General features: G+C 44.0%; 2 protein-coding genes across 4 annotated transcripts; one reads left to right on the plus strand and one right to left on the minus strand.

Moving 5' to 3' along the window:
• The first annotated feature begins 12,995 nt into the window (after positions 1 to 12,995).
• On the plus strand, positions 12,996 to 30,594 carry LOC141073624 (UDP-N-acetylglucosamine transferase subunit ALG13-like). 2 transcript variants are annotated; one of them, XM_073560932.1, is made up of 7 exons: positions 12,997 to 13,116; positions 14,081 to 14,240; positions 14,530 to 14,622; positions 14,725 to 14,765; positions 24,742 to 24,904; positions 27,803 to 28,094; positions 30,025 to 30,594. In XM_073560932.1, the coding sequence occupies exons 1-6, from the start codon at positions 13,036 to 13,038 to the stop codon at positions 28,075 to 28,077; spliced, it is 813 nt and encodes a 270-aa protein (XP_073417033.1). In that variant the 5' UTR covers positions 12,997 to 13,035; the 3' UTR covers positions 28,078 to 28,094; positions 30,025 to 30,594. The 2 variants fall into 2 exon arrangements, with proteins under 2 accessions (XP_073417034.1, XP_073417033.1); XM_073560933.1 differs by lacking the exon at positions 27,803 to 28,094 and having other exon boundaries at positions 12,996 to 13,116.
• A 3,933-nt stretch (positions 30,595 to 34,527) lies between these two features.
• LOC141073625 (short transient receptor potential channel 5-like) lies at positions 34,528 to 658,533 on the minus strand. Of its 2 annotated transcripts, none has more exons than XM_073560935.1 (12): positions 657,970 to 658,533; positions 436,952 to 437,350; positions 345,182 to 345,703; positions 262,227 to 262,563; positions 165,474 to 165,613; positions 164,092 to 164,414; positions 102,680 to 102,875; positions 84,784 to 84,990; positions 84,599 to 84,640; positions 76,681 to 76,770; positions 53,052 to 53,546; positions 34,528 to 34,947 (listed from the first exon to the last, which is right to left on the minus strand). In XM_073560935.1, exons 2-12 carry the CDS (start codon positions 437,327 to 437,329, stop codon positions 34,888 to 34,890), a joined length of 2,790 nt encoding a protein of 929 aa, XP_073417036.1. In that variant the 5' UTR covers positions 437,330 to 437,350; positions 657,970 to 658,533; the 3' UTR covers positions 34,528 to 34,887. The 2 variants fall into 2 exon arrangements, with proteins under 2 accessions (XP_073417036.1, XP_073417035.1); XM_073560934.1 differs by lacking the exon at positions 34,528 to 34,947 and having other exon boundaries at positions 51,430 to 53,546; positions 657,970 to 658,133; positions 658,430 to 658,532.
• Positions 658,534 to 1,153,433: the final 494,900 nt, after the last annotated feature.

Here is a 1,153,433-nt window from a genome sequence, read left to right on the forward strand (position 1 = left end):
CATCTGGCAGCCTGGAAATTGAGAGAGCGTTACTGAGTCGCCAGGGATTCTCACCAGGGTTAGTCTCCACCCTGTTGAAGAGAAGGAAACCTATAACATCCAAAATCTACGGTAGAACATGGAAAAAGTTCCTAGACTTCCTGGGGGAACCTTTAGGGGATGTAGCGCCAGTGGGACATCCTAGAATTCCTACAGTCGGGGCTGCAACTCGGGTTAGCCACTAACACCATCAAAGTCCAAGTCTCAGCTCTAGGGGCCCTATATAACTGCAACCTAGCATTCAATAGGTGGGTGTCCCAGTTCATAAAGTCCTGTAGTAGGTCGAGGCCAGTCATTATCCCAAAGATACCACCCTGGGATCTGAATTTAGTCTTAGAGGCTTTAACCAAAGATTCCTTTGAACCATTACAAGCTGTCACCAAAACTACTCACACTTAAAAACTGTATTACTGGTAGCCTTAACATCGGCCCATAGAGTGAGCGACCTACAAGCTCTGTCTATATGCCCTCCATATACGCACATTTTGGATGACCGAGTGGTTCCAAGACCAGACCCGGCCTACCTCCCCAAGGTGGTCCTCAAGTTTCACAGGACTCAGGAGATCTACCTGCCTTCATTCTGTAATAATCCTAGAAACCCTGGCGAGCAAAGGTTCCATACATTAGATGTAAGGAGGGCCACATTACAATATATGTCAATGACTAGTCAGTGGAGGAAAGATCCGTCCCTGTTTATAGCTTTTCAGGGTAGTAGAAAAGGGTAGCTAAAAGTGTCATTGCCAGATGGATCATGGAGGCCATTATGTTATCCTACTCTGCAAGTGGCGCTCCTGTTTCAGAAGGCATCAAGGCTCACTCCACCAAAGCTGTGGCTATTTCCTGGGCAGAGAAAGCTGAGGTATCGATTGAGCAGATTTGTACTACTTGGTCCTCACCTTCAATCTTTTTTAAGCACTACCGACTTGATCTATCTTCCTCTACTGACCTAACCTTTTGTAGGTGTGCTACAAACGGTGGTCCCTCCCTAAGGTGTCTTATTCTATAAAAGTCTCTAATGTGTGCTGTCATGGGAGACTGGAAAACACCAAGGTTACTTACCGGTAGCCGATTTTTCCAGAGCCCATGACGGCAATTGTATCACTCCCTTTGGTGTGCACTATAGTTTGGGTGATTTTTTAGTTAAAAATAATGTGATAGTTTTACCTTGTGTACTAACCAGGGCTGTGGAGTCTGAGTCGGAGTCGTGGAGTCGGAGTCAGTTTTGGTCGGAGTCGGTAGAAATGTACTGACTTCAACTCCAGCTTTAAAAAAAATGTATTAATATTTCATAATTGAACTTTCATATGAATTTTATAAATGTTACTCAAATATATATGTTCTATCAAACTATGAACAACAGTGATAAGCAGTTCTGCTGGAGATAGAGACATTTCTTACTACTTGTGTGTCACTGTTCTCCACTGCTCTTATCTAATCTTATACTTGGTTAACCTCATGCTGCCCCAACCCCCCTACTTACAATGTATGAAACTGAAAGTGAAAATGTGTTGCAAATTCTTAGTAGTAAAGCTCCTCCTCTAGACTAGATCATACTAGGTGTGCGTCTTCCAAGCATCTCACAGCTGCCTGCTACTCAGAAGAGGAAGACTGTAAGAAGTATTATCCTTTCAACAAACTTTGCATCAGTTAACAATGAGTACATGAGGAATAATAACAGTATTACTGACCACTATATCAGTTGTACGACCTGGCAATAATTTTGTACAATTGTTTTTAGGAAAAACAATTGTCATTTGGATTTTGAATGCAGAATTAAAAACCTGAGAATGTCAAAGAAGCATCACATTAAATCTGCTGTATTTGAACATTTCACCATCACTCAAGATAGAAAACATTATGTCTGTCAGTGTGTGACCAATGATCCAGACGAAAACAAATGCTGTGAAGCCAAGATGAGTGCATATTCAGGCAAAGATAAAAATGCTCCTACCAGAGCTTCTAATCTAAAGAGACATTTACAGCGCTTTCATCCAGAAGTACTGAAAGCAGTGGATGAGAGACTGCATCCAAACCAATGAACCAGTGCCCAGCTCTTCCAGCCAAACAAAGGAGCAGAGAACTTTGCAGCCATCAGTTGCAAGATATTTTGTCAGTAACAAAGTTACTGTGACAATGACAGTAGATACATTTAAAAAACAGATCATAGAGCTTGTTGTAAAGGATAGTGTGCCTATTTCATTATTTTCACGACCAGCTTTTATGTGTCTGAATGGGGAAATGGCCCGCAAGCTTGGTGTTTCTCTGGAGAGAGAGAGTATTAGAAAATTAGTAATCGAAGAAGCTTTTAAACAAAAGGAAGAACTTAAAAAAAACTCTCAAGGGACGCTTTCTGTTTCTTAACCCTTTCGCGCCTGAACCTGTTTTTGCCTTCATGACCAGGCCAATTTTTTCAATTCTGACCAGTGTCACTTTATGAGGCCATAACTCTAGAACGCTTCAACAGATCCTACTGATTCTGACATTGTTTTCTCATGACATATTGTACTTCAGGATAGTGGTAAAATTTCTTGGATATGAACTGCGCTTATATGTTAAAAAAATCGAAATTTGGCAAAAATTTTGAAAATTTTGCAATTTTCAAACTTTTAATTTTTATGCCCTTAAATCAGAGAGTGATATTGCACAAAATAGTTAATAAATAACATTTCCCACATGTCTACTTTACATCTGCACAATTTTGGAAACATAATTTTTTTTTTTTTAGGAAGTTATAAGGGTTAAAAGTTGACCAGCGATTTCTCATTTTTACAACAAAATTTACAACACCATTTTTTTTAGGGACCACCTCACATTTGAAGTGAGTTTGGGGGGTCAATATGACAGAAAATACCCAAAAGTGACACCATTCTAAAAACTGCACCTCTCAATGTACTCAAAACCACATTCAAGAAGTTTATTAACCCTTCAGGTGCTTCACATGAATGAATGGAATGTGGAAGCAAAAAATAAACATTTAACTTTTTTTCACAAACATTTTACTTCAGAACCATTTTTTTTATTTTCACAAGTGTAAAAACAGAAAGTGAACCACAAAATTTTTTGTGCAATTTCTCCCAAATACGCCGATACCCCATATGTGGGGCTAAACCACTGTTTGAGCACACGGCAGAGCTCAGAAAGGAAGGAGTGCCGTTTGACTTTTTCAATGCAGAATTGGCTGGAATTGAGATAGGACGCCATGTCGCATTTGGAGAGCCCCTAATGTGCCTAAACAGTGGAAACCCCCACAAGTGACCCCATTTTGGAAACTAGACCCCTTAAAGAACTTATCTAGATGTGTCGTGAGCACTTTGAACCCCCAAGTGCTTCACAGAAGTTTATAACGTAGAGCCATGAAAATAAAAAATCATTTTTGTTCCACAAACATGATCTTTTAGCCCCCAATTTTTTATTTTCACAAGGGTAACAGGAGAGATTGGACCCCAAAAGTTGTTGTCCAATTTGTCCTGAGTACACTGGTACCCCATATGTGGAAGAAAACTACTGTTTGGGCACACGGTGGGGATCGGAAGGGAAGTGGTGACGTTTTGGAATGCAGACTTTGATGGAATGGTCTGCGGGTGTCATGTCGCGTTTGCAGAGCCCCTGATGTGCCTAAACAGTGGAAATCCTCCACAAGTGACCCCTTTTTGGAAACTAGACCCCCCCAAGGAACTTATCTAGATGTGTGGTGAGCACTTTGAACCCCCAAGTGTTTCACTAAAGTTTATAATGTAGAGCCGTGAAAATAAAAAAATCATTTTTTTTCCACAAAAATGATCTTTTAGCTCCCAATTTTTATTTTATTCGGTCGTCCATGACAGCACCACCTGAGAGAGGGGATCCGCCCTTCAGGAACAGGAAACCTACAGATACAAAAGGGCGGCACCTCTCCCACGCATCAGTTGGTTTCCTGTTCCTATAGGACGGGACTTCCTACAGATGGTCCATCATGGAGTCGTCGAGGGATTCCCAGGCCGGCTGACCGACCCAGGTAGCGGGGGGGTCTCCTACCTCGGTCAAGCTCGGGTCCCTGTATGCGCCACGGTGGGGCCGGGTAGGTCACCACGACAGTGGTTGGAGCAGGCGGAGCAGAGGGTCCGGTGGACAGCCGTCTCCATAGGGCCGGCACAAGGTATGTATGACCCCTGGAACCCCTCCTGTTGCATTCACCCGGTCTCCGCTTGCTCCTCTCTCTCTCTCTCGCCGGGGGCTGGCGGTCGCGCCTGTGCGGCGGGCGCAGGTCGGCGCATGTGGGGGCGGCAGGCATTCCGGAGCCGGGGGCGCCGTGCCGGCTCCTTTCCGCGCGCTCCCGTGGTCTTGATCGCGCGGCGGAAGTGACGCAGCGGAAGGGGCGGGGCCGGGAACGCCGAAACCGGAAGTCGGGTGCCGGCCGGCTTTCCGGGATGCGCCGCCAGTGCTCGGCGGTCTGGGGCGGCGCGCGGTACCCGGGGGGGGGGACGGAGCATGTGGGGGGGGAGTCGCGGGGGGGGGGGAGGACCCGGGGGGAGGTGCCGCGCCAGAGCCCTGCTGACCCGGACACTGTGGGAGGCATTAAAAGCACAGGAGGTGACGCTGCTGGGGTGCTTCTGAAGGCCCAGCAATGGATTCGACAGAAGCCCCCACAGAGCAGCAGGACGAGGCGCAGGAGCGCCCAGAGAAACAGGCCACAGTGAATTCACATGCGAGTGGCCAGCAGAAGAAGAAACGGATGGGCGAACAAAGCCACAGAAGTTCCTCCAGGCTAAAGGACCCTCCTGCCTCCCTCCGTGACCCGGTACCTGCCTCATCTGCATGGGTAAGAGATCTCCGTGAATGTACCCTGATGCAGTGTTTTATTTTGTTCTTTCGCAGGCAAGGAAAGCTACGGGGAAGCAGAAGCACAGGGAATGTGCCCTCTGTAATTGCCCTTTGCCAGACGGCCACCCTAAAAAGTTGTGTCAGCCATGCGTGCGACAAACGGTAGGGGATAGGGGTACCCTAGGGGTAGATTGACAGGCCCTTACACTCTTCCCCGTCCATACAGGTGGCGGAAGAAACACCGGACTTCACCACAAGCCTGAGGGAGATAATCAGGACAGAAATGAAGGCCCTATCTAAAAAAGACTCCTCTAAGGGAAGAGATGTTAACCTCTCTGGTTCAGAGTCCTCGGCCGCACCTGGAATCGATATCTCCTCAGATTCCCCGGCCTCCACTTCATCATCTTCAGAGGAAGACTCGAGCCGTTTCTGCTTTCCCTTAGACCAGATGGATAAGTTAGTTAAAGCAGTAAGGTCCACCATGGGGGTAGCAGACACAAAACCGGAACTTTCGGCACAGGACGTGATGTTCGGAGGCCTAGATCCCAGAAAGCGCAGATCCTTCCCGTTGAATGATAAAGTCCAGAACCTAATAGATAGAGAATGGAAAAAGCCTGAAAAAAGAGGTTCTTTGCCACCTGCCTTCAAACGAAGGTACCCGTTTGATGACCCAGTGGTAACCAAATGGGACAAGGCCCTAAGCTGGACGCGGCAGTGGCCAAAGCCTCCAAAAAGTCCTCCATACCTTTCGATGACATGGCCTCCTTAAAAGACCCGCTTGATAAAAAAGCGGATTCTTTTCTGAAAGGAACATGGGAGATGTCAGCGAGTGCCTTGAGACCAGCGGTAGCGGCCACATGTACGGCTGGATCAGCTGGATTCCCAATTGAAGGATGGAACCTCAAGAGCATACATTCGAAAAGCTTTACCAGTTATCCAAAGTGCTGCTGCTTTTCTGGCTGATGCGTCAGCAGATTCTGCGAGGATGGCGGCTAGGACCGCAGGTTTATCCAACGCAGCTCGAAGGGCTCTCTGGTTAAAATGCTGGCCAGGAGACATCCAGGCCAGATCTCGACTCTGTTCCATTCCTTGTGAGGGCGAATACCTGTTTGGGCCCGTCCTGGATGAACTTTTAGAGAAGGCCGGGGACGATAAAAAGAAGTTCCCCAGTCTGCCGAACCCCTCTTTTAGACGCCCCTTTACCAGGAAAGGATATTTCCGTAGGAGGCCGTCCAGGGATCAGGGCAGATGGGACGACAAAAGGAGAGGTACTGGATTCATGTTCGGAGGAGGGGGGCGCCAGGAAGGTCCAGCACGGGACACTAAAAAGCCGCCCCAATGACTAGTTGCTCCGGTAGGGGGGAGACTAGCTGCCTTCTACCCGGCCTGGGCATTAATCTCTAATAGCAACTGGATACTGGGGGTGGTAACTGCGGGCCTACGACTAGAATTCTCCCGGGTTCCCCAAGATCGTTTTAAGGTCACTCCTCTTAGGTCATCCTCATCAGAACAGTCTGCCCTGGAAGCTGAAGTTCGGGATCTTTGCCATAAAAAGGTCCTAACTAAAGTTCCAGAGGAAGAAAGGGGGAAAGGTTTCTACTCCCCTTTGTTCCTGGTCCGCAAGCCAGACAGTTCCTTTAGGACCATAATAAATCTTAAATCCCTCAATGAATTCCTGGTCACACGTCCATTTAAGATGGAAACAATTAATTCAACAATAAAATTACTGTTTCAAAACTGCTTCATGGTGGTGTTAGATTTGAAAGATGCCTACTACCATATACCCATTCATGCAGATCATCAGAGTTTTCTCAGAGTGGCAGTGCAGTTAGATGGGTCAGTTCAACATTTCCAGTATGCGGCCCTCCCCTTTGGGGTAGCAGTCGCTCCCCGTGTGTTTACTAAAGTAGTAGCGGAAGTTATGGCCCATCTACGTGAATCAGACATTTTAGTAGTTCCCTACTTAGATGACTTCTTGATTGTAGGGAAAACGGCTAACCATTGTTTGCAACAGCTACAAAGGGCAAGGTCTGCCCTAGAACGGTTAGGATGGCTGCTTAACATTAAAAAATCTCGGTTACAGCTGATGAGAATCCTACAATTCTTGGGCCTCATCCTAGATTCCGAAAAACAGGAATGCCGTCTGCCCCCGGAGAAGCTGGTTCGCCTACACTATCAGGTCCTGAACGCTTCCAATAACCCGACCATGTCCCTCAGGAAAGCCATGTCCCTTCTAGGTTCACTTTCCTCCTGTATCCCGGCGGTCCAGTGGGCCCAGTTTCATTCAAGAACTCTACAGGGCGAGGTCTTAAGGCATCAAAAAATGCTTGGGGGTTACTTAGAGGGCCAGCTAACCTTGTCCCGAAACACAAGGGAGTCCCTAGAATGGTGGCTAGACGAGAATAATTTATCCAGAGGGGTTCCCTGGGAATATGACATATCCCGCATAATCACCACGGATGCTAGCCCTTCCGGTTGGGGGGGCTCATATGGGGGAAATTCTGGTCCAGGGCCTATGGGAGCATCATCAGATAGAGATGTCATCCAACTTGAAAGAATTGACAGCAGTAGAGCTGGCGGCTAAAGAACTGCTTGTGTATCTACAGGGCCATCATGTGCGAGTGTTCTCCGACAATCTGGTCACCGTAGCGTATATCAACCACCAAGGCGGGACCCGTTCCAAATCCCTGATGTATGTAGCAGAACGGCTGTTCCAGCTAGCAGAGCAGCATTTCCTATCATTAACAGCTCTACATATAAAGGGGAAAGAAAACACCACGGCAGATTTCCTGAGCCGCAATCTCTTAAGGCAAGGAGAATGGTCCCTAAAAAACTCTATCTTCGACCTGATTGTACAGAAGTGGGGACTGCCAGAGATAGATCTCTTCGCCACCAAAGAAAACAGGAAAGTAAGGCAATTTTGCTCACTAAATCCCAGAGAAGACCCCCTGGCGGTAGACTCCTTGCTGATAAAGTGGGATTTCGGGCTATCCTATGCCTTCCCTCCCCTATCGCTATTACCTCTAGTGGTGAGGAAAATCAGGAGAGACAGAGCGAAAGTTATAGTGATCGCTCCGTTTTGGCCCAGGAGGGCTTGGTTCTCATGCCTCAGGACCATGTCAGTGTCCGATCCTTGGGTCCTGCCGGAGATCCCGGATCTCCTATCCCAGGGCCCAGTCTTTCATCCTCAGGTGGCTGGCCTACATCTGACGGCGTGGAGTTTGAACGGACACTGCTGAAAGATAAAGGCTTCTCCCCAGACCTGGTTGACTCTACTTAAAAGTAGAAAGATCACTACTACCAAGATCTATGTCAAAATTTGTAAGAGATTCCTAAAGAACTCTAGAGTAGTCGCTGGGGGTTCGGCTCCTATAAATCAAATCTTAGAATTTCTTCAGAAAGGTCTAGAAATGGGGCTCTCCACTAGTACCCTCAAAGTACAAGCTTCAGCCTTGGGGGCCCTCTTTAGCTGCAACATCGCGGGTAATTACTGGGTCAGTAGATTCATCAAGGCAGCAGGTAGATCCAGGCCAGTGGTGAAGGATAGATTCATGCCATGGGACTTGAACCTAGTCCTCACAGCCATGACAGAAGCTCCATTCGAACCCATCTCATCAGCCTCTATAAAAAACCTGTCCCTCAAGGTAGCCTTCCTGGTAGCTCTAACCTCAGCTCGTAGAGTAAGCGACATCCAGGCATTATCTAGGCGTCCTCCTTATTTACAGTTTAAGGACGATAGGGTAATACTCAGACCTGACCCGGCGTACTTACCGAAGGTAGTTTCTAGCTTTCATAGAACACAGGAAATAGTCCTTCCATCCTTCCTCCCTAATCCAGCTAATGAGAAGGAAGAGAAATTACACACCTTAGATGTTAGAGAATGCCTTAAAGAATATCTGGCGGTTACTGACCCCTGGAAAAAGGAGAATGCCCTATTTATCTCCCATCAAGGTCCCAGGAAAGGCTGTAGAGTGTCAAAAAATACACTAGCTAGGTGGATTAGAGAGGCTATTTCAATTGCATACACCTCAAAGGGCAGACCGGCACCTGCAAAACTGAGGGCGCATTCCACCAGAGCCATGGCGTCCTCGTGGGCCGAGAGATCAGAAGTCTCCATTGACCAGATATGTAAGGCGGCTACTTGGTCCTCTCCGAGCACCTTTTATAATCATTATAGGCTAGACTTGGGTGCTTCCACAGACCTCTCTTTTGGTATAAGGGTACTGCAGGCTGTAGTCCCTCCCTAAAATAGTTATTACGCTCTGTAAATCTCTCAGGTGGTGCTGTCATGGACGACCGAATAAAGTCTTAGTTACTCACCGGTTAACGGTATTTTTCGGAGTCCATGACAGCACCCGTATATTCCCCCCCCTTTTGTAGTTTAAATTTGGATATGCACTTCTTTCTCTTATATGTACACTAGTAAGGAATAGTTGTATAAAAAACACTGTGTATAAATTTTGCTATTAACCATTGTGGTCCTCTTGTGCTCTGTAATCCAACTGATGCGTGGGAGAGGTGCCGCCCTTTTGTATCTGTAGGTTTCCTGTTCCTGAAGGGCGGATCCCCTCTCTCAGGTGGTGCTGTCATGGACTCCGAAAAATACCGTTAACCGGTGAGTAACTAAGACTTTCACAAGGGTAACAGGAGAAATTGGACCCTAAGAGTTGTTGTCCAATTTGTCCTGAGTACGCTGGTACCCCACATGTGGGGGGGGACCACTGTTTGGGCACACGGTGGGGCTCGGAAGGGAAGTAGTGACGTTCTGGAATGCAGACTTTGATGGAATGGTCTGCGGGCGTCATATTGCATTTACAGAGCCCCTGATGTACCTAAACAGTGGAAACCCCCAATTCAAATTCCAACCCTAACCCCAACACACCCCTAACCCTAGCCCTAGCCCTAGCCCTAGCCCTAGCCCTAGCCCTAGCCCTAGCCCTAACCCTAGCCCTAGCCCTAACCCTAACCCTAGCCCTAGCCCTAGCCCCTAGCCTGCCTACCTGCTTTTTTTTTCTTTACTTTTTTTTTATTTTTGTGTTTTTTATTTTTTGTATTTTTGACTCATAGTAACGCCACTTCTCCTCTGATCTCACACTGGCAGATGATCAGAGGAGAAGCAGCGTTACTATGTGACAAGATCGCTGCCCGGCACATAGTAATGCGACTTCTCCTCTGATCTCACACTGACAGATGAGCAGAGGTGAAGCAGCGTTACTGTGTGACAAGATCGCTGCCTGACACAGCTGTGCCAGGCAGCGATCAGCTGTGCCAGGCAGCGATCTAGTCACACTGTAACGCTGCTTCACCTCTGCTCATCTGTCAGCATGAGCTCAGAGGAGAAGTCGCGTTATAATGAGGGAGATCGCCGGGTAACAAGCAGCTTTCCCAGCGAGCTCTCTCATTGGCTGCTGTGACGCGACGTCATCAGGACCTGAACCAATCAGGTCTCGATGACGTCGGGGGTCCCAGCATGCATTGTGCACCGGGATCCCCGCGTTATAAGGTATGAGGGGGTCCCGGGGGGCACAAAACCGCCGACAGTAGATAAACGTTGGCGCTGCACAAAGCCCAGCAAGCACCAACGTTTATCTACTGTGGGCGGTCGCGAAGAGGTTAAAATGGATGCCTGCACACGTCACAGAGTGAACTATTTTGCCATCAATGTCCGATTTGTTTGTGACAAAAATGAAATGGTTACCAAGACATTGGCAGTAAAAGACACCAAAGCTCATCACACCAGTGAGTTTCTCCAGGTCTTGGTGGAAAAGGTTCTGCAAGACTATGAACTTAAAAAAGAGCAAGTTCTTTGTGTCGTAACTGACAATGCTTCAAATATGATAAGTACTATTAAGCTAATGAATGAGAGTAATGATGGTGACCAGCAGCTAGAAGAACATTCTGGGTCCACAGACACAGAAATGTTTGAAATAGAGGAACACAGTATTGTAACTGAGGAGCAAACTGAAGTTGCTTCAGATGAACAGCAACATGATAGTTTAGATGATCTTGTTGAAACTGTGTCAATATGTTCTTTCATTCATCACATGCGCTGTGTTGTGCATACGCTACAGCTGGCTATAAGAGACAGTCTGCAAGAAGGACATGCTGCTGCACTGATTGGCAAGGTGAGAAAATTGGCTACTGTTGCCAGAACCCCTAAAGTTGACTCAATTTTGAAGAGACGTGCTGGAAAAGGGGCAATTATTGATCAAGCCACACGATGGGGCAGTACTTAATGATTCAGCGCTTGGTTGAACTGAAAACCTTTCTTGTAGACATGGCTAACCCTCAACTGACGCTAAATGAAAGTCAGTGGAATCAGGTGACTGAGCTGGAAAAATTGCTAGAGCACCCATTTACAGTGACTAAAAAATTACAAGCAGAGGACTTAACTCCAGGTATTTTCTTAAAGGAGTGGAAGAACCTGATGTTTCGCCTGTCCCAAAGAGGAGGGTTAATTGCAAGTGGCATTGCTACATCAATGAAACGGAGAGAGGAGCTACTATTACAAAATAACATTCTTTTGGCAGCTGTTTATGTAGACCCAATGCATCGGATTCTTCTAGATGATCAACAGCTAAGGAAAAGAAAAGAAGCTCTGTTTGAAATAGCAGTAAGGATGAAAGGGTTGCAGAACAGTCAGGAGGAACAAGAAGAATTTGGTCGTCCTGCCACATCTTCACCCTCATCATCAACTGATGAATTTAATTTCGAAAAATATTTGGATCACAAGGACCGTGCAAAGCGTTCCCGCATAGTAGAAGAGTCATCCCTATCAAGGAACACAGCCAGTACATTTCAGCAGAATTTTTCATGTGCACTAAAAGAAATTGAGAAATTTGACCGTTCATCAAAAATAACAGTGCAACAAGCGATTCCTCTGTATCCTGACATTGTCAGAGATGTTGCCCGAGTGGTTACTGCTTTGCCACCAACACAAGTTAGTGTAGAGAGGTTGTTCTCTGCTCTCAAAATAATTAGATCAGATTTGAGGGCATCCATGAAGGAGGATCTGACAGAGGCAATACTTTTTCTGAGGACAAATTTATAGATTTCTTCTTATTAACTGCATAAAAGTGTTTATTGCATATTTACTTACAGTTTATAAAAGTTATTTGCTATATTCTAATTGTATTCTAATAAATGTAGTTTTTGCTCTAAGTGGTCTGATTACTTATATGATGGTGAGAAACTAAATAAGCACGATGTTTAATATTTTACAACAGTAAATTTGTTGTTATGAATTGGCCATTTATGAAGGAGTCGGAGCCGGAGTCGGAGCCTGATAAAATCCAGGAGTCGGAGTCGCAACTGTGGCTTACCGACTCCACAGTCCTGGTACAAACCCGGGGGGCCTCTCATGCTCTGTAAACCAACTGAAGCGAGGGAGAGGTACCGCCCTTTTATCTTCAGTAGGGTTCCTGTCCTGACTGGGCGGATCCCCTCTCTCATGTGTGCCGTCATGGGCTCTGGAAAAACCGGCTACCTGTAAGTAACCTTGGTGTTTTTTGCTCGATGCTTTGCTATGCAACAGCTTAATTTTTGCGGGCCGAGACAACATTTTTATTCATACCATTTTGGGGTAGATATGTCGTTTTGATAGCTTGTTATAGCATTTTTTTTGTGCTATTGCCGCGACAAAACATTGTTTTTTTTTCTTCGTAAATTTTTTTTTTTTTTTTTTAGTTGGCGCTGTAAGTGTAGGTGTCACAATTCTTTTGTTCATGTAGTATATTTTATGTCCCTGCTACTAAAGTCACTTTATGTAGCTATCGCACATGCTAGGTTTTGGCAGAAAAATGAAAACAAATATTTTCCACTGACAGTGAATAATTAACAACATATTTACATAATTACCCTAAAGTTTCTTTGTATAATGTTTTTTTTTTTCTACAAACCTACTGTGCTTTGTAGTTGTAATGTAGCTGAGAACTATAAACTATTCATAGTTGCAAGGTCAAAAAGATCTTTAAAAAAAAAAAGGTTTAAACTAACAGATCATTTTCTGATACCACATTTTCTTTGTGTATATACGTATCTAAAAAGTTCTTATTTGTTTCTTTAATTGGAAGACATGATGTCCCTAAATCGAAGTGCTTTCTACTCTATTTTGTTCCTGTTTTGACCATCTTCACACTCAACTGTGGGCTCAACATCGCTTTTGCACATTCTTTTCCTCTTCACTAATGTTACTTTATGAATCTTTTACAGTCTCTGCAGGATGAAGTCTCCCGTCCTTTGCCTACTCAAGATGATCCTTACAAGTTCTCAGAACAGGTGACCTTGAATTTCACACACCATAACTGATGGATTTTGTGCCAAATGCCTTCAAGAATGTCTGTGCTAAGACATTTGCTTTATAAAATGTTAATGAATGTATTTTAAAATCTATATTAAAAAAATGAAAACCCTTATGATCACTATTTTTTTTTTTTTATTATTTTTGATGACCTGTGTACCCTTTACTTTAGTCTGTAAGTGATAACTTGCTTGTCTGCAAAAAAAACTATTCATTTGTCAACATGTCATTTGCACTAAATATTGCATATAAAAGGTTGGTAATTGGCCAATTTTTTTTTTTTTTTTTGCATGATTTGATCTGGCCATTCGCTACAATTGGAGTAAAGGGCAAGGGTACTGTGCAGTTTGAGGTTTTGCTTGTGTACTTGGATTTTGAACAAGAACTTGTTGTAGATTAGTTTTTGGTTTTTCTTTTGTTCTCAGATTGATGTTAAAATATCTTAACTGTAGGACATAATTATGGACTAATTTTTAACCTGACCCATTCTAATAATTTTGAATTTAAAAAAATTATATTATGTACAATATATCAGCCAACATACATGTTATATGAATTAATGTAGTATGTTGCTTAAGGACCACGAAGTTGAGACGCATTCAAAAGCATTTTCAGTATCCAAATAAGGATGTATACAAAAACATCCAAATGAAGTATCTTGAAATCGCCCTCACTAGATAATATAAATATATATTTAACTTTATATTTAAGTTCTAATAATTTTAATTAAATAGCAATAAAATATTTAGTAGGAGATTTCATGTTTGTGTATATTCTATCATATATGGGAGTAATTCACCTTGTTACTTAATTGCGGGGGAGCCCTTCTATATCAGTTATGTTTCCAGCCCCATGTATTTATAATTTTTCTTGACATCCAAATGGGCATGCGGTGCTGGTCATTCCAAATGCATTTTATATGCAGCTTGCACTTCATTTCAGGTTTCATCTGTTATACCTACCTCTTGTGTGAATTCTGCACCAGCGACCGTGATCTCTTCAAGTTCAGCTGTGGGTGTTCCATCCACTGTTACCTCCACTGTTCTTCCACAAACTGCTGTACAGCCAATCGTAGTATCACAAGCTCCCACTGGACGGCCCGGTAGATTTTATTTAAATCATTTTTTTTCTCTTTACTGTAATCTGCCACCCCTGCCTCTTGAACTACCCATTCTGAAATACTGCTAAAAATCTACCTTGAAAAATGACTGATTTAAAGTAACCTATAGAATGATTTTGGTGGGTGGGCAGAAAAAGTGAGACTTTCGAGTTTTGTCTCACCCATGATGCAAGATGCACAGGAACGACATGACATACGAAACTCAATGGGGTTGAGCAGATTGTGTAAATTTATAGTTACTAATCTGTTTGAGGTTTTTTTTTTGTTTAAGTTACACCTGGCCCTGGAGACATGGGGGACTGTACAATTCCTCTGCCTCCTCCTCCTTATTCTTGTGACCCTAGTGGCAGCGATCTACCAAGAGGTACAAATCAAAATGTTCCTACTTTCTAATTTTATTATTTAAAAAACATCCCCAATCCATTTCTCCTTCCCGCTGCTAACTGTTGCTCTTTTATTGTTTCAGACACAAAAGTTCTACAGTATTATTTTAACCTGGGCTTACAAGTAAGTAGTATTTGGTTGATATTTTCATTTTCTATGCCGTTTAGCCAATTGGAGAAAATATTCACCATCATCCTCTACAAATAGATTGTTTCTTCAAAGTAAAAAAAATCTTCTCAGATCTAAAGCCCTGTGGGAAAATTATTTTGGTATTATCACAGTGAGCACCATCACCATTTTTGCACTTGTATTTTTTCGTTCTCTTCTTCCAAGTGGCTGGATTTCCTAGCAGTATGAAGATGTTGCTGACTGGAGTCTTCAGTAGAATCCTGGCTTCCATGTTAACATCATCAATACCTCAGAATTTCATTGCTGTGTGACATACATATACATCATTGGAGGAAAAAAGTAAAGGAAAAATTGCACTAACCGTCCTGTATCATTTATACACAAGGACCTCTTGAAGCACCAGTTGGTGAGAAATTGTTGTCGTCCTGCAAACCCTATGTTTTAATTTTTTAGTAAAGAAGAAACCTTTTAAAGGATAGTGCGATATTTCCCCCCCCCTCTATTTTGTTTCCTGCAATTTTGTTCATGCTATTTCATACGCACCTGTGTTCCTGTAGGGTCTGATCCTCTGCTTATACCCTGCTTTAAAGGGATTATCGTTGGATGATGCCCTCCATTCTGCTTATTACCTGAGGTTAGCATCCTCAATAATCAGAACCTCCCACTCTCGTCTCCAAGACTTTTCACGTGCTGCGCCAATTCTTTGGAATGCATTGCCAAGGTTAATACGATTAATCCCCTTCCGTTTTAAGCATGCCCTAAAAACGCGTTTGTTCAGACTGGCCTACCGTCTCAACGCATTAACCTAACTATCTCTGTGTTGCCCATTCAAAACTTTTTAACATAGCCAGGTTCCTCGCATTACAGTTGTGGCCAAAAGTATTGACACCCCTGCAATTCTGTCAGATATTACTCAGTTTCTTCCTGAAAATGATTGCAAACACAAATTCTTTGGTATTATTATCTTCATTTAATTTGTCTTAAATGAAAAAACACAAAGAATTGTCCTAAAGCCAAATTGGATATAATTCCACACCAAACATAAAAGGTGGACAAAAGTATTGGCACTGTTTGAAAAATCATGTGATTCTTCTATAATTTTTGTAATTAACAGCACCTGTAACTTACCTGTGGCACCTAACAGGTGTTGGCAATAACTAAATCACACTTGCAGCCAGTTGACATGGATTAAAGTTGACTCAACCTCTGTCCTGTGTCCTTGTGTGTACCACATTGAGCATGGAGAAAAGAAAGAAGACCAAAGAAGTGTCTGAGGACTTGAGAAACCAAATTGTGAGGAAGCATGAGCAATCTCAAGGCTACAAGTCCATCTCCAAAGACCTGAATGTTCCTGTGTCTACCGTGCGCAGTGTCAGCAAGAAGTTTAAAGCCCATGGCACTGTGGCTAACCTCCCTAGATGTGGACGGAAAAGAAAAATTGACAAGAAATTTCAACGCAAGATTGTGAGGATGTTGGATAAAGAACCTCGACTAACATCCAAACAAGTTCAAGCTGCCCTGCAGTCCGAGGGTACAACAGTGTCAACCCGTACTATCTATCGGCGTCTGAATGAAAAGCGACTGTATGGTAGGAGACCCAGGAAGACCCCACTTCTTACCCCGAGACATAAAAAAGCCAGGCTGGAGTTTGCCAAAACATACCTGAAAAAGCCTAAAACGTTTTGGAAGAATGTTCTCTGGTCAGATGAGACAAAAGTAGAGCTTTTTGGGCAAAGGCATCAACATAGAGTTTACAAGAGAAAAAAAGAGGCATTCAAAGAAAAAAACACGTTCCCTACAGTCAAACATGGTGGAGGTTCGGTTCCCTGATGTTTTGGGGTTGCTTTGCTGTCTCTGGCACTGGACTGCTTGACCGTGTGCATGGCATTGTGAAGTCTGAAGACTACCAACAAATTTTGCAGCATAATGTAGGGCCCAGTGTGAGAAAGCTGGGTCTCCCTCAGAGGTCATGGGTCTTCCAGCAAGACAATAACCCAAAACACACTTCAAAAAGCACTAGAAAATGGTTTGAGAGAAAGCACTGGAGACTTCTAAGGTGGCCAGCAATGAGTCCAGACCTGAATTCCATAGAACACCTGTGGAGAGATCTAAAAATGGTAGTTTGGAGAAGGCACCCTTCAAATATCAGGAACCTGGAGCAGTTTGCCAAAGACGAATGGTCTAAAATTCCAGCAGAGCATTGTAAGAAACTCATTGATGGTTACCGGAAGCGGTTGGTCGCAGTTATTTTGGCTAAAGGTTGTGCAACCAGGTATTAAGCTGAGGGTGCCAATACTTTTGTCTGGCCCATTTTTGGAGTTTTGTGTGAAATGATCAATGTTTTGCTTTTTGCTTCATTCTCTTTTGTGTTTTTTCATTTAAGACAAATTAAATGAAGATAATATCAAAGAATTTGTGATTGCAATCATTTTCAGGAAGAAACTGAGTATTATCTGACAGAATTGCAGGGGTGTCAATACTTTTGGCCACAACTGTATGTTCTCACATGCTTTATGCATTCAATAGCCCTCTGTGTCTGTATTATTGCATACTTGGGATGATATCCGGTTCATGCATCAATGAAAGCAATTGTTACCATCTGCCTTTCGTGTCTCCCCTCTTTCCTCATAGACTGTAAGCTTGCGAGTAGGATATCTGTTTTGATCTATGTGTTTATTGTTATGCTGTAATGTCTATTGTCTGTAGAAGTCCCCTCTATAATGTAAAGTGCTGTGGAATATATCAGCGCTATAGAAATAAAATTATTATGGGTAGCAAATTGTTTCGGGCTTCCTTAAGCAAAAGAAAAAACGGAAGGGCCCTTGTACGGAGTTGTTTTCTGGATATTCTTATTGATTCATTGTGGGTGGAATGTCTGTTGCCCAAGGATAAATTGTTCTTGTTCAGACAAGAAGGTGACACTGCACAGATTATGTAAAGTGACGTTGAAGGGATTGCAATCCCTGTCAGGTAGGTTAAACTTTGCTTGTAGGATCATGCCTCTGGGTAGGTTTTTTTTTTTTTTTTTGGTCAGAGATTGGCAGGGGTGATGGCTTGTGTTAGTGATCCGCATTATTATTTTTTCATTTGAACAAGGAGCATTGGGAAGACTTGTTAATCTGGAAAATGGTCTTGGAACATTACAACAGGAGGTCATTAATTCAGAGCGAGATTGATGACCGTTTTGATTGAGATGCGGCAGATGGCGCCGGTTTTGGAGCTCTTTGTAAGGGTCAGTGGAGTGCTTGCGAATGGCCGCAGTCCTGGAAGAAACATGGTTTTCTCAGAAATTTGGGTTTATTGGAGTTGTTGCAGTTTCAATATGGGGTGGGGGGAGCGTTTAGGATTAGATTTCATTCTGACCAACATGAGTGGGGGGTTCAATTATTATAGCCTTTCGGATTCATCTCTGCCGATAATCAGGCTGATTGGGGAATTAGTTTTATTCTATGTTGTCGCTAATTGCATATGTGTTGGCTTTGCTTGTTCCCAGGATCCAAAATTCTATTTTTCATATGTTGAACAGAAGCAGAAATCTTGTGAGTGGAATGTCCTTCGCGATTATGGAAGCTGGCTCTAGAGGAGCTGGGTGATTTGATTCGGAAATCTATTTCGGTTCAAACCTGGGCTTCATGTGAAGTGGAGTTGCGAGTATGGCACCGCTGGGTGGCGTATTGGGGTAATGTATAAGAAAAAGATATGATGTTGGAGGATTTGGGTTGGTCAGTAGCGATGATTGTTTTACAGGTCTTGCCTTTGGTACATCGCTTAATCTGCAACTAAAAACCAAAGTTTTTCTTGGTTAGGCAGGCTTTAAAAGGTTTCAGAAGGTGAGGTGGGGTGAATGATCAGCTTAGGCCAATATCTTTTGGAAAGGTTAGGATGGGCATTAGAACATTGGCACTTTTTTAGACAGTTTTTTTTTTTATTTTTAGGGGCTTTGAGAGTAGGCGAAGTTAGTTGCTCCTACTAAAAGGAGGGCTATGGGTTTGTGTGCAGAAGATATTAGCTGTTGGCCTGGGGGTGTTGATTTTTGGGTTTGGAGATCGAAAACTGATCAGTTAGGAAGGGTTGATGTATTTTAACACACATGCCTCCCCTTTCCTAACAGGAGTTTCGTGAATTAATGGCAGGTTTGGTCGGGCAGAGTTGGCCCACTGCTCTCACGGTGATGGTTTTTATCTATCCCGTTTCCAGCAGCTTTGAGGCAGAGATTGCAGGAACTGGTTTTTGATCCATCTGCTTATGTTTCTCATTCATTCTTAATTGGTGCGGCTAGCAGAGGTTTGGACCCGGAGGTTATTAGAGATGGAGCTCAAATTGTTATTTGTCTTATACAAGGCATTGATTGGGGACGTGTTAACGGACTTCATTTGTTTGGTTAACTGCTTAATTTTGTTTTATGGCTGTTCTTTGCAGGCGGCGTTCCCTTGCTAACATTGCTTTTTGGACATTCATTCGGGTATTGGGGGGGCACGGTCTGCTGACGTCAGGCCGGATGGTAGGCAGCTAGGTTTTGGAAGAGAACAAGTGATAATTTGGTGGTTGAGATTTAGAGGAATGGTATAGAGCAAGCTGTTACCAGAAGACTGTTACCTGGGATTGGATGCCAGATATTTTGGTGTTGCATATCGGTGGGAATGATTTGAGGGCAAGGCCGGTGAGGGAATTAATGTGTGATATCCATGTTGATCTGCTTAAAGGGAACCTGTCACCCCCTGCAGGCATTTTTAAGTAAAAGAGCCACCTTGTGCAGCACTAATGCTGCATTCTGTCAAGGTGGCTTTTATTTAGCATCCCTTCCACCGCAGAAATAATCATTTTTATAATTGGTCAGACATACCTGATATTTGTCAGGGGGGCAGGTATGTCTGACCAATTTTAAAAACGATTATTTTGGTGGTGGAAGGGACACTAAATAAAAGAGCCACCTTGACAGAATGCAGCATTAGTGCTGCACAAGGTGGCTCTTTTACTTAAAACCGCCTGTGGGGGGGTGACAGGTTCCCTTTAAATTGTGGATATCTTCTCTGGGTATTTTAACAGTCTGGTCAGATATTGTCCTAAGGAAGAAATTGAGTTTGGTGTGATCCTAAAAAGGGATTATTAGGGGCAAGCATGAAGCTAAATAGGGAAATTGTGGCTTTTGTGGTGAGGAATGGGGGTATTGGTGTGATGCATCACAAATTGGAATACGGGAATGGATTTTGAACGTTATAGGGATCGATTTGTGGGTACTTGCTCTTCAGGAAGGAATTGAAAGAACTTTGGCTGCTTTGGGACACTCACGAGTCTGAGGTGTTACTGCTGTCCATAGTTGTGGGGGGGATCCTTTGAGATGGTATTTGGAAGGAATTATATGAGATGATTTTCTTTCAGTATGAAATGGCATAAGGGTTGATCTGGAATTTGATTGGGCTCTGGATGGGGATTGACCCTGGGAACTTGTGGTTTAGCAAGCTACTATGTACTGTAGTAGTATGGGTCCATTGAGCTGGGGTTTTATGGCTGAGCTGGGGTTTTATGACTGAGGGTAAAACGGTTGGCAATTTCCATAATCTGGTGCCAGATCTCTTAGCCCCAAGAACCCCCCTCCTATATATAATTTTGCAATGTGGATTGATAATGGCATTTATGTTCCCAGCAGCTACTGTTCCCTGCATATACTCAGCGATCACATGACCATTGAGCCCAGAGGAAGGGACGTCAGTGCTTCCAATTGCTGATCACACAGCACTACTTTAGCATTGTCTATACAGCGATGGCAAAAACAGAGATGGTTTAATACAGTCTGTGCATTCCCTACGAGGACTCCAGCTGTGTCCCTGCTCCCACAGCTTGAAGATCACGTGTCAGTGTGCTACTATGCAATGACATTTCTGAAAGGCACTGCAGAGTAGGAGCTGGACCACACAATGTTTATGGGTGGTCTGAAAGTGGCTGTCTCAGGTCTCACTTAGGCTAGCTTTACACTAGTGTTTTGGGCCGCAGCGCACGGCCGCCGATAAGCCCCGCCCCCTGCCCTCCCCTTCCGGTCATCTCCGCCTAGTATCGCACACGGCTGCATGCAATCTGCACACCCTATCTGTAGCATGGGTGCGCTGCACCCTTTTGACGGTACTCCAAGTGCACCAAAATGCAACATGGTGCATTAGGCGCACAGTCAAAAGGGCGCAGCGCACGCAAAATTCTAGCGCACGGTCAGCGCACCCTATTCTAAAGAGAGGGTGTGCAGATCGCATGCAGCCGTGTGTGGTACTAGGCGGAGATGACTGGAGGGGGCGGGCAGGGGGTGGGGCTTAGGCTGGTTTCACATTAGCGCATTTTCAGCGCGCGCACGGCCGGGGGTAGCTCCGCCCCCGATCCGGCTCTCTGCCCGGCGTGCCCGCCCCTTGCTTGTAGCGCCGCCTACTAGCGGACAGCGGCGCCTGCGATCGGCGCACCCTATCTTTAGCATAGGGTGCGCAGATCGTGCGCAGGCCGTGCGCTAGTTGCGCTTTGACCTGCGCTGCGCACTTTTGACGGTGCGCCGTGCGCGCCAAAATCAAACTTTTCGGATCCGAAAAGTTTGATTTTGGCGCGCACGGCGCACCGTCAAAAGTGCGCAGCGCAGGTCAAAGCGCAACTAGCGCACGGCCTGCGCACGATCTGCGCACCCTATGCTAAAGATAGGGTGCGCCGATCGCAGGCGCCGCTGTCCGCTAGTAGGCGGCGCTACAAGCAAGGGGCGGGCACGCCGGGCAGAGAGCCGGATCGGGGGCGGAGCTACCCCCGGCCGTGCGCGCGCTGAAAATGTGCTAATGTGAAACCAGCCTTAGCGATGGCCATGCGCTGTGGCCCAAAACGCTAGTGTGAAGCTAGCCTTAGAAATGGTAAAATTACAAAATGCCTGTAAAACAAGTAACTTTTGTAATTTGTCCCTTATTAAAATTCCTCTCCTTTTTCAAGAACAGAGTGATTTGCAGTTGTATAGTGTATAGCTTGTTGCCTAGGTTAATAAGAGCGCAGGGTGAGAATGTCTCTGCTTTACAGCCTGTTGACACAGCTATGAAGCTAGCTGGAGCCGATCAGTTTTCTGCACTTCTAATCATGTGCAGTGCGCCTCTCTGAAGCCGGCATGTGTGTACCCGGCTTCACAGGATGAATGCAGTGAGTGAAAGAAGCTGCATGCATGCGCAAGGTAAGTAGAGCACCAGTGATGATGCCGGCACTTGTACGTTATCATGCCCACAAGGGCGTAATGACATCTAAGTGGGTTGACTAGTCTGGAGACACGAACACTCAATAGACTAGTCAAAGCCCTCATTTACATATCATAAATGTACTTTAGAAATACTTTTTCTAAAGATCTGTTTGCGTGTGTGTGTAATGTAGTACAGAAACTGTTATGCAGGGGATTTATATATGCAAACACGACTGCTGGTGGTTCTGGGCACACGGGGGACCTGACAGGTTCCTTTTAATAACCTCTATTTGCCGCTGCATGTAAGCTTGGTATCGACTCCATCTGGCACTTCTCTGGAAATAAATATTTATATATATCTACAGTTGTGGCCAAAAGTATTGACACCCCTGCAATTCTGTCAGATAATACTCAGTTTCTTCCTGAAAATGATTGCAAACACAAATTCTTTGGTATTATCTTCATTTAATTTGTCTTAAATGAAAAACCACAAAAGAGAATGAAGCAAAAAGCAAAACATTGATCATTTCACACAAAACTCCAAAAATGGGCCAGACAAAAGTATTGGCACCCTCAGCCTAATACTTAGTTGCACAACCTTTAGCCAAAATAACTGCGATCAACCGCTTCCGGTAACCATCAATGAGTTTCTTACAATGCTCTGCTGGAATTTAGACCATTCTTCTTTGGCAAACTGCTCCAGGTCCCTGATATTTGAAGGGTGCCTTCTCCAAACTGCCATTTTTAGATCTCTCCACAGGTGTTCTATGGGATTCAGGTCTGGACTCATTGCTGGCCACCTTAGAAGTCTCCAGTGCTTTCTCTCAAACCATTTTCTAGTGCTTTTTGAAGTGTGTTTTGGGTTATTGTCTTGCTGGAAGACCCATGACCTCTGAGGGAGACCCAGCTTTCTCACACTGGGCCCTACATTATGCTGCAAAATTTGTTGGTAGTCTTCAGACTTCATAATGCCATGCACACGGTCAAGCAGTCCAGTGCCAGACGCAGCAAAGCAACCCCAAAACATCAGGGAACCTCCGCCATGTTTGACTGTAGGGACAGTGTTCTTTTCTTTGAATGCCTTTTTTTTTCTCCTGTAAACTCTGTTGATGCCTTTGCCCAAAAAGCTCTACTTTTGTCTCATCTGACCAGAGAACATTCTTCCAAAATGTTTTAGGCTTTTTCAGGTAAGTTTTGGCAAACTCCAGCCTGGCTTTTTATGTCTCGGGGTAAGAAGTGGGGTCTTCCTGGGTCTCCTACCATACAGTCTCTTTTCATTCAGATGCCGACGGATAGTATGGGTTGACACTGTTGTACCCTCGGACTGCAGGGCAGCTTGAACTTGTTTGGATGTTATTCGAGGTTCTTTATCCAACATCCGCACAATCTTGCTTTGAAATCTCTTGTCAATTTTTCTTTTCCGTCCATATCTAGGGAGGTTAGCCACAGTGCCATGGGCTTTAAACTTCTTGATGACACTGCGCACGGTAAACACAGGAACATTCAGGTCTTTGGAGATGGACTTGTAGCCTTGAGATTGCTCATGCTTCCTCACAATTTGGTTTCTCAAGTCCTCAGACAGTTCTTTGGTCTTCCTTCTTTTCTCCATGCTCAATGTGGTACACACAAGGACACAGGATAGAGGTTGAGTCAACTTTAATCCATGTCAACTGGCTGCAAGTGTGATTTAGTTATTGCCAACACCTGTTAGGTGCCACAGGTAAGTTACAGGTGCTGTTAATTACACAAATTAGAGAAGCATCACATGATTTTTCGAACAGTGCCAATACTTTTGTCCACCCTCTATTTTATGTTTGGTGTGGAATTTATATCCAATTTGGCTTTAGGACAATTCTTTTTGTGTTTTTTCATTTGAGACAAATTAAATGAAGATAATAACAAAGAATTTGTGTTTGCAATCCATTTTCAGGAAGAATCTGAGTATTATCTGACAAAATTGCAGGGGTGTCAATACTTTTGGCCACAACTGTATATAAATATTTTAGCTAGAGGTAATGCATTCAAATACAATTCATAAAAACTAAAACAAATTAATGAACGTAAAAATGCTAATTTTCCCATCTCCTTTTCCCCTCATTAAAAATAAAGAAATAAGAAAAAAAACATATTTGATATCTGTGTACAGAATAGTCCAGTCTATCAAAATATAAAAGTATGACATGTGGTAAAACCCATAGTGGTGGAAAAAAAATCGAATGCCAGAAAAACAAGCCTTCAAATGGCTCTATTGAAAGAAAAATAAGAAAGTTACGTCTTGGAAAATGGGCACACAAAATTTTTTTTATTCTCTGAAATATTTTCACTACTTGCAAATATTTTTTTAAATTTGGTAATTTATTATAAAACAATAAAATGTTATGACTCTTGGAAAAAGAGGGAGAAGTACAAACATAAACTTTTGTCTGCTTTGGCAAGGGGTTAAAGGGTTATTTCCATCTTCGTAGATAGTGTCAGGTAATGCTTATAAAAATAAGTATATTAGCAACTTACTGCTTAGTAAAATATGCAGCCATTATTGAAATATTAAAGGGAACCAGTCATGTTGGATAACTCCTATTAACTTGCAGATAAAGGATTAATAGCATTAGTAAGGTACCCGGCCACCATACTGCAAGTGTGGCACCAGGTAGAAAACTAACTTTATTCCTCCCAGGACCTGCCAGCTTTCAGTCAACTTAAGCTGCAAACAAAAGTAAAGTGTTCAAAATCTGATACTTTGTAATGGTAGATTGTTATATTGTTTTTTTTTTTCATTTGCATTCTTAGTGTTATCATCAAAGCTTTTGGCACCCTATGGTATATGTGCAACAGGTACCAACTCCATCACACGTTGAACCATACCAAGGGTTTCCAGAACCCGTTCCCCTGGTTGACCAGTCTGTGCCTGCAGTTTACAATGATAGCCGGCCTGTGACACTAGAAACTGGGGGTAAGTACAATTGATATACTTTTTGTATTAAATAAACTGAACGCAGAGTCCATTTTTCACTTTATATCAAAAAGGGTTAACACACTGCACATGCCAAATATTTCGTAGTTGTGTGTGCCAAGGACACTTTTAACACTACTTGAACTTTTACTATCATCATTGTATTAATATAACTTCATCTTATCTTTAGAATGTCTTCTGTTTGTCTCTTACTTGGCCAGTAAATTAGCTCTTAAAGGGAACTTGTCAGAGGGACTCTGCTGAGTAACCTACAGACAGTGTTAGGTTGGCGCTGTTATACTGATTAAAATGATAACTTGGGTGATGAAATCCGTCTTATTTTTTAAGCTTTATTTTCAGTTTTTTGAATTAATGATATGCTCATGCCCCGGGGCGGCCTGTGCAGGGGGTCATCATGTGGTGCCCTGACTAGGTATTCATAGCAAAGACTGCTGACAGGTCACTAATCTCTCACTGACCTGCTCAATAGTTTACATAATGAATATTGTGTGTGTATGTATGTGTTTATATATATATATATATATATATATATATATATATATATATATATATATATATATATATATATATATATATATATATTTTTATTTTTTTTTCTCGTTCGCCTTATTGGGGGACACAGAGACCATGGGTGTATGCTGCTGCCACTAGGAGATATATATATATATATATATATATATATATATATATATATATATATTTATATAATTTTTTTTTTAATTTAAAAAAATCACCTTCTGCAGGCAGACCCCGCCGCCTGCGCTGCAGCATGATTGCATCTATGTGTATTTAATTATTGTTTTTGATGGCATGCATAAATTAAAAAAAAAAAGTCTGAAAATGGCGCCAGCTGTGCCAGCGCATTAGCAGCTATCGGCGATCCGGTGCCATCTTGGAGGAGGCAATTTTTTTTTTTTTTTCTCTAGCAAGATGCCAGCGCCTGCACAGTAGCTGCTATTGGATCACCGATAGCTGCTACTGTGCAGGCGCGGCCGGCGCCGTTTACAGACTTTTTTTAATGTATGTATACCATCAAAAACAATAATTAAATACACATTATAGGTGCAATCATGCAGCAGGGCTGGCGCCTGCCTGCAGAATGTAGGTGTTTTTTTTTTTTTAATATAATAAATATATATATATATATATATATATATATATATATATATATATATATATATTTCATTGTTAGGCTGGTTTTAAACTTGCGTAGGGAATAGCTGCGGAGGGCTGCGTAGTTCCTCCGTTAAGCCCACCCACTGCCGCACTTCTTCCATTCAGCTCCGCCTAATTTGCATGGCCTGCGTACCAAATGTTAAAGATAGGTACGCAGGACGCATGCCGACGTAGGCGGAGCTGAATGGAAGAGGTGCTGCGGTGGGCGGGGCTTAACAGAGGAACTACGCAGCCCTCCGCAGCTATGCCCTACGCAAGTTTAAAACCAGCCTAACAATGAATATTATATATATATATATATATATATATATATATATATTATTCATTGTTAGGCTGGTTTTAAACTTGCGTAGGGCATAGCTGCGGAGGGCTGCGTAGTTCCTCTGTTAAGCCCCGCCCACCGCAGCACCTCTTCCATTCAGCTCCGCCTACGTCGGCATGCGTCCTGCGTACCTATCTTTAACATTTGGTACGCAGGCCATGCAAATGTATGCGGACGTAGGCGGAGCTGAATGGAAGAAGTGCGGCAGTGGGTGGGCTTAACGGAGGAACTACGAAGCCCTCCGCAGCTATACCCTACGCAAGTGTGAAACCAGCCTACACTAGGGGGCAGATCACTGAGGGATCAGTGATCTGACAGAAGCCATACTGATGAATGCTTAATCAGAGGACGACATAAAGCCGCCCCTTAGCACGAGCATATCATAAACTGAAAATAAAGATTAAACAACCACAAGATGGATTTCATCAAACCAGGTATCATTTTAATCAGTAGAATGGTGCCAACCTGACACTGTCTGTAGGCTACTTGGCACAATCCTGCTGACAGGTTCACTTTAAATATAAAACTGTTTTTTCAGTTTTTTAAAGTGTAACTTCAGTTTGGAGACCTTTATGATGAGTCATAAGGGCATGAAAGAAGTTTTTATCTGTGAGACCAAAGCAGTGAGTGTTCTCCTTTCAGACTGGAAACGGATCTGTAGAAAGTCTATACTACTTACCCCATCAATCCAGCAGTGCCTCAATAAGTTATTGTAATATATGTGTAAACATAAAGTATATATTTCTTTTCGTGTCAACAATTATACTGCACTAGACCTAGAGAAATGGGATTTATTCACACAACGGGTCCTACTACTATTCACCTCAAAAAAATAAGCTTCATATTTGCCCATGTGGCTGTGGATTAAAGGGAATCTGTCAGAATGATCCTCCCCAAAACTCTTTATATGGTTATGTTGCTCTCTAAAAGATCATGTCATCCATACCTTTTACTTATGCAATTTGTTGCCCTGTGACTGGCTATGTAGTCAAGCCAGTGAGTGGTCAGACAAGCAGCGGAAAGTGGGGCTGGGTGAGGAATGGAGAAAGTGTGGCAGAGGATAGGAAGTGCCTTGAGATGCCAAAGGCACTTGAGCATTATTTACAAATGAATCCAACGATTTTTCAGTCGCTGAGCAACAGATTGAAAGAAAATGTCTTCCACAACTTATGCAGAGAGCAACATGACCATATAAACAGTTTGGCGCTTTTGACAGATGCCCTTTAAGGTCAGGGTATGAGGAGTCAGGCATTGCAGCCAGAAGACTGACTTTGATGAGGTCGAGTGAATGCACGCTTCCTCTAATAATTTATAGACTTATTACAGAAGCATTGTACTTTCTTACAAAAATCCATTAACACTAGTTTCCTTAATCATAGGTCAGTTTCCGAATGTGGAATCCCTGCCTCCACCACCAGGACCAGTATATTACCCCTTTGTTCCTGACCCATATAACCAGCCTCCTATAAGTGGCTTTGATTCGTGTATGTCTGTTGTACCTACGTATCACTATGTAGGACCCTGGCATCCTGTAAGCCCCCCTTTCAGCAGTTCTCCTCGGATTCATAACCCTGTAAATCCTGGTCACATCCACCAAGTGAGCTACATTGCAGCACCACCTCCTCCAGCTCATTTTGTGCCTCAGGCAATATGAGAGCAGATGGATTATCGGTATGTTAGGTTTAAAAGTACACAAGTTTCAAATGATGGGTAATAGTCTAGTTGTTTGTTTTAATGTCAAAAAGTTTGCTTTTTAATACACTGGGTTTAGCAGAGCATATTATGAGTCTGTGTGTAGTCCGTGTGAACCGCACACTATCCATTGTTAGTTCATATGTAAGTGCATATGAGAGTGATTTTCATTTTTTCCTTATCTCAAAGACCTGTGGGAAAAGAAAAGTATGCATTATTCATGCCAGTTTTAAGGCTGAGAACTGCATGTAATTTCTTGCAGTTCCTGCACACATCTGCGTTGCAAACTAATACATGTCTCTGTTGATCATTTCAAATGAGTTGTACACTATGTGGATAAACCCTTTTCAATATTTCCCCCATGTCAAATAATGGCTTTACTTGCATCGGATGCGGCCGCTGTTCTATTGATATCGGTTTCTGGTCTCCCGGGACTCGCGTTATGTCTCATTAGCTTGGCAGCCAATCAGTGGCCACTTCACTGTCTCTTCCTACTGACGTAATAGGCATCCATGGGACATCTGGCTGTCAGTTTTATCCTAAGGAAGGGAGTGAAGTGGCTGCTGGTTGGCTATAGAGAGCCAGTCCTGTCCACGCTGGAACGACGCCTACCGGAGGGGATTACTGGCTGTTATTTTACATTGAGGAAGTACAGGAATTGAGAAGAGGTTTTCTGAATAGTGGACAACCCCTTTAAATATTTGCTCGGATCTAAAAGTGAAGCTGACAGAAGATTCATTCTGCCCGAACGGGCAGCACCATGAATCAGATTCTTGCTGTTTATTGCAGATGTGTATGCTTTGTTCTGTAATTGTCCCGGACAGCTTTTCAATATATGATTTTTCTGAAATGCTGCTGCATGTGTTTCAGATGATAGTTTGTTGGCTTCTCACTGCTCTGACTAACCGGTCTCCCACCTGTAAACGGACATACCTGTGTAGGGAAGTGGGGTTGGAGGAAGCCCCTGGGCACATGCCTTGGACCAGAGTTTATACGAGATACAGTCTCCAGTCAGGTTTTCAAAGTATGTTATCTGTGAAATGCGACGTTTCAGAGTATAACATAAACAGTTGCAGTAATGCAGACCATGTATGATTCATAAATCTCCCATCAGGTTTCGTCTGATTTTTGAGCTTTAGTAATGTATAGCTGGGCTGTGGAGGTCTTTGTGATCTGCCGTGTCAGTAGATTTTAGAAGATAACACAAAACGTGACCTTCACAATTTTTGTATAATTGAACCCTGACCGTTTTCTGACATACGGCTAATTACTTGACTGCAGTGGTCACAATCAGCCAACAATTCTGTCTCAATAGAAGAAACCCTGTAATTGTGTAAGCCGCAGCTGATCAGGGGCTGATTTTCTGCAGTGGTCACATAACCTTGTTATTCAGGAGACTGGAGTGGGACACTCTCCATAGAAACGTATAGGATATATGGAAGTTGAAATTAATTTTAGCTTTTTCACTGGAGAAAGTGAAATTGGCAGCCATTTAAAACATGAAGTGGATTTTAAAAATGGATCCCTGGTACATAATGAACTTTTTATTGCTCTGGGTGGAAATATGACAAGTCTTTTAGTTTTACACAATAATCCCACAGTATATGAATTGTTATGGAGTGTTGAAAAGTATAATTGCTCTTTTTTGTTTAGTGTTGAAGTTTTCTCTCACTCTTGACTTACAATTTGAAGCCGACATGTGAGGTAATGCAGCAACGTGCATCAGTATACAAAATTAATTGGTCTATGAACAATAGTGGTCTCACTTACTTGTCAGTGCGCTTTGTCTTTAGAAAGCGTAAAGATGCAGCATTGAGTCTAATGTCATAATGATGGATAAATGGGTATTATTAAAGGGCGTTAAGACTGCAAATTGTTAATGTTTGACATTTTTCTTTCTTTTATCCAGGTCATCTTGTTTTCATACTATGGCTGATTCTTCTGAGAAGAAAACACTGGTTTCTAATTTTCAGATTCATTGTGGCACTGAACTGGGTGGCTAGGCTTGGAGGTATAAAGATTAGATACAGTTTTTACTGTACGGAGGGCTGCAGCTAGCCTCTTGTGGCGAGTCCTAATTTTCCAGGAATTCCATCACAAAGACACTGCTGAAGATTTCTCTGAACAGGCGACTTTCTCAGTTCTTTTCTGTCATGGAGGGCATGTTATCCCCTATAGTATGTCACCCAGTCGCCATCATTGGACTACTTCATTTAAACCGCTGCTGAGAAGGTCACAGACGCTGTTGAACCATGTACAATAGAACTACATTATTCAAGCTGTTTTTTGTTTTTTTTGTTTACATGTCCACATGTTTTAGTATTGAAGCACTGTCTGTCTTTAAATGTGTTCACTACTAGGAATATTTGGCTTTGTGTTAGATCTGGGTATTTGTGTTAATGTCACTTTTTTATTGTAGGGGAGTTGATATTGGCATTATTTCAGTCACTATAAATAAATAAGAAAGCATGAAACCTAATTTGATCTTGAAATTATTTGATTGGGATGCTAGATGCTAGGTGACTTCTAAAATAATCAAGGTACTAGCGATAACCGAATATGCTCGCGTAAGGCATTATGCAAATTGTGTCGAGTGTCTTCAGCGTGCTTGAAAAATATGTTTGAGTCTCCGCAGCTCGATGTCTCGCGGCTGTTCAACAGCCACAACACATGCATTGATTGCATAACAGCCGCGAAACATGCAGTCGTGGGGACTCTAGCATATTTTTTAAGTACGCCGAAGGCACCCGGTTAGCACACAAGCATGCTTGGATAACTCCTTATCAGAGCACGTTCACTCATCACTATTAAGGACAGGTAGCTAAAATGGGAGAATGTAACATTTTACCTCCTATGATACCACAATGCATTGATGACAAGAATATAGGACTGCTTGTATTAAATGGGTTGTCTGCCGATGCTCACTTTGATATCAGAGCTAAAGGGGTGTCATGCATCCCCACACACCTGCTAAAATGAAGGCACTATATAGCAGGTTTCTTGTATGTGTACCCTTCAGTAGAGCAGGACTTTTGCAAACTACCTACCAATCCTGCAGCTTTGTGGGGGTGTAACGCCATTGACACTGCTCTTCTCCCATGTAGATGAGTACTGCATCAAAGAGTTGCTCCTGGAGACTCGTATATTACACAGAAATTAACTGGGATAGAAAAAACTTTGTGCCTTCTACATGAATAATTTGCAGTAGTAAGGGATGTTGCATCAATGAAAAGATTCATAAGGCCCATTACATATACAAATGCCCACATTGATAGGTCTCAGGTGGGTTACAGGTTTGAGGTTGCCAATGTATCACGCTATATTCTTATAAACTGGAATACATAGCCATCTGTTCGAGGTGTATACTGGGAGCTTTGGCTACGTTCTGGTCACAATTATGCATGTATAGCGGCCAAAGTTATCCTTCTAAAATGTTTTTTCTAATAAACACCACAATAAGAGCATGATTAATTTACTTTGTTTTATCAATAAACAGGTGGTGCAATATTTAGTGATATGCCAATTGACATTTTCTCCCTTGTCCACCTCGAGGCTGTAAGCTGAGGCACAACTGGATATGCTTGTCCATCACTGGTCTCTTCATATGTCGGAACTCCTGTCCTGGATGAAGAGGGATTTCTAATGTGATGAGTCTCTTTTGCTGTTGAGCAAGTACAATGACTTATGGTTAGAAAGTGATACTAGAAATCATGCATGAGTAAAGTGCCACATATCACACATTACATGCCCATAAACTACTTAAAAGGGGTGGCCTGTCTAAAATGAGAAGTCTGCAGTCACTATGTGCTTTGAGAATTCACCATTCTCTGCCCTGGGTAAGGTAGTCAGGCATGCAAAATACATACTCTGTACCAGAACCAGGCTAGGCCGCATCCACAAAATGGATGTGCCTACTAGACGGGTTCCACCCAGGACTATGCATGTTTTACCTGACCAAAGAGTGGTGAATCCCCACAATGCACTGTGTGCGCACTGGGAGGATTCACAAGTCTGCAGTCAGAGAGTGACTTCACACTTTTTTTTAATTTATTTTAGACCGGACAACCCCTTTAACTGATCAGGAAAGTAAGAGGAGAGAAGTTTTTTAAATTAAGAAATTTGTAAATATTCAACTAATGTGTTTGGTTTTATTTTGCAGCCTTAAATCATATATGGAATAACCCCTTTTAAAATGTGCTTTATAGTCACAAAAATGGGTTAGAAATGCAAGAAAGTCTTTTCTAGTAATAAAAATGTGGTTAATTTAGAAGAACATAACTCCCAATTCATTAAGACTGGCATTTTGTATGCATAGTCTTAACAAATTTGGCTCATCTTTTTGCATGCGACTCATTAAGAAGCACATGACACTGAATTAATTTGGGGCATCTGATCAGCGACTTGCACCTCCTCATGCCTCGCCAGAAATGTTACTGCTGTCAGGTATTGCGGGAACACTTCTGGTTTAGGAAATGCCACTTTTGAAGAATTTGATGGACAGGCATAGCTACGCCCCATCTCCACCCCTGTGCCACTCATTTTGGCGTGCTTGCCCAAAATTGTCATAAAAACTGCGAAAGTAAAAAAAACTTCACATTGCTTAAAGAATTTGTAGCTTTTCAATGTGTTTTAAGGCAGTTTTCTGTCGTTAACACATTAATTGCCACCACGTGTGCTATGTATTAATCAGAAGGTGTGATGAGGACCTGACTGGAGGAAGAAGAGTGAATAATTTTGAGTTTTTGTGGCTTTTCTTGTTAACCTTTTAATGGCCTCTTATGGTCCAGAAAAAAAAATCAGCCTATTTTTTTGTTAAAACAGTCACATAGCAATGATCTGTATGCTGCTGTCAGCTGGAACTTCACCATTTGCTAGATTGCCTGCCTAGATGGAGAAACTGACATTTTAGGACATTGTGATGCACATAAACATGTAAACTGCCTAATTTCTTTTTTTCCTTATTTAACTACCCAGGTCTCCACAGGGCTATGATCCAATTACAGTTTGATGCTGCATTTGCATTATTATGATGCATCAGTGTGTACCCTTAGAGCTGCAGAGCAGAGACCTTAAACAGACTGTATCCTGGATTATAATTCATGGAGGGGTCAATCTGACAGAACAGCTTCTGAAACTGTCATGCAGAAAACAAGTGTGCACAAAACTGTCTGTGCAGATCATACAGATGGCAATATAAAATTATTTTTTTGGCATTTCAATGGGCTGGTAAAACGAAAGCATTCCTTCAGTTTCAAAAGGTAGTTATTAGTGTCTTATAGTGTTGAGCGCAAGTGCTCATTACTCGAGTTTGCCTTGGGTGCTCGGGTATGCACAGAGTATCGCGTGAGCTCGAGTGACACAGCCACGTTTTACAGCTGTTAGCCACAAAACATGCTGGGATTCCCCGTGTATGTCAGGCAAACCCCTCATGTTTTGTAGCTGTCTTAACCTCTGCGAAATGTCATTCGAGCACCCACGGTACTCAGTTCATACTCGAGTGCGCTAGGAAAACTTAAGTAACGAGCATTTGCTCTCCTCACTAGTGTCCTAATATTTAGAAATCTGCTAGGGGGCAGCCCCAGTAGTTCATGAACTGAAGGTGCCCATATTTAACCTGGGCAACTTATCACTGTGGTTTTCCCATACATTGTAGTTTGGGGTACTTTATCAAAGGGTGCAGAGTGTGTTCCAAAAGGGATAATGAAAGGATGCAACTTATTGTGAAATGAGGCATGCAATTAAAGGGACTCTTGGCAGAATTTCACCCTCCAAACTATATGGGCATAAAGCTGTCAGACAAGACCAGCAATACCTTTTACAAGGCCAGACTGTTTCTCTGTTAATGAGAAATCTGTTTGCGTTCATATGCATATGAGGCTGAAGAACTAAGATAGATCTGAAGCCTTTGTCACACCAGCTCTGTTCTCAATCCAGTGCTGCCACCTTAAGCTTAATGCTGTATGACTTCAGACAAAGGAGCCAACAGTCAAGCAAGATGATGCAGCAATAGGTGAGAAATAGAGCTGGAATTGTATAGTTTTAGGGGTGAAATCCGGCTGACAAACTCCCTTTCAAGCAGGAGGTGGTGGGAAATAGAGCTGGAGTGACAGAGGCTTCAGATTTTTAGCCTCAGTTCCATATGACGTTAAAACACCGATTTCCCAGTAATGCAGGAATGGACTGACCATGTAAAGGTATTTCTGGATTTGTCTTTGAAAGAACTACATGTACATGAATAGTTTTGGGTGTGAAATCCTGCTGATGCTTTCCCTTTAATTGCCAAACAGTTGTGGTATTTAGTTTAGCACAATGTAACTGGAAAAGAGTTGTAAATATCTCTGACATATAACTATAGTTTGTTCATACGCCAATAGTCACTAGCTAGTAATAAAACCATAGTTTCTACAGAACAGGCAGTACTTATAAATGTTTATTGGCAACTTAATGTTACATACTGTATGAAAGAATAAAAATCTTAATTTCCTTAAGCATACATTTTTGAAAAAAAGATAAGCATTTATTTTGTATTCAGTGTACAAGTAAAATACAAAATACATGGAAATAAATACATTTTATGTACAAGTATCTTTGCAGGAATCTGTTCTGTGGTATAATCCAAGGTGCACTCTTTAAGTGAATTCTATTTTGCGTATTTTAAATAGACATTCAGAATGTTCTGTTACCCGTCTGTGCTGAAGAACTGGCAAGGCATAATAAATTTATCTCTCCTATCACTTCCTCAGGACGGAAAGAATTAAGAATCCACTTTAAATCATTGCTTGGATCTCTTAAGTGCAGGCAAGATGCCATTTTGGTGCATATTGCTGCCATTCTATAAAAAAATGTAAAAAATAAAACCATTTAAATTACACAAATACATGTATGTTATATGTATGTTTATATTTAAATAGATTTCTTAAATTCCCAGAGATATTATTTTCTGGCATCACCCATGCACATCTTCAGATTTCCTATTGCATTAAATGAATGGGTTTGGGCAAAAGGCTTTGCGGCTGCAATTTTGCACAGTGCTGCATTGAACATACAATGGGCAAAGCTCTCTAGACAAAAGTCACAATAACTGACAATGACATTTATACAGAAGGCTGCAGTACTCCATATGAAGCCTAGATGGTACAACTCTTCATACTTGTACAGTACATACAATACTTGGGGGAGGTGGGTGCAATAATGGGGAATGTGCTTTCCTTTCTTAATCTTTTCTTTTAAAATGCATGCTATATACACAGTAATGAGCAGACATGGAGTAAGATGCTATCTGTGAGTGCAGTAAAGCAGGGTCTTGCAACCTATTTTTCTATCCTAGTTGGCCATGTTTGCAATGGCCACAGTATCCAATCCTGGTTTTTGGCATAAAACATACAGAATTCATCCAATACAGCTATTTGTATGAAGACTTAACATTATCCCTAATTATGAAAGTATCATAGCATCCACAATTGGTAGACAAATTGATTGTAATCTGATTTTACTTTACTTGGACATCACTCATTTTCCACTGAGTCTGTAAAACCACTTTGAATTTTTACAACCCGACTGCCGACATGATTACTTGATAAATTGATGGATCTTTTGTAGTGATGAGAGCATGCTTGGATAAGGCGTTGTCTGAGCTTGCTCGGGTGCTAACCGAGTGACTTTGGCATGCTCAAAAAATATGTTCTAGTCCCCGCACCTGCATGTCTCGTGATAGCTGCAACACATGCAGGGGTTGCCTGTTTGTTAGGAAATCCTTGCATGTGTGACTGCTGTTGAACAGTCAGAAGTCATGCACTCACGGGGACTCAAACATATTAATTGAGTAGGCCGAAGTCACTCTGTTAGCACCCGAGCATGCGCTTATCCAAGTACTTTTGCTCATCACTAATCTTTTGCAGTTTTTTCAGAAGCAGATATTGGGCCCAATTCATCACTTACATTTTTTTAATTTTTTGTCCTGTCATATGTTTTGCAGTTTTAGTGCAAAATTATTCAAAATGATGCCCTCTGATTCATGAATTTTGCACAAAGTAAGAAAGGCTATTTTATTTTCGTTTTACACCTTTCTAAGGGCAAAAATTTGCATGATTTGTTAAAATGTCGCACACAACGTTCATATTGGAGCAAAAAAGTTGTCCAAAAAATTCACTCCAGTCAGGGGGGGGTTGGAGAAGATTTGTACAAAAAATGGCTAACTTTTGTTAAAAAAATAAATAAATCTGCAAACATCTGAATTACAAAAGCCACAATGGTGAACAGAAAAAACAAAAACAAATGGACAAGAGGAAAATTAGACTATGAAAATAGGCGCAACTGAAAATGAAAATATGTAGGCATGCAAAAAAATGCAATAAAACTGGAAAAAGTAGACCTAAAATAGGTGCAAATGAAATAATGAATTATGCACATTCAGATCAGAATGCCCAAAAAAAAGCGTAGAATAGAGCTATCCTCTAGTGCCAGTTTGCCACAACTTTACCCCTAATGAACTGGCACAGAAGAATGTAATGCTATTTTGTCACTTTTATTGTAGGGTATGTGGAGAAGGGACCCTTGCACCAGCGCCCTTTCTCTAAAGGCCCTTTAGCACCTATGAAACACCTGTGAGTCACACAGTTTTGTTAATGGAAATGCTTACATGGTGATATTAATATTCTGGATAGTCTATATTTATATATGTTCAACAGTTCATGAAAGTGTTCAACCTTATTATACAAAGTTTTATTCCACATGAATAATTTGGAAAAAAATTCAAGGAAAATGATAATTTATTTTAAAAAAAAAAAATGCAAAATTAATGCAAAATGTATATATATTTAAAAGCCTGTATGGATGTGACACTATTGCCAATATACAGTATTCTGTTTTTCACTGATTTAGAATTCTAGCTTACATTGCATCACTTATATTTGCCTTTAAATTGTATTTGTGCAGGTGTAGATTTCTGCTGTTAATTTCCAGTAAGAAAAGCAACATATACTGTACCTTACAGTACATTGTATGTTTTTGAATACCATTGTATTAAAACAAGTGGTGAGTGGTGCTATTTTAGCATGTTGAATAAAAACCTCTGCATACGTCTAAATGTCACACTTTATCGACATGTTGGAAGAATTATATATCTTTGAATGGTGCAGGTGAATTCATGAACCTTGTAAATTTTGCATTCCAATCACGGACTGGATTTATTAAACATGCTGCACACAGTTGATGCTGTTTTTGCTCTTTTGGCATATGTTGGACTGCTAATAGTCAAGGGGCACATATACATTTAGGAAAATTTCCCAGCTTTTGCGTCTAAAATTTGCCCAAACACAATATCATGCATCGTCTAAGGCCTCTTTCACACTTCAGTTTTTTGCATCAGTTCACATCCGCCAAAAAGTCAGACAAGAGGATCCGATCTGAACTGATGTGAACGGATGGCACAGGATCCGTTTTCAGACGGATCCTGAAAATGAGGAAATTTAAAGGAAACGCTGGCCGGGAAGGGGGGAGAGAGAGAGAGAGAGAGAGATTTTTTTTTGTCCAGCACCCAGAAAGAATTTCGTGTTAAATTAGTGTCTGGAGGATCCGCAAGAAAAAAAAACGTTACAAGCTCTGTTTTGAAATCTTTGAGGATGGTGACGGACAGCAACTTTTGGCGGATCCGCAAAAAAAAGGATGCAACGGACGACAATCCGTCACAATCCGCCAGTAATGGAAGTCAATGGGGAAAAAAAACGGATCCTCAAAAGAAAATTGAGGATCCGTTTTTTTCAAAACCTGGCGGATTGTGACTGATTATAAAAAAACTGAAGTGTGAAAGAGGCCTAATAGTGACATCCGCCAACCTAAATGCTGTAACCAGTGTTGAATATTTTCTTTTTATCTACCGATTAGATGCAAGATGTACCGTAATTGCTATTCAGTCTGCATATTGGTGGGTGTGATCATCTTCTAATGTGTTACTGACAACATTTCATTATCTTATTTTATGTGCAAGGAAGTAGCACTTATAATTAATCTGTTTGTCGAAGTATCACACAGCAGCTCCCAGATGCCTGTATGTTTCACATTGAGAACACACATCTTTTTATGTTTTCAGTGCACCAATCAGAGGTGTGATTTAAGTCAACAAATGGAACTTAACATGTCTATCATGATTTTAGATTTTAAAGTAACACCAGCTATTTTTTTTCTCACACACTGTAATGCAAACTCTCATAAAATATTTTAATTCGTAATCTCCTTCATCCCACTTTAGTTGAATCCATGCATTTTGAATCTCTTCATTATGAACAGTTGATTAATGTTGTCTGTATTCCAGTTATCCTGATTAGACAGTAATTCAGGCTCAGACTTCCTGGAAACTACAGTATGTCATCACTTATAACATCGCTTGTGGCTGTTCCCAGACCCTTCTGCTCTTTACCCAGCCCTAAACGCCTTGTTTTTCTCTATCGCCCATGTTCAGTTGAAAATGCAAGTTGTCTTGTATAAGTAATAAAGGCCATACAATAATTATCTGCAGTTATAAACCTCTTCATTTGGCTTAATGTCAACACTATAAGTGCTGTGTACATAATCTCTAGTGTAATCTACTATTTTTAACAGATTAAACAGAAAAGCCTATCACAAGCAGGAGGCAGTGAAGAAAGGCTGAAACTGCATTACCTAAATTACATTGAGATTCTGCAGTGTGAAGAGATACATTATTGATCATCGGCTGCCATTTGATACTACTCTGAAGAAAGTGCAGTGTCACATTTGAAATGCTGTTATGACCAGTAGTATATTCAGTTAAAACTCTGCCTAGGCTGGGTGTCATAGTTCAGTAGTAATAGTAGTTCAGACATTCATGTGTATTGCCCACCTTACACATGAGAAGCCTTTTGGTTGAACGATGCTTTGACAGATTATCTTGCCTGGCTCTACCATACATTAGAGTGCTTGTTAAACTTGGTGCTACTGTGTTCTCTATAAGAGACCCTCCACCAGACAAGATTGGGCGATGGCTTCTTTCCAAGAGAACAAATGAATTGGGAGTGTGAAATTGGGCATTCCGGATTGATATCTCCCCAAGAAATTTTCAGGGGCTTCCATAAACATTGTTGGCTGAACCTGTCTGTATTGGCTAACATTAGTTTAATGGTTATGGGGATCTTAACGAATCAGAAAAACTATACTAGATTTCTAATTGGAGGTATTTGCTACTATTATTAGTATTACACCTACATAATTGGGATAAAATCTTGGAGCTGGGAATACCCCTTGAAGTGTACATGCAGAGAAATGATCTGTTACTGAATAGCACTCAGAGGAGAGGGAATTGTATATACATAAAATGTTACTTTAAAACTTTTTTTTTTAAAGTGTAAGCTCATCTTACTCTTCAACATGTCTGCTGACAGGAAACTATGTGAAATGACAGGTTTTCTTTTAACTACATATAAAAAAATGCAAGGTAAAAAGAAAAAACAAAACCCTGTTGCACTGCATTCACACATCCACGTGTCATTAGTCCATGATTTACAGACTAGTCACAGATCTCCCAGACCAAACTTGGCATATATGAAGCTGTCAAGTTTGGATAAGGAGGCCTGCATCACAGCCTTGGTACGTGAGTTCGGTATTACTTAAATGTCTGAATCCTTGAGACTTGTAAATCAGCAGAGTATGTGTCTGCACATTTAATTTTTACCTAGCCATAAGAATGTCATGTTTCATAAGCAGTGCATTAAAAAAAGTTATCACTCTCACAGACTGATAGTCCAACTTTCTCCACTAACAAACCCCCACATGACCCAGGGACACAGCCTTATTTTTGCAGTTATAAAATAGCCGCAACACTGAACTGGGTTGTTGTGTTGGCCATACTATATCATTTAAAACTGGCATCTGATTTAAAAAAAAATCCTTAGTGGTAATAAAATTGCCCCCCCCCACATTCTTTATTTTCAACAGTCTTTGCTACTTTTTACAGAAAGGCATATTCTCACTTGCCGATTGCTGCCTTTCGATCAGAGCGGACTACTTGCGTACCGGACGATCTTCCGATGAGCACAGGCTCTGACACAACAATGGGTTCCTAATACAACAAGACCTCAAGTGACCAGTAAAAGATGACTCCATTCTAGCCACGTTTGCCACAGAGGTCTATTTCTTGCAAGTTCATTCACAACCTATTATACATTGTTAATGATATGTCTTGTGTGCACAGTGATCCTACTAAAAGCAAACTAAATGTACAAGTCCACAGGTTCTTTATAACTCTATCATGGACCTAAGGAACCCCAGTTGGACCCTGCCAATAGGGTTACATAAGGTAATATTATGTACTATCTCATGACATATTTTGCAGGGTCCAGTACCACTTATCCAGTGAACAGAGGAGCTAAACCCATAAATTTTACTTGGCATAGTGTTGCTCTTGGCGATTTGATGTGCGTTGGGTAGAAGAGTTTCCTGTATATTGGGTGGCGAACACCATTTTGCAGAGGAAAAATCTTCATTTTTAGGTTGATTTTACATGGCTGCGTAATGTGGTCCATGTTCGAGTCAGAATATCTAACTGTCTTATGGGCACATATGAGGCAGTTAGGGCACGTTAGGAGAGCCGGTGGTTGTGCCAGGTATTCTGATCCGAGCACGTGAATACAGACTCTGCGAAACAGTCTTAGGCTAGTTTCACACTAGCGTATGGCAGGGATGCGGACTTTGTGAAGCTCTGCCCACTGCCGTGCCTCCTCCGTTCAGTTCCACCTAAGTCGGCATGCGGCCTGCGTACCCTATCTTTAGCATTGTGTATGCAGGCCATGCCAATGTATGCGGATGCCTCCGCATGCCTCGTTTTGACGGTGCTGCGACCTGTGCCAAGCACCCTGTGTTGGATTTTGTTGCGGTCGCCGCACCGTCAAAACGACGCATGTGGAAGCATCTGCATACATTGGCATGGCCCATGTACCCAATGCTAAGATAGGTACACAGGCCACATGCCGACGTAGAAGGAGCTGAACGGAGGAGGCGCTGCAGTGGGCAGAGCTTCACAGAGGAAGTCCACATCCCTCCGCAGCTCTGCCATACGCTAGTGTGAAACTAGCCTTAGGACGCAGTCCTGGAGGGGGTGGATGGTGAGACAGTGTCAAAGTGTAATAATTTGTACACTTTATAAATGTTTGCATTTTTATAACAGCTCATATGTGACTCTATCTTCTGGAAACAGTTTAAAGGGAACGTGTCAACAACAAAAAAAAAAATGGTATTTATCAGCAGCCAAAGTGGTAATCTGCAGGTGAATACTGGTTCAAACATGTGCAGGTGTACACTTGGAAGTAGAGCTGCAGGGAGAAAATTAAGTTATATTTTCATTGAGCCACTGACTTTTATTCCTCTGGATGACACTGATGGGTACAGTCAGCGATCACTACACAGTAAATCCGTGATTGAAGCTGATTTGATCACCAAACCTCTCCCATAAATCTATAGTTTTGGTGGCATTTCCAGCCATTTAACCCTGACAATATTCTACATGTTACTATAGTTTGTACATTACAAATTAAAACTCATCCCCCAAGTTACTGTATCAGATGTCTATAGTTCTGCAGATTTCTCAGTATGCATTTCTACTTTTCTTGTTTTTCTTCAGCCTTTTCTTTAATGATTTTGTTCATTAACTTTATATTTCAATGTTAAAGCAAAGATGAGATGCATTAAAAGGCCACGGTCACACGTTGAGTTTCTGGTCAGTATTTTACCTCAGTATTTGTGGGCCAATCAGAGGAAAAATATAATAGAAACAAGTCACCATTTCTGGATTTATCATCCTCTCCTGGATTTGTCTTACAGATACTGAGGTAAAATACTGACCAGAAACTCAACGTGTGACCGTATGGAGTTAAGCTTTATAGGAAACCGTGATATGTAGAAGCTGAAACTAACTCCCTCATGGATTGATCAGTGAAAAATATATTTAAACATTTATTTATATTTTGATATGTCTAGTGTAGAATTATAGAGGTTTTCCCCTATCAAATGTTGGTAAAAAAAATTGTGCTTGCCGGAACGCTCCCCAGTCCAGCGCTGTGTATTCACCACTGTTCCGGTGAGTGTGTATAGTCTGCAGCAGTAGTGTCACGTCAACAGAGCTGCAGCCAATCACCTATCTCTGTGGCTTTGCCGAGGTAGACAGCACAAGCCATTGAGCTGAGTGATAGTATCGACAGATATTTCTATAATCTTTACTTTAGAGATATGTGACTTTCTGGGGAATTATCCCTAGTTTTCTGTTATATGAAAGAACTGAAAAACAGGTCTGTAAAGTAAAGAAACATTGTACTATTCAATTGTGGTTTGCATCATTTTGCCAGTAACTATGCAAGACTATTATTTCCATCAAGGTTTCAGAGAATGCCAAATTAAGGCTCTGACAGCAGTGTGAACAGGGCCGTATAATGTTGCTACCATAAGCTGTAGAATAAGAAAAATCTACCAACATACTGTAAATACACACGTAGACAAAATTGTTGCTACTCCTCTGTTAACAAGTAAGATAAACCCACAATGGTCACTGAAATAACTTGAAACTGACAAACGTATTTTTCAATTTTAAATTTAATTAAATATCAACCAATGACAATGGGAAATTGATTTTGAACTCTGGTTCAACAGAAAATAAAAAGCTAATGAAAGTGGATTGGAAAAAAATTGTTACCCTCAAGTTAATATTTTGTTGCACAACCTTTTGAGGCAATCACTGCAATCAAACAATTCTTGCTCCTTATGACCCAGGTGTGACAGTTGCCTTCTCTGGACTGCAGGTTTCAGTTTCTTCCACAGATGTTCTATAGGATTTAGATCACGGCTCATAGAAAACACTTCAGAATAGTCCAATGCATTGTTCTTGGCTGTTCATAGCTATGTGTCTGGGTCATTATTCTGTTGGAGGACTCATAACTAGAGATGAGCGAATATGTTCGGGAAACGATGGCCGAATCCGAATGTGTCATATTTGTGCCATGTTCGTGCAGATTTTATGTTTGATTGTTTCTGAATATAATCGCTCATCTGTACTCTAATGGCGCTTGGCTATGTTCGGCAAATATCGCAATTACGGCGATTGTAATACAGCCGAATATTGAAATAGTCGCTCATCTCTACTCATGAGCTATGACTCACACCAAGTTTTCTAACACTGGATAGCACCAGGTCGCTCCAAAGTGCCTTGATAGTCTTAATATTTCATAGAACACTGCACAGATAAGACACCCTTTGCCAGATGTAGCCTCAAAACTTAACAGCTTCCTCCATGTTTCACAATAGGCAAAACGGTCTTTTTTTTTGTATGCTTCATTTTTGTGCCTGTGAACATAGAGCTGATATGACTACAAAAAGCTCCAATTTTGTCACATCTGTCCAAAGGACATTCTCCCAGAAGCTTTATGGCTTGTCAATATGCATTTTTGCAAATTCCGGTTTCACTTTTTATGATTTGTTTTCAGCAGTGATTTCCCCCTCGAACATCTTCCACTTCCACTTTTGGCCAAGCCAGCAATGCAAGGTGCTATCTGACACTGATGTACCTTGAGCTTGGAATTTACCTCTAAACTCTTTGGAAATTGTTCTTGGCTTTCAGTTCGTATTATCAGTCTCTTCAATTTTCCTCTTGTGGCCACGTCTAGGGAGGTCGGTTACAGTACCATAGACCTTAATCCTTCAGAATATGTGAAACTGTGGTAACAGGAACATCAAGCTCTTTGGAGATTCTTATCTTTACCTTTAACATGTTTGTCTATAATTTTCTTTCTAATCTCCTAAAACTATTTTCTCCTAAGCTTTCTTTGGTTAATGTACAGTGTATTACCCGCCATGATGGCAAACCGCAGAGTGACTACTTATCACTAGAGTTGAGAGAAATGGGTCGGCCAGATTCATAAGTCGCCGACTTATGGCAAAGTCGGGTTTCGCCGACCGAAACCCAACCACAGCGTGAAGTCAGCCGTGCGGTCTGCAAAACGAGAGCCGAAGTCTGATTTCCCAGAATGCTTGCACGTGACTTTTCAGCCACTGAGCAAGGACGTACACTGTGGGCAACGAGATGACATGTGCAGCGTCCGGGGAGAGAGAGAGATTTTGCGCACTTTAAAAAAGCGGTCCGGCATGTAGGTGTGTTTACTGTCCTCCACTCCCAGCTGACTTTGCTTCCCCATTGACTTGTATTGGGTTTCGTGTTTCAGTCAGACCTTCGACTTTTCTCGATAGTCGGTCGATTTCGTTCGACTCGACTTTTGAGGAAATTGGGTTTCATGAAACCCGACTCGACCCTAAAAAGGCAAAGTCGCTCATCTCTACTTATCACCCTTTGAAAAAGGTAGACTGACTTATTACAAATGTCTAGACATCTGTTATGCTAATTACGGGGCACTCCTTCCTTTCTTGTGTCCCATTTGTCCTATTATTTTCAGTCTTTACTTGGGGTACCTTCATTTTTGTCCACATGATTTTCTGTAGTATTTTTTTTTGCTGTTGAATCTCAATTCAAAACCAATATCTGATTTTCATTAGTTGATATTCGGCAAATTTAAATTGAAAATGACTTTTGTCACTTTCAAGTTATTTAAGTGACCACTGCTTATTTTTATTTTACCAGAAGGGCACCAAAATTTTGTCTACTTGTGTGACTCTAATGTAACTTTGATTATGGAATGTTTAACATAAAAACTTTCCTTGCAGGAATCCCCGTATTCATGTCACCATCATGGCCTGCTACAGTGTATGTTAGGCTAGTTTCACATTAGCGCTTTTTTGCGCAGCACATCGTGCGTGTCCATGCGCATGCGTCATGCGTGCCTATCTTTAACATGGGGGGCGCATGGTCTTGCGTTCGTATGCATCTGTTTTTTCAAGGTGTGTGCCTAGGCGCGCCAGACGCAACCTGTTGCATTTTTTTGTTTTTTAAAATAACGCATGCGCACACTTGTGCACGGAATGCAACAAAATAACGCATTAGTGTATGGGAACGCCGGCGTGCGCATGGACATGCGTTTGCGCTTTCGTGCGCATGCGCCTTTGGCGTAAAAATGTGTAGACACTGGTTTTAACCCCAAGAGAAATAATGCGCATAAAAAAGCAAAAGCATGCAAAAACGCATGATGCGTTTTTTGCATGCGTTTCTATTGCACAGTATGTGCTGCGCAAAAAAACGCTAATGTGAAAGTAGCCTTACATAGGCATGCAGATATATGAACCCTACATGTGATTGCATCTTATCTTGTACCTGCCGTAAATAGAACATATGTAAACTAAGGTATGAACTTTGAACTTAAATACGTACATTTGCATATTTTAATTGCCTAAACGGCAAAAATCATGAGAAAAATTTAAATTATTTATTAAAATGGTGACATTTGTGTGATTTCTCTATCTGCATATGAGCAATATGTGTGAAAATAGGGAACTGATAGGCACATATATGCTGTATGTAAAAATGCTTTCTGTGATGCCCTCTCGACCTGTAGAATGACTGAATGCACAAGTTTTGCAGCAGCAGTGTGGGACAATACACTTAGGCTGGTTTCACATTAGCGCATTTTCAGCGCGCGCACGGCCGGGGGTAGCTCCGCCCCCGAGCCGGCTCTCTGCCCGGCGTGCCCGCCCCTTGCTTGTAGCGCCGCCTCCTAGCGGACAGCAGCGCCTGCGATCGGCGCACCCTATCTTTAGCATAGGGTGCGCCGATCGTGCGCAGGCCGTGCGCTAGTTGCGCTTTGACCTGCGCTGCGCACTTTTGACGGTGCGCCGTGCGCGCCAAAATCAAACTTTTCGGATTTTGGCGCGCACGGCGCACCGTCAAAAGTGCGCAGCGCAGGTCAAAGCGCAACTAGCGCACGATCGGCGCACCCTATGCTAAAGATAGGGTGCGCCGATCGCAGGCGCCGCTGTCCGCTAGGAGGCGGCGCTACAAGGAAGGGGCGGGCACGCCGGGCAGAGAGCCGGCTCGGGGGCGGAGCTACCCCCGGCCGTGCGCGCGCTGAAAATGCGCTAATGTGAAACCAGCCTTAAATGGTTACTGTCATTTCAACAATCTTTGCATAAATCAATAGTAGAAGAAAATAAGAAATTTTCTAATATTCGAGAAATATGCTTCTATCTCCACTTATGAGCCACTTCTTCCCCACCTGTTCACTTAAAAGGAACCTGACAGCTGATACTTGCTGCCCAAACCACAGGCACCCTGTATCAAACACTGGCTGTATGATATCAGCCATATATATTTCACTCTGAAATACTACTATGTTTAAAGAAAAACTTAGTTTAAAGAGACTTAATTTGAACTGTCATTCTGTGCTGACAAAGTCCTGCCAGTGGATAACCTTACAACCGTTCTGACCTGTGTTGCTGTGAATCCAGCACTGCAGTGATGTATAACTGAAGCTTGAAGCTGCAGCAGGATCTGCCTGTGACTCACTGTACTGAGATCTCTTCATTGCTTCTCCAACTTCTCTGTGCTCGCAGTCCACCATTCTTTGGCAAAAACAGACCTGAGCTGTTTATCTTTTTTTTTTTTTTTTTTTTCCCCCCCAGAGTGGAAAGTGAGTTACTGACAGCTCGCTTGCAGTGATAGCCACAGGCATTACGGATTATACACTGGCTATATGATTTCAGCAGATATTGTTGACTCTGAAATGCTGCAGGGAAAAAACACTGGGGACCCTATTGTCTGACTAGTCTCCTATGTGACCCAGTATCAAGTGGCTTTTAAAGGGACTCTGTCAGTAGAGAATGACTGTTCAAACCAGGTACAGGCACTCGGTGCTTCACGGTGGAGCCAATCATTTAAATACACCTTCCCACCTGCTTACTTTGCCTATCTCCACCCATCTCTGACTATATAAAGCCAGGGCTGTTAATCAAATAAAGGGGGAGGTGGTGGAGATAGAGTGAAAACAAGCAATTGCAAAGGTGAATTTAAGTGACTGGCCCCCATCGTGAAGCACCGAGTGCCAGTACCTGGTTTGAACACTCATTCTGTACTGACAGAGTCCCTTTAAAAGTCACTTGATACTGGGTCGCATAGGAAACTAGTCAGACAAGAGGGTCCCCGGTGGTTTTTCCCTGCAGCATTTCAGAGTCAATAATATTTGGCTGCAATCGTACAGCCAGTGTCTGATATATAATGCCTGTGGCTTTCACTGCAAGCAAACTGTCAGGTTCTCTTTATCTCACTTACCACTCTGAAAACAAAACAAGATAAACAGCTCAAATCTCTTTTGGCCAAAGCATTGTGGACTGCTAGCACAGAGAAGGCGGAGGAGCAATGAAGTACAGTGAGTCACCAGCAGATCCTGCTGCAACTTCAAGCCTCTGTTTTACATCACTGCGGTGCTGGATTCACAGCCACACAGGTCAGAACGGTTGTAATGTTATCCATGCTTTTGTTTCTTCTGTCTGTGTGGTACAGAGAAAGAAAAGCACAACTCCCTGATTTTGTGTGCTGTGTATGGGAGATATCAGTGCAGGTAGTTTCCATCCACCCGCTCAGAGAGAACTGAAAATAAGAACCTACAGAAAAGAAAACTAGTGGGAAGTGAAGGGTACAAGTCACAGCCAGAAAGAGTGGTATGCCTCAGGCACACACACGACAGCTAATTTACCGTAGTTACCTGAAATGAGAAATAATTACGCTTTTATCATAAATCAATTTATCCTATAAAGTACATGAGCTTTAAAAATTGCAATGCTCTTAATGTGATATCCTCTCTGTGTAGACCTCTGGGAGAAGATTCACATGATCTCACAAAATGTTAATAAAAGAGAATATTATTGTGATCTTCTGCAGGTAGAAAGTTATCTTTTATATAGACATGATTTTACAAATGAGTCATTCAAACGTTGGTTATTTTAATTTTTCTATCATAAAGAACACTTTACACTCCTTGTATGACTTTTTTTCATTCCTGCTCCCCTTTACAATGTGTAGCAAAAATAAGCGTAGAAGAAACATTAAGAATTTTTGCACTTTTATTTACATTCTTAAAGTGCCCCTTTGGGGAAAAAGCTGATGCATGCATGGAGAGTTATTTCCTGCACAGGTTCCCAGGTGGCCCATCACAGCCTCAGGACATGCAGCCATGCTGAAAGACCCCGATGGATCTCTGAAAGACTGGTAACCAGGTGAGGATTACATTGAGGCAGGCAGTTTCCCTCAGGGCAAGACTGGAGCTTGCAGCTTTTTCCTTAGAGGGCCACTTTAAATTTGCACTTTTTTGGCAAATGCTCAGTCACCCTGAGTTATATATCTAGTCCTATCCAGACTAATGAGTGCTAATAACTAGTGGACAACATTTTAGGTGCCAGGTTTGAATAACTAGATATAATGGTGTTATTAAAATACCATTTTTTATTTACTCAACAAACAATATTTCTCAGAATTATACATCCCAACCTTACCCATAGTTAAAACCCAGGCAATTGATACCTCAAGAGCTCTAGGACCTATTGACTGTATCAATAGTCTTTGTACACAGTAGTGTCTGTGTTATCCCTCTGATCACCAATCTTTGTGTTTTATAATTTTGTTTGACTTAATTTTGCTGAAAATGTGATGGTGCTTTGTTTACAAACAACTTAATTGGAGCTGCACGTCCGGCTTCTGATATTTCAATGGACAGACAAAATTAAGTAAAATGACATATATTTAGTGCAAAGGTTCATTGCTTCTTACATTATAGCTGGACTGTGAAAAATTAATAAGCTTGGTTGAAGATTTGTATAGTCTTTACGTATTGAAATACTATCAAGAATACACAGAGAAGTCATATTAGCTAGTTCCCCTAAAATAGGTATAAAAGCTCATGAGTGGGTGCTGTATCTTGGACATGTTCTTGATTGGTAATTTAAATTAATCGCCTGATGTTAGATAATGATTCCTATTCATCTTCCTTCTCATTGCCGAATGGAGCTTTGAGGAGGACTTTTGTTCTTTTTACCCAGGTTCCTGTAGTAAAGAAGGCGTATATGCTAGAGTTGAGAAAAAAAGACTATCTGCCCTGGTTTGGCAGCCGGACTAGTGCAATCTTCCCTTTTGCAACCAGCATCCTTAGCCTCTGGCATTTACCAGGCCCCGCAAACATCATAACATGCGTCATGACATTGTGGGGTCTAGTAAATGCCAAGGATGAAAAAGTGAAGACTTCACTGATCCAGCTGTCATTGAGGACCAGAGTAGATGCCAGACCATGGCAGCACAAATTTTTGCTCCACTCTAATGGCCACTATCAAAACTATATCAAGCTTGTTAATTTTATAATTTTGACAAACCAATACAAATATTCATGTACTAAACATGGAGTTTGGATATTTTTGCTTTTACCATTAGTAAACAACTAAATTAAATATTTAACATAAATAATGTGTTTATTAAATTATCTTTACATTTCTGCACATATATAAATAATTTTTTAACCATGCTTAAAGAAGCCCTCATATACAGACTTTTTTTATCTCTAAATCTGTGTATAGGTATGTGCATGTAGTGTAGCATTAGTGTGTTAATAAACTCATGTAACGCTGCCTTATGCGGAAACCAACGCCATTCTGCTTCTGTTCTGAGTAATGTCACCACTCTTCAGACTCTCCGGGTCACACTGTACTTTGTAAATTCGATAATGTAAGCCTGTGGAGAGTCCGAACAAAGGTAAATAGACATACATTGTAAAAGATTTAGAGCTCACATACATAGATTGAGCCAGAGAGTCTGAAAAACTGTGATGGCACTGGATACCGGAGAAGGTGGTGGTGGTGGATGTGTAAATTAACACATAGATTTATTAAAAATAAAATTTTCATAGGAGGGCTTCTATAAAGCAAACCATTCTCTGCTGTGCCTCAAGGGCTCAAGTTTATTTTAATTCCATAAAAAACAAATTGTAAATTATTCCCAATTTTCAAACAAATGTCCAATCTTGGCCTTGTTACAATGGAAAAATGTATTTGCAAAGAATCATCGTTCTCTCCGCCCATAAGATATGTGGACAGTGGCTGGTAGATGGCCAATACATAAGCCATATTTGTTCCCTACTAGAACTACTTCTTAAAGAGGCACTACCATGAAAGTTTTTATTCTTTTAATATATTGCAATCATCATATTATACAGCACGATGTACTTACAATTGTTCAATGTGCATTTCTATCCAGTTAATTCTTCCATTTCCCATTAGGTCTATGACATCACTTGATTAAAAAAACTAGCTGAATCCTTGTAAGCTCAATGTAGAAACAGGAGGTAAATTTTCAATGCTCAAGTCATGAGTCCCTGCAAAACTCTATGGCAGGGGGAGGAGGGAGCAGCTGGATCAGGATTTGAAGAGGGGGTGATAAAATCAGGGACAAGAGACTTCCTGTTTCTACATAGAGCAGAGAAAAGAGAAGAATTTCCTGGGAATAAAGGCAAAATGAGCAACTGAAACTACACAGTGCGATATAATATTATTGTAATATATTAAGAGGATAAAAACTTTTATGGGAGTGCTTCTGTAATCATTCTTCCTATTCATTTACTGGAATTGTAGATTGGATATAATTCTTATCTACCATATTTTTCAGACTATAAGATACACTTTTTCCTCCAAAAATGTGAAGGAAAATGGGGGGTGCATCTTATAGTCCGGATGTACCGGCTTTGGCTGTGCTGGGGAGGTGGGAGAGAGGCAGCAGGTCACAGAGGCAGAAGCCGGCTGCTGCGGCTAACTCCTGTGCCTGCTGCTAAAGAAAAATGAATATTCATTGCATTTCATTCCCATGGGCCTGGAGGATAAATATTCATATCTCTTTACTAGCATCCTGGTATGATTGGCCCCCAACACAGTCCTGGTATGCAAGGCCCCATCCTTATCCTGGCATGATTGACCCCCACCCCTATCCTGGTATGCATGGCCCCATCCGAAAAACATATATATATATATATATATATATATATATATATATATATATATATATATATATATAAAACATTACACTTGCCTTCCCAGCACTCCCTCGCAGCATCTTGCTCCGATGGCAGCAGCTGTTTTATGCTTGTAAGCGACACATGGCAGGGGGGTCATGCGCTGCTTTTAAGCCGAAGGGCAGCTGCTGGAATACTCACTGCTCTGCACGCTGGGAATGTATGTGTGGAGAGCAGTGAGTATTCATTGCATTTTAATGGTGAGCAGAGTGTCAGCCGAAGCCTTCCTGCAGCTGCCAGCAGTCATGTGTACCACTACTAAAAGGAATATTCACCACATTTCACGCCCATGGGAGTGGAATGAGATGAATATTCATTTCCGCTGGCATCGGAACAAGATGCTGCGAGGGAGCGCCGGGAAGGTAAGTATAATGTTTTTTTTTTTTTTATGTTTTTGGATGGGGCCACGCATACTAGTATGGGGGTGGGGGCCAATCATACCAGGATAAGGATGGGACCATGCATACAAGGATGGGGATGGAGGTCAATCATACCAGGTTAAGGACTGGGCCCTGAATACCAGGATAGGGATGAGGCCATGCATACTAGGAGGAGATCCGTCCCTGCAAACCAGGATAGGGAGATGAGGGCGACCCTTCCTACCAGGATAGAGATGAGGGGGCCAAGCATAGCAGGCTAGAGATAAGGGGGACATGCCTAACAGGCTAGTGATGAGGAGGCCATGCATGCCAGGATGGGGATGAGGGGGACCATGTGCATCAGGATGGGGTTGAGGGGACCCTATATACCAGAATACGGAATATTAAGTAAAGAATTGACCACATTTTTTGCTTCATTTTTTTTTCCTGATTCTCTCCTCTAAAAACTAGGTGCATCATATAGTCCGAAAAGTACGGTATGTAGTAGTGCTTTCAAAGCCATAGAAACTTGTTCCCGAGTTCTTGAGTTAATAAACAATTTTTATCCATAAAAGACCAAGCAGTCTGCTAATTTAGCAAATTTAGGTGTATAATGTTAGCGAGCACTGATCTCAATAAAAAATGGATCAACAATACAATTGCAATGTTGATCCAAATGTTGGAGGATTAGAGAATACTCTTACATATAAAAGTTGAAATATATTTTTGACCCACCTCCTCCAATTCCTGAAACATTTCCGCAATGTTACTTCTATTGTATAATGCCACATCTGTGGTTCAGACAATACCACAGAGATAAATCATAGGAATACACTGTAGTACAATAACCATTCCATTTATAGTATTTAAATTTAGTTCTAAGGTGCTGGGAGAAGAGGTCGTAAGATTAACAACCCTTAAGAATAAGCTAATACCTGTAACCAGCTTGACAAACCGTATTTTTTGTGCAAACATGTCAAAACCCATGCTGCTGGTGGAAATCGCTATAGAAAATTTGAAATTATGCATCAGAAAAGATAATTTTGACTAAATATCAAGAGAAATCTATCTATTGGCACACTGTTATATTGTAGTGCAGCTCCAATTTGCTACACATTTTCTGCATTTCCCTTTAGTGTTCTTCAATAGTCAGAAAGCCCTGCTGATGCTGAACGACTAACATGAAAGCTTAGACACAGCTTAGTAAGCTTTGATATAAAAAGCAAACGAAAATGGTAAAAAAATATTGCAAAATAGATCGCTGTTAATGGACTTCCACACTCAGCTATGTGAATGGGAAGGGATTCCTACCTTATTTAATGCTCTGTAAAAGGAAATTGTTACAAATCTATAGTTGCTAAATTTTACAGCAGTCCTATATAGTTATCTTATAGTCTTGTCGTGACCTGCTCCTCCTGCCCGTCTTTCCACTTGTTGATGAGCAGATCACATGCTTCTCCCCATGACTCAAACACATCCTCTGTTGAGTCTATCAACTTGGCATTAGAAGAGCAGAGGTCGGAAGCACAGTGCAGGGAGCTGGTATGAACAGGAGTAGCATCCTGACTTATTCCCCCAATGCTCCCATCTTGACTCACCTCATTGAGGTTAATTTCACTATTAGAGCACTCTGGCTCTGGATCAGTTTGCTTTACATCCTGCCACATGTAATGAGGCTGGACGAGACCATCAGAGATGGTATATACTGCTTCACTAGCAGGTTCTGGCATGTGTCCATTCATCTTGGAAAAAAGTAAGCCCAGTCTTTTAAAGGACTCCTTCTTGGAGCTTGAAAGCCTCTGGAGTTTGTTGCCGTTTCGAATAAAGGAACGCTTATTAATGCCATTACTTTTGGGAGCATCTTCCATTATCTCAATCCCAGACATTGTTTTAAAGAGAGCTGAGACGTTAAAGTCTTTTTTTTTGTTGGCTACATTGAAGGACACACTTTTTGCCTTAGGCCTTTCTTCTGGCACTTCTTCTTTTTGGGACACCTCTGTGCTGCTGGTGGAATAGCTTCTCCTTGGAGGTTTCCTGTTTCCTAGAAGGTCAAGCACTTCATAGCGGAAGCTGGAAATGTCTTGTTTTAATTCCTGCAGGTACAAAGCAAATTTATAAAAGAACATTGAAAAGTGTACTGAAGACAATCCTAGTTTTTTTTTTTTTGTTTTTTTTTAACTAATTTCGTTTATTCTTAGGTTATTTCCTAAAAAAAATTCTGAATCTCTTTAACCAATTGGTATGATTATAATAGTGGGTACTGGCCCGTAATTATAACTTACTGTGTCCAAGGTGATAAAAAATTCCAGCATTAGCACAAATATATAAATTGGCACATTAAAAAGTCAATGTGATAGCATTTGTGTGCTACAAGGATTTCTGTGAGATATTGTTTAAGCAAAGTAAGTGCTTCTTGAGAATCACATATCATCTTGCAGAATTGAAAAGCTTCTGAAATATGGGTAAATGAGACATCCAAATACCATAAGTATAATGTGATTTGCTGTTAAAACAGACAGAGGAGGAAGGTTATATTTTTAAAAAAAATTTTGAGGAATTATTTTTTAGAATTTGTTCTCAACAGATAGGCAAAATAGTTTTACCCCTGGTACGGTGAGACTTATTCTTTTACCATCACAGCAATACGAGTACTTCTGTAAGATGGCTTTCTACTCTGCGGCTGGCTTGATGCATCTAGATTGCAAGGTGTGAATACGGACCCCAATGTCCAGAACTCTGTCGGGTCTCCTGACCAAAACTCAATATTCTCATAAGAGGCTGTTGCTTAGATCAGGAGACACACCTCCCTTGCTTGGTCCGTGAAAGTCAGATGCGTGAAGCCAGCGTTATTAAAACTTTGGATCGGGAAGAATCGAAAGAAAAAGATTATCTGGGGATGCCCTTAAAATTAATATATATATGGGCAGGGGAGAAAACAAAAGAGAATATGCATACAGGATGGCAGGGGATCAAAGCTGCTGCTTTTGTGAGGTAAAACATTTCCCTGCTTATTTAAAAACAAGCTTTACCTCACAGAATCAGCAGTGATCCCATGCTGTCCTGTCTGTATACTCTTTTGCTTCCTCCCCTGCCCAGGAGATGTGGTATGAACAGACCCTGTTCCTGTACAATAATATATGAAACATGGGTGTACCTACCATGGTGCGGGGGGCAGCTGCCCCCTCTAGAAGCAGGGGCGCACAATGAAAGAACGTGGAGAGCGGCCAGCCAAGCGGCCACACACAGCTGACATGTGGCAGGCGGGACTCACTGCAGAGCAAGCTGAGACCCGTGGCATTGCTATGGCACCCGGCGGCGCACTTGGATTGGATCCGGCTGGGGTTCAGACAGGGTTCAGAGGTGTGTCATGTACAGAGGCATATCCAGGGGGGGCAGCCAGGGTAGTTTCCCCGGGCGCAGCCAGCAGGGGGTGCAGTCGGGCCGCCTAATGCAGCCATCCGCAGTGTCTTCCCCCGGCGGCTGCTCTCTGCCGCTCCCCGTCTTGTGAGTCGGCTGTTCTCTGTGACGGCTGTCAAGCTGACAGCTGGCACACGGGCGCAGAGAAGGAGGCCGCGCCAGCTCCCAGGGATCAATCATACTGACATCTATACAGACGCCAGTACAATTGAAGCTCTGTCCGCTGGGTCAGAGCAACGTCAGCAGCATGATCAGGTCATGTGATCACGCTGCTGACGTCTCTCCCTGGCGCCCAGAGCGAACACTGGTGGTAAGTGTGCTCCTCTGTGGAGCTGAAGAACCACCGAAGATGGAGGGGTGTTAATGAGTGAGGGGGTTAATGAGTGGGGGGTTAATGACTGGAGATGAGGTTAATGTGTGGGGGGTTAATGAGTGGAGATGGGGGTTAATGAGTGGAGGGGTTAATGAGTGGAGATGGGGGTTAATGTGTGCGGGTTAATGAGTGGAGATGGGGGTTAATGTGTGTGGGTTAATGAGTGGAAATGGGGTTAATGTGTGGGGGTTAATGAGTGGAGATGGGGGTTAATGAGTGGAATTGGGGTTAATGTGTGGGGGTTAATGAGTGGAGATGGGGGTTAATGTGTGGGGGGTTTTGGAGTGGGGGAAGATGGGGGTTAATAAGTGGGGATGGGGGTTAATGAGTGGGGATGGGGGTTAATGAGTGGGGATGGGGGTTAGTGTGTGGGGGTTAATGAGTGGGGATGGGGGTTAAAGAGTGGAGGTGGGGGTTAATGTGGGGGGTTAATGAGTGGGGATGGGGTTAATGTGTGGGGGGGTACATAATGTGTGGGGGGGATTTGAGAGTAGGGACAGGGGGTATTGAGTGGGGATGGGGGATAATTAATGTGTGGGGGGATTTGGGATGGGGGTTATTTAATGTATGTGAGAGATTTGGAGTGGGGATGGTGGATTTAATGTGTATGGGGATTTGGAGTGGGGATGGGGGTACTTAAAGGGAATCTGTCACCTGGTTTTGGCGGGCTATATAAATGAGGTCTGTCCGGTCTGATGGGCGGTGTTTCAGATCTCTGCCACCTCCCCATCCTTGGCCGCCGTCCGCAGTTTTTTCATGAATAGGAGTAGGTGTCTGCCATCTTTCATGTGTGCGCCAAGCATTCTTGGCACGCGCAGTATGCTTGGCCCAACTGCGGGCAAAGCCAAAAAGCCTTACTGCGCATGCACCAGTTAACTAAGCCCGAGAAGTATTTTGCTGGCATTGCGATAGCACCCGGCAGCGCACTGGGATTGGATCCGGCCGGGGTTCAGACTGGGTTCAGAGGTGTGTCATGTACAGAGGCGTATACAGGGGGGGCAGCCGGGGCAGATGCCCCAGGCGCAGCCAGCAGGGGAGCGCAGTCGGACCGCCTAATGCAGTGGTCCGCAGTGTCTCCCCCCAACGGCTGCGTTCTGCCGCTCCCCGTCTTGTGAGTCGGCTGTTCACTGTGACGGCTGTCAAGCTGACAGCCGACAAACGGGCGCAGAGAAGGAGGTCACTCCAGCTCCCAGGGATCAATCATACTGGCGTATGCACCGGTTAACGAAGCCCCGGAAGTATTTTGCTGTGTTTCGGGGCCTAGTTAACCGGCGCATGTGCAGTAAGGCTTTTCGGCTTTGCCCGCAGTTGGGCAAAGCATACTGCGCGTGCGCGAGCCAAGAATGCTTAGCGCATGCACGAAAGATGGCGGACACCTACTCCTATTCATGAAAAAACGGCGGCCAAGGATGAAGAGGCGGCAAAAATCCGAAACACCGCCCATTGGACCGGACAGACCTCATTTAAATAGCCCACCAAAATCAGGTGACAGATTTCCTTTAATGTGTGGGGGGATTTGAAGTGGGGATGGGGGGTGATTTAATGTGTGTGAGGGATTTGGAGTGGGGATGGGGGATTTAATGTGTGGGGGGATTTGGAGTGGGGATGGGGGGTACTTAATGTGTGTGGGGGATGGGGGGATTTGGAGTGGGGATGGGATTTAATGTGTGTGGGGAGATTTGAGGACACAAAATGAAGAGTATGTATGTATGAGGAAACAGTATGCGGGATGGGTGAAGACAGTAAGGGGTGCGAACGGGTAAATGTATGTGGACACAGTATGAGTAGCGATGGGAAAAATGTAAGTGGACACAGTATGGGGAGTGAGGGTGATGGGATGTGTGCAGTCACAGTATGGGGAGTCGGGGGTATGTGTGAGCAGACAGTATAGAGTGAGGGGTAAATATATGAGGAGACAGTATGGTGAACAGGAGGGATGTTAGAGGAGACAGTATGAGGAAGGAGGGGAATAGTGTGAGGCGACAGTATATTGCAGATATTTTTATTTAGGAGCATTATAATGACACTTCTATATTTAAGGGCATCGTGTGAAGATTTGCTGCAGAAGACCGGAGAAGATGGAAGTCTGCAGAGACGAGATGTGGATGAGAAAACTCATCATGGGGTCTGGACAAAAAGAAGAAAAGGAGAACGACTTCAGAGACTACATCATCTATAAGGTACAAGGATGTAAATATTATTTGTGATACTGACTTATTATCATGCTTTTATTTATGTTAGGAACATGAAAGGGGTTGTCCAGGTTTGTGCTGAGTCTGCTGTCATTCTATGTGACTGCAGACTTCTGAATTCTCACAGTGCGCACTGAACGCTGTTAGGATTCTCTCGTGCCGGTAGTTTACATACATATGGTCACATGCTGACTAGACATGTGTGGCCTCACTCAATGAAAATGAACGGAGCGAGGTCGGGCACGTCTAGTCGGAATGTGGCCAGATGTATACAAATCACATACTTGTGCTGACATGACTGTACATCGGCAAGGGGGAATCCTAAAAGTGTGCAGTGCATTCGCTGTGAGAATTCAGAAGCCTGCAATGTCAGGATTCAGCTCTGCAGGTTCCAGTAGTCATCACATGGACACGTCACTCATATCCAATTTTCATAGTTATGGTCCTGTGACAACTAGCTTCTCATCCTGCTTTCAGTTTTTCACTGAACATTGAGAGCATTAGGGAGAGCAGCTTGTGGGTACATGGTTAAGTGTGCAAGTCGCATATGTGCTGGGGGGGGGGGGGTGCCAAACCAAATTCTTGCCCCGGGTGCCAGAAAGCCTAGATACGCCTCTGGTCATGTACAGTGTGCTACGTAAGCGAGAGAGCTGAGAGCAGGACAGGGGACCCCAGGCACCGAGTGACCCCCAGGCACTGAGAGACTCCCACACCTTCCCTGACCATGTTCAGCAGGGGCTCCTGGAGGAGACATTCCGGAAGATCTGTGTGAGTACTACTACCTTGCTGCTGCAAAACATCTTGCAAGGGTCACTATGGTTAGCTCCAAACTAGGCATCTAGTGAATCTGATATCCTGGAATTTGTAGTCCACAGGCAGTTCTCTTCCCTATTAATCCAGCTTTATCTGCTGGGACTTCTAGTTCTCCAGAGCTACAGCTTATTACTCTTTACCTGTCACCTGCTGGGGATTATAGTCCCACAACAGTAACTTTTGGACTGCAACAAGTTGTTGCATTTACCTTGCGTTGCTGCTGCAGAACATCTTGGCAAGGTTGCACTTTGAGGTTTGCATCCTGTGTCTAGTTGACAAGTTCCTTATGACATGCTGGTAATTGTAGATGAGTGGCTGCTGCAGAACATCTTGGCCACATCTAGTGTTTGATCTACTGGGACTTGTAGCCCCATAGAAGTTGAACAATTAGATTGTAGATAGAAATGATGCAGTAATTTACCAAGTAGGAATATACGGCCTGGCCTCAACTCAACCTGATGATACAGTGTGTGTTTTGTAAAGGTGGAAGCTGCTGCAGAACATCTTGGCCTATATTGACATATTCAGCAAATATTCCCATAAAAGTTGAAGAGGTTGTAGGTAAAGTTTTAGACTATTAGGACTATGCTCCATGTCCTCTACTTAGTGATATGGTTTGGTTTGCAGGTGCAAACTGTTGCAGAACAGCTTGTGGCTATTTCTGAACTAAATCCTAATTTGTGATGCTAGATTTGATCAATAATTGAGCTAATATTAGGTGATGTAGGAGGCTGAAGGACCCCCATCATCAATGGGGTACCATGTTCCCCATTCCCAGTGACTGCACATATGAGGTCACCCCATTAATGGGATTGTGAAAAGTTCTGCTTTGTTAGCGCCCTCTTGTCTTATGGGTTGTGTTTGGTATTGCAGTTCAGTCATATATCTCTCTTTTAATGTAAAGTGACTATTCGGGGATTTAAGGGGTCCTAAAGTTGGTTCCCCCCTGCACCACAGTTAATCAGTTTTATATTAATATTTACTAAGAAAATGTCATATAAAATATGTACATTGTTTTGAATAGCATTTCTATACATTTCTCGTCCATTACATCAAAGAAGGCGACATTGGCTGCGATACAAATGACCAAAAATTGCTCTAGGCTGCTGCTGCTCCATCAATGGAGTTGCATTATGACCCACAAGGTATTGCAACTGCGACAATCAAGTTGCAAAAAAAATCTAACTGGTAATGATTCTTTGTCACAGTACCTAGCGGGTCACAATGCAACCCCATTCACCTGCATTATAGAAGCTGCTGTTTCATGGCCAAAGTTCACATATAGCCCCAGCTTAATGAAAAATGACTATTTTCACATCGTGTGCGGTATATAGAGTGTAGTGTATGGTGTATACAGGTCATACACATTGATCCAAATATTCCAGCACATCATCTTACTTAAAAATAGAATCTTTATTGAGAAATCGTCATTAAAAATCCAAAAGCAGGATACAGGTTAAAAAACCATGGTAAAGACAGGCATTTACGCGTTTCAACTCAACAGAGTCTTACTCACTGTTTAGGCACATCATAGGCTCTCCAAACGCGACATGACACCCACAGACCATTCCATCAGTCTGCATTCCAAAACGTCACTACTTCCCTTCCGAGCCCCGACGTGTGCCCACACAGTAGTTTTCTCCCACATATGAGGTATCAGCGTACTCAGGACAAATTGCACAAGAACTTTTGATGTCCAATTTCTCCTGTTACCCTTGGGAAAATAAAAAGTTGGGGACTAAAAGATCATGTTTGTGGAAAAAATGATTTTTTTTATTTTCACGCTCGGGCGTTATATTCAGGAACCATGGAAGCGTTCCAGAGTTATTACCTCATAAAGGGACAGTGGTCAGAATTGTAAAAATTGGCCCGATCATTAACATGCGAACCACTCTTGGTGGTAAAGTGGTTAATTATTCTAATACACAGACTCAAAAACATGCAAATCATGAATACGGAGTCTGATGGTTTTCTTAGAATCTACTGCACCAACTGGTAAATTGTTTGACATGTGGTAATACTTGTATAATGTATACCAAAAACAGTGATTAATCTGGTTAGTCATATTGGACTGCTATTATTTTGAACACTACTTTAACTGCAGTGTTAGTTTTCATATTGGATTTTTTAAGAACAGATGTGTTATTCTTACATCTAAGTAATGAAACTAATAAAATAACAGAATTATTCCATTTTAGTTGATACACAAGCGAGCCAGATACTGGGGTCTTAATAACAGAAAGAAGATGAATATGTGAAAACAGAGTAAACAGCAGATTTCATAGCTGCATGAACTTTCATCAGAGATGGTGAGAAGACCAGGTGTGAGGAAAAACAATTGCTTTCTGCGAGTCGTGTGTATCTGAGTGTGACTTGCATGACTCTTTCTTGTGCCCGACACACACAACACAGACACACACAATTATGGCTCTACCACCCATTTCTGATTAGTTAATCAGTTAAGAATTATTTCTGGAGCAAAGTGCCATTATATATTTCAGTCAAAGTGTAAAACCATCGTTGGGGGGTGGACACTTCAGCACAATCTGTACTTACTGTGCTGGCAGCTGCTTCTTCCCTGGGGATCAAAGGATGGGAGGCAGAGCCCAGAATAATTTCAAACAGTTCAGTTTTATTATAGTCTGGACACAGAACTTCCAATACACCATTTGCACACTCGACACAGTACCAGCAAAACATTTTCTACAGCTTCTCTTAGCTTCCTCAGCTACACCAGAATGGACCACAAAGTAACAGCAGAACGAGGAGCTCGGTGAAAACGGCACTTCGACCTCTCTCCCTGGAACCGACTTCAGCCTACAGAAATACTCATCTACTAGGTCGTCCACCCCCTTTTGGTTATCCTGCCCGTGCACTCGCTGGTGGCCCACTCGACTACTTCATCAGCTCCCAGACTCTGGCTGACGCTTCCACAGTGACTCATCCACTGGCTTCTCTATTTCATCAGCTCCCAAATTCTGAATGACGCTTCCACAGTGACTCATTCACTGGCTTCTTCTCTGCTGCAGGTACCTTACACTTCTTCTCTGCTCTGCACACTTCTCCCACATCTACCCTGGATGTCCTGGGATTCACTTCCCACTTTTGTGTGGCAGCTACACAGCTCAGGAACAGAGATGTCCGAGCTCACCAGGGGTCCACCCCCCGACTGACTAAAATCAGGAAATGTCTCTCACTAGTTCACAGCTGCCACTCCTATAATTAACTCTGAAGTGAACTACAATTGTGCTCTATTCTTAAGTGTGCTCAGTGCCCCATCTTGTGTTCTTTCTTACTAACTACACCGTCCCTTACTTATAATAATATGGCAATAAACACACACAGTGGCTTGCGAAAGTATTCGGTCCCATGGAACTTTTCAACCTTTTTCCACATATCATGCTTCAAACATAAAGATACCAAATGTAAATTTTTGGTGAAGAATCAACAACAAGTGGGATACAATTGTGAAGTTGAATGAAATTTATTGGTTATTTTAAATTTTTTGGGAAACTCACAAACTGCAAAGTGGGGCGTGCAATATTATTCGGCCCCTGTAACTTAATACTTTGTTGTGTCACCCATTACTGTGATTACAGCTGCAAGTCACTTGGGGTATGTCTCTATCAGTTTTGTAGATCGAGAGACTGAAATTCTTGCCCATTCTTGCTTGGCAAACAGCTCGAACTCAGTGAGGTTTGAAGGAGATCGTTTGTGAACAGCAGTTTTCAGCTCTTTCCACAGATTCTCGATTGGATTCAGGTCTGGACTTTGACTTGGCCACTCTAACACCTGGATGCGTTTATTTGTGAGCCATTCCATTGTAGATTTTGCTTTATGTTTGGGATCATTGTCTTGTTGGAAGACAAATCTCCGTCCCAGTCTCAGGTCTTTTGCAGACTCCAACAGGTTTTCTTCAAGAATGGTCCTGTATTTGGCTCCATCCATCTTCCCATCAATTGTAGCCCTCTTCTCTGTCCCTGCTGAAGAAAAGCAGGCCCAAACCATGATGCTGCCACCACCATGTTTGATGGTGGGGATGGTGTGTTCAGGTTGATGAGCTGTGTTGCCTTTACGCCAAACATATCATTTGGCATTGTTGCCAAAAAGTTCGAATTTGGTTTCATCTGACCAGAGCACCTTCTTCCACATGTTTGGTGTGTCTCCCAGGTGGCTTGTTGCAAACTTTAAGAGAGACTTTTTATGGATATCTTTGAGAAATGTCTTTCTTCTTGCCACTCTTCCATAAAGGCCAGATTTGTGAAGTGTACAACTGATTGTTGTCCTTTGGACAGACTGTCCCACCTCAGCTGTAGATCTCTGCAGTTCGTCCAGAGTGATCATGGGCCTCTTGGGTGCATCTCTGATTAGTCTTCTCCTTGTTTGAGATGAAAGTTTAGAGGGACGGCCGGGTCTTGGTAGATTTAAAGTGGTATGATACTCCTTCCATTTCAATATGATCGCTTGCACAGTGCTCCTTGGGATGTTTAAAGTTTTGGAAATCATTTTGTATCCAAATCCGGCTTTAAACTTCTCCACGACAGTATCATGGACCTGCCTGTTGTGTTTCTAGGTCTTCATGATGCTCTCTGTGCTTCAAATAGAACCCTGAGACTATCACAGAGTAGGTGCATTTATACGGAGACTTGATTACACACATGTGGATTATATTTATCATCATTAGTCATTTAGGACAACATTGGATCATTCAGAGATCCACAATGAACTTCTGGAGTGAGTTTACTGCCCAGAAAGTAAAGGGGCCGAATAATATTGCACGCCCCACTTTTCAGTTTTTTAATTTCCACAAAGATTTAAAATAGCCAATAAATTTCGTTCATCTTCACAATTGTGTCCCACTTGTTGATTCTTCACCAAAAATTTACATTTGGTATCTTTATGTTTTGAAGTATGATATGTGGGAAAAGGTTGAAAAGTTCCAGGGGGCCCAATACTTTCGCAAGGCACTGTATATACAGCCTACACATAATGCACAAATACGTAAATCCAAGACATTCAAATATGGCAAACACGTTCAAGCAAACAGTAGTATAAACTTCTACAAGGCTAGGCCCTGACCCTCTTACAACAGCACAGAGAGCATGGCATGGGGCAAGACTGGCCCAAAATTTCCCCAATTACCATCACAGCTCAGGACACACAAATAATAATCAGACTCTGTGGTGTGACCAAGTACGTCCACCAATGCAAAATCTCCAAGACAACCCCCGAGGAGAATGGGTCGTTGTAATTCTCTTAGAGACCAAAGGGACAATTTGGGCCCCTGTGTGCTCTAGGACTCGGATACAACTGCAACCCCTAAAATGACACCGCTGATCAGACTACTCTAAGGATTATCAGTACATGTGCTTGTAAGTGCCTCCATCATCAGCTTTCACATTCTACACTAAGCATCAACAGTACATGTGCTTATAAGTGCCGCCATCATCCGCTTTAAAATTCTACTCCAGTGTTCCCGAACTCCAGTCATCAAGAGCCACCAACAGGTCATGTCTTCAGGATTTCCTTAGTATGGCCCAGGTAGTAATTCTAGTACCTGCACAGGCAATAATTCCATCACCTGGGCAATACTAATGAAATCCTGAAAACACAACCTGTTGGTGGCTCTTAACCCCTTCACCCCCAAGGGTGGTTTGCACGTTCATGACCGGGCCAATTTTTACAATTCTGACCACTGTACCTTTATGAGGTCATAACTCTGGAACACTTCCATTGATCCCGGTGATTCTGACATTGTTTTCTCGTGACATATTGTACTTCATGCTAGTGGTAAAATTTCATTCAAATAACTTGCGTTTATTTGTGAAAAAAATGGAAATTTGGCAAAAATTTTGAAAATTTCGCAATTTTCCAACTTTGACTTTTTATGCCCTTAAATCACAGAGATACGGCACACAAAAAACTTGATAAGTAACATTTCCCACATGTTTACTTTACATCAGCACAATTTTGGAACCAAATTTTTTTTTTGTTAGGAAGTTATAAGGGTTAAAAGTTGACCAGCGATTTCTCATTTTTACAACACCATTTTATTTTTAGGACCACATCACATTTGAAGCCACTTTGAGGGGTCTATATGATAGAAAATACCCAAAAGTGACACCATTCTAAAAACTGAACCCCTTAAGGTGCTCAAAACCACATTCAAGAAGTTTATTAACCCATTAGGTGCGTCACAGGAATTTTTTTGAATATTTAAAAAGAAATTAACATCTAACTTTTTTTCACAAAAAAAATACTTCAGGTTCAATTTTTTTTATTTTACCAAGGGTAACAGGAGAAATTGGACTGCAAAAGTTATTGTGCAATTTGTCCTGAGTACGCTGATACCTGATTTGTGGGGGGGAACGACTGTTTCGGCGCATGGCAGAGCTCAGAATGGAAGGAGCGCCGTTTGACTTTTTCAATGCAAAATTGGCTGGAATTCAGATCGGAAGCCATGTCACGTTTGGAGACTCCCTGATGTACCTAAACAGTGGAAACCCCCTACAAGTGACCCCATTTTGGAAACTAGACCCCCCAAGGAACATATCTAGATATGTGGTGAGAACTTTGAACCCACAAGGGCTTTACAGAAGTTTATAACGTACAGTGGTACAATTAAAAAATCATATTTTTTCCACAAAAATGATCTTTTCACCCCAATTTTTATTTTCCCAAGGGTAACAGGACCCTAAGGCTGTGTGCACACGCTGCGGATTATGTGCGGATTCATCCGCGCGGATTTTGTAAAATCCGCAGGTGAAACCGCAGGTCAAAAGACCTGCGGTTTTACCTGCGGATTGCTCTGCGGTTTTGCCCTGCGGTTTTTCATCTCCTCAATGGAGGAGATGGCAAACCGCAGGGGAATCCGCAGAAAGAATTGACATGTCAATTCTTTCTGCGGATTGAAAACCGCAGATAATCCGCGCGGAAAAATCCGCACCGTCTGCACTGCGGTTTTTGATTCACATAGGGAATCATGGTACTGTACACCGCAGCAAAAACTGCTGCGGGTCCGCAGCGGCCAAAACCGCTGCGGAACCGCAGCAAAATCCGCAGCGTGTGCACACAGCCTTAAAGTTATTGTGCAATTTGTCCTGAGTACGCTGATACCCCACATGTGGGGGTAAACCACTATTTGGGCGCATGGCAGAGCTCGGAAGGGAAGCAGTGCCATTTGACGTTTTTGGCTGGAATTGAGATCGGACACCATGTCGCGTTTGGAAAACCCCTGATGTACCAAAACAGTGGAAACCCCCCACAAATGACACCATTTTGGAAACTAGACCCCCTAAGGAACTTATCTAGAAGTGTGGTGAGAACTTTGAACCCCCATGGGCTTCACAGAAGTTTATAACATAAAGCCATACAATTAAAAAATCATATTTTTTCCACAAAAATGATCTTTTCACCCTCAATTCTTATTTTTCCAAGGGTAACAGGACGCTAAAAGTTATTGTGCAATTTGTCCTGAGTACGCTGATACCCCACATGTGGGGGTAAACCACTATTTGGGCACATGGCAGAGCTCGGAAGGGAAGCAGCGCCATTTGACGATTTTGGCTGGAATTGAGATCGGACACCATGACGCGTTTGGAAAACCCCTGATGTACCAAAACAGTGGAAATCCCCCACAAATGACACCATTTTGGTCCCTAAGGAACTTATCTAGATGTGTGGTGAGCACTTTGACCCCCCAGTGCTTCACAGAAGTTTATAATGCCCGGGCGTGAAAATAAATAATTCGTATTTTTTCCACAAACATGATCTTTTAGTCACCATTTTTTTATTTTCCCAAGGGTACCAGGAGAAATTGGACCCCAAAAGTTGTTGTCCAATTTGTCCTGAGTATGCTGATACCCCATATGTGGGAGAAAACTACTGTATGGGCACACGTCGGGGCTCGGAAGGGAAGTAGTGACGTTTTGGAATGCAGACTTTGATGGAATGGTCTGCGGGTGTCATGTTGCCTTTGGAGAGCCCCTAATGTACCTAAACAGTGGAAACCCCCCACAAATGACCCCATTTTGAAAACTAGACCCACTAAGGAACTTATCTAGATGTGAGGTGAGCACTTTGAACCCCCAAGGGCTTCACTGAAGTTTATAATGCCAGGGCATGAAAATAAAAAAATCTTATTTTTTCCAGAAACATGATCAATTAGTCCCCAATTTTTTCATTTTCCCAAGGGTAACAGGAGAAATTGGACCCCCAAAAGTTGTTGTCCAATTTGGCCTGAGTACGCTGACACCCCATATGTGGGAGAAAACTACTGTATGGACACACGTCGGGGCTCGGAAGGGAAGCAGTGACGTTTTGGAATGCAGACTTTGATGGAATGGTCTGCGGGTGTCATGTTGCCTTTGGAGAGCCCCTAATGTACCTAAACAGTGGAAACCCCCCACAAATGACCCCATTTTGAAAACTAGACCCACTAAGGAACTTATCTAGATGTGAGGTGAGCACTTTGAACCCCCAAGGGCTTCACTGAAGTTTATAATGCCAGGGCATGAAAATAAAAAAATCGTATTTTTTCCAGAAACATGATCAATTAGTCCCCAATTTTTTCATTTTCCCAAGGGTAACAGGAGAAATTGGACCCCCAAAAGTTGTTGTCCAATTTGGCCTGAGTACGCTGACACCCCATATGTGGGAGAAAACTACTGTATGGACACACGTCGGGGCTCGGAAGGGAAGCAGTGACGTTTTGGAATGCAGACTTTGATGGAATGGTCTGCGGGTGTCATGTGCGTTTGGAGAGCCCCTGATGTACCTAAACTATTGAAACTCCCCACAAGTGACCCCATTTTGGACACTAGACCCCCCACGGAACTTATCTAGATGTGTGGTGAGCACTTTGAACCCCCAAGTGCTTCACAGAAGTTTATAACACTCGGACGTGAAAATAAAAAAATCATTTTTTTCCACAAAAATGATATTTTTGCCCCCAATTTTTTATTTTCCTAAGGGTAACAGGAGAAATTGGACCCCAAAAATTGTTTTGCAATTTGTCCTGAGTAGGCTGATACCCTACATGTGGGGGTAAAACACTGTTTGGGCGCATGGCAGAGCTTGGAAGGGAAGGAGCACCATTTGACTTTTTCAACTCAGAATTGGCTGGAATTGAGATGAGACGCCATGTTGCATTTGGAGAGCCCCTGATGTGCCCAAACAGTGGAAACCCCCAATTATAACTCCAACCCTAACCCCAACACACCCCTAGCCCTAACCCTAGCCCTAACCCTAGCCCTAACCCTAGCCCTAACCCTAGCCCTAGCCCTAACCCTAGCCCTAACCCTAAGGCTGTGTGCACACGCTGCGGATTTTGCTGCGGTTCCGCAGCGGTTTTGGCTGCTGCGGACCCGCAGCAGTTTCTGCTGCGGTGTACAGTACCATGATTCCCTATGGGAATCAAAAACCGCAGTGCAGACGGTGCGGAATTTTCCGCGCGGATTATCTGCGGTTTTCAATCCGCAGAAAGAATTGACATGTCAATTCTTTCTGCGGATTCTCCTGCGGTTTGCCATCTCCTCTATTGAGGAGATGAAAAACCGCAGGACAAAACCGCAGAGCAATCGGCAGGTAAAACCGCAGGTCTTTTGACCTGCGGTTTCACCTGCGGATGAATCCGCACCTAATCCGCAGCGTGTGCACACAGCCTTACCCTAACGGGAAAATGGAGATAAATACTTTTTTTTCAGTTTTATTATTTTTCCCTAACTAATGGGGTGATAACGGGGGGTTTGACTTACTATTTCTGGCGGTTTTTATGTTTGGCGGCTGTCACACGCTAAAAGACGCTTTTTATTGTAAAATAGTTTTTGCATCACCACATTTTGAGAGCTATAATTTTTCCGTATTTTGACCCACTGAGTCATGTGAGGTCTTATTTTTTGCGGGACGAGTTGACGCTTTTATTGGTACCATTTTCGGGCATGTGACATTTTTTGATCGCTTTTTATTCCTATTTTTGGGACGCAGAATGAACAAAAACCAGCGTTTCATGAATTTCTTTTGGGGGGGTGCGTTTACACCGTTCCGCGTGCGGTAAAATTGATAAAGCGGTTTTATTCTTCGGGTCAGTACGGTTACAGCGATACCTCATTTAGGTCGTTTTTTTATGTTTTTGTCGGTTTTATGCAATGAAAACTATTTTATATAAAAAATAATTATTTTTGCATCGCTTTATTCTGCGAGCTATAACTTTTTTATTTTTTCGCTGATGATGCTGTGTGGTGGCTCGTTTTTTGCGGGACAAGATGACGTTTTCAGCAGTACCATGGATATTTATATGCGTCTTTTTGATCGCGCGTTATTACACTTTTTGTTTGGCGGTATGATAATAAATCATTATTTTTTTGCTTCGTTTTTTAATTTTATTTTTTAAGGGGTTCGCTAAAAGGGTTAACTAATGGGACAGTTTTATAGGGCGGGTCATTACGGACGCGGCAATACCTAATATGTGTACTTTTATTGTTTTTTTTTTATTATTTCCAAAAAATGGATTTATTGAGGGAATATTTTTTTTTTTTCTAATTTATTTGGCGATTTTTTTTTAAATTTATTTTTACATTTTTTTTAAATTTTTTTTTTACTTTATTACATAGTCCCAGGTGGGACATCACTGTCCTGTGACAGATCGCTAATCTGTCACATCACAGATCACTGTGACAGATCAGCAATCTGTCACAGGCATTGAAGAAGACTTCCTCTTGCCTGCGCTTTGCAGGCACTGAGGAAGCCAGCTTCCTCAGGTCCCCGAAGGCCCCCGTCGCCATCTTGGATTCGGGGGCCTGGAGGATAGGAGCCCCCCGCAGCAGCGCTGCACCTTGCGCTGCCGTGGGGGGCTCAGGGAAGCACGGAGGGAGCCCCCTCCCTGCCGATGCTTCCCTTTAACTCCCGGTACACCGCGATCATGTTTGATCGCGGTGTGCAAGGGGTTAACGTGTCGGGGGCGGTCCGTGACCGCCCCTGACACATAGTGCCGGGTGTCAGCTGTGATAATCAGCTGACACCCGGCCGCGATCAGCGGCGCTCACCACGTGGGCGCCGCTGATCGCGGTAAACGTACTATCCCGTCCACGGTCATACGGGCCCAGGTACCGTGGACGGGATAGTACGTCGGATGTCAGGAAGGGGTTAAAGACTGGAGTTGGGGAACACTGTTCTACTCTAAACATCAGCTATATGGTACATGTGCTTATAAGTGCTGCCATCAGCTTTTACATTCTACTCTAAGTATCATCAGATCATCAGTACATATGCTTGTAAGTGCCGCCATCATCAACTTGGACATAAGCCGTAACTAATTCAACCAAAAGCAGCTATCCTTCTTACTGATGGTCTCCAGGGAGGTGCTGATGTTTTTCTATATAGCACAGAGTAAAAAGAATCTAAAAGTTAACCATTTCATTATCAGATGACGTCCCCCATTTTTTTTTACATAGCTGCGACTTGTATTACGGTCATGAATTGTATTTTTAAAAAATGCTGCAATTTTGGAGTACTTACTGATTAACATAAAAAGTATGCAGCAATGTTGCCACGCTTTTACATATTAAATGTACTTTATTCATTGTACGGCATACATATCGCCTAAATTCTATGGGTCAGTATGATTATACATATTGTACCATTTGTATATTTTTTAATGTTTTACAACTGTAGCACATTTAATGGCAAAAAAACAAGTTCTTAGGCTAGTTTCACACTTGCTTTTTTTTGCAGCGCGTTTTTCCCGCAAAAAAACGCATTAAAAAAACGCATACAAATGCATACAAACGCTGCATTTTTTTCAAGCATTTTTGTGCGCATGCAGGAAAAAAACGCAGCGTTTTTGCGCGTTTGTATGCGTTTTTAGCGCGTTTTTACCGCGTTTGCGTTTTTTTCCAACATTTTTAGGTGGCCCCTCACACTACCCAAACCATGACTTTACTAACCATAACCCTGACCCTGACCCTAACCCTGACCCTAACCCTGACCCTAACCCTTAACCAAATCATACTTAACCCTAACCCAAACCCTAAACCCTAACTAACCCTAACCCTGACCCTAACCCTGACCCTAACCCTAACCCTAACCCTGACCCTAACCCTGACCCTAACCCTTAACAAAACCATACTTAACCCTAACCCTGACCCTAACCCTGACCCTAACCCTAACCCTAACCCTAACCCTGACCCTAACCCTTAACAAAACCATACTTAACCCTAATCCTGACCCTAACCCTGACCCTAATCCTTAACAAAACCATACTTAACCCTAACCCTAACCCTAACCCTAACCCTAATCCTGACCCTAACCCTGACCCTAACCCTTAACAAAACCATACTTAACCCTAACCCTGACCCTAACCCTGACCCTAACCCTAACCCTAACCCTAACCCTGACCCTAACCCTGACCCTAACCCTTAACAAAACCATACTTAACCCTAATCCTGACCCTAACCCTGACCCTAATCCTTAACAAAACCATACTTAACCCTAATCCTGACCCTAACCCTGACCCTAACCCTAACCCTAACCCTGACCCTAACCCTAACCCTAACCCTGACCCTAACCCTTAACAAAACCATACTTAACCCTAATCCTGACCCTAACCCTGACCCTAATCCTTAACAAAACCATACTTAACCCTAATCCTGACCCTAACCCTAACCCTGACCCTAACCCTAACCCTAACCCTAACCCTGACCCTAACCCTAACCCTAACCCTGACCCTAACCCTTAACAAAACCATACTTAACCCTAATCCTGACCCTAACCATGACCCTAATCCTTAACAAAACCATACTTAACCCTAACCCTGACCCTAACCCTAACCCTAACCCTGACCCTGACCATAACCCTAACCCTAAACCCCCTTAACTAACCCTAACTCTAACCCAAACCCCTAAATTCCATGGTTTAAAAAAAAAAACGCATATGCAAAAAAACGCATACATGAGCATGCCAGTGCGCACATATGCGCATCCATAGGCTATAATGGCCATTTTTAGCGCAAAATGTGCGCATATGTGCGCATGCGCTTTTTTGCAGGGCCAAAAAATGCAACATGCTGCGTCTGGAAAATCCCAACGCACACCCCAAAAAAACGCAGCGCATGAAAATCGCATACATGCGCTGACCAGTGCGCAGGTATGCGCACCCATGTTAAATATAGGGGAAAAAACGCATGCGCAGGTGTGCGTTTTTTTCCAGCGCTAAAAAACGCAAATGTGAAACCAGCCTTATGTAGCAGAATTCCAGCGTTCTGATTTATATAGATGTTTATACCATTACAGCCATATATGGGTTAGTTTTTTGGAGTAATGAGCCAAACCACTTTTGCTTACATACAAATCATTGGGTGAAAAAAAGCAAAATTCTACTGTAGTTGTTTTTTGTTTTTAAGCAACTTTACTTGTACTGTTAAAATATTCTTGTTTGTACCGTATAGTAAGAGCTGTTTTATGTTTCATTGATCACTTTTACAGAATTAAAAGAAAAGGTTATTTATTTTTACTTTTTTCTTTGACTTTACAGATTTTTACTTTTACAGGGGTCGTTCACCATGTGGTCATTTTTAGAATGCTTACTCAGTTGCACCAAAGCATAATATCTGATATTAGACCCTGACTCCAATAGCGAGCCACCAGCATCCGCTGCGGTCCTAAACCCCTCAGCCAAATGGCAAATTCAGTGCAATAACAGACAATCACATTTAACATTCTTATGGAAAGATTTAATAATCTTGCCTATTTCCTAATCAGCATTAAAGCAAACCTGTCACCTGCTTTGGCCGCTATAAGATACAACCACTGCCTTTCAGGGCTTAGGCTGGTTTCACATTTGTGTCTGTTTGCACAACGTTTCATCCACAGCAATCCGAATGCGTTATTATTATTATTATTATTATTATTATTATTATTATTTATTTATATAGCACCATTAATTCCATGGTGCTGTACATGAGAAGGGGGTTACATACAAAGTTATAGCTATCGTTAACAGTAAACAAGTTTACAATGACAGACTGGTGCAGAGGGGAGAGGACACTGTACTTGCGGACTTACATTATTATTATTTATTTATATAGCGCCATTAATTCCATGGTGCTGTACATTCTATGGATAGTGGGGAAGAGACAGAAAGTCGGAGGTGCAGCAGCTTTGGTGGTTTTGAGGCTGTGGCTCAGGCATTGGTGAGGCAGAAGAATGGTTATTGCAGGCTGAAAGCTTTCCTGAAAAGATGGGTTTTCAGGTTCCGTTTGAAGGATCCGAGGGTGGTGGATAATCGGACGTGTTGAGGCATAGCATTCCAGAGGATAGAGGATATTCGGGAGAAATCTTGGAGACGGTTCTGTGAGGAACAAATAAGTGTGGAGGAGAGAAGGAGGTCTTGGGAGGATCGAAGATTACGTGAGGGAAGATATTGGGAGATTAGTTCAGAGATATAGGGAGGGGAAAGGTTGTGGATGGCTTTGTAGGTCAGTGTTAGTAGTTTGAACTGGTTTCGTTGGTGAATTGGGAGCCAGTGGAAGGATTTGCAGAGGGGAGAGACAGGGGAGTAGCGAGGAGAGAGGTGGATTAGTCGGGCAGCAGAGTTGAGGACACACTGGAGTGGTGCAAGAAAGTTAGCAGGGAGGCCACAGAGGAGAGTGTTGCAGTAGTCAAGGTGGGAGATAATGAGGGCATGTACAAGAATTTTAGTAGATTGAGGGCTGAGGAAGGGACGGATTATGGAAATATTTTTGAGTTGGAGGAGATAGGAGGTGGCAAGAGATTGAACGTGTGGTTTGAAGGACAGGGCAGATTCGAGAGTTACTCTGAGGCAGACATGTTTACCTATCTTTAACATGGTGTACGCAGGGTCATGCGTTTGCATAAGTTCGCGTGCGTCAGCGAACGCATGTGTTGTTTTTCGGTGTGCAGCGGGGTCCGGCGAATGCAACATGTTGGCTTTTTGGAAATGGCAAAAATCCGTCAAATATGCGGATGAGTGAGTCAAAAAAAGCATTACTGTCTATATGCATGCGTAATTTTAATGAGTTGGTCCAGGAAGTGATTCAACCACCTGCTAATTGAGAGCGCTATAAAAGGAAGTGTGGACACTGCAAGGCCATAACTCTCTGGACTATACCACAACACTGGCTATGTAAGTACAGAACCTTAGAAAATATCTGTCTCTCTCACTGTTTGTACTTTGTACTAATTTTTTTTCTGTTTTACTTTTAGACGTCTCCAGGTGCTGCTTTCTGTCGTGGTGAGGACAACACTGTCTATGTAAGTATAGAAGCTTTGTAAATGTCTGTGTCTCGGAATGCTTTTCTGTTCCTTGTAGACTGGCCGACTCTCTGGTGCAGTGGGTATCTCCTGATGCAGCGGTTTTCTCCTGTTCATCTCCTGGTGCTGCTTTCTGTCATGGTGAGGACAACACTGTGTATGTAAGTATAGAATCTTTGTAAATGTCTGTCTCTCTGAATGCTTTTTCTGTTCCTTGTAGACTGGCTGACTCTCTGGTGCTGTGGGTGTCTCCTGGTTGTCTTCTGTTTCAGTGGTTTTTTCCTGGTCATCTCTTGGTGCTGTGGTTGTCTCCTGTTGCTGCTGTCTGTCCCTGGCCTGTGCTGACTGCTGTGCTGTTGGACTACTGCCTGTAATGAAAGTATGTGTCCATTTTTTTTTGTCTACATTGTTTTTGGATCTTTACAAGTTTAATTTTTCTTCTCTGTTCTTTTCTGTAGTGTTTCACTTGACTGCTGAATGCTCTTCAAAATGTCCTCAAGCGAATAACTGGTCTTCCCAGGGTGGACCCGACAAAAATTATGTCATCACATTTGCTATACTGATTGGTATGTATTGACTGGCAATACTCCACATGTGTTAAATCATTTAATTTCTTTACAGGTACCTAGCAGTGATGAAGAGTAGGAGCAGTCGAGTGGAGACGATTCTACCCGGAGTCGTCGGGCTCATGTGTCTCAGGAGGAAAGATGGAGTGTAAGTATTCTTTTCATCAGAGTTGTAATACAATTTATTTTCATTTTTACTTAAAATTCTTTTTTTCTATTTTATCTATAGGTTTCACAACGGGAGAAGCCACACCCGACATTGACAACAAGCAACTTATTCACTTTGTGCAAGAGCAAGTACTGTGGTAGGACACCCGTGACCGTCAGTACTCCAACAATGTGGTGATTCGACGGTTCTGGGAAGAAGTGGCAACATCGCTGCTGCCTGGTTGGGACCGTGCCATGCCGAGTGCCAGAACAGATTTTGGTAAGTATTGCAATGTGGTCTGAAACGGCTGTGATCTTGTGAATGGATGTGCATTGTTTTCTAATTTTTTTTTTTTTTCCCCTTCACAGTGAAGCGAATAAAAATCAATTGGCGCTCAATGAAGGACTGCTTCAACAGGGACATGAGAGAGGAGCTTCGGGTTCGAAGTGGTGCTGCTGCAAGGTTCCGGAAATACAAGTACCACCGGGACCTTGCCTTTCTGAGGCCTGCGCTTGCTCAGCGAACGTCTACTGGGTGTCTGATGTCAAGGAAAAGCTACTGTAAAACACTGGAAATTTCTAACACATAAACAGCGCAAACACATACAAAAACGCATACAGGCATGCAAACGCAGTGTTTTTTTGGCGCCATGCGTAAGATGATGAGGATAAAAAACGCTGCGTAAACATGCGTTTGCATGCATTTTTGCATGCATATGGAAATGCGGATGATACGCAAATGTGAACCTAGCCTTACCTTATCTACAGAATTCTATAATGCTGTAGATAAGCCCCCGATCTGACCTGAAAAATAAGAAAAATAAGTTTTATTATACTCACCCGGGGAGACAGTCCGGTCCGATGGGTGTCGCGGGTCTGGGTCTTTGCCTCCCAACTTCTTGCATTGCTGCCCTCCTTCTTGCGTCATGGCTCCCCAGCATCACACTTCTGCGCAAGCGCACTTCTCTGCCCTGTTGAGGGCAGAGCAAAGAACTGTAGTGCGCAGGTTCCGAGAAAGGTCAGATAGGCCCAGCGCCTGCGCACTGCAGCACTTCGCTCTGCCCTCAACAGGTCAGATAAGTACGCCTGCGCAGGAGCGCGATGCCGGGGAGTCTGTCAAGCAACAGGAGGGCGGCATTGCAAGAAGATGGGAGGCGTCGGACCTGGACCTGTGACACCCATCAGACCAAACCGCACCGGACCGCCCCCCCGGGTGAGTATAATAAAACATTTTTCTTCACTTGCATTATAGAATGCTGTAGGTAAGCCCTGAAAGGCAGTGGCTGCATCTTATAGCGGCCAAAACAAGTGACAGGTTCCCTGTAAGTTATCCTAGACAGTATTATAGCATGCTAAATTTAACACAGTGGCTTATAATTGATGTTAAAAATGGTGCAGTTTTAGATTTTCTTGTTTATCTTTACACCACCTTCTGGAATTACATTTTTTGCACCAAAAGACTACAGAAACATTAATAGATTTGGTATATTTTTCAAATAAACGTAGCCACACACCCATGTTTTGAAAGTTTAGAAAACTGTCCTGTGAAGTGCAAAAAGTGCCTAAATTCTTAAAGGGAGTTTCTCAACCCCCCCTAAATCCCCTCATTTGCATACAAAATAGTTTTTATGCCAACTAAAAACCCACTAAAAGCTATACTATAGGTATGATTGTTATAGGGCCCAAATCCCCTACATACCTGTTTAAGTGGTTTAGTTAGTGTTTTGGGGCTGACAGACTTCCATTAATAACAAACATTTTACTAATGTGGCACATTTTAGTTTTTGCTATTTACAGCTTATTTACACAATATTATGTCCCCACACAGCCCCTTTGCACAATATTATGTCCCCACACAGCCCCTTTGCACAATATTATGTACCCACACAGCCCCTTTGCACAGTGATTGCCCAACATAGCTCCCCAAGCAGCATTATGTCCCCACACAGTCCCCTTGCACAGTATTATGTTACCACAGTTTCCGACAATATTCTATCAATTGAAAAAAAAATAAAGCTACTCACCTCACCTTATTCCCCCGCTGCTCTGATCTACTCTGTGTTCTGAGGGACATTGTAGTAACGCCATTGTGCCTTCTGCGTTCTCAAAAGAACAGGCTCAGTGATGGAAAAGGGAACTGATGGCTCCCTGTTTGATCATTGCTTTTACTAGTAATTGCATCCCGAAGATGCAGCTTCCGAGCACCGGTGGCCGCATGGTGCAGAATGCCACTATGTCTAACTCTTTGGCTGTTCCAGTCATTGGGCAGCTTTGGAACAGCCAAAGGGAAGCAAGTGGCCTGAGGGTTACACTTTGCCCAGTTCTGTTATAATGCATTTGTAAAAGTCACAGACTCACAGTACTTTGTAGAATATATACAATACATACAGGAACTACATTAAAGAGAGATCTTGTAAATACAATATAAACATAATACAACAATGCTTTATTACCTTGAAGTTTTCTTCTGTTAACCCTTCATTTGTTTTTGAATTCCTAATCATGGCTGCAACATAACGCTTCACCAGATTTCTGATAACTTCCTATAGTGGGAGAAAATAATTTGGAATGTTAGAAAGTATAAAAAATAAAAGAATATTCAAAAATTTAAAATGCATTTTTTTCCTATGCATTACATTTCATTTTTTCTAATTTAAAATTAATACAATCAGTTTTTAATGATTGAGACAGTTTTTAATTACAAGACCATGATTGTGTATATTATTATATTTAATCAAGATATCTTGTAAAACATTGTAGTACAGTTCACTATGTTAGGTACATTAGTTTGTCAACCTTAACGCCAGTGCACGGGAGCATTAGAAAATAGTGGGGTTAAGCCTAGTATACATTTATAAATATTTAATAGGAATCTGTCGGCAGGTTTTTACAATTGAATCTGATAACAGCATGATGTAGGAGCAGGGAGCCTCTTTCCAGGAATGTATCACTTACCGGACTGCTTGAAGCAGCTTTTATAAAATCACTGTTTTCTCTCCTGTGACATAACATAGTAGCATAGTTACCAAGGCCGAAAAAAGACATTTGTCCATCCAGTTCAGCCTATATACCATCAGTATAAATCCCCAGATCTACGTCCTTGTAAAGAACCTAATAACTGTAAGATACAATATTGTTATGCTCCAGGAAGACATCCAGTCTTCTCTTGAACCCCTCAACTGAGTTTGCCATCACCACCTCCTCAGGCAGGGAATTCCAGATTCTCACTGCCCTAACAGTAAAAAATCCTCTTCTATGTTGGTGAAAAAACCTTCTCTCCTCCAGACGCAGAGAATGCCCCCTTATGACCATCACATTCCTTGGTATAAACAGATTCTCGGAGAGATATTTCTATTGTCCCCTTATATACTTATACATGGTTATTAGATCGCCCCTCAGTCGTCTCTTTTCTAGACTAAATAATCTTAATTTTGCTAATCTCTCTGTGTATTGTAGTTCCCCCATCCCCTTTATTAATTTTGTTGCCCTCCTTTGTACTCACTCTAGTTCCATTATATCCTTCCTGAGCACCAGTGCCCAAAACTGTACACAGTACTCCATGTGCGGTCTAACCAGGGATTTCTACAGAGGCAGTATAATGCTCTCATCATGTGTTTCCAGACCTCTTTTAATTCACCCCACGATCCTGTTTGCCTTGGCAGCCACTGCCTGGCACTGGCTGCTTCAGGTAAGTTTATCATTAACTAGGATCCCAAAGTCCTTCTCCATGTCAGATTTACCCAGTGGTTTCCCATTCAGTGTATAATGGTGATATTGATTCATTCTTCCTATGTGTATAACCTTACATTTATAAGCCGCATCTGCCACCTTTCGGCCCAGATGTGGTTTAACTATGATGATGTAGCAGTGCTCAGAATGCTTAGTGCTGTATAACTCCACCCACACTACTGATTGGCAGCTACACTCGAGTGCCACCAAGCTGCCAATCAGTGGTGTGGTTACACAGATTAGGCACGTGACACCTGGTCCTGTAAAGATTATCTCTCTTGCTGATAAACACTGCATATCAGTAAGCTATGAGCAAGTGACAAATCTCTGGAATCAGGCTCTTAGCCCCTATATTATGCTGCTTTCATATATACTTAAAAACTTGCTGAAAGGTTCTCTTTAATGGTTAGGAATTTCCCAAAATCTGGCATATAATAGTAGTCCTGAGCATGGCAAATTATCAAAATTTGAAAGGATTGTATACTCCTTTTTACATTCTTAAAATTAAAAAGTGCTTGAAACAACAATCAACTTTGCATTTTAACTCAATTCTCAAGAACACAGGTATTTTTATTTCTATAGTTTGCTGGTTGCTTAGGCAAGGAGCATGTTGTTACTTACAAGGTCAATGCTGTGGAGCTTGCAATTAGAAATGGGTAAACCCAAACGTTAAAATGTCTGTGCAAGTGTTTGAGTTTGGCAGCCTGAACAAAGCTTGTTGAAACATTGACTATCAACATTAACAAGCTTTACTGTGAGGGCACTTCCGGGTCAATCACAGCCATGTCAAGTATTGGCACACTGTGTAAAAAAAAAAAGTGCGGTGCCTTCTATTTTTGATAACCATTGCAGGAAAAGCTGCGGGCTGCAGCCCCCACTGTCAGCTTTATCTTAGCTGGTTATAAAAAATAGAGGGGCACCCATGACATGTTTTTAATTAAATAAATAATTTCAAAAAATGAAGTCCTTCCTATTTTTAATAACCAGCCAAGCTAGAGCACACATCTGGGGACTGGTATTCTCACACTTGGAAGGGGCCATGGATATTGTCCCTCACCAGCCTAAAAATGGCAGCCTGCAGCTGCCCCAGAAAGGGTGCATCTACTAGATCTGAGAATTCTGGCACTTTGTCCGGCTATTCCCACTTGCTATGGCAAGTGGGGTAATAGTATTGGGGTTGATATCAGCTTTATAATATCAGCTGACATCAAACCAAGGGGTTAGTAATGGAGAGACATTTGTCAGACGCCCCCATTACTAAGCACATGTGTTTAACTTAACACACAGGAAAAGTACTTTAATTGAAATAAGCACTCCCACCCTTTTACCCATTTTTTTTAATGAAAAAAAGCAAAAAAAAAAACAAAGAATTCCTCACATAATTGATATGTCCCACGAAATGCTCCAACTCTGCTACATCTGGATGCAATAGCCGGTGAACTCCAGTCACCTTACTGACATCACTGCTCGGCACTGAAGCTATGTTCTCATGCTCAGCTCAGTGTCTTGTGGATGCACAGCTGAGAGTTTGCATCATGCAACCGCTGAGCAATGTATCCAGATGTAGCAGAGTGGAAGCATGTTGTGGTACATATGGCATATCGGCGGAAAGGTGATGAATACTGTGTTTTTTACTTTATTTTTACAGTAATATATTGGTAAAAGAGGGTCGGAGTGAGTTATTTAATTTTCACTATCGGGTTAGTAATAGGGGTGTCTTATAGGCGCCTCTCCATTACTAACTCCTGGGCTTGATGTCAGCTGACATTACGAAGCTAACAGCAATCCCAATACTATTATCCCATTTGACACAACACCAGGACAAATGGGAAGGGCTGGGCAAAGCACCAAAATTAGTGCATCTAATGGATATGCCTTTTCTGGGTGGCTGCGGGCTGCTATTTTTAGGCTGGGGAGGGCCAATATCCATGGTCCCTTCCCAGTCTGAGAATACCAGCCCCCATCTGTCTGCTTTAGCTTGTCAAAATTTGGGAGGGGACCCCATACCTTTTTTTAAATTATTTAAATAATTAAAAATACAGCATGGGGACTCCTCTATTTTTTATTAGCAAGAATAGAGTGGACCCCACACCATTTTTTTTTAATCTATTTATTGCACAGGTGCTGGTTGGTGAATACTCACATAATCGTACGCCTGCTCTCAATGCTATCAGTGAGACCAGGAATAAAGAGAGTAGTAGTCCCATCAGCCGAAGTCTGTCACCAGTGGTAAGCTTTTTACAGCCGGGCACACACGCTGTCATCTGTGTGACAGCGTGGGAACTGTAGCGCTGTGTGCGGCAGTAACAAACTTACTGCTGATCAGAGCCAGTGTTTATCGCGCTGTCACATAGATGACAGAGTAGGAAACACTGGCTGTTCAGGCTCCCTATTCATTAGAATGGGGTCCGCATTTGAGTACCATGCTCGAACCCAAACTTTTTTTTAAATGTTCAGCCAAATCCAAGGGACCCAAACATCCATGAGTCCACCCATCACCACTTGCAATCACTGTCCTTAAAGGGAAGGTGCCGTGTTTTTTCATAATTTAATGCAAAAAAGAAAACAGTATAAAAAGATATTGTCCCCTAAGCTTGACTCAGTGGTGTGTATGGTTTGTTTTTTTTACTGTATTAATGCAGCCACTGGGGGCTGCCATCTTACCTCTCTGGCTGCTGAACGACACTTTCCATGTTTATTTACGGCAGTCCCTGGACATAAGACCTAACAGTCGGCTCCCGACCCTATCTGTATCATTGCAGCAGCATCAGGAGTGAACTGGGCACGCCTCTGTGGGCAGCTCAATTCACAGCTGTAGGTGTGGCCAGGCACCATCTTATTAGAGTCCCGTGCTTCCTCTTAGCTCCATGTACACTCTATTGCAAGCCCTGGATGCTGTACTGTTCCAGCATAACAGGGCTTGGATGTTCACTCTGCACATACAGCTGCCGGAGAGGAACCAGGACGAGCTGCTGGAGACCGAGCTGCTCTTTCCAAAACACCCGACCAGCTGCTGCCCCTGCTCTTGCAAAACATAGGAGGAGCTGCTCCCTGCTGTTTCAAAACACTTGGCAATCTGCTGGACATCTAATCCTATCCTGTGTGATACTGACTGCTGAGCCCTGTATCTAATCCTCTCCTGTGTGATACTGACTGCTGAGCCCTGTATCTAATCCTCTCCTGTGTGATACTGACTGCTGAGCCATGTATCTAATCCTCTCCTATGTGATACTGACTGCTGAGCCGTGTATCTAATCCTATCCTGTGTGATACTGACTGCTGGACATCTAATCCTCTCCTGTGTGATACTGTGCTGAGCTGTGTATCTAATCCTATCCTGTGTGATACTGACTGCTCAGCTGTGTATCTAATCCTCTTCTGTGTGATACTGACTGCTGAGCCGTGTATCTAATCCTCTCCTGTGTGATACTGACTGCTGAGCTGTGTATCTAATCCTATCCTGTGTGATACTGACTGCTGAGCTGTGTATCTAATCCTATCCTGTGTGATACTGACTGCTGAGCTGTGTATCTAATCCTATCCTGTGTGATACTGTCTGCTGAGCTGTGTATCTAATCCTATCCTGTGTGATACTGACTGCTGAGCCATGTATCTAATCCTCTCCTGTGTGGTACTGTCTGCTGAGCCGTGTATCTAATCCTATCCTGTGTGATACAGTCTGCTGAGCCATGCATCTAAACCTATCCTGTGTGATAGTCTGCTGAGCCGTGCATCTAATCCTATCCTGTGTGATAGTCTGCTGATCCGTGTGTCTAATCCTATCCCGTATGATACTGACTGCTGAGCCGTGTATCTAATCCTATCCTGTGTGATACTGACTGCTGAGCTGTGTATCTAATCCTATCCTGTGTGATACTGTCTGCTGAGCTGTGTATCTAATCCTATCCTGTGTGATACTGCTGAGCCGTGTATCTAATCCTCTCCTGTGTGGTACTGTCTGCTGAGCCGTGTATCTAATCCTATCCTGTGTGATACAGTCTGCTGAGCTGTGCATCTAATCCTATCCTGTGTGATAGTCTGCTGATCCGTGCATCTAATCCTATCCCGTATGATACTGACTGCTGAGCCGTGTATCTAATCCTATCCTGTGTGATAGTCTGCTGATTCGTGTATCTAATCCTATCCTGTGTGATACTGTCTGCTGAGCTGTGTATCTAATCCTATCCCGTGTGATACTGATTGCTGAGCTGTGTATCTAATCCTATCCTGTGTGATACTGACTGCTGAGCTGTGTATCTAATCCTATCCCGTGTGATACTGCGCTCATGAAATACTCTGTGCTGCTGTCACCCTGCTGGTTTTATGTATGATCTACATGGTGGTATTGTGTATGATCTATATGGCGGTATGATGTGTGAAGTATATGGCGGCATTATGTGTGAAATATATGGCGGTATTATGTGAGAACACTATGGCAGTATTATCTGCTAAAAGGGGACCCATTTTGGGGTGGTTCTGGCTGAGCACCTGCACACAGGTCAGGGGTAATAGGTGCAGTCAGGGGCGGGCTGGTGAGGCAGCTGAAGAGAGGAGTCTCATTTTTATCGTTACTGTATGGCTACATTTCCCCCAGCCTGCTTCCCAGCGTCACTCCGGACTGCGCCTGTCGCCTCGCTGTCACACATCGCCAGGACAGGATCTGAGGAGGGGAATGGGGTCTTTGCATGCAAAGTCTAGATCAGAACAGGCCATCAATCAGCAGAGATGTTTCCTGGATTTCTGTGCTGCTGTCTCCCTGCTCCCTCCACCATATATTTCCCTCTGTGCACCCCATAGACCAGCACACTGCTCTCCTGAAATACTCTGTGCTGCTGTCACCCTGCTCCTCCCCCATATATCTCCCTCTGTGCCCCCCATAGGCCAGCACACTGCTCTCCTGAAATACTCTGTGCTGCTGTCACTCTGCTCCCAGAATCCTTGCTGCCTGCCATCCTCAGTGATCGAAGACCCCATTCCTCTCCTCAGATCCTGTCCTGGTGATGTGTGAAAGTGAGGCGACGGGCCTGATATATGGTGAAAGGAGCACAGAGTATTTCAGGAGAGCAGTGTGCTGGTCTATGGGGGGCACCCTGTTCGGTGCCAGGGATTGTACATAGAGCGCTGTGTTATATACACATGGATGGACCGTCTTCTTGTCTGCTCCACAGAAATCCAGGAAATATTTCTTCTGATTGGTGACCTGTTCTGATCCAGACTTTACATGAAAAGACAGCCAGTAACATTGCAGGCCCCATCAAAATGGCTACTCACTGTGTTCCTAGATGTCATCCTCTCTTAGCAAACACTCAGAAGGGGAGGAGTGACAACACACCCATGTCAGCAGACTCCGCCCATAATTACTGCAGGGCAGTAATCTGAGCTAGTTATACACTAGGTTTTTGTGCCAAATTTCAGTAGCTGCTCCCCCTAGTGTTAACAAGTGGAAATGCCAAACTTTTTAAAATTGTTTTTCATATTTTTCAAAATTAAAAACAAATGATAATATTTTTTAAGAAAATGTAAACATTAATTCTTTACATTTTTTCAATTGCTGAATAAAATTTTTTTGGATGGCACTTTCCCTTTAAGATGGTTGGATCACTACCCTCCTCTGAAGCTGCAGCGGTAAAGCTGCTTCTGCTTGCAGGATGGGAGAGTATGCAGTTTTGGCCAGCAGCGCAGTCATGCTGCTACTACAAACATTCAGTTTCAGGGACGCACCAAACATGGCAAAACAGACAGCTGGGAGCCAGAGGAGTGATACGCTCCTGAAGATGAGACAACTCCTTTATACAAGTTTATGACAATACCAAAACTCTACATGGTATTTGCTAGATAAGACTAATTGTTAAAATGTGCAAGTTTGCAACAGTTCATTCACTTGCCCTAATTATGGCCCCATTCAAGCTCTGAGTTGTATGGAGCATTGATGAAGTGCCCATAGAAGTATATGGGACCTTATAGATTTTAAGCAGAGGCATAAAGACACTTCTCCCATTGAAATACAAATTAATGGTGCCACGATCCATTGGACGCTATACTGCAGAGCTATTTGCCCCTAGACGCTTTGTTTTTAGGAGGCAATATCTAAGTAATTGGAACTGTAATGAGGAACCATACATAATGTCATACAATGCCTACAGCTCTATATTGCAAAGCAGCAGACACTGTGCCTTACATTAAAAAAAATGATGTCCTTAAAGGGACTTTGTCAGCACAGAATGACTGGTCAAACCAAGTACAGGCTCTTGGTGCATCATGACGGGGCCAGCCATTTATATCCACCTTCTCAGCTTTAAGAAAGAACACAAAAGTCACATTGAAATATTCCAAACGTCCTAATAGAAGGGGAAATTGTCCGCATTGGAGACCTATTCTTGTCTCTGCCTCTCTCGTCAGTTACCTAATAGAACTTGTTTTACTGAATACAAATTTCATAACCTGCTTTACGAGTAAAGCCAAAAATGAGTCACGGCCGTCTGCGGAGAAGTCATGCATATTGTATTCCGTTTTAAGCACAGAATGCAGGAGCTTTGTGACAACGCTCGGTAAGCAAAAGTAGATTTCGGCTTGTCACAAATGTTTGGAGTCAAGCTTCTCCAAGAAGGCATGGCCGGGACAATGAAATGCAGCAGAGCTCACCTGGTAATGCTGATTTTGAATCAGGTTGTCTGCATGCCGCTCCTGCAAATAAAAAATGTATACGTGAATTTCCAAAGCATCACTTCAGTCCGGTTGCAATTATGTAGAGAGTCCATTTGGCTAAAGCCAACTTGGCTACTTTGTTTTTAAAGAAAATATATGAAAATGTAGTATGTGTGTCTTACGGTGAAGGTTTTTAGGTTTTCATGTTGTTTCTGGAGTTCCTCGTCACGTTTTCCCGGGCAGAGCTGGTAGTGGATCCATTTGCACAGATACCAGACAGATTTTGGGCTGGCGATTATATTAAAAGGAGGTGGCATAGTTCCACCTTCATCAAAGTAACTCATCCACAGTTTTGTCCTTGCAAACTTCCATTCAATGTCCGCATGATCCTGCCAAAGAAATGTCATTTAATCCCGGATGACTGAGCAAATTCCAGCTGTAATCCTTGCATGGCCTCTCTCCACCCAAGAGTGACTGCTTCATATATTTCTATGTTTTGGGCTCTTGTGCGGTGGTTATGACACGTGACCCCGATGACCAATCAGCGCTGGTGTCACCGTCTCCGCCTGCGGACAAATCGAACATGAAGAGGACGTCAGGGCTGCAGCTGATCTCGGACTTCCTCTTCCTGCTCAATTTGACAGGAGGCGAGGACAGTGACACCAGCGCTGATTGGTCATCGGGGTCATGTGTCACAACACCATGGGAGCCCTGGGAGACAGAGTGCTGACACCTCGGGAATGGCACTGGCACAGGAAGAAAGTATTATTTTATGGGGGCCTAGCGAGGGGTATTCAAAAAAGTCATCCAACTTCTTTAAGAAATACTTGAAGTAGACAGATAACTCTGTGGCAACTAAAAAGCAAATCTATCACCAGGTGTTTGCTCATCTGACAGCATCATGCTGTTGGAGCAGATAATCTGATTCCAGCGATATTTCATTTAATGGGCTGTTTGCTGCAGTTTTGATAACATTACTGTTTTAACTATTGGAGATCTAGCAGTGCTCAAAATGCAAAGCTCTTTATGACTCCGCCCACATAATTGATTGGCAGTTCTATATTTACACTGTGCATAGGCAGAAAGCTGCCAATCAGTGGTAGGGGCAGAGTTCTACAGAGCTCATGAATATGGAGGACTACATGACAGCAGGTTTACTAGTCCTCTAGTGATAATCTCCTGCTGATAAAACAGTGATTTCATAAAAACTATAGAAAGCAGCCCAGTAAAGTGACACATTGCTAGAATTAGGGTCTCTGTCCCTACATAATGCTACTTTCAGATTCGGTTGCAAATAATAGGTGGCAGATTCCATTTAAAAGTCACCACTGTATTTAGTCACTTTTAAACTTCAGAAAATATAATTCATATCTATACAAACATAAATATAGCTAAGATTCAACTGAATAGAATTTAAACATCTTCACAGAAGAAAAGAAAAATAATTTATTTCCTGTTTTAATTTTTTTTAATTTATTTAATGAAAATATTGTCTAAAATTTGGTGGGATCATGACCTATTGTAGAGCTGAAGAAATTCATGGCATAGATCCGTGCTGGAAAAGCATTAGAAGTCACAATATACAAGCTAAACCAGATCTGAGGCCAGATATAAGGCAGATATGTAATCAATAACGCTTATAATAAATGCAGAGTTAGGAATATCAAAAATAGAAAAAAGTGGTCATTTGTTGTGACTGAAGATGACCACATGGTGGCAGTATAGGCAGTCTAATCAGATATATACTCTGAAGATAACCAAAGAAATAAAAAAAAGCAAAAAAACAACTCGGCAACAATACCACGTCTGAGATATGTAACTATTACAACATATTACTGCTTTATGACCATAGCAGTGAGTTCTACTGAAACCATCATGATACTTACCTTATATTACTACATGGCCACCTTTTATCTACATATTTCCAATGTGCAAAGGAGGATGCACACATTATATCTCCTACTGATACGCAAATTCAACATTGCATTGGGCAGTATTTTTTTTGCAATAAGTATCCACTATTTTATCTCATTAGAATTCACTTTTTGGACACATAAAAGCTAACACAAAAAGTCAAAGATTGTTGAAATATTCTTTATTCAAAATTAAATACCATACATGATCTAATACCTAACATTTAGGCTGTGTGCCCACGTAGCGATTTTTAAGCGTTTTTGCCTTGATTTTCGGTGCGAAAACGTTTACAAATCGTGTACAGAACGCCCCCCATGCATTCCTATGGCATTCCGCACATGCTGTGCTAATGCTGCGCTTTTTTCCGCGGCGGAATCGCATCGCGGAAAAAATCGCAGCATGTTCATTCTTTTGTGCGGAATCGCAAAGAATTGCCGCGATTCCGCACCCATAGGAATGCATGAGAATCGCTTACTTCCCGCATGTGGCTATGCCCACCATGCGCGAAGTTGAGCGTCTCACGTGCGGTTGGTACCCACGGTGTGGAGGAGAGGAGACTGTCCTCCAGGCCCTGGGTACCATACCCCTGTAAAAAAAAAAATAAAAAATCGGGGTATATTTACCTTCCGGTGTCCCGCGCTGCATTCCCGGCCTAGCGTTCCCAGTAATGCCTTGCGGCAAGGTCCTGTGATGACGTAGTCTCGTGTGACCGCTCTAGTAACGTGAGACCAACGTCATCACAGGTCTCGCAAGGCATTACTGGGAACGCTGTGGCCCGGGAATGCAGCGCGGGACGCCGGAAGGTAAATATACCCCGATTTTTTTATTTTTTTTAGCATTTTAACATTCTATCTTTTACTATTGATGCCGCATAGGCGGCCTCGATAGTAAAAAGCTGCTCACACTCGTCAAACACTATGTTTGACGAGTGTGACCAACCTGTCAATCACTTTCCAAGCGATGCTTCAAATCACTTGGAAAGTGCTTGAATATCGCACGCGAAAATCGCGGCAAAATCGCGATCATAATCACGGTGAAATCGCGCGGAAAAAAACGCGTGATTTATGGGAAGGAGTCCGGTTTTTAGTGAGCGTTTTAAAACGCTACGTGGGCACATAGCCTTAAAGGGAATCTGTAATTAGGTTTTTGCAACCTGCGATTCCAGCAATGACCCTGATTGCAGCGATGTGTCACTTATTGGGCTGATTGCTATAGTTTTGATAATCTGTTAAACAGTAATTTTATCACTAGAGGACTAGTAAACCTACTACAAGGTAGTCTTCCTTAGTAATTGGCTCTGTATAATGCAAACCCCACCACTGATTGGCAGCGTTCTGCCTATACACAGAAAGCTGCCAATCAGTGATGTGGGTGGGGTTAACTACATTGTAGTCAATGGGGTCCACTGGTCCCAGTTACCATTGTGTACACATGCTTATTACATGTTATGAAATTCGGGATTTATGAAAGCATTGAGAATTTATTCTCTTCATACAGCATTCGACACTGTGGATCATCAGCTCCTCCTCACTATGCTCCATTCCATTGGCCTCAAGGACACCGTTCTCTCCTGGTTCTCCTCCTATCTCTCCGACCGCTCCTTTACTGTTTCTTTTGCCGGTTCCTCCTCCTCTCACCTTCCCCTTACTGTTGGGGTTCCTCAAGGATCGGTTCTAGGCCCCCTCCTCTTCTCCTTGTACACTGCCCCTATTGGTCAAACAATCAGTAGATTTGGTTTCCAGTACCATCTCTATGCTGATGACACCCAATTATACGCTTCTTCTCCTGACATCACGCCAGCCTTTCTAGAAAACACTGGCGATTGTCTAAACGCTGTGTCTAATATCATGTCCTCACTATATCTGAAACTGAACCTGTCAAAGACTGAACTCCTGGTGTTTCCTCCCGCTACTAATGTACCTATACCCACATTGCTATTTCTGTGTGTGGTTCCACTATTACTCCCCAGCAACATGCCCGCTGTCTTGGGGTCATACTTGATTCCGAGCTTTCCTTTGCCCCCCACATTCGATCACTGGCTCGCTCTTGTCATCTGCACCTCAAAAACATTTCTAGAATTCGACCTTTTCTTACTTTTGACTCTGCAAAAACTCTTACTGTTTCTCTTATTCATTCTCGTCTCGACTATTGTAACTCTCTTCTAATCGGTCTCCCTCTTACCAAACTCTCCCCCCTCCAATCTGTCTTGAATGCTGCAGCCAGGATCATATTCCTCACCAATCGTTACACCGATGCCTCTACCTTGTGCCAGTCATTACACTGGCTACCCATCCACTCCAGAATTCAGTATAAACTTATTACCCTCACCCACAAAGCCCTCCATGGCTCAGCACCATCCTACATCTCCTCCCTTGTTTCAGTATACCACCCTACCCGCGCCCTCCGTTCTGCTGATGACCTGAGGTTAGTATCCTCAATAGTCAGAACCTCCCACTCCCGTCTCCAAGACTTTAACACGTGCCGCGCCAATTCTTTGGAATGCACTTCCCAGGTCAATACGATTAGTCCCCAATCCCCACAATTTTAAGCATGTCCTGAAAACGCATTTATTCAGACTGGCCTATCGCCTCAGCACATTAACCTAACCTATCCCTGTGTGGCAGAGCCAAAAGTTTTACCATAACCAGGTTCCCAGCATCATGTTCCCACATGCTTTATGCATCCATTAGCCCTCTGTGTCTGTACTGTTACACACTTAACATTATGGCTGGTCCATACAATCAGGGCAACTGTTACCACCCACCTTTCGTGTCTCCCTCTTTCCTCATAGACTGTAAGCTTGCGAGCAGGGCCCTCACTCCTCTTGGTATTTGTTATAATCTACTGTATGTGATTATTGTTATGCTGTAATGTCTATTGTCTGTACAAATCCCCTCTGAAATGTAAAGTGCTGCGGAATATGTCGGCGCTATAAAAATAAAATTTATTATTATTATTATTAATTTAGTTTCCACCCATAGCTGTTACCATGTTAACTTGCGCTTACAGGAAGCATGTCACAAACCCTGTGCATCGGCGACCTGTCACATGATCGTGGGGCACCGATGGGTTGGCATGGCAACCAGGGGTTCCGAAACGGCTGACCTATCAAAATATAAAAACAAGCCAATCTAAACTGCATAATAAAAATCAAATCAGCAGAATTACATTTATTTGGTTGCCGCAACATTGCAATAAAATGCAATAACGGGTGATCAAAAGATCGTATCTGCACCAAAATGGTATCAATAGAAATGTCAGCTCAGTGTGCAAAAGGTAAACTCTCACCCAGCCCAAAAATAGTCTCTGAAAATGGCCCCTTTTTTTTAAACAAACGCTTGATTTTTTTTTCACCACTTAAGTAAACAACCTAGACATGTTTGGCATCTGCAAACTCGTAATGACCTGAAGAATCATAATGGCAGGTCAGTTTTAGCTTTTAGTGAACATGGTTTAAAAAAAAAAATTGTGGAACTGCACTTCTTTTGCACTTTCAGTGCACTTGGAAGCATGTCAGATAATTTGTTGACTACCGAGACATAAGGGTAATTATAAAGTAATTAGTTTTTTTTTTCTTAGGTCAGTAGTGGGCAGTATCAGAGACAATTTATTATCTACTGAGATATAAGGGTATTGTTAATTAAGTCTTAAGTTTACAGATACTGCTTTTGTTTCTACTGTTTGGTAAGGGGGCACTCTGCAGCTCGTGACACTCCACTGACAAACAATTAATGGCCTGGGCAAGTAGAGAGTAATCCTCTCGGAACATCTGAGGTGATAGAAGTCCTGCAGCAGAACCATCACTCCTGACATTCTGAGACTATCAAGCCCAGAATATGCTATTCTAGACAGTAATAGATCGACAGCAGCTAGAGAGCTAAGGGGTGAAAAGTACTATAGCCATCATCATTTTCCTGCATCTTATTTTCCATGTTCTTAAGTCTTATCCATATGTACGGGAAGATTACTTATAATGAATCCGTCAGTAGGTTTTTGGTATCTAAGCTGAGATCCACATAATGCAGAAGTAGAGAGCTTGAGTCAAGAGATGTGTCACTTACTAGTCTGCAGGGCTAGGTGTCATGTGTAGGCCAGTCCAGGTAATCTGTGTAACCCCGTCCCCAACACTGATTGACAGTTTGTTAACAGTGTACACAGGAAGCTGCAATCAGTGGGGAGGGCGGGATTATACAGAGCTCATGATTCTGAGCACTGCTACATCTACAACAGAGAAAACAGGGATTCTATCAAAAATGCACAAAGGAGTCCAGTATATGACACATCGCTGGAATCAGGGACTCTGATGGTGCTCCTAGATCCCATATCAACACCCTGCTGATATTCCCTTTAAGGTGAATCAATTAAGGGGTCTGGTCTGGATCTGAAATTTTTTTTGTTGCGGTAGAGGCTGGAAATAGCTGCAGAAGCAGGGGCCCAAAGATGTCTTGGAAGAAAGCCCTGCAGAGATCAGGAGAAGTTGTCACAGCAGTCTGAGAGGAGGAAGAGAAGGAAACAGGACACCTACAGTAAGAGGATGTTACCTGAGATTAACAGGGCCATCATCCAGTAGTAATCACTGGTGGTATCATGGATGTATCCTTTGTATGGTGGCATTAATGCCGTATTCCAGCCCTACTTGCATAACCACACTTTATTTAATTAGCACACAGATAACTATAGATAGCACTGCCTCTGCTGCTAGTTCCACCTCCGACCCCAATTCTCTGCTACTTTATTTTGGAACCACTGATATGTCATCTGCTTATGTACAGTACAATATTCCCAAATAAGTTCGCATGAAGGATGTACAATTATGCTGTGCTTCTAGGCACCGCATCAAATACTGAAGAACAAAAAGCATTCGCCAAGCCCGGAGTTCAATAAATCAAACAAATGCATCTGGCCATTAAATGTGTTTGGGTACATTTCTTTAATTTATTGAACTGTAAGCAAGCTGCTCCCGTCTGTGAATGTGGTCCATTGTACTGGATAAACACACATTATATGCATGGTAGAGACATTTGCTCAGTGGCCCCAAAGAACCTAGTCATGTCTCTTACATATTAAATCCAAACAGTTTACTGCAGTTGTTAAATAGATCTAATAAAAATGTTCAGATTAAGATTGAATCTAAAAACAGAGTTCAGTAAATATTCACAATTTCTGCTTATAAACTGCTTATATAGAAAATGTTGCTTTTCTAAAAATCATACTAGGAATATACATATTAACATCATTTTTTCAAATGTAAAAAAAAAATCTACTTTTATATAAGATGCAAATTTGGGCGCTTTGGTGTACCCTTGGTGTGGCCTATGGCTTGGTGCATGGTTTCTCCCTCCGATTTGCGTATTATAGCCAGTCCCTTGCCTTGATTTACAATGTTCACTTGGTAAGAATGAGCGCTGTCTAAATTCCATCCCTGATTCTGCGCTAGAGCATTGACATTCGAGAAACCCCGTGGTGCGCTCAGTGTCTGTGCGATCGTGCACACAATGTGGCTGTGGGTACGCTCTCATGCCTGGCTCCTGACTCTCTGTGACCGCCGCTTGATACACGTGGAAAATGTAGTGAGCTAGCGGTTCCACCGAGGTGAAGGGGGCACTGCAGATTGATGACTTGTGGCTGCAGACAGTCGTCAGTGAGCGCCCACAGGCGCATTGTGTGATTGGTCTCAATGGTACTGTGAACGCTCCACTGGGCTCCTCTAATGTCAATGTGCAAGCGCAGGAACAGAGATTTATTTTAGACAGCACTTGCTCTTACCAAGCGATCGCTGTCAATGTTAGAAATTGGCCATAATATGCAAATCAGAGGGTGTAACGGCGCACCAAGTCATAGGCCACGCCAAGGGTGCATTGATGCTCCCCTAATTTTTCTGCAATTATAGCATTGAAACGTATATGATTTGTAAGCTGGAAAAGTCCCCTACATTAATGTTTGACCTGTTTAATTTAAATTTTGGAGGTGACAACAGACTGCCTTTAATGTTTAATAGTTAATTTGGTGCATTATAGTATATTAATTTGGTGCCTTGAAAAAGATGCCAAATTTATTTAAGACAACTCAGACCTCGTATTAGTGGTTTTCACTATGATGACTATGTCTAAATGTTGGACAATTGTTTGGCCATAACCAATTTTGAAGCCAAAAGAAATGACTGGTTGTAGACTTTCATACTTTTTGGTGTAAATGCATTAATAATTAGGTCCAAAACAAAAACTGTTAAAAGTTTTGTTTTAAATCGTACACCGATTAGGCACAAGAGCAATAGTAAATCTGTCCCAGTGTTTCCATTTGCTTTTCTGACTTCTATTGAGATGAGATGATGGCTTTTTTTTCCCCTTTTTTCACTTGTCTGCACTTGGATAATCTGAAAACTCCAACACATTATTTCTTTTAATTTGAGATTGTATTTGCATAAAGTTTATCTATTGCTTGATTTTCTGTAGATTTTTACCTCTCCACAAGAACACAAGGCTTCTGCTAAATAGCTGCTTTACCAAGCCTAGCAGATAACTCTGTGCTTTCCTACGAGGACAAAAGTTGACCACATCCGAACTCCTGAGATTTTTACTTGTCTTTTCTTTCCATCCCATAGGGAACTAGTGTAGTTGTAGGCAAGTGGAAGTATGAATAAGACATGTCACATTGCCTGGATCGACAGGAAAGCAGAGAAGCATCTATGAAAAACAGCATCGGTGTCGGCACCAGACAAACCTGTGCAGATGCGAAGGCTCCTGGGTTTGTTAGAACTTTGACATCCTGGGTAAATATCCTCTATCCCTGCCAAGATAAGGATTCCAGTGACAGGGGATCAACTGTACCGGTCAAGGCTATAAATAATAAAACACTGCGGGCATTGAACATTCAGTTATGTAACAGATCACCTGTAATCATGTGCCCCTCATCGCTCTCGTCTTTCCTGCTTTATGCAATAGGAAACCTCCCAACTCCCACTGCACACATCAAATGTAACCAGAGGCTGGAGTTCTGCCTTTGTACCTAGCTAGCGACTCTTTTCTTTTCTCTATGTAGAAACAGGAAGTCTCTTGTCCCTGCACTCATCATTCCCCCATTCAACTCCTGACCCAGCTCCTCCACTTCTCCTTCCTGCCTGCCAGACACTTTTGCAATGACTCATGACTGATGTAGGAAAAATTTAAATTGTCAGCTAGTCATTTTTTAATCACGTGCTGTCATAGACCTAATGGAAAAGAGAAGAATTAACTGGGTAGAAAGGCAAAATGAGCAATTGTAAGTACACAGTGCTATATAATATGATGACTGCAATATATTAAGAGGATGAAAACATTGATGGGAGTGCTTCTTTAACCCCTTTACACCCAAAGGTGGTTTGCATGTTAATGGCCAGGCCAATTTTTACAATTCTGACCACTGTCCCTTTATGAGGTAATAACTCTGGAACGCTTCAATGGATCCTGGTGATTCTGACATTTTCTCTTGACATATTGTACTTCATGATAGTGGTAACATTTCTTTGATACGACTTGCATTTATTTGTGAAAAAAACAGAAATTTGGCGAAAAATTTGGAGATTTTGCAATTTTCCAACTTTGAATTTTCATGTCATTAAATCACAGAGAGATGCCACATAAAATACTTAATAAGTAACATTTCCCACATGTTTACTTTACATCAGCTCAATTTTGGAGGCAAACCTTTTTTTGTTAGGAAGTTAAAAGGGTTAAAAGTTAAACAGCGCTTTTTCATTTTTACAACACCATTTTTTTAGGGACCACATCACATTTGAAGTCACTTTAAGGGGTCTATATGATAGAAAATACCCAAAAGTGACACCATTCTACAAACTGCACCCCTGATGGTACTCAAAACCACATTCAAGAAGTTTATTAACCCTTCAGGTGCTTCACAGGAAGTTTTGGAATGTTTAAAAAAAAAATGAACATTTAACTCTTTTTCACAAAAAAATTACTTCAGATCCAATTTTTTTTATTTTACCAAGGGTAACAGGAGAAATTGGACCCCAAAAGTTGTTGTGCAATTTCTCCTGAGTACGCTGATACCCCATATATGCAGGTAAAGCACTGTTTGGGCGCATGGCAGAGCTCGAAAGGGAAGAAGCGCTGTTTTACTTTTTCAACGCAAAATTGGCTGGAGTTCAGATTGGCTACCATGTCATGTTTGGAGAGCCCCTGATGTGCCTAAACAGTGGAAAACCCCACAAGTGACAACATTCTGGAAACTAGACACCCTAAGGAACTTATCTAGATGTGTGGTGAGGACTTTGAACCCCCAAATGCTTCCCAGAAGTTTATAACATAGGGCCGTAAAAATAAAAAAATCATATTTTTTCCAAAAAATGATGTTTTTGCCCCCAATTTTTTATTTTTACAAGGCTAACAGACGAAATTGGACCCCAAGAGTTATTGTGCAATTTGTCCTGAGTACGCTGATACCCCATATGTGGGGGGTAAACCACTGTTTGGGTACATGGCAGAGCTCAGAAGGGAAGGAGCGCCAGATTTTACTGTTATGGTTTGTAGGTGCCATGACCCACTGGGAGAGCCAATGAGGTGCCAAAACAGCAGAACCCCCATAAGTGACCCCATTTTACGAACTACAGCTCCCAATGAATTCATCTAGGGGTGCAATGATCATATTGACACCATGGATGTGTCGCAGAATTTTATACCATTGGGCAGTCATGCGGAGAGACTCGGGAGGAACGGTGCGCTATTTGGCTATTCAAGTGAAGGGTCTGTGCACATGTCAGTGTGTTTCCACGGATCATATGTCCGTGGGCAAAACACGCTGACATGTCCTTTTTTTTTTATGTCCGCATGGGCCACAAAACATCCAGCACACGTGTATATGCATAACACACATGGATGTCATCCATGTGAAACGCATCGGCACCGGGGAAGAAGCGTTAGGCTATGTGCACACGCTGTGGTTTTGCTGTGGTTCCGCTGCGGTTTTGGCCGCAGCAGTTCTGCAGACAGTGTATAGTAGCTGTAGCATGTTATCCTATGGGATTAACAATTTTCTGTGCACATCCTGCGGATTTTTAACTGCGGAAAAGCTGCGGTTTTGAATCCGCAGAAAGAAATGACTTGTCAATTCTTTTCTGCGGATTCTGCTGCGGTTTACCATCTCCACCATTGTAGAGATGATAAACCGCATGGAAAACCGCAGGCCAATCCGCAGGTCATTTTACCTGCGGTTCCGCAGATAAAAAATCCGCAGACCAATCCGTAGTGTGTGCACATAGCCTTAAAGTAAGCACTGTTCCCTGGTGCTGGGTGCTGCACATGGCTCTCATCATTCTCCCCTGCTTGTGCGGATCACCGTAACACTTCTTCCCTGGTGCCCGTCCTTGTGGTACTGATGTAGCACATGCATGCCACACGTGTGCCGAAAGTATTACATACATGGACACTGACACCTCCGGTACCGGAAATATCGAAATGTGTGAAAGAGGCGTTATAGCGGTTTTTTGTGTTTGGCAGCTGTCACACACAAAAAGACTCTTTTTATTGCAAAAAATAATTTTTACATCACCATATTTTGAGAACTATAATTTTTCCAAATTTTGGCCCACAGAGTCATTTGAGGTCTTGTTTTTTTGTGGGATGAGTTGATGTTTTTATTGGTACCATTTTTGGGCACATGGCATATTTTGATTGCTTTTTATTCCAAATCTTTGGGAGGCAGAATGAACAAACAAAAACCTGCAATTCATTAATTTCTTTTGGGGGGGCGTTTATACCATTCCACGTGTGGTAAAATTGATAGAGCAGATTTATTCTTCGGGTTAGTACGATTACAGCAATACCTCATTTATATCTTTTTTGTATGTTTTGGCGCTTTTATACAATAAAAACTAGTTTATATAAGAAATAATAATTTTTGCATTGCTTTATTCTGAGAGCTATAACTTGTTTATTTTTCAGGTGATGGAGCTTGTTTTTTGCGGGACAAGATGATGTTTTCAGCGATAACATGTTTATTTATATCTGTCTTTTTGATCGCGTTATTCAACTTTTTGTTCCGCAGTATGATGATAAAGCATTGTTTTTTTTGCCTTGTTTGCTTTTTTATGATGTTCAGTAAAGGGGATAACAAGTGGAACAGTTTTATAGGTCAGGTCATTACAGACATAGCGATACCAAATATGTGTACTTTAATTGTTTAGATTTTTTTTTCATTCAAATATTTACAATTATTTAAAATATATATTTTTTTACTTTATTCTAACTATTACACTTTGTCCCACTATGGGACAATCATTTTTTGCAGGCTGATCGCTTCTATGCTATAGAAGATGTCAGCGCTGCACTCAGTCCACTGACACAGAGACTTCCTGATCAAACACTATGCATGACCAGGAAGTTTCTTAGCTCTGGTAACCCGGATGTTGTCATGACGACATTGGGTTACCATGGCAGTGATCGGGTCCCTGCATCACGCCACGGGGTCTCTGATCCAAAGGCAGAGGAGCTGTTCAATCACAGTATTCTAGGGATTAAAGTGCCGGGAGCGGTATGTGATCGCTGCTGGCACTTAGTGCCGGGTGTCAGCTGTGAGAATCAGCAGACAGCCGGCCGTAATCGACAGCACACCACCCGTGTGCGTGGCCGATCGCTGAGGCGTACTATTCCGTCCATGATCAAATTGGCCCAGGGCACATGGACAGAATAGTACATCTGATGTCAGAAAGGAGTTAAAAGGAATCTGTCAGTAGTATTTTATTATTTAATCTGAAAGTAGCATAGTTCAGGGGCAGAGATTCAGAGTGATTTGTCACTTAGCATCTTGCTATAGTATCAATACAGTGTTTTATCAGCAGGAGATCATCACTACAGGGCTAGGTCTCATGTGCCAGGTAGTCCAGCTAATTTGTGTAACTCTGCCCACACCACTGATTGGCAATTTGCTGACAATGCACGGGAGACTGCCAATCTGTGGTTTGGGCGGCGTTATACAGGGCTTCTATCAAAACTACATCAAGCATGTCAGTATGTGACACATCGCGGGAATCAGGGTCTCTGCCACTACATTATGCAGCTCTCAGATTACGCAGCAAAAGCCTGCTGACAGATTCCCTTTAATGTCACTTGGTCACAGGCACCACTCCTGCATGCCTCTCCCAATGCCCTGCTCAAACCCTGCAGCTGCTCATCTCTCTCACTCCCAGGAACATGTCTGCTACACTCTTGGCAGTGCAATCCACAGATCTCCCAACTTTGCCCATTTGCGTCTGCAGCACAGGATTGGCCCACATCACCAGCACTCCCAGGAACACACCCTGACTTGCAATTATACAGCTGCTATTTTTGATGATGTCGAGAAACTTGAAGCCTTTTCCTCATCCTGCACCTCTCCATCCAACAAGCAGCCACTGATGGTGCCTTCACTTCACTTTGAAGTGAACATCCACATTTTCACACCATGGGTCAACATTTATTTTCTGATACTTAAGATCAGAATATAACTTTATGGCTGTTGGACCCCATTTTCTTTGATACAGCTCCCAAAATCCACTTTGTAGAGACAGGAATAATCCAATTGTAGCTGCCTGCAGCCACCACTAGAGTAAGCTGTGACCTTATTGTACCTCTTGCATGTTGATCTCTAGAGTGCAATGTATTAGCTTTATGCAGTCAGCACCTATATGCCCTCTAGTGGTGGCCACAGGCAGCCAGTATTCTGTTAGTAAAGGCTTTGTCTATGCAGGTTATTATATCTATAGCTCCACATGATAATACCCCATTATAAACTTTCTCATAGCAGACATGAGCGCTTAACACTCTGCTTCCAAGCCCAGCAGATGCCGGATGTTAGATAAAGGGAACCTGTTACTTGGGGGCACCATGAATCTCAACCTGGTTGTAGTTTCAACCATGTATGTTTATCTCTGAAACACTGGAGCATTTCAGAAAAAAGCATACTTTAAAGACCTTGGAGTGATGTGAAGAATTTCATACTTCACCTCAATAACAGTAACCGGGTCTTGTCATCTTTCACAGTTTCTCCTGGAATTCACATTGGAATATAAACCTACAGATTATTGAAAACAGTTGATGCCAACAGTTACCTTGATTACAGCAATACCCAGTACATATCATGGCTCAAAAATATGCCATTTGGACAAATCAAAAAGAAAACAAAAAAAAACAAAAAACAGCTCACATTTCACTTTTCTTTTGAAACAGGCCAACATACTGACAAAACACTTCATAAAGGGAGCCCAAGCACCTCAGTGCAAAAAGCTCTCAATAAGACTAAATTAAACCCATTGCCTCGCGCAAAATACTTTAGTGCCCAATAACCTGTGTAGGGTTTCACTCAATCTCATAGGTAATAGGCATTAGGTACCCTTCACACAGGCAATGCAGTTTTGCTCCAAACTCATGCAGTTTTTATTGCTTTCTACAGCACCCAAACATAAATCCCTAGCCTTCTCCAGCTGCCAACTAAACAGAACAGACCCTGGCTACTCATACATGCCTGAGCTAGTTCCAGCTTGGTCTATCAAAAGAGCTACTGTCCATAGCAAACACTGATACGTGCAGTTATCTGCAAATTGCTTGTGCAGACTCTTCTCAGAGAGGGCTTCTGGCTTGTCTCTCTTTTCAGCTTCAGGACACATCCAGTCTGGTCAGCTTCCCTGAACTGACTGACTTAGATGAAAACCTAGCCTGTTTATATGCAGGGCCAGTCAGGTGCACTAATCAAACCCTACAGAGCTAGGTTTTAATCCTAGCCTATCTGGCATTGCTACACCAGGAAAGGCCTTTAATGCATTTTTATTGGATTTATGACTTTCTTAACAGTCAAGAATCCTGATGTTTCTGACCAACACTGCTTTTAACATTTGTGTTTCCTTGTTTTTCTCTTTTTTTAATGTGACAGGCCAACATTCATAACAGCAAATATTCTGCAGTGACAGATAAAGATTAGCTAAACTTTATCATATCTGGAAAACATAATTGCTTGCCGATCAATGAGGATCCAGGTCCCCAGATCCACACTGATTACTTAAAAGACCACCAAGAAGTGCTCAGCTCAGGAGACATCAAACTGCTCCTTCCTTATCACACACACAAAGTGGAGAACGGATTGAATAGTTAGAATAGGCTTTGTAGCTTATGCTCACTTGCTCATGCTACCTTGCTCTGTGTGCATGCTCAGAAAGGAGCTGTATGCTTTTCAGGGAGTCCCATGAGCTGCGAACTTTTTGGAGATTTTACGAGGAATTGGTAGGGGTCTCAGGACCTGGACATCCATAATCAGCAATTATTAACTTGCTTGAAAAATGAAAAAAATAATTTGAAAAAATAGTTAAAACTTTAGTTACTTTTCGAAAAATCTGTGTGTCATGGGGACAAGCTGGAGAGTTGAGAAAATAACATTTTCCAAAGCTTTTCTATCTTACAGGGAACTAGTCCATTATGGAGTAAATTCATGAAACAATAGATATTACCATCACAATAGGCACGTTTCAATTGAACACATTATGCTGAGATTGTAAAAATATTCATTTTTTCTTTATCATTTATTCTCTTTTTTTCCCCCCCAAAGAGACAGTTTGTTCTAATACTATTTTGCAGTTTTAGCTGTCATTCTGATCTCGAACAAATAATGAGTACGGGAAGTGCGCCAATAACACTACGTCCGTATGTTATAATACATGCCTACTGCAGAATGGAAAGAAAGGTATTATTTGGTTGTTCATGCAAACGAGGTCAGGTAATTAAATGAAGACATGCAGAAATAGAGATTTATTTGATGTTATGTCTATACAAGCCATGACCAGATCCTGGAAAGGAAATACATGTACTAAATAAGATATATGGGAGCTGTGTTTTCAGCAAGCAGCGTCAATATAATTATCCTGACTTCCTCTCAGTGTGAAATGTCAATACTAAGTTGATCATTGAATCACACCTTCTCTCCTTACACGCTAAGGACAGCCTGTGCCTTTATAAGTAACAAGATACCTGCTAGGCAATGTACCCCTGGTATTTGTAAGACAGATGGTGCTGAGGTCTACTCATTTTCACTTATTATAGGGCTCTGCTTAATAGGAATCTAAGCTAAAATAAATATCAGATCCCATTTGCATCATGATGCCAATTTACAGCATAAGTGACCCAACACAGGGTCTAGGCTTATAGTACGATTTGTCTACACAGTAATATTCTTCTCTTATTAGAATTGCTCCCTATATAAGCTGCAGGGCGGCTGACATTACAAGATGAACTTTTGCTAATGACTAAATACTTATTTTCCACCATAATTTGCAAAATAAATCTTGCCAAATCAGACAAGGTAATTGTGACGGGGTATGCGACAAAGCAGAAAAAGACACCAGGCCGATAAACAATCCAACAAGATTTATTGGAACAGGGAACTGGGGCAACACAAATGAAGGTAATTCTGCAGCGTCTGTAATGAGTCCACAATGAATCCACAATGAGTTCACACAGAGAGCAGATCTGGGGGTGCCACCCGGTAATCCGACGCCAGCGAAATATAGAAATAGTCCTTGGATGAGTTCAATGGATCCAGCAGATGAGGGACACAACACAGTCCCACGTGGCAGCTTCTAACAATACACACGGTCACCAGCATCTCGCCTCAGCATAAGATCCCAGCCCTTCGCATGTCACCACACAACAGTCTTTAGATTCAGTCCTAAAATCCAGTAGGGTGGTGAGACATCACAATTCCATGTGGCAAAATGATCTCCAATCTCCATGCATGATACTAGGATCCAGCCACAGCTGCAGATCCTTGTCCTTCAAAGCACACAGCATTAAGTAACTGAACATGTGGCTTATTGTCCTACCACTCTTAAGGCCCCTTTACATTTAGCGATGCACCAGCGATCCCGACCACGATATGACCCGGTCAGGATCGCTGGTGCATCGCTAAATGGTCGCTAGTGAGCTGCCAAACAGACGCGGCGATGATGACGTCCTCCCGCCCGCGTCCACGCGTCGCTAGTCGGCGCCAGCAGGAAGCAGCCGACGAGAAATGGACCTGGACAATCTCGCGCAATCAGCGATAGCCAGCGGGGGAGCCGGTCAGAGGTGAGTATCACCTGTAGCGATATCGCTGCTGCGTCACAAAATCGGTGACACTTTCGCGATATTGCTAGCGATATCGCTATGTGTAAAGGGCCCTTTAGTATCTCTTCCCAACAAGGGGGCTGATATCATCACCCACCCCCTTAAACATAGTATTAGGTACTTCCAGAAACCCCATCTGCAGTCTGTCTACAGGTTTTGTGCATTGGATGAGTCCCTTGCTGAGAAGAACAAAGTCAGAATCCCCCACTAGATGCAGCACAAGTGAAATGGACCTAGGGCTGATTACATTACAGTCCAGGAACACAGGCTGGGGGAGGGACACGCTGTTACAGTGATTTTCTGGATTTGTTTTCACATTTTGACTCTCATAGTTGTGGTCTACCGATGATGTTAATTACAGGCCTCTCTCATCTTTTTAAGTGGGAGAACTTGCAGAAATGGTGGCTGACTAAATACTTTTCCCCCCACTGTATATTAACATTCATAGAAACTTTTATAGACTAGTAAATTGCAAGGTTCTAAAATTTCTACTTACTGATATTACATTCTATGTAAATAGTTATTTAAGTGAAAGGGATCGGGGCCAATTAATCAAAGCTTTTAAGTGAGAAAACTGGTGTAAAAGACTTTGAAAAGTGTCAAAATGTTTCTGCAATGCAGAGTTGCGAAAAAAAATTGTACGACTTTTGGGGTTTTTTCGACAGTTTGAAATAACTCCACCAAAATTGGGAGTGCTAGGGAGGCGCAGAGGCAGGACAGAACGTGTCAAATTTATTAAAAGTTCCCCTGTGTGCCACTTAAAGAATTAGGCGCATCTTACTCCAGAGACCCCTTCATTAGGACTGGCGTGCACAATGCCTAAAATTAGGTACCAAATGGATGTAGGTGAACTATAGACTGAGAAACTACATATACATCTTATGTAGATGCAATGTTCGCTATGTTTTTAATATTATATTTGTACTGAATAACTTTTGCCATTTTATGAAATTGTAAGCAGAGGTGTAGTAGTAGAGGGTGCAGGAAAGTCTAACACACAAATTTTAATTGAGAAACAAAAGGAAAAGAAAATGGTACTCACGGCAATCAGCTGGTAAGAGTTATTCATCATGGCTATCAACATATTGAGTAAGACAACCAAAGATATCACGTTGTACGTTCCAAACATCGTGGCACCAACAAACTCTGTGAATTCATGACGTGCTTTCACGTTGGTGACATATAAGTTCAGAAGACCAAACACTGACCAGAACAAAGATTGCAGGGTCTCAAAAAGGCTGCAATAAAGGAAAACAGGATGATCCTGATTATTGTAAGGAGTTTGTGAGGAGCATCTACTTATTGAACAAATTGGAAGAAATAATGTAATGTAAAAAAAATATACAATGCATTATATAGCTGCACACAGATCAATATTCACTGTTCTGTCGGTGTATATTTGACCTCCCAACATGTAATAACAGGGCAAGTGATAGCTTTTCTTGTCACATTAAGCTCTTTCAATGGTTGACCAATGATGATGTATATTTTCTGTACTGGCTTCGAAGCTTCTATGTTCTTATTGATACAGTTCTGCTTAAAGGGAATCTGTTACCAGGTTTTCCCCCTAATCTGAAAGCAGCATGTTTAATCAGAAACCCTGATTCTAGCGATGTGTCACTTACTGGGCTACTTTCTGTAGTTTTGATAAAATCACCATTTTATCAGCAGAAGATCATTAAAGGACAAGCAAGCCTGTTGCCAGTTAGTCCTCTATATTCATGAGTTCTGTATAACCCTGCCCACACCACAGATTGGCAGCTTTCTGCCTATGCCCAATGTACACAGAAAGCTGCCAATCAATGGTGTGGGCGGGGTTAAAGAGCTCAGCATTGAGAGAACTGCTGGATCTGCAACAGAGAAAACAACAATTTTATCAACACTGCAACAAACAGCCCAGTAAGTAACACTTTCCTGGAATCAGGGTGTCTGCCCCTACGTCATGCTGCTCTCAGATGTATTAGCAGAAATCTAGTGATAGATTCCTTTTAACATCATTATAAATAACATGAATTTAGTGGTAACAGAATTATGCTAAACTCGTTTATGAAAATAAATCCTGGTGGACAGAGGAGTAGGAATGAATGATAATGTAGTTCTAAATAAGGAAAGAAGGTCAAGAGTGTAGGAACACTCATCTACCTAATATAAATTGCAAGTTCTATCAGGTACAACTTGTATTCTGGCAATTCATAGCTTGCCTAAAGCATGTTTCTCTTTTACTGGTTTGGAGCAGCTTTTCCAAGGACGAGATACTTTTTAACTGGGCCTGTGTTAGAACACATTGTTCAGTCCCTGCCTAGTATAGAATTACGCATAAATATTAGTCCATAAACAACCTTAACTATAAGGCTGTGTGCCCATGTTGCGTTTTTTAAGCGTTTCCGCAGCGCTTTTAGACGCGCGTTTCTGCTGCGGATATGCTTAAGAAAAGCATCCCATGGAAACAATGGAATCCGCACATGCTGTGCTAATGGTGCGGTTTTTCCGCTGCGGAAACGCTAAGCGGAAAAACCGCAGCATGTTCATTAATTTTGCGGAAACGCGTGCATTTCCGCATACATTCAATTGTATTGCAAAAACGCATAGGAAAACACATGATAAAACGCTTAACAAAAGCGTCAAAAACGCTTACAAAAGCGCTTCGTAAAACGCATGCGTTTTCCCGGGAATAGGGTGTGCGTTTCCGCTCAGGAATATTCTGCATCAGAAACGCTACGTGGGCACATAGCCTAGGTTGCACTCCATGTCAAACTATTTACCAGAGCCCAAAGAACAGGGAACAAGAAATGTATACAACAAAACCAAACTTTAGTGATACATTAACAAGAAAAAAAATAATAGATAAAAATGGATACCTCATGTCAGACTAAAAGGCACAACAGTGGACTGCCAACCTTTTCTAGGTTACACACAGAATTGTATAGGCTGGGTGGTTATATTGGTCATATGAATCTTGGCTGAATAAATATGATGTAAAATTGGCAGAATCCAAATGCTGAGATATATCTCACAATGATAGCAGCACCAAATGGATTAATGTAGGACAACTGGCCTTTCATAACATTCACTCACAGGTGCATATGACCATGGAATATTAAAAGAGGCTGCCTACAGCTTATGCTAAAGCAAACATAACTAATTCCCCATGTGTGTAAACAAGTAATTACAAAGTAGTCATAAAGTGCCTCAATGCATGTAAACAAATATGTAAACACTAATTAAATCAATAGTCTTTATCTGCAAGGAATACAGCAAAGTAAATATACCATATAATCTCATATAGCATACTGTCAGTTCCGGACTACAGATCAAGACCACATAAAATAAGGTGCATACTATAAGTACATTGTACCTGGGTTGTGAGCCAAATGTTGCTGCGTCTCCCACCCCAACGCATGTTTCGGGGTGATTCTTCTTGCGGGAGCGTGCTCAAATGGAGAGGCTCATAATTGTTTAAAATACCCACCGACTAATCTGAAAAAGACTATGTGAACATGTGGTGTCCTTGTGAGGTAGAGATTAATCCCTGCGGTGAAGTCCTGCCCACCCTACTGTATTTACTGAATTCATTGGTGCAGGGATTCGTTTGTGCATCCAGTCTTGATGTCACTGCGGCAAGGAACCTCCCACTTCCGCCTGAGATGGAATGCATGCGTTCCACCTGGCCAAAGATGGGCGTAAGTTACCGCTGCCTTCATTAATTAATCTCTACCTCACCCGGACACCACATATTCACATAAAAATATTGAAATGGGTGGAAAAACATGAGGGAGACCTCTGTAAGGGTATGTGCACACGTTGAGGATTCCTGTGCAGATCTGCAGCGAATTTGGCCCTGCAGATCCGCTGCGGATTCGCCAGAGAATACAGTAGTACAATGTTAACCAATGGAAAAAAAAAATGCTGTGCACATGCTGCGGAAAATTCCGTGCGGAAACGCAGCGGTTTATTTTCCGCAGCATGTCAATTCTTTGTGCAGATTCTGCATCGTTTTTAAACCCATTCCATTATAGGAATCCGCAGGTGTAAAAACGCTGGCCAAATCCGCAGGTAAAATGCAGGTCATTTTACCTGCGGATTCTGCAGATTCCGCGTGGAAACATCCGCACATGAATGGGCAACGTGTGCACATTCCCTAAGCATCTCTGACTTCCAGATCTCTGCTGAGGATAATGGTATCACACTTCTACTCCACTTTAAGGACTGACTATAAAACATTCAAAATCAAAGAGAATTTGGAGCATACAGGAAAAATAATGTGTCCTCAGCCCATCCACATAGCACGTTGTGCTAGCAACCAACTCCTGTTCCTCCTCCTTCTTGTTGCCCAATCCATGCTGAGCAGAAGAGATATGGCTGGGCTGAGAAGTAATTCCCTGTTTCATTTCTTCCTCTGTCTCCACCTAGTCCGCATGCATAACTTCATGTTTAATTGTAAGCAGCGACTGCTTTAAAGGGAATCTGTCACCTGGTTTTGGCGGGCTATTTAAATGAACTCTTTCCGGTCCGAAGGGCGGTGTTTCGGATCTTTGCTAACTCCCCATCCTTGTCCGCCGTCCGCAGTTTTTTCATGAATAGGAGTAGGTGTCCGCAATCTTTTGCGCGTGCGCTAAGCATTCTTGGCTCGCGCACGCGCAGTATGCTTTGCCCAACTGCGGGCAAAGCCAAAAAGCCTTACTGCATGTGCGATGATTAAGCCCCGGAAGTATTTTGCTGTGTCCCGGGGCCTAGTAAACCAGCACATGCGCAGTAAGGCTTTTCGGCTTTTCCCGCAGTTGGGCAAAGCATACTGCGCATGCGCGAGCCAAGAATGCTTAGCGCACACGCGAAAGATGGCGGACGCCTACTCCTATTCATGAAAAAACTGCAAATGGCGGCCAAGGATGGGGAGGCGGCAAAGATCCGAAACACCACCCATCGGACCAGACAGACCTCATTTAAATAGCCTGCCAAAACCAGGTTACAGATTCCCTTTAATAGGCACAGAAGCGGCATCGTTGCGCTGATTATGGCATCATCCCTGCTCACAATCTTTGTAGAGTCCTCAAAGTCTTGGAGAATCACAATTTTCCCAAGGCACTTGCACTGACGTCACATAGGTGAAGTGAATTAATTGGCTGTGAACTCGCAGGACCTGCCTGACGGCACTGCGAGCAGGAGAACTTTCTAACGCTTGCGGTTCCCTCAGATAGAGAATACGAGTTCACAGGGAGACACTTAGAACTTAGAATACGGTGCTCAGTTTCTCTGCTAGATAACAGGCTGTGTGGTCGCATCATGCAACCATGCAGCCTGCCATCTAGATGCAGCACTTTTACAATTCTCTGGAATGCTTCCATGGATCCCGGTGATTCTGACATTGTTTTTCTCGTGACATATTGTACTTCATGTTAATGGTATAATTTCATTCATATAACTTGCGTTTATTTGTGAAAAAAATGGAAATTTGGTGAAAATTTTGAAAATTTAGCAATTTTCCAAATTTGAATTTTTATGCCCTTAAATCACAGAGATATGGCTCACAAAAAACTTAATAAGTAGCATTTCCCACATGTTTACATTTCATCAGCACAATTTTGGAACCAACATTTTTTTTTGTTAGGAAGTTATAAGGGTTAAAAGTTGACCAGAGATTTCTCACTTTTACAACATCATTTTTTTTAGGGACCACATCACATTTGAAGTCACATTGAGGGGTCTATATGATAGAAAATACCCAAAACTGACATTCTAAAAACTGCAACCCTCAAGGTGCTCAAAACCACATTCAAGAAGTTCATTAACCCTTCAGGTGCTTCACAGGAATATTTTGAATGTTTAAAAAAAATGAACATTTAACTTTTTTTTCACAAAAAGATTACTTCAGGTCCAATTTTTTTATTTTACCAAGGGTAACAGGAGAAATTGGACTGCAAAAGTTATTGTGCAATTTGTACTGAGTACGATGATAACTGATATGTGGGGGGAACCACTGTTTCGGCGCACTGTTTAGGGTAAGTGTAGTTCAGTTGTGGGTCACTAGATGGGGCATACTAGTGGGCCTTATAGGTATAGCTGATAGGATGTTTATAAAAGGTTAATTGTAGGATGGGGCTGCCGGGTAGTAAGAGAGAAGTTTTTAGGATGTTAAGTCAGACGGGACCAGGGTGCCCTAGTGTCCACATGGGCTATAGGCCTGGATAGCTTGGCAGCCAAGCAACGTTAAAGTGCTGCAGCCCATGTTACTCACGGCTACTGTGTGTCATAGCAGAGGGCCAGAACAGGAAAGATGTGGTGACTTATCGCCTGGGCAGATGATTTTAGGGCAGGAGTCAGTTGGACTGAGGAGATAAAGGAAGCTGAAGCTTCGACGAGATCGGTACAGACGGGCCAGATGCTTTGCTAGAGGCAATCAAACCTGGTGTCTCATGATTTCGAGTCTGGGTAGAAACAGGCAGAAGTAATTGTCATCATGGGGAGGTCAGGCCAGGATGGAACTAGGGAGCAGTCTAGGAAGGTTCGGTCCAGGCATGTACTGCACAGAAGCGACAGCCAGAAAGGGAAAGATGAGGAAACAAGTAAATGTCACAATGTACCAACTGTGGATGTAACGTGTGAAGTATTCAGGAAAGAAAATGTTAATGTTAACTTAAACTGTGTCTTCATTGCTGGGGATCGCATGGAAGAGGGACCGTCGTCGCCTGGGAAATGCCCAGAGGAAGCTAAATTTGGAGATGCAGGTACGCTGAAGAGAAGAGTACAGTTTTCTGTAGGGGAAGGACTGGACATAGATGCTGCAGTAATTCAAGTCACGACTACAGTCCTCTCCCTCCCTTACAATATATAGGGATCAGTACTGTGTGTACATAGTATATGAGGTAATAATGTTGATATATGGGATCCAGTACCTGTGTATAGTGATCAGTGCTTTGTGTATATAGTATATGAGGTAATAATGATGATATACAAGGTCCAGTACCTGTGTATATTTTTCAGCACTGTGTGTATATAGTATATGAGGTAATTATGGTGATATATGGGGTCCAGTACCTGTGTATAGTGATCAGTGCTGTGTGTATATAGTATATGAGGTAATAATGGTGATATACAGGGTCCAGTACCTGTGTATATTTTTCAGCACTGTGTGTATATAGTATATGAGGTAATAATGATGATATACAGGGTCCAGTACCTGTGTATATTTTTCAGCACTGTGTGTATATAGTATATGAGGTAATAATGGTGATATACAGGGTCCAGTACCTGTGTATATTTTTCAGCACTGTGTGTATATAGTATATGAGGTAATTATGGTGATATATGGGGTCCAGTACCTGTGTATAGTGATCAGTGATGTGTGTATATAGTATATGAGGTAATAATGGTGATATACAGGGTCCAGTACCTGTGTATATTTTTCAGCACTGTGTGTATATAGTATATGAGGTAATTATGGTGATATATGGGGTCCAGTACCTGTGTATAGTGATCAGTGCTGTGTGTATATAGTATATGAGGTAATAATGGTGATATACAGGGTCCAGTACCTGTGTATATTTTTCAGCACTGTGTGTATATAGTATATGAGGTAATAATGATGATATACAAGGTCCAGTACCTGTGTATATTTTTCAGCACTGTGTGGATATAGTATATGAGGTAATTATGGTGATATATGGGGTCCAGTACCTGTGTATAGTGATCAGTGCTGTGTGTATATAGTATATGAGGTAATAATGGTGATATACAGGGTCCAGTACCTGTGTATATTTTTCAGCACTGTGTGTATATAGTATATGAGGTAATAATGATGATATACAAGGTCCAGTACCTGTGTATATTTTTCAGCACTGTGTGTATATAGTATATGAGGTAATTATGGTGATATATGGGGTCCAGTACCTGTGTATAGTGATCAGTGCTGTGTGTATATAGTATATGAGGTAATAATGGTGATATACAGGGTCCACTAACTGTGTATAGTGATCATCACTGTGTGTATATAGTATATGAGGTAATAATGGTGATATATGGGGATTAGTACCTGTGTATAGTAGGGTGTTTCATTTTTCTGAAGTTATGATTTTCATATGACTTTGCTTGAATACTTGGTCTAAGTCATCTAAAAGATCCATGTAAAAATTTTAGCTAAATCGATTAATATTTAGGGGTTGCACACTTTGATCACTTTTATCTGAAAGTACTGAAATTCATGAAAATGTATCATCGACATCACACCAATGTGTATGTTGTGTTTCTATTATGTTTTGCAGGTAGTTAAACTGAAAATGAGTTCTAGAAAGGGAATTTGGTTACTTGAAAAGGTGCCTGGTGGTGAATTTTTGGGAGCTTGACTCCCTTCCAAGGAACAAGTGCTTTTAGTTTTTATTCACCATCACAAGGAAATTAAAGAAACACTCTCGTGTGCTGCTTTATCCACAAGGATTGTTATGGCAAGGATGCAGGAGAGGTTTTCTTGTGATGATTCTTCCATGAAGGCCATATTTGTGCAGGTGTCTCTGAACAGCAGAACAAAGTACCACAACTCCAGAGTTTTCTGAGCACACAAATCTCCAAGGGTGCCCAAACTCTTGCATTGCAATTTAAAATGAAAAAAAGACAGTATTTTTTTTCCGGACTAAAATACAAAGGAAATGTGTCATCTTTAACTTTAGGCCTTTTTGAGATAATTTCATCTTCAACTTGCTTAACTGTTCATAATAACAGTAACTTTGACCAGGTGTGCCCAAACTTTTGCATGCCACTGTATATTTTTGTTTTTTTTCATGCAAATCTTAAAATATAGCAACTTTACATAGGCCAGAAAAATGACAATATATCACACTATCCTCTTATTGACACTTTTTATGCCACATTTGGACATGGCACAAATTTCCTGTGGATTTTGCAGCACGTTTTTACCTCTTACAAAATGTGACTTTTTAGACAAAATTGTGTAACAACTCAGCATGACAAAGATCATACTGCATATAGAAAATCCACAGTCTGCACAAATGTCTCCTGCCACCTAGAAAAGGGGTTTCCTAATAGCTGGGTTACTAGCCTTATGTTGTTTTTGGGGGGGGGGACTTCAGTGCAGAGCAGACAATCTGAATATGGCCTCGGTGTCGAATAATCAATATTTCCCCTTTCTTTTCTTTCCTAAAACAGATTCATACTCTTGTTCCCATTTAGCAGCTTTTATTATCCTCTCCATAGCTTTTCAATTTTCTTTTTTTTGAACAAGGATGCAGGAAATAAAAACAAAACTGGATTTTTAAAGGTGCTATAAAAAGCAGAAGTTAAACAGAAGTCCTTGTACACAAAGGGGGATTGCATTAGAGTCAGTGTGTCTCCGGCAGAATTCCGGTTGAAAATGAAGAACAACGTGTGAAAATGGTGGACTACCTCAACAATGTCTTGAAAGATGGCAGTCATCCAAGAGAAGATTACAAAGAGCTATTATAACTATCACTTCTATATCTTGGAGGTTGGGATGAAAACAATTTTGAATTTAGGGTTCCAGGGGCTCTGACTGAAGCAAGGTGGATGGCAAAGGCCATATATGTACTCAAAATTGTGCTATTCACTACACAATTGCATATGTCTAATACCGAATTGAAAGGAATAAGAAAAGTAGGACGTTTAGTCTGTCTGATATATGTCCGCTTTTGGCACGAGGCAATTGTAAGATGATGGGCTCCAAAGAATGATTTGGAGATGCTACAGCTTTGCAATATTATCCAGATAAAGATGTCAGAGAAAGAGCCTTCACAGACGCTAAAGGCCCCATCACACATAGCGATCCCGCTAGCGAGATCGCTGCTGAGTCACAATTTTTGTGTCACAACAGCGAACTCACCAGCGAGATCGCTGTGTGTGACAGTGATCAGCGACCGGCCCCCCTGCTGGTATCGCTGATCGCTGCAGGAAAGGCCAGGACTTTTTTTTGGTCGCTGGTCTCAGGCTGGCCACCACGCATTGCTGCGTGTGACAGGCAGGAGACCAGCGATCTGCTGGTAACTAATGTACACATCGGGTATCCAAGGGACGTGCATTCCTTAGATACCCGATGTGTACATTAGTTACCAGCGCACTGATACAGGGAGCTGGTAACTAACGTACACATCGGGTATCTAGGGACGCACGTCCCTTGGATACCCGATGTGTATGTTAGTTACCAGCTTCCTGCATCAGCGCGCTGGTTACTAACGTGCACAGCGACACTGGGCGTCGCTGTGCTGATCGCTGGTGAAGCTGTCTGTTTGACAGCTCACCAGCGATCACATAGCGACTCACCAGCGATCCTGACACATTGATATTGTTGTCAGGATCGCTGGTGAGTCGCTATGTGTGACTCCAGCCTTAGAGACACATTTGGTATCTGTCAGAAACTAACAGGATTGGCATCTTTGGTGAACGTATCGGTCAGGCTGAGAAGGAGAAGATGTTTGAAAACTTAAGAATGAAACCTGAAAAGAAAAAGAAACTGAAACGTTTGGAAGGTAAAAACCTAGTTTTTGAAGGAAAAGACCTCAGCAATTTTGTTACAAGTAAAACAAAGACATTCTTTGAATTATTTGGGATCCACGATGTAGAAGAATATTGCAGTGATACACTAAGAAGCGCCATCAATGCTCTTAGGCTATGTACCCACATATGCAGAAAATTCCTGACTGAAAACCGGACTTCTTCCCAGAAAACGTGCATTTTTGCATAAAAAGTGAACTTTTTTTATGCGTTTTTTCCGGAGCGTTCCCAGTCTCATAGAAAATAGTTAGAAATGTGGATTTTTCCGCGAAATTAATGAGCATGCTACGTTTTTACCGCAATGCATTTTTTTGTGGAAAAAAATGCATCATATGCACAAAAAGTGCAGAATTCATTAAAATGAATGGGATGCTTCTTTTAAGCATTTTTGAAGTGTTTTTGCCGGTAAAAACGCTTACGTGTGCACATACCCTTAGGCTAAGTGCACACGTAGCAGACAATTTCTGCTCAAAAACCTGACTCCCCAGAAACCGCATGGTTTTTCTTTTTTTCTGCACGTTTTCTGTGCGTTTTTTGCGCGGTTTTGATGCGTTTTTTTCCGCGCGTTTTCTAAACGCATAGAAATAGCCAGAAACGCGGAAAAACGCAAAATTAATGAGCATGCTGCGTTTTTTACTGTGATGCGTTTTTTTCACGGTAAAAAATGCATCAATATGCACAAAAAGTGCAAAATGTATAGAAATGAATGGGAAGCTTATTTTTAGCGGTTTTATAGGAAAAACGGCTAAAAATACCGCTAAAAAAGCTGTGTGCGATCACAGCCTGAAGGTGGGGAATGACGCCGCAGAAAGGGGCCATTGCTCTGATAAAGAAGTTTAATAATTCAATCAGAGATGAACAACAGAAACAGTTCTTGTTAAGAGTTGTCGATTATCATAGAAAAGCTGTCACCAAGTGAACAAAAGGAGTTGCATCTTTCACAGCACATTAGTGTAAATCATTTAATACGTATGATACTGCCTATCAATGTTACTGTTTATTGTCACTATTATTCTAAGCTTTTAAATGTTTGAATTTCTAATAAAAAATACTTAACATTGAAAATCTATTTTCTGCGTACTTTTATTAAACTGATAAAAGTGTGCAACATCTAAATATTGTTCGATCGTCTTGAAATTTGGCATATATACTTTTTACATTAGTAAGCAAAGTCTACCATACAAAATGAAACACCCTAGTGTATAGTCATCAATGCTGTGTGTATTTAGTATATGAGGTAGTAATGGTGATATATGGGGCCCTAGTGATCAGTGCTCTTTGTATAAAGTATATGAGGTAATAAGGGTGATATACAGTGTCCACTAACTGTGTATAGTGATCAGTACTGTGTGTATGGTATATGAGGTAATAATGGTGATATATGGGGTTCAGTACCTGTGTATAGTGATCAGTGCTATGTGTATATAATATATGAGGTAATAATGGTGATATATGGGGTCCAGTGCATGTGTATAGTGATCAGTATTGTGTGTATTTAGTTTGAGGTAATAATGGTGATATATGGGGTCCAGTGCCTGTGTATAGTGATCAGTACTGTGTGTATTTAGTTTATCAATCAATCAAATTTATTATCGCCAAGTACATATTACATATATACAAGGAATTCTTTGTGGCAAAGAGGCAACATAATATATAACAACAGATACAACAAGTAACATCTAACAAGACAGATACAGTATATAGTCTACACATGACGATTTAATTGTTGAACAGAGAGTGGATAGAAGCTGTTCATATGGCGGTTGGTGCTGCATTTGGGGACTCTGAAGCGACGTCCTGAAGGGAGTAGTTGGAATGAGGAGTGTCCCGGGTGAGAGGGATCGGATGAAATTTTCAATGCGTGGGATCGAATACTCTTATCATAAAGATCCTGGATTTTAGGCAGGGGGGAGCCTATAATTCTCTCTGCTGTTCTGAAAGTCCTTTGTAAGCGGAGTTTGTCATGCGCAGTGGCTCCCCCATACCAGACTATCAGAGAGGAACAAATCACAGATCTGATGACAGCATTAAAGAATAAGATCAGCAGATTCTTAGACAAACCATATCTTTTCAGCTGATGCAGGAAGAACATCCTCTGTTGTGCTTTTCTTATAACAGCATCCACGTTTTTCCCCCATTTAAGTTCATGAGAGATGATAACACCAAGGAATTTGGTCTCTGTGACCCTAAGAACCACTTCGTCATGGATGTAGATTGGAAGTATCTCATGTTGATCTTTCCTAAAATCCACAACCATCTCAGCAGTTTTTTTAGTGTTGAGTACAAGATTATTGGCTTTACACCAGTCACATATTCTTTCCACCTCACTCCGATACAAGTCTTCAGCATTTCCCCTGATGAGACCAATCAGTGTCATATCATCGGCAAATTTCAAGATTTTTACTGAGTCTGCTGAAGAGATGCAATCATTCGTATAGAGAGAAAACAGTAACGGGGACAAAACACACCCCTGAGGTGCCCCGATGTTTGTGACCAAGGTGTCCGAAGTGAATGGTCCAACTTTTACACTCTGTATCCTGGCTGTCAGGAAGTTATAAATCCACAAGCATAAGTTGAGAGGGACTCCAAGAGCTACCATTTTCTTATGAAGTAAATTCGGATCAATGGTATTGAACGCTGAGCTAAGGCTAGTTTCACACTTGCTTTTTTTTGCAGCGCGTTTTTCCCGCAAAAAAACGCATTGAAAAAACGCATACAAAAGCATACAACTGCTGCGTTTTTTTTCAAGCATTTTTATGAGCATGCATGAAAAAAACGCAGCGTTTTTATGCGTTTGTATGCGTTTTTAGTGCGTTTTTACCGCGTTTGCGGTTTTTTCCAACATAAGGGTGGCCCCTCACACTAACCCAAACCATGACTTTACTAACCCTAACCCTGACCCTAACCCTAACCCTGACCCTAACCCTAACCCTTAACCAAATCATACTTAACCCTAACCCAAACCCTAAACCCTAACTAACCCAAACCCTAAACCCTAACTAACCCTAACCCTAACCCTGACCCTAACCCTAACCCTGACCCTAACCCTAACCCTAACCCTGACCCTAACCCTGACCCTAACCCTTAACAAAACCATACTTAACCCTAACCCTGACCCTAACCCTAACCCTAACCCTAACCCTGACCCTAACCCTAACCCTAACCCTGACCCTAACCCTAACCCTGACCCTAACCCTTAACAAAACCATACTTAACCCTAACCCTAACCCTAACCCTGACCCTAACCCTTAACCAAACCATACTTAACCCTAATCCTGACCCTAACCCTGACCCTAACCCTTAACCAAACCATACTTAACCCTAACCCTGACCCAAACCCCAACCCTAACCCTGACCCTGACCCTAACCCTAACCCTAAACCCCCTTAACTAACCCTAACTCTAACCCAAACCCCTAAATTCCATGGTTAAAAAAAAAAAACGCTGGTGCAAAAAAACGCATACATAAGCATGCCAATGCACACATATGCGCACCCATAGGCTATAATGGCCATTTTTAGCGCAAAACGTGCGCATATGTGCGCATGCGCTTTTTTGCAGGGCCAAAAAATGCAACATGCTGCGTCTGGAAAATACCAACGCATACCCCAAAAAAACGCAGCGCATGAAAATCGCATACATGCGCATGGCAGCGCGCAGGTATGCGCACCCATGTTAAATATAGGGGAAAAAACGCATGCGCAGGTTAGCGTTTTTTTCCAGCGCTAAAAAACGCAAATGTGAAACCAGCCTTAAGTCCATGAAAAGAATCCGGACATATGAGTGCCGTTCATCTGTATGATCCAAAATGTACTTCAGTGCCAGATTGACAGTGTCGTTTGCCGAACGATTCTCCTTATAGGCAAACTGAAGCGGGTCCCATAGCTTCTGCGTGAATTTTATCAGGTGGGACATCATAATTCTTTCAAAGACTTTCATAGCTACAGATGTGAGTGCTACTGGTCTATAGTCGTTCAACTCAGAGGATCCCACTTTCTTGGGGACAGGGATAATTGTGGAATTTTTCCAACACTGAGGTACAACGCACTCTTTCAGTGACACATTGTATATATTTGTCAGTATAGGGGCAAGCTGGGTAGCACATACTTTCAGACACATTGGAGATACACCATCAGGGCCAGGTGCCTTTTTGACCTTAAGTCCCTTCAGGATGCGTATCACCTCTGCCTCGGAGATCACTACTTGGGTGTTGCACAATGAATGATCTTTATATGAACAGACTGAGGAGCTTAGAGATGAATAGCTACTGTGTGTAGAGCTTGCCTCAAATCTGCAGTAGAATTCATTTAACTCTGCTGCCAGACTTCTGCTGGGGTTCACTATAGTGGGGTGGCTTTTATAATTGGTGACCTCTCTTAATCCTCTCCAAGCAGATCTAGTATCTTTTGATGAGAACCTTTCCTCCAGAATCTTTGCATACTCGTGTTTGGCTAACTTGATCTCTTTAGATAGCGAGTTCCTAAGTTTCTTGAATTCAGTAATATCGCCTGCTTTATAAGCCTCCTCTTTTCTCTTACGGATCAACCTGACTTTATTTGTAAACCACGGCTTGTTGTTTCCCCGAAAGTGGACAGATTTGGATGGAATAAACGTGTCTTCACAAAAACGGATATAATGGTGATATACAGGGTCCAGTACCTGTGTATAGGGATCACTGCTGTGTATATACAGGGTGGGCCATTTATATGGATACAACTAAATAAAAATTTGAGTAGGACCCTCAGTCTACACAGAACATTATGTTCAGTGATGAGGCAAACTTTTTTGGGTGGGTCATTTATATGGATACACCTAAATAAAATGGGAATGGTGACAGTTTTCTTGTCTAGGGTGTCTTGATTTTAAATCTGCTGCAATGACCCGGGTACTGCGTTCACCAGACATCAACACAATTTCTAATCGCTCCTCACGTGTTAACCTCTGCAACATGTCAATGGCTGTAAACGAAGAGAAACTTGTAAACAACTCAAGAAAAATAAAGTTACATTAAAACCAAGCACACCATTTTTTTTCTTGTGAATTTCTCAATAAGTTTGATGTGTCACATGACCCTCTTTCCCATTGAAAAAAATAAAGTTGGATCCAAAATGGCCAACTTCAAAATGGCCGCCATGGTCACCACCCATCTTGAAAAGTTTTCCCCCTCCCATATACTAATGTGCCTCAAACAGGAAGTTGATATCACCAACCATTCCCATTTTATTTAGGTGTATCCATATAAATGGCCCACCCTATAGAATGGTACTCCACTGTAGTACTACAATGTGCTTTAAAAAGGACCTTTTACCAGTTGGAGCATGTTTTATTGGCCACATCCTGGAATCAAGGCTACAGCTAAATAAAAAGCCTGTTTTATTTTTGAATTTTTCATCTCCGCTGTGGAGATATTAGCTTGTAAAGTTTGGGTTATCACTTATGATAAGCCCAAATGGGGGTGTTACTAGAGATTCATAAGCAGGGGTTGTCAAACAAGGGAAAAATTACATAACCCCAGAAAGTCAGAAAAACACAGCAGCTATCATTTAGCAAAGATCAGAACTGAATGTCATTTCAAACACCTCCAACTTCCATGTAACAGCAAATCATGGTAAGGGGAGGGTTGTACAACAGAAATGACAGTGCTGTGAAAGGAGAGCTACAGCTGCAAAGCTATTTGTAATCACACTGAATTCTGCTCTACTCTACTCCCACACACTCACACACACACTGACTGCCTTGAGATTAAAGCTGAAAGTGTTTGTAATCACACTCAGCTCTGACCTATAAGGTGCAGAGATCAGGGCTGAGAGCATCTCGCCAAAGAAGGCATGTTCATCTGACTTTCTGAGGGCCTGTTATTTTTTGTCTTGCATTGTTATGATTGGACAGCTTTATACAGGGGAAACAGTACACTCCCCCACATGCAAATCTCTGGTAATAGGGCATTAGACTTATGAATTAGAACTTTACAAGCAAATATCCCTGCTGAAGAGAAATTAACAAATGTAAACTGTTATTCAGTTCTGTATGTACCATTCCATGATGTGGCCAGTTTAACCAGCTCAAGCTGGTGAAATGTCCTCTTAAAATGCTGGAATCAGTTGAAATTCCACCCTTTGTCTAGGCCACAGGTGCATAAGTGGAAGATCTAAAGCTTAGAATTTCAATTCATAACTTTATAAGCCTGATGTATATTATGAGTAGATAATAAATGCACACTGTCAGAAACAAACTGTCTTGGAGACATTACTGCCGAGAAGCATGTATCTTAGTATAACTGTAGGCCCCGTAGCCCCCTGCTTGTCACGGGTGAGTGGCCTGCCATTTTCTCTTAGTTGTCTTTGGAGCTGTCTTGCTAGAGGTTGATATTTTGTGTCCTGTCTGCTTACAATGTTATAAACAGTTTGTGATGGTGCAGATTTGGAAACAGAGTTCACTTGTCAGCGTGGACGTCTTCTCCTTGGAAACTGCAAGCTAAAGTGACAAAAGTCTGTGGAGACATCCTGCGTCATGTTATTCCATAGCCATTTAAAGGATAGAACATCATTTGGCAGGATTCTGCCTGTGCATGTGGAGGAAAGCATACTGCTTAACCCCTCTTCTATTCATAGAGTAAAAGGCTGGTTTATTTTACCAATCATTTCTCAAATGAAGCAGAAAGTCAAAGTATCAAAAACACTCTGTGGTGACATAATTTACTGGTATCTTTTGGGAGTACACAACAATACTCTTACACAGCACTAGGGCAGAAAGTATGAGCATCTCCTGTAGTGTGCTATACTTCAAAATTGCTGTGAATTAAAATTAATTTGTGAACCACAAATGAATATTCACATTTTATTTTCACGTCATTTTTGGGGTCCAACATTCTGTGCTACTTACGGTGTTAGTACATTTTTCATAGATCTGCTATTATTAGAAAATAAAAATGTGCAATCATCTTATCTGCTCACGCCGGCTTTTATTCGTACATACAATAAATGAGATGCATAGATAACAGCCCTGCTGGTCTCCAGGTAAATAGTTGTGAGTCTAAAACATGTTGCAGAAATTCAGAATCTCCAATAATAATTAAAAAAACTCACCTTTAGGGCTCGCTCACATTGGCATATACCATGGCCGTGTGCTAGCCAATGTTTAATTGAATAGCACTTGGCCCAATGTTATGTTATGGGGCAGTGCAGATCTGCGGTTATTTTCTCATACTGATTAAGATCACTCACACACATACAAGTATATTATGGGTACATGTGAAACATCAGGCTGCACACCGATGTCATTTAAGTGCTGTCCGATGTCCCTTCACACAAACAATGGAGAAGATGGAGAAATTAAGTTCAAACTCTGATCACACTCGGCTAAAACTCTGACAGAGTTTGAGCCAAGTGTCATTAGCATAATCGGCCCGATTCTCTTGCATGAGAGAATCTATGCCAGTGTGAGTGAACCCTCATGCAAAGTTAATTAAAATCCATATATAGGTATGCATCAAAACACAAAAATGGACATTAGTAGAGTTGAGCGAAACGGGTCGAAAAAATTCAAAAGTCGACCCGAAATGAAACGAAACCCGACCTTAGCGTGAGGTCGGCCACGAGGTCGGCGACTTTAGCGCCAAAGTTGCGTTTCAAAAGATGCTTTAGCGCTCTTTTTCAGCCAATCAGGATGAACGGACACTGCGGGCAATGTGATGACATAGGCAGCGGTCACCACCATCTTGGAGAAGGGCATGCAAGTGATTGGCTTGCTTTGTGTGGCGTCACAGGGGGTATAAAAGGGCGGGGACACCGACCGCCATGTTACTCATGCTGTTCTCAGAATAGGGAGAGCTGCTGCAGCTGCTGATTCTGTAGGGAGAGCGTTAGGAAGGCAAAAAGAAAAAAAAATGCTTCTGCTGCTAGCGATTTTCACTGTAGTTACTGTGCAGTGAAAGGTGAAGATTTTTGCTTTTGTGCAGCAGCGCTGGTGGTGATTAGCCTGCCTTTTAAGGCTAGCTGCATTGCTGTGTGCACACGTGTTCAAACTGCTTTTTTAAAAGCAATCCAAATTGTATTGTTTTGTCCTGGTGAGGTAGTGAGCGTTCACTTTTTCACACACCGTACAGCGGTGTACGCTCCTCACACGGTACCGTATAACGGCTGTTATCACGGCCAAATTGAAGCTATCTACGTGTGACTCTGTAAGGAAAAGTCAAGGAGTTTGTCCGTTCTTACAGACCTACACCTTATAGTTTTGTCCGTTTTTCAAACTGTTTAGTATATTTGCTGTTTGATTCAAAACTAGAGCGAGACAGCGTGTGTCAGTCCGTATACAAAAACACGGAGCTTGACAATTTTACATACACCTTACAGCGGTGTATGTGCACGCTCCTCTCTCAGTACCGTGTAACCGGCTGTTATCACGGCCAAATTGAAGCTATCTAAGTGTGTGACTATGTAAGGAAAAGCCGAGGAGTTTGTCCGCTCTTACAGACCTACACTCTAGGGAGATTCCAATTCTGCCCAATTCTATATACACCTTGTATTTTATCATACACTAGGCAATTTCTGCCGGTCACATTGCGGTGTTTTATAGACACAGGGCCTGACAGAATCCAACTGTGTCCTGAAGTGTAGATAGATTCCAATTCTCCACAGTCCTCTATCCAACTTTCTTACAACATCCAGAATCTGCCTGTCACATTGCGGTTCAAAAAAAACAGGGCCTGACAGAATCCAACTGTGTCCTGAAGTCTACAGAGATTCCAATTCTCCACAGTCCTCTATCCACCTTTCTTACACCATCCAGAATCTGCCTGTCACATTGCGGTGTAAAATAAACAGGGCCTGACAGAATCCAACTGAGTCCTGAAGTCTAGAGAGATTCCAATTCTCCACAGTCCTCTATCCACATTTATTACACCATCCAGAATCTGCCTGTCACATTGCGGTGTAAAATAAACAGGGCCTGACAGAATCCAACTGTGTCCTGAAGTCTACAGAGATTCCAATTCTCCACAGTCCTCTATCCACCTTTCTTACACCATCCATAATCTGCCTGTCACATTGCATTGTAAAATAAACAGGGCCTGACAGAATCCAAATTTGTCCTGAAATCTACAGAGATTTCAATTCTCCACAGTCCTCTATACATCTTTCTTACACCATCCAGAATCTGCCTGTCACATTGCGGTGTAAAATAAAAAGTGCCTGACAGAATCCAACTGTGTCCTGAAGTCTAGAGAGATTCCAATTCTCCACAGTCCTCTATCCACCTTTATTACACCATCCAGAATCTGCCTGTCACATTGCGGTGTAAAATAAACAGGGCCTGACAGAATCCAACTGAGTCCTGAAGTCTAGAGAGATTCCAATTCTCCACAGTCCTCTATCCACATTTATTACACCATCCAGAATCTGCCTGTCACATTGCAGTATAAAATAAACATGGCCTGACAGAATCCAACTGTGTCCTGAAGTCTACAGAGATTCCAATTCTCAACAGTCCTCTATCCACCTTTCTTACACCATCCATAATCTGCCTGTCACATTGCGGTGTAAAATAAATAGGGCCTGACAGAATTCAACTGTGTCCTGAAGTCTAGAGAGATTCAAATTCTCCCCACTACTATATACACCTTGTACCTTGTTTTACAGTACCATATAGTTGGTGGTTTTTTGGGTACATTTTCCCCAAAAATGAGGAAGTGTGGTGGAAGAGTCCGTGGAAGTGGGCGGGGGTTGGCAGCTGGTAATGATCGTGTTGGTGGTGGATCTGCTGGTAGTGGCAAAAGCAAAATAGCACCTAATGCAGGAGGTGTTGAGCCTGCATCATCGTCTGGCTCCACAAGGCCTCGAAGGCTCCCTTTTCTGGGAGTAGGTAAACCGCTTTTAAAGCCGGACCTTCAAGAACAAGTTTTGGCTTACATTGCTGACTCAGCCTCGAGCTCTATCGCCTCCTCTTCTGAAGTTTTAAAAAATAAAAGCACTGAGTCATCATTGGAGGCTCATGTTCATGAACCACACCTTTCCTTGTGTCCTTCACCCCAACCAAAATTGAAGGATAAACCAAAGGAAAAAAAAACAATGTATGCATATACCCTAATAAAAATAAATAAGTAAAAAAGCAAGTGCATTAAATAACATAGGGTACTTAGTAAACACTATTTTGATCAAAAAAGTATAAAGCTGTCCCACCACGACAAGGTGTACCCATTTGAGACAGTACACTAACGGTTAAAACCTACCTAGTGTGAATAGTAGCAGAGTCTCTGGGTCCCAAACGGACCAACCCTTTGGTTTTGCTTGCTTTTATGGCCAATGTGAACATGCTTTTACATCATGCATGTCATTCAATTCTACTTCAGTTCAGTTTTTTTGTTTTTTCTTCAAAATTGAAGGATGCGGCAGGCCACACTACAGATTACTCCATGGAGCTCTTTTCACATACCATGCCTGGGTTATCAAGTCAAATCGTGAATTACCCAGGCAAAGATGAATCTGACATGGAGTGCACTGATGCACAGCCACTGATAGATGATTCTGCTGGTACATTCACTCAGAGCACTACATTGTCCTCGCAGTGTACTGAGCCAGAATCTGACTCTGAAACTCAGGTGCCCCTTCCCGCATACTATACCACCATACATGGTGACACAGAGGAAGGTACACATGACATTGAAGAGGAGGTGATGGATGACCCAGTTGTTGACCCAGATTGGCATCTATTGGGGGTAGAGGGTGCCGCTGCCAATAGCTCAGAAGAGGAGGAGGAGCATCCGCAGCGGGCATCGACATCGCAACAGCTGTTATCTGGCAGGCCCGGAGCAGTCCAAAAACGGGTTACAAAAAACAAGAGCTGCAGGACAGCTTGGCCAGACGGTCAATATAGCACAGCGTGCAAGGCCTCAAAATGTCTTCCATAGCAGAAAGAGTGCAGTGTGACACTTTTTTGAACAAAATCCTAATGATCAGGCAAAGGTTATCTGTAAGAAGTGCGCAAAGACCTTTAGCCGAGGGAAAAATCTGAGAAATTTGAATACCAGTTGCATGCTAAGACATTTATCCACCATGCACTTGCAAGCGTGGACGGACTACCAAAACTCACGTACCACATGTGCTACTGCTCCCAAAGAAGGTAGTCAGCAACGCTACATTGTTTCCCCCACTGTAAGTCCACCGGTTAGCACACCACCAGCAGCAAATGTTGAGTTGTCGTCGCAAGGGCAAATCAGTCAGGGAATCACACTGTTATTGAAACGAAAGACTGAATCTAGGCCATCAGAAAGAACACCAACTCCATCACCATAATCAACCCTCTCTCAGTCCACCATGTCCACCGCTAGTTCCACCATATGCAGCCCTCAAGTCCAGCTCACCCTACCAGAGACTGAGTAGGACAAGAAAGTACTCATCCTCTCATCCGCGTACACTGGGTTTGAATGCCCACATTGCCAAACTAATCTCGTTAGAGATGATGCCCTATTGGTTGGTTGCATGCGCAGCTTTCCAAGAACTCATGGCCTACGCAGTACCACGCTATGACTTACCCAGTCGCCACTTCTTTTCTCGCAAAGCCATCCCAGCCCTCCACCTTCATGTGAAAGACCGCATTGTCCATTCACTCAAGCAATCAGTGAGTGGAAAGGTGCACCTCACAACTGATGCATGGTCCAGTAGGCATGGCCAGGGCCGTTACGTGTCCATCACTGCGCACTGGGTTAATGTGATGGATGCAGGGTCCACAGGGGACAGCTGTGATGGCACAGTGCTGCCTAGCCCACGGTATAGGAAACAGTTGGCTGTAGGCGTTCGACCCTCCTCCTCCTGCAGAAGTGAAAGCTCGTCCACAGAGCACAGTCGCACGAGCACTGCATCCGCAGCTGACAGTGGTGCACACGATGTGTCCCACTATCGATCAGCTAGTGGAAAGCGTCAGCAGGCTGTGTTGCAGATGATGTGTTTGGGCGACAGACACACGGCGGAGGTACTGGCTGACTACTTTCAGCGACAAACTGAGTCATGGCTGGGCAGTCTACATCTTGAGGCAGGCAAGGTAGTTAGTGATAATGGCCGGAATTTTGTGGCAGCCATAGCCCTTTCAAAACTCGGACACATACCTTGCTAGGGCTCACACCTTGAACCTGGTGGTGCAGTGCTTCCTCACTAATTATCCGGAATTAACAGGCCTGCTCCATAAGGTTCGAAGACTGTGCTCGCACATCCGCCGGTCACCAGTACACTCCAGTCGTATGCAGAAGCTGCAGCGATTGCTCCACCTTCCCAAGCACTGCGTAATTATCGACGTTGCAACAAGGTGGAACTCCACCCTGCAAATGGTTGAGCGACTGTGCGAACAGAGGCAGGCCGTAATGCATTTGTGGGAGGATACACAGGCAGGCACTTTGAGGGCAGACATGGAGTTGACAAGTGTCCAGTGGTTGAAGCTGAAAGACCTCTGTAAAGTCCTTCAATGTTTTGAGGAATACACACGGCTGGTAAGCGCAGACGACGCCATCATAAGCATGAGCATCCCACTTATGCGTCTGCTCATGCAAACTTTGATGCACATCAAGGAGCAGGCGTCTGCAGCCAAGGATGATGAGGAAGAGGAGGAAGGAAGCCTTGATGACAGTCAGTCATTGTCTGTTCAGGGAACTGTCGTGGACGAGGTGGAGGAAGAAGAGGAGGAGGAGGAGGAGGATGATGATGGGGATAATTATTTAGGGGAGGAGGATGGTTCTCGTGGTGCAAGAGAAAATGTTGGCGTGGCAAGGTCTGGTACAGGGTTTGTGCGTGACTGGAGGGATGTGGATTTGCCTGAAAGTGCTCCTCCACCCAGCACTCGCAGTGCATCATTGACACCGGGAACATTGGCCCACATGTCAGATTATGCCTTGCAGATCCTAAAAAGGGACCCTCACGTTGCCAAAATGATGAACAATGATGACTACTGGTTGGCCAGCATCCTGGATCCATGCTATAAAGGCAAATTCCAAAACATCATGCCACTGGAGAACCTTGACCTAATATTGGCTAACAAACAAGCAACTCTGGTAAACCGGTTGGTTGAGGCATTCCCAGCACACAGCAGCGGTGATGGTTGTCACACGAGCCGTAGGGGCCGGGGGCAACTTGGAAGGGGTGTTGGTGGTGCACACATCAGAAGTGGCGTTGGAGACAGGGGTTTCATGACCATGTTGTGGATTGATTTTTCAAGTCCCGCTCACACGACTGGTAATACTGCATCAATTGAAAGTGACAGGAGACAGCACTTGTCAACTATGGTTACAAACTACTTTTCCTCCCATATCGATGTTCTCCCTCACAGGTCATTCCCATTTGACTATTGGGCAGCTAAACTGGACACCTGGCCTGTATTGGCACAATATGCCTTACAGGAGCTCGCTTGCCCAGCTGCAAGTGTACTATCGGAAAGAGTCTTCAGTGCTGCTGGATCAATCCTGACAGAAAAAAGGACCCGTCTGTTGACCCAAAATGTGGATGATCTAACCTTCATTAAAATGAACCATGCATGGGTTTCCAAGGATTTTGTCACACCTTACCCTGATGACAAATAGGTTGACAGAAAAATGGCTTTCTTTGGTCCGCCTCTTCCTGGGACTTGACCAATTTCGGCTTTAGCAGCAGGTGAATGTCCCACATCAACATATGCCATTTTGTAAACCTCCCTAACTGGGCTGCCTCCTCCCCCCATGGCCGGGGTCACCGCCTAGCGCACGCAACCGTGCGAGTGCCGTTGCCCTGGACAGGTGGGTGGGCCGACTATTGGGCGCGGGCACTGGCACAGGGTCCCTCATAGTGCAATCAAGTGTCTCTGACGGTGGGGGTGCACACCCGCTGTGAGACACACCGCCGTACTATGAGGGGCCCAGTGCCAGTACCGACGCCCACGAGTGGGCCCCCCTTGCTTGGGCAGGGCCCCAACATTTGCAATGTTTACCTCTCCCTGCTCCTCCGCTGTGTAGTCTGGGCTGTCAAATCTTTCACTGGGACTGCCACTACAAATTTGATGAACTGATAGAAGATGATGGTTAAGACGTAGCTATGCCCTGTCCCGCTGGCCGGGATCTAGCTTCAGATGATCAATGGCTTCCATTTCTTATGGACGTCGACTCACAATGAGATGCAGTGGTGGTTTTTCATCAGCTTTCACAGTTTTCCTACCCACAGACGTGTGACATTCCAGGGCACATTTTTAAATGTGCCCTCTCATGCCAATCCAACGGCCTGTGGCTTCTGTCTTTTGCACTCCAAAGTTACGTGACAGAGCATGATAGGCAGTGAGCACCATGTTTACATCTCTCCCTGTGATCAAAATTATATGGATATGAGTAATGGCGATGGGATCAATGGTACTGCGATACAGCAACACTTTCTTCACAAAGAAAGGTTTTCGCTGTCTCCACACACTAATTAATTGAGGGTCTGCATCGCCTCTGAGAATTGTGACGGACGTTTATCCTGTGAATAGGAATTCCTAGATTTTTGCAATCACTAGAATTTATGTCAGTAATTGTATGCATCTCATTTCCTATTGCGGAGAGTCTGGACTGTCTTTCTGAGACAGAAATATATATGAAGATTTAAAAATACCACCAAAAGTGTATACTGGTGTATGCTTCAAATACATTTCCTTTTTTCTACTTTTTAGATTGTTGTCTAATCCATACTGAGAACATAGATTTTAAATATTTAAACTATGCTATATATACCTGCTATCCAGTGATAATGTACCCTTTCTCAACTTTGCACAAGCTGGTCAAATCCATACTGGGCCTGAGACCGTCTGAGCCTGCCTCCTGATCTATAGACATAGGTTTTTAATGTGTAAACTATGCTATACATACCTGTAATCCGGTGATACGTTATCCTTTCTCACCTTTGTCCAATCACGTCTAATCCATACTGGGCCTGAGACCGTCTGAGCCTGCCTCCTGACGTTTTTAATGTGTAAACTATGCTATACATACCTGTAATCTGGTGATACGTTAGCCTTTCTCACCTTTGTCCAATCATGTCTAATCCATACTGGGCCTGAGACCATCTGAGCCTGCCTCCTGATATATAGACATAGGTTTTTAATGTGTAAACTATGCTACATATATACCCGGTGAAACTGTACCCTTTATCAACTTTCTAGAATCTTGTCGAATCCATACTGGGCCTGAGAACGGCTGCCGAGCTGTTAAGCAAGCTACAGCAACTGTGGTTTGGACACGTAATTTTTTGCAAATTTTCAGGAATGCCGGTTAAGCCTAATTCAGGAATTGCGGTTGACCTGCACTTACTGGGAAATCATCGTTCGCGGGGAATAATTGGAATCACAGATCCCCATCACTAACGGTGTTCTGCTGGTTATCTGCACCTGTAAGCGACAAAAGCTGGTCCTTTCAGTGCAGCCCCGGACATGTAACGCCATGATAGACCATGATAGTGCCAGAGCCTCGCGTATCCCTCTAGTAAGCTTGACGCGTATCGCGGGGGCATGCCGGAGTTTCGTTCGTTAACGGAATAAAGCTGACAAATTGCTAGCACAACTACAAATGGACATACCACACCACACACACAATCGACAAAGCTTTCAATATGTGCATCTTTTCTTGAGGTGGCATGGTTGTGGTTTCCCGGGTGGAGTCCAATGAAGCCGCAGGCTCCACTCCTGGTGGTGCCCTTTTGGACATTCCTTTAAGGTTCAGCTTTGCAATCATACTGCCCCCGGAAAGCAAACACTTTGCCTTCATGGACGCTGTTTGGAGGTTTGTGGGAATAACGCCGCGGGATCGCCAGTTTTCATAATTTATTGGTGGGAAGTCCGACGGTATATGATCGTGTTCGATTTCAAAATTTTTTTTTTTGGTTGGTATTTTACATTTTTATTCCAGCCTTTCTTGACTTCATAAGGGAATGGCAAGCCTATATCTGTGTCTCCTCCACCTCCTCCTTTTACTCCTCCACCTCTTTTCTAAATGTAGTTGCCCTTTTCCATATGTAATTTTTGTCTTCTGAGCATTTTCTCTGCTTTGGGACATCTTTTAAGGTGTTTTGTAATTGTTTTCTATGTGTTTGTGTTTGCCTGCCATTGTTTGCAATGGGGTTCGACGAACATTCGACGAGCTTGCCTCCTGTGTGACGAGCCAAAACACTAGCGTGGTGGCTCAACACTACTCCTGGTATATAGACGTACATTGTTAATGTTTAAACTATGCTATATATACCTGCTATCTGATGATACTGTACACTTTGTCTACTTTTTATATTCTTGTCTAATCCATACCGAGCCTGTGAGCGTCTCTGTGTGACTGATGGAATATATATGGAGATTGACAATTATCCTTTGACTGAATAGAGCTGTACATTTCTGATACAGTGCCATATATCTGATGTTATTTTGTGTCTATTTTGTGCAAAATTTTGAAGTTTGGTGGAAGAGGCCGCGGACGTGGGCGCGGGGGGGCCAGCTGGTGATGATGGTGGTGGTGCATCTGTTGGTACTGGCAAAAGCACAATATCAGCTAAGGAAGGAGGTGCTGAGCCTGCGGCATGGTTTGGCTCCGGAACGCCTGGAATGATACCTTTTCTGGGAGTAGGTTAACCGCTTTTAAAGGCGGAGCGTGAGGAACTGGTTTTGGCTTACATTGCCGAAACAGACTCAATCAAATATGCCCGCCTCTTCTGAAGTTTCAAAAAATGCAAGCACTGAGTGGTCAAATGCTGGCTCCTGGTCAGGAAGAACCCCTTTCCTTGTCTCCTGCACCCCCACCCAAACTGAATGAGGCAGCAGGCCACACTTCACATTAGTCCATGTAGCTCTTTCTATCATACCATGCCTGGGTTATCAAGTCAAATCGTGAATTCCCCAGTCCAAGATGAATCTGACATGGAGTGTGGGTGGCCAGCCAGGGCAGTGGGGTTAATCGGTACCGGGCCGGTGTCTCACAGGGATGTGTCACGGTGGTGGTGACCCGTTCCGTGGCCCTGGGCGTCCATGCAAAGGGGTGAATTACGTTTATAGGTGAATGATACGTGATGCCACCTCTGGTTTCTGATTAGATTGACCAGCGCTGCAGTGTCGCTTCTGTGGGACAGATGTTGTGGTGCAGCTAAGATGTAGAAGACCTGCACAGGTAGGGCCGTAGCCGCAGGGCAGATGAAATAGTAGGGAGATGGTGTGCAGTGCAGGATGTAGCTGAGCCGTGCGCCAGGCGCAGGAGAAAGATGACAGACAGAGTCCTGCAGTTCCTTTACCTGTACTTGGTAGGTGCTGTCCAGGACCCAGAGTACAGATGGAGAAGGAGTTGGTCAGCCTGGAAGCCAATTTGGATTTCTCTCTCTGCAGATAGGTAGTGTGGCCTCCGTTCTAGCGCTTATCTGAGGTACTCGCAGTGCTGAGTTCAATGAAGTTCCCCCTGTTGACTCTCTTTTGGAACTTTCTCGTATGGCTGGCAGCCGTAGCCTTTTCCTTCTGGCTCACACATGCCGATGCTGGGGCCTCTGAGACTCAGTTGGGTACAGAGGATTTACAGCTGCTACTTCCTCCGGATTCTGCTGCAGGAATGTCAGTGTCCCTACAAACTCGGAGACCGGAATCCGGACCATGCTCTCCAGCTAGGAGTGAGGCTTAACTCTGCTCATCCTCCAGCTCCCCTTCTCACATCCACACAATTCCCCTTCCCTGCACAGAATGGCCTAACTTACCTCCTCCCGACCACAGAGAGCAGCTCCTCAGCAGTCATGTTCAGAGGTCTCCCTGTTGGCATGGAGTGGGAAATGTGTTTTGTGTTGGTTTAACTGCTAGAGAGATCCTTCGTTGCTCCCAAGCATGACATCACACTCCCTAGGAGGAAGGTAATGCCACTGTGGCGACCGTACTCCTGGGGACGCCACAAGTGCACTGATGCCCAGCCACTGCTAGATGATTCTGCTGGTACATTGACCCAGACCACTACATTCCCCTCACACTCTACACAGCCAGAATCTGACCTAGAGGAAACTCAGGTTACCCTTCCCGCATACTATACCATCTTACAAGGTGACAAAGAGGAAGGTGCAGATGAAAGTGCAGGTTCCTTGAGCTGGTGGGGGGGCATACTCATGGGCGATGGCACTGGCACAGGGCCCCTCATAGTACGCAAAAGTGTCTCTGCCAGTGGGATGGGGAGACACACCGTCAGACACACCGCCACACACCGCCGTAATATTAGAGGGGCCTGTGCCACTGCCGTCGCCAACGAGTGGCCCCCCTGCTTGCTCAGGATCACAGCACTTGCAAAGTTAAAATACTTACCTCTCCCTGCTCCACCGCCATGATGTCTTCCGCGTTTCCTGACAGTGATAGTCTGATCAGAGAGCGCAATGACATCACGTCTGTACGCCCTCTGCCTAAACAGCCAAGTGCAGTGAGATGGACGATGGGGACGATGAGGAGTCCAGACTAGTACAGGGATTCCATAGAGAGGAGACTTATTTAATTGTTTTCAATGTTGGGACAGCAATTTTTGGGGAGCACTATACTCTGTAGAATGATATATGGGGCCCACCATACACTGGAGCATTCCAAAGGTGGACATCAGACACTGGAGCAGCATTTACAGGGCACATTATACACTAGAGCATTAGAAATGGGGCCCATTATGTATGGAGCATTATTTGGGCCCATAAAACAGTGGAGCTTAATCCATGGGGACCAACATATACTGTAGCATTATGTGGAGCTCATCATATACTGTTTCAAACATTATATGGGACTAGAGTTGAGCGAAACGGGTCGAAAAATTTCAAAAGTCGCCGACTTTTGGCAAAGTTGGGTTTCATGAAACGAAACCCGACCCTAGGATGAGGTCGGCCACGAGGTCGGCGACTTACGCGCCAAAGTCGCGTTTCAAAAGTTTGTTTTGCGCTCTTTCAGCCAATCAGGATCCACGGACACTGTGGGCAACGTGATGACATAGGCAGGGGTCACCACCATCTTTCAGAAGGGCATGCAAGTGATTGGCTTGCTTTGGTGGGCGTCACAGGGGGTATAAAAGGGCGTGCACGCCGACCGCCATCTTACTTCTGCCGATCTCAGTATAGGGAGAGGTTGCTGCCGATTCTGTAGGGAGAGCGTTAGCCAGAGAAGAAGACAAAAAAACTGCTTCTGCTGCTAGCGATTTGGCCTGCACAACACACCAGTCACTGTGTGTGCAGTGCAAGGGGAGGCTATATAGTGGTGTTGGTTGTTGGGCTGCCTTCTAAGGCTTCCTGACATTCCTGCATTGCTGTTTACCCACTGCTCCGCAAACTGCTTTTTTAAAAGCAATCCCAATTTTTTTTTTTTGTCCTGCTGAGAAGAAAAAAAAACTGCTTCTGCTGCTAGCAATTTGGCCTGCACAACACACCAGTCACTGTGTGTGCAGTGCAAGGGGAGGCTATATTGTGGTGTATCAGTGGTGTTGGTTGTTGGGCTGCCTTTTAAGGCTTCCTGACAGGCTGGCATTGCTGTTTACCCACTGCTCCGCAAACTGCTTTTTTAAAAGCAATCCAATCTCCCTTATCCTCTAGTCACTTTTGTCACAGCTGTGCCATCGAGCCTGTCACATAGCGCTCAGATATTCATTGGGCCTCACACAATCCAAAAGTGTCCAGTGTCCAAAAGTGTGTGCAGAGATTCAAAATCTCCCTTATCCTCTAGTAACTTTGGTCACAGCTGTGCCATCGAGCCTGTCACATAGCGCTCAGATATTCATTGGGCCTCACACAATCCAAAAGTGTCCAGTGTCCAAAAGTGTGTGCAGAGATTCAAAATCTCCCTTATCCTCTAGTCACTTTGGTCACAGCTGTGCCATCGAGCCTGTCACATAGCGCTCAGATATTCATTGGGCCTCACACAATCCAAAAGTGTCCAGTGTCCAAAAGTGTGTGCAGAGATTCAAAATCTCCCTTATCCTCTAGTCACTTTGGTCACAGCTGTGCCATCGAGCCTGTCACATAGCGCTCAGATATTCATTGGGCCTCACACAATCCAAAAGTGTCCAGTGTCCACAAGTGTGTGCAGAAATTCAAAATCTCCCCTGTCCTATAGACACCTTGTACCATGTTTTACATACTATATAGTTTGTTGGATTTTGTCTACATTTCTACCAAAAATGAGGAAGGCTGGTGGAAGAGGCCGTGGAATTGGGCGGGGGTTGGCAGCTGGTAATGATGGTGTTGGTGGTGGATCTGATGGTAGTGGCAAGAGCAAAATAGGACCGAATGCAGGAGGTGTTGAGCCTGCGTCATCGTCTGGCTACATAAGGCCTCGAACGCTTAGTTTTCTAGGAGTTGGCAAACCGCTTTTAAAGCCAGAGCATCAGGAAAAAGTTTTGTCTTACATTGCTGACTCAGCCTCCAGCTCTATCGCCTCCTCTTCTTCAGTTGTAAAAAGTAAAAGCACTGAGTCGTCGTTGGAGGCTCATGTTCATGAACCACACCTTTCCTTGTGTCCTTCACCCCAACCAAGATTGAAGGATGACGCAGGCCATACTACTGATTACTCCATGGAGCTGTTTTCACATACCATGCCTGGATTATCAAGTGAAATGGTGAATTACCCAGGCCAAGATGAATCTGACATGGAGTGCACTGATGCACAGCCGCTGATGGATGATTCTGCTGGTACATTCACTCAGAGCACTACATTGTCCTCGCAGTGTACAGAGCCAGATTCTGACCCTGATGAGACTCAGGTGCCCCTTCCCGCACACTATACCACCATACACGGTGACACAGAGGAAGGTGCACATGACATAGAAGAGGAGGTGATGGATGACCCAGTTGTTGACCCAGATTGGCATCCATTGGGGGAAGAGGGTGCTGCTTCCAATAGCTCAGATGAGGAGCATCCACAGCAGACATCGACATCGCAACAGCTGTTATCTGGCAGGCCCGGAGCACTCCAAAGACAGGTTCCAAACATCAAAGTTTGATTTTGGCGCGCACGGCGCACCGTCAAAAGTGCGCAGCGCAGGTCAAAGCGCAACTAGCGCACGGCCTGCGCACGATCTGCGCACCCTATGCTAAAGATAGGGTGCGCCGATCGCAGGCGCCGCTGTGCGCTAGGAGGCGGCGCTACAAGCAAGGGGCGGGCACGCCGGGCAGAGAGCCGGCTCGGGGGCGGAGCTACCCCCGGCCGTGCGTGCGCTTAAAAAGCGCTAATGTGAAACCAGCCTAAGCCCACCGGTTAGCACAGCAGCAAATGTTGAGGTGTCGTTGCAATGCCACAGCAGTCAGGGAATCCCACTGTTATATCAACGAAAGACTGATTCTAGGCCATCAGAAAGAACAACAACTCCATCACCATCATCAACCCTCTCTCAGTCCGCCCTGTCCACTGCTACTTCCACCATATGGAGCTCTCAAGTCCAGCTCACTCTCCCAGACACTATGAGTAGGTTAAGAAAGTACTCAGTCTCTCATCCGCGTACACTGGGTTTGAACGCCCACATTGCCAAACTAATCTCGTTTGAGATGATGCCCTTTCGGTTGGTGGAAAGCGCAGCTTTCCGCAAACTCATGGCCTATGCAGTACCACGCTATGACCTACCTAGTTGCCACTTCTTCTCTCGCAAAGCCATCCCAGCCCTCCACCATCATGTGAAAGACCGCATTGTCCATGCACTCAAGCAGTCAGTGAGCGGAAAGGTGCACCTCACAACTGATGCATGGTCCAGTCGGCATGGCCAGGGCTGTTACGTGTCCATCACTGCGCACTGGGTTAATGTGGTGGATGCAGGGTCCACAGGGGACAGCGGTGGTGGGACAGTGCTGCCTAGCCCACGGTATAGGAAACAGTTGGCTGTAGGCGTTCGACCCTCCTCCTCCTCCAGAAGCGAAAGCTCGTCCACAGAGCGCAGTCGTACGAGCACTCCATCTGCAGCTGCCACTGTTGCACACGATGTGTCCCCCTATCGAGCAGCTAGTGGAAAGCGTCAGCAGGCTGTGTTGCAGATGATGTGTTTGGGCAACAGACACACCGCCGAGGTACTGGCCGAGTACTTGAAGCGACAAACTGAGTCATGGCTGGGCAGTGTACATCTTGAGGCAGGCAAGGTAGTTAGTGATAACGGCCGTAATTTTGTGGCAGCCATAGCCCTTTCAAAACTCAGCCACATACCTTGCTTGGCTCACACCTTGAACCTGGTGGTGCAGTGCTTCCTCAAAAATTATCCGGAGTTAACAGCCCTGCTCCAGAAGGTGCGAAGACTGTGCGCGCACATCCGCCGGTCGCCTGTACACTCCGTTTGTATGCAGAAGCTGCAGCGATTGCTCCACCTTCCCAACCACCGCCTCATTATCGACATTGCAACAAGGTGGAACTCCACCCTGCACATGGTGGAGCGGCTGTGCGAGCAGAGGCAGGCCATAATGCATTTGTGGGAGGATACACGGCCAGGCACTTTGAGAGCAGACATGGAGTTGACAGGTGTGCAGTGGTCGAAGCTGAAAGACCTCTGTAAAGTCCTTCAGTGTTTTGAGGAATGCACACGGCTGGTAAGCGCAGACGACGCCATCCTAAGCATGAGCATCCCACTTATGCGTCTGCTCATGCAAACTTTGACGCACCTTAAGGAGCAGGCGTCTGCAGCCAATGTTGATGAGGAGGAAGAGGAGGAGGGAATCCTTGATGACATTCAGCCATTGTCTGCTCAGGGACCTCTCCTGGACGAGGTGGAGGAAGAAGAGGAGGAGGAGGATGATGATGGGGATGATTACTTAGGGGAGGAGGATGCATCTCGTGGGGCAAGTGAAAATGTTGGCATGGCAAGGTCTGGTACAGGGTTTGTGCGTGACTGGAGGGATGTGGATTTGCCAGAAAGTGCTCCTCCAACCAGCACTCGCAGTGCATCATTGACACCAGGAACATTGGCCCACATGTCAGATTATGCCTTGCGGATCCTAAAAAGGGACCCCCGCATTGCCAAAATGATGAACGATGACGACTACTGGTTGGCCAGCATCCTGGATCCACGCTATAAAGGCAAATTACAAAACATCATGCCACAGGAGAACCTTGACCTAATATTGGCTAATAAACAAGCAACTCTGGTAAATTGGTTGCTTGAGGCATTCCCAGCACACAGCAGCGGTGATGGTTCTCACACGAGCCGTACGGGCCGGGGGCAGCTTGGCAGAGGTGTTCATGGTGCACACAGCAGAAGTGGCGTTGGAGACAGGGGTTTCATGACAATGTTGTGGACTGATTTTTCAAATACCGCTCACACAACTGGTAATACTGCATCGATGGAAAGTGACAGGAGACAGCAGTTGTCAACTATGGTTACAAACTACTTTTCCTCCCATATCGATGTTCTCCCACACAGGTCATTCCCCTTTGACTATTGGGCCGCTAAACTGGACACCTGGCCTGAATTGGCCCAATATGCCTTACAGGAGCTCGCTTGCCCAGCTGCAAGTGTGCTATCGGAAAGAGTCTTCAGTGCAGCTGGATCAATCCTGACAGAAAAAAGGACCCGTCTGTCAACCCAAAATGTGGATGATCTAACCTTCATTAAAATGAACCATGCATGGGTTTCCAAGGATTTTGTCCCACCTTCCCCTGATGACACATAGGGTGACAGAAAAATGGCTTGCTTTGGTCCACCTCTTCCTGGGACTTCACCTATTTCGCCTTTTGCATCAGCTGAATGTCCAACATCAACATATGCCACTTTCTAAAACTCCCTAACTGTGCTGCCTCCCCCCCCATGGCCGGGGTCACCACCTAGCGCACGACACCGTGCGAGTGCCGTTGCCCTGGACAGGTGGGTAGGCCGACTCTTGGGCGCGCGCACTGGCACAGGGTCCCTCATAGTGCAATCAAGTGTCTCTGACGGTGGTGGTGCACACCCGCCGTCAGACACACCGCTGTACTATGAGGGGCCCAGTGCCAGTACCGACGCCCACGAGTGGGCCCCCCTTGCTTGGGCAGGGCCCCAGCATTTGCAATCTTTACCTCTCCCTGCTCCTCCGCTGTGTAATCTGGGCCGTCAAATCCATACTGTGCCTGACACCGTCTGAGCCTGCCTCCTGATGTATAGACATATATTTTGAATGTGTACGCTAGCCATACATGTTATCTGGGGATACGGTACCCTTTCTAACCTTTGTGCAATCACGTGCAATCCATACTGGGCCCGACACCGTCTGAGCCTGCCTCCTGATGTATAGACATATATTTTGAATGTGTACACTATGCTATCCATACATGTTATCTGGGGATATGGTACCCTTTCTAACCTTTGTGCAATCATGTGCAATCCATACTGGGCCCGACACCGTCTGAGCCTGCCTCCTGATGTATAGACATATATTTTGAATGTGTACACTATGCTATCCATACATGTTATCTGGGGATACGGTACCCTTTCTAACCTTTGTGCAATCACGTGCAATCCATACTGTGCCTGACACCGTCTGAGCCTGCCTCCTGATGTATAGACATATATTTTGAATGTGTACGCTATCCATACATGTTATCTGGGGATACGGTACCCTTTCTAACCTTTGTGCAATCACGTGCAATCCATACTGGGCCTAACACCGTCTGAGCCTGCCTCCTGAGACATATATTTTGAATGTGTACGCTATCCATACATGTTATCCGGGGAAACGGTACCCTTTCTAACCTTTGTGCAATCACGTGCAATCCATACTGGGCCTAACACCGTCTGAGCCTGCCTCCTGAGACATATATTTTGAATGTGTACGCTATCCATACATGTTATCCAGGGAAACGGTACCCTTTCTAACCTTTGTGCAATCACGTGCAATCCATACTGGGCCTAACACCGTCTGAGCCTGCCTCCTGAGACATATATTTTGAATGTGTACGCTATCCATACATGTTATCCGGGGAAACGGTACCCTTTCTAACCTTTGTGCAATCACGTGCAATCCATACTGGGCCTAACACCGTCTGAGCCTGCCTCCTGATGTATAGACATATATTTTGAATGTGTACGCTATCCATACATGTTATCCGGGGATACGGTACCCTTTCTAACCTTTGTGCAATCACGTGCAATCCATACTGGGCCTAACACCGTCTGAGCCTGCCTCCTGATGTATAGACATATATTTTGAATGTGTACGCTATCCATACATGTTATCCGGGGAAACGGTACCCTTTCTAACCTTTGTGCAATCACGTGCAATCCATACTGGGCCTAACACCGTCTGAGCCTGCCTCCTGATGTATAGACATATATTTTGAATGTGTACGCTATCCATACATGTTATCCGGGGATACGGTACCCTTTCTAACCTTTGTGCAATCACGTGCAATCCATACTGGGCCTAACACCGTCTGAGCCTGCCTCCTGATGTATAGACATATATTTTGAATGTGTACACAATGCTATCCATACATGTTATCTGGGGAAACGGTACCCTTTCTAACCTTTGTACAATCACGTGCAATCCATACTGGGCCTAACACCGTCTGAGCCTGCCTCCTGATGTATAGACATATATTTTGAATGTGTACGCTATCCATACATGTTATCCGGGGATACGGTACCCTTTCTAACCTTTGTGCAATCACGTGCAATCCATACTGGGCCTAACACCGTCTGAGCCTGCCTCCTGATGTATAGACATATATTTTGAATGTGTACACAATGCTATCCATACATGTTATCTGGGGAAACGGTACCCTTTCTAACCTTTGTGCAATCACGTGCAATCCATACTGGGCTTAACACCATCTGAGCCTGCCTCCTGAGACATATATTTTGAATGTGTACGCTATCCATACATGTTATCCGGGGAAACGGTACCCTTTCTAACCTTTGTGCAATCACGTGCAATCCATACTGGGCCTAACACCGTCTGAGCCTGCCTCCTGAGACATATATTTTGAATGTGTACGCTATCCATACATGTTATCCTGGGAAACGGTACCCTTTCTAACCTTTGTGCAATCACGTGCAATCCATACTGGGCCTAACACCGTCTGAGCCTGCCTCCTGAGACATATATTTTGAATGTGTACGCTATCCATACATGTTATCCGGGGAAACGGTACCCTTTCTAACCTTTGTGCAATCACGTGCAATCCATACTGGGCCTAACACCGTCTGAGCCTGCCTCCTGAGACATATATTTTGAATGTGTACGCTATCCATACATGTTATCTGGGGATACGGTACCCTTTCTAACCTTTGTGCAATCACGTGTAATCCATACTGGGCGTGAGAGCGGCTGGCGAGCTGTTAAGCAAGCTACAGCACCTGTGGTTTGCACACGTAAGTTTTTCATTTTTTCAGGAATGACGGTTAGGCCTAATTCCGGAACTGCGGTTGACCTGCACTTACTGGGAAATCATTGTTCGCGGGTAATAATTGTAATCAGTGATCCCCATCACTAACGTTGTTCAGCGGGTTATCTGCACCTGTAAGCGACAAACGCTGGCCTTTTCAGTGTAGCGCACATGCAGCCACGGACATGTAAGGCCATGACACACCAGTTATTGGCCAATCTCATGTGCCAGAGCCTCACGTGTCCCTCTAGTAAGCCGGACTCGGACCGCGGGGCATGACGGAGTCTCGTTCGTTAACGGAATTAAGCTTGCAATGTGTGCATCTGTTCTGTAGCTGGCATGGTTGAGGTTTCCCAGGTGGAGTCGAATTTAACCGTAGGCTCCACTCCTGGTGGTGCCCTTCAGGACATTCCTTTAAGGTTCAGCTTTGCAACCATACTGCCCACGTAAAACAAACACTTTGCCTTCATGAACGCTGTTTGGAGGGTCATGACTCGTGGGAATAACGCCGCCCAATCAGTTAACCTGCTAGAGAGATCCTTCGTTGCTCCCAAGCATGACATCACACTCCCTAGGAAGAAGGTAATGCCACTGTGGCGACCGTACTCCTGGGGGTGACACAAGTGCACTGATGCCCAGCCACTGCTCGATGAATCTGCTGGTACATTGACCCAGACCACTACATTCCCCTCGCACGCTACACGACCTGAATCTGACCCTGATGAAACTCAGGTTACCCTTCCCATATACAGTTCCATCTTACACGGTGACAAAGAGGAAGCTGCAGATGAAAGTGCAGGTTCGGCCCACCCGCCATCAGACACACCACCGTACTATCAGGGGCCCTGTGCCAGTGCCGTCGCCAATGAGTGGGCCCCCCCTGCTTGCCCAGGATCACAGCACTTGCAAAGTTGAAATACTGTGCAGTGAGATGGAAGATGGGGACGACGAGGAATCCAGACAAGTACAGGGATTCCCTAGCGAGGAGACTTATTTGATTGTTTTCAATGTTGGGACAGCAATTTTTGGGGAGCACTATACTCTGGAGAATGATAGATGGGGCCCACCATACACTGGAACATTCCAAAGGTGGACATCAGACACTGGAGCAGCATTTACAGGGCCCATTATACACTAGAGCATTAGAAATGGGGCACATTATGTTTGGAGCATTATTTGGGCCCATAAGACAGTGGAGCTTCATCCATGGGGACCAACATATACTGTAGCATTATGTGGAGCTCATCATATACTGTTTCAAACATTATATGGGACCAATGATTCTGTATGGAGAAATAGATGGGCCTCGTCATGAGATGTAAAAAGTGAGGTATTTTTCATTGTACTATACCGCTATTTCTCTGCCGTATCGGAGCATGATGAGTTGTGGTATGTGTTAAAGGGGCGCTCTTTCGCCCAGGGCACATGAAAACCTGCAGCCAGCCCTCCCCCCCCACAACTTTAGCCAAATAACCCCCATTTTTCAGTGCGTAACTTGTATTATGAAGTTAATTAAGGTTGACAAGCTTAAGTAAGAAGAATTGATGCTTTTGGCATTCAAATGGGCACTGTAGGTGTGTTTCCTGTCCTCTCACTGCCGACTTTTATTCCCCATTGACTTACATTGGGTTTCATGTTTCGGGACGACCCCGACTTTTCCCTATAATCGGACGATCTTGCTCGACCCGACTTTTGGAAAAGTCTGGTTTCACGAAACGAAACGCGACCCTAAAAAACCAAAAGTCGCTCAACTCTATATGGGACCAATGATTCTGTATGGAGAAATATATGGGCCTCATTACTCTGTACAGCGCACTATGCGGTGGCCTAATACTGTATGGAGTAATATACCGTCCGTTTTTGGAGCTATTAAAAATGGAGATCAGTCATGAGATGTAAAAATTGAAGTATTTTTCATTGTACTATGCCGCTATTTCTCTGCGGTATCGGAGCATCATGAGTTGTGGTATGTGTTAAAGGGGTGCTCTTTGGCCCAGGGCACATGAAAACCTGGAGCCAGCCCTACCACCCCACAAATTTAGCCAAATAACCCCCATAATTCTGTGCGTAACTAGTATTATCAAGTAAATTAAGGTTGAAAAGCTTCAGTAATCAGAATTGATGTTTTTGGCATTCAAAAGGGCACTGCAGGTGTGTTTCCTGTCCTCCACTCCCTGCCGACTTTGCTTCCCCATTGACTTGCATTGGGTTTCGTGCTTCAGTCGGCCTTCAACTTTTCACGATAATCGTCCGATTTCGTTCGACATGAAACCCGACTCGACCAGAAAAAGGCAAAGTCGCTAATCTCTAGACATTAGGCATTAGGGGGCAAAAAACCCCAAAGAAACATTTTTTATGAAAATTATTTTTATCTTCTGCCCTGATTTCCCAGTTTTTTTTCTTTTTTTGATGGAAGGCGGTGCATATGTTATTGGTGGTTTACGTGAATCGAATAGCAGACGATGGACATGTTATTAGTAGAGATGAGCAACTTTGCCTTTTTTAGGGTCGCGTTTCATAAAACTAGACTTTCGCAAAAGTCAGGTCTAACGAAATCGGCCAACTATAGGGAAAAGTCGGAGGCTGAAACACGAAACCCAATGCAAGTCAATGGGGAAGCAAAGTCGAGAGAAGACATTGAAAAATGGTGGCAGGAATGTCACAAGTCTGTGACTATCACAACTGTGAAAGGTGATCATAAAGCACCACTGCATCTGCTTGTACAGTAAGTTGACGTCAATTACAAATGGTAGCCATTGATCATCTGAAGGTAGAGGCCAGCAGGACAGGCCATAGCTACATCTTAACCATCATCGATCAATACACCAAATTTCGAGTGGCCGTCCCTGTGAAGGATTTAACTGCCCAGACTAGACAGCGGTGGAGCAGGGAGAGGTATTGCACCTTGCAAGTGCTGTGGCCATGACCAAGCAGGGGGGGCACACTCGTGGTCGACTGTACTGGCACAGGGCCCCTCATAGTACGCTCGTGTGTCTGACGGCGAGTGGGCCCCCCACCGTCAGAGACACTGTATTGTACTATGAGGGGCCCTGTGCCAGTGCCGTCGGCCATCAGTGGACCCATCTACCTGTTCAGAGCAACGGCACTTGCCTGGGTGCGTCAGGTGTTGACCCCATCCCTTGGGGGGGGGGCAGCCCAGTTAGGGAGGTTTAAAAAAATGGCATATGTTGATGTGTAGGCTGGACATTCAGCAGCTGCAAATGCCGAGGAAGAGGAGGACAAAAGCGAGGCAGTTTTCTGGCAACCTATGTGTCATCAGGGGAAGGTTGGATAAAATCCTTTGAAACCCTTGCATGGTTCATTTTAATGAAGGTTTGATCATCAACATTTTGGGTTGACAGACGGGTCCTTTTTTCTGTCAGGATTGATCCAGCAGCACTGAAGACTCTTTCAGATAACACACTAGCAGCAGGGCAAGCAAGCTTCTGTAAGGCATATTGTACCAATTCAGGCAAGGTGTCCAGTTTAGAGGCCCAATAGTCAAATGGGAATGACCTGTGAGGGAGAACATCGATATGGGAGAAGTAGTTTGTAACCATAGTTGACAACTGCTGTCTCCTGTCACTTTTAATCGATGCAGTATTAGCAGTCATGTGAGTGGTACTTGAGAAATCAGTCCACAACATGGTCTTGAAACCCCTGTCGCCAACGCCACTTCGGCTGTGTGCACCACGAACACCTCTTCCATTTGGCCCAGTACGGCTTGTGGTAGAACCTGCACAGCTGCTGTGTGCTGGGAAAGTCTCAAACAAACGGTTTACCAGAGTTGCTTGTTTGTTAGCCAATATTATCTCTAGGTTCTCCTGTGGCATGATGTTGTGTAATTTGCCTTTGTATCGTGGATCGAGGATGCTGGCCAGCCAGTAGCCGTCATCCTTCATCATCTTGGCAATGCTGGGGTCCCTTTTTAGGATCCGCAAGGCATAATCGCACATATGGGCCAATGTTCCAAGTGTCAATAATGCACTGCCACTGCTGGGTGGAGGAGCACTTTCTGGCAAATCCACATCCCTACTGTCACGCACAAACCCTGTACCTGACCTTGGAATGCCAACATATTCTCTTGCCCCTGAGAAGCATCCTCCTGCCCAAAATAATCATCCCCCTCATCCTTCTCCTCCTCCTCTTCTTTTTCCAACTCGTCCAGGACAGTTCCCTGACCAGGCAATGGCTGACTGTCAGCAAGGCTTCCCTCCTCCTCGTCCTCCTGTTCCTCCTCCGCTGCAGACGCCAGATCCTTAATGTGCGTCAAACTTTGCATGAGCAGACGCATAAGTGGGATGCTCATGCTTATGATGGCGTCGTCTGCGCTTACCAGCCATGTGCATTCCTCAAAACACTGAAGGACTTTACAGAGGTCATTCAGCTTTGACCACTGCACACCCGACAATTCCATGTCTTCCCTTAAGCTGCCTGCCCATGTATCCTCCCACAAATGCATTACAGCCTGCCTCTGTTCGCACAGCCTCTCAACCATATGCAGGGTGGAGTTCCACCATGTTGCAACATCTATGATTAGGCGGTGCTTGGGGAGGTGGAGCAATCACTGCAGCTTCTGCATACGACTGGAGTGTACGGGCAAGCAACGGACGTGCGAGCACAGTCTTCGCACCTTATGGAGAAGGGATGTTAACTCCGGATAATTAAGGAAGCACTGCACTACCAGGTTCAAAGTGTGAGCCAGGCAAGGTATGTGTGTGAGTTTTGCAAGGGCTTTGGCTGCCACAAAATTACTGCCGTTATCAATGACTACCTTGCCTGGCTCAAGATTTAGACTGCCCAGCCATGACTCAGTTTGTCACTGCAAGTAGTCGGCCAGTACCTCCGAGGTGTCTGTTGTCGCCCAAAGACATCAACTTTAACAGCCTGCTGACGCTTACCACTAGCTGTTCGATAGCGGGACACCTCGTGTGCAACACTGCCAGCTGCGGATGGAGTGCTCGTGCGACTGCGCTCTGTGGATGAGCTTTCGCTTATGGAGGAGGAGGAGGGTCGAAAGCCTACAGCCAACTGGTTCCTATACCGTGGGCTAGGCAGCACTGTTCCACCGCCGCTGTCCCCTGTGGAGCCTGCATCCAACACATTAACCCAGCGCGCAGTGATGAACACGTAACGGCCCTGGCCATGCCTACTGGACCATGCATCTGTTCTGAGGTGCACCTTTCCACTCACTGATTGCTTGAGTGCCGACTGGGTAGGTCATAGCATGGGACTGCGTAGGCCATGAGCTCGAGGAAAGCTTCGCTTTCAACCAAACGATAGGGCATCATCTCTAATGAGATTAGTTTGGCAATGTAGGCGTTCAAACACAGTGTACACGGATGAGAGGATGAGTACTTTCTTGTCCTACTCAGAGTGTCTGGTAGGGAGAGCTGGACTGGAGAGCTACATATGGGGGAAGTAGTGGTGGACCAGACGGAGTGAGACGGGGTTGGTGATGGTATTGGTGGTGATGGCCTAGATTCAGTGTTGTGTTGCAAAACCAATGTGATTCCCAGAGTGCTTTGGCCTTGCGACGACACCTCCTCAACATTTAGTACTGGTGTTGTGCTTAACTGTGGCAGTGGTCTTACAGTGGGGGAAGCGATGAAGCGTTGCTGGCTACCTTCAGTTGGAGCAGGTGCACATGTGCTACCTGAGGTTTTGTAGTCCGTCCACACTTGCAAGTGCATGTTGATTAAATGTCGCATGCAACTGGTATTCAAATTTCTGAGTTGATTACCTCAGCTATAGGTCCTTCCGCACTTTACAGGTAACCTTTGCCTCATCAGTAGGATTTTGGACAAAGAAGTGCCACACTGCACTCTTCCTACTATGGTATACATTTTCTGGCCTTGCACGCTGTGCTAAGTTGACCGTCTGGCCAAGCTGTCCTGCAACTCTTTTAGTTTTTGGTCCACGTTTTTGGACAGCTACGGGCCTGCCAGATAACCGCTGCTGCGGATCCTTATCTGAACTATTGCCAGTGCCACCCTTCTCCCCCAATGGATTCCAATCCGGGTCAAGAACTGGGTCATCCATCACCTCCTCTTCAAAGTCACCTGCACCTTCCTCTTTACCTTCCTCTGTGTCACCATGTAAAGTGGTATAGTATGCGAGAAGGGGCACCTGAGTTTCATCAGGGTCAGATTCTGGCTCGGTAGACTGCGAGGGCAATGTAGTGCTCTGGGTCAATGTACCAGCAGAATCATCTAGCAGTGGCTGTGCATCAGTGCACTCCATGTCAGATTCATCTTGGACTGGGGAATTCAGGATTTGACTGGATAACCCAGGCATGGTATGTGAAAAGAGCACCATAGAGTAATCTGAAGTGTGGGCTGCCGCATCCTTAACTTTTGGTGGGGGTGAAGGACACAAGGAAAGGTGTTTTTCCTGACCAGAACCCTGCACTGACGACTCTGTGCTTGCAGGTTTCGAACGGTCAGAAGAGAAGGCAATAGCGCTGGTGGCTGTTTCGGCAATGTACGCCAAAACCTGTTCCTGATGCTCCGGCTTTAAAAACGGTTTTCCTACTCCAAGAAAAGGGAACCTTACAGGCCTTCTTGGGCCAGACGATGACGCAGGCTCAACACTTCCTGCCTTAGCTGCTATTGTGCTTTTGCCAGAACCAGCCGATGCACCACCACCATCAGTACCAGCCGCGCCCCCCTGCCCACGTCCGTGGCCTCTTCCACCATGCTTCATGTTTGGGAAAATGTACCAAAAATACCAGCAGAGAGATGGTACTGTATGAGGAGCATCCAGCTGTGTAAGGTGTATTAAAAAAATTAAATCTACATATATATTTTGTTAGTCACAGACGCTCTCCCAGTATGTATTTGACCGTAATCCAAGAAGCAGATATACGGTACTGTATCAGAAGTGTACAGCTTTATACGTTTTTTGTGCAACTAACAATCTCCGTATATGTATTTACGGAGTGTCACACACACACGCTGACTCTGTATAGATGTGACTGTAATGCGAACAGCAGATATACAATACTGTTTGAGAATTGGACAGCTCAATACGGTGTATGGAGAAATAGAAATGTACATATATTTATTTACGGAGTGTGACACACACACGCTGACTCTGTATAGATGTGACCGTAATGCGAACGGCAGATATACAATACGGTTTGAGAATTGGACAGCTCTATACGGTGTCTGTATGGAAAATTGTAACTCTCCGTCTATTTTTATACGGAGTGACACACGCTGTCTCTGTATAGTTTTGACCGTGATCAAACAGCAGATATACGAAACTGTTTGAAAAGCGGACACTTCTATACGGTGTAGGTCTGGAAAAATGGAAAATCTCGGTTTGTTTTTCCAGAGCCACACACAGATAGCTTGTTTTTGTCCATGATACCAGCCGATATACGGTAGTGTGTGAGGAGCGTACACCGTTATACGGTGTCTGTATGGAGAATTTTAAATCTCCGTCTACTTTTATACGGAGTGACACACACTGTCTCTGTATAGTTTTGACCGTAATCAAACAGCAGATATACGAAACTGTTTGAAAAGCGGACAGTTCTATACGGTGTAGGTCTGGAAAAATGGAAAATCTCCTCGGTTTGTTTTTCCAGAGTCACACACAGCTTGTATTTGTCCATGATACCAGCTGGTACACGGTAGTGTGTGAGGAGCGTACACCGCTATACGGTGTGTGAAAATATGAACGCTCGGTAACTGACCAGAACAAAATAATAAAAGTTGGAGTGCTTTGAAAAAAGCAGTTTGAACAGCATTGTGCACACAGCAATGCAGCTATCAGGTAGCCTTAAAAGGCAGCCTAATCACCACCATTGCTGCTGCACACAGCAAAAATCCTCCCTATTCACTGCACACTAACTGTACAGTGAAAAGCGCTCTCAGCAGAAGCTATTTTTTTTTTCTTCTTCCCTGCCTAACGCTCTCCCTATTCAGAATCAGCAACAGCACCTCTCCCTATTCTAAGATCGGCAGAAGTAAGATGGCGGTCGGCAGTCACGGCCTTTAATAGCCACTGTGACGCCACACAAAGCCAGCCAATCACTTCAATGCCCTTCTCTAAGATGGTGGTGGCCGCTGCCCATGTCATCGCGTTGCCCACAGTGCCTCCATCATTGGCTGAGAAAAGGTGCTGGAAGCATTATTTGAAACGCGACTTTGGCGCGTGGGTCGGCGACCTCATGGCCGACCTCACGCTATGGTCGGGTTTCGATCCGCAAAACCTGACTTTAGCTAAAGTCGGCGACTTTTGAATTTGACCAACCCGTTTTGCTCAACTCTAGTTATTAGTGGTTTATGTGAATCGAATAGCAAATTATTCAAATTCCTCTGACCTGCAAATCTCATAAAATCTTACTTGAATTCGATTCACAGCGAATTGATTCAATCATCTCTATCATTGTTTTATTTAAGAGCACCATGGGAATAAATATTAGCAACCAATTAATCGAAAACCAGGTGCATTTGTGCAGCCCTGGCCGGACCACTGCTGTATCGGTACTGGGTCACGGCGGTTCCGAGTGCTGTTCAAGTCTGACCGGGAGTGCGTGCCAGTCATTGTGGCACTAATAATAAAAATAATTAAAGGTACGTGATGTTAGTTGGGATGTTGGGCCTGGTATGGCTGGTCACTGATGAAGATCCCTTGGAGTTAGGTCATGATGGACAGTGCCAGATGTTTAACCCCTACCCAACTAGGGCTGGCTCCCAAGGGAGTTGGAGCAGGAATGGTGCAGCAGAGAATTATCAGCGTTAGACAGTGTAATGATCAGCTTGTACCTTTTACTGAAGTTCTGCAAACAGTTCCAGAAGCTTTCATACAATTCACATACAGGGTTTTGGTCAGGCCTGCATGGTGAGAGTTCAGTTTCTCTGCTGTGACATAGTGTAGTCTTCTTTTTGCTAATTATACCTTGTTGCTAATTATCCATTATCCATTCCAGCAAGCAGGCAGCTCGAATCCTGTGGAAAACACTTTATCTTGCAGCAGTGTCCCTGATTCTATGTGATGCTGAGCTTCTCAGCAAAAGCACACTACTGCTCGCTATATGAAAACTTGGCAGTCTTTCAGTTTAGCACGGACCCTGGAAGTCTCTGTGCTCTTTTGAGCAGGTTACGGGATACAGTGACAGACAGAAGGCAGAGCTAGAGTTAATAATTTTACTTTAACAGGAGAATACTCCATGCAGGGAGGTAAATGGTTAACAGGGGATGTAAGCAGTTCAAAGTGTAAATAGTATGCAGAGTTAAAGAACAGCAGAAAGGGTATCAGCAGTTCTTGTAGGGGTCACTTATTCTGTCAGACATTTCTCAGGATGGGATGAATCACATAGCAAGTGATGATGCCAACAACGGCTGGCATGGCATTGTCTGATGGGGGTCCTGAAGATAACGCGGATCTGTCTTCTGGCGGCAGCGGTTGGTCTCCGGTACCTTCCGCTGCCCCTAGTCCATCTACTGATGTAGCCGGGGGAGTGCCGGCCATCACACTGTCTGCACCAACCATGGTCCGGCAGATATATACTGGGGAATCAGGGAGCAAATGACGGTCCTGCACCTGGTCTCTCTTACGAGGCACGCGCACAGTACTCATGGGCCCGGTTCATTTGGCACCTCACTTTGTGGCGACGAACGGGTACCCTGCATGTCTCTCCTCGCAGTCTGCCAGCGACAATGGCGATGCTCGGGAGCCTTCGCTGTATGGATGATCCATGGCTGAAGCACTCACTGGTTCCTGTTGCGCGCTGTCTTTTCCGGCCAAGTATGCCTGTTTCCGTGTGCGCTGAAGCTGTTCCTCCTTAACCATGTCCCTGCTTCCGCATGCAAGGATTGGACCGGTCCCTTAAGCTTTCCCCCAGACAACAGAGGGAGACCACCCCGACCGTTCCGGAACTGGCACAGAACAGATTCCCGTGGCACGGTCCTTCTTCTTACACTCTAGAGACTGATACCCAGACTTGTGCAGCTTGTCCTGGCAGAGACAGCACGCTCCTCTCCTCTGTGGACTTCCACGCTCCAACCTCTTCCTACATCTTCACTGCATTGTACATTGCAACCTTTCAGAAGCACCTCCTCCCTCCTGAGGGATCGAGCACTCTTCCCGGATCAGGCAAAAGTGCACAATCTTCCAGTGAGGGATCGAGTAAAATATATGGATGCAGTTTTTCCATGCAGAGAAACCAACCCTCACCATATCTGGCAATACATATATAAGTATATCACACATGCAGGCATTTTGTGGTGCTAGAGACACGGGCACCACACATTTTTTAAAAAGTCATCGCCTTAGTGATATCTAATAATATGTCACTGTTATAAAAAATCTAATCTAAAATCTATCAGCGTTAGATTGGGGGCAAACATTTGTGGTCTTATAATTCTTGTACAAATTTACCTTTAATCCAGTACATGCCTTACTTTTGAGTGCCCTAAAGGCGTTTTCCATGATAAAGCTGGATACAGGTTCTTAATTGCACTGGGGACGGATTCTAAGTCTTCAGGGACATGTCTTTAATTTTCTAGCTACATTTTTTATTACTTTATCAATATTATTCATTCTTATTTAAGAACGATTTGTCCATAATCACTCGATAATTTTATCTGAAGTGGCATATCAAAAGCAGATATGCTTATAGTAATTGAAAGATATAGCGCAAAACAAAGGAGAATATAAAAAGTTTTCAATTCTGACCAGTATTACTTTGTGTAAATCTAGAAGTGGGAAGCAGAGCGCATAATATGGTAATATGGAAGGAAGAGTAGGAGAATGCTGGTTACACTCACCTGATACAGTTGTGACATACACAACTCCTATGTAGGCATGAAGAAAAATAGCTGCTGCCCTGTGGCTGGAGGATCAATCCTCCAGGTGATATTGGATCCAGTTGGATATACATGTGGGTGGGTTACTCTACTGGAGTGAATCAATTCTTGAGAAAATATGATTAGGAAAGGCTTTTTATTCACAACACGTTGCGTCTTTTTCATGTAAAAAACAAAACAAAAGACACTTCAGCAGCGCAGCCCACCCGCGTGTTTATCCAACTGGATCCAGCATCACTTTGAGTTAATAACCTTGGAATGCTTCAATGGATCCTGCTGATTCTGAGAAGGTTTTTTTCGTGACATATTGTACTTCATGATAGTTGTAAATTTTTTTTTATATGACTTATGTTTAATTGTGAAAAAATCGGAAATTTGGCAAAAATGTTGAAAATTTTGTAATTTTCAAAGTCTTAATTTTTATGCCTTTAAATCATAGAACTATGTCACAGAAAATAGCTAATAAATAGCATTTCCTACATATCTACTTTACATCAGCACAATTTTTGAAATATAATTTTTTTTAGTTAGTAAGTTAGAAGGGTTAAAAGTTGACCAGCGATTTCTCATTTTTACAACTAAATTTTCAAAACCATTCTATTTTAGGGACCACATCACATTCAAGAAGTTTATTAACCCTTCAGGTGCGTCATGTGAATTAATGGAATGTGGAAGGAATAAATAAACATTTAACTTTTTTTCACAAAATTTCCTTTAGACCCAATTTTTTTTACTTTCACAAAGGTAAAAGGAGAAAATGGGCCATACAATTTGTTGTGCAATTTCTCCTGAGCACACCGATACCCAATATGTGTAGGAAAAACACTGTTTGGGTGCATGGCAGGGATTGGAAGGGAAGGAGCGCCATTTGACTTTTTGAATGTAAAATTTGATGGCATAATTAGCTGAAGCTACAGTATGTTGCATTTGGAGAGTCCCTGATGTACCTAAACAGTGTAACCCCCCACCCCCCCACAATTGACATCAGTTTGGAAACTAGATCCCTCAGGGAATGTATCTAGATGTGTGGTGAGCACATGGTGTTTTCCAGAAACAAGCAGCAGTGGATGGTGCTGAGTGAAAATTTCTAATCTGCTATTATAGTACCCATACACTGTAGTGCCTAGTATGTTGCATTCACCAGTACGTTATGCCCAGCTCGTGCTTTTGGAGACATGCATTCGTAAATTAGGCATGCTCTCATCACTGCAGAAATACCAAACATGTGGACCCTAAATATGGTTTAGGCACACACTGAGGCTCAGAAGTGAGGGGGGAATTTGAATTTTGGAGTGCAGAATTCACTTGATTTCTTTTGGGAGACAAGGTCCCATAGCACCGTTCTAGAGCCTTTGTACTGCCAGTAATGTGGATGCCCACTATATTTCCGTTAACAGATGATGGACCTGAGTGGAGACTTGCTTTTTTTGTGGACTGAGATGACGCTTTTATTGGGAACATTTCATATAACATTTATCTGGTGCGCTACTCTGAGCACTTTGAGGTTTCCATCTAAATCTCTCAGTGATGTGACAGATGAAACTCCCGAGGGATCCATTCACTATAATGAGGCAGCAGAGTTACTCTGGAGACCATCTGGCCTCTGTGGTGTCCTTCTTTTCAGAAGTGCGCAAAACTGTGACAGACTACTCATTTATGCGTGCCTAAAAATATGTACACCACTGGATTACAGGTCCTATGGCGTCCACAGTGTCTCCATCTGCCTCATTATAGGGAATCTTCCTTCATGGTTTCCATCTAAATCACGTATTTCAGAGATTTTCACGGAAATCCCGGTGTAAGCGCTCAGCGTAGAGCGTAGGATAAATGTGCGCAGAGCCATACTGTTATCTTTGGGAGGCAGAATAAACAAATGGACAGCAGATGAATAATTGGTTTGTTTATTTTTTATGCCGTTCCTCATGTAATATAAGTGATTAGACAACTTTATTCTTTGAGTCGGTGCGATTACAGTGAAGCCAGATTTATATCGGGTGTTAATCTTTGGCTGCTGTCACACACTAAAAGGCGCTGTTTATTGCACATCCTCATATTTAGACAACTATAATTTTTCTATATTTTCGCCCACAGAGTCATGTAAGGCTAATTTCACACTTGCTTTTTTTTCCAGCGCGTTTTTAGCGCAAAAAAACGCATAGAAAAAACGCATACAAATGCATACAAATGCTGCGTTTTTTTCAAGCATTTTTATGAGCATGCATGGAAAAAACGCAGCGTTTTTATGCCTTTGTATGCGTTTTTAGTGCGTTTTTACCGCGTTTGCGTTTTTTTTCAACATTAGGTGGCCCCTCACACTAACCCAAACCATGACTTTACTAACCCTAACCCTGACCCTAACCCTAACCCTGACCCTAACCTTGACCCTAACCCTAACCCTAACCCTGACCCTAACCCTGACCCTAACCCTGACCCTAACCCTAGCTCTAACCCAAACCCCTAAATTCCATTGTCCAACTAATGGTAAAAAAAAACGCATGCGCAAAAAAACGCATACATAAGCATGCCAATGCGCACATATGCGCACCCATAGACTTATAATGGGTGTCTTGCTGTAAAAAAACGCATTGCGTGCGCATGCGTTTTTTTGAGGCAAGTCGGACGCTCAAAAAATGCAACAGGATGCATTTTGTGCGCCCGAGCGCATACCGCAAAAAAACGCATGCGCGGAAAAACGCATACAAACGCATGTGTATGCGCACATAAGCGCATCCCATGCAAAGTATAGGAAAAAAAAATCGCATGCGTTTTTTAGCGCTAAAATCCCGCAAAAAAAAACGCAAGTGTGAAACCAGCCTAACAGCTTCTTTTTTGCATGTAGAAGTGATTAGATGACTATTCTTCGGGTCGGTGCGATTACAGTGATACCAGATTTATATTGAGATTTTATGTTTGGCTGTCGCACACTAAAAGATGCTGTTTATTGTAAAAACTAGTTTTTGCATTCCTATATTTAGACAACTATGATTTTTCCATATTTCGGCCCACTGAGTCATATGACAGCTTCTTTTTTGCAGGGCGAGTTGACATTTTTTTTGGTACTATTTTTAGGCATATTTTTTTGATTGCTTTCTAATCCGATTTCTGGGAGGCAGAATGAACAAAAACCAGCAATTCAGGAATTGTTTTTTATTTTTTTTCCATTCATTCATTCGTCCGTTGTGGTAAAATTGATATGGCAGCTTTATTCTTTGGGTCAGTACGATTACAGCGATACCACATTTATATAGTTTTTTATGTTTTGGCGCTTTTACATGATAAAAACTATTTTATAGAAAAAATATTTATGTTCGTACAGCTTTATTCTGAGAGCCATAACGTTATTACTTTTCTGCTGACGGAGCTATATGGTGGCTTGTTTTTTGTGGGACAAGATGACGTTTTCAGCGGTAACATTTTTATTTACATTTGTCTTTTTGATTGTGTTTTATTTCAGTTTTTGTTCAGCAGTATGTTGATAAAGAATAGTTTTTTCATAATTTTTTTTTACAGTGTTCACTGAAGGGGTTAACTAGTGTAAAACTTTTATAGGTCGGGTCGTTTTGGATGCGGCAAGACCAAATATGTGTACTTTTTTTGTTTATTTTTATTTTACACAAATAAATGTATTTATTGGATTAATATTTTTCATTTTTTTGTTTAATTTTTTTTTTTACAGTGTCCCACTTTGGGACATCATCTTCTGCACTGAAGAGCATCAGAGCAACGTCTGGCAGGCAGGTAGGAGGGGTGTCAGCTCTTGCTCTTAGCAGGTGCTCACAAGCCACCTTCCCTGAAGGAGCCCTTGGCCATTTTTCGGCCTGGGGTCACCATGGAGACCATCGGCACAACGGGATCGCATCGCGTTGTGCCGATGGGAGCAGACAGGGAGCTTATTGCCTCTGCAATGCTCCTCGATGCCACTGCCACTATTGACAGCGGCATCAGAGAGGTTAAAAGTCCATCAATCGTGGGCATTGCTGCGGGGTGTCAGCGCTCACATAAAGCTGACACCCGCACCCAATCACTGCAGCGCTCAGCATGAGCCAGCGTGATCACGGCGCTGTATATATACAGCTGTTTGCTGGAATGCAGCTCCCGCGGTGCTGTATATATACGGCGCATGTTGGGAAGGGGTTAAGGTTTGTGTAGCCATTTTTCTAGGCAGTAGCTTTTATTTTTCTGTCAGTGGAACAATGGGATGACTTGCTTCTTGTGTGATAACATTATATTGAATTTCAATTATTTTCTCAGTACAGCATTTACCATTTAGTCTAATTAAAGACTTTTACGGTCTCAGCGATTCCAAATATGGTGATTTTATTATTTTTAAGTATGTAACGGGTAAGGAAGGGTATATAGTGTAATGGTGTACTATGAAGCCTGACCCGAAGATGGGCTTCATTGGACTACTAAGATGGCAGACATGGGGGGCCTTCAGCAGGTCACCCCCTATCATGGTAACTTCTGATACCCTGAGATTGGACCATTGAGCCCAATGGGCTGATGGGAGCTGGTGCGTGCATTAACTGGCGGACTGTTCCTTTTTATATACTTCTGTCAGTGATTGACAGTGGTATCTAAAAATGGCTCCACAGTATGCAAATCTTTTCATGGCAAAGCTTGAAAGCGACTTTTTGTCCTCATGCCCCATCAGGCCCCTGGCCTACTACCGCTTCATTGATGATATTTTAATCATCTGGACGGAGTCTGAGCAACAGCTAAAGACGTTCCACGAACTGCTGTGTTTTAGGCAGCCCCCAAATTTAAGAAGCATCATTGTTAGAAGCTCCCTGTCCTCTCCAACAGCTGCAGGAACCTTTCCTTGCAGCCAGAAAAAATGTAAAACCTGTCCATTTATAATGACCACGGACAAGATAAAGATCCCCAACTCACATCAGGACTACAAGATCCCAGGTACTTTGACCTGCATTACATCTAATGTGGTGTACTTAATTATTTGTACTAAATGTCCAACTGGGGGTCTGTATGTGGGGGAGACAGGGCAAAAGCTTAGAACAAGGATGAATGCTCATTGTCACACAATAAGAGAAAAAAGAATGGATCTACCTGTGGCAAAACATTTCTGTATCCCTGATCACAGCAGCATGGATATGAAATTACTGGTATTGAAAGGTAACTTCACATCTCAGAGAGAGAGACGAGTTTGGGAGTACAAATTTATGACGAACTTTGACACTCTCAGTGCTGGAATGAATGTGTCGCATGGATTTATGTCTTTTTACATCAATTAAGGAATTTCCTTTTAAAACCGTGTGGGGGCATCACAACACAGAACTAGACCCCAATCAGAGGACCATAAAACATCCGAACTCCTTATCTATGAACTGGTCCAATGTTTATATTTATGTTTCTCCCTCTCCCATATTGATAGTTCTGCTTCACGTCACTTGTCTTATCTATTGCATTTTTTCTAGGCTGTATTGTGCATAAATATGTGACTTCAGATTTTGTATTAGTCTAGCCTGATGAAGAGACCTGAGTAGTCTCGAAAGCTTGCAATGTGTTACCATCTTTTCAATTAGCCATTAAAAGGTATCAACTACTGAGGACTCTCAATCCTGAATATTTTTCTATTTGTGTAGTGTGACCAATACAGTAAAACAGTAAATTTGCGGCCAATCTACACCAATATATTAGTCACTATACAATTGTCGTTTGCACACAACAAACATTGGTTTAGCCTTTGATACATCTATGTGTGTTCAAGTGGCTTCATCTTAACTTGTTCTCAAGATGATTGTGCTTACCTGTAGGCATGATAGTCAGCATGGCTCTGTGTGCCTCGCGACTCGGCAACGTGTGACATTTGGGGACGGAAGGTGTCCATTATTTTTTATTCTACTGTTTCAATACATAAGTATTTGTGATTACAGATAACCTCCCGTGGAAGATCTGAAAATAAATTCTATGCAGCAGCCATAGATAATGGCTGCAATGTCATTTCTATTAACATTGTAGCAGTTTGTCAGACAAATGAGGAGGCTATGAGCAGTTTAGATGCAATAAATCAGCAACTGTCTATAAAAGCTTTGATAAACTGCTCGCCTTCTGCAGTGTTTGCAGGGGTGATGCCACAGAGATATGAGACACGTGAGATATATGGTGGAGCCATAGCAGGGAGGGAATATGTAATGCATTGACCTTCAGTACTGATTGAATGGATGGAATGATACAAAAATATTAGGTTTTATTCAGCAAGTATCATTATATTTTGTTTATTCTGTGACCAGGATTACAATGAAATTCTAATTTCCTTATTGTTCCATTTTGCGGTATTTTGAATATTTATGATACCCACTGTTAAGTATCAATGGTTTTTGCATTATTGTTGTAACTATACAACTTAGAATTAATCTCTCTCATTCCTCAGATGCATTTTAATGCAATGTTGCTGCGACCAAAAAAAACATAATTCTGGCATTTTGACTTTTTTTTTCTCATTGCGCAGTTTAATGATAGGGTTACTTTTTTTATTATTGATAGATCGGGCGATTCTGAACGCGGCGATATCAAATATGTGTACATTTGATTTTTTAAAAATTGTTTTATTTTGAATGGGGCGAAAGGGGGGTGATTTGAACTTTTTTTAAAAATATTTTTGAAAACTTTTTTTTACTTTTGGCATGCATCAATAGTCTCCATGGGAGACAAGAAACTGTCATAATCCGATTGGCTCTGTAATATACAGGCGATGATCAGATCACCTGTATGTAGCAGAAATGCTCACTTGCTATGAGTTCCGACCACCGGGTGGCGCTCATAGGTATCCAGCAGTGACAACCATAGAAATCTGCTGAAGAGCTCGGTTGTCATGCCAACCCATCGGTGACCCACGATCACGTGATGGGGTCACTGACGGCAAGATTTTCGGCGTGCTTGCCGGAGGCTCCAGTTAAATGCAGCAGTCAGAAATTGACAGCGGCATTTAGCTAGTTAACAGCCATAGCTGGATCACGATTCCACCCGTCGCTATTGCGCACACATGTCAGTTGTATATATCAGCTGACATGTGCCCGGAAAAGTGCGTGCTCAGCACCGAAGCCCACATCAAAGGAGAGAGTCCGACATCGGCATATTATTACTACCGATGTCAGAAAGGGGTTAAAGGGAATCTGTCAGTAGGTCAACCCTTCTAAGCCATCAATATGGGCATGCAGATCATAGGAAGCTGAATGAAATGATGCCTTGATATCTGTGATCCGATGTCTTGTTCCAGAGGAATTCATATTTTTCTTATATGTAAATGAGCTGTTCCGGGCTATGGGCCAGACATAGATCTCCCTGAGAATCTGCCTCCAGAGATTATTTTAAATAGGTTGCATTATAAGTGTGAGACATGTAGCTAACATAGAGCAGTAGAAATGAGCTTTATCTCCTTATAAACACATTTGCTGTATCTCTCACAGCTCTGTTATACTGCACCCCTGTCTGCCTGTGAGATGGAAGCTGAGAGGAACCTACAGATGTGTCAGTTATAATCACACACAGCTCTGCAGTGAGATCAGGAGAGCGGTCATTATACATCACACTGGCAATACTCCATTTAATTTACAATAAACTCTGTAGACAGATTTTCAAGGAGTTCAGTGTCCAGTTCATTGATCTTAACAGCTCATTTACATATTAAGACAAATTTGGATTTTTGTGGAATATCGGATCACAGATATAAAGGTATCATTTTATTCAGCTTCCTATGACCTACATGCCCATATTGATGGCTTAGGAGGGTTGATCCTATTGAAAGATGCCCTTTAAGAAAGTAATTTTCTTTTACTTATTTCTTCATTTTCAGTAATAAAGTTTGAATTTTGTTTTCCGAAATACTGGCTCTTCCTTAGGAAAAAAGGGGGAGAAGCCAGCGCTGCTTGTGGTCAGAATGTAATACATAAAGTGTGAAAACACACATAGGTTTCAATCTGTATTCAAAAATGAGACATTTAGCAAAAAATTGATCAATTGTTTGAGCTACCCCGCCACGTCAAGGCAGTCTCGTATGGGGAGTCCTACTCTACGTTTTTTATGTTCGCTGTGCCATTACGGCCTCCTAAATGTATAAAAGCAAGACCTCATTACATGCACACTGTACCTCAAGCATTTCAGAATCGCTCCTATGGCACCAGAGAGGACAAGCGCAGGTAAAGATTAGCCAGGTCCATGCAGACATTTCAGGTCCAACCTCCACACTGCCTGACCAGCACCACAGATAAAGGACGATCCAGGCCCAGATACAGGTGCGTAATCAAATAAAGCCTAGGGCAGGGCAGGGCTGCCGTTTAATGTGAACAGCAGCCTAGATCAATCACTAAGAAAACAGAAAGAATGGCGTACATGACCAAGCGCGCACGGCTACAGTGGTGGTCAGCCACAAAACCAATATCAAGAAAAAAGGGGGAGAAGCCAGCGCTGCTTGTGGTCAGAACGTAATACATAAAGTGTGAAAACACACATAGGTTTCAATCTGTATTCAAAAATGAGACATTTAGCAAAAAATTGATCAAAAAAAAGTAGAGTAGGACTCCCCATACGAGACTGCCTTGACGTGGTGGGGTAGCTCAAACAATTGATCAATTTTTTGCTAAATGTCTTATTTTTGAATACAGATAGAAACCTATGTGTGTTTTCACACTTTATGTATTACGTTCTGACCACAAGCAGCGCTGGCTTCTCCCCCTCTTTTTTCTTGATATTGGTTTTGTGGCTGACCACCACTGTAGCCGTGCGTGCTGGGTCATGTACGCCATTCTTTCTGTTTTCTTAGTGATTGATCTAGGCTGCTGTTCACATTAAATGGCAGCCCTGCCCTGCCCTAGGCTTTATTTGATTACGCACCTGTATCTGGGCCTGGATCGTCCTTTATCTGTGGTGCTGGTCAGGCAGTGTGGAGGTTGGACCTGAAATGTCTGCATGGACCTGGCTAATCTTTACCTGCGCTTGTCCTCTCTGGTGCCATAGGAGCGATTCTGAAATGCTTGAGGTACAGTGTGCATGTAATGAGGTCTTGCTTTTATACATTTAGGAGGCCGTAATGGCATAGCGAACATAAAAAACGTAGAGTAGGACTCCCCATACGAGACTGCCTTGACATGGCGGGGTAGCTCAAACAATTGATCAATTTTTTGCTAAATGTCTCATTTTTTAATACAGATAGAAACCTATGTGTGTTTTCACACTTTATGTATTACGTTCTGACCACAAGCAGCGCTGGCTTCTCCCCCTCTTTTTTCTTGATATTGGTTTTGTGGCTGACCACCACTGTAGCCGTGCGCGCTGGGTCATGTACGCCATTCTTTCTGTTTTCTTAGTGATTGATCTAGGCTGCTGTTCACATTAAACGGCAGCCCTGCCCTGCCCTAGGCTTTATTTGATTACGCACCTGTATCTGGGCCTGGATCGTCCTTTATCTGTGGTGCTGGTCAGGCAGTGTGGAGGTTGGACCTGAAATGTCTGCATGGACCTGGCTAATCTTTACCTGCGCTTGTCCTCTCTGGTGCCATAGGAGCGATTCTGAAATGCTTGAGGTACAGTGTGCATGTAATGAGGTCTTGCTTTTATACATTTAGGAGGCCGTAATGGCATAGCGAACATAAAAAACGTAGAGTAGGACTCCCCATACGAGACTGCCTTGACGTGGCGGGGTAGCTCAAACAATTGATCAATTTTTTGCTAAATGTCTCATTTTTGAATACACATAGAAACCTATGTGTGTTTTCACACTTTATGTATTACGTTCTGACCACAAGCAGCGCTGGCTTCTCCCCCTCTTTTTTCTGGCTCTTCCTTAGGGTATGTGCACATGGAGTTTTTTGGCTCTGCAGATTTTGTAGTGAAAACCGCAGATAAATCCGCAGGACTGCGGTTTATCTTCGGTTTTGCCCTGCGGTTTTACACCTCATAATGGATGAGGTGTGAAACAGCAGCGTTTCTGCACAAAAGAATTGACATGCTGCGGATTGTAAACCACAGCAAAACCGTGTGGAAAAATCTGCTGCATGTGCACAGCGTTCTTTTATTTCCAAAGGAAATAATGGTACTGTACAATGCAGCAGAATCTGCAGCGTTTCCGCAGGGCCAAAAGCGATGCGGAAACGCAGCAGAATTTACAGCGTGTGCACATACCCTAAAGAGACCGATGGAATATGGAGTCTAATTTGCAGTTTCCTATAGGCAAAAAGTATGCAAATTAGCTCTATTGCAGACTGAACTCTCAAGCACCACATAGGAGAGGTAACTTTCCTATAAGTCAATGTCTGATGATTTATCACGCCTTACAACATTCCCAGGAATAAATTCTTATCCAAAGACGGTTGTTCCATTCTTCTTGTCTGTCCTCAGTAGGGAACAAATTCTGGCTGCCAGAGTGTGACAACCTTGAGACAATTATGGGCAGGGATCTTTATGTAATCTTTAAACAGGTTTTCCACAAACTGCCAAATATTGACAGTACTTGATGTGCACACTGTTATGATTTCCCTCCGCTCCCCATCCGGGTGGGAGGTCACGTGACTTTATGTAATTGATTTCCATACCTGTGGTCATGTGCAGACCAGATCCCCACATTTCTCTCAGTTCTCTTCCACTAAGAGTTCTCTTCTACTGAGAGAAACTTGGTGAGTTCAGTCATCACATGACAGCAGGTATGCAAATCGCCCAAACAAAGAGGAATCATGACAGTGTTTAGAAGGCACACTGTCACGATTCAGTTGTCAAATAGAGTCACTGCATTCTTTTAATTTCACCCCAAATCACCCCTTTTAATGTGAATTCCTCACTGTCCTTTTCGAGCTAGTTAAGGAGGTGTTGAGATGCTGGGCATATTGTTTTCTATTATTAAAGTTATTACAACCAAAATACAGCATAGTGAAGAAGCATGACATGCAACTACAGCTTTCATATCAAAATGAGAGAACTCTAAAAGCTATTTGGTAGAGAAGAGCGAATTTGCTGAAATTCAAATTTTGCCAGATTTGCTGAAATTTGACCAGCAAGCTCAATTTGCGTTGAATTTAGTTAGTACAAATTGAATGTGCTTCGATTTCCATTTAAAAAAGCAGTTTATTATGCTCTAAAGTTTGCCAACCCCAAAGCATAATAAATGTATATGTCAAGAACAGGTTAAAAATATCATACTCCCCCTTTCAACCTGCCAGCTATTCTTCCACCCTCCTACTCTCTGAAGCACTGGTGTTTCTTGCATGATTAGGCCTTGACATTATGATATCATTGCGATAGGGCATCATAGCATGCGTCACCCCCTGACTATGTATCCTCATATGACCGTGTGAGGTACCATAATGTGCATCAAGACCTCGTCACTCCAGAAGCACTGGTGAAGATTGAAGAGAAGAACAAAAGCTGGAGCCAATGCCTTCGGGAGTGAGCAGAAGACCGGTGGGGAGCAGGGTCAGTTGAAGGATGAGGCGAGTATGATACTTTGTTTTTTGACATACTCCTAGCCCTAATAATAAATCTAGCAGATAACTGGCCACCACTTTTCTCTTTAGGCATGAATAGTTTTCCACAAATTTCATATTTGCTAGAATTCATGGATTTTGGTAAATTTGAAACAAATATGACTACCGTATATACTCGTGTATAAGCCGAGATTTTCAGCACTTTTTTTGTGCTGAAAATGCCCCCTCCGCTTAAACACGAGTTATTGTGCAGAAACCAGCTGGGGAGGGGGAGTGGCTGCAGGAGCTGGTGGTTGGGACATCATACTCACCCTCCTGTGCCATCGGTGAATGTCCTCTGCATCCTTTGTTGTCCCAGGGCTGGCAGCTTCTTCCAGTGTCGAGCAGTCACATGGTACCGCTCATTAAGGTAATGAATATGGACGCAACTCCACTCCCATAGGTGTGGCGTCCATATTCATGACCTTAATGAGCGGTACCACGTGACCGCTCAACACAGGAAGAAGCTGCCGCACCAGGACAACTGAGGATGCAGGGATGTTTAGGGATGGCATAGCATGGTGAGTATGGATGGGGGAAGCGCTGAGGAGGACGGGGGAAGCACAGAGGAGGATGGGGGATGCACTGGGGAGAACAGAGGAGGATGGGGGTGCACTGAGGAGCATGGAGGAGGACGGGGGAGCACTGAGGAGGATGGGGGAGGCCAGGGAGCTGAGCCATACATAGAAGGATGGGATGGGGGAGCCGAGCCATAGATACTGGGAGGGGGGAGAGCCACACAGAGCAGGACAGGGATGAGGGGACAATGTGCACCCAGCTGAGGCCTGTTTCACACTTCCGTTTTTTGACGTCAGTCAAAATCCGCCAATTTTTGAAAAAAACGGATCCGCCAAAAAGGTGCGGATCCGTTTTTTTCCCCCCTAGACTTACATTAGTGGTGGATCTTGACTGACGTTCGTCCGTCCCACCCATTTTTTGACAGATCCGCCAAGATTTCAGCGTCTCCCGGGCGGATGGGACGGACACTGCAATGTTTTTTTCTTTGACGGTCCGCTATTTTGCAATGCGCATGCCCGGAAGCTTCACGCCGGGAAGCATTTTAACTATGAAATGCCGTTCTGGGGAGCGGCGAAAATCTCTCTATCTCTCTCTCTCTCTCGACCACAATCGCTTTAAATTTCCAGCGCAATTGTTATTCACCGGATCCGACAAATTTAGCGGCCGCTATCATCCGTATATTAAATAATTGTGGCGGATCTGCTACTTTTAGTTTTTGGAGGATATCATCTGTCCGCCAACAACGGAGGTGTGAAACAGGCCTTATACTCGAGTTAATAAGCTTACCCAGTTTTCTGTGGCAAAATTAGGGGCCTTGGATTATACTCAGGTCAGCTTATACTCGAGTATATATGGTAAATTAGAATCAAATTGTTCATTTGTAATATTTGGCTGAGTGGCCCTGTCCACAGTTCTCATTCTGTGATGGCTTGTCAAAGGACATCTATCTGATGAAGCAGGGCAAAAATTCTTGGGGCATCCGGCTTCTTAGCTGTATTAAGGTGAGTTACTAACTTCTAATTACATTACTGCTTCCTATGACTTGAGTTTGATCAATGTGGTAATTTTCTACCAGTGGCTAATGTGTTCTTAGGTTGCATTTTATTTTAATATTTATTTGGACTCAGGATGTATTAGCCCTGTACAATTGTTATTTTTATTTTCTTTATTTTGTTTTTTTACTGTTAATAAAGTTTATACATATTTTATTAAGATTTAGCCCTTTTTCCAAATAGATTTTATTATTTAAGTTACTATACTTTTTTATGTTTTGTAAATGCTTTAATTTTCTTAAAAATGTTGTATAAATGCTGTATTACTCATAAAGAACATTACTTCCATAAGTTATGATATGTTTTTCAATCAGTAGATAATTGAATTTTGCACCTTACAGATCTCTCTAAATATAGAACTCTGGCAAAAATTAAGAGACCACCATATTAAAACCCTGTCATGGACAGTCTATTCTCCAGACCTGAACCCCATTGAAAACCTCTGGAATGTAATCAAGAGGATGATGAATAGTCACAAGCCATCAAAGAAAGAAGAACTGCTTACATTTTTGCGCTAGAAGCAGTGTGAAAGACTGGTGGCATGCATGCCAAGACGCATGAAAGCTGTTTTTAAAAATCATGGTTATTCCACAAAATATAGATTTCTGAACTCTTCTGGAGTTAAAACATTAGTATTGTTGTTTCTAAATGATTATGAACTTGTTTACTTTGCATTATTTGAGGTCTGAAAGCACTGGGGTTTTTTTTATTGTGACCATTTTTTTTGTCAGAAAAAAATACAAAATATATTGCTTGCAAATTCGGAGACATATTGTCAGAAGTTTATAGACTAAAAGAACAATTTTTATTTTACTCAAAAATATACCTATAAGACCGGAGTCACACTAGGGATTAAATCGGACGAATGCAATGCGATAAAAAATCGCATTGCAGTCGTCCCTATGTTATTCAATGGTGCTGCTCCCATCATCCGTTTTTTTATCGGATCCGTTCCTCGGACCGAGACAATCGCAGCATGCTGCGATTGTCACCGATTTTCGGATCGGATTTGCCAATGCAAGTCAATGGATGCGATTAAAAATCGCATTGAAAACGCACCACACGTGTGACTTGCAATTAAATCGCAAGACTTCTCCAGGTCAACAGGAAAGAGCATCAGGCATTGGCATTGGATGTCAATTTGATGCTTAGATGCGAATAAAATCGGTTCATCGCCGGAAAATCGGAGGACAGACGGATCCCTGGACAAGAATTCTTTGTGCGATTTCGTACCGTAAAAATCGGACCGAATTTTTAATGGTTGTGTGTGACTCCAGCCATCCAGCCAAAGAGAAAAATCAGACAAATTGAACATTTGAAAGTAGTCTCTTAATATTTGCCTGAGCTGTATATGTGTGCAATATGATAGACTAACTATAGTGTGCTTTTAGCCTCTTGGATAGAGAATGTTTTATAAACTAACATTAATTGTGGTATTAAAATGGTTAAAAATTAATACACAAAATCTAGTAAAAAATTGCAGAATTATCTGTTGGTAAGTAGTAAAAGTTTAATTATATACAGTTTAATTTAGTTTAAAAGTTGAATTTTTTTCTCTTTAAATTTGTGTTAAGTCCTATCTACACATCAATGTTAAACTTTTGCGTGTCTCTAGCATACAGAAGAAATGATTTATGGCTGTGTTTTCCTAAAGCTCCATAACCAGCCAATTCCAGTTGTTTCCAGCATAAATCAAGAGGAGCCCGGGAATGACAGAATATAGTGTGAGAATTATTGCTAGTAAAGATGATGATAGAAACACATCATAAGAAACAAATGGGGAGGACAGGATTACTCTTACGTGGAGAAGGCGTTGTTCTGTTTTTCACAGCGTATTCCCTTGCAGTTGTTAGGTTCCTCAGAGGCACTGGTCTCATAGTAAAAGTAAAGTTGGTTTAGTCCATTGGCAAAAGCCAAAAGCACCAAGCAGTAGATAAAGAGGAATTTGAGAATGTCCAGCAGCATCCGTCCCAGTGAAATCTGTAGAGGGCCAAGATGGGAGTTTGCAGTGAACAATGAGATGAGGCGCAAAGAGCTCAGGATATTGGATATTGCAAAGAGTGCTTCGGCAATTAATGTTGGGTGCCACATATCCCATTCCTCTCTTGGCCGTGAGCCGTTGTACTGAGGGAATAAATACAGGAACAAGCTGTAAATTATCCAGGTTGAGTCACACAGAAAATGTCCTACGGCTTTTGCCAAATGGTGAATTTAATCAATGGTAGCATTGCCCTTCTGCCTCATGAAATGTCATCTTTACTTGCATTGAATGGTTTTGAATTTGACTTATATCAGCATGCCCACTTTGCAAGGTCACAACAACAAGTAGATTAAAATCACAGACCAGCTTAGTAACTGATATTACATTTATAATACAAGGCCAGCATCTAGCAAGGTAACAGGTTGTCTGATACTGGGAGAGATAGATTAGATACCGTGGTCCGCGAACATTATCACTCACAGTCACTGCTAATAAAGAAATGTCCCCTTTCACTAGTAATATCTAATATTATTAATCTGTGTATTAGTTACTTATTAGGAAGGGACTGATATTTGGCTACATATTTTAACAAATAAAAGTCTATAAGGACCTAAAATATCCAAAGCCATTTATTTTGTCTTCTATTTATATTCCTATTGGTTTGTTTCTATGACCTACATGCCCATAGAGTTGATCCTACTGACTGATTCCCTTTAAAAGCTTTATATGCAAAATAATACCATAATATTTGTTATCAAGACTTTGCCATATTCATAATTGCTAACTTAATTTTCTATATTTTTGCCTCTTTAGAGTAACATACATTGCTAAATTTGCCAGCCTTACAAACTAAGCCATTGTAACAAACTAGAGATAAATGAATCTATTCGCAGGACCCTGGTCCAGAGGCCATATCCATAACCCTGTGAGATGCCCTCTACCAGCTAAAATCTTTGATGCCTGTTTTGATATGTTGGCCTGATGCAATGCCAACATTGCTGTGTGACAAATGCGTAACGTCGCTCTGGACATACTAATCAGATGAGGCCGGCAGGTAGAAGGCACCTCACAGGGCTCCGATCAGGTAGTCATGGAATATTGACGTGGTCACTGGACCAAGGTCCTGCAAATTTATTAGCTCATCTCTATAAGAAACCCTAGAGCTGTATCTTACTGAACATACAGTACTTGATAAATCTTACCTTCACGTAAGCAACAATTTTAAGAGAGATGGTTGCAAGGTAGAGGGAGTTCATTGCAAAATCCATGAGGTTCCACCAGTCATGAACATATTCATTGAATCCCCCATCCCACATTTCTTTTATTTCTCCCCAAATAAAACCTGTAAAAAAAAGCAATCAGATACTAATACATAGGTGTTAAATTTAAAGACTTGTAATACTTGTCTAGTAATTCTAATTTTTTTTTGGTAAATTATATTTTTATTAAATACAAATATATAAAGAAATATAACTAAAGATAAGTTAGCTAGTTATGGTCATAAAAGGTTTTTTATCCACTCAATGCTGCAAAAAATGATGAGTCCCAGTAGGATCTTCTGCAAATAGCAGCTTTGTCATGAGTGAGCAAAAAAAAATCCAATCTTTTGAATAAAGTAAGAATATTACATAAAACAACATTTTAAGTGCAATCAGTAAATGAGGTTGTGCCTCATTAGCACAATCCAATGTAATATTAAGCCTTAACTAGTAGAAAGATCAGGCCTTGGAGTAACAAAGCATCACATACCTTCCTTTGGCAATATCAGTTGAAAGTCTACATCAGTTGGACCAGATGTGATCATTTGATAACCATGATAGAAGGAAGTCACAATGAATATGTGGCCGGAACACTGAAGCCATAACATAATGCAAATTTACAAATTTTGGTTGAGACTCCAAACCTGGATGAAATTTGTATTATCTTATGCTCTGATTGGACCAATATTATATTTAATGTGACTTTTTTCTAGCCTTTCTGCCTCGTTGCTGTATACATGCTTCTTAAAAGTCTATCTGCATATTTTGTTAGTATATTTCTCACACTATTTTGGTATATTGAATTATTTATCCTCTGTACACATTAATTTTTGTGGCTTTTTGCTGCAAATTTAATAATTTTTGTTATGAAGAAGGTTTTTCCAGACAATGCCTAATATTATCCGAGTTAAAATTTAATCCCGAAGTGCTGAGCTACTGATATGCATCAATGTCTGAAATGTCTGTAGGCATCTCTGTACATGATCCCATCCGCAATGACGAGAGTAGAAAGCGCTACAGCTGTGCTTCTTACATTCTATATAGAGTAGATTGATGCTTTCATGGTTTAGTGCAGTACCATTGGCAATGCCGTCAGTGATTATACCCACTGAGATTTTCTGAGAACCTACTCCATCTGTGCTCCTCTACTTCCTTGTCACTCACATATGAGCAAATTACTACTACATGACAGCACATTGTGGAACACTAGCATACAATATTATATTTTTTATATTAATAGAATAATATTACATTTAGTATTGTAATGATATATTTTTTATTTGTTGATACTAATCAGTCTTCACCTGCTTTTTGGAGAAAAAAAATCAGACTAAAGGAATTCACACTTGCAGTATGTTCATATCTATGTCTGGTGCTCCTGTATGAATCAAGTTTTTTTTTAAAAGCTGTAGACAGCTTGAAAGAATGACAAATGGAACCCAAAATTATATACTTCATATTCAATTTACTTTACTCAAATCAATGTTTCAGGCAGTGAGGCATCTGAATCCCATTGTTTGGGGGTTCAGACGGAAGCACTGGACAGAGACTAGAATCTGCTGCAGTGAGAACAGGTCCTTACGGACTGCCATGAATTATTTATATGGTTTACATTAAAGCAAGCAGTGTCCAATCCCGGGTTATGAGTTCCCAAAAGCTAAATTTTATTCCGTCATCAAATACCAACATTTCAACCTATTGCAGGTCTTTATCAAGTATCAAGACCTGCAGTAGGACAAAATGTTATTATTTGATGGTGGAATAAAATTTGACTTTTTGGAACTCATCACCTGGGATTGGACGCTGTTTGCTTTCATGTATGCTGAGGAATCTCCAATTCAGTTCCTTGGAATTTTAAATGAGCATCCAGTTTATTGAGTGCTGTCAGCCCCCTTTTTTTTTCTTTGGCACATCATTATTTACATGGTTGTCAGGTTAAGGCTACATGATCTTTAACCCCTTAGTGACAGAGCCATTTTACAGCTAAATGACCAGGCCAATTTTTACTATTCTGACCACTGTCACTTTATGAGGTTATAACTCTGGAACGCTTTAACGGATCCCGCTGATTCTGAGGATGTTTTTTCATGACATATTGTACTTCATGTTAGTGGTAAAATTTCTTCCATATGTCTTGTGTTTATTTATGAAAAAAAGGAAATATGGTGAAAATTTAGAAAATTTTGCAATTTTAAAACTTTAAATTTTTATGCCCTTAAATCAAAGAGATGTGTCACATAAATTTCTTAATAAATAACATTTCCCACATGTCTACTTTACATCAGCACAATTTTGGAAACAAATTTTCAAATTTTTTTTTTTGTTAGGACGTTATAAGGATTAAAATTTGACAAGCGATTTCTCATTTTTACAACAAAATTTGCAAAACCATTTTTTTTAGGGACCACATCATATTTAAAGTCATTTTGAGGGGTGTACATGACAGAAAATACCCAAAAGTGACACCATTCTAAAAACTAGACCCCTCAAAGTGCTCAAAACCACATTCAAGAAGTTTATTAACCCTTTACGTGCTTCACAAGAACTGAAGCAATGTGGAAGGAAAAAATTAACATTTACCTTTTTTTTGCAAAAAATTTACTTCAGAACCAAATTTTTTATTTTCACAAGTGGTAAAAGGGAAAATAAACCACAAAATTTGTTGTGCAATTTCTCCTGAATACGCCAATACCCCATATGTGGGGGTAAACCACTTTTTCAGCACATGGCAGAGCTCGCAAGGGAAGGAGCGCCGTTTGACTTTTTCAACGCAGAATTGGCTGCAATTGAGATCGGATGCCATGTCGCGTTCGGAGAGCCCCTAATGTTCCTTAACAGTGGAAACCCCCAACAAGTGATGCCATTTTGGAAACTAGACCCCTTAAGGAACTTATCTAGATGTGTGGTGAGCACTTTGAACCTTCAAGTGCTTCACAGAAGTTTATAACGTAGAGCCGTGAAAATAAAAAATCATTTTTTTCCACAGAAATGATCTTTTCGCCCCCAAATTTTTATTTTTACAAGGGTAACAGGAGAAATCATACCCCCACAGTTGTTGTGCGATTTGTCCTGAGTACACTGATGCCCCATATGTGGGGCTAAACCACTGTTTGGACACACGGCAGAGCTCAGAAGGGAAGGAGTACCGTTTGACTTTTTCAATGCAGAATTGACTGGAATTGAGATTGGACGCCATGTCGCTTTTGGAGAGCCCCTGATGTGCCTAAACAGTGAAAAAAACACACAAGTGACACCATTTTGGAAACTAGACCCCTGAAGGAGCTTATCTAGATATGTGATGAGCACTTTGAACCCCCAATTGCTTCACAGAAGTTTATGATGCAGAGCAGTGAAAATAAAAAAATCACTTTTTTTTTTCCTCAAAAATGATTTTTTAGCCAGCTATGTTTTATTTTTATCAAGGGTAACAGGAGAAATTGGACCACAAAAGTTGTTGTGCAATTTGTCCTGAGTACGATGATACCCCATATGTGGGGGGGAACCACTGTTTGGGTGCATGGGAGAGCTCAAAAGGGAAAGAGCGCCATTTTGGAATGCGACTTTGATGGAAAGGTCTGCGGGCGTTATGTTGCGTTTGCAGAGCCCCTGATGTGCCTAAGGCCTCTTTCACACTTCAGTTTTTTACAATCAGTCACAATCTGCCAGGTTTTGAAAAAAACGGATCCTCAATTTTCTTTTGAGGATCCGTTTTTTTTCCCCATTGACTTCCATTAATGGCGGATTGTGATGGATTGCTGTCCGTTGCATCCGTTTTCTTTGAGGATCCGCCAAAAGTTGCTGTCCGTCACCATCCTCAAAGATTTTAAAATGGAGCTTGCAACATTTTTTTCTCTGGCGGATCCTCCAGACACTGATTTAACCTGAAATTCTTTCTGGGTTTTTTTGTTTTTTCTCTCTCTCTCTCTCTCTCTCTCTCTCTCTCTCTCTCTCTCTCTCTCTCTCTCTCTCTCTCTCTCTCTCTCTCTCTCTCTCTCTCTCTCTCTCTCTCTCTCTCTCTCTCCCCAGCGGTTCCTTTAAATTTCCTCATTTTTCAGGATCCGTCTGAAAACGGATCCTGTGCCATCCGTTCACATCAGTTGAGAACGGATCCGCTTGTCTGCCTTTTTGGCGGATTTGAACTGATGCAAAAAACTGAAGTGTGAAACAGGCCTAAACAGTATAAACCCCCCACAAGTGACCCCATTTTGGAAACTAGACCCCCGAAGGAGCTTATCTAGATATGTGGTGAGCACTTTGAACCCCCAAGTGCTTCACAGAAGTTTATAAATGCAGAGCCATGAAAATAAAAAATCATTTTTTTTACTCAAAAAAATGTTTTTTTAGCCCGCTATGTTTTATTTTTATCAAGGGTAACAGGAGAAATTGGACCACAAATGTTGTTGTGCAATTTGTCCTGAGTACGCTGATACCCCATATGAGGGGGGACCACTGTTTGGGCGCATGGGAGAGCTCGGAAGGGAAGGAGCGCCATTTTGGAATGCAGACTTTGATGGAATGTTCTGTGGGCGTCATGTTGTGCGTAAACAGTATAAATCCCCCACAAGTGACATTTTGGAAACTAAACCCCCCAAGGAGCTGATCTAGATGTGTGGTGAGCACTTTGAACCCCGAAGTGCTTCACAGAAGTTTATAACGCAGAGCCATGAAAATAAAAAATCTTTTTTTTCCACAAGTGATTTTTTTAGCCCCCAATTTTTTTATTTTCCAAAGGGTAACAGGAGAAATTAGACCCCCAAAGTTGGTAAATAGTGGAAACCCCTCAACTCTTGCTCCAACCCTAACCCCAACACACCCCTAACCCTAATCCCAATGCTAACCCTAATCCCAACCCTAATTCCTAATTCTGACCCTAATCCTAATTCGCCCTAACCCTAATTCTAGCCCTAACCCTAATTCCAGCCCTAACCCTAATTCCAACCCTAACCCTAATTCTAACTGTAACCCTAATTCTAACCCTAGCCCTAACCCTAACCCTAATGGAAAAATGAAAAAAAAAATATTTTCTTTATTTCATTATGTTTGCCTATCTAAGGGGGTGATAAATGGGGGGATAGTTTATCATAGTGATCAAAATGAATGAATGGAAGCTGCCGGCCAGAGCCGGCAGATTCCCGGCGGGCGCACTGCTCATGTGCCCGCCATTTTCTCTGGATCCAAGATGGCGGTGCCTACCGGAGGAAGCCGCAGGGACCCAGGACCACTGGGAGGGGACAGAGGACCACCGGGAGGTACAGGGAGGGATCGGGGACCTTATTTCTCTCTCCTCTGATGTGCGATCACATCAGAGGAAAGAGAAATTAAATGCAAAATCGCGGCTTTTTTTTGCGGTTGCTGTTACAGGGTTAATAACGGCGATCTCAAAAGCGGGGTCAGTAAAAACCGACCCGATTCATGCTCTCTGGGGTCTCGGCTACCCCCTGCAGCCGAGACCCCTGAGAAAATCCGACACTGGGGGGCGCTATTTACTTTCTCCACAGCGCCGTGAATTAACGGCGCTGTGGTTTAAGTACCCTTAATTACCTCCGTTAAAAGGCGTATCGGCGGTTGTTAAGGGGTTAACATGGGTCATTGAGCAAAATATCCTAAAGATATGTTTTCGTTAAGATACCAAACAAGCAGAAGATTCCCTTATTGACTACATCTATACATAAATTACAGTACACGTACTTCTACTATTCTTTTCCATTAAATTATCACCTCTCTTGTCAATGAGAATTAGACAAAAGCTTACGGAAAACCCATGTAAGCCAATGGGAGTTGGATATCACACCATTATAGCTCAGATGTCTACAAGAACTCTCGATACTTCTGAACATCATAAGATCCCTGCTGAATGCAACGCAAGTTTGTATTTGCAAGTTGAACTTTCGACCTGAGAGATGTAAGTACAAAGAAAAATAATAAAATCCTGAGAGAAATAATAGATAGTAGAGGAACAAGGTAGTAAAGAAATCATAAAGGTAAAATGCGTGAAACGAGCATGGGAGCAACGAGGGATGTCGCTTCAGGCAAAATAAATAAAACTGATGGCAGGATGGCACCATTCGTTATGCAGTCCAGTCATGTTATGTTCTGACCAGTTATTCTAAATCAGTTTCTGAAGACTTTTTTTTTATCTTTGCTTCATACAGTAATCTCACCACTTGAGATTAGGGATATGTTTACTCCTTGTGTTTAAACTTATCACTCATTAAGAAGCAATTTGATGGCGTTGTTTTCTGTTAACCCCCCCAAAACAATAGATATCTAAGAATTTTAGCAAACCAATGGTCATAAATAATTTGGTGAACTGGGAAAAATCAACATTCCACTAGGCTAGAATAGGAAATAGCAAATTATCAGTATTTCAGGATTGTGTGAAACTACTCCTCTTTTGCAGATTCCAAATATCATGCAATATATATGTGGGGTCAATTCACAGTTAGGATATCCCTAATTAATATTACATTTAGCCCATAAAAGTGTGATGACTGATGATGGCAAACAGAACTCAATGATTCATTCCCCAAAAAGAGACCAACCAAGAGGAACCATCATCAATTAAAAGAGGGCCCATTAGTGTAATAGGAACTTTTGATAATAGAATAATGGGAATTTTGAAAAATAAAACTGGTGATATTAGAGAAGGTCCCTGACAAACTCACAAAAAGCACTATAACATACAGAGATCCTTAAGAGCAAGACTTATACACAGCCACTATCAAGCCTCACAAGCCTTAGGATACTGGCCTGACAGATAACCTATTCTGACATACAAATGTGGGCAATAGATTGCCTGCCTCTATATAATAGACAAGAAGAAAAAAGATCAGCTCACCACCAATATGAAAAATGCAAAAAATAGGAAGTTTGTGCTATGCATGGAACCTTCAGACCGTTGTCCTCAAGTAGTGACAGGTTAATAGGAATAACTGTAATCCAGCACCGCAAAAAATATTTAAAATGATGATTCTTATTAGACAATTGTCTGTATAAAATAATAAATTAAAAAAATATAAATGAATTACAGTCTTTGGACTTACCATAGTACCGTAGTACTTCTATGACTTAGGACTGTTACCATGTTACCAGTCTGAGACCATAATTTACTTCTATTTTTTTTTATTTTTTAATTGTGAAATACCTTTTACCATTTCTTTTACCCTGCCTTTATGTAAGACAATCAAAGACATTCTGAAGTCAATCAACAGAAAAAGAATACACCATGCGATATTTCCTTAACTGTACATGTCCTGCTGATTTTTTGGGATAAAACCAAGGGAAGTTGGAGACATACAGAGGACCACTTAGATGATCTATGAAATAAAAATGAGACATGTTTGAGAAAAAATATAATGGGTGTAAAAGCTAAAGATTAGCAGAATTAAATTCTTCTTGAATTTATAAAAAAAAAAGTGTTCAGGAAACAGATTTCTTGCAATTTGCTCTACACGGACTCGGCAAAAATACAACTCACCTAACCTCTCACCTGGCCTGCTGTCCACACAGTCAGTCATCCAGTCATCCCTATCTTTAGCATTGGGTATGCAGGCCGTGCGCAGGAATGCGTTTGCCAGCGCATGCGTCCTTTTGACGGTGCGCCGACCTGCGCCAAATGCACCGTGTTGCATTTTGGTGCGCTCGGCGCACCGTCAAAAGACGCATGCGCCGGCAAACGCATGCCTGCGCACGGCCTGCATACCCAATGCTAAAGATAGGGTACACAGGTCGCATGCAGCGTCATGCGCCCATAGGCGGAGCTGACAGGAGGAGGCGCGGCCGTGGGCAGACCTTAGCGGCGGCCGTGCGCAGCCCGACACAACTCCAGGAAACGCTAGTGTGATACTAGCCTTAGAGGCCAAAGAGAAAACCGCAAGATTTCAGACTTTTTTTTACGTAACGTAAAATTAAAGTAAGAGGACATTTTCTGATTGCGCATTCCCATTACACATTTAGCACTGAACTCAATGGAAATCTATTAATCATTTACATTATTTAATGTAGTGATCAATCTGCAGAATTAGTGCTCAGGTGTCAGAGAGGAGAATTTGTTCATGGCATTGACTTTAGCTTCATACAATTTAAATTGTTATAGCTACTAAAACAGTTCAGAAAAATAGTTTCCTGCCTTTTCGCATTGCATGAGGTTTTGCATATTTATAGTAAACATCAATAATCACAAGCACAGAAGCAAGTAAGCATTTGAAAAGTTCACAAAATCAAGCAGGACAACATAATCCAAAATCAGAGGATGTAAGGGGTCCTGAAGCATCTACCTGATCTATCCTGTTTTTTGCAAGAATCATTACTTTTATAAAGCGAACCTGTCAGGTCCCCTGTGCCCCCAGAACCACTGTCAGTTGTGTCTGCATGTATAATTTCCCCTGTCTAACAGTTCCAGCATTACATTACACACACAAACAGATCTTTAGAAAAAGTATTTCTAAAATCTGCTTATGTTATGTAAATGAGGGCTTTGACTAGTCGAGGGGGCGTTAGTGTTTACAGACTAGTTGGCCCACTTAACATTTTATCACGCCAATGTGAAAAATACTGTGCATGACACTTTAGGCTTCTCATTCACTTTGCTGGCATTAAGTTTTGCCACAAATCTGAGCAGAAAAAACACTACAAAAACGCACCAAATCTGCAAGGTGTGCGCACAGCCTTATTTATTAACAAGTTTTTGAGGGTGATATGCCAGCAAAAGGTACCCAAGAACATGTAACACTCTATGAATGAGCAATATAATAACGATAAATTTGGAACCAATTCTTGGAGGATTACTGTATATACTCGTGTATAAGCCAAGATTTTCAGCCCATTTTTTGGGATGAAAGTCCCCCTCTCGGCTTAGACACGTGTCATATATGGGGGTCGGCGGGGGAGTGGGGGTGTCAGAGACCATACACCCCCCTCCTTGCACGGTCTCTTCAGCCCCCCTGCTTCCCCCATGATCTCAGTGTCCCAGCTGTTCCTGCATTCAGTGGTCACGTGGTACCGCTCATTAAACTCATGAATATGCGCATATTTAATGAGCGATACCACGTGACCGCTGAATGCAGGAACAGCTTGGACGCCAACATCATGCTGGAAGCAGGGGTTGAAGAGACCGGGCGCCAGGAGGGCGGTGAGTATGACGGGGAGCTGAGCAATACTTACAGCTCCCCGTTCCATCGCTGTCTCTGGGTCCTCTGGCTGTGACATTAGCGGAGGGTGTGATGACGTAGTCAGTGCGCGCCCTCTGCTAATGTCACTGCACAGGACTCGGAGACAGCAATGGAATCGGGAATGGTAAATATAGCCAGTGCCGGGGGCCTGAGCCAGCGGCTACACGGGCGCCTGGCCCCCAGCGACGGAGAGGTGAGTATGTGTTTTTTTTTTATAGCGGCAGCGGCAGCATATGGGTGGTGTTTATATATGAAGCATCTACTTGGGCCACTATTAACTCTTGTGCAGCATATGGGTGGTGCTTATATATTTTTAAACAATTTTTTGAGGCTTTTAAGCAGCGAAATGCACCCAAGAAGATTTAATGAGCTATTGGTGAGCAATATATTTTACGGATACATTTTGAAGATTTTTTTGAGTTTTTAATAACAAGGAAATGTACACAAGAAGATGTAATGCCCAATGGGTGAGCAATATGATACCAATAAATTTGGAAAAAGTTTTTGCAGACATATATATATATATATATATATATATATATATATAGCAATAAAATTAGTATTTAATTCCATATGGATAAGCAATATAATACTGGTAAATTTTGAACAAGCTTTTTGAGGTGTATATACCAACTAAATGGACTCCAGACCACAAAATAGTCTATAATGGAGCAATTAAATACCGATACATTTTGAACAAGTTTTATTAAGGATTATATACCAGCGAAATGTACTCCAGACCACAAAATAGTCTATAGGTGAGCATTATAATAGCGATACATTTTTAAAGAAGTTTTTGAAGGCTTATATAACACTTAAATCTACCCAATAATATGTAAAAGTCTATGGATTAAATTTTGAACAATTTTTTGACTCTTTTATAGCAACAAAATGTAACCAATAAGATGTACCATATTTTTCAGACTATAAGACGCACCCCAAATTTTCAAAAGAAAATAGGGAAAAAAAATAATGTCAAATGGGGGTCCAACTTACAGTTCGAATTCAGCTTACCGGGGGGATCGGTACAGGTGCAGGAGTGGTCACAGGGATTGTTCAGTGGTCCAGGCTGGTGCGGTGGCCTCTGGGAAATCCCATCTCAGGCTGGTGTGGCAGTAGTGCGGAATCTGGGCATGCACCGCCTCCAGTGGTAATTTATTTTTCCTGAGGCCACCGCATTGCAGTAATGGTGCTGCAGAGGCTTTCAGGCTTTGACAAAATGCCAGTGGAGCCCCCCATGCAGCACAGAGAGCCACCGCCACTGCCCCAGCACAGAGCACCGCTGCCGCAGCATTTGCAAGTATATTCCAACTATAAGACGCACCCCCATTCCCAAAAATTTTTTGGGAAAAAGTGCGTCTTATAGTCCGAGAAATACGGTAATACCCTATAGATGAGCAATACAATACTAATAAATTTAGAAGATCTTTTTTGAGGGTTATATACCAAGGAAATGTACTCTGGACCACGGAATAGTCTATATGTGATCAATAATTTAACAATAACATTTTGCACAACTTTTTTGAGGGTTATATACCAAGAACAGGTAATACTGTATGGCTGAGAGATGTAACCTAGCTACATTTTTAACTTTTTTTAGTGTTATATAACACAAAAATGTACCCCAGAATATGAAATAGTGTATGGGTAAGAAATGTGAAGAAACAAGATAAATGCTTTTTTCTAATGTTATATACCACCAAAATTTGACAAAGTACATAATACTGTATGGATGAGTAATATAATCCTGAAATATGTTTCTATGCTTTTTGCAAGTTTTACATACCACTGTAATGCAACAATAACCATGTTAAACTGTATGGATGAGTCATTGAATCCATAGATAAATTTTGAACAAAAATGTTTTGAAAGTGTAGTTGATGTACTTATACAGTCATAAAGGTTTTGCAATTATGAGGAAGCTCATCAATAGACCCCTGAAAGGCAACAACTGGTTGGCCTCATTAAAATATTGAATATTACAAACACTTTATGTGCTGCTGTCATTTAGTGGTGTGGAAAAGTGTGGGCTTCATTCCCTGTTGACAGGTGAAAGCGTCTGTCTATTATGACCCCCATGCACTAAAAACCCCTCAGACAAGACACTAGCGGCAGGGCAGCATGACACCTCCAAGGCATAGAGGGACAGCTCATGCCAGGTGTCCAGCTTTGAGACCCAATAGTTGAAAGTCTCAGAGGAATTAGGGAGTGCACTGCTTTGGTCAACCAGGAATTGCTTGACCATTTTAAAAACTTTTCCCTCCAAAAATACCAATTCATCAGGCCATGGGCGCTGGGCTGATGTCATGAAATTGACCCACACCTTTGACAGTGTACCCCTGCCACTGCCACAATGGCCTTCTGGTTTAGCACCATTTTAGATGACCTCAGAAAGAAGAGATGCAAAGTTCTCCTTGTAGTGTCGGTCTAGCAGGGTGAACATCCAGTACTCTTTTTTTGGAGCAAGATGAATGGAATGCGAGAGTCATGGGAAAGACAGCGGTACATAAAGTCAGCCATGTATGCAAAGCTCCATAGAGTCAACACTTCCCTGTGTCCACCATGCTGATAACTTTCCACCTCCTCCTCCCTCTCTTTCACTTTATTCCCATCCTCAGCCTATTCACGTAGGAGGGACGGGACAAAGGTTGTGTGGGTACTAACCAGTGATGCGCTAGCCACCAGCTCCTGTTCCTTCTCTTGCTCCTCCTCAGGGTCCATCTCCTCATTGTTACCCAATCCATTCTGAGGCTGGGCTGGCAACAATCTCTCTGTGTTATGTCTTCCTCCATAACCACCTCGTCCACATGCAAAGCTTTATGTTTAATTGTGAGCAGTGGCTATTTCAGAAAGCACAGAAACGGGATAGTTGTACTAACTATGGCGTCATTACTGCTCACCATCCTTGTGGAGGCCTCAAAGTCTTGGTGAACCAAACAAATGTCAGACATCCATGCTCCACTCTGACCAGACTACCGACGGGTGTGTTGGAGCTGGTACTCAACCACTGGCCTCTTCTGCTCACAAAGCCTTGCCAGCATGTACAGTGTGGAGATCCAGCATGTGGTGACATCGCACACCATTTGGTGAGCTGGCACGTGCATGTGTTGTTGCAGCACTGCCAGAGCGGCGGCAGCTATAGCCGACTTGTGGAAATAGGTGCTGATGCAGCTTGCCTTGACGAGAAGCTGTGGCAAAATTGGGTATGTTTTCACAGCCGCCACCAGGTTGCACCCATTATCACACACGACCAAGCCTGGTTGAAGGTTCAGCAGCAAAAAAACAGATTTACCGGTCTGTTATTCCTTTAAGCAACTCTGCCGTGGTGTGCAGTTTGTCTCTTAGACAAATTAGCTTCATCAGAGCCTGTTGCTGCTTCAATGAGGCAGTGCTGCAGAACTAAAAGGATTCTGGCTGATGTGATATCTCAGAGCACGTAGTCCACATCCGAGATAGAGGATGAGGAGGAGGAGCAGGAGGGGGTTTAGGAACCGTGGTAGGAGGTGGAGGAAACCCTGGTAGAAGTAGGACCAGCAATCTTTGGCATTGGGAGAACATGCGCCGTGCAAGGGTGTGGCATGGCCTCAGCCTCCAAAATTTTCACCATGTGGTCAGGGAAATTTAGCCTCCCTGGCCACAAGCACTTGTCCATGTGTTCGTCGTAAGTGGACAATGCCAGTAAGTGCATTGTAAGGGCAACATGCTGGTAGAAGGTGGGAATGCCACACCGGGATGCCACCATGAGTCAGCGGAAATCCTCTGTGTCTACCAGCCTAAATGGCAACATTTCCACTGCATTCAGCTTGGAAATGTTCCCATTTAGCATTAGGGCCTGTTGGTGGGTGGCTGGAGGAAGCTTTCTTTTTTCGTTCCAAGGTCTGGGGTAGGGACAGCTGAATCCTGGTCTGGGACAAGGACTTGGAAGTGTCTGATGATGGTAAGTCAGAATGTGCAAAGATAGGTGCAGGGCAGAAGGTATCTGCACTAGTGTTTTGGACAGAGGATTGGGAAGCACCTAGTCCAGGGGAAGAGGAAGTGGTGTCACTTGATGGCACCAATCGTGGACCCAGGAGTTTGGTTCACCAAGTCGAGTGCTCAGATGACATGTGCCTGATCATGCTGGTGGTGGTTAGATTCTTAGTGGTCAGGCCCCTGCTGATCCCTGAATGGCACAGGTTGTAAATGGCTATTTTGTTTGTCTCAGAACTCTCTTTAAAAAAGTCCCAGACTGGGGAGCACCTAACTCTTTAATGGAGAAATTTAGAAGTGTCTGAGCTCTGCAGAACAGTTGCCCGCCTTCTTCATCAGGTCACCCCACTGCCACTTCCTGTCTGTTTTATTGCTGCCAATCTACCCCCAGTGTTGCTGACCTCGCTCTGCATGGCAGCTTCCCAAGTTGGGTTGGTGACTTTGCCACCCACCAACTCGTCTTCCACCACCGCACCCTGGCCCTCCTAACTTGTTGACAACAAGACTTAGCAGCAACTGTGTTTCATCATCATCTTCCTCCTTATCCCATATTTGACATTCCCCACTGTCTTGTTTTTGTGGCCATGGCTGCTGTAATGGTTGTGCATCACTAAACAGCGTGTCCTCCTGTCCTTCTGAGAGCAAGCAGGTTGAGAATCCACAAGCAAGAAATTAGGTTGCAACAAGATTCTCAAAGTGTCCTAGTGTGGGATCCCTAGTCTCCTGGGACAACCTGGTGAGAGGAAGGAGGATAAGGGTGAGGATTAAGTGATCCAGACTTAAGGCTGGTGAGACTGGAATGTGTAGAAGACTGTGTGGTGCTGCCAAGCCTGCTAGAAGCATTATCTACTATCCAGCCGATCACCTGTTCGCAGTGCTCTGGCTTCAGAAGTAGTGTGCCGTGCTTCCCTGCAAAGCAGGACAGGAAACTATGTGTCGTGGTGTAGTCACACTTTCTTGGCATCTGCATGCACCATCATCAACACTTCCACTTCCCTGTTTCTTAAAGCATGCCTTACACATTTTGTAATTGCTAGGTCTCTTGAAACCAAGTTTTTGTTTAATAAAAGAAAAAAAATGGTCACCTGCAGCATGCATTTTTGTGAGTTTACTCCACTGTAATATAACAAAAATAATGTAGAAGTGTATGGATGACAATTAAATTTAATGCAAAAAAGTTTCAATGCTTTTTTAAGTTGTTCACAATTGTTCACAGACCACCTAACACTGTATGGCTGAGAAATGGAAGTCTACAAAATTTTTAAAAGCTTTTTAGCAGTTTTAGAGATCAGGGAAATGTTCAAAGACCATGTAACACTGTATGGCTGAGAAATGGAAGCCTACAAAATTTTAAAACGCTTTTGATCAGTTTTAGAGATCACAGAAAGGTGGCTGAGAAATGTAGGCCAGGAAAATGTTTCAACGATTTTTGCGAAGGTTTATATAACACAAAAAAGGACCTCAAAGCATGTAATAGTTGATAGCTCAAAATGTATTAGATTTTTTCAGCCCCCTCAAAGGAAACTGCAGCTATATATTTGCAAATGGACTGCACAGGCCTAATCCCTGTCTACAGATTGGATTATGTCACTGTCCCTGTGACTCCCTCTTTCTCCCTAGGTTAAATGCAGATTGAATGTGATATAAACAATTAGCCCTTAGAAGGTCTGTTAGTATAATGGCTTTAGCACCAGTAACAACACTATATGATTCTGATTCACTATACTGTGCACACAGGCCTAGGCTAGCAGTCTCTCACTCCAATACGAAGTGTCACAGAGCTGTGCAATGGCGTAAGTGTGCCGAGCCGGGCTGCACCTATCCTTTTATAATCACTGAAGATATCAGACAGCCAGCCAATCAAAGTAATCCCACAACCAAGATGGCTACGGCATTACAATTGGTCACAGGCAATCCCTGCTTATTGGCTGTATAACACGCGCCAAAGATGCGTGGATTTGAGTTTTACATTGAGCACCGCACATTACTCGCTGAGTAACGAGCACATCATAGCACCCTAATACTCGAGTGGTAACCGAGTATCACCTAGCATGTTCACTCCTCCCTAGTGGTTAGCACTGTTGCTTTGCAACACTGGGATCCTGAGTGCAAATCCCACCAAGGACAACATCTGCAAGGAGTTTGTATGCTTTCTCCGTGTTTGCGTTGGTTTCCTCGGGGTTCTCTAGTTTTCTTCCACACTCCAAAGACATACTGATAGGGAATTTAGATTGTGAGCCCCAATGAGGACACTGATGTCTGTAAAGCGCTGTGGAATTAATGGTGTTATATAAGAAAAGCATAATAAATAATGTACACCCCAAACACAGTGTGAAAAAATCCACATAGCTCACTTTGTCAATGACTGAGCATGCTGAAAAAAGGGACAGTCAGATGTTATTTTCTGAGAAGCCAATAAAAGAATGACCACTAATATGGCTGCAATTACTGATGTAGAAATGGCAACATGTAAACTAAAGGTTAGTAAAGAGAGTAATGGGCATAAGAGCAAATTTACAGTCTACTGCAGTTTATTCAAAGAGTCTTGGAGAAAGAATAGCAGATACAGTATATGATATGGATTGTGTAATCATAAATCTGTAGTATTGTTACATCACACCCACCACAGGTCATTATCACCAGATGGCCACCATAGTGTTGAATTCATTTCAGCTACTGTATCTTATCAAGAAATATTGATTTGTTGCTGTAGGGCTGAATACTTCTCCAATTAAGACCGTGTTTGTTGTTTAATTTTTTACCTTTTATCTCAAAAGAGAACTGATATGTAACTGAAATATTCCAATTTTTTCAAATTATATCATAAAGAGGCTTGAAAATCTCAAAATCAATTAAGCAGCAGCCGGCTGAAAGTATTTCCTCTATAAACGGCACCAGATGGAGAGATATGTGGAGATGTTTGACGAGAGAATGTAGAAAAAAATTAAAGCGCTTATTTCAATTGATTAGTTTTCCTTGCTTTTAATGTTACTAAATTAATTGATTTTCCTAAATTTCATATTTCTGGTACCTTGCAATATAGAAGTTTTTGAAATTGTCCCTTGTTGCTTTGGAGCATGACTCCTCAGCCCTTGTAATATGTATTGTGAAACCTCATAACGCCACTTTATGGATAAATGTATGTGGAACCCTGACGATCATGACTACCGTACTGTGCAAAAGTTAGATAGGTGTGGAAAAAATGCTGCAAAGTAATAATGCTTTCAAATCTAGAAGTGTTAATAGTTTATTTTTATCAAGTAACAACATGCAAAATGAATATGAACAGAAGAGAATTCTAAATCTAATTATCTATTTGCCTGATTGCCCTTTGCCTTCAAAACATTAATTTTTCTACAGTAGGTACCATATATTTGCATAGGAATGCAGGCTTATACTTATCCACTATGCAATATTATCAGGTATGATCTCTGACTAGGAATACATGAAGGATTTGAGCAAGCTGCCTTGCATAGAAGATCTGTGGTTAGTTCTCCAAATTGTTTGGAAAAACCTCCCTGCTCAGTTCCTTCAAAAAGTAGGCAAGTGCACCTAATGTTGAAGAACAAATGCAGCTTTGAAGGCAAAGGATGGTCACACAAATATTGATTTGATTTAAATTTCTCTTTTGTTCATTCACTTTGCATTTTGTTAAGTAATAAAAATAAGCTTCTGTATTTGAAAGCATTCATCCTTTGCAACATTTTTGCCACCTCTGCACTTCTGCTTAAATATTTTTCACAGTACGGTAAATTGATGTAATTCCAAAACCATTGATGTTAATATGAAGATGGGTCTTTTTAAAGCTATGACAATCAACTACAAGATTTTAGAGAATGTCTTTGATAATTTGTCACCACTCTGCTGAATCCTTCCAAAATAGTTTGGAAGGGTTGAGATCTGGGTTCTATGTAGGAAACTTAAAGCACCACTCCAGCTTTTTAGCATTAGGCTGGAGTCACACTAACCTGCGCAAAATACGCTCCGTATTTTACATGCGTAATACGGATGACAGACCCCTAAATAGTGCTCCGTATGTCATCCGTAATCAAGGTGTGGTCGCGTATTTTGCGCATGTCAGCATCTGTATGCAATCCGTATGGCATCCGTATGGCGAGATTTTCTCGCAGGCTTGCAAAATGGACATACAATGGAGCCCTATGACAGTTTTAATAAAGAAATGAAAGAATAGATATAGACACATAGAATACATATATATATATATATATATATGTATTCTATGTGTCTATATCTGTTCTTTCGTTTCTTTATTAAACTTGTCAGTGTGAGTTTACTGTATAGCGCACTGAATTGCCGGCTTTTCTAAAAGACACCTGGTGCGTATTTCTCGCAAGTCACATGTGTGGTCCGTGTGTAATCCGTATTTTTTGCGCACCCATAGACTTGCATTGGCGTATTACGGCCGTAGTACGCTGACAATCGCAGCATGCTGCGATTGGCACGGACTGTAGAATACGGAGGAGAAATATATGGCTGATGGGAGCAAACCCATAGAGAATCATTTGTCCGTGTCTAATGCGTGCTTTTAGCGCCTCTCACTCTCCCGTATTCCTCGCCAGTGTGACCCCGGCCTTATACTTTCCAACTGCTGTCTTCATTTTTTAGCGGAGAAAATCTTGTCATTTTCTGCAGGCTATAACCTGCTGGATCACTCCAGTGTTTGCTGGGCGATCCAGAATTCATAACTCAATATAAGTCTATTAGAGCCAGAACAAGGATCTCATAGACTTACATAGAGAGCTTGTGACAGTTACCTGTGACTTTCTGTCAGTCAAAGGTTGTGGTCACAAGATGGCGCGGGACTGGAACGGCTTTGAGAATAGATGAAGATAGCAGCTGGAAAGTATAAAACTAAGGGCAATGGCGCTTTGTTTGTTCATAACAAACGCATCCAATGGTGGCCATAAAAACAGTCATAGTAGAACAAGGAAAGGCCTTCTCTAAACTGTTACTACAAGTTGGAAGCATACAATCTCTGGAAGTTGCATTTTAACATTGCCTCTTCCTGAAAAGGAGGAGATTAGCTCAAGCCATAGACCATTATACCTCCTCAAATTTTCCATTAGGCTCTATGCATTTTGGTAGGTCGTGGTCTTTTGGTATCTCCAAACTCAGATTCATTAGTTAGTCAGATAAATAAAAGATGACTCTTCACTCTAGAGAAGACATTTCCAGTGTTCCATAGACCAACATTGGTTGACTTTTCACCACTATAACCAAAAAAAATCATAGTATTGTATCTAATTTATTCCATGCATGAAAAATATCAGAATGTTATTATTATTTATTTATAAAGCGCCATTGGTTCCATGGTGCTGTACATGAGAAGGGGTTACATACAAATTACAGATGTCATTTACAGTAAACAAACTAACAATCACAAACAAATATAGATGGGAGAGAGGACCCTGCCCTTTCGGGCTTACATTCCACAGGATGGTGGGGAAGGAGACAGTAGGTTGGGGGGTTGCAGCAGCTCCAGTGATGGTGAAGCAGTAGCTCCAGTAGTGGTGAGGAGGCAGCGGGGATCATTGCAGGCTGTAAGCTTTCCTGAAGAGATGGGTTTTCAGGTTCCATCTGAAGGATCCGAGAGAGGTTGATAGTCAGACGTGTTGGGGCAAAGAGGATGGGGGCTATTCGGGAGAAGTCTTGGAGGCGGTTGGCTGAGGAGCGAATAAGTGTGGAGGAGAGAAGGAGGTCTTGGGAGGACTGGAGATTACGTTAGGGAAGATATCAGGAGATTAGGTCAGAGATAAATGGAGGAGACCGGTTATAGATGGCCTTGCAGGTCAGTATTAGTAATTTGAATTGGATTCGCTGAGGGAATTGGAGCCAGTGAAGAGATTTGCAGAGGGGAGAAGCGGAGGAGTAGCGAGGAGAGAGATGAATTATTCGGGCAGCAGAGTTAAGGATGAACTGGAGGTGTGAGAGTCTTAGCAGGGAGGCCAAAGAAAAGGATGTTGCAGTAGTCGAGGAGGGAGATGATGAGGGCATGCACAAGCATTTTAGTAGATTGAAGGTTGAGGAAGGGACGGATTCTGGAAATATTTTTGAGCTGAGGCGACAGGAGGGGGAAAGCATGATGTCGTCTATTGTTATAGATAGGTCGGGTAAGGAAGATCTGTGAGATGGGGGAAAGATGGTCAGTTCAGATTTGCCCACATTGAGTTTGAGAAAGCGGGAGGAGAAGGAGGAGAATATGGCTGATAGACACTCTGGAATTCTGCAGAGCAGAGAGGTGACATCTGGGCCAGAGAGGTAGATCTGAGTATCATCAGCATAAAGGTGGTACAGGAATCCGTGGGACTTTGAGTTGCCCCAGGCCAAGTGTATAGATTGAGAAGAGTAGGGGCCCTAGAACTGAGCCTTGGGGGACTCCAACAGAGAGAGGGTGGGATGAGGAGGTAGTGGAAGACGCTGAATGTGCGGTTGGAAAGATATGAGGAGATCCAGGATAGAGTGAGGTCTGTGATGCCAAAGGAGGAGAGGATCTGTAGTAGGAGGCAGTGGTCAACTGTGTCAAATGTCAATATAATATAGGATTGGTAAAGTGTTAGGTTCCCTGACTGCACTATTTGCACTACTTTCTGATAACTTGTCCACACTCCTCATCACAACTGACAAGGATTTACTTGATGATTGCGAGATCAGGCCGTTGCTGTACACACAGATCAGTGAGCGTCATGTTTGTCCTGGCAAATATTTTCACATTAATAAGTCTTTTTGACATTGGAAAGCAAATAAACAGAAATGCTAGCTCAGAGGAGCGCGTGGAGAAAAATAAATATATGCACATCAATCATGAGACACAAACACACAGTGACAATGAAGCCTCCCTGCAGTGCGGAGATATGGATACCGCTATATTAATGGATATTAATGGCTACATCAATGGAAAGAGGAAAAGTTAACACTTACAGGCTTTAAAAGGTAAGAAAATATTTGCACATGTCCTAGAAGAACATGGAGAAAAGTCTTTCATTACATAGCATAGTTTTAGGGTCTTTAACAATAAACCATTTTAAATGGCTTACCTAAATAAAAAAAAGTCAAAACATGGAAATACCTTTAATCCACCTATCCCCACACGTTCACATGCTGTTTGGTTGCTAGAATAGTCCAATGACACAATAATCAATATGGCCCACATCTTTTGAGAAACATACAGTACCTCATTAATAAATTATAATTACGCATACTATCATATAGTCTGTTTTTCATTTTGCAATATTGGAATATATATTACTATCCATAATAAAAGAATAAACTTGTCTCACTGCACATGCAGTACTGTGGATGAGAAAAAGAATAAGTATAATTTATGCTTATTGTATAGTAATTCATGCTCATAATATGCTCAGGCTTGACTGCTAAGCCTGGAACAAGCTGCAGTTTCAATAGATAAAATACAAGCTACTGTATATACTTGAGTATAATTCGAGATTTTCAGCCCATTTTTTAAGGCTGAAAGTGCCCCTCTCTGCTTATACTCGAGTCATATATGCCATGGGATCGGTGGGGGAGGGGGAGCGCGGGTGTCAGATCATACCCCCTCCTGGCACGGTCTCTGCAGCCCCTGCTTCTCCCAAGGTCAGTCTTCTGTTCTTATTGTCCTTAGTACTTGCCCGTATGGCAGGCAGCTTGAGCCTATTAGAGGTGTCACTCCTTCGTGATGACTCCGGGCTTTGGGATGCTGCTGTGCCTTCAGGTGTATGATGGGGCCAGGAGGCCTGCAGTCTCTTGCCCTCCGGATTTGGCTGTTGGGACTGTTGTAACCCTGCAGCCACAGACTCCGGCATCAGATGTCAAGCGCTCTGCCTAAGATGAGCTTGACCACAGCTCCTCTCCCCAGGTTATTCCTAAACTTCTCTCCTTTCCTCTCTCTTTACTCTGCTCTTGTCTGGGGATGAGCTCCTATTTCTTCCTGTCCCCTCCACAGACTTTCACAGACTGCAACTAACTAACTCCACCTGCAGCCCAGAACTTATAGGAAAGCTCCCATGAAATTGGGTTTAGCGCTCCCCCTTCTGGTCTGGAGTAGGAAAAGTGATGGATGTTGGTATTACCTGCCTTAGGGACCCCTCCTTGCTTCCAGGCATGTCGTCATCCCCCTGTGAGGGAGGCAATGCGACTGTGGCAACCGGACTCCTGGGGTGCCACATTTAACCCTAGGCCTAGGTACTGCACCTTAGGTTTCAAAAGGTGGCATTTGGACAGCTTTACTTTCAAGCCGAAGTTGGACAGGGCTTCGAACACCTCGGCCAGGTGGTTCAAGTGATCTTCATAGGTTTTGGAGAAGACGATGATGTCATCCAGGTACAGGCTTTAAAGTTTTTATATCCTAGGCGGCATTCCATTAACGTTTGAAACGTCCCTGGTGCACTTCTGAACCCGAACGGCATGTAGTTAAACTTGCAGAGGCCTATTGGTGTTGTAAATGCTGTCTTTCTCTCTGTCTGCTTCTGCTACAGGAACCTGCCAATACCCACTGGTGAGATCTGAAGTCGAGAAATAGTTAGCGGTTCTCAATACAGCTAATGATTCGTCAATTCTAGGTAGCAGGTAGGCGTCCGTATGTGTAATTTTGTTAATCCGCCTGTAGTAAACACACATTCTCATGGTATCTGTCTTTTTAACAAGGACTAATGGAGCTGCCCAGGGGCTACAACTATCTCTGATTACCCCAGGATCCTTCATCTACCGTAACATTGCCTTGGCATGTTAATAGTGTGCTGGGGGTACAGGCCGGTACCTGTCTTTAATGGGCGGATGATCTCTGGTGGGGATATGGTGATGGACCCCTTTTGCCTGCCCAAAGTCTAAAGGATGTTTGCTGAAGACCGGCTCATACTCTCGAGCCACCCGGTAAGCCCCATGCTTTTGGTGCGAAAGGGTGGAGTCAGTGCCTATGTGTAGCTGCTGACACCAATTCTCCAGCTGCCCCTCAGAGCAATTGTACTACACCTGGTCAAACAGAAGCAAGGGCTCTGCTACCTCAATTGCATTGTTACTGACAGTGAACAGTTTATCAAGAGTGGCATACCTGGGTAAATGAACCTCTTTCACCCCACAGTTCAGGATGCGTATTGGTACTCTCCCCTTGCGGACATCAACTACCCCCCTGGCTGTCAGGATAGTGGGCTTACTATCAGAGTACACTGGTTCCACCAGGGCCTGGTAATCTTGGCCCCTTAGGCCTATTGCTGCCACTGTGGCAACCGAACTCCTGGGATGCCACATCTGTATGCACATTCACCATGCAAGACTCCATTGCTGAACAGAAAGAATGCTGAAGAACACTTAAAGTTTGCACAACAGCATTTAGACAAGCCTTTGAAATACTGGGAGAATATAGTCTGGTCAGATGAGACCAAAATTTACCTCTTTGGATGCCATAATGCATACCATGTTTGGAGGTAAAAAAGGTACTGCATATCACCCCAAAAACACCATACCAATAGTGAAGTTTGGCGGTGGGAACATCATGGTGTGGGGCTGTTTTTCAGCATACGGCATTGGCAAACTTCATATTATTGAAGGAAGGATAAATGGACAAATGTACAGAGACATTCTTGATAAAATTCTGCTGTCTTCTACCAGGATGATGAAGATGAAAAGAAGGTGGAAAATTCAGTAAGACAATGATCCCTAACACACTGCCAATGAAACACTCAATTGGTTTCAGAGAAAGGAAATAAAGCTGCTAGAATGGCCCAGCCAATCACCAGACCTGAATCCAATAGGATATTTATGGAAGGAACCAAAGCTCAGATCATAGAAGGAGCTCACAGATTTGAAGAGTGTTTGTGAGGAAGAATGGGCCAAAATACACCTGAGCAATGCATACAACTAGTTTCTCCATACAGGAGGCATCTTGAAGCTGTCATCACCAATAAAGGCTATTGTATGAAGTATTAAATAAATTTCAGTAAGTGTGTTCAATACTTTTTCCCGGTGTCATTTCTCATTATTGCATATTTAATTAATGGACATCTATGGCTTGAATTCTTTGTGGATTGGATGGGTTCAAAAGCACCTTTAGAAACATATTTACCGTACTTAAAAAATTGATATGTTCAATACTTATTTCACATGCTGTGACATGCCCCCTGAAGAAGCTGGGCAAAATGTGCACATTGGGGCAGAGGGACAGGATTCCTCCACTTTATTCAATGCTGTTTACATTCAGGTAAAAACCTCATGTATGGCCGATCTGCATGTTCTTGATTGCAGACATGTTCGCCGCAACTTTATCCCCATGATGAGTCTATAACAATCCTTGCCAAGTTTTTTGGGGCTTTGTTTTCCATGATATCTAATACCGGTTATTTTCACTTGCTACAAGGTTCAACTGTGCTCCAACCACATATGCGTAGGCTTACTGTTTCCATCAGCCACTGTTATGACTATTTTTACCCAATGTATTGCTATGAAATCTAAGTTTCTGTATTTGCTTCCTGTACTCGCAAGGCTCAGCTGTTTTCTAATTACATGTGCTTTGACGCATTTCTTTTATTAGCCATCGTGCTTTATGAATAATCCTATCTAAAATTATTGCGCTGAACCTACCTCGGTTCACACTATTTAATAGCAATACATTTATACATGCTCCTTTCTATAGTTGTTTGTACTTTGCAATGTAATATGTATGAATGCACTGACATCTTGTATTTACTTGGAGTTTTATTTCAACTATTCCTCTTTCACACAGCTGATACCTTAGCATAATATCTTGCCTGTATGCTTTTAGAACACTAACAGTATAATTACTGAAGTGTTTGTATTCTGTTTTGCAATTGATTCCCTCCATCTCTCTTTTTTTCTTGCACCTTTCTTGATTTTAACCTCTTTTTACTAAACTAAATCTTTGTGATTTGGGCTCTGCATGGCACTATTTTCTATTTAATCCCTAAGCCAATTTGGTACTGACCAAGCCAGTTTTTACAATTCTGACCACGGTCACATTATGAGGTGATAGCTCTGGAAGGCTACAACGTATCCCACTGATTGAGATTGTTTTTTCCTGAAATATTGTACATGTTAGTTGGTAAAATTTCTTCGCTATAACTTGCATTTATTTATGAAAAAAACAGAAATTTGGCAAAAATGTTGAAAATTTAGCAATTTTCAAACTTGTAATTTTTGTACACTTAAATCAGAGTGGTGTCACGCAAAATAGTTAATAAACAACATTTCCCACATGTCTTTTTTACATCAGCACAATTCTGTGAACATAATTTTTTTTGGCTAGGACGTTATAAGGTTTATAAGTTGACCAGCGATTTCTCATTTTTCCCAAAACAATTTACTAAACCATTTTTTAGGGACCACCTCACATTTGAAGTGAGTTTAGGGGGTTAATATAATAGAAAATACCCAAAAGTGACACCATTCTAAAAACCACTCCCCTCAAGGTGCACAAAACCATATTCAAAAAGTTTATTAACCCTTCAGGTGCTTCACGAGAACAAAAGCAATGTGGAAGGAAAAAATGAACATTTTACTTTTTTCACAAAAAAATGTACTTTGGAACCATTTTTTTTATATTCACAAGGGTATCAGGAGAAAATGGACCACACAATTTGTTGTGAAATTTCACCCGAGTATGCCAACACCCCATATGTTGGGAAAAGAAACTGGGTGCATGGCAGGGCTCAGAAGGCAGGGAACACCGCTTGACTTTTTGAACACAAAATTTGCTGGAATCAATGGTGGTGCCATGTTACGTTTGAAGACCCCCTGATGTACCTAAACAGTGAAAACCCCCCTATTCTAACTCCAACCCTAACCGCAACACACCTCTAACCCTAATCCCAACCCTAACCATAACCCTAAACTCAACCCTAACTCCAACACACCCCTAACCCTAATCCCAACCCTAACCATAACCCTAACCACAAACCTAACACTAATACACCCTTAACCCTAATCCCAACCCTATGTAACAATTATGTAGGTACTATGGAATCTGATTGCGTGGGATAAAACAGATCTGAGACCAAAGTTGAGACAAATGAACTGTATTTTAACAAAGTAAAAAGTGTAACAAAAAGTAACAGAGGCTTTCCTGCAGTTACGGCGAAATGCACAGCAATAAACAGAAATGTCCAGCAAATGTAATAGCAGGGTGTGACTGCTAAAGCAACAGGGCCAGCAGTAATATAACTCAAGAGTGTGAACTGCACTGATACGTGAAAGTCAAGAAATAGTGTGAATGGCACTTATATGTGGAAGTCCAGCAATAATCCGAAGCAAGAGGGTGACCGGCACTTATACGTGAAAGTCCAGCAGTAGTTAGAGGCAAGAGAGCGACCGGCACTTAGACGTGGAAGTCCAGCAATAATACGAAGCAGGAGCGCGACAAGCACTTATACGTGGAAATCCAGAAATATGCAGACAAAGGAGATGACACCTTTAATTGAAGTCCATAAAAACATGGTTGGAGCATAGCAAGAAGATCCTTAAGAGTACCTTTTTGGGCTGAAAAAGTCCTGCTCAAGTCCCACACAGCAGCCAGCAACAGATACAGTCTTAGAAGTCAGGACAGTAGGTAACCCCAGCAAGATCAAGAAGAAGCTCAGAGGACTGAAGGCAGCTGGTAATGAAGAGACAGAGCACCGAGTAACTAGCAGCAGCAGGGAATCCAGAGGCAAGCCAGGAGGAAGCTCAGAAACAAACAGCAACAAAATACTCAGGCAAGGAGGAATACACGACTCAGACCTTAATAGCAGGACAGACAGGAAGTTCCAGGACAGGGCGAGGTACAAGACTCCATATTGGACAAGGGTATACAGGCTCAATGGAAAATCCGGAATCCTTACACCCTAACCGTAATCCCAACCATAACCACAACCCTAACCCTAGCCGAACTCTAACTTTAGCCCAATCCTAACCCTAACCCTAACTTTAGCCCGACTCTAACCCTAATTTTAGCCAACCCTAATCCTAACTTTAGCCCAACTCACTTTATTCCAACTCTAACCCTAACGGAAAAATGGAAATAAATACATTTTTTTATTTTATTATTTTTTTTAGCTAACTAAGGGGGTGATAAAGGGGGGTTTGATTTACTTTTTTAATTTTGATCACTGTGATAGGGTCTATCACAGTGATCAAAATGAACCAATAGGAAAAATTCCCTATTGTTGCCGGTTGCCAACAGGCAGATCTCGGCGGGTGCACTGCACATGCGCCCTCCATTTTCTCCCGGAAGATGCTGGTGGCTCGGGAGACTTCAAGGGGGGTTGCAGGGACAACTGAGGTACTGGGGGGAATCAGGGGACCCTATTTCTCTCTCCTCTGATGTGCTCACAATATAAACTCCCTATTGGTGATGAACGAACCCAAACTTAAAAGGTTGGTATTCGTACCGGACAGTTACTGTCCTGTGCTAAAACGCTGAACACGGATTTTCCCCAGAAGTCCAATGCAATGTTCAAAGTTCCGAGAGAGAGAGAATTTTCCTGGCTAAAAGTTTAGGTCCCTTTCTTTTCAATGAGGTTTGTGTTCTGGTACCCAAACCGAACTTTGGAATAAAGATCGTATATCAAAACCTGAACTTCCATGGGTCCACTCACGTCTACTTTCTCTATCAGTATGTCTTTGGAGTGTGAGAAGAAACCAGAGTGCCTGGAGAAAACCCATGCAAACCCGGGAAGAACTTACACCCTCCTTGCAGATGTTGTTCTTGGTAGGATTTGAACCCAGGACCCCAGTGCTGCAAGGCTGCAGTGCTAACCACTGAGCCACTCAGAAGCACTTTAATATTAAGGAATGGCCCCTTCTATGAGACATACATGTCCGGTCTCCTATGGGACACCAGTGCACTTGAGACCATGGCAAAAAAAAATGCTTGAAACCTCTACAGCTTACTCCTAGTCCTCCCCCAACTGTCCAACTAACCTATGAACACAAATATAATCCAGATGTCTTTTCATAAGAAAATGTTCATTCTAGCTGTAGTTCTGCTTTTAGATTAGATTTTAGGCTCATATTTACAATATCTATTGAATACTCGTTAAAACCCTTTCACATGCACCAAATCGGCAGTTTTAATGTCCATAGGATGCTCATTCTCAATTATTGGCATGTGCAAACATTCCACCAATCAGACACAGATTGCTTATTTTTCGTTTAATTGGATCCTTCATGCCGATCTATAATTCAACATTCTGTACAGCATTTCTTTATGATGTGTAAGCAGGGAAGATGCCGCTGACTATACATATTTCATGGGGACAGTTTGTAGTGGGTCCTGTGAAAGGGCCTTTCCATGAGTGCTGATCAGCTTGTTATATAGTCGATTGGCACTTGTTTCTGGAGGATGTACAACTACTGCTTTATCAATGAAAAACGTAATCCGCTTCATTTCTGCTGTAAACAACGCCTTTTCTCATCTTGTTGTAATAACATGAAAGTCATCATCCAGAGCCACGTCCAATATTAATGAGGAACTGAAGGAACAATCATGACTCACATACATAAAGCTCAGTCCTGGATTGTCATATTTTAAATGCAACGTTTCATATAGCACAATATTTTTTTCCACTTAAACGGCAGTGACAATTTAATGTTCTTGTGATATTTATATTTTTAGATTAAAATAGGACCATCAATGTTTTAACACCATAATAATAGGATGCCATGTTTAAAAAATGTGGATCAGACATATACAATGCCTAGAAAAGCTATTCCACATTTTGTTATGTTACACCCAAAAATGTAAATGTATTTTATTAGGATTTTATGTGATATACCAACACAAATTAACAAGTATTTGTGAAGTGCACAGGAAATGATACATGGTTTTCTAAATATTTAAAAAAAAATAAATATGAAAATTGTGACCTGCATTTGTAATTTGCCCCCCTGAGTCAATACTTTGTAGTACCACCTTTTGATGCAATATCTGCTGTAAGTCTTTTGGGGCATGTCTCTACCAGCTTTGCACATCCAGAAGCTGAAAGTTTTGCCCATTCTCCTTTGCAAACTAACTCTAGCTCAGTGAGATTGGATGGAGACGTCTGTGAACTGCAATTTTCAAGTCTTGCCATGGATTTTCAATAGTATGGTCTGGTCTGTGACTGAGCCATTCACATAGATGAATATGCTTTGGTCTAAACCATACATTGTAGCTCCAGCAGTATGTTTAGGGTCATTGTCCTGCTGGAAAGTGAACCTACACCTCAGTCTCAAGTAGTTTGCTGCCTCCAACAGGTTTTCCTACAGGATTTCTTTATTTAGCTCCATCCATTATCCCATTAACTCTGACCAGCTTCCCTGTCCCAGCAAAAGAAAATCATTCCCACAGCATGATGCTGCTGCTACCATGTTTGACTGTGTGGATGGTGTTTTCAGGGTGATATGCAGTGTTAGTTTTCGACCACACATTGTGTTTTACATTAAACTCAAAAAGTTCTACATTGGTCTCATCTGACCAGCTGTGTCCTCTACATGGCTTTTTTGCAAACTCCAAATAGGACTTTTTTATGACTTGCTTTCAAAAATGAGTTTCTTCTTGCCACTCTTCCATAAAGGCCAGATTTGTGTAGTATATGACTAATATTTGTCCTGTGGACAGATTACGGTATCTCACTTCAGCTGTGGACCTCTGAAGATCCTTCAGCGTGACCCTGGGCCTCTTGGCTGCTTCTCTAATTAGTGCTCTCCTTGCTTGGGATGTCAGTTGAGGTGTATGGACATGTCTTCTTTGGTTTGCAGACTTCCCATTCTCCTTCCAGTTTTGTATGATGGATTGAACAGTGCTCTGTGATATATTGAGAACTTGGACTATTTTTTTATACCCTAACCCTGCTTACTATTCTCCATAACTTTTTTCCTGACCTGTCTGGTGTGTTCTTTGATTTTCATGATGCTGTTTGATCCCTATTGTTCTCAAACAAACCTCTAAGGCCATCACAGAACAGCTGCAGTTAGAAAGAGAATAAATTATACACAGATTGACCCAATTTACTAATTGTGACTTTACGTGGCTGAATACAAATGCATGTCCAAATTTTCAGATTTATATTTTTTAATTAATTAGAAAACCTTGTATCATTTCCTTTACATTTCACAAATACTTTGTACTTTGTGTTGGTGCATCACACAAATCCCAATAAAATACATTTAAATTTGAGGGTGCAACGTGAAAAAATGTGGAAAAGTTCATGGGGTATGAATACTTTCTAAAGGCACTTTATAGGCAGCACAGCATGTGACTCATCGGTATGAGTTGGCTCCTATTCAGGTGAGGCCTGCATTTTATTGGTACGGTATGTTTATTAGATTTGCATTTACAACATACAAAATACATTTATGGTAAATCCCAGACAGACTTTTTAAATAGTAACTTTAAAGCAGATCCATCAAAATATTTCACAATACAAACTGCATAAAGTATTTATTTTATCTCTTAGAGCAGATAACACTGGTGCATTTACTTTGAAACTTCTTGTTAGAATTGCTGTATAATTCATATATTAAGATGAGAATTTTATGAGTCCAAATATAGAATGAAATAGTTCATGAGTCAAAGTGCATTTATTCTCCACCCATCCAGCATGACTGATAGCAGCAGCTTGTACTTAGCAGTGTGAGATCTCAGCAGCAGCAGGGAGGAGGGACACTAAGGAGCTGTCAATAAGGCTAAGGGTACCGTCACACATAGCGACTCACCAGTGATCCCAACAACGATATCAAAGTGTCAGGATCGCTGATGAGTCACTATTTGATCGCTGGTGAGCTGTCAAACAGACAGCTTCACCAGCGATCAGCACAGCGACGCCGAGCGCGCGGCATTGCTGTGTACTTTAGTTACCAGCGCGCTGATGCAGGGAGCTGGTAACTAAGGTACACATCGGGTTTCTAAGGGACGTGCGTCACTTAGAAACCCGATGTTTACCTTAGTTACCAGCTCCCTGCATCAGCGCGCTGGTAACTAAGGTACACAGAGGGTTTTAAGCACCGCACGGTGCTTAGAAACCCTGCGTTTACCTTAGTTACCAGCTGATCGCTGGTCTCCCGCCTGTCACACGCAGCGATGCGTGAGGGCCAGCGGGAGACCAGCGATCAAAGAAATGTCCAGGGCTTTCCAGGAGCGATCAGCGATACCGGCAGGGGGGCCGGTCGCTGATCGGTGTCACACACAGCGATCTCGCTGGTGAGATCGCTGTTGCGTCACAAAACTTGTGACTCAGCAGCGATCTCGCTAGTGAGATCGCTATGTGTAACGGGGCCCTAAGTTAATAGAAATTGAGTTAAAATTAAATAAAGGATAATACAATCATTCTGGCATGGATTTGTAAGGTAACCGTGGTATCTTTATCAGGGTTAAGATCTATTTGATAATGTGCGCAACTTGTATTGTGAAATCTAATGAAAGAGCCACTTTAATAAAAAACCTTACCATGTAATAGTGACATTTCACAAGTTTTGATCACTGAGGGTTCAGGTACAGAAGAACTCAGCAAAGTGTTATTATATTTCAAATTATCTCACCAGCTCTGGTCGATTAGATGAGAAGTCTATAGGTTCATACATGCTAACCCTGTCATTTTGAAGAGAACCAAAAATTGCCTTTCACAGACAGAGGATTACAAGTGTCTTACTGTGTGCTTCTTCACCTTGTATTAGTCATCAGTATTTGATCCCCCAGTTATAAAAACATGTGACAAGTCTCTATGTAGTGTCAAATACATAGTGACAAGAGGGCACATAATGAAATATGTCAAACTCAGCTCTGAGATTTTTTAAAATAAAAACCTAAAGAGGATGTCTAGTTAAAAAAGTTATAACATATCCACAGGATATGTGATCATCTATTGATCAGTGTGGGTCTGACTTCTGGGAACTTCACCAACAGGCAGGACTGGTCACTTTTTCCTTTTTAGAATGGACCATGCAGCAAGAGTCTAATTGGTGGGCAGACCTGTTTCAATTCTCCAAATATAATCTGTTTTATCAGCAGGGATAAATGTGTGTGTGTGTGTTTGTGTGTGTGTGTGTGTGTGTGTATATATATATATATATATATATATATATATATACAGTGCCTACAAGTAGTATTCAACCCCCTGCAGATTTAGCAGGTTTGATAAGATGCAAATAAGTTAGAGCCTTCAAACTTCACACAAGAGCAGGATTTATTAACAGATGCATAAATCTTACAAACCAAAAAGTTATGTTGCTCAGTTAAATTTTAATAAATTTTAAACATACAAGTGTGGGTCAATTATTATTCAACCCCTAGGTTTAATATTTTGTGGAATAACCCTTGTTTGCAATTACAGCTAATAATCGTCTTTTATAAGACCTGATCAGGCTGGCACAGGTCTCTGGAGTTATCTTGGCCCACTCCTCCATGCAGATCTTCTCCAAGTTATCTAGGTTCTTTGGGTGTCTCATGTGGACTTTAATCTTGAGCTCCTTCCACAAGTTTTCAATTGGGTTAAGGTCAGGAGACTGACTAGGCCACTCCAACACCTTGATTTTTTGCCTCTTGAACCAGGCCTTGGTTTTCTTGGCTGTGTGCTTTGGGTCGCTGTCTTGTTGGAAGATGAAATGACGACCCATCTTAAGATCCTTGATGGAGGAGTGGAGGTTCTTGGCCAAAATCTCCAGGTAGGCCGTGCTATCCATCTTCCCATGGATGCGGACCAGATGGCCAGGCCCCTTGGCTGAGAAACAGCCCCACAGCATGATGCTGCCACCACCATGCTTGACTGTAGGGATGGTATTCTTGGGGTCGTATGCAGTGCCATCCAGTCTCCAAACGTCACGTGTGTGGTTGGCACCAAAGATCTCGATCTTGGTCTCATCAGACCAGAGAACCTTGAACCAGTCTGCCTCAGAGTCCTCCAAGTGATCATGAGCAAACTGTAGATGAGCCTTGACATGACGCTTTGAAAGTAAAGGTACCTTACGGGCTCGTCTGGAACGGAGACCATTGCGGTGGAGTACGTTACTTATGGTATTGACTGAAACCAATGTCCCCACTGCCATGAGATCTTCCCGGAGTTCCTTCCTTGTTGTCCTTGGGTTAGCCTTGACTCTTCGGACAAGCCTGGCCTCGGCACGGGAGGAAACTTTCAAAGGCTGTCCAGGCCGTGGAAGGCTTACAGTAGTTCAATAAGCCTTCCACTTCCGGATGATGCTCCCAACAGTGGAGATAGGTAGGCCCAACTCCTTGGAAAGGGTTTTGTACCCCTTGCCAGCCTTTTGACCCTCCTTATCTTGTCTCTGATGGCCTTGGAATGCTCCTTTGTCTTTCCCATGTTGACCATGTATGAGTGCTGTTCACAAGTTTGGGGAGGGTCTTAAATAGTCAGAAAAGGCTGGAAAAAGAGATAATTAATCCAAACATGAGAAGCTCATTGTTCTTTGTGCCTGAAATACTTCTTAATACTTTAGGGGAACCAAACAGTATTCTGGTGGTTTGAGGGGTTGAATAATAAATGACCCTCTGAATAAACTTTTCACAATTTAAAAAAAAATTAAACAAAGAAATAACATTCTTTTTTGCTGCAGTGCATTTCACACTTCCAGGCTGATCTACAGTCCAAATGTCACAATGCCAAGTTAATTCCGAATGTGTAAACCTGCTAAATCTGCAGGGGGTTGAATACTACTTGTAGGCACTGTGTGTATATATATATATATATATATATATATATATATATATCTAGCTGAAGAGCCCGGCGCTGCCCAGGCATAGTAACTAACTGTGGTTAGTTATGGCAAATTATAATTATCCTCCATCCCATAGTCCCGTGCCCATATACCCATCATACATATCCACCATCCCATAGGCCCGTGCCCATATACCCATCATATATATCCTCCATCCCATGCCCATATACCCATCATACATACTCGCCATCCCATAGTCGAGTGCCCATATACCCATCACACATCCTTCATCTCATAGTCCCATGCCCATATACCCATCATACATATCCTCCATCCCATAGTCCCGTGCCCATATACCCATCATACATACTGTATCTGCTATCCCATAGTTCCGTGCCCATATACCCATCATACATATCCTCCATCCCATAGTCCAGTGCCCATATACCGTCATACATATTCTCCATCCCATAGCCGCATGCCCATATACCCGTCATACATATCCTCCATCCCATAGTCCCGTGCCCATATACCCGTCATACATATCCACCATCCCATAGGCCCGTGCCCATATACCCGACATACATATCCTCCATCCCACAGTCCAGTGCCCATATACCCATCACACATCCTCCATCCCATAGTCAACCATTATGACATCATAATGAGCAGTGGGGCTTGATGACATCAGAGTTGCCATGGCAACCATTTTGACATAATGAGGGGCGGGGCTTGATACGCACACACTGTTTCCCCATTATGTAGATAGGGGCATTATGACATCATAATGAGGGGCGGGGCTTGACTCGCACACACTTTTTCCCCATTATGTAGACAGGGGCAAAATTGTTTGGTGAATTGGAACGTGCGGGGTTAAAATTTCACCTCACATCATAGCTTAGGACGCTCTCGGGGTCCAGACGTGTGACTGTGCCAAATTTTATGGCTGTAGCTGCGACGGTGCGGATGCCTATCCCGGACATACACACACACATACATATATACATACACACTTTGAGCTTTATATATATAAACACTTAACTTTTAATCATAAGTATAAAATATCCCAATCAATTATATACATAAAACCCACCAAAACAAAGTGCAAGTGCTTTTTTGCAACCAGTGCTCATAGATAAAAAAAAATTTGGTCTTCAGCATTGTATGATGAACCAGATGCAATTAAGTGCAGGAGGGATCAGAGATTTTAGCTAATATACGCTTTCGTGCCCCATGTATTATTCCTGCCCTGAAAGGACAGTACCCAAATATTGTGCACTAGCACTTTACTTTATATGATTGTTTTGGTGGTCTTTATGTATACAATTGATTGGAATATTGTATAATTATGATCAAAAGTTAAGATATATATATATACACAAGGTGGGCCATTTATATGGATTGGATACACCTAAATAAAATGGGAATGGTTGGTGACCCAGATCGGTGCGCTGAATTTGCAGAAGGGGAAAAAAGAAGTTGGAACAGGACCCTCAGTTTACACAGAACATTATGTTCAGTGATGAGGCAAACTTTTTTGAGTGGGCCATTTATATAGATACACCTAAATAAAATGGGAATGGTGACAGTTTTCTTGCATAGGGTGTCTTGCATTGAAATATGCTGCAATGACCCGGGTACTGCGTTCACCAGACATCAACACAATTTCTATCCGCTCCTCACATGTTAACCTCTGCAACATGTCAATGGCTGTAAGCAAAGAGAAACTTGTAAATAACTCATAAAAGATTAAAGTTACATTAAAACCAAGCACACCATCGTTTTTCTTGTGAAATTTTCAATAAGTTTAATGTGTCACATGACCCTCTTCCCATTGAAAAAAAATAAAGTTGGATCCAAAACGGCCGACTTCAAAATGGCCACCATGTTCACCATCCATCTTGAAAAGTTTTCCCCTTCCATATACTAATGTGCCACAAACAGGACGTTGATATCACCAACAATTTGTGTTAAATTAATAACACAAAACTTACCCTAATAATATTTATGCCCCAAATAAAGGCCAGCTACATTTTCTAGGAAAGGTGTTAGAACTTGTGAAGTCAATTAAAAAGGGGAGCTTTTTATTTTTGGGGGACTTCAACATGGTCCCAGATGAAAAACTTGATTCCACGGCTAGGAATAGGACACAAATAAATAACTTGCATAACTGGTTAACCCAAGTGAATCTCTGTGATTGATCCCGATACCTAAATTCTACTTCTAGAGAGTATACTTTCTACTCAAATAGGCATAAAACTTGTTAACTCAAATTTCAACCACAGTGATTTTTTATCACCTTGCCAGCCCATGCCCCAATTACATTCAAACTGGAACTATTTAACACATTACAAAATTCACTTAATTGGAGATGTACTGTATTTTTTGGATTACAAGATGCACTTTTTTCTGCCAAAATTGGGGGGAAAATGGGGATGCATCTTATAAAGCGTATATACCTTATCGGCGCACTGCTGTGGGTGTCCGGTGCTGCCGCTGCCCTGTGTCCGGTGCTGCCGCTGCCCTGTGTCCGGTGCTGCCGCTGCCCTGTGTCTGGTGCTGCTGCTGCCCTGTGTCCAGTGCTGCCGCTGCCCTGCCCTGTGTCCAGCAGTGCTGTGGGGGGGGGATCTGCCAACATTTTGTGAAAGGCCAGTGCCCCTGGCAGTTCCATGGTTTCCTCCTGTGCGATGGACTCTAGGAAAATGGCCGTCGGGGGCGATGCATGCTCAGATGGAGATCTCACCACCAAGATCTCGGGATTTGAGAATTCAGCTCTGAAATCTCATTTCCTGAGATCTTGGTGCTGAGATCTTCATCTGCGCATGTGCCGCCCCCGACGGCCATGTTCCCGGAGTCTAACGCACAGGAGGAAACCATGGAACTGCCGGGGGCTCTGGCTTTTCACAATATGTCGGCAGAGCCGTACACAGGGCAGGGAAGTGGCAGCACTGGACACAGAGCAGCGGCAGCATCAGACACAGGGCAGCGACCGCACCAGACACAGCGCAAAAATATGGTAATTCTTTCCTTTTTTTAGCTGCAAAAAATATGGAACTCATTGACAAAGCCCTGGAAAATTATATTTTGGAAAATGATAGGGATGACATCACACCACAGGTTTTGTGGAATGCCCACAAAGTGGTGTTGAGAGGTGTTCTGATTCAAATTTCTGCTAGGTTTAATAAAGATAAAAATAAATAATTAGAAAAAATAACCAAAAACATCCAATCCCTGAGTTCATTATATTAACCCCTTATTGTCCAATGACGGACAAAGTCCATCATCAGACATTTCCCCTGCTTTGATGAGGGCTCCGGCGCTGAGCCCGCATCAAAGCCGGGACATATCAGCTGTTATGAACAGCTGACATGTGCCCGCAATAGGCGCGAGTGGAATCGCCGTCCGCCCGCGCCTATTAACTAGTTAAATGCCGCTGTCAAAGCTGACAGCGGGCATTTAAATAGAATTTCCGGCCGCCGGGCCGGAAATGACGTCATCGCCGACCCCCGTCACGTGACGGGGGTCGGCGCAATTTTTTTTTTTTTTTTTTTTTTTTTTAAGCAAACTTTGGAATTTTTTTTCACCACTTAGATAAAAGAGGACATAGACATGTTTGGTGTCTATGAACTCGTAATGACCTGGAGAATCATAATGGTAGGTCAGATTTAGCATCTAGTGAACCTAACAAAAAAGCCAAGCAAAAAACAAGTGTGGGATTGCACTTTTTTTGCAATTTCACCGCACTTGGAATTTTTTTCCAGTTTTCGAGTACACGATATGGTAAAACCAATGATGTCATTTAAAAGTACAACTCATCCCGCAAAAAATAAGCCCTCACATGGCCATATAAACGGAAAATTAAAAAAGTTATGGCTCTGGAAAGAAGGGGAGGGAAAAATGAAAATGTAAAACCAAAAATACCCCTGGTCGTTAAGGGGTTAATCTAACCCTTCCACTCTTATTTATAAACAAATATTAGACCTTGGGATGAAACTAAATGTAGTTTTAGCAAAAGAGTATGACAAGATTATGAAAAGCATAAAAAACAACTATTATGCTTCCAATAATAAACCCACTAGATTAATTTAAAGAAGATTCCTTGAAGTCCAAGTACAAAAACTTGAATGTTGTTGCTTGAGAGGGAAAATGGTCAGGACTGTATTAATTCAAAAGAAATCTTAAAAATGATCCATCCATTCCTCAACCTTCTGACTGCAACACATTTTTTTGACAACATATCCATGTATACTATGAGTTATTTTTAATGGTTTCAACACTCCAATTAATTAATACCAACTATTGATATAGTTTCAATCAGCTCTTTGAACCTTCCTAGAAGGTCATTGAAACTTGTTTCAACCAGATGGTCAAATTGTCCAAGCAGAGCAAATAACTGGCTTACACTTATCTACCAACAAAGGACCTTCATTGCCATAATTATATTGGGTGTGTTAACTTTCCCCATGGATGTTATCTTGTGCTCCGAAGCCCCTCCTCCAGCTTGCTGTATTTCTGCCATGTGGCACACATGAGGCCCCCTCTAGCTTCCTGTATTATATACTGGTTAAAACAGGTATTGAGAGGATGTGTTTAGAACCAATGGACAATAGACTTGTGACATCATTCCCCATATGGTGGGGCTGGACACACCTTTTAGCTGGACATTTTAAAAGAACTAGGACACATGTTCTCGCTCTCTTTTGGCTCATGGAGGATGACTGGTCGACGTCTATCTGAATAATGTAACGTATGAATAATGCTTGTTTCTGATTAATGCATTTGTATTTATAGTTTTATATTGTTTATTATTTAATCTTATCACTTTATATAGCAAATCAATTTAGTAAATTCAATTCTTGTGTGAGCATTTTCTTATTCATCACAATCCATTGGAACCCTTACAATACAAATTGGTGTCAGAAGTGGGATTGTTTTGAATAAAAATGTTTGCAAAATTGAATAAGTTTGTTAAGAGTAGGAAAGCAGTTGAGAGTAGTGTCAGATCTTTGCCAGGAAAGTGGACCCCAATGGCACAGGAATGTAACAAGTATATGGAGGGACAGCAGTTATCAAATCCCCAGGATGTGGCTGGCAAATTTGATCTCTCAAGGTATGATGCAAAAGAGCAGAAAGCTGCAGCAGCCGTTGGATGGATCTGTGTGCAAGTGTCTCAAAGCTTACAGGAGGAGATAGATCTTTTGCGTTTAGAGCTGCATACAGCTATAGAGCAAAGGATTAGCTTGCAATCAGCCTTGAGACACCAAATGAAACAGCATGACAATATGCAAAGGAATTTTGAAGCTTATGTAATGAAAAATGTGAATAAGAATAGATGCAGGAGGAGACAGCGGCCATTGTCACATATTTGTACTGCACAGATTAGAACCATGATTGCACATGAGAAATGGTCAGATTTGCTAGAATGTGATTTCTGTAACAGTGAGACAGATGAGGAAGAAAAGCAAGCCAGACCGATTGTGACTACTAAAACTAGGAGAGAAGTCACACAGCATAGTGGAGATAGGATGGATGCAGGAAACGCAGCTACAGGAGCGGAAGCTTCAATGACCGAAGTAACTAGGAATTATACAGCTGGATAATTAACAGAATTAGCTACGAGGTACAGGCAGCAAGCAGGAGAACCTTTGTTAGCATGGATTCTCAGATTATGGGATCAGGGAGCCGATACTATAATCTTGAACCGTCTTGAGGCAGTAGGACTTTGTAGTATTTGTATTGATCCTATGGTGCGTCTAAAAATGAGACGTGCAAGGGACACTGCAGAGAATTTCTCTTTGTTGCATTTGGTGAGGGATTCTGTGGCACAAGTGTATGACTCTCCCATGGAATTAATACCACAGACACGATGGGAGACTCTTGCAGATGGAGTTCAGAGATTGAGAGAAATTGCATGCATAGGAGGTATAACTCGCAATCCTTTGCCAGATCTGAATGATCATTTTGCTGTTGTTGAGGATTGGAAGGGACCAGATGCTGCAATATTGACAGTATTGATGAAGAATAAGTTCATAGAAGGTGCCCCAGCATCATACAAAGCCCCATTGATCACTATGTTCAGTGCACTTATGGGAAATTCCACTACTGTCTACACAGCATGCAATCTAATCTCCCAGCTATCTGCTCTAGAGAGAGCAAAAGTATCAAAAAATAGTACAGTAGAGAGAGTAGATCAAGAAAGGAGAAAAGAGGATGATGCCCAAATTACAAAGAGCAGGACGGAGTTGTTTTGTGACCTGATAGCTAGTGGAGTTCCTTTCCAGGAGATAGATGGGATCTCTACAAGTGACCTGTTGAGGAGATGGTAAGATCTGAGGAGAAAAGGTAAATTGCAACTCGCCAGACCCAAGAGGGTGGCGACAAATGAGATAGGGGGTTGGAAAGATAGAGGTGGGACACCTGATGGAGGCATGCAAAGCCCCCACTGTAACCGCCCCTTGCACTCTTCCAATACCATGGCATACTACACCCCCTGCCAAGATTCCCTCATGGACTAATTATAAAAGTTGTGGAACATCCCTGAAAATTGTTGTTTGAACAGTTTTGCCATGTTTTGATGACTAATGTTGTTTGTTTTCGTTCTAGAGTTTCTTAGAGAAATATTCCTGTGAGTATACTATGAAGTATGCGCTGGCTGATATATGATGAGAAATACTCCTGTGAGCATACTGTGACGTATGCGCTGGCTGATCTATGAATTGGGTTTGGTCTTGGTGATGCATAAATGTGCATTCCTCACCTGAGGGTTTGTAATACACCTTGATGTTTTAAAAGGCAAAAGACCACAGCAGATATAAGATGATTCTGTATGTGGGAGCCATTGTGAGAGAAACTTACAAGGCAAAGAGGGAGTAACAGTACAGACAATGAATTTAAGACTGACCTAAAGTTAGATGACTGATAATATACTGGGGGGTTGACAAGATAAATAGATGACTTATTTGTACTAAGTGTTTGTCTTTGTCACTGTATGTGCTTTGTGTATTTGTCATGGATATCCCTTGATTAAAATTGGTTCACAGCCAAAGAAAAAATCACAGTAAATAGTTCATTCCTGCAGTAGTGAAAAAGGAGTCCATCTAATATAAGATTATATTTTATGACTTATTTTTGAGTTTTAACATTTTTTATTTTTTTTGGGAGCTCCCGTGCAAATTGGGTTTTGAAGAATATATATATGTTAAATGATTTCAATGAATGCTAGTTTATTAATGTCTTGATATAGCTTTGTTCACCTAAACCTGAGTCATACAATGCAAATGTGTGGGTACCCAAAGTGTGTGTTTGTCTATATATAAATGAGAATCTCTCCTGCTTACTGAATGAGTGCATTAGGTTTAGCCAGAGTGTGTGTTGATGTAATGTGTATATTATGTAAAAATAATAATTTGCTAGAATTGGGTCAATAGCAAATTGGTTTGGGTTCGGTTTTCCTTAACATGTAATTGTACTGATTCTGTTTAGCAATAACATTATTTTGTGATCTCCATGAACATGATTGTACTGGTAATTATGATCATCGTTTTTATGCAAATGTGATTGACATGAATTTGATGTGTTTGATCAGTGTATGTCCATACACATATGATATATACAGTCATGGCCAAAAGTATTGACACCCCTGCAATTCTGTCAGATAATATTCAGTTTCTTCCTGAAAATGATTGCAAACACAAATTCTTTGGTATTATTATCTTCATTTAATTTGTCTTAAATGAAAAAACGCAACAGAGAATGAAGCAAAAAGCAAAACATTGATCATTTCACACAAAACTCCAAAAATGGGCCGGACAAAAGTATTGGCACCCTCAGCCTAATACTTGGTTGCACAACCTTTAGCCAAAATAACTGCGACCAACCACTTCCGGTAACCATCAATGAGTTTCTTACAATGCTCTGCTGGAATTTTAGACCATTCTTCTTTGGCAAACTACCCCAGGTCCCTGATATTTGAAGGGTGCCTTCTCCAAACTGCCATTTTTAGATCTCTCCACAGGTGTTCTATGGGATTCAGGTCTGGACTCATTGCTGGCCACCTTAGAAGTCTCCAGTGCTTTCTCTCAAACCATTTTCTAGTGCTTTTTGAACTGTGTTTTGGGTTATTGTCCTGCTGGAAGACCCATGACCTCTGAGGTAGACCCAGCTTTCTCACACTGGGCCCTAAATTATGCTGCAAAATTTGTTGGTAGTCTTCTGACTTCATAATGCCATGCACACGGTCAAGCAGTCCAGTGCCAAAGGCAGCAAAGCAACCCCAAAACATCAGGGAACCTCCGCCATGTTTGACTGTAGGGACCATGTACTTTTCTTTGAATGCCTCTTTTTTCTCCTGTAAACTCTATGTTGATGCTTTTGCCCTAAAAGCTCTACTTTTGTCTCATCTGACCAAAGAACATTCTTCCAAAATGTTTTAGGCTTTTTCAGGTAAGTTTTGGCAAACTCCAGCCTGGCTTTTTTATGTCTCGGGGTAAGAAGTGGAGTCTTCCTGGGTCTCCTACCATACAGTCCCTTTTCAATCAGATGCCGACGGATAGTACGGGTTGACACCGTTGTACCCTCGGACTGCAGGGCAACTTGAACTTGTTTGGATGTTAGTGGAGGTTCTTTATCCAACATCCGCACAATCTTGCGTTGAAATCTCTTGTCAATTTTTCTTTTCCTGCCACATCTAGGGAGGTTAGCCACAGTGCCATGGGCTTTAAATTTCTTGCTGACACTGTGCACGGTAGACACAGGAACATTCAGGTCTTTGGAGATGGACTTGTAGCCTTGAGATTGCTCATGCTTCCTCACAATTTGGTTTCTCAAGTCCTCAGACAGTTCTTTGGTCTTCTTTCTTTTCTCCATGCTCAATGTGGTACACACAAGGACACAAGACAGAGGTTGAGTCAACTTTAATCCATGTCAACTGGCTGCAAGTGTGATTTAGTTATTGCCAACACCTGTTAGGTGCCACAGGTAAGTTATAGGTGCTGTTAATTACACAAATTAGAGAAGCATCACATGATTTTGCAAACAGTGCCAATACTTTTGTCCACCCTCTTTGTTATGATTGGTGTGGAATTATATCCAATTTGGCTTTAGGACAATTCTTTTTGTGTTTTTTCATTTAAGACAAATTAAATGAAGATAATAATACCAAAGAATTTGTGTTTGCAATCATTTTCAGGAAGAAACTGAGTATTATCTGACAGAATTGCAGGGGTGTCAATACTTTTGGCCATGACTGTATTTTATGTAGTATTATTATCTAGAGTAGAAATATTTGCAACAGTAGAAAATTTCAAAGGTCATTCTGGGCACAATTTGGACCAACAAACCTATGGTAACTTTGTTTGATTCATTTGATCAAGGGGTGGAAAGCAAGCCACCAGGACTGAGTTATATTGAACAAGTTATTTTGGACTGTTGCTTTGGACTGAGTTAGCTCTGCCAAGACTTTGGAACTTTCAAGTATGATTGTGAACTTCACTTTCCCTCAGTGCAGGCTGTGTCTTGTGTGTAGACTGAAGATGTCCAATTGAGCGCTGAGACTGAGCCCAGATGATGCTGAACCGTCAACCAGGGTGAATCCTCATGACTGCCAGCTGATGCAAATGGCATATAAAGTGAGGCCCTGAACAGCTGCAGCAATAGAAGATGAAAGGACTCTTATGCTCAGCCATGGACACCTGCACTTCCCTCACCCATTGCTTTGGAGAGACGAGGGGTTAATGTCATGAAGGGCAGGGACAGATTGCTCTTTAGAGTCTGTTCTTTTGCTAACCAGAGAAAGTAGTGAAGTCACCCCAAAGTGATGAGGGCATAATAATCCCCGTGCTTTCCTTGCAACAGAGACCCATTTAAAAAATTGCGGTCAAGAAGATCCGAAGAAAGAAGATTTCTACAGACATTTGATATTTCAGTACCTGTTGGTCGAATGTTGTTTTTGTTTTGATTTTTTCCGTTTTAAGCCCAGGATGTTATTTTTGAACAAAGCAGTTTTCTATTGGTAGCAAATAAATAAAATATATATAAATGAGCAATGCAAATAATGAAAAAATGGTATAGTTTAGTGGCAGGTTAATTAATTAAAGTGATTGAAACCAAGGGGTGGAATGTATACTATGAGTTATTTTTAATGGTTTCAACACTCCAATTAATTAATACCAACTATTGATATAGTTTCAATCAGCTCTTTGAACCTTCCTAGAAGGTCATTGAAACTTGTTTCAACCAGATGGTCAAATTGTCCAAGCAGAGCAAATAACTGGCTTACACTTATCTACCAACAACGGACCTCCATTGCCATAATTAGATTGGGTGTGTTAACTTTCCCCATGGATGTTATCTTGTGCTCCGAAGCCCCTCCTCCAGCTTGCTGTATTTCTGCCATGTGGCACACATGAGGCCCCCTCTAGCTTCCTGTATTATATACTGGTTAAAACAGGTATTGAGAGGATGTGTTTAGAGCCAATGGACAATAGACTTGTGACATCATTCCCCATATGGTGGGGCTGGACACACCTTTTAGCTGGACATTTTAAAAGAACTAGGACACATGTTCTCGCTCTCTTTTGGCTCATGGAGGATGACTGGTCGACGTCTATCTGAATAATGTAACGTATGAATAATGCTTGTTTCTGATTAATGCATTTGTATTTATAGTTTTATATTGTTTATTATTTAATCTTATCACTTTATATAGTAAATCAATTTAGTAAATTTAATTCTTGTGTGAGCATTTTCTTATTCATCACAATCCATTGGAACCCTTACAATACAATCCATCTCGCCAAATTGACTGAAGACCAAACTAACTATCTCAACAAACCCTTCTCTACAGTAGAAATTAGTGACATTATTAGGAATCTGAAAAAGGTAAATTACCAGGTCCAGCTGGTTTTAATAACAAATTTTATTCAACCTTTTTAAATCATCTCGCCCCTTCATTAATGGGCCTCTCTAATAACTTTCTAGTAATATTCCAGTGGATACGATTCGAGCCAACATTAAATTCCTCAAAGGTGATACAACCTCTACCTAACACTATCTGCCGATTTTCCTTTTGAATTCCGATCTAAAAATCTATGCAAAGGCCACTGCTAATAGATTAAAGTTAATAATCCCTGATTTTTTCAACCAGGATCAAGTGGCTTTCATAAACCGCAGGCATGCTTCAGATGCCACCAGTAGATTAACTAATCCTTTAAAAGTTATTGATTCTGACAAAGAACCTTCCCTGTTCCTTTCATTAGATTTGGAGAAGGCCTTGGACAGAATCCATTGGGGCTTGTAACTAAAAACTTTTGCAAAATTTGGCTTTAACATCCCAATATTGAAAGGAATCTTGGCTCTGTATAATAATCCATCTGCTAGAGTTGTTTCCAACAATTACGTATCTGTACTTTTAAAATTTCTAATGGCACGAGACAAGGCTGTCCATTATCCCCTATTGTTTTTTGCTCTAATTATGGAGCCATTTGCTGAAAGAATAAGAAATAATAGCATTATTAATGAGGTGCCTACTGAAACTCGAAATTATAAAAGCAGTATATTTGCAGACTATGCCATTCTTCTGGTAAACAAATCCTGGAAAGAAATTTCTAAAGAAATCGAAGAATTCACAGAGGTCTTGTATTATAAGATAAATTTCCCAAATACAAAACATTAGACTTAAACATAGACAGCGAGCTAAAATAAATAATTCAGGACGAGTTTGATTATAATTTGGAGGGCCAAACTATCCCATATCTGGGTATCGATATTACAAGAGATTGGAACAAACTGATAGAGGTTAACCTAGAAATGACTCTAAAGACTATACAAAAAGATTGATTGAAAATATCTAAACATGAACTCTTATGTTTGGGGAGAATCATAACTCACAAAATGTTTGTACTACCCAAATTACTGTACGTCTTCAGAGTGATTCCTCTTCTAATTAGTAAGAAATGGATCTCTAAGTTTCAAGCTCAGTTATCAAGATTTGTGCTGAAAAATAAAAATACATGAGTCACTAACAAAACACTAAAAAAAGGAAAAATGAGGGCCTGGAAGTGTTGAATATTTTTTCATATTAAACATCCCTGATTAAACAGAGCCTTTGTAGCGCCCACATCTCTGCCTGCAGTCTCTCTCTCCCTGCAGAGACATCAGCGTACTCACTGCCAAGACTCCTGTCCTGCCCCTTCCAGGTCTGCTGCTGCCCAGGATGCACGCACTCCTAGCAGGTATCGAGACACTGTGCTTAGAGCACGCGCGCACCCTTGCTCTTTCTTAAAGGAGCCACACGCGTTCCTCTAAAGTGTCCCCAGCACACTGCTGGAGGTCGCTTTCTATTTAAACCACCTCCAACATTGAGGTGCCTGTAAATGAATCAACAAGGTCCTATTAAGTGCAACTGGGCACTTCACTCAACATTACAACTCAACATTACAACACAAATTTCCCAAGTTCAGCTACATGGAAAAAATGAAGAGATCCCATAAATAAAATCACAGTTTTTATTCAATTATACAATTAAAAAACATACAGGTAAAAAAGCAAAATGCCGTATAAGGACGCTGGAGCACAAAATATAAACAATGGCTTAAAAATTACATGTAATAAAGCCAAAATAGTATATAGAGTCAAAATATATAACTCAAAACACGGTAAACATCACACTAAATATTATTATGATACAGCCCCAAGAGATGTAACACAATAGCTACCATAACTCCCGTGCATAATAACACTACAAGATTTCAAATGGATTAAATCCCATTATAATTCCACAATAAGGCCCATAATAGCAAATGTGCAAATGAAAATAAGTATTACCGCTGCATGGAGACTCGTGCTTACAGCGTCCTCTCACCCCGATGCGCGTTTCGCCGCCTGCTTCTTCCGGGGGCATGTGATTTTATTTATGGGATCTCTTCATTGAGGTGCCTGTGCAATGTTATGAGTTTGATCCTAACACGCTTGTCAGTTCTCAGGTCCCTGTACTTGTATCCGAGTCTGCTGCACCCGCCAGTGCTCACCTCAACGGCAACAGAGTCAGCTGCACCCGCCAGTACTCACCTCAACAGCAGCAGGGCCAGCTGCACCTGCCAGTGCTCACCTCAACAGCAACAGGGCCAGCTGCACCTGCCAGTGCTCACCTCAACAGCAGCAGAGCCAGCTGCACCCACCAGTGCTCACCTCAATGGCAGCCGAGCCAGCTGCACACGTCAGTGCTCATCTCTCTGTTAGACTGTCCTGTCTGCACCGGCAGTTCCGTTCCTGTCATCTTCTCTACCTGTGTGCATCTGTTGGACATTCCCCCTGGCCATTCCAGCTATCCACTCCTAGGGGTCAACCGCCACCTACCCAAGGTCAGTCCTGAAGTAGCACTTTGATCACCTTCCTTGTCTCTCCATGCACCACGTTGTTGTTAGCTGCTGCGTGTCCATGGTCAGATTGGGTGAAGCTATTAGTCACACCCCTCCTGGCCTTCCTTGGGCTTTGGCACAGTGGTTTCACCACCCAGCTTGTTACGGTTTGCACAGGCCATGGAATTCCCTGGCTCCGAGGCATCTTCCATCTCAGACCTATCCCAGTAGGTCTCCCGCCAGAAGGATTAGCAGGACAAGATTCTTACCTATCTACGGTCTGTGAATACTTGTCTCGATACACTGGCAGTATTGGCTGCTTCCACATCCTCTCAGTTGGCAGTTACCACCATGGTGACCCACCAAGCAGCCAGTCATGCACCAAGTTTCAGACCTCGTTTGTCAGCTCCTCCACGCTTGGAGATCCCAACCAGTGTCGGGGGTTCATTAACCAGTGCACGTTGCACTTCGAACTCCTGGCTCATCAGTTCACCTCAGACTAAGCTAAAGTGGCCTTCATCTTGTCACACCTATCTGGTGAGGGCCTAGCATGGCTCAATTCTCTTTGGGAAAGAGGGGATCGGTTAGTGTCAAACCTACAGTCCTTCTTGGAAGCCTTTAGTAAATGCTTCGATGAGCCTGGTTGCCTTTCTTCTGCAGCCTCTTCTCTGCTCTGGTTATACCAAGGTAACCTGTCTGTGGGCCCATATGCAGTCCGTTTCCATACCTTATCTTCGGAACTCACTTGGAACAATGAGGCTCTAGTGGCCACCTTCTGGGAAGATCTCTCTGGGTGAATCGAGGACAAACTGGCAGGCCGGGAGATACCCACCTCTCTGGATGACCTGGAACAGAATTGACATTAGGTTCCAGGAATGGACCAAAGAGGTGAACCGTGAGAGAAGATCGGTAAGCTTGGCTCCCACCTTCCACGCAAGGTCAGTCCTGGAGTAGCACCTTGATCACCTCCCTTGTCTCTCCACGGACCGCGGTGTCATTAGCTGCTGCTAATGGTCTGTCTATGGTCAGATTGGGTGAGGCTCCTCACCCACAACTTGCACAGTTTTAGGCGCTCCCTCAAAACACATTTATTCAGAGCAGCCTATCATGTTCCCTAATCAAAGTCATAGAATCATAGAATCGTAGAGTTGGAAGGGACCTCCTGGGCCATTTGGTCCAACCCCCTGCTCAAAGCAGGATTCGCTAAATCATCCCAGTCAGATGTCTGTCCAGCCTCTGTTTGAAGACTTCCATTGAAGGAGAACTCACCACTTCTCGTGGCAGCCTGTTCCACTCATTGATCACTCTGTCAAAAAGTTTTTTCTAATGTCTAATCTGTGTCTCCTCCCATTCAGTTTCATCCCATTGCTTCTAGTCTTTCCTTGTGCAAATGAGAATAAAGTTGATCCTTCTACAATGTGACAGCCCTTTAGATATTTGTAGACAGCTATTAAGTCTCCTCTCAGTCTTCTCTTTTGCAAACTAAACATTCCCAAATCCTGCAACCTTTCCTCATAAGACAGGGTTAGCAGACCAGTCACCATTCTGGTCGCTCTTTTCTGAACTTGCTCCAGTTTGTTGATGTCTTTTTTAAAATGTGGTGCCCAAAACTGGACACAATATTCCAGATGAGGTCTGACCAAAGAGGAGTAGAGGGAAATAATGACTTCACATGATCAAGACTGTATGCTTCTGTTAATACATCCTAGAATTGCATTTGCCTTTTTTGCTGCTGCATCACACTGTTGACTCATATTCAGTCTGTGATCTATTAGTATACCCAAGTCTTTTTCACATGTGCTCTCACTTAGCCCTATTCCTTCCATTCTGTATATGCTTTTTTCATTTTTATTGCCCAGATGTAGTACTTTGCATTTCTCCCTGTTAAAAACCATTCTGTTAGTTGCTGCCCACTTCTCCAGTTTATTTATATCTTTTTGAATCCTCTCTCTTCTCTAGTATTAGCTATCCCTCCTAGCTTTGTGTCATCAGCAAATTTAATCAGTTTACCCTCAATTCCTTCATCTAAATCGTTGATAAAGATGTTGAACAATACAGGGCCCAGGACAGAGCCCTGTGGTGCTCCACTTGAGACATTCTTCCAACTGGATGTGCAGCCATTTACGACCACTCTTTGGGTCCGATCACTAAGCCAGTTATGAATCCACCTAACAGTTGCCTTGTCCATTCCATACTTAGTCATTTTTTCAATAAGGATTGTATGAGAGACTTTGTCAAATGCTTTGCTGAAGTCAAGATATACTATATCTACAGCATTTCCTTGATCCACCCAATCAGTGATTCCGTCATAGAAGGAAATTAAGTTAGTCTGACATCACTTATTAGTTACAAACCCATGCTGACTCTGTTTAATCACTTCATTCTTATCCAGGTACTGACATACATGTTGTTTAATAATTTGTTCAAAGATCTTTCCTGGTATAGAAGTCAGACTCACCGGCCTATAGTTGCCTGGGTCCACCTTCTTCCCCTTTTTGAAGATAGGAACAACATTTGCTCTTCTCCAGTCTTCTGGGACTTCTCCTGTTCTCCAAGAATTTTCAAAGATTATGGAGAGGGGTTCAAAAATTTCTTCTGCTATCTCCTTCAGTACTCTGGGGTGTAATTCATCTGGACCTGGAGACTTGAATTCATTTAGGTTAGCTAAGTGTTTCCTCACTATCTTTCTGTTTATAGATATCCTGGATTCTTCTATTCCCTTAATAGGACAGTGAAGAACAGTTGATGTTACATTTCCTTTCTGAGAGAAAACAGATGCAAAATAGGAATTTAAAAGTTCAGCCTTCTCAACATCCTGTCTTACCATTTCATCATTTTCATCCTGTAAAAATCCTATAGCATCTTTGACTTTTCTTTTACTTTTTACATATCCCCAAAATCCTTTATTATTGCTTTTGACATCTCTTGCAAGCCTCAATTCATTTTCCGCTTTAGCTAATCTGATTTGTGTCCTGCAGGTTCTGCAGACAGCATTATATTCTTCTTTAGATATGCCTCCCACTTTCCATTTTATAAACTTTTTTTCTTCCTTTTTAGCATGTGCTTAAGTTCTGTGTTCATCCATCCTGGTTTCCTTAAATGCTTCCTATTCTTCCCTCTTTTCAGAATTGTTAACAACTGTGCTTTGAGAATTTCATTTTTCAAGATTTCCCATTCTTCCTGGACATTTTTGTCTTTAAGGATATCCAGCCATTGGATCCCTCCAATTCTCTTTCTGAATCCCTTAAAATCTGCGTTTCTGAAATCTAAGGCTGGTTTCACATTTGCGTTTTTTAGCGCTGGAAAAAAACGCATACGTGCGCATGCGATTTTTTCCCCTATATTTAACATGGGTGCGCATACCTGCGCGCTTGTAAGCGCATGTATGCGATTTTCATGCGCTGCGTTTTTTTGGGGTGTGCGTTGGTATTTTCCAGACGCTGCATGTTGCATTTTTTGGTCCTTGAAAAAATCGCATGCGCACGTATGCGCACGTTTTGCGCTAAAAATGGCCATTATAGCCTATGGATGCGCATACGTGCGCACTGGCATGCGCAGGTATGCGATTTTTTAGCGCTGCGTTTTTTGGGTGGTGTCCACTTTTTATCCTAGTTAGAATCTTCTAAAGTCAAAAAAAAAAGTCTATATAAAGGAGGTGCCTGCCAAAACTCTGCCAATACTACACTAGACAGATTGAAGAGCAGACATTCAACCAAGAACCCATTATATCAGCGAAGAATGTGAGTATATTACATTATATGCCTGTCCTTTTAAATTATGTATGTACTAATGATTTTTATTATTTTTACATGCAGTATGTCTTCAGAATCTGAGTATTCCCCATCGCGGCAGGAATTGGCGCAAGCAGACCGTGAGGTGATTATTTTTGTGCATCTGGTAAGTATATCTGCTGCTTCTCCAAATCTCTTACGTTTTTTTCAACTTTTTTAAGACATCGTCATCATCCTCTTCTGTGGACGGGACTAGTGAGGGCGAAGAGCAGGAGCAGCGAAGCCAAGTCCCGGTGGTGATACGGAATGTAAGTATCAAATGATTTGTAATGTTCTTTATTTTTTATCTTCTATTTTTACTCTTTTTTATGTTTCTTTTTTTGTAACTTTTTATTCAATTTAAATTGGATTATTCTAATGAATGTGTTTTGTCTAGGTTCCACAACGAGATGAAGACGTGTACCTGGATAATGAGCAGCTCATCAGCCTGGTCCAGGAGCGTTCGCCGTTGTGGGACAGCCGTGACCGGCTGTACAAGGACAATGTGGTGACCCGGCGGCTATGGAATGAGGTGGCCGCAGCGTTGATGGATGGCTGGGACAGCGCCACAGCATCCGCCAAAAAGGCGTTTAGTGAGTATTTCCCTGCTCTGTATTGTGCCGCAGTGACTGCTGTCCTTGACGGCACTGTTGGGTTTCGTGCTAGGCGTATTCTAGCAGGAAACCCAACAGTGTCATCGGGGTCTACAGTGACTGCTTTGAGTATTGTATTGCTACATTGTGCCGCAGTGACTGTTGTCCTTGACGACACTGTTGGGTTTCGTGCTAGGCGTATTCTAGCAGGAAACCCAACAGTGTCATCGTGGTCTACAGTGACTGCTTTGAGTATTGTATTGCTACATTGTGCCGCAGTGACTGTTGTCCTTGACGGCACTGTTGGGTTTCGTGCTAGGCGTATTCTAGCAGGAAACCCAACAGTGTCATCGTGGTCTACAGTGACTGCTTTGAGTATTGTATTGCTACATTGTGACGCAGTGACTGTTGTCCTTGACGGCACTGTTGGGTTTCGTGCTAGGCGTATTCTAGCAGGAAACCCAACAGTGTCATCGGGGTCTACAGTGACTGCTTTGAGTATTGTATTGCTACATTGTGACGCAGTGACTGTTGTCCTTGACGGCACTGTTGGGTTTCGTGCTAGGTGTATTCTAGCAGGAAACCCAACAGTGTCATCGGGGTCTACAGTGACTGCTTTGAGTATTGTATTGCTACATTGTGCCGCAGTGACTGTTGTCCTTGACGGCACTGTTGGGTTTCGTGCTAGGTGTATTCTAGCAGGAAACCCAACAGTGTCATCGGGGTCTACAGTGACTGCTTTGAGTATTGTATTGCTACATTGTGACGCAGTGACTGTTGTCCTTGACGGCACTGTTTTTTTTTATCAACAGTGGACAAAGTCCGAACACGTTGGCGTTCGATCAAGGACCGCTTCAACAGTGATGTTCGTGCTGAGGGCCAGGTTCGCAGTGGATCTGCGTCAAGGACCAGAACTAGATACCGTCACTATCACGCGTTGCAGTTCCTAAGACCGGTCCTTGCCACAAGATCGTAAGTATTATACATTTTGGGTTTTTATTTTTATTAATCTGTGTTTTTCTAATCCACAGCTGATGCTTCTTGTAAAGGCATGGTAGTAATGATTTTCCTTTCTTCCACAGCACCTGGAGCAGCACCCTGCAACCTGGCCCTGGAGCGGTCCTTCCTCGGACGTCCTCTGACCCGTCCCAGCCATCCGACAGCCAGGAAGCACCTTGCAGGTCCCACACACACACAGCTGGTGACCAGGAAGCTGGGCCATCAGGTGTTCCCCTGTCCCAGGTCTCTGCCACTGGTTATGCGGGCACTACCCGCCAGCGGCAGAGGGCCTTGGACAGGAATGTCTTGCCCGAGTTTATGCATTTGAGCGAGACATTTAATTCCAGCCTCAAGTCACTGTCCGACAGAGTTGAAAGCGGTTTTGCACTGATGGAACGTGGTTTTAACCACTTTGAACACCGCTTCAATTCTGTAGAACAGCGCCTTGACCGTCTGGAGGCCGACCTCAACAGACCAGCACACCATTTTTTTAGTAAGATTGAAAAGGGCATGGCGGAACACCTTAGTCCTGATCAACAGCTGAATGTGCTGCAGGCCTGCAACAATGCTTTCTTGCAGGCTATGCAGCATAATCGGTACGGTCAGCAGTCAGTGGTGTCCTTTCCACCTGTGCCACCATTGACTCGCTTCACCTCACTACCGACTTGTGCTGCATACCACTGCACGGACACCTCTCTTCAAAGCCAGGACACCCACCGTTACACCACCACAAGTCTGAGTGCAGCTGGTCACTTCACCGACACCACCATGGCAAGCGCTGCTCCTGTCTGGAGCACCACCGCCAATCCCATGCATGCGTGGAGCTCAGCCACCACTAGGCAAACATGGAACAGCCCTGCCGCTACAACAACATGTAGTAGCCCTGCCACCACCACTCTGCAAACCTGGACCATCACTGCCGCCACCAGTCCTCCTGCAAGGACGAGCACTGACAACGAAGAGCAGCAGCAGCCACCTCAGCAGCAGCAGCCGCCACCTCAGCAGCAGCAGCCGCCACCTCAGCAGCAGCAGCAACCACCTCAGCAGCAGCAGCCACCTCAGCAGCAGCCGCCACCTCAGCAGCAGCCGCCACCTCAGCAGCAGCCGCCACCTCAGCAGCAGCCGCCACCTCAGCAGCAGCAGCCATACCAGCAGACGGGGGACCTGCATTCCATATTTGCCCCTAGTTCAAGGCGAAATCAATCAAGGCGGGCATTGGGCCAAAGTCAGTCCAGGCACACAAGCCTACGGCGACATGCCATTACAACTAATGTACCTGAACAGATTTCCTCTCCTACAAGTGTTCCTACTTTAATTCCCTTAACTGGACTACCTTCCCCCACAAGTTTTGTTGCCCCTTCCCCTCAAACACCGTCTTCAACTGCAAGTGTTGCATATTCCCTGCACACCCCCAAATTGAAACCATCTGCCCCCAAACGCCGTAAAAAATAATTTTTAGTTTTATTTTTGTGATAAAAAATAAATTTACATTTGTGGTTCACCATTAATAAGTTTCATTAATGTTGTTTGCGCCGCTCACACACACTGATGGGTAAATACATGTTAAAAACAAACCCAAGGGCTAGTATAGTCATATGTGAAATAACATGGACTAGTATAGTCATTCCAAGGCCTAGTGTAATAACTCTATTTTTACCAAATAGAATCTGGTTTCATGAAAAACAAACTGTGGAAACTTGTCTAAAAAATAAGTTTCTTTCTAGTTTCACCAGTTTGTTTTTTGTGAAACAAGATGCTAGTTGTTAAAAATCGAGTTATTACAGTAGGCCTTGGTATGACTATACTAGGCCGTGGTATTTCACATATTACTATACTACTAGCCCCAAGGCCTACTATACTCATATTTGAAATACCACGGCCTAGTATAGTCATTCCAAGGCCTAGTGTAATAACTCTATTTTTACCAAATAGAATCTGGTTTCATGAAAAACAAACTGTTGAAACTTGTCTAAAAAATAAGTTTCTTTCTAGTTTCACCAGTTTGTTTTTTGTGAAACAAGATGCTAGTTGTTAAAAATCGAGTTATTACAGAAGGCCTTGGTATGACTATACTAGGCCGTGGTATTTCACATATGAATATACTAGTAGGCACAAGGCCTAATATACTCATATTTGAAATACCACGGCCTAGTATAGTCATTCCAAGGCCTAGTGTAACTTACTTGTATTCCCCATGGACTTTCATTGGGGTTGGGTTTTGAGGGTTGTGTTTTGAGAAAATCACATACTTTGTTTTAAACTAGTTGCACAATTTTCTATTGAAAAAAAAATGGTTTCATGATTCATGGCCTGCAGCTTTGCTCATTCCAATATATTTCACGCAGACTAGCAATGCTGAATTTTAACTCATATGTGTATTTACCTGCCCAGGTGTGTGAACATAAAAAAATTCAGTTATACATGGGAAGTTTTTTAATTAATTGGAGTTTAAAAAATATAGTGCACTCAGTAATGGTATCAAATAAGGATTTTTATTACCATAAACAACAACATTACACCATTTCATCTTGCCAGTGCACCCGTCCTACATCAGAAATAAAGTAGGCCGCAAATTTGTCCCTCATTTGGCCAACTTCAACGGATGACCTGAGAGTGTGCTGAGTGAATTCAGGCAATGGGTTAGGAGCATCATCGTCCAGTTCAAAGGTCGGGTGCTCTTTAGCCATCACAAAGTTATGTAGAACCACACAGGCCTTCACCACCTCATCGACTGTTTCAAGTTTAAGATTAATGGCCGTGCCCAGAATTCGCCATCTGGAAACAAGAATCCCAAAAGCACACTCGACAGTTCTTCTGGCCCTGGTCAGCCTGTAATTAAATATTTTTTTGGTGTGGTCCAAGTCCCGGCTGGAGTAGGGTTTCAGTAAGTTTCCGCACATTTGAAAAGCCTCATCGCCAACCATTACAAAGGGCAGTGGCGGAGCTTCGGTGTGAGGAAGAGGCTGTGGCATAGGGAAATTAAATTGGTTGCCATACAACCTCCGGCCCATGTCTGAGTTTTTAAAAGCCTGCGAGTCATTACCACGGCCAAATGCTCCAATGTCCACTGCTACAAACATACATCCGGCATCCGCAATTGCAATGAGTACTATTGAAAAGTACTTTTTGTAATTATAGTACTCAGATCCCGTTCTTTGGGGTTTGATGATCCGTATGTGTTTCCCATCAACAGCTCCCAAACAGTTGGGAAAATTGCATACTGTCCAGAATTTGTCAGCAATTTCCATCCACTTTTCAGCGGTGGGCAGGGGCATAAATTCTGGGCAAAGAACATTCCAGAGAGCCCGGCAGGTGTCAGCAACAATTCCAGACAAGGTAGAGATTCCAATACGGTACTGGAAGTGTAGTGAGGATAGGGTTTCTCCAGTCGCCAGGAATCTGTGAACAGACAAAGAAGTAAAATTAATATTTATGTATATTATTTTTAAAAACTATAAAATAAGATATTAGTACATTCACGAAAACTAATTACCCAAGGTTTTGAATACTAAATTTCCAAAAAAAAACATCAGACCACACCCCTTTGTTTTTAAAACATACCGTAATGTCACCAGTAGCCGTTCCTCAGGAGGAATCGCACGACGGAGCTGTGTGTCCTGTCTCCGGATGGATTGTTGGACACGAGCAAGCAAATCCATGAAACTTTCGTGGGACATCCGGATATAATCATTAAATTTCTCCGGGTTTGCACGTAGCTCGCTGTAGAGGGTGTGGTATGCCCCACGGCTCTCCCGGAGTTCAACAATCGGATGTATCCACATACGCCGCCGTCTTCGCTGCCTCTCTCTCTTCCTTTGTTCATGGCAAGCAACTGCATACGCCTGAGCCATCGCGATGTCCAAATCCAAGTTGAAGTGAAAACTCTTCCAGCGCAGATCCATGGTCACGAGAAGAATCAAGCAAATGTGAAGAATACTGTAGACAAGGTCTATATATATTAACATACCACACCCACAATGAAGTCCCATTGGTCTTGTGTGTTGTTGAATGGTTGTATTTTCTTTTTTGTGGGGTTTTTCCAAAATCTGTAAAAAAACGCAAACGCACAAAAAACGCATACAAACGCGCAAAAACGCTGCGTTTTTTTCCTGCATGCGCATTAAAATGCTGGAAAAAAACGCAGCGTTTGTATGCATTTGTATGCGTTTTTTTAATGCGTTTTTTTGCGGGAAAAACGCGCTGCAAAAAAAAGCAAGTGTGAAACTAGCCTAACCTTGACGTCTGAGTCTTCACAGGTCTTCCGCCTCTAGTTATCCAAAATTCCAAAATAGCATGGTCGCTACCTCCTAGGGTCCCAGCCACTTTTACCTCCTCAACCATTTCCTCCCTGTTTATAAGGATTAGATCCAAGGTAGCAGTTCCCCTTGTTTTCTCCCCTACCTTTTGGAAGATAAAGTTGTCAGCAAGAGAGGATAAGAATTTCCTTGACCTGTTAGTTTTGCCTGAGAGAGATTCCCAACAAAAGTCTGGATAGTTGTAATCTCCCATTTTATGTGTAAAGGCCCTGTTACATTTAGCGATGCACCAGCGATCCCGACCACGATATGACCCAGTCAGGATCGCTGGTGCATTGCTAAATGGTCCCTAGTGAGCTGCCAAACAGGCAGATCTCACTAGTGATGCAGCAGCGGTTGGCGGTCGTACTCACCTGTCAGACGCGGTGAGGGTGACCGTCTTCCACCCGCGTCCATGGCCGACGACGAGAAATGGACCAGGCCGATCTCGCGCGATCAGCAATAGCCAGCGGGGGAGCCGGCCGGAGGTAATTATCACATGTAGCGATATCGCTAATGATATCGCTGCTGCGTCGCAAAATCGGTGATGCTTTAGCGATATCGCTATGTGTAATGGGCCCTTAAGTGTGTGTGTGTAGCCTATTCACTATATCTATCTACCCCCACTCCCTCAAGATGGCTGGACAATCATTGCATTGTAAATTGTAGATTGTAAGCTCTCACAAGCAGGGTTGTTGTATTTTCTTTTACTTATTGTATTGTTAACGTTGTTACTTATGACTTGTGTTTGAAACTGTTAAACTGTAAAGCGCTGTGGAATATGTTGGCGCTATATAAATAAAGATTATTATTACATACACTTAGTTTTATATATATATAGATGTATTCATTGGTCAATTCTTGACTATATGCTGTGTATTCATAGACTCCTTTGCTTTGTGTGTTTTTTTCCCGTTTCTGCTTTGTCCTATTTATCCCCTCCCCATTACCCTTCAACTTTAACAACATTTTGGTTTTAGTTAAGATTTTTCCCTAATTTCTTCCCTTGCAGTCAGTTATTATTTGCTTTCCCCTGTTAAAATTTTAATTTATAAAATAGAAAAGATTTAAAAAATACTTTTGCATGATACTTGGTTCTAGATAGCTATCTTTTATAAATCTGAAAAATACTTTTATTTGCAAGGGTTTCTATATTAGCTGTGCAGGACTGAGTAGAATATACAATAGTTGTGTAAATCTAGAAGTGAGAAACAGAGCGCACAATAGGGGGATACCCTATAGAGGGTGAGTAGGAGAGTGCTGGTTTTGCCAATCTGATGGCGTTGTGACAGGCACAACGCCTATGTATGCATGAAGAAAAACAGCTGCTGCTGCTGCTGCTGATACAGTGTTGAAACGCGTTGTGATTTAAACACCTTATCCTCATCATTATTTCTGAAAAATTGATTAACTCCGGAAGTGCAGCCCACCTATGTGTTCATCCAATTTGATACAATACACAGTAGTTATCATTTATGGTGAACATTAAATGAGAAATTGTCAGTAGGTTTCTACCATGTATTCTGACAGCAGCAGAAACCCTGATTCCATTGATGCTTCACAAGGGTGCACAGTTGTGATCTTCTGTACATCTAGCAGTGCTCTGAATGTTGAGTCCTGTATAACCTTACCCACACCACTTATTGGCAGCTTTCTGTGTATACTTTATATTGACAGTAAGATGCCAATCAGTGCTGGGAGTGTGATTGGACAAGCAGGCACAAGACAAATAGTCCTCTAATGATAATCTCCTGCAATGTTTCACCAGGGTGCACAGGACTGATAAAAAGCACAGGCAACCTTTTTTTTTTCTTAAGCTGTGCTTAGGTTTGTTTTTTTCCCCCAGTGGCCATTAGGAATATTGCACTGTGGTGTCGTTTGTTCTAAGTTTGCCCCCGGTGGTGGTGAGCATCATTGCACTCTGGTTTCTTTAGTTAAGTGCACATGATTGCAATGCAGGTGTGATTGCTGGCTCTTACCTATAAAAGAGTCACAGGTGTTGCAATCAGGGTTGGTGATAGTATTCATTTCAAACATACTTGGTGGAGGAAGGAGCTGGAGAGCGTTCCTTGCAGCACTGTCTTAGCCCTGGTGTGGAAGGAGTCATAGGGGATTTCCTTGTAGCTCTGACAGAGCTTGGTGGCAGCAATTCAGGAGGAGAGATGCATTCTGGTGGTGGACTCTGTTGCCAGGAGCAAGAGCATCAGAGTAAAGCTAAGTGGTGTTTCCCTGTTTGTGTTTTTCCTTAGTGTGTATTAGTACAGCGATGGGGCCAGTGCCTGCGCCACCCAGCTCCCTAACAAGGGATAGATGTAGGGTGTGCTAGGGTGACAGGTTCCTGATCGGCGCCCGGTGTGGAACCGCCATAGGGAACGTTAGGAGTGTTAGGGACACTGACTCAGGGGAGTGCAGGAGGTCTCCACGTTCCCTTTCCCTATCGCAGGGCCCACCGTTGTAACTGTTTCCCCTTTCCCCATGTCTTGTTGTTTTAGTTACCGGCCTGCGGGCCGTGTCACACAGGATGGGTCATCGTGACAGTAATGCTCTGAATGTTGATCCCAATATAAAGCCACCCACACCACTGATTGGCAGCGTTCTGTGTATAAGATGCTAATCAGTGATGGGAGTGTGATTGGACAAGCAGGCACAAGACAAATAGTCCTCTAGTGATAATCTCCTGCTGATAAACACTGATTTTGATTGAAACAGCAAAACACAGTCCAGTAAGTGATAAATCAGTGGAATCAGGGTCTCTGCCCCTACATCATAGTGCTCTCTCATTATCGGCTGACAAGGAATTTGATGATTCATACTGTATTTCACAGTAATTATCAGAACACTACTTTTTACAATGAGCTATTCTAAAAATAACAACATATTAGGGAATTAAAGATAATTAGGTATCCCATTATCAATTAAGCTCAACCTCAAAGCTTTTTCTATGTGTTGGCAAAAAATACTGTGTTACCTTTATGCACCAGTTTTAATACACTCATCATCTCCTTTAGTAAGCTCTGCTATATTGGGAAGTTGAAATCAGCAAATAATGCAGAATTTAAGTGTATTATATTGCAGATGCAAAAATGTAGCGGTAGATTCAACGTCTCTTATCAAATGCAATCAGGTGCTCTGTTCCCTGGTAGCACTAGATGTCCTTATCTTCTTCCTTAACCCCTTTCCGACATCAGGCGTAATACTACACCGATGTCAGACACCCTCCCTTTGATTTGGGCTCCGGCTCTGAGCCCACATCTTTCCCGGCACATGTCAGCTGTTTTGAACAGCTGACATGTGCCTCTAACAGCCGCAGGTGGAAACTGACAGCGGCATTTAACACGCGCTTCTGGCAAACGCGCCAGAAATCCCGCCCGTCAGTGACCTCGTCATTGATGGATTGACATGACAACCAGAGGTCTCCAGCAGACCTCTATGGTTGTCACTGCCGGACTTCTATAAGCCACACCCGGTGGGCGCCGCTCATAGCAATTCAACATTTCTGCTACATACAGGCGATCTGATCGCCTGTATGTAGCAGAGGCGATCATGTTATGGCAGCTTCTAGTCTCCCATGGAGACTATTGAAGCATGCCAAAAGTAAAAAAAAATGTTTTTAAAAATATTAAAAAAAATAAAAAAAATATAAATGTTCAAATCACCCCCCATTCACCCCATTCAAAATAAAACAATAAAAAAACAAACATACATATATTTGGTATCGTCACGTTCAGAATCACCTGATCTATCAATATAAAAAAAGAATTAACCTGATCGCTAAACGGTGTAACGAGAAAAAAGTAAAAACGCCAAAATTATGTTTTTTGGTCGCCGCAACATTACATTAAAATGCAATAACGGGTGATCAAAAGATCGTATCAAAATGGTATCATTAAAAATGTCAGCTCGGTGCACAAAAAAATAACCCTCACCCAACCCAAGATCACGAAAAATGGAGACATTATAGGTATCGGAGATGGCGCAATTTTTTTTAAACAATTTTTGGAATTTTTTCTCACCACTTAGATAAAAAAGAACCTAGACTTATTTGGTGTCTATGAACTCATAATGACCTGGAGAATCATAATGGTAGATCAATTTTAGCATTTAGTGAACATAGTAAAAAAGCAAAACAAAAAAAGTGCAATTGCACTTTTTTTTTGCAATTTCACCGCCCTTGGAATTTTTTTCCTTTTTTTCCAGTACATGATATGTTAAAACCAATGATGTTGTTAAAAATTACAACTCATCCCACAAAAAAAACAAGCCCTCACATGGCCATTTTGACTAAGTAAAAAGTTATGGCTCTGGGAAGAAGAAGAGCAAAAAACGAAAATGCAACAACAAAAATACCTCCGGTCATGAAGGGGTTAAAGAGGATTTGCCATAAACAATGGGTGAACATTTTCTAATATGATGACTTCTTTTTTGTAGTGAAGTGCTAATTTGCTTGACAGCCTTCATAAGGAGAAACAGTACAACTACAATACTGCTTCACTCAAAAATGGGAGTTTGGAACCTTGTTCTTATTATCAATGTGGCTCCCAGTGGTTACAAGTACAAAAAATATTCACAGATTACATTTATGTAATGAAGGATGACAATAGGAAAAATCATTTAATTATCATGTGGCACCCCAGGAGTCCGGTTGCCACAGTAACATTGCCTCCCTCTCAGGGACGAATGTCATGCCTGGAAGCAAGGAGGGGGTCCCCTTACCAGGTGTCAGTAGGAGAGAAGTCGAACAGACCCTAGGGAGTGGAGCTGTGTTAAACTCACCCCAGAGCTGAGCGCTAGGAACCAGATACCGGAATCTGTGGTTGCACGGGTACTGAAGTCCCGACAGCTAAATCCGGAGGACAGGGGACTGCATGTCTCCTAGCCCGATCTAATACCCGGTGGCACAGCAGTATACCAGAACCTGTAGCCGACACAAGGGAGCAGCACCTGTGATAGGCTCGAGCTGCCTGCCATGTGGGCAGCGATTTGTTTTTAAAAACAGAGAGACAGTTAGCAGCAGGAGGGTGAGCTGTTAGGCAAAGAGGAAAAAGGGAGGACAGCACAGAAGGAAGGCCTCCGTACCTACCTGGCCAGGTGTATCCAAAATTGCTTCCAGGCTGCTCAGGTCTCCATCACGATCTGTTACCAGTGCCCCGGTCTGTACTATCAACTATCAAGTAAAGGAAAAGAAAACTACAGTCCTTGTGTCCTCCAGTGATCTCTTGCACCCTGAGCTCTGCACCACAAGGTACATGAAGCCTGACAAACAGAACCAGTAGCCCTGGGGCCCCATTCCACCTGTGGGGAGCAGAACCATCTTAGCTGCGTCACCATCAGCCCCAGCGGTCTCCTTTAGCAGTGTCGGCCATCTGTTGCTGAACATCACAGGTGGCGTCACGTTAAATCCCATATACATATTCCCCATTTTAGCAAGCAAGGAAAAAAGATGGATTAAAAACACATGTGACATGCACAAATGTGAACAAGTTGGTCGGACAGTGTTTTAAATCAATTTTTTTTCCTTGCTTTTGCATGGTTTGAGAGACCCCACCCCTCTCTTGTGTGACATGCACATAAAGAGCCATCTTACACCATGTGCCCATACTAGGAAGTGCCTGTCTTAATCCTGTTCATTTAGACACTGTTCATATGTTCAGGTTTTAAATACATTAGATAGGGACTGCTCCATTAAGGGTTACCTTGACGAGGTGGAGTGGCTTGGTATACACTTTTTTTGCAAAAAAACGAATCAACTAAATACCCTGTATTTGTTGTCATCTTTTTACCAGCACTTGCTGATTATTGTCATATTTTTTACTGCAGGGCATTTTTGCACATTTGTTATTCTGTGCTTTCTTTTTGTGTTTCAGTCAGTGGGTGGTGTGAACACTGTCCGACCGACTTGTTCACATTTGTGCATGTCACATGTGTTTTTAATACATAGCCTAAAGGGGCAGTGCTCCCGTGACTACCTCCATGTGCAGCTGAATGAGCTGATCTACCACAGGAAAAACAACCTGATGCCAGGGATAACAAAAATACATTAACTTACTTTCTCCATTCAGACTCGTTTTTTTTCTGATGCCAGGGATGTATCACTTATTTTACAGGGTGCAGCAGATGTGGAAGAATCACCTTTTTCTCTGCTGCAGATCTAGCAGAGCTCAGAATGCAGAGCTGTGTATAACCCCACCCACACCACTGATTGGCAGCTTTCCGAGTACACTGTATAGTGACAGCTGCAAATCAGTGTTGGGGCGTGATTGGACCAGGAGGCACAGGACAACTAGTTCCGCATTGATAATCTCCTGATGATAAAACCCTGACTTTATTGAAACAGCAAAACACAGCTGATAGTAAATAATTGCTTTTGCTTTAAAATTGGCGATTGATCGCATATACAAAAACACCCCAATAAAAAAGGTTTAGTCAGCCTTTGAAAAGCTCACAATTATATTAATACTAGCTGAAGAGCCCGACGTTGCTCGGGCATAGTAACTAACTACGGTTAGGCTACTTTCACACTTGCTTTTTTTGCAGCGCGTTTTTTGCGCAAAAAACGCATGGAAAAAGCGCTGCGTTTTTTTCAAGCAATTTTTATGCGCATGCAGGAAAAAAACGCAGCGTTTTTAGGAGTTTTTAGTGCGTTTGCGTTTTTTTTCCACATTGTTTGTCCTCACCCAAAAAAACAAAACAAATAACAATCTGGCAACACACACGACCAATGGGACATCAGTGGCAGTGTGGTATGTTAATATATAGACCATGTCTACAGTATTCTTCACATTTGGTTGATTGTTCTGGAGCATTTGGCCATGGTAATGACTCACAGGCTTTTAAAAACTCAGACATGGGCCGGAGGTTATATGGCAACCAATTTAATTGCCCTATGCCACGGCCTCTTCCTCACACCGAAGCTCCGCCACTGCCCTTTGTAATGGTTGGGGATGAGGCTTTTCAAATGGGCGCAAACTTACTGAAACCCTACTCCAGCCGGAACTTGGACCACACCAAAAAAATATTTAATTACAGGATGACCAGGGCAAGAAGAACTGTCGAGTGTGCTTTTGGGATTCTTGTCTCCAGATGGCGACTTCTCGGCACAGCCATTAATCTTAAACTTGAAACAGTCAATGAGGTGGTGAAGGCGTGTGTGGTTTTACATAATTTTGTGATGGCTAAAGAGCACCCGACCTTTGAACTTGATGATGCTGCTCCTAAGCCATTGCCTGAATTCACTCAGCACCCTCTCAGGTCATTCGTTGAAGTTGGCCAAATGAGGGACCAATTTGCGGCCTACTTTATCCCTGATGTAGGATGGGTGCACTGGCAAGATGAAATGGTGTAAGAATGTTTTCGTTTGTGTATGTTAATAAAAAACCTGATTTGATACCAGTACCGAGTGCACTATGTTTTTTACACTCCAATAAAATAAAAAACTTCCCATGTATACCTGTGAATTCATGATGTTCTCAAACCTGCGCAGGTAAATACACATATGAGTTAAAATGCAGCATCGCTAGTCTGTGTTAAATATATTGGTACGTAAGCAAAGCTGCAGTTTAAATATGATATGTGTATTAACCTGGCCATGATTGATAAATAGTTATGATTATGACATTAGCGACTTTGGTAGGATCGGGTTTCATGAAACCAAATTTGTTTCAAATGAAACTTGTCCAACTAGTGGAAAACAAGTAGGAGATTCGTTCAAAACCAAACCACAATGCAAAGAAACTCGCCTTTTTTTTTGCCCGAGTTTCACCAGTTTGTGTTTCAGGAAACCAGATCCTAGTTGGTAAAACGCTAGTTATTATACTAGGCCTTGGTATTTAACATATTAACATATGACATGTATTTTACCCATCAGTGGATTCAACACACAAGAGTATGTTGTTAATTACAAGGTATATCAATAATCCCCCTTGCCTAGAATCACAATAAGTGAAATTAGGATGGTAAAAACAGCCAATCCTCCAAACACTTTTTATGACACCTTGCAAAGTTTAAGTCGCATTGTGTGTACGGTGCAGTGTGTGTGAGCAGCGCCAAAAACATTAATCAAACTGTGCTATGGTGAACCAGAAATTTTAAATTTATTTTTAACCAAAGAAATTAAAAAAAAAACTTTATTTTTTTCTGCGTTTGGGGGCAGATGGTTGCAAGTTGGGGGTGTGCAGGGAAGATGCAGAACTTACAGTTGAAGAAGGTGTTCTAGGGGAAGGGGCAACAAAACTTGTGGGGGAAGGGAGTCCAGTTATGGGAATTGAACTAGAAATACTTGGAGGAGAGAAAAGAGGTTCAGGGACATTGGTCCTAAGTGCTTGTCTCCATAAACTTGTCTGCCTGGACCTACTTGGGCCCAATGCCCGCCTTGATTGATGACGCCTTGAACTTGGGGCAAATATTGAATGAGGGTCCACCGTCTGCAGCTGTGGCTGCTGTGGCTGCTGCTGATGCTGTGGCTGCTGCTGTTGCTCTGTGGTGGCGGTGGCAGTACTTGTCCTTGCAGGAGGACTGGTGGCGGCAGTGATGGTCCAGGTTTGCGGAGTGGTGGTGGCAGGGCTACTACATGTTGTTGTAGCAGCAGGGCTGTTCCACGTTTGCGGAGTGGTGGCTGTGCTCCAAGCATGCATGGGGGTGGCGGTGGTGCTCCAGACAGGAGCAGCGCTTGCCATGGTGGTGTTGGTGTAGTGACCAGCTGCACTCAGACTTGTGGTGGTGTAACGGTGGGTGTCCTGGCTTTGAATAGAGGTGTCCGTGCAGCACAAGTCGGTAGTGAGGTGAAGCGAGTCAGTGGTGGCTCAGGTGGAAATGACACCACTGAATGCTGCCCGCATCGATTATGCTGCATAGCCTGCAAGAAAGCATTGTTGCAGGCCTGCAGCACACTCAGCTGTTGCTCAGAACTAAGGTGTTCCGCCATGCCCTTTTCAATCTTACTAAAAAAATGGTGCGCTGGTCTGTTGAGGTCGGCCTCCAGACGGTCAAGGCGCTGTTCGACAGAATGGAAGTGGTGTTCCATGTGGTTAAAACCACGTTCCATGAGTGAAAAACCGCTTTCCATTCTGTTGGACAGCGACTTGAGGCTGGCATTAAAGGCCTCGCTCAAGTGAGTGCATAAACTCGGGCAAGACATTCCTGTCCAAGGCCCTCTGCCGCTGGCGGGTAGTGTCCGCATAACCAGTGGCAGAGACCTGGGACAGGGGAACACCTGATAGACCAGCTTCCTGGTCACCAGCTATCTGTGTGGCTGACCTGCAAGGTGCTTCCTGGCTGTCGGATGGCTGGGACGGGTCAGAGGACGTCCGATGAAGGACCACTCCAGGGCCAGGTTGCAGGGTGCTGCTCCAGGTGCTGTGGAAGAAAGGAAAATCATTACTATCATGCCTTTACAAGAAGCATCAGCTGTGGATTAGAAAAACACATTACTAAAAATAAAAACAAAAAATTATAATACTTACGATCTGGTGGCAAGGACAGGTCTTAGGAACTGCAACGCGTGATAGTATCGGTATCTTGTTCTTGTCCTTGACGCAGATCCACTGCGAACCTGGCCCTCAGCACGAACATCACTGTTGAAGCGGTCCTTGATCGAGCGCCAACGTGTTCGGACTTTGTCCACTGTTGGAAAAACAAACCAACAACATGTAACAATTGTGTTTGATGCATGACATATGCTATCACTAAACCCAAAGGTGCCATCAAGGACAATAGTCACTGCGGCACAATACAGCAATACAATACCCAAAGCAGTCACTGTAGAGCCAGATGACACTGTTGGGTTTCCTGCAAGAATATATCTAGCACGAAACCCAACAGTGCCATCAAGGACAATAGTCACTGCGGCACAATACAGCAATACAATACCCAAAGCAGTCACTGTAGAGCCAGATGACACTGTTGGGTTTCCCGCTAGAAAATATCTAGCACGAAACCCAACAGTGCCATCAAGGACAATAGTCACTGCGGCACAATACAGCAAAACAATACCCAAAGCAGTCACTGTAGAGCCCGATGACACTGTTGGGTTTCCCGCTAGAATATATCTAGCACGAAACCCAACAGTGCCATCAAGGACAATAGTCACTGCGGCATAACAAAACAGGGAAATACTTACTAAACGCCTTTTTGGAGGATGCAGTGGCACTGTCTCAGCCATCCATCAACGCTGCAGCCACCTCATTCCATAGCCGCCGGGTCACCACATTGTCCTTGTACAGCCGGTCACGGCTGTCTCACAATGGGGAACGCTCCTGGACCAGGCTGATAAGCTGCTCATTATCCAGGTATACGTCTTCATCCCATTGTGGAACCTTGACAAAACACATTCATTAGAATATTTACATTTTGAGTGAATAAAAAGTTACAAAAAAAATCCAGAAAAGATGAAATATAGAAGATAAAAAATAAAGAATATTACAAATCATTTGATACTTACATTCCGTATCACCACCGGGACTTGGCTTGGCTGCTCCTGCTGTTTGCCCTCAGTAGTCACGTCCGCACAAGATGACGATGTCTGAAAAAAAAACAAAAAAAAGGAAGAGATTTGGAGAAGCAGCAGATATACTTACCAAACGCACGAAAATAATCACCTCACAGTCTGCTTGCGCCAGTTCCTGCTGGGATGGGCAATATTCTGATTCCGAAGACAAACTGCATGTAAAAATAATAAAACGCATTAGTACATATACAATTTAAAAAGACAGGCATACATAATTAGATGTAATAATACTCACATTCTTGATACTGAAGCTGGGATTGAAGATGGGTTCGTTTTTAGCTGAATTTCTGCTCTCCAGTCTGTCACTATAGTTGTGGTACAGTGTTGGCAGACACCTCCTTTATATAGACATGTTTTTTTTTGGGTTGGGAATTTTATAACTTGTCTAACCAGTGGACACCAAAAAAACGCATGCGCAAAAAAACGCATACATGCGCATGCCAATGCACACGTATGCGCATCCATAGGCCATAATGGTCATTTTTTGCGCAAAACGTGCGCATGCATTTTTTTAAAGCGGTTGGGCGGACAAAAAAATGCAACATGTAGTGTCTGGAAAATAAAATCGCACACCACAAAAAAACGCAGCGCACGAAAAACGCATACGTGCACATGCCAATGCGCACGTATGCGCACCCATGTTAAATATAGGGGAAAAACGCATGCGCACGTATGCATTTTTTTGCAGCGCAAAAAACGCAAATGTGAAACCAGCCTTACTTATAACAAATTATAATGATGATATCTAAATTAATAATGCTGAGTGTAGAGCTCCGCCCACTCCGCATAGCCACATTCACTATAATATCCCACATCGTCCCTTCAGCCAGAGCCACCGGACTACTACCACTAATATCTCACATCATCCGGTCAAAGCCACCGGACTACTACCACTAATATCCTACATCATCCCGTCAGAGCCACCGGACTACTAGCCCTAATATCCAACATCATTCCATCAGAGCCACCAGACTACTACCCCTAAGATCCCTTTAAGGGAGGCCTGGGGTCAGTACCAAAGTGCAGAGTGGATTTGCCCTCACTTCCATACCGGGGATCCCTTTAAAAGTGGCCTGTGGTCAGAACCAGAGTGCTGACTGGAATTACCCTAACTACCACATCGGGGATCCCTTTAAGAGAGCCTAGGAACAGAACCAGAATGCTGAGTTGAATTGCCCTAACTTCCATACCAATGATCCCTTTAAGAGACCCTGGGGTCAGAACCACAGCGCTGAGTGGAACGGTCCTAACTTCCATACCGGGGATCCCTTTAAGAGAGACCTGGGGTCAAAACCAAAGCGCTGGATGGATTTACCCTGACTTCCATACCAATGATCCCTTTAATAGAAGTCTGGGGTCAAAATCAGAGCATTGAGGGATTTGCCCTAACTTCCATACCAGAGATCCCTTTAAGAGGGAAGGTGTGCCTATGGGATGGAAGATGTGTGATGGGTATATGGGCACGGGAGGGGGTGATTCATTTCTGTCATGTGCTCTCTGCTCCTTTCTGGGGGGCAGACAATGACTCGGAGCTTATGTTTCTGGGGATGCTAGATTTCTCCCACCCGTTCAGTGTCTGGAGGTGTTGTCTGGAGTGTGAAAACTGTTGCTCATAGCAACCAATCACAGCTCAGCTTCTTTTAAACAGCTCTGGTGAAATGAAAGATACTTAGTGATTGGTTGCAAGGAAAACTGTTGCTCATAGCAACCAATCACAGCTCAGCTTCTTTTAAACAGCTCTGGTGAAATGAAAGATGCTTCGTGATTGGTTGGTGATACACACATACATTCAATTTCATATATATAGATGTTGGTAGTATGATCACTAACTAAAAAGTACAATTAAAGCAAAGTCTACAAATATGAATTTATTACATCCCTATCTACCATGACAAACTATTAGCACTGAGATTGGCTGATGGGTGGATTCCTCTGCCTTTTTACATGCTACGGACTCTATTGACCATGACATCTAAGGGGTTAAACAGCCAGGATCTGAGTTATCTTCAACTCTGGCAGTTGCAGACATATGTCACCTGCATAAGGCTGGTTTCATATTGGGGTTTATGTGCGCAGTATTTGATCCGCATAGATAGTCATACGTACATATATTTAATATGGTGTATGCAGGGACATGCGCTTTCATGCTTTTGCGTACGCATGCGTCGTTTCGTAGTGTGCGGCGGTGTCCGGCAAACGCAACATGTTGCATTTTTTGAGGCGTCAAAAATCCATCAAATATGCACAGGCATGCACATGCAGATGTGTGCGAAAAAAATGCATTACTTTCTATGGGAACGCATTGGTACGCAAGGTAAATAGAAATCCCATGAGACACACCCATTTTTGTTTGATGTCATGTTGAACGCATGCGCATAAACAGCGCAAACGCATGCAAAAACGCATACAAACGCATGCACATGCAGTGTTTTTTCCCCGTCATGCGTAAGATGATGCGCATAAAAAACGCTGCGTAAGCATACGTTTTGCATGCCTTTTTTCATGTGGATGATACGCTGCGGCCTCAAACGCTAATGTGAACCTAGCCTAACACAGTTGGCACCCACTGTCTCTACATGTAAAGAGAATATTGGGAAGGGATTAAAGCTCTATGGGTACATTTCTACTGAACTGAACAATTTTGGCTTGCTCTTCCGATAGGCATAAAGTATTGTGATGTCATCACTAGTGTTGAGCATTCCGATACTGCAAATATCGGGTAGCGGACGATATTCGCGGTATCGGAATTCCGATACTGAGTTCCGGTAGTTTTTGCATATCGAATACCGGAATCGGAAGTTCCCATAATGCTATGAGCCAGTTTGATTTGATTCAGCCAATGAGGAATCCTAAGATGTGTGGGCACATCCTGTTAGGCATGTTAACTAATGGCATGGCTGTGATTGGCTGCGAGCAGACCACCCAGCTGCTCCTCCCCCAGATACACGCTGAACAGTGATCTATGGAAAGTGAAACTAGTGAGGGAGGAGGAAACCACCAGTTCTCATTTCAATGCCAGAACACCCCCCCCTGGACGTTTATCTTAGAAGCAAGAGATGATATCTTGGAAACCGTGCAGACTAGTCACAGAAGGTAAATTACTTATTATCAGCATTCTGCAGCCTAGATATGCACTGAGATTATGTGAAAAGCCCGGACAACCTGTTCTCTTATGTATTTCCGCCAAGTTGAATCGCCCGCCAGGGCTGGTGGGGTACTCGGTGCCGGGCCCGTTGGTTTCAATGGGAGATGTCACGGTAGCTGTGACCCGGTCCGTGGCCCTGGGCGTCCATTGTAAAAGGGAAATATTGAACGTGTGGATGATCATTAAAGTTTATGAGTGAATGATTCGTGACGCCACCTGTGGTGTTCGGCAATGAAGATGTTAAGCCGACGCTGCAGACAGATCTTCTGGGACAGATGGTGTGGTGCAGCAATGATGTTGTGGCCCTCCACAGGTAGGGCTGTAGTCCCAGGGCAGTGTAGATGGAGAGGTAGTGAAGAGACATAGATGGTGCAGTGCCAGGCACAGAGATGTAGTTGTGCTGAGTGTGTTGGTGCAGGAATAACTGGAGGACACCAGGGCATGTAGTTCCAAAGCTTTACTCACAGTCTGTTGTGCATACAGGTGCCCGCATTCGTGCCGTGTCCTCCGGGTCAGGGGCTCAGTCAACCTCCAAGCTAGATGAAGCACTCCGTTCCAACACTCCACCAACATGTGCTTTTACAAGTCTGACCACTGTCACTTTATGAGGTCATAACTCTAGAACGCTCCAATGGATCCCACTAATTCTGAGACTGTTTTCTTGTGACTAGTGTTGAGCATTCCGATACCGCAAGTATCGGGTATCGGCCGATACTTGCAGTATCGGAATTCCGATACCGACTTCCGATATTTTTTCAATATCGGAATTCGGCATCGGAATCGGAAGTTCAAAGTTGATTGACAGCCTGATGTCATCATGATGCGCGGTGTGTGCGCATCATGATGCGCCGTCATTTCGGGCCTTCCGGGGGTCTCTGCCGGCCTGCCGGGGGGCTGTGTGGACTGCCCGGGGTCTGTACCGGCCTGCCGGGGGGCTGTGCCGGCCTGCCGGTGGTCTGTGCACCCTGTGGGGGTCTGTACCGGCCTGCCGGGGGGCTGTGCCGGCCTGCCGGTGGTCTGTGCACCCTGTGGGGGTCTGTACCGGCCTGCCGGGGGGCTGTGCCGGCCTGCCGGTGGTCTGTGCACCCTGTGGGGGTCTGTACCGGCCTGCCGGGGGGCTGTGCCGGCCTGCCGGGGGGCTGTGCTGATGTCCGGGGGTCTGTGCAAGCATCGTCCGATGGGACTACAAGTCCCATCTGGCGATGCCTGCTACCATGACAGTGATTGACACATTAGCCAATGATGGGACAGTAGTAGTCCCATCATCCGGCTAATGTGTTAAATGTTAAAAAAAAAAAAAAAAAAAAATACTACATACTACATACATGCTACATACATACTACATGCATGCTACATACATACTACATGCTACATACATACTACATATATACTACATGCATGCTACATACATACTACATGCTACATACATACTACATATATACTACATGCATGCTACATACATACTACATGCTACATACATACTACATGCTACATACATACTACATATATACTACATACATGCTACATACATGCTACATACATACTGCATGCTACATACATACTACATACATACTACATGCATGCTACATACATACTACATACATACATACTACATGCATGCTACATACATACTACATGCATGCTACATGCATACTACATGCTACATACATACCACATACATACTACATACATACTACATACATACTACATGCTACATACATACTACATATACTACATGCATGCTACATACATACTACATGCTACATACATACTACATATATACTACATGCATGCTACATACATACTACATGCTACATACATACTACATGCTACATACATACTACATATATACTACATACATGCTACATACATGCTACATACATACTGCATGCTACATACATACTACATACATACTACATGCATGCTACATACATACTACATACATACATACTACATGCATGCTACATACATACTACATGCATGCTACATGCTACATACATACCACATACATACTACATACATACTACATACATACTACATGCTACATACATACTACATATATACTACATGCATGCTACATACATACTACATGCTACATACATACCACATACATACTACATACATACTACATACATACTACATGCTACATACATACTACATATATACTACATGCATGCTACATACATACTACATGCTACATACATACCACATACATACTACATACATGCTACATGCTACATACATACTACATATATACTACATGCATGCTACATACATACTACATATATACTACATGCATGCTACATACATACTGCATGCTACATGCATGCTACATACATACTGCATGCTACATGCATGCTACATACATACTACATACAATACATTCATACAATACATTCATACAATACATACATAGACATACAGTACATATAACATAGAGTAACATACTTACCAATACTTGTCACATTGTTCCCCGAAGCCACTGTCTTTTCCGGAATAAATATTAACATAACAAACCACAAAAATACTCACCCACGATCCGAAGCAGTCCACGAGTGTGTCCCACGACGATCTTGGGTAGAGAACTGCAGCATCAGCTGATGCTGCCGTTCTCTACGGGCTGCAGGAATCCAATGACGGAAGGTAGGTATCCTTCCGCACTGTATTCCTCCGCCACGTAAAAAAAAAAAGTCCCTAGTCTCACTTTATGCCATTGCTGTGTGGGAATTTCCCACACAGCAATGGCATAAAGTGAGACTAGGGACTTTTTTTTTTTTTAAGTGGCGGAGGAATACAGTGCGGAAGGATACCTACCTTCCGTCATTGGATTCCTGCAGCCCGTAGAGAACGGCAGCATCATCTGATGCTGCCGTTCTCTACCCAAGATCGTCGTGGGACACACTCGTGGACTGCTTCGGATCGTGGGTGAGTATTTTTGTGGTTTGTTATGTTAATATTTATTCCGGAAAAGACAATGGCTTCGGGGAACAATGTGACAAGTATTGGTAAGTATGTTACTCTATGTTATATGTACTGTATGTCTATGTATGTATTGTATGAATGTATTGTATGTATGTAGTATATATTATGTGGTATGTATGTAGCATGTAGTATGTATGTAGTATGTATGTAGCATGCATGTAGCATGTAGTATGTATGTAGCATGCATGTAGCATGCAGTATGTATGTAGCATGCATGTAGTATATATGTAGTATGTATGTAGCATGCATGTAGTATATATGTAGTATGTATGTAGCATGTATGTAGCATGTAGTATGTATGTAGCATGCATGTAGTATATATGTAGTATGTATGTAGCATGTAGTATGTATGTAGTATGTATGTAGCATGTAGTATGTATGTAGCATGCATGTAGCATGCATGTAGTATGTATGTAGTATGTATGTAGTATGTATGTAGTATGCATGTAGCATGCATGTAGCATGCATGTAGCATGCATGTAGTATGTATGTAGTATGTATGTAGCATGCAGTATGTATGTAGCATGTACTGTATGTAGTATGTATGTAGTATATATGTAGTATGTATGTAGCATGTAGTATGTATGTAGCACGCATGTAGTATATATGTAGTATGTATGTAGCATGTAGTATGTATGTAGCATGCATGTAGTATGTATGTAGCATGTAGTATGTATGTAGCATGTATGTAGCATGTATGTAGTATGTATGTAGTATGTATGTAGTATGTATGTAGTATGTATGTAGCATGTATGTAGTATGTATGTAGTATATATGTAGTATGTATGTAGCATGCATGTAGTATATATGTAGTATGTATGTAGCATGTAGTATGTATGTAGCATGCATGTAGTATGTATGTAGCATGTAGTATGTATGTAGCATGCATGTATTATGTATGTAGTATGTATGAAGTATTTTTTTTTTTTTTAACATTTAACACATTAGCCGGATGATGGGACTACTACTGTCCCATCATTGGCTAATGTGTCAATCACTGTCATGATAGCAGGCATCGCCCGATGGGACTTGTAGTCCCATCGGACGATGCCTGCACAGACCCCCGAAGCCTGCACAGACCACCGGCAGGCCGGCACAGCCCCCCGGCAGGCCGGCACAGCCCCCCGGAGCCTGCACAGACCACCGGCAGGCCGGCACAGCCCCCCGGCAGGCCGGCACAGCCCACCGGAGCCTGCACAGACCACCGGCAGGCCGGCACAGCCCCCCGGCAGGCCGGCACAGCCCACCGGAGCCTGCACAGACCACCGGCAGGCCGGCACAGCCCCCTGGCAGGCCGGCACAGACCACCGGAGCCTGCACAGACCCCCTGGCAGGCCGGCACAGCCCCCCGAAAGGCCCGTACAGACCCCAGAGAGGCTGTACAAGGCAAAAACAGGGTTTTTCTTATTCCGATACCGGAAGTCCCATAGACTTGAATGGGACTTCCGGTATCGGAATCGGCGATACCGATACTTTTTTTAAAGATCGGCCGATCCATTCCGATCCGATACTTTGAAGTATCGGACGGTATCGCTCAACTCTACTTGTGACATATTGTACTTCATGATAGTGGTAAAATTGATTTGATATGACTTGCGTGTAAAATAGTTAATAAATAACATTTCTCACATGTCTACTTTACATCAGCACAACTTTGGAACCAACATTTTTTTTGTTAGGAAGTGATAAGGGTTAAAAATCGACCAGCGATTTCTCATTTTTACAACAAAATTTGCAAAACCATTTTTTTTAGGGACCACCTCACATTTGAATTGACTTTGAGGGACCTGTAGGACAGAAAATACCCAAAAGTGAAACCATTCTAAAAACTGCACCCCACAAGGTACTCAAAACTACATTCAAGAAGTTTAATAACCCTTCAGGTGCTTCATATGAATTTTTGGAATGTGGAAAAAAAATACTTTTCTTTCACAAAAATTTTCCTTTAGACCCAATTTTTTTAACTTTTGCAAGGGTAACAGGAGAAAATAGACCATACAATTTATTGTGCAATTTCTCCTAAGTGCGCAGATACCTAATATGTGGAGGAAAACAACTGTTTGGGTGCACGGCAGGGCTTGGAAGAGAAGGAGCGCCATTTGACTTTTGAATGCAAAATTTGCTGTAATAATTAGCAGATGCCATGTCACATTTGGAGAGCCCCTGATGTGCCTGAACAGTGGAAACCTCCCACAAGTGACACAATTATGGAAACTAGACCCCTTTGGGGAACTTTTCTAGATGTGTATTGAACACCTTGAACCCCCAGGTGCTTCACAGAAGTTTCTAATGTTAAGTCGTGAAAATAAAAAAGTCACATATTTCCTGCAAAAATCTTTTTTAGCTCCAAATTTTGATTTTTCACAAGGGTAACAGGAGAAAATGGACCCCAAAATTTGTTGTACAATTTCTCCTGAGTTCACAGATAGCCCATATGTCATTGAAAACTACTTTTGAGGCACAGTGCAAAGCTCAGAAAGGAAGAAAAGCCATATTACAGTGCAGATTTTGCTGCACTTGTTTGAGGGTGCCATGTTACATTGGCAGAGCCCCTGAGGTGCCCACACAGCAGAACCCCCATAAGTGATCTCATTTTGCACACTAAACCTCTCAATGAGTTAATCTAGGGGTGCAGTGATTATATTAACACCACAGGTGTGTCACAGACTTTTATACCATTGAGCAGTGAAGATAAAATATTTTACATTTTTACCACCAAGATTGTGTGTTAACCCTAAGTTTTACATTTTCATACTGAGAAATGGGTAAAAATGGCACCAAAATTTGTCCCACAATTTCTACTGAACGAGACAATACCCCATATGTGACTGTGCAGTACTACTTAGCCACACAGAGAGACTCGAGAGGGATGGAGTGCTATTTTCCTCCTGGAAAGCAGATTTTCCTAGAATAGTTTGCGGATTCCATATAGCGAGGGCCTAAGTGCTAGAAAAGCAGAATCCCCCCTCAAGTGACCCCATTTTGGAAATTATAACCCTTTCGGAATTTATCTAGAGATGTAGTGACGATTTTGACTCCATGGGTGTTTTCCAGAAACAGGCAACAGTGGATGTTATTGAGTCCAAATTGCAAAATGCTGTTGTAGTGACAAAAACATTATGCCCAGCTCATCATTCTGGAGACATGCATCTGGAAAATAAGGCGGGCTCTCATAACTATAGAAATGCCAAACATGCGTGCGCTAAATGTTATTTAGGCACACTGGGACTCAGAAGGGAGAGGGGCATTTGGATTTGGGAGTGGAGGATTTGCTGAATTTCTTTTGAGGGGTGAGGAGCCATTTCATTTTTCCAGAGCCTTTGTGCTACCAGTAATGTGGAAACCTCTACATTTCTGTTAACAGATGACAGACCTGAGTGGAGAATTGCTTTGTTGTGGATTGAGTTGAAGCATTTATTGGGAACATTTTACATAACTTTTATGATCATATTTATCCAGCGTTCTATGCTGAGCACTTACATTGGGGTCTCCATCTGAATCACCAAGTGACGTGACAGATGAAACCCCCGATGGATCCATTCACTATAAAGAGGGTGCAGAGTTACTCTGGACTCCGTCTGGCCTCTGTTTAGCGGTGTCCTTTTCAGAAGTGCAAAAAACTGTGGCCGACGGCACTTTTATGCAATCCTAAAATGACGGACACCACGGATCACAGGTCCAATGGCTCCCACAGTGCCTCCATCTACCTCGTTATAGGGAATCTTTTGCCGGGGGTTCTGTCTGAATCACGTATTTCAGAGATTTACACAGAAATCCTGGTGTAAGCGCTCAGCGCAGAGCGCAGGATAAATGTGCACTGAGCATTACTGCAATATTTGGGAGGCAGAATGAAAAAAATAAATAGCATGTGAAGAATTGGTTTTATTTATTTTGTATGCTGTTTCTCATGCATCATAAATGAATAGGCGACTTTATTCTTCGGGTCGATGTGATTACAGCGATGCCAGATTTATATCGTGTTTTTATGATTGGCTGCTGTCACACACTAAAAAACACTTTTTATTGTGAAAACTAGTTTTTGCATCACCATATTTTGGGAGCTATAATTTTTCCATATTTCAGCAAAAGTCATGTTATGGCTTGTTTTTGCGGGACAAGGTGATGTTTTTATTGGTCCTATTTTCGGACACATGACATTTTTTGATCACTTTCTATTCTGATTTTTTGGAGACAGAATTAACAAAAACCAGCAATTGCTTTTTTTTTAATACCGTTTTGCGTGTGGTAAAATTGGTAAGGCAGCTTTATTCTTCGGGTCAGTACGATTACAGCGATACCAAATTTATATTTTTTTTATGTTTTGGCGCATTTGCACAATAAAAACTATTTGATAGAAAAATAATTATTTTTGCATCACTTATTATAAGAGTTATTAACTGTCACGATGACCCGTCCTGTGTGATGCGACTCGTAGGCCGGTAACTAAAACAACAAGTCGCGGCACGTGATACTGTCCTGTGTGACACCTGTGACTCTTTTATAGCAGCCGACACCACTCCCCGAACCGTAGGCAGCTGCGAATACAAACTAGCTCCTCCTACTTGCATGGGTTCATCAGGAGACTTGGCATGAACTGGGCAGGCTCTCATAAAATGGCCAGGCTTCCCACAGGAAAAGCATACCCCCCACCATGATGAGCCGCAGACACCCCCTTTTTGTATCAACAACACCGGGCTGTCTGGGTTCCTCCGTCCGCACTGGTGGGTCCTCCTCCCTAGCGAGGACATCAGGGGGCACTTTTTGTATATGTCTTTCCCTAAGGTGTCTATCCACCCGGATGGCAAGGGACATGGCGGCCTCCAGCGACCTGGGGGCAGCGTACTGCACCAGAGCATCCTGCAACTTTGGAGACAAACCCTGCACAAATTGACTCCTAAGTGCAGCGTCATTCCACTGAGTGTTAGTGGCCCACCTCCTAAACTCTGAGCAGTACTCCTCAGCAACCCAGGCTCCCTGTTTACACCTACGGAGTCGAGATTCCGCCAGGGCGACACCATCAGGATCCCCATACACAAGCGCCAAAGCCGCAAAAAACTCGTCCACGGACTCTAATGATTGAGAATCGTCCAGTAGGGAGAAGGCCCAGGATTGGGGATCCCCTTTAAGAAGGGACAAAGTGATTCCCACCTGTTGCTCTTCACTCCCTGATGAACGAGAGCGCAGCCTGAAATGCAATTTACAGGCTTGTTGAAACACCAAGAATTGATCTCTCCCTCCAGAAAATCTGTCAGGGAGGGATATCTTGGGTTCTGGCTGAGCCTGTTCCTGAACCAAGCCCCCAGAGCCCACCAACAGCCGCAGCTGCCGCACCAACCCTCCGCGCAGCCCCCTAATCTCATTAGTAAGGATCTGCAGCATTTTGGCAAAGGGCTGAACTGGTTCCATGGCTCAGCAGAAAAAAGTTATTGGTTGGTGATAATGTCACGATGACCCGTCCAGTGTAACGCGACCAGCAGGCCGGTAACTAAAACAACAAGACACGGGGAAAGGGGAAACAGTTACAACGGTGGGCCCTGCGATAGGTAAAGGGGATGTGGAGACCTCCTGCACTCCCCTGAGTCAGTGTCCCTAACGCTCCTAACGCTCCCTATGCCGGTTCCGCACTGGGCGCCGATCAGGAACCTGTTGTCCTAGCACACCCTACACCTATCCCTTGCTAGGGAGCTGGGTGGCGCAGGCACTGGCCCCATCGCTGTATTAATACACACTAAGGAAAAACACAAACAGGGAAACACCACTTAGCTTTACTCTGTTGCTTTTGCTCCTGGCAACAGAGTCCACCACCAGAATGCAGCTCTCCTCCTGAATTGCTGCCACCGAGCTCTGTCAGAGCTATAAGGAAATCCTCTATGACTGCTTCCACACCAGGGCTAAGACAGTGCTGCAAGGAATGCTCTCCAGCTCCTTCCTCCACCAAGGGTGGCTGAAATGAACACTATCATCAACACTGATTGCAACACCTGTGACTCTTTTATAGCAGCCATCCTAATGGCCACCAGGGGCAAAAACCAAACTTAAGCACAGCTTAAGAAAAAAAAAGGATACCTGTGCTTTTTATCAGTCCTGATCCAGCATGGATCATGACATTAACTTTTTCATTTTTCTGTTGATGGAGCTGTATGCTTTGAGCAGGTGTAGATATGTGAGCCGACTGGGGGGGTAGTCCACATTCCACCGCGAACAGACTTGAGACAGAGACAGATGTGCATCCAACAGGTCCTCTTTATTGGCCATCCTCTCAACGACCGCAGCACCACATAACAGCTGCGTGACACCTTCCGCACACAGGCCCGGGTACCTTCACTTTCTTTTCCTAATTGACGTCCCTCGCGACTCTTTCACTGTGGCTGCCCTAGGCCTACCACCACAGTGCTTCACCCATCCGAGTCCATCCGTCTGGTACCCCCGGGCTACCTCTGTTCTTTGGCTTCTCCTGTCAGGGCCACCCCCTGACTGTCTTCCTCCTCAGTCCCTGCTGGAGCTTCTTCTCTGTCCGTCTCCTCCCTTCAGTCTTCTCCTCTCCTGAGCTCCTCTTCCTGGACTGGCTTGCTTCTGGAACTCTCTACCCCTTCTTATATCCCTCTCTCTGGGAATTCCCCTCTAGAGCTCCTGTAACTCTGCCCCCCATTACCCTGCGGTATCGTAGCCTTAGGCTGATGTTAAGCCCTTTTCTCACTGCTCTCTGCTGCCATCTTGTGGCCAAATGACAGTATTACACTGTCTACTGTTTCTGTTGTCCTTGGTCTCCCCCTAGTGGCCAAACCCAGTACTTCACCAACTTCTATCTATAGCTGTCTCCCACCTTCATATACAGCAGTCCACGTCAAGCACACTGTACATTTACCCTCCTGCTGCAGACAGGTCCATAGGTCAGTCCACTTCCTCCACATACCCCCTTCCTTTGACCATTCTTGTCCTCGACAATCTCACCACCTTCGTTTTGCGTTCTAAAGCTTCCCCACCTTCTTTTTGTCAGACTGGTTGTTGAGCAAGGCCGCGATGCGCGGGGAGCTGAACCAAACCGGGAGCACTCATGGTCTGAGTAGCTAACGGCTACCCGCCGGCGTGAACGCCACTATGACAATTCCTTCCTGTTGGGATAAGACCACCCGAATCTCTCAACAGGTGCGTACCTCCCACTTTTCTCACCTCCAGCAACTTAGTGCAATGACCGAGGACTTTTAACCTTCAGGTCACAGTTCGCTGCCCTCTTTCCCCTCTTTTGGAGCGCAATGACCGAGGACTTTTAACCTTCTAAGTGACAGTCCGCTTCCCTCTTTCCTTTTTTGGGGGTGTTTGTGGTACTCAGGACCTGATCTATGGACCGCTGTCTGTTTCAATTCCACCTGTTTCCTTGTCCCTTCAAGTTAAGTCAGTCATGGTCATCGTTTTTCTCTTCTACCTAGTACCTGGGACCTGTTGAATATCTCCATTTTTTATGCAGATAACATTTCAAAATAACTATACATACTATACATAGTTTCTACATACACTAGTTTTGACGGGTACAACATTTACCCTGCTTCCTACAACATTCGACTTGGATTATTATACTACACTTAAACTACTTATTACTTCCGCTACCTATTTACTACAGAACTACTCTTGATATGAAACTATTCAATCTTTCTTTCTCCATTATATCTATATCTCTATCTATCAGCATCATTATGCAACATTACAAACATTGTCAAAAACATTTTTTTTCCTTTCTATAAACTATGGTGCGCCCCCTTCCTTTGTGGGTAGCACTCCCATGCATCCCTGCCATGTCAGGAGATGGGGGTCTCTTACCCCAAGGGGACACAGAACAGTCCCCATGCTGCGCAACAGCGCACAGCAATAACGGGAGTCCATATTTCAGAGATGCCCCGGGTCGTCTCCTGATGGCTGATGTCCTGCCAACAGCAAGGAACTCCACAGCCATGGAGCTCCCGGGATGACTTGACTGCTCCTGGCCCCCAAGTGTTCTCATTGCCCAGGACCTAGGAGTTCATCTCCCTCCTGAGAGATGTATTAAAAGGGGAAGAAGGGGCTGAAGATAGTTCCGCGGCACGCATCTTGCGCCATCTCTTTACTTAGAAACCAGGCCCTTGCACGGGCTGAAGAGAGCTCCACCGCTGCAACATCTTTAAACAGCGGAAGAGTCTCAGGGGCAGATGAAGCCTCAGTCGCCCCTGCGCATGGACTGGCACCTTCTCCGCAAGGCCCGGTGACCTCCGGGGATATCCGTCACGGACGTCCAGCGACAGGGGCTCCAGACCCGCGTCCCTGCCAGGGGACAGCATCGAGGCCCAGCAGTCCACCACCGGTGGTGGCGTGGGCGCACTCATCTCCGGCGACATGGTGGCTCCGCTCCATCCGGCTCCCAGCTCCTGCAAGTCCAACGGCAGGCGGGGGGCTGGGGACGTTGACCGGCAAGAAGCGGAGCGGGGAGGCTGGGGCCCGACAGTGCAGACAGCAGACAGCTCCGCAAAGGTGGCGGAGCACGGTGACTTGGCCGCAGCCGCGATCTGTAGTGGATCCGGAGCGGTCGCAGGCCACGGTGGACAGGCCACAGGTGCCGATGAGTAGGCCACAACCGGAGTCAAGGACGGGGCGGAGGCGGCCGTGGGCATGGGTGAGTAGGCTGCAGAGCCTGACAAGTAGGCCGCAACTGGAGTTGGGAGCGGAGGTGGCCGTGGGCATCGGTGAGCAGGCCGCGGAGGCTGGCGGCCCGGCCACCGTGGCGGTCTGGAGCAGAGCTAAAGTGGTGGCGGGCTTCGATGGATAGGCCGCCACCGGGATGTAGAGTGCAGCAGGGGTGGTGAGAACGGCTCGGGATCGTCGGCGGAGGTGTCGGTCAGCCCTGCGTGGGTCATGGATCCATCGGGAGTCGGGGACGCTGGACAAGGAAAAGTCAATAGAGACAGCTGAGGGCCGGTGTTGGGGCCCCAGGGCCTGTCTCGTGCAGGGGGCTTTGGAGCGGGAACTGCCTGTGGTGCCGCTGGCTGGGCCGGGGGAACACTCACCTTCCCCGAAGCCACGGCTCCCCACCGGCCATCCCGCGGCTCCTCCAGGAGCATAACTGGAGGGCCTGAGGTGTCGCTGGTCTCCGTTGCTCCTCCGTGGCTCCCGGTTCCATCATCTGGTCATTCTTCGTCCGGCAGGACCAGCCTCCAGGCCTGACAGTTCCGCAGGGATGGTCGGCAACAGCTCCTCTAGCGGCTGCTCCTGGTAGTCCAATATGGCCGCATGCTCATCCGATTCTTTCAGGCGATTATACACCACCGCCATCCTGGAAAGTCCTTTTCTGTTCCGGATCCGCCTGATGAAAGCCAACAATCCAGAACACAGACCAATTTTGTAATCACAAGGGGAAATCTTCAACCCGTTCAACTTGGGTCCTTTGGATCTTCGGTGCAGGCTTACCGCTGAAGTTGGAGTATTGGCGGTGGTTATCCTGCCGACTATGCCAAATGTAAGAACATGAGCCGACTGGGGGGGTAGTCCACTTTTGGCCACGAACTTACTTGAGATAGAGACAGATGTGCGTCCAACAGGTCCTCTTTATTGGCCGTCCTCTTGACGACCGCAGCACCACACAACAGCTGCGTGACACCTTCTGCACACAGGTCTGGGTACCTTCACTTTCTTCCTTTTCCTAATTGACGTCCCTCGTGGCTCTTTCACTGTGGCTGCCCTAGGCCTACCACCACAGCTCTTCACCTGTCCGAGTCCGTCCGTCTGGTACTCCTGGGCTTCCTCTGTTCTGCGGCTTCTCCTGTCAGGGCCACCCCCCTGACTGTCTTCCTCCTCAGTCCCTGCTGGAGCTTCTTCTCTATCCGTCTCCTCCCTTCAGTCTTCTCCTCTCCTGAGCTCCTCTCCCTGGACTGGCTTGCTTCTGGAACTCTCTACCCCTTCTTATATCCCTCTCTCTGGGAATTCCCCTCTAGAGCTCCTGTAACTCCGCCCCCCATGACTCTGCGGTTTCGTAGCCTTGGGCTGATGTTAAGCCCTGTCCTCACTGCTCTCTGCTGCCATCTTGTGGCCAAACTACAGTATTACACCGTCTATTGTTTCTGCTGTCCTTGGTCTCCCCCTACTGGCCAAACCCAGTACTTCTCCACATTCTCCTATCTCTAGCTGTCTCCCACCTTCATATATAGCAGTCCACATCAAGCACACTATACCTTTACCCTCCTGCTGCAGACAGGTCCATCAATCAGTCCACTTCCCCTACACAGGCACTGACACGCCACCTTTCCTGCAGGACCTCAAAGGACACTGTGGCCATCTTGTAGCCAGGGGGTCTACATGGAAGCCATCAGGACAACGCAATCGCATCATGTTGTCCTGATGGAAGCTGCGCAGTGCTCCTCTATGTTGCTGTCACTACTTACAGTGGCTAGCACCGAGCATGGGCATTTCTGCAGAGTGTCAGCTGTCACATACAGCTGACACCCACACCCGATGACCGTAGCTCTCCACGTGAGGCCGCACGATCGGTGCACCTTACCTGTACTGCTATTTGCAGGAGCACAACTCCAGCAGAGCAGTACATGTACAGCGCATGTTGAGAAGGAGTTAAAGGGAATCTGTCACCCCGGGATGTATGTGACCTAGTAATATGGGCAAACACGTAATAGAAATTTTACACTAGTCCTACCTGTATGCCTCATATTAATGGTCTTGTTTCTGAGAAATCTTATACTCTTTCTGTATGCTAATTTCTTCCAGGCTCCATGGCGTGCGGTGCCTGGAAGAAATCCCTTCTTCCTGTCTTTATTGATTGTAATATTTACCTCCTCCCATCAGCATCAGTTACGGCCTCAGAACTCTGCGCCTGCACCCTGAACTTCCTCAGAAATACATACCTCTTCCTACCTTCTATGGGCGTTGCATTCAGGGATCTTCTGTGCAGGCACCGGTGACTTCTGCTCCAGTGACCTCCGATGTGCGTGCCCATAAGGTGCTCTCCCCACTTCTTCCCTGCATAGTCATCGCCATCTACACATGGTTCGTAGCAATGATTGTGCAGGGAGGAAGTGGGAGAGCATATTATTGTCATAAACAAAGGATTTCACAGTGACTCGCTGGTGCCTGCACAGAAAGTCCTTGAATGCAGTGCATACAGAATAGAGGATAAGGTATGTATTTCTGAGGGAGATATTATAAATATATTTTTTTAAAAATTCCCTTCTGCAGGCGGGCGGCAGAGGTGGCACCTCTGCTGCACCATGATCGCAACCATATTGTGCATTTAATTATTCTTTTTGATGGTATCCATAAATTCCTAAAAAAAACCCCTCAGTTTGAAAATGGCGCCGGCCACATCTTCACAGTAGTAGCAGCAGCTATCGGCGATTCGGTGTCAGGAACACCACACTGCACTTGCTCACTGAGCCAGTGTGCATGTCCTGAGTAAAACAAACTGTGCACAAAGATACCTGTGGAGCGGGGCAGCAGCGGTGAAGATGCGTGCTTCAGACAAACAGGACCTGAAGCACTTGACTGCTGGGGGCGTGGCCTAAGCTCCGGAGAGCTAGGAGCTGAAGTAAAACTCCTAGAAGGGTAATTACGGGACAAAGTTACCAAGGGACATAGACAGGGACATAAACCAGATCAGACTGGGGTCAAAGTACGAGATAACACAACAGTACCAAAGTATTAGACAGAACGGATAGTCAGGACGTAGCCAAGGGATCATACACAGAGAGGGCAGCGCAGTACAAGAGAAGCTGGCAGATGGTTGTCAGGATGTAGCCAAGTGGTCATACATAGAGATGGCAGCACAGTACAAAAGAGGCAGGCAAATTTCGCAACAGGGACACAGCCAAATCAGAACCAGATAAATGTAATGTAGCACAGGCACAAAGCACTGACACAGGCACAACAGGGTCAAACAAACTCGGCCAAGGGTCAGAGTATAAGCGACAGGGAATGGCTCCACAATGAGGCTATAAGAAGCTTCCCAGAATCCCAGAGTGAGGGCACCTAAAACCACCTATTCCTAGAAACTCAGCAGACCATGACATCTGGTGGCACCATCTTGCTAGAGAAAAAAATTGGCTTTTCCAAGATGGCGCCGCCGGCACCTGCGCAGTAGCATCTATCGGCTCGTCGGAAGTGACGCATGCGTTGCCTTGACAACTGCTATGCCGTTTGGCATTCGCGTCATGTGGAGAGTGACGTCAGGAGCCCATGTCATGTGATCCGACGTCAGCCACCACTGAGAGATGCTGATGGGCAGAGCAGGGACACAGCACACATGCGTACAGGACCACAGTAAGTAAGAATGGTAGATGTATGTCAATGATGTTAAATAGCCATCATGACACAAAGAAAAATAGCATGTCAAAAGTCAAACAGGGCTATGCAGATGGTCAAGGGGGGGCATAGTGGTTGTTACGGCAACACATGCCTCACTTCTGGACTGCATGGTGACCATGTACGCGTGCGTACTGTGGGCCTTCTGTGCCTGTCGGCCTTCCGCGTCTCACCAAGGTGGCTGGTGTCAGGTCATTAGCGCCGTGTGCTCCTGGTGTTACCCGCCACGTGATGTGGATGCCAGCTGGCATAGTGAATGACGCAGCAACCCATGCGTCACTTCTGGTCTGCACACAATTGGCTCGGCGCCCTTTTTAAACTCTACACTCACATTTTCGACATGCAACTTAATCAAGGCAGGTCCGAAACGCGCATCGGGCAGATGCACGTGCTGCTGTGCCCTCTGTTTTGTGGTGTCTTTACCATGTATGCATTAACCACTTTAACTACTATATGGTAATTGTGCCGCTTTATACCTCCATGACCTAGCTATATTACTGGCTTACTTTACCTGCTATTTTGACATCATACCACTTGGTACTGACTCTGGGCTTTTTGTCTGCAAATTCTATTTACTAATGTGATGGCCTATGGCCAAGTGATTAATATATTTACTGTTAGACCGTCCGTTTGCATCGTGTATCCTGCACTCTGGTGTACTGCACATATGCACTTTTTTCTCCCCTTTCATCTGTTTTGATATAATTATGTTAATAAAGTGTTTACATTAGTATCTCATAAATGTGATGTTGATGAAAAAAGAGGGTTTCTTTATTCAATTTATTAAAGGGAGTCCGCCAATCCCAAAATGAATTTTAAATAGGCTATACAGAGTAGTAGTGGACTTAAACCCTATAACAACCGTACTAGCATTTTACCTGTTACTGGCACAGTGCCTGCCTGGGAATATAACTTTTAATTTATATGCAAATGAGGGGGCTTTGGTGAAGCCTTGATGTGGCCAAGACTTCGGTGCACAACTGTACACTATATAGGCATATTGCGGACCAATGGACCTTCCAAGGCTATAAACAGTATATAACTGGTATGCACACATATCTATTGCAGTACATTCCCTAATGGTTAGCATATACATTAGGTAGAAGAGTATAGGAGGCAAAATTATATTGTAATAATATGGTGCCCTGTTAGGTGTGTAGCCCTGCGGCCCCAAAGTGCATTTCACCCAACTTTGGGTTTGTTGTTGCCCTCTATTGAGCTACTCTCTTTTTTTTAACAAAATCCGTTATATTTTAGAATCTAATAAAGTTAATATATTTTGAGATATTTTGTAGCACTATTTTTCTTCTGGTTTATCTAATGAACTTGACTAGTCTTGGATAGGATGGAGGAGCGCATCTCTTTGTCTCATACTTCGCTGTGTCTTATTTTTTTGCAACCAATCAGGAGGATGTCAAATTGATAATCATGCCATGGTGTATGTTATGCCACAGACTGCTGTTGGTGAAGAGATGTCCCCTGGATTAGCCAGGGTCATTAACATATGCCGAGAACAGCATTAAAAGTTTAATTTTGCAATAACAATTATTATAATCTCAGGTATCAGCAGGGCCAGTGTTAGGGGCAGACAGACCAGGCAGCCGCCTAGGGCCTCATCTCCTCCAGGGGCCCCCAGCCACCCACTATGGTGCCCCTGACTAAGAGGGTCCCGGTGATGCCCCTTCCCCCCGCATTGTGCATTTAACTTATCAGCATGCCAGGCAATCCTCTTAAAATGTGCACTGACAGTGCGCTCTGTTGCCAGCTTGTTACTTCTGATTAGAGCCAGTGAGAGAGATAACTGTCATTGTGCACATCGAACAGTAACAAGAATCTCCTGAGCATGCGTCCAACTTGACAACCGACGCATGCTCAGTAGAGCAGAGACTAGCTGAGCCCCTAAAGCGGAGATCATTGATGATGGTTCATTTCAGGGAGGGAACAGAGGCTGCAGCTTTGACCGCAGCCTGATGACGCTTAGATTGGTATCTCAGCATGCACTGGGATGGTTAAACAAAGCATCATCAAAATGGAAGTAGTAAAAAAAAGTGTAGTTAAGGAAGGATAGTGAATTTTTACCTAAAGTATATTAGAAAATAGATTAGATTACGGCATTAAATAAATAGGGATTTATGATGAGAATTAATTTGAGTTTCAGACCACCCGTTTAAAACTAGAAAAGAGCAAAAGAATAGATAAGATGCATAATTATGGCATCAGCATATTAGAACACAACCTTTTAAAAAAACTCAAGCCACAATAACATAGATCCTTAAAAGAATGAGCAATTGAATATGGCAAAATAAAAAAAGCACAAAAAGTAGTGTGACATCATCAGTGGTAGTGATGAGCGAGTATACTCATTACTCGGGTTTTCCCGAGCATGCTCGGGTGGTCTCCGAGTATTTGGATGTGCTCGGAGATTTAGATTTTTGTCGCCTCAGCTACATGAATTGCGGCTGCTAGACAGCCTGATTACATGAGGGGATTGCCTAACAAACAGGCAACCCCCACATGTATTCAGCCTGTTTAGCAGCCGCAAATCATGCAGCTGCGGCGACACAAACTAAATCTCCGAGCATATCCAAATACTCGGAGATCACCCGAGCATGCTTGTGGAAACCCGTATAACAAGTATACTGGCTCATCACTAATCAGTGGTTCACAATGCAGGAATAAAGTCAAACACTCGTTTGGAACATCATCAAAATAGAACACAGCCTAAAAATAAATACATATATTTCTGTGAGATCATAACAATAAAACACAGGTATGGAGCAATAAAAACAATTATGACATCATCTCTCTATAACTCAGCCAATGACTTAGTGCTTCCATTACTGTGACATCATCAGAGTGACACAGCCCAGGGCTAACACTAAGAATAATAGTAAAATCTATTGTGACATTAGGACGTCTCCTTAAATTATACACAAACTATTATGAAACTGTTGGCGACATCCCCTCTGTAGTCTGAGTCTGCAGGCATATTACTAACTATAAATGGCTGCGAGGGTGTATATATTCATTACATTTTTCAAGGTCATTTGATCTCTTCTTCAATGGGATGGTGACCATTTATTTCAATTTACATCTTCTATTATGATATACTTTTTACACAATCAACAGTAGTAAATTCTAACATTATTAGTAACCTTGCTTGTACATATACATCTCTGCCAAAAATTAAGAGACTACTGCAAAATTTTCAATTTGTCTGATTTTTCTCTTTTTAGGTATATTTTTGAGTAAACTGTAAATTGCTCTTTTATTCTATAAACTACTGACAACATGTCGTCGAATTTTCAAGCACTACATATTGTATTTATGTTCAGAAGATGAGATGGTTAAAAGAACAAAAAAATTCAGTGCTTGCAGACCTCAAATAATACTTAGAAAACAAGTTCATATTCATTTAGAAGCAACAATACTAATGTATTAACTGAGGAAGAGTTCAGAAATCAATATTTTGTGGAATAACCATGATTTTTAATCACAGCTTTCATGCGTCTTGGTTTCCACCAGTCTTTCAACCTGCTTTTGGGTGACTTTATGCCACTCCTGGTACAAATCTTTAAGCAGTTCTTCTTTGTTTGATGGCTTGTGACTATCCATCTTCCTCTTGATTACATTCCAGAAATTTTCAATGGTGTTCAGGTCTGGAGATTGGGCTGGCCATGACAGGGATTTGATGTGGTGGTCCTTCATTTAACACATTGATTTACCTAGCTGTGTGGCATGACGCATTGTCCTGCTGGAAAAAAAAGTCCTCAGAGTTGGTCGACATTGCCTGAAGGAATCAACTGTTTTCCAGGATAACCTTGTATGTGGCTTGATTCATACGTCCTTCGCAAAGATTAACCTGCCCACTTCCAGCCTTGCTGAAGCATCTCCAGATCATCACCAATCCTCCACCAATTACACAGCGGGTGCAAGACACTGTGCCTTATACACCTCTTCAGGTCTCCGTCTAACCATTAGATGACCAGGTGTTGGGCAAAGCTGAAAATTAGACTCATCACAGAAGATTACCTTACTCAAGTCATTTATGGTCCAATCCTTATGGTCTTTGGAAAACTTCAGCCTGGCTCTCCTTTGTTTTTCATTGATGAAAGGCTTTTTTCTAGCTTAGCTTTACATGACTTGAGCCGTGCCTCTAGGAGCCTGTTATGAACTGTTCTTGCCATGCACTTCACCCCACCTGCCATTTGCCATTACTTTTGTAGGTCACTTGATGTCTTACTGCTGCTGCTGAGTGACAGTCGAATAAGATGAAGGTCATCCCGGTCAGTGAAGAGTCGTCTTCACCCTCTGCCGGTCTGTAGCTTTGTTGTTCCGAATGCCTGCTGCTTGATCTTGTTGTAATGGACTGCCTTCTTAGAATTTTTAAGGATGGAGAAAACATGACGCTCACTGTATCTCTCTGCTAGTAAAGCCAGAATTGAGCCCTTCTTTTTCTCACTCAAGACTTTTCTTTTCAACTCCTTTGGCAAGGTTAAAAGTTATTTTTTAATTCCTATTACTTTTGGGATTGTCACGCTCGCGCCTTGGCTGAATGGCGCGAGCCGGGGGGTTGTGGCCCCACTGAGCCACAAACCAGACTACCCTGGAAGGGGCGTGACTACGACAGCTACCTCGGTCTTCACTGGAGCCTCTGATGGTGAGGTCAGGCTTGTGCGGCAGGTAGCTGTTGGTTGCCACTCCAGGGTGGTGTCTGGCTGTGGCTGCTGATCCCACTCGGGGACAAGTCACCTGGACAGGTGTGACTAACAGGCAGGCTGAAACACTGGGCAAGCAGGCACGGCTTGGTACACTGGCAGGCAGGCACGGCTTGGAGACACGGCTTGGAGACACTGGGCAAGCGGGCACAGCTTGGAGACACTGGGCAAGCGGACACGGCTTGGAGACACTGGGCAAGCGGGCACGGCTTGGAGACACTGGGCAAGCGGGCACGGGTTGGAGACACTGGGCAAGCGGGCATGGCTTGGAGACACTGGGCAAGCGGGCACGGGTTGGAGACACTGGGCAAGCGGGCGTGGTATATGAGAGAACAGGTTTGGACCTGTTCACACAGGAGGTGCAGGTATGGATATAGGCAGGAAGGAGTGGAATATGAAGGAACAGGTTTGGACTTGTTCACACAAGAGGTGCAGGTATGGATATAGGCAGGAAGGAGTGGAATATGAAGGAACAGGTTTGGACCTGTTCACACAAGAGGTGCAGGTATGGATATAGGCAGGAAGGAGTGGAATATGAAGGAACAGGTTTGGACCTGTTCACACAGGAGGTGCAGGTAGGCAGAGCTGCAGGAGTGCAGAGTAGGCAGAGCCGCAGGAATGCGGAGTAGGCAGAGCCGCATGAGTGCGGAGCAGGCAGAGCGGCTAAGGAGCCGAGCAGGCAGAGCGGCTAAGGAGCCAAGCAGGCAGAGCGGCTAAGGAGCCGTGCAGGCAGAGCGGCTGGGGAGCCATGCAGACAAAGCGGCTAGGGAGACGTGCAGACAGAGCGGCTAGGGAGACGTGCAGACAGAGCGGCTAGGGAGCCGTGCAGACAGAGCGGCTAGGGAGCCGTGCAGACAGAACGGCTAGGGAGCCGTGCAGACAGAGCTGCAAGGGTGCAGACGCACAGATAGGGAGGACACAAGGAAAGACACGGCAGAGAAGGAACCACAGACAAGGAGACAGATAGACAGAGGTAAGACTGAGTTCAGACAGAGACACAGGGACAAAGACACAAGGACCAGGATATTCTGCCTCCTGGCAGGCGGACAGAGAACAGACAAGGCACTGGGAACAAGACTCAAGGGCCAGGATATTCTGCCTCCTGGCAGGCGGACAGAGAACAGACAAGGCACTGGGAACAAGACTCAAGGGCCAGGATATTCTGCCTCCTGGCAGGCGGACAAGGGACAAAGCGAGACAAATAGTATTCCTACAGAGAAGGAGATACACAGAACAGGGCCTGGCTTCCTCAGCAGCAAGATGCTAACTGAGTATAGACATTGCACAGGCAATGTTTCAGTGGCTGTGGCAGGGTTAAATAGTCCAGGGCTCTAGGTAATTGGTCAGAGACCCATTAGCCAGGTGCACCCAGACTGCATAAGAACCAGAGAGTTCAGGCGCCACCCCCCTATACACACAGTCAGGAAACATGGAGAGCAAGCAGGAAAACAAGAGGCATAGCACATGGAGCTCAGGGCTGGCAACAGACAGTATTCACAGCATGGCTTAAAGCAGAAAGTAAGTTGGTGTGCGGGGGATGGGAGGCCATGCAGTGATGCCAGCAGGGTTGTTACAGTACCCCCCCTTTACGACCCCTCTTTCTCAAGCCTGCCAGAATGACCAGAAGGAGTACGGGACCACACACAGTCCAGGCTGACAGGGCATCCTTCTGGTAAGATGAAGTAGGTGTGCCATCCAGAATCACCGAGTGCCAAGTTTCTTGGTGCCCAACAGCTTCCAACACAGAGGGTACAAAGACTTCTCCCTCCTGATTGTCTGAAAGTAGGGACCTGGAAGCTTCAGACTTGATCCCTACATTAGCCGGCCAGCTGGAAACTGAAGACACCTTCATTAAGTCCAATTTCAGCCCGTTATCAAAAGAAAATTTGACCTCCTCCAGGAGGGTGAGAAACGGAGATACGTAGGTCACTGTTCCAACCTCTTCATCCACCTGCCACATGGAAGCTGGAGGCATACATACAGGAAGCCATTTCAGCCTGTTACCCTGAAAAAACTGGACCACATCTTCCTGGTTAGAGGATAAGTGAAGCTCTGTCTCGGGACCTTCACCCCTAGGCCACAGGGGGCTGAAGGCATACACTCTGGATCCATCTTCAGCACTTTATCCTGAGGAAGACAATCAAGAGGCAGCAGTGCTCTTGGGAGCAGAACACTGGTATAGTCACTGGGGATGTGTGAGGAGACTGAGACCGCCTCCCCCTCTTCAGAGGCATCCTCACACCTTGACTCGGTGACTAGCAAACCAGGTGAAGAAGACGACCTTGCTGACTGAATGCGACGCACGGGAACCAGACACCTCTTGTCACTTGGTTGTTTCAAGTGTGGTGCCTTGCTGGGTCTCCAAACATAAATGGGCATCAGGATCTCTGGTTCAGAATGACCCATGGGCATACCAGACAGCCAATGGAAGACGAACTTCTTCGTATACAAAGCTCCGACCTGGAGCTGTAGTTGTCCTTGCAGGACTAGACTGTTCTCAAAGAGGGATCGGCCACCTTTAGACGATACCCACGCCGGGTTCTGGAGCTGAAGAATGGAGATCACACACCGACTCTGTATGGCTGGTGGCTCGAACACCCCAAAGCTCCCAGAAGGCAACGAAACAGTCATAGGCTTTAATGGAGAGGGAGGACTCTCGCCTGGGACAGCCTCCCCTACTGGCCCAGGGTTCTGGAGTACAGACCTCACAGGGCAGAGGCCAGACTCTGGCTGCAACTTGGCCCGCTTCTTCTTTTTAGACCTCTTGGATCCTGCACGGGAGGTCGCATCGGCAGACTAGGGGAACAGATGATGGCTGGACGGTCATAGGTGGTTGAGATGTTTCACCCACAGGTTCCTCTTGTCTGACCTGTCTCTGGAAACTTGGAGGGGAAGACTTTTCAGGAGCAGCTGGACGAGGCACATCAAAGACTTTATGGAAAGCCACCAGGAAGGCCCCTAGGTTCATGACGGTAGGATCCCCTGCTTCCCAGAGGGGAATAATCCATATCAGAGCATCTCCTGCTAGGTAGGACATGATGTATCCCACCTTGAACTGGTCAGAGGGGAACCAGGCTGCATTCTGCAGGATCTGGTGCAGGCACTTTTTCAGGAACCCTTGGCACTCAGTAGGATTCCCATAGAACCTGGGTGGGTCTGCAGGGTCGTGCGCTTCATAGGCCAGGAGCTGATTGTAGAGGGCATTGGAGATGATGATTGGTTCAGAGGTCTCCACAATCAGAACCACGCAGGACGGAACAAATTCCTCTGGTTGCTCATACTGGCGGAACACAGGCTCATGGCGCTCTGCGAGCGGAAGGACATGGGACGCAGTGGGGACCATGGCCTGTGCAAACTGTCATGCTCGCGCCTTGGCTGAATGGCGCGAGCCGGGTGGTTGTGGCCCCACTGTGCCACAAACCAGACTACCCTGGAAGGGGCGTGACTACGACAGCTACCTCGGTCTTCACTGGAGCCTCTGATGGTGAGGTCAGGCTTGTGCGGCAGGTAGCTGTCGGGTGCCACTCCAGGGTGGTGTCTGGCTGTGGCTGCTGATCCCACTCGGGGACAAGTCACCTGGACAGGTGTGACTAACAGGCAGGCTGAGACACTGGGCAAGCAGGCACGGCTTGGTACACTGGCAGGCAGGCACGGCTTGGAGACACGGCTTGGAGACACTGGGCAAGCGGGCACGGCTTGGAGACACTGGGCAAGCGGGTACGGCTTGGAGACACTGGGCAAGCGGGCACGGCTTGGAGACACTGGGCAAGCGGGCACGGCTTGGAGACACTGGGCAAGCGGGCGTGGTATATGAGAAAACAGGTTTGGACCTGTTCACACAGGAGGTGCAGGTATGGATATAGGCAGGAAGGAGTGGAATATGAAGGAACAGGTTTGGACCTGTTCACACAAGAGGTGCAGGTATGGATATAGGCAGGAAGGAGTGGAATATGAAGGAACAGGTTTGGACCTGTTCACACAAGAGGTGCAGGTATGGATATAGGCAGGAAGGAGTGGAATATGAAGGAACAGGTTTGGACCTGTTCACACAGGAGGTGCAGGTAGGCAGAGCCGCAGGAGTGCGGAGTAGGCAGAGCCGCAGGAGTGCGGAGTAGGCAGAGCGGCTAAGGAGTCGAGCAGGCAGAGCGGCTAAGGAGTCGAGCAGTCAGAGCGGCTAAGGAGCCGAGCAGGCAGAGCGGCTAAGGAGCCGAGCAGGCAGAGCGGCTAAGGAGTCGAGCAGGCAGAGCGGCTAAGGAGTCGAGCAGGCAGAGCGGCTAAGGAGCCGAGCAGACAGAGCCGCTAGGGAGCCATGCAGACAGAGCGGCTAGGGAGCCGTGCAGACAGAGCGGCTAGGGAGCCGTGCAGACAGAACGGCTAGGGAGCCGTGCAGACAGAGCGGCTATGGAGCCGTGCAGACAAAGCTGCAAGGGTGCAGACGCACAGATAGGGAGGACACAAGGAAAGACACGGCAGAGATGGAACCACAGACAAGGAGACAGATAGACAGAGGTAAGACTGAGTTCAGACAGAGACACAGGGACAAAGACACAAGGACCAGGATATTCTGCCTCCTGGCAGGCGGACAGAGAACAGACAAGGCACTGGGAACAAGACTCAAGGGCCAGGATATTCTGCCTCCTGGCAGGCGGACAAGGGACAAAGCGAGACAAATAGTATTCCTACAGAGAAGGAGATACACAGAACAGGGCCTGGCTTCCTCAGCAGCAAGATGCTAACTGAGTATAGACATTGCACAGGCAATGTTTCAGTGGCTGTGGCAGGGTTAAATAGCCCAGGGCTCTAGGTAATTGGTCAGAGACCCATTAGCCAGGTGCACCCAGACTGCATAAGAACCAGAGAGTTCAGGCGCCACCCCCCTATACACACAGTCAGGAAACTTGGAGAGCAAGCAGGAAAACAAGAGGCATAGCACATGGAGCTCAGGGCTGGCAACAGACAGTATTCACAGCATGGCTTAAAGCAGAAAGTAAGTTGCTGTGCGGGGGATGGGAGGCCATGCAGTGATGCCAGCAGGGTTGTTACAGGGATATTACTAGCACTTGTTTTGCCATACAGCTTGTCCTATTGCAAGAGGATTGTGAATAGTAGGGTTTTTTTTATACTTTCCTTCGTTAAATAAGATTTGGTTCAGTTGATCACCGAAACAGAAGCACATTAAGTAGAATGAGGTGTACTCTGGTTGGAATTCAACTGACACTGGAATGGAATGGCTGTCAGACATGCAGAGAAGCTGATTTTTATAAAACTGTGCAGTGGTCTCTTAATTTTTTCCAGAGCTGTATATTCAAAACTTAAAGGGGTTTTACAGTTTTGGAAAACCCAAGTTCCCGGCTGCAGATTGCATTAAAAATCAAACATTGCTTTTCTCACCCTCCCTGAGTCCAGCGTTGAGACTCCACCGTTAATTCCAGTGTCTGTTATTGTCTGCAGCGCTGATGTCACATTATCACTGCTGCAATCAATTACTGAGCAACATATGTAACACCTTCACAGGGAACTGTCAGAGCATCTACCGGCATGCTGGAGCTTACACACTCTAAGAAGAATTTTGCAGTGGCTGTTAAACAGGGACCTACAGACACTAATCGTTTTTCTCATGAGTGGCAGAAGACTACAACTCCCAGAGATCCTTGTTCCGGTGAGATGATAGAAGAAGGGAGGAGGAGGGACTTGGGGGAGGACGCTGGGGAGAAAGTAAATGGCGAGAGGAGGAAAAACGTGGCTGCTGCTGGTTATGAGAGAAAGAGTGGTGTGGATCTTGATTCCCCTAAGTTGCAAAGTGTGAGGGACCCTGCGGAGATACCTGTGCTGCTGGAGAGAGCAAAGATCCAGAGAGTCCGGCCGGCACTCCCATCAGATAAAGGTCTAAATCCTGCAGCCCCCAGCTGGAGTCCAAAGAATCCTCCGGTCATTAGAGACACAGTGAGTGCCCTTATGAGACTTGTGGTTCTATCAGCGCTATTTACAGTGAGTACAAGGCAACCTAAACTATTGACATCAATGTTCATCTAAGTGCACCCACGATTGTTACTTTGCGTGCCAACCTTCGCGGCAACTGGGCCCCAACGTTTGGACTGAGTAAATACAGAAGAGGGGGACTTTGCCACCTTATATTTGCAGGGTTGGAGTTTAATTAGACGGTGATGTGTATATGACTTTTATAGAGCACAGTTAATTGCATTGTATGTTTATTCCTTTAAACCCACCTCAATTCTGCTTTATAGCAAAAAATCTGTTAAACTGTTTTACTCCTGCTTCCTGAGTGTGTACCGAGCTGTGGGAGGGGTTTCCCGAATCAGCCCCTGGCAGAAGATAACTGTTCTTCTGCAGCCCAGAGACAGAGCTCCAATCAAGATTCGGGTGGAGGCACTGCGAGTAAAAGAGGTGAGACCCTCCACCATAACACCCAGGGTACAGTGGTAGCCCTAAAGGGGTGTTACACATATATATCCATAAATCTTGCAATCTTGCTATAGATATCTAATATTTGTCACTGATGATAAATTGGCCAACATTTGAACTCAGCAATATTTCCAATAAAATGATCATTGGACTGACGTGCATATATTGGAGAAATAAAGAGTCGATTGGGAAGTTCTCCAAGCAAGATTAAGAACACAAGCAGGGCATTTATTTAACCCTTTAAAGACATTGCATTATTTAATGATACTAATGAAATCTGCAAACTAACACATACATCAGCATTGGGCATTTTGGCAAATAATGGAAGAAATCTCTGCAGCTATATTTCAGATCCATTAATAGGACAGCAATCAATATTTCATTATATGGGCTCCAACCTCTGAGAAGCTACTGATCAGCACATTTCTGCATTTCACTCCAAGGACACCTTCACTGGCCTTCATTGTACTGATTGCTGGGGGTTATAGATGTTGGATCGTTATGAATTGAACATTGGCCTTTCCAAAAATGACCTATCAATGTTACAACTTCAGAGATCCCCTTTATTATCAGACTTTGGAGTAATTTTAAATCCATACATTCTGGGGTACTTGTCAAACATAACGTCACAATGTGACTAGCATAGTTCACCTTGATTTTTCGTTATTCAACCATAGTAAGATTTTTTTTATTATTTATATGAAGAATACCTTCTCACAAATGACAGATTTCCCAGCAATTTTCCTATTAAATACATGTCTTACCATAGTCACATAATATAATAAAATAAACTTACCTAGAACCCATGGTAATATCATCCACTCAACCACAGTGGGGGGAGGCCCTTGCATGTGCAAATCAGTCCTAACTATGTGCTGTGATGCCAAAAGCAAAAGGAATAGGAAAGTGAGATAGGAGCCTGTGTGACAAATAAACTTGATGAATGGCTTTTTAATGAACAGTCCCAGCCTGCTCTTGGGTGCGATTAAATATGCCATAGAAAGCACAGGAAAAAGCAATCCAATGGTGATGCAGGTCAACAGCTTCACTACCCAGTGCTTCCGGCGCCAACCTGGGAATCCATCGTACCACAGTGTAGCCAGTAACTGCTGACAATTTGGCTGTGCCACAAACTGTAAGTATAAAAAATGAAAATAATTAGAACACATCCATCAACTTCTCTATATTAAAGCACCACATTAACTTTAAAATCTTTCACACATGTCTAATAGGAGCCAATAGTCTTGACAGCTAAAATCACTTATGGACCATTGCATTGAAGAACTTTGCCTCTATAAAAATTATCATCTCGGCATTGAATATGTGATAACTGCTTGCTTGATAGGGGTTAGTTGGTGGTAACTGTTGGATTTCTGGAACCCCTCAAAAATTAAAAGAAGGGGATCAAGTATTGTTTCATTATCTTACACAGTGCCATAGACTTTGCATAGAGCCGCAGAGTAGAGATCAAAAACTAAACTATTAGGTTCAAAAAGTCAGCGCAGGGTACGTACACATACTATCAAATTGGTAAAAGGCAAAAAATCCCTAACTGAAGACTATTAAAATTTTACTTTTATTTATACTATTAATAGGAATAACAGATTAAAAAAATTTGCAGAGGTCAATATATGGTTTGGAAAAATTAGGGGATAAAATATCTATCTATTACTCCATTGGTAGTTTCTAATATATCCCCCAATCACACGACCTTGAATTGAATATACTGTAGATCAGTGTAGCCGTGGACCAATACAATCCTATCTCACAATGTTCATTATCCACATAACTGATTAGTGTTTATTCAGAAACAGTCCTAAGCCTCCCCAACATGTTTCACCAGACAACTGGCCTCATCAGTGGATTGAGGCTATGAATAGAGTAGAGTAGAGATGACCAGGTCACTTCTTGCAACCCTGATTCATAGTCTAGGTCAGTGCTTTTTGGCCATGGACATGAGCTGTACGAATTTCCTGTGGGTTTTGGGTTCCCGACTTGGCGTTTGATACACAGGTCTTGCATGACTTCATCTATGCGATGTCTGGTGCACAGGTGAAGTCTTGCCAGCCTAGTTAATCATAAGATGAGTCCAGGATCCCAAAGGGGAAGGAAGTTTGCTCAGCTCTTTGCCACAGCCATAAAGAATGGATTTGGAATGTAGACCGGGGTTGCGTGAAGCGATCCCATCAGCTTTACCACAGTGCATATGCTTGTCTTTTACTTCTTTCGTCTAAAGGCCCCATCACACTAAGCGATATTGCTAGCAATATTACTATAACGTCACTGGTTTTGTGACGCAGCAGCGATATCGCTAGCGATATCGTTATGTGTGATACTTACCTCTGACCGGCTCCCCCGCTGGTTATGGCTGATCGCGCGAGAACGGCCTGGGCCATTTCTCGTCGTCAGCTTCCTGTTGGGCTTCCTGCTGTGGAGACGAGCGACGAGTGGACGCGGGCGGGAGGACGTCAGGATTGTCTCATCTGACAGGTAAGTAGCGACCCCCGACCGCTGCTATGTCGCTGGTGAGATCTGCCTGTTTGGCAGCTCACTAGCGACCACTTAGCGATGCACCTGTGATCCATATCGTTGTCGGGATCGCTGGTGCATCGCTAAGTGTGACAGTACCTTAATCCTCTTGTGGCTGGTAAGGAACTTGGAAAATTTGAATCCCTTTCTGCCAATCAGTGGGAGGCCTCAAGTTTAGCCTCATCTATCTAAAACTAATCTGATATCCAGTGTAGAAGTGATCACTGATTATGACTGAAATAATGGAAGCACAATAGGGTTTTATCTGGGTATAAAGATATTTGAGGACATGCACAAAGATGCTCACCTGGTTCGGTAGTGTGCAAACAACAACTGAAAGGGCTTGAGGCTGCTGCAAGGAAATTAAGACACAAAACTGGAGACCAATGGATTAATCTGCTCTGCTGTTGAACAATAATGAAGGATGCAGAATCCAAGTGTAAGCGGTTTATTTGTCAAAGAATTTAGAAGTTTACAACTTCATAAGGACAAACCATGTGGTTGAATTTTTTCCTCTTTGGTGATTGTTTACTTCCTGAAGTGTTGGGGTACCGCCATGGATTCCAATATGGCACCCATTTATGCTAACATCTACATGGCGATATTCGAGGACAAGTCCATGTACAGTTCCATCTTTTAAAGCTGTGCGTGAGCCTGCTTGCACTATGTTAATGGCTTTTTTTTTTTTTTACTGTGGGAAGGTACTATTGTTAAACTCCTTGCCTTTCAGAATGAGATTAATCTAATTTTTACTAGGGCTATAGTTCACACTGACTTATTCTATGACTGATTTACAGTTCTTGGATACCCTGGTATGCAAGTTTTTTAAAACAGACAGATAGAAATAGATAATTACATTTTGATAGCAACCACCCACATAGAATAATTGTCTTCCTTGGAGCCAGTTAATTATGGTTAGATGAACAGTCTTGTGTGAGGAGAGGATAGATGTGAGATTGGAGGAAATGTGTCCAAAATTTAGATCCAGGGGGGTTACCCGAACACTGAATTTTGTAGAGCATTAGAACTTGAACATGAGGACCTTTTGAGGGTTACACGTCCTAAACAGTCTAAGAAAAGAATTCCATTTGTTTCTACATTTTGCCCTATTAGTGGATGATTGGCGGGGATCCTGAATAAACACTGGCCCTTATTACATACTTGCCTCGCTTCCATAGAGGACTTTGAATCTTGGCCTCTTCTATCTTATAGATGGGGCCAAATTTGAAGGATAGATAAGTTAAATTGGATTTTGGCACCTCAAAAGTGTCATTACAATCTACACTTAGCACACCCAGACGGGGAAATCATCTGTGCTTGGGTCATGTGTGTGGTTCAACATGCTGAAGGGAGATACTTTTTATCATCCCTGGACTGGAAAATGTGAATTTGTTAATGAAATATACACGTGTTCATCTAACTATGTAATTTATGCTATCTCCTATCCATGCGAGATAGTGTACATAGGCGAGACTATGATGGAGATATGTGCACTAATTATTAAGCACAAAAGCCCCATTAGGACTGGACTCACTGAATTGCCTGTGCCCAAACATTTTCAAGAGAACAGGCACTAGGTGAACCAATTGAGGTTTGGGGTTATTGATAGTGTTCCTATACAGAGTAGAGGTGGGGACAAACCCTTGAAAAGAAAGGAGCTGAGGTGGATATTTGAATTAGAAAGCATTCAGCCTAGAGGTTTAAATACTGAATAGAACTTACAGAATTGTCTGCTTTGATCTGTTACTCTATATTCATCATTGGTATATATGCATACTTTCTAATACTCTTCTTTTTTTAATACGGTATTTCCTTTTTTTTTATTTTTTAAGTGATTTGCCCTTGATAGTGGATAAGGTGGATGAAGCTGTGGGGATGCAGATTGGCATGGGTTGTTGAAAACACACATGTTTTGCCCTATTATGGATATAATATTGGAATTATCCTTTCGTGTGTTGTCTGTATTTCTTTATAACCTCTCCTCCTTCTTCCCCTTCCACTTCTGCTCATAATTGATTTAATTCATAAGCTAACTGTGAGCTGCCATTGCTATAGCAATGAGACTATAGCCAGGATTGCCAATCTTTGTGGGTCTGCACTGCACCTGACGTATTCTGGATAGCGGTTATGTGACAGCTCCCTGGATGACTTGGGTAAAATGTATCAGATAGTATGCGCTGCTCATGCATACGTGTTATAACCGCGTGTCACTTTGGCTACGGTCATGTGACCGCTCCCCTAGTGCTGCTTGCGGACCAAACTCTTCTGGAAACCATGTGGTTTGTCCTGTTGAAGAACTTGTAAACTTTGAAACGTGTTGATGAATAAACCGCTTACATTTGGATTCTGCATCCTTCTTCATTCTTCTTCAATGGCAGCATAGATTAACCCATTAGTTTTCAGTGTTAGAAAATAAAGAAAACACCTTGTCACTTCGTCCACCACCATCACTACTGGTGTTAGGTAATCATGAATTACATCTTGCTTCAACCTATCCATCTTTGTGTAGCTACTACATACAGGTTCAGGGGCTCACAGAGGTTTGAAGTCTCCTTCTGCCCCTTTTGAAGAGACCAGTAATATAAAAGTTTGAAGCCACATTTCATATTTTGTTCTGATTGCCCAGAAGATGTAATTTCACCTCTGCCCAGCCATACTGCCATAAATGTTTGTCCTATTCCCAATTTTTTGGAAACTGAATCCACTGAAATCAGAATTCTTGAAACTTTTATTTTTGGCTTTCCTTTATCAATATTTGTAGTAGAATCTGTGACATTAATGTCAGTAAGTTGACCAGTCTTGAAAGACTAATATCAAGCCTTTCAGTGTGTTTGTGTAATACAGTGTTTAGACTATTTAGATGTCAAAGTTAAAGTAATTTGTAGAGAAAAGTGTGGCTGGCACCTCTGCAGAAATGTGACGTGATATCACACATTGTTCACAGGAGCCCGCTCTCTCTCATTTAGTCAAAGTTTTTCACACCTTGTGCAGACGCAGACATTTTACTCAAGAGTTAGCCATTTATTGAGTGTTAAGCATATGAGACAAATGAATATATTTCCACTTTGCTGCCAATTAAATGAAACTTTCCTGTGTCCTGTTTACTATACATTCTGCAAAAGATTCACTTTTATTGTTTGCTGCTGTTCTATTATTGGCCATCTAGCTTTGATTGGTCAGAGATTTGCTAATTTGTCTGCATCTAGAACATATGCTCCGGTTCATTTTTTTTTCGTTTTTCTGTAGTTTTTTGTACTTTTAATAAACAGGGGTGTGGCTCCCTTTTTTGAGTTAGGCATTTCATTTATAGAGTTCCCACGGCCAGGTGTCTGATCAACAGGTCCTGCTCTGCTCCCATGTACACTGAGGTCATCTAACACTAGGTAAGGTTTTAATATTAGAGGACTAGCCTTTCCAAATTGGGATACACCTTGTTGTCGTGGGATGGTTTTTATGCTTTTTTTAAAGCAAAAAACGTGTTTGCTAAGTACCCTATTTTATTTATATTTACTATTACTTACTTACAGCAGGGTATGTGCTCATTTTATTTCTATCTTAGGTTTTGTCTATAGAAAATAGCAACTTTTACTCTTAAATCCCCCATATACATTGGTTAAAACTTGGCAAACGCCAATTTTCGCTGGACCACAGACCACCTGATATGCATGGGTGTGATAAATAATGTCAGGGTAGAGAATTATCTGAAATTTCAACATCCAATCCTTTTTTTTTCTGTCCTCTTTGAAAACACATGAACGCTTGGCTGAGAAGAGAGATGTGTGCTGAACAAAATGTTCAACTGATCTCTGTCTTATGACTTTGCTGGCTCTAGTCTCTTTTATGGAGACTAGAGCAGGCATAAATGGAGTACTAGTCATAATATAACAACCTACCCTCTTATCTCAAAATTAAAAAAATATGTATCATTAGTTGAGATTGCAACTTTTTCAGGCACTGGTGCAAATTTGCTCCATGGCAAAGACAATCATTAGGCACTTTACAGTTCTTCATGTCACCACACTTTTAAACAACTATGAGCCATGGTTCTGCTGCCTCTATTTTCCATTTCCATGTTTGCTAACATTGCATCTTCTATGAAAATACCATCCTTTTGCAAATTGATTAAAAAATTAATAAAACCAACCTGTAATGAGACCTTTCTCTACTGGTTCCCCACAACAGCCAGATGGGCTGCCTATATGATAAATATGCTCATGCCTTCATGCACAAAAATTCTACCATCTGTCTCACAATTTTTCTCATTGTTATACGGTATGTGTATTTCCCTATATACTCAACAAATAAAGACTAAGACCTCATCTTCTCAATTTTAGCAAATTGAATCGGCCTTTATAATAACCTTAAAAAAACTAAATTCTTTGCTATTATCTGGTAGTGAAATAGAGCTCTGTGTATTTATTTCAGGATACAAAAAAGCAAAAAAAAAAAATGATCAGGAAAGTGATCAGAAGAAAATGTAAAAAATGTACGACTTTATATTGTAAATAATATTTTAGTCAATGGATCGATTGATATACTCCTTTCCTCCATACAGATTTCCACCGGTGTGTAGCACAGAAAACTTGCTGTGCTATTCTTTACTGGATGTACTGGGACAAAAACAAAGCCACTAGATTGATTTGCTTCAATATAATTGTACCAAATCCTAACACATGCAATCATTATTATGTAAAATATTCCAGTGAACACTATTTTACAATTTTCCCTATCGACATATGTAATATTTCATCCAATAGCACGTTACAGTTTTGGTTCTGTTGAATTCATACAGAATTTGTGGTCAAAGTAACAAAATGGTACATGATTTATTCAAGAGAAGAACCTTAGAAGGGTCCTCAGGGCATTATTTACTTGTGCAAAAAAGCAAATAAGGGAAGAAAATAATATGGAGAAGGATTCTTTATAGTTAATGTAGTCAAACTTGTGGGTTTTAGATCACAGAAGAAAGCAATCTTCGTGACACATATCTCCCATCAAATACAGTGCCAGTGACCCCGTCACACTATTTATTAACCTAAAAATAAAAATCAAAAATCAAAGTAATCCTCACCTGTCCACCATTAATCCATAATTATGAGGTCCCATTACGATCCCCAACTCTGCTACGGATGGTGTGGTGATGGTGAGCGGTGACATCAGTAATGCAACTGCTCACCATGCCAACAGGAACACACTGAGCTTAGCGTGAGAACTTGGCGGTAGTGATGAGCCATGACATAATTAAGGTTACCACAGGTCACATACAGGGGTTTCACAGCAAGCTCTGTGTGAGCCAGCCTGTGAACTGCTTTGATCTTATTGACGTCACCGCTCGTAGCATAAGACATTTCTGACTACAACTGTCATCAGTGCAGCTTGGTCACACTGATCACAGGTAGACCAGGTAACGATGATGAGAGTTGGATTCAGTGCCTGGGAACAGCGTTAACTGTGCTGCTTTTCCGAGATGCCGGTACATGTCACACTGATGGTGCACATAGATGCCACACGAATGTTACACACGAACACTGATAGCACCAGTGCTGGTTTTTCCAGTACCGAAAATATCAGGAAATGTCAAAGAGGCCTTAAAGGCAGGTCTGTCATTGGGATAGACTTTAAGTAATTGTAGGTTTTAGGGTAAATAGGTAATATTAATGGGCCCTAAATCCATCCACTAAAGAGCCACACTGACTCACTACTGACAACTATTGATTCTCGAATGGTAAATCAGTGGGATATTCAGGTTGCAACCACAGATCAGAAGTTTGGACTTTGTTGTCCTTGTGGTGTGCTCTTTAAAAATAAAAAATTAAACCTTTAAACTAAATAAAAAATACAAAACAACTTATGAAAGAGTGTACTTCAGAGGTCTATGTGTGCATGGGAGCTGCAAAGAGCTGATTCTGCTGGCGTGGAATGGAAAATTCCTTGGTCAGCGCATATAAATAACTTCACCTCCTTCCAGTCACTTCTGCAGTATATGCATTTCTGTTTGGACCTTGAGAAAAATGTCTGAAATCAGCAGCGCGGCCAGAATGCGGAATGACGTTGGCTTTATTAATGTATTTCTTTATTGCTATTCGATACACATTACTTTAAATCTGTATGGTTATCAGCTTCGATGTGCCGCATCGTCAGTTTGAGGCTCAGTTTCTGCCAAGACTCAGGACAGAAAGCAGCAGGTTCCGCAATATCATTTTCTAATAAGCTCCAGACACAAAACATACATCATTTTAATTGCTCTTTTTTTTCTACTTTGCTTCTGCAGATATTAATTTCAGAACCGGTATTCATCTATTCTATTTTTAATTTACTATTAATCTATAGCATTTATGAGCTGCAAAAAATTGATATTATGGGGGCCTGGTGATAATTTGGATCTGATCTGCTCTATTGCGGCAAAATGCTTGGGAAACTTGAAGGAAAGACTGAGATAATATTTCTTCAGCCTCAGATCTAAGCAGTGAGCTCAGTACTGATGTGTCTGGACTTTCTACATTATGATGACTCCGATAACAGGGGGAACAAAGTCATATTAAGAGTGAAGACACTAGAAAAACAAAATGTAGATAATATACATAATAAATGTATAAGGATTTTTTTTTAGCTATAAAACTTTTTTATATTTTCTATATTTTAGTCTGATGCAATAGCACAATATAGGTTTTCTTCTGTAACACCAATGTGTCTAATAGATAGTAAATGTATAAAAATGTAATAATATATAAACATAATATTAAAGTGTTTCCTTTGACTACCATGATTTGATAATTCAAATCATGGGAGGCAAAGACGACACTAATAGGAAATCACATAGTTCACTACCGCAGTGCAGTGTATAGCCTACCTAATCCAATGATGCATTACTGCAGGTGTCTCAATGCATTGTACATTTAAACCCCTTCAACCCCGGGACATTTTCCGTTTTCGCTTTTTTTCTCCCCTTCTTCCAAGAATCATAACTTTTTTTTTTTAATTTTACTAGCCATATAGCCATATAAGGACTTGTTTTTTTGTTGGACGAGTTGTATTTTAAATGACACCATTCATTTTACAAAATAGTGTACTGGAAAAAAAATCCAAACTAAGTGAAATTGCAAATAAAAGTGAAATTCCACAATTGTTTTTTTCATTTATTTAACATGTTCACTATATAGGAAAACTGACCTAGAAATACGATTCTCCAGGTCAATACAAGTACGCAGATATGAAACGTGTAGTTTAAGTAGCGAAAAAAAATTGGAAATTTTTAAGAAAAATGTTGCATTAAGATTTTTCTTTTCATTACGCTGTTCACCAATCAGATTAGTTTGCTTTATATTTTAATAGATTGGACATTTTCGAAAGCAGCGACAGCAAATATGTGAATTTTTTATCTTTATTTGTTTTATGTTCAATGAGGCAGAAGGGGGTGATTTTAACTTGTTTTTTTAAATATTTTTAAAAACTTTTTTTTTTCACTTTGCACTGTATTCAATAGTTGACGTAGGGGACGTGAAGCTACAGACTCCTGATCGCTTGTGCTATACATAGCAGTGCATGTATAGCAAAAATCATGATCTCCTATGAATACCAGTCACGGGCTGGCTTTCACAGGAGGATCATAATTACAGGCATGGGGGTAAACAGCAGACCCCTGGCTGTTATGACAACCCATCAGGCCCTGAGATCACATCATGGACGCACCAATGGGAATGTGGAATGACTCACCCACCAGCCGGCTTGAGTTAAATCCCGCTATCAGAGATTGACAGTGGGATTTAACAGGTCAACAGCCTAGAGGGGGTTTTACACTAAGCGATATCGCTAGCAATATCGCTAAAACGTCACTGGTTTTGTGACGTTATAGCGATATTGCTAGTGATATCGCTATGTGTGATACTTACCAGCGACCGGCTCCCCCGCTGTCCATCGCTGATCGCGCGAGAATGTCCGGCTCCATTTCTCGTCGGGCACTTCCTGCTGAGACTTCCTGCTGTGACGTCCAGCGACGCGTGGAGGCGGGCGGGAGGACGTCAGGATCGCTGTGTGCGAATGGTAAGTATCGTGCGCTGCGTCGCTGCTGAATCGCTGTGAGGTCTTTCTGTATGAAAGCTCACTAGCGATCATTTAGCGATGCACCAGCGATCCTGACCGGGTGGGATCGCTGGTTGGATCGCTGGTGCATCGCTAAATGTAAAAGGGCCTTAGGATGGAGCACAACTCCAGCCACGGCTGCTAAAGACACATGATAGCTGATTAAGATGTGAGCGTGTGAGCCTGTATCTAAGGCAGAGACATGAGATATGATGTAAATGTATGTCATATGTTGTGAAGTGGTTAATAAGTTTTGGCCTTTCAGTTTGCAACAAACTCCAATTCTTCCTTAAAGGGGTTCCCTGGTTTAGATAATTCCTTATCATAAAAGTAATGCGAAATGTGCCTGCTGTTGTTTACTAACTGTGAAAGATTTATCACTAAGAGATTAACATTGATTGACTAGCCGGCAACTAAGCATCTCACTGTTTAAGCACATTGTATATACAGAGCCTGGTGTGGGCAGGATTAGATTTCTGAGCTCTGCTTCATTCTAAATCTTAAAGCTCTGATTGTGTCAGAACGGCTGGATACAACATTGGATTCAGCTTCTCTTTGCTTACATCATGCTACTCTCAGATATGTAACTGTTTTGGCACCCTCAACTTTGTGCTTAAGAAAAGCGAGTTGACAGACAGCTAAACTCTTTCCTATCGATGCATTGAGGTAGATGCAGGGGGTTCTTTACAACTTTTACTGATATGATCAGTGTAAAACTATAAGAAAAAATAAAGCACACAGTACAAAGCATACAACATATCTAAATACATAGCATTATGTATGGTACATGACATTCGCAGGGTAATTGCACAACATAGCGGTATTATAAACATCTGTAATGGCAAAAGACTATTTTGATATAAACCATATGGAACAAAGTAGCTATATAATGCAATATGGTGAGCTCTAACAAGGGGGAAATAATTCACCGACTGTGCTATGTGGAGGTAAACAACCAGATGGGCTGAAAATCAGGGAGAGATAATCAGCATGTCATTATCCATGAGGACAAAATGGCTGCTAGAAAAGAAGGGGGCAAGGCTAAAGCAGAGGCTGATGGGAACTACGGAAGCATTGATGAGCCTTAAATATTAAATTGCACAGTAAGCAATGAAACAGAAAATAAACTGTAATTAGAACATTGTCAAGAGATGGCGCTGTTGCATAAGTTATCACAATACTGTACACTCCAATGTTATCATTACACTACAATTCAATACAAAACATAGCATAACTGATTATATGCATTTGTATAAAGGCATGACACTCCTCATCTGGTATCCAGGGGATGTCAAATAAACTTTAACTAAAGAGCAATAGAATCAGTTCAGAGACAGGTCTAAGAAATAGTTTTCAGTTTTGCTTGGGGATCTTGATCTCCACCTTCCTGACCTGTCCATCTTGACTTGGGAAGACTTTGGTTACCAATACTAGAGGCCATTCGTTCCTTTTAGACTGAGTGTTATTTACTAGGACAACATTTCCAGGTTCCATGTTGGGCTTAATAGCTTGCCATTTGTCTCTTGTCTGTAACGTAGAAAGGTATTGATTTTTCCACTTGGTCCAGAAAAGGTCTGCTAACATTTGTACTTTCTTCCACTGGAATTTGTTCAAGTCTTTAGTAGTAAACTCTCCGGGAGTCTGCGTGCTTACATTACATTTTTGGGTGAGGAGAGTTGAGGGAGTAAGCAGAGATGGGTCTTCAGGATCATTGGACATGGCAACCAGTGGTCTAGCATTTATAATGGCTACTACCTCGGCCATGATGGTAGTGAGAGTCTCTGGGGTGAGCTTCGAAGGACCTCATTGTAGAAAGATAGAATCGAGGATTCTGCGAGCAATGTTGATCATGCGCTCCCACACGCTTCCCATATGAGATGACTGGGGACTATCTTTAGGGAAATCTTCCTGATTTTGGAGGGATTCCAGGGTCTGGGTATAAGCCTCATGCTGGACACAATGGATGATAGCATGTTCCCTCGCATGAACTCATCCGCTGTGTAAGCTTTATGACAATGATACCAGATTTTGCGTAGAACTGACCTTGTTTGAGTAAATTCAAAGGATTTAACAACATGAGTCAGGCAAGTTAATGCTCTGTAAACTGACCTCCAGGTTACTGCTGTTTGCAAATAATATTTTGCCCCATTACCTTCAGTAAAAAGACTTCTGTTTCAAATTCTTATGGCTGCTTCATGACTTGGGCTCAAATGCACCAACTACTACCACCATCATCAATCATCTTCTGCCTAGAGGCAGTTACTGTGCAAACATTGTATTGTGGAGTTTCCTATGGGTGTGTAATTTGAGAAGGAAAGGCTCTTCTGCTGACAGAAAGCTTGACCACCCTAGGATACATCATACCCTGTCAGGAGTACAACCCTCAGCCATACACTCACATGAGAATGCCACAAGAATTTGGCATCACAAACAGGATGAATCCTCTGTGCCTTATATTTATTGAAGACTGAGTAAATAAATACTGCTGATATTGAGGGAAGTTGAAGAGAAAATTACCTCAGAAAGTGTCAGTCTTTACTGCTGCAAAGAATTTGTACTATACCACAGCTGTTGTTGGACTGTACACATCCCATTGGCTGCTTTATTGAGAACTGTGATCTGATTTGACTGAAATACCCTGTGATTTAAACTGTACTTTTCTTAGTTGTTGCATAGATATCTTGTATATAAAGTTGGTGCCCTTCAGGCATAAGCAACTGAAGTTGAAATTTTCTCTGCTGTACCTCAAAAAGAGGGGAGAGACATACAGCCACCAGAAAGGTAAAAGGAATTACTGCATTATACTTACAGTGTTATAAACATGTCTTCCGAAGAGGAGAGTGAAGTGACTAGCCCATCCACTCCTATTTCTCAAGCAATGCCATTAACATAGCCTCATTATTTTGGGGCAACCTGGCTCCCCAGCTACAGTGGAGAACCTCACACATTAAAAGACTTTAAAGAGAAAATGCAGGCAATGTTCAGACTGTACCCAGTGAGCCCTGCACAAAAAATGGAGATATTGATTGGTCAGTTAGAGTGCGCTGCACTAAGAGAAGTTAAGTCTTGGTCTCCCAGCATAAAGAACGCTCCTGAACAGATACTAGACAGGTTGGGAGTTATGTTTGAAACCAAAACCCATCAGAGTTAAAGATGAGTTTCTTCGGGAAAAGACAACAGTCCAATAAATCTTTAAGAGATTTTGCCCTCAGCTTATAAGAAGTCTAGTATGCCCATAACAAAGCTGATCCCACTGAAGCTTTTAATGCTGAAAAATTTTTAAAAGAACAACTTATTGAAGGACTATTGTCTGATACTATCTGGTTACAATTAAGAATGCTGGCACTACAACACCCTGATAGTAATTTTCTGGATTTTAAGGAATCTGTCATAAAAATATTGAGTCCAAAGGATAAAGGGTTGAACGTCCAAGAAAATGCTGTGTTTGCCCCTGCCAAACCTATTGTTGTTCAGTGTGCTCTCCAACAGATAGAAGGCTCTACTGAAGAGATATGTAATCAAATTTCGGAATTAACCAAAAGTCTTGCACTCATATACAAAGAAGTAAAGGAGTTGAAGCATCCAGACCCCAGTCAAGAAAACTGTCCTCGTTTTATGCAGAATGTGCCACCCTACAGCCATAGAGACAACTACTACCGGACAAGTAAGAAATCTACCGACAGATTTGATCCCTTAGGTCGACAGATTAGCTGCAGATGCAACCGTAGTGGTTACCTGGAATTTCCTGAGGTGAAGGACCGACCCTCAGAAGAACAATGCTTAGGTCCAGATTACCCTGACTGGGGCCTGAAATATGTCGGCTATAGCCCCATCATTCCGATCACAATAGATGGTATCCCTTTAAATTACTTCGGCTGACCTCAACATTATCGCTAGTAATGGACAACCTGTTCCTCAAGTGGGCTACTGGACAGCTACTTTTAAAATTGACAGAACTGAACTACCTGAACAAGGCCTTATTGTAATAGATACAGGAGAAGACGAATTTCCCCCTGTAGTTTTAGGGATATAAGTCCTGCAAAATTGTTTTGACGAACTGATTGAAGGCCTGACTTGTGCTCTTAGTGCTGCATCCCCCACGAAGAGGAGAACCATTCAGAAGACACTCCGCATTCTCGTTAGTCATCAGAAATTCACTAATTCAAGAGTGGAGATTGTCCCTGCCAGGATAATGGACTCCAGGTCTGTAATCCTGAAACCGCATACAGAAACTATGATGTGGTGCAAAACCAAGATGGGTCTAAAGGGTCAGGACTATGAAGTTCTATATGAACCAAATGAACACAAAGATGATACAGTCATTATAGCTGCTAGAAGTTTGGCTACTGTAACTCACGGTTGAGTACCCGTACGTCTCACAAATTGCGGGGACCAAACTGTGACGCTGCATAAATATACCACGGTAGCAAAACTGAGTAGACTCAATTTTCAGGATATCCTTCAAGATTCCCAATGTCCTAACTAAGTGAAACCTTCCCCAAGTGCAGAAGCTGAAAAGTAGTGGTGGCACGAACTCGACATAGGCAATGAAGACACCCCCCTCGAGCAAAAAGATGGAGTACTTAGAGTTGCCAACGAATATCAGCATATATTCAGCAAGTTTGCTTTTGACTTCGAGAGAGTCTATACAATCGACCACCCCATTCCCACTGGTTCCCATTCTCCAATCAAAGAAAAGTACAGACCTATACCTTCATCCATGTACCAGCCAATAAAGAAGATGATACAAGTAATGAAGGATGCTGATGTGATTAAGGACAGTCACAGTCCTTGGGCTGCACCAATTGTTCTTGTCAAAAAGAAAGATGGGAGTATTTGTTTTTGTGTTGATTATCGCAAATTTAACAACATTACCCACAAAAATGCATAACCCCTGCCCAGAATAGAGGAATCATTGACTGCCATAAATTCAGCAGCCTATTTCTCCACCCTAGATCTCACCAGAGGATACTGGCAAGTACCAATGGCCCCAGAGGACCAATAGAAGACTGCATTCACTACCCCCATGGGTTTGAATTTAGCTGCATGCCCTTCGGCCTGTGCAATGATCTGGGAACCTTCCAGAGACTCATGGAATGCTGCTTGGGTCACAAGAATTTTGAAACTGTGCCACTGTATTTAGATGATGTAATTGTCTATTCTAAAACCTACGAGGAACATCTCCAACATCTTGCTGAGGTCTTTAAAGTTCTAGCCAAGCATGAACTGAAAGTCAAACCATCCAGTTGCCATCTTCTAAAATCCTAGGTCCAATATCTATCTCTCTATCATGCAGTTAGTACAGAAGGAGTTATTCCAGATCCTGAGAAGATTGCTGTGGTAAAAGACTGGCCTATCCCAATTACTATTACCCTTAAAGAAGTTCGCAGATTCCTCAGATTTGCTAGCTACTACAGAAGATCCATCAAAAACTTCACTCAGATTGCTGCCCCCTTACAAAACCACCTAAAAGGACAAACGTACTGGAAGACGGACAAAAGCCCCTCTATTCAGAGGACTCCAGAGCTAGAACAGTCCTTCCAAGAACTTAAGATGAAGTTAACTGAAGCCCTAATCCTTGCCTACCGGGACTACAATATCCCCTTCCACCTGTATACAGATGCCAGCTATCAGGGACTAGGTGCAGTGCTAGCTCAGGTCCAAGATAGCAAAGAAAAGTAATATCACATATGGGAGATCAGCCTACTCAGGAAAAATTGCACAACAACTTTTGGGGTCCAATTTCTCAAATATTATTTTTGTGGAAAAAAATATGATTTTTTTTATTTTTGTTGCTCTACGTTATAAAGTTCTGTGAAGCACTTGGGGGTTCAAAGTGCTCACCACACATCTAGATAAGTTCCTTTGGGGGTCTAGTTTCCAAAATGGGGTCACTTGTGGGGGTTTCCACTGTTCAGGCACATTAGGGGCTCTCCAAACATAACATGGCGCCCGATCTCAATTCCAGCCAATTTTGCGTCAAACGGTGCTCCTTCCCTTCCGAGCTCTGCCATGCGCCCAAACAGTCGTTTACCCCCACATATGGGGTATCAGCCTACTCAGGACAAATTGGACAATAACATATGGGGTCCTGTTTCCCTTGACAAAATAACAATTGGGGTGAAAAGATCATTTTTGTGGAAAAAATGTGATTTTTAATTTTATGGCTGTACGTTATAAACTTATGTGAAGCCCATGGTGGTTCAAAGTTCTCACAACACATCTAGATAAGTTTCTTGGGGGGTCTAGTTTCCAAAATGGTGTCATTTGTGAGGGGTTTCCACTGTTTAGGCAAATCAGGGGCTCTCCAAATGCGTTATGGAGTCAAGCCAATTCTGCGTTGAAAAAGTCAAATGGCGCTCATCCCTTCCGAGCTCTGCCATGCGCCCAAACAGTGGTTTACCCCCACAGATCGGGTATCAGCGCACTCAGGACAAATTGCACAATATTTTTAGGGGTCCTGGTTCCCTTGAGAAAATAACAATTGGGGGTGAAAAGATCATTTTTGTGGAAAAAATATGATTTTTTAATTTTACGGCTGTACGTTATAAACTTCTGTGAAGCCCTTGGGGAATCAAAGTTCTCACCACTTATCTAGATAAGTTCCTTGGGGGGTCTAGTTTCCAAAATATGGTTACTTGTGAGGAGTTTTCACTGTTTAGGCACATCAGGGGCTCTCCAAACGTGAATGCCGTCCGTCCAATTTCAATTCCAGCTAATTTTGCGTTGAAAAAGTCAAACGGTGCTCCTTCCCTTCCGAGCTCTGCCATGTACCGAAACAGTGGTTCCCCCCACATATCAGGTATCAGCATACTCAGAACAAATTGCACAATAACTTTTGCAGTCCAATTTCTTCTGTTCCAAATAAAGAAATTGGACGTGATTTAAATTTTTTGTGAAACAAGTTAAATGGTCATTTTTTTTAAACATTCAAAAAATTCCTGTGGAGCACCTGAAGGGTTAATGAACTTCTTGAATATGGTTTTGAGTATTACAAAAGTGTACAGATTGACCTGCGCTTTAGGACAGGAGAAAATAAACAATAATAAGTACCAAGCAGAAAAACAACTTTATACATGTACTTATTCTATTCATGTTTACTTTAGAGTGGGTTGTTTTTCTGCTTGGTACTTATTATTGTTTATTTTCTCCAGTCCTATAGCGCAGGTCAATCTGTATACTTTTGTTATCCTATTTAGTTTGTGCTGACACCGACCCTTACTTGACCTCAGCAGCTGAGGACGCAGTTTTTCCTGTTTTTGCTGGTAAGCGCTTGTGTGATTTTTTGGTTTTGGTTTTGAGTATTGTCAGGGGTGCAGTTTTTAGAATGGTGTCACTTTTGGGTATTTTCTATCATATAGACCCCTCAAAGTGACTTCAAATGTGATGTGGTCCCTTAAAAAAAAATGGTGCTGTAAAAATGAGAAATCGATGGTCAACTTTTAACCCTTATAACTTCCTAACAAAAAAAAATTTTGGTTCCAAAATTGTGCTGATGTAAAGTAAACATGTGGGAATTGCTACTTATTAAGTTTTTCGTGTGCCATATCTCTGTGATTTAAGGGCATAAAAATTCAAAGTTGGAAAATTGCAAAATTTTCACCAAATTTCCATTTTTTTCACAAATAAACGCAAGTTATATGAATGAAATTTTACCACTAACATGAATTACAATATGTCACGAGAAAACATTGTCAGAATCACCAGGATCCATGAAATTGTTCTAGAGTTATTACCTTATAAAGGGACAGTGGTCAAAATTGTAAAAATTGGCCCGGTCATGAATGTGCAAACCACCCTTGGCGGTAAAGGGGTTATTTATGTTTCTCTCAGAAGAGGTAGCAAAAACTTGTGACAGATTCCCTTTAAATGCCTCAAAAAAACTTTGTGAACACATAACCTTATAACCGCTCTTGTTGAAACAAGCTCACTGACTGATTCTCAGTTAACATTCTGCTACCATTTATATAAAGTACAATACAGAGTCTTCAATATGCTTAATCTAAATATGTCAAATAAATTTTCAGTATTTACTACAAATTTATACAGTGGGGCAAAAAAGTATTTAGTCAGTCAGCAATAGTGCAAGTTCCACCACTTAAAAAGATGAGAGACGTCTGTAATTTACATCATAGGTAGACCTCAACTATGGGAGACAAACTGAGAAAAAAAATCCAGAAAATCACATTGTCTGTTTTTTTTTTTCAATTTATTTGCATATTATGGTGGAAAATAAGTATTTGGTCAGAAACAAGCAATCAAGATTTCTGGCTCTCACAGACCTGTAACTTCTTCTTTAAGAGTCTCCTCTTTCCTCCACTCATTACCTATAGTAATGGCACCTGTTTAAACTTGTTATCAGTATAAAAAGACACCTGTGCACACCCTCAAACAGTCTGACTCCAATCTCCACTATGGTGAAGACCAAAGAGCTGTCAAAGGACACCAGAAACAAAATTGTAGCCCTGCACCAGGCTGGGAAGACTGAATCTGCAATAGCCAACCAGCTTGGAGTGAAGAAATCAACTGTGGGAGCAATAATTAGAAAATGGAAGACATACAAGACCACTGATAATCTCCCCCGATCTGGTGCTCCACGCAAAATCCCACCCCGTGGGGTCAGAATGATCACAAGAACGGTGAGCAAAAATCCCAGAACCACGCGGGGGGACCTAGTAAATGAACTGCAGAGAGCTGGGACCAATGTAACAAGGCCTACCATAAGTAACACACTACGCCACCATGGACTCAGATCCTGCAGTGCCAGACGTGTCCCACTGCTTAAGCCTGTACATGTCCGGGCCCGTCTGAAGTTTGCTAGAGAGCATTTGGATGATCCAGAGGAGTTTTGGGAGAATGTCCTATGGTCTGATGAAACCAAACTGGTACTGTTTGGTAGAAACACAACTTGTCGTGTTTGGAGGAAAAAGAATACTGAGTTGCATCCATCAAACACCATACCTACTGTAAAGCATGGTGGTGGAAACATCATGCTTTGGGGCTGTTTCTCTGCAAAGGGGCCAGGACGACTGATCTGGGTACATGAAAGAATGAATGGGGCCATGTATCGTGAGATTTTGAGTGCAAACCTCCTTCCATCAGCAAGGGTATTGATGATGAAACGTGGCTGGGTCTTTCAACATGACAATGATCCAAAGCACACCGCCAGGGCAACGAAGGAGTGGCTTCGTAAGAAGCATTTCAAGGTCCTGGAGTGGCCTAGCCAGTCTCCAGATCTCAACCCTATAGAAAACCTTTGGAGGGAGTTGAAAGTCTGTGTTGCCAAGCGAAAAGCCAAAAACATCACTGCTCTAGAGGAGATCTGCATGGAGGAATGGGCCAACATACCAACAACAGTGTGTGGCAACCTTGTGAAGACTTACAGAAAACGTTTGACCTCTGTCATTGCCAACAAAGGATATATCACAAAGTATTGAGATGAAATTTTGTTTCTGACCAAATACTTATTTTCCACCATAATATGCAAATAAAATGAAAAAAAAACAGACAATGTGATTTTCTGGATTTTTTTTTCTCAGTTTGTCTCCCATAGTTGAGGTCTACCTATGATGCAAATTACAGACGCCTCTCATCTTTTTAACTGGTGGAACTTGCACTATTGCTGACTGACTAAATACTTTTTTGCCCCACTGTATGTTTGTAATTGTTGATTGTAGTGTACATATTTTCATTATATGAGAGTCTATTCAACGCAAACAATGCAACATTTTTTTCTGAAACTGATAGAAATTTTTTTTTTGCTAAAAATACATAGAATTATGTCAATTAAATATCCCCAAAGTTGTCTCTATCTTTTAATTCATGTGATATGCTATTTGTGCTGCTATATTAAGAAATAAAAAAAAATTATCTAAAACAATTAGGGTGCTTTCACGCTGCGTTCAGTCTGAGTGTCTGCCTCCAGTAGGCGTACATGTCCGAAAATGATGCACGACAGATCACATGTTCACTCTGTCAGCACCATAACAGTCTATGGTCCTGCTGGCAAATACGCCCGAATCCCATTTTGCGGGGGTTTGTCACAAGGATGTCATGTGCCCCCTGGAAGACTTAGAACTAGACAGTCACGTCAGGTAATAAATTGCAGGTCTTCTTTAGAGATGGTATGATTTGTGTCCCATATTAAAGGGATTTAGTTTCCTATAGAGCTGAAGACGTTAATGACCCTTTCTATGCTGGTCAGAAACATGCAGCTCCATTTCAGCTGCTTTTGATCTTTCTTCCCATAAAAACTGGTCCCTGCAAGTGAAAGATTTGTCTTCCTCTGTTGTGTGCTAAAGCTAAGTGGTTGGAGTGGAAATTTTCTAGTAGTGATTTGTAGTTTGCTGTTGTATGTGTGTGTGTTTATCTCCCAGTCCTTATCCTCCCCCTATTGTTGGTTAGTGCTTTTGTATGAGAGAGGTTTTCTGTTATCTCTGTTTTTTTATTGTCTCTTGTTTACCTTACATTTCTGCCCCATGAGTCATAGGGTGGGGGAGGGGACAGATCAGAGTTTAACAGGAGCATAGTAAGGTCAGACATTTGGGCCCCTCTACTTTCAAGAATACACTCATGACAGGGATAGTTAGGGTCCCAGTTTCCGGGACAGTTTGAGGTCCCCCTTCCTTATCGAAGACCGTCACAGTGTGACTTGGTTTGGACATAAGCCCTGATGGGACCAATGAATGGGTGACAAAATGCAGTGTGAAAACACCCTTAAAAAAGTATTATTACAACAATGATAATACTAAGAACAACAAAAAACTACTACTACTGAGGGGAATGCCTTCTGCTATGGTCTCGTTCAGCATAAGTGTAATTTGAGGGTTGTGCATACCGCTGTTGGTGTACCAGTGCCACTCATCTCAAAATAATAATAGCAGCAGTATCCACACATGGGAATGATTACTAGATGCCAGGTGGCTCAGATATACAGAATATTAGAAAAAGGTCAGCGTATATAGTACAAGGGCTTCTTACTAAATTAGAATATAATCAAAAAGTTAATTTATTTCAGTTCTTCACTGCAAAAAGTGGAACTCACATATTATATAGAGTCATTACAAACAGAGTGATCTATTTCAAGTGTTTATTTCTGTTAATGTTGATGATTACGGTTTACAGCCAATGAAAACCAAAAGTCATTATCTCAGTAAATTAGAATACTTTTTTTTTAACACCAGCTTGAGAAATGATTTTAAAATCCGAAATGTTGGCCTACTAAAATGCATTTTCAGTAAATGCACTTAATACTTGGTTGGGGCTCCTTTTGCATCAATTACTGCATCAATGCGGTGTTGCATGGAGGCGATCAGCCTGTGGTACTGCTGGGTGGTTATGGAAGCCCAGGTTGCTTTGATAGCAGCCTTCAGCTCATCTGCATTGTTGGGTCTGGTGTCTCTCATCTCCCTCTTTAGAACAGAATCTATGGGGTTAAGGTCAGTTGAGTTTGCTGGCCAATCAAACACAGTGGTACTGTTGTTTGTAAACTAGGTATTTGTACTTTGGCAGTGTGGACAGGTGCCAAGTCCTGCTGGAGAATGAAATTTCCATCTCCAAAAAGCTTGTCGGCAGAGGGATGCATGAAGTGCTCTAAAATTTCCTGGTAAACGGCTGCGCTGACTTTGGTCTTGATAAAGCACATGTAGTAATCGCAGGTACGCGGGATGCAGTGACAAGACAGGAGACAGGATGAACTTAAAATGTAACTTTTATATATTAGTTATATCTATAAGGGCTATCCTGAGTAACCAAACAAGCTAACAGCAGTTATCCTCGCAGGGATCAAAACAAGAATACACTGGTAACACCTACACGACTACCCGGTCCAGACCGGTAACTATAGGGCCGCGGTATGGCCGACTACGGGTCCAGAAAACTACAGGGTATTAACGACAACGCGTCACTTATCCTCCTCTGATGTCTGGCAGAATGGTGGTCGGTGCTGCTTCGGCGTTTCAGCCGCTGAGCCCAGCCGACGACGATCTGGCGCAGGCTTCGGGCATTCCTACGCCCAGGTGGAGTGGGGGCACAACAGGCCCTTGAAGAGTTTCTCTGTGTTGCGCATCCCGGTGGAGGCAGGATGGCATTGCCTGGGGACCGGGGTGTGTAGGCCGCAGCCACAAGCAGGGGCCGGGCAGCGGCGGTCGCGGGTGGCGGCGAAAAAACCGCAGCCACAGGCTGGGATCGGGCTATGGTGGCCGTGGTTGGCGGCTGGCAGGCCGCAGACATGGGCTGGAGTGGAGCTGCGACGGCTGGCAGCGGGCAGGCTGGAGTGGAGCTGTGGCTGCTGTGGGCAGCAGCGGGCAGGCCGCAGCCACGGGCTGGAGTCGGGCGGTGGCGGCCACAAGGAGCGCGGTCGGGCAGTCGGTGTCTCTCTGCTGGACGGCTTGTGCCGTCTCTCTCCTATCTGCGGTGAGTCTCTCTCCAGTCCCTCCAGTCGCTGCTCTCTTCTTCTCACTCTTGCTCTGGCTCTTGCTCTGGCTCTCTGGCACCCTCTGGCCTTCCTGCTCCTTCTCTCCTGCTCAGTCGATTCTCTCCTGCTGGCGTTCTCAGTCCCTTTTATACTTGCTCCACCCCCTTCCCTTCTAGGACTCTCTCTGGTCCTTCCTCCAACTATGTCCCCCGGGAACAGTCCCCCTAGGAACCTTGGTGACAGTCCCTTTGGTTCCGGTCCGGCTACACAGCGAGGACTCCCCCTCCTACACAGTTGACCTAATAAATTAACTTTTTGATGATATTCTAATTTAGTGAAAAGCACTTATATTTAGATTTCATTTTGATTTCACATTATATTTGGAATTTCTGCTTGCCGCAGACAGTACTTTGTAAAATTCTACAAGCATATGCCCCATCATACATAAAGCCCTGACTTGCGTAACTGTATACTGGACACTTTTGTAAAAAGAATCCTATATATTGAGGTATATGCTTTTATCATGGGGCAAACATACATCAATCAGACCAGGATAAGGGCATAATTCTGATGGGTAGATGACTTGGTCAGAACATCTTAACATTGCAGTTGTTGTATGGTGTTCCCAATATTTAGTGATTAGGACAAACAGTGGCCTGAGAAAATATCAGCAATAAAAAAAGCATTGCACAAAGTGGTACAAAATAAAAAATGTCACCAAAAACACTTGTGAAATAAACTTATTAAAAACACTTGAAATGCATGGCATTGTTTACTATTGTTTTTAAAACATGGAAAAAATGTGTGAATGGAGCCCTTAGGCTGGGATCACACATGCAAGAAACACGGCCAAGTTTCACATGTTAATACCCGGCACTGCCGCCGGCACTCATATCGGAGCGTGTGGCCGCATAGCAATAGAATCATAGAATCGTAGATTTGGAAGGGACCTCCTGGGCCATCTGGTCCAACTCACTGCTCAAAGCAGGATTCGCTAAATCATCCCAGTCAGATGTCTGTCTAGCCTCTGTTTGAAGACTTCCATTGAAGGAGAACTCACCACTTCTCGTGGCAGCTTGTTCCACTCATTGATCACTCTAACTGTCAAAAAGTTTTTTCTAATATATAATCTGTGTCTCCTCCCATTCAGTTTCATCCCATTGCTTCTAGTCTTTCCTTGTGCAAATGAGAATAAAGTTGATCCTTCTACAATGTGACAGCCCTTTAGATATTTGTAGACAGCTAATAAGTCTCCTCTCAGTCTTCTCTTTTGCAAACTAAACAATCTCAAATCCTGCAACCTTTCCTCATAAGACAGGGTTTGCGGACCAGTCACCATTCTGGTTGCTCTTTTCTGAACTTGCTCCATTTTGTTGATCTCTTTAAAAGTGTGGTGCCCAAAACTGGACACAATATTCCAGATGAGGTCTGACCAAAGAGGAGTAGAGGGAAATAATGACTTCACGTGATCTAGACTGTATGCTTCTGTTAATACATCCTAGAATTGCATTTGCCTTTTTTGCTGCTGCATCACACTGTTGACTCATATTCAGTCTGTGATCTATTAGTATACCCAAATCTTTTTCACATGTGCTGTTGCTTAGGCCTTTTCCTCCCATTCTGTATATGCTTTTTTCATTTTTATTGCCCAGATGTAGTACTTTGCATTTTTCCCTGTTAAAAACCATTCTGTTAGTTGCTGCCCACTTCTCCAGTTTATTTATATCTTTTTGAATCCTCTCTCTCTCTCTTCTCTAGTATTAGCTATCCATCCTAGCTTTGTGTCATCAGCAAATTTAATCAGTTTACCCTCAATTCCTTCATCTAAATCGTTGATAAAGATGTTGAACAATACAGGGCCCAGGACAGAGCCCGGTGGTACCCCACTTGAGACATTCTTCCAACTGGATGTGCAGCCATTTACGACCACTCTTTGGGTCCGATCACTAAGCCAGTTATGAATCCACCTAACAATTGCCTTGTCAATTCCATACTTAGTCATTTTTTCAATAAGGATTGTATGAGATACTTTGTCAAATGCTTTGCTGAAGTCAAGATATACTATATCTACAGCATTTCCTTGATCCACCCAATCAGTGATTCCGTCATAGAAGGAAATTAAGTTAGTCTGACATGACTTATTAGTTACAAACCCATGCTGACTCTGTTTAATTACTTCATTCTTATCCAGGTACTGACATACTTGTTGTTTAATAATTTGTTCAAAGATCTTTCCTGGTATAGAAGTCAGACTCACTGGCCTATAGTTGCCTGGGTCCACCTTCTTCCCCTTTTTGAAGATAGGAACAACATTTGCTCTTCTCCAGTCTTCTGGGACTTCTCCTGTTCTCCAAGAATTTTCAAAGATTATGGAGAGGGGTTCAAAAATTTCTTCTGCTATCTCCTTCAGTACTCTGGGGTGTAATTCATCTGGACCTGGAGACTTGAATTCATTTAGGTTAGCTAAGTGTTTCCTCACTATCTTTCTGTTTATAGATATCCTGGATTCTTCTATTCCCTTAATAGGACAGTGAAGAACAGTTGATGTTACATTTCCTTTCTGAGAGAAAACAGATGCAAAATAGGAATTTAAAAGTTCGGCCTTCTCAACATCCTGTCTTACCATTTCATCATTTTCATCCTGTAAAAATCCTATAGCATCTTTGACTTTTCTTTTACTTTCGACATATCCCCAAAATCCTTTATTATTGCTTTTGACATCTCTTGCAAGCCTCAATTCATTGTCAGCTTTAGATAATCTGATTTGTGCCCTGCAGGTTCTGCAGACAGCATTATATTCTTCTTTAGATATGCCTCCCTCTTTCCATTTTATAAACATTTTTTTCTTCCTTTTTAGCATGTGCTTAAGTTCTGTGTTCATCCATCCTGGCTTCCTTAAATGCTTCCTATTCTTCCCTCTTTTCGGAATTGTTAACAATTGTGCTTTGAGAATTTCATTTTTCAAGATTTCCCATCCTTCCTGGACATTTTTGTCTTTAAGGATATCCAGCCATTGGATCCCTCCAATTCTCTTTCTGAATCCCTTAAAATCTGCCTTTCTGAAATCTAACCTTGACGTCTGAGTCTTCACAGGTCTTCCTCCTCTAGTTATACAAAATTCTAAAATAGCATGGTCGCTACCTCCTAGGGTCCCAGCCACTTTTACCTCCTCAACCATTTCCTCCCTGTTTATAAGGATTAGATCCAAGGTAGCAGTTCCCCTTGTTTTCTCCCCTACCTTTTGGAAGATAAAGTTGTCAGCAAGAGAGGATAAGAATTTCCTTGACCTGTTAGTTTTGCCTGAGAGAGATTCCCAACAAATGTCTGGATAGTTGAAATCTCCCATGACAACTATGTCATATTTTTTGGAGAACTTGGCCATTTGATGCATGAAGAGTTCATCCATATCTTCAACTTGCACAGGCGGCCTGTAGTAAATGCCTACTACCATGGTGTCCTTTCCATTGTTCTGTCCTTGTATTCTTACCCAAACAGTTTCCACAGAACTCCCAGTCTCTGAAGCTTCAATCTGTGTGCAGATATACGCGTTTCTAACATACAATGCGACACCTCCTCCTCGTTTATCAAGTCTGTTTCTTGCAAATAAGTTGTATCCTTCTAGTCTTGTATTCCAATCATGTGTATCGTCCCACCAAGTTTCAGTGATTCCAATGACATCATATTTCTTTTCCTGTGTTAGTAGTTCCAATTCTCCTTGTTTGTTGCCCATGCTTTGTGCATTAGTATAGAAACATTTTAGTTTGTGATTGGTTTCTCTTTCTCCAATATTTTTATTAATTAGATTCTTTTGTCTTTGTTCTTTCTTTCCAATTCTAATAGCAGAGTTCTCAATAGCATTTGTCAGGTGTATGGCTTTTTCTGGTCTTTTGCTTCCCTACCCATGTTTTTCTAGTTTAAAGCTCTCCTTACAAGTGTAGCAAGGCAACTTCCAAATACATGTTTTCCAGTCTTCGTAAGGTGCACCCCATCTCTAGCAAGTAGTCCATCGTAAAGGTAATTCACTCCGTGATCCATAAATCCAAATCGTTGCTGACGGCACCATCGACGTAGCCAGTTGTTCACCTGCAGAATCTTATTCCACCTCCTTGTTCCATGGCCATCCACTGGGAGGATGGAAGAGAAGACCACCTGCGCTCCCAGTTCTTTCACTTTCTTGCCTAAGTCTTCAAAGTCTCTGCAGATGGTTTCCGGGTCGTTTCTTGCGGTGTCATTTGTCCCCACATGTAGTAGCAGGAATGGGTAGTCATCTGTAGGTCTGAAGAGTCCTGATATCCTGTCAGACACATCTTTAATTTTTGCACCTGGAAGACAGCACATTTCTCTTGAAGTTATATCCGGTCTGCAGATAGCGGCCTCTGTTCCTCTCAACAGGGAATCCCCCATGACCACCACTCTCCGTTTCTTCTTCTCAACATTTTTCTTTCTCCATCCAGGAGGACTCTGAGGGCGTACAAGGTTGCTGTTTGTGGGCAAAGTCTTATCCTGATGTATTTCTTCATCATTTTCCTGCGTGAGAGCCTGGTACTGGTTCCTGAGAAGTATGGGTGCTGACTGCCTCCTGATCCTCCTGCTTCTCTGGGTCACATGTCTCCATTCCTCTGTTTTTCCAGGTGCACTTCGAATTTCTTCTCTTTCTGTAACATGAAGAGATAATTCTGCTCTGTCTAAGAACTCTTCACCTTCCTTAATGATCTTCAACGTAGCTAACCTCTCTTCGAGATTTTGCAACTTTTCCTCCAACAGGGACACAAGCTTGCATTTGTGGCATTTGAAGTTTGGCTTTTCCACTGGTAAGTCTGTGAACATGTAGCAAGAAATGCAGCTCACCAAATGGCTCCTGGCCTCTTCCATATTGAGATTTCTTAAAAACGATGAAAGATGAGCAAAAAAAAGCCACACACTCTGATCTGAGTGCCGGCGGCAGTGCTAGGTATTAACATGCGAGACTTGGCCGTGTTTCTCGCATGTGTGATACCGGCCTTAGGCATAACTGTTAGGGTGCATTCATACAGCCATATAAATCAGGCTGAGATTGGAACAAACTGAGATCCTCCATGCACAGAAAATAGGATCAAGATCTGCATAGATACATGTGAAGTTGTCATGCTCACCATCCTGTCCTAGCATTGTGTTCCAATCTATGTACCGTAAGTAATATCAATTATTGAATGGAAGGAATTAGCTGCGGCTGCACCAGATGATGATCCGATGCAGGAGCCACCATGTATCGGGTAAATAATTTAAAAATTAAAATAAAAAAATAAATTAAAAATCACCCCTTTTTATATTAGTTTAAACTACAAATTTGAAGGACAGTGTTTTGGACAAATATTTTTCAACAGTCCCTTTAAAAATCAAGACAGACCGGAAAAATTTAGTATTGTCGCCAATGATGCTGATGCAAACAGAGGTAGCAGCCTATGTTTAACCAATACACAGAATTTTGTAAGTCATTAGCAATATTTTTGAGAATATGCTGTATATCTATATGCCTGTTTTATCCTTTTGTTATATACTTCTTTTTTTAAATATACTTTTATATTTTTCTTTTATTCTTTTTATATACTGTGTTTCACAGGAACACTGTGCAGTAAGTTTATATGCTAGTCAGGAATAATTGTAAATGAAGGAAGAATGCCAGACTAGGTATCAGAGTAGAAGGCAAATATACTAAGTCAGACTGTAAACAATACAATGCACTCGATTTTACACATGAAGTATGGGATACGAGGATAATGAGCACAAGTCAGTATGGGATAGCATGTCAAATAATCTGGTGACAAATACTCATTAATTACGGTATATATTTTTCCCAGTAGAACAATACAAAATAAAGAGGCAAGGCCCACAAAACCTGTGATCTTTGCAGACTGTGTATTCACTGAGCCTATAATGATATCACTGCAGAAGAAGAGGCGATACTGAATTGGATTCAATATTCAATAAACGTGTTTATTCAGGTGTAGAAAAAATATTATCAATATATGAAATAAAGTAATGATGAGCCAATATATACTACCTAATGAATGGCCTCTGGTTAAACTTACGAGTGGAGAATGTGACAAGCTATATGTCAACAATGCCTCCATAGGTAAAGGTTCATTTAAACTGATTTCTACAAGGCCCCCTATGGTTGTTAGCCTTATGTTTTTTTAATTCTTCTTAATTGTTTGTTTGTTTGTCTTTTGTTGATATGTCTCAGTAAATTTCTATGTATCTTTTTGCTATATTGATTTTGGTGATCCTTCCTTATATACGCTACCTTTTTTCTTTTTGGTAATATTCAAACTTGCATCAGCCATGTTTCAATGCTATGCACACTTGCCTGTGTGTTCGCCTTTGATAGAGAGAAGCCTCTCTCTCTCTCTCTATCTGCATGCTTTACAGTGTACTTAGAGCGGGGCCTTAAGCTCCCGTGACACTCAGCGACGCTACAGCAATCCCGACAATGATACGACCTAGCAGGGATCGTTGCTGTGTTGGTATGTGGTCGCTGGTGAGATGCCAAACAGTCAGATCTTCCCGACGACGCAGCAATGATACAGCGACTCGTAGCGACCTTTGGAACGATGTCGGCAAATCCTCGCCTATGTGTCTCGTTTCTGAGTCGCTAACGAGGTCTTTGGTAAGGTGTCAAACATACCAATGCATGCTACTCAGTGGGTCCTCAACGATCAAAAAAATGTCCTTGTCGTTCCGACACGACCAGCAATCTCAAAGCAGGGGCCTGTCAGTCGTAGCGAGATCGCTGCTGAGGTCGCTGTTGCGTCACAATACTTGTGACTCGGTAGCGATCTCGCTAGTGATCTCACTTAGTGTGACGGGGGCTTAAGATGATGTGGTGAGTGACTATATCACTATCAGAAACCTGCTCTAAGCTATAGTGGGGGCGTGATTTTCTTTTCCATTGAGTTTTGCTACCTACCTATCATTGGTCAGCATCATACAGGGAGTAGAAGTACACGCCCCCAGTGAAAACTCTCTGATAACACCACTTGGACTCACTGGGTGCCAAATACTTTGATCGCTAATATCTCTGCAATGGAAAGGCTCAATTAAAATAAAAAAAAAACAAACATTTTATTCAGCTCTGCAGTCACTATGACATCTTGTGTACAATTAATGTGGAAGGTCCTCTTTAAGAGAAATTATGCTAGTTTTATTCTACTTTTTTGTTTTGTATTAGTTTTATAGCACCAATACATTCAACACTTGCAGCAGTCCCCCATCTAATTTTCATATTTCTCATATATGATAGGGTCAATAATCTTAGTATGATTTGTACTGAATGATTTCTTTGGGGTTTCCATTGCTATAGCTCATTCATTTCCACTTTGAACAGCGATGGAGATTGATTGGACATAGGTTTACTGTCAACTCAATGATTGCCCAAATACCCCCCGTAGTCTTGGTTTGCTCATTTTATGACACTAACCAACCATCTACGCCAGACAACATTGTTATGTCGACCACTAGTCATTTTGGGTGAAATCGGAAAACTCTGATTGAATCAGACAAGCATGTATAAAATGTCACACAGACGCAATGGATCAGAGGAGGCATTCAGGGCTTGCAAGATCACAGATACCTAGTAAGCAAAGCTGTCTGTTCATGTAACTATTCAAAACCAAGTTTTTATGATTATTCCCATTCAATAAATTCAAGTATTTCTCAATCTAATTCTAAAAAAAACCACCTATTTCCCTAATGATAACTTCCAACCTATTTTCCGATTATATCAGGATCCAGCTGGGCAGGAAATAATTGGATTCTTCCCTGTATTACAAGGCTGAGTGGGTCACACTACACTAGCTATAATTGTAACTGGAAACAGTTCAAATACATGGATCACAAAACCAATCAAATGTGAAGTCCCTGACATATATATATTGTGTGTCGTGAGTCAACACTTGTCGCAAGCTCACAAATGCCTGGCAGAAATCAGTTCTTCTTATGATATCTTTGAAGGATCTTTTGATTGCTGCAGTAATAAGCAGCTGAGATTATTACATTTTAGGCCTCATTTACACAATGACATTTAGGATCTCTATTAGTTCTGTATTAAAAAAAAAAACAGATATACAGCTAGAGATAAGCAATGGGGCTATTCACATGGCTTTATTTTCAGCTACAGCATGCATAAAACATGAATTACTCTCTAACAGTAGCCTTTATTGTGGCTGTATTTTCCACACAGGCTTCAGTGGAGGTATAAAATACATATCAGGAAAAAATTGATGCATAAATATCAAAATAATGTAAAACACAAAGCAGCCTTAAAGAGCTAAATACAAACAAAACTACAATCATTATTTTTGTCTATATTTAACTTTTTTTAAACTTTGGAATTTTTGGGAGGCTTGTTGGTTTTCATATCACAATCTGTATTATAAATAAAAAATATAAATCTTGCAATTTTCACACTGACCACTAGGGCTTTTTTAGACTCTAACTTCATATTGTTTCAGGAACAATACATGTACTTTAGCCACAATGGTCAAATCCTGACCCTATCTTTTGAATTGAAGTGTCTAATGAGCCTGGCAAAAGTCATTGTGAAGGGAGGAGGAGCAGGTCAGCTGTGACATCACCTGTTGTGATTGGTGGATCCTGTGTTATCACCTGTGTATAGAGGTGTTACTTGTCATTGTAAGTCAGACCCCCAGGTGAAATAGGGTTGAAACTAGTGATGAGCGAGCGTGCTCGGATATAGCGCTGTCTGAGCATACTCGGGTGTTATCCGAGTATCGCAGGGGCTGGAGTAATATGCTTGCGTCCCAGCGGCTGCATGATTCGCAGCTGTTTGTTAGGCAATCCTTGCATTTGTTGTGGCTGTCTAACAGCTGTGAATCATGCAGCGGTGGGAGCTCAAACATATTACTTGAGCCCTCGCGATACTCGAATAACACCCCAGTATGCTCGCATAACGCTATAACTGAGCACGTTCGCTTATCACTAGTTGAAACATGTGTCTTGCTCTGAGGTGAAGGTCGATGTGGTGTAACATTGTATTTTTATGTTTGGGCATGTCTGGCTGTAAAGCATCATTATCTCCTCACTATTTATTCAGTTCTGTATATTACACTGTACTATTTGTGTGCATTATATTGCAACAGATTTCCATTGATCTAGCTTTCAGAATTTAATTGTAATTAGCCATGTGAATATTCATATACATACACATATATATGCATATACATGCCTATTATCATTATTCCTTGGAAATTTTCTGCCATCTGGTGTCTACACTTTGCATTGTTTTCTTCATTTTTGTGTCTCTCTTCGGCATCCCCTTGCTTTCATTGCTTCTTGATCTTAATTATTATTTTTAGTTGGGTAGTTGGGTACCTCAATAAAACATTTGTCAAGGGTTTACTGCGACAGAGAGGGTCAAGAAGATTGCATTGTCTGATTTCACATACCTCTGCACTAATTAGAAGCACATCACCATCACATTAAACAGTGCAGGTTTCTGCTAGCAGTGCAGGGGTTAATCTGTTCAGTTGAGAACTCCTGGAGTTTTCCTTCTTTGATAGTCTCATCTGTTCAGTGTTGGTCACTCCCCTCTGCTATATATACTGTATACTCCTCTCTGGCAATCAGGGTTTGTCTGTGCTAGTTTCATTCTGCCTGGTTCTGGAGTTAGAGGTGTTTGCTGTATGACAAGGCACTTGCATTTGGAGTGTTGTTCAGAAGACTGCTGCTTGGTGATTTGTCTGTGTGCATATCCTTATCCTCTCTTATTTGTTTTTTCTTTACCAGTATTCCACTGTTTGTGAGCGCATATTTGTATAATTGGCATTTTCATTTATCCCTGTGCATCTTCCCTTGTTAGTCTGGTTTGCGTATTCTTATACATTAAATCTTCTGGGGGAGGCGACAGATTACAGCTGATTTAGAAGCTCAGCAAGGCACGTGGCAATGTCATCTTCACCATCAGAAGTAATCTGGGGTGCAGGGATAGCTAGGGCACCACTATATTATGGGACAGGAAAGGAGCCCCTAACCCCGGCATATCCTGTATCAGTGCCATGACACAATTATTGTTTATATACATTTGTTTGATTTCTTATTGTTATGTAGTAAAACATTAGATTTTTTCTTTGTCATTGTAATTCTGTTTATGATATTATGGAGCTTTTTGGTAAACCTTTTCTAAAAGGACAGGAAGTGTGAGTTTAAAAAGGGCTAAGTGACAAGTATAAACATTGCAAGACTGCTATTTTTCTTTTAATAAAGACTTCAATTTGAAAAACTATGAAAAAACAAACAAACAAACATACAGGTCATTTTTGATGACAGTTTCCCTTTAACCTTTTGCATTCAATGACGTATATACAGTAGCATGTCATGAGCGGGTATCAGTTCTCACACCATTACATGCTATGCCTCTCATGACTTTAACTATCACTGCATGTAGACATGCAGCTACAGTTCAATACTGACAGCTGTCACTGACGCTATGGCGTTCACTCTCGATTCCAGCCATTTTTGCATTAAAAAATTCAAATGGTGATCCTTCCCTTCTGAACCCTTCCAAGTGCCCAAAAACTGATTTTCACCCACATATTGTGTATTGACATACTCAGGAGAAATTGCACAACAAATGTGAATGTTCATTTTCTCCTGGTGAAAATAAAAAATTAGGGGCTAAAGTAAAAGTAAAAGTTTGTGAAAAAGTTATATGTTAATTTTTTTCCTTCCACGTTCCATTAGTTCCTATGAAGCATCTGAAGGGGTAATAAACTTTTTAATGTGATTTTGAGTACCTTGAGGGGTGCAGTTTTTAGAATAGCATTACTTTTGGCTATTTTACGTCATATAGACCCCCTCAAAGTGACTTCAAATGTGATGTTGTCCCTAAGAAAATCGTTTTGTAAAAATGAGAAATTTCGGATTTACTTTTAACCCCTTTACCACCAAGAGTGGTTCGCATGTTAATGATCGGGCCAATTTTTACAATTCTGACCACTGTCCCTTTATGAGGTAATAACTCTGGAACGCTTCTATGGATCCTGGTGATTCTGACAATGTTTTGTCCTGACATATTGTACTTCATAAAAGTGGTAAAATTTATTTGATACTACTTGCATTTATTTGTGAAAAAACGTCACATTTCACAATCCTTCTTCGCCTCCCCAAGAAGGATTGCGAAACGCGCATCGGGGCAGCAGGGATGCCAGGAAATCCACGTGCACTTTACAGGTATTTTCTGGCCCGATTTTTGTTGCATTGATTTGTTTCTTTATATGTTTACCGCTATAAACTATGCCCAGGTGGACATTAAGTCCAAGTTGTGAGCACTTAGCACTTTGTTATGACATGGTTCCTCAAACCTACTATCGATAGTTTAGTTTACATATTGAGCACTTAACACTTTACCTCTATGGCATATTTTATTATAGCCCTTATCTACATAGTATTTGCTCTTTGTTGCATAACATACTTGTTTGCATATCAGTGCTATAAATTGATATTTATTGTATTGCGGTCATATTATTGAACATTTTACTTCATTATTGGGCCGCCGTTCATACAACAGCCTGTGGATTAATGGTACCCCATGGTAATGTCTCTCGTTTTGTATATGCAGTACCTTTCATTTTTAAATACTTGTTTTAATATTGGTTTTCAATAAAATTATTTTTATTAAGTACCCTTTTTGTTATCAGATTATTTATTTAGGTAACATTTTCTGTGAATAATAAAATGACTCTGGTCAGATTTAAAAAATAAGGCCCAGTCATTAACCTCCAAAGTGGCTTGGTCTTCTTTTTTAAATATGTGCATGCATTCTTGTATCCACAATTATCGTTGCTATTCACTTTGATTAAAAAATTTGCACAATATTCTTTCTATAGCCTCCGTATTGAACTGTTTGTTGCTGGCTGCAGAATGAATTAACTGAGAATTTGTCAGTGAGTTCATACAGACAGGAGAGTTTATAACTCATATATTTCTTCATCTGAGCTCTTCTCAACTGATTTATGACCACATGTAAATTAAAGCAAACTTTGTGGTCATAAATTAGCTGAGAAGAGCCAGGAAGAAGGAACCAATACCTCATATATATTATAAATATATATATTTTGCACACTATTTATATTCAGGGTGCAGCCAGGGCCCATTAACTTTGGCCTTGTAAATCGGGGTGTCTGTCCTCATGGGGTGCACTTACATAGTGCTGGACAGCCTCCATAATCTAATAATATGGGCGTCACTAATGGACTGTAAGCCGGACACTGTGCACCACCTGTGTGTGACCAGGCCCTATATAAGGCTTTTTTTTGTGTGCAATTTTAATACTCAGCAATTACCAACCTACATGAACTGGTAGTCTGTGAGTGGTTGTCTCATCAGTATTTTGTACCTGTTTTGCCACAATCTTTATTATATGGGTTTGTTGCATTAGTTCTGAGACCTGGAAAGGTAAATACTGCTATCCTGTTTTTGCTGTGTGAATTGAAGAATTAAAGAAATGAAGGAAGGCTGTTTATAGTGGATAAGAGTGATATATTGCAAAATAAGACTGTATATAAAGGACTGAGGAATTACGTAGTGCAGGATGGGGCTCATATAGAGGGTTTAGAGAAGCAATATAATACAAAATGGAGCTGTTTTTACAGGGGCTAAGAGGAGTGATATACTGCAGAATGGGGCTGTATTTAACAAGGCTGAAAGGACTAATGTAATTCAGGCTGGAGATGTATATATTGGGCTGAGAAGAGTGATATACTGCAGGATGAGGCTGCATTTGTTGCCTGTTGCTTTGAGATCTATGATATGAAACTGCAAATACTGTTATGCTAATGCATATGACAGAAAATAATCCTCTGCCATTAGCATCAGTAGAGCAGCGTTTGAAGATTCACATCACTGACATGTCAGTAGCAGACAACAAATACAGCTCTGCATTGCCTAGTAATTACAAGCTCTTTTGTGGATGATTGTGGAGCGTTGAACAATTATGTAAGGCCGGTTTCACTCTTGTGGTTGTGTCCAAAGCGTTTGTGACACATACATCCGCATGCATCGTGTTTTCCTTTTACGTTGTGGAAGCAGTTACATGCGTTCGTACGTGTTCGACCGTGTTTGCTTACGCATGTGTCTTTTCGGGTTGTGCGGCGGGGCGCAGCTAATGCAACATGTTGCAATTTTGGAGGCGTCAAATTGCCGCCGCCATACGCATGTGGACGCTTGCGGAAGGAACGCATCTAAATGCATTACAGTCTATGTGAGAGCATGCATACACAAGGACATGCGTTTGCGTACGCTTGCGTTTTCCTGAGTAAATATGTCCAGGAACTGGTTTTAGTCACCCCCACACAAAGATGTATAAAAAGAGGGTGTGGGCATTAGAAGTCCACTACTCTCCAGACTGTGGAAGAGATTGGAAGACTCCAGACTGTTGAAGAGATCTTTGAAGACACAGAATTTACCAAAATGTGAGTATATAAGCTAATGTCAGTATGTCTGTTTTTCTCCCTGCAGTCTGTAATCATTTCTGTCTCTTTCTTGCAGCATTCATCACCATATCGCCTCAAGTCCAGAGCACACCAAACACACCAGACAGGAGTCTGAAGTGAGTACATTTGCAACTGATTGGTAAGTATTCACTATCACTTTGCATATGTGGAAAATCATGTATTTTCTCTTACAGAACACCTCAACAACTGCAGAGGAGCAGGAGTAGCAGACTCAGGCCCAAGTTCCAATGGTAAGACAGCGTGTAAATTTTTTTTTTCTTGATTGTTTATAGTTTTTCTTGACTTTTTTCTTTCTCTTTTTTTGCTTTTTAAATTGTTTTATCTTTCCAACATTAATGTCTTTCTTTCATTTTAAGGTTCCACAACGCGAGGAGGACTACTTGAACAACGACCTCCTGATCACAATAGTGCTGGAGCGAGCTGCATTGTGGGACACCTGAGAGCGAGACCACTCGGACAACGTGGTGATTCGGCGGCTGTGGAATGAGGTGGCCCGAGCGATGATGGATGACTGGGACAACGCCATGCCACGAGTCAGAAAGGAATTTTGTAAGTATTTCAATGTGGTCTAATGCGGCAGTGAACCTGTAAGGCCGGATCACAAAACTGTGTGTGATGCGATAAACTCCTGCGAGTTTCTCACATCACACATGGTTGTGTGATCCCAGCCTAAAGTGCGTTGTTTAACCCTTTTTTTCCACTTCACAGTGAACAAAGTCAGAAAACTCAATGGCATTCGATGAAGGATTGCTTCAACAAGGACCTGAGACAGGAGATCCAAGTTTGCAGTGGTGCTGCAGCAAGGAAAAGAAAATACAAGTACCACATGATGCTGGCTTTCCTGAGGCCTGTCCTTGCTCAGAGAACATAAGTATTTTTGTGTTGTATTCCATTGTGTTGTATTCCCTAATCTGAATTTTTCCATTCCACAGGAGTTGGTGCTTGTACAATTGTTTTTTTTTTGTAGTAATGTTTACTTTTTCTTTTCTTTTCACAGAACCTGGAGCAACACCCTCGAACCTGGATCGTCCTCTGGAGTGGTCCTTCAGCGAACAGCCTCGGAGCAGTCCCAGCCTTCCACAAGCGATGCAGCAAGTGGGCCGGCGTGACAGGCTGGAGAACAGGCAGCTGGTCCATCCGGTGTTCCCCTGTCCCAGGCCTCTGCCTCTTTCTTTGTTGGGTCTTCCCGCCAGCAGCGGAAGGCCTCGGACAGGACACTCACGCTGGAGTCTCTTCACTTGAGCTCGGTCTTCTAGAATAGCTTGAAGGTGGTGGGAGATAGACTGGAAAGTGGTTTGGCCCATATTGACACACTTTTCCAGGCTGTCAACCAACGCCTTGACCATCTGGAAGCCAACCTCCAGAGACCGGCACACCATTTTTTTTGTGCAATTGAGCGGAGCATGTCAGAACACCTTACGCCTGATCTACAGCTGAATGTGATGAAGGCCTGCAATGTTGCTTATGTTCAGGCTATGCAGCAGCCTCAGTACTACCAACAGCCACACGTGGCATTTCCAACTGTGCCAACACTTACACACTTTACCTCAATACCAAGTTCTGCTGCATACCACTGTAGGGCCACCACCATGCCCAGTCCTGTCACACACCACTACAGCGCCACCACCATGCCGGGTGCTGTTGAAAGCCACTCCATCACCATGCTGAGTCCTGTTTCTGCAGGCTGTCCACCTCCACCAACACGCTGAGTCCTGCTCCTGCATGGCCGTCCATTGCCACCAACATGCCGAGTTCTGCTCCTGCATGGCTATCTACCACCACCATGAGGGGTATGGAAAGTACATGGCTGTCCACCGCCACCACCATGCAGCCACCACCATGCTTGGAAAACACAAGAAGAAGAGACGGGAAATGAGACGTGAAAAAAGAACTGTCGTGCTACCTCCACCACCCTCACCTCCCAATGTGTCTGTGTTGTCCAATTTGTCTCTCCCTTCCAATGTGTCTCTTCCGTCCCATGCTTCCACTCCTAATGTGTCTACTTCCATCCTTGACCTCCCAGGCCCCACACATTTCGTTGCCCTTTCCCCTGGAACCCTTTCATTGTCCACACCTAGCCAATTCTCCCATCTACACCCCCCCAGGTCCATAACATTTCCCCCTCAATATTTTGTAAAAAGTAATTTTTTTTTTAAATAAAATTTTGTTTTTTCCCCTATCACTGCTTGTTCTTTGTCTCTGTCGTCTCGGGCAACACACAAAGTGCGCCGTCAACAAACACATCGCCGTCTACACACACTGTGTTTTTGCCACCTCATGACACACAATCTTCTCCTTTTATTTCTTTGATTTACACTGCAGCTTTGCTTCTTGTCTCTGTCATGGAGCTATGAGGTGGCAAAAACACAAAGAGGACTGAAAATCCTCCCAAAAAAAAATTAATGCAGCACAAAGGGTCAGGGGTCAGCAATGCTCACCTGCCCAGGTTTCAGCACTAGTGCACTCAGGATGCTGGGTTTTCTGCATCCTGAGTGCACTAGTTCTGACATACGGGCAGGTGAGTAAAGATATGAGGTGGATTAGCTCCATCATCTCTTTAGTGTGCATTAATCTATTGGACTATAGATTAATTATGCAAATTGTCTCTTCAGAGAGGAAGAGGACTAGAACTCTAGTGCCACCTATTGGAGGTAGCAATCCTAAAAGTCAATGTTGACCCTTTAACGAGCCTAGTTACATGACTTAGGATAAAAGCCAAATCAGAATCTCCATTTGCAGACACTGTGTTTTGGGGTACTGCCCCTCATCAGTGCAAAGTGGGAGATCTGGTTTGGCTGTGAGAGGCGTCTGACCGATATCCAAGAAGTATCATTTCTCCTTGCGAAGAATGACATGCTAAACATGTCGAGGTGAGGAGACTTAAAGCTGCAATGCTCCTCTGGGAAATATGCTAATTATGCAAATTGTCTCTTCAGAGAGAAATAGGACTAGAACTCTAGTGCCACTGAAGAGACGATGGAGCTAATGAGAAGTCACCTACCATAGCACTGACAGAGAGAGAACAGGTGTATTTTAAAGCATGGGTGACATACATAACCCAATCTGCATGAAACAGGGAGTGGACAAGTGTTTCACTAGTGTTTTTTTATTGTTAGCAAACATTAAAGGTACATTTTAACATTCCAAGTCCATAACATTACATAAAATTACAAGAACATTTTACTAAACCATTTCATCTTGCAATGCCACAAGTCCAATATCAGAAACAAAGTAGGCCGCAAATGTATCCCTCATTAGGGCAACTTCCCTTGTTGTCCTCAGAGGGTGATGATGGTAATCTGGCAACTGGTTACAAACAGGTTCATGAAGTTCATCAAGTTTAATGTTGGGTCGCTCTTTAGCCACTGTGTAGTTGTGGAGAACCACACACGCCTTGACCACCTCATCGACTGTCTCAATTTTGAGATTAATTGCTGTCCCTAAAATGCGCCATTTCGAGACAAGCATATCAAAGGCACACTCAACAGTCATTCGTGCCCTGGTCAGTCGGTAATTAAAAATCCTTTTGGTGTGCTTCAAGTCCCGACTGGAGTATGGAATATTTAAGTAGGTTTCCACACATCTGAAAGGCCTCATCCCCATCCACAGCAAATGGCATTGGCGGGCCTTCAGTGTTGGGAAGAGGTCGTGGCAGGGGGAAATTAAAATTATTCCCATACAACCGTTGGCCCATGTCTGAGTTTTTAAATGTCTGCGAGCAGGGTCGGACTGGGGTGCCTAGGGCCCACCAGGGGAATTGACTCTAGGGGCCCACCCTATGGCTACCATAAACGGTTTTATTACGTGTTCATTTTTTGGCCTCTCCCACTACGTGTGCCTTTTAGCAAGCTGTACAGTGTGCAAAAGAGAACGCTCTCAGCCTCCTATATATCGTACAGACCGCACGCTCAGCCTCCTATATATCGTACAGACCACACTCTCAGCCTCCTATATATCGTACACACCACACTCTCAGCCTCCTATATATCGTACAGACCGAACTCTCAGAATCCTATATATCGTACAGACTGTTCTCTTGGCATCCTATATCACATACAGACCGCACTCTCAGTCTCCTATAACAGACACTTTCTATAAGAGGCTGAGAATGTGGTATGTACAGTATATAGGATGCCGATATTGTGGTATATACGGCATATTGGCCTCGTATATGATATACAGGCTGTCGGCCTCCTATTAGGCTTCCTATGAGACATACAGACTGTTGGCCTCCTATTAAGCCTCCTATAAGTCATAAGACTGTCGGCCTCCTATTAAGCCTCCTATGAGACATACAGACTGTCGGCCTCCTATTAGGCCTCCTATAAGACATGCAAACTGTTGGCCTCCTATTAGGCCTCCTATAAGACATGCAAACTGTCGGCCTCCTATTAGGCCTCCTATAAGACATACAAAGTGTCGGCCTCCTATTACGCCCCCTATAAGACATACTGAGTGTCGGCCTCCTATTAGGCCCCCTATAAGACAGAGTATTGGCCTCTTAGATACTGTACAGACCACACTCTCTGCCTATGTACGGCATACAGAATGATAATAGTGTGGTCTGTACGGTCGGTATACAGGCCTCATATGACATATTAGGCCATATAAGAGTGTGGTGTGTGTGTATGTATCTTATATAGGAGGCACTGGCAGAGATTGTGATCTGTGATGCTGCATCAAGTCATGTGTATGAGCAAGGATGGTTTTAGGTAAAGTGGGGCCCTAGGCAAAGTTTAAAAGGGGGCCCCAAATGCTAACATATTGAACATCACACAGAAGCATTTTGATTGTATTCACATGCGCTGAGTTCAGGACGCTAAATGAGTGTGATCGACAATATTGAAGTCATTCAACACTTGTTTCCCAGCCTCTTTCCACCTACTGAAAAAGAATGATGGTGACAGAACAATCACTAATGGATCAATCTGTCCCCATACAGTATCATGTTATCAGCAGCACATCTACAATTTACACCCCATAGTCCTCCATATAATATAATGTGCCCCATAGTTCCCATATTGTATAATACACTCCTCAGTCCTCCATATAGTGTAATATACTATATGGAGGACTATGGGGAGTGTATTATACTATATGGAGGACTGAGGAGTTTATTATACTATATGGAGGACTATTGGAAGTGTAATACACTCCTCAGTCCTCCATATAGTGTAATACACTCCCCATAGTCCTCCATATAGTATAATACACTTCTCATAGCCCTCCATATATTAAAATACACTCAGTCCTCCATAGAATATAATACACTCCTCCATATATTAAAATACACTGCTAAGTCCTCCATATAGTGTAATACACTCCTCATAGTGCTCCATATAGTATAATACACCACCAGTCATCCATATAGTGCAATTCACTTCCCATAGTATAATGCACCCCATAGTTCTTCATATAGTATAATGTATTCCCCATAGTCCTCGATACAGTATAATGCAGCCTACATATAGTATAATGCAGCCACCCCAGAGAGTATAATGCAGCCCCGTCATACAATATAATGTAACGTAACTCCCATAGAATAAAATGCAGCCCCCCTTATATTATAATGCAACCACCCCTTAGAGCACAATATAGCCACCCCACAGAATATAATGCAACCCCCCTCATATAGTATAATGCAGCCCCTGCATAGAATATATGGCAGCCCCTTATATAGTATAATGCAGCCCCTCAATAGAATACAGTGTAGCCCTCCTCATATGGTATAATGCAGCCCAAATAGAACATAATGTAGCCCCCTCAAAAAGTATAATAAAGCCCCCATATAATATAATCTAGCCCCCCATAAAATATAATGCAGCCCCCCATAGAATAAGTAGCCCCTTCATAGAGTATGATGCGATCACCCCCCCATAGAATATAATAAAGATAATACAGCCTTCATAGAATATAATGTAGCCCCGAATAGAATATAATATAGCCCATCTCCCCATAGAATATAATGTAGCACCCCATATTATATAACACAGCCTACCCCATAGAATATAATGTTTAATGTACCCCCCATGGTATATAACACAGCCCCACATAGTATATAACAATGCCCCACATGGTATATAGCACAGCACCACATGGTATATAGCACAGCACCACATGGTATATAACACAGCCCCACATGGTATATAGCACAACCCCACATGGTATTTAGCACAGCACCATGGTATATAGCACAGCCCCACATGGTATACAGCACAGCACCACATGGTGTACAGCATAGCATCATGGTATACAGCACAGCCCACATGGTATACAGCACAGCCCCCCATTGGTATACAGCACAGCTCGCATGGTATACAGCACAGCCCCCCATTGGTATACACCACAGCCCCACATGGTATGCAGCACAGCCCCACATGCAGTAGCGTAACTACAAAGTTATGGGCCCCAGTGCAAACTTTCAAATGGGGCCCCCATGCCAAAATACAAGCACATCTCCTCTCCATACACCTTGTACATGCGTGGCTCTGCACACCTCGTACAGGCGTGGTTCCGCTCTGCACATCTCGTACACACACATCTCCACTCTGTACAAGCACATCTCCACTCCGTACACCTCATACACGCGTGGCTCCACTCTGTACACCTCGTACACATGCGGCTCCATTCCGTACACCTCGTACACATGCGGCTCCGCTCCGTACATCTCGTACACACGTGGCTCCGCTCCGTACACCTCGTACACACGCGGCTCTGCTCCGTACACCTCGTACACATGCGGCTCCGTTCTGTACACCTCGTACACACGCGGCTCTGTTCTGTACACCTCGTACACACACGGCTTCGCTCTGTACACATGCGGCTCCTCTCTGTCCACCTCTTACACATGCGGCTCCACTCCGTACACCTCGTACACACGCGGCTCCACTCCGTACACCTCATACACACACGGCTCCACTCCGTACACCTTGTACACACACGGCTCTGTTCCGTACACCTCGTACACACGCAGCTCAGCTCCGTACACCTTGTACACATGCGGCTCCGCTCCGGACACCTCGTACACACGCAGCTCAGCTCCGTACACCTTGTACACATGCGGCTCCGCTCCGTACACCTCGTACACACGGCTCTGCTCCATACACCTCGCACACACGCGGCTCCATTCTGTACACCTCATACACACGCGGCTCCGTTCTGTACACCTTGTACACAAGCGGCTTCGCTCTGTACACTTCATACACACGCGGCTCCACTCTGTAAATCTCATACACAGGCGGCTCAGCTCCGTACACCTTGTTCACAGGCGGCTCCGCTCCGTACACCTCGTACACACGCAGCTCCGCTCCGTACACCTCGTACACATGCGACTCCGCTTTGTACACTTCGTACACATGCGGCTCCGCCCCATACACTTCATACACACGCGGCTCTGCTCCGTAAATCTCATACACACGCGGCTCCGCTCCGTACACACGGGGCTCCTCTCTGTCCACCTCATACACATGCGGCTCCGCTCCGTACACCTCGTACACACACGGCTCCGCTCCGTACACATGCGGCTCCGCTCCGTACACCTTGTACACAGACGGCTCTGCTCCGTACACCTCGTACACACGCGCTCCGTTCTGTACACCTCATACACATGCGGTTTCGCTCTGTACACATGCGGCTCCTCTCTGTCCACCTCTTACACATGCGGCTCCACTCCGTACACCTCGTACACACGCGGCTCCACTCCGTACACCTCATACACACACGGCTCCGCTCCGTACACCTTGTACACACACGGCTCTGTTCCGTACACCTCGTACACACGCAGCTCAGCTCCGTACACCTTGTACACATGCGGCTCCGCTCCGGACACCTCGTACACACGCAGCTCAGCTCCGTACACCTTGTACACATGCGGCTCCGCTCCGTACACCTCGTACACACGGCTCTGCTCCATACACCTCGCACACACGCGGCTCCATTCTGTACACCTCATACACACGCGGCTCCGTTCTGTACACCTTGTACACAAGCGGCTTCGCTCTGTACGCTTCATACACACGCGGCTCCGCTCTGTAAATCTCATACACAGGCGGCTCAGCTCCGTACACCTTGTTCACAGACGGCTCCGCTCCGTACACCTCGTACACACGCAGCTCCGCTCCGTACACCTCGTACACATGCGACTCCGCTTTGTACACTTCGTACACATGCGGCTCCGCTCCCTACACTTCATACACACGCGGCTCTGCTCCGTAAATCTCATACACACGCGGCTCCGCTCCGTACACACGGGGCTCCTCTCTGTCCACCTCATACACATGCGGCTCCGCTCCGTACACCTCGTACACACACGGCTCCGCTCCGTACACATGCGGCTCCGCTCCGTACACCTTGTACACAGACGGCTCTGCTCCGTACACCTCGTACACACGCGGCTCCGTTCTGTACACCTCATACACACGCGGTTTCGCTCTGTACACATGCGGCTCCTCTCTGTCAACCTCTTACACATGCGGCTCCGCTCCGTACACCTTGTACACACACGGCTATGCTCCGTACACCTCGTACACACGTGGCTCTGTTCCGTACACCTCGTACATACGCAGCTCAGCTCCGTACACCTTGTAGACACGCTGCTCGGCTCCGTACACCTTGTACACATACACGGCTCCGCTCCATACACCTTGTACACACACGGCTCCGCTCCGTACACTTCGTGCACATGCAGCTCCGCTCTGTAAATCTCGTACACACGTGGCTGCGCTCCGTACACAGGCGGCTCCTCTCTGTCCACCTCATACACATGTGGCTCCGCTCCATACACCTTGTACACACACGGCTCTGCTCCGCACACCTCGTACACACGCAGCTCCGTTCTGTACACCTCGTACACACGCGGCTCCGTTCTGTACACCTCGTACACACACGGCTCCGCTCCGTACACATGCAGCTCCGCTCCGTACACCTCGTACACACATGCTCTGCTCCGTACACCTCGCACACACGCGGCTCCGTTCTGTACACCTCGTACACACGCGGCTCCGTTCTGTACACCTCGTACACACACGGCTTCGCTCTGTACACATGCGGCTCCTCTCTGTCCACCTCTTACACATGCGGCTCCGCTCCGCGCACCTCGTACACACACAGCTCTGCTCCGTACACCTCGTACACATGCGGCTCCATTCTGTACACCTCGTACACACGCAGCTCCGTTCTGTATACCTCGTACACACGCGGCTTCGCTCTGTACACATGCGGCTCCTCTCTGTCCACCTCTTACACATGCGGCTCCACTCCGTACACCTCGTACACATGGCTATGCTCCGTAGACCTCGTACACACGTGGCTCTGTTCCGTACACCTCGTACACACGCGGCTCAGCTCCGTACACCTTGTACATACGCAGCTCAGCGCCCTACACCTTGTACACACACACGGCTCCGCTCCGTACACCTTGTACACACACATGGCTCCGCTCCGTACACCTCGTACACACGCAGCTCCGTTCTGTACACCTCGTACACACGCGGCTCCGTTCTGTACACCTAGTACACACACGGCTCCGCTCCGTACACATGCAGCTCCGCTCCGTACACCTCGTACACACACGCTCTGCTCCGTACACCTCGCACACACGCGGCTCCGTTCTGTACACCTCGTACACACGCGGCTCCGTTCTGTACACCTCGTACACACGCGGCTTCGCTCTGTACACATGCGGCTCCTCTCTGTCCACCTCTTACACATGCGGCTCCGCTCCGTGCACCTCGTACACACACAGCTCTGCTCCGTACACCTCGTACACATGCGGCTCCATTCTGTACACCTCGTACACACGCAGCTCCGTTCTGTTTACCTCGTACACACGCGGCTTCGCTCTGTACACATGCGGCTCCTCTCTGTCCACCTCTTACACATGCGGCTCGACTCCGTACACCTCGTACACATGGCTCTGCTCCGTAGACCTCGTACACACGTGGCTCTGTTCCGTACACCTCGTACACACGCGGCTCAGCTCCGTACACCTTGTACATACGCAGCTCAGCGCCCTACACCTTGTACACACACATGGCTCCGCTCCGTACACCTTGTACACACACATGGCTCCGCTCCGTACACCTCGTACACACGGCTCCGCTCTGTACACTTCTTACACACACGGCTCAGCTCCCTACACCTTGTACACACGGCTCTGCTACCTCCACACTGTAAACCCCTCCTGACACCACAAAGAAACTTACCCTCATCCAGCCAGCATCATGACAACCAGCACAGCAGAGTCCTGCATACAGCAAGGCCCCTGATCATGTGACTCCTGACTCCGCCCGCGTTTTTAAAGGGCCCCAGTGACCTATTTTTTCCCTCATCGGGGCCCACTGGGTATTTCCCCGCTACCCCACCAAGTCTGTATACAGCACAGCTCACATGGTATTCAGCACAGCCCCCCATGGGTATACAGCACAGCCCCCCATTGGTATACATCACAGCCCCTCATAGTATACAGCACTGCCCCACATGTAGTGGCGTAACTACAAAGTTATGGGCCCCGGTGCAAACTTTCAAATGGGGCCCCCCATGCCAAAATACACGCACATCTCCTCTCCGTACACCATGTACATGCGTGGCTCTGCACACCTCATACATGCGTGGTTCCACTCCACACACATCGTACACACAAATCTCCACTCTGTACACGCACATCTCAGCTCCGTACACCTCATACACACACGACTCCGCTCCGTACACCTCGTACACACGTGGTTCCGCTCCGTACACTTCGCACACATACGGCTCCGCTCCGTACACTTCGTACACATGCGGCTCCGCTCCATAAACCTTGTAAACATGTAGCTCTGCTCCGTATGCACGCGGTTCCTCTCTGTCCACCTCATACACATGCGGCTCCGCTCTGTACACCTCGTACACACACGGCTCTGCTCCGAACACCTCGTACACACGCGGCTCCGTTCTGTACACCTCGTACACACGCTGCTTTGTTCTGTACACACGCGGCTCCTCTCTGTCCACCTCACACACATGCAGCTCCTCTTCGTACACCTCGTACACACATTGCTCCACTCCGTTCACACACGGCTCCGCACCGTACACTTCTTACACACACACAGCTCAGCTCCCTACACCTTGTACACACATGGCTCTTCTACATCCACACTGTAAACCCCTCCTGACCCCACACAAAAACTTACCCTCATCCAGCCAGCATCACGACAACCAGCACAGCAGAGTCCTGTATACAGCGAGGCACCTGATCATGTGACTCCTGACTCCTCCCCTCCTGTGACCTCATCACAGGTCCTGTGCCACAGAACAGCCATCGCTTCAGGCCAATTGCAGCCTGACAGCCAATCAAAGCCAGTGTCGCTGCGTCAGAGAGCTATGGTAGGTGCGCGCGACACTGCAAACACTCGGCCCACGCTTTTAAAGGGGCTAAGTTTTTAAAGGGCCCCAGCGACCTATTTTTGCCCTCATCAGGGCCCACTGGGCATTTTCCCGCTACCCCACCAAGCCAGACCGAGCCTGTCTGCGAGTCATTACCGCGGCCAAAAGATCCAATGTCCACGGCAACAAACCTACAGTCCACAGCTGCAATGGCCATGAGCACTATGGAGAATTATTTTTTATAATTAAAGTACTTGGATCCAGTTCGAGCCGGTTTGGTAATCCGAATATGTTTTCCATCCACTGCTCCCAAACAGTTGGGGAAATTACAAAGTTCCAAGAATTTTTCTGCAATTTCCTGCCAGATTTCCGAGGTGGGTAGGGGGATAAATTCCTCATGCAGAATGTCCCACAAAGCCCGGCAGGTGTCTGCAACAATCCCAGAAAGGGTGGAAACACCAATCCGGAACTGAAAATGAAGCGATGATAGGCTCTCTCCGGTAGCCAGGAACCTGCCGAACAGAGAAAGAAAAAAATATTCAGAACAATAATATTTATGACAGTGGTTTTGCAAAACAAACTAAGGGAAAAAAATTAAGTACATTGCAGAACAATAATAATTATGACAGGCATTTATTTTTAAATATTACGTACCTTATTGTTACCAGCAGCCATTCCTTAGCAGGAATCGCTCTACAGAGCTGGGTGTCCTGCCTGATGATGGCTCCTTGTACATAAACCAGCAAATCCCGGAAGCTCTCTTGAGACATCCTCGTGTACTCAAAATATTTATCCGGGTTTTCACGGAGCTCACTGAATAAGGAGTAGTAGGCTCCACGGCTATCCTGGACTTCAACAATGGGTGTTGCCAAAAGCGCCGATGCAGTCTTCTCTTTCTTTGTTTTTTCCATTCTTGCTCACAAGCAAAGGCAAAGGCAAGAAACAAGTTGATATCCAAATCCAGATTCCAATAGAAACTCTCCATGTGAAGATCCATCTTGACGCAGGATACAGGAGCAAAATCTGAGGATTTCATCTGTACAAGGGTCTATATACAGAAATCCCATGAGACACGCCCATCGGGCATGGCTTGTGTCATGGAAAATCTCCTGGAAATTTTTTTTCCATATGAAACGCATGCGCATAAAAAACACAAATGCATGTGGGTCGCCCTCCCAGGGCTGTGGGGTACTCGGTACCGGGCCCGGGCCCGATGAGCTTCATTGGGAGATGTCACGGCAGCTGGGACCCGGCCCATGGCTCTGGGCGCCCAATGTAAAAGGGGAATGTTCAGTGTGCTTATGATGATTAGAGTTTATGAATGAGTCGTGACGCCACCTGTGGTGTTCGGCAATGAAGATGTTAAGCCGACGCTGCAGACAGATCCACTGGGACAGATGGTGGGGTGCAGCAATGGTGTTATAGCCCTCAACAGGCAGGGCTGTAGTCCCAGGGCAGAGTAGGTGAAGTGACACTTAGATGGTGTAGTGTCGGGCGCAGGGGATGTAGCAGTGCTGGGCAGGTTGACGCAGGAATAAGTGGAGGACACCAGAGCATGTAGTTCCAAAGCTTTATTCACAGTCTGTTGTGGCACAAGAGCCCACATCCGTGCCGTGTCCTCTGGGTCAGGAGCTCAGACAACTTCCAGGCAAGATGAAGTACTCCTTTCCAACACTCCGCCAACATATGTGCCTTTTCTGAACGTCTCCCTCTTAGCGCCTTTTAATGAAGTACTCACAGTACTGAGTTACACTCGAGTTCCTCCTGTCAGATGTACTTAGAACTCTACTTGTACGACAGACAGCTGTAGCCTGCTTCGGAGACTCCTTACTACCTAGTCCCGGCTCACACACGTTGCTGTTGTGCCCCCAAGTCTTGTGTGGGAATAAATTGGTGACAACGTCTATTCCTCCGGTGTCTGCTGCAGGACCATTAGTATCCATACAACCTCGGGGACCGGACCCCGGCCTTGTGCTTAGAACTTGGGAAGAGTTCTCCTCTAACCAGTTCCTTTCCTGTGCCAGCAGACCCAGGTCACTGAGGTTGGCTGCAGCACTTCCTTCATCCATCCCACTCAGGGGATCTCCTTACACAGACTGACCTCGTCAGACTCCTGTGACCAACTCCCTCAATCCTACACTCTTCCCGCTCTTTTGAGTGCAAACTAAACTCCATCCGCCTCCCAGCAAGCTTCGTGTTCCAAGCAGGGAGCCACCAAAGGGTGCTTTGCTACACTACTATGTTGTATGGGATGCAGGTGTTGGAGCATGGTCAGGTGTCTCCACCTTACCTTAATGGTGGGGTACCACACCTCAGGAGGAGGTGCAGTACCTCTGTGGCGACAGAACCCTCAGGGGTGCCACACATGCAAAAACGCATGCAAATGCATACAAACACAGCAGTTTTTTAATGTCATGCGTAAGCTGATGCGGCTAAAAAATGCTGCGTTAGCATGCGTTTTTGTATGCGTTTATAGTTGCAGATGATACGCTGCGGACTCAACCACAAATGTGAACCTAGCATTAAATAACGCTTGCAGCTATACTGAAGTAGATAGCACAAAATAAAAATCAATCAAGCAGGGCACTGTAAAGGAGTAGAAAGTGCACAGAGGCATACGGTGAATTCTGCACTTCCTTTCGCTTGATGATAAATCAGAGTCAGGAATACAGAGGAGACAGAAGGAGGGGTCTTTAGCAATCAAAAAAAGCAAGTCCTGATGGGAAATGTAGTTTTAGCAAATAAGAATAGAATCGCCCATTCAGCAATCTGAAGCTGGATGCAGAGACAGACAGATGGATAGATATGTAAAAGAAAATACAAAGGTAAAAGAAAAAAAATTATGATGGCTTTAGTTTATTAATAATAGGTTTATATTTACTGAGCATTGAAAAAAAATGATTGAGGTAATAACCTTTTAATTACATTTTTGGATAAAATTGTTCATTTTCATTTTTTTTTTATTCTGCCATCAATCATTTTTGTTTGACCCTCATAAGTAATTGCACCTTAGCTGTTGGTAGGAATAAACAATACTGACATTGCCACGCTGCAAACACCATCTGTAGATTTTCTTATAATTAGTAAGCGTAGCTGTGAACTGGGTTATCCTTTCCTTCCGGAGACTGCTGAATTAGGATGCTTTCAGGCGATGCTATTGACTTATCATAATAGATTACACTGAGCAAACTACTCTGATGTATGAGATGTCGTTATTAGAAAGAGTCCTGTAATGAGGTTGTATAAAGTGAAGAATGCAAACAATGAGTTGAAGAAATAACAGAACCACAAGCGGAGGACCGAGTGGGCGTCGGAATCATGTAAACACCGTACAAGTCCTCCTGTATTCATTCCTGTGTCTCTTTATGGAGATCTACTACCAGCCAGAAAAGAACATTAGCATTTAGTAATACTTTGCATACAGGTTGTCCTATCGTACACGTTACATCATTTGTTTTCCTGGTGGGTAAGCTTCACAGACTACAGATGGTAAACTAGGGCAGACACAGTTGGCTACAATCATATTTATCACCTGTCTCTAGAGCAGGAAATACGCACTTTAGATCTAGACAGAAAACAGAGATGGATAATTCTGAACATCTTGTGTTAGGCAACATTTTCTAGATGTTTTATGTTGATTACGTGGCGCAAAAAATGAGCATATTAGTGGCTGATAATCAATTCTTGTGTCAGCAGAAGTTGTTCTTCTATGAGACACAATGAATGTGAGTCGTCTGCTGTTTTCACCTCTAAGAAACACCCCGTTCTATGTAAGTATAGGGCAGATCAGTCAAAGACCCTATATCCAGTAAGCTAAATTTGGCCAAGCCAGCTAAGATGTCTGGCAGCAGCTCTCATAAGACACTTGGAAAGATGAGAGTTCAAGTATATTGACCAACCATGAGAATCCTGGAACATTATTGATGATTTGCTGTCACAAGGAGTAATGCCTTAACCAGGACAGAATAAAACATGGCTTAGACTGTGGTCATATGACTATGACTTCATGGTATAACTTAATTATTTTTCTAGATGTCCATATTCTGGTTGATATCGACATCTCAAATGCAGTAAGCTATTTAAAATCATGGAAGCTTGTAAGGAATTTAAAACAGAATTCAGAAATTTATTAAAAAATAGTTTGCTTGTGTCGCCATTTTTCGAGAACCATAACTTTTTACATTTTTGGGATATGGGGCCGTGTGAGGGTTTATTTTTTGATGATTTTACTAATACCATTTTGGGGTAGATACAATGTTTTCATTGCCTCTTATCACATTTAATTGCAATGCTGCGATGGCCAAACAAAGTAATTCTGGCATATCGATATTGTGTCTTGCTATGCCATTTAGTGATCGTATTACTTTATTTTATATTTTGATAGATTGGACCTTTATAAATGCAGCGATACAAAATGTGTGTATTTTTATTGCTTTTTTTTTAATGGAACAAAAGAGGATTATTTTTTCACACTATACTGTATTTGTTAGTCCTTTTAGGGGACTTGAACGTGTGATCATCCAATCTTGTACTATACATAGCAGTGCTTCAGCTGTAGGCAGAGCTCCACTCCATCCGCAGTTGTTAGAGGCAGATGATGGCTGAATAATTCAGCCATCATCAGCTGGGAAACATGCAGGCTCGGCTTGCCTTGCGAGTCTCCATCAAAGTCAGGGACATGACATATGATGTAACTGTACATCATATGGGGTGAAGGAGTTAATTCCCTTACACATACAGTATTTACAGTGGTTGGTGCCCTGCTTTCCTTACAAAGAGCTGTAAATCTCTTATACAGACATCCATTGAAGTAACTAGATTGTGACGGCCATGAACCATCACTAGAGGGAGCTTTAGAGCTTAGGGTGTTGTGAACACTTTCGACCTGGCTTCTGAGTTTGGGCTCCCTCTGGTGGCTGCTGCTGGTAGTGGATCTGGTCTGGCTGACAGAAGTCAATCACCTGAGGATGATTGGAGGTCAGGTGTTACAGACTGGAGAGATTTAAGTGAGCAACCTTCCCTCAGTTGTTGCCGGTGATTTGGCTTCCTTCCTGAGCGTTTTGGAAGTCTTCTTGCCTCCTGCTTTGTCCTGCATCTTTCAGATAAGTTGCCTGCTTGAATCTTTTTGCATTTGATCCATTTTTTGCTTCCTCTGTTTTCTGCTTTGCTGGTGTGAGTTCAGCTTTGTCCCCTGCTGGGACCTGTGCTGGACTCTGTTCCATATGCCACAGCTCATGTCAGTCTTTTCAGTATTTCTAATCCCCTGTTACAGTTGTGGCCAAAAGTATTGACACCCCTGCAATTCTGTCAGATAATACTCAGTTTCTTCCTGAAAATGATTGCAAACACAAATTCTTTGTTATTATTATCTTCATTTAATTTGTCTTAAATGAAAAAAACACAAAAAGAATTGTCCTAAAGCCAAATTGGATATAATTCCACACCAAACAGAAAAAAGAGGGTGGACAAAAGTATTGGCACTGTTCGAAAAATCATGTGATGCTTCTCTAATTTGTGTAATTAGCAGCACCTGTAACTTACCTGTGGAACCTAACAGGTGTTGGCAATAACTAAATCACACTTGCAGCCAGTGGACATGGATTAAAGTTGACTCAACCTCTGTCCTGTGTCCTTGTGTGTACCACATTAAGCATGGAGAAAAGAAAGAAGACCAAAGAACTGTCTGAGGACTTGAGAAACCAAATTGTGAGGAAGCATGAGCAATCTCAAGGCTACAAGTCCATCTCCAAAGATCTGAATGTTCCTGTGTCTAACGTGCACAGTGTCATCAAGAAGTTTAAAGCCCATGGCACTGTGGCTAACCTCCCTAGACGTGGACGGAAAAGAAAAATTGACAAGAGATTTCAATGCAAGATTGTGCAGATGTTGGATAAAGAACCTTGACTAACATCCAAACAAGTTCAAGTTGCCCTGCAGTCCGAGGGTACAACAGTGTCAACACGTACTATCCGTCGGCATCTGAATGAAAAGGGAATGTATGGTAGGAGACCCAGGAAGACCCCACTTCTTACCCCGAGACATAAAAAAGCCAGGCTGGAGTTTGCCAAAACTTACCTGAAAAAGCCTAAAACGTTTTGGAAGAATGTTCTCTGGTCAGATGAGACAAAAGTAGAGCTTTTTGGGCAAAGGCATCAACATAGAGTTTACAGGAGAAAAAAAGAGGCATTCAAAGAAAAGAACACGGTCCCTACAGTCAAACATGGTGGAGGTTCCCTGATGTTTTGGGGTTGCTTTGCTGCCTCTGGCACTGGACTGCTTGACCGTGTGCATGGCATTATGAAGTCTGAAGACTACCAACAAATTTTGCAGCATAATGTAGGGCCCAATGTGAGAAAGCTGTGTCTCCCTCAGAGGTCATGGGTCTTCCAGCAGGACAATGACCCAAAACACACTTCAAAAAGCACTAGAAAATGGTTTGAGAGAAAGCACTGGAGACTTCTAAGGTGGCCAGCAATTAGTCCAGAGCTGAATCCCATAGAACACCTGTGGAGAGATCTAAAAATGGCAGTTTGGAGAAGGCACCCTTCAAATATCAGGGACCTGGAGCAGTTTGCCAAAGAAGAATGGTCTAAAATTCCAGCAGAGCATTGTAAGAAACTCATTGATGGTTACCGGAAGCGGTTGGTCGCAGTTATTTTGGCTAAAGGTTGTGCAGCCAAGTATTAGCCTGAGGGTGCCAATCATTTTGTCTGGCCCATTTTTGGAGTTTTGTGTGAAATGATTAATGTTTTGCTTTTTGCTTCATTCTCTTTTGTGTTTTTTTCATTTAAGACAAATTAAATGAAGATAATAATACCAAAGAATTTGTGTTTGCAATCATTTTCAGGAAGAAACTGAGTATTATCTGACAGAATTGCAGGGGTGTCAATACTTTTGGCCACAACTGTATATCAGTATCTTTTGTTTTGCGTCCAGTTCACACCAGAGATCTGATTTAGTGGGGGAGAGGTCGTGTGGCCTCAGTATTTTTGCATATCAGACGTGTTGGATTTTTTCTTAGGGTTTTTTGCGTGATTGTAGACAGTATCCTTTCCTGTCCTGTTCTATCTATACAGTTTGGGCCCCAACATTTGCTTACTCTATTTTCTGCCTGTGTTTTGTGCCTCATCTTATCTCACCGGCAATATATGTTCAGGGGCTATCTATTCCTTTGGGGTTCTACTCCGGGGCAGTTTAGCTATCCCTTTTCTCTCTTTAGGCTTAGTTAACTCTTTGGCTGTGCCGAGGCGTCTAGGGCATTGTAGGTACGTCCCACGGCTTATTTTAGCTGTGTCGTCAGTTTAGCAGTCTGCAATCCGCTAAGTTACCAACCTCTCTGGTTATCTGGTTGCCTAGTCTATTCCTCTGCTATCCTCCTCGATTACCTAATCATAACATTAGGGTGTACTCTTTATACATTGAACCAAATGATCACTAAGTATGCAGAATGACCTACATATTTACTCAATGACAAATAACTGCCTATAGTATTAGTGTGTTTGGTTTTGTTACAGATTTTATTTTAGAAACCCTGATTCTTTTTTTAAATTTTTTAAAGTTGCCACTGGGCTTAAATTCTAGAAATAAAGATACAGAATATGACTGATTTATGAAGGAAATAATTACCTATGGTTTGCTCTTTATTTTAAAATGCTCTCATAAATTTTCCTCACTCCAAAAATTAATTAAATATTATGACAGCGACTTGCCACAGGAAAATTAGTAATTTGCTTTAATTTATTTTAAGTGCGTCATAACATGAGTTTTGAATGAAATGTGAGCTTTAACATTTATTAATTAACTCCTAAAGTATTGTTCCAAGTCTGTTGTTTCTCTGCAGCTATCTACAGCCATGCCACATGGTGCTCGCACTGTGTCCTGCTATGAGCTGACAAAACACGGAACCATTCTCCCTTTACTTTCTCTGAGAACAATTATGTAGATCAGAGAATTTGAAGAAGCCTCATTTTGCTACAATTGGATACAGTATATAATTTTTTTCAAAACTGTGATTGCTTCAATCATAGAATATTTTTTCTTTATTAGATGTGCAGATGATAAGGCACAAAAAAACCCCAAAAACATGTCTCCCTAAAATATCAGTGTTTCTATGATCTATTTCTACTACCTGTGAATTACTATGCAGAAATCTGAGCATGTATGACAACTCCGTATGGCTTATTACAGAGACCTGCACTTTGCTGTACGCTGTCAACACCACTTGGCAGCATATTATGAAAGGAAATGATTCAAAGCCCCCAATACACAAATTATAGTTGTCTGCCTACAGTTATCTCTCCCGACTCCCCTCACACACAGGAGCACTCGCCTCTCTACCTACCTTGTGTTCTTTATGAGAGAGCTTCTTCTAGATTGCTCTGGGGGGCTTATCTTGGGGACAACAAATGGATTAGTATTTTGAAATGAGAAATGCCGAATCCTTCTTTCCCCCAACATCATCTGTCAGGAAAGAGTCGGGAAGCCCCACATACATTAAAATGTTGGCTGATCCCTCAGATATTGGTGGGCGGGCAAATATTGGCTTAATGTGTATGAGGACCTTTAACTCTTTCCAGGATTATTTTTATTTTTTATCAGAATGTAAATTACAAATATCTATATATATATAAAAGTGAATGTATGTATGTGTGTGTGTGTGTATCACCAACCAATCACAAAGCATCATTCATTTCACCAGAGCTGTTTAAAAGTAGCTGAGCCGTGATTGGTTGCTATGAGCAATAGTTTTCCTTGCAACCAATCACTAAGCAAAGAAGCTGAGCCATGATTGGTTGCTATGAGCAATAGTTTTCTCACTCCACGACAACACCTCAGCAGACACTGACCTGGTGGGAGAAATCTAGTATCCCCGGGAACATAAGCTCCCAGCCATTGTCTGCCCCCAGAAAGGAGCAGAGCACATGACAGAAATAAATACCCCCCTGCCTATATACCCATCACACATCCTCCGTGCCATAGGCACATCTTCCCTCTTAAAGGGATCTCCGGTATGGAAGTTAGGATGTGGGATATTAGGGGTAGGAGTCTGATGGCTCTGGCTGACAGGATGTTGTGGGATATTAGTGGTAGTAGTCCGGTGGCTCTGGCTAACGGGATGATGTGGGATATTCGGGGTAGTAGTCCAGTGGCTCTGATGGGATGATGTTGGATATTAGTGGCAGTAGTCCGGTGGCTCTGGCTGATGGGATGATGTGGGATGGGATGATGTGGGATATTAGGGCTAGTAGCCCGGTGGCTCTGACTAACAGGATGATGTGGGATATTAGGGGTAGTAGTCCGGTGGCTCTGACTGACGGGATGATGTGGAATATTAGGGGTAGTAGTCTGGTGGCTCTGACGGGATGATATAGGATATTAGGGGTAGTTGTTATGAATGGGTCACCGAGTAGAAAAAAGCAAAACAAGCTAAGTCACAGAAAACCAGAGAGGTTGGTAACTATGCAGATTGCAGATCCCTGATCCTACCACACAACTAGCAGCAGCCGTGGAGCGTACCTACGATGATCCTAGACGCCTCGTCACGGCCGGAGGACTAAATAAGCCTAAAGCAAGAAAAGGGGAAAACTAACTGCCCCAGAGCAGACCCCAAAGGAAAGACAGCCCCCACACATGTATTGACAGTGAAACAAGATGAAAGCACAAACACAGGCAGGAAAATAGGCTGAGCAAACGATGGGGCCCAAACTAACTAGAAAGGAAAGGAAAGACACTGTCTGCAACCTGCAAAAAACCCTACAAAAATAATGTCCAACACTTCTGATAGCAAAATTAACCCTGAAGTCGCTAGACTTCTCCCACTATATCAGCACTCTAAAATATTCTGAGACAGAGCAAAAAGAGACCAAACTAGTAAGGGACAAAAAGCAAATTGGCAAATACAGATAAATAAGAGTGGAAATTAAGCACGGCCCCCAGCTGGGGCCGGCTGACCACACAAAAAACTGAAAAGACCAACAAAATCAAGTGTGAACATTAGCAGAAAAACTTAGCTTTAGATGACTGGAACAGCGCTGATAACCAAGAGCTGACAAGCCAGAAGGAATCACCAGCAACAGAATAGGGTGTCGACTGTCTTAAATCCAATCTGAGACTCCTGAGGTCCAATCGTCATCCTCATTCTCAGGTGGCAGATCTCCACCGATCAAATCAGCCTCACTACCTCCTGTTACCACCAGAGGGAGTCTGGAAGGAGAACTCACAACTGGTGAACCAGAGAATGAACTCACAACAGGTAGTAGTCCGGTGGCTCTGGCTGACAGGATGATGTGTAATATTAGGGGTAATAGTCTGATGGCTCTGAGGGGATGATGTGGGATATAAGGGCAAGTAGTCCGGTGGCTCTGGCTAAGAGGATGATGTGGGATATTAGGGGTAGTAGTCCGGTGGCTCTGACTGAAGGGATGATGTGGAATATTAGGGGTAGTAGTCCGGTGGTTCTGATGGGATGATATGGGATATTAGGGGTAGTAGTCCGGTGGCTCTGGCTGACAGGATGATGTGTAATATTAGGGGTAATAGTCTGATGGCTCTGAGGGGATGATGTGGGATAATAGGCGTAGTAGTCCGGTGGCTCTGACGAGATGATGAGATGATGTGGGATATTAGGGGTAGCAGTCCGGCAGCTGTGACGGAATGATGTGGGATATTAGTGGTAGTTGTCCGGTGACTCTGACTAACGTGATGATGTGGGATATTAGGGGTAGTAGTCCGGTGGCATTGATGGGATGATGAGGGATATTAGTGATAGTAGTCAGGTGGCTCTGGCTGACGAGATGATGTGGGATATTAGGGGGAGTAGTCCGGTGGCTCTAGCTGATGGGATGATGTGAGATATTAGGGGTAGTAGTCCGGCGGCTGTGATGGGATGATGTGGGATATTAGGGGTAATAGTCCGGTGGCTTTGACGGGATGATGTGGGATATTAGGGGTAGTAGTCCGGTGGCTGTGACGGGATGATGTGGGATATTAGGGGTAGTAGTCCGGTGGCTGATGGGATGATGTGGGATGTGGGATATTATGGGTATTAGTCCAGCAGCTGTGATGGGATGATGTGGGATATTAGGGGTAGTAGTCCAGTGGCTCTGACGGTATGATGTGGGATATTAGGGGTAGTAGTGCGTTGGCTCTGGCTGACAGGATGATGTGGGATATTAGGGGTAGTAGTCCGGTGGCTCTGGCTGACAGGATGATGTCGGATATTAGGGGTAGTAGTCCAGTGGCTCTGGCTGATGGGATGATGTGGGATATTAGGGGTGGTAGTCCGGTGGCTCTAGCTAATGGGATGACGTGGGATATTAGGGGTAGTAGTGCGGTGGCTCTGGCTGACAGGATCATGTCGGATATTAGGGGTAGTAGTCCAGTGGCTCTGGCTGATGGGATGATGTGGGATATTAGGGTAGTAGTTTAGTGGCTCTGGCTGACAGGATGATGTGGGATATTAGGGGTAGTAGTCCAGTGGCTCTGGCTGACAGGATGATGTGGGATATTAGGGGTAGTAGTCCAGTGGCTCTGGCTGACAGGATGATGTGGGATATTAGGGGTAGTAGTCCGGTGGCTCTGGCTGACGGGATGATGTGGGATATTAGGGGAAGTAGTCCGGTAGCTCTGGCTGACGGGATGATGTGGGATAGTATAGTGAATGTGGCTATGCGGAGTGGGCAGGGCTCTACACTCAGCTTATATATATATATATATATATATATATATATATATATATATATATAATATCATTATAATTTGTTATAACTAACCGTAGTTAGTTACTATGCTCTGGCAGCGCCAGGCTCTTCAGCTAGTTATTTATATTTATGATCTTTACACTGGATGTGCTGCTTGTCGATGGACAACCTCTTTAACTCCCAAAGATATTAATACATGCAATGCCATTGTTGTCCCCATATTTAATATGCATAGGAAATCCTACGTTACAGAAATGTAAGATTACATAACTCAAGAATTCCTGGAAGGTAAAAAAAAATAAGATTCTTCTATGTTCCATCTGCTCCATAATTCAGCTATTCTGGATGTATTTTAATCTTGAGTGTATTTTTCAAGACAATGCTTTAATCACTACATAGCCTGAGACACTGAAATCTTGTGGCTATCACAAAAGATTATCTTGCCAACCCACCATTTTTGCACCCTAGCCACTTTTTTCCAATTTTTTAAATGACCATTATTATTAAGAGATTATTATTGTGCAATTTCAGGAAGAGAAAAGGATAGTTACATAAACTATTATTAATTTCATAGATTGCCAATTTACAATACTGGTCACATATTGCCAGGAGATTTAGTGTTTTAGACACTGCTTAGAATATGAATAAGTTAATTCCATCAAATTATGGAGTCTAAAGTACATGCACATATTATGCACACAATTCTGGTTGAATGAAGCAAGGGATTTCTCTAATTTTCTCCCATTCTTTTGCATGTTTGTCACACTTAAATGGTTTAAATTACCAAACAAATTTGAATATTAGACAAAGATAACACATGTAAACACAAAGTGCAGTTTTTAAATGTAGGTCTTTATTATTAATGGAAAAATATATTCAAACCTACAAGGCATTGTGTGAAACAGTGATTGCTCCCCGTAAAACATAAATTAACTTCTTGATTGACAACAGGTGTGGCAGCAATCAGGCCTTGGTGTGGCTGGGAAATTTTAACTCAGCTTCCCAAAGATGTGGTAAACAACAAGTTAACTTATGGGGGAGCAATCACTGTTTCACACAGAGCCTTGTAGGTTTGAATATATTTTTCCATTAATAATAAAGACCTTCATTTAAAAACTGCATTTGTGATGACTTGTGTTATCTTTGTCTAATATTTAACTTAGTTTGGTGAACTGAAACATTTAAGTGTGACAAACATGCAAAAGAATAGGAAATCAGGAAGGGGCAAACACTTTTTCACACAACTGTAAATATTATGATTAATAAGCATACCATTGGCAGCTCTATTTAAGTATCCCACTCATTAAACAGTTCTATCTTTTCCTATATTTTCCAGATTTTGGGAAGTAAGACTTATTATGTGGTAACATTTTACCAGAAAGAAATGTTACATAATTACATAACATTCATGTAGGGATGTTTGTAAAGTATCCCTAACTTCCTTTCACCGATAAATCTTTGAAAAGTCCATTTAAAAATGTAAAGCATCATCCCATTAACCATGGAGAAGAATGTAAAGCAATATTGGATGGCCACTCTCTACAGACATATACATTACAGCCATCAAACAAAGAAGAACTGCTTACATTTTTGCCCCAGAAGCAGTGGGAAAGACTGGTGGAAAGCATGCCAAGACGCATGAAAGCGGTTTTTAAAAATCATGGTTATTCCACAAAATATTGATTTCAGAACTCTTCTTGAGTTAAAACATTAGTATTGTTGCTTCTAAATGATTATGAACTTGTTTTCTTTGCATTATTTGAGGTCTGAAAGCACTGTTCTTTTTTAATTTTGACCATCTTTCTTTGTCAGAAATAAAATGCAAAATTTATTGTATTGAAATTCGGAGACATATTGTCAGAAGTTTATAGACTAAAAGAACAATTTACATTTTACTCAAAAATCTAATATATAAAGCTCAAGTGTGTGTATGTATGTAGGTATGTGTGTATGTCCGGGATTGGCATCCGCACCGTTGCAGCTTCAGCCACAAAATTTGGCACAGTCACACGTCTGGACCGCGAGAGTGTCCTAGGCTATGTTGTGAAGCGAAATTTTAGCCCCGCGCATTCCAATTCACCAAACAATTTTGCCCCTATCTACATAATGGGGAAAAAGTGTTTGTGTTACAAGCCCCGCCCCTCATTATGTCATAATGGTTGCCATGGCGACGCTGATGTCATCATAGGTTGCAAGCCTGCCGCTCATTATGATGTCATAATGGTTGACTATGGGATGGAGGATGTGTGATCGGTATATGGGCACTGGACTATGGGATGGAGTATATGTATGATGGGTATATGGGCACTGGACTATGGGATGGAGGATATGTATGACAGGTATATGGGCACGGGACTATGGGATGGAGGATATGTATGATGGGTATATGGGCATGGGACTATGAGATGAAGGATGTGTGATGGGTATATGGGCACTCGACTATGGGATGGCGAATATGTATGATGGGTATATGGGCATGGGACTATGGGATGGAGGATGCGTGATGGGTATATGGGCATGGGACTATGGGATGGAGGATATGTATGATGGGTATGTGGGCACTCGACTATGGGATAGAGGATATGTATGATGGGTATATGGGCACGGGACTATGGGATGGAGTATAATTATAATTTGCTATAACTAACTACAGTTAGTTACTATGCCCGGGCAGCACCGGGCTCTTCAGCTAGTATACGTATAAAAAGGAAAATCAGACAAACTGAACATTTGGAAGTGGTCTCTTAATTTTTGCCAGAGCTGTATATACTAGATGGAGGCCCGATGCTATCGCATCGGGAGGGCGGTAATGTCACGATGGGAGCAGGCTTTACAGCGTTGAGAATCTCTCCCTCCCATGTGCTCACCCACCTATCCACTCTCTCTTTCCCCATGTGCTGACTTCTCCCGTCTGTGCTCTCTTCTTTGCTCTGTCTACCCCATGTGCTATCCCCCTTGTCTGCTGTCTCTCTCCTTCCTGTGCTGTGTTCTCGCCTCATGTGCTGTCCCGTTTGAGCTTTCTTCCCCCTGTGCCTTGCGCATCTGCCGCCAGGATCAGCCGAATGATTCATTGCGCCTTCGTGGAATTCGTGCAGACGTAGTAAATCAGACCGCCACCATCTTTGTGCAGACAGATAGCGGCGGTCACATTAAAATGGCGCATGCATTCCTCCTGTACAAAAATGGCAGGGGTCAGTGAATCATTCGGGTGATCCCGGGAGCGGCGTGTTCGAGACGGTGTTCCGCTGGTGGTACTACGCAAGAGGCTGTGTACGGCATATACAGTGTGTATGTGTGTGTGTGGTGTGTACGGCATATACAGTGTCTTTTTGTGTGTGTGATGCGTATGGCATATACAGTGTTTGTGTGTTTATGGTGCGACGCAAGAGGCTGGTACCACAGCAGTTTCCATATTGAGACACCTATCGCTTGGAATTCTGGGATCCGGACACATCTGGATGGAACATGATGTGAAGACATTACAAGGTAATTATATAATATACGGTATATATAATATATATATATATATATATTGTGAGAATCATGTGGGAATAGTGGATGAGGGCAGGTATATCTCGCCCAGATTCCTTTCCTATGTGGCCTAGTCTGGTCAGTATCGCACCTGCTTGCTAATGAATAATGGGAGGTGGATATAAAAGGATTCCAGGTGGTTGTGTGAGTGTCTTAGCCTGGGAACACAGAGAGCCTGTCTGTGTGAGAGACACACGTGAGTGGAAGCAGTGCCCACTGGAACTGTGGTTTGGCTGGACGGGAGAAGCCCGCCAGTTGGTAGTTAGGTTGTCCATTGTTTAGTTAGTGCCGGACAGGCAAGGATTTGTTTTATGTTTTATTTCTTTATGCATTGCTTTCACCATTAATAAACCTGACTCAGGGACAGTTACACCCGAATCCCAGCTCTGCGCCTGAGTTTCATACTGAACGCACGTGACCTTTGACCCCAGCAAAGGCGAACCCGGAGTATTTTATCACATTTTGGTGGAGAATGCAGGCATCATGTTGCAAGCATGAGCATGGAGGACGTGGTGAAAGCGCTGGTACAGTCCACCGCCATCCAGCAAGAAGCTAATCGGGTGATGATGGCCCAGCTGAAGGAGTTGGTGGACATGACAGCTACCGATCGTTCGCTTCTCCAGCAGGTGGCGCAGCGCCTGGCAAGCCTACATGAGGTTAACCTGGAAGCCGAGTCGAGAGTGATTCACGTGAGTCGGTACTGGCAGAAGATGACGACCGAAGATGACGTCGAGGCATACCTGACCACGTTTGAACGGACGGCGGTGCGAGAAAAATGGCCGAAGGCACGATGGGCCGGCCTGATTGCCCCGTTTCTTTCCGGTGAGGCCCAAAAGGCTTATTATGACTTAGAGCCTGAAGCCGCGCAGGACTTTGACAAACTGAAAGCCGAGATCTTGGCCTGGCTGGGAGTGACGACCGCTGTCCGTGCACAGAGAGTGCATCAATGGACTTATCAGCCGGATAAACCACCGCGGTCACAGATGTTCGACCTGATCCACGTGACGAAGAAGTGGCTACAACCCGAGGTGTTGACAGCGCCAGAGATAATCCAGAGAGTCGTCATGGACAAGTACTTGAGAGCTCTACCGCCAGCCCTGAGGAAGTGGGTAAGCCATGGAAATCCTACGACGGCAGATCAACTGGTGGATCTGGTTGAACGTTACTCCGTGGCGGAAGGACTCCGAGACGACGCTACCCCACCTCGTTCTTCATCATCTCCACGTGGAACCGGTAAGACTGTTCCAGGGAGTAGGGGACATGGAAAAATCCCTAAGACAGTGGGGGAGGAAAACGGGACTGCCCGCACTGCGATGCCGAGAGTAACGAACCATGGTCTAAGCAAGGGGCCCGTTAGGTGTTTCCGCTGCCAAGAGATGGGACATATTGCTGCGAACTGTCCGGTCACTACTGAACCCATGCAGTGCGACGTCACAGACTCTAAAAACCGCATGTCTATGGTTGCACGGGTAGTGAGTGTGAATGCCGGTCAAAAGGATGTGGAAAAACACTTGTGTGATTTAACTGTTGATGGCAAAAATGTGGTGGCATTGTTAGACTCTGGAAGTGTGGTGACTCTGGTGAAGGCCAGTCTGGTGTCAGCCCCGACTGGACCATCAGACAAATTTTCTGTAACGTGTGTGCATGGAGACACCTGTTCGTACCTCACCTCGGTCATATGCATTACTACTTCCTATGGGTCTGTGCAACATAAAGTGGGACTCGTCCCGGCGTTATTGCATGATGTTATCCTGGGCCGGGATTTTCCCCACTTCTGGCAATTGTGGGAGAATCAGTTGATGCCCTCGGGTAATAGTGTACATGGTTCTTCTCCCAGGGCGCATGTGGGTCCCGAATCCCTGGGAGAGGTCTCCCCGGAAGACTCGGCGGAAGAGTCTGCGGGAAATGACCTGCAGTTCCCGTTTTCAGTCATGGCGGGTGATACGGAAGAGACCGGGGAAGAGGAGGAGGCCGACAGCCGTCCACCTCCCCGTTTGCCGGATTTAGAAGTTCAGAAAGATGACTTCCAAAGCGAGCAAATAAAGGATCCTACCCTTTCTCAGGCTAGGACGAATGTAAAAGTGATAAATGGGGTACCCGTAGAACCTGGCTCTAGGCTGGCATATCCTTACATGGTTCTGGAGAATGATTTACTCTATCAGATAGAGAAAAAGGGGGAAGATACGGTGCAACTATTAGTCGTGCCAAAACCCTACCGGCGGCAGGTGCTGGACCTGGCCCACGGACATGTGATGGGAGTTTACCTGGGAGTCCAGAAAACCACCGAAAGGATATTACACTGTTTTGTTTGGCCAGGCATGCATCACGATATTCGTGTATATTGTGAGTCTTGTCCTGACTGCCAAGCCTCTGCACCTAAGCCCCGGTTCTGTAGCCCTTTGGTACCCCTACCTATTATTGAAGTCCCGTTTGAGAGGATTGGGATGGATTTAGTTGGGCCCCTTCCACGGTCTGCACGTGGACACCAACATATCCTGGTCATCTTGGATTATGCCACTCGTTACCCGGAGGCCATCCCTTTGCGTAACACGGCCACCAAGACGATTGCCAAGGAACTGGTGCATGTGTTTAGTTGGGTCGGTATACCAAAACAGATACTCACCGACCAGGGGACCCCCTTTATGTCCAGGGTAATGAAGGAGCTCTGCCGATTGTTACAAATCGAACCGTTACGCACATCCGTGTATCACCCTCAAACAGACGGGTTGGTCGAACGGTTCAATAAAACTCTGAAGCAGATGCTGAGAAAGGTGATAGACAAGGATGGGAAGAACTGGGACTATTTACTTCCATATTTGCTTTTTGCCATCAGGGAAGTACCCTAGTCTTCCACGGGATTCTCGCCTTTCGAGTTATTGTACGCCCGACGTCCTCGCGGACTGTTAGACGTTGCAAAAGAAACCTGGGAGGGTCAGGTCACTCCGTTTAAAACAGTGATAGATCACGTCACACAAATGCAGGACCGTATTGCGGCTGTTATGCCTATCGTCAAAGAACACATGATACAGGCTCAAGGAGCCCAAAAAAGAATCTATGATAGGGGCGCCAAGATCCGTACGTTTGCACCTGGAGATAGGGTGTTGATCCTGGTCCCCACGGTGGACAGTAAGTTCCTGGCAAAGTGGCAGGGCCCCTTTGAGATTAAGGAAAGAGTTGGTGAAGTAAACTACAAAGTATATCAGGCAGGTAAACGGAAACCTGAACAGATTTATCATGTAAATCTGATAAAACCCTGGAAAGATCGGTCTGCCTTGAAAGATCGGTCTGCTCGCATACCGTACCGGAGGTACGGGTGGCAGAGACTCTCTCGGAGCGGCAAAAGACTGAGGTCAGGCAGTGTCTACTTCACAACCAAAAGTTTTTCTCAGAAAAACCTGGGCAGACTACGCTCATGGAACATGACATCGTAACGGAACCTGGTGTCACAGTTCACGTAAAGCCCTACAGAATCCCGGAAGCGCGCCGTGAAGCCGTTTCCCGAGAAGTGAAGGCAATGTTAGAGTTAGGCGTCATTGAGGAATCGCACAGTGCTTGGTCCAGCCCGATTGTGCTAATTCCTAAACCGGACGGCACCATCCGGTTCTGCAATGACTTCAGGAAACTGAATGCGGTCTCAAAATTTGATGCCTACCCTATGCCCCCGGTCGACGAGTTAATAGATCAGTTAGGAAAAGCCCGGTATATTACGACTCTAGACCTAACAAAGGGGTATTGGCAGATCCCTCTGGCGGAGGCTGCCAGAGAGAAGACGGCATTTGCTACCCCAGAAGGTCTATTTCAGTATGTGTATATGCCGTTTGGACTGCACGGAGCACCGGTGACCTTCCAGAGACTGATGGATCGAGTCCTGAGGCCACATAGGCAGTACGCTTTGGCCTATTTGGACGACATTGTCATTTACAGTTTGGACTGGGAGACTCATCTCCAGAAAGTACAAGCTGTGATTGACGACCTGTGGGAGGCAGGTCTAACCGCGAACCCCAAGAAATGTCACATCGGGCTAGAAGAAGCCCGGTATTTGGGGTATGTAATTGGGAGGGGTGTTGTTAAACCCCAGGTTGATAAGATTCAGGCGGTTCAGGACTGGCCACAACCTGTCAACAAGAAGCAGGTGCAAGCCTTCCTGGGGATCGCCGGCTATTATCGCCGGTTCATACCCAATTTTGCAGCCATCGCTACCCCCCTGACAGATCTTACAAAAGGGAAAGACTCCGTCATGATTAAATGGAGTTTAGTGGCTGAAGAAGCCTTCCATAGCCTAAAACAGGCACTTTGCTCTCAGCCCATACTGGTGACTCCGGACTTCTGCAGCGAGTTTGTGGTACAAACAGATGCCTCTGATACCGGTATCGGGGCCGTACTCTCACAAGTGAGGGATGGAGTGGAGCACCCAGTCCTCTATCTCAGCAGGAAGCTGAATAAACACGAGCAAAGGTATGCAGTCGTAGAAAAAGAGTGCCTCGCCATTAAGTGGGCTCTAGAGGCCCTCAAATATTACCTGGTGGGCCGAAAGTTCAGGCTGATCACTGACCATGCCCCTCTCAAGTGGATGCACTTGCACAAGGAACGGAATAGCCGGGTTCCTTGCCCTGCAGGCCTACACTTTTACGGTGGAGCACCGCCCAGGGGTACAGATGGGAAATGCAGATGCCCTGTCCCGAGTGCACTGTTTGGCGGGTGTCATTGCTCGACCGGAGTGGTCTGAGCAGAGGGGGGGGATATGTGAGAATCATGTGGGAATAGTGGATGAGGGCAGGTATATCTCGCCCAGATTCCTTTCCTATGTGGCCTAGTCTGGTCAGTATCGCACCTGCTTGCTAATGAATAATGGGAGGTGGATATAAAAGGATGCCAGGTTGTTGTGTGAGTGTCTCACCTGGGAACACAGAGAGCCTGTCTGTGTGAGAGACACACGTGAGTGGAAGCAGTTCCCACTGCAACTGTGGTTTGGCTGGACGGGAGAAGCCCGCCAGTTGGTAGTTAGGTTGTCCATTGTTTAGTTAGTGCCGGACAGGCAAGGATTTGTTTTATGTTTTATTTCTTTATGCATTGCTTTCACCGTTAATAAACCTGACTCAGGGTCAGTTACACCCGAATCCCAGCTCTGTGCCTGTGTTTCATACTGAACGCACGTGACCTTTGACCCCAGCAAAGGCGAACCCGGAGTATTTTATCACAATATATAATACACGGTATATATATATATATATATGTGTATATATGTATATATATAATATACGGTATATATATAATATTGTTCCAGTCAAAAGTCTTGACACACTTATTCATGCAATGGTTCATATTGGAATTTGCAGATTGTAGAATCAGATTGAAGGCAACAAAACTAAAACAAGGACTAAAGAATTAAGTGTGAAACAAACCAGAATGTGTGTTATACCCTAGGTTCCTCATAGTGTTCCCCTTTTACCTGGAGCACAGCTTTAAACGCCATTGGCATCTTCATCAGGTTTTCTCCTAGAATGGCTCCTACAGTCATGAAGAAGTTTTCAGAAGTGCTGAGCACCTGTTGGATTCGCTACTTTGACTTTACTCTTCCCTCCAGCTCATTCCAAACCATTTCATTTGGGTTGAGGTCAGGTGATTGTCACCTGACACAGCACTCCATCCACTTCCATCATGATTTCATAACCTTTACAGTGCCTGGAAGTGTGTTTCGGGCATTGTTCTATCTCAACACAAATGATGGTACCACTAAGTTTAAACCAGATGGGATATGATGTTGTTGAAGAATGTTGTGGTAGCCATGATGTGTAAGTGTGACTTGAATTAGGAATAAATCAACATTGTCACCAGCAAAGCACCCCCACATCATCACACCTCCTCTCCATTATTTACGGCAGTCACTGTACATGTCGAATCCATCCTCTCACCTTTTCAATATCTCAGAAAGACATGGTGTTTGGAACCAAGAATATCAAATTTTGACTCAGCAAACAACAGTAGAGATTTCCACTAATATTATATTCAGTCCTTGTGTTGCATGGCCCAAACAAGTGTCTTCATGTTTGTACTTCTCTTTATTGATTTCTTTGCAACAATTTGACCATAAAGGCTTGCTTTTTGCAGTCTCCTCTGGACAGTTGACGTTGTGATGTGTCTGCTACTTGACGTCTCTGCATCATTTATGAGGGCTGTTATCTCAGATGCCGTAAATTCACGGTTTGAGACCTGCAACTTTGGGCTTTATGAGAGTTAATGTGATAATAATAGTTGATTAATTGATGGTTTTTATGACTGCATTTGAGGATACCTCTAATGTATAATTTTTCCAGCCTGACTAAAGGTACTGTCACACTTAGCGATGCACCAGCGATCCCGACCAGCGATATGACGCGGTCAGGATCGCTGGTGCATCGCTAAGTGGTCGATAGTGAGCTGCCACACAGGCAGATCTCACCAGCGACATCGCAGAGGACGGGGGTCGCTACTTACCTGTCACACCAGGCGATCCTGCGTCCCCCCGCCCGCGTCCACGCGTCGCTCGTCGGCGCCACAGGAAGCCCAGCTGGAAGCTGATGACGAGAAACAGTCCAAGACGTTCTCGCGCGATCAGCGATAACCAGCGGGGGTGCGGTCGGAGGTAAGTATCAGATATAGCGATATCGCTGCTACGTCACAAAACCAGTGACGTTATAGCGATATTGCTAGCGATATCGCTTAGTGTGACAGGCCCTTAACCCTGTATTTCTTAAAGTAATGATGGATTATCATTTTTCTTTACTTAGTTGACTGTTTCTTCCCATATTCTGGCTTAGAACAGTTGTGGGATAAAGCTCATCACTGCATGGACCTGGGTACCAACACTGCCTATGCAAAATACACATGATGGTCGTAAACACTGGTGTACTGGACTGGTGTACATTTCTGTAGTAAGTTATGACAATTAAGTGACATAAGTTATGATGAATTTGATGGCCAGGCATGACCACACTTCATCCAACCCATGCAAGTCCCATATTGGCATAGTGGTGTGTAAATGCCAAAATATGCTATATTTTTGCACAACTTCTGAATTGTGCACAAATATTGCAACTTATTAAGATGTTTATGTCAAATTTCTGGTGTCAACACCTTAATGAATTTCCCCTTATGTGTCCAGATAAAGAACTAAAGTTCATAATTATTGCTTCTATTCTTAATGAAGTCATAACTGCTTCATTTCAATTGATCCAAATGAATCATTCCCGACATATCCCATTGGCTTCCAATAGATCCATTAGTTTTATTGTTTTTTTAATGCCAAAAATAAAATTGTAGACTAAGCTTTTCCTTCTATCCCAAAGCATCAGGATAGAGCCCAGCACCAGTTTTAACACAGCCTTACACATAAATCCTGACATGATTAGTAAAGTGCATCTAGTTTTTACAGGATCATTAAAAAACAAGTAGCCACGATGTGCTTCCAGCAAGGATTTTTGGTTAATGACCACCACAGAGATTTTTGCTTAAAGGGAATTTCACACAATCAAACTATTTATATGAGCAGGTATCTCTTTCAAAGACAACTCCAGCAATACATTTACATGGCCAGTTTGTTCCTCCATTACTGGAAAATCAGCATTTGAATAGATACACAAATGAGAGTGAAGAATTATTTGTAGATCTGAAGCCTCTGTCACTCCAGCTCTATTACACGCCCAGCACTGCCTCCTCTTGCTTGGCTGACAATTTCTGTGAAGTGTGATTTAAGGCAAAGGAGTCACCAGTGAAGTAGGAGGAGGTGGCGCTGGGCAGGGAATAGAGCTGGAGTGACAGAGGCTTGATATCTACAATAGCCATTTGTATATCAATTCAAACGATGATTTCTCATTAAATGGAGGAATGTACTCACCATGTAAAGGTATTGCTGGTCTTGTCTTTTAAAGAGCTACCTGCACATATAGTTTGTGAGGTGAAATCCTGCTGGCATATTCCCTTTAGGCAATACAGATATGAAGTCTTATTATATTCTGTAACTCTCACTGTATTTATGCAGAAGTTCATCATGTAGGAGACCATGAGAACGCAGAAATAAAAAAACAAGAATTTCACGCAATGATCTATATTGTCATGTATCTATATTATTTGTTTTTTTTATTTTGGGGACATGACTGTCAATTGCCACTCAAAAATGAATTTGAAATGTTCAGTTCCTGATTTAAGATGAGAAAATATATTATTTTATATTATGCAACTTTATTTTAGCCATTAATCTCTCTATATAAATATGAATGTGTGTGTGTATCAACAACCAATCACGAAGCATCTTTCATTTCACCAGAGCTGTTTAAAAGAAGCTGAGCTGTGATTGGTTGCTATGAGCAACAGTTTTCCCACTCCAGAAAACACCTCGGCAGACACTGACATGGTGAGAGAAATCTAGCATCCCTGGGACCATAAGCTCCCAGCCATTGTCTGCCCTCCAAAAAGGAGCAGAGAGCACGACAGAAATGAATCCCCCCCTCCCGTGCCCATACACGCATCACACATCATCCATCCAATAGGCACATCTTCCCTCTTAAAGGGATCATTGGTATGGAAGTCAGGGCAAATCCATACAGTGCTTTGGTACTGACCCCAGGCCTCTCTTAAAGGGATCTCTGGTATGGAAGTCAGGGCAAATCCCTCAGTGCTCTGATTCTGGCCCCAGGCCACTATTAAATGGATCATTGGTATGAAGTCAGGGCAAATCCATCCAGCTCTTTGGTTCTAACCCCAGGCCTCTCTTAAAGGGATCCCCGGTATGGAAGTTAGGGCAATTCCACTCAGCGTTCTGGTTCTGACACCAGGCTCTCTTAAAGGGATCCCCAGTATGGAAGCTAGGGCAAATCCCTCAGCGCTCTGAATCTGACCCCAGGATTCTATTAAAAGGATCATTAGTATGGAAGCCAGGGCAAATCCACTCAGCGCTCTGGTTCTGATCCCAGGCCCCTCTTAAATGGATCCCCAGTACGGAACGGAAGTGAGGGCAAATCCACTCTGCGCTTAGGTACAGACCCCAGGCCTCTCTTAAAGGGATCTCCGGTATGGAAGTTAGGGCAAATCCACTCTGCGCTTTGGTACAGACCCCAGGCTTCTCTTAAAGGAATCTCCGATATGGAAGTTAGGGTAAATCCCTCAGCGCTCTGATTCTCACCCCAGGCTTCTAATAAAGGGATCCCTGGTATGGAAGTTAGGACCATTCCACTCAGCACTCTGGTTCTCACCCCATGCTGATGGGATGATGTGGGATATTAGGGGGAGTAGTCCGGTGGCTGACGGGATGATGTGGGATATTAGGGGTAGTAGTCTGGTGGCTCTGGCTGACGGGATGATGTGGGATATTAGGGGTAGTAGTCTGGCGGCTGTGACGGGATGATGTGGGATATTAGGAGTAGTTGTCAGGTGGCTATGGCTGATGGGATGATGTGGGATATTAGGGGTAGTAGTCCCGTGGCTTTGACGGGATGAGGTGGGATATTAGTAGTCCGGTGGCTCTGGCTGATGGGACGATGTGGGATATTAGGTGTAGTAGTCCAGCGTCTGTGACAGGATGATGTGGGATATTAGGGGTAGTAGTCCGGTGGCTTTGGCTGATGGGATGATGTGGGATATTAGGGGTAGTAGTCCGGTGGCTTTGACGGGATGATGTGGGATATTAGTAGTCCGGTGGCTCTGGCTGATGGGACGATGTGGGATATTAGGGGTAGTAGTCCAGCGGCTGTGACAGGATGATGTGGGATATTAGAGGTAGTAGTCCGGTGGCTATGGCTGATGGGATGATGTGAGATATTAGTAGTCCGGTGGCTTTGGCTGATGGGATGATGTGGGATATTAGGTGTAGTAGTCCAGCGTCTGTGACAGGATGATGTGGGATATTAGGGGTAGTAGTCCGGTGGCTTTGGCTGATGGGATGATGTGGGATATTAGGGGTAGTAGTCCGGTGGCTTTGACGGGATGATGTGGGATATTAGTAGTCCGGTGGCTCTGGCTGATGGGACGATGTGGGATATTAGGGGTAGTAGTCCAGCGGCTGTGACAGGATGATGTGGGATATTAGAGGTAGTAGTCCGGTGGCTATGGCTGATGGGATGATGTAGGATATTAGTAGTCCGGTGGCTCTGGCTGACGGGACGATATGGGATATTAGGGGTAGTAGTCCGGTAGCTCTGGCTGACGGGATGATGTGGGATATTATAGTGAATGTGGCTATGCGGCATGGCTATACACTTAGCTTTATATATATTGATATAGTCATTATAATTTGTTATAACTAACCATAGATAGTTACTATACCCGGGCAGCGCCGGGCTCTTCAGCTAGTCTACTATATAATTGTCTAATTCTGTCTGTCTGTCTGTAACGAAAATCCTGCCTCGCTGATTGGTTGTGGCAGTTAGGCCGCGACCAATCAGCGACAGTCACTTTGTGGTCGCGGCAACACGGCCGGATCGCTTATTGTACAGGCACATTGCAGCCGTTAGAGGCATCACTGCTGCATCGCTTATTACACAAGCACAGTCCTGTACATATTCTAGAATACCCGATGCGTTAGAATCGGGCCACCATCTAGTATATTTATAACTGTAAGATAGACTCAGGTGAAAAATTGATAACATTTCCACAGTTTTTAGAGTTTTTGGTATTCCTTTAAACTATATAAGCTAATACTTATATATATACACCGGTATATTAGGAATTGCTTTTTACTTGCTTTTATATTTTTGTACATTATCTTAAAAATATAATTAATATTAGTTGGTTTATTACTGGATTTTGCTGCATGTTAATATCATTATTGATTATAACCAGAAATTGTATTTGTTTTATTTTCCTGAATAAAATTTGAGTAATCTTTCTGCGTCAAACTAATCATATAAAGTCAGAATGACTTTGTATTGATGAGGTAGGTTGCATGGTGTGCACCTATTATCTATTGTGTCAATGGAGAATTCTGTTAGGTGAGTAAAACTAACTAAAGAAGCCCTCCAATTAAGTTTTTTTCTGCTAAATGTATATATTTTTCACTAAATCTTGTAACTACTGCTAATCTACTTCTTTTCTCTGTGATGTTACTGCTCATCACACTCTCTTGGTCACACTTCGGTTTGTCTGACCAGGAGGTGGCATTTACACTGTAAGCCCATGAAGCCTCAGAGACTCCATAGACTTACAGTGTAAGGCCGAGTCTTGCATGTTAATACCCGGCATTGCCTCCGGCACTCAAGAGCGGTGCTTGCGGCCGCATAGCAATTCATGCCGCTGAACGCTCTTCTCCTGAGTGCCGGGTATTAACATGCGAGACTCGGCCGTGTTTCTCGCATATGTGATACCGGCCTAAAAGAGACTTGTAGATCACGCATAGAGCACAGAGTGACCTGGAGAGTCTGGAAAGCAGAGCACATGGCGGTAGGTAAGTATATTAATACACAAACAATACCATGACTACACATATGTACAGGTTTAGTGAGAAAAAAAGACAAATGAAACATTACTCATATTCTTTTCCCCATCAGTCCAGCACGGACCCTCCAGTGGTGCTCCTTGTCTTTTTTTTTAATGTGTCTAGTATGCAATTGCTGCAACCAATCAATGTCAGCAATGGTCACTTCCCACAGTATTGGCATGGAACGGAGAGATAGTATGAGTAATACGACACATGATGTACTATTTCTATTTGTTGTTTGATACAGTGGCAACTGTTAAAAATATATATATTTGTTGACATCCCCCTTTAAAAGGTTTCTTTAAAGGAGACCTATCACCAGGAATAACGCTGTTGACCTGCAGATATGGGGTTATTCTGCAGGCTAGCAGCGTCATGATGCTGCCCGATGCCTGCATGTAGCCAAATGCAGTGGGGAGAAAATGATCTTCATTCTCCCTACCACCATTCAGTTTCAGTCATGGGGGCGTCGTGGGTTCATTCAGGCTCTGAGTATACAGAGCGGCCACTGTAACTGCGTTCCTGGCCCCAACTGACACTGGCTCTAAACTCTGTTTTTAGGCAATCCATGCATGCATTGTGGCTGTCAAACATCCATGAGACATGCAGCCGCAGGGACTCGGATATAGCATTAGAGCATGCCGAAGATGCTCTATTAGCACTTGAGCATGCTCAGATAACACCTTATTCAAGCACGTTCACTCATCACTAATTACATACAAATCCAATAGGAAAAAATATCAAGGTCTGTGCCAGTGTACTCTTATGCGGATACAGGATCTGTGAAAAACGGTGACAACCTACAACAAGCATTGTAATGCTTGCCACAAGTGACTGTGATCTAATCTTTGTTATACATATATCATCAATGAAAATACCTCACATTAAGAGTGTTTTTATTTATTAAAGGGAATCTGTCAGTAGGACTTATAAACTCATCTATGTGAACAAGTAGGTCGTAGGAAGCTGAATAAAATGATACTTTCCTATTCTAGAGAAATCCACATTTTTCTAATATGTAAATGAGCTGTTAGTATCTGTGGGCCGGACATAGATCTCCCTGAGAATCCGCCTCCAGAGTTTATTTTAAATTAAAGGGGGAGTTATCAGTGTGAGACATGGAATGATTGACACTCTGATTTAGCTGCAGAGCTGTGTGTGATTGTAACTGACACATCTACAGGTTCCTTTCAGTGACCCAGCTTCTGTCTCACAGGCATACCCCTTGTTTCAATATAGCAGAGCTGTGAGAGCTGCAAAAAATGTATTTGCAAGGAGACAAAATTTCAATTGTACTGTTCTGTGTTAGATACATGTCTCACACTGGTAACTCCCCCTATTATTTATAATGATCTCTGGGAGATCAGTGTCTGGCCCATAGCCCTAAATAGATCATTTACGTATACTGTATGTACAGTGGCGACAAAAAATTTAGCATTTTTTTAAAGGTGGGATTACTTCTGTCTGGTTGTTGTGATGCAGTTTTCCTGGTGCTGAACTGAAAGTGAATGAACACCTTATTTGAGCACGTTCTCTCATCACTATATGTGATCTGATAGAAAATAACACTTTATATGTTACAGACAGTTACCGTCGGAGGCACATGCAAATTTACAGGATATATATAATGGCTCTGTACAAAAAGAAACCATAAAGTTGGGTTCACATCATGTCTCAGTTCATGATTTTTTCAGGACTTCAGTCTCCGATAAATTGAGGCATTTGATTTCAAAATAGGTAATGGAATCTAAAATATGAAACTTTGATCTCCTTTCCAGCAGTGCACATCTTTTTTGCTGACTACAATGGTGTAGTAGACTGCACTTATATGTTTCTGCCTAAAAAGACTAAACAGAGTTGAAAAAAGTCAAAAGTTTTTGCGATTCAGGCGGAGGCCCCTGACAGAATCATGAATCCATGATGAGATGTGAACCCGGCCTGATGAACGGGTTTGACTGTCAATATTGATTGTCACTTAGTATCTTATGAGGAAAAGCATATGAATGAGATGAATGGAATATTTATCACTGCATGCAAAAGTAAAACTTACAAGAGAATATTTTTTAATTGGAGAAAAACAGATTTAGATGTTGTTCTATAGTACGGTGAGTCAAATACTGGAGATATAATGATGCCTTATTATCACACACTCTGACCTTCAATGTGATAATGTCTCCGTCAAGTGCTACATTTGTTTTCCATGTTGTCAGCAATGTCATATAGAACACAGGTTGCTGCCAGAAGTAACCTGTTACATTGACGTCCATACACCTTCCCCTGTCACCCCTATTACCATAGAAAATGAAGGGGTTATTTAATAACTGGGGAGAAAATGAGTATGCATTTTATAAAAAGAGAGATTTTCCGTCGCCTGAATTAATCTTTCATGCGTGCGATGCATAAATGTATACCAATTATGTCCCTTCTGTCTGCTAAATAAATAATTAGCCACTGGTAGTGTTGTGAAATTCATAGCATGCATTTATTTGACATATAACAGCTCCTGATTTCTTCCTAGGTTCAAGAGCTACCTGATCTTACACCGGAGAATTACACAGTCAGGAAGGGACGCGGGACCCTTCCATGCACGCTGCATTCCTAGTCTGCTGGGACACCAGTAATGGTTTACATCTCTTAAATCTCCCTGTTCTACCTTTTCTAAATAATTATTCACTTTTCAACCATTTAAAAACTATTGCAATAGAATTGGGACTTTTCTGGAAACATTTTTGATGCTGTATGATTTTTCTGAGCCACAACCAAATATCACGGTGTAGAAAAAAAATGATCAGAGTGCAACTCTCAATATCACATAAAAGCAAGATAGTAAAAAAAAAAAATAAAATGTGACAAGCGAGTATGAATTTTTTTTACATTTTTTCTGTTCATTGACAGGTAAAAATTGGTAATCAGACAGGTAGGTGGCACAACCGGCGAATTAGAGTAAGGACGCCGCCAGACGGCTGTATATATCGGACCAAGGATGAATTGCAATTGGACAGGCCACTGAGCTCCTAAGCGTGACAGCTTCATGCATGTCTATGCAGCTGTTACGCTTGGGTCGGGAGAGTCATGGCTAGTGCAAGCTTTGTGGTCTAATTTATACGTCCATCTGAGTACGCCCTTAGCTTGAAATGGGTGCTAGCTCCTCTGGAGCCCAACCATTGAGTTCCTATAGAACAACAGGAGATAGAGTGAAGGAACTGCACCCCCAAACACGTGGAGATGCTTCAAATACGATTTATTGACAATACTTCACAACCAATAAGTACTCTATTAAGAAACATTTCGGATGAAAAACCCATTATCAAATGTATAGGCCATGTTCACTGCATATACAGTAGGTCAAAGGGATCCAGGGTGAACGCTGGGCTTCACCCAAAGAGGGCAGCCAGGATCCAACTGTATCAAGGCCTGCTATTAAAATTGGTGACTGAGTATTCCATTCCATGAAAAAGTCTACAGAAGAAAACAAACAAAATGGAGCCAAAAAGACACTCTAAACTAAGTACTGTGCAGAATACGTAGCTGTCAGACAGACTTTGAGAAGATAACATTTTCAACAGCAGCCATGATGCCTTGCTGGATTTCTTACATGACGGATCTAAATTGCAACTGTTGAGCACCACCAACCTATAAATGGGTCTGTTGAACCTATTGAGGGACCCTTCTCCACCCCAATGTTGGCTCCTAACACTTTTGTGTGCATAGCCTAATAGAAGTACCTTCTGTAGACTACTCTTAGCATCATTTATCCCTTTTTATACTAGAGCAATGTTGACAGTGTAACTGCTGAAATCCTTTCATGCCACAATGGCTGAATTGAATGAATGCTATTGATGGAGCCAGGAAAGTGCGGCCATAAATAAATGCCGGATTACTGAAGCAGTAAAACACAGGGGGAGGGAAGTGCCTGTCTGACACCATTCAGGCTGTATTTAATGTTGGTGTGCCTAAGGCACTGTTTGTGAGCCTACTATAAAATGGCATTCATGCCTCCTAGGAGTTTTCCTGTATCTGCTTCTCTATTACTTATTATTTTAAAAATACATGGTTAGTAGCACTGAGTAGAAATGAAGAAAAGAAAAAGCAAAAAGTGAGAGAACACAATAAATAAAATATATGTTTTGCATGTTATACTCCTAACAAAACTTGAAAAGGTTTTGCCTCTCATCTGGGTTTTTTTATTTGTGGTCTTTCAGGGGGTATTATTTGTCATTACACTGTTTTAATCTATTTAATAATGATTTGTAAAAAATTTTCATTGCTGAATATTTTTTTCACCTTAGATTGATTGTTGTTGCACTTCCTTGTTCTTCCTGAAAGAATTTGTATAAAAATTTTAAACTATCCAATGTTCATGTTAATGGGAATGTTCCTGTTCGCTGGTGGTATGACCGCTGGGACCATAAGTGACTCTTTGTGAAGAATGAAGATTTAGTATGCGCACCACGGCTCTGTTCACTCAACATGGGATAACTTCATATCTTGGTACAAACCTTTAAATTACATATTCTGACAATAGGATCTTATGACTTGGAAAATTTCAGGAGCTCAGCAGTGTTCTAAAAGAGCAGGAAGTTATTGGAACTACCACCTCCAATCAATAGAAATGGGCAGTAGTGGAATTCTTATAAGTTATACAGTGATCCAACATTTAGGTAAAAGGACAATGCATTTTATTCCAAAATATTACAATTCATTTCAACAGAGAAAGAGACCACTTACATGTTTCTACTGTAGTGGTAGTCATCAGCAAATAATAAGAAAAAATAAGGCTCATAAATATAATTTATTTCTTCTAAATGCAGATACAGTTAACTAACGATAACAGTTTATTAATGGAGCATTCATTCTCTCATTAGATTCAAACCTCCAGGGAATCTTGAGTTGAGAGTAAAACTCCAGAATGCCTTTCTGTCAAAGAGATGTCATATAAGATATATTCTCCTTTGAAGGCTTTTTACTCTTTAAAATCTAAATACATCAAATTAAATTTCCCCACATAACTGATATTAAAATGTTTATCCGTATGAGAAAAGATGTAGTCTTTAGGGTAACTGATGTCACTCAAATGCTCTAAAATATGAACTTTTTTATTTATTTTGCAAAGAATACAAAGAATAAAATATTCTTTTTGTTACAGGGGTTCAATCCGATAGATAGGTGACAATTATTAAATGTGTGTGGGTTTTAAGCTAAATCCCCACTGATCTCTAGAACAGAGTGTTTATGCCCATAAATGCAAATAGCCTCTTCAGACAGGAAGAGGGCTTGAATTCTAGCGTCACCTATAAGATGTAGCAATCCTAAAAGTCATTATCAACCCGTTAATGAGCCTTGTCATAAGACTTATGATATGAAACCAAACCAGAAACTACATTTGCAGATACGTGTTTCGGGGTGTTTGCCCCTCTTCAGTGCAAAGCAAGAGATCTTATTTAGCTAGGAGACAATCCTCTGACTGGGGGACAATTTAGGAATGGTTCTCCTTGTGAAGAGAGCCAAGCTGGCATAAGGAGACTTATTGGCAATACAATGCTCCTCTGAGAATTAAAATTTGCATATAGCCTCTTCAGAACTTGAACTTATCCTAATTCATGTAGCAAGGCTCCTTAAAGGGTCGATATTGACTTCAAGGATTGCTACATCAAATAGATAGCACTGAAGTTTAAGTCCTTTTTCTCTCTGAAGAGGTGATTTGCATATTTTAATTCCCAGAGGAACATTGAATTGCCTATAAGTCTCCTTACACTGGCTTGGCATTCTCCACAAGTAGAAGCATTCCCCCTTAGTCCGCTATGTCCAGAAAAAAAAGTATATGGAGTGTTTGGTCATGTGTACGTCCATCTACTCAATTCTAAGTTTGTGGATCTAACCTGAGGATCTCTGTCTCCAGACCGAGCCTATCGTACCATTCGGAACTTTACTGACTCTTCAGTAAAGAGATTCTTACCATCGGAGCCCCCAGGTGCCTTATAATCTGTTTAAGGATGCTATTTTGGTTGCCAGGAATCAGCTCATCTTGAGGAAGGAGTACATGTTCATTCAGGAATGCCACAGGCTGATCCACAGCCTGCTCAGAGACTATTCCATCTTGGATGGCCCGGATGACGATGACGAGGACAAGAAATAATCCCCTTTTACTCCCCCTCCATCTGTGTTGTCTTTCAATAAAGCTTCCGTCCAGTGATTACCTATTCCCAATTCCCTCTTTCCCTTTACCCTTCCCCTATCCCAGTTTGCCATACTTTTTTGTCTGACTTGTTTTTTTCTTTCAGCTTGCGTGTTTGTAAAGCATAGGAGTTTGAAGTATAGTATAGTGTGTCAGTCTGTTATGCTATGTAAGAGAGATGTAGGATGATGTGGGTACTGGGCTGCAGAACAGTACACAGTTTATTACCCCTTTTTATGAATGACTGTAAATAAGGATTGTATGCAGTAGAGAAAAAGAGATATTCTAATATTCCCAGCACCAAAGTATTAGAATGGCTCATAAGTGACCAGCTGCTCTATTCAACTCCAGGACAAACACTGATCTAACAATTATTCCATGTTCCCTATCTAGGTGCTAATTTATGGTCACTGGAATACCTCTATACCTGTAGACATTTTTTAAACTAAGCACTAGGACCCATTTACCCTAAGGGAACATTCAGTCCATATTAGCTTTGTTAGTCCACGTTAGTTTTAATTAATATCAACAGTGTTCTTTTGTTTTTACAGTAATGGAATCCACTTAGTTTTTGGTATGTATTAGGAGGCCTTACCATGTAAATACTACTGTAAGCCCTAAATCTCCTCTACGTGGCAAATTTTTAGGGAACATTGTAATGGAATTCAGTGGTTTTTTTTGTAGGAAACCTAATGACTTGATGAAAAATAACAATTACTTTATAGGTTCTTTAATTAAAAAATGTTTACACCGTAGGAAAACTAAAGGCAGATGGTATGTTATACCTTACTAATTATAACTGATCTCTCTAAAATCAAATTAACTCCTTCACGATCTTTGATGTATACTTACGTCAAAGCTCATGATGCAGGCTTGCATGCTGAGACTATGGGTTTTTTCTTTCCTTATTCCAAGAGTCAAAGAGAAAACCCCAGAAAATTGCAAGGTAATGAAGGATTAATATTTGAGTTTTTGAAATCCAGTGTAAAAAAATGATACATTTCTAAGGGTCCAAGATCTTATCAAAATAAACTAATGATGCAGTGTAATTAAGCTCTCCAGCAAGATAATGAATTGAAGAAAAAATATTCTACAAAATCACAATTTAGATTTGTCTAATAAAAGTTCATTCATAATAGAATGATCCCTGTGAATTCCAATCCTAACATCTACGACAGCAAATTTAACTGGGGAAATCCACACTGGTCAGACATCTCTCTGCAGTGGCAACTACACGAAAAATGTCATTTTTGTTTTTACGGCTCTTCAGATAAATGGCAGCAATGCTCATGTAGACCAAAACAGGATTTACTTTTAAAGAAATACAGAACCCCATTTATGATGTCCATAAACCTTGTAGAAGGACTTTATATATGCAGGTCACATATAATAATAATATACCGTATATAAAAATATATTGTTTGTGCACTAATGTAATTCTGCAAAGAAGGGTGGGCTACATTTCTTCAATCATCACTCATAAAGAAATATTTCTGTTTTAATGAGACCTGATCGATTTCTTATTTTGCCCCAATTTGGCAGCCAAAGATTGTGATGGAATACTCAAAAGTTTCCTATACGAAATTCCCATATGAGGAAAGGCCTCTCAAACTATGAATTTCCTAACACGGTGGCAAATTTGACATATCTCTCAGTGTGATGAATGTCTGTTGAGACAATTATGAATGTAAGTTGATTTCCTTCATGCTTAAAACTTTGCTCCATCTGATAGCATTGATCCTCTTCCCTCCAACACTTTCTCTTTTTCAACTTGAGCATGTGACCCAATAACTGATGATGTTTCCAGGCTCTCTTTTTCTTGCTCTACTACCTCAATTAGTGATCATTCATATTATTCCCCCACACCTCATCCAGTCCCTCTTCACAGCTATCACTAAACCCCTGAATAAAACACTGAAACGCTATGGCTCTTCTAGTATTTTTCCCTCCCCCTTTAAAAATATTGTTATAACCTTCTTCCTGAAAAATATCTTTTGACTCATGATTCAAGAGCTCTACCTAGTCTCACCTCATTACAACTAATCGCCAGCTTTCTGCATATGCGCGGTGAAGTCAGAAGGACATCAATCAATGGTGCGGTTGTTAACTATTCACTAAGAGGACTAGCAGATAATGCCATGATATTATCTAAACTACTGCAAGAAGCCCAATGAGAGTCTTACTTTTGAAAACAGTGTTTATACCCCTATTTTATGCTGTCCTTAAATTGGGAAGTATAAACATAGATACTGTTGTCTCTAGGTTTTCTTCCTACCTCTCTGACCGCTCGTTCAGTATACTCTTTGCTGGCTCTACGTCTTTTCCTGTTGCCCTTGCTATTGGAGATCCTTAAAGTTCAGCCATGGGTTCTCTCCTTTATTTTTACACCTCGTACATTCAATAGAATACAAATTACATTTTTTTTTCTTACCTCCATAGCTATTCACGGTGCTGCATTCCCCTCATTACCTCCCTCGTCTTAATTGGCCCTCACCTATCTAATATTGATTGCCATTGTAAGGATGTATCTTTGACAGAATGTCTCCTTAATTAGTAGCAATACACCAAACAAGCCCTAAATAGTGATACAGGGGTCCATACATACACAAAATTCTGAAAGAAAAATAAAGAGCACACTGAAGTAATTTCACATTAAAAAACAAACTTTATTTTACACATAATTAACATAAAATCATAAAAATTGAAGATGCTGTCAATATACAGCTGTATTGACATCATCTTCAATTTTTATGATTTTATGTTACTTATATGTAAAATAAAGTTTGCTTTTTAATGTGAAATTGCTAATTTATACAGTCTTTTTTCTTTGGATTTTTTTATTTAGACACTGCATACTCTATCATGAGCTTACAACAAAATAAATAAAGCACAGTAATTCTAAAATTAACTAAATGTAGATGATATCTAGACATACAGTTTACATGATGTTTACAGGCAAACCTTAGATGTAGAAAAGGAAAAATATATATACAGTAAGTTTACCTTACCTCTTTCTGATGATACTTTATTGCTACCTTCAGCTTAGCCAGGTCATGACACTTCTGAGGATCCAGCTCCTCACTCTGGTCATCCCTGTGGTTAAGTATAATTTCCAGTTCTCGAGAGCTCCTCGCTTGGTCAAGTAGATCCTTGGCAAACTTCTTACATTGCTGAGATAATTCTTCATATTCTGCCTTGAACTCATTCTCCACCTTGCTGAGCTCTTTCAGTTCCCACCCAAGGCGGAAAGCTGTTAATATAGGGTCCTCACTGGATAAGGCAATCAAAGATGGGCTGGCTAGAGCTTTATAGATGTTCAATCTCGATCTGGAGTGTCTGAGACTGTCAACTTCCGAGCTGGAGACACATTCCACACAGTTGCAACGTATCTGGTGTGGGCGAGGTATTGTCACCCTTCTTTGGACTAAAAGTTTTATAATTTCATAGTTATTAGTGTGAGCTGCCAACATAATGGGAGTAATGTCTGGCGTGAATTCTGAAAACTGTGTATCCATCATTAACGTTGGTACCTGGGAAGACAAATAAAGAAAAAAAAAACTAAATTGCTTTACAATCTTTAATATTGCAAAGTTACAGTACATAAGAAAAGGTAAAGCAAATGCATAAAAATAAACTGAAAGTAGAAAAAACATCTGAAGATAGGGACTAATTCCGAATGTAAACGTCAGCAAAATATGATTATGGTATATGGTATATACAGATTCCTTAAAGGGGGGGGTCTTTCACTCTGAAGGAGCACAGAAAGCAGTGAGACCATACAGAGCATGTGTCTGAATTGACAACTGGCACATGCTCAGTAGAAAAAAACATAGCCTGGCTTCTGATAAGGACGTTCCTAATGATGTCCTGCTTCAGGGCAGTGAAAGCAACTGCATGGAGTTTCATTTTAGGGAGGAAATGAATGACATCAGTGTCGTCAGCGTTAGTCACTGATGCTGCGCAGCCTCCCAGCCTGATTTGCAATGAACTCGGCAGCGTGGGAAAATGAACTGTCACTTACCCACGCTCAAGAGTCACCTCGAGTCAGGCTGGGAGGCTGCGCTTATTTCACTGATGCTGCCGCCGGCAGCTCGTCATTCATTCTTCAGTGGGTCACAGCCGGGGCAGTAGCATTAGCACTAGCATTAGCACCGTTCCCGGTTGTAAACTATATAACCCCCAAATAAGGATTACGGCGTGGGACTGTTTGCCGGACAGGTATAGTAGATTGTTAATTTTTAATTTATTACAGGAGATGAAGGGCATCATTTGGATTAGCAGAAGAATAAAGATGGAAAAACTGTGTGTTCTTTCATTTCATTAAAATACTTTATTCTGCATGTGTATTTAACCCTTTACAAACTTTAGGATTAGTAATGGATAGGAGTCTTATTGACACCTCTCCATTACATAAGCCAGGCTTAATGTCACCTTACAATACAAAGGTGACTTTAACCCCTCATTACCCCATATGCCACCACTACAGGGCAGTGGGAAGAGAGAGGCTAAGTGCCAGAATTGGCACATCTTACAAATACATCTTTTCTGGGGTGGCTGGGGGCAAATATTTTTAGCCAAGGGGGGCAATAACCATGGTCTGTCTGTCTATCTATCTATCTCTATCTATGTCTATATCTATCTATCTATCTATCTATCTATGTTTTGAAGATTATTTGGTATTAAAACGATGTGTACAGTTGTGTTTTACAATGCGATTTTAACATGAGCTTTTACATAAAGAGAACTGCTGTATGTAAATGCTCATGTTAAAATCGAATTGCATACGGATGCCATACAGATGTCACACGGATACTAGATGCGAGGAAATCGCATCCTCGCATTGCAAACGGATTACATACGGATCACTGTTCAGGGAACATTTGTGCAATTCTCGGCCATCAAAATCGGACCGATTTTTTATAAAGTGTGACTTCAGCCTTATGCTGATTATTCTCTGCTGCACCATTCCTGCTCCAACTCCTTTGGGAGCCAGCCCTAGTTGGGAAGGGGTTAATCATCTGGCACTGTCCATCACCACCTAACTCCCTGGGACCCTCATGAGTGCCCGGCAATACCAGGCTGAACATCCCAACTGGCATCACAAACCTTTTTATTATTTTATAATAAACCCCCACAATTGACAAAGACTAGTGCACAACCCTGGCCCGACCATACCAGCACTCGGAACCGCCGTGCACCAGTACGGTGACAGCAGCGGCCCTGCTGGGGCAGCACAACTGTGCTAGACCATATAATGTAATAGCTTCAACCATTATTGGGAAGCCTGCATGGCCATGCCAGGCATCAGAAGACTGCTCTCGGGCTTATGCTATCTTATATTTTTTTTGATCAGGGAAGATAGCAATGTATTTAATTTGACATCCAACTCCAACACTTACAATCCTATACTGACCTTGAAATATAATCATTTCTTGTGAAGTTAATAGGAATTTTCTGAATCTTTGCCCAAAGACTATTGGATGGCATGCATATGTGTGCTAGATTACACCTGTTTTCATAGTGCTGGTTTATACATCACGTTGTCCCTATCGTCCCTTGATCAGGGAAGATAGCAATGTATTTAATGTGACATCCAACTCCAACACTTACAATCCTATACTGACCTTGAAATATTATCATTTCTTGTGAAGTTAATAGGAATTTTCTGAATCTTTGCCCAAAGACTATTGGATGACATGCATATGTGTGCTAGATTACACCTGTTTTCATAGTGCTGGTTTATACATCATGTTGTCCCTACTCAGTCTTATGAAAACATACTGGAAGTACTTACAGATGTTTTGGGAATATGTTCAGCAAATCATGGATAAAAGCACATAAAACTATAATTTGGCGAACTGTTATGATTAGGTAACCGAGGAGGATAGCAGGGGAAAAGATTAGGAAACCAGATAACCAGAGAGGTTGGTAACTTAGTGGATTGCAGACCCCCTAAACTGACGACACAACTAGAATTAGCCGTGGGATGTACCTACGATGCCCTAGACGCTTCGGCACAGTCAAAGAATTAACTAAGCCTAAAGAGAGAAAAGGGACAGCTAAACTGCCCCGGAGTAGAACCCCAAAGGAATAGATAGCCCCCGAACATATATTGCCGGTGAGACAAGATGCGGCACAAAACACAGGCAGAAATAGAGTAAGCAAATGTTGGGGCCCAAACTGTCTAGATAGAACAGGACAGGAAAGGATACTGTGTGCAATCACGCAAAAAACCCTAAGAAAAAATCCAACACGTCTGATTTGCAAAAATATTGATGCCACACGACCTCTCCCCCACTAAGGGTGGTTTCACATTAGCGCTTTTTAAGCGCACGCACGGCCGGGGGTAGCTCCACCCCCGAGCTGGCTCTCTGCCCAGCGTGCCCGCCCCTTGCTTGTAGCGCCGCCTCCTAGCGCACAGCGGCGCCTGCGATCGGCGCACCCTATCTTTAGCATAGGGTGCGCATATCATGCGCAGGCCGTGCGCTAGTTGCGCTTTGACCTGCGCTGCACACTTTTGATGGTGCGCCGTGCACGCCAAAATCCGAAAAGTTTGATTTTGGCGCGCACGGCGCACCGTCAAAAGTGCGCAGCGCAGGTCAAAGCGCAACTAGCGCATGGCCTGCGCACGATCTGCGCACCCTATGCTAAAGATAGGGTGCGCCGATCACAGGCGCCGCTGTGCGCTAGGAGGCGGCGCTACAAGCAAGGGGCGGGCACGCCGGGCAGAGAGCCGGCTCGGGGGCAGAGCTACCCCCAGCCGTGCGTGCGCTTAAAAAGCGCTAATGTGAAACCACCCTAAATCAAAACTCTGGTGTGAACTGGACGCCAAACAAAAAGATACTGATATAACAGGGGATTAGAAATACTGAAAAGGCTGACATGAGCGATGGCATATGGAACAGATTCCAGCACAGGTCCCAGCAGGGGACAAGGCTGAACTCACACCAGCAAAGCAGAAATCAGAGGAAAGCAAAAAATGGATCAAATGTAAAAAGATTCAAACAAATAACTTATCTGAAAGATGCAGGACAAAGCAGGAGGCAAGCAGACTTCCAAATTGCTCAGGAAGAAAACCAAATCATCGGCAACAACTGAGGGAAGGTTGCTCACTTAAATCTCTCCAGTCTGTAACACCTGACCTCCAATCATCCTCCTCAGTTGATTGACTTCTGTCAGCCAGACCAGCTCCATTACCAGCAGCAACCACCAGAGGGAGCACAAACTCAGAAGCCAGGTCAAAAGCGAACATTTTGTGCTGCGTATCTTTATGGTTTAATGATTCCTGTATTCAGAGATATACGCCAGAAAATAATGCACATAAGAGCGCATGTTCACTCTGTCAGCATCATTATAGTCTATAGCCCCGTCAGCACATATACGCTAATCCTGTTTTGCGGTGAGGTTCGGATCCAAGCCCCAACAGGACCAACAAACATGTGAAAAACACAATATGAAAGCACCGGTATGGTGATCCTTTTTTCCTGCTGTTTATGAGTAGTTTTTGGAGTTTTCTAAAACTTACAGAAAGAGGCTCTGACGAGACATCTGCAGCCTTTCAATTTACAGCTAAAAATATAATAATATAGTTTGATACTTGTAAGTAGAATATTATGGCAATTTAATGACCTGAAACTTAATTCATAGTCTATGAACTCCATGTCCTGACATAACCAAATTAACATCTTGCTCAGTACTTCCTCTGGAAAACAACTCATCTAGCAGAAAATTCACCACAAAATTAAATGGCGCAAAATAGCTTGAAAGTATAGTGATGGGGAAAGTCATAATATTATTGTCTAAAACAGGGGTGCACAAAATTTTTTGGTCTAAGAGCTACACTGCCAAACTGAACTGATTCCAAGGGCTGCAATTTTTTCTTTTAACTGGGTAGTTACAAGAATACATCACCAGAATCACCATCAGAATATTAACACATTACCGGAACAAAATTTGGAGTATTTGTGATGGATTTTCAGTTTCTGCTAAAAAATATCAGTGTGAACACACAATAACTTAAACTGAGTTTTTTTGGAGCAGAAACTCGGCAAATCCTTCTCATAATTTCAAATCACTGTCAGTGCATGAGTACAACATTAAAACCATGGTCAGTACATGAGTACAGTCCCAGAAACACCATCAGTACATGAGTGCGGCGCATGAAACATCATCATTACAAGTATACAGCATCAAGCTTAGTAGAGTGATGGATTGTAATATCGGGTCAATGTATGGCCTTAACAATAGTGAGGAGATCCTGGGAGTTGTTGCTACCAACCATCATTAGACTGCAGACCATATAAGAACCACAGTACTGATGAGATGCAGGCAGTATCACAAATAAACATTTACATCCATGTACCTTATAGATTGCATATTCTCTGATTGGAGCCACTACGTGCTTTGTGATGCTGCAAGCATAGGCAGCTGTGACTCCAGTATAGGAAGAGTGCAGGGACACTGAAGCAGGAATAAGTGGATCATCTTAAGCTTATATTAAAATTAAATGGATGATCTAAAACATTTAAACACGATAAATTAGCAAACATTGAAAAATCAGGTGAGGTACAAATAATTATTCACATTTATTCATGCTGATGCACGACTATGTTATAGCACAAGCAATCGGATGACTGCAGCTTCAATTCCCCTAACAAGTACAATAAAAAGGTGAGAAATAGAGTTGAGCGATACCGTCCGATACTTCAAAGTATCGGATCGGAATGGATCGGCCGATCTTAAAAAAAAGTATCGGTATCGCCGATTCCGATACCGGAAGTCCCATTCAAGTCTATGGAACTTCCGGTATCGGAATAAGAAAAACCCTATTTATGCCTTGTACAGCCTCTCTGGGGTCTGTACGGGCCTTTCGGGGGGCTGTGCCGGCCTGCCAGGGGGTCTGTGCAGGCTCCGGTGGTCTGTGCCGGCCTGCCGGGGGGCTGTGACGGCCTGCCGGTGGTCTGTGCAGGCTCCGGTGGGCTGTGCAGGCCTGCCGGGGGGCTGTGCCGGCCTGCCGGTGGTCTGTGCAGGCTCCAGGGGGCTGTGCCGGCCTGCCGGGGGGCTGTGCCGGCCTGCCGGTGGTCTGTGCAGGCTTCGGGGGTCTGTGCAGGCATCGTCCGATGGGACTACAAGTCCCATCGGGCGATGCCTGCTACCATGACAGTGATTGACACATTAGCCAATGATGGGACAGTAGTAGTCCCATCATCCGGCTAATGTGTTGAATGTAAAAAAAAAAAAAAAAAATTACATGCTACATACATGCTACATACATACAACATGCATACTACATATATACTACATGTAACATGCATACTACATATATACTACATGCAACATGCATACTACATGCATGCTACATACATGCTACATACTACATACATGCTACATTCATACTACATATATACTACATGCATGCAACATACATACTACATACAGTGCCTACAAGTAGTATTCAACCCCCTGCAGATTTAGCAGGTTTGATAAGATGCAAATAAGTTAGAGCCTTCAAACTTCACACAAGAGCAGGATTTATTAACAGATGCATAAATCTTACAAACCAAAAAGTTATGTTGCTCAGTTAAATTTTAATAAATTTTAAACATAAAAGTGTGGGTCAATTATTATTCAACCCCTAGGTTTAATATTTTGTGGAATAACCCTTGTTTGCAATTACAGCTAATAATCGTCTTTTATAAGACCTGATCAGGCCGGCACAGGTCTCTGGAGTTATCTTGGCCCACTCCTCCATGCAGATCTTCTCCAAGTTATCTAGGTTCTTTGGGTGTCTCATGTGGACTTTAATCTTGAGCTCCTTCCACAAGTTTTCAATTGGGTTAAGGTCAGGAGACTGACTAGGCCACTCCAACACCTTGATTTTTTGCCTCTTGAACCAGGCCTTGGTTTTCTTGGCTGTGTGCTTTGGGTCGTTGTCTTGTTGGAAGATGAAATGACGACCCATCTTAAGATCCTTGATGGAGGAGCGGAGGTTCTTGGCCAAAATCTCCAGGTAGGCCGTGCTATCCATCTTCCCATGGATGCGGACCAGATGGCCAGGCCCCTTGGCTGAGAAACAGCCCCACAGCATGATGCTGCCACCACCATGCTTGACTGTAGGGATGGTATTCTTGGGGTCATATGCAGTGCCATCCAGTCTCCAAACTTCACGTGTGTGGTTGGCACCAAAGATCTCGATCTTGGTCTCATCAGACCAGAGAACCTTGAACCAGTCTGTCTCAGAGTCCTCCAAGTGATCATGAGCAAACTGTAGACGAGCCTTGACATGACGCTTTGAAAGTAAAGGTACCTTACGGGCTTGTCTGGAACTGAGACCATTGCGGTGGAGTACGTTACTTATGGTGTTGACTGAAACCAATGTCCTCACTGCCATGAGATCTTCCCGGAGCTCCTTCCTTGTTGTCCTTGGGTTAGCCTTGACTCTTCGGACAAGCCTGGCCTCGGCACGGGAGGAAACTTTCAAAGGCTGTCCAGGCCGTGGAAGGCTAACAGTAGTTCCATAAGCCTTCCACTTCCGGATGATGCTCCCAACAGTGGAGACAGGTAGGCCCAACTCCTTGGAAAGGGTTTTGTACCCCTTGCCAGCCTTGTGACCCTCCACGATCTTGTCTCTGATGGCCTTGGAATGCTCCTTTGTCTTTCCCATGTTGACCATGTATGAGTGCTGTTCACAAGTTTGGGGAGGGTCTTAAATAGTCAGAAAAGGCTGGAAAAAGAGATAATTAATCCAAACATGTGAAGCTCATTGTTCTTTGTGCCTGAAATACTTCTTAATACTTTAGGGGAACCAAACAGAATTCTGGTGGTTTGAGGGGTTGAATAATAAATGACCCTCTGAATAAACTTTTCACAATTTAAAAAAAAATTAAACAAAGAAATAACATTCTTTTTTGCTGCAGTGCATTTCACACTTCCAGGCTGATCTACAGTTCAAATGTCACAATGCCAAGTTAATTCCGAATGTGTAAACCTGCTAAATCTGCAGGGGGTTGAATACTACTTGTAGGCACTTGTATATACTACATGCATGCAACATACATACTACATATATACTACATGCATGCAACATACATACTACATATATACTACATGCATGCAACATACATACAACATATATACTACATGCATGCAACATGCATACTACATATATACTACATGTAACATACATACTACATATATACTACATGCATACTACATACATGCTACATACTACATGCATGCTACATACATACTACATGCATGCTACATACATACTACATACATACTACATGCATGCTACATACATACTACATGCTACATACATACTACATACATACTACATATATACTACATGCATGCTACATACATACTACATGCTACATACATACTACATACATACTACATACATACTACATGCACGCTACATACATACTACATGCATGCTACATACATACTACATGCTACATACATACTACATACATACTACATGCATGCTACATACAATACATTCATACAATACATACATAGACATACAGTACATATAACATAGAGTAACATACTTACCAATACTTGTCACATTGTTCCCCGAAGCCATTGTCTTTTACGGAATAAATATTAACATAACAAACCACAAAAATACTCACCCATGATCCGAAGCAGTCCACGAGTGTGTCCCACGACGATCTTGGGTAGAGAACTGCAGCATCAGCTGATGCTGCCGCTCTCTACGGGCTGCAGGAATTAAATGACGGAAGGTAGGTATCCTTCCGCACTGTATTCCTCCGCCACTTAAAAAAAAAAAGTCCCTAGTCTCACTTTATGCCATTGCTGCATGGGAATGTATTGTATGTAGCATGCATGTAGTATGTATGTAGTATGTATGTAGCATGTAGTATGTATGTAGCATGCATGTAGTATGTATGTAGCATGCATGTAGTATGTATGTAGTATGTATGTAGCATGTAGTATGTATGTAGCATGCATGTAGTATGTATGTAGTATGTATGTAGCATGTAGTATGTATGTAGCATGCATGTAGTATATATGTAGTATGTATGTAGTATGTATGTAGCATGTAGTATGTATGTAGCATGCATGTAGTATGTATGTAGCATGCATGTAGTATGTATGTAGTATGTATGTAGCATGCATGTAGTATGTATGTAGCATGCATGTAGTATATATGTGGTATGTATGTAGCATGTAGCATGTATGTAGCATGCATGTAGTATATATGTGGTATGTATGTAGCATGTAGTATGTATGTAGCATGCATGTAGTATGTAGTATGTATGTAGTATGTATGTGGTATGTATGTAGCATGTAGTATGTATGTAGCATGCATGTAGTATATATGTGGTATGTATGTAGCATGTAGTATGTATGTAGCATGCATGTAGTATGTATGTAGTATGTATGTAGTATGTATGTGGTATGTATGTAGCATGTAGCATGCATGTAGTATGTATGTAGTATATATGTGGTATGTATGTAGCATGTAGTATGTATGTAGCATGCATGTAGTATGTATGTAGTATATATGTGGTATGTATGTAGTATGTATGTAGCATGCATGTAGTATGCATGTAGTATGTATGTAGCATGCATGTAGTATATATGTGGTATGTATGTAGCATGTAGTATGTATGTAGCATGCATGTAGTATGTATGTAGTATATATATATATTTTTTTTTTAAACATTTAACACATTAGCCGGATGATGGGACTACTACTGTCCCATCATTGGCTAATGTGTCAATCACTGTCATGGTAGCAGGCATCGCCAGATGGGACTTGTAGTCCCATCGGACGATGCTTGCACAGACCCCCGGACATCAGCACAGCCCCCCGGCAGGCCGGCACAGCCCCCCGGCAGGCCGGTACAGACCCCCACAGGGTGCACAGACCACCGGCAGGCCGACACAGCCCCCCGGCAGGCCGGTACAGACCCCCACAGGGTGCACAGACCACCGGCAGGCCGGCACAGCCCCCCCGGCAGGCCGGTACAGACCCCGGGCAGTCCACACAGCCCCCCGGCAGGCCGGCAGAGACCCCCGGAAGGCCCGAAATGACGGCGCATCATGATGCGCACACACCGCGCATCATGATGACGTCATTTCGGCTGTCAATCAACTTTGAACTTCCGATTCCGATGCCGATGCCCGATATTGAAAAAATATCGGAAGTCGGTATCGGAATTCCGATACAGCAAGTATCGGCCGATACCCGATACTTGCGGTATCGGAATGCTCAACACTAGTGAGAAATTAAATAAATAAATAAATAAATAAAACAGTTCAAAGCCCCCTTCTTCTGCCCTATTAAAAATATAAAAATACACATTTTTGGTATCGTCGTGTTCAGAAAAGTCTGAACTATATGATTGGTATCTGCATAATCACACTAGCCTGGAGAATCATAATGCCAGATTGGTTTAACACTATAATGAATATAATGATTAAAAAAAATAAATAAATAAAATTGCGGAATTGCATTTTCGACGCACTTGGAGTTTTATTCATCATATGGCTGAAAAAAAAAAAAATAATAGCTCTTGGAAGAAGGGGAGGAAAAAATGAAAACGAAAAAGCAGGAAATAGTCCAGTCTAGGCAATTTACCAATTTAATTTCCCAGGGACGCATTGTATAGCCTGTAAGTCTCTTTACACTGGCATGTCAGACATGTCAATCTTCACAAGGAGAGACGTTGCTCCTTAGACCCCTTCTTTTAAGTTACAAAGCTAATCCAAAGCCTTTGATGAATTAACCCAAATTGAGCATCCCTGTTACAAGAAAGCCCTACAGATTGACTGAGCGGCTCACTGCTGGCAACGGCCCATCTGGCAATTGCCAGAACTGCCAGATGGCCAGTCCAGCCTTGAATACTGATGTTTTACCAGTGGCATGCCCATGTAGATAAGCAAGCTATTCCAGCAATATAAATAAACATTTGTGGCACCCCAGGAGTCCGGTTGCCAAAATGGCATTGCCCCCCTCACAGGGAGTAATATCATGCCTGGAAGCAAGGAGGGGTCCCCTTACCAGGTGTCAGTAGGAGAGAAGTTGAGCAGAACCTAGGGAGTAGAGCTGTGTTTAAACTCGCCCCAGAGCTGAGCGCTAGGAACCGGATACCCGAGTCCGTAGTTGCGTGGGTACTGAAGTCCCAGCAGCTAAATCCAGAAGGCAGGGAACTGCAGGTCTCCTGGCCCGATCTAATACCTGGCGGCACAGCAGCATACCAGAGCCTGGAGTCGACACAAAGGAGTGGCACCTCTGATAGGCTCAAGCTACCTGCCATGCGGGCAACGGTTTGTTTTCAGAACAGAGAGAGACAGTTACAGCAAGCTGATCTGTTAGGCAGCAAGAGAGGAGAAAGGACAGCGCAGAAGGAAGGGCTCCGTACCTACCTGGCCAGGTGTATCCAAAATTGCTTCCAGGCTGCCCGGCTCTCCATCACGATCTGTTACCAGTGCCCCGGTCTGTACTATCAACCATCAAGGAAAAGAAAACTACAGCCCTTATGTTCTCCAGTGATCTCTTGTGACCTGAGTCCTGCACCACAAAGTACACAAAGCCTCCACCTGGGGCCCCGTTCCACCTGTGGGGATCAGAACCATCCCAGCTGCGTCACCAGCAGTCTCCTTTAGCAGCGTAGGCCATCCATTGCCGAACACCATAGGTGGCTTTGTAGGGTTCTAGCAGGTTCGCAGGATGCAGTGACGAGACACGAGACTGAGTGTGGTTTGTGGAAATAACTTTTATAAACTGTAGCCGCTGGGGCTATATTGAGCAAACAAAAAAAGTATTAACAGCAACCAGTCCACGCAGGGACTCAACAAACCTAACAACACTTTCTTATGGGTAATGCGACTAACCCAGTTGGCCCGGGTGCTATAGGCCACGTATGACCAAACTGGGGGGTCCTTATCTCTTATAATAAACTTATCCTTCCAGGGGTCTGTCAGGATCACAGGCGTGGCCGCGTAGAGGTCGCTGATGCGGCTGCCTTGACGCCTCGATATTCCGGGATGGAGCTGGGAGCAACAGGCTCTGTAGAAACGATGACGGTGGGGCGCAACAGTCCCAGAAGAAATGATGACGATGGGGTGCAACAGGCCCTGAAGAAACGATGAAGGTGGGGTGCAACAGGCCCTGAAGAAACGATGATGGTGGGGCGCAACAGGCCCTGAAGAAACTGTGATGGTGGGGCGCAACACGCCCTGAAGAAACTGTGCTGATGGGCACAACAGGTGTCTCCTTGCGACTCTCGTCTCACCGCGGGGTTATGACGCAGTCTCAAAATATAACCATTCACCGACCTCTGCTCAGGGTCCCTGAGCAACCCGGACGGGGGCCTCTACTACCACCTGTAGCGAGGTGCGAGGTGGCGCCCCCTAGGGCCGGTGATGACAGGGCCGCAGCTGTGGGAGAAGGCAGGGGGGCAGTGTCCTGACCGCTGTAAAAGAATGGTCTGTTGTCACTGCGGTCGCCTGAGGTAGCCGCCTTGTCACAACAGGGTGGGAAGCAGCGGAAGTCGCTGTATGGGACCGTATGCGGGGAGCGGCCACCAGTGCAAGTCTCTCACGTGTCACTAGTCGGTGAGTCCACAGCTTTCCTTTCACAGGCCCCTGTCGGTCTTTCCACAACACACCGTCTGCTCCCTCGGTCCTCTCTGTCTCACACGGCTTCCTGTCTCTTGTCCTGCTCTCTGTCAACTGCCACTTCAGCGCGCCCCCTGCTCCTTTTAAGCTTGCCCTGTCCCCTGTTTCCCTGACAACTTCAGTCAAGTCTTTCCTTTTACTGTCTTCCCAGTATCATTCCCTCAGGAACCCTGATGGCGATCCCCTGGGTACCTGTCCTTTCACTGTCTGGGAGTCCTCCTCCCCACACTCCCCCACCCTGTAAGCTCGCCAGTCCTTGGGCGAGGGCCTTAGTCTATTGAGATCGGTCTGTAGAGGTTTCAATGTTCGTTGCCATATGAATTGATGTTGCTCATATCGTTCAGGGGGTTTGCCGGCTGTTGACCACTCAGAGCGTCTAAGTTCGACTGAGGTAGAGTCGTCTGGGATGGTGGACATCGGTGGGCTGGTTGGTGCGGGCGGGCTAATTGTGTCAGATGATTCATTACTGAGTGGAGGGCCTCCGGGTTCTGGGAGACAATCTTCGTCGTCGTCCGGGTCCCAACATACGGAAGACGGTTCAGATGTACATGGGCGTAGCATATTACGATGCACAACACGAGTGGGCAGTGTTTCATCCTCCTCGGGTCGTATTTCGTACACCGGTCCGTCCGGATGGATACGGCGTAAGACCCGATAAGGACTTTTTTCCCAACGCGGCTCCAGTTTGTTCTGGGGGCGTTGATCTAGTACAAGCACCCAGTCCCCGCTTTGGAGGTGAGGAGGCGGGGTTGCCTTCTTCCCTGGGTGCTCCCAGTCTCGGAACTTGGTGTGTACAATTTGGTGAAGAGTTTGCAGCCGATGGCGATGATTTCGGACCCAAGACGACACTCCAGTCCAGGGCTGAGGTTCTTCAGGGTCTAACTCCACCTCCGTGATCCCTTTACCTTCTGGCCCAAACAACAGGGAATAGGGGGTATAGCCAGTCATTCGATGTACCCTATTGTTATAGACTCAAACTAATTCGGAATCATATTCGGGTCAACGGGCCTTCTTGTCACTCTCCAGAGTGCGCAACATCTGAATCAATGTCCAATTAAATCGTTCACAAGCCCCATTCCCTTGCGGGTGATACGGTGTGGTCCGGGATTTGTCAATTCCATAGAGGTGATGTAGTTCTTCCATTGCTTTCCCCAAAAAACATGCTCCCTGATCAGAATGTATTCGTTGAGGACAGCCGTATACTTGTATAAAGTTTCTACAAATGGCGGAGGCAGCTGGCTCTGGGGTCTGATCCCGAGTGCGGGTGACCACAGCGAACTTGGTGAAATGATCTACCATAACGAGACAGTGTTCGTATCCCTGAAATGCGGGCCCAATGGTCAGATAATCCACTGTCAGGAGCTCAAGGGGCACTGAAGTCACAATAGTCTGTGTTACAGCTCGCTGAGAGGGTGGTTTGGCTAATTCACACAAGTGGCAGGTCCGGCAAATTTCATCCACAACAGCCGGCAAGCGCGGGTGGTAAGCTTTCTGTTGCAGCCATTGCAAAGTTTTTTTGTTCCGAAATGGGCCCCTTTTTCGTGAGCCTCCCGAGCCAGTACGTTAAGTTGGGCTCCTTTGTGTCATTGAGGTTGTTTGTGATGTTATTTTACGATACAATAATCCCTTTCGGATAACCAACCTCTCCCATTGTCACAGCATAAGCAACAGGTCTTGAGTCAAATTTTGCCGTTGAGAGTCAGGGGGTAATTGCTCAGCGGCGACCCATGTCCTGAGAAGGCCAACCTCTTCGCCTTCTTGTTGCTGTTGTATCCACTTCTCCCGGGATTGTTCTAATATGCCCCTTGGGGTCTCAGAGGAAGATATTTTTTTATTGTCAGTTGTGAGTACGGCAGCAGTGAGAGCGAACGGTATTTCCTCTCCTTCTAATTCTTCGTCTCGATTCTGTCCTGGAGTTGTATGTCGAATCCTGGAGAGGGCGTCTGCATGGACATTCTAGGCCCCTCTTTTGTAGATAATCTTATAATTGTACTTCGCCATCCGGGCCACCCATCGCTGTTCCAGAGCCCCCAATTTGGCGTTTTCCAAATGAGCCAGTGGGTTGTTGTCAGTTCGCACTACCACCTCGGAGCCCGCTAGGTACTCTGCGAATCTCTCCATCATAGCCCACACCACTGCGAGGAGCTCGAGCATAAAAGAACTGTAATTGTCAGCCCGAGAAGACTCCCATCAGTGTGCAGGATGAATGGTTGGGAGAAATCCGCATAAGCCAACACTGGGGCATACGAGAGCGCAGCCTTGAGGTCTCGGAAGGCCTCTTCCTGAGGGTGTTGCCACTGGATTTTTTGCCCATTGGCCCCAGCGGGAGCCCCCTTCAGCAGGTCGTGCAGGGCTCGAGCTCAACATGCAAAATTCTTTACGAAGCGACGGTAATATCCGGCTAACCCCAGAAAATCCCGCACATCTTTCACCGTCTCGGGGGTAGGCCATTCCTGGATAGCAGCAACCTTCTCCCGGGATGGCCTCACACCCTCTGCCGAAATGACATGACCCAGATACTCAATCTGAGAGCGAAATAGGTGGCATTTCTGAGGCTTCACATTCAACCCGTACTTTTGCAACTGGCTGAGTACCTGTCCCAACCGTTTCAGGAGGTCCTCAAAGGTGGCGGCATAGACGATGATGTCGTCCAGATAGATCAACGTAGCCTCAAAATTGAGATCTCCCAGACACCGTTCCATCAATCGCTGAAAGGTCCCGGGGGCGTTGGCCAGCCCAAACGGCATCCGATTAAACTCAAACAGTCCCATGGGCAATATGAACGCCGTCTTGGCTCTATTTTCTTCTGACATGGGCACCTGCCAGTACCCACTGGCCAAGTCCAGGGTTGAAAAATATGTAGCTTTTCCCAAGGCAGACAGGGATTCTTCTATGCGGGGCAGTGGATATGAGTCCTTAATAGTGCAAGCATTCAGTTTACGATATCATAGTGTACCATCTTTCTTCCGGACCAACATGATTGGGGCCGCCCAGGGGCTTTGACTTTCCCGTATCACCCCTTTTTGCAGCATTTGGGCCAGCAAAGTTTTCACCTCTTGTTAGAGTTGTGGCGGAATCTGTCGATATCGTTCCTGGATAGGGGGCGCTCCTGCTGTGGGGATTTCTTGAGTGATGGCATTGATACACCCAAAATCGTCCTCATGACTAGCAAATACTTCATGGTACTGTCCCAGCAATGTTTTTATCTGTGAGAGTTGGGCTGCAGTTAATCCAGAAAGCTTGGCCCGCATCTGCTCCAAAATCTTTCAGCCCTTCTCTTGTGCCGAGACTTCGTGGGCCTGTAAGGTTTGTATTGTTACTTCCCAAGGATCCTCGGGGTGTACTTGTAATTGAACCGCAGGAGCTGGCAGCACTTCTTCTAAAGGCCTTACTAGTTTGGCCAACACAGTCCGTGCTTTCAGAACGATGTCTTGGTCTTCAAGGTTAACGCAGTGCACCAGGACGGCACCTTTTTGCACGGTAGCCAGGGAACGGGCCACCAGTATGCCAGGATGTAAGCGCTCTGAGTGACACGGCTCCACCTGCATCTCCACGCCCTCCAAGGGTATCGGGGCTCGAATGGGCAGGGCCACCACAGTCTGTCCAGGAGGTAATACAAGTAGGGGAGTCGCTGGCATGATGACCTTACCCAGAGCCTTGCCTTCCTGGCGGTCCTGATGTACCTGTGCTCCCCGCACCAGCTGCTGGAATACCTGTCCTTGGGCTGTGCGAGAACCCCACTGCTTCAGAATCCTCTGTGTAGGGTCATTGAGCAGTAGGTTGCCGAACTTTCGTAGAACATTCATGCCTAGGGTGACGGGGTGTTGCTTATCAGCTTCTCCTTGAGTCAGTACCACCCCTCTGCGATCAAGGGATTAACCGCACAGCGTCACTTGCACCCACACCACCCCGGCAACTGGGACCAGCAGTTGGTTGGCAGCTACTAGTCTGATCACGGGCCCCCACTGAGGCCTTGCTGCTTCCAGGAAGTTCTGTTGAAAATACATTGCGGGCATAGTGGTTACTTGTGACCCTGTGTCCACCAGGCACCGGACGGCCCGGCCCTCCACTTCTGCCCAAACCACTGGGCATTTTGCTACCAAATCTTTGGGACTTCCACCACCCCTAGTTGTGGTTTTTGGCTCCGAGCGGCGTCCCCGCAGCCCGGAGCCCTTTAGTTTAATGGCGGATGGGGTGGGTATCTCCCACGCCGCGGACACTCTCGGGCAAAGTGGCCTGGTTCTCCACACTCAAAACAACGGGCCTGTGTAGGTTGACTACCCCGCAGGAAGCGTGATCCCCAGAAGCCAGGGTTAAAGCCAGGTCGTCCAGTCCCGTCTCGGTTCTTCTCTTTACTTCGGCCAACTCGCCCTTAATACTTTTCAGCTCTTGCTTTATCTCTTCCACCCACTGAGGCTACATTCGCGGAGGCCTCCACACCTCAGACTTTCCCCACGGGGACCGCCATCCCCTGCTCCTGCTCTCGAGCACGTGTCTGACTTCCCACCTCTGAAAAATCTATTTGGGGATTCAACCTGATCTGTTCCCGCAGTGCCTGTTTGACTAATGGACCTCGCAAACCAGTCACCAGTAGGTCACGTAGGGTAATGTCAACAGGTCCTGCCCCTACCCCGTCCTTTCTTTCTATAGCCGTATGCAATTCTTGGAGGACATTCATATACTCTGTGATCGTCTCCCCCTCTACTTCCATCCGACTAAACAAACGGGTTCTTAACTCTCCCACATCAGTAGGGTCCCCATGGGTCTGTTCTACTATCTGTAACACTTTTTCAAAAGTGTTGCGGTGACCTGGAGGTTTCAACATCACTGACCTCCGCGCCTCCCCGTCCAGTGCCATGAGTGCCACCTCAGCCTCCAGATCAGGGGTCATTGGGTACATCCAAAAGAGCCCCCGCATCCGCTCTGTCCAGCTCCATAACATAGTATTGGAGCCGGAAAATCTAGGCAGGTTGTTCAGCATGGCCCCAATGATATGCTGGTATGAGCACCCTCATCATTTGTAGAGTTTACAGCTCTACCCTGATCTGGGGCACCACTGTCTGTGCTTGGAAACTGCATCCTGCTGACTATGCCAAGTGTAGGGTTCTAGCAGGTTCGCAGGATGCAGTGACGAGACACGAGACTGAGTGTGGTTGGTGGAAATAACTTTATAAACTGTAGCCGCTGGGGCTATATTGAGCAACCAAAAAAAAGTATTAACAGCAACCAGTCCATGCAGGGACTCAACAAACCTAACATCACTTTCTTATGGGTAATGCGACTAACCCGGTTGGCTGGGGTGCTATAGGCCACGTATGACTAAACTGGGGGGTCCTTATCTCTTATAATAAGCTTATCCTTCCAGAGGTCTGTCAGGATCACAGGCGTGGCCACGTAGAGGTCGCTGATGCGGCTGCCTTGACGATGACGGTGGGGCGCAACAGGCCCGGAAGAAACGATGACGTGGGGCGCAACAGGCCCTGAAGAAACGATGACGGTGGGGCGCAACAGGCCCTGAAGAAACAATGCCGGTGGGGTGCAACAGGCCCTGAAGAAACAATGACGGTGGGGCGCAACAGACCCTGAAGAAACTGTGACAGTGGGGTGCATCAGTCCCTGAAGAAACTGTGCTGATGGGCGCAACAGGCGTCTCCTTGAGGCTCTCGTCTCACCGCGGAGTTATGAAGCAGTCTCAAAATATAACCGTTCACTGACCACTGCTCAGGGTCCCTGAGCAAACCGGACAGGGGCCTCTACTACCGCCTGTAGCGAGGTGGCGCCCCCTAGTGCCGGTGATGACAGGGCCGCAGCTCTGGGAGAAGGCAGGGGGGCAGTGTCCTGACCACTGTAAAGGAACCACCTGACCACCTGAGGTAGCCGCCTTGTCACAACAGGGTGGGAAGCAGCAGGAGTCACTGTATGGGACCGTATGCGGGGAGCGGCCGCGGGTGCAAGTCTCTCACGTGTCACTAGTCGGCGAGTCCACAGCTTTCCTTTCACAGGCCCCTGTCGGTCTCTCCACAACACACCGTCTGCTCCCTCGGTCCTCTGTCTCACACGGCTTCCTGTCTCTTTTCCTGCTCTCTGTCAACTGCCACTTCAGCGTGCCCCCTGCTCCTTTTACGCTTGCCCCGCCTACTGTTTCCCTGACAACTTCAGTCAAGTCTTTCCTTTTACTGTCTTCCCAGTATCGTTCCCTCAGGAACCCTGATGGCGCTCCCCTGGGTACCTGTCCTTTCACTGTCTGGGAGTCCTCCTTCCCACAGCATCACGTTAAATCCCATATACATACTCCCCATTTTACGGCACAGCCAGGGTCACAGAGTCGGGTCATGGCCCAGTGACTTCCCCAAAGAACTGTCCGACCCGGTTCTGAGTACCCCACGGCCCTGGTGGGCATTCAACAGCAGATTAACAGTATGGTGTCATGATATATTAATGGTAAAAACCATTGTATGTGAAAAATATTGTAATCTTAGGCCATTGTAACTTGAAGACCACTTTATTGTGGGGTATGACTGTTTAAACTCTGTGAACACAGTGAAAATTACAGAATGTGCTAAAACATCGTGCATTTTATGAGTTGTGTGCAAGGCATCAGTGGAAAATGAAAATTCCCAAAGCCTTATAGGATATTACAGAAATGCAGCTTGGACAAATGATTCCACTAAGAACAGAATATGAAAGAAGTGCTGCTTATGCAATTTCTATATAAAATCATTAACTTGGGCTCTGGGGAAGTTTCACTTTAATGAATCTTGTTACCTGTTTACAAATTTGTACCTTAGTCATTGGCAATTACTATGCAGGGTCAGACACATACGGTTTTGGCTATAGTTAATTTCTACAGAACAACAATATTTTTTGGCAGCAATCTGTCTTTCCCTCATAAAAATATTTTGTTAGTAGAATGTAAATTGACCTCTCCAAGTCACAGAAATTAGGGAAGATGGGATTGCCATGACAACCAACAATCATAGTAAACTAGAAATGAAAATGCAGGGCAGTCTAAGGAAAGAAATTTCAGACAGAAGAAAATGTTGATGAAACTCACAGTCACTGTTTGGGTCCGCTTTCCGGGCTGGATAATTGTTTCTTAAAACTTGCTTAATGTTTTTTTTTAATAATATTGGTTTCTAAAAAACTGACTTACTATATGACGGAACGTTGTGTTACACATCATATTGGAATATTTTTTCTCATAGAGCAACATGCTTTGTTTTCTAAGAAAAATAGAAAGTAATCACGGAAAAGTCTGGATGTAGGTTATTTCAGGTGCAGAGGTCACACACCTCTGAGATGATTCATAAAAGCCTTTTCAGCAGTTTTCTTGCAAAAAAAGCTTTGAAAAGTTGCAATTTTTTTGGCACAAAACATGCGACTTCTGTTTTCATGCCATTCTCAACCCATCTCCGACAACTTGGGTAAAGCTGCGGTGGGCGGGGGTGTGATGGAGCATGGCAATACTCGCTCACGCTCAGCAAATTCATAATGAGCGGTGATATTTGTAAAGCCATAAATCTTGGGTAAGTTGGGTCGAGAGGGGACTATAGCGGCACATGCCACTACATACTGTAGGTCTCCTGATTCAAGCCTCTTATTAAATCAGAAGCGTCCAGTACAACACGTACTATCATCAACACCGGTCTTGATAAATTGCGCCTTAGTGAATTACTGGACCCAGAGACCATTCTGCCACTTAACAACACACTAGTATTATAAGTATTTGTAAGTATATATGCAAGGGGTTGGCTCTGTTACAGATTTTGCATTGAGGCCATGGAACTTCAAATTGCAGAACACCTCCGACTGAGAGGACAGAGCACGAAAGACAAAGAATAAGAAGCCGAGGGTACACTTTAGGGTGCAGCCAGACGGCCGTATTATTCAAGCGACGATTGCATCGCAACCCCCTGTTGACTCTCCTGACCTGGGCGTGACAGCATGTGTTTCTAATGTGGCCGTCTGACTGCTACTTTAGTTGTGTATAGCAAATATGATAGATATGGTCTGGCTTTTGCCTACACTCAGTGGCATATCATAAAGGAGCTACAAGAACGGTTGCCCCTGTTGCCAAATTCTATGCCAAAATGTTGAGCTTCTTTTTCATCCTCCATTATCAAATCATACTGTTACAAAAATTATTTCTTGCAACCACCCGGTTGAGGCTGGGCAAGCCAGTATTGAAGCATGTCCACTGAACATATACTGACATTTGCACCTCCCCTCACTTTATTGTGAGAGTAGAGACTGAGACCTACTAGAAGTGCTGAGAAATAACGTAGAGGAGCAGCATCCAATCCGGGTGAAAAAATGTACACAAGTTTATTCTGCCATTAAAAAGACATACAACGTTTCGACCACCATTGGTCTGAAAAAGACCAATGGTGGTCGAAACGTTGTATGTCTTTTTAATGGATGTTGCTCCTCTACGTTATTTCTCTGGACTTTGTATGTCCAATTGGGTCCTTGGACTTGGAGCATGCATCTCCTTCATTTTGAATGTGCTGTCGGCTGCTTTCTTTTCTACTAGAAGTGCTGTCTGAAATTTATAAAAGTCTCCCATAGCAAAAACAAAATAAAATAAAACAAAAATATAGTATATTTTATTTTTCACACTATTTTTTTTAACCTTTACCAGGGCTAGGGTTTTGTCTGGGTTGGGCTAGAACAAAACAATAAATTAGTTACATAAAAGACACAAAAATGTAACTAAAAAAAGAGAAAGTTAAAAAAAAATTTAACAATTTATACATTTTTATTTTATTTTATGTTGAATGTCAACAAAGAGCAGGAAATACAAGAGGGCCAAAGGTCAAAGTATAATTACTTCAGTATTTTATTAAATACAATACATGTGATTGGGACATAAGGGATACAGCATTGGTGCAAGGCACTCAGAGTGTAAACAGTTCAGTCGCAACGTACTAGCATTGTTTCAGTTGCTGGCAAGACATAGAATCATAGAATGTGAGAGCAGGAAGGGACCTCCAGGGTCATTGTGTCCAACCCCCTGCTCAATGCAGGATTCACTAAACCATCTCAGACAGATGTCTGTCCAGCCTCTGTTTGAAGACTTTCATTGAAGGAGAACTAGTTTTTTCTAATATCTAATCTGTATCTTCTCCCTTTCAGTTTCATCTCATTGCTTCTCATGTTCCCATATGCAAATGAGAATAAGGATGATCCCTCTACACTGTGACATCCCTTCAGATATTTGTAGACAGCTATTAAGTCTCCTCTTAGCCTTCTTTTTTACAAGCTAAACATTCCCAGATCCTTCAACCATTTCTCATAGCAAATACTTTGCAGTCTGCTCACCATCCTGGTAGCTCGTCTCTGAACTTGCTCCAGTTTTTCAATGTCTTTTTACAATGTGGTGCCCCGAACTGAATACAGTATTCCAGATGAGGGCAAACCAAGGAGGAGTAGAGGTAGATAATTACACTTCATGTGATCTAGACTCTATGCTTCTCTTAATAAATCCTAGAGCTGTGTGTGCCTTTTTGCTGCTGCATCACACTGTTGACTCACGTGCAGTCTCTGATCTATTAGTATACTCAACTGGCAATAGCTACCCTATGAGATTGGGATGTCTCCTGCCAAATGATACAGTTATCAATCTAGACCTGTATGATTTATGCAGCATTGCTCTTGAGTATGGAGAACCAGCTGCATCAATGCAAGAAAAACAAGCATGAATTTTGAGGTTTGCCCAGAAGATAATAATCAAAAAATGAGCAAACCTTTTTAGCGCATTTTATTTCTGATTTAATTTACCTTTTAATTCAGATATCACTAAATAATGATAAGTATAACAATCTGTCGTCTGTTTTGAAAAAGTGGGTATCTAGGGGCAGACCTATAGCAAGGCTTATTAAAAAGGCATCATATTCACTACCTTAATAGGTGTAAAACTGCAATTCAATAATCAATACCTTTAGGGATGGGTTTCCACAGATTATTTGTGGTACAGTCAAAAATTGGTGCTGTTGCTGCTGAGTCCTGAGCGTGCTGTTATCTTACGTGTCACAGCCTAGGCAGCCTATCAGTAGCTGTGCTGGTTACACGTGATGCTGCTGCTCAGTCTGCTGAGCTTCTGCCCAGTAGGTTGCAAAATTAGTACAAAGTCCCATCCCTCCATTTTGCAGTGTGTCTTATCAGGTTGTCTTCTGTGCCTCACCAGATACATAGGAATATATGGTGTTATATTGGAATGCAGGTTATCTTCTACATTACCTGCACTCAGTGAGTCATAACTTTGTTATTTCCTATGTTACATAGGACTTTAGGAAACTTCTACTACATTATTTCTACTTAAAAATTATCAATGGGCTAACTGTGATGTTACATAGACTTGCAGATAACGGTCTTAGCACAGATGAGTAGAAAATGCTATCACTGTGTTTTCTGTGGGGTTACATAGGACTGCAGGTAATATTTGCTACATTATCTGTACACAGAAAGTTATCACTGGGTTATCTTTGATGTTGCACAGGGTTGCAGGTGACATTTACTACATTATCTATAATCATAGTCATCACTGTGTGTTATCTGTGGTTTGACATAGGACTGCAGGTAATGCGTGCAACATTTGCAGAAAATGTGTTTGCAATTTTCCTTACCATATTTTACTTTATCAGTGAAGAAGGGGTGTGTAGAGGATATGTAATGCAGAAAGTGGCACAGCTTCGCCAAACTCCTAATACTTCCAACTAATTAAATTACTTTTGAGCATTATCTCTGCACTGTTGTCACTGTGTGCATTCATCAAATACTTTTTGCATCATTTACAGTTTGTGCTGTCTCTTAACTTACTCCATGCTTTATCCCAAAGGACACAAAGAGCACAGAATGACAAATGTGCACATTTGTCATTCTGTGCTCTTTGTTTGTGTTTCAGTCAGGGTGGTGTGAACATTGTCCAACAGACTTGTTCACATTTGTGCATGTCACATGTGTGTTTTTTATCCCAAAGGAGCTTCTTTACCCTGTGGCATTACATACAGTACTTAGTTTTCCAGTGATATTTCTGTTCAAGTACGCTACCGTTCAAAAGTTTGGGATCACCCAGACAATTTTGTGTTTTCCATGAAAACTTATACTTTTATTAATCAAATGAGCTGCCAAATGAATTTAAAATCTAGTCGAGACATTGACAAGGTTCGAAAAAAAAGATTTTTATTTGAAATAATAATTTTCTCCTTCAAACTTTGCTTTCGTCAAAGAATGCTCCCTTTGCAGCAATTACAGCATTGCAGACCTTTGGCATTCTAGCAGTTAATTTGCTGAGGTAATCTCAAGAAATTTCACCCCATGCTTCCAGGAGCCCTTCCCACAAGTTGGTTTGGCTTGATGGGCACTTTTTGCGTACCATACGGTCAAGCTGCTCCCACAGCAGCTCAATGGGGTTGAGATCTGGTGATTGCGCTGGCCACTCCATTACAGATAGAATACCAGCTGCCTGCTTCTTCCCTAAATAGTTCTTGCATAATTTGGAGGTGTGCTTTGGGTCATTGTCGTGTTGTAGGATGAATTTGACTCCTATCAAGCACTGTCCACAGGGTATGGCATGGTGTTGCAAAATGGAGTGATAGCCTTCCTTATTCAAAATCCCTTTTACCTTGTACAAATCTCCCACTTTATCAGCACCAAAGCAACCCAAGACCATCACATTACCTCCACCATGCTTGACAGATGGCATCAGGCACCATTTGGAGAGTTTAATGGAACCAACAAATGTAATGCTCCAGATTCTCAACTAGCTCAAAGGAAGGTCAGGTTTATAGCTTCTCTAATCAGCCATACTAACTTCAGCTGTGCTAACATACTTGCACAAGGGTTTTCAAAGGTATTCTAACCATCCATTAGATTTCTTACACAGTTAGCAAACACAAAGTACCATAGGGACACTGGAGTGATGGTTGTTGGAAATGGGCCTCTATACATCTATGAAGATATTTCATTACAAACCAGACATTTGCAGCTAGAATAGCCATTTGCCACATTAAAAATATATAGAGTGTATTTCTGAATCATTTAATGTTAGCTTCTTTGGAAAAAAACTGTGCTTTTCTTTCAAAAATAAGGAAATTTCTAAGTGACTGTAATGTTAAGTAAGATATTACTGTAAGATATGACCTAAGGTTCCCTGATCATTAAACCACAGAGGAGACACTGCATGTCAGCTGCAACCCCCTTCTCTTTTTGCCCACAGCTTACACAGACACAGACCAGTGTCTCTTTCTGCTTGCAGCTCTGTGAAACCTGAAACTGCAGTGAAGATTCTTCTCTGTCCCTTTCCCCCTGCAAGGGATGCTAATTAAGCTGAGTGAAAGGAATCCCTTTGTTTAAGGCCATGAGGCTGAATACAGGTATAGGAAATATTAAAATAAGCTCTAGCGTGCACCTCGCTTGCAGCAGAGATATAAAAATCACATCTCTGCGTAGGCAATGAAACCGACGTTCTGATCCCTAATTTTCACAGTTCTAGCACCCTCTGAAACTGAGATATGGATTACGCCCAAATGGAGTGTCCTAACTACTGCATGTTTAGTTTTGTTTTATTGCTTTCAACGAACTACAACAAATGATACCATATACGTGTTTATACAAGGACCCCCCGGCTAGATATAGTCATGATAAGTTTTGTAGCTAAATCATAACTTAAAGAGTAGAGGGCAGACCCTCTCCAGCCGGCCCCTTCTGTGATGTCACACAGCAGAGGCCATAAGACATTCCTGTGAACAAACCAGTTAGTTCAAGCTGCAGAGTCCATGCTGAAAGGACCCACCAGATGTCTGGGGATGTATGGCTGCTGCCCATCCCCCCTCCCACATGGCTTGCCTAAAGAACATTAAACAACTGTAAGTTTCATTTCTGCTTTTCATCCCTGTTATTTTATATTTGCAATGTACATATCTGATGTCTCAACTTTGTAACAACTTTTTATCTATGTAATCACTGCCCGCCTTTGGGGAATAAATCATAAAATTATCAGTCTGTCTTCATGCTCTAAGAAACGAACACGTGCCTTTAGATAATTAGCTACTGAATTGGGTTGGCTTCGAACCCCTCTATTAAGTCTATAACTTAAGCAGAGAAACCAGGAGCTGGTGGCGGCGTGGTGTGTCTTGGTTGGTTGGGCTAGCTGGTGGTACGGAAGGGTCTTATATGCTGATTGGGTGGCTGAGGCCAAAGCATTGATAATTCCCTTGCTGCAGTGGTCTAATCGCCTGTGCACAACAAGCAGCCCGTCCGGCGACTAATTATCCTAGGTGCAGTTCCCTGACTGACCTGAGGGTAAGGGGGGTGCTGGAGAGCTGTGAGTTCCACAGTGGAACTGAGAAAGTGGGATATACATAAATCCCCGCAGTTCATGGAAGGTTGTTAGCAGTGGTGGGGCATCCAAAATAACCCCCCTGCGATAAATTGTTAGGGCAAGACTAGCTTACTGTGGTTTTTTTCACATGGTGTCAGTGGTGGGATAACTAAGATAAGCCCCCACTGAGCCTGTGATAGCCGTGTGTCGGCAGTGCGTCGCATCCCTCCGTCCGCTGACATACCCGTGTCAGCAGTGGGTTTGTGACAGTGACCCTAAACTTTTGAACGGTAGTGTATGTTATCCCTATGCATCACAAAATGCATCACAAAATTATTCCTGATCCTTATTGTGACATTACATTGTAGCTCTGCTGTGGCATTGCTGTGTGCATTGCTCTTCTTCTGTGACATTACTATGTGCATTATTCTTGTACAAACCTATATCTTGTAATATGACCTTTCTGTCCTTATTATTGTTGTAATGTGACTTCATTGTGTAGAATATTCCTGAGCACTGACCTCACCAATGGTATTGTGTAATTTGTAGTACTTTAAATCTTTAACTGCTTCCAGACCACCCATAGACTACAAACATCCGGGTGGTCCCACTCTTACTCTAGACTAGAGTGATGTTCTAAACCATCATTGCTTAGGAGGGCATCTATACTGAATACTGTAGATAGCAGTCATGTTATTTCTGTGTATAGGGAGGGAGCATGAGCTGCTGGGTCATATATTTACTAATATATTAGCCAAAGTTAAAAAGGAAATTGGATAATAATAATAATAATCAATATTTAACCCCTTTCCTACATTAGACGTACTATTCCGTCCATGTGACCTGGGACCTAATTCCCAAGGACAGAATAGTACGTCATAGCGATCAGAGGCGCCCCTCGTGGGGAGCGTCACTGATCGCAGCCGGGTGTCAGCTTCTTATCACAGCTGACACCCGGCACTATGTGTCAGGGGCAGTCACGTACCGCCCCCGGCACATTAACCCCTGGCACACCACGATCAAACATGATCGCGGTGCACCGAGGGCATAGGAAAGAAGCGCGCAGGGAGGGGCTCCCTCCGTGCTTCCCTGAGACCCCTGGAGCAGCGCGATGTGCATCGCTGCTGCAGGGGCTTCCTTCCCTGCAGGTCCCCGGATCCAATATGGTGGCGGTGACCTTCGGGGACCTGCAGGGAGCTGGCTTCTTCACTGCCAGCTGAGTGCAGGCATGAGGAAGTCTGTACAGCGCCTGTGTCAGATCGCTGATCTGTCACAGCGATCTGTGATGTGACAGATCAGCAATCTGTCACATGACAGTTATGTCCCCCCTGGGACAGTGTAATAAAGTTAAAAAAAAGAAAAAAAGTGTAAAAATAATTTATAAAAAAATCACTAAATAAATTTAAAAAATATATATTCCCTAATAAATTCATTTTTTGAAAATAAAAAAAACAAAACAATAAAAGTACACATATTTGGTATTGTCCCATAGTTAACCCCTTTATTGAACCCCTTAAAAAATAAAAATAAAAACGAAGCAAAAACAATGCTTTATCATCATACCGCCTAACAAAAAGTGCAATAACGCGCGATCAAAAAGACAGATATAAATAACCATGGTACCGCTGAAACCTCATCTTGTCCCGCAAAAAACGAGCCATGACACAGCATCATCAGCGAAAAAATAAAAAAGTTATAGCTCGCAGAATAAAGCGATGCAAAAATAATTATTTTTTATATAAAATTGTTTTCATTGCATAAAAGTGCCAAAACATAAAAAAAGACATAAATGAGATATCGCTGCAATCATACTGACCCGAAGAATAAAACCGCTTTATCAATTTTACCGGATGGGGAACAGTGCAAACGCACCCACCAAAAGAAATTCATGAAATGCTGGTTTTTGTTCATTCTGCATCCCAAAAATCGGAATAAAAAGTGATCAAAAAATGTCACATGCCCGAAAATGGTACCAATAAAAATGTTAACTCGTCCTGCAAAAAATAAGACCTCACATGACTCGGTGGGTCAAAATATGGAAAAATTATAGTTCTCAAAATGTGGTGATGCATAAACTATTTTTACAATAAAAAGCATCTAGCGTGTGACAGCTGCCAAACATAAAAACCCACCATAAATAGTAAATCAAACCCCCCTTTATCACCCCCTTAGTTAGGGAAAAATAATAAAATAAAAAAATGTATTTATTTCCATTTTCCCATTAGGGTTAGGGTTAGGGCTAGGTTTAGGGCTAGGGTTAGGGTTAGGGCTAGGGTTAGGGTTAGGGGTGTGTTGGGGTTAGGGTTGGAGTTAGAACTGGGGGGGTTCCACTGTTTTGGCACATCAGGGGCTTTCCAAACACGACATGGCGTCTGATCTCAATTCCAGCCAAAAAAGTCAAATGGCACTGCTTCCCTTCTGAGCTCTGCCATGCGCCTAAATAGTGGTTTAGCCCAACATATGGGGTATCAGCGTACTCAGGACAAATTGCACAATAACTTTTGGGGTCCTATTACCCTTGGGAAAATAAAAATTGGGGGTGAAAAGATAATTTTTTTGGAAAAAATATGATTTTTTTAATTGTATGGCTGTACGTTATAAACTTCTGTGAAGCCCTTGGGAGTTCAAAGCACTCACCAAATATCTAGATAAGTTCCTTTGGGGGTCTAGTTTCCAAAATGGGGTCACTTGTGGGGGGTTTCCACTGTTTAGGCACATCAGGAGCTCTCCAAACGTGACATGGCATCGGATCTGAATTCCAGCCAATTTTGCAGTGAAAAAGTCAAACGGCGCTCCTTCCCTTCCGAGCTCTGCCATGCGCCCAAACAGTGGTTCCCCCCACAAATCAGGTATCAGCGTACTCAGGACAAATTGCACAATAGCTTTTCCAGTCTAATTTCTCCTGTTACCCATGGCAAAATAAAAAAATTGAACCTGAAGTAATTTTTATGTGAAAAAAGTTAAATGTTCATTTTTTTAAGCATTCAAAAAAATCCTGTGAAGCACCTGAAGGGTTAATAAACTTCTTGAATGTGTTTTTGAGCACCTTGAGGGGTGCAGTTTTTAGAATGGTGTCACTTTTGGGTATTTTCTATCATATAGACCCCTCAAAGTGACTTCAAATGTGATGTGGTCCGTGAAAATAAAATGGTGTTGTAAAAATGAGAAAACGCTGGTCAACTTTTAACCCTTATAATTTCCCAACAAAAAAAAATTGTGCTGATGTAAAGTAGACATGTGGGAAATGTTATTTATTAACTATTTTGTGTCACATAACTCTCTGGTTTAAGGGCATAAAAATTCAAAGTTTGAAAATTGCAAAATGTTCAAAATTTTTGCCATATTTCCTTTTTTTCATAAATAAACACAAGTTATAGCGAAGAAATTTTACCACTAAAGTGAAGTAAAATATGTCACGAGAAAACATTCTCAGAATCGCCTAGATCCGTTGAAGCGTTCCTGAGTTATTACCTCATAAAGGGACAGTGGTCAGAATTGTAAAAATTGGCCCGGGAATTAACGTGCAAACCAGCCTTGGTAGTAAAGGGGTTAAATGACCCACCAAAAGGTCATTGGTGACCCATTGTGTAAAGTAAATGAATATTTAATCAAGAAAAATAATAGATAGAAATAAGTAAAAAAAGGTATTGTCAATCCAAATTGCTATCATTTGCCCTAAGCCATATATAAAAATAAAAATGCGTACAATATATTAAAATAATTGTTACAGAATGCCATAGAATGGGGAACAAATTTTTACATGTAATTTAGTGTTCCTATCTGGTCATAAAAAAATCAGAAAAACAGACAATTATTTTCTTTAATTTTCCACCAATATTGCCAATTATGAGCAAAAAAACCCAGAATATGACAGTGATATAAAAATGAAGAGCCATTTATCAAAAAAATTATAGGTCTTTAAATGACATGTACAAAAAAAAATGAATATTTACCTGACCAGGAATTGTGGTAAATGGCCTGGTCTTGAACTGGTAAAGGGAAATCCTAGGAAAGTTGCAGCTTAGCTGCATTCACTAGGAGATGACATATCTATTAAAAATGTCTCCACATGCTGTAATTGGATCACTCTTTACACTAAGCATCTCTTACCCCAGAGGACATGGTGCAGCCATATATTACATGGTAGCCATTCATATGAATAATACTATAATAATAAATATCGGTGTGGAGGCGCATCAATCCATTAGCCTTAGTTGAACTGCTATTGGTAAGTAGGATAAATCTTCATGTCTTAACAAAAAAGTTCAAAAATCCGTAGAGCTTCAACACCAAGCTATAATTTAGTGCCAAAGTTTAGTAGTAAATTCTGAGAAGAGCTACCAGAATAGTGAGCGGACTGCAGAGTATGTCCTACGGGGAATGGTTAAAGGATCTGGGAATATTTAGCTTGCAAAAAAGAAGGCTAAGAGGAAACTTACTATCTGTCAACAAATATCTGAAGGGCCGTCACATTGTAGAGGGATCATCATTATTCTCATTTGCACAAGGAAAGACTAGAAGCAATGGGATGAAACTGAAAGGGAGAAGATAAAGATTAGATATTAGAAAAGACTTTTTGACAATGAAGGTGATCAATGAGTGGAACAGGCTGCCACGAGAGGTGGCGAGTTCTCCTTCAATGGAAGTCTTCAAACAGAGGCTGGACAGACATCTGTCTGAGATGGTTTAGTGACTCCTGCACTGGGCAGAGGGTTAGACCAGATGACCCTGGAGGTCCCTTCTAACTCTACCGTTCTATGATTCTATGTCAAACATTCACACCACCATTCCTCAATCCAGGAATAATAAGTTCCAACTAAATAAAGTCAAGTTCTGCTTATGTTCTGTCCAGATACAACCGCAGTTAGCATATAGTTACAATTGCACCATGGGTTTAAAGGGATAATTGCTTATGTAGTTACTTTCTTGGTTCCTTTAAGCACAGATTTATAAAGAAAGAGGGATTATCAGTTTTAAAGCAATGATAAATCTGTATTTCTGGATTTACTCACCTTGATGTTAAACCAGTCTTTATTGAAAATAATAGTCATAAAAGAAATCTTAAAATAGACCAGCCTGAATCATTACTACGCAGTGGACTTTGAAGTGAGCAGTGGAGATAAATAGCTCTTTTATTATGTAAGGTTCCTCTGGTTCCTTTCTGCTGTGCTGGTTCTCTTCCTTGAGCTGGGAATGGCGTTAGAGGTAGATCTACTATGACAATATATTCTACAGCATTACACTAAATAAAAAAGAAATGCTGTATAAATAAGCCAATATCTCAGGGTGTTTTTTTCAGTTTCAAGTCAGTCAAGTGTATCCAAATTAATCCCTCTGCTGATGGAGAGTTCAGAGGCGCATATGGGTAAAAGGATGTTGAAGCATAGATTTTTCTGTCTTGTGGCTGCATAGAAACAATAAGAAGGCTCTACCTTAAGACTGCAATTTTGCTGCAATCAGATGAAGACATGCTGATCTCCATTAGGATGCCTGGTTTATTTTAATTCTGTCTATTCTTTCCAAAGTGAAAGGAGTTAAGGGGAAGTTGCTCCAGACATAAATAATAATTCTGTAATGTACACAAGGAAAATATTGTTTAATAAATGTTCATATTTAGAAATAGTGCAGTTTTTTTCCTCAAGTGAGAATTTCAAAAGCAATTCATATGTTATAGAGTAACAAAACATTTTATATTATTGATCATACTTTGCACGGTTATGAATCCTTGCAATGTAATCCACTGCCTTGTCTTGCTTCCTTTTCTCTCAAGCTCCATTCTGAAAGGGCTGTTTTAGCTGCCTTGTTCATGCACTTAGAACAGCTGCTATGATGCAAGTTTAGTAAATATCCACATTTGAATATGACCTTCTCTGCTTTCCTTTCCCATGCTCAGACTCCATTTGCAAACTTTCTCCCCATCTGAGGGTAGGACAGAGAGGAGCAGAGAAGCTCACATTTGAGTATGAAGATATGACCTGCATATATGGATCAAATAAGCAAAACATGGATCAACATAGACAAATGAAAGAAAAAGGGATGACTAATTAACAGATCTGTTTTCCATAGACTTTAATCTTGAAAAGAAAAACGGATCTAGCAGAGATCAATTATTTAAAAATGGACTTAAAAGTTTTTGACATCAGATTGCTGCAGGATCCGTTCTAACTGATCACTTCTGGGCATGTGAACATAGCCTAACCTGAGTCATGACTTAAATGTCTTTAAAAGGATCCTAAGGGTATGTGCACACATTGGGGATTGCTGTGCAGAATTTTCCACCCGGAATCTGCATCTTTTGGCAGAATCCACAGGTCAAAATCCGTGCTTTTTTATGCGGATTTCCTGCGGATTTATTGCGGATTTTGTGCAGATTTGGCATGCGTTTTTACACCTGCGGATTCCTATAATGGAAAGGGTGTAAAAATGCTGCGGAATCTGCACCAAGAATTGACATGCTGCGGAAAATAAACTGCCGCGTTTTCGCGCGGATTTTTCTGCAGCATGTGCACAGCGGTTTTTTCCCCATAGAATAACATTGTATTCTAAATCACTAGGAAATCTGCAGCGGATCCGCAGCGGTAAATCCGCAATGTGTGCACATACCCTTAAGGCTAGTTATTATAGGTAGCATTGAGAAGACATTTTCTTTACTCATGGAGAGCCTACTTGCATAAAGTACTATTAAATTACCAATATGGCGATAATACCACAGCAGGCATATCTTATAGAAGACATAGATTTGCTTTTCTGATGCACAGACAAGCAAGGATGCGGCAAGTTTCTGACATTTTAAACAACCATAGAATAAAGGACCACAGAGTGCTATTCACCATGCGGTTTGAATTTTTTTTATAGTAATTTAATGGCATATGACGATACACAGGAATGAAGTTGTTGAATCCCCAAGCGCCTCCTGTCTTGTGTACTGTCATATGACCTTGAAATGCAATAAAGGCAAAGCACATGGTAAGCTCCACTTTACGATCTTTTATTATATGGCTGTTTGGATTGCTATGATCCAAAGACATAGAGAAACACGAGAGTCTTTAATCCATGCATTCCTCCAACCAACACAGAAGTTTTGCATGTTTCTGTAGAGTAGTTTTGGCTTGTTCTCTTGCTTTTTTTTTACATAAGGATTTCTGACATTTTACAGTAGCATTCTCTGGACTCAAAATGGTTTCTAAACTGGTGATCCTAGGACATATTTCACACAGAATGCAGTATTTGTAGCATTCTGTGTGAAAATATATCCCGACTGAAGTGACAAGTTGACATTCTGCACCAGTCTGGATGCTGATTCCATGGGAATACAGTTATTGGGATCTGTCAACTGCTGTGTTTTTTTTTTCACTTGTGTGACAAAAGAGAGAAAAATAAATGGATAGATAGGATGCTATTGTGAAAACTACTATATTGCGGTTTTCATCAAGCATGAGCACTAATATTAACTAACTTACCACTTATATAAGGGTGCTGTATTACTGCTGCTGTAACATAATTTTCAGTATAACCACATTTGCGAATAATAAAACTGAGGCACTTTAAAAGGGAATCTGTCAGCAGTTTTTTTTGCTATGTTAACTGAGAGAAGCAAGATGTAGGGACAGAGACCCTGATTCCAACGATGCACACAGCAGGGGCACATTTGAAAGATTATCTCAGCACGCGAACATTTTTTTGAAACACAAAAAATAAATGGAATAGTCAGCTTACCAGTGTGTGTGTGTGGTTTCTCCCTCGTACCGACCAATGCCCCGCAATGATTGAGTTGAGCATTCACAAAATTTAGTGAAAAAGGAAAAAGGGGAAGAGCCAGCGATGGGTGGAGGCAGCTAAAAAATAACTTTTATTTGAAAGTTATTAAAGTAAATGACAGACACATACTGTTGGGCACTAGCACACAGGAAAGATCAATGCACTTCGACCTAAGTCTTAATCATGATCAGATCATGATTAAGACTTAGGTCGAAACTCATTGATCTTTCAAATAAAAATTATTATTATTATTTTTTAGCTACCTCCACCCATCACTGTTTGTTCCCCTTTTTCCATTGCTATGGATTTTTTATTTAAACACACCCAATTGTGGAAATCATTATTATTCGAATATCTATTAATTACATTTTTTTAAATAGTGAGACTCAGAGAGCCTGACTTCAGCCTCTCATTCTTAAAGGGCCAGAGCTATTGTCATTAAATTAACAATAGTAGATATCTATATATATTTATATATGAGATAGACAGATAGATCGATAGATAGATAGATAGGTAGATGATAGACAGACAGATAGTGAAGATGTCGCAAGTTTGAATAATATTTGTGACTTCCCCTACATCCCTTCTATCTGTTCTGTGTTAACGTTATTGAGTCATAATATAATACACAATATTTCATGTCATTTCCAATGGTGTTTTAACTTTCCGGAGATGACAAGTTGACAGGTTACAGCTGGCAGGCAGTTTTATGGTTGAACAGTTTGGTGAGTAATTGGATGCTACGAGCATACATGGCATTCATGACATGGCATCTATTGTCAATCACATACATATGAATACAGAGCTATTTAGCTAAGATGGTAACTAATAACTAAAACTACAAACCTTATACTGAAGTGTAAATTACCAAGAAATAGAGTCCTGCTCTTCTTTCCTTTGTTCTTATTGGCAGTGGATTATTCAGGATACTCTCCAAGTGCATGACAACAGAGCTTCCTTATTCAGGAACAAGCAGGAACAATATATGATAAGCTTAGTAGATCAGGAAAAAATCATTTGTGTGTCTCTATCTGTGTAGCATCTACAGCAGGCTGCATCTCTCATACACAGACACAGGAAAACAAGAAATACAGTCACATGCTCTCCCTGTGTGAGCTTCTGGGAGTTTTTTTTTTGTTCTAACTTTATAAACAACATACAAATCTAGCAACTAAACACTCAGACAGGAATGGAGATGTTGCACCAGACATATTCACAAAGTGTACAGTGGGTACAGAATATATTCAGACCCCTGTAAATTTTTAACTCTTTGTTTCATTGCAGCCATTTGGTAAATTCAAAACTGTTCATTTTTTTCTCATTAATGTACGCTCTGCAGCCCATCTGGACAGAAAAAAAACAGAAATGTAGAAATTTTTGCAAATTTATTAAAAAAGAAAAACTGACATATCACATGGCAAGTATTCAGACCCTTTGCTTGCTCAGACACTCATATTTAAATCACATGATGTCTATTTCCTTATGATCCTCCTTGAGATGGTTCTACTCCTTCATTGGAGTCCAGCTGTGTTTAATTAAACTGATAGGACTTGATTTGTAAAGGCACACACCTGTCTATATAAGACCTCACAGCTCACAGTGCATGTCAGACCAAATGAGAATCATGAGGTCAAACGAACTGGCCAAGGAGCTCAGAGACAGAATTGTGGCAAGGCACACATCTGGCCAAGGTTACAAAAGAATTTCTGCAATACTCAAGGTTCCTAAGAGCACAATAGTCTCCATAATCTATCAATGGAAGAAGTTTGGGACCAACAGAAGTCTTCCTAGACCTGGCCGTCTAGCCAAACTGAGCAATCGTGGGAGAACCTTGGTGAGAGAGGTAAAGAAGAACCCCAAGATCACTGTGATTGAGCTCCACAGATGCAGTAGGGAGATGGCAGAATGTTCCACAAAGTCATCTATCACTGCAGCCCTCCTCCAGTCGGGCCTTTATGGCAGAGTGGCCCAACGGAAGCCTCTCCTCAGTGCCAGACATATGAAAGCTCGCATAGAGTTTGCTAAAAAACACATGAAGGACTCCAAGACTATGAGAAATAAGATTCTCTGGTCTGATGAGACGAAGATAGAACTTTTTAGTGATAATTCTTAGTGGTATGTGTGGAGAAAACCAGGCACTGCTAATCACCTGCCCAATACAATCCCAACAGGGAAACATGGTGGTGGCAGCATCATGCTATGGGGGTGTTTTTCAGCTGCAGGGATAGGACGACTGGTTGCAATTGAAGGTAACATGAATGCGGCTAACTACAGAGATATCCTGGAGGAAAACCTCTTCCAGAGTGCTCTGGACCTCAGACTTGGCCGAAGGATAACCTTCCAACAAGACAATGACCCTAAGCACACAGCTAAAATAGCAAAGGAGTGGCTTCAGAACAACTCTGTGACCTTTATTGAGTGGCCCCGCCGAAGCCTTGACCTAAACCCAATTGAGCACCTCTGAAGAGACCTGAAAATAGCTGTCCACCAACGTTCACCATCCAACCTGATGGAACTGGAGAGGATCTGCAAGGAAGAATTACAGAGGATCCCCAAATCCAGGTGTGAAAAACTTGTTGCATCATTCCCAAGAAGACTCATGGCTGTACTAGCTCAAAAGGGTGCTTCTACTCAATACTGAGCAAAGGGTCTGAATACTTATGACCATGGGATATTTCAGTCTTTCTTTTTTAATAAATTTCCAAAAATTTCCAAAAGTTTCTACATTTCTGTTTTTTTTCAGTCGACATGGGGTGCAGAGTGTACATTAATGTGAAAAAAATGAACTTTTTTGAATTTACCAAATTTCTGCAATGAAACAAAGAGTGAAAAATCTAAAGGAGTCTGAATACTTTCTGCACCCCCACTGTACAGTAAGCATTTTGTACATTGTATATGACTTTTTTTGTATTTTTAATTTAGTGATTTAATGTGAAAAATACCTACCAAGTGAATTTCAAAGACCTTTTAGGGTATACATTAGATTTTAAATGTTCAATTTTTCAATTTTTTTAATTATTCTCAAATTTTCTAATTGTTTTCTCACTTCTACAGGGATACTAAGGCTATATTCACACATTGCATTTTTTTTACAGTATATTTTTTTACAGTACTATCAAAAGCTATGAGATTTCAGAAATCTCATGCACATGCTTAGTTTTTTTTCCTGACTGAATTGGTAAAGTGCCGCTTATTTTGAAACCTGCAGCATGTCACATCTTTCAGCGTTATTGCAGCTTTTTTTCATCATAGAAAGCAACGAGAAAGTGCAAAAAATCCTGGAAAAACCACAACCGGTAGCACTCTCCCATTGGCTCACGTCCACATTTAAACACCCCTTGCCCGGACACGCCCCCCGAGGAAGCAGGACAAAATGTGCATGTCGGGGTTGGTGACAGGGCTCCCGGTTTTACTGTCTCACGCTGCGGGGATACAGATAAAGTGGTTATGATGATTTCTAACTTTGATTGTATAGTTTATATGGCAATGCACCCTGGGGCAACACCTCTATTGGGTATATCTAGTGTTGATAATCACTGAAGGATTATAAGTTGTATACCCAGGGTTTAAAAGGCCGTATTTTCTGCTGTTGTAATTTCTGGGTGGCTCCATTTGGGTCACATGTTTACATGGAAAGGGTGCACCAGGATTCAATGTATGTGCAGGAGTACTACTTGTTAACTATCTGAATCATAGGGAGATTGTCATGCCACTTGCCATGCAGCAATTTGTATCATTATGGTGGAGTTTACCTGTCTCATTTTTGTTGTTCCTGTATTTTGATATGCATTTTTGCTAATATTTTTAAAATTAATGAATAAACTTTGATATGTTTTATACAAATGGTTTGATGCTCATATATATTGGGGCTTGAATAGAGCTGCCGATTGGTGGATACATGTTGCAATAGATAAGCTTATTCAGTGTGATACTTGGCAGTTTATGGGTTGAATAATTAAGTTTTTGCTGTTGTTCTAACAGTGTGCCAAATAACTATGGATTTTAAAGCAAGAGAAAACTCCTGGCTGGCAAAGGCATCTGATGTATTCAAAAAGGGTACAGGAGCAAACACGGGTTTTAACATGATTAATAGTCAAGAGATTTTAAAGAAATATAGGAATGCACTCCACAAGAAGACGAAAGTCTGGTGGATCAAAACTACTCTCCAAAACTATTGGGACCAGAAAATAATCCTGCATGGGTTGAGGATCCAGGTTCATCCATCTTTTGATCTAGAGGATGAAACTCTGACCCAGAGATGGATTAAGGCGGCCAACACCTGCTCATTGGAATTCATCCAGATAAACATAGAGAAAAATAATATGACTTTGGTCAAACTTGAGGAGGATATTCTGGAACTACAAAAAAAAACTCCAGTCCGAGATGATGGCTACCAACTTTCAAGAGGCTATCTCCAACTTGGAGAAAGACATGGAGAAATGGGAGAAAACAATTAGTCTAGACAAATTCAACAAATATGAACGTGATAACTCCGATTTCTCGACAGGAAAGAGTTTTAGGTGGCAGATGAAGAAAAGTTCAACTAAAAGAGGTTTTTCTCGGAGTTCCTCTGCTCAATCTTTCTCCTCTGTGAGTGAAAGTGGGAGTCAAGCCCCTGAGGCGGATAATAGACCTTGGACTAGGCAATATGGAAAAAGGGATCAGCATTTTAAAAAAAAAAAAACAATTAAAGGTAATTAACTTGTCTGAGCATATACTAATGGACAGTCAAGTGTCTGTGTTGCAGAAAGGGTTAACATTTTCTGTTTCATCCCACTTAGACCCCTTCACGCTAACTAAGGATCTACATTTATCTTCAAGAAAATTGGTTTTACAAAAGAGCCATGCTAGACCTGAGCAATTGGATCTCTTTCCTACAAGGGAGGAACAAGAAGCTCTGGCCAATTTGCATTCTCTATTGGATGAACAAACAGTAGAGGTGAGCAACATCCCTAATCACCTTATGGGCAAATCGAAAAAAGTTCCCCCCCACTTTCTTTAGTGCCAGTGGTAGAGGTATTCACCAGGCTTGTGTCTAGAGATATGTCACTCTCATTGCAAAGAAAAGGAGGGTTCAATTTGTCATACCAAGAAAGAAGCGCTCTGGCCACAATGGAAGCATGGGATGACGTGGTGTTCAAAATGGCCAATAAAGGTCGCAATATTGTAATCTGGCCCAAGATCATGTACATCATCCAGGCCGAGAAATTGCTGAATAACAAGAAATGTTACAAACAACTTACTTTCAATCTGACCAGTCAGTTTCAATCGGCATTGGTAGATATTTTGGAGTTGGCTTTGGAACAACTCGTCATCCCTAAAAGATTGGTGGATTTGATCAAAAATTTGAAACCAAAGTTACCAACCTTTTATTTGATCCCAAAGGTTCACAAGAACGTTGATGACCCCCCCAGGGAGACCGATAGTCTCTAGTAAGGAGGGGCTATGTGAAGTAATTTGTGACATCATTGATTACTTCTTGAAACCTTTGGTGGAGGAACTCCCATCTTGCATCAAAGATACAACAGCAGCTCTGAACCATTTGAACCATGTTCACTTTAATGCTGACATGGTATTAGTTACAGCAGATGTGGAGGCATTATATACATCGATCTGCCATGAGGATGGAATTAGAGCAGTCCAGTGGTTCCTGCTCGCAAGTAGCATTCCGAAACCCATGGCTGGTTTGCTGATCGAGTTATTGGAATTTGTCTTAAAACACAATGTGTTTATTTTTGACAAAAATACTTTTATACAACAACAGGGCACGGCTATGGGGGCATCATGTGCCCCATCCTACGCAAATTTATTTTTGGGGTTTTGGGAGCAGGAAATCTTTTTAAGTGATGCCATACCAGGGATGAACCGGATCCATAATTGGATAAGGTTCATCGATGATGTTTTGTTTATTTGGGAGGGATCAATAGAGGATCTGGAAACCACTATGAAACGATTAAATGACAATCAGTTCAACATTCACCTTACTTATAAATTTGGTCATTCCTTTGATTTTTTGGACCTTTTCATTTCAGCTTCTGAAGAGGGGGTTCTCTCTACCACTATCTTTCGCAAAGAAACGTCCACTAATTCCTTACTTCACGCCAGTTCCTTCCATCCTAAGTCCTTAATTCAGGGCATTCCAATTGGTCAATTCCTGCGGGTCAAACGCATCTGCTCCAATAACCAACAGTTTGAGGTACAATCCAAGCAACTGACCCAACGCTTTGAAGAACGGTGTTACAGTCACAGAAGTATCCACAGAGGTTACCTTAGAGCTAAGAATACTCCCAGAGATGTCTTATTGTGCCAACCACACAAAGGGTAACGGGGTGACAACAAGGTGAGATTTATAATCCCGTTTGTTTAGGGAGGTCTTGGAAAGACACGGTAACATGTTGCTCACAGACCCAATTTTGGGAAAAATACTTGACCCCGTCCCATCAATGGTGGCCAAATGGGCACATAATCTACGAGATTGCTTGGTGCATAGTCACTTTGAGTCTGGCAGGAAAAGGTCTTTGAATGAGAGTGTTGGCTTTTTTCCTTGTGGGTTATGTAAGGCGTGTGCCAATTTGGTGAGAAGCATTACCTTTGCGAACCATGATGGTTCACGGTTATTTGAGATTCGAAAACACATCACTTGCTCCTCAAGGGGGGTGATATACCATGCCTCTTGCCCTTGCAAGAAGGTGTATATTGGTCTGACTTCTCGAGAATTAAAAATCCGTACAAGGGAGCATTGTCTGGATATAGAAAAGGCGAAATCAACTAAGGATGACACAATGTTAAAAACGCTCCCCAGACATTTTAAAAAATATCATGACTGTAAGCCTCATGGATTGAAGATCAAGGGTATTGACATGGTCGCTTTAAACTCTAGGGGAGGGGACATAAATAAGGAATTGGGCAAATTGGAATGCAGATGGATCTATAGATTGGGCACTCTGAGCCCCAAGGGGTTGAATGAGAGTGCTGGTTTTGGGGCTTTTTTGTAGTTGTGCATAGTGATGCCACTTCCCTCTTGTTGGGAGGTTTTTTATTATTGTATCATTTCTTCTTGACTTTTTTAAGTGGGTGGTTTTTAATGTGGTGTTGGTAGTTTATTTGCACATTCTCTCATGTGTGTTTTGTTTTGTTCTATTTTTCATATTCTTGGTACGGGCCTGGTGGATTTTGCTACAACTCCCTTAGAATTGGAGGTCTGTGGGAAGGTCGGTGTGGAGAAAACCCCCCCATTCAAGTGATTTTACTACTAATTCCTTGGACCGTGATTGTCATTTGGCTGGAGGAAGACATTTTTGCCGTATATGGGATCTTCAAACTCATACATGGTAGTGGATTGGACATTGTTTGTGTTTTCCCCTTCTGTTCCCCATTGATTCCATTTTCTATTTTTAGGATCCTGATTGGTGTTTGGCTGAAATTTTGTAACAATTCAGCCCTTCATGGGACCTTCAATTTATATAGAAGATTGGACATTTTTTGCTATTATCTTTTGACATTTAATTATAAAAATTTTTTTAAAGATTTTTTGCATATATTGATGTGGGGTTCGGGGGTCCCACGAGGGATTCCTGGGTATTCAGCAACTGGATTGAATGTAGTTTTTAGAGGAGGGGTTGGGTGGTTAGCCCATACATTTAAGTTTTGAGAATATTGGGGATATTATAACTACCGGGAACATGGTTTCCGTGCCTCTTTTGTACACTTATGGGCCGACAAGGGTTAATTTTATTGCAGTTCAGCCAAACTTGGGTATTTGTTATTTATCTGGTATTGCCCTTGCTGTCTTTTGCTAACATGACTCTAAGACTATTTTGTGCTCTATTTGCTACCCGGGGGGTAGGACGCATGCGCGGAATTAGGGTGCGATCTAATGATATAGATAGTGACGTCCTATTCCTTTCATAGTCCCCTGTCTGGTAGGGCGCATGCGCGGACTTGTGCGTGCCCGGGATTCCCAGACAGTGGTCTCAGACACTGGCCTCTCACGTCACCACCGCATCGTCATCTGCGGGGGGCGTGGCTTGGCCAGCGTGACTGCGCCTGTGGAATCTCCATTGGTTGGAGCCGTGCTGCGTCGGCGCATGCGCCAGCAAACAACAGGTGGACTGGCTGCTTTGCCTCCCCACTTTCAATCAGTAGCACTCTCCCTTTGGCTCGTGCCCACATTTAAACAGTACACACCCCTTGCCCGGACACCCCCCAGAGGAAGCAGGGCGAAACATGCATGTCGGGGTTGGTGACAGGGCTCCCGGTTTTACTGTCTCACGCTGCGGGGATCCAGGTAAAGTGGTTATGATGATTTCTAACTTTGATTGTATAGTTTATATGGCAATGCGCCCTGGGGCAACACCTCTATTGGGTATATCTAGTGTTGATAATCACTGAAGGATTATAAGTTGTATACCTAGGGTTTAAGAGGCCGTATTTTCTGCTGTTGTAATTTCTGTGTGGCTCCATTTGGGTCACATGTTTACATGGAAAGGGTGCACCAGGATTCAATGTATGTGCAGGAGTAGTCCTTGTTAACTATCTGAATCATAGGGAGATTGTCATGCCACTTGCCATGCAGCAATTTGTATCATTATGGTGGAGTTTACCTGTCACATTTTTGTTGTTCCTGTATTTTGATACGCATTTTTGCTAATATTTTTAAAATTAATGAATAAACTTTGATATGTTTTATACAAATGGTTTGATGCTCATATATATTGGGGCTTGAATAGAGCTGCCAATTGGTGGATATAAAAACCACAACCCTGTATTTTTTCTGCATTTTTAATATGTTTTCTCTGTGTGAATAAAAGCTAACTTTATTAAACATGTACTGTAGACAAATGTAATCTGCAGCAAAAATGCATCAAAAAAGCAGCAAAAGCCCACCAAATCCTGCTGTTTGTAAGCAACCTCTGTACTGTAAAGGGAGGAGGTGGAAATAAATGCAGCAAAAACACAATGTGTGAATATAGCCTCACAAGCCAGTGCTGCAATTCAAAATGTTTGGGCCCCTGGTTCCCTTTGGGTGGTTTCCTTTTTTCCTGTTATATAAATTCTGTGACAACTGTCACAGTCAATATGGTTGGAAAAGGAAACATGTCCAATAAGTTTAACCAAGAGAAGGGAAAGGATAAAGGGAAGGGCTATATGCATAACCATAATGCATAAACAAATCAGCACTAAATCAGAATATTTTCCCTCCAGATACTGATTGACTTAATCAACATTTAACTTGAGGATCAAGGTTTTGGAAAGGTCACTCAGATAAGGCTAGGTTCGTATTGCGTTATGGCACTGCGTTTAACTCAGTCGTTGCATAACTCTATGTAACAGATGCGTTAACGCACCCATAAACTGCCGTAACGTAGCGCATCGCTAATGCATGTCATAATCGGCATGTGTTAGCGGTGTGCCGTCATTCTGTGATGGACCATTGGACGCGGTCTGCAGCATTCGAGGGTCCGTCACTGCTAGCGCAGATGGAGCATCTGCGCTAGTGCGATCGCATAACGCGAGCAAAAATAAGAGTAGCGTTAGCGCAGTCTGTTTAACGCATACGTTGAATGGACTGCTCTAACACAATATGAACCAGGCCTTACACTGTTGTATAGCCAAACTGGTTCAGAGACAAAAACAGAAATGAGCGAATGTGCTCAGATGACGTGTTATCTGAGCATGCTCAGGTGTTATCTGAGAATGTTGGGCAATCCCCACATGTGTTGTGGCTTTCTAACAGACGGGAATCATGCAGCTGCAGGGACTCTAACATATTATTCTAGCCCTATGGTGCTTACATTTGCTGATTGACTCAAAATCCACAGGAGGTTGTAATTATGTCTGTCACCTTTCATGCAGGCTTATAGAAAAAGTACGTCTTTATTATTTGATCATGATTATTGAATTGTTAATAGCTAGTCTATTACATCACCTTTTTAGTCTATTGAGCCTTCAGTATGCTATCAACTTAAAGGGAATCTGTCACCCATCTTTAGTGATATCATGTAAAGATATCACTAAATTGTGCATCCCATAAGGATTCAAGTAGGGCTTTTTACTCCCCCCGACCCCGCACCTTTGAGGCATAAATACCTTTTCTATCTTGTTGGGGATGTACTCTATGCAAATCGCCGCGGTCTGGTCCGATGGGCGTGGCTTAGTCGCCTTCTCCCCCCCTCAGCTTGCTTCACGTAATCTTTGTCTGTGAATACCACAGACGCCTTTGGTTTCCGCGCTTGCGCAATGTAAAGGCCCCCGGCGCCTGCACAGTATGCTTTGCCCAACTGTGGGCGAAGCATAAAATCGCTACTACGCAAGCACCGGTATTTTCCAGCACGGTCTATGCCCCAGAAGTCTTCACATGCAGGACACACTTGGGTTGGGATTACATAAGGCAGAAGACTAGGAGGCACAAGATACCTAGTCTTGTATTGATAACCTCCTGTTGATAAAATACTGATTTTATTGAAACAGGCAGCCTAGTAATTGACACATTGCTTGAATCAGGCACTCAGACCCTACATCATGCTGCCATTGGATTACATAGCAAAACCTGCAGACAGATTCCCTTTAATGTGCTGTAAAAAAATGTTTCTATTCTTTTTCTAGTAAGTGTCCTTAAAAGAGAGAATATTTGTTTTTCAAATCCTTTGAGGTTTCATTACGAGTCCTATAATTTGTGCAATGAGATTGTAACATAGGTAATTTCTTGAATGAGTGAGAGAAAGTGCTGTGTACCTGGCCCGCTGAGCATCTACTAAGCCAGCGCAGCCCCTTTTTACGCACATGGGTATACAAGTAAATTACTAAGTAATTACAGAGGGATTGCGCATTACTGTGTACTTACAAGGCAAAATGCGCAGCCCCATGAGTGTTTAGAAGTTTATTTTTCAGGATAAGTGATGTTTGTATTCCATTATCTCGAGATGACTGATTCATTTTTTATACTGCTCATTTTTTTTTTAGAGTAATCTGAAAACACAGTCGGGAATTTTCACAAAGGATTTGCGCAGTTCTTCTGATGCATACATTAACCCATCAGCGCCTGTGGACCACATGATACAATGTGCATATCGCCTGTATGGAGGAAGGAAGGTGATGTCAATTTGCTGCTCTGCTTTATGCCCTCCATTATCAGCACCTCACGTAGAAAGCAATGGATTATTATTACCAATAATTTTTTTTTTACCAACACCTCATTGTGGCAGTATATTCGAGGCTTTGTTTATGTGTCTCCGTAAAACAAGCTGCCATTAAATATGAATATGTTGTGATGCTGTCATAAGGGAAAATATGAAAACTGAACAAAAATAGAAGGTTTCTGTCTGTGGAGCAGTAGCTATAATTGTAAAAAACAATACATGAATTATTGGAGATCTCTCTTTGAATACAATTACCGTATTTAATTCTTCCTTAGATTGTTTATCATGGACACATCTCGGACATATGTAGTGCTAATACAAGTCGGCCTCTAGAGTATTTCCAGCATTTGTATATGGCTGCCGAGATCAACAAGATGTAATGTAGGGAACAAAACACTAGTGCAAGAAAAAATGCAATGTTACCATCCATAAGAAGTGTTATGTCACTACCTGGACCTGCTCTGGTGACATCTGCTCTGTTACCAGTCACCGCCATATTCACAACGCAGACAGCACTGGTAATGGAGGGGACATCATGTCCAATATCAATGGACAGCACCCGCACTGTCCAGCCAGGAATACTTGTGTAGCTGGGACTTGTGGTGCTGCCAAGCCAGACAGTGTGGATTTGTGTGCTGTCCAGCATCTCAGCAGATGCAATCAGCTTCCAGCTCTGGCCAGTGTGGCCGCACAACACCCTGCTTGGAGTTGCCAGTTATTACGTGTGGTTTACGAACTGTTCTCTGGTGCTGGTCCTCTGGTTCTCATCCTGCCTAGTGAATATATCAGTCATAATTCCCCGTGATCTTAGCTTGTTTGACTTTGCTTTTGACCCCGATTATTCCTGAGGCTACGATCTTGCCTTCTGATTCTGTCTGTGTTTTTTCCTTTTGTCACTGACCCGGCTAGTTTTTCTTAGACTATACCTGCCTCAGACCAGTTCCTCCTGCTAGCAGCTACTCCATGGATTAAACTTTAGGATGGTACTCCTCTGGGATCTACTTGATGATGAAGATAACACTAAGGGTAAGTTCACACTAGGCATTTTCCTTGCTTTTTTCCAGCAGTTTTGGCATGCTAGATTTGTCTCTTGTGCATGCTGGTAAAGTTCAGTGTTGAAAAAAAAATCCTATTCTACAGAATCAGCTTTTGGCACAAAAACACAGCAAGACATGATACCTGCGTTTTTTCAGCATTTTTTCACCACCCACTCATTTCAATGGGTGAAAAACGCTGAAAGAAGTGACATACTCCATTGTGCAAAAAAAAAAACATGCAAAGAACAAAATACAGATGACAAAAAACTAATGTTTGTGCATGTGATTTCTGAAATCTCATACTTTGCTGGTGCTGTAAAACGCAGCTGAAAATTTGCATTAAAAAATGCTGCAAAAATGCTGCAAAAATGCCCAGTGTGCACTTAGCCTTAGTCTGTAGTATTCTTTTTGAGCTAATGGCCTCAAACATACTTTACAGTTTTTTTAAATACATGTGGCTAATATCAACATTAAATTGAAAATAAATACTATTTAGTAAGGAACTGATGTTGCCTTGTGCTTCATACCGTATGCTTTGGTCTCTTGGTAAAACAGTGATCAGGCATCATCTTAAAGGGCTATTGAAATGTAATGAAATTTACAAACTAGCATTAATTATTTTATAAGGTTTTTGGTGACTTTAAAATTAATAGGTTATCCTTAGGCCTGAATTACACAGTCACCAGCATATGTCTTGTATGATCTTGTAGTCCTTACCCGGCAAAACAAGCTAAAACTTTTTTTTAGTACAGATCGAAGTCTATTATCTCCAGAGACTTTTCTGTTTTTTAAGTTCTTTAAATTAAAATTATTTTATTTTATAATTAAATTAATTCTAGCCATTTGCCAGCACAATAGATACTGGGACTTCCTTTTAATTTCTTTCCAGTGCATATTGCTCTTGCCCCAAAATGAAAGCCTGCCTCTGTTAAGTCTGTTTGCAGTTAGGCAGACAAGGGCAAATTGCAATCGCAGGCTCTTATTGTGCATGACACATGTTTAAAACAGTAAAAACAGTTATGCTCACCTTCCCCAGGATCAATGCTGCCTTTCTGCTGATGCCCTATTCATGGCTTATAGGATTCAGTGGTGACGTCACAACTACAGTGCAGTTGACCGCTGCAGTCAATCACGGAGCTGAGTGGTGAAGCCAATGTAGCCACTGAGCTTAGTGTTTGGCTGCAGTAGTTATGGGCTCTTTAGTCATGATATTGTAGGGAAGGTGACCTGACAGACAGACTTGTTAGCAAGTAGGAAGGAGGGTTTGCACATTTTAGGCAGATAGCAGTTATGACAGTGGGGAAACAGCTAGGAAAGTGTAGGTGACGTGCAGTACCTTGGGTTGACCACTAGATGGCAGGGAGGAGTGTAAGGTCAGGACTTAACAGCAGCTTAGGGCTTTAAAAACCATTGGTCATGGAGGGCGGAGTTACAGGGAAGCGGGAAAGTTATAAATTTGACAGGAGGGTTCCAGAAAGTTCCAGTCCCCGGGAGGTGCTCAAGAGACAAGGAGTCTGTGACAGTTTGTGCGCTGTGAGGAGAGCCAAACCAGGGGACTGAGGAGAGAGAAAGTCAGGGGGGTGGGCTTGACATGAATTACCGCAGTACAGACGAGGCCCCGGGGAAAAGCATACCGTATTGAAGACGAAAGCTGACCAGTAAAAGTGCTGATGGTGTACAGTTATGGATGAGTCACCGAAGGAGGAAAAAACAAAAATAATAGCTAAGTCCAGAAAACCAGAGAAGTTGGAAGCTATCGGATTGCAGACCCCTGAACCTATCAACAACAACTAGCAGTAGCCGTGGGGGGTACCTACGGTGCCCTAGACCCCTCGATCACAGCCGGAGAACTAAATTAGCCTAAAGACAGAAAGGGGAAATCTAAACTGCCCCAGAGCAGACCCCAAAGCAATAGGCAGCCCCCAACATATAATGACTGTGAAGCAAGATGAAAAACACTAACACAGATAGTAAGATAGGTTGAGCAAATGATGGGGCCCAAGCTAACTAAATAGGACAGGATAGAAAAGCTGCTGTCTGCAATCCGCAAAAACCCTATCCAAAAATGAACCAACAGACTGATAGGAAAAACAGGCCCTGAAGTCGCTAGGCTCCAAAAAGACTATATCAGCACTCAGGTATATTCTGAAGACAGAGCCAGAGATCAACAGATCAGAGACAAAAATGGAATTCAGCTCACCCCTGCACGGGGATGGCTGAACTCCAAAAAACAAGGCAAACAAAACAGAACTAAAGTGTACAAAAGGCAGAGCAAAACTTAGCTTTGAGAAGCAGAAATCAGACTGGTCTCCAAGAATCCAGCAGGAAGATCACCAGCAAGGCAGCAGGGCGTCGGCTGCCTTATATCCAGTCATCAGTTCCTGTGACCCAGTCATCATCTACCTGCTCAGCTGTTTGGTAATCAGCCTCACTACCTTCCTTCGCCAGAAGAGGGAGTTCATCAGACCTCACTGGTGAAGGAAAAAATGAACTCACAACAGTGTACGGGCCTAAGGCGGCCACAGTGACTGTGCTGACAGGATCGTCGCTCAGTGAAAAAGGGACGGTACGTGTGTTTACGTCCCTGGTGGAAAAGTACGGTGTGGGTAGCGAGGCCTGGAAACGGAGGCCCGAGAAGGTATTACGTGTACTGCTGAGGCCGTCAGTCGGACGGTAAGGAATAAACTTGGACCTGTTGTACCCGAAACCTGCCTCCATCTTTTGTCTGTGACGTCTCTGTGCGGTATACAGAGGGACCACCCCCCAGCCCGGCCCACGACCCTACAATATCACCGCTGTAACCTGTAAATAAAGACAAGGGTATCAGCAGGGACGGGGGTGCCTGAGTACTAGTGTGTTTATTAAGCAAGCCTGTAAAATAAAAAAAAATATTCCCACACAACCAGATTGAACGGTAACTCCTCTCTTAGGTATTTGCAAAATAGGTTGCTTTTCTCTGTGAGAGTTATAATTGGTGTACTCAGGAGAACTTCAAGTATTATACTGAACAGTTCCTGTCTTCAGTACTCTTCTCTGCCTCTGGGAATGAGACACTACATGTGCAGGGTCCATTCTTGCAGTCAACTGCAATGCAAAACCTATTAATTAATTTTTGTGGGCAACTAAAATACTAATATTATATAAGGAAATTAACTAACAAATGTTCTGGGGTAAGCCAAAAATTCCTGAGTGTGGATGATAACATGCAAATCTGCGAAAATATGGATTTAAGTAGAAGAAACTGGAAGGACAGCATCCTCTTCCCCCAGCATAGCCTTCCAGGGAAGTATTTCATGGCAGTGATGCTATTCGGATATAGCGGCAGAATAGATAAGTGGCGAGATTGGTATTTTTTTTCTTCTTCATGCCTATCCCTACCTTCTACAAATCAGCAAAATGGCAGCTGAATTTTCAAAATTTGAATTGGGAGAATCCAAGTTTTTTTTAAAAAATTCACAGCAATGTTGCTTTGAGCCGATTCCCTCATCTCTAATATCCATGCTTACTATTGACACCGTCTACTGTACACCAATGAATCAATAAAAGAAGAAGGAAGCTCTCTTTAAATAGAGATACTGAGCTTTGGGCATTTGCTACCACTGGTTTGAGCAGGTAGGTCCTTTTTGAAAAATTGTTGTTGTAGTAGGTAAGAAGGTTTCTTGAACAGCTCTCAATTCTTCATGGCACTCCCACTTACAATAAACTGATAATTATTAAATAAAATGAAATAATTAAAAAATAAAAAAACAACAACAAAAAAATCAATGCAAACATGTATGTAACCATTAAATAACTTTGAACATACTTAATGTGTCTTTTCTCCTCGTATGTAAAACTCATGCTGGCAATTTAATGCATAAAGCTAATGAGAAAAACCATATTTAAGCTGGCATTTACTTTTTTAGCGTAAATACAAGAACTGCCTGAGTATAAAATATATAATTTTCCTATAAAGAAACCTTGATAGCAATCTGCTTTTCATAGGACAAATTACAAAAGGGAAACATTTCTGCATTAAAGAAGATAGATTTAAGTTAAGCTTTCCTGAAGAGCTTAGTGTATCCTTATCCGCTAATTCTTTTTTTCAGGACAAGGTTTTGAAAATCTGTTATAACTATTTAATAGAAAGTGTTACAGACTCTGCAATCTGAGTTGTATAATAGGCTCCCCTTAAGAGGAAGATATAATACAGGCTGAAAAGCCTATCTGCAGAGAAGTACGCAATCCATCTTCCCTTTTATCTCGTAAATGGTGGGCTCGGATGTCTTCTATATATTGTGGTTATCTTACTGATATAAAAATACCCTAGAATTTACCCTATAGTAAATATTATTTTTAGTACATTACACCACAAAAATAGGAACAGTACGTCAGATTTATGTTCTGCAGCTGTTTGTTACAATCCTTTACTTGCCTTAGAAATAGTATTGAGAAGTAAAAGCTGGAGAAATATACAAATACTACTTTATTATTGCTATTATTAAAAATAATAATAGCAATAAATATTATTCTATAAAGAAATACAGAAATGAGCTAATCATAAAACGTATAGAAAAATTGAAGGAGCCCTAAAGTGCTATATTGCAAAGTAGCTACACATAAATTCACGGCCGGAAATGAACATACGTGAACAACCTGCACTATAGTTTTGGGTTGTAACACTGATAAATTGGATAATTAAACAGGTATTCAACACTAACTAACTAACTTTCTGACATCAGAGGTACTATTCCGTCCATGTGTGAGGGAGGGCCAGGGCCGTAGTCATGGCTGAAACAAGTGGCTCTGGTGTGCCCTGGCTTCCCATCACATGAACACACAGTCCTCTCTGCAGAATACCTTCTGTTTCACCTTCTGCACATTGGGCTGGCTGAGGTTCCACTGCTTCTGTGGCTGTACAATAAGAGACACAGTCAATTTCAAACTTAAAATGAAGAACTTTTCTCTTTTCTTGATGCAGCACATTCTTGTCAGTTACAACATCAGCATTAGGTTCCACACAATCTGCGTTCTCCGCCCTCCCTACGCTTTCTCCTATGTCCTTCAGTACATTACTGGGTCGTAATGCCTCTTGCGATAACACAGAGTCCTCCCTGTACAAGCTCAATGCTCCTGGGAGTTCCCTCATCCGTTTTGCCCCAGAACTGAGGGTGTCAGCCCATGCAATGATTTGCCACATGTCGAGCGACCTGTGTCCCTGTACTGGTCCAAGACCACTTCTTAAGCTTCTGCACCATCCTTCTTTCTCATCCCTAGGCTCCTGAGTTACCCTCCAGTTATTGATCTCTGCTTGTCTGAACTCGCTCCTGGCTCTGCCGGCTTCTGCTGTCATTCTCTCTCCCGTACGGGAGTTAGCTCCATCTCCATCCACTCCCCCGGTGATCACATGTCTCAGGTCCTGCTCTCGTGCGGCTCACACATAGCATGCATCCGCACACTCTGACTCTAGACTACTGCTCCCTCTTTGCTCCCCCTGGTGTACATAACAACATTCTTGTCAGTTACAACATCAGCATTAGTTTACACACAGTTCACATTCTCTGGTCTCCCTACGCTTTCGCCTACATTCTTCAGTACATTACTGGGTCGTACCGCCTCTTGCAATAACACAGCGCCCTCCCTGTACAAGCTCAATACTCCTGGGAGTTCCCTTGTCCGTTTCACCCTGGAACGGAGGGCGTCAGCACATGCAATGATTTGCCACATGGCAAGCGACCTGTGTCCCTGTACAGGTCCAGGACCACTCCTCAAGCTCCTGCTCTCAACTGCAGTAACGCTGCTGCTTCAGCTGCATTTCTGTCCTTAAGGAACTCCAAATGAATGAGCAACTGCTTAACACGTTATGGAGCTATGCACCCAACATGGGCACTAGGCCCTTACTTACCACAGAAAGACACTTTCCTTTTAACACGCCTAGCTCCTCCTAAGTAGCTATGTACACTAATGTACATCGCTATATATTAACAGAACATATACACATATATACAGTAGTCAGACATTAGTAATGGGGTAGGGGCATGTATCAGTCTCTATACCCCATTACACATGCGCCCTGGCACACTTTGACCATGGACAGAATAGTGCATCTAAGTGATCGGCTGCACTCAAGGGGGAGCACGGCCGATCGCGACTGGGTGCCAGCTGATTCTCAAAGCTGACACCTGGCACTAAGTGCCAGGAGCGGTCATACACCCCTGCCGGCACTTTAAGCCCCGAAATACTGCGATCTGACAAGATCGCAGCATTCGGGAGACGGCACAGGGGCTGACAGCTCCTCTGCCTTTGTATCGGAGACCCCGTGGCGTGGCACGGGGTCCCGATGTTGCCATGGTGAGCCTGATGTCATCATGACATCTGGGTCACCAGAGCTAAGTTCTGATGACAGTGCAGCGCTGACAGCTTATATGGCATGCAGATGCTGCTTCATCTGCATACTATAGAAGTGATCAGTCTGCAAAAAATAATTGCCCCATAGTGGAACTAAGTAAAAAAATTAGAGAAAAAAAATTAAACAATTGCAAAAATATTTTAAAAAATAGTAATGAAAAAATCAATATACATTATATTCTATCTCTAAATAAATATTTGAATAAAAAAACAATAAAAGTACACATATTTGGTATTGCTACGTCCATAACGACCCGACCTATTAAACTGTCCCATTAGTGAACACCATAAAAATAAACAAGGCAAAAAACATTGCTTTACCATCATATCGCCGAACAAAAAGAGGATAACACGCGATCAAGATACCCTTAGGAAAAAAAAAATTGGAGCCAAAAAATTTTTGTGGAAAAGTTGTTTTTTTTCACGGTCGGGCATTATAAACTTTAGTGAAACTCTTGGGGGTTCAAAGTTCTCGCAACACATCTAGATAAGTTCCTTAGTGAGTCTAGTTTATAAAATGGTGTGATTTGTGGGGGGTTTCCACTGTTTAGACACATCAGGGGCTCTCCAAACGCGACATGGCATCTGATTTCAATTCCAGCCAATTTTGCGTTGAAAAGTCAAACGGCGCTCCTTCCCTTCCAAGCTCTGCCATGCGCCCAAACAGTGGTTCCCCCACATATGGGGTATCATCAACTCAGGACAAATTGCACAATAACTTTTGGGGTCCATTTTCTCCTGTTACTCTTGGAAAAATAAAAACATTTGGATCTAAATACATTTTTTGTTAAAAAGTTAAATGCTCAATTTTTTTAAACATATCAAAAATTCCTGTGAAGCTCCAGAAGGGTTAATAAAATTCTTGAATGTGGTTTTGAGCACGTTGACGGGTGCAGTTTTTAGAATTGTGTCACTTTTGGGTATTTTCTATCATATCGACCCCTCAAAGTGACTTCAAATGTGATGTGGTCCCTAAAAAAATGGTGTTGTAAAAATGAGAAATTGCTGTTTAACTTTTAACCCTTATAACTTTCTAACAAAAAAAATTTGGTTCCAAAATTGTGCTGATGTAAAGTAGGCATGGTAAATGTTATTTATTAAGTATTTTGTGTGAAATATCTGTGAGATTTAAGGGCATGAAAATGCAAATTTGGAAAATTGCAAAATTTTTAAAATTTTTGTCAAATTTTCATTTTTTTCACAAATTAATGCAAGTCATATCAAAGAAATTTTACCACTGTCATGAAGTACAATATGTTGCAAGAAAACAATGTCAGAATCACCGGGATCCATGGAAGCGTTACCGAGTTATTACCTCATAAAGGAACAGTGGTCAGAATTGTAAAAATTGACCTGGTCATTAATATACAAACCACCCTTTGGTTGTAAAGGGGTTAAAAAGTAAAAAACAAAATGTGTCTTGTGATTTCAATATGTAGGATTTACAATTACAGAATGACACTTTCTGCAATGCAACACACAAGCCTTGGATTCAGAATTTAATTTTAGCAACAAAATTACCACTGAGTGGTTTAATTTTGCCTCTCTTTATTTGTGGTGAGTGTGGAAGAATAGTAAAAAATGTAGCTTTATATTGGAATTATTTCACAGTAAATCACAGATCAATTCACAGTCCCTCTGCCTGACTATACAGGTTTAACATTTCCTTATCAATGTATCACACAACTCTTTGGATTAGTATTCATAGACAGAGACTACCTCTCCCAATTTCAGTCTGCTTGATCAGCGCTGAAATAGTACACCACAATCACACTAGGCCTTTTTCTACTCCTATGCTGCATGTTCTTTACAAGCATAAAATGGTACTCCTTGGCTGGCTAATATCTTTTATACTGGCTGTGATAGTCCCCTTGATTGGCTTTTCTACAGTAGAACATGGGATGTGCTGGCTGCAAGGCATTACTGTATGGGTAAGTCCATGCAGCCATGCATGACGCTATTAGCCTGTTTCCTGAGTCTTCATTGGAGTGTGAAAGGCCACCACACATTTTTTTTTATAATCCTTATAAATCGAATTGTAAAAGTTTCTCAATTTTGACGTCAAACTGTGGATTTCAGGAAATTTGACTCAAACTCAATCCTTCACCGATCGATCCACTTTTTTCTTTTTTGGGCGATTGATAAATGTTCAACTAGTCACTAGGTACTAAACCGACCACCAGGAATCAAAACACCATGGCGTTATTTAACATTTTTGCTCACAAACTATGGTCAGCTTTAGGCCACATGCACACATTGAGTATTTGGTGATTTTTTTACCCTAGTATTTGTAAGCCAAAACCAGGAGTGGGTGAAAAATGCAGAAGTGGTGACAGGTTTCTATTATGCTTTTCCTCTGACGGTTCCACTCCTAGTTTTGGCTTACAAATACTGGGGTAAAAACTCACTAAATACTCAATTTGTGCACATGGCCTTAGGCACATTCTGCAAGGAAATTTGAACAGGTGACTAGAAATAAACTTTAGGACTTTTCAAGCCATTGTGAGCATTACAGAAGGCTGGCAAACTGCTAAGTGTGTATCGTCTTCCTATGTGAGAGCACATTCACAGAAAATTGCATATTTTTGCATACCAGATGCTCACAACATTAATGAGTTTAAAATATGCTAATATTAATCACATGGATTACAGTAGACTTTCAACATGCTTGTGTGAAGATATTGTATTACATATTCATTAACCATCTATATTCTGTATGTTCCACATAATATTTCGATGTTTCCCAACTTTGAAAGTCAAGAAAGAGGGACGCAAACTGACTAACATGATGAACCGATTTTTACTTTAGGCTACATCCCCATGGTCAGGAATCGGCAGCGCTTTGGACGCAGGACAAAAAAAAGCGCTGACGGCTTTTGAACGCAGGTGATTCTGCATGTGATCATTGAACTGTGCAGAATCACCGCGTCCAATATAACGTACTCGCGTCTCCACAAGATAAATAGACATGCTGCGGTGTGGAAAGATGCGCCGCATGACCGTCTCCGCAGGCACTGGCGCACGCATAGTGGGCAGAGGATTTCTTGAAATCCCATCCACTATGCTGTAAGATCTGGATGCTACAGGTTGGACGCTGCGTCCAACCCGTAGCGTTTAGTGACCGTGTGAACATACCCTAACACTAAGACACTAACCTAACCTTGCTCAGTCTTTTATATGTGCCCACACAAATATATTGATACTAGTGAAACCCATTAGTGTTTCCACACATGCCTTCATGGCCTCAACTGTACCCTTCACAGAGTATAGAATCCCAACAACCACCCACACAGTATAATGTCCCCCGCAGTGTAATGCCCCACAGCCACCTTTACGCAGTAAATCCCCAATGCCACCCACACAGTATAATGCCCCCACATCCCTCCCCAAATTATAATGCCGTAGAGTCCTCCCCACAGAAAGCCCTCACAGATACCCCCCGTAGTATAATGCCCACACAGTATAATGCCCCATAGCAATCTACACAGTATTATGCCACAGACATCCATACAGGATGACTCCTACACACCACAGCCACCCACACAGTATAATGTCCCCCGCAGTGTAATGCCCCACAGCCACCTTTACACAGTAAATCCCCAATGCCACCCACACAGTATAATGCCCCCACATCCCTCCCCAAATTATAATGCCATTGAGTCCTCCCCACAGAAAGCCCTCACAGATACCCCCGTAGCATAATGCCAACACAGTATAATGCCCCATAGCAATCTACACAGTATTATGCCACATACATCCATACAGGATGACTCTTACACACCACAGCCACCCACACAGTATAATGCCCCAACAGCCCTCCCCAAAGTATAATGCCCATAGAGTCCTCCCCACAGAAAGCCCTCACAGACACCCCAGCATAGTATGATACCCACACAGTATAATGCCCCATAGCCATCTACATAGTATTATGCCACAGACATCCATACAGGATGACTCCTGCACACCACAGCCACCTACAAAGTATAATGCCCCCCACAGCCACCCACAAAGTATGAGGCCTTCATTACCCCCAAAGTGTAATGGCCCCACAACCACCTACACAGTATGAAGTCCTTACGGTCCCCCCAACACAGCAAGATGCCTGCCACAGCTATCCACACAGCTACCAACACTGTTAAAAAGTAAAAGTTCATAGTGACCAAATAGTGATGTGTGAACGTGGCCAAATAGAGAGACCTACTGTATATGCAAGCACAGCATTCTTTAGGGTCAGCCATTGATCATGTGACCTGTGCAGAACTGTGTTTTAGGTGAGGAAAAGCAGGGGTGCTATGTTTCAGATACTGTTTAGGAGACCAATTGTACTAAAGCATCCATAGGTGTGTACAGTGCCTTACTATTCCAGTCCATTAGTTTGATTTCATAGCAATCCAAAGGAAGAAAAATTGTGGCATATTCAATCAAATGCTTTATAAAGAGTTAAAGCATATGAACACCTTCAGGGGCATTTTTGACAAAACATTTTTGCAGTTGAATTTCATTAACAATTCTGTCTTTTATAACACGTTTTCCAATATATGTTGCTAGCTGCAGAGTGAGTTGACTAAGTATCATTAGCGAGCTTGTACTGACTGCAGAACTAGTACACTTACCTTACTTTTTAGATTCACTCAGCATTTATGACAACATCAAAGTTTTAATGTTTCATAGTTTTCAAGGTTGAAAAGACAACATATTGAAAGTCCATCAAGATCAACCTATAATATTCAGAACAGGCAAAAAAAAGCCTTGAGGTAGATGCTAATTGCCCCATATTAAGAGAAAAATTATTTCCCAAATCCACACACGGCAATCAGACTAGTTCCCTAGATCACAAAATATATAACAACCCTGCTGGCATCACTGCATGGTCTCCCATCCCCCACACAGCAACTTACTCACTGCTCCAGGCCTTGCTGTGTGTTCTGTCTGCTGTCGGCTCCATGCTGTGTGCCTCTTGCTTCCTGCTTGCTCTCAGCATGCTTCCTGGCTATGTGCATAAGGGGGCGGTGCCAGAACACTCTGGTTCTTATGGAATCAGCGTGCACCTGTCTAATGTGTCCCTGACCAATTACCAAGAGGCCTCTAGTATTTCCGGCAGCTAAACCCAGTGGTAGCTGCCTGTGCAAAGCATTAACTCAGTTAGTGTCTTGCTGCTGAGTCGAAAGGTCCTGTCCTATGTTTCGCCTTCTCTGGAGGCTTGATTCCTAGTCCTGTGTCTGTACCTGTCTTTCCGCCCACTAGCAGGCAGAATATCCTAGTCTCTGTGTCCTTGTACCTTGCCTTGTACCTCTCCATCCACCCTCCAGGAGACAGAACATCCTGATCCATGTGCTATGGTTCCTTGCCTTGCCTTGCATGTGATCTCTGTACCGACCAGGAGGCAGTATATCTGTCTCTGTGTCTTGGTTCATGTACCTTGTCTTGTACCATTACCTTGTCTGAACTCTGTCCTACATCTGTCTGTCAGTCTCCTTGTCTGTGGCTCCTTTCTCTGCTGTGTCTGTCCTTGTCCTCTCCATCTGCCTGTGCTTTGCACTCTTGCAGCTCTGCCTGTGCTAAACACTCTTGCGCCCCTGCCTGTGCTCCGCACTCTTATTGCTCTGCCTGCTCTATACTCTTGCGGCTCTGCCTGTGCGCCGCACTCTTGCAGCTCTGCCTGTGTCTTAGCTGTGCCTGCCTGCCCTGTGTCTCAGCGGTGCCTGCCTGCTCTGTGTCTCAGCGGTGCCTGCCCCGTGTCTCAGCGGTGCCTGCCTGTCCTGTGTCTCAGCTGTGCCTGCCTGCCCTGTGTTTCTGCCGTGCCTGCCTGCCCTGTGTATCTGCCATGCCCACCTGTCAGTGTCTCAACCGTACCCACCTGCCAGGGTCTCAGCCGTGCTTGCCTGCCTACTCGTCCGAGTATCAGCCGTGCTCTTCTGCCAGTCATGCCTGTTGCCCGCATCTGTCCTAGTGTTTCGTTTCCCCGAGTGGAATCAGCAGTGGCACCTGGCAGCTACCTGCCACACTAGCCTGACCTCACCATCAGAGGCTCCAGTGAACACCAAGGTAGCTGTCCTAGTCATGCCCCTTCCAGGGTAGTCTGGCTTGTGGTACAGTGGGGCCACAACCTCCTGGCTTGCGCAAACCTGCCAAGGCGCCAGCGTGACAGTTGCCATAACTTGTAATATTGTATCTATATCTACACTCATAAATTAAATGAGAGGATCTCAGAAAATAGGATGTAAAAGATATACAATCTCCAGGCAGAATAAAATCACTGACCATTTCTCAACTGATTGAGAAAAATGAGGAATAATGGTTAATGAAACACAATTACAAAAATTATTTTTTCACCAAAAATATATAAATATAATAAAACAAAACAAAAATACAACAATTGTCAATATTCAAGATGAAAAAGATACTTGACACTCATAAAATACGTTCAACAGGAGTATTTTATTAAACGTGTAATATCCAGAAAAGAATAAGACGTTCTGGTCAACAAGACGTTCATCAGTCCTCCGGATCATAAGAAAATGCAACGGCAACGTTGAAGGAAACTCTGTGGCATCCACCACCAGAAGTGCCGTGCGTTTCTTCACGTCATATATTACAGATGAGAATTTCTCCCAAAATTCTGTTTTTTTTGGAGAAATTCAATTTGCATGACTCTAGAAAGATATTGGTCAGTCTGTCACTGTTTTTCAAGGTTCAGGAAGACGTTAAAAATGCAATAATCCATTATGCTCACTTTGGCTACTGCTGCCTGGTCTTCTGAATGCTCCTCTTCTTCTCTTTGGTCTCGTTCTTCTGGATCTTCTGGCGGGTGGTGATGCTGAAAAGGCATCAGGTGATCAAATTGGGCACGGCACACATTATTGGTGTGAATAGCGTCCATCACGTCTCCCACGGGATTAGGTGGGGAGTAATACACATCATTACATCATTAACATGTAAACTTTAATGCTTCTAGGGGAAATGTTCTCCTACATGTGGTAAGTCCAGTATTAGCTCTGTAGTGATATATTTTCACTACAGCTCCATTGAATAGCTGCATGCTCAGTTCATGCATTGCTGTGGATTTCCTCATATTTATGTTGAAGATTTATGTTTTGCCATTTCAGTCAAGTGGACAAGAAATAAGCAAAATGCTGTGGGTAAAATGTGTATGAAATGGAAATGTGCAGTGACTTATGCTGCAAAAATACACTCTGGAAACTTGTCCAAAAAGCTAAATATTACCTTACTGAAGGATTGTGCAAATGACCCTATTGTATGTACATGTGCTGTCCAAATGCGCCGTGGACAGTACACAGAGAGCACACGGACCCATTGTGCAAATGAACATGGTATATGTTCCACATGGACCAATGGTATAAGTCGAAAAAATTGCTAAATACATTATTCTGGCCCGATTTACAGGCTGGACATGTAAACAGTAGGCAGTTCCTGCACTCATCCACTATGCGGATATTACTGACTCGAAAGGTTTAGTACAGCAGTAGGCATTCAGTCTTTTTATTAAAGGGAATATGTTACTATATTTTTTCTTCCTCATCTGAGAGCAGTATAGTGAAGAGACAGAGACCCTGATTCCAGTAATGTATCACTTCCTGGGCTGCTTCCTGCAGTTTTGATTAAATCAGTATTCTCTGCTGCAGATCTAGCATTGCTCTGATTGCTGAGCTCTGTATAACCACGCCCACAGCACTGATTGGAAGTGGTATAGTGTACACTGTGCATGGGCAGAATCAGTGGTGGGGGTGGGGTTATACAAAGCTCATGAAAATGGAGGGCTACATGGCAGCAAGTTTACTAGTTCTCAAGACAATCTCCTGATGATAAAAAAGTGTTTTTTTTAATCAAAACTACAGCTAGCAGCTCAGTAAGCCCATCACTGGAATAAATATTTCTATCTGTATGTCATGCTGCCCTCAGATTAGGTGGCAAAAACCTGTGATAGAGTCTCTTTAACCCCTTCCTGACATGAGACGTACTATCCCGTCCACGGTACCCGGGCCCGTATGACCGGGGACGGGATAGTACGTCTACCGCGATCAGCGGCGCCCACGTGGTGAGCGCCGCTGATCGCGGCCGGGTGTCAGCTGATTATCACAGCTGACACCCGGCACAATGTGTCAGGGGCGGTCACGGACCGCCCCCGACACATTAACCCCTTGCACACCGCGATCAAACGCGATCGCGGTGTACCGGGAGTTAAAGGGAAGCATCGGCAGGGAGGGGGCTCCCTCCGTGCTTCCCTGAGCCCCCCACGGCAGCGCAATGTGCAGCGCTGCTGCGGGGGACTCCTATCCTCCAGGCCCCCGAATCCAAGATGGCGACGGGGGCCTTCGGGGGCCTGGGGAAGCTGGCTTCCTCAGTGCCTGCAAAGCGCAGGCATGAGGAAGCCTTGTGCACTGCCTGTGACAGATTGCTGATCTGTCACAGTGATCTGTGATGTGACAGATCAGCGATCTGTCACAGGACAGTGATGTCCCACCTGGGACTATGTAATAAAGTAAAAAAAAATTTAAAAAAAAGTGTAAAAATAAATTAAAAAAAATCGCCAAATAAATTAGTAAAAAAAAAAAAAAATATTCCCCAATAAATTCATTTTTTTAAAATAATAAAAAAAAAAAACAATAAATGTACACATATTAGGTATCGCCGCGTCCGTAACGACCTGCCCTATAAAACTGTCCCATTAGTTAACCCCTTTAGCGAACCCCTTAAAAAATAAAAATAAAAAACGAAGCAAAAAATAATGATTTATTATCATACCGCCAAACAAAAAGTGCAATAACGCGAGATCAAAAAGACGCATATAAATATCCATGGTACCGCTGAAAACGTCATCTTGTCCCGCAAAAAACAAGCCGCCACACAGCATCATCAGCAAAAAAATAAAAAAGTTATAACTCGCAGAATAAAGCGATGCAAAAATAATTATTTTTTATATAAAATAGTTTTCATTGCATAAAACCGACAAAAACATAAAAAAAGACCTAAATGAGGTATCGCTGTAACCGTACTGACCCGAAGAATAAAACCGCTTTATCAATTTTACCGCACGCGGAACGGTGTAAACGCACCCCCCCCAAAAGAAATTCATGAAACGCTGGTTTTTGTTCATTCTGCGTCCCAAAAATCGGAATAAAAAGCGATCAAAAAATTTCACGTGCCCGAAAATGGTACCAATAAAAACGTCAACTCGTCCCGCAAAAAATAAGACCTCACATGACTCGGTGGGTCAAAATACGGAAAAATTATAGCTCTCAATATGTGGTGATGCAAAAACTATTTTTACAATAAAAAGCGTCTTTTAGCGTGCGACAGCCGCCAAACATAAAAACCGCCATAAATAGTAAATCAAACCCCCCGTTATCACCCCTTTAGTTAGGGAAAAATAATAAAATAAAAAAAATGTATTTATTTCCATTTTTCCATTAGGGTTAGGGCTAGGGTTAGGGCTAGGGGTGTGTTGGGGTAGGGTTAGGTTAGGGTTAGGGCTAGGGTTAGGGTTAGGGCTAGGGTTAGGGTTAGGGCTAGGGCTAGGGCTAGGGTTAGGGCTAGGGTTAGGGCTAGGGTTAGGGCTAGGGTTAGGGGCGTGTTGGGGTTCGGGTTGGAGTTAGAATTGGGGGTTTCCACTGTTTGGGCACATCAGGGGCTCTCCAAATGCAACATGGCGTCTGATCTCAATTCCAGCCAATTCTGAGTTGAAAAAGTCAAATGGTGCTCCTTCCCTTCCAAGCTCTGCTATGCGCCCAAACAGTGTTTTACCCCCTCATGTAGGGTATCAGCCTACTCAGGACAAATTGCAAAACAATTTTTGGGGTCCAATTTCTCCTGTTACCCTTAGGAAAATAAAAAATTGGGGGCAAAAATATCATATTTGTGGAAAAAAAATGATTTTTTTATTTTCACGTCCGAGTGTTATAAACTTCTGTGAAGCACTTGGGGGTTCAAAGTGCTCACCACACATCTAGATAAGTTCCGTGGGGGGTCTAGTGTCCAAAATGGGGTCACTTGTGGGGAGTTTCAATAGTTTAGGTACATCAGGGGCTCTCCAAACGCACATGACAACCGCAGACCATTCCATCAAAGTCTGCGTTCCAAAACGTCACTGCTTCCCTTCCGAGCCCCGACGTGTGTCCATACAGTAGTTTTCTCCCACATATGGGGTGTCAGCGTACTCAGAACAAATTGGACAACAACTTTTGGGGTCCAATTTCTCCTGGTACCCTTGGGAAAATAAAAAAAATGGTGACTAAAAGATCATGTTTGTGGAAAAAATACGAATTTTTTATTTTCACGCCCGGGCGTTGTAAACTTCTGTGAAGCACTGGGGGGGTCAAAGTGCTCACCACACATCTAGATAAGTTCCTTGGGGGGTCTAGTTTACAAAATGGTGTCATTTGTGGGGGGTTTCCACTGTTTAGGTACATTAGGGGCTCTCCAAAGGCAACATGACACCCGCAGACCATTCCATCAAAGTCTGCATTCCAAAACGTCACTACTTCCCTTCCGAGCCCTGACGTGTGCCCATACAGTAGTTTTCTCCCACATATGGGGTAGCAGCGTACTCAGGACAAATTGGAAAACAACTTTTGGGGTCCAATTTCTCCTGGTACCCTTGGGAAAATAAAAAAAATGGTGACTAAAAGATCATGTTTGTGGAAAAAATACGAATTTTTTATTTTCACGCCCGGGCGTTGTAAACTTCTGTGAAGCACTGGGGGGGTCAAAGTGCTCACCACACATCTAGATAAGTTCCTTGGGGGGTCTAGTTTACAAAATGGTGTCATTTGTGGGGGGTTTCCACTGTTTAGGTACATTAGGGGCTCTCCAAAGGCAACATGACACCCGCAGACCATTCCATCAAAGTCTGCATTCCAAAACGTCACTACTTCCCTTCCGAGCCCTGACGTGTGCCCATACAGTAGTTTTCTCCCACATATGGGGTAGCAGCGTACTCAGGACAAATTGGAAAACAACTTTTGGGGTCCAATTTCTCCTGGTACCCTTGGGAAAATAAAAAAATGGTGACTAAAAGATCATGTTTGTGGAAAAAATACGAATTTTTTATTTTCACGCCCGGGCGTTGTAAACTTCTGTGAAGCACTGGGGGGGTCAAAGTGCTCACCACACATCTAGATAAGTTCCTTGGGGGGTCTAGTTTACAAAATGGTGTCATTTGTGGGGGGTTTCCACTGTTTAGGTACATTAGGGGCTCTCCAAAGGCAATATCACACCCGCAGACCATTCCATCAAAGTCTGCATTCCAAAACGTCACTACTTCCCTTCCGAGCCCCGACGTGTGCCCATACAGTAGTTTTCTCCCACATATGGGGTATCAGCATACTCAGGACAAATTGGACAACAACTTTTGGGGTCCAATTTCTCCTGGTACCCTTGGGAAAATAAAAAAATGGTGACTAAAAGATCATGTTTGTGGAAAAAATACGAATTTTTTATTTTCACGCCCGGGCGTTGTAAACTTCTGTGAAGCACTGGGGGGGTCAAAGTGCTCACCACACATCTAGATAAGTTCCTTAGGGGGTCTAGTTTCCAAAATGGTGTCATTTGTGGGGGGTTCCACTGTTTTGGTACATCAGGAGTTTTCCAAACGCGACATGGTGTCCGATCTCAATTCCAGCCAAAAACGTCAAATGGCGCTGCTTCCCTTCCGAGCTCTGCCATGCCCCCAAATAGTGGTTTACCCCCACATGTGGGGTATCAGCGTACTCAGGACAAATTGCACAATAACTTTTAGGGTCCTGTTACCCTTGGAAAAATAAGAATTGAGGGTGAAAAGATCATTTTTGTGGAAAAAATATGATTTTTTAATTGTATGGCTTTATGTTATAAACTTCTGTGAAGCCCATGGGGGTTCAAAGTTCTCACCACACATCTAGATAAGTTCCTTAGGGTGTCTAGTTTCCAAAATGGTGTCATTTGTGGGGGGTTTCCACTGTTTTGGTACATCAGGGGTTTTCCAAACGCGACATGGTGTCCGATCTCAATTCCAGCCAAAAACGTCAAATGGCGCTGCTTCCCTTCCGAGCTCTGCCATGCGCCCAAATAGTGGTTTACCCCCACATGTGGGGTATCAGCGTACTCAGGACAAATTGCACAATAACTTTTAGGGTCCTGTTACCCTTGGAAAAATAAGAATTGAGGGTGAAAAGATCATTTTTGTTTAAAAAATATGATTTTTTAATTGTATGGCTTTATGTTATAAACTTCTGTGAAGCCCATGGGGGTTCAAAGTTCTCACCACACATCTAGATAAGTTCCTTAGGGGGTCTAGTTTCCAAAATGGTGTCATTTGTGGGGGGTTTCCACTGTTTTGGTACATCAGGGGTTTTCCAAACGCGACATGGTGTCCGATCTCAATTCCAGCCAAAAACGTCAAATGGCGCTGCTTCCCTTCCGAGCTCTGCCATGCGCCCAAATAGTGGTTTACCCCCACATGTGGGGTATCAGCGTACTCAGGACAAATTGCACAATAACTTTTAGGGTCCTGTTACCCTTGGAAAAATAAGAATTGAGGGTGAAAAGATCATTTTTGTTTAAAAAATATGATTTTTTAATTGTATGGCTTTATGTTATAAACTTCTGTGAAGCCCATGGGGGTTCAAAGTTCTCACCACACATCTAGATAAGTTCCTTAGGGGGTCTAGTTTCCAAAATGGTGTCATTTGTGGGGGGTTTCCACTGTTTTGGTACATCAGGGGTTTTCCAAACGCGACATGGTGTCCGATCTCAATTCCAGCCAAAAACGTCAAATGGCGCTGCTTCCCTTCCGAGCTCTGCCATGCGCCCAAATAGTGGTTTACCCCCACATGTGGGGTATCAGCGTACTCAGGACAAATTGCACAATAACTTTTAGGGTCCTGTTACCCTTGGGAAAATAAAAATTGGGGTGAAAAGATCATTTTTGTGGAAAAAATATGATTTTTTAATTGTACCGCTGTACGTTATAAACTTCTGTAAAGCCCTTGTGGGTTCAAAGTTCTCACCACATATCTAGATAAGTTCCTTGGGGGGTCTAGTTTCCAAAATGGGGTCACTTGTAGGGGGTTTCCACTGTTTAGGTACATCAGGGACTCTCCAAACGTGACATGGCGTCCAATCTGAATTCCAGCCAATTTTGCATTGAAAAAGTCAAACGGCGCTCCTTCCATTCTGAGCTCTGCCATGCGCCGAAACAGTCGTTCCCCCCCACATATCAGGTATCTGCGTACTCAGGACAAATTGCACAATAACTTTTGCAGTTCAATTTCTCCTGTTACCCTTGGTAAAATAAAAAAAATTGAACCTGAAGTATTTTTTTTATGAAAAAAAGTTAGATGTTCATTTTTTTTTAAATATTCAAAAAAATTCCTGTGACGCACCTAAAGGGTTAATAAACTTCTTGAATGTGGTTTTGAGCACCTTAAGGGGTGCAGTTTTTAGAATGGTGTCACTTTTGTGTATTTTCTATCATATAGACCCCTCAAAGTGGCTTCAAATGTGATGTGGTCCTAAAAATAAAATGGTGTTGTAAAAATGAGAAATCGCTGGTCAACTTTTAACCCTTATAACTTCCTAACAAAAAAAAATTTTGGTTCCAAAATTGTGCTGATGTAAAGTAAACATGTGGGAAATGTTAGTTATCAAGTTTTTTGTGTGCCTTATCTCTGTGATTTAAGGGCATAAAAATTCAAAGTTGGAAAATTGCGAAATTTTCAAAATTTTCGCCAAATTTCTGTTTTTCTCACAAATAAACGCAAGTTATTTGAATGAAATTTTACCACTAACATGAAGTACAATATGTCACGAGAAAACAATGTCAGAATCACCGGGATCCATGGAAGCGTTCGAGAGTTATGACCTCATAAAGGTACAGTGGTCAGAATTGTAAAAATTGGCCCGGTCATGAACGTGCAAACCACCCTTGGGGGTGAAGGGGTTAATGACAAACTGGCATTATTCAGTACCACATAATACGCAATACTCACCATTTATGTCATACTGTTTTAGTGCTGAATAATCTGGCATGAAGTGTATAAATAATATGGGCTCTTGTACATAATCTGTGTATAGTATATGTACACTGCGTTCTTCAGCTCTGGCAAAAATTAAGAGACCACTGCAAAATTTTCAGTTTGTCTGATTTTTCTCTTAATAGGTATATTTTTGAGTAAAATGTAAATTGCTCTTTTATTCTATAAACTACTGACAACATGTCTTCAAATTTCCAAGCACTACATTTTGTATTTATTTTCAGAAAATGAGAAATGGTCAAAATAATAAAAAAATGCAGTGCTTGCAGACCTCAAATAATGCTAAGAAAACAAGTTCATAATCATTTAGAAACAACAATACTAATGTTTTAACTCAAGGAAGAGTTCAGAAATCAGTATTTTGTGGAATAACCATGATTTTTAATCACAGCTTTCATGCATCTTGGCATGCCTTCCACCAGTCTTTCCCACTGCTTTTGGGTGACCTTATGCTACTCCTGGAACAAAAATGTAAGCAGGTCTTTTTTTTTATGGCTTGTGACTATCCATCTTCCTCTTGATAACATTCCAGAGGTTTTCAATGGGGTTGTCATGGTCACGAGTAACTGGACGCAGATGTTTCCGCAAGGCAAACCCATAACACACGTGACCCTGGATACAGCGCCTCCAGTGGGGCGAATTTAAATAATAAAACGTGCAGATGGATACACCGCCTCCACCTGGCGAATTTAGGTATTACACGTTAATATAAATTCTGGAAACCCCGCCTCCAGTACGGCGAATTTAAACAATAAGGGGGAACCTGGGAAACATTAACAATGGTGGGCCCTGCGATAGGGAATAGGGAAGTGGAGACCTCCTGAGCTCCCCTGAGCCAGTGTCCCCACACTCCTAACGTTCCCTATGCCGGTTCCGCACCGGGCGCTGCACGCGTACCTCAAAGCCCTTGCTCGCCCTGACCCTAAACCCTCACTAGGGAATTGGTTGGTGCGGAAACTAATCCCACCACTGCACTAACAACACACAGGAGGAAAGAAGACAATACAGGGGAAACACCACTTAGCTTTATGCTCTGTGCTTATGCTCCTGCAACAGAGCCCTCCACCTGCGTGCGTCTTCTCCTCCACCCGGATCCATCACCATAACAGGATCCTTCACCATAGTGCAGCCTTGGAGCAGAGTCCACCACCAGTTGCTGCTGCTTAGTAACAGAGTCCCAAAGATGAGTTCAGCTTCTGCCACGAAGGCAAGCATGCTTGAGTCCAGCTCAGCAGCCAAGTCCCACATGGTGAGTGCCACTCTCCATAGTCGCCACTCCACCAGTCCATGCAGACACTTCCTGCCGACACCATCACTGCGACCCCACCACGCCATGCCAGCCCTTCGTCCAGACACCATAGCTGACACACGTCCCCCCTGGCTAAGCTGCGCAGGACTCCTCCTCAGCTCCATCCTTCCACCAGGCTCTCACCAACTCAGAATCAATGAATGAATCAATATCACCAGCCGTGATTACACACCCTGAGACTCATTTAAAGAGCCCCACACCTGATTCATAATTATGTGCGCATTAAACCTAAAGTGCGATACCACTAACCACCACCGGAGACAGTCAAGTCACTTTGGCAACTTGCCAAAAGGAAAAAACGTTCACTCTGTGCTTTTAAAACTGTCAGATCAAATTCAGATCATGACAGGGGTTCAGGTCTGGAGATTGGGCTGGCCATGACAGGGATTTGATGTGGTGGTTCCTCATCCACACATTGATTAACCTAGATGTGTGGCATGGCGCATTGTCCAGCTGGAAAAACAGACCTTAGAGTTTGGGAACATTGCCTGAGCAGAAGGAATCAACTGTTTTTCCAAGATAACCTTATATTCATACATCCTTCACAAAGATTAACTTGCCCAATTCCAGTCTTGCTGAAGCATCCCCAGATCATCACCGATCCTCCACCAAATTTCACAGTGGATGCAAGACACTGTGCCTTGTATGCCTCTCGAGGTCTGGGCAAAGCTGAAAATTAGACTCATCAGAGAAGATTACGCCAGTCCTCTATGGTCCAATCCTCCAATCCTTATGGTCTTGGCAAACTTCAGCCTGGCTCTCCTTTGCTTCTCATTGATGAAAGGCTTTTTTCTAGCTTTACATGACTTGAGCACTGCCTCTAGGAGCCTGTTACAAACTGTTCTTGCCATGCACTTCATCCCAACTGCCATTTGCCATTCCTTTTGTAGGTCACTTGATGTCATCCCGTGGTTGTTGAGTGACATTCGAATATGATGACGGTCGTTTTTGTCCTCTGCCGGTCTGTAGCTTTGTTATCCTCAATGTTTGTCGCTTCACCTTGTTGTAATGGACTGGGGTCTTAGAAATTTTAAGGATGGAGGCAACATGACGCTCACTGTATCCCTTTGCTAGTAAAGCCAGAATTGAGCCCTTCTTTTCCTCACTCAAGACGTTTCTTTTCAACTCCTTTGGCATGGTTAAAAGTTATTTTTTTATTCCTATTACTTTTGGGATATTACTAGCACTTGTTTTGCCATCCAGCTTGTCCTGTTGCAAGAGGATTGTGAACACCACAGCAGGGTTTTTTATACTTTCCTTCATTAAATAAGATTTGGTTCAGGTGATCACCTAATCAGAAGCACATTAAGTAGAATGAGGTGTACTCTGGTTAGAATTCAACGGACACTGGAATGGAATGGCTGTCAGACATGTAGAGAAGCTGATTTTTTAAAACTGTGCAGTGGTCTCTTAATTTTTACCAGAGCTGTATATTCTATGAAATGTACAGTACGTATATTATGTACTTCATTATGTAGGAATATAACATCTTCTCTGCAGAAGCTACCAATAGATAGCATGACTACCAACTGTCTCGGACTCCCCAATACTCCTGGGGTGAATGGGAGAGGAGTTTATATAATATGAGGAAACTAGTAAAGGGTACCAAGGATATTTAACAACTTTTATGTATCCCTTGGATAGGTGATAACTGGCTATTTTGGGAAAACTCCTTTTACCCCTTAACGATGAATGCCATACATATTCGCCGCTTGTAGGAAACGGGTGAATTGCGCAGGCTTAGAAGTTGATAACTGTGTTATTTAGTCATCGTCTACATTTAACAACCGTGATTGGAGCGTAGCTCTGCCCACAATTGTTATTCTGTGAAATAACACTGTCATTCTCAGACAGCAGGATTTACAGTGCATGGCCAGGTGAGCAGGGAAGCCCTTCTGTTCTAACTGTCACGGTCACGCGTGGCTGGACACAGCGCCTCCAGCAGGGCGGATTTAGATGACACGTGTGACCCTGGATACACCGCCTCCAGTTGGGCGAATTTAAATAATAAAACGTGCAGCTGGATACGCCGCCTCCAACAGGTGAATTTCGGAAATACACGTATGTCTGGAAACCCCACCTCCAGTAAGGCGAATTTAAACAATAAAAGGGAAAACGAAAACCTGGGTAACAATAACAATGGTGGCCCTGCGATAGGGAACGGGGAAGTGGAGACCTCCTGCACTCCCCTGAGTCAGTGTCTCTACACTCCTAACGTTCCCTAGGCCGGTTCCGCACCGGATGCCACTCAGGATACCTTTAAACCCTAGCTCGCCCTCCACCTACCTCTTTCTAGTGTAATGGCCGGTGCGGAAACTAATCCCACCACTGCACTAAAACACACATACGGAAAAGAGACAAAACAGGGAAACACCACTTAACTTTGCTCTGTTGCTTACGCTCCCAGCAACAGAGCCCACCACCTGCGTGCATCTTTTCCTCCGACCGGATCCAACACCATAGTGCAGCCTTGGAGCAAACAGAGTCCACCACCTGCGTTCAGCTGTCCAGAAATAGAGTCCAGCATATGAGGCCAGCTTTCCAGCAAAGAGTCCAGCATCTTGAGTCCAGCTTTCCAGCAACCGAGTCCAGCATCATGAGTGCAGCTCTACACCATAGCTGCCACTCCACTAAGCCATGCAAGAGCTCCTTGCTGACACCATAGCTGCAACTCCACCAAGCCATGCCAGTCCTCCTTGTAGACACCATAGCTGCCACTCCAGGACTCTCACTGAGCAGCCCGGGACTCTCCTTCAGCTCCATCCTTCACCCAGGCTTGCTTGTAACTGAGGACTATCACCAACAATGATTACCACACCTGACACTCTTTTATAGAGCAATCACACCTGTTTTATAATGTGCACTAAACTAAAGAAACAGAGTGCAATGACACTCACCACCACCAGGGGCAAACTTAGAACAAAGGACACCACAGTTCAATAATCCCAATGGTCACCGGGGACAAAAACCACACCAAAGCACACAGCTTCAGGAAAAAAATGGTTACATGTGCATTTTCTCTGTCATATCCAACCTGGATCATGACGCTAACCACCCAATGGCCCCGCCAATGGCTTGTCATAACAGCCAGGGGCCTTCTGAAGCCCCATGTGCCTATTATAATGGTAGACACCATCACGACCATGATTTGGGTAATATACAGCAATTCTGTAGTATTGCTGTATATATTATAAATGATCAGAAAATTGCAGGTTCAAGTCCAATAGGGGGACTAAAAAACAGTAAAAAGTAAAAAAAAAAGTCTGAAAAAATAAAAGAATGATAAAAATGTGATTCCCTTCCTTTTCAATCCAAACATAAAATTAACCCAACTGCAACAAAAAATAAAATGAAATGCCAGAATTGCATTTCTTTGGTTGCCACAACTCCCAAGATATCGGGAGACGAAATCTTGGGAGCCAATATCTCAATCCATGCATGCGCCGCCTCCGTTGACCATTTTCCCGAAGTCCATCACAGTGGATAAAAATTGCGGAGGCTCCCGAAATTTTGCAAAAGCCTTGGTCTCGCTGCAGAGTCGCACCATCGAACACCCCCTCCTCCAAGCCCGGGGCCCCACAGCATCACCCCATTCCTGCCTCTGCCGCCAGCTTCCTGCAGCAGCGACCCTGCTTCTTGGAATCCCGCTCCACCGTAGCCTCCCCCCGGTAAGCTATTTTCAGATTATAAGAGCCTCCCCGCTTTCTCTCCAAATTTTTTGGAAAAAAGTGCGTCTTATAATCTGAAAAACATGGTATATGGTAAAAATTAATGGTGTCATTCATAAGTACATCTAGTTCCACAAAATAAAACAAGCCATTATGACAATGTGGATAGAAAACAAAAGAAAAAAACAAAAGCACAAAAATAAATAAATAAAAATTGCCCGGTCTTTAAGTGGGTAGTACTAGTAAGTGACTTGCTGCATTGCTTTTAGTAATAATGCTTATTCTCCATTCTTATTATTCTTTATTAACGGCGTTTTCACTGAGACCATAGAGGACCTTTATAATTAAGAATAATGAGATTCTTCTCTTTTGCATTAGGCAGAAACCATTATGACAAGGCATGAGAGTTGTTTATAGAGATCTAAGACAATGGTAAGCCTGTGTTCTGAAGATCTGTATCGTAGCTTGTAAGAAACGGGCAATAATCCTATCACTATCACTAGAAAAATAATACATCATCAGTAATCAGTCTCTCCTACAGCAGCTAACTTGTTTATCTCACAGAGGGTAGAAATAATTTCATGACTCTGCTCCTAAATTATCCCTCTGGATAGAATCTCTATGGATTCTCTTGCTATGCAACCCAAGAAATTAAAGTTATTTTAATTCAATCTCTAAAATTAATTAGCATAACTTTATGAACGCATAGGAAATATGTAAATTAACCTTATAACAGAGACCTTGTAAGGGATTTATCTGTTTTATTTATAGCTCTTATACTAATGTCTGATAATATTAAGCTGAAGAATAACGCACAATATCAAATTAATGGTTTATTTTTCAATTATACTTTCTTCTATTTAATGCAATGCATTACAGGCGGCTAGAATTTATCATTGCAAAACATTTGGTGATCATTCACAACCCGTAAAGTCATCCGCATTTAAATAATCTTCTTTTCATAGCTATTTCATAACATTTTCACCTTTACATATGGCCTTTTATAGACATAAAGCAGAACTGAGAAATTGCTGGAGTAAACTTCCTGCCCCGATTCATCATTTGCACTTAAGTCCCATTTCTTTTTTTGCCTTGCGGTATTCAGCGACTTTTATTGTGCCAAATTCATCAAAATTGCTCATGTGGTTTTTTTTCCTGTTATTAACCATTTTTGCAAGTTTTTGGGCAAAAGGTCACAAAAGATGGTATTTTGCTTGAAAAGCATAAAACCACTACAGGGAGTAGAGTTGTGCCAAAGTTTGCACAAAAAACAGGCAAGTACATATAAAATAGACTTCAAAAAGACACAAATAGAATGATGAACTGGGTGCAAACGAAAATGCGCAAAAACACAAAACTAGACCAAAAAGAGTGGCAATGGCGATGATGACTAGTGGGCATATTAGTAACAGTGTGGATGATGATGGCATAAATTAATTTTGAGTTCAATGGGACTTGTTGAGATACCAAGTGAAAAAATTAATCATATGACTGACTGGCCTAAAAGGGTTTGTAAATTAAAATGTCATTGTCGAGACCTGATAACTAGAGATGAGCGAATTTGTTCGGATTTTGTCCCCGAATCTGATTTTGACATATTCGTGACATATTCTAACAATAGTCGGGCCGAATGTTTGTCTTATGATCGGTTCCGAACATATTCAGTAATTTCTACTCCCATTGACGCTAATGATGTTTGGCTGTGTTTGACGAATATTGCAAAAACAAAATTCGATTCCGATCGTACTCAGAACCCGAATCCGAACAAATTCACTCATCTCTACTGATAACCCCTGCAAGAGATCATTTTTTGTGTTACTTCTGGTTGTTTAGATAATGTTTTGATTTTGCTCTTTGTGTTTCAGGGTTTTCATTTAATATCCATTAGTTTTTTTCCCAAAAGATAGGGGATACATTTATAATTGATGTGGATTAGTGATGAGCGAGCATACTCGGTAATGTTCACTACTCGGCCGAGCATCGCTGTACTCGCGATGCTCGGCGAGCACCGAGCATTTCCGGGTTTGCTCGGCGGGAGCTCGGGTCCCCGCCCTGCATGTTTGACACTCTCTAGAGTGCCAATCAACATGCAGGGACTATGTGCCATGCACTGTAATGCCGCAGCAATGTTGGTTGTGGCATTACAGTGATTGGCTGGATGCACAGTGTCATCAGGTCTTTATCAGACCTGGCGCAACCTTGCATGTCATATTCAACTCTGCAATCAGATAGTGTAGAGAGAGTTGCTGCCGAGATAGGGTCAGATTTGGGGGTTTCAAAGTTAGTGTGGGTATACCATAACTGAATTCACAAAACCAAAGCTGTGTCACACATAATGTATAAAAATAAGGTCCATTTTTTACGGACCAGAATTGCACAAATGTTTCATGAACAGTGATCCGTATGTCATTGATTGTAATGCCAGTGTCATGATCCAGCATGGATCTGACAGATTAAATGGATAAGTGAACTTTTTTTCCTTTGGCTAGGTGCCAAAGTGATGTGATTGCCCCCAGTGGCCATTAGAATTATTACACGTGGTGTCATTCATTCTAAGTTGCCCGGTGGTGGTGAGTGGTAGTGCACTTTAGTTTCTTTGGTTTAATGCATGTAATTATAAATCAGGTGTGAGGCTCTATAAAAGAGAGCCAGGTGTGTTCAATCACTGTTGGTGATATTGTGTGTTAGTCATTTGGGAAGCAAGCCTGGGTGAGGAAGGAGCTGAACATGAGTCCTGCGCAGCCCAGCCAGAGGGGACAAGTGGCAGCTATGTGGTCTGCAAGAAGGGTTGGCATGGCGTGGTGGAGTCACAGTTTATGGTGTCGGCAGGAAGTGATTGCATGGCTTGGTGGAGTGACGACTATGGAGAGAGTTGCACTCAGCATGCGGGACTTGGTTGCTGAGAGCTGGACTCAAGCATGCTTGACTTTTTGGGCAGGAGCTGAACTCATCTTTGGGACTCTGTTACTGGACTTCTGCAATTGGTGGTGGACTCTGCTCCAAGGCTGCACTATGGTGAAGGATCCAGTTATGGTGATGGATCCGGGTGGAGGAGAAGATGCACACAGGTGGTGGGCTCTGTTGCTAGGAGCATACGCAACAGAGCAAAGCGAAGTGGTGTTCCCCCTGTATTGTCGTTTTCCCTCATGTGTGTTTAGTGCAGTGGTGGGATTAGTTTCCGCACCGACCAATTCCCTAGTGAGGGTTTAGGTTCAGGGAGAGCTAGGGTTTTTAGGTTCCTGTGCGTCACCCAGTGCGGAACCGGCATAGGGAACGTTAGGAGTGCAGGGACTCTGGCTCAGGGGAGTTCAGGAGGTCTCCACTTCCCTATTCCCTATTGCAGGGCCCACCATTGTTAATGTTACCCAGATTCCCCCTTATTATTTAAATTCGCCTTACTGGAGGCGGGGTTTCCAGACTACTTTATATATACGTGTAATATTTAAATTCGCCAGTTGGAGGCGGCGTATCCAGCTGCACGTGTTATTATTTAAATTCGCCCCACTGGAGGTGGTATATCCAGGGTCACGTGTGTCATATGGGTTCGCCTTGCGGTACTCGCTGCGTCCAGACACACGTGACCGTGACATTATCACCAACCTTACTTTTTTTTTTCTGGTGAGGTTGGCCATGTGGAGACCTGTGAGTAATTGCTGCTGGGCCTCACTGGGGTGAGTGGGGAGTGGCAAGGTGTGTTAGAGCCGCTGCAGCAGCAGTTATCAGGGTCTGGGGCCTCTGCTCAGGCAACCAGGAAATCAAAATGGCGGCTGCGGTCTGGCAAAAAGCCCCCTAGAGTCGCTGCTGGGAAGCGGGACTTGTTCATACAGGCGGACGTAACCAGACAGGTGGATGGAGTTGGTGATCCCCATGGTTCTGTCTGGGGTTCCCCAAGGTGAAGGGGTACGTCCCTGTAGTGAGCAGACTGGTGATAGTCCGCGGGGCTCATGCCAAATCTTCAATAGCACCGAAGAAGCCGCCCCCTCCTGGTCATGTGGAGGAAGGTGACCAGCGAGTGTATTTTTCCTCCATGTCCCTGCGGCTTTGGTAAAAGCCCCCTAGAGTCGCTGCTGGGGAGCGGGACTTGTTCATACAGGCGGATGTAACCAGACAGGTGGGTGGAGTTGGTGATCCCCATGGTGCTGTCTGGGGTTCCCCGAGGTGAAGGGGTACTTCCCTGTTATGAGCAGACTGGTGATAGTCCGCGGGGCTCACGCCAAATCTTCAATACCACTGAAGAAGCCGCCCCCTCCAGGTCGTTTGGAGGAAGGGGACCAGCGAGTGTATATTTCCTCCATATCCCGGTCCCTTCACCTCCAGGTGTGAGCAGCAGGTGCGCTGTGGGGGAGTGGGGGCATATCTCAACCCTCGCCATTAGCCAACCATGGGAGGGCAGACCTCATGGTGAAAGTGTTGGAGGGTGGTGTCCCTTGGTGAATAGCAGGGGTGTGAGTGTGGACACAGGGGGATGCCTCTGTTGTCGAGTCCAGAATGAGTTCACCAAAATATGACAAACGAATGTGTGGCAATAAACGTTCAGGTCCGGACCTGTGTGTGAACGAGCATGTATGGGTGGCCACCAAAAAACATCTTGTAGAAGTGTGTTGCGAAGTGTTACCTGCACATACTTAACATACACATACATAAACTCGTTCCCCAGGTCTTCGCTGTGGAGATGAGCGGTGCCTCCAGAACACATATTGCCGATACCAGCGTGCGTTTGTCTTTAACCTGAAGTGTCAGGTAGTGGTGGGGTGAACTCAGGATCTGGGCATCCCCGCTGTTGGTGTTTCCCTAATGAGGAGTGGTCTTGAGGGTCCACAGGTCACTCATTAAGGAGGGGGTACTGTCATGATCCAGCGTGGATCTGACAGATTAAATGGATAAGTGAACTTTTTTTCCTTTGGCTAGGTGCCAAAGTGATGTGATTGCCCCCGGTGGCCATTAGAATTATTACACATGGTGTCTTTCATTCTAAGTTGCCCCGGTGGTGGTGAGTGGTAGTGCACTTTAGTTTCTTTGGTTTAGTGCACGTAATTATATATCAGGTGTGAGGCTCTATAAAAGAGAGCCAGGTGTGTTCAATCACTGTTGGTGATATTGTGTGTTAGTCATTTGGGAAGCAAGCCTGGGTGAGGAAGGAGCTGAACATGAGTCCTGCGCAGCCCAGCCAGAGGGGACGAGTGGCAGCTATGTGGTCTGCAAGAAGGGCTTGCATGGCGTGGTGGAGTCACAGTTTATGGTGTCGGCAGGAAGTGCTTGCATGGCTTGGTGGAGTGATGACTATGGAGAGAGTTGCCCTCAGCATGCGGGACTTGGTTGCTGAGAGCTGGACTCAAGCATGCTTGACTTTTTGGGCAGGAGCTGAACTCATCTTTGGGACTCTGTTACTGGACTTCTGCAATTGGTGGTGGACTCTGCTCCAAGGCTGCACTATGGTGAAGGATCCAGTTATGGTGATGGATCCGGGTGGAGGAGAAGATGCACACAGGTGGTGGGCTCTGTTGTTAGGAGCGTACGCAACAGAACAAAACTAAGTGGTGTTCCCCCTGTATTGTCGTTTTCCCTCATGTGTGTTTAGTGCAGTGGTGGGATTAGTTTCCGCACCGACCAATTCCCTAGTGAGGGTTTAGGTTCAGGGCGAGCTAGGGTTTTTAGGTTCCTGTGCGTCGCCCGGTGTGGAACCGGCATAGGGAACGTTAGGAGTGCAGGGACTCTGGCTCAGGGGAGTTCAGGAGGTCTCCACTTCCCTATTCCCTATTGCAGGGCCCACCATTGTTAATGTTACCCATGTTCCCCCTTATTATTTAAATTTGCCTTACTGGAGGCGGGGTTTCCAGACTACTTTATATATACGTGTAATATTTAAATTCGCCAGTTGGAGGCGGCGTATCCAGCTGCACGTGTTATTATTTAAATTCGCCCCACTGGAGGCGGTGTATCCAGGGTCACGTGTGTCATATGGGTTCGCCTTGCGGTACTCGGTGCGTCCAGACACACGTGACTATGACAGCCAGGATGTGGTTTTCTCGCATCTAAGCATCCGTTTGACATCCGTATGGCATCTGTATGATGAGATTTTCTCGCTGGCTTGCAAAGTGGACTTATAATGGATACCAATGACAGGTTAAAACACAAGCGAAAGAAAGAAAGAAAGAAAGAAAGAAAGAATAGATATAGACACATAGAATACATACATAGAATGCATGCTGTTGTGCAAATGGAATAGACAACAGATGGAAATTATTGGCAATTATCAAGACACACTCAATAAAGGAGTGGTTCTGCAGGTGGGGACCACAGACCACATCTCAGTACCAATGCTGATGTTTTGGTCACTTCTGAATGTTGGTTGTGCTTTCACAATTGTGGTAGCATGAGACGGACTCTACAACCCACACAAGTGACTCAGGTAGTGCAGCTCATCCAGGATGGCACATCAATGTGAGCACCGTGCGGCCCTCCAAAGAAATGCCACGCCACACCATTACTGACCCACTGCCAAACCGATCATGCTGAAGGATGTTGCAGGCAGCAGATCGCTCTCCACGATGTCTCCAGACTCTGTCACATCTGCTCAGTGTGAACCTGCTTTCATCTGTGAAGAGCACAGGGTGCCAGCAGTGAATTTGCCAATCCTGGTGTTCTGTGGCAAATGCCAAGCATCCTGCATGGTGTCGGGCTGTGAGCACAACCACCATCTGTGGACGTTGGGCACTCAGACCATCCTCATGGAGTCGGTTTCTAACTGTTTGTGCAGACACATGCACATTTGTGGCCTGCTGGAGGTCATTTTGCAGGGCTCTGGCAATGCTCCTCCTGTTCCTCCTTGCACAAAGGCTGAGGTAGCGGTCCTGCTGCTTGGTTGTTGCCCTCCTACAGCCCCCTCCACGTCTCATGGTTTACTGGCCTGTCTCCTGGTAGCACCTCCAACTTCTGGACACTATGCTGACAGACACAGCAAACCTTCTTACCACAGCTTGGGTGTCTTGATAATTGCCAATAATTTCTATCTGTTGTCTATTCCATTGGCACAACAGCATGTGAAATTGATTGTCAATCAGTGTTGCTTTCGAAGTGGACAGTTTGATTTCACAGAAGTTTGATTTACTTGGAGTTATATTCTTGTTTAAGTGTTCCCTTTATTTTTTTGAGCAGTGTATATGTATTCTATGTGTATATATCTATTCTTTCTATTCTTTATTAAACATGTCAGTGTGATTTTACTGTATCGCGCACTGAATTGCCGGCTTTTGTTAAAGGACACTGGTACGTACCGAATTTTTCGGACCATAAGACGCACTTTTTTCCCCCAAAATTTTTGGGGAAAGTGGGGGGTGCGTCTTATGGTCGCAATGCACGGTATTACCTGGTGCGCTGGTGGCAGCGGGCGCTCTGCGGTGTGGTGGTGGCAGCGGGCGGCGCTCTGCGGTGCGGTGGTGGCAGCGGGCTGTGCTCCGGTGCAGGGGCGGCGGCTCCGCCGGCGTTTCTTTGCAGCCCGGAGGCCCCCGCACACCCCTTGCTGGGCGCCGCCATGTTGCAGTGGCCTCTGGGAGCATGGATGCCGGCAAGATGGCCGCCGGTCCGGGGACGGCACATGCGCAGCTTCAGATGTTGTGCCGAGATCTCGGGGACGAGATTCAAATCTCGGCAACGAGATCTCGTCCCCCGAGATCTCGGCACGAGATCTGAAGCTGCGCATGCGCCGTCCCCGGACCGGCGGCCATCTTGCCGGCGTCCATGCTCCCGGAGGCCACCGCAACATGGCGGCGCCTAGCAAGGGGTGTGCGGGGGCCTCCGGGCTGCGAAGAAACGCCGGCGGAGCCGCCGCCCCTGCACCGGAGCACAGCCCGCTGCCACCACCGCACCGCAGAGCCCACCTGCCCCTGCCACAGCTGCCCCTGCACAGCTGCCCCTGCACAGCTGCCCCTGCCACAGCTGCCCCTGCCCCAGCACAGCTGCCCCTGCCCCTGCCACAGCTGCCCCTGCCCCAGCACAGCTGCCCCTGCCACAGCTGCCCCTGCCCCAGCACAGCTGCCCCTGCCACAGCTTCCCCAGCACAGCTGCCCCTGCCCCAGCCCACCTGCCCCAGCCCAGCTGCCCCAGCACAGCTGCCCCTGCCACAGCTTCCCCTGCCCCTGCCACAGCTGCCCCTGCCCCAGCACAGCTGCCCCTGCCACAGCTGCCCCTGCACAGCTGCCCCTGCCCCAGCACAGCTGCCCCTGCCACAGCTGCCCCTGCCCCAGCACAGCTGCCCCTGCCCCAGCCCACCTGCCCCAGCACAGCTGCCCCTGCCACAGCTGCCCCTACCCCAGCACAGCTGCCCCAGCACAGCCCACCTGCCCCAGCACAGCCCACCCGCCCCAGCGCAGCTGCCCCAGCACAGAGCCGCCGCCACCGCACGAGCCTGGACCACTGAATGACCCCTGTGACTACTTCTCCACCTGTGCCGGATCCCTTCCCAGGTAAGCTGAATTCGGACAGTAAGACGGACCCCCATTTGACACATTATTATTTTTTTCCCTATTTTCCTTCTGAAAATAAGGGTGCGTCTTATGGTCCAGTGCGTCTTATAGTCCGAAAAATACGGTATTTCTCGCAAGTCACAAGTCTGGTCCGTGTGCAATCTTTTTTTTCTTGCCCCCATTGACTTGCATTGGCGTTTTACGGGCGTAATATGGTGCAAATCGCAGCATGCTGCAATTTTCTCAGCACGTATAATACGACAAAGAAAAATCGGCTGATGGGAGCTGGCCCATAGATTAACATTGGGATGAGTGCAATGTTTTTTTTTTGCGCATAGCACTCGTCCGTATTTCTCGCTTGTGTGACTCCGGCCTAAGGACTAAATATGGGGTATATAGATTGCAGTACTAGGTAGGCAGGGAGTGTATGTGGGTATATACATATCAGTGCAAGGCATGCAGGCACTGTAAGTGGGTATGTAGCTATCACTGCTAGTCAGGCAGGCATTGTATGTGGCATACTTCATTGCATACATCAAGAGGGTCCATTCCATTACTGTCTGCTGCTGCCTATTATAAATATTGACCGTATATACATAGCCCCAGGTATCAGTGGCCAGGAATATTTTTTTTGCATCTTAATCATGATTACTTTATTCAAAAGCAATCCAGAGCACATATTTTTTTTTCTCCATTTGCTTGTTGACACTGCAGAAAACAGCCAGATCCTTTTCATAGTACAGTGTGAAAATCCAGCTATTTTGCCTGTCTCAGCAATCACATCTGAGTGCGCAGAAAATTCTGCCATTTTTGTGGAACTGTAAATTTTTTTTTGGAGTTACTTAGGCTGGTTTCACACTAGCATTCAGGAGGGCTATGGATGGCAGCCTACTTCCTCCTTTCTTTCCTGTGACGCTCCACCCACGCTCCACCTACTGCCGCATGCATCCAGCGTTTCCATGCGTTTTACTGCGGTCTCTGCACACATCAAATCGCCGCATGTGGACGCATCCGCATGCAACGCATGTCCCTGAGTACCCAATGTTAAAGATTAGGTACGCAGGGAAATGCTGGACGCCTGCGGCAGTAGGTGGAGCATGGGCAGAGCTTCACGGAGGAAGAAAGGAGGAAGTAGGCTGCCATCCGCAGCCCTCCTGAACACTAGTGTGAAACTAGCCTTATACAATTTATTGACACCATTTTGCTGCTCAAAAAATATTTAGCTGCCAAAAAAATATTTAGCTACACGGCAGATATTTTCCACATGGTTTTGTCCGCCACACGGATCGCAAATCATTGCGGTTAAAATTGTGCAATTTCAAGCCTCCATAGAATTTTGTTGTGCCTTAGCCTACTTATTGACACAAGTTTACTGGCCAAAATAAAAAACAGGCCAGATATTTGAAAGTATGGTATCTCCATCACATGCCTCATCTATCTGTGGGCTAAAAATTGTGGCATTTCAGGCCTAAATTGAACTGTTTTTGCTGTGTGTTACTCTAGTTCTTGACAGTATTTTCCTGTAACAAAATAAAAATGCAGGTCACATATTTTACAGTCTGGTATCTCCGTCAAATGCCTCATCTATCTGTGGGCTACAAATTGTGGCATTTGAGGCCTCCATTCAACTGCTTTTGCTGTGTGTTACCCTAGTTCTTGACACTAATTTCCTGTAGAAAAAATAAAAATACAGGCCACATATTTTACAGTGTGGTATCTCCGTCACAGGCCTCACCTATCTGTGAGCTAAAAATGTGGGCATTTTTTGGGCTAAATTGAACTGTTGTTGCTGTGTCTTAACCTATTTATTCACACTCTTTTGCTGTATAAAACTGTATAAAAAATACAGGCCAGATAATGAAAAGTGGTGGATTTCTGTCACAGGCCTCACCTATCTGTGGGCTAAAAATTGGGGCATTTTTTGGACTCAATTGAACTGTTGTTGCTGTATCTTAGCCTATTTATTCACACTCTTTTGGTGTATAAAAAATATAGGCCAGATAATTAAAAGTTGGGGATCTCCGTCTTAGGCCTCACCTATCTGTGGTCTAAAAATTGGGGCAAGAAGAAGCAGTGTGACGGAATAGTACGGAAGTTGCCAGCACGAGTGTTAGGTCTTCCCAAGTCTGGTTGTTTTCTAAAGACTCTGCCTTAACCCAAACAGGCCATTTGCACCGCCTGCCATGCCCGCATCAGCAGGGGTAGCAAAACTATCAGCCTGACCACCACCAGCATGATCAGGCACATGGAAGCAAAGCACTGACTTTGTGGTCGAACTCCAGGGACCAGGACCACTGTCTGCGGGTGACACCACTGCTTCTTCCACTGTTGTGCGTGGAAGCCAATCCCCTGTCCATGGTGCCTGCTAAGATGACTTCTGCCCAGGACCTGTTGTTGCACACACTCAACTAGCTTCATCATCAGACACGTCCATGTCCTTCTCACAGCGCAGCGTTCAGTTGAACATACCCCAGTCCTTGGAACACAAGTGGAAATACACTGCCAACGCCCCACAGGCCACCCTACTAAATTCACATATTTCTCATCAACAAGCTGTAGTGAAGCTAATATGCACACAGGCTTGTGAAAGTACGCCGCCCGTGTGCCCATTTTAGAAAGTCAGCTACAGCTTCCGCTGCCCTTTCCATTCTTCAGCAGCATTTGCAGCTTCCGTCTCACTGACTGTTTTGTGATATCCCTACACGTTGGAACTCTACACTACAGATGTTGGAAAGGATTGTGAACAGAAGAGGGCAGTTGTTGACTACCAGCATCAACAAGGCAATCGGTTTTCAGTTCAGACTCCACACATAAGACCTCAGGAGTGGACATGGATGTCAGACATGGATGTCATACATATGTACCATTCTACAAAACTTAGAGGAGTCCACCAAGATGATGAGTAGTGATGACGTCATAATTAGCGTCTCCATCCTGCTTCTCTGTCTTCTGAAACACTCTCTGCTCACAGTCAAATAGGATGCATTGCAGGTGGATCATGATGAGATGGAGCAAGGAAGCATACTGGGTGGGTACACACAGCCCAGCCTCATGTCATCCTAATGTAGATTGGTTGACAATGAGGAAGAGGAGGAGGAGGAAGAACTGGATCTACTTTCATGCGCTATAGACGGTACTAAAAGCACAACTGTCATACCATCTGTTCGGTGTGGATGGCCTGAGGACCGAAAGGAGGAGGAGGAAAGCATGGTCAATCATCCTCTTGGTGAGGACACGTTAGTCTTGCCTGTTAGCAGTCTGGCACTTTGGGTGACAGTCATTACTTGTTGGTGACACTTATAGACCCACGCTACAAGGAGAACTTTCAATCTCTTCTTCCTAAGGCAGACTGGTGTACTAAAATGGTGCAGTTCCAGAACTCTCTTGTTGCGGAGTTATTAAAAAATTTCCCATCTGAAAACGCTGGCAGCAGAGGTCACAGTTCACTGGACAACCAAGGAGAACAGGCGAGAGAGATGCAACTCCAATCCGGTAGAGGCAGGAGTACACTGGCAAAGTTCTGGCAGAGTTTTCTCAGACCCTCCCATCGCAGTGGCCCTGAGGCACGGACTACTCTCACAAGGAGTGCAAAGTTTTGGAAGATGCTGGGGGAGTACCAACATCCTCCATGATTCCTCTGTGCCTTACAATTATTGGGTCTCAAAGCTGGATACATGGCATAATCTGGCTCTCTATGTCTTGGAGGTCCTGGCCTGCCCTGCCGCTAGCGTTTTGTCAGAACACGTTTTTAGTGCCGCTGGTGGAATTATAACTGATAAGCGCATCTGAAAATGCTGACAGGCTGACTCTTATAAAAATGAACAAGGGCTGGATTGGGCCAGACTTCTGTACACCACCGTATGATAAACAGCGAAACATAACCTCAAATCCAGTGTATTTTTTTGTGAGGTATATTCCCATGCACCTCTTCACACCCACATATATGTGGTATATGCCTCCTGATTTTGACTATTTGCTGTCATCCACCTCTTTCTCCCCATCATCCATCACCACTAGATCACCAGGGCGAACGTGTTCCGTGATGCACCAGCCACGTTATTGTTGGAAAGGGTGTTTATGATGCCAGTAGTGTATGGGCATTACAAGTATAGGTGACCCGCTCCTTTAGACTGGGGAAAACATTTTTTGGAGGCCATCTTCCACGTCTCTTCCGACACCATCACTAGATCACCAGGGTGAACGTGTTCCGTGATGCAACAGCTACGTTATTGTTGGCAAGGGTGTTTATGATGCCTGGAGAAAAAGGTTGACACAGTGGCTTGATGCACACCCCAGGGTGAAATGTTTGTCAGCCCATACACTTAGTGTATGGGCATTATAAATATAGGAGACCTGCTCTTTTAAACTGGGCAAACATTTGTCGGAGGCCATACTCCACATCTCTTCCAAGGGAGATTGCAATGCGTGCAAATTTGGGGCAGGCCTTGTAATCACTTCATGGGCAAACTTTATGTGAGTTAAAAAAATCATAATAATGGGAACTTTGGTTTCATGTGGCCATCCAGTACGTGGGTTCAAAGGCTTATTGGGGCGCTTGTAACTTTGGGGCAGGGCAGGCCTTGCATTCAATGCACAAGCAAACAGTATGGGAGTACCAAATGAATACTGGGAACTTTGGTTGCATGTGGCCATCCAGTACATAGGTTCAAAGGCTTATTGTGGCGCGTGTAACTTTGGGGCAGCGCAGGCCTTGCACTCAATGCATAAGCAAACAGTATGGGAGTACCAAATGAATACTGGGAATTTTGGTTTCATGTGGACATCCAGTACTTGGGTTTAACGTTTTATTGGGGTGCGTGTAACTTTGGAGCAGGGCAGGGCTTGCATTCAATGCATAAGCAAACAGTATGGGAGTACCAAATGAATGCTGGGAACTTTGGTTGCATTTGGCCATCCAGTACGTGGGTTCAAAGGCTTATTTGGGTACGTGTAACTTTGGGACAGGGCAGGCCTTGCATTCAATGCATAAGTGTCACAATCCATTTTTGGATCTGTGGCAGATTTGGCTTATCTTTTTAAAACTTATTTCCTTTCAGGCCATCGGGGGTTAATGCCAGTTTTCCCCCTGGTGGCCTGCTGGTGTAATTACATTGCTGCTGAGTTTGCTAATGCAGGTGGTGACCTGTTATGAATGAGTCACCGAGGAGGAAAAAACAAAAAGCAAGCTAAGCCCAGAAAACCGGAGAGGTTGGTAACTAGCGGATTGCAGACCCCTGATCCTATCCACAACAACTAGCAGTAGCCGTGGAGCATGCCTACGGTGGTCCTAGACGCCTCGCCACGGCGGGAGAACTAAATAAGCCTAAAGAAAGAAAGGGAAAATCTAAACTGCCCCAGAGCAGACCCCAAAGCAATAGACAGCCCCCAACATGTATTGTTGGTGAAACAAGATGAAAACACAGACACAGATAGAAAGATAGGCTGAGCAAACGATGGGGCCCTCACTAACTAGAAAGGACAGGAAAGAAAAGCTGCTGTCTGCAATCACGCAAAAAACCCTGCCAAAAAAAAAGTCCAACACGTCTGATAGAAAAAGGCCCTGAAGTCGCTAGACTTCAAATCACTATATCAGCACTCAGGTATATTCTGAAGACAGAGAAAAAGAGATCAGCTGATCAGAGACAAAATGGGGATTCAGCCCAGTCCCAGCCAGGGCTGGCTGAACACAAAAACTAAGTAAACCAGACAAAACTCATATGAACAATAGCAGAGAAAACTTAGCTTTAGGAAGGCAGGAACCAAACTGGAAACCAGAAGCCACAGTCAGGAAAAATCACCAGCAAGAAACTAGGGAGTTGGCTGCCTTAAATCCAATCAGAAACTCCTGATGTCCAATCGCAGTCCTCTTCCTCAGGTGGCAAGTCTCTGCCATTTAGACCAGCTTCATTACCTCCCTTCACCAACAGAGGGAGTTCAGATAGAGCAGATAGAGAACTCACTACTCCTCTGTCAGGACAGCCAGCTCCATAAGCCTCACCAGAAGCCAGAGGCAAACCCAAAAATGAGCTCACAAGAGTGACCACTCCCACCTTCCTTCAAAAGGTCAGCTGATGCATCAGCTGACTGTTGGTGATACTGGTCCTTTTGGATACCAACTGTGCTGAAGACAGGAGGTTGCAGGTGCAGTGATGCTTCAGCTGAATGCCGTGATCTGGTGCCTTACTCTGCTGTGCGGTGCTTTGCAGCAGAGAAAGCTAAGTGTTGTTTTGTGTTTCCTTTTCCCTGTGGTGTTTGTCTTACCTTACTTTGTGTTGTCATAGTGCAGTGGTGGGACCAGTGTCTTCACTTGCCAATTCCCTACTTAGGGATAGGAGCAGGGCAAGTGAGGGTTTAGGTATCCTGCTAGGCGACGGGTTGAAAAAACCCATATAGGGACAGTAGTAATAGCAGGGCACATCCTTAGGTGAGCGCAGAGGTGACCATTCCCCTGTTCCCTATCGCAGGGCCCACCATTGTTAAAGTTTCCCTGGTGTCCCCTGGTGTGTTTTTTGTTTTGCCATTTAGTGACCGACCGATTGGTGGGTCGTGTCATCACAGTGGGCCAGTCACTCTGTGATAATAAGCAAACAGTATGGGAGTACCAAATGAAAAATGGGAAATTTGGTTTCATGTGGACATCCAGTACTTTGTTTCAAAGGCTTATTGGGGTGCGTGTAACTTTGGGGCAGGGCAGGGCTTGCATTCAATGCATAATCAAACAGTATGGGAGTACCAAATGAATACTGGGAACTTTGGTTGCATGTGGCCATCCAGTACGTGGGTTCAAAGGCTTATTGAGGTATGTGTAACTTTGTGGCAAGGCTGGCATTGCATTCAATGCATAGGCAAACAGTGTGGCAGTACAACATTTCTAATAATGGGAACTTTGGTTTCATGTGGCCATCCAGGACTTCTGTTCCAAGTGTTATTGGGGTGCATGTAAGTTTGTGACAGGGCAGGCCATGCATTCACTTCATGGGCAAACTGTATGGGAGTAAAAAAAAATAAGCATAATGGGAACTTTGGTTTCATATAGCCATCCACTACGTCGGTTCAAAGGGTAACTTTGTGGCAAGGCAGGCCTTGCATTCAATGCATAGGCAAACAGTGTGGCAGTATCAAATAAATAATAATGGGAACTTTGGTTTCATTTGGCCATCCAGGACGTCTGTTTTAGGGTTATTGGGGTGCATCCAAATTCGGAGCAGGCCTTGCAATCACCTCATGGGCAAACTTTATGGGAGTACAAAATTCATAATAATTGGAACTTTGGTTTCATGTGGTCATCCAGGACTTCTGTTCCAAGTGTTATTGGGGTGCGTGTAAGTTTGTGACAGGGCAGGCCTTGCATTCACTTTTTGGGCAAACTGTATGGGAATAAAAAAAATAAGCATAATGGAAACTTTGGTTTCATATAGCCTTCCACTACGTCGGTTCAAAGGGTTATTGGGGTGCGTGTAACTTTTTGGCAAGGCAGGCCTTGCATTCATTTCATGGGCAAACTTTATGGGAGTACAAAATTCATAATAATTGGAACTTTGGTTTCACGTGGTCATCCAGGACGTCTTTTCTAAGTGTTATTGAGGTGCATGTAGCTTTGTGGCAAGGCGGGCCTTGCATTCACTGCATAGGCAAACAGTATGGGAGTACCAAATTTCTAATAATGGAAATTTTAATTTCATGTGGCTATCCACTACGTCACTTCAAAGGGTTATTGGGGTGCGTGTAACTTTGGGGCAAGGCAGGCCTTGCATTCAATGCATTGGCAAACACTATGGGAGACACACTTTCTTAGAATGGGAACATTTTTCATGAAGCCATCCTGTACGTCTCGTCAAAGGGGTATTGGGGTGCGTCCTAATTTTTGGCAACCCAGCCACTCACTGCATAGGCAAAATCAGTATAAGAGACCCACTGATTAATAATGGGAACAACAAAGCATAGCCAGCTGATGGCCCTTTAAGAATATTAATGCCCCTATAAAAATAGGCTTTATGACTTTCAGAGTCCCTCCTTCATAAATGAAACAGGATGTGTCTGGTGATGTGTCACACACCACATGGCCAGCTAAGGTTGTTATATGCTAAAATGACACTTCTCAGTGAGTGCATTTGTCTTGGTTGAAAGCAATGCTAAAGTTGAAAAACGCATCAAAAATGCTACGTGTGAACATAACCCAAATGGTGGAGGAACATTTTTGTTTTGGGTTATTTATTTTGCCTTACATACAAATCATTACCCTGGAAAGGATGTTCGTTAACATATTTCCCAGGAAAATCCATTTTGTTTTTGTTTTTGTATGTTTTAGTGTGCACCTGTAAAAGTGGCATAACACTCTGACAACATCGTTCACAGCAGTGACCTAGGAGTCAAAAATGCTTCCAGGGGTCTTCCCCATGATGTTCCCATGTCATTTGAGCACTGTTCCCATTGATTTCTGATGTTTTTAGACCCTAAAAAGACCCCAGGGGGGCACTGCAAAAATGTTCGGTTTTCCCATAGACTTACATTGGGCTCGTTGCTTGGTTCGAGCACCCGAGCATTTTAATGCTCGCCCATCACTAATGAGGATCCAATTGCTTTCAGCCCCACCATTTACTAGATTAGGGATCCCATATGAATAGAGCTGTAGTGTGCATGCATGACCAATAGCGTAATACATCCATGTAATACATCACGTGAATGGGAACCCCAATTCTCTATATTTCCCGTGTGACCTAATATGATATACGGAGAAAAGTTGACATCCTCATACAATTCTTTTAATGTCACATTAAAATATTCTTCCATAACAATGAATGTTATCTAGTCAATGCACAGTCTTACTTTTTGAGTAGTTGTTATCTAAAAGTTTCCCTACGTGGTATGAAAGGCAGAATGTTACACCACTTGGATATCATTCCCGCTCTATGGAAAGTAAAGGTCATAAGAAGAGCAAATCTTTACAAAGTTGAATTCTACAAATTTACCAAATTTTCCAGGTATTTCAAAAGCTTCCAATTGCCCTGAAAAACGAGTATGACACTATTCTCTTTTACTCACACACTAATATTCTTCACTGCTGTACTGTCCAACACTATCTGTACAGTTCCCTCATTGCTTTATGGCTTTCTTTCCGTATCTGTATGACTATTGATACTTATGGAATAAAATTTGAAGATTTTTTCTATTTTTTTTTTCTTAAACTATCTATATGGTTAAGCTGTGATGGCCTCTCACTATGCTGGTTCACCCCACAATGGCTTCTGCATTCTCTGCCTCTGCTTTTGTATAGGCTATCATAGTTACTGTTGCTTAACTGTACTATAGTATGTGATGTGATAGCTGCATTATGAGGAAGACCAATCTGCCATGCCTAAGGCCAGGTTCACATTGCGTTTAACCAGCCCGTTCAGCGCATAGCGTTGACGGGCTGCGATAACTGTATAGCATGATTCATCAGCGCTAGCAGTGACGGAGCCTCAGATGCTGCAGCCCGCGTCCGAGGCTCCGTCACTGAATGATGGCACATCGCGAACGCGTGCCGCTTTACAGCATGCATCGCGATGCGCCCGACAAAGGAGGGCAATGGCAGCGTTAATGGACTGCGTTACACCGCGTTATGCCATGGTGTAACGCAGTCCATCTAACGAACTGCCTAAACATAATGTGAACCCAGCCTAAGTTCTTTTGATCCCACACTGGCTGGTGCAGTCTTTTGCAATGTATAAAATGACTGTGGGCATTATAGGCGATTCACCCAAAGTGAATTGCAAATTGTTCAAATTCGCCAGTTTCAGCGAATTCCTAAAAACTCAACATGAATATGTTTGCATCAAACTGATTTGCTCAACTCTAGACATAAAAATTCCTTGATAATGGTTCTTGTACAATGCAGAAAGCAAAAGAAATCATTCAAATGTAGCCATTAGCATAGATGGACAAGATTGATGTTGCTTCTACATTGCAGCGATCAGCATTTCATTTCCTTTATGATTTGAAAACAAATATGTTCTAGCAGTAATTACAGCTTACATACACTCTTTCATAGTAACGGAGACAAGAACAAGAATATGAATTCACTTGCTTAGTCCTAGGCATTTCCTCCATATTATGCAGCAGAAGTCTACTGGGGAGCGATAGCAGCCTCGGGAGGATTGTTCTTGGTCCAATGAACACAGCTTTGATGGAACTTAATTTTTTGGCTTGGAAAATACATAGTGTGTATGACTATAAAACAGCTAATGCACAGTAAAGCTAATATAGTTCACAGTCTACTGATTTTGCAAGGAAGTAAAGAGTACTGTTGCTTTATTAACATTTAACAGCTATGCAGTTTACAACTAATCAGTTAAACCTTAGTGAGGTATAGTACATGGCTCTATCATTGTCGCATTGTAATAGGTAGGAACAAACCCAAAATATATTTGTGGCAGTACTAGTATTTTGTATCCAGTGAACCTGAATACTGTGATATTGTTATCCTATACAGCTATGCAAATTAATAGTAACATGGCGCCTCTGATGAGCGGTGACATCAGTAATGTTACTGCTCTTCACAGTCTACGGGTCTCACGGAGCGCAACATGAGCCGGGAGTGGCTGTTACTAATGCCTATAGAGTGGCACAATGAGGACAAAGGATTCGGGGACATTTTGGGAAGCGCTGGATTATGGCCAATCTGTGTGGAAACTTTTTTTTATAGTAAGTTGGTGAACGAGAGACAGTGTCTTGTTTTTATTTCTCTCTTTTTATGTTTTTCAGGTTTCTATCTCTAGACTACATCGGATTCCTTGGACTATGTCGAACCAGGGTGGGCTTTTATTTTTTTGTTAGAAATTGGTGAACCAGGGAAAGAGTCAGGGAGTGATTTTTCAAATAAAGTATTTTTGTGTGTTTTTCTCTTTTATTTATTTTACTCATTTATATAGCACCATTAATTCCACAGCGCTTTACAGACATTATTGGCACTCTCCCCGATGGCGCTTACAATCTAAATTCCCTATCAGTATGTCTTTGGAATGAAACTGGAGTATCCAGAGGAAAGCCATGCAAACATGGGAAGAAGATGCAAACTTCTTGCAGATGTTGTCCTTGAACCCAGGACCCCAGCACAGCAAGGCTGCAGTGCTAAACACTGAGCTACCATGCCACCCTTTTCAGTACTGGGTTAGTAATGTGGGTGTCTGAACGACGCCTCTCAATTACTAACCCCAGGGCTTGATGTAAGCTGTGTTTTTGGACAATTCATAGCGTACATCAACCTCAGCTACCTTTACCCCTATTGCCAATGCACCAGGGCAACAGGAAGAGCTGAGCCCTGGTGCACCAGAAGAGCACCAGAACTTGAGCATTCTGTAAACAAGGAAAGTCCCCCTACTTGTCTCCACTTTCTCTGAGTAAGAATGGAGAGCTTACTTAGAGAAACTCTAGTTCTGTTCTATTTGAACCATCTTTATGTTCAGTGCAGGGCAACCATGTAATGATACAGTTCCCTCACAGTGGCTGCTGCTGCTGCTGCTGCAGACAAAATGCTTATTGTCCGGTCAGATATTGATGATCTATTCTAAGGACAGGCCATCAATATGAAAGTCACAAACAACCACTTTTAAGATGACTGAATGCAAACATGTCTTACCTCCCCTACTTCCTCTTACTTCCAACTCAAGAAGAAGACTTTTTATCGTTTTATATATATATTTTATTCTTGCTGATATGTGTTTAAAATGTTAAAATAACAAAGTCAAAATAATAAAAGAAATAAAACCCTCTAAAAAATATATTTAAAAAAATAAAAAAGTCTAGCACAATAAATGAAAGCATTCAAAAATAAATCTCTAACCCACTCAGACTGTCAGTAAATATTCTGTGGTACACTGCGAATATTTAGCATAATGTGATTTTCTTCATATATAATACATGTGATATTAAACATGCAACAATGCAATGTTTCCTCCAATCGTCACTGTCAGAAGAAATTAAAACAGATATTGAATTTACAGTTCTGCATCAGATGTGATACTTTCACCCACCTGCTTTTCTCCACTTGGTCTTCTGTAGCTTAAAAGTAGCTCCACAGCTCCCACCACTTCCTTCCGTATTGCATACAAAAGAGCATCTCCCACATAGACACTGTGGCTGAGCAAAAGCTCCATGATCTCTAAGTTTTCGTTCTCTATGGCTATGAGAAGAGCGCTTCGGCCAAGTGGATCCATGCAATTGATGTTGATGTTGTAGTAGATTTCGGCTTCCTCCAGAGCATGCTTGACGCTGGCATAGTCTCCCTTTTCCACAGCAATGAGGTAGGCCTTTTCCTCCAGTGACAACTCTACCTCTGTCCGCACAATCTGCAGTGGAATCCGATCTCTGTAGGGTGAGTAATTCACCTTTTTGTAGTAGAGCTGGGCCATTGTTCATAGTGACATTACAACCTGTAATAGGAGAAAAAAGATCCTTGTAATATCAATATAATAATAAATTACATGATTAAGGCACTTTTTCAACAGGGAATTTGTATAGTCTGGTCCAAATAAATAAAAAAAAGTTATGAGAATAGCTTTTGTTGTTCATATATGAGCCAATCATATCTATGATAATGTAAATGTACTGCATATGTTCTTTATTTATAGTAATATTTTTTATTCATCGACATACAGTGAAGGAAATAATTATTTGATCCCTTGGTGATTTTGTAAGTTTGCCCACTGACAAAGAGATGAACAGTCTATACTTTTAAGGGTAGGTTACTTAAAACATTGAGAAATAGAATATCAAAAATAAAATCCAGAAAATAACATTGTATAAATGATATAAATTTATTTGTATTTTGCAGTGAGAAATAAGTGTTTGTTCCCTCTGGCAAACAAGACTTAATACTTGGTGGCAAAACCCTTGTTGGCAAGCACAGCAGTCAGACATTTTTGTAGTTGATGATGAGGTTTGCGCACATGTCAGGAGGAATTTTGGTCCACTCCTCTTTGCAGATCATCTCTAAATCATTAAGATTTTGAGACCGTCGCTTGGCAACTCGGAGCTTCAACTCCCTCCATAAGTTTTCTATGGGATTAAGGTCTGGAGACTGGCTAGGCCACTCCATGACCTTAATATGCTTCTTTTTGAGCCACTCCTTTGTTGTCTTGGCTGTATGTTTTGAGTCATTGTCTTGCTGGAAGACCCAGCCACGACCCATTTTTAATGTCCTGGCAAAGGGAAGGAGGTTGTCACTCAGGATTTTATGGTACATGGCTCCATCCATTCTCCCATTGATGCAGTGAAGTAGTCCTGTGCCCTTAGCAGAGAAACATCCCCCAAACATAATGTTTCCACCTCCATGCTTGACAGTGGGGACGGTGTTCTTTGGGTCATAGGCAGCATTCTCTTCCTCCAAACATAGTGAGTTCAGTTAATTCCAAAAAGCTCAATTTTTGTTTCAGCTGACCACAGCACCTTCTTCCAATCACTCACAGAATCATCAATGTGTTCATTGGCAAACTTCAGAAGGGCCTGCACATGTGCCTTCTTGAGCAGGGGGACCTTGCGGCCACTGCAGAATAATAAACCTTTACGGCGTAATGTGTTACCAATGGTTTTCTTGGTCACTGTGGCCCAGATGCCTTGAGATCATTAACAAGTTCTCCCCGTGTAGTTGTAGGCTGATCTCTCACCTTCCTCATGATCAAGGATACCCCATGAGGTGAGATTTTGTATGGTGCCCCAGATCAATGCTGATTGACAGTCATTTTTTATTTCTTCCATTTTCTTACTATTGCACCAACAGTTGTCTCCTTCTCACCCAGAGTCTTACTTATGGGTTTGTAGCCCATTCCAGCTTTTTGCAGGTCTATGATCTTGTCCCTGACATCTTTATTAAGCTCTTTGGTCTTGCCCATGTTGTAGAGGTTAGAGTTTGACTGATTAATTGAGCCTGTGGACAGGAGTCTTTTATAAAGGTGAAAATGTTACACAGCTGTCTTTAATGCAGGTAATGAGTTGAATAGGAGCATCTAACTGATCTGTAGGAGCCAGAACTCTTAATTGTTGGTAGGGGACCAAATACTCATTTCTCACTGAAAAATAAAAATACATTTATATAATTTATACAATGTGAATTTCTCGATTTTATTCTTGATATTCTATTTCTCAATGTTAAAATTAACCTACCCTTAAAATTATAGACTGTTCATGTCTTTGTCAGTGGGTAAACTTACAAAATCAGCAAAGGATCAAATAATTTTTTCCTTCACTGTAAATATGCCATAATGCCTGACAGGTGGCCCCCTTACTTTTGTTTTGCCAATGATATTCAAGGAAAGACTACTTTTCCTTCTGAGTTGAGCGCTCTGGAAAACATAGAGTTACAAAAATACCTGTCCGCAGGCAGTAGATATGAGCGAATCTCTAGAAATTTAAACTTACTGATTTGTTTAAAATTTTGGCAGAAATTTTGATTTGCAGCAAATCGATTAATCTGGAATAGAAAGTACTCCAAAGCCTCAAATTTCCCTGAAGTTACTTAGCGCATAATTTGGCCAAATTATGCGGACCCAGCAGCCAACGACAATGCAATCTCAGTTTTCTGGGGACCTTTCCTAATGTGAATTCTCTCTTAAGCTACATTTATATTTTTAGATAGGATTCTACTGCAATTAAAACCACCAGAGGCTGATGGGTGGAGTTCTGAGTCATAATAAAACATGTTAGGCAGCATAAGTTAGTTTTAGCGCACTTTAGCTTTCTAGATACTGTATATGAATTCTATGTAGTTAGATAATAGCCTTAAAGCGGTTGTCCACCTTTGTGACCAATTTTCCATTTTTTTACTTAAATATGTGCATTTGGGTCTAAATTTTTTTCTTTTTAAATTGTGTGTCATTAAATAATGTGCACCGTTTGCCCTTTCCAATCTCCATGTTGTACTGTCTGGTGCTTGTTTCAGAAAAAATTAAATGAGCTAGTTTCAACATTCCTATGGGAGAGAATGTAGATATTATCTTTTTCTGGATGTCTCTTAAATGATTAATGTCTATATACCACATCAAAGATGAATGTATAGGTAAACAAAAAAAAACTGTAAAAGTGACAATTTTAAAGAAACACAATTGCAAAAAAAATATTTTACGTCAGAAATACATGCATTTAAGTAAAACCAAAAAATAAATTAAAATGGTCCCAAAGGTGAACAGTCCCTTTAGAACTATGGCACTGATTCATCAAAACTTTTTTTTACAAAATTCTGTAATAAAAAGCTTTGAAAAGTTGTAACATTTTTGCACAATGCAAGTTTGCGAATGTGACTTTTCACACTTTTTCGCTCAGGTCTGCTAAAGTTGGTGAAACTGGGGCATAAAGGTGCCTTGCTACTCCTGCCCATCAAATTAATGAGTGCCAGCATTCGGTACATTACAAATTCTACTCCAGTCCCCAACTTGAGTAAGATTATGGTGAGACGCACATCGAGATACATGCCAGCTCTGAAGTCTTGAACTCTAGCCCACCTCCTCATCAAGATCAACATGAAAAAATGCAGTTCTTGTTGATTCATGGCTTGTATACAGTATTTCATTGATTTCCAAGTTGTTACCTGGCCAATCATTTGCAGGCTTGTATTTGCTAATTCTTGATTTTATTTCTCTTCTTGCACAAAAACTGCGTCCATTTGCAAAAAGTGTGGTATTAGCAACATTTTTTTGTCATAGTCTTTAGTCTAATGAATGGTAAGTATTCAGTAGATGTAAGGAGGTGGTGGAGACCCTCGTTTGCCTCTCCTCCATACAGGATTTATGTGACCCTTTTTGTAAGTTGAGCATTTCATGTCTCATGTATATTGACTTACTGTAATGTATGTGTTTTGCACTGTTCTTAATGTGTATTGTGAAACATGTTATATATGTAATGCATTCCTATGGTATTCTGTGCTTGTCTTGCACAGGGTAGAGACAGGGACAGAAAGGGTTAACCCTGGAGGTCGGGCTAACAGCTCGAGAGGGACAAAAAATTCTTCACATGTCCATACAAAAATTATCAAAACCTTATTCACACAAGTTTGTTATACAAACTTGTGGTGTTCAAGTAAGAATCGGAGAGCACACTGACCAATGTGATTCAATAGGGCTGTTGTTGGAATATGTTTGGCACAACAACTCCATTCCTGTCTATTAGTGTTTAGTTGCTAGATTTTTATGCTGTTCATAAAGTTAGAACAAAAAACCTCCCAGAGGCTCACACAGGGAGAGCATGTGACTGTATTTCCTGTTTCCTGTGTCTGTATATGAGAGAAGCAGCCTGCTGTAGATGCTGCACAGATAGAGACACACAAATGATTTATTCCTGATCTATTAAGCTTATCATATATTGTTCCTGATTATTCCTGAATAAAGAAGCTCTGCTGTCATAAGCTTGGAGAGTATCCTGAATAATCTGCTGCCAACAGCTGTTCAGGTGACAGTTGTATGCACTCTTCTGTATTTCCAATGAGACTTGCCCATATACATAACTATGGGTGGCTAAAAATGTAATCCCTTATGGATCATCTGTTTAGCATCCGATTTTTGTGGATACATTTTCATTATTAACTTAGGAAACTGTATTTCATCGTGCATATTTTAATGTTCTTGATGGATAAATACAGTCATAACATAGATATAAAATATAGACACAATGATATCACTTACATGACAATATTGAAAAAAAAATTGTCAATGTTTTTGTGTTTTTTCTACAGCATTTTTTCAGAAATGTCTGCAGCAACCGCTTAATGTTTGCACATACCCAAATGCTATGAATTGTTTTGACTTCATGCCTTTAATCCAAGACATGAATGGAGACAACTATGGATAAGAATGAACATCTCTTCATTAGTCTCCTGCTAGGTCAGCCTGACACACTTTACTTTTCTATGAAAAGATAGTCAGACAAATCCTGAAAGATTGAAGGCCCTAGGAGAAGGGCTAGTAGATATTTTTAGATATACTGTGAATATTCCATAGATTATTTCATCACAAAAACAAAAAACTGATCATAAATTAGAGAATTCATTTTGAAGGTTTTTTTGTTGAGTATCTCCGGGTGGTTTCAAGTTTTCAGGCTTTTCTTCAGAAATGAACAGGTGATCTAGTAATTGTCCGTACATCTGAAATCAGTTCTCTGTAGGACTTACTCATATCATGTCCTCATATTTCTATGCTGTGTTGAAGAAAACTGTACATAGGTAACAAATTTTAATTAGATAGTTTATTCCATGCAAAGCATCCACTAACTTTACTATTATTAATGTTCTACAGGTTGCTAGGGTAGAAGTAATTTGTGAGGTTATGTGTATCCAGAAAATGAAGGAAGGTAAATAGTCCTGAATAAATATTAATATCTAATATATTTAGCAGAAGAGGGGATGATAGGAATTGTATTTTTAGAGGCGGCATTAGCAGTGTGAACGCCGGAGATAGTCTAGCTCCAAATTACTGAACTCTAGCATCCAATTATAAACATTCAATCTCATTTGGATGTTGCCAGCTGTTCTTTCCTTTTCTTATTTATGAGACTGTAGCGTTGTCCTTGATGTGCTTCCAAAGCTAATTAGCAATACAAGGTATGTTGGCAGATCGTACTGTTACCTAAGTGTGCAGTGCTGGCCACCAGCCCGGTTGGAACTTTAGCTCTAGCTTTCTGTGGTCAACAAGTAGATGTAATGATGAGCTTACATGGACATTTTACAAAGCATAACATTATTTTGGAAAACATCCCATTTTTTTTAATTCCATTCTCATCATATCTTGGCAATAGCGGGAGAGCAGGATGATAATCAGTGTTTCCAATGAGACAGTTAGTCTTCCTTATAAATACACTGTATGGCGTGGCAGTCATTTATTGTACACATCGACAACCATGAATGATTGAGAAGACTGTAATGCATTAATAGAAGTGTCTCTCAAGTGCAATCCTCAAGGACCTCAGTCAAGAAGACAAATGTCAGACTGGTTTCTCCTACAGTGCAAGGAAATCCTTTGTGAACTATATCCTATATCATGAATTGATGATCACAAGCATTGAGCTCGATTTTGGGTCAGGTTTATGGATGAAGGTGTAAATACATCATTGCTAATAGTATACAGTAATCATAAACTAGCCAAAATCCCTTTCTGAAAAGTATCAAAAAGTAGTGGACATTTATTTCCTTCAAAATACTCAATGAAAGGCTTGGCTATAACCTGGGTGTGTCAATATATAGAGCATATTTCACACCTAGGTACATGACCGTAATTTAGAAAACTGCTTAAAAAAAGAAGTTCAGTATAAACACTAACTGTCTATTTCTATTAGTAAAAAGGGCACCTATTCAAGACCAGCATATGGAACTGATTTATTAAAGATTAATCATGATTTTAATTTTGCTTCCATAAATCAATAGTACACATTAAGATAGAAAAAATTTGTATTATATCATAATAGAGAAATCAGCTTTTTTGTACTCCTGGACGGATCATAGATTCCCAAAATTCTCAATTCACAGGTAAAATCTGTCTTCAGTGAAGACAGATTTTCCCATTACTGAGATAGGAGATGTCAGCTGGAGAACTGTAACTGTTGTTTCAGAAGAATTTTTTAGTAAACTCTCTGCATCTGCCTCTAGTTCCTCCATTCCTCATAGAATTTTTAAAGCACGAACTGTCATCTCTTATCTCAGTAATGGGAAAATCTGGCTTCTCTGAATACAGATTTACTCTTTAATTGAGACAGAAGGACCAGTCCAGGAGGTGAAAGAAGCAACAATCTCTGATATTGATTTATGGCATAAAAATTTAAACAATTACTCTTTGAATGTTTTACACCAGTTATCTTCTTATATTGGTTAGACTTGGCATTTAGCTGTTGTAAGAACACAATTGAAAAAGACATTCAGCTCACGGTAAGTGAAGAAACACATGAGAATAAACAGAAGACAAATAGGAATAATGGTTGCAGACAAAGCAGCCCAGGAACTATATCAGGTCTGAAATCTCTCCCTACTCTCTCATGTTTGGAATCACAAAACTAATTATAATCAATGAACCAAATAAAAGTCACAATCTTAACTGTTACGATTCAGTACCGAGGAGGATTACGGGAAATTAGCTAAGCAACCCGGAAACCAGAAAGGTTGGCAACTTAGCTGATTGCAGACCCCTAAGCCTAACAACACAACTAGCATTAGCCATGGGACGTGCCTACGATGCCCTAGACGCCTCGGTACAGCCAAAGAGTTAACTAAGCCTAAAGCAAGAAAGGGGAAAGCTAAACTGCCCCGGAGCAGAACCCCAAAGGAATAGATAGCCCCCAAACATATATTGACGGTGAGACAAGATGAGGCACAAACGCAGGCAGAAAATAGAGTGAGCAAATGATGGGGCCCAAACTGTCTAGATAGGACAGGACAGAAAAGATACTGTCTGCAATCATGCAAAAACCTTAACAAATCTAACACGTCCGATAAACAAAAAACACTGAGGCCACATGACCTTTCCCCCACTAGATCAGCATTCTGGTGTGAACTGGAAGCAAAGCAAAAGGTACTAATATAACAGGGGATTAGCAATACTGAACAGAATGACAAGCTGTGACATATGAGCAAGGTCCAGCACCCAGCAGGGAATAATGCTGAACCCACACAGCAAAGCAGAAAGCAGAGAAAAGCAAAAAATATATATAATGCAAAAGATTCCAGCAAACAAATAACTTATCTGAATGATGCAAGACCAAGGAGGGGAAAAAGCAGACTTCACAATGCACAGGAAGACAAACAAATCACCAGCAGCAACTGAAGGGAGCTTACTCACTTAAATCCTCCCAGTCAGTAACCCCTGACTTCCAATCATCTTCTTCAAGTGATAGACTTCTGTCAATATGACCAGCTCCACTACCCGCGGCAACCACCAGAGGGAGCCCCGACTCAGAAGTCAGATCAAGAGAGTTCACAACACTTAACCTATTGGAGTTCACGTATTTAATATTAAAATCCAATGCCTTATTTTCTGTTTTTTTTTTTAGACTATATATTATTCGGACCAGATTCAGAGCAATGCTCTGATTAAGAATTCAAAACGCATAAGTGGCCATGTGTTCAAAATTCCGTGTTTTCATGTGTTTTTTTAACTGAGTTTTTTTTAACTGAGATGGAAATAAAATAACATTTTATAACAAACTGAAGATTTGAGGATAAATAAAAAGGATTTTGAGGCATACATCAATTATTCACAAATTGGGGAGAACCCCAAATAACCCTCACTATAAAGCTTTAAAATTTAACTTTTATTGATTTATTATTATGTAAAAATGCTTTAGGGTATAAAAAATTATGTCCCTAATTTTTCTCGATTTATCAATAATAAAGTGCTCAATGCTTAGCATCTCTAACTTAATAGGTAATACCCCGGGTGCTAAAGCATTTTTATATAATAATAAATCAATAAAAGCTAAATTTTAAGGCTTTCTAATAAGGGTTATTTGGGGGTTATCCACAATTTGTTAATTAAATCCGATAATATTTTTCTTTTTTTTAATTGGTGCTGGACTGAAACTATTATTCCCATTTAGCTCTTGAGGCTATAATCTCCCACATATGTACCTAGTATTGAATAACACAGTCCTTTCTGCCATACTTTATGGACTGACTTCCTGCTGAGCTCGGAAATCTGAGTCAGTAGGAGATAAGGGTCTCAGGCTGTAATCCTTTCCCTTTTTCCCCAGCCTTCTTAAATTTGACAGCTCGTAGAGCCCAAGTTAAAATCGTACAATAATTATAAAGAAAATGATAAGCTGTTAGTGAGTAACAAATAAGAATTGTGACACATGAAATGAGGACTTTGTAAGGAGGTTCATTAAGTTCCACCTTTAATAAACTTTTCATGGACGGCAATACTGACTATGAAAGAGCAATGTAAATTGTTGATACTAGGCTCAGACGATAAATGTTCTATCACTGACTTATTTTGGGAACTTGAAATTAAGAAGTAAAGTAATATTTACAAAAAGTGAATTAAAAATTGCCAGTTCTCCTTTAAATCCATTCCCTTTTTTCCTGCAGGAAATGTTCGTGTGATACAAGGATGGCTCAATTTACAGAGCATTTTATACTTTTTGTCAGAAAAAGGGGTGAACCTCCCTCTATGATGTCCATATGCCTTAATTTAAGGGGTGCCTTGGTAGTTTATATTTACCTTAACCCGTATTGAATCATTTCTTCTTGCTGTTTCAATGACAAAGCACATATTGCCTTAATCTGCATAGGATTTTGGCATTTTGTTTCGCCGGGTTGTACTTAGCCTATGCCAAGCAATATTTGGCACAACAAATAAACAGCATTCTAGGTCCATCTTGTTATAATTTACATGTTGCATCTGCTGTAAAACGTGCTTTATTATCCAAATATATTACTGATCAATGGGAAATCAATGTAGCTTTCTCTTTACAAATATTTGTCACAATATGGCAAAAGGACATTAGGTCAACCCTGAAGTTTTACTTCAAATTGAAAAATGACTCATGGGTAGGAGAACCGAATAGTGGTATAAACATATCAAACCCTATTTTTTTTGCTAAGTTAACAGTGTAGTAGGGTAAGTAATTGTCATTAATGGCAACTACAACATTAGCAGTTATATTGCCTCAAATGGCCTCCTCCCCAAATGTTGATTTTAAGAATCTGGAAGGCTTTGACATTGTCGATGACTGGTTCATCTTCCACCAGTTTTTGTACCCTAGAATTTGTGCAATATTTGGAAGCTATCTCGTGACTCTTTAAGACTTATGGAAGAATAACCAATCTTTACATCTGCCAAAGAGTTGCAGGACATAGGAGCTGACTATCAAAACCTTACAGAAATGTACACATTTGTCTTGAATTTAATTGATGACTGGATTTCGAAAAGCAAATGGAAGCACATGTTTAAAAAAGTGTTCGCTCATTTTCTTACAGTTTTGCTGCTGCACAGTCCTTTGTCTAGCAAGTCAATCGACACAAACTGATAAAAATTCTTCAGAGCTCCACTCCACTCTAATGGCTTTATTTGCACTCTCCTTTCTTTCTATCAGTATTACAGATAACAGCAGGAAATGGAAGGGGGTTGTACATAGTAGATCAGAGACGTCAGAGAGAAAGCATATAAGTTATTAGGGTGGGTGGATCTGGTGAAAACAGATTGTGAAATTGCACTTGAAACTAAGCTGTGCTGACACATGAGAACTAATAGGCCAGCACGATGTCTCAGTGGATAGCACTGCAGCCTTGCAGCGCTGGAGTCCTGGGTTTGAATCCCATCAATGACATCTGCAAGGAGTTTGTATGTTCTCCCCGTGTTTGCGTGGGTTTCCTCCGGGTACTCCGGTTTCCTCCCACATTCGAAAGACATACCGATAGGGAATTTAGATTATGAGCGCCATCGGGGACAGTGCTGATAATGTGTGCAAACTGTAAAGTGCTCAGGAATATGTTATCGCTATATATAAAAATAAAGATTATTATTATTAACTAATAAGGGCAGCAGCCCCCTGGACACAGACAAACCTTAAAGCTACCATGTATTACTATGAGGGACACATCCACAAGCGAAAAGTCTGAAACTTGGAGCCATGTTGCAAACTATCAGTTTATTGAATATCATGGTAACTGAATGAAGAAATGAAGATTGCAGTCTGAAACACAAGGGCTGACATACCATTGGTGCAACCTGAGCAGCCGCACAGGGGCTCAAGGGGTAAAACCGGGTTCACATTAGCGTTTGGCTGATCTGCGTAGGGCTGCGTACTTCTTCCATTAAGCTCCGCCTACTTCCGTATGTGTCCTGTGTCGTCCTGTGTACCTATCTTTAACATTGGGCTCGCAGGGACATGTGTTGTATGCGGAATTGCGGATGTGTCCGCGTGTGTCATTTTGACTTGCCCGCCAAATGCAACATGTTGCATTTTTGTGCGTTCGGCGGGCACTTCAAAAATACGCACGTGGACGCATCCGCATACAACGCATGTCCCTGCGTACCAGCCAAACGCTATTGTGAACGTAACCTAAGGGAGCTATTTTCACCTCCAAAGTGGCAACCAGGTCCTGTTATAGACACATGATTGGATTGAAAAGGGCCTACTTATTGTTCTAGCACAGAGGCTCTCTTCTGTCTGTGACCGCCATTGCTGCAACCTAATATAACTTCTTTCTTAAAACAAACCCCCACAAAGTCCACAGCCTTTAAATCAATATCCCATCTCTACCTTAGGTACATTGCACTCTATCACAAAATTGTGTACTTACAATTGCTTATTCTGCTCTTCAACCCAGTTAATTTTTCTCTTTTCTATTAAGTCTATGACGTCATGTGATTAAAAACTGACTAGCTCAATCCTTCTAAGCTCTCTGTAGAAATAGGAAGTCTCTTTTCCCTGCATGAATTATGATTAGAACAACAATTCTGCTCATTGCAAAGTCCCTGGCAGGGGAGAGAAGTTGAAGAGGGGGATAACTCATGCAGGTAAAAAAGGCTTCCTTTTTCTACATAGAGCTTAGAAGGATTTAGATTGTCAGTTTTAAATCACAATCACAAGAGGACATAGACTTGACACTGCATGAGTAATCCCTCTCTTCAACTCCTGTCACGCATCTGGCTTCGAACCCTTGACCCTTGATCCTGTGCTTTGTAATTGGCTTCTTTATCCACTGAGCCACAGCAGCTACACCTTTTCTCTGTTTATTGTCTTTTATACTTGCGTTAGTCATTTTAGGTTAACAGGTGTTTTCATTTGTCTGCCCTATCACATTTTGGGTGTGGCTATATATACTTTCCTCCTGTGATAGTCTAATTTGAATGTCCAGCCATACTCCCATTGTTTATGCTAGTCAGTGAAAGACCAGCAAGGGTTTATCTCTCGGCTGATTATGTTTTTCACCCTGCACCTGTGTTCCGTTTCTTGTTTAGGAAGCAGGTGCCACACGCTGCAGCAGTAAATATCTCATCTTCTCAGCTTGTATTTGGTGGTTTGTTTTAACTCACTCTGGGATCTCTTTCTATCTCAATACACCTTCCCTTCTGTAGGTAAGCTGCACTCTGCTCTGCCCTCCGGTTCCTTGGGAGGTACGTGGAGTGCTCAATGGCCTTTCAGGCAGCAGAGGTCCAAGCTGCCATCATTTAGTCTGTCGTTAGGTCTATTCCTGCCCATGTAGAAACCTTTAGGGACTGCAGGGTCAGAATTTCTAGTCTGTGCAGGAATCGGCGGGGTCATCTGCAGTTTCTAGTGTTTTATTTATTTTCCAGTATGAATTGTTACACAATCATAACAATGACTTAATTGCTCAGCTCCTCTCCTCTGCCAGGGACTTTGCAGTTAGTAGAATTGTAGTTCTAATGATGACTCATGCAGGGAAAGCAATTTCCTTCTACATGGAACTTAGAAGGATTCAACCACCGTAGTATTTCTTTAATCACATGATGTCATAGACCTTATTTGAAAACAGAAGAATTAACTGGGTAGAAAGGCAAAATTAGCAATTGTAAGTACACAGTGCTATATAATATGATGCAATATATTAAGAGGATTCAAATTTTGATGGTAGTGCTTCTTTAATTTATTAAGCTCTCATATGTGGGGAGCAACACATTTTTAATATGTTCTTCCAGTCGCCCTGTTTATGGGTCCAGGTAAGTGGATTTGTTATTGTTTTCCACAGTACAGAGTATATGTAATAGAATCAGCAATTCATACATAAAATTCGAGAATCTAATATGGTCTGCAAGTTCAGGAAACAAAGATGGATTGTCTAACTAGGACAAAATGTACTTTATCTGCATTTAACTAAACACAAATGCATGACATGAAGGGGAGGTGAAACGAAAGAGAAAGGACGAAATAATGAAACAGACAGCCCTTTTGAAAAGATAAAACAAAATTACTGGATGTGGTTAAACAACCTAAAAACATGTCTGAAATGCGGAATTATTTTAATCGTCGGTGGAAGCAGCTGTGGTTTGCAGCACACACTGCTTATTTGAAGTAATTCTGCTGTATTTGGATCCCAGTGGAATCTGTAACACAGCACAGAAAACCGACGTATTGGTTATTATGGATCCTCTTGAAACAAATCACATCTGATTCCTACCTTATCCTTTCATCCTCTCTTTCACCAGACCTTCATACACCTTAGATGTCTCTAACAGGAGAAACTGTTTAACCCCATATCTTTCCGGTTTTATTGCAACTGACGTAACCATAGAATTAAATCGATCATTCATTAATTTTGTAATGTGTAATAGATATGAATGAAAAAAGAAATACTGTAGCAAAAGAATTGGGGGTCATGGAAGAATTCTTTAGTCTCAATGGATACTGGTAATTGCCATTATCTACAAATAATTCTACCATTTGAGCCTAGCCTTCAGTGTAACCAAAGTAAAATATTTCAAGATTCTTGCCAATTGTTCGGATTATTTCTGATAGTTTAGTAGAGTCTTGGGTAAAAGTCTATTCAGCATCATTCCATACAAATATTATGTATGTAGATGTTTCAACATGGTAGTAATTATAAAGACTATGCATTCTGTACAAAAAAAAAAGATATCTTCGTTATTGGATTCTGTGCGTATGAGCCAAACACATAATGTGTATATTAGGAGCACCAAGAACCTTATAGCAAGTTATCTGCTTCTAAGTCATTTTATGGGACAGATGACATCTGGTGAATGCCAGCTTTAATCCCTTAGTGACGGAGCCAATCTGCGGCTTAATGACCAGGCCAATTTTTAAAATTCTGACCACTGTCAATTTATGAGGTTATAACTTTGGAACACTTTAACGGATCCCGCTGATTCTGATTCTCTTTTTTCGTGACATATTTCACTTCATGGTAGTGGTTACATTTCTTCACTATGACTTGCGTTTATTTATAAAAAAAACAGAAATATGGTGAAAATTTTTAAAATTTTGCAATTTTCAAACTTTTAATTTTTATGCCCTTAAATCAGAAAGATATGTCACAAAAAATACTTAATAAACAACATTTCCCACATGTCTGCTTTACATCAGCACAATTTTGGAACCAAAATTTTTTTATGTTAGGAGGTTATAAGGGTTAAAAGTTGACCAGCGATTTCTCATTTTTACAACAAAATTTACAAAACCATTTTTTAGGGACCACCTCACATTTGAAGTCACTTTGAGAGGTCAATATGGCAGAAAATTCCCAAAAGTGATACCATTCTAAAAATTGCACCCCTCAAGGTGCTCAAAACCACATTCAAGAAGTTTATTAACCCTTTATCTGCTTCACAGGAACTGAAGCAATGTCGAAGGAAAAAATTAACATTTAACTTTTTTTTACAAACATTTTACTTCAGAACCATTTTTTTTATTTCCACAAGTGTAAAAAGAGAAAATGAACCACAAAATTTGTTGTGCAATTTCTCTTGAATATGCCGATACCCCATATGTGGGGGTAAACCACTGTTTGGGCACACGGCAGGGCTTGGAACTGAAGGAGCGCCGTTTTACTTTTTTCAATGCAGAATTGGCTGGAATTGAGATTGGACGCCATGTTGCGTTTGGAGAGCCCATGATGTGCCTAAACAGTGGAAACCCCCAACAAGTGATGCCATTTTGGAAACTAGAACCCCTTAAGGAACTTATCTAGATGTATGGTGAGCACTTTGAACCTCCAAGTGCTTCACAGAAGTTTATAACGTAGAGCCGTGAAAATAAAAAATTATATTTTTTCCACAAAAATGATCTTTTCGCCCCAAAATTTTTATTTTCGCAAGGGTAACAGGAGAAATTAGACCATCCAAGTGGTTGTGCAATTTGTCCTGAGTTTGCCAATACCCCATATGTGGGAATAAAACACTTTTTGGGCACACAGCAGAGATCAGAAGGGAAGGAGCGCTGTTTGACTTTTTCAATGCAGAATTGGCTGAAATTGAGATTAGACGCCATGTCGCGTTTGGAGAACCCCTTATGTGCCTAAACAGTGGACACCATTTTGGAAACTAGACCCCTAAACAGTGGAAACCCCCAAGTGATGCCATTTTGGAAACTAGAACCACTTAAGGAACTTATCTAGATGTGTGGTGAACACTTTGAAACCCCAAGTGCTTCACAGAAGTTTATAACGCAGAGCCGTGAAAATAAAAAAATCATTTTTTCCCTCAAAAAAGTTTTTCAGCCCGCTATTTTTAATTTCCTCAAGGGTAACAGGAGAAACTGGACCACAAAAGTTATCTTGCGATTTGTCCTGAGCACGCTGATACCCTATATCATTCAGGGAATTGACATTCAGGGAAATGACATTGAGATAGTCGACACCTATAAGTACCTTGGTGTGATCCTCAATAATAAGCTTGACTGGGCCCATCACTTGGATGCAGTGTACAGGAAGGGCCACAGTAGGCTTTATCTGCTCAGAAGGCTGAGAGCCTTCGGAGTTAGGGGGGCACTCCTTGCATCCTTCTTCAACTCTGTTGTGGCATCAGTCATCTTCTTTGGTGTGGCGTGCTGGGGTAGTGGCATATCAACCAGGGACAGGAATAGGCTGGACAAACTGATTAGAAGGGCCAGCTCTGTCCTGGGATGCCCCCTTGATCCAGTTCAGGAAGTAGGCGACAGGAGGATACTGGCCAAGGTGAGCTACATGGTGCAGAATGATTCCCATCCCATGCATGAGACCGTGACAAAGATGTGCAGTACTGTCAGTGACCGGCTACTTCATCCTAAATGTGAGAGGGAGCGCTATCAAAAGTCCTTCCTTCCTGCTGCAGTTAGGCTGTATAACCAGCACAGTCCAAAACGGAGAACGACCCAAACAGTGAACTGATAGATCCAAAGTTGTGATAGTCCAGTTATATCTTTTTTTTTCGTATATGTACCTACCTACTGTCAATGTAATGCCTTTATGCATCTGTATCTGTACTTGTTCCTGCTTTGCAGCTGTAATGCTCTGAATTTCCCCATGGTGGGACGATTAAAGGATTATCTTATCTTATCTTATATGTGGGGGGAACCACTGTTTGGGCACATGGGAGAGCTCAGAAGGGAAGGAGTGCCGTTTTGGAATGCAGACTTTCATGGAATGTTCAGCGGGCGTCATGTTGCATTTGCAGAGCCCCTGATGTGCCTAAACAGTAGAAATCCCCCACATGTGACCCCATTTTAGAAACTAGACCTCCCCGAGGAGCTTATCTAGATGTGTGGTGAGCACTTTGAACCCCCAAGTGCTTCACAGAAGTTTATAACGCAGAGCTGTGAAAATAAAAAAATCCTTTTTTTCCATAAAAATGATCTTTTAGCCCCCAATTTTTTTATATTACCAAGGGTAACAGGAGAAATTAGACCCCCAAAGTTGGTGTGCAATTTGTCCTGAGTACGCTGATGCCCCATATGTTGGGGTAAACCACTGTTTGGGCACACATCGGGCCTCGGAAGGGAGGGAGCACCATTTGACTTTTTGAACGCAAAATTGGCTGGAATCAATTGTGGTGCCATGACGCATTTGGAGACCCCCTGATGTGCCTAAATAGTGGAAACCCCTCAATTCTAGCTCCAACCCTAATTCCAACACACCCCTAACCCTAATCCCAACCCTAACCCTAATCCTAACCCCAACCATAACCCTAATCCTAAACCTAATTCCAACCCTAACTCTAATTCCAATTAGGAATTCGGATATCCACAATCGATCCTGCCACGGTATCTCTTTTTGTGGTATCGAATTAGTCTGCCCTAATCCAAGAGGTGGGGATTTCTTGAAACAGAACTGAATCCAGGTGGATTTTTCTTCTGGACAGTATGGCCTCTAAAGGCCTAAATTATGATATTGAGTTTTATGCTTTTTAAATCCAAATTCCCTGCTCCTCTCCTTAACACAATAAATTATAAAATAACATTTTAAAATTCCCCTCTCACAAAATTCCTAGTGGGGATTCTTAGGGATCTTTATGCACCCTGTGTATTGAAAAGACACAAGAGTCTCTTGTCCCCTGTTTCTTTTTCTTTAAGCAGTATTTCTCTACCCCCCCTTTTTTATTTTATTTTATTGTCATTTCTATTTTTATTTTGCTTGTCATTTAAGCAGTACAGTGGATATGGGGTATCTTTTTTTATATATGTATTTAATTTGAACAATTGTTTAATAAAGCATGGTTTTTAATCTAAATCCGCATGATTCACTGTATATGGTAGATCACCCGAATACATATTGCACATTATATCTAAGTTTATGGCATTCAATCCCTCACATATGTCATCTGTTGTGAGCTCATTTTCTCCTTCACCTTTGATGTCCGACGAACTCCCTCTGCTGGTGAAAGGAGGTGGTGAAACTGATTTGGATGGGAGAAACCTGTCATCTGAACAGGTGGATTGCGATTGGACATCCGGAATCTCTGAGTGGATATAAGGCTGCCGACTCCCTTGTAAGGTTGCTGGTGATTTCTCTGCTCTGAGCTCTGGCCTCCAGTTCAGTTCCTGTCTTCTGAAAGCTAAGTTTTGCTCTGTTATTGTTCCATGAGATTTTGTCTGATTTGCTTAGTTTTGTGTTCAGCAAGCCCCGGCTGGGGCTTTGCTGAATTTCCATTTTGTCCCTGATTGGTTAAATCTCTTTTGCTCTGTCTTCAGAATATATCGGAGTGCTGATATAGGGATTTTGAAGTCTAGTGACTTCAGGGCCATTTTTCTTATCAGACGTGTTGGGACATTTTTGGTAGGATTTTTGCAGATTGCAGCTAGCATCTTTTCTGTCCTTTCCTATCTAGTTAGTTGGGCCCCATCATTTGCTCTGCCTGTCTTTCTGTCTGTGTTTGTGTTTTCATCTGTTTTCACCGACAATACATGTTGGGGGCTGTCTATTGCTTTGGTGTCTGCTCTGGGGCAGTTTAGATTTCCCCTTTCTTTCTTTAGGCTTATGTAGTTCTCCGGCTGTGACGAGGTGTCTAGGATCACCGTAGGAACACTCCACGGCTACTGTTAGTTGTGTGAATAGGATCAGGGGTCTGCAATCCGTTAGCTACCAACCTCTTCGGTTTTCTGGACTTAGCTTGCATTTTTGTTTTTTCCTCCTCCGGTGACTCATTCATAACAGTCATCTATTCTGCAGCTTTCAATTCTATTTAACTAATTGCTATCTGGCAGTGACAGTGAATGGTCTATCTAGAGCATCTTTTTGGCACAATGTTTTCCTTGCTACATATTTATGGTAGTTTTTGGAGAGTAAGCGCAGTGAAGTTTATTTTGGATTTTTTTTACTTGTATTTTATGCAACAGGACTTGCACAGTGCCTGTTTTCACCTGCAGCTTCTCCTATAGGTGCATTTTTAGAAGGAGCGCCAGTGTGTATAATTGTTTGTTTATACTTTTTTAGATTAGTTCTGTGCAACTTAGGCAGCCCACCATGGCCATTAATGAACTATGGCACTATAGGGATTTTAGGCTAAATCTGATTAAAAATCAGTTTATCAAATACAGCTCGGCTCCATCGGACCTTGAACAGGCAAAATCATTATTAAAGACCTTGGAAAAATACCTACACATTAAAATGAGGGCCATGTGGGAGGTAGCTTCTTTAGAGCAATATGCCAAAGCAGGTTTGGTGCCGAGAGGCTTAACAGTATATAAAACACTGGCCAGCGATTTTGGTGATATCTCTATCCAAAAAGAATGGGACACTCTCTTTTCCTCTTTTTCTAACCAGGCTTTGCATTTTATTATTGAGAAAAGATCAATAAATCTAAAAAAAAAAACACCCAGATCATTACTAACCTATTTGAGCAACTTAGAACATTCAATCAAATAGAGGGCATTCAGGACCTTACTTCTAACATCATATCTAGATTAAAGGATAAGGAAAATGAAATCATGAACAAAAAAATGAAAAAATTTATTCGCGATAAGGTACCTTTAGACTCAGGCATTATTCCTGTTTCTCCTATTCCTTATAAAGAGGGGCTACCACAACAGCTTCTAACCCTCGATGAATATCAGTTAACACCATCTGTAACCCCGGTTGAGAATTCTATTGCATTCTCCACATATTCAGAGACAAATTCAACTCAATATACTCCAGTTTCCACGCAAAAAAAAATCAAAGATCAACCACCAGGGGTGTCTCTTTACATGGTACGGGTTCTAGTAACCATATTACTGGTATATCCAATCCTAGTACATCATCAGGGATGGAACACCACCCGTTTGATGAAGCTTCAATTCATTACAACAATGTTTCCACATCAAATAGGTACTCACAGCTCTCCTGGAATGTGGAGGACATATTAGATATAGAGGAACCCGGCCCTAGTACTCGGGCACCCACTATAACTAGAGCTAATCCTGGTAAACCAGTAGGCAAAGCAACTAGGGGCTCATTGAAGCTAAATCTATTGCCTAATCAAACACATCTTATACCTATATCTAGTGCTACCAGCACCTCTAGAAGTCAATATAGGTCTAAAACCAATAATCCACTGAGGAGAAACAGAGGTCCTGTATTCCAATCTACCATCAATAGAAATTTTTTTCGGGTAAATTCTGGAAAACCAAAAGAGGTAAGAGGGGTGGGCAACTCACCAAAAAGAAAATGACCCAAGTTGATCAATCACAACAGAAAATTTTTAATCTCAGTTCCCACTCACTAACCCCCAATGAGCAATTATTACTACAAAAAGGATTAAAGTTTGCCCCTACAAGAACTACCAGTTCATTCAATCTATTTATTAGTGTTAAAAAATTCTTACGGAACTTGGCCCTTAAAAAATATTTTATTAAAAGGACTCAGTCAACTCATATGCCCACTATACCCACTCAAAACAGCACACCATTTATTCACACAACATTGGCTAATCCGTCTATATTCAATCCAGTCAGTGAATATTCTAGTGTGTGCCATTCATTTGAAACCCTGGTCACTTCTGATCTGAGAAAATCATATAGGGGGAAACCTAAATTTTTAAAGAGTAACCTTAGCAACCAGGAAAAGAAATCACTTATTGATCTTCAGGAGAATAATAATATAATCATAAGACCGGCAGATAAAGGGGGAGGCATTGTCATTCTTGACCGCAAACAGTACCATCTGGAATCAGTAAGATTACTGGAGGATACGATCACTTACCATAAATTATCATGTGACCCCACTACTGCCTTTGTTAAACAACTGAAAGAACTGGCTCCATCAGACAGAACCTTAGGAATCCTTACTAAGAAGGAGTATTCATTCATCACCAATAAAACACCCACATTGGCAGTCTTTTATCATATCCCGAAAATTCATAAAAACTTAACCAATCCTCCTGGTAGACCAATCATATCTGGTATCAATTGTTTAACAGCCAACCTGTCCAAATATGTGGATACACATCTACAAAAATCTATGTGTCTCCTGCCAGCATATCTAAAGGATACCACCCACATACTCCAAGTTTTGCAAACTGCACAATGGGAACCGAATTATTTTCTAGGTACACCTGATATTAAGTCCCTCTATATGGTGATCAATCACCAAAAGGGATGTGAGGCAGCAATCTATTTCCTTCAAAAACTGAGGATCTATGAAAAAAAACAAGTCAACTTCATTAGGAAAAGCATTGAATTTATTCTCACCCACAACTATTTTTTGTATGAAAAGCAATTTTATTTGCAGATATGTGGGACTGCAATGGGTACGCGGTTTGCGCCCAGTTATGCCAACACATATGTGGGCATGTGGGAGCAATCCGCTATCTACACTAATGAAGGTCTATTGTTAAAGGGATTGGGTCTATGGTGTCGCTTTATAGACGACATTTTCTTTATCTGGGAGGGGTCTAAATTGGCACTGGAAAATTTCCTCACAGGCCTTAATGAAAACCATTTCGGCTTAGAATTTACACCAACTATTAGTCAAACCAGCGTCAATTTTCTTGAACTTACAATTTTCATTGCAAATAACCAACTAGCGACAAAGTGCCACAGGAAAGCTGTGGATTCCAACAGCTATATTCACTTTGACAGCTGCCACTTACCGGTCTGGCTAACTAATGTCCCTAAGGGACAATTTATCAGAATTCTGAGGAATTGTACTAACAACGATGACTACGATAACGAATCTGGACATCTTATCCATCAACTGGTAGCCAAGGGTTATGATCTCGATACATTGTAGAAAACTCGACTAACCGTTAAAAACATTACCCGAAACAATCTGACCCATAGATCCATCCCAAAAAGGAATTCCCCCAGTCTTCAGGAACAAATTTACCAGTTACCTCTTATCACCCAGTTCTATTCAGGACATACCAAGTTCAATAAAATTATCAAAAAATTCTGGCCGGTACTGATGAAAGATAAAATCATTGGTAACCTTTTACCGCCTCACCCTAAATTTGTATATAAAAAAAGCACCAAACTTAGGTCTTCTTCTAGCTCTGACCACTAAACCCATTTTTCCTTCAAAAACAACACCTAAAAATCATTTTCTGACACCAAAAATGGGTTTTCTTTCATGTGGCAAATGTGCATGCTGTCTGCGGACAGGCACTAAAAAAGAGTTACAAACCACTTTTTACAATTCGGATTATACGAATGAGTTTAATATTAAGTCTGCCATTTCATGTTAATCTAAAGGAGTGATTTATTTACTGAAGTGGCCCTGTAATAAGGTGTATGTGGGTCGGACAAAACGAAGACTCACAGTCCGTATTAAAGAGCATTTGGGCAATATCAATAAGGGGTATAAAGGTCACCCCCTATCCCGCCATTTTTCGGATATCCACAATCGATCCTGCCACGGTATCTCTTTTTGTGGTATCGAATTAGTCTGCCCTAATCCAAGAGGTGGGGATTTCTTGAAACAGATGTCCAGAACTGAATCCAGGTGGATTTTTCTTCTGGACAGTATGGCCTCTAAAGGCCTAAATTATGATATTGAGTTTTATGCTTTTTAAATCCAAATTCCCTGCTCCTCTCCTTAACACAATAAATTATAAAATAACATTTTAAAATTCCCCTCTCACAAAATTCCTAGTGGGGATTCCTAGGGATCTATATGCACCCTGTGTATTGAAAAGACACATGAGTCTCTTGTCCCCTGTTTCTTTTTCTTTAATTAGTATTTCTCTACCCACCCTTTTTTATTTTATTGTCATTTCTATTTTTATTTTGCTTGTCATTTAAGCAGTACAGTGGATATGGGGTATCTTTTTTTATATATGTATTTAATTTTAACAATTGTTTAATAAAGCATGGTTTTTAATCTAAATCCGCATGATTCACTGTATATGGTAAATCACCCGAATACATATTGCACATTATATCTAAGTTTATGGCATTCAATCCCTCACATATGTCATCTATTCTGCAGCTTTCAATTCGTACAATTCCATTGTCAAGGGTTGTATCCTTCTAACCAGATGGGCGGAGCTAAACGGGAGGTAGGGGGTTTATTAGGTTGCACTGGGGACAACACCTGTAACCTTGATGAAGTGGGACCGTGTCCCTCGAAACGCATTGTTCGGATTGACCCTGAGCACCACCCATCCAGCATGGCGACTGGTCACGTGACGTCACGCCCCCGGCCTTCTGTGCTTTGCAGTGTGTTGGCGGCGTTACTTCGGCCGGAGTCCGCCGTCAGCCTCTGCTTTTTCCAAGCTCCCCGCCTGCACTCCTCACGTGCCAGCAGCACGCTAACCCTCAGCGGTACCCTGGAAGCTTATGTCCTCACGCTATATGGCATTCTGATTGACCACTTGGCTATCGTGCCACACAATTCAACAAGTAAGTGCCTCACTCCGCCACTGTCTATTAACAGTGGCAGATTGTTAATCCACACAGCACCTTTGTGACTCTCTATTGATCAATCAGCAGAATCTAACAACCATATTTCATAGCCTCATCAGTGGAGGTCACATCCTACCACTTTTTGCTGCTAGCGGTGTGAGACTAATCTCTATAGTGTTTTCGCGGCACAGCTACTGTCTGCTATTTAACTAATTGCTATCTGGCAGAGACAGTGAATGGTCTATCTAGAGCATCTTTTTGGCACAATGTTTTCCTTGCTACATATTTATGGTAATTTTTAGAGAGTAAGCGCAGTGAAGTTTATTTTGGATTTTTTTTACTTGTAGTTTTTGCAACAGGACTTGCACAGTGCCTGTTTTCACCTGCAGCTTCTCCTATAGGTGCATTTTTAGAAGGAACGCCAGTGTGTATAATTGTTTGATGTGTATTTGTATAACGAGTGAGGATGCAGTCTGAGGATATACCGCCCTTTATCAAGGTGTGCAGAATTATTAGGCAGCTTGTTTTCCTCAGAAAAAAAGAAGGAAAAAAGAGATATAACTGACTCTGAAAAGACAAAAATTGCTACAAGTCTTACAGAGGGATGCAGGACTGTTGAAATTACTCAGAAATTGAGAGGCAATCACAGAACTTTCAAAAGTTTTGATGCAAATAGATGGCACTACACTAATTAAGGAAAGTGCCACTGATTGCAGTGTCGCTCCCCCCTTTTGGAATACTTAATGATGTCTCCATCCCCATCTCTATATTATCTGGATGAGTGGTATGTTCCTTCTAAAGTGGCTAATGAGAGCCAGAATGGCTAGTACAGCCCCTACCTCTTGCTTACATGTTCACCCAGAGCCAGCCTCATCCTCTTCCAATATTGGGTCCCGGAGATGCTCATTTCACCTTTGCTCCCCTCTCTTTGTGTGTGTGTGTTTTTAACTTTTGTTACTTTGTTTTAGAAATTCAAGTTCAGTGGCTGTTTAATTAAAGAAAGGGAGCACTGGGATTTTCTGACTATGTAGGCTGACTTGTCTGTTGAAGTGCTACAGGACATTTGGCTACTAGCCCAGTTCTTCGAAAGTTTTAAGTGCCTTCCTTATTATTGTTACACTACATATATATTGTTACACTACTACGGCACTACTACACTACTACTACTACATATATATTGTTACACTACTACGGCGTGACATATTGTTACACTACAATATGTCACGCCGTTCCGACATACTCACCCGGCCATCGCTCCCACGCCGCAGCCCCTCGCTGCTCGACAGCCACGGTGGTCACCTCTGACAGGCGCGCAGCTGATGGCATCCCTGCATGCAGTGCACATGTGCCATAGGCTGTGGCCACGCCTCCCTTCTGCTTCTTGTGCTCCGGCTATGCCCTGACCCGGAAGCACCCCCTGACCAATGGTAGGCCAGACAGGGGCATATCAGGCCGCTTCCCCCGAGGGAGGCGCCTGATCGTTGTGTTTCCTAGCACACTGGGCCCCGCTTCTTTGTGTGCTCTCTGCAGTCTCACAGTTCTGTTCTCGTGTGCTCCCTGCAGCAGCCTCGCAGTCCTGCTATCTGTGTCCCCTGCTGTACTCCGTCCTACTCTAGTCCTGCCACTGGTGTCCCTGTTCCATCCTGCTCCAGTCCTGTGGTCCTACTCCAGTCCTGCCTCCGGTGTTCCTGTTCCATCCTGCTCCAGTCCTGCCGTCCTACTCCAGTCCTGCCTCCGGTGTTCCTGTTCCATCCTGCTGCAGTCCTGCCATCCTACTCCAGTCCTACCACCGGTGTTCCTGTTCCATCCTGCTCCAGTCCTGCCGTCCTACTCCAGTCCTGCCTCCGGTGTTCCTGTTCCATCCTGCTCCAGTCCTGCCGTCCTACTCCAGTCCTGCCTCCGGTGTTCCAGTTCCATCCTGCTCCAGTCCTTACGTCCTCCTCTAATTCTGTCTCCTGTGTTCCTGCTCCAGCCATCCCTCCATGTTCCAGTCTACAGTCTTACTCCACTCCTGTCTCCTGTGTTCCAGCTTTGTCCTGTCATCTACACTTCAGTCCCACATGCCTACTCCAGTCCATCCTGAGTCACCCCTCTCGGTACCGGCTACCATGGTACTCAAACCCCTGGGCCTGCTCCTAACGGTCCCTGTATAGGTGTCGGTTCCACCTGGCAGCTCGCCCGGGGCCCCTCGGTGCCACGCCCCAGAGGGTCCACTCCTGGAGATTCCAGCTCCAGACCAGCCACGCTAACACAATATACCTATATGTTAATAAGAAAAGCTGTGACTGACCTTGACCCATCAATTCGTGGGAGTGTCATTATTGGTTCTACAGTGTATTGGTAGGGAGGGAAGCACCTTGTGTTTTGTTTTGGGTACTCTGCAGTGTAATCAACAGGGTCTCAAAAAACATGCAGAGAAAAACAGATGCACCTTGACTGCCAAAGATTTGAGAAAAATCAAATGTGAAGCGACCAGGAACCCATTATCATCCAGTGCTGTCATATGCCAGAACTGCAACCTGCCAGAAGTGCCCAGAAGTATAAGGTGTTCAGAGCTAAGAGACACGGCCAAGGTAAGGGAGGCTGAAATTTGATTACCACTGAACAAGCCAGAAGTTCACACGTCACGACTGGGATAAGAAATATGTGAACACAGATTTTCAAAAGTTTTATGGACTGATGAGATGAGAGTGACTTTCGACAAGCCAGATGGATGGGACCATGGCTGAATCAGTAATGGGTTCAGACCTCCACTTCAACTCAGACACCAGTAAGGTAGAGGTGGGGTACTGCTATGGGCTGGTATGAGCTAGTTGGGCCTTTTTGGGTTGAAGATAGACTGAAACCTGTGGGCTTTTCTTAAACAGGAGATTTACAGTGAAAGAAAACAGTCACCTCTTTGATCAGTGTCTATGAGGCTGTGATTGGAGCTACCCAAAAAGTTGAACAACAGATTAAGAAACTGCTAGATTCCAGACTGGTATTGAATAAAAGGGAAGCTATACTTGTCACTGATATATATTTTTTTAATTGTAAGAAATGTATTTTTGTAGATTTTAAGTTGTTTGTTTATTATTCTCATTGTAATGGATGAAGATAAACAACTGAGATGCAAAAATTTACATTTATCCTTTTGTTGCATAATAATTCTGCACACAGATATTTTCCTTAGTAAGACAAAAACTCACTTTTACTTCCTTGAGTATCCAGGTTTCAGGATTATTATCCTTTTAGATTGACCACCGACACTGTGTTTGTTCAATATTAAAATGAATCATCATATATATTATATCAATATGTATTTTTACACTATACAGTGGGTACAAAAAGCATTCAGACCCCTTTAAATTTTTGACTTTTTGTTTCATTGCAGCCATTTGGTAAATTCAAAAAAGTTCATTTTTGTCTCATTACTGTACACCCCATCTGCACCCCATCCTGACTGAAAAAAAACAGAAATGTAGAAATTTTTGCAAATGTATTAAATAAGAAAAACTGAAATATCACATGGTCATAAGTATTCAGACCCTATCTCAGACACTCATATTTAAGTCACATGCTGTCCATTTACTTGTGATCCTCTTTTAGATGGTTCTACTCCTTCATTGGAGTCCAGCTGTGTTAAATTAAACTGATAGGACTTGATTTGTAAAGGCACACACCTGTCTATATGACCTCACAGCTCACAGTGCATGTCAGACTAAATGAGAATCATGAGGTCAAAGGAACTGGCCAAGGAGCTCAGAGACAGAATTGTGGCAAGGCACACATCTGGCCAAGACTACAAAAGAATTTCTGCAGTACTCAAGGTTCCTAAGAGCACAGTGGCCTCCATAATCCTTAAATGGAAGAAGTTTGGGACCACCAGAAGTCTTCTAGACCTGGCCGTCCAGCCAAACTGAGCAATCGTGGGAGAAGAGCCTTGGTGAGAGAGGTAAAGAAGAACCCCAAGGTCACTGTGGCTGAGCTCCACAGATGCAGTAGGGAAATGGGAGAAAGTTCCACAAAGTCAACTATCACTGCTGCCCTCCACCAGTTGGGCTTTTATGGCAGAGTGGTCCAACAGAAGCCTCTCCTCAATGCCAGACATATGAAAACCCACATAGAGTTTGCAAAAAAACACATGAAGGACTCCCAGACTATGAGAAATAAGATTCTCTGGTCTGATGAGATGAAGACAGAACTTTTTGGTGATAATTCTAAGCGGTATGTGTGGAGAAAACCAGGCACTGCTCATTACCTGCCCAATACAATCCCAACAGTGAAACATGGTGGTGGCAGCATCATGCTATGGGGGTGTTTTTCAGCTACAGGGACAAGATGACTGGTTGCAATTGAAGGAAATATGAATGTGGCCAAGTACAGAGATATTCTAGATGAAAACCTCTTCCAGAGTGCTCTGGACCTCAGACTTGGCTGAAGGTTCACCTTCCAGCAAGACAATGACTCTAAGCACACAGCTAAAATGACAAAGGAGTGGCTTCAGAACAACTCTGTGACCATTTTTAATTGGCCCAGCCAGAGCCCTGACCTAATCCCAATTGATCATCTCTGGAGAGACCTGAAAATAGCTGTCCACCAATGTTCACCATCCAAACTGATGGAACTGGAGAGGATCTGCATGGAAGAATGGCTGAGGATCCCCAAATCCAGGTGTGAAAAACATGTTGCATCATTCCCAAGAAGACTCATGGCTGTACTAGCTCAAAAGGGTGCTTCTACTCAATACTGAGCAAAGGGTCTGAATACTTACCACCATGTGATATTTCAGTTTTTATTTTTTAATAAATTTCTACATTTCTGATTTTTTTCAGTGAAGATGGGGTGTAGAGTGTAGATTAATGAGAAAAAAATGAACTTTTTTTTAATTTACCAAATGGCTGCAATGAAACAAAGAGTGATAAATGTAAAGGGGTCTGAGTACTTTCTGTACCCACTGTACATACATTACATCTCTTACTGTACTATAATATACTGTATATATATATATATATATAGATATAGATATATATTGCGAGTTCACCTCTTTAAGCAGATTGCAGAAATCATTAATAATCCCTTAAATGTTCTATGCTTTACACCATATTAAAAGAAGTATAGCGGAGGATTTTGAGAGTGGTATAATTTTGAATTAATAACATAGTTAGTGTCTCAACTAGATTGGTGACAATTCTTACTAAGGAAAGGAATCATGCAGATTGTAACCAGCAAATAAAAGAATAATGAAGTGCTGATAAATATTTGGCATAGAACCCCTTCCAACGTGGAAATATGCATTTGCAAGCATTTTAAGGCCAATAAATTCTGTTTGTGTAAGCTTTCTACATAATGATAATTCTTACTGTAGATCTCATGATTTGATTTTAATTGTATGCTGCAAAATATTATTCAATGCTTTCCAATTATCTACTAACTTTTCATTCATATCTGCCCCTGCTCCAGTAGCGCTTTCACCATTAGAGAAAATCTGCATAAACCTGCTTCTACTATATTGGACTGTAAGAAGCACTAAATCCAGATAAAAGCCTATATGTCAGGAACTTTAACATTGATAGTCTATCCTTAGAATAGTTTATCAACATCTATCGGTGGAAGTACAACACCCAGCACCCCCACGATTAGCTGTTCGGCAGCAGGAACTGCTCAGGTGCAAAACTGCATAGCACAGCTCCATCAATTGAATAGTGGCCACTGCCAGGAACTACACATCTGCCACCTATTCAAATCAATAGGTGGTGCATGTGTAATACCCAGCTGCGTCCACTATTCCATTGCCGGCTGATAGACAGGGGTACCCACCAATCGGACAATGATGACCTATCTTATGGATAGACCATCAATGTTAAAGTCCAGGACAACCCATTTAAGTAAATGCTACCCAGGATCATGGTACCTATTAAGTCAACACCATGCCACAACTCTTGTAGATTTGCAAAGAATGCACTAAATGTGTCCTAATCACCCTTTAGAAAACTGACCTTAAATTCTTGTCTATCCAAGCACAATAACTAAAGTTACCTTTGATAGTTCTGACCTGAATATGTTTTATAATATTACCAAAATCCGACTTTTCCAGTCATAGACACAGCTTTTTAGTTTGTACTTCTTCTCTTCATGCTCCATATCCATCATCATCTGTTTGAGTGTACTACTGGGCATCAGTGATAAACTCCCTTTTCCCCACGTCATTGAGAAATCAATCCTTTTTTTCTAATGTTATAATTTCTGTCTTTTCACTGGCAGAGATACTGAGTATCACATATACATTGACAGGCAACACTTCTGGTCATCCAAACATCTGACTTAGCAGTCAACTTGTGGAGCCTTTTAGTGGACGAATCTCAGTGTGTTCAGTGTTTGTTTTTTTTTAGAGTTTCTATTTAAAGGGAATCTGTCACCCTATTTTTCGCCTATCAGCTGCAGCCACAGCCATCAGGGGCTTATCTACAGCATTCTGTAATGTTGTAGATAAGCCCCCGATGTACCCTGAAAGAGAAGGAAAATGAGTTAGATTATTCTCACCCAGGGGCGGTCCAGGTCTGGTTCGGGTACGGAGGGAGTAGCGGTCCGCGGTCCGGAGCCTCCCATCTTGCATTGATGACGTCCTCTTCATTCCTGCCCATCGCGGCTCTGGTACAGGCACACTGCTCTGCCCTGTTGAATGCAGTGCGCAGGCGCTGGACCTCTTCTTCTTCTCTTTTCTGGTGAAAAATAGGGTGACAGATTCCCTTCAACTCCTATCTAAGGGGTAAGGTTTCTCCTTGTGGAAAGTGACATCCCAGGTCAGGCATGGCAGTATTAGGAGACTTAAATGCCTTGCATGCCACTCTGGGAAAATAAATATGCATATTATCTCATGGGCGTACCCAGGATCAAAACTAGGGGGGGAGGGGGCATGCCATGGTCATTCAGGTTGTAAAATTTTAGAATGAAACATGTAAATGAAACTGCTCCATACAGTATAATGAGCCCCATACCTGTATATACATCATCACCAGCCCCAGCCCACTAAGCCCAGCACCTGTATATACTTCATCACCAGCCCACTGAGTCCAGCACCTGTATATACATCATCACCAGCCCCAGCCCACTGAGCCCCATACCTGTATATACATCATCACCAGCCCCAGCCCACTGAGCCCAGCACCACCTGCATATATATCATCACCAGGTTCAGCCCCAGCCCACTGAGCCCAGGACTACCTGTATATACAACATCACCAGGTCCAGCCCCAGCCCACTGAGACCAGCACCACCTGTATATACATCATCACCAGATCCAGCCCACTGAGCCCAGCACTACCTGTATATACTTCATCACCAGGTCCAGCCCTAGCCCACTGAGACCAGCACCACCTGTATATACATCATCACCAGATCCAGCCACAGCCCACTGAGCCCAGCACTACCTGTTATCATTGGGTCACCGAGGAGGAAAGCAAGACCAAGCTAAGCCACAGAAAACCAGAGAGGTTGGTAACTAAGTGGATTGCAGACCCCTGATCCTATCCACACAACTAGCAGTAGCCGTGGAGCGTACCTACGATGATTCTAGACGCCTCCACACAGCCGGAGAACTAAATAAGCCTAAAGCAAGAAAGGGGAAATCTAAACTGCCCCAGAGCAGACTCCAAAGGAATAGATAGCCCCCAAACATATTGTCGGTGAGACAAGATGAAAACACAAACGCAGGTAGGAAAATAGGCTGAGCAAATGATGGGGCCCAAACTAACTAGACAGGACAGGAAAGGAAAGACACTGTCTGCAATCACGCAAAAAACCCTGCCAAAAAATGCCCAACACGTCTGATAGAAAAAACACTGAAGTCACTAGACTTCGCCAGCACTCTGGTATATTCTGAAAGCAGAGCAAAGAGAGGCCAATCTAATAAGGGACAAAAACAAAATAACACAAACAGTAACATAAGGATGGAAATTCAGCACAGCCTCAGCCGGGGCTGGCTGACCACACAAAACTGAAATAGACAAAACCAAATCAAATGTGAACAATAGCAAAAAGAACACTTAGCTTGAGTATGCAGGGACTGAGCTGGAAACTAAGACGAGATAAGGCAAGCCACCAAAAAGACCGACTCACCAAATCTCTAGTACCAAAAATACCTGGATGACCAGCCACCGTGGAGCAATGAATTTCAGACATTACTCTCTTCCTCCACTGGTCAGGAACATACAATTTTCCCATAGGGCAACGCTCAGGTTTGTCCTCCTGAAATTCCTCCAGGGCACGTCTCAAATCAGACGAGATGGCGGAAAGAACTACACCCTCACCTAGAATGGCAGTAGGCTCGGTCACAGTCAGAGAATCCACAAAGAAACTCCTAGAAAGGGCGTCCGCCTTAACATTCTTAGTGCCCGGAAGAAAAGAGACCACAAAGTTAAAATGCGTGAAAAACAAGGCCCACCTAGCCTGTCTAGGATTCAAGCGTTTGGCTGATCAAGATAAATCAAATTCTTGTGGTCGGTAAGGACCACAACTTGATGTCTAGCTCCCTCCAACCAATGTCTCCACTCTTCAAATGCCCATTTCATGGCAAACAATTCCCGATTCCCCACATAATAGTTACGTTCAGATGGGGAGAATTTTCGAGAAAAGAGGCACAGGGATTCATTTTAGAAGTCACCGGATATTTTTGAGACAAAACAGCTCCTGCACCAATCTCAGAAGCATATACCTCAACCTGAAATGTAAGTGAGACATCAGGTTGCTGTAGAACCAGAGCAGAAGTGAATCTCCGCTTAAGCTCCTGAAATGCAGAGACTGCCTCTGGAGACCAATTTACCACATCAGCGCCCTTTTTGGTCAGAGCAGTCAGTGGTTTGACAATACCAGAAAAATTACCTATAAATTTACGATAGAAATGAGCAAAACCCAAAAACTTCTGGAGAGCCTTCAAAGAAGTGGGCTGAACCCAATCATAAATGGCCTGTACCTTCGCCGGGTCCATTTCAATAGCCGACGGAGACAAAATAAATCCTAAAAATGAAATCCTCTGTACACCAAAGAGGCATTTCGATCCCTTAACATACAGGGAATTTTCCCTCAAAATCCGGAACACAGTCCGGACATGTTCCACATGAGAATCCCAATCACTGGAAAAGATCAAAATATCATCCAGAGAAATGATCAAAAACTTATCCACAAAGTCCCGGAAAATATCGTTCATAGAGGATTGGAAGACAGAAGGGGCATTAGTGAGCCCAAAAGGCATCACAGGTAGTCAAAATGTCCCTCCGGAGTATTAAACGCCATCTTCCATTCATCCCCGTGCTTGATGCGAATAAGATTATAAGCCCCCCTGAGGTCAAGCTTGGTAAACCAGCAGGCACTTTTAACACTGGAAATAAATCAGAAATCAGGGGTAACAGGTACTGATATTTAACAGTGATTTTGTTAAGGGAACAATAGTCAATACAAGGCCTTAATGAACCATCTTTCTTGGTCACAAAAAAATCAAGCGCCTAAGGGTGAAGAGGATGGTCTAATATGACCCTTCTCCAACGACTCCTTGATATAAGATCGCATAGCATCATGTTCGGGTACTGATAAGTTGAAAAGCCGACCCTTGGGAAATTTACACCCGGGCATTAACTCAATTGCACAGTCATAACTCCTATGAGGAGGCAAAGATGCAGACTTACTCTCACTAAATACATCAGAAAAATCAGCCAAATAATCAGGAATATCATGAGACTGGGGAGAGGTGGAGAAAACAGGAGTGTCATTAAGAACACACTGACAACCCCAACTCACCACAGACACCTGTTTCCAATCCAAAACAGGATTATGAGTTTTCAACCAGGGAAAACCCAGAACAATAGTTTCATGCAAATTGTGCAGCACCAAAAATTTACAATTTTCTTGGTGGTCCGGGGCGACCCGCATTATCACCTGGGTCCAAAACTGGGGTTTATTCTCCGCCAAAGGAGTAGCATCAATACCCCTCAAAGGGATAGGAGTCCGCAGGGGTATCATGGGAAAACCACAATGTTTAGCAAAGTCCAAATCCATCAGATTCAAAGCTGCTCCTGAATCCACAAAAGCCTTAGCAGAAAATGTAGATAAGGAGCAGATCAGAGTAATTTCCAAAAGGAACTTAGGTTTAGGGTAGACAGAAATAGTATGAGAGGCGTCTCCACAGAAAAAACACAGCTTATTATGCCTTCTAAACAATTGACGTTGCGCCCTAGACAAAACCCTATCACATTGCATGGGTTCAGACGTTTGTTCAAAAGGCGGCAAGGCCTCCCGTGTAGCTTTATGTTCACATAAACGCCGATCAACTTGAATGGCTAATGACATAGAATCATCAAGACCAGAGGGAACAGGAAATCCCACCATAACATCTTTTACGGTTTCTGATAAACCCTTCCAAAAGAGAGCTGCTAAGGCACCATCATTCCATGCAGTAAGGACCGCCCACTTTTGGAATTTTTGACAGTATAATTCTGCAGAATACTGACCCTGGTTCAATGCCGATAGGCTTTTCTCAGCTTGATCAATAGCATTAGGTTCATCATACAACAACCCCAAGGCTTGAAAAAATGCATCCACATTAGTCAGAATAGGATTTCCAGGTGTCAGAGAAAAAGCCCAATCCTGGGGATCGCCGCGCAGCAAGGAGATGACAATTTTAACCTGCTGCATAGAGCTCCCCGATGAGTCAGGCTTCAAGGCAAGAAATAGTTTACAATTATTCTTAAAATTCAAAAATTTAGACCGATCCCCAGAAAACACATCAGGAGTAGGGATTTTTGGTTCAACAGCAGGTGATTGAGCGAGATAGGCAGAAATTCCCCGCACTTCGGCAGCGAGCTGCTCAACACGATCAGACAATTGCTTAATCTCCATTAAAGAAAAAGAGGAAATATAAATTTAAAAAAAAAAATTCTGAAACTTTTTTTTCTTATTTTTTACAATTCTCTCCTGCTTTTGAGTACCCTAGAATCTGCAGTTTAGGCTGGTGATTCTGTTATGATTGGGTCACCGAGGAGGAAAGCAAGACCAAGCTAAGCCACAGAAAACCAGAGAGGTTGGTAACTAAGCAGATTGCAGACACCTGATCCTATCCACACAACTAGCAGTAGCCGTGGAGCGTACCTACGATGATTCTAGACGTCTCCACACAGCCGGAGAACTAAATAAGCCTAAAGCAAGAAAGGGGAAATCTAAACTGCCATATATTGTCGGTGAGACAAGTTGAAAACACAAACGCAGGTAGGAAAATAGGCTGAGCAAACGATGGGCCCAAACTAACTAGACAGGACAGGAAAAAAAAGACACTGTCTGCAATCACGCACAAAACCCTGCCAAAAAATGCCCAACACGTCAGATAGAAAAAACACTGAAGTCACTAGACTTCGCCCACTATATCAGCACTCTGGTATATTCTGAAAGCAGAGCAAAGAGAGGCCAATCTAATAAGGGACAAAAGCAAACTGACATAAACAGTAACATAAGGATGGAAATTCAGCACAGCCCCAGCCGGGGCTGGTTGACCACACAAAACTGAAATAGACAAAACCAAATCAAATGCGAACAATAGCAAAAGAACACTTAGCTTGAGTATGCAGGGACTGAGCAGGAAACTTAGACCTCAGGAGGCAGGAAAAAATCAACAGCAGGGATAGAGGGAGTCGGCTGTCTTAAATCCAGTCCGAGACTCCAGATGTCCAATCGTCCTCCTCATTATCAGGTGACAGACATCTGTTAATTAGATCAGCTCCATTACCTCCTGCAACCACCAGAAGGAGCCTGGAAAGCGAACTCGTGACCCCTCTGTCAATACAACCAGCTCCACTACCTTCACTAGTAACCAGAGGTAGGCCAGAAAGTGAATTCACAACAACTACATTATACATCATACAGCATACATTACTCTCCTCCAGCTGCATATAGAAACCCTGCTAATCTTATTAACATTCAGTGCATGCCTTCTCCTCTCACTTTCCAATGTGCTCTCTGGAATGCACGGTCTGTGTGTAACAAACTGACTTACATTCACGATCTTTTTCTCTCTAATTCCCTTAACCTTCTGGCTATTACAGAAACCTGGATCCAGCATTCAGACACCACCGCTGCTGCCGCTCTCTCGTTTGGTGGGCTGAAATTTTCACATACCCCCAGACCTGAGAACAGACAGGGTGGAGGTGTTGGTTTGCTCCTTTCATCACAATGTGCTTTCCAGGTCATCCCCCCGGTTCCATCACTTACATTTCCTTCCTTTGAAGTCCACGCCGTCAGACTCTTTAAGCCCTTCTCCTTACGAGTGGCGGTCGTTTATCGCCCTCCAGGCTCCTCCCGCCAGTTTCTAGACCAATTCACCACCTGGCTTACTCACTTTCTGTCCTGTGACATCCCCACCCTCATCATGGGAGACTTTAACATCCCCATCAATGATCCGCTCTCCCAGTCTGCCTCTCATCTTCTTTCTCTAACTTCTTCATTCGGCCTCTCACAGTTTACTAATTCTCCTACACATGAGGACGGGAATACTCTGGACCTGGTTTTCTCCCGTCCCGGCTCGCTGCACAACTTTACTAATTCACCTCTCCCGCTCTCGGACCACAACCTTCTTTCCTTCTCTGTCAAGAATTGTCTCCTCACCCGGGACACCCCCACTTACCACACTTATCGGAATACACGTACCATTAATACCCAACAGCTTAGGGACAATCTCCACACATCTTTAGCCCCCATCTCCACCCTCTCCTGTCCAGACATAGCATTGTCACACTTCAATAATACACTGAAGAATGCCCTAGATGAAGCAGCACCTTCTATACGCAGAAAGACCCGACACAGACAAAAGCAGCCCTGGCACACAACACAAACACGCTCTCTTCAGCGCTGCTCGAGGTGTGCAGAGCGGCAGTGGAGAAAATCTCTCTTAGCAGAAGACTTCATCCACTATAAGTTCATGCTCAAAACCTATAACTCTGCCCTTCATCTGGCCAAACAATCCTACTTCACCACCCTCATCACCTCACTATCCAACAACCCAAGACGACTTTTTGAAACCTTAAACTCCCTCCTGAAACCTAAAGTACAGGCCCCCATCACCAACCTCAGCGGTGAGGATCTGGCCACTTATTTCCTAGAAAAAATCAACCACATCCATCAGGATATCTCAGCCCTATCTCCTCAGTGCCTGGATCCCCTTCCCTGCCGCACCTCAAGCTCACTAGACATCTTTGAGCCTGTTTCAGAAGAAGAAGTTTCCAAGCTCCTCGCTTCTGCTCGGCCTACAACCTGCAACAGTGACCCTATTCCTTCACAGCTCCTGCAGTCTCTCTCACCAGTGGTCACCACTCACCTGACTAAAATATTTAACCTCTCTCTTTCTTCAGGTATATTTCCCTCCTCATTTAAACATGCCATCATAACCCCTTTACTTAAAAAGCCATCCCTGGACCAGAACTGCACTGCTAACTACAGACCTGTCTCTAACCTTCCCTTCATCTCTAAACTCCTGGAACGCCTGGTCCACTCCCGTCTAATCCGCTATCTCTCGGATAACTCTCTTCTCGACCCCTTACAATCTGGTTTCCGCTCTTTACACTCTACTGAAACTGCCCTCACTAAAGTCTCTAATGATTTAATAACAGCTAAATCGAAAGGTCATTGCTCCCTGCTGATTCTCCTGGATCTCTCTGCCGCATTTGACACTGTGGATCACCAGCTCCTCCTCACTATGCTCCGCTCTATAGGCCTCAAGGACACAGCCCTCTCCTGGTTCTCCTCCTACCTCTCTGACCGCTCCTTCACTGTATCTTTTTCCGGCTCCTCTTCCTCTTCTCGTCCCCTTACTATCGGGGTCCCGCAGGGCTCAGTCCTAGGCCCCCTCCTCTTCTCTTTATACACTGCCCCTATTGGACAAACAATCAGCAGATTTGGGTTCCAGTATCATCTCTATGCTGATGACACCCAATTATACACTTCTTCCCCTGACATCACCCCTACCCTAATTCAAAATACCAAGGATTGTCTGTCTGCTGTCTCTAGCATCATGTCCTCCCTCTATCTGAAACTAAATCTCTCTAAAACTGAACTTCTTGTGTTTCTCCCCTCTACTAACCTCACTCTACCTAACATCGAAATAACCCTGGAGGGTTCAACCATAACTCCCAAGCAGCATGCCCGCTGTCTTGGGGTCATATTCGACACTGAACTTTCCTTTACTCCGTACATCCGATCACTCAGTCGCTCTTGTCACCTGCATCTTAAAAACATCTCCAGAATCCGACCTTTTCTCACCTTTGAAACTGCTAAGACTCTTACTGTCGCTCTTATTCATTCTCGTCTGGACTACTGCAACTCTCTTCTGATCGGTCTCCCTCTTACCAAACTTTCTCCTCTCCAATCCATCTTGAATGCGGCAGCCAGGGTCATATTTCTGTCCAGCCGCTTCACCGATGCCTCCATCTTGTGCCAGTCATTACACTGGCTACCTATTCGCTACAGGGTCCAGTATAAACTCATCTCTCTCACCCACAAAGCTCTCCACTGTTCTGCACCGCCTTATATCTCCTCTCTCATCTCTGTCTATCGCCCTACACGTGCCCTCCGTTCTACAAATGACCTAAGACTAACATCCCCCGTAATCCGAACCTCGCACCTCCGTCTCCAAGACTTCTCTCGTGCTGCTCCAGCTCTCTGGAATGCACTTCCCCAGACGATCAGACTGATACCTAGCCCTGACCTATTCAAGCGCGCTTTGAAAACCCATCTCTTCAAAGAAGCCTATCACATCAACTACTCAGCAAGCTAACTTTGCCCTGTTCCCTCCTTCCAAATATTATTCTGAATCTGCACCCTACTATTCATCTGTCTCCACACCCTTCATGCACATGATAACTGCACTTGATACTTGTCTATTGCGCTTAAACACACGGGCTGATGACCGGATCATGCAGCTTTATATGAAAATCCCTATTATAATTGCCAGACCTGAATTAACAAGCATTTCTCACCTACTGTGTCCCCCCATTTCCTTGTAGATTGTAAGCTTGCGAGCAGGGACCTCACTCCTAATGTCATTGTTTGAATTGTCTTAACTTGTATTGAATTTATTGTCTGTACATGTCCCCGCTTAATTGTAAAGTGCTGCGGAATATGTTGGCGCTATATAAATAAAAATTATTATTATTATTATTAACTACCTGTATATACATCATCACCAGGTCCAGCCTCAGCCCACTGAGCCCAGCACCACCTGTATATACATCAGTCCAGCCTCAGCCATCCCCCAGCCCCTGTATATATGCCAGCACCCAGTCCCTGTATATACATCAGCCCAGCCACAGCCAGCCCCAAGCCCCTGTATATACATCAGTCCAGCCAGCACTCACTTACCCAATGTCACTGACAGAATGGATTAACAGCGATTGCCTCAGGAGCACGCGGGTACTAGGAGCTCCTCCAGATGCCTGACCTGATATGTTCAGCGGTGCGCTGCAGCCAAGGGTGGGAGATGGGAAGAGCAGAGCACTCTCTCTCCGCCCACAAAGAACGTCCTGACATTCAACGTCAGGTGTTATTAACCCCTACGTGCAGGGTCACTGACTATTGCGCGAGAGTGCGCACCTGTAAAGCCGCCGTGCCCAAAGATTTAAAGGGCTGGCTGCAGGACAAGGAAGTGGCCTCATCTTGATAGGTGTGCGCTCTGCTTCTGGGGGGGCAGCGGCCCCCCCTGCCCCACGGTGGGTACGCCCATGTATTATCTTTTTCGTGAGGAAGCAGACTTGAACTCTAATGCCACCTATTGGAAGTAGCAATCCTACAAATCTTTATCGACCCCTTAACGAACGTTGAAATATGACTGAGGATAAAAGCCAAGTAGGTGGCACTAGAATTCAAGTCCTCTTTCTCTCTGAAGTGACAATTTGCATATTTAACTCCTAATCTCTGTGCCACCTTTTGTATTTTCTATATTATGGTGTTACACAAATTGGATTATTATCCTGCTGTTGCGACCTGGTTTTATTCACTATTATTCTTCTGGATTAACCCATGGTTGCACATTCTAGTTTGATTTTGGACTGTCTCACTAGTCCCTTGTTTATTCAGTTCGATCTCTTGAACTTTGACATACCTATCCTGCACTCTGTTTTTAGTTCTCAGTCTGCCCTGGTTGATGCTATGGTTTTGACCTTCGCTAGTTTAATTTTGATCCAAGGCTACTTACCAGACAAATCTCAGCAGGATTGGGAAGGTAGACTTACAGAGCAACCTGTGAATTCCCGTCTGGATCCCTATGCAGGAGTGGTCCCACCACCCTTTTACATGAGCAGTTTCAGGCACAGTGTACTTGATGAAACATGTATAAACAAGACAATGGCAGCATCCTATCATTCATTTAACAAATTACCCAGTTTATTATTACATAGAAACATATACAAATTTATGAACAAGGGTCAAGTAATATTGCATGTAGCTGATCAACGGACCTCCAGAATCAAGGTCATTGATGGGCCCTTTGCACCCCTGTCCAAAACTGTTTGCGGTCGGCAGCAAAGACCAGATGCTTATATAGAGGTTGTAGTGTCAAAGCCAAGAAGAACCTAATTCTGTGCTAAACAAAGTATTGAGCACAAAACCTGACCATGGAAGCCCATTTTCAGCCGACAAATTGTTACCATATCTGATTGAGAGCTTGAAGTGATCCATATTCCTTAGTCAAAGCTATCCCTATAAAGACATCAAGAGTTGATCTTTCAGTGCTTGGTACTATCTTCAATTTTAATACCAAATTCTGTAATGTTAGAATGTTAGATCAATGAAAGCTGGAAGAATGTATGTAAGGTATGCTATATTGTATGTTGTTCAAAACGGCCATTTCTTCAAGAGTCATTTTATTTTTCTTCCTTGCATTTAAAATGTTTCAGAGCACAACATTTACAGAGTCATGTAAGTGTTTCTGCTGTGGATGGCAATTATTTTAGCTTCACAAAATTATTTCAAATTGTCTTTCAGCATGGTGTTTTTAGCTTTTTTGTAGGCAGAGTCAAAATACGAAATAGCATCCAAAAGTTAGCCCAATTGGAGCTGGAAAAGGATGATATTATGCCAGATAGTGCATCTTTGCAGTTAGAGAAGGTTATTGTCTTAGAAGTTTTCACTTTTTATCATGGATGATGCACGTTTATCTCTCAGGAGCCCCCAAACACCCACAAAACATAAAACTTTTTTAGCACTGTTTATTTATTTAATGTATTTGTAGGATATTTAGGCATAGACCGTGAGGAAGCTTCTTGTTTCTGCGAAACAGTTAATGACCATGTTAACCTTTTCCACGTTCAGCCAGCTATGGTTTGTGTCTTGAAACTACTGACTGATTATTTAAATTTTAAATGAGGACTAATTCCAGAAGCTTCTACACCAAACATATAGTCTAGACTAAATTCAAGTCTGCCATGCCCAGCAGTTATCTAGTCTTCCTATCTCTATAAATTGCCTTTTTCTCATTGAACAAATGATTGCTATCTCTATTTGTTGATCAAAGTGGTATTCATGTCAAATGCATCATCTCAGTTTTATTGTTTGAGTTGCAGAAGTTATTGTTTCTTAACTATCCATTTTAGTAATGAGATTTTATGTCCTGCATTTGTTTTGAAATTTAATCTAGAAACATGTTTGCTGAACCCCATCTGTATAAAAATCACAGCATCGTCTCTAAATACTAAAATGATGTGTTTACAAAATTAAATCACACAGTAATTTTTTTTAATTTTAATGTATCTCTGCCAAAATGTTACTATATGTGGCCACAAATCTGCAGTATGCATAATGCATAATTTATTATTCCACAATACAAAGTAATGAATTATAATAGGAAAGGTCAAATATGCATAACTGTTGGTATATGATTGATGCAACAACTCCATTCCTGTCTACGAGTGTTTAGTTGCTAGATTTGTACGCTGTTTATAAAATTAGAACAAAAAACCTCCCAGAGGCTCACACAGGAGAGTATGTGACTGTATTTTCTGTTTTTTTTCTGTGTCTTTGTATGAGAGGAGCAGCCTGCTGTAGATGCTGCACAGTTAGAGACACACAAATGATTTATTCCTTATTCCTGATCTCTTAAGCATATTGTTCCTGAATAAAGAAGCTCTGTTGTCACATGCCTGGAGAGTATCCTGAATAATCCGCTGCCAACAGATTATGGGCCCAGAGTGACACAGAACCCCAGAGTAACACAGGAACAGAAGCTCAGGGCAAAAGCAGCACAGAGCAACAGAGATGTCCACTAGCAGCAATCCTGTCAAGTTCTCAGTGCCAAGCCTCACTAGCCAGAACTACCAGTCCTGGAAATTCAAGATGAAGATGCTGCTCATAAGAGAAAGTACGTGGAAATATACTCAAGAACAAGTGCCTCATCTATTACCAGACGAATGGCTAGAGAAGGATCAGAAAGCACAAAGCACTATCTCCCTCAGTGAAGATGATAATCAGATTGTGCATATATGCAAGTGTGCAACTGCAAAGGAGATATGGGATGAGTAACAAAGTGCATGAAAGATCAAATCTCAGCAATAAGCTTTATCTCATGAGAAAACTGTATCAGTCTAAGCTAAGTGATGGACAGAATATGCAGGACTATATAACAAACACCCTAGAGATTGCAGAGCGTCTCAGGGGTATTGGAGAAGAAATTAAAGATTTTCATGTTGCTGCACTTCTATTAAGTGGTCTTCCAGAAAGATATGACACACTTGTGACTGCAATAGATGCATGGCCATATAACGATCTGACACGAGAGTATGTTAAAGGTAAAATCGTGGATAAATTCAAGAGAAAAACACAGCATGTAAGCAGCAGTAATGAATCCAGAGCAGAAACAGCATTAAAGACACAGGATTTCCTGAAATATAAGACCAATCTAAGAGAAACTCGTGAATGTTTTGTCTGTAAAAAGCCCAGCCACCTTAAAGCAAACTGCAGAATTTGGAAAGCCAGAATGTGTCAGCTTAAAAAGCAGAACAGTCATCAAAGGGTTAAAACAGCTGTAAAGGAAGATTCTGCATGTGTTGAAGCTGCATTTAATGTCAGTACAGGCCCATCTATAAAGCATATATGGTGACTTGATCTTTGTGATATAGAGCATATATGGTGTATAGATTCTATTGCAAGTAGTCCTATGACAAATAACAAGGATTTCTTCACTGACCTTAATGAAATCAAGTCAGAAAAGGTCATCTTAGCTAATGGTCACTATATGACTTCAGAAGGAGTAGGAGATGGCCACCTCCACTATCCAGTTTCCTCAGCACAAAGCAGAAAGATCCCAGTAAAGGATGTTCCTTATGTTTCCAGCCTTGAAAGCAATCTTCTGTCAGTAAAGAAGCTCGTGCAAAAGGGGAATATAGTTACTTTTAAATATAACAGCTTCATTATCTCAAAGAAGGGTCACACTCTTGCAGAATGAAAAATCTAAGATGAACTTTATCAGCTAAAATGCAAAGAAAGAGTATACAGTGCTAGACAAGATCTACATAAGAACTGTATCCATGTACAGCACAGACGTCTTGGGCACAGAGACCCAGAAGCAGTAAGAAAGCTAGCTTAACTTACAAATGGTATTGAAATCAACCAGTGTAGTCAAATGATGAAGTGCAGTAGCTGTGTTAGGCTCCTTTCACACTTTCGTTTTTTTGCGGTGCGTTTTTTGCGCACACAAACGCATGAAAAAAACGCATCATGCGTTTGTGTGCGTTTTTTGCGGGTTTTGGTGCATTTTTAAAAAACCACATGCGTTTTTTTGCACATACGTGTGCATTACAATGCGCACATATGCGCACCCATAGTCTATAATGGGTGTTTTGCTGTAAAAAAAAGGCATTGCGTGCGCATGCGTTTTTTGGGGCAAGTCGGACGCACAAAAAATGCAACAGGATGCATTTTGTGCGCCCGAGCGCACACTACAAAAAAACACATGCGCGTACAAATGCATGTGTATGCGCCCCTATGCGCACCCATGTAAAAGATAGGGGAAAAAAACGCATGCTTTTTTTTAGCTAAAAAACAGCGCAAAAAAACGCAAGTGTGAAACCAGCCTTAAAGGGAAAGTATCCATAAAATCCTTTCCTAAAATAAGCACCACTAGATCTGCACAGCCTCTGGATCTGATACATACAGATGTATGTGGTCCAATGAGTGTTCAAACTCCTAGCAAGAAGAGATATTTTCTCACATTTATTGATGACTACTCCAGATATACAGTTGCCTACCTGCTTCACAGTAAGGATGAAGTTCCACAGAAACTTGAAAGATATCTTGCTGTAGTGTTTAACAAATTTGGAAGAATGCTAAAAGCCTTGTGTGCAGATAATGGAACCGAATATAGAATGTACATGTGGTAAGGTGCAAATCATTTTGAAAAAGGATGGAATCGTGTTACAGACTACCATTCCATACAACCCAGAACAAGATGGCATAGCAAAGAGAAAGAACCGTACTCTCTGTGAAAGTGGAAGTATGTTGTCTGATGCGAATCTACCTACAACATATTGGGGAGAAGCCATCATGACAGCTTGCTATCTTCAAAACAGAGTGCCAGGTAAAGCCACAAATAAAACTCCATATGAGCTATGGAACTGCGAGAAACCTAACCTGAAACATCTCAGGATATTTGGAAGCAAAACTTTTGTGTATGTTCCCAAAGAAAAACTTTCCAAGTGGGAATCACATGCAAAGCAAGGAGTCCTGGTGGGTTATAGCAAAACTCAAAAGGTATACAGAATCCTGCAACCAGAGACCAACACAGTAACAAGCAGCAGAGATGTAGTGATTGATGAAAACTCTGTATCGCTCAAATTCCATGAAGTTACACCACTTACTCAACCTAAGAAGCAAGAACAAGAATCTCAATCACCAAACCCAGATGCTGAAAAGGAAAACACTGAAGTGTGGATAAGCTGTGAAACCACCAAGGAAGACACAGAAGAACCAAGTCAACCTCCAGTCAGGAGTTCAGAAAGGCCAGGCAAAGGTATCCCAGCTAGACGCCTTTCTTATATAGTCAGAACACTTCCTGAACCAGAGCCACAGTCTGACAAGATGATCGCTGATGGTATGACAAAGCCATTATCAAGATCCAAGTTTGTGGACTTAAGAACCACAATGGGACTAACAGGATAAGTAGTTGTTGAGTGGGGGTGTTGGAATATATTTGGTGCAACAACTCTATTCCTGTCTATGAGTGTTTAGTTGCTAGATTTGTATGCTGTTTATAAAGTTAGAACAAACAAAAACTCCCAGAGGCTCACACAGGGAGAGCATGTGACTATATTTCCTGTTTTTCCTGTGTCTGTGTATGAGAGAAGCAGCCTGCTGTAGATGATGCACAGATAGAGACACACATATGATTTATTCCTGATCTATTAAGCTTATCATATATTGTTCCTGATTGTGTCTCAATAAAGAAGCTCTTTTGTCACGTTTGGAGAGTATCCTGAATAATCCGCTGCCAACAATAACTTTCAACATAAAGTATCCCAGTACAGAAGGCAAAGCATTTCAGCTTGTATATACCTTTTTAACCAAAGGACTATGACCAAGATCACCTAAAATCAAGAAGTTTTCTTTTGTATTATATACAGTATCTTAAAGTAATGATGGCCACTCGTTTTTCTTTACTTATCTGCTTTTTTCTTGCCATAATACAAATTCTAACAGTCTATTCAGTAGGACTGTCAGCTGTGTATCCACCAGACTTCTGCACAACACAACTGATGGTCCCAACCCCATTTAGAAGGCAATAAATCCCACTTATTAAACCTGACAGGGCACACCTGTGAAGGGAAAACCATTTCCGGTGACTACCTCTTGAAGCTCATCAAGAGAATGCCAAGAGTGTGCAAAGCAGTAATCAAAGCAAAAGGTGGCTACTTTGAAGAACCTAGAATATAAGACATACAGTATTTTCAGTTGTTTCACACTTTTTTGTTAATTATATAATTCCACATGTGTTAATTCATAGTTTTGATGCGTTCAGAGTGACTCTACAATTTTCATAGTCATGAAAATAAAGAAAACTCTTTGAATGAAAAGGTGTGTCCAAACTTTTGGTCTGTACTGTATGTTACACACCTTTCCCGGGTTTCTGGGGCTCTGCTTCCTTCCCCTGGGTCCACTGCCCTCTGTTGTGCTCCACATCAGGTTTTGAAAGTTGCCGGGCATGTATCAATGACACCATCTCCCTAGACATACAGTATTGAATGCCCATTGAAACACACATCTGTGTCTTGGATTAAGACTCCTATTTCTTTGTCAGGTGTGCTCCACTATGTGTGCTGTTTGTGTTTTATGTTTGTGCTTGCATTCATCTCTGCTGGGTTCAATGTCATCCATCCTGTTGATCCTGACATTCCTGATGTTCAATTACAGTCCTTGCTGCTGCCCAAATGCCATTTTGCTTGGTGCATTTTGCTTGGTCCAGGTGTCAACCCAGTCCTAAGGCTTAGAGGTTTCAACTCACATGGTTAGCCTTAGCAAAATATTTGTATTTCCCATAAAATAAAATAAAAAATTCTGGGCTGTCTATTTATCTAACTTCTACCTTGTGAAGTTCCTTTGTTGTTGTTCTTGAAATCTGGAATAAACTGAAAACAGGGAGGGGTCACCATTAGGGGTTGTGTTCATAAACAATCTGACATTATCCAATCAGGGCTGCCTGTGTTGAACAGTGTATAGACGTATCTTTTAACTGAAAACACCCAAATGTCAGTTTTTGTATTCAGAAATTTCTATGAGGAATATTGGAAGACCTTCACAACACAACAACACAAATTTCTTAGAAAATATGCTCTAGTATTGTTATTGTATGGGAAGACAAGTAGTTAGTAAATCATACATGTCAAGAGGGCTTACAATCAGCTTTAATTGGGTATTTTATGTAACAATATAATGACACAATGCTAGGATATGTCATAGAGTTATAATTATAAGGCAGTTCTACATTTTTGGTAAATAGAGAAGAATATCTTGCCTCCCAAAGGTGCCATTCAGTGATACAGTAACATGGACCCATAGAGATTCTACAAGTCACCATATTTGGGTCCATATTACACAGGATTTTTCCATGTTCACTTGATTGTAGTCTGATCTTACATTTTATTATGTACATCTTGCCACATGTATGCAATCCCTGAACAGCCGGTTGAAGGTGCATACTGCTGTGCGAGATGTGAGCATGTTGTGCATTTGGAAGCCCAGATACTGGATCTAAATGTGCAGCTGGCAACACTGAGATCCATAGACAATATGGAAAGGAGTCTTCTGCTCACTGAGCAGACGCTCAATGGGATAGATGAGGGGGAGGATGGTAGTATGGAGCTGCAGGACAGTGAGGCAGCAAGCTGGGTGACAGTTAGAAGGCGGGGTAGAGGGAAGAGTGCCAGGGAGGCTAGTCCTGATCTGGCACACCCCAATAAGTTTGCTAAGTTGGCAGATGAGGGGAGTGTTAGTGCAGGAGTAGCACTGCTGCAGCAAGGCATGTCCTCTGAAAGTCGGAGGAGTGTCTGCTCCAGTAAGGGGGGAAATAGGAGAGCAGGGCAGGTCAGACAGGTTCTGGTAGTCGGAGACTCAATTATTAGGGGAACAGATAGGGCAATCTGTCACAAAGACAGGGAACGGTGTGCTGCCTACCTGGCGCTCGAGTCCGACATATCGCTGATCGGGTTGACAGATTACTGGGAGGGGCAGGTGAGGATCCAGCGGTCATGGTGCACATTGGCACAAATGACAAAGTTAGAGATAGGTGGAAGGTCCTTAAAGATGATTTCAGGGAATTAGGCTGCAAGCTTAAAGCAAGGACCTCCAAGGTGGTATTTTCTGAAATACTTCCTGTACCACGTGGCACTCCAGAGAGGCAACGGCAGATTAGGGAGGGTATTAAGTGGCTCAAGAATTGGTGTAGGAAGGAGATGCTTGGGTTCCTGGAGAACTGGGCCGACTTCTCAGTTGGCTACAGGTTCTACGCTAGGGATGGGCTGCACCTCAATGTGGAGGGTGCAGCTGTGCTGGGGGAGAAAATGGCTAGAAAGTTGGAGGAGTGTTTAAGCTAGGGACTGGGGGGATGGGTATTCATTTTATAGGAGGGGAAGACAGTGCAGCTAGAGACCTGGGCACAAATAATGAAATTGGGGGTGGGAGTGGCATGGGGGGTGGGGTTAGAACAGTTAATAATTTAAGAAAGACTAGAGGTACAAAGAGATACATAAAGTGCATGTATACTAATGCCAGAAGCCTCGCCAACAAAATGGAGGAATTGGAGTTAATGTTGTTGGAACATAATTATGACATGGTGGGGATATCTGAGACATGGCTGGACGAGAGCCACGACTGGGCGGTTAATTTACAGGGCTATAGTCTGTTCAGAAATGACCGAACAAATAAGCGAGGGGGAGGCGTGTGTTTATATGTAAAATCATCCTTAAAACCCATCCTGCGTGATAATATATGTGAATCTAATGAAAATGTAGAGTCCCTGTGGGTAGAGATAAGGGGAGGGGGGAAAAATAATAAATTACTGATAGGGGTTTGTTATAAGTCTCCAAAAATAATACAAGCAACAGAGAATATCCTCATAAAGCAAATAGATGAAGCAGTGACTCAAGGAGAAGTCATTATTATGGGGGACTTCAACTACCCTGAAATACATTGGGGAACCGAAACCTGCAGTTCCAGCAAAGGTAATAGGTTTATGACAACTATGAGAGACAATTACCTTTCACAACTGGTTCAGGACCCAACAAGAGGGGGGCACTGCTAGACCTAATATTAACCAACAGGCCAGACCGCATATCAAATATAAGGGTTGGGGGTCACTTGGGTAATAGTGATCACAAAATAATAAGTTTTCATGTATCCTATAATAAGATGTGTAGTAGAGGGGTAACTAGGACACTAAACTTCAGGAAAGCAAATTTCCAACGGATGAGAGATGTTCTTAGTGCAATTAACTGGGACGATATCCTGAGACATAAAAATACACAAAGAAAATGGGAGACGTTTATTAGCATCCTGAATAGGACCTGTGCACAATATATACCATATGGGAATAAACCTGCTAGAAATAGGAGGAATCCACTATGGCTAAATAGAGCTGTAAGGGGCGCAATAAGAGATAAAAATAAAGCATTTAGAGAATTAAAGCAAGTAGGTAGTGATGAGGCATTAACTAAATACAGAAGATTAAATAAATTCTGTAAAAAGCAAATCAAGACAGCAAAGATTGAGACAGAGAGACTCATTGCCAGAGAAAGTAAAAATAATCCCAAAATATTCTTTATCAACATAAATAGTAAGAAACTAAAAAATGATAGTGTTGGCCCCCTTAAAAATAGTCTGGGTGAAATGGTGGATGAGGATCAGGAAAAAGCCAATATGCTTAATGACTTTTTTTCAACAGTATTTACACAAGAAAATCCCATGACGGATAACATGATCAGGGATAAAAAAATTCTCCATTAAATGTCACCTGCTTAACCCAATAGGAAATATGGCGGCATCTAAAAATCATTGAAATTGACAAATCCCTGGGTCCGGGTGGGATACACCCCCGAGTACTGCAGGAATTAAGTAGTCATATATAGACCATTATTTTTAATCTTTAAAGCTTCCATAATAACAGGGTCTGTGCCACAGGACTGGCATATAGCAAATGTGATGCCAATATTCAAAAAGGGGAGAAAAACTGAACTTGGAAATTATAGGCCAGTAAGTTTAACCTCAACTGTGGGTAAAATCCTGGAGGGTTTTCTAAGAGATACTATACTGGCAGGGTCGGACTGGGGTATCTAGGGCCCACCAGGGTAAGTGAGTCTAGGGGCCCACCATATGGCTACCATAAACGGTGTTATTACTTGTTAATTTGTCAGCATCTCTCATGTGTGCCTTTTAGCAAACTATACAGTGTGCAAAAGAACTGTAAAGTGCACTGCACAATATCAAAGTTTTTGTTTTTTTAAACGGAAGAAACGCAAATGACTGTCAATCTTCCTTGTCTGGGACTCCATGCAAGGTTTCGCCTTGTGAACTAAGGATGATTCTGAGAAATTTCAGCCCAGAACTACACAAGAGGACTTGGTCAATGACCTGAAGAGAGCTGGGAACACAGTCTCAAAAATCACCGTTTGTAACACACTACACCATCATGGATTAAAATCCTGCAGGGCATGCAAGTTCCCCCTGCTCACACCAGCACATGTCCAGACCCATTTGAAGTTCACCAGTGACCATCAATATGATGAGGAGCCAAGGGAGAAGGTAAGGTGGACAGATGAGACCAAAATAGAATGTTTTGGAATAAACTCCCCTCGCTGTATTTGGAAGAAGAAAAAGGATGAGTACAACCCCAAGAACACCATCCTAACTGTGATGCATGGTGGGGGAATCATCATACTTTGGGGGTGCTTTTCTGCAAAGGGGACAGGACGACTGCATCGTATTGAAGGAAAGTGAGGATGGATGGGGTCATATAATGCAATATTTTGGCCAATAACCTCATTCCCTTAGTAAATGCAATAAAGATGGGTAGTACCTAGATCTTCCAGCATGACAATGACTCAAAACACACAGCCAGGGCAACTAAGGAGTGTCTCCGTAAGAAGCATTTCTTGGTCCTGGAGTGGCCTAGCCAGTCTCCAGAGCTGAACCTAATAGAAATTCTTTGGAGGGAACTGAAATTCCATTTTGCCCATCGACAGCCCTGAAACATCTGAAGAAGATATGTATCTTCCATCTATCTTCATCTTTCTCTGGATCTATGAAGCCAGAGCTGTCAATTAAATTAGAGGGGGGAGGTGGAGATTGAGTAAACAAGCAGGACTTCTTCTGTACTGACAGAGTCCCATGGGGTTAATCTGCAGGTAAATGAGGTTCAAAGCCTGGTTAACTGGCTTAATGGAAAAGCGTTAGCTACAGGGAGAAAATTAAGTTTTATTCTCCTTGCCATAACTCACTTCCAGTATGGGGGCCCCCCCGAGTGCCGGTGGCAGTGTTGGGTATTGAGGTGAGTTTCTCTCATTACACACGCAAGTGTGACCCTGGCCTATAAATCAGTATAGTGTGTATATAATTTATATAGTGTATATATGTGATTTGTGTATACACGCAGAAATAAGATAAATGGATCTCTTGGCAACAAATGCCATGAAGAACATGGGGATCTCCTGTCAGCATCACAATGCAGGAGTGAGGGAAGACATTGTGGTATCATCAACTAGAGGGCAGAAAGAGAAGAGAGGGCAGAGAGTGCAGCTGTGTGGGTCACAGAGAGGGAGCGTGCAGCTGTGTGGGGGGCAGAGAGAGGGCAGCTGTGTGGGGGGTGCAGAGAGAGGGCAGCTGTGTGGGGGCAGAGAGAGGGCAGCTGTGTGGGGGCAGAGAGAGGGCAGCTGTGTGGAGCGGCAGAGAGAGGGCAGCTGTGTGGGGGGGCAGAGAGAGGGCAGTTGTGTGGGGGGGCAGAGAGAGGGCAGCTGTGTGGGGCGGCAGAGAGAGGGCAGCTGTGTGGGGGGGCAGAGACAGGGCAGCTGTGGGGGGGCAGAGAGAGGGCAGCTGTGGGTGGCAGAGAGGGCAGTTCTGTGGGGGCCGCAGAGAGGGCAGTTGTAGGTGCGCAGAGAGAGCGCAGCTCTGTGGGGCAGAGAGAGCGCAGCTCCATGGGGCAGAGAGAGTGCAGCTCTGTGGGGCAGAGAGAGCGCAGCTCTGTGGGGCAGAGAGAGGGCAGCTGTGGGGGGCGGCAGAGAGAGCGCAGCTGTGTGGGGCGGCAGAGAGAAGGCAGCTCTGTGGGGGCGCAGAGAGAGGGCAGCTCTGTGGGGCAGAGAGAGGGCAGCTGTGGGGGCAGAGAGAGGGCAGCTGTGTAGGGCGGCAGAGAGAGGGCAGCTGTGGGGGGCAGAGAGAGGGCAGCTGTGGGGGCAGAGAGAGGGCAGCTGTGTGGGGCAGAGAGAGGGCAGCTGTGTGGGGCAGAGAGAGGGCAGCTGTGGGGGCACAGAGATAGTGCAGCTCTGTCGGGCAGAGAGAGCGCAGCTGTGGGGGCAGAGAGAGGGCAGCTATGGTGGGGGCAGAGAGAGTGCAGCGATGTGGGGGGGCAGAGAGAGTGCAGCTATGGGGGGGCAGAGAGAGTGCAGCTGTGGGGCACAGAGAGAGGGCAGCTGTGTGGGTCAAACAGGAAAACCAGCTTTTGTTGATGTGGAGGACAGGAGAGAGTCAGGATAGAGCCATTATCGGGGAGCTCCGTTACTCATTTCAGGCCGCGCTGTGTTCCTCTGGAGCCTCCCTCCCCCTCCTGATCATGCTGACCTCAGAGCTTAGCTGCCAGCAGTGCAGGAGGAGAGCCAGCGGACACCTTCTCTTCCATTAGCACCTGCAAGGACCTGAGCATCGCACCCCTGCACTGTTAAAGGGCCGGCAGCAGTGCGCACAATGCTGGCTCCCATGGCAGCGTGCTGAGCACCTTGCACTTTAAAAGCCCCTCCGTGCACGTGATCCGCTGCTTGGCTTCCTGGCCCAGCCTGCCACTGTCCTGAGAGCTGTACGAGCCCCTGCACTTTCAAAGGACCTACGGCTACAAATATAAATGCATGTATTATAATTTTTCCCCTTTTCTCATCAGCTGGGGCCCAGGGATTTCCCCGGTATCCCGCCAGGCCAGACCGAGCCTGTATACTGTACTGGAGTATCTGAAGAAGAATAACCTCATGATCCAATATCAACATGGGTTTACAAGGGACCGTTCCTGTCAGAATAATCTGATAAGCATTTATAAAGAGGTAAGTTCCGGAAGGGACCAAGGAAATGCAGTGGACGTGGTGTACATGGACTTTTCAAAAGCTTTTGTTGCAGTGCCACACAAAGGTTGATACATAAAATGAGAACAATGGGGATAGGGGGAAATATGTGCAAGTGGGTTAAGAGCTGGCTCAGGGATAGGAAACAAAGGGTGGTTATTAATGGAGCACACTCGGACTGGGTCACAGTTAACAGTAGGGTACCATAGGGGTCAGTATTGGGCCCGCTTCTTTTTAACATATTTATTAATGACCTTGTAGGGGGCATAGAGAGTAGAATTTCAATATTTGCAGATGACACTAAACTCTGCAGGGTAATCAATACAGAGGAGGACAATTTTATATTACAGGAGGATTTATGTAAACTAGAAGCTTGGGCTGATAAATGGCAAATGAGCTTTAATGGGGATAAATGTAAGATCATGCACTTGGGTAGAGTAAATAAGATGTATAATTACGTGCTTAATTGTAAAACACTGGGCAAAACTGTCACTGAAAGGACCTGGGTGTATGAGTGGACGACAAACTCACATTTAGTGGCCAGTGGCAGGCAGCTGCTGCAAAGGCAAATAAAATAATGGGATGCATTAAAAGAGGCATAGATGCTCATGAGGAGAACATAATTTTACCTCTATATAAGTCACTAGTGCGACCACACTTAGAATACTGTGTACAGTTCTGGTCTCCGGTGTATAAGAAAGACATACCTGAACTGGAGCGGGTGCACAGAAGAGCGACCAAGGTTATTAGGGAACTGGGGGGTCTACAATACCAAGACAGGTTATTACACCTGGGGTTATTTAGTTTGGAAAACCGAAGGCTTAGGGGTGATCTTATTACAATGTATAAATATATGCGGGGACAGTACAAAGACCTTTCTAATGATCTTTTTACTCTTAGACCTGTGACGGAGACAAGGGGGCATCCTCTACGTCTGGAGGAAAGAAGGTTTAAGCATACTCACAGACGCAGATTCTTTACTGTAAGAGCAGTGAGACTATGGAACTCTCTGCCATATGATGTGGTAATGAGTGATTCCCTACTAAAATTTAAGAAGGGCCTGGATGCCTTTCTTGAAAAGTATAATATTACTGGTTATAAACACTAGTTTCCTTGATATTGCGTTGATCCAGGGAGCTAGTCTGATTGCGGTTTTGTGGAGTCTGGAAGGAATTTTTTTCCCTAATGTGAAGCTTACTGTTTGCCACATGGGGTTTTTTGCCTTCCTCTGGATCAACATGTTAGGGCAAGTTAGGATAGGATATGGGTGGAACTAGATGGACTTAAAGTCTTCCTTTATTGGATGACCCAACCATTAAAGGGGTAATTGGTTGAAATTAAAGCATTCTTATGTCAACATAACATTCACTCTGCCTCCTCACATTCCCTGTTCTCCCTTTTCTGCTTCACTACAGCTAGTATATGAAATGTCAAGAAATGTGGAGTGATTGCAGGGGAAGCAGCTACTTCACCCTCCTAGACATGTTACATACAAGCTGTGAAAGTACAGGCACGGAGCACAGGAAGAGTGGGGAGGCAGAGATCTAGGCATGACAATACAAAAAGGCTAATATTAGAGGTAGGACTTTGTCAGGAACATGACTTGTATGGGACAACATAGCAAACTACGCCTCTTGATATGTGACTTCTAGGAAGGATGCTTTGTCAGGGGGCTGGATGCATAAGGTTGCAGAAGCAAGCCATGCCCTGTGATTTGTCAGAAGGGAGGGGGAACACTCAAGAGCAGCATCAGTGACACAGTGAGTAGTTCTAAATAAACTCGCAATTAAATTCAGTAATATAGATACATATGAGCCTTTATAGTTTTTATGCTACGTTGCTGAAAATACATTTTAATCTCCATGGAATACCCCTTTAATTTATTCTATACATGCTTCTTTGACAGAGAAAATGTTTGTATTCATGGTCTGGTGTGTTAGTAATTCTTTTCTAAGGGCAGCACGGTGGCTTGGTGGACATTTAACAAGCTCAGCATTTACTTTCAAACCCCTTATATGAAACCAACGTGTCTAATAAATTCTGTGCCCCAGCAGTACCAACTCTAGGTGGAATATTTTCTTCTCTGAGATTTTATAGATATGAGGTGACCGGATTAATTTGGCACCTTTGGTTAAGTGAGCACTTTGTGAGAACTGAACTGATGTGCAGAATTGCAGGATTTTCATCTTACTCTGCTTTTTCTATGTCATTATTATTTTATGAATTATATTTAAAGACTGATTTATTTATTAAATCACTTTTAGCTATTCCCTTGGTCAGAGGTTACTGGAGACTCAGCAGTCAGCGGGTGTCTATTGTTTCAGCACAAATTGAGCACTTGGCAAAAATACTGGGTCGTCCATATGACAGGTCTATCCTCTCACTGTTGGCCGCATATGGAGCTCCCTTCCAGTTTACACCAAAGCCAATATTCTCAATTTACATGGCATTTGAGGAACAAGGTCTCTGTTTGTCTTCTACAGTAAAACACAAGAAAAGAATTCTGTTCTGTGCATATTACATTATTTTTAATAGCTGAGTGCTATTCCATATTCTGCTGAGTTAGAAACATTAATGCGAGCCCATTTTGGCCATCGGCTTTTAATTATTAGCTTTTATTGTGCATCTCTATAAATGGTTGAGTATCATTACAGGGTGATTCCCAGGCAGACTATGGTTTTCTGATAGTTAGAAATCCAGCACTAATATATTCCTTTGCCACTTTAGTTTAAATCACATACTTTTTTAAGCAAATATTTATTTAAATTAGTTGTCCTACAGGGACCTACAAACATTTCTTATTTATGTGCCCAGTTCACTTTCTGTTAAAGAAAATGTAAAATGAGGTTTACAACTCCTTTTGAACATTTTGCTTTGATAAATATGTTTTGAGACAGGTCTAAATATCTTGTAAATAATTCCAATTGCACAAGTGGTTTAAATAAGACTGTTTGTAGAAAGTGGGTATAACTTTACAAATACAAATATAGGCATAACTTGGATTAGCATTTGAGCTTTTAGGATTGTGTGACCTATTCAATAATGGTCTGCATGGCATTTTGAGGGCCTCACGGGTTAAAGAGGTGGTCTGAAAGTATTCTGATTTTCATCCTAAATATCTCTATTTATATTAGCATTATAATGGTTTTTATAATATGGTTTAATTAAAAATACCATACCATTCCCTCTCTAATTTAACTGCTTTATTTTATTTTCTACTTAATTCTGTTTTGATGACACTTTGAAAATACCCAGTGCATGCTCGGATATTCAAACAGAACGTCATCAGGGGGCGGAGGCGATCACTGAAACAGCCTCTGTCCCCACCCTGAAACAAAGTATCATCAGTGACCTCTGTTTAAGGGGCTGAACTAGTCCCTGCTATACTGAGCATGCATTGATGACTGCATGTGAATAGGGAAAGGGGCCCTGAACCGCCCTAGGACTGGGGCCCCAACTATCCCTGTTCCCAAAGGTATGCTAAAGGTGAGGAGGTTTGGGCCACTAGCCATACTGTTCTCCTGTTATTCCCTAAGCTGTCCCCTTCCCAGAGGCCCGGAACAGAAATGCTAGTGTACAAACAAGCAAGACAGAGCTATAACAGAAAGCAACAAACATACAAAACACCAAAAGTACAGTTATATGGGGAGTGATAGGAATGTACCAACCAAATGTGAATAGGAAAATGAGGAAAGCATACACCCAAAACCATGTGTGCGTAGTGTACGTGTGCATGACTGCATATGTGTGTAGATGTGTTTGTATTGTATGTGTGCATGTCTGCATATGTGCATATGCCTGTGCGTGTGTGTGCGTATCTGTGTATGTGCGTACATGTCTGCATATCTGTATATGTGCTTGCATGTGTGTGTGTATCTGTGTATGTGTGTAGATGTCTTTGTATTGTATGTGTGCATGTCTGCATATGTGCATATGTGTATGCATGTGGTGTGTGCGTATCTGTGCATGTGCATGCATGTCTGCGCATTGTATGTGTGCATGTCTGCATATGTGCATATGTGTGTGCATGTGTGTGCGTATATATGTATTTGCGTGCATGTCTGCATATGTAATGGATGAGGGGGCAGGCTGTGTATACCTATATTTCTGAGAATTGTATAGCTCAAAATCTGTGAATTGTGGTATGTGTTAAAGGGGCCAACTGTGATTCTTTCGCCCGGTGCCTTAAAAAATATGGCACTGGCCCTGACAGTGCTCTCATATAGAGAGACTAAAACCATACACTTCTGTGTAAATATATTGATAATGCACCCTCCGTGACTGAATTCATATCAAAAGTAAAGATTTAAGTTTTTCTGCAGAGAACATGGTCTACACCTGCCATTGTTCAGAACCATCCTACAGCTGGACTTTACAACAGCACCATTCTTGTTGATTTACTTAAAGGGACTCTGTCAGCACAGAATGGCTGTTCAATCCAAGTACAGGTGCTTGGTGCACCCTTGGCATGGCCAAACATTTAAAGAGAACTTGTCAGGTTGGGTAACGCTAATACCCTGCATACATCCTATTGTCCTGGCACCTTGCACGTTATGTATTTTATATTTTGCTTCATTGCAAGTTACCGTATATACTCGAGTATAAGTCGATCCGAGTATAAGACGACCCTCCTAATTTTGCCACAAAAAACTGGGAGAACTTATTGACTCGAGTATAAGTCTAGGGTGGAAAAATGCTCCATAGATTATTCCCCCATATGGTGTCCTCAGAAGAAACTCCATAGATTATTCCCCCATATGCTGCTCCCATAAGAAGCTCCATAGATTGTTCCCTCATATGCTGCCCCCACAAGAAGCTCCATATTGTTCCCCCATATGCTGCCCCCATAAGAAGCTCCATATTGTTCCCTCATATGCTGCCCCCACAAGAAGCTCCATATTGTTCCCCCATAAGAAGCTCCTTAGATTATTCCCCCATGTGCTGCCGCTGCTGCTGCTGCATGTAAAAATAAAAAAAATGACATACTCACCTCTCCGTCGCTGGGTGTCAGATTCTCACCTGTCCTGCGTCCATGGCTGCTCACCGCTATCTGCACGTCATCAGTCAGTGACGTTCAGACTGCAGGGGGTGCGGCGCGCATTATCCATGTCACCGCGCCCTCTGCTGTCTGAAGTCACTGACCGATGACAGACAGCAGCAAGCAGCCATGGACGCAGGACAGGTGAGTATCGCTATACTTACCCGTCCTGACGCTGTGTCTTGAGCCCCCAGCTTCTCCGCGCTCTCTCTTCCTGCCTTCAGCGGTCACGTGGTGCCGCTCATTAAAACTCATCAATATGCGCATACTGATGAGTTTTAATGAGCGGCACCACGTGACCGCTGAAGGCAGGAAGAGAGAGCACGGGGAGAAGCTGGGGGCTCAAGACAGCGTCAGGACGGGTAAGTATGACCTGACACATCCGCCCCCTCCGACCCCTTTGTATATGACTCGAATATAAGTCGAGAGGGGGACTTTCAGCCCAATTTTTTGGGCTGAAAATCTCGACTTATATTCGAGTATATACGGTATATTTTATTCAAAGATGCTGCATACTAGAGAGATTTAGTTGGACATAACCATCTGCTGTATTTTATACCTGTAACCTGCAGATATGGAATTAATCTTCTGGTTAATAGCGTTAGAAAGGCGACCGATTGTCAGTCAAAGCGGTGGAGCGAGCTTACAGCCGCTGCTCACAGTGCTGTGAGTGATGACTAACCACGCCAGCATACCAACATGTCTGAAAGCAGAATGCTCCTGTGAAAAATACAATTCATTTTCTCCCATATCCCAAACTTTTATTATGATGGCCAGGTATGTTACTATACTACTATGTAGGTACCTTCGTAACGCTATTAACCTGAAGATTAACCCTATAGTTACAGGCAGGGGTGGATTAAGGGTAGCCAGGGCCCCGGGCTGTTCAGACTCTGTGGGCCCCCCGGTCACGTGACGGGGTCAGGAAGTCACTAGTTTTCATGACGCTTATGGTGCGTCAAGGGGCGGGAAGGGGTTAAATACTGAGGTAAAAAAACTCTGCAAATACGCAACGTGTACACGAGGCCTCACAAATACTGAGATAAAAAACACCAAATGCTCAGCATGTCCAGGAGGCCTTACAAATACTGAGTGAAAAACTCTCCAAATACTCAGCGTGTGCACGAGGCCTTATTAATACTGAGGTAAAAACTCACCAAATACTCAGCGTGTGCATGAGGCCATATAAATACTGAGGTAAAAACTCACCAAATACTCAGCGTGTGCATGAGGCCTTACAAATACTGGAAGGCTTCCACCCAACATCTAGTCCTGACTCACCTGTACCTAACATTGAAACCAGCTAATAGTCTGCAATCACCTTCTGACCTGGACCCATGACCTGTCAGGCAAGTTAGACACACAGAGGCTTCTGCTTCATGAACTTCCCCAGATAGAAGAAGCAGCCTCCGATGTGCAGCATGTGGCCAGATACACAGGACGAGACGCTCCTCATCACAGGCTGTGCCCAACATGTCAGCAGAGGGGTTAACGCCACAGACAAGTCGCCGTCTCGACGAACAAGTGCACATTGCGCAATGTTAGTCATGTCCCAGATGTTCAGCATGTGGAGGACCAAGGGGGGACCAAAAGAGACCCCAGGATTGGAACAGGATCATGGGAAAGTCGATGGCGGTCGGAGGGGCAGGGTTTATATAGGGGTCAAAGTAAATATATATATGCGGGTAGCGCACACATGCACAATCCTCAGGTTGTATAACTTTCAACTGGTCAAAACATTTCTCTCAGTAGGCCAAGAAAGAAATGTGGCAGGAATAAAGTACACCTCATAGTAACTTATGTGTGAGGCAGAGGTGACAAGACCCGCCATCTCGTGCCCACCTTACTAGAGGTGCCCATTGCCCACATATAACAAAGTTGATGGAAACAGATGACTTCCACTATGATGATTGGTTACCGGCCGTCCGACCACACCCATTTCACAACTAGTCACACCCTTGTACACGCCCCAACCACACCCATTTAGCACTGCTGATCACACTGACTGGTACTGAGGGCACAGGGGCTGGTACTGTGGGCACACTGACTGGTACTAAGGAAAAGAAAGAAAGAACAGAGAGAGAGAGAAAAAAGAAAAAAGAGAGAGAAAGAAAGACCAGAGAGAAAGAAAGAAAAGAAAGAGAAACAGAGAGAGAAAGGAAGAAAGAACAGAGAGAAAGAAAGAGGGGACAAAAAAAAAGAACAGAGAGAGAAAAAAAGAAAGAGGGGAAAGAAAGAGCAGAGAGGGAGAGAGAAAGAAAGAACAGAGAGAGAAAAAATTAAAGAAAGGGGAAAGAAAGAAAGAATAGAGAGGGAGAAAGAAAGATAGAAAGAGGGGAAAGAAGGAACAAAGAGAGAAAGAAAGAGGTGAAAGAAAGAACAAAGAGAGAAAAAAGAAAGAAAGGGGAAATAAAGAACAGAGAGGGAGAGAGAAAGAAAGAGGGGAAAGAAAGAACAGAAAGTGAAAGAAAGAACAGAGAGAAAGAAAGAAAGAAAGAAAGAAGAGGGAAAAGAAAGATTCTATAAAGATACTATACCAGTCCGGCCTACATTGTAGTGCCCACCTGAGCCTCCTGGTGCAGGACATATCATGATCCACTCACATGGCCAACATCCCCGAGTCCAAGGCGATCCTGCTGTCCGCGCTGTCGGAGGAGGACATAGGACATGTTGATGATCTGAAGCATTCCCCGAAGTGCCTCCATGGTTCCGTCACAATCTCCTCCGGTCAGCTTCCAGCACGTCACTTCTGAAGGAATGTCACGTGCGAGTTTTCAAGTGCTCCTCGGGGCTCCGCCGTATACTCCTGTGTCCATGGGAAAAGTAAGCTCCCGGTCGGGGCAGTGAGGCAGACTCTCAAAATCTGGGACGGTTGGGAGGTATGAATGCTCCCCATCATACACCTTGTACATACATGGCTCCGCACACCTCATACACACACGGTTCCGCTTTGTATGCCTCATACACACGTCTTCGCTTCGTACACCTCACACACACACGGCTTCACTCAGTACACACATGGATCCACTCCGTAAACCTCGTACACATGCAGCTCTGCTCCATACACCTTATACACACGTGGCCACGCTCTGTACACCTTGTACACACATGGCTCTGCTCCGTAAACCTTGTACACATGCAGCTTTGCTCCATACACCTCGTACACACGTGGCTCTGCTCCGTAAACACACGGCTCAGCTCTGTTCGCTTTGTACACACAGGACTCCGTTTCGTACACCTCGTACACACGCGGCTCCGCTCCATACACCACATACACACACGTGGCTTTGCTCTGTACACCATAAACACACACGCGGCTTCGCTCTGTACACCTCGTACACACACGCAGCTTCGCTCCGTACACTTCGTACACACATGTGGCTCCACTCCATACACACATGGCTCCGCTCTGTACACGTGTGGCTCCACTCCATACACCTCACACGCGCGCGGCTCTGCTCTGTACACCTCGTACACATGCAGCTCCGCTCCGTCAAAACACATGGCTCAGCTCTTTACACACAGAGCTCCGTTCCGTACACCTCGCATGCACGCGGCTCTGCTCCGTACACCTCGAACATTCGCGGCTCTGCTCCGTACACCTCGCACACACTCAGCTCCGCTCCGTACACCTCGCACATTCGCCGCTCTGCTCCGTACACCTCACACACGTGCAACTACGCTCCGTACACCTCGCACATTTGCGGCTCTGCTCTGTACACCTCGCACATTCACGGCTCTGCTCCGTACACCTTGCACAGGCGCAGCTCCGCTCTGTACACCTCGCATATTTGCCGCTCTGCTCTGTACACCTCGCACATGCGCAGCTCCAGTCCGTACACCTCGCACATTCGCGGCTCTGCTCCGTACACCTCACACACGCGCGGCTCTGCTCCGTACACCTCGCACACACACGCAGCTACATCCACCCTGTATAACCCTCCTGACCCCACACATAATTCCCTCATCCAGCACCATGACAACCAGCACAGCAGTCCCACATACAATACATTGAGGGCTGTGTGCACAGGACCTGTGATGAGATCACAGGAGGGGAGGAGTCAGGTGTCACATGATCAGGGGCCTCCACTGAAGCCCCTGATCATGTAACCCCTGACTCCTCCCCTCCTGTGACCTCATCACAGGTCCTGTGCGCACAGAGCAGGGATTTAACAGTGAGGGGCTGGCGCTGCGGTGGCCGGTGGGTCTGGGAGGGGGAGGAAGGGGTCGGTACATGGGGGGCGTGGCGCTATGGTGGCGGATTATAATGGGACAATTTTCCTTGGGCTTGAGTGGCCCCCCACACCACTGGGCCCTGGGCTACCGCCCAGATTGACCTCACTATAATCCGCCACTGGTTACAGGTTAATAGTGTTATTTGGCCTGGAAGGTTCCCTTTAAGCGCACCATCCCAACCACTTGTTTTCCACCTATCTCCGCCCTTCTCTAAATCCATAAAGCTATACCTGTCAATCAAGGAAGTGGGGGGATGGAGTCAGAGGGAAAACAAGTAGGTAGCAAGGTGCACTTAAATGTTTGGCCACATTAAGGTGCATCGAGCGCCCGTACTTGGTTTGAACAGTCTTTCTGATCAGACAAACTTCCTTCAGTATCAGGCACACTGACTTGAATGGTGCTGCGTTGCTTATTGCACTAAAGTGGTCAATACAAAAGCCATATCTCCTTCACTGCACCATCCAAGGCTTTGTATTTAGTATTATAGCTTAGCCCTAATCAATTTAATAAGATTAGGCTATGGGACTGGACACAGCCGCTCATAGAGTGACGGTACAAGGTTTATTATTGTACTGGAGTGGCTGTGGCGCTGCTGCAAGATACAAAGTCAAGTGGACTGTAATATCAGTAACATTGTTTTGAGTAGATAATGAATATTTTTCCCTACTTTAACCTGACTTTATAGTGCAATGTGCACTTTTTGCCATTATTTGGAGAAAACTCTCAGTCAACAAGCCAGAAATGCATTACTAGCAAAATGCGTTTCTGTTCCAATTTTTTTATTACCTAAATATATTTTGAAGCCTTTAAGAGTAATTGCCTTGCGCCACTACAGGAGCTGTATATTCACACTGTCATCAGTAGAGTTGAGCGACTTTTGGTTTTTTAGGGTCGCGTTTCATTTCGTGAAACCCGACTTTTCCAAAAGTCGGGTCGCGCAAGATCGTCCGATTATAGGGAAAAGTCGGGGTCGTCCCGAAACACGAAACCCAATGTAAGTCAATGGGGAATAAAAGTCGGCAGTGAGAGGAGGACAGGAAACAGACCTACAGTGCCCATTTGAATGCCAAAAGCATCAATTCTTCTTTCTTAAGCTTGTCAACCTTAATTAACTTCATAATACAAGTTACGCACTGAAAAATGGGGGTTATTTGGCTACAAACTGTGGGGGGGGAGGGCTGGCTCCAGGTTTTCATGTGCCCTGGGCGAAAGAGCGCCCCTTTAACACATACCACAACTCATCATGCTCCGATACGGCAGAGAAATAGCGGTATAGTCCAATGAAAAATACCTCACTTTTTACATCTCATGACGAGGCCCATCTATTTCTCCATACAGAATCATTGGTCCCATATAATGTTTGAAACAGTATATGATGAGCTCCACATAATGCTACAGTATATGTTGGTCCCCATGGATGAAGCTCCACTGTCTTATGGGCCCAAATAATGCTCCAAACATAATGGGGCCCATTTCTAATGCTCTAGTGTATAATGGGCCCTGTAAATGCTGCTCCAGTGTCTGATGTCCACCTTTGGAATGTTCCAGTGTATGGTGGGCCCCATCTATCATTCTCCAGAGTATAGTGCTCCCCAAAAATTGCTGTCCCAACATTGAAAACAATCAAATAAGTCTCCTCGCTAGGGAATCCCTGTACTTGTCTGGACAGGTGCTGTAGCTTGCTTAACAGCTCGCCAGCCGTTCTCACGCCCAGTATGGATTACACGTGATTGCACAAAGGTGAGAAAGGGTACCGTATCCCCAGATAACATGTATGGATAGCGTACACATTCAAAATATATGTCTCAGGAGGCAGGCTCAGACGGTGTTAGGCCCAGTATGGATTGCACGTGATTGCACAAAGGTTAGAAAGGGTACCGTATCCCCGGATAACATGTATGGATAGCGTACACATTCAAAATATATGTCTATACAGCATGAGGCAGGCTCAGACGGTGTTAGGCCCAGTATGGATTGCACGTGATTGCACAAAGGTTAGAAAGGGTACCGTATCCCCGGATAACATGTATGGATAGCGTACACATTCAAAATATATGTCTATACAGCATGAGGCAGGCTCAGACGGTGTTAGGCCCAGTATGGATTGCACGTGATTGCACAAAGGTTAGAAAGGGTACCGTATCCCTGGATAACATGTATGGATAGCGTACACATTCAAAATATATGTCTATACAGCATGAGGCAGGCTCAGACGGTGTTAGGCCCAGTATGGATTGCACGTGATTGCACAAAGGTTAGAAAGGGTACCGTATCCCTGGATAACATGTATGGATAGCGTACACATTCAAAATATATGTCTATACAGCATGAGGCAGGCTCAGACGGTGTTAGGCCCAGTATGGATTGCACGTGATTGCACAAAGGTTAGAAAGGGTACCGTATCCCTGGATAACATGTATGGATAGTGTACACATTCAAAATATATGTCTCAGGAGGCAGGCTCAGACGGTGTTAGGCCCAGTATGGATTGCACGTGATTGCACAAAGGTTAGAAAGGGTACCGTATCCCCGGATAACATATATGGATAGCGTACACATTCAAAATATAGGTCTATACAGCATGAGGCAGGCTCAGACGGTGTTAGGCCCAGTATGGATTGCACGTGATTGCACAAAGGTTAGAAAGGGTACCGTATCCCCGGATAACATGCATGGATAGCGTACACATTCAAAATATATGTCTATACAGCATGAGGCAGGCTCAGACGGTGTTAGGCCCAGTATGGATTGCACGTGATTGCACAAAAGTTAGAAAGGGTACCGTATCCCTGGATAACATGTATGGATAGCGTACACATTCAAAATATATGTCTATACAGCATGAGGCAGGCTCAGACGGTGTTAGGCCCAGTATGGATTGCACGTGATTGCACAAAGGTTAGAAAGGGTACCGTATCCCTGGATAACATGTATGGATAGCGTACACATTCAAAATATATGTCTATACAGCATGAGGCAGGCTCAGACGGTGTTAGGCCCAGTATGGATTGCACGTGATTGCACAAAGGTTAGAAAGGGTACCGTATCCCCGGATAACATGTATGGATAGCGTACACATTCAAAATATATGTCTATACAGCATGAGGCAGGCTCAGACGGTGTTAGGCCCAGTATGGATTGCATGTGATTGCACAAAGGTTAGAAAGGGTACCGTATCCCTGGATAACATGTATGGATAGCGTACACATTCAAAATATATGTCTATACAGCATGAGGCAGGCTCAGACGGTGTTAGGCCCAGTATGTATTGCACGTGATTGCACAAAGGTTAGAAAGGGTACCGTATCACCGGATAACATGTATGGATAGCGTACACATTCAAAATATATGTCTATACAGCATGAGGCAGGCTCAGACGGTGTTAGGCCCAGTATGGATTGCACGTGATTGCACAAAGGTTAGAAAGGGTACCGTATCCCTGGATAACATGTATGGATAGCGTACACGTTCAAAATATATGTCTATACAGCATGAGGCAGGCTCAGACGGTGTTAGGCCCAGTATGGATTGCACGTGATTGCACAAAGGTTAGAAAGGGTACCGTATCCCTGGATAACATGTATGGATAGCGTACACATTCAAAATATAGGTCTATACAGCATGAGGCAGGCTCAGACGGTGTTAGGCCCAGTATGGATTGCACGTGATTGCACAAAGGTTAGAAAGGGTACCGTATCCCCGGATAACATGCATGGATAGCGTACACATTCAAAATATATGTCTATACAGCATGAGGCAGGCTCAGACGGTGTTAGGCCCAGTATGGATTGCACGTGATTGCACAAAAGTTAGAAAGGGTACCGTATCCCTGGATAACATGTATGGATAGCGTACACATTCAAAATATATGTCTATACAGCATGAGGCAGGCTCAGACGGTGTTAGGCCCAGTATGGATTGCACGTGATTGCACAAAGGTTAGAAAGGGTACCGTATCCCTGGATAACATGTATGGATAGCGTACACATTCAAAATATATGTCTATACAGCATGAGGCAGGCTCAGACGGTGTTAGGCCCAGTATGGATTGCACGTGATTGCACAAAGGTTAGAAAGGGTACCGTATCCCCGGATAACATGTATGGATAGCGTACACATTCAAAATATATGTCTATACAGCATGAGGCAGGCTCAGACGGTGTTAGGCCCAGTATGGATTGCATGTGATTGCACAAAGGTTAGAAAGGGTACCGTATCCCTGGATAACATGTATGGATAGCGTACACATTCAAAATATATGTCTATACAGCATGAGGCAGGCTCAGACGGTGTTAGGCCCAGTATGTATTGCACGTGATTGCACAAAGGTTAGAAAGGGTACCGTATCACCGGATAACATGTATGGATAGCGTACACATTCAAAATATATGTCTATACAGCATGAGGCAGGCTCAGACGGTGTTAGGCCCAGTATGGATTGCACGTGATTGCACAAAGGTTAGAAAGGGTACCGTATCCCTGGATAACATGTATGGATAGCGTACACGTTCAAAATATATGTCTATACAGCATGAGGCAGGCTCAGACGGTGTTAGGCCCAGTATAGATTGCACGTGATTGCACAAAGGTTAGAAAGGGTACCGTATCACCGGATAACATGTATGGATAGCGTACACATTCAAAATATATGTCTATACAGCATGAGGCAGGCTCAGACGGTGTTAGGCCCAGTATGGATTGCACGTGATTGCACAAAGGTTAGAAAGGGTACCGTATCCCTGGAAAACATGTATGGATAGCGTACACATTCAAAATATATGTCTCAGGAGGCAGGCTCAGACGGTGTCAGGCACAGTATGGATTTGACGGCCCAGATTACACAGCGGAGGAGCAGGGAGAGGTAAAGATTGCAAATGCTGGGGCCCTGCCCAAGCAAGGGGGGCCCACTCGTGGGCGTCGGTACTGGCACTGGGCCCCTCATAGTACAGCGGTGTGTCTGACGGCGGGTGTGCACCACCACCGTCAGAGACACTTGATTGCACTATGAGGGACCCTGTGCCAGTGCCCGCGCTCAAGAGTCGGCCTACGCACCTGTCCAGGGCAACGGCACTCGCACGGTGTCATGCGGTAGGTGGTGACCCCGGCCATGGGGGGGAGGCAGCACAGTTAGGGAGTTTTAGAAAGTGGCATATGTTGATGTTGGACATTCAGCTGATGCAAAAGGCGAAATAGGTGAAGTACCAGGAAGAGGTGGACCAAAGCAAGCCATTTTTCTGTCACCCTATGTGTCATCAGGGGAAGGTGGGACAAAATCCTTGGAAACCCATGCGTGGTTCATTTTAATGAAGGTTAGATCATCCACATTTTGGGTTGACAGACGGGTCCTTTTTTCTGTCAGGATTGATCCAGCTGCACTGAAGACTCTTTCCGATAGCACACTTGCAGCTGGGCAAGCGAGCTCCTGTAAGGCATATTGGGCCAATTCAGGCCAGGTGTCCAGTTTAGCGGCCCAATAGTCAAAGGGGAATGACCTGTGTGGGAGAACATCGATATGGGAGGAAAAGTAGTTTGTAACCATAGTTGACAACTCCTGTCTCCTGTCACTTTCCATCGATGCAGTATTACCAGTTGTGTGAGCGGTATTTGAAAAATCAGTCCACAACATTGTCATGAAACCCCTGTCTCCAACGCCACTTCTGCTGTGTGCACCACGAACACCTCTGCCAAGCTGCCCCCGGCCCGTACGGCTCGTGTGAGAACCATCACCGCTGCTGTGTGCTGGGAATGCCTCAAGCAACCGATTTACCAGAGTTGCTTGTTTATTAGCCAATATTAGGTCAAGGTTCTCCTGTGGCATGATGTTTTGTAATTTGCCTTTATAGCGTGGATCCAGGATGCTGGCCAACCAGTAGTCGTCATCGTTCATCATTTTGGCAATGCGGGGGTCCCTTTTTAGGATCCGCAAGGCATAATCTGACATGTGGGCCAATGTTCCCGGTGTCAATGATGCACTGCGAGTGCTGGGTGGAGGAGCACTTTCTGGCAAATCCACATCCCTCCAGTCACGCACAAACCCTGTACCAGACCTTGCCACGCCAACATTTTCACTTGCCCCACGAGATGCATCCTCCTCCCCTAAGTAATCATCCCCATCATCATCCTCCTCATCCTCTTCTTCCTCCACCTCGTCCAGGAGAGGTCCCTGAGCAGACAATGGCTGAATGTCATCAAGGATTCCCTCCTCCTCTTCCTCCTCATCAACATTGGCTGCAGACGCCTGCTCCTTAAGGTGCGTCAAAGTTTGCATGAGCAGACGCATAAGTGGGATGCTCATGCTTAGGATGGCGTCGTCTGCGCTTACCAGCCGTGTGCATTCCTCAAAACACTGAAGGACTTTACAAAGGTCTTTCAGCTTCGACCACTGCACACCTGTCAACTCCATGTCTGCTCTCAAAGTGCCTGGCCGTGTATCCTCCCACAAATGCATTATGGCCTGCCTCTGCTCGCACAGCCGCTCCACCATGTGCAGGGTGGAGTTCCACCTTGTTGCAATGTCGATAATGAGGCGGTGGTTGGGAAGGTGGAGCAATCGCTGCAGCTTCTGCATACGAACGGAGTGTACAGGCGACCGGCGGATGTGCGCGCACAGTCTTCACACCTTCTGGAGCAGGGCTGTTAACTCCGGATAATTTTTGAGGAAGCACTGCACCACCAGGTTCAAGGTGTGAGCCAAGCAAGGTATGTGGCTGAGCTTTGAAAGGGCTATGGCTGCCACAAAATTACGGCCGTTATCACTAACTACCTTGCCTGCCTCAAGATGTACACTGCCCAGCCATGACTCAGTTTGTCGCTTCAAGTACTCGGCCAGCACCTCGGCGGTGTGTCTGTCGCCCAAACACATCATCTGCAACACAGCCTGCTGACGCTTTCCACTAGCTGCTCGATAGGGGGACACATCGTGTGCAACAGTGGCAGCTGCAGATGGAGTGCTCGTACGACTGCGCTCTGTGGACGAGCTTTCGCTTCTGGAGGAGGAGGAGGAGGAGGAGGGTCGAACGCCTACAGCCAACTGTTTCCTATACTGTGGGCTAGGCAGCACTGTCCCACCACCGCTGTCCCCTGTGGACCCTGCATCCACCACATTAACCCAGTGCGCAGTGATGGACACGTAACGGCCCTGGCCATGCCGACTGGACCATGCATCAGTTGTGAGGTGCACCTTTCCGCTCACTGACTGCTTGAGTGCATGGACAATGCGGTCTTTCACATGATGGTGGAGGGCTGGGATGGCTTTGCGAGAGAAGAAGTGGCGACTGGGTAGGTCATAGCGTGGTACTGCATAGGCCATGAGTTCGCGGAAAGCTGTGCTTTCCACCAACCGAAAGGGCGTCATCTCAAACGAGATTAGTTTGGCAATGTGGGCGTTCAAACCCAGTGTACGCGGATGAGAGACTGAGTACTTTCTTTATCTACTCATAGTGTCTGGGAGTTTGAGCTGGACTTGAGAGCTGCATATGGTGGAAGTAGCGGTGGACAGGGTGGACTGAGAGAGGGTTGATGATGGTGATGGAGTTGGTGTTCTTTCTGATGGCCTAGAATCAGTCTTTCGTTGATATAACAGTGGGATTCCCTGACTGCTGTGGTCTTGCAACGACACCTCAACATTTGCTGCTGTGCTAACCGGTGGGCTTACAGTGGGGGAAACAATGTAGCGTTGCTGACTACCTTCGTTGTGATCAGTTGCACATGTGGCACTTGAGGTTTGGTGTTGTGTACACGCTTGCAAGTGCATGCTGGTTAAATGTCTAAGCATGCAACTGGTATTCAAATTTTTCAGATTTTTCCCTCGGCTAAAGGTCTTTGCGCACTTCTTACAGATAACCTTGGCATGATCATGAGGATTTTGTTCAAAAAAGTGCCACACTGCACTCTTCCTACTTTGGCAGACATTTTGCGGCCTAGCACGCTGTGATCTTTTGACCCTCTGGACAAGCTGTCCAGCAACTCTTTTGATGTTTGGAACCTGTCTTTGGAGTGCTCCGGGCCTGCCAGATAACAGCTGTTGCGATGTCGATGTCTGCTGTGGATGCTCCTCATCTGACCTATTGGAAGCAGCACCCTCTTCCCCCAATGGATGCCAATCTGGGTCAACAACTGGGTCATCCATCACCTCCTCTTCTATGTCATGTGCACCTTCCTCTGTGTCACCGTGTATGGTGGTATAGTGTGCGGGAAGGGGCACCTGAGTCTCATCAGGGTCAGAATCTGGCTCTGTACACTGCGAGGACAATGTAGTGCTCTGAGTGAATGTACCAGCAGAATCATCCATCAGCGGCTGTGCATCAGTGCACTCCATGTCAGATTCATCTTGGCATGGGTAATTCACCATTTCACTTGATAATCCAGGCATGGTATATGAAAACAGCTCCATGGAGTAATCAGTAGTATGGCCTGCGTCATCCTTCAATCTTGGTTGGGGTGAAGGACACAAGGAAAGGTGTGGTTCATGAACATGAGCCTCCAATGACGACTCAGTGCTTTTACTTTTTACAACTGAAGAAGAGGAGGCGATAGAGCTGGAGGCTGAGTCAGCAATGTAAGACAAAACTTTTTCCTGATGCTCTGGCTTTAAAAGCGGTTTGACAACTCCTAGAAAACTAAGCGTTCGAGGCCTTATGTAGCCAGACGATGACGCAGGGTCAGCACCTCCTGCATTCGGTCCTATTTTGCTCTTGCCACTACCATCAGATCCACCACCAACACCATCATTACCAGCTACCAACCCCCGCCCAATTCCACGGCCTCTTCCACCAGCCTTCCTCATTTTTGGTAGAAATGTAGACAAAATCCAACAAACTATATAGTAATGTAAAACAAGGTACAAGGTGTCTATAGGACAGGGGAGATTTTGAATTTCTGCACACACTTTTGGACACTGGACACTTTTGGATTGTGTGAGGCCCACTGATATCTGAGCGCTATGTGACAGGCTCGATGGCACAGCTGTGACCAAAGTGACGAGAGGATAAGGGAGATTTTGAATATCTGCACACACTTTTGGACACTGGACACTTTTGGATTGTGTGAGGCCCACTGATATCTCAGCGCTATGTGACAGGCTCGATGGCACTGCTGTGACAAAAGTGACTAGAGGATAAGGGAGATTTTGAATTTCTGCACACACTTGTGGACAGTGGACACTTTTGGATTGTGTGAGGCCCACTGATATCTGAGCGCTATGTGACAGGCTCGATGGCACTGCTGTGACAAAAGTGACTAGAGGATAAGGGAGATTTTGAATATCTGCACACACTTTTGGACACTGGACACTTTTGGATTGTGTGAGGCCCACTGATATCTGAGCGCTATGTGACAGGCTCGATGGCACTGCTGTGACAAAAGTGACTAGAGGATAAGGGAGATTTTGAATATCTGCACACACTTTTGGACACTGGACACTTTTTGATTGTGTGAGGCCCACTGATATCTCAGCGCTATGTGACAGGCTCGATGGCACTGCTGTGACAAAAGTGACTAGAGGATAAGGGAGATTTTGAATTTCTGCACACACTTGTGGACACTGGACACTTTTGGATTGTGTGAGGCCCACTGATATCTGAGCGCTATGTGACAGGCTCGATGGCACTGCTGTGACAAAAGTGACTAGAGGATAAGGGAGATTTTGAATATCTGCACACACTTTTGGACAGTGGACACTTTTGGATTGTGTAAGGCCCACTGATATCTGAGCGCTATGTGACAGCCTTGATGGCACTGCTGTGACAAAAGTGACTAGAGGATAAGGGAGATTTTGAATATCTGCACACACTTTTGGACACTGGACACTTTTGGATTGTGTGAGGCCCACTGATATCTGAGCGCTATGTGACAGGCTCGATGGCACTGCTGTGACAAAAGTGACTAGAGGATAAGGGAGATTTTGAATATCTGCACACACTTTTGGACACTGGACACTTTTGGATTGTGTGAGGCCCACTGATATCTCAGCGCTATGTGACAGGCTCGATGGCACTGCTGTGACAAAAGTGACTAGAGGATAAGGGAGATTTTGAATTTCTGCACACACTTGTGGACACTGGACACTTTTGGATTGTGTGAGGCCCACTGATATCTGAGCACTATGTGACAGGCTCGATGGCACAGCTGTGACCAAAGTGACGAGAGGATAAGGGAGATTTTGAATATCTGCACACACCTTTGGACAGTTGACACTTTTGGATTGTGTGAGGCCCACTGATATCTGAGTGCTATGTGACAGGCTCGATGGCACTGCTGTGACAAAAGTGACTAGAGGATAAGGGAGATTTTGAATATCTGCACACACTTTTGGACACTGGACACTTTTGGATTGTGTGAGGCCCACTGATATCTGAGCTCTATGTGACAGGCTCGATGGCACTGCTGTGACAAAAGTGACTAGAGGATAAGGGAGATTTTGAATATCTGCACACACTTTTGGACACTGGACACTTTTGGATTGTGTGAGGCCCACTGATATCTCAGCGCTATGTGACAGGCTCGATGGCACTGCTGTGACAAAAGTGACTAGAGGATAAGGGAGATTTTGAATTTCTGCACACACTTGTGGACAGTGGACACTTTTGGATTGTGTGAGGCCCACTGATATCTGAGCACTATGTGACAGGCTCGATGGCACAGCTGTGACAAAAGTGACTAGAGGATAAGGGAGATTTTGAATTTCTGCACACACTTGTGGACACTGGACACTTTTGGATTGTGTGAGGCCCACTGATATCTGAGCGCTATGTGACAGGCTCGATGGCACAGCTGTGACCAACGTGACGAGAGGATAAGGAAGATTTTGAATATCTGCACACACTTTTGGACAGTGGACACTTTTGGATTGTGTGAGGCCCACTGATATCTGAGCGCTATGTGACAGGCTCGATGGCACTGCTGTGACAAAAGTGACTAGAGGATAAGGGAGATTTTGAATATCTGCACACACTTTTGGACACTGGACACTTTTGGATTGTGTGAGGCCCACTGATATCTCAGCGCTATGTGACAGGCTCGATGGCACTGCTGTGACAAAAGTGACTAGAGGATAAGGGAGATTTTGAATATCTGCACACACTTTTGGACACTGGACACTTTTGGATTGTGTGAGGCCCACTGATATCTCAGCGCTATGTGACAGGCTCGATGGCACTGCTGTGACAAAAGTGACTAGAGGATAAGGGAGATTTTGAATTTCTGCACACACTTGTGGACAGTGGACACTTTTGGATTGTGTGAGGCCCACTGATATCTGAGCGCTATGTGACAGGCTCGATGGCACAGCTGTGACAAAAGTGACTAGAGGATAAGGGAGATTTTGAATTTCTGCACACACTTGTGGACACTGGACACTTTTGGATTGTGTGAGGCCCACTGATATCTGAGCACTATGTGACAGGCTCGATGGCACAGCTGTGATCAAAGTGACGAGAGGATAAGGAAGATTTTGAATATCTGCACACACTTTTGGACAGTGGACACTTTTGGATTGTGTGAGGCCCACTGATATCTGAGCGCTATGTGACAGGCTCGATGGCACTGCTGTGACAAAAGTGACTAGAGGATAAGGGAGATTTTGAATATCTGCACACACTTTTGGACACTGGACACTTTTGGATCGTGTGAGGCCCACTGATATCTCAGCGCTATGTGACAGGCTCGATGGCACTGCTGTGACAAAAGTGACTAGGGGATAAGGGAGATTTTGAATTTCTGCACACACTTGTGGACAGTGGACACTTTTGGATTGTGTGAGGCCCACTGATATCTGAGCGCTATGTGACAGGCTCGATGGCACAGCTGTGACAAAAGTGACTAGAGGATAAGGGAGATTTTGAATTTCTGCACACACTTGTGGACAGTGGACACTTTTGGATTGTGTGAGGCCCACTGATATCTGAGCGCTATGTGACAGGCTCGATGGCACTGCTGTGACAAAAGTGACTAGAGGATAAGGGAGATTTTGAATTTCTGCACACACTTGTGGACAGTGGACACTTTTGGATTGTGTGAGGCCCACTGATATCTGAGCGCTATGTGACAGGCTCGATGGCACAGCTGTGACAAAAGTGACTAGAGGATAAGGGAGATTTTGAATTTCTGCACACACTTGTGGACAGTGGACACTTTTGGATTGTGTGAGGCCCACTGATATCTGAGCGCTATGTGACAGGCTCGATGGCACAGCTGTGACAAAAGTGACTAGAGGATAAGGGAGATTTTGAATTTCTGCACACACTTGTGGACACTGGACACTTTTGGATTGTGTGAGGCCCACTGATATCTGAGCGCTATGTGACAGGCTCGATGGCACAGCTGTGACAAAAGTGACTAGAGGATAAGGGAGATTTTGAATTTCTGCACACACTTGTGGACAGTGGACACTTTTGGATTGTGTGAGGCCCACTGATATCTGAGCGCTATGTGACAGGCTCGATGGCACTGCTGTGACAAAAGTGACTAGAGGATAAGGGAGATTTTGAATTTCTGCACACTCTTGTGGACAGTGGACACACTGATATCTGAGCGCTATGTGACAGGCTCGATGGCACAGCTGTGACAAAAGTGACTAGAGGATAAGGGAGATTTTGAATTTCTGCACACACTTGTGGACAGTGGACACTTTTGGATTGTGTGAGGCCCACTGATATCTGAGCGCTATGTGACAGGCTCGATGGCACAGCTGTGACAAAAGTGACTAGAGGATAAGGGAGATTTTGAATTTCTGCACACACTTGTGGACAGTGGACACTTTTGGATTGTGTGAGGCCCACTGATATCTGAGCGCTATGTGACAGGCTCGATGGCACTGCTGTGACAAAAGTGACTAGAGGATAAGGGAGATTTTGAATTTCTGCACACACTTGTGGACAGTGGACACTTTTGGATTGTGTGAGGCCCACTGATATCTGAGCGCTATGTGACAGGCTCGATGGCACAGCTGTGACAAAAGTGACTAGAGGATAAGGGAGATTTTGAATTTCTGCACACACTTGTGGACAGTGGACACTTTTGGATTGTGTGAGGCCCACTGATATCTGAGCGCTATGTGACAGGCTCGATGGCACAGCTGTGACAAAAGTGACTAGAGGATAAGGGAGATTTTGAATCTCTGCACACACTTTTGGACACTGGACACTTTTGTATTGTGTGAGGCCCAATGAATATCTGAGCGCTATGTGACAGGCTCGATGGCACAGCTGTGACAAAAGTGACTAGAGGATAAGGGAGATTGGATTGCTTTTAAAAAAGCAGTTTGCGGAGCAATGGGTAAACAGCATTGCCAGCCTGTCAGGAAGCCTTAGGCCTCTTTCACACATCAGGTTTTCGCCGTCAGGCGCGATCCGGCGCTTTTGACAGAAACCGGATCCGGCGAAATGCAATGCCGGATCCGGTTTCCCCCCCATTGACTTGCATTTGCGCCGGATCGCGCCGGATGGCCATGCGTTTCATCCGGTTTTCGCCGGATCCGGCAATGTGTCACAATGTGTCGCGATCCGGCGTCTGGAAAAAACGTCTACTGTAACGTTTTTTGTCTCCGGCGAAAAAGCCGTACCCGCCGGATCCGGCGCGTCCGGCTTTTTCCCACAATGAAAGCCTATGAGCGCCGCAATGCGCCGGATCCGGTTTTTTTGGTCTGAGCATGCTCAGTAGCTCTGCCCACAGGAGATATATAAAAGCAAGACAATGGGACCCTCAGCCACACCCAACATGCCACCCAAGCCAAGAACCAGGAGCAGGAGAAGGCAGCAGACATCTGCAGCAGCAGCACCATCAGCACCACCCCAAATGGAGCAGCATGCTGAACGGGAGGGGAGTCCAGAAGCAGATGAGAGACGGTAATTATCAAATCCCCCATTCCTCCAAACTAGGGCCATGGAATATCAAGATATTCATTGGCCCTTTGTTTCTCTTTATTCAACAGCCGCCAAAGAGATGCAGCAGCAGCAGCAGAAATGGCATCACTGGCAGCAGCAATACCCACAGCCATGGAGTCTGGCCATCAACAGGACAGCACATCTTCTTCTGGGAGCCCTCCCTCGCATCGTCAGCGTTTGACGGTAAGTTTTTATTTCCAAAATCCATCATCTCTGTAATATATGTCTATTCATTGCCTTTTATTTCAAAACAGGAATCACAAGAGATGAAGAGGAGCTCCCAGAAGAAGAAGGAAGGGGTGGACAGACACCTGGAGTGGGCTCACAATTCGTAAGTTTTTTGCATCAAACGCAGAAACACAACATCACACTACACACAACACATAGAAAACAATGTTCTGCAGACCACACACAGCAAACAAATGCCTACATCCAAAGACATAACATTTTTTGTTTTCTTCTCTAGTCTTCCCAATCTGGTGCTCGGCCAAGAGGTCCTCGCAGTGCCTCCCAGGGTCGTCGGCGACAGCAACGCGGCGGTCACCAGCGTGTAAGTATAAATATTTTTGCTTTGTTTTTTTGCACTTTTTATTTCATTTCTTTTGTGGAGGCTAATTATGTTATTTTTGTCTTTTTCTTTAACAGCCTTCACAGCGTGCTCCCGACTCTGACGGTGAGGATGGAGGGATTGATGTGGACCGCCTCATCGATCTCGTCAGAGAAAGGGAGCCGCTCTGGAATATGGCTGACTGCCGCCACGCTGACCTGATCATTACCCGACGACTCTGGGAGGAAATCTGTTCTCTCCTTGTGGGCCGCTGGGAGGACCTCGAAGCTCGGGCCCAGATTAAAGAGCGTAAGTATATACAGTAACGGTTGCTTGATGTAAACCAGTGTTTCCCGAACTCCAGTCCTCGTGGTCCCCACGGATCATGTGTTCAGGATTTCTATTTACTATGGAAATCCTGAAAACATGACCCCTGGGGACCATGAGGACTGGAGTTTGTGAAACACTGATGTTGTATACTAACCACTCCTTTCTCGTTTCAGGGAACAGAATTGTGAATCGGTGGCGGTCTGTGAGGGATCGTTTCAAGAAGGAATTCAATAAAGAGATGCGGGCCCCGAGTGGATCTGGAGGACGCAGGAGCAAGTACAAGTACGCACAAGCCCTGTCGTTCCTCCGGGAAACAATGCTCACCAGAAGGTAAATATTACACACCACATGTGAAAAAAAATGTTAGATGTAACTTTTTTTTTTCAGCCAGGGCCATACCATGTCAGTATTTTAATTGTTTTTTTTTCTCTTTATTCCACAGCACGGTGAGCAGCACTCGGGAGCCTGCAGGATTGGACCCTTCTGAGGCGATCCCTGAGGAGACCGGCACCGAGGGACACTTCGACTGCCCCGGTACATCTGCACCTTCCCAGCCTTCCCACACATTCGACCCATCTGTCCCATCCACCAGCACAGGAGCATCGTGGCCGCCTACATTACATGAAGCTGCTGGTGAGGAGATCGCTTTCCCTTTACCCCACCCTTCTGCCCCTGCCGCCTCTAGTACACCTGCGGGTACTGGGCGGCAGCGGCAGAGGGGTCAGGAAAAGAGTTATGCGCAAGAGTTATTGCATCTGAATGCATCTTTCCAGAACTGTCTCAAAGTCTTGTCAGAGCAAATCTCCGCAGGCTTTCAGCAGATCAACTCCAGCATTCTGGAGGTGAAGACACTTCTGCAAACCATGCATTCAGAAGCAAGATCTTCGCCAAACCACACCTTTTTCAGGTCTGTTGTGGAGCGCATGGCAACACTATCTCCTACCCAGCAGATACATGTAATGCATTCGTGCCACGGTGCTCTACAGCAGGTTACCTCCCAACCTCCACCTCCCACCACTGTAGTTCCTCCACCTGCACCCCCTCCAGCCACTTTCCATCCTCCCCCTCCTATTACATCTGCACCCCCTCCAGCCACTTTCCATCCTCCCCCTCCTACTACATACCAGCAACCTGCCCAGTACCAGCAACCTCCCCAGTACCAGCAACCTCCCCAGTACCAGTCATCTCCCCACTTCCAGCAACCTGCCCCGTACCAAACTCCTTCCCCGTACCAAACTCCTTCCCCGTACCAAACTCCTTCCCCATACAACTTTCCATCAACATCATCTGCTCCTACAGTCCCTGCCCAACCCTCCACTCCACCACCCACCACCTCTTCTGCTTCCCACATGTCCACCCATTCTGTAGTTTTTTCCACACCTTCACCTCTAACTGTTCCTTCCCCACCACGATCCCAGTCCTCTCTCCACACACCCAGTGTCGAAGTGTCCCGCAGCCCCTCCAGCAGTATTTCCACCCCACAGTACACAGAATTGTAATGTGTGTTTTTTGTAATAAAAATGCCCATTGGGTTTAAAACCTTTATTAAAAAAGTTTTTTGCACTTTAAAAACATTTTACAAAAAAAAAAAAATTTAAATAAAAGTTAAATTATCGTTTCACAATGGTTGTCTGTCATTTCTTTCTGCGGCGAACTATGTTTTAAAAAAAGGTTAAATACAGGGTATTTCAAAGGTAAAAAGGTATTCAAAACCAGGTATAACTGTGGGTAAATTTTAGCTTTTTGCCACAGTTGTGTTCCTGGTTGTGTTTGAAGCAAAGTATTTCACCGAAAAAGTTGTGTTTATTGTTGGTGATTTCCTACCAATGTACACAACTTTTGTTAAAAGGTGAAATACTTTGCATAAAACACAACCAGGTACACACCTGTGGCCTAAAGGTAAAAATAGTAAGACCATGACAAGATAGCCAACTTTGGTTGGCAAAGGTATATACTGTTGGTCCAGAAGGTACACAAGTTTAGGGCAAAAATCTCTCACACTCTGTCATCCCAGTGTACTCTGCCTTGAGGTGACATAAAGTATAGTGGAAAATTGTCCCTGAAACCGTCACAGGACTTCTAGTGGTAATATTTCCAATGACAACATCCATCTTCGCCAGTAACTTGCTCTTCTCTCCAACCTGCACTTTCTTCTCTACAACCTGTCAAAGAAGGGCTGTAGGAACATGCTATATCTAGTTTTCCAGTAGCCAATCCCGTTCGGAAGGCCACAAGGGTCAATTTTAAAAACCGGATCCGGCGTAATCCGTCGAAAAAAACGGATAGAAAAACGGATAGAAAAACGGATGAACCGGATGAGACGGACCCGGTTTTGTCTGTCAAGAACAAGAAGGATCCGGCAGAAAACCGGATCCGGCACTTCAGGTTTTACAAAACATTTGCCGGATCCGGCATTCCAGCACGACGCCGGATCGCGCCTGACGCCGAAAACCTGATGTGTGAAAGTAGCCTTAGAAGGCAGCCCAACAACCAACACCACTGATACACCACTATATAGCCTCCCCTTGCACTGCACACACAGTGACTGGTGTGTTGTGCAGGCCAAATTGCTAGCAGCAGAAGCAGTTTTTTTTTCTTCTCAGCAGGACAAAAAAAAAAAATTGGGATTGCTTTTAAAAAAGCAGTTTGCGGAGCAGTGGGTAAACAGCAATGCCAGCCTGTCAGGAAGCCTTAAAAGGCAGCCCAACAACCAACACCACTGATACACCACTATATAGCCTCCCCTTGCACTGCACACACAGTGACTGGTGTGTTGTGCAGGCCAAATCGCTAGCAGCAGAAGCAGTTTTTTTGTCTTCTTCCCTGCCTAACGCTCTCCCTACAGAATCAGCAGCAACCTCTCCCTATACTAAGATCGGCAGAAGTAAGATGGCGGTCGGCGTGCACGCCCTTTTATACCCCCTGTGACGCCCACCAAAGCAAGCCAATCACTTGCATGCCCTTCTGAAAGATGGTGGTGACCCGTGCCTATGTCATCACGATGCCCACAGTGTCCGTGGATCCTGATTGGCTGAAAAAGAGCGCAAAACAAACTTTTGAAACGCGACTTTGGCGCGTAAGTCACCTACCTCGTGGCCGACCTCATCCTAGGGTCGGGTTTCGTTTCATGAAACCCGACTTTGCCAAAAGTCGGCGACTTTTGAATTTTTTCGACCCGTTTCGCTCAACTCTAGTCATCAGTATTAGGTCTAGTTCAAATGGTCAGCAGAAAGCACCCTGATCCAATAACAATGGTCAGTGTGAAAAAACTCACATCTGATATGATTTTTAGATTTTTGCTGATGTAATGTATATTTGACATGTGTAATGTATTGTGAATATATATGTATAGGCATAGGGAATGTGTAGCACTTAGATTATCCCATTAGAGGGGGGCACAATAGAGTACGTTAGGAATTAGACAGACTGGTAGGATATAGTTAATTTAGGAGGGGCCAACCGGGGTAAGCTACAAGGATTTCCTGCATTTAGTTAGTAGGGCCTGGGATCCCAGAAAGGGCAGTTGTGCCACGCAACATTTTAAGGAAAGGAGCCCAGCTCGTCCAGGGTCTGGGAGCAATGGTCACTTGGGAGGAGAAGGAATGCATGGCAGCTTCAACATGGTTGCGGTAAGCTGCACAGGAAGACGCCTAAATGTTCGGGGTGAAACAGACAGTGAATGCCTAAAGATAGTTAGGCTGGCCAGACAGAATGCTGGGGTACCGGAGGCAACGGTATGACCCTGCGATGTTCCTGGAGAAGTGAGGAACAGCACAGAAAGAGGAAGGGCTATGATGTGTGAAGGATCCTGTGTGGTACCTGTGACCAATCTGGACGAGCTGAGAAAAGAACTGAGTAAAATTGTTTGTTTCAAATTGGAACTTGACTCTACCTGTCTTTATATGGGACTTCAAGAAAGAGATCCCCAGCAGACCAGAGAGGACCCTGATGGACAAGAAAGTGGACAAAAAGGTACGCTGCAGAAGGGACATTGTGTGTATGTGGCGGGAGACCAGGATGTGACAGAGCAACTACCATCAGCCACAACTACCCCCCTGGTCCCCGTTACAGATGCACACTGAGCAACCTGTAATAGATCAGCAATAGATTGCTCAGTCAGTGCTCATAGGCTGAAATTGTTCTTGACAGTTCAAACTCCTGGCTACATAGGACAAGGTGCTGCTGAGAATGATGATCTTTTGCGGAATCCAAAAGATTATTTCACCCGACGAAAGAGCAGTTTGATCATTAGTCAAGTGATTAACAGCCTGTTTACAATGCAAGATTATCATGAAAAAAAAACATTCCTAGAAACACATCGATCACTATAATCATGCAGTGAAAATGGACCATAAGTTCATTTGGTGCAATTCCCCATTAGTAAATCAAAACTATCAGAAATACAGAAAGGTGTAAAGATGAAGAATAAGACCAAGCTGGACAAGTACAAAGACCTGACCTCAACTGAAGCCCTAGAGACTGCTAGACAAAGGCTCACAGCACTCGCTGCAAGAATAGGGAGAAGGATAAAACACACAACACCAGAGCAATGTGGCTGCAAGATCTGAAAATTAAACACAGCAACCACCTAGAGCAAGAACCAGTCACAATTACAGAAGCAGACATCCAACAGTTGGTCAAGAACATGAAGAGCTGGACAGCACCTGGCCCAGACATGATGCACACCTACTGGCTAAAGAACAGCGGTACATGAATGCATGGCAAAGCAGATTAACCAACTGCTAGAAGCAGGCCACCACCCAGATTGGCTAACACAAGGTAGAACAGGGCTGAAAGGAACAGTTCCATCCAACTTCCACCCAATAACCTGCCTTACAACAACATAGAAACGCCTGTCAGGCATCATAGCCACCAAGCTACAGAACCATAAGACTCAAGATCCAGACAGACCAATCTCAGCACAGCCTTGATTGACTACAAAGAAGTCTATGGCTCAAAGCCACACACATAAATCTGTGAATGCTTGGCTCTCTACAATGTCAACAGGAAATTAAGAACCTTCCTCAGAAACTCAGTGAGGTTATGGTGAACAACATTGGAAGTCAACTCAAGACAACTAGCACAAGTGACCATCAAATGCGGCATATACCAAGGTGATGCACTGTCCCCATTGTTGTCCTGCATAGGCTTGAACCCCCTCAGTCAGATAATTACAGAGTCTGGCTATGGATACAAGTTCAAGAGTGGAAGCACAATCAGCCACCTCCTCTACATGGATGACATCCAGCTGTATGCGAAAACAAATGAGACAGCAATTTACTGATCCACCTGACAAGGATCTACAGTGAGGACATCAGGATGTCCTTCGGACTGGAGAAGTGCCGGTTGTTAGTAAAGAGTGTCAAGGTAGTCAAGACTGATGGAGTGTAATTACCAGCAGGGCAAATAGCAGATATACAGACATGCTACAAGTACCTCGGCATCCCACAGGGATACAGTAACCATAATGAGGAGGCAAGGAAAGCAGCAACATGCAAATACCATCAAAGGGTAAGACAGGTCCTGAAGAACCAGCTCAATGGGAAGAATAAAATCTGCGCCATCAATACATATGTCCTTCCAGTTATCAGATACCCTGCTGGCATAGATGGAATCTGCAGATGTGAAGACACGAAACCTCCTCACAATGCATGGAATTCACCCTAAGTCTAACACCCAAAGATTGCATACCATCAGAAAGGAGGGTGGTCGAGGCTTGATAAGCATCCAAGCCACCATCACGGATGAAACAAGGAGTATCCAGGAATACATCATAAAAATGGCACCAAAAGATGAGATGCTAAGAGAAAGCCTAAGGCAGCAACAACAACAAAGCTGGAAGGAAGAACAGGAACATGAAGTGCCATGGCAAGACAAGCCACTGCATGGTATGTACCATCAACAGAAAATGGAGGTGGCTGCCATGGAGAAATCCTACCAATGGCTGGAGAACATTAGACTCCGAGACAGAACAGAGGCATTAGTCATAGTGCCACAATAGCAAGCACTAAGTACCAGATCCATAGAAGCAGGAATCTACCACACAAGACAAGAGCCAAGGGTGCAGACTATGCAAAGAAACCTCAGAAAACGTCCAACACATAGTGGCAGGTTGCAAAATGCAAGCAGGAACAGGGTATACCGAATGCCACAACCAAGTAGTGGGAATTGTATACAGGAAAATCTGCACAGCATATGGGCTAAGTCCCCCTAAGTCCAGGTGGGAGACCCCAGAAAAAGTGGTGGAGAATGAAAGGGCTAAAATCCTGTGGAACTTCAAGATCCAGATGGATAAGCAGGTGTTGGCTAACCAACCAGACATTGTGATAGCAAACAAGGATCAGAAGACAGCAATGATAATAGATGTGGCAATGCCAAGTGACAGCAACATCACAAAGAAGGAATATGAGAAGCTAGAGAAATACAAGGGTCTCAAAGGAGACCTGGAGAAGATGTGGAAGGTGAAGACAACAGTGATTCCAGTGGTGATAGGAGCACTTGGAGTCAGTGGTGTAACTACAAAGTTATGGGCCCCGGTGCGAACTTTCAAATGGGGCCCCCCATGCCAAAATACACACACATTTCCGCTCCGTACACTTTGTACACGCGTGGCTCCTCTCCGTACACCTCGTACACACCCGGCTCCACTCCGTACACCTCATACACGCGCGGCTCCACTCCGTTCACCTCACACACATGCGGCTCCGTTCCGTACACCTCGTAGACACGCGGCTCCACTCCGTACACCTCGTACACTCCCGGCTCCGTTCCGTACACCTCGTACATGCCCGGCTCCACTCCATACACCTCGTACATGCCCGGCTCCGCTCCGCACACCTTGCACAGGTCAGGCTCCGCTCCGTACACCTCGTACATGCCTGGCTCTGCTCTGTACACCTCGTACATACCTGGCTCCGATCCGTACACACCCGGCTCCGCTCCGTGCACCTCGCACACGCCCTGCTCCACTCCGTACTCCTCGTACACACGCAACTCCGCTCCTTACTCCTCGTACACACATGGCTCCGCTCCGTCCACCTCGTACACACGCGGCTCCACTCCACACAACTCGTACACATGCGGCTCCTCTCCGTACACCTCGTACACACATGGCTCTGCTCCGTACACCTCGTACACATGTGGCTCCGCTCTGAACACCTCGTACACATGCGGCTCCGCTCCGTACACCTCGTACACACGCGGCTCTGCTCTGTACACCTCATACACATGCGGCTCTACTCCGTACATCTTGTAAACACACGGCTCCGCTCTGTCCAAGATTGTACACACACAGCTCTGCTACATCTACCCTGTAAACCCCTCCTGACCCCACACAGAAACTTTACCTCATCCAGCACCATGACAACCAGCACAGCAGAGTCCAGGAGACACCGAGGCCCCTGATCATGTGACCCCTGACTCCTCCCCTCCTGTGACCTCATCACAGGTACTGTGCGCATAGGACAGCCTGGGAAGTCATTGCAGGCTGCGGTGGGACTTTCTGGGAGGGTGACGGGTGCTGACGCCGGCCCTGCATAGTTGCATCAGGCTTTTTCTCATCCCTTTTTTTCACTGGAGCAATTAGATTGAATGTTTTATTGCAGGCTGTGGGGGACTGTGGTGGGTCTATTTAGGAAGGCGAGGATGGGGTGCATGGGGGGGCGTAGCGGCTCATTGCAGTGCAGGAAGAATAGACTCCCGGGCGGGATGTGGCGGGGGGGCAAAAATGGGACTGTCCCACGGTAATCGGGACGGTTGGGAGATATCATGGTCTGACCTGTCGGGCCCTTGACTCCCCTCGGGTCCGGTCGCAGTTTTGACTGCTGGGACTGTGGTAGTTACACCCTTGCTTGGAGCAGTGACCCCTAAGTTGGAAGAATTGCTACAATAGATCCCAGGAGCAACACCTGAGCTCTCTGTCCAGAGACACACAGTGCACAGAACAACTAAGATCCTGCACAGAACCCTCTAACTCTCAGGCCTCTGGTAGAGGACCTGAGAATGAGAAAAGACAACAAAGACCACCCCCATGAGAAGGATGGAAAGGAAGTTTTACAAGCTAGAAGTAAACTTTATACTGAACTTCTTTCAGAACGAATAGCTGGTGCAGAGAAAGATAAATGTCTTCTTGAAATTATGAATATTCTTCAATTTAAAGAAATTCATTACTTGTTGTAGTATTTAGAAATGTTGAATTCCTCTTTTCTTAATCTTTCATTTGTATTCTCTCCTATGTGAATAATTTTTCATTTTGTGCTTTGGATTTAGCTCCTATTTTCAAAGAGCTACCTTATTTTTCGCTTTATAAGATGCACCTGATTATAAAACACACCCCCAAATTTGGTGAAGAACAAGAGAAAAAAATATTTTTTATGTTAATGGGGCTCTCTCTTATAATGCCAGTGTCCGTCTTAAAAATCATATATATGTCCCTCATCCTGGTATCTATATAATCCACATCCTGGCACATTGCCCCCCTGTGCTGCTGGCAGACTGGCACATTGCCCCCTTGTGCTGCTGGCACACTGGCACATTGACAGCCATCATCTGTCATGTGCGAATTGGGATCAGTTCTTCACCCCCATCCAGACTTGTGGATCACATTGCTGACGTTCACAATTAAACACCTTTTGACACGTCCCCAAGACATATCAGAAAGTTCATTTTATGAGAGCCCAAGCTCCGTAGACCATGTCGATGGCTAGAGCCACCAGACCAGGTAGATCTTCCAAGTTTCCATGTGTTTCATATTTGCAATTGCCTATTCATGGCAATGTAACACCTTTCCATATTTTCTGAGTGATTGTTGTAAATTCACAGGTGAAACTTTCCTTCAAGTTTTTTAACTAAGTACAAGTAGTCCGTTATGTTTGTGAGTGATCCACATTGGTTACATATATTAGGGTGCAGGTTCACATACTATATATTTCTACGGCTTCATTGTATCATGAAAAAATAGCAGTAAAATGCCAAGTAATCATTTTGCTTTTTCAGTTAAAGACCCAGCAGAACTAGACCGACAGTGACAGCCCGCACAACATGAGTTCTATTTTTTGTGTTGATCGATGCAGCTACCGATACAGATTTAACAACCAGCTGGTTAAACGCCATCCACTATAGCAGTTCTTTGCAGACTGGGAGTTTTTGCAATTGAAATTATGAAAAACAAGATCGATCCTAAGAGCCAAACACAAAGTGGAGCCATTGTCATTGTCTGCCAGGACTTTACGCACCGTAGTGTCATTGTGCAGCACTATCGACTAAATGAAAATAAAAGGAAATAATATGCATGAACATTAATCTTCTTCTAAATCTGCAGACTTCATTGATCTTTATAATTTACTACTTCAAACAGAAAGACTTTTTATGCTTTTTTTTGTTACAAGATACAGTATTTTTTTGCACAAAGGTTTTATTAAAAAAAGGCGTACTTGTGTTTTTATATAAAACCTATAGATAAGTATAGCCTCATTCTCTGAAAGGTAATATTGCCTTTGCTGCAACTGCCAGTACAATATGTCCAAGAACTGTCCTCATGCTCCTGCTTTTTAACTTGCCATCCAGTCTTCTTTAGTGGCTGATTCCTCTTTATCAACATTGTGTCAGCAATATAAGTGCAGGAACTTCTTTTCCCTCACTTCCCAGCATGCATTGCTCCTGTCTTTTCTCTTATGCCCCTACGCAGTTTAACAGACAGGAGAGAAGGAGCGGAGAATTAAAGCCCCATCACAATTCCTGTAATCCATCTCAGATATATTTTAGGCTGATATGAATTTGGCTTAAAAATTGGCAACATGCAGCTTGCCCTGTTCCCGAAGTCCACTGGTCATTGAGTGGCCAGTCCGGAATCCGAAGTCCCCTGGTCCCGGTGCAGCTAGTCCTGTTCTCAAAGTCCGCTGGTCCCAGTGCGGCTAGTACCTGAGCATTGTTCCCCAGTACATGTGCGGCCAATCCCTGACCCAGTATTCTAGACAGGTATGTCTGCCCAAGAGTAGTACCTGGTGGCTACCTGCAGCCCTGTCTATCTCCACCATCAGGAGCTCAAGTGAACACCTCGTAGCCCTTTAACTATGCCCCTTCCTTGGCAGGCCCGGTCCTGTGGACCAGTGGGTACACAAATCCACATGTGCCACTGTTGGGCAAAACACTTTTACCCCTTCTTTCCTGTGGATTTTATCACAGTGCTGCTCTATTTATTTCATTTGGTCTGTATGATGGTACTGCAACTCTGCGGTGTGTTAAGTTTGGACTGTATGATGGTGGTGGCATTAGATAGGATTGTTATTTAGACAACTATATGAAACAATGCTATTTGGCCACAATATTTGCACCATTATTTTGTCTTCTTGCTATAAAAGGCTAAAAATTTAATACTGCATGGGTACCGTATATGTACATTTTATGGAGTAGGTTCAACAAAAAGTATCACACATGGCATTGCTGTACATTTAACAGGACATTCCCTAATCCTCTGCTTCTTTCATTAACTGGTTAGATCAACATTTGTCCAGATATTACCGGGGCACTCCACAAGCAATGCAACAACTAACCCATATATCATGCATATAGCACAAGGAAGAGATCCCACAACTTTATTTTGAGGGATGTATTTGGTAGCAGTTGTTCTTTATACCAATATGTGTGTTTACTAGTACCATAAGTATGTACCCATGGTAACCTAACACTGGAGTAGCTATCTCCCTGGTATATTTTGTATTTTACATATTGTAGGTCAGAACTACAGCAATAATTTTCTTGGTATAATTTGTATTGCACTACCCTTACTGTACCTTTATTTCCCGGATATTGTGCTCAGCATCCCTTATAACGGCATTTTGCTTTTTTATGTATTTCCTTTTAATTGTAATTAATAAAAATATTGGTTTTATATACATTTTGTGGGATCTCTTCCTTGTTCTATATGCAAGATATATGGGATTAGTTGTTTCTTTCATTAACTGTAGAAACAATGATGGCTCTATGCTTACTAAGGGTACCGTTACACTATGCAATGCACAAGCGATCCCGACAACGATACGACCTGGTAAAGATCGCTGGTACGTCGCTAAATGGTCGCTAGTAAGCTGTCAAACAGGCAGATCTATTCAATGACGCAGCAACGATCCGTATAACGACCTTGGCGGTCGTTGGGACCTTGTCACACAGCAGCTATTCTGATGACTCCCTGAGTTTCTGAGTAGCCAACGAGGTCGCTCGTTGGCGTCAAACACAAAAATGCATGCTGGCCAGCGGGACACCGACAATCAAAAAATGGCCCAGGACATTCGAGCACGATCAGCGAGATCACAGCGGGGGCCTGGTCACCGCTATGCGTCACATGTAGCAAGATCGCTGGTGAGGTCGCTGTTGCGTTACAAAATCTGTGATGTTTCAGCGATCTCGCTATGTGAGATGGGGCCTTATGAGTGCAAATTTGGGATTATGTGTTTAGATAAAAACTGGAATGACAGTAAGCACAATAGGGTCTTATAGGGATTATAAACAAAAGAGTAAAATGGGATTTGCACACCTGAGGTGGTTGTGAAACTCGCAACCCTTTTATTAGTTTTTAAACAAAGATCGCTGCTGCAGATTCATGCATTTCGAGGTGCTCATACCTCTTCATCAGGACAAAGGTCATTGTGGTTTGTCCGGATGAAGAGGTATGACTACCTCGAAATGCGATGACAAATAAAACCACAACCATACCACATTGGGTCTCCTATCATATATTGGATCCTCGTCAGTGCGGGTTTTATATCCACTTTCATCTCCACGTTTGCAGAATTGGGATTAGCACTTTTCTTTTGAGCTTGTAAGCAGTGCACTGAGGATGGATGAGATTGTTGATGTGTTACATTAGCTTCTAATTTGTTCTATCTTCAGTACTACTTTGCTTTGAACCTCAGCCAAAGCTACGACATATAGCCATATCGGGAGCACACCTGAACTGCCACCCAAGCAGGAGAGCTCGCCTTGAGCAAACAGAAAGTCAGGAAGCTGGGGAGCAATGCACTCCTGAAACTAGAAAATAGAAATAACCGACTAAAGGGAATCTGTCAGTAGGATTAACCCTCCTAAGCCGTCTATATGAGAATGTATAGGAAGCTGAATAAATGATACTTTGATATCTGCGATCCAATGTCTTATTCCAGAGAAATCCAGGTTTTTCTTATATGTAAATGAGCTGTTCAGCATTATGGGTCAGACATGGATCTCCCTGAGAATCTGCTTCCAGAGATTATAATAAATGAAAGGGGGCATGACCAGTGTGAGATATGTAACTAAAGTTCTCCAAGTTCTCCAAAAAATATGGCATAGCGGTCATGGGAGATTTCAACTATCCATACTTTTGTTCAGATTCTCTCTCAGGCAAAGCTAACAGGTCAAGCAAATTCTTATCCTCTCTTGCTGACAACTTTATCTTCCAAAAGCTAGGGAAGAAAACAAGGGGATCTGCTACCTTGGATCTAATCCTTATAAACAGGGAGGAAATGGTTGAGGAGATAAGCATTACTGGGACCCTTGGAGGTAGCGACCATGCTATTTTAGAATTTTGGATAACTAGAGGAGGAAGACCTGAGAAGACTCAAACTTCAAAGTTAAATTTCAGAAAGGCAAATTTTAAGGGACTCAGAAAGAGAATTGGAGGGATCCAATGGCTGGATATCCTTAAGAACAAAAATGTCCAGAATGGATGTGAAATTTTGGAAAATGAGTTTCTCAAAGCACAAACGTTAATAATTTCGAAAAGAGGGAAGAATAGGAAGCATTTAAGGAAACCATGATGGATGAACACAGAACTTAAACACGTGCTAAAAAAGGAAGAAATAAATGTTTATCAAAGGAAAAGAGGGAGGCATATCTAAAGAAGAATATAATGCTGTCTGCAAGACCTGCAGGGGACGCATCAGATTAGCTAAAGCTGACAATGAATTAAGGCTTGCAAGAGACATCAAAAGCAATAAAAAAGGATTTTGGTGATATGTCAAAAATAAAAGAAAAGTCAAAGATGCTATAGGATTTTTATAAGATGAAAATGATGAAATGGTAAGAAAGGATGTTGAGGAGACCGAATTTTTAAATTCCTATTTTGCACCTGTTTTCTCTCAGAAAGGAAATGTAACATCAACTGATCTTCACTATCCTATTAAAGGAATAGAAGAATCCAGGCTAGCTATAAACAGAAAGATAGTGAGGGAATGCTTAGCTAACATAAATGAATTCAAGTTTCCAGGTCCAGATGAATTACACCCCAGAGTATTGAAGGAGATAGCAGAAGAAATTTTTTAACCACTCTCCATAATCTTTGAAAATTCTTTGAGATCAGGAGAAGTCCCAGAAGAATGGAGAAGAGCAAATGTTGTTCCTATCTTCAAAAAGGGGAAGAAGGTGGACCCAGGGAACTATAGGCCAGTGAGTCTGCCTTCTATACCAGGAAAGATCTTTGAACAAATTATTAAACAACATGTATGTACATACAGTTGTGGCCAAAAGTATTGACACCCCTGCAATTCTGTCAGATAATACTCAGTTTCTTCCTGAAAATGATTGGAAACACAAATTCTTTGGTATTATTGTCTTCATTTAATTTGTCTTAAATGAAAAAACACAAAAGAGAATGAAGCAAAAAGCAAAGCATTGATCATTTCACACAAAACTCCAAAAATGGGCCAGACAAAAGTATTGGCACCCTCAGCCTAATACTTGGTTGCACATCCTTTAGCCAAAATAACTGCGACCAACCGCTTCCGGTAACCATCAATGAGTTTCTTACAATGCTCTGCTGGAATTTTAGACCATTCTTCTTTGGCAAACTGCTCCAGGTCCCTGATATTAGAAGGGTGCCTTCTCCAAACTTCCATTTTTAGATCTCTCCACAGGTGTTCTATGGAATTCAGGTCTGGACTCATTGCTGGCCACCTTAGAAGTCTCCAGTGCTTTCTCTCAAACCATTTTCTAGTGCTTTTTGAAGTGTGTTTTGTGTCATTGTCCTGCTGGAAGACCCATGACCTCTGAGGGAGACCCAGCTTTCTCACACTGGGCCCTACATTATGCTGCAAAAGCAACCCCAAAACATCAGGGAACCTCCGCCATGTTTGACTGTAGGGACCGTGTTCTTTTCTTTGAATGCCTCTTTTTTTCTCCTGTAAACTCTATGTTGATGCCTTTGTCCAAAAAACTCTACTTTTGTCTTATCTGACCAGAGAACATTCTTCCAAAACGTTTTAGGCTTTTTCAGGTAAGTTTTGGCAAACTCCAGCCTGGCTTTTTTATGTCTCGGGGTAAGAAGTGGGGTCTTCCTGGGTCTCCTACCATACAGTCCCTTTTCATTCAGACGCCGATGGATAGTACGGGTTGACACTGTTGTACCCACGGACTGCAGGGCAGCTTGAACTTGTTTGGATGTTAGTCGAGGTTCTTTATCCAACATCCGCACAATCTTGCATTGAAATCGCTTGTCAATTTTTCTTTTCCGTGCACATCTAGGGAGGTTAGCCACAGTGCCATGGGCTTTAAACTTCTTGATGACACTGCGCACGGTAGACACAGGAACATTCAGGTCTTTGGAGATGGACTTGTAGCCTTGAGATTGCTCATGCTTCCTCACAATTTGGTTTCTCAAGTCCTCAGACAGTTCTTTGGTCTTCTTTCTTTTCTCCATGCTCAATGTGGTACACACAAAGACACAGGACAGAGGTTGAGTCAATTTTAATCCATGTCAACTGACTGCAAGTGTGATTTAGTTATTGCCAACACCTGTTAGGTGCCACAGGTAAGTTACAGGTGCTGTTAATTACACAAATTAGAGAAGCATCACATGATTTTTCGAACAGTGCCAATACTTTTGTCCACCCTCTTTTTTATGTTTGGTGTGGAATTATATCCAATTTGGCTTTAGGACAATTCTTTTTGTGTTTTTTCATTTAAGACAAATTAAATGAAGATAATAATACCAAAGAATTTGTGTTTGCAATCATTTTCAGGAAGAAACTGAGTATTATCTGACAGAATTGCAGGGGTGTCAATACTGTTGGCCATGACTGTACTTGGATAAGAATGAAGTGATTAACCAGAGTCAGCATGGGTTTGTAACTAAAAACTTATGCTAGACTAATCTAATTTCCTTCTATGACAGAATCACTGACTGGGTGGATCAGGGAAATGCTGTAGATATAGTATATTTTGACTTTAGCAAAGCATATGACAAAGTATCTCACACAATCCTTATTTAAAAAAATGACTAAGTATGGAATAGACAAGGCAACTGTTAGGTGGATACATAAATGGCTTAGTGATCAGACCCAAAGAGTGGTTGTAAATGACTGCACATCCAGTTTGAAGAATGTCTCAAGTGGGGTACCACAGGGCTCTGTTCTGAGCCCTGTATTTTTCAACATCTTTATCAATGATTTAGATGAAGGAATTGAGGGTACACTGATAAAATTTACCGATGACACAAAGTTAGGAGGGATAGCCAATACTAGAGAAGAGAGAGAGGATTCAAAAATGTAAATAAACTGGAGCGGTGGGCAGCAACTAACAGAATGGTTTTTAACAGGGAAAAATGCAAAGTATTACATTTGGGCAATAAAAATTAAAAAGCATATACAGAATGGGATGAATAGGGCTAAGCAACAGCACATGTAAAAAAGACTTGGGTATACTTATAGATCATAAACAAAACATGAGTCAACAGTGTGATGCAGCAACTAAAAAGGCAAATACAATTCTGGAATGTATTAATAGAAGTATATAGTCTAGATCACGTGAAGTCATGATTGTCCTCTACTCCTATTTGGTCAGACCTCATCTGGAATACTGTGTCCTGTTGTGAGTTCATTTTCCCCTTCACCATTGAGGTCTGATGAACTCCCTCTTCTGGTGAAGGAAGGTAGTGAGGCTGATTACAAAGCACCTGAGCAGAATGATGATGACTGGGTGACTGGGATTGCTGACTGGATATAAGGCAGCCGATGACCTTCTGCCTTGCGGGTGATTACTCTGAGGGATTCTTGGAGACCAGTCTGATTCCTGCTCCTTAAAAGCTAAGTTTTCTGCTCTACTTTTTGCATTTGTGTTTTGGTTTTGTTTTGCTTTGTTTTTCTGGATTTCTGCCTTTCCCTGCTGGGTGAGCTGAATTCCTTTTTGCTCTGTCTTCAGATAATACCTGAGTACTGATATAGTCTTTTTGAAGCCTAGCGTCTTCAGGGCTTTTTTCCCTATCAGTCTGTTGGCTCTTGTTTTTGAGAGGGTTTTGGCGGATTGCAGACAGCAGCTTTTCTATTCTGTCCTATTTAGTTAGCTTGGGCCCCATCATTTGCTCAGCCTATGTTTCTATCTGTGTGAGTGTTTTTTCATCTTGCTTCACTGTCATTATGTTGGGGGCTGCCTATTGCTTTGGGGTCTGCTCTGGGGCAGTTTAGATTTCCCTTTCTGTCTTTAGGCTATGTAGTTCTCCGGCTGTGATCGAGGGGTCTAGGGCACCGTAGGAACCCCCCACGGCTACTGCTAGTTGTTGTTAGGTTCAGGGGTCTGCAATCCGATAGCTGCCAACTTCTCTGGTTTTCTGGACTTAGCTAGTATTTCTGTTTTTGCCTCCTACGGTGACTCATTCATAACAGTGTCCAATTTTGGGCACCACCTTTTAAAAAAGTCATCAACAAACTGGAGCAAGTTCAGAGAAGAGCGACCAGAATGGTGACCGGTCTGCAAACCATGTCCTATGATTAATTGTTACATGATTTTGGAATGTTTAGGTTGCAAAAAAAAAAGACTGAGAGGAGACTTAATAGCTGTCTATAAATATCTCAAGGGCTGTCACATTGTAGAAGGATCATCTTTATTCTCATTTGCACAAGGAAAGACTAGAAGCAATGGAATGAAACTGAATGGGAGGAGACAGAGGCTAGATACTAGAAAAAACTTTTTGACAGTGAGCGTGATCAATGAGTGGAACAGGCTGCCACAAGAGGTCGTGAGTTCTCCTTCAATTGAAGTCTTCAAACAGAGGCTGCACAGACATATGTCTGGGACGATTTAGTGAATCCTGCTTTGAGCAGGCCGTTGGACCAGATGACACAGGAGGTCCCTTCCAACTCTACCATTCTATGATTCTATCATTAAAACAGAATAGTAGAACCAAACTTTGTCTCCTTACATCAGGGGTGGGGAACCTCAGGCCCCAGGGCCATTTACGGCCCTTGATGACTTTTTATCAGGCCCCCGAGCAGATTCTCAGGGACCACATTCTTGGGCAGGGAGCTGTATTTTGATTGCCACAAGCTCAATAATTTCTCCTTGCTCTGTTAGCACACACACGAAGTGTTCACTACTGAACATTGAAGGGCATGCAATGAAAGATTAAGTCATGAAACCAGTGCCAGAGTCAGGATGTACTTTGTGGGTGGAGTTTGTAGGCCCCTGAAGGATGGTATAAATATCCAAATGGCCCTTGGCAGAAAAAAGATTTCCCACCCCTGCCTTACATAACGTTATGTCATGATCCCAGTGAAGGTTTTTGAGCTGCATGTCAGGGGTTAAAGTCTGGAGCTCAGTGCAGGTTTTGACCTGCACACCTCGGGTTAATGATTGTGGCCTCTTTTTGGTTCTGGGAGAGCTTCTTAAACCCCTGGGAAGCTCCAACCCCTGTCAGTTATACTTTTGCCTTTGGCCGAGTGTGGTGACCTCCGTGTGCCTGCGCCTGTTCGTTATTATACAATTGTGGCCAAAAGTATTGACACCCCTGCAATTTTGTCAGATAATACTCAGTTTCTTCCTGAAAATTATTGCAAACACAAATTCTTTGTTATTATTATCTTCATTTAATTTGTCTTAAATGAAAAACACAAAAAGAATTGTCCTAAAGCCAAATTGGATATAATTCCACACCAAACATAAAAAAGAGGGTGGACAAAAGTATTGGCACTGTTTGAAAAATCATGTGATGCTTCTGTAATTTGTGCAACTAACAGCACCTGTAACTTACCTGTGGCACCTAACAGGTGTTGGCAATAACTAAATCACACTTGTAGCCAGTTGACATGGATTAAATTTGACTCAACCTCTGTCCTGTGTCCTTGTGTGTACCACATTGAGCATGGAGAAAAGAAAGAAGACCAAACAACTGTCTGAGGACTTGAGAAACCAAATTGTGAGGAAGCATGAGCAATCTCAAGGCTACAAGTCCATCTCCAAAGACCTGAATGTTCCTGTGTCTACCGTGCGCAGTGTCATCAAGAAGTTTAAAGCCCATGGCACTGTGGCTAACCTCCCTAGATGTGGACGGAAAAGAAAAATTGTAAAGAGATTTCAATGCAAGATTGTGCAGATGTTGGATAAAGAACCTCGACTAACATCCAAACAAGTTCAAGCTGCCCTGCAGTCCGAGGGTACAACAGTGTCAACCCGTTCTATCCGTCAGCGTCTGAATGAAAAGGGACTGTATGGTAGGAGACCCAGGAAGACCCCACTTCTTACCCCGAGACATAAAAAAGCTAGGCTGGAGTTTGCCAAAACTTACCTGTAAAAGCCTAAAACGTTTTGGAAGAATGTTCTCTGGTCAGATGAGACAAAAGTAGAGCTTTTTGGGCAAAGGCATCAACATAGAATTTACAGGAGAAAAAAAGAGGCATTCAAAGAAAAAAACACGGTCCCTACAGTCAAACGTGGCGGAGGTTCCCTGATGTTTTGGGGTTGCTTTGCTGCCTCTGGCACTGGACTGCTTGACCGTGTGCATGGCATTATGAAGTCTGAAGACTACCAACAAATTTTGCAGCATAATGTAGGGCCCAGTGTGAGAAAGCTGAGTCTCCCTCAGAGGTCATGGGTCTTCCAGCAGGACAATGACCCAAAACACACTTCAAAAAGCATAGAAAATGGTTTGAGAGAAAGCACTGGAGACTTCTAAGGTGGCCAGCAATGAGTGCAGACCTGAATCCCATAGAACACCTGTGGAGAGATCTAAAAATGGCAGTTTGGAGAAGGCACCCTTCTAATATCAGGGACCTGGAGCAGTTTCCCAAAGAAGAATGGTCTAAAATTCCAGCAGAGCATTGTAAGAAACTCATTGATGGTTACCGGAAGCGGTTGGTCGCAGTTTATTTTGGCTAAAGGTTTTGCAACCAAGTATTATGCTGAGGGTGCCAATACTTTTGTCTGGCCCATTTTTGGAGTTTTGTGTAAAAAGGTTCTATGTTTTGCTTTTTGCTTCATTTTCTTTTGTGTTTTTTTTCATTTAAGACAAATTAAATAAAGATAATAATACCAAAGAATTTGTGATTGCAATCATTTTCAGGAAGAAACTGAGTATTATCTGACAAAATTGCAATACTTTTGGCCACAACTGTAGCTTGTTTATATGGTTCTGACCCGGTTCTGTTCCCCGTTGTGAGTTTGCCTGTTGATTCGGTACTGTGCTATCCTCTCTGTGTATGACTCGTTGCCTGTTATCTGACTACTCTCTGCTCGCCCATCTTGTACCTCGCAGCTATCTCTGTGTATGACTCATTGGTTATGTCCTGACTATCCTCCCTGTCTATGCCCCTTGGAAACTTTGTTTCACAGTTACTCTGCTAGGAATTCTCTTGCAGCTCCTAGCTCTTTGGAGCTTAGACCACGCCCCCAGCAGTCATATGCTTCAGGTCCTGCGGGTCTGAAGTACGCACCTACTCGGCTGCTGCCCGCTCCACAGGTATCTTTGAGCACAGTTCGCTTTACTCAGGACACGCGCACTGGCTCAGTGAGCAACTTCAGTGCGGTGTTCCTGACATTATAACTGACCTTGAAGTTTTTTTATACTCTCCGCACTTCTGCAGCATGGTCCCAATGTGTGCTTTATCTGAGCAGGTGAAATGCTTGACTCAGTCGCTGCAGAAGCTTAGTTTGGAACACCAAGCTCTGGCTCAGTCCCAACGGCGGGTTGAGGACTCAGTTCAGGGGGTGCTCTCCGCAGGCTTTCAGCAGGTGGGGAATAGAGATGTCATTTTAGTCCCACCCGAATCCCCGGTTAAATTGCCAGATACGTTTGCTGGTAACAAAGATGAATTCAGAGCATTTAAGGAGGGCTGTAAGCTCTTTTTCTCTTTCAGACCCCGCTCCTCTGGGGATGAGAAACAGAGGCTGGGGGTGGTTATGTCCCTGCTTAGGGGGTCCCCACAAGCCTGGGCATTTTCGCTATCCTCTTCTGCCACAGAGAGAATGTCTGTGGATGCATTTTTTGAAGCCTTAGGGCTTATTTATGATGAGCCTGATAGAGTGCGCTTGGCTGAGGACAAGGTGACGAGAGTCTGTCAGGGGGAGCACTCAGTCAAATGGTTCTGTACGGAATTCAGACGTTGGGCAGCCGAGATTTCTTGGAGTGATGCCGCCCTTCGGGGACTGTTCCGTAGAGGCCTGTGTGAACGTCTGAAAGATGCCTTGGCACTCCATCTTCCACCTGACTCCCTGGAGGATGCCATTACCCAAGTGGTTCGCAAGGATCGCAGACTACGGGCTAGAGGCGTTATGCAATGGGAAACACCATTATTCTTCAGTGGAGATGAGACCCGGACTCTTCCTGTGGCTATGGAGGTGAGCGCTGTCACCTGTGAGAAGGAAAGAAGACGCCGCCGGGAGAAGCAGTTGTGCTTCTATTGTGAGGAATCTGGACACTGGAAGGACTGCCCCTCCTGTCCGTCATCCTCCAAGATGGCGGGAAACGACTATGTCTGGGTAGTAGTCGAGGAGGCTACCCAGATCTTCAGGTACAATTTTCCTCACGTGCAAAAATGGTGCTGCAGGTGAAACTGGAACTTGGTAATGGTCCGGTTCAGACTACTGCTTTTGTTGACTGTGGTTCTGCTGTGAACCTGATTGATACCACAATTATAACTCTTAATAAGATAGGGATAGTCAGGCTTCAGGATCCTGTTAAACTTGTGGCAATTGACTCATCCCCTCTTACCCAGGACGGTATCTGTTGCAGGTCTGAACTTTTTTCTCTAAAAGTGGGTTCCACTCATGTGGAAAAACTAAGTTGTCTTGTGCTAGATAACTTGCCTGCAGGACTGGTACTGGGGATGACTTGGCTTCAAGGCCTTAATCCTACCATTGATTGGGTTACAGGGGAGATCACTCAATGGGGATGCAAGGATAAATGAGGTAACCTGGGACACCTTGTTAACACTGTTAAATCCGTATCTGTGTCGTCTGTCGGTCTGGAAGGTATTCCGGATTACCTGAAGGATTTCAAAGACGTTTTTTCCGAAAGTGAGGCTGAGGCGATGCCACCACATAGACCATACGATTGTGCCATTGATTTAGTACCCAGAGCCAAGTTACCTAAGGCTCGATTGTTCAATTTGTCTGGGCCTGAGCGCCAAGCCATGAAGGAGTACATAGCTGAGAGTCTCCGCAAAGGGCATATCAGGCCTTCTGTGTCACCTGTGGCAGCAGGATTCTTATTTGTGAAGAAGAAAGATGGTGGTTTGCGGCCGTGCCTCGACTTTCGGGAACTGAACAAGATAACGGTTAGGAGCACTTACCAGCTTCCCCTCATCCCAGACTTATCTAACCAGTTAGCTGGGGCACAGTGGTCCTCCAAGTTAGATCTCTGGGGGGCCTATAATCTGATAAGGGTTCGGGAAGGGGACGAGTGGAAAACTGCGTTCCTCACATCAGAAGGACTCTTTGAAAACCTGGTAATGCCGTTTGGGTTAACTAATGCGCCCGCTATTTTCCAGAATTTCATCAATGTGGTGTTTTCTGACCTGATAGGCCATTTTGTTATTATTTATTTGGATGACATTTTGGTGTATTCCCCGGACAGCCAATCTCACTTGCAACATCTACAGACAGTTCTCCAGAGACTCAGGGAGAACCAATTGTTCGCTAAATTGGAAAAATGTTCATTTTTTGTACAGGAACTGTCTTTTTTGGGGTTGATTGTGTCCTGTGAGGGGTTTCGTATGGATCCTAAGAAGGTGCTGGCGATCGCTGACTGGGTTCAGCCTCGAGATCTCAAGGGGCTCCAGCGCTTCTTAGGATTTGCGAACTATTATCGGAGATTCATTAAAGGTTTCTCACAAGTGGTTAAACCACTCACGGAACTTACCCGGAAGGGCGCTGATGTAAAAAATTGGTCTGTACTCGCTAAGGAGTCCTTCTCAGCTATTAAGAAATGTTTCATGTCCGCACCGGTGTTGGTCCAACCAGACCCACCCAAACCATTCATTGTGGAGGTGGATGCTTCTGAAGTAGGGGTGGGGGCAGTGCTGTCCCAGGGTCCGGCCACCCTTACCAATCTCAGACCCTGTGCCTTCTTCTCCAAGAAGTTCTCTTCAGCCGAGAGAAACTATGATGTAGGCAATAGAGAACTTCTTGTGGTCAAACTGGCGTTTGAGGAATGGAGGCACTTTTTGGAAGGGGCGGCTCACACTATCATGGTTCTCAGGGATCACAAAAATGTGGCATACCTTGAATCTGCTAAGAGGCTTACTCCTAGACAAGCCCGTTGGTCACTTTTTTTTTCACGATTTCAGTTCTCCATTACTTTTCGACCGGGGTCCAAAATTGTTAAAGCGGATCCCCTGTCCAGAAGTTTTGACCCGGTGTCTCCCCCCGAGCAGCCGTCCTCCATTCTTCCCCCAGGAGTGGTAGTGGCGGGGGTCTCATCTGAGTTGGAACAAGAAATTCTAAGGGCTCAGACCCTAGCTCCAGCAACCAGGCCAGGGGATAAATTGTTTGTTCCAGAGTTATTGTGGCCTAGACTTCTGCAGGAGTTTCATGAGTCTAGGCTGAGTGCTCATCCAGGTATCATGGCCACTAGAGAGGCAGTAGCCAGGGGTTTTTGGTGGCCTTCACTAAGGTCCGATGTCAAGAAATTTGTTTCTGCTTGTGGTGTGTGTGCCCATTCCAAAAGCTCACAGAACCGGCCGGCTGGGGAACTCATACCTTTACCGGTTCCCGATAGGCCATGGACTCATCTTTCCATGGATTTTATTACCGGCCTTCCACCTTCCAGGGGCAATGCCATGATCTGGGTGGTGGTGGATAGGTTTTCTAAACAGGCCCATTTCATTCCCTTGGCAGCATTACCCTCAGCAGAAACATTGTCAAGGTTGTTTGTGCAGCATGTGGTCCGATTGCATGGGGTACCCCTGAATGTGGTGTCTGACAGAGGAGTGCAGTTTGTGGCCAAATTTTGGAGGGCATTCTGTATGAAATTGGGCATCTCACTCTCCTTCTCGTCGGCATATCACCCGGAGAGTAATGGTCAGACAGAACGAACCAATCAATCCCTGGAACAAATTCTCAGGTGTCTGACCTCCGCCAGACAGGAGGATTGGCGTGATGCGTTACCGTTGGCGGAATTCGCTTTTAACAACTGGGTGAGTCAGTCCACCAACATTTCTCCATTCCTGATTAACTATGGGTTTAATCCGCATTTTGGGGAGTTTTCAAGGGTGGATTACAGTTGTCCAGGGGTAGAGGGGTCCGTTCAATGGTTAAAAAACCTTTGGGCTGAAGTCCAGAGTAATATCTCTTGTGCCCAGGGGAGGTACAAATATTTTGCTGACAAAAAGAGAGCCTCGGGTGACATGTTTCAGGTGGGAGAGAAAGATTGGATTTCCACACGTAACATCAACTTAAAGGTACCATCAGCTAAGTTGGGACCAAAGTTCATTGGTCCGTACGAGATTATGGAGATAGTCAACCCAGTGGCATATAGATTGAGTCTCCCCACCTCCCTAAAAATATCCAATGTGTTCCATAAATCTCTGTTGAAATCCGTAGGTTCTGTCAAAGAGGACTCCGAGCCTGTTGTTCCTCCAGTGCTGGTGGAGGGTCAATTGGAGTATGAGGTCAGACATATTTTGGACTCTCGGCTGGGGCGCCGCTCTTTGCAGTATCTGGTCCACTGGAAGGGATATGGACCAGAGGAGCGCTCATGGGTCCCTACTCGCTCTGTACATGCAGATCGCCTGGTTCGGGCTTTCCATGCCAAGTACCCGGTGAAGCCTGGGGGTCCAGAGGCCCCCCGTTGAGAGGGGGGTACTGTCATGATCCCAGTGCAGGTTTTTGAGCTGCACAGCAGGGGTTAATGTCTGGAGCTCAGTGCAGGTTTTGACCTGCACACCTCGGGTTAATGATTGTGGCCTCTTTTTGGTTCTGGGAGAGCTTCTTAAACCCCTGGGAAGCTCCAACCCCTGTCAGTTATACTTTTGCCTTTTGCCGAGTATGGTGACCTCCGTGTGCCTGTTGGTTGTTATAGCTTGTTTATATGGTTCTGACCCGGTTCTGTTCCCCGTTGTGAGTTTGCCTGTTGATTCGGTACTGCGCTATCCTCTCTGTGTATGACTCGTTGCCTGTTATCTGACTTCTCTCTGCTCGCCCCTCTTGTACCTCGCAGCTATCTCTGTGTATGACTCATTGGCTACGTCCTGACTATCCTCCCTGTCTATGCCCCTTGGTAACTTTGTCTCACAGTTACCCTGCTAGGAGTTCTCTTGCAGCTCCTAGCTCTCTGGAGCTTAGACCACGCCCCCAGCAGTCGCATGCTTAAGGTCCTGCGGGTCTGAAGTACGCACCTACTCGGCTGCTGCCCACTCCACAGGTATCTTTGAGCACAGTTCGCTTTACTCAGGACACGTGCACTGGCTCAGTGAGCAAGTTCAGTGCGGTGTTCCTGACACGTTAGCTACTGCATTTCTCACAACTCTGCCGAATTGTACTGGTTGCCTGTTAGCTGGAAGCTGAGAGGAACCTGCAGATGTGTCAGGTATAATTACACACAGCTCTGCAGTGAGATCAGAAGAGCAGCCATTACACATCACACTGCTAACTCCACCTCTCATTTACAATAATCTCTGGAAGAAGATTCTCATGCAGATCAGTGTCCGGCCCATAAATCTTAAGAGCTCATTTACATATTAAGAAAAATGTGGATTTCTCTGGAATAAGCGATTAGATTGCAGATACTGTATCAGGCTATCATTTTATTCAGCTTCCTATGCCCTACATGCTTATATAGATGGTTTGGGAGGGTTGATCCTACAGACAGATTCCCTTTAAGCATCACCTAGGAGCAATAGGTTCTTTACCTTATGATTCATTCATTAAAGACATGCCTAAAATCTCAGTATAACACTGAATAGGATACAGTCTAGGAACAACCCGAACTTTTCAAATATGTGTTTCCCTGGACCTAAGTCATTGTCACTTTTTTACATATCCTGACATGCTTATCTCATATTTTTCATTTATTGCTGATAGCTCTTCCGCCGAGTCCTGACATTTTAAAACTACTTAGGCCGCACCTCAGCAAATTCTTCTAACACCGAGCATTACTTCTTGAAACTGTGATATCTGCTAATAATACATTTTCAAGGCCTCACAGCTACAGAGATTCCCTGCAATAAGTCTGGCAGATGGAGATGAAGCTTTTGAACAGCGCCAGATGAATACATTTAATACTTCTAAATTGGGTCGGAGATCCTTGTGGCTACAGATAGGTATCATTGCTTATCCTGTGAAGTTAGGTTTCTAAGTGTTTGCTTTGTGCTTCTCTGTGCTGCCTCTGGCCAGACCCCAGGATCTATTATTCTTGCTCTATTTGAAGACTGTTAAAATCCCCTTTTGTCTTTTATTTTTTGGCAGCAGTCAGTTTTGTGTGCGTTAGATGATTTCCGGAGCCGTGTCAAGCACCAAATTAAAATCAGTATAGGAAACCACAGATTATCTAATTATCTAACATATTATGATGGTATAATATAACTAATGTATATTAATTATGGGTCTAAGTGTCAAATGGGGAAATCTGTTGACCTATCTAAATATATTTGATAGATATTAATATTATTAATATTAAGAGAATATAAGTAAATATGCTCATTATTGCTCCTCACTTTATGCTACCAGTTTATCAAAACTAAAGTAGAGTGAGAAAAAAAAGGCTTAGAAAAATAGGCAGGAAGTATTTTGTTTTGTATTAATTGTGACGGTTTTGTTATCATATCGGTTAGGACAAATAACAGATCACTAAGTAGTAAATCACATTATCATAATTAGCAATACAGATGTGGCAATAACGTGAAAACAGCATTAAGTAGCAAACAGGTACAGGAGAGAAAACAGGAATAGCTGCTAAAAATACAAATGAATATGTCATGTAATGGTAGTGATCTATGCAGGCAGTGTTTGGCACGTACTGAATAGATGACTTAAAGGGAATACATCATAAGAAAATGATCTAATATTTAAATCAGGCTTTATGTTAAATTTATTTTTCAGGATCTGTATTGAAGGAAATTTTTCACCAGATTTTTGACACCTAATCTGAGAGCAGCATAATGTAGAGGCAGAGACCCTGATTCCACCGCTGTCACTTACTGAGCTGCTTGCTGTGCCTTTGACAAAATCACTGATTTATCTGTGTTATGAACGTGTTCACACTTGCACCAGTGAAACGCTGCACTTAGATGCATTTGGTCCCAGTACAAAACTAGAAATGCCTTAGCCACACAACAAAAAAAAACACCACCTCGGACCTGGCTCCCTAAAAGGCCGTCAAGGGGTTTCTTGTACTTCCTGAGGAACCAGAAGGGAGGCCAAAACACACTACCATCAAGGGGAAAGAAAAGTGTGAGAAGAGATACAAGAACCCAAGGAGAGAAACGAAGGCACATTCAAATAAGGTGAAGGAGTGAAATGGTACCAAAAATAGAAGGAACCAGTTAGTCATCATAAGAACCTAACAGGGATAAAAGGAAAAGGTGCTGGGAGGAAAAATAAAACAACTTGCTGCAAGAATACAGAGGGAACTGAATCACAGTATCAAAAAATATTTTTATGAGATTAAGTCAAAAATTCACAGTTATCTCATATATTCCTGCTAAAAATGTCAAACCTTTAATAATCAATTAAGCAAAAAAAAAACACTAAAATTAGTAATGCATCATACACAAAAGAATGAACACCATAGGGAAGTGTCTGTCCCTATGCTGACCTGTGTATCCCTACCTGTCAGCGGAGGCTGGAGCCCTAGGACCTGCGCATTGCCCCCCCACTCCTCAACGGCTCTCCCTGCTACCCCTATAGGGCCCTATAGTGGCAGGGTTGTGATAAGGTGTTAAAAAGGTAGGTGAGAAAGAGGAGAAATGTCTGAGTGAAGTCTTATTGGATTTTTTCCCAGGTGCTCTTCTCAATTGAGATGTATACTATGATAAATGGTCTCTATCTAGAGATTTATATTCTCCAGCACCCTCATATCTAGACAAATCTAATGTGGTTATGTTTGGATATACATAGAGCCCCCCAAAAAGAACAAAAAAAGGATTATTGAGCTGCCATGCAATTAGAAGTACATCAAAAATCATTAGATATAATCTCAACACAAATCCTCTTATAATTCAATATTTCATACACAGGTCACTGATACAAATATGAAAAAATACCCCATAAACCCCCCCCATCAAAAAACGAAACTCGGGTGTGGTGCACCACATCAAAAACATAAATACAAAAATGTGTATATTATTATTATTACTATTATTATTATTATGCATTTATATAGCGCCATTTATTCTATGGCGCTTTACATGTGAAAAGGGGAAATATAGACAAGTATAATAAACATGTGCAAGGCCGGTTTCACATTAGCGCTTTTTAAGCGCACGCACGGCCGGGGGTAGCTCCGCCCCCGAGCCGGCTCTCTGCCCGGCGTGCCCGCCCCTTGCTTGTAGCGCCGCCTACTAGCGGACAGCGGCGCCTGCGATCGGCGCACCCTATCTTTAGCATAGGGTGCGCAGATCGTGCGCAGGCCGTGCGCTAGTTGCGCTTTGACCTGCGCTGCGCACTTTTGACGGTGCGCCGTGCGCGCCAAAATCAAACTTTTCGGATTTTGGCGCGCACGGCGCACCGTCAAAAGTGTGCAGCGCAGGTCAAAGCGCAACTAGCGCACGGCCTGCGCACGATCTGCGCACCCTATGCTAAAGATAGGGTGCGCCGATCGCAGGCGCCGCTGTCCGCTAGTAGGCGGCGCTACAAGCAAGGGGCGGGCACGCCGGGCAGAGAGCCGGCTCGGGGGCGGAGCTACCCCCGGCCGTGCGTGCGCTTAAAAAGCGCTAATGTGAAACCGGCCTAAGACAAGGGACACAAAAGTACATAAGGAGAGGGGACCCTGCCCGTGAGGGCTCACAGTCTACAGGGATGGGTGAGGATACAGTATGAGAGGGTGGAGCAGGTCGTGCGGTGGTTCAGTAGACCGAGGATCATTGCCGGCTGTAGGCTTGTCGGAACAGGTGGGTCTTCAGGTTCTTCTTGAAGGTTTCCATTGATGGTGAGAGTCGGATGTGTTGCGGCATAGAGTTCCAGAGTATGGGGAAAGCACGGGAGAAGTCTTGTATGCGGTTGTGGGAAGAAGAGATAAGGGGGGAGTAGAGAAGGAGATCTTGAGATGATCGAAGGTTGCGTGCGGGTAGGTACCTAGACACCATGTCACAGATGTATGGAGGAGACAGGTTGTGGATGGCTTTGTATGTCATGGTTAGGGTTTTGAATTGGAGCCTCCGGGCAATAGGAAAGCAGTGAAGGGCCTGGCATAGGGGGGAGGCTAGGGAATAGCGGGGAGACAGGTGGATTAGTCGGGCAGCAGAGTGTAAGATGGACTGGAGCGGAGCCAGAGTGCTAGAGGGGAGGCCAGACAGTAGGAGGTTGCAGTAGTCGAGGTGGGAGATGATAAGAGCATGGACTAGTGTTTTTGTGGTTTCGTGGTTGAGGAATGAGCGGATCCGGGAAATATTTTTGAGTTTGAGGCGGCAGGAGGAGGCGAGGGCTTGGATATGTGGTTTGAAAGAGAGCGCAGAGTCGAGGATCACCCCAAGGCACCGAGCATGCAGGACTGGGGAAAGAAAGCAGCCATTGACATTGATGGATAGGTCTGGTGGAGAGGTAGAGTGAGATGGGGGAAAGATGATGAATTTTGTTTTGTCCATGTTCAGTTTGAGAAAGCGAGCAGAGAAGGAGGCTGAGATAGCAGACAGACATTGTGGGATTTCAGTCAGTAAGGAGGCGAGGTTGGGTCCAGATAGGTAGATCTGCGTGTCATCGGCATAACCGTAGGATTCTATGAGCTGTCCCAAGCCAAAGGTGTAGATGGAGAATAGTAGGGGTCCAAGACAGAGCCTTGATGAACACCAACAGACAGGGGGCGAGGTGAGGAGGTGGTGTGTGAGAGGGAGATACTAAATGTTTGGTCTGTTAGGTATGATGAGATTCAGGATAGGGCCAAGTCTGTGATGCCAAGAGATGAGAGAGTCTGTAGCAGGAGGGAATGGTCTACGGTGTCGAAGGCAGAGGACAGGTCCAGGAGAAGGAGGACAGAGTAGTGTCGCTTGCTCTTGGCGGTTAGTAAGTTGTTAGTGACATTATTTAGGGCAGTTTCAGTTGAATGATGAGGTCAGAAGATAGATTGTAACCGGTCAAAGAGGGAACAGGAGGAGAGGTGGGAGGACAGTTCAAGATATACAGGCTGTTCCAGTAGTTTTGAGGCGTAAGGGAGAAGAGATATCGGGTGATAGTAAGACATAGAGGATGGATCAAGGGAGGGCTTTTTGAGGATGGGTGTGATTGAGGCATGTTTGAAGGATGAGGGAAAGACACCATTTGTAAGTGAAAGGTTGAAGAGGTGTGTTAGAGATGGATTGAAGACTGTGGCCAAATTAGGGATGAGGTGAGATGGGAGTGGGTCGAGGGCACAAGTGGTGAAGTGTGATCTTGACAGAAGGGTGGAGAGCTGATCTTCTGTCATGGTGGAGAAGCTGGCTTTTGCAGAACAGGGCTGAGCGGCTAAGAGTGGCATTGGGGGCTGCGGGCCAAAGTTTTGTCTGATCTTGTCTATCTGCTGCTTATATAATGTAAACTATGTACATCTATATGTAAAGATTAACCAGGATACAAAAATTCCCTGTATGCACGGGTAAACTAGCCCAATTAGTTGTAATCATCTGGCGAATTATCAATGCATCTTATTCCCATAATGGTGAAAGAATTGTTCAGTTATTCCTGGTCTGTATGTTGAAAGTATATCCACACTATAGACTATTGCGCAATGCACAGCATAAAAAGATCCACAATATATGGGGGTTCCAATAATCCATTCGTTCACGGACTATATAGCCTAAGAATATACAGGCACACATAAACTGTTCCTCGTGATCATGTAGTAGTAAAAGAGGGAGATTAGATGACCCCTCTCTCCAATAACATCATAATCCAATAGATAACAAGTCAAAAATTCAATTTAGCGCCTCATTCATGGACAGTATGGTTGAAAAATATCAAGAAATTCGTTCAATCTATCCACATGAACATGCAAAGAAAACTTAGGAAAGGGTTAATTAGCCCATTTATCACCAGATATAACTCCAATGTAAACTCAAGTTTAAACTCTGAGTTTACATTGGAGTTATATCTGGTGATAAATGGGCTAATTAACCCTTTCCTAAGTTTTCTTTGCATGTTCATGTGGATAGATTGAACGCATTTCTTGATATTTTTCAACCATACTGTCCATGAATGAAGGGCTAAATTGAATTTTTGACTTGTTATCTATTGGATTATGATGTTATTGGAGAGAGAGGTCATCTAATCTCCCTCTTTTACTACTACATGATCATGAGGAACAGTGTATGTGTGCCTGTATATTCTTAGGCTATATAGTCCATGAACAAATGGATTATTGGAACCCCCATATATTGTGGATCTTTGTATGTTGTGCATTGCGCAATAGTCTATAGTGTGGATATACTTTCAACATGCAGACCAATAACTGAACAATTCTTTCACCATTATGGGAATAAGATGCATTGATAATTCGCCAGATGATTACAACTAATTGGGCTGGTTTATCCGTGCATACAGGGAATTTTTGTTTCCTGGTTAATCTTTACATATAGATGTACATAGTTTACACTATATACACATTTTGTATTTTTGTTTTTGATGTGGTGCACCACACCCGAGTTTCGTTTTTTTGAGGGGTTTTTTTTTTCATGGGGTATTTTTTCTTATTTGTATCAGTGACCTGTGTATGAAATATTGAATTATAAGAGAATTTGTGCTGAGAAGATTACGGTATATCTAATGATTTTTTATGTACTTCTAATTGCATAGCGGCTCAATAGTCCTCTTTTTGGTCTTTTTGGGGGGCTCTATGTATATCCAAACATCATCACATTAGATTAGTCTAGATATGAGGGTGCTGAAGAATATAAATCTCTAGATAGAGACCATTTATCATAGTATACATCTCAATTGAGAAGAGCACCAGGGAAGAAATCCAAGAAGACTTCACTCAGACATTTCTCCTCTTTCCCACCTACCTTTTTAACACCTTATCACAACCCTGCCACTATAGGGCCCTATAGGGGTAGCAGGGAGAGCCGTCGAGGAGTGGGGGGGCAATGCGCAGGTCCTAGGGCTCCAGCCTCCTCTGACAGGTAGGGATACACAGGTCAGCATAGGGACAGGCACTTCCCTATGGTGTTCATTCTTTTGTGTATGATGCATTACTAATGTGTTTTTTTTTTTGTTAAATTGATTATTAATGGTTTGACATTTTTAGCAAGAATCTAGAGGGAGTTTATTCTGTAAGATAAACCACTAAGATAATGAGCTGGACCTACTAAATGTACATCCACCAGGAAATATAGCCAGCAAGGAAGTGCAGAGTATGGATATGATATAAAGCCTCTCCCAGAACATGATAGGGCAAACCAAAATGGGAAAATGTAACCTAGAAATGAGCAAACCAAGAAGGAATAATAAGAACAAAGGACCAATCAGCATTTGGACCAGGAAGTAAAAGAGCTGTAGCTCAACAGGCAGAAGAACCGACCATGAAGCAAAAGGTCCTTGGATCGAATTCACAAATCGAGCCATGACAATTAGCAGAAGATTATCAATAGCTGACTAATAAACCTCTTGCCATGTTGTCCTTCATATTCATGAACTCTGAATAAACCTGCCCCACCACTGATTGGCAGCTTTCTGTGTACACTGTGCATAGGCAGAAAGCTGTCAATCAGTGGTGTGGTTTAGTTTATACAGAGCTCAGCATTCAGATAGATAGATGTTTGATCTGCAGCAGATAAAAACTGTTAAAAACCCAAACATTTAACGTGAACATGACAGGTGATGTATTAGTGTGAATATCAATACTGGAAAGCTTATAAATTGCTTGAAAAGTACACATCAGAGAGAGGACCTCACTGAACATAGGAGCTTACATTCTACATGAGAGATGGAGAGGACCCTGCTGATCAAAAGAGCTTTCATTTTACAGGAGAGAGGACCCCACTGACAATAAAATCTTACACTCTACAGGAGAGAAAGAGGATCCTGTTGACCATGATAGCTTACACTTTACAGGAGAGAGAGAGGACCCCGCTGACCATAAGAGCTTACACTCTACAGGAGAGAGGACCCCACTGACAATAAGAGCTTACACTCTACAGGAGAGAGAGAGGATTCCGCTGATCATAAGAGCTTACACTCTACGGAAAGAGAGACTTTCCCAGTGACTCTGGAGATGGAAAATAACTCTGCTGTACAAACTGTCTTCTGTGGGAAACTGGTGATCTGTGATGGCCCTGGTAATGACCACTACTCAACAATATATGATAACCCACTAGATGTCATAACTGAAATGCATCATAGAGAAGCTTGCGGGGAAAACCACAAAATGACATTAGCCTGCTCTCTGGTGCTTCTGCAGTGTGGGAAGTGATGATGGGAAGGTTTTCTTTGCGAACTACAATTCGAATTTCGTATAGTTCGTGAAATTTCACTCAATCTCAATCCTCGGCAGATCAATTGGCTCATCTCTACTAGTTAACCAAAACATTTCTGTCTTCTGTCATTTCTAACAGTTTTATGACAGATTTGTGCCAATATATATATATATATATATATATATATATATATTTCTATATCAGTGGCTATACATTGTTTCTTCTATATACAGTTATGTGTCTGGCTGTGAGATAATTACCTGCAGCAACCGAATGTTACCTCACAATGCCTGTCTACTGCCTAACCCCAACTCTTCATATGCAAAAAAATCTAAACAAAATTAACTACTTTTTGTACTCTTGAAAGGCTTTTTGCCTTTTCGGCATAAATATAATCCAGCAGACTGTTAAACAAACGAGGCTAGATTATTGCTATTTGCTTTTATCTTTCATTTCTAATGTTGAATTTTCTTTGCATCCCTTTACATGTTCTTGCATTTATTAGACAGATCTACTTTACAGTATTAAAAAAAGACTTCCCCTTCTTAAAATTACTTCAGCACACCAAAGTAGAAAATAGAGTTAACTCCTCAAGGACCAAACCACTTTGTAGGTTAATGACCACTCCTTAATTTTGAAATCAGACCACTGTCACTTTATGTGGTTATAACTCTGGAACTCTTCAACGTATCCAACTGATACTGAGAATGTTTTTTCATGACATATTGTACTTTATGATAATAGTAAAATTTCTTCAAAATTTCTTGTGTTTATTTGTGAGAAAAATGTAAATTTAGCAAAAATGTGGAAAATTTCACAATTTTCAAACTTTTAAGTTGTATGCCCCTAAATCAGAGGGTTTTGTCACACAAAATAGTTAATAAATAACATTTCCCACATGTCTACTTTACATCAGCACAATTTTTGAAACATAATTTTTTTTTGTTAAGAAGTTATGAGGATTAAAATTTGACCAACGATTTCTCATTTTTTCAACAAAATTTGCAAAACCATTTTTTTAGGGACCACCTTACATTTAAAGTCACTTTGAGGAGACTATATGACAGAAAATACCCAAAAGTGACACCATTTTAAAAGCTGCACCCCTCAAGGTGCTCAAAACCGCATTCAAAAAATGTAAGGAAAGATGTATGTCTTTGTACTGTGTTAGCCAGTAGATAGAAAAATATTCAGAATTGAGAGTCCTCAGTGGTTGATACCTTTTAATGGCTAACTGAAAAGATGGTAACACATTGCAAGTTTTCGAAGCTACTCAGGTCTCTTCATCAGGCATAGACTAATACAAAATCTGAAGAGTCAAATATTTATGCACAACACAGCACAGAAAAAAATGCAATAGATAAGACAAGAGACGTATGCCTGATCACAACACCATGGATATAAAATTACTGGTATTGAAAACGGAGTAATTTCTGTGCTGTCTTGTGTATAAATATGTGATTCTTCAGATTTTGTATTAGTCAAGCCTGATGAAGAGACCTGCGGAGTCTCGAAAGCTTGCAATTTGTTACCATCTTTTCAGTTAGCCATTAAAAGGTATCAACCACTGAGGACTCTCAATTCTGAATATTCTGTTATTGAAAAGTAACTTCACATCCCAGAGAGAGAGAAGAGTCTGTGAGTTCAAGCTCATGATGACCTTTGACACTCTCAATGCTGAAATGAACGTGTCACATGGATTTATGTCTTTTTACATCAATTAAGGAATTTGCTCCTAAGACCTTGTTGGGGCATCACAACACATTAGGAGACCCCAATCAGAGGACAATAAAACATTCAGACTCCTTATCTATGAACTGGTCCAATATTTATGTTTCTCCCTCTCCCATAATTATAGTTCTGCGTCACATCACTTGTCTTATCTATTGCAGTTTTTCTGTGCTGTGTTGTGCATAAATATGTGACTCTTCAGATTTTGTATTAGCCAATGCCTGATGAAGAGACCTGAGTAGTCTCGAATGCTTGCAATGTGTTACCATCTTTTCAGTTAGCCATTAAAAAGTATCAACCACTGAGGACTCTCAATTCTGAATATTTTTCAAAAAGTTTATTAACTCTTCAGGTGCTTCACAAGAATTGAAGCAATGTGGAAGGAAAAAATGAACATTTAACTTTTTTTCACAAATTTCACTTCGGACACAAATTTTTCTTTTATTTTAAAACAAATGACAATATCTGTTGTGAAATTTCTCCTGAGCACAACGGTACCCCATGTGTGGAGGAAGATCACTCTTTAGGCGTATGGCAGGGTTCAGAAGGGAAGGAGCACCATTTGAGGTTTTGAACGTAAAATTGGATGGAATCAAGAGCGGATGCCATGTTGCGTTTGGAGAGCCCTGTTGTACCTTAACAGTGGAAACCCTCAATAAGCAACCCCATTTTGGAAACTAGACCCCCCAAGGAACTTATATGGCTGTGTGTTGAGCACTTTGAGCCCCCAAGTGCTTCACAGAAGTTAATAATGTAGAGCGGTGAAAATAAAAAATCATAATTTTTTCCACAAAAATTATATTTTTGCCCCCAATTTTTATTTTCCCAAGGGTAATAGGAAAAATTGGATCCCAAAAGTTGTTGTGCAATTTGTCCTGAGTATGCAGATACCACATTTGTGGAGGTAAACCACTGTTTGGGCGCGTGGCTGAGCTCGGAAGGGATGGAGTACCGTTTTACTTTTTCGACACAACATTGGCTGGAATTGAGATCGGACACCATGTTGCATTTGGAGAGCCCCTGATGTGCCTAATCAGAGAAAACCCCAAATAAATGAAACCATTTTGGAAACTAGACCTCCCCAAGGAACTTATATAGATGTGTGGTGAGCACTTTGAACCCCTCAAGTGCTTCACAAAAGTTAATAGCGTAGAGCCGTGAAAATAAAAAATCATATTTTTTCCACAAAAATGATCTTTTTACCCACAATTTTTTTTATTTTCCCAAGGGAAACAGGATAAATTGGATCCCAAAAGTTGTACAATTTGTCCTGAGTACGCTGATACCCCATATGTGATGGGGGAACCACTGTGATCGCCTTACTGCGATCTTTGGGAGGCAGAATGAACAAATCCGCAAAAGGTTAACAATTGGTTTTACTTTTTATGCCGTTCCTCGTTCGGTATAAGTGTTTCGGCGACTTTATTCTTCGGGTTGGTGCGATTACAGAGATACCAGATTTATATCCTTTTTTTATGTTTAGCTTCTGTCACACACTAAGGCTGTGTGCCCATGTAGCGATTTTTAAGCGTTTTTGCCGTGATTTTCGGCGCAAAAATGCTGCGAAAACGTTTAAAAATCATGTACAGAACACCCCCCTATGCATTCCTATGGCATTCCGCACATGCTGTGCTAATGCTGCGCTTTTTTCCGCGGCGGAATCGCATTGAGGAAAAAAACGCAGCATGCTCATTCTTTTGTGCGGAATCGCAAACAATTGCCGCGATTCCGCACCCATAGGAATGCATGAGAATCGCTGACTTCCCGCATGTGGCTATGCCCACCATGCGAGAAGTTAAGCGTCTCATGTGCGATTGGTACCCACGGTGTGGAGGAGAGGAGACTGTCCTCCAGGCCCTGGGTACCATACCCCTGTAAAAAAAAGAATAAAAAATAAAAAATCGGGGTATATTTACCTTCCGGCGTCCGGCGCTGCATTCCCGGCCTAAGCGTTCCCAGTAATGCCTTGCGGCAAGGCCCTGTAATGACGTAGTCTCGCGTGACTCTAGCGGTCTCGCGAGATCGCTATAGCAACGCGAGACTACGTCATTACAGGTCTCGCAAGGCTTTACTGGGAACGCTGAGGCCCGGGATGGCAGCGCCGGACGCCAGAAGGTAAATATACCCCGATTTTTTTTATTTTTTTAGCATTTTAACATCCTATCTTTTACTATTGAGGCCGCATAGGCAGCCTCAATAGTAAAAACCTGGTCACACTTGTCAAACACTATATTTGACGAGTGTGACCAACCTGTCAATCGCTTTCCAAGCGATGCTTCAAATCGCTTGGAAAGTGCTTGAATATTGCGGCAAAATCGCGATCATAATCGCGGTGAAATCGCGCGGAAAAAGCCGCGCGATTTCTGGGAAGGAGTCCAGTTTTTAGTGAGCGTTTTAAAATGCTACGTGGGCCCATAGCCTTAAAGACGCTTTTCTGTAAGAAGTTTTTGCATCGCCATATTTTGAGCGCTATAATTTTTCCATATTTCGGCCCACAGAGTCATGTGAGGTCTTATTTTTTGCGGGACAAGCTGACTTTTTTATTGATACCATTTTCAGGCACATGATGTTTTTTTGATCGCTTTCTATTTCAATTTTTATGGAGGAAAAATGAACAAAACCAGCAATTCAAGAATTGTTTTTTTTTTCTCGGTTCTGCTTGTGGTAAGATTCATAAGGCAGGTTTATTCTTTGGGTCAGTACAATTACACCGATACCTCATTTATAATTTTTTTATGTTTTGGTGCTTTTACACAATAAAAACTTTTATAGAAAAATTAATTATTTTAGCGTTTCTTAATTGTGAGAGATATAACTTTTTTATTTTTCCGCTGATGGAGCTATACGGCGGCTTGCTTTTTGTGGGACAAGAAGGTGTTTTTAGTTGCACTATTTTTAATTTACATTCAACTTTTTGATCACGTTTTATTCCACTTTTTCCAAGTGGTATGATGATAAAGCATAATTTGCTACTTTTTTGTGTGCTTTTTTACGGCATTCACTGAAGGGGTTAACTAGTGTGACACTTTTATAGATAGGATTTTTATGGACGCGGCAATACCAATCATGTGTACTTTTTTTGTTAATTTAATTTTTTTTGCATAAAAATGTGTATTTATTAGTGGATTTTTTATTGTTATTTTTTAATATTCTTTTTACATATTTTTTTAAAAAATGTTATCTTTTTTACCTAGTCCCTTTATGGGAATTTCACTTTTTTCACTTTGATTGCAGGTATAATACATTTCAATGCTACAGCATTGCAGTGCATTATACCTATGCGGAAAGCTTCTGACACCATGCTGTGAGAATGGTCTCAGAGGCTTTCCACAGCGTGACGACCCCGGGTCACCATGGCAACGATCAGGCCCCGCGATGACGTCATGGGGATACTGATCTGAAGACAGAGGGAGCTCCCATCCCTCTGCCTTCCTCCTGAACGCTGCGATCGCGCTCGATCGCAGCAATTAGGGGGTTAACGCCACTCCTGGCTGCTAGTGCAGAAGCTCAGCCACTGGCAGCGCTGAGCTCCTGCACTGACCAGGCGGGAGGTGCTGATATTTCAGCATCTCCTGCGCAGTCATGCTGTGATCGGTCAGTCAGATTGGTCGGTCACAGTGATCTGGGTGCGGGGACTGACGGCATGGGTCCCCACACATCTTCACATGCCTCTTAGCTGTCTGTGACAGCTGTTGGCATGGAACTGTCACTACCTGTTTACACGCAGTGGCAGCTTAAATGCATGACGGGCATAGTCCGTCATGGTGCGCGAACTGACATCTTGCCATGATGGACTAAGTCCATCAATGGACGTTAAGGGGTTAAAGTAAAAAAAATAATATTTCCTGATGTTGGTTTTCCAGCACATAACATTGATAACATTTGTTAGGGTGATAAGTAAATGATAGGAATTGTGCTTGCTAGATCACTATTATTTCATAGACCTATAAACTGGTCCCTCTGGAATCCCTTAAAAGCGAAGGTTTGTATATACAAAAGAAGAATCAATCTAACTATAGATACAAGCACACGCTTCGCCAGGGACTTCCTCCATTAGGTAGTATAAAGTTCCTGAAATATTGTCTGCTGTCTAGAGACCAGTGTGAGGAGGTGAAAGAGAGGCCAAGTCATGCAAAGTTTTAATGGATTGTCTATTAACAAAGTCATCGATTTTATTCCCTCCCAGCTTCATGAGCAGTCTGAAGACATTTTTTCATCCACCATGACTATAATAAGTAGCGTAGGATAAGTAGCAACTTTCATCTAGGGTAAGAAAAGGGCAGCATAGCCTGATAAATTGTTATCAAAGCACTCTCATGGAAGATTTAAGCAATTTTCAGATATATTATTTACAGGGGAAACAGTTCTTTTTTTACAGTTCTGTGTAGGTTTTAAAGGCATGTGATCACATGTCTGAACGTCTACCAGATGAAAAAGAAACTTTCAAAGAAGAATCTATCTCAGTTCCACAAGTAATGAAGGTCTGACCAGTACAGATTCCTCACTCATCTGGAAAACAAGGGGCTTGCATTGATTTTCAGAGCAACAAATAAGAGTCCGACCTGCCTCCACTTTTACACGGTGTGTCCAGCTCAATATGAAGAATTTGGTGGAAGGTCCTCTTCAAAACCGTTCTCAATCCCTGAGTAAATTTTCGCTAGCTTAATTGTAAAGTGCTGCGGAAAATGTTGGCAATATGTAAAACAAATTATAATTATTATTAGCTTGTTGAACACTAATGGTGTGTTCTGTCCATTTGCCAGTTCCAGAGGTCACCACTCAACCATAGATATGTGATTGGCACACTTGTGGTCATCTGTTGACTAGACTCTCTACCACTTCAGTCGAAAGAACATTGAGCCAAATGGCGAAGATTCTAAGGGTTCGCTCAGACTAGCCTACAGCATCCAAATGACCCTTGGCTCAAACTCAGCTGTGAGCGTGAGCTTAGTGTCACTTTACTGTGATGCGGTTGTCTCTCATGCAAGAATCAGATCACATGTGTGGAGAAAATGGATAACTTAATTTCTACATCTTCTCCATTCTGTGAGTGGTGTTTATTAGGCCTCTTTCACACTTCAGTTTTTTACAATCAGTCACAATCCGCCAGGTTTTGAAAAAAACGGATCCTCAATTTTCTTTTGAGGATCCGTTTTTTTTCCCCATTGACTTGCATTAATGGCGGATTGTGACGGATTGCTGTCCGTTGCATCCGTTTGTTTTGAGGATCCGCCAAAAGTTTCTGTCCGTCACCATCCTCAAAGATTTCAAAACGGAGCTTGCAACGTTTTTTTCTCTGGCGGATCCTCCAGACACTAATTTAACCCAAATTTCTTTCTGGGTGCTGGACAAAAAAAATTCTCTCTCTCTCTCTCTCTCTCCTTCCCGGCCAGCAGTTCCTTTATTTCCTCATTTTCAGGATCCGTCTGAAAACGGATCCTGTGCCATCCGTTCACATCAGTTGAGAACGGATCCGCTTCTCTGACTTTTTGGCGGATTTGAACTGATGCAAAAAAACTGAAGTGTGAAAGAGGCCTAAGCCTGCAATCGTATAACACCAGAATGCAGTCCGATGTTTTCCGTGCACCCATAAACTTGTATGGTTGCGCAGCATCTGATATACGCTACCAATCGCAGCATGTAGCTGCTTTTTTCTCATGAGAAAAAGAATGCTAGTCACAGCTGCTCCATAGCATTACCTTAGAGCAAGTGCTATCCGATGAAACATCTAATAGCAGTTGTGTGAGTTATATGCCACCTACTCACAAGTTTGAGTGAACCCTAGTCATCAAATTGCTGCAAATATGCAAATCGTATACTTGTAATAAAGTGACAACAGCTGGAACTGGCAAGCAGAGCTGTATCCTAATATTGTGTACAATACTCGCTGTCAGTATTTGGCAGGCTGTACAGCTTCACGAAAATTTGCTCAGAAGCAGGCTTTCATTTTTCACTTAATTTAAATTTTTATTTTGCTTGTTCTTAATTCTGATGAGATGCAGCACATTGTGACTTTATTATATATGTATCTATTGCTAAATATAGCACCACTTGATATACAATGGCTGAATCATTACACCATGTGCACACGTTCAGTATTTGGTGACCCAGTCACACAATTACACTGCTAATCCCTTTGTGAAGCCCTCCTTCTCTTGTAAAAAAAGGTGAAAATAATAAAGCAACAATATACATTACCTGTCCGGCACTCAGTCACGTCCCACGGCGTAAATCCATCTTGGAGGTTAATAAGTTTACAGCCAGAGCGCTGCTAACACAGCCGCTCCTGACTGTAAATGACTGGGGAATGAATGTAGCAGAGCGCAGACTCAGTGATGAGCGGTGACGTCACCGCTAGCTACTGTGCATGCGCCGGCTGCTTCCATTTATTCCCCAGTCATTTACAGTTGGGAGCGGCTGTAAACGTATTAACCCCCGAGATGGATTTACGCCGTGGGACGTGACTGAGTACCGGACAAGTAATGTATATTGTAGCTTTATTATTTTCACCTTTTTTTTTACAGGAGAACGAGGTCTTCGCAAAGGAATTAGCAGTGTAAATGTGTGTGTTGTCTTCTTTCATTAAAAAGCTTTATTCTTATTGTGTATGTGTTTATTTATACCCTTTATTTACTATAGGATTAGTAATGGATAGGTGTCTTATTGACACCTCTCCCTTACTAATCCGGGCTTAATGTCACCTTACAATAGAATGGTGACATTAAACCCTTATTACCCCACTTGCCACCGCTACAGGGCAAGTGGGAAAAACTGGGCAAAGCTCCAGAATAGGCACATCTAATAGATGCACCTTTTCTGGGCAGCTGGGGGCTGCTGTTTTTAGGCTGTGGGGGGGCCAAGATCAATGGCCCCTTACCAGTCTGAGAATATCAGCCCTCAGCTGTCAGCTTTAGTCAGGTTGGTTGTCAAAAATAGGGGGGACCCCACGCCGTTTTTTAAAATTATTTATTTAAATAATTTAAAAAAACAGTATGGGGACCCCTCTATTCTTGAGAACCAACCTTGATGAAGCTGACAGCTGAGGGCTGCAGCTCCCAGCTGTAAGTTTCATCTGGTTGGTTCACAAATAGAGGGGGACCCCACAATGGGTTCTCATTCTTTCTCTCCTGTTTGCTGGTGCCGCGGTCAGCACCAGTCGCCGGGAACAGTGCTTTTACTGTAGCACTTCTTCCCGGTGCCGTCCGTGTGGTCCTGATGCGACTAACGTGTTGCACATGGATGCCATATGTGTGCCACGTGGAGGTACCACGTGTTCACACGGACACATGGACACAGATAGCTCTGGTACCGTTTTTTCCAGTACCGGAATTATCTGGATGTGTGAGACCGGCCTGAGAAAGCAGCCATAGCACCACTCACAGGCACATATGGCAGCAGAATGCATTTACAAAAATACATCTGCTTCTCACTAAATTAGAATATCATCAAAAAGTTAATATATTTCAGTTCTTCAATACAAAAAGTGAAACTCATATTATATAGTCATTACAAATAGAGTGATCTATTTCATGTGTTTTTTTCTGTAAATGTTGATGATTATGGCTTGTACTTATTTAAAAGGTGTAAATTGATGGCGCATTATACAATGTAGTATGCCACTTCTTTAAAGTCTATGAGGATCTGTGAGATACGGGTGAAACTAGGAATACAGGCTTGGAACTTTGGAGATCCTTCCTAGCTTCATTTGTTTTTCACTGATAGATTGAATGTTTTATTCCATTGACTCTTAGCAATGTATTTGCTCCAGTGAAAAAAAGGGATGAGAAAAAGCCTGATGCAACTATGCAGGGCCGGCGTCAGCACCCGTCGCCCTCCCAGAGAGTCCCACCGCCGACTGCAATGACTTCCCAGGCTGTTCTATGCGCACAGGACCTGTGATGAGGTCACAGGAGGGGAGGAGTCATGGGGTCACGTGATCAGGGGCCTCAGTGTATGCAGGACTCTGCTGTGCTGGTGCTCGTCATGGTGCTGGATGAGGGAAGTTTATGTGTGGGGTCAGGAGGGGTTTACAGGGGGATATAGCAGAGCCATGTGTGTACTGAGCAGTGCCGTGTGTGTACTGAGCAGAGCCGTGTGTGTACTGAGCAGAGCCGTGTGTGTACGAGGTGTACGGAGCATAGCTGTGTGTGTGCAAGGTGTACGGAGCGTATCCGTGTGTGTACGAGGTGTGCAGAGTGGAGCCGTGTGTGTACGAGGTGTACAGTGCGGCACCTGGAGCTGTGTGTGTACGAGGTGTATGGAGCAGAGCCACATGTGTACGAGGTGTACGGAGCGGAGCCGCTTGTGTACGAGGCGTACGGAGCAGAGCTGCGTGTGTACGAGGTGTACGGAGTGGAGTCGCATGTGTACGAGGTGTACGGAACAGTGCCACCTGTGTATGAGGTAGGCGGAGTGGAGCCACGTGTGTATGAGGTGTACGGAGCAGAGCCACATGTGTACGAGGTGTACAGAGTGGAGCCGCATGTGTATGAGGTGTACGGAGCGGAGCTCCTCGTGTGTACGAGGTGTGCGGTCTGGTGCCGGATGTGTACGAGGTGTGGGGAGCGGAGCCACATGTGTACAAGGTGTGCAGAGCGGAGCCACGTGTGTACGAGGTGTACCATGCGGAGCCCGGAGCCGTGTGTGTACTAGGTGTACGGAGCGGAGCCGTGTGTGTACGAGGTGTACGGAACGGAGCCATGTGTACAAAGTGTACGGAGCTGAGCCGTGTGTTTACAGAGCATATTCGGGTGTGTTTGGGGTGTACGGAGTGAAGCTGTGTGTGTGCAAGGTGTACAGAGCGGAGCCGTGTGTGTACGAGGCATACAAACCAGAACCGTGTGTATATGAGGTGTGCGGAGCCATGCATGTACAATGTGTATGGTGGGGAGCATTCATACCTCCCAACCTTCCCGGATCCAGCGGGACAGTCCTGATTTTGAGAGAGAGACTGCCCCAGCCGGGAGCTTACTTTTCCCGTGGACATAGGAGTACACGATGGAGCCCCAAGGAGCACTTTAAAACTCGCACGTGACGTTCTACTGGAAGCTGACTGGACATGAGGTAATTTCGGGAGGAGATTTTGACGGAACCATGGAGGCACTTCAGGGAATGCTTCAGATCCATCACGTGTCCTCCTCCGACAGCGCAAACAGCGGGATCGCCTTGGAATTGGGGATGCCGGCCATGTGAGTGGATCATGATATGTCCTGCATCGGGAGGCTCAGGTGGGCACTACAATGGAAGCTGGGCTGCTATGGAATCGTTATAGAATATTTCTCTCTCTGTTTCTTTCTCTCTCTCTGTTCTTTCTTTCTCTATCTCTCTGTTCTTTCCTCCTCTATTTTCTTTCTTTCCCCGCTTTCCTTCTTTCTCTCTGTTCGCTCTTTGTTTTTTCTTTCCTCTCTTTCTCTCTCTGTTCTTTCTTTCTATCTCTCTGTTCTTTCTTTCTGTTTCTTTCTCTCTCTGTTCTTTCTTTCCTCTCTTTCTTTCTCTCTCTGTTCCTACCCCTCCTTCTTTCTTTCTCTCTATGTTCCTTCCCCTTTTTCTTTCTCTCTACCACTCTGTTCTTTCTTTCATTCCCCTCTGTTATGATCTAGGTTGGATGATGACAGAATAAAGCACATGTCACCTTTTTTTTCCTTAAGCTGTGTGCTTAAGTTTGGTTTTGCCCCTGGTGGCCATTAGAGTCATTGCACAGTGGTGTCTTTTGTTCTAGTTTGCCCCCGGTGGTGGTTAGCGTTATTACATGGGACTCACTAACAGGTGTGATTCCTCTGGCTTAACTATAAAGGTGTGTCATGTGCTCTCACTCACTGTGGGTGATCGTGTTAGTTTCAACCAGCCTTGGTGGAGGAAGGATCTAGAGAGAGTTCCTGGCAGCTCAGTCAGAGTCCTGATGTGGAAGGAGCTAGAGAGAGTTCCTTGCAGCTCTGACAAAGCTTGGGGAAGCAGCAGCTATTCTGGAGGAAAGCTGTACTGAGGTTCTGGACTCTGTTGCTGGGAGCAAGAGCAACAGAGCAAAGCTAAGTGGTGTTACCCCTGTTTTGTAACTTTCCTTTTGTGTGTTTCAGTGCAGTGGTGGGATTAGTTTCTGCACCATCCATTTCACTAGAAAGGGCTAGGTGCAGGGCGAGCTAGGGTGCGGAACCAGCCTAGGGATCGTTAGGAGTGTAGAGACACTGACTCAGGGGAGTGCAGGAGGTCTCCACGTCCCTGTTCCCTATCGCAGGGCCCTCCATTGTATCAGTTTCCCTGGTGTTTCCCTTTATTATTCAAATTCGCCCTGCTGGAGGAGGTGTATCCAGTTATACGTGTAATTCTGAAATTCGCCTGCTGGAGGCGGTGTATACGGCTGCACGTTATATTATTTAAATTCTCCCTGCTGGAGGCGGTGTATCCAGAGTCACGTGTGCCATAGAAATTTGCCCTGCTGGAGGAGGTGTGTCCAGTCACACGTTGACCATCACACCCTCTTTCTTTTTTCTCTCTGTTGTTTTTTCTCTCCACTCTTTCTCTCTCTGTTCTTTCTTTATTTCTTTCCCCTCTTTCTCTCTCCCTCTCTGTTCTTTTTTCCCCTCTTTCTTTCTCTCTCTCTGTTCTTTTTTCTGTCCACTCTTTCTTTCTCTCTGTTCTTTCTTTTTTCCCCTCTCTTTCTCTCTCTCTGTTCTTTCTTTCTTTCCCCTCTTTCTTTCTCTTTTGTTTCTTTCTTTCCCTTCTTTCTCTTTCTCTCTGTTCTTTCTTTCTCTTTCTTTCCCCTCTTTTTTTCTCTCTGTTCTCTCTCTGTTCTTTCTTTCCTCTTTCTCTCTATGTTCTTTCTTTCCCCTCTTTCTTTCTCTCTCTCTGTTCTTTCTTTCCCGTCTTTCTCTTTCTCTCTGTTCTTTCTTTCGCAATGTTCTTTCTCTCTCTCTGTGTTCTTTCTTTCCCATCTTTCTTTCTCTCGCTCTGTTCTTTCTTTCCCTTCTTTCTTTCTTTCCCCTCTTTCTTTCTTTCCCCTCATTCTTTCTCTCTGTTCCTTCCCCTTTCTTTCTCTCTGTCCCTCCGTTCTTTCTATCACCTCTTTCTTTTTTCTCTCTCTGTTCTTTTTTTCTGTCCACTCTTTCTTTCTCTCTCTGTTCTTTCTTTCTCTGTTCTTTCTTTATTTCTTTCCCCTCTCTTTCTCTCTCCCTCTCTGTTCTTTTTTCCTCTTTCTTTCTCTCTATTCTTTTTTTCTGTCCACTCTTTCTTTCTCTCTGTTCTTTCTTTCCCCCTCTCTGTTCTTTCTTTCCCCTCTTTCTTTCTCTGTTCTTTATTTCCCCTCTTTCTGTTTCTCTCTGTTCTTTCTTTTGCTATGTCCTTTCTTTCTCTTTTTTCCCCTCTTTCTCTCTCTAATCTTTCTTTCTCTTTCTGTTCTTTCTCTCTCTGTTCTTCCTTTCTTTCTCTCTGTTCTTTCTTTCCCTTCTTTCTCTCTCTCTGTTCTTTCTTTCTCTCTTTCTGTTCTCTCTGTTCTCTTTCTTTCATACGTACACTACTAATCAATAGCCTTCACATGAACGTGTTTTGCCACAGAGCATGTGTCCGTGTGGATCACATGCGTGTCCGTGTGATCCACACAGAGACAAGTCCGTTTTTGGCCGGCACCACAGATGCCACATGGTATGAATCGTGGTATATATTAAAGGGGGGGCACTGAGACTCTTTCACCCGGGGCCCTCAAAAACCTGGAGCCGGCCCTGCAATTATGATACAACTAGGATGACACCTGAGAAAATAATCTGTCCATTTCTCTAAGACGTTAGAATGAATCCTAAGGGCACAAGCAGACGACTTTTCTCTCCATCTGAGAAAATCGGTCCGATTACGCTTATCACACTGATCAGAGAGAGATCCAATTTCCTCAAAGTAGGAGAGATTGAAAAAAAGTTTCTCCACCTTCTCTGTGCAGACAGTCTAGGAAAATCAGATATCACTTGTATGTTATCCGAGTGCGGTCCGTCTTTTACACAAAACCATAGACTTGAATGTGCGAGTGCCATCTGATTCTTGGAGGCAAACCATGCATGCTGTGACTTTTTTTCATTAGATCACTTGTTCAAAGTTAAAAATCAGACATGGGCATAACCCCATTGGATAACATGGGTATGAGTGCTATCCATGGTTTTGGCAAATTTATATGGTTATGTTCACAAGCCCAAAGGGTGTAAAATGACACACAAAAAAATCCTAATCTTAACTATAGGGCATAACTGCATAAGTAACATAAAATAGCTCTAACTGTATTTTTAAAAATATGCAAAATGCTTACAAACTGTCTATCTTTTTCTTCAACCCCTTTGTGCCAGGTGATGTACTATCCTGTCCATGTGCCCCGGCACAATTAGACCATTGACGGAATAGTATATCAAGGCGATCGGCTGTGTTGTGTCAGCTGATTCTCACAACATGTTGCGTTTGGGTGTTCGGTGGGCACGTCAAAATGATGCATCTGCATACATCCGCATGTCTTGCGTACCCAATTTTAAAGATAGGTACGCAGAATCCATGCAGAAGCAGGCGGAGCTAAACGGAAGAAGTGCAGAAGTAGGCGGAGCTTAACGGAGAAGTATGCAGCACTCCGCAGCTCAGCCGAACGCTAATGTGAAACTGGCCTAAGTACAAATAGGAAAGAGACCTATCAATCACCTACAGCGGTGCTAGGCTAATCTCACCTCACCCTATGGTCTTTAGTCAGCTATTCAAACAAAATTTTCTCTGCAACGACAGGTACCCTCTAAAAATCAAATACCTAGTGACTCTTTGCCTATAATAATTTGACTCTGAAATCACATCGATTTGAAATCATATGTGCCGTAAATCCAATTTTAATTAAAAAAATTAAGTATAAAAGCTAATTAAATGATTATTGACGTTTTAATAGTAGCATGACGAGCCTGTCACTTTAGGGGTACATTAATGTGCGGCCACAGTATGACCAGACATTGTGAATAAGCTGTAATAAAAGGCATTTCAGCCATAATAAACACTCGATTCATTGTTATAATGCCTTGATGACAAATAGTTAATGTGTCCATTTGTTGGATCCGATATCCAGATGTTTAAAGGTCGTATAAAGGACAATTCTGTTCGAAGGCATCAACCTGAGCTCATATGGCCAATTAAATTAATTAAAATCACTGAGAACCAATGCAGATTATATGCACCTGACACTGTAACTAATAGCATGAATTGCAAAATGTATTTTCGGCCCCCTCCCCCATACTCTGCACTGCTCCAGATTATTACATATCTCATAGGGGTTAACTATATCCCCCCCATGGTAGCGGCTTATAATTATGCATCCTGCAAACAGACCCAATAGATCAATAGCTATTCTTTTTCTGCCTTAATAGGATCATTAGTGGTTTCGTTACCATCTAGCCTTCAGTCAGGGGAAGACATATTGGGTATCTGATTCTTTGTGTCATTGGTAAGTTACATAACGAACAAATGTGATACTTCAACGCATTCTAACCTTTCCCTTTTCTGTAGGAAGAGGAATAATGAGAAAGAGAAGATTGGTGGGCTGTGTCTCGTATTGCTATCTCTACGAAGAATCTATCTTATTCCTTTTCCTTAAGGACAGTCAAACCACTGGAGACAATGCCATTGAATATCACCTTGCATATTGATTTTTTTTCCCCACTCGTCTCAAGATTTATGAGGTTGATGTAACCTTCCATTAACTCCTATTGCACATACGATACCTTGTTAAATTGTTATTCCCAGGGTCCATGGCGCCCACTCAGTCATACTCAATCAAACATTAGTATAATAAATTCACTCTATATTGTAAGCGTCACAAATATGCTGTTTATAATGCGCTTTCCTCGCGGTGTGCATTGTTGCTCCTCTACCCTCTGAGTTCTGTAATTTCTTCTATTTCTTCCTACTGCATATCGATTGGTGGTAACCCAAATACCATTTAAAGGCAACCTCTGTCCATTTTTCCTATTGAGCATATAGACCCCCGTTATGGAGGGCCCCCTGCTTTGAACCTCCCCCTATAAGTCAGAAAAGAGCAACAGTTTGGTGAACTTGAACCGTTCATGGATGGCCATAATTTAATGTATAGTAAAGCATATTAGTAGTTATGAGTATGAGCGAGCATACTTGGCTATAGCGTTATCCGAGCATGCTCCGGTGTTATCCAAGTATTGCGGGGGCTCAAGTGATATTTTCAAGTCTCTGCGACTGCATGTCTCATGGTTGTTAGGCAATCCTCGCATGTGTTGCAGTTGTCTATCCACCTCGAATCTTTCAGCCGTGGGGACTCGAACATATTACTCGAGCCCCAACGATGACACCCTAGCATGCTCGAATAATGCGTCATCAGTTATTTTGCTATCACATCTGATAGCTGCATGATGCAGGGGCAAACACCCTGATTCCAACAATGTATAACTTGCTGGTCTGCTTGCTGCAGTCTTGATAAAATCCCTGTTTTATCTGCTGTGGATCTACCAGTCCTCTGAATGCTGAGCTCTGTATAACCTTGCTCACACCACTGAATGGTAGCTTTCTATGTACACTGTGCATAGGCAGAATGCCATGGTGGTGGAGTGGTTATATAGAGATAATGCATATGAGAACTACATGGCAGTAGGTTTACTAGTCCTCTTTTACAAGCAGAGAGACTAGTAAGTGACACATCACTGGAATGAAGGTCTCTGTCTCTACATTGTGCTGCTCTCAAAGGTGGCAAAATTTTTGTGATAGATTCTTTTTAACCCCTTAGTGACAGCCAATTTTTTGTCCTCAATGACCAAGCCAATTTTTGCAATTCTGACCATTGTCACTTTATAAGATTACAGCTCTGGAACGTTTCAATGTATCCCACCGATTCTAAGACTGTTTTTTCGTGACATATTGTACTTCATGTTAGTCGTAAAATTTCTTCGACATGACTTGTGCTTATTTATGAAAAAATCAGAAATTTGGCAAAACAATTTAAAATGTTTGTGCCCCTAAATCAGAGAAATATGTCACTTAAAAGAGTTAATAAATAACATTTCCCACATGTCTACTTTACATCAGCACAATTTTGGAAATTTTTTTTTTTAGGAAGTTATAAGGTTTAAAAGTTGACCAGCGATTTCTCATTTTTCCAACAAAATTTACAAAACCATTCTTTTAGGGACCACCTCACAGTTGAAGTCAGTTTGGGGGTCAATATGACAGAAAATACCCAAATGTGATACCATTCTAAAAACTGGACCCCTCAAGGTGCTCAAAACCACATTCAAGAAGTTTATTAATCCTTCAGGTGCTTCATGAGAACTAAAGCAATGTGTAAGGAAAAAATGAATATTTCACTTTTTTTTGCAAAAAAGTTACTTTAGACCCATACTTTTTTATTTTAACAAGGGTACCAAGAGAAAATGGACCACAAAAATTTGTTGTGCAATTTCTCCACAGTACGCTGGTACCCGGTATGTTGGGAAAAGCCACTGTTTGGGTGCATGGCAAGGCTCAGAAGGGAGGGAGCACGATTTGACTTTTTGAATGCAAAATTGGCTGGAATCAATGGCGGGCGCCATGTCGCGTTTGAAGACCCCCTGATGTACCTAAACAGTGGAAACCCCCCAATTCTAACTCCAAACCTAACACAGCCCTACCCCAGACCCTATTCCCAACCCTATCCCCAACATCCCAACACAACCATAACCCCAACATAACCCTAACCCTAGTCCCAACCCTAACCCTATCCCCAATGCTAACCATAGCTCTAACTCCAACCCTAACCCTAGATCTAACCAACCCTAACTCTAACTGCAAAGGGTCTATCACAGTGATCAAAATGAACCAATAGGAAAAATCTATTGTCGCCAGGTGCCGGCCATCAGATCTCGGCCGGCGCACTGTGCATGCGCATGCCATTTTCTTCCAGGAAGAAGATTCAAAGGGCCAGTGGACAGAGCCGGAGGGTCCAGGAAGTTCGGGGCACCCCATTTCTCTCTCCTATGGTATGCTAGACCATATCAGAGGAGAGAGAAATGAATGAGAAATCTGACTTTTTTTCAGTGTATAACGGCGAACACAAGACTGGGGACGGTAAAAACCGACTCCAGTAGCCGAGACCCCAGAGATTTTCAGTTGCTGCGGGGCGCTATACACTTATTTCTCAGTTCCATTAAAAAGCAGCGCTGAGGAAGAAGGCCCCTTAACTGCCACCGTTAAAAGACATTGGTGGTCACTAAGGGGTTAAAGAGGGACCTATCACCATTTAAGAAACCTTAAAAAGTAAAAGAAGACCATGTATGGAACCGGGGCCCCACTACACCCGATGTGCGTTTCGCAATGAAATGCTTTGTCCCTGGCGCGTCAGATGTGGTGGGTCCCTGGTTCCATACACTGCAGGTAACGTTACCTTTATTTTTATTTCTTTATGTGTGGTCTATATGTTGCTAGATAGATTGGTGGTATGCAGGATTGTCACTGTGACTTATTCACACTTTATTTAGCACCTCTTCTGATTTGTCAGATGGACACTATGTTTTGTCTGGCACAATGCTTATTTGTATTTACTGTTACTGATTTCACTTGGACTGTACAGTGTATTGAGGGACGCTGTCACCGCCATATTTCTGGTCTTTCAAAGTTTAGCCTAAAGGTGGGATTAATAGGAGATTGATAAATTACAGATATCCTGCAATACTGCAGTATTATAGAATATAGTATAAGCAATACCATGATCGCACATTTATGTCTCTTCGGGTAAGTAAGTAAAAAAAATGTGTTTTTAAAAATTTTAAAAAAGCACACACCTATCAAAAATTGCCAAGCATTGTTCCTTTTTTAACTTTCTAAAGAGAGTCACATCTGTAAACTCAGCAGTAGCAATAAGAGGATCACTTGGTCAAACCTGGTCCAATATCCAGATTAGTGCTCTGGCCGTGGACACGAGTTGCATGAATTTCCTTACCTCTGGGATCCCAAGCTCAGCTTATGATTAGCTCGGCAGAGGAGATATCATCTGTGCACCACACTCTGCACAGATGACTTCACAGCAAGGCAGTGATACATTACTGTGCTGGCGAAATCGGAAACACAGGAGATTCGGGCAGCTCCTGTCCACCACTAGAGAACACTGACCTTAACCAAAGACCAGGTTACGAGAAGTAATCCATTCATGTCTACTTAGCAGCATGAGACAGGGACCTGTTCTGGAGATACGTGGTGGTCCGAGAGGTGAGATCCACTTCTATCAGACCAGGATCCACAGACATTAGTTTAATGTGTTTGAGCTTAAAGGGTTTTTTCACTTTTTTGATCTGATATACTTTTATATACTCTTGAATTTAAAAGCAGTAGAAAAATGGGGAATGATGATTAGGAATGGTGATGGGGAATGGGGAAGCATTAATTGGCATTAGTTTGAGCAATTAGTCATGAATGCACCAATACATTTCCAGATACTTTTAGGACGGTATGTGTTTTCATTTACCATTATATTGAGTTGGTGTATGACATACAAAAAAAAAGATGGAAGATCTACAAGTTAGATTATTCTCCATACTTCTATTCTACTTAAAGGGTAATTCCTAAGAATAAATTATCCCCAGGGGATAACTTACTTGATAAGATATGCTTTTATCTTGGAAATAACTCTTTAACTATTTCAGATAGATTGAAAAAAAATCATGTCTAAGGCAGGATCTACATATATCCATATTGCATCAGGTTCAGCGTTTTAAGCCAGATCACAACTGATACAAATTTACATATGTTGCCATTGGGCTTTTTTCTCATTTACTCCTAGGAGCTAGTCCAAACCTGGATCACGATGTTATCTGAAACTTAGTGTTCCAGAACACCCTCACCTGTCAAGCACAACTCATGTGCAGGACAAAGGGCAAATTATTCCATTGCCAATAATGGGATTAGTTCATCCATCAGTTTCTATCTGGTGATTTTGTTAAATACTTGATATTAACAATGATGCAGGGCTGCATATGGATAGAAATGATGACGCAGGGCTGGATATGGATAGAAATGATGACGCAGGGCTGGATATGGATAGAAATGACGACGCAGGACTGGATATATGTAAACCCAGCCTCAATGTATAGGATTTACTCTTTCCACTTGCTATACTGATAAAATCTCTGTGAGAATGATACCTATAACTATTATTGTAATCATTATATTGGAATATTAGGGGCTAGATCTTGAAATTCATACAGCCTTGTCTTTAGTTGGTGTGTCTGCAGACCCTATAATTTCAGAGCTGAAAAGGATAAAGATTACCTTGTGTCTATGAATTGATACTGAAATGTACCTGTGAGCGAAACTCTAAAGGTCAGCACTGTTCTGTTAAACTGCTCACAATGACGCCCAACATTTATTATTACATCTTTCAATTTATACTGCCAACAGCTGAGCTTTTCACAGACTGTAATCCTCAGGTATTAAAGGGAAAGCAGCGACTTTGTGAGAAAGAAATTCTTTTCTCAGTCAATCTCTTTACCCTCCCGCAAGCCAATGAAAAATTAATCCTCACTATAAACACTATTATTCTGGGCTTTAATAAATACAGTGGATATAAAATTTCACTTTGCAATGGACAAAACATTAACAATGTTACAAAATATCAGCTGTGGAACTGCCGCTTTGTGAATTTAGCTTATTTGTTGCTGCTTGGGTCTTTTTGTTTGAATTATACATTTAAGTGCTGTAGGGAGTAAATAAAAAGCAACAAAATGGTACCTTTCTCATTGATAAAATCAAAGAGATTAAAGGGAGTCTGTCATCACAAAATGACTGTTCAAACAAATCATAGGCTCTCAGTGCACCCTTGGTGTGGCCAAACAATCCAGTGCACCTTCCCACCTACTTGTTTTCCATCTATTCCTTGCTTGACTAAGCTTACTTTACAGGAGCCAGAGAACACTGAGATAGGTGTCACAAGGTACTGTGAACTGTTTGGTTACTCCAAGGATGCACCGAGCCCTTATGCTTGATTTGAACAGTGAATTTTTGCAGTCAGACTCCATTTAATATTTATATTGTGGAACTTTATGTATTTATTGGTTTGGCTTTTTTTTTTTGCTTAAAATACTCTGTATAAAGTAAGGAACATGGCCATATCCATGGAACCTATATGTAAAAGAGCTGTCTACAACGCACATGATCCTATTAGGAAAGAATAGTCTCCTACAGAAATTACTTTTTATTGATTTCCTGAATTTCAGTTTGGAAGAACCATTCATATTTTCCATAAATAGTTTTTGGTTATATACTTGCTTCGGGGGCAGATTCCCTTGAAAGGGGTTCTCTGTAAGCTGTGTCCTGTACTTGAGCTTCGCTACACTCACGTAAATGGAACAAGCTGCAGTAAATGATAACGCCACCTTTATGGATGAGCTGCTGTGTGCGTAAACAATGAAGGGATGTCACATCTTCTCTGAGACTTGCTTCTGTGATGTCTGCACCTGTCACTGGGCGCCACCACCGTATTAGTTCTGCTAGTGGCCCTGGTGATGGGAAAGACATTGGGACCTGAAGCTCTTGGTGGTACAGGCTCGGTAAAGTCATTGACTAGGGTAGATGGGAGCATTCGAGGAGTATTGGTGCATGCTGTCAGCTGGAGTAATCAGCTCCTTACCTTGGCCAATTGCACCCTACCATTGCTCCTAGCTTCCTACTGGAAGCTACCAGATGTAGTTTTACTTGCCTGGTTCCTACAATCTGAATTGGAGCTCTTGGTTTGTCGTGGATTCACCCCTTTCTAACTCATTTATTGATGATTTCTTTGCCTGATGTATTTGTACCTTGTCTAATCTCCTTGTTCTAAACCACCTACTTGGTCATTCTTGCCGGCCTGCCACACAGAACACCAGCTAATCCTATGGCTCAAGCCCAAGGATCTTTGTGTAAGACCAGAACTCTGTACAGGAGATAATGGGTAAAGGCCATGGCAACCCCTGGGATCTCGTAAAATGAGTGGCTAGTGCCAAGTTGCCGAGCGACGCTCAACAGTGACCCCAATATAAGGGAGTTTTCATTGTGGCAGTCACAGCTGCTCCACAATTGCTTTATCATACTGATTTAAAGGAGTCCTGGAGGTCTAAACTCCACCAATTCAACACTGATGTCCTATCCATGAGTGTTTTAGATAAATCCTTTAGCTATGATTGCAAAATGATTTTACTGATATGTCTCCACAGTCCAAAAAGTGCCCAAAATTATTTTTGGGAAAAACTGAAAATTATTAAAGATGGGCAACTTGAACAAGTGTCAAATTGATGGAAATCCTCTGTGTGCAAACTGTCTTAATTGTCTGCGCACATTTTACACATTGCAGGAGATTGAATCATCCAGAGAAGGGTTGCATTACCTTGATCATGTTTTCCCAATAATTCCTTTGCAGCGATCATGTAACAAGGTGTATTTCAGTCTACCATGTTGAACTATTAAATTATGTATAAAAGCAGAGGAAGGGAATGAAGCAGCCATATTGGGGTGAATCTGGATAGTGAAAGAATGCTACAGCTTAAAGCTTAGCCATAGAGATAAGAAGAGAAAGCCATAACACAGTGAGCAGGGGCACTGGAGGGTGAGGCGCACTTCCTGCTTCACTGCAACAAATACTCAGCAGTGAGGGCCTCCCACTTCCAGAGAATTTCCAATCACAACCCAGACTTGCCATCAATGGACGAGGAGAGGAAACACTGCATCCTACTGGGGGAAGAGGAATCAACAGTGGAGATCGCCGCCAAATATGTCACCATGTGTCATAAGTAGTGTTGAGCTTTCCGATACCGCAAGTATCGGGTATCGGCCGATATTTGCCGTATCGGAATTCCGATACCGAGTACCGATACTTTTTCGTATCGGATACCGGAATCGGAAGTCCAAAATGCAATGAGCCACTTTTGTGGCTCTGATTGGCTGCCGAAATGACGTCATCATGATGCGCTGTCTGTGCGCATCATGATGCGCCGTCAGTTTGGGCCTTCGGGGGGGCTGTGCCGACTGTCCGGGGGTCTGTGCCGGCCTGCCGGTGGTCTGTGCAGGCTCCGGGGGTCTGTGCCGGCCTGCCGGTGGTCTGTGCAGGCTCCGGGGGTCTGGCCGGCCTGCCAGGGGGGCTGTGCCGGCCTGCCGGTGGTCTGTGCAGGCTCCAGGGGGCTGTGCCGGCCTGCCGGGGGGCTGTGCCGGCCTGCCGGTGGTCTGTGCAGGCTCCGGTGGTCTGTGCCGGCCTGCCGGTGGTCTGTGCAGGCTACGGGGGGCTGTGCCGGCCTGCCGGTGGTCTGTGCAGGCTCCGGGGGGCTGTGCAGGCATCGTCCGATGGGACTACAAGTCCCATCGGGCGATGCCTGCTACCATGACAGTGATTGACACATTAGCCAATGATGGGACAGTAGTAGTCCCATCATCCGGCTACTGTGTTGAATGTAAAAAAAAAAAAAAATTACATGCTACATACATACTACATACATGCTACATACATACAACATGCATACTACATATATACTACATGTAACATGCATACTACATACATGCTACATACTACATGCATGCTACATACTATATACATACATAATACATAATACATATATACTACATGCATGCAACATACATACAACATATATACTACATGCAACATGCATACTACATATATACTACATGTAACATACATACTACATATATACTACATGCTACATACATGCTACATACTACATACATGCTACATACATACTACATGCATGCAACATACATACAACATATATACTACATGCATACTACATATATACTATACTACATGTAACATACATACTACATATATACTACATGCTACATACATGCAACATACATACTATATACATGCTACATACATACTACATACATAATACATATATACTACATGCATGCAACATACATACAACATGCATACTACATATATACTATATATACTACATGCTACATACATGCAACATACACACTACATGCTACATACATGCAACATACATACTACATACATGCTACATACATACTACATACATACTACATACATGCTACATACATGCTACATACATGCTACATACATAATACATATATACTACATGCATGCAACATACATACAACATATATACTACATGCATGCAACATGCATACTACATATATACTATATATACTACATGTAACATACATACTACATATATACTACATGCTACATACATGCAACATACACACTACATGCTACATACATGCAACATACATACTACATACATGCTACATACATACACACTACATGCTACATACATGCAACATACATACTACATACATGCTACATACTACATACATGCTACATACTACATACATGCTACATACATACTACATATATACCACATGCATGCAACATGCATACTACATATATACTACATGCATGCAACATACATATATACTACATACAATACATACATATAGACATACAGTACATATAACATAGAGTACATACTCACCGTCACTTGTCACTTTGATCCCCGAAGCCATTGTCCCCTTGAGGAATAAATATCAAAATAAAAAAACACCAATATACTTACCCCGATCCGCAGAAGTCCACGAGGGTCCCATGTCCATCTTGCGTGGAGAACAGCAGCATCAGCTGATGCTACCGTTCTCTACCAGCTCCAGGAATACAATGACGGAAGGTAGGTATCCTTCCGCACTGTATTCCTCCACCACTGTAAAAAAAAGTCCCTAGTCTCACTTTATGCCATTGCTGCATGGGAAATTCCCATGTAGCATGTAGTGTGTATGTTGCATGTATGTAGCATGTAGTATATATGTAGTATGTATGTTACATGTAGTATATATAGTATATGTAGTATGCATGTTGCATGCATGTAGTATATATGTTGTATGTATGTTGCATGCATGTAGTATATATGTATTATGTATGTAGTATGTATGTTGCATGTATGTAGCATGTAGTATATATGTAGTAAGTATGTTACATGTAGTATATATGTAGTATGCATGTTGCATGCATGCAGTATATATGTTGTATGTATGTTGCATGCATGTAGTATATATGTTGTATGTATGTTGCATGCATGTAGTATATATGTATTATGTATGTAGTATGTATGTTGCATGTATGTAGCATGTAGTATATATGTTGTATGTATGTTGCATGCATGTAGTATATATGTTGTATGTATGTTGCATGCATGTAGTATATATGTATTATGTATGTAGTATGTATGTTGCATGTATGTAGCATGTAGTATATATGTTGTATGTATGTTGCATGCATGTAGTATATATGTTGTATGTATGTTGCATGCATGTAGTATATATGTTGTATGTATGTTGCATGCATGTAGTATATATGTATTATGTATGTAGTATGTATGTTGCATGTATGTAGCATGTAGTATATATGTAGTAAGTATGTTACATGTAGTATATATGTAGTATGCATGTTGCATGCATGTAGTATATATGTTGTATGTACGTTGCATGCATGTAGTATATATGTATTATGTATGTATTATGTATGTAGTATGTATGTAGTATGTAGCATGTATGTAGCATGCATGTAGTATGTAGCATGTATGTAGTATGCATGTTACATGTAGTATATATGTAGTATGCACGTTGTATGTATGTAGCATGTAAATTTTTTTTTTTTTTTTTTACATTCAACACATAGGCCGGATGATGGGACTACTACTGTCCCATCATTGGCTAATGTGTCAATCACTGTCATGGTAGCAGGCATCGCCCGATGGGACTTGTAGTCCCATCGGACGATGCCTGCACAGCCCCCCAGAGCCTGCACAGCCCACCGGCACAGCCCACCCGGCAGGCCGGCACAGACCCCTGGAGCCTGCACAGACCATCGGCAGGCCGGCACAGCCCCCGGCAGGCCTGCACAGACCACCGGAGCCTGCACAGATCACCGGCAGGCTGGCACAGCCCACCCGGCAGGCCGGCACAGACCCCCGGAGCCTGCACAGACCACCGGCAGGCCGGCACAGCCCCCCGGCAGGCCTGCACAGACCACCGGAGCCTGCACAGACCACCGGCAGGCCGGCACAGCCCACCCGGCAGGCCGGCACAGACCACCGGAGCCTGCACAGACCACCGGCAGGCCGGCACAGCCCACCCGGCAGGCCGGCACAGACCACCGGAGCCTGCACAGACCCCCCCGGCAGGCCGGCACAGCCCCCCGAAAGGCCCGTACAGACCCCAGAGAGGCTGTACAAGGCAAAAATAGGATTTTTCTTATTCCGATACCGGAAGTCCCATAGACTTGAATGGGACTTCCGGTATCGGAATCGGCGATACCCGATATTTTTTTTAGATCGGCCGATACCATCCGATACGATACTTTTAAGTATCGGACGGTATCGCTCAACACTAGTCATAAGCTGAGAGGAACTTAAAATGAACTATTATTTCCCAAATTGTGCTTCCAACACCCCATTCCCATAAACCCCGATCCCCTCCCCACATCTATTTCAATTGCTTTGGCAACACTAAATGTATTTCGGTCCTGCCAATAAAGTCTATTTTAGTTTGAGAGTTTGAGTGAGCACATTTATACAGTTAATATGTGACAGCACAGGAGTTAAAAACTTTTACCATCTATTTACCCATAGCCATACATGTTGAGGTCACTTTGACATTACTAAGGCTGTATTTGCAATATAATGCTTGAAAGTGATTAAATACAGTTCTGATATACTTCAGTGTCATATGCATCTGTCAGGGCAATTTGTGTACTTGCAAATCATATTTGGGGTAAAATATCAGTAAACTTGGTGAATTTGTATTTCAAAAGATTCAGTAATCTCCAGGTAATATCCTTATATTTCTTGCTTACCAAAAAGAACCTTTTTTTGTTATTTAACCGTGTGCAACAGTTTTTCTGAAGTCCCCACTGGTAAACTGGAACAGTTAATACCTGCTTGATGTTTAATTTCTAAGTTTAACTGGAAGCCTACTATAAATGGAAACTATTTGTCATATTGATTTCTTCAGCGGGTAATATATTAATGTCTCTAGAGAACAAGGTCTCATACACAGGGAAACATATTCTTCTAAATATTTCTCCTGCAGAGGACTTCTAAACCTACAATATTCAATATTGATTACTGACTCATGTACAGTAGTGATAGAAACTTTGTGAACCCCCTCGGAATTTTCAACATTTCTGCAGAAATTTGGCATAAAACTAGACAGAATTTCATGAGTCCTAAAAGTACATAAAGAGAACCAAATAAAAGGACTCAAAAAATATTAGGCTGCTATTTTTTAAATGAGTAAAATTATCTAATTTCACATGTGTGTGAGTGGCAAAAGTATATGAACCTTTGTTTTCAGTATCTGGTGTTGCCCTTGGTGGAGCAATACTGAATCTAAAAGTTTCTGGTAATTGTTCATTTGTCCTGCATATCAGCTTGGAGGAGTTTTAGCCCATTCCTTTCTACAAAACAGCTTCAACTTTGTTATACTGGTGGTGTTCAAGAATGACTGTATGTTAATAATACATGGTACTGTTTTATAAGTGAATATAATGATGCATTATAGCAGGTATAAGTCTAAATTATGTTGGCAATGATTTTTATAGTCCTTTGAGCCAATATCAGTGGATATGATTGATTACCAATTTATTGTAGATTGGGGACAATTATTGACTGCCCATTGTGTCTTAGAGATGTGGCTACTAAAGTGACACCTTTTCACGTTAGTGCCTTAATCTGAACCTGTCAGCAGGATTTTGCATTGTCAGGATGCCACTGTTATACTGATTAAAACCATACTTAGGGTGAAAAAATCCGTCTTGTAGAATCGTAGAATCGTAGAGTTGGAAGGGACCTCCTGGGCCATCTGGTCCAACCCCCTGCTCAAAGCAGGATTCGCTAAATCATCCCAGTCATATGTCTGTCCAGCCTCTGTTTGAAGACTTCCATTGAAGGAGAACTCACCACTTCTCGTGGCAGCCTGTTCCACTCATTGATCACTCTAACTGTCAAAAAGTTTTTTCTAATATCTAATCTGTGTCTCCTCCCATTCAGTTTCATCCCATTGCTTCTAGTCTTTCCTTGTGCAAATGAGAATAAAGTTGATCCTTCTGTAGTCCTTGTGTAAGTTTTCAGTTAATGATCTGCAGGTGCTCCAGGGCAGGACTGTAGGCAGAGTCTTATCTTCCTATTCTAAGCCAGAGAAACCAAGGAAAGACCTGCCTACAGGCCACCCCGAAGAGCAAACATGTTTCTGATCATAGAGACAGACTGTTCGTGCTTCGGGGCGGCCTGTGGGCATGATTTTCCTTGGTTTCTCAGGCTTAGAACAGGTAGATAAGACTCTTTCTACAGTCCTGCCCTGAAGCATAGGCAGATCATTAACTGAAAACTTCTAACACTGATTACACAAGAACCACAAGACGGATTTCTTCACCCCATGTTTCATTTTAATCTGTGTAACAGTGGCAACATGATAATGTCTGTAGTTTACTTATCAAAATCCTGCTGACAGGTTCGCTTTAAGACTCCTGAAAGCTAGCAGAAGGAGGTCAGGTCTCTAGCTGTCAGAATTAGCTTATTACTGCTTTTGTCTACTCTTTTACTTGCTACATAGCACTCAGTGAGTGAATAGCATACTGATTCTTCAATTGGATCACATGATTGTCGAGGGTCTGCCAGGAATAGCAGAGCTGATGGCTCTCAACAGACCCACTTCAGCCCTACAAGTCACATGTGGCAAAGCAGTTGGTGTTTTTACCTGCAATTGGGGCTCATATGAATGTCAAAGTTACAGTGAAAAAGTAAGCCAAAATGTAATAATTTAATGTCCAATAGAGACGTTTTTTCATCTGAGGAAATTTTATGTAACAAACACAGGCATACAGAAAAAGTTGAAAATAAATGTAATAAAAATGTATTTAAAAGGTCTTCCCCAACCCCAAAAAATATCTAGAAATAAACATTATTTAGTATAAAACACGTTGCATATAGAATCTTAGAATCATAGAACGATAGAGTTGGAAGGGACCTCTTGGGTCATCTGGTCCAACCCCCTGCTCAATGCAGAATTCACTAAACCATCTCAGACAGATGTCTATCCAGCCTCTGTTTGAAGACTTCCATTAAAGGAGAACTCAACACCTCTCATGGCAGCCTGTTCCACTCATTGATCACCCTTCACTGTCAAAAAGTTTTTTCTAGTATCTAATTTGTATCTTCCCCCTTTTAGTTTCATTCCACTGCTTCTTGTGCTTCCATGTGCAGATGAGAATAATGATGATCCTTCTATACTGTGATATCTCTTCCGATATTTGTAGACAGCTATTAAGTCTCCTCTTAGCCTTATTTTTTGCCAGCTAAACATTCCCAGATCCTTTAACCATCTCTCATAGGACATACTTTGCAGTCCGCTCACTATCCAGGTAGCTCTTCTCTGAACTTGCCCCAGTTTTTCAATGTCTTTTTAAAAATGTGTCTAAGGCCTCTTTCACACTTCCGTTTTTGACCATCAGTCAAAATCCGCCAGGTTTTGAAAAAAACGGATCCACCATTTTTTTTGGCGGATCCGTTTTTTTCTTTATTGACTTGCATTACTGGCGGATCTTGACGGATGGCCATCCGTTGGATCCGTTTTTGTCAGGATCCGCCAAATTTTTTGCATCCGCCGGCATGCCTGGACGGGCCATGCAACGTTTTTTTTGTTGTTGGATCCGCATTTTCCAGTGTGCTTGCCCGGAGAAAGGAAGTCAGGGAGAAAATTAACCCTGAAATCCTTTCTGGCGGACAAAAAATTTTTCTCTCTCTCTCTCCTTCCCGGCCAGCGGTTCCTTTAAATTTCTTCATTCTGCGGATCCGTCATAAAACGGATCCTGTGGCATCCGTTCACATCAGTTAGGAACGGATCCGCATTTCCGCCTTTTTGGCGGATTTTAACTGACACAAAAAACTGAAGTGTGAAAGAGGCCTAAGACTGTACCCAGCACAAGCGCTCCTTCCCTATCTGCAGCCAGTTTTAAGCTTGTTTTTCTGAATAAAGACATTGGATTTTACAGGACCGCTAAGTGCCACTATTTTTTCTTCTCATATACATGTTTGCATCTCATTATTTGAGCACCCGATACCTGCATGCTTGATTGCTTAGTCCAAAGTCCGGTTTAAGGACAACTTAAAACACACAGTTGGAATGGTGAGCAAAACCCAATATCCAAGACCACAGAATAGACAGGGGATTCCAAACAGGAAATTTAGGTAATAACAATATTTATTTAGATTAACAATTAAGCATGTGCCCATATACAGGACCAATAAAAATGCCATGTTAAAAACATACAATACTAATTAGATATATATAGTGACCCACAAAGGCAATACAAGTCCATATAAAAAGCCTCTGGCAAAAGTGAATAAGTAGTATGTATAAAAAATAAAAATTGTGCAATATAATAGAGTGCAATCAATAAATAAATAAGCATACAATGTGCAAAACTGCAAAATGCAAGGAGAAAGTTCCAATTTGGAAACTATAAACGCAAAGTGCAAAATATGCCAGAGGGTATATTATATACGGGACACAATACCTTCAAGGGTTAAGATCCTGAACGCACATGTACCCCGACGTGCGTTTCGGATAGACTTCCTTCGTCAAGCGTAGGTTATGGGGTGTAGACCGGCCACTTATTGATACCACCGGCCAATAACGATAACCGCGGCCCGGGTATGTTCGGCGCATGCGTCGCCAGGAGGTCCCGAAAGTCCCGGGGCGCCACATCACATGACCGTACGCACGGCATTGTGGGTCCGGCGTTGTCAAGGTCACAGTGATGACGCAGGTCCGCACATGCACACTACCAGGGACATGGCACGCTTGTAATGGTGCCTGCTTTTCTTTTTTCATCTGCCGATCTATTAGTATACCCAAGTCTTTTTCACACCTGCTGTTCCTCCCATTCTGTAGACGTAATTTTCGATGCATCATAATTGTCTATTGTGGTAGATTGGCTTCCTCGGGTGCACATGGAGGTAGACACGGGAACACTGCGGCTTGAAGGATGCACTTGGTTTATTAAATACAGCATAAACCAAGGGGTAAGCACAAAACAGCCAAATAAGTTCTTGTAGTAGCGGGATCAACCCGCTCAGGGTTAACACGACCCACGGTTCAGACTTAAACAACAGCACAAACCACTTCTATGGAGTGTTCCTCTCCAGACACTCAACACCCAGACTGCCTCTGGATCCCAGATATTTAAGCCCAGACCATGTGACCCACTCACCCATGTGACTGATCACATGACTGTGACACACATGTCCTGTCAGCATACGGCATTGCCGCCTCTGCAGGTGGAGATAACGTGGAACCCTTCCCACTCACTCCATGGATGTCCTCATAAAACCAGCCCATTTATGCAACTTTAACATAAGCCTCACAACACTTTAGTGTGCTGTAGGAAAATACTCTGGCTTTACATCACTGACGCCATTAAGTGTAGTGACACATATCTCCCCTGCAGTACTTTACCAGTGACTTTGTCACACTAAATACTTATATATGATCTGATACATCACGAGATGTAATTTTCGATGCATTATAATTGTCTATATATTTACTTATTTGCAATGAAATTGCAACAACAAGAAGGAAAAGTTGTGGAATTGAGAAAATAACAGAATGGCTATTTCAACATGCTGAATGCACTTGGGCTTGCACATCATCAATATCTGCTGCTTGTAGCACCCTATGCAATGGCTGACCAGATGTGCTTGGATGGAGATAAGTCTGGAGACAGTGCAGGTTGTGGTAGCTCAATTAGACCATGCAGACTCCTCACAGTAGTATGAGCAACATGTGTTGTGGCATAGTTGTGTTGAAAAAAAGGGTCCTGGGAACCTTGGAGAAATGACTGTACCACTGGTTCTACAACCAAATCAATGTAACGTTGTGCTGTTAGTTAGGCATTGATTGGAAAGCACACAAATATTTACATGCTCAGGTCTTTTTGAAGTATCTGCAAAACTACTACAGCACATGTTATGTCCTCCTGCAGGGTGAAAGGTGTGATGACTAGGGGAAAATTACTTACTCTATTTCAGATTGCAACGCTCATTCTTCACCGGATTCTTTTTTCCAATGTTATTGTATTTTACAAATGCTTTTTATGGCAATGTCTCTACGATATCCATTCTTGGTAGCAGTGCCTTCCCTGATGTTGCGTTGTGCACTGAAGGATCTCTATGTAGGTGAGGAAATGATTTCTTCTCATGTCACTGTCAGGATCTGTCTTGCTGTCAGCCCTTTTGCAGCTTGCATCCCTTAGTTCGGAATAATTTCCCATGATAATTGTCAGCTGTGGTATGCTATCATTTTTGACACATAAAAAGTGCAGTAGTTTTATTTTAATTTCAAGGAAGGTAAGATCGGGTAACAATTTATAAGGGAAAATATACTTAAAAAGGTATGGAAACATACATTTTAAAAAGAAAAGTTGTTTCATAATTTTAAAAAATTCCATATCATATTTTACAAAAATAAATTATTTGTATAGCTCTCACCTAAATATTTATCCAGACCTCACACTCTTTTCCCACTAAATCACTAAATACATTTATCATCACATTATTTACTGTCAAGGGATTTACATAAGTGGCTGTGGACGATCTCCATTAGGGCTCATGCAGATGACCGTAAAAATCATATGAGTGCTATGCATTATTTTGACATATAGCACTCATAACCTTGTTATTCTATGGGGCTTTCCAGCAGGAAAATGGCCAACAGTTCTTAGAGATGACGTGTGATATCACAAAAGGTATAGGGGCTGATAAGGACCAAAAAGCAATCCGACGCGCCTCGGGGAGTACACGGCTTTATAATTATATGCTTAGGTATTAAAACTATGATGACCAGATATTGTCTATTTACTGACCCTATTACCGGCATCCACTCCACTAAAATAGTCATATGGTATGCAAAACAGCCTACATCAGTGGATTAAGGGAATTACATTGCCACGTGCTTGGAAGAAAAGGGTGGAGTAACAACCTATAAAGCAGTGATCTGCACCTAGGTGTGCAGACACCCTGAGGAAGGGGAGCCGTGTACTCCCCTAAATGAATCAGATTACTTTTTGTTCCTTCTCATCCCTCATACCTTTTATGATGTGACACGCCATCTCTAAGCACTGTCAGCCATTTTCCTGCCGGGTATTCAGGAACACTACCAGCCTGGATAAGCTGCACTACCTGAGCAACTTCTGTGGGTTGTACTGTAGACACTGCCTCATGCTACTCTACCTTTAGGCGTGAGAGCAATGACAAAATGAAAAAGTGACCAAAACAACAGCCAAAAAGGATGAGAACAGAGAAATGGTCTGTGGTCACCATCTGTAGAACCATGCCTTTATAAGTGGTTTCTTGATAAGCAGTGATTGCTGGAAAGGGACAGGAAAAGGCAGTGATTGCCGGAAGCAAGGCAGGGATTGCCAGAAGTGAGGCAGTGAATGCCAGAAGCGTGGCAGGGATTGCCAGAAGGAACAGAAAGTGCCAGGAAGGCAGGGAAGAGCAGAGATTGCTAAGACAGGACAGAGATTGTCCAGGAAGAGCAAAGATTGCTAGGAAGACAGGGAAAGCTGGAGAGATGCCACTCTGTGTACACTGTGCTGCACATGTGATGGATACCCTCCTGCTTAGTAGAGTTGAACTGTTGAAAAAGGACATTGCCTCTGGAATGATTTGTGGAGCTCGTGGATACGGAGCCAGAGAGACAGAAGCCGAAGGGACTCTGACAACTAATGTGAGTGTCTGGCTGTGGAAATTATACAGATTGCAGAAGAGACATTATATTTCTCCTGTGGCACGCCAGAGTTTGGGAACACTACAGCTCGTTGCCAAGAGTACCAACCTGGCCGCCTTACAGTTACTCCCTTCCATGGTATGCCTGGCCCGTGGTGCAGTTGGTATACATCCACCAGTATGGAAACTTCATTACATGGCTAGGTATAAATTAGGCGATGCCAAATATGTAGAGGTTTTCTCCTTATACTAGTACATTTTTATTTACTTATGAACATCGTCCTGGTCGGTTATTTTGTCTGAAATGGGTTGTTGTACAATTTTGGTGTACACATACCCTATTGTAAATTTCTGTACATTTTGTTGGCAAGGGAGTTAGAAAAATGAGTAAATAATAGAAAAAAACAGCAAAAATGTCTTACAAGAGCCCCTAGCTGGCTGTAAGTAGGACACTTGTCCACATGACAGTTATCCCTTTTGTTTCCACCATAATAAATCTACACTCAATTTGGTTGGTATATTCAAAATTGAAACCAGTTGTATACACAATAGACACGCACAAAAAAAAAAATCAATAAAATCCTCCAAAAAAAATATTGTGCAATGAAGACAACAATATATTTAAATATAATTAAATATTTTTATTGAAGTAATTACTTTTAAAATATGAATATTAAACAGCTGATCTGTAAGGAACACGTATAATATTAAAGATGACAAGAAATTTATACACTTAATGCACAGCAAAAAAAAAAATTTTGTGAAAAATTGAAAACCTAAAAAATTATTTTTATAACATTAAAATTGTTATGCAGGGGCTTCTAATACCTGAGATATAAACGTGCTCCAGGTCCATACTTAGAAGCCCCTGCATACTTTAGGCTTGCTCTATACTAGCTTTCAATGTGTTTATGTTATGTAGTGAAACCTCCACCAGGGGGAGCTGGTGAGGGAAGAGAGGTTTTACACTAAGAGCAGCAACCCTGAGCAACAGCACAGGTGCCACAGGTAACAAGAGAGAATAGTCAGACAAACGGAGTCAGAAACTAACAGGAGCAGACGTACCAGAAGGAGCAGCAATACACATAGTCAAAATACCAAAGCCGAGAGTCAGAAAGCCAGAACATGAGCACGGGGTCCAAAACGTGAGACGAAATACGTGGTCGGGGTACAAGCCAGGGAGTCAGATGCCAGAGAGGGAACGTAACAGCAGAGACGAATACAAAGAGACGGGGTCATACACGTGAATATCAGTCAAAGGCAGGATGATCACCAGGGTACAAGGGTCAGCGGCTCTAAACTGCAAGCTTGAGCTATCACTAACACTGGTCAGCAGGCTGTGAGGGATTTAAATAGCCCAGCTAGCTCCAGAACGAGGCTGAGGAGATTAACCCCTGCATGACCAGTCCGGAGTGAAGACAGCAGAAGATAAACTCCGGACTGAACCATGACATGTTATACTTTTAAAATTGCACAGCAGCACTTTATACTACTGGTTTATATAGCTTATCTATTGGATTAACCCCTTGTACCCTGTAGCACTCAGCACTGTTGCACTTTTTTCTTTAGCACTGCAGCACTTTTTGACAGCAGAGCACTTTGTGTATTATTGCACTTGTTGTTCAACAAGCATATTGTTGCACTGTGTTAGGCCAGTTTCACACGTCCAGATAATTCCGGTACCGGAGAAAACGGTCCCGGAGCTATCCGTGTCCGTGTGGATACGTAGGCCATCCGTGTGACATCCGTGTGCTGTCCATGTGTCCGTGTGGTGTCCGTGTGGTGTCCGTGTGAATACATATCACTCACAAAGCTTTCGATGCACACGGATCACAGACAGACCGCACACGGACACCATCCGTGTGCGGTACGTGTTTACACGGACCCATTGACTTGTATGGGTCCGTGTGATCCATGCTGTTGCACAAAAACAGACATGTCAGCGTATTTTGCACACGGACGCATGGTCCGTGAAAACACGCTGATATGTGCATAGACCCATTCATTAGAATGGGTCTACGTGTGTCTGTCTCCGGTACTTGAGAAAACTGTCACTACACGTACCGGAGCCACTGACGTGTGAAACTGCCCTTATACACAGCTATTGTTGCTCTGTGCTTTTTTGTGCAAATACATGTCGCACTAAATCATATTTTTAATGTTATCGAATTAATTTTTTAGGTTTTCAATTTTTCACTACATTTTTTTTTGCTGTGCATTACGGGTATTTGTTGTCATCTTTAATCACATTGTTATATGGTATATATTTTTATATATTTATATTTGGGGTTTCTTTTCTTATTCCTGAATTATACATGTAATTTTATTATACGTGTTCCTTACAGATCAGCTGTTTAATATTTATATTTTAAAATTAATTATGGTACTTCAATAAAAATATTTAATAATTATATTTAAATATATTGTTGTCTTCATTGCACAATATTTTTTGGAGGATTTTACTCAACTTGGTTGGATAGACTTATATTTTTAATCTCAAGAAGGTAAACTTCTGTCAGATGCCTTTTGCAGCGGCTTATCTCACACTGGATCAAAGGATCGGGCAGTTCGAAATCCCATATAACATTGCTCATTTCTCCGATACCAGGGAAAAGGCTGCTGACCCACATATTAATTATATGGTCGGCCCATCTAGCAGAAATAAGCTGATTGGGCTAACATTTACCTAATAGGCACTTTTACTTTTAGCTTGCAGAAAATAAAATAATGTATATAGAGATGGTACTTGTTTGCATAGTGTTGACCTGGTTTTCTAGTTTATCTAACCTCTAGCAGCCAAATAGGTCATTTATCTGTCACACTTTGTGGACTCTGTCCCAATCTATATAGCAAAGTTGAAAAATAAGCTGTACAAGATATCATCCTTTTGAGTATGGTATTATATTAATACTTCAAATTGGTGACATTAAAAAGCCACATTAATTAAAAAAATGATATAAAGATCTCTGTTCTATTGGGAAAACGCTTTTTTACTGACATATTCTTTGAGCGTGAGGTTAATGAAGGCCTTTTGATTTGACAGATGTTAGTCCTTTGGGCAGTGCTTGGTTGTCCAACCTCTCTGAATATTGTTTTAATTTACCTTGTTTTGACAGAAGACGATTTACATTATTATAAAACAAGATGAACTTGAGAAAGGTATCACTCACATCCAAAGTGACCTTATTTAAGTTAGAAAGAAAAATATGGAGCTGCAAATCCTTTGGGTGAACTTAGGAACCTGGACTACATAGGGAGACAGAAAGATCAACCGAGACAATGAAGGCTGCATACATTGCTTGTTGTAAATGACTTTGCACAGCAGAACATCGAGATAATCTGCTTTTAACCCATTTTCGGCTAAGGCAGCATGGAACAACTAACCATACAGATGAGGAAATACAGTTTCTAAAGACAACAGCAACTGGCTTGTGAAGTCACCTAGGTCATAACAGACCCTTGGGGCTTGTCTAGAAGGTTTATTAAGCTGGTAATTTCAGTTTATATCCACTGTAAACACTAGATCCTTCCCTTGAATGCACAAAGATGTCGTAATGAGTCCTGACATATATAGTCATTAGGTGGAAAAGATGACAAAGAGCATTTCAAATTTACCCTAAACCAAGACATGGATTCTTGATCAAGATGCAAAATAATATATTAAAATCTTCAGTATAACATTAATGTTCTTGATGATTGGGGTCATCGGAAAGTAATAGAGAAGAAGTAACTGTACATAAACAGAGAATATAAATACATGCACTTGACGATTCTCCGGTGCCTCATTGGCTACAGCAGAACAGAGTGAAGGATCTAGAGTGGCCATCTCAGTCTCCTGACCTCAATATCATTGAGCCACTCTGGGGAGATCTCAAGCGCGCAGGTCATGCTAGACAGCCAAGGAATTTACAGGAACTGGAGGCTTTTTGCCAAGAAGAGTGGGCAGCTTTACCATCTGAGACAATAAAGAACCTCATCCACAACTACCACAAAAGACTTCAAGTTGTCATTGATGATAGAGGGGGCAATACACGGTATTAAGAAATGGGATATGTGAACTTTTGATCATGGTCATTTGGATGTTTTGGGTTGTCATTATGATTTAAAAAGAGAAAACAGTAATTTGACAATAAATTGCTTCACCCAACCAATAGCCATGAGTGGAGAAAAAGATTTGGTGTTATCATTCATATTGTCTGAAAAAAGGCCAAGAAAGCAAAAATTGTGCTGAGGTGTGTGAACTTTTGAGCACAACTGTACACCATGAAAAATTGATTGACTGCTACTGGATACATTTAAGGGTTTTTGCTAAAATAGTAAGTTATTCCTTATTCAATGCATAGGGGGTAACTTACTGATCATTGAGGTCCAACTCCTGGAACCCCAGATATGAGGCACTAGACCCCAGGAAGAGATGTTTGCACAGCCCTAACTTCAATGGAGCGGAGGTGCACATGTCTATGGGACTCTAAAAGGATGTCTAACTTTTCTGGGGACAACCTTATAATACACAATCTTACTCCATTGTAACCCACCCCACTACCCTATAGATTAGATGCTCCAAATCAAAGTTCCACTCTAGAATCAAATATTCTTATCACATACCGTAATTATCTAGGTTCTTGAGAAAGTGCTCCAAGGACCAGCATGTTAATAAATTACCCCTTGTTATAATAATTCTAGTTTTAGAGACTTGCCATTGTAGCAATTCACTAATACGTTCTGTAAAGTGACTCCATGATGGAGGCTTCACTTTAATTCCCTTCTTCTTCTGGTTTATAAGAAATCTATGCTTCTGGGACCGGCTATAAAATATTTTTGGTGATTCAGATCCCCAGTTATTCTTAGGTTAGAGAAGCCGCAGTGAAGTACAAGAAAGCCTTTGGGTATAGTCAGAGAATTCTGAAACTTGAAGTTTTTGACACAATTCTCCTGATACAGCTCCACTGAAACGAAAGGAGCAGGTTTTACAGAAATAATGCAGCAATTCGGCAATTCTCCCATGTTTATGGATCTTATCGACAACGTGTCATAATGGGTTGATGTCTAACCAATTACTAATCAGAAAATCTTTTAGCATGGCTTTAAGTATTACATTGCAACCATTCATCAGAAATGCAAAAAAAAAAAAGAAAAGAGAAGATAAACTTCCAAAAGGATTTCTGATGTGCAGCTGCCGTCTCCTACATCTGCGGCATATTTAGCCAACATGTGCCAATTATGTCATTTTTCCTTCAATTGACTCCAAAAATTGAGCCACATGCCTTATGTGGAAAGAATTGCATTCTGATTTTCAGGTTTACAGGCTGAAGAATCTCTTGATGACACATTTTAGGGCAAGATGAATCTCACACATAAAAAGATTTAACTCAGGTCCCAGTCATAATTTTGACCTTCAAGGCTTTTTCCCTCTCTGGAGCAATGTAACTTTATTTGTCACAGGGAAAAAAATGTATTTTTCCCCCGATTACCTACTAGAGCAAGAAGTGCGCAATGACATTACTTTCTAATCGCCTTGTCTGTTTTCCCTGCTGCGCTGCCTGGTTTTCTGAGCACTGTGGAGCCAAAATACCTGCAGGTCGGATCATTTTTCCCTTATTTAATGCTTTTGCTTAGATTTAGCAAGATAAAATGGCTTATATTTAATGGAAGAGGAAAGAATATTTGCAAGAATACAACAAAACTAAACATTCTCTTCAAATAATTTATAGGTGACTTTAATGTCAAAAAATGATATTATCCTGCAGATATGGGGTTAATCTACAGGTTAATAGTGTTCTAAAACTGTACTGAAAGCCCCACTGCCAGGAACGTTAATCCTCCCAGCAGCCTCGAGCTTTCAGTCATTGAGGTGCGGCCAGCACGGCTTCAGTTGCCCCTCAGTACATAATGAACAGTGGTTGTAACTGCGCCCCGACACTCGCTCACAGCCGGCTCTGTACTGATGGACTCGCTGAGCTGGCTGTCAGTCACTGCTAGGGCGAGATTACAGGCATGGCTCACTATGCACTGAACGGTGACTGAAATCACACTAGCCATGCCTCTATGACTGAAAGCTCGAGGCTACCAGGAGCAATAAAGTTAATTTACTCCTTGGTATATCAGTTTGTAGTGTCACTTTAGAAAGCAGATAACCAGCAGAGTAACCCAATATCTGCAGGATACTGTTTTGGGACTTTAATAGCAATAATGATACAATGAGGTTAAAGTGGTTTATAGACTATGAAGGACAGAATACTGATTACAAATGTAAAAAAAGAAGAGGTGAAAAGACTTTATACTGGGGCAAATAATGGATGACGTCAGTTTTTATATGTCAATCAAAATCTGTTGTTTCGCAATAAAAACGGAGCCGCCAAGGAGGGCAACAACCCAGCAGCAGAACCGCTACCTCAGCCTTTGTGCAAGGAGGAACAGGAGGAGTACTGCCAGAGCCCTGCAAAATGACCTCCAGCAGGCCACAGATGTGCATGTGTCTGCACAAAAGGTTAGAAACCGACTCCATGAGGATGGTGTGAGTGCCCAAAGGCCACAAATGAGGGTTGTGCTCACAGCCCAACACCATGCAGGACGATTGGCATTTGCCAGAGAACACAGTGTTTGGCAGATTTGAGATTGACGCCCTGTGCTCTTCACAGATGAAAGCAGGTTCACACTGAGCACTTGTGATAGACATGACAGAGTCTGGAGATGCCGTGGAGAGTGATCTGCTGCCTGCAGCGTCCTTCAGCATGACTGGTTTGGCAGTGGGTCAGTAATGGTGTGAGGAGGCATTCTTTGAAGGGCACCACAGCCCTCCATGTGCTAGCCAGAGGTTCCCTGGCTGCATTAGGTACCAGGATGAGATCCTCAGACCCATTTTGAAACCACATGCAGGTGCACTGGGCTCTGTGTTCCTTCTGATGCATGACAATGCTAAACCTCATGTTGCTGAAGTGTGTCAACAGTTCCGGCCTGATGAAGGTATTGATGCTATGGACTGGCCTGCCCTTTCCCCAGACCTGAATCCAATCGAGCACGTCATGACTCGTTCCATCCACCAATGCCACTGTGCACCACAGACTTCCAGGAGTTGTCTGTTGCTTTAATCCAGGTCTGGGAGGAGATCCCTCAGAAGAACATCCGCTGCCTCATCAGGACCATGTCCAGGCATTGAAATGAGGTCGTACAGGCATGTGGAGGGCACACACACTAGTGAGCATAATTTCCTTGTCTTGAGGCATTTCCACTGAAGTTGGATCAGCCTGTAATTTGATTTTCCACTTTGATTTTGAGTATCATTCCACATACAGACCTCCATGGAATATTAATTTTGATTTACATTGATCATTATGTTTTATCATTCTCAATGCATTCGACTATGTAATGAATAAAGATTTATAATTGGAATATTTCATTTAGTGACATCTAGGATGTGGTATTTTAGTGTTCCCTTTATTTTTTTGAGCAGTGTAGTTGATTCTTGGCATCCACCTACCTGCTGGTGTCTGCAGCAGCAATTACTGATTACTCAAGTGGGAATGATATGCCCAAGGCAATTTGTCTTGCTGCAAATCCATAGTGTGTTCCCTAGTCGTTCCCTTTGAATATAGCGCTTTACTATTGATTATGTCTAATATTGAAGGATATGTTTCAAGAATATGACATGGTATTCCCTAATTATATTATAGATCATATCATGCATTATAAATATGCCATTCTAGTTAAATTGCAAAGTCATCACCTTCTCGAGACGTCTGCACCCTCAAAAATGGGAAATGTGTAATAGAGTCCTCTCTGACGCCTCTTTGATTGTCATTGAGACGAGTAGCATGGATCACTTCTTTCCAAATGGTAAACAAGCTTCTGTACAGCTTTTCTTCTTCACAAACAATCAGTGCAGGAGCTATTCATCTATCTTTCTATACGAGACCCCAGTGACTAACGAGGGTCTTTAAGGGCATTGGTAGTCATGCTCCAGTGGAAATGTCCAGTGCATTAAAAATTGTCTGTGAAAACCACTGCAATCTACTTACTTCTACATACATGATCTAGAATTAGGGAAAAGTACATGATGTCCTTTGCAATCTGTCAATATTTGCATCTCATGGCTGGAAGTTGTCAAATAATTCTATACTGTGGATTAATCCAATAATAAGGCAGAAAATGCCTAGTGGTATGGTGATACCTATCAATCAGTGCGCCAAAAGTGCAAGAAAAAAAGTCAATACAATTAAATGTTTGATCCAAGGTCCCTTCATCTTTTCTAATTCCTTTTTCTGATTCTAGAATGTAACATTATTAGCTGAAACTCTATCCTACTTTTTGTGAACACCTTTTCTAGGGGCATGTTCACACACTGAGCTTTGCAGCAAAGTGCAATATGTGTATTTTTGATGCGCTTTTATTTGCATTTTCATGGCATTTTTCGCTTGGGTCTTTTTGTGCATTCATTTGAATTTTAGTGAAAAAAGCTGCAAAAAAAAAAAAAAAAAAAAAAACACTAAAAGAATTGCTGCAGATTTGGAAAAACGGCGCCAGGAAAAGAAAAGAAGCATGTGGGTGAGGTTTCAGAAATCACATTTTTCCTGATATTTTAATACAGGGGTGAGGAATCTTTTTTCTGCCAAGGGCGATTTGGATATTTATACCATCCTTCGGGGGCCGTACAAACTCTGCCCAGAAAGTATATCCTGACTCTGGCACTGGTGTCAGGACGTAATCTTTCATTGCATACCCTTCAGTGTTCAGTAGTGAACACTGCGTGTGTGTGCTCACAGAGCAAAAAGAAATTAAGGAGCTGATGTCAGTTAAAATACAACTCCCTGCCAAAGTACTGTGGTCCCTGAGAATCTGCCCGGGGGCCAGATAAAAGGTCATTTAGGGCCTTAAATGGCCCTTGGGCCTGAGGATCCCCACCACTGCTTTAATACAACACAAAAAATGCACTGAAAAAAAAAGAAACAATAGAAAAACGCAGCGTGTGAACATACCCTAACCTTTTTTTATTCTGGTAAATTGACCACAGTCATCATTTTTCTAATACACAGACATGGCACAAACAGTCCGTCAGAACTGTCCCAAAGAAAATAGATTTCTTTATCTTTTTAAACAATTAATTTCTTTCGCAGAATATATAAAATAAATCCACAGTTCGGATCTGCATATCTGCCTCCGAATGTGCACAAGTCAGCAAAATCCTCAGCTAGAACAACAATACTGCAATGCAAGTCACTCCCATAATATCTTAAGCACAGAGGTGGTTTCTTACCCAAGGAAATTTTATTCTGTGGTGTCAGTTTTAAATAGATTTTTTTTTTATTTCTCAAGGAAGGTTAAATGGAAGGCAAGCAGACAGAATATTGGCTGAAAATAAATAAAAAAAACTAAGCCGGAATACTTCCTTCGCATAACCAAATCTGATTTCATACAGAATTGGCAGCAAAAATGATGATGCAGTTAAATGGGGCAGATTTTAGATAAATTAAAAGTCTAAGAAAACTTCCTAAAATTCTTCAAATATTCCCAAGCTTTTGCTACAATGTAATAAAACTGGCAATGCCGATTGCACACAAGCTCATGAGTGAGCATCATTCTCTGCGAATCAGACACCAATGACTAATTGGGTCAGTAGAGATTAATTTTATCTTTTTCCTGCTACTTGTATAGCACCAACACATTCCTTGGCGATGTACATAGCTTAGTTCAATGGAGGGGTCTGATTTTAATCTGCCTTTTACAGATGCACACTTAGGACTACTCCATAGGTAGAAACTTATGGATTGTTGAAGGAAACAATAGTAAGCTAGGCAACGCACATGACTTATGGATATGGGACGGACCCCCACTCCATCTTAAAACCACCATAACTACAGTAAACCTAGGCACTAGAATAAATACAAAACACATTATTTTGGTTGTCAAAATGGCCACAGCTTTATTTAAATCACAGGATTAAAACAATCACAGTAGGAGTCAGGTAAAGTGCTAGTACATTGGGATTCACAAGTACTGTGATATCCCCAGCTATCTGACATACAGAACCAGGACAGACAGCCATAAAGAGGCGGCAAACACTGGCTTGCCATTCAAGCAGAGCCAGTAAACTTTCAGGGCACCAATGACCCTATTATCCTCACTCATGTGCTTAACCACTGTGCCCGCCCCGATTGAAATTACAATTACAACGTCCTTGAGGCTGGCCACCAAAGCCAAGCCTGTTCATCACCATGAGGTTTTACATCCTCTATTAGTTAAAATGAGTCCACCTTAACTTGCCTGCAACTTCCACCTGACTCCTAAACCGCAAAGCTGTGACGGGTTATAAATTCACATTTGACACTTTTTTTTTTAAATAAAATCACTTTAGTAAACTTATAAACTAGAAGTCACTGCAAAAGCATTAAGGGGACTAACTTGGCAAACCTCCGACTCACAAAGAGTCATCCTACAGCACTCAGGAGAGGAAAAACCCCCTGTGGAGGAAACCTCTAGGGAACGATGGCTGAAGGATGGCCCTTCCCTTGGGCTTAGAAGGTTAATCATAGAATCATAGAGTTGGAAGGGACCTCCTGGGCCATCTGGTCCAACCCCGTGCTCAAAGCAGGATTCGCTAAATCATCCCAGTCAGATGTCTGTCCAGCCTCTGTTTGAAGACTTCCATTGAAGGAGAACTCACCACTTCTCGTGGCAGCTTGTTCCACTCATTGATCACTCTAACTGTCAAAAAGTTTTTTCTAATATCTAATCTGTGTCTCCTCCCATTCATTTTCATCCCATTGCTTCTAGTCTTTCCTTGTGCAAATGAGAATAAAGTTGATCCTTCTACAATGTGACAGCCCTTTAGATATTTGTAGACAGCTATTAAGTCTCCTCTCAGTCTTCTCTTTTGCAAACTAAACTCCCAAATCCTGCAACATTTCCTCATAAGACAGGGTTTGCAGACCTGTCACCATTCTGGTTGCTCTTTTCTGAACTTGCTCCAGTTTGTTGATGTCTTTTTTAAAATGTGGTGCCCAAAACTGGACACAATATTCCAGATGAGGTCTGACCAAAGAGGAGTAGAGGGAAATAATGACTTCACATGATCTAGACTGTATGCTTCTGTTAATACATCCTAGAATTGCATTTGCCTTTTTTGGCTGCTGCATCACACTGTTGACTCATATTCAGTCTGTGATCTATTAGTATGCCTAAATCTTTTTCACATGTGCTGTTGCTTAGGCCTATTCCTCCCATTCTGCATATGCTTTTTTCATTTTTATTGCCCAGATGTAGTACTTTGCATTTTTCCCTGTTAAAAACCATTCTGTTAGTTGCTGCCCACTTCTCCAGTTTAATTATATCTTTTTGAATCCTCTCTCTCTCTTCTCTAGTATTAGCTATCCCTCCTAACTTTGTGTCATCAGCAAATTTAATCAGTTTACCCTCAATTCCTTCATCTAAATCGTTGATAAAGATGTTGAACAATACAGGGCCCAGGACAGAGCCCTGTGGTACCCCACTTGAGACATTCTTCCAACTGGATGTGCAGCCATTTACGACCACTCTTTGGGTCCGATCACTAAGCCAGTTATGAATCCACCTAACAGTTGCCTTGTCCATTCCATACTTAGTCATTTTTTCAATAAGGATTGTATGAGATACTTTGTCAAATGCTTTGCTGAAGTCAAGATATACTATATCTACAGCATTTCCTTGATCCACCCAATCAGTGATTCAATCATAGAAGGAAATTAAGTTAGTCTGATATGACTTATTAGTTACAAACCCATGCTGACTCTGTTTAATCACTTCATTCTTATCCAGGTACTGACATACATGTTGTTTAATAATTTGTTCAAAGATCTTTCCTGGTATAGAAGTCAGACTCACCGGCCTATAGTTGACTGGGTCCACCTTCTTCCCCTTTTTGAAGATAGGAACAACATTTGCTCTTCTCCAGTCTTCTGGGACTTCTCCTGTTCTCCAAGAATTTTCAAAGATTATGGAGAGGGGTTCAAAAATTTATTCTGCTATCTCCTTCAGTACTCTGGGGTGTAATTCATCTGGACCTGGAGACTTGAATTCACATAGGCTAGCTAAGTGTTTCCTCACTATCTTTCTGTTTATAGATATCCTGGATTCTTCTATTCCCTTAATAGGACAGTGAAGAACAGTTGATGTTACATTTCCTTTCTGAGAGAAAACAGATGCAAAATAGGAATTTAAAAGTTCGGCCTTCTCAACATCCTGTCTTACCATTTCATCATTTTCATCCTGTAAAAATCCTATAGCATCTTTGACTTTTCTTTTACTTTTGACATATCCCCAAAATCCTTTATTATTGCTTTTGACATCTCTTGCAAGCCTCAATTCATTGTCACCTTTAGATAATCTGATTTGTGCCCTGCAGGTTCTGCAGACAGCATTATATTCATCTTTAGATATGCCTCCCTCTTTCCATTTTATAAACATTTTTTTCTTCCTTTTTAGCATGTGCTTAAGTTCTGTGTTCATACATCCTGGCTTCCTTAAATGCTTCCTATTCTTCCCTCTTTTCGGAATTGTTAACAATTGTGCTTTGAGAATTTCATTTTTCAAGATTTCCCATCCTTCCTGGACATTTTTGTCTTTAAGGATATCCAGCCATTGGATCCCTCCAATTCTCTTTCTGAATCCCTTAAAATCTGCCTTTCTGAAATCTAACCTTGACGTCTGAGTCTTCACAGGTCTTCCTCCTCTAGTTATCCAAAATTCTAAAATAGTATGGTCGCTACCTCCTAGGGTCCCAGCCACTTTTACCTCCTCAACCATTTCCTACCTGTTTATAAGGATTAGATCCAAGGTAGCAGTTCCCCTTGTTTTCTCCCCTACTTTTTGGAAGATAAAGTTGTCAGCAAGAGAGGATAAGAATTTCCTTGACCTGTTAGTTTTGCCTGAGAGAGATTCCCAACAAATGTCTGGATAGTTGAAATCTCCCATGATAATGTCATATTTTTTGGAGAACTTGGCCATTTGATGCATAAAGAGTTCATCCATATCTTCAGCTTGCACAGGCGGCCTGTAGTAAATGCCTACAATGGTGTCCTTTCCATTGTTCTGTCCTTGTATTCTTACCCAAACAGTTTCCACAGAACTCCCAGTCTCTGAAGCTTCAATCTCTGTGCAGATATACGCGTTTCTAACATACAATGCGACACCTCCTCCTCGTTTATCAAGTCTGTTTCTTGCAAATAAGTTGTATCCTTCTAGTCTTGTATTCCAATCATGTGTATCGTCCCACCAAGTTTCAGTGATTCCGATGACATCATATTTCCTTTCCTGTGTTAGTAGTTCCAATTCTCCTTGTTTGTTGCCCATGCTTTGTGCATTAGTATAGAAACATTTTAGTTTGGGATTGGTTTCTCTTTCTCCAATATTTTTATTAATTAGATTCTTTTGTCTTTGTTCTTCCTTTCCACTTCTAATAGCAGAGTTCTCAATAGCATTTGTCAGGTGTATGGCTTTTTCTGGTCTTTTGCTTCCCTTCCCATGTTGTTCTAGTTTAAAGCTCTCCTTACAAGTGTAGCAAGGCGACTTCCAAATACATGTTTTCCAGTCTTCGTAAGGTGCACCCCATCTCTAGCAAGTAGTCCATCGTAAAGGTAATTCACTCCGTGATCCATAAATCCAAATCGTTGCTGACGGCACCATCGACGTAGCCAGTTGTTCACCTGCAGAATCTTATTCCACCTCCTTGTTCCATGGCCATCCACTGGGAGGATGGAAGAGAAGACCACCTGCGCTCCCAGTTATTTCACTTTCTTGCCTAAGTCTTCAAAGTCTCTGCAGATGGTTTCCAGGTCGTTTCTTGCGGTGTTATTTGTCCCCACATGTAGTACCAGGAATGGGTAGTCATCTGTAGGTCTGAAGAGTCTTGATATCCTGTCAGATACATCTTTAATTTTTGCACCTGGAAGACAGCACATTTCTCTTGAAGTTATATCCGGTCTGCAGATAGCGGCCTCTGTTCCTCTCAATAGGGAATCCCCCATGACCACCACTCTCCGTTTCTGCTGTTAACTCTTTATAGCCATGATAAAATTGAACCTGGAACAAAATATACAATGGTAATTTCAAAAATACAATAAAGCATTCATCATACAAGCAATAATTAAATCATTTTAGGATAATGATTATAAACAGGGGCAGGAAATGCTTCCTCCTGTTCATCCTGTGTAAGAAAGAGGGAGAGAGACAGATTTCCTGTTCTATATAAGCCCCACCCTCCTCACAGTAACCCACCAGGCACATACATGCTTCTTACTCTTAAAGCAACATCCCTCGTGCTTAAAAATCTACACCACTATACCAAAAAAGCTGCAGGAGTAAAGGTCCACCCATCCCCAAGTCATGTCCTCTTCCCCCTATGGCTCTAGTGGTTTCTTGACTTATGGATATGGGACGGACCCCCACTCCATCTTAAAACCACCATAACTACAGTAAACCTAGGCACTAGAATAAATACACAACACATTATTTTGGTTGTCAAAATGGCCACAGCTTTATTTAAATCACAGGATTAAAACAATCACAGTAGGAGTCAGGTGAAGTGCTAGTACATTGGGAGTCACAAGTACTGTGATATCCCCAGCTATCTGACATACAGAACCAGGACAGACAGCCATAAAGGGGCGGCACGCACTGGCTTGCCATTCAAGCAGAGCCAGTAAACTTTCAGGGCACCAATGACCCGATTATCCTCACTCCTGTGCTTAACCACTGTGCCCGCCCCTGATTGATGTTACTATTACAACGTCCTTGTGGCTGGCCACCAAAGTCGAGCCTGTTCACCACCTTGAGGTTTTAAATCCTCTATTAGTTACAATGAGTCCACCTTAACTTGCCAGCAACTTCCACCTGACTCCTAAACCACCACCAGAGAGGCCATTTGACACCTTAAATGGAATCGACCCCCATCCACCATGCCTAGCAAAGCCATCAACCATTTCTACATGCTATGGAAAGTCTGTGCACACAAGTAATAAAATTAAAATTCCAGAGCTCCGTCAGATTAATTTTATCAATGCCATGCTACCAAGTTATGATCGATAACACGGTAACTATAGCAAAATAGCAGTTGCTAAACATCTTGTAATGAGGATCCCATAATGGGGAATGTGGAAAGTAAACCATAATTAAGGTCGTAGCCACAATCTGAATACTTGTATAATGACATCTGTCATGCCTCAAAAAACTATTATACCGCACATATTGTAGCCAGCTCTAATAATTCACCAAATCACAGATTTTAGTTCTAGAAACCACCATTATTTACAGTAGCTGTGCAGTAAAATTTCTTAAACCCACTTACTATCACTACCCGAAAAGTGATGAACATATCAATAGAAAGATATTATAAATAGGGAGTAATTAAAAACTATACACAATATAACAACATTATAACCAACCATAAAATAACGTTCAGAATATCTGGAAGTAGTAATTTAAATAAACCTAAAGCAGAAAAAGTCTACAAAGGCATTATTAATAAAACTGCCACGCCATTGTTAATTGTTTTTCATGCGCTTGATAACATTTACTGTTGACCTCTCCAACTGGGTCAAAGGCATTGGGAATAGGCATATTGCCCTTTGTGTTAATGCACTTGATTACTTTACCCTTAGCCGCTCCCACCAGCTCAAGGGCATCGGGAATAGGCATATTGCCCTTCATGTTAATGCACTTGATTATTTTACCCTTAGTCACTACCACTGACTCAAGGGCACACAGATTAGGTACATTGCTCTTCAGTTTCATGCACTAGATAACTGCATTGGCCAGACGACAACCTTGTTCTCTTCTCCCCTCCAGTCACTGTTACTGGCTCAGAGGAGCCAATTTCTTCTGTAGGCATGCAAAATATGATTGCCATGACCCCAGGGACTTTACCCTAACAGGGTCCTATAAAATATACTGTAAATGCTTCTGGAGACGAGGGGGCCATACTGTGATGGTCACCCCTCCATACCAGGGGGCCATACCCGAGATGGTTACCCCTCCACACCAGGGGGCCATACACAAGATGGTTACCCCTCCACACCAGGGGACCATACCTGAGATGATTACCCCTCAAAACCAGGGTGCCATACCTGAAATGGTTACCCTTTCAAACCCAGGGGGGGTCAGCGGCCAGTTTATTAACAAATAAATATTTACAATAAGTATTAAATACACAATCTTATACGACAAGAGGGGAGGGTTCTTGGAGCCCCAAAAATTCTGGCTAAATATTTGGCAAAAACACAAGAACTTAAAAATCCACGTTACCCTCAGCCGTAAACCACCAGCTCAAGGGCACCAAACATCCCGTTCCGGGAAGTCCAACCGCCAAAAGCTCCCGGGTAACACCCCGTCCAGAGTTACCCGTCCAGAGCCGTAACCAAAAGCCAGATCCAGAATTTTAACTTCCAATTCCTTTTCGCTGATTCAGCGTCAACTCCAAGAACACCACCCCAGAGGTCCATACTTAATATATAAATAACTTCCAAGGACCCACTAAAAGGAAAACAAATAACTTTTTTTTTTTTTAAATTCATGTTCTTATATAAACATAAAATAAACAACAAAGCATAAATAACATTAACACGCTGGGGGGAGTCCTTGAAGCTTCCAAATCTGGTGATTACCAAACATAAAATGTATTAACAATTACTACCAGCAGTTACCCCACTAGATCGGGAGCACCATAGCCACAAGGGTTCCAATGTTCACTTGAATTTCCTGGGGATCCGACAAATTCTTGCCGAAACTCCCCTCCACCTTTCACCAGGTCCAGAACCATATTAACTTCCAAAAAGAGGAATCCATATCCCAATGGATCCCCCAGACCAATTTCTAACCAACTTCAAGGACCCCCCCAACCACCAGGCTATCCACTCAGGCCTGTGCTATCCACCATCTTAAGTAATATAAAATAAGCACTTGGTGGGTATACACTGATTCCTTTTTTTTTTTTTTTTTTTTTTTAATATAATTATTATTCACACCTTTATTAAAACAAACATACCATAAAACATCAAAGCATAAATAATATTAACACGCTGGTAGGAGTCCTTGAAGCTCCCAAAAATCTGGTGATTACCAAACATAAAGTGAACATAAAATGTACCAATTACTCCCAGCTGTTACCCCATCAGCTCGGAAGCACCATAACCACAAGAGTTCCAATGTTCACTTGAATTTCCAGGGAATCCGACAAACCCTTGCCGAAACTCCCCTCCACCTTTCACCAGATCCAGAACCATATTGAATTCCAAAAGGAGGAAACCATATCCCATTGGATCCCCCAGACCATATTTAACCAACTTCAAGGACCCCTCCAACCGCACAAAATGTGGGATAAGTGAGGGTGAAAACCATGCAGGTTTACAACCAAGGTATACAACAGGTTAATAATGGAAAATATCCCATTGTAAAGTCCAGAAATAGACAGAGATGGGCAATGCTGTTATATGCTGTAACAATAAATGAGAAGCCACCTGCTCCTCTACAGCAGTTACAGACTCTAATCACCAGCTGCGCATAAATGGTAAGAAATATGCAGGTCTAATATAAGCTGCCTGCAGCCATAGGTGTGTGAGCAGAAAACTGCAAGTTCTGTATCCCAGTCACTCTACTACATACAATTACAATAGACGAGAGACAGGGCTGAAAACTGGGCCATGATGTGTTTTCCAGAGCAATGTGCAGCCTCACACTAGGAGTGCCCACTCACTGCCCGCCATGTGCTGAGTTATTACTGCCCTCTCAAATGTGCCAAGTTACTCCACGATTATTTATTTTACACATGATAAAACATAATCCACTCAGGCCTGTGCTATCCACCATCTTAGGTAATATAAAATAAGCTCTTGGTGGGTATACTCTGATAATGCAATATATGAGGGGGAGGACAAAAGGCAGCAATAGCTACAGAAATCAAGCACTAAGCTGGAAGTCATGTCCAGGTTATATGTACAGCCAGGAAAATAACCTGGAGACACAGGATGTCTATACGCAGCATGATCCGTATATAGCAGAGTGAGGAGTGATATCATGCATACAGACCTGTGGTACAGGTTAAGTATACAGCACAGGAATAGAGCCTTTACACATATACCACATATAGTGAGTAACCTGGTTACACAGGATCTGCACACCCAGCATCACAGTATGTAACAGAGATGAGGTCACATACAGATCATCACACTCCAGGGAAGGGGGGAAGATCAGCACACAGCAGGGTCAGTATACACTGCACTGACATGAAGTGCAGTCTCTCATCATCATACATATACCATCCCCCGACTGCTCCTCTCACCAGTGTCTCTAATACATGTGACTGCCCAGCTCCACCATAGTAATGGCAGACACTGTATGTGTCCCTGCTCTGTACTATCATACATAAACCCAGAACTCATAAAGACTCTGTATAATACAGCAGTAATGTGGTATATCAGAAATATCTGCAGGGTGGTCACACAAAAGCTGCCTCTGCAATAAGTGAGGGAACATGGCAGCTACATGAATTCCTGAGGTAATCTTGACCCAGATATGATGTAGGAGCTGATACCACCCTAGTACACACTACACCATGTCTGAGGTGAATGCAGAGTAGTATATCAAACATGTCTGCAGGGAGGTCACACAGAAGCTCACAGTCTGTGAGGAAAATGTAGCATGCACATGAGGGACATGGCAGCTACATGAATTCCTGAGGTAATCTTGATCCCAGATATGCTGTAGGAGCTGATACTACACTAGTACAGTACACACTACACAATGTCTGAGGTGAATGCAGAGTAGTATATCAAACATGTCTGCAGGGAGGTCACACAGAAGTTGTCTCACAGTCTGTGAGGAAAATGTAGCATGCACATGAGGGACATGGCAGCTACATGAATTGCTGAGGTAATATTGGTCCCATACATAATGTAGGAGCTGATACTACACTAGTACATGATGTCTGAGGTGAATGTGCTCCTATCATCTGTCGTGTGAGGTGATAACCCCAGTATTATACTCCCTGATACTGCAGACATGCTTCCTCCTGTTCATCCTGTGTAAGAAAGAGGGAGAGAGACACAGATTTCCTGCTCTATATAAGCCTCACCCTCCTCACAGTAACCCCCAGGCACAGACATACTGGGCTTCTTACTCTTAAAGCAACATCCCTCTTGCTTAAAATCTACACCACTATACCAAAAAAGCTGCAGGAGTAAAGGTCCACCCATCCCCAAGTCATGTCCTCCTCCGCCTATGGCTCCAGTGGTTTCTAGAAGAGCATAGAAGCTTCCTGATAATATTCCTCTTGGCCAGATATAAATCCAGTGCTGCTACTACCAGTGCGAACCACTGACTGGAGCATATACAAACACTTGTCAAGCTTCAGCAAACGTTTGTTTACTTTTCAAGAAATGTGCCGTTCCATAACCAAGAGTGAGTTTACACTGATTTTTTTTTGTTTTTTGCATGCAATTCGGTATAGAAAAAGCAAATTTTTTGACCCAAAAGCTGCAAGAAAAATTCAAGAAAAAAGCTTACACAAAAAGCCTTAGGGTGTGTGCACACGGTGCGGATTTTGCTGTGGATCCACAAGCAAGGTACAGTACAATGTTAACCAATGGATTTTAAAAACCGCAGTGCACGGATTTGCTGCGGTATCCACAGCATGTCAATTCTTTGCGGATTCCGCAGAGTTTTTACACCTGTTCCATTGTACAGGTGTCAAAACTCAGGGGCAAACCGCAGGCAAATCCGCAGGTAAACGGCAGGTCATTTTACCTATGGATTTACCTGCAAATCCGCGTGGAAAAATCTGCAGATGAATCCGCACTGTGTGCACTCACCCTTAGGCTATGTTTACAGGTTGCATTTTTGCTGCATTTTTTTTTTCTTAAGGCAAAACCTGTTCTTTTGGCAGTAAACAAAAATTACCTTTAAAAAGCTGTTTTTTCTTTTTTTTTTTTTTTGCTTAGTTTTTGTTTGTTTTGCTGCATTTTTGTCATTTGTCTTTTGAGCATACTGATAAAGTTTAGTGCATAAAAAAATCTGATTCTACGTCATCAGGTTTTGGCATCAAAAACCCAGAAACACCTGATACCTGCATTTTTTACACAGCTTTTTCAGCATTTTTTTCATCACCCATTGCTTTCAATGGGTGAAAAACGCTGAAAAAACGCTAAGGCCGGGGTCACACTAACCGACGCAAAATATGGTCCGTAGTTTACATGCGTAATACGGATGAATGATCCCTAAATAGTGCTCCGTAGGTCATCCGTAAGCAAGGTGTGGTCGCGTATTTTGCACATGTCAGCATCCGTATATAATCTGTATGGCGAGATTTTCTCGCAGGCTTGCAAAATGGACATTTAACGGTTTTGAGACCTGCTAACTATTTAAATCATTAGCCTGCACCCTATTTATTGGCTCAGGAACAGGTGGCTGCCTCCATTCTGTCCATTTGTGACCTTGCCTTGACTAGATGTGTTGCTGTGGTATGTGCAGCATGTCAGACAGTCTGAGTTTCAACACAACTGAGCAGGTTCTCTTCAACTGGCTTTGTCACGCCGCTTTGTTCAACCAAACCCAGTGATAGTGGATCCACGGAGGAGGAGGCGCATGTGGGTCCATCCACTTTTGAGGCAACGACTCACAAGAGGTTATTTTCACCGCCTCTATTCTTCTCTGCGGGAGCATCCAGAAAAATTCTACCAATACTGTCACATGAGCCTTGCAACATTTGATCTACTCTTGGAGACAGTGCACCCTGGGATAACCTTTCAGGGCACAAGGATGCGCAAAGCTATATCTGCAGAGGGGCGACTTCTACTCACATTACGGTATTACAACCACATTCTCTATGTTCATGATGTGTTGCCCAAAGTATGTATTTTTTGCTTCTTGGACTGGTTAATGCTCTCATCTTATTCCAGATATGTTTAATCTTACAGACCAGAATGTTATGTGTAATATGTACTGAATATCACTGAGTCATTGTGCGACCAAATATATGTGTGTTAGTAGATCTGAATCAATAACAAGTTTGGTATGTATGTACCTTTTTTTTTTTTTTAGTTAATTTGTGCATTCTAAAAAGTTACATTTCTGTTTTTCTTCAGCTCACTGGCCTGTCTTATGCCGCCCTCCACCATGAGTTTCTCATTGGAAGATCTACCATTTCTGGCATAGTCAGGGCGACATGTAGTGAAATATGGTCAAGACTACATCAACTTGTCATGCCCCAGTCCAGGATGGAAGACTGGTTGAGGATATCAAGGGACTTTGAGGAGGAATGCCAGTTTCCTAATTGTATTGGGGCCCTTGATGGCAAACATATCCGGGTGCGTAAGCCGCCGAACTCTGGCTCCCAATTCTTCAATTATAAACAATACTCTTCTGTTGTATTGTTGGCTCTGGCTGACCCTCAATACAAGTTTATAATTGTTGCCATTGGGGCCTATGGAAGGACGGGAGAATCTAGAGTCTTCAATACTTCCATTATGGGTCGGTGGCTGCGCACCAACCAGTTGGATCTATCACCACCACGCCAGCTACCAGGTTTCACTCAAGAATCAGTCCCTTCTGTCCTTGCGGCAGATGAGGCGTTTCAGTTAATGCGCAATGTCATGAGGCCATATCCCTGGCGCAACCTGGACCACCGGCGCAAAATTTGTAACTTGCGCCTATCACGTGCTCGGCGACTGGTGGAGTGTTCCTTTGGCATTCTTTGTGCCAAATGGCGGGTACTCCAGTCTGCCATTCAGCTGAGTGAACAAAATGTTAATGAAGTTGTTAAAGCCTGTGAGGTTCTTCATAGCTTCACCAGGATACATGATTGTTCCTCCTCTGCTGGTGTTGTGCGTGGGTTGGACAATGTGCGTAGGGCGAGACCACCTATCAACCCTCAACGTAGACCGCTCTCTGGGCTCTAAGTGCATGATATTTTCACAAGTTACCTTATGTCACCAGAGGGGGAAACTTCTTGGCAAGAGCATGCTGTGTCTGTTATAATTTTTTGGTTTATGTCTGTCTAAAAATATATATATATATTTAAACCCCTTATGATTCTATGACTGTTTAATTGCATTGGTAAGTGTATGTTAGTATGCTGACACCGTTTTTTTGAATTGAGACAGAGACGTAAAATGTAATAGACAAATGTTTACTTTTGCCTTTTTTTTTTTGAAGCAAAACATATTATTGCCATATGAGAAATGTGGCAATTGGCCAAATTGGCCTTTGTGCAGATGTGAAAATTGTGTACAATTAACATTTTCGGACATATAAAACAAACAAAATACCATTAGGTAATAGAAAAAATGGCAATATTATAAATTTTGGTACGTCTGGGGAGGAGAAGGCGGAAGACCAGCCTGTGTTTGCTGCTGGCTACTTTGCCCAACTTGGCCATCGCCCTTTGTGGGGGCATACTGTTGCCCATGATGTGGGTAGTGTACTGCCTCCTGGGATTGTGCTTGGTACTGGCCAGAGTGATACTGGAGAGGGGCCTCTTGTTGGGTCTGGTAGGCCCGTGTCTCATACCCACCAATCAAGCCATGTCGTCCCCAACCAGGTTGGGACCAGCCTCTAACACTGGGTGGGAACAAGTGGCCATATTGGTGAGGTTGGCTAGAGCCAAACATATGTGGCTGCTGTTGGAAAGGTTGGGTAGGGGGAGGAAGGGGGTGAGGTGTAGGCCCATGTATTTGAGGATCCTCAGAGTCTGCTTGAGCAAGCATGTGTGTGGGGTGTCTAAGGCGCATTAGATTTCTGGGTGAAAGCTGCCACCTCTCCAGATATTCAAATAACTTATATGGAGTATTGGGGTGTGTGCTTGCATCAAGCAGGATCTGAAAACATCCTCAAATACGGAGCCTCACCTCACGGGAAAGGGCACGAAGATAAAGGGCCAGGCTGCATGAGTATGCCTCCTCGCCATCATCATTATTGACTCTAGCCAGATAGTTAAGTACCCCTGTGTCCACATTGGTATGGGTATCTTGGGCAGGGATATGGCGCCTTCTTCCTCGCCGGGATGGTCCAGCAGGCTGTGGGGAGCCCCGGATCTGGCCACTTGGGCTGCTGCTCATGTTGCCCTGCTCCTCCTGTATGGCTGATGGTGCAGCAGCAGCAGACGGTCCTGCTTGTGGATGTGGTCCTGGTGGTGGGGTTTGTGGCGCAGGCACTGGGTTTTCCTGAGAGGAATCTTCACCCATGCTTCTTGGAGGGGGAGAAGATGGGCCAGCCACCTCATCCCCTACAGACCCAGGATCTATGATGTGCTCGGTATCTGAGCCAGTTCCTCTCTCCGTAAGGTTGGACTGAGTTCTGTTATGAAATAGAACAGAGCCAAAAATAAATCAATTTTTTTGGCCCTGTAAAGTATCTGTGTAATGTGGTGTGAGGTATCTACTTACGGTCTCAGATCCAGAATAGGAGCGAGGAAGGAGAGGCGGTCATAATAGATGTATTTACTCTTTATGTGACCCGCATAACCACTCCTGGACCGCTGCTGACGTTCCCGTCTGTATTGGTCGCAGATGCTGCACCAGCGTCTCATCACATCTTCCACTGCAATGTGACAGGAAATATTCTCAATTTCACTTAGTTGATAGGTCAAATTTGCTACCAGTAGCCTAGGCATGTGGCATTCTGGTGTGTGCTTTCTACCCAGAGTGGCATATATAATTGGGGCATCCAGGCCAGATACACAGGGGCACAATAGTTCATGTATCAAGTAACTACACTTAATAACTTGGTTGGCTAGGAGGATGAGGAGCTTGTGGGCTGGGCCAAATTATGGCAGTGTAAAACCATGGGCCACATCAAAATCTACCCGCCTCATGAGGCAAAAAGTACAAGCACAGGAAGGGGGGGGGGCTGATTCTAAATGCATTTTTTGAAGTGAGGTAATTTTAAACATTTTTTGGGTTGTACTTACTCAGTTGCTGCTGCTCCTCACATGGCCGATCACCAAAATCGTGGAACATCTGGCGACATATGCACCTCCATGACACCTCCTTTCTTGTCCAGTTGGCATAATGGGCATCACGTTGGTCCCAGATTTCTGGCCGCTCCTGCCCTAAAACAATAATCATCTCCACATTGAGAAAATATGGCGCCATGATGCTGCAGGACTCTGTGGAGGTGTACTTCCAGGATGTCTGGGGCGCTTTTTGAGATCATTTGCATGTCTAAGCTTCCTGATGATGGATTGGCCCATTTTATGTCACCTGCCAAAAGACCTGCGTATTTCTCGCAAGTCACACGTGTGGTCCGTGTGTAATCTGTATTTTTAGCGTACCCATAGACTTGCATTGGCGTATTATGGTCGTAGTACGCTGACAATCGCAGCATGCTGCAATTGGCACGGACCGTAGAATACGGATGAGAAATATATGGGTGATGGGAGCTGCCCGATAGAGAATCATTTGTCCGTGTGTAATGCGTGCTTTTAACACCTCTCACTTGTCCGTATTCCTTTCTAGTGTGACCCCTGGCCTAATACTATTCTATGGGGAAAATCCGCACATAAAACTCATTGCATCCTTTAGGCTATGTGCGCACGTTGCAGATTTGCTTGTGGAAATTTCTGCACGGTTTCTGCATCTCTTGGCAGAAAACGCAGCGGAAATTCTGCACATTTTTTGTGTTGCTTTTATGCGTTGTTGATGTAGATTTACATGCGGATATTATTTTTAAAAAAAAATGTCATTTCCTTGTCCAACCTCCATAGGATAAGATGTGCTTCAACCAAGATGGGCATTATTCTATATTCTCCACCCACACACTCTTCCTCCTTCTGACATCATTTCCTTTGACAAATCTGCAGCGTTTTTGGCACCAAATCCGCAGCAAATCTGCAGTACATCCGCAGCTAATCCGCAACTAATCTACTAAACTTTTTACACCTGCATTTTTGATGCAGATTTGACAGACTCAATGGAAGTCAATGGGTAAAAAATGCTGCAGATCCGCAAAAAGAATTAACATGCTGCAGAAAATAAAACACTGCAAATAAGGACAGAAGTTTCAGGATCATGTGCACAACACTTCGGGATTGTCATTGATTAACCATGCTTTAGTAATCCTTTGCATTTTTGGAGTATTTTTGCGCCGAAAAAATGCTGTGGAAGTGCAACAAATCTGCATCATGTGCACATAGCCCAACAGAAATAGACATGTTGTCGACTTCAAACACAGGTCAGTTTACAGGGAGTAAAGAAAAAACACAGTGGGCATGAGATCACTACAAATCCCAATCACTTTGCTGGGACTGTAAGACGCTGCATTTTTGGCATAACAAAAATGAGGAGTCAAAAACTGTGCGAAAACTCATTGTGGGAACTTAAAGGGAATCTGTCAGTAGTAGGTCATAGAAAGATTAATAAAATGATACATGGATATCTGCAATCTCGCGTCTTATTCCAGAGAAATCAATATAGACATAGAACTCCCTGAGAATCTCACTGTAAAGATTATTGTAAATGAAAGGAAGACTTACAAGTGTGAGACATGTCTATCAAGAGAGCAGACTGTCAGTAATTACATGTCTCACACATTTAAAATAATCTCTGGAGGCAGATTCTCACCGAGATCTATGTATGGCCCATAACTCTTAATAGCTCATTTACATATTAAGAAAAATGTGGATTCCTCTGGAATAAAACAGCGGATCACAGATTTCAAGGTATCATTTTATTCAGCTTTCTATGACCAGCATGCCGATACAGACCTCTTAGGAGGGTTGCTCCTACTGACAGTTTCCCTTTAACCTAAGAAAGCCAAAAAGAGGACTGGAATGCAACAGTTTGCAAAATATACCAATATAAATTATAAAGTGTGCATTCACAACATGTGAAATAGTAACAGAATATGTTGATATAATTCATTCATGATACACAACAGCAATGTGCAGAGGGAAATGAAATTTAATAGAAACTGACACCGATCCTCATTTCTGATAATTATGCTCACAGGTGACACCTGTTTCTCATTCATCCAAGCTTGCTAGAACATTGGGCGATGATCAGTGTCACCTCCTTTGTTTCAATGTCCCTCTTTCTGCCATTATATCATTACTAAGTTTGTTTGCACTGATCATGCATTCACATCGCCTTGCAGATCTACATTCTCTTGCTTGTACTTTGTGTCTAAGTTCTTAAATTTTAATGTTTGAAAGTCAGAGTTCCCTTTAAAATAATGTCCACATAATATATATATATATATGATTTGCAGATGGGATGGTTTCAACAGAACCATCAGAAAAGGAGCGCACACCACATTGCGGCATGAGAAACACATGAACCAAGTTATAGTTGGACTGCTGGTACAGGAGGTAAGGGGGCCCATGTCCACCTCAAAAGCACGTGAAATTGAGCATTATGACAAACAATTGGACTGGAAAGGGCCCATACACTATTCTTGCACAAGAGTCATTTTCTGTCTGTGTCTAGCCATGGTACGTTTCATCAGTAAATCCACAATGTACTCACCACATACAGTGAGTCCCTGTTGTTCAAGATTGTAATCCACCTTGCACAAAGCTATCATACTAAAATAATAACTAAAAAGTTGATTTTAACTCCTTTCTGCCATGAGGCGTACTATACCGTCCATGTGACCTGGCACAATTTGACCATGGACGGTATAGTACGTCATAGCGATCGGCCGAACACACGGGTGTTGTGCGGCCGATCGCGGACGGGTGTCAGCTGATTCTCACAGCTGACACCCGGCACTAAGTGCCAGGAGCTGCTCTCGGCAATTTAACCCCCGAAATGTTGCGATCGAACATGATCGCAGCATTCCGGGAGCAGGCATAAGGCTGACAGCCCCTCTGCCTTTGGATCGGAAACCACGCAGTGTTCTGCAGGGTCCCAATCGTTGCCATGGTAAACTGATGTCGTCATGACGACATCCGGGTTACCAGAGCTAAGAAACTTCCTGTCATGCGCAGTGCATGTCAGGAAGCATCTCAGGTCAGTGTGCAGCTTCTATGGCATGCAGATGCTGCTTCACCTGCATGCTATAGAAGTGTTCAGCCTGCACCAAATGACTGTCCCATCCCATAGTGGGACAAAGTGTAAAAGTTAGAATGAAGTAAAAATAAAATTTTAAATATTTGTAAAAATATTTTTTTAAAAATGAATAATAAAAAAATCAATATTTATTCGATCACCAAATAAATATTTTAATGAAAAAAAATCTAAACAATAAAAGTACACATATTTGGTATCACCGCGTCCATAATGACCCAACCTATAAAACTGTCCCACTAGTTAGCCCCTTTAGTGAACACCATAAAAAAACAAGGCAAAAAACAATGCTTTATCATCTTACCGCCGAATAAAAAATGGAATAACACGCGAACAAAAAGACAGATATAAATATACATGGTACCACTGAAAATGTCATCTTGTGCCACAAAAAACGAGCCGCCATACAGCATCATCAGCAAAAAAAATTAAAAAGTTATAGCTGTCAGAATAAAATTATTTTCTCTATAAAATAGTTTTTATTATATAAAAGCACCAAAACATAAAAAAAGATATAAATGATCGCTGTAATTGTACTGACCCGAAGAATAAAACTGCCTTATCAATTTTACCACACACTAAACGGTGTAAACGCCCCCCCCCAAAGAAATTCATGAAATGCTGGTTTTTGCTCATTCTGACTCCCAAAAATCGGAATAGAAAGTGATCAAAAAATGTCATGTGTCCAAAAATGGTACCAATAAAAATGTCAGCTCGTTCCGCAAAAAGCAACATCTCACATGACTCTTTGGGACAAAATATGTATAGATTATAGCTCTCAAAATGTGGTGATGCAAAAACTATTTTTTGCAATAAAAAGCGTCTTTTAGCGTGTGACAGCAGCCAAACATTAAAACCCACTATAAGGCTATGTGCCCACGTTGCGTGTTAAAACGCACACTAAAAACCGGACTCCTTCCCATAAATCAGGCGGTTTTTTCTGCGCGATTTCACCGCGATTTTACCGCGATTCTGTTTGCGATTTTGCCGCGATTTTCTCAAGCACTTTTCAAGCGATTTGAAGCATCGCTTGGAAAGTGATTGACAGGTTGGTCACACTCATCAAACATAGTGTTTGACAAGTGTGACCAGCTTTTTACTATTGAGCCCGCCTATGCGGCATCAATAGTAAAAGATAAAATGTTAAAAATGATAAAAAAATAAAAAATCGAGGTATATTTACCTTCTGACGTCCCGCGCTGCCATCCCGGGCCTCAGCGTTCCCAGTAATCCCTTGCGAGACCTGTGATGACGTTGGTCTCGCATTACTATAGCGATCTCGCGAGACCACGTCATCACAGGACCTTGCCGCAAGGCATTACTGGGAACGCTTAGGCCGGGAATGCAGCGCTTGACGTCGGAAGGTAAATATACCCCGATTTTTTTATTTTTTATTCTTTTTTTTTACAGGGTATGGTACCCAGGGCCTGGAGGACAGTCTCCTCTCCTCCACACCGTGGGTACCAACCGCACATGAGATGCTTAACTTCCCGCATGGTGGGCATAGCCACATGCGGGAAGTAAGCGATTCTCATGCATTCCTATGGGTGCGGAATCCCGGCAATTCTTTGCGATTCCGCACAAAAGAATGACCATGCTGCAATTTTTTCCGCGATGCGTTTCCGCCGCGGAAAAAAGCACAGCATTAGCACAGCATGTGCGGAATGCCATAGGAATGCATGGGGGGCGTTCTATACACGATTTTTAAATGTTTTCGAGCCGAAAATCGCAGCAAAAACGCTTAAAAATCGCATCGTGGGCACACAGCCTAAGGCCTCTTTCACACGTCCTGATATTTCCGGTACCGGAGATGTCAGTCTCCGTGTGTCTAATACTTGCTGCATGCACGTGGCATGTGTGTGATGCATCAGTACCACACAGATGGGTGCCAGGGAAGAAGCGTTGCAGTAGGCGCTGTTCCCCGGCGCCAGGTGCTGAACATGGCTCTCATCATTCTCCCCTGCTCTACCGGCGATCGGCGCGAGCAGGGGAGAATGATGACAGTTACATTTAACCCCTTAAAGACCGCCGATGCACCTTTTAACGGCGGCTGTTAAGGTTATTTAAACCACAGTGCCGCTTTTTATCGGCATTGAGGTTCAAGGTTATAGCGCCCCACCAGTGTCAGAATTTCTCTGGGGTCTCAGCTGCCAGGGGTAGCAGAGACCCCAAAGAACATGATTCAGGTCAGTTTTTACCGACCATGGTGTTGTGATTGCTTTTATTAGGCTGGAGTCACACACAACGAATAAAAAATCGGTCCCATTTTAACGGTACGAAATCGCACAAAGAATTCTTGTCCAAGGATCCGTCTGTCATCCCATTTTCCGGCGATGAACCGATTTTATTCACATCTAAGCATCAAATTGACATCCAATGTCAATGCCTGATGCTCTTTCCTGTTGACCTGGAGAAGTCTTGTGATTTAATCGCAAGTCACAGTGGTGCGTTTTCAATGCGTTTTTTAATCGCATCCATAGACTTGCATTGTCGAATCCGATCCGAAAATCGGTGACAATCGCAGCATGCTGTGATTGTCTCGGTCCGAGGAACGGATCCGATAAAAAAACGCATGATGGGAGCAGTAACATAGAATAACATTGGGAAGAATGCAATGCGATTTTTTTTTTTTTTTTTTTTTTTTTTTTTTTTTTTATCGCATTGCATTGGTCCGATTTTATCGCTAGTGTGACTCCAGCCTTAACGGTATAACAGCGACTGCAAAAAAAAGTCAGATTTTACATTTAATTTCTCTCTCTTCTGATGTGCATCAGAGAGAGAGAAATAGGGTCCCCCGGTCCACCGATCACCCCCTGTACCTCCGTTGTCCCTGCAGGCCCCCCTGAAGTCCCTCGGGTCGCTGGTTTTTTCTTCGGAGAAAAAATGGCAGGCTGCACCTGGCAACAATAGAAGATTTTTTCCTATTGGTTCATTTTGATCACTGTGATAGACCCTACCTTACCCTTGTGAAAATAAAAAATTTGGGGGAAAAAGATAATTTTTGTGAAAAAAGATGATTTTTTATTTTTACGGCTCTGCATTATAAACTTCTGTGAATCACTTGGGGGTTCAAAGTGCTCACCACACATTTCGATAAGTTCCTTAGGGGGTCTAGTTTCCAAAATGGTGTCACTTGTTGGGGGTTTCCTCTGTTTAGGCACATCAGGGGCTCTCCAAACGCGACATGGCATTCAATCTTAATTCCAGCCAATTTTGCGCTGAAAAAGTAAAACAGCGCTCCTTCCTTTCCAAGCTCTGCCATATGACCAAACAGTGGTTTACCCTCAGATATGGGGTATCAGTGTACTCAGGACAAATTGCACAACAACTTTTGGGTCCAATTTCTCCTGTTACCCTTGGGGAAAATGAAAAATTGGGGGTAAAAATGATTTTTGTGAAAAAAATATGATTTTTTTATTTTTATCTGTCTACATTATAAACTTTTTTGAAGCACTTGGGGGTTCAAAGTTCTCACCACACACTTTAACACATTTTATTAAGTTCCTTAGGGGTCTACTTTCCAAAATAGTGTCACTTGTGGGGGACTTCCACTGTTTAGGCACATCAGGGAGTCTCCAAACACAACATGTCGTCCGATCTCAATTCCAGCCAATTTTGTATTGAAAAGTCAAACCGTGCTCTTTCTCTTCCGAGCTCTGCCATGCGCCCAAACAGTGGTTTACCTGCATATATGGGTTATCAACGTACTCAGGACAAATTGTTCAACAACTTTTGGTGTCCAATTTCTCCTGTTACCCTTGGTAAAATAAAAAAAATGGATGTTTAGTAAATTTTTTGTGAAAAAAAGTTACCGTATTTTCCGCTTTGTAAGATGCACTTTTTTCCCTCAAATTTGAGGAGAAAATGGGGGTGCATCTTACAAAGAGGATATACCTTTCTGTGCTGCCGCTGAGTGTCCAGTACTTGCCGCGGCGCTGTCCCCCGGTGCTGCCGCCGTGCTGTCATCCGGGTCTTACCGCCACCACCGCGCTCTGTCCCCCGGTGGTTTCCGCCACTGCCGCGCTCTGTCCCGTTCAGCGTGGGGGTCTCTGCCACTCCATGCCTGCTTTCCTGTGGATTTCTCCCTGGAAAATGGCTGCCGCGCATGCACAGATGGAGATCTCGGCACAGAAATCTCGGGAGATGAGATTTCAGCGCTAAAATCTCATCTCCCGAGATTTCCGTGCTGAGATCTCCATCTGCGCATACGTGGCGGCCATTTTCCAGGAAGAAATCCACAGGAAAGCAGGCATGGAGCGGCAGAGACCCCCATGCTGAACGGCACAGAGTGCGGCGGTGGCGGCAACCACCAGGGGACAGAGCGCGGCGGTGGCAGTAGGAACCGGGGGACAGAGCGTGGCGGTGGTGGCAAGCACCGAGGGACAGCGCCGGGGCAGCAAGCATCAGGGGACAGAGGGCGGCAGCAGTATCAGACACCGGCAGCAGCACGCTGCGCATCAAAACACCCCCTCATCCCAGCAGCAATGTTCCACTCCGGTCTCCTCCGTCACCACCCCCGGTAAGCAATAAGACGCATGGATTATAAGATGCACCACCATTTTATTAAAAAAAAGTTTTTTTTCCTATTTTTCTCCTAAAAATTTGGGGTGCGTCTAATAATCCGGAGCGTCTTATAAAGCAAAAAATACGGTAAATGTTCATTTTTTTAAACATTCCAAAAATTCCTGTGAAGCACCTGAATGGTTAGTAAACTTCTTGATTGTGGTTTTGAGCACCTTCAGGGGTGCAGTTTTTACAATGGTGTTACTTTTGGGTATTTTCTATCATATAGACCCCTCAAAGTGATTCAAATGTGATGTGGTCCCTAAAAAAAATGGTGTTGTAAAAATGAGAAATCACTGTTTAACTTTTAACCCTTATAACTTCCTAACAAAAAAAATGTGGGTTCCAAAATTGTGCTTATGTAAAGTAAATGTGGGAAATGTTACTTATTAAGTATTTTATGTGACATATCTTTGTGATTTAAGGGCATGAAAATTCAAAATTGGAAAATTGCAAAATTTTTTCACAAATAAACACAAGTTATATCAAAGAAATTTTACTAATATCATGAAGCACAATATGTCATGAGAAAACATTGTCAGAATCACCGGGATCAATGGAAGCGTTCCAGAGTTATTACCTCATAAAGGAACAGCGGTCAGAATTGTAAAAATTGGGCTGATCATGAACGTGCAAACCCCCTTGAGGATAAAGGGGTTAAGGGAATCTGACACCCCCAGGACATATGTGACCTATTAATATGGGTATACAGGTAATAGAAATGTTAAGCTGGTCCTCACCCAACCCCTGTAGACTGTGAGCACTCACAGGCAGGATCCTCTCTCCTTTTGTACTTGTGTGTGCCTTGTATTGCTCGTGTTTATTGTACCTGTCTTTGTATACTCCTTTTTCACTTGTAAAGTGCCATGGAATAAATGGCGCTATAAAAAAGAAAAATTATAATACCAGTATGACTCACATTAATGGTTTGTTGCTGAGAAATGTTATATTCTGTCTTTATGTTATGTTATGCGGTGCTTCAAAGAAATCACTGCTTCCTCTACTCATTAGAATACTACCCTCCTCCCATGCACGTAAGTTATGTCCCCAGAATCCCGTGCCTGCGCTCTGCATTCCATTAGAAATATATAACTCCTCTCTTCTGTCGGCACTGCATTCAGGGATCTTTTGCGCAGGCGCCGGAGACTTACATCCAGAGACATCCTGTGTGGGTGCCCATAAGGTACTCTCCCCATTTCCTCCGTATATAATCATCGCCATGTACACATGGTTCCTAGCAATGACCGTGCAGGGAGTAAGTGGGGAGAGCATATTATCGGCTCACACACCAGAGGTCACAGTAATTCGCAAGCACCTGTACAGAAGATCCCTGAGTGCAGTGCCCCAGAAGGGAGGATGAGGTATGTATTTCTGAGGGAGTGCAGGGCACAGGCGCAGGATTCCGGAGCCATAACTGACGTGCATGGAGGGGGGGCAGAATTATAATGAGGACAGGAGGCAGGGATTTCTTACAGCACCGCACGCACCCAAAGCCTGCAAGAAATCATTAACATAAAGACAAAATATAACATTTCTCAACAACAAGACTATTAGGGACTTAGCCTAACATTTGTATTACCTGAATGCCCATATTAATAGGTCATATATGTCGCAGGGAGTGACAGATTCCCTTTAAATGTTTCCTATTCAATTATCTTCTATATCCTCTAGCACTACCAAGAACTGAGGCATATTGTGGAAACATGTGTCAGCGCTGCAGTAGATACATATGACGAGATTTTTTAATTAGCGGGCAGAACATATCACATTTAAAGCATGGCTTAATTACCAGGACTTGGCACTCATACTATTGGGATGGTACTTCTGAGAAAACAAATGAATTTGAGCAATCTATTCTTAGAATCCAGGCTGTTTTTAATTAGGTTATACAGTAATATACAGTCCCAGATCATAATAAATGGAGCAATGAACTGGTTTGGCAGAGGTGCATATGTAAATGGTATGTATGTAAAGCATAATTTGCATTGGTAAGAAAAAAAGGAAATGTAAACAGGTATAAATAAGTAAAATAAAAAGGAGAAAATGAGAAATAGATTTAGGGCCGGTGAACTTTTTAGTCAGTTTTAAAGTTGTCTTGTAGTTTTGCTATTTGAGGTATTTTCGTTTTTACATTTTGATTTTTGCTCCCCTTCTTCCCAGAGCCATAAATTTTTTATTTTTTGATCAATATGGCCATGTGAAGGCTTGTTTTTTGCTGGACGAGTTTTACTTTTGAATAACACCATTGGTTTTAACATATCGTGTACTGGAAAATGGGAAAACAAATCCAAAGTGCTGTGAAATTGCAAAAAAAAGTGCAATTCCACAATTTGCTTTTTGTTTTGCTTTTTTACTATGTTCACTAAATGCTAAAACTGACCTGCCATTATGATTCTCCAGGTCATTACGAGTTCATAATAGACACCAAAGATGTCTAGGTTGCTTTTTATTTAAGTGGTGAAAAAAAAATTCCAAAGTTTGCTAAAAAAGTAAAAGAAAGTCTCCATTTCAACGCAAGATTGTGCAGATGTTGGATAAAGAACCTCGACTAACATCCAAACAAGTTCAAGCTGCCCTGCAGTCCAAGGGTACAACAGTGTCAACCCGTACTATCCGTCGGTGTTTGAATGAAAAGGGACTGTATGGTAGGAGACCCAGAAAGACCCCACTTCTTACCCCGAGACATAAAAAAGCCAGGCTGGAGTTTGCCAAAACTTACCTGAATAAGCCTAAACTGTTTTGGAAGAATGTTCTCTGGTCAGATGAGACAAAAGTAGAGCTTTTTGGGCAAAGGCATCAACATAGAGTTTACAGGAGAAAAAAAGAGGCATTCAAAGAAAAGAACACGGTCCCTACAGTCAAACATGGCGGAGGTTCCCTGATGTTTTGGGGTTGCTTTGCTGCCTCTGCCACTGGACTGCTTGACCAGGTGCATGGCATTATGAAGTCAGAAGACTACCAACAAATTTTGCAGCATAATGTAGGGCCCAGTGTGAAAAGCTGGGTCTCCCTCAGAGGTCATGTGTCTTCCAGCAGGACAATGACCCAAAACACACTTCAAAAAGCACTACAAAATGGTTTGAGAGAAAGCACTGGAGACTTCTAAGGTGACCAGCAATGAGTCCAGACCTGAATCCCTGTGGAGAGATCTAAAAATGGCAGTTTGGAGAAGGCACCCTTCAAATATCAGGGACCTGAAGCAGTTTGCCAAAGAAGAATGGTCTAAAATTCCAGCAGAGCATTGTAAGAAACTCATTGATGGTTACCAGAAGCAGTTGGTCGCAGTTATTTTGGCTAAAGGTTGTGCAACCAAGTTTTAGGCTGAGGGTGCCGATACTTTTGTCTGGCCCATTTTTGGAGTTTTGTGTGAAATGATCAATGTTTTGCTTTTTGCTTCATTCTCTTTTTGTGTTTTTTTTTTCATTTAAGACAAATTAAATGAAGATAATAATACCAAAGAATTTGTGTTTGCAATCATTTTCAGGAAGAAACTGAGTATTATCTGACAGAATTGCAGGGGTGTCAATACTTTTGGCCACAACTGTATGTTTGATTTTTTTCTAAATTGTTTTATTTTGAATGGGGCAAAATGGGGGTTATTTGCTCATACATATATACCGTATATATCTATATATATATATTATATACTGCTCAAAAAAATAAAGGAAACACTATTCCATTTGCAACAGGCTGTTTGTGTTCCCTTTATTTCTTTGAGCAGTATGTATGTATATGTATGTGTATGTGTGTGTGTGTGTGTGTGTATATATATATATATATATATATATATATATAATAATTTCTAAAAACTTTTTTTTTTTTACTTTTGGCATGCTACAATAGTCTCTAGTCTCCATGGGAGTCAAGAGACTTCCATAACCTGATCAGCTCTGCTACATACAGGCGATGATCAGATCACCTGTATGTAGCAGAATTGCTGACTTGCTATGAGTGCCAATGAAACACATTATAGATCCTAAAAGTGAGCAGCAAAGCAAGGTGGAATGCTATGGGATTGACGACTGCCACAATTTTATAAGGACCGATGAGCCTGGGACCCAGTTCTAACTTAATGTTCCTTGAGGATAACCACACCAAGTCACCAACACACAGGTCAGGACTCACCAATCGTCTTCGATCAGCCACACTCTTATATTTGGACTCCAGCTTCCTCAAATTATCAATAATCCCTTGCCACAAAGACGTAATAGATGATGAAAATTGTTCCTCTTCAGGTAATTCAGAAGAATGATTCCTACTAAATGAGCTGAGCTGAGGATGAAATCCTTACTGTATATCCCGAAAAACAGGACTTACCAGTAGACTCATGACAACGATTGTTTACTGCAACTTCAGCTTGAGGTAAGTAGGCAACCCAATACTCCTGATTTTCAGACACAAAACACCAAAGAAAAGTCTCAAGATTCCGGATAATCCGTTCAGTTTGCCCATTAGACTGTGGATGAAATGCAGAAGAGAATGACAGGTGTATACCCCAAACGAGTGCAAAATGCCCTCCAAAATTTGGAAATAAACTGCACCCTCACAGTCAGGCACAATATTGGTGGGGATCCCATGTAATTTTACTATTTAACTGATGAAAATTTGCTCCAAGGTCTTGGCGCTGGGTAAAGCAGGTAGCGCAATAAAATTGTCATGATCCATGCTGGATTATGACAGGTTTTTGTATAGGTAACCTTTTTTTTCTTTGAGCTCTTTGCTCAGGGTTGGTTTTGCCCCCGGTGGCCATTAGGGTTATTACACAGTGGTGTCTTTTTTCTAGTTTTGCCCCCGGTGGCCGTTAGGGTCATTGCACTTGATGTTTTCTTTGCTTTGCCTTTTGCCCCCGGTGGTCACTGGGATTATTGCAGCTTTTGACCATTCCCTTTTCCTATATAGGGTCACATGGTCTATGAGCAGGTGTTGGTGATAGCGTCTTTTTGGGATTCCAACCACGGTGAAGTGAGCAGCTGGCTGAGGTGTGAAGCCACTGCAGAAACCTGGTGAAGTGAGCAGCTGGCTGGAAGGTTGGAGCCACTGCTGAAATTGGTGTGAACTCTGTCTGCCCGGTGTCCACAGCAGAGTGAGATGGTGAAGGTGGCAGTTGGCTCAGGTGGCGAGCCACTGCGAAAAGTTATTCCGGTGATGCACTCTGCTGCCTGGTGCTGCAGCAGATCAAGATAAGTGTTTTGGTGTTTCCCCTATTTGTATTTTTCCCTGGTGTGTATTAGTACAGCGGTGGGGCCAGTGCCTGCACCACCCAGCTCCCTAGTAAGGAATAGGTGTAGGGTGTGCTAGGGTGACAGGTATCCTGATCGGCAACAGGTGAGGAGCCTGTATAGGGAACGTTAGGAGTGTTAGGGACACTGACTGAGGTCTCCACGTCCCCTGTTCCCTATCGCAGGGCCCACCGTTGTAACTGTTTCCCCTTCTCCCGTGTCTTGTCTTAGCTACCGGCCTGTGGGCCGTGTCGCACAGGACAGCTTCACGTGCCGTGTCTTGTTGTTTCAGTTACCGGCCTGCGGACCGTGTCACACAGGACGGGTCATCATGACAAAAATGTGACATCATACTGAATCTGTCCAGCACCACCAAAATTACAGTATTACCTACCGATATGGGTAGCTCAGTGAAAAAAACGACCGATAAATGAGTCCAAGGTCTTCTGGAAAATTGCTAATGGTTGGAGAGACCCAGACAGACGAGAATGAGAGGTTTTAGGACGCGCACAGACACTGCAGGCTGCTACATAATCCTGATGTACCCCTGACCACTCAAAAGTAAGATCATCTGTGGTGGCTTTATTACCAAGATGTCTAGCAAAGAATGAATCCTGATGTCCACTATGATCTCTGAGATGGCGATTCACAGGCACAGTTTACCTAACGGACAGGCAGCAGGCGCTTACCCCTGAGCAACAACAACATCTTTTTCAAGATAGGAGCATATAGATATAATTACCACCTGTTGCACAAGGTGGAATCCCTCTGCCCCGACGCATGTTTTGCTCCGCTTAGAATCATAGAATCGTAGAGTTGGAAGGGACCTCCTGGGCCATCTGGTCCAACCCCCTGCTCAAAGCAGGATTCGCTAAATCATCCCAGTCAAATGTCTGTCCAGCCTCTGTTTGAAGACTTCCATTGAAGGAGAACTCACCACTTCTCGTGGCAGCTTGTTCCACTCATTGATCACTCTAACTGTCAAAAAGTTTTTTCTAATATCTAATCTGTGTCTCCTCCCATTCAGTTTCATCCCATTGCTTCTAGTCTTTCCTTGTGCAAATGAGAATAAAGTTGATCCCTCTACAATGTGACAGCCCTTTAGATATTTGTAGACAGCTATTAAGTCTCCTCTCAGTCTTCTCTTTTGCAAACTAAACATTCCTAAATCCTGCAACCTTTCCTCATAAGACAGGGTTCCGGTCACCATTCTGGTCGCTCTTTTCTGAACTTGCTCCAGTTTGTTGATGTCTTTTTTTAAAATGTGGTGCCCAAAACTGGACACAATATTCCAGATGAGGTCTGACCAAAGAGGAGTAGAGGGAAATAATGACTTCACGTGATCTATACTGTATGCTTCTGTTAATACATCCTAGAATTGCATTTGCCTTTTTTGCTGCTGCATTACACTGTTGACTCATATTCAGTCTGTGATCTATTAGTATACCCAAGTCATTTTCACATGTGCTGTCACGTAGCCCTATTCCTCCCATTCTGTATATGCTTTTTTCATTTTTATTGCCCAGATGTAGTACTTTGCATTTCTCCCTGTTAAAAACCATTCTGTTAGTTGCTGCCCACTTCTCCAGTTTATTTATATCTTTTTGAATCCTCTCTCTCTCTTCTCTTCTTCTTCGTCTCTAGGGTCAAGCTGTAGCATTTTTATTGATTTGAGAAGTATCATTTGGTAGATTACTTGTGGACTAATTTTGCTAATAAAATGTACCTGATGTGACTCAAGGTCTGGTGATTAAATAGATATGCCATCAAGATACTGTAGATTACAACAAATCTACCTACCAGGTGACTAAAGAAATCTTTTACAAAGTGCTGAAAAATGGCAAGAGCATTCATCAACCCAAATGGCATCACAAGGTTCTCATAGTATCCCTCAGGCATATTGAAAGCTGTTTTCCACTCATCCCCCTTTTAATATGAATGAGATTATATGCTCCCTTGAGATCCAGCTTGTACAATCTGATTAAAGAGGTCCGGGATGATAGGGAGCAAATATGGATCTCGGACCGTGATCTGATTGAGTTAGCTTAAATCTAGGCAGGGGCATAATCCCCAGTATTTCTTATTTACAAAGAAAACCCCCGCAGCAATGGGGGAAGAGGATAATCTGATATGACCCTTTGTCAAACTTTCTGAGATATTCTCCTTCATGGCCTACCTCATTGGACCAGAGATATTATTTAGTCTGCTCTTTGGCAGCTTGGCCCCAGGGACAAGATTTATGGCGCAGTCATAAGGACGATAGGGAGGAAGTTCTTGGTATTCCTGCTCCGAGAACACATCTCCAAAATCCGTATTTAGGCACAGACTGGGAATCCACCCTTGCAAGCCGTGTGCCCAAGCAGTGTCCTTAACATTACTCACTCCACTTTAACACCTCCTGATTCTGCCAATCTACCACAGGGTTGTGCAGAGTGGAAGTCCAAGAACTGCAGGAGAGGGCAGTCCCCCTAGCACATAACAGTCAAGCCCTTCTGAGTGCATGGCCCCTACCTGTAGATGTATCCTCTGCATGGCTTTAATAAAATACCGCTGTCTCAAGGAGGCAGAATCGATGGCAATTATGGGTATAGGACTGGACAGTGTATATGGTTTGAGGCCCTGGATGTGGACGAACCTACCTCAGTCAAGTTAAATCCCGCCCCACTGTCCAGAAAGGCAGTGATAACTGCCTTATTTTTGCCCTGATGAATCTCAGCAGGCAGAAAAAATTGTGAAAACTGTGTTGCTAACCTCCCTGCAATATGGGCTCCTTAGTTTTCCTGCGGCTGTTTACAGTGATATAGGGAGGGACACGTGCCCACGAAATGGCACTTTTCTACCAGAGTAAAAACATACTCCCCTTTATGCTGAACCACAGACTGCATTCCAGAATGAGTTGCCCCACTCAACTGCAAGGGTTCCTCAGATAACTCAGACCAGGTTTCCCTTGGCCCCAGACTTCCTGCACATTGGGGTGTCTCTTTATGTCTCTGGCAAAGGCAGTGATCCACCCGGATAGCCAGAGACATAGCCGCCTCAAGGGAAACTGGAGTCTCATACAGGGTAAGGCATCCTTCAACCTTATTGATAGCCCTTCACAGAACAGGCTTACGGAATGCAGGGTCATTCTACTTAGTGTCAGTGGACCACCTCCGAAACTTGGAGCAATACTCCTCCATTGGCCGGTCTCCCTGCTGAAGCTGACATAGTGTGAACTTATCTAGGGAGACACGGTTGGGGTCATCGTATATAAGATCCAGCACCAGAAAAAAATCCTCCACCATCTGGAGCATTTGGGAGTGAGAGGGGAATGAGAATGCTCATGCTTGGGGGTCACCTTGAAGGGGAGAGATTATTATCTCACCTGTTGCTTCTCGGTTCCTGAGGAACAAGGACATAACCTTAAGTATAGTTTACAGGTCTTCCTGAAAACAACAAACTTGTCATGCCCGCCAGAGAACCTGTCAGGCAAAGCTATCTTGGGCTCCACTAAACGTTGCCTGGGAGTCTTGGTCATCAAACCTGATGTGTTAGGGTGCTGCAAAATAACAGTGCGTAGATCTGCCACCTCCCGGCCAAGCTGCTGCAGTTGCCCTGTCCTAGCAGTGATAATGGATCAAAAAAATGGTTTCGGTCAGAACTGATGTCACCTCTCTGTTGTCGGGTGTCCTAGGACCAGGGGCTCCTTACCTGTCCCTAATGCTAGCAGGAACCATAGCTCGTCCTGTTCCCTGGGTTACCTGTGATGGTGAATATGCAGAGGCCACATACCTTGCCTTAGCTTCTGAATTCCCCCTCAGTCTATACCCTTACTCCACCTAGGGTAGAGGGGAGTAGTAGTGTTCCGTAACACACAAACCAGACTACCAAGGTAATATGAACAGGGGTAACGAAAAATACCAAACATACAAATATACACACAAACAACAGAGGTATGCCCCGGGAAGTGGAGGATGGTGTAAAACCAAAGTATAAAAAAAAAGGAATTATCACACTCTCAAAACATAGCAACAGTTACAGATAAATCTACTACAGTACTAAATCTGAATACAGTTCTGGTCTCCAGTGTATAAGAAAGACATGGCTGAACTGGAGCGGGTGCAGAGAAGGTCGACCAAGGTTATTAGGGAACTGGGCGGTCTGCAATACCAAGACTTTTTATTACACTTGGGGTTATTTAGTTTGGAAAATCGAAGGCTTAGGGGTGATCTTATTACAATGTATAAATATATGCGGGGACAATACCAAGACCTTTCTAATGATCTTTTTACTCTTAGACCTGTGACGGGGACAAGGGGGGCATCCTCTACGTCTGGAGGAAAGAAGGTTTAAGCATACTCACAGATGCGGATTCTTTACTGTAAGAGCAGTGAGACTATGGAACTCTCTGCCATATAATGTTGTGATGAGTGATTCCCTACTAAAATTTAAGAAGGGATTGGATGCCTTTCTTGAAAAGTATAATATTAAAGGGTATATACACTAGTTTCCTTAATATTGTGTTGATCCAGGGAGCTAGTCTGATTGCCGTATGTGGAGTCGGGAAGGAATTTTTTTCCCCAATGTGAAGCTTACTGTTTGCCTCAAGGGTTTTTTTTTTGCCTTCCTCTGGATCAACATGTTAGGGCAAGTTAGGATAGGATATGGGTTGAACTAGATAGACTTAAAGTCTTCCTTCAACCTTAATAACTATGTTACTATGTTACTAAACGCCTTTCTCCAATAACCACCAGCAACAACCTAGCTAGCTCTGACAATGTAGTGCACAGCCAAGAGCCTTAGCTCCAGGAGATCTCAACAGATCAGTTTAACCCCTGCACTGCCCCAAGAAATTTACACCTTTTAATAAGATGGTGAAGTATTTCTAATCCGTGAACGAGTAGGAAAAATCAGACTCTGTGGTCTTCTGGCTCCTCTCTGTGGCAGTAAACCCATGACAGGGATGTTCTCTTGTACATCAGTAGCTGCAAAGTTAAAGGGGCCAGGGCTACTTTTTGGCAGGCATGCACTGTTTTGTGATGAATCCAAGCAGTGTGGATCTTGTGGTTACTTGCTTCTCTATCTATTCCAATGTTCAATTGAGAAAAGCAGGAAGACAAAGTCATCGACATACGAGTACAAATACCCAAATCGCATACAATTACTCTTTTACAATGACTCAATTACAATTAAGTGGGTATTTTACACACTGTTAAGATTCAGCATGATAAAGAGCTTGACAAAATATACTAGTTTCTTTAGTCATCTAGAAAAAAGGAGATTGAATATGGCTAAATCTGTCAATTTTAGTGAAAGCGGAGGGGGACCAGATTTTTTTTGACAGCTGATAAAGGAAAAAGGCTTGAGAATGTTTAGTTGTAACAGATGATATTTCTATTCTCTGGTTGAATAAGCCATAGTTGCCAGAGGTGTCTAGGAGAGGCATACTCTACTCTACACATAGAATTCAGCAGAGCATGCATGTGTTTTCAATCGTGGTTTGAATGAATAGCTGTTGGGCAAACACTCAGCTGTTAGAGGTGTAATGGCACCTTTAGGCTTTTAGCCTACCAGATAATTCTCTTGGAAATTTCAGATAATTCAATGCTGTTTTTACTCCAGAGGCCGGGGTCACACTTACGAGTGCAATGCAAGAAACCCATACTCTCTTGCATCAGTATCCGGCATTGCCGCCGGCACTTGGGACCGGAGCATTCAGCTGCATAGAAATACATGCAGCCGCACACTCCAGTCCCGAGTGCTGGCGACAGTGCTGGGTATTGATGCGAGAGACTCATGTTAATTTCTCGTATTGCACTCACAAGTGTGACCCCAGCCAAACTTTAAAAGTTTGGTCCGAAACTAAAATGTCATAATCTAATCTCTTTTCTAATATACGTTAATTAAAATGTCTCTACCATTCCCTCACTACTTTACCTGCTTTATTTATTTTTTTACTACTTTGACAATCCCAGTGCATGATGGGATACTCACACAAGTCATCACCAGGGATCACTGCTGCATCCTCTGTCTCCTCCCTGAAACGAAGCATCAACAATGATGTCCTTTTCAGGGGCTGTGCTAGTCCCCACTCTACTGGGCATGTCTAGGTTGTCGACTCTTAGGTATACTCAGTAGATTCTTGTCAATATGTAATATGTGTAGTGACAGTGCGCTCACTCACTGGCTAGTTACTTCTGATCAGTGAAAGAGAGCAAGCACACTGTCACTGTGCACATTGCACAGTAGCAAGAATCTGCTGAGCATACATCAGAAATGACAGCCAATGCATGCTCAATAGAGTATGGGCTAGCCCAATCCCTGAACGGAGTGTCAAAGATGATTCGACATTTCAATGTGGGGCAGAGGCTGCATCAGTGACCGTAGCCTCTGCCACCTGATGATGACTTGTTTGACTATCCCATTTTGCACTGGGATTCTCAAGCAAGCATCATCAAAGAGGAAGTAGTAAAAAATATATAATGCAGTTAGATAGAATAGTGAAGGAATGGTAGGGACATTTTAATTATGGCATATTAATAATAATAATTGTTATTATTATATAATTATTATAATGCAATTAGATAGATTATGTTATATTAGAAAAGAGATTAGTTTATGATATTAAATAGACAGACATTTTGGATGAAAATACATTTTAGTTTTGGACACCCAAAGTGACCTTCTCATTTCTCAGGATGAGCAATACTTAGTTATAAAGCAGACTCATTGAATCGAACATTACTTTCTATAATTGTCTTGGGACCATTTTTTCTGTGTTAGGCTAGTTTCACACTAGCGTTTATTCGACGCAGTGCACGGTGCCACTAAGCCCCGCCCCCTGCCGGTTCCCTGCCCGACCCATCCGGTCATCGCCGCCTACTATCGCACATGGACGCTTGCGATCTGCACACCCTATCTTTAGCATAGGGTGCGCAGATCGTGCACTGGCCGTGCGCTAGTAGGATTTTGGCGTGTGCTGCACACTTTTGAAGGTGCGCCCATGCGCGCAGAACGCAGCATGTTGCATTTCAGTGTGCACGGAGCACCTTCAAAAGTGCACAGCGCACGCCAAAATCCTACTAGCGCACGGCCAGCGCATGATCTGCGCACCCTATGCTAAAGATAGGGTGCGCAGATCACAAGCGTCCATGTGCGATAGTAGGCGGCAATGACCGGATGGGGCAGGCAGGGAGTCGGCAGGTGGCGGGGCTTAGCGGTGCCGTGCGCTGCGTCGAATAAACGCTAGTGTGAAACTAGCCTTATTCTCTTTTTTGTGTCCTAACACTAATCATTTTGTCTTTCCAACATGTATTACACTACTCTATATGGAGAGAGAATGGATATTGCAGTCAGAGGGAAATTCAGATTTTGGAAAACAATATGCCAGTTTTAATAGTAGTGTACAATTGATATGTTGACATTTGAATTTACTGTAAAAGAGATAATTACTGAAAGTAAACCGGTCAGCAGCTTTTACTACTACAAACCAAACACATCTATGTTGGTCTCTGTAATCCATATATGCAGTAAAGTCCTGATGGCACCGCAGAAAGATTATCACTATGGCTCTGCGCATGTTCCGCCCACTCCAGAGAAGTGGACCGCTATGGTGAGTCACTCAGATAAGAGTGACCTGTCAATCAAGGAGCAAAGAACGGTGCTGGGTGGGAAGAATTGGAAAGTGGAGAACTGTAGGTGCAGAACCAAGTCCCGTGCACTTCCAGCTAATTAGAATAAAAATTTAATAGGTGATTATTTGGAAATAAGGATTCTAAAAATGAAGGTATGGGAATGATTCTGGATTACAGAGACCTAACATAGATGTGTTTGGTTTGAGGTAATAAAACCTGCTGCCAGGTTCCCTTGTCTGAGTGACCTGGCCAGCACAAGTTTTCAGGCAGGGAGCCAGGTTACTCAGACAAGAGTGATATGTCAATTAGGAAGCAAAGGACTGCTGTGGATGGACGGGGAATTTTGGAAAGAAAACAGAGCTGTAAGTGCAGGGTCAAGCTTAGCCCTCTGCACTTGTGACTCATTAGCACATAAACTGAATAGATGATTATTTTGGAATTCTATGAAGGATTCTGGCCTGATTCTGGATTACAGCAGCCTAACATAGGTGTGTTTGGTTTGTGGTAGTAAAACCTGCTGACAGGCTCCCTTCAATAATAAATACCATAATATCATTTTGTTAGAAAATCCCTTTTGCAAGGAGCCAGATCATATTTTTTTGCTATAAATGAGCAAAAAGGCTACAGACTGTAGTTCCTGAATGGAGCAACGATCATATAGTAAAATGTACCAGTCGGTAGTTTGGCATGCTGACATGGAAGCCTTTGTTTGTCCTGCTGCTAAATACAGTGTGTCCGTAAAGTCATGGTGCACTTTTGACCAGTCACTGGAAAGCAACAAAAGATAGAAATGTGAAATCTGTTCCAAATAAAAGAAAAACTCTCGCAGTTTCATACCTATTCAATGCAGTTCGACGTGGGCTCCATTTGTTGCCCTACACACATCCAAACGATAGTGAAGTTCTTGCCACACACGGGTAAGGACGTCTGGTGAGACAGAGTGAGTAACGTCTGTGATTCTCTGTTTTAAGTGATTAATGGCGTTGATACTAGAGATGAGCGACTTTACCTTTTTTAGGGTCGAGTCAGGTTTTCTGAAACCCGACTTTCTCATTAGTCGAGTCGATCGAAATCGGCCGACTATAGTGAAAAGTCGGGGGTCCGACTGAAACACGAAACCCAATTCAAGTCAATGGGGAAGCAAAGTCGGCAGGGAGTGGAGGACAGTAAACACACCTACAGTGCCCATTTCAATGCCAACAACATTAATTCTTATTACTTAAGCTTGTCAACCTTAATTTACTTTATAATAATAATTACGCATTGAAAACTGGGGGTTATTTGGCTAAAGTTGTGGGGGGGTAGGGCTGGCTCCAGGTTTTCGTGTGCTCCGGGCGAAAGTGTCAGTGGGCCTCTTTAACACATACCACAATTCATGATGCTCCGATACGGCACAGAAATATAGGTATAGTACAATGAAAAATACTTCACTTCTTACATGACATGACTGATATGTATTTTAAATTCTACAATAGCTCAAAAAAGGGACCGTATATAACTCCATACAGCATTATGGCCATCACATGGCGCACCATACAGAATAATGAGCCCCCTATATTTATCCATACAAAATAATTGGTCCCATATAATGTTCCATACAGTATATGATGAGCTCCACATAATGCTACAGTATATGATGGTCTCCATGAATGATGGTCCAGTGTGTTAAGGGCCCAAATAATGCTCCATATATAATGGGCCCCATTTCTAATGCTCCAGTGTATAATGGGCCCCATAGATGCTGCTCCAGTGTCTAATGTCCCTCATTTGGAATGCTCCAGTATATGATGGGCCTCATGGATGATGCTCCAGTGTATGATGGGCCCAAATAATGCTCCATATATAATGTGCCCCATTTAGAATGAACCCAGGCATGGTATGTGAAAAGAGCTCCATGGAGTAATCTGAAGTGTGGGCTGCCGCATCCTTCACTTTTGGTGGGGGTGAAGGACACAAGGAAAGGTGTTTTTCCTGACCATAACCCTGCACTGATGACTCAGTGCTTACAGGTTTTGAAAGTTCAGAAGAGGAGGCAATAGAGCTGGTGGCTGTTTCAGAAATGTAAGCCAAAACCTGTTCCTGATGCTCCAGCTTTAAAAGTGGTTTTCCTACTCCCAGAAAAGGGAACCTTACAGGCCTTCTTGTGGCAGACAATGACGCAGGCTCAACACCTCCTGCCTTTGCTGCCATTGTGCTTTTGGCATAACCAGCAGATGCACCACCACCACCATCAGTACCAGCTGCCCCCCCGCCCACATCCATGACCTCCTCCACCATACTTCCTCATGTTTGTGAAAATGTAACAAAAATACCAGCAGGTATATGGTACTGTATGAGGAGCGTACAGCTGTATAAGGTGTACGTAAAAATTTAAATCTCCGTATATATTTCCTTAGTCACAGACGCTCTCCCAGTATGTATTTGACCGTAATCCAACCAGCAGATATACGGTACTGTATCAGAAGCGGACAGCTCTATATGGCGTATGTATAGAAAAATGAAAATCTCCATCTATTTTTTTACAGAGTCAAACACGCTGTCTCTGTATAGATTTGACCATAATCAAACAGCAGATATACGATACTGTTTGACAAGCGGACAGCTCTATACGGTGTATGTATGGAAATTTTTAAATCTCCATCTATTTTTTTACGGAGTCGCACACAGCATGTGTTTGTCCATGATACCAGCCGGTACACGGTAGTGTGTGAGGAGCGCACAGCTCTATACGGTGTATGTATGGAAAATTTTAAATCTCCGTCTATTTTTTTACGGAGTCACACACAGATAGTATGTATTTGTCCGTGATACCAGCCGGTACATGGTAGTGTGTGAGGAGCATACAGCTCTATATGGTGTATGTATGGAAAATTTTAAATCTCTGTCTATTTTTTCAAGGAGTCACACACGCTGTCTCTGTATAGATTTGACCATAATCAAACAGCATATATACGATACTGTTTGACAAGCGGACTGTTCTATACGGTGTAGGGAAAAATTGAAATGTCCATATATGTATTTACGGAGTCTCACACACACACTGTCTCTGTATAGATTTGACCGCAATACAAACAGCAGATATACTATACTGTTTGCGAAGCGGACAGCTCTATACTGTGTATGTATGGAAAATTTAAAATCTCCGTCTATTTTTTAACGGAGTCATACACAGCATGTATATGCCATGATACCAGCCGGTACACGGTAGTGTGTGAGGAGCGTACACCTCTATACGGTGTGTGAAAAAATGAACGCTCTGTAACTGTGCAGAAAATCAGAATAAAAGTTTTTTTGCTTTTAAAAAAGCAGTCTGCACAGGAGTGTACAGTGCACACAGCAATGCAGCTATCGGGTAGCCTTATAAGGCAGCCTAATAACCACCACCAGCACTGCTGCTGCACACACAAAAATCCTCCCCTGTCACTGCACACTAAACTGTACAGTTGAAATCGCTATCAGAAGAAGCACAGTTTTTTTTTTCTTTGTTGCCTAACGCTCTCCCTATTGAGAATCAGCAGCAGCAACCTCTCCCTATGCTAAGATCGGCAGATGTAACATGGTCGTCGACGGTCAGGGCTTTATAGCCACTGTGATGCCACACAAAGCAAGCCAATCACACGAATGCCCTTCTCTAAGATGGTGGGGGCCGCTGCCGATGTCATCGTGTTGCCCACAGTGTGCATCCTTGATGATTGGCTGAGAAAAGGCGCTGGGAGCATCATGGGAAACGCGACTTTGGCGTGCGGGTCGGCGACCTCATGGCCGACCTCACGCTATGGTCGGGTTTCGATCAGCGAAACCCGACTTTAGCGAAAGTCGGCGACTTATCAATTTTACCGACCCTTTTCACTCAACTCTAGTTGATACATTAAATGCACATGCTGCCACATCATCCTACAGAAACTGGGAGGGTTTTCCTTTCATTTGGTGCAGATTTCACATTTCTATCATCTTTTGTTGCTTTCCTGTGACTGGTCAAAAGTGAACCATGACTTTACGGACACACTGTAGAGTTCTACCCATAATGAACCTATATAATGTTATAAAGTTGATTGGTCACTACAGGTAATTTACATGCATATGGAACACATCATAGAAAAAACCCATGTAACAGTAATTAAACTATAAGAAAGATCTTGGCTTGTATCTTAAGTCATGTGATAAAGCTCATTAAAGGGATGACATTGACTTTTAGGATTGCTACTTCCTATACAGTAGATGGCACTAGAGTTCTAGTTCTCTTCCTCTCTGAAGAGAATTTTCCAGAGGAGCATTGCAGCTTAAAAGTCTCCTCACCTCGGCATGTCAAGCTTGATGTGTCACTTTCTGCAAGGAGAAACGTTACCACTTGGATCCCGGTCAGCCAACCTAGACCTCACAGTTTACACTTATGAGGGGCAGTACTCTGAAAAAAAGTGTCTGAAAATTGACATTTTTGTTTTGGTTTGAATCCTAAGTCATGTGACAAGGCTCATTAAAGGATCGATTTTGACTTTTAGGATTGCTACTTCCTATGGGTAGCACTAGAGCTCTAGTCCTCTCCCTCTCTGAAGAGACAATTTGTATAAGAAATATCGGCACAGCTCTAGCCTGTTCTGCCCATCTTTCCAAAGTTATGGGACAGCAATTGACTCATTTTCAAGTAGGTAAAGCCCACAGAGTAATACTGCCTCCTATCCTTCAAAGCAACATGCACTGGGCTCACATCTACAGAACGTCAGGTATAGTGACATGGAATGGCACAGCACAGTGCTCCATTTTAATTTTTTTACATGAGACCCTATCTTCCCACTTTTATTATCCCAAATCATATCCATACTTATGTCAACACTTGAAGACCTATCGGTGGACATTGAGCTCCTGCTTTGGACCGTCAAGCATTTTAGGCAAATTCTTATATTTCTTAGCAGTTAACTTCTAATGTGATAGGATGAAAATTGTGTGCTTTAGTCATATTTACGAATTTCCTAAATGTAAACTTTGTAGCTATAAGAACATATAACAATATGCAAAATATCGATCTTGTCTACTGGGAGGAAGGAAGCTAGAAATTCAAATAAAATAAAACTTTATTTCAAGCCCTAATTGACTTCATAAATGATTCATTAATTTTATATTAAATGAAATAGACATTACAGTCTGCAGTACTTACATTTTATCAATACAATAGCAAATGGACAGAGAGGAAGCCTTGAAGTGTGAAAATGAAAACCACTTCCACTTTTTCGGTTGAATAGGATTCCCCTTTCACCCCACCCTTTTCTTCTGCGCTCAATAACCACAAAAGCAAATATAAAAATCATACACAATGCGGTTATGGCTCCTAATGATGCAGAATAAGATATGGCAAGTAGCATATCAGTACAAGACATTTGTTATTCTTACTTTGGTTCCAATTTGTCAAAATGACATATGGTCGTTCATTATTATGGTAAGTGCACGATGCAGATTCCATTATATGTGAGAAGGTTAGAAAATACATTTGATGACAGATAACAGGCATGAAGAACCCGGGTTGATCTAGACTGATATTTTGCACACCAGCCTCAATGATTGTGCAGGAATGATACACACCTAATTTATTAAGAGACAAACAATACTATATGAATTTGACTCATTTATCAATGGCTTAGCCTCTCTAGAAATTTTACCCAAATCATGGCCATTTCTGGAGCAAGGAACACCGGCATTTTTAAATAATTTGTCAGGCATGTGTTGCCATGCCCCATCCTATGTTCTGCCCAACTCTGCCCATTTTGACAGTATTGCCCAAAACTGAAGTAAAAATGCCCAAAGATGCAACATCTTTGCACAACTTCATGCTGCACAAACATTCTGTGACATTTTGAAAGTATTTTATGTGGAGGTAACATCATGAAGAATCAGAGCCGACGTTCTTTGAAATGAAGCTCTGTCTATGGATCATCTGTAATTATCAACAAATTTCATCATTAATGGGGTTGTCCACTTCTGAATAGCCGTTGAATTCAGCATAAAATAGAAATAAGTCAATACTTATCCCACTATAACAACAGTGTTGTCCACTTTCAGTGTTGTGTCCCCTGTTGGTCACTTGACTGCTGCAGACAATCAGTGTCAGAGAGGAAGAACAAAAAATTCTATAATTCATGAATACATTAACTCCACTATAGCTACACATTTAACAATTATGAGGTATATAATTTACAGTTTTGATCAAAGCAATGTAGACTCCCCCCACCAATGACAAGGTAGCCTCATTTTAAGTGGAATCCTACGTTCTAAAGATTCACCTCTCTGTGTCTAGACCTCAAACGAATAGAGAAATGACATGGAAATGAAAAGTCTGCAGGCTGAAGTCTTGAAAGTTTTATGGGAAGATTCAGTAAGACTGATGTTGCTTATGCCCGTGTTAACGAAGGGGCTTTCTGGAGTATGCTGTGCCTAATGCATTAAGAGACACATGCCACTTAATGAATTAGGCACACCTGTTAACTGACATGTGCCGTTGTAAGGACAATGAATTATGGTGAAGTTCAGTAACTGCAACAAAACTTAGATAAAACCTTGACTTTAGTGCAAAAAGTAAGTTAACAGCCACTGAAAGGTATATATTAAAAAAAAAAAACATGCATTGAAATGACACCAAAAAGGAAAAGTAATTGAATTTTGAAAATCACAGGATGGATAGACATGTTAATGATATGCAAATGATGAAAAAATGGAAAGAAATGTTCAAAACATCTCGATTTATTCAGTATCAAGTATGAGGGGCCCGTACAGAAATTCACCTTGGATGCTATCATTGAGGATACTACTAGTTGCTTGAGGAATGTTCTGCTATGCTGAATGGACTTGGGCAAATCATCAAGATCCACTACTGGGGTAGGTCCTTTGCAGTAATGTCTCAGATATACTCCATGAGACAAGTCAGGAGAATCTGCAGGCCATGGCAGCATTTGTAGGGCTTGCAGGCTGATCACAACATGTGGCCTGATGTTTTTGCATTGAGAATCAGCTCTTCTGAGAATTTTATGTTTCCTTCATGTCATTAAAAATGTGGTGTCCAGACCTATCTATGGCTACCATTGTATACTATTTCTTCCAAGACAAAAGCAGAACTCATGGATGATGAGGATTTACAGTACCTCCATTCTTGCCTCAATTGTCATCTTGCTGTGCACCAAGAGAGTGTTGGAGTGTGCTGGTGTAAATTCAGTGGGACACCTGTAGCTGGAAGTTTGGCTCGTAACCCAATGACTTCTGAAGGTTTGCATAGACACTCTTTTACACCTTGCTGTTTGACACCAGGCTTGGTATGTGACATCCAACTTTACTTAGAATAAAAAAATGGATCAATTATGGATCCAGTGGTGTGGCTATTTCTCCAAAGTGTCCCAAGTGCTATTTCTCAACACTGCTGCATGTTGCTCATCATACCTTGAGCTGCTAGCTTGGCCTAAAAGTGCTACTATGACCTGCAGCATTTCAAGATTTCTGTCATATAATTTCAGGGCCTTGGTCTCAGTAGGGTCCTAACGTTCTGGCTCAATAAATCAGTAGCTTATTTCCTATCTTGTGGCTTGGTGACAATTTAGTTAATTGGAAATAACACTTTAACTCCCCACATACAACCTTGAGCACCCATGACCCTGTTGACATTTTACTGGTTGTCTTTTCTTACAATACTTTTGATAGGTGCTGCTAACTAGTTCATACTAGGAACATCCCACAAAATCTTTAGATGCTTTGATCCAGTCCAAGACATCAATTTCAAGCACAGACTGCTTACTTACATACTTATTGTTCATCTCTTCTCTTGAGTATTTTAATGAGCTAATAAATATTTAGTGGTTTTAAATTTGTGGCCAACTGTGTATATTATATCTATTGAATATCAACAAACATTAAGGCTATGTGCAAACCGTGTATTTTAGTCACCAGCATATCTGATGAAGTTTCCAAGGCAAGTACACTTCAGGAAAAATGCCAGCAGTGTTTTTCCTGAAGTGCTTTATTGGCATTCTTAACCGTTGTTTTTGCTGCGTCTTTTCCTTGTAATTTGAACTTTAAACAATGAGCAGCATCTAAGTGGAAGTCACCCAAAGAATGAACATAGTACTTCTTTTAACCACTTCCTGGCTTTCAAGCTTTCAAAGTCTGAAGCGGAGAAAAGTGACAAAAGAGAAATGCTGTGCATTATGACCATTTGTGAATGTACAATACAAAATAATATTGTGGTACCGTGTTAGCCAGAAAAATAGATGTAAATACTTATGTCCCCCCAAAAAATTGAGAAAAGTATTCAAGGTGTGATACCTTTATTGGCTAACCGGGCTCAGAAGGCCCCTTGTAATCTAGCCTGAGCCCTGAAAGCTTGCTTGCAAATATAATTTCTCTGGTTAGCCAATAAAGGTATCAAAGGTATGTGTTTACGATCATTTGTGAAAGCATTTTTAAACTGTCTTTTTAGGTAGGTTCAGACAGAATCAGACTAAAAAAAAACAAAAAAGTTGTATGCACATACCTTGAAGTGGTTATACCATGAAGAAAGGTAATTTTAAACAATCGATCTTTGAACAATAGTAAGTTCCACAATTTGATGTGTTAATAAAATCTTCCTGTGCTGAGATAATCTTATAAATGTGCCCCTGCTATGTACTGTGTAATGCCTATGTCTCACCTTACAGGGAGATGGGCTGATCACACCACAGCTCCTGGGCACGGAAGGAAGCAAAAGAGAGGATACAGACATTACAGCACAAGAACACAGCTAATTCTTTCTTTGACATAAAACATTGCTTAAAAACAGGCAAGAAAAAAACCCCAATCAGCTGTGATCCTATGCAGGGCCTCCATTTGGGCATTTCTGCCCTGACTGGCATATGGGGCCCAATGAACAGAGGGGGCCCGCATTGGGCCCTGTTATATCTGTTCACCGGGCCCTAGAGGCAGGATTCTGCCGGTGCAGTAACTGAACCTGCTTCTGAGATGCATGTTCAGTTAAACTCTATTGCCATGTGGGCCCGGAGGCTGGCAGCTGACGTCAGCGCACACGTTGCCGGTGTATGATGTCATTGTCATTCGCCAGCGAGTGAATGCTTGAACTGCATGACGGGAGCATTGCCGCAGGAGCATGGCCAGGTAAGGAGAAAGGAAGAATAGAGACACAGGATGAAGAAGGGAGTCATGGAGTAAAAATGGAGACATGGGGAAGAATGGAGACACAGGGGGAAGAATGGAGACACAGGAGGAAGAATGGAGACACAGGCGGAAGAATGGAGACACGGGGGCAGGATGGGAGTACACGGGGGCAGGATGGGAGACACTGGGGAAGGATGGGAGACACAGGGCAGGATGGGAGACACAGGAGGCAGGATGGGAGACTCAGGGGGAATGATGGGAGACTCAAGTCTACTCCAGTTCAGTTTTTTGTTTTTCTTAATTATTTTTGTATTCAGTACAAATAGGGTGTGGCCTCCTTTCTACTGAGCTGTGTAGTTTACTTATAGTCCCTCTTAAGCTGGGTGTCTGTTTGGGACCCAGAGACTCTGCCACTATTCACACTAGGTAGGTTTTACCGTTAGTGTAGTTACTGTCTCAAATGGGTACACCTTGCCGTGGTGGGACAACTTTATACTTTTTGATCAAAACAGTGTTTACCAAGTACCCTATGTTATTTAATGCACTTGCTTTTTTACTTATTTATTTTCATTAGGGTATATACACACATTGTTTTTTTCCTTTGGTTTTGCTTGCTTTTATGGCCAGTGTGAACATGCTTTCACATCATGCATGTCATTCAACTCCAGTTCATTTTTTTTGTTTTTCTTCTGGTGTACGGTCATGGTGCGGTGGTATTTGTCCCTTGTATGTGATATTGTCATTTGAAAAATAAATGACAATGTAAATAAATTGTATTGGATATTTTAACAAATGATTAATAGGATAGAGTAAAGTAGGGCTTGACCAAAAGAGTCTACCTTGTCTTGGTGGCAGCTTAAAAATTTTTTTGGCCAAAACAAAGGCTGCTGGCTATATGTGTGATTTGGTGATGGGAACTGTTAACGTGTGAATGGTGAGAAGTGGAGTTTTTCCAAGAGAGCGTGGTGGGGTTGTGGACAGTCTGAGGGGTGGAGCCTGGGTGGAGTTTCAAGGGGGCCCTGAAAATTTTGCCAGTATGGGGCCCCGAAATTCCAAGTGGCAGCCCTGATCCTATGCTGTCCTGTCTGTATACTCTATTTTGTGTCCTCCCACATTTATAAGATTATCTCAGCACAGGAATATTTATGTTTAATACATTCAATTGTTGAAATTATTATTATTCCAATATCTATTAATTAAAATCTACTTTGTGGGAAAACCCTTTTAACTTACATTCCTTTTCTCATCCGCAGACCCAAAAAATTAGCACAATACAAATATTCACATAGAGAATAGGAATATTTAAAGACGTTTCGGTAAAGTTGTTCTATTTCTTATTTAAACCCCGTGAGGGGAAACCATCAATCGATTTACTCAAGTTTTGGTGCAAGTCGTCCCAAACATTGCTACAAATCATCATGAGAGCCAAAACTGAGCAAAGTATTCCCTATTTTTTTCATTTTAGGCACCGCATTTATAAAATGGCATGCATGTATAATAAAAATTGTAATACTTCAAAACACTTTTTTCAATCTGACACATAAAATAGCATTGCCAGGGTTAATAGATTTGGGCCTGTGATACTGACAAACACAGAAAAGTGCCCTTATTTAGCTGATGAATTTTCTCTTTGATTGTTAAAATGATGCCCAGGAAAACCGTGGCTATTTAGCTAGCTATTGGTGACTCTGATGGATAGCGTAATTAGTTTCTTAGGAGAAAAAATGGCCGCTACTCTTCATGTCACTTTAGACTTAAAGATAGAAAAATTGTTGCAGAAAAGGCTCAGTAATGAAAGAAACATCACTACTTCTATTTGGCTTGACAAAGGTTTCTCTTAAAATGATCCATGTCTGTATTGCTTTGAACAAGTTCCCACCCTTGTACAAACATGGTCAGGGACGTGTATACTTCTTCATGCAGTAACTGTCCACATGGCACCGTGTCTGAAGTGTTTGCTGCCTCTAAATTAAGATCAGCGGTGCTGGCATCAGACCAGCCTCCTAATCCCTAATAGCATTGCTTTAGTACAGTGCATGCTCTATTTTAATTTTATCAAATTGTGACATGTCTCAGATGAAGTATCCAAACTCGTGTTACCAATCATTTGCAAGTGAATAGACTGATAGAAAACCTCATCAAGGAGGCAAAAATGTAAGGCTTGCAAAAAGAAAGAAATTGGAAAATTACACTTTTTTTCTCATATTATTATACTAGTCTTCTCAACTTTTCTGTCTCTTACTACAACCAACTTGTGAAAATACTTCTGCTTTGCCACTCCTCATGATACTTATGTTTGATGGCAGTGTCTGGAGTATTAATCTTAAAGACATTGTTAGAGGCAAAATATTTTTTAAATTCAGGAAATTAGTGAAGAAAAAAATCCACAGTCTCCTCACCAATCCCTGCTTCCCCTGTTCCATCACTCTTTTGTCTCTTCAGTGGATATGCTTAGCTATGGTGACATGTGACTGAGGCAGTCAATCACATGGACAGCACTGCAGTCAACCACATGGCAAGGTAAGTGTTGCTCTTTTTTTTTTTTTTTTTTACTAATTTCCATCATTTAAAAGACAAATCTCCCCACAGATAACTCATTAAAACCTTTGATTACATTCACCCTTCTTCAAGGTTTTCCACCATTTGGGTATGGCCTAAAGGCAAATATTTTGTAAGTCACCTCCACACAGCCATTTTTCTGAACTGTAAATAGCCATCAAAAGGTTAAAAAAAATCCTCATACTTACATTTTTACCTTATTGCTCACTTCTCTGGCCCCTTCACTCCTCACCTTCACAAGCTTGGTCCTCATTGCATTGTTGATCTCCGCTGCTCACAATGAAATTTCAAGGCCCGGGACAGTTGTGCACATGCACTCGCAAGGATGTGCTGCCATGACTTTTCACCTGCTTGCGCAGAGCTCACTTGGATTGAATCAGAGTCAGAAGTCCTGGCTCAGCATGAGAAGCCCAAAAGTTTCAGCATAAGCTGCGAGGATTGGAAGATATGACAAAGACTGGGCAGTTGTTAGTGAGGAGCGGAGGGGCCGTAGAGTTGAGTGGTGAAGCGAGTATAAGGATTATTTTAGATTTTTGAAATATTACATGTCTTTCATGTCTCGAGAAACCCATGGGCGTAATAAGGGACATTCAATTTGTAAAAAAAAAAAAAACTTCTCGGACAATTTACACAAGCAGCAAATTAAAATTTTTCCTGATCTGCTTCTCTCTTGTCTTTTCATGACAAAAAAGAAGCTAGAGCGTCCAGACACAAAGACACATCAAAGACCCTGATTCCAAATCTGTAAAAGCTTACCACATAACCATCATGTGCCAGAGTAGGCAATGACTTATTATTCACCACCCCAAATTTATAACAAACATGTTCACATGACTTGTCACAGTTCAGGGTCTATCCCAATGGAAAAACAAGAGTAGTGTACATTACGTAAAAGAATTGAACACAATAATGCATTACAAAAACAAAGTATATCTGCACAGCCACATTTCCAAAACACTGAAAATAAAAAATGAGCATCTCAGCAAATTGTTCAAATTGTTTATTTTTAGTAAAAAATTCCAATCGTTTTGTGTCAAAAGCTCCAGTAGAGACCTATGCTCACTAAGTTCATGAATTTGTTGCCCTCTGCTTATAGACTAAAAATACAATTCTGTTCAGTCCAATTGTAAGCAGATTGCGGGATGCAGTGACAAACAGGTGGCAGAGCAAGGGTTAACAAATTTAATCTAATATATAAAGCTCAATGTGGGTGTGTATGTATGTATGTATGTATGTATGTGTGCACTTTATGTATGTATGTATGTATGTGTGTGTGTATGTCCGGGATTGGCATCCGCACCATCACAGCTACAGCCACAAAATTTGGCACAGTCACACGTCTGGACCCCGAGAGTGTCCTAAGCTATGTTATGAGGCGAAATTTTAACCCTGCGCATTCCAATTCACCAAACAATTTTGCCCCTATCTACATAATGGGGAAAAGGTGTGTGTGTGTATCAAGCCCCACCCCTCATTATGATGTCATAATGGTTGCCATCGCAACGCTGATGTCATCATAGGTTGCAAGCCCCACCGCTCATTATGATGTCATAATGGTTGACTATGGGATAGAGGATGTGTGATGGGTATATGGGCACTGGACTTTGGGATGGAGGATATGCATGACGGGTATATGTGCACGGGACTATGGGATGGCGGATATGTATGATGGGTATATGGGTACGGGCCTATGGGATGGCGAATATGTATGATGGGTATAAGCGCATGGGACTATGGGATGGAGAATATGTATGATGGGTATATGGGCATGGGACTATGGGATGGAGGATGTGTGATGGGTATATGGGCACTCGACTATGGGATGGAGGATATGTATGATAGGTATATGGGCACGGGCCTATGGGATGGTGGATATGTATGATGGGTATATGAGCACGGGACTACTTTATGGGATGGAGGATAATTATAATTTGTTATAACTAACCACAGTTAGTTACTATGCCTGGGCAGCGCTGGGCTCTTCAGCTAGTTAACAATAAAGATACTTCTTGCAGGGAGATAAATAGCTAAACTGGGAAAGGATAAGGGTAAATAGCAACAGTTCACTCAGTAAACTTATCGTGTCTATGATTTCCTTAGCCGCAAATGTTCCGATGAGGGTAGTAGTCCTTGTAGCTGTCGGCAAATTGTCCTCAAGGGGGTCCAAGGTTAGTGATACGTCTTCTGGCGGCAGCGGTCAGTCTCCGGTACCTTCCGCTGCGCCCCTAGTCCATAAGCTGGGGCAGACAATGTAACAATAGCTGCAGCCATCCAGGGGTTAAATGAGGGTAGTGATACTCTGTCTGGCAGTAAGGTCCGTAGGGTACTGTCCTGTAACCAGCCCTGGGCTCTCTGCACATGCACTGACCTTACTGTCACTTGGCACGGTGCTTCTACACTAGCTGTCTCACTGGTGGCACCAGGGGCTGTCTGCTGCAGTCCGTCACAGTGGCGGCGCTTTGGGTGCTGCGCGCTGCCCATCTTGCTGCTCCCACGCTGATGGCGGGAACCCCACTGCTGCCTTGTGTGCTTTTCTCTCAGCTTCTAGATGGGTTTTCTGTATAAACACACCACCACTGCCCATGTCATGGGGCCTGTCCAATCCCCTATTCCTTCCCTTGTGAAACATGGGACGCAGACTTGACAGTTCCGGACCCAGCTCAGTACAGGTACCCACAGCCCGGTCTTCCTCCTTACACTCCCCTTCTCCTTTAGCTTGCAATTCCACGGGCGAGAGTTCTTGCTGTAGATGTTGACACTCTTCCATTTCTCGAACAATCCATTGCCAAATAAACGGATCCTGTTCATAACAAAGCAGGAGGTATCCCAGCGGTCGTCTGTTCATTGCGGCGTAATTCAGGTTGAGTGGTAGAGTCGGGTTGGATGGTTGAAGACGGGGACACATCCAGTTCCAAAGGAGCAGCCATCTCTGGAGTTTTGGGCCGACATACTTCCCCTATACTGGTGGCCGGTGAACTCTCCAAGTCTGAGGATGATGCAAGTGGTTCCACCTTATCATATTCGGGAGTCGTGGGACTAGGTGCCTTGGTGGGACTTGGCTCTCTCCTCTCCTCTTCAGGGTCCCATGACAGGCAAGGACGCAACATGTTGCTGTGGACTATTCAAGTAGGCGCCTCTTCCTCCCCTTCGGTTGAATTTCATACACTGAACCAGCATTGTCAACTCGGCATTTCACCCGATACGGCGTTTTCTCCCATCGATATTCCAACTTGCCTCTTGGTCTCTTGTCTCGGATCAGTACTCAATCTCCTACTTTAAGAATTGTCCCTCGGAGGGGCAGTGCTTCTTGGTGCTCAAGCTCTCGGGACTTAGTCTGTACCAGCCGGTGAAGAGTCTGCAATCGGTATCTATGTTGTCGGACCTAGGAAGACACCCCCGTCCGTGGGTAATCTTCTTCTGGGTTCAGCTCCGTGATTTCTCATCTGCTCCGCCCAAATAGTAGAGTATACAGGATGTATCTGGTTGTACAGTGCACCCTGTTGTACACCCAGACCAATTCAGCCACATACTCAGGACAACGGGCTTTCTGATCTTCCTCCAAGGTTCTCAACATCTGGATCAGCATCCGGTTGAAGCGTTCACAGGTTCCATTCCCTTGTGGATGATAGGACATTGTTCTTGACTTCTCAATACGATGCAGATGATGTAACTCCTCCATCACCTGGCCTTGGAAGCAAGCACCTTGATAAGAATGAATTCACTTTGGGCATCCGTACACCCAGATGAAGTCTCACCAGATAGCTTGCGCGGCTGACTCAGCAGTTTGATCCCGGGTCGGAGTGACCACAGCAAACTAGGCAAAGTGGTCGGTCATCACTAGACTATCCAAGATGATAGGATCCATATCCAAGATGATCTGGACCCACAGTCAAGTAGTCATTCATCAACAACTCTAAGGAGGCAGAGGTCACAATGGTCTGTGTGGGGGACCTCTGCTCTGGAGATTTAGCCAGTTCACAGCTTCATCATTGTTGACAGGCTTCCTCTACTGCAGTCTTTAAGCGAGGGTGATAGACCAGCTTCTGCAGCCACTGGAACGTCTTTTCTGGACCAAAGTGAGCCCCTCTCTCATGGGCCTCCATAGCCACTATACCTTTCAGCGTCTCAGGGAGCACCACTTGCCAGGTGATCCCCAGTTCTCGCACCAACTGCACTTTTCGATACAGCAAGCTGTCTCTTAATTGAAGCCTCTCCCATGGTCGGAGAATCTGCAAAGCCCCTGGGGACAAAGCATCCCTTTCATTCCGGCTGGGTAGCCACTTCAATGTCACCCACTGTCTCAGTTGGGCCAGTTTCTCATCTTCCTGCTGCAGCTGCACCCCGTCATCTCGAGGTTGTCCGAGCACCTGTTCTCTAGATGCCTTGTCAATCTGTCCCTGCTTTGCCTCCAACGACCAGGCAAAGTTCCAGAAACCAGGAATCTCTTCTGCCTCTTACTCTTCATCCCAGTCGTGTCCCAGCCGCTCAGGAGTCACTTGGGACAGAGCATCGGCGTGTGTATTTTCAGCTCCCTTCCGATATGCAATCTTGTACCAATACTTCGCCATACGGGCCACCGATCTTTGTTCCAGGGCTCCCAGTTTGGCATTTTCCAGGTGAGCCAAGGGATAGTTATCAGTTCGCACTAAGACTTCAGACCCCGACAGGTATCCGGCAAACTTTTCGGTCATTGCCCACACCAACGTCAGCAACTCCAGCTTGAAGAAACTGTAGTTATCGGGGTTCCGTTTGGAGTCATGGAGTGATCGGCTTGCGTAGGCAATCACTGGTTCTTTCCCCTCTTGCATTTGAGATAGCACGGCCCCCAGCCCATGTAGGCTCCCATCGGTGTGCAGAATGAAGGGCTGGGAGAAGTCTGCATAGGCCAGTATTGGAGCTTCTCTCAGGGTCATCTTCAAAGGCTGAAAGGCCTCCTCCAGGCTACTTGTCCACTGGATGGTCCAATTCTTTGCACCAGACAGCACTCCTTTGAGTAAAATTCTAACAATGGATTGGCGAGGCACGTGACTTATTATGGTGTATGAGTATAATATAAACGATTATAAAGTCCTTGAGTTTCTAAGCCAGTGTTTAGTTCTTCTCTTGCATATATTGGAGTAGGATCCCTACATTTAAGTAATGGTTTATTTTTAGCATTTTACACTATTTTATGATTAACAGGAGACTGAGAGTAAAGAGGATGCAGCTATCGGGATCCTGTCGGCGCTGGCGGACTGCCTGTTAAGAATGAGTCACCGAAGGAGGAAAAAACAAAAATACAAGCTAAGTCCAGAAAACCGGAGAGGTTGGTAGCTATCGGATTGCAGACCCCTGATCCTATCCACAACAACTAACAGTAGCCGTGGGGGGTTCCTACGATGCCCTAGACCCCTCGATCACAGCCGGAGAACTAAATAGGCCTAAAGAAAGAAAGGGGAAATCTAAACTGCCCCAGAGCAGACCCCAAAGCAATAGGCAGCCCCCAACATATAATGACGGTGAAGCAAGATGAAAACACTAACACAGATAGAAAGATAGGTTGAGCAAACGGGGCCCAAGCTAACTAAAAAGGACAGGATAGAAAAGCTGCTGTCTGCAATCCGTAAAAAACCCTACCAAAAAATGTTCCAACCGTCTGATAGGAAAAACAGGCCCTGAAGTCGCTAGGACTTCAAAAACACTATATCAGCACTCAGGTAAATTCTGAAGACAGAGCAAAAAGACAAACTGATCAGAGACAAAAATGGAACTCAGCACACCCCCGACCGGGGATGGCTGAACTCCAAAAAACAAGGTAAACAAAACAAAACTAATAAGTTCAATAGCAGAGCAAAACTTATCTTTGGGAAGCAGGAATCAGACTGGTCTCCAAGAATCCAGCAGGGAACTCACCAGCGACTTAGAAGGGCGTCGGCTGCCTTATATCCAGTCAGAATTTCCTGTTACCCAGTCATCATCTACCAGATCAGATGTGTGGTAATCAGCCTCACTACCTTCCTCCACCAGAAAAGGGAGTTCATCAGACATCGACGGTGAAGGGGAAAATGAACTCACAACAGTACCTCCCCCTTGAGGAGGGGTCACCGAACCCTCATCCACGCCACCAGGGTGATCAGAATGGGACCGATGAAAGGCACGAACCAATCTTTCGGCATGAATATCGGATGCAGGGACCCAAGAATTATCCTCCTGACCATAACCCTTCCATTTAACCAAATACTGGAGTCTCCGTCTAGCCAGGCGAGAATCCAGTATCTTCTCAACCTCATATTCCACATTACCTTCAACCAATACCGGGTCAGGAGGTGCCACCACAGGAACTACTGGCTCAACAAACCTCTTTAACAGAGACTTATGAAACACGTTATGGATCTTAAATGTAACAGGAAGAGCCAATCGAAAAGAGACTGGATTAAGAATCTCCAAAATCTTGTAAGGTCCAATAAATCTAGGTTTAAACTTTGGAGAAGCCACCTTCATAGCGATATTCTTTGATGACAACCAAACCATATCACCCACCTTAAACTGGGGACCAATGGTCCTATGCCGGTTGGAAAACCGCTGGGCCTTTTCCTGGGAGAGAGACAACTTATCCACCACTTGGTCCCAGATCTGGTGCATTCTCTCCACCACAGTGTCAACACCTGGGCAGGCAGAAGGCTCCACCTGCCCTGAAGAGAATCGAGGATGAAACCCAAAGTTACAAAAAAAAGGTGACATCAAAGTGGCAGAACTAGCTCTATTATTTAAAGCAAATTCGGCCAAGGGCAAAAATGACACCCAATCATCCTGATCAGCAGAAATAAAACATCTCAAATACGACTCCAAAGTCTGGTTTGTTCTCTCCGTCTGCCCATTGGTCTGAGGATGAAACGCAGAGGAGAAGGACAACTGAATTCCCAGCTTGGACCAGAAAGTCCTCCAAAATCTAGACACAAACTGAACTCCTCTGTCAGATACAATGTTCTCAGGAATCCCGTGCAAGCGAACCACCTGTTGCAAAAACAAGGGCACCAACTCTGAGGAAGATGGCAACTTAGGGAGTGGTACAAGATGGACCATCTTAGAGAATCTATCACAAATCACCCAAATAACAGTCATTCTCTGAGAGACAGGCATATCAGAGATAAAATCCATTGAAATATGGGTCCGTGGCCTCCTGGGCACCGGCAAAGGCATCAACAACCCACTAGAGCAAGAACAAGGTTTAGACCGAGAGCAAGTCCCACAGGACAGCACAAAATTCCTGACATCACGAGACAAGGCGGGCCACCAAAAAGACTGACTCACCAAATCTCTAGTACCAAAAATACCTGGATGACCAGCCAATGCAAAGCAATGAACTTCAGACATCACTCTCTTCCTCCACTGGTCAGGAACATACAATTTTCCAATGAGACAATGCTCAGGTTGTCCTCCTGAAACTCTTCCAGAGCACGTCTCAAATCAGGCGAGATGGCAGAAAGAACTACCCCCTCAACTAAGATGGTAGCAGGCTTGGTCACAACAGGAGAATCAGCAAAGAAACTCCTACAGAGGGCATCTGCCTTGACATTCTTAGTGCCCGGAAGAAAAGAGACCACAAAATCAAAACGTGTGAAAAACAAGGCCCACCTAGCCTGTCTAGGATTCAAGCGTTTGGCTGACTCCAGGTAAATCAAATTCTTGTGGTCAGTAAGGACCACGACGTGATGTTTAGCTCCCTCCAACCAATGTCTCCACTCCTCAAATGCCCATTTCATGGCTAACAGTTCCCAATTCCCCACATCATAGTTGCGTTCGGATGGGGAGAACTTTCGGGAAAAGAAAGCACAGGGATTCATTTTAGATGTTACAGGATCTTTTTGGGACAAAACAGCTCCTGCACCAATCTCAGAAGCGTCCACCTCTACCTGAAACGGGAGTGAGACATCAGGTTGCCGCAAAACCGGAGCAGAAGTGAACCTTCGCTTCAGCTCCTGAAAGGAAGAAACAGCCTCCGGAGACCAATTCAGCACATCAGCATTCTTCTTAGTCAAATCAGTCAATGGTTTGGCAATACCAGAAAAATTAGCTATAAATTTACGATAAAAATTAGCAAAACCCAAAAACTTCTGGAGGGCCTTCAAAGAAGTGGGCTGAACCCAATCATAAATGGCCTGTACCTTGGCCGGGTCCATTTCAATAGTTGACGGAGACAAAATAAATCCTAAAAATGAAATCCTCTGTACACCAAAAAGGCATTTCGATCCCTTGACATACAGGGAATTCTCCCTCAAAATCCGGAACACAGTCCGAACATGTTCCACATGAGAGTCCCAATCCTTGGAAAAGATCAAAATATCATCCAGATAGATGATCAAAAATTTATCCACCAAGTCTCGGAAAATATCATTCATGAAGCACTGGAAGACAGAAGGGGCATTAGTGAGCCCAAAAGGCATCACCAGGTACTCAAAATGTCCCTCCGGAGTATTAAACGCCATCTTCCATTCATCCCCATGCTTAATGCGAATAAGATTATACGCCCCCCTGAGGTCAAGCTTTGTAAACCAGCAAGCACCTTTAACTCTGGAGAATAGATCAGAAATCAGGGGTAACGGATACTGATATTTAACAGTAATTTTGTTGAGGGAACGATAGTCAATACAAGACCTTAATGACACATCTTTCTTAGCCACGAAAAAAAAACCAGCACCTAAGGGTGAAGAGGATGGTCTAATATGACCCTTCTCCAATGACTCCTTAATATAGGATCGCATAGCCTCGTGCTCGGGTACAGATAAATTGAAAAGTCGACCCTTGGGAAATTTACACCCAGAGCTCAGCTCAATTGCACAGTCATAACTCCTATGAGGAGGCAAAGACGCCGACTCATTCTCACTAAATACATCATAATAATCAGCCAAATAGTCAGGAACATCATGCGACTGGGGAGAAGTGGAGAAAACAGGAGCATCACTAAGGGCACACCGACAACCCCAACTCACCACAGACACAGATTTTTAATCCAAAACTGGATTATGAATTTGCAAACAGGGAAACCCCAGAACAATGGTATCATGCAAATTATGCAACACCAAAAATCTGCAATTCTCTTGATGGTCTGGGGCGACCCGCATTACCACCTGGGTCCAAAACTGAGGTTTATTCATCGCCAAAGGAGTAGCATCAATACCCCTCAAAGGGATAGGCGTCCGCAGAGGTGTCATAGGAAATCCACAACGCTTAGCAAAATCCAAGTCCATCAGGTTCAGAGCTGCTCCCGAATCCACAAAAGCCTTGGCGGAAAATGTGGACAGGGAGCAGATCAGAGTAATTGCCAGAAGAAACTTAGGTTGAACACCACCCACAGCAAATGTGTGTGCCAAACGTTTCTCTCGTTTAGGGCAGACAGAAATAATATGCGAGGCATCACCACAAAAGAAACACAGCTTATTATGCCTTCTGAACTCCTGACATTGCGCCCTAGACAAAACTCTATCACATTGCATAGGTTCAGACATTTGTTCAACAGGTGGCAACACCTGTCGTGCGGTTTTGCGTTCACGCAAGGCCGATCAACCTGAATGGCTAATGACATAGAATCGTCAAGACCAGAGGGAACAGGAAATCCCACCATAGTATCTTTTACGGTTTCTGACAAACCCTTCCGAAAGAGAGCTGCCAAGGCACCATCATTCCAGGTAGTAAGGACTGCCCACTTTCGGAATTTTTGACAGTACAATTCTGCAGAATCCTGACCCTGGCTCAATGCCAACAGGGCCTTTTCAGCCTGATCAATAGCATTAGGTTCATCATACAACAACCCCAAGGCTTGAAAAAATGCGTTCACATTAGTAAGAATAGGATCATCAGGTTTCAAAGAAAACACCCAATCCTGGGGATCGCCGCGCAGCAAAGAGATGACCATTTTAACCTGCTGCACGGAGCTCCCCGACGAGTTAGGCTTCAAGGCAAAAAATAATTTACAATTATTCTTAAAATTCAAAAATTTAGACCGATCCCCAAAAAACACATCAGGAGTAGGGATCTTTGGTTCAGCAGCATGTGAATGAGCAAGATAGGCGGAAATTCCCCGCACTTCAGCAGTGAGCTGCTCCACACGATCAGACAATTGCTTCATCTCCATTGAGAAAGAAAAAAAAAATTCCCCCTACGGCCTCAGAGACATAGAGGAAAAAATATACACACACAAAAAAAAAATTCTGACAAACTCTTTTTTTTTTTTTTTTACAATTCTTTTCTGCTATTGAGTACCCTAGGATCTGCGGTATGGCTGGTGATTCTGTTATGAATGAGTCACTGAAGGAGGAAAAAACAAAAATACAAGCTAAGTCCAGAAAACCGGAGGGGTTGGTAGCTATCGGATTGCAGACCCCTAATCCTATCCACAACAACTAACAGTAGCCATGGGGGGTTCCTACGATGCCCTAGACCCCTCGATCACAGCCGGAGAACTAAATAGGCCTAAAGAAAGAAAGGGGAAATCTAAACTGCCCCAGAGCAGACCCCAAAGCAATAGGCAGCCCCCAACATATAATGACGGTGAAGCAAGATGAAAACACTAACACAGATAGAAAGATAGGTTGAGCAAACGATGGGGCCCAAGCTAACTTAAAAGGACAGGATAGAAAAGCTGCTGTCTGCAATCCGTAAAAAACCCTACCAAAAAATGTCCCAACCGTCTGATAGGAAAAACAGGCCCTGAAGTCGCTAGGACTTCAAAAACACTATATCAGCACTCAGGTAAATTCTGAAGACAGAGCAAAAAGACAAACTGATCAGAGACAAAAATGGAACTCAACACACCCCCGACCGGGGATGGCTGAACTCCAAAAAACAAGGTAAACAAAACAAAACTAATAAGTTCAATAGCAGAGCAAAACTTATCTTTGGGAAGCAGGAATCAGACTGGTCTCCAAGAATCCAGCAGGGAACTCACCAGCGACTCAGAAGGGCGTCGGCTGCCTTATATCCAGTCAGAATTTCCTGTTACCCAGTCATCATCTACCAGATCAGGTGTTTGGTAATCAGACTCACTACCTTCCTTCACCAGAAGACGGAGTTCATCAGACATCGACGGTGAAGGGGAAAATGAACTCACAACAACTGCTGCAGCTGAGCAGGGTCACTCACCCAGACTACGGGAGGGCCCGTGGTCTGAAACTGCAGAGAAAGTTCTGAGAACAGGACCTGCGACACTAAAGGTAGTAAAGAGTACAAGGATCTACGATCATGTGACCACAGGGGGCGTGGCTTAGCGTTCTGATGCAGTAGATGACTGTAGGATTCTATTACAGGAATCCTGGAATAAAGATTAGGGGAACTCAGGTCAGACAAGCGGGGGGGGTCATACACAGAGAGGGCAGTGTGGTACCAGAGGAGCAAGCAGAGAATAGTCAGAAAGTAAGCAATGAGTCATACACAGAGATAGCAATGCAGTACAAAAGGAACAGGCAGAACTCATAACAGGGACAGAACAGGGTCAAAAGCAAACAAGCATAAAGTATCACAGTCACAAAGCACACCGGGGTCACAAACACTCGGCCATGGATCTGAGTATAAGCAACGAGGAATGAGTCCACAATGAGGCTATAAAAAGCCTCCCAGAATCTCAGAGTGAGGCCGTCCAGATTAACCTCTGAACTACCTAATCCCATGAACTAAGCAGATCATGACAGCAGCCTTGATTTAGCATGGCACCCTCTTTATTGTTTTTCTCTATACAGCTATGTGTCCAGGAAAAGCCAAGCTACAAGCAGCATTTGTATTTATATATGTTTTTTTATTTTTTTTTTACCTTTGTTTCTGTTTCTTGCTTTTGTCTGGCCGCCAGTTAAATTGCACCATTTCACAGGCAGATTAACCTAATACAGCCAGCCACAGCTAACAAGCACAACGAAAGGTGACATTGTGTTAAAACACATTGAAAAACTCTTCTCAACAGATACAATTATTGCTAGCAGTTTAGCTAATTGAACTGCAAACTGCTAATTAGCATTCCACCCAGCCTGGTAAATGCAGTTTCCTCTACTGGTTGCATCATTTGGTAGCTCTGAGGAGAAGCACGTTCTCAAATTGACTAAAAATACAAATGAAGTAATCAGACCTATGGTTGAAAGCACCCTGCAGAATAAATAATAAAAATACAATGTAATTGCTCAAATAAAATCAAACCAGATCAACTATACATGGTTTCTCATGCAAATAGTCAGACCTCAGTACAAATACACAGTACACGTTTAATTAGCAACAGTTTGCTTCTCTACATGCCATAAAGCAATTTAATGATTAATAAGTGCTCTTATTTCTTAATCACAATTCTGTGCTAATCAACAGGGAATTATGGTGAGTTGGTTAACTATGGTTAAGTACTGTAAGAGTGAAGATTGATCGGTGGCATAGGATTGTAGAGTACTATATGGATGCAGGTACTGACATTCTATAAGAGAAGATTGTGGTACTCCTATGCAGGAATCCCCTTGTCCATAAGAAATGCAATTTTATTAAAAAATAATGGAAATCAGATTGAACATGGAGTGGGTGCGGCATAGAAACCAACAAACCTACCCTGAGTGGTCCAATTCGACATCACAATGTGGTGGACCGATTTTGACCTTCTATGCAGGTCACATATGTAACATGTTCTTTATAAATTTCTGAAAAAATTGTATTTAAAGGGAGTCTGTCAGCACAGAAAAACTGTTCACCAAGTTCAGGCGCTCAGTGCACCCTTGGTGTGGCCATACATTTAAACACCTCTTCCCGCCCGCTTGTTTTCCCTCCATCTCCAACTCCCTCCTCTTCTTTGACAGCTCTGGTCTCATGGAGCCATATAAGGGCAGAGATAGATGGAAAATAAGTTGGTGGAAAGGTGCACTTAAGGAGAATTTATCACCCCTTTTAAGTTTTTTTGAGTTAATAAAATAACTGCGACCAACCACTTCTGCTAACCATCAATGAGTTTCTTACAATGCTCTGCTGGAATTTTAGACCATTCTTCTTTGGCAAACTGCTCCAGGTCCCTGATATTTGAAGGGTGCCTTCTCCAAACTGCCATTTTTAGATCTCTCCACAGGTGTTCTATGGGATTCAGGTCTGGACTCATTGCTGGCCACCTTAGAAGTCTCCAGTGCTTTCTCTCAAACCATTTTCTAGTGCTTTTTGAAGTTTGTTTTGGGTCATTGTCCTGCTGGAAGACACATGACCTCTAAGGGAGACCCAGCTTTCTCACACTGGGCCCTACATTATGCTGCAAAATTTGTTGGTAGTCTTCTGACTTCATAATGCCATGCACACGGTCAAGCAGTCCAGTGCAAGAGGCAGCAAAGCAGCCCCAAAACATCAGGGAACCTCCGCCATGTTTGTAGGGACCATGTTCTTTTCTTTGAATGCCTCTTTTTTTTCTCCTGTAAACTCTTTGTTGATGCCTTTGCCCAAAAAGCTCTACTTTTGTCTCTTCTGACCAGAGAACATTCTTCCAAAACGTTTTAGGCTTTTTCAGGTAAGTTTTGGCAAACTCCAGCCTGGCTTTTTTATGTCTCGGGGTAAGAAGTGGGGTCTTCCTGGGTCTCCTACCATACAGTCCCTTTTCATTCAGATGCCGACGGATAGTACGGGTTGACACATTTGTACCCTCGGACTGCAGGGCAGCTTGAAATTGTTTGGATATTAGTCGAGGTTCTTTATCCAACATCCGCACAATCTTGCATTGAAATCTCTTGTCAATTTTTCTTTTCCATCCACATCTAGGGAGGTAAGCCACAGTGCCATGGGCTTTAAACTTCTTGATGACACTGCGCACAGTAGACACAGGAACATTCAGGTCTTTGGAGATGGACTTGTAGCCTTGAGATTGCTCATGCTTCCTCACAATTTGGTTTCTCAAGTCCTCAGATAGTTCTTTGGTCTTCTTTCTTTTCTCCATGCTCAATGTGGTACACACAAGGACACAGGACAGAGGTTGAGTCAACTTTAATCCATATCAACTGGCTGCAAGTGTGATTTAGTTATTGCCAATACCTGTTAGGTGCCACAGGTAAGTTACAGGTGCTGTTAATTACACAAATTAGAGAAGCATCCCCTGATTTTACGAACAGTGCCAATACTTTTGTCCACCCTCTTTTTTATGTTTGGTGTGGAATTATATCCAATTTGGCTTTAGGACAATTCTTTTTGTGTTTTTTCATTTAAGACAAATTAAATGAAGATAATAATACCAAAGAATTTGTGTTTGCAATCATTTTCAGGAAGAAACTGAGTATTATCTGACAGAATTGCAGGGGTGTCAATACTTTTGGCCACAACTGTACATGTTGCAGGATTTTCATACTTTTTGCTTCATAAAGGAAAAAAATGATTTAAAAAAAATCAAGAAAAAGAGCATCTTTGAGTTTGTGCAAAATTCATCAAACACTCCTGCACCATTTTGAGCAACTTGTTGACAAAAGACTTCAACAAATACCACAAGACAAAAAAAAACATTGCTTCAAAGAATCTGCAAATGATAAATTTGATGCAGTTTTTTTTTCTTTTTTTCTTTTCATGTTAGTATTAAAACATATTTGAAAATAATGGAAATTATTATTTAATACTACTTAACATCGGCCCCGATTCAATATTTGCTTTTTTTAAGTTACTTTCCTTTTTTGTTATTAGGTTATCATTTTTGCAACTAAATTCATCAAAATGGTGCGCACGATTCACGACTTGGGCGCAAAGGAAATAATTAACTTACTTCCTGTCTTGAAATGCTTGAGACTTTTAACTCCGAAAGTTGCAAAAATTGTGGCACAGTGCTGAAGTAGTGAAAAATATAACAGGAATGGACTGGATTAAAGTTTTGCCACATTTTTTAAAAACGGTTCAAAAAGCCACAATTGATGAATCTGGCTGAAATTGTGGAATTGCTAGACCCTGCCCACAAACATAAATGAAAAAAGTCAGACAAGTAAATAATTGACTTATAAAAGGTGCAAATAGTATAATGAATTGGGTGCAAACAAAAAACAGCGTAAAGCATACAAAACTAGACAAAAAACAGGAGCAAAGACAATGATGAATCTGGGCCTTCGTGTTTATATGTTGAATGTATATATAGATTTAGTAACACTATAAGATACTGAGCAAATAATTAAAGACAAGAATCAAGTCCATTAAATTTAACCTGTTAAGTTGAAGCTACACATGTAGTTTTTGTGAAGGTTTTTGGTACAGGTTCTGAAGCAAAGCCAGAAATGGAGTCATGAGAAATGTAAAGAAGGGACTTACGGTATACTGTGTCATAAATTACGATTGCTTCCAGTTTTAGCATGAAATGAGGATCCAGAGAAAGGCTGCTTTTGTCTATTAGAGATATGTTAGCATTACAAAGTTTAGCATTTCAAAGTTTATCATTTATTAAAATGTAATATATTTTACTGGTTAATCAAAATTGCCATCGGCAATGTCAGCTGAAAGCATTTATAGAGGGGGTACTCTTAATGGGACAAGTCCTTAAGTGAAGAATCAAAACTATCTATTTAATAAAGAAAATGACTTTTAGAAATGGTATTACTATGACTTTATTATTACAGATTACTACTTTTTATAAATATATTGATACTAAGATTCCATAATGTAACATTTTATAGCAAATAGTTATATATAATACATTGGCAAACATCTCCCACTTTGTCAATGATGGATGACTTTGCCTTAAAAAAATTGGATGCATGCTCTTTTCTTAAAAGCATATTTAGGGAGATTTATTAATATTGTCTAAAATAAAGACAGAAAACACCTAGAAGAGACAGGCCGAAGACACGACAACTTCATCACAGTGCACAAACGCTGTTTGATAGATGTAACAAATCGTGATAGACCTGTTAGAAACTTTTCGCTATCTCATGCCACCTTTGGGTTGGTTAATTTTAGGCCACTATTTTGTGTTAGGGTACCGTTACACTTAGCGATGCACCAGCGATCCCGACAAAGATATGGATCGCTGGTGCATCGCTAAGTGGTAGCTAGTGAGCTGCCACACAGGCAGATCTCATCAGCGACATAGCAGTGGTCGTTGGTCGCTACTTACCTGTCAGATGTGGCGATGAAGACGTCATCCTGCCCGCGTCCACGCGTCGCTCGTCGGCACCACAGGAAGCGCCGCAGGAAGTGACCGACGAGGAATGGTCCAGGATGTTCTCGCACGATCAGCGATAATCAGCAGGGGAGCCGGTCGGAGGTAAGTATCACATGTAGCGATATCGCTAGCAATATCGCTGCTGCGTCACAAAAACCAGTGATGTTGCAGTGATATTGCTAGCGATATCGCTATGTGTAACGAGCCCTTTAAGATTGGGGCGCTTATCAATGATAACTTTCGTGCATTCTAGGGAGTCACTTAGCCATGCCCCCATTACTAGACTAAATCATGTAACAACTCTAAAAAAAGGCATGCATGCTTTCTATTGTGCAATCTGTTCTAGAATTCTGATCAATTTGGCATTGCAAATCTTTCCTAATGTATTCTGCAATAAACGTTTCTATTGAATTTAAGAGAAATGACGGCAAAAGTTTGAGTCTTATTGTCAAGCAAAATAGTTAAATTGCAATCTAAGTTTTTGGCTCTATTGTAACATAAGACCTCAGACACATAGCTATGAAATCTTTTGATTAGAGCTAAACTATAACAGCTAATCGTCAACTTATATAGGGTATTTACTGTACCTCAATATACATGGGGAATGCAGATATTTTTTCTGTTGTGTTTCGCACAAATGCTCCATCAGATGTATGTATAGAAATTTTATTCTTTGCCTCACTATGGCTCCGATTCCAAGTGTCACCATTAAACATCCATGTCACTTACATGAGGGCCAATAATTGTTAATTCTATTGACAGTGTATGTCCGGAATTCATATTATAATATTCTTAGTGTCTTGGCTTGGTAATTGAAGAGTTTTTTTTTTTTTAGAGATGTAGGTATTAAAGGGAAAGCACTGCTTGTCACATTGAGCATATCAATGTGAAAATTGTAGTCAGAATTGTAGCATGACTATAACTATCTACTTATTTTGCCAATATTGAGTTTATGAGAAAAGTGGATTTAAGGCAAAACTAACTTAAAATTAAATTTTTTTCGGTAATTCATTAAGCAGTATTTTAAAATAATCAGTGCATGTGAACTTCTCTTTGTAGATAAGGTTTTTCTTGTCAGCTCAAACAGTTACTTATTTGTATTGAAGCCATGAAATACTTTTATATTTAAACTCCATGTGCGTTTCACCCAATAATACACCTAAACCACCAAAGCAAATTGACATAAACCCTGCCACTTTCACGGTCTGGTTAATGAAAAGGTCATGCAATATCAAGACTCTCAATTATGCTTAATAAAACATATCTCTTAGGATGGCCATCCACACTTTTAGAGTTGTCTCTGTAATATCAACTGGCCAACAAGTAATAGGTAACATGGATAAAATCCTTTTACAGTATAAAGCTTTTCATTTTTCACTAACCACATGGATCTTTAATGTAGTTGGATACAAAGCAAGTTAAACTGATTAAATCATGACTCCATGCAGTATACATAAAAAGTGCCCTCTGTGATGGATAATCGTTTGGGTGGAACAAGTCCTTTGGTATAGAAACAAGATTGACATCCAGAAGAGCGCAGACCATGTGGTGGCATGGAGCCCTTGGATAGAATCGTCCAGCTCCAGTCAATCTCATGCCACAATCAGGACTCCTTTCTCCAGAGGAAAGGCAATATTACAAAAAAGGGCTCAAGGGTATAGATAGGAAAACAAACACAAGACCGTTCTGCTGTAGTTGGCCAATCATAGGACCATTTTGATAATTCTCTTCTGGGCCTTTTCTATTCAGGCTACTGGAAACACAATTATTTATACTGTATAATACTGAACAATAAATCTTTGAGCAGAGAAAACGACGCATGCGGATGCGTCAGCATACATCCGCATGGCCTGCATACCCAATGTTAAAATTAGGTACGCAGGACGCATGCAGACGTAGGAGGAGCTGAAGGAAGAGGTGTGGCAGTGGGTGGGGCTTAATGGAGGAAGAAAGAAGGAAGTAGGCTGCCATTCGCAGCGCTAAACAAGGCAAGTGTGAAGCCAGCCTAATGTATATAAGGGGCTCCTGACTGTCCCTTGAATGAAAACACCTGATCCTTTTGTTTATTGGGGAGAGAAGACACTGCCAGACCATTTTGGCAACAGCTTTGTCTTAGAGATGGGGAGTATGTCATAGTCAAGAGATATCAATTAACCAAATAATAGTAGGGCTGACAGAAATCTAATGACCAGTTGAAGAATATATTTTATGTTAAACAGATATTTGTGTAGGCTCGGGTAAAGATATTAAATAAATGGTAGAGATTTAGGTGGCACCATAGATGGATAAATAGATAAAATACCAGAAAAAGGGGGGTAACGCAACACCAATCAAAAAGTGAAGGGGAAAAGTCAGTGTCCAGACCACTTAAGCATAAAATACAATGAAGGATGGCAGCAATCCCATTTAAAAAAAAGTGAAAAATTGTATTTATTACTAGCCTATGTACACAACGCTTCAGCTCTGGCAATGACCCATTTTCAAGTATTGGAATAAATAAAATTTTTCACTTTTTGCTTCCATTCTTCATTGTTTGGACAAAGAGATTGATTTAAATGTGTTTAATAGGTTCATGGATATATCCATATATCCATATTTATTAATGTTAACTCCTTGACAATGTATTGATGCATTTTGGAATTAAATACAGTAACAACTTCTGTAAATGGCACATGATTCAATCAGACAAATAGAAAATAAATTGTCAATGACTTTTTCAAACCTACTCCACAAAGTAATTCAATTAAGGGTCTGTATTCCCTTTATATCTGACAGTTTACAAGTCAAATACTATTGAACAGCAGTGTATAGAGTACTTGCTTTCCTATTGCAGATAGATATAACCAAAAGTATTTGAAGGTAGGTAACTATCTTGTTCTGTAGAATAGGAGATGTAACATTGTTTTCATTTGACTCTTAAAAACCTGGTCAAATAGTAGAGAATGCCTGATCATCACTGCCATCATTACTGCTGTGTCTTATGTAAATGTCCGGGGACAATGTGGAAATCAATTATATCAACCACGCAATGTATTAGTAATTCACTGGAGAGAAACAGATAGAACCACAGCAAATTACAATAAAAGGGCACTTCATTTCTGTCCATCCGTAACTTCACAGACAGCGTTCATAGACAGTAGACACCTTGTTTGGTATATATCATGTCATTGTTTTTGTGTGTTTGCTTATTTGTTTCTTTTTTAACAAGCATATTAGTATAATATTATGATGTACATACAGCTTGTCTAATGAAAATCCAAACAGATTGATAGATTCTTGTGAAATTTAAACATCAGCTCTCTTCCAAAAGTGGAATATAATGGGATTTGATTTGGCCTCCATTGCAGGTTCTAGCAAAAATTCCAGACAAAATAGTAAAGCGTGAAGTGCTATTTAGTCTAGTAACATTCCTGACACTAACACAGAAGCTGAACAGATGCCATTATTGCCTTTTGAGCCATTGGACCATGCAATTGGCAAATGCAGAAGTATCAGAATCATCAAATGCATCCTTAGGTCACATTCATGCATTCTGTATCTGGTCAGTATTTTACCTCAGTATTTGTAAACCAAAACCAGGAGTGGAACAGTCAGAGGAAACGTATAATAGCAACACATCACCACTTCTATATTTATCACCCACTCCTGGTTTTGACTTACAAATACTGATATCAAATACAGAATGTGTGAACAAGGCCTAAAGGCCCCGTCACACTAAGCGAGATCGCTACCGAAATCGCTGCTGAGTCACAAGTTTTGTGACACAACAGCGATCTCACCAGCGATCTTGCTGTGTGTGACACGTATCAGTGACCGGCCCCCCCGCTGGGTATCGCTGATCGTGCTCTAATGTCCTGGACATTTTTTTGATCGTTGGTCTCCCGCTGGCCAGCATGCATCGCTGCGTGTGACAGGCGGGAGACCATCGATCAGCGAGCTCCCAGCGCTCTAAACAGACGTTGGGAGCTGGTATCCAAAGTAAACAGCGGGTAACTAAGCACGCACGTCGCTTAGCTACCCGCTGTGTACCCTGGATACCAGCGTGCTCGCACTGGGAGCTGGTATCCAAGGTAAACAGTGGGTTTCTAAGCGCCACGCGAGCTTAGTTACCCGCTGTTTACCTTGGATACCAGCTCAGAGCGCGAGCACGCTGGTATCCAGGATACACAGCGGGTAACTAAGCGATGCGCGCGCTTGTTACCCGTGTCGTCGCTGGTCCTGATTGCTGGTGAGATCTGCCTGTTTGACAGCTCACCAGTGATCATGTAGCGACACACCAGCGATCCTGAGCAAGTCATATCGTTGTTGGGATCGCTGGTGTGTCGCTTAGGGTGACGGGGGCTTAAGAGTAACATAGTGGTAGCACAGTGGGAAGAGCAATATTGATGCAGTGGCCAAAAACTAAAGGCCAGAGAGGTAGCATGGCCTAATACCTATGCATATGTTACTGATGACACAGACCATACTTGATAATATTGATACATAAATTAATATAATATATAAGGGGGAAGCTTGAGGTAAAACTCGCATTGGGTGCATTTTCTTTGATAAAGTGTACATCATGCCACTGTACGTTAGTATCGTTATATGAAATTTATGCGATATCACTTTCTCCCTGTTTATCTGCATGTATCTTAAAAGGGACATAGCTTATACAGCACTGGTTATTTTGTCTTGTACCTTTTAAGTGTCAATGCTCAATACTGTGTTTACATATAGATAGGATATATTTTATATTATATATATATATTTATTATCTGAAATGTATAGAAATCTGATTTTGAAATCTATATAGCATCTCTCATCCTTTAGGCCTCTCAGACTGCTCTTCTTATATGATGCAAGGTTCTGCAGACATCTTAGGAATAGGAGACCAATTGTGTCTGTAAAATGCCACTACTACTTTTGCTCTACTCCTGCTAGTACTTTTCCAAGTCCAAATCATCTGACACTAAAGAAAATGATTTAAACAATAGATTTAGTCAATTAGATCATGTAAGTGACACTGTGACATTGTATTAATAATAATGGCCTAGTAAATCATAAGTCAAAAAGTATTTGATAGTGATGAAAATGGACATACAATTCATATTGTATAAGTGCAGAAACAGTTTATACACAAAGAGGGGTGTTGATCTTGTTAGAGCAAGATATGGCAATGAAGAAGAGGTCACCAAAAATGTGCCATCCCTTAGCCCGAATCGTGTGATGAGTCATTTTCCAAGATCAAAAATAGCATTCATTTGTGTCTACCCAATAACACTGACCTGCGAGGGGAACTCCACAGTGTCAGATTTACTGCACTGGAACTTTCGAATAGTAAAGCCGTCAACCAAACCAAACAATTGATTATATAAATAATTATTTTTGGCCTTCTATGAACAAATAGATCAGCATAAGATAATCTGCTCAAGCCTTCTATTTGGTCAATGGTCACAGTGGCAATGCATGCTGGGTGATGAGGAAAGAAAGTTCCGGCACCTATGGTGCTCATGAAAAGGAACAGCTTTTTCTTTAAAAAAAAAAAAAAAAAAGAATGACAAGTTACAAACCATGAGAATCAGAATATTTCATGGCCAAATCATGTTCATTAATTCATTTTAAGTTGGTTGTAGGGGTCTAGAGCAGCGATTATCATGCTTTTATTCCAGTTTTAGGTAAAATGATATATGTTTTTTGTATTAATGGTGAATTACATGATTTTAATAATATTCTCAGGTATCCTGTAAGATGGGCCCGTTACCAGTTAATGAAGATGATCATCTATATATTGCACTAAGTACCGCTTATATTCGTGATGCAATGAAGTCTGCGTCCTTGAAGATCTGCACTATGATGTGTGTGCAGAATACCGCTATAAAATCACAATATATACAGGGTCCATACTGTGCTATTCCATGTACTATGGCTACATGTAAGGAAGATAAGACATCACCTAGCTGCTGCTTTACTAAATCATTTATAGGAAGGGATCTACCTGTTGCAGATATCCATGTATGAGGATGAGGCAGATGCTGTATTAGCCATCTATACATTTCAGTAGAATAATAATAGTCAGGAGCTTAGTGATTGGTGCGGACCAATACCCTAAATATGCTCCCAGCATTACATTCCCACTTCCTTCATGACAGCAAACAGGCGAACCCACCTTGCAGAGGCTAAACAGTGACATAATCATTCAAGACGCATTCAAAATAATCTAGTAAATGAATTATTCTTACTAATAACCAGCTATTCCAGATTTATCAGAACGGGTACCTTTACGTGCAATCATAAAAACAAAAGAGCCATCTAAGCTTGCCATCAGATCCCACTCAAGATGCAGGACACTATGCAGATCTTAAGAGCAGAGCAGCGGAAAATCTCCAAAAATGTGCGCTTGTAAACATGAGCTGTCAGTTCACGTATATCGTTGTGACTGTGCGTTGTATCATGCGGCCAGTAAGTGTTCATACGTATGGCGGTGCCATATAAGTGGATTCTGTGCAATAAACCTGACATTGAAGAGGTCAAGGATCACACTGGAACAATTCACATTTTTTTTTTTTTTTTTTTTTTTTTTTTATTAGAAACATAGCACAAAACAGAATTTCCAGCTTGGAAAAACTGGGTCAGAAAAAAATCCAAAATAATATTTACATTTTCTGCCGATGCAGCGGATATAATTCCGTGAATCACTGTGTGGACTAAACATCAGGTTCCTTTAATTGCCGTAACTCTGGCTTTTCCTTTCTGGTGGGTATTAATACTTAAGCTGAAGGTTTATGGGGCATCATGTATGTTTGAAGGATAGGTACAGCGCATCCCAAAAAATGATGGCGTAGAATTTATTAAATATTATTGTATGAAAATTATCCGAGACATCAATAATTAATTACCGCCTGCCTATTTAACCTGTATTGGCTCAGCATTGCTTAGATTGTCTTCTCGAGCCCCTTGGCGAGCAGCAATACAACAGAGAACAATAGATGGAGATGGTATGGACTTACCTAGGCTGACACTTATGGTCTACATGATCACAGATCTCCTTGTGTACGCTGCATCCACTTCTGCTATACATCCTCTTGTCAACCTAAGACGAAGCCCAGTAAGTCCAATAAGTCACACATATTCCTATGCTTTCCCAAACTTCCCCATGGTTGCAGAAAAGGAACTGTAATAAATAAACACCATAGGTATTAATGACGGCACTTTCTTCTTATATCTTCTCTACAGCGATGAAAGGAACCAATAACCTCTTTTCCATTTGGAGATTATATACAGCAGCAACATCATGGTCTCTTTGATTCAATAGAAACCTGGAGATCAAAGCATCTTCCACTGGAAAAACAGGGGAGAGTTTAGCATACCCCTACTAGAACTCATTGTTCTATCGCACAATGCCATAAAACGGTCTCCTTTGTCATTATTTCCCAAATAGATGAGAAAATGCTTCCTGGAAAGGGCTACCTTTGGATGCAGGATGTGGATGCTATTGTATGACGCTTCTATGTGTGTGTGTTTGAAGGAGCAGAAGCAGCAGCCAGTGCAATGCATGCACCTCCTTCTATCCTCTCCCTCCCACCCCATCTTTCCCTCCGTCAGCCTCTGCCTAACACCTTGCACACATACACATGCCACTAATGCGGATGCACACTCAGGATCCGTTCACAATCTCTGCTTTGGTGTGTGCGTTACCACAAAAACGGCCAAAAATTAGCAAACCGTCTGTCTCCGTCTCCTGGTTCTTCCAACTTCACCATTGTCAGTACCTGTATGATATATGTCAAATTAAACATGTAGCAGAGCTAAGAATCTCAGCGCAGCAGAGCATAGTTGGTCATTCAGTAGAACTAATTCAAAGTGATCACAAGATCTAGAAACTTAACTAATGAAAATTGTGACTTTTCTCAAACACGTCGCTACATAGCTGCATTTATTTTTATTATTACTATTGTTGTTACAATTATTGTTATTATTAAATATTATTATTACTACAATAATATTTCTTTTTTTTCAGTATTGTTTTAAAAACAGAGCACAAATAGCAACCAGAGGTTGTCAGCTGTCACCACCACATATCATGAGAATATTACAATATTATCCTGGGGTGCAATGCACTGTCATCACCCAAGAAGAGGTTAAGTCATCCACTTCACCCAGTAAGCTTTTAGAACCGTAGGTTTCTATGGCAATGGCAGCTGATGATGCATTTAAAGTAATTAAGAATATTGCGGGCAGTCTGTAGAAAGCTTCCAGAACTTTGTAGTATATTACAGGACATTAAGAGGTTAATCTGGATTTTCATTCATCCTAATCGCAACAAGCGCCCAACATTAAACCGTCTTTCTTATATTTTTTTTGATTGTCGTAAGATTCTATACATCAAAAATGTCCAAATCCCTGGGGGGGGGGTGAGGATAAACATGTCTTCTTATCCATTGCTGGGGATCATGTGCTGTCAGTGTGTGCTGCTTAACATTGGGAGAGCAATCACTGCTTTTTATTGTAAATATAGTGTTGTTTTTATGCATATGCAAAGATATTATATTCATTTACAGTATATTAACATTACTTTTTTGACAGATTTGTATACCCTGGGTTGTATATATTTTTATTACCCCAGTTCTCTATTATTTTCCTTTGAGATAAGATTTTCTGGAATCGTTTGGGCAACTCCTCAACCTTAATAAATACACATATTGCATATTTTCATAGAGCAATCATCAGGATCATGAAAACAGAGATGGATTAGCTGCCATGGTTCACAATAATGGGGCAATCTGAGTTACAAATGTCTGATTTTTTACTTTTCCCCTTGGCTGTACATAACTCAACAGGAGAGGGAAGCAGCTTTGAAAAAAAAGACAAAACAAACATAATTTTGTGATACTCTGTCGGTATACAGCACAGATGCCAATAGTAGTCAGAAATTGACAATAAATTCTCACCCAATATGTATGATATATAACAGCAAGTAAGATAAAATATAACTTTTAATACGTAACTTAAAAAATCAATCCTAAGGTGTCACCAATTAGTGATTAAAATAAGATGCCCATACATTGGGTGATCCTCAAGGGATAATTAAATACACCCATAAAGCATCAGATAGGAATATAGAATGCAGTTAGTGTAACATCCAAACAGCAATCTATATATATTGGATACAGCATAAAAAATAGCAGCAAAATGCCATAGCCAAATGCACTCATATGTTTATATACTGGCTAGACCAAAAAAAGGGGGGAAGAGGTTCATAGCCACAAATAGATGAGAATAATAAAAGGAACAATCTCACCAATATTTTGCAGACGGTCAGGAGTCTCCAGGGATACTCATCATACGTATGGATAAGCAGCAGTGGGAGTACAATACCCTGTCACAACCCTCATAAGCTGCATTACCTGATCCCCAGACTCCTGCCCTGACAAGGGCAGTCCACAACTAGCCCTAAATTGCACAAGCCCTACACTTTCCCTTCAAGGAGCGTCCCAACGCGTTTCATCCAAGTAATTCTTCAGGGGACTAACTTGTTCAAAAGTGCCACAGTGCTAAAGCTAAGAGACATACATCCTCCTGCTCTCAATGCTATCTGCTGTCTGCAGTGAGCAGAGGAAAAAGGGCTTATTTATATTATCAGGGTGATCCACACAGCCCCATCATAATTAATTCAGTGAGTCACACATGTATACTCACTCTCACTTTACATATCAATTGTCCTCCATTATGTGATTCTTCCCCTAGGTGCGCGCCACAGTTCGCATTAACTCCGCCCCTCATGACATCACCGAGCACAGAGCACTGACTGGTCAAAGACGCCACACTTCCGGTAAAGCCAAAAATGGCGGATGCCCCACTTCCGGTGACGTCTAAAAGCATAGTAGACGCCCTTGGGAATGCCCCACTTCCGGTGAAGCCAAGATGGCGGATGCCCCACTTCCGGTGACATCTATACACACAAAAAGCCACCTTTGGAAGCACCCCATTTCTCAGGTGGATCTACAATATGCCCCACTCTCACAAAGGCACATAGAGCGGCGCCGTCACATTATCGGTGAACTGAACCGCATCAAGCCACACTTCCAGGGAAGCACATATAATAGTGCCGCCCCACTTCAAATAAGTGGAAGCGCATCAAGCCACACCTCCTAAAAAGAGGTGCCACCCACAGCAACGCTGGCAAAGGGGAAATAGCATGCCAATAACACAAAACAACCACGGTCCACCGGAGCAGAAATAAATTTAAATAGCATCCAGAAACAGTGCTAATTCAGTGATAATCAAGAACAACAATTGATCACATATGAAAGGCATGCAGCAACACCACCTAAAGGGAAATCAATTCAAGGGGTCCTTAGGGGAACACAGTATACCTCACCAATATGGTGAAATAAATAAAGGGAGCGGGGAGAAAGACGAAAGCCCTCCTCACAGATATCAAGGAGGGAAATAATGTTGGACAATGTAAAGTATTGAGTAAGGGTCTTTCATTTGTCCCTAATACGGATTTTGATCTTTTCCGTATAGTGAAGGATCTTAATCTGTTTTTACGCAAAGTTAGGTGGAAGAAGTTCTACCAGAAACAAGATTCTCGTGTAAGTCTAGAGTTGGGCATTCCGGAAGACATGTTACCTGATGTCAGGTTGCTCAACTCTCTTTCAGAAATTGATCCTAACACTCTGGGTCAAGGTCCCTTCACTGAGTTGAGAAATAGAAGTACGAAAATGCCGCCATTGACTGGTGATCTGTCCGCGATTGATGTTTTTTCTAATCTAGTCACTGATGATCTAATTAAGTTTTCACAAGATCGGCTCTACTGCCACTACAATTGCTCTAAGGAGGAAATGGATGCGATTGCGCATCTGGAACAGGACGACAGCATTGTGATTAAACCCTCGGATAAGGGTGGCAATGTTGTCGTCCTGGGAGTCGATCATTACCAGCAGATATGTGATGCTATCCTCTCTGATGGTGACACATATGAGGTGCTGACATGCAATCCCATGAATGTATATCGAGAAGAGTTGCAATAGATCCTATTAGAGGCTATGAGTAAAAAGCTCATTAATAAAACTGAATTTGAATTTATGCTCCCGAAACATCCAATCACTGCCACTTTTTATTGTTTACCTAAGGTTCATAAGGGACTTAGTCCCCTCAAAGGTAGACCAATTGTCTCAGGAGTGGGGAGTCTTTGTCAAAATGTAGGAATTTATCTAGATCAGATTTTGTCTCCCTTTGTTTCCTCATTACAATCTTTCGTTAAAGATACACCGGATTTCCTCCGTCGATTGGATGGGCTTAATGTTGATCCCAAGGCTCATCTTGCTAGTATTGACGTTGAGGCATTGTATTCATCCATTCCGCATGTACATGGTTTGGAAGCAGTGTCATATTTTTTGAACATGAGAGGGTGCCAATATCGAGAACATAATCTCTTTGTCTTGCAGCTCCTCCGGTTCTGCCTTACCAGGAATTTTTTTGTCTTTAACCACAAGGTCTACCACCAGCTGAGGGGGAACGCTATGGGGTGTCCCTGTGCACCGGCTTATGCTAATCTCCTCCTCGGCTGGTGGGAGGAGACCTTGGTTTTTGGTGGTGACGAGAATGAGGGGTCGTCTATGTGCCGTGTCCCTGAGCTATGGACGCGGTACATAGACGACATATTCATTGTATGGAGGGGCTCTGTTGAGGAATTTAAGGAATTTGTTGTCGCTCTCAATCATAATGCTATAGGCCTGTTTTTCACTTCAGTTATCGAGACATCGAGACTGCCCTTCCTTGACATTCTGATTGAAAAGGATGAGAAAGGGGAAATAGTGACTTCGACATATAGGAAACCGACATCAACAAATTCTTTATTACATTGGGATAGCCATCATCTCCAACATTTGAAAAAAGCCATCCCTAAGGGACAATATCTCAGGGTTCGGAGGAATTTCTCCGATACGTTGAGTTTTGAATCCCAAGCGAGGGATTTGAGGGATAGATTTTTAAACAGGGGCTACCCCAAATATGTGTTGAAGCAGGCCTATCAAGGAGCTAAGGACAGCACAGACGATCTGAATTGAGGGGCGGAGTTAATGCGAACTGTGGCGTGCACCTAGGGGAAGAATCACATAATGGAGGACAATTGATATGTAAAGTGAGAGTGAGTATACATGTGTGACTCACTGAATTAATTATGATGGGGCTGTGTGGATCACCCTGATAATATAAATAAGCCCTTTTTCCTCCGCTCACTGCAGACAGCAGATAGCATTGAGAGCAGGAGGATGTATGTCTCTTAGCTTTAGCACTGTGTCACTTTTGAACAAGTTAGTCCCCTGAAGAATTACTTGGATGAAACGCGTTGGGACGCTCCTTGAAGGGAAAGTGTAGGGCTTGTGCAATTTAGGGCTAGTTGTGGACTGCCCTTGTCAGGGCAGGAGTCTGGGGATCAGGTAATGCAGCTTATGAGGGTTGTGACAGGATATTGTACTCCCACTGCTGCTTATCCATACGTATGATGAGTATCCCTGGAGACTCCTGACCGTCTGCAAAATATTGGTGAGATTGTTCCTTTTATTATTCTCATCTATTTGTGGCTATGAACCTCTTCCCCCCTTTTTTTGGTCTAGCCAGTATATAAACATATGAGTGCATTTGGCTATGGCATTTTGCTGCTATTTTTTATGCTGTATCCAATATATATAGATTGCTGTTTGGATGTTACACTAACTGCATTCTATATTCCTATCTGATGCTTTATGGGTGTATTTAATTATCCCTTGAGGATCACCCAATGTATGGGCATCTTATTTTAATCACTAATTGGTGACACCTTAGGATTGATTTTTTAAGTTACGTATTAAAAGTTATATTTTATCTTACTTGCTGTGATACTCTGTCGGGAAATGTTTATCTTACATGTGTCACCTCACCACCCTGAGGCTTTAATGTTCAAGGTTTTTCTGGCATTGTGTATTGAATATGTGTCTGGAAAAATTGAAGTACTTAACAAAATATGGAAAAAGTTTGAAAGTTCACATCTGTACCATACCCTTCGTTGTTAAAGGGAACCTGACATCTGATACATGCTGTCCAACCCGTGGCTGTATGATCTCAGCCAGGTATACTTTAGTCTGAGATATTGTGTTGTTTCAGAGAAAAACATACTTTTATAAGTTGCCGGAGACTGTGCCGCGCGGCAGACTATTTGGACAGGAGGGAAGTCTTGAAATTATTTGTTCAAAATTGCAAAAGTTGATTGAAGAATCATAAAAATAAAAATTGTTAAATTTCACATATTAGCCAATACACTTTATTTTTATTTCATAAATTTAATACATGTGAATGTAAGAAACTTTGCAATATATCTTATCTGAGAAATCTGCTTCTTTCTCTGCCAAGACTGAAATTTCATTTTCAAAATTCTCAATTCCTGGGTAAAAATTTGTATTTAGTGAAGACAGATTTTTACAATAAAAAGATAGAAGATGACAATTGATGCTGATAAAATTTTTGATGATGGGAGCGGAGAGGAGCTAGAAGCAGAGCTCATCCTCCCTCTTTGCGTCTACATAGTACCTTATCAGTAGTAACTATCACTTCCTATCTCAGTAAGGTAACAATTTGTAATCACTGAATACAGATTTTCCCATCAATTGAGAATTTTGAAAACAAATTATCAGTCCTGATGGAGAAAGACGCAGAGCAGATATCTCTTATAAGGCCGGGATCACACTACTGTGTTTGATGCGAGAAACTCACACGAGTCTCTCGCATCAACACCCAGCGCTGCTGCCGGCAATCGGGACCGAAGCTGCGGCTGCATGTATTTCTATGCAGCCACAGCTCTGGTCCTGAGTGACGGCGGCAGCGCTGGGTGGTGATGCAAGAGACTCATGCGAGTTTCTCGCATCACACATGGTAGCGTGATCCCGGCCTAAGACAGATTACAAACTTTCTTATTTTCATGTGTCCTATGAGATAAAAATTAAAATGACAGTTACTTTTTAACTAAGGCTGGGGTCAAATTAACGGACTGCCATAACGCAGACGGACTGCGTTACACCGCGGCATAGCCCTGTGTAATACAGTCTGTTAATACTGCCATTAACCCCCATTATCAGGCGCATCGCGACACATGCCGCAAAGCGGCATGCGCTCGCGATGTGCCGTCATACAGTGATAGAGCCTCGGACCCGGGCTGCAGCGTCTGAGGCTCCATCACCGCTAGCGCAGATGAATCATCTGCGCTAGCGGGTATAGCATAACTCGATCGTGTTATGCTATACCTTTAACGCAGCCCGTCAGCGCTATGTGTTGAACGGGCTGGGTTAACTCAATCTGAACCTGGCCTAAGCTGTAATGCTTTCTTGTTCACATTTTACATTTATCTAGCGTTAGGCAAGTTTTTCTCCATGGAAAACCCACTGGACAGCCAGAAACTAATTCCGTCTCCTTGAATCTTGTGAACCAGAGCTGACAAATTCTCTTTACACCTACAAAATGTATATAAAACACAGAGACCATTGCGGGCCCCTAATTTCCCAGGAGGAGACACAGGACCAGAATGAGTGAAGATGATTAGAACTGTATCTCTCCACTACCAGTGCCGCACTCGCCTCTAAACCCCTTGGGGTGAACGTCCCTCCTGTTGTTTACATATAAAGCTTTACATCTTTCAACGCGCATCTGTTATGTAAAAATAAATGCTAGACTGCACAGCACCATTAACCTCACTATGTTTGTAATATGTCATTCATTCTGTACAACAATTCCCATAGTAAATTAGTTTGGTAAAACATTCACACCTATTTGCACAGCAGAGATTTATTAATTAAAGAAACATTTTTACATCTTACAGCTTGTTTACTAACACAAATTAATACGTTTTTACTAATAAATAGAAGCAAAAGATGCCAAACAGTAAAAAATAAAAATCTGCAACCAAATAACCCCTTCATCCAGTTTCTTTTTAAAAATTTGTAAGAGAAGTGCTTAGATGAATAGACTGAAATTAATGAGGTGTATCTAATATACTGTATGCATAGTGAACTTTGGAAAATCTTGCCAAAAATGTCCATAATTCTGTAAACAAGAATGTGCTTTGTTTACCATTAACACATTTTCACTATTTTGTGTCTCTTTGGCTTCTTTTTAATTTTAGGATGACATATTCTATTTTATCATGTTTGACAATTCACATATAAGGCAGAGTCGTATGCATGGACTTATAAGGGGAATCAAAGGCAAGGGCTGACATCTATTAATATAAGTGTAATATCTAAGTGCAGATATATGCTGTAGCCGTCAACAAACAAACCTAGAATAAAGACATAATATGCAGACACACTGCAGGAAGAGAACAAAGAGCAACACATGTAAATAACATGGGGTACTTAGCTAACACCCTTTTGATCAAAAAGGTATACAAGCTATACGACCGTCACCAGAAGACAAGTCTGTGCCTATAATGGAGCATGGGACATTTACTCAATACATTTGGATGAGAGAACAGGTGCAATATTTCTTTTGTAAGAGTTAAAAATAGTATTCAATTCTACTCAATATGATTTATTTCAGACAGAGGAATAATCAGTACTTAGCTTTTTTTCTTGATAACTAGATGTTAAAGCAGTGGTGTCCCTCCAGTGGCAACCCCCGTGAGCCAGGGTGCCCAGTGCCAGCACCTATAGTCCTCTTCTGCCCATCATCATCAGCTGACGCTTCCTCACCCATCATTCTTCGTTTGTGTCTGACGTCTCAGCGTGGCTGGCACGATGACGTCATTACAGCGCTCTCATTGTGCTGAGATGTGTGACTCTTCACACCACACATTCAGGAGACCAGGGCATCGAGTGGAATGAGGAGAGGTGAGTATTGTATTTGTTTTTTTTAATCAGTGACTAGTGGCCATAAATGGTGAACGAATTTGATCAGTTCAGGGCTTATTCGGCAAGCTACAGCGCTTACCGAATAAGCTACAGAGGGAACCCAGCTACCTGGAGCGTGCCGGCTGATCAGCTATTCGGCGCAGCAGCTGCATGTGTCGCGGCTGTGTGACAGTCACGACACATGTATGGAGAGCCTATGTGTTGGGCTCTAACATAGCAGTGTGTTATTGGTTATCTCCAGAGATGATTGGATCTTTTGAAACTCGAGTTTACCAACTTTGCCAAATTTTCTCAAAAAATTAGATTTGTGTCAAATAAAGTTGTGCCAATTAAATGTGGGTTAAACACGTAGAAAAGGATAAGCAGAGGAGCTATAGAACATTGTCATCATTTATCCATTATATAACAGCACTATTAACAATGGAACTGAACTCTTAGATACCCTCAGGTCTATTACTTTTCATCATATGAGACTGAGACCTACAGGTATTTTTCTGTAGTGCTCTTGGCCCTTGTTGACAGTGCCTACAGGTTTATAATTGTACTGGGTGGGCCATTTATATGGATATACCTAAATAACATGGGAATGGTTAGTGATATCAACTTCCTGTTTGTGGCACATTAGTATATGGGAGGGGAGAAACTTTTCAAGATGGGTGATGATCATGTTGGCCATTTTGAAGTTGGCAATTTTGGATCCAACTTTATTTTTTCCAATGGGAAGAGGGTCATGTGACACATGAAACTTATTGAGAATTTCACAAGAAAAACAAATAACGGTGGACTCGTACAGTCCAAACAGGTGAAAAAGGCAGAGCGCTCCCGAGCCTCATGGGTCAAAAGGATCTGCCAATATCCCCGGCTCAGATCCATGATGGTCAGGTACTTAGCACCGGCCAACTGATCGAGCAGGTCATCGATGCATGGCATAGGGAATGCATAGGTGACAGTGACAGCGTTGAGCCCCCGGTAGCCCATGCAGAACCAGGTTGTTCGGTTCTTTTTGGGAATGAGGACTACAGGCGACACCCACGCGCTGTTGCATGCCTAGATCACCCCCAGCTTAAGCATCTCATTAATCTTCTGGTGCATCTGCTGCTGCACCTCAAGAGAGACCCGATATGCTGACTGTCAGATCGGGGGGTGATCACATGTCCACCTGACTGACAGCCAACTTGGTCCTTCCGGGAAGGCTGCTGAACAGCTCCCAGAAGGGGCAAAGAGTATCCACCAGCTGGGACCATTGGTCATCAGAGAGCTGGTGGCCAACCTCTACGTCCTCAATGGATCCACCTGCCCTAGCTTGAGTGAGCAGATCCAGGAGCATTTCGGCCTCTCCTTCCTCAGGAAGATTGCACACAGGGAGGGTGCAGGCCTCCCGCTCATGATGGTCCTTCATCATGTTCACATGGAAGGCCTTCCTCCTTCCACAGGCTTGGCCTAGGGTGACCAGGTATGTGACATCATTGAGCCACTGGTGCATGAGGTATGGGCCCTCCCAGACTGCCTGAAGCTTGTCCTGTGGTACGGGGACCAGTACACACACTTCCTGACCCACCTGGTAGGTCCATTCACAAGCATTCTGGTCGTACCAGTGCTTCTGGTCAGCCTGAGCCTGGGTCATATTGTCCTGCACTAGCCACTACAAGGCCGTAATTTTGTCCCAGAAGCACACAACGTACTCAACAACCAACACTTCAGGAGTGGCCAAGTTTCCTTCCCATGCCTCTTTCACCAGAGCAAGGGGCCCTTTTACATGCCACCCATACAGGAGCTCAAAGGGGCGAACCCCGTTGAGGCCTGTGGAGCCTCCTGGTAGGCAAATAGTAGGTGAGGGAGGTACCGCTTCCAGTTGCTCCCGTGGGAATCAACCAACATCCTAAACATCTGGTTGAGGGTGCCATTGAATGGCTTGCACAGACCATTAGTCTGCGGGTGGTACAGGCTGGCCACCAGATGTTGCACTTGTATTTGCTTACAATGGGTCTCTCTCGGCTGCAACATGAACTGGGTCTGGCGGTCAGTGAGCATTTCCTGGGGAAGTCCCACTCCAGTAAAGCGTGGATGACAAGGCTGCTGCTTCTGGGTACCGGGTGGCATAATCCACTACTGTTACAATGTAGCATTTCCCTGAACGGCTGGGAACGGACAGTGGACCGATGAGATCCACAGCCACCCTCCGGAAAGGCTCGTCAATGATGGGCATTGGCACCAGTGGGGCTTTGGGGCGCCACCCCGCCTTCCCCACTTTCTGACAGGTGTCACACAAACGGCAGTAGGCAGCCACATTCAGTGGCGTAGCGTGGGGGGAGCGGGGGGGCGGTCCGCCCCAGGCGGCACATGTGTGGGGGCGGCGAGGCAGCAGCAGCAATTTATCTCTGTGGGAGAAGCGCAGAGGCAGTGAGGCACAGTGGAGTCCAGCGGCGGGCAGGGAGCAATCACAGCAGCTCCGCTGCCTGCAAGAGGGAATAGCAGGAGCGGAGCTGCAAGGGTCCGTCCTGCTTCCTGCCCGGACGCTGCGCTTCCTGTTTGACACAGAGAAGCACCACTGAATGACGTCATCATTCAGCGGCCGCTGCTGTGTGAGCGAGGAAGCGTGGGCGATGTTGCGGACAGGTGAGAGGAGAGAGGTGGTGTCTGTGTGTATGTATGTATGTCTGTGTGTGTGTGTATGTATGTCTGTCTGTGTGTATGTCTGTGTGTGTGTCTTTGTGTGTAGGTTAGCCTGGCCCTGGAGGAGATGGGGACATGAGAAGACTGTGATGGGGAGAGAAGGCCATAATGCCTGGGCCTGGGGTGATGGGAGAAGGCCATGAGGGGGTAATGGGAGAAGGCCATGATGGGGGTGATGCAGAGAAGGCAATGATGGGGTGATGGAGCAAGCAATGATGGGAGTGATGGGGCGAAGGCAGTGCTGGGGTGAAGGAGAAGGCAATGATGGGAGTGATGGAGTGATGGAGCAGGCAATGATGGGGGTGATGGAGCAGACAATGATGGGAGTGATGGAGTGATGGAGCAGGCAATGATGGGGGTGATGGAGCAGACAATGATGGGGTGATGGAGCAGGCAATGATGGGAGTGATGGGGAGAAGACAATGATGGGGTGATGGAGCAGGCAATGATGGGAGTCATGGGGAGAAGGCAGTGATGGGGTGATGGAGAAGGCAGTGATGGGAGTGATGGGGAGAAGACAATGATGGGAGTGATGGAGCAGGCAATGATGGGAGTGATGGAGCAGGCAATGATGGGGGTGATGGAGCAGGCAGTGATGGGTGATGGAGAAGGCAATGATGGGGTGATGGAGCAGGCAATGATGGGAGTGATGGGGAGAAGACAATGATGGGGTGATGGAGCAGGCAGTGATGGGAGTCATGGAGAGAAGGCAGTGATGGGGTGCTGGAGAAGGCAATGATGGGAGTGATGGGGAGAAGACAATGATGGGGTGATGGAGCATGCAATGATGGGAGTGATGGGGTGAAGGAGAAGGCAATGATGGGAGTGATGGAGCAGGCAATGATGGGGGAGATGGAGCAGACAATTATGGGAGTGATGGGGTGATGGAGCAGGCAATGATGGGAGTGATGGGGTGATGGAGAATGCAATGATGGGAGTGATGGGGAGAAGACAATGATGGGGTGATGGAGCAGGCAATGATGGGAGTGATGGGGAGAAGACAATGATGGGGTGATGGAGCAGGCAATGAAGGGAGTGATGGGGAGAAGACAATGATGGGGTGATGGAGCAGGCAATGATGGGAGTGATGGGGAGAAGGCAGTGATAGGGTGAAGGAGAAGGCAATGATGGGGAGAAGGCAGGGGTGGGGGCAATGGGGAGAAGGCAATGATGGGGGTGATGGAGAGGGCAATGATGGGGTGGTGGGGGGAAAATAAATGATGATGGGGTGGTGGGGGAGAATGCAATGACGGTGGTGGTGGAAAGGGCAATAAATGGGGGTGGTGGAGGAGGAGGAAATGATGGAGGTGGTGGAATGGGCAATGATGGGAGTGATGGAGGAGAAAGCAAAGATAGTGGTGGGGGAGAAGAAAATGATGGAGGTGGTGAAGAGGGCAATGATGGGGTGGGGGAGAGGACAATAATGGGATGCGAGGGGAGGAGGACAATGAGGACAATGTAATCCCTTATTACGTACCATCCTCTCTAGTTATATATGATGCCGTCCCTTATTATATAGCTTCCTCTGCTGTTATGTATAGTGCTGTCTCTTACATAGTGTATTCTTGTTAATTTTGTTATTTACAGCGCCCTCTTTTATTACATAGTCCCCTCTCTTTGTAGATATAAAATGACTGCTGATCGAGGAGCCGGTGACCAAACTACCAGTCCATCAGCTCCTCCATTAGAAAGGAAGCTTTCCCATGCTCCATCAGCCATCATTGCATTATACAGCTAACAAGACAGGACGGTATGTAATAAAAAACAGGGCTCTATATAATCCAATATGTAAGGTCTGTCACATTATTAAAAATTATTATTAAAAAAGGCATTAGGTCTTCATCCAGCATCATCAAGCTAATACATACATATATATAGAGAACTGCAAGAAGATGAAAGTCTAGAAATAATAACAGCAGAGTTAGTAGCAGACTAAAAATTAGATCTTTGAGTGTAGTGTGGGCTCTTCGGATGCTTCCGGATTATCAACGACCAAAGGGGCGGCAAATTTTTCGACCGCCTCGAGCGCCACAAACAGTAGCTACGCCACTGGCCACATTGGTCCTATTTTAGGTCAGTAGAATACTGGGCAAGCCTGGTCTTGGTCTTAGTGATCTTTAAGTATCCAGCCATCGGAACCTCATGTGTGACCTGCAACAACTCCGCCTGGAACGGATAGGGTACCACTAACTGTCGGTCCCTAGGCCATGCCTCCGGTGACTCTTGCTGAACCGACACCCGGTAAGCTGTCCCTGGTCCCAGGCCCCCTCTCGAGGTCTAAGTGCGTGAAAGGTTGTGCCACCTGCTCCTTCAGGCTGTCCTCGGCCTCCACTGCGGCCTGAAACCCCTGAATAGATGTGGCGAGAATGGACAAAACTGCCACATCTTCTGTCAGTTCCCTGGGACCCATCTCCAGGCCTCTCTCTGGCTAAGCCGCCACTTGGTCGGAAGGGGAAAGGCTATTGTACCTCCATGAGGCTCCTTAGGCTCGAGCATTCCCACTCCTGGTGACAGTGGCCACAACCACTGTAATCCTGGGTAGTGCCTGCCTCCCCTCAACTTCCACACAAGTCACCGAGTCAGTTGGACCAACCTGGTCTCCTGGCATCCCGGCTGTGGGGACCTCCTGTTGGGCCTTATGTTATGAATGAGTCACCGGAGGAGGAAAAAACAAAAATACAAGCTAAGTCCAGAAAACCGGAGAGGTTGGTAGCTAGCGGATTGCAGACCCCTGATCCTATTCACAACAACTAACAGTATTCGTGGGGTGTTCCTATGGTGGTCCTAGACACATCGTTCACAGCCGGAGAACTAAATAAACCTAAAGAAAGAAAGGGGAAATCTAAACTGCCCCAGAGCAGACCCCAAAGCAATAGACAGCCTCCAACATGTATTGATGGTGAAAACAGATGAAAACACAAACACAGACAGAAAGACAGGCTGAGCAAACGATGGGGCCCTCACTAACTAGGTAGGACAGGAAAGAAAAGCAACTGTCTGCAATCACGCAAAAACCCTGCCAAAAATAATGTCCAACACGTCTGATAGAAAAGGTCCTGAAGTCACTAGATTTCAAACTCACTATATCAGCTCTCAGGTATATTCTGAAAACAGAGCAAAGAGATCAACTGATCAGAGACAAAAATGGAGTTCAGCCAGTCCCAACCAGGGCTGGCTGAACACAAACACTAAGTAAACCAGACAAAATCTCATGGAACAAAAGCAGAGCAAAAACTTAGCTTTAGTAGACAGGACTAAACTGGAGGCCAGAGCTCAGAGCAGAGAGGATCACCAGCAACCCAGCAGGGCGTCGGCGGCCTTATATCCACTCAGAGATTCCAGATGTCCAATCACACTCCACCTGTTCAGATGACAGGTTTTTCCATCCAAATCAATTTCACTACTTCCTTTCACCAGCAGAGGGAGTTTGTCGGACATCAAGGGTGAAGGAGAAAATGAGCTCATAACAGTACCTCCCCCTTGAGGAGGGGTCACCGAACCCTCATCCACGCCACCAGGGCGATCAGGATGGGCCCGATGAAAAGCACGAACCAATCTTTTGGCATGAATATCGGATGCAGAGACCCAAGAATTATCCTTCTGGCCATAACCCCTCCACTTAACCAAATACTGGAGTCTCCGTCTAGCCAGACGAGAATCCAGTATCTTCTCAACCTCATATTCCACATTACCTTCAACCAATACAGGGTCAGGAGGTGCCACCACAGGAACTACTGGCTCAACAAACCTCTTTAAGAGAGACTTATGAAACACGTTATGGATCTTGAATGTAACAGGAAGAGCCAATCGAAAAGAGACCGGATTAAGAATCTCCAAAATCTTGTAAGGTCCAATAAATCTAGGTTTAAACTTTGGAGAAGCCACCTTCATAGAGATATGCTTTGATGACAACCAAACCATATCACCCACCTTAAACCGGGGACCAATGGTCCTATGTCGGTTGGAAAACCGCTGGGCCTTTTCCTGGGAGAGAGATAACTTATCCACCACTTGGTCCCAGATCTGGTGCATTCTCTCCACCACAGTGTAAACACCTGGGCAGGCAGAAGACTCCACCTGCCCTGAAGAGAATCGAGGATGAAACCCAAAGTTACAAAAAAAAGGTGACATCAAAGTGGCAGAACTAGCTCTATTATTTAAAGCAAATTCGGCCAAGGGCAAAAATGAAACCCAATCATCCTGATCAGCAGAAATAAAACATCTCAAGTAAGACTCCAAAGTCTGGTTTGCTCTCTCCATCTGCCCATTGGTCTGAGGGTGAAACGCAGAGGAGAAGGACAACTGAATTCCCAGCTTGGAACAAAAAGTCCTCCAAAATCTAGAAACAAACTGAACTCCTCTGTCAGACACAATGTTCTCAGGAATCCCATGCAAGCGAACCACCTGTTGCAAAAACAAGGGCACCAACTTTGAGGAAGATGGCAACTTAGGGAGTGGTACAAGATGGACCATCTTAGAGAATCTATCACAAATCACCCAAATAACAGTCATTCTCTGAGAGACAGGCATATCAGAAATAAAATCCATTGAAATATGGGTCCATGGCCTCCTGGGCACCGGCAAAGGCATCAACAACCCACTAGAGCGAGAACAAGGTTTAGACCGGGAGCAAGTCCCACAGGACTGCACAAAATTCCTGACATCACGAGACAAGGCGGGCCACCAAAAAGACCGACTCACCAAATCTCTAGTACCAAAAATACCTGGATGACCAGCCAATGCGGAGCAATGAACTTCAGACATTTCTCTCTTCCTCCACTCAACAGTTCCCGATTCCCCACATCATAGTTGCGTTTGGATGGGGAGAACTTTCGGGAAAAGAAAGCACAGGGATTCATTTTAGATGTTACCGGATCTTTTTGGGACAAAACAGCTCCTGCACCAATCTCAGAAGCGTCCACCTCTACCTGAAACGGGAGTAAGACATCAGGTTGCTGCAAAACCGGAGCAGAAGTGAACCTCCGCTTCAGCTCCTGAAAGGAAGAAACAGCCTCTGGAGACCAATTCAGCACATCAGCACCTTTCTTAGTCAAATCAGTCAATGGTTTGGCAATACCAGAAAAATTAGCTATAAATTTACGATAAAAATTAGCAAAACCCAAAAACTTCTGGAGGGCCTTCAAAGAAGTGGGCTGAACCCAATCATAAATGGCCTGTACCTTGGCCGGGTCCATTTCAATAGTTGACGGAGACAAAATAAATCCCAAAAATGAAATCCTCTGTACACCAAAAAGGCATTTCGATCCCTTAACATACAGGGAATTCTCCCTCAAAATCCGGAACACAGTCCGAACATGTTCCACATGAGAGTCCCAATCCCTGGAAAAGATCAAAATATCATCCAGATAGATGATCAAAAATTTATCCACAAAGTCCTCGAAAATATCATTCATGAAGCACTGGAAAACAGAAGGGGCATTAGTGAGCCCAAAAGGCATCACCAGGTACTCAAAATGTCCCTCCAGAGTATTAAACGGCGTCTTCCATTCATCCCCATTAGGGATGGGCGAATCCTGAAATACTCGGAATCGCTAGACTCTAACAAGTCCGACTCGGAAACTCGCTACTCGTTGCGAGTCTAGCGAGTCCAATGTTAATGAATGGGGATGCGAGTATTGCAGCGATTCCTGTGCTGCCATTTTTTTTGTTCCGCTTACTTCCCGCATGTGGCTGTGCACACCATGCGGAAAGTAAGCAGAACAATTGCGGATGCTACCCACGGTCCGGAGGAGAGGAGACTGTCCTTTGAGCTTTGGGCACCATATCCCTGTAAAAAATAGAATTTAAAAATAAAAAATATTGTTATTCTTACCCTCCGACGTCCCGTGCAGCCTTCCCGCCTCTCCACGCATCCGTTCCCAGTAGTCCTTTGCGAAAATGCCCGCAATGGCGTCCGTTCTCGCGGGATCGCGAAGTCTCGCGGTCATTCGCGGGACGTCATCGCGAATGACCGCGAGACATCGCGATCCCGCGAGAACGGACGTCATCGTGGGCATTTTCGCAAAGGACTACTGGGAACGGATGCGTGGAGAGGAGGGAAGGCTGCGCGGGACGTCGGAGGGTAAGAATAACAATATTTTTTATTTTTTTTTACATTTTATCTTTTACTACTGACGCTGCATAGGCAGCCTCAGTAGTAAAAAGTTGGTCACACTTGTCAAACGCTATGTTTGACGAGTGTGACCAACCTGTCAATCAGTTCTCCAAGCGATGCTATAGATCGCTTGGAAAATGCTAGCATTTGCATTGGACTCGTTACTGTGCGAGTAATCGCTTGGAAACTCGCAGAGTACCGACTCCTGCGAGTCCCCTACTACTCGCAGAGTAACGAGTCCTAACGAGTAGATTCGCCCATCCCTAATCCCCATGCTTAATGCGAATAAGATTATACGCCCCCTGAGGTCAAGCTTGGTAAACCAGCAAGCACCTTTAACTCTGGAGAATAGATCAGAAATCAGGGGTAACGGATACTGATATTTAACAGTAATTTTGTTGAGGGAACGATAGTCAATACAAGGCCTTAATGAACCATCTTTCTTGGCCACGAAAAAAAAACCCAGCACCCAAGGGTGAAGAGGATGGTCTAATATGACCCTTCTCCAATGAATCCTTAATATAAGATCGCATAGCCTCGTGCTCGGGTACAGATAAATTGGAAAGTTGACCCTTAGGAAATTGACACCCAGGGCTCAACTCAATTGCACAGTCATAACTCCTATGAGGAGGCAAAGACGCAGACTTATTCTCACTAAATACATCATAAAAATCAGCCAAATAGTCAGGAACATCATGCGACTGGGGAGAGGTGGAGAAAACAGGAGCGTCACCAAGAGCACACCGACAACCCCAACTCACCACAGACACAGATTTCCAATCCAAAACTGGATTATGGATTTGCAACCAGGGAAATCCCAAAACAATGGTATCATGCAAATTATGCAACACAAAAAATCTGCAATTTTCTTGATGGTCTGGGGCGACCCTCATTACCACCTGGGTCCACAACTGAGGTTTATTCTTCGCCAAAGGAGTAGCATCAATACCCCTCAAAGGGATAGGTTTCCGCAGAGATGTCATAGGAAACCCACAACGTTTAGCAAAATCCAAGTCCATCAGGTTCAGAGCTGCTCCCGAATCCACAAAAGCCTTAGCGGAAAATGTGGACAGGGAGCAGATCAGAGTAATTGCCAGAAGAAACTTAGGTTGAACACCACCCACAGCAAATGTGTGTGCAAAACGTTTCTCTCGTTTAGGGCAGACAGAAATAATATGAGAGGCATCTCCACAGAAAAAACACAGCTTATTACGCCTTCTGAACTCCTGACTTTGTGCCCTAGACAAAACTCTATCACATTGCATAGGTTCAGACATTTGTTCAACAGGTGGCAACATTTCTCGTGTACTTTTATGTTCATGTAAACGCCGATCAACCTGAATGGCTAATGACATAGAATCGTCAAGACCAGAGGGAACAGGAAATCCCACCATAGTATCTTTTACGGTTTCTGACAAACCCTTCCGAAAGAGAGCTGCCAAGGCACCATCATTCCAGGTAGTAGGACCGCCCACTTTTGGAATTTTTGACAGTATAACTCTGCAGAATCCTGACCCTGGCTCAATGCCAACAGGGCTTTCTCAGCTTGATCAATAGCATTAGGTTCATCATACAACAACCCCAAGGCTTGAAAAAATGCGTCCACATTAGTTAGAATAGGATCATCAGGTGTCAAAGAAAACGTCCAATCCTGGGGATCGCCGCGCAGCAAAGAGATGACAATTTTAACCTGCTGAGCAGAGCTCCCTGATGAGTTAGGCTTCAAGGCAAGAAATAATTTACAATTATTCTTAAAATTAAAAAATTTAGACCTATCCCCAAAAAACACATCAGGAGTAGGAATCTTTGGTTCAGCAGCATGTGAATGAGCAAGATAGGTGGAAATTCCCTGCACTTCAGCAGCCAGCTGCTCCACACGATCAGACAATTGCTTAATCTCCATTAAGAAAATTCCTCCTACGGCACCAGAGGAAAAAGAGGAAAAAATATACATAAAAAAAAAAAATTCTAACACTTTTTTTTGACAATTCTTTCCTGCTATTGAGTACCCTAGAATCTGCGGTACGGCTGGTGATTCTGTTATGAATGAGTCACCGGAGGAGGAAAAAACAAAAATACAAGCCAAGTCCAGAAAACCGGAGGTGTTGGTAGCTAGCGGATTGCAGACCCCTGATCCTATTCACAACAACTAACAGTAGCCGTGGGGTGTTCCTACGGTGGTCATAGACACCTCGTTCACAGCCGGATAACTAAATAAACCTAAAGAAAGAAAGGGGAAATCTAAACTGCCCCAGAGCAGACCCCAAAGCAATAGACAGCCCCCAACATGTATGGACGGTGAAAACACAAACACAGACAGAAAGACAGGCTGAGCAAACGATGGGGCCCTCACTAACTAGGTAGGACAGGAAAGAAAAGCAACTGTCTGCAATCACGCAAAAACCCTGCCAAAAATAATGTCCAACACGTCTGATAGAAAAGGCCCTGAAGACACTAGACTTCAAACTCACTATATCAGCACTCAGGTATATTCTGAAAACAGAGCAAAGAGATCAACTGATCAGAGACAAAAATGGAGTTCAGCCAGTCCCAACCAGGGCTGGCTGAACACAAACACTAAGTAAACCAGACAAAATCTCATGGAACAACAGCAGAGCAAAAACTTAGCTTTAGTAGACAGGACTAAACTGGAGGCCAGATCTCAGAGCAGAGAGGATCACCAGCAACCCAGCAGGGCGTCGGCGGCCTTATATCCACTCAGAGATTCCGGATGTCCAATCACACTCCACCTGTTCAGATGACAGGTTTTTCCCATCCAAATTAATTTCACTACCTCCTTTCACCAGCAGAGGGAGTTCATCGGACATCAAAGGTGAAGGAGAAAACGAGCTCATAACAGCCTTACCTGGAAACTCCACCTCCTGTGACAGCCCCAACCCCATTTGCACTTTCCCCTTCCTGCAGCTGCTCAGAACCCAGCAGTTTGGACTCATCTAGGGCCCCTACAATCCCTGTGGCAGCCCCTCCCACCAACTCTGGTTCTGGCCTTGCAGCTACCTACCTCCTACCTCTCCCTCCAGAGCACACTGTCTCATCACACCTGGGGACATTCTCACACCTTCCTGAGTATTCTGGCTCTGTCTCATCTGCGCACGCTGCATGTGTCGTGTTAGCACAGAAGTGACTCTCAGCTCCCACCTCCCCCCTTGGCGCAGAAGGAAGAGGCAACACATTTACAGTATTACTAACAGTAGACAAATCAAGACACAGTGAGGGACCAGAACTTAGGGTCCCAGTAGCCACATACTGTGACACTTGCCACCCCAAATCTGTCCCAAGTAAAGCATTCGTGGGAATATTTGCCGACACTCCCACCTCCCTCATTCCCCTCCTGGTGCCTCAGTCCAGATGAACCCTGGCAATGGGCCGCGCCAGTCCGTCGCCTCCAATCCCTGAGATGGTGAGGGTTTTTCCAAGTATCAAGCCCTGGGGGGACACCATCTCAGGCCGCACGAGGGTCATCCCGGCGCCAGTGTCCCACAGTCCCATAGCAGTGGCCTGGTTTACGATGACAGGCTGGTAATTTCCACAGGACCTCCCACCACTCCCACCCACACACATGACAGGGGATGTCTTTGGGGATGAGGATGGGGCCTTGGGGTGCTGGGGACACATGGCCCTGAAGTGCCCGGGTTGGTTGCAGAGATGACACCCCCTTGACCTGGAGAAGGAAACAGGGGTGCGCCCCTTGCATTCTAGGGGCTGGGGAAACGGGCAGGATGAGTCTTATTCCCTCTCCAGTTGCTGTTGGTGGCCTGTTTGGCTTCAGGGGCACGGTCATTGGCATAGTAATCTGCCAGGGTGGCTTTTGCAGCTGCCCCCTGTGGTTTCCGGTCACAGAGATACTTCTGAAAATCCTCTGGCAGTTCCACAAGAATTTCTCTGTGACAAGTGCTTCCTGGATCTCCTGGCCAGTGGTGAGCTCCAGACCCTTGGTCCAGTGCTCTGCAGCTCTCATAAGGGCCCGCATGTGGTCGGCCCAAAAGTCCTTGGGGCCTTTTTGCAGGGTCCAGATCTTCCTGTGGTAAGACTCTCGGGTGAGGTTGAGCTGCTGGATCAGGGCCTGTTTGATGCTCTCATAGTTATGTTCCACCCCCGCAGATAAGTCCCCCAAAACTTCCAGAGACTTACTCCTCAAACAGGGGGTCATGTACTTGGTCTACTGATACAAGGCCAGATGGTGCTGTTGGCAGGTCCGCTCAAAGGCCCGCAGGAAGGAGTCCAGGCCACCATCCTTCTCCAGCAAGGGGAAGTCCTCAGCTTGGACCTTGGCTGTCTTGGGTTCCGGTGGTGCTGTGGTGGGCGATAGGAGTCTCTGCCTGGCCAACTTTAACTCCAGCTGATGCTGTTGCTCTGCCTGGCATTCTGCCACTTCCCGATCTGCCTGGTGTTCTACTGCTTTCCGATCTGCCTGGCGCCCTACCGCTTTCAGGAGGGCTGCGTAGGATTCCTCGTGCCCCATCTCGAGACTGGCCAGGGCCAATTGATAGAGGGCCTCAGACCAGAGCTGTCCAGGGACAAGGGCAGTAGAAGGGCTTTCTCCTGTAGCAGGGTAGGGAACTGGCGGTGAGACACTTGGAGAGCCCAGACACAACCCCCCTAGTCCCCCCCTTCCATGAAACCAGTACAGTCATTCTCCACATTACGAGCTAGCTGCGCGGTCATCATTCTTGTCTGACTTTGAGTGCTTGCAGCCAGTCATTTCAGCCCTAGATCACGGACACAGTGGCAACCCGAGCACCCACACCTCTACACTACTTGCACTCAGACTGTCTAGTGCTGAATTGATCTTAAGACCCCAGCAGCAAAAGCTACTGCTGTTAGTCCTTAGTGTCTGGGAGTAGGGATCCCATGCACAATATTATGTGGATCCCACTGCTCTGCCACCAATCTGTGACGAACTGCACAGGGGAAAGGGGTGTCGACTTCGCTCACTTCGGAGGAGGGGAGAGAAAGACTCAGCAGGGATCAGCTCTCTGACGCCACCACTTGCCCCAGGTCAGTCAGGGAACTTCACCGAGGGCAAATAGTCACCAGAAAGGCTTCCTTTTATGAATGGGTCACCGAGGAGGAAAAAACCTAAACAAGCTAAGCCCCAGAAAAACCAGAGAGGTTGGTAACTATTCAGATTGCAGATCCCTGATCCTAACCACACAACTAGCAGTAGCCGTGGAGCGTACCTACGATGAACCTAGATGCCTCGTCACGGCCGGAGGACTAAATAAGCCTAAAGCAAGAAAAGGGGAAACTAACTGCCCCAGAGCAGACCCCAAAGGAATAGACAGCCCCCACACATGTATTGATGGTGAAACAAGGTGAAAACACAAACACAGGCAGGAAAATAGGCTGAGCAAACGATGCGTGCCCAAACTAACTAGAAAGGATAGGAAAGGAAAGACACCGTCTGCAATCTGCCCAAAACCCTACAAAAATGATGTCCAACACTTCTGATAACAAAATTAACCCTGAAGTCACTAGACTTCTCCCACTATATCAGCACTCTGAAATATTCTGAGACAGAGCAAAAAGAGGCCAATCTAATAAGGGACAAAAAGCAAATTGGCAAATACAGATAAATAAGAGTGGAAATTCAGCACAGCCCCTGCCGGGGCTGGCTGACCACACAAAAAACTGAATAGACCAACAAAATCAAGTGTGAACATTAGCAGAAAAACTTAGAATGAGCTGACTGGAACAGAGCTGAGAACCAAGACCTGACAAGCCAGAAGGAATCAACAGCACCAGAGTAGGGCGTCGGCTGTCTTAAATCCAGTCTGAGATTCCTGAGGTCCAATCGTCATCCTCATTATCAGGTGGCAGATCTCTACTGATTAAATCAGCCTCACTACCTCCTGTTACCACCAGAGGGAGCCTGGAAGGAGAACTCACAACTGATAGACCAGAAAATGAACTCACAACAGCTTCCCTTATATGTATGCGTTAATGAGGTGCTCCCAGTGAGGGGGGATATATGTCACCAGTCCAGGCTGGGGATATTTTTAAACCTCCTGGCCATTACTATCAGAATTCCACACTAAAACAGTACGGTTTTCTGCCACCAGTTCCTCGCTCAACATAAGCCCCGTCCGACAACAGGTTTATATCAGGTCAGAAACCAACCCGGGTAGCGTATAATTGACCAACGGAGCGTGCGGACATGGGGATTCATGAATCGAGACAAAAGAGCAGCCGAAGATTGATTTTATATGTAATCGCCGAAAAGGCACACTAGAAATATACATGTATATATACAAGAATAAATATATACAAGTATGCAGTCAAGAGTATAGTACAAAGGTAGGGTATAGATAGATTGCAATTATCGTGTTATGTAGCATGTGACCACAGGGAGGCGCTGATGGATCACAGGTCCAAATCTTAGTTACGTAGTTCCCTTGGCCGCGTCAGATAACGGGTCCTCCTGTCAGTAGAAAACTGAGTCCAAAATAAGAGACTAGCTTATATCTCCTAGGTTGTTCCCTTCCATTCTCTACTACCACCCCTGGGCTGGGCTGCCTCCCTCCTCCCATGTCTGAGACTATGATTTTCTGTCCAGAATCATGGATGGCCCATTATTTTCCACCTGAAGCTTTGAATGGGTTGCCGGTGCCACCACTAGGTTCTGCTGGATTTTTTCTGCACATGGAGACCAAATATGAATACCATATGTAATTCCTGGTAGCTCTGCTTTATAACTCAATAACGCAGAGTGCTACAGGTGGCAGATGAGCACGGGCGCATGGGGGAAGGAATGCCGATTCGGATAATATTCTTGGCAAGTCTCAGAGAGATTGCATTCTGTTATTATAGATAATTTTCCAGATTCAATACCTCAGAGCATGCTGTGACTTACAGTGCCATGCTTTCTCCATGTTCTTGAATCAGTTTGCCTGTAGCTGCAGGAGAGTTCACATCTTGGTGCTAATTGGTGGTCACCGACCTTCAAAGGGTTTGTTTCTGGTTTTTAATTAAAGATAAACATTGCATGGCTTTTTATGGCCTTGGGGAACGCATGCCAAGGGAGGGGGCTCAGTGGTCTGAAGCAAGAGTTTTTGGTCCAAACTTATCATGATGGAGAATTCCAGCAGAAATCAAAATATAATTTTCCCATATCTCACAGAGGGTATCACTTGGCTCACTAATTTGAGATTAAAGGGTATGTCTCAGGAGATTTTTGATATGTAATCTGAGAGCAGCATGATGTAGGGACTAAAGGTCCCGTTACATTTAGCGATGCACCAGTGATCCTGACAACGATACGACCCAGTCAGGATCGCTGGTGCATTGCTAAATGGTCGCTAGTGAGCTGCCAAACAGGCAGATCTCACCAGCGATGCAGCAGTGGTCGGCAGTCGTTACTTACCTGTCAGAGGGCAGCTCTGGTGACGACTTCCTTCAGCGTCCATGGAGTCGCTCGTCGGCGCCAGCAGGAAACCGACGACGAGAAATGGACCAGGACGATCTCGCGCGATCAGCGATAACCAGCGGGAGGCTGGGTCGGAGGTAAGTGTCACATGCAGCGAGATTGCTAGCGATATCACTGTTGCGTCACAAAATCGGTGACGCTTTAGCGATATCGCTAGTGATCTCGCTATGTGTGAAGGGAGCTTAAGGCTAGTTTCACACTTTAATTCAAACTCTGACCAGAATAATAGGACAATTTTTTTTTGTTGGGTGGAGAGAAAATGGTCATGTGCACCTACCCTTAAAACGGGTAGACCTTAGTCAGACATCTTTTTTTATTCTCTTGCATGAAATGGCAGTCTGATTTTCCTTAGTGTGCTGGATTAGATTTTAATCAGTATTTGCTCCATGTGTCTCTATTTATAATCTGTGTATTATAAGCGATTTTGTCATCTGCTAAAAAAAAAATAAATTAAATTCCAAACTTATACCAAATATAATGTTAAAAACAGAAAGCAAATGTATTGCGCACCTATGGCAACCATCAACTGTCCATGATTATCATGGACGGACCTATAGAATCGTACAGGTGATTTTGATCTGTGGCACAGATCAAAAAAATGAAATGGGCATGTCTCCATATTTCTTTTTGTGGACCACTCGGACATATTAAACAGCCATATAGAGTATAATGGGTAAATATCCTATAGTTGGAAAACACAAATAGAACCCATACATGAAAAACGAATGTTCTCACCGCTACAACTCCACTAGGTAGCACTCACTTTTCAATTTCCCGCTGTCTTAGTGCAGCATAAAGCAGAGTTCTACAGAAAATGTTGCACAATTATTATTTCAGAATATAATTATTATTTATTGCAGAGTATAAATATTTACCAAAACACTTTAGGAGAAGTGACGGGTCCTAATTAGTATATTTCCTTTTTATTGCACTATACCTTATATCTATTAATATATTTAAGGTTGGAAGCCTGAACAGCAATGTTAAAAACTCTGTCCATCAGCTGTGACAGCTTTGTGTTTTTCATTACATAATCAGTGAAGAAACAGTAATGTTAATGATTGAGTGTTGCTGCTTACCTGAGCAGAAAGCAACATTTATAGCACATTCTCTGTATAAAGCCACAAATCAGAATAAATGCACAAAAGCATCTAAAAGAACAAAGCGTAATTAGAGATTGAAACATCGACAAAGCATCAGTGATTCTGCACATAAGGAATTGCTAAATGCCCCTTGAAAGACCAAAACAACAAAGACTTCGATGTCAGCTAACGTCTTATGCTCGGCCCAACATTATGAAATAAACCAGTAATTTAGAAGATAATTGTTCCGAAAAATAAACTTAATAATACTTTAAGAAAAAAAAAAAGACAAGTTAGAAGAAAAATGAGGACCAGTAACAGCCGGAGTACAATTATAAATTGCAGTGAGTTAGTTGCTCGCGTTGCATTTATATACTCCATTATTGGCCATCCCTTGATAAGACATGAGGATACAATAGTACAACCCCTGCAGCAGCTAAAAGGCTGACTGACCACACTTTTTAAGGATGGTTGCCTCTGTGTCTGGGCTTTCAATTGGAAGCTGTCATGGTAACACTTCAGTAAGTAATCTTGATAGTGACACAAGGCTCTCGCTCTTATTCAAATGGGATTTCTCCTGTCTTACATCACCTTTCTTGGCTTTTTTTATTTGAAAATATTACAATAGCAGAAAAAAAAAAGAAATTTGGCAAAAGAGGATGAATAAATTGGACTTCTATCTGCACTGACCATGAGTATGATTTACCGTAATATGATTCTGCTAATATCAGATTTTTCTGCAAAAAAATAAATCACGGTAGCTAATCATAAAAAGGATAAAAATACTTGAGCTAAGAAGAAAATATGAAATTGGATTTTAGATTGTTTAAAAGTTTTAATTTTGTTCTTTGAGACTGCATGAGTGCTACATACCTGCTGCATATAGCAGAATCCACAACACATGCTAAAGCAAGTAAACTATTCAGGTATTGATGAGTGAATAAATTGGAGTAACATTGAATTGTACTAGAATTTTAGAAAAATCTTAAATTTGCCAAAAATCCACACAGATTAAGCAAAATGGAAACCTTCAGCCAGCATTTTTCTGAATCTTAGAAGGCAATCAAGATGTAAAAAAAAAAATTGTAAGGCCGGGTCATACTTGCATGTGTAATGCGAAAAACTCACGCAAGAGACTAGCGTTAGTTTCTTGCATTATACACGCAAGTGTGACCCCGGCCTAATACTCAACATACCGTTCACCCCTTTGGCCTCTCTGCTCCCCACGTCACATGTCTGGTCCTCAACAAATTTTCACATCTCTGCTGCTCGCGATGAATTTTCAGGACCCCTCATGCTTGGTTCGGGAATTCAAGCTTCATTAGACCTTAGAGGGTTCTGTACAAGTGCGCGCAAAAAAGGTCATGACATCTTGGCTTCATGGAATGAGCTTGAGAGGTATAGTATTTTCTATATTTTTACATATTACATTTATAGTGCTCTGGGGTATAAAGAAATTCTTCAGCCTTGTGGGAAATGGTACCGAGCATGTTTTCTTTTTGCGATACTCTCGAATTGAATCTCAAGGTGTTTGAATTCGTGTGGTGATCTATTTCAGAAAATTCAATCTTTTGCAGATCGATCCGCTCATCTCTATTCAGGACCCTTAACTATAAAGCAGAGAATGGCTCACTGCATTACACAGACTAACCATTTATTGGAATTTTATTTTATATTAGTTTCTGTGTTGAATGGCAGCTCTACCTATTTTACATGGAGATAGATATATATGAGTCCAGTATATTGCCCATCCTTTAGGCACCTGAGGAAGGCTGTGTACAACTGAAACACACTGTGCATTTAATACATTTTAAATGTATTTTTAGGTACTATTTTAATCCTTTATAGTCGCTACCATGAGAACGCCATTCACCTGGTATCTCCACCCCGATTTATTGGAGTTGGAACCAAGATGATCACATAGGACTTTTTTGTGACATTTTCTGGTCAAAAGCAATTTGCCAAATAAACAACACCTTTTAACTATGTTAAGTGTATCTGTACTCCATATGCATTAACAAGTGAGTTCATCTCAAGTCATAAATGGTTTTTATTTGCTAAAATCCAAAATATTAAAGGGGTTCAAAATAAATAATAAAATGTATTATAATATTTGTTTTTAAAATAAAAGTACTATCTACCATTATTTCTAGTCTGGAATATTGGTACAATTTTCACAATAACCAGGATGCTGTAATTTCTCCATCTATTCATTCTACAATTTTACATGTATAGAAGGAATTTTGATATTTAAACGTAATGATATATTTGTTATAATCTGTTAGCAGAGAGGTACCAATAATGCCTTACCGTTCTCTTCCTCACATTCTGGCTTATGTTTCATCACAGCTTACTTTTCTTTTTTTTAAGATAATGGTTTGTCTACATCTAAAGGTTTCTTTTTACTGTAGATTTTGGAAATCACATAAGAAAACAAAAAAAATCAGTATATGTAATTAAAAGATGAGAACATGAATAGTTGGGATACTGTATTCATACACAGAGATCATATAAAAATTTTTAATTGCATTTTTGTGGCGATGTGGTTGTTACAACATTAAACCAGTTCTGAGGCCGTTTAGGAAGGGTATTATTCACTTCCTTTTTTATTAGAGATATTGAGATATCTGTTTAGTATGTGACTACCTATTATTTTGGTATTGGTAACAGCACTTCATTAAGGTCATTAAATGATAACATTTACCAGTTAAAAAATTGTCATGTATTGCATCGCGTTTTAGATTATTTTACAGATTTTAATATGTTTTATATTGAAAGGATGGCAGATAACTGCTGCATGTCAATAAGCTAAGAGATGAACAAACTAAAGCAAGCGACCCATGACCAAGGTTAGCAACAGCCATGGATAGTTTAAACAATAGAGTTTATTGCTTCTCCATTTTCATCAGTTTGTTTATATTAAGCCGGAGTCACACTACAGCGAGATACGGCCAAGTCTCGCAGGTTAAAACCAAGCTCTGGCACCGGCACTCCGGAGCGGAGCGTGCAGCTCCATGTATTGCTGTGCGGCTGCACGCTCCGCTCCGGAGTGCCGGCGCCAGAGCTTGGTTTTAACCTGCGAGACTCGGCCGTATCTCGCTGTGTGTGATCCCGGCCTTAAGGCTACATTCACCCTAGGCGTTTTCACAGTATTTTTTAATGCATTTTCTTATGCAAATTTTGAGCTGCGTTTTACAGCACCAGCCAAGTCAATGAGATTTCTGAAATCTCATGTACACAGCTTGCTTTTTTTTTGTCATCAGGGTTTTGTGCTTTGCACGTTTTTTTGCAAAATGGAGCATGTCACTTCTTTCAGTGTTTTTCACCTACTGAAATGAACGGGTGGTGAAAAAACGCTGAAAAAAATGTACCAAAAACGGAGGTATCAGGTTTTGCTGCTGTTTTTGTGCCAAAACCATATTTTATAGCATAGAGCTTATTTTTTTCAACACTAAACTTTATCAGAATGCACAAGAGACAAATCTCGTATGCCAAAACTGCTGCAAAACACGCACAAAAAAAGCATAAAACTCAGCAAACAATGCAAGAAAAATGTGCTTTTTTTCTGCAGCTTCTTTCCTGCCAAGGGAACAGGTTTTGCTTCTGGAAAAAAATGCTGATAAAACACCCAGTGTGAACTTACCCTAAGGGCTCATACTCACTTGCGAGAAACACGGAAGAGTGCAATCCGATAAAAAATCGTATTGTACTCGGACCAATGTTATTCAATAGGTGACATCTCATTTGCAAGTTTTTTCTCAGCCGAAATCAGACTAAGCAAAAAATTGCAGCATGCTGTGTATTGCTGTGATTCTAAGACAAAATTTGCCAATGCAAGTAATGGGTGTGAGAAAAAAATTGGACAGCACTCACACCATGCGAGTGCTCTCAGATTTTTACGCACCGGTGTCCTTTGAAAAGCCGTCAATTCATGTGCGGCTACAGTAAAATCACACTGACATGTAATAATACAAAAGATAGAGTACGTGTATACACATTGAATAGGTGTGTAAGTATATATATATATATATATATATATATATATATGTATATATATACACACATATACACTGCTCAAAAAAATAAAGGGAACACTAAAATACCACATCCTAGATATCACTGAATGAAATATTCCAGTTGCAAATCTTTATTCATTACATAGGGGAATGTGTTGTGAACAATAAAACATAAAAATGATCAATGTAAATCAAAATTAATATCCTGTGGAGGTCCGGATTTGGAATGATATTCAAAATCAAAGTGGAAACTCAAATTACAGGCTAATTCAACTTCAGTGGAAATGCCTCAAGACAAGGAAATGATGCTCAGTAGTGTGTGTGGCCTCCACATGCTTGTATGACCTCCCTACAATGCCTCGGCATGCTCCTGTTGAGGCGGCGGATGGTCTCCTGAGAGATTTCCTCCCAGACCTGGACTAAAGCATCTGCCAACTCCTGGACAGTCTGTGGTGCAACGTGATGTTGTTGGATGGAGCGAGACATGATGTCCCAGATGTGCTCAATCAGATACAGGTCTGGGGAACGGACGGACCAGTCCATAGCTTCAGTGCCTTCATCTTGCAGGACCTGCTGATACATTCCAGCCACATGATGTCTGGCATTGTCCTGCATTAGGAGGAACCCATCCGCACCAGCATATGGTCTCACAAGGGGGTCTGAGGATCTCATCTCGGTACCTAATGGCAGTCAGACTACCTCTGGTGAGCACATGGAGGGCTGTGTGGCCCTCCAAAGAAATGCCACCCCACACCATTACTGACTCACTGCCAAACCGGTCATGCTGAAGGATGTTGCAGGATGATCGCTCTCCATGGAGTTTCCAGACTCTGTCACATCTGGCACATGTGCTCAGTGTGAACCTGCTTTCATCTGTGAAGAGCACAGGGCGTCAGTAACGATTTTGCCAATCCTGGTGTTCTGTGGCAAATGCCAAGCATCCTGCATGATGTTGGGCTGTGAGTACAACCCCCATCTGTGGACGTCAGACCCTCAGACCATCCTCATGGAGTCAGTTTCTAACCATTTGTGCATAAATATGTGACGCTTCAGATTTTGTATTAGTTAGCCTGATGAAGAGACCTGAGTAGTCTCGAAAGCTTGCAATGTGTTACCATCTTTTCAGTTAGCCATTAAAAGGTATCAACCACTGAGGACTCTCAATTCTGAATATTTTTCTATCTACTGGCTAACACGGTACAAAGATATACATCTTTCCTGTAATCATTTGTGCAGACACATGCACATTTGTGGCCTGCTGGAGGTTATTTTGCAGGGCTCTGGCAGTGCTCCTGTTCCTCCTTGCACAAAGACAGAGGTAGCGGTCCTGCTGCTGGGTTGTCACCCTCCTACGGCCCCCTCCACATCTCCTGGTGTACTGGCCTGTCTCCTGGTAGCACCTCCAGCCTCTGGATACTACGCTGACAGACACAGCAAACCTTCTAGCCACAGCTCGCGTTGATGTGCCTTCCTGGATGAGCTGCACTACCTGAGCCACTTGTGTGGGTTGTAGAGTCCGTCTCATGCTACCATGAGTGTAAAAGCACAACCAACATTCAAAAATGACCAAAACATCAGCCACAAAGCATTGGTACTGACATGTGGTCTGTGGTCCCCACCTGCAGAACCACTCCTTTATTGAGGGTGTCGATAATTGCCCATAATTTCCATCTGTTGTCTATTCCACTTGCACAACAGCATGTAAAATTGATTGTCAATCAGTGTTGCTTCCTAACTGGACAGTTTGATTTCACAGAAGTTTGATTTACTTGGAGTTATATTCTGTTGTTTAAGTGTTCCCTTTATTTTTTTAGCAGTGTATATATATATCTTTATATTTCATAGAGAGATACATAGAAGAATAGCCAGTAATTCATTTGTCGGCTTTTGTAAAATCATTACAGAACCCAACAGAATATGACACATGGTTTACATACAGTAAACCATTGCATATCAGTTAGATTTATATATGTCTCTCACTAATAATGTTATTAGTGTGTGTGTGTGTGTGTGTGTGTGTGTGAGTGTGTGTAAAATATTGGAGCAGTAGGTGTTAAATTAAAGAATTAATTCATGGAAAAAAATTGTGTGGGCTCCCACGCAATTTTCTCCTCCAGAGAGGGAAAGCCAGTGACTGAGGGCAGAGAATAATAGCCTAGAAAGGGAATATTGTTATTGTAAGATACGCCAATTCCGGCACTTAACCTCTCTTCCCATTGCCCTGTAGCGGGTGGCATATGGGGTAATAAGGGGTTAATGTCATCTTGTCATTGTAAGGTGACAGTAAGCATGGTTAATAATGGAGAGGTGTCAATAAGACACCTATCCATTATTAATGCAATAGTATGAAAGGGTTAAAAAAGCACAGATGTTAAGAATAAAGTCTTTTAATGAAATAATTAAACTCACAGGTTTCCCATCTTTATTAAACTCCCAATCCAAGTGAAGCCATCGCTCTCCTGTAAAAAATTAAAACTAAAAAGCAACAATATCCCATATCCGCCGTACAGTCACGTCCCGCGCTGCAATCCATCTCAAGGGGTTAAATAGTTTACAACCTGGAGCGGTGCTGATGCTACCGGCCCGGCTGTAAACCACTGCGGAATGAATGAAAAGCTGCCTGCGCAGCCTTCCCACCAGACCAGAGATGAACTCTGTAGCATGGGGAAAGTTTCAGAACATTTTCCCATGCTACCGAGTTCACCGCTGGTCAGGCAGGGAGGCTGCACAGCCTCAGTGACGTCAGCGCATGTCATACAGATGTTCGGTGGAAAAATTGCATGGAAATCGCATTACACTCGCATGACACTCGTCTGTTTTTTCGGTCCGGAAATCGGACAGTTATTTTTCTCACTAGTGGGTATAAGCCCTAACTGTGAGAACCTTTTGATTTGTTGAGAAAAGTATAACGTAAGGTTTTGTGCCCATGATTGCAGTTTGAGCCTCTATCTACAATCCTTGATTTTTGAGGAAGGAACTGAAGGAAAGCTAATCATAGAGAGGATGTTAGTGATTAAGGTGCAGCTTGATTCTTAATAAAATCAACAGCACCAGACAAATTACAGCTAAAGGAAAAAAAAAAGAAGTCACCCAGCATGCGGATGTTCTGGCGGCAAGAGATGTTCTTTCTCTTGCGCAGCACAGTAATGACAGCTTAGTTTACCAATTTTATACTATATGATTATTTTCTAACTATATGATAATTGTAAAATGTTTCAAATTAATTATGCAACAGTTTTTAGCAAGGTATTGATGTTTCAGTAAGGACTGAAAATATCCGTAGAGCTGCACAAAATGTATCATGCCGACTAAAACTTGCAAATTACTGTATGTATTCATCTGTATCTCTAAGAATATTCAATATCTTTACTATTTTAGTTGCTATTACCTTGTTTGTCACAAAGAAATTGAATAAATCTAGCACTGCAGTTGTCAGAAAAAGTGGCATTTTGTGCCAAATTTGGAGTAACACTTGTTACATTACTTGTGTCAATCTATTTAGCCTTTTAAAGAGAATCTGTCAGAAGATTTTTGCTATTTTACCTGAGAGCAACATAACATAGGGGCAGAGAGCCTGATTCCAGGAATGTGTCACTTTCTCAGCAGTTTGCTGTAGTTTCAATACAATCACTGTTTTATCATCAGGAGATTATCACTGCAGGACTAGGTGTCTCATGCCAGGCAGTCCAGATAATCTGAGTAACCCCACCCCCATCATGTATTGGCTGATTTCAGACGATATACAGTGTACACAGCTACCAATCAGTGTTGTGAGTGGGGTTATATACAGAGCTCAGCATTCAGAGAACTGGTAGATCTATGGCAGAGAAAACAGAGATTCTACCAAAACTGCACCAAGCAGCCCTATAAGTGATACATTGCTCAAATCAGACTGCTTGCCTCGACATCATGAAACACAGATAACAGCAGTGTTAGGGCAGTTTCACACGTCAGTGTCTCCGGTACGTGTAGTGACAGTTTTCTCACGTACCGGAGACACTGACACACGTAGACACATACTAATGAATGTGTCTATGCAGATGTCAGCGTGTTTTCACGGGCCGTGTGTCCGTGTGCAAAACACGCTGACATGTCCGTTTTTGTGCAACAGCACGGATCACACGGACCCATACAAGTCAATGGGTTCGTGTAAACACGGATGCTGTCCGTGTGCGATCCGTGTGCGTTTTTAAAAGTCAAAGGGTTAACATTGAAACTAATTTTTTCACTACACAGACACGGACACACAGACAGCACACGGACAGTATACGGATCACACACAGATGGTACACATGGACATACGTATAGCACATGGATCACACACGGATGGCCTACGTAGCCACACGGACACACGTAAACGGATAGCTCCAGTACCGTTTTTTCCGGTACCGGAATTATCTGGACGTGTGAAACCGCCCTTAGGCTGGGGTCACACTAACCGACGCAAAATACGGTCAGTATTTTACATGCGTAATACGGATGACAGACCCCTATATAGTGCTCCGTATGTCATCCGTAATCAAGGTGTGGTCGCGTATTTTGCGCACGTCAGCATCTGTATGTAATCCGTATGGCATCCGTATGGCGAGATTTTCTCGCAGGCTTGCAAAATGGACATATAATGGAGCCCTATGACAGTTTTAATAAAGAAATGAAAGAATAGATATAGACACATAGAATGCGTGTATATATATATATTTATATATATATATATATATATATATATATATAATGTATTCTATGTGTCTATATCCATTCTTTCATTTCTTTATTAAACCTGTCAGTGTGAGTTTACTGTATCGCGCACTGAATTGCTGGCTTTGCTAAAAGACACCTGGTGCGTATTTCTCGCAAGTCACATGTGTGGTCCGTGTGTAATCCGTATTTTTTGCGCACCCATAGACTTGCATTGGCGAATTACGGGTGTAGTACGCTGACAATCGCAGCATGCTGCGATTGGCACGGACCGTAGAATACGGATGAGAAATATACGGCTGGTGCGAGTGACCCCATAGAGAATCATTGGTCCGTGTGTAATGCATGCTTTTAACGCCTCTCACTCCGCCGTATTCCTCGCCAGTGTGACCCCGGCCTTACACAGCATGTGCCTGTAACTACAGAAACCAGAGTTTTCTCAGATTGATCAAGTGCAACCACTTAAATGATGCTGACAATCTCTATCAGCAGCAATTAAATTATGTCAGTGCCACCGCATGCACATCGACTTCTATGACCTCCTTGCGACACAACTTTACCCTCAAAAGAATTTCAACTAAAGGCTGAGCGCCACAGAAAAAACAAAATTTCCCTCTTTACCTATATACTATTATAGTAATGATTCAGGATACAGGATATAACAATTTGATTCACCCCTTTTCCCCCATTTTTTCTCTTTAAAAATAAAACGTAAACACACCATATTTGGTATCATGGAATCCCAAAGTGTCTCATACATTAAAATATACAATTATTGAAAATCTACATTAAATGCCCTAAAAGCCAAAATTGCAGGTTTTCAGTTGCTATTCTTTCAATAAAAATACAATAAAAAAATTCAAAGCATCATATGTACCCCAAACTGGTACAAATAAAAACATCAGTTCAGCATCCAAAAACGAGCTTTCCTACAGCTATATGACTGAACTGAAAAACCAATTTGAAAGGATATTTTTTATTGCACAATGAATGCAATAAAAACACCTAAAAAATGGCAGAATTTGTTTTTTATTTTCTCAATTTCACAATGCTTATAATTTTTTTTACCCACTTCTTAGTAAGTTACATGGTAAAGTGAATGATGCTACTAAAAACTACATCTTGTTCCTACAAAAACAAGCCCTTATGGCCAATTTGGTCCGAAAAACATTAAAGTGCTGACTCTTGAAAGTAAGGGAAGAGATAAATAAAAGCACTAAAAGGAAAAAATCCTGAGTTTTTAAGAGGTTAAAATATTCTTGTTTGCAAACAGCACCATGTTTGCAAATTTCCAATGTAGTGTGGGAGGGCAAGAATAATTTTGATTGCAACTGTGTGCACCCTTTTTGCCAAATTTTAAATTCAGGATACCCAACAGCACTGGTTATAAATTTTACTAATTGTTTTACTGTTTTAAATGTCACTAATTGTTTCAAGTGATTCTGGCTTCATGAACAAGCCCATTTGTGAAAAATCGAGCTCTAGGTATGTAATAGCATGACTTTTTTTCTACCCACAACATATGAAGCGAGCATGTTGTTCTCACAAACTGAGAGTGCATTAGGGTTGTATAAATTATGCAGTTGATAAACTGTATACCTAAGGGTACCGTTACACCTAGCGATGCACCAGCGATCCCGACTAGCGATATGACGCGGTCAGGATCGCTGGTGCATCGCTAGGTGGTCGCTAGTGAGCTGCCACACAGGCAGATCTCACCAGCGACATCACTGGGGACGGGGATCGCTACTTACCTGTCAGAAACGGCGATCCTGCGTCCTCCCGCCCACGTCCACGCGTCGCTCGTCGGCGCCACAGGAAGCGCCGCAGGAAGTGACCGACGAGAAATGGTCCAGGAGCTTCTCGCGCGATCAGCGATAACCAGCGGGGGAGCCAGGCGGAGGTAAGTGTCACATGCAGCGATATCGCTAGCAATATCGCTGCAACGTCACAAAATCAGTGACTTTACAGCGATATTGCTAGCGATATCACAGTGTGTAACGGGGGCTTAATGCATTACTATACACAATGTGCTACCTGCAGATTTAATCTGGCAATTTTGTAAGGAACACATCTGTGGATGATGTCATTGGCAATGCAGGGCACAGCATGCGTCCCATACTGGAGCTTGTCATTTACTACACAGTTCCATATGGCAAAATGTATGGCTACAGCACTCACTTTTCAAAATAAAAGGATAACACTCAGTGCACGCGCTGGGTGCTTACATCACAGTACACAGATCTTATGGAAACGTACACGCAAGAAAAATGGTAATCATTTTGTACCCGAAATATAGTCGGAGGGACTCAATTAATAAGTGAATTTCTGCTATGCGGCAGAATTGTCAAAACCCCAAAAATAGTTAATGATTGTTAATAACATGTTAATAGCTCAGCATCACTGTGTTCATACTAAGGTTGCAAAAGTGTTACAACTGTCTTTATATGTTTGTCTTAATGGTATTCAAACCATGACCAGATATGCACATTATTTGCCTGAATGCAACCAGGGTTACATGTGTCCCCTTCAATATAGAGGGTTGGCCTTTTATATGGATACACCTAAATAAAATGGGAATGGTTGGTGATCCAGATCGGTGCACTGAATTTGCAGAATGGGCAAAACAAAAATTAGAACAGGACCCTCAGTTTACACAGAACATTATGCTCAGTGATGAGGAAAACTTTTTTGGGAGGGCCATTTATATGGATACACCTAAATAAAATGGGAATGGTGACAGTTTTCTTGCGTAGGGTGTCTAGCATTGAAATATGCTGCAATGACCCGGGTACTGCGTTCACCAGACATCAACACAATTTCCATCCGCTCCTCACGTGTTAACCTCTGTGACATGTCAATGGCTGTAAGCAAAGAGAAACTTGTAAATAGCTCATGAAAGAATAAAGTTACGTTAACAACAAGCACACCATTGTTTTTCTTGTGAAATTCTCAATAAGTTTGATGTGTCACATGACCCTCTTCCATTGGAAAAAATAAAGTTGGATCCAAAATGGCCAACTTCAAAATGTGGTCCTCCTGGATGGCTGCTAAAAAGGACCTACTAGCTCCCCTGTTCCAGTCCCGATTTAGTTGGCAGAGCTCTCTTGGACAAATTAGTCAAATTGTGAGCCTAATTCTCATCAATACTTGGGAAAAAAAAAGGTTCTCTTCTGGTTTCTTAGATCAGAATCCAAATTTAGTAAGTTGGAGTATAGTTGTTACACACCTGTCTTGGCCTCTAGGCTGTGCTCTGCCCTCTTCTATTCCCTTTGCACTTTGTTGTTTTCCAAGGTTGGACTTTGTGAAGTTCCTGGGTGTCTCAGTGACATCATCTCCTTGACCGTTTAAAGTCCAATTGGACACATATCTGTGTCTGAGTGTTAAGACAGTACCGTATTCAGCTGCCATTTTTTGGATTCTGCCAATAACAATCTTCCTCTGCTGTTATTATTTCTAGAGTTGAGCGAAACGGGTCGAAAAAATTCAAAAGTCGCCGACTTTTGGCAAAGTCGGGTTTCATGAAACGAAACCCGACCCTAGGATGAGGTCGGCCACGAGGTCGGCGACTTACGCGCCAAAGTCGCGTTTCAAAAGTTTGTTTTGCGCTTTTTTTCAGCCAATCAGGATCCACGGACACTGTGGGCAACGTGATGACATAGGCACGGGTCACCACCATCTTTCAGAAGGGCATGCAAGTGATTGGCTTGCTTTGGTGGGCGTCACAGGGGGTATAAAAGGGCGTGCACGCCGACCGCCATCTTACTTCTGCCGATCTTAGTATAGGGAGAGGTTGCTGCTGATTCTGTAGGGAGAGCGTTAGGCAGGGAAGAAGACAAAAAAACTGGTTCTGCTGCTAGCGATTTGGCCTGCACAACACACAAGTCACTGTGTGTGCAGTGCAAGGGGAGGCTATATTGTGGTGTATCAGTGGTGTTGGTTGTTGGGCTGCCTTTTAAGGCTTCCTGACACGCTGGCATTGCTGTTTACCCAATGCTCCGCAAACTGCTTTTTTAAAAGCAATCCAATCTCCCTTATCCTCTCGTCACTTTGGTCACAGGCAGCTGTGCCATCGAGCGTGTCACATAGCGCTCAGATATCAGTGGGCCTCACACCATCCACAAGTGTCCAGTGTCCAAAAGTGTACGCAGAGATTCAAAATCTCCATTATCCTCTCGTCACTTTGGTCACAGGCAGCTGTGCCATCGAGCGTGTCACATAGCGCTCAGATATCAGTGGGCCTCACACCATCCACAAGTGTCCAGTGTCCAAAAGTGTACGCAGAGATTCAAAATCTCCATTATCCTCTCGTCACTTTGGTCACAGGCAGCTGTGCCATCGAGCGTGTCACATAGCGCTCAGATATCAGTGGGCCACACACCATCCACAAGTGTCCAGTGTCCAAAAGTGTACGCAGAGATTCAAAATCTCCATTATCCTCTCGTCACTTTGGTCACAGGCAGCTGTGCCATCGAGCGTGTCACATAGCGCTCAGATATCAGTGGGCCTCACACCATCCACAAGTGTCCAGTGTCCAAAAGTGTACGCAGAGATTCAAAATCTCCATTATCCTCTCGTCACTTTGGTCACAGGCAGCTGTGCCATCGAGCGTGTCACATAGCGCTCAGATATCAGTGGGCCTCACAACATCCACAAGTGTCCAGTGTCCAAAAGTGTACGCAGAGATTCAAAATCTCCATTATCCTCTCGTCACTTTGGTCACAGGCAGCTGTGCCATCGAGCGTGTCACATAGCGCTCAGATATCAGTGGGCCTCACACCATCCACAAGTGTCCAGTGTCCAAAAGTGTACGCAGAGATTCAAAATCTCCATTATCCTCTCGTCACTTTGGTCACAGGCAGCTGTGCCATCGAGCGTGTCACATAGCGCTCAGATATCAGTGGGCCTCACACAATCCACAAGTGTCCAGTGTCCAAAAGTGTACGCAGAGATTCAAAATCTCCATTATCCTCTCGTCACTTTGCTCACAGGCAGCTGTGCCATCGAGCGTGTCACATAGCGCTCAGATATCAGTGGGCCTCACACAATCCACAAGTGTCCAGTGTCCAAAAGTGTACGCAGAGATTCAAAATCTCCATTATCCTCTCGTCACTTTGGTCACAGGCAGCTGTGCCATCGAGCGTGTCACATAGCGCTCAGATATCAGTGGGCCTCACATCATCCACAAGTGTCCAGTGTCCAAAAGTATACGCAGAGATTCAAAATCTCCATTATCCTCTCGTCACTTTGGTCACAGGCAGCTGTGCCATCGAGCGTGTCACATAGCGCTCAGATATCAGTGGGCCTCACACCATCCACAAGTGTCCAGTGTCCAAAAGTGTACGCAGAGATTCAAAATCTCCATTATCCTCTCGTCACTTTGGTCACAGGCAGCTGTGCCATCGAGCGTGTCACATAGCGCTCAGATATCAGTGGGCCTCACACAATCCACAAGTGTCCAGTGTCCAAAAGTGTACGCAGAGATTCAAAATCTCCATTATCCTCTCGTCACTTTGGTCACAGGCAGCTGTGCCATCGAGCGTGTCACATAGCGCTCAGATATCAGTGGGCCTCACACAATCCACAAGTGTCCAGTGTCCAAAAGTGTACGCAGAGATTCAAAATCTCCATTATCCTCTCGTCACTTTGGTCACAGGCAGCTGTGCCATCGAGCGTGTCACATAGCGCTCAGATATCAGTGGGCCTCACACAATCCACAAGTGTCCAGTGTCCAAAAGTGTACGCAGAGATTCAAAATCTCCATTATCCTCTCGTCACTTTGGTCACAGGCAGCTGTGCCATCGAGCGTGTCACATAGCGCTCAGATATCAGTGGGCCTCACACCATCCACAAGTATCCAGTGTCCAAAAGTGTACGCAGAGATTCAAAATCTCCATTATCCTCTCATCACTTTGGTCACAGGCAGCTGTGCCATCGAGCGTGTCACATAGCGCTCAGATATCAGTGGGCCTCACACAATCCACAAGTGTCCAGTGTCCAAAAGTGTACGCAGAGATTCAAAATCTCCATTATCCTCTCGTCACTTTGGTCACAGGCAGCTGTGCCATCGAGCGTGTCACATAGCGCTCAGATATCAGTGGGCCTCACACAATCCACAAGTGTCCAGTGTCCAAAAGTGTACGCAGAGATTCAAAATCTCCATTATCCTCTCGTCACTTTGGTCACAGGCAGCTGTGCCATCGAGCGTGTCACATAGCGCTCAGATATCAGTGGGCCTCACACAATCCACAAGTGTCCAGTGTCCAAAAGTGTACGCAGAGCTTCAAAATCTCCATTATCCTCTCGTCACTTTGGTCACAGGCAGCTGTGCCATCGAGCGTGTCACATAGCGCTCAGATATCAGTGGGCCTCACACAATCCACAAGTGTCCAGTGTCCAAAAGTGTACGCAGAGATTCAAAATCTCCATTATCCTCTCGTCACTTTGGTCACAGGCAGCTGTGCCATCGAGCGTGTCACATAGCGCTCAGATATCAGTGGGCCTCACACAATCCACAAGTGTCCAGTGTCCAAAAGTGTACGCAGAGATTCAAAATCTCCATTATCCTCTCGTCACTTTGGTCACAGGCAGCTGTGCCATCGAGCGTGTCACATAGCGCTCAGATATCAGTGGGCCTCACACAATCCACAAGTGTCCAGTGTCCAAAAGTGTACGCAGAGATTCAAAATCTCCATTATCCTCTCGTCACTTTGGTCACAGGCAGCTGTGCCATCGAGCGTGTCACATAGCGCTCAGATATCAGTGGGCCTCACACAATCCACAAGTGTCCAGTGTCCAAAAGTGTACGCAGAGATTCAAAATCTCCATTATCCTCTCGTCACTTTGGTCACAGGCAGCTGTGCCATCGAGCGTGTCACATAGCGCTCAGATATCAGTGGGCCTCACACCATCCACAAGTGTCCAGTGTCCAAAAGTGTACGCAGAGATTCAAAATCTCCATTATCCTCTCATCACTTTGGTCACAGGCAGCTGTGCCATCGAGCGTGTCACATAGCGCTCAGATATCAGTGGGCCTCACACAATCCACAAGTGTCCAGTGTCCAAAAGTGTACGCAGAGATTCAAAATCTCCATTATCCTCTCGTCACTTTGGTCACAGGCAGCTGTGCCATCGAGCGTGTCACATAGCGCTCAGATATCAGTGGGCCTCACACAATCCACAAGTGTCCAGTGTCCAAAAGTGTACGCAGAGATTCAAAATCTCCATTATCCTCTCGTCACTTTGGTCACAGGCAGCTGTGCCATCGAGCGTGTCACATAGCGCTCAGATATCAGTGGGCCTCACACAATCCACAAGTGTCCAGTGTCCAAAAGTGTACGCAGAGATTCAAAATCTCCATTATCCTCTCGTCACTTTGGTCACAGGCAGCTGTGCCATCGAGCGTGTCACATAGCGCTCAGATATCAGTGGGCCTCACACCATCCACAAGTGTCCAGTGTCCAAAAGTGTACGCAGAGATTCAAAATCTCCATTATCCTCTCGTCACTTTGGTCACAGGCAGCTGTGCCATCGAGCGTGTCACATAGCGCTCAGATATCAGTGGGCCTCACACAATCCACAAGTGTCCAATGTCCAAAAGTGTACGCAGAGATTCAAAATCTCCATTATCCTCTCGTCACTTTGGTCACAGGCAGCTGTGCCATCGAGCGTGTCACATAGCGCTCAGATATCAGTGGGCCTCACACCATCCACAAGTATCCAGTGTCCAAAAGTGTACGCAGAGATTCAAAATCTCCATTATCCTCTCATCACTTTGGTCACAGGCAGCTGTGCCATCGAGCGTGTCACATAGCGCTCAGATATCAGTGGGCCTCACACAATCCACAAGTGTCCAGTGTCCAAAAGTGTACGCAGAGATTCAAAATCTCCATTATCCTCTCGTCACTTTGGTCACAGGCAGCTGTGCCATCGAGCGTGTCACATAGCGCTCAGATATCAGTGGGCCTCACACAATCCAAAAGTGTCCAGTGTCCAAAAGTGTACGCAGAGATTCAAAATCTCCATTATCCTCTCGTCACTTTGGTCACAGGCAGCTGTGCCATCGAGCGTGTCACATAGCGCTCAGATATCAGTGGGCCTCACACAATCCACAAGTGTCCAGTGTCCAAAAGTGTACGCAGAGCTTCAAAATCTCCATTATCCTCTCGTCACTTTGGTCACAGGCAGCTGTGCCATCGAGCGTGTCACATAGCGCTCAGATATCAGTGGGCCTCACACAATCCACAAGTGTCCAGTGTCCAAAAGTGTACGCAGAGATTCAAAATCTCCATTATCCTCTCGTCACTTTGGTCACAGGCAGCTGTGCCATCGAGCGTGTCACATAGCGCTCAGATATCAGTGGGCCTCACACAATCCACAAGTGTCCAGTGTCCAAAAGTGTACGCAGAGATTCAAAATCTCCATTATCCTCTCGTCACTTTGGTCACAGGCAGCTGTGCCATCGAGCGTGTCACATAGCGCTCAGATATCAGTGGGCCTCACACAATCCACAAGTGTCCAGTGTCCAAAAGTGTACGCAGAGATTCAAAATCTCCATTATCCTCTCGTCACTTTGGTCACAGGCAGCTGTGCCATCGAGCGTGTCACATAGCGCTCAGATATCAGTGGGCCTCACACAATCCACAAGTGTCCAGTGTCCAAAAGTGTACGCAGAGATTCAAAATCTCCATTATCCTCTCGTCACTTTGGTCACAGGCAGCTGTGCCATCGAGCGTGTCACATAGCGCTCAGATATCAGTGGGCCTCACACCATCCACAAGTGTCCAGTGTCCAAAAGTGTACGCAGAGATTCAAAATCTCCATTATCCTCTCATCACTTTGGTCACAGGCAGCTGTGCCATCGAGCGTGTCACATAGCGCTCAGATATCAGTGGGCCTCACACAATCCACAAGTGTCCAGTGTCCAAAAGTGTACGCAGAGATTCAAAATCTCCATTATCCTCTCGTCACTTTGGTCACAGGCAGCTGTGCCATCGAGCGTGTCACATAGCGCTCAGATATCAGTGGGCTTCACACAATCCACAAGTGTCCAGTGTCCAAAAGTGTACGCAGAGATTCAAAATCTCCATTATCCTCTCGTCACTTTGGTCACAGGCAGCTGTGCCATCGAGCGTGTCACATAGCGCTCAGATATCAGTGGGCCTCACACAATCCACAAGTGTCCAGTGTCCAAAAGTGTACGCAGAGATTCAAAATCTCCATTATCCTCTCGTCACTTTGGTCACAGGCAGCTGTGCCATCGAGCGTGTCACATAGCGCTCAGATATCAGTGGGCCTCACACCATCCACAAGTGTCCAGTGTCCAAAAGTGTACGCAGAGATTCAAAATCTCCATTATCCTCTCGTCACTTTGGTCACAAGCAGCTGTGTCATTGAGCGTGTCACATAGCGCTCAGATATCAGTGGGCCTCACACAATCCACAAGTGTCCAGTGTCCAAAAGTGTACGCAGAGATTCAAAATCTCCATTATCCTCTCGTCACTTTGGTCACAGGCAGCTGTGCCATCGAGCGTGTCACATAGCGCTCAGATATCAGTGGGCCTCACACCATCCACAAGTGTCCAGTGTCCAAAAGTGTACGCAGAGATTCAAAATCTCCATTATCCTCTCGTCACTTTGGTCACAGGCAGCTGTGCCATCGAGCGTGTCACATAGCGCTCAGATATCAGTGGGCCTGACACAATCCACAAGTGTCCAGTGTCCAAAAGTGTACGCAGAGATTCAAAATCTCCATTATCCTCTCATCACTTTGGTCACAGGCAGCTGTGCCATCGAGCGTGTCACATAGCGCTCAGATATCAGTGGGCCTCACACAATCCACAAGTGTCCAGTGTCCAAATGTGTGCGCAGAGATTCAAAATCTCCATTATCCTCTCGTCACTTTGGTCACAGGCAGCTGTGCCATCGAGCGTGTCACATAGCGCTCAGATATTAGTGGGCCTCACACCATCCACAAGTGTCCAGTGTCCAAAAGTGTACGCAGAGATTCAAAATCTCCATTATCCTCTCGTCACTTTGGTCACAGGCAGCTGTGCCATCGAGCGTGTCACATAGCGCTCAGATATCAGTGGGCCTCACACAATCCACAAGTGTCCAGTGTCCAAAAGTGTACGCAGAGATTCAAAATCTCCATTATCCTCTCGTCACTTTGGTCACAGGCAGCTGTGCCATCGAGCGTGTCACATAGCGCTCAGATATCAGTGGGCCTCACACAATCCACAAGTGTCCAGTGTCCAAAAGTGTACGCAGAGATTCAAAATCTCCATTATCCTCTCGTCACTTTGGTCACAGGCAGCTGTGCCATCGAGCGTGTCACATAGCGCTCAGATTTCAGTGGGCCTCACACCATCCACAAGTGTCCAGTGTCCAAAAGTGTACGCAGAGATTCAAAATCTCCATTATCCTCTCGTCACTTTGGTCACAGGCAGCTGTGCCATCGAGCGTGTCACATAGCGCTCAGATATCAGTGGGCCTCACACCATCCACAAGTGTCCAGTGTCCAAAAGTGTACGTAGAGATTCAAAATCTCCATTATCCTCTCGTCACTTTGGTCACAGGCAGCTGTGCCATCGAGCGTGTCACATAGCGCTCAGATATCAGTGGGCCTCACACCATCCACAAGTGTCCAGTGTCCAAAAGTGTACGCAGAGATTCAAAATCTCCATTATCCTCTCGTCACTTTGGTCACAGGCAGCTGTGCCATCGAGCGTGTCATATAGCGCTCAGATATCAGTGGGCCTCACACCATCCACAAGTGTCCAGTGTCCAAAAGTGTACGCAGAGATTCAAAATCTCCATTATCCTCTCGTCACTTTGGTCACAGGCAGCTGTGCCATCGAGCGTGTCACATAGCGCTCAGATATCAGTGGGCCTCACACAATCCACAAGTGTCCAGTGTCCAAAAGTGTACGCAGAGATTCAAAATCTCCATTATCCTCTCGTCACTTTGGTCACAGGCAGCTGTGCCATCGAGCGTGTCACATAGCGCTCAGATATCAGTGGGCCTCACACCATCCACAAGTGTCCAGTGTCCAAAAGTGTACGCAGAGATTCAAAATCTCCATTATCCTCTCGTCACTTTGGACACAAGCAGCTGTGTCATTGAGCGTGTCACATAGCGCTCAGATATCAGTGGGCCTCACACAATCCACAAGTGTCCAGTGTCCAAAAGTGTACGCAGAGATTCAAAATCTCCATTATCCTCTCGTCACTTTGGTCACAGGCAGCTGTGCCATCGAGCGTGTCACATAGCGCTCAGATATCAGTGGGCCTCACACCATCCACAAGTGTCCAGTGTCCAAAAGTGTACGCAGAGATTCAAAATCTCCATTATCCTCTCGTCACTTTGGTCACAGGCAGCTGTGCCATCGAGCGTGTCACATAGCGCTCAGATATCAGTGGGCCTGACACAATCCACAAGTGTCCAGTGTCCAAAAGTGTACGCAGAGATTCAAAATCTCCATTATCCTCTCATCACTTTGGTCACAGGCAGCTGTGCCATCGAGCGTGTCACATAGCGCTCAGATATCAGTGGGCCTCACACAATCCACAAGTGTCCAGTGTCCAAATGTGTGCGCAGAGATTCAAAATCTCCATTATCCTCTCGTCACTTTGGTCACAGGCAGCTGTGCCATCGAGCGTGTCACATAGCGCTCAGATATTAGTGGGCCTCACACCATCCACAAGTGTCCAGTGTCCAAAAGTGTACGCAGAGATTCAAAATCTCCATTATCCTCTCGTCACTTTGGTCACAGGCAGCTGTGCCATCGAGCGTGTCACATAGCGCTCAGATATCAGTGGGCCTCACACAATCCACAAGTGTCCAGTGTCCAAAAGTGTACGCAGAGATTCAAAATCTCCATTATCCTCTCGTCACTTTGGTCACAGGCAGCTGTGCCATCGAGCGTGTCACATAGCGCTCAGATATCAGTGGGCCTCACACAATCCACAAGTGTCCAGTGTCCAAAAGTGTACGCAGAGATTCAAAATCTCCATTATCCTCTCGTCACTTTGGTCACAGGCAGCTGTGCCATCGAGCGTGTCACATAGCGCTCAGATTTCAGTGGGCCTCACACCATCCACAAGTGTCCAGTGTCCAAAAGTGTACGCAGAGATTCAAAATCTCCATTATCCTCTCGTCACTTTGGTCACAGGCAGCTGTGCCATCGAGCGTGTCACATAGCGCTCAGATATCAGTGGGCCTCACACCATCCACAAGTGTCCAGTGTCCAAAAGTGTACGTAGAGATTCAAAATCTCCATTATCCTCTCGTCACTTTGGTCACAGGCAGCTGTGCCATCGAGCGTGTCACATAGCGCTCAGATATCAGTGGGCCTCACACCATCCACAAGTGTCCAGTGTCCAAAAGTGTACGCAGAGATTCAAAATCTCCATTATCCTCTCGTCACTTTGGTCACAGGCAGCTGTGCCATCGAGCGTGTCACATAGCGCTCAGATATCAGTGGGCCTCACACCATCCACAAGTGTCCAGTGTCCAAAAGTGTACGCAGAGATTCAAAATCTCCATTATCCTCTCGTCACTTTGGTCACAGGCAGCTGTGCCATCGAGCGTGTCACATAGCGCTCAGATATCAGTGGGCCTCACACAATCCACAAGTGTCCAGTGTCCAAAAGTGTACGCAGAGATTCAAAATCTCCATTATCCTCTCGTCACTTTGGTCACAGGCAGCTGTACCATCAAGCGTGTCACATAGCGCTCAGATATCAGTGGGCCTCACACCATCCACAAGTGTCCAGTGTCCAAAAGTGTACGCAGAGATTCAAAATCTCCATTATCCTCTCGTCACTTTGGTCACAGGCAGCTGTGCCATCGAGCGTGTCACATAGCGCTCAGATATCAGTGGGCCTGACACAATCCACAAGTGTCCAGTGTCCAAAAGTGTACGTAGAGATTCAAAATCTCCATTATCCTCTCATCACTTTGGTCACAGGCAGCTGTGCCATCGAGCGTGTCACATAGCTCTCAGATATCAGTGGGCCTCACACAATCCACAAGTGTCCAGTGTCCAAATGTGTGCGCAGAGATTCAAAATCTCCATTATCCTCTCGTCACTTTGGTCACAGGCAGCTGTGCCATCGAGCGTGTCACATAGCGCTCAGATATTAGTGGGCCTCACACCATCCACAAGTGTCCAGTGTCCAAAAGTGTACGCAGAGATTCAAAATCTCCATTATCCTCTCGTCACTTTGGTCACAGGCAGCTGTGCCATCGAGCGTGTCACATAGCGCTCAGATATCAGTGGGCCTCACACAATCCACAAGTGTCCAGTGTCCAAAAGTGTACGCAGAGATTCAAAATCTCCATTATCCTCTCGTCACTTTGGTCACAGGCAGCTGTGCCATCAAGCGTGTCACATAGCGCTCAGATATCAGTGGGCCTCACACAATCCACAAGTGTCCAGTGTCCAAAAGTGTACGCAGAGATTCAAAATCTCCATTATCCTCTCGTCACTTTGGTCACAGGCAGCTGTGCCATCGAGCGTGTCACATAGCGCTCAGATTTCAGTGGGCCTCACACCATCCACAAGTGTCCAGTGTCCAAAAGTGTACGCAGAGATTCAAAATCTCCATTATCCTCTCGTCACTTTGGTCACAGGCAGCTGTGCCATCGAGCGTGTCACATAGCGCTCAGATATCAGTGGGCCTCACACCATCCACAAGTGTCCAGTGTCCAAAAGTGTACGTAGAGATTCAAAATCTCCATTATCCTCTCGTCACTTTGGTCACAGGCAGCTGTGCCATCGAGCGTGTCACATAGCGCTCAGATATCAGTGGGCCTCACACCATCCACAAGTGTCCAGTGTCCAAAAGTGTACGCAGAGATTCAAAATCTCCATTATCCTCTCGTCACTTTGGTCACAGGCAGCTGTGCCATCGAGCGTGTCACATAGCGCTCAGATATCAGTGGGCCTCACACCATCCACAAGTGTCCAGTGTCCAAAAGTGTACGCAGAGATTCAAAATCTCCATTATCCTCTCGTCACTTTGGTCACAGGCAGCTGTGCTATCGAGTGTGTCACATAGCGCTCAGATATCAGTGGGCCTCACACCATCCACAAGTGTCCAGTGTCCAAAAGTGTACGCAGAGATTCAAAATCTCCATTATCCTCTCGTCACTTTGGTCACAGGCAGCTGTGCCATCGAGCGTGTCACATAGCGCTCAGATATCAGTGGGCCGCACACAATCCACAAGTGTCCACTGTCCACAAGTGTACGCAGAGATTCAAAATCTCCATTATCCTCTCGTCACTTTGGTCACAGGCAGCTGTGCCATCGAGCGTGTCACATAGCGCTCAGATATCAGTGGGCCTCACACAATCCACAAGTGTCCACTGTCCACAAGTGTGTGCAGAAATTCTAAAAGTCCCCTGTCCTATAGACACCTTGTACCTTGTTTTACATTACTATATAGTTTGTTGGATTTTGTCTACATTTCTACCAAAAATGAGGAAGGCTGGTGGAAGAGGCCGTGAAATTGGGCGGGGGTTGGCAGCTGGTAATGATGGTGTTGGTGGTGGATCTGATGGTAGTGGCAAGAGCAAAATAGGACCGAATGCAGGAGGTGCTGACCCTGCGTCATCGTCTGGCTACATAAGGCCTCGAACGCTTAGTTTTCTAGGAGTTGGCAAACCGCTTTTAAAGGCAGAGCATCAGGAAAAAGTTTTGTCTTACATTGCTGACTCAGCCTCCAGCTCTATCGCCTCCTCTTCTTCAGTTGTAAAAAGTAAAAGCACTGAGTCGTCATTGGAGGCTCATGTTCATGAACCACACCTTTCCTTGTGTCCTTCACCCCAACCAAGATTGAAGGATGACGCAGGCCATACTACTGATTACTCCATGGAGCTGTTTTCACATACCATGCCTGGATTATCAAGTGAAATGGTGAATTACCCAGGCCAAGATGAATCTGACATGGAGTGCACTGATGCACAGCCGCTGATGGATGATTCTGCTGGTACATTCACTCAGAGCACTACATTGTCCTCGCAGTGTACAGAGCCAGATTCTGACCCTGATGAGACTCAAGTGCCCCTTCCCGCACACTATACCACCATACACGGTGACACAGAGGAAGGTGCACATGACATAGAAGAGGAGGTGATGGATGACCCAGTTGTTGACCCAGATTGGCATCCATTGGGGGAAGAGGGTGCTGCTTCCAATAGCTCAGATGAGGAGCATCCACAGCAGACATCGACATCGCAACAGCTGTTATCTGGCAGGCCCGGAGCACTCCAAAGACAGGTTCCAAACATCAAAAGAGTTGCTGGACAGCTTGTCCAGAGGGTCAAAAGATCACAGCGTGCTAGGCCGCAAAATGTCTGCCAAAGTAGGAAGAGTGCAGTGTGGCACTTTTTTGAACAAAATCCTCATGATCAGGCCAAGGTTATCTGTAAGAAGTGCGCAAAGACCTTTAGCCGAGGGAAAAATCTGAAAAATTTGAATACCAGTTGCATACTTAGACATTTAACCAGCATGCACTTGCAAGCGTGGACACAACACCAAACCTCAAGTGCCACATGTGCAACTGATCACAACGAAGGTAGTCAGCAACGCTACATTGTTTCCCCCACTGTAAGCCCACCGGTTAGCACAGCAGCAAATGTTGAGGTGTCGTTGCAAGGCCACAGCAGTCAGGGAATCCCACTGTTATATCAACGAAAGACTGATTCTAGGCCATCAGAAAGAACACCAACTCCATCACCATCATCAACCCTCTCTCAGTCCGCCCTGTCCACCGCTACTTCCACCATATGCAGCTCTCAAGTCCAGCTCACCCTCCCAGACACTATGAGTAGGTCAAGAAAGTACTCAGTCTCTCATCCGCGTACACTGGGTTTGAACGCCCACATTGCCAAACTAATCTCGTTTGAGATGATGCCCTTTCGGTTGGTGGAAAGCACAGCTTTCCGCGAACTCATGGCCTAAGCAGTACCACGCTATGACCTACCCAGTCGCCACCTCTTCTCTCGCAAAGCCATCCCAGCCCTCCACCATCATGTGAAAGACCGCATTGTCCATGCACTCAAGCAGTCAGTGAGCGGAAAGGTGCACCTCACAACTGATGCATGGTCCAGTCGGCATGGCCAGGGCCGTTACGTGTCCATCACTGCGCACTGGGTTAATGTGGTGGATGCAGGGTCCACAGGGGACATCGGTGGTGGGACAGTGCTGCCTAGCCCACGGTATAGGAAACAGTTGGCTGTAGGCGTTCGACCCTCCTCCTCCTCCTCCTCCTCCAGAAGCGAAAGCTCGTCCACAGAGCGCAGTCATACGAGCACTCCATCTGCAGCTGCCACTGTTGCACACAATGTGTCCCCCTATCGAGCAGCTAGTGGAAAGCGTCAGCAGGCTGTGTTGCAGATGATGTGTTTGGGCGACAGACACACCGCCGAGGTGCTGGCCGAGTACTTGAAGCGACAAACTGAGTCATGGCTGGGCAGTGTACATCTTGAGGCAGGCAAGGTAGTTAGTGATAACGGCCGTAATTTTGTGGCAGCCATAGCCCTTTCAAAACTCAGCCACATACCTTGCTTGGCTCACACCTTGAACCTGGTGGTGCAGTGCTTCCTCAAAAATTATCCGGAGTTAACAGCCCTGCTCCAGAAGGTGCGAAGACTGTGCGCGCACATCCGCCGGTCGCCTGTACACTGCAGCGATTGCTCCACCTTCCCAACCACTGCCTCATTATCGACATTGCAAAAAGGTGGAACTCCACCCTGCACATAGTGGAGCGGCTGTGCGAGCAGAGGCAGGCCATAATGCATTTGTGGGAGGATACACGGCCAGGCACTTTGAGAGCAGACATGGAGTTGACAGGCGTGCAGTGGTCGAAGCTGAAAGACCTCTGTAAAGTCCTTCAGTGTTTTGAGGAATGCACACGGCTGGTAAGCGCAGACGACGCCATCCTAAGCATGAGCATCCCACTTATGCGTCTGCTCATGCAAACTTTGACACACCTTAAGGAGCAGGCGTCTGCAGCCAATGTTGATGAGGAGGAAGAGGAGGAGGGAATCCTTGATGACATTCAGCCATTGTCTGCTCAGGGACCTCTCCTGGACGAGGTGGAGGAAGAAGAGGAGGAGGAGGAGGATGATGGGGATGATTACTTAGGGGAGGAGGATGCATCTCGTGGGGCAAGTGAAAATGTTGGCGTGGCAAGGTCTGGTACAGGGTTTGTGCGTGACTGGAGGGATGTGGATTTGCCAGAAAGTGCTCCTCCACCCAGCACTCGCAGTGCATCATTGACACCGGGAACATTGGCCCACATGTCAGATTATGCCTTGTGGATCCTAAAAAGGGACCCCCGCATTGCCAAAATGATGAACGATGACGACTACTGGTAGGCCAGCATCCTGGATCCACGCTATAAAGGCAAATTACAAAACATCATGCCACAGGAGAACCTTGACCTAATATTGGCTAATAAACAAGCAACTCTGGTAAATCGGTTGCTTGAGGCATTCCCAGCACACAGCAGCGGTGATGGTTCTCACAAGAGCCGTACGGGCCGGGGGCAGCTTGGCAGAGGTGTTCGTGGTGCACACAGCAGAAGTGGCGTTGGAGACAGGGGTTTCATGACAATGTTGTGGACTGATTTTTCAAATACCGCTCACACAACTGGTAATACTGCATCGATGGAAAGTGACAGGAGACAGCAGTTGTCAACTATGGTTACAAACTACTTTTCCTCCCATATCGATGTTCTCCCACACAGGTCATTCCCCTTTGACTATTGGGCCGCTAAACTGGACACCTGGCCTGAATTGGCCCAATATGCCTTACAGGAGCTCGCTTGCCCAGCTGCAAGTGTGCTATCGGAAAGTCTTCAGTGCAGCTGGATCAATCCTGACAGAAAAAAAGACCCGTCTGTCAACCCAAAATGTGGATGATCTAACCTTCATTAAAATGAACCACGCAGGGGTTTCCAAGGATTTTGTCCCACCTTCCCCTGATGACACATAGGGTGACAGAAAAATGGCTTGCTTTGGTCCACCTCTTCCTGGTACTTCACCTATTTCGCCTTTTGCATCAGCTGAATGTCCAACATCAACATATGCCACTTTCTAAAACTCCATAACTGTGCTGCCTCCCCCCCCATGGCCGGGGTCACCACCTACCGCACGACACCGTGCGAGTGCCGTTGCCCTGGACAGGTGGGTAGGCCGACTCTTGGGCGCGGGCACTGGCACAGGGTCCCTCATAGTGCAATCAAGTGTCTCTGACGGTGGTGGTGCACACCCGCCGTCAGACACACCGCTGTACTATGAGGGGCCCAGTGCCAGTACCGACGCCCACGAGTGGGCCCCCCTTGCTTGGCCAGGGCCCCAGCATTTGCAATCTTTACCTCTCCCTGCTCCTCCGCTGTGTAATCTGGGCCGTCAAATCCATACTGTGCCTGACACCGTCTGAGCCTGCCTCCTGAGACATATATTTTGAATGTGTACGCTATCCATACATGTTATCCAGGGATACGGTACCCTTTCTAACCTTTGTGCAATGACGTGCAATCCATACTGGGCCTAACACCGTCTGAGCCTGCCTCATGCTGTATAGACATATATTTTGAATGTGTACGCTATCCATACATGTTATCCGGGGATACGGTACCCCTTCTAACCTTTGTGCAATGACGTGCAATCCATACTGGGCCTAACACCGTCTGAGCCTGCCTCATGCTGTATAGACATATATTTTGAATGTGTACGCTATCCATACATGTTATCCGGGGATACGGTACCCCTTCTAACCTTTGTGCAATGACGTGCAATCCATACTGGGCCTAACACCGTCTGAGCCTGCCTCATGCTGTATAGACATATATTTTGAATGTGTACGCTATCCATACATGTTATCCGGGGATACGGTACCCTTTCTAACCTTTGTGCAATGACGTGCAATCCATACTGGGCCTAACACCGTCTGAGCCTGCCTCATGCTGTATAGACATATATTTTGAATGTGTACGCTATCCATACATGTTATCCGGGGATACGGTACCCCTTCTAACCTTTGTGCAATGACGTGCAATCCATACTGGGCCTAACACCGTCTGAGCCTGCCTCATGCTGTATAGACATATATTTTGAATGTGTACGCTATCCATACATGTTATCCGGGGATACGGTACCCTTTCTAACCTTTGTGCAATGACGTGCAATCCATACTGGGCCTAACACCGTCTGAGCCTGCCTCATGCTGTATAGACATATATTTTGAATGTGTACGCTATCCATACATGTTATCCGGGGATACGGTACCCTTTCTAACCTTTGTGCAATGACGTGCAATCCATACTGGGCCTAACACCGTCTGAGCCTGCCTCATGCTGTATAGACATATATTTTGAATGTTTACGCTATCCATACATGTTATCCAGGGATACGGTACCCTTTCTAACCTTTGTGCAATCACGTGCAATCCATACTGGGCGTGAGAACGGCTGGCGAGCTGTTAAGCAAGCTACAGCACCTGTCCAGACAAGTACAGGGATTCCCTAGCGAGGAGACTTATTTGATTGTTTTCAATGTTGGGACAGCAATTTTTGGGGAGCACTATACACTGGAGAATGATAGATGGGGCCCACCATACACTGGAACATTCCAAAGGTGGACATCAGACACTGGAGCAGCATTTACAGGGCCCATTATACACTAGAGCATTAGAAATGGGGCCCATTATGTTTGGAGCATTATTTGGGCCCATAAGACAGTGGAGCTTCATCCATGGGGACCAACATATACTGTAGCATTATGTGGAGCTCATCATATACTGTTTCAAACATTATATGGGACCAATGATTTTGTATGGAGAAATAGATGGGCCTCGTCATGAGATGTAAAAAGTGAGGTATTTTTCATTGTACTATACCGCTATTTCTCTGCCGTATCGGAGCATGATGAGTTGTGGTATGTGTTAAAGGGGCGCTCTTTCGCCCAGGGCACATGAAAACCTGCAGCCAGCCCTCCCCCCCACAAATTTAGCCAAATAACCCCCATTTTTCAGTGCGTAACTTGTATTATGAAGTTAATTAAGGTTGACAAGCTTAAGTAAGAAGAATTGATGCTTTTGGCATTCAAATGGGCACTGTAGGTGTGTTTCCTGTCCTCCTCTCACTGCCGACTTTTATTCCCCATTGACTTACATTGGGTTTCGTGTTTCGGGACGACCCCGACTTTTCCCTATAATCGGACGATCTTGCTCGACCCGACTTTTGGAAAAGTCGGGTTTCACGAAACGAAACGCGACCCTAAAAAACCAAAAGTCGCTCAACTCTAATTATTTCCTCAAACTTCTGTGATTTCAGCAACCAGCACCTATGTTTCCACAAGAAAATCTGGAGCTGGTTGACCAATTGTTTAATGCAAGTGTCTCAAATGAATACTTACAGACTGTTCCAACTATGCAGACTTCTTAAATTTCTACAAAACCAGAGACCTGCTAGTTGACCAATAATTTGCCATAAGCCTCATGAAGTGTTATTAGACTCTGTTGACATAACTTGCATCTGCTGTTGGTTAGCCTATTGTTTGTTGCTAGCATCATGAACGGTCATGAATGTGGACTCTATAACTTAGAATCAGCTCATATTGCGTTGCTACCTGCTATTGACTTTGCTAAATAATCTTTGTGCTTCTTCAAGTGGCTGGTTTTCTCGGTAACTGTCCTCCTAGTTTTCTGGTTTCCAATGTGCTCCACCTCACTTTTTTGTCTGCTGTAGAGGATAGCTTTTTTACTATGGCTGGTTTCACATTAGCGCATTTTCAGCGCGCGCACGGCCGGGGGTAGCTCCGCCCCCGATCCGGCTCTCTGCCCGGCGTGCCCGCCCCTTCCTTGTAGCGCCGCCTCCTAGCGGACAGCGGCGCCTGCGATCGGCGCACCCTATCTTTAGCATAGGGTGCGCCGATCGTGCGCAGGCCGTGCGCTAGTTGCGCTTTGACCTGCGCTGCGCACTTTTGACGGTGCGCCGTGCGCGCCAAAATCCGAAAAGTTTGATTTTGGCGCGCACGGCGCACCGTCAAAAGTGCGCAGCGCAGGTCAAAGCGCAACTAGCGCACGGCCTGCGCACGATCGGCGCACCCTATGCTAAAGATAGGGTGCGCCGATCGCAGGCGCCGCTGTCCGCTAGGAGGCGGCGCTACAAGGAAGGGGCAGAGAGCCGGCTCGGGGGCGGAGCTACCCCCGGCCGTGCGCGCGCTGAAAATGCGCTAATGTGAAACCGGCCTATGTCATTGCTTTTCCACATATCTACCAGCCTGCTGTACCAACACCCTGGGTCTGTGTGTTCACCTTGACCTGTGGCTTTGTGAGTCCACCTCACTAGGTAAGCTTAACAGTTAAGGTAATGAAGGATTGGGTCATTGTTCTTTGGACTGACTTTTGAGTCTTATTTTTCCCCATGTTTTCTTATGAGGAGGCACATTGCTGCTTTGTCAGTAAATGTTTTTTCTGTCTATTTGTCCTCAAAATGACGTGCTGATATAAAATATATTACAATATACAGCTCCAGTTCCTTCTTGTGGGGTGTGTGGTTACAGCCTCAGGATCTGACTCCCTCAGATGGGATTAATAATCCTGGTTATTTATTAATAGATTCCTCATAGTTCATAACAATCTGAAAGTACTAGCCTGGCTTGTCCGAGGCCTAAATCAACCATTAAAGTCAATCTGTCACAAGGTTTTTGTTATGTTGCCTGAGGGCAGCATGATGTTGGGACAGGGAAAAAGAACCGGATTCCTGCGATCTGTCACTTATTAGACTGATTTGTGCAGTTTTGATAAAATCACTGTTGTCTCTGCTGCAGATCTAGCAGTTCTCTAAATGCTGAGCTGTGTATCACCCCAGCAACACCATATATTGGCAGTCTTCTAAGTACATTGCACATTGCCAGAAAGATGCAAATCAATGGTGGGTCATGGGTAAACAGAACAGGGGAACTTTCTAACATGAGACAACTAGTTCTCTAGTAAAAATCGCAAGCTGATAGCACACTAATGCACAGCTGAGCCAGCTATCAATCAGTGCCAGACATTACAGCCGCCGCTCACTATGTACGAAGAGCTGACTGAAGCCATACTGGCCGCACGGCTTTTGAATGCTGTTAACCTCCAGATGTCCCCCATATCTTCAGGTTAATAGCATTTTTTGACATGACAGATTCCCTTTAATTACTGTTCATAACAATATAGAGTTAATGCAAATTGTCAAAATAAAAATTGAAGCAGAAAACTTTTTGAGAATCAAAATTGTCAATTTCAAAACTTGTTCCCATGACTGTAGCATTGAATGCAAATAACTTGTTAATAGGGTTGATCAACAAACAGGCTCTCCATGCATGTGTTGTGACTGTCACACAATACATACAGCTACGGCGCTGAACAGCTGTTTATCATGAGTTCTCCAGGTATCCAGGTTACCAAGGCAGCAATTCAGTAAGTGGTATAGCTATTCGGAAAAGCTATTGGATCAACCCTACTTGTTATTGTTTCTCCATGACATACCACCATCACTCCAATCTTCAATGCAAATTATGGAAGTGTTTGGCAACCACTCATGACTCCACATAAACTGGGACAAACCTGCCCATTCGATGACAATGCTATAGATATTGGATCCAGAGAGTATCAACACTTTATATACCTTGGCAATCTCATTGCCCCTACAGCCTTACAGTTCTTCCAACAGAATGCCTGTTATTATACTGGTGTAGCACTGATGGAATCTAGGAACAGCAATCGGTAATAGAAGTCCTTGGAGGTAGCAATAGGAGTTGTAGGAAATAAAATGGTGATAAGTAAAAACAGTCTGGATAAGACAGTTTAGGAACTGGAGACTGGAACTAGACTTCCAACTAGACACAATACTCAAGCAATGAAGGAGGGATCCATGTGGCTTTCAGTAGGCCCAAATAGGAAACAAGATGGCTTCAGCAGGTTCAAAATCTGCCATCTTAGCCATCCATAGGGGTGCACGCATGTGGGGGTGCACGCATCACAGAAGCAAAGCGTCACGAAGATAAGCGTCGGGATACAGCAGTTATTACATGGCAGTTAGTCAGGACAGGAGTCAGGTAACCCTCACTCTGCTGTCCCTTTTAACCATGTGCTTTATTCCTATCCTCCTATGTTCTCTTGCAATCCACTTTCACCGACCAATCCCCCCTCCATCACGACTCATATACATCAGCTCCTCTCTCTTTGCTTCTCCCATGTACAGCTCCCATGCACTTCTCACCTTCTTAAAAAGCCTCAGCCCATCTTGCCCAAACACACTGCACATAAAATCTTCATACAATTCCAAAAACTACTTGCTCTTTATCTTCCTGCTCCTACTGATTTCAGGGGACATCTCCCCCAACCCCGGTCCACCATCCCCCAACCTCAACCCCTACCCTACCTCACATCGAAACCTTAATAATCTTACTAATATCACTTGCACTCCTTCATCTCCTTTCAATTGTGCCCTTTGGAATCCACGGTCTGTATGCAACAAGCTTCCTTTCCTACACAATTACTTTCTGAAAAACTCTCTGAATTTGTTGGCCCTCACGGAAACCTGGATTCAGGATTCTGACACTGTCTCTCCTGCTGCCATTTCCCATGGTGGCTTACAATTCTCCCATTCCCCGAGACCGACAAATAGACCTGGTGGTGGAGTCGGCATACTCCTGTCCCCACAATGCACTTTCCAGGTCATCCCCTCAGTTCCATCACTCTCATTCCCTTCTTTTGAAGTCCACACCATCAGGCTCTTTCGTCCCCTCTCCCTCAGAGTAGCGGTCATATACCGGCCCCCAGGCTCACCCACCCACTTCCTGGACCATTTCTCTGCCTGGCTGCCGCACTTCATGTCCTCAGAACTACCAACCCTTATCCTGGGAGACTTCAACATCCCCATTAACAGCCCCACTTCCACATCTGCATCCCAGCTTCTATCACTAACCAATTCTCTAGGCTTCTCTCAGCTCTCAACCTCTGAAACACACAAAGACGGTAACACCCTGGACCTGGTTTTCGCCCGGCTCTGCTCAATCTCCTACCTAGATAACTCACCGCTTCCCCTCTCTGACCACAACATTCTCTCCTTTACACTCACAAATCCTCGCTCACCCCAGCACCCTCCTACCTACCATTCAGTCAGAAATCTACAAGCCATTAACCCTCATACACTTTCAGACTCCCTACACTCATCATTGTCCCCAATCTCTTCTTTGTCCTGTCCTGATCTGGCTGTACATCACTTCAATGACACTCTTAGAAGCACCCTTGACCAAGTAGCTCCCCTCACCCTCAGAACCTCCAAACACAGAGTGAAACAGCCCTGGCTCACATCGCAAACCCGATTTCTCCAGCGATGCTCTAGGTGTGCTGAACGCTTATGGAGGAAAACACGCACACCAGAAGACTTCATACACTTCAAATTTATGTTAAGGACATATAACTCTGCCCTTCACCTCGCCAAACAGACCTACTTCACCACCCTGATCTCCTCACTATCCAACAACCCCAAGAAACTTTTTGACACCTTTCACTCCCTCCTCAGGCCAAAAGCACAAGCCCCTATCACAGACATTTGCGCTGATGACCTGGCCTCCCACTTTATAGAGAAAATAGACAATATCCGTCAGGAAATCCGCTCCCAATCACCAAGTTCAGTGACTCCCATCCCTCCCTGCATTTCCCCTGGCTCACTCTCCACATTTGCTCCCATCACAGAAGAAGAAGTCTCCAGGCTCCTCTCCTCTTCTCGTCCAACTACATGCACAACCGACCCCATTCCCTCACATCTCCTCCAGTCTCTCTCCCCAGTCGTCACAACTCACCTAACTACAATCTTTAATCTCTCCCTCTCCTCTGGCATTTTCCCCTCCTCCTTCAAACACTCTATCATTACTCCATTACTAAAGAAACCCACCCTTGACCCATCCTGCACAAACAACTACAGACCAGTCTCCAATCTCCCCTTCATCTCTAAACTCTTGGAGCGCCTGATATACTCACGCCTTACCCGTTACCTCTCCACTCACTCCCTCCTAGACCCTTCACAGTCCGGTTTCCGCCCCCTACATTCGACAGAAACTGCACTCATCAAAGTGACCAATGACCTTCTGACAGCAAAACGTAATGGTGACCATTCTCTGCTCATTCTTCTCGACCTTTCTGCAGCTTTCGACACTGTTGACCATCCTCTTCTACTCTCTAGGCTCCAGTCACTAGGCATTAAGGACACTGCTCTTTCCTGGTTCTCCTCCTATCTTTCCGACCGCTCCTTCAGTGTTCTGTTTTCTGGCTCCACTTCATCTCCTCTTCCTCTCACTGTTGGGGTACCTCAGGGCTCAGTCCTTGGCCCCCTTCTCTTCTCTCTCTATACAGCCCCAATTGGACAGACCATCAGCAGATTTGGCTTTCAGTACCATCTTTATGCTGATGACACACAACTGTACACATCATCCCCTGACCTTACCTCCGCTGTACTACAGAACGCCACTGACTGTCTGTCTGCAGTCTCCAACATCATGTCTGCTCTCTATCTGAAACTCAACCTCTCCAAAACTGAACTTCTTCTGCTCCCACCATCTACTAACCTCCCTAAATCTGACATTTCCCTCTCTGTGGGTGGCACCATAATAACACCCCGACAGCAGGTGCGCTGTCTGGGTGTTATGTTCGACTCCGATCTCTCCTTCACCTCCCATATACAATCTCTTGCCCGCTCATGCCGCTTACACCTAAAGAACATCTCTAGAATCCGCCCTTTTCTCACCATGGAAACAACAAAAACTCTCACTGTCGCCCTGATCCACTCCCGCCTAGACTACTGTAATGCTCTATTAATTGGCCTCCCTCTCACTCGACTCTCCCCTCTCCAGTCTATCCTTAATGCAGCAGCCAGGGTTGTCCATCTGGCTAATCGTTTCTCAGACGCGTCCGCTCTTCGCCAGTCGTTACACTGGCTGCCAATTCATTACAGGGTACAATTCAAAGTACTTGTTCTCACCCACAAAGCTCTCCACAGTGCGGCACCCCCTTACATCTCCTCCCTCATTTCTGTCTATCGGCCTAACCGACCGCTGCGCTCTGCAAATGACTTTCGACTAACCTCTGCCCTAATCCGTACCTCCCACTCCCGACTCCAAGACTTCTCCCGTGCTGCGCCAATCCTCTGGAATGCTCTACCCCAAAATATTAGGACCATCCACAATTTGCATAGTTTTAGGCGCTCGCTCAAAACACATTTGTTCAGAGCGGCCTATCACATTCAGTAATCAAAGTCATGTTTGTGTGTGTGTAGCCCATTCACTATCTCCATCTAACCCCCACCCCCTGAAGATGGCTGGACCGTCATTGTAAATACATCATTGTAAATACAAACCTGTGCTTTGTATCCCCCCCACCTCATTGTAGATTGTAAGCTCCACGAGCAGGGTCATCTTATTTCGCTTTAATTATTGTATTGTTAACGTTGTTACTTATGACTGTTGTGTTTGAAACTGTTCAACTGTAAAGCGCTGCGGAATATGTTGGCGCTATATAAATAAAGATTATTATTATTATTATTATTATAAAGTGGCAATTGCAGGGTACAACAGCAGCCTACAGTGGTAAGGAGTGGAATTGCAGCACAATTATCAAGGTGAACAACAGCAGCCACTAGTCGTCAATCTGTAGAAAGGAAAACAGGAATCCTGACATTTCTCCCCCTTTGCACAGCCTTCTTATGATGCTTGACTTGGTTTATGTGGTAATTTGTGATGAAACACTTCAAGCAGTCAAGGATCATTGATATTTTCTACAGGTTCCCAGGAGTTATCTTCAGGGCCGTACCATTGCCACTTTATTAAGTACTGCAACTTGTTTCTGAATACTCGCAAGTCTAGGACCTTTTCAACTGTGCAATGTTCTTACCTATACACTTCAATAGGATTAGGAGGGGGTAGACGACACCCTGGAAAAAGATTTGGAGCAAATGTCTTTAGTAAGGAGACATGGAACTTTGGATGTATCTTCATTGTTCTGGAAAGCTGAAGATGAAAAGCTACTGAGATTACTTGTCCAATGAATATGAAGGACCAATTCATCTTTGGCCTGGTTTTGATGAGGTTATATGGAGTTTAACATTTTGGTGGAAAGACATACTTCATCACCCACTTGGAAGCTTGGAGAATGTCTGCGAGATTTATCAGCTGCTTCATTAACAGTGAGAGTGAACGTGCTTGGATAACGTGTTATTTGCGCATCTTGGGCATGCTAACATAATATGTTTGAGTCCCCACAGCTTCATGTTTTGCAGCTGTTAGACAGTTTTTATGTGCAGAGCCTGACCAGAATACCGATGGGCATGTTGAAGCTGGTACTCCACCACCGGCCTCTTCTGCTCGCAAAGTCTTGCCAGCATGTGCAGTGTGGAGTTCCAGCTCGTGGTGATGCCACACACCAGTCAGTGATCTGGCACTTGCATGCCCTGCTGCAGAACTGCCAGAGCGGCTGTAGCTGACTTGAGGAAATGGGTGCTGACGTGGCGTACCTTGACCAGAAGCTTGTGCAAATCTGGATATGTTTTTAGAAACAACTGAACTACCAAGTTGGGCACATGTGCCAAGCATAGTATGTGTGTGAGTTTGCCAAGCTTCACAGCCTCCACCAGGTTGTGTCTATTATCACACATGACCATGTCTGATTTCAGGTTCAGCTGCAAAAACCACAGATCTTTCCGGTCTGTTATTCCTTTAAGCCAGTGGTCCCCAACCTTTTTTGCACCAGGGACCGGCTTGAACCAAGACCATTCTTCCATGGCCCGGCAGGGCGGGGATGGAGGTGTGACAGGGGCGGGGCTTTGGTCATAAGGGGGCGGGGCTATGGACGCGGTTGTAGTTTAGCAGTGCATATTTATCATTTAATTATAACATTTTTAATGTGACTCAACTCACCATAGGTTTTGAATGAGTGGGAGCACCTGGCTTGTTTCTCTGTTTCAGTGGGAGCACTGGGCTACTTCTACTGATGACCGTCACTGCTAATGATGATTGGAACCTACAAGGAAATGGAGCATTGAGCACTTAAGAACAATTGTACTGGAGTACTGTACATGCTGATTATTTTCTAATCATCAGAAAATGTATGTGTGGTCCCCCCCATCCAGCTCTGTGTGGCTCCCCCTGTTGTATGCATGGCTCCCCTGTCCCATCCTGTATACATGGCTCTGCTCCCACTCTCCCATCCTGTATACATGGCTCCGCTCCCATCCTCCCATCCTGTATGCATGGCTCTGCTCCCACTCTTCTATCCTGTATACATGGCTCCCCTGTCCCATCCTGTATGCATGGATCCGCTCCCACTCTCCCGGCCTCCCTTGTATATATGGCTCCGCTCCCACTCTCCCTCCCTTGTATATATGGCTCCGCTCCCACTCTCCCTCCCTTGTATATGTGACTCGGCTTCCACTCTCCCTCCCTTGTATATATGGCTCCGCTCCCACTCTCCCTCCCTTGTATATATGGCTCGGCTTCCACTCTCCCTCCCTTGTATATATGGCTCCGCTCCCACTCTCCCTCCCTTATATATATGGCTCCGCTCCCATTCTCCCTCCCCTGTGTATATGGCTCTGCTCCCACTCTCCCTCCCTTGTATATATGGCTCCGTTCCCACTCTCCCTCCCCTGTATATATGGCTCCGCTCCCACTCTCCCTCCCTTGTATATATGGCTCTGCTCCCACTCTCCCTCCCTTGTATATATGGCTCCGCTCCCACTCTCCCTCCCTTGTATATATGGCTCCGCTTCCATTCTCCCTCCCCTGTGTATATGGCTCCGCTCCCACTCTCCCTCCCTTGTATATATGGCTCCGCTCCCACTCTCCCTCCCTTGTATATATGGCTCCGCTCCCACCCTCCCTCCCTTGTATATATGGCTCCGCTCCCACTCTCCCTCCCTTATATATATGGCTCCGCTCCCATTCTCCCTCCCCTGTGTATATGGCTCCGCTCCCACTCTCCCTCCCTTGTATATATGGCTCCGTTCCCATTCTCCCTCCCCTGTGTATATGGCTCCGCTCCCACTCTCCCTCCCTTGTATATATGGCTCCGTTCCCATTCTCCCTCCCCTGTGTATATGGCTCCGCTCCCACTCTCCCTCCCTTGTATATATGGCTCTGCTCCCACTCTCCCTCCCTTGTATATATGGCTCCGCTCCCATTCTCCCTCCCCTGTGTATATGGCTCCGCTCCCACTCTCCCTCCCTTGTATATATGGCTCTGCTCCCACTCTCCCTCCCTTGTATATATGGCTCCGCTCCCATTCTCCCTCCCCTGTATATATGGCTCCGCTCCCACTCTCCCTCCCTTGTATATATGGCTCCGCTCCCATTCTCCCTCCCCTGTATATATGGCTCTGCTCCCACTCTCCCTCCCTTGTATATATGGCTCTGCTTCCACTCTCCCTCCCTTGTATATATGGCTCCGCTCCCATTCTCCCTCCCCTGTATATATGGCTCTGCTCCCACTCTCCCTCCCTTGTATATATGGCTCCGTTCCCATTCTCCCTCCCCTGTATATATGGCTCTGCAACCACTCTCCCTCCCCTGTATATATGGCTCTGCTTCCACTCTCCCTCCCCTGTATATATGGCTCTGCTCCCACTCTCCCTCCCTTGTATATATGGCTCCGTTCCCATTCTCCCTCCCCTGTATATATGGCTCCGCAACCACTCTCCCTCCCCTGTATATATGGCTCTGCTTCCACTCTCCCTCCCCTGTATATATGGCTCTGCTCCCACTCTCCCTCCCTTGTATACATGGCTCCGCTCCCACTCTCCCTCCCTTGTATACATGGCTCCGCTCCCACTCTCCCTCCCTTGTATATATGGCTCCGCTCCCACTCTCCCTCCCTTGTATATATGGCTCCGCTCCCACTCTCCCTCCCTTGTATATATGGCTCCGCTCCCACTCTCCCTCCCTTGTATATATGGCTCTGCTTCCACTCTCCCTCCCTTGTATATATGGCTCCGCTCCCATTCTCCCTCCCCTGTATATATGGCTCTGCTCCCACTCTCCCTCCCTTGTATATATGGCTCCGTTCCCATTCTCCCTCCCCTGTATATATGGCTCCGCAACCACTCTCCCTCCCCTGTATATATGGCTCTGCTTCCACTCTCCCTCCCCTGTATATATGGCTCTGCTCCCACTCTCCCTCCCTTGTATATATGGCTCTGTTCCCATTCTCCCTCCCCTGTATATATGGCTCCGCAACCACTCTCCCTCCCTTGTATATATGGCTCTGCTCCCACTCTCCCTCCCCTGTATATATGGCTCCGCTCCCACTCTCCCTCCCTTGTATATATGGCTCCGCTCCCACTCTCCCTCCCCTGTATATATGGCTCTGCTCCCACTCTCCCTCCCCTGTATATATGGCTCCGCTCCCACTCTCCCTCCCTTGTATATATGGCTCCGCTCCCACTCTCCCTCCCCTGTATATATGGCTCCGCTCCCACTCTCCCTCCCCTGTATATATGGCTCCGCTCCCACTCTCCCTCCCTTGTATATATGGCTCTGCTCCCACTCTCCCTCCCTTGTATATATGGCTCTGTTCCCATTCTCCCTCCCCTGTATATATGGCTCCGCTCCCACTCTCCCTCCCTTGTATATATGGCTCCGCTCCCACTCTCCCTCCCTTGTATATATGGCTCGGCTTCCACTCTCCCTCCCTTGTATATATGGCTCCGCTCCCACTCTCCCTCCCTTATATATATGGCTCCGCTCCCATTCTCCCTCCCCTGTGTATATGGCTCTGCTCCCACTCTCCCTCCCTTGTATATATGGCTCCGTTCCCACTCTCCCTCCCCTGTATATATGGCTCCGCTCCCACTCTCCCTCCCTTGTATATATGGCTCTGCTCCCACTCTCCCTCCCTTGTATATATGGCTCCGCTCCCACTCTCCCTCCCTTGTATATATGGCTCCGCTCCCATTCTCCCTCCCCTGTGTATATGGCTCCGCTCCCACTCTCCCTCCCTTGTATATATGGCTCCGCTCCCACTCTCCCTCCCTTGTATATATGGCTCCGCTCCCACCCTCCCTCCCTTGTATATATGGCTCCGCTCCCACTCTCCCTCCCTTATATATATGGCTCCGCTCCCATTCTCCCTCCCCTGTGTATATGGCTCCGCTCCCACTCTCCCTCCCTTGTATATATGGCTCCGTTCCCATTCTCCCTCCCCTGTGTATATGGCTCCGCTCCCACTCTCCCTCCCTTGTATATATGGCTCCGTTCCCATTCTCCCTCCCCTGTGTATATGGCTCCGCTCCCACTCTCCCTCCCTTGTATATATGGCTCTGCTCCCACTCTCCCTCCCTTGTATATATGGCTCCGCTCCCATTCTCCCTCCCCTGTGTATATGGCTCCGCTCCCACTCTCCCTCCCTTGTATATATGGCTCTGCTCCCACTCTCCCTCCCTTGTATATATGGCTCCGCTCCCATTCTCCCTCCCCTGTATATATGGCTCCGCTCCCACTCTCCCTCCCTTGTATATATGGCTCCGCTCCCATTCTCCCTCCCCTGTATATATGGCTCTGCTCCCACTCTCCCTCCCTTGTATATATGGCTCTGCTTCCACTCTCCCTCCCTTGTATATATGGCTCCGCTCCCATTCTCCCTCCCCTGTATATATGGCTCTGCTCCCACTCTCCCTCCCTTGTATATATGGCTCCGTTCCCATTCTCCCTCCCCTGTATATATGGCTCTGCAACCACTCTCCCTCCCCTGTATATATGGCTCTGCTTCCACTCTCCCTCCCCTGTATATATGGCTCTGCTCCCACTCTCCCTCCCTTGTATATATGGCTCCGTTCCCATTCTCCCTCCCCTGTATATATGGCTCCGCAACCACTCTCCCTCCCCTGTATATATGGCTCTGCTTCCACTCTCCCTCCCCTGTATATATGGCTCTGCTCCCACTCTCCCTCCCTTGTATACATGGCTCCGCTCCCACTCTCCCTCCCTTGTATATATGGCTCTGCTCCCACTCTCCCTCCCTTGTATATATGGCTCTGTTCCCATTCTCCCTCCCCTGTATATATGGCTCCGCTCCCACTCTCCCTCCCTTGTATATATGGCTCTGCTCCCACTCTCCCTCCCCTGTATATATGGCTCCGCTCCCACTCTCCCTCCCTTGTATATATGGCTCCGCTCCCACTCTCCCTCCCCTGTATATATGGCTCTGCTCCCACTCTCCCTCCCCTGTATATATGGCTCCGCTCCCACTCTCCCTCCCTTGTATATATGGCTCCGCTCCCACTCTCCCTCCCCTGTATATATGGCTCCGCTCCCACTCTCCCTCCCCTGTATATATGGCTCTGCTCCCACTCTCCCTCCCCTGTATATATGGCTCCGCTCCCACTCTCCCTCCCCTGTATATATGGCTCCGCTCCCACTCTCCCTCCCTTGTATATATGGCTCTGCTCCCACTCTCCCTCCCTTGTATATATGGCTCCGCTCCCACTCTCCCTCCCCTGTATATATGGCTCCGCTCCCACTCTCCCTCCCCTGTATATATGGCTCCGCTCCCACTCTCCCTCCCCTGTATATATGGCTCCGCTCCCACTCTCCCTCCATGTATATATGGCTCCGCTCCCACTCTCCCTCCCTTGTATATATGGCTCCGCCCCATTCTCCCTCCCTTATGGCTCCGCTCCCATTCTCCCTCCCTTATGGCTCCGCTCCCACTCTCCCGGCCTCCCTTGTATATATGGCTCCGCTCCCACTCTCCCTCCCCTGTATATATGGCTCCGCTCCCACTCTCCCTCCCTTGTATATATGGCTCCGCTCCCATTCTCCCTCCCTTATGGCTCCGCTCGGCTCCCCCATCCTCCCCATCATACTTACCCTCACGTCGCTGAACTTCCTTCCCGTCGCTGCACGTCCCTGCATCTCGCGGCGCTTCAGCTTCTTCCTGTGCGGAGCGGTCACGTGATACCGCTCATTAAGGTCCATGAATATGGACGCCACGCCTATGGGAGATGAGTGGCGTCCATATTCATGACCTTAAATGAGCGGTAGCACGTGACCGCTCAGCGCTGGATGAAGCCGCCGCGGGATGAAGCCGCCGCGGGATGCAGGGTATCAGCTGCTGCACCGCCCCCCGGCTCCCCTTGTGTCCGCGGACCGGCAAGGGCACTGCAACGGCCCGGTGCTGGGCCGCGGACCGGCGGTTGGGGACCCCTGCTTTAAGCAACTCTGCCACGGTGTGCGGATTCTCTCCTGGATATATTCATTTCAGCAGAACCTGTTGCTGCTTCACTGAGGCAGTGCTGCAGAGCTTCCAGCTTTCTTGCTGATGTGGATTACGTGCTCTGAGATAGCACATAGGAGATGGAGGAGGAGCAGGATGCAGTACAGAAACTGCTGTAGGAGCTAGAGGAAACCCTTTTAGAGGTAGGGACTGCAATCCTCGGCGTCAGGAGCACATGTGCCATGCCAGGTTGTAACTCAGCCTCAACCTCCACAATGTTCTTCCAGTGTGCCATCAGTGAAATATAGCATCCCTGCCTACAAGAGCTTTCCACGTGTCGGTCGTTAAAGGGATCCTATCAGCAAGATTGTGCATAGTAACCTACACACAGTTTCATGTTGGCGCCATTATACTGATTAAAATGATGCCTTGGTTAATGAAATCCATCTCATGGTTGTTCTTTAATCTTTATTTTCAGTTTTGTATTAACGAGATTCTCGTGCCCTAAGACAGGGTTGGTGTATGTGTGCCCTGATTAGATATTCATAATGCAGACTGCTCACAGGTCACTGACCCCTCATTGACCTTCCCCCTAGTTTGCATAATGAATATCTGCACATACGTTAAAAAAAACCCTTCTGCAGGCAGGTGCCAGCCGTGGCACCTGCTCTGCTGCAAAATTGCATGTTTTATGTTCCAATAATGCTTTTTATTCAAGTTATTCAACTAGATGAAAGAAAAAAACACTATTTGAAAATGGCCCCTGCCGCACCTGTGCAGTAGCTGCTATTGGTGTCTAGTTGTGATCCAATAGCTGCTACTGTGTATGTGCCAGCTTACTGGAGAAGATGGCACCACCCATGCCTCCACAGTAGCAACTCTCGGCTATCTCCGAGCTGCTAATTCTTTTCTGACACGGTCAAACTTCGGGAGAAATAAGCACAGGGATGTAGCAAATCTTTTGTTCCTATTCTTTGTGATAAAATGACCCCTACTGCACCATCTAAAGCATCCACTTCTACAATAAAGGCATATTCAGGATTGGGGTGAATCAGTAGCAGCTGTGGTGAACTTCGTCTTCAGGCAAGAAAAAACATCTTGTGATTGAGGAGACCAAACAAACAATATGCCTTTCTTTGTTAATTTGTTGATTGGTGCCATTATACCTGAAAAATTCTTAATGAAACTTCTGCAAAAATTGGCAAAGTTTACAAATCATTAGACTTTCATGTTTTTTGGCATTAGCCACTCGATAGCTTGAATCTTGCCATGACTAAATACTCATTGTCTATAATGTGATCTAAATGCGGCTTTACATTCATCACCTGGTCTAACATGAACAAAGTTATATGCCCCTCAAAGATCTAGTTTTGTAAACAACTTTGCATGATGAACTCTGTCCAGCAACTCAGGGAACAAGTAATAATAATAATAATCTTTATATAGCGCCAACATATTCCGCAGCGCTTTACAGTTTAACAGTTTCAAAACACAAGTTATAAGTAGCAACGTTGAAAACACAATCATTAAAGCAAAATAAAACGACCCTTCTCGTGAGAGCTTACAATCTTCAATGAGGTGGGGGAGGTACAAAGTACAGGTGTTTATTTACAATGATGCTTATACAATGATGGTCCAGCCATCTTGAGGGAGTGAGGGATAGATGGAGCTGGTGAATGGGCTACACACGCACACTTACACATAAAATGACTTAGATTAGTGAATGTGATTGGCCGCTCTGAACAAATGTGTTTTGAGGGAGCGCCTAAAACTATGTAAATTGTGGATAGTCCTAATTTCTTGGGGTAGAGCATTCCATAGGACTGGCGCAGCGCGGGAGAAGTCTTGGAGTCGGGAGAGGGAGATACGGATTAGTGCCGGTGTTAGTCGAAAGTCATTTGCAGAGTGCAAAGGAGGGAGGAGAGCTTTGTGGGTTAGAACAAGTACTTTGAATTGGATCCCATAATGAATGGGCAGCCAATGTAAGGACTGGTGAAGAGTGCACGTGTGCAAGTACCAATTAGCTAGATGGATGACCCTGGCTGCTGCTTTAAGTATTGACTGGAGAGGGGAAAGTCGAATAACGAGTAATAGAGCATTGCAGTAGTCCAGGAGGGAGTAGATCAGGGCGACAGTGAGGGTTTTTGTTGCTTCCATGGTGAGAAAAGGGCAGATTCTAGAGATGTTCTTTAGGTGTAAGCGGCAAGAGCGGGCAAGAGATTGTATATGGGATGTGAGGGAGAGATTGGTGTCAAACATAACACCCAGACAGCGCAGCTGCTGCCAGGGTGTTATTATGGTGCCACCCATGGAGAGGAAAACGTCAGATTTATGGAGGTTAGTAGACGGCGGGAGCAGAAGAAGTTCAGTTTTTGACAGGTTGAGTTTCAGTTAAAGAGCGGACATGATGCTGGAGACTGCGGACAGACAGTCTCTGGCGTTCTGTAGTACACCAGGGGTAAGGTCGGGGGATGACGTGTATAGTTGTGTGTCATCAGCATAAAGATGGTACTGAAAGCCAAATCTGCTGATGGTCTGTCCAATTGGGACCGTGTAGAGAGAGAAGAGAAGGGGGCCAAGGACTGAGCCCTGCGGTACCCCAACAGCGAGAGGAAGAGGAGATGACGTGGAGCCAGTGAACAAAACACTGAAGGTGCGGTCATAGAGATAGGAAGAGAACCAGGAGAGAGCAGTGTCCTTAATGCCTAGTGACTGGAGCCTAGAGAGTAGGAGAAAGTGGTCAACAGTGTCGAAAGCTGCAGAAAGGTCGAGAAGATGAGCAGAGAGTGGTCACCGTTACATTTTGCAGTAAGTAGGTCATTGGTAACTTTGATGATTAAAAACAAAAGAGAACATTCAGCTCACCCCTGAGTTGTAATTCCAAGCACAAGAACGAGCACAGCTTCCTCACTGCTGCACAGTGTCCTAGTCCAAGGCAATAGGAAAAATAGAAGTGGATCCAGCTCACTCACAGGGCTTATTTAAAAATTAGAAGATTTTTATTGGATGATCCTTAAAAAAATTCAAAATGACAAAACAGACATCTCAGATGGCACAGCACTATTTTTCCTATTAACTTTGATGATTGCAGTTTCAGTCGAATGTAGGGGGGTGGAAGCTGACTGTGAAAGGTCTAGGAGTGAGTGAGTGGAGAGGTAACGGGTAAGGCGGGAGTAGACTAGGTGCTCCAAAAGTTTAGAGATAAGGGGAGATTGGAGACTGGTCTGTAGTTGTTTGTGCAGGATGGGTAGAGAGTGGTTTTCTTTAGTAATGGAGTAACGATAGAGTGTTTGAAGGAGGATTAGAAAATGCCCGAGGAGAGGTAGAGTTTAAAGATTGTAGTTAGGTGAGTTGTGACGACAGGAAAGAGACTGGAGGAGATGTGAGGGAATGGGGTCGGTAGAGCATGTAGTCGGATGAGAAGAAGAGAGGAGTCTGGAGACTTCTTCTTCTGTGATGGGATCAAATGTGGAGAGTGAGCCAGGGGGAATGCAGGTAGGGATGGGAGTCACAGCACTTAGCAGTTGGGAGCGGATTTCCTGATGGATATTATCTATTTTCTCTATAACGGGGGAGGCCAGGTCATCAGCACAAATGTCTGTGATAGGGGCTTGTGCTTTAGGCCTGAGGAGGGAGTGAAAGGTGTCAAAAAGTTTCTTGGGGTTGATGGCTAGTGAGGAGATCAGGGTGGTGAAGTAGGTCTGTTTGGCGGGTTGAAGGGCAGAGTTATAGGTTCTTAACATAAATCTGAAGTGGATGAAGTCTTCTGGTCTGCGGGTTTTGCTCCATAGGTGTTCAGCATTCCTAGAGCATCGCTGGAGAAGTTGAGTTTGCGATGTGAGCCAGGGCTGTTTTACTCTGTTTTTGGAGGTTCTGAGGGTGAGGGGTGCTACTTGGTCATGGGTGCTTCTAAGAGTGTTGTTGTAGTGATGAACTGGCAGATCAGGACAGGATAAAGAGATTAGGGACAGGGATGAGTGTAGGGAGTCTGAAAGTGTCTGAGGGTTAATGGCTTGTAGATTTCTGAATGTGCTGAATGTGTGGTAGGTAGGAGTGTGCTGGGGTGGGCGAGGAATTGTGAGCGTGAAGGAGAGAATGTTGTGGTCAGAGAGGGGAAGCGGTGAGTTATTTAGGTAGGAGATTTAACAGAGCCGGACAAAGACCAGGTCAAGGGTGTTACCGTCTTTGTGTGTTTCAGAGGTTGAAAGCTGTGAGAGGCCTAGAGAAGTGGTTAGTGATAGAAGCTGGGATGCAGATGTGGAAGTGAGGCAGTTAATAGGGATGTTGAAGTCTCCCAAGATAAGGGTTGGTAGTTCTGAGGACATGAAGTGTGGCAGTCAGGCTGAGAAGTGGTCAAGGAAGTGGGGGGCTGAGCCTGGGGGCCGGTATATGACCGCTACTCTGAGGGAGAGGGGATGGAAGAGTCTGATGGTGTGGACCACAAAAGAAGTGAATGAGAGTGATGGAACTGGGGGGATGACCTGGAAAGTGCATTGTGGGGACAGGAGTATGCCGACTCCACCACCAAGTCTGCTTGTGGGTCTTGGGGAATGAGAGAATTGTAAGCCACCATGGAAGATGTCAGCAGGGCAGAGGGTAAGAATCCTTTACCTTAATTTTACTCAATTCTTTGCAATCATCACAGGGTCTTAAGGAACTGTCTTTCTTTTTGCCAAAAATATAGGCGCACGCCCCAGTGATGAAGATGAATGAATAAACCCTTTAGCAAAATTTTCATTGATGTATACATTGAATGTTTTTAATTCCTGTTCTGCCAGGGCGTAAATGCTTCCAAAGGGTATTGCTGCACCAGGCAATAGATCAATGGGACAAGATGAGGAGGGAGTTTGTCAGCATTTTTCTTGACACATACATCAGCAAAATCCTTACACTGTATATACTGTAGATGGTAGTTTAGAAGATTATTCAGGATCCTCTAAAACCTGATCTTTTGGTGAAGCCTGTGGGAAGTTGATAGCAGATGGTAAAGACTCTTCTTTGGATTCTCAATCAATTTTGTGATTTTGAGTCTGTAGCTATGGCAACCCCAGGATTATTGGAACATTTGGAGATGAAATTAGAAGCGTAGAACCTCATGGTGATTAGGTTGCATAACTATCTCTAAAGGCTCAATATCTTGATTTACTGGTTTCACATTTAGTGGAGATCAATCAACTGTTTCCATATAATCGATGAAAGACTGTTTTTAATTTTTACCCAATGTTCTTTTGCGAAAGAGAAAATTTCCATTTGCTCCTGAATCAACCAAGGCAAATTTGGAAATCCACTTAGGAAATCCAACTTGAAACTTGATAGAAATGAAGAAATGAGAGTCCTTGTTTTCTGTTTTAATGTTGGGTGCAATAGAGGAAATTGAATGGATGACAGCATTCACTGGAGTTCAGACAACACTGATACTTTGTAAGAAAAGTTTGGATTCGCTACCACTGCCACTGTTTGATGTAGTTGAGAAGGGCAATTGATAAGAAAGTGGTCAGACTTGCCACAATACATACATTGATTTTCCAGAAGTCTGTTATTTTTTTTCAGCATTTTCACATTTTAATAGGCTGTCAACTTACAAGAGATCAGTTTTAGATATGTGAGGACTCTATCTTGGACTAGTGGTTGAAGCAGTTAGATAACAATTACTGTTATGGAATGAGTTTGAATTCCATTTTTCCAATCTTCTGATAATTGAGTGTCTATTCAAATACAGTGATGAATGAAGTCATCAAAATTTGTGGGAGCATCAGCCCAGACCGGTTCCTGCTTGAGAGCGCTGGAGAGTCAGTTTTAAAAAAAGATAATTTTGCAACATTATTCCGTTCAGTATCAATCACACACTGTCTTAACCATCAGTGTAACTGAATCTGTTGCACAATGATTAGGGTCATCAAACACCTGGATCATGGCTGCTAGGGAGACCTAAAGATCATTAAGTTGATCATCTTGAGTGTCAATGACTGTAAGAAAATTATCAAAGCTGGCTAATTTTAATTTCAAAATATTGATTCATCTCTAGTCATTATGTTTGATATTTGTACTGTGCAAAACTTTTAAATAAAAAAAATCTAAAAAACAAGACTAGGTGAAATAGAGATCTGGTTGAGCATTGAGTCTTGAATTTAAGGTTGAATTTACACAAGGGTATTTTTGGTCTATGTACAAAATAGACTACTCACAGCTAGCAAATGCAAGAATGTAGGTCAATGTCAGACAAATGTTTTACGATACATACACTTTGTGAGAAAAAAAAATTTCAGCATGCACTAGTCAAGATTGTTTTACAGACAATACTTGCCTGTTGAACTCAAAGAGTTTGCAAACAATAAAATATTGTATATTATGTGGACACCATTTGTATGGCACCTTATTTTCATTGATACTTTAAAAGTAGAGATGAGTGAATCAACTCACAACCCTGGGGCAGTGGCCACATCAGTAACTTATAGCTGCTGGATAGGAGCACAGTAAACTGTCCCCCACCTACCGGCATCCCTATCAGGAATGCTGGCAAGTAGGAGATGGTTCTCAGGGCTCTTATACAGCATTCACAGATTACTGGGGTAGGTGCTGAATTAGGGTGCTGTAAATTTATTTACTCATATCTAATCAAGACTGGTTTTGTGGATGGAAAATATGGATTTCATGCATAACAAATATGAACATACAATTTTAGCGCATACAGATTAAAAAATCATCCATATTTTCAAGATCCAAAACTGACAATTTTTCGCCTATCTGAGCGCTAATAAAAAAAAGTACTTTCTCAAATATAAAGTCAGCTCAAAAGAAGTCCTATAATATATAAATTAGGAGAATATGAAAAATAGAGGGATATAAAGGTCAGATAAGAAAGTATTTTTGGAAAGAACTAAATAGTTGGGTAAAATTTTAATAAGTCACTAGGCAAACCACCAGGTTTTTTATTGAGAATATTTTCTTACCTTTTTCCAAGTGTTACATGTTATATTTTCTGTCTAAAATACCACAATTCATTAGTGGCAGATTTCAGTAATAGTAGTAGAAGTAGTTTTAATGTGATATAAAAGTATTGTTAACTGTTATTTTTAATTTAACAGATTCTGATTATTTAATATGACTGTAAATAAGTGATGATGTGGTTTGCAAGCATTTGACACTGCCACTATGGGCTAATAAGAGACGATTTTTTTGCCATTTTGCTTGGTGTGCAGCCTCCATTTGTTACTTTCTATCTGGATGGTTTGTTTTTTGCCAGGAAGGCTCTACACCCACCTTATGATGGTGGTGCTTCTGCTTTTCTATTTTTAACATTTTACATCCATACATACCACAACATGTTATAGATTCTGACTTTTGGGCACGCACCTACCTATCGTTTCTTATCAAGTCATGTTTGGGACTTTTGATTTTTGCCAAAAATATATAAATTAATCTTTTTTTTGTTTTAGATTCTTTCTAATGTAGATATTTAACAGTGCATGTCTGTTTATGCACACTTTTTACTAGTCAAATGTGAAAACCATATATGTCACACCTATACTGCCACTTGTTGTGACAAATTTTGCTTTCTGTACATGTACTTACCTACTTAGTATTTCGTTATTGCGTCCTATTTTGGCAGGTGTTGAATAAGTGGGATTGAAAAGATTGTCAAATTTAATTATAGTGTTGTAAAAAAAAATCATGGTAAAAGATAAAACTGCAAGGACAATTTTTGGGGTAGTGTAAAAGAAAATAACACATACCACAGCAGCCTAGGACTATTATCACCACTTTCAACAGTTGTCTGGGCTGTAGTACTACCCAAAACAAGTCACAATTAGCTTCCTTTGCATCTAGAAAGCATATTAGTGTGGAAGAAGTTGAGGAGATTATAGAATATATGGCACATCACTTGACTTAGTCATCTCAGGATGATATTACCTCTGACAGCGACTCCATCAGTTTGATTCAGTAGTCTGCACAGAACGGTTTGCCTGGTCACAAATGACACAGATGGATAATTTTAGACCAATTTTGTTAAATAAACATAAAAAGTCTGAGTGTACTTTGTTATTAAATGGACAGTTTGTTACTACATGGTTAAAATTTATTTACCTTGTAAGGCCACTTTGACATTGCTAAGGCTGTGTTTGTCTTAAAGAGCTTGAAAGGGGTTGGATAAAGTCGTAGAAGACCTCAGATTGTTTCACATGCCTTTTCAGGGCAATTTCAGACTTTGCAGTATTGCATTCACAGCAAGTTGATTTGCTATGAATCGCATTTTTGGGGAAATATTCATTGAACTAAGCAAATTTAGATTTCAAAAGATATAATCACACATATATAATAAATAAGTCAGTCACTAAATGAATGTCTCAGGCAATAATTTTATGTAAACCACTTGACACATGTACCAAATGTAAAAAAAACTGAGGGCATGAGTGCTTGTCACTGAGAGGCCACATTTCCTATTGAACTCCGCTTAGCAATAGATTGCAGAAGACTAATTCAATTAAAAATAACTCAATAAAGAAATCTTGAAATAGGATGATGAGTTAAGACATGTAATTTGGAGAGCACCCATGCACAACACAGTGCATTCTCTGGATGATCAACGCATAGTGTAAAATAATTTAATTAACAAGCTAAATTAAGACAAATGGCAAGTGTAAACATTTTTTTCTCATTTCACCTCATTAATTAAAATTCATCATGCATTAATAAAATTAAAATTACGGTAAGTTTTTATCTGTCTTTCCTCATATTTATTTAAAATGGATTACAAAAATGTACCTAAGGTGCACAAATAATATTGTTTTCAGTTTTGCCTATTTATGGGCAATTCTAAAGTTGGCCACACCCAGACTGGTGGTCACAACAGGAATTACTACTCACTCACTAATGAAGCACTATTTTTTATGTAGGAGTGATGCAATACATCCAAGCTTAGCAGGAATGGTTATAGAAGTAACGGAAGAGAAAAAAAATGGAAAAGAATGCAAAATAGTGCTTAAGAGTACTTATCTTTTTGATGATACACTAGTGTCTAACTAACAGGTCAGTGACTGCACAGCACAAGCAAATTAAGCCCTTAGAAGTACTCAGACAGGTAAGGATTAGTAATGAGTGTGCTCGTTACTCGAGCATTCCAAAGCATGCACGGGTGTCCTCCGAGTATTTGGGCGTGCTCGGAGATTGTTTCAGTCCCCGGAACTGCATGATTTGTGGCTGCTAGACAGCCTGAATACATGTGGGGATTCCCTAACAAATAGGCAATCCCTACATGTATTCAGGCTGTCTAGCAGCTGCAAATCATGCAGCTCTGGGGACTGAAACATAATCTCCAAGCATGCTCAAAATACTCGGAGGACACCCGAGCATGCTCGGAAAATTCGAGTAACGAGCACAATCGATCATCACTCTTAAGGATTCCATTTTTTTTACTTGGATGGTTCTTATTATGCCAAGGTCTGGTTTGGGGACGCAGACGTACAGTATAAACTATAAAAAACTAGTATGGATTTTTCTTGGTGAAACAAAGTAAACTTTCGGCGACTTGATTTTATTGTTGCTGTGAATTGATTGCAAAGAAAAAGATGACTCTTGATATGAAGATTGGGCCAAAAAAGGAGCTAATACCTGATGTGCAACGTCAGTTGTGCATGCTAATATCTATCCTTAGGATTTTGGTGGTGTTCTGACCAAGTTGTATAATTAAGGCTACTTTCACACTTCAGGTTTTCGACATCAGTTGAAATCCGGCAAAGATGAAAAAATCGGATCCGTCTTCGTTTGAGAAAAACGGATGCACCGGATCCTTTTTTTTTTGACGGATCCGTTTTCAGTTACCAATGTCTGAAATTTAAAGTAACAGGACACTGGGAAGGGGAGAGAGAGAGAGAGAGAGGGCAGGGCGCCGGATTTAGAAAGCCGGAAGTGTGAAAGTAGCATAAGGGGGATGTAGAACTGTTAAAAAATGTTGCTTTAGATGTTTTTAAAATGGAATCATATACAGTTTACTCATACACTTAAATTAAGAAAGATGCCCCGTTCTCAGGAAATCAAGGTGGTTTTCGCTTCCATCGTGTATTCAACAAAGGGCAGACCTGACAGTAATATATATATGTGAAGGGGGACTAGTTGATTTCGCATTTCATTACTTAATCAAGTGCCATCACAGGAATCTATCTTTTGTGTCAAACCCAAGATGAAAATGGAGCTGCTGGGACCGGTGATGTTATCAGAACACCTTTCTTAGTTTAATTAGATGAGTATTTTTTATATATCTCTGTTTTAACCCTCTCAAGACCTGGCTTTTTTTTTATTTTTCATTTTTGCTGTTTCATATTTTCCTCCTGCTCTTTCAAAAACCATAACGTTTAACAAACAAAAAAAAACGCAACTCCACTACTGTGTCTTGGGTTGTGTTTTTATGGTCAGTACAAGGCAATACCAAACTGAGGGAGAACATTCGCTGAAAAACAGCAAATATTGCGTTTCATTTTTTTCCTTTTTACAGATTAATGTCCTGTTGAAATCATTTTGCATTTTGATAGACTGCACTTTTACAGACACAATGATACCAAATATATATTTTTTTTACATTTTTGGATTATTGAATTTATAAGTGGGGGTGATTTAATCTTCCTGATTTATTTATATTTTGTTTCAATATATTTTTGGAAATATTTTATTTTTGTTTTAATTTTTTCTAGAGGACTTGAACCTGCAAAACGTCATTATTTTTATATGTAGTGTAACTGCCATTTTCTTATGAAGCCCAGTCTGATACTGCACCTCACAGTAAATCTACAAGGGCGGTCATGGGGGTCTTTGGCAGGCCCAAGGCTACCAAAGTAACCCATCAGTCCCTGTAATTGCCTTGTAGAGGGGACAATGGAAACTGGTTTGGAACATCAAGCAACAATTTAATTGCCACTAGCAGTGATTGACAGTATCATTTCAATGGTTGAGTGGCAGCAATTGGAGCTAACTCCAGTCACTGTTAGATGCAGATGATTTGAGTATTATACTCCTACTGGAATAAGTGTTTCTAGACCATATCTATACAAAAACATATGAGTGTATATACTTGTGCATTAAAAAATTAGGGGTTGTACAGTCATGCAGAGCACAGTTAGGCAACATTTGCATCCATTTTATTCTGACTTTATATCATCTCCTTGTAATATTAGTATATTATTAATGTAATGTTACGAGATTGAGTGTAACATTTACAGTATGTACTTGTGTTCTTGTGTAAAGAAACGTCTTATTAAAATTCATATTCCTCAAGCCCTCTTCAATAAAGCTGCAGGATACAAAAGTAGAGATTTGATATATTAGTGTCCTGGAGCAATTATCTGCTTTTGGTGGCAGGGATTAGGAATACCAGCTCCTTTCGGTTGTTGCTGATACATATTCATGTCATGAAACAACGTAAGTGCAAGTGTCACGTCTATTCCTGCTGTTTGCAGAATTGGTGAGCATTGTTTGCTGCCTCCTGGCAAGAGGAATGTAAAGTATAGTCTACATTACCTTTTGCAGCTAGACATTGCATGGGAGATTTGCATAAGTCTCCTTCACAAGCTCAGGATATTAGACTGCCATCACTGATGAGTAATGGTAATGTTATGCACTGCTGGCTTCTGACTTTAGTAGTTTATTTGATTATAGAAAAGAATGATACACATGTATGGAATATCAGTCCTTGTTACAAGTCATCTCATAATTGGCCATTGTGACCTTAAAAGGGTTGTCTGGTCCAAAACAATTAGAGGTTTTGCACTATTATGATTGACAGCAAATGTACTCACCGCAGAACAAATTTGGGGGAAAATTCAATTCATCAAAGTTTTTGGATTTAAAGCAATCTGCTCATCTATAGCACTCAGGTTTGGAACTGGTAAGAAATTGCAAGAGAGTTATTAGTACAGTCTCCATGGGAACCTGTGACATTCAAATGCGCTATTTACCTGCAGATAAAGGGTAATCTGTAAGTTCTTTCCATTACTTTTTTCCAAGAGCCATAATTTTTTTTAATATTTCTGTTTTGCCTAGACATATGAGGGCTTGTTTTGTTTTTTTGTGGGAAGAGTTTTCCTTTTGAATGACACGATTTATTTTACCACATGCTGCACTGGAAAACAGGAAAAAAATTCCAAGTGAGGTGAAATTACAAAAAAAATGTGATTCTAACAGGTTTTTGGCACTTGTTTTTAAGGCATACATTTTGTGAAAAATTTGACCTGGCAATACAATTCTCCTCATAAATACAAATACACTGATACTAAACTTGTCCAATTTTGTTATTATTTTAATGGTGAAAAAACAGAAATAAAAAACAAACTTTTTTTATTGTATCACCAATTTCCCAGGCTTTGTGAGGGCAGCATTTTTATTGTTACCATTCTGGAATAGGTATGACACTTTGATTGCTTCTTACAGGATTTGTTGGTGTAACGGTGACCCCAAAATATGCAATTTTAACATTTTTTAAATTTTCTACTGTTTATGATGTTTACCTATCAATTAAATTATTTTTATATCTTGTAGGGTCAAACTTTTCTGGATGTGGCGATACCACATATGTGTTTTTTATATATCCGTTTTAATAAAGGAAAAGGGTGGTGATTCAAACTTTTATATTTTTTCAGATTTGTATTTTTTATTTTTTTTAATTCTTACTGTATTTTATAGACCCCTTAGGGGACTAGAACCTGTGATTGATCGCTAGTGCTGCATACTTCATTACCACTGTACTGGTAGATATGTCAAAAATCATGGTCTCCTTTGAAGCCCAGCAACATGCTTGGTTTTTTCTGAAGCTCTGTAATGACAGGCACTTCCTGGATGTTATAGCAACCCACCTGAGATCACATTTTGGGGAAGCCAGTGGGCACATAGAATGACATAACCCCATGCCATCACTTTTAATGCAGTAGTAAAAGTTTGAAAGTGACATTTAATAGATTAACAGTCGCGAGCTGAGCTCACAGCTGTTAGAGAAGATCCTGGCTCTGTGTCACAGCCATTACTTGCCATCTAAGCTGGATGTTGGGAAGATGTTAAATCATATTTGACGGTTTGACTGAAACATTGACTGCAGGGAGAAAATTAAACTATATTCTCTCTGTAGCTGCTTTCTTCCTGTCATCATGGCAATACAGAGGGCTGTCGCTGTCACCACTCACTACACAGTGAATGTACTAATATTACTCCATCTTACCCTTGACTGACATTCTACTTTGAAAACTCTCTGGCAGGGACGCTGACTCACTCACCACTGCAGCCCCGTATTCCCTCCTCCTTCTCCTGCTGCTGCTGCCCAGGTTCTGTGCACGGCTCGCAGGTCTACCGACATGGCACTTAGAGTGCGAGTGTGTCCGGTCCTACCCAATTAAAGGTACAGCGCACACTGTCCTAAAGTGTCCCAAGCCACCTGATAGGAGGTGCCAATGCAATGTTGTTAGTCTGTTCTCAAACATGATTTCTAGTTTTCAGGTCCCAGTCTGCTAATACTTGATAGTGTCTGTCTGTCCCTAACCTCCTTGACAGTACGTGCCTTCTCAATCTATATTACAGCCGTATCCAGTAGCACTTGCCATACCAGTCTGTATATCTGTAAGGGAGGGAGAGGACTGTAGTCGTGACCTGTATTACTGTAGCAGCTGTGTCTAGTCCTTCCCCTACATGAAACAATACTCTTCTCCTTGGCATACCTGCATCTCCAGATCCAACTTCACCCGGGCACTTCTCAGGCCATAATGGTCTCTCTTCTAGGCGTCCTCCATCAATGGGGATACAGTCCGAGACAACTTTAACAGTTTCTTTACTTAGGATTTCGCACATTACATCCACAGTTGATACATCATAACATTTGCTTGCTTCCTCATCTTTCCCTTGCTCGTTGTAACTTCTGTGCAGTACACGCAAGGACCGGACCCCCTTAGACTGCTTCCCAGTTCCATCCTGACCTTGCTATAATGACACTTCCTTCAGCCTGTTTTGCCCCAGACCTGATTTCATCAGTCGCTACGTTTGGTGGCCCCTGGTGAAGCATCTGGCCTGTCTATACCGATCTCGTCGAAGCTCCAACTCCCTTCATCTCCTTTGTCCAGCCAACTACTGCCCTAAAAGCATTGGCCCAGGCGATGAGATGCCGCATCTTTCCCTTCCTGCTCTGGCCCAATGCTAAGACACGCAGTGGCCGTGGGTAACGTGGGCTATAACGTCTTAACGTTACATGGCTGCTGAGCTGTCCAGGCCTATAGCCCATGTGGACACTTGGGCGCCCTGGCCCCGTCTGACTAAACTGCTCTTCAGCAGTGACTTTAACTCCCAGCAGCCTCTCCTACAATTAACCCTCTATGAACATCCTATCAAGCCCCACTAGTATGCCCCCATCTAGTGGCCCGCAACATAATTACATCTACCGGGGCTATGGGGGAACTATGTACTAAGAGTGCCCTCCTCTAATGTCCGAAGAAGGATGCACTAGCTTACCCTAACTATATATAGACAACAGACACATAATATTATACAATACACAACGGTAACACGTAAATGTGGCAATACCATTAAAGACTGGCCATCATACATATTTCTATGTAGCAGTACCACAGACGTTAATCAGAAACATTATAATACAGCAATATATACATAGTAACATAGGAGGGACAACTCTTTGGAAGGAAACTAGAAAGCATCACACTTCTCTTCCTTACACCTCCTTTCCTTGAACTTGGTCATCCTCGACCAAGGTATGATACAAAAACCAAAAATAATAAAAACCGCAAGAAAACCGCAGTCCATGGTGTACAGGTAACACTCCAAGTTCCTAGCCTTTCAGGATTGCAACGATAGGCAATCCTAGAATAGATGCTCCCCCTTCTCTTGAGGGGAGTACAGACTTTCCAGAGGTCTCCAGTTAAAGAGACAGTCTTTCCTGTTTCCAGCAGAATGGGCATAAGCAGTATAATGGAGGGAAAACATAGTTCAACCGTAGCCCGTACTGGCCACACTGCACCCGACTTATTGGTGCTTCAGGGCTCCTTTGCCCACAGGGATGCGGAACAGTCCCAAAAAAATCAGCATAGTATAACAAGCACAATGTCCTTTAAGCAGTATTCACAACAGATCAACGGCACGTGACCCGTGCCACAGTAAACAAACCTGGGAGGGAACTCCCCGTCGGGATCAAGAACTGAAGTGCATTCACCCTTTCCTGCTCCAGAATGCTGGCTGGGCCCATCCCAGAACCGCGGGATCCTTCCGCAGGTGCGCCTGCGTACTCTGCTGCTGGCAAATAGAGCTCCGGCTCATACTCGGCATCCGGCGCTGGTTCCTCCAGTATGGTCGTTGCTTCCAGTCCCCACTGAGTTAACAACATCGGTTCTGGATGGCGTGGTTACTCCTCCTGGCACCGCAACACTGGCTCCACATGATGCGCCGGCTCCTGGTGATGTTCTGACTCTTGCAGCCACTGGCAGTGCTCCTCCACAGGTACGGGAAAGCTGTCAGTCCGGACTTCATCTGCGACTCCTCTCAGTTGCCATCTCCATTCAAGGCGGCCTAGGCCGCCACAGCTGCACACGATATTTTCTACTGGGCCCCACCCATTCCAGGGTGGGGTTGCTTCTCGCTGCTCCACCCATTTCTCTGCATTGGATAGAAGAGGGGGAGGTCTCTTTCTTTTCATCCACGCCCACCATAGGCAGAACAAGCAGCATAGCTGGTCAGATTTTCGTGCCATCTCTGCGCTGTCACACCCACGAAGGGTGTCATCTTGCTTGTTGTTCTCCTCTTTTGGTGCCAAACTCCGCCATCTTCTTGGTCGCCATCTTGGCCAATATAATATCAGTCTCCATTTCCAGGGCACCCGTTCCTCCTGGATTCAAAACTTCAGTCAAATTCATCTTGTCTGGCACCTGCAGAGCATCACTGTCTTCTTCGTCAACAGCAACTTCTGGCTCCTTCTCCTGGTCATCTTCCAGGGGGACAGCAGTTGCACATACATTTTCATCATTTCTTTTCAGCGGATTCTCCACATAGCAAGGCAATCGCATCCTGCCAAACTTCATCCCCCACAAGTTCATCACTTGCAGCATTCCTTCGCTGCACGGCATCCTGCCGACTACTCCAAGTGTAAGGGAGGGACAGGACTGTAGTCGTGACCTGTACTACTGTAGCAGCTGTGTCCAGTCCTTCCTCTACATGAAACAATACTCTTCTCCTCAGCATAGCTGCATCTCCAGATTCAACTTCACCCGGGCTCTTCTCAGGGCATAACGGCCCCTCTTCTAGATGACCCCCATCAATGGAGACACAGTCCAAGACAACTTTAACACTTTGTTTACTTAGGATTTCACACGTTACATCCACAGTTGGTACATCATAACATTTGCTTGCTTCCTAATCTTTCCCTTGCTTGTTGTAACTTCTGTGCAGTACACGCCCAGACCGGACTGCCTTAGACTGTTTCCCAGTTCCTTCCTGGCCTGACCTCGCTATAGTGACTTCTCCTTCAGCCTGTTTCACCCCTGACCCAAATTCATCAGTCACTATGTTTTGTAGCCCCTGGGGAAGCATCCGGCCTGTCTGTACCAATCTCATTGAAGCTCCAACTCCCTTCATCTCCTCAGTCCAGCCAAGTTCTGCCCTAAAAGCATTGGCCCAGGCAATGAGATGCCACATCTTTCCTTTCCTGTTCTGGCCCACTGCTAAGACACGCAGTGGCTGTGGGTAACATGGGCTATAATGACTTAACATTACGTGGCTGCTGAGCTAACTGGGCCTATAGCCCATGTGGACACCACCCGTGCCAATCTATATATCAGCCAAACATGCATGTACAAGCCATGCCAATCTGTACATCAACTGGACCTGCCTGTACAAGTCACGCCAATCGATATATCAGCCTGACCTCTCTGTGCTAGCCGTGCCAATCTTTATATCAGTTGGACCCACCTGCACTAGCCATGCCAATCTGTATATCAGCCGAACCTGCCTGCACTAGCTGTACTAATCAGTATATCAGCTTGACACACCTGCACCAGCCGTGCCAATATGTACATCAGCTGGACCCATCTGCACTTGCCATGCCAACTTATTTATCAGCCATACTAGACAGCTTCCGCCAGTGTCTACCTGCATCAGATGTCCTCTCACCCAAGTCATTCCAGCTACCAGTCCTTTGGGGCTCTTTTGCCGTGTGTCCATGCTCTGTCCTGGAGTAGCACCTGGTGTTCATTCGGTGCCAAGCCTAACCCCACCATCAGGGACCTGGTGCAGAGGAGCTGGAGTACTCTGAAGTCCCAGAGAATTGAGACGTTGCTCAAGAGAGGGTCAAAGTTGTCACTGTAGAGAACCAAGAGAGGGCTGAAGATGACACTGCTGAGTCCCAGATGAAGACCAAGGGTGCAGAATTGGAAGCCCCCAAAGTAGTGGGGCCTGAAGCAGATGCCTCCTTGAGTGATAGAAGGTCAACCAATACAGAGGTTGGAAGAAGCAAGAAAGAGGTCGCCTGGCAGGAAGAAGATGGAGCTGCAGGTGTCTATCCTGAAAGCTGAACAAAATGGTGAGTGTGCATGAAGAAAGAAAGAGTGTGCAGCATGAAGAATTCAGGAAGGCTCTGGGGGCATGTAGGGTGTACTGGACCCTGAAAACTAAACAGTACTGTCCACAACTGATGTCACAGTCAAGAGAGTAGCTGTCCTGAGTGACCTGCTACTGTGTGCAGACGAGGAATAAAGATGCTGCTAGGCGGCTGGAGCATGTGACTAGGTCTGGAGTGATGAAGTTAAGAATTCCAGGTGAAGACCAAAGGAAAAGGGTATGTGATGTACATGGGAGGAGGGTGACATTATAATGAAGACAGGAGTCAGGGATTTCATACAGCACTGGGAGAATTCATAAGTTTTCTCAACAATAAGACCGTTAATATGAGGCATACTAGTGTAACATTTCTTTCACCTTTATGCCCATATAAATAGGTTATATACATCCCAGGGGGTGACAGATTCCATTTAAAATAACTTTAAAAAAGCACATCTTAAAACCCCAGTCTGTTTTGAAATCTTTTCCTTGTTGATACAGTATAACTACCTTGTGTTTTGCTGCTGTGCTCAGTCTTGCTATGATGTGTGAAAATACACAATCAGTCCTCTGGTTTCAATGTCAAATGTAGCTGTGTCCATAAGCCATTAAAAATAACTTGGAGTACTTAGGTTTTCCTATTATCTTATTTGGGTTCTTTTTGCCAGTCATCCTACGTTAATTAAAGTGATAATAAATACTAGTTATTATTAGTGGTAACGGTAATCATTGTCCTTTCTATTGAAGTGGTCAGTCAGTAGATGAAATCTATTTATCATGGAAATCGCATTTATTGTACCAAGGAGCACCATTTTCCTAGATGAAAGAGGAAATTAAATATACATAATATTGAACCACAGATGGCATCTTTTTATGTTTTTCTCTTATTTTCTCTCTAGAGCAAAATTATAGAAATGAGCAAAAGCAGATTGACTATGTTCCCAATGTAATACATTGCACAGATTTAGTGACAGTAAGGCATGTTAAAAAATGTGCGTATTAGAATTATTAATAAATATTCCTCTTCATCATCTTCATCTGGAAAGAAATTCATTAACACATTGAAGTAGATTTATTGAGATTGTCATTTAATACGCTAGTATTAAACAGAAGATAGTTGGATTTAAATACACCAAATTTACTAAGAGGCACATACCCCATATTGGACTGTGAATAAGGGTTTGTACTAAGTTTTAAAGTTATCAACTCTCCATCAGAAAAGCATAAACAAACTTAACATTCAAATTACACCTAGACTATAATTTTACAATAATTTTTTTTTATTTGTAAGAATTTTTCTACTGTATTATTTTCATACCCCATAATCTGTTTAGAACTTCATGACAAAGTGGTTTTCAAAATGTTTTCCGGTCATTCCCTTTGGCTTATGTAGAAAGAACAATAGTACTAAAGAGACATAATAGTTTGGTGTCCTCTAGGAGATTTTACACTTTTGCTATAAAATAATGTTTTGCTGAAATGTTATTTTTTGTTTGGCACATTTCAAAATCTACAAGTCTTTTAACATTTCTATTAATATATATTATTGCTTATTTTTTGAGAGACATGATATGATGTTTTTTTAGCACCATTGAGGTACATCTATTTTATTCTGTGTGTTTCTTTTTCACATCTTTGTGACATAATTCACAAAATGTGTTATCTTTTCTCTATGGGTTTTTAAGATTGTGGTGGAAACATACAGTACAAATCAAATGTTTGTACATGCAACAATTTTCCATTTTCTTATTGGAATGTACACACTGTAGATTCAGCCTGAAGGCAGCAAAACTTTCACACACGTGGATTATGGACCCACTATACCACAGACTAGGATTACCCAGGAGAGCCGTGGCTAAGCCGCCATCTGGGTTCCGCTAGAGCTCCTGATGGTCGAGTTAGGCTAGCGCTGCAGGTAGCCACCAGGTACCACTTATGGGCAGTCCCTGGTACTGCAGCTGCTGATCACACGGTTTAGGATAGCAGTCACAGGCACGGGCTCGGAATCACTGGCAGGACAAGACTCGGATACAGGAATACTAGCCAGGAAGGCAGAAGTGGCTTCAGGCTCAGGTACCGTCGGAGCAGCTTCAGGTTCTGGTACAGCCAGAGCGGCTTCAGGTTCTGGTACCGCCGGAACAGCTTCAGGTTCAGGTACCGCTGGAACGGCTTCAGGTTCAAGTACCGCCAGAGCGGCTTCAGGTGCTTGTACCGCCAGAGTGGCTTCAAGATCAGATACTGCCAGAGCAACGTCAGGGACAGATAACACGGGTTTCAAGAACAGGCTCAAGATTAATCTACACCGGTAGTACTAATTCAGACAACACAGGAGACCTGGTAACTGACTAGCTGCACCACACTAACTAAATCAAGGTGGTTGCTCAGGCATCTCCTTACTGGGGAGCATGCCTTATATACCTAATGCCTTGCTAACAATGTCATCAGTAAGACATTCCAATGGGTCCTGGCATTCAAGTGGAAGTTGCATTGACCATTATCATCCACCTAAAAATTGTTTTAGACCCCATATGTGAAACTCTAGCCCGAAGGCCAAATCTGGCCCGCAGGGTGAGTAAATTTGGCCCACCAAGCTGGGGAAGATCCTTTGAGTGTATTTGGCCCGCAGCACCAGGCTGGTTTCTCACCTGACATTGCACTTTCACCCAGCATCTATCTTTGAACAATATCAGCAAGCTTGATGCTGATATAGTTGAAAGCAATGATTGAGGAGGGCGTGTTAGCTGATGTTCCCTCTCCCAGTATTCCCATTCTGCGTTTGACATCTCAGAGCAGCAAGCATGATGACATCATTACAACACGCCCACTATGCAGAGGATCTGAAGACATCATGAAGAATCGGCAGCGGCGGGGGAGCAGGCAGAGGTGAGTAGTGTTTTTTTTAATGTGGGACTCATTTTACTGTATGGAGCACAATGTTGGGTCAACATACTGTATGAAACACTATGTGAGGCCATTATACTGTATGGAGCACTATATGGGGCAATTATACTGTGTGGAGCACTATTCTTAACTCTGCTGCCCGACTAATCCACCTGTCCCCCCGCTATTCCCCGGCCTCTACCCTCTCTCAATCCCTGCACTGGCTCCCCATTACCCAAAGACTCCAGTTCAAAACCCTAACCATGACATACAAAGCCATCCACAACCTGAGTCCTCCGTACATCTGTGACCTAGTCGCCCGGTACTTACCTGCACAAAACCTCCGATCCTCACAAGATCTCCTTCTGTACTCCCCTCTTATCTCCTCTTCCCACAATCGCATACAAGATTTCTCCCACGCATCCCCTCTACTCTGGAACTCTCTACTACAACATATCAGACTCTCGCCTACCATGGAAACCTTCAAAAAGAACTTGAAGACCTACCTCTTCTGAGAAGCCTACAGCTTGCCGTAACCACCGATCCACCAAACCGCTGCACGACCAGCTCTACCCTCGCCTACTGTATCCTCACCCGTCCCGTTGTAGATTGTGAGCCCTCACGGGCAGGGTTCTCTCTCATCCTGTACCAGTCATGACTTGTATTGTTTAAGATTACTGTACTTGTATGTATTATGTATACCCCTCCTCACATGTAAAGCGCCATGGAATAAATGGTGCTATAATAATAAATAATAATAATAACAATAATGTGGGGCCTTTTTACTGTATAGAGTCATTTTTGTGGCCATTTTACTGTATGGAGCACTATGGGGCACATTATACTGTATGGAGCACTACATGGAGCCCATTATACTGTGCGAAGCACTATATGGGGCTTTTATATTGTACAGACCACTTTTTTGTTGCTATTATACTGTATGAATCACTTTGTGGGGCCATTATACTGCATGGAGCACTATGTGGGGCCATTATACTGTATGGAGGACTATGTGGGGCTAATTATAGTGTAAGGAGCACTTTTTGTGGCCTTTACACCGAAAAGAGGGATGTGTGGGGATTATAGTTGGAGAATCATACTGTGCTGGGGTCACCATTATTTGCCCAGAGGCATACAGTAAGGTCATCATACCGTGCATGTGGAGGAATTTACTGTGGAGGCATCTTCTTGTGTTTGGGGACACTTGTGTTGGCATCATACTTTATTATCTTTATTTAAGGTTTTTTATCCTTTGTTATTACATACAGACGTGGTCAAAATTGTTGGTACCCCTCATTTAATGACAGAAAAACCCTCAATGGTGACAGAAATAATTTGAATCTGAGAAAAGTAATAATAAATCAAAAATCTATGAAAATGAACAAATGAAAGTCAGAAATTGCTTTTCAAGCATACTTCCACAGAATTAAAAAAAAGAAAGAAAACTCATGAAATAGGCCTGGACAGAAATGATGGTACCCTTAACTTAATATTTTGTTGCACAACCTTTGAAGCAATCACTGCAATCAAACGATTCCTGTAACTGTCAATGAGACTTCTGTATCTCTCGACAGGTATTTTGGCCCTCTCCTCAAGAGCAAACTGCTCCAGTTGTCTTCTGTTTGAGGGCTGCCATTCCAGACGGCATGTTTCAGCTCTTTCCAAAGATGCTCAATAGGATTTAGGTCAGGGCTCATAGAAGGCCACTTCAGAATAGTCCAATGTTTTCCTCTTAGCATTCTTTTGTGTTTTTAGCTGTGTGTTTTGGGTCATTATCCTGTTGCAAGACCCATGACCTGCGACTGAGACCAAGCTTTCTGACACTGGGCAGCAAATTTCTCTCTAGAATCCCTTGATAGTCTTGAGATTTCATTGCACCCTGCACAAGTACTAGACACCCTGTGCCAGATGCAGCAAAGCAGCCCCAGAACATAACAGAGCATCCTCCATGGTTCACAGTAGGGACAGTGTTCTTTTCATGATATGCTTCATTTTTCCATCTGTGAACACAGAGCTGATGTGCATTGCCAAAAAGTTCCATTTTTTGCCTCATCTGTCTATAGGACATTCTCCCAGATGCTTTGTGGCTTGTCAACATGTAGTTTGGAAAATTCCATTCTGGCTTTTTTATTTTTTTTTTTCAACAATGGTGTCCTCCTTGGTCGTCACCCATGAAGTTTACTTTGGCTCATACAACGACAGATGGTACGATCTGATACTGTTGATTCTTGAGCTTGAAATTCACCTTTAATCTGTTTAGAAGTTTTTCTGGGCTCTTTTGTTACCATTCATATTATCCATCTCTTTGATTTGTCATCAATTTTCCTCCTACGGCCACGTCCAGAGAGGCTGGCTACAGTCCCATGGAGCTTAAATTTATGAATAATATGTGCAACTGTAGTCACAAGAACATGAAGCTGCTTGGAAAGGGTCTTATAACTTTTACTTTTAACATGTTTGTCTACAGTTTTCTTTCTAATCTACTGAAACAACTCTTTCCTTCGCTTCCTCTGGTCGATGTTGAGTATGATACACACCATGTCATCAAACAGCACAGTGAGTATCTGTAGCCCTCTAAACAGGCCCACTCACTGATTCCAAGATTGTAGACACCTGTGATGATAATTAGTGGACACACCTTGATTTAACATGTCCCTTTTGTCACATTATTTTCAGGGGTAGCATCATTTCTTTCCAGGCCTATTTCATGAGTTTTATTTTTTTTTAAATTCTGTGGAAGCATGGTTGAAAAGCAATGTCTGACTTTCATTTGTTCATTTTCATTGATTTTTTTGTCAGGTTAAAGTTATTTCTGTCACCATTGTAGGTTTTTCTGTCATTAAACAAGGGTTACCAACAATTTTAACCACATGTGTATGGGCATTCAGACCATTGAAGGGTTAATTCTAACAGTACCTTTATATATTCTTCCTGTTCTGCGTTGCCATTACATTATTGTTTTAATTCACATAGAAAGAGGCAATAAGTGCTCTTGGTATGACAGAGCACTTCTCGAGCCTTTGCCTCTTAAGTAGAGTTGAGCGATACCGTCCGATACTTCAAAGTATCGTATCGGATGGTATCGGCCGATCTTTAAAAAAAGTATCGGTATCGCCGATTCCGATACCGGAAGTCCCATTCAAGTCTATGGGACTTCCGGTATCGGAATAAGAAAAACCCTTTCCTGCCCTTGTACAGCCTCTCTGGGGTCTGTACGGGCCTTTCGGGGGGCTGTGCCGGCCTGCCAGGGGGTCTGTGCAGGCTCCAGTGGTCTGTGCCGGCCTGCCGGTGGTCTGTGCAGGCTCCGGGGGGCTGTGCCGGCCTGCCGGGGGGCTGTGCCGGCCTGCCGGGGGGCTGTGCAGGCTCCGGGGGGCTGTGCAGGCTCCGGGGGGCTGTGCCGGCCTGCCGGGGGGCTGTGCCGGCCTGCCGGGGGGCTGTGCCGGCCTGCCGGTGGTCTGTGCAGGCTCCGGGGGTCTGTGCAGGCATCGTCCGATGGGACTACAAGTCCCATCGGGCGATGCCTGCTACCATGACAGTGATTGACACATTAGCCAATGATGGGACAGTAGTAGTCCCATCATCCGGCTAATGTGTTATATGTAAAAAAAAAAAAAAAAAAAAAAAAAAAAAAAAAAAATTACATGCTACATACATACAACATGCATACTACATACATGCTACATTCATACTACATACTACATACATGCTACATTCATACTACATAAATACTACATGCAACATACATACTACATATATACTACATGCATGCTACATACATACTGCATGCTACATACATACCACATATATACTACATACATACTACATGCATGCTACATGCATGCTACATGCTACATACATAACACATATATACTACATGCATGCTACATACATACTACATACTACATATATACTACATGCATGCTACATACATACTGCATGCTACATGCATGCTACATACATACTACATATATACTACATGCATGCTACATACATACTACATGCTACATACATACTACATACATACTACATGCATGCTACATGCATGCTACATGCATGCTACATACATACTACATGCATGCTACATACATACTACATGCATGCTACATACATACTACATGCATGCTACATACATACTACATGCATGCTACATACATACTACATGCATGCTACATACATACTACATGCATGCTACATACATACTACATGCTACATACATACTACATGCTACATACATACTACATGCTACATACATACCACATATATACTACATACATACAATACATTCATACAATACATACATAGACATACAGTACATATAACATAGAGTAACATACTTACCAATACTTGTCACATTGTTCCCCGAAGCCATTGTCTTTTCCGGGATAAATATTAACATAACAAACCACAAAAATACTCACCCACGATCCGAAGCAGTCCACGAGTGTGTCCCACGACGATCTTGGGTAGAGAACTGCAGCATCAGATGATGCTGCCGTTCTCTACGGGCTGCAGGAATCCAATGACGGAAGGTAGGTATCCTTCCGCACTGTATTCCTCCGCCACTTAAAAAAAAAAAGTCCCTAGTCTCACTTTATGCCATTGCTGTGTGGGAATTTGTTATTAGTTTGTTATGTTAATATTTATCCCGGAAAAGACAATGGCTTCGGGGAACAATGTGACAAGTATTGGTAAGTATGTTACTCTATGTTATATGTACTGTATGTCTATGTATGTATTGTATGAATGTATTGTATGTATGTAGTATATATGTGGTATGTATGTAGCATGTAGTATGTATGTAGCATGCATGTAGTATGTATGTAGCATGCATGTAGTATGTATGTAGCATGCATGTAGTATGTATGTAGCATGCATGTAGTATGTATGTAGCATGCATGTAGTATGTATGTAGTATGTATGTAGCATGTATGTAGTATGTATGTAGTATATATGTAGTATGTATGTAGCATGTAGTATGTATGTAGCATGCATGTAGTATATATGTAGTATGTATGTAGCATGCATGTAGTATGTATGTAGTATGTATGTAGCATGCAGTATGTATGTAGCATGTATGTAGTATGTATGTAGTATTTATGTAGTATGTATGTAGCATGCATGTAGTATGTATGTAGTATGTATGTAGCATGCAGTATGTATGTAGCATGTATGTAGTATGTATGTAGTATGTATGTAGCATGCATGTAGTATGTATGTAGCATGCATGTAGCATGTAGTATGTATGTAGTATATATGTAGTATGTATGTAGCATGCATGTAGTATGTATGTAGCATGTAGTATGTATGTAGCATGCATGTAGTATGTATGTAGTATTTTTTTTTTTTTTTTTTTTTTACATTTAACACATTAGCCGGATGATGGGACTACTACTGTCCCATCATTGGCTAATGTGTCAATCACTGTCATGGTAGCAGGCATCGCCCGATGGGACTTGTAGTCCCATCGGACGATGCTTGCACAGACCCCCGGACATCAGCACAGCCCCCCGGCAGGCCGGCACAGCCCCCCGGCAGGCCGGTACAGACCCCCACAGGGTGCACAGACCACCGGCAGGCCGGCACAGCCCCCCGGCAGGCCGGTACAGACCCCGGGCAGTCCACACAGCCCCCCGGCAGGCCGGCACAGCCCCCCGGCAGGCCGGCAGAGACCCCCGGAAGGCCCGAAATGACGGCGCATCATGATGAGCACACACCGCGCATCATGATGACGTCAGGCCGTCAATCAACTGAACTTCCGATTCCGATGCCGAATTCCGATATTGAAAAAATATCGGAAGTCGGTATCGGAATTCCGATACAGCAAGTATCGGCCGATACCCGATACTTGCGGTATCGGAATGCTCAACACTACTCTTAAGATTGTTTCCCTGACTAGCTACATCCTCTTTATCTTGATTGAAAGCTCACTGTATGTGTGTCGCCAGGCAAGTAAATGAGACAGTGAACTATCACTGAACCTTAAGAGACTACTGTTGGGCAGAGAAACAACCTGGGGAGGCAGAGGCTACTTACAGGGGTTCTCCCATGAACAAAATTTCATTTTAATCAATAGATTTTGGAATAATAATAATTTCCACAATTGGCTGTTTTGAAATAAAATGTTCTTGTGCTGATATAATCTTATAAATGTGCCCCTGCGTGTACTGTGTAATGACTGTGTCTGACTGTACAGGAACATGGTCTGATCATACTACAGCTCCTGGGCAGGTAAGTATTGCAATGTGGTCTGGACCGGCAGTGCAGTGAACCTTTACAGTGAAACGAATCAAAATCCATTGGCGCTCAATGAATGACCGCTTCAACAAGGACATGAGAGAGGAGCTTCGGGTTCTGCTGCAAGGTTCCGCAAATACAAATACCACCAGGACCTTGCCTTTCTGAGGCCTGCGCTTGCTCAGGGAACGTAAGTATAGAATTTTTTTTTCTTTTTACTAATGTTTGCCAGAATTTTTCCCTCACACAGAACAAGGAGCAGCACAACACAACCTTGATTTTTGCACTAATGTTTTTCTCTTTTCCACACAGATCCTGGTGCAGCACCACACAACCCGTATCATCCTCGCTTGAAGTGGCCCCTCATCTACCAGCCACTGAACAGACACAGTCCCAGTCATCCACCAGCGATGGAGCAACCTTGCAGTCTTCACAGGATGGGGAAGAGGCAGCCGGTCCATCAGGTTTTCCCCTCTCCCAGCCCTCTGCCTCTGCTTTTGCTGGGTCTTCTCTTCAGTGGCAGAGAGCCTGGGAGAGGTCAGGCATGCCCGAGTTTCCAGGATGGGGTTAGGTTGATTGCTGACAGAGTGAAGAGTGGATTCAAGAAAGTCAGAAATCGCCTTGACCGCCTGGAAGCCGACCTTAATAGACCGGCGTGACATTTTTTTCTGCAATTGAGCGGAACATGTCTGAAAACCTTTCGCCTCAACTCCAGCTGAATGTCATGCAGGCCTGCCAGGTTGCTTACAGCTACACATTACAGCAGCAGTATTCCCAGCAGCCATCACAATCCTACAATCAACAGGCCAGAGGATACTACCAGCAGCCAAAATACTATCCAGTTCCCACAGCATCAAACTATCCACCACCACCGCCTCCAGTTCACCGAGCGACCACGCTGCCAAGTGTATCAACCCTGCAGCCGGCAGCATCCACCTTGCTCCAGAGTCCAGCACCCATGCAGCCAGCAATATCCACAATGTGGCCCAGTCCAACACCCCTGCCCAGTCTACCACCCCTGCCCAGTCCAGGACCCCTGCCCAGTCCAGCACCCCTGCCCATTCCAGCACCCCTACCCACTACAGCAAACCTGCAGCCAGCAGTATCCACAATGTGGCCCAGTCCAGCACCATGCCAGATGACTGCTACAGAGCCCAGCACTCCCACTCAGCCAAGAAAAGTGAGGTCCAAAAAAACAATCTTGGCATCAGGACCAAAACCAGAAGCAAAACAATATGCCCACCTTGAACCCACCACCTCCACCCTTACCTACCAATTTGTCACTACCTTCCCTTGTGTCTCTGTCTGTGCCTTCCAGTTTGTCTATCGATTCCCATGATTCCACCTTGTCATCTATCCCCAATGTCTCCACTGCCGTCCCTGATCCAATCCTTCAATTTGTTGCCCCTTCCCCTGTAACCACTTCCTCATCAACTACACCTAATCCTCACAGCTCCACACCCCCAAGGTCCTCCCCATTTCACCCTCACGTAAACCCTGAAGAAAAAACAAATCACCCCAACCTTAACCTTTTTTTTGTAAAAGTGTTTAAAATAAAAGTTGTAAAAGTGTTGAAAATAAAATTTGTATTTTGTTAGCACTATATCTTTTTTGTTTTTTTTTTATCTTAAAGGGCCGCCGCCGACACAAACACCCTTTATTTTTGAGGTAAGGCATGACACAAACACACTTTATTTTTGAGTGAAACAAAGTAAGCGGCAAACTTATCCCTCATCTGGGCAACTTCCACTGTGGTTCTCATAGGGTAGAATTGGTAATCATTAGAGTTGAGCGACTTTTGGTTTTTTAGGGTCGCGTTTCGTTTCGTGAAACCCGACTTTTCCAAAAGTCGGGTCGAGCAAGATCGTCCGATTATAGGGAAAAGTCGGGGTCGTCCCGAAACACGAAACCCAATGTAAGTCAATGGGGAATAAAAGTCGGCAGTGAGAGGAGGACAGGAAACACACCTACAGTGCCCATTTGAATGCCAAAAGCATCAATTCTTCTTACTTAAGCTTGTCAACCTTAATTAACTTCATAATACAAGTTACGCACTGAAAAATGGGGGTTATTTGGCTAAAGTTGTGGGGGGGGAGGGCTGGCTGCAGGTTTTCATGTGCCCTGGGCGAAAGAGCGTCCCTTTAACACATACCACAACTCATCATGCTCCGATACGGCAGAGAAATAGCGGTATAGTACAATGAAAAATACCTCACTTTTTACATCTCATGACGAGGCCCATCTATTTCTCCATACAGAATCATTGGTCCCATATAATGTTTGAAACAGTATATGATGAGCTCCACATAATGCTACAGTATATGTTGGTCCCCATGGATGAAGCTCCACTGTCTTATGGGCCCAAATAATGCTCCAAACATAATGGGCCCCATTTCTAATGCTCTAGTGTATAATGGGCCCTGTAAATGCTGCTCCAGTGTCTGATGTCCACCTTTGGAATGTTCCAGTGTATGGTGGGCCCCATCTATCATTCTCCAAAGTATAGTGCTCCCCAAAAATTGCTGTCCCAACATTGATAACAATCAAATAAGTCTCCTCGCTAGGGAATCCCTGTACTTGTCTGGATTCCTCGTCGTCCCCATCTTCCATCTCACTGCACAGTATTTCAACTTTGCAAGTGCTGTGATCCTGGGCAAGCAGGGGGGCCCACTCGTTGGCGACGGCACTGGCACAGGGCCCCTGATAGTACGGTGGTGTGTCTGATGGCGGGTGGGCCGAACCTGCACTTTCATCTGCAGCTTCCTCTTTGTCACCGTGTAAGATGGAACTGTATATGGGAAGGGTAACCTGAGTTTCATCAGGGTCAGATTCAGGTCGTGTAGCGTGCGAGGGGAATGTAGTGGTCTGGGTCAATGTACCAGCAGATTCATCGAGCAGTGGCTGGGCATCAGTGCACTTGTGTCACCCCCAGGAGTACGGTCGCCACAGTGGCATTACCTTCTTCCTAGGGAGTGTGATGTCATGCTTGGGAGCAACGAAGGATCTGTTTAGCAGGTTAAAGGATTGGGCGGCGTTATTCCCACGAGTCATGACCCTCCAAACAGCGTTCATGAAGGCAAAGTGTTTGTTTTACGTGGGCAGTATGGTTGCAAAGCTGAACCTTAAAGGAATGTCCTGAAGGGCACCACCAGGAGTGGAGCCTACGGTTAAATTCGACTCCACCTGGGAAACCTCAACCATGCCAGCTACAGAACAGATGCACACATTGCAAGCTTAATTCCGTTAACGAACGAGACTCCGTCATGCCCCGCGGTCCGAGTCCGGCTTACTAGAGGGACACGTGAGGTTCTGGCACATGAGATTGGCCAATAACTGGTGTGTCATGCCCTTACATGTCCGTGGCTGCATGTGCTCTACACTGAAAAGGCCAGCGCTTGTCGCTTACAGGTGCAGATAAACCGCTGAACAACGTTAGTGATGGGGATCACTGATTACAATTATTACCCGCGAACAATGATTTCCCAGTAAGTGCAGGTCAACCGCAGTTCCGGAATTAGGCCTAACCGTCATTCCTGAAAAACTGAAAAACTTAAGTGTGCAAACCACAGGTGCTGTAGCTTGCTTAACAGCTCGCCAGCCGTTCTCACGCCCAGTATGGATTACACGTGATTGCACAAAGGTGAGAAAGGGTACCGTATCCCCAGATAACATGTATGGATAGCGTACACATTCAAAATATATGTCTATACATCAGGAGGCAGGCTCAGACGGTGTTAGGCCCAGTATGGATTGCACGTGATTGCACAAAGGTTAGAAAGGGTACCGTTTCCCCGGATAACATGTATGGATAGCGTACACATTCAAAATATATGTCTCAGGAGGCAGGCTCAGACGGTGTTAGGCCCAGTATGGATTGCACGTGATTGCACAAAGGTTAGAAAGGGTACCGTATCCCCGGATAACATGTATGGATAGCGTACACATTCAAAATATATGTCTCAGGAGGCAGGCTCAGACGGTGTTAGGCCCAGTATGGATTGCACGTGATTGCACAAAGGTTAGAAAGGGTACCGTTTCCCCGGATAACATGTATGGATAGCGTACACATTCAAAATATATGTCTCAGGAGGCAGGCTCAGACGGTGTTAGGCCCAGTATGGATTGCACGTGATTGCACAAAGGTTAGAAAGGGTACCGTATCCCCGGATAACATGTATGGATAGCGTACACATTCAAAATATATGTCTCAGGAGGCAGGCTCAGACGGTGTTAGGCCCAGTATGGATTGCACGTGATTGCACAAAGGTTAGAAAGGGTACCGTTTCCCCGGATAACATGTATGGATAGCGTACACATTCAAAATATATGTCTATACATCAGGAGGCAGGCTCAGACGGTGTCAGGCACAGTATGGATTTGATGACCCAGACTACACAGCGGAGGAGCAGGGAGAGGTAAAGATTGCAAATGCTGGGGCCCTGCCCAAGCAAGGGGGGCCCACTCGTGGGCGTCGGTACTGGCACTGGGCCCCTCATAGTACGGCGGTGTGTCTGATGGCGGGTGTGCACCACCACCGTCAGAGACACTTGATTGCACTATGAAGGACCCTGTACCAGTGCCCGCGCCCAAGAGTCGGCCTACCCACCTGTCCAGGGCAACGGCACTCGCACGGTGTCGTGCGCTAGGTGGTGACCCCGGCCATGGGGGGGAGGCAGCACAGTTAGGGAGTTTTAGAAAGTGGCATATGTTGATGTTGGACATTCAGCTGATGCAAAAGGTGAAATAGGTCAAGTCCCAGGAAGAGGTGGACCAAAGCAAGCCATTTTTCTGTCACCCTATGTGTCATCAGAGGAAGGTGGGACAAAATCCTTGGAAACCCATGCGTGGTTCATTTTAATGAAGGTTAGATCATCCACATTTTGGGTTGACAGACGGTTCCTTTTTTCTGTCAGGATTGATCCAGCTGCACTGAAGACTCTTTCCGATAGCACACTTGCAGCTGGGCAAGCGAGCTCCTGTAAGGCATATTGTGCCAATTCAGGCCAGGTGTCCAGTTTAGCGGCACAATAGTCAAAGGGGAATGACCTGTGTGGGAGAACATCGATATGGGAGGAAAAGTAGTTTGTAACCATAGTTGACAACTGCTGTCTCCTGTCACTTTCCATCGATGCAGTATTACCAGTTGTGTGAGCGGTACTTGAAAAATCAGTCCACAACATTGTCATGAAACCCCTGTCTCCAACGCCACTTCTGATGTGTGCACCACGAACACCTCTGCCAAGCTGCCCCCGGCCCGTACGGCTCGTGTGAGAACCATCACCGCTGCTGTGTGCTGGGAATGCCTCAAGCAACCGATTTACCAGAGTTGCTTGTTTATTAGCCAATATTAGGTCAAGGTTCTCCTGTGGCATGATGTTTTGTAATTTGCCTTTATAGCGTGGATCCAGGATGCTGGCCAACCAGTAGTCGTCATCGTTCATTTTGGCAATGCGTGGGTCCCTTTTTAGGATCTGCAAGGCATAATCTGACATGTGGGCCAATGTTCCCGGTGTCAATGATGCACTGCGAGTGTTGGTTGGAGGAGCACTTTCTGGCAAATCCACATCCCTCCAGTCACGCACAAACCCTGTACCAGACCTTGCCACGCCAACATTTTCACTTGCCCCACGAGATGCATCCTCCTCCCCTAAGTAATCATCCCCATCATCCTCCTCCTCCTCCTCTTCTTCCTCCACCTCGTCCAGGAGAGGTCCCTGAGCAGACAATGGCTGAATGTCATCAAGGATTCCCTCCTCCTCTTCCTTCTCATCAACATTGGCTGCAGACGCCTGCTCCTTAAGGTGCGTCAAAGTTTGCATGAGCAGACGCATAAGTGGGATGCTCATGCTTAGGATGGCGTCGTCTGCGCTTACCAGCCGTGTGCATTCCTCAAAACACTGAAGGACTTTACAGAGGTCTTTCAGTTTCGACCACTGCACGCCTGTCAACTCCATGTCTGCTCTCAAAGTGCCTGGCCGTGTATCCTCCCACAAATGCATTATGGCCTGCCTCTGCTCGCACAGCCGCTCCACCATGTGCAGGGTGGAGTTCCACCTTGTTGCAATGTCGATAATGAGGCGGTGGTTGGGAAGGTGGAGCAATCGCTGCAGCTTCTGCATACGAACGGAGTGTACAGGCGACCGGCGGATGTGCGCGCACAGTCTTCGCACCTTCTGGAGCAGGGCTGTTAACTCCGGATAATTTTTGAGGAAGCACTGCACCACCAGGTTCAAGGTGTGAGCCAAGCAAGGTATATGGCTGAGTTTTGAAAGGGCTATGGCTGCCACAAAATTACGGCCGTTATCACTAACTACCTTGCCTGCCTCAAGATGTACACTGCCCAGCCATGACTCAGTTTGTCGCTTCAAGTACTCGGCCAGCACCTCGGCGGTGTGTCTGTTGCCCAAACACATCATCTGCAACACAGCCTGCTGACGCTTTCCACTAGCTGCTCGATAGGGGGATACATCGTGTGCAACAGTGGCAGCTGCAGATGGAGTGCTCGTACGACTGCGCTCTGTGGACGAGCTTTCGCTTCTGGAGGAGGAGGAGGAGGGTCGAACGCCTACAGCCAACTGTTTCCTATACCGTGGGCTAGGCAGCACTGTCCCACCACCACTGTCCCCTGTGGACCCTGCATCCACCACATTAACCCAGTGCGCAGTGATGGACACGTAACGGCCCTGGCCATGCCGACTGGACCATGCATCAGTTGTGAGGTGCACCTTTCCGCTCACTGACTGCTTGAGTGCATGGACAATGCGGTCTTTCACATGATGGTGGAGGGCTGGGATGGCTTTGCGAGAGAAGAAGTGGCGACTGGGTAGGTCATAGCGTGGTACTGCATAGGCCATGAGTTCGCGGAAAGCTGTGCTTTCCACCAACCGAAAGGGCATCATCTCAAACGAGATTAGTTTGGCAATGTGGGCGTTCAAACCCAGTGTACGCGGATGAGAGACTGAGTACTTTCTTGACCTACTCATAATGTCTGGGAGGGTGAGCTGGACTTGAGAGCTGCATATGGTGGAAGTAGCGGTGGACAGGGCGGACTGAGAGAGGGTTGATGATGGTGATGGAGTTGGTGTTCTTTCTGATGGCCTAAAATCAGTCTTTCGTTGATATAACAGTGGGATTCCCTGACTGCTGTGGCCTTGCAACGACACCTCAACATTTGCTGCTGTGCTAACCGGTGGGCTTACATTGGGGGAAAAAATGTAGCGTTGCTGACTACCTTCGTTGTGATCAGTTGCACATGTGGCACTTGAGGTTTGGTGTTGTGTCCACGCTTGCAAGTGCATGCTGGTTAAATGTCTAAGCATGCAACTGGTATTCAAATTTTTCAGATTTTTCCCTCGGCTAAAGGTCTTTGCGCACTTCTTACAGATAACCTTGGCCTGATCATGAGGATTTTGTTCAAAAAAGTGCCACACTGCACTCTTCCTACTTTGGCAGACATTTTGCGGCCTAGTACGCTGTGATCTTTTGACCCTCTGGACAAGCTGTCCAGCAACTCTTTTGATGTTTGGAACCTGTCTTTGGAGTGCTCCAGACCTGCCAGATAACAGCTGTTGCGATGTCGATGTCTGCTGTGGATGCTCCTCATCTGAGCTATTGGAAGCAGCACCCTCTTCCTCCAATGGATGCCAATCTGGGTCAACAACTGGGTCATCCATCACCTCCTCTTCTATGTCATGTGCACCTTCCTCTGTGTCACCGTGTATGGTGGTATAGTGTGCGGGAAGGGGCACCTGAGTCTCATCAGGGTCAGAATCTGGCTCTGTACACTGCGAGGACAATGTAGTGCTCTGAGTGAATGTACCAGCAGAATCATCCATCAGCGGCTGTGCATCAGTGCACTCCATGTCAGATTCATCTTGGCCTGGGTAATTCACCATTTCACTTGATAATCCAGGCATGGTATGTGAAAACAGCTCCATGGAGTAATCAGTAGTATGGCCTGCGTCATCCTTCAATCTTGGTTGGGGTGAAGGACACAAGGAAAGGTGTGCTTCATGAACATGAGCCTCCAATGACGACTCAGTGCTTTTACTTTTTACAACTGAAGAAGAGGAGGCGATAGAGCTGGAGGCTGAGTCAGCAATGTAAGACAAAACTTTTTCCTGATGCTCTGGCTTTAAAAGTGGTTTGCCAACTCCTAGAAAACTAAGCGTTCGAGGCCTTATGTAGCCAGACGATGACGCAGGCTCAACACCTCCTGCATTCGGTCCTATTTTGCTCTTGCCACTACCATCAGATCCACCACCAACACCATCATTACCAGCTGCCAACCCCCGCCCAATTCCATGGCCTCTTCCACCAGCCTTCCTCATTTTTGGTAGAAATGTAGACAAAATCCAACAAACTATATAGTAATGTGAAACAAGGTACAAGGTGTCTATAGGACAGGGGAGATTTTGAATTTCTGCAGACACTTGTGGACACTGGACACTTTTGGATTGTGTGAGGCCCACTGATATCTGAGCGCTATGTGACAAGCTCGATGGCACAGCTGTGACCAAAGTGACTAGAGGATAAGGGAGATTTTGAATCTCTGCACACACTTTTGGACACTGGACACTTTTGGATTGTGTGAGGCCCACTGAATATCTGAGCGCTATGTGACAGGCTCGATGGCACAGCTGTGACCAAAGTGACTAGAGGATAAGGGAGATTTTGAATCTCTGCACACACTTTTGGACACTGGACACTTTTGGATTGTGTGAGGCCCAATGAATATCTGAGCGCTATGTGACAGGCTCGATGGCACAGCTGTGACCAAAGTGACTAGAGGATAAGGGAGATTTTGAATCTCTGCACACACTTTTGGACACTGGACACTTTTGGATTGTGTGAGGCCCACTGATATCTGAGCGCTATGTGACAGGCTCGATGGCACAGCTGTGACCAAATTGACTAGAGGATAAGGGAGATTTTGAATCTCTGCACACACTTTTGGACACTGGACACACTTGGATTGTGTGAGGCCCAATAAATATCTGAGTGCTATGTGACAGGCTCGATGGCACAGCTGTGACCAAAGTGACTAGAGGATAAGGGAGATTTTGAATCTCTGCACACAGTTTTGGACACTGGACACTTTTGGATTGTGTGAGGCCCAATGAATATCTGAGCGCTATGTGACAGGCTCGATGGCACAGCTGTGACCAAAGTGACTAGAGGATAAGGGAGATTTTGAATCTCTGCACACACTTTTGGACACTGGACACTTTTGGATTGTGTAAGGCCCAATGAATATCTGAGCGCTATGTGACAGGCTCGATGGCACAGCTGTGACCAAAGTGACTAGAGGATAAGGGAGATTTTGAATCTGCACACACTTTTGGACACTGGACACTTTTGGATTGTGTGAGGCCCAATGAATATCTGAGCGCTATGTGACAGGCTCGATGGCACAGCTGTGACCAAAGTGACTAGAGGATAAGGGAGATTTTGAATCTCTGCACACACTTTTGGACACTGGACACTTTTGGATTGTGTGAGGCCCAATGAATATCTGAGCGCTATGTGACAGGCTCGATGGCACAGCTGTGACCAAAGTGACTAGAGGATAGGGGAGATTTTGAATCTCTGCACACACTTTTGGACACTGGACACTTTTGGATTGTGTGAGGCCCAATGAATATCTGAGCGCTCTGTGACAGGCTCGATGGCACAGCTGTGACCAAAGTGACTAGAGGATAAGGGAGATTTTGAATCTCTGCACACACTTTTGGACACTGGACACTTTTGGATTGTGTGAGGCCCACTGATATCTGAGCGCTATGTGACAGGCTCGATGGCACAGCTGTGACAAAAGTGACTAGAGTATAAGGGAGATTGGATTGCTTTTAAAAAAGAAGTTTGCAGAGCAGTGGGTAAACAGCAATGCCAGCCTGTCAGGAAGCCTTAAAAGGCAGCCCAACAACCAACACCACTGATACACCACAATATAGCCTCCCCTTGCACTGCACACACAGTGACTGGTGTGTTGTGCAGGCCAAATTGCTAGCAGCAGAAGCAGTTTTTTTTTCTTCTCAGCAGGACAAAAAAAAATAAAAAATGGGATTGCTTTTAAAAAAGCAGTTTGCGGAGCAGTGGGTAAACAGCAATGCAGGAATGTCAGGAAGCCTTAGAAGGCAGCACAACAACCAACACCACTGATACACCACTATATAGCCTCCCCTTGCACTGCACACACAGTGACTGGTGTGTTGTGCAGGCCAAATCGCTAGCAGCAGAAGCAGTTTTTTTGTCTTCTTCCCTGCCTAACGCTCTCCCTACAGAATCAGCAGCAACCTCTCCCTATACTAAGATCGGCAGAAGTAAGATGGCGGTCGGCGTGCACGCCCTTTTATACCCCCTGTGACGCCCACCAAAGCAAGCCAATCACTTGCATGCCCTTCTGAAAGATGGTGGTGACCTCTGCCTATGTCATCACGTTGCCCACAGTGTCCGTGGATCCTGATTGGCTGAAAAAGAGCGCAAAACAAACTTTTGAAACGCGACTTTGGCGCGTAAGTCGCCGACCTCGTGGCCGACCTCATCCTAGGGTCGGGTTTCGTTTCATGAAACCCGACTTTGCCAAAAGTCGGCGACTTTTGAAATTTTTCGACCCGTTTCGCTCTACTCTAGTAATCATGCAATGTAACAGGTTCCTCAGGTTGTAAGCTTGGTCGCTCTTTTATCATGATTTTAGTTGTGCAGAACTACCCATGCTTTCACAGCCTCATCAATAGTGTCAATTATTAGATTAATGGATGTGCACAAAATGTGCCATTTCGATACCACTAATCCAAATGCACACGGTTCTTCGTGCATTTGCCAGTCTGTAGTTGAAAATTGGTTTTATGTGATTTAAGTTCCAACTTGAATATGGTATAATGAGGTTGGCACACATTTGGAACGCCTCATCACCATCTACAACAAAAGCCATTGGCTGTCCATCAGTGATGGGCAGAGGTCGTGGCGGCGGAAAATTAAAATCATTCCCATACAGACGTTGGCCCATGTCTGAGTTTTTGAACATCTGCGAGTCATTGCCTTGTCCAAATGAGCCAACGTCCACGGCAACAAATCTACAATCGGTATCCGCAATAGCCATTAGAACAATGGAAAATTTTTTTATAATTGAAGTACTCTGTTCCACTTCCAGATGGTTTCATAATCCTAATGTGTTTGCCATCCACAGCCCCCACACAGTTAGGAAAATTGCAAATTTCCTGGAATTTAGAAGCATTTACAATCCAGAGTTCACTTGTGGGTTGGGGGAGTAATTCTTGCCGCAGAATGCCAACTAAAGCACAACCAGTGTCTACAATAATCCCAGAAAGGGTGGATACCCCAATCCGGAATTGGAAATGTAATGATGGCAATGTCTCTCCAGTAGCCAGGAATCTGCGGAAAAGAAAATGAAAAATGAAAATCAGTACACTGCTTATGGTTAAGGATGGGGCTAGGGATAGGGTAGGGTTAGGGTTATTTGTGACAGGAGTTTCTTTTTCAACATTATGTACCTCAGGGTGACCAAGAGACGTTCCTCAACAGGAATTGCTCGACGAAGCTGTGTGTCCTGCCTGGTGATGGATCCTTGGACACGTAGCAGCAAGTCATGGAAGATCTGTTGCAACATCCTCGTGTAGTCAAAAAACATCTCTGGGTTATTTCTGTAGCTTGATGTACAAAGAGTGGTAGGCTCCACGGCTCTCTCGGAGTTCAAGGATGGGGTGTTGCCAAAAGCGACGATGACGTCTTCTCAGTCTTTCTCTTCTTCTGTGTTCTTGACAAGCAATAGCAAAGGCAGCAGTCAACTTCTATTGTAAATCCAGAACTTCTATGAAGCTGTCCAGGTCAAAATCCTTTTTGCAACTAGATACAGTAGCCAAAGATGAGGATTTCCTCATTCGAGTGTGTCTATATATATAGAAATTCCATGAGACACGCCTACTGGGTGTCTGATGTCAAGGAAAAGCTACTGGAAAATATTGGAAATTTCTAACGCATGTGCATAAAAAACGCAAACGCATGTAAAAACGCATACACACGCATGTAAACGCAGCTTTTTTTGTCATCATGCGTAAGATGATGCAGACAAAAAATGCTGCGTTAACATGCCTTTGCAAGCGTTTTTGCATGCGTTTGAGAATGCGGATGATATGCTGCGGAATCAAACGCAAATGTGAACCTAGCCTTATAACGAACTTGTTGCAGCCTTTTTTTGAGGGGCCAGGACTTTGAGGACTTATGAGAAATTGATATAGTGTTCGGTTTCTCAGAACGCTCATAAGCAAGTGGCTGAAGGAGTTCCTGTTCATACTTTGATGTGTAAAATGGGGGAGCTAGCGTCTCCTGAGGTTGACAGTCCCAAGTTAGTGGTGACTCGACAGACTGATAGCTCTGACCAACTTACGGACCTGACGTTAGTAAACATAAATGTCGACAATATTGTGACCGTTGCTAACATGGAATTATCTCCAGACAATGGTGTTGACATCTGGTTGGGTGTAGACTTGTTGTTTCAAGGTACCAGGGTGAGTGACGATGATCCCAGTCTGGACTGTGACTCTGATAAAGTTGAAATATGGTGCAGTAATGAAAAGCCAAGTAAAAAGGGCAAGTCCTCCTCCCGACGCTGGAAAAGCAATAGGCGCAAAGAGGCGGAACAGGCTGCATCCTCTGTAACTTTGAGTCAGGAAGTTAAGTTGCCAGAGACAACCGCTGCTTCTAAAGAGAACAGTGGTATGCAAAAAAATAATGAACTGACACATTGTAATGACTGAAATCCACAAGGTGAAGTCACAGAGAAGGAGCAGACAAAGAAAGTGATGGTGGTGTCCTCAACGATTTCTGAGCTAAAGGTGGATGGTCTGTCGGTCAAGAGAAACATAGGACAAGAATTCCTAGCAAGTGTGGATGGAGGGGACATCCTAAAATGATATGGAGAAAAGTCCCATGATGCACCTGGCTCTGAGGAGTCGGTTGGCGACATCAGCGCTGAAATTCCGGAAGGTAAAGAGGACCACAGTGAGGGGTATGACGCCGTAACTGAAAAATGTAAAATAACTGTAAATGAGAATGGTGAGGTTTCAGTGAACCTAGTAGAGGTTAAAGGTAACCTTGCACAGGGTGATGGTGATGCTGCAGAGATGCAAGAGAAAGCAGAGGCCCTTAAGGAAGTCTCGCCAGAAGCTGAGAGCTTAACTGAACCTGCTGGTAAAGACAAAAAGGTGATGGAGAACCCTGTCTTTAAATGCACAGTAGAGGCTCCCAAAGACTTGAGAGAAGTCTGTGCCAAGGAGGCGGTGCATGAAAATTTTAAGAAGGCCATAGGAGCCTGTCAAGTGTACTTGGCACTTGAGGCTTCCCACGGTGAAGCAAGTTCCCATGCTCTGGGACTTACACTTGCGATGTGTTAGCATTGAAGCAAAGAAACCTCTGGGAGAATGGAGACGTGCTCAAACATTTAAAGCATGCAAAGAGGCTGGCAGTGGCATTTCATGAAGTGGTGGAAATTGCAAAAAACTTGAGAGGATTGGCAGTATGCGCACTTAGAATTAACCTGCAGCAGGCCAGGAAAATTCTGGGTATTGTATCCATTAAGTTCGAAAAGGACAGGGGACTGTTTCGAATTTATAGAGAAAGTGTGGAAGCCGTTAAAAGCACCCGAAGTTTGCTGGAGTTCGTAGAGAATTTCATCCAGGTACCTCGAGATCTTTTCCAGGTAATGGTTGGAAGATGTTGAAGGATGACTCAAGAGATTGTGGATAAATCCGGAGTCGCAGGGATGAGAATAATAGGGGAGGCACTCAAGCTACTGTGGTGCGGTAACCTCTGTTAAAGTAATACTGACTCAAGTTTAAATAGCAGGTCTTCCTCCCGTCGCCGGAGGCGTGAGGGCCGAAAAGGGACTGAACAAACTACACCCTCAGACAAAATAGAAGAGCTGCCGGAGAAGCTGGACAATTTGACCGATGTCACACCACAACAAGAGGAATTAATCGTCAAGCTGACACAGGAAATGTGCACCTGTAAAGAGTGAGCTGACAGTTTCCACCAGGTAGAAGCACATGTCCAAAGCTTGGAGAAAGAGCGTGAAGAGGTGGAGAGTTTGAAGGTGGCGAGTATGGAAGTTGCCAACTCCGTGCAGTTGGAGCGGGTGCATCACCTAGAGTCCGAGCTTTCGGCAGTCAAGGCACAGTTTGGAGAGAAGGAAGCACAGGAGGTCCAGGACCTCGTTAAAAAGTTCTCTAGTGAGAAGAAAAAGGTGGCAGATTTACATACCGAACTAAAGGCAATTAAGGAGCATAGCATACAAGAAAAGGCCCTGAGACAAACGGCTGAGCACAGAGTGGATGAGCTGGAGAAGGAAGTCTCTGAGCTCTGAGGTCACCTGTCAACATGGCAAAGTGTGAATAAGGCCTTAAGAGAAGATGTGGAAGTGCTCAGTGAAGCAGTAAGAGGTCTTCCACAAGAGGAGGCGTTGGTGGTAGAAGACTTACAGCAGCCATGTCCGAGTGATTACAAGGCAGAGTTACAAATACCTATCTTAGAGAGGGGGCCTGAAGAGTGTAAAACTAAGGAAGACTGTGCGCTGAGAATGGAACAAGACAATCACCCGGTTGTAGTAGAGGTCTTGATGGAAAATTCCGTGGCCAAGCGAGAGCCTTCCGTCCATGAAGAGAGTGAACCCTCAACCTTCAAGTGCATGATAGAGGTACCCGAAGATGTGCAAGAAGCCTGTACTAGTGAGGGTGTGCATGAGGCTTTTAAAAAGGCGGTCAAAGCGTGTAGGGTGCACTAGGCACCTGAGACTCAGCAGTTGGTCGTACTGTCAACCAGGGAAGACACAGAGAAGCGGGTGGCTGTCCTGATAGATATGCATCTGCAATGTCTCCATGCAAAACAGATGATCATGCTGAGTAATGTGAAAGCCGCTCGACGTCTGGAGCTTGCGAGGGAAGCTAAAAATCGTCTGGGCTTGGTGGAAGACGTAACTCCGGTACCCAAACATCTGGTGGGGAGAGTCATTGAAAGGTTTGGAAAAGTGATGCAAGAATAGATCCGGTGTGGTGAAGGTGAGGATACCATCTGATGATGAAGTCCAGGTATCTGGTGAAGATGGCATGGTTCCATTCATTGTTGTTGGCTCCGTGGAAAGCCTTAAGAACTTCCGAATGCTCCTGGAATATCGGGTAACGTACCTGAGGGAGATAGAGCAGCTAAAGCTAGACCGATTGCATATTGATAAACAGATGCAGAACATAAGGTGGCGGCCGCCTTCATCCCGGGTATAAGGACCAGAAGGTACCCTCCAAATAATGAGATGGCAGGTAGCCAAAGACTTTCATCAAGACAAGACCGTCGAGAACCTGCAAGTGTCAGTTCTACTCTCAGTAAGAGACTGAGAGACCTGGACAGTAGCTCCTGTGATGTACTAGATGAGTAATACTCGGACCAGAAAGTTGGCTCGACTGTAAGTGGGACTTATGACTGCATCAACCGAAGGAGCCGGACGTGGAGAGAAAAGTCGGGTGATGGGGCGGACTGGAGAAGTGTGGAGACCAAAAAGGGTCTGGTGACACAGATGGACTTTGACTGGAGGGCCAAAGCCCAAGGCCGATGTACTGACCACTGGGGGCGGGGGAGGCCTAACACAAATATGATGCCGAATGATGCCCAAAACAGACTGAGACGTCCTCTCGACTTGTAGGGCAAGGTGACAGTGTGCACCCGGTCTCGAGGCACATAGTGTGTGACAAATGTTCAACCCCACAAGTTTGAACAGGGGGAGGGTTTGTGGTGCGGTAACCTCTGTTAAAGCTAGGGGGCGCTGTATATGCTACTCAGTATATGCATGTGGGCGTGTGTCTGAACGCCCAAGATAAAGCCTGTACGTGTGGCTGTATGAAATAGGACCTGGAGTGAGGTCATGACCATGTGATCTGTATCTCACTTGTGGGTGTGGTCACATACCATATAGTGTGACTGAGGTCTGGTCACATGGCTTGTGTGTTTGATCCTGAGTGGTCAGAGTGCAAGGTCCCGGAAGGCCTGGGTGTGTTGGAAGTGTCTAGGACTGAACTTCCTGGAAGAGCATGTGGAAAGGCCCGGACCTGGTAGAGTCTGTGACGGCTCTGTGTAAGGAAGCTACTGCCTGGCTGTGGCTCTGCAACTGTAGACGGCCTAGTGAGGAAGGCACTGTCTGGAACAGTGATCCCAGTGGAGCTGCTTCCCTGATAACCCATGAGGGATAAACTGTGAGTAACGCTGACCGGGGTCAGTAAGAGACTTTGTATGCTTTACATGGTAACGCTGCATGCATGCTGGACATGGCACAGCCTGTGTGCCCACAGGCCTGAGAGAGAGAAGCTCTACTATGGACATTAAGCACTTGTCTGTCTGAGGTAAGACTGTTTGCCTTGTGTTCCTGTGACATTGGTTTATGAAGGAAATAAACCACACAGAGTGTTACATTAAGCAAAAGTGTTCCTGTGTGCCTCAATATCGCAGCCAAGCGAGTTAATCCCCGTCCACTCATTTGGTGGATCTCTACACTACCTTATGAAGATGGTATGATTCCAGTTGCTGTAGCTGGAACGAAGGAGAGTATAGGAAATATACAGATGTTCCTTCAATACTACACAGCATACCTGAAAGAAATTGAGCAGTTAAGGCTAGAAAAACGTAAAATTGCCGCTCAGCTGCGACAAATAGGCGTGAGTCTGCAACTTTCAAGCCAAACAGCAGTGGGAAGAAATGTCTCAACTGTTCATGGAAATAGGTCCGGGAATGAAAGGGACCAAGGTTATAGAGTTCCCCATTATAAGTCCAGTAGCAATCAAAGCTCTGAAGCTGAGTTCAGAAGAAAAGGTGTCTCAGGTGATGAGTCTTTACTTGGTGAAGGAGTTAAAGAAAGTTGCCAAAAGGGAGACTGCAAAAAACTTTTTGATGTGAGGTGATGCAGCGGTTCTAAATGTGTCAAAGCATCTGTTAGCACAGGGCTGAGGCACCTAGACAGTAAACCCAATAACTCTCGTGACAACACAGAGTTAGACCAGACTGTCGTTTGGTGAAGTGATGAGGTCGGGTGGTGACACCAGGGCTTATGTTCTCCATCGACAGAGAGGGGTCTCTGGTCGGGTAATGATTGGTGAAAAACCCCACGGCTTTTGTCAAGGGAGGGGGATATGTGAAAAGGTCCCTGATAATGTATCACAGGAGGAGATATGCATCACAGAAAGGTCAATTTTCTGTGATATGGGTTTGGAAGTTTTGTTCCAGCATTTTATGTTCGGAGGGGTTAATCCTCCATATTCTGGGCCAAGCTTAGTGGGCGGTGCAGTGCGGGAGGGAATCACCCACCATGTCTCCTCACTGGGTGTTGCCTGTATGTAATCAGGTGTGTTTGGCACATGGGGGGTGTTTGGGAGTCTGTCACTGTGGACAGATTTTCCATGTGTCCAGGCTGGACACTAGTGAGTGGTCTGTATGCAGAGAGGGAGAGGCCTTCCTGTGTGTGTCTGTTGCTCCAGACCGAGCCTGCGTGCTGGACATTGCCCGGCATGTGTGCTCACAGGCCTGAGGGAGCAGAACCCGGCTAAGGACATGTTGGTATTGTTTTACCTGCTCTGAAGGACGTTTACCTTTTTGTTTTGCTTATGTGGTTATGAAGTAAATAAACCCGCATGGACTTTGTCAAGAAATGCGCCTCCTGTTTTCATCGTGCCGCACCTGAGTGAGTACAGATCCGCTACAGTTGTCATTGGTGGGATGGGACATTACCCTACCACCAACACACCATGGCCTTGTACCTCATGTAAGCGCCTGACACATGAGCGCCTTCTTCTGCGACATGATATCAGTATTGTTAGGATTAGAAATAGGGCTGACTACTGGATTGCTACTATGTTAGATCCACGTTACAAGAGCAAATTTTGCCAGATGCTTCCCCACTTCGGAAAGGGATGCACGCATGCTGGAGTATCAAAATGCGCTTGTAGACAATTTTAAGAGTGGTTCTCCCCAAGACAGCTGTGAGGCACCCAGTGTGCTTCGCAGTTATAGACTTCCACCACTGGGAACATTAGCAGCAGCAGAGTAAGTGGCAGATGCAATTTCTGTGAGTCGCATCACATATTTTTTGATCAGCCTGTGCACCAGCAGAACAGAGTACAAGTCTGCCACATTGTGAACGACTGGAGAGGATGGTGTAGGAGTATTTGGAGATCAATATCAATGCTATCATTGGGGTTGGATTCTTTTGCATTTTGGTCTTCAAACATAGAGTGGCCTGAGTTCACCTGTCACACCGAGGAGGTTTTGTCATACCTGGAAGCCAGTGTTATCTCAGAACACGTCTTCAGTGCTGCTGTCCTGACTAGAGTTGAGCGACTTTGGTCAGATCGGGTTTCATGAAACAAAATTTGTTTCAGATGAAACTGGTCCGACTAGGGCAAAAAAAGTCGGAGTTTGGTCCAAAACCCGACCCCAATGCAAGTCAATGGGGAGTAAAAGTCGGCATTAAGTGAATGAATGTCATCCGCTCAATGCCGACTTTTATTTCCCATTGACTTGCATTGGGGTCGGGTTTCGGACAAAACTCCGACTTTTTTTGCCCTAGTTGGACCAGTTTCATCTGAAACAAATTTTGCTTCATGAAACCCGATCCCACCAAAGTCGCTCAACTCTAGTCCTGACAGATAAACCCATCCAGCTGTCCACTGAGTGTAGACCGCCTAACTTTCATCAAGATGAACAAGCCATAGATCTCCACTTTTGCCAGTCGCAGACTAGGCGATGGTGTTGTTTTAGTGTGCTGTATTGATCTTGCGTTATTTCAGTGACACCTTTGTTGCGGCTTCTGTGCCTGCTTTTGCTAATGCTGCTATTGTTACTAACAATGTTTTGAAATGTTGCGACTCCAAGTTGTGTCTCCATCTCATAGGTTGCCTGTAGTAGAAGGGGTGTCAGAGCCCCGTTATATAATTTCTGTTCTGGGGAAATTGATGACACTTTAGTGGTGTCTGCCCCTAATTTTTGGAAATGTTTGGAATACTAGTTGGGTCTCCTTCATGTGTGTTGCCTGAATTTGTCAGGGTTCTCAGGTGTAGGCCTGGTGCTCTGTCACTCATCCACCTGTTACTGATCAATGTTTAAGCTAGAAATGCTGATCCAAGCCTTGTCCCAGACCCTGCCCATGCATCCATGGTGTGCAATGATACTATTTGCACTCTCGGTCAGTTGGGCAGTTGGAGAGTTGTGATGCGGGTGGAAGCGAGAGTAATTGTAGTGCCACCTCTGAGGACTGTACTGTGTTTGATGTGAAGATGGAGGAAGAGAAGAGGTCACTTGATTCAGTGCTTGACATCTACAAGAGCACATGCTCTTTCTGGCCCTCATCTACAGGGCGTACTGCTATGTGGCTGCCAAAGAAAGGGATTCGAGTAGCCCATCCAGAAACCAAAGTTGTCTTTGGATAGGACGAGCCGGTGTTCGTTCAGTAGAGCTTTCCCTATTATCAACATTACTAACGCAAATCACAATTCACATTATACATCACAATAACACTTGTTTCTTCAAGGAGGAACGTGGGCAATATGTCTATGTCCTTACAAATTATTTCAGTATGAATTCTGCGTTATTTTGACAATTCACTGCATTTTCCTAAATTGTATGTTGTAACTATTTCTATTTGTAGCATTCAGCACTAATCCCAAAGTTCATGTACTCTAAGCTGCCATAACTGGAGACAGAGCAGACAGAGCTATCGTAAAAGGGTTATATTGCTCAGTATTTTGCATGCAATCGAGCAGCTTATATGCTCTGAAATTGAGCTATCCCAGCGCTGTCAATCTGTTATATTTAAAAGCGCCTGCAAATAGAAACAAATACAAAACAATAACATTAAAATCATGCAAATGCACACAGACATTTTTTGATTAAGTGGCTTAGCTGAAGCATTACTTAGATGAAGTACTCATATAATAGATTGCATTGGTTTTAATACAGCCACTTCAAATCTGAAATAATCTGCAAGCAGCACAAACGCACATTAGATTCAAGCTGACCTCATCTGGGTAATTGTCTGAACAGGTGGCTGTTACCAATGTGATAGGAAGACGTATAGTGTCTATCAGGCTTAATTTAGGAAACATTTGTAAAATGCATGTTTGCCATTTGAAGGCAGGTCTTATTCAGTATATTTTCTCATACTCAGGGGTTCAGATATTGGGAATGTGAGGGCCAGTAACTGGCAACAATACCTTCATAATCCAGGAACTGCCTATTTGTCACCCAGGAAATTCTGACACACTATGGCTACATGAGGCGGGCATCATTCTGCACCAGGAGAAACCAGGGTCCATTACACCAATGTAAGGACTTGCAATAGCTCATCCCAATACCTAATAGAGGTCAGGGTACTGTTGGCTATTACTACAAAGTTATGCTTCTCCATAACACTACTAACCAACACTAAACCAATCATATTGTATTATGTTGCCAGCTGAATGTTCACAGCAGCATTTACAGACACTTTCACATCTATCTCAAGTTATCAGTGAGAACCTGCTATCATTTGTGAACACAGCGAGGTGGCAATAATTGACGTTTTCCAGCAAATGACAATCAAGCTCTCCTATGCTATTTTGCATTACCCGATATAGAGCCCTGATGCCACCCTTGTGTTTCTGACAGTTTAATGAGAAACATGCCCTCCAGCAGCCCACCTGAAGTCATTTTGTTTGGCTTTGGAAGTGGTCCTCTTGTTTCTCCTCCTCATATAAAGGAGTACATACTAGTCCTACAGCTCTGCTGAGGACCATCTATGACCCTGTCTAGCTCTACTGATGCAACTGCTGCGTCTTGGTATCTACTCTTAAGACTGTGATGGGAAGGACAGACAAACAGAAAAATGCAAAGCTACAGTAGTAAAGAATCAGTAGGGAAGGATAAGGAGAGAATAATTCTGTGGACACCATACGCATAACCATTACCATTTTGGGGGTTATCTTGCTGTTGCCACTCCAGTGCACCTGTTGTCATTCTCATTTACACCAAAATGGGTGAAACTGATGCACAATCGCTTATGCTTCTCAACTAGTCAGATTGATATAGCTGAAGTTTAATCAGATTGGAGCTATACTGTTGTCATGATCCATGCTGGGTCAGGACTGATATAAAGCACAGGATTATTGCACTGTGGCGTCATTTCTTCTAAGTTTGCCCCCGGTGGTGCACTCTGGTTTCTTTAGTTAAGTGCACATTATTTAATGCAGGTGTGATTTGCTCTGGCTCTGCTATAAAAGAGTCACAGGTGTTGCAATCAGTGATGGTGATAGTGTTCATTTCAACCATCCTTGGTGGAGGAAGGAGCGGGAGAGCGTTCCTTGCAGCACTGTCTTAGCCCTGGTGTGGAAGGAGTCATAGGGGATTTCCTTGTAGCTCTGACAGAGCTTGGTGGCAGCGATTCAGGAGGAGAGCTGCATGCTGGTGGTGGACTCTGTTGCCAGGAGCAAGTGCAACAGAGTAAAGCTAAGTGGTGTTTCCCTGTTTGTGTTTTTCCTTTGTGTGTATTAGTACAGCGGTGGGGCCAGTGCCTGTGCCACCCAGCTCCCTAGCAAGGGATAGGTGTAGGGTGTGCTAGGGCTACAGGTTCCTGATCAGCGTCCGGTGCGGAACCGGCATAGGGAATGTTAGGAGCGTTAGGGACACTGACTCAGGGGAGTGCAAGAGGTCTCCACGTCCACTTTCCATATCGCAGGGCCCACCGTTGTAACTGTTTCCCCTTTCCCTGTGTCTTGTTGTTTTAGTTACTGGCCTGCCGGCCGTGTCACACAGGACAAAATCACGTGCTGCATTTTGTTGTTTTAGTTACCGGCCTGCGGGTCGCGTCACACAGGATGGGTCATTGTGACAGCTGTGATGATAGCATGTTCCCTTAATTTTATAATTTTATGAGCAATGTGTATATATGTGTGTCAAGAGTGGGAGAAGAGGGTTTCATTGACAATGCAACACAATGGACAGCACTTTGAACACATTTTATAAGTGGTCATAAACTTGTAAATAACTCATGAAAGAATAAAGAAAAGTTAAGTTAAAACCAAGCCCACCATTGTTTTTCTTCTGAAATTCTCAATAAGTTTGATGTGTCACATGACCCTCTTGCCATTGGAAAAAATAAAGTTGGATCCAAAAATGACATCTTCAAAATGGCCACCATGGTCACCACCTATCTTGAAAAGTTTCCCCCCTCCCATATGCTAATGTGCCACAGGAGGGCGGTTATGTCACAATGGGAGCAGGCTTTGCAGTGTTGAAAATCTCTCCCTCCCATGTGCTCACCCACCTATCCACGCTCTCTTTCCCCATGTGCTGACTTCTCCTGTCTGTGCCCTCTTCTTTGACCTGTCTACCTCATGTGCTATCTCCCTTGTCTGCTGTCTCTCTCCTTCCTGTGCTGTGTTCTCCCCTCATGTGCTGTCCCATTTGAGCTGTCTCCCCCCTGTGCTCTGTCTCTCTCACCCCTGTGTCTGACGTTGTACAGAACATACCACAGCTCCTGGGCACGGGAGGAAGCAAAAGACCATACTGACATTACAGCAGGAGATCCCAGAGGATACATTTTGTGAGGTGAAATATTTTACCTTACAAAATGAATCCTCTGTGATCCTCTGCTGTAATGTCAGTATTGTCTTTTGCTTCCTCCCCTACCCAGGAAATTTGGTATGCCCAACAATTTTTTCCAATGAAGCCAACATTAAATGATTCAGAAAAACACTCTATACATTGTTAATGTGGTAAATGTCTATTCTAGCTGCAAACGTCTGGTTTGTAATGCAATATCTTCATAGGTATATAGAGGCCCATTTCCATCAACCATCACTCCAGTGTTCTTATTGTACTTTATGTTTGCTAACTGTATTAGAAGGTTAATGGATGGTAAGAATACCCTTGAAAACCCTTGTGCAAGTATGTTAGCACAGCCGAAAACAGTTTGGCTGATTAGAGAAGCTATAAACCTAACCTTCCTTTGAGCTAGTTGAGAATCTGGGGCATTACATTTGTTGGTTCCATTGCACTCTCAAAATGGCCAGAAAAAAGAACTTTCATGTGATACTCGACAGTCTATTCTTTTTCTTAGAAATGAAGGTTATTGCCAAGAAACTGAAGATTTCCTACAACGGTGTATACTACTCCCTTCAGAGGGGAGCATAAACAGGCTCTAACCAGAGTTAAAAGAGAAGTGGGAGACCCCACTGCACAACTGAGCAACAAGACAAGTGTATTAGAGTCTGTAGTTTGAGAGATCGATGCCTCACAGGTCCTCAACTGGCAGCTTCATTAAATAGTACAAGCAAAATGCCAGTGTCAATGTCTACAGTGAAGAGGCGACTCCGGGATGCTGGCCTTCAGGGCAGAGTGGCAAAGAAAAAGCCATATCTGAGACTGGCTAATAAAAGGAAAAGATTAATATGGGCAAAAGAACACAGACATTGGACAGAGGAAGACTGGAAAAAAGTGTTTTGGACAGACGAATCCAAGTTTGAGGTGTTAGGATCACACAGAAGAACATTTGTGAGACGCAGAACAACTGAAAAGATGCTGGAAGAGTGCCTGATGCCTTCTGTCAAGCATGGTGGAGGTAATGTGATGGTCTGGGGTTGCTTTGGTGCTGGTAAAGTGGGAGATTTGTACAAGGTAAAAGGGATTTTGAATAAGGAAGGCTATCACTCCATTTTGCAACGCCATGCCATACCCTGTGGACAGCGCTTGATTGGAGCCAATGTCATCCTACAACAGGACAGTGACCCAAAGCACACCTCCAAATTATGGAAGAACTATTTAGGGAAGAAGCAGGCAGCTGGTAATCTATCTGTAATGGAGTGGCCAGCGCAGTAACCAGATCTCAACCCTATTGAGCTGTTGTGGGAGCAGCTTGACCGTATGGTATGCAAAAAGTGCCCATTAAGCCAAACCAACTTGTGGGAGAGGCTTCTGGAAGCATGGGGTGAAATTTCTCCAGATTACCTCAGCAAATTAACTGCTAGAATGCCAAAGGTCTGCAATGTTATAATTGCTGCAAAGGGAGCTTTCTTTAACAAAAGCAAAAAATTATTATTTCAAATAAAAATCTTTTTTTCGAACCTTGTCAATGTCTGGACTAGATTTTAAATTCATTTGGCAACTCATTTGATTAATAAAAGTATGAGTTTTTATGGAAAACACAAAATTGTCTGGGTGACCCCAAAGTTTTGAACGGTAGTGTATATATATACAGACACACACACACACACACAGTGAGTATGGAAAGTATTTAGACCCTTTTAAATTTTTCACTCTTTGTTTCATTGCAGCCATTTGGTAAATTTAAAAAAGTTCATTTTTTCTCATTAATGTACACTCTCCACCCCATCTTGACTGAACTAACAGAAATCTAGAAATTTTTGCAAATTTATTAAAAAAGAAAAACTGAAATATCACATGGTCATAAGTATTCAGACCCTTTGCTCAGTATTGAGTAGAAATTTTTCACACCTGGATTTGGGAATCCTCTGCCATTCTTCCTTCCAGATCCTCTCCAGTTCCATCAGGTTGGATGGTGAACATTGGTACAATAATGAGAAAAAAAATGAACTTTTCGCTCCCACTGATATATATCTCTCTATATATATTTCCTTCTCACACCCCAATGGGGGTGGACTCTTTTTTTTCTCTCTTTCCTCATTCTTGGGTTCTCTAACAGAGGTCTGGGCGTTTGAGGGTTCTGCGCAGGATCTTACTTGTTCCCAGCATTGCGCTTTTCTGGACAGAGAGTTCAGATGTTACTCCTGGGATCTGTTGTAGCCATTCTTCCAACTTAGGGGTCACTGCTCCAAGTGCACCTATCACTACAGGAATAACTGTTGCCTTCCCCTTCCACATCTTCTCCAGTTCTCCTTTGAGGTCCTGGTATTTCTCCAGCTTCTCCAAGCTGGAGATAAAGATCAAGGTGACACTTAGAGAAGTCAGCCAAGTAACAGAAATACAGAAGGGTGTAAGCATCAAGAATAAGACCAAGCTGGACAAGTACAAAGGGCTGACCCCTATTGAAGCCCTAGAGACTTCTAAACAAAGACTCACAGCACTCGCTGCAAGACTAGGGAGAAAAACTAGAGAAGCTGAGGCCAAGAAGATAAATGCCCTGTTCTCCAAAGAACCATCCAAGGAGTACTCCCAACTACAGAGTACCAGCATAAAGGCAGCAACTCCACCAATAACATAGACTGAACAATACTGGAGAAACATATGGGAGAAGGAAAAAACACACAACACCAGTGCAATGTGACTGCATGATCTGAGAATTAAACACAGCAACCACCTAGAACAAGATTGTCACCATTACAGAAGCAGACATCCAACAGCGGGTCAAGAACATGAAGAGCTGGAAAGCACCTGGCCCAGACATGATCCACACCTACTGGCTAAAGAAATTAACTGCTGTACATGAACACATGGCAAAGCAGTTGAACCAACTGCTAGAAGCAGGCCACCACCCAGCTTGGCTAATACAAGGTAGAAAAGTGCTGATCGTGAAGGATCCTCACAAAGGAACAGTTCCATCCAACTACCACCCAATAACCTGCCTTACAACAACATGGAAACTCCTGTCAGGCATCATAGCCACCAAGCTACAGAACCATATGAACCAGTACATGAATCCAGCTCAGAAAGGCATTGGGACAAACACCAGAGGCTCTAAGCATCAGCTTCTAGTAGATAGAGCAGTCGCTCATGACTCAAGATCCAGACATACCAATCTCAGCATAGCCTTGATTGACTACAGGTAAGCTTATGACTAAATGCCACACACATGGATCTGTGAATGCTTGGCTCTACAATGTCAACAGAAAATTAAGAACCTTCCTCAGAAACTCAATGAAGCTGTGGAGAACAACATTGGAAGTGAGTTCAAAGACAACTAGCACAATTGACCATCAAATGTGGCATATACCATGGTGATGCACTGTCCCCATTGCTGTTCTGCATAGACATGAATCTTCTTCTCCTCCTCCTCCTCCTCCACAGAGCTTCTGCCACATAACATCAGCTCTTAAAGCGAAACCCACAGCACAAATGCAAATCTAGCTTCATCACATGACGCATGCCCCTGAGAGAATATGCGCCAAAGTGGATTTAGAAGCCCAGTGCGCCAAACTTGCTCTTAAACGGCCGACGCGCCTAAATGATTCTTAAAGGGCCGACGCACCAAAATGAGTCTTAAAGGGCCGGCGCGCCAAATCAAAAGCTGAGTGGCCCCAGGCTCCAAATCGGAGGCTGATCGACCATGGCCTACAAATCGGAGGCTGAGCCACCCTGGCCTCCAAATTGGACCAAGAGTGGCCCCACCCACCAAATCGGACCAAGAGTGGCCCCGCCCACCAAATCGGACCCTGAAGGGCCCCACACACAAAATCGGACCCTTAGGGGCCCCACACACAAAATCGGACCCTTAGGGGCCCCACACACAAAATTGGACCCTGAGAGGCTCCGCCCACCAAATCGGACCCTGAGGGGCCCCGCCCACCAAATTGGATCCTGAGGGGCCCCGCCCACCAAATCGGACCCTGAGGGGCCCCGCCCACCAAATTGGACCCAGAGGGGCTCTGCCCACAAAATCAAACCTTAAGGGACCCCACCCACAAAATCGGACCCTGAGGGGCCCCGGCCACAAAATCTGACCCTGAGGGGCCCAGGCCACAAAATCAGGCCCTGAGGGGCCCCGGCCACAAAATCGGACCCTGAAGGGCCCCACCCAAAAAATCGGACCCTGAGGGGCCCCGGCCATAAAATCGGACCCTGAGGGGCCCCGGCCACAAAATCGGACCCTGAGGGGCCCCGGCCACAAAATCGGACCCTGAGGGGCCCCGGCCACAAAATCGGACCCTGAGGGGCCCCACCCATAAAATCAGACCCTGAGGGGTCCCAGCCACAAAATTGGACCCTGAGGGGCCCCATCCACAAAATCGGACCCTGAGGGGCCCCATCCACAAAATTGGACCCTGAGGGGCCCCATCCACAAAATTGGACTCTGAGGGGCCCCACCCACCAAATCAGACCCTGAGGGGCCCCGCCCAGCAATTCAAGCCCTGAGAAGCCCAGGCTGCCGAATCGGATCCTGAGGACCCCACCCACCAAATCAGACCCGGGGGGCCCCACAGGCCAAAGTGACCCCTGAAAGGCACCCACAGTTAAAACGGATCCTGAGTTGAAAGTCTTGCAGGGGCAGCAGGCAAGTCTCTCTTAAAGGGGCAGCCCGGGCACCATTTCAAAGCACTATCTATACTTTCTTCAGGAAATACACATCTAGTTTATTCTGTCATTCCATTTGGTTTATACAGGGCGTATTGATGTTTTGTCATGGATATATATAGGAGAATTTAATTCCCATTAATATTAGTGTATCTGTGTTTACACTGCACTTGACACTTTGTATATCTATTTCAACTACCATTATAAGTAATATATAGGATTTAGTTTCATTTTCCTTGCAGTAGACAGCCTATTTTTGTCTATTGCCCCCCCCAGGAAGTTCCTCCCTTCATTCTGTCATATTGCTTTTTTATTCTTTTGTCTTTTGTCTTCTTGATTTTAAAACATATTAATAAAGAAAATGATTTTATTAGCTGGAATCTGTTGGTATTTTTGTTAGGCAGTTAAAAGAAAGGGTTTTTATAGCTGCTTACAAAAAAAGAGATTGAATTTTGCTGAATTGTCTAGCACCTTATACCGTTTAAATTGGGACATGTGTTAATATACTGTATATTATACATTGTATATATCTCAGCACTTACAGACAGCAATACCAGTAAACATATGCTATGGAAAACACAAATGTGCACTATATTGCAGCTGTTTAATTATAAGCCTTTAGACTATGCCTTTACTTTATAGTTTATAAAGCTGAGCACTGTCTATGATTAATGGGTAAAACTAAAGCTACCTATAGAGCTGAATATGTCCAAGCCAATTGATAATAATACCATTTAACAAAGCAATATTTTTTTACTATACTTGTGACCTACATACAAAATGTAAACTGCCTAATTGAAGCCTATTTTGAATATTTTCAACATACGTCTTCTTTTTGTCAGCCTCTAATACATGAAGAATTAAAATGCAGCCATGAAAGCACTTTGGTGCAATTAAATGTATTAATAATTTATTAATGTATGCCAGAACAAGTCAAAATGTTAGTTTTTTAATTGAAATTCCCCTCAAATTGTGAACAAATGAGTGCTGGGAATGTAAGGTTTCATTTGGAATGAGTGTGATTTGGAAACTCTGAACAGGCTGATGGCAATGGCCTGTGATGTAGGGTAGTGGAGGAAATGAGCAAGGAAGCAGGTGAGGCCATTTTAGTTAATAACAGAATGTCTTTTAGTCAAGTAGAAGTTGAAAAGACATTACAGATAACTGACATGAGGCTAGAAGGTATTTGGCATGGACAGGGTTATCATAAAGATGTCTATTCAAGGCAATACATGTCATTTAATCTTCAAAATGATCTCACAATCATACTGTTCCATATTAATGGAATCCTACCTTACTACTTTCTTCACAGCAGCTGCAGCAACTTGTACTTTTCCAGATGATACTGTATTAAGAAGTAGTGATATCCCTGAAGAGCCCTTGCAGAATGTGCAATTATTGAGGAGAGATTGCCATCTGCTGGCTAGGCAAAATCAAGTGGAAGCAAATTGTGATGGAAGATTTGAAGCATAGCGACTTTGTGCACTGGACCTGATCAGGTGAACCACAAGAAGGACTTCCTTGATATAAAAGCCTGTGTGCCAAATCGCAGGCAGATTTGGTGCCAGAAAAGAGAGCGGAGCTGACACCTCCAGGGATGTCATTGAGGCCAGCGTGACAGGCCTCAGAGGGAAGTCTATGTCACCAAGGTGCCGGTCACTGCCTGGCAAGGCCCAGATTCCGCTCAAGAGTATCTGAGTTCCAACTGCGCTAGTCAGGACCAGGATCTGCATAATCTCCCGGTAAACCCTCAGAGATTAGACGTCACCTGTCAAGAGCCGACACCTAGTTCATTCCACTCCAATCCTAAAAGACTTCCACCAACGGTCAAGCCAAGAAGATCCATGAGGAGACTGCAACAGGCGAGTCATGCCTGTGACTGTGGAGGGGCAGCGCACGTGAGCAGGGCCATCACTTACAACAATCGCCTATGGTACTGGGGTCAGCTGGGATAAGGACCATAGGTTCGGAAGGGGCCGGTTGGTGTGTGGGAGGCTCTGTGATAGACTACATTAGAGAGAGACTTGTGACCTAGCGTGAGAATCCAATGACCCCCCCCCCCCACTGCTAGGGCCAGAGCTGCAGAGAGAAAACTTACGTGGTCACTCCCACGACTGGACACACCGCCTTTGTGAAAAGAACATTAACATTCGATAGTGAGAGATGTTCCTTGCTTTTCCAAGTTTATTTTTATTCTTGTTTGAATATTGATCTGCTCAGTTCCTACACTATTTGTTTAGACTTACCTTAAATCACTATAAAATTTTTGCTGTATTTAAATAGAACTATAATGATCCCTGGCTGTTCCCACCTTGTGCTCTCTGTGCATTGCATCCAGACACCTGCATTACACTCCCATGTGACAAGACACAGAATTTCCTCTCTAAATTTTCCACCCCAGATTGGCACCTTACAATCAAACGCTGTGTCAGGATGACCTTGTGTAGCCCACAGCAGTCTCAGAACTACCAGAAACTGTTCACCATTCCCAACTATGCTCCCATTTGGGCTTCTCCAAGCTTCCCACCAAGCTGTACTCACTTCTAGCATAATGCTTCTGCCACTATTTCTGGGTTCCTATTCTCATAGAAGGCTAATTTTATCTGGGTAAAGTAATGGCCCGGACTGTATCCCCCATAGGGTCTTATGACTCAGGAGGTCTGCTAGGCTATATTTCGTGGTGGTAAGGGGTTAAGGTGAGTTTGTGCGTGAATTTATGGGGGAGGAGTATAGGGTCAGGAAGATGTGTGATTATTTGATTGGCTAGTGGGAGGTATCCCTGTGGGGGGTACAAAAGGTGAGGGACAGTTGGGGGTTGCAGATTTAGGATAGTGTTAGCGTACCTTGAATATCTGGTATCCTGAACAATGGAGACTCTTGTTCAGGAGATCTGAGCCTTAACAGAGAGCAGTGGCTCCAGGACCAGATGCAGCAGTGGAATGCTGAAGAGAGGACCACTGAAGTGGCTGCAGCCGTAGCGCCTCAGAGACATGCCAGGCGGTCCACACCGCTGGAAAGACTCAGCCCGGAAGTGACTCCCCAGACCAGGCGCTGACTGCAAAGCCCCTCAAGGGACCCCTCCGGATTGCAGGGGCAGCCCCAGCATCCATCAGCCGCTGGAGGAATTCCATGGCATTGGCCTGGTCCACAAGCAGGGATGAGTGACGTTGTTGGCTCTTCCCTCTTGTGTTGTCATCCCTGTCATTTGGTACCACTGACCAGGAAGTGCGGCCGGCACAGATGAGCAGGGCCTCTCCTGCTGCAGGGTGGAAGGAGCCATCAGAAGAGCGGCCGGGCCCAGGGAGCAGCCAAGGGAAAGGACCGATCATTTGGAGCTGACTGTGAAGAATGCCTGGCCCATGGAGCGGAAAGAGGAAGGAGGGTAAACCGGTCAGCTGGAGCTGACACAGAAGAGCAGCAGGTGCAACCACTCCGGGCCCATGCAGCAGCGGGGAGCAGGAGAGAGACCCTGACAGCTGGAGCTGACCTGGATGAGCGGCTGTGCATCCCCACAGAGCCCAGGCTTCAGGAGGAGCAGCAGGACCTTGGCTGCAGAGATCTGGAAGACAAGTGTTGGGGGCTAGGAAATGACCCAAACAGGATGTTGGCAGCAGCGAGGGCCGGTACGATGCCCACAGGAAAGGGCAGATTGCTGCTAGGAATGGGGGCTGCAGGTGTGCAATTGAAGACTCTCCTACTCCCAGATGATGCGCTATTGTGGATAGGTCTAGCGGTGGTTTGACCATGTCGGGTTTACCTGGCGATGTCCCCGAGCCTGACTCTGCCTCTGAAGAAGAGGGCCAGATTTCATCTAGCAGTGAAGAAAGTGAGGGTAATCGACGCAGAGGACACAAAACAGCTGTTCCGAGGCTTTTTTGTAGTCAGCTTTGTAAGTTATGTGGTTTACATGCGCCTTGGGGGAATGTAGATTATGTGGATTTGAGGGAGCGGTGTTTTCAGAGGGTTATGGCGGCTAGTAGTGCGGCTGCTAATGAACATGTGAGTGATGTGGTGTTGGAATTTTTTAGTATGGTGTGGGGGGTTTTGTCACCTGTGGCAGGTCCTAGCGGAGTTTGGCAGGGTTGGGCTGAGGTTCGAGGTCAACGGCGGTTGTGGAGACCCCGGTGGCTGTTAGTGGAGGAATTCCTGCACCAGTTGTGGTTACTCCAGTTCCGGCTAATGAGACGGTTGCATCACCAGCAGCTGCTGTGATTCCAGGACATGTAAAGGTTGGATGACAGAGTGAGGGGTGAAGTTTATGTTTGCTTTGATGGCCCTTAGGGGCTCATTTGAAGCAGGAGGTGCAAGAAAAAATATGGAAGGATGAGTACATGGAAATTTTTTCTCTGTTACCGTTAGAGAAGTTTAATCTGGACAGGGTAAAGCCTGATGAGAGTAAGAAGGATGGGGAGGAGCGTAGGCATTATGGCCTTATTCCCCACACTTTTCAGAACTGGCTGCAGGTGTTTACCACATGAGCGAGTGTCATTGGGGAGAAAGCTCTGGAGAACTGTTCTGCGTTGTTCTGGTATTTAGATTTCATTAGTGAAGCATACCGGGTTTATGGCGGGATGGACTGGCTGAGGTACGACGAACAGTTCAGGCAAAGAAAAGTGGTCCGTTCGAGTTTATGGTGGGACTACAAGGAGATTAGTTTGTGGTTGCAGTTGATGGCAGCACTGAAGTCGGCCTTGCAGTCCTTTCCCAGGAGTACTGGGGGCGCTGCCAATTCATTGGCATCCTCGGCAGGTTCCAGAAAAGGTGTGTGCTGGCAGTTTAATGAGCAGCATTGCCGTTTCGGTGCATCCTGTAAGTATAAGCACGAATGTTCAGGCTGCAGAGGGTCTCATAGCCATTTCAAGTTGTGCCCAAAAAGGAGGCTAGCACGTTTCAGTTAATCCATCACTTATCATACCCTCAGATCAGTTCAGTTAATAATGGTATTGATCTGGATTTGGCGTCTGTATTGTTTGTTTCTTTGACAAGGCTGTGGACTGGGGGCGGAGGCTGGGAAAAGATCTCTCATGGCAAAAACATTGAGTCCGCTTTTCATCTGCTTCCTGTGCACCCCGAGAGTTTTTATTTACTCGGCTGTTTTGGGGATGGCCAGTATTATTTGGATTGTTTACCGATGGGTTGTTCGATCTTATGTTCCTATTTTGAAAAGTTTAGTTGTTTTATTGAATGGGTAGTGAGGGAGGAATCGGCTTGGATTCAGTCTTGCACTATTTAGATTATTTCTTGTGTATTGGACCGGCTGGGTCCTCGGTTTGTTCTTTGCTGCTTAGAACGGTTGAACAGGTAGCATCTTGTTTTGGCATTCCATTGGCCCCGGAGAAAACTGAGGGCCCCACCACGGTTTTGAAGTTTTTAGGAATTGAATTGTATTCTGTCAGGATGGAATGCCACTTGCCAGAAGATAAGTTGTTAGACCTGAAGTTTTGTGTGCAGGAGGCATTGGGGGCGAATAAATTGTGCCTGCTCCAATTGCAGTCTCTTTTGGATAAGTTGAATTTTTTCATGTAGAATTTTACCCATGGGACGAGTTTTTTCCCGGTGGTTAGCTCAGACGACGGCAGGCATAAAACATCCGTTGCATTTTGTGAGATTAAGTTTGGAGCACAAGGCGGATTTGTGTGTCTGGGCGGATTTCCATCAATCATATAATGACAGGTCGGTATGGATGGATCATGTCATGTCTAATGTGGATATGATTTTGCTCCCAGACGTGCCTGGTTCTTGTAGTTTTGGGGCCTATTTCGGTGGAAAATGGTGTGTTGGAGAGTGGCCGGAATCATGGAAAGGTGCAGGTTTAACAAGAAACATGGCATTGCTGGAAATATTTCCTATTGTGGTGGGTTTGGAAGTTTGGGGCACTGAGCTGAGGAACAAGAAAGTGTGTTTCTTCTGTGACAACCTGAGTGTAGTGCATTGTATTAACAACTTGTCAGCTGGATCATTGCCGGTTCTCTCTCTCATGTGCCACCTTGTGCTCAGGTGTTTGGATTTTAGTGTCTGGTTTTGTGCTGATCATGTACTGGGTGCTCAGAATTCAATAGCTGATGCATTGTCTCGCTTCCAGTAGGATCGTTTTCGACGGTGGGAGACCGATTGGCCCCAGTGGTTGTGGGATCTAGTGTCCGTTCAGTGTTGAATCTGGTGAGGTGTTCTGCTAACCCCAGTACCTGGTTTCGGTATGTTTCTGCGTGGCGTCTTTGGCAGGAGCTCGAGGAGTTGGCTGGCGAGCAGGTAACTGAAGCAGACCGTCCCTATTTATTGTTGTTTATGATCAGCAGAGCATTTCAGGTGGGTTTGTCATTCTCGGTGGTAGCTGATAGGTTAAAAGGTTTGGCATTTTTCTTTAAATTACTGGGTTGGAGGGACTTTACCAAGGATTTTTTGGTTCACCAGACAATGAAAGCATTCTGGAGGAGCTATCCGGTAAAGGATTGGGGGTGCCTGGAATCGTTTGAAATATTGGGTAAGTTTTTGCATTGACTTGGCACTATGTGTAGTTCGGAATATGAATGTCAGCTATTTGGGGCGAGCTTTGTTTTGGCATTTTTATGGTGCATTTAGGGTTAGTGAGCTGGTAAGCAGGAATGTAAAATGTCATGGTTGTCTGTTATCACAGGATGTGGTGTACTCAGAGGAGGCAGTTTGGTGCTATTTGAAGCAGTCAAAGACCAATATGGCCGATAAGGGTTGTTTGGTGGAATTGTGGGGTGTGGAAGGTTTGTTTGAATGCCCGGATAGGTGGGTTTCTTCATGTTTGGAGGTGAGAGGTCCAACATCGGGTTCCTTTTTGTTACATCAAGATAGATCTACGTTATCGCTATATCAGTTTATTACCATTTTCAGGCGTAGATTAGGTCGTTGTGGTTTGAATGGTTTAGAGTTTGGTTCTCATTCATTTTAGATTGGGGCAGCCACTGAGGCTGCTCGCTGGGGTTTGGGGGTTAAAGCTGTGAAAAAGATTGGTCAATGGGAGTCTGCAAGGTACCGGTCTTATGTCCGGCTTCATATGTTATAAGATTCCACCCCCCCTCCCCCAACAATTTTTAGTAGTGTTTTATTATTATACAGTATTAATAAGGATTTGTTGCATTCCAGGGAATTTTTGCAGTCAGATGGGGTCCATTTAAATGATATTGGTATAGATATGTGGGCATTAGATGGTGTCGAAAAGGCACTTTTGGTGTGGCGGGACTCACAGGCATTAGGGGTCATGCCTGCTCGCTATGGCAGAAAAGGAGGGGGGTTTTCAAGGATGTTGCTTACACCAAAGGTTTCAGTGGGCTATGTATAGAAGGCCGTATAGTCATACATTCTGAAGTCATACTCACTATGATGTAACTTCAGGTGTTAGCAGGTGGTCAAATACAATACGCAGAGGAACACAAGGCAGGAACAATCAATGAGCTATTAATTTCCTCAGATATGGTGGACATTTTGCAATAGTTATAACAACAGTTAACAAGATGCAAAAAGTAATTTATACAACACAGAGCATACAATGAGTCTTTAAAGTTCCCTTCCAACCTTAGGGATGCTTCATGAGGATTACACTTCTGTCTCTCTAACATATTAAGAAAATGTAGATTTCTGTGGAATAAAATATTGGATCACAGATATCAAGTGTAACGATAATGTAAAAATGACGTAAGATTCCCCCGATTATCACATTGCAGAATCTTCTATTCACATACTGAACTCTGCTATGTCAGTGGTGAGGGTTTGACCCCCCCTGTTCTTTTCCCTTTGCCTGCAAATTTCGGCTCACTCGCAGCCTGTAACCTGAAACTACAGCTCTCCTCACTCCTTCTTGTTCATTCCCCCTCAGCTCACACACACACTCAGTGTAACCTGAAATAACAGTGACTGATTTCCCGCCTCACAGCAAGGGGCTTCTTTATCTGTAACATGTGCTTGCTGTATATAAGGGAGATATTAAAGAGGCCATAACTCGGACCCAGCCAATGACAGAAATATGAAAATAACATATCTGGGACGTGCGTCGACTAAGCTTCATAGCCCGTGTTTTTCCCGGTTCCAGCACTAACAGAACCAGAGAAATGGATTTCTAACATACAGCCAGTGTTTGGAGTCAACAGAAAGCTGATTTCAAGATAAGCTAGGGTGATGTGTCTGCCGTTATTCTGCTAGGTTCTCAAGCCCAGTTATGATTATTAGAAGTTTTCAGAATCAGAACCAAGTCTGTACTCAGAGAAGGGGAGGGCAGCCATAATTCAGCCCCTTTAGTGATGTCGCAAGCCCAGATGTATAAGTCTGCAACTGAGCCCCCCCAGTTAGTTGCTGTCTGGACACTGTTGTCTCAAGACCCCCTCAATGTATTGGAACATCTGGCTTCTCTCCCCTAGCCTGGTTTTGCCTAAGATGATCTGACCAACATGTGAGTTTATTTCTTTCCTTAATCCTGTTTTATTTGCATTCGCATTGTACATACTTTTAATTGTCTCATTTTGTAAAATCCTTTTATACCTTCTGCAAACACTGCCTATCTTTTTTTGGAATAAATATAAAATTTATTAGTTCTGTCTCCCTGCTCTGTGACAAATTCATACGTGCCTGAAGTGATTAAGCTACTAATTTGGTTTGTTTTGTACCCCTTTATTAATTTTAAATGTTAATAGAGAGATCGGAAGCTGGTGTCAGCGAAGTGTGTTTTAGCTAGGTGGGTAGCACTGGCAGTGACGGAGTGGGTTTTATAAGCCGATTGTGTGGCTGCGACCAAAGCATTTATAATTCCCTCGCTGCAATGGGCTTAATAGCCATTGCAAAGCAAGTAGCCGACCGGCGACTAATTATCCTAGGTGCAGTTCTCTTACTGACCTGAGGATAAGGGAGCGCTGGAGAGCTGCGAGTTCCAAAGTGGAACTGAAAAGTGGGATATACATAAATCCCGGCATCTTGTAACCTATTGTGGCAGCGGTAGGATAACCAATATAAGCCCCCCTGTGGTAAAGTGTTAGGGCAAGACTAGCTTGCTGTTTTTTCATCACAGTGTGGCAGTGGAGTGATAACTAAGATAAGCCTCCCTGCACATGTGATAGCCGTGTGCGGCCAAAGATCACACCCCTGATCGTGACATCGAGACATTACTTTATTCAGCTCTCTATGATCTGCAGTCCCATATAGACGGCTTTGGAGGATTGATCCTACTCACAGATTCCCTTTAAAATGGATTATAAAAAAAATGTTTTTGTATAAAGTTCTCATTAGTTGAAAAATTATATTATAGGTGATAACTAGAGTTGAGCGAAACGGGTCGAAAAAATTCAAAAGTCGCCGACTTTTAGCAAAGTCGGGTTTCATGAAACGAAACCCGACCCTAGGATGAGGTCGGCCACAAGGTCGGCGACTTACGCGCCAAAGTCGCGTTTCAAAAGTTTGTTTTGCGCTCTTTTTCAGCCAATCAGGATCCACGGACACTGTGGGCAACGTGATGACATAGGCACGGGTCACCACCATCTTTCAGAAGGGCATGCAAGTGATTGGCTTGCTTTGGTGGGCGTCACAGGGGGTATAAAAGGGCGTGCACGCCGACCGCCATCTTACTTCTGCCGATCTTAGTATAGGGAGAGGTTGCTGCTGATTCTGTAGGGAGAGCGTTAGGCAGGGAAGAAGACAAAAAAACTGCTTCTGCTGCTAGCGATTGTGCCTGCACAACACACAAGTCACTGTGTGTGCAGTGCAAGGGGAGGCTATATTGTGGTGTATCAGTGGTGTTGGTTGTTGGGCTGCCTTCTAAGGCTTCCTGGCATTGCTGTTTACCCACTGCTCCGCAAACTGCTTTTTTAAAAGCAATCCAATCTCCCTTATCCTCTCGTCACTTTGGTCACAGGCAGCTGTGCCATCGAGCGTGTCACATAGCGCTCAGATATCAGTGGGCCGCACACAATCCACAAGTGTCCAGTGTCCAAAAGTGTACGCAGAGATTCAAAATCTCCATTATCCTCTCGTCACTTTGGTCACAGGCAGCTGTGCCATCAAGCGTGTCACATAGCGCTCAGATATCAGTGGGCCGCACACAATCCACAAGTGTCCAGTGTCCAAAAGTGTACGCAGAGATTCAAAATCTCCATTATCCTCTCGTCACTTTGGTCACAGGCAGCTGTGCCATCGAGCGTGTCACATAGCGCTCAGATATCAGTGGGCCGCACACAATCCACAAGTGTCCAGTGTCCAAAAGTGTACACAGAGATTCAAAATCTCCATTATCCTCTCGTCACTTTGGTCACAGGCAGCTGTGCCATCGAGCGTGTCACATAGCGCTCAGATATCAGTGGGCCGCACACAATCCACAAGTGTCCAGTGTCCAAAAGTGTACGCAGAGATTCAAAATCTCCATTATCCTCTCGTCACTTTGGTCACAGGCAGCTGTGCCATCGAGCGTGTCACATAGCGCTCAGATATCAGTGGGCCGCACACAATCCACAAGTGTCCAGTGTCCAAAAGTGTACGCAGAGATTCAAAATCTCCATTATCCTCTCGTCACTTTGGTCACAGGCAGCTGTGCCATCGAGCGTGTCACATAGCGCTCAGATATCAGTGGGCCGCACACAATCCACAAGTGTCCAGTGTCCACAAGTGTGTGCAGAAATTCTAAAACTCCCCTGTCCTATAGACACCTTGTACCTTGTTTTACATTACTATATAGTTTGTTGGATTTTGTCTACATTTCTACCAAAAATGAGGAAGGCTGGTGGAAGAGGCTGTGGAATTGGGCGGGGGTTGGCAGCTGGTAATGATGGTGTTGGTGGTGGATCTGATGGTAGTGGCAAGAGCAAAATAGGACCAAATGCAGGAGGTGCTGACCCTGCGTCATCGTCTGTCTACATAAGGCCTCGAACGCTTAGTTTTCTAGGAGTTGGCAAACCGCTTTTAAAGGCAGAGCATCAGGAAAAAGTTTTGTCTTACATTGCTGACTCAGCCTCCAGCTCTATCGCCTCCTCTTCTTCAGTTGTAAAAAGTAAAAGCACTGAGTCGTCATTGGAGGCTCATGTTCATGAACCACACCTTTCCTTGTGTCCTTCACCCCAACCAAGATTGAAGGATGACGCAGGCCATACTACTGATTACTCCATGGAGCTGTTTTCACATACCATGCCTGGATTATCAAGTCAAATAGTGAATTACCCAGGCCAAGATGAATCTGACATGGAGTGCACTGATGCACAGCCGCTGATGGATGATTCTGCTGGTACATTCACTCAGAGCACTACATTGTCCTCGCAGTGTACAGAGCCAGATTTTGACCCTGATGAGACTCAGGTGCCCCTTCCCGCACACTATACCACCATACACGGTGACACAGAGAAAGGTGCACATGACATAGAAGAGGAGGTGATGGATGACCCAGTTGTTTACCCAGATTGGCATCCATTGGGGGAAGAGGGTGCTGCTTCCAATAGCTCAGATGAGGAGCATCCACAGCAGACATCGACATCGCAACAGCTGTTATCTGGCAGGCCCGGAGCACTCCAAAGACAGGTTCCAAACATCAAAAGAGTTGCTGGACAGCTTGTCCAGAGGGTCAAAAGATCACAGTGTGCTAGGCCGCAAAATGTCTGCCAAAGTAGGAAGAGTGCAGTGTGGCAGTTTTTTGAACAAAATCCTCATGATCAGGCCAAGGTTATCTGTAAGAAGTGCGCAAAGACCTTTAGCCGAGGGAAAAATCTGAAAAATTTGAATACCAGTTGCATGCTTAGACATTTAACCAGCATGCACTTGCAAGCGTGGACACAACACCAAACCTCAAGTGCCACATGTGCAACTGATCACAACGAAGGTAGTCAGCAACGCTACATTGTTTCCCCCACTGTAAGCACACCGGTTAGCACAGCAGCAAATGTTGAGGTGTCGTTGCAAGGCCACAGCAGTCAGGGAATCCCACTGTTATATCAACGAAAGACTCATTCTAGGCCATCAGAAAGAACACCAACTCCATCACCATCATCAACCCTCTCTCAGTCCGCCCTGTCCACCGCTACTTCCACCATATGCAGCTCTCAAGTCCAGCTCACCCTCCCAGACACTATGAGTAGGTCAAGAAAGTACTCAGTCTCTCATCCGCGTACACTGGGTTTGAACGCCCACATTGCCAAACTAATCTCGTTTGAGATGATGCCCTTTCGGTTGGTGGAAAGCACAGCTTTCCGCGAACTCATGGCCTATGCAGTACCACGCTATGACCTACCCAGTCGCCACTTCTTCTCTCGCAAAGCCATCCCAGCCCTCCACCATTATGTGAAAGACCGCATTGTCCATGCACTCAAGCAGTCAGTGAGCGGAAAGGTGCACCTCACAACTGATGCATGGTCCAGTCGGCATGGCCAGGGCCGTTACATGTCCATCACTGCGCACTGGGTTAATGTGGTGGATGCAGGGTCCACAGGGGACAGCGGTGGTGGGACAGTGCTGCCTAGCCCACGGTCTAGGAAACAGTTGGCTGTAGGCGTTCGACCCTCCTCCTCCTCCTCCTCCTCCAGAAGCGACAGCTCGTCCACAGAGCGCAGTCGTACGAGCACTCCATCTGCAGCTGCCACTGTTGCACACGATGTGTCCCCCTATCGAGCAGCTAGTGGAAAGCGTCAGCAGGCTGTGTTGCAGATGATGTGTTTGGGCGACAGACACACCGCCGAGGTGCTGGCCGAGTACTTGAAGCGACAAACTGAGTCATGGCTGGGCAGTGTACATCTTGAGGCAGGCAAGGTAGTTAGTGATAACGGCCGTAATTTTGTGGCAGCCATAGCCCTTTCAAAACTCAGCCACATACCTTGCTTGGCTCACACCTTGAACCTGGTGGTGCAGTGCTTCCTCAAAAATTATCCGGAGTTAACAGCCCTGCTCCAGAAGGTGCGAAGACTGTGCGCGCACATCCTCCGGTCGCCTGTACACTCCGTTCGTATGCAGAAGCTGCAGCGATTGCTCCACCTTCCCAACCACCGCCTCATTATCGACATTGCAACAAGGTGGAACTCCACCCTGCACATGGTGGAGCGGCTGTGCGAGCAGAGGCAGGCCATAATGCATTTGTGGGAGGATACACGGCCAGGCACTTTGAGAGCAGACATGGAGTTGACAGGCGTGCAGTGGTCGAAGCTGAAAGACCTTTGTAAAGTCCTTCAGTGTTTTGAGGAATGCACACGGCTGGTAAGCGCAGACGACGCCATCCTAAGCATGAGCATCCCACTTATGCGTCTGCTCATGCAAACTTTGACGCACCTTAAGGAGCAGGCGTCTGCAGCCAATGTTGATGAGGAGGAAGAGGAGGAGGGAATCCTTGATGACATTCAGCCATTGTCTGCTCAGGGACCTCTCCTGGACGAGGTGGAGGAAGAAGAGGAGGAGGAGGAGGATGATGGGGATGATTACTTAGGGGAGGAGGATGCATTTCGTGGGGCAAGTGAAAATGTTGGCGTGGCAAGGTCTGGTACAGGGTTTGTGCGTGATTGGAGGGATGTGGATTTGCCAGAAAGTGCTCCTCCACCCAGCACTCGCAGTGCATCATTGACACCGGGAACATTGGCCCACATGTCAGATTATGCCTTGCGGATCCTAAAAAGGGACCCCCGCATTGCCAAAATGATGAACGATGACGACTACTGGTTGGCCAGCATCCTGGATCCACGCTATAAAGGCAAATTACAAAACATCATGCCACAGGAGAACCTTGACCTAATATTGGCTAATAAACAAGCAACTCTGGTAAATCGGTTGCTTGAGGCATTCCCAGCACACAGCAGCGGTGATGGTTCTCACACGAGCCGTACGGGCCGGGGGCAGCTTGGCAGAGGTGTTCGTGGTGCACACAGCAGAAGTGGCGTTGGAGACAGGGGTTTCATGACAATGTTGTGGACTGATTTTTCAAATACCACTCACACAACTGGTAATACTGCATCGATGGAAAGTGACAGGAGACAGCAGTTGTCAACTATGGTTACAAACTACTTTTCCTCCCATATCGATGTTCTCCCACACAGGTCATTCCCCTTTGACTATTGTGCCGCTAAACTGGACACCTGGCCTGAATTGGCACAATATGCCTTACAGGAGCTCGCTTGCCCAGCTGCAAGTGTGCTATCGGAAAGAGTCTTCAGTGCAGCTGGATCAATCCTGACAGAAAAAAGGAACCGTCTGTCAACCCAAAATGTGGATGAGCTAACCTTCATTAAAATGAACCACGCATGGGTTTCCAAGGATTTTGTCCCACCTTCCCCTGATGACACATAGGGTGACAGAAAAATGGCTTGCTTTGGTCCACCTCTTCCTGGTACTTCACCTATTTCGCCTTTTGCATCAGTTGAATGTCCAACATCAACATATGCCACTTTCTAAAACTCCCTAACTGTGCTGCCTCCCCCCCCATGGCCGGGGTCACCACCTAGCGGACGACACCGTGCGAGTGCCGTTGCCCTGGACAGGTGGGTAGGCCGACTCTTGGGCGCGGGCACTGGCACAGGGTCCCTCATAGTGCAATCAAGTGTCTCTGATGGTGGTGGTGCACACCCGCCGTCAGACACACCGCTGTACTATGAGGGGCCCAGTGTCAGTACTGACGCCCACGAGTGTGCCCCCCTTGCTTGGCCAGGGCCCCAGCATTTGCAATCTTTACCTCTCCCTGCTCCTCCGCTGTGTAATCTGGGCCGTCAAATCCATACTGTGCCTGACACCGTCTGAGCCTGCCTCCTGATGTATAGACATATATTTTGAATGTGTACGCTATCCATACATGTTATCCGGGGATACGGTACCCCTTCTAACCTTTGTGCAATGACGTGCAATCCATTCTGGGCATAACACCGTCTGAGCCTGCCTCATGCTGTATAGACATATATTTTGAATGTGTACGCTATCCATACATGTTATCCAGGGATACGGTACCCTTTCTAACCTTTGTGCAATGACGTGCAATCCATACTGGGCCTAACACCGTCTGAGCCTGCCTCCTGCTGTATAGACATATATTTTGAATGTGTACGCTATCCATACATGTTATCCGGGGATACGGTACCCCTTCTAACCTTTGTGCAATGACGTGCAATCCATACTGGGCCTAACACCGTCTGAGCCTGCCTCATGCTGTATAGACATATATTTTGAATGTGTACGCTATCCATACATGTTATCCAGGGATACGGTACCCTTTCTAACCTTTGTGCAATGACGTGCAATCCATACTGGGCCTAACACCGTCTGAGCCTGCCTCATGCTGTATAGACATATATTTTGAATGTGTACGCTATCCATACATGTTATCCGGGGATACGGTACCCCTTCTAACCTTTGTGCAATGACGTGCAATCCATACTGGGCCTAACACCGTCTGAGCCTGCCTCATGCTGTATAGACATATTTTGAATGTGTACGCTATCCATACATGTTATCCGGGGATACGGTACCCCTTCTAACCTTTGTGCAATGACGTGCAATCCATACTGGGCCTAACACCGTCTGAGCCTGCCTCATGCTGTATAGACATATATTTTGAATGTGTACGCTATCAATACATGTTATCCGGGGATACGGTACCCCTTCTAACCTTTGTGCAATGACGTGCAATCCATACTGGGCCTAACACCGTCTGAGCCTGCCTCATGCTGTATAGACATATATTTTGAATGTGTACGCTATCCATACATGTTATCCAGGGATACGGTACCCTTTCTAACCTTTGTGCAATGACGTGCAATCCATACTGGGCCTAACACCGTCTGAGCCTGCCTCATGCTGTATAGACATATATTTTGAATGTGTACGCTATCCATACATGTTATCCGGGGATACGGTACCCTTTCTAACCTTTGTGCAATGACGTGCAATCAATACTGGGCCTAACACCGTCTGAGCCTGCCTCATGCTGTATAGACATATATTTTGAATGTGTACGCTATCCATACATGTTATCCGGGGATACGGTACCCTTTCTAACCTTTGTGCAATGACGTGCAATCCATACTGGGCCTAACACCGTCTGAGCCTGCCTCATGCTGTATAGACATATATTTTGAATGTGTACGCTATCCATACATGTTATCCGGGGATACGGTACCCCTTCTAACCTTTGTGCAATGACGTGCAATCCATACTGGGCCTAACACCGTCTGAGCCTGCCTCATGCTGTATAGACATATATTTTGAATGTGTACGCTATCCATACATGTTATCCGGGGATACGGTACCCCTTCTAACCTTTGTGCAATGACGTGCAATCCATACTGGGCCTAACACCGTCTGAGCCTGCCTCATGCTGTATAGACATATATTTTGAATGTGTACGCTATCCATACTTGTTATCCGGGGATACGGTACCCCTTCTAACCTTTGTGCAATGACGTGCAATCCATACTGGGCCTAACACCGTCTGAGCCTGCCTCATGCTGTATAGACATATATTTTGAATGTGTACGCTATCCATACATGTTATCCAGGGATACGGTACCCTTTCTAACCTTTGTGCAATGACGTGCAATCCATACTGGGCCTAACACCGTCTGAGCCTGCCTCATGCTGTATAGACATATATTTTGAATGTGTACGCTATCCATACATGTTATCCGGGGATACGGTACCCCTTCTAACCTTTGTGCAATGACGTGCAATCCATACTGGGCCTAACACCGTCTGAGCCTGCCTTATGCTGTATAGACATATATTTTGAATGTGTACGCTATCCATACATGTTATCCGGGGATACGGTACCCTTTCTAACCTTTGTGCAATGACGTGCAATCCATACTGGGCCTAACACCGTCTGAGCCTGCCTCATGCTGTATAGACATATATTTTGAATGTGTACGCTATCCATACATGTTATCCAGGGATACGGTACCCTTTCTAACCTTTGTACAATCACGTGCAATCCATACTGGGCGTGAGAACGGCTGGCGAGCTGTTAAGCAAGCTACAGCACCTGTCCAGACAAGTACAGGGATTCCCTAGCGAGGAGACTTATTTGATTGTTTTCTATGTTGGGACAGCAATTTTTGGGGAGCACTATACTCTGGAGAATGATAGATGGGGCCCACCATACACTGGAACATTCCAAAGGTGGACATCAGACACTGGAGCAGCATTTACAGGGCCCATTATACACTAGAGCATTAGAAATGGGGCCCATTATGTTTGGAGCATTATTTGGGCCCATAAGACAGTGGAGCTTCATCGATGGGGACCAACATATACTGTAGCATTATGTGGAGCTCATCATATACTGTTTCAAACATTATATGGGACCAATGATTTTGTATGGAGAAATAGATGGGCCTCGTCATGAGATGTAAAAAGTGAGGTATTTTTCATTGTACTATACCGCTATTTCTCTGCCGTATCGGAGCATGATGAGTTGTGGTATGTGTTAAAGGGGCGCTCTTTCGCCCAGGGCACATGAAAACCTGCAGCCAGCCCTCCCCCCCCCACAAATTTAGCCAAATAACCCTCATTTTTCAGTGCGTAACTTGTATTATGAAGTTAATTAAGGTTGACAAGCTTAAGTAAGAAGAATTGATGCTTTTGGCATTCAAATGGGCACTGTAGGTGTGTTTCCTGTCCTCCTCTCACTGCCGACTTTTATTCCCCATTGACTTACATTGGGTTTCGTGTTTCGGGACGACCCCGACTTTTCCCTAGAATCGGACGATCTTGCTCGACCCGACTTTTGGAAAAGTCGGGTTTCACGAAACGAAACGCGACCCTAAAAAAGCAAAAGTCGCTCAACTCTAGTGATAACAGGGCATCTTTAACTACCAGGTAGTGGGAAATCTATTTTCCTGCTGTGTCAGATATGATTTCAAGTCACCCGTAATAGAACATTAGGTACCAGCTGAACTGGTAAAGGCCTCAAGGCCTCGGATTAAGCATTGCTTGTCCTTGTGTCTCAAAAATTATACTCTGGCAGAACAGGACATGCTGATGCTACTTTACTCAAAGAACAGGATGATAGGTACATTAAAAAGAAAAATAGAAAATATGGTGAAGATTTTATATTTTTTACAATAAATCAGAATATTTGTCTTTGTTTTGTTTTTACTGCTGCTCATTATAGCAGCCAGCTTTTCTACTAATTTTCTAGTATTTTTTTTGCATTTAGTAATTAATTCACAGATGTCGCCCAATATCCATTATTATTACCTTGTGGCTACTTTCCCCCTATTCATAGAGATAAAACCGTTCACTGTGACATCTGTTAGTCTACGTATTCTTTGCTTCCTATAGTGTGAATATGTCAGTACTTTGCATCTAATCTTGTGCTTTTCTTCCTTTTAAGACTTGGTTTAAGCAGATGAAGTTAAAGTTAATGGAATTACTTTGCCAAGCTATAAGTGCCAGCTATTAACTTCAGTCAGGGTTCCATAATAATGAGGTGGTGGCATAAAAATGACAGAGCACACAGTGTGGAAGAAGCAGACTACGTAATGGAAAAGAAAAGCATTAGAGGCAATATGTCCTTGTTATGTGTCAGCAAAATCTTCATTATATGTGAACAGAGAACACATTTTTTAAGACATATGTAAAAATGATGACTTGGCTATTGTAGTGCAGCAGTGTCCACGCTCTGCAGTGATGACCCAAGCAAGTCCAAAACAAAATGTGTTTTAACGTCCAAAAATAAAAAACTCACACAGTTAACAGGATGCTGTATCCTCCGGATCGCAGCCGAGAAAATCACATACAGTCCAGGTCCGCTGTCGTGAGCGATGGCACCGCCGTGTACGCTGAGGTGCTAGGCTTTAGGCTCCACTGGCTCTGTGTTGCCTCACACAGAAAGGGCTCTACACAAGCTTCCTGCTTGGTCTGCTTCCAAGACCAACACTGACACACCCAAAACCCTATACTGCAGGGTTTAAACAAGAATTTGTGGCCATGGCCACTTGTAAGACCTGAACTCTGGAGTGGAGCGATACGCCCCACTACCATCCTGCAGATCGCTCCAAAAATAAAAGCCTATACCGGGTTTTTACTGAATAATGCCTTGGCCAAATAACCTGACCAGGTCCATGCTCACTTTTATCTCTGGCTTGTGATTCACAGACGTCCTGCTGTGAACACAAGGCACTCCAGCGGGTCTAATAGGACTCCGTCCTCATCCTGTGGGACACATAGCAACCCTCGCATATGACACCGGTCACTGCCTCACACTATACCAATGATATTACGAGTCTCAGTATATGGTAACACAAACCTACATATATTCTTTTGATATAAACTTCTTAATTTTATTCACCACTTAAAGCACACTTCAGTATTTTTTGTTGCATTTCTGGAGTGATATCACTAATGTAAGTTTCCTTCCCCTAGCCTTATACTTACCAGCAGCAATCATCTTCATCTTTTCTCGGTGCCACTCCAGTCAGTTTCCAGCAGTTTATGACCTGCCACAACTCTCCAGTGTTTGCTGGGTTAACCAGAAGTCACAACTCAATGTAAGGGTATGTCCCCACAGTCAGTAAACGCTGCAGGTTGGACGCTGCGAACATCTACAGAGTCCAACTCGCAGCGGCCAGCTGTTACAGCAAAGTGGACGGGATTTCAAGAAATCGCATGCCCACTATGTGTGCTCTGACACCCGTGGCTTCACTGCGGAAACGGACATGCGGCTCGTCTTTCCAGACCGCAACATGTCGATTTATCTTGTGGAGACATGAGTCTCTGCAAGATAAATCTCACCCATACAAAATGTGTTGGACGAAGTGATTCCGCACGGTTCAATGGATACATGCAGAAGCACCTGAGTTCAAAATCTGGCAGCACTTTGGACGCAGCGGGCATGTGCTGCGCCCAAAGCGCTGCCGATTACTGACCGTGGGGACGTAGCCTTAGTCTGTGTGAGCAAGAATGAGGCCAGAACGAGGTTGTCATTGACATATAGTGGGAACTTGTGATCGTTACCTCTGACTTCCAGACAGTCAAAGTTGCAGTAAAAAGATGGCGACGCAGGCCGAAACAGCACCATGAAAAGCTGAAGATGGCGAGTGGTAAAGAATAATAATAGAAGGAGGGATATGGCATGCATAAGTGGCAAGACTCCAGCTCTGAAATAAAGTAAAAAAACACTGGAGTGAAAACTTTATGTTGAACAACATTTTTCTGAAACTTTTCCACAATGTTTTGATGCAGATTTTTACAGATTGGTCAACCTCTGTCCATCTTTCATTCTGAGAAACTCTGCCTCTCTAATAAGCCCTTTTTATGAACAATCATGTGACAAAGTTAAAAATTGACCCTCCGGATATTTTTCATTAGTAGCACTTACGCGTTCAACCTTTTGTTAACCCTCTCTTAACTTTTTGGGATGTGCTGCTGTAATCAATTTTGAAATTAGTTTTTTGTTTATTTTTTTTCCAATTGAACTGGAAATCTGTCGAACGTTCACCTTCTGATCTATGTACTATGTTCTGTAGTGAAAAAATGTGGTTATCAGCAATAGCATATCTAAAATGTGGCAGGAGGGACATTTACACTGGGCGTAGCCAGCAAGAGTCACCATTAGGCCACCTTATATGGTGGTCCGAGGTGATTCCCAGGTGATATCATTTTACAGTGCCATCGAGAGATGATTTGGCTGTTCTCTAAGTCGCTTATCAAACTGACCTCCAGCTTGGAAAAGGTGTAAAATACAGACTCCCTGCATTAAATTGCACTTGTCTTTCAGCACGGCTGCCACTTCGGGGCCCCTTACTGGTAAAATTTCCTGGGCCTCCTTGAAACTCTGCCCAGGCTCCATCCTAGCCCCGCCTCCACCCCTCGAACCTTACACAGTCCCACCACCCTCTCTTGGAAAAATTCCTCACCAATCACACATTAACAGTTCCCATCACCAGATCACATACATATCCAGCAGCTTTTGTTTTGACCAAAAGATTTTTTAATCCGCCACCATGACAAGGTAGACTCTTTTGGCCGGGCTTTACACAACTGTAACTTATTTAACATTTGCTAAAATATCCAATACAATTTTAGATATATTTTTATTTATTTTTCAATTTTGGAAATGATCAATATACACAGGAGCTCTTTATACAACATACAGTGTATTGTGTCAGTGTACACGTAATGCAAGAATCACCAGTGACATTATACATAAGAGCTCTGTATGTAGTGTCAGTGTACTGGTAATTCAGTGATCACTAGTGACATTATACACAGGAGCTCTGTATATAGTATACAGTATATAGTGTAAATGTACAGGTAACACCCTGACTCATTGGTGACGTCTCAAGTTGAAGTCCTTCGAATTCTCTTTTCTTCTACATCCAGTTCAGACTGCAATCACTTCTTCCAGCCAGGACCCATCTCTGTAGAAAATAACAGTTATTTATATACAGCACATTCCCTAATTTTTCCCCAACCACTATACTACGCCAGATGAAGGAAAAAAGCGACCGTGTCGCCCTGCATAGTAACAGGACCTCTCCTCCCCCAGACTGAAAACAGTACCCTCAAAAATAATATCCTTTAGTTATCCCCTACAGTAATAATATCCCACAATCAAAGCAAGGGGACTACAGGAAATCAAGATTTACTACATGACCTGTATTTCCAATAATACCGCTATGTAAGATTTAATAATAATACTGCAATAATAATAATTTTATTTCTATAGCGCCGACATATTCCGCAGCACTTTACATTTCAGAGAGGGCTTGTACAGACGATAGACATTACAGCATGACAATAACCACATAGATCATAACAGATACCAAGAGGAATAAGGGCCCTGCTTGCAAGCTTACAATCTATGAGGTAAAAAAAAAGGTAGACACGAAAGGTGGGTGGTAACAGTTGCCTTCATTGTTCGGACCAGCCATAATGTTAAGTGTGTAACAGTACAGACACAGAGGGCTAATAAATTTATGGTAAAACTTTTGACTGTGCCACACAGGGATAGTTAGGTTAATGTGTTGAGGCGGTAGGCCAGTCTGAATAAATGCGTTTTTAGGGCACGCTTAAAATTGTAGGGATTGGGTAATAATCGTATTGACCTGGGAAGTGCATTCCAAAGAATTGGCGCAGCACGTGTATAGTCTTGGAGATGGGAGTGGGAGGTTCTGATTATTGAGGATGCTAACCTCAGGTCATTAGCAGAACGGAGGGCACGGATAGGGTGGTAGACTGAGATGAGGGAGAAGATGTAGGGTGGTGCTGAGCCGTGGAGTGCTTTGTGGATGAGGGTAATAAGTTTGTACTGGATTCTGGAGTGGATAGGTAGCCAGTGTAATGACTGGCACAAGGTAGAGGCATCGGTGTAACGATTGGCGAGGAATATGATCCTAGCTGCAGCATTCAAGACAGATTGGAGGGGGGGAGAGTTTGGTAAGAGGGAGACCAATCAGAAGAGAGTTACAGTAGTCCAGACGAGAATGAATAAGAGAAACAGTAAGAATTTTTGCGGAGTCGAAAGTAAGAAAAGGTCGAATTCTAGAAATGTTTTTGAGGTGCAGATAACAAGAGCGAGCCAGTGATCGGATGTGGGGAGCGAATGAAAGCTCAGAGTCAAGTATGACCCCAAGATAGCGGCATGTTCCTGGGGAGTAATAGTGGAACCACACTCAGAAATGGCAATGTCGGGCATAGGTGCATAAGGCTGGTTTCACATTAGCGCTTTTGTGCGCAGCGCATCGGGCGCACCAGTGCGCATGCGCACTGCGCACCTATATTTTACATGATGTGCGCATGGTCTTGCGCATATTTGCGCTTTCGTGCGCATGCGTTTTTTTGTCTTTTGCGCCAGGCGCGTCAGACGCAACATGTTGCATTTTTGGTTCCGCCCTGTCTCGTTAAAACAACGCATGCGCACGGATTGCGCACGGAATGCGCAAAAACACCACATTGGAGCCTATGGGAGCGCAATACTTGCGCATGGTCTTGCGTTTTTATGCGCATGCGTTTTTTACATAAACATGACTGAAATTTGGTCTAGACAGTAAAAAAAAAAAATTGAACCAAGGTGATAAAATGGTGTGGGCACTGGGATTCCACAATACTTTAAGGATTGCTCACTAGTGGACACACAGCACAAGCTGCACCAATGTAAGTATGAAAAACCTAATGTCTGGCTGAAATTTCAATACATTTCTATGTACTTATGTCTCTTTTTTTTTTTATTGCAGCATGTCTTCATCTGGTGAAGAATATGTCCCCGGGACAGGGCAAGAGGCAGAAGAAGTGAGTACTATGCTTCCGTATGGATTTGAAAAAATAAACACATGTGATTAATTTTTTTGGTTTAATTTTCAGAGCTCATCCTCCATCACGCCACCACCACCGGAGGAACGGCAGGAGCAGCAAGGCCAAGTGCGGGCGGGTAGACGTGATGTAAGTACAGACGGACTGTTTTTTTTTTTTTTTTACTTATTTTCTAGTCTGGTTTTTTTTTTTTTTTTTTTTTTTGGTATTTTTTAGTTTTTTTTTTTTAAATTTTCATGGTTGTTTTTTTCGATGTTTGTTGTTTTTTTTCCATTTATTTCCATTTAAAACAAATAATTTTTTCATGGATTGTTTATCAATATCTAGGGCTCAAAGTGTGTATGTGTGTGTGTGTGTGTTTGTGTGTGTGTGTGTGTATGTTTGTTTGTTTGGGTATATGGGCACGGGACTATGGGATGGAGGATATATATGATGGGTATATGGGCATGGGATAGAGGATATGTATGATGGTATATGGGCACGGGACTATGGGATGGCGAACATGTATCATGTGTATATGGGCACAGGCATATGAGATGGCGAATATGTATGATGGGTATATGGGCACAGGACTATGGGATGGAGGATATGTATGATGGAATATGGGCACGGGACTATGGGATGGAGGATATATATGATGGGTATATGGGCATGGGATGGAGGATATGTATGATGGTATATGGGCACGGGACTATGGGATGGCGAACATGTATCATGTGTATATGGGCACAGGCATATGAGATGGCGAATATGTATGATGGGTATATGGGCACAGGACTATGGGATGGAGGATATGTATGATGGAATATGGGCACGGGACTATGGGATGGAGGATATATATGATGGGTATATGGGCATGGGATGGAGGATATGTATGATGGTATATGGGCACGGGACTATGGGATGGCGAATATGTATGATGGGTATATGGGCACAGGCATATGGGATGGCGAATATGTATGATGGGTATATGGGCACAGGACTATGGGATGGAGGATATGTATGATGGAATATGGGCACGGGACTATGGGATGGAGGATAATTTTAAATTTATATAACTAACCACAGTTAGTTACTATGCCCGGGCAGCGCCGGGCTCTTCAGCTAGTTATCGATATTTTTTTTTTAAAAATCTTTCAAAGATTAATGTTTGTCTTTCTTTTCTAGGCTCCACAGCGGGAGGAGGACCTCGCCCTGGACAACGACGAGCTCATCCGTCTAGTCCAGGAGCGAGTCCCGTTGTGGGACACCCGTCACCAACTGCACTCGGACAACGTGGTGATCCGGCGGCTCTGGAACGAGGTGGCCGCATCGCTGATGGATGGCTGGGACAACGCCTCTCCCCGGGTCCGCAAGGATTTTCGTAAGTATTTAAATGCAGTGTGATGCAGCAGTGATCTTGGCCGGGATCACCCAACTGTGTGTGATGCTATTAACTCCATGGAGTTTCTATCATCACACACAGTTGGATGATCACAGCCTCCAGTGCATAGTCTTACTTTTTTTCTTTTTTTTTTTTTTTCCATCACAGTGAACAAAGTCAGAACCCGTTGGCGCTCGATGAAGGACCGCTTCAACAGGGATATCCGTCAGGAGAATAAGGTTCGCAGTGGTGCTGCGGCAAGGACCGGCACGAAGTACCGATACCATCGTGCCTTGGCATTTTTAAGACCGGTCCTTGCCTCCCGAACGTAAGTATTTTCTAGTTGTATTGTGTTTTATTCTGTGCTTTTCTATTCCACAGGAGTTGGCGATTGTTAATTTATGGTAGTAATTTCTTTCTTTTCTTTTCACAGCACCTGGAGCAGCACCCTGCAACCTGGTCCCGAAGCGGTCCTTCATCAAGCTGCCCCGGACCCCTCCCAGCCATCCATCAGCGAGGAAGCACCTTGCAGGTCTGCACCACAGTCATCTGGAGACCAGGAAGCTGGTCGCTCAGGTGTTCCCCTGTCCCAGGTCTCTGCCACTGGTTTTGCGGGCACTTCCCGCCAGCAGCGGCAGAGGACCTTGGACAGGCCTCTCATGCCCGAGTTCGTTGAATTGAGCTCGGTCTTTCAGAGTAGCCTCAAGGCACTCTCCGATAGACTTGAGAGTGGTTTCCTCCTTTTGGACCAACGCTACAAGTCTATCGAGGGTCGCCTTGAGCGCCTGGAAGTCGACCTCGCCAGACCAGCGCATCATTTTTATACCCAAATAGCTCGGGACACGGCGGAACACCTTACCCCTGACCTCCAGTTGACTGTCATGCAGGCCTGCAACAATGCTTTTATGCAGGCTATGCAGCAGAGTAGGATTATGCAGCAGTCAGTGGTGGCATTTCCACCGGTGCCACCACTGACTCGTTTTACAGCATTACCTACTTCTGCTGCATATCACTGCACAGCCACCACACTTCCAAGCCTCGCCGGACACCAATATACCGCCCCAAGTCCGAGTGCAGCTGGACACTTACCCGCCAACACCATGCCAAGCGCTGCTCCTGCCTGGCCCACCACTGCTGCCGCCACCACCACTGGATGGCCCGTCGTCACCACCCCTGCCTTGAGCGCCGCAACCACCACCACCAGCGGGAGGACCACCCCGGTATGGACCGCCACAGCCACCACGCCTGCATGGACCGCCACCACCACCACCACCACCACCTCGGAGCAGCATCAGCTGGGGGACCCGCATTCAATATTTACGGCCCCTGCCAGGACATCCACCACCTCCAGCATGCCACAGCTGGAACAAGATCCTGGCAGGCGGTCAACAAGTGCCAGGCGGTCCCCCAGCTCCAGCCAGTCCCCAGCCTCCAGGCGTTCCAGAGGCTCAAGGCAGTCCAGAGGCTCAAGGCAGTCCAGAGGCTCAAGGCGGTCCAGAGGCTCAAGGCGGTCCCCGGGGTCTAGCCAGTCCTCAGGCTCAAGCGAGGACAGCAGGAAGACGACGGGCCACCGTCCTAAAAAAACAAAGAGGAGGACTCTTACCCTCCCTCCTCCCTCACCTCCCACTTCACAACTTTCCTTGCCTCAGCTCCCTTCCCCCACTTCTTTGGTTCCTCCTTCCCCTAGAACCCCTTACTCCACCCAAAGCCGTTCCTCATCCCTCCACACCCCCCAGTTTCCAGCAACTAAAAAATAATTTAAATAAATGTTATATTTTTTTTTCAAAATAATGTTTGGTTATTGTGTCTTTCGCCGCCTGCACACACTGCGCCCTACACTATGGTTTGTTTTTCTTTACTTTATACCGGATGGTCAGCCATCCAACTCTGAAAGGGATACTATATTTCTTTTTTTTTTTTTATATATATATATATATATATATATATATATATATATATATATAAATAAAACAAAAATGAAATATAGTATCCCTTTCAGAGTTGGATGGCTGACCATCCGGTAGAAAGTAAAGAAAGGGAAACCACCAAAAAAAAAAAAAATTTATATATATATATATATATATATATATAAAAATATATATATATATATATATATAAATATATATATATATAAATATATAAATATATATATATAAATATATAAATATATATATATATAAATATATATATAAATATATAAATATATATATATAAATATATAAATATATAATATATATTTATATAAATATATATTTATATTTATATATATATATTTATATAGATATATATTTATATAAATATATATATATATATATATATAGATATATATATATATATATATATATATATTTATATATATATATTTATATATATATAAATATATTTATATATATATATATTTATATAAATATATTTATATATATATAAATATATATCTATATAAATATATATATATAAATATAAATATATATTTATATAAATATATATTATATATTTATATATTTATATATATATATTTATATATTTATATATATATATTTATATATATATATTTATATAGATATATATTTATATATATATAAATATATTTATATAAATATATATATATATAAATATATTTATATATATATATATATATATATATATATAAATATATAAATATATAATATATATTTATATAAATATATATTTATATTTATATATATATATTTATATATATATATATAAATATTTATATATATATATATATTTTTTTTTTTTATGGTGGTTTCCCTTTCTTCAATTTAACCTGGGCAGATGAGTAGTGGAGTTTATTAAGACACAGTACACTGGGTACAGGTATAAAAAACCATGTATTTTATTTTTAACAAACAACAAAACTATTAAACCATTTGATCCTGCCATGCTACACGACCAACATCGGATAAAAAGTAGTCCGCAAATTGGTCCCTCATTTGGGCAACTTCGACTGAGGACCGAAGAGGGTGCTGAGTAAAATCTGGCAAAGGGTTGGCAGCAGGCTCATCCATGTCAAAGTTCGGCCGCTCCTTTGCCATAACAAAATTGTGGAGAACCACGCATGCCTTCACGACCTCATCAACTGTTTCCATTTTGAGATTGATGGCGGTGCTGAGAATTCGCCATCTGGACACTAGAATGCCAAAGGCGCACTCTACAGTCCTGCGAGCCCTCGTAAGCCTGTAGTTGAAAATTTTCTTGCGGTGGTCCAAGTCACGTCTGGAGTACGGCTTCAGCAGGTTTGGGCACATCTGAAATGCCTCATCCCCAACCACTACAAATGGCAGTGGTGGAGTTTGGGTTTGGGGAAGAGGCCGTGCCAGTGGAAAATTGAAATGGTTGCCGTACAACCTCCAGCCCATATCAGAGTTCTTAAAAGTCTGTGAATCGTTGCCCCGTCCGAATGCCCCTATGTCCACCGCCACAAACCGGCAGTCTGCATCCGCAATGGCCATTAGGACTGTGGAAAAGTACTTCTTGTAGTTGTAGTACTCGGAGCCACTTCTTGCGGGTTTTGTGATGCGGATGTGCTTCCCGTCCACCGCTCCTAGGCAGTTCGGGAAATTGCAGACTGCCCAGAATTTCTCCGATATTTGAAGCCACTTTTCGGCAGTGGGCAATGGCAGAAACTCCGGACACAGAACATCCCACAGAGCCCTGCAGGTGTCGGCAACAATCCCAGATAAAGTTGAGATTCCCAGCCGGTACTGGAAATGCAGGGATGAAAGACTCTCTCCAGTTGCCAGGAACCTGCCAAACATAAAAAGAAAAAATAATTATATTTCTGTCTTGGGTATTACTAAAAACACTGAAAATAAAAAAGTACATGGCCTAACTATTTTGCATGTTTTTTTAATACAACATAGCAAAAAAACATTTTATAAAGGCTTGGGATTAGTACATGCCAGAAGAAAAACCATTATGCAAAAAAGCAATTTCACAAAAATAATGTTAAAAATCAATAGCCAAAAAAAACCTAATTTTTTGGACCAAAAAAAAAAAAAAATAAAAAGCCAAAAAAATTATGCAAACATAACAACATACATACCGTAAGGTGACAAGGAGCCTTTCTTCGGGAGGAATGGCACGCCGGAGCTGAGTGTCCCTTCTCCGGATGTTTCCTTCAACCATACCCAGCAAGTCAAGGAAGCTTTCCTGGGACATCCGTGTATAGTCAGCAAATTTCTCCGGGTTTTCCTGTAGCTCGCTGTACAGCGTGTGATATGCTCCACGGCTTGGCCGGAGTTCGATGATTGGATGCCTCCAAAACCTACGCCGCTGCCGTCTCTGCTGTCTCTCCCTCTCCCTTTCTTGCTGGCAACAAAAGACATACGCCTGAGACAGCGCAATGTCAAGATCCAGCTTGAAGCGGAAATTATCCAGACGCAAGTCCATCTTGACACCGGAAACAGCAGCAAAATCTGATGAATTCAGCAGTACAGGGTCTATAAAACATTCCAATGAAACACGCCCACTGGTGACCCATTGGTGGTCAAAGATTTTGCTATTGTGAAATGTCACACCTAAAAACGCATGCGCATAAAAAACGCAACCGCATGCAAAAACGCATGTAAAACGCAAGTAACACTGCGTTATTTTGACGCATCAGCGTGCGCATGAAGAAAAAAAAACGCACATTTGTTTTGCGTTTTTCTTTGCGTTTTTTATGCGCACGATGCGCTGCGCAAAAAAACGCTAATGTGAAACTAGCCTTAGTGGAGGGAGGAAACACAAGGAGTTCATTCTTTGACAGGTTCAGTTTCAGATATAGTGAGGACCTGATGTTAGACACAGCATTTAGACAATTGCTGGTGTTTTCTAAAAAGGCAGGCGTGATGTCAGGAGAAGAAGCATAAAAAAAAACGCACAGGGGCACCACTGACAAGGGATCTAAACCCGACCCATACAAATGTATAACACTGTAAAGAAAGAAGGAAAGGAATGGGCCAAAAAAGGGGATCACCTAAGGCAGGATTTCAGCACCAAAAAATTAACAATCTTTATTAAGACACATGAGACAAGCACATAAACAGTTAAAAACATTAAAATCCGTCACACATGTGACATACAGAAGTCATTGGGTTCGGAATAGAACCAAAATCTCATAGCTATAACACTCCACAAAGAATAATTATGACCTAGAGAAAAAGACCTTTTAACCATATAAATAGCATACCATAGTCAATACACCTTGCAGGTACAGTTGATGTTACAACCTTATGCACATTATATATAGAAGCTGAGTAAAATAACTCTATAGTTAAGACTGCAGAGACCTGTGTGTCGTAAGCAGTGCCTTCCTGCCTCCCACCAATCCCGTAATAACAAAACACCGACAAGCATGGATGGGTTGAACAGGTCGGTCACAGTTTATTAATAAGCAGAGAGAGGCAAGTACAATTCGCAATGGACTCAAAGCTGTAAGCCCGCGACCGCTGGGCACGTCGGCTGGTGAGAGGTTACGAACCTTGCCCCCCTCTACACTAACTGCTGTGACAGAATAAAAAGATAACATGAATTTGCACAAAATCAAATATATATATAATTTTTTTTTTCTTAATATACATTTTAAACAACATTTGCGCCGCACATCTGCTAATCTATAAGGGAGGGAGGGTGGGAAAAAAGCTCCTAGATATCAGCCGGAGAGGAAAGAGAAAGACTCCCATCCCAGCACCTGAATTTAATCCCTGAGGGTGTGGCCGGACGCCCCTTCCACTCTTTCCGTTGGTCAGTGGGGCGTCCTAATTATGGCATCACCTGGGGGGAGTAGTGGGAGGGGGGAGGCACTGCACGGAGTTCGCTTATCATCAAATCCATGGGGGCTCTACAGTCAGAGGCATGATCCTTATTCAGTACAGTGCCTGCCAGACTGCAGAGACCTGTGTGTCGTAAGGAGTGCCTTCCCGCCTCCCACCAATCCCGTAATAACAAAACACTGACAAGCATGGATGGGTTGAACAGGTCGGTCACAGTTTATTAATAAGCAGAGAGAGGCAAGTACAATTCGCAATGGACTCAAAGCTGTAAGCCCGCAATGGCTGGGCACGTCGGCTGATGAGAGGTTACGAACCTTGCCCCCCCTCTACACTAACCGCCATGGAGGATCATGTGTATGACCTACACAGGACTCCGACCCCCACACAACATCATTAAGGCCTGTTCAACCCCGTCCTGCAAATTAGTTAAAAACATATCTAGCCCGATATCTGTTAGATGAACGCCGTCCGGTCTCAGGAAGAGTGAGATGTCTTCTTCCAGGTTGTGGTGGTGAACCACGATGCCGCAGTTCTCTTTGACAAACGTTGCCATCTTTACGTTTATCCTTCTCCTTGACTTGTCGATGGCTTTAGGGTCTTTAGCTCCGTGCCAGACCGTTCGTGATATTATATCGGACCACACCACCACCATATCTGGTATAAAGCAAACAGCCCGCTTTATGTCAGTTTTCATTGTCGTGAAGAGCTCCGCACCTGTTGTCTTGCACTAATCATTACCACCAGCATGTAACACCAATATCAGTGGCCCGTTTGCCATTTTAGAAATTTTAACCAACTCGGGAACATCTGATCCCACAGGAGCCCTCTGATGCCTCTCCAGTTGACCTCAATTTGTGGGAAGTAAAAATTCTTTCCACCAGGGCGAATCTCGGCTCTTTTGCACGCCCAATAAATAAAAGAATGTCCCATTACCCAAACTGTGGGCTTATGACCTCCTGTAAGAAACAAGATGTGTTATAGCAGGTCTGGTCTTATGTATCTTGCAAAGCATGCGGATTTCCAATGTCCCAATCTCTGTTTACTACAGCTTCTGCTACACCGGCCCTAGCTGCTTCAGTGGCCGCTCCGATTCTAAAAGAATGCGTCCCGTATTCTTTGTGGTCTACACCGACAGCTTGTATACATTTCTTAAAAATTGTGTGAAATTGATATTTAGTAAGTGGGAACCTCGGTGTGTGAGAGGAAAAATCTACTTTTGTGCCTAATAGCTGTGTAGTGTCTGACTATTTTGACCGGGCATATGGGGCCGTCTAGGGCCTTGACCAGGACCCACGACCCTCTACCGGTGGGGTCACATTTTGATTTCCGCACTCTAATGCGCAGAGCGTTGCTGCATATTGCGAGATCCTCATCTATTAACCCGCCTATAGATGCTGTTTTAGAATGCGGCACTAGTTCACTAATTCGCAGTGCCCCGAAGAATGCGATTGCAAACGCTGCAGATATTAGGGCTGACTCGTATTGTGACTTGCATACCGTTTTAGGTATTGTTATAATATCATGCAACAGACTTAAAGAAACGGGGCGACGACATTCCTGACTAGGTTGGAGCCTTTTCCAGCCTTTAACGGCTTGCTTTATGAAAAAATACTTAGCTACATCGGCCCATCCCACTAGCTGAAAGAAAAAGGCTACTCCCGATAAATGAAGATGCGCTAATGTACCCGACGCGCCTCTACTCTTGAGCTGATTCAGGAGTTCTACCACCACGTCGCATCTCTCCTGATCACACGTATCGACTGGCCTCCCTTTAATTAGCGAGCAACACTCTTCCCATGCCTTACCATAAACCTGCCGGGTAGCTGGTGTCACTGAGGCGCGGATCAAGGGCATCAGTGATTGGCCACTGTGTCCCAGAGGGAGGGAGGACATAGTAGGCCCGTTGGTTCTGCGCTGGGAAGGAAGACTTTGAAGGCCTGCCATTCGGAAGACAACAGCGAGTTAACCATCTTATCATCCACAGTAGACGTCACTCTGTCTCGGCACCAGATGTGTCTAATGCATAATAGCATTTGTTTAGTTTGTCACCCCATAGTTCGACTGATGTAAATATGGCAATATCTCCCACAAAACAGGGTTGCGGCCCCAGTTGGCAGAGGTCCACTGGACCGACCATCTGCCTTTGCACCATTGGTTGCAGTAGATTGCGACAAAACCATTTGTGAGATCCGCACCCACCAGTAGACCAAGGGCGCTGTTTAGCGTTTCCTGAGACATGACACATGTATGCCTATTGTAGATTTCCAAAAATGTTTTCCAGACGGCCAAATCCGCTTTCATTGAGCAATTAATTCTGATTCTGTGGCCCGGCTGGGCAATGCCATTTGTAGCTAATGATAACCTGTGTGAGAAAGCTCTGCTAACGGGCATAAGTCGACAAGCAAAGTTGAGTAAACCTAGTAAGGACTGCATTTGCAGGAGGGTGACTTTCTTTTCAATGAGGAAACTTTTAATCATTTGGAGTGTTTTTTCCAATTTATCCGCTGGTAAACGAAAAATCATTTCATTTGTGTCTATTTCAATACCGAGGAGAGGGAGAACGTTACACGCACCGATCGTTTTCTCCGGCGATAGTGGGACACCGAAATGTCTAGAAATAAATGTAAACTTTTGAAGAAGAAAAGAAGTTTAGATTCCCTAGGTCCGACGAAAAAAAAGTCTTCGAGGTAGTGGATTGTTGAATTGCTGCCTGTTTCGTGACGTACTACCCAGTCTAAGAAGGTGCTGAAAAGCTCGAAATAGTGACAGGTAGAGTTGAGCGAAACAGGTCGAAAAATTTCAAAAGTCGCCGACTTTTGGCAAAGTCGGGTTTTATGAAACGAAACCCGACCCTAGGATGAGGTCGGCCACGAGGTCGTCGACTTACGCGCCAAAGTCGCGTTTCAAAAGTTTGTTTTGCGCTCTTTTTCAGCCAATCAGGATCCACGGACACTGTGGGCAACGTGATGACATAGGCACGGGTCACCACCATCTTTCAGAAGGGCATGCAAGTGATTGGCTTGCTTTGGTGGGCGTCACAGGGGGTATAAAAGGGCGTGCACGCCGACCACCATCTTACTTCTGCCGATCTTAGCATAGGGAGAGGTTGCTGCTGATTCTGTAGGGAGAGTGTTAGGCAGGGAAGAAGAAAAAAAAACTGCTTCTGCTGCTAGCGATTGTGCCTGTACAACACACCAGTCACTGTGTGTGCAGTGCAAGGGGAGGCTATATTGTGGTGTATCAGTGGTGTTGGTTGTTGGGCTGCCTTCTAAGGCTTCCTGACAGCTGCATTGCTGTTTACCCACTGCTCTGCAAACTGCTTTTTTAAAAGCAATCCCAATTTTTTTTTTTTGTCCTGCTGAGATACTGAGCTGCAAACTGCTTTTTTAAAAGCAATCCCAATTTTTTTTTTTTGTCCTGCTGAGGTACTGAGCGTGCATTTTTTCACACCATACAGCGGTGTACGCTCCTCACACAGTACCGTGTAACGGCTGTTATCACAGCCACAGTGAAGCTATCTGTGTCACTCTGTGAGAATAAGTCGAGGACATGTTCCGTTCTTACAGACCTGCACTCTAGGGAGATTCCTACTCTGCCCAATTCTACATACACCTTGTAGTTTGTGATACACTAGCCAATTTCTGCCTGTGACATAGCGCTGTGATATTCAGTGGGCCTCACACAATCCAAAAGTGTCCAGTGTCCACAAGTGTCTGCAGAAATTCAAAATCTCCCTTATCCTCTAGTCACTTTGGTCACAGCTGTGCCATCGAGCCTGTGACATAGCACTCAGATATTCAGTGGACCTCACACAATCCAAAAGTCCAGTGTCTGCAGAAATTCAAAATCTCACTTATCCTCTAGTCACTTTGGTCACAGCTGTGCCATCGAGCCTGTGACATAGCGCTCAGATATTCAGTGGGCCTCACACAATCCAAAAGTGTCCAGTGTCCACAAGTGTCTGCAGAAATTCAAAATCTCACTTATCCTCTAGTCACTTTGGTCACAGCTGTGCCATCGAGCCTGTGACATAGCGCTCAGATATTCAGTGGGCCTCACACAATCCAAAAGTGTCCAGTGTCCACAAGTGTCTGCAGAAATTCAAAATCTCACTTATCCTCTAGTCACTTTGGTCACAGATGTGCCATCGAGCCTGTGACATAGCGCTCAGATATTCAGTGGGCCTCACACAATCCAAAAGTGTCCAGTGTCCACAAGTGTCTGCAGAAATTCAAAATCTCACTTATCCTCTAGTCACTTTGGTCATAGCTGTGCCATCGAGCCTGTGACATAGCGCTCAGATATTCAGTGGGCCTCACACAATCCAAAAGTGTCCAGTGTCCACAAGTGTCTGCAGAAATTCAAAATCTCACTTATCCTCTAGTCACTTTGGTCACAGCTGTGCCATCGAGCCTGTGACATAGCGCTCAGATATTCAGTGGGCTTCACACAATCCAAAAGTGTCCAGTGTCCACAAGTGTCTGCAGAAATTCAAAATCTCACTTATCCTCTAGTCACTTTGGTCACAGCTGTGCCATCGAGCCTGTGACATGGTGCTCAGATATTCAGTGGGCCTCACACAATCCAAAAGTGTCCAGTGTCCACTAGCGTGAGCAGAAATTCAAAATCTCACTTATCCTCTAGTCACTTTGGTCACAGCTGTGCCATCGAGCCTGTGACATAGCGCTCAGATATTCAGTGGGCCTCACACAATCCAAAAGTGTCCAGTGTCCACAAGTGTCTGCAGAAATTCAAAATCTCACTTATCCTCTAGTCACTTTGGTCACAGCTGTGCCATCGAGCCTGTGACATAGCGCTCAGATATTCAGTGGGCCTCACACAATCCAAAAGTGTCCAGTGTTCTCAAGTGTCTGCAGAAATTCAAAATCTCACTTATCCTCTAGTCACTTTGGTCACAACTGTGCCATCGAGCCTGTGACATAGCGCTCAGATATTCAGTGGGCCTCACACAATCCAAAAGTGTCCAGTGTCCACAAGTGTCTGCAGAAATTCAAAATCTCACTTATCCTCTAGTCACTTTGGTCACAGCTGTGCCATCGAGCCTGTGACATAGCGCTCAGATATTCAGTGGGCCTCACACAATCCAAAAGTGTCCAGTGTCCACTAGTGTGAGCAGAAATTCAAAATCTCACTTATCCTCTAGTCACTTTGGTCACAGCTGTGCCATCGAGCCTGTGACATAGCGCTCAGATATTCAGTGGGCCTCACACAATCCAAAAGTGTCCAGTGTCCACTAGTGTGAGCAGAAATTCAAAATCTCACTTATCCTCTAGTCACTTTGGTCACAGCTGTGCCATCGAGCCTGTGACATAGCGCTCAGATATTTAGTGGGCCTCACACAATCCAAAAGTGTCCAGTGTTCACAAGTGTCTGCAGAAATTCAAAATCTCACTTATCCTCTAGTCACTTTGGTCACAGCTGTGCCATTGAGCCTGTGACATAGCGCTCAGATATTCAGTGGGCCTCACACAATCCAAAAGTGTCCAGTGTCCACAAGTGTCTGCAGAAATTCAAAATCTCACTTATCCTCTAGTCACTTTGGTCACAGCTGTGCCATCGAGCCTGTGACATAGCGCTCAGATATTCAGTGGGCCTCACACAATCCAAAAGTGTCCAGTGTCCACAAGTGTCTGCAGAAATTCAAAATCTCACTTATCCTCTAGTCACTTTGGTCACAGCTGTGCCATCGAGCCTGTGACATAGCGCTCAGATATTCAGTGGGCCTCACACAATCCAAAAGTGTCCAGTGTCCACAAGTGTCTGCAGAAATTCAAAATCTCACTTATCCTCTAGTCACTTTGGTCACAGCTGTGCCATCGAGCCTGTGACATAGCGCTCAGATATTCAGTGGGCCTCACACAATCCAAAAGTGTCCAGTGTCCACAAGTGTCTGCAGAAATTCAAAATCTCACTTATCCTCTAGTCACTTTGGTCACAGCTGTGCCATCGAGCCTGTGACATAGCACTCAGATATTCAGTGGGCCTCACACAATCCAAAAGTGTCCAGTGTCCACAAGTGTCTGCAGAAATTCAAAATCTCACTTATCCTCTAGTCACTTTGGTCACAGCTGTGCCATCGAGCCTGTGACATAGCGCTCAAATATTCATTGGGCCTCACACAATCCAAAAGTGTCCAGTGTCCACAAGTGTCTGCAGAAATTCAAAATCTCACTTATCCTCTAGTCACTTTGGTCACAGCTGTGCCATCGAGCCTGTGACATAGCGCTCAGATATTCAGTGGGCCTCACACAATCCAAAAGTGTCCAGTGTCCACAAGTGTCTGCAGAAATTCAAAATCTCACTTATCCTCTAGTCACTTTGGTCACAGCTGTGCCATCGAGCCTGTGACATAGCGCTCAGATATTCAGTGGGCCTCACACAATCCAAAAGTGTCCAGTGTCCACAAGTGTCTGCAGAAATTCAAAATCTCACTTATCCTCTAGTCACTTTGGTCACAGCTGTGCCATCGAGCCTGTGACATAGCGCTCAGATATTCAGTGGGCCTCACACAATCCAAAAGTGTCCAGTGTCCACAAGTGTCTGCAGAAATTCAAAATCTCACTTATCCTCTAGTCACTTTGGTCACAGCTGTGCCATCGAGCCTGTGACATAGCGCTCAGATATTCAGTGGGCTTCACACAATCCAAAAGTGTCCAGTGTCCACAAGTGTCTGCAGAAATTCAAAATCTCACTTATCCTCTAGTCACTTTGGTCACAGCTGTGCCATCGAGCCTGTGACATAGTGCTCAGATATTCAGTGGGCCTCACACAATCCAAAAGTGTCCAGTGTCCACTAGTGTGAGCAGAAATTCAAAATCTCACTTATACTCTAGTCACTTTGGTCACAGCTGTGCCATCGAGCCTGTGACATAGCGCTCAGATATTCAGTGGGCCTCACACAATCCAAAAGTGTCCAGTGTCCACAAGTGTCTGCAGAAATTCAAAATCTCACTTATCCTCTAGTCACTTTGGTCACAGCTGTGCCATCGAGCCTGTGACATAGCGCTCAGATATTCAGTGGGCCTCACACAATCCAAAAGTGTCCAGTGTCCACAAGTGTCTGCAGAAATTCAAAATCTCACTTATCCTCTAGTCACTTTGGTCACAACTGTGCCATCGAGCCTGTGACATAGCGCTCAGATATTCAGTGGGCCTCACACAATCCAAAAGTGTCCAGTGTCAACAAGTGTCTGCAGAAATTCAAAATTTCACTTATCCTCTAGTCACTTTGGTCACAGCTGTGCCATCGAGCCTGTGACATAGCGCTCAGATATTCAGTGGGCCTCACACAATCCAAAAGTGTCCAGTGTCCACAAGTGTCTGCAGAAATTCAAAATCTCACTTATCCTCTAGTCACTTTGGTCACAGCTGTGCCATCGAGCCTGTGACATAGCGCTCAGATATTCAGTGGGCCTCACACAATCCAAAAGTGTCCAGTGTCCACAAGTGTCTGCAGAAATTCAAAATCTCACTTATCCTCTAGTCACTTTGGTCACAGCTGTGCCATCGAGCCTGTGACATAGCGCTCAGATATTCAGTGGGCCTCACACAATCCAAAAGTGTCCAGTGTCCACAAGTGTCTGCAGAAATTCAAAATCTCACTTATCCTCTAGTCACTTTGGTCACAGCTGTGCCATCGAGCCTGTGACATAGCGCTCAGATATTCAGTGGGCCTCACACAATCCAAAAGTGTCCAGTGTTCACAAGTGTCTGCAGAAATTCAAAATCTCACTTATCCTCTAGTCACTTTGGTCACAGCTGTGCCATCGAGCCTGTGACATAGCGCTCAGATATGCAGTGGGCTTCACACAATCCAAAAGTGTCCAGTGTCCACTAGTGTGAGCAGAAATTCAAAATCTCCCCTGTCCTATAGACACCTTGTACCTTGTTTTACATTACTATATAGTTTGTTGGATTTTGTCTACATTTCTACCATAAATGAGGAAGGCTGGTGGAAGAGGCCGTGGAATTGGGTGGGGGTTGGCAGCTGGTAATGATGGTGTTGGTGGTGGATCTGATGGTAGTGGCAAGAGCAAAATAGGATCGAATGCAGGAGGTGTTGAGCCTGCGTCATCGTCTGGCTCCATAAGGCTTCGAAGGCTTAGTTTTCTAGGAGTTGGCAAACCGCTTTTAAAGCCAGAGCATCAGGAAAAAGTTTGTCTTACATTGCTGACTCAGCCTCCAGCTCTATCGCCTCCTCTTCTTCAGTTGTAAAAAGTAAAAGCACTGAGTCGTCATTGGAGGCTCATGTTCATGAACCACACCTTTCCTTGTGTCCTTCACCCCAACCAAGATTGAAGGATGACGCAGGCCATACTACTGATTACTCCATGGAGCTGTTTTCACATACCATGCCTGGATTATCAAGTGAAATGGTGAATTACCCAGGCCAAGATGAATCTGACATGGAGTGCACTGATGCACAGCCGCTGATGGATGATTCTGCTGGTACATTCACTCAGAGCACTACATTGTCCTCGCAGTGTACAGAGCCAGATTCTGACCCTGATGAGACTCAGGTGCCCCTTCCCGCACACTATACCACCATACACGGTGACACAGAGGAAGGTGCACATGACATTGAACAGGAGGTGATGGATGACCCAGTTGTTGACCCAGATTGGCATCCATTGGGGGAAGAGGGTGCTGCTTCCAATAGCTCAGATGAGGAGCATCCACAGCAGACATCGACATCGCAACAGCTGTTATCTGGCAGGCCCGGAGCACTCCAAAGACAGGTTCCAAACATCAAAAGAGTTGCTGGACAGCTTGTCCAGAGGGTCAAAAGATCACAGCGTGCTAGGCCGCAAAATGTCTGCCAAAGTAGGAAGAGTGCAGTGTGGCACTTTTTTGAACAAAATCCTCATGATCAGGCCAAGGTTATCTGTAAGAAGTGCGCAAAGACCTTGAGCCGAGGGAAAAATCTGAAAAATTTGAATACCAGTTGCATGCTTAGACATTTAAACACCATGCACTTGCAAGCGTGGACACAACACCAAACCTCAAGTGCCACATGTGCAACTGATCACAACGAAGGTAGTCAGCAACGCTACATTGTTTCCCCCACTGTAAGCCCACCGGTTAGCACAGCAGCAAATGTTGAGGTGTCGTTGCAAGGCCACAGCAGTCAGGGAATCCCACTGTTATATCAACGAAAGACTCATTCTAGGCCATCAGAAAGAACACCAACTCCATCACCATCATCAACCCTCTCTCAGTCCGCCCTGTCCACCGCTACTTCCACCATATGCAGCTCTCAAGTCCAGCTCACCCTCCCAGACACTATGAGTAGGTCAAGAAAGTACTCAGTCTCTCATCCGCGTACACTGGGTTTGAATGCCCACATTGCCAAACTAATCTCGTTTGAGATGATGCCCTTTCGGTTGGTGGAAAGAGCAGCTTTTCGCGAACTCATGGCCTGTGCAGTACCACGCTATGACCTACCCAGTCGCCACTTCTTCTCTCGCAAAGCCATCCCAGCCCTCCACCATCATGTGAAAGACCGCATTGTCCATGCACTCAAGCAGTCAGTGAGCGGAAAGGTGCACCTCACAACTGATGCATGGTCCAGTCGGCATGGCCAGGGCCGTTACGTGTCCATCACTGCGCACTGGGTTAATGTGGTGGATGCAGGGTCCACAGGGGACAGCGGTGGTGGGACAGTGATGCCTAGCCCACGGTATAGGAAACAGTTGGCTGTAGGCGTTCGACCCTCCTCCTCCTCCTCCAGAAGCGAAAGCTCGTCCACAGAGCGCAGTCGTACGAGCACTCCATCTGCAGCTGCCACTGTTGCACACGAGGTGTCCCCCTATCGAGCAGCTAGTGGAAAGCGTCAGCAGGCTGTGTTGCAGATGATGTGTTTGGGCGACAGACACACCGCCGTGGTGCTGGCCGAGTACTTGAAGCGACAAACTGAGTCATGGCTGGGCAGTGTACATCTTGAGGCAGGCAAGGTAGTTAGTGATAATGGCCGTAATTTTGTGGCAGCCATAGCCCTTTCAAAACTCAGCCACATACCTTGCTTGGCTCACACCTTGAACCTGGTGGTGCAGTGCTTCCTCAAAAATTATCCGGAGTTAACAGCCCTGCTCCAGAAGGTGCGAAGACTGTGCGCGCACATCCGCCGGTCGCCTGTACACTCCGTTCGTATGCAGAAGCTGCAGCGATTGCTCCACCTTCCCAACCACCGCCTCATTATCGACATTGCAACAAGGTGGAACTCCACCCTGCACATGGTGGAGCGGCTGTGCGAGCAGCAGGCCATAATGCATTTGTGGGAGGATACACGGCCAGGCACTTTGAGAGCAGACATGGAGTTGACAGGTGTGCAGTGGTCGAAGCTGAAAGACCTCTGTAAAGTCCTTCAGTGTTTTGAGGAATGCACATGGCTGGTAAGCGCAGACGACGCCATCCTAAGCATGAGCATCCCACTTATGCGTCTGCTCATGCAAACTTTGATGCACCTTAAGGAGCAGGCTTCTGCAGCCAATGTTGAGGAGGAGGGAATCCTTGATGACATTCAGCCATTGTCTGCTCAGGGACCTCTCCTGGACGAGGTGGAGGAGGAGGAGGAGGATGATGGGGATGATTACTTAGGGGAGGAGGATGCATCTCGTGGGGCAAGTGAAAATGTTGGCGTGGCAAGGTCTGGTACAGGGTTTGTGCGTGACTGGAGGGATGTGGATTTGCCAGAAAGTGCTCCTCCAACCAGCACTCGCAGTGCATCATTGACACCGGGAACATGGGACATGGGACTTGACCTATTTCACCTTTTGCATCAGCTGAATGTCCAACATCAACATATGCCACTTTCTAAAACTCCCTAACTGTGCTGCCTCCCCCCCCATGGCCGGGGTCACCACCTAGCGCACGACACCGTGCGAGTGCCGTTGCCCTGGACAGGTGGGTAGGCCGACTCTTGGGCGCGGGCACTGGCACAGGGTCCCTCATAGTGCAATCAAGTGTCTCTGACGGTGGTGGTGCACACCCGCCGTCAGACACACCGCCGTACTATGAGGGGCCCAGTGCCAGTACCGACACCCACGAGTGGGCCCCCCTTGCTTGGGCAGAGCCCCAGCATTTGCAATCTTTACCTCTCCCTGCTCCTCCGCTGTGTAGTCTGGGCCGTCAAATCCATACTGTGCCTGACACCGTTTGAGCCTGCCTCCTGATGTATAGACATATATTTTGAATGTGTACGCTATCCATACATGTTATCTGGGGATACGGTACCCTTTCTCACCTTTGTGCAATCACGTGCAATCCATACTGGGCCTAACACCATCTGAGCCTGCCTCCTAATGTATAGACATATATTTTGTATGTGTACGCTATCCATACATGTTATCTGGGGATACGGTACCTTTTCTAACCTTTGTGCAATCACGTGCAATCCATACTGGGCCTAACACCGTCTGAGCCTGCCTCCTGATGTATAGACATATATTTTGAATGTGAACGCTATCCATACATGTTATCTGGGGATACGGTACCCTTTCTAACCTTTGTGCAATCACGTGCAATCCATACTGGGCCTAACACCGTCTGAGCCTGCCTCCTGATGTATAGACATATATTTTGAATGTGTACGCTATCCATACATGTTATCTGGGGATACGGTACCCTTTCTAACCTTTGTGCAAACACGTGCAATCCATACTGGGCCTAACACTGTCTGAGCCTGCCTCCTGATGTATAGACATATATTTTGAATGTGTACACTATCCATACATGTTATCTGGGGATATGGTACCCTTTCTAACCTTTGTGCAATCACGTGCAATCCATACTGGGCCTAACACCGTCTGAGCCTGCCTCCTGATGTATAGACATATATTTTGAATGTGTACGCTATCCATACATGTTATCTGGGGATACGGTACCCTTTCTCACCTTTGTGCAATCACGTGTAATCCATACTGGGCGTGAGAACGGCTGGCGAGCTGTTAAGCAAGCTACAGCACCTGTGGTTTGCACACGTAAGTTTTTCATTTTTTCAGGAATGACGGTTAGGCCTAATTCCGGAACTGCGGTTGACCTGCACTTACTGGGAAATCATTGTTCGCGGGTAATAATTGTAATCAGTGATCCCCATCACTAACGTTGTTCAGCGGGTTATCTGCACCTGTAAGCGACAAACGCTGGCCTTTTCAGTGTAGCGCACATGCAGCCACGGACATGTAAGGGCATGACACACCAGTTATTGGCCAATCTCATGTGCCAGAGCCTCACGTGTCCCTCTAGTAAGCCGGACTCGGACCGCGGGGCATGACGGAGTCTCGTTCATTAACGGAATTAAGCTTGCAATGTGTGCATCTGTTCTGTAGCTGGCATGGTTGAGGTTTCCCAGGTGGAGTCGAATTTAACTGTAGGCTCCACTCCTGGTGGTGCCCTTCTGGACATTCCTTTAAGGTTCAGCTTTGCAACCATACTGCCCACGTAAAACAAACACTTTGCCTTCATGAACGCTGTTTGGAGGGTCATGACTCGTGGGAATAACGCCGCCCAATCAGTTAACCTGCTAGAGAGATCGTTCGTTGCTCCCAAGCATGACATCACACTCCCTAGGAAGAAGGTAATGCCACTGTGGCGACCGTACTCCTGGGGGCGACACAAGTGCACTGATGCCCAGCCACTGCTCGATGAATCTGCTGGTACATTGACCCAGACCACTACATTCCCCTCGCACGCTACACGGCCTGAATCTGACCCTGATGAAACTCAGGTTACCCTTCCCATATACAGTTCCATCTTACACGGTGACAAAGAGGAAGCTGCAGATGAAAGTGCAGGTTCGGCCCACCCGCCATCAGACACACCACCGTACTATCAGGGGCCCTGTGCCAGTGCCGTCGCCAACGAGTGGGCCCCCCCTGCTTGCTCAGGATTACAGCACTTGCAAAGTTGAAATACTGTGCAGTGAGATGGAAGATGGGGACGACGAGGAGTCCAGACAAGTACAGGGATTCCCTAGCGAGGAGACTTATTTGATTGTTTTCAATGTTGGGACAGCAATTTTTGGGGAGCACTATACTCTGGAGAATGATAGATGGGGCCCACCATACACTGGAACATTCCAAAGGTGGACATCAGACACTGGAGCAGCATTTCCAGGGCCCATTATACACTAGAGCATTAGAAATGGGGCCCATTATGTTTGGAGCATTATTTGGGCCCATAAGACAGTGGAGCTTCATCCATGGGGACCAACATATACTGTAGCATTATGTGGAGCTCATCATATACTGTTTCAAACATTATATGGGACCAATGATTCTGTATGGAGAAATAGATGGGCCTTGTCATGAGATGTAAAAAGTGAAGTATTTTTCATTGTACTATACCGCTATTTCTCTGCCGTATCGGAGCATGATGAGTTGTGGTATGTGTTAAAGGGGCGCTTTTTCGCCCAGGGCACATGAAAACCTGGAGCCAGCCCTCCCCCCCACAACTGTAGCCAAATAATCCCCATTTTTCAGTGCGTAACTTGTATTATGAAGTTAATTAAGGTTGACAAGCTTAAGTAAGAAGAATTGATGCTTTTGGCATTCAAATGGGCACTGTTGGTGTGTTTCCTGTCCTCCTCTCTCTGCCGACTTTTATTCCCCATTGACTTACATTGGGTTTCGTGTTTTAGGACGACCCCGACTTTTCCCTATAACCGGACGATCTTGCTCGACCCGACTTTAGGAAAAGTCGGGTTTCACGAAACGAAACGCGACCCTAAAAAACCAAAAGTCGCTCAACTCTAGTGACAGGAAATGGAGCAGCCCATTGGCAGGCACATGTCGAAATAAAAAAGCTGGCCCACCTTACAACCCAACAAATGGAAGCATTCAGGGTGCACGGGTAAAAGACGGAAAGCTGACTCGATGTCGTTTTTTGCCAGCAGGGCCCCGCCGCGCACACAAGCTCAACTGCTCTGTCAAAACGAAGCGTAGGTTACCGACGGGTCTTCTGGGGGTATTGCGTCATTGACCGAATTGCCTTTTGGGTAGGAAAGGTGATTTATTAGCCGATATTTAAGGGATTCTTTTTTGGGCACAATACCTAAAGGCGAGATTCTGAAATTTTAAATGGTAATGATTGAAATGGGCCCGCCATCCTGCCTAGTTGGACCTCTTTCATGATTTTTTGCTGTAAAATTTCCGGGAACTCCCGAGCTGATTTTAGATTTTTGCTGAAGTTGATGCTCGGTTAAATTTAAAAGGGATGAAAAAACCGTACTTAAAACCATCGTATAATTGCTGAGCAGCTTCTTTATTGGGATAAAGGCTTAGCTAAGGGCCCATTGCGGCTACACTCACCGGGGTTTTGACTCGTAGCAGTTCCACTTGCGAGGCATGTACACCTTGATGCAGGGTGTCCACCTCCGCAGGCTGAGCAGTCGTGTCTATATCTGCATGCCGCCTGGAAGCGACAGTTTCCATTATTGTATAACAAGCAGGCCCCTGGTCTCCATATGACCACTGAGTTCTGGCCTGCTGCTGCTGAGAAACTAGCATTGAAATTATTATTATTTTTTTTTTAAGTAGATGTCTTTCTTAGCATTGATTCATTATCGATTTATCAACATTCACCAATATATGTCACAGGAGGAGCGATACGTGAGCTGGTATACTCCGACTCCTTGATCCGCCGACTCCACTCCAGGGACTCTTACACATACTTCGCCAACTCCATGGACTCTTAATTTAACGGGGGTAAAACCTGTAATCAAATCCATAAATTCTCCGCAGAGCAGCTCATAAGTGCCTCATTTGCTTGGCGGGTACACCATGACGTAGGGAGTCCGCGTCCGCAGGATGAGCATCCATGTTTATATTTACCAGACACGTTGAATCAGCAGTATCCTTTGTTAAATAGTAAGTGGGCCCCTGATCCATGTGCGACCACTGAGTCCTGGAGTAATCAGTGGTTGCGTATGAAAAGGGGGGGAATCTGTTCCCAGCCAAATTTGGGCTGTATGGTCAGGTGCCTGAGGAACTGTACACTGTACCACCACTAGGCGGAAACATAATCAATATTTTGAGTGATTTATAAAACGTAGATCGCTGGGGTGAGTGTTGTGAGTTCATTTTCCCCTTCACCGTTGATGTCTGATGAACTCCCTCTGCTGGTGAAGAGAGGTAGTGAAATTGATTGGGTTGGGAAGAACCTGTCATCTGAACAGGTGGAGCCTGATTGGACACCCGGAATCACTGAGTGGATATTAGGCAGCCGACGCCCTACAGGGGTGCTGGTGATCCTTTCTGCTCTGAGCTCTTGCAAACCAGTTCAGTACCTGTCTTCTGAAAGCTAAGTATTTGCTCTCTTATTTTTCCATGAGATATTGTCTGTTTACTTAGTGTTTGTGTTCTGCCTGCCCTTGTTGGTACAGGCTGAGCTCCATTTTTGTCTCTGGTCAAGTTGATCTTTTGCTCAGTCTTCAGAATATACCTGAGTGCTGATATAGTGATTTTGAAGTCTAGTGACTTCAGGGCTTTTTTTCTGTCAGACGTGTTGGACATTATTTTGGCAGAATTTTTGCGGATTGCAGCCAGCATCTTTTCTGTCCTTTCCTATTTAGTTAGTTGGGCCCCATCGTTTGCTCAAACTGTCTTTCTGTCTGTGTTTGTGTTTTCATCTGCTTTTCACCGACAATACATGTTGGGGGCTGTCTATTGCTTTGGGGTCTGCTCTGGGGCAGTTTAGATTTCCCCTTTCTTTCTTTAGGCTTATTTAGTTCTCCGGCTGTGAACGGAGGGTCTAGGACACCGTAGGAACCCCCCACGGCTACTGTTAGTTGTGTGAATAGGATCAGGGGTCTGCAATCCGATAGCTACCAACCTCTCCGGTTTTGTGGACTTAGCTTGTATTTTTGTTTTTTCCTCCTTCGGTGACTCATTCATAACAGGTGAGATCACTCACCGCTATTTGACTTCAGCCGAGTGACTCCAGGTGATGGAGGTACTCAGGCTCCTGCAGTATCGTAGGTTGAGGTTACGTGTCTGCTGTGTCCAGAAGCCCAGGGAGTGTGGGATTCATCCATGGCGGCTTCTATGTGGTCCGTGTCTGCGATGTTAGCTTCTATGTGGTCCGTGTCTGCGGTGTTAGCTCCTATGTGGTCCGTGTCTGCGGTGTTAGCTCCTATGTGGTCCGTGTCTGCGGTGTCAGCATGATGACGGCTCCTACAGGGAGAGTGGGAATGGTGACGGAAGTCTGCTGAGGAGAAGTAAGGGGCCCTGCGGCGTCCCAGAACCGCTGCTACTTTGGGGTGTGTTGGGGGCATTCACGCCAGCCATGAGGGGTTCACAAAGTGTATACGGGGCTTAATGGCAGGATATGGGAGGGCATGGTTTTTTTTTTCAAATTATCTTTATTATTAACTGTTTATTAGGTTATTGAGTAATTAAAGGGGTTAATGGTGGTGTGTTTGATGGAGTAACCGTAGTTTTTTTTTTAAATTAATTTTGTACATTGTTCAGCTGTTGAGCGCTCTGCTTGGTCCGATTGGACCGATCAGCGCACTCCCCAGCTGCATTCTGTGGTATGTGACCTGTCTCCAAATATTCTCCAGCTGGCATTGTGGCAGTGCCTGCAGGAGATACCGGGGAGACAGGGCCTGGGCTCTATTGCTGCAGAGCATGCAGATCAGACCGATTAGCGCACTCTGCTGCGGAATATAAGGACCTTGTAACGTCTTCAGAGTCCCCCCATGCAGGCAGAACGGCTGCGCCTGCAGGAGGGACATGGAGAACTGGACTGATGGACCGCCGGAAGTGAAGTAACGCCGGCCGGAAGTCGCATGTGGCAGTTGGCGGGGCTAGGTTATGACGCACAAAGTAGTGGGAGGTCGGGCCCTGCATGTTAACCTGCGCCCGCTCAGCCTGGGGGAAGGAGGAAAGCAACGGGAGGAAAGTGACATGGTTGTTGGGGTTATAAAAGAGTTGGGGACTGGCACTACATCATTCCTTCTGGCTCGCCTCCAGATTCAGCAGCGCTGCCCTCGGCAAGCATGCACGAGGGATGAGGGTGGAGCCTTGTGGGGATGTGGGCGGAGCCTCGCACGTCCTGGACAGCACCACTCCCAAAAAGGGGGCGGAGCTACCGCAGGCAGCATGGAATAGGCCCAAGCCGAGGCCTAAATTTGAAGGCCGGCCGCCTGCATGCCCAGGGGAGAAGGGAGATGAACCAACGCCGCTACAGAGCAGGGCCCGCCCGGTGGAGCCGCGTTCTAGGGGGATCAAAACTGGCCTGCCATATGGGAGACCAGCAAAGGTTTGATAAGAGGGCAGGGGGCTGGAGAATGTGCAGCCCGACCTGGGGAGAAGGCATAGGGGGAGGAGAGGACAGTGGCCCAGGGAATGAGGAAGAAGCTAGGGGCACGGTTAGGGGGTACTGAGAGGGCACAGGGAGGAGAGCTCCAAGGCCAGTCATAAGGGATTGTAACCATGGCTCACCTCCCTGTGCTGCTCTCTGGAGGGCCTCCATGGTCCGACACGGCTGCAGGGGGCTCCGGGGGTCCTCAGGAAACAAAAGCTCCTAGATATCAGCCGGAGAGGAAAGAGAAAGACCCCCACCCCAGCACCTGAATTTATCCCCTGAGGGTGTGGCCGGATGCCCTTTTCTCTCTTTCCGTTGGTCAGTGGGGCGTCCTAATTATGGCATCACCTGGGGGAAGTAGTGGGAGGGGGGAGGCACTGCATGGACTTTGCTTATCATCAAATCCATGGGGGCTCTACAGTCAGAGGCACGATCCTTATTCAGTACAGTGCCTGCCAATATTGCTGGAGACAAATAAAGCATTTCTTATATGCAACCAAGGAGAGGGCATATAAAGCATGTGACCAAAATAACTTGCTCCCATAAGAAATCCCTGGTCCTTAACGTGGTTTAACGAGTTCATATACAGAGTTACAAAAACATGGATTCAATTGCCCCTGTATGCCACACCATGACCACCCTTAGTGAACCTACAGGAATAAGCAATTGAGACTAAAATGATTTTTGCAACATGTCCCTAAATTGTCTATACAAATGGCCTATATGTAAGGCGAGGTGAGATCTAAGGGAAGAGATTTCACCTATAATCCCACCATACAATATCCACCTATTCAATACCTTACTTTTTTTGGCACGCAAGATCCAATGGTAAATGCTAAAATAGCCATCTATAAAAGGTATAGTGCATATCCCTAGGTAGTCTATGCCAAATGGCCATCAGTAATGTGGAGTGAAGCCTGAGACAGCAGAGACCCAACGCGTGTCGCCACTAATTGTGGCTTCGTCAGGGGTACTAACTGCCCATCTTGTGTGTCTTTTAATATCAATGATTTAATTAATAATACGGCTCAGCTGCGCTGATGCTTACCAGAGAAACCGCAAAATACCAAGGAGGCATGTGCGCGGTGCTAGCAATGTGTAGCCCATAGCGCACCGCTAGTTCGATGTAGTGCGCAGGCACCAGTGTCTATACCCCGGAAGTGGATAAGAGGTCACAACAACTTGGACCCATGGCGCTTGCGCGGGATGCCCAGCATTGACAAGTACTAAGGGCACTGTGTGCAGGCTCCGGCGTCCGTAACCTGTAAATAGATGAAAGATCGCGCCTGCGCAGAGTACCCAGTACTAATACATACTAAGAGCACACAAAATCTTGTCAACGCGCAAGCGCCGGCTTACAGCAGTAATCAAATGACACATGCCGCAAATCAACTTAATCTAATGCACAGGCATTAGCGACCATAACCTGACAAAATTAGAGATGTTCTTAAAGTTAAACACATAACATATACGCTGCTATTAAATGATGAAAAAATGCTTAAGGCATAGACGTACTGACAAATACCCAAGGCGCAATGTACAAGCGCCGATGTCTATTGCCCAAAATCAATAAGCCAAAACAGTTTGAACCCACTGCATCTGGGCAAAATACAAAGGGCACAAAAAATCATCATATCGATATATACACACCGATTTGTAATAGTCGTAAGTCCCTTGCCTGCAAACCAGCTCGATCTGATGCACAGACGCTGTCGACTATGGCCTATCTAAGATTGAGATGTACTTAAAGTGAAACACATTATATGTATGCCGCATATTAAATATTAGAGGCATATACATAAAAATATTTCCACATAGGCAACAGCATTTAAGTCCTAAGGTTACAAAGTCTGTTACTAAATCAAGGAGGTCATGCCATTCAGAACCGTCTGTGAGAATCATGTGGGAATAGTGGATGAGGGCAGGTATATCTCGCCCAGATACCTTTCCTATGTGGCTTAGTCTGATCAGTATCTCACCTGGTTACTAATGAATAATGGGAGGGCAGATATAAAAGGATGCCAGGTGGTTGTGTGAGTGTCTCAGCCTGGGAAGACAGAGAGCTTGTCTGTGTGAGAGACACACGTGAGTGAAAGCAGTGCCCACTGTAACTGTGGTTTGGCTGGACGGGAGAAGCCCGCCAGTTGGTAGTTAGGTTGTACTTTGTTTAGTTAGTGCCGGACAGGCAATGATTTGTTTTATGTTTTTTTTTCTTTATGCATTGCTTTCACCTTTAATAAACCTGACCCAGTGTCAGTTATACCCGGACCCCGGCTGTGCGCCTGAGTTTCATGCTGAACGCATGTGACCTTTGACCCCAGCAAAGGCGATCCCGGAGTGTTTTATCACACATCCTAGTTGCTCGCTGTATGTGAAATCCACCCACTAAAGAATTTTGTACCAAAAGACCCTAAATTTTATTTTTTATATGATCATATAGTGAATCTATGCCAATACGCCAATATTAGGACACAGCGGAAGTTTCATGACAGGTTCAACCTATTATGCTTGCGCTAAGTGCCAAGTAAAGACAAACAATGGGGGCATACAAATATCTATAGTATAGTGCACAAAACTCAACATATACCAGTAATATAAAAGGACATTTCATACAAAATTCGGTCTAGTACACAAGCAGTGGATCAATTGAGCATGCGCCAAGTGCCAAGCTTTGACCAACATTGAGAGCATACACAGAAATGGCAGTGTGCAGGGTCCAATAGGTGCCAGCGATAAAAATGACCATGTCATGAGTCAATTCTATATGCTGACGCCAACAACCATGACCAAGAAAAAGTATGAGAAAGTCTTTAAACATATAGTTACACCCATTACGCATATCTATATATTAAATAATGATAGAAAGTGAGAGCATGATCAAATATACATTTTATCGCTATCATAGGCGCTGGTAACTACAGCCTTAAAAAGAAAGGAGGCTTTTAACATTTAGTATTGTCCTTTTATATTACTGGTATATGTTGAGTTTTGTGTACTATACTATAGATATTTGTATGCCCCCATTGTTTGTCTTTACTTGGCACTTAGCGCAAGCATAATAGGTTGAACCTGTCATGAAACTTCCGCCGTGTCCTAATATTGGCGTATTGGCATAGATTCACTATATGATCATATAAAAAATAAAATTTAGGGTCCTTTGGTACAAAATTCTTTAGTGGGCGGATTTCACATGCCCGCAATTTTTGACATAAGCAGTTTTTTACGGCGAGCAAGTAGGATGGTTCTGAATGGCATGACCTCCTTGATTTAGTAACATACTTTGTAACCTTAGGACTTAAATGCTGTTGCCTATGTGGAAATATTTTTATGTATATGCCTCAAATATTTAATACGCGGCGTACATATAATGTGTTTCACTTTAAGTACATCTCAATCTTAGATAGGCCATAGTCGACAGCGTCTGTGCATCAGATCGAGCTGGTTTGCAGGCAAGCGACTTACGACTATTACAAATCGGCGTGTATGTATTGATATGATGATTTTTTGTGCCCTTTGTATTTTGCCCAGATGCAGTGGGTTCAAACTGTTTTGGCTTATTGATTTTGGGCAATAGACATCGGCGCTTGTACATTGCGCCTTGGGTATTTGTCAGTACGTCTATGCCTTAAGCATTTTTTCATCATTTAATAGCGGCGTATATGTTATGTGTTTAACTTTAAGAACATCTCTAATTTTGTCAGGTTATGGTCGCTAATGCCTGTGTGTTAGATTAAGTTGATTTGCGGCATGTGAAATTTGATTACTGCTGTAAGCCGGCGCTTGCGCGTTGACAAGATTTTGTGTGCTCTTAGTATGTATTAGTACTGGGTACTCTGCGCAGGCGCGATCTTTCTTCTATTTACAGGTTACGGACGCCGGAGCTTGCGCACAGTGCCCTTAGTACTTGTCAATGCTGGGCATCCCGCGCAGGCGCCATGGGTCCAAGTTGTTATGACCTCTTATCCACTTCCGGGGTATAGACACCGGCGCCTGCGCACTAGATCAAACTAGCGGTGCGCCATGGGCTACACATTGCTAACACCGGGTACATGCCTCCTGGGTATTTTGCGGTTTCTCTGGTAAGCATCAGCGCAGCTGCGCTGTATTATTAATTAAATCATTGATATTAAAAGACACACAAGATGGGCAGTTAGTACCCCTGACGAAGCCACAATTAGTGGCGACACGTGTCGGGTCTCTACTGCCTCAGGCTTCACTCCACATTACTGATGGCCATTTGGCATAGACTACCTAGGGATATGCACTATACCTTTTATAGATGGCTATTTTAGCATTTACCATTGGATCTTGCGTGCCAAAAAAAGTAAGGTATTGAATAGGTGAATATTGTATGGTGGGATTATAGGTGAAATCTCTTCCCTTAGATCTCACCTCGCCTTACATATAGGCCATTTGTATAGACAATTTAGGGACATGATGCAATAATCATTTTAGTCTCAATTGCTTATTCCTGTAGGTTCACTAAGAGTGGTCATGGTGTGGCATACAGGGGCAATTGAATCCATGTTTTTGTAACTCTGTATATGAACTCGTTAAACCACGTTAAGGACCAGGGATTTCTTATGGGAGCAAGTTATTTTGGTCACATGCTTTATATGCCCTCTCCTTGGTTGCATATAAGAAATGCTTTATTTGTCTCTAGCAATATTTAACTATAGAGTTATTTTACTCAGCTTCTATATATAATGTGCATAAGATTGTAACATCAACTGTACCTGCAAGGTGTCCTGACTATGGTATGCTATTTATATGGTTAAAAGGTCTTTTTCTCTAGGTCATAATTATTCTTTGTGGAGTGTTATAGCTATGAGATTTTGGTTCTATTCCGAACCCAATGACTTTTGTATGTCACATGTGTGACGGATTTTAATGTTTTTAACTGTTTATGTGCTTGTCTCATGTGTCTTAATAAAAATTGTTTAATTTTTGGTGCTGAAATCCTGCCTTAGGTGATCCCCTTTTTTGGCCTATTCCTTTCCTTCTTTCTTTACAGGAGAAGAAGCATATAATTGGGTGTCATCAGCATAGAGATGGTAATGGAAACCAAATCTACTGATTGTTTGACCAATAGGGGCAGTATATAAAGAGAAGAGGAGGGGGCCTAGAACCGATCACTGAGGAACTCCAACAGTAAGTGGAAGATGTGGGGATGAGGAGCCAGCAAAAGATACAGTAAAGGATCGGTCCGAGAGATAGAAGGAAAACCAGGAGGGAATGGTGTCCTTGATGCCGATGGAGCGGAGCATAGTGAGGAGGAGCTGGTGATCCACAGTGTCGAATGCTGCAAAGAGATCCAAGAGAATTAGCATGGAGTAATAATGACCACTTGATTTAGCTGTTAGTAGATCATTAGATACTTTAGTGAGGGCAGTTTCAGTAGAGTGTAAAGAGCGGAAACCAGATTGGAGAAGGTCGAGAAGAGAGTTATCAAAGAGATAGCTGATAAGATGGGAGTGGACCAGGCGTTCCAGGAGTTTAGAGATGAAGGGAAGATTAGAGACAGGTCTATAGTTAGCGGCACAGTTTTGGTCGAGGGAAGGTTTTTTAAATAATGGCTGTATTATGGCATGCTTAAATGAGGAAAGAAAGATACCGGAAGAGAGAGAGAGGTTAAATATTTTAGTTAGGTGAGTGGTAACAGCAGGAGAAAGGGACTGGAGGAGATGTAACGGAATTGGGTCACTGGTAGTGTTGAGCTTTCCGATACCACAAGTATCGGGTATCGGCCGATATTAGCTGTATCGGAATTCCGATACTGACTTCCGATAATTTTTTCTTACCGGATACCGGAATCGGAAGTTCCCATAATGCTATCAGCCCGCTTGCTTTGATTCAGCCAATGGGAATCCTCAGAAGTGTGGGCACATCCTGTTAGGCATGTAGGCATGTTAACTATTGGTATGGCTGTGATTGGCTGCTGAAATGATGTCATGATGCACTATAAAAGCCACTGCCGCCGCCATTTCTGGTCACTCTGCTGTGTATTCAGTTAGGGACAGGCTGCTGTTTAAGACTGTGAGGGATAGTTAGAAATAGCGATTCTAAAAACAATTTTGTGCTTTACCCAGGCTACATAAACCACCACTGTAGCTTTCTTTTGCCTAGCAGCAGTGTTCACAGCTGTCTGCAAGGGCTGTGTGAGTACAGCTCATGCTGTGGAGTGGGTCCTGTAGCCACGTCTGGTTGTAGGCCGCCCAGCGTGCCTCACTGCTGCCTCCTACATATTTTTCTTTTTGCGCTGCTTATTTTTAAAAAATTCTATCTAGTGTGCGTCCATCCATATCCATATACGTTGGTTGCAAACACTAGTAGTAGACAGCGGAGCCTTTCTGCAGCCTTTCAGTGCTAGTGCCCACTTAGCTGCACTGTTCACGGCTGTCTGAGAGGTCTCTGACTGTGTGAGTGCAGATCACGCTGAGTAGTGTGTCCTGCAGCTACGTCTGGTTGTAGGCCACTCAGCGTGTCACTGCCTCACACATTTTTCTTTTATTGCAGCTCATTTTTTCTCCTATTAGTGTGCATCCATCCGTATCCATATACGGTGGATGCAAACACTCTAGGAGTACACAGCGGAGCCTTTCTGCAGCCTTTCAGTGCTAGTTCCCACTTAGCTGCACTGTTCACGGCTGTCTGAGAGGTCTCTGACTGTGTGTGAGTGCAGCTCACGCTGAGTAGTGTGTCCTGCAGCTACGTCTGGTTGTAGGCCGCTCAGCGTGCGTCACTGCCTCACACATTTTTCTTTAATTGCAGCTCATTTTTCTTCTCCTATTAGTGTGCATCCATCCCTATCCCTCTACATTGGTTAGTTGCAAACACTATATAGGAGTAGATAGAGGAGCCTTTTTTCTGGCTTGTACCCTTCAGCTGCAGCCAGATTAGTATTACCCAATTTTTTTGGAGCCTCATCTTTTGCATTGTAGGTTACCTGCCTGCATTGTAATAGCTCCAGAAAGTTGGTGATACTCTGACTTTCAAATCTTTGGTCACATCCTTTTAGTTTTTTTTCCCCCAAAAAAGACAACAAAGTTCACCAAACACTACATTTGAAAGTTGTGTAGGCCACAATAGCTCCCATTAAAGTGTAGTTGACACACATACTTCATAAAATTAGTGTTTCTTATACCTGTAACCAGCTGTTCAGGAATAAGCACACTAAGGCCCCCCCTTTGTACTTTTCTGGCTATCTTTCTCAGTCTAGCAAGATGAAGAAGGCAGGGAGTAAGGCACGTGGCCGTGGGTGTGGAGTTTCAGCAGAGAGAGGACGTGGGGATTCTGCAGGGAGAGGACGTGGGGATTCTGCAGGGAGAGGACGTGGGGATTCTGTGCCTGCTGTTGGCACCAGTGAGTCAGCATCCCCCAGTTTTAGCAGGCAACAGTCCTTTATGCGCAGCTTTGTAGGACCTCACCGTACCCCACTGCTGCGGGAGGAACAAATTGAAGCCGTTGTCGGATGGATGGCAGCTAACGCATCGACTTCAATTACTTCCACATCCTCTCAGGGCCAGAGCACCGAAGAGCAACCATCTGTCTCTTCACCACCTGCTAAAGTGCCCAGGCAGTCAGAGAGCCCTGGACAGGAGCCATCACAGTCTCTACTTCTGTTCTCGGAATCTGTTGGTTTGGAAAGAGGGGGCCAGCCAAGCAGCATTCCAGAATGTGAAGAAGAGGAAGTATGCAGTGATGCGCAACTTCTTTGTCCCTCTGAATCTGAAGAGGCGGGTGGGCCAGTGCCTATGGTCAGCACACCTCAGTACGCATCAGATGATGACGAGACTAAGTTACCACTTTCTGGTGCGTACGGTGCTGGCAAGACAACCCAGGAGAAGCAGGTGTTTGAAGAGGGGAGTGTAGATGATGAGGTCCTTGACCCATCATGGCGTGAGGAACAGGAAGGTGGTGGGAGCAGCACTGAGGAAGAGATTCCCTGATTGGCCAAAACCGGAGGGAGTGGGAGGGGGCAGACTTGGTTGCCTGTAGCCTCCACTTCGGCACCCGTTAGGAGCATTCCACTTTCAAAAGGCAAAACGGGGGCTCCCAAGACTTGCAGTGCGTGGTCCTTTTTTGACACAGTTGCAGATGACATTTGCTTTGTCAAATGCAAGCTGTGTCATCAGAGAGTCAAAATAGGGAAAAATGTCAGCAACCTCAATACCACAAATATGAGGAAACATGTGCGGACCAAGCACGAGGTGGAGTTACACAGACACACTGAAGACGTAGGCCAACCTACAGCACCACCTACCACCTCTTCAGCTCGTGTTGGGGCCTCTTCCTCCAGCTCACACACAGCTGGTTCGGCTTCCTCACAGGATCGCCAAGGAAGAACCTCTGGCACTGTTGTCCGGAGAGCCTGTGACATTCCACCCACAGCACCACGTTCCAAGTCATCCTCACACTCCCAGGCCACTCGACAGCCATCGGTAGCACAGGCATGGGAGAAAAGGCGGCCATACTCGGCAAACCATCCCTGAGCACAGGCTCTGAATGTTGGCATTGCCAAACTACTGGCACTTGAAATGCTGTCATTCAGGCTGGTGGAGACTGACACCTTCCGGGACTTCATGGCATTGGCAGTCCCACAATACACTGTGCCCAGCCGCTTTTATTTCAGCAGGCGAGCCATCCCTGCCCTGCAGAAACATGTGGAGGCAAACATAAAACATGCGCTACTAAACGCCGTCAGTAGCAAGGTCCACCTGACCACCGATGCGTGGACCAGTAACCATGGACAGGGACGATACCTTTCCCTCACTGCCCATTGGGTCAATGTTGTGGAGCTGGGCACAGATCTGGAGAGTGGCGCTCTACGTGTTCTGCCAACTCCACGGATTGCAGGAATCCAGTCTGTACACATTGACTCCTCCTCCTACTCAAGTTCCTCTGAAACAGAGCAGCAGGAGCCAGTTATGACCGATATGAGCACAGCCGTGGCCAAACGTCAACAGGCCGTACTGAAATTAATTTATTTGGGGAATCAAAGCCACACATCGCAGGAGCTGTGGAATGCCATCAAGCAGGAGAGCGACGTGTGGTTTCTGCCAGCGAATCTCCAGCCGGGCTTGGTAGTGTGTGACAATGGCCGAAATCTGGTGGCAGCTCTTGGCCTTGGCAACCTCACTCACATCCCATGTCTGGCACATGTGCTCAACTTGGTCGTGCAGAGCTTTCTGAGGGACTATCCGGATCTTGATGCACTGCTGCACAAGGTCCTCATAGAGTGCGCTCACTTGCGTCGTTCCAGCACGGCAAGATCGCGCCTTGCTGCTCTGCAGCGCCGATTACGCCTTCCTGAACATCGCATCATATGTGACCTACCCACCAGGTGGAATTCAACGTTACATATGTTGGAGCGGTTGTGTGAGCAGCAGGCAGCAGTCATGGAGTACCAACTGCATCAGGCGCAAACAAGTCGCAATGTGCGCCGGTCACACTTCAGCACCACTGAGTGGGCCTCTATGAAGGACATCTGCCTCACTTTGCATGCCTTCGATGATTCCACGCAGATGGCGAGTGCAGATGATGCACTAGTCAGCATGACTGTCCCCGTTATCTGCCTGCTTCAAAAAACACTGCAAGCACTAAGGGATGAGGTTTTCGAAGAGTTGGAGGAGGAGGAGTCCCAAATGCCATCTGCCTCTGGACAGTCTGCGCTACGTGCTTCCTCACAAAGGCCTAGGGGCCTAGGCAGGGGACACTTTGTGAGGAGGATGAGGAGGAGTTGATGGAGGAGGAAGACATCTCTCCACAGGAGGGAGGTACACAAAGCTCTAGTCAGTATGTACAGCGAGGGTGGGGTGACGCAGAGCAGGCAGAGATCACGCCTCAAGCAGGGTACAGCGGTTCTTTGGCAGTTGGGAGTCTGCAGCACATGGTTGACTACATGCTGCAGTGCCTGAGAAACGACCGCCGCATCGCCCACATTCTCTACACGTCTGATTATTGGGTGTACACCCTCCTAGATCCTCCCTACCGGGACAACTTGCAAACCCTCATACCAACATTGAACCGGGAGCCTAAACTGCGGGAGTACCCAGACACACTGGTGCAGTCCATCATGTTTTCCATTCCACCCGACAGCAATGGTGCTAGTGCTTTACAAAGCACCTCTGTGCGTCGAGTCAGTGGAGGAAACTTGGCACAAAGAGGGAGCAGAGGCAGTGACTCAGCACAAGGCAAGACCACTATGGCCCAAATGTGGCAAAGTTTTGTGTGTCCGCCACAATTGTCTACACCATCACTGATGGCTCCAGTCAGCAGGAGGCAACGTTTCCGTCAGATGGTGACAGACTACATGTCTTGCCCTGTGAGTGTACTCCCAGATGGCTCTTCCCCCTTCAAGTTTTGGGTCTCTAAGCTGGATACATGGCCAGAGCTTAGCCAGTATGCATTGGAGGTGCTGGCTTGCCCTGCTGCCAGTGTATTATCGGAACGCGTCTTTAGTGCAGCAGGTGGTGTACTAATAGACCGTCGCACGCGACTTTCTTCCGATAATGTCGACCGGCTTACTTTTCTGAAAATGAACAAGGCCTGGATCTCCCCAGAATTTGCCAGTCCTCTTCCCGACTAAATAATTGGTTGGCAACTGTATCCAGGTCTCCTGTTGTGTTCATGTTTCTACCACCTGAACTATAATCCCTGGGCTTCAACACAGCCAGTTGTCGCTCAGATGTGTCATCTGCACAGAGAAAAACACTAGCTCCTGTGTTAGTGGGGTTCAGTAACGCCAGATGCTCCCCTGCTGTGTGGACGGCAAAGTCTCCTGCTCCATCCACATTCAAACTACTACTGATTTTTAATCCTGCTCCACTGTCTCTAGTATTTCCCCTGGCCTCCAACCCCGCCAGTGACAGCTCTGAAGTGGCGTCTGCATAATCCACACTTGTTCCAGTGTTACTTGGCCTCAGTCACGTCAGTTGATCCCCTGATGTGTGTCCCGCAAGGTCTCCTGCTCTGTCCACATTCCCATTACTAGTAGTGTGAATGAGGACAGAGCAGGAGACCTTGCCAGACACACATCGGGGGATCAACTGACGGGACTGAGGCCAAGTAACACAGGAACAAGTGTGGATTGTGCTGACGCCACTTCAGAGCTGTCACTGGCGGGGTTGGAGGCCAGGGGAAATACTAGAGACAGTGGAGCCGGAGGCCATAGTGGAGCACGGTTACAATCAGTAGTAGTCTACTATCTCTATAAAACGTGCTGCAAGTTGGCCTCAGCCTGCTCCATGCCTCATCCTGGGCTCCAACAACGCCAGTTGGTGTTCAGAAGTGCCGTCTTCACAGAGAAAAACACACTCGCTACTGTGTCTGTGGGGTTCAGTAATGCCAGCTGTTCCCCTGCTGTGTAGATGGCAAAGTCTCCTGCTGCCTCCACATGCCAACCCTATCAGGCCTCAGCCTGCTCCATGCCTCATCCTGGGCTCCAACAACGCCAGTTGGTGTTCAGAAGTGCCGTCTTCACAGAGAAAAACACACTCGCTACTGTGTCTGTGGGGTTCAGTAATGCCAGCTGTTCCCCTGCTGTGTAGACGGCAAAGTCTCCTGCTACCTCCACATGCCAACAACATCAGGCCTCAGCCTGCTCCATTCCTCAACCTGGGCTCCAACAACGCTAGTTGGTGTTCAGAAGTGCCGTCTTCACAGAGAAAAACACACTAGCTCCTGTGTTAGTGGGGTTCAGTAATGCCAGCTGTTCCCCTGCTGTGTAGATGGCAAAGTCTCCTGCTACCTCTACATGCCAACAACATCAGGCATCAGCCTGCTCCATGCCTCAACCTGGTCTCCAACAACGCTAGTTGGTGTTCAGAAGTGCCGTCTTCACAGAGAAAAACACACTAGCTCCTGTGTTAGTGGGGTTCACTAATGCCAGCTGTTCCCCTGCTATGTAGACGGCAATGTCTCCTGCTCCATCCACATGCAAACTACTACAGATTTGTAACTGTGCTCAACTTAGGCCTCTGGCTCCACTGTCTCTAGTATTTCCCCTGGCCAACAACCCCGCCAGTTACAGCTCTGAAGTGGCGTCTGCACAATCCACACTTGTTCCTGAGTTACTGTGGCTCAGTCCCGTCAGTTGATCCCCCGATGTGTGTCCGGCAAGGTCTCCTGCTCTGTCCACATTCACATTACTAGTAGTGTGAATGAGGACTGAGCAGGAGAGCTTGCCAGACACACATCAGGGGATCAACAGACGGGACTCAGCCACAGTTACACAGGAACAAGTGTGGATTGTGCAGACGCCACTTCAGAGCTGTAACTGCCGGGGTTGTTGGCCAGGGGAAATACTAGAGACAGTGGAGCTGGAGGCCATAGTGGAGCACGGTGACAATCAGTAGTAGTCTACAACCTCTAGAAAACCAGCTGCAAGTTGTCCTCCGCCTGCTGCATGCTTCATCCTGGGCTACAACACAGCCAGTTGTAGCCTGGAAGTGCCGTCCGCACAGATATAAACACTCGCTCCTGTTTCTGTGGGGTTCAGTAACGCCAGCTGTTCCCCTGCTGTGTGGATGGCAAATTCTCCTGCTGCCTCCAAACTCACACTACAACGCTTTTTCTCCTCGCTCCAAGTAGGCCTCAGCCTGCTCGGAGCATTGATCCTGGGCTACAACACAGCCAGTTGTAGCCTGGAATTGCCATCCGCACAGATTGAAACACTCGCTCCTGTGTTAGTGGGGTTCAGTAATGCCACCTGCTCCCCTGCTGTGTGGACGGCAAAGTCTCCTGCTCCATCCACATTAAAACTACTACTGATTTTTAACCCTGCTCCACTTAGGCCTCTGGCTCCACTGTCTCTAGTATTTCCCCTGGCCTCCAACCCCGCCAGTGACAGCTCTGAAGTGACGTCTGCACAATCCACACTTGTTCCTGTGTTACTTGGCCTCAGTCACGTCAGTTGATCCCCTGATGTGTGTCCATAAAGGTCTCCTGCTCTGTCCACATTCCCATTACTAGTAGTGTGAATGAGGACAGAGCAGGAGACCTTGCCGGACACACATCAGGGGATCAACTGACAGGACTGAGGCCAAGTAACACAGGAACAAGTGTGGATTGTGCTGACGCCACTTCAGAGCTGTCACTGGCGGGGTTGGAGGCCAGGGGAAATACTAGAGACAGTGGAGCCAGAAGCCTAAGTGGAGCACGGTTACAATCAGTAGTAGTCTACAACCTCTTTAAAACGTGCTGCAAGTTGGCCTCAGCCAACTCCATGCCTCATCCTGGGCTCCAACAATGCCAGTTGGTGTTCAGAAGTGCCATCTTAACAGAGAAACACACACTAGCTCCTGTGTTAGTGGGGTTCAGTAATGCTAGCTGTTCCCCTGCTGTGTGGATGGCAAAGTCTCCTGCTGCCTCCAACATCACACTACATGTTATTTTCCAATTGCTCCAAGTAGGCCTCAGCCTGCTCGGAGCATTGATCCTGGGCTTCAACACAGCCAGTTGTAGCTTGGAAGTGCCGTCCGCACAGATAGAAACACTCGCTCCTGTGTCTGTGGGGTTCATTAACGCCAGCTGTTCCCCTGCTGTGCGGATGACAAAGTCTCCTGCTGCCTCCAACATCACACTACTTCTGACTTTTAACCGTGGTCCACTTAGGCCTCTGGCTGTACTGTCTCTAGTATTTCCCCTGGCCTCCAACCCCGCCAGTCGCTGCTCTGATGTGCCGTCTGCACAATCCACACTTGTTCCTGTGTTACTGGGGCTCAGTCACGTCAGTTGATCCCCTGATGTGTGTCCGGCAATGTCTCCTGCTCTGTCCCCATTCCCATTAATAGTTGTGGGAATGTGGACAGAGCAGGACACCTTGCCGGACACACATCAGGGGATCAACTGACGTGACTGAGCTCCAGTAACTCAGGAACAAGTGTGGATTGTGCAGATAACACTGCAGAGCAGCAACTGGCGTGGTTGGAGGCCAGGGGAAATACTAGAGACAGTAGAGCCAGAGGCCAAAGTGGAGCACGGTTACTATCAGTAGTTGTGTACAACCAATATAAAACTCGCTCCAAGTTGGCCTCAGCCTGCTGCATGATTGACCCCTGGGCTTCAACATCGCATGTTGCTGCTCAGAAGTGTGTTTGCCACAGGTACTCCCTCCTGCCCAGCCGGGTTCCAGCACCGTCAGCTGTTTCTCGGCAGAGTCTTTGGCTTAGGTGCCTCCTTCTTGGTATCCGAGTTCCTGCAACGTCTGCTGGTCCTTGGTAGTGCTTTTTAGCACAGGTAACTCCTGCTTAGAAACCGTGTTCCAGCACCGTCAGCTGGTCCACGGTTGTGCCATTGGCTCTTGTTCCTTTTGCTGCCCCTCCGGGTTCCAGCACCGTCAGCTGGTTCTCGGCAGTTTCTTTGGCACGGGCACTCCCTCCTGCCCAGCCTGGTTCCAGCACGCCTGCTGTTTCCGGGTAGTGTCAACGTCACTTTGCCACCAATATGTTGTCCTGTCGTTTTGCAGTCAGGTTAGCCGAGTCTATGGTGCCTGCAGTTTCGGTGCTTCCTATGTGGGCTGCGGGTTCTGGTAATAAAGGCTGGTTCCGTAGTGCCAAAAGGACAAGCACCCCCTGTAGGACTGTGGGTTTCAGTAACTGCGGCCGACTCATGGCCTTGCAACTTTGTTTTTTTCCTGGGTACCTTGTGCTACCCATCCGGGTTCCAGCACCGTCAGCTGGTTCTCGGCAGAGCCTTTGGCCTAGGTGCCTCCTTCTCGGTATCTGAGTTCTAACAACGTCTGCTGGTCCTTGGTAGTGCTTTGGAGCACAGGTACCTCCTGCTTAGTAACCGTGTTCCAGCACCGTCAGCTGGTCCATGGTTGTGCCATTGGCTGTTGGTTGTTCCTTCTGCTGCCACTCTGGGTTCCAGCACCGTCAGCTGGTTCTCGGTAGTTCCATTGACTCTTGTAGCTAATGCTACCCATCCGGGTTCCAGCACCATCAGCTGGTTCTCGGAAGTGTATTTGGCACGGGCACTCCCTCCTGCCCAGCCTGGTTCCAGCACACCTGCTGTTTCCGGGTAGTGTCAACGTCACTTTGCCACCAATACGTTGTCCTGTCGTGTTGCGGTCGGGTTAGCCGACTCTATGGTGCCTGCAGTTTTGGTGCTTCCTATGTGGGCTGCGGGTTCTCGTAATAAAGGCTGGTTCCGTAATGCCAATAGGACAAGCACCCCCTGTAGGACTGTGGGTTTCGGTAACTGCGGCCAGCTGACGGCCTTGCAACTTTGTTTTTTTCCTGGGTACCTTGTGACACCCATCCGGGTTCCAGCATCGTCAGCTGGTTCTCGGCAGAGCCTTTGGCCTAGGTGCCTCCTTCTCGGTATCCAAGTTCCAGCAACGTCTGCTGGTCCTTGGTAGTGCTTTTTAGCACAGGTACCTCCTGCTTAGAAACCTAGTTCTAGCACCGTCAGCTGGTCCACGGTTGTCCCATTTGCTCTTGTTCCTTTTGTTGCCCCTCCGGGTTCCAGCAACGTCAGCTGGTCCTCGCTAGTGTCATTTGCTCTTGCAGCTTCTGCTACCCATCCGGGTTCCAGCACCGTCAGCTGGCTCTCGGCAGAGCCTTTGGCCTAGGTGCCTCCTTCTCGGTATCCGAGTTCCAGCAACGTCTGCGGGTCCTTGGTAGTGCTTTGGAGCACAGGTACCTCCTGCTTAGTAACCGTGTTCCAGCACTGTCAGCTGGTCCACGGTTGTGCCATTGGCTGTTGTTCCTTTTGCTGCCACTCTGGGTTCCAGCACCGTCAGCTGGTTCTCGGTAGTTCCATTGACTCTTGTAGCTAATGCTACCCATCCGGGTTCCAGCACCGTCAGCTGATTCTCGGAAGTGTCTTTGGCACGGGCACTCCCTCCTGCCCAGCCTGGTTCCAGCACGCCTGCTGTTTCCGGGTAGTGTCAACGTCACTTTGCCACTGATACATTGTCCTGTCGTGTTGCGGTCGGGTTAGCCGAGTCTATGGTGCCTGCAGTTTCAGTGCTTCCTATGTGGACTGTGGGTTCTGGTAACAAAGGCTGGTTCCATAGTGCCAATAGGAAAAGCACCCCCTGTAGGACTGTGGGTTTCGGTAACTGCGGCCTGCTCGCAGACGCGACACTTTGTTAATCATGGGTACCTTCTGCTACCCATCCGGGTTCCAGCAACGTCAGCTGGTTCCCGGCAGAGCCTTTGGCCTAGGTGCCTACTTGTCAGTATCCGAGTTCCACCAATGTCTGCTGGTCCTTGGTAGTGCTTTGGAGCACAGGTTCCTCCTGCTTAGTAACCGTGTTCCAGCACCGTCAGCTGTTCCACGGTTGTCCCATTGGCTCTTGTTCCTTCTGCTGCCCCTCCGGGTTCCAGCACCATCAGCTGGTCCTCGCTAGTTTCATTTGCTCTTGCAGCTTCTGCTACCCATCCGGGTTCCTGCACCATCAGCTGGTTCTCGGCAGTGCCTTTGGCCTAGGTGCCTCCTTGTCGGTATCCGAGTTCCACCAACGTCTGCTGGTCCTTGGTAGTGCTTTGGAGCACAGGTACCTCCTGCTTAGTAACCGTGTTCCAGCACCGTCAGCTGGTCCACGGTTGTGCCATTGGCTCTTGTTCATTCTGCTGCCACTCCAGGTTCCAGTACCATCAGCTGGTTCTCGCCAGTTCCTCAGCCTTCTTGTAACTTCTGCTACTTTTCAAAGTTCAAGCTTGTGGAAATGGTTTTTGATTCTCACTCTTGATCTCCCTGACAATGACCCTGAAGACGACGACCCTGAAGACCACACAGAAGAATACCTAAAAGATGACCCTGAAGAAGATGACCAAGAGGACAAAGAACAGGAAGACAACCACCAATATGCAGAACAACAAGAGACAGAAGACCAAGAAGCATAAAAACCAAAAGCAGAAGAACATTAAGCATAAGACTAAAAATCTGAGCAAATGAGATTATCAAATTTATAAGCAGAAGAAGGCTAAGCAGTGTATGGGGGTGAGTCTGTTCCTCCTCGTGGTGCCCCTGGAAATGGCCTGCTGCTGCAGGCTAAACTGAACGCGGACAAATCCTGTTGTAAATCTTTTGTGACAGGCTGAATGGAAGGTGTACTCTTCAAACTTTTATAGATAACAACTACAGGAATGCCTGACACAAATAAGAATATGATGAAGAAGAATAGGAAGAAGATGAAGAAGTAGAATATGAAGAAGAATAAAAGAAGAAGAAGTAGAATATGAAGAAGAATAGAAGAAGAAGAAGAAGAAGAAGAAGATACTGCTGCTGCTGCTGAAGATGACGAAGGAGAAAGTGTGGGAGAAGTAAAAAAGAAGGTGAAGAGCATGGAAGTAGTGAAACATACATATCTGACAAAAAAATTAAAGACTTTAACATAGTCAATATCTTTGTAACTACGAACGTCTTTAAAAAAAAAAAAATTCCTGCTATTCCATTTGATTGGGCTTAAACCTCGATGACTTTAAGGTCTCCTACACCTCCCACAATACATTCTACATTATTATTAGTTGTTTTTCTTCATGTAGAATTAACCGACAGGGAAAGAAAGGGTTTTTTTTAATTCCGATATTGCTGTTCCATTGACTTGAATGGGACTCCTGGGATCGGAATTGGTGATACCCGATACTATTTTTAGATCGTCCGATCCATTCCGATACGATATTTTTCAGTATCAGGTGGTATCGCTCAACACTAGTCATTGATGCAAGTGGTTGGGCGAGAAGATGCAAGGAGCATGCTTACTTCTTTTTCTGTGACTGGTTCAAAATCAGAGTGTGAGCTAGATGCAGTGGGGGAGGAAGGAAAATGCATGGTATGAGGTGATTGGGAAATAATTTCCTGTCAGATTGGGTCAATTTTTTTCTTTGAAGTATTTGGCAAGATCGTCAGCTCGAAGCTCCGTAGTTGGGGCCTGCACTCTTGGGTTGAATAGGGAATGAAAAGTGTCAAAGAGACGTTTAGGGTTATTGGACAATGAGGTGATGAGGGTGTTGAAATAGGTTTGTTTGGAGAGGTGAAGGGTGGTGTTGTATGTTCTAAGCATACTTATAATAGATGAAATCTTCGTGTAGATCGGATTTTCTCCACAGACGTTCGGCGCACCTGGAGCACTGCTGCAGGAAATGTGTTTGCAGGGTGTGCGAGGGTTGTCGCTGTCTGTGTCATTTTATTCTATATATAGGAGGTGAAATTTCATCTAGGGCACTTTGAAGTGTTTCATTGTAATGCTTCAGTGCAGAATCAGGACATGAGAGGGAGGAGATAGGGGCCAATGATGACTGCAAGTTCTTCATAAGTTTCTTGATAGAGAATGAAAGAAGGTTGTGGACAGAGAGCGGTAGAGGGTAGTTTGCGAAATTATCTACTGCACAAAGCCGAGAGAAAACCAAGTCGAGGGAGTTTCCGTCTTCATGCGTTGGAGAGTTAGTATGTTGCCAGGGCCGGCGTTATGGGCAGGCAGACCAGGCAGCTGCCTAGGGCCCCTGCTCCTCCAAGGGCCCCCAGCCAGCAGCACATCACACAGCCGCTATGGGGCCCCTGTGAGGCAGGGGGTCCCCGCCTGCCCCCAGCGCCGACTCCCGCCGCCGCACTGAAGGAGGCAGTGATGGAGGAGAGAGCGTCAGCTGACGCTCCCTCTCCCATCATTCCCCGCTCTGCCTCTGACACAGCGGGGGCCCGATGACGTCATTGCGCTCTTACTATGTGCCACTATGTGCCAGACAGCATTCTGGGGGAGCTATATACCATGCTGGGCTGTATTATACCATTCTGGGGGGGAGGGGGCTATATACCATGCTGGGCTGTATTATACCATGTTGGGCTGTATTATACCATGCTGGGCTGTATTATACTGTGCTGTATTATACTATTCTGGGGGGGCTATATACCATGCTGTGCTGTATTATACCATTCGGGGGGGGGCTATATACCATGCTGGGCTGTATTATACCGTGCTGGGCTGTGTTATAGCATTCTGGGAGGCTATATACCATGCTGGGCTGTATTATATCGTGCTGTGCTGTATTATACCATTCTGGGGGGGCTATATACCATGCTGGGCTGTATTATACCATGCTGGCCTGTATTATACCATGGGGGGCTATATACCATGCTGGGCTGTATTATACCATTCTGGGGGGTATATACCATGCTGGGCTGTATTATACCATTCTGGGGGGGCTATATACCATGATGGGCTGTATTATACCGTGCTGGGCTGCATTATACCATTCTGGGGGGCTATATACTATAATGGGCTGTATTATACCGTGCTGGGCTGTATTATACCATGCTGGGCTGTATTATACCATTTTGGGGGGGCTATATACTATGCTGGGCTGTATTATACCCTGCTGTGCTGTATTATACCATTCTGGGGGGGCTATATACCATGCTGGGCTATATTATAACGTGCTGGGCTGTATTATACCATTCTGGGGGGGCTATATACCATGCTGGGCTGTATTATACCGTGCTGGGCTGTATTATACCATTCTGGGGGGGCTATATACCATGCTGAGCTGTATTATACCGTGCTGTGCTGTATTATTCCATTTTGGGGGGGCTATATACCATGCTGGGCTGTATTATACTATTCTGGGGGGGCTATATACCATGCTGGGCTGTATTATACCGTTCTGTGCTGTATTATACCATTCTGGGGGGCTATATACCATGCTGGGCTGTATTATACCATGCTGGGCTGTATTATACCATTCTGGGGGGGGCTATATACCATGCTGGACTGTATTATACCATGCTGGGCTGTATTATACCATTTTGGGGGGCTATATACCATGCTGGGCTGTATTATACCCTTCTGGGGGGGCTATATACCATGATGGGCTGTATTACACCTTTCTTGGGGGGGGTGCTATATACCATGCTGGGCTTTATTATACCATGTTGGGCTGTTTTATACCATGCTGGGCTGTATTATACCATACTGGGCTGTATTATTCCATTCTGGGGGGCTATATACCATGCTGGGCTGTATTATACCATGCTGGGATGTATTATACCATTCTGGGGGGGCTATATACCATGATGGGCTGTATTATACCATTCTGGGGGGGCTATATACCATGCTGGGCTGTATTATACCGTGCTGGGCTGTATTATACCATTCTGGGGGGGGGCTATATACCATGCTGAGCTGTATTATACCGTGCTGTGCTGTATTATTCCATTTTGGGGGGGCTATATACCATGCTGGGCTGTATTATACTATTCTGGGGGGTATATACTATGCTGGGCTGTATTATACCATTCTGGGGGGGCTATATACCATGCTGGGCTGTATTATACTGTGCTGGGCTGCATTATACCATTCTGGGGGGCTATATACTATAATGGGCTGTATTATACCGTGCTGGGCTGTATTATACCATGCTGGGCTGTATTATACCATTTTGGGGGGGCTATATACTATGCTGGGCTGTATTATACCCTGCTGTGCTGTATTATACCATTCTGGGGGGGCTATATACCATGCTGGGCTGTATTATAACGTGCTGGGCTGTATTATACCATTCTGGGGGGGCTATATACCATGCTGTGCTGTATTATACCGTGCTGGGCTGTATTATACCATTCTGGGGGGGCTATATACCATGCTGAGCTGTATTATACCGTGCTGTGCTGTATTATTCCATTTTGGGGGGGCTATATACCATGCTGGGCTGTATTATACTATTCTGGGGGGGGCTATATACCATGCTGGGCTGTATTATACCGTGCTGTGCTGTATTATACCATTCTGGGGGGCTATATACCATGCTGGGCTGTATTATACCATGCTGGGCTGTATTATACCATTCTGGGGGGGCTATATACCATGCTGGACTGTATTATACCATGCTGGGCTGTATTATACCATTTTGGGGGGCTATATACCATGCTGGGCTGTATTATACCATTCTGGGGGGGCTATATACCATGATGGGCTGTATTACACCTTTCTTGGGGGGGGTGCTATATACCATGCTGGGCTTTATTATACCATGTTGGGCTGTATTATACCATGCTGGGCTGTATTATACCATACTGGGCTGTATTATTCCATTCTGGGGGGCTATATACCATGCTGGGCTGTATTATACCATGCTGGGATGTATTATACCATTCTGGGGGGGCTATATACCATGCTGGGCTGTATTATACCATTCTGGGGGGGCTATATACCATGCTGGGCTGTATTATACCGTGCTGGGCTGTATTATACCATTCTGGGGGGGCTATATACCATGCTGAGCTGTATTATACCGTGCTGTGCTGTATTATTCCATTTTGGGGGGGCTATATACCATGCTGGGCTGTATTATACTATTCTGGGGGGGCTATATACCATGCTGGGCTGTATTATACCGTGCTGTGCTGTATTATACCATTCTGGGGGGCTATATACCATGCTGGGCTGTATTATACCATGCTGGGCTGTATTATACCATTCTGGGGGGGGCTATATACCATGCTGGACTGTATTATACCATGCTGGGCTGTATTATACCATTTTGGGGGGCTATATACCATGCTGGGCTGTATTATACCATTCTGGGGGGGCTATATACCATGATGGGCTGTATTACACCTTTCTTGGGGGGGGTGCTATATACCATGCTGGGCTTTATTATACCATGTTGGGCTGTATTATACCATGCTGGGCTGTATTATACCATACTGGGCTGTATTATTCCATTCTGGGGGCTATATACCATGCTGGGCTGTATTATACCATGCTGGGATGTATTATACCATTCTGGGGGGGCTATATACCATGCTGGGCTGTATTATACCATTCTGGGGGGGCTATATACCATGCTGGGCTGTATTATACCATTCTGGGGGGGCTATATACCATGCTGAGCTGTATTATACCGTGCTGTGCTGTATTATTCCATTTTGGGGGGGCTATATACCATGCTGGGCTGTATTATACTATTCTGGGGGGGCTATATACCATGCTGGGCTGTATTATACCGTGCTGTGCTGTATTATACCATTCTGGGGGGGCTATATACCATGCTGGGCTGTATTACACCTTTCTTGGGGGGGGGTGCTATATACCATGCTGGGCTTTATTATACCATGTTGGGCTGTATTATACCATGCTGGGCTGTATTATACCATACTGGGCTGTATTATTCCATTCTGGGGGGCTATATACCATGCTGGGCTGTATTATACCATGCTGGGATGTATTATACCATTCTGGGGGGGCTATATACCATGCTGGGCTGTATTATACCATTCTGGGGGGCTATATACCATGCTGGGCTGTATTATACCGAGCTGGGCTGTATTATACCATTTTGGGGGGCTATATACCGTGCTGGACTGTATTATACCATTCTGGGGGGGGGCATACCATGCTGGGCTGTATTATACAGTACCATTCTGGCCTGTATTACACCATTCTGGGGGGCTATATACCATGCTGGGCTGTATTATACCATGCTGGGTTGTATTACACCATGCTGGGGGGCTATATACCATGCTGGGCTGTATTATACCGTGCTGTGCTGTATTATACCATGCTGGGCTGTATTATACCATGCTGGGCTGTATTATACCATTCTGGGGGGGGGCTATATACCATGCTGGACTGTATTATACCATGCTGGGCTGTATTATACCATTTTGGGGGGCTATATACCATGCTGGGCTGTATTATACCATTCTGGGGGGGCTATATACCATGCTGGACTGTATTACACCATTCTGGGGGGGGTGCTATATATCATGCTGGGCTTTATTATACCATGTTGGGCTGTATTATACCATGCTGGGCTGTATTATACCATACTGGGCTGTATTATTCCATTCTGGGGGGCTATATACCATGCTGGGCTGTATTATACCATGCTGGGATGTATTATACCATTCTGGGGGGCTATATACCATGCTGGGCTGTATTATACCATTCTGGGGGGGCTATATACCATGCTGGGCTGTATTATACCAAGCTGGGCTGTATTATACCATTTTGGGGGGCTATATACCATGCTGGACTGTATTATACCATTCTGGGGGGGGCATACAATGCTGGGCTGTATTATACAGTACCATGCTGGCCTGTATTACACCATTCTGGGGGGGCTATATACCATGCTGGGCTGTATTATACCATGCTGGGTTGTATTATACCATGCTGGGGGGCTATATACCATGCTGGGCTGTATTATACCATACTGGGCTGTATTATTCCATTCTGGGGTGCTATATACAATGCTGGGCTGTATTATACCGTGCTTTGCTGTATTATTCCATTTTGGGGGGGCTATATACCATGCTGGGCTGTATTATACTATTCTGGGGGGGCTATATACCATGCTGAGCTGTATTATACCGTGCTGTGCTGTATTATTCCATTTTGGGGGGGCTATATACCATGCTGGGCTGTATTATACTATTCTGGGGGGGCTATATACCATGCTGGGCTGTATTATACCGTGCTGTGCTGTATTATACCATTCTGGGGGGCTATATACCATGCTGGGCTGTATTATACCATGCTGGGCTGTATTATACCATTCTGGGGGGGCTATATACCATGCTGGACTGTATTATACCATGCTGGGCTGTATTATACCATTTTGGGGGGCTATATACCATGCTGGGCTGTATTATACCATTCTGGGGGGGCTATATACCATGATGGGCTGTATTACACCTTTCTTGGGGGGGGTGCTATATACCATGCTGGGCTTTATTATACCATGTTGGGCTGTATTATACCATGCTGGGCTGTATTATACCATACTGGGCTGTATTATTCCATTCTGGGGGGCTATATACCATGCTGGGCTGTATTATACCATGCTGGGATGTATTATACCATTCTGGGGGGGCTATATACCATGCTGGGCTGTATTATACCATTCTGGGGGGGCTATATACCATGCTGGGCTGTATTATACCGTGCTGGGCTGTATTATACCATTCTGGGGGAGCTATATACCATGCTGAGCTGTATTATACCGTGCTGTGCTGTATTATTCCATTTTGGGGGGGCTATATACCATGCTGGGCTGTATTATACTATTCTGGGGGGGGCTATATACCATGCTGGGCTGTATTATACCGTGCTGTGCTGTATTATACCATTCTGGGGGCTATATACCATGCTGGGCTGTATTATACCATGCTGGGCTTTATTATACCATGTTGGGCTGTATTATACCATGCTGGGCTGTATTATACCATACTGGGCTGTATTATTCCATTTTGGGGGGCTATATACCATGCTGGGCTGTATTATACCATTCTGGGGGGGGCTATATACCATGATGGGCTGTATTACACCTTTCTTGGGGGGGGTGCTATATACCATGCTGGGCTTTATTATACCATGTTGGGCTGTATTATACCATGCTGGGCTGTATTATACCATACTGGGCTGTATTATTCCATTCTGGGGGGCTATATACCATGCTGGGCTGTATTATACCATGCTGGGATGTATTATACCATTCTGGGGGGCTATATACCATGCTGGGCTGTATTATACCATTCTGGGGGGGCTATATACCATGCTGGGCTGTATTATACCGTGCTGGGCTGTATTATACCATTCTGGGGGAGCTATATACCATGCTGAGCTGTATTATACCGTGCTGTGCTGTATTATTCCATTTTGGGGGGGCTATATACCATGCTGGGCTGTATTATACTATTCTGGGGGGGCTATATACCATGCTGGGCTGTATTATACCGTGCTGTGCTGTATTATACCATTCTGGGGGCTATATACCATGCTGGGCTGTATTATACCATGCTGGGCTGTATTATACCATTCTGGGGGGGGCTATATACCATGCTGGACTGTATTATACCATGCTGGGCTGTATTATACCATTTTGGGGGGCTATATACCATGCTGGGCTGTATTATACCATTCTGGGGGGGCTATATACCATGATGGGCTGTATTACACCTTTCTTGGGGGGGGGTGCTATATACCATGCTGGGCTTTATTATACCATGTTGGGCTGTATTATACCATGCTGGGCTGTATTATACCATACTGGGCTGTATTATTCCATTCTGGGGGCTATATACCATGCTGGGCTGTATTATACCATGCTGGGATGTATTATACCATTCTGGGGGGGCTATATACCATGCTGGGCTGTATTATACCATTCTGGGGGGGCTATATACCATGCTGGGCTGTATTATACCGTGCTGGGCTGTATTATACCATTCTGGGGGGGCTATATACCATGCTGAGCTGTATTATACCGTGCTGTGCTGTATTATTCCATTTTGGGGGGGCTATATACCATGCTGGGCTGTATTATACTATTCTGGGGGGGCTATATACCATGCTGGGCTGTATTATACCGTGCTGTGCTGTATTATACCATTCTGGGGGGCTATATACCATGCTGGGCTGTATTATACCATGCTGGGCTGTATTATACCATGCTGGGCTGTATTATACCATTCTGGGGGGGCTATATACCATGCTGGACTGTATTATACCATGCTGGGCTGTATTATACCATTTTGGGGGGCTATATACCATGCTGGGCTGTATTATACCATTCTGGGGGGGCTATATACCATGCTGGGCTGTATTACACCTTTCTTTGGGGGTGGTGCTATATACCATGCTGGGCTTTATTATACCATGTTGGGCTGTATTATACCATGCTGGGCTGTATTATACCATACTGGGCTGTATTATTCCATTCTGGGGGGCTATATACCATGCTGGGCTGTATTATACCATGCTGGGATGTATTATACCATTCTGGGGGGGCTATATACCATGCTGGGCTGTATTATACCATTCTGGGGGGCTATATACCATGCTGGGCTGTATTACACCGAGCTGGGCTGTATTATACCACTTTGGGGGGCTATATACCGTGCTGGACTGTATTATACCATGCTGGGCTGTATTATACAGTACCCTGCTGGCCTGTATTACACCATTCTGGGGGGGCTATATACCATGCTGGGCTGTATTATACCATGCTGGGTTGTATTACACCATGCTGGGGGGCTATATACCATGCTGGGCTGTATTATACCGTGCTGTGCTGTATTATACCATGCTGGGCTGTATTATACCATGCTGGGCTGTATTATACCATTCTGGGGGGGGGCTATATACCATGCTGGACTGTATTATACCATGCTGAGCTGTATTATACCATTTTGGGGGGCTATATACCATGCTGGGCTGTATTATACCATTCTGGGGGGGCTATATACCATGCTGGACTGTATTACACCATTCTGGGGGGGTGCTATATATCATGCTGGGCTTTATTATACCATGTTGGGCTGTATTATACCATGCTGGGCTGTATTATACCATACTGGGCTGTATTATTCCATTCTGGGGGGCTATATACCATGCTGGGCTGTATTATACCATGCTGGGATGTATTATACCATTCTGGGGGGGCTATATACCATGCTGGGCTGTATTATACCATTCTGGGGGGGCTATATACCATGCTGGGCTGTATTATACCGAGCTGGGCTGTATTATACCATTTTGGGGGGCTATATACCATGCTGGACTGTATTATACCATTCTGGGGGGGGCATACCATGCTGGGCTGTATTATACAGTACCATGCTGGCCTGTATTACACCATTCTGGGGGGGCTATATACCATGCTGGGCTGTATTATACCATGCTGGGTTGTATTATACCATGCTGGGGGGCTATATACCATGCTGGGCTGTATTATACCATACTGGGCTGTATTATTCCATTCTGGGGTGCTATATACAATGCTGGGCTGTATTATACCATGCTGGGCTGTATTGGGCTGTATTATACCATTCTGGGGGGCTATATACCATGCTGGGCTGTATTATACCATGCTGGGCTGTATTATTCCATTCTGGGGGGCTATATACCATGCTGGGCTGTATTATACCATGCTGGGTTGTATTATACCATGCTGGGCTGTATTATTCCATTCTGGGGGGATGTATACCATGCTGGGCTGTATTATACCATTCTGGGGGGGCTATATACCATGCTGGGCTGTATTATACCATGGTGGGCTGTATACCATGCTGGGCTGCATTATACAGCCCACTATGGTATACAGCCCAGCATGGAATACAGCCTGTATACCATGGTGGGCTGTATTATACCATGGTGGGCTATATACCATGCTGTGCTGTATACCCTGGTGGGCTGGGCTCTATACCATGTGGTGCTGGGCTATATACCATGTGGTGCTGGGCTATATACAATGTGGCTGTGTTATATACCATGGGGGTACGTTTTACATTATATTCTATAGGGAGAGGCTGTGTTATATAATATGGGGGGCTACATTATATTCTATGGGGAGGTGGGCTGTATTATATTCTATTTGGGGCTACATTATATTCTATGGGGGGTGTATTATATTTATTATATTCGATGGGGGCTGCATTATACTATATGAGGAGGGCTACATTGTATTCTTTGGAGGGGCTGCATTATATCCTATGAGGGGGTTTCCATATATTCTATGGAGTGGCTGCATTATACTATATGGGGGGTGGGGCTGCATTATATTCTATGGGGTGTTACATTATATTCTGTGAAGTGGCTGAATTATACTCTTGGTTAGCTGCATTATTCTCTAACGGGTGGCTGCATTATATTCTATGGGGGTTGCATTATATTGTATGGCGGGGCTGCATTATATTGTATGGCGGGGCTGCATTATACTCTGGGGTGGCTGCATTATGCTGTATTGGGTGGCTGCATTATACTATATGTGGGCTGCATTATACTGTATCGAGGACTATGGGGAATACATTATATGAAGAACTATGGGGTGCATTATGCTATGGGAAGTGAATTGTACTACATGGGTGACTATGGCGGTTCATTATACTATATGGAGAACTATGAGGAGTGTATTATACTATATGGAGGACTATGGGGAGTGTATTATACTATATGGAGGACTGAGCAGTGTATTTTAATATATGGAGGGCTATGAGGAGTGTATTATACTATATGGAGGACTGAGGAGTGTATTATACTATATGGAGGACTATGGGGCAGATTATATTATATGGAGGACTATGGGGTGTAAATTGTAGATGTGCTGCTGATAACATGATACTGTATGGTGATCTGTTAGGGTGTGTGCACACGTTGCGGATTAGTCTGCGGCTTTTTCTGCAGAGAATCCATATCTCTTGGCAGAAACTGCAGGGTAAAACACATGCATTTTTCCTGCGGATTCCTAGCATGTGTACAGCGGATTTGATGCAGCTTCTAGTGCGGTTTGGCAGTGTGGATGAGAGATTGATTGATTTGTATGTCCCGGAATGTACACTGCAGCTGCGGTTCCGCAAAAAAAAAGTAACATGCTGCGGAAAATAAACCGCAGCAAATCTGTGCGGAATTTTCCGCAGCATGTGCACGGGGGATTTGATTTTCCATAGGTTTACATGGTACTGTAAACCGCATGGAAACTGCTGCGGATCCGCAGGACCAAATCCGCTGCGGATCCACAGCAAAAACCGCAACGTGTGCACACACCCTTAGTGCCTAAGTGATCCATTAGTGATCGCTCTGTCCCCATCATTCTTTCTCAGACGGTGGAAAGAGGCCGGGAAACAAGTGTTGAACGACTTCTTCAATTTTGTCGATCATTTAGCGGCCTGAACTCAGCGCATGTAAATACAACCGAAATGCTTCTGTGTGATGTGCAATATGTGAGCATTTGGGGCCCCATTTTAAACTTTGCCTAGGGCCCCACTTTGCCTAAAACCGGCCCTGTATGTTGCAAGAGGCTGAAAAAGGAGGCTATGGATAAAAGGTGAGTAGCAGATGGGGAGAGGGGAAGAGCAATGGGGATGTTGAAATCTCCCATGATGAGGGTGGGGATGTCACAGGAAAGAAAATGTGGAAGCCAGGTGGCAAAATGATCCAGGAACTGATGGGAGGGGCCGGGAGGACGATACACCACCGCCACTCGCATGGAGAAGGGGGTGGTGTAGAGTCTGACGGCATGGACCTGAAAAGAAAGGAAGACAAGTGAGGGTACTTGAGGGATAACCTGAAAGGTACATTTTGGTGATAGGAGCAGTCCAACACCTCCACCTGCTCTATTGTCTGATGTTGGGGTATGAGAAAAGTGTAGTCCCCCCATATGAAAGAGCAGCAGCAGCGGTAGTGTCTGACTGCTGGATCCAGGTTTCAGTAAGAGCTAGAAGGTTAAGAGAATTAGAAAGGAAGAAGTCATGGATGAAGGAGAGTTTATTACACACTGAGCGAGAATTCCAAAGGGCACAATTAAGAGAGACAGAAGGCATGCAGGGAACATTAATAAGATTAGAGGGGTTTCTGAGTGTAGCAGTTGGGTTTGAATTACTATAACATGAGGGGCCGGTGTTGGGAGAGATGTTCCCTGCGACTAGGAGAAGGAGGATAGAAAAAGTGAGCAGATGGTTAAGTGATTTGCGAGAGCGTCTCTGATGTTGAATGGTGGGACTGACTGGATCTGTGCAATATAGCAATGTGAAGAGAGCATGGTTACTATACATTGGAGAGGAAAGGACTGAGGGGCCGATATGGATGGAGTGTAAAGAGTTAGTGCCAGGGCGGTGGATGTGTATGAATGCAGCGGCCAGGATATAAATTATACAAATGCATATGGTATATATTTGTTGTAATCCAAATGTACTGTACATGGATAAGATGTATATAAATGTATACCTGTCTCCTGCGCTGTCTAACTGCCATGTTATAACTGCCTCAGACTTTGATCAAATGTACTTCGATTAAATAATAAGATTGCAATATAACAGACAAATACCATCAGACCATAACCAAATATAACAAGCATATAAACCCTTGATAATACCACCCTTCCCATCTTTAACAAAAACCTTTGTACTTGGACTGAGATTACCACCATGCAGAGATCATATAATGGTATTATCAGTTTCACACCAGTGCTCTACTCACCACATATGTGTATACTGTACAGGTTCTCAGCAGTGACTTTCTTGATGATCATAGTCATTCATTTTTCCTTTTCTTTTCCATTGGACCTAGACCAACATAACTTCTTCTTCCATCCATAGCTCACCCCAATAAAATGTAACATACAGTTATCTTAAGCTTACTGCTTTACCAAACCCCTCCTCACATTTTGCACCTCTACACAAACCATACTGTGCTCTAACCCATATCCTAGAGAGTAGTGATTTCCCATAGGTGTCCTGCAAAGTAAGAGTACCTTCCTGCTGCGCCCCACACAATAACAGCGCCCCTCTGTGCCCCTTTAGAGTAATAATTTTCTCTTCTGTACTTCCTTGTGATAATAATGTTCCCTATAGAAATAGTGCCCCTTTATAATAATTCCCCTTGACTTTTCATCATTCCAATGACCATGTGCATAAATGTTGCTACTTTTGGCATTTCCAAGATCATGTTCCATGGTTCAGGATGCACATTTTGGAGTTTAGGATTCAGGCATGATCTAGAAATACACTTGAAGCTCAATATGCAGGTAAGTCCACAAATGTATACCCTTAGGTCCTCTGCCCTGGAAAAGCAAGTCCACGAGGCTTCAAGTTACAAGTTTCAGAGTTCATCATAAAGGCTGGATTCAGGACATATTTTCAGTACAAGAGGCCAATTTTAGGCTATTGATTAACGATTCAGGAACCAAGAAATATGTACAAAGTGAAGACAGAGTTCAGTGTCGCAAAATTAAACTCCCTTGATTACAGACTTTTGGAGCACAATTTTTACTGGAAATAACTATGAATGCCTTGTTGCACTTGGAGAGTCGATGAGGTGCCAGAAACGCAAAAAACCCAACAAGTGACTCCAATTTGAAAACTGCACCCTCAAGTACTTTGACCCAATAATGGGTTACACAATATCTTCCGAATGTAGGAATCCCCCATAGGTGACTGTACAGTACTGTTTGGACACATGGCAAGGCTCTGGAGGAAAGGTCCACTATTTCACATTAGGAGTACAGATTTTTATAGAATACCTCGCAGACTCCATTTGCAAAGCCACTAAGTCCTAGAACATCAGAAAAACTCTTAAATAGCTATATTTCTGAAATTACACAGCTCTGGGAACTCAACTACGGTGCAGTGAATAATGCGACCCCAGAGGTGTTTTCAAGAAATAAGAACATTGGATTTTGCAGAATGAAAATTGCAAATATGTCATCTTGGTGCCCAAAACATTGTGCACAACTTGTATTTTTGAAAGACATACACCTTATAAATTAAGTGGGTTCTCCCTGCTACAGTAAGGCTATGTGCACACGCTGCGGTTTCAACTGCGGGTTTTTTCCTGCGGAACCGCAGGTAAAACCGCAGGTAAAGTGGCCAGCGGTTTTGCCCTGCGGTTTCACACCTCTACTATGTTAAAGGTGTGAAACCGCAGCTGAATCCGCTGAAACAATTGACATGCTGCGGAAAAAAAACCGCAGCAAAACCACGTGGAAAAAACCACAGCGTGAGCACTGCGGTTTTGCAAACCCATAGGGTTACATGGTACTGTACCATGTCTGCGGAACTGCTGCGGTTCCGCAGGGCCAAAACCACAGCAGAACCGCAGCAAAAACCGCAGCATGTGCACATAGCCTAATGCAAACATGTGGACACTAATGTGGTTTTAGCACACTGTGTGGTTCAGAAAAATGGGGATGCTTAGATTTGGGAGTGCAGATTTTACTGGATTTTGTGTAACCATGATTGTTATACCCCCGCTTGTCACACTTAGAGGTCAATGTTTGAGCTGTCCTTAAAAATGTTGGATTGTCCGTGAACTTTGGCCCAGTTGTCCAGAAAAAATTGAAAGGTAGCTTTTCAAACTTTACTCACTCCATTATTGAAGTCACAGCCACCCATCTCAACTTTGCTGTACTTCTATGTGTGCTATAGAGAAAGAAAAGCAGGAATTGTTCTTTGTGTGTGCAGTAGAAAGGAGACATAGCAGTTTGTTACCACCTGCCAGATAAGAAAGAATTGAAAATTAAAAATGGAGCCTGGACAGGGGGAAAATGATAAAAGAAATGTAGGATACAAATCATATTATGTGTTATTCCTCATGTACATACAGTTGTGCTCAAAAATTAACATACCCAGGCAGAATTTTTGCATTCTTTGTCTTTTTTCAGAGAATATGAATGATAATACCAAATCTTTATCTCCACTCATAGTTAGTGGTTGAGTGAAGCCATTTATTGTCAAACTACTGTGTTTTCTCTTTGTAAATCATAATGACAACCCAAAACATCCAAATGACCCTCAAAAAAGTTCACAAACCCTGGTGATTTTGACCTGATAACATGCACAGAAGTTGACACAAATGGGTTTGAATGGCTACTAAAAGTAACATCCTCATCTGTTTACTTGTAATCAGTGTGTGTTTATAAAAGCTGACTGAGTTTCTGGGATCCAGACAGACTATTGCATCTTTCATCCAGCCACTGATGTTTCTGGATTGTAAGTCATGGGGATATCAAAAGAATTGTCAGTGGATCTACGGGAAAAGGTAGTTGATCTGTATAAAACAGGAAAGGGATACAAAAAGATATCCAAGGAATTGATAACGCCAATCAGCAGCGTTCAAACTGTGATTAACAAATGGAAAATCAGGGGTTCTATAAAAAAAAAATCATGGTCGGGTAAATCAACAAAAATTTCATCCACCACTGCAAAGAAAAACCCTCAAATAATATCAGCTGAAATACTGGACTTTGTGAAAACTATCAGTGTGGATGTTTCAAGATGAAAAATAAGGTGGCACTTGAAGAAAAATGGTCTGCATGGTCGAGTCGACAGAAGAAAGCCATTACTGCATAAATGCCACAAAGTATCTTGCCTACAATATGCAAAGCAGCACAGAGACAAGCCTCAAAACTTCAGGAACAAGGTAATTGGAGTGATGAGATCAAAATTTAACTTTTTTGCTACAACCATAAACGTTACATTTGGAGAGAGGTCAACAAGGCATATAATGAAAGAAACACCATTCCTACTGTAAACCACAACGTTGGATTGCTGATGTTTTCAGGATGTGTGACCTACAAAGGCACAGAAAACTTGGTCAAAGTTGAAGGAAAGATTAATGCAAAAGCTGGAGACAAATTTGCAATCATCAGCCCTGAAGCTGCGCATGATATGTACTTGGATGTTCCAACATGACAACGATCCAAAACGCAAGGCCAAGTCGATCTGTCATTGGCTACAGCAGAACAAAGTGAAGGTTCTGGAGTGGCCATCTCAGTCTCCTGACCTCAATATCATTGGACACAGCAAAAAGCAGCCGACAGCACAACAGAGGATTGGATGCCAGTTCAAAGGTTCATGGACCCAAATGAACAATAGTCCAAAATAAGGAAGAGGAACAGCATCCGGTCTGGGTGAAAAATTGTATCAAAAATTTATTCTGCCAGTATAAAATATCATTGGGTCACTCTGGGGAGATCTCAAGCGCGCAGTTCATGCTAGACAGCTCAGGAATTTACAGGAACTGGAGGCTTTTTGCTAAGACGAGTGGGCATCTTTTCCATCTGAGAAAATAAAGAACCTCATCCACAACTACCATAAAAGACTTCAAGCTGTCATTGATGTTAGAAGGGGGCTATAAACAGTATTAAGAAATGGGGTATGTTAACTTTTGATCAGTGTCATCTGGATGTTTTGGATTGTCATTATGATCTAAAAAGAGAAACACAGTAGTTTGACAGTAAATGGCTTCACCCAACCACTAACCATGAGTGTAGAAAAAGTTTTGCTATTATCTTTCATATACTCTGAAAAAAGGCCAAGAAAGCAAAAATTCTGCCTGGGTATATAAACTTTTTAGCACAACTGTACACATGACACCTCAAAGGGGCTGTCCACTACTGTAAACCCCTTCTTAAATACTATATTCTCTAGTGTAAAATAACAATAGCAGACAACTCCAGAGATGTTAGTGAAGGGTCTCCCAAGGGTTGCGAGATATTGTTATGCCAGGTGAGTACTGCAGCCAATCAATGGCCGCTAATGGCCTGCAGCTCTCACACTTCTTTACGACAAACCTGACATGTAATGGAAGTGTGAAACCTGCAGCACATTGGCTGTGGCTGATTGGCTGAAGTGCTCATGTAGTATAATAATGTCTCTCAAGTGATCCTCAGAAGAACCATTGCAAACATTGTTAATTTTATTTTACATTGGGCTACCCCATTTGAGAGCAGCATGATGTTGGAGCACAGACCCTGTTTTCAACAATGTATCACTTCCTGGGCTGCTTGCTGTAGTTTTAATAAAATCCCAGGTTTATCTGCTATAGATCTAACAGTTCTCTGAATGCTGAGCTTTTTATAACCCCGCCCACACCACTGATTGGCACCTTTCTGTGTACAGTGTGCATAGCCAGAAAGCTGCTAATACGTGATTTTTATCAAATCTACTAACCTATGCTATTTAGACAATCCAATATAATTTGATGCCTTTGTAAAAATACTATTATGACACAGCGTAACAAAATTACCAACACCAGCACTATGATAAAGACAGCAGGCAAAATACGCTTGTTTGGTCTTCCCACTGTGGAAAGTAAAATTACATTTGCTTCTTCATGTTCTGCAGTTGTCATGTTGATATCTGTCTACAGTGAATTTGCCCAGGGGGCTTCATCAGCAGCTTTGCATTGGTAATAAATCTTAAGCAGAGCAAAAAATGCACCCATGGATTTGCATCCTAATACATTCGGTATACATCAACATAATGCTGATCACAAGGATTGCATTCATAAATGTTTATAAGGCCTGTTCCAAGCCACACAATCCTCATACACTGAATAAAATTCACCCATCCTTGTAGACAGTTAGCCCTTGCGGGCAGGGTCCTCTCTCCTTCTGTACTTGTGTGTCCCTTGTCTTGCACATGTTTATTGTACTTGTCAATTTTTCCCCTTTTCACATGTAAAGCGCCATGGAATAAATGGCGCTATATAAATGTATAATAATAATAATAGAAGGCCAGGGGAGGGTTGGAAATGCCTTTAGGACAATATGTCTAAAGGTAGAAACAAGGCCTCATTCAGTGATTTTTCAATGGCAGTCTCCGAACATGTTAACCAATTAAACTAGTGGATAGAGTTGAGCGAAACGGGTCGAAAAAATTCAAAAGTCGCCGACTTTTGGCAAAGTCGGGTTTCATGGAACAAAACCCGACCCTAGGATGAGGTAGGCCACGAGGTCGGCGACTTAAGCGCCAAAGTCGCGTTTCAAAAGTTTGTTTTGCGCTCTTTTTCAGCCAATCAGGATCCACGGACACTGTGGGCAACGTGATGACATAGGCACGGGTCACCACCATCTTTCAGAAGGGCATGCAAGTGATTGGCTTGCTTTGGTGGGCGTCACAGGGGGTATAAAAGGGCGTGCACGCCGACCGCCATCTTACTTCTGCCGATCTTAGTATAGGGAGAGGTTGCTGCTGATTCTGTAGGGAGAGCGTTAGGCAGGGAAGAAGACAAAAAAACTGCTTCTGCTGCTAGCGATTTGGCCTGCACAACACACCAGTCACTGTGTGTGCAGTGCAAGGGGAGGCTATATAGTGGTGTATCAGTGGTGTTGGTTGTTGGGCTGCCTTTTAAGGCTTCCTGACAGCTGGCATTGCTGTTTACCCACTGCTCCGCAAACTGCTTTTTTAAAAGCAATCCCAATTTTTTTTTTTTGTCCTGCTGAGAAGAAAAAAAAACTGCTTCTGCTGCTAGCAATTTGGCCTGCACAACACACCAGTCACTGTGTGTGCAGTGCAAGGGGAGGCTATATAGTGGTGTATCAGTGGTGTTGGTTGTTGGGCTGCCGTTTAAGGCTTCCTGACAGGCTGGCATTGCTGTTTACCCACTGCTCCGCAAACTGCTTTTTTAAAAGCAATCCAATCTCCATTATCCTCTAGTCACTTTTGTCACAGCTGTGCCATCGAGCCTGTCACATAGCGCTCAGATATTCATTGGGCCTCACACAATCCAAAAGTGTCCAGTGTCCAAAAGTGTGTGCAGAGATTCAAAATCTCCCTTATCCTCTAGTCACTTTTGTCACAGCTGTGCCATCGAACCTGTCACATAGCGCTCAGACATTCATTGGGCCTCACACAATCCAAAAGTGTCCAGTGTCCAAAAGTGTGTGCAGAGATTCAAAATCTCCCTTATCCTCTAGTCACTTTTGTCACAGCTGTGCCATCGAGCCTGTCACATAGCGCTCAGATATCAGTGGGCCTCACACAATCCAAAAGTGTCCACTGTCCACAAGTGTGTGCAGAAATTCAAAATCTCCCTTATCCTCTAGTCACCTTTGTCACAGCTGTGCCATCGAGCCTGTCACATAGCGCTCAGATATCAGTGGGCCTCACACAATCCAAAAGTGTCCACTGTCCACAAGTGTGTGCAGAAATTCAAAATCTCCCTTATCCTCTAGTCACTTTTGTCACAGCTGTGCCATCGAGCCTGTCACATAGCGCTCAGATATCAGTGGGCCTCACACAATCCAAAAGTGTCCAGTGTCCAAAAGTGTGTGCAGAGATTCAAAATCTCCCTTATCCTCTAGTCACTTTTGTCACAGCTGTGCCATCGAGCCTGTCACATAGTGCTCAGATATCAGTGGGCCTCACACAATCCAAAAGTGTCCAGTGTCCAAAAGTGTGTGCAGAGATTCAAAATCTCCCTTATCCTCTAGTCACTTTTGTCACAGCTGTGCCATCGAGCCTGTCACATAGCGCTCAGATATCAGTGGGCCTCACACAATCCAAAAGTGTCCACTGTCCACAAGTGTGTGCAGAATTTCAAAATCTCCCTTATTCTCTAGTCACTTTTGTCACAGCTGTGCCATCGAGCCTGTCACATAGCGCTCAGATATCAGTGGGCCTCACACAATCCAAAAGTGTCCACTGCCCACAAGTGTGTGCAGAAATTCAAAATCTCCCTTATCCTCTAGTCACTATTGTCACAGCAGTGCCATCGAGCCTGTCACATAGCGCTCAGATATCAGTGGGCCTCACACAATCCAAAAGTGTCCAAAAGTGTGTGCAGAGATTCAAAATCTCCCTTATCCTCTAGTCACTTTTGTCACAGCTGTGCCATCGAGCCTGTCACATAGCGCTCAGATATTCATTGGGCCTCACACAATCCAAAAGTGTCCAGTGTCCAAAAGTGTGTGCAGAGATTCAAAATCTCCCTTATCCTCTAGTCACTTTTGTCACAGCTGTGCCATCGAGCCTGTCACATAGCGCTCAGATATCAGTGGGCCTCACACAATCCAAAAGTGTCCACTGTCCACAAGTGTGTGCAGAAATTCAAAATCTCCCTTATCCTCTAGTCACTTTTGTCACAGCTGTGCCATCGAGCCTGTCACATAGCGCTCAGATATCAGTGGGCCTCACACAATCCAAAAGTGTCCAGTGTCCAAAAGTGTGTGCAGAGATTCAAAATCTCCCTTATCCTCTAGTCACTTTTGTCACAGCTGTGCCATCGAGCCTGTCACATAGCGCTCAGATATCAGTGGGCCTCACACAATCCAAAAGTGTCCACTGTCCAAAAGTGTGTGCAGAGATTCAAAATCTCCCTTATCCTCTAGTCACTTTTGTCACAGCTGTGCCATCGAGCCTGTCACATAGCGCTCAGATATCAGTGGGCCTCACACAATCCAAAAGTGTCCACTGTCCACAAGTGTGTGCAGAAATTCAAAACCTCCCTTATCCTCTAGTCACTTTTGTCACAGCTGTGCCATCGAGCCTGTCACATAGCGCTCAGATATCAGTGGGCCTCACACAATCCAAAAGTGTCCAGTGTCCAAAAGTGTGTGCAGAAATTCAAAATCTCCCCTGTCCTATAGACACCTTGTACCTTGTTTTACATTACTATATAGTTTGTTGGATTTTGTCTACATTTCTACCAAAAATGAGGAAGGCTGGTGGAAGAGGCCGTGAAATTGGGCGGGGGTTGGCAGCTGGTAATGATGGTGTTGGTGGTGGATCTGATGGTAGTGGCAAGAGCAAAATAGGACCGAATGCAGGAGGTGCTGACCCTGCGTCATCGTCTGGCTACATAAGGCCTCGAACGCTTAGTTTTCTAGGAGTTGGCAAACCGCTTTTAAAGCCAGAGCATCAGGAAAAAGTTTTGTCTTACATTGCTGACTCAGCCTCCAGCTCCATCGCCTCCTCTTCTTCAGTTGTAAAAAGTAAAAGCACTGAGTCGTCATTGGAGGCTCATGTTCATGAACCACACCTTTCCTTGTGTCCTTCACCCCAACCAAGATTGAAGGATGACGCAGGCCATACTACTGATTACTCCATGGAGCTGTTTTCACATACCATGCCTGGATTATCAAGTGAAATGGTGAATTACCCAGGCCAAGATGAATCTGACATGGAGTGCACTGATGCACAGCCGCTGATGGATGATTCTGCTGGTACATTCACTCAGATCACTACATTGTCCTCGCAGTGTACAGAGCCAGATTCTGACCCTGATGAGACTCAGGTGCCCCTTCCCGCACACTATACCACCATACACGGTGACACAGAGGAAGGTGCACATGACATAGAAGAGGAGGTGATGGATGACCCAGTTGTTGACCCAGATTGGCATCCATTGGGGGAAGAGGGTGCTGCTTCCAATAGCTCAGATGAGGAGCATCCACAGCAGACATCGACATCGCAACAGCTGTTATCTGGCAGGCCCGGAGCACTCCAAAGACAGGTTCCAAACATCAAAAGAGTTGCTGGACAGCTTGTCCAGAGGGTCAAAAGATCACAGCGTGCTAGGCCGCAAAATGTCTGCCAAAGTAGGAAGAGTGCAGTGTGGCACTTTTTTGAACAAAATCCTCATGATCAGGCCAAGGTTATCTGTAAGAAGTGCGCAAAGACCTTTAGCCGAGGGAAAAATCTGAAAAATTTGAATACCAGTTGCATGTTTAGACATTTAACCAGCATGCACTTGCAAGCGTGGACACAACACCAAACCTCAAGTGCCACATGTGCAACTGATCACAATGAAGGTAGTCAGCAACGCTACATTGTTTCCCCCACTGTAAGCCCACCGGTTAGCACAGCAGCAAATGTTGAGGTGTCGTTGCAAGACCACAGTAGTCAGGGAATCCCACTGTTATATCAACGAAAGACTGATTCTAGGTCATCAGAAAGAACACCAACTCCATCACCATCATCAACCCTCTCTCAGTCCGCCCTGTCCACCGCTACTTCCACCATATGCAGCTCTCAAGTCCAGCTCACCCTCCCAGACACTATGAGTAGGTCAAGAAAGTACTCAGTCTCTCATCCGCGTACACTGGGTTTGAACGCCCACATTGCCAAACTAATCTCGTTTGAGATGATGCCCTTTCGGTTGGTGGAAAGCACAGCTTTCCGCGAACTCATGGCCTATGCAGTACCACGCTATGACCTACCCAGTCGCCACTTCTTCTCTCGCAAAGCCATCCCAGCCCTCCACCATCATGTGAAAGACCGCATTGTCCATGCACTCAAGCAGTCAGTGAGCGGAAAGGTGCACCTCACAACTGATGCATGGTCCAGTCGGCATGGCCAGGGCCGTTACGTGTCCATCACTGCGCACTGGGTTAATGTGGTGGATGCAGGGTCCACAGGGGACAGCGGTGGTGGGACAGTGCTGCCTAGCCCACGGTATAGGAAACAGTTGGCTGTAGGCGTTCGACCCTCCTCCTCCTCCTCCAGAAGCGAAAGCTCGTCCACAGAGCGCAGTCATACGAACACTCCATCTTCAGCTGCCACTGTTGCACACGATGTGTCCCCCTATCGAGCAGCTAGTGGAAAGCGTCAGCAGGCTGTGTTGCAGATGATGTGTTTGGGCGACAGACACACCGCCGAGGTGCTGGCCGAGTACTTGAAGCGACAAACTGAGTCATGGCTGGGCAGTGTACATCTTGAGGCAGGCAAGGTAGTTAGTGATAACGGCCGTAATTTTGTGGCAGCCATAGCCCTTTCAAAACTCAGCCACATACCTTGCTTGGCTCACACCTTGAACCTGGTGGTGCAGTGCTTCCTCAAAAATTATCCGGAGTTAACAGCCCTGCTCCAGAAGGTGCGAAAACTGTGCGCGCACATCCGCCGGTCGCCTGTACACTCCGTATGCAGAAGCTGCAGCGATTGCTCCACCTTCCCAACCACCGCCTCATTATCGACATTGCAACAAGGTGGAACTCCACCCTGCACATGGTGGAGCGGCTGTGCGAGCAGAGGCAGGCCAAAATGCATTTGTGGGAGGATACACGGCCAGGCACTTTGAGAGCAGACATGGAGTTGACAGGTGTGCAGTGGTCGAAGCTGAAAGACCTTTGTAAAGTCCTTCAGTGTTTTGAGGAATGCACACGGCTGGTAAGCGCAGACGACGCCATCCTAAGCATGAGCATCCCACTTATGCGTCTGCTCATGCAAACTTTGACGCACCTTAAGGAGCAGGCGTCTGCAGCCAATGTTGATGAGGAGGAAGAGGAGGAGGGAATCCTTGATGACATTCAGCCATTGTCTGCTCAGGGACCTCTCCTGGACGAGGTGGAGGAAGAAGAGGAGGAGGAGGAGGATGATGGGGATGATTTCTTAGGGGAGGAGGATGCATCTCATGGGGCAAGTGAAAATGTTGGCGTGGCAAGGTCTGGTACAGGGTTTGTGCGTGACTGGAGGGATGTGGATTTGCCAGAAAGTGCTCCTCCAACCAGCACTCGCATTGCATCATTGACACCGGGAACATTGGCCCACATGTCAGATTATGCCTTGCGGATCCTAAAAAGGGACCCCCGCATTGCCAAAATGATGAACGATGACGACTACTGGTTGGCCAGCATCCTGGATCCACGCTATAAAGGCAAATTACAAAACATCATGCCACAGGAGAACCTTGACCTAATATTGGCTAATAAACAAGCAACTCTGGTAAATCGGTTGCTTGAGGCATTCCCAGCACACAGCAGTGGTGATGGTTCTCACACGAGCCATACGGGCTGGGGGCAGCTTGGCAGAGGTGTTCGTGGTGCACACAGCAGAAGTGGCGTTGGAGACGGGTTTCATGACAATGTTGTGGACTGATTTTTCAAATACCGCTCACACAACTGGTAATACTGCATCGATGGAAAGTGACAGGAGACAGCAGTTGTCAACTATGGTTACAAACTACTTTTCCTCCCATATCGATGTTCTCCCACACAGGTCATTCCCCTTTGACTATTGGGCCGCTAAACTGGACACCTGGCCTGAATTGGCCCAATATGCCTTACAGGAGCTCGCTTGCCCAGCTGCAAGTGTGCTATCGGAAAGAGTCTTCAGTGCAGCTGGATCAATCCTGACAGAAAAAAGGACCCGTCTGTCAACCCAAAATGTGGATGATCTAACCTTCATTAAAATGAACCACGCATGGGTTTCCAAGGATTTTGTCCCACCTTCCCCTGATGACACATAGGGTGACAGAAAAATGGCTTGCTTTGGTCCACCTCTTCCAGGTACTTCACCTATTTCGCCTTTTGCATCAGCTGAATGTCCAACATCAACATATGCCACTTTCTAAAACTCTCTAACTGTGCTGCCTCCCCCCCATGGCCGGGGTCACCACCTACCGCATGACACCGTGCGAGTGCCGTTGCCCTGGACAGGTGGGTAGGCCGACTCTTGGGCGCGGGCACTGGCACAGGGTCCCTCATAGTGCAATCAAGTGTCTCTGACGGTGGTGGTGCACACCCGCCATCAGACACACCGCTGTACTATGAGGGGCCCAGTGCCAGTACCGACGCCGACGAGTGGGCCCCCCTTGCTTGGGCAGGGCCCCAGCATTTGCAGTCTTTACCTCTCCCTGCTCCTCCGCTGTGTAATCTGGGCCGTCAAATCCATACTGTGCATGACACCGTCTGAGCCTGCCTCCTGAGACATATATTTTGAATGTGTACGCTATCCATACATGTTATCCAGGGATACGGTACCCTTTCTAACCTTTGTGCAATCACGTGCAATCCATACTGGGCCTAACACGGTCTGAGCCTGCCTCATGCTGTATAGACATATATTTTGAATGTGTACGCTATCCATACATGTTATCCAGGGATACGGTACCCTTTCTAACCTTTGTGCAATCACGTGCAATCCATACTGGGCCTAACACCGTCTGAGCCTGCCTCCTGAGACATATATTTTGAATGTGTACGCTATCCATACATGTTATCCGGGGATACGGTACCCTTTCTAACCTTTGTGCAATCACGTGCAATCCATACTGGGCCTAATACCGTCTGAGCCTGCCTCATGCTGTATAGACATATATTTTGAATGTGTACGCTATCCATACATGTTATCTGGGGATACGGTACCCTTTCTAATCTTTGTGCAATCACGTGCAATCCATACTGGGCCAAACACCGTCTGAGCCTGCCTCCTGAGACATATATTTTGAATGTGTACGCTATCCATACATGTTATCCGGGGATACGGTACCCTTTCTAACCTTTGTGCAATCACGTGCAATCCATACTGGGCCTAACACCGTCTGAGCCTGCCTCATGCTGTATAGACATATATTTTGAATGTGTACGCTATCCATACATGTTATCCAGGGATACGGTACCCTTTCTAAACTTTGTGCAATCACGTGCAATCCATACTGGGCCTAACACCGTCTGAGCCTGCCTCATGCTGTATAGACATATATTTTGAATGTGTAAGCTATCCATACATGTTATCCAGGGATACGGTACCCTTTCTAACCTTTGTGCAATCACATGCAATCCATACTGGGCCTAACACCGTCTGAGCCTGCCTCATGCTGTATAGACATATATTTTGAATGTGTACGCTATCCATACATGTTATCCGGGGATACGGTACCCTTTCTAACCTTTGTGCAATCACGTGCAATCCATACTAGGCCTAACACCGTCTGAGCCTGCCTCCTGAGACATATATTTTGAATGTGTACGCTATCCATACATGTTATCCGGGGATACGGTACCCTTTCTAACCTTTGTGCAATCACGTGCAATCCATACTGGGCCTAACACCGTCTGAGCCTGCCTCCTGAGACATATATTTTGAATGTGTACGCTATCCATACATGTTATCCGGGGATACGGTACCCTTTCTAACCTTTGTGCAATCACGTGCAATCCATACTGGGCCTAACACCGTCTGAGCCTGCCTCCTGAGACATATATTTTGAATGTGTACGCTATCCATACATGTTATCCGGGGATACGGTACCCTTTCTAACCTTTGTGCCATCACGTGCAATCCATACTGGGCCTAACACCGTCTGAGCCTGCCTCATGCTGTATAGACATATATTTTGAATGTGTACGCTATCCATACATGTTATCCAGGGATACGGTACCCTTTCTAACCTTTGTGCAATCACGTGCAATCCATACTGGGCCTAACACCTTCTGAGCCTGCCTCATGCTGTATAGACATATATTTTGAATGTGTACGCTATCCATACATGTTATCCAGGGATACGGTACCCTTTCTAACCTTTGTGCAATCACGTGCAATCCATACTGGGCCTAACACCGTCTGAGCCTGCCTCATGCTGTATAGACATATATTTTGAATGTGTATGCTATCCATACATGTTATCCGGGGATACGGTACCCTTTCTAACCTTTGTGCAATCACGTGCAATCCATACTGGGCCTAACACCGTCTGAGCCTGCCTCCTGAGACATATATTTTGAATGTGTACGCTATCCATACATGTTATCCGGGGATACGGTACCCGTTCTAACCTTTGTGCAATCACGTGCAATCCATACTGGGCCTAACACCGTCTGAGCCTGCCTCCTGATGTATAGACATATATTTTGAATGTGTACGCTATCCATACATGTTATCTGGGGATACGGTACCCTTTCTAACCTTTGTGCAATCACGTGCAATCCATACTGGGCCTAACACCATCTGAGCCTGCCTCATGCTGTATAGACATATATTTTGAATGTGTACGCTATCCATACATGTTATCCAGGGATACGGTACCCTTTCTAACCTTTGTGCAATCACGTGCAATCCATACTGGGCCTAACACCGTCTGAGCCTGCCTCATGCTGTATAGACATATATTTTGAATGTGTACGCTATCCATACATGTTATCCGGGGATACGGTACCCTTTCTAACCTTTGTGCAATCACGTGCAATCCATACTGGGCCTAACACCGTCTGAGCCTGCCTCCTGAGACATATATTTTGAATGTGTACGCTATCCATACATGTGATCCGGGGATACGGTACCCTTTCTAACCTTTGTGCAATCACGTGCAATCCATACTGGGCCTAACACCTTCTGAGCCTGCCTCATGCTGTATAGACATATATTTTGAATGTGTACGCTTTCCATACATGTTATCCAGGGATACGGTACCCTTTCTAGCCTTTGTGCAATCACGTGCAATCCATACTGGGCCTAACACCGTCTGAGCCTGCCTCATGCTGTATAGACATATATTTTGAATGTGTACGCTATCCATACATGTTATCCAGGGATACGGTACCCTTTCTAACCTTTGTGCAATCACGTGCAATCCATACTGGGCCTAACACCGTCTGAGCCTGCTTCATGCTGTATAGACATATATTTTGAATGTGTACGCTATCCATACATGTTATCCGGGGATACGGTACCCTTTCTAACCTTTGTGCAATCACGTGCAATCCATACTGGGCCTAACACCGTCTGAGCCTGCCTCCTGAGACATATATTTTGAATGTGTACGCTATCCATACATGTTATCCGGGGATACGGTACCCTTTCTAACCTTTGTGCAATCACGTGCAATCCATACTGGGCCTAACACCGTCTGAGCCTGCCTCATGCTGTATAGACATATATTTTGAATGTGTATGCTATCCATACATGTTATCCGGGGATACGGTACCCTTTCTAACCTTTGTGCAATCACGTGCAATCCATACTGGGCCTAACACCGTCTGAGCCTGCCTCCTGAGACATATATTTTGAATGTGTACGCTATCCATACATGTTATCCGGGGATACGGTACCCTTTCTAACCTTTGTGCAATCACGTGCAATCCATACTGGGCCTAACACCGTCTGAGCCTACCTCCTGATGTATACACATATATTTTGAATGTGTACGCTATCCATACATGTTATCTGGGGATACGGTACCCTTTCTAACCTTTGTGCAATCACGTGCAATCCATACTGGGCCTAACACCGTCTGAGCCTGCCTCATGCTGTATAGACATATATTTTGAATGTGTACGCTATCCATACATGTTATCCAGGGATACGGTACCCTTTCTAACCTTTGTGCAATCACGTGCAATCCATACTGGGCCTAACACCGTCTGAGCCTGCCTCCTGAGACATATATTTTGAATGTGTACGCTATCCATACATGTTATCCGGGGATACGGTACCCTTTCTAACCTTTGTGCAATCACGTGCAATCCATACTGGGCCCAACACCGTCTGAGCCTGCCTCATGCTGTATAGACATATATTTTGAATGTGTACGCTATCCATACATGTTATCCAGGGATACGGTACCCTTTCTAACCTTTGTGCAATCACGTGCAATCCATACTGGGCCTAACACCGTCTGAGCCTGCCTCCTGAGACATATATTTTGAATGTGTACGCTATCCATACATGTTATCCGGGGATACGGTACCCTTTCTAACCTTTGTGCAATCACGTGCAATCCATACTGGGCCTAACACCATCTGAGCCTGCCTCCTGAGACATATATTTTGAATGTGTACGCTATCCATACATGTTATCCGGGGATACGGTACCCTTTCTAACCTTTGTGCAATCACGTGCAATCCATACTGAGCCTAACACCGTCTGAGCCTGACTCCTGATGTATAGACATATATTTTGAATGTGTACGCTATCCATACATGTTATCCGGGGATACGGTACCCTTTCTAACCTTTGTGCAATCACGTGCAATCCATACTGGGCCTAACACCGTCTGAGCCTGCCTCCTGAAACATATATTTTGAATGTGTACGCTATCCATACATGTTATCCGGGGATACGGTACCCTTTCTAACCTTTGTGCAATCACTTGCAATCCATACTGGGCCTAACACCGTCTGAGCCTGCCTCATGCTGTATAGACATATATTTTGAATGTGTACGCTATCCATACATGTTATCCAGGGATACGGTACCCTTTCTAACCTTTGTGCAATCACGTGCAATCCATACTGGGCCTAACACCGTCTGAGCCTGCCTCATGCTGTATAGACATATATTTTGAATGTGTACGCTATCCATACATGTTATCCGGGGATACGGTACCCTTTCTAACCTTTGTGCAATCACGTGCAATCCATACTGGGCCTAACACCGTCTGAGCCTGCCTCCTGAGACATATATTTTGAATGTGTACGCTATCCATACATGTTATCTGGGGATACGGTACCCGTTCTAACCTTTGTGCAATCACGTGCAATCCATACTGGGCCTAACACCGTCTGAGCCTGCCTCATGCTGTATAGACATATATTTTGAATGTGTACGTTATCCATACATGTTATCCAGGGATACGGTACCCTTTCTAACCTTTGTGCAATCACGTGCAATCCATACTGGGCCTAACACCGTCTGAACCTGCCTCATGCTGTATAGACATATATTTTGAATGTGTACGCTATCCATACATGTTATCTGGGGATACGGTACCCTTTCTAACCTTTGTGCAATCACGTGCAATCCATACTGGGCCTAACACCGTCTGAGCCTGCCTCCTGAGACATATATTTTGAATGTGTACGCTATCCATACATGTTATCCGGGGATACGGTACCCTTTCTAACCTTTGTGCAATCACGTGCAATCCATACTGGGCCTAACACCATCTGAGCCTGCCTCCTGATGTATAGACATGTATTTTGAATGTGTACGCTATCCATACATGTTATCTGGGGATACGGTACCCTTTCTAACCTTTGTGCAATCACGTGCAATCCATACTGGGCCTAACACCGTCTGAGCCTGCCTCATGCTGTATAGACATATATTTTGAATGTGTACGCTATCCATACATGTTATCCAGGGATACGGTACCCTTTCTAACCTTTGTGCAATCACGTGCAATCCATACTGGGCCTAACACCGTCTGAGCCTGCCTCCTGAGACATATATTTTGAATGTGTACGCTATCCATACATGTTATCCGGGGATACGGTACCCTTTCTAACCTTTGTGCAATCACGTGCAATCCATACTGGGCCTAACACCATCTGAGCCTGCCTCCTGAGACATATATTTTGAATGTGTACGCTATCCATACATGTTATCCGGGGATACGGTACCCTTTCTAACCTTTGTGCAATCACGTGCAATCCATACTGAGCCTAACACCGTCTGAGCCTGACTCCTGATGTATAGACATATATTTTGAATGTGTACGCTATCCATACATGTTATCCGGGGATACGGTACCCTTTCTAACCTTTGTGCAATCACGTGCAATCCATACTCGGCCTAACACCGTCTGAGCCTGCCTCCTGAAACATATATTTTGAATGTGTACGCTATCCATACATGTTATCCGGGGATACGGTACCCTTTCTAACCTTTGTGCAATCACTTGCAATCCATACTGGGCCTAACACCGTCTGAGCCTGCCTCATGCTGTATAGACATATATTTTGAATGTGTACGCTATCCATACATGTTATCCAGGGATACGGTACCCTTTCTAACCTTTGTGCAATCACGTGCAATCCATACTGGGCCTAACACCGTCTGAGCCTGCCTCATGCTGTATAGACATATATTTTGAATGTGTACGCTATCCATACATGTTATCCAGGGATACGGTACCCTTTCTAACCTTTGTGCAATCACGTGCAATCCATACTGGGCCTAACACCGTCTGAGCCTGCCTCATGCTGTATAGACATATATTTTGAATGTGTACGCTATCCATACATGTTATCCGGGGATACGGTACCCTTTCTAACCTTTGTGCAATCACGTGCAATCCATACTGGGCCTAACACCGTCTGAGCCTGCCTCCTGAGACATATATTTTGAATGTGTACGCTATCCATACATGTTATCTGGGGATACGGTACCCTTTCTAACCTTTGTGCAATCACGTGCAATCCATACTGGGCCTAACACCGTCTGAGCCTGCCTCATGCTGTATAGACATATATTTTGAATGTGTACGTTATCCATACATGTTATCCAGGGATACGGTACCCTTTCTAACCTTTGTGCAATCACGTGCAATCCATACTGGGCCTAACACCGTCTGAACCTGCCTCATGCTGTATAGACATATATTTTGAATGTGTACGCTATCCATACATGTTATCTGGGGATACGGTACCCTTTCTAACCTTTGTGCAATCACGTGCAATCCATACTGGGCCTAACACCGTCTGAGCCTGCCTCCTGAGACATATATTTTGAATGTGTACGCTATCCATACATGTTATCCGGGGATACGGTACCCTTTCTAACCTTTGTGCAATCACGTGCAATCCATACTGGGCCTAACACCATCTGAGCCTGCCTCCTGATGTATAGACATATATTTTGAATGTGTACGCTATCCATACATGTTATCTGGGGATACGGTACCCTTTCTAACCTTTGTGCAATCACGTGCAATCCATACTGGGCCTAACACCGTCTGAGCCTGCCTCATGCTGTATAGACATATATTTTGAATGTGTACGCTATCCATACATGTTATCCAGGGATACGGTACCCTTTCTAACCTTTGTGCAATCACGTGCAATCCATACTGGGCCTAACACCGTCTGAGCCTGCCTCCTGAGACATATATTTTGAATGTGTACGCTATCCATACATGTTATCCGGGGATACGGTACCCTTTCTAACCTTTGTGCAATCACGTGCAATCCATACTGGGCCTAACACCGTCTGAGCCTGCCTCATGCTGTATAGACATATATTTTGAATGTGTACGCTATCCATACATGTTATCCAGGGATACGGTACCCTTTCTAACCTTTGTGCAATCACGTGCAATCCATACTGGGCCTAACACCGTCTGAGCCTGCCTCATGCTGTATAGACATATATTTTGAATGTGTACGCTATCCATACATGTTATCCGGGGATACGGTACCCTTTCTAACCTTTGTGCAATCACGTGCAATCCATACTGGGCCTAACACCGTCTGAGCCTGCCTCCTGAGACATATATTTTGAATGTGTACGCTATCCATACATGTTATCCGGGGATACGGTACCCTTTCTAACCTTTGTGCAATCACGTGCAATCCATACTGAGCCTAACACCGTCTGAGCCTGCCTCCTGATGTATAGACATATATTTTGAATGTGTACTCTATCCATACATGTTATCTGGGGATACGGTACCCTTTCTAACCTTTGTGCAATCACGTGCAATCCATACTGGGCCTAACACCGTCTGAGCCTGCCTCCTGAGACATATATTTTGAATGTGTACGCTATCCATACATGTTATCCGGGGATACGGTACCCTTTCTAACCTTTGTGCAATCACGTGCAATCCATACTGGGCCTAACACCTTCTGAGCCTGCCTCATGCTGTATAGACATATATTTTGAATGTGTACGCTATCGATACATGTTATCCAGGGATACGGTACCCTTTCTAACCTTTGTGCAATCACGTGCAATCCATACTGGGCCTAACACCGTCTGAGCCAGCCTCATGCTGTATAGACATATATTTTGAATGTGTACGCTATCCATACATGTTATCCAGGGATACGGTACCCTTTCTAACCTTTGTGCAATCACGTGCAATCCATACTGGGCCTAACACCGTCTGAGCCTGCCTCATGCTGTATAGACATATATTTTTAATGTGTACGCTATCCATACATGTTATCCGGGGATACGGTACCCTTTCTAACCTTTGTGCAATCACGTGCAATCCATACTGGGCCTAACACCGTCTGAGCCTGCCTCCTGAGACATATATTTTGAATGTGTACGCTATCCATACATGTTATCCGGGGATACGGTACCCTTTCTAACCTTTGTGCAATCACGTGCAATCCATACTGGGCCTAACACCGTCTGAGCCTGCCTCCTGATGTATAGACATATATTTTGAATGTGTACGCTATCCATACATGTTATCCGGGGATACGGTACCCTTTCTAACCTTTGTGCAATCACGTGCAATCCATACTGGGCCTAACACCGTCTGAGCCTGCCTCCTGAGACATAAATTTTGAATGTGTACGCTATCCATACATGTTATCCGGGGATACGGTACCCTTTCTAACCTTTGTGCAATCACGTGCAATCCATACTGGGCCTAACACCGTCTGAGCCTGCCTCCTGATGTATAGACATATATTTTGAATGTGTACGCTATCCATACATGTTATCTGGGGATACGGTACACTTTCTAACCTTTGTGCAATCACGTGCAATCCATACTGGGCCTAACACCGTCTGAGCCTGCCTCATGCTGTATAGACATATATTTTGAATGTGTACGCTATCCATACATGTTATCCAGGGATACGGTACCCTTTCTAACCTTTGTGCAATCACGTGCAATCCATACTGGGCCTAACACCGTCTGAGCCTGCCTCATGCTGTATAGACATATATTTTGAATGTGTACGCTATCCATACATGTTATCCAGGGATACGGTACCCTTTCTAATCTTTGTGCAATCACGTGCAATCCATACTGGGCCTAACACCGTCTGAGCCTGCCTCCTGAGACATATATTTTGAATGTGTACGCTATCCATACACGTTATCCGGGGATACGGTACCCTTTCTAACCTTTGTGCAATCACGTGCAATCCATACTGGGCCTAACACCTTCTGAGCCTGCCTCATGCTGTATAGACATATATTTTGAATGTGTACGCTATCGATACATGTTATCCAGGGATACGGTACCCTTTCTAACCTTTGTGCAATCACGTGCAATCCATACTGGGCCTAACACCGTCTGAGCCTGCCTCATGCTGTATAGACATATATTTTGAATGTGTACGCTATCCATACATGTTATCCAGGGATACGGTACCCTTTCTAACCTTTGTGCAATCACGTGCAATCCATACTGGGCCTAACACCGTCTGAGCCTGCCTCATGCTGTATAGACATATATTTTGAATGTGTACACTATCCATACATGTTATCCGGGGATACGGTACCCTTTCTAACCTTTGTGCAATCACGTGCTATCCATACTGGGTCTAACACCGTCTGAGCCTGCCTCCTGAGACATATATTTTGAATGTGTACGCTATCCATACATGTTATCCGGGGATACGGTACCCTTTCTAACCTTTGTGCAATCACGTGCAATCCATACTGGGCCTAACACCGTCTGAGCCTGCCTCCTGATGTATAGACATATATTTTGAATGTGTACGCTATCCATACATGTTATCTGGGGATACGGTACCCTTTCTAACCTTTGTGCAATCACGTGCAATCCATACTGGGCCTAACACCGTCTGAGCCTGCCTCATGCTGTATAGACATATATTTTGAATGTGTACGCTATCCATACATGTTATCCAGGGATACGGTAACCTTTCTAACCTTTGTGCAATCACGTGCAATCCATACTGGGCCTAACACCGTCTGAGCCTGCCTCCTAAGACATATATTTTGAATGTGTACGCTATCCATACATGTTATCCGGGGATACGGTACCCTTTCTAACCTTTGTGCAATCACGTGCAATCCATACTGGGCCTAACACCGTCTGAGCCTGCCTCATGCTGTATAGACATATATTTTGAATGTGTACGCTATCCATACATGTTATCCGGGGATACGGTACCCTTTCTAACCTTTGTGCAATCACGTGCAATCCATACTGGGCCTAACACCGTCTGAGCCTGCCTCCTGAGACATAAATTTTGAATGTGTACGCTATCCATACATGTTATCCGGGGATACGGTACCCTTTCTAACCTTTGTGCAATCACGTGCAATCCATACTGGGCCTAACACCGTCTGAGCCTGCCTCCTGATGTATAGACATATATTTTGAATGTGTACGCTATCCATACATGTTATCTGGGGATACGGTACACTTTCTAACCTTTGTGCAATCACGTGCAATCCATACTGGGCCTAACACCGTCTGAGCCTGCCTCCTGAGACATATATTTTGAATGTGTACGCTATCCATACATGTTATCCGGGGATACGGTACCCTTTCTAACCTTTGTGCAATCACGTGCAATCCATACTGGGCCTAACACCTTCTGAGCCTGCCTCATGCTGTATAGACATATATTTTGAATGTGTACGCTATCGATACATGTTATCCAGGGATACGGTACCCTTTCTAACCTTTGTGCAATCACGTGCAATCCATACTGGGCCTAACACCGTCTGAGCCAGCCTCATGCTGTATAGACATATATTTTGAATGTGTACGCTATCCATACATGTTATCCAGGGATACGGTACCCTTTCTAACCTTTGTGCAATCACGTGCAATCCATACTGGGCCTAACACCGTCTGAGCCTGCCTCATGCTGTATAGACATATATTTTTAATGTGTACGCTATCCATACATGTTATCCGGGGATACGGTACCCTTTCTAACCTTTGTGCAATCACGTGCAATCCATACTGGGCCTAACACCGTCTGAGCCTGCCTCCTGAGACATATATTTTGAATGTGTACGCTATCCATACATGTTATCCGGGGATACGGTACCCTTTCTAACCTTTGTGCAATCACGTGCAATCCATACTGGGCCTAACACCGTCTGAGCCTGCCTCCTGATGTATAGACATATATTTTGAATGTGTACGCTATCCATACATGTTATCTGGGGATACGGTACCCTTTCTAACCTTTGTGCAATCACGTGCAATCCATACTGGGCCTAACACCGTCTGAGCCTGCCTCATGCTGTATAGACATATATTTTGAATGTGTACGCTATCCATACATGTTATCCAGGGATACGGTACCCTTTCTAACCTTTGTGCAATCACGTGCAATCCATACTGGGCCTAACACCGTCTGAGCCTGCCTCCTAAGACATATATTTTGAATGTGTACGCTATCCATACATGTTATCCGGGGATACGGTACCCTTTCTAACCTTTGTGCAATCACGTGCAATCCATACTGGGCCTAACACCGTCTGAGCCTGCCTCATGCTGTATAGACATATATTTTGAATGTGTACGCTATCCATACATGTTATCCGGGGATACGGTACCCTTTCTAACCTTTGTGCAATCACGTGCAATCCATACTGGGCCTAACACCGTCTGAGCCTGCCTCCTGAGACATAAATTTTGAATGTGTACGCTATCCATACATGTTATCCGGGGATACGGTACCCTTTCTAACCTTTGTGCAATCACGTGCAATCCATACTGGGCCTAACACCGTCTGAGCCTGCCTCCTGATGTATAGACATATATTTTGAATGTGTACGCTATCCATACATGTTATCTGGGGATACGGTACACTTTCTAACCTTTGTGCAATCACGTGCAATCCATACTGGGCCTAACACCGTCTGAGCCTGCCTCATGCTGTATAGACATATATTTTGAATGTGTACGCTATCCATACATGTTATCCAGGGATACGGTACCCTTTCTAACCTTTGTGCAATCACGTGCAATCCATACTGGGCCTAACACCGTCTGAGCCTGCCTCATGCTGTATAGACATATATTTTGAATGTGTACGCTATCCATACATGTTATCCAGGGATACGGTACCCTTTCTAATCTTTGTGCAATCACGTGCAATCCATACTGGGCCTAACACCGTCTGAGCCTGCCTCCTGAGACATATATTTTGAATGTGTACGCTATCCATACACGTTATCCGGGGATACGGTACCCTTTCTAACCTTTGTGCAATCACGTGCAATCCATACTGGGCCTAACACCTTCTGAGCCTGCCTCATGCTGTATAGACATATATTTTGAATGTGTACGCTATCGATACATGTTATCCAGGGATACGGTACCCTTTCTAACCTTTGTGCAATCACGTGCAATCCATACTGGGCCTAACACCGTCTGAGCCTGCCTCATGCTGTATAGACATATATTTTGAATGTGTACGCTATCCATACATGTTATCCAGGGATACGGTACCCTTTCTAACCTTTGTGCAATCACGTGCAATCCATACTGGGCCTAACACCGTCTGAGCCTGCCTCATGCTGTATAGACATATATTTTGAATGTGTACACTATCCATACATGTTATCCGGGGATACGGTACCCTTTCTAACCTTTGTGCAATCACGTGCTATCCATACTGGGTCTAACACCGTCTGAGCCTGCCTCCTGAGACATATATTTTGAATGTGTACGCTATCCATACATGTTATCCGGGGATACGGTACCCTTTCTAACCTTTGTGCAATCACGTGCAATCCATACTGGGCCTAACACCGTCTGAGCCTGCCTCCTGATGTATAGACATATATTTTGAATGTGTACGCTATCCATACATGTTATCTGGGGATACGGTACCCTTTCTAACCTTTGTGCAATCACGTGCAATCCATACTGGGCCTAACACCGTCTGAGCCTGCCTCATGCTGTATAGACATATATTTTGAATGTGTACGCTATCCATACATGTTATCCAGGGATACGGTAACCTTTCTAACCTTTGTGCAATCACGTGCAATCCATACTGGGCCTAACACCGTCTGAGCCTGCCTCCTAAGACATATATTTTGAATGTGTACGCTATCCATACATGTTATCCGGGGATACGGTACCCTTTCTAACCTTTGTGCAATCACGTGCAATCCATACTGGGCCTAACACCGTCTGAGCCTGCCTCATGCTGTATAGACATATATTTTGAATGTGTACGCTATCCATACATGTTATCCGGGGATACGGTACCCTTTCTAACCTTTGTGCAATCACGTGCAATCCATACTGGGCCTAACACCGTCTGAGCCTGCCTCCTGAGACATAAATTTTGAATGTGTACGCTATCCATACATGTTATCCGGGGATACGGTACCCTTTCTAACCTTTGTGCAATCACGTGCAATCCATACTGGGCCTAACACCGTCTGAGCCTGCCTCCTGATGTATAGACATATATTTTGAATGTGTACGCTATCCATACATGTTATCTGGGGATACGGTACACTTTCTAACCTTTGTGCAATCACGTGCAATCCATACTGGGCCTAACACCGTCTGAGCCTGCCTCCTGAGACATATATTTTGAATGTGTACGCTATCCATACATGTTATCCGGGGATACGGTACCCTTTCTAACCTTTGTGCAATCACGTGCAATCCATACTGGGCCTAACACCTTCTGAGCCTGCCTCATGCTGTATAGACATATATTTTGAATGTGTACGCTATCGATACATGTTATCCAGGGATACGGTACCCTTTCTAACCTTTGTGCAATCACGTGCAATCCATACTGGGCCTAACACCGTCTGAGCCAGCCTCATGCTGTATAGACATATATTTTGAATGTGTACGCTATCCATACATGTTATCCAGGGATACGGTACCCTTTCTAACCTTTGTGCAATCACGTGCAATCCATACTGGGCCTAACACCGTCTGAGCCTGCCTCATGCTGTATAGACATATATTTTTAATGTGTACGCTATCCATACATGTTATCCGGGGATACGGTACCCTTTCTAACCTTTGTGCAATCACGTGCAATCCATACTGGGCCTAACACCGTCTGAGCCTGCCTCCTGAGACATATATTTTGAATGTGTACGCTATCCATACATGTTATCCGGGGATACGGTACCCTTTCTAACCTTTGTGCAATCACGTGCAATCCATACTGGGCCTAACACCGTCTGAGCCTGCCTCCTGATGTATAGACATATATTTTGAATGTGTACGCTATCCATACATGTTATCTGGGGATACGGTACCCTTTCTAACCTTTGTGCAATCACGTGCAATCCATACTGGGCCTAACACCGTCTGAGCCTGCCTCATGCTGTATAGACATATATTTTGAATGTGTACGCTATCCATACATGTTATCCAGGGATACGGTACCCTTTCTAACCTTTGTGCAATCACGTGCAATCCATACTGGGCCTAACACCGTCTGAGCCTGCCTCCTAAGACATATATTTTGAATGTGTACGCTATCCATACATGTTATCCGGGGATACGGTACCCTTTCTAACCTTTGTGCAATCACGTGCAATCCATACTGGGCCTAACACCGTCTGAGCTTGCCTCATGCTGTATAGACATATATTTTGAATGTGTACGCTATCCATACATGTTATCCGGGGATACGGTACCCTTTCTAACCTTTGTGCAATCACGTGCAATCCATACTGGGCCTAACACCGTCTGAGCCTGCCTCCTGAGACATAAATTTTGAATGTGTACGCTATCCATACATGTTATCCGGGGATACGGTACCCTTTCTAACCTTTGTGCAATCACGTGCAATCCATACTGGGCCTAACACCGTCTGAGCCTGCCTCCTGATGTATAGACATATATTTTGAATGTGTACGCTATCCATACATGTTATCTGGGGATACGGTACACTTTCTAACCTTTGTGCAATCACGTGCAATCCATACTGGGCCTAACACCGTCTGAGCCTGCCTCATGCTGTATAGACATATATTTTGAATGTGTACGCTATCCATACATGTTATCCAGGGATACGGTACCCTTTCTAACCTTTGTGCAATCACGTGCAATCCATACTGGGCCTAACACCGTCTGAGCCTGCCTCATGCTGTATAGACATATATTTTGAATGTGTACGCTATCCATACATGTTATCCAGGGATACGGTACCCTTTCTAATCTTTGTGCAATCACGTGCAATCCATACTGGGCCTAACACCGTCTGAGCCTGCCTCCTGAGACATATATTTTGAATGTGTACGCTATCCATACACGTTATCCGGGGATACGGTACCCTTTCTAACCTTTGTGCAATCACGTGCAATCCATACTGGGCCTAACACCTTCTGAGCCTGCCTCATGCTGTATAGACATATATTTTGAATGTGTACGCTATCGATACATGTTATCCAGGGATACGGTACCCTTTCTAACCTTTGTGCAATCACGTGCAATCCATACTGGGCCTAACACCGTCTGAGCCTGCCTCATGCTGTATAGACATATATTTTGAATGTGTACGCTATCCATACATGTTATCCAGGGATACGGTACCCTTTCTAACCTTTGTGCAATCACGTGCAATCCATACTGGGCCTAACACCGTCTGAGCCTGCCTCATGCTGTATAGACATATATTTTGAATGTGTACACTATCCATACATGTTATCCGGGGATACGGTACCCTTTCTAACCTTTGTGCAATCACGTGCTATCCATACTGGGTCTAACACCGTCTGAGCCTGCCTCCTGAGACATATATTTTGAATGTGTACGCTATCCATACATGTTATCCGGGGATACGGTACCCTTTCTAACCTTTGTGCAATCACGTGCAATCCATACTGGGCCTAACACCGTCTGAGCCTGCCTCCTGATGTATAGACATATATTTTGAATGTGTACGCTATCCATACATGTTATCTGGGGATACGGTACCCTTTCTAACCTTTGTGCAATCACGTGCAATCCATACTGGGCCTAACACCGTCTGAGCCTGCCTCATGCTGTATAGACATATATTTTGAATGTGTACGCTATCCATACATGTTATCCAGGGATACGGTAACCTTTCTAACCTTTGTGCAATCACGTGCAATCCATACTGGGCCTAACACCGTCTGAGCCTGCCTCCTAAGACATATATTTTGCATGTGTACGCTATCCATACATGTTATCCGGGGATACGGTACCCTTTCTAACCTTTGTGCAATCACGTGCAATCCATACTGGGCCTAACACCGTCTGAGCCTGCCTCATGCTGTATAGACATATATTTTGAATGTGTACGCTATCCATACATGTTATCCGGGGATACGGTACCCTTTCTAACCTTTGTGCAATCACGTGCAATCCATACTGGGCCTAACACCGTCTGAGCCTGCCTCCTGAGACATAAATTTTGAATGTGTACGCTATCCATACATGTTATCCGGGGATACGGTACCCTTTCTAACCTTTGTGCAATCACGTGCAATCCATACTGGGCCTAACACCGTCTGAGCCTGCCTCCTGATGTATAGACATATATTTTGAATGTGTACGCTATCCATACATGTTATCTGGGGATACGGTACACTTTCTAACCTTTGTGCAATCACGTGCAATCCATACTGGGCCTAACACCGTCTGAGCCTGCCTCATGCTGTATAGACATATATTTTGAATGTGTACGCTATCCATACATGTTATCCAGGGATACGGTACCCTTTCTAACCTTTGTGCAATCACGTGCAATCCATACTGGGCCTAACACCATCTGAGCCTGCCTCATGCTGTATAGACATATATTTTGAATGTGTACGCTATCCATACATGTTATCCAGGGATACGGTACCCTTTCTAATCTTTGTGCAATCACGTGCAATCCATACTGGGCCTAACACCGTCTGAGCCTGCCTCCTGAGACATATATTTTGAATGTGTACGCTATCCATACACGTTATCCGGGGATACGGTACCCTTTCTAACCTTTGTGCAATCACGTGCAATCCATACTGGGCCTAACACCTTCTGAGCCTGCCTCATGCTGTATAGACATATATTTTGAATGTGTACGCTATCGATACATGTTATCCAGGGATACGGTACCCTTTCTAACCTTTGTGCAATCACGTGCAATCCATACTGGGCCTAACACCGTCTGAGCCTGCCTCATGCTGTATAGACATATATTTTGAATGTGTACGCTATCCATACATGTTATCCAGGGATACGGTACCCTTTCTAACCTTTGTGCAATCACGTGCAATCCATACTGGGCCTAACACCGTCTGAGCCTGCCTCATGCTGTATAGACATATATTTTGAATGTGTACACTATCCATACATGTTATCCGGGGATACGGTACCCTTTCTAACCTTTGTGCAATCACGTGCTATCCATACTGGGTCTAACACCGTCTGAGCCTGCCTCCTGAGACATATATTTTGAATGTGTACGCTATCCATACATGTTATCCGGGGATACGGTACCCTTTCTAACCTTTGTGCAATCACGTGCAATCCATACTGGGCCTAACACCGTCTGAGCCTGCCTCCTGATGTATAGACATATATTTTGAATGTGTACGCTATCCATACATGTTATCTGGGGATACGGTACCCTTTCTAACCTTTGTGCAATCACGTGCAATCCATACTGGGCCTAACACCGTCTGAGCCTGCCTCATGCTGTATAGACATATATTTTGAATGTGTACGCTATCCATACATGTTATCCAGGGATACGGTACCCTTTCTAACCTTTGTGCAATCACGTGCAATCCATACTGGGCCTAACACCGTCTGAGCCTGCCTCCTGAGACATATATTTTGAATTTGTACGCTATCCATACATGTTATCCGGGGATACGGTACCCTTTCTAACCTTTGTGCAATCACGTGCAATCCATACTGGGCCTAACACCGTCTGAGCCTGCCTCATGCTGTATAGACATATATTTTGAATGTGTACGCTATCCATACATGTTATCCAGGGATACGGTACCCTTTCTAACCTTTGTGCAATCACGTGCAATCCATACTGGGCCTAACACCGTCTGAGCCTGCCTCCTGAGACATATATTTTGAATGTGTGCGCTATCCATACATGTTATCCGGGGATACGGTACCCTTTCTAACCTTTGTGCAATCACGTGCAATCCATACTGGGCCTAACACCGTCTGAGCCTGCCTCATGCTGTATAGACATATATTTTGAATGTGTACGCTATCCATACATGTTATCCAGGGATACGGTACCCTTTCTAACCTTTGTGCAATCATGTGCAATCCATACTGGGCCTAACACCGTCTGAGCCTGCCTCATGCTGTATAGACATATATTTTGAATGTGTACGCTATCCATACATGTTATCCAGGGACACGGTACCCTTTCTAACCTTTGTGCAATCACGTGCAATCCATACTGGGCCTAACACCGTCTGAGCCTGCCTCATGCTGTATAGACATATATTTTGAATGTGTATGCTATCCATACATGTTATCCAGGGATACGGTACCCTTTCTAACATTTGTGCAATCACGTGCAATCCATACTGGGGCTAACACCGTCTGAGCCTGCCTCCTGAGACATATATTTTGAATGTGTACGCTATCCATACATGTTATCCAGGGATACGGTACCCTTTCTAACCTTTGTGCAATCACGTGCAATCCATACTGGGCCTAACACCGTCTGAGCCTGCCTCCTGAGACATATATTTTGAATGTGTACGCTATCCATACATGTTATCCGGGGAAACGCTACCCTTTCTAACCTTTGTGCAATCACGTGCAATCCATACTGGGCCTAACACCGTCTGAGCCTGCCTCATGCTGTATAGACATATATTTTGAATGTGTACGCTATCCATACATGTTATCCTGGGATACGGTACCCTTTCTAAACTTTGGGCAATCACGTGCAATCCATACTGGGCCTAACACCGTCTGAGCCTGCCTCATGCTGTATAGACATATATTTTGAATGTGTACGCTATCCATACATGTTATCCAGGGATACGGTACCCTTTCTAACCTTTGTGCAATCACGTGCAATCCATACTGGGCCTAACACCGTCTGAGCCTGCCTCCTGAGACATATATTTTGAATGTGTACGCTATCCATACATGTTATCTGGGGATACGGTACCCTTTCTCACCTTTGTGAAATCACGTGTAATCCATACTGGGCGTGAGAACGGCTGGCGAGCTGTTAAGCAAGCTACAGCACCTGTCCAGACAAGTACAGGGATTCCCTAGCGAGGAGACTTATTTGATTGTTTTCAATGTTGGGACAGCAATTTTTGGGGAGCACTATACTCTGGAGAATGATAGATGGGGCCCACCATACACTGGAACATTCCAAAGGTGGACATCAGACACTGGAGCAGCATTTACAGGGCCCATTATCCACTAGAGCATTTTAAATGGGGCCCATTATGTTTGGAGCATTATTTGGGCCCATAAGACAGTGGAGCTTCATCCATGGGGACCAACATATACTGTAGCATTATGTGGAGCTCATCGTATACTGTTTCAAACATTATATGGGACCAATGATTCTGTATGGAGAAATAGATGGGCCTCGTAATGAGATGTAAAAAGTGAGGTATTTTTCATTGTACTATACCGCTATTTCTCTGCCGTATCGGAGCATGATGAGTTGTGGTATGTGTTAAAGGGGCGCTCTTTCGCCCAGGGCACATGAAAACCTGCAGCCAGCCCTCCCCCCCCCACAACTTTAGCCAAATAACCCCCATTTTTCATTGCGTAACTTGTATTATGAAGTTAATTAAGGTTGACAAGCTTAAGAAAGAAGAATTGATGCTTTTGGCATTCAAATGGGCACTGTAGGTGTGTTTCCTGTCCTCCTCTCACTGCCGACTTTTATTCCCCATTGACTTACATTGGGTTTCGTGTTTCGGGACGACCCCGACTTTTCCCTATAATCGGACGATCTTGCTCGACCCGACTTTTGGAAAAGTCGGGTTTCACGAAACGAAACGCGACCCTAAAAACCAAAAGTCGCTCAACTCTACTAGTGGAGGGCAATACATTTTTCCATGGGGCCATATGAGAGACCGTGACTGTTGTGAAGCGCTGTACCAATCCGTCGAACTCAATGCTGTTCATTGATACTGTTTTATATAAATTTTTAGCACTTTATACTGGGTTAAGTCTACTGTCTCACTGTTAGGCTATGTACACACGTGTGGAATTCCCGTGGAAATTTCCTCGGGAATTCCGGAATTCCATTCCACTGGAAATATGCGAAAAATCCACATTTTAAGTTCCCACATATTTCCCGCGGAAAAACTAACGATTTGCAAGCGTAATTAGCTTAGAGAATACTAGCGTTTTCCAAGCGATCTGTAGTATCGCTTGGAAAACTGATTGACAGGTTGGTCACACTCATCAAACATAGTGTTTGACGAGTGTGACCAACTTTTTACTATTGAGGTTGCCTATGCAGCATCAGTAGTAAAAAGATATAAAGTTTAAAACAATAAAAAAAATCATGTTTTTCTCACCTTCCGGTGTCCCGCGCAGCGTTCCCGATCATCGTGATGCTCCCGGCAACCCCTGTTCCCAGGGATGCCTTGCAACAATGACCTTTGATGACGTCGCAGTCTTGTGAGACCACTATGGTATTGCGAGATGCCGCAACATCATCAAAGGTCATGGTCGCAAGGCATCCCTGGGAACGGGACTTGCCAGGAGCTTCGCTGAGGCCCGCTGACGCTGAGAGGACCGCCGGAAAGTGAGAATAACATGACTAAGTGGATGCAGACCCCTGATCCTGTCCACACAACTAGCTGTAGCCGTGGAGCGTACCTACGATGATCCTAGACGCCTCTACACAGCCGGAGAGCTAACTAAGCCTAAAGCAAGAAAGGGGAAATCTAAACTGCCCCGGAGCAGACCCCAAAGGAATAGATAGCCCCCAAACATATATTGTCGGTGAGACAAGATGAAAACACAAACGCAGGCAGAAAAATAGACTGAGCAAACGATGAGGCCCACACTGACTACACAGGACAGGAAACAAAAGACACTGTCTGCAATCATGCAAAAAACCCTGCAAAAAGTCCAACATGCCTGATGCACAAAAACACTGAAGTCGCACGATTTCGCCCCCACTTATCAGCACTCTGGTATATTCTGAAAGCAAAGCAAAAAGAGACAAATATAAAACAAAATAAAATGGCAAATGCAGTAAGATATGGGAGGTGATTCAGCACAGCCCCAGCCGGAGCTAGCTGACCCGCACAAAGCACAGATAAACAAAACCAGATCAAATGCAAACAGAATAGCAAATGAGCCACTTAGCTGAACATGCAGGGAAAGAGCAGGAGACATCAGACCTCAGGAGGCACAGGAAGAAAATCACCAGCAGGGATAGAGGGAGTCAGCTGTCTTAAATCCCAATCAGAAACCCCAGATCTCCAATCGTCTTCCTCATCATCAGGTGGCAAGCCTCTGTCAATCAGATCAGCTCCACTACCTCCAGTAACCACCAGAGGGAGCCCAGAAAGAGAAGTTTCAATCTGACCAGCTCCACTTTCTTCAGTAATCACCAGAGGGAAGCCAGAGAGAGAATTCACAACAGTACACCCCCTTGAGGAGGGGTCACCGAACCCTCATCCACACCACCAGGCCAGTCAGGATGGGCCCGGTGAAAAGCATGAACCAATCTTTTGGCATGACTGTCAGAAGCAGAAACCCATGAATTATCCTCCTGGCCATAACCCTTCCATTTGACCAGGTACTGGAGTCCCCGTCTAGCCAAACGAGAATCCAATATTTTCTCTACCTCATACTCCAAATTACCTTTAACCAATACAGGGTCAGGAGGCGCCGCCATGGGAACTACCGGCTCTACAAACCTCTTCAACAAGGATTTATGGAACGTTATTAATCTTAAACGTAACTGGAAGAGCCAAACGGAAAGAAACGGGATTAAGGATTTCCAAAATCTTATAACGTCCAATGAATCTTGACTTGAATTTTGAAGACGCAACCTTCATAGGAATATTCTTTGAAGACAACCAAACCATATCACCCACTTTAAACTGGGGACCAATGGTCCTATGCCAGTTGGAAAACCGTTGGGTTTTTTCCTGAGCGTGGGACAACTTATCCACCACTTGGTCCCAAATCTGCTGCATTCTCTCTACCACAGAGTCCAAAGTCCACACTTGGGCAGGCCGAAGATTCCACTTGCCCCGAAGAAAATCGAGGATGAAACCCAAAGTTACAGAAAAAGGGTGACATCAAAGTGGCAGAACTAGCCCTATTATTTAGCGCAAATTCGGCTAAGGGCAAAAATGAGATCCAGTCATCCTGATCAGCAGATATGAAACATCTCAAATAGGATTCCAAAGCCTGGTTTGTTCTCTCAGTCTGCCCATTGGTCTAAGGATGAAATGCAGAGGAGAAAGATAACTGAATTCCCAGTTTGGAACAAAAAGCTCTCCAAAATCTGGAAACAAACTGGACCCCTCTGTCTGACACAATGTTCTCAGGAATCCCGTGCAACCTAACCACCTGTTGTACAAACAAGGCCACCAACTCAGAAGAAGATGGCAACTTTGGGAGTGGTACAAGATGGACCATTTTAGAAAATCTATCACAGATCACCCAGATAACAGTCATTCTCTGAGAGACAGGAAGATTAGAAATAAAATCCATTGAGATATGAGTCCATGGCCTCCTGGGCACAGGCAGGGGCATCAACAACCCACTAGAACGAGAAAAGGGCTTGGACTGAGAACAAGTCCCACAGGACTGCACAAAATTCCAGACATTACAAGATAAGGCAGGCCACCAAAAAGACCGACTCACCAAATCTCTGGTAACAAAAATACCTGGATGACCAGCTAACGCGGACAATAAATTTCAGACATTACTCTTTTCCTCCACTGGTCAGGGACATACAATTTTCCCATAGGGCAACGTACAGGTTTTTCCTCCTGAAATTCCTCCAGGGCACGTCTCAAATCGGGTGAGATGGCGGAAAGAATTACACCCTCATTTAGAATGGTAGTAGGCTTGGTCACATCAAGAGAATCAGCAAAGAAACTCCTAGAAAAGGCGTCCGCCTTAACATTCTTAGTGCCCGGTAGAAAAGAGACCACAAAATTAAAACGTGTGAAAAACAAGGCCCTCCTAACCTGTCTAGGATTCAAGCATTTGGCTGATTCAAGATAAATCAAATTCTTGTGGTCGGTGAGGACCACAACTTGATGTCTAGCTCCCTCCAACCAATGTCTCCATTCTTCAAATGCCCATTTCATGACCAACAATTCCCGATTCCCCACGTCATAGTTACGTTCAGATGGGGAGAATTTTCGAGAAAAGAAGGCACAGGGATTCCTCTTAGAAGTCACTGGATCTCTTTGGGACAAAACAGCTCCTGCACCAATCTCAGAAGCATCTATCTCCACCTGAACTGGGAGTGAGGCATCAGGTTGCCGTAGAACCGGAGCAGAAGTGAATCTCTGCTTAAGCTCCTGAAATGCCTAGACTGCCTCTGGAGACCAATTCACCACATCAGTGCCCTTTTTGGTCAAATCAGTCAGTGGTTTAACAATACCAGAAAAATTACTTATAAATTTACAGTAGAAATTAGCAAAACCCAAAAACTTCTGGAGAGCCTTCAAAGAAGTGGGCTGAACCCAATGGCCTGTATCTTGGCCGGGTCCATTTCAATAGCCAACGGGGACAAAATGAATCCCAAAAATGAAATCCTCTGTACACCAAAGAGGCACTTCGATCCCTTAACATACAGAGAATTTTCCCTCAAAGTCCAGAACACAGTCCGGACATGTTCCACATGAGAATGCCAATCACTGGAAAAAATCAAAATATCATCCAGATAAATGATCAAAAACTTATCCACAAAGTCCCGGAAAATATCGTTCATAAAAGACTGGAAGACAGAAGGGGCATTAGTGAGCCCAAAAGGCATCACCAGGTACTCAAAATGTCCCTAAGGAGAATTAAACGCCATCTTCCATTCATCCCCGTGCTTGATGTGAATAAGATTATACGCCCCCCTGAGGTCAAGCTTGGTAAACCAAGAGGCACTTTTAACTCTGGAAAATAAATCAGAAATCAGGGGTAACGGGTACTGATATTTAACAGTGATTTTGCTGTCAATACATGGCCTTAATGAACCATCTTTCTTAGCAACAAAAAAAACCCCAGCACCTAAAGGTGAAGAGGATGGTCTAATATGACCCTTCCCCAACGACTCCTTGATATAAGATCGCATAGCATCATGTTCAGGTACCGATAAGTTGAAAAGCCAAACCTTGGGAAATTTACACCTGGGCATTAACTCAATTTCACAGTCATAACTCCTATGAGGAGGCAAAGACACAGACTTACTCTTACTGAATACATGAGAAAAATCAGCCAAATAGTCAGGAATATCATGAGACTGGGGAGAGGTGGAGAAAACAGGAGTGTCAGTAAGAACACATTGACAACCCCAACTCACCACAGACACAGATTTCCAATCTAAAACAGGATTATGAGTTTGCAACCAAGGAAAACCCAGAACAATTGTTACGGCGGCGGAACACGCTTAAAAAAATATCAATAAAGCATGTTCACCGCCCGGGGTCCACCGTGCGGCAGGTGTAATAACCGCTGCTAAATAGGCAGTGCACAAGGACGGTAATGTGCACAGGGATGAACTGCACCTGGTGCACAAAAGCAAGCTCTGTTAAGGCTCACAGAGCTGCACACATAAACATAAATACAAAAACGCTGAGTCTGTATTGACTTCACAGACACTCAGCGGCACAGATGCAGTAGTCAGTGATCGGAGTAGTTAAAAGACGTCACTACAGCCGAGTGGACTTACCGTGACAGGACGTGTGCACGGTGTTGCAAAATGACTGCAGGCGCAGATTAGCAGGCGCAATGCAGGACGATGGCTGCTGCAACAGATGATGCTTGAGCGCACTGGCGCTAGCGCTGCTACTGGCTGGCACAATCACTCACACACTCGTAATAACCAAGGAGGGGGATATTTAATGAGTCAGTCACCAGTCCAAGCATCCATCATCAAACACACAGCAGCAAGTATAGAGAATACTAGCGCATGGCATAGCAGCCATGCGCACTTTTTATTGCGTACGGGACCTGCCGGAAATCTCCAGAGTCCCGAGCATAACCAATGAAATCAGGAGCAGGACCTGAGCACCTGACTCCTGAACTCTAATGAGGGCTTGTCCCGTGAGCATGCTCAGAAGCAGGGAAAAAGGACTTAGCCTCTAGAGACAAATGTGAGAATCTGGGTTGCTGCATAAGCTTAGAATGACACAGATTCCTAACAACAATAGTATCATGCAAATTGTGCAACAACAAAAATTTATAATTTTCTTGGTGGTCCGGGGCGACCCGCATTATCACCTGGGTTCAAAACTGGGGTTTATTCTCTGCCAAGGGAGTAGCATCAATACCCCTCAAAGGGATAGGAGTCCACAGGGGTATCATGGGAATACCACAATGTTTAGCAAAGTCCAAATCCATCAGATTCAAAGCTGCCCCTGAATCAACAAAAGCCTTAGCGGAAAATGTAGACAAGGAGCAGGTCAGGGTAATCGCCAAAAGGAACTTAGGCTGTACACTGCCCACCGCAAATGTGTGAGCAAAACGCTTTTCTCATTTAGGGCAGACAGCAATAGTATGAGAGGCATTCCCACAGAAAAACACACACCTTATTACGCCTTCTAAACTCCTGACGTTGCGCCCTAGACAAAATCCTATCACATTGCATGGGTTCAGAAGTTCGTTCGAAAGGCAGCAACGCCTCTCGTGTAGTTTTACGTTCACATAAACGCCGATCAATTTGTATGGCCAATGACAGAGTCGTCAACACCAGAGGGAACAGGAAATCCCACCATAACATCTTTTACGGTTTCTGCCAAACCCTTCCGAAAGAGAGCTGCTAGGGCATCGTCATTCCATTTAGTAAGGACCGCCCACTTTCGGAATTTTTGACAATATAACTGCAGAATCCTGACCCTGGTTCAATGCCAATAAAGTTTTCCCAGCTTGATCAATAGCATTAGGTTCATCATGCAACAACAACAAGGCTTGAAAAAATGCATCAACATTAGCCAGAATAGGATCTCCGGGTGTAAAAGAAAAGGCCCAATCCTGGGGATCGCCGTGTAGCAGGTAGATGACAATTTTAACCTGCTGCACAGAGCTCCCCAATGAGTTAGGTTTCAAAGCAAAAAATTATTTGCAATTATTCTTAAAATTCAAAAATTTAGACCGATCCCCAGAAAACACATCAGGAGTAGGGATTTTTGGTTCAACAGCAGATGATTGAGCGAGATAGGCAGAAATTCCCCGCACTTCAGCAGCGAGCTGCTCAACACGATCAGACAATTGCTTAGTCTCCATTTAGACAAAACATATCCTCCTACAGCCCCAGAAAAAAAAAGAGGAAAAAATATATGAAAAAAAATCCTGACACATTTTTTTTTTTAAATTCTTTCCTTCTTTAGAGTATCCTAGAGTCTACAGTTAGGCTGGTGATTCTGCTGTGAATGGGTCACCGAGGAGGATAGCAGGCCCAGGCTAAGCCACAGAAAACCAGAGAGGTTGGTAACTAAGCGGATTGCAGACCCCTGATCCTATCCACACAACTAGCAGTAACCGTGGAGCGTACCTACAATGATCCTAGATGCCTCGGCACAGCCGGAGAGCTAACTGAGCCTAAAGCAAGAAAGGGGAAATCTAAACTGCCCCGGAACAGACCCCAAAGGATTAGATAGCCCCCAAACATATATTGTTGGTGAGACAAGATGAAAACACAAACGCAGGCAGAAAAATAGACTGAGCAAACGATAGGGCCCACACTGACTAGACAGGACAGGAAAGGAAAGACACTGTCTGCAATCATGCAAAAAACCCTACAAAAAGTCCAACATGTCTGATGCACAAAAACACTGAATTTGCACGACTTCGCCCCCACTTATCAGCACTCTGGTATATTCTGAAAGCATAGCAAAAAGAGACCAATATAAAAGGGGACAAAACAAACTGGCACATGCAGTAACATATGAGCGGTGAGTCAGCACAGCCCCAGCCGGAGCTAGCTGACCCGCACAAAGCACAGATAAACAAAACCAGATCAAATGCAAACAGAATAGCAAATGAACCATATAGCTGAACATGCAGGGAAAGAGCAGGAGACATCAGACCTCAGGAGGCACAGGAAGAAAATCACCAGCAGGGATAGAGGGAGACAGCTGTCTTAAATCCCAATCAGAAACCCCAGATCTCCAATTGTCTTCCTCATCATCAGGTGGCAAGCCTCTGTCAATCAGATCAGCTCCACTACCACCAGTAACCACCAGAGGGAGCCCAGAAAGAGAAGTTTCAATCTGACCAGCTCCACTTTCTTCAGTAATCACCAGAGGGAAGCCAGAGAGAGAATTCACAACACACCTCCATCTTTGCCTCCCCCCACCATCATTGCTCACCTCCATCATTTCCTCCTCCTACCATCATTGCCCATCACCTCCATCATTGCCTCTCCCACCATCATAGCCCATCACCTCCATCATTGCCTCCTCCCACCGCCATCATTGCCCATCACCTCCATCATTCCCCCCACCAATATCATTGTCCTTCCCAACCACCCCTCTCTCTCTCACACACACACACACACAAAGCACCGCATCACTCTCTCACACTCACACACAAAGCACCGCACCACATACACACACGCAGGCACACAAACACACAGCAAAGCTCAACTCCCTGCAGCAGCAGCTCATCCCAGCAGCCTCTTCCTCTTCGTCAGCTTTCTGTCTTAGACAGTGCGCTGGATGATGACGTCATCCAGCTGAGCTGTCTCAGACAGGAAGCGCTGGGCAGGAAGCTCGGATGTGCTGCGCTGTGTGTCTGTGTGTGTGTGTGTGTGTGTGTGTGGTGTGGTGCTTTGTGTGTGTGTGTGTGTGTGGTGCAGTGGTGGGGCTTTACATGCAGGCAGTGTTAGCTGCAGCATGTGGCTAACGCTGCCTGCTATTAAAGAGAAATGGTATTAACACCTCTCCATGCCCATGGGGGCATGGGGAAGCGTGAATATTAATTTTGCTTTAGCAGCGGGGACATGATCATGTCTTCAGCTGCTGCTACGCTGGCACAGGGTGGGCCCCCTTGACTCAGGGGCCCAATAGCCACTGGCTGGGGGACCCTGGAGCAGTGGGGGCCCTTGGAGCAGTGGGGGCGCTAGGCAGTTGCTGGCCAGTATGCCAGCAGGTGTCAGTGCCTGGGTCCACCGGAGAATCCTACGGTTCTCCGGTGGGCCAGTCCGAGCCTGACAAAGACACTCTCAGAAGCACCCTTGACCAAGTAGCACCCCTCACCCTCAGAACCTCCAAACACAGAGTAAAACAGCCCTGGCTCACATCGCAAACTCGATTTCTCCAGCGATGCTCTAGGAGTACTGAATGCTTATGGAGGAAAACTCTCACACTAGAAGACATCACCCACTTCAAATTTAAGTTAAGAACCTAAAACTCTGCCCTCCACCTCTCCAATCAGACCTACTACACCACCCTGATCTCCTCACTATCCAACAACCCCAAGAAACTTTTTGACACCTTTCATTCCCTCTTCAGGCTGAAAGCACAAGCCCCCATCACAGACATTTGTGCTGATGACCTGGCCTCCCACTTTGTAGAGAAAATAGATAATATCCATCAGGAAATCCGCTCCCAGCCACCAAGTGCAGTGACTCCCATCCCTCCCTGTATATCCCCTGAATCACTTCACATTTGATCCCATCACAGAAGAAGTCTCCATTCTTCTCTCTTCTTCTTGTCTTACTACATGCACTACTGACCCCATTCCCTCACATCTCCTCCAGTCTCTCTCTCTCCAGTCGTCACAACTCACCTAACTACAATCTTTAATCTCTCCCTCTCCTCTGGCAGTTTCCCATCCTCCTTCAAACACTCTATCATTACTACATTATTAAAGAAACCTGACCTCGACCCATTCTACACAAATAACTACAGACCAGCCTTCAATCATCCCTTCATCTCTAAACTCTTGGAGCACCTTGTCTATTCCTGCCTTACCCGTTACGTCTCCACTCATTCCCTTCTAGACCTTTCACAGACCAGCTTCCGCCCCCTACATTGGACAGAAACTGCACTCATCAAAGTGACCAATGATCTTCTGACAGCAAAATGTAAGGTGACCACTCTCTGCTCATTCTTCTTGACCTTTCCACAGCTTTTGACACTGTTGAACACCGTCTCCTACTCTCTAGGCTCCAGTCACTAGGCATTAAGGACACTGCCCTCTCCTGGTTCTCTTCCTATCTTTCTGAATGCTCCTTCAGTGTTTTATTCGCTGGCTCCACTTCATCTCCTCTTCCTCTCACTGTTTGGGTACCTCAGGGCTCAGTCCTTGGCCCCCTTCTCTTCTCTCTCTATACGTCCCCAATTGGACAGACCATCAGCAGATTTGGCTTTCAGTACCATCTTTATGTTCATGACACATCTATACACGTCATCCCCTGACCTAACCCCCGCTGTTCTACAGAATGCCAGTGACTGTCTGTCCTCAGTCTACAACATCATGTCCGCCCTCTATCTGAAACTCAACCTCTCTAAAACTGAAATTTTTCTGCTGTTGCCATCTACTAACCTCCCTAAATCTGACATTGCCCTCTCCGTGGGTGGCACCATAATAACACACTGGCAGCAGGCGCACTGTCTGAGTGTTACGTTTGACACCAATCTCTCCTTCACCTCCCATATACAATCTCTTGCCAGCTCTTGCCGCTTACGCCTAAAGAACATCTCTAGAATCCGCCCTTTTCTCACCATGGAAACAACAAAAAACCTCACTGTCGCCTTAATCCGTTCCGGCCTGGACTACTGTAATGCTCTATCAATTGGCCTCCCCCTCATTCGACTTTCCCCTCTCCAGTTTTTCCTTAATGAGGCAACCAGAGTCGTTCATCTAGCTAATCGGCACTCAGACATGTCCGCTCTTCGCCAGTGTTTATGTGGCGCCCCTGAGGCTCAGTCGCCACAGAGGTACTGCACCTCCTCCTGAGGTGTGGTGCCCCACCATCCTGGTAAGTTGGAGGCTCCTGACCACGCTCCAACACTCGCATTTCGCACAACACAGTAGTTCAACAAAGCCACATTGCGGCTCCTTGCTTAGAGAGTAGCAGAGCACCTTTGGTGGTTCTCTGCTTGGAACACTAAATGTGCTGGGAAGCAGGGGGAGTTAGAATACATAAAAGAGCGGAAAGGTTTAGGATTACAGGTCAGTCTGAGGGAGGAAGTCACTCTGAGAGGAGTGAGGAAAGGAGATCCCTGGAAGAGGGATGGAGGAAGGAGTGCTGCAGCTGCCTCAGTGATCTAAGCCAGCTGGCACAGGAAAGGAAAGAAGGAGAAAGACATTGAACTGAAACCTGATCTTCCATAAGAGGGAAAGAATAGTACGGAATGAAGGAGTAGAAGAGAACAGAGAGGACGTGGGTTAGAGGAAGAACCCTGCCTAGAAGTTCTAAGCGCAAGGTCGGGGCCCAGTCCCTGAGGTTGTATGGACACTTATGGTTCTGCAGCAGACACCGGTGGAGTAGTGGGCTATAATGCGCTACTCCCATCTAAGACTTGGGGGCTCAACAGCAACATTGATAGTGAGCCGGGACTCAGGAGTAGGGAGTCCCCGAAGCAGGCTACAGCTGTCTGCCGTACAAGTAGAGTTCTTGGGAACATCTGTCAGGAGGAACTCCAGTGTAACTCAGTACTAGGAGATCTTCACACTTAAAGGTGCTATAGAGGAGACGTTCAGAAAGGCACATGTTGGCGGAGCGTTGGAAGGGAGCATTCCATCTTGCCTGGAGGTTGACTGAGTCCCTGACCCGGAGGACACGGCACGGAGGCAGGCACCTGTGTGTACTACAGACTGTGAGTAAAGCTTTGGAACTGCAAGCCCTGGTGTCCTCCATTCATTCTCGCGCCAACGCACCCAGCACCGCTACATCTGGGTACCAGCTTCTACACCGCTTGTGCCTTTCCTCTAACTCCACATCGACACTGCCCTGGGGCTACAGCTTCACCTGTGGGGAGCTTCACCATCTTGGCTGCAACACACCATCAGCCCCAGAGGATCTGCAAGCAGCATCGGCTTAACATCTCACTTGCCGATCACTACAGGTGGCGTCACAAACTATTCATTCAATTAACTACATACCACCATTCACATTCCCCCATTACTTGGGTGCCCAGGGCCACGGACCGGGTCACTGCTGCTGTCACACATCCCGCTGACACCGGCCCAGTACCAAGTACCCCACGGCCCTGGGAGGGTGACTCAACTTGGCGTCACGAACAGGATGACGAGACCCGATGCCATTGAACAGGATGACGAGACCCGATGCCATCGAGTTCTGTGTGCCTAAGATTTGTTGGACTTAAAACTTTTGAGAATGTGCAGAAGACGCAATTTAGTAGACTATAAAATGAACATTAAAAATGGCCGCTGGCGCAGAGAAGAAGGGCGTGACGATATGGGAGGTCCTAAGAAAAGACCGCGAACAGTCTTGGGCCTCCACTGCCTGAATTACTATGTGACAGCAACATGGCCCACCCCCCGAGGGGTTAGTATACTGGCTTGGTATGGAGGCGCTGGAAGAAGACATCGCCCCAAGAAGGAGGGGCAGAAGCCAGTGGCGGGAAAGGGGCCGAGACAGGAGGAAGAACGCCATCTTGGAGAGAGACGGGAGGAGGCCTGCGGAGCGCAAGGAGGTTATGCTGAATCTCCCCGGCGCCATGGCTGAAGGCTCCAACCCAGTATCTGAGATGAACCGCCAGCAGCTGGAGGACGAAATTGCCCAGCTGACGCGCCGTCTGCAACTGAGGCAGGAAGCGCTATGGACATTGAATCTGCAGTGCACCCAGGAGGGGCCTACACCGGCGGTAACCGCCGCTGCTGCATCGGAGCTTCCCCAGGCAGATTCTGTGGAGCCTGCCGCCGCCATCACACCACCGGCAGCATCCGGAGTCCCCTCGCTGCCGCCACAGGAAGAATTGTATGAGGCCTCGGGATCTGGAGCGGAGGAAGAGGAGCTCCCGCCCGGACATGACACGGCCGCGCAGGTCCCTACTGAGACCCCCGCGGATCCGGAGCCACCATTAGCTCCACCGCCGTCCCCGGTATCACACCAACCGGCGTCCACTGCCACTACACCTGCACTGGAGCAGAGACCACACCACCAGGAAGCTCCAGGTACGTCTGATGCCCCTACACCTGGGAAGGCCCTGGGGTGTACCGCGGTCGCAGCGGCTGGCCAGGTCGTGCTAGATCTGGTTTGGGACCGGGATGCCTGTCCCCTGGGGGAATCACCGGAACCCCTGATGGTGGCGTCGCCGTACAAAACCAACCTGGATCGGTCCCGGGAGGATCGGGAGGATGAGGAGAACTGGGCTAGTTGTCAAGCTACCATCCGGCAACTGGCAGCTGAACACCGGGAGAGGGAGCAGCGCCGGCTAGCGGTACTAGGCCCAGATTTGGACTGGAAGGAGCAGGTCCGTGCCGGTCATTATGGTCCCAGAGATGCAGCAGGTTGGGGCCACGTCCTGAATGTGAATCATGAGATGGGGTGCGGCTTTATCCATGACCCTAGCTGAATCTCCAATCTGTTTTTCAACCGGAGAGACGTGGAACCTCATTTGAGAAAGGGGCACCCTGCCAGGAACCTAAGCCCGGGAGATCACGTAACCTTCACCAGACACGAATTTCTGAGAGGCTGGTATGCTATGAATATCAGGTGAGTCCCGGATGATTTCATCAAGACCTGCAGGCAGAAACCACCTACTGCCTCCATGTGCCAAGGTGTGCCAAAAGTACAGAGAACCACAAGCTTCACCCCACTGGAGGAAGAGTACCTGAGGACTGCCCATGCGTTTCTTTCATCTGGTAGCAGTTCCCAGTCATCAGCTTCCAGAACCCCAGGAGGGGACAGCAACCATTAGTTAATAACTCTCGTTACCCAGGAGGGTATTTGCACAGTTGTGCATTGTTTTCTATTTTTGCACCTGTTTGCTATTTTTGGTTATCATGTCCTAGTTTTGTTTTTCCAGTTGTTGCCCAGTTGTGTTGGCAGCCTTTCACATTTGAACTATAGAGATCTTGAATGCTGAATGGTCCAGAACTGCAATTGTAAATAGTTTGCACCTCTTTAGGTGCCCTCTCTTGGTTTTACATAGACACTTTGCGAAGATAAGGTCTACCTCATTTGGAGCGTGACTCTAATCAAAGGACACTGCAAGAGATCCCGGCTGGGAGCGGTGTCCAGCATTTACAAGAATTGTTGAAAGTTTTAATGTGAAGTATTTGATAATGATGTGTCTTATAAGAGTATTGGTAACTAGGAAATGGCTTTTATATAGAATTAGGAATGTTTTACTAAAGAGATGAGAGATTTGAATAAAGAATAAAGAATTGAAAATGTAGATGATGAACCAGGCACCACGGTTGTCGCTCAGAGTTAAAAGAAAGTAGAAAATGTGCACTAAAGATGGAAAGAAATGTGTTGATGAAGAATAGTGAAGTGATAGTGAATAACAGACAGTAGCACTTTGAATTACGTATTCTATTGAAAATTGCACTTTTGACTTAAGACTTTAGATAGTTAATTAAGAATTGTTTGCAACGTTCAAGAATGAGTGCCTCCCACATTGGGAAGTTTAGTATAAGAAATGTTTGCTTAGCATTAAAAAAATTTGTATGCTGCTGTGTTGTCAACTTTGCTTGCCTTGCAGCCCGCGGACGTGCTGTGTTTAACGGGGGGTATGTGGCGCCCCTTAGGCTCAGTCGCCACAGAGGTACTGCATCTCCTCCTGAGGTGTGGTGCCCCACGATCCAGGTAAGTTGGAGGCTCCTGACCACGCTCCAACACTCGCATCCCACACAACACAGTAGTTCAGCAAAGCCACATTGTGGCTCCTTGCTTAGAGAGTAGCAGAGCACCTTTGGTGGCTCCCTGCTTGGAACACTAAATGTGCTGGGAGGCGGGTGGAGTTAGAATACATAAAAGAGCGGGAAGGTTTAGGATTACAGGTCAGTCTGAGGGAGGAAGTCACTCAGAGAGGAGTGAGGAAAGGAGATCCCTGGAAGAGGGATGGAGGAAGGAGTGCTGCAGCTGCCTCAGTGATCTGAGCCAGCTGGCCTGGGAAAGGAAAGAAGGAGAAAGACATTGAACTGAAACCTGATCTTCCGTAAGAGGGAAAGAATAGTACGGAACGAAGGAGTAGAAGAGAACAAAGAGGACGTGGGTTAGAGGAAGAACCCTGCCTAGAAGTTCTAAGCGCAAGGTCGGGGCCCGGTCCCCGAGGTTGTATGGACACTTATGGCTCTGCAGCAGACACCGGTGGAGTAGTGGGCTGTAAATGCACTACTCCCAACTAAGACTTGGGGGCACAACAGCAACATTGATAGTGAGCCGGGACTCAGGAGTAGGGAGTCCCCGAAGCAGGCTACAGCTGTCTGCCATACAAGTAGAGTTCTTAGGAACATCTGTCAGGAGGAACTCCTGTGTAACTCAGTACTAGGAGATCTTCACACTTAAAGGTGCTATAGAAGAGACGTTCAGAAAGGCACATGTTGGCAGAGCATTGGAAGGGAGCATTCCATCTTGCCTGGAGGTTGACTGAGTCCCTGACCCGGAGGACACGGCACGGAGGCAGGCACCTGTGTGTACTACAGACTGTGAGTAAAGCTTTGGAACTGCAAGCCCTGGTGTCCTCCATTCATTCTCGCGCCAACGCACCCAGCACCACTACATCTGGGTACCAGCTTCTACGCCGCTTGTGCCTCTCCTTTAACTCCACATCTACACTGCCCTGGGCTACAGCTTCACCTGTGGGGAGCTTCACCATCTTGGCTGCAACACACCACCAGCCCCAAAGGATCTGCACGCAGCGTCGGCTTAACATCTCACTTGCCGAACACCACAGGTGGCGTCACGAACTATTCATTCAATTAACTACATACCACCATTCACATTCCCCCATTACTTGGGCGCCCAGTGCCACGGACTGGGTCACCGCTGCTGTGACACATGCCGCTGACACCGGCCCGGTACCAAGTACCCCACGGCCCTGGGAGGGCGACCCATTTACACTGGCTGCCCATTCACTACAGGGTCCAATTCAAAGTATTTGTTCTCACCCACAAAGCTGTGGCACTCAAAACAGTGTGGCATTCAATTACATCTCCCCCCCTCATTTCTGTTTATCAGCCTAGCCGATCATTGCACTCTGCAAACAACTTTCGACTACCCTCTGCACTAATCCGTACCTCCCACTCTTGACTTCAAGACTTCTCCCGCGCTGCGCGAATCCTCTGGAATGCTCTACCCCAAAAATTTAGGACCATCCACAACTTGCACAGTTTTAGGCGCTCTGTCAAAGCACATTTGTTCAGAGCGGCCTATCATGTTCCCTAATCAAAGTCATTTTATGTGTAAATGTATGTGTGTAGCCCATTCACTATCTCTATCTCTCCCCCATTCACTCAAGATGGCTGGACCATCATCGTAAATACACACCTGTACTTTGTATCTCTTCCCACCTCATTGTAAATTGTAAGCTTTCATGAGCAGGGTCGTCTTATTTTGCTTTAATTATTGTATTGTTAACGTTGTTTCTTATGAATGTTGTGTTTTAAACTGCTAAACTGTAAAGCGCTGCGGAATATGTTGGCACTATAAAGATAAAGATTATTATTATTTATTATTGGTCCGATTTTGGATCACAAAGCACTGACCTCGTATCTCTGGAACAGAATGTGACAGTTTTATAGAAATATTTGAAGCGGTCACGCTCGATTTAGGAGACGTTGGGCCAGTCCATGCATTGCAATGATCACTGATGTCTGAAACAGCCTTTTGGTTTGGTTCAGCTTATTCCATTTTAGGTCAATTTGATGTCCTTTGTGCACAACCGACTACACAAAGACATTGCACAGCCCAAACTAAATCAATGGTAAAACTCAGGGGAATGTTTTACTACATTGACACATGGCTAATATGAAAAAACTACAGCATTTACTTGTCAAGTATAATTTGTGAATGAGGCTCATTGAACTCAGTGGGAGCATGAAAAACACATCCTGATGTTATTCTTTTTGCTTCCTTTTTCACTGATCTATTGCTAAAGTGACATGAGATTAAATTGGGTCGTTTTCTTTTGCGGACATTAAAAATGGATGTTATTGTTACAGTTCTGCAAGGCGTTAATCTCGCCATCTTATTACTGTGGTGGGACAAATTTTGGAATTACCTGTGGACTCACCTTAAAGCTTGTCATCATGTGAGTTTAGTGCAGCTACATGGAAGAGTTGGGTACCGGATTCTGTCTGCGCTTTGCACATAATTCTGAAATCCAAATCAGCATCTTGAGCTTCAAGTCTGAATTCCTGGATCCAGCCTGTATACTGAACCAAGAAACTGTCTGTTCTGATCCTTGAAACAAAAGTAAGTATTGTGAATATGGATGAGTGAACGTGCTCAGTGATACTTGAATACTACTCGAGTATCTGGGTGCTTGGATGTGTTCATTAGTCAGCGAGCATTAGCCGGTGCTCGATTTAAATCTCAAATCCTCTGTACCTGCAGGTTCTTACATAGAGGCCAGGTCTGAGTCCCACTGTGGCATGGCACATGAGCTACTGGCATCGAGGATTGCTGGCCCTACTTCTATCCTGCACCTACTACACTAGTTCCCGCACCACCTCCTGCTCCTCCTCATCCTCGATTTCCAATGTGCTATCTCAGAGCACGTCATCCATATCAGCAGTAAGCTGCAAGATCTGCAGTACTGCCTCAATGAAATGGCAACAGGCTCTGCTGAAGTTAATTTGTCTAGGAGACAAACTGCACACCGCAGCAGAGTTATTAAAGGGAATAACAGACCACACAGATCTGTAGCTCTTGCCGCTGAACCTGCAACTGGGCACAGTTGTGTATGATAATGGGCATAATCTGGTGGAAGCTGTGAAGTTTGGAAAACTCACACACGTACCATGCTTGGCTCACATACTCAGCTTGGTAGCTCAGTGGTTTCTGAAATTTTACCCAAATTCGCCAGAGCTTCTGGTCAAGGTACGCCATGTCAGTGTCCATTTCCGCAAGTCACCTACAGCTGCTTCCTCACAGGCAGTGCTGCAGCAGCGCCTGCATGTGCAAGCTCACCAACTGGTGTGTGGCCACGTGCTGGAATTCCACACTGCACATGCTGGCAAGAATTTACAAACAGCAGAGGCCATTTGTAGAACATTAGCTCCAACAAGTATTTTCTTTAACCTCCTCATTTAACAGCTGAAGCGTGAGAATGGATGTCTGACATTTGTGCGATTCTACGAGACTTTGATAATGTCTCGCCCCCAGGGAGGGGTACTCAGGTCGCCGGGCAGCGTTGGATTCAGGAGGTCACGGGGGCGGCGGCCGTGCCCGATGCCTGTGCTCCAGGGACAGTGAACTGGGGGTTGAAAAATAAAGTAAAAATAAAAGAAGTTTCGAAAAGAGTCTGTGACACCAGTTGGAGTGTTCAGCTGTAGTATAGCCCGCACTGCAGATGATCCCTGAGTGAGTAGATGGTGATGGCAGTGCAGATGTTTAACCCTCTCCAACCAGGGCTGACCCCCAGAGATTGTGATGGAAGTAGAAGGCACGGAGTAATAAGGCAGGAGACAAGGAAAGTCACTTTATCATTTACTGTAGTTCAGGTGCAGTTCAGAGGAGATATTACAGCTCCCACCAGGTTTACAGTTGTGACGAGCGTCAGATTACGCTGAGTCGTGCTTCTTTGAAAGAGTGGACCCTCTGGGCAGTGGCACCCACCCACCTAGGGCAAGCTGACCTAATGAGAACCACTACAGGGAGTGTCAGGGGCAAGACCAAGGGGGTGAGCCACCATGGCAGCTGGACCAGACGGCCGGCTCAGGGAAACAAGACAAGGCAAGACGAGTCGTTAATTCAAAGAAACTTCATTAAGGAAGACTTCAGGTACAACAGGTGCAAAACGTGAACACACAGAACATAAGACAAGGTGCGTGCAAGGGCACGCCGAGGTCCAAGACTTGAGGAACTCATCAGGGTGCAACAGGAGCAAACGTGAACACACAGAGTTCGTAGAACAGGGTGCATGCAATGGCACGCCGAGGTCCAAGCATGGAACTTGCAGATGGTATGCGGACATCGGACTCCGGACAACAGTCCACGATCAACCAGGGCATCAGGGCCTGTAGCTCAGAGGGTGATCGGCAGGATCCAGACATCCAGAAGTCAGCCAGGGTTCCATGCAAGGAAACAAGACAGGGTTAATGACATGGTGCGTGTCAACAGACACGCCAGGATCAGGTTCACAGAACAGAGACCTGCGCTTGCCAAGGGGCATGCCAGGGACGGGTCAGGTTCACAGGATGGTAGCCTGCGCATGCCAAGGGGCATGCCAGGGATGGGTCAGGTTCACAGGATGGTGGCCTGCGCATGCGAAGGGGCATGCCAGGGAGAGGCACAGAGTACGGTGGCATCGGAATCCAAATGCTGGCATCGACCGACAGGGTCCAGGTATCTGGCTACGGACATCAGCTCCGGACATCAGGCCGCAGTCATCTAGGTCCGGACCTCTGGCAGCGGTCGGCAGGTTATGGAATCCGGCAGGCAAACTAGGGTCAGAGAAGAGCAAAAGAGACAAAGGCTTTGTGCAAGAGTAGCATGAAAAGGCACAGTGCGAGAACCAGCGTGAGTGCAAGGAAGCACAGAGACCACGGCTGGGAGCATCGGCAGGTGGTACCGACGATGGCAGTTGCAAGCGGGCACGACTAGAGGCGGCACCGCTGCGGGGCCACGCAGCCAGACCACTATAGCACTGGACGGGGCACGGCTGGGGCACACAGGCGAGCATGGCTAGAGGCGGCACGGCTGAGGCACACCAGGCAGGCACAGGCAACCAGGCATGTGCACGGAGGCACGGAGCCACAAGGCAGGGCTAGGCAAAGGGTACAGGACAGAGCCACATGCGAGACAGCATGGCAAAGCCTAGTATGAAATGTGCAAGAGCGCACGAAACAACAGGGACAAGACAAAGAACGAGGCAGAGACCTGCGCATGAAGAGAGCATGCCAGGGACAGGGACAGACTAGCAGCGGAGCGTGGGCCGAAGCCCAGAGCCGGGCCAAGGAAGGACCTTGGGACTAGACAGGGTACAGAGAGAGGCCTGCACGTGTAGAGACACGCCAGGGAGAGGTTCAGAGCAGAGACCTGCACGTGTAGAGATACGCCAGGGACAGGGACAGTCTAGCAGTGGAGCGTAGGCCGAAGCCCAGAGCTGGGCCAAGGGAGGACCTTGGGACTAAACAGGGTACAGAGCGAGGCCTGCGCGTGTAGAGACACGCCAGGGAGAGGTTCCAAGTGGAGGCCTGCACGTGTAGAGACACGCCAGGGACAGGGACAGAGACAGAGGCCTGCACGTGTAGGGAGACACATCAGGGACAGGGACAGAGACAGAGGCAGGGTACCTGAAGCCACAAAGCAGAGCGAGACATGACACGAGGACAGAAACACGGAACAGAAACAGAGCAAACAAGGACTACAAGGCAAAGCAGAGCAGGGACAAAACATGGCACGAAGGACAAACGCTAGACAAGACACAAGACCAGAGACGGAATACGAGCACGGAGCGTGTGCAGAGACGCATGACAGAGCAGAGTGCAAGGGCACAGAATAGAGGGAGCGCCCCACAGACCAAGCAGCCATGCAGGGACACCACACAATACTCAGGCCCTGAGCATAGGAAGGCCACAAAAGAGTACTGGTTGTTCACCCATGTTACAAGGAGAACTTTGCATCTCTTCTTCCTGAGATTGATAGGTCTACTAAAATGGTGCTATTAGGCCACCCCGTCCCAGGGCCATGGGCTACTCGGTACCGGGCCGATGTCAGGGAGGAATGTGTCACAGCAGCGGTGACCCGGTCCATGGCCCTGGGCACCCAAGTAATTGGGAGATGTAGTTAATGGTAGAGTAGTTCGCGACGCCACCTGTGGTGCTCGGCAAGTGTGGTGCCAGGCCGATGCCGCATGCAGATCTGCTGGGACTGATGATGTGGTGTAGCTCCCCACAGGCGGAGCTGTAGTCCCAGGGCAGTGTGGATGAAGTAATGGCAGGGAGGCGCAGATGGTATAAGCGCAGGTACACAGGTGTAGCGGTGCTGGAATAACTGGAGGACACCAGAGTATGCGGTTCCAAAGCTTTACTCACTGTTTGCAGTTCACACAACTGCCTGCCCCCGCACTGTGTTCTTCGGGCCAGGGCCTCAGCCAACCTCCAGGCAGGATAGGATTCACCCTTCCACACTCCGCCAATATGTACCTTACTGAACGACTCCTCCAATGCGCCTTTAGGTGCGAATCACTCCAGTACTTAGTTACCCTGGAATGCCTCTCTCTAGGTGTTCCTAGTCTCTACTTGTATGACAGACAGCTGTAGCCTGCTTCGGGGACTCCACTCTGCGTCCCGGCTCGCTATCCAAGTGCTGTTGTGTCCCAAGTCTATGAGGGGAGCAAGGCATTAGCAGCTCACTACTCCTCCGGTGTCTGTTGCCGGACATAAAGATCCAATCAACCTCGGGGACCGGGCCCCAGCCTTTGCGCTCTGGACTGGAAGGGTTATCTCTCTTTCTCAACCTGCTTCCCACCGTCCTTCTGTTCTCCTTCGTTCCGATCCGTTCTATCTTTCTTATGGAATCTGTAGTCTCAAGTCTTCGTCTCTTATTCCTTCTCTTCTTTCCCCGTGCCAGCAGCCCAGATCACTGGGACCTGCTGCAGCACGTCCTTCAAACATCCATCTTCCTCTCTCCTCACCAAAACTGACTACAGACTGGCCTTCCACAGACTGACCTGTAACTCTACGCTTTCCCTCTCTTTTATATCTAACTCCCCAGCACCTCTTGAGTTACGAAGCCAGGGACCACAAAAGGCACCCTATGACCTTTCCAGCATAAAGCATGGATGGGTCCCTGCTGAACTATCTTGTGTGTGGGATGAAGGTGTTGGAGTGTGGTCAGGATTTCCCACCCTACCTGGATAGTGGGGCACTACACCTTAGGAGAAGGTGCAGTACCTCTGTGGCGACTGAAGCCTCAGGGGCGCCACACTATACCAGAAGGCAATTGTGGAAAATATGTTGAAGAAATTCCCATCAATCAGTGATAATGGCAGGGAGCAAGCTCGCTCCCTTGCCCAACCAAGTGTCACGTCGCCGTCAGACTCAGGGACTGCTGTTCCTGCCTCAGCCACTGGGAGGCGCCAGACTGTCACGTCGCCGTCAGACTCGGGGACTGCTGTTCCTGCCTCAGCCACTGGGAGGCGCCGTGGTTCGTCCGTGGGTGATGGTGATGACAGCGAAGGGGCTCCTGCGCAGGCATCTGGTAGGTGCAGGCTCCGCTCCTTTGTCAGTCATGAAGGGGTTGGTGCATCGCCATCTGGCCTGGTTCTGGGGGAGGTCCAAATGAGGTCATCAGACTGTGAGCCTGTGAAGGATAGCCTTATCCTTCAAATACCTTGGGGCCTGTCTTGCAGGCCGCCAGATATAGTCTTGGTTTCCCCAGTGTGCTAGTATTATTTGCTATTGCTGACTCTGACCTTAGCATGGATTTTGACTCTGCTACTGCCTGCTGATTTTGTACCTCTGTTGCTCTCCTGGTTTAAGACTCTGACCTTAGCCTGGATTTTGACTCTGCTACTGCCTGCCGATTTTGTATCTCTGTTGCTCTCCTGGTTTAAGACTCTGACCTTGGCCTGGATTTTGACTCTGCTATTGTCTGCCGTTTTTGTACCTCTGCCGCCCGCCTGGTTTAGACTACACTTTTGGTCCCGTTAATTTATCCCTTTCTGGCGACCGTCCTGCTCTGGTCCACTACTCTTATACAGACAGCTACCTCCTGGGCTCTCCTGTAATTCCAGATCCCTGTATAGGGGTAAAGGGTCTCAGGGTTGCTCGGGGTGCTGTCTGAATTGCAGTCCAAACTCGCACAAGACGGATGTCACATTATATCTGGCACAAAAAAATCATTTTTATATATCCAGCGTATATATAAAAGCATTATTTACCTTTTCCCTGAACTTTTGTTTCTCTCCTGCCTTGCTGCCTCTGAGTTGATTCTGTGGCTAAAAGCACCTGTTACCTGCTTCATTGCACAGGCCTGTGGAGGAACACTCCCATTCTCCTAAACAAACTTGCTGCACAGGCCACAGTCTGGAGACCTCAGGGAAAACACTGGACGTCAGAAGTCTTCACTCCCGGGATGTCAGCCCCTGGGTAGTTCTAGTCATGCCTGCCCTGGGGCCCAGGTACTGCCTGCAGATGCGGCCAAAGTTTTTTTTACCCATCTCTCTGTCATACCTTAAGAAATCTGTGTGTTTGGAGGCTTATGTAGATAGTGGTTCTGAAGGGAACTTCATGGATTTCCTGGTAGCAAGGAATCTTGGTGTACCATTGCTAAGGCTTAATACCCCCATTAAAACTACTGCAATTAATGGCACATCTATTGTCCAGGGTGGTGTGGAGTTTGTTACTACAGAAATAGCAATGTCAGTGGGGTCTTTACATGTTGAACATGTGTCATTTTTTGTTATTGATAATTTATCAGCTGTAGTTATTCTGGGTATACCATGGTTACGTAAACATAATCCGGTCATAGACTGGCACCTGGGGGATATTGTGTGCTGGAGCCCACAGTGTCAGGACAACTGTATATTAGAGATGAGCGACTTTGCCTTTTTTCGGGTCGAGTCGGGTTTCATGAAACGCGACTTTTGCAAAAGTCGGGTCGAACGCAATCGGCCGATTATCGTGAAAAGTCGAATGCCGACTGAAACACGAAATCCAATGCAAGTCAATGGGGAAGAAAAGTCGTCAGTGAGTGGACGACAGGAAACACACCTACAGTGCCCATTTTAATGCCAAAAACATCAATTCTTATTACTTAAGCTTGTCAACCTTAATTTACTTTATAATAATAGTTAGGCATTGAAAACTGGGGGTTATTTGGCTAAAGTTGTGGGGGGGGTAGGGCTGGCTCCAGATTTTCGTGGGCCAGGGCCAAAGAGTGTCACTGGGCTCCTTTAACACATGCCACAATTCATTATTCTCTGATACGGCAGAGAAATAGCGGTAAAGTGCAATGAAAAATACTTCACTTCTTACATCACATGACTGATATCCATTTTAAATTCTCCAATAGCTCCAAAAACGGACAGTATATTACTCCATACAGTATAATGGCCACCGTATAGTGCGCCATACAGAGTAATGAGGCCCATATATGTCTCCATACAGAATCATTGGTCCCATATAATGTTTGATACAGTATATGATGAGCTCCACATAATGATACAGTATATGTTGGTCCCCATGGATGAAGCGCCACTGTCTTATGGGCCCAAATAATGCTCCATATATAATGGGCCCCATTTCTAATGCTCCAGTGTATAATGGGCCCTGTAAATGCTGCTCCAGTGTCTGATGTCCACCTTTGGAATGCTCCAGTGTATGGTGGGCCCCAAATATCATTCTCCAGAGTATAGTGCTCCCCAAAAAATGCTCCCAACCTTTAAAACAATTAAATAAGTCTCCTCGCTAGGGAATGCCTGTACTCTGGACTCCTCGTCATCCCCATCTTCCATCTCTCTGCACTTGGACTGTTTAGGCAGAGGGCGTACAGACGTGATGTCATCTCGCTCTCTGACCAGAATGTCACTGTCAGGAAACGCGGAAGACGTCACGGCGGTGGAGCAGGGAGAGGTAAGTATTTCAACTTTGCAAAAGTGCTGTGATCCTGAGCAAGCAGGGGGGGCCCACTCATTGGCGACGGCACTGGCACAGGGCCCCTCACAGTACGGCGTTGTGTCTGACGGCGGGTGTGGGTGGGGTGGGCCCTCCCCCTCCCCCTCCCCCTCCCGGCAGGTGGATCCTCCCACCGGCAGAGACACTTTTGCGTACTATGAGGGGCCCTGTGCCAGTGTCGTCGCCCATGAGTATGCCCCCCACCTGCTCAAGGAACCTGCACTTTCATCTGCACCTTCCTCTTTGTCACTGTGTAAGGTGGTATAGTATGCGGGAAGGGGAACCTGAGTTTCATCAGCGTCAGATTCTGGCTGTGTAGAGTGCGAGGGGAATGTAGTGGTCTGGGTCAATGTACCAGCAGAATCATCTAGCAGTGGCTAGGCATCAGTGCACTTGTGGCGCCCCCAGGAGTACGGTCTCCACAGTGGCATTACCTTCCTCCTAGGGAGTGCGATGTCATGCTTGGGAGCAACGAAGGATCTCTCTAGCAGTTAAACCAACACACAACACAGTTTCCACTCCAGACCAGCAGGAGAGCTCTGAACCTGACTGCTGAGGTGCTGCTCTCTGTTGTCGGGGGGAGGGTAGTTAGGGCAGTCTGTGAAGGGAAGGGGAAGTGTGTGGACATGAGAAGGGGAGCTGGAGGATGAGCAGAGTTAAGGCTCACTCCTAGCTGGAGCGCACGGTCCGGATTCCGGTCTCCGAGTTTGTAGGGACACTGACGGTCCTGCAGCAGAAACCGGAGGAAGTAGCAGCTGGAAATGCTCTGTTCCCAACTAAGGCTCGGAGGCCCCAGCAGCGACGTGTGTGAGCCAGAAGGAAAAGGCTACGGCTACCTGCCATACGATGAAGTTCCAAAAGAGAGTCAACAGGGGACCTTCATTGAACTCAGTACTGCGAGAACCTCAGATAAGCGCTAGAACGGAGGCCACACTACCTATCTGCAGAGAGAATTCCTAATTTGCTTCCAGGCTGACCAACTCCTTCTCCATCTGTACTCTAGGTCCTGGACGGCACTTACCAAGTACAGGTAAAGGAACTGAACGATTGTGTCTGTCATCTTTCTCCTGCACCTGGCACACGGCTCTGCTACATCCTGCACTGCACACCATCTACCAACTCTTTCCTCTGCCCTGCGACTACGGCCCTACCTGTGCAAGGCTTCTACATCTTAGCTGCACCACAACATCTGTCCCAGAGAAGCGACACTGCAGCGCTGGTCAATCTGATCAGAAACCACAGGTGGCGTCACGTATCATTCACCTATAAACGTTATTCACCCCTTTGCATGGACGCCCAGGTCCATGGACCGGGTCACCACCACCGTGACACATCCCTCTGAGACACTGGCCCAGTACCGATTAACTCCACTGCCCTGGCTGGCCACCCACACTCCATGTCAGATTCATCTTGGACTGGGGAATTCACAATTTGACTTGATAACCCAGGCATGGTATGTGAGAAAGAGCTACATGGACTAACGTGAAGTGTGGCCTGCTGCATCATTCACTTTTGGTGGGGGTGAAGGACACAAGGAAAGGGGTTCTTCCTGACTAGGAGCCAGCACTTGATGACTCAGTGCTTGCATTTTTTTAAACTTCAGAAGAGGAGGGCATATTAGCTGGAGTCTGTTTCGGCAATGTAAGCCAAAACCAGTTCCTGATGCTCCGGCTTTAAAAGCGGTTAACCTACTCCCAGAAAAGGTAGCCTTCCAGGCCTTCCGGAGCCAGACCATGACGCAGGCTCAACACCTCCTGCCTTAGGTGCTATTGTGCTTTTGCCACTACCAGCAGATGCACCACCACCATCAGTACCAGCTGGCCCCCGCACGCCCATGTCCGCGGCCTCTTCCACCACACTTCCAAATTTTGGAGAAAATGTACCCAAAATAACATCAGATATATAGTACTGTATCAGAAGCGTACAGCTGTATACAGTCAAAGGATAATTGTAAATCTCCGTATATATTTCATGAGTCACACAGAGAAGGTCACAGGCTCAGTATGGATTAGACAAGAATATAAAAAGTAGAAAAAGGGTACAGTATCATCAGATAGCAGGTATATACACTCACTGGCCACTTTATTAGGTACACCATGCTAGTAACGGGTTGGACCCCCTTTTGCCTTCAGAACTGCCTCAATTCTTCGTGGCAGAGATTCAACAAGGTGCTGGAAGCATTCCTCAGAGATTTTGGACCATATTGACATGATGGCATCACACAGTTGGCGCAGATTTGTCGGCTGCACATCCCTGATGCGAATCTCCCGTTCCACCACATCCCAAAGATGCTCTATTGGATTGAGATCTGGTGACTGAGGAGGCCATTTGAGTACAGTAAACTCATTGTCATGTTCAAGAAACCAATCTGAGATGATTCGAGCTTTATGACATGGCGCATTATCCTGCTGAAAGTAGCCATCAGATGTTGGGTACATTGTGGTCATAAAGGGATGGACATGGTCAGCAACAATACTCAGGTAGGCTGTGGCGTTGCAACGATGCTCAATTGGTACCAAGGGGCCCAAAGAGTGCCCAGAAAAAATCCCCCACACCATGACACCACCACCACCAGCCTGAACCGTTGATACAAGGCAGGATGGATCCATGCTTTCATGTTGTTTACGCCAAATTCTGACCCTACCATCCGAATGTCGCAGCAGAAATCGAGACTCATCAGACCAGGCAACGTTTTTCCAATCTTCTACTGTCCAATTTCGATGAGCTTGTGCAAATTGTAGCCTCAGTTTCCTGTTCTTAGCTGAGAGGAGTGGTACCCAGTGTGGTCTTCTGCTGCTGTAGCCCATCTGCCTCAAAGTTCGACGCACTGTGCGTTCAGAGATGCTCTTCTGCCTACCTTGGTTGTAACAGGTGGCAATTTGAGTCACTGTTGCCTTTCTATCAGCTCGAACCAGTCTGCCCATTCTCCTCTGACCTCTGGCATCAACATGGCATTTCCGGCCACAGAACTGCCGCTCACTGGATTTTTTTTCTTTTTCGGACCATTCTCTGTAAACCCTAGAGATGGTTGTGCGTGAAAATCCCAGTAGATCAGCAGTTTCTGAAATACTCAGACCAGCCCTTCTGGCACCAACAATCATGCCACGTTCAAAGGCACTCAAATCACCTTTCTTCCCCATACTGATGCTCGGTTTGAACTGCAGGAGATTGTCTTGACCATGTCTACATGCCTAAATGCACTGAGTTGCCGCCATGTGATTGGCTGATTAGAAATTAAGTCTTAACACACAGTTGGACAGGTGTACCTAATAAAGTGGCCAGTGAGTGTATAGTATAGTTTAAACATTCTAAATCTCCATATATATTTCAGGAGGCAGACACAGATGCTCTTGGGCTCAGTATGGATTACAACACAATATAAAAAGCCGTAAAACGGTAATGGATCTGAAGCGTACAGCTGTATACAGTGTAGGGGTCATTGTCAATCTCAGTATTTATTTCCAGAGTCTGAAACAGACTCTCACTTGGTCAGTTTGGATTAGACCAGAATATAAAAACCAGTAAATGGATAATGTATCACAAGCGTAGCGCTGTATAGTGTTGGGGTAATTTTTAAATCTACATATAAATTGCAGGAGTAACCCACAGACTCTCACACGCTCAGGATGGATCACACCACAATATAAAAAGAAGATCCGCAAGAAATAATCACACATGTGGGCCAATGTTTCAGGTGTCAATGATACACTTAGAGTGGTGGGTCGAGGAGGACTTTCTGGCAGAAAGGGTACAGTATCACCAGATACCAGGTATATATAGCATAGTTTAAACTTTAAAAATATACGTCTATTTATCAGGAGTAGTGTTGAGCCACCCCGCTAGTGTTCGAGTTCGGTTCGGTTCGTCGAACACCGTCGAACCCCATTGAAAACAATGGCAGGCAAACACAAACACATACAAACACCTAGAAAACACATACAAGACCCAAAGCAGACAAAATGCTCAGAAGACACAAATAACATATGGAAAAGGGCAACTACATATAGAAAAGAGGTGGAGGAGTAAAAGGAGGAGGAGGAGACACAGATATAGGCATGTCATGCCCTTATAAAGTCAAGAAAGGCTGGAATAAAAATCTAAAATACAAAAAAAATTATAAAATCGAAGACGATCATATACCGTTGGACTTCCCACCATAAATTATGCCAACTGCCGATCGGGCGGCGTTATTCCCACGAAACTCCGAACAGCGTCCATGAAGGCAAAGTGTTTGGTTTACGGGGGCAGTATGGTTGCAAAGCTGAACCTTAAAGTAATGTCCAGAAGGGCACCACCACCAGGAGTGGACTCCACACGGGCAACCTCAACCATGCCAGCCACTGAAAAGATGGACAGATTGCAAGCTTTCTGGATTCTGTGGGTGGTGGTGCATGGCCATTTTTAGTTGTGCTAGCGGTTTGTCAGCTTAATTCCGTTAACGAACGAGACTCCGGCATGCCCCCGTGGTCCGCGTCCAGCTTACTAGAGGGACACGCGAGGCTCTGGCACGCGAAATCGAGCAATAACAGGTCTGTCATGCCCTTACATGTCCGGGGCTGCACGCGTGCTACACTGAAAGGACCAGCGCGTGTCGCTTACAGGTGCGGATAACCCGCTGAACCTCGTTAGTGATGGGGATCTGGGATTCCAATTCTTCCCTGCGAACGAGGTTTTCCCAGTAAGTGCAGGTCAACCGGAATTCCGGAATTAGGCCTAACCGGCATGCCAGAAAGAATGTGCAAAAATTAAGTGTCCAAACCACAGGTGCTGTAACTTGCATAACAGCTGGGCTCGTCTGCTGAGTAGCACACAATTCTTACATAAACAGGCGGCATAGCTTGGTTCACGGGTGGGCAACTCTGCTGAGTAGCAGACAGTGCTTACATAAACAGGCGGCATAGCTAGGTTCCCGGGTGGGCTCCTCTGCTGAGCAGTAGACACAGGTAATAGGCCCAAAGTATTAACTGTGCTAAATGCAGTCAAAAACTGGTTCTTTCATAAACAGGCAGCATAGCTAGGTTCACGGGTGGTCTCCTCTGCTGAGTAGCAGACAGTGCTACAAGGCCCAAAACGATTTCCTGGACAAGATGCGGTAAAAAATTATTAGAAACACACACGGTGTAGCTACTTGACAGGTGTACTACACCGCTGGCTACCAGACACCGCTACTATGCCATGAAACTGTCTATTAACATTGAAAAGCATTATTAATGTGAAAATAAAGTTACGCTTTTGGTGAACGAACCGTTCTCGAACGGAACCTCGAACAGCCGAATTTTAAGCAAAGTGTTCGAGTTCGGCGAACGGCTCGAACACAGCCCAAAACAGCTCGAATTTAAACTTGGCAAACAGTTTGACTCGAACACTGCTCATCTCTAATCAGGAGGCATACTCAGACGGTCTCAGGCCCAGTATGGATTCGACAAGATTGTAGAAAATTGAGAAAGGGTACAGTATCACCGGATAATAGGTACAGTGGGGCAAAAAAGTATTTAGTCAGTCAGCAATAGTGCAAGTTCCACCACTTAAAAAGATGAGAGGCGTCTGTAATTTACATCATAGGTAGACCTCAACTATGGGAGACAAACTGAGAAAAAAAAATCCAGAAAATCACATTGTCTGTTTTTTTTTTCATTTTATTTGCATATTATGGTGGAAAATAAGTATTTGGTCAGAAACAAAATTTCATCTCAATACTTTGTGATATATCCTTTGTTGGCAATGACAGAGGTCAAACGTTTTCTGTAAGTCTTCACAAGGTTGCCACACACTGTTGTTGGTATGTTGGCCCATTCCTCCATGCAGATCTCCTCTAGAGCAGTGATGTTTTTGGCTTTTCGCTTGGCAACACGGACTTTCAACTCCCTCCAAAGGTTTTCTATAGGGTTGAGATCTGGAGACTGGCTAGGCCACTCCAGGACCTTGAAATGCTTCTTACGAAGCCACTCCTTCGTTGCCCTGGTGGTGTGCTTTGGATCATTGTCATGTTGAAAGACCCAGCCACGTTTCATCTTCAATGCCCTTGCTGATGGAAGGAGGTTTGCACTCAAAATCTCACGATACATGGCCCCATTCATTCTTTCATGTACCCAGATCAGTCGTCCTGGCCCCTTTGCAGAGAAACAGCCCCAAAGCATGATGTTTCCACCACCATGCTTTACAGTAGGTATGGTGTTTGATGGATGCAACTCAGTATTCTTTTTCCTCCAAACACGACAAGTTGTGTTTCTACCAAACAGTTCCAGTTTGGTTTCATCAGACCATAGGACATTCTCCCAAAACTCCTCTGGATCATCCAAATGCTCTCTAGCAAACTTCAGACGGGCCCGGACATGTACAGGCTTAAGCAGTGGGACACGTCTGGCACTGCAGGATCTGAGTCCATGGTGGCGTAGTGTGTTACTTATGGTAGGCCTTGTTACATTGGTCCCAGCTCTCTGCAGTTCATTCACTAGGTCCCCCCGTGTGGTTCTGGGATTTTTGCTCACTGTTCTTGTGATCATTCTGACCCCACGGGGTGGGATTTTGCGTGGAGCACCAGATCGAGGGAGATTATCAGTGGTCTTGTATGTCTTCCATTTTCTAATTATTGCTCCCACAGTTGATTTCTTCACTCCAAGCTGGTTGGCTATTGCAGATTCAGTCTTCCCAGCCTGGTGCAGGGCTACAATTTTGTTTCTGGTGTCCTTTGACAGCTCTTTGGTCTTCACCATAGTGGAGTTTGGAGTCAGACTGTTTGAGGGTGTGCACAGGTGTCTTTTTATACTGATAACAAGTTTAAACAGGTGCCATTACTACAGGTAATGAGTGGAGGAAAGAGGAGACTCTTAAAGAAGAAGTTACAGGTCTGTGAGAGCCAGAAATCTTGTTTGCTTGTTTCTGACCAAATACTTATTTTCCACCATAATATGCAAATAAAAGGAAAAAAAAACAGACAATGTGATTTTCTGGATTTTTTTTTCTCAGTTTGTCTCCCATAGTTGAGGTCTACCTATGATGTAAATTACAGACGCCTCTCATCTTTTTAAGTGGTGGAACTTGCACTATTGCTGACTGACTAAATACTTTTTTGCCCCACTGTATATATAGCATAGTTTAAACATTAAAAATCTATGTGTATATTTCCGGAGTCCGACAAAGACACTCACAGCCTCAGTATGGATTAGACAAGAATCTAAAAAGTAGAAAAAGGGTAATGTGTATGAAGCGTACACCAGTATACACTGTTGGGGTATTTTTAAATCTTCATATATACTGTATTTCAGTCTCAGTAAGACAGTCAAGACTCTCCTCAAGAGGAAACGAGATGGATACAAGTACAGACGGAAAGTCAAGTGATTGCAGAAATTTTGGAATTACTAATCACGGGAAAAACTCCCGGGAGAATTCTCAGAGACGATGCTGACCCTCAATTACTTTGTCTGTGGAGACAGCGAAAACAGTTCTTTGTGAAGAAAGGGTTGCTGTATCGCAGTACAGTGGATCCCATCACCGTTACTCATCTCCATCAAATTGTGATTATAGGGAGAGATGTAGACATGGTCCTCACTGCCTATCATGATCTGTCAGGTAACTTTGGAGTGCAAAAGACAGAAGCCACAGGCCGTTGGCGATTCTATTGCATTGGCATGAGAGGACACATTTAAAAATGTGGGCAGGAATGTCACACGTCTGTGAGTAGGAAAACTGTGATAGCTGATGATAAACCACCACTGCATCTCATTGTGAGTCGACGTCCATAACAAATGGAAGCCATTGATCATCTGAAGATAGAGCCCAGCAGGACAGGGCATAGCTACGTCTTAACCATCATCTATCAGTTCACCAAATTTGTAGTGGCCGTCCCAGTGAAGGATTTAACAGGCCAGACTACACAGCGGTGGAGCAGGGAGAGGTAAGTATTGCAAGTGTTGGGGCCCTGAGCAAGCAGGGGGGGCCCACTCGCGGGCAGCGGTCCTGGCACAGGGCCCCTCAGTCTGCCGGTGTGTCTGACGGCGGGTGTGCACCCCCACCGTCAGAGACACTTGATTGTACTATGAGGGACCCTGTGCCAGTGCTGTCACCCAAGAGTGGGCCCACCCACCTGTCCAGGGCAAGGGCACTTGCACGGGTGCGTGCACCAGGTGGTGACCCCAGCCCTGGGTGGGGAGGCAGCCCAGTTAGGGAGGTTGAAAAAATGGCATATGTTGATGTTGGACATTCAGCAGCTGCAAATGGAGGAATTGGAGAAGTCTGAGGAAGAGGAGGACAAAAGCGAGCCATTTTTCTGGCAACCTATGTGTCAGCAGGGGAAGGTGGGACAAAATCCTTTGAAACCCATGCATGGTTCATTTTAGTGAAGGTTAGATCATCAACATTTTGGGTCGACAGACGGGTCCTTTTTTCTGTCAGGATTGATCCAGCAGCACTGAAGACTCTTTCGGATAGCACACTAGCAGCAGGGCAAGTGAGCTCCTGTAAGGCATATTGTGCCAATTCAGGCCAGGTGTCCAGTTTACAGGCCCAATAGTCAAAGGGGAATGACCTGTGAGGGAGAGCATCGATATGGGAGGAGAAGTAGTTTGTAACCATAGTTGACAACTGCTGTCTCCTGTCACTTTCAAGCAATGCAGTATTACCAGTCGTGTGAGCGGTACTTGAAAAATCAGTCCACAACATGGTCATGAAACCCCTGTCTCCAACGCCACTTCGGATGTGTGCATCACGAACACCTCTTCCATGGTGCCCCCTACGGCTCGTGTGAGAACCATCACCGCTGCTGTGTGCTGGGAATGCCTCAAACAAATGGTTTACCAGAGTTGCTTGTTTGTTAGCCAATATTAACTCTAGGTTCTCCTGTGGCATGATGTTTTGGAATTTGCCTTTATAGCGTGGATCCAGGATGCTGGCCAACCAGTAGTCGTCATCGTTCATCATTTTGGCAATGCGGGGGTCCCTTTTTAGGATCTGCAAGGCATAATCACACATGTGGGCCAATGTTTCAGGTGTCAATGATGCACTGCGAGTGCTGGGTGGAGGAGCACTTTCTGGCAAATCCACATCCCTCCAGTCACGTACAAACCCTGTACCTGACCTTGCCGTGCCAACATTTTCTCTTTCCCCCTGAGAAGCATCCTCCTCCCCTAAATAATCATCCCCTTCATGCTCCTTCTCTTCCTCTTCTTCCTCCACCTCATCCCGGAGAGTTCCCTGAGCAGACAATGGCTGACTGTCATAAAGGCTTCCCTCCTCCTCTTCCTCTTCCTCCTCGGCTGCACGCGCCTGCTCCTTAATGTGCGTCAAAGTTTGCATGAGAGATGCATAAGTGGGATGCTCATGCTTATGATGGCGTCGTCTGCGCTTACCAGTCGTGTGTATTCCTCAAAACACTGAAGGACTTTACAGAGGTCTTTCAGCTTCCACCACTGCACACCAGACAACTCCATGTCTGCCCTCAAACTGCCTGCCCGTGTATCCTCCCACAAATGCATTACAGCCTGCCTCTGTTCGCACAACCTCTCAACCATGTGCAGGGTGGAGTTCCACCTTGTTGCAACGTCGATAATTAGGCAGTGCTTGGGAAGGTGGAGCAATCGCTGCAGCTTCTGCATACGACTGTAGTGGACGGGCGACCGGCGGATGTGCGAGCACAGTCTTCGCACCATATGGAGCAGGGCTGCTAACTCTGGATAATTATTGAGGAAGCACTGCACCACCACGTTCAAGGTGTGAGCCAGGCAAGGTATGTGTCTGAGTTTTGAAAGGGCTATGGCTGCCACAAAATTCCGGCCGTTATCACTAACTACCTTGCCTGCCTCAAAGATGTAGACTGCCCAGCCATGACTCAGTTTGTCGCTGCAAGTAGTCGGCCAGTACCTCCGCGGTGTGTCTGTTGTCACCCAAACACATCATCTTCAACACAGCCTGCTGACGCTTACCACTAGCTGTTCGATAGTGGGACACCTCGTGTGCAACACTGGCAGCTGCGGATGGAGTGCTCATGTGACTGCACTCTGTGGAAGAGCTTTCGCTTCTGGAGGAGGAGGAGGGTCGAACGCTTACATCCAACTGTTTCCTATACCGTGGGCTAGGCAGCACTGTCCCACCGCCGCTGTCCCTGTGGACCCTGCATCCACCACATTAACCCAGTGCGCAGTGATGGACACGTAACAGCCCTGGCCATGCCTACTGGACCATGCATCTGTTGTGAGGTGCAGCTTTCCACTCACTGATTGCTTGAGTGCATTGACAGTGCGGTCTTTCACATGCAGGTGGAGGGCTGGGATGGGTTTTCGAGAAAAGAAGTGGCGACTGGGTAGGTCGTACTGCTTAGGCCATGAGCTCGTGGAATGCTTCGCTTTCAACCAACCGGTAGGGCATCATCTCTAACGAGATTAGTTTGGTAATGTGAGCGTTCAAACACAGTGTACGTGGATGAGAGGATGAGTACTTTCTTGTCCTACGCAGAGTCTCTGGTAGGGTGAGGTGGACTTGAGAGCTGCATATGGTGGAACAAGCGGTGGACATGGCGGACTGAGAGAGAGTTGGTGATGGTGATGGTGTTGGTGGTCTTGCTGATGGCCTAGATTCAGTCTTTCGTAGAAATAACATTCTGATTCCCTGACTGATTTGGCCTTGTGACGACACCTCAACATTTGCTGCTGGTGGTGTGCTAACCGGTGGGCTTACAGTGGGGGAAGCGATGTAGCATTGCTGACTACCTTCATTCGGAGCAGGTGCACATGTGGTACGTGAGGTTTGGTAGTCCATCCACGCTTGCAAGTGCATGGTGGTTAAATGTCTAAGCATGCAATTGGTATTCAAATTTCTCAGATTTTTCCCTCAGCTAAAGGTCTTTGTGCACTTCTTAGGCTACTTTCACACATCAGGTTTTCGGCATTAGGCGCGATCCGGCGTCGTGCCGGAATGCCGGATCCGGCAAATGTTTTGTAAAACCTGATGTGCCGGATCCGGTTTTCTGCCGGATCCGTCTTGTTCTTGACAGACAAAACCGGATCCGTCTCATCCGGTTCATCCGTTTTTCTATCCGTTTTTCGACGGATTACGCCGGATCTGGTTTTTAAAATTGACCCTTGTGGCCTTCCGAACGGGATTGGCTACTGGAAAACTATATATAGCATGTTCCTACAGCCCTTCTTTGACAGGTTGTAGTGGGCAGAGCTACTGAGCATGCTCAGACCAAAAAAACCGGATCCGGCCACCGGATCCGGCTTTCGCCGGATCAGGCGCATTGCGGCGCTCATAGGCTTTCATTGTGTGAAAAAGACGGACGCGCCGGATCCGGCGTGTCCGGCTTTTTCGCCGGAGACAAAAAACGTTACAGTAGCCGTTTTTTCCAGACGCCGGATCGCGACACATTGCCGGATCCGGCGAAAACCGGATGAAACGCATGGCCATCCGGCGCGATCCGGCGCAAATGCAAGTCAATGGGGGGGGAACCGGATCCGGCATTGCATTTCGCCGGATCCGGTTTCTGTCAAAAGCGCCGGATCGCGCCTGACGGCGAAAACCTGATGTGTGAAAGAGGCCTTACAGATAACCTTTGCCTGATCATTAGGATTTTGTTCAAAAAAGTGCCACACTGCACTCTTCCTACTATGGAAGACATTTTGAGGCCTTGCATGCTGTGCTAATTTGACCGTCTGGCCAAGCTGTCCTGCAACTTTTTTGGCTTTTGTAACCCGTTTTTGGACTGCTATGGGTCTGCCAGCTAACAGCTGTTGCGATGTCGATGCCTGCTTCGGATCCTCCTCCTCCTCTTCTGAGCTATTGGCAGCGGCACCCTCTTCCCCCAATGGATGCCAATCTGGGTCAACAACTGGGTCATCCATCACCTCCTCTTCAATTTCATGTGAACCTTCCTCTGTGTCACCGTGTAAGGTGGTATAGTATGCGGGAAGGGGCACCTGAGTTTCATCAGGGTCAGATTCTGGCTCAGTACACTGCGAGGAGAATGTAGTGCTCTGAGTGAATGTACCAGCAGAAAAGTCTAGCAGTGGCTGTGCATCAGTGCACTCCATGTCAGATTCATCTTGGACTGGGGAATTCACGACTTGACTTGATAACCCAGGCATGGTATGTGAAAACAGCTCCATGGAGTAATCGGTAGTATGGCCTGCCGCATCCTTCACTTTTGGTAGGGGTGAAGAACACAAGGAAAGGTGTTGTTCCTGACCAGGAGCCTTGACTGACGACTCAGTGCTTTCATTTTTTGAAAATTCAGATGAGGAGGCGATAGAGCTGGAGGCTGTGTCAGCAATGTAAGCCAAAACTTGTTCCTGAAGCTCCGGCTTTAAAAGCGGTTTACCTACTCCGAGAAAAGGGAGCCTTCGAGGCCTTGTGGAGCCAGACGATGACGCAGGCTCAACACCTCCTGCCTTAGGTGCTCTTGTGCTTTTGCCACTACCAGCAGATGCACCACCACCACCATCAGTACCAGATGACAACCCCCGCCCACGTTCACGGCCTCTTCCACCATACTTCCTCATTTTTGGGAAAATGTACCCAAAATACCACCAGCTATATGGTACTGTAAAGCAAGGTACAAGGTGTATATAGTATTGGGGAGAATTTGAATCTCCCTAGAGATTTTAGGAGGCTGAACTATTATCTCAGGCCCACTATAGATTACACCTCAATTTAACAGGCTGAAATTGGCTGGTGTATGACAAAGTACAAGGTGTATATATAGTATTGGGGAGAATTTGAATCTCCCTAGAGATTTTAGGAGGCTGAACTATTATCTCAGGCCCACTATAGATTACACCTCAATTTAACAGGCTGAAATTGGCTGGTGTATGACAAAGTACAAGGTGTATATAGTATTGGGGAGAATTTGAATCTCCCTAGAGATTTTAGGAGGCTGACAATGATGCTCTCAGTCCAAGTATGGCAGCAGGCAGCCTAATAAGCAGGACTGCTGCACACAAAAGTGTGGAAAAATGAACGCTTGGTAACTGTGCAGAAAAGAGGAAGAAAAGTATTTTTGCTTTTAAAAAAAGCAGTTTGCACAGCAGTGTGCAAACAGCAATGCAGCTATCGGGGAGCCTTATAAGGCAGCCTAATAACCAACAGAACTGATGCACAAAAATATAGCCTCCCCTGTCACTGCACACAAACTGTTGTGTTGTACAGTGAAAATCGCTACCAGCAGAAGCAGTTTTTCTGTATTTCTTCCCTGCCTAACGCTCTCCCTTAGAATCATAGAATCATAGAATCGTAGAGTTGGAAGGGACCTCCTGGGCCATCTGGTCCAACCCCCTGCTCAAAGCAGGATTCGCTAAATCATCCCAGTCAGATGTCTGTCCAGCCTCTGTTTGAAGACTTCCATTGAAGGAGAACTCACCACTTCTCATGGCAGCCTGTTCCACTCATTGATCACTCTAACTGTCAAAAAGTTTTTTCTAATATCTAATCTGTGTCTCCTCCCATTCAGTTTCATCCCATTGCTTCTAGTCTTTCCTTGTGCAAATGAGAATAAAGTTGATCCTTCTACAATGTGACAGCCCTTTAGATATTTGTAGACAGCTATTAAGTCTCCTCTCAGTCTTCTCTTTTGCAAACTAAACATTCCCAAATCCTGCAACCTTTCCTCATAAGACAGGGTTTGCAGACCGGTCACCATTCTGGTCGCTCTTTTCTGAACTTGCTCCAGTTTGTTGATGTCTTTTTTAAAATGTGGTGCCCAAAACTGGACACAATATTCCAGATGAGGTCTGACCAAAGAGGAGTAGAGGGAAATAATGACTTCACGTGATCTAGACTGTATGCTTCTGTTAATACATCCTAGAATTGCATTTGCCTTTTTTGCTGCTGCATCACACTGTTGACTCATATTCAGTCTGTGATCTATTAGTATACCTAAGTCTTTTTCACATGTGCTGTCACTTAGCCCTATTCCTCCCATTCTATATATGGTTTTTTCATTTTTATTGCCCAGATGTAGTACTTTGCATTTCTCCCTGTTAAAAACCATTCTGTTAGTTGCTGCCCACTTCTCCAGTTTATTTAAATCTTTTTGAATCCTCTCTCTCTCTTCTTTAGTATTAGCTTTCCCTCCTAGCTTTGTGTCATCACCAAATTTAATCAGTTTACCCTCAATTCCTTCATCTAAATCGTTGATAAAGATGTTGAACAATACAGGGCCCAGGACAGAGCCCTGTCACTTGAGACATTCTTCCAACTGGATGTGCAGCCATTTACGACCACTCTTTGGGTCCGATCACTAAGCCAGTTATGAATCCACCTAACAGTTGCCTTGTCCATTCCATACTTAGTCATTTTTTCAATAAGGATTGTATGAGAGACTTTGTCAAATGCTTTGCTGAAGTCAAGATATACTATCTCTACAGCATTTCCTTGATCCACCCAATCAGTGATACCGTCATAGAAGGAAATTAAGTTAGTCTGACATGACTTATTAGTTACAAACCCATGCTGACTCTGTTTAATCACTTCATTCTTATCCAGGTATTGACATACATGTTGTTTAATAATTTGTTCAAAGATCTTTCCTGGTATAGAAATCAGACTCACCGGCCTATAGTTGCCTGGGCCCACCTTCTTCCCCTTTTTGAAGATAGGAACAACATTTGCTCTTCTCCAGTCTTCTGACACTTCTCCTGTTCTCCAAGAATTTTCAAAGATTATGGAGAGGGGTTCAAAAATTTCTTCTGCTATCTCCTTCAGTACTCTGGGGTGTAATTCATCTGGACCTGGAGACTTGAATTCATTTAGGTTAGCTAAGTGTTTCCTCACTATCTTTCTGTTTATAGATATCCTGGATTCTTCTATTCCCTTAATAGGACAGTGAAAAACAGTTGATGTTACATTTCCTTTCTGAGAGAAAACAGATGCAAAATAGGAATTTAAAAGTTCAGCCTTCTCAACATCCTGTCTTACCATTTCATCATTTTCATCCTGTAAAAATCCTATAGCATCTTTGACTTTTCTTTTACTTTTGACATATCCCCAAAATCCTTTATTATTGCTTTTGACATCTCTTGCAAGCCTCAATTCATTTTCAGCTTTAGCTAATCTGATTTGTGCCCTGCAGGTTCTGCAGACAGCATTATATTCTTCTTTAGATATGCCTCCCTCTTTCCATTTTATAAACATTTTTTTCTTCCTTTTTAGCATGTGCTTAAGTTCTGTGTTCATCCATCCTGGTTTCCTTAAATGCTTCCTATTCTTCCCTCTTTTCGGAATTGTTAACAACTGTGCTTTAAGAATTTCATTTTTCAAGATTTCCCATCCTTCCTGGACATTTTTGTCTTTAAGGATATCCAGCCATTGGATCCCTCCAATTCTCTTTCTGAATCCCTTAAAATCTGCCTTTCTGAAATCTAACCTTGACGTCTTAGTCTTCACAGGTCTTCCGCCTCTAGTTATCCAAAATTCTAAAATAGCATGGTCGCTACCTCCTAAGGTCCCAGCCACTTTTACCTCCTCAACCATTTCCTCCCTGTTTATAAGGATTAGATCCAAGGTAGCAGTTCCCCTTGTTTTCTCCCTTACCTTTTGGAAGATAAAGTTGTCAGCAAGAGAGGATAAGAATTTCCTTGACCTGTTAGTTTTGCCTGAGAGAGATTCCCAACAAATGTCTGGATAGTTGAAATCTCCCATGACAACTATGTCATATTTTTTGGAGAACTTGGCCATTTGATGCATAAAGAGTTCATCCATATCTTAAGCTTGCACAGGCGGCCTGTAGTAAATGCCTACAATGGTGTCCTTTCCATTGTTCTGTCCTTGTATTCTTACCCAAACAGTTTCCACAGAACTCCCAGTCTCTGAAGCTTCAATCTCTGTGCAGATATACGCGTTTCTAACATACAATGCGACACCCCCTCCTCGTTTATCAAGTCTGTTTCTTGCAAATAAGTTGTATCCTTCTAGTCTTGTATTCCAATCATGTGTATCGTCCCACCAAGTTTCAGTGATTCCAATGACATCATATTTCTTTTCCTTTGTTAGTAGTTCCAATTCTCCTTGTTTGTTGCCCATGCTTTGTGCATTAGTATAGAAACACTTTAGTTTGTGATTGGTTTCTCTTTCTCCAATATTTTTATTAATTAGATTCTTTCGTCTTTGTTCTTCCTTTCCACTTCTAATAGCAGAGTTCTCAATAGCATTTGTCAGGTGTATGGCTTTTTCTGGTCTTTTGCTTCCCTTCCCATGTTGTTCTAGTTTAAAGCTCTCCTTACAAGTGTAGCAAGGCGACTTCCAAATACATGCTTTCCAGTCTTCGTAAGGTGCACCCCATCTCTAGCAAGTAGTCCATCGTATAAGTAGTTCACTCCGTGATCCAGAAATCCAAATCGTTGCTGACGGCACCATCGACGTAGCCAGTTGTTCACCTGCAGAATCTTATTCCACCTCCTTGTTCCATGGCCATCCACTGGGAGGATGGAAGAGAAGACCACCTGCGCTCCCAGTTCTTTCACTTTCTTGCCTAAGTCTTCAAAGTCTCTGCAGATGGTTTCCAGGTCATTTCTTGCGGTGTCATTTGTCCCCACATGTAGTAGCAGGAATGGGTAGTCATCTGTAGGTCTGAAGAGTCCTGATATCCTGTCAGACACATCTTTAATTTTTGCACCTGGAAGACAGCACATTTCTCTTGAAGTTATATCCGGTCTGCAGATAGCGGCCTCTGTTCCTCTCAACAGGGAATCCCCCATGACCAGCACTCTCCGTTTCTTCTTCACAACATTTTTCTTTCTCCATCCAGGAGGACTCTGAAGGCATACAAGGTTGCTGTTTGTTGGCAAAGTCTTATCCTGATGTATTTCTTCATTGTTTTCCTGCATGAGAGCCTGGTACTGGTTTCTGAGCAGTATGGGTGCTGACTGCCTCCTGATCCTCCTGCTTCTCTGGGTCACATGTCTCCATTCCTCTGTTTCCTCAGGTGCACTTCGAATTTCTTCTCTTTCTGTAACATGAAGAGATAATTCTGCTCTGTCCAAGAACTCTTCACCTTCCTTAATGATCTTCAACGTAGCTAACCTCTCTTCGAGATTTTGCAACTTTTCCTCCAACAGGGACACAAGCTTGCATTTGTGGCATGTGAAGTTTGGCTTTTCCACTGGTAAATCTGTGAACATGTAGCAAGAAATGCAGCTCACCAGATGGCTCCTGGCCTCTTCCATCTTGAGATTTCTTAAAAACGATTTCCTCTTTTCAGCTGCAACGGCCAAAACCCAGTGATTGTTGAGCACGCGGAGACTCTTCACTTATCCCAGAAGGCACTGGGAATATGCAAATGATCTCCTCAAGACTCTTCCCCTGGTTTTCTTATTATTCTTATTTAGAATCAGCAGCAGCAACCTCTTCCTATGCTAAGATCGGCAGAAGTAAGATGGCGGTCGGCATGCACGCCCTTTTATAGCCCCTGTGATGCCACACAAAGCAAGCCAATCACTTGCATGCCCTTCTCAAAGATGGTGGTGACCGCAGTCCATGTCATCACGTTGCCCACAGTGTGCATCCTCCATCATTGGCTGAAAAAGGGCGCTGGAAGCATAATTTTAAACGCGACTTTGGCGCTCTGGTCGCCGACCTCGTGGCCAACCTCACGCTATGGTCGGATTTCGTTTCATGAAACTCGACTTTAGCGAAAGTCGGCGACTTATGAATTTGACCGACCCGTTTTGCTCAACTCTACTGTATATCACTATCAGTGAACCAAGTTAAAATCAAACCTCCCTTTATACCTTATATATTCAGTGATTTTGAGGATGTTTTTTCCATAGTGGAATCAGAGAAATTACCCCCTCACAGAGGGTACGATTGCCCTATAAACTTGATACCGGATTCTCATCTCCCAAAGGGGAGAATATTTAATCTCTCTGGTCCAGAGCGTCAGGCCATGAAAGACTACATAGCAGACAGTTTACGTAAAGGGTTTATTAGACCATCCACCTCACCTGTTGGAGCTGGGTTCTTCTTTGTGGAAAAGAAAGATGGTGGTCTCAGACCTTGCATTGATTACCATGAGTAAAACGCAATCACTGTGAAAAACCAGTATCCGCTTCCACTCATCCCTGATCTTTTTAATCAGCTGTAGGGAGCCTGTTGGTTTACTAAGCTTGACCTCCAAGGAGCATATGATCTTGTCCGTATAAGAAAGGGAGATGAGTGGAAGAACGCGTTTAACACACCCCTTGGTCACTTTGAGTACCTCGTTATGCCGTTCGGGCTCAGTAACTCACCTGCAGTGTTTCAGAATCTTGTGAACAATATCTTCAGAGATATCTGTGGGATATATGTAGTCGTTTATTTGGATGACATCCTGATCTACTCTGCTGACCTTATGACGCACGTCCAACATGTCTGTTCTGTTCTCCAGAGACTTAGAGAGCATTCTCTATTCGCCAAACTAGAGAAACGCGTTTTCTTGGCTGAGGAGGTACAGTTTCTGGGGTACATTGTCTCAGTTAACGGGTTTTGCATGGATCCTGCCAAGATCCTGTTGGCATATGAAACAGAAATGGACTTATTGTTTAGGTAAGGGAGGACTTTACACTAGCCTGACAGCAGATGGCGATAGTGTGAAGTTAAATGTTTGCTGAATTGTGGGGAGGGAAGCTCTCTTGTTATAGTTAGCTTTACATTCGTTTTTGACTGTATTATACCAGCAGCACGGCTGTGTGCTTCTGAATTCTTATCTCATGTTTACCTATAAGAAGTAAATGCTGTTTACTCAAGATAACTTGTTCAGTGAAGTTCTCCTGTGTACCAGTTGGATTCTCAAAAGATACACTGTGCTACAGGTTATGGGTCCAGAACAGGAGATAGTCCCAGAACACAGAATCCCAGAAGATAATTACAAGCAATAACCTCAGACAAGGAGAAGCAGATAAGCTCTGTAAACAGAAGGAGATAAAACCCAGTGAACGGAGACTGAAAAAAAAATCCAGATACAGAAGGACAAAGGAATTTATGTTGCAGGAACTGGATGACCGCACACTGGAGATCATTACAGAGAATCACCACACACAGGATATACAGGAACTCTTAAGAAGAAAGAAGAATATCTTCATAAAACAAGTAAGATTATATAAAAATGATGTGCAGCACTGAGCTGAAACTCACAGTAGCTAAGCTGAACAGTGAAAATTATCAGTTATGGAAATTCAAAGTAGAAATGTTGTTATCTAAAGATAATTTATTGGAAGTAGTCATTGCAGATAGACCTGATGAAGATAATCAGACATGGGATAGAAAGAATAGAAAAGCTAGAGCCACCATTAGCTTATTAGTGGATGATGCTCAATTAATTCACATAAGGAAAGAAGAAACAGCGAAAGGAATGTGAGACACATTGAAAAAGCTATATGAAAGATCTAGTTTAAATTACAAGTTATTTCTATTAAGAAAGCTTTACAGTATGAGATTGAGTGCAAATGACGATATCCAGAAGCACATATTCTCAATGATGGAAGTAATATCACAGCTAAGGTCTATTGGTTAAGACATTAAAGAAAGTCATGTAGCAGCAATATTATTGTGCAGTTTACCAGATTCATATACAGCCTTGATAAATGCCCTAGAGACAAGACCTGAAAAAGACATCACATTGGATTTTGTGAAAACCAGACTAATAGATGAATATCAGAGAAGAAAAGAACAGACAAATGATTCTTCTACTGAAAAGGACAGTGGAAACGCTATTAAATCTACAGAATTTAAAAAACCTTATAATAAAGAGACAAGAGAATGTTTCAGATGTAAGAAAAAAGGTCATTTAAAGAAAGACTGTACCATATGGAAAGCAAAACAACAAAAATTACAACATAAAGAGCATACACAGAAAGTGAAAAACACAATTTCCGATTCATGTGAGAATAATTGGAACGGCACATTTAAAGTAACAGACAAGAAATCATCACGTGGTTGGTTTATTGATTCAGGAGCAACAAGTCATATGACAAGTGACAAGAATTTCTTCACTGATCTTGATTTAAATAATAATAATAATATTTATTTATATAGCGCCAACATATTCCGCAGTGCTTTACAGTTTAACAGTTTCAAAACACAAGTCATAAGTAACAATGTTAACAATACAATAATTAAAGCAAAATAAGACAAAATAGGTTGACCCTGCTCGTGAGAGCTTACAATCTACAATGAGGTGGGGGAGATACAGAGTACAGGGGTGTATTTACAATTGTGTATTTACAATGAAGGTCCAACCATCTTGAGGGAGTGAAGGATGGATGGAGATAGTGAATGGGCTACACACGCACACTTACACATAGAATGACTGTGATTAGGGAACGTGATAGGCCTCTCTGAACAAGTGTGTTTTGAGGGAGCACCTAAAATTATGCAAATTGTGGATAGTCCTGATTTCTTGGGGTAGAGCATTCCAGAGGATAGGAGCAGCACGGGAGAAGTCTTGGAGTCGGGAGTAGGAGGTATGGATTAGTGCAGAGGTTAGTCGAAAGTCGTTTGCAGAGCGCAGCGATCTGCTAGGCCGATAGACAGAAATGAGGGAAGAGATGTAAGGGGGTGCCGCACTGTGGAGAGCTTTGTGGGTGAGAACAAGTACTTTGAATTGGATCCTATAATGAATGGGCAGCCAATGTAACGACTGGCGAAGAGCGGACGCATCCGAGTACCGATTGGCCAGATGGACGATCCTGGCCGCTGCATTAAGTATGGACTGGAGAGGGGATAGTCGAGTGACGGGGAGGTCAATTTATAGAGCGTTGCAGTAATCCAGGCGGGAATGGATCTATGCAACAGTGAGGGTTTTTGTTGTTTCCATAGTGAGAAAATGGCGAATTCTGGAGATGTCCTTTAGGTGTAAGCGGCAAGAGCGGGCAAGAGATTGTATATGGGATGTGAAGGAGAGATTGGTGACAAACATAACACCCAGACAGCGCGCCTGCTGCCAGGGTGTTATTGTGGTACCACCCACGGAGAGGGAAATGTCAGATTTAGGGAGGTTAGTAGACGGCGGGAGCAGAAGAAGTTCAGTTTTAGAGAGGTTGAGTTTCAGATAGAGAGTGGACATGATATTGGAGACTGCGGACAGACAGTCACTGGCGTTCTGTAGTACAGCGGGGGTAAGGTCGGGGGAAGACGTATATAGTTGTGTGTCATCAGCATAAAGATGGTACTGAAAGCCAAATCTGCTGATGGTCTGTGCAATTGGGGCTGTGTAGAGAGAGAAAAGAAGGGGGCCAAGGACTGAGCCCTGAGGTACCCCAACAGCAAGATTTAGATAAGAAAGAAGCCATTTGTCTTGCAGATGGGAGAAAAATAACCACAGAAGGTATCGGACAAGGTATGCTAAACTGTTCAAGCAAATTCAGACAAGATTCAAAGATACTTGTACAGGATGTGTTGTTTGTTCCAAAATTGGAAGGCGGATTATTATCTGTGAAGCATTTAACAGCTAATGGACTCACTGTAAAGTTCAAAGCCAATGAGTGTGCAATTCTAGCAGGAAACAAGGTGATAACCAATGTCAAGGCAGATGAACAATTATATCATCTTGACACACCAAAGGAACAGATGAAGGTATGTACACATGATCACAAGAACTGTATTCACATGTGGCATAGATGTCTAGGACACAGACACTCTGACAGTATAAGGGAACTACAAAGAAAAGAATTGACAAAAGATCTAAAGATATCAGATTGCTCAATTACTGTAAGATGTGAATGTTGTATAAAATCTAAAGCCACAAGAATATCTATTCCAAAAGAAAGTGAGATGAAAAGCAAAAGATCACTTGATTTGGTACATACTGACGTATGTGGACCCATGAAAGTGACTACATCAGAAGGAAATAGATACATGGTTACTTTCATACATAACTACTTAAGATACACAGTCACATACTTCATTAAGAACAAAAGTGAAGTTTTTGATAAACTTGTAGACTACGTAACGAGGTCGAGTAACAAATTTCAAAGGAAGCCAATTGACATCAGAAGTGATAATGGAGGTGAATTTACAGGTCACAAAATAAAAAACAACATAAGACAGAATGGAATTGAACACCAGAAAAATGTTCCATACACACCATACACACCTGAGCAAAATGGATGTTAGGAGTCAGGTTTCTGCAGTCGCTATGCAGGAATCCAGACCCTCACATTCTGCAGTCTCCTGCTCCTTATCCACTGCAGAAGAGTTTGCAGAGGAGATTGCCTTGCAGCAAATCTCTCCTGAGGCTAAGTCCTCTCCTCTTACTGAGCATGCTCATGGGACGATCTCCCATTGGAGATCGGGAGTCATGTGCTCAGGTCCTGCTCCAAATCTCATTCGTCCATCTCAGAGATCTGGAGGCGTACGGAAGGTCCCGGCTGCTATAAAAGGCATGCATGGCTGTTCCGCCATGCGCTAGTATAGACCATACTTGATGCTGTGTGAATGACGATGAATGCATGATTCTGGTGAATGACTCATTTGAAACCCCTACCCTTTTCTATTACGCTTGTGTGAGGGATTGAGTTCATTACCAGCGCCAGCGCTCCTCTGCTTCATGGTCCACAGCTGCTAGCGTCCGACATTGCGCTTGTGTCTAGCATTGTCGTTTAGCGGCAGTGTCCTACGCCGCGCTGCAGTAGCAGCCCACTTAAACGTTCGCGGCTGCGACGCTACACACACGGTAGGTCTAGAAGGACTTAGTACCGCCATCTTTGGCTATTCCTGTGACCTTATACCGTGTGTGTAACTACTCTGAGTACTTGTGACCTTAACAGGTTCAGCTCTTTTGTTTATGTTCATAGGCATCTGTGATTTAACAGAGATTGCTCTGTGCACTTAGGTGATGGTTAACCCTGTGCACAATTCCGCCATATTGCTTCTGCCACCACTTAGCAGCAGTTATATCACCTACTGCACGGTGGACCCCGAGCGGCGAATGCACTTTATTAGTTTTTTATTTTAGTGCGTTCCGCCGTTCCTAACATTTGAGTAGCAGAAAGGAAAAACAGAACTCTGACAGAAATGATGAGATGTATGCTGACAGATTCCAAACTACCAGAGAAATATTCAGGTGAGGCAGCAATGACAGCTACATATCTACAGAACAGACTTTTTTCCAGAAAACTGAAGAAAACTCCATTTGAACTGTGGCAAGGTATGAAACCAAGTGTGAATCATTTAAAAGTTTTTGGATGTAAAGTTTTTATATTCATTCCAACAGAAAAACGTTCCAAACTTCAAAACAGAGCCATGGAGGGAATATTTGTTGGATATAGTGAACATTGCAAGGGATACAGAATCCTAGATCCAAAAACAGACAGAGTCACGGTGAGTAACAGTGTGACATTCATTGAGGATCTAAATGAAGACACCATGATTTCAATTGACACAAAAAATGAGAAAAACAGCAGTGACATACAGTAGCTGAAGAGATATCTGATGAAAAAGTAGTTGAAATTGATGAAGAACAGAATACTGAAAATGAAGAAATACAACTACAAACACACACAACCAAGACGTTCAATGAGAGAAAACAAAGGTAAACCACCAAAACGTCTCTCATACAAGACAAGCACAAGTAAAATTTATGAACCTACCACATGTGAAGACATATATAAACTCCCTAAAGAAGAAGCAAAGCTGATCCATGCTTGTACACAAAAAGGCTGATGAATAGATGGATTTATGTACTCATATATGTAGACATTTTGATTTGTTCTGAACAAGAAAGGGATAAAGAAAACATTCTAAAAACCCTGAAGCAACATTTCTAAATCAAAGACTTGGGAAATGTGAAACAGTACCTAGGAATACAGATAGAGAGAGAAGAAGACGGAAGTTTCCTACTGTATCAAAATCACATGATTCAAGACATAACAGAAAAATTTGTATTGAAGGATGCAAAAACAGTAAAGTCTCCAATGGAAACTAATTATCTTAACGAGATGAATAGTGAGAAAAATATGCTACCAAATAATGAAGAGTACAGAACAGCAATAGGAAAACTACTGTATCTAGCGACTGTAACAAGGCCAGACATTGCAGCAGCAGTAGGAATCCTTAGTAGAAAGGTGTCAAAACCAAATAAAGCTGACTGGAATGCTGTAAAGAGAGTAATGCGTTATTTGAAAGGAACCAGCAACGTTAAGCTCAAACTACCCACAAGTGATAATTGCATTTTAACAGGATAGGTTGATGCAGATTGGGCTGGAGATCCAACTGACAGAAGATCTACCACTGGACATATTTTTTTCCTCTCAGGTGGACCAATAAGTTGGACAAGTAAGGAACAGTCAATTGTGACACTGTCTTCAACTAAAGCAGAGTATGTTGCCGCAGCACGTGCAAGTCAAGAAGTTCTGTGGTTAAGACAATTGTTGACAGACTTAGGACAACCACAGTTGGAACCGACAAAATTGAAAGAGGACAATCAAGGATGTCTTGTTCTTGCTCAGATGGAAAGAGTCAATCCAAGAATCAAGCATATTGATGTGAAGCATCATTTCTTGAGAGATCATCAGGAACAAGGAGTCTTGAAGTTAGAATATTGTCCTACTGAAGAAATAACAACAGACATCTTCACGAAGACGTTGAATGCTGATAAACACCAGAGACTAATAAAAAAGTTGGGTTTGACTGAATAAGTCCTTACTGTTCAGAAAGGGTGTTGGCATATGCAACAGAAATGGACTTATTGTTTATGTAAGGGAGGACTTTATACTAGCCTGACAGCAGATGGCGATAGTGTGAAGTTAAATATTTGCTGAATTGTGGGGAGGGAAGCTCTCTTGTTATAGTTAGTTTTACTTTCGTTTTTGGCTGTATTATACCAGCAGCACGGCTGTGTGCTTCTGAATTCTTATCTCATGTTTACCCATAAGAAGTAAATGCTGTTTACTCAAGATAACTTGTTCAGTGAAGTTCTCCTGTGTACCAGTGGATTCTCAAAATATACACTCTGCTACAGATCCAACCCATTAAGGAATGGGTACAACCCAAGTCTCTTAAAGCGCTGCAGCGATTTTTAGGTTTCGCTAACTATTATCACAAATTTATTAAAGGTTTTTCGGAGATCGCCAAACCACTCAAGGATTTGACTCGGAAAGGGGCGGATCTGGTTAACTGGAAGACTGAGGCACTTCAGGCATTTTCTGTTTTAAAAGAATGCTTCTCCTCTAACCCAATATACGTTCAGCCTGATCTAGACCGCCCCTTTATTGTAGAGGTTGATGCCTCTGAAGTTGGAGTAGGAGCAGTGCTATCGCAAGGCACGGCATCCCTCACTCAACTTCGTCCATGTGCCTTCTTTTCCCGAAAATTCTCTTCCACTGAGAGGAATTATGATATAGGGAATTGGGAATTATTGGCAATAAAATGGGCCTTCGAGGAATGGCGCCACTTCCTCGAAGGTGCCAAACATAAGATCACCGTGATCACGGATCATAAGAACCTGACCTACTTGGAGTCAGCAAAAAAGACTGAATCCTAGACAGGCAAGGTGGGCCTTGTTCTTCTCAAGATTTGATTTTGAGATCACTTTCCGACCAGGTACTAAGAATGTAAGGGCTGATGCCCTCTCTCGAAGTTTTTGCCCCTCACAGGTCGAGGACTCTGAACCAACTCCAATATTGGCCAACGGGATTGTTGTTTCGGCTGTGTCTTTGGATCTTCTGGAGGAGATTCGTAGATCCCCAGAACAAGCACCTGACATTACTCCTCCCCAAAAATTGTTTGTTCCTGCCACATTCCGCCTTCAAGTTCTGAAGGAATCGCATGATTCTGTCCTTGCAGGACATCCAGGTATCAACAACACCATCAGACTGGTGACCAGGAATTTTTGGTGGCCAATTATAGTAAAGGATTGTAAGGACTATGTACTGGCTTGTGAAATTTGTGCTCGCGCAAAGTCTCCCCATAATCGCCCTGCCGGCTGGCTCCAGTCCTTGCCTACCCCTGTGGGTCCGTGGACTCACATCTCCATGGACTTTATTACTGACCTACCGCTCTCAGAAGGGAAGACGTGTATCTGGTTGGTGGTGGATAGGTTCAGTAAGCAGTGTCATTTTGTTCCTCTGTCTGGACTACCTAATTCCGAAACCCTAAGCAAACTGTTCATTACTCATGTTGTACGACTGCATGGTGCACCTGTGAATATTGTGTCCGACAGGGGTACCCAGTTCATTTCACAATTTTGGAGGGTGCTCTGTAAACGGTTTGGCATTGAATTGTCCTTCTCCTCTGCCTATCACCTTGAAACCAATGGTCAAACCGAGCGCACCAACCAACCAGTATCTCCGTTGTTATGTCTCTGAGCATCAGTCCGATTGGGTAGAACATCTGCCGTTAGCAGAGTTCGCCCTGAACAATCAGTACCAGGAGTCCATCACGACTACCCCTTTTTTCTGTAATCATGGGCTGCATCCACGCTTTGGTTCATTCTCTGATAAGATGTCAGAGCTCCCTGGGGTAGAAAGATCTATACATCAGTTAAAAACGATTTTGGCAGAAGTGAACATAAACTTAAAAGGGGCTCATGCTAGACAAGCTTCGGCTGCTAACAGACGGCGATCCAAGGGCCGCACCAGGGAGTTGGAGACAAAGTCTGGCTTTCTAGCAGGAATATTAGGCTTAAAGTGTCGTCCGCCAAACTAGGTCCCAGGTTCATTGGTCCATATGAAATTATTGAGGTGATTAACCCAGTAGTCTTTTGTCTGAAACTCCCTCAGTCATTCAAACTGCAAATGTTTTTCATAAGTCCCTCCTCAAATTGTACCACTCTCCAATTCATCATGACCAGTCCCCTCCTCCTCCAGTTTTGTCGGGGGTGCCTTGGAATACAAAGTTCAGGGTATCCTTGACTCCTGCTTAGTGAGAGGATCCGTGCAGTATCTGGTACACTGGAAGGTCTACGGTCTGGAGGAAAGGTCCTGGGTCCCTGCCAGTGACATTCATGCCAAGGGGTTGATCAGGAAATTTCACCTCCTTCACCCTAACAAACCAGGTTTTGAGGGTCCGGAGGCCCCTCTTAGAAGGGGGGGTACTGTCACGTCGCCATCAGACTCAGGGACTGCTGTTCCTGCCTCGGCCACTGGGAGGCGCCGGACTGTCATGTCGCCGTCAGACTCGGGGACGGCTGTTCCTGCCTCGGCCACTGGGAGGCGCCGTGGTTCACCTATGGGTGATGGTGGTGACAGAGAAGGGGCTCCTGCGCAGACATCTGGTGGGGTGTTGTCTCAATTGCAGTCCAGACTCGCACCAGACGGACGTCACACCAAGGAGGAGAGGTGAGGGAGACACAAACCAGCAGAGGCAGAGGTACACTGTGAAAGGCCTGGACCAATTTCATGACACCCTCCCAGCATTTACTGGTGACTGGTTATTTTTGACAAGGAGGAAACAGATTTTTAAGATCAAGCAATACATGGCCAACCAAACCAGTGTATTCCCTAATTCCTCTGTGACCTTCAGCTATTGGGTCTCAAAGCTGTCCCTCTAGAATGAGCTGTCCCTCTATGACTTGGCAGTGTTGTGCTGCTCTGCCGCTAGTGTCTTGTATGACCAGGTTTTTAGTGCCATCAGGGGGTCATGACAGACAGGCACTTTCGCCTGTCAACAGAAAGTGCTTACAGGCTCACTATGATGGCAATAAAAAAAGGATTAAACCCGACTTTTCCACACCACCAGATGACAGCAGCACATAAAGTGTTTGTAATGTTCTATATTTGAACGAGGCCTGCCAGTTGTGCCCTTCTAGGGATGACTGGGTAACCCTACTTATAATTTTTCCTGGTGTATGGATGACCATGGATGACCATGCTTCTAATTATTAGCAGGCTTTCAAATGTGTGCAGAGCTTTCATGAGTGTAGGAGTAATACAACTATACGTTTTTCACAATATTTGAATGAGACAATACATTTGGTGCTTTCAAGAGTATGGATGACCCTACTTATAATTTTTGGCAGGATTTGTACTTAATGCATAGCCTTTTTGAGTCTAGAAGAACCAATACATTACAATTTGAACAGAATTTATATGAAGCCCTCCTTTATGTCTAATACAGGGTGTATCTGAGTCCATCTGAGTCCCTAATTTTTGGCAGTTCTTGCTTCCTTCATAAATTACACTGAAATTTCCCATTTTTTAATAAAATATTCAAGTTTAGTTTACTTAAATTATAATTTTTCTAAAATCCTTTTTCAACTTTGCCTTACGTACAAGTCATTATACATGAAAAATTGTTTCTCAACGTTTTCTTGTATACTCCAATTTGTCTTTGCTTTTGCAAAGTGTCAGATCAGCAATCTGACACTATATAGTGATGCCCCACCCTGGGACAATGTAATAAAGTAAAAAAAAATTAACTTGTGTAAAAATTATTTTTAAAAAATTCCTAAATACAGAATAAAAATATATTCCCCAATAAATTAATTTTTTTTGTAGATAAAAATAATAAATAAATAAAAGTACATATATTTAGTATCGCCGCGTCCATAACAACCCGCCCTATAAAGCTAGTTAACCCCTTTAGTGAACCCCTTCAAAAAAAGAAAAACAAGGCCAAAACAATGCTTTATCATCATAGCACAACCAAAAAGTTCAATAACAAGTAATCAAAAAGACGGATATAAATAAATATGGTACCGCAGACAACATCGTCTTGTCCCGCAAAAAACGAGCCACCATACAGCTCCATCACCAGAAAAATAAAAGTTATAGCTCGCAGAATAAAACGATGCAAAAATAATTTATATAAACTTATTTTTATTGCATAAAAGCATCAATACATAAAAAAAATAAATGAGGTATCGCTGTAATCATACTGACCTGAAGAAAAAACTGGTTTATCAATTTCACCACACGCGGAATGGTATAAACGCCCCCCTCCCCGAAAAGAAATTCATGAATTGCTGGTTTTTGTTCATTCTGCATCCCAAAAATCGGATTAAAAAGCGATCAAAAAATGTCATGTGCCCAAAAATGGTACCAATAAAAACTTCAACCGGTCCCACAAAAAATAAGACCTCACATGACTCTGAGTCAAAATATGGAAAAATCATAGCTCTCAAAATGTGGTGATGCAAAAGCTAATTTTTGCATTAAAAAGCATCTTTTAGCGTGTGACAGCTGCCAAACATAAAATCCTGCTATAAATAGTAAGTAAAACCCCCCTTTATCACCCCTTTAGTTAGGGAAAAATAATAAAATTAAAAAAATGTATTTATTTCCATTTTTCCATTAGGGTTAAGGTTAGGGTTAGAGTTAGGGCTAGGGTTAGGGCTGGGGTTAGGGTTGGGATTAGAGTTAAGGTTGTGTTGGAGTTGGAGTTAGAATTGGGGGGTTTCTACTGTTCAGGCACATCAGGGGCTCTCCAAATGCGACATGGCGTCTGATCTCAATTCCAGCCAATTCTGTGTTGAAAAGTTCAAATGGTGCTCCTTCCCTTCCAAGTTCTGCCATGCTCCCAAACAGTGGTTTACTCCCACATATGGGGTATCAGCCTATTCAGGACAAATTGCACAACAACTTTTTGGGTCCAATTTCTCCTGTTGCCTTTGGGAAAATAAAAAATTGGGGACTAAAAGATAATTTTTGTGGAAAAAAATATGATTTTTTTATTTTTATGGCTCTACGTTATTAACTTCTGTGAAGCACTTGGGGGTTCAAAGTGCTCACCACACATCTAGATAAGTTCCTTGGGGGGTCTAGTTTCCAAGATGGGGTCACTTGTGGGGGTTTCCACTGTTTAGGCACATTAGGGGCTCTCAAAAGGCGACATGACACCCGCAGACCATTCCATCAAAGTCTGCATTCCAAAACGTCACTACTTGCCTTCCTTGCCCCGATGTGTGCCCATACAGTAGTTTTCTCCCACATATGGGGTATCAGTGTACTCAGGATAAATTGTACAACAACTTTTGGGGTCCAATTTCTCCTGTTACCCTTGGGAAAATAAGAAATTAGGGACTAAAAGAACATGTTTGTGGAAAAAATATGATTTTTTTTAATTTTTACGCCCTGGGTGTTATAAACTTCTGTGAAGCACTTGGGGGTTCAAAGTGCTCACCACACATCTAGATAAGTTCCTTGGGGGGTCTAGTTTCCAAAATGGGGTCACTTGTGGGGGGTATCCACTGTTCAGGCACATCAGGGGCTCTCCAAAGGCGACATGGCGTCCCATCTCAATTTCAGCCAATTTTGCGTTGAAAAAGTCAATTGGCGCTCCTTCCCTTCCAAGCTCTTCCATGCGCCCAAACAGTGATTTACCCCCACATATGGGGTACCAGCGTACTCAGGACAAATTGCACAATAACTTTTGTGGTCCTGTTTCTCTTGGGAAATTAAAAATTGCGGGTGAAAAGATAATTTTTGTGGAAAACATATGATTTTTTAATTTTACGACTGTATGTTATAAACTTCTGTGAAGCCCTTGGGGGTTCAAAATTTTCACCACACATCTAGATAAGTTTCTTGGGGGGACTAGTTTCCAAAATGGTGTCATTTGTTGGGGGTTTCCACTGTTTAGGCACATCAGGGGCTCGCCAAACGCAACATGGCATCTAGCCAATTCTGCGCTGAATAAGTCAAACGGCGCTCATCCCTTCCAAGCTCTGCCATGCACCCACACAGTGGTTTACCCCCACATATGGGGTATCAGCGTACTCAGGACAAATTACACAATATTTGGGGTCCTGTTTCCCTTGGTTAAATAAAAATTGGGGGTGAAAAGATCATTTTTGTAAAAAAAATATGATTTTTTAATTTTAAGGCTGTATGTTATAAACTTCTGTGAAGCCCTTGGGGGTTCAAAGTTCTCACCACAAATCTAGATAAGTTCCTTGGGGGGGTTTAGTTTCAAAAATGGTGTCATTTGTGGGGAGTTTACACTGTTTAGGCACATCAGGGGCTCTTGAAACGCAACATGGCGCCCGATCTCAATTCCAGCCAAATTTGCGTTGAAAAAGTCAAACAGTGCTCCTTCCTAGCTCTGCCAAGTGCTGAAACAGTGGTTACCCCCCCACATATCAGGTATCAGCATACTCAGGATAAATTGTACAATAACTTTTGTGGTCCAATTTCTCCTGTTATCCTTGGTAAAATAAAAAAAATTGGACCTAAAGTAATTTTTTTGTGAAAAAAAGTTAAATGTTCATTTTTTTTAAACATTCAAAAAATTCCTGTGAAACACCTGAAGGGTTAATAAACTTCTTGAATGTGGTTTTGAGCACCATGATGGGTGCAGTTTTTAGAATGGTGTCACTTTTTGGTATTTTCTATCATGTAAATCCTTCAAAATGACTTCAAATGTGATGTGGTCCACAAAAAAATGGTGTTGTAAAAATGAGAAATCGCTGGTCAAATTTAACCCTTATAACTTCCTAACAAAAGAAAGTTTTTGTTCCAAAATTGTGCTCATGTAAAGTAAACATGTGGGAATTGTTACTTATTAAGTATTTTGTGTGCCATATCTCTGTAATTTAAGGGCATGAGAATTCAAATTTGGGAAATTGTGAAATTTTCAAAATTTTTGCCAAATTTCAGTTTTTTTCACAAATAAACGTAAGTTATATCAAAGAAATTTTACCACTATCATGAAGTACAATATGTCATGAGAAAACATTGTCTGAATCACCAGGATCCATGGAATAGTTCCAGAGTTATTACGTCATAAAGGGACAGTGGTCAGAATTGTAAAAATTGGCCCGGCCATTAACGTGCAAACCACTCTTGGGGGTTAAGGGGTTAATCCTTATTTATAGTTTTGTGTTAATAGTTTGCTTGTGTGGCGGGGAGAGCCTAGAGGGGGGGGTCTTTATGTGTTGCTCTGATTAGGTATTCATAATGCAGCCTGCTGACGGGTCACTGATCCCTTACTGACCTGCCACCTACATTGCTTAATGAATACCCTCACATATAATACCTGTTACTGACTCACACCATCATAAACATATCACTTTGTGCTCCATTACAGATATTTACACCATGTTGATCACACAGGACAACTTCTGTACTTTAGTGATAAATAGAGATGAGCGAACCTGGGGTTCATACAGGACAGTTAGTGTCCGGTGATAAAACACTGACTTCTCACGGAGGTCTGTTGCATTGTTCAGAGTCTAGGGCAAGTCCAGGATGAGCCAGAGAGAGGGAGAGAGAGCCTCTGCCATTTACCTCAGCCTAGCAGATACTGCTAGGATAAAGTAATGTACTGCATTACACAAGTAGTTCTGTGTAATATCTATGGAATCATATGTTTATATGTTCATGTCCATTTAGGGGGAGGGGAAGTTATTTTTTTTTTTTAAATATTTTAATAAATGTTTTAAAGAAAAAAAAAAAAATAACACCCTCCCCAAAGTCGCAGTTGTCCCAATAAAAAAAAATCTGGCAAAAAAATAATTGTACTAACTGTGTCACTTGCTTGGTATCGTATAATCCTATAACTCGGTAAGCACCTGATAACATGGAATAAAAAGTGATGAGAAAGTTGAACATTTCCCAAAATGGTACAAAGAAATATTTTAGCTGGATATGTAATGAAACAAGCTCTAATTGAGTTCTCTAAATGAATAAATTAAAAAGTTATGCCTCTCCGATAATAATGCAAAAAATATATGTATTTAAGTTAAAAAGTGAATTTTCTTTAAGTGGAAAATTATTAAAAAGTTATATTTATTTGTGTGAAGACACCAGAGTATGTCTTAATTACCCAGACGACTATGATTTTGCAAACTAAGAAGAATTGACTTGTTATCTGTATATTGGCTTGTGGATTTAAGTGTTTATCTCTGGTGAGTCAAGAAGACAGACTTACATACCATTTAACAAACTGTGTAAGTGTCATACAGCTACAATGCAGGTTTGTCTGTGCTCCACCTGTTGGCAACAGAGGGGAGAAGGGACTGCACACTCCTAGGGCAGGTTTGCACTGCACCATCCAAAGCCACCACCAGATGGCAGCAAAAACGTCAAAAGCCTGTTTAGCAACAAGCAGTAATGCGAAGTACCAGCAAGCACGTGGTCAGGAACAAGCCAATAGGTCAAAACCAAACTGGGGTGCAGTACAGGAGGAAAAATGGAAGAGTAATCAGAGACAAGCCAGGGGATCAGAAACCGAAGCAAGCTAAACAATACCAAAACAGAGGACAGAAACTCAGGTCATGGAACAAGCCGGGTCATGCACACAACAGCGGACATGCATACAGAGAAGCACGATTACTAACAGAGTAACCTAGGTCAGCTGCTCAAGCCGAGGGACCAGAACTATCACCAACTCCAGACCTCCTTCGTGTGGCAACTAAATAGCCTCCCTCAGCCCAGAGGGAGGCAGATACAATTAACCCCTGTTTGACTAGGACAGGATAAAGACAAAACCCTGTCCTGGATCATGACAGTAAAGGCTCTTTTACATTTAGCGATGCACCAGCGATCCGACCAGCGATTTGACCCGGTCAGGATCGCTGGTGCATCACGAAATGATCCCTAGTGAGCTGCCATACAGGCAGATCTCACAGCGATGCAGCAGCAACGTAGCGGACGATACTTACCTTTCACACTCAGCGATCCAGGCGACCTCCCGCCCGCGTCCAGCATCGCTCGTCTCCCACAGCAGGAAGCGCCCGATGAGAAATGGAGCCGGACATTCTCGCGCGATCAGCGATGGACAGTGGGGGAGCCGGTCGAAGGTAAGTATCACACATAGCGATATCGCTAGCAATATCGCTATAACGTCACAAAATCGGTGATGTTATAGCGATATCGCTAGCGATATCGCTATGTGTAAAACCCCCTTTAGTCTGTAATAGTGACTTGTACATAGTGTGTGTTTATCTTTATTGTGTGCTGATATGCTAATTGTGTATTGTATTCTATAACCAGTTTGCTGACTTCGAAGGTAGATAGGGAAAGGCTGTCAGGGTGGACTGAAGGACACTGGGTAAATCTAAAAATAGATCACATGCCTCGGGTATAAAAAGACTCAAGAGACAGAGAGAGCAGATCCGATCTCATCACACAGAGCTACCAGTCAGACATTCTGCAAAACACTCAACGGATGAGAGGATTGCATCATGGCACCGTCAGGAGGGACATGGATCTATGATTCTATAGGCTCCAGTTGGAAGGACACAGATCTGATCCAATGACCATCTCTCAACCATGGATATGTTTGGAGAAAGCCAGGTTTTGGGACCCACTGGTCGCCTGGTTCCATGGAGATGTCGGATACGCCAGATGGTGACTTTTGTGTCAACCTGGCTTTGTACCTTGTGCGGACTCTATGGACTGTTCTCGGTCATCTCCCTATGCATGTCAATATCTCTTCTCTGTATGTGTGTATCACAGGTGGAATAGCGACCCTTGGAGCTCTGATGTTGTGTCAACTGGCTTTGGACCTTGTACAGACTCTATGGACTGTTCTCGGTCATCTCCCTATGCTTGTAGATATCTCTTCTCTGTGTGTATATCACAGGTGGAATAGCAACCCTGGGAGCTCTGACATAACATCTACCATTATCCCGGCGAGTCAGTGGAAGGGTGAGGCCCTGTAATGTGCACCATCTTGGGGTAATTGCTGGGATTGTTCTGTTTGCTATTGGGTGTTGTGGATCAATAAAGTATTGCCCCACTGTTTTACCCTAACAGTGTGTCTGTGTAGTGTATTGTCCACCGGGAGATAGAGTGGGCGTTCAGTGGTTTGAGCCCTGGTTCATGCAGTCTTTCAAAGACAGTCGGGCCAGCGGACGAGAGCACCCACTGACCCCGTTTCTCCACAATTGGGTATCCTTGTAATTATGTTGGGCCATACTATAACACTACATTATTATTTATGGTGACCGCCATAACAAAAAATAACAACAGAATTGCTGTTTGTTGCTCATCTATCCTCACAAAAAAACAAAACAAAATAAAAGAGATAAAAAAAAGTCATATGTATACACAAATGAAAGTATTGAAAGCTACAGTTTGTCCCACAAAAAATAAGCCCACATACAATCAACTATTTTGAAGGAAAAATAAAAAAGCTGTCAGTATATAATAAGGTAGACTTCCTGAAAAAAAAATATATTATTTTTTCTTAGGGTAGTAGAACACAAAAACTATATAAATTAGGTATTGTCATCTTAAGAATATGTCAATTAAGTTAAATAGTAAGCAGTGTTTTTTTTAATAAAATAATATCCCGAATTGCGGTTCCCTAGTACATTCCACCTCCCAAAAAGTGTAATAAAAAGTGAACAGTCATATTTCCCAGAAAATTGTACCAATGAAAACCACATGTTGTCATGCAAAAATAAGCCTTCATGCAGCTTAATTGTTTGAAAATTGTAAAACTTGAGGCTTTCAAAATATGGAAAGTTAAAAAATATATATTTTCCTTCAGTGTATTTCTTCCTCAAAAGCAATAAAATGTAAATAAAACTATATAAATTTGGTGCCATCATAACTGTGATGACCCACAGAATAAATTTTACACTTTATTTGTGCAACATGAGAATATTGTAAAATTTTAAATGTCAAAACACAACAGCAAAATTGCTGTTTTTTCTTTTCTTGATAAAAGTTAATAAAAGTTAGGTTGTAAATTATATTTACACCAAAATGCTGCCACTGATAAATACAACTCATCCCACAAAAAGCAAGACCTCATACAGCCACATCTACAAAAAAAAATATGGCTTCTGGACTGTTATGATAAAAAAGTGTGTCCAGAAGACAAAAATGGGCAAGACTTTCTGACCCAATTGTCTGTTAAAAATGGCTCCAAAATACAACCTGTATTCATCTACTCAACGAAAAAATGGTAAGGAATAATTCTTGTTCATGAGTACTGGAGATTAAGTATTTTTTTGAGATCATCCAAGACTTCTTGACTAGGTTGGGACTGTGAAAAAAAGAGATCTTTAAAACTTGTGAAAGTGCTATAGAGGAGGAATGCCATGAACACTTTCAGTAGAAGAGTGCAAAACTCAAATGTCTTGGAACTTCTTTTCGTTTAGATAGAATCAGCTACTGCGGCATGGCCACCACCTTGTAGGAATCGTCTGCATACCTTCTGAAAATAAAAAAAATCAAGGAATTCCTTGATATAACTCTTAGGGGTTTTTTTTCATTCCTTTGAAAAACAAATGGTCTTGGGCTGATTCTGATCGATGCCAACATTTTGAAAGAATGTCAACTTAAAAGCTCTCCCTTTGTAAATAATCCTTATCACTGTAGAATTTGTTCTCATTAGTAAATTTCAAACTGTTTAGTGATAGCCTTATAGCATTTCTCAGAAGCTTCTCTGGGGTTATATGCAATGTCCCTAATTTTTTTGCATTGTGTACACATACTGTATGAGTGCTCCAAAACTGTATACTGCAAATATTTCACTTTTTGGGGGTCCTATGGTGCATTTAAAGTTTTGTTCAGGTTTTCAGAAAAGTGAAATAGTGTCTGCCCTTTTTAGGATCCATAACTCACTTTTGCTTCAAAAACTCCACCACAAAACTTATCAATACCTGCAGGTGTAATGTCCTTATAGACACAGACATAGTTATGTGTTTGGTTGATTACCTGATCTTGTACATTACTAATTAGTTACACCTGTCTCCTAATTACTCTTTAGATGATTATGAAAGTTGGAAGCATGTATTTATTTTTTATCACCTAGCTTGGAAATTTTGGCTTGCTTTTTGGAAATAAATTTCTACATATAGAAATCTTTTGTTTTTTCTTCTGTCACCAGAATATGTTTGGACCACACAAGGTGTAGAGACACAGGGGTCGGTGGGTGCCCAGGTACACTAGCAAAAACCGCATGGACCAGGGATCATCCCGCCGAACGCCCGCTCTGCTTTTAAACGTGGGCATAACGCTACTCAAACAACACAGGGTACACACAGGGTGAGGGTAAAACATTGTGGCAATGCTTTATTAAACCACAAATCAGGCAGATAACACATGGAACAATCCCAGCAAAGTACTCCAAGATGGTGCACATTATAGAGTCTCACCCTCTGGCTGACTCGGCAGGATAATGGCAGCTGTTACTTCAGAGCTCCCACACACACAGAAGGTAATGACAAGCTTAGGAAGATGACAGTCATTTGAGGTACAAGGCCAGTTGACCCAAAGGTCACAACCTGGCTTATCCGAACATCTCCATGGAGCCAGGTGATCAGGGGGTCCCAATCAAGGCTTTTTCTAAACATATCCATGGTTCAGCGATGGTCAATAGAGCAGATCTGTAATATTCCAACCGGGGCTGAGGTCCCTAGATTGTTTCCTGTAGAATGAGAGATCCGTGTCCCTCATGATGGAGCTATGATGAATTGGCAGCAGTCCTGTAAGATCCCCTGGATGTTTGGATGTCTTTGCTGAATCTCTAGCAGTCTCTCTCCCTCTGTCTCTCTGTGTCTCTTTGTACAGAGGCATGAAACCTATTTTTATACTAAACAAGGGTCCTTCACTCAGAATTTACATCAAGGGTAAGAATGGAGATGAAATCAAGTAGAATTACTTGATTATTTAATCTATTTGCATAGTTTTTCCTCCTCTGTTCTCAAAGTCAACAAACTATCTGACCTACACAATGCATAATTAGCATATCAGTTAACCTCACTAGTCATCAAGGATAGAAGCACAGCATGGTATATCAAATATCAGATTACAAGTCAATATTCTAGGCTTACACAAACAAAAGTCTGCTTTCTTGACCAACCAGAAATCAACACTTAAATTCAAAAGACAACATACAGATGACAGTCTCTTCTTCTTGGTTTGCTAAAAATAGTCATCTAGTTAATTAAGATACAATGCTGTGTTGTAATAACCTGCAGGTACTGAGGATGTCACCACGGAACAGAGACAGAACAAGAGTTAAAGGGTTTATTTACAGGGGATAAATTCTCCATGCAGGGAGGAGCAGTGGGGGGTTAAAATGATAGAGTAAAAGGTAAAACAGTACGCAAAAAGCTATGTAAAGCTGTGAAATAGTAGAAATGGTTAAGGGGACTTCTTGTAACTTATCAGTCCAGTGAAGTCTTGATTGAAGGGTCCTTTTCTCCAACGTTGGCACCGTCAACAGCGGTATTTGAAGCCTCTGTAGACTCTCCTCTCTTGGAAACCTCAGGGGTTTAAGCAGGAAGCAGGGCGATGCTGCGAACCTGAGTCTTCCCTGCTCAAAATCTCTGCATGGTAAGCTGACAGTCTCTCTGCAGTAACGATGCTACGCACACTGGGAAGTCTCTTGGCCACACTCAGGGGCCCTGACTTGTCACTGTGGTCCCCAGTACTGCGCACTCGGGTCACTGTCTTTGCACCATCAGGGGGAAGGTTTCCTCTGGTCATGGAGGCTATCGAATCCACGTACTCACATACAGCTCACTATGTCTCGTACTTCAGTCCCAGAACTCTGACAGGGAGTTCTCTCTCTCTGGGAGTGTGGTGCTGCAGCCTTCTTTCTCTCTGGTGCGCTCTCCCCTGTCTCTGGCGTGCACTTCTCCGTGCCTGGCACGCTCTGCTTTTGAGCCCTCTGCCTGCACACCTTCCGGTCCACCGCCCCTTCCTCTTCCTCCCTGGCCTTTGCAGTCACATGGTCCAGTCTGTCCAGGGCAGAACCTCTTCCCCCCGTCAACCCTGCTGTCTGGCTAAGTGGTTCCGGATTAGGAGCAGGGAAGGTAACCTCCTTTGGGCTCTTCTTCCTCTTCACCCCCTTACAGTGTCTCCACACAAGGGTTATAAAGGTCTAATTAATAACTATAGAATTTAAGAAAGATGCTTATTTCTTTTCCATTAAATTTAAGAGACCTTCCAGGCTCCCCTTTACTAAAGCTCATTTGCTTTTTTATAACTGTGGCAGTTACATGAAATTCACATTTTTCTAACTGGTTAGGCTGGTTTCACATTTGCATTTTTTTGCGGTGTAAAAAAGCGCATACGTGCGCAAGCGTTTTTCCCCCTATATTTAACATGGGTGCGCATATGTGCGTATGCGTTTTTTGTGCGCTGCATTGTTTTTTTGGGTGTGCGTTTTTTTTCCAGACACTGCATTTTTTGGTCCGGCCAACTGCTTTAAAAAAACGCATGCGCACGTATGCGCACAAAAAATGACCATTATGGTCTATGGGTGCGCATACGTGCGCATTGGCATGTGCAGGTATGCGTTTTTTTGTGCATGTGTTTTTTTGGTGTCCACTGGTTAGACATGTTATAAAATTCCCAACCCCCCAAAAAAAAATGTCTATATAAAGGAGGTGTCTGCCAACACTGTACCACAACTATAGTGACAGACTGGAGAGCAGAAATTCAGCTAAAAACGAACCCATCTTCAATCCCAGCTTCAGCGTCAAGAATGTGAGTATTATTGCATCTAATAATGTGTGCCTGTCCTTTTAAATTGTATATGTACTAGTGCATTTTATTATTTTTACATGCAGTATGTCTTCGGAATTAGAATATTCCCCATCCCGGCAGGAACTGGCGCAAGCAGACCGTGAGGTGATTATTTTCGAGCGTTTGGTAAGTATATCTGCTGCTTCTCCAAATCTCTTACGTTTTTTTTTTTCTTTTTCAGACATCGTCATCTTCTGCGGACGTGACTACTGAGGGCGAACAGCAGGAGCAGCCAAGCCAAGTCCCGGTGGTGATACGGTATGTAAGTATCAAATGATTTGTAATGTCCTTTATTTTTGATCTTCTATATTTCCTCTTTTCTGTATCTTTTTTGTAACTTTTTATTCACTCAAAATTCGAATATTCTAATGAATGTGTTTTGTCTAGGTTCCACAACGGGATGAAGACCTATACCTGGATAATGAGCAGATTATCCGCCTGGTCCAGGAGCGTGGCCCGTTGTGGGACAGCCGTGACCGGCTGTACAAGGACAATGTTGTGACACGGCGGCTATGGAATGAGGTGGCCGCAGCTTTGATGGATGGCTGGGACAGCGCCACTGCATCCTCCAAAAAGGTGTTTAGTAAGTATTTCCCTGCTCTGTTATGCCGCAGTGACTATTGTTCTTGATGGCACTGTTGGGTTTCGTACTAGATATATTCTAGCAGGAAACCCAACAGTGTCATCTGGCTCAACAGTGACTGCTTTTGGTATTGTATTGCTGTATTGTGCCACTGTGACTATTGTCCTTGATGGCAATGTTGGGTTTTGGGCTAGATATATTCTAGCAGGAAACCCAACAGTGTCATCTGGCTCAACAGTGACTGCTTTGGGTATTGTATTGCTGTATTGTGCCGCTGTGACTATTGTCCTTGATGGCACTGTTGGGTTTCGGGCTAGATATATTCTAGCTGGAAACCCAACAGTGTCATCTGGCTCAACAGTGACTGCTTTGGGTATTGTATTGCTGTATTGTGCCGCTGTGACTATTGTCCTTGATGGCACTGTTGGGTTTTGGGCTAGATATATTCTAGTGGGAAACCCAACAGTGTCACCTGGCTCAACAGTGACTGCTTTGGGTATTGTATTGCTGTATTGTGCCGCTGTGACTATTGTCCTTGATGGCAATGTTGGGTTTCGGGCTAGATATATTCTAGCAGGAAACCCAACAGTGTCATCTGGCTCAACAGTGACTGCTTTGGGTATTGTATTGCTGTATTGTGCCGCTGTGACTATTGTCCTTGATGGCACTGTTGGGTTTAGTGATAGCATATGTCGTGCATCAAACACAATTGTTCATGTTGTTGGTTTGTTTTTCCAACAGTGGACAAACTCCGAACATGTTGGCGCTCGATCAAGGACCGCTTCAACAGTGATGTTCGTGCTGAGGGCCAGTGGATCTGCGTCAAGGACAAGAACATGATACCGTCACTATCACGCGTTGCAGTTCCTAAGACCGGTCCTTGCCAGCAGATCGTAAGTATTATAATTTTTGGGGTTTTATTTTTATTAATCTGTGTTTTTCTAATCCACAGCTGATGCGTCTTGTAAAGGCATGATCGTAATGATTTTCCTTTCTTCCACAGCACCTGGAGCAGCAGCCTGCAACCTGGCCCTGGAGCGGTCCTTCATCGGATGTCCTCTGACCCGTCCCAGCCATCCGACAGCCAGGAAGCACCTTGCAGGTCAGCCACACAGACAGCTGTTGACCAGGAAGCTGGTCCATCAGGTGTTCCCCTGTCCCAGGTCTCTGCCACTGGTTATGCGGGCACTACCCGCCAGCGGCAGAGGGCCTTGGGCAGGAATGTCTTGCCCGAGTTTATGCACTTGAGCGAGGCCTTTAATGCCCGCCTCAAGTCGCTGTCTGACAGAGTGGAAAGTGGTTTTTCACTCATGGAACTTGGTTTTAACCACATGGAACACCGCTTCCTTTCTGTCGAACAGCGCCTTGACCGTCTGGAGGCCGACCTCAACAGACCAGCGCACCATTTTTTTAGTAAGATTGAAAAGGGCATGGCGGAACACCTTAGTCCTGAGCAACAGCTGAATGTGCTGCAGGCCTGCAACAATGCTTTCTTGCAGGCTATGCAGCATAATCGGTATGGCAGCAGTCAGTGGTGTCATTTCCACCTGTACCACCATTGATTCGCTTAACCTCACTACCGACTTGTGCTGCATACCACTGCACGGACACATCTATTCAAAGCCAGGACACCCACTGTTACACCACCACAAATCTGAATGCAGCTGGTCACTTCACCAACACCACCATGGCAAGCGCTGCTCCTGTCTGGAGCACCACCGCCACACCCATGCATGCTTGGAGCACAGCCACCACTCCGCAAATGTGGAACAGCCCTGCCGCTACAACAACATGTAGTAGCCCTGCCACCACCACTCCGCAAACCTGGACCATCACTGCTGCCACCAGTCCTCCTGCAAGGACGAGCACTGCCACCGCCACCACAGAGCATTAGCAGCAGCCACAGCATCAGCAGCAGCAACAGCAGCAGCAACCGCAGCAGCAGCCACAGCAGCAGCAGCCACAGTAGCAGACGGGGGACCCACATTCAATATTTGCCACAAGTTCAAGGCGCCATCAATCAAGGCGGGCATTGGGCACAAGTAGGTCCAGGCAGACAAGTTTGTGTAGACAAGCACTTTCGGATCAATGTATCTGAACCTCTTTCATCTCCTCAAACTGTTTCTACTTCAAGTCCCATAACTGGACTCCCTTCCCCAACAAGTTTTGTTGCCTTTCCCTAGAACACCTTCTTCAGCTTTAAGTTCTGCATCTTCCCTGCACACCCCCAACTTGCAACCATCTGCCCCCAAGCGCAGAAAAAAATAAAGTTTTTTTTTAATTTTTCTGGTTCAAAATAAATTTAAATTTCTGGTTCACCATAAGTTTGATTAATGTTTTTGGCACCGCTCACACACACTGCGCCGTACACACAATGCGACTTAAACTTTGCAAGGTGTCATAAAAAGAGTTTGGAGGATTGGCTGTTTTTACCATCTTCATTTCACTTATTGTGATTCTAGGCAAGGGGGATTATTGATATACCTTGTAATTAACAACATACTCTTGTGTGTTGAATCCACTGATGGGTAAAAAACACGTCATATGTTAAATACGAAGGCTTAGTATAGTCATATGTTAAATACCAAGGCCTAGTATAATTGTTAAATACCAAGGCCTAGTATAATAACTAGAGTTTTACCGACTAGGATCTGGTTTCCGGAAACACAAACTGGTGAATCTCGGGCAAAAAAAAGGCGAGTTTCTTGCAAAACACTACCACAATGTTAGTTAATGGGAAATAAAAGTTGGAATTGAGCTGATTACTTTCATCCACTCAATGCAGACTTTTATTCCCCATTAACTTGCATTCGGGTTGGGTTTTGAACGAATCTCCTACTTTTTTTACACTAGTTGGACAAGTTTAATTTGAAACAAATTTGGTTTCCTAAAACCCGATCCTACCAAAGTCGCTCAAATGTCACAATCATAACTATTTATCAATCATGGCCTGGTTATATTGATCAATAATGGCCTGGTTAATACACATATCATATTTAACCTGCAGCTTTGCTTACATACCAATATATTTCACGCAGACTAGCGATGCTGCATTTTAACTCATATGTGTATTTACCTGACCAAGTGTGAGAACATCATGAATTCACAGGTATACATGGGAATTTTTTTATTTTATTGGAGTGTAAAAAACACAGTGCACTCGGTACTGGTATCAAATCAGGTTTTTTATTAACATACACAAACGAAAACATTTACACCATTACATCTTGCCAGTGCACCCGTCCTACATCAGATATAAAGTAGGCCGCAAATTGGAACCTCATTTGGCCAACTTCAATGGATGACCTGAGAGGGTGCTGAGTGAATTCAGGCAATGGGTTAGGAGCAGCATCATCGAGTTCAAAGGTCGGGTGCTCTTTAGCCATCACAAAATTATGTAGAACCACATAGGCCTTCACCACCTCATCGACGGTTTCAAGTTTAAGATTAATGGCTGTGCCGAGAATTCGCCATCTGAAGACAAGAATCCCAAAAGCACACTCGACAGTTCTTCTGGCCCTGGTCAGCCTGTAATTAAATATTTTTTTGGTGTGGTCCAAGTCCCGGCTGGAGTAGGGTTTCAGTAGGTTTGAGCAGATTTGAAAAGCCTCATCCCCAACCATTACAAAGAGTTTTGGTGTGGGGAAGAGACCGTGGCATAGGGAAATTAAATTGGTTGCCATACAACCTCCGGCCCATGTCTGAGTTTTTAAAAGCCTGTGAGTCATTACCATGGCCAAATGCTCCAATGTCCACTGCTACAAACATACATCCGGTATCCGCAATGGCCATGAGTACTATTGAAAAGTACTTTTTGTAATTATAGTACTCAGATCCAGTCCTTTTGGGTTTGATGATCCGTATGTGTTTACCATCAACAGCTCCCAAACAGTTGGGGAAATTGCAGACTGTCCAGAATTTGTCAGCAATTTCCATCCACTTTTCAGCAGTGGGCAGGGGCATAAATTCTGGACAAAGAACATTCCAGAGAGCCCGGCAGGTGTCCGCAACAATTCCAGACAAGGTAGAGATTCCAATACGGTACTGGAAGCGGAGTAAAGATAGGGTTTCTCCAATCACCAGGAATCTGCGAAACAGAGAAAGAATTAAAATTAATATTTCTGCATATGGTTTTGAAAAACTATAAAATAAAATATTTTAGTACATTCACGAAAAATAATTAGCCAAGGTTTTGAATAGTACATGTAAAAAAAAAAAAACATCAGACCCCACCCCTTGGTTTTTGAAAATATTACGTGCCGTAATGTCACCAGTAGCCGTTCCTCAGGAGGAATCGCACGATGGAGCTGTGTGTCCTGTCTCCGGATGGATTCTTGGACACGACCAAGCAAATCCCTGAAGCTTTCTTGGGACATCCGGATATAATCTGTAAATTTCTCCAGGCTTGCCTGTAGCTCACTGTAGAGGGTGTGGTATGCCCCACGGCTCTCCTGGAGTTCAACAATCGGATGTATCCACATATGTCGCCGCTGCCGTCTTCGCTGCCTCTCTCTCTTCCTTTGCTCATGGCAAGCAACTGCATAAGCCTGAGCCATCGCGATGTCCAAATCCAAGTTGAAGTGAAAACTCTTCCAGAGCAGATCCATGTTGACACGAGAAAAATCAAGCAAATGTGAAGAATACTGTAGACAGGGTCTATATATTAACATACCACACCGCCACTGACGTCCCATTGGTCGTGTGTGTTGCCAGATTGATTTGGTTTTTTTTTTGGGTGTGGACAAACAATGTTGAAAAAAATGCAAACGCACTAAAAACGCACTAAAAACGCATACAAATGCATAAAAACGCTGCGTTTTTCATGCATGCGCTTAAAAATGCTTGAAAAAAACCCAGCATTTGTATGCGTTTTTTCCATGCCTTTTTGTGCAAAAAACGCAAGTGTGAAAGTAGCCTTAGTTAATGTTCTGCAATTTATAATCATTCTATCATTATATAAATATTTTTTTTTATTTTATTCGTTTATTTTGCGCATTTATTTCTACAGTATTTTACAGATGTCAGCATGACTGTCCTCATTGGCTCTCCCAATCTAAATTCCCTTTCAATATGTCTTTGGAATGTGAGAGGAAGCTGGAGAACCTGAAGGAAACCCATGCAAACATGGGGAGAACATACAAACTCTTTCTAGATGTCTGCGATGAGATTTGAACTCAGGACCTCAGTGCTGCAAAGCAACAGTGCTAATCACTGAGCCAGATATAGAAATCGGGTCTATATGCACTAACATCCTGATTAGCCTATGTTAGGCCTCTTTAACACTTCAGTTTTTTACAATCAGTCACAATCCGCCAGGTTTTGAAAAAAACGGATCCGCAAATTTCTTTTGAGGATCCGTTTTTTTCCCCATTGACTTCCATTATTGGCGGATTGTGACGGATTGCCGTCCGTTGCATACGTTTTTTTTTTTGCGGATCCACCAAAAGTTGCTGTCCGTCACCATCCTCAAAGATTTCAAAACGGAGCTTCTCTCTCTCTCTCTCTCTCTCTCTCTCTCCTTTTCCAGGCTGCGATTAGTTTAAAATTCTTCATTTGTCGGATCCGTCAAAAAAACGGACGGGTGGCATCCGTTGTCATCAGTACTAAAACGGATCCGCCATCCGTCCTTTTGGCGGATTTTGACTGATGCAATAATGAGATAGAAGATTATTTTTTTTATAATTAAACAGCTTACATACATATAATAAAAGGAGTATGTACCCAAACAACAAAACAAGATGGGTGTGAAAGAGGAAAAGCCTAACATGAGCAGTAACAGTCACACAGGTCTCATGATGGCAAATAATTAAACTGCCACATAGAGCAAAAAGGTGCAGAATATCACATATATCTCAAAGTAACAACCATATATTTAACAAACCAAGAAGTAGAGAATACATGTGAGAGCAAAAAGTTATGGAAAGAAATCCATCAAGTCGGCACAGTATTAGGTATAAAGGGAGACCAAGGAGACCAACTATGTTGGCTGTAGCTGTGACAGCCCCCGACCCTGAAGAAGATCATCATGTGAAACGCACATCGGGGCTACAGACAACATAGCTTGTCTCCTTGGTCTCCCCCACATGGGTAAGCACTGACATTTTACTGCACTATGAGTGGCACTTTATGCCTAATACTATGCAGACTTGATGGATTTCTTTCCATAACTTTTTGCTCTCACATGTATTCTTTACTTCTTGGTTTGTTATATGTATAGTTGTTACTTTGAGATGCATGTGATATTCTGCACCTTTTTGCTCTATGTGGCAGTTTAGTTGTTTGCCATCATGAGACCTGTATGACTGCTGCTGTTGGTGTTAGGCTTTTCCCCTTTCTTACCCATCTTGTTTTGCTGTTTGGAGACATACCCCTTTTATTATATGTACTGTATGTAAGCTGTTTAATAATAAAATAATCATCTTCTATATTGTCAGGGAAAGGGGGTATATGACCTTTGGCCAGCACACGGCTATCACCTGTGCAGGGGGGCTCATCTTAGTTATCCCACCGCTGCCACAATGTGATGAAAAACAGCAAGCTAGTCTTGACCTATCAATTTACCACAGGGGATTATTTTAGTTATCCCACTGCTGCCACAATGTGTTACCAACGGCCGGGATTTATGTATATCCCACGTTCCAGTTCTGCTTTGGAACTTGCAGCTCTCTGGCGCCCCCTTACCCTCAGGTCAGTCAGGGAACTGCACTTAGGATAATTAGTCACCGGACGGGCTACTTGTTGTGCACTGGCTATTAGGCCCACTGCAGAGAGGAAAATATAAAGGCTCTAGCCGTATCCAATCAGCTTATAAAACCCCTTCCATCACTGCCAGCTAGGCCATCAAGCCCAGAGCACACTTCGCTGTCACCAGCTTCCAATTTCTCTATTAATATTTAAAATTTTTAAAGAGGGTCCGAAGCCAACCTAAATTAGTAGCGTAATTAACTTTTAGGTGCATGAATTCGTTATAGAGCAAGGAGATACAAGACTAATAATTTTATATTTTACTCCAAAAAGGTAGGCAGTGCTTACAGGAGGTATAAAAAGATTTAACAATATGAGACAATTAAAATATGTACAAAGCGATTACAAATAAAAGAGGATTAAAACAGAAGATAAACACTCACATGTTACTTAGATCATCTCAGGCAGCCATGCTGATGGGAGGGGCCAAACATCACAATGCATGAGAAGGTCTGATTACAGCAGCTTCCCAGGGAAGAATGAAGACTATCCTGAGTGCAGTAACTTATGCTTCTGGGCTTATGACATCACTAAAGGGGCTGAGTTACTACCGCCCTCCCCTTTTCTCAGAGTTACAGATTTGGTTCGGAAAACTTATAACGATCATAACTGGGCTTGAGAACCTAGCAGAATGTCGGCAGAACCATCATTCATCTTATTTTAAAATTAGCCTTCTAATAACTCCAAACTCAGACTATCTATTCACCTTGGTTCAGGATAAATCCATTTCTCCGGTTCTGTTGGTGCTGGAACCTGGAAAAACACGGGCTATGAAGCTTCGTTGACACGTCCCAGATATGTCATTTTCATATTTCTGGCACTGATGGGGCCCGAGTTATGCCCTTTTTACTATCTCCCATGTATATGTTCTGTTGGTGCTGGAACCTGGAAAAACAGGGGCTATGAAGCTTCGTCGACACATGTCCCAGATATGTCATTTTCATATTTCTGTCAGTGACGGGGCCCGAATTATGCCCTCTTTACTATCTACCATATATATATGAGAAGCACATGGTTTCTTTTGGACAAAGACTGCTCTGGCTAATTAACATTCCTTCAGGAGGGGTGAAGGGCAGGAAGTAGTGAGAGAGAGAGCTGAAGTTTCATGTTACAGGCAAGCCAGGGAAAGATATCCAGGCAGAAGGAAGGAAAAAGGGGGGTCAAACCCTCACCACTGGCATAGCAGAGTTCAGTTTGTGAATAGAAGATTCTGGAATGTTCCGGAAGGTGTGATAATAGGGAATCATACATGATATTCACATTCGTGACATATATCATTATTGGTGTGGTTGTTACCTTACTTTATTGTTTGTGGCACATTACTCCTTTCTTTTTGTAGGATCACATTATGCGAGGAGGGGCTCTTTTTGGTCCTTGACAAACTAGCTTCTGTCTGGACCTATATATGCATGTTTAGATCCGATATGTCAGTAGTTGTTAACTACTTTGTGTTTATACGTAGCAGCCAATCTGAGGAGGCAAAGTAAAAGATGGTGGGAAACAGCTGTTCCCTGAACCAATGACAAAACAGGTAGTGTGTCTCCTCTTTGTAAGGGGTTAAGGTAGGCACAGGCAACAAACCTCTTAGTCAAAAAGGGAACTTTACTGAAATTCATGAATCTTTAAATGAAAACAAAATGGCCTTTCACCAGCAAAACTGTATAACATAAAGTAAAACAGTCTCTCAGAGATACGGTGCTCCTACTGTTTACAGCGGTCTCAACGCTTACTCATTCTTAGCTGTAACTCATCAAGACAACAGAAGTGTTTCCACATCTACTTCAAGACAATAAATGAGGCAGCTGAGTTCCATTTTACATGGGTTGCAAAGCCTATGTAGGATAACGGGGATGGCCAGTCCGACCCAGCTTTTCCAGTCATTCCTAAAACCAGGGCCCATTAAAAAACTCTCAGCACAATCAGTGCTGGAGCCTTCTTTTACGAGTCCACCTCGGTTACACATACTTCCCATCTAGTACTTGTCCGGCTGAAACCTTATATACCACCCCTCTTCCAAAAGTCAATGGGCTGAGCATCTTCTGTCAAAATGCAATATACCCATGACAGGGCATCCACATTCCCATACTGTTTCCCGGGCCTTTGCTTGAACTGAAAACTAAACTCCTATAAAGCTAGGAACCACCATGCCACCCAGGCATTGTTCCCCTTCTTCTCTTGCATCCACCTTAGCGGGGCATGGTCAGATATTAATCTAAATTTCCTTCCCAGCAAGTTGTATCTAAGAGCGTCCAATGCCCAGTTGATAGCTAAATGTTCTTTTTCCACTATGGAGTAGTTCTTTTCGCACGTGGACCGTTTCCAACTTGGGTACATCACCAGGTGCTCCTCCCCATTAACCTACTGTGACAAGACTACACCCATCCCGCCATCCGACACATCTATTTGGACAACAAACTCCTTTGAAACGTCCGGCACTATCAGCACTGGCTGGCAACAGGAGGTCAACTTTAGTTCCTGAAATGCCCTCTTGTCCTCCAGTGGCCACAAGGCAATTGGGTAGGTATCAAACTTTGAGACCGCTTTTTGTAAAAGCTACAGAAGAATGATGCTCTATCTGACTTTGGCACCAACACTTCTATAACCCCCAAGTTTAGCATCCGCTTCACCTCTTTTGAGATCATCTCTCAGAAAGCTTCTGGGATTTTATAAGGCTTCAGGTTGACCCTAATATGAGGCTCCATGAGAACCTCAGGCTCTTTGACCTGAGTTAGACCTGGTAATTCTGAGAACAGGTCTCTATTGTCATACAACTTCCAACAACACTGCTTTTGTGAGCGGGACAATGTTTCTGGCACCTTAACATCTTCCACATTGCTTCTTGCTTTGAACTTGGCCACTGAACAAGGAGCTTCCATGGGTTCTCTGTCCTGCCAAGGCGTGATCAGATAAACCTGGTAGAGTTTCCTTTTGCAGCTGATGAACTATGCAGTTGATCTCACCAACCTTTTCCACCACTTCATAAGGGCCCTGCCACTTGAGTAGTAATTTTCTCTCCACAGTGGGCACCAGCACAAGTACCTTACCCTTTCAACAGGAATGATCTGTCTCACTCTAGATGACCTATTATACACCCTTGACTGTGCCTCTTGAGCCTTGAGGTGCACCTTTACAATGGTCACCACGATGGCACACCTATCCTGCATTTAGGTACCATACCAGGATAGGGATGGGCCATGCATACTTGGATGAGATAGGGACCCTGAATACCAGGGATGAGGGCGATCACTCCTGCCAGGATAAGGATGAGGGGGACCATTCCTATCAGGATAGCGATGAGGAGGCCATGCATACCAGGCTTGGGAAGAGGAGGCATGCATACCAGGTTGGGGATAAGGGCCATGCATATCAGGATAGGGATAAGGGGGCTATGTATACCAGGATAGGGATGAGGTGCCATGTGTATCGGTATGGGTATGAGGGGAGCATATTTACCAGGATAGTGGATAATAAGTACAGAATTGACCACATTTTTTGCTTCAGTTTTTTTTTCCCTAATTTCCTCCCCTAAAACCTTGGTGCGTCTTATGGTCCGGTGCGTCTTATAGTCAGAAAAATACGGTAATTAGCTCCTTCATGGCTTCATACCATGCTTTAACATCTGAGACTGCCTTCATCCAGGACATAATCTTTATATGGCAGGAACCTGTGCTCTTTGGGACTTCTGTCTGCATTCTCCATCAATTATATCACAAAGGTTACGTCACTGTCAGGTGACCCAATAACCAAGAGTGTCACTCATTTCATAAAATACATGTTTTATTAAACATTAATTGACATACAACCATAAAACCATTGCCTCAAACCAACACTTATAGGAAGGAGAAACAGCAAAAGGATACAATTCCAATTATATAATGTGTCAAAATTTAAAGAAAATGACTACAGTATCCTGAATAATATAATATGCCCAACAATATACTTAGTATTTATTGATTAGATACATTTTTAATTAAACTATAGAAAATTGCATGCAAAAAAACCTGCATAGATGTGAATGAAATTTACTGCCTTAATTTGAATAGAATCTAACACATAATTCACACCATTAAATGACTATTCATTAATCAGCTGTTGCTGCTGCTACACCGCCATAGCCTTACACATGGCTGCAGAAAATTGCATGCAAAAACCTGCATAGATGTGAATAAAATTTACTGCCTTAATTTGAATAGAATCTAACACATAATTCACACCATTAAATGACTATTCATTAATCAGCTGTTGCTGCTGCTACACCGCCATAGCCTTACACATGGCTGCAGAAAATTGCATGCAAAAACCTGCATAGATGTGAATAAAATTTACTGCCTTAATTTGAATAGAATCTAACACATAATTCACACCATTAAATGACTATTCATTATTCAGTTGTTGCTGCTGCTACACCGCCATAGCCTTACACATGGCTGCAGAAAATTGCATGCAAAAACCTGCATAGATGTGAATAAAATTTACTGCCTTAATTTGAATAGAATCTAACACATAATTCACACCATTGAATGACTATTCATTAATCAGCTGTTGCTGCTGCTACACCGCCATAGCTTTACACATATAATATGCCCCACAATATACTTAGTATCTTTAATTAGATACAACAGGGCTAAATGGCTGTAGAAAATTGCATGCAAAAACCTGCATAGATGTGAATGAAATTTACTGCCTTAATTTTAATAGAATCTAACACACAATTCACACCATTAAATAACTATTCATTAATCAGCTATTGCTGCTGGTACACCACCATAGCCTTACACATATGTGGATTCTAATCACCCACAATATGCAATATATGTAGCCATTGCTGCTACAGCGCTACCACAGCCTCTCATGTATGCAGGTTAAAATGACCCAAAGCATGAAAATAAATGTGATGAATAAATCGCCAAATACATATTACCTGAGCGGTGTGCACAGTGGAGTTAGGCATAGAGTAGGATGCTGCTTCCCCGCACCCCAACACGCGTTTCGCCCGTGCTTCTTCCTGGGGGTGTGTCTTGTTCTCCCACGTCACCCTTCTTATACACATCACAGTCCAATGAACACAAGGAAAGCTGGGAGGGCATTGTTCTTGAATCATGAAAGTAACGTCCAATGAAATCATTGAAAGGAGGAGCTATATGAATCAAGACCGCCCACTTGCAGTCAAAGTATTCTAAGAGGAGTATTTGCCTGATATAACGCCTCCCATCAGTCAAATCATTATACAGAGTTACCATTTAGCCTCAGCGCACATTGAAACAAACACACAGCGCATGGGAAAAAAACGGGCATCTGGGAATCCATAACTGGTTGTTGTTTTTTTGGTTCATAGTGACTATGCACCAAAATATCCCTTAGGTTTCTAGATCTTCTTGCTACAATAGAGGGAGCTGCTGGCAAAATATTCTTAAGTACAGGATCCGTATGTAATATTGGCCAATGCTTGGTTACAATATTACGGAATTCTCGCCACTTATTATGGTATGTCGTTATGAGACGCACTTGGTCATCTCTGTTAATTTGCACTTTCTGTTTGTCTTTATACAGGAATGTTTTTTTTTTATTTATTTTTTTGTTTTTTTATTTTTCTCCTTTTCTTAGATTTTATTTTTAGTCACCTTAATATTGGCATATGATATACAGTCACAATAATCAATATATATTCACTATTTTTTAAAGTTAAAAATATATAAAAAACATAAAAATAAAGACTGGGTTCACTTCACTTTTTTGCACCTATATGCATTATATTTAATGGATAGGTTTTATAAAAATTTGTAATTAAAAATGTTTTTAAAAAATAATAATTAATTTTCACTGCACTTTTTTAGGTCACTTCGCACTTTATTGTATTTAGTGCGTCACACATTTATATATTAATATTAAATAAATCTAGGCACTGGCTGTTTAGGTCAGTAATAATATTAAGTGTATCAAATTAAGTCAATAATAATTTTATTCACTTGCACGCTATTTGTAGTTTTAGTGGGAATTAAAATAGTGAATTCAATCGGATTTTGTATCCGTTTAGGGATTTTTGTAAGGTGGTCATTTAATCAGTTTAAGGCTAAGTGCACACGTACCGGAATTCTCGCGGAAATTACCGCGAGAATTCCGGAATTCCAGTCCACGGGAAAATCGCATTTTAAATTCCCGCGATTTTCCCGTGGAAAAACTAGCATTTTGCAAGCGTAATTAGCTTGCAGAATGCTAGCGTTTTCCAAGCGATCTGTAGCATCGCTTGGAGAACTGATTGACAGGTTGGTCACACTCGTCAAACATAGTGTTTGACGAGTGTGACCAACTTTTTACTACTGAGGCCGCCTATGCAGCATCAGTAGTAAAAGATATAATGTAAAAAAAAAATAAAAAACGGTGTTATTCTCACCCTCCGACGTCCCGCGCATCCGTTCCCAGTAATCCTTTGCGAAAATGCCCGCGATGACGTCAGTTCTCGCGGGATCGAGACGTCTCGCGGTAATTCGCGATGACGTCGCGCGAATGACCGCGAGACTTCGCGATCCCGCGAGAACGGACGTCATCGCGAGCATTTTCGCAAAGGATTACTGGGACCGGAGCGTGAAGAGAAGCGGGAAGGCTGCGCGGGACGTCGGAGGGTGAGAATAACAATACTTTTTATTTTAAATTCTATTTTTTACAGGGATATGGTACCCAAAGCCCGGAGGACAGTCTCCTCTCCTCCGGACCATGGGTACCATCCGCAATTGTTCTGCTTACTTTCCGCATGGTGTGCACAGCCACATGCGGGAAATAAGCGGAACAATGCATTCCTATGGGTGCGGGATCGCCGCGATTCCGCAAATTAATGAGCATGCTGCGGTTTTTACCGCGAAGCGATTCCGCCGCGGTAAAAACCGCAGCATTAGCACAGCATTGCGGAATCCCATAGGAATGCATGGGATGCTTATTTTTCGCGTTTTCGCAGCAAAATCGCGCGGTTAAAACCGCCGTGGAAACGCGAAAAAAACGCTACGTGTGAACTCAGCCTCATACAACAGTGCCTATATTATTCATGGCTATTGTTGTAGTATTAATAGGCATAAATGTTTTGATTTAATTAGTATTGGGTAGAATACAGATTGCACCTTCTGGTACAATAAGCCGGCCTGCTTTGTCTCACTCGCACGGCTGTCTGTCTTTCAGGCATTTGGTGGGTAAGAAGTGCGGCGTGTCTCCTTCCCGCAGGGGAGACTGTCTGCGCTCTGCTCAGCCATGTGCAGGTTTGATGGTCAGCACTGTGTGTTTGTTTCAATGTGCGCTGAGGCTAAATGGTAGCTCTGTATAATGATTTGACTGATGGGAGGCGTTATATCAGGCAAATACTCCTCTTAGAATACTTTGACTGCAAGTGGGCGGTCTTGATTCATATAGCTCCTCCTTTCAATGATTTCATTGGACGTTACTTTCATGATTCAAGAACAATGCCCTCCCAGCTTTCCTTGTGTTCATTGGACTGCGATGTGTATAAGAAGGGTGACGTGGGAGAACTAGACACACCCCCAGGAAGAAGCACGGGAGAAACGCGCGATGGGGTGTGGGGAAACAGCATCCTACTCTATGCCTAACTCCACTGTGCACACCGCTCAGGTAATATGTATTTGGCGATTTATTCATCACATTTATTTTCATGCTTTGGGTCATTTTAATCTGCATACATGAGAGGCTGTGGTAGCACTGTAGCAGCAATGGCTGCATATATTGCATATTGTGGGTGATTAGAATCCATATATGTGTAAGGCTATGGTGGTGTACCAGCAGCAATAGCTGATTAATGAATAGATATTTAATGGTGTGAATTGTGTGTTAGATTCTATTCAAATTAAGGCAGTAAATTTCATTCACATCTATGCAGGTTTTTGCATGCAATTTTCTACAGCCATTTAGCCCTGTTGTATCTAATTAAAGATACTAAGTATATTGTGGGGCATATTATATGTGTAAAGCTTTGGTGGTGTAGCAGCAGCAACAGCTGATTAATGGTGTTAAATATGTGTTAGATTCTATTCAAATTAAGGCAGTAAATTTTATTCACATCTATGCAGGTTTTTGCATGCAATTTTCTGCAGCCATGTGTAAGGCTATGGGGGTGTAGCAGCAGCAACCGCTGATTAATGAATTGTCATTCAATGGTGTGAATTGTGTGTTAGATTCTATTCAAATTAAGGCAGTAAATTTCATTCACATCTATGCAGGTTTTTCGCATGCAATTTTCTACAGCCATGCTATGGTGGTGTAGCAGCAGCAACAGCTGATTAATAAATAGTCATTCAATGGTGTGAATTATGTGTTAGATTCTATTCAAATTAAGGCAGTAAATTTTATTCACATCTATGCAGGTTTTTTGCATGCAATTTTCTATAGTTTAATTAAAAATGTATCTAATCAATAAATACTAAGTATATTGTTGGGCATATTATATTATTCAGGATACTGTAGTCATTTTCTTTAAATTTTGACACATTATATAATTGGAACTGTATCCTTTTGCTGTTTCTCCTTCCTATGTGTTGGTTTGAGGCAATGGTTTTATGGTTGTATGTCAATTAATGTTTAATAAAACACGTATTTTATGAAATGAGTGACACTCTTGGTTTTCGGGTCACCTGACAGTGACATAACCTTTGTGATATATTCATGCATTGAGAGTGTAGCCCGCTCCTTTGAAGGATAATGGGCTTGGGTATTGTGCTTACCAATTCTCCATCAATTGTAGGAATTCCACTCTTTGGCAACAGTTGAGGTAAGCACAGGCAACAAAGTTCTTATTCAAAAAGGAAGATTTATTGATCTACAATTTCAAATGAAGGCAAAAAAGGACTTTCACCAGCAAAATTGTATAACATAAAGTAAAACAGTCTCTCATAGGTATGTTCTCCTCCCATTTACACCAGTCTCAATGCTTAGTCAGTCTTAGCTGTAACTGACCAAGACAACAAGGGTGCATTGTTAACACCTCTATTTCCAGACAATAACTGTGGCAGCTCAGCTGCCTTTTAAACGGGCTGCAAAGTTTGGACAGGGCAATGGGAACGCCCAGTCCCACCCATCTCTTCCAGTCATTCCTATATCATGGACCCAAAATCTGAGCCCATTAAAAAAAATCTGATAGCACCATCTGTGCTGGAGCCTTAAGGCCCCGTTACACACGATATTGTGAACGATATCGTTGCAACGTCACCAGTCTGGTGACGTTGCAGCGATGTCGAAACGACATCATTGCGTGTGACAAGTAGCAATGATCAACGATCAGTTGGCTGATCGTTAATCATTGCCTTATGGTCTGGGCCATAATTCTATCGTTGGTCTCTCGCTGAGCAGCACACATCGCTGCGTGTGACAGCGAGAGACCAACGATCAGCGATGCTGGGAGCTGGAATCCAGGGTAAACAGCGAGTAACTAAGAGCCGCTCGGCTCTTAGATACCCGTTGTTTACCCTGAATACCAGCGTGCACGCTGGTATCCAGGGTAAACAGCAGGTATCTAAGAGCCGCGCGGCTCTTAGTTACCCGCTGTTTACCCTGGATACCAGCTTGCTCGCTGGTCCTGATCGCTGTTGAGTCTGTCTATGTGACAGCTCACCAGCGATCAGCTAACTATGTCCCAGCGATCCCATCCACATCGGATCGTTGGTGGGATCGCTGGGACATTGAAGCGTGTAACGGGGCCCTTAGTCTGTAGGTCCTACATCACCAAGACTAGCCACTTCGGTGACATCCACCTCCCATCCAGGACTTGTTCGGCTGCAACTTTTCACTCCCTATAGATAGTGTTTCTAAGCTATAATTACAGCTCTGCCTCAATGGAAATTAGCTAAAAAGTAGTGAAGCAGCAAGATTTGATAGAAATAAATTGCAGGTAATCATATTTTTGAGCTTCTGACTGGACAGTTTCTTTAAAAGTTTACAGGTTCAGTGTAGACAAATAGAGCACTAACAGCTGAGGCCATATTATTCAAACTGCATAGACATTGAATGTCCGTGAGCTGCTTTGGTTGAAAATATACTTAGTAATGCAATATTTTGTATTTAACTATAACAAAGAGATTAATTCCCTTACAGCTTCTGCAAAACCTTTGAAATGTGATAATAAAGCCATAGAATGAATGCAGTCTTATAACAGATGATTATGTGTAAGAGGGTGATGTATAAGTGATGTCTTACAATGTCCTTCACATCCAGGACATATTCATGATTACATGAGAAAAGTATGGCTAATTATACCCTTCTACATTTTCACCTAGTTATATGCAATTATGGTATATTCTGCAGTTTTCCCTGTTACATTTTTTTCTCTGCACTGAAAATACTAAACATGGTTATGTCAGTCGCAAGTGTCTTTCCGTCTCAAAAAATCTCTCCCATAAAAAGGATGATCACTTCAGTCACATAATTCGATTGAATACACACCTTGTAATTGTAGCCACAATGATCAGTTCATGAAAAACATTAATGATTTCTATCCCTGTCCTTGGTGCGTAATTTTCATTGCAGAACACTGCAGTGCAATATAGAGAGTGGCGCAGGATTGGTTAAATAGAATTCTCTGGTTTTCATGTGGCGATGCTTACGTCTATGGTAATTACAAGATAGGCCTTTTTCTTCAGCAGCGATTCAATTCCTGGATACCCCATAGGGTTGCAATGTTCAAATCTCTATTTTAGGAAATATTGTAAAGTCGTATGATCAGGCAGCGTAATGCAATGAATCCCAGCGTAGATTAATGGCATGTAGCTGAAAATGTCCATCAGTTCTTATTTTTCCTGTAAGTCTGCATTATATCATGGATAGTTTGGTTTCTGCAGAATACACTTAAAGCTTAAAATGGAAATGCTGCAAATGTATTATTTTTCTGACCTTTTATTATCCAATGCTCTAAGGGGTAAAGCATCTTTTTATGCAAAGAGTGACTGTAGACGTTAACCACAAGACCAGACAACTCCTTTAAGTGCATCTTTGGTGCAATTAATAGAATTTGTGGCATTAACTATACTGCTCAGAAGTTGTACTCACATGATTTACATGGTACCCTGATGGTGACCGACAGCTTTTCTCTGCAGTGTGTGGATGAGATTTAAAGGGAACATGTCACCATGAAAATGCAATTCAATCCACAGGCACCATGTTATAGAGCAAGGGGAGCTGAGCAGATTGATTTATAGTTCTGGGAAAAAAGATTCAGTATAACCTCTGTTTTCATCAATCCTCTGATGCTTCTGGGATTTTTGGTCCAGTGGGAGGGCCTAAAATATTTCTCTGCATGCACTCTTATACAAAGGAAGCTGTCAGTCACTAATAGATCCGCCCACTGGACTGAAAATCCTAAAAAGATCTGAAGATTAAATTATAAAAACTCAGTTTATACTGAGACTTTACTCACAAAATTATATATCAACCGGCTTCGCTCCCCCTGCTCTATAATACGATGCCTGCAGATTGGACTGCATTTACCTGGTGAAGGTGTCCCTTTAACAAAATCTCAGTCACTATGCTGGTATTGCAAAACTCAGCAGACTTGTAGTTTGTGTGAACAAGCTTATGCAAACCAAGAGTGACAATGTGCTACCAATGCTGCAATAACACAACTGTGCACAGACAATTAAAAAAGTGCCATAGGTGCTCTAGAAAATGATATTGTAGAAAGATCAATAGGCTGCACAGTCAGTAAAAGGCACTCAAAAGACCTCTCTAAAAATTAGACTGCTGTGTTTGCAATATTGAAAGGCAATAAATTCAAAGTATGGACTTGTCAGGTCTCATTTTATTTCTGTAAGTCTTTGATTTGGGAACAGTAAAGTATTGGCAAACATTACAAATTTGGATTAAAAAAAACAACAACATAGTTTGCATGTGTGTTTTTTTTCTGATTTTAAAACTAGATAACCATTACATTGTGTATTATCTTTCTTACTTTTTACCTTTATAATATAGGTGTTATCTTTCATTGTAAACACGCCTCATCATGAAATGATTGAGAAATGCCTCTAGGCTTTGCTTGAGGTGTTTATGTACCATAATATTTGTCAAATTACCAGAAATAATATCCTCATTCCCACTAAGTACTCCAACAGATTGGCTTTTTTTATAAAGTTAATGTTTGCCATGAATTCATAGTTCACCTTTAAAGAAGGCACTTTGTTAATGTACTTTGTAAGCCATGTGCGAATATCTCTACCTTGTGGAGTGATAACAGTAACAGACTAGGATGCCCAACCTATTGATAAGTTTGACTTATATTAAAATTGCAGTCTTGAAACTTTTCCTACAGTAAGAAGAAAAGTTGGAGATTTTTTTTTAAATAAGTGTGCAAATTGCCTCTTCAGAGAGAAAGAGGGCTTCAACTGTAATGCCAACTATTGGAAGTAGCGGTCCTAAAAGTCGATATTGACCCTTAACGAGTCTTGCCACATGACTTTGAGATTCTGGTCTGACTTTTATCCTAAATCAGGTAGCAAGACTCAATAAAGCGTTTATATTGGCTTTTTGGACTTCTACATCCAATATCTGGCACTAGAGATCAAGCCCTGGGCCTCATTTTACAAAGGGTCCCACAGTAGTGGTGTGGCTGGCCTTTATGCTGAATATGCTGCTCTCTGGATTATGGATTTTCTCATGATATAGATCTGAACAGAATGTGCAATGTGTACTTTTTATGATTACAAAGAATATATTTTGGTGGATTTATTTCCTCTCTCTGGATCATGTCCCAGAGCACAGTAATGTATTCCAGCTATAAATCTACGACACTTTGCTTTATTTATTGTTACACTGATAAGATGGTCGCCTGATTTACTCTGAGAAGGATTAAATCTTCTGCCCAAACAATGACTTGCATTCCACATTCGAATTGTTTTTAAAGATTTATTTTAACAGAAAATACCTTATGTTACTTGTATTCATTTTTCCTCTTACAAATATTGCATAAAATAATTTCCTGAATATTTCTGGAAACAAATCAGTAAAAGCCATTCTGCATCTACAAAATTTATCTACTGATGCATACAGTAAAGTGTCTGAGATAGAAAATAGGAAAGATATGTATCTTTGTACCATGTTAGCCAGTAGATACAGTTGTGGCCAAAAGTATTGACACCCCTGCAATTCTGTCAGATAATACTCAGTTTCTTCCTGAAAATGATTGCAAACACAAATTCTTTGGTATTATTATCTTCATTTAATTTGTCTTCAATGAAAAAACACAAAAGAGAATGAAGCAAAAAGCAAAACATTGATTATTTCACACAAAACTCTAAAAATGGGCCAGACAAAAGTATTGGCACCCTCAGCCTAATACTTGGTTGCACAACCTTTAGCCAAAATAACTGCGACCAACCACTTCCGGTAACCATCAATAAGTTTCTTACAATGCTCTGCTGGAATTTTAGACCATTCTTCTTTGGCAAACTGCTCCAGGTCCCTGATATTTGAAGGGTGCCTTCTCCAAACTGCCATTTTTAGATCTCTCCACAGGTGTTCTATGGGATTCAGGTCTGGACTCATTGCTGGCCACCTTAGAAGTCTCCAGTGCTTTCTCTCAAACCATTTTCTAGTGCTTTTTGAAGTGTGTTTTGGGTCATTGTCCTGCTGGAAGACCATTGACCTCTGAGGGAGACCCAGCTTTCTCACACTGGGCCCTACATTATGCTGCAAAATTTGTTGGTAGTCTTCAGACTTCATAATGCCATGCACACGGTCAAGCAGTCCAGTGCCAGAGGCAGCAAAGCAACCCCAAAACATCAGGGAACCTCCGCCATGTTTGACTGTAGGGACCGTGTTCTTTTCTTTGAATGCCTCTTTTTCTCTCCTGTAAACTCTATGTTGATGCCTTTGCCCAAAAAGCTCTACTTTTGTCTCATCTGACCAGAGAACATTCTTCCAAAACGTTTTAAGCTTTTTCAGGTAAGTTTTGGCAAACTCCAGCCTGGCTTTTTTAGGTCTCGGGGTAAGAAGTGGGGTCTTCCTGGGCCTCCTACCATACAGTCCCTTTTCATTCAGACACCGACGGATAGTACGGGTTGACACTGTTGTACCCTCGGACTGCAGGGCAGCTTGAACTTGTTTGGATGTTAGTCGAGGTTCTTTATCCAACATCCGCACAATCTTGCGTTGAAATTTCTTGTCAATTTTTCTTTTCCGTCCACATCTAGGGAGGTTAGCCACAGTGCCATGGGCTTTAAACTTTTTGATGACACTGCACACGGTAGACACAGGAACATTCAGGTCTTTGGAGATGGACTTGTAGCCTTGAGATTGCTCATGCTTCCTCACAATTTGGTCTCTCAAGTCCTCAGACAGTTCTTTGGTCTTCTTTCTTTTCTCCACGCTCAGTGTGGTACACACAAGGACACAGGACAGAGGTTGAATCAACTTTAATCCATGTCAATTGGCTGCAAGAGTGATTTAGTTATTGCCAACACCTGTTAGGTGCCACAGGTAAGTTACAGGTGCTGTTAATTACACAAATTAGAGAAGCATCACATGATTTTTCGAACAGTGCGAATACTTTTGTCCACCCTCTTTTTTATGTTTGGTGTGGAATTATATCGAATTTGGCTTTAGGACAATTCTTTTTGTGTTTTTTCATTTAAGACAAATTAAATGAAGATAATAATACCAAAGAATTTGTGTTTGCAATCATTTTCAGGAAGAAACTGAGTATTATCTGACAGAATTGCAGGGGTGTCAATACTTTTGGCCACAACTGTAGAAGAAAATTTGGAATTGAGAGTCCTCAGTGGTTGATACCTTTTAATGGTTAACTGAAAAGATGGTAGCAAATTGCAAGCTTTCGAGACTACTCAGGCCTCTTCATCAGGCAAGGACTAATACAAAATCTGAAGAATCACATATTTATATACAACACAGCACAGAACTGTCATCATGGGAGAGTGATAAACAGGTGTGTTCATGAATATTGGAACAGTTCGTAGATAAAGAGTGAAACTTTTATTGTTCTTTGATTGGGGTCTGGTTCTGTGTTGTGATGCCCCCACAACATCTGAAGAGTAAATTCCTTAACCCCTTAAGCCCCAAGGGTGGTTTGCACGTTCATGACCGGGCCAATTTTTACAATTCTGACCACTGTCCCTTTATGAGGTTATAACTCTGAAACGCTTCAATGGATCCCGGTGATTCTGACATTGTTTTCTCGTGACATATTGTACTTCATGTTAGTGGTAAAATTTCATTCAAATAACTTGCGTTTATTTGTGAAAAAAATGGAAATTTGGCAAAAATTTTGAAATTTTCGCAATTTTCCAAATTTGAATTTTTATGCCCTTAAATCACAGAGATACGGCACACAAAAAACTTGATAAGTAATCTTTCCCACATGTTTACTTTACATGAGCACAATTTTGGAACCAAAATTTTTTTTTGTTAGGAAGTTATAAGGGTTAAAAATTGACCAGCGATTTCTCATTTTTGCAACACCATTTTATTTTTACGGACCACATCACATTTGAAGCCACTTTGAGGGGTCTATATGATAGAAAATACCCAAAAGTGACACCATTCTAAAAACTGCACCCCTTAAGGTGCTCAAAACCACATTCAAGAAGTTTATTAACCCTTTAGGTGCATCACAGGAATTTTTTGAATATTTAAATACTTCAGGTTCAATTTTTTTTATTTTACCCAGGGTAACAGGAGAAATTGGACTGCAAAAGTTATTTTGCAATTTGTCCTGAGTACGCTGATACCTGATATGTGGGGGGAACCACTGTTTCGGCACATGGCAGACCTCAGAAGGGAAGGAGCGCCGTTTGACTTTTTCAATGCAAAATTGGCTGGAATTCAGATCGGACGCCATGTCGCGTTTGTCACAGGCACTGCTGCAGACTTCCTCATGCCTGCGCTTTGCAGGCAGTGAGGAAGTCAGCTCCCTACAGGCCCCCGAAGGTCCCCTTCGCCATCTTGGATCCGGGGGCCTGTAGGGAAAGAGCAATGTGCAGCGCTGCCGAGGGGGGGCTCAGGGAAGCACTGAGGGAGCCCCCTCCCTGCCAATGCTTCCCTTTAACCCCCAGTGCACCGCGATCGTGTTTGATCGCGGTGTACAAGGGGTTAACATGTCGGGGGCGGTCCGTGACCGCCCCTGACACATTGTGCCGGGTGTCAGCTGTGATAATCAGACACCCGGCCGCGATCATCGGCGCTCACCACGTGGGCGCCGCTGATCGCTATGACGTACTATCCCATCCCTGGGAATTAAGTCCCAGGGCACATGGACGGGATAGTACGTCTCATGGATGGCAAAAAGGGGTTAATTGACGTAAAGAGACATAAATCCATGCAACATATTCATTCCTGCACTGAGTGTGTAAAAGGATGTCATAAGTTTATACTGCCAGGCTCTCCTGTCTCTCTGAGATTTCAGGTCCATCGTGCTGTGATCAGGCATACAAAAATTTTTGGCCACAGGTAGATCCATTCTTTTTTCTTTTATTGTGTGGGGGTGAGAATTCATCCTTGTTCTAAGCTTTTGCCCTGTCTCCTCTACATACAGACCCCCAGTTGGACATTTAGCACAAATAATTAAGTACACCACATTAGATGTGCTGCAGCTGAAAGTACCTGGGATCTTGTAGTCCTGATGTGAATTGGGGATGTTTTTCTTGTCTGTGGTCATTATAAATGGACAGCTTTTACATTTTTTCTGGTTGCAAGGAAAGGTTCCTGCAGCTGTTGGAGAGGACAGGGAGCTTCTGACAATGATGCTTCTTAGATTTAGAGGCTGCCTAAAACACGGCCGTGGGGGGGGGTCTGGAGAAATGGATTGTAATCAGGCATCTTTTGTAGCAAAGGTTATAATTTCTGTGCAGCTCCTCTGAGCACCTCCATATTTAGATTGTAGATGACTGCTAGAGGTACCTGGTTAGTTTCTTCTTTAGCTTTGAAATGTAGCAGGTGATTACTTGATATTCTGGTGGCTCTTGTAATCTGTTTTTAATTGTTCTTGGATGGTAGCCCTGATTCAAAAAGCGCTTTCTGATGTGACCAAGGTGTTCATCTCTATCCAGGGGGCCAGAACATATATGATTGTATCTGATTGCTTGGCTGTAGACAATAGAGTTTTTTTATGTGTTTTAGATGGAAACTGACCCATAAGGTATGTTGGACAGTTGATTGGCTTCTGATACAGGGATGTCTCTATTTCATTGTTCTGTAGATTAATGATGGTATCTAGAAAGTTAATTTCAGTGCTTGAGTAGTTGAGTATTAAGTTGATGGTGGGATGAAATTGATTAAACTGTTCATGGAACATCTTTAGCTGTGGCTCAGACTCAATCCAGATAATTAAAATATCATCAATGTAGCAGTAGAAGGCCAGAGGCCTCATGGGACATGAGGACAAGAAGTCACTTTCAAGCTTGGCCATGAAAAAATTTGCATACTGTGGAGCCATTTTACTTCCCATTTCTGTGCCAGTCTCCTTTAGATATATCCTGTTGTCAAATTCAAAGTGATTGTGTGTGAGGATGAATTTTATAAGTTTCACCACATAATCAGCATCAGTCCCTGTGCTTTCTATAAATAATTTGCAAGCATTCATTCAATCCTGGTGTGGGATATTAGAGTACGAAAATTCACATCCATGGTGGCTAGGATGGTTCCTTCTGGTAGAAGACCTATTGCTGCTAATTTATTCAATAGGTCAGTTGTGTCCTGAATGTAGCTGGTTGTATCCTTTATCAGAGGTTTAAGAATACCCTCTACCCATCCAAATAACTGCTCAGTAAGGGTGCCCACACATGAAATAATTGGTCTTCCTGGATTTCCAGATTTGTGGATTTTGGGAAGCATGTAGAATGTCTCTATTCTTGGACTTTCTGGTATCAGGTCATCAGCTCTTGTGGCTTCGTCAGGCAGTCAAGATAGCCACTTGTTTAGTTCCCTGTAATAGTCCTGTGTAGGAACCAACTTTTCTAATGAAGAAAAGGATACATATAAATAGATTACTTGTTTAGTTCCCTGTAATAGTCCTGTGTTTGAACCAACTTTTCTGATGAAGAAAAGGATACATATAAATAGATTACTGTTGTACAATAAAGGGACAAACACCAGAGGGCGAGGAAGGGAGGTAACAGGAGATCACCTCAAGCGAAGACCTGTAGAGCTGAGCAAACACCACTAGGGGCAGTAGAGAGGTCGTATAAGCCAAGTCAGCAACAGCCAGGAATGCAGTGTCAGAGAGGAAGGCAGGAGCAAGGTCTGAAGCAAGCCAGAGATCAAAAAGCCGGTCGAGAGCGTGGTAACAAGAGGACGAGACGAAAGCACACCCAGAAACATGCCAAAGGTCAGAGCCAGACAGAACAATCCAAAACAGGAACGGAAGAGGGACGGGCAGGTCAGAAATCAAGCAGAGGTTAACCCCCGTCTTTCCAGGTCGGGAAGTAGAAAGCAAACCCCAACCTGGATCATGACAATTATAATGTAGGTCAATAGGAAAGGGTTACAATACATGAATATTTGCAGGCTAAAAGGAAAAAAGGAATAAAGGAGATAACATCCCAGGGTAGATCTAGTAGAAAGATCCTCCACTGAGACCCAGATTAGCAAATTTTCTACTTTTACAAGGGACAGTGAATGACACAGGATGAATGAGAGAATGTCAATCACACCTCAATAAGATGGGTCCCCATCAAGATCACAGGATACTTACTGGTGAAGAAATGCACGGACAGATGCACACTAAAATGACCTTTGCATACGCTCATTAGGTGGTTGTGTTGGCATCCAACCATTTTAGCAATGCACACGTATTATTTCCAGAAACAATAGTAAGTTAGAATTTAAAAAAAGTCTCAGTTGCCAGTGTCAAAATTGCAGGAGTTCTATTTTGTCAGGTAATTTGTCCGCACGATCCCCCCCCCAACTATTTACTTGCCCTCTTAGCTCTTTCAGAGACAAACCAAGCAATATTTTTACATAAACAGTCTGTTACTGGGAAATATATGCAAATGAGACTTTAACTTTGAGGCCTCTGTCACAACAGCTCTATTCCCCGCCCAGTGCCACCTCCTCCTACTTGACTGACAGTCTCTATGCTGTTTTATTTTAGGAAAATGAGCCATCAGTCAAGCAAGAGGAGGACTTGTCATTGAAAGGGCTATATGCACATATAAATATTTTGGGTATGAGATCATAATGACGGATTCCCTTTTAATACAGTTTGTAATATGTAATAAAAATCCATTGTAAAAAAAAATATATATATTTATCACAAAAAAACCTGATTTATATAATAGCTAATTTTCTGAATATAGGTTCTGATGAAATATTATTTAACTAAATCACATTTAGTAATTTTTAGTTTGTTCGGTAATTAAGGAACCTAATGCTTATAGTTTTTTAATGCTTTTTTAATATATTTAATACGGAAATTGCATGTGAGGAACTGTGGGAGTGATCATATGTGTTGGAAAATGTGGAGGCATTATATTGTGTGTAGGGGCTATGCAGGTATTTTATTGTGTGGGGGCATCTCATTGTGTTGGTGGCACTGGGAAGGATCATACTGTGTTTGGGGTCTTGTGTGGGCATCGTATTGTTTTGAGGGAACTGTTGGGGCATCCTACTATGTATAGGCACTGTGGGGCTCATCATACTGTGCATATGGGGGTACTGTTGGGGAAACTTGTGAGGAAAAATTCACTGTGCTGGTATCACACTGTGAATGGAAGGGCATTTTTAGGAGTATCATAAACTGGGAGCCATTAAAGACTATCGTATTGGGTAAAAAGGGGCTTTAGCATAGGAACAATTCCTTTGTACATGACCCAATATATTTCCCCCTTTTTTAAAAGTTGGGGGTATTTCCTTAAGTGACTGCTCCTATGTCCAATCAATGTGCTTACAGGGCCAATCATTTTTTCATGTGAGAGGGAGAGGTCCAATTAAGACTTTTGCCTTTGAGTCACATGTTTTCTATGTCATCCTGTACCAGGAAAGTTCCTTACTTTTCTGACTCAATAACTAGGCTGTGAGTGTAGAGAGCTTGAAGTTGAGACACCATTTCTATGGCTGTCTCTATGTACTATTACTCACACTAAGAGATTTTATCAAATATTTTGACTCAACTGCAGAGACACGTATGACGATTCCAGAAGAAGGTTACTTTCAAGCTGAATTCTTGTAGTTATACACAAATACAGCACTAAGAACGGTAACAGCCGCAGTAAGTAAAAAAAAAAACTATTCTGAACCAGAACTGTAAGACAGAAGGTTCTTAAGATGACAAAGATACAGAGAATGAGGAAGAAGAAGTGAGGAGTTACTGACATCAGAGCTAGGAATGCAGACAGGGAAAGAGGGAGGACAAGCTTCTAAAAGGCAAACCTTATTGCTTAGTAATGCAACAGCAAGAAAACTAAACTGTATGATTCCCAAGTCATATGACATGACACATTAGAAATGATTAGCTCAGATTTTAACATAAAAGCATAAAATGCTTGGGGGTAATTTATCTAGATGTGTATGCCGGAAAGCTGTCATATAAAGATTGCAATTGTTTTAGCTATAGGCATTTGCCTAAGAAAGAGAGAAAGGGCAAGCAAAGACCAACTGACCTTATTATATTTTGTACCATAAAATTAACTGATGAAGAAATATACTTAAGCTTATTACAGGTGTAGATTATTTTTTCTGGTGTACAGACAGCCTTCTTAGGAATTTTTGGCATCTTGCTCCTTCAAGAAACTCAATTCTTAATGAATAGGCCCCCATGTGTTCTAATTTCTCACCATTTCTAAAATATTTATTTGTCATTATTAAATTTGAGCATTGTTATGTCCATAGTTAGCAAACTGATCCATACTTAGTCTTAGACCTAACAGAAGTGGTCTGTGAATAAACTATATTAGCAGCATTTTCACAGGTCTCTGGTAGTTTACTACCATGTTTGAAGCAGACGACCATGCTGATTGGCTCGAAGAGCATTGACTATAGTTCATACAATGTGTAAGGTGTAGAGTTGAGCAAAATTCAGAATCCGCCGACTTTGGCTAAAGTCGGGTTTCGCCGATCGAAACCCGACCACAGCGTGAGGTCGGCCATGAGGTCGCCGACCCACGTGCCAAAGTCGCGCTACCCACATTGCTTCCAGCGCCTTTTCTCAGCCAATCATCAAGGACGCACACTGTGGGCAACACGATTACATAGGCAGCGGCCCCCACCATGTAAGAGAAGTGATTGGCTGGCTTTGTATGGCATCACAGTGCCTATAAAAGGCCGAGACCGCCATCTTACTTCTGCTGATCTTCGCATAGGGAGATGTTGCTGCTGCTCGTTCTCAATAGGGAGAGTTTTTAGGCAGACCAAAAAAAAAATTGCTTCTGCTGATAGCGAATGTCACTGTACAGCACAACAGTATAGTGTGCAGTGACAGGGGAGGATATATTTGTGTGCAACAGCTCTGTTGGTTATTAGGCTGCCTTATAAGGCTCCCTGATAGCTGCATTGCTGTTTGCACACTGCTGTGCAGACTGCTTTTTTAAAAGCAAAAATATTTTTATTCCTTTTTTCTGCACAGTTACCAATCCTTCATTTTTTCACACTTTTTTGTGCAGCAGCTCTGTTGGTGATTAGGCTGCCTTATAAGGCTCCCTGATAAGTGCATTGCTGTTGCACAATGCTGTGCAGACTGCTTTTTTAAAAGCAAAAATCCTTTTATTCCTTTTTTTCTGCACAGTAGAAACTGAGCATACATTTTTCACATACCGTATAGAGGTGTACGCTCCTCACACACTACCATGTACTGGCTGGTATCACAGACAAATACATGCTATATGTGTGTGACTCCGTATAAAAATACACGGAGATTAACATTTCTCCATACATACACCGTATAGAGGTGTCCGATTATCAAACAGTATCAGATATCTGGTGTTCTTATTACGGTCACATCTACACAGAGTCAGCGTGTGTGTGTGACACTCCGTAAATACATACACGGACATTTCCATTTCTCTATACACCGTATTGAGCTGTCTGATTCTCAAACAGTTTTGGATATCTGGTGTTCTTATTACAGTCACATCTACACAGAGTCAGCGTGTGTGTGTGTCATTCCATAAATACATATACGGAGATTGACAGTTTCACCAACAACGTATACAGGTTTACACCTCTGATACAGTATCGTATATCTACTTGTTGGATTACGGTGAAATACATACTGGGTGAGCTGTTGTGAGTTCATTTTTCCCTTCACCATTGAGGTCTGATGAACTCCCTCCTCTAGTGAAGGAAGGTAGTGAGACTGATTACCAAACACCTGGGCAGCTAGATGATGACTGGGTGGCTGGAATTGAGGACTGGATATAAGGCTGCCGACGCCCTTCTTTCTGGCTGGAGATTTTCCTGCTGGATTCTTGGAGACCAGTCTGATTCCTGCATCTCAAAGCTAAGTTTTTCTGCTCTGCTTTGTACTCTTCAGTTTTGTTTTTGTCTTGCCTTGTTTTTTGGGAGTTCTGCCATCCCCGGCCAGGGGTGAGCTGAATTCCATTTTTGTCTCTGATCTGTTGTTCTTTTGCTCTGTCTTCAGAATATACCTGAGTGCTGATATAGTCTTTTGAAGCCTAGCGACTTCAGGGCCTGTTTTTCCTATCAGTCGGTTGGCTCATTTTGATAGGGTTTTTGCGGATGGCAGACAGCAGCTTTCCTATCCTGTCCTATGTAGTTAGCTTGGGCCCCATCATTTGCTCAACCTATCTATCTGTGTTAGTGTTTTCATCTTGCTTCACCGTCATTATATGTTGGGGGCTGCCTATTGCTTTGGGGTCTGCTCTGGGGCAGTTGTTTTTCCCCTTTCTGTCTTTAGGCTATGTAGTTCTCCGGCTGTGATCGAGGGGTCTAGGGCACCGTAGGAACCCCCCACGGCTACTGCTAGTTGTTGTGGATAGGTTCAGGGGTCTGCAATCCGATAGCTGCCAACCTCTCTGGTTTTTCTGAACTTAGCTGGTATTTTGTTTTTTCCTCCTTCTGTGACTCATCATAACAGTGAGCGTCTGTGACTCACAAAATATATATGGAGATTTCACTTCTTACATACACCTTACACAGCTGTACGTTACTCATACAGTACCATTTCTCTGCTGGTATTTTTGGTACATTTTCCCAAAAATGAGGAAGTCTGGTGGAAGAGGCTGCGGACATGGGCGGGGGGGCGCAGCTGGTACTGATGGTGGTGGTGCATCGGCTGGTTCTGGCAAAAGCACAACAGCAGCTAAGGCAGGAGGTGTTGAGCCTGCATCATCATCTGGCACAAGAAGGCCTTTAAGGTTCCCTTTTCTGGGAGTAGGTAAACCGCTTTTAAAGCCGGAGCATCAGGAACAGGTTTTGGCTTACATTGCCGAAACAGCCTCCAGCTCTATTGCCTCCTCTTCTGAAGTTACAAAAACTGCAAGCACAGAGTCGTCAGTGCAGGCCTCTGGAGAGGAACAACACCTTTCGTTGTGTCCTTCACCCACACCAAAAGTAAAGGATGCTGCAGCACACACTTCAGATTACTCCATGGAGCTCTTTTCACATACCATTCCTGGGTTATCAAGTCAAATCCTGAATTCCCCAGTTCAAGATGAATCTGACATGGAGTGCACTGATGCACAGCCACTGCTAGATGAATCTGCTGGTACATTCACCCACAGCACTACATTGCCCTCGCAGTCTACTGAGCCTGAATCAGACCCTGATGAAACTCAGGTGCCTCTTCCCACATACTATACCACCTTACACAGTGACACAGAGGAAGGTACAGAGGAAAGTGCAGAAGACATTGAAGACGAGGTCATGGATGACCCAGTTGTTGACCCGGATTGGCATCCATTGGGGGAAGAGGGTGCTGGTGACAATAGGTCAGAACAGGAGAAGGATCCGCAACAGGCATTGTCATCGCAGCAGCAGGCCGGTAGCTGTCAAAAAACTTGGCAAGAAAACTAAAAGAGTTGCAGGACAGCTTGGCCAGATGGTCAAATTAACACAGCATGCAAGCCATGAAAATTTGTACCATAGTAGGAAGAGTGCAGTGTGGCAATTTTTTGAGCAAAATCCTATTGATTACGCAAAGGTTATCTGTAAGAAGTGCCAAAGGACCTTTAGCAGAGGGAAAAATCTAAGAAATTTGAATACCAGTTGCATGCTTAGACATTTAACGAACATGCACTTGCAAGCGTGGACGGACTACAAAAGCTCTGGTAGCACATGTGCACCTGCTCCGACTGAAGTTAGCAGGCAATGCTCCATCGCTTCCCCACTGTAAGGCCACCGCTAAGCACACCACCATCAAGAAATGTTGAGGTGTCTTCGCTAGGCCAAACCAGTCAGTCAATCACAATATTTTCACGAGGAAACACTGAATCTAGGCCATCAACACCCTCACCATCACCAACCCCTTCTCAGTCCATCATGTCCAATGCTAGTTCCCCCATATGCAGCTCTCAAGTCCAGCTCACCCTACCAGACACTCTGAGTAGGACAAGAAAGTACTCATCCTCTCATCCGCGTACACTGGCTTTGAACGCCTTCATTGCCAAACTTATCTCATTAGAGATGATGCCCTTCCATTTGGTAGAAAGCAAAGCTTTCGGAGAGCTCATGGCCTACGCTGTCCCACGCTATGACCTACCCAGTCGGCACTTCTTTTCTCGAAAAGCCATCCCAGCCCTCCACCTGCATGTGAAAGACCGCATTGTCCATGCACTAAAACAATCAGTGAGTGGAAAGGTGCCCCTCACAACTGATGTATGGACCAGTAGGCATGGCCAGGGCCGTTACGTGTTCATCAATGTGCACTGGGTTAATGTGATGGATGCAGGCTCCACAGGGGACAGCGGCGGTGGAATAGTGCTGCCTAGCCCATGTATAGGAAACAGTTGGCTGTAGGCATTCAACCCTCCGCCTCCAGAAGCGAAAGCTCGTCGACAGAGCGCAGTCGCACAAGCACTCCATCCACATCTGTCAGTGTTGCACACGAGGTGTCCCACTATCGAACAGCTAATGGTAAGCAGCAGCAGACTGTTTTAACCCCTTACCTACTATTGACGTAATATTCCGTCCATGTGACCATGGACCTAATTACCATGGACGGAATATTACGTCACCATGATCAGCGGCGCCCACGTGGTGAGCGCCGCTGATCGCGGCCGGGTGTCAGCTAATTATCATAGCTGACACCCGGCACAATGTGTCAGGGGCGGTCACGGACCGCCCCCGACACGTTAACCCCTTGCACACCGCGATCAAACGCGATCGCGGTGTACCGGGGGTTAAAGGGAAGCATCGGCAGGGAGGGGGCTCCCTCCGTGCTTCCCTGAGCCCCCCACAGCAGCGCAATGTGCAGCGCTGCAGCGGGGGGCTCCTTTCCTCCAGGCCCCCGAATCCAAGATGGCGACGGGGGCCTTCGGGGGCCTGAGGAAGCTGGCTTCCTCAGTGCCTGCAAAGCGCAGGCATGAGGAAGTCTGCAGCAGTGCCTGTGACAGATCGCTGATCTGTCACAGTGATCTGTGATGTGACAGATCAGCGATCTGTCACAGGACAGTGATGTCCCACCTGGGACAAGGTAATAAAGTAAAAAAAAAAAAAAAAAGTGTTAAAAATAATTAAAAAAAAATCGCTAAATAAATTAGTAAAAAAAAAAAAAAATATTCCCCAATAAATCCATTTTTTCAAAATAAAAAAAAACAAAAACAATAAAAGTACACATATTTGGTATCGCCGCATCCGTAATGACCTGCCCTATAAAACTGTCCCATTAGTTAACCCCTTTAGCGAACCCCTTAAAAAATAAAAATAAAAAACGAAGCAAAAAATAATGATTTATTATCATACCACCGAACAAAAAGTGCAATAACGCGCCATCAAAAAGACACATATAAATATCCATGGTACCGCTGAAAACGTCATCTTGTCCTGCAAAAAACGAGCTGCCATACAGCGTCATCCGCAAAAAAATAAAAAAGTTATAGCTCGCAGAATAAAGCGATACAAAAATAATTATTTTTTATATAAAATTGTTTTCATTGCAAAAAAACGACAAAACATAAAAAAACGACCTAAATGAGGTATCGCTGTAACCGTACTGACCCGAAGAATAAAACCGCTTTATCAATTTTACCGCACGCGGAACGGTGTAAACGCACCCCCCCAAAAGAAATTCATGAAATGCTGGTTTTTGTTCATTCTGCGTCCCAAAAATCGGAATAAAAAGCGATCAAAAAATGTCACGTGCCCGAAAATAGTACCAATAAAAACGTCAACTCGTCCCGCAAAAAATAAGACCTCACATGACTCGGTGGGTCAAAATACGGAAAAATTATAGCTCTCAATATGTGGTGATGCAAAAACTACTTTTACAATAAAAAGCGTCTTTTAGCGTATGACAGCCGACAAACATAAAAACCGCCATAAATAGTAAATCAAACCCCCCGTTATCACCCCCTTAGTAAGGGAAAAATAATAAAACTAAAAGAAAATGTATTTATTTCCATTTTCCCGCTAGGGTTAGGGTTAGGGTAGGGTTAGGGTTAGGGCTAGGGTTAGGGTTAGGGTTAGGGCTAGGGTTAGGGCTAGGGCTCAGATTAGGGTTAGGGGTGTGTTGAGGTTAGGGTTGGAGTTATAATTGGGGGGTTTCCACTGTTTGGGCACATCAGGTGCTCTCCAAAGGCAACATGGCGTCTGATCTCAGTTCCAGCCAATTCTGCGTTGAAAAAGTCAAATGGTGCTCCTTCCCTTCCAAGCTCTGCCATGCGCCCAAACAGTGTTTTACCCGCACATGTAGGGTATCAGCCTACTCAGGACAAATTACAAAACAACTTTTGGGGTCCAATTTCTCCTGTTACCCTTAGGAAAATAAAAAATTGGGGGCAAAAATATAATTTTGCGGAAAAAAATGTTTTTTTTATTTTCACGCCCAGGCGTTATAAACTTCTGTGAAGCACTTGGGGGTTCAAAGTGCTCTCCACACATCTAGATAAGCTCCGTGGGGGGTCTAGTTTCCAAAATGGGGTCACTTGTGGGGAGTTTCAATAGTTTAGGTACATCAGGGGCTCTCCAAACGCACATGACACCCGCAGACCAATCCATCAAAGTCTGCATTCCAAAACGTCACTACTTCCCTTCCGAGCCCCGACGTGTGCCCATACAGTAGTTTTCTCCCACATATGAGGTATCAGCGTACTCAGGACAAATTGGACAACAACTTTTGGGGTCCAATTTCTCCTGTTACCCTTGGGAAAATAAAAAAATTGGGGACTAAATGATGATGTTTGTTGAAAAAATACGATATTTTTATTTTCACGCCCGGTCGTTATAAACTTCTGTGAAGCACTGGGGGGTTCAAAGTGCTCACCACACATCTAGATAAGTTCATTAGGGGGTCTAGTTTCCAAAATGGGGTCACTTGTGGGGAGTTTCCACTGTTTAGGTACATCAGGGGCTCTCCAAAAGCAACATGACACCCGCAGACCATGCCATCAAAGTCTGCATTCCAAAACGTCACTACTTCCCTTCCGAGCCCTGATGTGTGCCCATACAGTAGTTTTCTCCCACATATGAGGTATCAGCGTACTCAGGACAAATTGGACAACAACTTTTGGGGTCCAATTTCTCCTGTTACCCTTGGGAAAATAAAAAAATTGGGGACTAATTGATCATGTTTGTGGAAAAAATACGATTTTTTTATTTTCATGCCTGGGCATTATAAACTTCTGTGAAGCCCTTGGGGGTTCAAAGTGCTCACCACACATCTAGATAAGTTCCTCAGGGGGTCTAGTTTCCAAAATGGGATCATTTGTGGGGGGTTTTCACTGTTTAGGTACATTAGGGGCTCTCCAAAGGCAACATGACACCCACAGACCATTCCATCAAAGTCTGCATTCCAAAACGTCACTACTTCCCTTCCAAGCCCTGACGTGTGTCCATACAGTAGTTTTCTCCCACATATGGGGTGTCAGCGTACTCAGGACAAATTGGACAACAACTTTTGGGGTCCAATTTCTCCTGTTACCCTTGGGAAAATAAAAAAATGGGGACTAAAAGATGATGTTTGTGGAAAAAATACGATTTTTTTATTTTCACGCCCGGACGTTATAAACTTCAGTGAAGCACTGGGGGGTTCAAAGTGCTCACCACACATCTAGATAAGTTCCTTGGGGGGTCTAGTTTCCAAAATGGTGTCATTTGTGGGGGGTTTCTACTGTTTTGGTACATCAGGGGCTTTCCTAACGCGACATGGTGTCCAATCTCAATTCCAGCCAAAAACGTCAAATGGCGCTGCTTCCCTTCCGAGCTCTGCTATGCGCCCAAATAGTCATTTACACCCACATATGGGGTATCAGCGTACTCAGGACAAATTGCACAATAACTTTTAAGGTCCTGTTACCCTTGGAAAAATAAAAATTGGGGGTGAAAAGATCATTTTTGTGGAAAAAATATGATTTTTTAATTGTACCGCTGTACGTTATAAACTTCTGTGAAGCCCTTGTGGGTTCAAAGTTCTCACCACATATCTAGATAAGTTCCTTGGGGGGTCTAGTTTCCAAAATGGGGTCACTTGGGGGGTTTCCACTGTTTAGGTACATCAGGGGCTCTCCAAACGCGGCATGGCGTCCGATCTGAATTCCAGCCAATTTTGCATTGAAAAAGTCAAACGGCGCTCCTTCCCTACTGAGGTCTGCCATGCGCCGAAACAGTGGTTCCCCCCCACATATCAGGTATCAGCGTACTCAGGACAAATTGCACAATAACTTTTGCAGTCCAATTTCTCCTGTTACCCTTGGTAAAATAAAGAAAATTGAACCTGAAGTATTTTTTTTGTGAAAAAAAGTTAAATGTTCATTTTTTTTTTTAATATTCAAAAAATTCCTGTGACGCACCTAAAGGGTTAATAAACTTCTTGAATGTGGTTTTAAGCACCTTAAGGGGTGCATTTTTTAGAATGGTGTCACTTTTGGGTATTTTCTATCATATAGACCCCTCAAAGTGGCTTCAAATGTGAAGTGGTCCCTAAAAATAAAATGGTGTTGCAAAAATGAGAAATCGCTGGTCAATTTTTAACCCTTATAACTTCCTAACAAAAAAAAATTTTGGTTCCAAAATTGTGCTCATGTAAAGTAAACATGTGGGAAATGTTATGTATTAAGTTTTTTGTGTGCCGTATCGCTGTGATTTAAGGGCATAAAAATTCAAAGTTGGAAAATTGCGAAATTTTCAAAATTTTCGCCAAATTTCCGTTTTTTTCACAAATAAACGCAAGTTATTTGAATGCAATTTTACCACTAACATGAAGTACAATATGTCACGAGAAAACAATGTCAGAATCACCGGGATCCATGAAAGCGTTCCAGAGTTATGACCTCATAAAGGGACAGTGGTCAGAATTGTAAAACTTGGCCCGGTAGTTAACGTGCAAACCACCCTTGGTAGTGAAGGGGTTAAAAATGATGTCTTTGGGCGACAGTAGACACACCGCGGAGGTACTGGCCGACTACTTGAATCGACAAACTGACTCATGGCTGGGCAGTCTACATCTTGAGCCAGGCAAGGTAGTCAGTGATAATGGGTGTAATTTTGCGGCAGCCATAGCCCTTTCAAAACTCACACACATACCTTGCCTGGCTCACACCTTGAACCTGGTGGTGCAGTGCTTCCTAAATAATTATCCGGAGTTAACAGCCCTGCTCCATAAAGTGCGAAGACTGTGCTCGCACATCCGTCGCTCAAACGTCCACTCCAGTCGTATGCAGAAGCTGCAAAGATCACTCAACCTCCCCAATCACGCCTAATCATAGACGTTGCTACAAGATGGAACTCCACCATGCACATGGTTGAGAGGCTGTGCGAACAGAGGCAGGCTGTAATGGATTTGATGGAGGATACACAGGCAGGCAGTTTGAGGGCAGACATGGAATTGTTGTGTGTGCAGTGGTTTTGAGGAATGCAGGAATGCACATGGCTGGTAAGGGCAGACGACACCATCATAAGCATAAGCATACCAATTATGCGTCTGCTCATGTAAACTTTGACGCACATCAAGGATCAGGCGTCTGCAGCTGAGGAGCAACAGGAGGAGGAGGAGGGAAGCCTTGATGACAGTCAGCCATTGTCTGGTCAGGGAACTGTCGTGGATGAGGTGGAGGAAGAAGAGGAAGATGAGGAGGAGGATGAGGGGGATGATTATTTTGGGGAGAAGGATGCTTCTCAGGGGGCAAGAGAACAGGTGGGCATGCCAAGGTCAGGTACAGGGTTTTTGTGTTACTGGAGGGATGTGGATTTGCCAGAAAGTGCTCCTTCACCCACCACTGGCAGTGCAGCATTGACACCTGGAACATTGGCCCACATGTGTGACTATGCCTTGCGGATCCTAAAAAGGGACCCCTGCATTGCCAAAATGATGAGGGATGATGACTACTGGTTGGCCAGCATCCTCAATCCACGCTATAAAGGCAAATTACACAACATCATGCCACAGGAGAACCTAGAGCTAATATTGGCTAACAAACAAGCAACTCTGGTAAACAGGTTGTTTGAGGCATTCCCAGCACACAGCAGCAGAGCTGGTTCTCCCATGAGCCATAGTGGGCAAAATGGAAGAGGTGTTCGTGGTGCACACAGCCAAACTGGCGTTGGAGACAGGGGTGTCCTGACCATGTTGTGGTCTGATTTCTCAAGTCCCGCTCACGCGACAGCTAATACAGAATCGATTTGCAGCAGTTGAAAGTCCAGCCTACACATCAACATATGCCATTTTTTAAACCACACGAAATGGGCTGCCCCCCCCACCCCAGCCCCAGGGTCAACACCTGCCGCACCCGGGCAAGTGCTGTTGCCCTGATCAGGTGTGTGGCCCCACCCTTAGGCGACGGGACTGGCACAGGGCCTCTCATTGTACAATAAAGTGTCTCTGATGGTGGGAGGGCCCACTCGCCGTCAGACATACCGTCATACTATGAGGGGCCCTGTGCCAGTGCTGTCGCCCACGAGTGGGCCCCCCATGCTTGCTCAGGGCCACAGCACTTGCAATACTTACCTCTCCCTGCTCCACCGCCGTGACGTCTTCCGCCTTTCCTGACAGTGACATTCAGGTTACAGAGCGCGATGACATCACGTCTGTATGCCCTCTACCGAAACATTACAAGTGCAGAGAGCTTTAAAATGGCATTGCTGAGGAGTGCAGAGTAGAGCAGTGCCCAGCGAGGAGAGGTATTTAATTTTTTTAAATGTTGGGAGCATTTTTTGGGAGCAATATACACTGGAGAATGATATATGGGGCCCATCATACACTGGAGCATCATCCATTTGGCCCATCATATACTGAAGCATTCCAAATGGGGGACATCAGACACTGGAGCAGCATCTATGGGGCCCATTTTACACTGGAGCATTAGAAATGGGGCCCATTATATACAGTATGGAGCATTATTTGGGCCCATAAGACAGTGGAGCATCATCCATGGGGACCATCATACTGTAGCATTATGTGGAGCTCATCATATACTGTATGGGACATTATATGGGACCAATTATTCTGTATGGAGAAATATATGGGGCTCATTATTCTGTATGGCACACTAGGTGGTAGCCATAATACTGTATAGAGTAATATACTGTCCGTTTTTTGAGCTATTGTAGAATTTAAAATAGATATCAGTCATGTCATGTAAGCAGTGAAGTATTTTTCATTGTACTATACCTATATTTCTGTGCCATATTGGAGCATTATGAATTGTGGTATGTGTTAAAAGGGCGCACTGACACTCTTTGGCTCAGGGCACACGGAAAACTGGTGCCAGCCCTACCCCCCCCACAACTTTAGCCTAATAACCCCTGTTTTCAATGCGTAAATATTATTATAAAGTAAATTAAGGTTGCCAAGCTTAAGTAATAAGAATTGATGTCTTTGGCACTGAAATGGGCACTGTAGGTGTGTTTACTGTCCTCCACTCCCTGCTGACTTTGCTTCCCCATTGACTTGCATTGGGTTTCGTGTTTCAGTCGGACCCCAACTTTTCCCTATAGTCGGCCGATTTCATTCGACCCGACTTTTTAGAAAGTCGAGTTTCATGAAACCCGACTCAACCCGAAAAAAGCAAAGTCGCTCATCTCTAGTAAGGTGGCTGCCGAACACATAGTTGATGGGAGGTATGTATGACGGAGGTGGTTGTTCTCTTCAACCTGGAATAATGCTCTAGTACATGCAGTGCTAATTTGATGTAATCATTCATATTCTCTGAAAAAAGACCAAGAAAGCAAAAATTCTGCCGGGGTATGTAAACTTTTGAGCACAACTGTATAATGCGTAATGTCATTAAAAACTATTTTCAGAGTAAAGAAGAAGTGATGATTTGGCCCCCCACAGAGCCATGATCTCAACATCATTGGGTCTATCAGGGACACCATAAAATGATCATAAAATTATCACAAGCCTATATCTACAGATCTGTGGTTAGTTCTCCATGATGTTTGAAAGGTTTGAATGTTTCCCTGCAGCGTTCCTTCAAAAACTGTGAAGTGTACCTGTAAGATTTGATGTTAATATGATGGCAAAGGGATATCACACCAAATATTGATTTGATTTAGATTTAGAATTACTCTATTGTTCATTCACTTAGCATTTCGTTAAGAAATAAAAAGAACTGTGAGAATCATGTGGGAATAGTGGATGAGGGCAGGTATATCTCGCCCAGATTCCTTTCCTATGTGGCCTAGTCTGGTCAGTATCGCACCTGCTTACTAAAGGATAATGGGAGGTGGATATAAAAGGATGCCAGGTGGTTGTGTGAGTGTCTCAGCCTGGGAACACAGAGAGCCTGTCTGTGTGAGAGACACACGTGAGTGGAAGCAGTGCCCACTGCAACTGTGGTTTGGCTGGACGGGAGAAGCCCGCCAGTTGGTAGTTAGGTTGTCCATTGTTTAGTTAGTGCCAGACAGGCAAGGATTTGTTTTATGTTTTATTTCCTTTTGCATTGCTTTCACCGTTAATAAACCTGACCCAGGGTCAGTTATACACGAATCCCAGCTCTGCGCCTGAGTTTCATGCTGAACGCACGTGACCTTTGACCCAGCAAAGGCGATCCCGGAGTGTTTTATCACATTGTGGTGGAGAACGCGGGCATCACGTTGCAAGCATGAGCATGGAGGACGTGGTGAAAGCGCTGGTACAGTCCACCGCCGTCCAGCAAGAAGCTAATCGGGTGATGATGGCCCAGCTGAAGGAGTTGGTGGACATGACAGTTACTGATCGTTCGCTTCTCCAGCAGGTGGCGCAGCGCTTGGCAAGCTTACCTGAGCTTAACCTGGAAGCCGAGTCGAGAGTGATTCACGTGAGTCGGTACTGGCAGAAAATGACGACCGAAGATGACGTCGAGGCATACCTGACCACGTTTGAACGGACGGCGGTGCGAGAAAAATGGCCAAAGGCACGATGGGCCGGCCTGATTGCCCGTTTTTTTCCGGTGAGGCCCAAAAGGCGTATTATGACTTGGAACCTGAAGCTGCGCAGGACTTTGACAAATTGAAATCTGAGATCTTGGCCCGGCTGGGAGTGACGACCGCTGTCCGTGCACAGAGAGTGCATCAATGGACTTATCAGCCGGATAAACCACCGCGGTCACAGATGTTCGACCTGATCCACGTGACGAAGTGGCTACAACCCGAGGTGTTGACAGCACCAGAGATAATTCAGAGAGTCGTCATGGACAAGTACCTGAGAGCTCTACCGCCAGCCCTGAGGAAGTGGGTAAGCCATGGAAATCCTACGACGGCAGATCAACTGGTGGATCTGGTTGAACGTTACACCGTGGCGGAAGGACTCCGAGACGACGCTACCCCACCTCGTTCTTCATCATCTCCACGGGGAACCGGTAAGACTGTTCCAGGGAGTAGGGGAGATGGAAAAATCCCTAAGACAGTGGGGGAGGAAAACGGGACTGCCCGCACTGCGAGGCCGAGAGTAACGAACTATGGTCTAAGCAAGGGGCCCGTTAGGTGTTTCCGCTGCCAAGAGATGGGACATATTGCTGCGAACTGTCCGGTCACTACTGAACCCATGCAGTGCGACGTCACAGACTCTAAAAACCGCATGTCTATGGTTGCACAGGTAGTGAGTGTGAATGCTGGTCAAAAAGATGTGGAAAAACATTTGTGTGATTTAACTGTTGATGGCAAAAATGTGGTGGCATTGTTAGACTCGGGAAGTGTGGTGACTCTGGTGAAGGCCAGTCTGGTGTCAGCCCCGACTGGACCATCAGACAAATTTTCTGTAACGTGTGTGCATGGAGACACCTGTTCGTACCTCACCACGGTCATATGCATTACTACTTCCTATGGGTCTGTGCAACATAAAGTGGGACTCGTCCCGGCGTTATTGCATGATGTTATCCTGGGCCGGGATTTTCCCCACTTCTGGCAATTGTGGGAGAATCAGTTGATGCCCTCGGGTAATAGTGTACATGATTCTCCTCCCAGGGCGCGTGTGGGTCTCGAACCCCTGGAAGATGTCTCCCCGGAAGACTCAGGGGAAGAGTCTGCGGGAAATGACCTGCAGTTCCCGTTTTCAGTCATGGCGGGTGATACGGAGGAGACCGGGGAAGAGGAGGAGGCCGACAGCCGTCCACCTCCCCGTTTGCCGGATTTAGAAGTTCAGAAAGATGACTTCCAAAGCGAGCAAATAAAGGATCCTACCCTTTCTCAGGCTAGGACAAATGTAAAAGTGATAAATGGGGTACTCGTAGAACCTGGCTCTAGGCTGGCATATCCTTACATGGTTCTGGAGAATGATTTACTCTATCAGATAGAGAAAAAGGGGGAAGATACGGTGCAACTATTAGTCGTGCCAAAACGGCGGCAGGTGCTGGACCTGGCCCACGGACATGTGATGGGAGGTCACCTGGGAGTCCAGAAAACCACCGAAAGGATATTACACTGTTTTGTTTGGCCAGGCATGCATCACGATATTCGTGTATATTGTGAGTCTTGTCCTGACTGCCAAGCCTCTGCACCTAAGCCCCGGTTCTGTAGCCCTTTGGTACCCCTACCTATTATTGAAGTCCCGTTTGAGAGGATTGGGATGGATTTAGTTGGGCCCCTTCCACGGTCTGCACGTGGACACCAACATATCCTGGTCATCTTGGATTATGCCACTCGTTACCCAGAGGCCATCCCTTTGCGTAACACGGCCACCAAGACGATTGCCAAGGAACTGGTGCATGTGTTTAGTCGGGTCGGTATACCGAAACAGATACTCACCGACCAGGGGACCCCCTTTATGTCCAGGGTAATGAAGGAGCTCTGCCGGTTGTTACAAATCGAACCGTTACGCACATCCGTGTATCACCCTCAAACAGACGGGTTGGTTGAACGGTTCAATAAAACTCTGAAGCAGATGCTGAGAAAGGTGATAGACAAGGATGGGAAGAACTGGGACTATTTACTTCCGTATTTGCTTTTTGCCATCAGGGAAGTACCCCAGTCTTCCACGGGATTCTCGCCTTTCGAGTTATTGTACGCCCGTCGTCCTCGCGGACTGTTAGACGTTGCAAAAGAAACCTGGGAGGGTCAGGTCACTCCGTTTAAAACAGTGATAGATCACGTCACACAAATGCAGGACCGTATTGCGGCTGTTATGCCTATCGTCAAAGAACACATGATACAGGCTCAAGGAGCCCAAAAAAGAATCTATGATAGGTGCGCCAAGATCCGTACGTTTGCACCCGGAGATAGGGTGTTGATCCTGGTCCCCACGGTGGACAGTAAGTTCCTGGCAAAGTGGCAGGGCCTCTTTGAGATCAAGGAAAGAGTTGGTGAAGTAAACTACAAAGTATACCAGGCAGGTAAACGGAAACCTGAACAGATTTATCATGTAAATCTGATAAAACCCTGGAAAGATCGGTCTGCCTTGTCAGCGGAGCTGGCCCGTCCTGTCTGCTCGCATACCGTACCGGAGGTATGGGTTGCAGAGACTCTCTCGGAGCGGCAAAAGACTGAGGTCAGGCAGTTTCTACTTCACAACCAAAAGTTTTTCTCAGATAAACCCGGGCAGACTATGCTAATGAAACATGACATCGTAACGGAACCTGGTGTCACAGTTCACGTAAAGCCCTGCCGAATCCCGGAAGCGCGCCGTGAAGCCGTTTCCCGAGAAGTGAAGGCAATGTTAGAGTTAGGAGTCATTGAGGAATCGCACAGTGCGTGGTCCAGCCCGATTGTGCTAATTCCTAAACCGGACGGCACCATCCGGTTCTGCAATGACTTCAGGAAACTGAATGCGGTCTCAAAATTTGATGCCTACCCCATGCCCCGGGTCGACGAGTTAATAGATCGGTTAGGAAAAGCCCGGTATATTACGACCCTAGACCTAACAAAGGGGTATTGGCAGATCCCTCTGGTGGAGGCTGCCAGAGAAAAGACAGCATTTGCTACCCCAGAAGGTCTATTTCAGTATGTGTATATGCCGTTTGGACTGCACGGAGCACCGGCGACCTTCCAGAGACTGATGGATCGAGTCCTGAGGCCACATAGGCAGTACGCTTCGGCCTATTTGGACGACATTGTCATTTACAGCTTGGACTGGGAGACTCATCTCCAGAAAGTACAAGCTGTGATTGACGACCTGTTGGAGCAGGTCTAACCGCGAACCCCAAGAAATGTCACATCGGGCTAGAAGAAGCCCGGTATTTGGGGTATGTAATTGGGAGGGGTGTTGTTAAACCCCAGCTTGATAAGATTCAGGCGGTTCAGGACTGGCCACAACCTGTCAACAAGAAGCAGGTGCAAGCCTTCCTGGGGATCGCCGGTTATTATCGCCGGTTCATACCCAATTTTGCAGCCATCGCTACCCCCCTGACGGATCTTACAAAAGGGAAACACTCCTTCATGATTAAATGGAGTTTAGCGGCTGAAGAAGCCTTCCATAGCCTAAAACAGGCACTTTGCTCTCAGCCCGTACTGATGACTCCGGACTTCCGCAGTGAGTTTGTGGTACAAACGGATGCCTCTGATACCAGTATCGGGGCCGTACTGTCACAAGTGAGGGACGGAGTGGAACACCCAGTCCTCTATCTCAGCAGGAAGCTGAATAAACACAAGCAAAGGTATGCAGTCGTAGAAAAAGAGTGCCTCGCCATTAAGTGGGCTCTAGAGGCCCTCAAATATTACCTGGTGGGCCGATAGTTCAGGCTGATCACTGACCATGCCCCTCTCAAGTGGATGCACTTGCACAAGGAACGGAATAGCCGGGTGACCCGGTGGTTCCTTGCACTGCAGGCCTACACTTTTACGGTGGAGCACCGCCCAGGGGTACAGATGGGGAATGCAGATGCCCTGTCCCGAGTGCACTGTTTGGCGGGTGTCATTGCTCGACCGGAGTGGTCTGAGCAGAGGGGGGTGATATGTGAGAATCATGTGGGAATAGTGGATGAGGGCAGGTATATCTCGCCCAGATTCCTTTCCTATGTGGCCTAGTCTGGTCAGTATCGCACCTGCTTACTAATGGATAATGGGAGGTGGATATAAAAGGATTCCAGGTGGTTGTGTGAGTGTCTCAGCCTGGGAACACAGAGAGCCTGTCTGTGTGAGAGACACACGTGAGTGGAAGCAGTGCCCACTGCAACTGTGGTTTGGCTGGACGGGAGAAGCCCGCCAGTTGGTAGTTAGGTTGTCCATTGTTTAGTTAGTGCCGGACAGGCAAGGATTTGTTTTATGTTTTATTTCCTTTTGCATTGCTTTCACCGTTAATAAACCTGACCCAGGGTCAGTTATACACGAATCCCAGCTCTGCGCCTGAGTTTCATGCTGAACGCACGTGACCTTTGACCCCAGCAAAGGCGATCCCGGAGTGTTTTATCACAGAACTAACACTTCTACTATAAAAACCAATATTGCTTTGCAGCTTTTTTCCAAACCTGACTTAAACACAGTGGTGGACACAGACGGAAGAGGGCCCCTGAGCAAGAGCATTATATGGCCCCTCTTTGTGTCTGTGACAGGACATACTTGCTGAGCTGAAGTTGAAAATGGGCCCCCTTACCTCTTGTGCACCTATGCAACTGCACTCGATGCGCCAATAATACAGTTGTAATAATAAAATAGTTGTGTGAAAAAGTGTTTGTCCCTTTACTGATTTCCTATTCTTCTGCATGTTTGTCACACTTAAATGTTTCAGATCACCAAATACTGTGGCATGACCTTAAAAAGGTGGTTCATGCTCAACAATCCTCCAATGTGGTAGAATTGCAACAATTATGCAAAGATGATTTTATGGCGTTGTTTATCTGCGCCTGCGCATTCATAAGGCCGCTCGCGCTTGCACAGTATGCTTTGCCCAAATGGAGGCAAAGCATATAATCGCTACTGCTCATGCGCCGGTAATTTTCCCTGGGTCTATGACCCGGAAGTCTTCATATGCATATGAAGACCTCCGTGTCATAGACGCCGGGAAAAATACCGGCACATGCGCAGTAGCGATTATATGCTTTGCCCACATTTGGGCAAAGCATACTGCGCAAGCGCGATCGGACTATTCAATGCACAGCTGCTGACATACTATGAACGTGAACGCAAATCTTACTATAACGAAATACGCAGAGCAAGCCAAGGTGGGGGGGAAAGAATAAGCCACGCCCATCAGAGATTTCCATAAATCTGAAGAGTGATAACAAAGGTATTTATGCATCAAAGGTGAGGGGACAGGGGGAAAAAAATACGACTACAATACTTATGTAACACACAATTGAATGATATCATTATATGATATCTCCAAAAAGGGGTGACAGATTCCCTTTAATGAGCAATTGTCATACACTTGTTTTTTATAGTGACAGGGCCATTGTAGGGACATTGTAGAAGGGACAGCCGCTGTTGAGTGGGGGTACCACTTGCGTAGGTTTCTAGGGTGCCAATCTCTGTTGTTTGGAAGGAGTCAGTCAGAGTGTAGGTTCTAATAGCTGGCTTGGATAGGCATGACATCAATCCCACCTTATTATCACCCCATGTTTCTTTATTTTAGCTGTTTTCATCCAGTTGTTCCTCTCCCACCCCAGACACAGATCTGTTGCCCTCTCCCCTGCCTTCTTTCTTATGCTGTTCTCACAGGTGTTGACAATTGATGAATCAAATAGAAAGAGGAGGATCATTTATCTCTTTAACTTAAATTAGGGATGTATTTTCTTATTTGGCACTTTGAGACTACCTCTTTCTGACCCCATTGTTTCTATTGTAATTTATGAAGATAAAGAAAATAGCCTTAGCCCATATCCTTTATAGGAACTTTATATGTTATTACATGGGTTCCCCAATATTGTTAGATAGGGATATATTTATGTCTAATGATGTATTTATTGTAAGCCTTATACACTGTCTCTCAAGGTATATGGCTGCGGGATATGCGCGCCCTTGTTGCTATAGCAGTGTATACGTCACTATGCACGTTGTCTGGGTCTTTTTCCTGCAGCGCAGGACCTTCTGCTCTGATTGCATCATGTGATTTAACAGCCCGAATGTGACAAAGGTCCCGGAAGTAGTAGAGCAAGAAAAAGTCAAACCCATAAAAGGGAGCACCTCAATTCCATACGAAATATATATATACTGTGATAAAACACTCTGGGATCGCCTTTGCTGGGGTCAAAGGTCACGTGCGTTCAGCATGAAACTCAGGCGCAGAGCTGGAATTCGGGTATAACTGACACTGGGTCAGGTTTATTAACGGTGAAAGCAATGCATAAAGAAATAAAACATAAAACAAATCCTTGCCTGTCCGGCACTAACTAAGCAAAGTACAACCTAACTACCAACTGGTGGGCTTCTCCCGTCCAGCCAAACCACAGTTACAGTGGGCACTGCTTTCACTCACATGTGTCTCTCACACAGACAGGCTCTCTGTGTTCCCAGGCTGAGACACTCACACAACCACCTGACATCCTTTTATATCCACCTCCCATTACTCATTAGCAAGCAGGTGCGATACTGACCAGACTAGGCCACATAGGAAAGGAATCTGGGCGAGATATACCTGCCCTCATCCACTATTCCCACATGATTCTCACATATCCCCCCCCCTGCTCAGACCACTCCGGTCGAGCAATGACACCTGCCAAACAGTGCACTCGGGACAGGGCATCTGCATTTCCCATCTGTACCCCTGGGCGGTGCTCCACCGTAAAAGTGTAGACCTGCAGGGCAAGGAACCACCGGGTCACCCGGCTATTCCGTTCCTTGTTCAAGTGCATCCACTTGAGAGGGGCATGGTCAGTGATCAGCCTGAACTTTCGGCCCACAAGGTAATATTTGAGGGCCTCTAGAGCCCACTTAATGGCGAGGCACTCTTTTTCTACGACTGCATACCTTTGCTCGTGTTTATTCAGCTTCCTGCTGAGATAGAGGACCGGGTGTTCCACTCCGTCCCTCACTTGTGAGAGTACGGCCCCGATACCGGTATCAGAGGCATCCGTTTGTACCACAAACTCGCTGCGCAAGTCCGGAGTTACCAGTACGGGCTGAGAGCAAAGTGCCCGTTTTAGGCTATGGAAGGCTTCTTCAGCCGCTAAACTCCATTAAATCATGACGGTAGTCTTTCCCTTTTGTAAGATCCATCAGGGGGGTAGCGATGGCTGCAAAATTGGGTATGAACCGGCGATAATAGCCGGCGATCCCCAGGAAGGCTTGCACCTGCTTCTTGTTGACAGGTTGTGGCCAGTCCTGAACTGCCTGAATCTTATCATCCTGGGGTTTAACACCCCTCCCAATTACATACCCCAAATACCGGGCTTCTTCTAGCCCGATGTGACATTTCTTGGGGTTCGCGGTTAGATGTGCCTCCCACAGGTCGTCAATCACAGCTTGAACTTTCTGGAGATGAGTCTCCCAGTCCAAGCTGTAAATGACAATGTCGTCCAAATAGGCCGAAGCGTACTGCCTATGTGGCCTCAGGACTCGATCCATCAGTCTCTGGAAGGTCACCGGTGCTCCGTGCAGTCCAAACGGCATATGCACATACTGAAATAGACCTTCTGGGGTAGCAAATGCCGTCTTTTCTCTGGCAGCCTCCGCCAGAGGGACCTGCCAATACCCTTTTGTTAGGTCTAGGGTCGTAATATACCGGGCTTTTCCTAACCGATCTATTAACTCGTCGACCCGGGGCATAGGGTAGGCATCAAATTTTGAGACCGCATTCAGTTTCCTGAAGTCATTGCAGAACCGGATGGTGCCGTCCGGTTTAGGAATTAGCACAATCAGGCTGGACCAAGCACTGTGCGATTCCTCAATGACTCCTAACTCTAACATTACCTTCACTTCTCGGGAAACGGCTTCACGGCGCGCTTCCGGGATTCGGCAGGGCTTTACGTGAACTGTGACACCAGGTTCCGTTACAATGTCATGTTTCATTAGCGTAGTCTGCCCGGGTTTTTCTGAGAAAAACTTTTGGTTGTGAAGTAGAAACTGCCTGACCTCAGTCTTTTGCCGCTCCGAGAGAGTCTCTGCAACCTGTACCTCCGGTACGGTATGCGAGCAGACGGGACGGGCCAGCTCCGCTGACAAGGCAGACCGATCTTTCCAGGGTTTTATCAGATTTACATGATAAATCTGTTCAGGTTTCCGTTTACCTGCCTGGTATACTTTGTAGTTTACTTCACCAACTCTTTCCTTAATCTCAAAGGGGCCCTGCCACTTTGCCAGGAACTTACTGTCCACCGTGGGGACCAGGATCAACACCCTATCTCCGGGTGCAAACGTACGGATCTTGGCGCACCTATCATAGATTCTTTTTTGGGCTCCTTGAGCCTGTATCATGTGTTCTTTGACGATAGGCATAACAGCCGCAATACGGTCCTGCATTTGTGTGACGTGATCTATCACTGTTTTAAACGGTGTGACCTGACCCTCCCATGTTTCTTTTGCAACGTCTAACAGTCCGCGAGGACGTCGGGCGTACAATAACTCGAAAGGCGAGAATCCCGTGGAAGACTGGGGTACTTCCCTGATGGCAAAAAGCAAATACGGAAGTAAATAGTCCCAGTTCTTCCCATCCTTGTCTATCACCTTTCTCAGCATCTGCTTCAGAGTTTTATTGAACCGTTCAACCAACCCGTCTGTTTGAGGGTGATACACGGATGTGCGTAACGGTTCGATTTGTAACAATCGGCAGAGCTTCTTCATTACCCTGGACATAAAGGGGGTCCCCTGGTCGGTGAGTATCTGTTTCGGTATACCGACCCGACTAAACACATGCACCAGTTCCTTGGCAATCGTCTTGGTGGCCGTGTTACGCAAAGGGATGGCCTCCGGGTAACGAGTGGCATAATCCAAGATGACCAGGATATGTTGGTGTCCACGTGCAGACCGTGGAAGGGGCCCAACTAAATCCATCTCAATCCTCTCAAACGGGACTTCAATAATAGGTAGGGGTACCAAAGGGCTACAGAACCGGGGCTTAGGTGCAGAGGCTTGGCAGTCAGGACAAGACTCACAATATACACGAATATCGTGATGCATGCCTGGCCAAACAAAACAGTGTAATATCCTTTCGGTGGTTTTCTGGACTCCCAGGTGACCTCCCATCACATGTCCGTGGGCCAGGTCCAGCACCTGCCACCAGTAGGGTTTTGGCACGACTAATAGTTGCACCGTATCTTCCCCCTTTTTCTCTATCTGATAGAGTAAATCATTCTCCAGAACCATGTAAGGATATGCCAGCCTAGAGCCAGGTTCTACGGGTACCCCATTTATCACTTTTACATTTGTCCTAGCCTGAGAAAGGGTAGGATCCTTTATTTGCTCGCTTTGGAAGTCATCTTTCTGAACTTCTAAATCCGGCAAACGGGGAGGTGGACGGCTGTTGGTCTCCTCCGTATCACCCGCCATGACTGAAAACGGGAACTGCAGGTCATTTCCCGCAGACTCTTCCCCTGAGTCTTCCGGGGAGACATCTTCCAGGGGTTCGAGACCCCCACGCGCCCTGGGAGAAGAATCATGTACACTATTACCCGAGGGCATCAACTGATTCTCCCACAATTGCCAGAAGAGGGGAAAATCCCGGCCCAGGATAACATCATGCAATACCGCCGGGACGAGTCCCACTTTATGTTGCACAGACCCATAGGAAGTAGTAATGCATATGACTGTGGTGAGGTACGAACAGGTGTCTCCATGCACACACGTTACAGAAAATTTGTCTGATGGTCCAGTCGGGGCTGACACCAGACTGGCCTTCACCAGAGTCACCACACTTCCCGAGTCTAACAATGCCACCACATTTTTGCCATCAACAGTTAAATCACACAAGTGTTTTTCCACATCCTTTTGACTGGCATTCACACTCACTACCCGTGCAACCATAGACATGCGGTTTTTAGAGTCTGTGACATCGCACTGCATGGGTTCAGTAGTGACCGGACAGTTCGCAGCAATATGTCCCATCTCTTGGCAGCGGAAACACCTAACGGGCCCCTTGCTTAGACCATAGTTCGTTACTCTCGGCCTCGCAGTGCGGGCAGTCCCGTTTTCCTCCCCCACTGTCTTAGGGATTTTTCCATCTCCCCTACTCCCTGGAACAGTCTTACCGGTTCCACGTGGAGATGATGAAGAACGAGGTGGGGTAGCGTCGTCTCGGAGTCCTTCCGCCACGAAGTAACGTTCAACCAGATCCACCAGTTGATCTGCCGTCGTAGGATTTCCATGGCTTACCCACTTCCTCAGGGCTGTCGGTAGAGCTCTCAGGTACTTGTCCATGACGACTCTCTGGATTATCTCTGGCGCTGTCAACACCTCGGGTTGTAGCCACTTCTTCGTTACGTGGATCAGGTCGAACATCTGGGACCGCGGTGGTTTATCCGGCTGATAAGTCCATTGATGCACTCTCTGTGCACGGACAGCGGTCATCACTCCCAGCCGGGCCAAGATCTCGGCTTTTAATTTGTCAAAATCCTGCGCAGCTTCAGGTTCCAAGTCATAATACGCCTTTTGGGCCTCACCGGAAAGAAACGGGGCAATCAGGCCGGCCCATCGTGCCTTCGGCCATTTTTCTCGCACCACCGTCCGTTCAAACGTGGTCAGGTATGCCTCGACGTCATCTTCAGTCATCATCTTCTGCCAGTACCGACTCACGTGAATCACTCTCGACTCTGCTTCCAGGTTAACCTCAGGTAAGCTTGCCAGGCGCTGCGCTACCTGCTGGAGAAGCGAACGATCGGTAGCTGTCATGTCCACCAACTCCTTCAGCTGGGCCATCATCACCCGATTAGCTTCTTGCTGGACGGCGGTGGACTGTACCAGTGCTTTCACCACGTCCTCCATGCTCATGCTTGCAACGTGATGCCCGCGTTCTCCACCACAATGTGATAAAACACTCCGGGATCGCCTTTGCTGGGGTCAAAGGTCACGTGCGTTCAGCATGAAAGTCAGGCGCAGAGCTGGGATTCGGGTATAACTGACACTGGGTCAGGTTTATTAATGGTGAAAGCAATGCATAAAGAAATAAAACATATAACAAATCCTTGCCTGTCCGGCACTAACTAAACAAAGTACAACCTAACAACCAACTGGCGGGCTTCTCCCGTCCAGCCAAACCACAGTTACAGTGGGCACTGCTTTCACTCACATGTGTCTCTCACACAGACAGGCTCTCTGTGTTCCCTGGCTGAGACACTCACACAACCACCTGACATCCTTTTATATCCACCTCCCATTACTCATTAGCAAGCAGGTGCGATACTGACCAGACTAGGCCACATAGGAAAGGAATCTGGGCGAGATATACCTGCCCTCATCCACTATTCCCACATGATTCTCACAATACCAAATATATATGTAATACAAAATTTGAATTTTTATTATTCACCAAAAAATACATACAGAGACAGAACAAAACACATATAGTTTAAAAACAATTAAAATTGCATCTGTATGCAAAGGAGACTCAAGACCAAATGCCACACCTCAGTATAAAGGCAATGGCAAACCACAGCAGGCTCCCATAAAAGGCGCTGAATGAATAAATATAACTGGCTTTAGAAATGTATACCTACAAATGTACAAGCATGTATCACAAAAAACTTATATAGATACAATATGTGCAAAAAAATTGCATATATAGAGAGTGACAAATAACAAAATGTAACAATGAGTATAAAATACCAAAAGAGGGTCCAACAGCATTTGTGATCAAAAATTGGTTTGAAAAAAAATCCAGTTGCTAATATGAAACAATGGTAACCCCTCAAAAGGGGGAAATTTTATCACGGAGTCAAATGTGAAGGACATATAACGAAGAGAAATGTCCAAGAGATGGTAAGACTGAATAAGTGTATAAAAACACACTAATGTGCAGAGAAGCTGAGAATCAGGGCAATGGTATGTCCCAGAAACATGAAGAAAGGCCAGTAGCACCACCAGGGATAAGGGGAGCCAGTGTGTGGGGTGAGATCCCACACGTATCGCCACACAAAAGGTGGCTTCCTCAGGGAAAAATAGCATGGTGTGTTTAATGTTCTGAAGCCATATATACTCTTTTCTGTATAATTAGCACATGGCTCACCTGTGAGGAGGAGGAGAGAGTCGGCGTTCAAGGTGCACAATAGCACATATGCAGGAGAATGACCGCTGCCATCTTGTGCATAGGGAGACGATTGAAATAAAGTTGAATAAAAAACACTTACTGCGCATGCGTCAAATTCTCTGATGCTAGTCTAAAGATGGCGCCGTTATCTCGTATTGGCACTCAAAGAACACAATAGTACATATGGAAGGGAACATAGAATCCTTTTCTTGCACATAGAAAAGGATTGACAATAAAGTTACATTGAAAGTACTTATTGCGCATGCGTCGGTTTCTCTGCTGTTATGCTTTAAAGTAATGCCTTCATTCCATACACCTCAAAAGCACGTAAAAAAAATGCTTACTGCGCAGGCGTCAATTAATCAGACAAATACTCCCATATACCGCTATGATTTAATGTATACAAGGGCGCAGCAACCAATGTGCAAGAAAACTATATAATCCCTATTACAACCACATCATCATCAGAGTAAGTTTTTTTGTGATACATGCTTGTACATTTGTAGGCATACATTTCTAAAGCCAGTTATATTTATTCATTCAGCGCCTTTTATGGGAGCCTGCTGTGGTTTGCCATTGCCTTTATACTGAGGTGTGGCATTTGGTCTTGAGTCTCCTTTGCACACAGATGCAATTTTAATTGTTTTTATACTATATGTGTTTTGTTCTGTCTCTGTATGTATTTTTTTGGTGAATACTAAAAATTCAAATTTTGTATTACACATATATTTTGTATATATATATATATATATACACTCACTGGCCACTTTATTAGGTACACCTGTCCAACTGTGTGTTAAGACTTAATTTCTAATCAGCCAATCACATGGCGGCAACTCAGTGCATTTAGGCATGTAGACATGGTCAAGACAATCTCCTGCAGTTCAAACCGAGCATCAGTATGGGGAAGAAAGGTGATTTGAGTGCCTTTGAACGTGGCATGATTGTTGGTGCCAGAAGGGCTGGTCTGAGAATTTCAGAAACTGCTGATCTACTGGGATTTTCACGCACAACCATCTCTAGGGTTTACAGAGAATGGTCCGAAAAAGAAAAAAAATCCAGTGAGCGGCAGTTCTGTGGCCGGAAATGCCATGTTGATGCCAGAGGTCAGAGGAGAATGGGCAGACTGGTTCGAGCTGATAGAAAGGCAACAGTGACTCAAATTGCCACCCGTTACAACCAAGGTAGGCAGAAGAGCATCTCTGAACGCACAGTGCGTCGAACTTTGAGGCAGATGGGCTACAGCAGCAGAAGACCACACTGGGTACCACTCCTCTCAGCTAAGAACAGGAAACTGAGGCTACAATTTGCACAAGCTCATCGAAATTGGACAGTAGAAGATTGGAAAAACGTTGCCTGGTCTGATGAGTCTCGATTTCTGCTGCGACATTCGAATGGTAGGGTCAGAATTTGGCGTAAACAACATGAAAGCATGGATCCATCCTGCCTTGTATCAACGGTTCAGGCTGGTGGTGGTGGTGTCATGGTGTGGGGAATTTTTTCTGGGCACTCTTTGGGCCCCTTGGTACCAATTGAGCATCGTTGCAACGCCACAGCCTACCTGAGTATTGTTGCTGACCATGTCCATCCCTTTATGACCACAATGTACCCAACATCTGATGGCTACTTTCAGCAGGATAATGCGCCATGTCATAAAGCTCGAATCATCTCAGATTGGTTTCTTGAACATGACAATGAGTTTACTGTACTCAAATGGCCTCCTCAGTCACCAGATCTCAATCCAATAGAGCATCTTTGGGATGTGGTGGAACGGGAGATTCGCATCAGGGATGTGCAGCCGACAAATCTGCGCCAACTGTGTGATGCCATCATGTCAATATGGTCCAAAATCTCTGAGGAATGCTTCCAGCACCTTGTTGAATCTCTGCCACGAAGAATTGAGGCAGTTCTGAAGGCAAAAGGGGGTCCAACCCCTTACTAGCATGGTGTACCTAATAAAGTGGCCAGTGAGTGTATATTTCTTATGCAATTGAGGTGCTCCCTTTTATGGGTTTGACTTTTTCTTGCTCTACTACATGTCTACTTGCATACCCTGGTGAGACCTCTTACTCTTACATATAAATATAAATTTTTCTGGTGGTGCCCTTCATTTACTTGTGTCTCACCGACCAGAAGCTGCGTTCCAATCACCGGTTTAGCATAAACCGGATAGAGTACAGTCCGTTTCATTACATCCAGGAACATAACAGGACACCAGTCTGTTCACGTAGCAGATATACCTCTCTGCCTTGTTGCAACCCCCTTGTCTGAGGTTACCTTTTAGGAGCTCCGCTCCACACGCTGACTTCTTGTCAGTCCTGGCTGTGAGGGAAGCTGCCTAACTGGGATCTCTGTCCTGGGTGATGACTTGCTCTATAGACCAAACCCGACTGTTCCAGACCCTGAGAAGGATGGTAGCTTCCCCCATCACAGCAGTTGTCACAGACTCTGCAGGTACATGGCCTCACCATGTGCTATTCAGGAAGTCTGTCCTCTTGCAGGACCTTCCAACACAGAGACCATGTGACCAAACCACAGTCTCATTATAACACATGAGACACACCCCTTGATGGGAGGTAGGTGGTTGGCCAGTCCTGCCCAGCCCATTATAAGCAAAACAAAGCTCATGGAACTACATGTCCCAGAGCAACATTTCAGGCTTACAGCGCAGAGGACCTCCTCCTCTCCGACACATACCAGCCATTCACCACAATGCTGGTCACTGTCTCACATTCTCCCCCTGGTTCAAACTTGTGGGGTTGAACACTTGTCATAATTCGGGGGCCTCGAGACAAGTCATGCATGTCACCTTGCCCTACCAGTTGAGAGGGCCTTCTCAGTCTGTTTTGAGCATCAGTCCCCGAAACATAGTCCATCACTGTCACTAATTTCCTGTCTGAGAACAATGCACATAGTTTGTCACTTCATGTTTCAGAAGTCATCAATTTGTTAGGCCTCCTCCGCCCCCAGCGGTCTGTATGTAGGCCTTAAGCTTCATCCCTTGAGTCACAGTCTGTCTGTGTCGCCAGACCCTTTTTAGTCACCACATTTCTCAAGTATGCCCCTTCGCTCGACCTTTTTCTCCATGACCACCTCCAACGGATGGTGCAGTTGTGAGACTCACTTACAGTCGAGCCTACTGTCTGGTCTGAGTCTGACCCATCTAGTACGTTACAGGGGCTACTGTCCAGGACCCTCATCTTTGTGCTGAGAGTAGATCTGCCATTTTCAGATTCTCGGCATCCTTGTCTTGCTGAACTACCAAGGCTTCTTCTTGCTAGATGTCTTTGGCTGTCAGCAATTCCATTATTTGGAGGGTCCCTTCTGTTCCCATTACCCTGGGTTGAAGGCAGCCGTCATTTTCCACATCGTACTCACATATCTCCAGTGCATGTCACTCAGGATAGCTACTCTCCTCGCTGTGACCTCATTTGAGGACAATACCACTAACTATTTAGTTTCCGGGGTCCAGCACACCTTTCATGTCCCCACAGCCTTCTTGAAATCTTCATGCATCGACTGCCTGGCACACACCTCTCTCAGGTCCTCGGGTACCTCTACCGCGCACTTGAAGAGCAAAGTCCCATTCTCTTCATTGGTGGACGGCTCCTGTTTTGCCTTGGACATTTCCACCAAGATATCTGCCATGACCGGGTGATTGTCTTGACCAGCAATTAGCACAAACTCTCCCTGTATTTTACCCTCTTCAAAACCCCTTGCCAAGATGGGCCTTTGCAACTCCGCCTTGTTACCACTCTGGCACTGCTGCTGTAAGTCTGCAACCACCATCTCCTTCTCTTGTAGAAGTCTTCCTTAGGCCATGGTCACACTTGCGAGAAACTCTCACGAGTCTCGTGTCTCAATACCCGCTGCTACCGCCAGCACTCGAGACTGGAGTGTGTGGCTGCATGCATTTTTATGCAGCCGTACACTCCAGTCCCGAGTGCCGGCGGCAGTGCCGGGTATTGAGAAATGAGACTCGTGCGAGTTTCTCGCAAGTGTGACCACGGCCTAATAGTAATGGCGAGCAAGTATACTCGTTACTCGAGATTTCCCGAGCATGCTCGGGTGATCTCCGAGTATTTGGATGTGCTCGGAGATTTAGTTTCTGTTGCTAGCCGCATGATTTGCTGCTGCTAGCCAGCCTGAATACATGTGAGGATTGCCTGCTTGTTGGAAATCCCCACAAGTATTCAGGCTGTCTAGCAGCCACAAATCATGCAGCTATGGTGACAGAAACTAAATCTCCGAGCACATCCAAATACTCAGAGATCACCCGAGCATGCTCGGGAAATCTCGAGTAACGAGTATACTCGCTCATAACTACTTTCTAATGCTTCTCTGAGCACCTCCATATTTTCCATTATGGTTTCGTTCATGGTTTGACACATTGCCAGGTGACCTTTGAGCTCAGAGATTTCCTTCTCCAGCTCATCTACTCTTTACTCAGTCGCTTGTCTCTGGTCCCTATCTCGTTCGACATGCTCTTTTGCTATCTCTTAAAGCATCTCTATTTTGTGATCCATTTCTCTTTTGGCCAGCACGTGTCGCACCATAACTTCTTTAATTATATTTTCAGATGGGCCAACTTGTCCACCCACACTCTGCCACTTCAGAGTTCTACCTGTTTCTTCATCAACAGGTTCAGCTTTCTCTTAGGTCTTCCATCCATCACCTTCGACCACATCTAGGGTCTCTGCTGGGCTCTCTGAAGAATCACTGTTCTCTCTCCCAGACTCAAAAGCCACATTTTCCTCAGATTTCTGTTCTTGCGCTTCCTTCTCGCCAAGCTGAACCTTGACTGCCGAGAGCTCAGACTCTAGGTGACGCACCTGATTCAGCCACGCGGAATCAGCGGCTTCCAAACTCGACACCTTCAACCTCTCTTGAGGCTCTGCCCGGTCACCCTTAGGTACCTCTCGACTCTCTGGAACTTCGGAGAATGCCACACTCTCCAGCTCTTCAGCATCAGGTTCTCTGAAGCCTTCACTATACTAAGCCATCTCACCGCTCTCTGTCTCCGCAGGCGTGGATTTACTACAGGTCTGTTCTCCGTAACCTTCGTAGACTCTCACTCCACCAGTGCTCTCCAGGATTTCTTCTCCTTCAGAGCCACCAACTGACCGACCTTGTGGAGCATTGTCGCTCCACTGTGACAGTGATTCTGACAGTACAACATCGTACTTAGCCCTAGCGGTTGCTATATGTCACCTTCCTTCCTGACCTCTTCAGTGTCTGGAAGAGTACTCACATGGAAAGTAGAAGCAGACTACCTTATAGTATCAGCAAGAGTCCCTTGGGCAACTTTTTTGTGGCACATTGCTACTCCAGTGACCGGAGGATTTGCCATTCTTGTGTGGTCCTACCTTACTGTACTCCCTCTCTCTCTTAGAGTCACAGTCACCCCCGGAGTCTGTCTCACATACCACAACATGGTGAACCCTCCAGTTGCTCTCTAACTGGGTGTCAGCTCCACATGTTTTATCTATCACATCACTATCAGTCATCCTGTGGTACACGTCAGGTGACATCAGGTCTGTAAGTTGGCCAGAAGCACCCTTCCCTCTGGTCAAGCTGACGTTTGACCCGTCAATTTTGTGAGGTGTTACTGCTTTCATGTACGCGACCCCATCAGGAGAGAGACCTCCATCCTCCTGCTTGTAGTGGAGCTCCCTTCTCCCACAAGTCTGAAAACAGCCTACAGTCCCAGCTTATAACCAACAGACAAGATAAATTCGGGACTATAGCGACATCCTGTCCTATAAAGTCCCTGGCCATCCCAAGGATCACTCTGGTCACTGGATAGTCCTTAGTACCCCCATGGATGCAGATGACCCCAACCTTCCTATTGGTTATTACAAATCCCTTGGGCGCAACCCTCACTACAGTCACCAAGCTTCCAGAATCAACCAGTCCTACCATATCCTCTTTGTACATCTGCAGGGCACACCCACGTAGCCTCTTGCTGGGTTTGTAGTTCATATAGCAGACTGGACATATATAGTACAATTGCCCCTGGCAACAGTCCATCTGTGCCACCCCTTTAATTTTGGGATGCTCCACCCCTTATGTGTAACTACCACTTCCCAGGACTCCACCCCCTTTTTGCGCCATTATCCTCTTTAGGGCCAACACCCCCTTTTGGGACTCGGGCCCTATTTGGGCAACTACCCTTTTTTGACTACTGCCCCCTTTTGGGACTCCACCCCCTTTTGGGCAACCATCCCTGTTTTGGTCACCGCCCCCTTTTGGGACTCCACCCTCTTTTAAGAACACCACCCCTCTCTGGGGTACTGCCCAATGGCTCTCTCAGGCCCCAGTTCTCACAATACACAGATATCTCTCTCTGGGCTTGCACTGGCCCTTCAAGAGTTTGTACGGCCTGGAACACCAATGTCCTTTTACGACACCTCACCAGCTCCTGCTGGTGCTGCTACAGCTCCTGCTTCAGCCACTGGCTCTCCTGGCACCTCAAGCTGCTGTTCACAAGCCGTTGCTGCTGCTCTTGCAGCCACTCTGCAAAGTTCTGCACCACTGTGCACGGCTCTGCACGGCTCCACAAGGCTCTGCACTGCCTCTGCCAAGTTCTGCACGGCTCTGCAAGGTTCTGCACCTCTCTTCATGGCTCCAAATGGCTCTGCAGACCTTCAGACAGCTTTGCGGACCTCCAATCGGCTCTGCGGACCTTCAAACAGCTCCGTGGACCTTCTCCGCCACAGGAAACTTTATAACCCTGCCGAGTTACTGCCAGAAGCTTGTAATCTTTGTGGCCCCGCAGAGCCACCTCCAGATTCTTGAAGTCCGTGGACCCGCCGATCCACAGCAATAACCTCCACATGTGCTTCCTGGACCGTTGCCTGCAGTCTAGCACCATAAGTTAGCGCTCACTGTATATGTTGCGGGGTACTCGCTTGGCAATGGGATTAAGGCATAAAGGAATGGTTTCTCACTTAAACAGAACATCCGGTTTATTTAAATACAGCATAAACCGGATAGAGTACAGTTTGTTTCGTTACTTCCACAAACATAACAGGACACCAGTCTGTTCAAGTAGCAGATACACCTATCTTCCTTGATCGGAGGTAGGTGGTTTGCCAGTCCCATCCAGCCCCTTATAAGCAAAACAAAGCTCGTGGAACTACAGGTCCCATACCGGCCATTCATCACAATGCCAGTCACTGTCTCACAGGTGCAATATCTTCTTCACACAGGACCCTGTAGGTTTGGATGCCTTTTTCCCTTAATAATAAAGACCTTCATTTAAAAACTGTATTTTGTGATTACTTGTGTTATCTTTGTCTAATATTTACATTTGTATGGTGATCTGAAACATTTAAGCATGACAAACAAGCATAAGAATAGGAAACTAGGAAAGGGCAAACACATTTTCTCACAACTGTATATCTGCCACTGCTTAAACATACTCCTGATGCACACTAATCAGCAGCTCCGTTACATATGTAAAACATACAGTTAGGTCCAGAAATATTTGGACAGTGACAATATCTTTGTGATTTGCACGCTGTATGCCACTATTTTGAATTGAACCTGAAAAAATTGAGATGCAATTGAAGAATTGAAGCATAGACTTTAACCACTTTGGATTTAACGCCTTTACTCACGAAAGTGGTTTGCACGTTAATGACTGGGCCAATTTTTACAATTTTCACTACTATCACCTTATGTGATTTTAATTCTGGAACGCTTTAACGGATTCTGGTGATTCTGATTTTTTTTCATTATATTGTACTTCATGATAGTGGTAACATTTATTTGGTATGTCTTGCATTTATTTGTTAACAAAACACAAATTTGGCAAAAATTTTGAAAATTTAGCAATTTTCAAATTTGGAATTTTCATGCCCTTAAATCACAGAGATAAGTTGCACAAAATAGTTAATAAATAACATTTCCACATGTCTACTTTACATCAGCACAATTTTGGAATCAAAACTTTTTTTTTGTTAGGAAGTTATAAGGGTTAAAAGTTGACCAGCGATTTTCCATTTTTCCAACAAAATTTACAAAACCATTTTTTTAGGGACAACATCACATTTGAAGTCACTTTGAGGGGTCTATATGGAAGAAAACACCAAAAATTCACACCATTCTAAAAACTGCACTTCTCAAGGTGCTAAAAACCACATTCAAGAAGTTTATTAAGCCTTTTTGGAATTTTTGCAATGTGGAAAAAAAAATAGCATTTAACTTTTTTTCGCAAAAAAATTACTTCAGATCCATTTTTTTTATTTTGACAAGGGTAGCAGGAAACAATGGACCCCAAAATTTGTTGTGTAATTTCTCCTGAGCATGCCTATACCCAATATGAGGGAGAAAATCCCTGTTTGGGAGCACAGTAGAGCTCGAAAGGGAAGGAGCGCTATTTTAATTTTTGAATGCATAGTTTGCTGGAACAATTGGCATATGCCATGTTGCATTTGGAGAGCCTCTGATGTGCCTAAACAGTGAAAATCCCTCACAAGTGACACCATTTGGGAAACTAGACCCCTCAGAGAACTGATTTAGATATGTAGTGAGCACATTGAACCCTCAGGTGCTTCACAGAAGTTTATAACGTTGAGCAGTGAAAATAAAAAAAATCACATTTTCCCCAAAAATATATTTTTAGCCCCAAATGTTGCATTTTCATAAGGGTAACATTAAAAATTGCACCATACAATTTGTTGTGCAACTTTTCCTGAGTACGCCGATACCCTATATGTGAGGAAATACTACTTCTGAGGCACATTGCAAAGTTCGGAAGGGAAGAGGTGCCATATCAGATTTTGCTGGAATGGTTTGAGAGTGCCATGTCACACTGGCAGAGCGCCTGATGTGCCAGAACAACAGAAACCGCATATATGTGAACTCATTTTACAAACTACACTCCCCAACGAATTCATCTAGGAGTGCAGTGATCATATTGACACCACATGTGCCTCACAGAATTTTATACCACTGAGTGGTGAAGAAAGAATAAATTACATTTTTACCATTAAAATGTTGTTTTAGCTCCAAGTTTTCAAAATTTTTAAGGGGTAATAGGACATTTTTTTTTCACAGCAAACTGAGGTTCATTTTTCCTAGTGCTCCAATACCCTACATGTAATTGTGAAATATATTTTAGGCACACTGCAAAGCTCAGAAAGCAAGGAGTGCCAGATGTTACTGCTATGGCTTTCAGGTGTCATGACCCACTGGGAGAGGCAATGAGGTGCCATAACAGCAGACCCCCCCATAAGTCACCCCATTTTACAAAGTAAACCTCTCAGAATTCATCTAGAGGTGCAGTGATCATATTGACACCACGGGTCTGTAACAGAATTTTATACCTTTGAGCAGTGAAGAAAAAATAACTACATTTTTACCACCAAAATTTAGTTTTAGCCCCAGTGTCATGTCCTCACTAAATGAACGGGATTCATATAGCTTAACAAGCAGCTAAACTGCTATACCGGGGTCCAATAAGGGAGACTGTAGTTGAATCTGTGGTTTATTGAACATAGGTATATGGATGTGTGGTAAAACTACAACAGAAACAGATACATAGGATCAGTATTGGGTTCATGGAAATATACAATACACATAACATACAATCTGAACTACCAGCTGAGCAGGGGTTGTAACTAAGCCAGCTAATATAAGACAGAAATCATTTACAGAGAGGGTGATTACATACCACCGATTCTGACACAAGGGGAGTAAAGTGATGAGGAGCTTCCAATATGCAGGCTTGAAAGAAATGGCTGACTGAAGAGAGAAAGGGGGCTGGGATAGGCCATGGTACCTTGCAAAGTTAACCAGAATACATTAGGAAATGGAGGGAAACAATACAGGAAATACAATGCATAATATCATGCAGTTATAACTTTTGGCCACTAGATGGAGCTGGAAACAATAAACATTAAAACATGTGGTAAACTGAGCATTATACTGAATTTATGTTATGAAATGAACAGTTAAGAGTCATTGATTGTGTCGGAGACAGAACACCCAGATTTTACATTTTCACACAAGAAGTGGGTAAAAATGGCATCATAATTTGTCCCAGAATTTCTACTGAATGTGACAATACCCGATTTGTTGTTGTACAGGGCTACTTAGCCATACAGAGAGACTCAGGAGGAACAGACCGCTATTTGCCTTCTGGAGCTCAGATGTTCCTAGAACAGTTTGCAGACTCCATCTACAGAGCCCCTAATTGCAAGAAAAGCAGAATCCCCCCTCAAGTGACCCTATTTTGGAAATTATAGCCCATGGGGGATTTTTTATCAACAGGTGTAGTGACGATTTTGACTCTATGAGTATTTTCCAGAAACAAGCAGCAATGAATGTTGCCGAGTGAAAATTGCAAACCGCCATGGTAGTGACCAGTAAGTTGCAGCCACCAGTATGTAGCAGCTCTCTATATTTCCGCTAATAGATGGCAGACCTGAGTGGGGACTTGCTTTTCTGTGGATTGAGTTGAAGCTTTTATTGGGAACATTTTACATAACGTTTGGGATCACATTTATCTAGCGCTCAAGGATGACCACTTACTTTGGTGTTTCCATCTAAATCTCTGAGTGGTGTGATTCATATGATGCCCCCTAGGGATCCATTCACTATAATGGGCCAGCAGAGTTACTCTGGACTCCGTCTGACCTCTTTTCAGCTGTGTCCTTTTCAAAAGTGCACAAAGCTGTGTCCGACGTCACTTTTATGCAATCCTAAAAAGACTGACACTGCCAGTCACAGGTCAGACAGCATTCACAGTGTGTCTAACTGCTTCATTATAGGGAATCTTCCACCAGAGGTTCAGTCTGAATCACTTATTTCAGAGATTTATATGGAAACCTCGATGCAAGCGCTCAGCACAGAGTGCAGTACAAATGTGCACCTAGCCTTACTGCGATCTTTGGGAGGCAGAATGAAAACTTTATTAAAACTTTATTCGTCGGGTCAGTGCAATTACAGCAATACCAGATTTATCTCAGATTTTCATGTTAGGCTGCTGTCATGCACTGAAAGACGTTTCTTATTATAAAACAATGTTTTTGCCTCACCATATTTTGAAAGGTATAATTTTCCATATTTTGGCCCACTGAGTCATGTGAGGGTTTGCTGTTTGTGAGACAAGTTGACATTTTTATTGGTGCCATTTTCGGGCACATGACTTTTTTATAGATTTCTATTCCGATTTTTGGGAGGCAGAAAGAACAAAAAAACAGCAATTCAGGAATTTGTTTTAGGGGGGACGATTTTATAGAAAAAACTATCTTGCATTGCTTTATTCTCAGAGCTATAACTTTTTTTATTTTTCTGCTGATGGAGCTGTATGACAGCTTTTTTTGCAAAACAAGATTATGTTTTCAGCGGTACCATGTTTATTTATATCCATCTTTTTGAACGTGTTTTATTACACATTTTGTTTGGCAGTATGATGATGAAACATTGTTTTTTGCCTTGCTTTTTAGTTTTTTATGGGGTTCAATAAAAGGGTTAAGTTTTATAGGTCCAGTCATTGCGGACGCGGCGATAACAATTATGTGTGCTTTTATGGTTTATATTTTTTATAAATATAAATATTTATTTATAGATACAATATCTTTTTATTTTTTTATCATTATCTTTTTATTTTAATATTTTTACAATTATTTAAAAAAAATGTTTTACTCTTTTTAACTTTACTTTTCTCACTATGGGACTATCATTTTATGTAGGCTGATCGCTTGTATGACATGGGGATGCAGCACCATCCCTGTGCTATGCAAACTGTCAGCTCTTCACTGATAGAAAAAGTTACTGATCATGCACTGGGCATGATCAAGCAACTTTCCTAGCTCTGGTGACCAGATGTCGGCATGTCAACATTGAGTCACCATGGCAACAATCAAGACTCCGCATCACGACACAGAGCCTCTGATCCAAGTGCACAGGGTCTGTCATCCCTCTATCAGCTCCTGGAATGCTGCAATCACATTTGTTCTCAGCATTTAGGGGGTTAAAGTGCTGGGAGTGGCCTGAGACCACTCCTGGCACTTAGCTGATTCTGACAGCTGACACCCAGCACTGATACCCGTCGGCGATCGCCCGCACAATAATCCATCCCAGGTCATTAAGGCCCAGGGTACAGAGATGTATTATTACTCCAGATGTCAAAAAAGTGTTTAAGGAGTTGAACAAAAAACAAATAAAATGATTTGTAAAACTTTTAAGAGAAACCTTTGCAGGCAATGACTGCCTGAAATCAGGAAGCCAAGGATGTCACCAAACGCTAGGTTTCATTCTTTGTCATGCTTTGCAAGGCTTTTACTGCAGCTGACTTCAGTTGTTGCTTGTTTGTGGGTCTTTCTGTTTAAGCATGTGGAAGGCATGATCAGTGGGTTTGACATCTGGTGATTGATTCTGCCATTGCAGAGTATTCTAAATCTTTGCCTTAAACTCCTAGGTTGCTTTTCGCAGTATGTTTTAGATCATTGTCCATCTGTAGTCTGAAACCTTGTCCATGATCCTTGTTGTATTTGGTTGACTCTGAGTAGACAGTATAGCCGTTGTACACTACAGAACTCAGCCTACTGCTTCTGTCTTCAATCACATCATCAATAAACACTAGTGACCCAGTGTCATTGGAAGCCATGCATGCCCATGTCATCACACTGCCTCCACCATGTTTTACAGAGGTTGTGGTGTCATTTGGATTATGAACCGTTCCAAGCCTTCTTCATACTTTCGTCTTCCTATAATTTTTGTACAGGTTGATCTTAGTTTCATCTGTTCAAAGAATGCTTTACCAGAACTGGGCTGGCTTCTTTAGATGTTGTTTGGCAAAATATAATTTGGACCTTTCTATTTTTGAGGTTGATTAATGGTTTGAACTTTGTGGTGAACCCTCTTTATTTGCTGTCATTAAGTCTACTCTATATGATGGACTTAGATACTGAAACACCTACTTCCTGAAGAGTGTTCTTCACTTAGGTGGATGCTGTTAAGAGGTTTTTATTAATCATGGAAAGAATTCTGTGATCATCCGCAACTATTGTCTTCAGTGGAAGTCTATGTTTTTTGAATTCCCAAGCTTACCAGTGCTTTCTTTTTTTTATTTTTGCCAAATGTACCAAAATGTTGATTTTGTCACTCATAAAATTTCTGCTATCTCTCATGAATTTCTTCTTTTTTTTCAGCCTAATGATGTTCTGTTCCTCTCCCTTTGAGAGCTCCTCTGTTTGCATATTGTGGGTTCACAGCAACAGCTTCCAAATGCAAATACCACACCTGGAATCAACTATGGATCTTTTATCTGCTTAAATGATGATGGATTAACAAGAAAATAGCCAAGGCAACCGATTAAAGAGCTTTTGAGATAATTGTCCGATTACTTTTGGTCCCTTTTGAAAAGCGACAGCATTAGACAGGATCTGAATAGCCTCAAATTAAGTTCATATTGATTATATATAACTGTATATTGCATATATTTGGATAAAAATTAAAATGTCAAAATTTGTGTCACTGTCCAAATATTTCTGGACCTAATTGTATAAGAGCAGAAATAAACATAATAGGTACCTTTAAAACATTATCCGCTCTAGTGACATCCACCGTGCTTTTTATTGTAGTGACAGCCCAGAGGCAGAGGATGGAAATTTACTTTTACTTACCTACAAGACCTAGGCTGACCACCTCTTTGCAGCCACTGTTTACCTATGTACCTTCAAAAAGATCATTTCATTATTGTTTCTTCAAATTTGCTGGTTCCTATGTGGCTAAAGAGAAACTGTTACCAGGTAAAAATCAGACAGTTCTTTCTCATATCTTTTTTCCCGCTGCTCCCCTGAGCATTCCATGTTTGTGTGTGTGTGTGTATGTAATTCATGTAACGAGGTCAGGGCCTAGCCCTGTAGAAGTGTATATTATTTGTATTCCTTACTTGTCTGTGTGCAGTATGTATGTCATGTGTATGTGTGTGTTTGCGGCCACATGACATTAGTTATTTAGCGATAAGTGTAGTATTAGTAAAGGGACACTAGATGGGGCACTGTGCACAACTAGATGGGAGCCTTTGGGAGCTTTTAGAAGGGTTAATGAGAGGAGTGGCTAGCCTGGAGCAAAAAGGAGACAGATTTCCTGCTCTAGTCCTGAGTAGCACTGGAGAGGAGGCAGAAGTTCTGTCAAGTGTGGCTGATTGAGACACGAAGTGTAGTAGATTCTCTCAGCTATTCCGAACAGTGAAGTACAGTGTTGTGCCTACAGCAGCAGCCAGTGAGCACTGGAGTTCCCTCAGCTGGAGACTGGGAGTTGAAGAATTAGAGAGGAAGAGCCTCAGAAGTCAAGTCAGCTAATAGCGTAGAGCTGAAGTAACAGCAAAGCCAGTCTGTGGAAACCAGCCCATGTCTGAAATTGGTCAAGCCAGGGAGGTCAGTGGGTGAGCCCCCTGTGGAAGTGAAGCCTGGAGGGGTGTAAGTAAACCAACACCTTACTCTTTGCTATAGCCCCTGATGGTGGGGTTAGATGTGGTTCCAGGTGAACGACAGGTGATACTCCAGGATTGACCCAAGGAGCCATGGCAGATGACCCCCAAGGGGGAAAGGGAAGCAGGAGGACTGGCCAGGAACTACTTAGCGGGATGGTATGGCTGAAAGATTGGTGTTGGATGAGGCCCAAGCAGCACTGATACAGGGACATGCGACGGCCAGGGCACAGGTGCAGGATCACAGATGCCGGTTCACAGGTGCAGGTTCAGAGTGGGCAGGTGAGGTTAGCAGCACAGGTGTGGTTCAGAAGGATCAGCACTCAACACTGGCAGGGCAGATTCGGGTATGAGTTCAGCAGGACGGTCCAGAACAGGTGTAGACAAGGTGGTTGGTTATACTGAGTCTTTTCTTGCAAAACTAGATGTCTATTTACTCAAATTCCCCTGCTCTGAATCACGGTACCTGCAGGTTGGACTGCATATTCATGGTGACAGGTTCCTTTAACTATAGAAAATGTTGGCATCTAAAATACATGAACCATTCATTTCTGTGACCCTGACTCACATTATCAAATGACAGAATTAGTGATCATTACTGCCAACCTCATAGCTATTGTCACAATGTACAAAGAAACATAACTAGTCATACTGAGAACATGCTTTGTTTTAATTGTTGATGGATGAATGGTTCCATGTATGACAGATGCTTTTCAAAGGAGTCTATTCAGTAAATGACTTTGTTCCCTTCAATGAAAAATCATGTAGGAGCATTGCAATTTCATGCAATTTGTAGTTTAAGCTATACTGAACATAAAAATAGTCTTAAAAAATATACACAAGCAAAAAAATGCTTTTTAACACCTTTGGGTAAATTTGAAATTGTCAAAATGAACACAAAAAATAATGAATAGTGATGAGCGAGCACTAAAATGCTCGGGAGCTCGTTGCTCGGGTCAAGCAAATTGGAATACTTGGGTGCTCGACCCGAGCAACGAACCCAATGTAAGTCTATGGGAAAACTGGGCGTTTTTACCGCGACCCCTTTTAAAGCCTAAAAACGTCTGAAAATGATGGAAACAGTGCTCAAATTCCATAGGATCATCATGGCAAATGCCCTTAGAAGCATTTCTGACTCCCAGGTCACAGCTGTGAACAATGTTTTTCAGAGTTTTACGCCATTTTTACAGGCACTCCAAAAAACATACGAAAATAAAACCAAAATGGATTTTCCTGGGAAATATGTTAAGGAACATCCTTTCCAGGGTAATGATTTTTATATAAGGCAAAATAATTAACCCAAAACAAAAATGTTCCTCCATCACTTGGGCTATGTTCACACGTAGTATTTTTTATGTGTTTTTCAACTTTAGCACTGCTTTCAACCAAGACAAATGTATTCCCTGGGAAATGTCATTTTAACAGTTTACAACCTTCTTTGGCCATGTGGTGCGTGACTCTGAAAGTCACAAAGTCTATTTTTAGAGGACCAGCAGTCGGCCCACCACTATTCTTAGAGAGCCATTAGCCGGCCGAGCAAGGAGCCGACCCGAGCAACGAGCTCCCGAGTATTTTAGTGCTCGCTCATCACTATTCATTATTTTTTGTGTTCATTTTAACAATTTCAAATTTACCCAAAGGTGTTAAAAAGCATTTTTCTGCTCCCTCTGCTGTTCCTATTATTAAACATTGGGTCTCTTGTACTGTTATTGCACTTGCAGTGAGTGGCAGGGCTGCCCAAAATTTGCACGCACCCCAACAACCCACTGAACAGATGTCATGGATGACCACATGCAACCATAGTTCCCAGTATTCATTTAGCACTCCCATACTGTTTGCTTATGCATTGAATGCAAGGCCTGCCCTGAAGCAAAGGTACATGCACCCCAGTAAATCTTTGAACCCACGTACTGGATGGTTACAGGAAAACCCACTTAAGATAATTAATTTGGTACTCCCATACTGTTTGCTTATGCAATGAATGCAAGGTCTGCCCTGCACCAAGGTTACATGCACCCCAATAAGCTTTTGAACCCATGTACTGGATGGCCATGGGTCGCCCTCCCTGGGCTGTGGGGTACTCGGAACCGGGCCGGTCTCTCAAAGGGGAATGTCACAGCAGCGGTGACCCGGTCCGTGGCCCTGGGTGCCCATGTAAAAGGGGATAAGTGATGGAATAAAGTTTATGAGTGAATGGGTGATGGGTGTTGCAGGAAGAAGGCAAGGACACAACAGGGTGCAGTTTCTTTACCTTTACTTTGCTTGGCAAATGCAGTCCAGGGTCCAGACTACAGATGGCACAGGAGCTGGCTAGCCTGGAAGCAACTTAGGAATCTCTCTTTGCAGATGGGTTGTGTAGTTTCCTTCCTAGCGCTTATTGTTAGGTACTTGCAGTACTGTGTTACACTGAAGTTCCACTTGCTTATTCTCTTTAGAACTTCCTCGTATGGCAGACAGCTGTAGCCTTCCTCTTCTGGCTCACACGTCTCTGTTGTGCCTCCAAATCTTATGTGGGAATCGAGCATTTACAGCTTCCTATTCCTCCGGTTTCTGTTGCAGGACCATCAGTATCCGTACTGCCTTGGCGACCGGGCTTCAGATCATGCGCTATAGCTGGGAATGAGCCTGAACTCCCTGCTCAATCTCCCAGCTCTTCTCCTCCACGTCCACACACATTGCCCTCCTCACACGAACTCCTCCAATTCTCCCTCCTGGCCCCCAGAGAGTAGCTCCTACCCCAGTTCTGGGTTCAGAGCTCCATCTGCTGACCTGGAAAGGAAACTGTGTTGTGTGTATTGATTAACTGCTAGAGAGATCCTTTATTGCTTCCAAGCATGATATCACCCTCCCTAGGAGGAAGGCAATGCCACTGTGGCGACCATACTCCTGGGGGCGCCACAGCCACATGCAACCATAGTTTCCAGTATCCATTTGGTACTCCCATACTGCTTGCTTATCCATTGAATGCAAGGCCTGAACTGCACTAAAGTTACACGCACCCCAATAAGCCTTTGAACAAACGTATTGGATGACCACAGGAAAATCCACTTCACATTATTCATTTAGTACTCCCATACTGTTTGCTTATGCATTGAATGCAAGGCCTGCCCTGCAGCAAAGTTACACGCAACCCAATAATCCTTTGAACACACGTACTGGATGACCACATGAAAACCAAGTTCACATTATTCATTTGGTGTTCCCATACTGTTTGCTTATGCATTGAATGCAAGGTCTGCCCTGCACCAAAGTTACATGCACCCCATTAAGCCTTTGAACACACGTACTAGATGGCCACAGGAAACCAAAGTTCCCATTATTCTGATTTTTTTTAAGGCTAGTTTCACACTAGCGTATCTTCACGCAGCGCACGGTGCCGCTAAGCCCCACCCCCGCCGCGCCCCCTCCGGTCATCTCCTCCCTATTATCGCACAGCGCTGCATGCGATCTGCGCACCCTATCTTTAGCATAGGGTGCGCAGACTGTGTGCTGGCCGTGCGCTAGTAGGATTTTTGCATACGCTGCGCACTTTTGAAGGTGCGCCGAGCGCACCAAAATGCAACATGGTGCGTTCGACGCACATCGGCGCACCTTCAAAAGTGCGCAGCGCACAAAATAATCCTACTAGCGTACGGTCAGCGCACGGTCTGAGCACCCTATGCTAAAGATAGGGTGCCAGATTGCATGCAGTGCTGTGCGATAGTAGGGAGGAGATGACTGGAAGGGGCGTGGCAGGGAGCGGGGCTTAGTGGCACCGTGCGCTGCATGAAGATACGCTAGTGTGAAACTAGCCTAAGTCACCTAAAGTTTGCCCATGAAGTGAATACAAGGTCTGCCCAAAATTTGCACACACTCCAATTCCCCAAGGACAAAATGTGGAGGATGGCCTCCGAAAAACATTTTCCCAGCCTCTGCTGGATTGGAGTTGTGTCTCTCTTGCCTATACTCCTTGGTTGTCCAACGAACAGTGACCTCTGTCACCAGCATTTCAGATGGGAATTTTTTAAATAATTCCGCAACAAAGGCCTTCTGGTACTGAAACATTTTAGTACACCTGTATGCCTCTGGAAGAAGAGATTGAAAGCTCTCCTTGTAGAGTGAGTCTAGAAATGTCACCAACCAGTAATGACTGTCAGCCAAAATTTTGACAATGCGAGGGTCATGGGAAAGGCAGCGCAGCATGAAGTCAGCCATGCATGGCAGACTGCTAACAGGCAAGACTTCCGTGTCTACACCAAGAGGACAACTGACCATGCTCTCCTCCTCCTCTTACTCCTTCTCCTCCCTGTCCTCAGGCCATCCATGCTGAACAGACGGTATGACAGTTGTGCTTGTAGTACCGTCTATAGCGCATGAAAGTCCCTCCTGGTCTTCCTCCTCCTCCTCTTCCTCATTGTCAACCAATCCATGTTGGGATGACATGAGGCTGGGCTGTGTGTAATCACCCTGTATGCTTCCTTACTCCATCTCATTGTGCTCAGCCTGCAATACCACCTCTTTGATTGTGAACAGAGAGCATTTCAGAAGACAAAGAAGCGAGATGGTGATGCTAGCTATGGCATCATCACCGCTCACCAACTTGGTGGATTCCTCAAAGTTTTGTAGGATGGTACATATGTCTGACATCCATGTCCACTCCTGAGTTGTTATGTGTGGAGTGTGAACTGAATACTGACAGCCTTGTTGATCCTGGTAGTCAGCAACTGCCCTTTTATGCTTTTATGCTCAAAAATCCTTTCCAACATGTGCAGCGTTGAGTTCCAATGCGTGAGGACATCACACACCAGTCGGTGAGCCGGAATCTGCAAAGCTGCTGAAGCACAGCAAGGGCAGCGGAAGCTGGAGCTGACTTTCTAAAATGGGCATGCAGGCAGCTTATTTTGACAAGCAGATCCAGCAGCTCCGGGTAGGCTATTAGAAACCGTAGAACAACGAGGTTAAGCACATGGGCCACGCATGGTACGTGTGTGAGCTCGACTCGCCTCAGAGCCGCCACCAGGTTCTGGCCATTGTCACAAAAATCCATGCCTGGCTGTAGACTCAGCAGTGTCAGCCACATATCTGCCTGCTATTTCAGAGCTGTCCACAACTCTTCAGCACTGTGCAGTTTGTCACCTAAACATATTAGCTTCACTACAGACTGTTGATGCTTGGCTGAGGAAGTGCTGCAGTGCTTCCAGCTTGTGACTGATGTGGTCATTTTGGAGATGGAGGCTGAAGAGGAGGAGAATGAGGTACAGGAGCTGTAGACTGTGGGGGCAACTCTGATTGATGTACGGTCCGCAATCCTCGGCGTTGAGAGGATGTGTTCCATCCCAAGGTCCCTCTGGGTCCCAGCTTCCACTATGTTAACCCAGTGTGCCATCAGCGAGATGTAGCATCCCTGCCCACAAGCATTTGTCCATGTGTCCGAGGCCCACAAAGTCAGGTGCTTTGCTGCTATGTGCCTGATCATGCTGGTGGTGGTCAGGCTGGTAGTTTTGCTACCTCTGCTGATGCGGGCATGGCAGGTGGTGCAAATGGCCTGTTTGGGGTTATTGTTTTTTAAAAAAACAACCAGACTCTGGAAGACAAGTTGTACTGCCAACTTCCGTCATGTTGGTTTTACTAGGAACGGTTGCCCACCATCTGTCTGCGGACACCACATTGCTTCTTCCTGCCTGCTATGCAGCTATGCCTCCCTCCCCCTGTGTGCTGCTGTCCTTGCTCTGCATGTCCTCCTGCCAGGTTGGGTCAGTTACTATATCATCCACCACCTCGACTTCCACTTTTGCACCCTTGGCCTCCTCCTGAATTTCTGGCAATTGTGTCTCATCATCGTCCACCTGTTGTGACACGTTCCCACCATCGCCTTCATGTGACTGTGGCTGCTCAAATATTTGAGCATCGCTGCTTGCGATCTCATCTTGCCCCGCTTCAAGTGGACTGGGCGAGAGGCCTGAATCTATAAATGGAAAAGTTAACAGCTCTTCGGAGTGTCCAAGTGTGGGATCAGTTGTCTCCGTACACTAAGCATGGGAGGAAGGAAGATCAGGGTGAGGAATATGCGGTCCAGACTCACGGCTACTCAGACTTGACCATGTGGAAGCCAGGGTGCTGGTGGTGGTGGAAAAGTGACTGGAAGCATTATCCGCTATCCAACCAACAACCTTTTGACACTGCTCTGGTTTCAATAGTGCTATTCTGTGGTCCCTTATGAATTCGGACAAGAAGTTCATGTGAGAAGATGACGTGTTCGTTGTGGCGCAATTTCAGCTTGCCTGTGACCTTGGCCTCTGCATGCACCATCACCATCACCATCACATCCACTTTCCCGTCCCTTGCCACAAGCCTTGCCCATTTTAAATGGACTACAATATTTTCCACGATCACTACAAATGGGTGAATTGGGAGGGAACTTGTATGTGATCCGTGTGCGGGAAAACGACACTTTAAAATATCTTGAATGTAGGTAAAAAAAAATTTTTTTTTATCAAACTGGTGTCAATAACTAGGGTAAGACACAGCAAATACAGTGGGATGTAGGCCTGAAATGCAACAATTTGTAGCCCACAGATAGATCAGGCATCTGACGGAGATACCACACTGTTCAATACGTGGCCTATATTTTGTTTTTTGTTTTTACAGAAAATTACTGTATAGAATTAGGGTAAGACACAGCTAAAACAGTTGAATGGAGCCCTCAAATGCCACTATTTTTAGCCCACAGATAGAAGAGGCGTCTGACGGAGATACCACACTGTTCATTATGTGGTGTGAGAATCATGTGGGATTAGTGGATGAGGGCAGGTATATCTCGCCCAGATTCCGTTCCTATGTGGCCTAGTCTGGTCAGTATCGCACCTGCTTGCTAATGAATAATGGGAGGTGGATATAAAAGGATGCCAGGTGGTTGTGTGAGTGTCTCAGCCTGGGAACACAGAGAGCCTGTCTGTGTGAGAGACACACGTGAGTGGAAGCAGTGCCCACTGCAACTGTGGTTTGGCTGGACTGGAGAAGCCCGCCAGTTGGTAGTTAGGTTGTCCATTGTTTAGATAGTGCCGGACAGGCAAGGATTTGTTTTATGTTTTATTTCCTATTTGCATTGCTTTCACCGTTAATAAACCTGACTCAGGGTCAGTTACACCCGAATCCCAGCTCTGCGCCTGAGTTTCATGCTGAACGCACGTGACCTTTGACCCCAGCAAAGGCGACCCCGGAGTGTTTTATCACATTGTGGTGGAGAATGCGGGCATCACGTTGCAAGCGTGAGCATGGAGGACGTGGTGAAAGCGCTGGTACAGTCCACCGCCGTCCAGCAAGAAGCTAATCGGGTGATGATGGCCCAGCTGAAGGAGTTGGTGGACATGACAGCTACCGATCGTTCGCTTCTCCAGCAGGTGGCGCAGCACCTGGCAAGCCTACATGAGGTTAACCTGGAAGCCGAGTCGAGAGTGATTCACGTGAGTCGGTACTGGCAGAAGATGACGACCGAAGATGACGTCGAGGCATACCTGACCACGTTTGAACGGACGGAGGTGCGAGAAAAATGGCCGAAGGCACGATGGGCCGGCCTGATTGCCCCGTTTCTTTCCGGTGAGGCCCAAAAGGCTTATTATGACTTAGAGCCTGAAACCGCGCAGGACTTTGACAAACTGAAAGCCGAGATCTTGGCCCGGCTGGGAGTGACGACCGCTGTCCGTGCACAGAGAGTGCATCAATGGACTTATCAGCCGGATAAACCACCGCGGTCACAGATGTTCGACCTGATCCACGTGACGAAGAAGTGGCTACAACCCGAGGTGTTGACAGCGCCAGAGATAATCCAGAGAGTCGTCATGGACAAGTACTTGAGAGCTCTACCGCCAGCCCTGAGGAAGTGGGTAAGCCATGGAAATCCTACGACGCCAGATCAACTGGTGGATCTGGTTGAACGTTACTCCGTGGCGGAAGGACTCCGAGACGACGCTACCCCACCACGTTCTTCATCATCTCCACGTGGAACCGGTAAGACTGTTCCAGGGAGTAGGGGAGATGGAAAAATCCCTAAGACAGTGGGGGAGGAAAACGGGACTGCCCGCACTGCGAGGCCGAGAGTAACGAACTATGGTCTAAGCAAGGGGCCCGTTAGGTGTTTCCGCTGCCAAGAGATGGGACATATTGCTGCGAACTGTCTGGTCACTACTGAACCCATGCAGTGCGACGTCACAGACTCTAAAAACCTCATGTCTATGGTTGCATGGGTAGTGAGTGTGAATGCCGGTCAAAAGGATGTGGAAAAACACTTGTGTGATTTAACTGTTGATGGCAAAAATGTGGTGGCATTGTTACACTCGGGAAGTGTGGTGACTCTGGTGAAGGCCAGTCTGGTGTCAGCCCCGACTGGACCATCAGACAAATTTTCTGTAACGTGTGTGCATGGAGACACCTGTTCGTACCTCACCACGGTCATATGCATTACTACTTCCTATGGGTCTGTGCAACATAAAGTGGGACTCGTCCCGGCGTTATTGCATGATGTTATCCTGGGCCGGGATTTTCCCCACTTCTGGCAATTGTGGGAGAATCAGTTGATGCCCTCGGGTAATAGTGTACATGGTTCTTCTCCCAGGGCGCATGTGGGTCCCGAATCCCTGGGAGAGGTCTCCCCGGAAGACTCGGCGGAAGAGTCTGCGGGAAATGACCTGCAGTTCCCGTTTTCAGTCATGGCGGGTGATACGGAAGAGACCGGGGAAGAGGAAGAGGCCGACAGCCGTCCACCTCCCCGTTTGCCGGATTTAGAAGTTCAGAAAGATGACTTCCAAAACGAGCAAATAAAGGATCCTACCCTTTCTCAGGCTTGGACGAATGTAAAAGTGATAAATGGGGTACCCGTAGAACCTGGCTCTAGGCTGGCATATCCTTACATGGTTCTGGAGAATGATTTACTCTATCAGATAGAGAAAAAGGGGGAAGATACGGTGAAACTATTAGTTGTGCCAAAACCCTACCGGCGGCAGGTGCTGGACCTGGCCCACGCACATGTGATGGGAGGTCACCTGGGAGTCCAGAAAACCACCGAAAGGATATTACACTGTTTTGTTTGGCCAGGCATGCATCACGATATTCGTGTATATTGTGAGTCTTGTCCTGACTGCCAAGCCTCTGCACCTAAGCCCCGGTTCTGTAGCCCTTTGGTACCCCTACCTATTATTGAAGTCCCGTTTGAGAGGATTGGGATGGATTTAGTGGGGCCCCTTCCACGGTCGGCACGAGGACACCAACATATCCTGGTCATCTTGGATTATGCCACTCGTTACCCGGAGGCCATCCCTTTGCGTAACACGGCCACCAAGACGATTGCCAAGGAACTGGTGCATGTGTTTAGTCGGGTCGGTATACCAAAACAGATACTCACCGACCAGGGGACCCCCTTTATGTCCAGGGTAATGAAGGAGCTCTGCCGATTGTTACAAATCGAACCGTTACGCACATCCGTGTATCACCCTCAAACAGACGGGTTGGTCGAATGGTTCAATAAAACTCTGAAGCAGATGCTGAGAAAGGTGATAGACAAGGATGGGAAGAACTGGGACTATTTACTTCCATATTTGCTTTTTGCCATCAGGGAAGTACCCCAGTCTTCCACGGGGTTCTCGCCTTTCGAGTTATTGTACGCCCGACGTCCTCGTGGACTGTTAGACGTTGCAAAAGAAACCTGGGAGGGTCAGGTCACTCCGTTTAAAACAGTGATAGATCACGTCACACAAATGCAGGACCGTATTGCGGCTGTTATGCCTATCGTCAAAGAACACATGATACAGGCTCAAGGAGCCCAAAAAAGAATCTATGATAGGGGCGCCAAGATCCGTACATTTGCACCCGGAGATAGGGTGTTGATCCTGGTCCCCACGGTGGACAGTAAGTTCCTGGCAAAGTGGCAGGGCCCCTTTGAGATTAAGGAAAGAGTTGGTGAAGTAAACTACAAAGTATACCAGGCAGGTAAACGGAAACCTGAACAGATTTATCATGTAAATCTGATAAAACCCTGGAAAGATCGGTCTGCCTTGCCAGCGGAGCTGGCCCGTCCCGTCTGCTCGCATACCGTATAGGAGGTACGGGTGGCAGAGACTCTCTCGGAGCGGCAAAAGACTGAGGTCAGGCAGTGTCTACTTCACAACCAAAAGTTTTTCTCAGAAAAACCTGGGCAGACTACGCTCATGGAACATGACATCGTAACGGAACCTGGTGTCACAGTTCACATAAAGCCCTACAAAATCCCGGAAGCGCGCCGTGAAGCCGTTTCCCGAGAAGTGAAGGCAATGTTAGAGTTAGGCATCATTGAGGAATCGCACAGTGCTTGGTCCAGCCCGATTGTGCTAATTCCTAAACCGGACGGCACCATCCGGTTCTGCAATGACTTCAGGAAACTGAATGCGGTCTCAAAATTTGATGCCTACCCTATGTCCCGGGTCGACGAGTTAATAGATCGGTTAGGAAAAGACCGGTATATTACGACTCTAGACCTAACAAAGGGGTATTGGCAGATCCCTCTGGCGGAGGCTGCCAGAGAAAAGACGGCATTTGCTACCCCAGAAGGTCTATTTCAGTATGTGTATATGCCGTTTGGACTGCACGGAGCACCGGCGACCTTCCAGAGACTGATGGATCGAGTCCTGAGGCCACATAGGCAGTACGCTTCGGCCTATTTGGACGACATTGTCATTTACAGTTTGGACTGGGAGACTCATCTCCAGAAAGTACAAGCTGTGATTGACGACCTGTGGGAGGCAGGTCTAACCGCGAACCCCAAGAAATGTCACATCGGGCTAGAAGAAGCCCGGTATTTGGGGTATGTAATTGGGAGGGGTGTTGTTAAACCCCAGGTTGATAAGATTCAGGCGGTTCAGGACTGGCCACAACCTGTCAACAAGAAGCAGGTGCAAGCCTTCCTGGGGATCGCCGGCTATTATCGCAGGTTCATACCCAATTTTGCAGCCATCGCTACCCCCCTGACAGATCTTACCAAAGGGAAAGACTCCGTCATGATTAAATGGAGTTTAGCGGCTGAAGAAGCCTTCCATAGCCTATAACGGGCACTTTGCTCTCAGCCCGTACTGGTGACTCCGGACTTCTGCAGCGAGTTTGTGGTACCAACAGATGCCTCTGATACCGGTATTGGGGCCGTACTCTCACAAGTGAGGGACGGAGTGGAACACCCAGTCCTCTATCTCAGCAGGAAGCTGAATAAACACGAGCAAAGGTATGCAGTCGTAGAAAAAGAGTGCCTCGCCATTAAGTGGGCTCTAGAGGCCCTCAAATATTACCTGGTCAGCCGAAAGTTCAGGCTGATCACTGACCATGCCCCTCTCAAGTGGATGCACTTGAACAAGGAACGGAATAGCCGGGTGACCCGGTGGTTCCTTGCCCTGCAGGCCTACACTTTTACGGTGGAGCACCGCCCAGGGGAACAGATGGGAAATGCAGATGCCCTGTCCCGAGTGCACTGTTTGGCGGGTGTCATTGCTCGACCGGAGTGGTCTGAGCAGAGGGGGGGGATATGTGAGAATCATGTGGGAATAGTGGATGAGGGCAGGTATATCTCGCCCAGATTCCTTTCCTATGTGGCCTAGTCTGGTCAGTATCGCACCTGCTTGCTAATGAATAATGGGAGGTGGATATAAAAGGATGCCAGGTGGTTGTGTGAGTGTCTCAGCCTGGGAACACAGAGAGCCTGTCTGTGTGAGAGACACACGTGAGTGGAAGCAGTGCCCACTGCAACTGTGGTTTGGCTGGACGGGAGAAGCCCGCCAGTTGGTAGTTAGGTTGTCCATTGTTTAGTTAGTGCCGGACAGGCAAGGATTTGTTTTATGTTTTATTTCATTTTTGCATTGCTTTCACCGTTAATAAACCTGACTCAGGGTCAGTTACACCCGAATCCCAGCTCTGCGCCTGAGTTTCATGCTGAACGCACGAGACCTTTGACCCCAGCAAAGGCGACCCCGGAGTGTTTTATCACAGTGGCCTGTATGTTTTTATTTTTTACCCCAAAATAGTCTTTAGATCTTGTGTAAGACACAGCAAAAAAAGGTGAATGTAGGCCTGAAATGCAACAATTTGTAGCCCACAGATAGATCAGGCGTCTGATGGAGATACCACACTTTTCAATACGTGGTCTCTATTTTGTTTTTTTTTTTTACAGAAAATTACTGTATAGAATTAGGGTAAGACACAGCTAAAACAGTTGAATGGAGCCCTCAAATGCCACTATTTTTAGCCCACAGATAGATCAGGCCTCTGAGAGAGATACCACACTGTTTAATATGTGGCTTGTATTTTTTTATTTTTTACCCCAAAATAGTCTATAGAACTTGTGTAAGACACATCAATAAAAAGGTGAATGTAGGTCTGAAATGCAACAATTTGTAGCCCACAGATAGATCAGGCCTCTGACGGAGATACCACACTGTTCAGTATGTGCCCTGTATTTTTTCATTTTTTTACCCCAAAATAGTCTATAGAACTAGTGTAAGACACAGCAATAAAAAGGTGAATGTAGGCCTGAAATGCAACAACTTGTAGCCCACAGATAGATCAAGCGTCTGACGGAGATACCACACTGCTCAATATGTGGCCTGTATTTTTTTATTTTTTACCCCAAAATAGTCTATAGAACTAGTGTAAGACACAGCAATAAAAAGGTGAATGTAGGCTCGAAATGCAACAACTTGTAGCCCACAGGTAGATCAGGCATCTGACGGAGATACCACCCTGTTGAATATGTTGCCTGTATTTTGTTTTTTGTTTTTTTTACAGAAAAATACTGTATAGAATTACATAGAAAACAGTTGAATGGAGCCCTCAAATGCCACTATTTTTAGCCCACAGAGAGAAGAGGCGTCTGACGGAGAAACCACACTGTTCAATATGTGGCCTGTATTTTTTTATTTTTTACTCCAATATAGTCTATAAGATTAGGGTAAGACACAGCAAAAAAAGGTAAATGCAGGCCTGAAATGCCACAATTTGTAGCCCACATATAGATGAGGAGTTAGACGGAGATACCACACTGTTTAATATGTGGCCTGCATTTTTTTTATTCTTTACCCCAAAATAGTCTATAAAACTAGGATAAGACACAGCAAAAAAAGGTGAATGTAGGCCTGAAATGACACAATTTGTAGTCCACAGATAGACCAGGTGTCTGACGGAGATACCACACTGTTCAATATGGCCTGTATTTTATTATTTTTTACCCCAAAATAGTCTAAAGAACTAGCGTAACAGACAGCATAAACAGTGGAATGGAAGCCTGAAATGCCACAATTTGTAGCCCTCAGATAGATGACGAGTCAGACAGAGATGCCACACTGTTCAATATGTGGCCTGTATTTTTTTTTTTTGGCCAGAAAAATTGTGTCAATAAATAGGCTATGACACAACAAAAAATTTTTATGGAGGTCTGAAATGGCAAAATTTTGAGCGCAATGATATGCAATCCGTGTGGTGGACAAAACCCAGTGTAAAATATCTGCCCTGTAGCTAAATATTTTTTGGTAGCAAAATGGTGTGAAAAAATTGTATAAGACACTAAAAAAATTCTACAGTACCACAAAAAATGGTAGATTTTTCTGCTCACTCAGATGTGATGCCTGGGAAGGGCTAACCCGTTTAAAATTGCTGGACTTTCATGCTGTACAATCAAAAGGATCTAGCTGTAGTCTGCATTGTCAACAAGCAAATGGAGAATAAAAAGGGGCTCTGGATTGCTTTGGAATAAAACAATCAGGATTAAGATGCAAAAAAAATATTCCTAGCCACTCATACCTGGGGCTAGGTATATATGAAGGCACTGATACCTGGGGCTAGGTAAATATGGTCAATATATGTAATAGGCAGCAGAAGACAGTAATGGAATGGACCCTCTTGATATATGCAACGAAATATGGCACATACGATACTTGCCAGCTACTGATATCTATATACCCACATACAGTGCCTGCATGCCTTACACTGCTGTGTATATAGCCACATATACTCCCTGCTTACCTAGCACTGAAATCTATATGCCCCATAATTAGTCCTTAGAAGGACTGTTGATTTAGCTGGATATGTGGATTCAACAATGGCATACTCACACTAATAAAAGCACAAATCTCTCCTATCTTAGCAGCAACTCTCCCTACACTATCTGATTCCGGAGGCAACTGGGCCAAGCAGGGCGGCGTCAGGTCTGACATAGACCTGATGACGCTGTGCGGCCAGCCCTTCACAGTAATATCGCAACAAAGATGGCTGTTGCATTACAGTGTGTGGCAGACAATCCCTGCATGTTGATTGGCGCTCTAAAGAGGACCAAACATGTAGGGCAGAGACCCGCGCTCCCGCCGAATAATCCCGGAAATGCTCAGTGCTCGCCGAGTACCTCAAGTACAGCGATACTCGGGCGAGTAACGAGTAGTGGCGGGCATGTTCGCTGATCACTAATAATGAGGTACCGTGCAAACATTACAAATATACATAAAATTGTATATAAAAAGACAATAGGGTAATTCAGAGAGCAGACGTCAAAAGGGTTATTCCCATTTTAGCAAGATAATACCTATTCACATAGGTGATATACGGTAAACTGTTGATCACTGGGTGTTTCAGCTATAGGAAGCTCAAAAATGGAGCTCTGAAATATCCCCTTCAGAATGGAGCATTGATCTAGTCTAGCTGTCTCCTGCAATCCCATACACAATGGGATTGTGCCCCATGCTTGGAATTTTCGGTATCTCAGTAAGTTATCACCTCACCTATTTTGTAGAAAGATGAAAACTTACTAATGTTAAAAATGTTTTTATATGTTGAAAAATAATGTATAATAATATTTTTTAATGATCAGTAGAATAAAACTGTATCCTAAGTTATCCTATATGGTGAATGTTGCAAAAAAAAAAGTACAAAAATCTGTGACAGAATTGACACTTTTGGTCATCTTGCACCACAATAAAATAAAAAATTATAAAAAGTCTTATTTATCCCAAAACAGAACCAATAAAAATACAGAATGTTGCACTAACAAAAAACGCTCTCTAATATCTACAAAGTATAAAAAAATTATATGGCACTCAGAATATGATGGGATTTTGTTTTTCTTATACAAACATAGTAAAACATTAAAAAAAAAAAAAATTGGTATCACTGTAATTCTATTGACCTATACTAAAAAACTATATCTTTATTTATCATGCAAATTTTCAACACCAAGAAAAAAAGAAAAGCATAGCCAGGACTATTTGGCGTTCTTCCATTGTAAAAAAAAAAAAATGGAATAAAAAGTGAACAAAAAATTCTCAATGTACTGCTGAAAAATATAACTTGTCCTGCAAAAAATATTCAATTACACAACTCTGCCTATAGAAAGAACAAGTGTCATGGGTCTCAAAAATGGTAACCACATATTGTTTTTGATTTTCTTTAGCAAAAAGTTGTAATAAACATTTCAACAGAAAAAAAGTCAATTCAACTGAAAGACGAACACTGTTTAAAAGAAAAAAAAAAGGAAGAATGCAGAAATGTTGTTTTTTACTCCATGTCCCAAAAAGCCTAATAAAAAGTGATTAAAAAATCATATGTTCCCGAAAATGGGATCAATATACGCTATCTCTTGTCACAGACAAAAAAGCCCTTTTAAAGCCAAGTTCAAATGTTGAGTTATTACATGTCTCGCACCCTGTCATTTACAATAATCTCTTGAGGCAGATTCTCTGGGAGATCTATGTCCGGCCCATACATCTTATCAGCTCATTTACATATAAGAAAAACATGGATATCTCAGTAATAACACTTCAGATCGCAGATATCAAGATACCATTTTATTCAACTTTCTATGACCTGCATGTCCATATAGAGGGCTTAGAAGGGTTGACCCTAACTAATAGACTCTCTTTAAACCTAAATTTGCTTTGGTCCTTAGGAGGTTAAACATAACATTTTACATGACTAAGGCTGGTTTCACATTTGCGTTTTTTTGCGCTGGAAAAAAACGCTTACGTGCGCATGCGTTTTTTCCCCTATATTTAACATGGGTGCGCATACCTGCGCGCTGGCATGCGCACGTATGCGATTTTCATGCGCTGCGTTTTTTTGGGGTGTGCGTTTGTATTTTCCAGACGCAGCATGTTGCATTTTTTGGCCCTGCAAAAAAGCGCATGCGCACGTATGCGCACGTTTTGCGCTAAAAATGGCCATTATAGCCTATGGATGCGCATACGTGCTCACTGGCATGCGCATGTAAGCGTTTTTTTTAGCGCTGCGTTTTTTTGGTGGTGTCCACTTGTACTAGTTATAATCTTCTAAAGTAAAAAAAAAAAAGTCTATATAAAGGAGGTGCCTGCCAAAACTCTGCCACTACTACACTGACAGATTGGAGAGCAGACAGTCAACAAGGAACCCATCTTCTATCAGCGAAGAATGTGAGTATATTACATTATATGCCTGTCCTTTTAAATTATGTATGTACTAATGATTTTTATTATTTTTACATGCAGTATGTCTTCAGAATCCGAGTATTCCCCATCGCGGCAGGAATTGGCGCAAGCAGACCGTGAGGTGATTATTTTCGTGCATCTGGTAAGTATATCTGCAGCTTCTCCAAATCTCTTACGTTTTTTTCAACTTTTTTAAGACATCGTCATCATCATCTTCTGCGGACGGGACTAGTGAGGGCGAAGAGCAGGAGCAGCGAAGCCAAGTCCCGGTGGTGATACGGAATGTATGTATCAAATGATTTGTAATGTTCTTTATTTTTTATCTTCTATTTTTACTCTTTTTTATGTTTCTTTTTTTGTAACTTTTTATTCAATTTAAATTTGATTATTCTAATGAATGTGTTTTGTCTAGGTTCCACAACGGGATGAAGACGTCTACCTGGATAATGAGCAGCTCATCAGCCTGGTCCAGGAGCGTTCGCCGTTGTGGGACAGCCGTGACCGGCTGCACAAGGACATTGTGGTGACCCGGCGGCTATGGAATGAGGTGGCCGCAGCGTTGATGGATGGCTGGGACAGCGCCACAGCATCCTCCAAAAAGGCGTTTAGTGAGTATTTTCCTGCTCTGTATTGTGCCGCAGTGACTGTTGTCCTTGACGGCACTGTTGGGTTTCGTGCTAGGCATATTCTAGCAGGAAACCCAACAGTGTCATCGGGGTCTACAGTGACTGCTTTGAGTATTGTATTGCTACATTGTGCCGCAGTGACTGTTGTCCTTGACGGCACTGTTGGGTTTCGTGCTAGGTGTATTCTAGCAGGAAACCCAACAGTGTCATCGGGGTCTACAGTGACTGCTTTGAGTATTGTATTGCTACATTGTGCCGCAGTGACTGTTGTCCTTGACGGCACTGTTGGGTTTCGTGCTAGGTGTATTCTAGCAGGAAACCCAACAGTGTCATCGGGGTCTACAGTGACTGCTTTGAGTATTGTATTGCTACATTGTGCCGCAGTGACTGTTGTCCTTGACGGCACTGTTGGGTTTCGTGCTAGGTGTATTCTAGCAGGAAACCCAACAGTGTCATCGGGGTCTACAGTGACTGCTTTGAGTATTGTATTGCTACATTGTGCCGCAGTGACTGTTGTCCTTGACGGCACTGTTGGGTTTCGTGCTAGGTGTATTCTAGCAGGAAACCCAACAGTGTCATCGGGGTCTACAGTGACTGCTTTGAGTATTGTATTGCTACATTGTGCCGCAGTGACTGTTGTCCTTGACGGCACTGTTGGGTTTCGTGCTAGGTGTATTCTAGCAGGAAACCCAACAGTGTCATCGGGGTCTACAGTGACTGCTTTGAGTATTGTATGGCTACATTGTGCCGCAGTGACTGTTGTACTTGATGGCACTGTTGGGTTTCGTGCTAGGTGTATTCTAGCATGAAACCCAACAGTGTCATCGGGGTCTACAGTGACTGCTTTGAGTATTGTATTGCTATATTGTGCCGCATTGACTGTTGTCCTTGACGGCACTGTTTTTTTTTTAACAACAGTGGACAAAGTCCGAACACGTTGGCGTTCGATCAAGGACCGCTTCAACAGTGATGTTCGTGCTGAGGGCCAGGTTCGCAGTGGATCTGCGTCAAGGACCAGAACTAGATACCGTCACTATCACGCGTTGCAGTTCCTAAGACCGGTCCTTGCCACGAGATCGTAAGTATTATAAATTTTGGGTTTTTATTTTTATTAATCTGTGTTTTTCTAATCCACAGCTGATGCTTCTTGTAAAGGCATGGTAGTAATGATTTTCCTTTCTTCCACAGCACCTGGAGCAGCACCCTGCAACCTGGCCCTGGAGCGGTCCTTCCTCGGACGTCCTCTGACCCGTCCCAGCCATCCGACAGCCAGGAAGCACCTTGCAGGTCAACCACACACACAGCTGGTGACCAGGAAGCTGGGCCATCAGGTGTTCCCCTGTCCCAGGTCTCTGCCACTGGTTATGCGGGCACTACCCGCCAGCGGCAGAGGGCCTTGGACCGGAATGTCTTGCCCGAGTTTATGCATTTGAGCGAGGCCTTTAATTCCAGCCTCAAGTCACTGTCCGACAGAGTTGAAAGCGGTTTTGCACTCATGGAACGTGGTTTTAACCACTTTGAACACCGCTTCAATTCTGTAGAACAGCGCCTTGACCGTCTGGAGGCCGACCTCAACAGACCAGCACACCATTTTTTTAGTAAGATTGAAAAGGGCATGGCAGAACACCTTAGTCCTGAGCAACAGCTGAATGTGCTGCAGGCCTGCAACAATGCTTTCTTGCAGGCTATGCAGCATAATCGGTACGGTCAGCAGTCAGTGGTGTCATTTCCACCTGTGCCACCATTGACTCGCTTCACCTCACTACCGACTTGTGCTGCATACCACTGCACGGACACCTCTATTCAAAGCCAGGACACCCACCGTTACACCACCACAAGTCTGAGTGCAGCTGGTCACTTCACCGACACCACCATGGCAAGCGCTGCTCCTGTCTGGAGCACCACCGCCACTCCCATGCATGCGTGGAGCTCAGCCACCACTAGGCAAACATGGAACAGCCCTGCCGCTACAACAACATGTAGTAGCCCTGCCACCACCACTCTGCAAACCTGGACCATCACTGCCGCCACCAGTCCTCCTGCAAGGACGAGCACTGCCAACGAAGAGCAGCAGCAGCAGCCACCTCAGCAGCAGCCACCTCAGCAGCAGCAGCAGCCACCTCAGCAGCAGCAGCAGCCACCTCAGCAGCAGCAGCAACCACCTCAGCAGCAGCAGCAGCCACCTCAGCAGCAGCAGCAGCCACGTCAGCAGCAGCCGCCACCTCAGCAGCAGCAGCAGCCACCTCAGCAGCAGCAGCCACACCAGCAGACAGGGGACCTACATTCAATATTTGCCCCTAGTTCAAGGCGAAATCTATCAAGGCGGGCATTGGGCCAAAGTCGGTCCAGGCACACAAGCCTACGGCGACATGCCATTACAACTAATGTACCTGAACAGATTTCCTCTCCTCCAAGTGTTCCTAGTTTAATTCCCTTAACTGGACTACCTTCCCCCACAAGTTTTGTTGCCCCTTCCCCTCAAACACCGTCTTCAACTGCAAGTGTTGCATATTCCCTGCACACCCCCAAATTGAAACCATCTGCCCCCAAACGCCGGAAAAAATAATTTTTTGGTTTATTTTTGTGATTAAAAATAAATTTACATTTGTGGTTCACCATTACAAAGTTTCATTAATGTTGTTTGCGCCGCTCACACACACTGATGGGTAAATACATGTTAAAAACCAACCCAAGGCCTAGTATAGTCATATGTGAAATAACACGGACTAGTATAGTAATACCAAGGCCTAGTGTAATAACTCGAGTTTTACCAACTTGGATCTGGTTTCATGAAAAACAAACTGTTGAAACTTGTCTTAAAAATAAGTTTCTTTCTAGTTTCACCAGTTTGTTTTTTGTGAAACAAGATGCTAGTTGTTAAAAATCGAGTTATTACAGTAGGCCTTGGTATGACTATACTAGGCCGTGGTATTTCACATATTACTATACTACTAGCCCCAAGGCCTACTATACTCATATTTGAAATACCACGGCCTAGTGTAGTCATTACAAGGCCTAGTGTAATAACTCTAGTTTTACCAACTAGAATCTGGTTTCATGAAAAACAAACTGTTGAAACTTGTCTAAAAAATAAGTTTCTTTCTAGTTTCACCAGTTTGTTTTTTGTGAAACAAGATGCTAGTTGTTAAAAATCGAGTTATTACAGTAGGCCTTGGTATGACTATACTAGGCCGTGGTATTTCACATATTACTATACTACTAGCCCCAAGGCCTACTATACTCATATTTGAAATACCACGGCCTAGTGTAGTCATTACAAGGCCTAGTGTAATACTCGAGTTTTACCAACTAGAATCTGGTTTCATGAAAAACAAACTGTTGAAACTTGTCAAGTTTCACCAGTTTGTTTTTCGTGAAACAAGATCCTAGTTGGCAAAAATCGAGTAGGCCTTGGTATGACTATACTAGGCCGTGGTATTTCACATATGACTATACTAGTAGGCCCAAGGCCTACTATACTCATATTTGAAATACCACGGCCTAGTATAGTCATTCCAAGGCCTAGTGTAATAACTTGTAAGTTGGAATGGAGCAGATTACATTCATCCACTCAATGCTGACTTGTATTCCCCATGGACTTTCATTGGGGTTGGGTTTTGAGGGTTGTGTTTTGAGAAAATCACATACTTTTTTTTCAACTAGTTGCACAATTTTCTCTTGAAAAAAATTGGTTTCCCGATTCATGGCCTGCAGCTTTGCTCGTTCCAATATATTTTTATTTAATTGGAGTTTAAAAAATATAGTGCACTCAGTAATGGTATCAAATAAGGTTTTTTATTACCATAAACAAACAAAAACATTACACCATTTCATCTTGCCAGTGCACCCGTCCTACATCAGAAATAAAGTAGGCCGCAAATTGGTCCCTCATTTGGCCAACTTCAACGGATGACCTGAGAGTGTGCTGAGTGAATTCAGGCAATGGGTTAGGAGCATCATCGTCCAGTTCAAAGGTCGGGTGCTCTTTAGCCATCACAAAGTTATGTAGAACCACACAGGCCTTCACCACCTCATCGACTGTTTCAAGTTTAAGATTAATGGCCGTGCCCAGAATTCGCCATCTGGAGACAAGAATCCCAAAAGCACACTCGACAGTTCTTCTGGCCCTGGTCAGCCTGTAATTAAATATTTTTTTGGTGTGGTCCAAGTCCCGGCTGGAGTAGGGTTTCAGTAAGTTTCCGCACATTTGAAAAGCCTCATCGCCAACCATTACAAAGGGCAGTGGCGGAGCTTCGGTGTGAGGAAGAGGCCGTGGCATAGGGAAATTAAATTGGTTGCCATACAACCTCCGGCCCATGTCTGAGTTTTTAAAAGCCTGTGAGTCATTACCACGGCCAAATGCTCCAATGTCCACTGCTACAAACATACATCCGGCATCCGCAATCGCCATGAGTACTATTGAAAAGTACTTTTTGTAATTATAGTACTCAGATCCCGTTCTTTGGGGTTTGATGATCCGTATGTGTTTACCATCAACAGCTCCCAAACAGTTGGGAAAATTGCATACTGTCCAGAATTTGTCAGCAATTTCCATCCACTTTTCAGCGGTGGGCAGGGGCATAAATTCTGGACAAAGAACATTCCAGAGAGCCCGGCAGGTGTCAGCAACAATTCCAGACAAGGTAGAGATTCCAATACGGTACTGGAAGTGTAGTGAAGATAGGGTTTCTCCAGTCGCCAGGAATCTGTGAACAGACAAAGTAAAATTAATATTTATGTATATTATTTTAAAAAACTATAAAATAAAATATTAGTACATTCACGAAAACTAATTACCCAAGGTTTTGAATACTAAATTTAAAAAAAAAACATCAGACCGCACCCCTTGGTTTTTAAAACATACCGTAATGTCACCAGTAGCCGTTCCTCAGGAGGAATCGCACGACGGAGCTGTGTGTCCTGTCTCCGGATGGATTGTTGGACACGAGCAAGCAAATCCATGAAACTTTCGTGGGACATCCGGATATAATCTGTAAATTTCTCCGGGTTTGACTGGAGCTCGCTGTAGAGGGTGTGGTATGCCCCACGGCTCTCCCGGAGTTCAACAATTGGATGTATCCACATACGCCGCCGTCTTCGCTGCCTCTCTCTCTTCCTTTGTTCATGGCAAGCAACTGCATACGCCTGAGCCATCGCGATGTCCAAATCCAAGTTGAAGTGAAAACTCTTCCAGCGCAGATCCATGGTCACGAGAAGAATCAAGCAAATGTGAAGAATACTGTAGACAGGGTCTATATATTAACATACCACACCCACAATGAAGTCCCATTGGTCTTGTGTGTTGTTGAATGGTTGTTTTTTCTTTTTTTGGGGGTTTTTCCAAAGTCTGTAAAAAAACGCAAACGCACAAAAAACGCATACAAACGCACAAAAACGCTGCGTTTTTTTCCTGCATGCGCATAAAAATGCTTGAAAAAAACGCAGCGTTTGTATGCATTTGTATGCGTTTTTTTAATGCGTTTTTTTGCGGGAAAAACGCGCTGCAAAAAAAAGCAAGTGTGAAACTAGCCTTAGGAATATATGACTAACCGGCCTTCTTCCCATAACCATATGAACCCCCTTATCCCCACTCAACTGTTTATTAAACAACATGTAAACTTAAATAACATCAACAATATTAATTTTTCTCTGGGGGACCCAGCTGAATTTTGCCCATACTTCAACCATTTTGAAAAAATTGCAATAAAACGGCTCCACCATGCCGCCCGCGGCTGCACCACAACCTGCCCGGGGGGACCCAGCTGATTGTTGCCCATACCAAAAATGTCCTCTCTGAGACCTCTCTCAGTAGGGACCCGTTTTAATTCAAACACCCATTTAACACCGAAGGGAGTCACCCATTCCTGCAATGGGCTCCCCTGACCTCCTTTGGTGTATGCAACCACCTTCAAAAAAACCCCTCCCTGGACATTCCAGGTAAGCCACTATCCCGAATGAACTACCCCCTACCGCCCTTCACCTTATGTACCCCCCCACAGGATACCTCCCACTGACCAACCACAAAATCCCACATCATTCCCCTGATCTTATACTGCTCTCCTCCAAATTCACGCCCAAACACTATCCCTCACATTAACCCCTTCTTACCCAAAGTTATGGCCCAGCAAGCCTCCTTAGTCATGCAGCCCTCCCCTTAAGCCCCCTATGGGGGATACAGTCTGTACCATACTTTTCTTTAGTAGCATATATGCAAAAAATATAATTTTTACTAAACAAAGTGCTAATGGTGACATAGCTCCTCAATGGCAGCTGTAGGGGGCTCTTGGTTGGACACTACAGCTGTCACTTCAGCATTTGCTAGTGGTGTGCCAGATAAATACTAATTTTCACATTAATGCTGCTTCTAAAATAGTGCAAAAAAATTTGTTTTATTGTGTCTTTAAGTGACTTGGTTTCAAAAAGAAAAACGAAAAGTTTTGCCAGCTTTTACATCATTCCTGCCGTCTCGCTCTTCAGTTCTCCTTTTTTGCACTCAGCCTTGACTACATCTTAATCTTCATAGCTTTAAAGGGAACCTGTCACCAGTTTTGTCCTGTGTCAACCAAAACTATAACCTTAATCAGTGCCTGTGCTGCAGTCCATCAATGGTTATATAGCCCCCTGACTCCCCCTGTTAACACCCCAAAAAACCTTTTGAAGTTCTCCCTTGCTACATGTTAATCCTGCTGGTCTAAACTGAAGAATGTGGTTTCGGCTGTCTCCATCCCTCCAGCCCTCACGCTGATAGCTGTCCTACTGCTGTGATTGACGTGGATGTCACCTTCTGCATCAGCCAGGCAAATTCTCATGCCTGCGTAGAGAAATCGCAGGCTCACTCTCCTATTATGGGCATAGCTGAAAACATAAGTGCGCATGCGCAGTTATAACAGAACTCCCTTTAACTCATTATCTTTCTATAGAATGCTTTGCAGAGGATTTTGTCTCATGTATTTATATTTTTTCATTTATCAGTCTTCTTGATATCATATCTTCAATCAAGCATATCCCCATATCTGTAAATCCTCCACCATGCTTGATTACTATTAGTAGTTTGGTTTCAGAGAGTGTTTTCTTGCTCCAGAGGACTAGGTACTGCCTTGTATCACAGCCCAAGAACTCATTATCAATTTAAAAATTCTTATTCCACATTTCAGATGTTCCATTTTGATATTCTATTTTTGCTTTACAGTCTATTTCAGTTGTCTTCACACAGTAAATGGCTGGGCAGTATGCAAGAGTATTTTTGAATGTTTGTGTCTTTTGGCACCATGGTGTTAGTGAAAGTTATGAGAACACTTTTGGTTGGGGAAAGAGATGCAACTTATTTTTACAATATTTTAGGAGGGAGGTAAAGTGTAAATAGTATTGACAAAATATTAACTACTGATAGATCTGAAAATGTACTTTGGATTTCCAGTGGGATAGGTAAATTGTCCACGTCCTTGAGAAGCCTTCATACAATGTTGTACAGTGTAATGTGTAGTGTGTACTGTGTAATACGTAATGTTATGTGATGTTAAGTATAATGGCCAAAGGATGGTAATAGCGTTGTGAGAGTGAGCAGAGTAAGATCGAGTTGAGACATGAGTTTAGTCCACAGAGGGAGGGGACATGCAGCAGGATCAGAAAGGACTTCCTGGTAGTTAGTCAGAAAGAGCCCAGAGTGGGCAGGTATTAACTTCATGTCTAGTGTGAGCAGTGGTGCATGAAATAAGTGTCGGTGTAACGAGAGGAACTACCAGAGCAGATTGTAAGAGCCTGTAAGAGAATTGATAGCAGAGAAGAGAAGCGAGTAGCAGTCCAGAATCAAGACAGACTGAGTGAGAGAATATCACAGCCTATGGCAGGAAGCCTAGCAGGATGATATAGAGTCTTCATCAGAGAGGTAACGGAAGGCAAAAGTAAAGGAAGCAAAAAGAAGAGAATACGTACATAATTATAGCTACTAAACATCTACGGTAATGAAAGTCAAGTGTCACCATATTTGGGCACATCCTCTTGTACGGAGAAATCAAAAGGCGCGTTGCTACAGGAAGGAGTACTCTTGTGGACTGGAAACAGAGAGAGAGTAGCTGTGAGGGCCCACAGAGGAAAGGGGTCCGTAGCATTACACCTTGACCCATGCGGTCCCCACAGAGGAAAGGGGTCCATAGCATTACACCTCGACCCGTGCAGTCCCCACGGAGGAAAACTGAAGCTCCCAAGATAGTGTGAAATGAGGAGAGGAAGTAAAGAAAGAAGATAGTGTTTTCAGAGAAGATCGAGGCCAGAGTGTTCTGTCGCTTGTGGTTAAAGAAACGTTCTTGAAGCTGCACCCTTTCAACACGCTTTATCAGACTTGCAAACCCAAACAGGAAACCAGACGTACAGTAAAAACTCCGTGTTTGGGGTTCGGTAGCAGACGCTAAGTGTCTGGTACAGACCCCTATCTTTATCATTTGGGTTCACTCATCCCTACTGGTACAGTAATTGCTCAATAGCAGCTGCAAAATAATTGTATTTTGGTAGCTACACAGATGAACCAATTGTTTTAGAAATCAACATTTTATCAGCTGATAGCCCCATGAGCCTATGTGATACTATAACTATCAACTTAATTCAATAGAATCTAGAGAAACTGTTACAGAGAAAAGCTCTTTGACACTGTGTGTTTAATTAGCAGTGAGGTTTATAAATATTATTAAAATATTCACATAAATTGGGCACAGATCATGAGCTATGGCTGCTAACTTGACTATTAATAAGGACTTTGCAGAATCCAAATCAGAAAACATTGACATTTGGTGCTAGATTATTTACTTCCATTTGTATGATATTCTGGCATTATACACTAAAAAAGAACCTGAGATCAGAATTTTATGCCCCAAACTAAGAACATGTGTGTAATGGTACTTTAATGCTGATTAAAGGTGGGGAAAAAGTGTCTTTACCTTACAAGATATAGCACAAAGTTTGTTGAAATTATATTGTTTCGTAATTACAGTAAGTTTGTACTTGTAATCTTGAAATCTCATAAGAATAAATATTTAGGTGATTGTGCATTACATTTTTCCTGAAGGGTCTGCAAATGATAAGCATTTCACAGGGTGTGCTATTACTATGAATCTTGGTGGTCAGCTGTAAATTATGGGAAAACCTTCCAGCAGGGCCGGACTGGCCATCTGGCAATTCTGGCAAATGCCAGAAGTGCCTGTCTGGTTGTGGGATGCCTTGTCTGCTACATTGTTAACATAATCTGTATTCTCAAGACACCCATACTGTTAAGTGTTGTGACAGAACACAAAGTTACTGACTCCGTCACTTACCCCAGCAGGTCACGGGTATCTTTAGAAATATTGGTCTTGTAGTACATCTTGCTTTCCTCCATCCAGCGTAATATTAGTAGTGTATCCCTATCTGGTACTTGGGGACGGCGACGGCAATGGCCTGTGTGATTTCAAATGCCAGGGCTGAATTTCAGCCCCATATTGTTGCCTACCAGCAACACTCCCCTGCCCTCATAGAGTTACATCTTCTATTCAACCATCTATAATTACATGAACAATCCGTTAAAAATGGAACTCTCTCCACTGAAATAAATCTGACATATCCATGTTAATATGGACGTCAAAGAAACAAAACATGACCTACTTACTGTATATTGCACTGTTGTCTGGCTTTAAGAATGTCTTTCCAAACAGAGTCTGGACCAGAATTGATCTCTTATGAAAATGCACACACATGAAGTGTTTCAGGCTAGTTTCACACTAGCGTTTTTTTGCGCTGCGTTAGGAGCGCACATGAAACGCATGTGAAAAGCGCATACAAACGCTTGTAAACGCTGCGTTTTTTGTAGCATTATTGTGCGCATAACGACAAAAAATCGCAGAGTTTTTATGCGTTTGTAAGCGTTTTTCATGCGTTTGCATTTTTTATGCGCAATAAACTAGAGAAAAAATCCTTGGAAAATTCTTGCAACACACTCAAGCAATGGGAAAGCAGTGGGCGTGTCTTATGGAAATTCTTTATATAGCCCCTTTTTACAGCTGAATTCTTCACATTTGCTTGCATTTGACTTGAGAAACATGGATCTGCGCTGGAAGAGCTTTTACTTTGACTTGGATCTGGACATGAGGATGACACAGGCTTATGACGCTGCTTGCCATGAACAGAGGGTGAGAGAGAGGCAGCAAAGACGGCAGCAGCGGCGTTTGTGGATACATCCCATTATTGAACTCCGAGAGAGCCGTGGAGCGTACCACACCCTCTACAGCGAGCTCCAGGCAAACCCGGAGAAATTTACGGATTATACCCGGATGACTCAAGAAACCTTTCACTATTTGCTTGGTCGGGTAAAAGAAGTCATCCGGAGACAGGACACGCAGCTCCGGCATGCGATTACTCCTGAAGAATGGCTCCTGGTCACATTAAGGTATGTAGTTTTCAAAAACCAATGGCTGCTGATTTTTCTTGGTTGTGACATGTACTCTTCCAAATCTTGCAGAATTACAGTTCTGCCATGTCGTTAACTAATAAAAGATGCAGTAATTTTTTCATGGCATGTATTGAACCAAAGGCTGCAGAATTTTTTTTTGGGGGGGGGGGTTTAATTAAACGTGTGTAAAAAAAAATTACGTATACACAAATATTAATTATTGTTTTCTTTGTGTTACAGATTCCTGGGTACTGGAGAGACCCTCTCGTCACTTCACTTCCAGTACCGGATTGGAATCTCCACGTTGTCTGGAATTGTAGCGGACACCTGCCGGGCTCTCTAGAATGTTCTTTGTCCCGAATTCAAGCCCATGCCCACTGCAGCAAAGTGGTTGGAAATCGCCGAAAGATTCTGGACTGTATGCAATTTCCCAAACTGTTTAAGAGCGGTGGATGGGAAACACATCTGGATTATCAAGCCCAAAAGAACTGGCTCTGAGTTCTATAACTACAAAAAGTACTTTTCTACTGTACTGATGGCCATTGCGGATGCAGACTGTAAGTTTATTGCAGTGGACATTGGGGCATTTGGCCGTGGGAATGACTCCCAGGCTTTTAAGACATCGGACATGGGCAGGAGGTTGTATGGCAACAACTTCGATTTCCCCATGCTACGTCCTCTTCCCAACACCGAAGGTCCGCCACAGCCATTTGTAATGGTTGGTGATGAAGCATTCCAGATGTGCCAAAACCTCCTCAAACCCTACTCCAGCCGGGACTTGGACCTAAAAAAAAGAATTTTTAATTACAGGCTGACCAGGGCCAGTAGAACAGTAGAGTGTGCTTTTGGTATACTTGTATCGAGATGGCGCATTCTTGGCACAGCTATTAGTCTTAAACTGGAAACAGTGGATGAGGTGGTCAAGGCCTGTGTTGTTCTACATAATTTTCTAATTTCTCGAGAGCACCTGAACTTTGATCTTGATGATGTTGCTCCTAATCCTTTGCCAGAATTTACACAGCACCCTCTCAGGTCATCCATTGAAGTTGGCCAAATGATGGACCAATTTGCGGCCTACTTCAACTCAGATGTAGGACGGGTGGAATGGCAAGAGCAAATGTTGTAAAAAAATTTTATTGCATGTTGTTGATATGTTAATAAAAAAAAAGCTGTTTTGATACCTGTACTGAGTGCATTCTCTGTTTTTACACTCCCAATACCATTAGCAAGTAGCCAGGTGTATCAGTGAATTTATGATGCTGTGTTTTGTGCATCATGAATTCACTAATACTCAAGGTTCCCCAACTTCAGTCCTCAAGGTCCACCAACAGAACATGTTGTAATGAAATAAAAGGAGGATTCCATACAACATGATCTGTTGGTGGCCCATGAGGACTGGAGTTGGGGAACCGTTCAATATTACAAGAATGTAGAGATTGCTGTGGAAAAGACAAGTCATGTAGATTTGTTGTCTTGACAACACATATCTCCAAGACTGACACAAGAAACATGTCAGTAATGGAGATATCTGGTGGCAAAAACGCTAAGTGTACGGCGCAGTGTGTGTACGGCGCAGTGTGTGTAGTTGGCGATAGACACAGTAACCAATCCAGATTTTGTGAAAGCACAAGTGCACATTTATTTTGTAACAAACAAACAAACAAAAAAATATTTTATTAGGAATGACCTTTGGGGGAAGTTTGGGATACTTTGGGTGTGTGGACAGGCGAGGAACAACTGGAGGTTGAGGAAGGGGTTCTAGGAGAAGGGGCGACGAAAGTACTGGGGGAAGGGAGCTCTGGAATGGACAAGGAGGCATGTTGAGAGACATTAGGAGGAGAGGGTGGATGGATGAACAAAGTTTTTTTTTTCTTTTTCTTTGGCGCAGGAATATCCTGCCCGGACCGACTGGCAGCCTGTGAACGCCTTACTTTTGTTGACCGCCTGGTGATGGTGGACTGTGGCGTTGCCCTGTAAAAATGGGAATGCGGATCCCCACTTTGCTGCTCTGTGGTGGCGGTGGCGGTGCTGCTGTAAGTGGCAGTGGTGGTGCTCCTAGAAGGGGAGAAATTTGGGTCTGTGCTCCGAGCAGGAGGCTGCCTGTCTGGGATCTCAGGCAAAGTTCTTTGGGGACTCCGAGGAGGAGAATTGGTGGCGGTTATCTTTCGATGAGGAGTGGTGGTGGTGCTCCTTTGATGAGGAATGGTGGTGGTGCTCCTTTGATGCGGAGCGCTGCCGGTGCTCCTTAGATGAGGAGTGCTGGCGGTGCTCTTTTGCTGATGAGTGCTGGTGGTGCTCTGTTGCTTAGGAGTACTGGCAGTGCTCTGTTGCTTAGGAGTGTTTGCGGTGTTCTGTTGCTGAAGAGTGCTGGCGGTGCTCTGTTGCTGAGGAGTGCTGGCGGTGCTCCTTTGGTGTTGACTGGTGGTGTCAGTGGCCCAAGCAGGTTCTGTGGTGGTTTGGCTCCAAGCTGGTGGTGCTTTGGCGGTGGTGGTGCTCCATACAGGAGCAGCGCTTGACATAGTGATGGTGGCGGAGGAGTGTCCAGCAGCACTCAGACTTGGGGTGGTGTAGTGGTGTCCGGCTTCGCTGGGAATGCAGGTGGCCATGCAGTGGTATGCAGCAGAAGTCGGTAGTGTGGTAAAGCGAGTCAGCGGTGGAACTGTTGGAAATGACACCACTGACTGCTGAACATACCGATTCTGCTGCATAGCCTGCAAGTAAGCAGTGTTGCAGGCCTGTAACACACTCAGCTGTTGCTCAGGACTAAGGTGTTCCGCCATGCCCTGTTCAATTTTACTGAAAAAATCGTGCGCCGGTCTGTTGAGGTCTGCCTCCAGACGGTCAAGGCGCTGGTCGACAGAGTGGAAGCGGTTTTCCATGTGGCTAAAACCATGTTCCATCAGGGAAAAACCGCTTTCCATTCTGGCGGACAGCGCCTTGAGGCTGCCCTTAAAGGCCTCGCTCAAGAGCATGAACTCGGGCATGACAGGCCTGTCCGAGGGCCTCTGCTGCTGGTGGGTAGCGCCCGCATAACCAGTGACAGAGACCTGGGACAGGGGAACACCTGATGGACCAGCTTCCTGGTCACCAGCTGTCTGTGTTGCTGACCTGCAAGATGCTTCCTGACTGTCGAATGGCTGGGACGGGTCCGAGGTCAATCGATGAAGAACCGCTCCCGGGACAGGTTGCAGGGTGCTGCTCCAAGTGCTGTGGAAAGAAAGGGAAAACATTAGTATCATGTATTTACAAGAAGCATCACCTGTTGAATTGAAAAGCACATAGTAATAACAAAACAAAGCAAAAAAAAAACTTACGCTCTGCTGGCAAGGGCCGGTCTCAGGAAAGCCAACTCTCGATAGTAGCGGTACTTTCTTCTGCGCCTTGCCGCTGAACCACTCCGAACCTGTCCCTCAGCACGAACATCAGTGTTGAAGCGGTCCTTCATCGAGCGCCAACGTGTGCGTATTTTGTTCACTGTTGGGAAAAAAATTTAAAAAAAATTATAAAATGCACTTAAGGCAACTTAATTATCAGCACACACAACGGATTGAACTTTTCACTACAATATATCTTGCCAAAAAAGCACCAGCACCATGAGGACCATCAATCAATGCGGCAGTTGAAGACCAAAATCAATCACAGTGTGCCACATGGCATTGGTGTTTTCAATGCAAGAATATATCTTGCCAAAAAACACCAGCACCATCAGGACCATAAATCAATGCAGCAGTTGAAGACCAAAATCAATCACAGTGTGCCACATGGCATTGGTGTTTTCAATGCAAGAATATATCTTGCCAAAAAAAGCACCAGCACCATGAGGACCATCAATCAATGCAGCAGTTGAAGACCAAAATCAATCACAGTGTGCCACATGGCATTGGTGTTTTTAATGCAAGAATATATCTTGCCAAAAAAACACCAGCACCATCAGGACCATAAATCAATGCAGCAGTTGAAGACCAAAATCAATCACAGTGTGCCACATGGCATTGGTGTTTTCAATGCAAGAATATATCTTGCCAAAAAAACACCAGCACCATGAGGACCATCAATCAATGCGGCAGTTGAAGAACAAAATCCATCACAGTATGCCACATGGCATTGGTGTTTTCAATGCAAGATTATATCTTGCCAAAAAAGCACCAGCACCATGAGGACCATCAATCAATGCAGCAGTTGAAGACCAAAATCAATCACAGTATGCCACATGGCATTGGTGTTTTCAATGCAAGATTATATCTTGCCAAAAAAGCACCAGCACCATGAGGACCATCAATCAATGCAGCAGTTGAAGACCAAAATCAATCACAGTGTGCCACATGGCATTGGTGTTTTTAATGCAAGAATATATCTTGCCAAAGAAACACCAGCACCATCAGGACCATAAATCAATGCAGCAGTTGAAGACCAAAATCAATCACAGTGTGCCACATGGCATTGGTGTTTTCAATGCAAGAATATATCTTGCCAAGAAAGCACCAGCACCATGAGGACCATCAATCAATGCAGCAGTTGAAGACCAAAATCAATCACAGTGTGCCACATGGCATTGGTGTTTTTAATGCAAGAATATAGCTTGCCAAAAAAACACCAGCACCATCAGGACCATAAATCAATGCAGCAGTTGAAGACCAAAATCAATCACAGTGTGCCACATGGCATTGGTGTTTTCAATGCAAGAATATATCTTGCCAAAAAAGCACCAGCACCAGGCCCGGATTGGCAATATAACCAACCGGGCATTTTCCCGCTGGGCCGCTGTCACGTGGGCCGCGGGCGGCAGCGCCCGATCATCTGGCCGCTTGCCAGCGGCTGCGGCTGCGGCCACTGTTGCTCCTGCCGCCGGCCCTCTGCGGGCACAGCGGTGATAGTTTCAAGTTCCTCCCGCACTGCAGGGAGATAAGCCACCACGCCCCCCCACACCCCATCCTCGCCGTAGCATGAGACCTCCTCCCCCCCGCAGCCACTCAGAGCGTCGCACTCGCTTGCCTGCTCGCTCTGTTCGCAGGACCTGTGATGAGGTCACAGGAGGGGAGGAGTCAGGGAATCACATGATCAGGAGCCTTTGTCCAGACCCCCGAAATGTCACCCCCTGACTCCGCCCCTCCTGTGACCTCATCACAGGTCCTGTGCGCTCAGCCTTGCCTCTACCGTCTGCAAGACTCTGCTTTGCTGTTGTCATGGTGCTGGTTGAGGTAAGTATGTGGGGTTAGGATTTACAGTGTGGATGTAGCAGAGCTGTGTGTGTATGAGGTGTACGGAGCGGAGCCATGTGTGTACGAGGTGTACGGAGCGGAGCCCTGTGTGTACGAGGTGTACGGAGCGGAGCCGTGTGTACGAGGTGTACGGAGCGGAGCCATGTGTGTACGAGGTGTACGGAGCGGAGCCGTGGGTGTACGAGGTGTACGGAGCGGAGCCGTGTGTGTACGAGGTGTACGGAGCGGAGCCGTGTGTACGAGGTGTACGGAGCGGAGCCATGTGTGTACGAGGTGTACGGAGCGGAGCCGTGGGTGTACGAGGTGTACGGAGCGGAGCCGTGTGTGTACGAGGTGTATGGAGAGGAGCCGTGTGTACGAGGTGTACGGAGAGGAGCCGTGTGTACGAGGTGTACGGAGAGGAGCCGCGTGTGTATGAGGTGTACGGAGCGGAGCCGTATGTACGAGGTGTACGGAGAGGAGCCGCGTGTGTATGAGGTGTACGGAGAGGAGCCGTGTGTACGAGGTGTACGGAGAGGAGCCGCGCGTGTACGAGGTGGACGGAGTGGAGCCGCGCGTGCAAGAGGTGTACGGAGAGGAGCCACGCGTGTACGAGGTGGACGGAGTGGAGCCGTGTGTGTATGGAGTGGAGCCATACGTGTACGGGATGTACGGAGTGGAGCCAAGTGTGTACAAAGCTTACAAAGCGGGCTTTTCCCACGGACACAGGAGTACACGGCGGAGCCCCGAGGAGCATCTTAAAACACACACATGACGTTCCACCTGAAGTGATGTGCTGGAAGCTGACCGGAAATGAGATAATTTCTTGAGGAGATTGTGACGGAACCAGGAATGCTTCAGATCCATCACCGTGTCCTCCTCCGATAGCGCAGACAGCAGGATCGCCTTGGAATCGGGGATGCCGGCCATGTGAGCGGATCATGATATGTCCTGCACCGGGAGGCTCAGGTGGGCATTACAATGGGAGCCGGGCTGCTATAGTATCTTTGTAGAATCTTTCTTTATTTATTTCTCTCTTTTTCTTTCTTTCTCTGTTCTTTCATTCTCTGTTCTGTCTTTCCCTCATTTTCTTTCTCTTTCTGTTCTTTCTTTCTCTCTCTGTTCTTTCTTTCTTTCTCTCTCTAATCTTTCTTTTTTCTCTCTCTGTTCTTTCTTCCCCTCTTTCTTTCTTTTTCTTTCCTCTCTTTCTCTCTGTTCTTTCTTTCTCTCTGTTCTTTCTCTGTCTCTCTCTGTTCTTTCTTTCCCCTCTTTCTTTCTCTCTCTGTTCTTTCTCTGTCTCTCACTGTTCTTTCTTTGTCTCTCACTGTTCTTTCTTTCTTTCCCCTTTCTTTCTCGCTCTCTCTGTTTTCTTTTTTCTCTCTCTCTCTGTTTTCTCTCTTCCTTAGTACCAGCCACTGTGCCCTCAGTACCAGTCAGTGTGATCAGCAGTGCTAAATGGGTGCGATTAGGTGTGGACATGGGTGTGACTAGTTGTGAAATGGGTGTGGCTGGACGTGGCCAAAATTTGCAGCGGCGCGCTGCGCGCGCCGCAGTCTTTGTCCATCTTTCCCTTCTTCAAAAGTTGGGAGGTATGATAGGGGCGGCTATGACCAGGGGGTCTGGTTGCCCAATAGAGAGCAGTTCTGCCAGGAATTCTGTCACCATGCGTACAAAAGGGGACAGAGCTTTGGGAGGAGTACTGTACCTAAAAGCAATAAATAGGACTGAGCTGAAATACTGGGCACAGCTGTGACTACATGTTATATAGTCGTGTTAATCTCCTCTCACTTCTTGTAAGCTACAAGTGTACAAAGATATTATATAGTCACCATGTGACTAGTGGGCCTGTGTAACTTCAAATGCCAGGGCTGAATTTTAGTCCCAGTTCGGCCCTGACCAGCACCATGAGGACCATCAATCAATGCAGCAGTTGAAGACCAAAATCAATCACAGTGTGCCACATGGCATTGGTGTTTTTAATGCAAGAATATATATTGGCAAAAAACCACCAGCACCATCAGGACCATAAATCAATGCAGCAGTAGAAGACCAAAATCAATCACAGTGTGCTACATGGCATTGGTGTTTTCAATGCAAGAATATATCTTGCCAAAAAAGCACCAGCACCATCAGGACCATCAATCAATGCGGCAGTTGAAGACCAAAATCAATCACAGTGTGCCACATGGCATTGGTGTTTTCAATGCAAGATTATATCTTGCCAAAAAAGCACCAGCACCATGAGGACCATCAATCAATGCAGCAGTTGAAGACCAAAATCAATCACAGTGTGCCACATGGCATTGGTGTTTTCAATGCAAGAATATATCTTGCCAAAAAAACACCAGCACCATCAGGATCATCAATCAATGTGGCAGTTGAAGACCAAAATCAATCACAGTATGCCACATGGCATTGGTGTTTTTAAGGCAAGAATATATCTTGCCAAAAAAACACCAGCACCATCAGGACCATAAATCAACGCAGCAGTTGAAGACCAAAATCAATCACTGTGTGCCACATGGCATTGGTGTTTTCAATGCAAGAATATATCTTGCCAAAAAAACACTAGCACCATCAGGACCATAAATCAATGCAGCAGTTGAAGACCCAAATCAATCACAGTGTGCCACATGGCATTGGTGTTTTCAATGCAAGAATATATCTTGCCAAAAAAGCACCAGCACCATGAGGACCATCAATCAATGCAGCAGTTGAAGACCAAAATCAATCACAGTGTGCCACATGGCATTGGTGTTTTCAATGCAAGAATATATCTTGCCAAAAAAGCACCAGCACCATGAGGACCATCAATCAATGCAGCAGTTGAAGACCAAAATCAATCACAGTGTGCCACATGGCATTGGTGTTTTTAATGCAAGAATATATGTTGCCAAAAAAACACCAGCACCATCAGGACCATAAATCAATGCAGCAGTTGAAGACCAAAATCAATCACAGTGTGCCACATGGCATTGGTGTTTTCAATGCAAGAATATATCTTGCCAAAAAAGCACCAGCACCATGAGGACCATCAATCAATGCAGCAGTTGAAGACCAAAATCAATCACAGTGTGCCACATGGCATTGGTGTTTTTAATGCAAGAATATATATTGCCAAAAAAACACCAGCACCATCAGGACCATCAATCAATGCAGCAGTTGAAGACCAAAATCAATCACAGTGTGCCACATGGCATTGGTGTTTTCAATGCAAGAATATATCTTGCCAAAAAAACACCAGCACCATCAGGACAAAAAATCAATGCAGTATCACAGAGCATCTTTATACTTACTGAACGCCCTTTTGGAAGCTGCAGAGGCGCTGTCCCAGCCATCCATCAGCGCTGCGGCCACCTCATTCCAGAGCTGCTGAGTCACCACTGTGTCTTTGTACTGCTGGTCACGGCTGTCCCACAACGGGATCCGCTCCTCAACGAGGCGGATCAGGTGCTTGTTGTCAATGTAGACTTCTTCGTCATCCCGTTGTGGAACCTAGAAAAAAAGAAATATATTAGAATGTTTGTACTTTTGGAGAATGAAAAAGATAGAAAAAGAAACAGAGAAGAAGCAAGATAAAAGATGACAATAAAGGCAGAAAAAAAAAGGCACATTATATACTCACATTGCGTCTCCTCGCCACGACTTGACTACGCTGCTCCAGCTCTGAATCCTCCCGCTCAGACCGCTCCGACTGCTCCCGCTCAGACCGCTCCCGCACTCCATCTTCACTGCCCGTGTCCGATGTCTGTAAAGAAATAAAAAATTAAAACACATTTCTAGAGGCAGCTATACTTACCCAAAGGCAGCAAGATTCTCACCTCACGATCAGCTTGGGCCAGTTCTTGCCGAGGTGGCGAATAGACCGATCCAGAAGAAGACATGCTGAAATGAAAACAAAATAAACATTAGTACATTAAAAAATTGTACAGAACACACAGACATTATGTTGAAGAATACTCACATTTTGGCTCCTGAAGCTTGAAACCACACTTGGAAGGCTCTTCTGGGCTTTTGTCTGCTCTCTGCAAAGCTGTCTGTAGAGTAATTGTCTGACCCTGAAGACACCTTCTTTTATCTACACTCCTCCCAAACAATGTTGCTTGTTTAGGGAGAGATTTAGACAAGAGTCTAGACATTGTTTACTCAAAGCGCGTGCGTGCACAAGGCACTGTCGTGCGCGGTGCCAAGCGCTCGTCAGCGATCGCATAGACTGTAATGCTATTTTTGGGCGCACACCGAGTGCACACGTGCGCGTGAGATTTTTTTAAGTATGTAGGCGGAACAAAAAATGCAACATGTAGTGTTTGGCACGTCTGGGCGCACACCTGTAAAATGCGCAGCGCACACTAAACGCTGATGAGCGCGTACATTTGCAAGACCCTGCGATCACCATGTTAAAGATAGGGGAACTTTGTGCATGCGCCCGATAGCGCATGATGCGCTGCGCGATCTAACGCTAGTGTGAAACCAGCCTCAGAGCCACACCAGCAAATTCTTCGGGTGCATACAGAGAAGGAAATAATTATTTGATCCCTTGCTGATTTTGTAAGTTTGTCCACTGACAAAGACATGAGCACTTAAATTTTAAGGGTAGATTAATTTTTCACATTGAGAGGTAGAATATCAAAAATAAAATCCAGAAAAATCACATTGATTACATTATATAAATTTATTTGCATTTTGCAGTGAGAAATAAGTACTGTATTTGATCACCTACCAACCATTACGAGTTCTGGTTCCTACAGACCAGTTAGACGCTCCTAATCAACTCGTTACCTGCATTAAAGACAGCTGTCTTACATAGTCACCTTTATAAAGACTCCTGTCCATAGACTCAATTAATCAGTCAGACTCTAACCTCTACAACATGGGCAAGACCAAAGAGCTTTATAAAGATGTCAAGAACAAGATTATAGACCTGCACAAAGCTGGATTGGGCTACAAAACCATAAGTAAGATGCTGCGTGAGAAGAAGACAACTGTTGGTGCAATAGTAAGAAAATGGAAGAAATACAAAATGACTGTCATTATACATCTATCTGGGGCACCATGCAAAATCCTTCATCATGAGGAAGGTGAGAGATCAGCCTAAAACTACACTGGGGAACTTGTTAAAGATCTCAAGGTAGCTGGGACTACAGTCACTAAGAAAACCATTGGTAACACATTACGCTGTAAAGGTTTAAAATCCTGAAGTGCCCGCAAGGTCCCCCTTCTCAAGAATGCCCATGTGCAGGCCCGTCTGGTTTGCCAGTGAACATCTCAATGATTCTGTGAGTCATTGGGAGAAGGTGCTGTGGTCAGATTAGACAAAAATTGAGCTCTGTGGCATTAACTCAACTAGCTGTGTTTGGAGGAAGAGAAATGCTACCTATGACCCAAAGAACACCGTCCCCACTGTCAAGCAAGTAGGTGGAAAAATTATGCTTTGGGGGTGTTTCTCAGCTAGGGGCACAGGACTACTTTACCGCATCAATGAGAGAATGAATGGAGCCATGTACAGTAAAATCCTGAGTGACTCAGCCAGGACACTAAAATGCATTGTGGCTGGGTCTTCCAGCAAGACGATAACCGAAAACTAACAGCCAAGGCAACAAAGGAGTGGCTCAAAAAGAAGCACATTAAGGTCATGGAGTGGCCCAGCCAGTCTTCAGACCTTAATCCAATAGAAAACTTATTAAGGGAGTTGAAACTCCGAATTGCCAATTGACAGCCTCAAAATCTTAATGATTTAGAGATGATTTGCAAAGAGGAATGGACCAAAATTCCTCCGGACATGTGTGCAAAACTCATCATCAACTGCAAAAAAGTCTGACTGCTGGGATTGCCAACAAGAGTTTTACCCCCAAGTACTAAGTCTTGTTTGCCAGAGGGATCAAATACTTAATTCTCACTGCAAAATGCAAATAAATTTATATAATTTATACAATGTGATTTTCTGGATTTTATTTTTGATATTCTATCTCTCATTATTAAAATTAACCTACCCTTAAAATTATAAATTGTTCATGTCTTTGTCAGTGGGCAAACTTACAACATCAGCAAGGGATCAAATAATTATTTCCTTCACTGTATATGAAAGATACAGATAGGTATAATATGCAAAAGGACAAAAGGGCACCAAAATAAAATTGTGGATGAGCTGTACGGTGATGGTGCTGTGATAGGTAAGTACATAATTTAAATTGTTATAGGCTAAATGGTGCTCTAATTTCGTGTCACTATTCAATAAAGAACACATATAGTTACCTATGAGAGCACTATCACCATACAGCTCCTCTCCTAATTTTTCATTGGCATCCTTTCGTCCTTTTACATTTTGTACCTAATAGCATCTTTTATGTACGCACATAACTCCAAAATGCGCTGTATGAATACATGTACAATAAGGGTATGTGCACACATAGTTTTTTGTCTCTGCGGATTTTGTAGAGAAAACCGCAGGAAATCCGCAGGACAAAGTGCTGCGGTTTTTCTGCGGTTTATCTGCGTTTTTTCTGCGGTTTTGCCCTGCGGTTTTACACCTCATCATGGATGAGGTGTAAAACTGCAGCATTTCTGCACCAAACAATTGACCTGCTGCGTTTTGAAAACCGCAGCAAAGCCGCGCGGAAAAAAACGCAGCATGTGCACAGCTTTTTTTTATTTCCATAGGAAATAAAGGTACTGTACAACGCAGCAGAATCTGCTGCGTTTCTGCAGAGCCAAAAACGCTGCGGAAACGCAGCAGAAACCGCGAAGTGTGCACATACCCTAAGGATTGAACCTGATTCAGACAGTGTCAATTTATTCTGCCAGCTAGGCTGTAGTACCATGCACGTGGGATGTCATTTTGCTCTTTGAGGAACTCCAGACTGAACCGACAATAGGAAGCACCTACCAACTGCAGCAGTCTATTCAATCAATGCGCTCATTGCTGTCATGCACACAGTGCAATGGTAGCAAGATGGGAGGTTGATATTTACTTGTTCTTTTGTGCTTCTCTACTTGGATGATGCCTTATGTAGCTGGTGTTTTGCTTTTTTTGTTCTTTCTAGAATTATATGATTTTTTAGGCAGTAGACTTGTATGTAGTTTTTTTTTATTGTGATTATCATCATTTAATTCACAAGTAACAGTGGTAATTTATTCATAATAGTATAGTACATATGTATTAACCCCTTCACCCCCAAGGGTGGTTTGCACGTTCATGACCGGGCCAATATTTACAATTCTGACCACTGTACCTTTATGAGGTCATAACTCTGGAACGCTTCTATGGATCCCGGTGATTCTGACATTGTTTTCTCGTGACATATTGTACTTCATGTTAGTGGTAAAATTTCATTCAAATAACTTGCGTTTATTTGTGAAAAAAACGGAAATTTGGCAAAAATTTTGAAAATTTCGCAATTTTCCAACTTTTAATTTTTATGCCCTTAAATCACAGAGATACGGCACACAAAAAACTAGATAACTAACATTTCCCACATGTTTACTTTACATCAGCACTATTTTGGAACCAAAATTTTTTTTTTGTTAGGAAGTTATAAGGGTTAAAAGTTGACCAGCGATTTCTCATTTTTACAACACCATTTTATTTTTAGGACCACATCACATTTGAAGCCACTTTGAGGGGTCTATATGATAGAAAATACCCAAAAGTGACACCATTCTAAAAACTGCACCCCTTAAGGTGCTCAAAACCACATTCAAGAAGTTTATTAACCCTTTAGGTGCGTCACAGGAATTTTTTTGAATATTTAAAAAAAAATGAACATCTAACTTTTTTTCACAAAAAAAATACTTCAGGTTCAATTTTTTTTATTTTACCAAGGGTAACAGGAGAAATTGGACTGCAAAAGTTATTGTGCAATTTGTCCTGAGTACGCTGATACCTGATTTGTGGGGGGGAACGACTGTTTCGGCGCATAGTAGAGCTCAGAATGGAAGGAGCGCCGTTTGACTTTTTCAATGCAAAATTGGCTGGAATTCAGATCGGACGCCATGTCACGTTTGGAGAGTCCCTGATGTACCTAAACAGTGGAAACCCCCTACAAGTGACCCCATTTTGGAAACTAGACCCCCCAAGGAACTTATCTAGATATGTGGTGAGAACTTTGAACCCACAAGGGCTTTACAGAAGTTTATAACGTACAGCGGTACAATTAAAAAATCATATTTTTTCCACAAAAATGATCTTTTCACCCCAATTTTTATTTCCCAAGGGTAACAGGACCCTAAAAGTTATTGTGCAATTTGTCCTGAGTATGCTGATACCCCACATGTGGGGGTAAACCACTATTTGGGCGCATGGCAGAGCTCGGAAGGGAAGCAGCGCCATTTGACGTTTTTGGCTGGAATTGAGATCGGACATCATGTCGCGATTGGAAAACCCCTGATGTACCAAAACAGTGGAAACCCCCCACAAATGACACCATTTTGGAAACTAGACCCCCTAAGGAACTTATCTAGATGTGTGGTGAGAATTTTGAACCCCCAAGGGCTTCACAGAAGTTTATAACATAAAGCCGTACAATTAAAAAATCATATTTTTTCCACAAAAATGATCTTTTCACCCTCAATTCTTATTTTTCCAAGGGTAATAGCACCCTAAAAGTTATTGTGCAATTTGTCCTGAGTACGCTGATACCCCACATGTCGGGGTAAACCACTATTTGGGCGCATGGCAGAGCTCGGAAGGGAAGCAGCGACATTTGACGTTTTTGGCTGGAATTGAGATCGGACACCATGTCGCAATTGGAAAACCCCTGATGTACCTAAACAGTGGAAACCCCCCACAAATGACACCATTTTGGAAACTAGACCCCCCAAGGAACTTATCTAGATGTGTGGTGAGCACTTTGAACCCCCCAGTGCTTCACAGAAGTTTATAACGCCCGGGCGTGAAAATAAAAAATTTGTATTTTTTCCACAAACATGATCTTTTAGTCACCATTTTTTTATTTTCCCAAGGGTAACAGGAGAAATTGGACCCCAAAAGTTGTTGTCCAATTTGTCCTGAGTAAGCTGACACACCATATGTGGGAGAAAACTACTGTATGGGAACACGTCAGGGATCGGAAGGGAAGAAGTGACATTTTGGAATGCAGACATTGATGGAATGGTCTGCGGGTGTCATGTTGCCTTTGGAGAGCCCCTAATGTGCCTAAACAGTGGAAACTCCCCACAAATGACCCCATTTTGAAAACTAGACCCCCTAAGGAACTTATCTAGATGTGAGGTGAGCACTTTGAACCCCCAAGGGCTTCACAGAAGTTTATAATGCCAGGGCATGAAAATAAAAAAATCGTATTTTTTCCACAAACATGATCAATTATTCCCCAATTTTTTTATTTTCCCAAGGGTAACAGGTGAAATTGAACCCCAAAAGTTGTTGTCCAATTTGTCCTGAGTAAGCTGACACACCATATGTGGGAGAAAACTACTGTATGGACACACGTCAGGGCTCGGAAGGGAAGTAGTGACGTTTTGGAATGCAGACATTGATGGAATGGTCTGCGGGTGTCATGTTGCCTTTGAAGAGCCCCTAATGTACCTAAACAGTGGAAACCCCCCACAAATGACCCCATTTTGAAAACTAGACCCCCTAAGAAACTTATCTAGATGTGAGGTGAGCACTTTGAACCCCCAAGGGCTTCACAGAAGTTTATAATGCCAGGGCATGAAAATAAAAAAATCGTATTTTTCCCACAAACATGATCAATTAGTCCCCAATTTTTTTATTTTCCCAAGGGTAACAGGAGAAATTGGACCGCAAAAGTTGTTGTCCAATTTGTCCTGAGTACGCTGACACCCCATATGTGGGAGAAAACTACTGTATGGACACACGTCGGGGCTCGGAAGGGAAGCAGTGCCATTTTGGAATGCAGACTTTGATGGAATGGTCTGTGGGTGTCATGTGCGTTTGGAGAGCCCCTGATGTACCTAAACTATTGAAACTCCTAACAAGTGACCCCATTTTGGACACTAGACCCCCCCACAGAACTTATCTAGATGTGTGGTGAGCACTTTGAACCCCCAAGTGCTTCACAGAAGTTTATAACGCTCGGACGTGAAAATAAAAAAATCATTTTTTTCCACAAAAATGATATTTTTGCCCCCAATTTTTTATTTTCCAAGGGTAACAGGAGGAATTGGACCCCAAAAATTGTTTTGCAATTTGTCCTGAGTAGGCTGATACCCTACATGTGGGGGTAAAACACTGTTTGGGCGCATGGCAGAGCTTGGAAGGGAAGGAGCACCATATGACTTTTTCAACTCAGAATTGGCTGGAATTGAGATCAGACGCAATTTTGCATTTGGAGAGCCCCTGATGTGCCCAAACAGTGGAAACTCCCAATTCTAACTCCAACCCGAACCCCAACACACCCCTAACCCTAATCTCAGCCCTAACCCAAGCCCTAACCCTAGCCCTAACCCTAACCCTAACCCTAGCCCTAACCCTAACCCTAGCCATAACCCTAACCCTAGCCCTAACCCTAGCCCTAACCCTAGCCCTAATGGAAAAATGGAAATAAATACATTTTTTTAATTTTATTATTTTTCCCTAACTAAGGGGGTGATAACGGGGGGTTTGATTTACTATTTATGGCGGTTTTTATTTTTGGCAGCTGTCGCACGCTAAAAGACGCTTTTTATTGTAAAAATAGTTTTTTGCATCACCACATATTGAGAGCTATAATTTTTCCGTATTTTGACCCGCCGAGTCATGTGAGGTCTTATTTTTTGCGGGACGAGTTGACGTTTTTATTGGTACCATTTTCGGGCATGTGACATTTTTTGATCGCTTTTTATTCCGATTTTTGGGACGCAGAATGAACAAAAACCAGCGTTTCATGAATTTCTTTTGGGGGAGTGCGTTTACACCGTTCCGGCGATGCAAAAATAATTATTTTTACCTGGCACAATGGACAGGAATTACAGTACAGTTTAACTTCTTCATGGACCCCTAGCTAGTAGAACTGCTGCAGAATTCAGTCTAGGGTTTGCTTTTGGCCCACATGCCCCCCAAGTACATGCACATGCGCTAAGTCCATTACCAGCCTACAATATGCTTAAGGTACCAGTAACTGTTCTACCATTTCCCCACGTATTTTCTCCACTCGGTACAACAAATCTTGGTTCAGCTCAAAGCGTGGCAACACTGTAGCTGCCCCAGGTTGTTAGGGTTCCCCATTAGCAAACAGTATATTTTCTCGGGCCCAGGCCACAAAGTAGGGTCTTGGAGTTGCGCCATACCAAAATTGTCACCTGCTACATTCAAGTCTGACAATTTGGGTCCCGACGGCAAGTGTTGCACCTCTCCAGCCAATACTTCTATGGGAGAATTCTTCCCCTCCTCCACTGAAGGGAAGGTGACCCTTACCGCCAGCACTTCTTCCTCCGGGCCACCAGGTTCATGCCCTACTTCTGGAGAATGTAACCTGGTTGCCTCTGGTGCCGTCAGTTGCTCCGTGGGTGGGACAACAGATGGCCACAGAACAGAAAATAAAGGAAAGTCTCTTCCAATTATCACTTCATAAAGCAGATTAGTCACAACCCCCACCTCGTGGCACTGCCTTCCCGCTGGCGTGTTTATCACCACTGGTGCGGTGGGATAGTCTTTTAAGTCCCCATGTATAGACAACACCTCTACTTTCCGACCTGTATACTCGCTGGTTTGTATCCAGCTGGCTCGTACCAGGGTTACAAGACTCCCTGAGTCCAATAGGGCCACAGCCGGGGTGCCATCCACTTCAACCCGACACAAATGTTCCATATTGGGACCTTTCGGGGTGCCCATTGCACACATAGGTTCGGCATAGAGACTGGTGGCACTCAAAGTTTGTGTCCATGGGCTCAACAAGGTGGGGGCAATCAGCTCGCATATGACTTGGTTCCTGGCACCGCCAGCAGATTATGGGGCTCCTTACTTCCCCAGATAAGTTCTGAGCGGCCTTCCTGGGCTCCGCTCACCAAACCAGGGGTGGAATCATAGAATCATAGAATCATAGAATCGTAGAGTTGGAAGGGACCTCCTGGGCCATCTGGTCCAACCCCCTGCTCAAAGCAGGATTCGCTAAATCATCCCAGTCAGATGTCCGTCCACCCTCTGTTTGAAGACTTCCATTGAAGGAGAACTCACCACTTCTCGTGGCAGCTTGTTCCACTCATTGATCCCTCTAACTGTCAAAAAGTTTTTTCTAATATCTAATCTGTGTCTCCTCCCATTCAGTTTAATCCCATTGCTTCTAGTCTTTCCTTGTGCAAATGAGAATAAAGTTGATCCTTCTACAATGTGACAGCCCTTTAGATATTTGTAGACAGCTATTAAGTCTCCACTCAGTCTTCTCTTTTGCAAACTAAACATTCCCAAATCCTGCAACCTTTCCTCATAAGACAGGGTTTGCAGACCGGTCACCATTCTGGTCACTCTTTTCTGAACTTGCTCCAGTTTGTTGATGTCTTTTTTAAAATGTGGAGACTTAGGGAACCTTCCTGTTACCTTCTGTGGAGTCCCTCCCTGTAGCTCTTTGGCAGCCCCATACCTTTCTATGAGGTCTATCATCTGCATGGCATTAGTAGGGGATGCCTGTCCGACCCATGTCTGGAGGGAGGGGGCAAAGCCCTCCAAAACTTATCAGTCACTATGCGGTACAGCATGGCCGTGGGGGACAACACCTCAGGCTGCAACCACTTTCGTAACAGGTGCATCAGGTCGTAATACTGGGACCGAGCCAGCTTGGAGGGGGTAAACTCCCACTGGTGTACCCGCTGGGCCTGAACTAACATATTTACCCCAAGATGTGCCAGTATCTCACCCTTGATGACCGTGTAGTCCGCCCTTTGCTCCATGGGTAGGTCCTGATACGCTTTCAAAGGTCCTGGGGCCAGAAACGGAGTAATAATTTCTGCCCACTGGTCCCGGGGTAGCTTCTCTCTCTCAGCAACTCCTTCGAACATCTCCAGGTACGCCTCCACATCGTCTGACTTCTCCATTTTGGGAACCGCTGTACGAACCGCTTTCCGGACATCATGGATTCCCCGGTTAGTTCCTTTTGTCTGCACTGTCGTGATATGCTGTATCAACAGCTGATTGGTTTCCTGCTGCCGCTGCATAGCCTGCAGCCGCATGGCCTTCTGCTGCTGCTGCATGGCCTCCTGTGGCCTCCATTTCTGGAAAGATCCTTGGGTCTGTGCCACTAGTTTCACCCAGGACATAGGCTGGGGTACAAATCAAAAATAAGAAAAACAGCCTGGCCTCACTGCGTTTGCCCGCAGTCAGATAAATATACTCCAGCTTGGAGAACCACTGGTCCCAGACTCACCCCTTGCACGGGAAGGGCTTAACTAAGCGGCTGCCAGGTCCGCGGCATCCGTCAGGTGCCATTCTCAGGGTTGTTGAGAGTCTTGCTGCTATAGCCCTGCAGGACGGGGATACTGTATACAAGTTCAGGCAAAGTCCAGCCAAGTTCCTGTAACTTCCAGACACACTCACCATGTGCCAAACACCAACCTCCATTACATAGCCCATAACCCCTCCTACAAATGGGGTAAGCATCACATGGGCTGATCACGTGACCATGACATCATCCCAGGTCCTGTCTTTAGGGAAAAACCCGGCCAAACATTAACCTGCTGGGAGAAATGTATCTCCCATCTAGTAAAACACCCTTTACTATACCACAATTATAAAACAGTTATAAAAAGTACAATGTACTATATATAGCTCTGACAAAAATTAAGAGACCACTGCAAAGTTTTATAAAAATCAGCTTCTCTACATGTCTGACAGCCATTCCATTCCAGAGTCAGTTGAATTCCAATCAGAGTACATCTCATTCTACTTAATGAGCTTCTGATTAGGTGATCACCTGAACCAAATCTTATTTAACGAAGGAAAGTATAAAAAACCCTGCTGTGGTGTTCACAATCCTCTTGCAATAGGACAAGCTGGATGGCAAAACAAGGGCTAGTAATATCCCAAAAGTAATAGGAATGACAAAATAACTTTTAACCATGCCAAAGGAGTTGAAAAGAAAAGTATTGAGTGAGGAAAAGAAGGGCTCAATTCTAGCAGAGGGATACAGTGAGCGTCATGTTGCCTCCATCCTTAATATTTCTAAGATGTCAGTCCATTACAACAAGGTCAAGCAGCAGATATTGGGGACAACAAAGCTACAGACCGGCAGAGGGCAAAAATGACTCTCCACTGACCGGGATGACCGTCATCTTATTCGAATGTCACTCTGCAACCACAGGATGACATCAAGTGACCTACAAAAGGAATGGCAAATGGCAGCTTGGGTGAGGAGCACTGCAAGAACAGTTCATAATAGGTTCCTAGAGGCAGGGCACAAGTCATGAAAAGGTAAAAAAAAAGCCTTTCATCAATGAGAAGCAAAGGCGAGCCAGGCTGAAGTTTGCCAAAGACCATAAGGGTTGGACCATAGAGGGGACTGGAGTAAGGTAGTCTTCTCTGATGAGTCTAATTTTCAGCTTTGCCCAACATCTAACGGTTAGATGGAGAACTGGAGAGGCGTACACACTGTGAAATTTGGTGAAGGATCGCTGATGATCTGGAGATGCTTCAGCAAGGCTGTAATTGGGCAGATTAATCTTTGCGAAGGAAGTATGAATCAAGCCGCATACAAGGTTATCCAGGAAAAACAGTTGATTCCTTATGCTCATTGAATGTTCCCCAACTCTGAGGACTGTTTTTTCCAGCTGGACAATGTGCCATGCCACACATCTAGGTCAATCAATGTGTGGATGACGGACCACCACATGAAATCCCTGTCATGGCTAGCCCAATCTCCAGACCTGAACCCCATTGAAAACCTCTGGAATGTAATCAAGAGGAAGATGGATAGTCACAAGCCATCAAAGAAAGAAGAACTGCTTAAATTTTTGTACCAGGAGTGGCATAAGGTCACCCAAAAGCAATGTGAAAGACTGGTGGAAAGCATGCCAAGACGCATGAAAACTGTGATTAAAAATCATGGTTATTCCACAAAATACTGATTTCTGAACTCTTTCTGAGTTTAAACATTAGTGTTGTTATTGCTAAATGATTATGAACTTGTTTTCTTCTCATTATTTGAGGTCTGCAAGCACTGCATTTTTTTGTTATTTTGACCATTTCTCATTTTTTTTAAAATAAATACAAAATTTACTAATTTAGTGCTTGGAAATTCAAAGACATGTTGTCAGTAGTTTATAGAATAAAAGTGCAATTTACATTTTGCTCAAAAATATACCTATAATGAGAAAAATCAGACAAACTGAACATTTTGCAGTGGTCTCTTAATTTTTAGCAGAGCTGTATATAAAAAAGTACAAGACTGTTGTTTACTGTGAAGAATCTCCATTCAATTTGTAAACAAAGTTGCAATGGATTCTAAAATTATAGTGAATTCAAAATGGATCTAACAATTTTATGCATATGATGAGGTTTGTACAGTACTTTTACATATATCCTGTGAAGAATACTGACCATTATTTACACGTAACATCACAAACAACTAATGCCCCCATGCACATAAGACAGGTGACAGACGAACAATTGTTAAGAAGATAGCCATCTCTTGCACAGGAATGCTCAGTTTGGCCCAGTGCTCCTGTATTTTCTATGGTAAAGTCAATGCCAGGCTCCTTTGGCAGTGGCTTATAATATCAAAGTAGAATAATAACATCAGACATTGAAACTCAAGAGTATAACACACAAACTCCATAAAATATGAATGGAGAAAAAGGATGATATGAATACAAAAAAAAGTCAACATTTTTTTTTTATTATGAAAAAATGCAAATTATTATGACACAAATTAAATCACATCAAAAACTGAGAACCACACGTACAAGAATATGGATCAAGGGACATAAGGTAAGTACCTCAATATTATGACTCAGAATATTTATGGATGAAGTATATATGAATCAAAATATATGTTTTTAATGAAGAAAACCCACAAGATTATATAGCCAGTGCTACATTAAAGTGCAAAAAATGCATAAAAAGGGGTTAAAAATACAAAAAAGTTGGAAAATTGTGTTAATAATTGTATGCCTATCAAATGTCCAAAGAATTTTAATGATAGTTGCAGCAGATTAAATATAATTCAGTGCAAGGATCGCTGGAAGGTGATCACGAAAGTAAAGTGCAATAGTGCATTAGTGAATTTGAATAGTGCTCCATAAGTATGAACAAAGCAATGATTTAATCGCTGCCATGTGCAAAAAACTAGGGACTTGAAAATGAATAAAGCAACTTAAATTGCAATGAAAGCCATAAATACCTGAGGTGATATATGCTGATTGTCCCACTGAGCCGTGTCCTCACCCCGACAGCGCCGTTTCGCTATTGCTTCCTCTATGGGGGCGTAACTATCCTGGTTTTCATGATCCCTTATGTATGGAAAATCCTAATTGTTTGTGACCGTTCATTGGTGGGCAGGGACCGGCGCTTCTGCACCGCCAACAGACCCACCCGGAAGTGTAAAAGTGACTTCCGGTTACCGCACTGTAGCACATGCTGGAACGCATGAGAACCAAGTGCGCAGGATCGGAAGTCAGGGCGGACCGAGGGTACTGAAGTGCACATCCCCGCAATGAAATGTAGTAACAGAGCGGTGGCAATTAAATGAATAGAGCCGGATTTAAGAAAAACTATGTTTCAGTGATATTGCAATGGGACATAATAAAAATGCAATGTGAATAAAAATCTGAATAAAAATATGCCGCATGAAAAATTACTTGTGAGAGAAATAATGAGTGACATATGAGTGAATTTTTGTGCTGATAAAAATAACAGAGACAGCTTATTCAAAATAAAAAAATATATATACATAGCAGCATGATACATTTTATATATCCCAATATATAGTAAAAAGACAAATACAGTGACAATAATCAATATAGTACACTTATATAAATAAGTAGAGTATAAATACAATTACGTATAATAATACAATATAATAAAAAGTGGTTATATAGATATAGTGCATAATAATAAACTATAAAGTCCATTTTGCGGCATAAAATGCAAATGAGATGATGAACCAATTAGATCAGGAATCTTCAAAAAAATCTTCAAAAGCACCACAAGCAGGAAAATCTTATGGATATAATGACTAAAAATAAAAAACATGAATATGAGAATAATGTCAAATACACATAAAAAAAAAGAAAATTAAAAACAGGAAAATTAAAATTAAAAACAAGTCTAAATGGTAACCGATTAATATACCATAACAGAATGTTATAATTAGTGCTATTATTATTATAGAAATGGGCTAAAACCCAGATTTTCATTTAATCCTTGAGGTGATAAAGTGCCTATCCTGTAAATCCATTTAGATTCCAGCTGCGCCAGAGCCCTTTTCAGATCACCACCACTAACACCTATAACACCTAGGGAAATCTGATCGATGGCTTTTATTTTTAAACCCACAGGACTGCTATTGGGGGCAATCTTGAAGTGTCTGGGAAGGGTTTTGAAGGCATGAATGTCTTCAACTGAATGAGCCTTTTCAATGTCATGCTCATGTTCTCTAGTGCAAATTTTTAGTTCCCTTGTAGTAAGACCAATGTAGATCTTACTACAAGGGCATTCAGCATGATAAATGACACCTTTTGAGGTACAGTTAAGAGTTTTACGAATCTCAAAAGTTCTAGTGCCATCAAAATTGCGAAAATGTTTGCTACTAGAGTTGAGCGAAACGGGTCGAAAAATTTCAAAAGTCGCCGACTTTTGGTAAAGTCGGGATTCATGAAACGAAACCCGACCCTAGGGTGAGGTCGGCCACGAGCTCGGCGACCTTAGCGCCAAAGTCGCGTTTCAAAAGTTTGTTTTCCGCCCTTTTTCAGCCAATCAGGATCCACGGACACTGTGGGCAACGTGATGACATAGGCAGGGGTCACCACCATCTTTGAGAAGGGCATGCAAGTGATTGGCTTGCTTTGGGGGGCATCACAGGGGGTATAAAAGGGCGTGCACGCCGACCGCCATGTTACTCATGCTGATCTCAGAATAGGGAGAGCTGCTGCTGATGATGATTCTGTAGGGAGAGCGTTAGGCAGGGAAGAAGACAGCAAAAACTGCTTCTGCTGCTAGCGATTTTGCCTGTACAACACACCAGTCACTGTGTGTGCAGTGCAAGTGGAGGCTATATTTTGCTGGATCAGCTGTGTTGGTTGTTAGGCTACCTTATAAGGCTTCCTGATAGCTGCATTGCTGTTTTCCCACTGCTCTGCAAACTGCTTTTTTAAAAGCAATCCAAATTTTTTTTTTGTCCTGGTGAGGTACTGAGCGTGCATTTTTTCATACCATACAGCGGTGTACGCTCCTCACACAGTACCGTGTAACGGCTGTTATCACGGCCACAGCGAAGCTATCTGTGTGTCACTCTGTAAGAATAAGTCGAGGACATGTTCCGTTCTTACAGACCTACACCTTCTAGTTTTGTCTGCTTTTCAAACAGTTAAGTATATTTGCTCTTTGATCACATTCAAAACTATAGAGAGACAGCGTGTGTCAGTCCGTATACTTAAAAAACACGGAGCTTGACAATTTTACGGACACCGGACAGCGGTGTACGTGCACGCTCCTCTCTCAGTACCGTGTAACGGCTGTTATCACGGCCACAGCGAAGCTATCTGTGTGTCACTCTGTTAGAATAAGTCGAGGACATGTTCCGTTCTTACAGACCTATACCTTCTAGTTTTGTCTGCTTTTCAAACAGTTAAGTATATTTGCTGTTTGATCACATTCAAAACTATAGAGAGACAGCGTGTGTCAGTCCGTATACTTAAAAAACAAGGAGCTTGACATTTTTACGGACACCGGAGAGCGGTGTATGTGCACGCTCCTCTCTCAGTACCGTGTAACGGCTGTTATCACGGCCACAGCGAAGCAATCTGTGTGTCACTCTGTAAGAATAAGTCGAGGACATGTTCCGTTCTTACAGACCTCCACCTTCTAGTTTTGTCTGCTTTTCAAACAGTTAAGTATATTTGCTGTTTGATCACATTCAAAACTATAGAGAGACAGCATGTGTCAGTCCGTATACTTAAAAAACACGGAGCTTGACAATTTTACGGACACCGGACAGCGGTGTACGTGCACGCTCCTCTCTCACTACCATGTAACGGCTGTTATCACGGCCACAGTGAAGCTATCTGTGTGTCACTCTGTAAGGATAAGTCGAGGACATGTTCCGTTCTTACAGACCTACACTCTAGGGAGATTCCTATTCTGCCCAATTCTATATGCACCTTGTAGTTTGTCATACACTAGCCAATTTCTGCCTGTGACATAGCAGTGTGATATTCACTGGGCCTCACACAATCCAACAGTGTCCACATGTGTGTTCAGAAATTCGACGTCTCCCCTGTCCTATATACACCTTGTACCTTGTTTTACATTACTATATAGTTTGTGGGATTTTGTATACATTTTTACCAAAAATGAGGAAGGCTGGTGGAAGAGGCCGTGGAATTGGGCGGGGGTTGCCAGCTGGTAATGATGGTGTTGGTGGTGGATCTGATGGTAGTGGCAAAAGCAAAATAGGACCGATTGCAGGAGGTGTTGAGCCTGTGTCATCGTCTGGCTCCACAAGGCCTCGAAGTCTTAGTTTTCTAGGAGTTGGCAAACCGCTTTTAAAGCCAGAGCATCAGGAAAAAGTTTTGGCTTACATTGCTGACTCAGCCTCCAGCTCTATCGCCTCCTCTTCTGAAGTTGTAAAAAATAAAAGCACTGAGTCGTCATTGGAGGGTCATGATCATGAACCACACCTTTCCTTGTGTCCTTCACCCCAACCAAGATTGAAGGATGACGCAGGCCATACAACTGATTACTCCATGGAGCTGTTTTCACATACCATGCCTGGGTTATCAAGTGAAATGGTGAATTACCCAGGCCAAGATGAATCTGACATGGAGTGCACTGATGCACAGCCACTGATAGATGATTCTGCTGGTACATTCAGTCAGAGCACTACATTGTCCTCGCAGTGTAATGAGCCAGATTCTGACTCTGATGAGATTCAGGTGCCCCTTCCCGCATACTATACCACCATACACGGTGACACAGAGGAAGGTGCACATGAAATTGAAGAGGAGGTGATGGATGACCCAGTTGTTGACCCAGATTGGCATCCATTGGGGGAAGAGGGTGCTGCTTCCAATAGCTCAGATAAGGAGGAGGAGCATCCACAGCAGACATCGACATCGCAACAGCTGTTATCTGGCAGGCCCGGAGCACTCCAAAGACAGGTTCCAAAAATCAAAAGAGTTGCTGGACAGCTTGTCCAGACGGTCAAAATAGCACAGCGTGCTAGGCCGCAAAATGTCTTCCAAAGTAGGAAGAGTGCAGTGTGGCACTTTTTTGAACAAAATCCTCATGATCAGGCCAAGGTTATCTGTAAGAAGTGCGCAAAGACCTTTAGCCGATGGAAAAATCTGAAAAATTTGAATACCAGTTGCATGCTTAGACATTTAACCAGCATTCACTTGCAAGCGTGGACACAACACCAAACCTCAAGTACCACATGTGCAACTGATCACAAAGAAGGTAGTCAGCAACGCTACATTGTTTCCCCACTGTAAGCCCACCGGTTAGCACAGCAGCAAATGTTGAGGTGTCGTTGCAAGGCCAAAGCAGTCAGGGAATCCCATTGTTATATCAACGAAAGACTGAATCTAGGCCATCAGAAAGAACACCAACTCCATCACCATCATCAACCCTCTCTCAGTCCGCCCTGTCCACCGCTAGTTCCACCATATGCAGCTCTGAAGTCCAGCTCACCCTCCCAGAGACTATGAGTAGGTCAAGAAAGTACTCAGTCTCTCATCCGCGTACACTGGGTTTGAACGCCCACATTGCCAAACTAATCTCGTAAGAGATGATGCCCTATCGGTTGGTGGAAAGCACAGCTTTCCGCGAACTCATGGCCTATGCAGTACCACGCAATGATCTACCCAGTTGCCACTTCTTCTCTCGCAAAGCCATCCCAGCCCTCCACCATCATGTGAAAGACCGCATTGTCCTTGCACTCAAGCAGTCAGTGAGTGGAAAGGTGCACCTCACAACAGATGCATGGTCCAGTCAGCATGGCCAGGGCCGTTACGTGTCCATCACTGCGCACTGGGTTAATGTGGTGGATGCAGGGTCCACAGGGGACAGCGGTGGTGGGACAGTGCTGCCTAGCCCACAATACTTGGGAGATGTTCCAGCAACTTCGACCAAAGGATGGTTAAAATCAATAGACTTTATTCCAAAAAAATGATTAAAAACAGAATAGATGCATAAAAAACATATGGTTCACCAATGTGACAGACGCTTACGTGTTTCGGACTAGAGGGTCCTTACTCATAGCTTCTGTTTTTAATCATTTTTTTGGAATAAAGTCTTTTGATTTTAACCATCCTTTGGTCGAAGTTGCTGGAACATCTCCCAAGTATTGTGCCTACAAGATTTTCCGGAATCCAAGTTCCCTGCACCGCCCAGGATTGATTGCATTCCTCCAGACTTTGCATTTTCTACGGTTTGGTGAGCTGACAAAAAACTTTTTCCTTTCTGCCTAGCCCACAGTATAGGAAACAGTTGGCTGTAGGCATTCGACCCTCCTCCTCCTCCTCCAGAAGCGAAAGCTCGTCCACAGAGCGCAGTCGCACGAGCACTCCATCTGCAGCTGCCACTGTTGCACACGAGGTGTCCCCCTATCGAGCAGCTAGTGGAAAGCGTCAGCAGGTTATGTTGCAGATGATGTGTTTGGGCGACAGACACACCGCGGAGGTGCTGGCCGAGTACTTTCAGCGACAAACTGAGTCATGGCTGGGCAGTATACATCTTGAGGCAGGCAAGGTAGTTAGTGACAACGGCCGTAATTTTGTGGCAGCCATAGCCCTTTCAAAACTCAGCCACATACCTTGCTTGGCTCACACCTTGAACCTGGTGGTGCAGTGCTTCCTCAACAATTATCCGGAGTTAACAGCCCTGCTCCAGAAGGTGCGAAGACTGTGCGCACACATCCGCTGGTCACCTGTACACTCCATTCGTATGCAGAAGCTGCAGCGATTGCTCCACCTTCCCAACCACCGCCTCATTATCGACATTGCAACAAGGTGGAACTCCACCCTGCACATGGTTGAGCGGCTGTGCGAACAGAGGCAGGCCATAATGCATTTGTGGGAGGATACACCGCCAGGCACTTTGAGAGCAGACATGGAGTTGACAGGTGTGCAGTGGTCGAAGCTCAAAGACCTCTGTAAAGTCCTTCAGTGTTTTGAGGAATACACACGGCTGGTAAGCACAGACGACGCCATCCTAAGCATGAGCATCCCACTTATGCGTCTGCTCATGCAAACTTTGACGGACCTTAAGGAGCAGGCGTCTGCAGCCAATGTTGACGAGGAGGAAGAGGAGGAGGGAATCCTTGATGACATTCAGCCATTGTCTGCTCATTGACCTCTCCTGGACGAGGTGGAGGAAGAAAAGGATGAGGAGGATGATGATGGGGATGATTACTTAGGGGAGGAGGATGCATCTCGTGGGGCAAGTGAAAATGTTGGCATGGCAAGGTCTGGTACAGGGTTTGTGCGTGACTGGAGGGATGTGGATTTGCCAGAAAGTGCTCCTCCACCCAGCACTCGCAGTGCATCATTGACACCGGGAACATTGGCCCACATGTCAGATTATGCCTTGCAGATCCTAAAAAGGGACCCCCGCATTGCCAAAATGATGAACGATGACGACTACTGGTTGGCCAGCATCCTGGATCCACGCTATAAAGGCAAATTACAAAACATCATGCCACAGGAGAACCTTGACCTAATATTGGCTAATAAACAAGCAACTCTGGTAAACCGGTTGGTTGAGGCATTCCCAGCACACAGCAGCAGTAATGGTTCTCACACGAGCCATACGGGCCGGGGGCAGCTTGGCAGAGGTGTTCGTGGTGCACACAGCAGAAGTGGCGTTGGAGACAGGGGTTTCATGACAATGTTGTGGACTGATTTTTCAAGTACCGCTCACACAACTGGTAATACTGCATCGATGGAAAGTGACAGGAGACAGCAGTTGTCAACTATGGTTACAAACTACTTTTCCTCCCATATCAATGTTGTCCCGCACAGGTCATTCCCCTTTGACTATTGGGTCGCTAAACTGGACACCTGGCCTGAATTGGCCCAATATGCCTTACAGGAGCTCGCTTGCCCAGCTGCAAGTGTGCCATCGGAAAGAGTCTTCAGTGCAGCTGGATCAATCCTGACAGAAAAAAGGACCCGTCTGTCAACCCAAAATGTGGATGATCTAACCTTCATTAAAATGAACCACGCATGGGTTTCCAAGGATTTTGTCCCACCTTCCCCTGATGACACATAGGGTGACAGAAAAATGGCTTGCTTTGGTCCTCCTCTTCCTGGGACTTGAACAATTTCGCCTTTTGCATCAGCTGAATGTCCAACATCAACATATGCCACTTTCTAAAACTCCCTAACTGTGCTGCCTCCCCCTCCCATGGCCGGGGTCACCACCTAGCGCACGAAACTGTGCAAGTGCCGTTGCCCTGGACAGGTGGGTAGGCCGACTCTTGGGCACGGGCACTGGCACAGGGTCCCTCATAGTGCAACCAAGTGTCTCTGACGGTGGTGGTGCACACCCGCCTTCAGACACACCGCCGTACTATGAGGGGCCCAGTGCCAGTACCAACGCCCACGAGTGGACCCCCCTTGCTTGGGCAGGGCCCCTGCATTTGCAATCTTTACCTCTCCCTGCTCCTCCGCTGTGTAGTCTGGGCCGTCAAATTCATACTGGGCCTGACACCGTCTGAGCCTGCCTCCTGATCTATACACATATATTTTGAATGTGTACACTATGCTATCCATACATGTTATCCGGTGATACGGTACCCTTTCTCACCTTTGTGCAATCACGTGTAATCCATACTGGGCCTGACACCGTCTGAGCCTGCCTCCTGATCCATAGACATATATTTTGAATGTGTACACTATGCTATCCATACATATTATCCGGGGATACGGTACCCTTTCTCACCTTTGTGCAATCACGTGTAATCCATACTGGGCCTGACACTGTTTGAGCCTGCCTCCTGATCTATAGACATATATTTTGAATGTGTACACTATGCTATCCATACATGTTATCCGGGGATACGGTACCCTTTCTCACCTTTGTGCAATCACGTGTAATCCATACTGGGCCTGAGAATGGCTGACGAGCTGTTAAGCAAGCTACAGCACCTGTGGTTTGCACACGTAAGTTTTTCATTTTTTCAGGAATGACGGTTAGGCCTAATTCCGGAACTGCTGTTGACCTGCACTTACTGGGAAATCATCGTTCGCGGGTAATAATTGTAATCCCAGATCCCCATCACTAACGTTGTTCAGCGGGTTATCTGCACCTGTAAGCGACAAACGCTGGCCTTTTCAGTGTAGCGCACATGCAGCCACGGACATGTAAGGGCATGACACACCAGTTATTGGCCAATCTCATGTGCCAGAGCCTCACGTGTCCCTCTAGTAAGCCGGACTCGGACCGCGGGGCATGGCGGAGTCTCGTTCGCTAATGGAATTAAGCTTGCAATGTGTGCATCTTTTTTGTGGCTGGATGGTTGAGGTTGCCCATGTTGAGTCCAATTATGCCGTAGGCTCCACTCCTGGTGGTGCCCTTCTGGACATTCCTTTAAGGTTCAGCTTTGCAACCATACTGCCCACGTAAAACAAACACTTTGCCTTCATGAACGCTGTTTGGAGGGTCGTGACTCGTGGGAATAACGCCGCCCAATAAGTTAACTTGCTAGAGAGATCCTTCATTGCTCCCAAGCATGACATCACACTCCCTAGGAGGAAGGTAATGCCACTGTGGCGACCGTACTCCTGGGGGCGACACAAGTGCACTGATGCCCAGCCACTGCTCGATGAATCTGCTGGTACATTGACCCAGACCACTACATTCCCCTCGCACGCTACACGGCCTGAATCTGACCCTGATGAAACTCAGGTTACCCTTCCCATATACAGTTCCATCTTACACGGTGACAAAGAGGAAGCTGCAGATGAAAGTGCAGGTTCGGCACACCCGCCGTCAGACACACCACCGTACTATCAGGGGCCCTGTGCCAGTGCCGTCGCCAACGAGTGGGCCCCCCCTGCTTGCTCAGGATCACAGCACTTGCAAGGTTGAAATACTGTGCAGTGAGATGGAAGATGGGGACGACGAGGAGTCTAGACTAGTACAGGGATTCCCTAGCGAGGAGACTTATTTCATTGTTTTCAATGTTGGGACAGCAATTTTTGGGGAGCACTATACTCTGGAGAATGATAGATGGGGCCCACCATACACTGGAACATTCCAAAGGTTGACATCAGACACTGGAGCAGCATTTACAGGGCCCATTATACACTAGAGCATTAGAAATGGGGCCCATTATGTTTGAGTCATTATGTGGGCCCATAAGACAGTGGAGCATCATCCATGGGGACCAACATATACTGTAGCATTATGTGGAGCTCATCATATACTGTTTCAAACATATATATGGGACCAATGATTCTGTATGAAGAAATAGATGGGCCTCGTCATGAGATGTAAAAAGTGAAGTATTTTTCATTGTACTATACCGCTATTTCTCTGCCGTATCGGAGCATCATGAGTTGTGGTATGTGTTAAAGGGGCGCTTTTTTGCCCAGGGCACATGAAAACCTGGAGCCAGCCCTACCCCCCCACAACTTTAGCCAAATAGCCCCCATTTTTCAGTGCATAACTAGTATTATGAAGTTAATTAAGGTTGACAAGCTTAAGTAAGAAGAATTGATGCTTTTGGCATTCAAATGGGCACTGTAGGTGTGTTTCCTGTCCTCCTCTCACTGCCGACTTTAATTCCCCATTGACTTACATTGGGTTTCGTGTTTCGGTTGGACCCCCGACTTTACCCTATAGTCGACCGATTTTGCTCGACCCGACTTTTGGAAAAGCCGGATTTCATGAAACGAAACTCGACCCTAAAAAAGCAAAAGTCGCTCAACTCTATTTGCTGCTGAACAAATTCCCGCAGGTCTTGCACATTCTGCAAGGAAAAAATCCTTTAGGTAAGTTAGAAGATCTAGTGGGTGAAGCATCAAAATGACTACGGACCAGAAGATCTCTCAAATTGTCGGACCGCCTAGCTATAATTGATGGATAATCAGGTAAAATTCTGTTCAAAGTAGCCGTCCCCCCCCCCCCACCGAAGGGAAGGTGACCCCTACCGCCAGCACTTCTTCCTCCGGGCCACCAGGTTCATGCCCTACTTCTGGAGAATGTAACCTGGTTGCCTCTGGTGTCGGCAGTTGCTCCATGGGTGGGACAACAGATGGCCACAGCAGAGAAAATAAAGGAAAGTCTCTTACAATTATCACTTCATAAAGCAGATTAGTCACAACCCCCACCTCGTGGCACTGCCTTCCCGCTGGTGTGTTTATCACCACTGGTGCGGTGGGATAGTCTTTTAAGTCCCCATGTATACACAACACCTCTACTTTCCGACCTGTATACTCGCTGGTTTGTATCCAGCTGGCTCGTACCAGGGTTACAAGACTTCGTGAGTCCAATAGGGCCACAGCCGGGGTGCCTTCCACTTCAACCCGACACAAATGTTCCATATTGGGACCTTTCGGGGTGCCCATTGCACACATAGGTTCGGCATAGAGACTGGTGGCACTCAAAGTTTGTGTCCATGGGCTCAACAAGGGGGGGCAATCAGCTCGCATATGACCTGGTTCCTGGCACCGCCAGCAGATTATGGGGCTCCTTACTTCCCCAGATAAGTCCTGAGCGGCCTTCCTGGGCTCCGCTCACCAAACCAGGGGTGGAGACTTAGGGAACTTTCCTCTTACCTTCTGTGGAGTCCCTCCCTGTAGTTCTTTGGCAGCCCCATACCTTTCTATGAGGTCTATCATCTGCATGGCATTAGTAGGGGATGCCTGTCCGACCCATGTCTGGAGGGAGGGGGGCAAAGCACTATGCGGCCCAGCATGGCCGTGGGGGACAACACCTCAGGCTGCAACCACTTTCGTAACAGGTGCATCAGGTCGTAATACTGGGACCGAGCCGGCTTGGAGGGGGTAAACTCCCACTGGTGTACCCGCTGGGCCTGAACTAACATATTTACCCCAAGATGTGCCAGTATCTCACCCTTGACGACCGTGTAGTCCACCTTTTGCTCCATGGGTAGGTCCTGATACGCTTTCAAAGGTCCTGGGGCCAGAAACGGAGTAATAATTTCTGCCCACTGGTCCCGGGGTAGCTTCTCTCTCTCAGCGACTCCTTCGAACATCTGCAGGTACGCCTCCACATCGTCCGACTTCTCCATTTTTGGAATCGCTGTGCGAACCGCTTTCCGGACATCATGGATTCCCCGGTTAGTTCCTTTTGTCTGCACTGTCGTATCAACAGCTGATTGGTTTCCTGCTGCGGGCTGCATAGCCTGCAGCCGCATGACCTCCTGCTGCTGCTGCCGCATGGCCTCCTGTGGCCTCCATTTCTGGAAAGATCCTTGGGTCTGTGCCACTCGTTTCACCCAGGACATAGGCTGGGGTACAAATCAAAAATAAGAAAAGCAGCCTGGCCTCACTGCGTTTGCCCGCAGTCAGATAAATATACTCCAGCTTGGAGAACCACTGGTCCCAGACTCACCCCTTGCACGGGAAGGGCTTAACTAAGCGGCTTCCAGGTCCGCAGCATCCATCAGGTGCCATTCCCAGGGTTGTTGAGAGTCTTGCTGCTATAGTCCTGCAGGACGGGGATCCTGTATACAAGTTCAGTCTAAGTCCAGCCAACTTCCTGTAACTTCCAGACACACTCACCATGTGCCAAACACCAACCTCCATTACATAGCCCATAACCCCTCCTACAAGTGGGGTAAGCATCACATGGGCTGATCACGTGACCATGACATCATCCCAGGTCCTGTCTTTAGGGAAAAATTGAATTCCAATCAGAGTACATCTCATTCTACTTAATGAGCTTCTGATTAGGTGATCACCTGAACCAAATTTTATTTAACGAAGGAAAGTATAAAAAACCCTGCTGTGGTGTTCACAATCCTCTTGCAATAGGACAAGCTGGATGGCAACACAAGTGCTAGTAATATCCCAAAAGTAATAGGAATGACAAAATAACTTTTAACCATGCCAAAGGAGTTGAAAAGAAAAGTATTGAGTGAGGAAAAGAAAGGCTCAATTCTAGCAGAGGGATACAGTGAGCGTCATGTTGCCTCCATCCTTAATATTTCTAAGATGTCAGTCCATTACAACAAGGTCAAGCAGCAGATATTGGGGACAACAAAGCTACAGACCGGCAGAGGGCAAAAATGACTCTCCACTGACCGGGATGACCGTCATCTTATTCGAATGTCACTCTGCAGCCACAGGATGACATCAAGTGACCTACAAAAGGAATGACAAATGGCAGCTTGGGTGAGGAGCACGGCAAGAACAGTTCGTAATAGGTTCCTAGAGGCAGGGCACAAGTCATGAAAAGGTAAAAAAAAAAGCCTTTCATCAATGAGAAGCAAAGGCGAGCCAGGCTGAAGTTTGCCAAAGACCATAAGGGTTGGACCATAGAGGACTGGAGTAAGGTAGTCTTCTCTGATGAGTCTAATTTTCAGCTTTGCCCAACATCTAACGGTTAGATGGAGAACTGGAGAGGCATACAAGCCACAGTGTCTTGCACCCACTGTGAAATTTGGTGAAGGATCGCTGATGATCTGGGGATGCTTCAGCAAGGCTGTAATTGGGCAGATTAATCTTTGCAAAGGAAGTATGAATCAAGCCGCATACAAGGTTATCCAGGAAAAACAGTTGATTCCTTATGCTCATGCATTGTTCCCCAACTCTGAGGACTGTTTTTTCCAGCTGGACAATGCGCCATGCCACACATCTAGGTCAATCAATGTGTGGATGACGGACCATCACATCAAATCCATGTCATGGCCATCCCAATCTCCAGACCTGAACCCCATTGAAAACCTCTGGAATGTAATCAAGAGGAAGATGGATAGTCACAAGCCATCAAACAAAGAAGAACTGCTTAAATTTTTGTACCAGGAGTGGCATAAGGTCACCCAAAAGCAATGTGAAAGACTGGTGGAAAGCATGCCAAGACACATGAAAACTGTGATTAAAAATCAAGGTTATTCCACAAAATATTGATTTCTGAACTCTTTCTGAGTTTAAACATTAGTGTTGTTATCGCTAAATGATTATGAACTTGTTTTCTTCTCATTATTTGAGGTCTGCAAGCACTGCATTTTTTTGTTATTTTGACCATTTTTCATTTTTTTAAAATAAATACAAAATTTACTAATTTAGTGCTTGGAAATTCAAAGACATGTTGTCAGTAGTTTATAGAATAAAAGTGCAATTTACATTTTACTCAAAAATATACCTATAAAGAGAAAAATCAGACAAACTGAACATTTTGCAGTGGTCTCTTAATTTTTATCATAGCTGTATATAAAAAAGTAGTTGTTTACTGTGAAGAATCTCCATTCAATTTGTAAACAAAGTTGCAATGGATTCTAAAATTATAGTGAAATCAAAATGGATCTAACAATTTTATGCATATGATGAGGTTTGTACAGTACTTTTACATATATCCTGTGAAGAATACTGACCATTATGTACACATAACATCACAAACAACTAATGCCCCCATGCACATAAGACAGGTGACAGACGAACAATTGTTAAGAAGATAGCCATCTCTTGCACAGGAATGCTCAGTTTGGCCCAGTGCTCCTGTATTTTCTATGGTAAAGTCAATGCCAGGCTCCTTTGGCAGTGGCTTATAATATCAAAGTAGAATAATAACATCAGACATTGAAACTCAAGAGTATAACACACAAACTCCATAAAATATGAATGGAGAAAAAGGATGATATGAATACAAAAAAAATTTCAAAATTTTTTTTTTAATTATGAAAAAATGCAAATTATTATGACAAAAATTAAATCACATCAAAAACTGAGAACCACACGTACAAGAATATGGATCAAGGGACATAAGGTAAGTACCTCAATATTATGACTCAGAATATTTATGAAGTATATATGAATCAAAATATATGTTTTTAATGAAGAAAACCCACAAGATTATATAGCCAGTGCTACATTAAAGTGCAAAAAATGCATAAAAAGGGGTTAAAAATACAAAAAAGTTGGAAAATTGTGTTAATAATTGTATGCCTATCAAATGTCCAAAGAATTTTAATGATAGTTGCAGCAGATTAAATATAATTCAGTGCAAGGATCGCTGGAAGGTGATCACGAAAGTAAAGTGCAATAGTGCTTCTGCACCGCCAACAGACCCTCCCGGAAGTGTAAAAGTGACTTCCGGTTACCGCGCTGTAACACATGCTGGAACGCATGAGAACCCAGTGCGCAGGATCGGAAGTCAGGGCGGACCGAGGGTACTGAAGTGCACATCCCCTCAATGAAATGTAGTAACAGAGCGGTGGCAATTAAATGAATAGAGCCGGATTTAAGAAAAATTATGTTTCAGTGATATCGCAATGGGACAAAATAAAAATGCAATATGAATAAAAATCTGAATAAAAATATGCCGCATGAAAAATTACTTGTGAGAGAAATAATGAGTGACATATGAGTGAATTTTTGTGCTGATAAAAATAACAGAGACAGCTTATTCAAAATAAAAAAATATATATACATAGCAGCATGATACATTTTATATATCCCAATATATAGTAAAAAGACAAATACAGTGACAATAATCAATATAGTACACTTATATAAATAAGTAGAGTATAAATACAATTACGTATAATAATACAATATAATAAAAAGTGGTTATATAGATATAGTGCATAATAATAAACTATAAAGTCCATTTTGCAGCATAAAATGCAAATGAGATGATGAACCAATTAGATCAGGAATCTTCAAAAGCACCACAAGCAGGAAAATCTTATGGATATAATGACTAAAAATAAAAAACATGAATATGGGAATATTTTCAAATACACATAAAAAAAAGGAAAATTAAAAACAGGAAAATTAAAATTAAAAACAAGTCTAAATGGTAACCGATTAATATACCATAACAGAATGTTATAATTAGTGCTATTATTATTATAGAAATGCACTAAAACCCAGATTTTCATTTAATCCTTGAGGTGATAAAGTGCCTATCCTGTAAATCCATTTAGATTCCAGCTGCGCCAGAGCCCTTTTCAGATCACCACCACTAACACCTATAACACCTAGGGAAATCTGATCGATGGCTTTTATTTTTAAACCCACAGGACTGCTATTGGGGGCAATCTTGAAGTGTCTGGGAAGGGTTTTGAAGGAATGAATGTCTTCAACTGAATGAGCCTTTTCAATGTCATGCTCATGTTCTCTAGTGCAAACTTTTAGTTCCCTTGTAGTAAGACCAATGTAGATCTTACTACAAGGGCATTCAGCATGATAAATGACACCTTTTGAGGTACAGTTGAGTGTTTTCCGAATCTCAAAAGTTCTAGTGCCATCAAAATTGCGAAAATGTTTGCTACTGAACAAATTCCCGCAGGCCTTGCACATTCCGCAAGGAAAAAATCCTTTAGGTAAGTTAGAAGATCTAGTGGGTAAAGCATCAAAATGACTACGGACCAGAAGATCTCTCAAATTATCGGACCGCCTAGCTATAATTGATGGATAATCAGGTAAAATTTTGTTCAAAGTAGCCGTCCCCCTCCTCTACAGCACACAGATTCAGATTATAAGACGCACCCCCCACTTTCCCAAAAAATTTAAGGGAACAAAAGTGCGTCTTATAATCCAAAAAATACAGTATTTTGATTCATATATACTTCATCCATAAATATTTTGAGTCATAATATTGAGGTACTTACCTTATGTCCCTTGATCCATGTTCTTGTACTTGTGGTTCTCAATTTTTGATGTGATTTTATTTGTGTCATAATAATTAGCATTTTTTCATAATAAAAAAAGAATTAGGAAATTTTTTTTGTATTCATATCATCCTTTTTCTCCATTCATATTTTATGGAGTTTTTGTGTTATAGTCACGTACTTGGATGTTTGCTGCTAATATAAACTAGACTGTGATAACATATTGAAATTCAATAAGCTGCATAATTTTCTTCCCCTTCTCTTCCCCATGTGAGTTTATACACATGAGACCACATATATGCTATTACACCCTTGCGGTCAAATCTCTCATATTGAGAGAAGATGGTGAGTCTAGTTAGCACAAGACCACAAGTGTGCAAATCACATAATGTACTTACTGTGCATGAGCTCCCACCCATACAGCGACTACAGGGAAAATCATGACAATCCGGGTATTGCACACTGTGAAATTTAAGCAGTCTGAAGTCAGATTGAGTGACTGCAGACTTTTTATTTCAGCCGAGACAATTCCTTCAACACAATCCAGTGAGATTACACACTTTGTACAAGTCGTTTTCCATCTCCAGAGTCCCCTTAACCCCTTAACAAACTTGGACGTATAGGTACGTCCAACAGTCCAAGGTCGTCTCCCTGCATTTGATGTGGGCTCCAGCACAGCCTATTATCTATCTGTGCTGTGAAACTAGGTCGCCCCCCACATATGGGGTACCAGTGTACTCAGGACTAACTGTACAACAACTTTTGGGGTCCAATTTATCCTGGTACCCCTGTGAAAATAAAAAATTGCGGACTAAATATATATTGGCTCTACGTTATAAACTTTTGTGAAGCACTTGGGGGTTCAAAGTGCTCCCTACACATCTAGATAAGATCCTTAAGGGGTCTAGTTTCCAAAATGATGTCACTTGTGGGGGAGCTCCAATGTTTAGGTACACAGGGGCTCTCCAAACGCGACATGGTGTCCGATAACGATTGGAGCTAATTTTCCATTCAAAAAGTCAAATGGTGCTCCTTCCCTTCCGGGCCCTGCCGTGCGCCCAAACAGTGGTTTATGACCACATATGAGGTATTGGAGTACTCAGGAGAAATTGTCCAACAAATTTTAGGATCCATTTTATCCTGTTGCCCATGTGAAAATGAAAAAACTGAGGCTAAAAGATAATTTTGGTGAAAAAAAAGTACTTTTTTTTTTTACGGATCAATTTGTGAAGCACCTGGGGGTTCAAAGTGTATCACTGTGCATCTAGATAAGTTTCTTGGGGGGTCTAGTTTCCAAAATGGGGTCACTTGTGAGGAAGCTCCAGTGCTTAGGCGCACAGCGACTCTCCAAACGCGACATGGCAAGCGCTAAATATTCCAGCATATTTTCCATTCAAAAAGTCAAATGTGCTCCTTCCCTTCCGAGCCCTGCCGTGCACCCAAACAGTGGTTTATGACCACATATGAGGTATCGGTGTACTCAGGAGAAATTTCCCAACAAATTTTACGATCCATTTTATCCTGTAGCCCATGTGAAAATGAAAAAAATTAATGATAAAAGAAAATTTGTGGTGCAAAAAATAAAATGTCCATTTTTTCCTTCCACGTTGCTTTAGTTCCTGTGAAGCACCTGAAGGGTTAATAATCTCCTAGAATGTAGTTTTGAGTAGCTTGAGGGGTGCAGTTTTTAGAATGGTGTCACTTTTGGGTATTTTCTGCCATATAGACCCCTCAAAGTGACTTCAAATGTGAGGTGGTCCCTAAAAAAAATGGTTTTGTAAATATTGTTGTAAAAATGAGAAATCACTGGTCAACTTTTAACCCTTATAACTTCCTAACAAAAAAAAAATTGTTTCCAAAATTGTGCTGATGTAAAGTAGACATGTGGGAAATGTTATTTAGTGACTATTTTGTGTCACATAACTCTCTGGTTTAACAGAATAAAAATTCAAAATTTGAAAATTGCGAAATTTTCAAAATTTTTGCCAAATTTCTGTTTTTTTCACAAATAAACGCAAAAATTATCGACCTAAGTTTACCACTAACATGAAGCCCAATATGTCACGAAAAAACAATCTCAGAATCGCTAAGATGTGTTAAAGCGTTCCAGAGTTATTACCTCATAAAGGGACACTGGTCAGAATTGCAAAAAATGGCCAGGTCATTAAGGTCAAAATAGGCTGGGTCATGAAGGGGTTAAACAATCTTTTGGCCAAAACAAAAGCTGCTGGTTATGTATGTGATATGGTGTTCCATGGGAACTGTGGAATGTTCGAGGGGTGGAGGTGGAGCTGGAGTGGAGCCTGGGTGGAGTTGCAAGGGGGCCCCGAAAATTTTGACAGTATGGGGCCCTGAAATTTTTGGTGGCAGCCCTGGGACCGAGTACCATCCGATAAAACATCGGATACCACTCAGTCGTGTTATACGGTTGTTTGAGCGAGGAATGGAAGAGGAAGATGTAAGCAGAAAAATATGGATCCCGTGATATCTATGTCAGTGTTCTGAAACCTTTTATTCTGGAACTTCATCAGACAAAGAAATGGCCCAGGCCTCACCAGACAGGCCAAAATGAAGTCAATAGTAAAAGTGAAAATATCTATTTTGCTCTTTTTTTATTTTCTGAAACTAATACAATACATTAGGTTTGAAATGAATCAATGAGTTGCTAAATAAAATATTGCTGCAGCTCCACAGAAAAGAGCAAAATTTAATCACTTTCATGCCTCCTCTGCTACGCCTCACTAACAACTAAGACCCCCGTCACACATCCGTTTAAAAAAAAGTATGCATGAGATTGCCCATTTTTACTATCCTTGTTGTTTTCTCTTGGCTGCCCATGCGTACCACCATGTATCATCCGTGTGTACCATCCATGTGCCACGTACTAGAATAGAATGCATAGAAAGCAGCCAAAAGTCTGATCATTGTAGCAACGTAGACGAAGTGGATTTTTTTACATACGTTTTATCATGATTTTGACACTGCAGTGTTTGTCTCTCTTTAGTATGTCATTCAAGTTATGTGTCACTTACTGGGCTGCTTGCGGCAGTTTTGATGGTCCATTTTACAGACCTACCTGTTCTCTGAATGCTGAGCTCTGTATAATTCCACCCACACTACTGGTTGGTAGCTTTCTGTGTACACTGTGCATAGGCAGCTGTAAGGGGGTAAGATATAATGTCTTTCATGCTTCCCTTTCCTCTGATTGTCTTCTTGTTCTTCATGTTTACAGAAGTGTTTTATGATAATTGCCTGCGGTACTGCTACATGTATAACTATGTATTACCACTCATTGCTTATGGTATTGCCATTTGAATGTGTTACCATTATATAGAAAAACTGTAATATATTGCCTTGTATTCCTGTATTATAATGTTGCATCTATATTATGTGTTCTTTGTGTAAGTACGGACAGGGAAAGTTAGTGTATCCTTCTTGGGACATTAGAGGAGGGCACTCTTAGTGCATAGTTTCCCCATAGACCGGGTAGTTGTAATTATGTTGTTGGCCACTAGATGGGGGCATGATAGTGAGGCCTGAAAGGAGGTTTATAGAGGGTTAATTGTAGGAGGGGCTGCCGAGAGTTAAAAAGTGATGATGAGTGGTTTAGTCAGATGGGGTCAGGGGGCCCAAGTGACCACATGGGTTATAGGCCCGGACAGCTTGGCAGTCACGTAATGTTACGTCGTTATAGCCCACATTACCCACGGCCACTGCATGTCTTAGCAGTGAGTCAGAACAGGAAAAGGAAGATGTGGCGTCTCACCGCCTGGGCAGAAGTTGGCTGGACTAAGGAGATGAAAGGAGTTGGAGCTTTGATGAGATCGGTACAGACGGGCCAGATGCTTCACCAGGGGTCACCGAACGTAGTGATTGATGAATTCATGTCTGGGGCGAAACAGGCTGATGGAAATGTCATTATAGTGAGGTCAGGCCTGGAAAGAACTGGGAAGCAGTCTAGTACGGTCCAGTCCGGGCGTGTACTGCATAGAAGTGATAACAAGCAAGGGAAAGCTCAGTAAGCAAGCAAATGTTATAATGTAACAACTGTGGATGAAACATGCAAAATCCTAAGTAAAGAAAGTGTTAAAGTTGTCTCGGACTGTGTCTCCATTGCTGGGGTCATCTAGAAGAGGGAAGTGCCCGGGTGAAGATAAATCTGAAGACGTAGGTCTGCCGAGGAGTATAGCATTGTTTCATGTAGGGGAAGGACTGGACACAGCTGCCACTGGAATACAGGTCACAATTACAGTCCTCTCCCTCCCTTACACGGCAACCTGCTAATTAGTGGTGGGGGTGAGAAGTCATGAATATGGAGGGCTACATGGCATGTTTACTAGTCCTCTAGTCATAATCTCCTGCTCATAAAACAGTGATTTTATCCGAACTTCACCAAGCAGCCCAGTAAGTGACGCATCACTGGAGTGAGGGACTCTGTCTCTACTGTACATATTGATGCTGTCTGATTACATGACAAATAAAACTGCTGACACATTCCCTTTAAGGGTATGTTTCCACGGTCTTTGACGGCAGCGCTTTGAACCATGCGGAATGACCACATCCTATACATAGACTGTGATATTTATCTTGCAGAGACTGAGCGTCTCCACAAGACAAAGAGACATGCTGTGGTCTAAAAAGACGCGCCGCATGTCCAGTTACGCAGGTCTGCCACCTGCGTCTTTGAACGCATAGTGGAGATGGGATTATGTGGCACCCCTGAGGGTTCAGTCGCCACAGAGGTACTGCACCTCCTCCTGAGGTGTGGTACGCCACCATTCAGTTAAGGTGGAGACACCTAACCATGCTCCAACACCTGCATCCCACACAACATAGTAGTGTAGCAAAGCACCCTTTGGTGGCTCCCTGCTTGGAACACGAAGCGTGCTGGAAGGCGGGTGGAGTTTAGTTTGCTCTCAAAAGAGCGGGAAGAGTTGAGGATTTTAGTCAGTCAGTCAGTCAGTGGGCAGTGTGACAGGGAAGTGAGAAGATCCCCTGAGCGGGATGGATGAAGGAAGAGCTGCAGCCGACCTCAGTGATCTGGGTCCGCTGGCACAGGGAAGAGACATTAGAACGAAAGCCTGATTCTACATAAGAAAGAAAGGATTGGACGGAATGTAAGGAGAAAAAAAAGGAACTAAGGACTAGGGTTAGAGCAAAACCCTCCCCAAGTTCACAGCGCAAGGCCGGGGTCCGGTCCCCAAGGTTGTAAGGATACTGATGGTCCTGCAGCAGACACCGAAGGAATAGAGGTAGTGACCACTTTATTCCCACACAAGACTTGGGGGCACAACAGCCATGATAGTGAGCCAGGACTTAGTAGCAAGGAGTCCCCGAACCAGGCTACAGCTGTCTGCCGTACAAGTAGAGTTCATAAGAACATCAGACAGGAGGAACCCCAGTGTAACTCAGTGCTGGAGTACTTCATTTTAAAGGCACTATAAGAGGAGACGTTCAGAAAAGACACATGTTGGTGGAGTGTTGGAAGGGAGTACTTCATCTTGCCTGGGGGTTGATTGAGCTCCTGACCCGGAGGACACAGCACGGATGCGGGCACCTGTACCACAACAGACTGTGAGTAAAGCTTTGAAACTACATGCCCTGGTGTCCTCCACTTATTCCTGCGTCAACCTACTCAGCACTACTACATCCCCTGCGCCTGACACTACACCATCTACGTGTCACTTCACTTACACTGCCCTGGGACTACAGCCCTGCATGTGGAGGGCTATAACATCACTGCTGCACCCACCATCAGTCCCAGAGGATCTGTCTGCAGCGTCGGCTTAACATCTTCATTGCCGAACACCACAGGTGGCGTCACGAATCACTTATAAACTTTCTTCACCACAAGCACACTGAACAACCCCCTTTTACAATGGAGCCCTAGGGCCATGGACCGGGTCACTGCTGCCGTGACAACTCCCGTTGAGAAGATCAACCGGCCCAGTACCGAGTACCCCACTGCCCTGGCGTGTGAGGGCGCTCCAACTTGGCATCACGAACAGGATGATGAAGGGTTCTCTGTGCCTACGATTTATTGGACTTAAAAGCTTGTGAAAATGTGCAGAATAACCAATTTGATAGACTGTAAAATGAACTCTAAAAATGGCCGCCGGCCCGGTGAAGAGGGGCGTGACTACATGGGTGGTCCTAAGAAAAGACCGCAAACTGTCCTGGGCCTCCCCTGTTTGAACATCTTTGCGACAGCAACGTGGCCCACCCCCCGAGGGGTTCGTATACTGGCCTGGTATGGAGGAGTGGGAAGAAGACGCCGCCCCCAGAAGGAGGAGCGAGAGACGGTGGCGGGAAAAGAGTCCAGGCAGGAAGAAGGAGCGAACGCCATGATGGAAGGAGGACAGGGACCAGGAGAGCACGGTGGAGGATGACCCTTCGCCCCCAGGCAGCCCCTGCGGAACATACGGCCGCTGCGATATCATCTGCAGCGCCCACCTCCACCGCCGGGCTGATGCCGCCATAGGATGCGGCCTGCCAGAAGGAGATACATGAGAGTCCCGGAGCAAACGGTGGAGCAGGGGCTGAGGCCCTACCCGGACTTGGCGCGGCCGTGCTTGTCCACCCCGGAGGTCTTGGCGGACGTCAACCCTGCATCAGTACAGACCCAGCTGCCGTCCATCTAACAGGCAGCCTCGGGGGTTATGACTGTCATCGTTCGCCACCAGGTACCCGTGCAGGAACCAGAGCCTCATCGAGAAGCACCAGGTACTGACACTGCCCCAACCACGATCCTGGTGCTAGGAACGGCATCCGTAGAAAGAAATGGGCCCGTGATTGCGCAGGCATCAAGTGACAGCACCCAAATGGCGCTATATCAGCAGCGACAGTTAGTAATGCCGTTAACGGCAGAGCCGCTTGAAGCTGAAGAACACCTAGTGGTACCAGCTACAGCTCTTGCTGAGTTAGGCTGGTTTCACATTTGCGTTTTTTTGCGCTGGAAAAAAACGCATACGTGCGCATGCGTTTTTTCCCCTATATTTAACATGGGTGCGCATACCTGCGCGCTGGTAAGCGCACGTATGCGATTTTCATGCGCTGCGTTTTTTTGGGGTGTGCGTTTGTATTTTCCAGACGCAGCATGTTGCATATTTTGGCCCTGCAAAAAAGCGCATGCGCACGTATGCGCACGTTTTGCGCTAAAAATGGCCATTATAGCCTATGGATGCGCATACATGCGCACTGGCATGCTCATGTATGCGTTTTTTTGCACATGCGTTTTTTTTGTTAACCATGGAATTTAGGGGTTTGGGTTAGAGTTAGGGTTAGTTAAGGGGGTTTAGGGTTAGGGTTAGGGTCAGGGTCAGGGTTAGGGTTGGGGTTAGGGTCAGGGTTAGGGTTAAGTATGGTTTGGTTAAGGGTTAGGGTCAGGGTTAGGGTTAAGTATGGTTTGGTTAAGGGTTAGGGTCAGGGTTAGGGTTAGGGTTAGGGTTAGGGTTAAGGTTAGTTAGGGTTTGGGTTAGGGTTAAGTATGGTTTGGTTAAGGGTTAGGGTCAGGGTTAGGGTTAGGGTCAGGGTTAAGGTTAGTTAGGGTTTGGGTTAGGGTTAAGTATGGTTTGGTTAAGGGTTAGGGTCAGGGTTAGGGTTAGGGTTAGGGTTAAGGTTAGTTAGGGTTTGGGTTAGGGTTAAGTATGGTTTGGTTAAGGGTTAGGGTCAGGGTTAGGGTTAGGGTCAGGGTTAAGGTTAGTTAGGGTTTGGGTTAGGGTTAAGTATGGTTTGGTTAAGGGTTAGGGTTAGGGTCAGGGTTAGGGTTAGGGTTAGGGTCAGGGTTAGGGTTAAGTATGGTTTGGTTAAGGGTTAGGGTCAGGGTTAGGGTTAGGGTCAGGGTTAAGGTTAGTTAGGGTTTGGGTTAGGGTTAAGTATGGTTTGGTTAAGGGTTAGGGTTAGGGTCAGGGTTAGGGTTAGGGTTAGGGTCAGGGTTAGGCTCAGGGTTAGGGTTAGTTAGGGTTTAGGGTTTGGGTTAGGGTTAAGTATGGTTTGGTTAAGGGTTAGGGTTAGGGTCAGGGTTAGGGTTAGGGTTAGGGTTAGGGTCAGGGTTAGGGTTAGGGTCAGGGTTAGGGTTAAGGGTTAGGGTTAGGGTTAGGGTCAGGGTTAGGGTCAGGGTTAAGGTCAGGGTTAGGGTTAGTTAGGGTTTAGGGTTTGGGTTAGGGTTAAGTATGGTTTGGTTAAGGGTTAGGGTCAGGGTTAGGGTTAGGGTTAGGGTCAGGGTTAGGGTTAAGGGTTAGGGTCAGGGTTAGGGTTAGTAAAGTCATGGTTTGGGTTAGTGTGAGGGGCCACCTAATGTTGGAAAAAAACGCAAACGCGGTAAAAACGCACTAAAAACGCATACAAACGCATAAAAACGCTGCGTTTTTTTCATGCATGCTCATAAAAATGCTTGAAAAAAAAGCAGCAGTTGTATGCTTTTGTATGCGTTTTTTCAATGCGTTTTTTTGCGGGAAAAACGCGCTGCAAAAAAAAGCAAGTGTGAAACTAGCCTTACTGGCAGCAGAGATACCACCAGCCGCAGCTAATGTGTTACCTCCACAGGCAGCAATTGCGCCAGCTGCCACCACCTCGTCCTATGTAAACCCACCAGCAGGAAGAGGATGCTCTAAGGCCTGTTTCACACTTGCTTTTTTTTGCAGCGCGTTTTTCCCGCAAAAAAACGCATTGAAAAACGCATACAAAAGCATACAACTGCTGCGTTTTTTTCAAGCATTTTTATGAGCATGCATGAAAAAAACACAGCGTTTTTATGCGCTTGTATGCGTTTTTAGTGCGGTTTTACCGCGTTTGCGTTTTTTTCCAACATTAGGTGGCCCCTCACACTAACCCAAACCATGACTTTACTAACCCTAACCCTGACCCTAACCCTAACCCTAACCCTGACCCTAACCCTAACCCTAACCCTTAACCAAACCATACTTAACCCTAACCCTGACCCTAACCCTTAACCAAACCATACTTAACCCTAACCCAAACCCTAACTAACCTTAACCCTAACCCTAACCCTGACCCTAACCCTAACCCTAACCCTGACCCTAACCCTAACCCTAACCCTTAACCAAACCATACTTAACCCTAACCCTGACCCTAACCCTTAACCAAACCATACGTAACCCTAACCCAAACCCTAACTAACCTTAACCCTAACCCTAACCCTGACCCTAACCCTAACCCTAACCCTAACCCTGACCCTAACCCTTAACCAAACCATACTTAACCCTAACCCTGACCCTAACCCTGACCCTAACCCTTAACCAAACCATACTTAACCCTAACCCTGACCCTAACCCTGACCCTAACCCTAACCCTGACCCTAACCCTAACCCTGACCCTAACCCTAACCCTAACCCTGACCCTAACCCTAACCCTAACCCTGACCCTAACCCTAACCCTAACCCTTAACCAAACCATACTTAACCCTAACCCTGACCCTAACCCTTAACCAAACCATACTTAACCCTAACCCTGACCCTAACCCTAACCCTAACCCTAACCCTGACCCTAACCCTTAACCAAACCATACTTAACCCTAACCCTGACCCTAACCCTAACCCTAACCCTAACCCTAACCCTGACCCTAACCCTTAACCAAACCATACTTAACCCTGACCCTAACCCTAACCCTAACCCTGACCCTAACCCTTAACCAAACCATACTTAACCCTAACCCTGACCCTAACCCTAACCCTAACCCTAACCCTAACCCTGACCCTAACCCTTAACCAAACCATACTTAACCCTAACCCTGACCCTAACCCTAACCCTAACCCTAACCCTGACCCTAACCCTAAACCCCCTTAACTAACCCTAACTTTACCCAAACCCCTAAATTCCATTGTCTAAACTAATGGTAAAAAAAAAAAACGCATGTGCAAAAAAACGCATACATAAGCATGCCAATGCGCACATATGCTCACCATAGACTTATAATGGGTGTCTTGCTGTAAAAAAACGCATTGCGCGCGCATGCGTTTTTTTGAGGCAAATCGGACGCACAAAAAATGCAACAAGTTGCATTTTGTGCGCCCGAGCGCATACCACAAAAAAACGCATGCGCGGTAAAACGCGTACAAACGCATGTGTATGCGCACATAAGCGCATCCCATGCAAAGTATAGGAAAAAAAAACGCATGCGCTATTTAGCGCTAAATTACCGCGAAAAAAAACGCAAATGTGAAACCAGCCTAAGTATCTCCCCTGGAAGCAGCCAAAGCAACCCACTTCCAGCACCCCAGGAGGGGATCACCACCATCATCATGTAGAATAAATAACTAACTTTTGTTACCCAGGAGGGTATTAGCACCATTGTGCCTGTTTTTCTATTTTTTGGTTCATCATGTTTTTCTCGTTTAACTGTTTCCAGTTTTTGCTGCCCAGTTTAATTGCCAGCCTTTACACTTGAACTGTGGAGATCATGGACGCTGATTGATCCAGAACTGTCATGTAAATAGTTTGCACCTCTTTAGGTGCTCGCTCTTGGTTTTACGTAGGACTTTCCTCGAATAAGGACTACCTCAATTCCTTGTTAAATAGGGACATTTCAAGACGTGTTGGCCGGACCAGTGTCTACTCTTTATAGAATTGCACTTAAAAATGATGCTTAGTATTTTTGTAATAAAGAAGTAAATAGTGATAGTGTTTACAGATTTTACAGAGAATGTTTTATGATGTTTAAGAAAAATATATATATATCAAAGTTTGAATAAAGATTTAAAATTTCCGGTGATGAACCAGGTAGCCACGGTTGTCACTTAGGGTTTTAGAAAGTAGTAAATGTAAAAGAAAAGAGAAAGTGAAGAAGAAGTGTGTTAATGATGACACTTGAAGTGGTAGTGAGTTATTGCCAAAAGCACTTTTGAATTAGGCACTATAGCAAGGTATAGATATTTAGTTAAATTGTTTGCAACATTCAAGAATGAGTGCCTCCCACATTGGGAAGTTTAGATAAGAACTGTTTATTAGCATTATAAAAATTTTGCATGTTCCTGTCTTTCTACCTTTGTTTTCTTGCAGCCCGCGAACGTGCTGTGTTTAACGGGGGGGTATGTGGCACCCCTGAGGGTTCAGTCGCCACAGAGGTACTGCACCTCCTCTTGAGGTGTGGTACCCCACCATTCAGGTAAGGTGGAGACACCTAACCACGCTCCAAAACCTGCATCCCACACAACATAGTAGTGTAGCAAAGCACCCTTTGGTGGCTCCTGCTTGGAACATGAAGCGTGCTGGGAGGCGGGTGGAGTTTAGTTTGCACTCAAAAGAGCGGGAAGAGTTGAGGATTTTAGTCAGTCAGTCAGACAGTCAGTGGGCAGGGAAGTGAGAGAGAGAAGATCCCCTGAGCGGGATGGATGAAGGAAGTGCTGCAGCCGACCTCAGTGATCTGGGTCCGCTGGCACAGTGAAGAGACATTAGAACGAAAGCCTGATTCTCCATATGAAAAAAAGGATTGGATGGAACGTAAGGATAAAAGAAAGGAACTAAGGACTAGGGTTAGAGCAGAACCCTCCCCAAGTTCACAGCGCAAGGCCGGGGTCCGGTCCCCAAGGTTGTAAGGATACTGATGGTCATGCAGCAGACACCGGGGAATAGAAGTAGTGACCACTTTATTCCCACACAAGACTTGGGGGCACAACAGCCACGATAGTGAGCCGGGACTTAGTAGCAAGGAGTCCCCGAAGCAGGCTACAGCTGTCTGCCGTACAAGTAGAGTTCATAAGAACATCGGACAAGAGGAACCCCAGTGTAACTCAGTGCTGGAGTACTTCATTTTAAAGGCGCTATAAGAGGAGACATTCAGAAAAGGCACATTTTGGCAGAGTGTTGGAAGGGAGTACTTCATCTTACCTGGGGGTTGATTGAGCTCCTGACCCGGAGGACACAGCACGGATGCGGGCACCTGTACCACAACAGACTGTGAGTAAAGCTTTGGAACTACATGCCCTGGTGTCCTCCACTTATTCCGGCGTCAACCTACTCAACACTACTACATCCTCTGCGCCTGACACTACACCATCAATGTGTCACTTCACTTACACTGCCATGGGACTACAGCCCTGCCTGTGGAGGGCTATAACATCACTGCTGCACTCCACCATTAGTCCCAGAGGATCTGTCTGTAGCGTCGGCTTAACATCTTCATTGCCGAACACCACAGGTGGCGTCATGAATCACTTATAAACTTTCTTCACCATAAACACACTGAACAACTCCCTTTTACAATGGAGCCCCAGGGCCACGGACCGGGTCATTGCTGCCGCGACAACTCCCGTTGAGAAGATCAACCAGCCCGGTACCAAGTACCCCACTGCCCTGGCGTGTGAGGGCGCTCCAATTTCATAAACTCCCCTCCACTATGCTGTAACATCTGGATGCTGCAGATTGGACGCTGCGACTGTATGCAGCGTCCAATCCACTGCAAATACGCCACATGGAAACATACCCTAAGGCCTCTTTCACACATCAGGTTTTCGCCGTCAGGCGCGATCCGGCGCTTTTGACAGAAACCGGATCTGGCGAAATGCAATGCCGGATCCGGTTTCCCCCCCATTGACTTGCATTTGCGCCGGATCGCGCCGGATGGCCATGCATTTCATCCGATTTTCGCCGGATCCGGCAATGTGTCGCGATCCGGCGTCTGGAAAAAACGGCTACTGTAACGTTTTTTGTCTCCGGCGAAAAAGCCGGACACGCCGGATCCGGCGCGTCTGGCTTTTTCACACAGTGAAAGCCTATGAGCGCCGCAATGCGCCGGATCCGTTTTTTTGGTCTGAGCATGCTCAGTAGCTCTGCCCACAAGACATATATAAAAGCAAGACAGTGGGACCCACAGCCACACCCAACATGCCACCCAAGAAAGCAACCAAGCGAAGCAGGAGAAGGCAGGAGACCACTGCAGCACCATCAGCATCACCACCACCCCATATGGAGCAGCAAATGGAACATGCTGAGGAGGGGAGGCCAGCAGCAGATGAGAGACGGTAATTATCAAATCCCCCATTCCTCCAAACTAGGGCTATTGAATATCAAGATATTCATTGGCCCTTTGTTTCTCTTTATTCAACAGCCGCCCAATAGATGCAGCAGCAGCAGCAGCAGCAATGGCAGCAGCTGGAACACCACCCACAGGCATGGAGTGTGGCCACCAGGAAGACAGCACATCATCTTCTGGGAGCCCTCCCTCGCATCGTCAGCGTTTGACGGTAAGTTTTTATTTCCAAAATCCATCCTCTCTGTAATATATGTCTATTCATTGCCTTTTATTTCAAAACAGGATTCACAAGATGAAGAGGAGCTCCCAGAAGAAGAAGGAAGGGGTGGACAGACACCTGGAGTGGGCTCACAATTGGTAAGTTTTTTGCATCAAACGCAGAAACACAACATCACACTACACACAACACATAGAAAACAATGTTCTGCAGACCACACACAGCAAACAAATGCCTACATCCAAAGACATAACATTTTTTGTTTTCTTCTCTAGTCTTCCCAATCTGGTGCTCGGCCAAGAGGTTCTCGCAGTGCCTCCCAGGGTCGTCGGCGACAGCAACGCGGCGGTCACCAGCGTGTAAGTATAAATATTTTTGCTTTGTTTTTTTGCACTTTTTATTTCATTTCTTTTGTGGAGCCTAATTATGTTATTTTTGTCTTTTTCTTTAACAGCCTTCACAGCGTGCTCCCGACTCTGACGGTGAGGATGGAGGACTCGATGTGGACCACCTCATCGATCTCGTCAGAGAAAGGGAGCCGCTCTGGAATATGGCTGACCGCCGCCACGCTGACCTTATCGTTACCCGACGACTCTGGGAGGAAATCTGTTCGCTCCTTGTGGGCCGCTGGGAGGACCTCGATGTTCGGGCCCAGATTACAGAGCGTAAGTATATACAGTACCGGTTGCTTGATGTAAACCAGTGTTTCCCGAACTCCAGTCCTCGTGGTCCCCACGGATCATGTGTTCAGGATTTCTATTTACTATGGAAATCCTGAAAACATGACCCCTGGGGACCATGAGGACTGGAGTTTGGGAAACACTGATGTTGTATACTAACCACTCCTTTCTCGTTTCAGGGAACAGAATTGTGAATCGGTGGCGGTCTGTGAGGGATCGTTTCAAGAAGGAGTTCAATAAAGAGATGCGGGCCCCGAGTGGATCTGGAGGACGCAGGAGCAAGTACAAGTACGCAGAAGCCCTGTCGTTCCTCCGGGAAACAATGGTCACCAGAAGGTAAATATTACACACCACATGTGAAAAAAAATGTTAGATGTAAATTTTTTTTTCAGCCAGGGCCATACCATGTCAGTATTTTAATTGTTTTTTTTTCTCTTTATTCCACAGCACGGTGAGCAGCACTCGGGAGCCTGCACGATTGGACCCTTCTGAGGCGATCCATGAGGAGACCGGCACCGAGGGACACTTCGACCGCCCCGGTACATCTGCACCTTCCCAGCCTTACCACACATTCGACCCATCTGTCCCATCCACCAGCACAGGAGCATCGTGGCCGCCTACATTACATGAAGCTGCTGGTGAGGAGATCGCTTTCCCTTTACCCCACCCTTCTGCCCCTGCCACCTCTAGTACACCTGCGGGTACTGGGCGGCAGCGGCAGAGGGGTCAGGAAAAGACTTATGCGCCAGAGTTCTTGCATCTGAATGCATCTTTCCAGAACTGTCTAAAAGTCTTGTCAGAGCAAATCTCCGCAGGCTATCAGCAGATCAACTCCAGCATTCTGGAGGTGAAGACACTTCTGCAAACCATGCATTCAGAAGCAAGATCTTCGCCAAACCACACCTTTTTCAGGTCTGTTGTGGAGCGCATGGAAACGCTCTCTCCTGCCCAGCAGATGCATGTAATGCATTCATGCCACGCTGCTCTCCAGCAAGTTACCTCCCAACCTCCTCCTCCCACCACAGTAGTTCCTCCACCTGCACCCCCTCCAGCCACTTTCCATCCTCCCCCTCCTATTACATCTACACCCCCTCCAGCCACTTTCCATCCTCCCCCTCCTATTACATCTACACCCCCTCCAGCCACTTTCCATCCTTCCCCTCCTATTACATACCATCCACCTCCCCAGCACCATCCACCTCCCCAGCACCATCCACCTCCCCAGCACCATCCACCTCCCCAGCACCAGCAACCTCCCCAGCACCAGCAACCTCCCCAGCACCAGCAACCTCCCCAGTACCAGCAACCTCCCCAGTACCAGCAACCTCCCCAGTACCAGCAACCTCCCCAGTACCTGCAAACTCCCCAGTACCAGCAACCTCACCAGTACCAGACATCTCCCCACTTCCAGCAACCTGCCCCGTACCAGACATCTCCCCACTTCCATCAACCTGCCCCGTACCAGACATCTCCCCACTTCCAGCAACCTGCCCCGTACCAAACTCCTTCCCCATACAACTTGCCATCAACATCATCTGCTCCTACAGTCCCTGCCCAACCCTCCACTCCACCACCCACCACCTCTTCTGCTTCCCACATGTCCACCCATTCTGTAGTTTTTTCCACACCTTCACCTCTAACTGTTCCTTCCCCACCACGATCCCAGTCCTCTCTCCACACTCCCAGTGTCGAAGTGTCCCGCAGCCCCTACAGCAGTATTACCACCACACACTACACAGATTTATAATGTGTGTATTTAAATAAAAATGACCAGTTTTATGGTTTCAGTTTTATAGTTTCAAAGTTTTATTAAACAAGTTTATTAAAATTTTAAAAAAGTTTACTAAAAAAAACATTTTTCAATAAAAGTTAAATTATTTTACACTGGTTGTCTGTCATTTCTTTCTGCGGCGAAAAAGGTTAAATACAGGGTATTTAAAAGGTGAAATGGTATTCAAAACTAGGTATATAACTGTGGGTAAATTTTAGCTTTTTGCCACAGTTGTGTTCCTGGTTGTGTTTGAAGCAAAGTATTTCACCTAAAAAGTTGTGTTTATTGTTGGTGATTTCATAGAATCATAGAATCGTAGAGTTGGAAGGGACCTCCTGGGCCATCTGGTCCAACCCCCTGCTCAAAGCAGGATTCGCTAAATCATCCCAGTCAGATGTCTGTCCAGCCTCTGTTTGAAGACTTCCATTGAAGGAGAACTCACCACTTCTCGTGGCAGCCTGTTCCACTCATTGATCACTCTAACTGTCAAAAAGTTTTTTCTAATATCTAATCTGTGTCTCTTCCCATTCAGTTTCATCCCATTGCTTCTAGTCTTTCCTTGTGCAAATGAGAATAAAGTTGATCCTTCTACAATGTGACAGCCCTTTAGATATTTGTAGACAGCTATTAAGTCTCCTCTCAGTCTTCTCTTTTGCAAACTAAACATTCCCAAATCCTGCAACCTTTCCTCATAAGACAGGGTTTGCAGACCGGTCACCATTCTGGTCGCTCTTTTCTGAACTTGCTCCAGTTTGTTGATGTCTTTTTTAAAATGTGGTGCCCAAAACTGGACACAATATTCCAGATGAGGTCTGACCAAAGAGGAGTAGAGGGAAATAATGACTTCACGTGATCTAGACTGTATGCTTCTGTTAATACATCCTAGAATTGCATTTGCCTTTTTTGCTGCTGCATCACACTGTTGACTCATATTCAGTCTGTGATCTATTAGTATACCCAAGTCTTTTTCACATGTGCTGTCACTTAGCCCTATTCCTCCCATTCTATATATGCTTTTTTCATTTTTATTGCCCAGATGTAGTACTTTGCATTTCTCCCTGTTAAAAACCATTCTATTAGTTGCTGCCCACTTCTCCAGTTTATTTAAATCTTTTTGAATCCTCTCTCTCTCTTCTCTAGTATTAGCTATCCCTCCTAGCTTTGTGTCATCAGCAAATTTAATCAGTTTACCCTCAATTCCTTCATCTAAATCGTTGATAAAGATGTTGAACAATACAGGGCCCAGGACAGAGCCCTGTGGTACCCCACTTGAGACATTCCTCCAACTGGATGTGCAGCCATTTACGACCACTCTTTGGGTCCGATCACTAAGCCAGTTATGAATCCACCTAACAGTTGCCTTGTCCATTCCATACTTAGTCATTTTTTCAATAAGGATTGTATGAGAGACTTTGTCAAATGCTTTGCTGAAGTCAAGATATACTATATCTACAGCATTTCCTTGATCCACCCAATCAGTGATACCGTCATAGAAGGAAATTAAGTTAGTCTGACATGAATTATTAGTTAGAAACCCATGCTGACGCTGTTTAATCACTTCATTCTTATCCAGGTATTGACATACATGTTGTTTAATAATTTGTTCAAAGATCTTTCCTGGTATAGAAGTCAGACTCACCGGCCTATAGTTGCCTGGGTCCACCTTCTTCCCCTTTTTGAAGATAGGAACAACATTTGCTCTTCTCCAGTCTTCTGGCACTTCTCCTGTTCTCCAAGAATTTTCAAAGATTATGGAGAGGGGTTCAAAAATTTCTTCTGCTATCTCCTTCAGTACTCTGGGGTGTAATTCATCTGGACCTGGAGACTTGAATTCATTTAGGTTAGCTAAGTGTTTCCTCACTATCTTTCTGTTTATAGATATCCTGGATTCTTCTATTCCCTTAATAGGACAGTGAATAACAGTTGATGTTGCATTTCCTTTCTGAGAGAAAACAGATGCAAAATAGGAATTTAAAAGTTCAGCCTTCTCAACATCCTGTCTTACCATTTCATCATTTTCATCCTGTAAAAATCCTATAGCATCTTTGACTTTTCTTTTACTTTTGACATATCCCCAAAATCCTTTATTATTGCTTTTGACATCTCTTGCAAGCCTCAGTTCATTTTCAGCTTTAGATAATCTGATTTGTGCCCTGCAGGTTCTGCAGACAGCATTATATTCTTCTTTAGATATGCCTCCCTCTTTCCATTTTATAAACATTTTTTCTTCCTTTTTAGCATGTGCTTAAGTTCTGTGTTCATCCATCCTGGTTTCCTTAAATGCTTCCTATTCTTCCCTCTTTTCGGAATTGTTAACAACTGTGCTTTGAGAATTTCATTTTTCAAGATTTCCCATCCTTCCTGGACATTTTTGTCTTTAAGGATATCCAGCCATTGGATCCCTCCAATTCTCTTTCTGAATCCCTTAAAATCTGCCTTTCTGAAATCTAACCTTGACGTCTGAGTCTTCACAGGTCTTCCACCTCTAGTAATCTAAAATTCTAAAATAGCATGGTCGCTACCTCCTAGGGTCCCAGCCACTTTTACCTCCTCAACCATTTCCTCCCTGTTTATAAGGATTAGATCCAAGGTAGCAGTTCCCCTTGTTTTCTCCCTTACCTTTTGGAAGATAAAGTTGTCAGCAAGAGAGGATAAGAATTTCCTTGACCTGTTAGTTTTGCCTCAGAGAGATTCCCAACAAATGTCTGGATAGTTGAAATCTCCCATGACAACTATGTCATATTTTTTGGAGAACTTGGCCATCTGATGCATAAATAGTTCATCTATATCTTCGGCTTGCACAGGCGGCCTGTAGTAAATGCCTACAATGGTGTCCTTTCCATTGTTCTGTCCTTGTATTCTTACCCAAACAGTTTCCACAGAACTCCCAGTCTCTGAAGCTTCAATCTCTGTGCAGATATACGCGTTTCGAACATACAAAGCGACACCCCCTCCTCGTTTATCAAGTCTGTTTCTTGCAAATAAGTTGTATCCTTCTAGTCTTGTATTCCAATCATGTGTATTGTCCCACCAAGTTTCAGTGATTCCAATGACATCATATTTCTTTTCCTGTGTTAGTAGTTCCAATTCTCCTTGTTTGTTGCCCATGCTTTGTGCATTAGTATAGAAACATTTTAGTTTGTGATTGGTTTCTCTTTCTCCAATATTTTTATTAATTAGATTCTTTCGTCTTTGTTCTTCCTTTCCACTTCTAATAGCAGAGTTCTCAATAGCATTTGTCAGGTGTATGGCTTTTTCTGGTCTTTTGCTTCCCTTCCCATGTTGTTCTAGTTTAAAGCTCTCCTTACAAGTGTAGCAAGGCGACTTCCAAATACATGCTTTCCAGTCTTCGTAAGGTGCACCCCATCTCTAGCAAGTAGTCCATCGTATAAGTAGTTCACTCCGTGATCCAGAAATCCAAATCGTTGCTGACGGCACCATCGACGTAGCCAGTTGTTCACCTGCAGAATCTTATTCCACCTCCTTGTTCCATGGCCATCCACTGGGAGGATGGAAGAGAAGACCACCTGCGCTCCCAGTTCTTTCACTTTCTTGCCTAAGTCTTCAAAGTCTCTGCAGATGATTTCCAGGTCGTTTCTTGCTGTGTCATTTGTCCCCACATGTAGTAGCAGGAATGGGTAGTCATCTGTAGGTCTGAAGAGTCCTGATATCCTGTCAGACACATCTTTAATTTTTGCACCTGGAAGACAGCACATTTCTCTTGTAGTTATATCCGGTCTGCAGATAGCGGCCTCTGTTCCTCTCAGCAGGGAATCCCCCATGACCACCACTCTCCGTTTCTTCTTCACAACATTTTTCTTTCTCCATCCAGGAGGACTCTGAGGGCGTACAAGGTTGCTGTTTGTTGGCAAGGTCTTATCCTGATGTATTTCTTCATCGTTTTCCTGCGTGAGAGCCTGGTACTGGTTCCTGAGCAGTATGGGTGCTGACTGCCTCCTGATCCTCCTGCTTCTCTGGGTCACATGTCTCCATTCCTCTGTTTCTTCAGGTGCACTTCGAATTTCTTCTCTTTCTGTAACATGAAGAGATAATTGTGCTCTGTCCAAGAACTCTTCACCTTCCTTAATGATCTTCAACGTAGCTAACCTCTCTTCGAGATTTTGCAACTTTTCCTCCAACAGGGACACAAGCTTGCATTTGTGGCATGTGAAGTTTGGCTTTTCCACTGGTAAATCTGTGAACATGTAGCAAGAAATGCAGCTCACCAAATGGCTCCTGGCCTCTTCCATCTTGAGATTTCTTAAAAACGATGAAAGATGAGCCAAATTTCCTCTTTTCAGCTGCAACGGCCAAAACCCAGTGATCGTTGAACTCGCGGAGACTCTTCACTTATCCCAGAAGGCACTGGGAATATGCAAATGATCTCCTCAAGACTCTTCCCCTGGTTTTCCGATTTCCTCTTTTCAGCTGCAACGGCCAAAACCCAGTGATCGTTGAGCTCGCGGAGACTCTTCACTTATCCCAGAAGGCACTGGGAATATGCAAATGATGTCCTCAAGACTCTTCCCCTGGTTTTTCCTAACAATGTACACAACTTTTGTTAAAAGGTGAAATACTTTGCATAAAACACAACCAGGTACACACCTGTGGCCTAAAGCTAAAAATAGAGACCATGACAAGATAGCCAACTTTGGTTGGCAAAGGTATATACTGTTGGTACAGAAGGTACTCAAGTTTGGTTGGGCACAAATCTTTCACACTCTGTCATCCTGCCAGTGTACTCTGCCTTGAGGTGACATAAAGTATAGTGCAAAATTGTCCCTCATTACTGAAACCGTCACAGAACTTCTAGTGGTAATGTCATGGTAATCTTGCAAGGTGGTTTCTTCAGAGGTGTCCTCAATGGAAATGGGTTCCTTGCAGATAACAAAATTGTGGAGTACCACGCACGCTTTGATCACCTCGTCCACAGTTTCTGTCTTGAGGTTGATCGCAGTCAATAGGACCCGCCATTTGGCTGTCAGAATACCAAAGGTACATTCAACCATTCTTCTTGCTCTTGTGAGGCGGTAATTAAAAATGCGTTTTGGTCTTGTCAATCCTCTGCTAGAGTACGGTTTCAAAAGGTGTTCTGACAGCTGGAAGGCTTCATCCCCTACACAGACAAATGGCATAGGTGGACCAGATGTTTGCGGCAGCGGTCTAGGTGGTGGGAACTGGAAGGTGTTTCCATACAGTTTACGCCCCATGGCAGACAGTTTGAAAACTTGAGAGTCATTGGAGCGGCCATAGGCCCCAATATCAACCGCAATAAATTTGTATTCCGCGTCAGCGATGGCCATGAGGACAATTGAAAAATATTTCTTGTAATTGAAATATTCCGATCCCGATCCAGCTGGCTTTACAATGCGGATATGTTTCCCGTCCACAGCGCCCAAGCAGTTTGGAAACTGACATATCTGTTGAAACTTGTCAGCAATTTCAATCCACCTCTCTGTTGTGGGCTCTGGTAAAAACTCTTCAGCTAAGGAGTCCCACAGTGCACGGCATGTGTACTTCACAATTCCAGATATGGTGGAAATCCCGAGTCTGTACTGGAAATGCAGTGACGAAAGGGATTCTCCAGTTGCAAGAAATCTGTGGGGAATTAAAAAACAATAAATTAGTTTTAAATCACAGCATTACATACCAAAACTGACCTATAACACTTGGAGATACAAACTACCACCAACAAGATTGCAGTGAAAGTGTGCTCTGATGCGAGCATATCCAATAAATGTGGCTTACCTTAAAGTCACCATCAGACGCTCTGCGGGTGAAACAGAGAAGCGGCAATAGGTGTCCGCTTTTCTTATGAGGTGTGCAATGCGCTCCACCAAGTAATCAAAATTCTCCATTTTCATCCTAACATATCCAAAAAATTTATCCGGGTTTCGTCGAAGGTCCATGCATAGTGTAGAATAGACCCCACGCGTCATTCTCTTGGCTGTGATGGGGTGGATTCACAAACGTCGTCTACGATGCCTGACGCGCTGCTGTCTCGCTCTCTCCTTCTCCAGAACAATCACCCTCAAACGATTCGCCTCCGCTGTAAAATCCGCCAAATTCTTCAAAATATTTCCAATGACAACATCCATCTTCGCCAGTAACTTGCTCTTCTCTCCAACCTGCACTTTCTCCTCTACAACCTGTCAAAGAAGGGCTGTAGGAACATGCTATATATAGTTTTCCAGTAGCCAATCCCGTTCGGAAGGCCACAAGGGTCAATTTTAAAAAGCGGATCCGGCGTAATCCGTCGAAAAACGGATAGAAAAACAGATGAACCGGATGAGACGGATCCGGTTTTGTCTGTCAAGAAAAAGACGCCGGATCGCGCCTGACGCCGAAAACCTGATGTGTGAAAGTAGCCTAAAGCATTTGCTACTATTTTTTTTTTTTTTTTTTTGGATACCCCTTTTAATAGTAACTGAAATGTCCCTGTTTACATAATTGTATTTAGAAGGAGGGTTTTTTTCTTTAAAAATGTTATTTTAAAAAAAACATTAATAATGTTCAGTGTTCTATTTTTGACAAAAGCAAGGCAAGAGAGAAACCATGACTGTTACTTTAAAGACCTATTTTAGGGCATTTACTAAAAGATCAGGCTAAAAAATGTAAAAGCAATCTGTGTCCACATGAATGTGATTGTAATCCTGCTTGATAGGAAGGTCCAGCTATGTGGTCTTGTTTAATTCTGTTTTCTACATTATATTGTTCATTGGAGCTGACAGCTCTCAGTGTTACTGATGGGAAGTACTGAAAGGGTCATGTAAGTTTTTATTTCAAGGTCAGATCACTGAGTCAGGCTTCCCTGTAAAATGGCTACAATGAAATTTTACAAGGGGTCACAAGGGTAATAGCAGTTGTGTCCATCATAAGAAGACTGGAGGCAATCGTGGTTTCATTCAAAACAGCTCCGCTACAAGTAAAATGTGCAGACACGTTCATGTGTTTAATCTTTTTTGTTTCATCATTTCGGCTAAGTTCTAAAGCAGATCAGTCACCAAATTTCTCAATATAAATTGTATACATTATTATATAGATTTCTTAGGTGCGTAAAGATCACTCTCGCAGAGGGTATGATCGAATGGGGCCCATGCTAGGAAGAGCCCGCTGATGCCAGGGTCTATTTCATCTGGATGTGCATCCGGTGACGTGCATTCATATGTAGTATATTGCGGCACACAGAGCTGCTGGGTCCATGCACTGCAATACACACTGCCGGCCAGACTAGCGGCAGTGTGCGAGAGTAGCGGATGTAATATGCTAATGACACTCGGCTCCAGCTCTGCTGTGAGCCGAGTGTCATGCTTCTATGCTCTGATCCTCTTGCATGAGAGAATTGCAGCACAGCTGTGGAGGAGACAAAGAAAGTAATTTTTACATCTCTTCCGTGGTCTGACTCGGCATATATCGGATTGCACTGAGATGACATCTGAGTGCAGTCAGATGTCTCACACGCACCCATAGACTTGTATGGGAGCGAGTGATCCGATTCTCATTGACATTTGCAGCATGCCGCGATTGGTCCGATTCGGCATGAGAAAATAATCGCAGATACAGTATGAGGTGCCCCATAGAATAACACTGGGCAGAGTGATATGCAATGTTTTATCGCATAGACCTCAGTCATGTGATACACTAGTGTGAACCGGGCCTAAGCCAACATGTAGAGGCAGAATGTGTAAAATTAAGTACATCCTTACTGCTTCCATAGAAATTAAGATTCTACACCTGAAGCACTCAGACTTGTGTTATAACAATGCCAAAGAGGAAAGACATCAGCAATGATCTTCGAGAAGCAATTGTTGCCAGTGCCACCGCTCAATCTGAAAAGTGGTTAGGTTGTGATTTCCAAACAATTTAGAGTACATAATTCTTCAGTGAAAAAGATTATTCACAAGTAGTGTTGAGCGATACCATCCGATATAGAGAAATATCGGATATGATTGGATCGGCCCGATACAAAAAAAAGTATCGGGTATCGCCGATTCCGATACCGGAAGTCCCATTCAAGTCAATGGGACAGAAATATCGGAAAGAAAAAAAACCCTTTCTTTACTTGCACATCCAGTTCCGGGGGGGAAGAGTGTGGGCGGTGCGTGGGCGGACGGGTTCTGTGCAGGCCTGCCGGGGGTCTGTACGGGCCTGCCGGGGGCTTGTGCCAGCTGCCGGGGGTCAGTACGGGCCTGCTGGGGGCTTGTGCCGGCTGCCGGGGGTCTGTACGGGCGTGCCGGGGGCTTGTGCCTGCTGCCGGGGGTCTGTACGGGCCTGCCAGGGGCTTGTGCCGGCTGCCGGGGGTCTGTACGGGCCTGCCAGGGGCTTGTGCCGGCTGCCGGGGGTCTGTACGGGCCTGCCGGGGGCTTGTGCCGGCTGCCGGGGTCTGTACGGCCTGCCGGTGGCTTGTGCCGGCTGCCGGGGTCTGTACGGCCTGCCGGTGGCTTGTGCCGGCTGCCGGGGGTCTGTATGGGCCTGCCGGGGGCATGTGCCGCCTGCCGGGGGTCTGTACGGGCCTGCCGGTGGCTTGTGCCGGCTGCCGGGGGTCTGTACGGGCCTGCTGGGGGCTTGTGCCGGCTGCCGTGGGTCTGTGCGGGCCTGCTGGGGGTCTTGTGTGTGTGCAGGCATCGTCCAATGGGACTACAAGTCCCATCGGGCGATGCCTGCTACAATGACAGTGATTGACACATTAGGAAATGATGGGCCAGTAGAAGTCCCATCATCCGGCTAATGTGTTGAATGTAAAAAAAAAATATATATATATATACATACTACATACATACTACATTCATACAACATACATATATACATACTACATATATACTACATTCATACAACATACTTACATACATACATACTACATACTTACTACATACATACAACATACATACAACATGCTACAGACATACAACATACATACAACATACATGCTACATTCATACTACATATATACTACATTCATACAACATACATACATACATACTACATACATATATACTACATTCATACAACATACATACATACAACATACATACAACATGCTACAGACATACAACATACATACTACATACATACTACATACAACATACACGCTACATACAATACTTTCATACAATACATACATACTACATACATACTACATACATACTACATACAAAATCCATACATTCATACAATACATACATACTACATACAACATACATACATAGTGCATACTACATACATACAACATGCTACAGACATACAACATACATTGTTGTGAGTTCATTTTCCCCTTCGTCACTGAGGTCTGGTGAACTCCCTATTCTGGTAAAGGAAGGTAATGAGCCTGATTATCAGGCACCTGAGTCTTATGAGGATGACTGGCTGAGTGGAGTAACGGACTGGATATAAGGCTGCCAACGCCCTTCTGCCCTGCGGGTGATTTCTCTGTGGACTTCTAGGACACCAGTCTGATTCCTGCTCCTCTAAAGCTAAGTTTTCTGTTTTGCCTATTAGCTTTTTTGTTTTGTTTTTTGTTTTCCTTGCTTTTCTGTATTCTGCCATTCCCTTCTGGGGTGAGCTGAATCTCCTTTTGCCTGTAGCTCTGTCTTCAGAATATTCCTGAGTACTGACATAGCTTTTTTGAAGCCTAGCGTCTTCAGGGCCTTTTTCACTGTCAGTCTGTTGGCTCTTATTTTCATAGGGTTTTTCACAGATTGCAGACAGCAGCCTTCCTGTCCTTTTCTATCTAAGTTAGCTTGGGCCCCGTCTTTGCTCAGTCTATCTTTCTGTCTGTGTTAGTATTTTCATCTTGCTTCACAGTCATTATATGTTGGGGGCTGCCTATTGCTTTGGGGTCTGCTCTGGGGCAGTTTAGATTTCCCCTTTCTTTCTTTAGGCCTATTTAATTCTCCAGCTGTGATCGAGGGGTCTAGGGCATCGTAGGAACCCCCCACGGCTACTGCTAGTTGTGTTGATAGGTTCAGGGGTCTGCAATCCGATAGCTGCCAACTTCTCTGGTTTTCTGGACTTAGCTAGCATTTCAGTTTTTGCCTCCTACGGTGACTCAATCATAACAGAATCACCCGCCATACCGCAGATCCTAGGGTACTCAATAGCAGGAAAGAATTGTGTTAAAAAAAAAAAAAAAAAAGGTGTGTGCATATTCTTTCCTCTATATCTCTGAGGCCGTAGGGGGAATTTTTTTTTTCTCTCTCAATGGAGATAAAGCAATTGTCTGATCGTGTGGAGCAGCTCGCTGCGGAAGTGCGGGGAATTTCCGGCTACTTTGCTCGTTCGCATGCTGTTGAACCAAAGATCCCTACACCTGATGTATTTTTTGGGGATCGATCTAAATTTTTGAGTTTCAAAAATAATTGTAAATTATTTTTTGCCTTGAAGCCTAACTCGTCAGGGAGCTCCGCGCAGCAGGTTAAATTTGTCATCTCTTTGCTGCGTGGCGATCCCCAGGATTGGGTGTTTTCTTTGAAACCAGATGATCCTATTCTGACTAATGTGAACGCATTCTTTCAAGCTTTGGGGTTGTTGTATGACGAACCTAATGCTATTGATCAGGCTGAAAAGACCCTGTTGGCATTAAACCAGGGTCGAGATTCTGCAGAGTTGTACTGTCAAAAGTTCCGAAAGTGGGCGGTCCTTACTACCTGGAATGATAATGCCTTGGCTGCTCTCTTTCGGAAGGGTTTGTCAGAAGCCGTAAAAGATACTATGGTGGGATTTCCTGTTCCCTCTGGTCTGGACGATTCTATGTCATTAGCCATTCAGGTTGATCGGCGTTTACGTGAACGCAGGATTGCACGAGAGGTGTTGCCACCGGTTGAACAAATGTCTGAACCTATGCAATGTGATAGAGTTTTGTCTAAGGTGCAACGTCAGGAGTTCAGAAGGCGTAATAAGCTGTTTTTTCTGTGGAGATGCCTCGCATATTATTTCTGTTTGTCCTAAACGAGAGAAACGCTTTGCACACACGTTTTCTGTTGGTGGTGTTCAACCTAAGTTTCTTCTGGCAATTACTCTGATCTGCTCCCTGTCCACATTTTCCGCCAAGGCTTTTGTGGATTCGGGAGCAGTGCTAAACCTAATGGACTTGGATTTTGCTAAACGTTGTGGATTTCCGATGACACCTCTGCAGACGCCTATCCCTTTGAGGGGGATTGATGCTACTCCTTTGGCTAAAAATAAACCTCAGTTTTGGACCCAGGTGGTCATGCGGGTTACCCCAGACCATCAAGAAAATTGCAGATTTTTGGTATTGCATGGTCTGCATGATGCCGTTGTTCTGGGGTTTCCCTGGTTGCAAATTCATAATCCTGTTTTGGATTGGAAATCTGTGTCTGTGGTGAGTTGGGGTTGTCGGTGTGCCTTTAGTGAGGCTCCGGTTTTTCCACCTCTCCTTAGTCGCATGATGTTCCTGACTATTTGGCGGACTTTTATGATGTATTTAGTGAGAATGAGTCTGCGTCCTTGCCTCCTCATAGGAGTTATGACTGTGCAATTGAACTAAGCCCGGGGTGTAAATTTCACAAGGGTCGGCTCTTCAATTTATCTGTACCCGAGCACAAGGCTATGCGGTCCTATATTAAGGAGGCGTTGGAGAAGGGTCATATTAGACCATCCTCTTCACCCTTAGGTGCCGGTTTTTTTTTTGTGGCCAAAAAGGATGGTTCTTTAAGGCCTTGTATTGATTATCGTGCCCTCAATAAAATTACTATTAAATATCAGTATCCGTTACCCCTGATTTCGGATCTATTCTCTAGAGTTAGAGGTGCTTGCTGGTTTACCAAGCTTGACCTCAGGGGGGCGTATAATCTTATCCGCATTAAGCAGGGGGATGAATGGAAGACGGCGTTTAATACTCCGGAGGGACATTTTGAGTACCTGGTGATGCCTTTTGGGCTCACTAATGCCCCTTCTGTCTTCCAGTGCTTCATGAACGATATTTTCCGAGACTTTGTCGATAAATTTTTGATTATCTATCTGAATGATATTTTGATCTTCTCCAAGGATTGGGATTCTCATGTGGAACATAATCGGACTGTGTTCCGGATCTTGAGGGAGAATTCCCTGTATGTCAAAGGATCGAAATGCCTTTTTGGAGTACAGAGGATTTCATTTTTGGGATTTATTTTGTCTCCGTCAACTATTGAAATGGACCCGGCCAAGGTACAGGCCATTTATGATTGGGTTCAGCCCACTTCTTTGAAGGCCCTCCAGAAGTTTTTGGGTTTTGCTAATTTTTATCGGAAATTTATAGCAAAATTTTCTAGTATTGCCAAGCCATTGACTGATCTGACTAAGAAGGGTGCTGATGTGTTGAATTGGTCTCCTGAGGCTGTTGCTTCCTTTCAGGAGCTGAAGCGAAGATTTACCTCCGCCCCGGTTTAGCGGCAACATGATGTCTCACTCCCGTTCCAGGTAGAGGTGGATGCTTCTGAGATTGGTGCAGGAGCTGTTTTGTCCCAAAAGGATCCTGTAACATCTAAAATGAATCCCTGTGCTTTCTTTTCCCGAAAGTTCTCTCCATCTGAACGTAACTATGATGTGGGGAATCGGGAACTGTTGGCCATGAAATGGGCATTTGAGGAGTGGAGGCATTGGTTGGAGGGAGCTAAACATCAAGTTGTGGTCCTCAATGACCACAAGAATTTAATTACCAAGAGTCGGCTAAACGCTTGAACCCTAGACAGGCTAGGTGGGCCTTGTTTTTTACACGTTTTGATTTTGTGGTCTCTTTTCTTCCTGGAACTAAGAATGTCAAGGCAGGCGCCCTCTCTAGGAGTTTCTTTGCTGATTCTCCTGTGGTGACCAAGCCTCCTACCATCTTAGGCGAAGGGGTAGTTCTTTCTGCCATCTCGCCCGATTTGAGACTTGCTCTGCAAGAGTTCCAGGAGGACAAACCTGAGCGTTGTCCCAGTGGAAAGTTGTATGTTCCTGACCAGTGGAAGAAGAGAGTGATGTCTGAAGTTCATTGCTCTGCATTGGCTGGTCATCCAGGTATTTTTGGTACTAGAGATCTGGTGAGTCGCTCTTTTTGTAGCCCACCTTGTCTCATGATGTCAGGAATTTTGTGCAGTCCTGTGGGACTTGCTCCCGGTCTAAATCTTGTTCTCGCTCTAGTGGGTTGTTGATGCCTTTGCCGGTCCCCAGGAGGCCATGGACCCATATTTCAATGGATTTCATCTCTGATATGCCGGTCTCTCAAAGAATGACTGTTATTTGGGTGATTTGTGATAGGTTCTCTAAGATGGTTCATCTTGTACCACTCCCTAAGTTGCCATCTTCCTGAGTTGGTGCCCCTGTTTTTGCAACAGGTGGTTCGCTTACACGGGATTCCTGAGAACATTGTATCTGACAGAGGAGTTCAGTTTGTGTCTAGATTTTGGAGGACCTTCTGTTCCAAGCTGGGAATTCAGTTGTCCTTCTCCTCTGCTTTTCACCCTCAGACCAATGGGCAGACAGAGAGAACAAACCAGACCTTGGAGTCATATTTGAGATGTTTTATTTCCGCTGATCAGGATGATTGGGTTTCATTTTTGCCCTTGGCCGAATTTGCTTTAAATAATAGAGCTAGTTCTGCCACTTTGATGTCACCTTTTTTTTGTAACTTTGGGTTTCATCCTCGATTTTCTTCAGGGCAGGTGGAGCCTTCTGCCTGCCCAGGTGTTGACACTGTGGTGGAGAGAATGCACCAGATCTGGGACCAAGTGGTGGATAAGTTATCTCTCTCCCAGGAAAAGGCCCAGCAGTTTTCCAATCGACATAGGACCATTGGTCCCCAGTTTAAGATTGGTGATATGGTGTGGTTATCATCAAAAAATATTGCTATGAAGGTGGCTTCTCCTAAGTTTAAGCCTAGATTTATTGGACCTTACAAGATTTTGGAGATTATTAATCTGGTCTCTTTTCGTTTGGCTCTTCCTGTCACATTTAAAATCCATAATGTGTTCCATAAGTCCTTGTTGAAGAGGTTTGTTGAATCAGTTGTTCCTGGGGTGGCACCTCCTGACCCTGTATTGGTTGAAGGTAACATGGAATATGAGGTAGAGAAAATACTGGATTCCCGTCTGGCTAGACGGAGACTCCAGTATTTGGTTAAGTGGAAGGGTTATGGTCAGGAGGATAATTCCTGGGTCTCTGCCTCTGATATTCATGCCAAAAGATTGGTGCGTGCATTTCATCGGGCTCACCCTGATCGCCCTGGTGGCGTGGTTGAGGGTTCGGTGACCCCTCCTCAAGGGGGAGGTACTGTTGTGAGTTCATTTTCCCCTTCGTCACTGAGGTCTGGTGAACTCCCTATTCTGGTAAAGGAAGGTAATGAGCCTGATTATCAGGCACCTGAGTCTTATGAGGATGACTGGCTGAGTGGAGTCACGGACTGGATATAAGGCTGCCGACGCCCTTCTGCCCTGTGGGTGATTTCTCTGTGGACTTCTAGGACACCAGTCTGATTCCTGCTCCTCTAAAGCTAAATTTTCTGTTTTGCCTGTTAGCTTTTTTGTTTTGTTTTTTGTTTTCCTTGCTTTTCTGTATTCTGCCATTCCCTTCTGGGGTGAGCTGAATCTCCTTTTGCCTGTAGCTCTGTCTTCAGAATATTCCTGAGTACTGACATAGCTTTTTTGAAGCCTAGCGTCTTCAGGGCCTTTTTCATTGTCAGTCTGTTGGCTCTTATTTTCATAAGGTTTTTCACGGATTGCAGACAGCAGCCTTCCTGTCCTTTTCTATCTAAGTTAGCTTGGGCCCCGTCTTTGCTCAGTCTATCTTTCTGTCTGTGTTAGTATTTTCATCTTGCTTCACCGTCATTATATGTTGGGGGCTGCCTATTGCTTTGGGGTCTGCTCTGGGGCAGTTTAGATTTCCCCTTTCTTTCTTTAGGCCTATTTAATTCTCCAGCTGTGATCGAGGGGTCTAGGGCATCGTAGGAACCCCCCACGGCTACTGCTAGTTGTGTTGATAGGTTCAGGGGTCTGCAATCCGATAGCTGCCAACTTCTCTGGTTTTCTGGACTTTGCTAGCATTTCAGTTTTTGCCTCCTACGGTGACTCAATCATAACAATACATACTACATACATACTACATACAACATACATACATTCATACAATACATACATACTACATTCATACAACATACATACATAGTACATACTACATACATACAACATGCTACAAACATACAACATACATACTACATACATACTACATACAACATACATACATTCATACAATACATACTACATTCATACAACATACATACATACTACATACATACAACATACATACAACATGCTACAGACATACAATACATACACACTACATACATACTACATACAATACATTCATACATTCATACAATACATACATATAGACACAGTACATATAACATAGAGTACATACTCACCATTACTTGTCACATTGTTCCCCGAAGCCAGTGTCATCTATGAAAAAATATGAAAATAACAAACGAGCCATATACTCCCTGATCCGCAGAAATCCACGAGGGTCCCATGCCGATTTCCCGTGGAGAACAGCAGCATCAGCTGATGCGACCGCTCTCTACGGGGCTCCAGGAATCCAATGACGGAAGGTAGGTATCCTTCCGCACTGTATTCCTCCGCCACTGTAAAAAAAATAGTCCCTAGTCTCACTTTTGGCATTGATGTGTGAAAAAGTTCCCACTCAGCTTTTGCCATAAAGTGAGACCAGGGACTATTTTTTTGCAGTGGCGGAGGAATACAGTGTGGAAGGATACCTACCTCCCATCATTGGATTCCTGGAGCCCCATAGAGAGCGGTCGCATCAGCTGATGCTGCTGTTCTCCACGGAAAATCGGCGTGGGACCCTCGTGGATTTCTGCGGATCAAGGAGTATATGGCTTGTTTGTTATTTTCATATTTTTTCATAGATGACACTGGCTTCGGGGAACAATGTGACAAGTATTGGTGAGTATGTACTCTATGTTATATGTACTGTATGTCTATATGTATGTATTGTATGATTGTATGAATGTATTGTATGTAGTATGTATGTATTGTATGAATGTATGTATGTTGTATGTAGTATGTATGTTGTATGTATGTTGTATGTCTGTAGCATGTTGTATGTATGTTGTATGTATGTAGTATATATGTATGTATGTTGTATGAATGTAGTATATATGTAGTATGTATGTAGTATGTATGTATGTATGTTGTATGAATGTAGTATATATGTAGTATGTATGTAGCATGTATGTAGTATGAATGTAGTATATATGTAGTATGTATGTAGTATGTACTGTATGTCTGTAGCATGTTGTATGTAGTATGTATGTAGTATGTATGTATGTATGCATGCTGTATGAATGTAGTATATTTGTAGTATGTATGTAGTATGTATGTAGTATGAATGTAGTATATATGTAGTATGTATGTATGTTGTATAAATGTAGTGTATATGTAGTATGTATGTAGTATGACTGTAGTATATATGTAGTATGTATGTATGTATGTTGTATGAATGTAGTATGTATGTAGTATGTATGTAGAATGAATGTAGTATGTATGTATGTAGTATGTATGCAATATGTATATATATATATTTTTTTTTTTACATTCAACGCATTAGCCGGATGATGGGACTACCACTAATGTAGTGTGTCAATCACTGTCATTGTAGCAGGCATCGCCTGATGGGACTTGTAGTCCCATCGGACAATGCCTGCACACACACAAGACCCCCGGCAGGCCCGCACAGACCCCCGGCAGCCGGCACAAGCACCCGGCAGGCCCGTACAGACCCCCGGCAGCAGGCACAAGCCCCCGGCAGGCCCGCACAGACCCCCGGCAGCCAGCACAAGCCCCTGGCAGGCCCGCACAGACCCCCGGCAGCCGGCACAATCCCCCGGCAGGCCCATACAGACCCCCGACAGCCGGCACAAGCCCCCGGCAGGCCCGTACAGACCCCCGGCAGCCGGCACAGGCCCCCGGCAGGCCCGTACAGGCCCCCCGCAGTCAGTACAGGCCCCCGCAGTCGGCACAGACCGCGCATCATGATGCGCACAGACCGCGCATCATGATGACATCATTTCAGCAGCCAATCACAGCCACAACAGTGGCTCATTGCATTATGGGAACTTCTGATTCCGGTATCCAATATTAAAAAAATATCGGTACTCGGTATCGGAATTCCGATACAGCGAATATCGGCCGATACCCGATATTTGCAGTATCGGAATGCTCAACACTATTCACAAAAGGAAAACATTCAAGACAGTTGACAATCTTTGCAGGAGTCCAAACAAATCACCTAATGGTCAGACTGTGCAATGCTATGAGAAATTGCAAAAAAAAAACAAAAAAAAACCACAAGGTACACCTCAGACCCTAAAGGCCTAAATTCATATGCAAACAGACACTAGGGATAAAATACAAGCTATACCAAAAACTTCCAATAATCCTGTATATCATTCTGCTCAGCTTCTCCTTCTGTATACTGTGATGTCTACAGATCGGACTGCGTGTGCAGCGTGACAGGTTCCCGTTATGAAATGCTGTAAAGAACAGTAGGCTAAAACAATATTAGAGACTAACAAAGTCAGAGCAAAAACAATTAATTAAAGTTACTGAAGCTAAAGGTGGTTCTACAAGCTATTGTTTCATGTTTCTTCATTTTGGCCTAGTTTATGGTAAATAAGTGATGATACTGGAATTTTTCATTCATCTGAGGTTGTATTCATCTAATTTTAACACTATCAAAGGACCAGATTTTTACATATGTCTTGAAATATACAGTTATAGAATTGATAACTGGTGCAATTAGTTTTTCTCATAACTATTTCTCTCCGTGAAATGATATATCATGAGTTGCATGTTGCATCTCATGCGCATGTGCCCTTTTCTTTTCTTTTTTATTGGTAACTTTGCCAATACTTTGTAATTTATGTAATTCTGCATTTATTGTTAACTTGGAATCCTCTCTGATGCACTTTCATATTATAATGGGCTTTTATGGTGTTCTTCTACAATGTAGTTGGTCTAAACAAGCAAATTTCACTAAGGATAGACTGGGCATCCATGAAAGCCTGGAATCTGAATTCACCATCTTTGCCGAATTTTCCTAAAAGATTTGATTTGCGGCTAATAAATTTGCACAGATCTCAATAAGGAAAGCTTGTAATTGCTCAGAAAATATGCATAGGGGAAAGAAGAGAGAAAGAGAAGGTCCTGCTGACCATAAGAGCTTGCACTTTACAGAAAAGAGAGAGAAAAAACCTTGCTGATCATAAGAGCTTACAAAACACTCTACAGGAGAGAGAGAGAGAACCCCACTGATGAAGTGAGCTTACACTCTACTCCGCAGAATAGAGAGAGAGGACCCAGCTAATCATAAGAGCTGACGCACTACGGGGGAGAGAGAGAGTACCCCTCTGACCATAAGAGCTTAAAATCTACAAGATAGAGAGGACATGCTGACCATAAGAGCTTACACTCTACAAGAGAGAGAGGAACCGCTGATCATAACAGCTTACACTCTAATGGAGAGAGAGGACCTCACTGACCATAAGAGCTTACACTCTACAGGAGAGAGAGGACTCTGCTGACCATAAGAGCTAGTGGAATGCCCGCCAGGGCCGGGGGACTCTGTCCAGGCCTTAGTCTGTTCTTCAGGGGTTTTGTCACGGCAGCGGTGACCCAGTCCGTGGTCCTGGGCATCCAATCAAATAAAGATGGGGCAGTTAGTTGAAATAAAGTCGTGACGCGACACGTGGTATTCAGCAAAAAGGAGATAGCTGTTTAAGGAGGCCGCCGGGGCTGTTGGTGATACAGCAGAGTTGATACAGCTCTCCACAGATAGAGCTATGCCCGAGGGCAATTATAGTGTTAAAGATGTTGGTAATGGTTGTAGTCCAGGGCAGATGATGCAGTAAATAATCTGAGGACACAGCAGAGTGCAATCTTCACACTTTTACTCACAGTTCTTCCAGTTACAATCCCCAGTCGGGGTGCTGTATCCTCCGGGTCGTTGGTCCAGCCAGCTCGTAGGTAATTCGGCGTGCACTGTACCAGAACCCCCTTCTTATGTTCCTTTCCTGGCTGTCTCACTATGCTGGCTCCTGCCCTGTGCCTTCACACACAGTGTCCCAAGCCAGCAGCCTTGGATCCTGTCGGGCGATGTTCTCTTAGTCCCCTTGATCCTATCTGGCTGCCTTTTCAGCGAATGTGTTTGCAGTTGGCTGTAGCACATACAGTCACTACAGCCTCCGGTTTTCTAGCTGAGTCCTTAGTTTCTCCACTAGTCTGGGGCTGGTCCCCTACTGCGACCTGGTCCCTCCACTGACTACAGTCGGAGTGGATTTGGGCGCCACAGGTGGATTCCTCACTTCTCGTGCTCCTAGGACCCCTTCTAGGACCCCTTCTTTCTCTCCTTCTTTCTCTCATTCTGTGCTAGTCTAGGGATTTGCTCCTCTCTCCTTCAGTCCCCAGCACCAACTGAACTTCTCCTCCTCACAACTTCTGACTCCTCCTACAACTGTCACTCCTGTTACCATGACAACTCTCCACTTCTAATTGTCAGCTTTCTCTTTACCTGTCCTACCCTTATCTACTTCCTCCACCCACACCCTTTACCTAGTTCCCCCTTGGCCTGGAAGGATCTGGTATTGGATGCTAGTGTGTGGGTACTGGGTAGTGTCCCCTCCTTACCCAAGAGCAGAGTACCACACCTCTGGCTGAGGTGCAGTACCTCTGTGGTAACTGGACCCTCAGGGGCACCACACTTACACTCTACAGGAGAGAGAAGACCCTGCTGCCCATAAGAACTTACACCCTACAGTAGAGAAGACCCCACTGACCATAAGAGATTGCACTCTACAGAAAAGAGAGAGAGGACCCTGCTGACCATAAGAGCTTACAATCTACAGGAGAGAGAGTACCCACTGACCATAAGAGCTTACACTCTACAGGAGAGAGGACCTCGCTGACCATAAGAGCTTACACTCTACAGGAGAGAGAGAGGGCCTCATTGACCATAAGAGCTTACACTCTACAGGAGAGGAGACCCCGCTGCCCTTAAGAGGTTACACTCTACAGGAGAGAGAGGATCCCGCTGACCATAAGAGCTTACACTCTACAGGAGATAGGACTCTGCTGGCCATAAGAGCTTACACTCTACAGGAGAGAAGACCCCACTGACCATAAGAGTTTACACTCTACAAAAGAGAGAAAGAGGACCCTGTTGACCATAAGAGCTTACACTCTGCAGGAGAGAGAGACTCCAGTGACTCTGTAGATGGAAAACTCTGTCGTATAAACTGTGCTCCACTGATCAGTGATGGCCCTGGTACGGACCCTCACTGTACAAGGTATGATAATCCTAAAGATGTCTTAGCTGTAGGACATTATGGAAAAGCCCGTGTGGCAGTACAAAGTGACAGTAGCCCACTCTCTAATACTTCAGCAGTGTTCAAATTGGAGCCTGTCAAGTGTTCAAATTCGCATGAAACCGCATATTTTAGGAAATCTGTCTCAAACTCAATCCTTCGTGGATCAATTCACCCGTCCCTAGTCAAGAGATGGGATTTCAGGCTACTTTAACCTGGAATGTCTGATCATTACTGGGGCCAAGTGGAGAACAAGGAAAAAGCAATCAAACTGCCAACGCTAACGAAACATCAGCTAAGCATTACTCAAATGTGGTTGTACTCTGGACCAATACATGTGTAAGAGCTAGTATAATTTATATGAATTTGAAATTATTAATTAATATGTTCTTCTATCAACACTTCCTTCTGAAACATTTATGTGCATCCAACACTAAACTGACCAATACAAATGCATAAATGCTAAATTTAGCTTTGTGAGTTAGCAAAGTTTTGTTTAATAGAGCTTGATTGATGGCAACGTGCCCTAACATGTGACCTCGGCTCAGTACCACCTGCCTTTAAATGGATGGATTTACCAGTACAGTCTGCAGTAAGAACTAATGACTAGTAATTAGGATGAATTAGTTTTTGCTTGATTATAAGACCCTGCAATGTAGTTATGTACTGCCAGCGAATCTGACACCTGGCATGTCTCAAGGTATTCGCTTTGCTTTTATGTTGACCCAAATGTGCCTGCAAGAAATGCAGAATAATCATGTTTACCTTACTTAGGTAAGTCACTGCTGCCAATGCAAGATGAAACAGTGTTTGATCACCTGAGTAGTGTCAGCAAATAGTATTTTCTATTCTCAATGCATATTATTGGAGATGTTAACTATTAATTAGCAGTTGCCCTTATTTTCTTGTCTTCGAAAACCCTTTAATTGCTGGCTGACCTCTACGTATTGCCTAATTGCTGTTATTGATCACAATGCTTTAGAAAACATGTTACAAATATGTTTTAGCAACAAAGATGTAAAAGCTATACAAATACAATGGGCATTTATTGTACCTTTAATGTGCATGCATTGGACATTTGCTGCAGATTTTTACGCAGTAAAAACCAGAGTGTTGGCAGGAAAAATGCTGCATAAAACATGAACTTTTTTTTTACATATTTTTACATGCATTTGTGATACATTTTTACTTGCATTGTTTTCATTTGTATGGGTGAAAAGTGATGCAACAACTTTTGAAAAATTGTTCTAAGGCCAGGGTCACACTTGCGAGTGTGATGCGAGAAACTCGCGCGAGAAACTCGCGCGAGTCTCTCGCATCAATACCCGGCACTGCCGCCGACACTCAGGAGCAGAGTGTGCAGCTGCAAGTATTTCTATGCAGCTGAAAGCACCGGTCCCAAGTGCCAGCGGCAGTGCGGGGTATTGAGGCGAGAGACTCGCGCGAGTTTCTCGCATCACACTCGCAATTGTGACCCTGGCCTTATGATTCAATTCCACAAAGAAAAAACTAGCAGAAATCTCCTTTGCTTTGCAGTTATTGTAATGCTACTTTCAGCTGAAAATAAAATGCGCAGAAGAAATATGGGAACATTGCAGCGTGTCAACAAGCTTTGAGCGCTAAAAGTCCCAACTAAGCTGAATGCTCTAGAACTAAGGTCATGATTCATCATGGCATTTGCTCCTGTTTTGTGTTTTTCACGCCTTTTTTTCTGTGCTCCCAATTCAATATTCTATTTGCATCTTTTTTGAAGTATATTTGATATGTATTCCCCTCTTTTCTTTAATGCCTTCCATTTTGTGAGCAGCGTTTAGTGATTCCAGATATTTTCTGATATATAAGTTGCGACATAGTAACATAGTTTTGTAGGCTGAAGGAAGACCTTATGTCCATCTAGTTCAGCCTATTTTTAGTGCAGCTGTTCTGCATTGTTGATCCTGGGGAAGGCAAAAAACCCACAGAATAGAAGCCAATTTTCTCCATAGGGAAAAAAATTCCTTCCCCTAAGCTGGTTCAATCATCTACCTATAATATTCTATTATTCGTAACCTTCTATACTGTTACTCACAAGAAAAGCATCCATTCCTTTCTTAAATTCATTCAGTGAGTTGGCCATCACCACTTCCTCAGGAAGAGAATTCCAGAGCCTCACTGCTCTTACCGTGAAGAACCCTCTTCTATGCTGGTGCAGAAATTGTCTTTCCTCCAAACGAAGAGAATGCCCCCTTGTTCTTGTCACAGTCCTTGGTACAAACAGTTCATTGGAGAGATCTCTGTATTGCCCTCTGATATACTTGTATATATATATTAAGTCTCCCCTAAGTCTTCTCTTTTCTAGAGTAAATAGACCTAATTTTGATAACCTTTCTGGATACTGTAGTGAACCAACTCCATTTATTATTTTAGTAGCCCGCCTATGAACCCTTTAAAGTTCAGTAATGTCTTTCTAGAGCACCGGCGTCCAAAATTGCACACAATACTCCAAGTGTGGTCTGACGAGTGATTTGTACAGAGGGAGAATTATGTTTTCATCTCGTGTCCCCAGACCTCTTCTAATGCATCCCATGACCCTATTTGCTTTGGTGGCAGCTGCCTGACACTGGGCACTCCAATTTAACTTCTTATTGACTAAGATGCCTAAGTCTTTTTCCATGTCTGATTTCCCCAGCAATTTCCCATTTAGTAAGTAATTGTAGCATCTGTTTCTCCTTCCCATGTGCATAACCTTACACTTATCTGTGTTAAACCTCATTTGCCATTTTTCAGCCCAATTCTCCAATTTACTCAAATCTGTCTGTAGTTGCAAACTGTCCTCGTTTGTGTTAACTACCTTACATAGTTTAGTATCATGTGAAAATACTGATATTTTACTGTGTAAGCCATCCACTAGATCATTAATAAATATATTAAATAGTAGGGGGCCCAATACAGAACCCTGTGGTACCCCACTAGTAACCCTGGCCCAATCTGAGTATGCCCCATAAATAACCACTCTTTGTTTTCTATCACTAAGCCAGCTACCTACCCATCTACACACATTTTCCCCTACCCCAAGCTTTCTCATCTTACTTACCAATCTTTTATGTGGGACAGTGTCAAATGCTTTAGAGAAGTCGAGATAAATGACATCCAATGATTCTCCTTGGTCCATTTGAGAGCTTACATCCTCATAGAAGCTGATCAGGTTAGTTTGACAGGAGCGATCCTTCATAAATCCATGTTGATATGGAGTTAAACATTTATTAACAATGAGATATTCCATAATGGTATCCCTTAGAAACCCTTCAAAAATTTTACCCACAACAGATGTTAAGCTTACCGGCCTATAGTTTCCAGGTTCCCTTTTACACCCCTTTTTAAATATTGGTACCACATTTGCTTGCCGCCAATCAAAAGGAACAGACCCTGTTTCAATAGAGTCTTTAAATATAAGGAATAGAGGCCTGTCTATCACATTACTTAACTCCCTTAATACCCGAGGGTGAATGCCATCAGGGCCTGGTGATTTGTCAATTTTAATCTTACTAAGGCGGTTCTGCACTTCTTCCTGGGTTAGGCAGGTAATACTTAATGGGGAGTTTACATTATCACTCTGCGACTTTTTAAAAAGTTGCAAAATTTGGTGCAAATTCACTCTAGCAGCTCCGCTTTTCCACCATTTCACCCCCGATGTATTTTTGAGTACACCAAACTTTTGCTGAAATTTTTATGACATTTTGGGCTCAAAAAGCCACAAAAAGAGTTCAAGACAGGAAGAAAGCCAAACTCACGAATAGCATGCATCATATAGATAAATTTGGCGCCAAAACAAACAGCTAATACCACAAGACAAAAAAGGAAAGTGACTAAAAAAACCCCACAAATGATGAATGGGGGCCAAAATGCTCTAAAACTAACAGATTAATATATTGGTGGAGATTAATAAAGTTATATGCACTAGAATTTTGACTCAATGGGCCCAATTCATAGTTTTATTTGTGTTTTTTGCCGATGTTTTTTGAAAATTAACTGAGTCACAAAAGACATGTATTTATTGCAAATCAAAAAGTCACTTGAGAGGTATTTATGCCAAAAAAATTGGAGGCAAGCAATAATGAATGGGCCAAAAAATTGACATACATGCCATTCATTATATGTTTAGATGCTTTTATTAATGATGAAATCAACAAGCAAGAGGGACATTGGAAAGGGGGCAAAGCTTATCCGATAAGTAATACAACTAATAGATAGTGTCAACTTAGTTAAAAGTTTCTAAGAAACATCAAATCATAGAATCATAGAATCATAGAATCATAGAATCGTAGAGTTGGAAGGGACCTCCTGGGCCATCTGGTCCAACCCCCTGCTCAAAGCAGGATTCGCTAAATCATCCCAGTCAGATGTCTGTCCAGCCTCTGTTTGAAGACTTCCATTGAAGGAGAACTCACCACTTCTCGTGGCAGCCTGTTCCACTCATTGATCACTCTAACTGTCAAAAAGTTTTTTCTAATATCTAATCTGTGTCTCCTCCGCTTCAGTTTCATCCCATTGCTTCTAGTCTTTCCTTGTGCAAATGAGAATAAAGTTGATCCTTCTACAATGTGACAGCCCTTTAGATATTTGTAGACAGCTATTAAGTCTCCTCTCAGTCTTCTCTTTTGCAAACTAAACATTCCCAAATCCTGCAACCTTTCCTCATAAGACAGGGTTTGCAGACCGGTCACCATTCTGGTCGCTCTTTTCTGAACTTGCTCCAGTTTGTTGATGTCTTTTTTAAAATGTGGTGCCCAAAACTGGACACAATATTCCAGATGAGGTCTGACCAAAGAGGAGTAGAGGGAAATAATGACTTCACGTGATCTAGACTGTATGCTTCTGTTAATACATCCTAGAATTGCATTTGCCTTTTTTGCTGCTGCATCACACTGTTGACTCATATTCAGTCTGTGATCTATTAGTATACCCAAGTCTTTTTCACATGTGCTGTCACTTAGCCCTATTCCTCCCATTCTGTATATGCTTTTTTCATTTTTATTGCCCAGATGTAGTACTTTGCATTTCTCCCTGTTAAAAATCATTCTGTTAGTTGCTGCCCACTTCTCCAGTTTATTTAAATCTTTTTGAATCCTCTCTCTCTCTTCTCTTGTATTAGCTATCCGTCCTAGCTTTGTGTCATCAGCAAATTTAATCAGATTACCCTCAATTCCTTCATCTAAATCGTTGATAAAGATGTTGAACAATACAGGGCCCAGGACAGAGCCCTGTGGTACCCCACTTGAGACATTCTTCCAACTGGATGTGCAGTCATTTACGACCACTCTTTGGGTCCGATCACTAAGCCAGTTATGAATCCACCTAACAGTTGCCTTGTCCATTCCATACTTAGTCATTTTTTCAATAAGGATTTTATGAGAGACTTTGTCAAATGCTTTGCTGAAGTCAAGATATACTATATCTACAGCATTTCCTTGATCCACCCAATCAGTGATACCGTCATAGAAGGAAATTAAGTTAGTCTGACATGACTTATTAGTTACAAACCCATGCTGACTCTGTTTAATCACTTCATTCTTATCCAGGTATTGACATACATGTTGTTTAATAATTTGTTCAAAGATCTTTCCTGGTATAGAAGTCAGACTCACAGGCCTATAGTTGCCTGGGTCCACCTTCTTCCCTTTTTGAAGATAGGAACAACATTTGCTCTTCTCCAGTCTTCTGGCACTTCTCCTGTTCTCCAAGAATTTTCAAAGATTATGGAGAGGGGTTCAAAAATTTCTTCTGCTATCTCCTTCAGTACTCTGGGGTGTAATTCATCTGGTCCTGGAGACTTGAATTCATTTAGGTTAGCTAAGTGTTTCCTTACTATCTTTCTGTTTATAGATATCCTGGATTCTTCTATTCCCTTAATAGGACAGTGAATAACAGTTGATGTTACATTTCCTTTCTCAGAGAAAACAGATGCAAAATAGGAATTTAAAAGTTCAGCCTTCTCAACATCCTTACCATTTCATCATTTTCATCCTGTAAAAATCCTATAGCATCTTTGACTTTTCTTTTACTTTTGACATATCCCCAAAATCCTTTATTATTGCTTTTGACATCTCTTGCAAGCCTCAATTCATTTTCAGCTTTAGATAATCTGATTTGTGCCCTGCAAGTTCTGCAAACAGCATTATATTCTTCTTTAGATATGCCTCCCTCTTTCCATTTTATAAACATGTTTTTCTTCCTTTTTAGCATGTGCTTAAGTTCTGTGTTCATCCATCCTGGTTTCCTTAAATGCTTCCTATTCTTCCCTCTTTTTGGAATTGTTAACAACTGTGCTTTGAGAATTTCATTTTTCAAGATTTCCCATCCTTCCTGGACATTTTTGTCTTTAAGGATATCCAGCCATTGGATCCCTCCAATTTTCTTTCTGAAACCCTTAAAATCTGCCTTTCTGAAATCTAACCTTGACGTCTGAGTCTTCACAGGTCTTCCGCCTCTAGTTATCCAAAATTCTAAAATAGCATGGTCGCTACCTCCTAGGGTCCCAGCCACTTTTACCTCCTCAACCATTTCCTCCCTGTTTATAAGGATTAGATCCAAGGTAGCAGTTCCCCTTGTTTTCTCCCCTACCTTTTGGAAGATAAAGTTGTCAGCAAGAGAGGATAAGAATTTCCTTGACCTGTTAGTTTTGCCTGAGAGAGATTTCCAACAAATGTCTGGATAGTTGAAATCTCCCATGACAACTATGTCATATTTTTTGGAGAACTTGGCCATTTGATGCATAAAGAGTTCATCCATATCTTCAGCTTGCACAGGCGGCCTGTAGTAAATGCCTACAATGGTGTCCTTTCCATTGTTCTGTCCTTGTATTCTTACCCAAACAGTTTCCACAGAAATCCCAGTCTCTGAAGCTTCAATCTCTGTGCAGATATACGCGTTTCTAACATACAATGCGACACCTCCTCCTCGTTTATCAAGTCTGTTTTTTGCAAATAAGTTGTATCCTTCTAGTCTTGTATTCCAATCATGTGTATTGTCCCACCAAGTTTCAGTGATTCCAATGACATCATATTTCTTTTCCTGTGTTAGTAGTTCCAATTCTCTTTGTTTGTTGCCCATGCTTTGTGCATTAGTATAGAAACATTTTAGATTGTGATTGGTTTCTCTTTCTCCAATATTTTTATTAATTAGATTCTTTTGTCTTTGTTCTTGCCTTCCACTTCTAATAGCAGAGTTCTCAATAGCATTTGTCAGGTGTATGGCTTTTTCTGGTCTTTTGCTTCCCTTCCCATGTTGTTCTAGTTTAAAGCTCTCCTTACAAGTGTAGCAAGGCGACTTCCAAATACATGCTTTCCAGTCTTCGTAAGGTGCACCCCATCTCTAGCAAGTAGTCCATCGTATAAGTAATTCACTCCGTGATCCAGAAATCCAAATCGTTGCTTACGGCACCATCGATGTAGCCAGTTGTTCACCTGCAGAATCTTATTCCACCTCCTTGTTCCATGGCCATCCACTGGGAGGATGGAAGAGAAGACCACCTGCGCTCCCAGTTCTTTCACTTTCTTGCCTAAGTCTTCAAAGTCTCTGCAGATGGTTTCCAGGTCATTTCTTGCGGTGTCATTTGTCCCCACATGTAGTAGCAGGAATGGGTAGTCATCTGTAGGTCTGAAGAGTCCTGATATCCTGTCAGACACATCTTTAATTTTTGCACCTGGAAGACAGCACATTTCTCTTGAAGTTATATCCGGTCTGCAGATAGCGGCCTCTGTTCCTCTCAACAGGGAATCCCCCATGTCCACCACTCTCCGTTTCTTCTTCACAACATTTTTCTTTCTCCATCCAGGAGGACTCTGAGGGCGTACAAGGTTGCTGTTTGTTGGCAAAGTCTTATCCTGATGTATTTCTTCGTTTTCCTGCATGAGAGCCTGGTACTGGTTTCTGAGCAGTATGGGTGCTGACTGCCTCCCGATCCTCCTGCTTCTCTGGGTCACATGTCTCCATTCCTCTGTTTCTTCAGGTGCACTTCGAATTTCTTCTCTTTCTGTAACATGAAGAGATAATTCTGCTCTGTCCAAGAACTCTTCACCTTCCTTAATGATCTTTAACGTAGCTAACCTCTCTTCGAGATTTTGCAACTTTTCCTCCAACAGGGACACAAGCTTGCATTTGTGGCATGTGAAGTTTGGCTTTTCCACTGGTAAGTCTGTGAACATGTAGCAAGAAATGCAGCTCACCAAATGGCTCCTGGCCTCTTCCATCTTGAGATTTCTTAAAAACGATGAAAAATGAGGTTTTTCATGCATCAGCATGAGCAACTGTGACAAATTTAGCATTTTTAAAATATTAAAAAATGGAAATTTGCCCCAATATGCTTGTTCATTAGTTTATCATGTAATCATGATTATTGATGTCATTGTTGTCTCTTGTGATTATTAAAATATTGGGCCGTAACCTATTATGTTGCAACGGTCCTGGAAAGACGCCCTCAAATTTGCTTAGTCCTGTGCATTATGCTTTTGTCAGTGAATGTTCTGCAGGTTGCATCCTGTTTCCTGTAAATAAAATGAAAAGCTATTGCCAATAAATCACTTTCAATATATTAAATACAATTTCTAGACTTGCTCTTGGAAATATCATGAAAGCAGGCTGGTAAAAGTATTTAAAAAATCCCAATTACCTATTTTTTTAAGAAAAATAGAAAGGTATTAGATTCACTGAGCATTAAGGCAAAGTACAGTGGGTAGCAAAAGTATTCAGACTCCTTTAAATTTTTCACTCTTTGTTTCATTGCAGCCATTTGGTAAATTCAAAAAAGTTCATTTTTTTCTCATTAATGTACACTCTGCACCCCATCTTGACGGAAAAAAACAGAAATGTTGTATTCAGACCCTTTGCTCAGTATTGAATAGAAGCACCCTTTTGAGCTAGTACAGCCATGAGTCTTCTTGGGAATGATGCAGCAAGTTTTTCACACCTGGATTTGGGGATCATCTGCCACTCTTCCGTTCAGATAATCTCCAGTTCCGTCAGGTAGGATGGTGAACGTTGTTGGACAGTCATTTTTAGATCTCTCCAGAGATGCTCAGGGCTCTGGTTGGGCCAGCCAAGAATGGTCAGAGTTGTTCTGAAGCCACTCCTTTGTTGCTTTAGCTGTGTGCTTAGTTATTATTGTCTTGTTGGAAGGTGAACCTTTGGCCAAGTCTGAGGTCCAAAGCACTCTGGAAGAGGTTTTCATCCAGCATATCTCTGTACTTGGCTGCATTCATGTTTCCTTGAATTGCAACCAGTCGTCCTGTCCATGCAGCTGAAAAATACCCCCATAGCATGATGCTGCCACCACCATGTTTCACTGTTGGGATTGTATTAGGCAAGTGATGAGCAGTGCCTGGTTTTCTGCACACATACCACTTAGAATCATCAACAAAAAGTTCTGTCTTCATCTCATCAGACCAGAGAATCTTATTTCTCATAGTCTGAGAGTCCTTCATGTGTTTTTTAGCAACTCTATGCGGGCTTCCATATGTCTTGCACTGAGGAGAGGCTTCCGTCAGGCCACTCTGCTATAAAGACCCGACTAGTGGAGGGCTGTAGTGGTAGTTGACTTTGTGGAACTTTCTCCCATTTCCCTACTGCATCTGTGGAGGTTAGCCACAGTGATCTTGGAGTTCTTCTTTACCTCTCTCACCAAGTTTCTTCTCCCACGATTGTTCAGTTTGGCTGGATGGCCTGGTCTAGGAAGACTTCTGGTGGTCCCAAACTTCTTCCATTTAAGGATTATGGAAGCCACTGTGCTCTTAGGAACCTGGAGTACTGGAGAAATTCTTTTGTAACTTTGGCCAGATGTGTGCCTTGCCACAATTCTGTCTCTGAGCTCCTTGGCCAGTTCCATTGCCCTCATGATTCTCATTTGGTCTGACATGCACTGTGAGCTGTGAGGTCTTATATAGACCGGTGTGTGCCTTTACAAATCAAGTCCTATCAGTTTATTTAAACACAGCTGGACTCCAATGAAGGAGTAGAACCATCTCAAGGAGGATCACAAGGAAATGGACAGCATGTGACTGAAATATGTGTGTCTGAGCAAAGGGTCTTAATATTTATGACCATGTGATATTTCAGTTTTTCATTTTTAATAAATTTTAAAAAAAATTTACATTTCTTTTTTTTTCAGTCAAGATGGGGTGCAGAATGTACATTAATGAGAGAAGAAAATGAACTTTTTTAAATTTACCAAATGGCTGCAATGAAACAGAGTGAAAAATTTAAAGGGGTCTGAATACTTTCCGTACCCACTGTATACTCTTGGGTCAAACATATAAAACTTTACATACCATAAAAAAGAATTAGAAAGGGAAAGACAACCTAGAACACTAGTGGCAATAAATAGCTAGCACAGACTTTACACAGAACATAGCTACAGATGAAAAAAAAAGGATTACCGTAATTAATTTCATTTTGCCTGCTTTCTAAGTTGTAGGCTTCTGACAGAACTCCCTCCATTTGTGGGTTTCCTCTTTCTCCCTGCGTGCAGTGGAACAAGAAAGCCCAAACTCATGTTTTATTTGGACTGTTTTTTACTTAAAAAAATATGCAAACACTGTATATGCATACTATATACTGTATATACAGTCATATGTTAAAGTTTGGGCACCCCTATTAATGTTAACCTTTTTTCTTTATAACAATTTTGTTTTTTGCAACAGCTATTTCAGTTTCTTATATCCAATAACTGATGGACTCAGTTATATTTCTGGATTCAAATGAGGTTTATTGTACTAACAGAAAATGTGCAATCTGCATTTAAACAAAATTTGACCGGTGCAAAAGTATGGGCACCTCAACTTAAAAGTGACATTAATATTTAGTAGATCCTCCTTTTGCAAAAATAACAGCCTCTAGTCACTTCCTGTAGCTATTAATAAGTTCCTGGATCCTGGATGAAGGTATTTGTGACCATTCCTGTTTACAAAACAATTCCAGTTCAGTTAAGTTTGATGGTCGCCGAGCATGGACAGCCCGCTTCATATCATCCCACAGATGTTCAATAATATTCAGGTCTGGGGACTGGGATGGCCATTCCAGAACATTGTAATTGTTCCTCTGCATGAATGCCTGAGTAGATTTGGAGCGGTGTTTTGGATCATTGCCTTGCTGAAATATCCATCCCCTGCGTAACTTCAACTTCATCACTGATTCTTGCACATTATTGTCAAGAATCTGCTGATACGGAGTTGAATCCATGAGACCCTCAACTTTAACAAGATTGCCGGTGCCGGCATTGGCCACACAGCCCCAAAGCATGATGGAACCTCCACCAAATTTTACTGTGGGTAGCAAGTGTTTTTCTTTGAATGCTGTGTTTTTTAGCCTCCATGCATAACGCCTTTTTGTATGACCAAACAACTCAATTTTTGTTTCTTCAGTCCACAGGACCTTCTTCCAAAATGTAACTGGCTTATCCAAATGTGCTTTTGCATACCTCAGGCAACTCTGTTTGTGGCGTGCTTGCAGAAACGGCTTCTTTCGCATCACTCTCCCATACAGCTTCTCCTTGTGCAAAGCACGCTGTATTGTTGACCGATGCACAGTGACACCATCTGCAGCAAGATGATGCTGCAGGTCTTTGGAGGTGGTCTGTGGATTGTCCTTGACTGTTCTCACCATTCTTCTTCTCTGCCTTTCTGATACTTTTCTTGGCCTGCCACTTCAGGGCTTAACAAGAACTGTACCTGTGTTCTTCCATTTCCTTACTATGTTCCTCACAGTGGAAACTGACAGGTTAAATCTCTGAGACAACTTTGTTGCTATGTTGAATAATCTTTGTTTTCAGATAATTTGAGAGTTGTTTTGAGGAGCCCATGATGCCACTCTTCATAAGAGAATCAAATAGGAGAACTACTTGCAAGTGGCCACCTTAAATACCTTTTCTCATGATTTGATACACCTGGCTATGAAGTTCAACGCTCAATGAGGTTACAAAACCAATTTAGTGCTTCAGGAAGTCAGTAAAAAGTAGTTAGGAATGTTCAAATCAAGAAAATGATAAGGGTGCCCATACTTTTGCGCCGGTCAAATTTTGTTTAAATGCAGATTGCACATTTTCTGTTAGTACAATAAACCTCATTTGAATCCAGAAATATAACTGAGTCCATCAGTTATTAGATATAAGAAACTGAAATAGCTGTTGCAAAAACCAAAATTGTTATAAAGAAAAAAGGTTAACATTAATAGGGGCGCCCAAACTTTTACATATGACTGTATATATATATATATATACTGTATATATATATACATGCACACATTTAACATAGTGCATGCATATTTTAAGTTAATTATACATTTATTAATATACTATATATAATTAAATTAAAATATGCATATGTTATGTTATATGTTTGGTATTTAAAAAGGTTGTTGTAGTGGGCAGATCAATATAATCCTTGGAAATTAGGCTTTCTACAAATAATTTGCATTTCCAAATGTGCCTGCTAGCGGCGCTATTGCTGATGTTCTTATGCAAAGATATTCCTACATTTATCCTATAATTTAACAGGCAAAGAGAAAAAACAATAACCATTGAATTTTGCTTACTTGAGCTGTTCTCAGGCTAGAACTTCAAACATTTCTTTAATATATAGGTGATCACATATGAAACTGTTGTAGGTGAGAGACCAAAATTTTAGATATTTGGTGCAAACATATGTGGAAAATTTCTGCATCTGTTGGCAGACAAAACAGTGGCAAAAAAGCACAGTTTTGCACTTTTTTACTGAGTTTTTTAGGGTGTTTTTTAGTGCAGATTTTTCCCCACTCATTAATATGAATGAAATCTGCACCAAAAACACTGAGGCTATTTTCACACGTTGCAGATTTGTTGCGGATCCACAGCATTTTTTCCTCCCGGATTTGCAGCAAATCTGCAAAAGGAGTGATCAAGCAATGTTAATCAATCGGAATCCATAATTGGTTTGTGCATGCTGCGGAAAATTCCACACGGATTCTCAGCGTTTTATTTTCCGCAGCATGTCAATTCTTTTTGCGGATCTGCAGCGCTTCTGCACCCATTGACTTACATTGAGTCAGTCAAATCCGCAGCTAAACTGCAGGTGTAAAAAGGTCTGCGAATTAGCTGTGGATTTGCGTGCCAAAAATATTGTGGAAAGGAAGGAGGAAAACTGTGGGCGGAGAATATGTGCGGGTCTGTCTGCGGGTGTCTGTCTGAGGGTGCCTGTGTCTGTCTGTGGGTGGCTGTCTGCGGGTGGCTGTCTCTGAGGGTCTGCGGGTGTCTGTGTGTAGCCAGGCATCATCTGATGGGACTACTACTACCATCCGGCTATGTCTGGTGTCACATATAACAGTGACAGCATGAGCCGATGATGGGATAGTAGTTCCATCATCCAGGGACTGTGTTCAATTGTAAAACAAAAAAAACACATTCATACTCACCAAACACCTAATTCCCCGATGCCCTCGATCTCCTGCAACAAAAATAAAATAATAAACCAACACAAATACTTGCTGTCCACCGTACTCCTAAATAACGAGTGTCTAACGATGATCTCACGTGTAGAACAGTCACTGGTCTACACGGCTTCGGTGATACAGTAACAGGAGGTATCCTCCAGCAGTGTATTACTGTGCCACCATCAGCGGTTACCGGAGTTCATGCTGTCACTAGCAGCACCGCTTCATGAGAAAATTCTCACACAGCAGTACTGCCATAAGTGAGAGCATGAACTCCAGTGAACTCGCTGTGATACACTGCAGTGTCATTGTATCACTGGAGCCGTGTAGAGCAGTCACATCTCTCGATGTGACTGTTCTACACTTGAGATCATCGTGAGATACTCGTGATTTAGGACTATGGCGGACAGGGAGTATTTGTGTTGGTTTATTATTTTATTTTTGTTGCAGGAGATAAGGGATTCAAGGATTAGGCGATGCAGTAAGTATGGTAAAATAAGATTCAATAAAGGAGTCTGTGTGATTATTTCAAATAAATGACTTTACTCTGGCTGTGTCTTTATTTATCATATAACAATAGGATTAATAATGGATAGGTATGATGTCAATACATCAACCCCACAAATATTACCGCACTTTACACCACTACAGGGCAAGTGGGAAGAGTGGAGGCTAAGTGCCAGAATTGGCGTGTCTATAAGATGCACCATTTCTGGGGTGGCTGAGAGTTGATGTTTTTAGCCTGGGGGTACCAATATACATGACCCCTTTCCAGGCTATTAATATCAGCCCGCAGCTGTCTGCCTAGCCTTTACTGGTTCGATTTTATAGGGGATCCCATGTCAATTTTTAACTGGGGTTCCCCTGTAAACTAACCAGTACAGGCTAAGCAAACATCTGTGAGCTTATATTAATAACCTGAGAACCTTTATGGCTACTGGTTTCTTCAGTGAATATTAACATCAGCCCTCAGCCATCGGCTTTCCCTCTGTTGTTTATGAAAATTACACAGGAACCCACGCAATTATTTGAAATTTTTTTTGTAAAATAGACAGATACTGTATTTGATGCAGATTTTGTGTGTGTATGTGTGTGTGTGTGTCTTTTATTTAACTCTTTATATACCATTTTATTAATGAGGGTGTCTGGCTGACACATACATATACATATATATATACTGCTCAAAAAATAGAGGGAACACTAAACAATGCATTGTATTGTTTAGTGTTCCCTTTATTTTTTTGAGCAGTATATATATCTATACACAGGGTGGGTCATTTATATGGATACACCTAAATAAAATGGGAATGGTTGGTGATATCAACTTCCTGTTGTGACACATCAATCTTATTGAGAATTTCACAAGAAAAACAAGGGTGTGCTTGGCTTTAACATAACTTTATTATTTCATGAGTTATTTACAAGTTTATGACCACTTATAAAATGTGTTCAAAGTGCTGCCCATTGTGTTGGATTGTCAATGCAACCCTCTTCTCCCACTCTTGCCATTGGCCATTGTTCCTTTTGCCCCCAGCATATCACAGGTAATACTCTTAAAATCGGTCTGATTTCTCATTTTGTTCAGGGATTTTATATCATGTAAACTAATTATGTCATATATGTATTATACTGTCCGTGTGGTTTTTTCTATATCAGCAAAACAATCAGACCCCTGTTCATTAGATTTAGAGAACATGTTAATTCTATTAGGACCGGTAAGGGGTTTCCACGTTTGATTAATTATATCAGAGAAGTCCATGGAGGTATCCCAAATGTATTGCGCATGGCTGGCATAGAGAAGATGATATTGCCTCCACAGGGTGGTGATCGACATAGATTACTGTTGAGAAGAGAAGCCAGGGGGATAACGTGTTTACAAGCATTGGGACCAACAGGTTTCAATGATAAATTGGATATGTCAGTGTTTTTGTGATTTTATTTTTGTTCCTTTTTTGGTTAGGTTTGTATGATTTTTAGATTGTTGTCTTTCATGTTTTTGATTTTATTTTCTGTATAATTGCTTTGACATTTCTTTTGACTATCTTTTGGATGTTAGCAATTATTTAGCTTGCAGGTGAGTTGGAATGGGGGAGGTGTTCAGCCTCGCATGAGGCATATCTTCCCCGTCATTTCCCTTAAACTCACAGGACTCATAGAAGCGCAGGTGCGTGCAACGGCCGTCGTTTGTTCATCATCCACTGGTTCTTAATCATACCGGCCTGTATGAAGATGTTTTTATGTCACTGAATAAAGTTTGGGTTTTTTAAGAGCAGTGAGTGCCACCTTTTTGCTCTCTTTTGCGTGTTATACTATGGACTGTTTGCTATGGGTTGGCACCCGTGAGCCTGTGCAATTCGGCTAGAAGCGAGGTAATTGTGCTAAACAGACATTGGGCTCCGGAGTGATAGTGGTGCGGTTTTTTCTTCTTTGGACATTTGCGTTAACTTTTCTCTGCCTCGTTCTGGTGTCAGGTCTGCTATTTCTCTCCACTGCATCCTGCAGGTGATGTCAGTTATATTTTCTGCCAACAGCGTGAGTAGCTGACTCTGGTGATACTCTGATTTGTCCTGTGTTTAGCTGTCTTTGCCCATGTCTGTTCCTTCCTCTCCTCCCGCCCCAACTCAGTGTTTCCCTTAGTGTTTGGATTTCCCGGTATTGGACTTAGCATTTGCTCTGACCTGATTGTGTCTCTTGCTTCTGGTACTTCAGCTTCTTACCAGCATTGACCCTCTGGCGCGGCTCTGATCCAGTGTTTGTTACTTCCCTTGGTACTCAGCTACTCTCTGGTATTGACCCGGCTTGTTTGACTATTCTGCTGCCACCTGGTGGTAGCCTCGCTGCAGTGCTCTGCGCTATTCTGTATTGCAGCCCTCACTCCACTCTGCTGCCATCTAGCGGAGTGCGCATTTACTTGTAGAGCTGCAACGTGACAATTATGGTTTTCAATAGAGAATGTAAAAGAAGAGATTGGACAAGGAAGTGACATCACAATTCTTTTTTTTTGTTAAATAATATATCTTTTTTTAACTTACAAAAAAGCATACAAATCCGCATGAAAAATCTGCATGAAAATCCGCATCAAATCCACATAAAAAAAAAGCATAAAAAAAGCGTGGGTTTTCAACTGCGTTTTCTGCCAAGAGAGGAAGAATCCGTGCTGATTTTTACAAGAGCAAATCCGCAGAATTTACATTATGCAGATTTAAATCTGCACCAAATCTGAAAGTAAAAAATAAGCAAAGCATGCATGAGGATTCTCCTTCAGTTTGCTGCATCATGAAACCCTTCAGGGTTTGTGACAAACCAGGCAGAATCTACATGGAACCTACCTGAAAAAGCTCTAAAAAAAGGTAAAAAAAAGAATGAATATATGCATAACAATGTCAAAATGACTTGTATGCATATGTTTAGTCTTTTGTAACTCTTTTTAATCACATTAAGGCTGTAGTCACACTTAACATATAAAAATACGGTCCATTTTCTATGGACGAGAATTGCAGAAATGACCCCTGAACAGTGATCCATATGTCATCCGTTTGCAATGCGAGTATGCGATTTTCTCTCATCTAAGCATCCGCTTGACATCCGTATGGCATCCGTACGGCGAGATACTCTCGCCAGCTTGCAAATTGGACATATAATGGATCCATAGCCTCAAATGTTTGCGAAAACATATATACAGTCATATATATATATGACCCTCGGTGAACTGACAGCGTGGAAAAATGTTCAGAAACTTTCTCACACTAATAAGTTCATCTCTGGTCAGGCGGAGAGGCTGCGCAGGCAGCTTTTCCTTCATTCCTGCGTGGTTTACAGCCTGGCCGGTCGCATTAGCGCCGCTCCCGGTTGTAAACTATATAACAACATCAGATGGATTGCAGAGTGGGACTTGACTGTAAGGCGGACAGGTATGGGATATTGTTGCTTTTTTATTTTGGATTTTTTACAGGCGAACGATGGCTTCGATTGGATTGGGAGTGAAATAAAGATGGAAAAAATGTGTATATTTATTTCATTAAAACTCTTTATTCTTAATGAGTGTGTGTTTTTTAACCCTTTCAGACTAGTGGATTAATAATTGATAGGTGTCTTATTGACACCTCTCCATTATTAACCAGGCATAATGTCACCTTACAATAGCAAGGTGACATTAACCCCTTATTACCCCATTTGCCACCGCTACGTGGGAAGAGAGTGGGTAAGTGCTGGAACATTATTAGTGAGGGACATATATAAATCTAATAGATATGCAATGGTTTACTGTATGTAATCCATGTCTCATATCCTGTCAGTAATGATTTTACAGATGCTGACAGTTGAATTTTCACCTATTCTGCTTTCTATGTATCCATGAAGTATATATATATATATATATATATATATATATGTTTCAATGACATATACATATTAATATATTATATATAAATATATATACATATACTATGTGTATACATGTGTTTTATCTATTCTATTTTAACCTGTCAGTGTGATTTTACAGTATAGCGCACTGAATTGCCGGCTTTTCTAAAGGACACCGATGCATATTTATCGCAAGTCACACGCATGGTCCATCTGTAATCCGTTTTTTTCTCGGCCCCATAGACTTGCGTTGGCTAGTCTCGGCCATAATATGGTGCAAATCGCAGCATGCTGTGATTTCTCTCGCACGTATAATACAGGCGAGAAAAAAATGCATAATGGGAGCTGCCCCATAAATTAACATTGGTCCAAGTGCTATTTTTTATCGCATAGCACTCGTCTGTATTTCTCTCTAATATGACTCCGGCCTCATAGACTTATAGAAGTGACTTTCGCTTGGAATGTAAAATTCAAATAAATAAATAAAAAGATGAAAAGGAAGACACGTCAGGAAAAATACCACTGCCATTTTAATCAACTGTCTTTTGCTTTAAAAACTATATGGATGTCTATAAGACACAAAGCGCACATGCCCAGAGATTGGGAACTGCAAATTCACCTTCACTCAAAGAAAGTGTGAAATAAAGCAGGTTTAAATATGGAGACAGCCTGAGAGATTTTCTGTTACCATTTTGGTTCAACAAGTCCAAAAAACCAAAGAGCTACATAGTCCTCTAACCTGCAGAAAATAGATTCCTCAGACAAAGTGGAAATGACTACCTGATGGAACCTAATGATAGGAGAACAGACTTTCCCCAATTAAACACCAGTCTCTACCACCATATCTAACACAATTGGAAAGTTCAGTGCCATCTCTGAAATATACAACATAGCACCATCTGCATATTAAAAGAATTTTGCTTCCCTTCCTTCATGTAAAAAAACTCTTGGATAAAGAGCAGCACAAATTAACCAGGTCACATTCTCTACAACTTTTGCAAACATTAGAGAGAAGAGATGACAAGATAATGAGTGTGGATTTAATATTTAACAATTTAGTAATCTAGTGGCAATCAATGTGAGCTTAAGGCCACGTTCACATGTTTAGTACTTTACATCAAAGCCAAGCAGCACTTGTAAATTTCAATTCATTTTTGCTGATTTATAAACTGTGATATACCATCCATAAACAATTTTGTAGAATTTTATAGATGATTGACACATCGATAAAGTTGATGCAAAAATATTAATGTTGATGATTTATTGAAATTTGAGCCTTAAGTTTGTAAATGGAGAAATGAAATGACTTGCTTCTATTCAGTTATGGTAGTTTGCTGATACCTAATTCATTAATACAAATTAGAGGCATAACAGTTTGGATAGTTGAGATAATGAGCATGAAATTAGTATGTCCTGATTCATCAACATGTTATAAGTATTTAAATGACTCATTGCGAGGAATGTTGTATTTATTTTTAATTGATGTGAAAGGAATTAGGCATTTATGGTTATATAGGTCACTAAATATGAGACATACCTCTAGAAGACCATGACATGAGGCATAAATTTCCAGTGTACTTAATGGATATGGGAAATGGAACAAATGATGGTAGAGTGAAAAAATATACAATGGTATTTACAGCAGACGAATTGTTTTGGGGGTAGGAATTTTGAGGAACAGTGGTGTGGCTGTTTTTTGTTGTTTTTTGGTTTTTTTTACATATCACTATTTATTGACCTTTGAAAGCAAAAAAGATAAAAACCCAAAGAATTATTATTAAAACACTACAAAAACACTTCTAAATTTCATTTAACTCTTGTGGTCTCAAAGTAGTTTCCTAAAAATATGTAAAACTTTTCTACAAATAAAATTAAAGGGAAGGGAAAAAAATAAAAAAAATTATATACAGTCTGCTGGGATTAGAAAACTCTTCTACATAGTATTCTCTTGTCTTCATTGCAGACCAGGATTAGAACCTATCATTAGAGTTGAGCGACTTTTGCTTTTTTAGGGTCGCGTTTCGTTTCGTGAAACCCGACTTTTCCAAAAGTCGGGTCGAGCAAGATCGTCCGATTATAGGGAAAAGTCGGGGTCGTCCCGAAACACGAAACCCAATGTAAGTCAATGGGGAATAAAAGTCGGCAGTGAGAGGAGGACAGGAAACACACCTACAGTGCCCATTTGAATGCCAAAAGCATCAATTCTTCTTACTTAAGCTTGTCAACCTTAATTAACTTCATAATACAAGTTACGCACTGAAAAATGGGGGTTATTTGGCTAAATTTGTGGGGGGGGAGGGCTGGCTGCAGGTTTTCATGTGCCCTGGGCGAAAGAGCGCCCCTTTAACACATACCACAACTCATCATGCTCCGATACGGCAGAGAAATAGCGGTATAGTACAATGAAAAATACCTCACTTTTTACATCTCATGACGAGGCCCATCTATTTCTCCATACAAAATCATTGGTCCCATATAATGTTTGAAACAGTATATGATGAGCTCCACATAATGCTACAGTATATGTTGGTCCCCATGGATGAAGCTCCACTGTCTTATGGGCCCAAATAATGCTCCAAACATAATGGGCCCCATTTCTACTGCTCTAGTGTATAATGGGCCCTGTAAATGCTGCTCCAGTGTCTGATGTCCACCTTTAGAATGTTCCAGTGTATGGTGGGCCCCATCTATCATTCTCCAGAGTATAGTGCTCCCCAAAAATTGCTGTCCCAACATAGAAAACAATCAAATAAGTCACCTCGCTAGGGAATCCCTGTACTTGTCTGGACAGGTGCTGTAGCTTGCTTAACAGCTCGCCAGCCGTTCTCACGCCCAGTATGGATTGCACGTGATTGCACAAAGGTTAGAAAGGGTACCGTATCCCTGGATAACATGTATGGATAGCGTACACATTCAAAATATATGTCTATACAGCATGAGGCAGGCTCAGACGGTGTTAGGCCCAGTATGGATTGCACGTCATTGCACAAAGGTTAGAAGGGGTACCGTATCCCCGGATAACATGTATGGATAGCGTACACATTCAAAATATATGTCTATACAGCATGAGGCAGGCTCAGACGGTGTTTGGCCCAGTATGGATTGCACGTCATTGCACAAAGGTTAGAAGGGGTACCGTATCCCCGGATAACATGTATGGATAGCGTACACATTCAAAATATATGTCTATACAGCATGAGGCAGGCTCAGACGGTGTTAGGCCCAGTATGGATTGCACGTCATTGCACAAAGGTTAGAAGGGGTACCGTATCCCCGGATAACATGTATGGATAGCGTACACATTCAAAATATATGTCTATACAGCATGAGGCAGGCTCAGATGGTGTTAGGCCCAGTATGGATTGCACGTCATTGCACAAAGGTTAGAAGGGGTACCGTATCCCCGGATAACATGTATGGATAGCGTACACATTCAAAATATATGTCTATACAGCATGAGGCAGGCTCAGACGGTGTTAGGCCCAGTATGGATTGCACGTCATTGCACAAAGGTTAGAAGGGGTACCGTATCCCCGGATAACATGTATGGATAGTGTACACATTCAAAATATATGTCTATACAGCATGAGGCAGGCTCAGACGGTGTTAGGCCCAGTATGGATTGCACGTCATTGCACAAAGGTTAGAAGGGGTACCGTATCCCCGGATAACATGTATGGATAGCGTACACATTCAAAATATATGTCTATACAGCATGAGGCAGGCTCAGACGGTGTTAGGCCCAGTATGGATTGCACGTCATTGCACAAAGGTTAGAAGGGGTACCGTATCCCCGGATAACATGTATGGATAGCGTACACATTCAAAATATATGTCTATACAGCATGAGGCAGGCTCAGACGGTGTTAGGCCCAGTATGGATTGCACGTCATTGCACAAAGGTTAGAAGGGGTACCGTATCCCCGGATAACATGTATGGATAGCGTACACATTCAAAATATATGTCTATACAGCATGAGGCAGGCTCAGACGGTGTTAGGCCCAGTATGGATTGCACGTCATTGCACAAAGGTTAGAAGGGGTACCGTATCCCCGTATAACATGTATGGATAGCGTACACATTCAAAATATATGTCTATACAGCATGAGGCAGGCTCAGACGGTGTTAGGCCCAGTATGGATTGCACGTCATTGCACAAAGGTTAGAAAGGGTACCATATCCCCGGATAACATGTATGGATAGCGTACACATTCAAAATATATATCTCAGGAGGCAGGCTCAGACGGTGTCAGGCACAGTATGGATTTGACGGCCCAGATTACACAGCGGAGGAGCAGGGAGAGGTAAAGATTGCAAATGCTGGGGCCCTGGCCAAGCAAGGGGGGCCCACTCGTGGGCGTCGGTACTGGCACTGGGCCCCTCATAGTACAGCGGTGTGTCTGACGGCGGGTGTGCACCACCACCGTCAGAGACACTTGATTGCACTATGAGGGACCCTGTGCCAGTGCCCGCGCCCAAGAGTCGGCCTACCCACCTGTCCAGGGCAATGGCATATGTTGATGTTGGACATTCATCTGATGCAAAAGGCGAAATAGGTGAAGTACCAGGAAGAGGTGGACCAAAGCAAGCCATTTTTCTGTCACCCTATGTGTCATCAGGGGAAGGTGGGACAAAATCCTTGGAAACCCATGCGTGGTTCATTTTAATGAAGGTTAGATCATCCACATTTTGAGTTGACAGACGGGTCCTTTTTTCTGTCAGGATTGATCCAGCTGCACTGAAGACTCTTTCCGATAGCACACTTGCAGCTGGGCAAGCGAGCTCCTGTAAGGCATATTGGGCCAATTCAGGCCAGGTGTCCAGTTTAGCGGCCCAATAGTCAAAGGGGAATGACCTGTGTGGGAGAACATCGATATGGGAGGAAAAGTAGTTTGTAACCATAGTTGACAACTGCTGTCTCCTGTCACTTTCCATCGATGCAGTATTACCAGTTGTGTGAGCGGTATTTGAAAAATCAGTCCACAACATTGTCATGAAACCCCTGTCTCCAAAGCCACTTCTGCTGTGTGCACCACGAACACCTCTGCCAAGCTGCCCCCGGCCCGTACGGCTCGTGTGAGAACCATCACCGCTGCTGTGTGCTGGGAATGCCTCAAGCAACCGATTTACCAGAGTTGCTTGTTTATTAGCCAATATTAGGTCAAGGTTCTCCTGTGGCATGATGTTTTGTAATTTGCCTTTATAGCGTGGATCCAGGATGCTGGCCAACCAGTAGTCGTCATCGTTCATCATTTTGGCAATGCGGGGGTCCCTTTTTAGGATCCGCAAGGCATAATCTGACATGTGGGCCAATGTTCCCGGTGTCAATGATGCACTGCGAGTGCTGGGTGGAGGAGCACTTTCTGGCAAATCCACATCCCTCCAGTCACGCACAAACCCTGTACCAGACCTTGCCACGCCAACATTTTCACTTGCCCCACGAGATGCATCCTCCTCCCCTAAGTAATCATCCCCATCATCCTCCTCCTCCTCCTCTTCTTCCTCCACCTCGTCCAGGAGAGGTCCCTGAGCAGACAATGGCTGAATGTCATCAAGGATTCCCTCCTCCTCTTCCTCCTCATCAACATTGGCTGCAGACGCCTGCTCCTTAAGGTGCGTCAAAGTTTGCATGAGCAGACGCATAAGTGGGATGCTCATGCTTAGGATGGCGTCGTCTGCGCTTACCAGCCGTGTGCATTCCTCAAAACACTGAAGGACTTTACAAAGGTCTTTCAGCTTCGACCACTGCACGCCTGTCAACTCCATGTCTGCTCTCAAAGTGCCTGGCCGTGTATCCTCCCACAAATGCATTATGGCCTGCCTCTGCTCGCACAGCCGCTCCACCATGTGCAGGGTGGAGTTCCACCTTGTTGCAATGTCGATAATGAGGCGGTGGTTGGGAAGGTGGAGCAATCGCTGCAGCTTCTGCATACGAACGGAGTGTACAGGCGACCGGCGGATGTGCGCGCACAGTCTTCGCACCTTCTGGAGCAGGGCTGTTAACTCCGGATAATTTTTGAGGAAGCACTGCACCACCAGGTTCAAGGTGTGAGCCAAGCAAGGTATGTGGCTGAGTTTTGAAAGGGCTATGGCTGCCACAAAATTACGGCCGTTATCACTAACTACCTTGCCTGCCTCAAGATGTACACTGCCCAGCCATGACTCAGTTTGTCGCTTCAAGTACTCGGCCAGCACCTCGGCGGTGTGTCTGTCGCCCAAACACATCATCTGCAACACAGCCTGCTGACGCTTTCCACTAGCTGCTCGATAGGGGGACACATCGTGTGCAACAGTGGCAGCTGCAGATGGAGTGCTCGTACGACTGCGCTCTGTGGACGAGCTGTCGCTTCTGGAGGAGGAGGAGGAGGAGGAGGGTCGAACGCCTACAGCCAACTGTTTCCTATACCGTGGGCTAGGCAGCACTGTCCCACCACCGCTGTCCCCTGTGGACCCTGCATCCACCACATTAACCCAGTGCGCAGTGATGGACACGTAACGGCCCTGGCCATGCCGACTGGACCATGCATCAGTAGTGAGGTGCACCTTTCCACTCACTGACTGCTTGAGTGCATGGACAATGCGGTCTTTCACATGATGGTGGAAGGCTGGGATGGCTTTGCGAGAGAAGAAGTGGCGACTGGGTAGGTCATAGCGTGGTACTGCATAGGCCATGAGTTCGCGGAAAGCTGTGCTTTCCACCAACCGAAAGGGCATCATCTCAAACGAGATTAGTTTGGCAATGTGGGCGTTCAAACCCAGTGTACGCGGATGAGAGACTGAGTACTTTCTTGACCTACTCATAGTGTCTGGGAGGGTGAGCTGGACTTGAGAGCTGCATATGGTGGAAGTAGCGGTGGACAGGGCGGACTGAGAGAGGGTTGATGATGGTGATGGAGTTGGTGTTCTTTCTGATGGCCTAGAATCAGTCTTTCGTTGATATAACAGTGGGATTCCCTGACTGCTGTGGCCTTGCAACGACACCTCAACATTTGCTGCTGTGCTAACCGGTGGGCTTACAGTGGGGGAAACAATGTAGCGTTGCTGACTACCTTCGTTGTGATCAGTTGCACATGTGGCACTTGAGGTTTGGTGTTGTGTCCACGCTTGCAAGTGCATGCTGGTTAAATGTCTAAGCATGCAACTGGTATTCAAATTTTTCAGATTTTTCCCTCGGCTAAAGGTCTTTGCGCACTTCTTACAGATAACCTTGGCCTGATCATGAGGATTTTGTTCAAAAAAGTGCCACACTGCACTCTTCCTACTTTGGCAGACATTTTGCGGCCTAGCACGCTGTGATCTTTTGACCCTCTGGACAAGCTGTCCAGCAACTCTTTTGATGTTTAGAACCTGTCTTTGGAGTGCTCCGGGCCTGCCAGATAACAGCTGTTGCGATGTCGATGTCTGCTGTGGATGCTCCTCATCTGAGCTTTTGGAAGCAGCACCCTCTTCCCCCAATGGATGCCAATCTGGGTCAACAACTGGGTCATCCATCACCTCCTCTTCTATGTCATGTGCACCTTTCTCTGTGTCACCGTGTATGGTGGTATAGTGTGCGGGAAGGGGCACCTGAGTCTGTATCAGGGTCAAAATCTGGCTCTGTACACTGCGAGGACAATGTAGTGCTCTGAGTGAATGTACCAGCAGAATCATCCATCAGCGGCTGTGCATCAGTGCACTCCATGTCAGATTCATCTTGGCCTGGGTAATTCACCATTTGACTTGATAATCCAGGCATGGTATGTGAAAACAGCTCCATGGAGTAATCAGTAGTATGGCCTGCGTCATCCTTCAATCTTGGTTGGGGTGAAGGACACAAGGAAAGGTGTGGTTCATGAACATGAGCCTCCAATGACGACTCAGTGCTTTTACTTTTTACAACTGAAGAAGAGGAGGCGATAGAGCTGGAGGCTGAGTCAGCAATGTAAGACAAAACTTTTTCCTGATGCTCTGCCTTTAAAAGCGGTTTGCCAACTCCTAGAAAACTAAGCGTTCGAGGCCTTATGTAGCCAGACGATGACGCAGGGTCAGCACCTCCTGCATTCGGTCCTATTTTGCTCTTGCCACTACCATCAGATCCACCACCAACACCATCATTACCAGCTGCCAACCCCCGCCCAATTCCACGGCCTCTTCCACCAGCCTTCCTCATTTTTGGTAGAAATGTAGACAAAATCCAACAAACTATATAGTAATGTAAAACAAGGTACAAGGTGTCTATAGGACAGGGGAGTTTTAGAATTTCTGCACACACTTGTGGACAGTGGACACTTGTGGATTGTGTGCGGCCCACTGATATCTGAGCGCTATGTGACACGCTCGATGGCACAGCTGCCTGTGACCAAAGTGACGAGAGGATAATGGAGATTTTGAATCTCTGCGTACACTTGTGGACAGTGGACACTTGTGGATTGTGTGCGGCCCACTGATATCTGAGCGCTATGTGACACGCTCGATGGCACAGCTGCCTGTGACCAAAGTGACGAGCGGATAATGGAGATTTTGAATCTCTGCGTACACTTGTGGACAGTGGACACTTGTGGATTGTGTGCGGCCCACTGCTATCTGAGCGCTATGTGACACGCTCGATGGCACAGCTGCCTGTGACCAAAGTGACGAGAGGATAATGGAGATTTTGAATCTCTGCGTACACTTGTGGACACTGGACACTTGTGGATTGTGTGCGGCCCACTGATATCTGAGCGCTATGTGACACGCTCGATGGCACAGCTGCCTGTGACCAAAGTGACGAGAGGATAATGGAGATTTTGAATCTCTGCGTACACTTTTGGACACTGGACACTTGTGGATTGTGTGCGGCCCACTGATATCTGAGCGCTATGTGACACGCTCGATGGCACAGCTGCCTGTGACCAAAGTGACGAGAGGATAATGGAGATTTTGAATCTCTGCGTACACTTGTGGACAGTGGACACTTGTGGATTGTGTGCGGCCCACTGACATCTGAGCGCTATGTGACACGCTCGATGGCACAGCTGCCTGTGACCAAAGTGACGAGAGGATAATGGAGATTTTGAATCTCTGCGTACACTTTTGGACACTGGACACTTGTGGATTGTGTGCGGCCCACTGATATCTGAGCGCTATGTGACACGCTCGATGGCACAGCTGCCTGTGACCAAAGTGACGAGAGGATAATGGAGATTTTGAATCTCTGCGTACACTTTTGGACACTGGACACTTGTGGATTGTGTGCGGCCCACTGATATCTGAGCGCTATGTGACACGCTCGATGGCACAGCTGCCTGTGACCAAAGTGACGAGAGGATAATGGAGATTTTGAATCTCTGCGTACACTTGTGGACAGTGGACACTTGTGGATTGTGTGCGGCCCACTGACATCTGAGCGCTATGTGACACGCTCGATGGCACAGCTGCCTGTGACCAAAGTGACGAGAGGATAATGGAGATTTTGAATCTCTGCGTACACTTTTGGACACTGGACACTTGTGGATTGTGTGCGGCCCACTGATATCTGAGCGCTATGTGACACGCTCGATGGCACAGCTGCCTGTGACCAAAGTGACGAGAGGATAATGGAGATTTTGAATCTCTGCGTACACTTGTGGACAGTGGACACTTGTGGATTGTGTGCGGCCCACTGATATCTGAGCGCTATGTGACACGCTCGATGGCACAGCTGCCTGTGACCAAAGTGACGAAAGGATAATGGAGATTTTGAATCTCTGCGTACACTTTTGGACACTGGACACTTGTGGATTGTGTGCGGCCCACTGATATCTGAGCGCTATGTGACACGCTCGATGGCACAGCTGCCTGTGACCAAAGTGACGAGAGGATAATGGAGATTTTGAATCTCTGCGTACACTTGTGGACACTGGACACTTGTGGATTGTGTGCGGCCCACTGATATCTGAGCGCTATGTGACACGCTCGATGGCACAGCTGCCTGTGACCAAAGTGACGAGAGGATAATGGAGATTTTGAATCTCTGCGTACACTTTTGGACACTGGACACTTGTGGATTGTGTGCGGCCCACTGATATCTGAGCGCTATGTGACACGCTCGATGGCACAGCTGCCTGTGACCAAAGTGACGAGAGGATAATGGAGATTTTGAATCTCTGCGTACACTTGTGGACAGTGGACACTTGTGGATTGTGTGCGGCCCACTGACATCTGAGCGCTATGTGACACGCTCGATGGCACAGCTGCCTGTGACCAAAGTGACGAGAGGATAATGGAGATTTTGAATCTCTGCGTACACTTTTGGACACTGGACACTTGTGGATTGTGTGCGGCCCACTGATATCTGAGCGCTATGTGACACGCTCGATGGCACAGCTGCCTGTGACCAAAGTGACGAGAGGATAATGGAGATTTTGAATCTCTGCGTACACTTGTGGACAGTGGACACTTGTGGATTGTGTGCGGCCCACTGATATCTGAGCGCTATGTGACACGCTCGATGGCACAGCTGCCTGTGACCAAAGTGACGAGAGGATAATGGAGATTTTGAATCTCTGCGTACACTTGTGGACAGTGGACACTTGTGGATTGTGTGCGGCCCACTGATATCTGAGCGCTATGTGACACGCTCGATGGCACAGCTGCCTGTGACCAAAGTGACGAAAGGATAATGGAGATTTTGAATCTCTGCGTACACTTTTGGACACTGGACACTTGTGGATTGTGTGCGGCCCACTGATATCTGAGCGCTATGTGACACGCTCGATGGCACAGCTGCCTGTGACCAAAGTGACGAGAGGATAATGGAGATTTTGAATCTCTGCGTACACTTGTGGACACTGGACACTTGTGGATTGTGTGCGGCCCACTGATATCTGAGCGCTATGTGACACGCTCGATGGCACAGCTGCCTGTGACCAAAGTGACGAGAGGATAATGGAGATTTTGAATCTCTGCGTACACTTTTGGACACTGGACACTTGTGGATTGTGTGCGGCCCACTGATATCTGAGCGCTATGTGACACGCTCGATGGCACAGCTGCCTGTGACCAAAGTGACGAGAGGATAATGGAGATTTTGAATCTCTGCGTACACTTGTGGACAGTGGACACTTGTGGATTGTGTGCAGCCCACTGATATCTGAGCGCTATGTGACACGCTCGATGGCACAGCTGCCTGTGACCAAAGTGACGAAAGGATAATGGAGATTTTGAATCTCTGCGTACACTTTTGGACACTGGACACTTGTGGATTGTGTGCGGCCCACTGATATCTGAGCGCTATGTGACACGCTCGATGGCACAGCTGCCTGTGACCAAAGTGACGAGAGGATAATGGAGATTTTGAATCTCTGCGTACACTTGTGGACAGTGGACACTTGTGGATTGTGTGCGGCCCACTGATATCTGAGCGCTATGTGACACGCTCGATGGCACAGCTGCCTGTGACCAAAGTGACGAGAGGATAATGGAGATTTTGAATCTCTGCGTACACTTGTGGACAGTGGACACTTGTGGATTGTGTGCGGCCCACTGATATCTGAGCGCTATGTGACACGCTCGATGGCACAGCTGCCTGTGACCAAAGTGACGAGAGGATAATGGAGATTTTGAATCTCTGCGTACACTTTTGGACACTGGACACTTGTGGATTGTGTGCGGCCCACTGATATCTGAGCGCTATGTGACACGCTCGATGGCACAGCTGCCTGTGACCAAAGTGACGAGAGGATAATGGAGATTTTGAATCTCTGCGTACACTTGTGGACAGTGGACACTTGTGGATTGTGTGCGGCCCACTGATATCTGAGCGCTATGTGACACGCTCGATGGCACAGCTACCTGTGACCAAAGTGACGAGAGGATAATGGAGATTTTGAATCTCTGCGTACACTTTTGGACACTGGACACTTGTGGATTGTGTGCGGCCCACTGCTATCTGAGCGCTATGTGACACGCTCGATGGCACAGCTGCCTGTGACCAAAGTGACGAGAGGATAATGGAGATTTTGAATCTCTGCGTACACTTTTGGACACTGGACACTTGTGGATTGTGTGCGGCCCACTGATATCTGAGCGCTATGTGACACGCTCGATGGCACAGCTGCCTGTGACCAAAGTGACGAGAGGATAATGGAGATTTTGAATCTCTGCGTACACTTGTGGACAGTGGACACTTGTGGATTGTGTGCGGCCCACTGACATCTGAGCGCTATGACACGCTCGATGGCACAGCTGCCTGTGACCAAAGTGACGAGAGGATAATGGAGATTTTGAATCTCTGCGTACACTTTTGGACACTGGACACTTGTGGATTGTGTGCGGCCCACTGATATCTGAGCGCTATGTGACACGCTCGATGGCACAGCTGCCTGTGACCAAAGTGACGAGAGGATAATGGAGATTTTGAATCTCTGCCTACACTTGTGGACAGTGGACACTTGTGGATTGTGTGCGGCCCACTGATATCTGAGCGCTATGTGACACGCTCGATGGCACAGCTGCCTGTGACCAAAGTGACGAAAGGATAATGGAGATTTTGAATCTCTGCGTACACTTTTGGACACTGGACACTTGTGGATTGTGTGCGGCCCACTGATATCTGAGCGCTATGTGACACGCTCGATGGCACAGCTGCCTGTGACCAAAGTGACGAGAGGATAATGGAGATTTTGAATCTCTGCGTACACTTGTGGACACTGGACACTTGTGGATTGTGTGCGGCCCACTGATATCTGAGCGCTATGTGACACGCTCGATGGCACAGCTGCCTGTGACCAAAGTGACGAGAGGATAATGGAGATTTTGAATCTCTGCGTACACTTTTGGACACTGGACACTTGTGGATTGTGTGCGGCCCACTGATATCTGAGCGCTATGTGACACGCTCGATGGCACAGCTGCCTGTGACCAAAGTGACGAGAGGATAATGGAGATTTTGAATCTCTGCGTACACTTGTGGACAGTGGACACTTGTGGATTGTGTGCGGCCCACTGATATCTGAGCGCTATGTGACACGCTCGATGGCACAGCTGCCTGTGACCAAAGTGACGAGAGGATAATGGAGATTTTGAATCTCTGCGTACACTTTTGGACACTGGACACTTGTGGATTGTGTGCGGCCCACTGATATCTGAGCGCTATGTGACACGCTCGATGGCACAGCTGCCTGTGACCAAAGTGACGAGAGGATAATGGAGATTTTGAATCTCTGCGTACACTTGTGGACAGTGGACACTTGTGGATTGTGTGCGGCCCACTGATATCTGAGCGCTATGTGACACGCTCGATGGCACAGCTGCCTGTGACCAAAGTGACGAGAGGATAATGGAGATTTTGAATCTCTGCGTACACTTTTGGACACTGGACACTTGTGGATTGTGTGTGGCCCACTGATATCTGAGCGCTATGTGACACGCTCAATGGCACAGCTGCCTGTGACCAAAGTGACGAGAGGGTAATGGAGATTTTGAATCTCTGCGTACACTTGTGGACACTGGACACTTGTGGATTGTGTGCGGCCCACTGATATCTGAGCGCTATGTGACACGCTCGATGGCACAGCTGCCTGTGACCAAAGTGACGAGAGGATAATGGAGATTTTGAATCTCTGCGTACACTTTTGGACACTGGACACTTGTGGATTGTGTGCGGCCCACTGATATCTGAGCGCTATGTGACACGCTCGATGGCACAGCTGCCTGTGACCAAAGTGACGAGAGGATAATGGAGATTTTGAATCTCTGCGTACACTTGTGGACAGTGGACACTTGTGGATTGTGTGCGGCCCACTGATATCTGAGCGCTATGTGACACGCTCGATGGCACAGCTGCCTGTGACCAAAGTGACGACAGGATAAGGGAGATTGGATTGCTTTTAAAAAAGCAGTTTGCGGAGCCGTGGGTAAACAGCAATGCCAGCATGTCAGGAAGCCTTAAAAGGCAGCCCAACAACCAACACCACTGATACACCACAATATAGCCTCCCCTTGCACTGCACACACAGTGACTTGTGTGTTGTGCAGGCCAAATCGCTAGCAGCAGAAGCAGTTTTTTTGTCTTCTTCCCTGCCTAACGCTCTCCCTACAGAATCAGCAGCAACCTCTCCCTATACTAAGATCGGCAGAAGTAAGATGGCGGTCGGCGTGCACGCCCTTTTATACCCCCTGTGATGCCCACCAAAGCAAGCCAATCACTTGCATGCCCTTCTGAAAGATGGTGGTGACCCGTGCCTATGTCATCACGTTGCCCACAGTGTCCGTGGATCCTGATTGGCTGAAAAAGAGCGCAAAACAAACTTTTGAAACGCGACTTTGGCGCGTAAGTCGCCGACCTCGTGGCCGACCTCATCCTAGGGTCGGGTTTCGTTTCATGAAACCCGACTTTGCCAAAAGTCGGCGACTTTTGAATTTTTTCGACCCGTTTCGCTCAACTCTACCTATCATCCTTGTATACATTATGGACATACAGGAACTTTGGGGCCCAAACCTCTGGGCTATTCTGTTTATTGACCCTTAAAGATAAAAAGGATAAATATCTAAAAATTAAAACACTACAGGAGCACTTCTGATATTTCATTCAACCCTTGTGGTTTCAAAGTATTAAGTTTATAAATCCAAAAAGCCTCCTTTCTATTAAGACATTGGATTCTACTGGAGCTCTCAATGGGTGAGATCCTTATACAACCAAAATCTTGTTTATGGTGCCTACAAATATGTCATAACAATCCATGTTTTAAAAAAACAGTGACCACCTTGTGTCTATGAGCGTTCAATGTCTTGTGGCGCGGCTGGGTGGTCCTACACACATACTGTTTGGGTAGCCGCTCAACAAGCGATTGATCTCTCTTGTGGTTTGGGCCCTGAGGTTCCTTTATGTTCACAATGTATCCAAGTATGGTAGGTTCTCATCCTGGCCTGCAATGAAGACAAGAGAATGCCATGTAAAAGGGTTTTTTAATACGAGCAGACTTTATATAAAAAATGTTAATTTTTTCCCTTCCCTTTAATTTTATTTAATTTTATTTGTAGAAAAGTTTTACATATTTTTAGTAAACTCTATACTTTGAAACCACAAGAGTTAAATGAAATCAGAAGTGTTTTTGTAGTGCTTTAATAATAATTCTTTAGGTTTTTATCATTTTTAGCTTCAAAGGTCAATAAGAATAGCCCAGTTGTCTGTGCCCGAGGTTCCTCTATTT

The sequence above is a fragment of the Dendrobates tinctorius genome, unplaced genomic scaffold, assembly GCF_039654945.1.
Source record: "Dendrobates tinctorius isolate UK_male_01 unplaced genomic scaffold, ASM3965494v1 ptg000309l, whole genome shotgun sequence".
Lineage (NCBI taxonomy): Eukaryota > Metazoa > Chordata > Amphibia > Anura > Dendrobatidae > Dendrobates > Dendrobates tinctorius.

What these genes read in the sequence shown, in the direction of transcription:
- LOC141073625 (XM_073560934.1), bottom strand. Translation starts at nt 437,329, where the DNA reads ATGGCCCAGCTCTACTACAAAAAGGTGAATTACTCACCCTACAGAGAT. An exon ending in TAAAGTATCATCAGAAAGAG is followed by an intron (nt 262,564 to 345,181) that starts GTAAGGTAAACT and finishes TTATACTTACAG; the next exon opens with TTTGTGGCACAGCCAAATTG. An exon ending in CAGAACAACGCCTTCTCCAC is followed by an intron (nt 102,876 to 164,091) that starts GTAAGAGTAATC and finishes CCTTTATTGCAG; the next exon opens with CCTTTTTGAGACCCTGCAAT.
- LOC141073624 (XM_073560932.1), top strand. Translation starts at nt 13,036, where the DNA reads ATGAATCTTTTACAGTCTCTGCAGGATGAAGTCTCCCGTCCTTTGCCT. An exon ending in CTTACAAGTTCTCAGAACAG is followed by an intron (nt 13,117 to 14,080) that starts GTGACCTTGAAT and finishes ACTTCATTTCAG; the next exon opens with GTTTCATCTGTTATACCTAC. An exon ending in ATTTTAACCTGGGCTTACAA is followed by an intron (nt 14,766 to 24,741) that starts GTAAGTAGTATT and finishes TTGCATTCTTAG; the next exon opens with TGTTATCATCAAAGCTTTTG.